The sequence below is a fragment of the Sorex fumeus genome, unplaced genomic scaffold, assembly GCF_029834395.1.
Source record: "Sorex fumeus unplaced genomic scaffold, SorFum_2.1 ptg000108l, whole genome shotgun sequence".
Lineage (NCBI taxonomy): Eukaryota > Metazoa > Chordata > Mammalia > Eulipotyphla > Soricidae > Sorex > Sorex fumeus.
The window spans coordinates 961139-2114571 of NW_026606165.1; positions in this window are offsets into that span (position 1 = coordinate 961139).

A 1153433-nucleotide genomic window follows, 5' to 3' on the forward strand; every position below is an offset into this window, starting at 1 on the left:
ATTTTCGTATGCATACTAAGTTTTGGGGCCTTCCCATATTCCTTGGATGATTAGCGTTTCTCTCCTGTATGAATTCTCCTATGTATAATCAGGTATGAAGATCCATCTAAGGCTTCTCATATTCTTTACATGTCTACAGTTTCTCTCCTATGTGGATATTCAGATGATCACACTTGTGTGGTGGCTGACTCAAATTGTGTCCGTGCTGCTAACAGCTCTGGGACTTTTCCCATCTGAAGACTTCCTGCCTGTCTCAATATCCCCACAGTGATGCAAGCACCACTGCTCACTCGAGACTGTCACAGTGCCCAGGATCAGAGACATTCCACTGAGGCTGGTTGCTTCCCTGGAGAACAGCAGAGGAGAATTCGAATTTTTCTTGATTTCTTGAGAGTCTCCATGTCAAAAAAAAATCTCGAACCCTGCAGTATTGATGTCTATCATTTCCACCATGCAAATACAATTATTGACACATATATGGCTTTTCCTGGAATGACCAAATAGTTTTGTAAGAAGGACATTCAAAATCGACAAAAGTGTTGACATTAAACGTGTGTCCATTTTTTTTCTCAACTCAATGAAGATCACATTAAGTGTACGGCAGAAAATGAACTACATAGGAATTAGTTTAACTAAGGAAGTAAAGGACCTGTACGAAGAAAACTATAAAACGCTGCTTATGGAAATAAAAGAGGATGTGAGGAAATGGAAAAGTATCTCCTGTTCATGGATCAGGAGAATTAATGTTGTCAAAATGACAGTACTTCCCAAAGCACTGTACAAATTCTCATCAATTTTAATCCTAAAATTTTATTAGCAGTTGGGGATTTTTCTCTTTTGTAAATTAAATACATACATACATAACCACCCCTCACTTTGAACTGCCAAGGTTCACCATTGTCTCAGTCTTTGCTCTTATTCTGCCTTGGCCCAGAGGCCCTGTTTTAAAGGAGTTTAAGGCAGAGATCAACCATAATATTGCCGAGAATCATTGTAAATCAAAAATCAGGCAAATCTTGATTCTTCCCGCCTTCCTGTCTTATGCCTGAGTGAGCTGTGGTCAGCCCTGCGGCATAGTATGGGCTGGGATGGCCAAGTGTGTGCAGGGTACAGGTGAACCCCGATTTGATGGAGTATCTCCCCAGTTGTGAGATACTCCCCCAGTTGTGAGATACTCACAACTGTGAGTTTATTATTAGTCCAACCTAATTTTTTTGCTTTGTTTGTTTCATTTTGGGGTCCAGCTGGCTATGCACATGGTGACTCCATGGTATGTACTCAGGAATCACTGATGGTTTGATCCTCGACATCCAATATGGTCCCCAGGCATGACCAGGAGTATTTCCTCAGCCCAGAGCCATGAATAAACACGATACATTGATGTGTCTGACTCAAAACAAACCAAATAAATTAACTTCTCTTTCCACACTTAACCTGTCTTGCTTTTGTTCTTGGTATTGTTTCGAGGACACACTTGGATATTTTTTTCATTTCTAACCTTTAAATTCCATTCATTTATTTTTGGCTGTTGGGCCACACTCAGTGGTGTTCAGGGGTTACTCCTGGCTCTTCCCTCAGTATTTACTCATGGCAGTTCTCAGGGACCATATGGGATACTGAGATTCGAACTCTGGTGGTTTGCCTGCAAGCCCTGTGCACTATGCTGTCATTACAGCCACTAACATCATTTATTTCTTAGAGTCTCACCCCCTCATCCCAGCATCCCATCAGTGCTTGGAGTCACTTCAAGTGATCTTAGGCGATCAGGTGGCGCCCAGCATCAAATCAGAAGTTCCTGCATGCAAAGCATGTTTCCGAATCCTGTGCATTGTCGCCCTGCCTTCATTGGAGTCTTTAAGGTTTTTAAATTATTTGGGGGTGCCAAACAAGCCAAACCAGCAGGTCTCAGGGTTTGCTCCTGGTCTCTGCACTCAGGGATCATGCCTGGCTGGTGGTGGATAGTATGGGGTTGTCGGGGATCAAACCTGGATTGACCATTGGCAAGACCATTGCCCCATCTGCTGTAATACCAGCTACCCTATGCTGTGTTCCCCTTTGTTTTTAGCTTAATATAAATTTGGGGTGGCTTTCCATCCTTGTACTTGCTTGGATGCTTGGGTTTACTCCTGACTCTGCACTCAGTTACAATGAACTCAGGGCCTCCAGTTGCTGGTATCCTGCCACAGGGCCCAGCAGTCATTGTTCTCGTGGATAAAGGACAAAGTAGGGTCACTTATTGGAAAGCTGACTGTGACGACCAATTTTGTGGCAGGAGACAAGGCCTCCTGTGAGCACCCCACATTTCCCTGTCTCTGCACTATAAGCGGGGTAGTTGCACCAGCTTGGGGGGTGCTTTCACACCTTTTTTTTTCCACTTGTTCCCTGATAGTGGAGGAATAAAGAGATGGGAACCACAGATTGATGATCAAAATGGCCCATTTCATGCAGAGCTGAAAGCATACTTACAAATCAACTGAGGGGGGTGTGATACAGGACTGCATTTAGCTGTGAGGGTCATTTGCAGACATAAAATGTTGCAATGGAGGTAATTCTCTTGGGGGAATTAACTCAAGAAGACATTCTGTCTGACATCTCTGTGGGTTTTATTTTTTCCTTGTAGTTGTACATATTCAACAAATAAGTTTATTTATGAACACTTGCAGTTATTTGGATTAGTTACAACCTCAGCCCTGAGGGCAAGCAAGGGTACTACTGTAAGTTTTCAGGCTGGTTCAGCTTTTCCTACCCATTGGAAGTCCTTTTCCTTAACTTACAAGACTTTCATGAAGACTGTGCTTTTATGCTTTCTAGACTGTCCCTTTTTGATGCTGGGTAGTTTTGCCGCTCTCCTCAGGTCCATCTAAGACCCTATATGGGACCCCCCTTTGTTGGGTGTTAGGAACTATGGCAACAGAAGATTTGTCACTAATTTGTGATTCGAGCTCTGTGGGGGTAGGGCATTCCCTTGGTGAAGGCTTCAATGATCTCCTGGCTGGACGAAGGAGCTCTGAGACCAGGGAGGAGAGGCGTGTGTGCAGGTGAGTGTCGGAGGACCCTCCCTGGAGGAGCTCTGGGCAGTGTGGGGGTGCCCTGGGTGCAAGTGAAAAATGCTGCTGACCCCGGAAGCCTCGAACTCCTGGATCCAGGCCTCTGTGCTGTGCTCACACTGCTCTTCACTTGTCTGGACTCTCCCTCAATTATGATCCTGCACTTTAGTTTCTTGGCGTTGTTATTATTTATCCTGATGTGTTAGTGCATACGATTCACAGCCCTTGGCATCCCACCCCTCCCCCCCCCGCCCCCAGTCTGTATATTAGCAGCCTGGCTGCACAGTCTACATTGGTCGGGTGCCCGCAAAATATCTTTCACATTTTTCTGTAAATAGTGAATGAGTGATCCCGTAACAAAGCTAGTTTGGGCCTGAGTAATAGTATAGTCGGGACTGTGCTTACCGTGCACTCGGCCGAACTTGTTCAATAACCTGCATCCCATATGTGTCCCGAACATCACAGGGTCTGGTCAAAAAGTAAAACCTGAACATCTTGTGTGGATTGCCATGCTGCTCACATCCATTGTCTAATCAGATCTTCTGTTTGCTGTGGGCCTGTTTGGATTATGAGAACCAAGGAGATGTCCTCCACCCACACTGCCTCATTCAACTACATTTCTTTCAATGAATTCTTATACTACATATTGCATTTGATTTCAGAACTCAAATAGCAGATTCATGATTTGACACTGCAGCAATTTGATATGAGAAAGGTGTCATTGAGTATGAGTGAGCTGGTAAAATTTGGAACAGATATTATGCCGACAGGATACTCGGTGGACCAAGTGTGTGATTTTTAAAGTGGAGGGCTGGGCACTACAGAAAGGAAATCTAAAGCCTAATCCTTGGGGTTGAGGCCCTTAGCTTCATTGGGTGGTGAAATCATTGCTCAAAACCTAAAGAAAGTTCTATTTTTTTCCTTAATAAAAAACTTGATATTTCATTTGATTGAACCTGGAAAATTGTTTCAAAATAACTATTTTGGGGCGGGAGCAGTAGTACAGTGGATAATGACCCTATGGGGTGCCAGGGGCCCACTGCTGATCTTGGATTTTGTTTTGTTTTGGGTGATTTTGAAGAGGATGAGCCACACCTAGTGATTCTAAAGGGTTACTCCTAGCTCTGCATTCCAGCATTGCACCTGGTATTGCTTGGGGGACCTGTGAAATGGCTGTGGCCACCAGCCCTACCCATTGTCCCTGGCCTGATGTCCTTCTTGTTCCTCCATTATGCTGCTTTGTTTTCTTCCGTATTTATTTTTGTGCCACATTGGAGGCGCTCAGGGCTTCATCTTGGCTCAGTCCTCTGAGTTCACAACTGATGTCATCAGTACCCCCGGGATGTGCAGGCCCCATAAGTGCCCTGGCAGCTACAGTGACTCAGTCCCAGGACGTGTGTTTCCCCTCTTTTGTCTTTTCTGCTCTGGAGAGCCTTGCCTGCTGTTTCACACAATCACATTCACACGATGTTGTGCACAATTCCAGGGATGCTCTGGTCCCAGGGAGATGGAGCAGAGGATCTTTGGGACTGAGTCACTACTTTCCGAGACAGATTTGTGACAACCCTGAACCAGGATTTCCGAGTCCTACAGGCACATATGTTACACAGAGTTTTGAGTACCTCGCTGAACATTGAGTTTCCCTTTTCATTCCTAGGACAAGAGTTGTGTATGGGGGATGCTTAGTATTTGGGGCCACATCTAGGATCACTTTATTGGTCTCTCTAAGTCTATGTTCAGTTGTTACTCTTCAGTGCTCACTGGACTAGTGGTGCTGTGTTTGGCCCTGGGGTGTCTGTGTGTAAGACTGACACCTAACAGGAACTTTGTACTATAGATTTCTCACATTTTATCAGATCCAGCTTCCTTAGAATGATTTCTGGGGCCTGTCAGCCAGGAATTTTGAGTGGAGGCTCATTCTTCCTGAGGGTAGACACCCTGAGCTGAATGCTTCTAGATTCCTGGTAGTTTCCTACTCACTGCCAAGGGAATGGGCTGAGGATGGACCCTGACTCCTGCTCCTGTATGTCTCCTGACTGAGGATGCAGTGACCTTTACTCATGTGGCCATAACCCTCACCCCAGGAGTGGATGTGCTTGGCCATATATGAGAGAAAGCTTTATAGGGACGTGATACTGGAGACCTATGAACATCTGCGGGCCATCAGTGAGAGATGCGTGGGAGTGTGTGCCAGGAGAGACCCATAAGGCATCTTGAGGACTGGACAGGGGCTGTGTGGCCATTACTCTGACAGCCAGGATATTTGACAGCTGTGCATTTCGCTGTTTCTCTACGTCCTTTCCTTTTCTCTGTTTTTGTTATTGGTCCAGACCTCATGATGCTCAGGGGTTACCAAGGCCCTTTACTCAGGGATGACTTTAGGTGGGCTTTGGGGTCAATCTGAGATACAGGGCATTGAACCAGATCAACCACATGCCAACGAAGCATCCTCCACATTGTACTGTCGCTCAAGCTCCTGTAAAAAGTCCCTTCCATTGCTAAATTAACTTCTTGTACTACCCTTCACTTCAATGTGTTTGCTTTGGTTTTGTTTTGGGGCCACAGTCCACAGTCCTTCTGACTCTGTGATGAAGGATCGCTCATAGTAGTGCTCAGGGGTCCTTGGGGGTGCTGTGGATTAATCTGGTCAGCAGCTTACGAGGCTGGTACCTTAACCTTTGTACTACTGCACCAGACCTGCAACTTCATTTATTACTTTTTTTTTTGTTTTGACTTGGTTTGCGTGCTAGACCCGGTAATGCTCAGAGATTATTCCTGGTTATTATTGAGGAATTTCTCCCGAAAGCGCTCTGGAATCCATATGGATGCCAGGGATAAAACCTGTATGTGTGTATCAGGCACTTGCCCACCATGCTGGACTATCACTCCAGCCACTAGTTCATTTCTTTTTAGAGCCTCACCCCATCAGTCTCTGCTCTATTTCACTATTTGGGGTCACTTCCAGTACTTCATGGGAGATTTCAGTCCTCCCGTTGTTCATCGATTTGCTCGAGCGGGCCCAGTAATGTCTCCATCATGGGACCTGTTGTTACTGTGTTTGGCATATCGAATACGCCTCGGGGAGCTTGCCACGCTCTTCCGGGTGGGCGAGATACTCTCGATAGCTTGCCGGGCTCTCCGAGAGGGGCGGAGGAATCGAACTCAGGTTGACCATGTTGGCCGCTTGTAAGGCAAACGTCCTACCGCTGTGGTATCGCTCTAGCCCAGGGAGACTTCAGAAGGACCCAAATTTCACTCTTGAAATGAAACTTGGGTCTTATGTCCCTGATATCCACCAATCTGGGGCATATGGAAAGTGGAGATTCTGTTCATGCCTTTTCTGTAATTTCACTTCTTTTATTAGGATACATGGAGTTGTCCTAGTAAGTTGTCACTTTTTTCCTTGTCACTAATCCGTACATTGTCTCCTGTGGAAGTAGGGCATTCTGAGGTGGAGTCTGGGTGATCTTATGGCTGGAAGGAGGAGCCCTGAGGTCGGGGAGGAGAAGCGTGTGTGTGGGTGTGTGTCTGAGAACGCTCCCTGGCTTGAGCCCTGGGCAGCGTGTGGGTGCTGAGTGTGTGTGTGAAACGTGCTGCTGACCCTGGGAGCCTCAGGCTCCTGGATCCAGGCGTCTGTGCTGCTTCATGCTGACATTCCCTCCCCAGGACTCTCAATCACAGATTTATCCTCACTTTGCTTTCTTGGCTTTGTCACCTCATGTGTCAGGAGTGCAGAATCACCCAATGGTTTCTCGGTGCTCAGTCCCCCTGCCTTATCAGCCTGTCTGTAAAGCCTGCAATGTCAGGTCTCTTTCCAGGCACAGCTGGATGCTCTGCCCTCACTGTCATGCTTATCTTTTTTGGGGGGGGTCACATCCGGCGATGCTTTAGGGTTAGTCCCAGCTCTGCACTTGGGAATTGCTCCTGTCAGTGTTCAGGGGACAATAATGGATGCTGGGAATCAAACCCGGGTCAGTCACGTGCAAGACAATTGTCTTACCCACTGTGGTATCACTCCAGCCCTGTCATGTTATCTTTTCCATTGGATAATTAGCATGGCTTTTTATAATATCAACAAAATGATTTTGTTTTTGTTTTGGGCCTGAAATACTCAGCCGTTTTTCCTGGTTGTTCACAGGGGTTACTTTTGGTGGTGCTCAGGGATCAGCCCCTGTCAGCCTCTTAGAAGGCAAATGTCCTACCTGCTGTTGTTTTCTACCCACTAAGGAATATTTTTGACTTTATGTTTAAATATTGAATGAGGGGGCACATAACAAAGCTAAATGGAGCAGGAGAGATAGTACACACAAGTGTGCTCCCCTTGCACAGAGCCAACCCAGGTTGAATCTGGACATCACATATGTTCCCCCAGTCATCACTGGTCTGGTCAAAAATGAAAACTCAGAAAGCTAATTTGGGGATTGCCACGCTGCTCACGGCGATTCCCTCAATGGACTTCCCTTTGCTGTGGGCCTCTGTGGACTGCGAGAACCATGGAGATGTTCTCCGCCTTCTCAACCTCATCTAATTATGTTCCATTTAATAAATTCTTTTTTTTTCTTTTTGGTTCACACTTAGCAATGCACTGGGGTTACTCCTGGCTCTGGACTCAGGAATTACTCCTGGTAGTGAAGAGGGGATCATATGTGATGCTGGGAATCAAATACGTGTTAGATATGCCAAACACAGTAACAACAAGTCTCAGGATGGAGACATTATTGGGCCTGCTCGAGCAAATCGATGAACAATGGGAGGACAGTGTGGTAGTGGGAAGATAGGGGAAGTTGAAGATAGGGGCAAATCTCGAATGAACTCCAAAATTTGGAGTGTTTGTTCACACCAGCTTGCAGGCTGTTCTGCTAGCCAAAGCAGCAGCCTCCCAAGAGAAGCACAGTCTGTTGGTTAGAAAAAAAGCACATCCTGATGCACCTGTCCTTTTCATAAGCACCCACAAAATTAACTTCACCAGACCCCCATCCTGGTTCCCCATAAATTTATATAAGCATAGGGAGGCAAGCATAGTTACCAAAGCAAAGAAAAGCGAATGCAGAAATAAATCATCTATTGATGTTTACTACCTCACTTTGGGAGGACCCTTAACTATTGTTCCTATTTGCACACTGTGATGATCTGGCACCCTAGTGGAGTGGTTACAAGAAATTGAGTATGTTTATGGAATAATTCTGCTAAGAAGCAATCTTGTAAACTAAATTTCATATTTTTACTGTAAAGGTTAGGTAAAGGTAAAGGACCTCCTCTTGATCGTCGATTTGCTCGAGCGGGCCCAGTAACGTCTCCATTGGAGACTTTGTTGTTACTGTGTCTGGCATATTGAATACTCTTGGTAGCTTGCCGGGCTCTCCGAGAGGAGCGGAGGAATCGATCTCGGGTCGGCCATGTTGGCCGCTTGTAAGGCGAACGCCCTACCCACTGTGCTATTTTTACTGTAACAAACACCAAATCATCATAGTCAAACAATAGATCTACATGTCTGAAAAAGAGGCTTTCTTCTCCTGCACAACTGCTATACAGTTTTTCTTGCCCACTGGTTCAAATTTTGAAGAATTATAGCTTAATAAATCAGCAAGTACTAAAATATTAAAAGACTAGCTGCACAGAAGTTAAGGGACTTTCCGTTCATTTGTCTGATCCATGTAGAATCACGGCCATGTAGACCTTGAGCACTGTTTGAAGAGTTGCTGTGCATAGCTCTCACGGAATAACTGCAGAGCACCTTTTGCTCTGAACACACACAAATACAGACACAGGAATTTTTGCTTACACAAATATCTTCCCAGTCATCACCAATCCCCGATTCCCCTTCTGGGCTACCCCTGACCCCTTTCTGAGCCACGCAATTCACTTAGTTTCTAGCTCTCTCCTATCATTGTGAAAATAAACAGTTGAAGCTACCCCAGACCTGGACTTTCAGTGCGATAGAAATGAACGTGGGGACACAAAGAGATGGTCTGGGTGGCTGTTTGCAAAGTATCTTTGTGAATTTTATTCCCTTCGTCAAAAAAAAAAAGACTTCTGATCGACAGACTATCTGTTCAGTCGGTCAATCTCCATTTATCGCAGACCTGGCAAACAACAGAGGTCCTGATCACCTGATCCTATCCCCAAAAAACGGGAAAAATGAATCTTCTGACCAGGCAAGTACCTGGTCAGGAATATTTGAAGCCTGGCCCTTTAAGGCTCTGGGCGCACTGCCTATGACATCACATAATCGGGACCCTCTTTCCCTGCGCGTCTTGGAAGTTGGGGCGGAAGTGCCGGCGGGCCGGCTTAGGTGTGGAAGGTGCGGAAGGTGAGGAGCGGGTGAGGGGGCACCCAGGGGGGCAGCGGGGTCTGGGAAGGTCGGTTTCCCGCCGGCCGTCCGAGTGGTCGCTCTGAGCGCCTGAACGTCCTGGGTCTCCGCCTTGTGGGCGGCGGGGTCCCTCCGTGGCGGTGGCCCGGGGTGGCGGCCCCTCACCCGGGACGCACCGAGAGCTGCTGCCGAAAGCAGCAGCTTTTAAATCGTATTAAAAATTGATTTTGAGGGAAACAAGGTCGTTGTTACTGAGGAGGACTTACTTAGAAAGATGCGTAGGGGAGGAACGCGGCCGGCCGGGTTCGATCCCGGCCTCCCACAGCGTCCGGGTAGCAGCCTGGAGTGAGCCCAGAGCAGGGGCCAGAGATGGGGTGAGTGGGGGTAGGGGCAGGGCACATTTTTGTGCTTGGGGCTCAAAAGCATTTGGCAGAGCCTTTGATCTTCACTTGTTCCTTGTGCATTCAGTGGGTTCTGGGAGTACAGGGCGGTGGGGAGCTTCTCTTTACTTTTTCTTTTTTTTAATTTTTGCTTTTTGGATCACACCCAGCGATAACGTGGGTTCCTCCTGGCTCTCCGTTCAGCAAGCACTCCTAGTGGTGCCAGGAACCATGAGGGATGCCCAGAATTAAACCCAGGTTTCCTGCCCTTGAAACAAATGCTCTTTTGTTTATGCTGTCACTCAGGCCCCAAGGTGCAGAGATTTAAGACAACTCAGGGCTGGGAGGAGGGGGATCAGCACGGGGTGCATCAGAGCTGTGCTATGCCACAGCGGATCTTGTAAGCAAGTGTGTAATCTCAGCAGGAAGTAGCTCAGAAATTTTTAGAATGTGCTCTAACCCCTCTAGCAATGCAATTTCGCGTCAATATTGGGCACACCACTTTATTCATTTAAATGAACTAATTATTTGGTCTGGGGGAGTAGAACTGCAAGACTCAGTTACTTCTCCTCCCTCTGCACTCAGGGATCATTTCTTTCTGGGCTAGGGGAATCATATGGGATGCCAGGATTCAAACTTGGTTTGACCGAGTGCAAGACAATCACCTCACCTGCTATATGATCTCTCCAATCCCTTTATAATTTATTTTATTGTAGTTTTTTGGCCACAACACCACTCAGTGCTCAGGGATTACTCTTTTTTTTATGTGTCCACCACTTTAGCTAACTTTTTTTTTATTATAATTTATTTTTTTATTGAATCACTGTGGGAAAAGTTACAGAGCTTTCGGGTTTAGGTCTCAGTCATGTAAATATCAAAGACATTTCCCTTTACCAATACTTATTTTTTACCGCGAACCCCAATAGAACCCCACCTCCCAGCCTTCCCAATTCCTGTGAGGCAGATGAGTTCTAGTTAATACTCTATCTACTTTGACTAGATACATTGTTTCGATAGAAGATTCACAATTATTGTTTAGAGTTTACGGACCCCCCCCAATCAGACATGCTGAAACATCTTTGTGAAATGATTTGCTTTCTACAACTTGGTTTAAGAATAAAATGATGTCACGCGGTTTTGGATTTCTGCTATTTTACTTATTGACCCTGGTAGAATAATTTCTATTAAAAGTTAGATAGTTAAGAGATTGGTTTCTGTGCCCTGGAGTCGTGGCCGTGCCGGAGAGCCGCTCGTGGGGGGCAGCTGGCGACCTCGGTCGGGCGTGAAGGACGGCCCATTACGCCCCCCTTCCCATGAGGTTCCTGCCGCAGGGATTACTCTTGATTCTGAGCTCAGGCATCATTTTTAACAATGCTGGGGTGGGTGAGCGTATGCACTGTTGCATATTGACCCCGGTTTAGCTGGTTGAAAGAAAAGCACCCTATCAACTTACTATCTTTGCTAACCCTGTATGATTATATTTCCTCAAAAAAGAATTTCTGCCTCACCTGTCAAGATTCCAAGCTACCCTCACTGTCTATCTCTCCCACACCAGGGGCGTTCCCTGCTGTTGAAGTGAGTACTTGCAGAAAGGAGTTTTCCAGGGACCAGCTGCAATAGGTTTTAAATGTCTCACTCTTAGGGGCTGGTCAGTAGTATAGTCAGAAGGGCGTTTGTCTTTCTTGCAGTGACCAGGGTTATCCCTGATGTGCCATAGATTCCCCTGAGAATCACTAGATATGACCGTAACCCTCCCACTGCAGAATTTGACTTGACACACGAGCATTCTTTGAACTTCTTTTTGGGTGTTGGGGTATTTCTCCTGTCTTTTCCTCCCCTGTTTGCTACAAACTTGGAGATAGTCAGAGTCCGTCCCCCGATCTCTGTGTGTCTGGGATGCAGGGGGAGCCATGCCATGTCCCCCAAAGGTAAAGCAGGCACTTTGCCTGCTGAGCTTCTCTCCTTGGGTCTATCTCACTACATGGGGAGCAGATGAGGTGAGATTTGGAACCATACCTGGCAGTGCTTGAGTTCAGTGCCCTGCCAGGGGACTAGTGGATAAGGGGTACCAGGGAAGGCCCTCTGGGCTCTCAGTTGGACAGTGTCTGCTTCAGTCTGCTGTGTTCCCTCTTACCCCTCTGTTCATACCTTAATTGGAAGTTCTTAGATATGAACATTCTTTAGTCCTTTGAACAAGAGGCTGTTAGGTGGAAAGGAAGCAGTTGGAGGCTCTGACCAAAATTATGGACTTTAAAATTTCATTTTGGATAAATGCAATTTTTCTTCTTCTATTTTTTTCCCGCTTTTTGGGTGACACTGGCGATACTCAGGGGTTGTTATTCCTGGCTCTGCACTAAGCCTCTGCAGTCAGGAATCACTCCTGGTGGTGCTCGGGGAACCATATGGGATGCCAGGGACCAAACCTAGGTCAGCCATGTGCAAATGAAATGCCCTGCCCGCTGTATTTCACTCCAGCCCCAAGTGTAATTTTTCATCTCCTTCTTGTTTTATAAAATCACGTACCAATAGGAGTAAAATCATACAGTCTGAAAACCATGGGGCTGGAACAATAGCACAGTGGGTAGGGCGTTTGTATTGCACGCAGCCAACCTGGGTTCGATTTCCTGCATCCCATATGGTCCCCTGAGCACCACCAGGGGTAATTCCTGAGTGCAGAGCCAGGAGTAACCCCTGCACATAGCCAGGTGTGACCCGAAAATCAAAACACAAAAGCAAAAAAAAAAAAACTGACAAAAAATATAGTCTGAAAACCTGGCCTGTAAGCTCTGAGCACTTCTGGGTGTGGTCCCAAAACAAAACAAAAAACTGAAAGGACTGACCCTTGCGAATATATTACTAGATTTCACACCTCTGCTTTTGGCAGATAAATTCCTCATTGTCTTTATTTGGGCAGGAGGGGGATTGGCTGTGCGGGCTTTTGCCAAACCCAGCAGTGCTCTGGGATCACTCCTTGGTGATTCAGAATGTGAAGTTGAGTCTGTCGCCTGCATGACAAGTGCTCTGCCATTCACTGTGTGCTCTTTCTGGCCCCTGTAAGCCTTTGAAATTGCAGTTAGTACTTCTGGCTCAGCTGTGCACCGGGAGGCCCCAGGTGGCAGCAGCCCTGCCTGGACCTCTACCAGCTGGGCCTCATCCCTGTTTTCTGTCTGTATCCTTCTCATAAGGTTCACAGTAGTTACATAGACTTTGAATTCCTGGGGTCAGTGGTAAGCCAGGATTGCAGGCCCTGGCTTTGCAAGCAGCCTGTGACACGATACAATCTCCTGCACAATGCAGGATTCCTCAGGCACCACGTGGGTGAGCCCAAAGATCTGCCACCTTTGGCTCCAAAACCCAAGTCTGACCTGCATTCTCCAAAACTGACTGATGGAGGTTGACTCATGAACAAAAACTTTTTCTTTTTCTGATCATACCCTGTGCTTGCTGCTTTTGGTACCCTGTGTGGTGCCAGGGACTGAACCCAGGTCAGCTGTGTACAAGGCCCATACCCTACCAGAATGTACTTCTGGCACCTAAATTTATTTTTGGTTGGCCACACCCGGCGGAGTTTACCGCTGGCTCTGTTGTCATTGATCGCTCTCGGCTTGGGGATCCTTTGGGGTGATGGGGATTTAACCCTTGTTACCTGTGTGTCAGACAAGCACCTTGTGATCTGTGCTATCTCTGTAGCCATCATTAAAATGCTTTTATGCTGGGTAGAGTCCAGAAAGTTGTGTTCTTTTTTCCGATTAACTACACAATTCACTTTTTACTTGTGTGTTTTTGTTTTTGGGCCACAGCCAGCAGTGCTCTGGGTACTGGAGTAACCTGACTCTGCACTCAGGAGTCACTCCAGGTGGGCTTGAGGGATCCTATGGGATGTGGGGGATTAAACCAGAGTCAGCTGCGTTCAAGGCAATTGCCCTCCCCAATATGCTGTTGCTCTGGCCTGGGGCCTAATTCTTCTCTGTTGCAGTATATTTTTAGATATCATAACATTTTCAGTTCAAGTGGAACTACGACCCGTGAGATAGGAGAGCAGGTCAGCTGCTTGCCCTGCCCTCCCTGAGAGCAATTTCAGATTCCAAAGCAGAAACTTCTGGTCAGGGCCCTGGGGTTTGTGCACCTCTCATGCTCACTGATCTTTGCATGGAGCTTCCTGCTGATTCTCGGGAATTATAGGCGGGAGAAGATGATGTTGTGCCGTCTGACACACCGTCCACAGGGAGGAGGAAAGTGACAAAGGATATTATGCAGGGAGGAGTGCCTAGGCCTTCAGGGCTGACTGTCTCTAGAGTTGTTTCAGGAAGGAGCACTGGCTCTACTTGTGTAAACTTTTGAAAGTGGCACTGCACACTGCAATGGTGGCTCAATCTCTTCCACCTGGCATTCAGTAGTCTCACCCTTCTTCCCCCACCCCTGGGAGGTCGATGGCAATGGGCAGGCAAAGGAAGAAACGAGGTCTAGACTGGTTGGTCTTAGTCACAATTTATTCCAATCCTCTCTCCATCCACATCAGTCTCTCTTCTCCGCCTCTACCTCCGCTTCTTCCTCCCCCATGCTACTTCATTCTCCTTCTCCATCCCCCTTCATCCTCCTTCTCTGGAGTCTGGATTCTGATCCCTCTTTCTCTTCTTTCTGCTCTCCTTCTCCTTCCTTCTGATCCCCCAGCCCACTCTTCCAGTACAGTTAAATCCCAAAGCATGAGGGGTTGGGGTAATCATTACACATAGGTGTAATCACAATCAGTAGGGGTAGAATTCTTTCCCTCTTTCCCTGGGGACATCCACTCCTAGGACAGATCCTCATTTTCAGATCAATCCACCCTAGAGCAGATTCTCCTGGGTGTGTTTCTCCTCTCCTTGTCTAGCAAACATATAAGCATATATAATATAAATCATTTTGTATGGATACAGTAAAAAAATATCTTAAACTTATAGAATTGCCCTCCTAGTGGCATCTCGATCTCGGACTGCAGTGCTCAGGCCAGATAGTCTTTCCCACCCCTAGCAGGATCCTAGGCTCGTCATTACTTTTGGATCAATCACAATCACAACAATTACAACCATCCTGTTATTCATCGATTGCCTCGAGTAGGCCCCAGTAACGTCTCCTTTATCCTAGCCCTGAGATTTTTGAAAAAAGTGCCATATTCAAGGCTCTTTCAGAGTTAGGAGAATGAGACCCTTCATTGTTACTGGTATTTGGCATATTGGGTATGCCACGGGGAGTTTGCCAGATTCTGCCGTGTGAGGTTACATTCGGTAGCCTGCCAGTTTTGGATCATGATGGCATATGCATATGATCAAACTCTTAAGAATCGTGGCACTTTGGCCTGGCCCATTTCCATGCCAGGGTAGCTCACCACTTGCCCTGGGTCCATTTAGTCCCTCGTCAGGACACTGCTTTTGGGGTGTTAGGAACTAAGGGCAACTGAGGCTTAAGTCGAGAAAGCAGATGCCCGGGAGTGAATAATATTCAAAGCCAATCAAATCCTAAGTTACAAAGCATAATGTCAACGGTCTTCCTGTATCTATACAAAAAGGGCTTTGCTTTAAAGTAAACTGTTCATAAGGTATAAAGAGATGAGAAAGGCAATATTACACTCATAAAATCATAGATTTCTGAGGACTCTGACATTACAAATTAACAGAGTCTGATTAGGGGGGAAGCTGATTAACTGGGTGGGGAGGAGAGCATCTTCAAGACTGTTTACAGATAAATACAATGGAATGGAAGTGCCTCAGAAGCACTGTGATGGGTGTAACCAGATAAAGCTAAGCTTTTTGTGGAAGAAGGACAAAGCAATGTCATCCTACACTACTTTTTTTTTCGCTTTTTTTTTTTTTTGCTTTTTGGGTCACACTCTGCGATGCACAGGAGTTACTTCTGGTTCATGCACGCAGGAATTACTCCTGGCGGTGCTCGGGGGACCATATGCGTCGGCTACATGCAAGGCAAATGCCCCACCCGCTGTGCTATTGCTCCAGCCCCATCCTCTAATTTTTTTAAGACTGCTTTTGTCCTTGTTTATTTGTGTTGTTGTATTTGGGTTTAGATCATACTCCACTGAGGAGTAGTCCCAGCTCAGTGCTCAAGATTCACCCCTGCCAGGTCTCGTACTCTGTGTGGTACCTCAGATCCAAGACTGACTTCTTTAGCTTTGTTCTGTTTGGGAAGGTTGGGGACCACACCTAGTGATCTTGGGGTTTCTTCTTGCTCTTTACTCCAGCATTTTCCTGGCAGTGCTTGGGGGACCATATGGGATGCAAGGTTTACCAGCCCTAATCGCTCTTCTTTCAGATTTATTTTTGTGCAACAGTGGAGGTGCTCAGGGCTTCCTCTTGCTCTCTGCTCTGGATTCATCCCTAACAGGCATTGGAGCCCCTGGGCCACATGGCCCCATATGTGCCCTATCAGGCACAGTGATTCAGGAACCTGGACATGCGTTTCCTCTGTTTTATCCTTTCTGCCTTTGGAGAGCCTCATCTGATCAGTCACACAGTCTCATGTTCAGTCGCTGCTTTGTGTGCGGTTCTGGGCATGTGCCAGTACCAGGGAGATGGAGCAGAGGATCTTTGGGGCTGGCAGAAATGTTAGAGGTCAGGTCACTTTTGCCTGCTTTGAGAGGAATTTGGGGCAGCCCTGAACTTGAATTCATAGTCCCCTAGGCACAAATGTCCACACACAACTTTGAGTTGCTTGCTGGGCATTGAGTGTTTCCTTCTCATCCCTAGTGATTATGGGCCCTGGGGATCAGGTTTTTTGTGTACAGTGTTTAGGTCCAAGCCCATCATTGCTTTTTTTAAGGATTTTTAAAAGTTTTACTTTATTTTTTAAAGTAGTTCACAATATTTGATTACATTTAATATTCGAGCCCCAATCCCACCACCATTACACATTCCCACCACCATATTTTGGATGTTTCCATCCTGTACCCCAACCCCTGCCCCAAAGCAGAAACAAAATTATTTTCTATTGTTTCTTACGAATAAACCACTGAAAATGCACAAAAAAAAAAACCTTTTGTTAGAGGAGAGTGTGTAAAGATTGTTGTATTTCACCCAGAGGCCATTAAGCCTTTTTATAAGCTATTACTAATATGTTGTTAAAGCTTGAGTCTTGTGTGCGTCTCTCTCTCTCTCTAGAGAGAGAGAGAGAGAGAGAGAGAGAGAGATACACACAAACACACATATCTGTAAAAATATATTTCCCTCTAAGATTGGTTGCCTTCTACTTTAAAACCACTTCAAATTTGGTACGCTACTCTTGGAGTATGAGTGGTGTGAGGTATGAGATGTCGTGTTCGTGGCGTGCAAGGCAAGCATCCAAACCACTAGCCTGATACTCTCAGTTTAACATCATGTTTCTGAAACTGCCTCCTGGGGTTTTCCTTGTAGCTGATAGTCCACTTTTCGTGTGTTGTCAAGGGGTAGAGCGTTGGCCGGACTGTGCTCTGATATTCTTACCAGCCTTTGCTCCTGTTCCAGTGTCTCCAGCTCTCTGGGTTTCTACTAGGTCAGTTCGTCTCTGAATCCCCAAGGCTGGCTTCAGAGTCGTTGCTTTCAGCCCCATCTTGATTAATTACTTCCCCAAGATACTCATTGTCTCATACCCCACCAGCTACCTACCTTCAGAATTTGATTTCTTTTGACCTGAGAAATCTCATGGCATAGAGCAATAATTGGAATCCTTCTCTGGTGTTCTACGTGGAAGCAGCCAGCCCTGGTGGAATGTATCTTTCTGCACACTGTGATAAAGGCTTAAGTGAGTAGTTTTGCCCTCGTCCCCATGGGGATGCTCAGACAGGTATACTGTCTTCTGAGGGTGATGAAAATGGCAAGAGTATCCTTCTGACAAAGTCTTCCCCTAGGAAAAAATCCTTGGCTGTTCAGCTCAGTCAGCGGACACAACCCCTCCATAGTGGGGCAGCCTCTGCTCTGTGTGAGAGGAATACTGTTTATAATGTGTCTCTCACACTGACAGGCCCACAGGCAGTCATTTTGAACTGAACCTGTCCATGTGTAAGGAATGTGGGGGAGCCTTCACATGTTCTCAGCACCATCACATTCCTTTAGAAACCCACAGTACTCAGAATTCCCAGGAATGTCATCACTGAGGACAAACTCTTGAGTCTAGTGCCACCCCAGCGGGACTATGTGAATATCCACACAGGAGAGAAACCGCTTAAGTGTAAGGACTGTGGGAAGACCTTCGTTGGATCCTCATACCTTATTCACAGGAGATTTCATACTGGGGAGTCCGTATGCCTGTAAGGAATGTGTCGAGGCCTTTATCTGACTCAACACCTTAGTATGCACAGGGAAAGTCACACTGGAGAGAAACCATATGCTTGTATGGAGTGGGAAGTCTTTGCTTGTTCCACAAGCCTGAGTGCACAGGAAAACTCACACTGGAGAGATAACTTATATGTGTGAGCAATGTGGGAAGGCTTTTGCTTATCCCTGAAGTCTGAGTTTTCACAAAATTCGTATCAGAGAAGACCCTTATGTATGTGAGGTAGGCGGGAAGACCTTTCATTTCTTCTCAGTTTCTTTCCGAGCATAGGGAAGTTCATACAGGAATGAAACATTATTCATGTCACGACTGTGGGAGGGTCTTCACTTTCTTTTTTTTTCCTTATTGGGTCATTCCTAGCTCTGTAATCAGGAGTTACTCCTGGTGGTTTTCAGAGGACCATATGAGATGCTGGGATTCGGACACGGGTCAGCTACATGCAAGGCAAACGCCATACCCGCTGTGCTATCGCTGCAGTCTGGGTCTTCACTTTATACTCAAACTTTTTAGTCCATAAAAAAACCCACTCTACAGTGAATCCATATATATATAAGGAGTGTGGAAAAGCCTTTGCTTATTCTGCAAGCCTTTTGAGGCACAGAACATTTCGTACTGGAGACAATCCTTATGTTTGTAAAGACTTTGGAAATGGCTTCACTTCCCCTTAACTCCTTATTGAACATAGGAAAATTCATACTTGAAAAAGCACATATTAGATCTTAACTCAATCCACAAGCTTTGCTTTGTGTAAAAGGCATTTATCCAGGATTGAGGCCTTTCATATGTAAGGTCTGCAGGATAATTTTCAATCAAGTAGCATAACTTTCTTAACAGGAAAATTCACATTGGAGAGAAACCTCATAAGTGTAAGGAATGCGGGAAAGTTTTCAATTTGTCCTCAGTCTTTCCTACGCACATGAAAAGTCATTTTAGAGTGAAACCTTATGTATGCCAGGAGTGCGGAAAGGAAAGGCCTTTACTGGGTCTGCAGGCCTTACTATGTATAGATGAATTCACACTGGGGAGAAACTATATACATACACACACACATATGTAAGAACATGGGAAGTTCATCATCCATCATTTAAAGGCACCTGCAGCCTTTTAAGGCGTAAGAGAATTACTACTGCAAAAAATCTGTGGGTAAGGAATATAGGAAGGCTTTCGTGTTCCCCTCAAGCCTTAGTAAATATAAAAGTTATGTTGGATCAATCAATTCCCTAATAACAATGGCCAGGGTCAGAACATGGCCCTTAGGTAAAACAGTTTTAGTTTCGACAAGTGGGTGGGGGATTGCTACAAAAGTACAGTCTGGAAGGAAATAATCCTGGTGCGTGTGAAAACTTCCTGTGACATTAGTACCATAAGGGAAAGGTACTTGCTGATTATCACTTGGACCATGGGTATGACAGAGTCCTGGCAGTTGGACTTCACATTCTGTTAACTGGTAAATAATGAGTCTTAGTGATAGAGCAAGGTGGACGGAATTAAATAAAACTTAAGTAGGTGGGGGCTATAGGATGGGAGATGCATGCTGAAAGTAGACTCTAGACCGAACATAATTGCCACTCAGTGCCTCTTTTGCAAACCACAGCACCCAAAAGGAGAGAGAACAAAAGGGAATGCAGGGTGGGTTGGGGGGTTGGAGGTGGGAGGGATACTGGGATTAGTTGTGGTGGAGAATGGGCACTGGTAAAGGGATGGGTTCTTGATCATTGTATACCTGAAACCCAGGCACAAAAATTTGTAAGTCTACAAATGTACCTCATGGTGTTTCACTAATAAAAATTAAAAAAAAATAGGTGGGTGCTGGAGTAATAGCACAATGGATAGGGTATGCCCCCAAAAGCAATAAAAAACAAATAAGTAGGTACAAAAATTATATTTTGCTGGGTATTGTCAAGGCTCACCATGGTTTCATTTGTCGCTGTGACTCTGGCTTGGCTCAGAGGTCCTGGTTTGGGGGGGATCATGGCAGAGATTAACCATGATGCTGCAGAGAACTTTTTGACCTCAGACAGCCAAACCTCCATTCTTCAGGCCTTTGTGTCTTAAGTTCTGGGTAGCCTCATCCCGCTGTGCTGTCCATATTTGGTGTCCAGGTCAGCCGCGTGCAAGGAAGCACTTCACTTGCTGTAGCATATCTGTACTCCTTGTACTCAGGTTTCCATTAGATTTACACAAACGTTGAGGATAAATGTTTTGAGATTTTTACTTTGGAAGCAGTAAAATACTAACAATCTAATATTCACCAGAATGGTAAACACCATGTAGATATGTGCAAAAGGCCAAGCCAGACTGCAGAGTGACCAGTTTGGTTTGCTGCCTGTTAGCCGCTCCTTTCTGGGGGTTTGTCAATATGCTGTGTTTTATATACTTTTGTTTTGGGGGAAACCTGACAGTTCTTAAGAGTTACTCCTGATGGTTCCCATTGCCACCATTGAGGAATGTCTGGGACTGAATTCAGGTTGACCGAGTTCAAGGCAGGTACCCAGTCTACCCTTCTGGCCACGTACTCTTTTTTTTTTTTCTTTTTGGGCCATACCCGGTGATGCAAAAGGGTGACTTCTGGCTCTGCAATCAGAAAATACTCCTGGTGCTGCTCAGGGGACCATATGGGATGCTGGGAATTGAACCCAAGTCAGCTGCGTGCAAGGCAAATGCCCTACCTACTATGTTTTCACTGCAGCCCTGGCCACATACTCTTGGCTTGAAATCTTGTTTCGGAAACTGCCTCCTAGGATTTTCCTTGTAGGCAAGTGTCCACTGCTCTTGTGTTGTTAAGGGGTAGAAGCCTTTGCTTCTGTTCCAGTGTCTCTCCGGCTCTCAGGGTTGTTACTAGATCAGTTCCTCTCTGCATCTCCAGGGCTGGCAACAGAGTCACGACTAATACACGATTGGGGGACTTCTCCTTCTTCCAGATCTCCACTTTGTGACCCATCACTCTAGCCGCCACCTCTCCACTCCTTTATGTGAGCCGATTCCACTTGCAGTACACTTTTTTTTCTTTTCTTTTTGGGTCACACCCAGCGATGTTCAGGGGTTACTCCTGGGTCTGCACTCAGGAATTACTCCTGGCAGTGCTTGGGGGGCCATAAAGGATGCTGGGGATTGAACCTCGGTCAGCTGCATGCAAGACAAATGTCCTGTCCACTGTGCTATCGCTCTGGCCCAGCCAGCAGTACACATTTACCTGCTTTGTTCTAGTGGTTTTCTGTGCACCTGATGTCTGGCCCTTTACGGCTGCTTGCAGAAGTGGAAGTGATATCCCAGCAGGTCTTTTAGGGTGCTTGCTTCAGACACTGGATCAGGTCTCCATTTGTCACACCTGTGAAGGGAGCAGTGGCTGTCCTGCGTTGAAAGGGGTCTGTGAGGGCTGCTTTTGTGGCAGGGCACAAGCGACCTCCCACTAGTGCCTGGCGCCTCCCCATCTCCTCACTGTGAGTAGAGTGGCAACGCCAGCTTGGGAGCACTTTCACGCTTCTCTTCCAGTCATTCCTGTGGCGCAGCGGTGACTTTTTGGGAACGCGGAGCTTTCATGAGTATAGCAGGGGCTGTACCGGGGCGCAGGGGTGGAGGGTGTGAGTGAGTGATCCTGGGGATCCACTGTGGCCACAATCTCCTCCAGCTCCGCAAATGGGCAGTGGCGGGTGGGCGTGGGTATGAGTGAGGTGGTTACAGAGAGGGGAGGGGAAGCGGGGGTGGTGTTGACCCTCCCATCACTGGGCTTCGCTGGGCCCTGTCCTGGATCCTTTGGCCCGACGTCATTGCTGTAGAAACTCCAGATGCACTTAGAAGACCAGAGCGATAGCACCGTGGTTAGGGCGTTTGCTTTGCATGTGGCCCACCCAAGTCCGATCTCCAAGCTCCACCAGGACAGATTCCCGAGCACAGAGACGAAGCTTTCTCTACTATTGTGTTGCTAGAAATGCCCTCCTTAAAATCTGTGAGCAGGTGTTTTAAATATTTAGTTGTTCCCTCATTACGTGTGTATACATTTAAGTGTGTGATTTCTTCCTGTTGTACGTATCCCTTGATGAAGAGAATATAGCCTTCGCTGTCCCTTCTAATATTTTTTAACCTGAAAGTAGTGTTGTTGGATAATCGTATGGCCACCCCAGCTTTTTGAGGGAGCTGTTTGCTTGCAGGATTCTTTTCTATCCTTTCACTTTGAGTCTGTATTTGCTCTGACTTTTGATATGAGTTTCTTGTAAGCAGCAGAATGTTGGGTTCTGTTTCTGAATCCATTTTGCCACTCTATGTCTCTAAATTGGTGAATTTAGACGGTTGACGTTGAGAGAGATTATTGTTATGGAGTTTTGCATCATATTTTTGTAGGGGCCTGTAGTGCTTGTAGGGTTTGTCTTGTCTTATAGTAGCCCCTTTAGGCCTTCTTTGAGGTTTGGTTTTGAATCTATGAAGTTCCTGAGCTCTGTTTATCTAGAAAATAGTGTACCATTCCTTCAAGTTTGAGTGAGAGTTTAGCCGGATAGAGTATTCTTGGTGAAGTATTTATTTCAGTGAGTTTTTTCACTGTATCCCGCCATTGCCTTCGCGCTTGGAGGGTTTCCTCTGATAGGTCTGCTGTGAAGCTAAGGGGTGCTTCTTTGTGTGTGATTTCCTTCTTTGACCTTGCTGCTTGCAGTATTGTGTCTCTATCGGCAGCATCGATCATTCTAACTATGATATGTCTTGGAGTGTTTTTGTTAGGGTCTCTTTTAGCTGGCACCATTTGGGCTCCTTGAATCTGCATAGCTGCATTGTCGAGCTCTGGGAATTTTTCAGGAATGATTTGTTTCACCGTGACTTTTTCATTGGGATTGTTTCCCTCAGCTTCTGGTACTCCAATGATTCTAATGTTGTTGCTCTTGGAATCATCTCCTAAGACTGTGATTCGCTCTCGAGCTATTTTGAGGTCTCTTGCCATTGTTGTTGCCAGTTAGCTTGGTGCAGCTGTTCTTCCAGCTCACTGATTCTGTCTTCTGATTCTGTGGTCATTCTATTGTTGAGGGCACAACTGAGTTTTTTATTTCATCTAACGGAATCTTTAATTCGTGACATTTCTGTGCGTAACTTTCCAATTTCTGCTCTCATTTCTTCCTGGATTTTCTCGATTGTCCCATCCATTGTATCTTTCATGTCCTCCTTCAATTTATTGGATATCTGTCTGACTGTTTCATTGAGTTCTTTGAACATCTTCATGACTTTATATCTGAATTCTTTGTCAGAGAATTTCCTTAGGTGAGTACCACCTACTGAGGTTTCTGGTCTCTTTTCATCGTCCTCCCCACATGGTGAGGATTTGTGTTGTTTCATCATTTTGGTGAATGGGTATGGGAATTGTGATGTTACTCTAGATTTCTTGGTGTGATTAACTACCTGCATCCGTGTGAGCATTGGCCTGCCTAAAATTAGACCAGGACCACTCCTACCAAAGTGACGCCCACTTCTGAAGAGGCCACTCCCCCACGGGAATGTGGTATGTGTGGAGAGGGGTAAAGGTTGGGTGGAGGAGAAGACGGGCACAGAGTTGGGGATGAAGAGGAAGAGGAAGAAGCTCAGGGCTGCTTTTGTTCTAGGGTCCTAGAGGACGCCTGGGGCGCTTGCACAGAGAAAGCCAAATCCCAGGTTCGAGTACTGGCAGATAAACTGACCTGGGTGGGGAAGAAGACTGTCACAGCTTTGGGGACAAAGAGGAAGAGGCTTATTTAAATTTTTTTAAAAATGAAAACTTGCCTTCTTGTGGCAGATGAGGTTCAATCCTAGGCATTTCTGATGGTCCCCAGAACCTCGCAGGCCCACACCAAACCCCCATAAAAATGAAAAATCCTCAGCAGTGGGGCTGGAGCGAATGCACAGCGGTTAGGGCGTTTGCCTTGCACCTGGCCGACCTGGGTTCAATTTTCAGCATCCCGTATGGTTTCCTGAGTACCGCCAGAAATAATTCCTGAGTGCAGAGTCAGGAGTAACCCCTGTACATTGCTGTGTGTGACCCAGAAAGCAAAAAAAAAAAAAAAAAATTCTCAGCAGATTTGGTGTGTTTAGAATTTCCAGGGAAGGAAATTGGCTGCTGAGGCTCATTATTACCATTTTAAATAAACTTCTTCCCACCCCACCCCAATTTCATCTGACGGCAGGTACCTTCACCCCAAACTTCTGGAGATGTTGGAGTTGGATCTGGCCCCTGCCACCCTCCTTATGGAAAACAGAGGACTTGGAACTTTCCATTTGTATATGAACCCCAAAGATCTCTTAGGGAGGGAGGAAGATACACTGTCAGAATTGTGGGGTGCTGAGGGATGGGATGATGGGGCTGGAGACCTCTACGAACTGGTCGGTTTGAAGAGATCGTGCTGTGGGAAGGCACAGTCGTCTTCTGTGCTCACTCTGGGTTCCGACTCAGGCACCATATAGGGTCACCTGAGCTGCCCTGAAAAATGTTGCGGCCGTCCACAGCCCACACCCTAAAATAATTAAGCCAGAGTCACTAGCTTATCAAGTCAGCTCTGGGGGCTATGGATACAGCTCCTCTGTACAGAAATATTTTTTTTCCTGCAGAAATTCTGAGGATCTGGGGAGCTATAGCAGCTCCTGAAGGCAGGTCAGGATCAGGAATATACATTTCTTAGAGAAAAGTCCCAGAGTAAGGACAGAGACGCCCCACAGCATCCTCTTGCGGTGGATTGGTGGAAGAGTTGTGGCCCGACCTCTCCTGCCTAAAGATTTCTAGCCCTTGGGGTCGCTTTCATGTTACCCTGCGGGTCACTAGGATCCAGCAGGCTGCCTCAGGGCATGGAGTGGTAGCCGAGCATCCAGGGCGCTTGCCTCGCATGGGGCAACCCGGGTGTCTGGATTGAACCCAGCAGAGTGGCAAGTGCTTTGCCCGCAGTAGAATCTCTCCCTCTAAGCCCCTTTTCCCAAACGGTTCCTGTCCTGGGCATCCCCATACCTTCGCGGTCTTCCTGTCTTCCGTGGAGGAAGGTGGTGGAAGCAAGACTCAGCTCGGTATCCCCAACTTTGGCATGAAGGAATCCTCCATGAAAGGTTTTTGTTTGTGTTTCTGGAACCACATTCTGTGATATTTTGGGGTCATTCCTTCCCCTGCATTGAAGAATCACTCCTGACGGTGCTCAGGGGGAATGTATGGGGTGCAGCAATAGAACCTGGATCGCACATAGAAGGCAAGTGCCCTACCGGTTCCATTTTCAGTGTTTGATCCATGGTCCTAGGCTACTCAGACCCATACTTTTATCTTATTATTATTTGGTTTCGAGCCACATGCAGTGGTACTCAGAGATTCCCTCTGTTTCTGTGCTCGGGGATCACTACTGGCGAGTCTCAAGGATACTCTGGGGTGCTAGGGATGGTACCCTACCCTCTAACGTATCTCTCTGATCCTCAAGGCAGAACTTTTGGGGATGGAGCCATAGCACAGCAGGTAGGGTGTTTGCCTTGCATGCGGCCAACCCAGATTCAATTCCCAGTATCCTATAATGGTCCCTCGAGCACTGCCAGGAGTAGTTCCTGAGCTTGGAGCCAGGAGTAACTCCTGTGCATTGCTGGATATGACCCAAAAAGAAAAAAAATGATTAAAGTAATTATCTCCTAATAACGTAGGAGAGCGCTAAGGGGCTGGAAAATACCGAACTCTTGGCAAAGCTGTTTTTTCGATGATGTTTCGATGATGAGCACACACGGCTCTCCTCCCTGTCCTCTTGGGAGTTAGTCATGGAATGACCCTGTGATTTGCTTTCTTAACGCTGTCTTTATTCTTCCTTAAAAAAAAAATAAAAATGAAATAGGGGCTGGAGAGATAGAACAGCAGGTAGGGCGTTTGCCTTGCATGCGGCTGACTTGGGTTCAATTCCTAGCATCCCATTTTTATCCTTTGCCTCCCTCACAAGCACCCGAGTGGAGGAGAGGGGGCGACCATAATGCCTTCTGTTGGGAGGGCTACAGCAGTGCTCAAGAAATCGACGGGAGTCCCCACTGGCAATTCCTGGCCAATTGGGTGGCAGTTCTTTGCAAAGTCTTGGGATGAGGTGCTGGAGGTCACCTGGGCTGTTAGATGCCAAACTTTGTTAATTTGTGTTTGGGCCACAGTAGTGCTCAAAGGTTACTCCCAGCTCCATACTCAAGGGTCACTACTGCTAGGCCTGGGCAACCCAGTGGGCTGCCAGCAATCCCAGGCTGATCATGCCTTGTTTTGTTTTGGAGGGTGCTGATGGGGAGGGGCCACACCCAGTGATTCTCGGGTTACTCCTGAGTCTACACTCCTGCATTGCACCTGGCAGTGCCTGGGAGGCCATATGGGACGTTGGGGATTACCAGCCCTACCCACTGTCCCTGCATCCACTGTCCTGTTATTCCAGCCTGCTGTTTTGTTTTCTTTAGTATTTTTTGTGCCGTAGTGGAGTGTTTAGGATGTCCTCTTGGCTCTGTGCTGCGGATTCACCCCTGACAGGCATCAGGACCACCAGGGTGTAGTAGCCCTATACGCACCCTGGCAGCTACCATGATTCAGACACAAGTCATGTGTTTCCGGGTTTTTTTGTCTTTGATCTGGGGTGACTTGACAATTCAGCGACACAGGCTGTGCGTGGGTATTCTGTTGATGCCCTTTCATTAATTTGGCCCATTATGTCAGGGACACACGGGGTTCTCTTGTCACCTTTTCCTTGTCACCAATCCATGTCTCTGTCTCTGGGAGCAGGGCATTCCAGGTTGAAGCCTGTGGTAATCTCCTGGCTGGAAGGAGGAGCCTTGAGGACTGACAGTTGAGGAAGAATAACAACAGAGTCAAGAGAGCAAATCAAAGGGTCATTCCATGATGGACTGTCCAAGGTAGTGAAAGGCAGAGAGAGCACGGCACAGATGACTGTATCCAGGCGCTTGAGGCCCCAGGGGTCAGTGGCACATTTCACATGAGCTCAGGGCACCCACACACTGTCCAGGACCCGAGCCAGTGAGGGTCCCTGACAGTCACCTGCACACACGGCTCTCCTCCCTGGCCTCTTGGGAATTTGTCATGGAATGACCCTGTGATTTGCTTTCTTAACGCTGTCTTTATTCTTCCTTAAAAAAAACAACTAAAAATGAAATAGGGGCTGGAGAGATAGAACAGCGGGTAGGGCGTTTGCCTTGCATGCGGCCGACTTGGGTTCAGTTCCTAGCATCCCATATGGCCCCTTGAGCACCTCCAAGAGTAACTCCTGACTGCATTGACCAGGAGTAACCACTGTGCATTGCCATGTGTAACCCAAAAAGCAAAAAAAAAAAAAAAAAAAAAAAAAAAGTTAAAAAAGAGCACTTCTCACTTCACTAATATTAAAGAGGAAAAAGAGTCTGAAACTTTTTGTTTTGGGAAGTAGTAAAAATCCCAATAATCTAGTAGTCATATAATACTATAAATCATTTAGGTTGTTGAAAAGGCTAAGTAAGGCCTTTTTACCAGGGAAGTTTGCTAACTGTGAATCAGTATATACCTCCATTCTAGGATGGGTCCTTAAGCTCTTTCAGTAACATTTTTGATTTTGGAAGCACACCTGACACTTCTGGTGATGCTACGGCAACCATTTGGGATGCCAGGGATGGAACTCAAGTAGACCAAGTTCAGTACAAGTGCTAACCCACTGTACTTGTAACTCCTGGTCCATACTCTGGGTTTGAAATGTATTTCTGAATCCCCCCATCGAACTTTCCTTGCCGACGACTTTCCATTGCTCCTGTGTTGTCAGAGGTAGAGCATTAACGCGTAAAGTGCTCTCAGATGTCCTTCGCAGCCTTTCTTCCTCTTCCAGTTTCTGTCCACCCTCAGGTGGCTGCTCTCTGTTTTGGTTGTGCTAGTTCCTCTCCAGGGCTGGCTTTCACCCCAATCTTGATTTGTTACTTCCCTGAGAAACTCACTGTCCTGTGCCCCACCCACTCCCTACCTGCCTGTTTTACCCGGAGCAACCCTGTTTTAGTTTTCCTGATGGCCTTGTGGGTGAGAGCATTGACTCTACACTTGACTGACCAGTAAAGCATCAGGGGACTTCTTTTTACCTGAGCTCCCAATCCAGCAGCTGCCTCTCCACTCTCTTATGCGAATCCATCCACCTCAAGCCACTGGTTCACCTGGGTGGGGATAATGGTTCTCTGCACATCTGGAGTCTGGCCCTTTAAGGCTGCTTGCAGGACTGGATGTGACATCACAGCAGGGCCTTCCTGGTGCTTCTCTTCCTGGAAACGGGGTCAGAGAGTCCTTGTTCACGTGGGTGAAGGACAAAGTGGGGCCCCAGTGAGGAAGCGGAACTCTGAAGGGTGATTTTGTCTTGCTGCAGGACGGACGGGGGTGGCCTCCCGTGAGCTCCCTGTTCCTTCCCGTCTCCACACTTTGCTGCGGGACCACGCTAGCTCAAGGGGCCTCTCGCGCTTATTTTTCTTGTGTTCCCCGATATCCAGGCGGTTGCTGAGGTATGTTGGAGTCTTTTGGGGGGCGCGGAGCTTCTGGAGGTTCGTCGGGGGCTGTAGTGGGACGCGGGGTTCACAGTTGGGAGTACGTGATCCTGGGGAACTTCTGTGGCCAAGGTCACCTTCAGCTCCGCATTGGGGCAGCCGCGGGTGGGTGCGGTGCTGAGCGCGGGGCTTGGGGGCCTTGGGATGCAGGACGGGCCGAGATCGGGGTCTTGGCAGTCCAGACCCTCCAGCTTACTCATGGGACCTTGCCCAAGTTTCGCTGCTGTAGAATCTTCAGATTCACTTTGAGGGTTAGAGCCACAGCCCCCCCCCCTCCCACCTGCCCGCAATGGCAAGAGACCCTGTTGCCGTCCAGCTTTTTCATTGGCTACCCTCATGGTTCGGGCCTGGGCAGTGGATCTGCAGGTGGCCGGGTTTTGCCAGTGATACTTTTCTTTTGGAGGTATTTCTGGTCTGGGGAATGGGGTGCTCTGCATTCCCGGAGATACCCTAAGGGGTTTCTCTGGCTCTGGCCTCAGATGTTATTCCTGGCAGTGCTCTGGGGGCTGTGGGGATGCAGAGGATTGATTTGTGTCAGCAACGCCAGCATCCTAACAGGTTTACTGTATGTTGGAATAGGAATATCTGCTTCCTCACATCAAGTTGCAAAGTCCTGTCCAGACCCCTGGCTATAGAGGTGAGTACTGGGAGTAAAGGGTCTGTGTGTGTGTGTGTGTGCGTGTGTGTGTGTGTGTGTGTGTGTGTGTGTACTAGGGTAAAATGTTTTGTAGATTTTTTTTTAAAATTTGTTTATTTATTTGTTTTTTTGGGTCATGCAGGGGGCCCCGGTAACCACTCTCTGGCCCGCGGAGGTGGCCTGAGGATTGATCCGATGATGCAAGGAGGGACCAACAGAATGAACACGAGACACAAGAGACAGAGTACAGTTTAGAACAGAGAGAAAAAGGGACAGGCTTTATTGAGGGATACAGGCTGTTTATATAGGGTCTGGGCAGCTCAGTCAGGAGCAGAAGCAATATAACCATATATGGTAAGGTCAGCAACAAGCGCTTTACCTAACATTCAAGGTAAACATTTGCGAATCAAAGGGTATTGTGGCAGTAGGTGCATCCTGAGCTTTACATTTTGTATACCAAAGGGTCTTAGGGAGTAGATGCATCCTGGAGGATACTATAGACAAGGCCAGATAAGCTGTCAGCCTGGTGTGTGGCTATAGATCAGGAGATCAGGAAGTCCTGGGAGACTGTCACCAATGTCTGTCCCAAGCAGTTCCTAACATGGGAACCATGGCCAGGGTCTATGAGAGGGCTCTTGGCTTCCCACAGGGTCACAGCCGGGATGCAAGGGGTTACTCCTGGTTCTGCTCTCAACAATTACTCCTGAGGTGCTCAGGGGACCATATGGGATGCTGGAAATCGAACCCAAGTTGGCCACTTGCAAAGCAAACGCCCTACCAACTGTTCTAGCACTCCAGCCCCTGTTTATTTTTTAATAGAGAGGGGCTCCCCTAGGAAATTATAGCCCAGAATGTGGCTCTCTCAGGAGGACAGAAGGGGGTGCTGATGCATGGGATATCCTGACCTCCGAGTCCTAACTGGCTGGGCCTGTGAGAACCTTCTGTAGGATCAGGGAGGAGTCCCCAGATCAAGCCAGGGCCGACTTTTCTCTCTTGATGCCAAGCCTAGTACTTGTGTTGTGAAAGACAGCACAGATGCCAACCCATTTTGCTTCTCCTGGGGAGACAGAAGCTTTAGGCAGTGTCTCCCAGGCGGGTCTGTGAGCCAGTGCCCGAGGGCGTGGCTGTTCAGAACTTGGGGTTTTGTTCCTGTCCAGTGCTCACAATTCTGACTTCTCCTCCAGGTTGCTTATCCTCTGGAAAAACAGGCAGGAGAAGATGGTGGTGTGATGCCATCGGATACCAACCCCAGCTAGGGGGAGAGTGACAAAATGATGCAGTGATAGGAGCGTCAGGCTTCCCGGGCTGTCTGTCTCTGAGTTGCTTCAGGAATGACCCTGCTGCCTTGTGGGAGCACCTGGCTCTCTACTCTATGAGGCCACGTGTCAATTCCGTTGTATTTGGCTTTTGGACCCCTCCCACCTCATATATTACTGGTGCTCCTCTTTACAATAGCCAGAATCTGGATAAAAGCTGAGTGCCCAAGAACAGATGACTGGTTAAGGTACATCTACACAGTGGAGTACTATGTAGCTGTTAGAAAAGGTGAAGCCATGAAATTTATATACACATGGTACTACATGGAAAGTATCACGTTCAGCGAAATGAGTCAGAAAGAGAAGGATAGACATAGAAAGATTGCATTCATTTGCGGAATATAAAGTAAGAAAACAAGAGACTAACACCCAAGAGTGGCCGGGATTAGTACCAGGAGGTTTGCTCCATGGCTTGGAGGCCAGCCACAAATGCTAAGGGAAAAGGCAGCTCAGATAGAGAAGGGAGCACCAAATAAAGGGTTTTGGGAGGATCCTCCCCGGATGGGAGAAGCATGCTGAAAGTAGACTATGGACCAAACATGATTTCCACTCAACGCCTCTTGAAAACTACAACACCCAAACGAACAAAGAGTACAAAAGGGAATGCCCTGCCACAGAGGCAGGGTGGGATGCGGGGGATGGGGAGTGGGAGGGATACTGGGACCTGTGATGTTGGAAAATGGGCACTGGTGGTGGGATGGGTATTTGATCATTGTATAATTGAAACCCAAGCACAATAATTTGAAAGTCTACATTGTACCTCATGGTGTTTCTCTAATAAAAATTTTTTAAAAAAGATTACTGGTGCTCAAGGATGACTCAAGGACCTTATGGGGTGCTGGGCATAAAAGGCTGGTGTCTGGGTAATTTTTTTTTGTTGTTTTCGGAACCACATGCAGTGATTCTGGGTATTATACTCTTGGCTTTGCACTCTGGCGTTGCACCTGGCAGTGCTTAGGGGACCCTATGGGATGGCGGTTATCACCAGCCCTACCCACTATCCCCATCCCACTGTCCTGTTACACAGTCATACTGCTTTCTTTCTTTTCGTAGTCATTTTTGTGCCACAGGGGAGATACTCAGGGCTTCCTCTTGGCTCTGCTCCGGATTTCCACCTGATGTGCCTCATAGGTCCCCAGGTGTGCTGGCTCTGTTTGTGCCCTTGCAGTTACAGTGACTCCGGCCCTAGACCATGTTGTTCTCCTATTTTGTCCTTACTCTGGAGAGCTTCGTCTGCTCTGTCATATAGTCTCTCATTCACTCTCTGCTCCTTTTGCAGTTCTCGGCATGCACCGGTCACAGGGAAACAGAACAAAGGATCTCTGGGGCCGGCAGAGCTGTTGGGCTTAAGACACTTTGAGAGGCATTTGGGGTGGACCTGAACCATCATCAGAGTCCTACAGGCACACATGTGCATGCACAGCCTTCAGTCGGTGGCAGGACATTGAGTGTCCCCTTCTTCCCAGAGAATGGGCTGTGGGATGCAGGGGGTGTATGTTTAGAGTTCTGAGCTGAAAGCGGGGTCACTCATTTGGGTCCCAATGATTTTGTCCTCAGTTGTGACTCTCTGCAGTGCTCATAGGAGCAGTGGTGGAATTCCCTGGGGTCAGGAGAAAGTCTGCCACCTTCAGGAACCTTCTAGTAGAGCATCCTCACATTTTCATAGATGCAGCTGTCTTAGAGAAAAGTTGGGACCCGTCTGCCAGGAGTTCAGGTGGAGGCTGGTTTCTCCCTAGAGGACAGACCCTGAGCCCCTCTAGGGCCCTGGGGTCCTGGCCTCACAGCCCACGGATCAGGGTGGGGACAGATCCTGACTCCTGTCCCCTTTGTATGCCGGCTCAGGACACGGTGACCTTCCCCGACGTGGTCGTGATCTTCACCCCAGAGGAGTGGACATGCTTGGATGCCTCTCAAAGAAAGCTCTACAAGGATGTGATGCTGGAGACCTAACAGCACCTGTGGGCCATTGGTGAGAGCAGTGCGGGGCCGACCATGTCTGGACAGACCCATGTGGGCTCCCTGTGCCAGGCCGTGACTGTGTGTTCAGCAGAAGCTGTGACTGTCGTGGTGAGGACAGCCATGCAGTAGCTTAGTTCCTTCCGTGGTTTCTTGTTGGTGCTCACTTGGCGATGCTCGGGGCTTACTCTAAGCTATGCCCGTGGGAATCATTCTCTGTGGCTTTGCATGAATCTGGAGTGTTGGGGATCGACCCAGGTTAGCCCCGTGCATGGCAAGGTCCCTGAGTGTTGTACCATCGCTCAGGTCTCTCTAAAAAGTTCCTGGTTCCTGCCAAGGCTGAGTTCTCTGATCACTTCTTGTACTACACATAATTTCTAGTATTTGTTTTGGTTTTGCTTTTATTTGGGGCACAACCTTAATCCACTTGTCTCTGTACTGAGGGATCAATCCTGGGGGTGCTCAGGGGCTATGGGGTTCTCAGGATTGACCACGCTTGGCAGCTTAAAAGGTTGCTATCTTAATCTTGGTACTGTTGCACCAGGCCCACAACTTTAGTTAATTTATTTTTATTTTTATTATTTTATTTTTTAAAAATTTTTATTAGTGAAACACCAAGAGGTACAGTTGTAGATTTAAAAGTTTTTATGCTTAGGTTTCAGTTATACAGTGATCGAGTACCGATCCCTCCACCAGTGCTCATTCTTTACCACCACTAATCCCAGTATCCCTCCCACCCCCCACCCCCTGTTCAATCTGCCTCTGTGGCAGGGGATTCCCTTTTATTTTGTTTTGATTTGGTTTGGGGTTATACTTAAAAATACTTAGGGATTATTTCTGGCTGAGTATTCAGTTATTAATCCTGGTTGTGGTCCAGGTCATTGTGTGCTGCTGGGGCTCAATACTGTACATGTGTGAGTGTCTGTTTCCTGCCTGCCTGCTGTAGGGCCTCACCCCATCAGATGTTGCTCTGTTTCAGTGCTCGCGGTCACTTCCAGTGGCTCTTGGTTCATCTGGAGTCAGGATTTGTCTTTGGAATATGCAATCAGGGATCATATCTGATGGCTTGAGAGACCTTACTGAATGTCAAGATCGAACTTTAATTGACCGTGAGGAAGGCCAGTGCCTGAGCTGCTGGTGGTGTCTGTCTGGATCCGTTTATGTTTATTTTTATAACCAATATTGTGCTTTGGTCGTCTTTGGCCATCTTTGGATTTGTTAAGCTTTGGGGTTTACTGCACGCGGGTATCAGTTCACGCACGGTCAGTACATTGCAAGTGATGCCGAGCCTAGAGTGACAGTAGAGTGGGCATGGTGCTTATCTTGCAAGTTCTGGACATGCGTTCTATCCTCAACATCCCATGTGGTCCTCAAGCACCACCAAAGGTGATTTCTGAGTACACGGTCACAAGAAGCGTTGAGCATCCTCAGGTAAGGATTCCAAAATAGAGAAAAATACTCTTTATTGTGCTATGATCAAACCCCTGTTGGCCCTCTGCAAAGACAGAGCTATACTATTTTTTGTATTTTCTGGGGCCCCATATTTCACTCTTAAAGTAAGACCTGAATCTTAGCTCTTAAATTACCCCAAATCTCGAGCATTTTAAAAGTGCAGATTCTGTTCATGCTTTTCTAGTAATTTACTCCATTTTTATAGGGACACATGGGGCATACTTGTCACGTTTTTCTAGTCGCTCATCCATCCTCCATCTCTGTGTGGTTCAGGGCATTCTAGGGTGAAGCCTGCGGTGATCTCCTGGCTGGAAGGAGGAACCCTGAGGCCTGGGAGGAGAGGTATGCATGCAGGTGAGTGTCTGAGAACCTTCCGTGACTCAGGCCCTGGGCAGTGTGTGGGTGCCCTGAGCATGTGTGAAATGCCCTGCTGACCCTGATATCCTTGGGTTCCTGGATCCAGGCATCTGTGCTGCATTCACGCTTCCCTTTGCTCCCAGTGCAGTGCTGGGAATGGCCAGAAGGAAATTCAGAGTCTGATGCTTGAGGTTGAGGACCCTTTTCTTCACTGGGGGTTGACATGTCTGCTCAAAACCTAAAGAAAACTGTAATATGTTTCATCTAAATGCTGTGTTTTTCATTTGATTGAAAGTATCTACAAATGGTAATTGTAATTAGACCTGAACATTTAAACTGCTCTGTCCACATTGCTCCATGTGTTTCCCAGAGACCTACCGGGAATAATCCCTGAGCACTGCATGGTGTACCCCCGCCCCCAAATGGAAACAAAATACAGAAGAGAAAAAGTCATTGATCGTGAAAAAAATCTGTCTGTGGTGAGATGTTTTCAGTGGCCCCTGTGGTCAGTCTTAGCAGTGTGGAATGCAGCATTTCTTCACAAGTGCTTTCTGGGCTCTACTCCAAATTGAGCTAGAACTGAACCCAGAGTTTTGAGTGTTTTATATTCTCTTGAATCTAGTGCATCAGTTTTCTGTGGAGGGAGTTATTTCTGCATGTGAATTGAGGTGAAAAAAACACTTAACAAATTAATGGCCCCCATTCATCAATTTTCCATGTGTGTCTTACAGAAACATTAGGTTTGTCCGTGGTAATGTCATCCACTTGTCAGGAATTGCATTCATTTGTTGCAACTGTTAGAAATCAATCTGCAGGTATTCACTTTATTTGACATGGAGACTCTTAGAGCATAGAACGATAATTGGATTCCTCTGCTGTTCTACAGGGAAGCAGCCAGCCCGAGTGGAATGTCTCTGACCCTTCACACTGTGAAAAAGTCTCGAGTGTGCATTTGTGCCCTCAGCCACACGGGGATGCTAAGGCAAGCAAGATGGCCTCTGAGGGTGATCAGAATGCCGAGAGCAGCCTCACTCTGAAGAATCACTCCCCTGGGAAAAGGTTCACACAGTCTGTTGTTCTCGGTTCTGTTGTTCTCGGTCCACAGACACAAACCCCAACATTGGGGCAGTCCCTAGAATGTGGGAGAAGAGCACTTTTTATAGCGAGTCCTTCACACCGAAAGGCCCACAAGCAAAGTCACCATGGATTGACCCTGTCCAAGAGTAAGGAATGTGGGGGAGCTTCCCTGTGTTCCCAGGACCGTGATATTCCCTTAGAACCTCACAGTGGACAGAATCCCCAGGAGTGTCAGCAGCAAGGGCATGGTTTGAATCCATTGTCACCCGTGTGTGATAACATGAACATCCACACTGGAAGGAAATCACATGCATGTAAGGACTGTCGTTTTGGGTCATACCCTGAAATACTCAGGAATTATTCATGGTGGTGCTCCAGGGACCCTCCCGTGGTGCTCCAGTGTTGTGTTAAACCTGGTGCAAGACAAATGTCCTATCGGCTGTACCTACTTGTTGGCCCCTATTGGAAACAGTTTAAATGATCTTTACTGTGTGCAGAAAGACATATGAGTGGATGGAAGGGGCCCCTTGAATCAAATGTCTGAGATGTGCCGGGAATATGGGTCAGCTCCCCACACCCCAGCAGGCCATTCCGTTTACCTGTGATTACTCACAAGGTTGGGCATATTCCTGGATCCCCCCCATCAGTTCAATAATATTACAGAAAATAAGTAAATGTTGTATTTGGAATTAGCAAAGTCCCATCAATGTAGAAGTCACCAGTATGGTAAGAAAGATTCGGCTCTGCTTAAAGGACAAAAATAGGCTTGAAGGTGACCAAAATGGCTTGCTGCCCATTAGCCTCCATTTTAAGGGTCGGAATATTTGATGTTGTTGGTAGTGCAACCTGGCAGTACTCATGGCCTACTCCAGGCTTTGCTCTTTGATGTTGCTCAGGGGACCATTTGGAATTCTGAGGGTTAAACCCAGATTTACCACATGCAAGGTAAGCGCCCAAGCCTCTTTACTACCCTCTTGCCCCATACTCTGGATTTGAAACTGTACTTTTGAAACTGCCTCCTGCGGTTTTCCTTGTAGGCAAGCGTCCACTGATACAGTGTTTTCAAGGGGTAGTGCATTGACCAGACAGTGCTCCCTGATGCTCTTACCAGCCTCTGCTCCTGTTCTGTGTAAACACACAAAAAACGACGGGCAAAAAGAAGGCAGCGGCCTATCTCTCCCCCCGCCCGCGTTCCATAGTCTCAGGCCATTTTACCACTCCAGGGATGTCGATGGCTGTGGTCAGGCGGAGGAAGGAAACGAGTGCCAGGCTGGTTGGTCTTAGTAGCAATTTATTACATGGAAAAGATGTATGTCTTGGAGGCCTCAGGAGTTCTCAAGCACACGCTCTCCCTGAGATAGCCCCCAAAATCCCCTTATATAGATTATGGTACCTCTAATGGGCGCTATATAGTGATGTCATCAAAAGGAGTTACAGAAAGAACACTGAGGCAGAAAACCATACATTGTTTCTTTATATCAGCAGGCCAGTCATCTTGCATCACCTTTTACAAGCTACAAGCACTTTGATTAGCACATCAAAGACCAGTCTGCTAGAGCTTGGAATCTACATCTCAAAGATCCTCCTGCTTAGAGCCAGGCATCTGCATCCCCTAGATCAGGCCTGCCTTAGCACCTGGCATCTGCATATCTAAGACCAGATAGGTTCCTGTGAGATAAGGGAAACTCCCTCTCACAATATACTGAATTTACTGAAGCAGTTTGAAGGGGAGAAATATTCAGTCTCATCCAAGCTAGTCAGGACCCATGGGAAAGCTGCTTCTAGGACAGATTCTCATTTAGCAGATCAACCCACCCTAGAACAGATTTCCCTGGATGTGTTTCTCCTCCTTATCTGACCAACATATAAGCATACATAATATAAATCATTTTTGTGGACACGGTGAATGAGACCAGTTGTAGTTACTGGTTTTGGCATATCGAATACACAGTGGATAGCTTGCCAGGCTCTTCCGTGCGGGTGGAATACTCTCGGTAGCTTGCCAGTCTTTCCGAGAGGGATAGAGGCTTTTGGGGTGACCTCTAATCACCCTTGTAGGTGTTACCATATTTAAACCCTATCAAATATGGTACGACAATTCCAGAAGATGGGTATTTAGTGTCTTATGATGTGTCCGCGTGGGTCCGGAAAGCGTCCTGGAGTGTGGCGATGGCTGGGTAGTGGAAGTAGTGTCGAGAGTGGAAGTCTGCCAGTGGGGTATTTATCTGGGTAGGGTGGGTCTCCTGTGCACAATTCGATCCCTGGGTGGTTGATGGAAGCAGACAGGGCAGGGTAGGGTGGGGCTCCTGATTAGAATCCCTTTGTCACCTGTGGTGGTGGGAGCAAGCAGAGAAGCTCTGTCCCTGGGTCCGCCGAGCCTGGAGTCCAAGGTCTCAGAGAGTTCCGCTTATCTTGTTCTGATACGGATGAGAAAGGAGAGGCCGACAAAATCTCAAGGCCGACCTAGGCTGCCACTATGAAGGAAGACAAAAATGATCGTCTGTACTTTCAATGCACGTATGCTAGCATCAGATACATCCATCGAGGACCTGATGGTACAAGCACGAATGATCAAGTACAACATCATTGGTCTGACCGAGACAAGAAGGCACGAATCTCACCATGCCGTTTTCGACACTGGAGAAGAATTGTTCCTCGGAACATGCGATAAAAGAGGATGAAGAACCTCTGGCTACGGGCACATCTCTTTGATTCCACTGTTCTTCCTGCATTAACATATGCCTCAGAGACCTGGGCCCTTCGCAAACAAGATGAGAACGCTATTCAGGTCTCCCAAAGAAGAATAGAAAGAGCTATGCTTGGAATATCACGTTTCACTCAAATGAGAGAACGAATCCGGTGTTCTGACATCCGTCTACGATCAAGGATCAGGGACGCTGTCTCATTTGCCAAGGTGTCGAAAATCAGATGGGCTGGTCACGTAATGAGATTTAAAGACGACCGTTGGACTAGAGCTGTTACTGATTGGATTCCCCGGGATGTCAAAAGACCGCGTGGCCACCCACCTACCAGATGGTCAGACTTCTTCGTCAAGATCATGAACGATCGGTTTGAGGCCCTTCATGTTCCCGGAGCGAACAGATGCCATTGGGCTACACTAGCACGCGGCAGGGACAAATGGAGACGTTACTGGCGCCCACTTGAGCAAATCGACGACTAATGGGAAGTTAAGTGATTAAGTGATTTGTGGACACAGTAAGAAATACTTTAAGTTCATAGAATTGCTCTTCTAGGGCCATCTCGATCTCGGACTGCAGTGCTCAGGCCAGATACCTTTCCTATTCTTAGCAGCAGGGTCCTAGTCACGTCGTTACTTTTGGATCATGACAGCATTTGCCTATGATCAAACTCTTAACCTATGGTTAAGAACCCTGACACCTTGGCCTGGCCCATCTCGATGCCAGGGTAGCACTTAACTTACTGGCTTGCCCTGGTTCCATTCAGTCCCCTGTGGGGACCCTGACTTGGGGTGCTAGAAAGTGAGGGCAACTGAGTCTTAAGTTGAGAAAGCAGATGCCCAGGAGTGAATAATATTCAAGGCCAATTAAATCCTAAATTATAAAGCATAATATTAATAGTCTTCCTGTATCTATACAAGAAAGGACATTGCATTAAAGTACTCAAAAGACATAAGGAGAGGAGAAAGGCAATATTAACTTACAGTACAAGTTCAGTGTCGTAGAAGGATGAGACCTTACAAATTGGATGGGGAAGAGAGCACAAAGAAGTAGTTACAGACAAAGTAATGGGAGTGACTTGGAGCACTGTGATGGGTGCAACCTGATAAACCTAACATCCTTGTACTCCAACATAGTTCCAGTGTCTGTCCAACTCTCTGGGTTGCTGCTAGACCAGCTGCTCTCTGCATCTCCAGCAGTGGATTTGCAGTCACTGCTTTCACCCCATCTTGATTACTTCCCCAAGAAACTCAGCATCCAGTGAATTGTACCAACCTTCCTGTTTTACCTTGAATCAACCCAGCTGCGTTTTTCCTGCTGGACTGTGTATGCATTGGGTCATTGTTTGACTGACCAGTACAGGATCATGGGTCTCGGCATCCACAGCCCCCCACTGTGTGACCCCCCACTCTCCACAGCCACCTCTGCACACCTTTATCCAGTTCATTCCCCTTGAATCACAGATTCACCTGGGTGGGCAAAAAGGGTCTCTGCATCTGGACTGTGGCCCTTTAAGGCTCAGGTTTCTGACAAATGTGGAAGTGGCATCCCAGGCCGGGGGCCTTCAGGTATTTTTTCTATTCCAGTTGTGTTTGCCTGACTCAGGCTGCCATTGGTCTTGTGCTAGAGGAGGAAATGGTGGGCCTTCGTGCAAGAGGGACTGTGAAGACCTATTTTTTGTCGGTACACGAGTGGCGGTCTACGAACGCCCAGTGCCTCCCATTCTCCACAGTGTGAGTGCCAGGGGCCGCTCCAGCGTGGGGGGCCCTTTTGTGCTTTTTTTTTCTCTCATTTCTGATATCAGCCATTTTCTGAGTCCTGAGGGATGCTTTAGGGGGTGCAGGTGTTGCGGAATATGTGGGTGATAGTGGGGATCCCGTTTGGCCACCATCACCTCCAGCTCCATGAGCTTGGGGCTGGGCTTGGGGCCTGCAGGACCTGCAGAGGACAGGGCTTGGCTGTCCCAACCCTCCCAGCATTAGACTTTGCTCTGCCCTGTTCTGGACCATTTGGCCCTGGCATCCCTGTTCCGGAGCATTTTGCCCTGGCATCCCTGTTCCGGAGCATTTTGCCCTGTCATCACTCGTGTAGAACCTTCAGATTCACTTCAAACCGCAGGGCCCCAGCCCCCATGTAGTAGCAGACCCAGTTATCATCTGCCCTTTGTCGTGTTATGCAGGGTCACATGGTGTTTTGGTCCCTGCTGGAGGCTGGGTTTGCAAGTGACACTTTTTCAGTATCATTGTTTTGCTTTGGCTTGTGTACCACATCCAGAGATTCTTAGGGTCTACTTTTTTTTTTTTTTTTGCTTTTTGGGTCACACTCAGCGATCCAAAGGGGATACTCTTGTCTCTGCCCTCAGGAGTTACTCCTGGCAGTGCTCAGGGAACCATATAGGATGCTGGGAATTTAACCCAGGTAGGCCCTATGGAAAGCAAACGTCCTACCCGCTGTGTTATCTCTCCAGCCCCACTCAGGGTTCGGAAATTGCCTCCTGGGTTTTCCTTGTAAAGGTAAAGGTAAAGGCCCTCCCGTTGATCGTCGATTTGCTGGAGCGGGCCCAGTAACGTCTCCATTGGAGACTTTGTTGTTACTGTGTTTGGCATATCGAATACTCTCGGTAGCTTGCCGGGCTCTCCGAGAGGGGCGGAGGAATTGAACTCGGGTCGGCCATGTTGGCCGCTTTTAAGGCGAATGCCCTACCGCTGTGCTATCGCTCCAGCCCTTGTTTTCTTTGTAGATGAGTGTTTACTGTTTGTGCGTTAGCAATCATAGAGCGTTGACTGGACAGTGTTCTCTGATGTTCTTACAAGCTTTTGCTCCTGTTCCTGCGTCTCTTCAGCATTCTGGGCTGCTGCTAGGCCAGTTTCTCTCTGCTCTTGTGCTGGTTTTGAGTCACTGCTTTCACCCTACCTTGATGGATGATTTCCCGGAGAAACACATTTCCCCATGCCCAACCTGCTGCCTATCTGCCTGTTTTACTTTGAATGAACCCCCTTTGCGATTTTCTTGATGGACTGTGTGTGAGAGCATTGGCTCATTGTTTGCCTGTACAAGACCAGAGGACTTCTTACCCCTCGATAGCCCTCCACTGTGACCGGCCAGTACAGTAGCTTCTTCCATCCCTTTATGTGAGCCCATTCCCCTGGTGTGACAGATTCACCTTGGTGGGCATAATGGTTGTTTCCACATCTGGAGTCTGGCTCTTTAAGGCTGCTTGCGGAAACAGAAGTGACATCACAGGGGGCCCTTCCTGGTGCTTCTACTCCTGGAATTTGTGTCAGTGTTATTGTTCACATGGGTAAAGGACAGTGTAGGGTCACTGTGAGGAAGTGGGACTCTAAGGCCAACTTTGTGGCGGAACGGGGGTGATCTCCCGTGAGGGCCTGGTGGTTCCCCATGTCCACACTGAAATGCGGGTCGTCCTCAGCTTGGGGGCCACTTTTACACTTGTTTTTCACTTGTTCCCTGATATTAGGCGATTCCTGAGGTGCAGTGGATCTTTGACGGGGTGCAGTGGAGGAGGATGTGAGTGAGTGATCCTGGGCCATGCTTGCCTACAGCTCTGCAATGGAGCAGCGGCGGATGGGTACAGGGCTGTGGGTACAGGGCTGTGGGTGGGTACATGGGGGTTGTGGGTATTGGGAATGAGGGACCTGTCGAGGGCAGGGGCTGGGCCATCCTGACCTCCAGCTGACCTGCGTTGGGACCTTGGCCCCAGTCTCTCTGCTGTACAACCTCCAGATTCACTTTGGGCAGAGTTTCAGCTCCCGCAATGCCAATAGACCCTGTTACCATCCGGCTTTTTCACTGGCTTTCCTGGTATGATGGGGCCATCCGGAGCAGTGGATCCGTAGGTTACTGGGGTTTTAGTTTCCTTTTGGGGCTATTTTTGGTGTGGGGAATGGGGGGCTCTGCATGCCCGAAGATACCCTGAGGGCTTACTCTGGCTCTTTTTTCTTACTCAACTATTTTTCCTACAGTGCTCTGAAGGCCATAGGGATGCATAAGGATGCAGAGGATTGACTGTTGTCAACAAGGCAAGCATCTTACTAGTTTTATTGTGTGTCAGATCAGGAATTTCTGCTTCTTCACATCAAGTTGTAAAGCCCTGTCTAGACCACTGTCTATTGAGGTGCGTACTGGGTGTAAAGGATGTGTGTGTGTGTGTGTGTGTGTGTGTGTGTCTGTGTTTAGAAATTGTTTTTTATTTAATTTATTTTTAAATTTTTTATTAGAGGTATAATTACAGACTTGCAAACTTTCCTGCATGCATTTCAGTCATATAATGATTGAGTACCCATTCCTCCACCAGTGCCCATTATCCACCACCAATGGTCCCAGAGGCAGGGTGGGGTGGGGGCATGGGGAGAAAGTGGGTTTTTTTTAAGGGGAGAAGGGCTGTGGCGTGATACAGTCACATTCTGGTCCATGGTTGTAGGGGGCAGCCCTGCTGACAGCCTGTAGGGGGTGCTGTTGCACGTGATCTGGCCTCCGACTCAGCGCCTGGCTGTGCCTGTGAGAGCCTTCTGTGGAACCCAGGGAGGAGTCCTCAGGCCAAGGCAGGACTGAATCTTCTCCCTTGTAACCAAGCCCAGAGCTTGTGTTGCGAAAGGCAGCACAGATGCTAACCCATTTTGCTTCTCCTGGGGAGGAAGAAGCATTAGACATTGTTCCCCAGGCGGATCTGTGAGCCAATGCCAGACAGTGTGTCTGGTCAGGGCTAGGGGTTGTGCTCGTCTCCAGTGTTCACTGCTCTGACTCCTCCTCTAGGTCGCTGATACTTGGGAAAATCAGAGGCAGGTTAAGACGGTGACATGCCATCGGACACCCCATAACTAGGTAGGAGGAGAGTGACAAGATAAGATGATAAAATGATACAGTGACAGGAGCCCTCAGTCTTCTTGGGCCAAATGTCTCTGAGTTGTTCCAGGAAGGATCTTGCATCGTGCCTCCTTGTCGGAGGGACGGACACTTTCTGTACAAGGCCATGTTTGTTTCAGTTTTGTTGTTTTTGGCTTTTGAACCACACCCTGCTTAAAGAGTACTCATACCTTAGTGCTCAAGGTTGACTCCTGAGATGTCTCAGGGACCATATTGGGTCGTGGGGGTCAAAGGCTAGCACCCGGCCCAGACGAGGTCAGACCTGAACACCTGAAGAAACTGCCATCATTACTCATCAATACACTGGCTCAGCTCTTCACACGCTACCTGTCTGAATGCAAGGTTCCTTCCCAATAGAAAACCAGCAGGACCGTACTACTGTTCAAGAAGGGAGACATCCATGACATTGACAACTATCGCCCGATCTGCCTATTGTCTGTCATCTACAAGTTGTTCACTCGAGTCATCCTAAATAGGATTGGCAGAACACTAGATGAAGGACAACCATGCGAGCAAGCCGGTTTCCGCAAAGGATTCAGCACCATTGACCATATCCACACAATAACCAAGCTCATTGAGGTTTCTCGGGAGTTCAAGATTCTGCTCTGTTTAACATTCATTGATTTAAAGAAGGCCTTTGATTCTGTTGAGACGGAAGCGGTCATTGAAGCCCTAGCCAATCAGGGTATTCAGGCCCAATACATCAAGATCCTCCGTAAGCTGTATTGCAGATTCACTACCAGGATCTCACCATTCTACAAAGAAGTAATCATTGGTGTCAAGAGGGGTTCGGCAGGGTGATACCATTTCACCGAAACTCTTCAGTGCCACCCTCGAGAACATCATGCGGCGACTGGAATGGGAAGGAATGGGAGTGAAGATAGATTGTCGGCAATTACACCACCTCCACTTTGCTGATGACATTGTTTTAATAAATAAATAAAATAAAAGTAGACTCACTCCAGAAATTCTAGTTTTCAGACACACATAAAATCATGGTTCGTAGTAAACACCCTGGATATCTGGATTATTTTGATACAAGACACTGTTTACATGATTTTCAGAGCTGTTCCTACAAAATAGGAGCAAGTGCTGGAGGAGGCTCATGTGCTGATTTGGGATTACAGTAAATTATGACCAGGATGGCCTAGGTCCAGCAGATCAGACATGGGACTGCCTGGGGCTCACCCGAACCCAGAAGTGACGTTGTTCCCTGGAAGAGAGCTCCCAGGCCCATGACCCCGCCCATTATACAAGAGGGCAGCTGAAGGTTTGCCCACCCTGAGTCCCTGTGGCTGTCCCCACAGCAGAGCAACTTATGGGCCTGTTGTCACTGTGACCTGCAGCCGCCGTCTCTGCACGGGATCTCCTGGCCTCAGAGTTAGTCCCTGGCCACAGGGACCTTCCTGTAGGGCCTATAGTGTATTCCCGGGACTCTGGCAGGGCTGTAGTTTCCTCCCCTGTAGGCTGAGACTAGCCCTCCTGTCCCAACAAGCAGCCTGGTCACAACCCACTTTTCTGTCCCCTGGAGAGGCAGGAGCATCTGGCAGTGTATCCCTGCAGATGGGTCTGTGAGCCAGTGACCAAGTATCTGGCAAGTCACTACATTTCTTGCTCCAGTGCAGGGACTTCCTGTTGGGGGGCGGGGCTGGCTATGCTCCTCTGGTGCTCACGGCTCAGGTCTTTCCATGGAGCCTCCTGCTGATCCGCAGGAAAAACAAAGGCAGGAGTTGGTGATGCACCCTCTGCCACACCATCCTCAGGCATGAGAGCGACAAGATGACCCAGTGCAGTGACAGGAGCGCACAGGCTTCTTGGGTCTTGGGTTGTTTTAGGAAGGAGATGTGGGATTTGACTACAAACCTGAGTGCCCGGCTCTCTGCTGTTTGAGGCCATGGGGCCTCAAGTTCCTGGATCCAGGCATCTGTGCCAAGTTCGTGCTGCCCTTCATCCCCCTGGACTGCCCATCATGGAATTATCTGTGCTTTAATTTCCTGGCTTTGTAGTTAATCTTATCTGTCAGCTGTGTAGAATAATTCATGGGAATCTCAATCTTTGGTCTTCCTGTATGTGCCTCACCAGGGTGACTGTCCAGCCTGAACTCCCCTTTTCTGGAGCAGCTGGACACCCTCTGCCCTCTCTAACACCATGCTTATCTTTGCCCTCGAATCATATGATTTTGAGTATCTAAGAAGTTTATCATTCTTTAGGTTTCGGAACCAGCCATAGTCACACGTGACTCCTCGTGGGTCTCAGGTGTAACTCCTGGCCGTTCGCTCAGGAATTGTACCCGAGGTGTTCAGAGATCTGAGACTTGAGCCTGTCTGCCTCAAGCTAAGCACATGATCTCTCAGCTGTTCTCTCGTGTTCTTCTTAGTCATCTTTTTGCCTTTGTTTTTAAATAATGAATGAGTCCATAACAAAATTACTTTGGGTCAGGACAGGTACAGCCAGGAGCACACTTGCATTTTAGGCGGCTAATCGATTTTTGATCCCCTGCATTCCATTTGGTCGCATTATCCCGTGTGATCAAAATACAGAACCCAAAAGCTACGTGGGTAATGTTAAGCTCCTCACAGTGATTACCCAAAAGATCTACCATTGGGGCTGGAGCGATAACACAGCACATAGGGCATTTGCCATGCACGCAGCCTACATGGCCGACCCGGGTTCGATTCCCAGCATCCCATATGGTACCTTGACTACTGCCAGGAGTAATTCCTGAGTGCTTGAGCCAGGAGTAACCCCTGTGCAATGCTGAGTGTGACCCAAAGACCAAAAAAAATCTACCCTTTTCTGTAGACCTGTTTGGACTGTGAGAACTATCAAGATGTCCGCTATCTGCTGGGCCTCTTTCTACTATCCACTGAATAACTCTTACATTCTTTTTTGTTTGAATTCAGAACTCAAAGCCAAACTTTGGGATTCAGTATTATCATGTTTTGATGCAGGACAAGTGAGTCGGAAAGATTTGCATGTTCAAAATAAATGTTATTATGTCGGTGGGATTTTCAGTGGACCAAACATGTGGCTTGAAGGGGGGCACCTAGAATCCTTTGCTTTCAGCAGATCTACAGACTCCAGACAATTCAGGGAGGAAATCTACAGCCTTATGCCAAGCGTAGTAGTCTCTTAGTTTCAGTTGGTGCTAAACTCAGCAGTTTTAAGATTTAAAGACATTCTGTTTTTTTTAAATACCAAAATCATACTGAGTTTTTTCTTCTATAGAATGTAAGCACAAGTGGTCATTCTTGAAAAGAACTGGTTTGTTGGCCCCAGTAATAGTGTAGTGGGAAGTGCACTGCTTTGATCAGGAATGGAAAGCAGGTTCTATACCCAGCACCCAGTATGGTCCTGTCAATCCCACTAGGAGTGATCTATGAGCACTGTTTCATGTGACACTGCCCCAACAAATAAATACAAACAAAAAACCCCCCAAAAGCTCATTGATTCCGATATTAATTCAATTAGGTACGATGTTTTCAATGGCCCCTGCATTCTCAGTTTTGTGAGACGCAGTTTTGCCTTCGTACATGCATCCTAAGCTCCATACTGAGCTACAACCAAACCCAGACTCGGTTATATTTTTATTTGCTTGAAGCTGGTGCTTCCTTTTTCTGTATAGAAATTATTTCCAATTAATGTGTTCATCATTGAGTTGAGAAAAAATTGGACACACGTTAATGACAACACGTGTCAATTTTGCTTGAACTTCTTGCAAATATATTTGGTCCTTCCAGGAAAAGCCATATATGTGTCGATAATTGTATTTGCATGGTGGAAATATTAGACATCAAACCTGCAGGGTTCGACATTTTTTTTTGACATGGAAACTCTCAAGAAATCAAGAAATAATCGGAATCCTCCTCTGCTGCTCTCCAGGGAAGCAACCAGCCTTAGTGGAATGTCTCTGATCCTGTACACTGTAACACTTTCAAGTGAGCGGTGGTACCTGCATCACTATGGGGATTCTGAGACAGGCAGGAAGTCTTCAGATGGGAAGAGTCCCAGGGATGTTAGCAACACGGACAGAATTTGAGTCAGCCGCCATGCAACTGTGATCATCTGAATATCCACACAGGAGAGAAACTGTAGAAATGTAAAGAATTTGGGAAGCCTTAGATCAATCTTCATACCGGATTATATATAGGAGAATTCATACAGGAGAGAAAGCTATTCATTCAAGGAATATGGGAAGAGCTCAAGACTTAGTATGCATAGGAAAATTCATTTAGAGAAACTTTATTCATGTAAGGATAAGGAATGTATGAAGACCTTTATTTCCTTCTCAGGAGTTTCTGTGCATAGGAAAATTCATGCAGGAATGAAACGTTACTCATGTAAGGACTGTGGAAAGACCTTTTCTTTGTACTCAGAACTTACTAAGCACAGGAAAACACACACTGAAGAGAATCCTTATGTATGTAAGGACTGTTGGAAGGAATTCACTTACCTCTCACTCGTTATTACATATAAGAACATTCATGCTGGAAAGAAACCTTTTGTATGTAAGGCAAGCAGGAGGCCCTGTTTTGAAGGGGTTAATGGCAGAGATCAACCATAATGTTGCCGAGAATCATTGTGAATCAAAAATCAGGCAATTCTTCATTCTTCCCACCTAGCTGTCTTATGCCTGAGGGAGCTGTGGTCAGGCCCTATACCATAGTATGAGGTGGGATGGCCTCACTCCTGTCCCTTGTGTATGTCGGTTCAGGACATGGTGACCTTCCCCGATATGGCCATGAGCTTCACCCCGGAGGAATGGACGGGGGCCAGAATGCTAAATATGTGCAGGGTACGGGTCAGCCCCAATTTTCTGGAGTATCTCCCCCGTTGTGGGCCTTATTTATTATGAGTCTAACTTATTTTTTTTTGTTTTGTTTCATTTTGGGGTCCAGCTGGTGAAGCACATGGTGACTCTAGGTTATGCACTCAGGAATCACTACTGGTTTGATACTTGACATGCAATATAATCCCCAGACATGGCCAGGAGTATTTCCTCAGCTCAGAGCCATGAATAAACCCTATAAATTTCTGTGTGTGTGACTCAAAACAAACCAAATAAATTTACTTCTCTTTCCACATTTAACTTGTGTTTTGCTTTTGATCTTGGTATTGTTTTGGGGACACACTTGGCATTTTTATTTCCTTTAATTTGTAACTTTTACATTCCATTCATTTATTTTTTGGCTGTTGGGCCACACTCTGGTGTTCAGGGGTTACTCCTGGCTCTTCCCTCAGTATTTCCTCGTGGCAGTGCTCAGGGGCCATATGGGATGCTGAGATTCAAACCCCGGTGGTTTGCATGCAAGTCCTGCCCGCTATGCTGTCATTACAGCCCCTAAGATCATTTATTTCTTAGAGTCTCACCCCCTCATCCGCTGTTATTCTCAGTGCTTGGGGTCACTTCAAGTGACCTTGGGTGATCAGGTGGCGCCCAGCATCAAATCAGAAGTTCCTTCTTGCAAAGCATGTTTCTGAATCCTGTGCATTGTCGCCCTGCCTTCACTGGACTCTTTAGGTTTTTTAAAATTTGATTTGGGCCAAACCAGCAGGACTCAGGGTTTGTTCCTGGTCTCTGCACTCAGGGACCATGCCTGGCAGGTGGTGGACAGTATTGGGTGGTCGGGGATCTAACCTGGACTGACCATTGCCAAGACCATTGCCCCACCTGCTGTAATACTTGCTACCCTCTATCTTCCCCTTTGTTTTTAGCTTAATATAAATTTCGGGGACTTTCCATCCTTGTCCTTGCTTGGATGCTTGGGTTTACTCCTGACTGTGCACTCAGTGAGAGTGAACTCAGGGCCCTCCAGTTGCTGGTGTCCTGGACACATGGCCCAGCAGTCGTTCTCGTGGAATAAGGACAAAGTAGTGTCTCTTCTTGGAAAGCTGACTGTGAAGGCCAGTTTTGTTGCAGAAGATGAGGCTTCCTGTGCGCACCCCACACTTCCCTGTCTCTGCACTATAAGTGGGGTAGCTGCACCAGCTTGTGGGGCGCTTTCACACTTTTTTTTCACTTGTTCCCTGTTATCCAGGTGCTTCCTAAGGAGTGGTGGAGGCTCTCGGGGTGGGGCGATAGTTTTGCGGGGTATGATGGGGGCTCTACCAGCGTGCAGGGTACGTGGTGTGAGTGCATGATCTTGGGGGGTCCCTGCAGCCACGACCGCCTCCATGTCAGCAATAGTCATTGGTGGGAGGGAGCGGGGCTGAGCACGGGGACTGCAGGTCTTGGGGTGAGGGACCTATATCAGAGCACTGAAAGCCTTTGTTTTCCACATTGCAAACCCCTGTTCCATCCTGCTAGCACAACCTGGATTGATTTCTGAGTGCAGAGCCAAGAATTACCACTTAGCATCAGCTATGTGGCCTTCAAAAAATAAAATAGAAGATTAATTTTGATAGGCCTGGAGCGATTTATTTTGATTGATTATTTTGACTGATTATTTTGATTTATTTTGATTGGGCACAGAAGGTAGGGCGTTTGCCTTGCACTCGGCCCGCCCGGATTCGATTTCCAGTATCTCATATGGTCTCCCGAGCACCGCCAGGAGTAATTTCTGAGTGCATGAGCCAGGATTAACCTCTGTGCATCACTGGGTGTGACGCAAAAGGAAAAAAAAAAAAGAACCAGGAGGAAACCCTGAGCATCCCCAGGTGTGACCCCAAGAGAAAAATAAAAGTATGTAGGAATATATTAAGGAGCAAAGCACCTTCCTCATTTCATCTCTCCCTTAGCAGGCTACCCTCACTGTTGTTTTGTGTAGTGCTGGTAAAGTAAGATATTTAAAGGAATATATTTGATTTTTTGGTAAATAGGAGCTTCGACTATGGCTTACTGCTGGTGTACTGGAATTATCTAGAAAGTGCCACTGTACAGCATATACTAGGTATGCTTTCCTTGCAAGCATCCAACCCAGGTTCTGTGTATGTGTGGCATTGCATATGGTCCCTGAAGCGCACCGTGACTTATCCCTCATCCCAGACTAGGAATAATCCCTGAGCATTGTTGGTTATTGCCCTCAAACTAAACACATACAAACACACACACACACACATACACGCAAAGACACACACAGGATGTGAGAGAAGAGAAAAAAGAATAAGTATTCAGGGTAAATCATGGGCTTCTTCAGCATAAATAAGTAAAAAAGTGATCTAATGGGGCTGGAGCGATACCACAGCGGGTAGGGCATTTTCCTAGCATGCAGCCAACCCGGGTTCGATTCCCAGCTTCCCATGTGGTCCCCTGAACACTGCCAGGAGTAATTTCTTAGTGCATGAGCCAGGAGTAACCCCTGGGCAAAGCCAGGCGTGACCCCCCCAAAAAAGTTACCTAAGGACCCACTGTTCAATCCTTTAAGTATTTCTCTGTAGAGTTTGTCTTTGCACATGAATTTATTTTTGGTTTTGTTTTCTTCGTTAGTTACTGTTTGTTGTTGCAGTATTTGGGAGCCACACCATGCAGTGTTCATAGCTAACTCCTGGCTCTGAGCTCAGGGATCATTTCTCCCAAGGGTCAGGAACCCATCTGGGGTGCTCCGGTATTGAATCTGAGTCAGCGAAGTGCAAAGCAAGCACCTTCTCTACCGATTCACCACCTTGGCTCCGAAGTATAATATTCATCTTTTAAAAGTAAAATCACAGGTCTGGAGTGATAGCACAGTGGGTAGGGCGTTTCACTTGCATGCGGCTGTCCCGGGTTCGATTCCCAGCTTCCCATATGGTCCCCTGAGCACTGCCAAGCGTAATTCCTGAGTGCAGAGCCAGGAGTAACCCCTGGGCATCACCGGGTATGACCTCCCCCAAAAATTTAGTGTCACTCCAGATTCTTGGACTGGAAAACACAGTTCACATCCTGGTGTATAGTAAACACCCTGGATAATAGAATAATTTTCCTATACAGCAAAATTGTTGCACAATTTTCAAGTATATTTCTGTACAACAAGAGTGAGTGCTAGATGCAGGTTCATGCATATGTGTCTGTGAGGTTTAGGGCATTTCTGGGTGAAACCTATGGTCATCTGGCTGGAAGGAGTAGCCCTGAGGCCTAGGGAAGAGAGGTGTATGTGCAAGTGAGTTCTGTAAGTTAACAGAATAAGTAAGTCAGCTACACTGGCAGTGGCGTGGTGTTTCTCGTCCACCAGATGCTTTCGGTGGCCATGAGCTGCTACTCCCACCCCGACCGGCAGCCACCTCCAACAGATGCATTAAGGAGAGAACAGGGCCGCCAGGATGGTTGGTGATCACTTGGCATTTTTCCATCCTCCACACACAACTGTTCCAGTTCAGCTTTAGTGGTTGCTGTCTTACCCCCAGTACAATTGCAACATGCGGTCAAGTTTCAAAAATTTTGTTTTGTTTTCTTTTGATTTGGTTTCGGTATTGCATGTGGCAATGCTCAGGTTTTATTCCTGACTATGCACTGTAGCACTATCCTCCCGTTGGTCATCAATTTGCTGAAGTGGGCTCCAGTAACGTCTACATTGTGAGACTTGTTACTGTTTTCGGCATATCGAATATGCCAAGTGTGTTGGGTAACATTGCTTTGTCCTTCCACAAGAAGCTTAGGTTTATCTGGTTACACTCATTAATCTGGTTTCACTCATCACAGTGCTCCTGAAGCACTTCCACTTCCATTGTGTTTATCTGTAAACATTCTTCCCTATGCTCTCCTTCCCACCCAGTTAATCAGCTTTTCCCTTAATCAGACTTTGTTAATTTGTAAGATCAGTTTCCCAGAAATCTATGATTTTATATGTATGAGTGAAATATTGCCTTTCTCCTCTCCTTATGCCTTATGAATAGTTTACCTTAAAGTAATATCCTTTTTGTATAGATACAGGAAGACCGTTAACATTATGATTTGTAACTTAGGATTTGATTGGCCTTGAATATCATTCACTCCCGGGCATCTGCTTTCTCGACTTAAGCCTCAGTTGCCCTTAGTTCCTAACACACCAAAAGCAGGGTCCCGACGAGGGACTGAATGGACCCAGGGCAAGCGGTGAGCTACCCTGGCAGCGAAATGGGCCAGGCCAAAGTGCCACGATTCTTAACTATAAGTTTAGAGTTTGATAATAGACAAATGCTGTCATGATCCAAAGGTAACGACAAGACTAGGATCCTGCTAGGGGTCGGAAAGACGATCTGGCCTGAGCACCGTAGTCTGAGATCGAGATGGCCCTAGGAGAGCAATTCTATAAGTTTAAGATATTTCTTACTGTATCCATACAAAATGATTTATATTATATTCTTATATGCTTGTCGGACAAGGAGAGGAGAGGCACGCCCATGGGATTATGCTCTAGGGTGGGTCCTCCTGCTGAGGAAGGATCTGTCCTAGGAGCTGTCTTCCCTGAGGCTAAGATTTCTTCCCCTATTGATTTCTACCCCTATTGATTGTGACCACACCTATGTGTAATTGTTCCCCCAATTCCTCATGGAGAGAGGATTTAACTGTACTGTAGGAGTGGGCTGGGGGCAGAAGGAAAAGAGTGTTCAGAGAGGATCAGAAGGAAGAGGAGGATGAAGGGGGGTGGAGAAGGGGAATGAAGTAGCTGGGGGAGGAAGAATGGGGAGCAGAGAGAGAGAAGGAGAGAGGGAGCAGAGACAGATGAGGAGAGAATCAGAATAAACTACGACTAATATCAACCAGCCTGGCCCTCGTTCCTTCCTCTGCCTGACCATCGCCATCGACCTCTCCGGGATGGGAGAAGGGTGAGACTACCGAACGCGGGCGGCGGGAGAGATAGAGCCACCACCGCTGTGTGGGTGCCGCGCCCCCATTTGTGTGAGTTTAAAAAAGGGAGAACTTGACAGGCTCTGCTGTGTGGGCAGGATACTCTTGGTAGCTTGTCGGGCTCTCCAAAAGTTGTGGAGGAATCCACCCAGGGTTGGCCGCGGGCAAGGCAATCAACCTATCTGCCCCCCAACCAAAAAAAAAAAATAACAACAACTGTCTATTCTAAAAGTAAAAGGGCCTCATTAGTTTAAAACAGTCACTTGATCTCCCATTATTCATCGATTTACTCGAGCGGGTGCCAGTAACGTCTCCATTCATCCCTGTTGCATGCTAGCATAGCCCAATGACATCTGTTCGTTCTAGGAACATGCAGAGCCTTAAACTGATCATTCAGGGTCTTGACGAAGAAGTCTGACCATCTTGTTGGTGGGTGTCTACGCGATCTTTTGATGTCCCGTGGAATCCAGTCAGTAATGGCTCTAGTCCAGCGGTTGTCTGTAAACCTCATTACATGCCCAGCCAATCTGATTTTTGATGCCTTGGCAAATGAGACAGCGTCCCTGATTCTTGACCGTTAACGGAGATCGGAACTCCAGATTATATCTCTCATTTGAGTGAAGTGTGATATTCCAAGCATAGCTCTTTCAGTTCCTCTTGGAGATATCCAAATAGCATTTTCATCCTGTTTTTGTAGGGCTGAGGTCTCTGAGGCATATGTTAATGCAGGAAGAACAGTGGAATCGAAGACATGTGCTCGTAGCTGGAGTTTCTTTGTCCACTTAGTTAGTTCTTCAACGCTCTTGAAGGCATTTCAAGCCGCTCTCTTCCTCCTGCATAACTCAGGTGGCAGGTCATTCATCATGTTGATTTCTCGACGTAGGCATATATCACTGTTGCAGTCGTAGATGGTGGTTCCATTGAGAGCGACTGCAGCGTCAGGAACGAGGCTGTTTCTCATAAACATTGTCTTCACAAGATTCAGCTGTAGTCCGAACTTTCCACACTCATGGTCGAAGTTGGTCAGCATTTGTGCTGCTTGACTGATGTTTGGTGTTATTAGAACGATGTCATCAGCAAAGCGGAGGTGGTGTAGTTGTCGACCATCTATCTTCACTTCCATTTCTTCCCATTCCAGTCATCGCATGATGTTCTTGAGGGTGGCACTGAAGAGTTTTGGTGAAATGGTATCACCCTGCCGAACCCCTCTCGACATGGATGATTACTTCTTTGTAGAATGGTGAGATCCTGGTAGTGAATCCGTAATAGAGCTCATGGAGGATCCTGATGTATTGAGTTTATACGCCCTTATTGGCTAGGGCTTCAATGACCGCTTCTGTCTCAACAGAATCAAAGGCCTTCTTTAAATCAGTGAGCGTTAGACAGAGCGGCATCTTGAACTCCTGAGAAACCTCAATGAGCTTAGTTATCATGTGGATATTGTCGATGGTACTGAATCCTTTTCGGAACCCAGCTTGTTCACGTGGTTGTCCTTCATCTAGTGTTCTGCTAATCCTATTCAGGATGTCTCGAGTGAAGAGTTTGTAGATGACAGACAATAGGCAGATTGGGCAATAGTTTCTAATGTCGTGGATGTCTCCCTTCTTGTATAGTAGTACAGTCTTGCTGGTTTTCCTTTCGTATGGAACCTTGCATTCAGACAGGTAGCGTGTGAAGAGCCGAGCCAGTGTATTGATGAGTACTGATGGTAAGTTCTTCAGGTGTTCAGGTCTGATATTGTCTGGGCCAGGTGCTCTTTGTTTCTTTACCGACGAGATAGCGTGTTGAATTTCGGAGGGGAGAACATTGGGAACGATATACCCATCGTGTGGAATGTGGTATGTGGGCAAGTGGACATGGCTATTAAAGAGATCTGAGTAGAAGTCACGAATAATCTTCTCCGTTGCCCTTCTGGAAGATGTGATGGATCCATCAGGATGTCGGAGGGCAGCCATCTTGGTCTTGTAGTTGGTGAAGGACAGGCGGGCATTATGGATGCTTTTCCTGGCTTCTGCCGCATCTATAAGCACCGCTGTTCTCCTGTCTTTGAGGTCACTCTTGATGGCTTCTCTGCATTGTTTTGCCAGCTTGGACGTTCGCTTGCAGTTGCCTGAGCCATGTGCCAAGACACGTTGGCGAATAAGTTCAAGAGTGTTCGAAGAAAGGCATTTTTTGTGGTTATCTCTCTCTTGGCATTCCTTGCACAATCATGGAGGTGCGAAATCATTCGATCGTATTCCTCATCAATGTTGTCAATGACGGCATCTTCCCATGTTGCGGCAACAGAGCCAAAGCACTCCTAGTTGGTGGTCGTTCTGGGAGTTCTCTTCTTAAACTTTGCATTCTTTCCTCCCTGTTCTGTGAGGTAAAATTTTGCACGAAGGAGATGGTGGTCCGATCCCGTTTGGAATTTTGGGACAACAGCAACATCGGTTAGGCAAAATTGCCGATTGAATATGATGTGGTCTATTTCATTTAGGGTGATTAGAGGTCGCCCCAAAAGCCTCTATCCCTCTCGGAAAGACTGGCAAGCTACCAAGAGTATTCCTCCCTTACGGAAGAGCCTGGCAAGCTATCCGTTGTGTATTCGATATGCCAAAACCAGTAACTACAACTGGTCTCATTCACCTGACCCTGAATATTTTTTTTCAGCATGCGACAGGGACAAATGGAGACATTACTGGCGCCCGCTCGAGCAAATCGACAACTAACAGGAAGTTAAGTGATTAAGTGATTAAGTGATTTCATTGTGGAACTGTCCACCGGGAGACTCCCATGTCCAAAGTTTAAATTCAGCCTTTTGGAACTGTGAGTTACCATGGAAGGTATTGGTTGACATGATGAACTCAGACAGTATGTAACCCTGTTCTTTCCATTCTAGGCCATGGGTCCCGATGTGGAGTTCATTGGGTGATCTTCTTGGTCCTATCTTGGCATTAAAATCACCAACAATGATCTTGTAGAATGTGTGATCTTCTTTATAGAACTTCTCCAGCTCCATGTAGAACTTCTCAATTTCTCTTTCACCATAATTGGATGTTGGTGCATAGACAACAAAGATAGAAACTGTCAGCAGTGAGCCACATCTATTCAAGTGTAATAGTCCTATTTGGGTAGTTAGGCATTCGAATGAATCAATGCTCATGGCTAAGTTCGTGTTGACAAGGATACCGACACCACCAAGACCTCTTTTGTCACATGTTCCAATGAACAGTTCTTCTCCATTGTCGAAAACGGCGTGATGTGATCAATGTCTTCTCGTTTCGGTCAGACCAATGATGTTGTACCTGATATTTCGCGCTTGTACCATCAGGTCCTCGATGGACGCATCAGATGCCAGCATATGTGAATTGAAAGTACTGGAACAAAGGCAGAACTGCAGACCAATGGAACAGGGTTGAATACACTGACATCTCTCCTCAATCATATTTTCATCTAATCTTTGATAAAGGTGCAAGTAATGTTAAGTGGAGTAAGGAAAGCCTCTTTAATAAATTGTGTTGGCATCACTGGACGGCTACATGCAAAAAAATAGGCTCAGAACTCTGCCTAACACCATGTACAAAAGTAAGATCAAAATGGATTAAAGACCTCAACATCAGACCAGAAACCATAAGGTACATTGAAGATAAAGTTGGCAAGACCCTCCATGACATTGAAGCTAATGGTATCTTCAAAGATGCCACACCACTGGCCGAGGAAGTGAAAACAGAGATAGATAAATGGGACTATCTTAAACTAAGAAGCTTCTGCACCTCCAAAGAAACAGTGACCAAAATACAAAGACAGTCTACAGAATGGGAAAGGATATTCACCGAATACACATCTGACAAGGGGTTGATATCCAGGATATACAAAATACTGGTTAAACTCCACAAGAAGAAAACATCCAACCCCATCCAAAAATGGGGCAATGAAATGAACAGAAACTTTCTCAAAGAAGAAATCCGAATGGCAAAAAAGCACATGAGAAAATGCTCTACATCATTAATCATCAGGGAGATGCAAATCAAAACCACAATGAGATACCATCTCACACCTCAGAGACTGGCCCACATTCAAAAGAACAAAAGCAACCGATGCTGGCGTGGATGTGGCAAGAAAGGGACACTCCTTCACTGTTGGTGGGAATGTCCACTGGTTCAGCCCTTCTGGAAAAAAGTATGGACGATTCTCAAAAAATTAGAAATTGAGCTCCCATTTGACCCAGCAATACCACTCCTGGGAATATATCCCAGAGAGGCAAAAGTGTATAATCGAAGTGACATCTGCACTTGTTTGTTCATTGCAGCACTCTTTACAATAGCCAGAAACTGGAAGAAACCTGAATGCCCAAGAACAGATGACTGGTTAAAGAAACTTTGGTACATCTACACAATGGAGTACTATGTAGCTGTTAGAAAAGATGAAGTCATGAAATTTACATACAAGTGGTACAATATGGAAAGTATCATGCTAAGCGAAATGAGTCAGAAAGAGAGGGATAGACATAGAAAGATTGCATTTATCTGGGGGATATAAAGTAACAAAGTATGAGATTAATACCCAAGAATAGCTGAGATCAGCACCAGGAGGATTACTCCATAACTTAGAGGCCAGCCGGGTATCCTAGAGGAAAGGGCAGTTCAGATAGAGAAGGGAGCACCAAATAAAGGATGTTTGGAGGATCCTCCCAGGAGGGGAGATGCATGTCGAAAGTAGACTATGGACTGAACATGTTTGCCACTCAATGCCTCTTTTGCAGACCACAACACCCAAAAGGAGAGAGAGAACACAGGGGATTGCCCTGCCACAGAGACAGGGGGGATGGGGGGGTGGGGATGGGAGGGATATTATCCATGGTGGTGGAAAATGGGCACTGGTGGAGGGATGAGTATCTGATCATTGTATAATTGAAACCAAAGCAAAAAAAATTGTAAATCTACAACTTTAAAAAAAATAAAATAAAGGGAAAAAAAAAGAAAGTACAGACAGTCATTTTTGTCTTTCTTCGTTTTGGCAGCCTATTTCTGCCTTGGGATTTTATCAGCCACTCTTTCCACATCCTTCTCAACTCTGCCATATTCAGAGTCAGGGGAATGAGATCCATTTTTTTTTTTTATTGGATTTGGCATATAGAATAGACCAGGAATAGCTTGCCAGGCTCTGTCGTGTGGGTGGGATATTTAAGGTACCCTGAAAAATTAAATAAATGTAAATAAAAAAGTTTAAAACAGTAATACATAAAAAACAGTAACACATAGACAATCCAGTGTGAGAAGCCTTCAGGGGAAGCGGGTACACGAGATCCCAACAGGATGCCTTGAGACATGAGCTGAGGACTCACCTGTTGGAAAATTCCCGAGAGTGGTTCTGACCTAAGTCATCAATAATCTTTTGAAAGAAAGTTTTTTCTGGAAAATAATTTTTCCTTACATGATCTCTAATCATTAACTGTAAGGTGGGAGAATAGCAACTTTTTTTCTGTGATTTGTATACTTCAGTACACAGAAATCTCTTACTTCCTAGAATTTGTTATGAATTCCAAAGACTATATATTTAGAAAATGGCCTGGCCATGCGCTTGAACCATAAGGGCTGCCTGGGATCAACCTGTACATGTGGGCAGCACATTTGTCTTCCCTGCTGTAATATCTCTCCCACCACAGTTCATTCTTTTTTTCGTCTCACCCCATCAGATGCTGCCCTATTTCAATGCTCAGGGTCACTTGAATGGTTCTGGGGAGACTTCCTCAGGTCTCAGGTTTTGCTCCTGGGCTTTGCACTCAGGGATCATTCCTGGATGGCTTGAGGGACTCTAGGGAATATTAGGAAATGAACCTGGATTAGCCGTGAGCAAGGCAAGTGCAGCATTTCTGTGCTGTCTGTATGGATAATTTATTTTTTTATTTGGGATGTCTTGCCATCTTTGGCCATTTTTGGATTTATTAAGCTCTTGAGTTTACAGCCCTTAATGATCACTTCGAGAGGGGTTCAGGAAAGTCCATGTGGTGCTGGGCCTAAAGTGATCGTACAGTGGGGGAAGGTGATTGGCTTGCAAGCAGTGGACATGGGCTCTATACCTGGCATCCCATGGGGTCCCTGTGAGTTTATGCGTGGGAGTCCCTAGCAGAGGAAGAAAGAGATGGGGAACCACAGACTGATGATCCAAATGGCCCATTTCATGGAGAGCTGAAAGCATTCTTACAGAACAACTGAGGGAGGGTGGGATATAGGACTGCATTTAGGTGTGTGGGTCATTTGCAGACATAAAATGTTGCAATGGAGGTAATTCTCTTGGGGGGATTAACTCAAGAAGACATTCTGTCTGACATCTCTGTGTCTTTTCTTTTTTCCCTGTAGTTGTACACACTCAACAAATAAGTTTACTTATGAATACTTGCAGTTATTTGGATTAGTTACAACCCCGGCCCTGAGGGCAAGCAAGGCTTTTAGTGTAAGTCTTCAGACTGGTCCAGCTTTCCCTACCTACCCCTTGGAGGTCCTTTTCCTCAAGTTATAAGACTTTCATCAAGACTGTGCTTTTATGCTTTCTACGCTGTCCCTTTTTGATGCTGGGTAGCTTTGCCGCTCTCCCCAGGTCCATGCAAGACCCATCTAGGGACACCCCTTTGTTGGGTGTTAGTAACTATGTCAACAGAAGATTTATCACTAATCTGTGATTCGATCTCTGTTGGGACAGGGCATTCTGGTGGTGTGAAGCCCTCAGTGATCTCCGAACTGGAAGGAGGAGCTCTTAAGACTGGGGAGGGGAGTAGAGGCATGTGTGCAGGGGTGTATCTGAGGACCCTCCCTGGTGGAGCTCTGGGAAGTGTGGGGTGCCCTAAATGAAGGTGAAAAATGCTGCTGACCCTGGGTGTCCTCGAACTCCTTGATCCCTTTTTTGTCCTATCTGCTCTGGAGAGCCTTGCTTGCTCTATTACACGGTCATATTCACATGATGCTGTGCACAATTCCAGGGATGCTCCGTTCCAAGGGAGATGGAGAAAGGATCTTTGGGACTGAGTCACTACTTTCTGAGACAGATTTGTGGCAACCCTGAACCAGGATTTCTGAGTCCTATAGGCACATATGTTACACAGAGTTTTAAGTATTTTGCTGAACATTGAGTGTCACTTTTTCATTCCTAGAACAAGAGCTGTGTGTATGGCGGGGTGCTTAGTGTTTGGGGCCATATCTAGTGTCACTTTGTTGGTTTATTTGGGTCTGTGTTCAGTTGTTACTCTGTTGTGCTCACTGGACCAATGGCTCTGAGTTTGGCCCTGGGGTATCTGTGTGTAAGGCTGACACCTGGCAAGAACTTTGTACTATAGATTTCTCACATTTTATCAGATTCAGCTTCCTTAAAATGATTTGTGGGGTATGTCAGCCAGGAATTTTGAGTGAAGGCTTGTTCTTCCTGAGGGGAGTCCCCCTGAGCTGAATCATTCTAGATTCCTGGTGGTCTCCTCCTCACTGCCAAGTGAAAATGGGCTGGGGATCGACCCTGACTCCTGCCTCTATATGTGTCCTGACTCAGGATGCTGTGACCTTTACTCATGTGGCCATCACCTTCCCCTATGAGTGGATGTGCCTGGCCGTATATGAGAGAAAACTCTATAGGGATGTGATACTGGAGACGTATGAACATCTGTGGGCCATCAGTGAGAGCTGCGTGGTAGCATGTGCCAGGAGAGACCCATTAGGAATCTTAGGGACTGGGCAAGGGCTGTGTTGCCATTACTCTGAGAGGTCAGGATGTTTGACAGCTGTGTATTTTTCTGTTTCGCTACATCCTTTCCTTTTCTCTGTTTTTGTTATTGGGCCACAACTCTTGATGCTCAGGGATTACCACCGCATTTTACTCAGGGATCACTTTAGGTGGGCCTTGGTCCATCTGAGATGCAGGGCATTGAACCAGATCAACCACATGCAAGCGAAGTATCCTCCGCATTGTACTGTCGCTCAAGCTCCTGTAAAAAGTTCCTTCCATTGCTAAATTGACTTCTTGTACTACCCTTCACTTCAATGTGTTTGCTTTGGTTTTGTTTTGGGGCCACAGTCCACATTCCTTCTTGCTCTGTGCTGAAGGATCACTCGTAGCAGTGCTCAGGGGCCAATTGGGGTAGTATTTACTACCCCTATTTAGTATTTATACAATACAGATGAGATTAAGTTACACTACAAGTCACAAATAGTTTTGGAATCAACTCTACTTATAGCCGTGACTCAATAGATATACAGAGTAAACCAATGGCAATTCCATAATAAAATACAAGAATTTTCATCATGCAGGGGCTGGAGTGATAGCACAGCGGATGGGGCATTTGCCTTGCAAGTGGCCAACCCTGGTTCGATTCCCAGCATCCCATATGGTCCCTGAGTACCGCCAGGGGTATTTCCTGAGTTCAGAGCCAGGAGTAATGCATGTGCATTACCAGATATTAACCCCAAAAGCCAAAAAATATTTTCGTCATGCATTGTTTACAGGCACCTTAAGAGGTGTTCTCTTTAGAGGCAGGATAGTCAAGATTCAACAGACAACGAAATTTTGGCAAATATTTTTACACAATACTTTTATTTTTTTTTAATGTAGGAGTACTGCTATTTATTCAGCCACTGATTAGCTGATTGAATTGTTACACAATAACAATTTTAAAGTTACCTTTATAATACATTTTATACTCAATAATTCAAAACTCCCCCAAATAAAATTTTCTCAAGAACCTAACATTATATTTTGTATGCGTCCAATTTTGTTTTGTTTAGTTTCATTTTTCAGCCCCGCCATGATACTTAGGGGTGATTCTGGGTTCTGCACTCACTTGTCAGTCTTGGTGTTTGCTTGGGAGATCATATGGGATCCGGGGATTGAATTGGACCAGTTGCATGCAAGACTCGAGAGGGCCCAGTAACGTCTCCATTGGAGACTTTGTTGTTACTGTGCATGCAAGGCAGAAAAAGTGAAGATTGTGTTGTTTGTGTACTTTCAGTAACTTGGCTGGCTACAGGTACATATGGGCTAGGCCTCTCACCTTTTCATTGTCTCTAATCTCTACATTGATTCTGTAGGGGCAGGGTATTCTAGGATGAAGCCAGCTGTAATCCCGCGGCTGGTAGGAGGAGCCCTGAGCCAGGGGAGGAGAGGTGTGTATGCAGCTGAGTATCTGCGAACCCTACCAGGCTCGGGCCCTGGCATCGTGGGTGTGCCTTGAGTGTGTGTGAATCATGATGCTGACCCCAGGGGGGCTCGGGCTCCTGGATGCAGGCATCTGTGCTCTACTCACAGTCCCCTTTGCTCTCCTGGGGTGATCCTGTGCTTTGCTTTCTTGGCTTGTTCCATTCTTCATCATTAGTCATGTGTTCATGAGATTCAGGGTCCTTTGTACCCCTTTCCCTTACCAGCCTGGTTGCACAGCCTGTATTGTTGGGGTGCCCTTTTCAGGAGCAGCAGAACCAACTTGCAACCCACCCTCTCTGTCACTAAGCATGTCTTTTACCTCAGATCATTTGCATGTTTTTTGATTATACGAAGACATTTTGTTTTGTTTAGGTTTGGGGTCTGATGTTGCCAAGGGGTTTATTCCTGGCAGTCCTCAGGGGTTCATTTCGGCATTCCTCAGAATCCTACCCCTGTCAGCCTTATGCAAGGCAGATGCCCTACCTGCTATTCACTCTCTGACCCACTATGAAATATTCTTTTGCTTTTATGTTAAAAGTCATTGAGTGAGCCCATAATAAAGCTAGTTTGTGCTGAAGTCATAGTATAGTGGGGAGTGTGCTTGCCTTGCAGTGGGTTTGAGTTGCTGTATCCCATAGGATCCTCAAATATCCCGGGTCTAGTCAAATAGAAAACCCAAGAGGCTAGTGCGTGATTGCCAGACTCCTCCCAGCAATACTCCCAAAGGACCTTCCCTTTACTCTGGGCCTGTTTGGACTGTGAGAACCGCAGAGATGTCATCTACCTGCTCGGCCTGTTCACCCATGGGTCATTCGAATAATTCTTACCTCACTTGCTGTGATTTATTTCAGAACTCAAACCACAGCTTCAGGATTTGGCATAGCTGCAATCTGACTTGGGAATAGGGTCACTAAATATGCGTGAGCTGATAAGATTCACGCATTCAAAAATGAATATCATTATACCCAGCGGGATAGCTCAGTGGAGCAAGCATGTGACCTGAAAGGTGGGGGTCCAGGCTCTCTCCCTGCCATTACATCTGTGATCTCTGGACACTGCAAGGAGAAAATCCAGAGTCTTATCCTGGGAGTAAAAGGCACTTATCCTTACTGGGTACTGAAACTGAAAAAAAATCGATTATTTTTCATATCAATAAAGTACTTGAATTTTTTCTTCTATTGAAAGCAAACACAAGTGCTAATTGTTTCAAAGAACTGGTTTGTCATTTCATGTTGTGTATTCAAAAATGAATATGAAACCCCCTCTCTCTGCTCTCTCTCTTCCCCCCCACCCCACCGCCGCCTGAATTTGATGGTCTTAGACTGCTTCCCTGACCCTTGGCCAGCCGACGGCCATGGGTGGATGATGGAGGGAATGAGGGCCAGGCTGGTTGGTATCAATTGCAGTTTCTTCCAACCTCGTCTCAGTTCTTCTCTGATTCTCCTTCCATGAATCTCCTTCATTCCTCTTGGATTTTCCCTCTCAGATTCTCTCTTGATTTTTTTCTCTTGCCGACTCTTACAGCCTTAGTTATCTCCCAAATCATGAGGGAATTGGGGTAGCAATTACACATAGGCGAGGTTATACAATCAATGGATGTATGGTCCCTCTCTCAGAGGAAGCTTCTTCTAGGACAAACTCTTTCAGCAAGAAGACCCACCTAACGGTGACATGCCATCTATGGGTGCATTTTTCCTTCCCTTAGTCCAGGAACCATATAAACATTCATCTTAATTCTGCTCCTTAATAAAATCAGTCATTTTGTATGGACACAGTAATAGATACATTAAGCTGGCGACATCTTACTATAGATCTCAGACTACAGTGTTCAGGCCAGATTAGTCTTTCTTAGCCCTAGCATGGTACCAATATAGTTGTTACTCTTTGGATCATGACAGAATTTGTCCATGACCATGCTCTTAACTTATGTGTCGCTTTGGTTTAGCCCATTTCGATGCCAGGGTACCTCAGAGCTAGCCCTGGGTCCATCCACTCCCTCATAGTGACACTGCCTTTGGGGTGCTAGGAAATAAGGGCAGCTAAGGCTTAGATTGAGAAAGCAGATGCCCAGGTATGAAGTATTATTTGGAGTCAATTAACTCCCAAGTTACAAAGTCAGAGTATTAACTATCTTCCTAGTCTATACAAAAAGGACGTTGCTCTGAAGTAACTATGCAAAGGACATAAGGAGAAGATAAAAGCAGTTTTTCACTCAGATTTCTGAGGATTCAGACCTTACAAATTAACAGAGTCTGAGTAGGGGAAAAAGGTGACAGGCCAGTTGGGAAAGCAAATCACAGAGAAGGAAGTTACAGAGAAAACATAAGAATGGGAGTGCCTCAGGAGCACTCTGATAAACCTAAGCTCCCTGTGGCAAGGGAGGAAGGACATACCAATGTTAAACCTAAAGTTTTTAGAGCTATATTCCAAGAAACAGAGGAATGGGAGTGCCTCAGGAGCATTGTGATGGGTGTAATCCAATAAACCTAAACTCCCTGTGACAAGGGAGACTGGACATACCTATGTTAAACCTAGAATGTTTAGAGCTATATTTCCAACAGAATAGTGTAAGAGTTGGGCTGGAGCGATAGCACAGTGGGTAGAGTGTTTGCCTTGCACGTGGCCCTTGAGGCTGCCCTGAGTTCGATTCCTCTGCCCCTCTCAGAGATCCTGGCAAGCTACCGGGAGTATCTCGCCCGCACGGCAAAGTCTGGCAAGCTCCCCGTGGCGTATTAGATATGCCAAACACAGTACCGACAAGTATCAGGATGGACACATTATTGGGCTTGCTCAAGCAAATCAATGAACAATGTGGTAGTGGACAGTGTGGTAGTGGGAAAGATAGGGGAAGTTGAAGATAGGGGCAAATTTCTAATGAACTCCAAAATTTGGAGTGTTTGTTCACACCAGCTTGCAGGCTGTTCTGCTAGGCAAAGCAGCAGCCTCCCTAGAGAAGCATAGTCTGTTTGTTAGAAAAAAGCACATCCTGCCACACCTGTCATTTTCATAAGCGCCCACAAAATTAAATTCACCAGGCCTACATCCTGATACCTCGTAAATTTAGTTATTGAAGCAAGGAAAAGCGAATACACTAATAAATCAGCTATTGATGTTTACTACCTCACTTGGGGGGGGGGGGCTAACCTATTGTTCCCATTTGCACTCTGTGACGATCTGGCACCCTAGTGGAGTGGTTACAAGAAATTGAGTATGTTTATGGAATAATTGCGCTAAGAAGTAAATTTGCGAACTAAATTTCATATTCTTACTGTAACAAACATCAAACCATCATAGCCGAACAATAGATCAATGTGTTTGAAAAAGAGGCTTTCTCCTACACACCTGCTATACCATTGTTCTTGCCCACTGGTTCAAATTTTGAAGAATTATAGCTTAATGAATCATCTAGTACAAAAATATTAAAAGACTATTTAGCTGCACAGCAGTTAAGGGACTTTCCGTTCATTTGTCTGATCCATGTAGAATTCACGGCTATGTAGACCTTGAGCACTGTTTGAAAAGTTGCTGCACATAGCTCTCAAGGAATGACTGGAGAGCACCCTTTGCTCTGAACACACACAAATACAGACACAGGAATTTTTGCTTACACAAATATCTCCCCAGTCATCACCAATCCCCGAGTCCCTTTCTGGGCTACCCCTGAACCCTTTCTGAGCCACGTGATTCACTTAGTTTCTAGCTCTCTCCTATCATTGTGAAAATAAACAGTTGAAGCTACTCAAGACCTGGACGTTCAGTGCGATATAAATGAACATGGGGACTCAGAGAGATGGGCTGGGTGGCTGTTCGCAAAGTATCTTTGTGAATTTTATTTCCTTCGACAAAACAAAGACGTCTGATCGATATGCTATCTGTTCAGTCCGTTACTCTCAATCTATCCCAGACCTGGCAAACATCAGATGTCCTGATCACCTGGTCCTATCCCAGAACCGGGTAAAAATGAACCTTTCTGACCAGGCAAGTACCTGGTGAGGAATATTTGAAGCCTGGCCCTTTAAGGCTCTGGGCGAACGTGCTGATGACGTCACGGAATCGGGATCCTCTTTCCCTCCGGGTCTGGGCGGTGGCGTGGTTGTGCTGGCTGGCCGCCATTGCTGTGGAAGGTGAGGAGCGTGTGAGGGGGCACCCAGGGGAGCAGGGGGGACCGGCATGGTCGGTTTCCCGCCGGCCGCCCGAGTGGTCGGTTTGAGCGCCTGAACTTCCGCGGTCTTCGCCTTCTGGGCGGCGGGGTCGCCCCATGACGGTGGCCTGGGGTGGCGGCCCCTCACCCGGGACGCACTGATCGCCCCTGCGGAAAGCTTTATCTTGTTTATAAATTGATTTTGAGGGAAACAAGGTCGTTGTTACTGAGTAGAACTTAGAAAGATGCATGACGGGGGAACGCGGCCGGCCGGGTTTGATCCCGGCACCCCACAGAGTCCCGGTACCAGCCTGGAGTGAGCCCAGAGCCGGGGGCCAGTGATGGGGTGGGTGGGGGGAGGGGCAGGGCACATGTATGTGCTTGGGGCTCAACAGCATTTGAAAGAGCCTTTGATCTTGTTCCTTGTGCATTCAGTGGGTTCTGGGAGTACAGGGAGGTTGGAGCGTCTCTTTACTTTTTCTTTCTTTTTTTTTTTTTATTTTGCTTTTTGGCTCACATCCAGCGATGCACGTGGGTTACTCCTGGCTCTCTATTCCATCAAGCACTCCTAGTGGTGCCAGGAACCATGAGGGATGCCCAGAATTAAACCCAGGTTGGCTGCCTTCAAAACAAATGCTCATTTGTCTGTTAACATTCAGGCCCCAAGGTGCAGAGATTTAAGACAACTCAGGGCTGGGAGGAGGGGGATTGGCAGGGGGTGCATCAGGGCTGTGCTATGCCACAGCGGTTCTTGCAACCAAGTGTGCAATCTTAGCAGGAAGTAGCAAAGAGACTTCTAGAGTGTGCCGTAACTCCTCTAGTAATCCAATTTTACATCGGTATTGGCCACACATCTCTTTATTTATTTAAATGAATTAATTATTTAGTCTGGAGGAGTACAGCTGCAAGACTCAGTTACTTCTCTTGCCTCTGCATTCAGGGATCACTCCTGGCTGGGTTCAGGGAACCATATTGGGATGCCAGGATTCAAACTTGGTTTGGCCGAGTGGAAGATAGGCACCTCACCTGCTATATGATCTCTAAAATTCCTTTATAATCTTTTTTATTGTAGTTTTTTTGGGCTACAGCGTCACTCAAAGCTCAGGGCTTACTCTTTGTTTCTGAGCTCAGGCATCATTTTTAACAGTGCTGGGGTGGGTGAACATAGGTACTGTTACCTATTGACCCTGGCTTAGCTGCTTGAAAGAAAAGCACCCTATCAACTTATTATCTTTGCTAACCCTGTATGATTATATTTTCTCAGAAAAAAGAATTTCTGCCTCACCTGTCAAGATTCCAAGCATCCCTCACTGTCCATCTCTCCCAGACCAGGGGTGTGCCCTGCTGTTGAAGTGAGTACTTGCAGAAAGGGACCAGCTGCACTAGGTTTTAAATGTCTCACTCTTAGGGGTGGTCATTAGTATACTCAGGAGGGCGTTTGTCTTTCTTGCAGTGACCATGGTTATCCCTGACATGCCTTAGGGTCCACAGAGCATCAGTAGGTATGGCCTCAACCCTCCCACTCCAGAATTTGTTTTGATACACGAGCATTCTTCGAACTTCTTTTTGGGTGTTGGCGTATTTCTACTGTCTCTCCCCCCCCAATTTGCTACAAACTTGGAGACTCTTCCCCCCTCAGTGTCTGTGCCTGGGATGCAGGGGGAGCCATGCCATGTCCCCCAAAGGTAAAGCAAGTCCCCAACCCTCTGAGCTCCTCTCTCTGGGTCTATCTCACTACTTGAGGAGCAGATGAGGTGAGATTTCAGACCACACCTGGCGTGCTTGAGGTCTGTGTCCTGCTCAGGGGGCTAGGGGTACCAGGGAACGCCCTCTGGCTTCAAGTTGGCCAGTATCTGCTTCAATATGATGTATTCTCTCTTACTCCTCTATTCATACCTTAATTGGAAGTTCTTAAATATGAACATTCTTGAGTCCTTTTGAACAAGAGGCTGTTAGGAGGAAAGGAAGGACTTGGAAGCTCTGAGCAAAATTATGGACTTTAAACTTTCATTTGGGATAAGTGCAATTTTTTTTCTCCGCTTTTTGGGTCACACTGGCGATGCTCAGGGCTTATTCCTGACTCTGCACTCAGCCTCTGTACTCAGGAATCACTCCTGGCAGTGCTCGGGGAACCATATGGGATGCCAGGGACCAAACCCAGGTCAGCTGGTTGCAAGACAAACGCCCTGCCCATTGTACTGTCATTCTGGCCCCAAGTGTAATTTTTCATCCCGTTTTTCTTTTATAAAATCATGTACCCATAGGAGTAAAATCATATAGTCTGCAAACCTGGCCTGTAAGCTCTGAGCACTTCTGAGTGTGGTCCCAAATCAGAAAAAAAAAAACCCAAAGGATTGACCCTTGCGAATATATTACTCGATTTCACACCTCTGCTTTTGTCAGATAAATTCCTCATTGCCTTTATTTGGCCAGGAGAGGGATTGGCTGTGTGGGCTTTTGCCAAACCCAGCAGTGCTCTGGGATCAGTCCTTGGTGATTCAGGCTGTGAAGTTGAGTCTGCCGCATGCATGACAATTGCCCTGCCATTCACTGTGTGCTCTTTCTGGCCCCTGCAAACCTTTGAAATTGCAGTTTGTACTTCTGACTCAGGTTTGCACCGGGAGGCCCCAGGTGCCAGCAGCCCTGCCTGGACCTCTACCAGCTGGGCCTCATCCCTGTTTCCTGCCTGTATCCTTCTCATAAGGTTCACAGTACTTATAGAGACTTTGATTTCCTGGGGTCAGTGATAGGCCAGGGGTGCACGCCCTGGCCTTGCAGGCAGCCTGTCACACGGTACAATCTCCTGCACAACGCAGGATTCCTCAAGCACCACCTGGGTGAGCCCAAAGATCTACCACCTGTGGCTCCAAAACCCAAGTCTGACCTGCATTCTCCAAAACTGTCTGGTAGAGGTTGACTCATGAACAAAAACTTTTTTTTCTGGTCATACCCCGTGGTTGCTGTTTTTGGTACCCAGTGTGGTACCAGGGACTGAACATAGGTCAGTTGTGTACAAGGTCCATACCCTACCATACTATAGTTCTGACACCTAATTTTTTTTTGGTTGGCCACACCCCGCGGAGTTTACCCCTGGCTCTGTTTTCATTGATCGCTCTTGGTTTGGGGATCCTGTGGGGTGATAGGGACTGAACCCTTGTCAGATGTGTGTCAGACATGCACCTTGTGATCTGTTATATCTCTGTAGCCATCATAAAAATGCTTTTATGCTGGGTAAAGTCCAGAAACTTGTGTTCTTTTTTTCGTTTAACTACACAGTTCACTTTTTACTTGTGTGTTTTTGTTTTGGGGCCACAGCCAGCAGTAATCTGGGTACTGGAGTAACCTGACTCTGCACTCAGAAGTCACTCCAGGTAGCTTGGAGAATCCAGTGGAATGTGAGGGATTAAACCAGAGTAAGCTGCATTCAAGGCAATTGCCCTTCCCAACATGCTGTTGCTCTGGCCCGGGTCCTAATTCTTCTCTGTTCCACTATATTTCTGTTTAGATATCATAACATTTTCAGTTCAAGTGGATCTACGACCTGTGAGTTAGGAGAGTAGGTCAGCTGCTTGCCCTGCCCTCCCTGAGAGCAATTTCAGACTCCAAAGCAGAAACTTCTGGTCAGGACCCTGGAGTTTGTGCACCTCTGTCATGCTCACAAAGCTGACGTCTCTAGATCTTTGCATGGAGCTTCCTGCTGATTCTTGGGAATTATAGGTGGGAGAAGATGATATTGCGCTGTCCTACCCACCGTCCACAGGGAGGAGGAAAGTGACAAGATGATATGATGCAGTGACAGGAGCACAGAGGCCTTCAGGGGTGACTGTCTCTAGAGTTGTTTCAGGAGGGACCACTGGCTCTACTCATATATGTGAGGTAGGAGGGAAGACCTTTCATTTATTCTCAGGTTCCTTCTGAGCATAGGAAAGTTTATACAGGAATGAAACATTATTCATGTCAGGACTGTGGGAGGGTCTTCACTTTCTATTTTTTTTTGGGTGATTCCTGGATCTGCACTCAGGAGTTACTCCTGGCAGTGCTCAGGGGACCATATGGGATGCTGGGAATTGAACATGGGTCGGCTGCATGCAAGGCAAACGCCCTACCCGCTTTTCTATCGCTCCAGCCCGGGTCTTCACTTTATACTCAAACTTTTTCATCCACAAGAAAATCCACACTGCAGTGAATCCATTTTTGTGTAAGGAGTGTGGCAAGGCCTTTGCTTATTCTGCAAGCCTTTTGAGGCACAAAAAAATTCATACTGGATATAAACCTTATGTTTGTAAAAACTTTGGCAACATCTTCACTTCCCCTTAACTCCTTATTAAACATAGGAAAACTCATACTCGAAAAAAAACATATATTAGGGTGTGGGAAGATCTTAACTCAATCCACACACTTTGCTTTGCGTAAAAATCATTTTTCTAGGATTGAGGCCTTACATATGTAAGGACTGCAGGAAGATTTTCATGCAATTAGCATAACTTTCTGAACAGGAAAATTCACACTGGAGAGAAACCTCATAAGTTTAAGGAATGTAGGAAAGCCATCCGTTTGTCCTTTAGCACTTATTACACATATGAAAAGTCATTTTAGAGTGAAATCTTATATATGCCAGGAGTGCGGAAAGGAAAGGCCTTTACTGGATCTGCAGGCCTTACTATGCATAGGAGAATTCACACTGGGGAGAAACTATTCATATATATATTATATATAAATATATATACACACATATATACACACATATACATGTAAGAACATGGGAAGTCCATCATTCACACCTGCAGCCTTTAAAGGTATAAGAGAATTAATACTGCAAAAAATCGTGTGAGTAAGGAATATAGGAAGGCTTTCGTGTTCCCCTCAAGCCTTAGTAAATTATCAATTCCCTAATAACAATGGCCTGGGTCACAACATGGCCCTTAGGTAAAACAATTTTAGTTTCGACAAGTGGGTGGGGGATTGCTACAAAAGTACAGTCCAGAAGGAAATAATCTTGGTGCATGTAAAAGCTTCCTATGACATTAGTACCATAAGGGAAAGGTACTTGCTGATTATCACCTGGACCCAGGCTATGACAATGTCCTGGCATTTGGCCTTCACATTATGTGAACTGGTAAATAATGAATCTTAGTGGTAAATCGAGGTGGAAGGAATTAAATGAAACGTAAATATGTGGGGGCTAGAGGATGAGAAATGCATGCTGAGAGTAGACTCTAGACCGAACATGATTGCCACTCAATGCCTCTTTTGCAAACGTCAACACCCAAAAGGAGAGAGAGAAAAAAAAGGAATGCCCTAGCACAGAGGCAGGGTGGAATGGGGGGTGGCGGGGTTGGAGGGATACTGGGATTAGTGGTGGTGGAGAATGGGCAATGTATACTCAATTATTGTATAACTGAAACCCAGGCACAAAAATTTGTTAGTCTACAACTGTACCTCATGGTGTTTTACTAATAAAAATTAGGAAAAAAATAGTTGTGGGCTGGAGTAATAGCGCAGTGGGTAGGGAGTTTACCTTGCACGTGGCCGACCCAGGTTCAATTCCCAGCATCCCATATGGTACCCTGAGCACCACCAAGGGTAATTCCTGAGTGCAGAGCCAAGAGTAACCCCTGTGTGTCGCCTAAAAGCAAAATAAATAAATAAATAGTTACAAAAATTGCATTTTGCTGGGTACTGTCAAGGCTCACATTGGTTTCAATCGTTTCTGTGATTCTGGCTTGGCTCAGAGGCCCTGGATTGCGGGGATCATGGCAGAGATTAACCATGATACTGCACAGAACTTTTTGACTTCGGTTATACAGTCAAACCTCCAATCTGCAGGCCCTTTTGTGTTATATTTTGGGGAGCCACATCCCGCTGTGCTGTCTATATTTGGTGTCCAGGTTAGTCACGGGCAAGGAGTCACTTTACTTGCTGTAGCATATCTCCATTCCTTATATTCAGGTTTCCATTCAATTTATACAAACATTGAGGATAAATGTTTTGAGATTTTTACTTTGGAAGCATTAAAATCCTAACAATGTAATACTCACCAGAATAGTAAACACCATGTACACATGTGCAGAAGGCCAATCCAGCCTGCAGAGTGACCAGTGTGGTTTGCTGCCTGTTAGCCCCTCCTTTCTGGGAGTTGGTCTATTGTAGGATAACACTCTTTTGTCCTTCCTCAGGTAGCTTAGGTTTGTCAGGTCACACCCATCTAAGAATACTGAACTTGTATTGTAAGCAATGTCCTTTCTGTGTGGACACAGGAAGACAGTTAATATTATGCTTTGTAACTTGGGAGTTGATTGACTCCGAATAATATTTACTCCGGGGCATCTGATTTCTTGATTCAGTGGCCCTTAGTTCCTAGCACCCCAAAAGCAGGGTCCCGACGAGGGACTGAATGGACCCAGGGCAAGCAGTGAGCTACCCCGGCATCGAAATGGGCCAGGCCAAAGAGCCACAATACTCAACTATAAGTTGAGGGCATGATCATGGACAAATGCTGTCATGATCCAAAAGTAAGTAACGACGAGACTAGGACCCTGCTGGAGCTAGGAAGATTAACCTGGCCTGAGGACTGTGAAATGTATAGTGAGATGTTCTCAGGAAGAACCAAACTAAGTTTATAACTCTTACTGTGCTCATACAGAATGACATTGCTAGAAATATTAGAAGTATATTTATTACAACTATTTAAGTAGATTACTAACTGAGGGAAGAACACACCCTTGTTGGGATCCCACCCTTGGGTGGATATTCTAGTAATCTGAAGTAATCTCTGTAGATGAGATTTTACCCTTGAGTTAATCTCCTGGAGGAGTGGTCCTACCTCTCTTTGTTGATCCGTCAGTATTCAACCCACCTTTATGTCACCGCCTTATGTGACTACTATATAAACTAAGACGTAAGCTCGGAAAAGGAGTCACAAGTGAGAGAGCTCGGGCTTCAGAGATCCAGAGTCAGAGCCAGAAGAAGAGAGCTTCCAAGACTGGGGCCCAGGAGAGAAAGAGGCAGAGAAAGACAGGCGTGAATAGGATTGGAATAAACTACTATTGATATAGACCGGCCTGGCCCCCCTTTCTTCTTCCGTTTGCCCTTGGCCAACAGCCATTCCGATCCAGGCCACACACAGCGGCTCAAGAGCACAGAACGCAGGCGGTGAGACAGTACCATCCAGTGAGCCCGTGAACACACAACCTTCGGCGTGATAAGATTTTACAGTCTATATGCTGTATTTTATATATTTTTATTTTGGGGGAAACCTGACATTTCTTAAGAGTTACTCCTCATGGTTCCCATGCCACCATTGGGGAATATCAGGGACTGAAATCAGGTTGACCGAGTTCAAGGTAGGTGCCCAACGCACTGCACTACCCTTCAGGCCAGGTACTCCTTTTTTTTCTTTGTGGGTTATACCCGGTGATGCATAGGGGTTACTTCTGGCTTTGCTAGAAGGAATTACTCCTGGTGGTGCTCAGCAGGACCGTACTACTGTTCAAGAAGGGAGACATCCATGGCATTGACAACTATGGCCCGATCTGCCTATTGTCTGTCATCTACAAGTTGTTCACTCGAGTCATCCTGAATAGGATTGGCAGAACACTAGATGAAGGACAACCATGCGAGCAAGCAGGGTTCCGCAAAGGATTCAGCACCATTGACCATATCCACATGATAACCAAGCTCATTGAGATTTCTCGGGAGTTCAAGATGCCGCTCTGCTTAACGTTCATTGATTTAAAGAAGGCCTTTGATTCTGTTGAGAAGGAAGCGGTCATTGAAGCCCTAGCCAATCAGGGCATTCAAGCCCAATACATCAGGATCCTCCGTGAGCTGTATTGCAGATTCACTACCAGGATCTCACCATTCTACAAAGAAGTGATCGTTGATGTCAAGAGAGGGGTGTGACAGGGTGATACCATTTCACCGAAACTCTTCAGTGCCACCCTCGAGAACATCATGCGACGACTGGAATGGGAAGGAATGGGAGTGAAGATAGATGGTCGGCAACTACACCACCTCCGCTTTGCTGATGACATTGTTTTAATAACACCAAACATCAGCCAAGCTGCACAAATGCTGGCCGACTTTGACCGTGAGTGTGGAAAGGTAGGACTACAGCTGAATCTTATGAAGACAATGTTTATGAGAAACAGCCTCGTTCCTGACGCCCCATTCACTCTCAACAGAACGACCATCTCCGAATGCAACAGCTATGTGTACCTAGGTCGATAGGTCAACATGACAAATGACCTGGCACCCGAGCTGCGCAGGAGGAAGAGAGCAGCTTGGAACGCCTTCAAGAACGTCGAAGAAATAGCTAAGAGGACGAAGAACCTCCGGCTACGGGCACATCTCTTTGATTCCACTGTTCTTCCTGCATTAACATATGCCTCAGAGACCTGGGCCCTACGCAAACAAGATGAGAACGCTATTCAGGTCTCCCAAAGAAGAATAGAAAGAGCTATGCTTGGAATATCACGTTTCACTCAAATGAGAGAAAAAATCCGGAGTTCCGACATCCGGCGACGATCAAGGATCAGGGATGCTGTCTCATTTGCCAAGGTGTCGAAAATCAGATGGGCTGGTCACATAATGAGATTTAAAGATGACCGTTGGACTAGAGCTGCTACTGATTGGATTCCACGGGATGTCAAGTGACCGCGTGGCCGCCCACCTACCAGTTGGTCAGACTTCTTCGTCAAGATCATGAACGATCGGTTTGAGGCCCTTCATGTTCCCAGAGCGAACAGATGCCATTGGGCTACACTAGCACGCGACAGAGACAAATGGAGACGTTACTGGCGCCCGCTCGAGCAAATCGACGACTAACGGGAAGTTAAGTGATTAAGTGATTAAGTGGTGCTCAGGGGACCCTATGGGATGCTGGGAATCAAACCCAAGTCAGCTGTGTTCAAGCAAACGCCCTACCTACTATGCTATCTCATTCCAGCCCCTGGCCACATACTCTTGGTTTGAAACCTTGTTTCTAAAACTGCCTCCTAGGGTTTTCCTTGTAGACAAGTGTCCACTGCTCTTGTGTTGTTAAGGGGTAGAAGCCTTTGCTCCTGTTCAGTGTCTCTCCGACTCTCAAGATTGTTACTAGATCAGTTCCTCTCTGCATTTCCAGGGCTGGCTGCAGAGTCACTGCAAATACTGGATTGGGGAACTTCTTCCTCCAGATCCCTACTTTGTGACCGATCACTCTAGCCACCACCTTTTCACTCCATTATGTGAGCCTATAACACTTGCAGTACACTCTTTTTTTTTTCTTTTTGGGTCACACCCAGCGATGCTCAGGGGTTACTCCTGGCTCTGCACTCAGGAACTACTCCTGGAAGTTCTTGGGGGACCATAAAGGATCCTGGGGATTGAACTTGGATCAGCTGCATGCAAGAGAAATGTCCTGTCCACTGTGCTGTCGCTCTGACCCAGCCAACAGTACATATTTACTAGCATTGTTCTAGTGGTTTCCTATAGAGGGAAAGGTAAAAGCAATGTACATGTTCCTGGGAGACAGAGTGTCTCCTTGCATGAATCCCCCAAGAGAATTTCCTCTGCCAAATGTTTATATATGTAAATGATCAATCACACCTATGTCCTTACCTTAACTTCCACCTTCAGATGTTCTATAAGTATGGTAGCTGCTCTACATTAAATGAGCCATTTTCACCATGGGTCTGTGGTTCCCCATCTCTCTGTCTTTCCCTCTGTTGGAAAAGCCTGGGCAAGTGAGGAGTCGGCTCTGGACCGCCAACGCTTCACAGTACCCCCACATTTTACTTCGTGAACTCTCAGCGATCAGTTGCTGTTTATTCCGTTCTCCTGCGTACTTATATCAGTCTCCCACTTCCCCTCATTCAGAATTCGGGACAACACTGAATGTGGAGTTGAGGCCATACTCACTGGCTCACTGGGGTCTCCTGGGGCTCTGAGATCACCAGGTAGCCCCCTAGGGCCCTAAAACATAAACGGGTTCACGATCACTCAAGCTCAGGGTAGCCCTCACTCATGAGCGTTCCCAGAGTGCAAAGGCCCCCCAAGAACAAGGGCTGAATCCTCTCTTTATACTCCCTGTTGGGGGCTCCCAGGGAGAATTGAGCCCCAGGAAAAGGGGCACAAATCAGTGGGGAGATGCTAAGAGAGGTCCCATTCTGGCACTCCTCCTGCCGCCCTGCCCAGCTGAGACCCCATGGTGCTGGCGGGAGGGTCCCCACTTGCAACTCCCTCATCATCTGGGATTCAGTCTCAGTTCAAGGATGCTGTATCAGGGAGGGCATTTGCCTTGCCTCTAGAAACCTGGGTTTGATCCCCAGCATCCCGCATGATTCCCCAGCGCTGCTAAGAGTAATAATCCATGATTGCAGAGCCAGAAATAAGCCCTAAGCACACACACACCCAGTGTGGCCCCAGGACAGAACATTACCGGGAGAGAAAGAGGGAGAGATGTGGCTTCATGGGAAAATGTGGAGAGAGCAGGCTCGGAAGAGAAAGCAAGCCCCCTGACCTGCTCTTTTTTATTTTTGGCCTTGGCATATCTTCTCCTATTATTACTATGATTATTATTCAAATTACTATTTGGTTTTAGAGTTATTCCTGAATACAGGTGATTCCTCCTGACTTGATGCTAAAGGGTTGACCTTTGTAGGGTCTGTTTTTTTTTTTTCCTTTTTGGTCACACCCGGCGATGCTCATGGGTTACGCCTGGCTCTGCACTCAGGAATCACTCCTGGCGGTGGTCAGGGGAGCATATGGGATACTGAAAATTGAAGCGGAGTCAGCCGCATGCAAGGCAAACACCCTACACGCTGTGCTATCACTCCAGCCCCAAGGGTTGCCCTTGGTAGGACTCAGGGAGCCATGTGGTACCACGGACTATACCTGGGGCTCTGGCATGCAAAATGTGCTGCAGCCCTTTAAGGATCTACTCAGACCCAAGCTTTTATCTTATTATTACTTGGTTTGGAGCCACATGCACCGGTGCTCAGAGAATTCCTCTTGTTCTGTGCTTGAAAATCACTACGGGTAAGGCTCAAGGATCCTTTGGCGTGCTAGGGATGGTGCCCTACCCTCTAACCTATCTCTCTGATGCTCAAGGCAGAAATTTGGGGATGGAGTGATAGCACAGCATGTAGGGTGTTTGCCTTGCATGTAGCCAACCCAGATTCAATTCCCAGCATCCCATTATGGCCCCTCGAGCACTGTCGAGGAGCTCGGAGCTCGGAGCCAGGAGTAACTCCTGTGCATTGCTGGATGTGACCCCAAAAGAAAAAAAATTAAAAAATAATAATGTGGGAGAGAGCACCAGGAGTCTGGAAACCACCAAATTCCTTGGCAAAGCTGTTTTTTCGATATTTTCTCCTGTGCTTCCCTCCCAAGCACCCAAGTGGAGGAGAGGGGGCGACCATGATGCTTTCTGTTGGCAGGGCAACAGCAGTGTTCAAGAAATCGACTGGGGACCCCACTGGCAATTCCTGGCCAATGGGGTGGCAGTTCATTGCAAAGTCTCGAGGATGAGGTGCTGGAGGTCACCTGGGCTACCCTGGGCAGACACCTGAAAGGGCCTTTAGAGAACCCATCCATTCCTGGGGGATCGAGTCTGTTTGTGGTGCTGCGGATTGAACCCACACATACCAAGCTTGCAACCTCACTCCCAGTCCCTGCAATGACACATGTAAAGAGGAGAAAATGCAGGCCCAGGGAAGTGCAGCAGCTTCCCTGAGGTGACACAGCACGAAGAAGTATCCTTTCTCAGGGGATCCTCAGGGCAGCAAGAAGCAGGGAGCATGGACATGCATCCCAACCACCACCCCGCCCCTGTCCCCAGGTCCGAGTGGAATTCCCCCACAAGGAGGCTCCATGCAGGGCGTCCAAACTGGGATCCCCCTGGTGTCAGAGGGTGGTTGTGCTACCTACCTTATCCATACGGTGCCCTATATGCTCATCCCCCTGGAGACCGGTCAGGTGGACGTGGAGGTGAAGGTCGTGAGCATCGAAACCTGGGACCATGTGAGGAAGACCAACTTGGTCCAGGTAATGGACCAGAGAAGAGATGGGGGGCGCGGAGGGACCCTCCCCAGGCTACAGTCTAGTCTCCAGGTGGGACAGTTGGGAGTGTTAGGGCGCGGATCATGATCTCCCTTTAACGACAAAGAGACTCCAGAGACTGCAAACAGCAAGCAAGGTTCATTGTAAGACTGGCTAGCCAGTGTCGAGCCACCTAAACAGACAAGCAGATCAGTTAGGTAAGGCAAGACCCCGAACTTCTTCAAAGGGGATCTTATATAGGCCTTCACTGGCCTTACAGCAAAGCCCTTGCATTTCATTGCCAATAGATTTGTAACAACATATACTTTCTTAACCAATCCGTTTAAAAGTACATCACTCCTTAGCCTATAGATTCAAAGATATGTATTTACATACATAGGCATTGTGGCTAATGGGCATCTGGTAACTAGGACATTTGGTTATCACCTGGCTTCCTTTGATTCTCAGCCCTGCATTTCAGTGGAGGTGGATAAAGTTCCTAACAGAGGTAATAGATAAGGAAGCCCCAACAAATGGTTCCCGAATTTACATCCCAACAGGAAACAGTCAACAAATGGTTTCAGAATTTGCATTCCAATAAGGAATGGTTTCACTCTAAAGCTCTGCTAGGGAGTGGCCAGGAAAGGGAGAGTTACTAATTTGTAGAGTTTTAACTCTGGAATCTCCCTCAGGGTCCCTTAGGACCTTACAGTAACTACTCCCAGTGGTACCTGGGGACCCTGTGGTACTAGGGGTGAGCCCAAAAAAACCATCTACAGGCAGAGAAATCCTTGATCCCAGGGATCATTGAAATCGCTCACATATGTCATTCATAAACCTGATCCTCCTGGCATAGCACTTTCTGTTCAATACACAAAACAAGTACTTTTTTGTAAGGGCGGGGGGGGGGGTAATGCACAACCAGAAATGCCCAGGAGTTACTTCTGGCTCCACAGGCAGGATCACTGCAGGTGGGTCTGGGAGGGGAAGGGATCAAATCCAGGTCATCCACTGCAAGAAAAACGCCCAGAAATTCCTAAAATCTGAATTTCAGTTTACCTTGACTACATCTTTTAATCTCCCCTAGGCCTTGGGTGGGATACACAATGCATCCATTATCCCTGGGTTCTTCATGGCTTGCCCTTTGATTTTTTTTTTCATTTTTTGTGTCCTGCCTGGGTGATACACAGGGGTTTCTCCTGAATATGCACTCAGGAATTACTCTGGGAGTGTGGTGCTTGGGGGATCCTATGGCAAACACTCAGCTTCAACCTTTTGATCTCTTAAATAAACACTCCTAGTTCATTCTTTATTTTACAGTTCTCAAGTTCAAATCAAACTGGTGACTTCAGTACTATGAGGGAAAGGGAATTGCTGATGAATGCAATTCAGGGAAACACAAAGATCTTCCCATTCTGTACACTCTTAAGACTTCTTGCCACTGTGTATTTTCATACGCCTATGAAGACCTGAGTTCCTGGTGAACCTGAATTAACCTCCTGAGTTACCTTATATAGCAAACCATAATAATAATAGTAATGATTACTATTTCCTATGCCAGTGTCCCAGCACTTAGACTTGATGTGTATGTTAACCTGTAAATAATGGGTCCTGTTTTTCTTTTCTTTTTTTTCCTTTTTTTTTCTTTTTGGATCACACCCGGAGATGCTCAGGGATTACTCCTGGCTTTGCACTCAGGAATCATTCCTTGTTGTGCTCGGGGGACCATATGGGATGCTAGTAATCGAACCTGGGTCTTCCGCATGCAAGGCCAGTGCCCTACCCTCTGTGTTATTGTTCTAGCCCCTGTAAATAATGGGTCTTGCTGATGGAATCCAGGTGAAAACTGATGAAATAGGAACTAGTAAATGGGTACAAAACCACCCCTCAATCACAGCTATCAGTGTCACTCTTTTTGGTTTTTTTGGTTTGTTGTTTGTTTTTTGGTCAAACCCAGAGATTCGCAGGGGATACTCCGGACTCTGCACTCAGGGATTACTCCTGGTGGTTCTTGGGGGACCCTATGGAATGCTGGAAATCTAACCCGGGCTGGCTGTGAGCAATGCGAACGTCCTACACGCTGTGCTATCACTCCATCCCGGTGTTTCGTTTTTTTCTTGGACTCCGGTTTGAGGCAGAGACACTGGTTGGGGTGGTTTATGATAGAGACCAACCAGAATATTGCAGTGAATCCTTTGGAATGTCAAAAGAGGCAAACCTCCACACTTCAGGCCTTCCTCTGTTATGTTTTGAGGAGCGCTTTGCTCAGGCCATTCTCTTGGCTCTGAGCTCATCCATACCTGCGAGGGAGGACATAGGTATCCTTATGGGCATCTGGACTTTGAATCCTGATCAGTCTTGTGCAGTCGAGCACCTTCCCGCTGTATCAAATCTGTGCTCCTAGTATTCATATTTTTATTAGATTTCCCTAAGCATTGAGGATAAATATTTCTTAAAAGTTTAGGATAATGGCCCTGTCATTGTTCTTTAATAGGGTGGATTAGAGATAGTTGAAATGGACTTGACTGTGCACAGAAAGATTTCTGATGGTTCCATGAAAGGATGGAACTGGCCCCTTGATAAAAATATTTTACAAATGGTGGGAACTTGGCAGAGTGTCCAAACTCCCATCTCAGCAGGCAAAAACATCAGCTGTGATGATTAACTATAAAGGGTGTTCACATTCCTGGATTCCACTCTCCTCATTTCAGTTATATAAGGAGAAAAGATGACAAAACCTTGCGTTTGCAAGTGGTATAATCTCAACCCTACTAGCCACTGAATTGATTAAAACCGTGTTTGGTTTGTCCAAAAGACAAAGTCTACAAAATATTCTGGTATGCTGTGGTGCCCATTAGTTACTATGCGTCTCCGATTTTAGGGTTGGTCCATACATGGGATTTATTTATTGAAGTATGTTTTATGTAATTCATGCCATACTTGGAAGTTCTTAGGAGTTTGTGTTGTTTTGGATGCCAGGAATGGAACTCAGGAAAACCATGTTTAATACAAGCATTAAGCCACAGTACTAACCTCTTTCCCCATAGAACTAACTCTTTCCCACAGTACTAACCCCTTTCCTCTTGGTTGAAAACATGTTTCTAGAGCTGCATCCTGGAGTTTCCTTATAAGTGAGAGTTCTCTCCTTGCATGTTTTCAAAGGGTAGAGTGTTCACTGTACAGTGCTCTCTTATGTTCTTCCCATCCATTGATCCTGTCCAGTGTCTCTCTTGCTCCCTGGGTTGCTGCTAGGCCAGTTCCTCTACATCTTCAAGGCTGGCTTCAGATTCACTGCACCCATCTTGATTAATGACTTCCCAGAGAAACTCATTGTCCCAGGAGCCATTCACAACCTACTTGCCTGCTCCTGTTTTACTTTGATTCAACCTGCTTTTGTTTTTATGACGGACGTGTGTGTGGAAGCATTGGCTCCATGTTTGACCAGTACAGGACCAAGGGACTCTGCCTTAACTCGCTGCTCTGAACTCTGTGACAAGTCCCTCCAGCACTTGCTTCTCCTCTCCTTTATCCGAACTACTGTCCCCTGCACTGATTCACCTGGGCTGCCATAATGGTCTGTCTGCACTTGGAACCTGGCACTTTAAGGCTCCTTGGTGAAATGGATGATGACACAGACAGAGTCTTCCATGTGCACTTTACTTCCTAATGATGTCATATGGATCAGGCCTCATCTGGGCATGCGTTTAAAGGACAAAGTGATGCTTCAGTCGAAGGGGGGCACTGAAGGCCAATTAGTGGAAGGACATGAGGACCTCTCACCTCCAGTGCCTGTTATGTGACCAACGGGATCGTGCCAGCTTTTGGGACACTTTTGTGGTTGTTTTTCACTCCCCCCCCCCATCCATATCCAGTGAGTTCCTCGGGTCTGCCTTGCTCCAGAGGCTTTAGGAGAATGTAGAGCTTTGCTGGTTGCATTGGGAGGATTTATCACGGCACATGTGTCTCAGGTGGTCATCTTCGTCTCCAGCTCTGCGATGGGGCAGCATAGCCTGGGTGCAGGCCTGAACATGGGGGGCTGTGGGTATTGAGGATGCTGGACCTGCTGATGGAAGAAGTCTTGACCACCCAAACCTTCTCAACCAGGGGTTGTACCAGTCCCTGTCCCGCAGCTTTCTGTGTAGACATGCGTATGTAAAACTGCCAGATCACTTTGAATGGCGGCTCCTCAGCCCGCAATGGTGAGGGACCCTGTTGAAGCCAGTCTTTTTCATTGGCACCTGCCAGGAGGAATCCTGGGGACCTGGTCCTAGCATGTGGCTGAAGGTTGTAAATGAATAAATAATTGAACGATGGGACTCAGAGTGATGGTCTTGGCGGCTGTTTGCCAAGTATTTTAGTGAATTTTATTTCCTTCGTAAATACAAAGACTCTCTGCTTGACATGTTATCTGTTCAGTTCATCCCTCTCTATCGATCCCAGACCTGGCAACCCCCAGCTCTCTGGATCACCTGATCCTATCTCAAAAACGGTGGAAAATGAACCTTTCTGACCAGGCAAGTACCTGATCAGGTGAGGAATATTTGAAGCCTGGCCCTTTAAGGCTCTGGGCGAACGTGCCAATGACAACACAGAATCCGGGTCCTTTATCTGCCTGGACTTGGCGTTCTTTTAGGAAGTGCCAGCGGGTTGCGTGGTTGCGGAAGGTGAGGAGCGGGTTCAGGGGCACTCAGGGGAGCAGGGATGTCCAGGAAGATTGGTTCCCAAGCCGCCCTCCCTGGTGGTCACTCTGAGCGCCTAAACCTCCGGGTCTCTGCCTTGTGGGCAACGGGGCCGCTCCGTGGCAGTGGCCCGGGGTGGCGGCCCCTCACCCGGGACACACCAAGCGCTCCTGCCAAAAGCTTTATCTTGTTTATAAATTGATTTTGAGGGAAAACGGTCATTTTTACTGAGGAGAACTTACTTAGAAAGATGTGTAAGGGGGGAACGCGGCCGGCCAGGTTCGATCCCGGCAACCCACATCATCAGATCACGGCCTGGAGTGAGCCCAGTGCCCGGAGTAAACCTTGGGCATGCCCCCCCCCCCCATAAATAAAAGGTGGGTGGGTAGATGAAGCATGTGGTCGAGGAGGAAAACGAATTTGAAGTGCTAAGGTCGTTCTGAAAGCTCCAGAAACAAGAACAATAACCGAACAAACAAAAGTGAAAAAAAAAGTTGTTTTAAATATTTTATGTGTTTTTGACCCTTATCCCATGGCGCTCAGGACTCCCTCCCTGGGGATCCGAAAACCCTTTGGGGTGTCTGGATGTGAGGCCAGCGGCCTCCCTGCTGATCCATCGCTGGGGTCCCTCACAAAGCAGAAAGTGTCAGAGCTAGAGGGAGCCTCAGTCTCCCCCAGATCTGATGGGACGTGTGAGGGCACTTCAGCATTAATTTAGTTTTGGGGCATCTCCCAGCACCTGATCAGTCACAGGGGTGGGTAAATCATCCCAGCAGTGTCCCCAGGACATCCCGTTACTGGCCCCCTGTCATTCCTTAGTCAGATTGTGGAGTAGGTAGAGCATAGGATTCCCTCATCAAAGGGACCTGGGGGTGCATTCTTTTTCCTCGTGGGGGGTGTTGAGCCCCACCTGGCAGTGTTCAGGGGTCAATTCTGGGGTTGCTCAGGGTACCCCATATCTGGGTCAGCAGCATAAAGGAAAAAACAACGTCCCCTCTGTCCTGTCATTCTTGGGGGGTGTTGGGTCTGGATGGGGGGAGGGGCTGGGCATATTCTCTATGTGCTTGGGGCTCAAAAGCATTTGACAGAGTCTTTGATTTTCACAGGTTCTTGTCCATTCAGTGGGTTCTGGGAGTTCAGGGAGGTGGGGAGCTTTTCTTTCCTTTTTATTTATTTATTTTGCATTTGGGTCACACCCAGCGAGGCATTATGGTTACTCCTGGCTCTAAATTCAGCAAGCACTCCTAGTGGTGCTAGGAACCGTAAGGGATGCCCAGAATTAAACCCATGTTGGCCACCTTCAAAAGAAATGCTCACTCGTCTATGCTGTCACTGAGGCACCAAGGTGTGGAACTTTAAGCCAACTCAGGTTGCGGTCTGGAGGGGTGCATCAGGGTGGTGCTACAGAGGGTCTTGCAACCAAATATGCCATCTTAGCAGGAAGTAGCTTGGGCACATCCAGAGTATGCCCTAACCCCCCTAATAATGCAAATTAGGATCACTATTGACCACCACACCTTTATTCGTTTAAATGAGATAATTATTTAGTCTGTAGGAAGTACTACTGCAAGACTCAGTTACTTCTCCTGCCTTTGCACTCAGGGATCACTCCTGGCTGGGCTCAGGGCACCGTATGGGATGCCAGGATTCAAACTTGGTTTGGCCAAGTGCAAGACAAGCACCTCACCTGCTATACTGTGTCTCCAATCTCTTTACACAGAAATTTCTTTTTTTTTTTTGGCTTTTTAGGGTCATATCTTGCTATACTCAGTATTTACTCAGACTTTGCATTAGGAGTCTCTCCTGGCAGTACTGGGGGACCATATGGGATTTCGGGAATCGAACCCGGGTTGGCCGTATGATAGGCAAACTCCCTACTGCTGTACCATCGTTCTGACCCCAGAAATGTCTTCATTGTACTGTTTTGGCCACAGTAGCACTTATTGCTCAGGGGTTACTCTTGGTTCTGAGTTCATGTATCATTTTTAGCAGTGCTGGAGTGGGTGAGCCTATGTACTATTGCATATTGACCCCGGCATAGCTGCTTGAAAGAAAAGCACCCTATCAACTTCTTAGCTTTGCTAACCCTATGTAATTATATTTCCTCAGGAAAAAGAATTTCTGCCTCACCTGTCCAGATTCCCAGCATGTCCACTGTCCATCTCTCCAAGACCAGGAGTGTGCTCTGCTGTTGAAGTGAGTACTTGCAGAAAGGGGTTTTCCAGGGACCAGCTGCAATAGGTTCTAAATGTCTCACTCTTAGGGGCTGGTGCAGTACTATAGCCAGGAGGGCGTTTGTCTTTCTAGCGGTGACCAGAGTTATCCCTGCCACAACATCACTAGGTGATACTGTCCCCTGAGCATCACTAGGTATGACTCCAGCCCTCCCACTTCAGAATTTGTCTTGACACATGAGCATTCTTTGAGCATCTTTTTGCGGTTGGACTGTTTCTCCTGTCTTTCCCTCTCCACCCCCCCCCCACCCCGCTCCATTTGCTACAAACTTTGAGATAGTCAGAGACTCTCCCCCTCTTGTGTCTGTGTTCTGAGATGCAGGGGGAGCCATGCCATGTCCCACAAAGGTAAATCAGGTGCTCAGCCCTCTGACATCCTTTCCTTGGGTGTATTTCACTACTTGGGGAGCAGATGAGGTGAGATTTGGGGCCACACCTGGTAGTATTTGAGGTCTGTGCCCTGCTCTGTTCTCAGGGGACTAGTGGACACAGGATACCAGGGAAGGCCCTCTGGGCTTCCAGGTAGCTGGCATCTGCTTCAATCTGTTGTGCTTTCTCCTGTTTATACCTTCATGGCAAGTTCTTACATGTGAAATTTCTTGAGCCCTTTGAACAGATGGCTGTTAGGGGAAAATAAAGGTGTTGGAGGCTCTGAGCAAAATTATGCACTTTAAAATCTCGTTTGGGCTAAATTTAATTTTCCTTTATTTTTGGGAGATAGTGGTAATGCTCAGGTGTTATTTCTGGCTTTGCACTCAGGAATCACTCCTGGCAGTGCTTGGGGGACTGTATGTGATGCCGGGGACCGAACATATGCCCTTCCAACTGTACTATCACTCTGGCACTAAGTATAATTTTCCATCCTCTTTTTCTTTTATAAAATCACATACCCATAGGAGTAAAATCATAGTCTGAAAACCTGGCCTGTAAGCTCTGAGCATTTCTGGATGTGGTCCCAAAACAAAACAACAAACCCAGAGAACTGACGGTTCAGAATATATTACTAGATTTCACACCTCTTCTGTTGGCAGTTAACTCCTGACTGCCTTTATTTGGGCAGGAGGAGGATTGCCTATGCGGGATTTTGCCAAACCCAGTAGTACTCCGGGATCACTCCTTGGCAATTCAGGTTGTGAAGTTAAGTCATTTGCGTCCATGACAAGTTCCCTCCCACTCACTGTCAGCTCTTTCGGGCCACTGCAAACCTTTGAAATTGCAGCCTGTACTTCTGGCTCAGGTTTACCCCAGGAGGCCCCAGTTGCCAGCAACCCTGCCCTGACCTCTATCTACCAGCTGGGCCTCATCCCTGCCCCCTGCCTATATCGTTCTCACAAGGTTCACATTATTTATATAAATTTGAATTCCTGCAGTCAGAGATAGGCCAGGAATGCAGGAACTGTCTTTGCAAGCAGTTTGCCTTGGTACAGTCTCCTGTACAACGCAGGATTCCCCAAGCACCACTCAGATAAGCTCTAATTTCTGCCACTTGTAGCGCCAATATCTAAACCTGCATTCTACAAAACTGGTTGGTGAAGGTTGAATTGTGAACAAATTACATATATAAATATAGATATACACACACATATACACACACACAGACACACAGTCATACCTTGTGGTTGCTGCCAAAAGGTACCAAACGGTACTCAGTGTGGTGCTGGGGTATACAGGTCAGCGTGTACAAGGCCAGTACCCTACCAAACTATAGTTCTGGCACCTAAATTTATTGAATTGTTTTTGGTTGGCTACACCCAATGGAGTTTAGAGTTTACCCCAGCTCTGTTCTCATTGATAATGCTAGGATTGGGGACCCTGTGAGGTGATAGGGATTGAACCCTGGTCAGCTATGTGTCACACAAGCGACTTGTGGTCTGTGCTATCTCTGTAGCCATCATAAAAATGCTTCTTTGCTAAGTCAAGAACGTTGTGTTCCTTTTTCTGATTAACTACACAATTCACTTTTTTTTGTTTTTTTTTTTTTTTTTTTTTTTTTTTTGCTTTTTGGCTCACCCCCAGTGATGCACAGGGGTGGTTCTTGGCTAATGCATTCAGGAATTACTTCTGGCGGTTCATGGGGGACCATTTGGGATGCTGGAAATCAAACCTGGGTTGGTTGAATCCAAGGTAAACACCCTACCCTCTGTGCTATCGCTCCAGCCCCCCCACAGTTCACTCTTTTGTGTTTTTGTTTTTGGATTACAGCCAGAAGTGCTCTGGGCTTACTCCTGACTCTGCACTCAGGAGTCACTCCAGGGGGCCTTGGGGACCCTATGAGAAGTGGGGGTTTAAACAGGATTTACACGTTAACAGATGTTCCTGGTCTCTCCTGGCGGCTCTCTCTCACTGTCCACATTTGGTGCTCTCGAGCCACTTCTCCACCCTGGACCGCTGTTGCTTTGGACCGATGAAAGTAGAATGAGGACCAGGCTAGTTGCTGATTAGTTGCAGTTTATTCAGTCTCTTGTCTCTCTCAGCTCTATCCAACCCTCTCTCTAACTTGCTCTCCAATGCTCACTGTGACTCCTCTCCAATCTCCCCAGTCACTCTTACTCTCAGCTCTCAGCCTTCTCTCTAAGTCGCAACTGTGTCCTCTAACTCTGTGTCTCTTCTTCTCTCACTGTATCATTGTCATCCTATTGTTCATCGATTGACTCAAGCAGGCCCCAGTAATGTCTCCTTCTTCCTATCCCTGAGATTTTTAGAAGTGCCACATTTGAGGCTCTTTCAGGGTCAGGAGAATGAGAACCATAATTGTTACTGGTTTTTGGCATATTGAATACACCACGGGGAGTTTTCCAGACTCTGCGGTGTGGGCAGGATACTTCTGGTAGCCTGCCAGTTTTTCCAGAGTAAGACTAGATAATAAGATTTCGTGTGGCCGTGCACTTCCCAGAGCAAGTTTGATAGTCTTTGGGTCTTGGCCATTGATGAGATTACACGGCACCAGGGACAGTTGGTGGGTGTAACGCCTACATACTGGAAGATGGGAGATCTGGGTGGAGGATGCCCAGTCCGAATACGAGCAGCTTGGAGATCTAAGCCCCAGGTGCTGCACACCTGGGTTCCTCTGCCGGTTCCTTCATGCGTGAGGCTCGTCCGAATGTGTGGAGATTGGTCTTAAGCATGGCTGTGGCTCGAACCAGAGGTCTTCACCGGGGCTCTGCTTGGGGTGGGGAGGGAAGCTCAACACACCCTCCTCCAAAAGGCCCCAGTAAGACAGCCAGATGCGGATGCAGGAGACTGCGCTGTTCTCTTCCAGGAGCAGGGTTTTATAGTCTCTGGGTCTTGGCTATTGATGGAATTACACAGCGCCAGAGGCAGTTGTTGGGTGTAACGCCTACATACTGGAAGATAGGGAATCTGGGTTGAGGAGGACAATTCCTTTTCTCAGTTTCCTTCATTCCCCCTGTCTCCCTGAAGGTGCCCTTTTTCTTCTCTCACCACGACCCCAATCCACACCTCCCCATGGGAATAGAATGACTTTCCCATTACCTGCAGCCCACAAAGGAAAAGCAGCCCTTATGATGTGTTACTCCTCTCCTTAGACCAGCACCTTAATTGAAATATTTAGTTTTACTTCCTAATGATTACCATTCTGTATGGACACAGTAATAGACACTTTTAACCTTGTTGGTGTCTCTCCTGGGACTTCTCTCCACAGATTCCGACTACAGTGCTCAGGCCAGATCAATCACTTCTAATACCAGGAGGATCCAAGTTTAGTTATTACTTTTTGATTCATGACAGAATTTGTCCATGACCAGGCTCATAGATAAGCATTATGGTACTTTGTCCAGGCCCATTTCGATGCCAGGGTAGCTAGCTCACCAATTGCCCTGGGTCCATCTAGTCCCTCATAGGACCTTCTTTTGGGGATCAAGGAAGTAAGGGCAAGTGAGGCATCAGTCAAGAGAGCAGATGTCCAGAATGTAATATTATCTGGAGACCATCAACTCTCAAGCTCAGGCTTGTCTTTGTAACTGTCTTCCTGTATCCGTACAAAAAACAATTGCTCTGAAATAGCTAACCATGCAAAAGACATTAAGGAGAAGAGAAAGACAATATTTAAAAGTCAAAGTCTGATCAGGAGACAAAGGTAATTGAAAGGTTATGGGCAATCAACAAACATAAGCTCTCATCAACCAGGGAGCAAGGTAAGACCACTATTATCCTACAGTACCTTGTGATCCTCAGTGGTTTCTCCTGGTTCTGCACTCAGGTATTATTTCTGATGGTGCTCCGGGAGGCTCTACAGGATCCTGGGGATTGTACCATGGTTGGCCATGTGCAAGCAACAACCTACCCAGATCTACAGTTGCTCTGGTCTCAGGTGGAGAGTTTAGATGCACATAACTGTGCACAGAATGTCGTTTGAAAGGATGGAAGGGGCGCCTTGATGAAATCTTTTATAAGTGGGAATATGGGTCAGGTCCCAAGCTCCCCACATTCCAGCAGATCATTCCGTTTAACTGTGATTACTCACAAGGTTGGTCACATACCTGGATCCCACCCGTGTCACTTTACTAATATTAGAGGTAAAAAAGGAAACATTTATGATCGGATAGAACAAAATTCCATCCATCTATGAGTCATATGGTGCTCAGGGGACCCTTTGGAATTCTGGACATTGTACCTAGATTGACTGCATGCAACACACTGTACTAGCCGGATATTGTCAGTTTGAAATCATGTTTCTGAAACTGCCTCCTGTGGTTTTCTTTGTAGCTGAGAGTCCACTGTTCGCGCGTTTTCCAGGGGTAGAGCTTTGGCCGGACCTTGCTCTCTGATGTTCTTACCAGCCTTTGCTCCTGTTCCATGTCTCCAGCTCTCTGGGTTTCTACTAGGCCAGTTCCTCTCTGAATCCCCAGGGTTGGCTTCAGAGTCACTGCTTTCATTCCCGTCTGGATTTTTTACTTCCCCAAGAAACTCATTGTCCCGTACCCTATCAGCTACGTACCTGCAGAGCTTGATTTCTTTTGACATGAAAACTCTTATGGCATAGACTAATAATTGGGATCCTTCTCTGCTGTTCTACATGGAAGCAGCCAGCCCTGGTGGAATGTCTCTTCCTGCACACTGTGATAAATGCTCAAGTGAGCAGTTTGGCCCTCATCCCCACAGGGATGCCGAGACAGGTGGGATGTCTTCTGAGGTTGATCAGAAGATCACTCTTCACATGTCCTCAGCACCATCACTTTCCCATAGAAGCCCATATTGGACAGAATTCCCAGAAATGTAAGCACTGAGGACAAACTTTTGAGACCAGTATCACCCCGGTGGGATCATGTGAACATCCACACAGGACAGGAACTCTTTAAGTGTAAGGACAGTGGGAAGGCCTTCAATGGATCCTCATACCTTATACACAGGAGATTTCATACTAGAGAGTCCGTATGCATGTAAGGAATGTGCTGTGGCGTTTCTCTGACTCAAACATCTTAGTATGCACAGAAAAAGTCACACTGGAAAGAAACTATATGCATATACGGAGTGGAGAGTCTTTGCTTATTCCACAAGCCTTAGTACACAGAAAAACTCACACTGGAGAGATAACGTATACTTGTGAACAATGTTGGAAGGCCTTTGCCTATTCCTGAAGTCTTAGTTTTTATAATTTCTGTTTCGTAGAAAACCCTTATGTATGTGAGGTAGGAGGAAAGGCCTTTCATTTCTTCTCAGGTCTTTCTGAGCATAGGAAAGTTCTTACAGGGGAATGAAACACTACTCGTGTCACTACTGTGGGAGGGTCTTCACTTACTATTCAAACTTTTTTGACTATAAGAAAACACACATTGCAGTGAGAATATATATATATATATATATATATATATATGTATGTATAGACATATATATATGTAAGGAGTGTGTCAAGGCCTTTGCTTATTTAGCAATCCTTTGATGCACTTAAAATTTCATACTTGAGACAAATCTTATGCTCGTTAAGACTTTGGCAAAGCCTTCACTTCCCCCTAACTTTAAACATAGGAAAATTAATACTCGAAGAAAGCATATGTAGGGGTGTGGGAAGACTTTTACTCAATCCTCAGGCTTTGCCGTGTGAGAAAAATATATCCTGGATTGAGGCCTTATATATGAAAGGACTGCAGGAAGATATTGATGCAATTGGCATAGCTTTCTGAACAGGAAAATTCACAGTGGAGAGAAAACTCCTAAGTGTAAGAAATGTGGAAAGATGTTCAGTTTGTCTTCAGCCCTTACTGCGCATGTGAAAAGTCATTTTGCAGTGAAACCTTATATCTGTCAGGAGTGTGGGAGGGACTTTCGTTGATCCTTGGGCCTTATTATGCATAGGAGAATTCATACTGGAGAGAAGCTATATATAAATATACATATATATGTATATATATTTATATAAGAACGTGGAAAGCACATTATTCGCACCTGCGGCTTTAAAGAGAATCCTGGAGAAAATCTGTAGGTAAGGAATATAGGAAGGCCTTCATGTTCCCTCAAGCTTTAGTAAATATAAAAGTTATGCTGGATCAATCACTTCCATAATAACAATGGCCGGCATCAGAACAGGGCCCTGAGGTAAAACAATTTTAGTTTCAACAAGTGGGTAGGGAATTGATACAAAAGGACAGTAAGGAAGGAAATAATGTGTTATGTGTGAAAGTTCCTGTTATACTAGTACCATAAGTGAAAGGTACTTGCTGATTATCACCTGCACCATGGTTATGACAATGTCCTGGCATGTGAACTTCCCAGTATGTTAACTGGTAAATAATGTTTCTTAGTGATAAAGCAAGGTGGAAGGAATTAAATAAGAACAAAATAGGTACAAACTTTGCATTTTGCTGGGTACTGTCAGGACTCACCATGGTTTAATTCTTTGCTGTGACTCTGACTTGGCTCCGAGGCCCTGGTTTGGAGAGGATCATGGCAGAGATCAACGAGGGACAAAGCCACGTGGGTTCCAGTGCCGAGATCTACAAGCCTACTCGAATTGGGAGTTGAGCATCCTCCATCGAGATCCTCCAAATTCCAGTAGGGGAGGTTCACACCCACCAACTGGCCCCCTGGCGCCGTATAATCCCATCAGCAGCCAAGACTCAGAGACTATAAAAACCAGATCCCGGAGGGAGAACAGTGCAGTCTTCTGTGCCCGCCCCTGGCTATTCCTCGCCGGCACTCCTTGGAGGGAGCGGGTTGAGCTTTCCTCCCCGCTCCGACCAGGGCTCTGCATCCAAAGACCTCAAAGACCAGACACCACCATGCTGAGACCACTCTCCGCACACCTGAAGGTACCAGCAGAGGGACAAAGCCACGTGCGTTCCGGTGCCGAGATCTTCAAGCCTACTCGAATTGGATTCGAGCATCCTTCACCCAGATCCTCCAAATTCCAGTAGGGGAGGTTCACACCCACCAACTGGCCCCCTGGCGCCCTGTAATCCCATCAGCGGCCAAGACTCAGAGACTATAAAAACCAGATCCCGGAGGGAGAACAGTGCAGTCTTCTGCGCCCGCGCCTGGCTATTCCTCACCGGCGCTCCTTGGAGGGAGCGGGTTGAGCTTTCCTCCCCGCTCCGACCAGGGCTCCGGCAGCCGAAGACCTCAAAGACCAGACACCACCATGCTGAGACCACTCTCCGCACACCTGAAGGTACCGGCAGAGGAACAAAGCCACGTGGGTTCTGGTGCCGAGATCTACAAGCCTACTCGAATTGGGAGTTGAGCATCCTCCATCCAGATCCTCCAAATTCCAGTAGGGGAGGTTCACACCCACCAACTGGCCCCCTGGCGCCGTGTAATCCCATCAGCAGCCAAGACTCAGAGACTATAAAAACCAGATCCCGGAGGGAGAACAGTGCAGTCTTCTGCGCCCGCGCCTGGCTATTCCTCGCTGGCGCTCCTTGAAGGGAGTGGGTTGAGCTTTCCTCCCCGCTCCGACCAGGGCTCCGGCAGCCGAAGACCTCAAAGACCAGACACCACCATGCTGAGACCACTCTCCGCACACCTGAAGGTACCGGCAGAGGGACAAAGCCACGTGGGTTCTGGTGCCGAGATCTACAAGCCTACTTGAATTGGAGTCGAGCATCCTCCACCCAGATCATCCAAATTCCAGTAGGGGAGGGTCACACCCACCAACTGGCCCCCTGGCACCATGTAATCCCATCAGCGGCCAAGACTCAGAGACCATAAAATGCAGATCTTGGCACCGCGCGGCCGCAAATGCGGCCACGCGATATCTTATTATAACATCTCATTCCCACTTTGACAATCTGGCAGGCTACCGAATGTAACCTGCCCACATGGCAGATTCTGTCAAACTCCCTGTGTCGTACCCAATATGACAAATACCAATAACAATGATGGGTCTCATTCTCCTAAAGAGCCTTGAATATAATCTCAGGGCTAGGATGAAGGAGACGTTACTGTGGCTGCTCGAGGCAATCGACGAATAACAGGATGATCTGTCATCTGTGAAATAGCCAAACCTCTATTCTTCATGCCCTTCTGTGTTATGTTCTTGGAGCCACATCCAGCTGTGCTGTCTATAATTTGTGTCTAAGTCAGCCACATGCAAGGAAGCACTTCACTCGCTGTAGCATATCCACACTCATTGTATGCAGTTTTCCATTTGATTTACACAATCACTGAGGGTAAATGTTTTGAGACTTACACTTTGGAAGCAGTAAAGTCCTAACAATGTAGATCTGTGCAAAAGGCCAAGCCAGGATGCAAAGTGACCAGTGTGCTTTGCTGCTTGTTAGCCCCATGCATGGCTCCATGCTGGGGCTTGGTCTGTACGTGGTATTTTATGTACTTAATTATTATGTATTTTTTTAAAAAAATTATTAGTGAAACACCATGAAGTACAGTTGTAGACTTACAAATTTCCCTGCTTGTATTTCAATTATACAATGATCAAATAACTATCCCTCCACCAGTGCTCAGTTTCCACCACCACGGGTCCCAGTATCCCTCCCACCCCCATTCCCATTCCCTTTTGTTCTCTCTCTCCTTTTGGGTGTTGTGGTCTCCAAAAGAGGCATTGAGTGGCAATCATGTTTGGTCTATAGTCTACTTTCAGCTTGCTTCTCCCATCCTGGGAGGATCCTCCAAACTACCTTTATTTGGTGCTCCGTTCTCTATCTGAGCTCCCTTTTTCTCTAGCATGTGTGTTGGGGAAAACCTGACAGTTCTTAAGGGTTACTTATGGTGGTTCCCATGCCACTATTGGGTATGTCAGGGACTGAACTCAGGTTGACCGAGTTCATGGCAAGTGCCCAACACACTATACTACCCCTCAGGCCACTGTTGGTTTGAAATATTGTTTCTGAAACTGCCTCCTAAGGTTTTTCTTGTAGGCATGAGTCCACTGCTCTGGTGTTGTTAAGGGGGTAGAAGCCTTTCCTCCAGTTCCAGTGTCTCTCTGGTTATCTGGGTTGTTTCTAGAGCAGTTCCTCTCTGCATCTCCAGGGCAGGCTTCAGAGGCACTGTGCAATACAGGATCAGGGGACTTCCTCCTCCAGAACCCCACTTTGTGACTGAGCACTCTAGCCACCATTTCTCAGTCCTTCATGTGAGCCCATTCCACTTGTAGTACACTTTTTTTTTTCTTTTTGGGTCAAACCCAGCGGTGCTCAGGGATTTCTCCTGCTCTTCTGCACTCCTGGCCCTGCTTGTGGGACCATATAGAATCCAGATGTTGAACCTGGGTAAGCTGCATAGAAGGCAAACCCCCTATCCACTGTGCTATCGCTCCAGCCAACCAGCCTTACACATTTACCTGCATTTTTCTAGTTCTCTGCAGAGCTGGTGCTTTACCCTTTAAGGATGCTTGCAGAAGTGGAAGTGACATCACAGCAGGGCATTTAGGTGTTTGCGTGCAAGAAGCTTGATCAGCCTCCATTTGTTGTGCAGGTGAGGGTCGAAGTGGCTGTCCTGCGTGGACGGGGTCTGTGAAGGCCGGTTCCGTGGCAGGACACTAGCGACCTCCCGTCAGTGCCCCGCCCTGTGCATCCCAGTCTCCGCACTGTGAGGGGCGGGGCCAAGACAGCTCTAAGGACACTTTTACGCTCCTTTTTCAACCGATATCCAGGTGGTTCCTGAGGCACGCCAGGGTTTTGTGGGGGAGGCGGAGCTTTGGTGAGTGCAGTGGGGGCTGTTCCGGGGCACAGGGCTCATGGGTGTGAGTCCATGGTTCTGGGGATCCCATGCAACCACAATCGGCTTCAGCTGAGTCATGGGGCAGTGGCGGGTGGGCACGGGGCTGAGCGTGGTGGTTACAGAGCATCGAGGCTGGGCCGTCCTGACCCTCCCAGCACGGGACTATGCTGGGCGCTGTCCTGGACGCTTTGGTCCCGACCTCAGTGTTGTAGAACATTCAAATTCTCTTAGAGGACTGGAGAGACAGAACAGAGGTTAGGGTGTTTGCTTTGCATCGGGCCCACCCAAGTTCGATCTCCAAGCTCCACCAGGACGGGTGCCTCAGCGCAGAGTCATGTTTCTCGTCCATATCGACGTTGATTCCTCCAAAACTATAAAAGGCCTGTTCATTTTTGAGTGGCGGGAGGGGCAACGCCCAAATGGCAAATGACACTGTAGCCCTCAGTCACTATTCATTAGTAGCCTTGATGTCCAGACCATCCTGTGGGCATGGTTCTAGGGGTGGTTGTGATTTGTAGATGAACATTTACTTTGGGGCTATTTTGGTTATATTTTGGGCGCTTCTGTGGAAGCTCGGGGCTTACTTCAGGAGCAGCCCTCTGGAATACTTTTTTTTTAAGTTCTTTAAGGGTCATGTGAGATGTCGAATATCGATCTGGGTCAGCATGGGAAGCGCCCCTCCCACCAGACTATCTCTGACTCCACATTGTTGTTTTTTCCTAACGTAGGATTTCTGTATCCTAAAATCAAGTTGAAAATTGCACCCAGACTCTTCCTCTCTCCCTGATCAGGCAAAACTCGGCTATTACACTGAGTACTGAGAGTTGTGTTCCAATAATGTATGGGCATGCGCTGTGTGCTTTTGGTGGCTATGATTGTTCTCCCCACCCTGGCCGGTGAAGAGTGACAGAGGATCGAAGAAGGAAACGGAGCCCAGGCTGTTGGTCATCTGCTGGATATTAACCCAAAGTGTTTTAGGCTTCATCTATGAATTGCCTCTTTTCCTTCTCCCAGAGAAGCTTATCATGTCCTTGCTAACATCTCTAATTTAGTTAAAGTTTATCTTTAGCATTTCCTTTTATTTCCCCTCGCATTGTCTCAGTTCCCCGGGTCAGTCTTGATTACTTATAAACCATAACTTTCTGGTAACTCTCAACTTTGTATTTGTACTACTTTGTAGTTGAGGTGGCTATGTATTTGTACCTGCTTTCCTGTTTCCCCTATAGCTTTTTTTATGTTTTTACTCTACAGCACTGTTCTTTGGTTAAACACAGAAAGACCATCAATGCTCATACTCCTAATATTTGGGAGTTGATGGACTCAAGTATATCCACTCCTGGGCATAATTGCTTTGTCATAGTTACTTGATTCGGGCTTCAGTTGCTGTAGTTCCTAACACGCCAAAAGGGAGGTTCTGCCGTGGCACTTGGATGGACCCGGGGCAAGTGGGAAAACTACCCTCGCTTCAAATGGAACATTCTAGAATGCACATATGCATGGTCTTGATTCAAACTGTTACAACGTTAGAGACAGGACCCCCATGGGGAAGGACAAGCTGAACTGGCCTGAAGACTTAGTCTGAGATTTACAGAAAAAGCCTTGCTTGCTCTCAGAGCGCATAGAAGTAAGTGTTAAAAGCCTTATTTGCTCTGGGGGCTGAAGAGGTAGCGCAGCGGGTAGTGTGTTTGCCTTGCAGGCGGCAGACCTGGGTTCGATTCCCAACATTCCTTATGGTCCCCTGAGGAATGCCAGGAGTGACTCTTGAGTGCAGAGCCAGGAGTATCCCCTTGTATCACCGGGTGTCACCCAAAAAAGCAAAAAAAAAAAAAAGAAAACCTTATTTGCTGTCAAAGCCCAGAGAATTAAGTTTTGGGATCTTTGTCTCTTACAGTGTTTATCCAAACAACTACAAGTGTTGATAACTTATACAACTAGAGGAAAAGATAAGAGAGAGAGTGTCTCCTTGGGTGAATCTCCCCATGAGAATTTCCTCTGCCAGATGCTTATCTGCGTAAATGATCAGTCATTCCTATGTCCTTACTTCATGACCCCTCAGATGTTCGCTAAGTATGGTAGCTGTTCTGCAATAAACAGGTCACTTTTAACATCAGGCTATGATTTTCTGTCTTCCTTTCACTCTGTCTCTTTTGGGAAGGGTTCCGGAGTTGTGGAGGCAGCGCTGGGCCACCAACACCTCACCGCACCCCCACATTTTATGTTGTGGACTCACAGTGATGAGTTGCTCTTTATTCCGTTCTCCTGTGTACCTATACCAGTCTCCCACTGTTCCTCATTTCCTCTCCTCACCTGTCTTCCGCAGCCTTTATTCTACAGCCCATTCCACAGAGTTAGGGGTAGCAAATACACAGACATGTGGTTGTACAATCAAAGGATATAAAGCCCTTCCCTCAGGGGGAACTTCTAGGCCAAAAATTTAACTCGAGGAGAGATCAGCTCAAGGGCAGGATTTTCTCTAAGGACATATTTTTTCTTTGCTTAGTTAATATTCCTTGAAACAGCCATCTTAAATTTACACTTACTCTTTCTGTTCATTTTGAATGGACACAGTAAGAGATCTGTTAAGTTTATAGGGTGTCTCCTATAGCTCCCAGACTACACTCCCCAGGACAGGTTAGTCCTTCCTAAGCACAGTAGGATCCTTATCCAGTTGCTTCTGTTTTGATCATAATGGAATTTGTTATGGTGCTTATCTGTCCCTTTTCAATGCCAGGGTAGCTCACAGCTATCATGGGTCCATCAAGTCTCTTGCTTTTGGGGTGCTAAGAACAAAGGGCAGCTGAGGCTTAAGTCTCATAAACATGACAATGCCCAGGAGTATATAGTATCTGCAGTCAATTAACTCTGAAGTTACAAAAGCATAATATTGCCTTCCTTTGTCTATACAAAGGAAGGCCATCCCATCCTCCCAGCACAATCTTCCCAACCTGAGACTGCACTGGTCCTTGTTCAGGATCAAAAAAAGGAGATTTGTCTAAAGTAAACTATAGCAGATATAAAGGAAAGAGAAAGTCAACATTTCACTTCCAAATACAAAATCCAGAGATCTCTGAAGAATCTGACTTTACAATTCAAAGGTTGTGGTTATGGGAAATGAGTGAATAATGTATAAGGGAAGCAGAGCACAGGGAAGTTAAAGATGAATACTAAGGAAATGGGAATGATTGGGATGGGTGTTACTCAGTTAGCCTCAGCACCTTGTAGCAGAGGAGGAATGATGAACCGATGTTAAACCTAAATTGTTTAGAACTAGAATCCAACCAGGGTAAAGGGTTTTGTTTTTTAAGCAATAAAGTTTTGGTTTTCTAGGAATCAGGACATTTGCTCAGGAATCCCACTGGGTGTGGTAGGAGCACATTTACTTAGGGCCGCAGCCATAATACAGTGAGTAAAGACTTAAGCATCCAAGCAATCAACCCAGGTTCTGTCCCCTGCATCCCATATGGTCTGTACCAGAGTGATTGCTGTGTGTAGAGCTAGGAGTAAGCCCTGAATCTTCCGGTTGTGGCCCCGAAACAAAAATCACACAAAGTCACAATTATGTATACTCAAATATATGCACAAACAATGCTGAAATAACAATAGGGATTCAGGAGAAACTGTGAATTTCTGTAGCAGGGATAGATCAAAAATAGGGGATATTTTTTTCTTTTTTGGGTCACACCTGGCGATGCACAGGGATTACTCTTGGCTTTGCACTGAGGAGTTACTCCTGGCAATGCTCAGGGGACCATATGGGATGCTGGGAATCGAACCCGGGTTGGTCGCGTGCAAGGCAAACACACTACCCGCTGTGCTGTCTCTCCAGCCCCAAGGATAGGGGATGTTTAAGGACCAGAAATTTGACTCTTTTAATGTTTCATTCTCGAATTTGTCTTTGTACATCATTTCCCGCCATCTTCGGTTGAATTTGCCTTTTTTCTTGTTATATTTTTCACCACAGCCTACAGTGCTCAGTGTTTACTCTTGTATCTGAGCTCAGGGATCATTTGACAAGAGTCAGGGTAACATTCTGTGTTTAGATATCATTGGTTCCATGTTGGTTCGATGCAGGATCAGGGGACTTCTCCTTACCCCCAGGCCCCCAGTGTGTGACCGACCAGTCCAGCATTTGCCTCTCCACTCCTTTATTCGAGTCCATCCCCCTTGCAGCACAGATTCACCTGGGTGCCAAACGGTTCTCAGTGCATAGACTCTGGCTCTTTAAGGCACCTTATGGAAACGGAAGTGATGTCATAAGTGATGTCATAAATGTCATGTTTCATTTTCCAACCCTGACACAGACACTGAGTCCGTTTCTCACTTGGCAAAGGACAAGTAAATTTGCGCTCCATCCTGGAAGGGGGAGTCTGAAGAAGGATTTAGTTGCAGGACTCGAGCAACCTCATGTGAGCACCCTGTGCCTTCCAGTTTCTACACTCTGAGCCGAGGGGCCGAGCCAACTTGGGGGGCACTTTTGCGCTGGTTTTTCACTTGTTCGCCAACATCCAGGTGGATCCTGATGTGTGGTGGAGGTTTTAGTGGGAAGCAGAGCTTTGGGTTGCAGGGGGGGCTGTCTCAGGGTTCAGGAGTGACAGTTGTGAGTTCGTGATTCTGGGGTGCCTCTTTGGCCACGATCGTCTCCAGCTCAGGATGGGGCAATAGTGGGTGAATGCAGGACTCAGCCAGGGGCTTGGCCGTCCCAACCCTCCCAGGAGTCCCATGTTTGAACCATCGGCCCTCAGCTCGATTCTGTAGCATCTCCATATTTGAGGGGCAGAACGTCAGCCCCTCCACCGAATGGCAGGAGATCTGTTACTGGTCATCTTCGTTGTCTGCCGTGAGAGCCCGAGTCATGCGGGGGATGGGGGAAGGGGGCTTACAGGTGGATGAGGCTTGCCATTGAAATTGTATTTGGGGGGCTATTTTTGGTTCTTTAGATTTTGGCGAGAGAGAGGGCACATACGTGGAGATGCTCATAACTTACTCGAGTCTCTAAGCTCAGGTATTATCCCTGGTGCTGCTGGGGGCCATATGGGATGCAGAGAATTGATTGTTTCATCTAATCAAGCGCCCAACTCATATTATTGCCTTCTAACCACAATACTGGTATATCTTTTTCAGGTTCATGAATTTCAGCTTCCTCATATCAAGCTGCAAAGCACCCCTGACTCTTGACCTCTCCCTGAGCAGATGACACCTGCCATTGTGGTAAATACTGAGGTCCCCAGAACAGAGTGCCCAGGTGCATGTCCTTGTCCACCCAACAAGAGTGTCAAAGTTTTCCCACTCTAAGTTACATGGTGGAGCCACATTCCAGGCTACAGTTCCCTGGGGGCAGCACTGCTGCCAGCCTGCAAAGGGCGCTAGTGTTCGGAATATCCTGGGCTGAGAGTTGGCCCCTGGCAGGGCCTACAGGGACTTTCTTGTGGGAGCCAGAGAAGAATCCGGGGATCAGAGAAGGCTTTCTTTTCCTCCCCTGTAGCCTGGACCCAGGCTCCTCTCCTGAAGTGCAGCACAGATGCCAACCAAATTTGCATCTCCAGCGGTGACAGGAGCTTCTGCCATTGTTTCCCAGAGGTGGAATTGTGAGGCTGTGCCTGAGGGTGTGGCTGGTCTGAGCTCAGGAGTGGGAGGAGGTGCTCCTCTCTGGTGCTCAGTGTTCTGACTTCTCCAGGTCTTTGCACGGAGCCTCCTGCTGATCCTCAGAACAACAGTGACAGGAGAAGATGGTGACGCGGCTTCTGATAAATCGTCCCCAGGTAGGAGTAGACGGATAGAATGACATGAGGTAGTACCGGGAGTGCCCAGGCTTCCTGGACCATCTGTTTTGAGTTTCTTTTGGACGGATTCCAAGATGAGACTTCTGATCAGACCGTCCCATTCTGCTGTTTGAAGCTGCTTTTGTGTAAGTTTGTTTTGTTTTATTTGGCTTTGGAGCCATGAGGATTACTCAAAGCTCAGTGCTCAGAGCTCATTCCTGACAGGTCTAGGTGACCAATGGGATGCTGGAGGTCCAAAGGTTTCATCTTGGGTTTTCTGTTTTATTAGGGGTGGCAGAGCAAGGATTCTAGCAATCATTCCTTGTGCTGCACTCTGGCATTGCCCCTGGCAGTGCTTGTGGGACCATATGGGATGTTGGGGATCACCACTTCTACATGCTGTCCCCAGAACAGCTGCCCTGTTACGCCAACCTGCTGCTCCGGCTTCTTTTGCATTGTTTTTGTCATCAGCTGTCCTCTTGACTCTGTGCTCTGGATTCACAAGTGATGGGCCTCAGAGCACCTTGGGGTGTGTTGGCCACGTTTGGGCCCTGGCAACTACAGTGACTTGGGCTCCCAGACTTGCTTTTCTCCTGTTTTGTCCTTGCTACTTTGGAGAAACTACCTGCTAGGTCATATAGTCTTACATTCACATAATCTTGTGTGTGGATTTCTGGGCATGCGCCCATCCCAAGGAGAAAGAGCCAAGGACCTCTGAGGCCAGTAGAGATGTTGGGGTCAAGAAACATCTACCTTGTTTGAGCGGGATTTGGGGCGGTCCTTAGCAGTGAGTTCCTACAGGCACACATACCATGCACTGCTCTGAGTAGTTGTCTATATGGACTGTCGAGTTTTCAATTCTAGTTTTCATGTGCTGTGGGGGTGCAGCGGTGAGCATGCAGAGGTTTTTGCTACACCCAGGGATAGTCTTTTGGATCGTACAAGTTTGTGTTCAGGTGATCCTCTCTACAGTACTCACTGGACCAGTGGTGCTCGAATTGGCCCTGGGGTTACCAGGAAAGGCAGGTACATCCAAGAACCTTCTGTATAACGTCCTCCCACTTTAGCAGATCTAGCTGACTTCTGTGATTTCTGGGGCCCGTCAGTCATGCGTGTGCTTGCAGGCTGGTTCATTCGGAGCGGAGTAGCCCATCGACAATATAGGACCCTGGGTCCTGGCCTCAAGTAGTGGGAATGAGGCTAAGATAGACTCTGACTCGCACCTTCTCCGTGTGCTGTCTCAGGACGCATTGACCTTCCATGACGTCGCTGTGAACTTCACCCTGGCGGAATGGTCATGCCTGGAAGCCTCTCAACGGAAGCTGTACAGGGACGTGATGCTGGAGACCTACCAACATCTGCAGGCTGTCGGTGAGAGCAGTATGGAGCCAACCGTGTCTGAACAGACCCGCGTGGGCTCCCTGGGGTTGGTGGCAGCTGTGTGTCCAACAGTAGCTCTGTGACGGGCTGGAATATTGGACAGCCGTCCAGTAGCTCTTCCCTCCCTCGTTTTTTTAGGGTTCACCTGTGGATACTCAGTGCTTACTCTCAGCTTTGTCCTCAGGAATTACTCTTGTGGGGTAGCCGAACCCTATGGGTTGATTCACGTCAACCTGTTTCAACTGTGTCCATGGGAAAATCCCTATCTGACCAGTTATCGCTCAGGTCCCTTTATATAGATCCATCCATTGGTGAATCAATTTACTTTGTATACTACACAAACTTTTGTGTGTTTAATTGGTTTTGCTGTTTCCTTTGTTTGGGGGCACAGTCCACAGTTCTCCTGGCAATGTGCTAAAGGATGACATGGGGTACCATGGACTAAAACCTCTTGGCAACTTAAAATGTTGGTGCCTCACCCCCAGTACTTTTGCACCAGTCACTCACGGTTTTTGCATTTTCTTTTTTCCTTAGGGATTAGGGATTATTCCTGCGTCTGTATTCAGTATCCACACCTGGCCTTGCTCCAAGACCATATGTGTGTGCAGCGCTTCTGTCCTATGTGCTATACTATCTTTCTCCCACCACAGCGGATTTGATATCTTGTCTCTCAACTCATTAGACACTGCCCTATTTCAGTGCTTGGATTTACTTCTAATGGTTCTTGTGAGATTTCAGCAGGATTTAGGATTTGCTCCTGGGATCACTCCTGGCTGGCATGAGGGACCCTAGATGATATGGGGTATCGCAACTGGATTGGCCGTGAGAAACTCCTGTGGTGCTCTCTTTCTGGATACATTTTTTTGTAGGAGTACTGCTATTTATTTAGCCACTGATTAGCTGATTGTATTGTGCATTAACTCCACCTTACTTTTTTTTTTCATTGTTTATAATTTTATTTATTGAATCAGCGTGAGAGCATTTACAAAGCTTTCCGGTCTAAATCTTGGTCATACAATGAAACACCTGTACCTTCACCAGTGCCCATTCTCCACCACCAAAAACCCCAGTATACCCCCATCCCATACCCTCCCCCTAGCTGTGGGACAGATGATTTCCACATTATTTTCTCTCTACTTTGATCACATTCAATATTTCGACACCAGACCCACCATTATTATTTGAGATTTTACCCCAACACTCAGATCTGCTGAAAAGGCAACAATAGACAATTTGTGTTCTATTGCTAGTTATGAATAACATATGATGTCACATGGCTGCAGTAGGGCCATGTGGTTTTGAAATTATGAAAATCTAACACTTAAATCTGGGGCGAGTTCTGCCAAAAGCCACTGAGTTTCGAGATCTGCTTCTGCTTCTCTGGGATCATGGCCGTTGAGCAGCTTGTTGAGAAGCCAGAGAGGCTGATCATGGGCGATGACTTGGGGTCTTGTGGGTGTGGGGAGGACAGGCCCGGCTCCACCCCATCCCGTGAGGCCCAACAAGTTTTTTCACTATGGGCCCAAGCCTGACTGTCCAGTGGCCTCTGCAGTATGACGGCCACCGAGCCACCAGAAGGAAACAGGCGGAGGGACATCACCCTTTCCCCCCAGGGGTGGCCCAGCTACAGTAAATTACTGCGGGGTCTGGACACATTTCTGTCAGAAGCTGCTGGCTTTCGAAATTTGTTTCTGAGACTTTGTGATCAAGGGCGTTAAGCAGTTTGGTCAGGAGCCAGAGAGGCCATTCATGGGCGATGACTTGGGGTCTCGTTAGGGTGGGGAGGACAGGCCCGGCTGCCCCCTCATCCCGTGAGGCCCAACAAGTTTCGTCACCACGGACCCAGCCTGACTGTCCAATGGCCTCTGGAGGATGACAGTCACCAAGTCACCAAGAGGGAGCAGGCGGAGGGGCAATACCCTTTCTTCCCTGGGGTGGCCCAGCGACAGTAACATACTGTGGGGTCCGAACGCATTTCTATCAAAAGCCACTGGGTTTTGAGATTTGTTTCTGAGTCTCTTGGATCATGGCCGTTAAGCAGCTTGATCAGGAGCCAGAGAGGCCGTTCGTGGGTGATGACTTGGGGTCTCGTTGGGGTGGGGAGGACAAGCCTGGCTCTACCCACATTCCGTGAGGCCCTGTGTGTCTCGTCACTCGGGTCCCAAATCTGACTATCCAGTGGCCTCTGAAGGATGGCGGCCACTGGGATGCCAAGGGGAACAGGCCAAGGCACGAAACCTATTCCGACCTGGGTTAGCCCAGCCCCGGTAGCCTACTACACGGACCAGATGCATTTCTACCTAAAGCCGCTGGGTTCTGAGATTTGTTTCTGAGTCTCTGGGATCATGGCCATTAAGCAGTTCAGTCAGAAACCAAAGAGGCCTTCCTCCAATTATATAGCTGAGCCGGAGGTGGTTTGTTGGTGTGTTTCCCACATACCTAACTTTTGGCCATTTACTTTCTTGGTAAACTTTGCCCCAAGTTTTTGGGGTCTGGCCAAAGGCACAGCAGAAATTTTTGGGTATCTGGAAGTCTGAAGGCGCCATCAGCCTGCTGATGCACTCGCCTCACAGGTACAAATTGACCTACTGGCGGCACCATACCCCCGTCTGGGTACATGTTTTAGCTGAAAAAAATAAGGGTCTCTTGCCACCCTTGGCCATTTCCAGACTTATTCTGCACTTAGTTTTACTGAAATCCGTGATGAGGTCATGAGGGTCTCAGGAAACTGCATTAGTTGCTGGGCCTAGAGAGACAGTGCAGGGAGGAAAGTGATTTTCTTGCAAGCAGCGCACGTGGGTTAAATCCCCGGCATCCCATGTCATCCCTGAGCACCAGCAGCAGTGATTTCTAAATACAGAGTCAGGAGTCACCCATGAGCATTGCCATGTGAGACCCAAAACAAGACAAAAAAACAACAACATACTGTGCTGATCAACCCCCTGTCGGCCATACACAAGGCCAGGTCTAGAGTATTTGTGGTATTTTCTTGGTTCTTACCTCTCGAATAACTGGAAATATGTGGCATTTTGGAAATGGACATTCTGTTCATGCCTTTCAGCTATTTGCCCAATTAAATCAGGAAAACATGGGGATTTACCTGTCACCTTTTCCCTGTCACTTATCCATGCCTCTGTCTCTGTCGGGGCAGGGCACTCTGGGATGAAGCCTGCGGTGATCTCCTGGCTGGAAGGAGGAGCCCTGAGTTCGGGAGGAGGGGCATGTGTGCGGGTGAGTGTCTGAGGACCTTTCCTGGCTCAGGCCTGTGCAGTGTATGGGTGCGCTGAGCATGTAGGAAACACGCTTCTGAGACCGGGGCCTTGGTCTCCTGGATCCTTGGGTCTGTGCCGCACTCACGCTGCTCTTCATTCTCCTGGACTGTCATTCACTGAAATATCCTGTAATTTGCTTCCATGGCTTTTGAATAAGTAAGACCATAACAGAGCCAGTTTGAATCTGAACGATAGGACAGCAGGGAGAGCCTTGCAGTGCCCGAAAGTGACCTGATCAATAATTTGTTCAATAACCTGGTTCCCCAAACATTACCACGTCTGAACAAAAACAAAAACAAAACCTATTGTAGAATTGCCAAGATCCTCACAGTTTTCCACTATCCAAATCTTTTCTTTAGTGCGGGACTCTTTGGCCTTTCAGAAACACAGAGATGTACTCTTAACTACATGGCATCATTTTGCTACATTTTTTGACAAGTGCTTGAATTGCATGTTTTGTTCAGTTTCAGAATGGAAACCGCAGCTTCAGGATTTGGCATTACAGCACTTTGATTTGGGAATGGGGTCAGCAAGTACGAGTGAATTGGTAAGATTCACGAATTCAGAATAAATATTATTATGCCAGCAGGAGTGGACCAAGTATGTGATTGTTAAGGTGGAAGGCTGGGAATGGCAGGGAGGAATTCCAAAGCCTGATGCTTAGAGTAGAGGATCCTTAGCTGCACTAGGTGCTGAAATCAACCATGTATAAAAATACTGTGAGTTTTGATTTGCTTGACAGTGGTAGTTGTTTAGAAAGCTAATTCGTGGGCCCTGTAGATACAGCAGTGAGAAATATACTTTCTTTTCACAGGGATGGATAGTCCTTACCCAGCACACCTTATAGACATCATAGACCAAAGATCTGATCCTAGACACTGCATGGTGTGCTCCTCCACCCACCCAACCCCCAATAAATAGAAACTACAAAACAGAAAGAATAAAAAACTTCATTGATCCTGAAAGGCATCACTTGTGGTGAGAGCTTTGCAGTGGCCACGTGGTCTGTCTCAGCTGCATGACGATGCAGCGTTGTCTTCACCCCCGCATCTCAGGTTCCACATGGAACTTTAACCAAACCCACATGTGGATCTATTTCATTGTCTCTTGAAATAGATGCATCCGTTTTCTATAGAAGGTAGTGTTTCCAGTTGTATTACTTCATTAATTTAAAGAGGAGAAAGTCACAGAATTTACTGACTCTGCATCCATCAATTTTGTGTGTCCAACTTACAGTAACATGAAATTATTCTATCGTAAGACAACTCATATGTCGGTAATTGCATTTGTGTGGTGCATATGTGTGAAACCACAGCTGAAGGGCTCAGTTTTTTGTCAGGAAGACTCAGTGAATAAGTCAATAATTAGAATCCTCTGTTGTTCTACAGGAAAGCTGCCAGCCCAAGTGGAATGTCTCTGATCCTACACTGTGTGACAATGTCTCTAGTGAGCAATCCTACCCTCAACCCCATGAGGACGCCGAGACAGGCGGGATGTCTTCTGAGGGTGATCAGTATGGTGAGAGCTACCTCACTCTGAAGAAGTCCTCTCCTGGAAAAAATTCCTTGGAGTGCGTCATTCTCAGTTCACAGGCAAAAAATTCCCCAATGGGGCACCTGCTAGGGAGAGGATCACTGTTTATAGTGAGTCCCTCACAGCAACATACCCTCAACCACAGTCACCGTGAGCAGAACCCATCTAGGTGTAAGGAAGGTGGGGGAGCCTCTCCATGTTCCGAGCACTGTGTTTTTCCCTTAGAAAACCACAGTGAACAGAATCCCCAGAAAAGTCAGCCCCAAGAGCAAAGTGTGAGTCAAGGGTTACCCCATCATGACCATATGCATGACCATATGAATATAAATGCAAGAGTGAAACGTTATACATGTGAAGAATGTGGGAAGGCCTTCAATAAATCATCACATCTTATTTTGCATAGGAGAATTCATACAGGAGAGAAACCATATAAATGTTTGACTTGTGGGAAGGCCTTTATTCAGACCTCACATCTTAATAGACACATGAAAACTCATAGTGGAGAGAAGCCTTATTTATGCCAGGAGTGTGGCAAGGCCTTTACTCAGTCGTCAGGGCTTAGTAGACATGCAATTATTCACACTGGAGAGAAACCGTATAGATGTAAAGAATGCGGAAAGGCCTTTGTTGGGGCCGCAAATCTTAGTGTACATAGGAGAATTCACACTGGAGAGAAACCGCATATATGTAAAGAATGTGGAAAGGCCTTTGCTAGAGCCTCAAAACTTACTGTACATAGGAGAATTCACACTGGAGAGAAACCATTTATATGTAAGGAATGTGGGAAGGCCTTTGCTCAATCCTCAACACTTAATGTACATAGGAGAATTCACACTGGAGAGAAACCGTGTATATGTAAGGAATGTGGGAAGGCCTTTGCTATATCCTCAAGACTTACTGTACATAGGAGAATTCACACTGGGGAGAAACCATATATATGTAAGGAATGTGGGAAGGCCTTTACTGTAGCCTCAACACTTCGTGACCATAGGAAAATTCACACTGGAGAGAAACCATATATATGTAAGGAATGTGGAAAGGCCTTTGCTGGAGCTTCAAGACTCACTGCACATATGAAAATTCATCTCAGAGAGAAACCTTATCAGTGTCTGACATGTGGAAAGGCATTCCCACGGTTCTCTTCAATTACTCTGCACATGAGAATTCATACTGGAGAGAAGTCTTAGATATGTATGGAGTGTGGAAAGACCTTTACTTCTTCCTCACAATTGACTGTACATAGGAGAATTCACAGTGGAGAGAAACCGTTTATATGTAAGGAATGTGGGATGGCATTTGCTACAGCCTCAAATATTAGTATACATCGGAAAATTCACACTGGAGAGAAACTGTATATGTAAGGAATGTGGAAGGCCTCTGTATTTCCTCAGTACTTAACTGTACATAGGAGAATACGCACAGGAGAGAAACCATATACATGTAAGAAATGTGGAAAGGCCTTTTGAGAAGCCTCAGATTTAGTGTACAAAGGAGCATTCACGCCAGAGATAAACTTTATATAGGCGAGAAATGTGGGAAGGCCTTCTGCCATTCTGAATCCTTGCTAAGCACAGGAAAATTAACAGTGGAGGGAAACCCTTTCAGTGTCCGACTTGTGGGAAGAGCTTCATTTGGTGCTATTCTCTTACTCAGTATGTGAGAATTCATACTGGAGACAAACTGCATATATGTCAGTAATGTGGGAATGGCTTCATGTACCCCTCACACCATAATAAACATAAATATTCATACTGAATAACAGTCTCTAAGGACAGAACAGGACAAGTCAGTCAAGCAAGTTTCCTTTGGAAACAATGGTCAAGGGTGTTAAAAAAGTGCAGTTAAGAGGAAAGTAAGCCTGCCTGCTCGGAACAGGCTTCTCATGTCACTGAAAGTTACCTGCTGATTTTCACCCGGGCTGCACCTATGCCAGTATTCTAGTGCTTGGAATTGCTTGTGTGTTAACTTGTAAATAATGTGTCCTGGTGATGAAAATAACGAGGAAGGTGACTGAATGAACAGGTACAGAAACACCCCCCTGCTAAGAGCTGTCACGGCTCACTACTCTGTCATTGTTTGCTATGCTTCTGACTTGGCCCAGAGGGGCTGTTTGGTGGGAATTATGGCAGAAATCAACCAAGATGCAGCACTGAATTCTTTGAAAATGGAAAATCAGGTAAACCTTCATTCTTCAGTCTTTCCTGTGTTAGAATTTGGAATGTTTGCGCATCCTGAAAATCCCGGTTTTGGAACTTGAGCGGCAGTTCACGCCAGCTTGTAGGGCACTTTCATGCTTTTTTTTAACTTGTTCTGGATATCCAGGCTTTAGGGTTGTGGAGCTTTTGAGGGGTGCATTGGGGGCTGTTTTGTGGCTCAAGTGTCATGGGTGAGGGTGCGTTATCCTGAGGGCCCCTGCCGCCACGATCGCAACCATGTCTGAGATGGCAAAGGAGAGTGGGCACATGGACTTAAGGCCTTGGTGTGAGGAGCATGCAGAGAGTGGGGGTCTTGTCCATCTCATTCCTCCCTACTCGAGACTGCGCAGGACCATGTTTGGAGCCTTTGAACTGGACATAACACTCATCGAAACTCCAGATATGTTCCCCGGCAGCTCCCAAAGGAAAGGAAAGGTACACTTTTGCGATCGGTCATTTTCATTGGCTTCCGTGCTGGGTTTGGGACTTTGGGGCGTGTTTGGACAAGTGAGAGATATTTGCCTCTGAAAATTTACTCTTTGGATTCTTTTTTTTTTTACTTTTTGGGTCACACCCAGCGTTTCACATAGGTTTCTCCTGGCTTATGCACTCAGGAATTACTCCTGTTAAAGCTCAGGGGACCATATTGTTGCTGGGATTCGAAACCGGGTTGGTCATGTGCAAGTCAAACGTTCTACCCGCTCTGCTATCACTTCAGCCCCACTTTGGATTAATTTAATAGCTTTTTTTAATTCAGGGGAGTTGGAAGGGATTCTTTGATGCTCAAGGTTTACTTCTGGTTCTGCAGCTCAGGAATTATTCAGCAGTGCTACTGGGTTCCTATGGGATCGCGAGGCTTGACCTGGATCAGCAAGGCAAGCATCCTACTCGCTTTACAGTGAGTCCAACCCCACTATTGGTGTTTTTTTTCCATATATAGAATTTCTACTTCCCAGGTGTATGGTACCACCAGCAGGTCAATATGTGCCTGTAAGGCGAGTGCATCAGCAGAATGATGGCACCATCAGACTTCCAGATACTCCAAAATTGCTGCTATGCCTTTGGCCAGACAACAAAAACTTTGGGCAAAGTCTTCCAAGAAAGTAAACGGCCAAAAGTTAGGTATGTGTGAGACACACCAACAAACCATTCCCGACTCAGCTATAAAATTGGAGGCAAGGTCTCTCTGGTTCCTGATCAAACTGCTTAAAGGCTATAATCCCAGAGACTCAGAGACAAATCTTGGAACCCAGCGGCAGAGATGCGCCCTGTTCCCGCAATGAGATACCAGAGACAGACCACCACAAAGGGAAAGGGTGTGTATATCCGCCTTATCCCACTTGGTGACTCGGTGGCCACCATCCTCCAAAGGCCATTGGACAGACAGGTTTGGGCCTGCAGTGACAAACATGCAGGGCCTCATGGGATTGGGGTGGACTCTGCCCTTTCCTCCCCACATCAATGAGACCCCAAGTCGCTGCCCATGTACGGACTGTCTGGCTCTTGATCACTCGGCCATGATCCCAGAGTCTCAGTAACCAATCTCTGAACCCAGCGGCTTTCAGCAGAAATGTGTCTGGTCCCCACAGTAGGTTACCAAAGCTGGGTATTTCAGGTGGCAATAGGTTTCTTGCCTGGTGGCTCAGTGGCCACCATCTCTAATGGCTTGTGGACGGTTAGATTTGGGACTGCTGTGAGGAGACATGCAGGGCATAATTGGATGGTGGTGGAGCTGGCCCTTTTCTCCCCACCCCAACGAAACCCTGAGTTGTCTGGCACCTATGATTAACCTATGTGGCTCGTGATCAAGGTGCATAATGGCCACGATCCCAGAGATTCAGAGACAAATCTCAAAACCCAGCGCCTTTTAGCAGAAATGCATCTGGACCCTGCAGTAGGTTACTGTCCCCAGTCCACCCCAGGGGAAATTGGAGCTGTTCCCCCAACTGCTCCCACGTGGTGGCTCGGTGGCCTCCATCCTCCAAAGGCCTTTGGAAAGTCAGGTTTGGGCCCTCACTCAGGAAGATACGTGGGGCCTCTCAGGATGGGGTGGAGCCGGCCAATTCTTCCCCTCCCCAACAAGAGCCTATGTCATTCCCACGAACCGCCTCTCTGGCTCGTGGTAAAGTTGTTTAATGGCCATAATCCCAGAGACTCAGGAACAAATCTCGGAACCCAGCGGGTTTTAGCAGAAATCCCTCCAGATTTAGTTGTTAAAATTTCAGAATTCCAAAATCATATGTTATTTTTAACCACCAATCGAAAAAGAATTGTCGATGTTGCGTTTTCGCCAGATCTGAGTGCTGAGGTAAAATCCCAAATAATAATGGTGGTCTCGAGTCAACATATTGAATGTAATCAAAGTAGAGAGAAGAATGTGGAAATTATCTGCCCCATAGTTAGTGGGAGGCTGTGGAATGGCGGTATACTTGGGTTTTTAGTGGTGGGAAATGGGCACGGTGAAAGGACGGGTGTTTCATTGTATGACCGAGAATTAAACCTGAAAGCTTTATAATTGCTCTCATACTTTTTCCCATTTTCTCCGATTTATTTAGAAATGGCCAGAGAAATAGTAGGGCAAGTAGGATGCTTGCCTTGCGTGTGGCCAACCCAGGAGTCCTCCAGTCCACAACATCTTTTAGTTGCTCATTGGACATTGTGTATCCCCTTCTCATCGCTAGACCATGTGATGTGGAGGTGTGGCATGGGGTAGGGCTGTCTTCTCCCCGGAGCTGTTCATCACGGATAGATCCTGTGCTTTGCTTTCTTGACTTTGTTGTCATTCTTCCTTATCTGTCAGGTATGTCGAGTAGTCCATGTGTTTCAAGGCCCTTCTGTTCCCGGCTGTATAACTAGCCTGACTGTACACCTAAAGGGTCAGCTGCCCTTTCTGGACTCCGCTCAATCTGACACCATGCATATCTTTGCCTTTGGATCATTGCCATGTTTTTTTTAATATGGGAAGAAATTTGGTTTTCTTTTGTTTTGGGGGCTGGGGATGCTTAGCAGTTATTCCTGGTGGTTCTCGTAAGTTGCTTTTGACAGTGTTCAAAGATCAACCCCTGAGCCTCATGCAAGGCAAATGCCTACCTGCTATTCGCTTGTACGCACCAAAAATTGTTTTATTGTGTGTATGTTAAATTGTGACTGTGAGCCCATAGTGAAGTTAATTAGGACGAGAACAGCAGTGCATCACGGTGGGTGCTCGCCTTACAGATGCTGCCTACCTTCAGTGTCCAGCATCCCCTATGTTATCCCAAGCATCACTGGGTCTGATTAAAAACAAACCCCAAAAGGCCTTTTTGGGGATTGCCGAGCTCCCCTTCGCAACACTTCCCGCAGATTTTCCCTTTCTGTAGACTTGCTTGGGCTATGAGAAATATGGAGTTGTCCTCCACCTGCTTGGTCATTCAACTGCATTCCATTCAACATTGGACTAATTCTCATTGTGGATTTTGTTTGATTTCAGAACTCAAATCACAGTTTTAGGATGTGGCATTGCAGCAATTTCTTTAGGGAACAGGGGTATTGCATACAAGTGTGCTGTAAGATTCTCTTGTTGAAACTAACTATTATGCTATTGGAGTGCTCAGTGGACCGAGCATGCGACTTGAAAGGTGGGGACCGGCTCCATCCCTACAACCACATCTATGGTCTCAGCATCACAGGAAAAATATAGGAGCCTAATGCTGGGACAAGAGGGTCCTTAACCTCAGTGGGTGCTGAAATATAGAAATTTATTTTATTGTATTGTTTTTTAAAGTTTTCATTAAAGTGCCAGTATTTTCAAAGTTATTGATAGTTGCATTTAGGCGTATAATAATTGAACAATTCCTATATCAGATTCCCTCCACCCGTGTTCCTATATTCACTCCCCACCCCAGTCCCCACTCTACCCCCGCGTGTTATCTGGACAAGCACATGACTAGGTTTCAGTGGTTACAGCTTAGATCACTTGTTTTCAGTTCCGTTGCATCTGTGTTTTGGGTAAATGACTATACCCCTAACTCACGTCACAGGCATAAATGAATCCCTGATCCCTGTAAACTTCTGGTTCTCTTCCAACCCAAGTTTCTTTTCTTCTTTGTCCGGTTTCTCTCTAAACACTGAAATCAGGGATGATTTAAGCAGTCCCTTTACAGTACATTTCCACATCCAGTGTTTGGTATTCCACAGATGAGTGAACATTATCCTGTTTTTGTTTCTTTTTCTGGCTAACTTCACTCAGGATGGTATCTTCCAGTTCCAACCGTGTTGCTTCATAAAACCAGTAATTCTAAAACCTAAAAAATATATCACTTGATCACTTGATCTCCATTTATCCATCGATTTATTTGAGTGGGTGCCAGTTACGTCTCCATGCATGCCTGTTGTGTGCTAGTGTAGCCCAATGGCATCTGTTCATTCTAGAAACATGCAGAGCCTCAAACCAATCATTGAGGGTCTTGACAAAGAAGTCTGACCATCTTGTAGGTGGGCATCCACGCGATCTTTTGACGTCCTGTGGTATCCAGTCAGTAATGAGTCTAGGCCAGTGGTTGTCTGTAAACCTCATTACGTGTCCAGCCCATCTGATTTTTGATGCCTTGGCAGATGAGATAGTGTCCCTGATTCTTGACCGTTGACAGAGATCAGAACTCCGGATTCTATCTCTCATTTGAATGATGCGTGATATTCCAAGCATAGCTCTTTCGATTCCTCTTTGAGAGACCCGAGTAGCAATCTCATCCTGTTTTCGTAGGGCCCAGGTCTCTAAGGCATATGTTAATGAAGGAAGAACAGTGGAATCGAAGAGATGTGCTCATAGCTGGAGGTTCTATATCCTCTTAGTTATTTCTTCAACGCTCTTGAAGGCATTCCAAGCCGCTCTCTTCTTCCTGCATAACTGAGGTGCCAGGTCATTCATCAAGTATCTTTCTTGAACTAGGTATTTATAACTGTTGTATTCAGAGATGGTGGTGCATTGAAGGCGAATGGAGCGTCAGGAATGAGGCTGCTTCTCATAACCATTGTCTTCGTAAGATTCAGCTGTAGTCTGACCTTTCCACACTCACGGTCGAAGTAGGTCAGCATTTGTGCTGCTTGGCTGATGTTTGGTGTTATTAAAACGATGTCATCAACAAAGCGGAGGTGGTGTAGTTGCCGACCATCTATCTTCACTCCCATTTCTTCCCATTCCTGTCACCGCATGATGTTCTCAATGGTGGCACTGAAGAGTTTTGGTGAAATGGTATCACCCTGGCCAACCCCTCTCTTGACATGGATAATTACTTCTTTGTAGAATGGTGAGATCCTGGTAGTGAATCCACAATACAGCTCACGGAGGATCCTGATGTATTGAGTTTGTACACCCTGATTGGCTAGGGCTTCTATGACCGCTTCCATCTCAACAGGAAAAAAAGGCCTTCTTCAAATCAATGAACATTAGACAGAGCGGCATCTTGAACTCCTGAGAAACCTCAATGAGTTTAGTAATTGTGTGGATATTGTAGATGGCACTGAATCCTTTTCGGAACCCGGCTCGTTCACATGGTTGTTCTTCATCTAGTGTTCTGCTAATCCCATTGAAGATGATTCGAGTGAACAGTTTGCAGATGACAGACAATTGGCATTTTGGGCGATAGTTGCCAATGTCATAGATGTCTCCCTTCTTGTATAGTAGTACAGTCTTGCTGGTTTTCCATTGGGATGGAACCTTGCATTCAGACAGGTAGCGTGTGAAGAGCTGAGCCAGTGTATTGATGAGTACTGATGGTAAGTTCTTCAGGTGTTCAGGTCTGATCTTGTCTGGGCCAGGTGGTCTTGTTTCTTTACCGAAGAGATGGTGTGTTGAATTTTGGAAGGGAGAACATTGGGACCAATATGTCAATCGTGCAGAATGTGGTATGTGGGAAAGTGGACATGGCTATTAAAGAGATCTGAGTAGAAGTCATGAATAATCTTCTCCATTGCCCTTCTGGAAGATGTGGTAGATCCATCAGGATATCGGAGGGTAGTCATCTTGGTCTTGTAGTTGATGAAGGACAGGTGGGCATTACGAATGCTTTTCCCGGCTTCTGCCGCATCTACCAGCATCGCTGTTCTCCTGTATTTGAGGTCATCCTTGATGGCTTCTCTGCATTGTTTTTGCGAGCTTGGACGTTCACTTGCTGTTTCCTGAGGCATGTGCCAAGCCACTTTGGCGAATAAGTTCAAGAGTGTTTGAATAAAGGCAGTTTTTTCGTGGTTATCTCTCTCAGCCCTGATAGTTCCAGCAGCAGGAATCCCTGAACAATGCTAGTGTGACCTTCTCTCCACCTAAGTAAATAGAGCAAGATAACAGAAAACTCATTGATCCTCGAGAGGAATCTGCTTCATGTGAGATATTTTCAAACGTCTGTCTTGGCTATGTGGGGATGCATCATTGCGTTCGCACGTGTATCCCACTAAGATATCCCGCTAAGCTCCACACTAAGCTAGTACCCAACCCAGTCTCGGGCCTCTATTATTTTCACTCTAAACTGGTGCTTCAATTTTCTGCAGAGCGAGTTATTTCCACTTACTGTGTCTGTTATTTGAATTGGAAAAAATTACACAGCTATGTGACCTGCCGTCCGACTATTTTGCTCGTCCATCTTGCTGAAACGTTAGGTCATTGCCTAGAAAATCCACCCACGTGTCAGAATTGCAACCAAGTCGGGTAAATGTTAGAAACCAACCTGCAGGTCTAGAATATTTTTGACGAGAAGACTATCAGGCCCAGCACAGTAATTGGAAGTCTTCTCTGCTGTTCTTCGGGTAGCAGCAGCCCGGGTGGAATTCTTCTGGTCATGCACACTGTGACAAAATCTCGAGTAAGCAGTTATGCCTTCAGCCCCATGATGATGCCAAGACAGGTGGGATGTCTTCTGTGGGTTACCAGTAGGAAGTGAGTGCCATGCTGCAAACAAGCCCTCCGCTGGGACAAGGTACTCAGAGAGTGTTCTGCTCAGTCCATGGACACAAACCACCCCAAGGGAGAAGCCCCTGGGCTGTGGGAGAGGAGCACTGTTTATATTGAGTCCGGTTATGTACTCCACAAAGATATGAAGACTGGAATCAAACCCAGGTTACCGAAGTGAAAGAAAGCTCTCACACTCTTTGGCTCTCCATACAGTCCCACGATCATGCCTGAGTGCTTCCTGAGTGCAGAGCCAGGAGAACCTCTGCGCGTTGCTGGATTTGTGTCCCCCAAACCGTGAACAAACCAAATAAAACCAAAACAGCCTCAGTCCCTTATTGAAGGATTAGCTCACCCCAACATGGGTGTTTCTGAGATGTATCTTGCTGTATCCATGCTGCCTCTTCCTCGTAGAAGAGGGTTGGGTACCCTCAGAACGTGGGGTGATGAGGTGTGGGTTGCCCATAGCAGGAAATATTTCTAAATAGTTTCGTCACAGACATAACAAAGTGGCTTCAGATGTTTTTTAGCTCAGAGTGTCACAGTCAGTGTCCTCCCATTGTTCATTGATTTGCTCAAGGGGGGCCCAGTAACATTGTGAGACTTGTTACTGGGTTTGGCATATCAAATACATCACGGGTAGCTTGCCAGGCTCTGCCGTGTGGGCAAGATACTCTTGTTAGCTTGCCAAGAGGGTGGAGGAATTGAACCCAGGTGGCCATGTCGGCCGCATGCAAGGCAAACGCCCTACCCGCTGTGCTATTGCTCCAGCCTTGCAGCTTTGCCTTGCTCTGTCAACGTCAGGTTCAATCCTCTGCTCCCCTCTTGGTCTAGAGGCAAAGATGCAGCAGTCCACTCAACCCCCAAGGTGGTTCAGCCATGTATCCCACAAGATCTGAAGGCGGAAATCGAATGCTGGTCACCCATGTGAGAGACTCGCAACCTCAAGGCTCTCTGACCACTGCCCCTTTGAAGCTCTGTGCTTGATCTTTAATTACCCCATACTTAACACAGAACCAAACCTCAGGGTGAAAAATTCTTAGAAAATTGGGCCTGGAGAGGGACGGGATCGCTCACAGCTCCATCTCGTGGCATTTCAGCATAACTTCCGCGGTCCAAATTTTCCCACATTTAAGATTTTCAGCCCTTCTCTTTGCTTAAATATAAAGTATGGGGTCATTAAGGATCCAGCACGCAGCTTAGGCCGCTGCAACAGGAGTAAAGTGGATAGGGCTTTTGCCTTGCATCCACAGGACTCGGGTATAGTCATAGATTTCCCCTATGGTTCTTCAGTCAAGTCCATAGTGATTCCTGAGTGCAGAGGCAGGAGAAGGCCCTGAGCATATCCGGGTGTGGCCACAACCATAAAGGAACAAACAAGAAAGAAAACTAAAACACAGAGTTTCAGTTCCTTGATGGCAGATTCCATCACCCCGACTAGATGGTGTCAGAACTATATATTCTTCCATTCCCCACAACCGTGTAGAAGACAGAGTACCCTCCTATTGTGGGGTGATGGAATGTAGGTTGCCCATAACAGGAAACATTCAAAGGGCTTGGTCACAGGCATCACAATGTGCATTCAGAATCTTTCTTGTACAGAGAGAAAAGAACAATGTGAGAAAATAAACTTGCCTTGCTCATTAAAGGTTCAGTTCAATCCTCTGCACCCCTCCAGGTACAGAGACAAAGCTAGTGCAACCCACTCGACCCCCAAGGCTATTCAGCTATCCATCCCACAAAGATCTGAAGGCTGGAATCGAACCCAGATTACTCAAGTGAAACACAAGCAACCACAGGCTTCCTTCCTACTGCTGCACCTGTGGAAGAGGCTTGCTTGATACTTTATTACCCCATACTGAAGACTGAATCAAACCCAAGGGTGGAAAATTCTTAGAGAAACGAGCACATTTTGTTACTTTATGTTCCCCAGATGAAAGCAATCTTTCTATGTCTGTCCTTTTCTTTCAGACTAACACCCGAAAATAGCCAAGATAAGTGCCAGGAGGTTTACTCCATCGCATGGAGGCCAGCCGCACACGCTAGGGAAAAAGGCAGCTCAGATAGAGAAGGGAGCACCAAATGAAGGGTGCTGGTAGGATCCTCCCAGGATGGGAGATGCATGCTGAAAGTTTACTATAGACCGAACATGATTGCCACTCAATGCCTCATTTGCAAACCACAGCCCCCAAAAGGAGAGAGAGAACAAAAGGGAATGCCCTGCCACAGAGGCAGGGTGGGATGGGGGATGGGAATGGGAGGGATTAACTGGGATCAGTGGTGGTGGAGGGACGGGTACTCGATAATTTTATAACTGAAACCAAAGCACAAAAATTTGTAAGTCTACAAGTGTACCTCATGGTAATTCACTAATTTAAAAATAAATAAATAAAAACAGAGAAACAAATAAATAAATAAAACAAAGAAACAATTCTGGAGAGGGACAGAAACGCCCACAGCGCCATCCCGTGGTGTATCGCCAGAACTGCTGCGGCCCACCTTTCTCACGCTTTAGATTTCCAGCCCATTTCTTTGCTTCAATGTTAGGTATAGGGTCATTAAGGATCAAGGAAGCCACTTGGGTCGCTGCAGTGGGAGCAGAGTGGTTAGTGTTCTTGGCTTGCAGTCACGGGCCTCAGTTCTTTCTCTGGCTCTCCATACAGCCCCACCATAATGCCGGAGTGATTCCTGAATGCAACATCAGGAGAACCTCTGCTGTTGCTAGATTTGTGTCCCCCAAACCATGAACAAACCTAATACAACCAAAACAGCCCCGGTCCCTTTTTGGGGGATTCCCTCACCCCAACGTGGGGGTTTCTGCGCTGCATTTTGCTGTATCCTTGCTGCCTCTTCCTTGTAGTAGAGGGTTGGACTCTCAGAATGTGGGGTGCTGGGGTGTGGGTTTCCCATAACAGGAAATATTTCTCAATGGCTTGGTCACAGACATAGCAAAGTGGCTTCAGAAGCTTTCTAGCTCAGTGAAGAGAACAAAAAATAAATGACTTTGCCCTGCTCTTTCCACATCAGGTTCAATCCTCTGTACCCCTCCTGGTGAAGAGACAAAGCGTGAGCAACCCACTTGACCTCCAAGAAGATTCAGATATGTACCCCACAAGATCTGAAGGCTAGAATTGAACCCAGGTTACTCTAGTGAAAGAAAGCAGTCACACAGTTATCGTACAGCAGCATCTGTGGAAGCGACTTGCTTGATCTTTAATTATCCCATACTTATCACTGAAGCAAACCCAAAGGTGGAAAATTCTTAAGAGAAACAGACCTGGGGAGGGACGGAAATGCCCACAGTGACACTTTGTGGTGCTTCGCGGAACTGCCGCGGGCCGTCCTTTCCCACACTTAAGATTTCCAGCCCTTTTCTTTGCTTCAGTGTTAGGTCTAGAGTCATTAATCAGGTAAGCCGCTTGAGTCACTGCAGCCGGACCAGAGCGGTTATTGCTCTTGGCTTGCAGTCAGAGGTCCCTGGTTCTCTCTTTGGCTCTCCATACAACCCCACCATCATGCCGGAGTGATTCCTGAGTGGAGAGCCAGGAGAACCTCTGAGCCTGGCTGGTGTTGGGGCCTCAAACCATGGACAAACCATGGACAAACCAAATCAAACCAAAACAGCCTCAGTCCCGTGATGGCAGTTTCCCCACCCAAACTTGGTGGGTTCTGAGCTGTATCTTGCTGTATTCCTGACCCCTTTTCTTTCTAGAAGACGGTCGGGGCATCCTCAGAACGTAGGGTGATGGCACGTGGGGTTGACTATAACTGGAAACCTTTCCAAAGAGCTGGGCCACAGACAGAGCAAAAAGGGCTCATAACTTTTCTTGTTCAAAATGAAGTGAACAACGACAACATAATCTCACCCTGCTTGTAACTGACCAGGTTCAATCCCAGGTACTCAATGGTCCCCAGAACCCTATGGGCACACACAAAAGCAGGCCCCCAAAAAACCCCTCAGAGCCAGAAGTATAGTATAGCTGGTAGGATGTTTGCCTTGCATACAGCCAACCCAGGTCCAGTGCTGGGCATCCCATACCAAGTACCACCAGGAGTAATTTCTGAGTGCAGAGCCTGGAGTAACCCATGAGCATTGCTGGATGTTACTCAAAAAGCAAAAAAAAAAAAATTCCATGGCAGAAGTGAGGTATTTAGATTTTCCAGGGAAGGAGATTGCCTAGTCTTAGGCTCATTATTACTGTGTTAATTAAAATTCTTCTTAACACACCCTAGTTTCTCTGATGGCTGTTACCTTCACCCCAGACAACTGGAGATGTTGGAGTTGAATCTGGCCTCTGCCACCCTCCTCCACTCCACGGAGAACAGAAGACATGGGACTTCTCATGTGTATAAGAACCTCAAAACTCAGGACAGAAGATGGCACCCTCAGCAATGTGGGGTGCTGTGATATGTGGACGTGGGGTCTGGAGACCTTTAGAACTGAGATGGTTGGACACATCGTACTGCAGGAAGGCAAGCCTCTCCTATGCCACCCTGTTCACTCTCGGGTAGCTGGCTCTGAGCACTGCCCACTGGGTGTGCCTCCACACATACAGTGAGTGGGGCGAGCCCCAGGCAGCAGGGACACCCGGACACAGATCCCCAGTTTATTCTCTGACCCAAGTCCCAGTCAAACGCGGGCAGGGCCGGAAGATGCTGGACTCTCTCATCCCCTCCAGCCCTTTGCGGGTGTAAGAGAGTTGAATTTACCAGAGGTGGCTCTTCTTGGCACACGGACCCCTCGAAAATAAAGCAGCACCATTGAGGTCTCGGGTCATCCCCCAATCCCCACCCCACCCCACCTGGTCCACACCTCCTGATCTGACTATATAATTTGGGGCAGGGGGTCGGAAGCACTGGTAGGGGGCCCCACATTCTTCTGCAGTCCGACATTGGTTCCAACGCTCGGGGACCCCCCACTTGCCCTGCTCCCGCAAATGTCTGGGAAAGCCAATGAGCAGTCTCCCTGGAACAGAAGGGAATCCAATCTGGGCTTTTACCTAAGTCAAAGACCCATTGCTAAGGAGGTTGCCTAGGCAGGTTGGGAGTGGTGATGATCTTTGAAATTCCTTTCCTGGACTTTTGTTTCTGCAGGAGCTTCTCTGGGTCTGTTGCTGGCCAAAGGTGAGGGCGTGATCAGGCCTTAGTTCCTGTTTTCTGCAAGGTTGGCCTTCACAACTTCAGAGCTATTCCCAAGAAATTTACTGCCTTTACCTTGGGAGGGGGGACCTTCTCTATCTGCCTGCATGCCTACATCAATTCCCTCCAAACCATTAGGAGGTGCTGGACGTTAGGACTTTAGGAGACCTCAACCCGTGCTCCAGAGGAGTGACTCCTGAGTGCAAAGGCAGGAATAAATAGGCCAGGAGCACTACTGACTGTGTCTCCCTCCCCAAAGATGCAAGTCCTAAGGCTCCCAGTGCTGCCCAGGTTGTAACTACTCCCATTGGTACCGGGGGACCATGTGGTACTGGAAGTGAGCCCAGGAAAACCATATACAGGCAGAGAAATCCTTGATCACAGGGATCACTGAAATCGCTCACATCTGTCATTCATAAACCTGATCCCCCTGGCATAGCACTTTCTGTTCAATACACAAAACAAGTACTTTTTTGTAGGGGTGGGTCTTGATAATGGAATCCAGGTGAAAACTGATTAAATAGGAACTAAGTAAACGGGTACAAAAAACACCCCTCGATCACAGCTGTCAGTGTCACTTTTTTTGTTTTCTTTTGTTTTTTTTTTTTGGTCAAACCCAGAGATGCACAGGGGTTACTCCTGGCTCTGCACTCAGGGAATACTCCTGGCTGTTCTTGGGGGGCCCTATGGAATGCTGGAAATTGAACCCGTGTTGACTGCATGCAATGTGAACACCCTACCCACTGTGCTATCACTCCAGCCCAGTGTCTCATTTTTGCTTGGACTTGAGACAGAGACCTCGGTTGGCGGGGTTTATGATAGAGATCAACCAGGATGTTGCAGTGAATCCTTTGGAATGGAGAAAGAGGCAAACCTCCACACTTCAAACCTTCCTCTGTTATGTTTTGAGGAGTCACACCTGCTTTGCTCAGGCCGTACTCTTGGCTCTGAGCTCATCCATACCTGCGAGAGAGGACATAGGTATCCTTATGGGGATCTGGACTTTGAATCCCGATCAGTCTTGTTCAATCAAGCACCTTCCCGCTGTATCAGCTCTGCACTCCTTGTATTCATATTTTTATTAGATTTCCCTAAGTATTGAGGATAAATATTTCTGAAAAGTTTAGGATAATGGCCCTGTCATTATTCTGTAGGGTGGATTAGAGATAGTTGAAATGGATTTGACTGTGCACAGAAAGATTTCTGGTGGTTCTATGAAAGGATGGAACAGGTCCCTTGATCAAAATATTTTACAAATGGTGGGAACCTGGCAGAATGCCCAAACTCCCATCTCAGCAGGCAATAACATCAGGTGTGATGACTAACTATAAAGGGTGGTCACAGTTCTGGATTTTACTCTTCTCATTTCAGTTATATTAGGAGAAAAGACGACAAAACATTGCGTTTGTAAGTGGTAAAATCTCAACCCTACTAGCCACCAGAATGATTAAAACTCTTTTTGGTCTGTCCAAAAGACGAAATCTACAAAATGATCTAGTACACTTTGGTGCCCATTAGCTCCTGTGTGCCTCCATTTTTAGGGTAGTTCCATACATGGATTTATTTATTGAAATATGTTTTATGTAATTCATGCCATACTTGGCAGTTCTTAGGAGTCTGTGTTGTTTTGGATGCCAGGAATGGAACTCAGGAAAACCATGCTTAACACAAGCATTAAGCCACAGTACTAACCTCTTTCCCCATACTCTTGGTTGAAAACGTGTTTCTAGAGCTGCGTCCTGGGTTTCCTTGTAGGTTCTTATATAGCGTGTTTTCAAGAGGTAGTGTGTTCACTGTTCAGTGCTCTCTGATGTTCTTCCCAGCCTTTGCTTCTGTCCAGTGTCTCTCCAGCTCTCTGGGTTGCTGCTAGGCCAGTTCCTCTGCATCTTCAGGGCTGGCTTCAGAGACACTGCACCCATCTTGATGAATGACTTCCCAGAGAAACTCATTGTCCCAGGATCCATTCACAACCTACTTGTCTGTTTTACTTTGAATCAACCTGCTTTTGTTTTTATGATGGATGTATTGGGGAGCATTGGTTCTATGTTTGACCAGTTAAGAGACTCCACCTTAACTCGCTGCCCTGAACTCTGTGACCAGATCCTCCAGCACTTGCCTCTCCTCTTTTTGATTCGAGCTCATCCCCCTTGCACTGATTCACCTGGGCTGCCATAATGGTCTGTCTGGACTTGAAACCTGGCACGTTAAGTCTCCTTGGTGAAATGGATGATGTCATAGACAGGAGTCTTCCGTGTGCACCTTTATTCCTAGTGATGTCAAGTGGATTAGACCTCCTCCGGGCACACGTTTAAGGACAAGTGATACTTCAGTCGAAGGGGGACACTGAAGGCCAATTAGTGGGAGAACACGAGGACCTTCACCTCCAGTGCCTATAATGTGACCAACGAGATTGTGCCAGCTCTTGGGGCACTTTTGTGGTTGTTTTTTTACTCCCCCCATCCATATCCAGTGGGTTCCTGGGGTCTGCCTTGCTCCAGAGGCTTTAGGAGGATATGGAGCTTTGCTGGTTGCACTGGGGGGATTTAGCATGGCACAGGGGTCTCGACTGAGAGTACATTATCCTTGGGGCATCTTCACCTCCAGCTCTGCAATGGAGCAACATGGCCCAGGGTGGAGATCAACATGGGGGGCTGTGGGTCTTGAGGATGCCCCACCTGCTCATGGCAGAAGTCTTGACCATCCCAAACTTCTCAACCAGGGGTTGTGCCGGGCCCCGTCCTGCAGCTTTCTGTGTAGACATATGTATGTAAAACTGCAAGATCACTTTGAGCGGCCGCTCATCAGTCCGCAATGCTGAGGGACCCTGTTCATGCCAGTCTTTTTCATTGGCACCTGCCAGGAGGAATCCTGGGGGCCTGGTCCTAGCATGTGGCTGAGGGTTGTAAATAAATTAATAAATAAATGAACGTTGGGACTCAGAGAGATGGTCTTGGTGGCTGTTTGCAAAGTATTTTTGTGAATTTTATTGCTTCGTCAATACAAAGACTCTCTGCTCGACATGTTATTTGTTCAGCTCATCTCTCTCCCATCTATCCCAAACCTGGCGAACCCCTGATGTCTGGATCACCTGAGCTATCCAGAAAACGAGGAAAAATGAACCTTCCTTACCAGGCAAGTACCTGGTCAGGAATATTTGAAGCCTGGCCCTTTAAGGCTCTGGGCGAACGTGCAAGTGACGTCACAGAATCCATGCCCTTTATCCGCAGGCCTTGGCCATTCTGTGCGGAAGTGCTGGCGGGTCGTGTGGTTGCGGAAAGTGAGGAGTGGGTGAGGGGGCACCCAGGGGGGCAGGGAGGTTGGTTTCACTGTTGCCCGCCCGGGTGGTCACTCTGAGCGCCTGAACCTCCGCGGTCTCCGCCTTGTGGGCGGCGGGGTCGCTCCATGGCGGTGGCCCGGGGTGATGGCCCCCTCACCCGGCTCACACTGAGAGACCCTGCCGAAAGGTTTATCTTGTTTATAAATTGATTTTGAGGGGAAAACGGTCGTTTTTACTAAGTAGAACTTATTTAGGAAGATGCATAACGGGGGAACGCGGCCGCCCGGGTTCGATCCCGGCACCCAACAGCGTCCGATCACGGCCTGGAGTGAGCCCAGAGTCCGGAGTAACCCCTGAGCAAAGCCCCCCAGCCCCCCAAAAATAAAAGGTGGGTGGGCAGAGGAAGCACGTGGTCGAGGAGAAAAATGGATTTGAAGCACGAAGGTCGTTCTGAAAGTTCCAGAATCAAGGACAATAACTGAACGAACAAGAGAAAAAAATTTTTTTAATTTTTTATGTGTTTTAGACCCTTACCCGGTGGCGCCCAGGACCCCCCTCCCTGGGGATCCGAGGACCCTTCAGGGTGTCGGGATGCAAAGCCAGCACCCTCCCTGCTGACCCATTGCTCGGGCCCCTCACAAAGCAGAAAGTGTCAGAGCTAGAGGGAGCCTCAGTCTCCCCCAGATCTGATGGGGTGGGTGAGGGCACTTCAGCGTTATCTTAGTTTCCAGGCGACGACCAGCACCTGGTCAGTCACAGGGGTGGGTGGGTCATCCCAGCAGTGTCCCCAGGACATCCCATTACTGGCCCCCTGTCATTCCTTAGGCGGACTGTGGAGTAGGGCTAAAGCGTGGGATTCCCTCATCAAAGGGACCTGGGGGGCATTCTTTTTCCTCGTGGGGGGTGTTGAACCCCACCTGGCAGTGTTCAGGGGTCAATACTGGGGTTGCTCAGGGTACCCCATACCTGGGTCAGCAGCATGAAGGAAAAAACACCCTCCCCTCTGTCCTGTCGTTCTTGGGGGGTGTCGGGGCTGGATGGGGGTGGTGGTGCTGGGCACATTCTTCATATGCTTGGTGCTCAAAAACATTTGGCAGAGCCTTTGATTTTCACTGGTTCTTGTGCATTCAGTGGGTTCTGGGAGTTCAGGGAGGTGGGGAGCTTCTCTTTCCTTTTTATTTATTTATTTTGCATTTTGGGTCACACCCAGCGAGGCATTATGGTTACTCCTGGTTCCAAATCCAGCAAGTGCAAATCCTAGTGGTGCTTGGAACCATGAGGGATGCCCAGAATTAAACCCAGGTTGGCCACCTTCAAAAGAAATGCCCATTTGTCTATGCTGCCACTCAGGCCCCAAGGTGTGGAGCTTTAAGCCAACTCAGGTTGCGGTCTGGAGGGGTGCATCAGGGTGGTGCTACAGTGGGTCTTGCAAGCAAATATGCAATCTTAGCAGGAAGTAGCTTGGGCACTTCCAGAGTGTGCCCTAAACCCTCTAATAATGCAATTTAGGATCACTATTGGCCACCACACCTTTATTCGTTTAAATGAAATAATTAATTAGTCTGTAGGAAGTACAACTGCAAGACTCAGTTACTTCTCCTGCCTTTGGACAAAGGGATCACTCCTGGCTGGGCTCAGGGCACAGTATGGGATGCCAGGATTCAAACTTCCCTTGGCCGAGTGCAAGACAAGCACCTCACATGCTATACTGTGTCTCCAATCTCTTTACACAGAAATTCCATTTTTTTTGGATTTTTAAGGTCACACCCAGGATGATCAGGGTTTACTCAGGCTTTGCATTCAAGAATAACTCCTTGAAGTGCTGGGGGACCATATGGGATTTCAGGAATAGAACCCGGGTTGGTCGCATGGAAGGCAAACTCCCTACTGCTGTACCATCGTTCTGGCCCCAGAAATGTCTTCATTACTTAATTTATTTTACTTTTTTTGGCCACAGCAGCACTCAGTGCTCAGGGGTTACTCTTGGTTCTGAGGTCATATATCATTTTTAGCAGTGCTGGAGTGGGTGTGCCTATGTCCTGTTGCATATTGACCCCGGCTTAGCTGCTTGAAAGAAAAGCACTCTACCAATTTATTAGCTTTGCTAACCCTATGTGATCATATTTCCTCAGGAAAAGAATTTCTGCCTCACCTGTCCAGATTCCAAGCATCTCCACTGTCCATCTCTCCAAGACCAGGGGTGTGCCCTGCTGTTGAAGTGAGTACTTGCAGAAAGGGGTTTTCCAGGGACCAGCTGCAATAGGTTCTAAATGTCTCACTCTCAGGGGCTGGTGCAGTAGTACAGCCAGGAGGGTGTTTGTCTTTCTTGCGGTGACCAGAGTTATCCCTGCCACAACATCATTAAGTGATATTGTCCCCTGAGCATCACTAGGTATGACTCCAGCCCTCCCACTTCAGAATTTGTCTTGACACATGAGCATTCTTTGAGCATCTTTTTGCGGTTGGACTGTTTCTCCTGTCTTTCCCTACCCCTCCCCCCCCCCACACTGCATTTGCTACAAACTTGGACGTAGTCAGAGACTCTCCCCCTCTTGTGTCTGTGTGTATGAGATGCAGGGGGAGCCTTGCCATGTCCCCCAAAGGTAAATCAGTTGCTCAGCCCTCTGAGCTCCTCTCCTTGGGTGAATCTCACTACTTGGAGAGAAGAGGAGGTGAGATTTGGGTCCACACCTGGTAGTATTTGAGGTCTGTGCCCTGCTCTGTGCTCAGGGGACTAGTTGACACAGGATACCAGGGAAGGCCCTCTGGGCTTCCAGGTGGCTGGCATCTGCTTCAGTCTGGTGTGCTCTCTCCTGTTTATACCTTCATGGAAATTTCATACACGTGAAATTTCTTGAGCCCTTTCAACAGATGTTGTTAGGGTAAAATGAAGGAGTTGGAGGCTCTGAGCAAATTTATGGACTTTAAAATCTCATTTGGGCTAAATTTAATTTTTCTTTTTTTTTCTCTTTTCTTTTTGGGACACATTGGTAATGCTTAGGTGTTATTTCTGGCTTTGCACTCAGGAATGACTCCTGGGAGTTTTTGGGGGACTCTATGTGATGCCAGGGACCGAACATATGCCCTGCCAACTGTACGATCACTCTGGCTCCAAGTATAATTTTTCATCCTCTTTTTCTTTTATAAAATCACATACCCATAGTAGTAAAATCATAGTCTGAAAACCTGGCCTGTAAGCTTTGAGCATTTTGGATGTGGTCTCAAAACCAAACAACAAGCCCAGAGGACTGACCGTTCAGAACATATTACTAGATTTTGCACCTCTGATGTTGGCAGTTAACTCCTCATTTCCTTTATTTGGGCAGGAGGAGGATTGGCTATGCGGGATTTTGCCAAACACAGCAGTTCTCCGGGATCACTCCTTGGCAATTCAGGTTGTGAAGTTAAGTCTTTTGCGTTCATGACACGTGCCCTGCCACTCACTGTCAGCTCTTTCAGGCCACTGCAAACCTTTGAAATTGCAGGCTGTACTTCTGGCTCAGGTTTGCACCAGGAGGCCCCAGGTGCCAGCAACCCTGCCCTGACCTCTATCTACAGCTGGACCTCAACCCTGCCCCCTGCCTGTATCTTTCTCACAAGGTTCACATTATTTATATAGAATTTGAAATCTTGGGTCAGAGATAGGCCAGGAATGCAGGACGGGTCCTTGCAAGCAATATGCCATGGTACAGTCTCCTGTACAAAGCAGGATTCCCCAAGCACCACTCAGGTAAGCTCAAAGTCCTGCCACCTGTAGCCCCAAAACCCAAACCTGCATTCTACAAAAACTGGTTGGTGGAGGTTGACTTGTGAACAAATTAGATATAGATATAGATATAGATATACACACATGCACAAACAAATATATATATATATATACAAATATATATGGTAATACCCTGTGGTTGCTGCCAAAATGTACCAAATGGTACTCAGTGTGGTGCCTGGGTATACAGGTCAGCCGTGTACAAGGCCAGTGCCCTACCAGACTAAAGTTCTGGCATCTAAATTTATTGATTTATTTTTGGTTGGCTACACCCAATGGAGATTAGAGTTTACCCCGGCTGTGTTCTCATTGATAATGCTAGGTTTGGGGACCCTGTGAAGTGATAGGGATTGAACTCTGGTCAGCTACGTGCCAGACAAGCAACTCATGGTCTGTGCTGTCTCTGTAGCCATCATAAAAATGCTTTTATGCTAAGTCGAGAAAGTTGTGTTCTTTTTTCTGATTAACTACACAATTCACTTTTTTTTTTATTTTTGGGTCACCCCCGGTGTTGCACAGGGGTTATTCTTGGCTCATTCATTCAGGAATTACTCCTGGCTGTTCTTGCGGGACCATTTGGGATGCTGGAAATCAAACCTGGGTTGGTCATGTCCAAGGTAAACACTCTATCCACTGTGCTATTGCTCCAGCTCCCCCCACCCTCACACACATAGTTCACTTTTTTGTGTTTTTGTTTTAGGATTACAGCCAGAAGTGCTCTGGACTTACTCCTGACTCTGCACTCAGGAGTCACTCCAGGGGGCCTTGGGGACCCTATGAGAAGTGAGGGTTTGAACAGGATTTACAAGGTAACAGATGTTCCTGCTCTCTCCTAGCGGCTCTCTCTCACTGTCCACATTTGGTGCTCTCGAGCCACTTCTCCACCCTGGACAGCTGTTGCTTTGGACCGATGAAAGTAAAATGAGGACCAGGCTGATTGCTGATTAGTTGCCATTTATTCAGTCTCTTGTCTCTCCCAGCTCTATCCAACCCTCTCTCTAACTCGCTCTCCAATGCTCTCTGTGACTCCTCTCCAATATCCCCAGCCACTCTTACTCTCAGTTCTCAGCCTTCTCTCTAAGTTGCATCCGTGTCCTCTAACTCTGTGTCTCTTCTTCTCTCACTGTATCATTGTCATCCTGTTGTTCATCGATTGACTCAAGCAGGTCCCAGTAATGTCTCCCTCTTCCTATCCCTGAGATTTTAAAAAGTGCCATATTTGAGGCTCTTTCAGGTCAGGAGAATGAGAACCGTCATTGTTACTGTTTTTTGGCATATTGAATACACCACGGGGTGTTTGCCAGATGCTGCAGTGTGGGCAGGATATTTATGGTAGCCTGCCAGTTTTTCCAGAGTAAGACTAGATAATAAGATTTTGTGTGCCCATGCACTTCCCAGAACACGGTTTTATAGTCTTTGAGTCTTGGCCATTGATGGCATTACACGGCACCGGGGACAGTTAGTGGGTGTAACGCCTACATACTGGAAGATGGGAGATCTGGGTGGAGGAGGCCCAGTCCGAATACGAGCAGATTGGAGATCTAAGCCCCAGGTCCTGCACACCTGGGTTCCTCTGCTGGTTCCTTCATGCGTGAGGCTCGTCCGAACTTGTGGAGAGTGGTCTTAAGCATAGCTGTGGCTCGAACCAGAGGTCTTCAGCTGTCGGGGCTCTGCTCGGGATGGGAAGGGAAACTGAACACACCTAGTAAGACAACCAGACGCAGAGTCAGGAGACTGGGCTGTTCTCTTCCAGGAGCAGGGTTTTATAGTCTCTTGGTCTTGGCCATTGATGGGATTACACAGCACTGGGGGCAGTTGGTGGGTGTAACACCTACATACTGGAAGATAGGGGATCAGGGTGGAGGAGGACCATTTCTTTTCTCAGTCTCCGTCATTCCCCCTGTCTCCCTGAAGCTGCTCATTTTCTTCTCTCACCACGACCCCAATCCCCGCCTCCCCACGGGAAGTTCGATGAAAAATGGTTTTCCAGACTTCTGCATCACCTGCAGCCCATGAAGGAAAAGCAGCCCTTAGGGTGTGTTACTCCTCTCCTTAGACAGACTAGCAACTTAATTGCCATATTTAGTTTTGCTTCCTAATGATTACCATTCTGTATGGACACAGTAATAGACACTTTTAGGGTTGTGGGTGACTCTCCTGGGGACTTCTCACCACAGATTCAGACTACAGTGCTCAGGCTGGATCAATCACTCCTAATCCCAGCAGCGTCCAAGTCTAGTTACTACTTTTTGATTCATGACATAATTTGTCCATGACCAGGCTCTTATAGATAAACATTATGGTACTTTGTCCACGTTCATTTCGATGCCGGGGTAGCTAGCTCACCCCTTGCCCTGGGTCCATCTAGTCCCTCATCGGACCCCTCTTCTGAGGACCGAGGGAGTAAGGGCAATTGAAGCTTCAGTCAAGAGAGTAGATGTTCAGGAGGTAATATTATCTGGAGACCATCAACTCTCAAGCTTAGGCTTGTCTTTGTAACTGTCTTCCTGTATCCATACAAAAAGCAATTGCTCTGAAATAGCTAACCATGCAAAAGACATTAAGGAGAAGAGAAAGACAATATTTAAAAGTCAAAGTCTGATTAGGAGACAAAGGTAATTGAAAGGTTATGGGCAATCAAGAAACATAAGTTCTCCCAGGCCAGGGAGCAATAGCAGACCACTATTATCCTACAATACCTGGTGATCCTCAGTGGTTTCTCCTGGCTCTGCACTCAGGTATTATTTCTGATGGTGCTCTGGGAGACTCTACAGCATCCTGGGGATTGAACCTAGGTTGGCCATGTGCAAGCAACACCCTACCCCAATCTACAGGTGCTCTGGTCTCAACTGGAGAGTTTATATACATGTAACTGTGCACAGAATGTCGTTTGAAAGGATGGAAGGGGTGCCTTGATGAAATCTTTTATAAGTGGGAATATGGCACAGGTCCCAAGCTCCCCACATCCCAGCAGACCATTCCGTTTACCTGTGATTACTCACAAGGTTGGTCACATTCCTGGATCCCACCCATGTCACTTCACTAATATTAGATGTAAAAAAAGGGAAACAATTATGATTGAATAGACCAAAATTCCATCCATCTATTAGTCAGATGGTGCTCAAGGGACCATTTGGAATTCTGGACATTGTACCTAGATTGACTGCATGCAACACACTCTACTACCCTGATACTCTCAGTTTGAAATCATGTTTCTGAAACTGCCTTCTGGGGTTTTCTTTGTAGCTGAGAGTCCACTGCTCGCGTGTTGTCAAGGGGTAGAGCGTTGGCCGGACCTTGTTCTTTGATGTTCTTACCAGCCTTTGCCCCTGTTCCAAGTCTCCAGCTCTCTGGGTGTCTACTAGGCCAGTTGCTCTCTGAATCCCCAGGGTTGGCTTCGGAGTCACTGCTTTAATTCCCATCTGGATTTATCACTTCCCCAAGAAACTCATTGTCCTCTACACTACCAGCTACCTACCTGCAGAGCTTGATGTCTTTTGACATAAAAACTCTCATGACATAGACTAATAATTGGAATCCTCTGTTCTTCCTGTTCTTCAGCCAGCCCTGGTGGAATGTCTCTTCCTGCACACTGTGATAAATGCTCAAGTGAGCAATTTGGCCCTCATCCCCACAGGGATGCCAAGATAGTTGGGATGTCTTCTGAGGGTGATCAGAAGATCACTCTTCCCATGTCCTCAGCACCGTCACTTTCCCATAGAAGCCCATATGGGACAGAATCCCCACAAATGTAAGCACTGAGGACAAAGTTTTCAGTCCAGCATCACCCCGGTGGGACTATGTGAACATCCACACAGGAGAGAAACCATTTAAGTGTAAGGACTGTGGGAAGGCCTTCGATGGATCCTCATACCTTATACACAGGAGATTTCATACTGGAGAGTCCGTATGCATGTAAGGAATGTGCTGTGGCGTTTCTTTGACTCATACATCTTAGTATGCACAGAAAAAGTCACACTGGAAAGAAAGCATATGCATATACGGACTGGAAAGTCTTTGCTTATTCCACAAGCCTTAGTAAACAGAAAAAATCACACTGGAGAGATAATTTATACTTGTGAGCAAAGTCGGAAGGCATTTTCTTATTCCTGAAGTCTTAGTTTTTATAATTTCTGTTTCGTAGAAAACCCTTATATATGAAAGGTAGATGTAAAGGCCTTTCATTTCTTCTCAGGTCTTTCTGAGCATAGGAAAGTTCATACAGGGAAATGAAAAACTATTCGTGTCACTACTGTGGGAGAGTCTTCACTTACTAATCAAACTTTGTTGTCCATAAGAAAACGCACATTGCATTGAATTCATATATATATGTAAGGAGTGTGGCAAGGCCTTTGCTTATTTCACAGTCCTTTTGTGACACTGAAATTTTCATACTGGAGACAAACCTTATGTTTGTAAAGGCGTTGGCAAAGCCTTCACTTTCCCTTAACTCCTTTTTAAACATAGGAATATTCATACTCGAAGAAAACATATGTAGGGGTGTGGAAAGATTTTTACTCAATCCTCAAGCTTTTCTGTGTGAGAAAAATTTATCCTGGATTGAGGCCTTATATATGAAATGACTGCAGGAAATTTTGATGCAATTGGCATAGCTTTCTGAACAGGAAAATTCACAGTGCAGAGAAACCTCATAAGTGTAAGGAATGTGGAAAGGTGTTCAGTTTGTCTTCAGCCCTTACTGTGCATGTGAAAAGTCATTTTGCAGTGAAACCTTATATCTGTCAGGAGTGTGGGAAGGACTATCCTGGATCCTCAGGCCTTATGCATAGGAGAATTCACAATGGAGAGAAGCTATATATAAATATACATATTTATATATATATGTTGTTACTGTAAGTATATATATATTTATGTAAGAACGTGGAAAGTGCATTGTTCGCACCTGCGACTTTAAAGAGAATCCTGGAGAAAATCCTGTAGGTAAGGAATATAGGAAGGCCTTCATGTTCCCTCAAGCTTTAGTAAATATAAAAGTTATGCTGGATCAGTCACTTCCATAATAACAATGGCGGGTGTCAGAACAAGGCCCTGAGGTAAAACAATTTAGTTTCAACAAGTGGGTTGTGGGTTGATACAAAAGGACTACAAGGAAGGAAATAATCCTGTTACGTGTGAAAGCTTCCTGTGATACTAGTACCAAAGTGAAAGGTACTTGCTGATTATCACCTGCACCATGGTTATGACAATGTCCTGGCATGTGGACTTCCCAGTATGTTAACTGGTAAATAATGGATCTTAGTGATAAAGCAAGGTGGAAGGTATTAAATAAAAAGTAAATAGGTACAAAATTGCATTTTGCTGGGTACTTTCAAGGCTCACCGTGGTTTCATTCTTTGCTGTGACTCTGACGTGGCTCAGAGGCCCTGGTTTGCAGAGGATCATGGCAGAGATCAACCAGGATGCTGAGGTGAACCCTTTTGACGTTGGATAGATAGCCAAACCTCCATTCTTCATGCCCTTCTGTGTTATGTTCTGGGAGCCACATCCCGCTGTGCTGTTTATAATTTGTGTCCAGGTCAGCCACATGGAAGGAAGCACTTCACTCGCTGTAGCATATCCACACTCATTGTATGCAGTTTTCCATTTGATTTACACAAACACTGAGGGTAAATGTTTTGAGACTTACACTTTGGAAGGAGTAAAATCCTAACAATCTATTATACACCAAAATGTCAAACACCATGTAGATCTGTGCAAAAGGCCAAGCCAGGATGCAAAGTGACCAGTGTGCTTTGCTGCTTGTTAGCCCCATGCATGGCTACATGCTGGGGCTTGGTCTGTACGTGGTGTTTTATGTACTTAATTATGTATTTTTTAAAAATTTTTATTAGTGAAACACCATGAGGTACAGTTGTAGACTTACAAATTTCCCTGCTTGGATTTCAATTATACAATGATCAAATACCTATCCCTCCACCAGTGCTCAGTTTCCACCACCACGGGTCCCAGTATCCCTCCCACCCCCATTCCCATTCCCTTTTGTTCTCTCTCTCCTTTTGGGTGTTGTGGTCTCCAAAAGAGGCATTGAGTGGCAATCATGTTTGGTCTATACTCTACTTTCAGCATGCTTCTCCCATCCTGGGAGGATCCTCCAAACTACCTTTATTTGGTGCTCCGTTCTCTATCTGAGCTCCCTTTTTCTCTAGCATGTGTGTTGGGGAAAACCTGACAGTTCTTAAGGGTTACTTCTGGTGGTTCCCATGCCACTATTGGGTATGTCAGGGACTGAACTCAGGTTGACCGAGTTCATGGCAAGTGCCCAACACACTATACTACCCCTCAGGCCACTGTTGGTTTGAAATATTGTTTCTGAAACTGCCTCCTAGGGTTTTTCTTGTAGTCATGAGTCCACTGCTCTGGTGTTGTTAAGGGGTAGAAGCCTTTCCTCCAGTTCCAGTGTCTCTCTGGTTCTCTGGGTTGTTTCTAGAGCAGTTCCTCTCTGCATCTCCAGGGAAGGGTTCAGAGTCACTGTGCAATACAGGATCAGGGGACTTCCTTCTCCAGAACCCCACTTTGTGACTGAGCCCTCTAGCCACCACTTCTCAGTCCTTTATGTGAGCCCATTCCACTTCCAGTACCTTATTTTTTCTTTTTGGGTCACACCCAGCAGTGCTCAGGGGTTTCTTCTGGCTCTTCTGCACTCCTGGTCCTGCTTGGCAGATCATATAGAATCCAGATGATTGAACCTGGGTACGCTGCGTAGACGGCAAACCCCCTATCCAATGTGCTATCGCTCCAGCCAACCAGTCTTACACATTTACCTGCATTTTTCTAGTTGTTCTCTGTAGAGCCAGTGCCTGACCCTTTAAGGATGCTTGCAGAAGCAGAAGTGACACCACAGCAGGGCATTTAGGTATTCGTGTGCAAGAAGCTGGATCAGCCTCCATTTGTTGCGCAGGTGAGGGGCGAAGTGGCTCTCCCGCGTGGAAGGGGTCTGTGAAGGCCAGTCTCCTAGCAGGACACTAGTGGCCTCACAGGGAGCGCCCCGCCCCGTGCCTCCCTGTCTCCTCACTGAGGGGCGGGGCCAAGCCAGCTCTAAGGATACTTTTAATCTCCTTTTTCAACCGATATCCGGTGGTTCCTGAGGCGCGCCAGGGTTTTGTGGCGGACACAGAGCTTTGGTGAATGCAGTGGGGGCTGTACCGGGGCACAGGGGTCACGGGTGTGATTTTGTGGTTCTGGGAATCCCCTGCAGCCACAGTCGCCTTCAGCTCCGCCGCGGGGCAGTGGCGGGTGGGCACAGGGCTGAGCGTGGGGGCTACAGAGCATCGGGGCTGGGCCGTCCTGACCCTCCCAGCATCAGACTGTGCTGGGCGCTGTCCTGGACGCTTTGGTCCCAGCCTCAGTGCTGTAGAACCTTCAGATTCTTTTAGAGGACTAAAGAGATAGCACAGCAGTTAGGGCGTTTGCTTTGCACCTGGCCCATCCAAGTTCAATCTCCGTGCTCCACCAGGACAGGTGCCTGAGCACAGAGTCGGAAGTTTCTTGTCCATATCGCCGGTGGTGCCTCCAAAACTATAAAACGACCTCATTTTTGAGGGGCAGAGGGGCAGCTCCCCAATGACAAATGACACTGTAGTCCTCGGTCACTATTCATTAGTAGCCTTGTTTTCCAGACCACCCCTTGGGCGTGGTTCTTGGGGTGGTTGCAGTTTGCAAATGAAAATTTACTTTGGGGCTATTTTTGGTTGTAGTTTGGGCATATGTGTGGAATCTCAGGGCTTATTTCAGCAGCAGCACTCTGGAATTATTTTTTTAAGTTCTTTATGGGTCACGTGAGATGCCGAATATCGATCTGGGTCAGCATGGGAAGCGCCCCTCCCCGCTTACTATCTCTGACTCCACATTGTTGTTTTTTTCTAATGTAGAATTTCTGTATCCTAAAATCAACTTGAAAATTGCACCCCAACTCTTCCTCTCTCCCTGATCAGACAAAACTCGGCTATTACACTGAGTACTGAGAGTTGTGTTCAAATAATGTCTGGGCATGTGCTGCGTGCCTTTGGTGGCTCTGATTAGTCTCCCCACCCTGGCCGGTGACAGGTGACAGAGGATCGAAGAAGGAAACAGGGGCCAGGCTGTTGGTGATCTCCTGGATATTAACCCAAAGTGTCTTAGGCTTCATCTGTGAATTGCCCCTTTTGCTCCTCCCAGAGAAGCTTATCATGCCCTTGCTAACATCCCTAATTTGGTTAAAGTTTATCTTTAACATTTCCTTTGTATTTTCCCTCCTGTTGTCTCAGTTCCCCAGGTCAGTCTTGATTACTTATAAATCATAACTTTCTGGTAATTCTCAACTTTGTATTTGTACTGCTTTGTAGTTGAAGTGCTGTGTATTTGTACCTTCTTTTCAATTTCCTCTATAGCTTTTTTATGTTTTTACTCTACAGCACTGTTCTTTGGTTAAACACAGAAAGACCATCAATGCTTATACTCCTAGTATTTGGGAGTTGATGGACTCAAGTATATCTACTCCTTTGCACAATTGCTTGGTCATAATTACTTGACTCGGGCTTCAGTTGCTGTAGTTACTAACACCCCAACAGGGAGCTTCTGGCGTGTGACTTGGATGGACCTGGGGCAAGTGGCAAAACTACCCCAGCTTCGAAATGGAACATTCTAGAAAGCACGTGTCCATGGTCTTGATGCAAACTGTTACAACATTAGAGACAGGATCCCCATGGGATAGGACAAGGTGAACTGACCTGAAGACTTAGTCTGGAATTTACAGAAAAATCCTTGCTTGCTCTCAGAGCCCAGAGAAGTAAGTGTTAAAAGGCTTATTTGCTCTGGGAGCTGGAGAGATAGCACAGAGGGTAGGGTGTTTGCCTTGCAGGTGGCCGACCTGGGTTCAATTTCCATCATCCCATATGGTCCCCTGAGCAATGCCAGGAGTAACTCCTGAGTGCAGAGCCAGGAGTAACCCCTTATATCACTGGGTGTGACCCAAAAAAGCAAAAAAAAAGCCTTATTTGCTGTCAAAGCCCATAGAACTAAGTGTTGGGATCTTTGTCTCTTACTGTGTTTATCCAAACAACTACAAGAGTTGATAACTTATACAATTAGAGGAAAAGATAAAAGCAACTTAGATGTCCCTGGGACATTGTGTCTCCTTGGGTAAATCTCCCCATGAGAATTTCCTCTGCCATATGTTTATCTGGGTAAGTGCTCAGTCACTCCTATGCTATGGTGCTTACCTGTCCCTTTTTGATGCCAGGGTAGCTCACAGCTCTCCTGGGTCCATCCAGTCTCTTGCTTTTGGGGTGCTAAGAACAAAGGGCAGCTGAGGCTTAAGTCTCACAAACATGACAATGCCCAAGAGTATATAGTATCTGCAGTCAATTAACTCTGAAATTACAAAAGCATAATAATATTGCTTTCCTTTGTCTATACAAAGCTGAGGGCTGGGGGCGTGGCCATCCCAATCCTCCCAGCACAGTCTTCCCAACCTGGGACTGCACTGGTCCTTGTCCAGGAGCAAAAAAAGGATATTTGTCTAAAGTAAACTGTAGAGGATATAAAGGAAAGAGAAAGTCAACATTTTATTTACAAATACAAAATCCAGAGATTCCTGAAGAATCTGACCTTACAATTCACATGTTGTGGTTGTGGGAAGCCAAGAGCCCTCTCATAGACCCTGGCGATGGTTCCCATGTTAGAACTGCTTGGGACAGACATTGGTGACAGTCTCCCAGGACTTCCTGATCTCAGCGGATACCTTATCTATAGCCACACATCAAGCTGACAGCTTATCTGGCCTTATCTATAGTAACCTCCAGGATGCATCTACTCCCTAAGACCCTTTGATATACAAATGTAAAGCTCAGGATGCACCTACTGCCACAAGACCCTTTGATGTGCAGATGTCTACCTTGAATGTTAGCTCTTGTTGCTGACCTTACCATATATGGTTATATTGCTTCTGCTCCTGACTGAGCTGCCCAGACCCTATATAAACAGCCTGTATCCCTCAATAAAGCCTGTCCCTTTTTCTCTCTTTTTCTATTTCTAAACTGTACTCTGTCTCTTGTGTCTCGTGTTCATTCTGTTGGTCCCTCCTTGCACCATCGGATCAATCCTCGGGCCACCTCTGCGGGCCGGAGAGTGGTTACCGGGGCCCCCTGCATGTGGTTATGGGAAATGGGTGATTACGTATAGGGGAATCACAGGACAGGGAATTAACGATGAATACTAAGGAAATGGGAGTGATTGGGATGGGTGTTACTCAGTAAGCCTAAGCTCCTTGTAGCAGAGGAGAAATTATGAACCAATGTTAAACCTAAATTGTTTAGAACTAGAATCCAACCAGCGTAAAGGGTTTTGTTTTTTTAAGCAAGAAAGTTTTGGTTTTCCAGAGTAAGGACATTTGCTCAGGAATCCCACTGAGTGTGCTAGGAGCACATTTACTTAGGGCCGGAGGCATAGTAAAGTGGGTAAGGACTTAACCATCCAAGCAATCGACCCAGGTTCTGTCCCCTGCATCCCATATGGCCTGTACCAGAGTGATTCCTGCGTGTAGAGCTAGGAGTAAGCCCTGAATCTGCCGGTTGTGGCCTCGAAACAAAAATCACACAAAGTCACACTTATATATACACATATATATTCACAAACAATGGTGAAAGAAAAATAGGGATTCAGGAGAAACTGAGTTTCTGTAGCAGGGATAGATAAAAAATAGGGGATTATTTTTTCTTTTTGGATCACACCTGGCGATGCACAGGGATTACTCCTAGCTTTGCATTCAGGAGTTACTCCTGGCAATGCTCAGGGGACGATATGGGATGCTGGGAATCGAACCCGGGTTGGCCGCGTGCAAGGCAAACTCCCTACCCGCTGTGCTATCTCTCCAGCCCCAAGAATAGTGGATTTTTAAGGACCAGAAATTTGACTCTTTTAATGTTTCATTCTCGAATTTGTCTTTGTACATCATTTTCCCCCGCTTCGGTAGAATTTGCCTTTTTTCTTGTTATATTTTTCAGCACAGCCTCCAGTGCTCAGTGTTTACTCTTGTCTCTGAGCTCAGGGATCATTTGACAAGAGTCAGCGTAACATTCTGTGTTTAGATATCATTGGTTCGATGTTAGTTGACAATGCAGGATCAGGGGACTTCTTACCCCCAGGCCCCCAGTGTGTGACCGACCAGTCCAGCATTTGCCTCTCCACTCCTTTATTTGAGTCCAAAGATTCACCTGGGTGGTAAAAAGGTTCTCAGTGCCTAGACTCTGGCTCTTTAAGGTACCTAATGGAAACAGAAGTGATGTCATAAATGTCATGGTTCATTTTCCATCCCTGACTCAGACACTGGACCTGTTGCTCACTTGGCAAAGGACAAGTAAATTTGCGCCCCATCCTGTTAGGTGGACTCTGAAGAAGGATTTAGTTGCAGGACTCGAGCAACCTCCTGTGAACACTGCGCCTTCCTGTTTCCACACTCTGAGCCAAGGGGCCGAGGCAACTTGGGGGGCAATTTTGCGCTCGTTTTTTACTTGTTCGCCAAGATTCAGGTGGATCGTGAGGTGTGATGGAGGTTTTAGGGGGACACAGAGCTTTGGGGGTGCAGTGGGGGCTATCTCAGGGTTCAGGAGTGACAGTTGTGAGTTTGTGATTCTGTCATGCCTCTTTCACCACGATTGTCTCCAGCTCTGGGATGGGGCAACAGTGGTGAATGCGGGAATCATCCAAGGGCTTGGCTATTCCAACCGTCCCAGCAGTCCCATATTTGAACCATCGGTCCTAAGCTTGCTTCTGTAGAATATGCAGATTTGAGAGGCAGAGCTTCAGCCCGTCCACCTAATGGCAGGAGACCTGTTGCTGATCATCTTCATTGTCTCCGTGACAGCCGCAATCATGCGGGGTGTGTGTGTGGGGGGGAAAGGGGCCTGAAGTTGGCTGAGGTTTGCCAATGAAAATGTATTTGGGGGGCTATTTTTGGTTCTTTATATTTTAGGGGGGAGAGAGAGCACATACACGGAGATGCTCATGAGTTACTCTAGTCTCTAAGCTCACGTATTTTCCCTGGCGCTGCTGGGGACATATGGGATGCAGAGGATTGATGGGTTCATCTAGTCAAGCACCCAGTTCACATTATTGCATTCTAACCACAATACCTCTGTATCTTTTTCTGGTTCATGAATTTCAGGTCCCTCACATCAAGCTGCAAAGCACCCCTGACTCTTTATGTCTCCCTGAGCAGACGACACCTGCCATTGTGGTAAATACTGAGGTCCCCAGGACAGAGAGCCCAGGTGTATGTTCTTGTCTACCCTGCAAGAGAGTGTCGAAGGTTTGTTCACTCTAAGTCACATGGTGGAGCCACATTTCAGGCTACAGTTCGCACGGGGCAGCACTGCTGCCAGCCTGCAGGGGGGGCGCTAGTATTCGGGAGATCCTGGGCTGAGAGTCAGCCCCTGGAAGGGCCTATGGGGACTTTCCTGTGGGAGCCAGAGAGGAATCCAGGGATCAGAGAAGGCTGTCTTTTCCTCCCCTGTAGCCTTGGCCCAGGCTCCTCTCCTGAAGTGCAGCACAGATGCCAACAAAATTCGCATCCCCAGCTGAGACAGGAGCTTCTGCCATTGTCTCCCAGAGGTGGAATTGTGAGGCTGTGCCCGAGGGTGTGGCTTGTCTGAGCTCAGGAGTGGGAGGAGAGGCTGCTCTCTGGTGCTCACTGTTCTGACTTCTCCAGGTCTTTGCACGGAGCCTCCTGCTGATCCTCAGAACAACAGTGACAGGAGAAGATGGTGACGTGGCTTCTGATAAAACGTCCCCAGGTAGGATTAGAGGGATAGAATGACATGAGGTAGTACCAGGAGTGCCCAGGCTTCCTGGGCATTCTGTTTTGAGTTTCTTTTGGATGGATTCCAAGATGAGACTTCCGATCAGACCGTCCCATTCTTCTGTTTGAAGCTGCTTTTGTGTATGTTTGTTTTGTTTTATTTGGCTTTGGGGCTGACCGAGTGGTGCATGAGGAGTACTCAAAGCTCAGTGCTCAATGCTCATTTCTGACAGGTCTAGGTGACCAATGGGATTCTGGAGGTCCAAAGGTTTCATCTTGGGTTTTCTGTTTTATTTGTGGTGGCAGAGCAAGGATTCTCACAATCATTCATTGCTCTGCACTCTGGCATTGCCCCTGGAAGTGATTGTGGACCATATGGGATGTTGGGGATCGCCAGTCCTACATTCTGTCCCCGGAACAGCTGTCCTGTTATGTCAACCTGCTGCTTCGGTTTCTTTTGCATTGTTTTTGTCATCAGCTGTCCTCTTGACTCTGTGCTCTGGATTCACAACTGACTGGCCTCAGAGCACCCTGGGGTGTGCTGGCCCCATTTGCGCCCTGGCAACTACAGTGACTTGGACCCCCCTACTTGCTTTTCTCCTGTTTTGTCCTTCCTACTTTGGAGAGACTACCTGCTTGGTCATATGGTCTTACGTTCACATAATCTTGTGTGTGGATTTCTGGGCATGCGCCAATCCCAAGGAGAAAGAGCCAAGGATCTCTGAGGCCAGTAGAGATGTTGGGGTCAAGAAAATTCTACCTTCTTTGAGCAGGATTTGGGGCGGTCCTGAGCAGTGAGTTCCTACAAGCACTCATGCCATGCACTGCTCTGAGTAGTTGTCTATATGGACTGTCGAGTTCTCAATCCTAGTGGTCATGTGCTGTGGAAGTGCAGCGGTGAGCGTGCAGTGGTTTTTGCTACACCTAGGTATAGTCTTTTGGATTGTACAAGTCTGTGTTCAGGTGATCCTCTCTACAGTGCTCACTGGACCAGTGGTGCTCAAATTGGCCCTGGGGTTACCAGGAACGGTATATACATCCAAGAACCTTCTGTATAACGTCCTCCCACTTTAGCAGATCCAGGTGCCTTATGCAATTTCTGGGGCCCGTCAACAATTCGTGTGCATGGAGGCTGTTTCATTCGGAGGCTGTTTCATTCGGAGGGGGAGGCCCAGCGACAATATAGGACCCTTGGTCCTGGCCTCACAGTAGTGGGAATGAGGCTAAGATAGACTCTGACTCCCACCCTCTCTGTGTGCTGACTCAGGATGTAGTGACCTTCAATGACGTGGCTGTGAACATCACCCTGGAGGAATGGACATGCCTGGAGCCCTCTCAGCAGAAGCTGTACAGGGACGTGATGCTGGAGACCTACCAGCATCTGGAGGCTGTCGGTGAGAGGAGTATGGAGCAAACCGTGTCTGAAAAGACCCACGTGGGCTCCCTGGGATTGGGCCGCAGCTGTGTATCCAACTGGATTGGCTGTAAGAAACTACAGCTGTGCTCTCTGGATACATTTTTTTAGCTTAAAAAAATAAGGTTCTCTTGCCACCTTTGGCCATTTCCAGATTTATTTAGCACTTAGTTTTGCTGAAATCCGTGATGAGTTCATGAGGGACTCAGGAAACTCCATGTGGTTCTGGGCCTAGAGAGACAGTACAGGGAGGAAAGTGATTTTCTTGCAAGCGGCGCACATGGGTTAAATCCCCAGCATCCCATGTCATCCCCGAGCACCAGCAGCGGTGATTTCTGAATACAGAGTCAGGAGTCACCCCAGAACATTTCCAGGGGAGACCCCAAACAAGACAAAAACAAACAGCATACTGTGCTGATCAAGACCATGTCTAGAGTATTTGTGGTATTTTCTAGGCCCACCTATTTCATTCTTAAATTGAAACCTGGGTCTTACCTCTCGAATAACTAGAAATATGTGGCATTTTGGAAATGGACATTCTGTCATGCCTTTCAGATATTTGCCCAGTTATATCAGGAAAACATGGGGATTTACCTGTCACCTTTTCCCTATCACTTATCCATGCCTCTGTGTCTGTTGTGGCAGGGCACACTGGGATGAAGCCTGCGGTGATCTCCTGGCTGGAAGAACGAGCCCTGAGGTCGGGGAGGAGATGCATGTGTGCGGGTGAGTGTCTGAGGACCCTTTCTGGCGCAGGCCCGGTGCAGTGTAAGGGTGCCCTGAGCATGTACAAAACAATCTGCTGGGGCCGGGACTTTGGGCTCCTGGATCCATGGGTCTGTGCTGCACTCATGGTGCTCTTCACTCCCCTGGACAGTCTGTCACAGAATGATCCTGGAATTTGCTTCCATGTCTTTGTTGTTCTAATTGCTCTCTGTCAGTCCATGAGATTCACGGCACCTGATACACAGCCCCCCATCTATGCCTTACCAGTTTGGCTTCACAACCATGGTGTCACTATACCTGGAAAAAAATATTTTTATGCCTTTTTGTTTAAATCCGAATAAGTTAGCCCATAACAGAGCTAGTTTGAATCTGAACGATACTATAGATAGTACGGGGGGAGTGCCTTGCAGTGCCTGAAGGTGACCTGTTCAGTAACCATCATCATGTATGGTACCTCGAACATCACCAGGTCTGCTCAAAAACAAAAACAAAACCTAGTGTAGTATTGCCAAGATACTCACAGTTTTCCACTAACCGAATCTTTTCTTTAGTGTGGGACTGTTTGGACTTTGAGAAACACAGAGATGTACTCTATGGCATCACTTTGCTACATTTTTTGACAAGTTCTTGAATTGCACGTTATGTTCAGTTTCAGAACTGAAACCGAGGCTTCAGGATTTGGCATTACAGCACTATGATTTGGGAATGGGGTCAGCAAGTACGAGTGAGTTGGTAAGATTCACTAATTCGGAATAAATATTATTATGCCAGCGGGATAGCTCAGTGGACCAAGTATGTGATTGTTAAGGTGGAGGGCTGGGCGTGGCAGGGAGGAACTCCAAAGCCTGATGCTTGGAGTAGAGGACCCTTAGCTTCACTAGGTGCTGAAATCAACCATGTATAAAAATACTGTGAACTTTTATTTGCTTGATGGTGGTAGTTGTTTAAAAAGCTAATTTGTGGGCCCTGGAGATAGTGCAGTGAGAAATATACTTGCTTTGCACAGGGATGGATGGTCCATGCCCAGCACCCCTTTTGGTCTCCATAGACCAACAGAACTGATACTAGACACTGCATGGTGTACCCCTCCGCCTGCCCAACCCCCAATAAATAGAAACTACAAAACAGAAAGAACAAAAAAGTTTGTTGATCCTGAAAGCCATCACTTGAGGTGAGAGCTTTGCAATGACCCCGTGGTCTGTCTCAATCGTGTGACAAAGCAGCGTTGCCTTCACCCCTGCATCACAGGTTCAACACTGAGCTTTAACCAAACCCACATGTGGATATATTTCATTTTCTCTTGTAACGGATGCGTCAGTTTTCTATAGAAGGAATTCTTTCCAGTTGTGCTCCTTCATTAATTTAAAGGGGGGGAAAGTCACAGAATTTACTGACTCTGCATCTGTCAATTTTGTGCGTCCAACTTACAGTAACATTATTCTGTAAGTTGTTCTACAGAATAATCTATAGTAAGACAATCCACAGCGGTAGGGCATTTGCCTTGCACGCAGCCAACATGGCCGACCCGAGTTCGATTCCTCCGCCCCTCTCGGAGATCCCGGCAAGCTACCGAGAATATCTCGCCCACACGGCAGAGCCTGGCAAGCTCCCCGTGACGTATTCGATATGCCAAACACATTAACAACAAAGACAATCCATATGTTGTTAATTGCATTTGTGTGCTGCATATGTGAAAAACCACATCTGAATGGCTCAAGTTTTGTGACAGGAAGAGTCAGTGAAGAAGTCATTAATTGGAATCCTTCTCTGCTGTTCTACAGGGAAGCAGCCAACCCGAGTGGAATGTTTCTGATCCTGTGCGCTGTGTCAATGTCTTGAGTGAACAATCCTGCCCTCAGTCCCTTAGGGACACCGAGACAGGCAAGATGTCTTCTGAGGGTGATCAGCATGGCGAGGGTGACCTCACTCTGAAGATGCTCTCCCCTGGAAAAAGTTCCTTGGAGTGTGTTGTTCTCAATTCACGGGCACAAAATCCCGCAGTCTGGCAGCCCCAAGGGAGAGAAGCACTGTTTATAGTGAGTCCCTCACAGCGACATACCCTCAACCAAAGTCACCGTGAGCCGAAACCATCTGAGAGTAAGGAATGTGGGGGAGACTCCCCATGTTCATGTTCTCAGCACCGTGGTGTTCCCTTAGAAAACCACAGTGGACAGAATCCCCGAAAAAGTCAGCACCGAGGACAAAGTGTGAGTCAAAGGTTACTGCATCATAACCATATGAATATAAATGCAAGAGTGAAACCTTATTCATGTGAAGAATGTGGGAAGGCCTTCAATAGATCAGCACATCTTATTTTGCATAGGAGAATTCATACAGGAGAGAAACCTTATGAATGTCAGACATGTGGGAAGGCCTTTATTCAACCCTCAAATCTTCATAGACATATGGAAACTCATAGTGGAGAGAAGCCTTATATATGTCGGGAGTGTGGCAAGGCCTTTACTCGACCCGCAAGCCTCAGTATGCATGCAAGTATTCAAACTGGAGAGAAACCTTATAGATGTAAGGAATGTGCAAAGGCCTTTGCTAGGTCCTCAAAACTTAGTGAACATAGGAGAGTTCACACTGGAGAGAAATCGTATATATGTACAGAATGTGGAAAGGCCTTTGCTACAGCCTCAAAACTTACTGTACATAGGAAAATTCACACTGGAGAGAAACCATATATATGTAAGGAATGTGGAAAGGCCTTTGCTAGGCCCTCAAATATTAGTGTACATAAGAAAATTCACACTGGAGAGAAACCATATATATGTAAGGAATGTGGCAAGGCCTTTGCTGAAGCCTCAAGACTTAGTGCATATAGGAGAACTCACACTGGAGAGAAACCGTATATATGTACGGAATGTGGAAAGGCCTTTGCTGAAGCCTCAAGACTTAGTGACCATAGGAGAATTCACACTGGAGAGAAACCATATATCTGCAAAGAATGTGGGATGGCCTTCTGTAATACTCGGTCCCTTAGGATGCACAGGAGAATTCACAGTGGAGAGAAATCTCACCAGTGTCAGACATGTGGGAAGAACTTCACTCTGTCCTCTTATCTTACTGCACATAAGAAAATTCACATTTGGAGCTGAATCAATAGCATAGCGGATAGGGCCTTTGCCTTGCTTGTGGCCAACCCCGGTTCGATTCCCAGGATCCCATATGGTCCCCCGAGCACCACCGAGTGATTCCTGAATGCAAACCCTCCTGTAACCCCTGAGCATCGCTGGGTGTGACCCAAAAAGTGAAAAAAAGAAAAAAAATTCATCTTAGAAACCTCATCAGTGTTAGACATGTGGGACGGCATTCACACAGTGCTCTTCCCTTACTCTACACATGAGAATTCATACTGGAGAGAGGCCTTATATGTGTCTGGAGTGTGGAAAGGCCTGTACTTCATTCTCACAATTGACTGTACATAGGATAATTCACACTGGAGAGAAACCGTATATATGTACGGAATTTGGTTAGGCCCTTGCTGGAGCCTCAAGACTTAATGTACATAGGAAAATTCGCACTGGAGATAAACTGTATATGTAGGGAATGTGGGAAGGCCCTTGCTATGACCTCAGTACTTAATGTACATAGGAGAATTCACACAGGAGAGAAACTGTATATATGTAACGAATGTGGAAAGGGCATTGCTGGAACCTCAAGACAGTGTACATAGGAGCATTCACGCCAGAGAAAAACCTATATGCGAGGAATGTGGGAAGGCCATCTGCCATTCTGAATACCTTGCTAAGCACAGGAAAATTCACAGTGGAGGGAAACCTCATCAGTGTCAGGCATGTGGGAAGGCCTTCACTTGGTGCTATTCTCTTACTCGGTATATGAGAATTCATACTGGAGACAAATTGCATACATCAGCAATGTGGGAAGGGTTTCATACACCACTCACGCCTTAGTAAACATAGAAAAATTCACACCGGATAATTTGATCCTTTAATAACAGTCTCTACGGTCAGAACAGGAGTGCTCAGTAAAGCAAGATGGTCAAGGGTGTTACAAAAGTGCAGTTAAGAGGGAAATAAGCCTGCCTGCTTGGGACAGGCTTCTCCTCATGTCAGTGAAAGGTACCTGCTGATTCTCACCCAGGCTGCAGCTATGCCAGTGTTCTAGTGCTTGGACTTACTTGTTAGCTTGTAAATAATGGGTCTTGGTGATGAAAATCACGAGAAAGGTGACTGAATAAACAGGTACAAAAACTTCCCTGCTCAGAGCTGTCACGACTCACCACTGTTACTGTTTGCTCTGCCTCTGGCTTGGCCAGGAGGTGCAGGTTAGCAGGAATTATGGCAGAAATCAACCAAGATGCTGCGTTGAGGACTTTGAAAGTGGGAAAACAGGCAAACCTTCATTCTTCAGCACTTTGTCTTTTAGGATTTGGAATGCTTGAGCAACCTGCGCCTCCTGGTTTGGGAAATTGAGAGGCGGGTCGCGCCAACTTGTAGGGCGCTTTCACGCTTGTTTTTTTTTCCTTACTTGTGACTAATCCATTCCTCTGTGGAGCAGGGGATTTTGCGGTGAAGCCTGCATTAATCTCCTGGCTGGAAGAGAAGCCCAAAGGCCAGGGAGGAGAGGTGTGTGTGCACGTGAGTGTTGAGGACCCTTAATGGCTGGGTCCCTGGGAAGTGTGTGGGTACCCTGAGCTTGTGTGAAACATGCTGCTGGGTCCTCGTGCTACTGGATCAGACATCTATGCTGCGCTCATGCTGCCCTTCACTCCCCAGAGCTGTTCATTACAGAAATACCCTGTGCTTTGCTTTCTTGACTTTGTTGTCATTCTTCCTCATCTGTCGGGTGTGTTGAATAGTACATGAGTTTCAAGACTCTTGCCCCCCCCCCGGCTGTATAACTAACCTGACTGTACACCTACAGGACCGGGTGCCATTTCTGGACCCCACTCTGTCAATCTGATGCCATGCTTATCTTTGCCTTTGGATCATTGCCATGGTGTTTTGAGTATAGGAAGAAATTGAGTTTTGGGGCCTGGGGATGCTCAGCAGTTATTCCTGGTGGTTCTTGTTGCTTTGGGCAGTGCTCAGGGATCAACTCCTGTCAGCCTCATGCAAGGCAAATGCCTACCTGCATTTGACCAGTTAGACCATTACCTAACCTCTTGTATGCACCAAAACATGTTTTATTGTGTGTATGTTAAATTGTGAGTGTGAGCCCATAGTGAAGCTAATTGGGACCAGAAAAGAAGTGCATCAGAGAGGGTGTTCGCTTTACAGACACCGCATCCCTTTTATGTCCAGCATCGCCTATGGTATACTGAGCATCACTGGGTCTGATCAAAAAACCCAAAAGGCTTGTTCGGGTATTGCCAAGCTCCTTTCAGCAACACTTCCCACAGATTTTCCCGTTCTGTAGGCTTGTTTGTACTGTGAGAACCATGGAGATGTCCTCCACCTGCTCAGCCATGGAATTGCATTCCATTCAACATTGGGCTAATTCTCATTGTGCTGTTTTGTTTGATTTCATAACTCAAATCACAGGTTCAGGATGTGGCATTACAGCGATTTCATTTGGGAACATGGGTATTGCATACAAGTGTGCTGTAAGATTCTCTTGTTGAATCTAAATATTAGGCCATTGGTGTGCTCAGTGGACCAAGCATGAGACTTGAATGGTGGGGTCCGACTCCATCTCCACAACCACATCTATGGTCTCAGCACCACAGGAAAAATATCTGAGCCTAATACAGGGACTAGAGGCCTTTAACCTCAGTGGGTCATGAAATCTGGAAATTTATTTCATTGTGTTGTTTTTTTAAGTTTTCATTAAAGTGCCAGATTTTCAAAGTTATTGATAGTCGTACTTAGGCATACAATAATTCAACACCAATCGCTGCATCAGCTTCCCTCCACCTGTGTTCCCGTATTCCCTCCCCACCCCAGACCCCAGTCTACCCCCGCCTGTCATCTGGACAAGCTCATGACTAAGTTTCAGTGGTTACGGCTTAGGTCTCTTGTTTTCAGTTCTGTTGCATCTGTGTTTTGGGTAAATGGCTACACCCCTCACTCGTCTCACTGGCATAAATGAAGCCCTGATCCCTGTAAACTTCTTGTTCTCTTCTGCCCGCACATTTCTTTTCTTCTTTGTCCGGCTCCTCTCTAACTCTCTACACTGGGATCAGGGACGATTTAAGCAGTCCATTTACAGTACATTTCCACATCCAGGGTTCTGTATTCCACAGATGAGTGACATCATCCTGTTTTTGTTTCTTTTTCTGGCTAACTTCACTCAACACGGTATCTTCTAATTCCGACCGTGTTGCTGCATAAAAGCAGTAATTCTAAAACCTAAAAAAAAATATTTTTTTGCTTTTTGGGTTACATCCAGCGATGCTCAGTGGTTACTCCTAGCTCTCCGCTCAGGAATTATTCCTAGTGATGCTTTGAGGACCATATGAGATGCCTGGGATTGAAGCTTGGCCGGCTGTGTGCAAGGCAAATGCCTATCCCTGTACTATGGTACCAATGCCCCAAAAATCTTTTTATTAGAGGGGAAATACTGTGACTTTACATTTGATAGACAACAAGGACAAGTGGTGATTGTTGAAAAGAGCTCGATGGTTCAGCACTAGTGGTTTTGCATTAGGAATGGCACTTGCTTGGCACCGGGGAGAAAACCTAGGTTCCATCCCAACACCCCATATTGCCCACAGTGCCCCAGCAGCAGAAATACCCAAGCAATGGTTGGTGTGACCCTCTCATCACCTAATGAAATAGAACAAGATAACAAAACACTCATTGATCCTGGACAGGAATCTGCTTCAGATGAGATGTTCTCAAAAGTTTGTCTCGGCTGTGTGGGGATGCATCATTGCATTCGCACATGTATCCCGGGCTCCAAACTGAGCTAGAACCAAAACCAATCTCAGGCCCCTTTTAATTTTACTCTGAACTGGTACTTCAATTATCTGCAGAGGGAGTTATTTCCACTTACTGTGTCTGTCCTTTGAGTTGGAAAAAAAATTACACAACTATGTGACTGCTGTCGGTCAATTTTGCGTGTCCATCTTGCTGAAACATTAGGATGTTGCCTGGAAAAATCCATCCACGTGTCGGAATTGCAATAGAGTCGGGTAAATGTTAGAACCCAACCTGCAGATCTAGAATTTTCGGGACAAGGAGATTCTCAGGCACAGCACAGTCATCAGAATCCTTTTAAGCTGTTCTTCAGGATAGCAGCCAGCCTAGGTGGAATTTTTCTGATCATGCGCACTGTGACAAAATCTTGAGTGAAGAATTATGCCTTCAGCCCCATGAGGATGCCAAGACAGATGGGATGTCTTCTGTGGGTGACCAGAAGGAAGTGAGCGCCCACACTGCAAAGAAGTGGTCCCCTGGGAAAAGCTGTTTGGAGACTGTTCTGCTCAGTTCATGGACACAAACTGCCCCAGGGGAGAAGCCCCTGGATGGTGAGAGAGGAGCACTGTTTATAGTGAGTCCAGTTATGGACCCCCACAAGATCTGAAGGCTGGAATCAAACCCATGTTGCCCAAGTGAAAGAAAGCACTCGCATTCTTTGGCTCTCCATACAGCCCCACCATCATGCTGGAAAGCTTCCTGAATGCAGAGCCAGGAGAACCTCTGAGCATTGCTGGATCTGTGGCCCTCAAATCATGAACAAACCAAATACAACCAAATCAGCCTCCTCAGTCCCTTATTGGAGGATTCCCTCACCATAACGTGGGGGTTTCTGAGCTGTATCTTGCTGTATCCATGCTGCGTCTTCCTTGTAGTAGAGGGTTCGGTACTCTCAGAACGTGGGGTGATGCAGTGTGGGTTGCCCATAGCAGGAAATATTTCTAAATGGTTTGGTCACAGACATAACAAAGTGGCTTCAGATGTTTTTTTTTTTTTTTTTTAGCTCAGAGTGTCACTGTCACTCTCCTCCCATTGTTTATAGATTTGTTCAGGTGGGCCCAGTAACATTATGATGTGTTACTGTGTTTGGCATATCGAATATGTCACGGGTACCTTGCCAGGCTTTGCCGTGCAGGCAAAATACTCTCAGTAGCTTTCTGAGAGGGGTCTAGGAATCGAACTCGGGGTGGCCATGTCGGACCGATGCAAGACAAATGCCCTACCCGCTGTGCTGTCGCTCCAGCCTTACAGTTTTGCCTTGCTCTGTCCATGTCAGGTTCAATCCTCAGCACCCCTTGTGGTTCAGAGGCAAAGATGGAGCAGCTCACTCGACCCCCGAGGTGATTTCGCTATGTGCCCCACGAGATCTGAGGGTGGGAGTCGAATGCTGGTCACCCGTGTGAAAAACTAGCACCCTCGAGGCTCTCTTACCACTGCCCCTTGAAGCTCCGTTCTTGATCTTTAATTACACCATGCTTAACACAGAAGCAAACCTAAGGGTGGAAAATTTTTAGAGAAAGGAGCCTGGAGAGGGACGGAAAAGTCCACAGCTCCATCTGGTGGCGTTTCAGCAGAACTTCCACGGTCCACATTTTCCCGCGTATAAGATTTTCAGCCCTTCTCTTTGCTAAAATGTTAAGTATGAGGTCATTAAGGATCTAAGTATGAGGTCATTAAGGATTCAGCACGCATCTTGGGCCGCTGCAACAGGAGAAGAGCAGATAGGGCTTTTGCCTTGCATCCACTGGACCCAGGTATATTCATAGGCTTCCCATATGGTTCTTCAGTCATGTCCATAGTGATTACTGAGTGCAAGAGGCAGGAGAAGGCCCTGAGCATATTTGACTGTGACCACAACCATAAAGAAACAAACAGGAAAGAAAAGTACAACACAGAGCTTCAGTTCCTTGACGGTGAATTCCCTCCCCCCCAACTTGTGGGTGTCATAACTGTATATTCTTCCATTCCCCACGATGGTGTAGAAGATGGTTAGAGTACCCTGATAATGTGGGGTGATGGGGTGTGGGTTTCCCATAACAGGAAACATTCAAAGGGCTCAGTCACAGGCATCACAAGATGCGTTCAGAACTTTTCTTGTACAGAGAGAAAAGAAAAAAAAAATATAAGAAAATAAGCTTGCCTTGCTCATTAACGCTCAGCTCAATCCTCTGCACCCCTCGAGGTTCAGAAACAAAGCTAGGGCAACCCACTCGATCACCGAGGAGATTCAGCTATCCACCCCACAAAGACCTGAAGGCTGGAATCGAACCCAGATTACTCAAGTGAAAGACAAGCAACCGCAGGCTTTCCTACCGCTGCACCTGTGGAAGCATCTTGCTTAATCCTTAATTACCCCATACAAGGGTGGAAAATTCTTAGAGGAAGGAGTCCGGAGAGAGACAGAAAGGCGCACAGCGCCATCTCGTGGCGTTTTGGCGGAACTCCCGCGGCCCGACTTTTCCCACACTTAAGATTTCCAAGCCATTTCTTTGCTTCAATGTTAGGTATAGGGTCATTAAAGATCAAGCAAGCCGCTTGAGTTACTGCAGTGGTAGCAGAGCGATTAGTGCTCTTGGCTTGCAGTCACAGGGTCCTGGTTCTTTCTCTGGCCCTCCATACAGCCCCACCATCATGCCGGAGAAATTCTTAAATGCAGCGTCAGGAGAATATGTGTGTTGCTGGATTCGTGGCCCTCAAATCATGAACAAACCAAATACAACCAAACCAGCCCCAGTCCTTTATTGGGGGATTCCCTCACCCCATCATGGGGGTTTCTGAGCTGTATCTTGCTGTATCCATGCTGCCTCTTCCTTGTAGTAGAAGGTTGGGCTCCCTCAGAATGTGGGGCGATGGGGTGTGGGTTGCTCATAGCAGGAAATATTTCTCAATGGGTTGATCACAGACGCAGTAAAGCGGCTTCAGAAGGTTTCTAGCTTAGAGTGAAGAGAACAAAAAATAAAACTAAATGACTGCCTTGCGCTTTCCACGTCAGGTTCAATCCTCTGCAGCCCTCATGGTCCAGAGAGAGAACAGGAGCAACCCATTCTACTCCGGAGAAGATTAGCTATGTACCCCACAAGTTCTGAAGGCTGGGATCGAACCCAGGTTACCCTATTGAAAGAAAGCACTCGAACGGTTCTCCTACTGCAGCACCTGTGGAAGCGGCTTGCTTGATCCTTAATTATTCCATACTTATCACTGAAGCAAACCCAAGGGTGGAAAATTCTTAAGAGAAACGGGCCTGAGGAGGGACAGAAATGCCCAAAGCGCCGTCTCGTGGCGTTTCTTGGAACTTCCGCGGCCCGACTTTCCCATGCTTAAGATTTCAGCCCTTTTCTTTGCTTCAGTGTTAGGTATGGGGTCATTAATCAGGTAAGCCGCTTGGGTTGCTGCAGCGGGAGCAGAGCGGTTAGTGCTCTTGGCTTGCAGTTGCAGGTCCCTGGTTCTCTCTTTGGCTCTCCATACAGCCCCACCATCATGCCGGAGTAATTCCTGAGTGCAGAGCCAGGAGAACCCCTGAGCATTGCCGGTGTTGGGCCCACAAACCATGAACAAACCAAACAAAACCAAAACAGCTTCAGTTCCTTGATGGCGGATTCCCTCACCCCAACTTGGTGGGTTCAGAGCTGTATCTTGCTGTAACACTGACCCCTTTTCTGTGTAGAAGAGGATTGGGGCATCCTTAGAACGTGGGGTGATTGCACATGGGGTTGATTATAACTGGAAACCTTTCCAAAGAGTTGGGGTCACAGACAGAGCAAAGAGGGATCATAACTTTTCTTTTTCAAAGTGAACAGAACAATGACAAAAAAATCTCACCCTGCTTGTAACTGACCAGGTTCAATCCCAGGTACTCAATGGTCCCCAGAACCCTGTAGGTACACATCAAAGCACCCCCCCAAAAAAAATCCCTCGGAGCCAAAGCTATAGTATAGCTGGTAGGATGTTTGCCTTGCATACAGCCAACCCAGGTCCAATCCTGGGCATCCCATACGTCCCCCAATTACTACCAGGAGTAATTTCTGAGTGCAGAGCCTGGAGTAACCCACGATCATTGCTGGATGTTACCCAAAAAAGTAAAAAAAAATTCCTTGACAGAAGTGATGTATTTAGAATTTCCAGGGAAGGAGATCGACCAGTCTTAGGCTCATTATTTCTGTGTTAATTAAAATTCTTCTTAACACACCTTAGTTCCTCTGATGACTGTTACCTTCACCCCAGACATCTGGAGATGCCAGAGTTGAAATCTGGCCTCTGCCACCCTCCTCCACGGAGAACTTCTCAGGTGTATAGGAACCCCAAAACTCAGGACGGAAGATGGCACTCTCAGCAGTGTGGGGTGCTGTCATGTGGGGGCGTGGGGTTGGAGACCTTTCAACTGAGTTGGTTGGAGGCATCGTACTGCGGGAAGGCACAGGCTCTCCTGTGTCACCCCGTTTGCTCTCGGGCAGCTGGCTCTGGAGCACTGCCCACTGGGTGTCTCTCCACGCAGAGGGTGAGTGGGGCGAGCCCCAGGCAGCACGGACACCCGGACACAGTTCACCAGTTTATTCTCTGACCCGAGGTCCAGCAGGGCAGTGCAGAGCCAGAAGTTGCTAGACTCTCATCTCCTCCAGACCTCGAGGGTGTAAGTGAATCGAATCACTTGGCACATGGATCCCTCGAGAAGGAAGGCAGCACCATTGGGGTCTGCATTCATCCCCCAACCCCCACTCCATCCCACCTGGTCCACACCTCCTGATCTGGCTATATGATTCTGGGGTCAGGAGGTGTGGGGCAGTGTCTGGAGTTGGGCTGAGGTGGTGGGGGAACACACACGCTCCGCCAGGAGGACCCACATCCTTTTGGAGTCCGACTTTGGTTCCCACACTCAGGGAACCTCCCCCCGCCCTGCTCCCACAAATGTCTGGGGAAGCCGACGAGCAGTCTACCTTGAACAGGAGGGAATCCAGTGGTCAACAAGGAGGTCCAGAAGCACCAGATATTTGGGGGAACAGGGAGGGAGGCAGGTTTAGGAGGGCTGTATGAGCTCCAAGCTGGAATTCCTTTGTATGTGGTGCAGGGGTGCTAAACTTCCAGCTAAACTTCCGCTGTGCCCCCAAGAGAGGAGGGGAGAGGCTTGGGGGTCCCCCCAGAGGCTGAAGAAGGAAGGAGATTCCTCCTGTCTGACCGGGAGGCAGTTGAAGAAGAAGATAAATAATGTTACTCGAGGCTTCGGCACCTTTGGTGCCCCTATGTGGGCGTCCCATCTGTCCCCCATTCTCCTCCACGACCCCCTAGACACTCAGCTACTGAAGCACACAGGCCCCCTGCTGGAAGCTGAATTTCTGGTCGGGCTGTCGGAAGCTGGCAGCCGCCACATCCAGCAGCGGCAGGACCCGTCCCAGGGGTGCTGAATCCCAGCAGGGTCTTGGTCTGGCCCCTCCGCGGGCACGGGGACACCCCTGCACGCTCCCGCCACCTGCTCCGCTGACCAGGCAGCCGTCCTGGTGGGCCAGAGGGCGGCCGCCACTGTATGGTTGAGTCACAGCTCCTGGCCCTCGGCCCACCGTGAGCACAGCGTGAGGCCCTGGCTCCCCGCCGCCACGTCCAGCCTGGTGGTCGAGGTTTGGCACAGGCTGGTGAAGGTCTGCCAGGGGCCAGCGCTCAGCAGTGACAGGAAGGTGAGCGGCACGCCGCCCACCAGGACACCTTCGGCATCCACATAGAACTGCAGGTGCTCGGCAGGAGTCTGGGGGCCAGCTGGCCGCCAGGGGAAGGACGGCCAGCCCTGGCTCTTCCTCCTGTTTGCACTTGGTTTTATTTTTGCACACCCGGAGGTGCTCAGTGATAACTCCAGTCGCGACTCAGGGAGCACAACGGGGTGCCCAGGATCGAACCCCGGTCGACACAGCAAGGCCAGCATGTTCCCGCTGGACACGCTGCATTCCGACTAAGCTTCTTTCCCTCTGGAGACACCTGTGCTCTCTCCCCAGCGTGTGCTTCTCTCTAAACCTTTCTAAGTAAGTTTCTATAAAAACTTTCTTGTTGGGGCCCGAGTGATGGTACAGTGGGAAGGGCACACAGCCTTGCACACAGCAGACCGGGATTAAATTCCTGGCATCACATCCAAGAGTAATTCCGGACACAGAGCCAGCTGTCAGCCCTGAGTATCGCTTAGTGGAGCCCAAAAAGGAAAAGAAAAAAGAAAACTATCTTGCTTCACACACACACACAAACACACGCACACACACACACACCACGATCACAATCACGACCATCCTGTGTTTGTCGATTGCCTCGATCAGGCCCCAGTAACGTCTCCTTCGTCCTAGCCCTGAGATTTTTAGAAAATGCCATATTCAAGGCTCTTTCAGAGTTAGGAGAATGAGACCCATCATTGTTACTAGTATTTGGCATATTGGATACGCCACGGGGAGTTTGCCAGACTCTGCCGTGTGGGCAGGTTACATTCGGTAGCCTGCCAGTTTGTCCAAAGTAGGAATGAGATAATAAGAAGTTGTGCGGCCACAAATGCGCCTGCGCAATTCCGGGAGCTGGGTTTTATAGTCTCTGAGTCTTGGCCATTGATGGGATTACACGGCGCCAGGGGGCCAGTTGGTGGGTGTGACCCCTGCCTACTGGAATTTGGAGGATCTGGTTGGAGGATGCTCAGCCCCGATCAGAGCAGGTTTGGAGATCTCAGCCCCGGGACCCACATGCCTTTGTTCCTCTGCCGGTACCTTCATGCATGTGGAGAGTGGTCTCAGCATGGTGGTGGCTGGTTCTGGAGGTCTTCACACACTACAATTTTTAAAAATCCAGCCGAGCCTCTCGACTCTGTACTTCTGCAGAGTCTCTTCCTGCGGCTGGCACACTTGTCCCTGTTCTGCCAGTCAATGACCCCAGTCATTGCTCAGGCCTCAATCAGGCTGAATCTTGTACCGGGGAGGCCAGTGGGTCCTTCGGGAACACATGGTCCCCAAACACCCACCATGTCTGTGGGTCCTGCGCCCTCTCCCGTGAGCTAACCTCTCTCCTCCAGGCCCATCTGCAGCCCAACACCATGACTGACCTTCCCTCGTTGAATGGAGCTGTACTAGCAAGGCAAGCGCCTCCCTACTGGATAATCTCTCCGGCATCACATATATTTGTTCTTTTAAAATAAAAACAGGTTTTATCTGTTTGGATGCTCTGAGGAAGGGGGGAGAGAGAGAGAGAGAGGTAGAGAGAGAGAGAGAACACGTTCGTCCCAAGTAGAGCAGGCCCAGGACCCAAATGTGGCAATTCGGGAAGAAGGGCTTGTCTCAGGAGACCGGGGCCAGTGTGATGGACACGATCCCCAGCATCCCATAGGCTCCCCCAAGCACTGCCAGGAGTGGCCTTGATGCAGTGCCAATGTGCTTGTAACTATATCTCACAGTGATTCAATTAAACACACACACACACACAAAACAACCTTGTTGAATGTGTGAGTCTCTCTCCTTTCTTCCCGTTAAATACACCCGGAGGACTGTAATGTTCCCTTTGATCCCAAGCCATTTTCCAGTTGATTCTCAGTCACTGGTCATCCACCTACAACCTCTATCATTGTAAAGTTCTTTGAACCCAAATCACTGTCATCCCTCCACAGATTCTAATCTCTGTGGCACTGCCTAACACAACCCCTGCTCCATTTTGGTGGTGTGATGCTCAGGAAAACCATCCCCCTCACCCTCTGACACTTGTTTATCCTCACTTCTCACTCTGGTTGTGGCCTTACTCACACATTCTGACTCTGCTCACAATATAGAAAGTTGGCATCCGGGTTGAAGCCATAATGCAGCGCTAGATATTTGCTTTGCATGAAGCCAGCTCCCCTTGGGCAGAATGAACGGTTTTAGAGGCCAGGACCCAACTGACACAATTTCCCAGGGTTTTTCAGTGACTTGCTTTCTTTTTCTTCTCCAAGGACAGGTAAGCATCCGGCTCTTTCAAAATTGGTTCCCTGATCTGTAGACCGGATGTTGATGACTGAGGCTCTGCTGGGGTCAAGGAAGATGCTGGGACAGAAACGGCCTGTCTGGAGTCAGTATATCAAATTGAGATGGTGGGATCTGATAAGGGCAGTGAACTGGGAGGGCAACAAGTGATGAAATCACTGCAAGTTCTCAAAATATTTCAGAAGAATTCAAAGCATGTTAATGTTGTTTCCTATTATAATAATTATGTAAATACTTGAAACATATTTGGGCCACAACAAGCGATGCTCTGGAATCAAACCCGGGTTGGCCACGGACAGGGTAAGTGCCCTCCTCGTTGGACTATCGTTCTGGCCCACTGATATTTTTTTCACATGGGCTACACTCCATTAGAATTTGGGGGCTGCTAGGGCTATAACTAATGGTGCTTTGGGGCACATGCAAGCGTGAGAGATGGAACTCAGGGCTTCAGATGAGTGAGGCATGTATTCTACCACTTGGGCATTTTTCTCTAACCCAGATAAACTGTGTATTTTGAGGAAAAACTTGAAAATTACCTGAGCCAGTCGTGACTTGCACCATCTTTTCACCGATAGCCCAGTGAAAAATAAGAAAAACATTTCATACACCACAAAGGCAGAGCTCAAAAGCATGATTTTAATGCAAATATTTCTATATATCACTAGTTATAATAATGTTACCACCATGTGCTGCTGAAGTGCCAGATGTTAAGCGTCATGGAGTTCTTTTTGCAGATCAGCAGGTAATTATAGTGGAGTGTCAGTCCACAAAAATATCACTGAGAGAATAGAATGTTTCCCCCATTCTAATTGCAAAAGGAAGAAAATTAAGATAACTAGAAAAAGGATAAGAAATGTACATATTGGGGGTTGGAGCGATAGTACAGTGGGTAGGGCATTTGCTTTGCACGTGGCTGACATGAGTTCAACCCCTGCCATTTCCTACTATACCTCAAGCACTGCCAGGTGTGAATCCTGAGTGCAGAGCAGGGAGTAACACCTGAGCATTGCTGGGTGTGACCTCCCAAAAAGAAAACAAAGAAAGAGAAAGAAATAAATATTGTTATCATGCTAAGTTCTGAAATGAGTCAGAAAGAGCGGGACAGACATAGAATGACTGCACTCATTTGTGGAATATAAACATGAGACTGACACCCAAGTGCAGTACACACAAGGCCCAGGAATATTACTCCATGGTTGGTAGCCTGCCTCATGAGCTGGAGAGAAGGCAGGTGGAATAGTGAAGAGATTGCTAATTCATGATGGTTGGAAGGATCACTCGGAATGGGAGATGTGTGTCAAAAATAGATAAAGGACCAAAGGTGATAGCACCTAATTATCTGTATTGCAAACCATAATGCCCAAAAGTAGAGAGTATTGGGGAGATTGTCTGTCATAAAGGTAGGGGGGAGACATTGGTGGTGGAAAATGGAGGGATGGGTATTTGATCATTGTATGACTGAAACTCAAACTCAAGCTTTCTGGCTATATCTCACAGTGATTCAATAAAAAAGAAAAGAAATGTTAATATTGTATCTGCCTAAGACCATTGTGTGCCTTGCTTTTTCCCTTTTCTCACGTGTACATATTTCTACTTAAGTAATTAATTTGATGGTGCAAGGCTTGCAACTCACTACTGAGCCACATCCCTGACCAATATATTTAAATTTGAAATTTGTGAGCCTGATTTGATAATAATCATCATTACTCTGTGTCTTTTCAGTAGACTTAAGTCACAGTCATAGATTTTTTTAAAAATTTTTATTAGTGAAACACCATGAGGTACAGATGTAGACTTACAAATTTTTGTGCTTGGATTTCAATTATACAATGATCAAATATCCATCCCTCCACCAGTGCCCATTTTCCACCACCATGGGTCCCAGTATCCCTCCCAACCCCAAACTCCGCTTCCCACCCTGCCTCTGTGGCAGGGAATTCTCTTTTGTTCTCTCTCTCCTTTTGGGTGTTGTGGTTTGCAAAAAAGGCATTGAGTGGCAATCATGCTTGGTCTATAGTCTACTTTCAAACTGTAATTTGGTCTATAGTCTAGCTGGGAGGATCCTTCCAACATTTGGTGCTCCGTTCTCTATCTGAGCTCCCTTTCCCCCTAGCATGCGTGGCTGGCCTGCAAGCCATGGAGCAAACCCCCTGGTACTAATCTCGGCCACTCTTGGGTGTTAGTATCCTATTTTGTTACTTTATGTTACCCGGATGAAAGCAATCTTTCTATGTCTATCCCTCTCTTTCTGACTCATTTCACATACCATGATACTTTCCATGTAGGACCACTTGTATGTAAATTTCATGATTTCATCTTTTCTAACAGCTACATACTACTCCATTGTGTAGACGTACCAAAGTTTCTTTAACCAGTCATATATTCTTGGGCACTCAGGTTTTTTCCAGATTCTAGCTATTGTAAAGAGTGCTGCAATGAACAAACAATTGCAGATGTCACTTCGACTATACTTTTTTTGCCTCTCTGGGATATATTCCCAGGAGTGGTATTGCTGGGTCAAATGGGAGCTCAATTTCTAATTTTTTGAGAATCGTCCATACTGTTTTCCAAAAGGGCAGAACCAGTTGGCATTCCCACCAGCTGTGAAGGAGGGTCCCTTTCTCGCCACATCCATGCCAACACAGGTTGCTTAAGTTCTTTTGGATGTGGACCAGTCTCTGTGTTGTGAAATGATATCTCATTGTTGTTTTGATCTGTATCTTCCTGATGATTAATGATGTAGAGAATTTTCTTATGTGCCTTTTAGCCATTCGTATTTCTTTTTTGAGAAAGTTTCTGTTCATTTTGTTGCCCGATTTTTGATGGGGTTGGATGTTTTCTTCTTGTGGAGTTCAACCAGTACTTTGTATATCCTTGATAACAACCGCTTGTTGATGTGTATTCGCCGAATATCCTTTCCCATTCTGTGGACTGTCTTTGTATTTTGGTCACTGTTCTTTTGAGGTACAGAAACTTCTTAGTTTAAGATAGTCCCATTTATCTATCTCTGTTTTCACCTGCTTGGCCATTGGAGTGACATCTTTGAAGATACCATTAGCTTCAATATCATGGAGGGTTTTGTCAACTTTGTCTTCAATGTACCTTATGGATTCCGGTCTGATATTGAGGTCTTTAATCCATTTTGATCTTATTATTGTACATGGCGTTAAGCAGAGATCTGAGCCTACGTTTTTGCATGCAGCCATCCAGTTTTGCCATCACAATTTGTTAAAGAGGCTTTCCTTGCTCCAGTTCACTTTTCTTGCCCCCTTATCGAAGATTAGATATTCATATGCTTGGGGAGAGATGTCAGTATATTCAAACCTGTTGCATTGGTCTACAGCTCTGCCTTTGTTCCAATACCATGCTGTTTTAATTATAACTGCTTTTTAGTAGAGTTTGAAGTTAGGGAGGTTGATTCCTCCCATTTTTCCCCCAAGAATTGCTTTATCTATTCTTGGGGGCTTATTGTTTCATATAAATTTCAGGAGTGTTTGCTCCATTTCTTTGAATAATGTCATAGGTATCGTAATAGGGATTGCATCGAATTTGTACAGTGATTTGGGAAGTATTGCCATTTTGACAAAGTTAATTCTCCCAATCCATGAACAGGGGATATTTTTCCATTTCCTTGCGTCCTGTTTTATTTCCTGAAGTAGCGTTTTGTGATTTTCTTTGTACAGGTCCTTTACTTCCTTAGTTAAGCTGATTCCTACGTACTTGATTTTCTGAGGCACAACTGTGAATGGGATTGTTTTCTTCATGTCACTTTCTTCTCTTTCACTATTTGCATATAGGAAAGCCATGGACTTTTGGGTGTTGATTTTATAGCCTACAACGTTACTATACTAGTCTATTGTTTCTAGGAGTTTCTTGATAGAGGTTTTAGGGTTCTCTAAGTATAGTATCATATCATCTGCAAATAGTGAGAGCTTGATTTCTTCCTTTCCTACTTGGATGTCCTTAATATCTTTTTCTTGCCTAATCGCTATTGCAAGTACTTCCAGTACTATATTGAACAGTAGTGGAGAGAGTGATCATCCTTGTCTCATCACTGATCTTAGGGGGAAGGCTCTCAGTTTTTCCTCATTGAGGATGATGCTTGCTGTAGGCTTCTGGTAGATGGCTTTAACTATATTGAGGAAAGTCCCCTCTATCCCCATTTTGGCGAGGGTTTTCATCATAAACGGGTGAACAGTCATAGATTGTTGAAAAATGAATTTTATCAGACTTAAAAATAGATCTTCACAGATAATCAATGAAGATCAAGGCCTGTACTTGTCTTCCCCAGGCCTACTTATCCGTTGGCTGAAAGGAGGAACGATCATTTAGAAGGCATTTTGTAAACATCAAGAAACTCCCAGTTTGAAGTAACAGTTCTCCACCTCGCTTTCCTGAGTATAATATCACATTTTTCCACCCCCCAGATAGAACTATTTGAGAAAAAGCAGAGATGCAAGAACCTGGATCCAATGATGGTGTGGTCAAATCCTGTTACTGGACTTCCTCTTGCAAAGGAGATAAGTGGGAAGAATAGATTCCATCTGAGGTCATCTTGTCCTCCTGGCATCGATTTTATCCTGCCTGGTGTGTGTTCACCAGAGCGCTTCCTGCTGGAGGACAGTTTCTGCAGCCATAGAGAAGGTGGGAAGAGGGACCAAGGGGCCGGTTTTAGCATCATTCAAAAACACATGTCAGGTATAATAAAGAAGTGGACTTATCAGTGGGAGGTTTCTCTGTCTCTGTCTCTCTCTCTCTTTAGCTTTTTCTTTGGTTACACCCTGTGATGGCTCAGGGGTTACTCCTGGCTCTGTGTTCAACAATCACTCCTAGCAGTGCTTAGGGGCCCCCGTGGGATGTTGGGAATCGAACCTGGGTTGGCTGCATGCATGGCAAGCACCTTACCAGCAGTACTATTGCTCCAGCCCCCATCTATTGAGTGTTCTTGGTGTTAGGCTTCTAAAGTACAACATAATGTTTATTTGAGTTAGTAAAGCATGGTAGAGTGAACACCATTCCTTTGAAACCAGACAGGTAGAAGAGAAGCGGGATTATTTGATGGTTCTAATTCTTAGGCGCATCCTAACCAACCGTGACAGAAAAGCACATTCTTCCTTTGGTTTTCCTTTCCTTTAGCTTCTAGGAGCTGTTGACTCAGCTGCCAACACGAGGTCCAACATCAGGATTCAGTCCCAAACTCTAAACTCTTCTGCTAGGTTGAGCACTGCAATTGGTGAGGACAGGAAAGACTTGCAGATAGACACGGTCACAGGTCACCTTCTCCTTGATATATTGTTGGGGAACAGAATGTAGGTATTGGGTTTTTGAGACATAGCTGACTGTGCTCAGGGACCTCCCATGGTAGTGTGGGGGAGGATATGCCAACCCGAGTTGGTTGGGTGCAAGGCCTAACCCATGATCAAATCCTTGACTTTTATCTTTGGGATAAAATAAATGAAAAAGAAAATATCTCTGGGTGGGTGAAAATTGTGTTTAAAGCAGCTTTTGGCTTAACAGGTGACAGCATTAGGCATTTTGGCTGCTGATGATACTAATATTTTCCTATTAGGCAACACAAATAAGGAAATTAAACTAAATTAAAAATATCAGCAGCATTAGTTATTGCATTTGATTCTTTTATTTCATTTAGAGCATTACAGTGCTATGCTTTTTTTTGAGGTAGGCGTCAGATTTTGACACCAAAGTGTGTTCAGGGCTTACTCTTGGTCCAGTGCTTGGGATTCAAACTCAGTGTACTTTCTGGGGACCTTGTGGTGCCAGAGATGGAATCTGGCTCTCCTCAGTGAGATACAACCCACATTGAGCTCTTTCTCCAACCTTCTGTGTTGGCTTCTCATCTGAGAAAGGATAGCAGAGTCGGGCTGTAGACAAATTGCCCTGCAGCATAAAGACTGAGTTTGGAGGAGCGAATCTGGATGCAGAATCATCCAGGGATGGTTTAGGCTACATGCAAGGCCAATGTCCAACTCACTGTACTATCACTCCAGCCCAATTTCTGTAACTTTAATTCTCACTTCTCCTCTTCATCCTCAACTCAAAGCACTTTATACCTTTACACCTGATACCTGCTGCATCCTGAATTTTCTTTTGAACTCAGTGAATATTCCTAAATTTCTCATTGAACACTTCCATTTGCACTATCCTCAGCGGTACCATCCAACACAATAGCCTTTCATCCCATGCTATATTATTACGATCACGACCATCCTGTTGTTCGTCGATTTTTTCGAGCAGGCACCAGTAATGTCTCCTTCTTCCTAGCCCTGAGATTTTAAAAGAGGCATTTCAGTGCTTTTTCAGTATTAGGAGAATGAGACCCATCATTGTTACTGGTATTGGCATACTGAATATGACACGGGAAGTTTGCCAGACTCTTCCGTGAGGGCAGGATACTTTTGGTAGCCTGCCAGGTTCTCCAAAAGAAAGATAATAAGATGTTGGGTGGTCGCAAATGCGGCCACGTGCTTCTGGGAGCTGGGTTTTATACTCTCTGAATCTTGGTCATTGATGGGACCAACCTGGTGCTGGTGGCAGCTGGTGGGTGTGACGGCTATCTACTGGAAGATGGGGCTAAAGTCTCTAAGCCATGCTATATTATATATATTTTTCTTTATTTGCAGGAGATTTTTCTTTTTCTTTTTTCTTGTTTTGGATCACGGTGAGATACAGTTACAAAGCTTTCATGATTGAGTTTCAGTCATACAATGATCAAACACCCATCTTTCCACCAGTGCGAAATTTCCACCAATGTCCCCAGTATCCCTCCCGCCACCTTCAACGCATTCCGTGCCCTGCCTCTGTGGCAGGCACCTTCCTTCTTACTATCTATACTTTGAGGCATTATGGTTTGTAATACAGATACTGAGGCCATTACGTTTGGTCTTTAGTCTAATTTCAGCACACACCTCCAATCCTGAGTGATCCCTCCAACCATCATTGACTTAGTGATCCCTTCTCTATCCCAGCTGCTTTTTCCCACCATTGTGGGAATCTGGCCCTTTAACTGACCAAGGGCCTACGTGCCTGTGGTAGGTATGGCTATCTTGACCTATATGACCCTCAGCAGGTAAAGCCTGTGCTAGGTAGAGCTATCCTGACCTACGTGACCCTCGGCAGGTAAAGCCTGTGCTTTGTATGGTTATCCTGAGAAAACATCTGTCATGGCTGTAACTGACAATGATTAACTTGGTATAAACTTTGTAATGCATGGTATGTCAAACTTATAGACTCTGTAACTTTCCTAGCCACATATGGGCACGTCCCTTTTTGTGTAACTGCATTGTGCTTTTCCTGTACTGCTAGGTATTTAAGCCCCTGCTGCCCTGAATAAAGTTCTGTTATGTCCTATCCTATCCTGTCTGCTGTCCTGTCTGCTCTGTCCTGTTTTCTCTGCATTATGTCTCTTGTGTCTTGTGTTCATTCGGTCAGTCCTTCCCTGCACCTACGGATCCTAGGGCCATCTCCGCGGGAGAGAGTGGGCTGGCGGGGCCCCCCGCAGTATCTCACTTCACTCAAGTGAGAAAAGGAAACTGGAGTACTGACCTCTGTCGATTATCAAGACTCAGGGATGCTGTCTCATTTGCCAGGGCACCGAAAATCAGATGAGCTGGACACGTAATGCCATTTGGAGACGAACGCTGGACTAGAGCCGTTACTGACTGAATTCCACAGGACATCAAAAGATCACGTGGCTGCCCACCTATGAGATGGTCAGACTTCTTCATCAAGACCCTGAATGAACGGTTTTAGGTTCTTCGTGTTCCTGGAGCGAGCAGATGCCATTGGGCTACACTAGCACGCGACAGGGACAAGTGGAGATGTTACCGCTGCCCGCTTGAGCAAATCAATGAGTAACGGGATGTCAAGTGATTTTAAGTGTAGAGTTCATGCCCAATTCAATCAGTTTAGTCAATGGCCAAATAAATATCAGTACTCCTACATTAAAAAAAAAAAGACATTACTGAGTGGCTCGATTTCCTTTATGACAGTGAAAGTGGTATCAATTATTCTGAAAATTAGATGGTTTTGTGAAGTAACACGAGTAAACATCAAGAAAAGAGTCATCTATTCTAGAAAATCTACTGTCATTGGGAAAGGGTACCAGTGTTGTCAGTAGGTGTGGCAGAGAGCAGGATGAGTGATTGTGGGTGATTGTGGGTGACAGTTGATTCAAGATTAGCCCATCATTGGGCTCAGAGCGTTAGTCCCATGGAAGGACGTGTGTCCTGCCCGCAACTGACCCACTTTTGATCCGAGGCATCCCACAGGGTCCCCTATGATACATTAGGAGTAATTCTTGAGTATTAATTCTTGAGTGGAGAACCTAGCTTGCCAGGCTCTCCAAATAGCATTACGTGTCCAGCTCATCTGATTTTCGGTGATGAGCATCACTGGGTATGTCCCCCAAACAAACAAATGCAAATAAAATATTTTTGACATCCTGAAGTATTTCTTTACTACTCACTTCAAACTCCAAAGATTGGTATTATGTTCAACTCTATGGGGGCCTTATGAGGATAAGATAACTAGGAAAGTTGATGTTCAGTGGGTTCTTGGGAAACCCATAAAAAACTAACACCTCTGGGGTCAAATGATAATACAGCAGGAACAGCTTGTCTTGCATGCTGTCAAACAGAGGTCAATCCCCAGGATCCCATAGGGTACCAAGAGCACTGCCATGAGAAATTATTGAATACAAAGCCACAAATAAACTTTCAGCATCACCAAACTTGGTCCCATAACAGAAGCAAAGCAAGAGAGAACGTTTTGGTGGTGGCGGTGGTGACTGTGGATGTGTATGGCAAGCTATTGAATACAATATGCCAGACACAGTAACAACAAAGTCTCCAATGGAGACGTTACTGGGCCCGCTCGAGCAAATCGACGATCAATGGGAGGACCTTTACCTTTACCTTTTACCAGCAAGTTATTCCACATCGAAAAATGCTAAAGAGCAGACAGACAAATTGTCTAATAAAAATGAACTCCAAGATGGGCCAAGCAATAGTGTAAATGGGTAGGGGCTTGCCTTGGACAAGGCAGACCCAGGTTCAACTGTCCAACATTCCATATGTCCTCTGAGCACCACCAGGGATGATTTCTGGGTGCAGAATTAGGAGTAACTCCTGAACATTGCCAGATGTTGCTCTGTCATTGTCACTGTCACTGTCCTCCCGTTGTTCATCGATTTTGCTGGAGCGGGACCAGTAACATCTCCATTTATTTGAGACTTGTTGTTACTGTGTTTGGCATATTGAATAGGTCACGGGAGCTTGCCAGGCTTTGCTGTGTGGGTCAGAGACTCTCGGTAGCTTGTTAGCTTGTCGAGCTCTTCGATAGGGGCAGAGGAATCGAACCCGGCTTGGCCGGGCTGGCTGCGCGCAAGGCAAACGCCCTACTGCTGTGCTATGTCCCAGCCAAATGTTGTTCTAAAAAAACATTTTTAATTAACTTCAAGGCAATCATATCCCAAAGTAGTTTAAAGTCGTGGTAATTTTCCTGTGTCACCTTTGAAATAGCCAGAGGATGAACCACTTGTCAGGAAAATGAGGAAAGGATGATGAGAGGCAAACAATGGGAAAAAGCATAGCATGGTTTTTTGGGGTTTTTTTTTGCCTTTTGGGATCACACCCACTGTACCATCATCACTCATCTTTTGATAGGTTTCAGGGAAAAGTAATGAATAGTGATGTCATTTTGTGCTGTGAATCCTAAGTATACCGATTCTCCAAGTAAACAAGAAATGATATTATGTAGGAGAGTTATTAGATTTTGTACACTTTATCAATAATACTCAAGTACAACACATTATAATTTGGTATTTACTAGAACTGGATTACACAATAAAAAGAACATTAAAAAAAACATAAGCCTTGGGGCTAAAGCAATCCCCAACCTGCGGTGTCCCTGTGCCCTGGTGCATTTGGGACTGACAGGCGTTCCCAGGTGATGAACAGAAGAACAGGTTGCAGACTGTTCACCAGAAAACAAACTTTCTTGAAAAATAAACACGGCTAATGTGGGGAAAGAGGACCTGCTAAAAAGTGGGGGAGAGAGATAGAATGGGAAACAATGCAGGGTAATCACAAAGGAGGAGTTGAATGCAAGACTGACTTTAACACACATGGAAAATTGTGCAAGTCCCTGGGAATGATGAGCCATGAATGCACTGAAATGGGTGGCAGTAATTCAAATAACATAATCTCCAGCAAGGAAGTAAATTGGACCCATAGACAAGCTGAACTGCTCATAATGATTACACACAGCAATTTCAAATTATGGGGGGAGGGTGCCCCTTCTGGGAATGCCCTATGCCATCTCTGGAGCAGTGTCTCTGAAACCCTCCCACCTGCAGGAGAAGCCGGGGATCTGTATTCAACAGGGTGGCACCGTCCTGATGACTCAAAAACAGTGCCTGCGGGAACCCAACACACAAGGATACACTTGCCTTGCACAGGCTGACCAGAGTTTAATTCCCAGCACCATATATGGGTCCTCAGTCTCATCAAAGATTTATAAATGTACACTATAATTTATGACATATATAAATAAGTGAGCAGGGCTGAAAAGATAATACAGCAGGTTCAATACCCATATCCCATATACTACTCCAGACCAAAGGTATAATTCTTTGAGTGCAGTGTTAGGTGTAAACACTAAGCATCACTGTGACTAAAAAAAAGTATATATATATATATATATATATATATATATATATATATACACAAATATATGTATATAAGCACAGCAGTAGGGCATTTGTCTTGCGTGCAGCTGGCCTGGCCAAGCTGGGTTCAATTCCTCTGCCCCTCTCGGAGAGCCTTGCAAGCTAACGAGAGTATCTTACCCACATGGCAGAGCATGGCAAGCTACCCATGACATATTCGATAAGCCAAACACAGATATATATATATATATATATATATATATATATATATATATGATTTAGAGATTCCATTAGTATTCAGGCTAATTTTTTTAATTCTCAAGAATTATAATTTACACCATGAGTGATCCTTGAGTGAAGAGCCAGGAGTAAGCCCTGAGTACTGCTGAGTGTGGTCAAGAATAAAAATAAATGAAAGAAAATTAGAACTATCTTATCTGGTTAAGCTCAGTTAAATGATTTTTGGGTTGTTTGGGTATGTGTTTTATGAATTTTAGAGTTTTGATTTTGGTGAGAATTTTCTATTATAATACCAGATGTTCTGATTCATGAAGATGTTATGTATTCATGTGTCTTTTTCTATCATCCAAAAACATCTTTCTATGAGTTTAAAAAGTTTTGACCAAGAATTTCTTAGACCAATTGGAATTATTTTATAGGAGTAATAGCATTGAAAATACTTTAACTTTTCAACGACTTTGTGGATTGTGTTATCATGATAGTTTTCTTTTAGAGGTTCCAATTAGTAACTAATGTGAATCATTCATTAATAGTTAATCTCTAACAATTTATAATTTTCAACATTTATCTTCTTTATTGCTTTATTATACTATTGAGGATAACAAACACTGTCCTCCCGTTGTTCATCGATTGGCTCGAGCGGGCCCAGTAACGTCTCCATTGTGAGACTTCTTGTTACTGTGTTTGGTACATTGAATACGTCACAGGCAGATTGCCAGGCTTTGCTGTGCGGGCAAGATGCTCTCGGTAGCTTGCCAGGCTCTCCAAAAGGGGCGGAAGAATCGAACTCGGCTCGGCCGGACTGGCTCTGTGCAAGGAAAATGCCCTACAGCTGTGCTGTCACTCCAGTCCTACTGTTGAGGATACAATTGAACAAATTGAGCTATCAAAGACAGTATAATGCATGACCAAGAACAGATTTGTACACTGTTCACTATAACCAGAAGCTAGAAACAACTCAAGTGGCCAAAACAAACAACTGGTTAAAGAAACTTTGGTACATTTACACAATGGAATACTACATAGCAGGTAGGAAAAATTAAATCATGACATTTCCTTATAAGTGGATGGTCATGGGGAGTATCACACTAAGTGAAAGGATTCAGAAAGTGTGGAACAGACATAGAATGACTGCATTCATTTGTGGAATATAAAAAAAAAATGTGTTGAGACTGATAACCAAGGACAGTAGAGATAAGGTCCAGGAGTACTACCCAATGTTGGAAGTCAGCCTCATGAGCTGGAGGAGAAGGCAGCTGGTATAGAGTGGGGATCCCTGAGTTAATGATGGTTGGAAGGATCGCTCAGGATGGGACATGTGTGCTGAAAGTAAATTAAGGACCAAACGTGATAGCCCCTCTGTATCTATATTGCAAAATCATAATGCCCTAAAGTAGAGAAAGAGTATTGGGAAAATTGCCACAGAATCAGTGGGAGGGCTGGGTGGGATACTGGGGGCATTGGTGGTGGAAAATGTGCACTGGTGGAAGGATGGGAGTTCTATCATTGTAGGACTGCAATTCAAACATGATAGTTTTGTGACTGTATCTCATGGTGACTCAATAAAAAAGAATTATCATTTATAATCCTTCTTTTCTTAACTCAGTGAAGAATTGGTTGTTCCCACAATAAATCCTGAGAGAAAAGTGATTACTCTCCAAAAGTGATCAAAGCTATTTGATCAGAGCAATGAGAGCCTGAGTCTAAGTCAGCACCACCATAGACCATATGTTTCCCGTGGAACCACAGACAGCCCAACCGGATTCTGTAGCCTTTTCGGGACCCTTAAGGGTGCCCAGTCATGGAACCACAGACTTGAATCAGAGGCGAGGATGCCTCTGACCGCTCATTCATTCACACACACATTCCACAAAGGACATGACAAAGGGGCTCGGGTGGTGGGGGGCTTATCCAACCCAGTGACCGACTCTCATACCTATTATGAGACTGAATACATAATTCTCCCCTGATGCCGCCCCATCGACCTCTATAATGAGGCAGGGGCTTGTACCCACTCGGCCTCGAACGAGACGGGGATTTTTGATTAGGCATGCACTTACCTTTCTGTGTGTCCCGGTGGCCACCGCTTCCTGAAGGGGAGTTTGGCAGTCGTCTCCCAGACACCGCCCCGCGTGGGCGCCGGTTACGGGGGAACCGCCAGACCACTCTCTGGCCTGTGGAGATGGCCTTAGGATCCGTAGGTGCAGGGAAGAACTGACCGAATGAACACAAAGCACAAGAGACATAATGCAGAGAAAACAGGACAGAGAAGACAGGACAGCAGACAGGATATGATAGGACAGAACAGAACTTTATTCAGCTTCTCACAAGATACTCCAGGCATAGCTCTTTTGATTCCTCTTTGGAAAACCCAAATAGCATTCTCATCCTGTTTTCATAGGGCCCAGATCTCTGAGGCATATGTTAATGCAGGAATCCGGTGGAGTGGGAGACATGTGCCTGGAGATAGAGGTTCTCCGTCCTTTTAGCTAATTGAGAGAGAATGGAAAATCAGGAACGAGTTCGTTTCTCATGAACATTGTCTTTGTGAGATTTTGCTGTAGTCCAACCTTTCCACATTCACGGTCGAAGTTGGCCAGCATTCGTGCCGCTTAGCTTATGTTTGGTGTTATTAGAAAGAGGTGGTGTAGATTCTGACCGTCTATCTTCACTCCCATTCCTTCCAATTCCAGTACTGCATGATGTTCTCGAGGGTGGCATTGAAGACTTTCAGTCAAATGGCATCGCCCTGCCAAACACCTCTCTTTATGTTGATGATCACTTCCTTGTATTCTACACGGTGAATTCCACATGACTTATTTTTTTTTAATTAGATATCCATGAGATAGACCATTCCAAGGCTGTTCATAACTAGGTTTCAGTCTTACAATGATTCAGCACCCATTCCTCCACCATTGTACATTTCCCACCACCAGGGTCTTCTGTTTCCCTACCAGCATCCCCAATCCCCACCCCAAACCCCAGGGACTTTCCTTCTTGTCTCCCTTTCCTTTTTCTTTTGTGCATTATATACTCAAATGTCTTGAGTGAGACATTTATATACTGCTGACAAATTGGTTCTTATCTTCATTTGAGCTCTTTTATACATTTTCTTAAACTCCCATTTTATGCGTTCAGTAAAATTATTTGGAACTCACTGAATAATTTTTCCATTGCTTTGTTTCCACTAACTCAATTTTGTTTTAAACATTTTATTTATTTATTGGATTTTTGAGGTCACACCTGGCAGTTCTCATTGGTTCCTCCTGGCTCTGCACTCAGAAGTTGTTCCTGGTATTGCTTGGGAGACCCCATGGGATGCCGGAGTTGAACCAGGGTCAGCGTGTGCAAGGAAAATACCTTACCAGCTGTGCTATTACTGAAGCCCAAACCCTACTGCACTATTATTCTTTTGGAGGACTTTTCCAGGGTTGGAGAGATAAACAGTGGGATAGAACACTTGTCTTGCATATGGGTAACCAGGTTTGATCTCCAGCAACCCATTACCTGAGGAATGGGTCACAGTACGTTCATTGTTTCCATAGAGCCACTTCAGTACTCTCAAAGGTGAATATTTGAAATCATATTATAAATGAAATAAAGGAGGCATAGAGCAATAGTTCATTTCATTTTCATTTCATCATCCTGTTATTCGTCGATTGCCTCGAGCAGGCCCCAGTAACGTCTCTTTCATCCTAGCCCTGAAATTATATTCAAGGCTCTTTATGAGAATGAGACCCATCATTGCTACTGGTATTTGGCATATTTGGTACGCCACGGGGAGTTTGCCAGACTCTGAGCAATAGTATCGGGGGTAATGTGCTTGTCTTGAGAGCAGCCAATCCCGGTTGGAGATCCAATCATAGCCAGATGAGCTTCCCATTCTCGTTTCCCAAGAAATAATGGAAATAACATTTCACTTACAGGTGCAACTTTCTCCAATGTGTTTTATTTAACTCACAGTTCATTTATCTCAGTCTGTACAGTAAGCTGTGGACTTGGATATGTTGTCAGAATAAAATATTATTTTCTTTTATTCTACAACAAAATATCTTTACACACCCACCATTTTTCTCCTGGTCACACATGCTGATGCTCAGGACCCATTTCTGGCTCAGAAGTCAGAAATAACTCCTGGCTCTGCATATGTTCAGATCATGTGCAAGGCAAGTGCACTACACACGGCGCTATATCTCCAGCCTCACAAAATGGAAACTTTGCAGTGGGATTTTTCTACCCTGAGCACTTTGTGTCAAAAAAGCTGTGAGAGTTATTCAGCTCAGATGGCAGTGGTTTGTGGAGATTTCCTCATCTTTACAAAGGTGCAGATCAGAAAGGGTCATCTATGATTTTTAACCAGCAAAAAAGGACAGACCATTGGATAGCAGGAAGAGACTAAAACAGCGATGTTTTCTAACCCTTGTACCTCATGATTGAATGATACATAAACAGTAATACAGCAGTAAAAAAAGACAAAACAGCTGACTTGGATCAGGATGGTGTGGGTGGCCTTGATCTCCAGAGAAGATTGTGAGCAGAGACTGTACCTATGGATGTGCTGGACATTCTTGCGATGGTTCAAGAGGAACTTTACCATGGGCACGCTCGTCCAGATCATGAGGAGCACACACAGGAAATCACTAAAAATCATTCCTCCGTGAAATAGAGACGCTTCCAGAGCCTCTGAGACATGGACCTTCAGTGCCATACAGTATTTTAGACTAATAACTCCTTCAATTCCAGTAATGTTGAAAGGGGCCTTCACTCCAGTGATGACCCGGTTATAGATCAGCATGTTGACTACCCAGAAAGAGAGGAAGGCAGAAGAAATGCACGTGTAGATGTTTGATTTGAGCCACGCCCACTGAGCATGGTTGTTGGTTACCACAATGGCTTGGAACACACTGAGGAAAGATGTGGTACAGTGGGAAAGACCCCGGCCCACTCTGTGCAGGAACAAAACTGCCTGACAACCAGTGTCATTTAAAAAATTTCTTATTCTAAAGAAAAATATTAATTCTGGAACCCCTGAGAATAAAACTGTCATTATGTTGGCGAGTGTTAAGTGGGTAAATATCCAATCTATTGGCTTCTTTCTTTGCAGAAGTCTGTTGACATACAGCATGAGCAGCAGTGAATTTCCAATAAAACCAATCATGAATTGGAAAAAAAATAATACTCCCCAAACCTTTTCTTGTAGAACTATTGTGTCCATCAATTCCTTGTTCGTTCGGTAAAGACCTGCAGAAAGTATAAACAACAGATTTGTTGGTGAACTTGAGGGAAATGTCATGACACGCAGCATCAATATGTCTAAGATATTCTTGCTCAGTAAAACGTGAAAAATGCTGTCATTTTTCAAAATATGAAGCATTATTCCAAAAAGAATTTTAAGAGGGTTATTGACATCACTGAGGAATAGTTATTGCTTCCATGTATTTCGGATTTGATTTTTGGGTCTAGCCAGCAACGGCTGTCAGTTACTCCTAGATTGGAATTTAGGAATCATTCCTGGCATGCTTGGAGGAAAGTATGGGATGCCTGGGATCCAATGGAAAGCCCTCTCCACACTGTACTATGTCTCTTGCCCTGTTTTTTCCATTTTTGTAAAATTATTCCAGTTGACTATTTTCAGTGAAGTAAATTTGGTATTTTTTTGAAAAATTTTTAAATCAGTTGTATATTTCATGTCATAGAGATATATTTAAGTCTTATACAACTTAAATGGATTCTATTTAACTTGACACCATTAATACATTTACATAATATGTATATGAAATTGAAAACCATTCAAGTTTTTTTTTCTTCTTTGGGTTTTCGGGTCTCATTGGGCGATCCTTAAGATTACTTCTGGCTCTGCACTGAGGAATGACCTCTGGAGGTGCTCAGGGAACCGTATGGGGTAATGGGGATCAAATTCTTTCCCATCACAAGCACGGCAAATGCCCTAACCAATGTACCTTCTCTCTGGCCCCTTTCAAGTTGTTTTAATCACAGAATTGGATGCCCATTTTACATGAAATCATTCTGGCCTCTCCCCAGATCCTGTCTTAGAGTATCACAGAGTATCTGATTCTGTTGATTTCTTTTCTGAGTCTTTTCTATCATTCCCTCCAGTGCTCCAAAATAGTTTGATTTGAGAGCCCTGACCAGTGAGACTGGTCACATCGAATGCGACAAATACATCAGGAGTGCCCAAGCTTTAGAGTCACCAAAACCGGTAGTGTAAAGGGCGTCCTTTTGTCATCCAAATCGCTCCAGGGTTCCCGTCATGTGAGCCGCATTGAAGCTGACAAACACATTAAGCACTATGAGTAGACACGGCACAATTAAGGGGTGCATGAAGACAGAGACCTGATATTTCACATAGACTATCAGTGACAGCCTTGAAGGATAGATTCTGTGAAAATTTGCTATTCTATTCTGGCCAGGAATGGCTGTCTGCTTCCCTCTGGTCTAAACTTGTTTTTCTTAGGGGACTACCCTGACATTGAGGTTTCTGTTAGGGGGTAAATTTCCCAAAACTTAGTATTCATTACCTGTGTAAATTCAAAAAAGACAGCAGCAGTGGCGACTCTATCTCACCTGCCACCGGGTTGGGTGGTCTCACACCTCTTCCCCCATCCCAGGAGGTCGATGGCGATGGGCAGGTAAAGGAAGGAACGAGGGCCAGGCTGGTTGGTCTTAGTTGCAGTTTATTCCTATCCTCTCTCCATTCATTCCTGTCTCTCTCCTCTGCCTCCCTTTGCCCATTCTTTATATAGTTTCATTATATCTCCCAGCATGAGGAATTGGGGTAACAATTACACATAGGTGTGGTCACAATCAAAAGGGGTAGAATTCTTTCCCTTGGGGAAAGCCGCTTCTCAGATAGATTCTGATTATCAGATCAACCCACCCTAGAGAGGAATCCCCTTGTTTTGTTTCTGCTCTCCTTGTCCAACAAACATATAAATATATATAATATATATATAATATAAATTGTTTTGTATAGATACAGTAAGAAATACCTTAAACTTAAGGAATTGCCTCCAAGTCCATCTCAATCTCAGACTACAGTGCTCAGGCCAGATAGTCTTTCCTATCCGTAGCAGGGTCATATTCTCGTTGTTACTTTTGGATCATGAGAACATTTGTCTATGATCAAGCTGCTAACTTATAGTTAAGAATTGTGGCACTTTGGCCTGGTCCATTTCGATGCCTGTGTAGTTCACTGCTTGCCCTGGTTCCATTGAGTCCGTCGACGGGACCCTGCTTCTGGGGTGTTAGGAACTAAGGGTAACTGAGGCTTAAGTCGAGAAAGCAGATGCCTGGGAGTGAATAATATTCAAAGCCAATTAAATCCTAAATTACAAAGCATACTGTTAACGTTCTTCCAGTATCTATAGAAAAAGGGCATTGCTCTAAAGTAAACTATTCAAAAGACATAGGAGAGGAGAAGGATAATATTAATTTACAATATAATTTCAGTGTCCTAGAAGGATCTGACCTTACAAACAATTAATAGATTCTGATTAGGGGAAAAGCTGATTATCTGGTTGGGGAGGAGAGCATAGGGAAGAATTTACAGATAAACAAAATGGAAAGGAAGTGCCTCAGGAGCACTGTAATAAACCTGAGTTTCTCATGGCAAGGGGGAAAGGGCAAACCAATATTAAACCTAAAATATTTGGAACTATATCCAACAATTACCAAAGTCTTCTGCCATGTCCATGAATTCATAGGGAATTTGGTTAAGTTCTCAGTATCTTTCCTGAACATTATCTTCATGTAGTTCTCTATGATGTATCACAACATCTCGAGCAACTTTCATGGGGTAGAGCATTTCCTTGTATGCAGCCAACGTGGGTTCGATCCCCCACATCCCAATTGGTGCCTCACACACAACCAGGAGTGATTCCTGTGTGCAGAGCCAGGAGTAAGACTAGAGAATTTTCTGGGGTGGCCCCAAAAACAAACGTGAGTGAGACAATTCTGGGAAAAACACTGAGGAAAAACACAAAGCAAACAACTTTGTGTTGCGGCTGGACTTCTGCTGAAGGAGGCAGAGGATCCTTCTTTGGTCCACATACCATACAACTGTTAGAAAAATGAAGTTCTGAAATTGCTTCTAAATACGTGGATATGGAGAGCATCATGCTGAGAGAAATATTCAAAAGGACAGGGAGAGAATAACTGCACTCTTGTGGGATATAACAATGTGGTATAAGTCTAGCAGCCAAGGACAGTAGATCGAAGGGCCAGGAGGATGGTTGCGTATTGGAAGCCTGTCTCAGGGCTGGGGAGACTGTAGTTGGTTAGAGAAGGGACCAGTATGACAATGATGGTTGAAAGGGATCACTGTGGTTGGGAGATGTGTGCTGAGAGTGGGTAAAGGGACACACACAATGGCTTCTCAGTTAGCTCCAGGCACTGGAGCAGATGGCTTGTTGCAGAAGGCCCAATAAAAGACAGAGGGGGGGGGAAATCCAACTAGAGGGGCCGGAGAGAGAGCACTGCGTGTAGGGCACTTGCCTTGTATGTGGTCAGTACCTATCTTCTTGGTACTGGGATAAATTTCTTAGCTCCGTGGGGTTCGGGGTGGTCTCCTCCAGATAGAAAGTCGGAGTCCAGGGAAATAAATCCTTTTTGAATCAGCAACGGGCTGGAGTGATAGCACAGAGGGTAGGGCGTTTGCCTTGCATGCAGGCCGACCTGGGTTCGATTCCTCCATCCCTCTTGGATAGCCCGGCAAGCTACCACGAGTATCCTGCCCTCACGGCAGAGCCTGACAAGCTCCCCAGGTGTTTTTGATATGCCAAAAACAGTAAGAAGTTTCAGAATAGAAATATTACTGGTGCCCGCTCAAACAAATCGATGGACAACGGGAGGACAGTGCTACAGCGGTAAGTATTAATATAAACAATCACAGCTCACACTATTCCATGATATCTTCAATAATATGACAAAGACATAAAAAAGATTAATATTGATAATGGTAAATTGTTAAATTTCTTCATTCAATATTAATGATCTGCATTGGTTAGTATCGAAACCTTCAAACAAAAATATCATTACGACAGCATAATTAATACAATAGGTAAAAGTTAAAGGATCAGCAGCATAAAAACTACTATAAAACAATAGCAATTGGTGCAAGAAATTGTTGGTCAAAACTTTTTAAACTCTTAGAAACATTTTGTTGGATGACAGAAAAAGACATCTGAATGCATAAAATATTTATGAACAGAGCCTCTGGTATTGTAATAGAAACTTCTTACCAAAATGAAAAACTCTAAAATGTATAAAACAAATCCCCAAACAACCCTAAAATCATTTAATTAAGCTGAAGTAGATAGGATATTTCTAACTTTCTTTTGTTTGTTTTTTGGACCACACTCAGCAGTACTCAGGGATTACTCCTGGCTCTGTGCTCAGTGGGCTGGTGGGATCAGGGACCCTATGAGCTGTCAGAGATTGAATCTGTGTCAGCTGCATGCATGGCAAGAACCCTCCCTGCTGCACTGTGGCTGACGACCCCAATATTCCTAATTACTTGTTTATTAGATCATAGAATCTAAGAAAAATACATAACTTTGGTTGTTTTTGGGCCACACACATGAGAGAATAGTTAAATGTTAATGAGAAATACATGAAAAGGTGGGTAGAATAGAAAGAACGGAAGAGTGAACTCAGAAAACAATGTTTAATCAGAGTGGAAAGGTGAACAGAATTGCTGTAAAAGTGATGACTGAGGATGCAAATATTCTTAGTAAATTGGTATATGTTTTACTAATAGGACTAGTTTTGGCCACCATAAAGTTTTCAAAAATACTTTTAAATGAAAACACAGATTAAGAGCAACAAAAGGGGTCAGAGAGATAGCCCCGTGCATAGGGCACTTGCCTTGCTCGTGGTGGGTTTGGAATTAATTCACGGCATCGTAAAGGGTCCCCAGAACCCACCCAGAGTGATCCCTGAGTACAGAGCCAGAAGTAAGTCCTCAGCACCGCTGGTGTGGCCCCCAAACAACCGAAGTTAAATAAAAGGGAAAGTACAGTAGAATATAACATAACAATGTATATGGTTGAAACTGCAGAAAAGAAAATTGTAATTTGATGGGGCTAGAGTGATAGTGCAGTTGGTAGGGTGCTTGTGTTTCACGTAGCCAAACAACCAGGATTCCATCCCCAGTATTCCCTGAGCACGACCACAGTAATTCTTCTTTGTTTTGCATGCAGCTGACCAGTTACCATCTCATAGGATCCCCCAAGCACCGCCAGGAGTAATTCCTGCATGCAGAGGAAGGAGTAACCCCTCAGTATTGCTTGGTGTGACTCAAAAGCAAAAAACAAAATAAAGAAGAAAAAACCCAGAATATCATAGTATAAAGGAATGTGAGTATAGGAACTCAGGTGAGGTTAGCATTACAATGTATTTTCCAGAGAAGGGAGCACAAAATAAAGGGTGTTGGGAGGTTCCTCCCAGGATGGGAGATGCATGATGAGAGTAGACTATAGACCGAACATAATTGCCACTCAATGCATATTTTGCAAACCACATCACTCAAAAGGAGAGAGGTAATGGAGGGGAATGCCCCGCCACAGTGGTAGGGTGGGATGGGGTTATGGGGGGTGGGAGGGATATTGGGACTGGTGGTGGTGGAGGATGGGTGCTGGTGGAAGGATGGGTACTTGATCATTGTATAACTGAAACCCAAGCAGAAAAATTTGTAAGTCTACAACTGTACCTCATGGTTCTTCAGTAATAAAAATTTAAAACAAAAGGAAAAAAAAGAAAGCGTTTCCCACAAAATCAGCATCAGGAATAACAAATTCTCCATTTATTTTTTCTTTAACTTTTTGGGACACACTTGCTGGATATCAACCGTTAGTGTCTTAGGCTTCACTGGGGAACTGACCCTTTCTCTGCAGTCTTTGAGGGTGGCCAGGGAAGGCCCCGGCGGCTCTCCCTCTTGCTGCCGAGTTCCTGGGGGTCTTAGTCCGCTCCCCCAGCTGGATGGCCCATGACATGGGGCAGACGGAGGAGGAAACAAGGGCCATGCCGGTTGATTCCTGATTGCCCATCAGGCTCAAGGGCTGAAACACCACGTAGGGCTATTCCTCTTCTTAATTAACCTCTTAATGAACATCTTAATATTAGGTATTTTTGTATGGACACAGTAAGAGATGCATTGAGGCTTGTAGGGCAGCTCTCCTGGGAACATCTTGCCACAGACTCAGACTACAGTGCTCAGGCCAGATTAATCATTCCTAACCCTAGCAGGGTCTGAATCTAGTTATTGCTTTTTGGATCATGACAGCATTTGTCCATGTCTGAGCTCTTAACTTATAGCTAAGTATTGTGGCACTTTGGCCAGGCCCATTTTGGTGCCAAGGTAGCACATAGATCACCGCTTGCTCTGGGTCCATCCAGTCTCTCGTGGGGACCCTGCTTTTGGGGGTGCTAGGTCGAAAGTGCAACTGAGGCTTAGGTTGAGGGAACACATGCCCAGGTGGTAAATATCATTTATAGTCAATTAATTCCACATTACAAATATAGCATTTACTGTCTTCTTGTGCCCATAGAAAAAGGACATTGCTCTGAATTAAAACTGCAAAGGACTTAAGGAGAAGAGAGAAACAATATTTACAAGCTAACAGAGCACAAAGAAAGAAGTTATAAATAAACACAAAGGAATGGGAGCACTGTGATGGGAGCAACCCAATAACCCTAGCTCCCTGAGGCAAGCAAAAAGGACAAACCTAAACCATTGCTATCCTATACCATTCCTCCTTCTAGAGAAGCTTCCCATGCCCTTGCTAACATCCCTAAATTGGTTAAAGTCTATCTTCAGCCTTTGCTTTGTCTTGGATATTAACCCTAAGTGCTTTAGGCTTTATCAGTGAATTGCCCCCTTTTCTGGGAGGAAGATACTGCCAGAGAAGCTTAACATGCCCTTGCTGGCAACTCTAATTTGGTTAAAGATTATCCTTAACTTTTCCCTTATGATTTACCTCTCCTTGTCACCAGGCCCCAAGTCAGTCTTGATTACATATAAGTCAAAACTTTCTGGTAAATCTAAACTTTGTATTTGTACTGCTTTGTATCTGAAGTGCTGTAGATTTCTACCTGCTTTTCTATCTCCCCTAAGGAGGAAAGTTCTTTGGTTAAACACAGAAAGACCGTTAATGCTATGCTTCTAATATTTGGGAGTTAATTGACTGTGAAATATATCTACTCCAGGCCATAATTACTTGGTCCTCATTACTTGACTCAGGCTTCATTTTGCTATAGTTCCTAACACCCCAAAAGGGAGGTCCCACCTTGGGACTGGGATGGAACCGGGGTGAATGGCAAAGCCACCCGGTATCGAACTGGGCCATCTAAAAGGCATAAATGCATGGTCCTGATGCAAGTTGTCATAGACTAAGAGACAGGACCCTCATGGGGAAGGACATGCTGAACTGGCCTGAGGACTTAGTCTGGGATTTATGGTAAAAAAAAGACTTGCTTGCTCTCAGAGCCCAGAGAACTAAGTGTTGGGATCTTTTTCTCCTGCTGTGTTCATCCAAACAATTGCAAGAATTGATAACTTATACAACTAGAGGGAAAGATAAGAGCAAAGTAGATGTCCCTGAGAGACAGTGTCTTTTTGAGTTGATCTACCAAGAGAATTTCCTCTGCCAAATATTTTTTATGTAAATGAGCAATCACACCTATGTCCTTACCTCAATCCCCCTTCAGATGTTCTATAAGAATGCTAGCAACTCTGCATTAAAAGGGCCATTCTCATCATCATACTGTGGTCCTCCATCTCCCCATCTCTCTGCTCTATGCTGGGGAGCCCTGGGGAGGCAGGGAGGCAGCTCCGATCCACGGAACACAAACACATCACAGTAGCATTTTTGAACTCACACACATGGTGATGCTCAGGTTTCTACCTGCTCTGCATTCAGGAAATATTCCTGGCGGTGCTCAGGGGACCCTATGGAATGCCAGGGATGTTGGAACGAGGGTCAGCTGTGAGCAAGGGAACCTTCCTAACCCCTGCTCCAGCCCCAGGGAAAGAAAATTTTTCTAAGGAAAAATCCCTGTCTCTTCCCTCAAGTAGGAGCAGAGACAGGAGGTACTTACTGAGTCTGACGCTGGCAAAGTTGACGGGACCCTCTACCCGGCTGCAGGTGAATGCCTGTGTATTAATCCAGGGCTACAAAAACACACCAGTGACTTGTCCCCAGACACTCTGTCACTTTGAGCAAAGAAACTTTCTGATGTGCCCATGGACTCACAAATTACTGTCTGAGTTGCAAATGGATCAATTTAGAAAAGTTTTTAATTAAATTCCCCTCAGGTGTTCACTTCAGAAACTTTCCCATGACATCATCCTGAGTACACAGAGGTCTGCAGGAGCGTAGCAGGAAACAAACTTGGGGATAATTGACTACTCGCAGAGGTATCGAAAGTTCTCATTTTCTGATCATATAGATCTGACAGCCTTTTGGAGAGTAATCACTTTTCTCTCAGGATTTATTGTGGGAACAACCAAATATCCACCGAGTTAAGAAAAGAAGGATTATAAATAATAATTCCTTTTTCATTGAATAACCACGAGATACAGTCACAAAACTTTCTTGTTTGAATTTCACTCCTACAATTCCAACAGTGAACATTTTCCACCACCAGTGTCCCAGTATCAGCAGCCACCCCCCTCCTACTGCTTCTTTGGCAATTTTCCGTATAATCTTTCTCTACTTTTGCGAATTATGATTTTTCAATATACATACAGATGGGATATCACGTTTGGCTCTTGATTGACTTTCAGCACACATGTCTCATCCTGAGTGATCCATCCAACCATCATTAACTCAGGGATCCCCAGTCCATCCCAGCTGGGACCCACATAGCAAAAAAAGCCATAAACTTGATCAAAGTGAAGATTAGAGTCATACAAAGACAGTAATTTGTGAGTCCTTGGGCACATCAGAAAGTTTCCTGAGTTCAAAGTGACAGAGTCTGCAGGGACCAAGTGACTGGTGTGTTTTCATGGCCCTGGATTAATACACAGGCTTTCACCCGCAGCTGGCAGATGGTCCCATCAACTTTGCCAGCGTCAGACTCATTCTATAACCCCTGTCTCTGCTACTGATGGAAGGAAGAGACAAGGAGTTTTCTTTGGAAAAATTTTCTTCCCATGGGGCTGAAGAGATAGAGCAGGGGGTAGGGAGTTTGCCTTGGACGTGGCTGACCAGGATTCAAGATCCCTGACATTCCATAGGTTCCCCCGAGCACTGCCAGGAGTATTTTCTGAATGCAGAGCCAGGAATAACCCGAGCATCATTAGGTATGACCCAAAATGACAAAAAAAGAAAAGAAAAAGAATTTAATTTTCCTGATCCCATATTTGTGGGACACACTTTCTAATACTAAGTAATACTAAGCTCACCTGAGTTCCTTATACTCACATTTTTTATAGTCATAATAATCAGTGTTTTTTAATTCGGTTTTTTATTTTATTTTATTTTTTTTGCTTCCACAGGTGAAAGCAAGCACTCTCACAGCTTTCCTACCGCTGCACCTGTGGAAGCGGCCAGCTTGATCCTTAATGACCCGATCCATACTTAACATTGAAGTAAACCCAAGCGTGGAAAATTCTTAGAGGGAAAAGGGCCTGGGGAGGGACGGAAACGCCCAGAGCGCCATCTCGTGGCGTTTTGGCGGAACTATCGCGGCCCGACTTTCCCATGCTTAAGACTTCAAGCCCTTTTCTTGGCTTCAGTGTTAGATATAGGGTCATTAATGATCGAGCAAGCCGCTTGGGTCGCTGCAGCGGGAGCAGAGCGGTTAGTGCTCTGGGCTTGCGGCCACAGGCCCCTGGTTCTTTCTCTGACTCTCCATACATTCCCACCATCATGCCAGAGTCATTCCTGAATGCAGAGCCAGGAGAACCTCTGCGCATTGCTGGTTTGGTGGCCCCCAAACCATGAACAAACCAAATAAAACCAAAACAGCCTCAGTCCCTTATTGGAGGATTCCCTCACTCCAACACGTGGGACATTGGTGTATCCCTATGTCTTTTTGGTAGAAGAGGTTTGGGGCACCTCAGAATGTGAGGTGATGGCACGTGGGGTTGACTATAACTGGAAACCTTTCCAAAGAGCCGGGTCAAAGACAGAGAAAGTGGACTCAGAACTTTTTTTGTTCAAAGTGAACAGAAAACGACAAAATAATCTCACCCTGCTCGTAGCTGACTAGGTTCAATCCCAGGTACTCAATGTTCCCCAGAACCTTGCGGACCTACACCAAGCAGCCCCCCCCCACCAAAATTCTCGGATCCAGAGCAGTTAGGGTGTTTGTCTTGCACTCAGCTGACCTGGGTCCAATCCCGGACATCCCAGACGGTCTCCCAAGGACTGCCAGGAGTAATTCCTGAGTGCAGAGCCTGAAGTATTCCCTGAGCATCGCTGGGTGTGACCTGAAAAGCTTAACATAAATAAATTAAATAAATAAATTCCTTGGCAGAAGTGATGTGTTTAGAATTTCCAGGGAGGGAGATTTCCCAGTCTTAGGCCTATTATTCCTGTGTGAATTAAAATTCTTCTTAACTAACCCCCAGTTCCTCTGATGGCTGTTACCTTCACCACAGACATCGGGAGATGCTGGAATTGAATTCTGGCATCTGCCACCCTCCTCCATGCAGAACAGAAGACTTGGGACTTCTCATGTGTCTAGGAACCCCAAAACTCTCAGGATGGAAGATGGCACCCTCAGCAATTTTGGGTGCTATGCTGTGGGGACTTCGGACATGGAGACCTTTAGAACCGCATTGGTGGGAGACGTCGTAGTGCGGGAAGGCAAGCCTCTCCTGTGTCACCCTGTTCGTTCTTGGGCATCTGGCTCTGGAGCACTGCACACTGGGTGTTCCTCCATGCAGAGAGTGAGTGGGGCGAGCCCGAGGCAGCACGGATATCCGGACACAGTTCATTGCCTGACCCGAGGCCCAGCAGAGCGCTGCAGGGACGGAAGTTGCTGGACTCTCTCATCCCCTCCAGCCCTTGGCAGGTGTAAGCGAGTCGAATGAACCAGAGGCGGCCTCCTCTTGGCACATGGATTTCGGGAGAATGAAGGTAGCACCATCCGGGTTCGGGTCACCCACCAACTCAACTCCACCCCACCCAGTCCACACCTCCTGATCTGGCCTGATGATTCGGGGGAGGGCGTCGGAGGCAGGAGTGGGCAGCGACAGGAGTTGGGCTGAAGGGGACGCACAGAGCTCCGCCACGGGGGCAGTTCCTTCTGGATTCAGACTTCGGTTTCTACACTCGGGGACTCCACATACGCCAGCTCCCCCAAATGTCAGGGGAAGCCAATGAGCAGTCTCTGTCGGATAGGAGGGAATCCATTGGTCAACAAGCAGGTACGGAAGCAGCAGAGTTTTGGGGAGATAGGGCAGGAGGCAGGTTTGGGGGAGCTTTAACAGATCTGAGCTGTAGGTCCTTCATATGGGGTACAGGGGTGCTAAACTTCCAGCTAAACTTCAGCTCTGCCCCCCAAGAGCAGAGGGGAGACGTTTGGGTTCCTCCTGGGAGCCGAAGAAGGAAGGAGCTTCCTCTTGCCAGTCCATGAGGCAGTTGCAGGAGAAGATAAATAGGGAGGCTCGAGGCCTCAGCGCCATTAGTGTCCCCATGGGGTTTTCCCATCTGTCCCGTCTCCCCGACCCCCGAGACTCAACTGCTGAAGCAGATGGGTCCCAGATGGGAGGAGAACTTCTGGCAGGGCTGTCTGAAGCCAGCGGCCGCAGTTTCACCTGGGGGACACAGGGAGACAGTGAAACACAGCCTCTGGGTGCCTCCCACCAGCATCTCTTTTGGGGCGTCAGCACCCTAAGCAATGCTCAGGAGTTTGGAGGGCCGCTAGGGCCATACCTGTGTGTGGGAAACATGTGGTGCCATGGATCAAAACTCGGTCTTTGCACGTGCAAGGCATGCGCCCCGCCTCCTGAGCTGCCTCCCCAGTCCCTGCCCTGGCCCTTGTGGCTTTGTCATCCCAGGCTGAAAACTGGAGGCGTCTGGGTATCTCAGAATGCTTGTGGGCTTCAGGAAAGGTTCGATCCAGCACACACTCTTCAATCAAGTAATGATGAACAGATGGAGCTGGTGGGTAAATGTCCCTGGTTCTCGGCTCCCTCTCAGCCTGTGTGGGGCAATTCCCAAGTGCTGCTGCCTCACATTCTCCCAGATGTCCCCAGTGAAACCAAGCACACACAAGGATGATAATATAAGCAATCTCCCTTGGGGCCACTGCTCCCAGCTTGTCACCACCCACCATCCCCCCTCTTGCCCTCGGGGTGGCTAGATAATACTGGAAACTCCTGCCTCACACAGTCAACATGGGTTCCATCCCTGGTATCTCAGAGGGTTCCCAGAGCCCTGCCAGGGGTGATCCCTGAGCATTGCTACGTGTGACCCCGAAGACAAACAATTATTATTAATTTTGTTTGCAAACTATACCTGGCAGTGCTCAGGGCTGACTCCTGGTGGGTTGGTGGGAGCCTACAGGCTACCGGGGATCAATCCTGGACCAGCTGCTTGCAAGACAAGTGCCTCCCCACTGAACCATCTCTCCGGGCCTCCGGCATCACATAGCTTCGTTCTTTTAAAGTTAGAACAGGTTTTTTTTTGATGCTCTGAGGAAGGAGAGAGAGAGACAGAGAGAGAGAGACAGAGACAGAGAAACAGACAGAGAAACAATTACACAGAGAGAGAACATGTTGGTCCCAAGTAGAGTAGGTCCCAGAGTCAAATGCGGCTATTCGGGTAGAAGGGCTTGTCTTAGCAGCCCTGGGCCAGTTTGATGGCACAGAGGGGAGGCCGCTGGCCATATATGCCATTGACCTGGGTTCTATCCCCAGCATCCCACAGGGTCCCTGCAGGGTCCCCCAAGCACTGCCAGTATTGAGCCTTGATGCAGTGCCAAGGTGCTTGTAATTGTGATTCAATTAAAACACACAGACACACACACACAAACACTTGTTGAATGTGTGAGTCTCTCTCCTTCCTGCCCCTTAAATATACCTCCAAGGATTGGAATGTTCCCTTTGACTCAAGCCTACTTCCAGTTGATTCTCAGTCACTCATTTTGAAACACTAGTCATCCACCTACAACCTCTGTCGCTTTCCCTGCACAAAATTTCTTTGAGCCCAAACCACTGTCCTCTGTCCATAGCTTCTGATCTCTGTGGCACTGCCTAACCCAACCGCTGCTCTATTTTGGTGATGTGATGCTCATGTAAGTCATTTTCAGAGTACCCATCCTCTTCACCCTATGACATTCATTTTTCATCAAATCTCACTCTGGTTTTGGCCTTCCTCACATATTCTGACTCTGCTCAAAATAGAGAAATTTGACGTCCAGGTTGAAGCCATAGTACAGCAGCTAGACATTTGCTTTGCACGAGGCCAGCTTGGGTACAATCTCCAGCATCCCATTTGGTTCCCTGGCACTGCATGGAGTAATTCCTGCGTTCAGCACCAGGAGAGGTCCCTGAATATCACCACATGTGGCAATGAAAGAAAAAAATTGTCATTAGGAACAGGAATAAGCTCAATTTTTGCCTTTGGGTCAATGTAATGTTTCAGCTAGATAGAACCCAAGCTTGTGCAACATTTCCAAAGTAGGGACAGTCGTGAGTGAAATGAGCACAGAATTATTTAAAGAAGAATTTGATTCACTCACTTATCAAATAAAGTAGAAAATATGCATGTAAGTAATTAACAATGTATTCAAAATAGCATAGGAAAAGGCCTGCAGCAATAACACAGTGGGAGGATACTTGCGTTGCATACAGTATCCCCTGAGCCCCAGCAAAAGTAATCCCTGAGTATGAAGATAAGTATGAACATATCAACTATAATACGCTCATTTTATTCCATTGTATCTTCAATAGTATGATAAGCAAGAAAGAAGATAAATGTTGAAAATTATAAACAGAAGTCTTGATTCACTGTTAGTGAATGACCTACATTGGTTAATAACTAAAACCTCCAAAGAAAACTAGGATAACACAAGTGATAAAAGAGTTGCAAAGCTAAAGGATTTTCAACCGTCTTCCTCAGATTAAAAAAAAAAATTCCAGTTGGGCCAAGAAATTCTTGGTAAAAACCTTTAAAATGGTAGAAAGATATTTTTGTAGGTTTTTTTTTTTGCTTTTTGAGATCACACCCAGCAATGAAGAGGGGTTACTCCTTCCTCTGCACTCAGGAATTACTCCTGGTGGTGCTCAGGGCACCATATGGTATGCTGGAAATGGAACCCAGGTTGTCTGCCATACCTGCTGTGCTATTGCTCCAGCCCCATTTTTGGATGACAGAAAAAGACATTTGAAGACATTAATCATTTGTGATTCAGAAAATCTGGTATTGTGGTAGAAAATTCTTACCAACATTAAAAACTCTAAAATTTATAAAACAAATCTCCAAACAACCCTAAAATATTTTAATTAAGCTGAACTAGATAAGATAGTTCTAATTTTCCTTTGTTTATTTTTTGGACCACACTCAGAAGAGCTCAGGGCTTCCTCCTGGCTCTGCACTCAGGGATCACTCCTGCTGGGCTCAGGGACCCTATGGGCTGTCGGGGATCGAATCTGCATCAGCTGCATGCACTCAAGATCCCTCCCCGCTGCACTGTGGCTGCCGGTCCCAACAGTTCTAATATTTGGTCATTAGATCATAGGCTCTATGATCTAATTTTTTATTTATGATCAAAAATACAGGAAAAAGACCTTTTGGTGGTTCCAGAAGGGGCACTGTCCCCCCATAATTTGTCAATGCTTTGAGTAATCATTGCCCCTCTACTTTGAGCAGTTTGGCTTGGCTATGGGTCTATGTATTTGGAGAGATACAAAGTGGGTTAGAACACTTGCCCTGCACACGTGCGACCCAGCTTTGGTCTCTTTATTAAATGAGGAATGTGTCACATTACATAAATCAGTTTCACAGAGCCACTTCAATATTCTCAGGGATGAATATTTAAGATTATTATATAAATGAAATAAAGGGGAGCATAGAACGATAGTAATAGAGGGTGATGTGCTTGACTGGTACGCAGATAACCTGATTGGGAGGCACAACCAGATGTGCACGCCTATAGGTGAGTCTTCCCATGATTTTTTTTTATTCCATCTCACTGTTCATTTATCTAGTATGTACAGTAAGCTGTGTAGGTGAAGACATGTCCATTTAAGAGGCCATTTTCTTTCATTTTACATCACTTAGTCTCAGCTTTCCTCTCTCCTTTTCCATCCTGGTCACACCTGGTGACACTCAGTGCTCACTCCTGGCTCTGTACTCAGAAATCACTGCTAGCAAGTCTCCTAAACAAGTGCGCTAGCCTATCTCTCCAGCCCCACATCACTTAACGTTTCCTGTCCTGAGTACTTTGTGTCAGAGAGGCTGTGAGAGTATTAAAGTCTCTGAAGGCAGTGGTTTGTGGAGATATCCTCCTCTTTAAGAAGGTGCAGTTCGCAAAGGGGACTCTGGTTTCTTATCAGCAAGAAAGGACAGATCACTGAATAGCAGGAAGAGACAAAAACAGTGATTTTTTCTAACCCTTGTACCTCAAGTTTGTTTATTATATAAATGTTAAGGCAGCAGCTGAACCAGGAAAAAAAGCCAAAACAGCTGACTTGGACCAAGATGGTGTGGGTGGCCTTGATCTCTGGAGAGGATGGTGGGCAGAGACTGTGCCTAAGGATGTGCTGGACTTTCTTGTGATGGTTGAACAGGAACTTTACCATGTGTACGCTGGTCCAGATCATGAGGGACACACACAGGAAATCTCTTAAAACCATTACTCCCAGAATTCCAGACACCACCAGAGTCTCTGTGTCATGTGCCATACAGTATTTTTGGTTATAAACTAGTCTAATTCCAGTAGTGTTGAATGGGGCTTTCACTGCAATGATGACCTGGCTATAGATGAGCATGTTGAGTATCCAGAAGAAGAGGAAGGCAGAAGAAATGCATGTGTGGATGTTTGATTTGAACCACGCCCACTGAGCATGGTTGTTGGTGATCACAATGGCTTGGAACACACTGAGGAAAGATGTGGTACAGAGGGAAAGACCCCGACCCAATCTGGACAAGAACAAAACAGCCTTACAACCAGTGTCGTTCAGAAAATTTCTTATTCCAAAGAAAAATATTAATTCTTGAATCCCTGAGAATAAAACTGTCATCAGGTTGGCGAGTATTAAGTGGGCAAATATCCAATCTATTGGCTTTGCTTTTTGCAGAAATATCTTCATGTATATCATGAGCAACAGCGAATTTCCAGTAAAACCAAATATGAATTGGAAGAAAAATAATACTCCCAAAATCATATCTCTTAGAACTATTGTGTCCATCACTTCCTGTTGAATTGAATAAAGACCTGCACATTGAATAAAGACCTGCACAAAGTACAGATAACAGATTTGTTGGTGAACCTGAGAGAAATGTCATGACATGCTGGTGTGAATGTGACTTACACATGACGCCAACAGCCAATAGACTCTGCAAAAGCACTGTCATTTTTTCAGAAAATGAAGAATTAGTCCAAAAAGAATTTTTTGAGGGTTGTCAATATCAACTAGCAGGATTTATTGACACCATATTTTTGGTTTTTGATTTTTGGGTCACACCAAGCGATGGTTTTACTCCTTGGGGATTACTCCTGGCTCTGCACTCAGGAATTATTCTAGGTGGTGTTTGAGGGGGACCTTATTGGGATGCCCTGAATCAGCCATGTGTAAAACAAGTGCCATCCCTGTTCTCCTGTCTCTACACACCTATTTCTTTCATTTTTATTGGATGATTTTAGTTGACTATTTTCAGAGAAGTTAATTTTGTATCTTGTTGAACATTTTGAATCGATTGAGCACAGCGGTAGGGCATTTGCCTTGCAAGCGGCCAACATGGGCGACCTGAGTTAGATTCCTCCGCCCCTCTCAGAAAACCCAGCAAGCTACCGAGAGTATCTTGCCCGCACAACAAAGCCTGGCAAGCTACCCGTGATGTATTTGATATGCCAAAAACAGTAACAACAAGTCTCACAATTTATTGTGAAATGTTACTGGTGCCCGCTCGAGCAAATTGATGAACAACAAAAGGACAGTGCTACAGTGCTACATATATTTTATATTTTAGTTATTCGAGACTTAAATTGATTATTTTTAACTTGACAAATTTAATGCATTTCTATAATTTGGAATATGTTACAGAAACTTTAAAATCATTTAAGTCATTTGTTTTACCTTTGAGTTTTTTAGTCATGGTGATGGTCAGGAGTGACTTCTGGCTCTGCACTCAGGAATTACTCCAGGAGGTTCTCTGGGGACTCTATGTGGTGATGGAGATCGAATCCTGGTGTGCCATGAGCAAGGAAAATGCCCTCCCATATATACTCCAGCCCCCATTCAATCTTTTCAATCCTATTATTGGATCACCATTTTACATCTCATCATTCTGGTCTCTCTCCTGATCCTGACTTAGAGTATCCCAGGACTATCCGATTCTTTAGATTTCTCTTCTGAAAATGACTTCTGCAAATCTGGTCACAGATAATGTGCCAAATATCTCAGGACTATCCAAGTTTTAGGGTCACTCAAACAGGGATCACACAGACAGGCCATTTTCCACCCATATTGCTCCAGCCTCCTGGTTCCCCTCAAGTGAGCCACCATTGAATTTGACAGACATGTTCATCACTGTGAGTAGATACGGCACAATAAGGGGTGCATGAAGACAGAGACCCAGATATTGCAAATGGCCAATCAGCAGCATCCTTACAGGATAGATTCAGTGACAATTTTCTTCTCTATTATGTCCTGGACATGCCTGTCTGCTTCCCTCTGGTCTAAACTATTTTTTCTTAATATCCCAATCATGGGGTTCCTTTAGAAGGTGAATTTCCCACATCCCACCATTCCGACGCGGGTCTCTTGGAGTTTCCATGAATTCATAGGTAGATTCCTTCAGTGAAAGTCTCAGTATGTTTCCTGGATATTATCTTAATCTCCTTCTCTACCATGAGTCACACTTTCCCAAGAACCCTTTCTTGGAGTAGAGCATTTGCCTTGGATGTGGGCAACGTGGGTTCCTTCCCCGCATCCCATATGGTGCCCCATGCACTGCTGGGAATGATTTCTGAGTGCAGAAAAAGAGTAAGCCCTGAGCTTTGCCTGGTGTGGTGCCTCAAAAAAAAAACCCAAGGGAGGAAATCTCAGGCCAATTCTATGAGTCCAATTTTCCCTTTGTGAGATGGCCGGAATTCAGACTGGAGAAGGGTCATGAGCCTGAAGTTGTCTACGTACTATATAGCTTTTAGAAAAAAGGATGCTATGAAATTTGCTTATAAATGGATGGACATGGAGAGTATCAAACAGAGTGAAAAAACTCAGAGGGAAAGGGACACACTCATTTGTGTCAGAGGGAAAGGGACTGCACTCATTTGTGAGATTTAAAAAAACACACAGTGTAAGTTTAACAACCAAGGACAGTAGAAACAAGGGCCAGGACGATTGGTCCATGGTTACAAGCATGTCTCAGGGCTGGAGGAGAAGGCAATTGGGATAGGGAAGGAAGAATTTTGACAATGATGTTTCGAACAGATTGCTCTGGGTAGGAGATGTGTGCTGAAAGTGGGTAAAGGGCCAAAGATGATGAACTCTCAGTATGTGTATTGCAAATCTTAATGCTCAAAAGGAGAGAGACAGAGAGAGTGAGAGGGAGACATAGAGAGAGACAGAGGCAGAGACAGAGACAGAGGAGTAAAACTAGGGATATTAGTGGTGGGAAATGCACACTGTTTGAGGAATGGGTGTATTGAATGACTGTAATTCCATCAAAAAATTGTCACTTTATCTCACAGTGGTTCAATTAAAAACACACAGGCACACACATACACACAAACTTGTTGTATGTGTGCGACTCTCTCCTTCCTGCTTCTCAAATACACCCCTGAGGATTGAAATGTTTTCTTTGATCTCAAGCCTATTTCCAGTTGAATCTCAGTCACTCATTTTGAAATACTACTCAGCCACCCACAAACTCTGTCGCTTTCCCTGCAGAGAAGTTAATTTAACCTGAATCACTGTCTTCCCTCCATAGATCCTGACTCGCTGTGTCACTGCCTAACCCAACCCCTGCTCCATTTTTGTGGTGTGATTCTCAGGAAAGCCATTTTCAGTACCCATCCCCCTCACCCTCTGACATTCATTTATTGTCACTTCTCATTCTGGTTCTGTCTTACCTCACCACATTCTTATTCTTCTCACAACATAGATATTTGTTATCCGGATTGAAGCCATAGTACAGCTGTTAGGCATTTGCTTTGCACGAGGCCAGCTTGGATACAATCTCCGGCATCCCATATGGTTCCCTGGGCACTACAAGGAGTAATTCCTGAGTGCAGCGTCAGGAGGAGCCCCTGAGAATCACCAGGTGTGGCAAAGAAAGAAAAAAATATGTCATTAGGAACAGGAATAAGCTCAATTTTTCCCTTTGGGTCAATGTAATGTTTCAGCTAGATAGAAGCAAATGTTGCACAACATTTCCAAAGTAGGGGCAGTCCTGAGTGAAATGAGCACAGGATTATTTAAAGAAGGATTTGTTTCAGGAAATTATTAAATGAAGTACAAAAATATGCATTCAAGTAATTAACAATGTTTTCAAAATCACATCGGAAAAGACCTGTAGCAATAGCACAGCAGGGAGGACACTTGCCTTGCGCACAGCTATCTTGGGGTCTATCCCTGGTACTGCATATCCCCTGAACCCCAGCAGGAGTGATTTCTGGGCAGAGTCAGCACAGAGTGAGCACAGCAGGGTGGCCTAAAAGCAAAACGGAGCATAAGGCAAACAGTGTAAGCCTTTAGGGGATTCACAAACATGCTAAAATATCACCACTTTATGAATCATATGAACATGTTGACTTAAGATTTGGCAAAGTAAGTCAGATTACCAAAAGCCAAATAAGACAGGCAGCTCTCTCCTTGAAACATCTCATACATGTGCCTGGAGTGAGTGTGGAGTGGGGAGTCCGTTTACCTTGCACGTGGTCGACACTTTTGATCCCGGCATTTCATATAGTCCCCACAGCACACCCAGGAGTAATTTCTGAGTGGAGAGCAAGTCCCTTAACATTGCCAGGTGTGATCCAGAAAGTAAATCCAGCCAACCAATCATACAACCCATACAAGGCTAGAGTGATAACACAGAGGGAGGGCGCTTGCCTGGCAACAGCTGATAGGGTTTGGCTCTTGGCATCCCTTATGGTCCCGGACCCCACCCTGAATAATTCCTGAGCTCAAAGCTGGAGTAAACCCTGAGCACCACCGGGTTTGGCCGCAAGAGGAACAAAAAATATCTTGTAGTACAAAAGTATTGTAAGACTAAGGGAGAAATAATTGATTCAAGATATTATAACAAAATCTACAAGATGCCAAACTCACTACGTTAAGTCATAAGTATGAACATATCAACTATCATAAGCCCACATTATTCCATTATATCTTCAATAGTATGATAAAGCAATAAAGAAGATAAATGTTGAAAATTATAAATTGTTTGATGTCTTGGTTCAATGTTAATGAATGACCTACATTGGTTAAGAATTGAAACCTCCAAAGCAAACTATCATTCTGAGGACACAAGTCAAAAAAAGTTGCAAAGTTAAAGGATTTTCAACAGTCTTACTCATATAAAATAATTCTAATGGGTTCAAGAAATTCTCAGTCCAAACGTTTTAAATGGTAGAAAGATATTTTGTGATGACAGAAAAAGACATTTGAAGACATAAAATATTCATGAATCAGATCATCTGGTATTGTGATAGAAAATTCTTACCAAAATTAAAAGCTCTAAAATGTATAAAACAAATCCCCAAACAATCCTAAAATTATTTAAATAAGCTGAACTAGAAAAGGTAGTTATAATTTTCTTTTTTTATTTTTTGGACCAAACTCAGCAGAACTTCTGTTTCTGCAATTAGGAATCACTCCTAGTTTCCTCAGAGACCCTATGAGCTGTCTGGGATTAAACCTGAATCAGCTGAATTCGTGGCAAGAGCTCTCCCTGCTGCACTGTCACCCCCAATAATTCTAATACTTTAGTTATTGAATGGAACTGTGAGTTACCATGAATGGTTTTGGTCGACATGATGAACTCAGACAGTCTCTCACCCTGTTCGTTCCATTCTAGGCCATGGGTCCCGATGTGAAGTTCTTCAGCTGATCTTCTCGGTCCTATCTTGGCATTAAAATCACCCACAATGATCTTGTAGAAGGTGTGGTCTTCTTTATAGAACTTCTCTAGCTCCATGTAGAACTTCTCGATTTCTCTTTCATCATAATGAGATGTTGGTGCGTAGACAACGAAGATAGAAACTGCAGGCAGTGAGCCACATCTATTCAAATGTAAACGTCCGATTCGGGTTGTTAGGCATTTGAATGAATCAATGCTCTTGGCCAAGTTTGTGTTGACAAGGACACCAACACCTCCAACACCTCTTTTATCGCATGTTCCGAGGAACAATTCTTCTCCAGTGTCGAAAACGGCATGGTGAGATTCGTGCCTTCTTGTCTTGGTCAGACCAATGATGTCGTACTTGATCATTCGCGCTTGTACCATCAGGTCCTTGATGGATACATCTGATGCTAGCGTACGTGCATTGAAAGTACAGACGATCATTTTTGTCTTCCTTCGTTGTGGCAGCCTATGTCGGCCTTGAGATTTTGTCGGCCTCTCCTTTCTCATCCTTCTCAGTGCTGCTATGTCGGTGAAGCCTTCAGGGTCAGGTGAATGAGACCAGTTGTAGTTACTGGTTTTGGCATATCAAAAACACAGCGGATAGCTTGCCAGGCTCTTCCGTGCGGGCGGAATACTCTCGGTAGCTTGCCAGTCTTTCCGAGAGGGATAGAGGCTTTTGGGGTGACCTCTAATCACCCTTTTAGGTGTTACCATATTTGAACCCTATCAAATATGGTACAACAATTCCAGAAGATGGGTATTTAGTGTCTTATGATGTGTCGCGCGGCCGCTTGCGACCACGTGGGTCCGGAAAGCATCCTGGAGTGTGGCGACGGCTGGGTAGTGGAAGTAGTGTAAGTAGTGTAAGACATCAAGTAGTGGAAGACATCTTCATTATCAGAATTTTCACATCCAACAAGGTTGAGAAGAATATCATCATCTTTATCATCAACTTCACATCCCAAGAGCATCCAACTTTCCACATTATCACTTTCTGAAATGGTACTCTCTTCTTCACTTGAACTGACCTCTATGACCATGACCTCTCAGAGGTCGAAGAAATAGCTAAGAGGACAAGAACCTCCGGCTCCGGGCACATCTCTTTGATTCCACTGTTCTTCCTGCATTAACATATGCCTCAGAGACCTGGGCCCTACGCAAACAAGATGAGAATGCTATTCAGGTCTCCCAAAGAAGAATAGAAAGAGCTATGCTTGGAATATCACGTTTCACTCAAATGAGAGAACAAATCCGGAGTTCTGACATCCGTCTACGATCAAGGATCAGGGACACTGTCTCATCTGCCAAGGTGTCGAAAATCAGATGGGCTGGTCACGTAATGAGATTTAAAGACGACCGTTGGACTAGAGCTGTTACTGATTGGATTCCACGGGATGTCAAGAGACCGCGTGGCCGCCCACCTACCAGATGGTCAGACTTCTTCGTCAAGATCATGAACGATCGGTTTGAGGCCCTTCATGTTCCCGGAGCGAACAGATGCCATTGGGCTACACTAGCACGCGACAGGGACAAATGGAGACGTTACTGGTGCCCGCTCGAGCAAATCAACGTCTAACGGGAAGTTAAGTGATAAGTGATTTAAGTGAAGTTATTAGATCATAGGCTCTAAGTAAAATACATGAAAAGGGGCGTTTGGGAGAAAAGTTAAAAATCAATGAGGGGGCTGGAGCTATAGCACAGTGGGTAGCGCATTTCGATGCATGAGGCTAACCCACGTTTGATTCCCAGCATCCCATATGGGACTCAAGCACCGCCAGGAGTGATTCCTGAGTGCATGAGTCAGAGTATCATCTCTGCATCATCATTGTGACCCAAAGAGGAAAAAAATCTATGAGAAATGCATAGATGGGGGGAAGAGAAACAAAAGAAAAGTGAACTCAGAAAACAAAGCTTAATCAGAGTGGAAAGGTGAACACAGTTGCTGTGTCAGGGAATGAGTGAGGATGTAAACATTCTAAGTAAATTGTTGTATGTGTTTCTAAAAGAACGAGTTATGTCACCAAAAGTTTTAAAAAATACCTTTAAATGAAACTGCAGATTAAGAGCCAAAAAAGGGGCCAGAGTGATAGTCTAGTGCAGAGGATACTTTCCTTGCTCATGGTGGATTTGGGATTAATCCCTGGCATTTTGTAAGGTCCCTGGAACCCACCAGAAGTGTTCCCTGAGCACAGAACCAGGAGTAAGTCCTGAGCAACGTTAGTGTGACCCCCAAACAACCAAAGTGAAATAAAAGAGAAAGTACAGTAGAATGAAAATTATAACAAAGTATATGGTTAAAACTGCAAAGAAGAAAATCATAAATTGTTGGGGCTAGAGTACAGTGGGTAGGGTCTTGCCTTTCACACAGCCAACCAGGATTCCATTCCCAGTATCCGCTGAACACGACCACAGTAATTCCTGCTTGTCTTGCACACAGCTGACGAGTTACCATTCAAGAGGGTCCCCTATGCACCACCAGGAGTAATTCCTGTTAGCAGAGGCAGGAGTTAGCCCTCAGTATCACTTGGAGTGACTCAAGGCATAAAACAAAACAAAGAAGAAATCAACTCCTGAATATCATGAGTATAGGAACTCGTGTGAGCTTAGCATTAGAATCGCTTAATCACTTAATCACTTAACTTCCCATTAGTCGTCGATTTGCTCGAGCGGGCGCCAGTAACGTCTCCATTTGTCCCTGTCGCGTGCTAGTGTAGCCCAATGGCATCTGTTCGCTTCGGGAACATGAAGGGCCTCAAACCGATCGTTCATGATCTTGACGAAGAAGTCTGACCATCTGGTAGGTGGGCGGCCACGCGGTCTTTTGACATCCTGTGGAATCCAGTCGGTAACAGCTCTAGTCCAGCGGTCGTCTTTAAATCTCATTACGTGACCAGCCCATCTGATTTTAGACACCTTGGCAAATGAGACAGTTTCCCTGATTCTTGATCGTCGATGGATGTCAGAACTCCGGATTCTTTCTCTCATTTGAGTGAAACGTGATATTCCAAGCATAGCTCTTTCTATTCTTCTTTGGGAGACCTGAATGGCGTTCTCATCTTGTTTGCGTAGGGCCCAGGTCTCTGAGGCATATGTTAATGCAGGAAGAACAGTGGAATCAAAGAGATGTGCCTGGAGCCGGAGGTTAGAAAGTGTGTCCAAAATAAACAGAATCAGAAAAATAAATCCTTCTCCTTTTTTTTGGTCATTGTGGGTCACACCTAGTGATGCTCAGGTTACTCCTGGCTCTGCATTCAGGAAATAGTCCTGGAAGTGCTAGAGAAACCCTATGGAAAGATAGGAATGTTGGAACACGGTTCAGTAACGTGCAAGGCAAAACTCTCTACCCCCTGCTCTAATGCTCCAGCCCCAGGGAAAGGAAATTTTCTAATGAAAAATTCCTGTATCTTCCTTCAAGCAGGAACAGAGACAGGAAGTACTTACTGAGTCTGAATATGGCAAAGTTGACAGAACCCTCTGTCATGCTGCTGGTGAATGCCTGTTTGTTCATCAGGGCTATAAAAGCACACCAGTGACTTCTCCCCAAACACCCTGTCACTTTGAGCTCAGGAAACTTTGTGATGTGCCCACGGACTCACAAATTACTGTCTCAGTTGCAAAAGGATCAATTTAGAAAAGTTTTAATGAAACTCCCCCGCAGGTGTTCACTTCAGAAACTTTCCCATTGCATCATCCTGAGTCCTCAGAGTTCTGCAGAGCAGAAAACAAACTTGGGGATAATTGGCTACTCTCAGAGAAATCAAAAGTTCTCATTTCTCTGACAACCTTTTGGAGAGTAAGCGTTTTTCTCTAAGGATTTATTGTGAGAACAACCAAATCTCCACTGAGTTGAGAAAAGAAGGATTATAAATTATAATTTTTTATTGAATCACCATGAGACATAGTCACAAAACTTTCATGTTTAAGTTTCAATGAACTCCCATCTCTCCACAAGTGCATTTTTTCCACCATCAAAGTCCCCAGTATCCCCGCCGACCTGCCCCTCCCACTGCTTCTATGGCAATTTTCCCCATAATCTTTCTCTACTATGGGGCTTTATGATTTTGCAATACAGATACTGAGGGGCTATCACGTTTGGTCATTTATCGAATTTCAGCACACATATCTCATCTGAGTGATCCCTCCAATTATTATGAAATCAGGAATCCCCACTCTAACCCATCAAATTCTCCTCCAGTTCATAAGAAAGGTTTCCAACTGGAGCAATATTCCTGGCCCTTGCCTCTACTGTCCTTGGGTATCAATATCATAATATGTTATTTTGTATTCCAGAAATGAATGTGGTCATTCTTCATCTGTCCCTGTCTGTCTGACTCATTTCACTTAGCATGCTACTCTCGATGACTATCCACTTATAAGGAAATGTCATGACTTCATCTTTCCTAATAGCTGCGTAGTATTCCATTGTGTAAATGCACCAAACTTTCTTTAACCAAGTTGTTTCTTTTTGGACACTCAGGTTGTTTCCAGTTTTGGGCTATTGTTCCTGGTCATGCATTATGCTTGTATTTTAAAGCTCACCTTTTTCCTAAGGTCTACCTTTTCTCCAGCCCATATAGATGACTTAGTCTATCACACTACCTCCAAAATCTGTTGCAAGTTCTTGGTACACTCTAAGGTTTCATGTTTATTTCTCTGCTGGAGAAGTGTGCAAAGTCACCAGACACACAGTGGAGAAGCTGAGTGCAGGAATGTCAGCACGGTGCTGTTCTACTTCCTCGATCAACCGAGGCCAAGGGTTTTCTCACCATGGCTAAATTAAGAGCGACCGTTGAAATGCTTTGTCTTCACTTGACATAAAATCCTTTGGGTCCATCACATTGCTGAAAATGGCATGAGAGTATCATTACTTGCTGTTGAAGACAAAGTTGAATTTGCTTTCTACATGAACTTCTCTGTGGATCCTTTTGGGTTCTGTGCCCTGAGCTCTTATCTGGCATTTCTTGCGGCCTGATGGCATCATTTTCCTAGTAAATGAAAATTCTTAAGGATCAAAAAAGTCAAACTGAAAATTAGTGGAATCTATAAACCATATCACTGTATCACTGTCCTCTCATTGTTCATCAATTTTCTCGAGCGGGCCCAGTAACCTCCCCATCATTAAACTTTGTTGTTACTGTGTTTGGCATATTGAATCCGTGATGGGTAGCTTGCCAGGCTTTGGCGTCCAGGCAAGGTACTCTGGGTAGCTTGCGAGGCTCTCCAAGAGGGTTGGAGGAATCAAAACTGGCTCGGCCATGTTGGCTGCGTACAAAGCAAACGCCCTACCTGTTGTGCTATCACTCCAGCTCATAAACCATATATATACACATATATATGTATATTTACTTTTTTAGCCACAATTAGTGATGCTTAGTGGTTCCACTTAACCCTGCACTCAGGAATTACTACATTTGAGTTGGGGTACGATATGGTATGTAGGGTATTGAACATACTGTACTATCTTTTCAGGCCTGCTCACTTATTTCTTTATGTCATAAATTATTGTGAACATTTATAATTATTTGATAAGCATGAAACGTGAAACTCACATTCCACATCTATAAGAGCCTATAAATGACTCTATTTTGTACAGGTTTATGGTTTTTGTTGCTACTTGGGTCACATCCAATGATGGTCAGGGCTGTCTTCTGACTCTTTACTCAGGAATTACTCCTGCCCGTGCCTGCTGATCCATGTGTATTGTTGGGGATTAAACTCCAGTCACCGGTGCAAGGCAAGTTTATCCTTGTGTTGGGTTCCCGCAGGCACTTTTTCCGGGTCATGTGGAGGGTGCCACCCTGTTGAATAAGGATCCGGGGGTTATCTTGAAGGTAGGCGGGCCTCAGAGACAGTGCTCCATAGATGGCATAGGGCATTCCCAGAAGGGGCGCTCTTCCCCCATAATTTGTAATTGCTGCACGTAATTATTGCCCCCCTATTACGAGTAGTTTGGCTTGACTATGACTCTGCTTTTGTGCCTTCTGGACGTTATGTTATTTGAGTTACTTGCCACCCATTGCAGTGCATCCTGGCCCATCGTTCTCCAGGGACACTTACAATTTTCCATGTGTGTTAAACTCCGGCTTGTGTTCTACTCCTCCTCTGTACTTCCCTCCTATTGTTTCCATTTCTATCCCCATCCCCCAGTCACTAGTAGTTCCTCTTTCCCCACATTAGCCCTGCTTATTTTTCAATAAAATTTGTTATCTGGCGATCAGTCTGCAACCTGTCCTTCTGTCCAGCACCTGTGAATGCCTGTCAGTGCCAAATGCACCAGCGCACACAGACACCGCAAGTTGGAAATTGTCGAGGATTTCTTTGGCCCTGAGGCTTATGTTCTTTGAAATGTTCTTTTCATGGTGCAATCCAACTGTAGAAAATAATACTAAATTATAATGTTTTTTAATTAAGTATCATTGATAAAGCAAAAAAATAATGTACAGAAGGGATGGGGTGTGAGGATGACCATGATGGGACACCTTTTTTTTTTAAAAAAAAGAAAAGCTCCCTACACACAACCCCAAATGTATGAACATCTAGTCTTTGATAAAAGAGCAAGAAAAGTAAAGTGGAGCAAGGAAAGCCTCGTCAACAAATGGTGCTGGCATAACTGGACCACCACATGCAAAAAAATGGGTTTAGACCTCGATCTAACACCATGCACAAAAGTCAGTTCAAAATGAATTAAAGATCTCAACATCAGACCAAAATCCATAAGATACATCGAAGACAAGGTCAGCAAAACCCTCCAGGATATTGAGGCTAATGGTATATTCAAAGACGACACTCCATTGTCCAACCAAGTGGAAACAGGGATAAACAAATGGGAATATCTTAAATTAAGAAGCTTCTGCACCTCCAAAGATATAGTAACCAGAATACAAAGACAATCTACAGAATGGGAGAGAATATTCACCCAATACCCATTGGATAAGGGGTTGATATCAAGGATATAAAAGGCCCTGGTTGAACTCCATAAAAAGAAAACATCCAACCCCATCAACAAATGGGGTAATGAAATGAATAGAAACTTTCTCAAAGAAGAAATCCGAATGGCTAAAAGGCACATGAGAAAATGCTCTACATCACTAATCATCAGGGAGATGCAGATCAAAACAACAATGAGATATCACCTCACACCACAGAGACTGGCCGACATCCAAAAGAACAGGGGCAACCAATGTTGGCACGGATGTGGCGAGAAAGGGACTCTTCTTCACTGCTGGTGGGAATGTCGACTGGTCCAGCCCTTTTGGAAAACAGTATGGATGATTCTCAAAAAATTAGAAATTGAGCTACCATTTGATCCAGCAATACCACTCCTGGGAATATATCCTGGAGAGGCAAAAGAATATAGCTGAACTGACATCTGCACTTATATGTTCATTGCTGCACAGCTCACAATAGCCAAAATTTGGAAAAAATACGAGTGCTCGAAAACAGATGACTGGTTAAAGAAACTTTGGTACATCTATACAATGGAGTACTATGCAGCTGTTAGAAAAGATTATGGCATGGAATTTACATACAAATTGTACTACATGGAAAGTATCATACTGAGTGAAATGACTCATAAAGAGAGGGGCAGACATAGAAAGATTGCGTTCATCTAGAGAATATAAAATAAAAAAATAGAAGATCAACATCCTAGAACAGTCGAGATAAGTTACAGGAGGTTGAGTCCATGTTTTGAAGGCCAACCGCACATGCTATGGGAAAGGGCAGCTCAAATGGAGAAGGGAAGACCAAACAAAGGGTGTTGGGAGGATTCTCCCAGGATGGGAGATACATGCTGAAAGTAGACTATAGACCAAACATGTTTGCCACTCAATGCCTCTTTTGCAAACCTTAGCATCCAAAATGAGAGAAAGAACAAATGGAAATGCCCTGCCACAGAGGCGGGATTGGATGGGGGTATAGGAGGGGTGGGAGGGTTACTGGGACCAATGGTGGTGAAACAATGGGCACTGCTGGAGGGATGGGTACTCGATCACTGTATGAACAAAACCCAAGTACAAAATTTATAAGGTCAACAACTGTAACACATGGTTTTTCGCTAATAGAAAAAAAAATAAAATTAAAGAAAATTTTAAAAAGTGGTCCGGAAAAGGAGAGGGAACTGTTGGAAGGCTCTTGCCTTGCCTTGGCCAACCTGGGTTCATCCCCCGCACTATAGAAAACCTTGCACCCCCCACCTTTAGTTCGGCTGTGGCCACCCCAAAATCAAGCCAGAGCACTGGTGTGCAGTGTGCGGGCTGCAGAGGTGAGCGAGGATAGGGGTCCCTGTTCAGAGAGTTCGGAGGGTACGGGGAGCTTCAGCAGGTTCTGGAAGTAGGTTAGTACCAGGGGTGGACATTCCTGAGAAATAACCCTGGGAAGGGACGGACACGCTCCACAGCGCCGACTTGTGGTGACCGCGATGAAGTGGCGTGTCCCGGGTTTATAGAGTAGATTTCCAGTGCTGGGTTTTGCTTCAATGATTAAGGATCAAGCCTCAGGCAATAGAGCAGGGAAAAAGTGGGTAGAAAAGCGCTTCCCTTGCAGCAGTTAAACCGGGTGCGAACCCAGGCACCCTATACCTTTCCCGAGCACCTACAGGAATTATTAAGGAACGAATAGCCAGAAATTACCCCGGAACATTGCTGAGTGGGGCCCCCAATTAGAAATTAGCAAACAAAAAGCATTACCTCAGTTTCTTTGTCAGCTGATTCCTTCAGCTCAGGCCCGAGGTACCAAGCTAAATCATGCTTCGACCTCAGCGCCTACATATGTAATAGAGAATGGGCATTTATTGAAATGTGGGGTGATGAGGTATGGGATGACCAAGACAGGAAACTTTTCAGACGGGGTTCTTTGAGATAGAATACGGGGAAGACAAAACTTTGTGCTCAACACAGCATTTCAATTCCAGGCATTATGTAGGGTCCCTGAGGGCCTGCATATGTTCGGCTGTGGCCACAGACCACCCCCCCCCATAAAGAACCTGGTGTCACTTGCCCAGTGAGTCAGTATGGTGAGTGGAGAGTGGACGGGGATCACGTTTCTTTAAGTTCCCGAAGCCCAGCTAGAACAGCAAATCCTGAACACCCAAATAAGAAGCCAGAGATAATTGTGGGAACCAGTGAGGGTGGGGGGCTGTGGAGGGCGGCAAGCCTCTGGCTGGGGGAGCCACACAGAGCAATGCCAATCGTTAAATATTCCTGTCAGTGTGTAGGGGACTATATGGGTGCAAGAGTTCCAAGCTGATGCAAGGCCATGCCCACTGTTATCCTAATATGGTCCCATGCTGCGTGCTTGATTCTTAATCACTCCCAACACTGAAGCAAACCGGGACTGGAAATCTTAAGGGTTGGAAACTCGAGCAACGGCAGTTCCGCGATTCCGCCACAAGATGTCGCTGCGGGGCGTTTCCGTTCCTCCCTAGGACCTTTTCTCAGAAATTCCACCCTTGGGTTTGCTTCAATGTTAGGTGTGGGGTAACTAAGGATCAAGCATGCAGCCCGGGACGTGCAGCAGTAGCAGAGCCCTTAGGGCTCTTGCCTTGCGTTCTGCAGACAATTATGCAAGATTGATTCCTGAGTACAGAGCCAGTAGTCACCCCTGAGCATCGTCAATTGTGACCCCCCAAAAACATAAAAACATGAAAAGAAATCATAGCAGCCTCAATCCGATGCCGGCATATTCCTTCGGATGCAACCTTAGTGGGGTACAGAGATGAATCTTGCTTCCACACCCCTCATTCTCACAGAACGGGAGAACACCCTCAGAAATATGGGATGTCATGTTGTGGGGTGCACAATAACATGAAACTTTTAAGAAGCAGTTAACCCAGAGAATTAGTAGGGCAGGATTAGAACTTGCCTTGCTCAGAGAGAAAGAATGAAGCATTTTTATTGAAATTAGTTTTTAAATGAAAACTTGCCTTCCTTGTGGCAGATGAGGTTCAATCCCAGGCATTTCTAATGGTCCCCAAAACCGCCTGGGCCCACACCAAACCCTCATATAAAATTAAAAATCCTCAGCAGTGGGGTTGGAGTGATAGCACAGTGGGTAGGGCGTTTGCCTCACAGGCAGATGACCCGGGTTCGATTCTCAGCATCCCATATGGTTCCCCGAGCACTGCCAGAAGGAATTTCTGAGTACAGAGCCAGAAGTAAACCCTGTGCTCCCCTCCTGGGAGGATCCTCCAAACACCCTCCACTTGGTGTTCCCCTTTCTATCTGAATTGTCCTTTCCCCTAGAATACCCGGCTGGCCTCCAAGTTATGGAGTAATTCTCCTGGTGTTGCTCTCAGCTATTCTTGGGTATTAATCTCATATTTTATTATTTTATATCCCCCACATGAATGCAATCTTTCTATGTCTATCCCTCTCTTTCTGACTCATTTCGCTTAGCATGATACTTTCCATATTGTACCACTTGTATGTAAAGTTCATGACTTCATCTTTTCTAAGAGCCACATAGTACTCCATTGTGTAGATGTACCAAAGTTTCTTTAACCAGTCATCTGTTCTTGGGCACTCAGGTCTCTTCCAGTTTCTGGCTACTGTAAAGAGTGCTGCAATGAACAAACAAGTGCAGATGTCCCTTCGGCTACACATTTTTGCCTCTCTGGGATATATTCCCAGGAGTGGTATCGCTGGGTCAAATGGGAGCTCAATTTCTAATTTTTTGAGGAACGTCCATACTGTTTTCCAAAAGGGCTGAACCGGTCGGCATTCCCACCAACAGTGAAGGAGTGTCCCTTTCTCGCCACATCCGCGCCAGCAACGGTTGCTTTTGTTCTTTTGAATGTGGGCCAGTCTCTGAGGTGTGAGATGGTATCTCATTGTGGTTTTGATCTGCATCTCCCTGATGATTAATGATGTAGAGCATTTTCTCATGTGCTTTTTTGCCATTCGGATTTCTTCTTTGAGAAAGTTTCTGTTCATTTCATTGCCCCATTTTTTGATGGGGTTGGATGTTTTCTTCTTGTGGAGTTCAACCAGTATTTTGTATATCCTTGATATGAACCCCTTGTCAGATGTCTATTCGGCGAATATTCTTTCCCATTCTGTAGACTGTCTTTGTATTTTGGTCACTGTTTCTTTGGAGGTACAGAAGCTTCTTAGTTTAAGATAGTCCCATTTATCTATCTCTGTTTTCACTTGCTCAGCCAGTGGCGTGTCATCTTTGAACATACCATTAGACTCAATGTCATGGAGGGTTTTGCCAACTTTGTCTTCAATGTATCTTATGGTTTCTGGTCTGATGTTGAGGTCTTTAATCCATTTTGATCTTACCTTTGTACATGGTGTTAGGCAGAGTTCTGAGCCTATTTTTTTGCATGTAGCCGAGGGGTGACATTTCTTAAGAGAAACATTCCAGGGGAGGGACGGAGTCGCCCCTCAGCGCCCTCTGGCGGTGCATAGGCGGAAGAGCCCGACTTTCCTGCCTAAATATTTGCAGCCCTTGGGTTCGCTTCCAAGTTAACCTGCGGGTCCTTAGGATCCAGCAGGCCGCCTACGGCAGTGCAGCTGTACTGAGCATCAAGGGTGCTTGCCTCGTATGGGGCAATCCGGGTGTCGGGATTGAACCCAGCAGAGTGGCACGTGCTTTGCCTGCAGCAGAATCTCTCCTAGACCTAAGCTCGATTTCGCAAACGCTTCCTGTCCCGGACAACCCCACACCTTTGCGGTCTTCTGTGGAGAAAGGTGGTGGAAGCAAGACTCAGCTCGGCATCCCCACGTTTGTTGTGAAGAAATCCTCCCTGAAAGGCTTTTGTTTGTTTGTGTTTTGGGGACCACACCCGGCGATATTCAGAGGTCACCCCTGCCCCTGCAGTCAGGATTCACTCCTGACAGTCCCCGGGGGAACGTATGGGGTTCAGGGATAGAGCCAGGATCGCCCCATATAGGCAAGTTCCCTCCAGACTCAGTTTTCAACCCACGGCACTAGGCTGCGTGATTGATCCTTAATGACCCCTACTCAACATTGAAGCAAATAAAAGAGTTGGAAATCTTAAGTGTAGGAAAGTCGGGTCGCAGCAGTTCCGCCAAAGGTCACGAGATGGCGATGTGGAGAGTTTCTGCCCGTTTTTCTAAGAATTTTCCACTCTTAGAAAATTTGGATTCCCCATAACAACCCAAATTTCGGTTTGGGTTGTTTGGGTTGCCCATAACAGAAAACAATCAAAGCCTTCGAACACAGACAAGCAAGGTGGGTTCAGAACTTTTCTTGCTCAGAGCGAAGAGAACAAAAAATGTAAGAAAATAACCTTGCCTTGCTCATTCCAGAGGCCCGGTTCAATCTTCTGCACCCCTCAAGGTCCAGAGACAAAGCTAGGGCAACCCACTCGACCCCTCGAGGAGATTCAGCTAAGCACCCAAAAAAGATCTAAAGTCATGAATCGAACTCAGGTTACACAAGTGAAAGACAAGCACCCACAGACTCTCGTACAGCTGCACCTGCGGAAGTGGTTTGCTTGATCCTTAGTGACCCCATCATTAACACTGAAGCAAACCCAAGTGTGGAAAAATTCTTAGAGAAACCGTCCTGGCGAGGGACGGAAACGCCCCACAGTGCCATCTCGTGGCGTTTCGACGGAACTAGCGCGGCCCGACTTTCCCATGCTTAAGACTTCCAGCCCTCTTCTTGGCTTCAATGTTAGGTATAGGGTCATTAAGGATCAAGCAAGCTGCTTAAGTACGTAAGTTGCTGCAGTGGGAGCAGAGTGGTTAATACTTTTGGGTAGCAGTCACAGGCCCTGGTTCTTTCTTTGTCTTTTCATACAGTCTCATCATCATGCTGGAGAGATTCCTGAGTGCAGAGTCAGGAGAACCTCTGAGCATTGCTTGGTTTGTGGCCCTCAAACCATGAACAAACTAAATAAAACCAAAACAGCCTCAGTCCCTTGATGGAGGATTCCCTCACCCTATCTTGGTGGGTTCTGAGCTGTATCTTGCTATATCCCTGTGTCTTCTTAGTAGAAGTGGGTTGGGGCACCCTCAAACCATTTGGTGATGGCACAAGGGGTTATTTATAACTGTAAACCTTTCCAAAGAGTTGGGTCACAGACAGAGAAAAGCTGGCTCAGATCTTTTTTTGTTCAAAGTGAACAGAACAACGACAAAATAATCTCACCCTGCTCGTAGCTGACTAGGTTCAATTCCAGGTACTCAACGGTCCCCAGAACCCTGTGGGCCCACACCAAAGGAGCCCCCCCACCAATCCTCAAATCCACAGCTATAGGACAGTGGGTAGGGAATTTGCCTGGCACACAAGAGACCCTGTAACTTTCAGCTCAGGAAACTTTCTGGTGTGCCCGTGGACTCAAAAATTACTGTCTGAGTTGCAAAAGGATCAATTTCGAAAAGTGTTTACTAAAAGTCCCCCTCAGGTGTTCTCTTTAGAAACCTTCCCATTACATCAGCCTGAGTCCATAGAGTTCTGCAATAGCAGAGCAGAAAATAAAATTGGGGATAATCGGCTACTTGCAGAGATATCAAAAGTTCTCATTGCTCTGATCAAATAGCTCTGACAGACTTTTGGAGCATAATAGCTTTTCTCTCAGGATTTATTGTGGGAACAAGCAATTCTCCACTGAGTTAAGAAAAGAAGAATTATAAATGATAATTCTTTTTTATTGAATCACCATGGTAGGGCGTCTGCCATGCACGCAGCCAACATGGCCTACCTGAGTTCGATTCCTCCGCCCCTCTCGGAGAGCCCGGCAAGCTACCGAGAGTATCTCACCCTCATGGCAGAGCCCGGCAAGCTCCCCGTGATGTATTCGATATGCCAAACACAGTAACAACAAAGTCTCCAATGGAGACGTTACTGGGCCCGCTGGAGCAAATCTATGATCAACGGGAGGACCTTTACTTTTACTTACTTTACTTGAATCACCATGAGATACACTCACAAAACTTTCATGTTGAATTTCAGTCCTACAGTGATAGAACTCCCGTCCCTCCACCAGTGCACATTTTCCACCACCAATGTCCCCAGTATCCCACCCAGCCCTCCCACTGATTCTGTGGCAATTTTCCCAATCCTCTTTCTCTAATTTAGGGCATTATGATTTTGCAATAGATACTGAGGGGCTATGACGTTTGGTCCTTGATTGACTTTCAGCACACATGTCCCATCCTGAGCGATCTTTCCAACCATCATTAACTCAGGGAACTCCACTCTATCCCAGCTTCCTTCTCCTCCAGCTCCTGAGGCAGACCTCTAACGTTGGAGCAATATTCCTGGCCCTTATCTCTACTGTCCTTGGGTATCAGTCTCCTAACGTGTTATTTTGTATTCCACAAATGGATGCAGACATTCTACGTCTGTCCCTTGCTTTCTGAATCATTTCACTTACCATGATACTCACCATGACCATCCACTTACAAATAAATGTCATGATTTCATCTTTCCTAACAGCTGCGTAGTGTTCCATTGTGTAAATGTACCAGAGTGTCTTTAACCAGATGTTTGTTTTGGCCACTCGGGTTGTTTTCAGCTTCTGGTTATTGTGAACAGTGTACAGATCTGTTCTTGACCATGGATTCTACTTGTTTTTGAAAGCTCACTGTATTCAATTGTACCCCCAATGGTATGATAAAGGAATAAAGCAGATAAATGTTGAAAAGTATAAATTGTTAGAGATTCACTATGAATGAATGATTTACATTAGTTAGTAATTGGAACCTCCAAAAGAAAATTATCATGATAAAACAATCCACAAAATAGATGCAAAGTTTAAGGATTGTCAATAGTATTACTCCTATAAAATAATTCCAATTTGTCTAAAAAATACTTGGTCAAAACTTTTTCTTTTGCTTTTCTTTTTTGCTTTTTTTGCGTCACACCCGACAATGTACAGGGGTCACTCCTGGCTCTGCACTCAGGACCCACTCCTGGCGGTGCTCAGGGGACCATACGGGACATTGGGAATCGAACCCGGGCTGACTACACGAAAGGCAAGTGCCCTACCCTCAGTGGTATTGCTCCATCCCTGGTCAAAACTTTTTAAACACATAGAAAGATGTTTTTGGATGATAGAAACAGACATATGAATACATAAAATCTTCATGAAACAAAACATGTGGTATTATAATAGAATATTATCACCAAAATTAAAAACTCTAAAATTATAAAGTAAATCCCCCCAAAAAACCTTAAAATCATTTAACTAAGCTTAACCAGATAAGATAGTTCTAATTTCTTTCGTTTATTTTTATTTCTGGACCACACTCAGCAGTACTCATGGTTTATTCCTGGCTCTGCACTCAAGGGTCACTCCTGGCATGAGTGAAAATTCTTGAGGATTAAAAAAATCAGCCTGAATACTAATGGAATCTCTAGGCCATATATATATATATATATATACATATATATGTACATATATGTGTATATATATATGTATATCACTGCACTGTCCTCCCATTGTTCATTGATTTGTTTGAGCGTGCTGAGTAACATCTCCATTGTGAGACTTGTTGTTAGTGTGTTTGGCATAACGAATGTGTCACGGGTAGATTGCCATGCTCTGACATGTGGGCAAGATACTCTTGTTAGCTTGCCAGGCTTCTCGAGAGAAGCGGAGGAATTAAACACGGCTCGGCCGGGCTGGTTGTGTGCAAGGCAAACGCCCTACCACTGTGCTATCATATATATATATATATATATGTATATATATATATATATATATACTTTTTTCAGTCACAGTGATGCTTATTGGTTACACCCAACACTGCACTCAAGGAGTTATACCTTTGGGCTGGAGTACTACTTGGGATGTGGGTATTGAACCTGCTGTGCTATCTTTTCAGTCCTGCTTACTTATTTCTATATGTCATAGATTATTGTGTACATTTATAACTATTTGATAAGTCTGAGGATCATATATGGTGCTGGGGATTAAACTCTGGTCAGCCGGTGCAAGGCATGTTTAGCCTTGTGTGTTGGGTTCCTGCAGGCACTGTTTCCGAGTCATCTGAGGGTGCCACCCTGTTGAAAAAGATCCAGGACTTCTCCTGGAGGTGGAAGGGCTTCAGAGGCACTGCTTCAGAGATGGCATAGGGCATTCCAGAAGGGGCTCTCTCTCCCAGTGATCTATAATTGCTGTGTGTAATCATTACCCTTCTATTACGAGCAGTTCGACTTGTCTATGGATCCACTTTACTTCCTTGCTGGAGATTGTTATTTGAGTTACTTGCCACCCATTGCAGTGCATCTGTGGCTCATCACTCCCCATGGACATACACACTTCTCCATGTGTGGTAAACTCGGCTTGTGTTCATCTCCTCCTTTGTGTTTCCCCTGATTGTTTCCCATTCTATTCTGTCACACTTTTTAGCAGGTCCTCCTTCCCCACATTAGCGTTGTCTATTTTTCAAGAAAGTTTGTTTACTGGTGAACAGTCTGCAACCTGTTCTTCTGTCCATCACCTGGGAACGCCTGTCAATGCACCAGAGCACAGGGAACCAAAGACTGGGGATTGTTAGAGATTGCTCCAGGCTCGAGGCTTATGTTTTTTTTAATGTTCTTTTTATTGTGTAATCCTGCATGCCTTTTTTCCTCTGCTGGTACCTTCATGTGTGTGGAGAGTGGTCTCTGCACGGTGGTGGTCTCCTGCCCCCACGCCTGGCTGTCCTTGCCGCCCCCCCCCCTGTTTTATGCGTTCAGCGAAATTATTTGGAACTCAGTGAATAATGTCTCCATTGCTTTGTTGCCCCGACTTCACTTTTGTTTTAAACATTTTATTTATTTATTGCCTTTTGAGGTCACACCCGGCGGTGCTCAGGGGTTCCTCCTGGCTCTGCTCTCAGGAGTTGTTCCTGGTATTGCTTGGGAGACCCTATGGGATGCTGGGACTGAACCAGGGTCAGCTTGTGCAAGGCAAACACTTTACCCGCTGTACTATCGCTGAAGCCCAAACGCCACTGCAGTATTATTCCATTGGAGGACTTTTTCAGGGTTGGAGAGATAAATAGTGGAATAGAACACTTTCCTTGCATGTGGATGACATGGTTTGATCTCCCATTACCTGAGGAATGGGTCACAGTACACTCATTGTTTCTACAGAGCCACTTCAGTACTCTCAAAGGTGAATATTTGAAATCATATTATAAATGAAATAAAGGGGGCATAGAGCAATAGTGTCAAAGATAATGTGCTTGCCTTGAGAACAGACAAACCCGGTTGGAGTCCCAAGCATAGCCAGATGTGCTTTCCATTCTCCTTTCCCAAGAAAGAATGGAAATTAAATTTCACTTACAGGTGCAGCTTTCCACAATGTGTTTTATTTAACTCAGAGTTCATTTACCTCCCTCTGTACAATAAGTAAGCTGTGGACTTGGATATGTTGTCCGGATAAGAAATTATTTTCTTTTATTTTACAACAGAAAACTTTCACTCACCCTCCTTTCTCTCCTGGTCACACGTGCTGATGCTCAGGACCCACTTCTAGCTCCGAACTCAGAAATCACTCCTGGTCATGTGCAGATCATGTGCAAGGCAACGGCCCTACCCACTGCGCTATCTCTCCAGCCTCACATCACTGAACCTTTGCAGTGGGATTTTTCTGTCCTGAGCACTTTTTGTCGAAGATGCTGTGAGAGTTATTCAAGTTGGATGGTAGTGGTTTGTGAAGATTTTCTCATATTTCCAAAGGTGCAGTTCAGAATGGGGCCTCTGTGATTTTTAACCAGCAAAAAAGGACAGACAATGGGATAGCAGGAAGAGACAAAAATAGTGATGTTTTCTAACCACTGTAGCTCATGACTGAATGATAAATAAATGGTAAGAGAGCAGTTGATCCAGTAAAGGACAAAACAGCTGACTTGGACCAGGATGGCGTGGGTGGCTTTGATCTCCAGAGAGGACTGTGGGCAAAGACTGTGCCTATGGATGTGCTGGACATTCTTGCGATGGTTGAAGAGGAACTTTACCATGTGCACGCTGGTTCAGATTATGAGGACCACACACAGGAAATCCCATAAAATCATTCCTCCATGAAACAGAGATGCTTCTGAGGCATGTGCCTTAATTGCCATACAGTATTTTAGGCTAATAACTCCTTCAATTCCAGTAGTGTTGAATGGGGCCTTCACTCCAGTTATAACCCGGCTATAGATCAGCATTTTGAGTACCCAGAAACAGAGGAAGGCAGAAGAAATGCACGTGTAGATGTTTGATTTGAGCCATGCCACTGAATGTGGTTGTTGGTGATCACGATGGCTTGGAACGCACTGAGGAAAGATGTGGTAGAGAGAGAAAGACCCTGGCCCACTCTGTACAGGAACAAAACTGCCCGACAACCAGTGTCATTCAGAAAATTTCTTATTCTAAAGAAAAATATTAATCCTGGAATCCCTGAGAATAAAACTGTCATCATGTTCGCAAGTGTTAAGTGGGTAAATATCCAATCCATTGGCTTCTTTCTTTGCAGAAAGTTGTTGACATATAGCATGAGCAACAGTGAATTTCCAATAATACCAATCATGAATTGGAAAAAAAATACTTCCCAAACTGTTTCTTGTAGAAATATTGTGTTCATCCCTTCCTTGTTTGTTTGGTAAAGACCTGCAGAAAGTATAAACAACAGATTTGTTGGTGAACTTGAGGGAAATGTCATGACACGCTGGCATCAATATGTCTAAGATATTCTTCTTCAGTAGAACATGAAAAATGCTGTCATTTTTCAAAATATGAAGCATTATTCCAAAAAGAATTCTAAGAGGGTTATCGACATCACTGAGGAATAGACATTGCTTCCATTTATTTTGGTTTTGATTTTCGGGTCTAGCCAGCAACGGCTGTCAGTTACTCCTAGCTTGGAATTTAGGAATGATTCCTGGCATGCTTGGAGGACAGTATGGGATGCCTGGGATCAAATGGCAAGCCCTCTCCACACTGCACTATGTCTCTTGCCCTGTTTTTTCCATATTTGTAAAATTATTCCAGTTGACTATTTCCAGTGAAATAAATTTGGTATTTTTTTTGAAAAAAATTTAAATAAGTTATATATTTCATGTCATAGAGATATATTTAAGTCTTATACAACTTAAATGGATTGTATTTAACTTGACACCTTTAATACATTTACATAATACGTCTATGAAATTGAAAACCATTCAAGTTTTTTTTTTCTTTGTTTTTTTGGGTCTCATCCGGTGATCCTTAAGATTACTTCTGGCTCTGCACTGAGGAATGACCTCTGGAGGTGCTCAGGGAACCGTATGGGGTAATGGGGATCAAACCCTTTCCCATCACAAGCACGGCAAATGCCCTAACCAATGTACTTTCACTCTGGCCCCTTTCAAGTTATTTGAATCACAGTATTGGATGCCCATTTTACATGAAATCATTCTGGCCTCTCCCCAGATCCTGTCTTAGAGTATAACAGAGTGTCTGATCCTGTTGATTTCTTTTCTGATTCTTTTCTATCATTCCCTCCAGTGCTCCAAAATAGTTTGATTTGAGAGCCCTGACCAGTGAGACTGGTCACATCAAATGCGACAAATACATCAGGACTGCCCAAGCTTTAGGGTCACCCTAACTGGTAGTGTAAAGGGTGTCTTTTGTTCATCCAAATCGCTCCAGCATCCTGGTTCCAATCATGTGAGCCGCGTTGAAGCTGACAAACACGTTCAGCACTATGAGTAGACACGGCACAATTAAGGGGTGCATGAAGACAGAGACCTGATATTTCACAAAGACAATCAGTGACAGCCTTAAAGGATAGATTCTGTGACAATTTGCCATTCTGGCCAGGAATGGCTGTCTGCTTCCCACTGGTCTAAACTTGTTTTTCTTAGGGGACTACCCCGACATTGAGGTTTCTGTTAGGGGGTCAATTTCCCACAACTTAGTATTCATTACCTGTGTAAATTCAAAAAAGACAGCAGCAGCGGCAGCTCTATCTCACCTGGCACCCGGGTTGGGTGGTCTCACTCCTCTACCCCACCCCAGGAGGTCGATGGCGATGGGCAGGTAAAGGAAGGAATGAGGGCCAGGCTGGTTGGTCTTAGTTGCAGTTTATTCCAATCCTCTCTCCATTCATTCCTGCCTCTCTCCTCTGCCTCCCCTTGCCCATTCTTTATATAGTTTCATTATATCTCCCAGCATGAGGAATTGGGGTAACAATTACACATAGGTGTGGTCACAATCAAAAGGGGTAGAATTCTTTCCTTGGGGAAAGACGCTTCTCGGACAGATTCTCATTATCAGATCAACCCACCCTAGAGCGGAATCCTCTTGTTTTGTTTCTGCTCTCTTTGTCCAACAAACATATAAGTATATATATAGTATAAATTGTTTTGTACAAATACAGTAAGAAATACCTTAAACTTAAGGAATTGCCTCCTAGGGCCATCTCAATCTCAGACTACAGTGCTCAGGCCAGATAGTCTTTCCTATCCGTAGCAGGGTCATATTCTCGTTGTTACTTTTGGATCATGAGAGCATTTGTCTATGATCAAGCTGCTAACTTACAGTTAAGAATTGTGGCACTTTGGCCTGGTCCATTTCGATGCCTGTGTAGCTCACTGCTTGCCCTGGGTCCATTCAGTCCGTCGACGGGACCCTGCTTCTGGGGTGTTAGGAACTAAGGGTAACTGAGGCTTAAGTCGAGAAAGCAGATGCCTGGGAGTGAATAATATTCAGAGCCATTTAAATTCTAAGTTACAAAGCATAATGTTAACGTTCTTCCAGTATCTATAGAAAAAGGGAATTGCTCTAAAGTAAACTATTCAAAAGACATAGGAGAGGAGAAAGATAATATTAACTTACAATATAATTTCAGTGTCCTAGAAGGATCTGACCTTACAAACAATTAACAGATTCTGATTAGGGGAAAAGCTGATTAACTGGTTGGGGAGGAGAGCATAGGGAAGAATTTACAGATAAACAAAATGGAAAGGAAGTGCCTCAGGAGCACTGTAATAAACCTGAGTTTCTCATGGCAAGGGAGAAAGGGAAAACCAATATTAAGCCTAAAATATTTGGAACTATATTCCAACAATTACCAAAGTCTCCTGCCATGTCCATGAATTCATAGGGATTTTGGTTAAGTTCTCAGTATCTTTCCTGGACATTATCTTCATGTAGTTCTCTATGATGAGTCACAACTTCTCGAGCAACTTTCATGGGGTAGAGCATTTCCTTGTATGCAGCCAACGTGGGTTCGATCCCCCACATCCCAATTGGTGCCTCACGCACTGCCAGGAGTGATTCCTGTGTGCAGAGCCAGGAGTAAGACTAGAGAATTTTCTGGGGTGGCCCCAAAAACAAACGTGAGGGAGACAATTCTGGGAAAAACACTGAGGAAAAACACAAAGCAAACAACTTTGTGTTGTGGCCAGACTTCTGCTGAAGGAGGCAGAGGATCCTTCTTTGGTCCACATACCATACAACTGTTAGAAAAATGAAGTTATGAAATTGCTTCTAAATACGTGGATATGGAGAGCATCATGCTGAGAGAAATATTCAAAAGGACAGGGAGAGAATAACTGCACTCTTGTGGGATATAACAACATGGTATAAGTCTAACAGCCAAGGACAGTAGATCCAAGGGCCAGGAGGATGGTTACTGATTGGAAGCCTGTCTCAGGGCTTGGAGACGGTAGTTTGTTAGAGAAGGGACCAGTATGACAATGATGACTGGAAGGGATCACTGTGAGTGGGAGATGTGTGCTGAGAGTGGGTAAAGGGACACGCACTTTGGCTTCTCAGTTAGTTCCAGGCGCCAGAGCAGATGGCTTGTTGCAGAAGGCCCAATAAAAGAGAAAGGGGGGGGGAATCCAAATAGAGGGGCCAGAGAGAGAGCACTGCGTGTAGGGCACTTGCCTTGCATGTGGCCAGTTCTTCTTGGTACTGGGATAAATTTCTTAGCTCCGCGGGGTGTGGTGGTGGTCTCCTCTAGATAGAAAGTCGGAGTCCAGGGAAATAAATCCTTTTTAAATCAGCAACGGGCTGGAGTGATAGCACAGAGGGTAGGGCCTTTGCCTTGCATGCAGGCCGACCTTCGATTCCTCCATTCCTCTTGGAGAGCCCGGCAAGCTACCAAGAGTATCCTGCCCTCACGACAGAGCCTGACAAGCTCCCCAGGTGCTTTTGATATGCCAAAAACAGTAACAAGTTTCAGAATGGAAATGTTACTGGTGCCCGCTCAAGCAAATCGATGGACAACGGGAGGACAGTGCTACAGCGCTAAGTATTAATATCAACAATCACAGCTCACTTTATTCCATGATATCTTCAATAATATTACAAAGAAATAAGAAAAAGCTTAATATTGATAATGATAAATTGTTAGATTTCTTCATTCAATATTAATGATGTGCATTGGTTAGTATCGAAACCTTCAAACAAAAATATCATTACGACAGCACAATTAATACAATAGGTAAAAGTTAAAGGATCAGCAGCATAAAAACTACTATAAAACAATAGCAATTGGTGCAAGAAATTGTTGGTCAAAACTTTTTAAACTTGTAGAAACATTTTGTTGGATGACAGAAAAAGACATCTAAATGCATAAAATATTTATGAACAGAGCCTGTGGTATTGTGATAGAAACTTCTTACCAAAATAAAAAACTCTAAAATTTATAAAACAAATCCCTAAACAATCCTAAAATCATTTAATTAAGCTGAAGTAAATAGGATATTTCTAATTTTTTTTGTTCGGTTTTTGGACAACGCTCAGCAGTACTCAGGGCTTACTCCTGGCTCTATGCTGTGTGGGTTGGTGGGATCAGGGACCTTATGGGCTGTCGGGGATTGGACCTGCATCAACTGCATGCACGGCAAGAGCCCTCCCTGCTGCATTGTGGCTGACGACCCCAATAATCCTAACTATTTGTTTATTAGATCATAGGGTCTAAGAAAAATACATGAATAAAAAGGCATTTGAGAGAATAATGAAATGTCAATGAGAAATACATGAAGAGGTGGGTAGAAGAGAAATAACAGAAAAAGTGGACTCAGAAAACAAAGTTCAATCATAGTGGAAAGGTGAACAGAGTTTCTGTAAAAGTGATGAATGAGGATGTAAATATTCTTAATAAATTGGCATATTTGTTACTATTAGGACTAATTTTTGCCATCATAAAGTTTTTAAAAATGCTTTTAAATGAAAATGCAGATTAAGAACAATAAAAGGGGTCAGAGTGATAGTCCAGTGCATAAGGCACTTGCCTTGCTCGTGGTTGGTTTGGGATTAATTCCCTGCATCGTAAAGGGTCCCCAGAACCCACCCAGAGTTATCCCTCAGTAAAGAGCCAGGAGTAAGTCCTGAGCACCGCTGGTGTGTCCCCCAAACAACCAAAGTTAAATAAAAGGGAAAGTACAGAAGAATACAAGCATAACAATATGTATGGTTGAAACTGCAGGAAAAAAATCATAATTTGATGGTGCTTGTGTTTCACGCAGCCAACCAGGATTCCATCCCCAGTATCCTCTGAGCACGACCACAGTAATTCTTCCTTCTTTGCGTGCAGCTGACCAGTTACCATCCCATAGGTTACCGCAAGCGCCACCAGGAGTAATTCCTGCATGCAGAGGAAGGAGTAACCCCTCAGCATTGCTTGGTCTGACTCAAAAGCAAAAAACAAAACAAAGAAGGAAAAAAAAACAGAATATCATGAGTATATAGGAATGTGAGTATTGGAACTCCGGTGAGCTTAGCGTTAGAAAGTGTTTCCCACAAAATCAGCATCAGGAAAAATAAATTCTCCATTTTTTTCTTTAACTTTTTGGGTTACACTGGTTGCATATCAACGGGTAGTGTCTTAGGCTTCACCAGGCAATTGACTCTTTCTGTATAAACTTTGTTGGTGGCCAGCGAAGGCCCCAGCGGCTGTCCCCCTCGCCGCCTAGTTCCTGGGGGTCTCAGTCCACTCCCCAAGCCGGGTGGCCATGAGATGAAGGAGGAAACAAGGGTCATGCCGGTTGATTCCTGACTGCCCCTCAGGCTCAAGGGCTGAAACACCACCTAGGGCTATTCCTCTTCCCCTTAATTAACATCTTAATGAACATCTTCATATTAGTTATTTTTGTATGGATACAGTAAGAGATGCACTGAGGCTTGGAGGGCAGCTCTCCTGGGAACATCTTGCCACAGACTCAGACTACAGTGCTCAGGCCAGATTAATCATTCCTAACCCTAGCAGGGTCTGAATCTAGTTATTGCTTTTTGGATCATGACAGCATTTGTCCATGTCCGAGCTCTTATCTTATAGCTAAGTATTGTGGCACTTTGGCCAGGCCCGTATGATGCCAAGGTAGCACATAGCTCACTCCTTGCCCTGGGTCCATCTAGTCTCTCATGGGGACCCTGTTTTGGGGGGTGCTAGGTCGAAAGTGCAACTGAAGCTTAGGTTGAGAGAACATATGCCCAGGTGGTAAATATCATTTATAGTCAATTAATTCCACATTACAAATATAGCATTTACTGTCTTCTTGTGCCCATATAAAAAGGACATTGCTCTGAATTAACACTGCAAAGGACTTAAGGAGAAGAGAAAAACTATATTTACAAGCTAACAGAGCGCAAAGAAAGAAGTTATAAATAAACACAAAGGAATGGGAGCACTGTGATGGGAGCAACCCAATAACCCTAGCTCCCTGAGGCAAGGCAAAAAGGACAAACCAGTGCTATCCTACACATTTCCTCCTTCTAGAGAAGCTTCCCATGCCCTTGCTAACATCCCTAATTTGGTTAAAGTCTATCTTCAGCCTTTGCTTTGTCTTGGATATTAACCCTAAGTGCTTTAGGCTTCATCAGTGAATTGCCCCCTTTTCTGGGAGGAAGAAACTGCCAGAGAAGCTTAACATGCTCTTTTTGACAACTCTAATTTGGTTAAAGATTATCCTTAACTTTTCCCTTATGATTTACCTCTCCACAAGGCCCCAAGTCAGTCTTGATTACATATAAGTCAAAACTTTCTGGTAATTCTGAACTTTGTATTTGTACTGCTTTGTATCTGAAGTGCTGTAGATTTCTACCTGCTTTTCTATCTCCCCTAAGGAGCAAAGTTCTTTGGTTAAACACAGAAAGACCGTTAATGCTATGCTTCCAATATTTGGGAGTTGATTGACTGAGATATATCTGCTCCAGGGTATAATTCCTTGGTCCTAATTACCTGACTAAGGCTTCATTTGCTGTAGTTCCTAACACCCCATAAGGGAGGTACCACTGTGGGACTGGGATGAACCCGTGGTGAATGGCAAAGCCACCCGGTATCGAACTGGGTCATCTAAAAGGCATAAATGCATGGTCCTGAAGCAAGCTGTTACAAACTAAGAGACAGGACCCCCTTGGGGAAGGACAAGCTGAAGTGTCCTGAGGACTTAGTCTGGGATATATGGTAAAAGCCTTGCTTGCTCTCAGAGCCCAGATAACTAAGTGTTGGGATCTTTGTCTCCTGCTGTGTTCATCCAAACAATTGCAAGAATTGATAACTTATACAACTAGAGGGAAAGATAAGAGCAAAGTAGATGTCCCTGGGAGACAGAGTGTCTTTTTGAGTTGATCTACCAAGAGAATTTCCTCTGCCAATATTTATGTAAATGAGCAATCACACCTATGTCCTTACCTCAATCCCCCATCAGATGTTCTATAAGAATGCTAGCAACTCTGCATTAAAAGGGCCATTTTCACCCTCAGACTGTCGTGCTCCATCTCCCCATATCTCTGCTCTATGCTGGGGAGACCTGGGGAGGCAGGGAGGCAGCTCTGGTCCATGGAACGCAAACACATCACAGTAGCAGTTTGTGAACTCACATACATGGTGATGCTCAGGTTTCTACCTGCTCTGCATTCAGGAAATATTCCTGGCGGTGCTCAGGGGACCCTATGGAATGTCGGGGATGTTGCAACGAGGGTCAGCTGTGAGCAAGGGAACCTTCATAACCCCTGCTCCAGCCACATCGAAAGATAATTTTTCTAAAGAAAAATCCCTGTCTCTTCCTTCAAGCAGGAGAAGAGACAGGAGGTACTTACTGAGTCTGAGTTTGGCGAAGTTGACGGGACCCTCTGCCAGGGTGCAGGTGAATGCCTGTGTATTAATCCAGGGCTAGAAATACATACCAGTGACTTGTCCCCAGATACTCTGTCACTTTGAGCTCAGGAAAATTTCTGATGTGCCTATGGACTCACAAATTAAAGTCTGAGTTGCAAATGGATCAATTTAGAAAAGTTTTTAATGAAATTCCCCTCAGGTGTTCACTTCAGAAACTTTCCCATTACATCATCCTGAGTACACGGAGGTCTGCAGGAGCATAACAGGAAACAAACTTGGGGAAAATTGACTACTCACAGAGGTATCAAAAGTTCTCATTTCTCTGATCAAATAACTCTGACAGCCTTTTGGAGAGTAATCGCTTTTCTCTCAGGGTTTATTGTGGGAACAACCAAATATCACCGAGTTAAGAAAAGAAGGATTATAAATAAGAATTCCTTTTTTATTGGATCATCTTGAGATACAGTCACAAAAGTTTCATGTTTGAATTTCAGTCCTACAATGACAGAATTCCCATCCCTCCAACAGTGAACATTTTCCACCATCAGTGTCCCCATATCAGCACCTACCCACCCCTCCCACTGCTTCTTTGGCAATTTTTCCCATAATCTTTCTCTACTTTTGGGCATTATGATTTTGCAATATACATACTGATGGGATATCACATTTGGCTCTTGATTGACTTTCAGCAAACATGTCTCATCCTGAGTGATTCACCCAACCATCATTAACTCAGGAATCCCCACTTCATCCCAGCTGGGACCCACATAGCAAAAATGCCATAAACTTGATCAAAATGAGGATTAGAGTCATACAAAGACAGTAATTTGTGAGTCCTTGCGCGCATCAGAAAGTTTCCTGATCTCAAAGTGACAGAGTCTGCAGGGACCAAGTCACTGGTGTGTTTCCATGGCCCAGTAAATCACACAGGCATTCTCCCGCAGCTGGCAGAGGGTTCCATCAACTTTGCCAGCGTCAGACTCAGTCTATACCCCCTGTCTCTGCTACTGCTTGAAGGAAGAGGCAGGGTGTTTTCTTTGGAAAAATTTTCTTCCCCTGGGGCTGAAGAGATAGATCAGGGGGTAGGAGTTTGCCTTGGACGTGGCTGACCAGGATCCAAGATCCCTGACATTCCATAGGTTCCCCTGGGCACTGCCAGGAGTATTTTCTGAATGCAGAAGCAGGAATAACCCGAGCATCACTAGGTATGACCTAAAATGACAAACAAAAAAAAGAAAAAGAATTTAATTTCCTGATTCCATATTTGTGGGACACACTTTCTAATACTAAGCTCACCTGTGTTCCTTATACTCACATTCCTTTATAGTCATAATAATCAGTTTTTTTCTTCTTTTTTTGTTTTTTTTTTTTTTTTGCTTTTGAATCGAACCCACCTTACACAGGTGAAAGTAAGCACTCTCACAACTCTCCTAACTGCGCGTTGCTGGTCTGGTGGCCCCCAAACCATGAACAAACCAAATAAAACCAAAACAGCCTCAGTCCCTTATTGGAGGATTCCCTCACCCCAACACGGGTGTTTCTGAGTTGTATCTTGGTGTATCCCTAAGTATTTTTGGTAGAATGAGGGTTGGGGCACCTAAAAACGTGAGGTGATGGCACATGGGGTTGACTATAACTGGAAACCTTTCCAAAGAGCCGGGTCTCAGACAGAGGAAAGTGGACTCAGAGCTTTTCTTGTTCAAAGTGAACAGAAAATGACAAAATAAACTCACCCTGCTCATAGCTTACTAGGTTCAATCCCAGGTACTCAATGGTCCCCAGAACCTTGCGGACCCACACCAAGCAGCCCCTCCCCCACAAAATCCTCGGATCCAGAGCAATTCGGGTGTTTATCTTGCACTCAGCTGAACTGGGTCCAATCCTGGACATCCCAGATGGTCTCCCAAGCACCGCCAGGAGTAATTCCTGAGTGCAGAGCCTGAAGTAACCCCTGAGCATCGCTGGGTGTCACCTAAGAAGCTAAACATAAATAAATTAAATAAATAAATTCCTTGGCAGAAGTGATGTGTTTAGAATTTCCAGGGAAGGAGATTCCCTGGTCTTAGGCCTATTATTCCTTTGTGAATTAAAATTCTTCTTAACCCACCCCCAGTTCCTCTGACGGCTGTTACCTTCACCCCAGACATCGGGAGATGCTGGAATTGAATCTGGTGTCTGCGACCCTCCTCCATGCAGAACAGAAGACTTGGGACTTCTCATGTGTCTAGGAACCCCAAAACTTTCAGGATGGAAGAAGGCATCCTCAGAAATTTTGGTTGCTATGCTGTGGGGACGTCGAACATGGAGACCTTCAGAACCGCGTTGGTGGGAGACGTCGTAGTGCGGAAAGGCAAGCCTCTCCTGTGTCACCCTGTTCGCTCTCAGGCAGCTGGCTCTCAAGCACTGTGCACTGGGTGTACCTACATGCATAGAAAGAGTGGAGCGAGCCCCAGTCAGCACGGACACCCGAACACTGTTCATGGACCCGAGGCCCATCAGGGCGCTGCAGGGACGGAAGATGCTGGACTCTCTCATCCCCTTCAGCCCTTGGCGGGTGTGAGAGAGTTGAATGCACCAGAGGCAGCTTCCTCTTGTCACATGAAGTTCTGGAGAATGAAGGACCATTGGGGTCCGGGTCACCCCCCAACCCCGACTCCACCCCACCCAGTTCACACCTACTGATCTGGCCCGATGATTCAGGGGAGGGTGTCGGAGGTATGGGTGGGGCAGCGACAGGAGTTGGGCTGAGGGGGGCACACAGAGCTCGGCCAGAGGGGCAGTTCCATCTGGATTCAGACATTGGTTCCTGCACTCGGGGACCCCACACCTGCCCTGCTCCCCCAAATGTCAGGGGAATCCAATGAGCAGTCTCTGTCGGACAGGAGGGAATCCAGTGGTCAACAAGGAGGTCCGGAAGCAGCAGAGTTTTGGGGGGAAAGGGTGGGAGGCAGGTTTTGGGGGGTTTTATTAGCTCTGAACTGTAAGTCCTTCATATGGGATGCAGGGGTGCTAAATTTCCAGCGAAACTTCTGCTCTGCCCCCCAAAGCAGAGTGGAGTCATTTGGATTCCTCCTGGGAGCCGAAGAAGGAAGGAGATTCCTCTTGCCTCTCCGTGAAGCAGTTGCAGGAAAAGATAAATAGGGAGGGTCGAGGCCTCAGCACCATGAGTGTCCCCATGGGTGTTTCCCATCTGCCCCCCCCTCCCCGACCCCCGAGAGTCAATTGCTGAAGCAGATGTGGTAGCAAATAGTGATCCTTAATTGCATGATTAGAGGGTTTAGGGCCACTCTGGAAGTGCCCAAGCTACTTCCTGCTAAGATGGCATATTTGGTTGCAAGACCCACTGTAGCAACACCCTGATGCACCCCTCCAGACCGCAACCTGAGTTGGCTTAAAGCTCCACACCTTGGGGCCTGAGTGACAGAATAGAAAAATGGGCATTTCTTTTGAAGGTGGCCAACCTGGGTTTAATTCTGGGCATTTCTCATGGTTCCTGGCACCACTAGGAGTGCTTGCTGGATTTAGAGCCAGGAGTAACCATAATGCCGCGCTGGGTTTGACCCCAAATGCAAAATAAATCAATCAAAAGGAAAGAGAAGCTCCCCACCTCCGTGAACTCCCAGAACCCACTGAATGCACAAGAACCAGTGAAAACCAAAGGCTCAGCCAAATGCTTCTGACCCCCAAGCGCATGAAGAATATTCCCAGTCCCTCCCCCCATTCAGCCCCGCCACCCCCCAAGAACGACAGGACAGAGGGGAGGGTGTTTTTTCCTTCATGCTGCTGACCCAGATATGTGGTACCCTGAGCAACTCCAGGAGTGACCCCTGAACACAGCCAGGTGGGGCTCAACACCCCCCACGAGGAAAAAGAATGCGTCCCCCAGGTCCCTTTGATGAGGGAATCCCACGCTTTAGCCCTACCCCACAATCCGCCTAAGGAACGACGGGGGGCCAGTAACGGGATGTCCTGGGGACACTGCTGGGATGACCCACCCACCCCTGTGACTGACCAGTTGCTGGAGTCACCCCGAAACTAAGATAACGCTGAGATGCCCTCACCCGCCCCATCAGATCTGGGGGAGACTGAGGTTCCCTCTAGCTCTGGCGCTTTCTGCTTTGGGAGGGGCCCGAGCGATGGGTCAGCAGGGAGGGCGCTGGCCTCGCATCCCGACACCCCGAAGAGTCCTCCGATCCCCAGGGAGGGAGTCTTAGGCACCACCGGGTAAGGGTCTAAAACACATAAAAAAATTAAAATGTTTTTTCCACTTTTGTTTGTTCGGTTATTGTCCTTGTTTCTGGAACTTTCAGAACAACCTCCACGCTTCCAATTCGTTTTTCTCCTAGACCACGTGCTTCCTCTGCCCACCCATCTTTTATTTTGGGGGGCCTGGGGGTCTTTGCCCAGGGGTTACTCCGGGCCCTGGGCTCACACCAGGCTGGTCCCGGGACGCTGTGGGGTGCCGGGATCAAACCCGGCCGGCTGCGTTCCCCTCTTACGCATCTTTCTAAATAAGTTCTACTCATTAAAAACGACCATTTTTTCTCTCAAAATCAATTTATAAACAAGATAAACCTCTCGGCAGGAGCGCTCAGCGTGTCCCTGGTGACGGACCGCCACCCCGGGCCGCCGCCACGGAGCAACCCCGCCGCCCACAAGGTGGAGACCCAGAGGTTCAGGCGCTCAGAGCGACCACTGGCTGGCGAGGAAACCGACCTTCCGGGACCCCCCTGCCCCCCTGGGTGCCCCCTCACCCGCTCCTCACCTTCCGCAACCACGAGACCCGCCTGCACTTCCGCACAGAATGCCAAGGCTGGTAGATAAAGGTTGCGCATTTTGTGACATCACCTGCACATTCGCCCAGAGCCTTAAAGGGCCAGGCTTCAAATATTCCTGGCCAGGTACTTGTCTGGTAAAGAAGGTTCATTTTTCCTCCTTTCTGGGATAGGATCAGGTGATCCAGACATCAGGGCGTCACCAGGTTTGGGATAGATGGGAGAGAGATGAGCTGAACAGATAACATGTTGAGTCTTTGTATTTACAAGGGAAATAAAATTCACAAAAATACTTTGCAAACAGCCGCGAAGACCATCTCTCTGAGTCCCAACGTTCATTTATTTATTCATTTACAACCCTCAGCTACATGCTAGGATCACGCCCCCAGGATTCCTCCTGGCAGGTGCCAATGAAAAAGACTGGCTTCAACAGGGTCCCTCACTATTGGGGGCTGTGGAGTGGCGGCTCAAAGTGATCTGGCAGTTTTACATATACATGTCTACACAGAAAGCTGCAGGACAGGGCCCGGCACAACCCCTAGTTGAGAAGTTTGGGATGTTCAAAACTTCTGCCATCAGCAGGTGCGGCATCCTCAACACCCACAGCCCCCCATGTTGATCTCCACCCCAGGCCATGTTGCCCCATCGCAGAGCTGGAGGTGAAGATGCCTCAAGGATAATGTACTCACACTCGAGACCCCTGTGCCATGCTAAATCCCCCCAGTGCAACCAGCAAAGCTGCACATCCTCCTAAAACCTCTGGAGCAAAGCAGATCCCAGGAAACCACTTGATATGGATGGGAGGAGTAAAAAAACAACCACAAAAGTGCCCCAAGAGCTGGCACAATCTCGTTGGTCACATTATAGGCACTGGAGGTGAGAGGTACTCATGTTCTGCCACTAATTGGCCTTCAGTGTCCCCCTTCGACTGAAGTATCACTTTGTCCTTTAAACGTGTGCCCGGAGGAGGCCTGATCCACTGGACATCATTATTAGGAATAAAGGTGCACATGGAAGACTCCCATCTGTGACATCATCCATTTCACCAAGGAGACTTAACGTGCCAGATTCCAAGTGCACACAGACCATTATGGCAGCCCCGGTGAATCAGTGCAAAGGGGATGAGCTTTAATCAAAAAGAGGATAGGCAAGTGCTGGAGGGGCTGGTCACAGAGTTCAGGGCAGCGAGTTAAGGTGGAGTCTCTTAACTGGTCAAACATAGAACCAATGCTCCCACATACATCCATCATAAAAAACAAAGCAGGTTGATTCAAAGTGAGACAGGCAAGTAGGTTGTGAATTGGTACTGGGACAATGAGTTTCTCTGGGAAGTCATTAATCAAGATGGGTGCAATGTCTCTGAAGCCATTCCTGAAGATGCAGAGGAACTGGCCTAGCAGCAACCCAGAGAGCTGGAGAGACACTGGACAGAAGCAAAGGCTGGGAAGAACATCAGAGAGCACTGTACAGTGAACACTCTATCCCTTGAAAACACGCTATATAAGAACCTACAAGGAAACCCCAGGACGCAGCTTTAGAAACACGTTTTCATCCAAGAGTATGGGGAAAGAGGTTAGTACTGTGGCTTAATGCTTGTGTTAAGCATGGTTTTCCTGAGTTCCATTCCTGGCATCCAAAACAACACAGACTCCGAAGAACTGCCAAGTATGGCATGAATTACATAAAACATATTTCAATAAATAAATCCATGTATGGACCTACCCTAAGAACAGAGGCACATAGGAGCTAATGGGCACCAACGTGTACTAGATCATTTTGTAGACTTGGTCTTTTGGACAGACTCAAAACAGTTTTAACCATTCTGGTGGCTAGTAGGGTTGAGATTTTACCACTTACAAACACAACGTGTTGTCATCTTTTCTCCTAATATAATTGAAATGAGAAGAGCAAAATCCAGGAATGTGACCACCCTTTATAGTTAGTCATCACAGCTGATGTTATTGCCTGCTGAGATGGGAGTTTGGGCATTCTGCCAGGTTCCCACCATTTGTAAAATATTTTGATCAAGGGGCCTGTCCCATCCTTTCATAGAACCATCAGAAATCTTTCTGTGCACAGTCAAAACCATTTCAACTATCTCTAATCCACCCCATTAAAGAATAATGACATGGCCATTATCCTAAACTTTTCAGAAATATTTATCCTCAATGCTTAGGAAAATCTAATAAAAATCTGAATACAAGGAGTGCAGAGCTGATACAGCGGGAAGGTGCTTGATTGCACAAGACTGATCGGGATTCAAAGTCCAGATCCCCATGAGGATACCTATGTTCTCTCTCGCAGGTATGGATGAGCTCAGAGCCAAGTGTATGGCCTGAGCAAAGCAGGTCCGACTCCTCAAAACATAACAGAAGAAGGTTTGAAGTGTGGAGGTTTGCCTCTTTCTCCATTCCAAAGGATTCACTGCAACATCCTGGTTGATCTCTATCATAAACCCCGCCAACCGAGGTCTCTGCCTCAAGTCCAAGCAAAAATGAGACACTGGGCTGGAGTGATAGCACAGCGGGTAGGGCGTTCGCATTGCATTCAGTCAACACGGGTTCAATTTCCAGCATTCCATCGGGTCCCCCAAGAATAGCCAGGAGTAATCCCTGAGTGCAGAGCCAGGAGTAACCCCTGTGCATCTCTGGTTTTGACCAAAAAAAAAAAAAGAAAACAAAAAGAGTGACACTGACAGCTGTGATCGAGGGGTGGTTTTTGTACCCATTTACTTAGTTCCTATTTAATCAGTTTTCACCTGGATTCCATCATCAAGACCCGTTATTTACAGGGGCTAGAGCAACAGCACAGCGGGTAGGGCGTTTTCCTTGCATGCGGCCGACCCAGGTTCGATACCCAGCATCCCATATGGTCCCCCGAGCACAGCCAGGAGTGATTCCTGAGTTAAAAGCCAGGAATGACCCCTGAGCATCTCCAGGTGTGACCCAAGAAGAAAAAAAAAGAAAAACGTACCCATTATTTAAAGGTTAATATACACATCAAGTCCAAGTGTGTGACACAGGCATAGAAAATAGTAATCATTACTGTTACTATTATGGTTTGCTATATAAGGTAACTCAGGAGTTTAATTCAGCATCACCAGGAACTCAGGCATTAGTAGGCATATGAAAATACACAGAGGCAAGAACTCTTAAGAGTGTACAGAATGAGAAGATCTTTGTGTTTCCCTGAATTGCAAACATCAGCAATTCCCTTTCCCTCATAGTACTGAATTTACCATTTTAATTTGAACGTGAGAACTGTAACATAAAGAATGAACTAGGAGTGTATATTTAAGACATCAAAAGGTTCAAGCCGAGTGTTTACTATAGGATCCCCCAAGCACCACACTTCCAGAGTAATTCCTGAGTGCATATTCAGGAGAAACCCCTGAACATCATCCAGGTGGGACACAAAAATGAAAAAAAAAATGGTCAAATGGCAAGTCGTGAGGAACCCAGAGATAATGGAGGCATTGTGTATCCCACCGAAGTCCTGGGGGAGATTGAATGATGCATTCAAGGTAAATTGAAATTCAGATTTTAGGGACTGCTGGGCGTTTGTCTTGCAGGGGATGATGGGATATTATCCCTTTCTCTCCCAGGCCCACCTGGCGTGATCCTGACTGTGGAGCCAGAATAAGTCCTGGGCATTTCTGTTTGTGCCTTACCCCTGCCTCTACAAAAAGGTATGTGTTTTGTGTATTGAACAGAAAGCGCTATGTCAGGGGGATCAGGTTTATAAATGACAGTTGTGAGCAATTTTAGTGATCCCTGTGATCAAGGCTTTCTCTGCCTGTAGATGGTTTTTCTGGGCTCACCTCCAGTATCACATGGCCCCCTGGTACCACAGGGAGTAATCAGCTACCTGGGCAGCACTGGGAGCCTTAGGATTTGCATCTTTGGGGAGGGAAACACAGTCAGCAGTGCTCAGGGCTTATTTATTCCAGCCTTTGCACTGAGAAGTCACTCCTCTGGGGCCAGGGTTGAGGGCTCCTAACATCCTAACGTCCAGCACATCCTACTGGTTTGGAGGGAATTGATGTAGGTATGCAGGCAGATATGGAAGGTTCCCCCTCCCAAGGCAAAGGCAGTAAATTTCCTGGGAATAGCTCTGAAGTTGTGAAGGCCAACCTTGCAGAAAACAGGAACTAAGGCCTGATCACACCCTCACCTATGGCCAGCAACAGACCCACAGAAGCTCCTGCTGAAACAAAAGACCAGAAAAGGAATTTCAAAGAAGAGCATCACCCCTCCCAACCAGCCTAGGCAACATCCTTAGTAATGGGACTTTGACCTAGGTAAAAGCCTAGATTGGATTCCCTTCTCTTCCAGGGAGACCGCTCATTGGCTTTCCTAGACATTTGCGGGAGCAGGGCAAGTGGGGGGTCCGCAGCGTTGGAACCAAAGTCGGACTCCAGAAGGATGTGGGCCCCCCACAGCTTCAGACCCCCTCCCCCAAATCATATAGTCAGATCAGGAGGTGTGGACCAGGTGGGGTGGGGTGGGGGTTGGGGGATGACCCCAGACCTCAATGGTGCTGCTTCATTCTCGAGGGGTCCGTGTGCCAAGAGGAGCCTCCTCTGGTGGATTCAACTCTCTTACACCAGCAAAGGGCTGGAGGGGATGAGAGAGTCCAGCATCTTCCGGCCCTGCCTGCCTCCGACTGGGCCTTGGGTCAGAGAATAAACTGGGGATCTGTGTCCGGGTATACCTGCTGCCTAGGGCTCTCCCCACTCACTCTATGTGTGGAGGCACACCCAGTGGGCCGTGCTCCAGAGCCAGCTACCTGAGAGCAAACAGGGTGACACAGGATAGGCTTGCCTTCCCGCAGTACGATGTGTCCAAACAACTCAGTTCTAAAGGTCTCCAGACCCCACGTCCACATATCACAGCACCCCGTATTGCTGAGGGTGCCATCTTCAGTCCTGAGTTTTGAGGTTCCTATACACATGAGAATTCCCATGTCTTCAGTTCTCCGTGGAGGAGAGTGGCAGAGGCCAGATTCAACTCCAGCATCTCCAGATGTCTGGGGTGATGGTAACAGCCATCTGAGGAACTAGGGTGTGTTAAGAAGAATTTTAATTAACACAGAAATATTGAGCCTAAGACTGGGCAATCTCCTTCCCTGGAAAATCTAAATACATCACTTCTTCCAAGGATTTTTTTTTTGCTTTTTGGGTAACATCTAGCAATGCTCATGGGTTACTCCAGGCTCTGCACTCAGAAATTACTTCTGGTGGTACTTGGGGGACCGTATGGGATGCCCAGGATTGGACCTGGGTTGGCTGTATGCAAGGCAAACATCCAACCAACAATACTATACTTCTGGCTCTGAGGGTTTTTTGGCGGGCCTGATTTTCTGTGTGCCCACAGGGTTCTGGGGACCATTGAGTACCTGGGATTGAACCGATTGGTAGGTTACAAGCAGGGTGAGATTATTTTGTCGTTGTTCACTTCATTTTGAACAAGAAAAGTTATGAGCCCTCTTTGCTCTGTCTGTGGCCCAGCTCTTTGGAAAGATCTCCAGTTATAGTCAACCCCATGTGCCATCACCCCACATTCTGAGGATGCCCCGACCGTCTTCTACAAAGAAAAGGGGTCAGAGATACAGCAAGATACAGCTCAGAACCCACCAAGTTAGGGTGGGGGAATCTGCCATCATGGGACTGACGCTGTTTTGGTTTGATTTGGTTTGTACATGGTTTGGGGCCCCAACACCAGCCATGCTCAGAGGTTCTCCTGGCTCTCCACTAAGGAATCACTCCGGCATGATGGTGGGGTTGTATGGAGAGCCAAAAAGAGAACCAGGGACCTCTGACTGCAAGCCAAGAGCAATAATGGCTCTGCTCCCGCTGCAGCGACCCAAGCGGCTTACCTGATTAATGACCCTAGACCTAACACTGAAGCAAAGAAAATGGCTGGAATTCTTAAGCTTGGGAAAGGTTGGCCCGCGGGAGTTCCGCGAAGCGCCACGAAGTGTCGCTGTGGGCATTTCCGTCCTTCCCCAGGTCTGCTTCTCAAGAATTTTCCACCCTTTGGTTTGCTTCATTGATAAGTATGGGACAAATAAAGATCAAGCAAGTCGCTTCCACAGGTGCTCCTGTACGATAACCGCGTGAGTGCTTTCTTTCACTAGAGTAACCTGGGTTTGATTCCAGCCTTCAGATCTTGTGGGGTACATATCTGAATCTTCTTGGGGGTCGAGTGGGCTTCTCACGCTTTGTCTCTGGACCAGGAGGGGTGCAGAGGATTGAACCTGATGTGGAAAGAGCAAGGCAAAGTCATTTATTTTTATTTTTTATTCTCTTCACTGAGCTAGAAACCTTCTGAAGTCACTTTGCTATGTCTGTGTCCAAACCATTGAGAAATATTTCCTGTTATGGGCAACCCACACGCCATCACCCCACATTCTGAGAGAGCCGAAACCTCTACTACAAGGAAGAGGCAGCATGGATACACCAAAATGCAGCTCAGAAACCCCCACGTTTTGGTGAGGGAATCCCCCAATAAGCGACCGGTTCTGTTTTGGTTTTATTTGGGTTGTTCATAGTTTGGGGGACACAAATCCAGCAACGGCAGAGGTTCTCCTGAAGTTGCATTCAGGAATCAGGCATGATGGTGGGGCTGTATGGAGAGCCAGAGAAAGAACCGGGGCCTGTGAGTGCAAGCCAAGAGCACTAACCGCTCTGCTCCCACTGCAGCGACCCAAGTGGCTTCCTTGATCCTTAATGACCCTATACCTAACATTGAAGCAAAGAAATGGGCTGGAAATCTAAAGCGTGGAAAAGGTGGACCGCGGCAGTTCTGGCGATACACCACGAGATGGTGCTGTGGGCATTTCTGTCCCTCTCCAGGATCGTTTCTTTGTTTTTGTTTTTGTTTTTTTTTTTTAATAATTTATTTCTTTATTGAATCACTGTGGGAAAAGTTACAGAGCTTTCGGGTTTAGGTCTCAGTCATGTAAGTATCAAACACATTTCCCTTTACCAATACTTATTTTTAAACGCGAACCCCAATAGAACCCCACCTCCCACCCCTCCCAATTCCTGTGAGCCAGATGAGTTCTAGTTAATACTCTATCTACTTTGACTAGATACATTGTTTCGATAGAAGATGCACAATTATTGTTTAGAGTTTACGACCCCCCCCATCAGATATGCTGAAACAGCGTTGTGAAATAATTTGCTTTCTACAGCTGGGTTTAAGAATAAAATGATGTCGCGCGGCCGCAATAGCGGCTGCGCGTGTTTTTATTTATTTATTTGTTTGTTTCTCTGTTTTTATTTATTTATTTATTTTTGAATTAGTGAATTACCATGAGGTACACTTGTAGACTTACAAATTTTTGTGCTTGGGTTTCAGTTATACAATTATCGAGTACCCGTCCTCCACCACCGATCCCAGTTAATCCCTCCCCTTCCCATCCCCCATCCCACCCTGCCTCTGTGGCAGGGCATTCCCTTTTGTTCTCTCTCGCCTTTTGGGGGCTGTGGTTTGCAAATGAGGCATTCAGTGGCAATCATTTTCAGTCTATAGTAAACTTTCAGCATGCATCTCCCATCCTGGGAGGATCCGCCCAGCACCCTTTATTTGGTGCTCCCTTCTATATCTGAGCTGCCTTTTTCCGTAGCATGTGGGGCTAGCCTCCATGCGATGGAGTAAACCTCCTGGCACTTGTTTCGGCTAATATTGGGTGTTAGTCTGAAAGAAAGGGACAGACATAGAAAGATTGCTTTCATCTGGAGAACATAAAGTAACAAAAGGTGCTCATTTCTCTAAGAATTTTCCACCCTTGGGTTTGCTTCAGTGTTCAGTATGGGGTAATAAAGGATCAAGCAAACCTCTTCCACAGGTGCAGCAGTAGGAAGGAAAGCCTGTGGATGCTTGTCTTTCACTTGAGTAATCTGGGTTCGATTCCAGCCTTCAGATCTTTGTGGGGTGGATAGCTGAATCACCTTGGGGGTCGAATGGGTTGCCCTAGCTTTGTCTCTAAACCTGGAGGGGTGCAGAGGATTGAACTGAACCTTTAATGAGCAAGGCAAGTTTATTTTCTCACACTGTTCTTTTCTCTCTGTGCAAGAAAGGTTCTGAATGCACCTTGTGATGCCTGTGACTGAGACCTTTGAAAGTTTCCTGTTATGGGCAACCTACATCCCATCACCCAACATTAGGAGGGTACTCTGTCTTCTACACGGTTGTGAGGAATGGAAGAATATACAGTTCTGACACCCTCAAGTCAGGGTGAGAGAATTCACCATCAAGAAACTGAAGCTCTGTGTTTTACTTTTCTTTCTTGTTTGTTCCTTTATGGTTGTGGCCACACCCGGATATGCTCAGGGCCTTCTCCTGTCTCTGCACTCAGGAATCACTATGGACAAGACTGAAGAATCGTAGGGGAAATCTATGACTATACCCGGGTCCTATGGATGCAAGGCAAAAGCCCTATCCGCTCTGCTCCTGTTGCAGCGGCCCAAGCTGTGTGCTGGATCCGTAATGACCCCATACTTAACATTTAAGCAAAGAGAAGGGCTGAAAATCTTAAACGTGGGAAAATTTGGACCAGAGAAGTTATGCTGAAACGCCATGAGATGGAGCTGTGAGCGATCCCGTCCCTCTCCAGGCCCATTTCTCTAAGAATTTTCCACCCTTAGTTTTGGTTCTGTGTTAAATATGGGGTAATTAAAGATCAAGCATGGAGCTTCAAAGTGGCAGTGGTCAGAGAGCCTTGAGGTTGCGAGTCTCTCACATGGGTGACCAGCATTCGATTTCCGCCTTCAGATCTTGTGGGATACATGGTTGAACCACGTTGGGAGTTGAGTGGGCTGCTCCGTCTTTGCCTCTAGACCAAGAGGGGTGCAGGGGATTGAACCTGACGTGAACAGAGCAAGGCAAAGCTGCAAGGCTGGAGCAATAGCATAGCGGGTAGGGCAATTGTCTTGCATTGGTCCGACATGGCCACCTGGGTTCGATTCCTCCACCCTCTCAGCAAGCTAACAAGAGTATCTTGCCTACATGGCAAAGCCTGGCAAACTACCCGTGATGTATTTGATATGCCAAACACAGTAACAAGTCTCAAAATGTTACCCGGCCCCCCTTGAGCAAATCAATGAACAATGGGAGGACAGTGACTGTGACACTCTGAGCTAAAAAACATCTGAAGCCACTTTGTTATGACTGTGACCAAACCATGTAGAAATATTTCCTGCTATGGGCAACCCACACCTCATCACCCTACGTTCTGAGGGTACCCGACCCGCTTCTACGAGGAAGAGGCAGCATGGATACAGCAAGATGCAGCTCAGAAACACCCATGTTGAGGTGAGCTAATCCTTCAATAAGGGATTGAGGGTGTTTTGGTTTTATTTGGTTTGTTCATAGTTTGGGGGCCACAAATCCAGCAATGCACACAGGTTCTCCTGGCTCTGCACTCAGGAAGCACTCAGGCATGATCGTGGGGCTGTATGGAGAGCCAAAGAGTGTGAGAGCTTTCTTCCACTTGTGTAACCTGGGACCAATTCCAGTCTTCATATATTGTGGGGTACATAACTAGTACATAACTGGACACACTATAAACAGTGCTCCTCTCCCACAGTCCAGGGACTTTTATCCTGGGGTGGTTTGTGTCCATGGACTGAGCAGAACAGTCTCTGAATAGCTTGTCCCGGGGGGAGCGCTTGTTTGCAGCGTGGGTGCTTACTTCCTACTGGTAACCCACAGAAGACCTCCCACCTGTCTTGGCGTCCTCATGGCGCTGAAGGCATAACTGCTTACTCGAGATTTTGTCACAGTGTCATGACCAGAAGAATTCCACCTGGGCTGCTGCTACCCGAACAACAGCAGAGAAGGATTCCAATTACTGTGCTGTGCCTGATAGTCTCCTCGTCAAAAAAATTCTAGACCTGCGGGTTGGTTTCTAACATTTACCCAACTCGGTTGCAATTCTGACACGTGGATGGATTTTCCAGGCAACGACCTAACGTTTCAGCAAGATGGACAAGCAAAATAGACCAACGGCAGGTCACAGAGCTGTGTAATTTTTTTCCAACTCAAAGAACAGACACAGTAAGTGGAAATAACTCCCTCTGAAGAAAATTGAAGCACCAGTTTAGAGTGAAAATAAAAGGGGCCGAGACTGGGTTTGGTACTAGCTTATTGTGGAGTTTAGTGGGATAGCTTAGTGGGATATACGTGCGAAGGCAATGATGCATCCCCACATAGCCAAGACAGACCTTTGAAAATATCTCACCTGGAGCAGATTCCTCTTGAGGATCAATGAGTTTTCTGTTATCTTGTATTATTTACTTAGGTGGGGAGAGGCTCACCCCAGCATTGCTCAGGGACTCCTGCTGCTGGGACTCTCGGGGCCGAGAGAGATAACCACGAAAAAACCACATTTCTTTGAACACTCTTGAACTTATTCGCCAAAGTGGCTTGGCACATGCCTCAGGAAACAGCAAGCGAACGTCCAAGTTCGCAAAACAATGCAGAGAAGCCATCAAGGATGACCTCAAAGACAGGAGAACAGCGATGATGTTAGATGATGCAGAAGCCGTGAAAAGCCTTCGTAATTCTTCCAGAAGGGCAATGGAGAAGATTATTCATGACTTCTACTCAGATATCTTTAATAGCCACATCCACTTGCCCACATACCACATTCTGCACGATTGACATAATGTTCCCAATGTTCTCCCTTCCAGAATTCAACACGCCATCTCTTCGGTAAAGAAACAAAGAGCAGCTGGTCCAGACAAGATCAGACCTGAACACCTGAAGAACTTACCATCAGTACTCATCAATACACTGGCTCGGCTCTTCACACGCTACCTGTCTGAATGCAAGGTTCCATCCCAATGGAAAACCAGCAAGACTGCACTACTATACAAGAAGGGAGACATCTATGACATTGGCAACTATCGCCCAAACTGCCTATTGGCTGTCATCTGCAAACTGTTCACTCGAGTCATATTGAATAGGATTAGCAGAACACTAGATGAAGAACAACCATGTGAACAAGCTGGGTTCCGAAAAGGATTCAGTGCCATCTACAATATCCACACGATTACTAAGCTCATTGAGGTTTCTCAGGAGTTCAAGATGCCGCTCTGTCTAATGTTCATTGATTTAAAGAAGGCCTTTTTTTCTGTTGTGATGGAAGGGGTCATCGAAGCACTACCCAATCAGGGCGTACAAACTCAATACTACAAAGAAGTAATTATCCATGTCAAGAGTGGGGTTGGGCAGGGTGAAACCATTTCACCAAAACTCTTCAGTACCACCATCGAGAACATCATGCAATGACAGGAATGGGAAGGAATGGGAGTGAAGATAGATGGTCGGCAACTATACCACCTCCGCTTTGCTGATGACATTGTTCTAATAACACCAAACATCAGCCAAGCAGCACAAATGCTGACCTACTTCGACCGTGAGTATGGAAAGGTCGAACTACAGCTGAATCTTACGAAGGCAATGGTTATGAGAAACAGCCTCGTTCCTGATGCTCCATTCGCTCTCAATGCACCACCATCTCCGAATGCAACAGTTATATGTACCTAGTTCTATAAAGAAACATGATGAATAACCTGTCACCTGAGTTATGCAGTAAGAAGAGAGCGGCTTGGAATGCCTTCAAGAGCGTTGAAGAAATAAGTAAGAGGACAAATAACCTCCAGCTATGAGCACTTCTCTTCGATTCCACTGTTCTTCCCGCATTAACATATGCCTTAGAGTCCTGGGCCCTACGAAAACAGGATGAGAATTCTACTCAGGTCTCTCAAAGAGAAATTTAAAGAGCTATGCTTGGAATATCACACATAACTCAAATGAGAGATAGAATCCGGAGTTCTGATCTCTGTCAATGGTCAAGAATCAGGGACGCTGTCTCATCTGCCAAGGCATCAAAAATCAGATGGGCTGAACACGTACTGAAGTTTACAGACAACCACTGGCCTAGAGCCATTACTGACTGGATTCCACGGGACGTCAAAAGATCGCGTGGACGCCCACCTACAAGATGGTCAGACATCTTTGTCAAGACCCTGAATGATTGGTTTGAGGCTCTGCATGTTCCTAGAATGAACAGATGCCATTGGGCTACACTAGCACGCAACAGGCATGCATGGAGACGTTACTGGCACCCACTCGAATAAATCGATGAATAAAGGGAGATCAAGTGATCAAGTGATATATTTTTTAGGTTTTAGAATTACTGGTTTTATGCAGCTACACGGTTGGAACTGGAAGATACCGTCTTGAGTGAAGTTAGCCTGAAAAAGAAACAAAAACACGATAATGTTCACTCATCTGTGGAATACCAAACACCAGATGTGGAAATGTACTGTAAAGTGGCTGCTTAAATCATCCCTGATTCCCGTGTTTAGAGAGAAACCAGACAAAGAAGGAAAGAAATTTGGGGCGGAAGAGAACCAGAAGTTTACAGGGATCAGGGATTCATTTATGCCTGTGACATGAGTTAGGGGTGTAGCCATTTACCCAAAACACAGATGCAACAGAACTGAAAACAAGAGATCTAAGCTGTAACCACTGAAACCTAGTCATGTGCTTGTCCAGATGACAGGTGGGGGTAGAGTGGTGACTGGGGTGGGGAGTGAATATAGGAACACGGGTGGAGGGAATCTGATATAGGAATTGGTGTTCAATTATTGTACGCCTAAATGCAATTATCAATAACTTTGAAAATACTGGCACTTTAATGAAAACTTTAAAAAACAATACAATAGAATAAATTTCCAGATTTCAGAACCCACTGAGGTTAAGGACCCTCTAGTCCCAGCATTAGGCTCCGATATTTTTCCTGTGATGCTGAGACCATAGATGTGGTTGTGGGGATGGAGCCGGTACCCACCTTTCAAGTCGCATGCTCGGTCCACTGAGCACTCCAATTGCATAATAGTTTCAACAAGAGAATCTTAAAGCACACTTGTATGCAATAGCCCTGTTCCCTAAAGAAATTGCTGTAATGCCACATCCTAAAACTGTGATTTGATTTCTGAAATCAAACAAAATCAACAATGAGAATTAGTCCAATGTTGAATGGAATGCAGTTGAATGACCAAGCAGGTGGAGCACAACTCCACATTTCTCACAGCCTAAGCAAGTCTACAGAAAGGGAAAATCTGTGGGAAGTGTCGCGAAGGGGAGCTCGGCAATTCACAAAAAGGCCTTTTGTGTTTTGTTTTTAATCAGACCCAGTGATGCTTGGGATAACATAGGGGATGCTGGACATCGAAGGTAGGCAGCATCTGTAAGGTGAGCACCCACCGTGATGCACTGCTGTTCTCGTCCTAATTAACTTCACTATGGGCTCAGAGTCACAATTTAACATACGCACAATAAAACAATTTTTGGTGCCTACAAGCGAATAGCAGGTAGGCATTTGCCTTGCATGAGGCTGACAGGGGTTGATCCTTGAACACTGTCAAAAGCAACTTACGAGAACCACCAGGAATAACTGCTGAGCATCCCCAGGCCCCAAAACAAAAGAAAACTAAACTTCTTCCTATATTCAAAAAACATGGCAATGATCCAAAGGCAAAGAAAAGCATCGTGTCAGATTAACTGAGCGGGGTCCAGAAAGGGTACCCGACCCTTTAGGAGTACAGTCAGGCTAGTTATATAGCCGGGGAAACAAGGACCTTGAAACACATGGACTATTAGACATACCTGACAGATGAGGAAGAATGACAACAAAGTCAAGAATGCAAAGCACAGGATCTATCCGTAATGAAGAGCTCCGGTGAGAAGACACCCCTACCCCATGCCACACCTCCACATAACATGGTCTAGCGATGAGAAGGGGACACTCAATGTCCAATGAGCAACTCAAAGATGTTTTGGACTGGAGGACTCCTGGGCTGGCCACACGCAAGGCAAGCATTCTACTTGCCCGACTATTGCTCTGGCCATTTCTAAATAAATTGGAGAAAACAGGAAAAAAAATGGGAGAGCAATTACAAAGCTTTCAGATTTAAGTCTCGGTCATACAATGAAACACCCGTCCTTTCACCGTGCCCATTCCCACCACTAAAAACCCAAGTATACCGCCATTCCACAGCCTCCCATTATGGGGCAGATAATTTCCACATTCTTCTCTCTACTTTTATTACATTCAATATGTTGACTCGAGACCACCATTATTATTTGGGATTTTACCCCAGCACTCAGATCTGGCTAAAACGCAACATCGACAATTCTTTTTCGATTGCTGGTTAAAAATAACTTATGATTCTGGAATTCTGAAATTTTAACAACTAAATCTGGCAGGATTGCTGTCAAAACCTGCTGGGTTCCGAGATTTGTTTCAGAGTCTCTGGGGTTATGGCCATTAAACAGCTTTACAAAGAGCCACAGAGGCGGTTTATGAGAATGACATAGGCTCTTGTTGGGGAGGGGAGGAATTGGCCGGCTCCACCCCATCCTGAGAGGCCCCACGTATCTTCCTGAGTGAGGGCCCAAACCTGACTTTACAAAGGCCTTTGGAGGATGGAGGCCACCGAGCCGCCAAGTGGGAGCAGTTGGGGGGACAGCACCAATTTCCCCTGGGGTGGACAGGGAACAGTAACCTACTGCAGGGTCCAGATGCATTTCTGCTAAAAAGCACTGGGTTTCAAGATTTGTCTCTGAATCTCTGGGATCATGGCCATTACGCACCTTGATCACGAACCACAGAGGTCAATCATAGGTGCCAGACAACTCGGGGTTTTGTTGGGGTGGGGAGAAAAGGGCCGGCTCCACCACCATCCAGTTAGGCCCTGCACATCTCACAGCAGTCCCAAACTGAACCGTCCAGAAGCCATTAGAGATGGCGGCCACTGAGCCGCCAGGCATGAAACCTATTGCCACCTGAAATACCCAGCTTTGGTAACCTACTGTGGGGACCAGACATATTTCTGCTGAAAGCCGCTGGGTTCCAAAGATTTGTTACTGAGACTCTGGGATCATGGCCTAGTGATCAAGAGCCAGACAGTCTGTACATGGGTAGCAACTCGGGGTCTCATTGAGGTGGGGAGGAAAGGGCAGAGTCCGCCCCAATCTCATGAGGCCCCACATGTGTTGTCACTGCAGGCCCAAACCTGTCTGTCCAATGGCCTCTGGAAGATGGTGGCCACTGAGCCACCAAGTGGGATCAGGAGGAGATACACACCCTTTTCCCCTTGTGGTGGTCTGTCACTGGTAGCTCATTGCGGGAACCAGGCGCATCTCTGCAAAAAGCCGCTGGGTTCCGAGATTTGTCTCTGAGTCTCTGGGATCATAGCCTTTAAGCAGTTTGATCAGGAACCAGAGAGACCTTGCCTCCAATTATATAGCTGAGCCGGAAATGGTTTGTTGGTGTGTCTTGCACATACCTAACTTTTGGCCATTTACTTTCTTGGAAGACTTTGCCCAACGTTTTTGTTGTCTGGCCAATGGCACAGCATCTATTTCGGAGTATCTAGAAGTCTGATAGTGCCATCATTCTGCTGATGCACTCGCCTAACAGGCACAGATTGACCTGCTGGTGGTACCATACACCTGGGAAGTAGAAATTCTATATATAGAAAAAACAACCAATATTGGGGTTGGACTCACTATAAAGCGAGTAGGATGCTTGCCTTGCTGATCCAGGTCAAACCTCCCCATCCCATAGGAACCCAGCAGCACTGCTGAATAATTTCTGAGCTGCAGAACCAGAAGTAAACCTTGAGCATCAAAGAATCCCTTCCAACTCCCCTGAATTAAAAAAAAGCTAGTAAAATTAATCCAAAGTGGGGCTGAAGTGATAGCAGAGCAGGTAGGATGTTTGACTTGCACATGACCAACCCGTTTTCGAATCCCAGCAACAATATGGTCCCCTGAGCTTTACCAAGAGTAATTCCTGAGTACATAAGCCAGGAGAAGCCCATGTGAAAAGCTGGGTATGATACAAAAAGCAAAAAAAAAACCAATAATAATAAATAATAATAATAATCCAAAGAGTAAATTTTCAGAGGCAAATATCTCTCACCTGTCCAAACACGCCCCAAAGTCCCAAACCCAGCACGGAAGCCAGTGAAAATGACCAATCACAAAAGTGTCCTTTTCCTCTGGGGGCTGGCCGTGAACATATGTGGAGGTTCGATAAGTGTTATGTACAGTCCAAAGGCTCCAAACTTGGTCCTGTGCAGTCTCGAGTAGGGAGGAATGAGATGGCCAAGACCCCCACTCTCTGCAGGCTCCTCACACCAAGGCCTGAAGTCCATGTGCCCACCCTCCAGTGCCATCTTGGACATAATTGCGATCGTGGCTGCAGAGGCCCTCAGGATAACGCACCCTCACCCATGACACTTGAGCCACAGAACAGCCCCCAATGCACCCCTCAAAATCTCCACATCCACTAAAGCCTGGATATCCAGAACAAGTAAATAAAAGCATGAAAGTGCCCTACAAGCTGGCGTTACCTGCCGCTCAAGTTCCCAAACCGGGATTTTCAGGGTGCTGAAGCATTCCAAATTCTAACACAGGAAAGACTGAAGAATGAAGGTTTACCTGTTTTTCCATTTTCAAAGAATTCAGTGCTGCATCTTGGTTTATTTCTGCCATAATTCCCACCAAACAGCCCCTCTGGGCCAAGCCAGAAGCATAGCAAACAATAAGAGAGTAGTGAGCTGTGACAGCTCTGAGCAGGGGGGTGTTTCTATACCTGTTCATTCAGTCACCTTCCTCCTTATTTTCATCACCAGGTCCCATTATTTACAAGTTAACACATAAGCAATTCTAAGCACTAGAATACTGGCATAGGTGCAGCCCGGGTGAAAATCAGCAGGTAACTTTCAGTGACATGAGAAGCCTGTTCCGAGCAGGCAGGCTTACTTCCCTCTTAACTGCACTTTTTTAACACCCTCGACAATTGTGTCCAAAGGAAACTTGCTTGACTGACTTGTCCTGTTCTGTCCTTAGAGACTGTTATTAAGGGATCAAATCATCCGGTGTGGATTTTTATATGTTTATTATGGTGTGAGGGGTACATGAAGCCCTTCCCACATTACTGACATATATGCAGTTTGTCTTCAGTATGAATTCTCACATACTGAGTAAGAGAATAGCACCAAATGAAGGCCTTCCCACAAGTCGAACACTAATAAGGTTTTCCTCCACTATGAATTTTCCCGTGCTTAGCAAGGATTTAAAATGGCAGAAGGCCTTGCCACATTTCTCGCATATATAAGGTTTTTCTCTGGTGTGAATGCTACTTTGTACACTAAATCTGAGACTTCTCAAAAGGCCTTTCCACATTTCTTACATGTATATGGTTTCTCTCCTGTGGTATTCTCCTATGTACATTAAGTATTGAGGACATACAGAGGCCTTCCCACATTCCTTACATATGAAGTTTCTCTCCAGTGTGAATTTTCCTATGTACACTAATATTTGAGGCTGTAGCAAATGCCTTCCCACATTCCTTACATATATACGGCTTCTCTCCAGTGTGAATTCTCCTATGTACAGTCAATTGTGAGGAAGAAGTAAAGGCCTTTTCACACTCCATACATATGTAAGCCTTCTCTCCAGTATGAATTCTCATGTGCAGAGTAAGGGAAGAGAACAGTGTGAATGTCTTTCCACATTCCTCACACATATATGGTTTCTCTCCAGTGTGAATTTTCCTATGGTCACGAAGTGTTGAGGCTACAGCAAAGGCCTGCCCACATTCCTTATATATATGCGGTTTCTCTCCAGTGTGAATTCTCCTATGTTCTCTAAATGTTGAGGCCCAAACAAAGCCTTTCCACATTCCTTACATATATATGGTTTCTCCCCAGTGTGAATTTTCCTATGTTCACTAAGACTTGAGGCTACAGCAAAGGCCATCCCACATTCCTTACATATATACGGTTTCTCTCCAGTGTGAATTCTCCTATGTACACTAAGATTTGAGGCTACAGCAAAGGTCTTCCCACATTCCCTACATATATACGGTTTCTCTCCAGTGTGAATTCTCCTATGTAAACCAAGTCTTCCGGCCCAAACAAAGGCCTTTTCACATTCTTTACATCTATACGGTTTCTCTCCAGTGTGAATAAATGCATGTCTACTGAGGCTTGACGACTGAGTAAAGGCCTTGCCACACTCCTGACATATATAAGGCTTCTCTCTACTATGAGTTTTCATGTGTCTATTAAGATGTGAGGTCCGAATAAAGGCCTTCCCACAAGTCTGACATTTATATGGTTTCTCTCCTGTATGAATTCTCCTATGCAAAATAAGATGTGCTGATCTATTGAAGATCTTTCCACATTCTTCACATGTATAAGGTTTCACTCTTGCATTTATATCCATATGGTCATGATGGGTAACACTTGACTCACACTTTGTTCTCGGGGCTGACTTTTCTGGGGATTCTGTCCACTGTGGTTTTCTAAGGGAACAACACAGTGCTGAGAACATGGGGAGGCTCCGCCACATTCCTTACACGTAGATGGGTTCTGCTCACGGTGATTGTGGTTGAGGGTGTGTTGCTGTGAGGGACTCACTATAAACAGTGCTCCTCTCCCTAGCAGGTGCCCCATTGGAGAATTTTTTTCCCTGTGAACTGAGAATAACACACTCCAAGGAACTTTTTCCAGGAGAGGGCTTCTTCAGAGTGAGGTAGCTCTCACCATTCTGATCACCCTCAGAAGACATCCCGCCTGTCTCGGCGTCCTCATGGGGCTGAGGGTAGGATTTCTCACTAGAGACATTGTCACACAGTGTAGGATCAGAGCATTCCACTCGGGGTGGCAGCTTTCCTGTAGAACAACAGAGGATTCTAATTATTGACTTATTCACTGAGTCTTCCTGACAAAAAACTGAGCTCTTCAGCTGTGGATTCACACATATGCACCACACAAATGCAATTTCCGACATATGAATTGTCTTACGATAGAATAATTTCATGTTACTGTAAGTTGGACACACGAAATTGATGGATGCAGAGTCAGTAAATTCTGTGGCTTTCTCCCCTTTAATTTAATGAAGGAATACAACTGGAAATAATTCCTTTTATAGAAAATGGAAGCATCTATTTCAAGAGAAAATGAAATAGATCCACATGTGGATTTGGTTAAAGTTCTGTGTGGAACCTGTGATGCAGGGGTGAAGACAACCCTGCATCGACACGCAGCTGAGACAGAGCACGTGGTCATTGCAAAGCTCTCACCACAAGTGATGGCTTTCAGGATCAATGAAGATTTTTGTTCTTTCTGTTTTGTAGTGTCTATTTATTGGGGGTTAGGTGGGTGGAGGGGCACACCATGTAGTGTCTAGGATCATTTCTGTGGGTCTATGCTGTCTATAAGGTGTTCTGGGTAAGGACCATCCATCCTTGTGCAAAGAAAGTATATTTCTCACTGCACCCTCTCTAGGGCGCACCAATTAGCTATCAAAACGACTATCACTGTTAAGCAAATCAAATTTCACAGTATTTTTATATGTGGTTTATTTCAGGACGTAGTGAAGCTAAGGGTCCTATACTCCAAGCATCAGACTTTGGAATTCCTCCCTGCCATTCCCAGCCTTCCACCTTAACAATCACATACTTGGTGCACTCCTGCTGGCATAATAATATTTATTCTGAATTAGCGAATCTTACCAACTCACTCGTACTTGCTGATCCCATTCCCAAATCGAAGTGCTGCAATGCCAAATCCTGAAGTCGCGGTTTCAGTTCTGAAACTGAACAAAACATGCAATTCAACCACATGTCATAAAATGTAGCAAAATGATGCCATGTAGTTAAGAGTACATTTCTGTGGTTCTCTGAGTCCAAAGAGTCCAACACTAAAGAAAAGATTTGGATAGTGGAAAACTGTGAGGATCTTGGCAATTCTACACTAGGTTTTGTTTTTGTTTTTGAGTAGAGCTGGTAATGTTCGGGGAACCAGGTTACTGAACAAATTATTGAACAGGTCACCTTCAGGCACTGCAAGGAACTCCCTGCTGTACTATCGTTTAGATCCAAACTAGCTCTGTTATGGTCTTACTTATTCGAAAGCCATGGAAACAAATTACAGGATCATTCTGTGACTGACATTCCAGGGAAATGAAGAGCAGCATGAGTGCAGCACAGACCCAAGGATCCAGGAGACCAAGGCCCCGTGGTCCCGTTCTCAGCAGCGTGTTTCCTACATGCTCAGCGCACCCATTCACTGCACAGGGCCTGAGTCAGGAAGGGTCCTCAGACACTCACCCGCACACACGCCTCTCCTCCCTGACCTCAGGGCTCCTGCTTCCAGCCAGGAGATCACTGCAGACTTCATCCTGGAGTGTCCTGCCCCAACAGAGACAGAGGCATGGATAAGTGACAGGGAAAAGGTGACCAGTAAATGCCCATGTTTTCCTGATATAAGTGGGCATATATCTGAAAAACATGAACAGAATGTCCATTTCCAAAATGCCACATATTACTAGTTATTCGAGAGGTAAGACCCAAGAAAATACGACAAATACTCTAGACCTGACCTTGTGTATGGCTGAGAGGGGGTTGATCAGCACAGTATGTTGTTGGTTTTTGTCTTCTTTGGGGTCTCACCTGGCAATGCTCAGGGGTGACTCCTGACTCTGTATTCAGAAATCACTGCTGCTGGTGCTCAGGGATGACATGGGATACTGGGGATTTAACCCACGTTTGCCGCTTGCAAGAAAATCACTTTCCTCCATGTACTGTCTCTCTAGGCCCAGAACCACATGGAGATTCCTGAGCCCCTCATGAACTCATCACGGATTTCAGTAAAAATAAGTGCATAATAAATCTGGAAGTGGCCAAGCGTGGCAAGAGATCCTTATTTTTTTAAGCTAAAAAATGTATCCAGAAAGATAGCAGCACAGGAGTTTCTCACGGACAATCCAGTTGCGAAACCTGGTATCACCGAGGGTTCCTCATACCAGCCAGGAGTGATCCCTAAGTGCAGAGTCCAGGAGCAAACCCTAAGTCCTGCTGAAGTCTCACAAGAACCATTAGAAGTAAATCCAAGCACTGAAATAGGCAGCGTCTAACGAGTTGAGAGACGAGATATCAAATCCCCTGTGATGGGAGAGAGGTAGTACAGCACATAGGAAAAAGCACTGGACACACATGTGGGTTTGATCCCAGGCAGTCCATATGGTCTTGGAGCAAGGCCAGGTGTGGATCCTGAATACACAGGCAGGAATAATCCCTAATCCCTAAGGAAAAAAGAAAATGCAAAAACCGTCTGACTTGAGTGACTGGTGCAAAAGTACTGGGGGTGAGGCACCAACATTTTAAGTTGCCAAGAGGTTTAAATATACGGTTCCATATGGCCCCTGAACACTTGTAGGCGTCATCCTTTAGCACAGAGCCAGAAGAACTGTGGACTGTGCCCCTCCAAACATAGGCAACAGAAAAACCAATTAAACACACAAAAGTTCGTGTAGTACACAAAGTAAATTGATGCCCCAATGGATAGAACTTTTTAAAGGGAACTGAGAGATAACTGGACAGATAGAGATCTTCCCATGGACACAGTCCAAACGGGTTGATATGAATCACACAATAGGATCCGGCTACCCCGAACGAGAAATTACAGAGGATAAAGCTGAGAGTAAGGGCTGAGTATCCACAGGCGAACACTAAAAAAAAAAAAAAAACTACTGGCCACAGAGATCCTTGGCTTTCTCATTTGATTGGCGCATGCCCAGAAATCCACACACAAGATTATGTGAACGTAAGACTATATGACTGAGCAGGTAGTCTCTCCAACGCAGGAAGGACAAAACAGGAGAAAAGCAAGTCTCGGGCCCAAGTCACAGTAGTTGCCAGGGAGAAAACGGGCCCAGCACACCCCAGGGTGCTCTGAGGCCAGTAAGTTTTCAATCTAGAGCCCAGAGTCAAGAGGACAGCTCATGACAAAAACAATGCAAAAGAAACCGAAGCTGCAGGTTGGCCTAACAGGACAGCTGTTCCCGGGACAGCATGTAGGACTGGCGATCCCCAACATCCCATATGGTCCCTCAAGCACTGCCAATGGCAATGCCAGAGTGCAGGCCAAGGAGTGATAGCGAGAATCCTTGCTCTGCCACCCCAAATAAAACAGAAAACCCAAGATGAAACCTTTGGACCTCCAGCATCCCATTGGTCACCTAGACCTGTCAGGAATCAGCATTGAGCACTGAGCTTTGAGTACTCCTCATGCACCACTGGGTCGGCCCCAAAGCCAAATAAAACAAAACAAACATACACAAAAGCAGCTTCAAACAGCAGAATGGGACAGTCCGATCGGAAGTCTCATCTTGGAATCCGTCCAAAAGAAACTCAAAACAGGTGGACCAGGAAGCCTGGGCACTCCGGGTACTACCTCATGTCATACTATCCGTCTACTCCTACCTGGGGACATTTTATCGGAAGCCGCGTCACCATCTTCTCCTGTCACTGTTGTTCTGAGGATCAGCAGGAGGCTCCGTGCAAAGACCTGGAAAGTCAGAACAGTGAGCACCAGAGAGGAGCACCTCCTCCCAATCCTGAGCTCAGACCAGCCACACCCTCCTGCACAGCCTCACAATTCCACCTCTGGGAGACAATGGCAGAAGCTCCTGTCTCCACTGGGGATGCAAATTTTGTTGGCATCTGTGCTGCACTTCACGAGAGGAACCTGGGCCCAGGCTACAGGGAAGGAAAAAACAGCCTTCTCCGATCCCTGGATTTCTCTCTGGCTCCCACAGGAAAGTCCCTATAGGCCCTGCCAGGGGCCGACTCTCAGCCCAGGAGCTCCCATATAGGCTGGCAGCAGCGCTGCCCCCTGGGAACCGGAGCCTGGAATGTGGCTCCACCACGTGCCTTAGAGTGAACAAACCTTCGACACTCTCTTGCAGGGTGGACAAGGATATGCACCTGGGCACTCTGTCCTGGGGAACTCAGTATTATCCACAAATGAAGGTGTCGTCTGCTCAGGGAGAGATGAAGAGTCAGGGGTGCTTTGCAGCTTGATGTGAGGGAGCTGAAATTCATGAATCAGAAAAAGATACACCAGTATTGTAGTTAGAAGGCAATAATGTGAGTTGAGTTCTTGACTAGATGAACCCATCAATCCTCTGCATCCCATATGGACCCCAGCAGAGCCAGGGATAATACCTGAGCTTAGAGACTCGAGTAAGTCATGAGCATCTCTGAGTATGTGCCCTCTCCCCACCCCAAATCTAAAGAACCAAAAATATCCCCCCAAATACATTTTCATTGGCAAATATCAGCCACAATGCAAGTCCCCTTCCCCCGCCCCCGCCTGACCCGGGCTCTCACGGCAGACAATGAAAATGACCAGCAACAGGTATCCTGCCATTAGGTGGAGGGGCTGAAGCTCTGCCCCTCAAATCTGGAGATTCTACAGAAGCGAGCTTAGGGTTGATGGTTCAAACATGGGACTGCTGGGAAGGTTGGTACGGCCAAGCCCCTGGCTGAGTCCCACTTTCACCCACTGTTGCCCCATCCGGAGCTGGAGACGATCGTGGCCAAAGAGGCACGCCAGAATCACGAACTCACAACTGTCACTCCTGAACCCTGAGACAGCCCCCACTGCACCCCCAAAGCTCTGCATCCCCCTAAAACCTCCACCACACCTCACGATCCACCTGGATGTTGGCGAACAAGTGAAAAACCAGTGCAAAAGTATCCCCCAAGTTGGCTCGGTCCCTAGGCTCAGAGTGTGGAAACGGGAAGGCGCGGGGTGCTCACAGGAGGTTGCTTGAGTCCTGAAACTAAATACTTCTTCAGAATCCCCCTTCCAGTATGGGGCGCAAATTTACTTGTCCCTTGCCAAGTGAGCGACAGGCCCAGTGTCTGATTCAGGGATGGAAAATGAACCATGACATTTATGACATCACTTATGACATCACTACTGTTTCCATTAGGTACCTTAAAGAGCAAGAGTCTAGGCCCTGAGAACCTTTTTGCCACCCAGGTGAATCTGTGCTGCAAGGGGGATGGACTCAAATAAAAGAGTGGAGAGGCAAATGCTGAACTGGTCGGTCACAAAATGGGGGCCTGGGGGTAAGGAGAAGTCCCCTGATCCTGCAGTTGTCAACTAACATCGAATCAATGATATCTAAACACAGAATGTTACCCTGACTCTTGTGAAATGATCCCTGAGCTCAGAGACAAGAGTAAACACTGAGCACTGTAGACTGTGGTGAAAAATATAACAAGAAAAAAGGCAAATTCTACTGAAGGGGGGAAAATGATGTACAAAGACAAATTTGAGAGTGAAACATTAAAAGAGTCAAATTTCTGGTCCTTAAAAATCCCCTATTCTTGGGGCTGGAGAGATAGCACAGTGGGTAGGGTGTTTGCCTTGCACGCAGCCAAACCGGGTTCGATTCCCAGCATTCCATATGGTCCCCTGAGCATTGCCAGGAGTAACTCCTGAGTGCAAAGTCAGGAGGAAACCCTGTGCATCGCCAAGTGTGACCCAAAAAAGAAAAAATAATCCCCTATTTTTGATCTATCCGTGCTACAGAAACTTACAGTTTCTCCTGAATCCCTGTTGTTCTTTCACCATTGTGCATATATATGTGTATATATAAGTGTGACTTTGTGTGATTTTTGTTTCGAGTCCACAACTGGCATATTCAGGGCTTACTTCTAGCTCTACACGCAGGAATCACTCTGGTACAGACCATATGGGATGCAGGGCATAGAACCTGGGTCGATTGCTCGGATGGTTCCTTACCCACTGTACTATGGCTCCGGGTCTAAGTAAACGTGCTCCTAGCACACCCAGTGGGATTCCTGAGCAAATGTTCTGACTCCTGGAACACCGAAACTTTCTTGCTTAAAAAAAAACAAAATCCTTTACCCTTGTTGGATTCTAGTTCTAAACAATTAAGGTTTAACATTGGTTCATCATTTCTCCTCTGCTACAAGGAGCTGAGACTTACTGAGTAACACCCATCCCAATCACACCCATTTCCTTAATATTCGTCTTTAATTCCCTGTGCTCTGCTTCCCCTATACATTATTCACCCATTTTCCCTCATTACAACCTGTGAATTGTAAAGTCAGATTCTCCAGAGATCTCTGGATTTTGTATTTGTAAATAAAATGTTGACTTTCTCTTTCTTTTATATCCTCTACAGTTTACTTTAGAAAAAATATCCTTTTTTTCTCCTGAACAAGGACCAGTGCAGTCCCAAGTTGGGAAGATTATGCTGGGAGGATTGAGATGGCCATGCCCCGAGCCCTCAGCTTTGTCTAGACAAAGGAAGTCAATATTATGCTTTTGTAACTTCAGAGTTAATTAACTGCAGATACTATATACTCCTGGGCATTGTCTTGTTTATGAGACTTAAGCATCATCTGCCCTTTGTTCTTAGCACCCCAAAAGCAAGAGACTGAATGGACCCAGGAGAGCTGTGAGCTACCTTGGCATCGAAAAGGGACAGGTAAGAGGGGTGACTAATCATTTACGCAGATAAACATTTGGCAGAGTAAATTCTCATGGGGAGATTTACCCAAGGAGACACTCTGTCTCCCAGGGACATCTACGTTATTTTTATCTTTTCCTCTAGTTGTATAAGTTATCAACACTTGTAGTTGTTTGGATAAACACAGTAAGAGACAAATATCCCAACACTTAGTTCTCTGGGCTTTGACAGCAAATAAGGCTTTTTTTCCTTTTGATTTTTTGGGTCATACCCAGTGATACAAGGGGATACCCCTGGCTCTGCGCTCAGGAGTTACTCCTGGCATTGCAGAAGGGACCATATGGAATGCTGGGAATCGAACCCAGGTTGGCCATGTGCAAGCCAAACACCCTACCCGCTGTGCTATCTCTCCAGCCCCCAGAGCAAATAAGGCTTTTAACACTTACTTCTCTGGGCTCTGAGACCAAGCAAGGCTTTCACTGTAAATCCCAGACTAAGTCTTCAGGCCAGTTCACCTTCTCCTTCCCCATGGGGATCCTGTCTCTAATGCTGTAACTGTTTGCATCAAGATCATGCACACATGTTTTCTAGAATGTTCCATTTCGAAGCTGGGGTAGTTTTCCCACTTGCCCCTGGTCCATACAAGTTCCACGGCAGAACCTCCCTTTTGGGGTGTTAGGAACTACTTTAACTGAAGCCCGAGTCAAGTAATTATGACCAAGCAATTATGCCCAGGAGTAGATATACTTGAGTCCATCTACTCCGAAATACTAGGAGTATAAGCATTGATGGTCTTTCTGTGTTTAACCAAAGTACAGTGCTGTAGAGTGAAAACATAAAAATGCTATAGGGGAAACAGGGAAGCAGGTACAAATACACAGCCACTTCAACTACAAAGCAGTACAAATACAAAGTTGAGAATAATCAGAAAGTTATGGTATATAAGTAATCAAGACTGGCCTGGGGAATTGAGACAACGCGAAGAAAAATACAAAGGAAATGTTAAAGATAAACTTTAACTAAATTAGGGATGTTAGCAAGGACATGATAAGCTTTTCTGGGAGAAGCAAAAGGGGCAATTCACAGATGAAGCCTAAGACACTTTGGGTTAATATCCAGCAGATCACCAACAGCCTGGCCCCTGTTTCCTTCTTTGATCCTCTGTTACCCTTCACTGGCCAGGGTGGGGAGACCAATCACAGCCACCAAAGGCATGCAGCGCATGTCCCGACATTATTTGAACACAAATCTCAGTGTAATAGCCGGGTTTTGCCTAATCAGGGAGAGATGAAGATTCGGGGTGCAATTTTCAAATTGATTTTAGGATACAGAAATTCTACGTTAGAAAAAACAACAATGTGGATTCAGAGATATTAAGCTGGGAGGGGCGCTTCCCATGCTGACCCTGATTGATATTCAGCATCTCACATGACACCTAAAGAACTTAAAAAAAGTAAAGGCCCTCCCGTTGATCGTCGATTTGCTCGAGCGGGCCCAGTAACGTCTCCATTGGAGACTTTGTTGTTACTGTGTCTGGCATATCGAATACTCTCGGTAGCTTGCCGGGCTCTCCGAGAGGGGCGGAGGAATCGAACTCAGGTCGGCCATGTTGGCCGCGTGTAAGGCGAACGCCCTACCCGCTGTGCTATCGCTCCAGCCCCTTAAAAAAAAAAAGAATTCCAGAGTGCTGCTCCTTAAAGAAGGCCCGAGATTACATATTTGTGCCCAAAATACAACCAAAAATAGCCCTAAAGTAAATTATCAGTTGCAAACCGCAACCACCCCTAGAACCCCACCCATGGCTGGTCTGGAAATCAAGGCTACTAATGAGTAGTGACTGAGGGCTACAGTGTCACTGAACAGTCCTTTTATACTTTTGGAGGCACCACCGGGGATATGGACGAGAAACGTCTAACTGCGCTCAGGCACCCGTCCTGGTCGAGCTTGGAGATCGACCTTGGGTGGGCCAGATGCAAAGCAAATGCGCTAACCGCTGTGCTATCTCTCAGGTCCTCTAAGTGAACCTGCAGCTTCTACAGCAGTGAGGTTGGGGTCAAAGCTCCCAAAACAGGGCCCAGCGCAGTCCCGAGCTGGGAGGGTAGGAACGGCACAGTGCCCCCCCCCCACCCACTCGGCCCCGCGCCCACCTGCCGCCGTCACACGGCGGAACTGCAGGGGATCCCCAGAACCACGCACTCACACCCGCAACCCCTGCGCCCCAGCAAAGCTCCCACTGCACTCACCAAAGCTCCGAGTCCCCCACAAAACTCCGCCAGGCCGGGCCACAGGAACCGCCTGGATATCAGTTGAAAAAGCTTAAAAGTGTCCTTAGAGCTGGCTTGGCTCAGCCCCTCAGTGCAGAAACTGGGAGGCGCGGTGCGGGGTGCTCAAGGGAGGCCGCTAGTGTCCTGCCACAAAATCGGCCTTCACAGACCCCTACCACGACAGACAGACAGCCTCTTCTCCCTTCACCTGCTTAACAAATGGAGGCCTGATCCAGCATCTTGCACGCAAACATGGAAATGCCCTGCTGTGACGTCACTTCCGCTTCTGCAAGCAGCCTTAAAGGGCCAGACACCAGCTGCGCAGAGAACAACTAGGAAAATGCAGGTAAATGTGTAAGACTGGTTGGCTGGAGCGAAAGCACAGTGGATAGGGTGTTTGCCTTGTACGCAGCTGACTCAGGTTCAATCATCTGGATTCTATATGGTCCCGTTTTGGTGTATAAGAGATTGTTAGGATTTTCCTGCTTCCAAAGTGTAAGTCTCAAAACGTTTACCCTCAATGTTTGTGTAAATCAAAGGGAAAACTGAATACAATGAGTACAGATATGCTACAGCGATTGAAGTGCTTCCTTGCATGTGGCTCTACCTGGACACAAATTATGGACAGCACTGCGGGATGTGACTCCCAGGACATAACACAGAAGGGCCTGAAGAATAGAGGTTTGCCCTCTATACAATGTCAAAAAAGGCTAACCACAGCATCCTGGTTGATCTATGCCATGATCTATGCAAAGCAGGGCCTCTGAGCCAAGTCAGAGTCACAGCAAAGAATGAAATCATGGTGAGTCGTGACAGTACCCAGCAAAATGCAATGTTTGTACCTATTTACTTCTTATTTAATTCCTTCCACATTGCCTTATCACTAAGAACCATTATTTACCAGTTAAGATACTGGGAAGTCCACATGCCAGGACATTGTCATAACCATGGTGCAGGGGATAATCAGCAAGTACCTTTCACTTACGGTACTAGTATCACAGGAAGCTTTCACATATAACAGGATTATTTCCTTCTTTACTGTACTTTTGTATCTATCCCCCACCTACTTGTTGAAACTAAAATTGTTTTACCTATGGGCCCTGTTCTGACGCCGGCCATTGTTATCATGGAAGTGATTGATCCTACATAACTTTTATATTTACTAAAGCTTGAGGGAACATGAAAGCTTTCCTATATTCCTTACCTACAGGATTTCCTCCAGGATTGTCTTTAAAGTTGCAGGTGAGAATAATTCACTTTCCACGTTCTTACATAAATATATATATTCTTACATATATAAATATGTATATTTATATATAGCTTCTCTCCAGTGTGAATTCTCCTATGCATAAGGCCCAAGGATCCAGGAAAATTCCTTCCCACACTTCTGACAGATGTAATTTTTCACTACAAAATGACTTTTCACATGCGCAGTAAGGGCTGGAGACAAACTGAACACCTTTCCACATTCCTTACACTTATGAGATTTCTCTCCACTGTGAATTTTCCTGTTCAGAAAGCTATGCCAATTGCATCAAAATCTTCCTGCAGTCATTTCCTATATAAGGCCTCAATCCAGGATAAATTTTTCTCACACTGAAAAGCTTGAGGATTGAGTAAAAATCTTCCCACACCCCAACATATGTCTTCTTCGAGAATGAATTTTCCTATGTTTAATAAGGAGTTAGGGGAATGTGAAGGCTTTGCAAAAGTCATAACAAACATAAGATTTGTCTCCTATATGAAAATTTCAGTGTCACAAAAGGATTGTGAAATAAGCAAAGGCCTTGCCACACTCCTTACATATATACATGGATTCTCTGCAATGTGCGTTTCCTTATAGACAAAAATTTTTGAAAAGTAAGTGAAGACCCTCCCACAGCAGTGACACGAATAATGTTTCATTCACCTGTATGAACATTCCTATGCTCAGAAAGACCTGAGATGAAAGGCCTTTCCACCAACCTCACATATATAAGGGTTTTCTACAAAACAGAATTTATGAAAACTAAGACTTCAGGAAGAAGCAAAGGCCTTCCTACATTGCTCCTAAATATAAGTTATCTCTCCAGTGTTCCAGTGTGAGTTTTTCTGTGTACTAAGTCTTGTGGAATAAGCAGACTTTCACTCTGTATATGCATATGGTTTCTTTCCAGTGTGACTTTTTCTGTGCATACTAAGATGTATTAGTCAGAGAAAGGCCACAGCACATTCCTTACATGCATACGGACTCTCCAGTATGAAATCTCCTATGTATAAGGTATGAGGATCCATCAAAGGCCTTCCCACATTCCTTAAACAGTTTCTCTCCTGTGTGGATGTTCACATAGTCCCACCGGGGTCATGCTGGACTCAAAAGTTTGTCCTCAGTGCTTACATTTCTGGGAATTCTGTCCAATATGGGCTTCTATGGGAAAGTGATGGTGCTAAGGACATGGAAAGAGTGATCTTCTGATCACCCTCAGAACACATCCCACCTGTCTTGGCATCCCTGTGGGGATGAGGGCCAAATTGCTCACTTTATCACAGTGTGCAGGAAGAGACATTCCACCAGGGCTGGCTACTGCCATGTAGAAGAACAGAGGATTTCACTCATTAGTCTATGCCATGAGAGTTTTCATGTCAAATTAAATTAAGCTCTCTAGGTAGGTAGCTAGTAGGGTACGGGACAATGAGTTTCTTGGGGAAATAATAAAACCAGATGGGGATGAAAGCAGTGACTCCGAAGCCAACCCTGGGGATTCAGAGAGGAACTGGCTTAGTAGAAACCCAGAGAGCTGGAGACATGGAAGAGGAACAAAGGCTGGTAAGATCATCAGAGAGCAAGGTCTGGCCAACGCTCTACCACTTGACAACACGCGAGCAGTGAACTCTCAGCTTCAAAGAAAACCCCAGGAGGCAGTTTCAGAAACATGATTTCAAACTGAGAGTATCACACTAGTACAGTGTGCTGCATGTAGTCAATCTAGGTACAATGTCCAGAATTCCAAAGGGTCCCCTGAGCACCATCTGACTAATAGATGGAATGAATTTTCCTTTATCCAATCGTAAATGTTTCCTTTTTTTACCTCTATTATTAGTAAAGTAACATGGGTGGGATCCAGTAATGTGACCATCCTTGTGAGAAATCACAGGTAAACGGAATGGTCTCATGGGATGTGGAGAGCTTGGGACCTGACCCATATTCCCACTTATAAAAGATTTCATCAAGGCGCCCCTTCTATGTTTTATGTTTATGTTTCTTGATTGCCCATAACCTTTCAATTACCTTTGTCAACTGATCAGACTTTGACTTGTAAATATTGTCTTTCTCTTCTCCTTAATGTCTTTTGCATGGTTAGCTATTTCAGAGCAATTGCTTTTTGTTTGGATACAGGAAGACAGTTACAAAGAAAAGCCTGAGCTTGAGAGTTCATCTCCAGATAATATTACCTCCTGGACATCTGCTCTCTTGACTGAAGCCTCAGCTGCCCTTACTTCCTCAATCTCATAAAGAAGGGTTCGATGAGGGACTAGATGGACCCAGGGCAAGTGGTGAGCTAGCTACGCTGGCATCGAAATGGGCCTGGCCAAAGTACCATAATGCTTATCTAGAAGAGCCTGGTCATGGACAAATTTTTTCACGAATCAAAAAGTAATAACTAGACTTGGACGCTGCTGGGATTGGGAATGATTGATCCAGCCTGAGTCTGAATCTGTGGTGAGAAGTCCCCAGGAGAGTCACCAACAAGTCTAAAAGTGTCTATTACTATGTCCATACAGAATGGTAATCATTAGGAAGTAAAACTAAATATGTCAATTAAGTTGCTGGTCGAAGGAGAGGAGTAACACACCTTTAGAGCTGCTTTTTCTTCATGGGCTGCAGGTAATTGGGAAGTCTAGAAAATCATTTTTCATTGCGCTTCCCGTGGGGAGGCTGGATTGTGGTCGTGGTGAGAAAAGAAAAAGAGCAGATTCAGGGAGACAGGGGAATGAAGGAGACTGAGAAAAGAGATGGTCTTCCTCCACCCAGATCCCCTATCTTCCAGTATATAGGCGTTACACCCACCAACTGCCCCCGGTGCTGTGTAATCCCATCAATGGCCAAGACCCAGAGACTATAAAACCCTGCTCCTGAAAGAAAACACGTAGTCTCCTGCCTCTGTGTCTGGCTTTCTCACTGGTGCCTTTTGGAGGAGGGTGTGTAGAGTTTCCCTCCCAACCCCGAGCAGAGCCCCGGCAGCTCAAGACCTCTGGTTCGAGCCACAGCCATGTTTAAGACCACTCTCCGCAAGTTCGTATGAGCCTCACGCATGAAGGTACCGGCAGAGGAACCCAAGTGTGCAGGACCGGGGGCTGAGATCTCCAAGCTGCTCGTATTGGGACTGGGCCTCCTCCACCCAGATCTCCCATCTTCCAGTATGTAGGCGTTACACCCACCAACTGTTCCCGGTGCCGTGTAATCCCATCAATGGCCAAGACCCAAAGACTATAAAACCGTGCTCTGGGAAGTGCATGGCCACACAAAATTTTATTATCTAGTCTTAATCTGGAAAAACTGGCAGGCTACCAGAAGTATCCTGCCCACACCGCAGAGTCTGGCAAACTCCCCATGGTGTATTCAATATGCCAAAAACCAGTAACAATCATGGTTCTCTTTCTCCTGACCCTGAAAGAGCCTCAAATGTGGTACTTCTTAAAATCTCAGGGATAGGAAGAAGGAGACATTACTGGGGCCTGCTTGAGTCAATCGATGAACAACAGGATGACAACGAGACAGTGAGAGAAGAAGAGACACAGAGTTAGAGGACACGGCTGCGACTTAAAGAGAAGGCTGAGAGCTGAGAGTAAGAGTGGCTGGGGAGATTGGAGAGGAGTCACAGACAGCATTGGGGAGCGAGTTAGAGAGAGGGTTGGATAGAGCTGGGAGACAAGAGACTGAATAAACTGCAAGTAATCAGCAACCAGCCTGGTCCTCATTCTACTTTCATCGGTCCAAAGCAACAACTGTCCAGGGTGGAGAAGTGGCCCAAGAGCACCAAATGTGGACAGAGAGGGAGAGCTACCAGGACAGACCGGGAACATCTATTAATGGGTAAATCCTGTTCAAAATCCCACTTCTCATAAGTTCCCCCAGGCCCCCCTGGAGTGACTCCTGAGTGCAGAGTCAGTAGTAGTCCAGAGCACTTCTAGCTGTGATCCGAAAACAAAAACACAAAAAAAGTGAACTGTGGGGGGCGGCTGGAGTGATAGCACAGCGGGTAGGGTGTTTACCTTGGACACAACCAACACAGGTTTTATTCCCAGCATCCCCAATGGTCCCCCAAGAACCGCCAGGAGTAATTCCTGAATGCATGAGCCAAGAATGACCCTTGTGCATCACTGGGGGTGAGCCAAAAAGAAAAAAAAAATGAAAGTGAATTGTGTAGTTAATCAGAAAAAAGAACACATCTATCTCGACTTAGTAAAGAAGCATTTTTATGATGGCTACAGGGAAAGCACAGACCAGGAGTTGCTTCTCTGGCACATAGCTGACCGAGGTTCAATCTCTACCACCTCACAGGGTCCCCAAACCTAGCATTATCAATGAGAACAGAGCCGAGATAAACTCTAATCTCCATTGGGTGTAGTCAACCAAAAATAAATCAATAAATTTAGGTGCCACAGGGTACTGGCCTTGTACACGGCTGACCTGTATACCCCGGCACAACACTGAGTACCATTTGTTACTTTTGGCAGCAACCACAGGGTATGACCATATATATATGTGTATATATATACACATATATACATATACACACATATATATACACTTATATGTGTGTGTTTGTGTATGTGTGTATATCTATATCTACATATATATATATGTAATTTGTTCACTAGTCAACCTTCACCAACCAGTTTTGTAGAATGCAGGTTTGGATTTTGCTAAAGGTGGCAGAACTTTGAGCTTACCTGAGAGGTGCTTGGAGGAATCCTGCTTTGTACAGGAGAGTGTATCATTGTAGACTGCTTGCAAGGACAGGTCTTGCATTCCTGGCCTATCTCTGACTGCAGGAATTCAAATTCTATATAAATAATGTGAACCTTGTGAGAAAGTTACAGCAGGGGGCAGGGCTGAGGCCCAGTAGATAGAGGTCAGGACAGGGTTGCTGGCTCCTGGTGCAAACTTGAGCCAGAAGTACAGGCTGCAATTTCAAAGGCTATCAGCGGCACGAAAGAGCTGAGAGTGAATGGCAGGGCATTTGTCATGAACGCAAAAGACTTGGCTTCACAACCTGAATTGCCAAGGAGTGATCCCGGAGAGCTGCTGGGTGTGGCAAAATCCCGCATAGTCAATCCTCCTGCCCAAATAAAGGCAATGAGGAGTTAACTGCCAACAGAAGAGGTGCAAAATCTAGTAATATGTTCTGAACGGTCAGTCCTCTGGGTTTGTTGTTTCAGTTTTGGGACCACATCCAGAAATGCTCAGAGCTTACAGGTCAGGTTTTCAGGCTATGGTTTACCTATGGGTACGTGAATTTATAAAAGAAAAAGTGGATGAAAAATTAGAGGATGAAAAATTGTACTTGGAGCCAGAGTGATAGTACAGTTGGCAGGGCATATGTTCGGTCCCCGGCATCACATACAGTCCCCCAAGCACTCCCAGGAGTGGCACTGATATTTGTGATTGAGGGGTGGTTTTTGTACCCTTTTACTTAGTTCCTATTTAATCAGATTTCCCCTGGATTCCATCATCCAGACCCATTATTTACAGGGACTAGATCAACAGCACAGAGGGTAGTGCGCTTTCCTTGCATGTGGCTGACCCAGGTTCGATTCCCAGCATCCCATATGGTCCCCCAAGCACAGCCAGGAGTGATTCCTGAGTGCAAAGCCAGGAGTATCCCCTGAGCATCTCTGGGTGTGACCAAAAAAAAAGGACCAATTTTTTACAGGTTAACATACAAATCAAGTCCAAATGCTGGGACACTGGCATAGGAAATAGTAATCATTACTATTATTATTATGGTTTGCTATATAAGGAAACTCAGGAGGTTAATTCAGGTTCACCAGGAGCCCAGACGTTAGTAGGCATATGAAAATATACAGTGGCAAGAAATCTTAAGAGTTTACAGAATGGGAAGATCTTTGCGTTTCCCTGAATTGCAATCATAAGCAATTCCCTTTCCCTCATAGTACTGAAGACACCAGTTTAATTTGAACTTGATAACTTTAACGTAAAGAATGAACTAGGAGTGTATATTTAAGACATCAAAAGGTTGAAACAGAGTGTTTGCCACAAGATCCCCCAAGCACCACACTTCAAGAGTAATTCCTGAGTGCATATTCAGGAGAAACCCCTGAGCATCACCCAGGTGGGACACAAAAATGGAAAAAAAAATGGTCAAAGGGCAAGCCATGAGGAACCCAGAGATAATGGAGGCATTGTGTATCCCACCCAAGGGCTGGGGGAGATTGAATGATGCATTCAAGGTAAATTGAAATTCAGATTTTAGGGACTGCTGGGAGTTTGTCTTGCAGGGGATGACAGGATATAATCCCTTTCCGTCCCAGGCCCACCTGGAGTTATCCTGCCTGGGGAGCCAGAAGTAACTCCATTTCTGGTTGTGCCTTATCCCCATCCCTACAAAAAAGTACTTGTTTGTGTATTGAACAGAAAGCGCTATGTCAGGGGGATCAGGTTTATAAATTACAGATGTGAGCGATTTCAGTGATCCCTGCGATCAAGGCTTTCTCTGCCTGTACATGGTTTTTCTGGGCTCACCTCCAGTATCACATGGTCCCCTGGTACCACAGGGAGTAATCAGCTACCTGGGAAGCACCGGGAAACTTAGGATTTGCATCTTTTGGGAGGGAGACATAGTCAACAGTGCTCAGGGCTTATTTATTCCTGCCTTTGCACTCAGGAGTCGCTCCTCTGGGGCCAGGGTTGAGGGCTCCTAACGTCCTAAGGTCCAGCAAATCCTAATGGTTTGGAGGGAATTGATGTAGGCATACAGGAAAGCTCCCAAGGTAAAGGCAGTAAATTTCCCAGGAATAGCTCTGAAGTTGTGAAGGCCAACCTTGAAGAAAACAGAAACTAAGGCCTGATCACACCCTCACCTATGGCCAGTAACAGACCCAGAGAAGCTCCTGCAGAAACAAAAGGCCAGGAAAGGAATTTCAAAGAAGATCATCACCACTCTCAACCTGCCTAGGCAACCTCCTTAGCAACGGGACTTTGACCTAGGTAAAAGCCTAGATTGGATTCCCTTCTGTTCCAGGGAGACCGCTCATTGGCTTTCCCAGACATTTGCGGGAGCAGGGCAATTGGAGGTTCCCCGAGTGTGGGAACCAAAGTCGAACTCCAGAAGGATGTGGGGTCCCCCAACACTGCTTCCGACCCCCTCACTCAAATAATATAGTCAGATCAGAAGGTGTGGACCAGGCGGGGTGGGGTGGGGGTTGGGGGATGACCCCAGACCTCAATGGTGCTGCTTCATTCTCGAGGGGTCCGTGTGCCAAGAGGAGTCACCTCTGATGGATTCAACTCTCTTACACCCGCAAAGTAAGACAGGGGATGAGAGAGTCCAGCATCTTCCGGCGCTGGCCACGTCTGACTGGGCCTTGGTCAGGGAGTAAACTGGGGATCTGTGTCCGGGTGTCCCTGCTGCCTGAGGCTTGCCCCACTCACTCTATGTGTGGAAGGATACCCAGTTACCAGTGCTCCAGAGCCACCTACCCGAGAGCGAACAGGGTGACACAGGATAGGCTTGTCTTCCTGCAGTACGATGTGTCCAACCAACTCAGTTCTAAAGGTCTCCAGAGCCCACTTCCACATATCACAGCACCCCGCATTGCTGAGGGTGCCATCTTCTGTCCTGAGTTTTGAGGTTCTTATACACAGGAGAAGTCCCATTTCTTCTGTTCTCCGTGGAGGAGGGTGGCAGAAGCCAGATTCAACTCCAGCATCTCCAGATGTCTGGGGTGAAGGTAACAGCAATCAGAGAATCTAGGGTGTGTTAAGGAGAATTTTAATTCAACATATGTGGGGAGAGGATCACACCAGCATTGCTCAGGGATTCCTGCTGCTGGGACTCTCGGGGCCGAGAGAGATAACCATGAAAAAAACTGCCTTTCTTCGAACACTCTTGAACTTATTCGCCAATGTGGCTTGGCACATGCCTCAGGCAACTGCAAGCGAACGTCCAAGCTGGCAAAACAATGCAGAGAAGCATCAAGGATGACCTCAAAGACAGGAGAACAGCGGTGCTGGTAGATGTGGCAGAAGCCGGGAAAAGGTTTCGTAATGCCCGCCTGTCCTTCACCAACTACAAGACCAAGATCACTCCCCTCCGACATCCTGATGGATCTATCACATCATCCAGAAGGGAAATGGAGAAGTTTATTCATGACTTCTACTCAGATCTCTTTAATAGCCATATCCACCTGCCCGCATACCACATTCTGCACCATGGATATATCATTCCGAATGCTCTCCCTTCAAAATTCAACATGCCATCTCGTCGGTAAAGAAACAAAGAACACCTGGCACAGACGAGATCAGACCTGAACACTTGAAGAACTTACCATCAGTACTCATCAATACACTGGCTCGGCTCTTCACACGCTGTCTGAATGCAAGGTTCCATCCCAATGGAAAACCAGCAAGACCGTACTACTATACAAGAAGGAAGGCATCCAGGACATTGGCAACTATCGCCCAATCTGCCTATTGTCTCTCATCTACAATCTGTTCACTCGAGTCATCCTGAATAGGATTAGCAGAATACTAGATGAAGAACCACCATGTGAACAAGGTGGGTTCCGAAAAGGATTCAGTACCATCTACAATATCCACACAATTACTAAGCTCATTGAGGTTTCTCAGGAGTTCAAGATGCCGCTCTGTCTAACGTTCATTGATTTAAAGAAGGCCTTTTTCTTCTGTTGAGATGGAAGCGGTCATAGAAGCCCTAACCAATCAGGGTGTACAAACTCAATACATCAGGATCCTCCGTGAACTCTATTACGGATTCACTATGAGGATCTGACCACTCTACAAAGAAGTAATTATCCATGTCAAGAGAGGGGTTCGGCAGGGTGATACCATTTCACCAAAACTCTTCAGTGCCACCCTTGAGAACATCATGCGACGACTGGAATGGGAAGGAATGGGAGTGAAGATAGATGGTCGGCAACTATACCACCTCTGCTTTGCTGATGACATCATTCTAATAACACCCAACATCAGCCAAGGGGCAAAAATGATGACCTACTTCGACCGTGAGTGTGGAAAGATCGGACTACAGCTGAATTATGAAGCATCACAATTATGAAGACAATGTTTATTACAAACAGCCTCGTTTCTGATCCTCCATTCGCTTTCAATGGAACCACCATGTCCGAATGCAAGTTATATATACCTAGTTTGAGAAAGAAACATGATGAATGACCTGGCACCTGAGTTTCGCAGGAGGATGAGAGTGTCTTGGAATGCCTTCAAGAGCGTTTAAGAAATAACTAAGAGGACAAAGAACCTCCAGCTTCGAGCACATGTCTTCAATTCCACTGTTCTTCCTGCATTAACATATGCCTTAAAGACCTAGGCCCTATGAAAACAGGATGAGAACGCTACTTGGATCTTTCAAAGAGGAATCGTAACAGCTATGCTTGGAATATCACGCATCACTCAAATGAGAGATAGAATCCGGAGTTCTGATCTCCATCGACGGTCAAGAATCAGGGATGCTGTCTGATCTTCTAAGGCATCAAAAATCAGAGGGGCTGGACACGAAATTAGGTTTACAGACAACCACTGGCCTAGACCCATTACTGACTGAAATCCACGGCACGTCAAAAGACTGCGTGGACGCCCACCTACAAGATGTTCAGACTTCTTACTCAAGACCCTGAAAAATCAGTTTGAGGCTCTCCATGTTCCTAGAACAAACAGATGCCATTGGGCTACACTAGCATGCAACAGGCATGCATGGAGACGTTACTGACACCCACTGGAATAAATCGATGAATAAAGGGAGATCAATTGATCAATTGATATATATTTTAGGTTTTAGAATTAGTGCTTTTATGCAGCAACATGGTTGGAACTGGAAGATACTGTCTTGAGTGAAGTTAGCCAGAAAAAGAAACAAAAACAGGATGTTGTTCACTCATCTGTGGAGTACCGAACACTGGATGTGGAAATGTAATGTAAAGGGGCTGCTTAAATCATCCCTGATTCCAGAGTTTAGAGAGAAGCCGGACAAAGAAGGAATGAAATTTAGGGCGGAAGACACCCAGAAGTTTACAGGGATCAGGGATTCACTTATGCCAGTGACATGAGTGAGGGGTGTAGCCATTTACCCAAAATACAGATACAAGAGAACTGAAAACAAGAGATCTAAGCTGTAACCACTGAAACCTAGTCAAGTGCTTGTCCAGATGACAGGTGGGGGCAGAGTGGGCACCTGGGTGGGGAGGGAATACGGGAACACGGGTGGAGGGAAGCTGATGCAGGAATTGGTGTTCAATGATGGTACGCCTAAACACAACTATCAATAACATTGAAAATACTGGCATTTTAATGAAGACTTTAAAAAACAATACAATAAAATAAATTTCCAGATTTCAGCACCCACTGAGGTTAAAGACCCTCTAGTCCCAGCATTAGGCTCCGTTATTTTTCCTGTGATTCTGAGACCATAGATGTTGTTGTGGGGATGGAGCCGGACCCCACCTTTCAAGTTGCATGCTCGGTCCACTGAGCACTCCAATGGCATAATAGTTTCAACAAGAGACTCTTACAGCACACTTGTATGCAATACCCCTGTTCCCTAAAGAAACTGCTGTAATGTCACATCCTAAACCTGTGATTTGAGTTCTGAAATCACACAAAATGCACAATGAGAATTAGTCCAATGTTGAATGGAATGCAGCTGAATGACCAAACAGGTGGAGGACATCTCCATAGTTCTCACAGTCCAAGGAAGCCTACAGAAAGGGAAAATCTGCGGGAAGTGTTGCTGGGAGGAGCTCGGCAATCCCCCAAAAAATCCTTTTGGGTTTTGTTTTTAATCAGACCCAGTGATGCTTGGGATACCAAAGGGGATGCTGGACATCGAAGGTAGGCGGCATCTGTAAGGCAAGCACCCTCCGTGATGCACTGCTGTTCTGGTCCTAATTAACTTCACTATGGGCTCACAGTCACAATTTAACATACACACAATAAAACATTTTTTGGTGCGTACAAGCATACAGTAGGTAGGCATTTGCCTAGCATGAGGCTGACAGGGTTTGATCCTTACACACTGCTAAAAGCAACTTATGAGAACAACCAGAAATAACTGTTGAGCATCCCCAGGCCCCATAACAAAAGAAAACTCAATTTCTTCCCATTTTCAAAAAACATGACAATGATCCAAAGGCAAACATATGCATGGTGTCAGATTGACTGAGCAGGGTCCAGAAAGGGTACCCGACCCATTAGTTGTACAGTCTGGCCAGTTATACAACTGGGAAAACAAGAGCCTTGAAACACATGGACTACTTGACATACCTGACAGATAGGGAAGAATCACAACAAAGTCAAGAAAGCAAAGCACTGGATCTCTCCGTAATGAACAGCTCCGGGGAGAAGACACCCCTACCCCATGCCACACCACCACATTACATGTTCTAGGAATGAGAAGGGGACGCTCAATGTCCAATAAGCAATGAAAAGACGTTGTGGACTGGAAGACTACTGGGTTGTCCACATGTAAGGTAAGCATCCTACTTGCTCTACTATTACTCTGGCCATTTCTAAATAAATGAGAGAAAACGGGGGAAAATGGGAGAGCACTTAGAAAGCTTTCAGGTTTAAGTCTCAGTCATACAATGAAACACCCGTCCCTTCACCATGCCCATTTTCCATCACTAAAAACCCAAGTATAACGCCATTTCACAGCCTTCCTCTACCTGTGGGGCAGATAATTTCCAATTCTTCTCTCTACTTTGATTACATTCAATATTTTGACACAAGACCCACCATTATTATTTGGCATTTTACTCCGGCAGTTAGATCTGGTGAAAACGCAACAGTAGACAATTCTTTTTCATTTGCTGGTTATAAATAACATATGATTTTGGAATTCTGAAATTTTAACAACTAAATCTGGAGGAATTTCTGCTAAAACCTGCTGGGCTCCGAGATATGTTCCTGAGTCTCTGGGATTATGGCCATTAAACAGCTTAATCACGAGCCAGAGAGGCGGTTCGTGGGAATGACTTAGGCTCTTGTTGGGGTGGGGAGGAATTGGCCAGCTCCACACCCATCCTGCGAGGCCCCACGTATCTTCCTGAGTGTGGGCACAAACCTGACTTTCCAAAGGCCTTTGGCGGATGGAGGCCACCGAGCCGCCAAGGAGGAGCCGTTGGCGGGACAGCACCAATTCCCCCTGGGGTGGACCTGGGACAGTAACCTACTGCAGGGTCCAGATGCGTTTCTGCTAAAAGGCACTGGGTTTCGAGATTTGTCTCTGAATCTCTGGGATCATGGCCATTACTCACCTTGATCACGAGCCATAGAGGTCAATCGTAGGCGCCAGACAACTCGGGGTCTCGTTGGGGCAGGGGGAAAAGGGCCAGCTCCACCACCATCCCATTAGGCCCTGAATGTCTCCTCACTGCAGTCCCAAACCTAACCGTCCAGAACCCTAAGATACGGCGGCCACTGAGCCGCCTGGCACAAAACCTACTCCCACCTGAAATACCCAGCTTAGGTAACCTACAGTGGGGACAGAACACATTTCTTCTGAAAGCCACTGGGTTCCGAAATTAGTTTCTGAGACTCTGGGATCAGCCAGAGAGTTCGTACATGGGCAGCGACTCGGGGTCTCATTGAGGTGGGGAGGAAAGTGCAGAGTCCAGTCCAATCCCATGAGGCCTTGCATGTCTTGTCACTGCAGGCCCAAACCTGTCTGTCCAATGGCCTCTGGAAGATGGTGGCCACTGAGCCACCAAGTGGGATCAGGCGGAGACACACCCCCTTTCCCCCTTGTGGTGGTCTGTCGCTGGTAGCTCATTGTGGGTATCGGGCACATCTCTGCAAAAAGCCGCTGGGTTCCGAGATTTATCTCTGAGTCTCTGGGATCATAGCCTTTAAGAGGTTTGATCAGGAACCAGAGAGACCTTGCCTCCAATTATATAGCTGAGCAGGAAATGGTTTGTTGGTGTGTCTTGCACATACCTAACATTGGCTGTTTACTTTCTTGGAAGACTTTGCCCAAAGTTTTTGGAGTCTGGCCAAAGGCACAGCATCAATTTTGGAGTATCTGGAAGTCTGATGGTGCCATCAGGCTGCTGATGCAGTCGCCTTACAGGCACATATTGACCTGCTGGCGGTACCATAATCCCAGGTTGTAGAAATTCTATATATGGGAAAAACACCAATAGTGGGGTTGGAATCACTGTGAAGCTACTAGGATGCTAGCCTCCCCATCCGATAGGTACCCAGCAGCACCACAGAATAATTCCTGATATGCACAACCAGAAGTAAACCTTGTGCATCAAAGAATCCCTTCCAACTGCCTTGAATAAAAGCAGCTATTAAAATTATTCCAAAGAGGGGCTGAAGTGATAGCAGAGCGTGTAAGAGGTTTGACTAGCACGTGACCAACCCGGGTTCGAATCTCAGAAACAATATGGTCCCCTGAGCTTTACCAGGAGTAATTCCTGAGTGCATAAGTCAGGAGAAACCCATGTGAAACGCTGAGTGTGACACAAAAAGCAAAAAAAAAAATAATCCAAAGAGTAAATTTTTAAGGCATATACGTCTCATTTGTCTAAACACACCCCAAAGTGCCAAACCCAGCACTGAAGCCAATGAAAATGACTGACGGCAAAAGTGTCCCTTTCCTTTGGGGGCTGCCTGTGAACATATCTGGAGTTTCGATAAGTGTTAGGTCCAGTCCAAAGGCTCAAAACAGGGTCCTTCACAGTCTCCAGTAGGGAGGAACGAGATGACCAAGACCTCCACTCTTTGCAAGCTCCTCACACCAAGGCCTGAAGTCCATGTGCCCAACCTCCAGTGCCGTCTTGGACCTGGATCGATGGTGGCTGCAGGGGCCCTCAGGATAACGCACCCTCACCCATGACACCTGAGTGACAGAACAGCACCCAATGCACTCCTCAAAAGCTCCACATCCACTAAAGCCTGGATATCCAGAACAAGTAACAAACAAGCGTGAATGCACCATACAAGCTGGCTTGACCTGGCGCTCAAGTGGCCAAACCAGGGTGCTCAAGCATCCCAAATCCTAACACAGGAAACACTGAAGAATGAAGGATTACCTATTTTTCCATTTTCAAAGTATTCAATGCTGCATCTTGGTTGATTTCTGCCATAATTCCCGCTAAACAGCCCCACTGGGCCAAGCCAGAAGCATAGCAAACAATAACAGAGTAGTGAGCCATTACAGCTCTGAGCAGGAGGGAGTTTATTCAGTTTATTCAGTCACCTTCCTCCTTATTTTCATCACCATGACCCATTATTTACAAGTTAACACACAAGCAATTCCAAGAACAAGAATACTGGCATAGGTGCAGCCCGGGTGAAAATCAGCAAGCTTCAGCAAAGTACTTCCCACATTCCTTACATATATATGGTTTCTCTCCACTGTGAATTCTCCTATGTATAGTCAATTGCGAGGATGAAGTAAAGGCCTTTCCTCATTCCTTACATATATATGGTTTATCTCCAGTGTGAATTCTCCTATGTATACTAAGGTTTGAGGATTGAGCAAAGGCCTTCCCACATTCCTTACATATATACGGTTTCTCTCCAGTGTGAATTCTCCTATGTATAGTAAGGCTTGAGGATTGAGCAAAGGCCTTCCCACATTCCTTACATATATACGGTTTCTCTCCAGTGTGAATTCTCCTATGTACAATAAGGCTTGAGGGATCAGCAAAGGACTTCCCACATTCCTTACATATATACGGTTTCTCTCCAGTGTGAATTCTCCTATGTATACTAAGCTTTGAGGATTCAGCAAAGGCCTTCCCACATTCCTTACATATATATGGTTTCTCTCCAGTGTGAATTCTCCTATGTACACTAAGTCTTGAGGCCAAAATAAAGGCCTTTCCACATTCCTTACAAACATAGGGTCTCTCTCCAGTGTGAATTTTCCAATGTTCACTAAGTCTTGAGGCCAAAGCAAAGGCCTTTCCACATTCATTACATATATATGGTTTCTCTCCAGTGTGAATTCTCCTATGTACATTAAGGCTTGAGGCTGTAGCAAAGGCCTTTCCACATTCCTTACATATATACGGTTTCTCTCCAGTGTGAATTCTCCTATGTACAGTAAGTTTTGAGGCTCTAGCAAAGGCCTTCCCACATTCCTTACATATATACGGTTTCTCTCCAGTGTGAATTCTCCTATGTACACGAAGGCTTGAGGCATCAGCAAAGGACTTCCCACATTCCTTACATATATACGGTTTCTCTCCAGTGTGAATTCTCCTATGTACACTAAGGTTTGAGGATTCAGCAAAGGACTTCCCACATTCCTTACATATATACGGTTTCTCTCCAGTGTGAATTCTTCTATGTACACTAAGCTTTGAGGATTCAGCAAAGGACTTCCCACATTCCTTACATATATACGGTTTCTCTCCAGTGTGAATTCTCCTATGTACACTAAGCTTTGAGGATTCAGCAAAGGACTTCCCACATTCCTTACATATATACGGTTTCTCTCCAGTGTGAATTCTCCTATGTACACTAAGTTTTGAGGCCAAAATAAAGGCCTTTCCACATTCCTTACAAACATAGGGTCTCTCTCCAGTGTGAATTTTCCAATGTTCACTAAGTCTTGAGGCCAAAGCAAAGGCCTTTCCACATTCCTTACATATATATGGTTTCACTCCAGTGTGAATTCTCCTATGTGCACTAAGTCCTGAGGCTCCAGCAAAGGCCTTCCCACATTCCTTACATATATACGGTTTCTCTCCAGTGTGAATACTTCTATGTACACTGAGGCCTGAGTATCGAGTAAAGGCATTAGCATACTCCTGACATATATAAGGCTTCTCTGCACTATGAGTTTTCATAGGTCCATTAGAACTAGAGGTCTGAATGAATGAAGGCCTTCCCACATGTCTGACATTCATGAGGTTTCTCTCCTGTATGAATTCTCCTTTGCATAAGATGTGATGATTGATCAAAGGCCTTCCCAGATGTTTCACATGCAAAAGGTTTCGCTCCTGAATTTATATTCATATGGTCATGATGGAGTAACCCTTGACTCACACTTTGTTCTTGGGGCTGACATTTCTGGGGATTCTGTCCACTATGGTTTTCTAAGGGAACACCACAGTGCTGAGAACATGGGGAGGCTCCTCCACATTCCTTACACCTATATGGGTTCTGCTCACGGTGACTGTGGTTGAGGGTATGTTGCTGTGAGGGACTAACTATAAACAGTGCTTCTCTCCCTAGCAGGTACCCCATTGGGGAATTTTGTGTCTGTGAACTGAGAATAACACACTCCAAGGAACTTTTTCCAGGAGAGGGCTTCTTCAGAGTGAGGTAGCTCTCACCATTCTGATCACCCTCAGAAGAAATCCCGCCTGTCTCGTCGTCCTCATGGGGCTGAGGGCACGATTGATCAGTTGAGACATTATCATACAGTGCAGGATCAGAGACATTCCACTCGGGGTGGCAGCTTTCCTGCAGAACAACAGAGGATTCTAATTATTGACTTATTCACTGAGTCTTCCTGTCAAAAAACTGAGTCCTTCAGATGTAGTTCCACACATATGCACCACAAAAATGCAATTACTGACATATGAATTGTCTTACTATTGAAAAACTTCATGTTACCGTAAGTTGGACGCACAACATTGATGGATAGAGAGTAAATTCTGGGACTTCCCCCCTTTTAATTTAATGAAGGAATACAACTAGAAATAATTACTTCTATAGAAAACGGACACATCCATTTCAAGAGAAAATGAAATAGATCCACATGTGAATTTGGTTAAAGTTCTGTGTGGAACCTGTGATGCAGGGGTGAAGACTACGCTGCATCGTAACGCAGCTGAGACAGATCACATGGCCATTGCAATGCTCTCACCACAAGTGATGCCTTTCAGGATCAATAAAGTTTTTTTTTTCTTTCTGTTTTGTAGTTTCTATTCATTGGAGGTTGGGTGGGTGAAGGAGCACACCATGCAGTGTCTCGGATCAGTTCTGTGCGTCTATGCTGTGTATAAGGTGTGCTGGGTAAGGACCATCCATCCCTATGCAAAGCAAGTATATTTCTCACTGCACCACCTCTAGGGCGCACAAATTAGCTTTCTAAACAACTACCACTGTCAAGCCAATCAAAAACTCACAGTATTTTTATACACGGTTGATGTCAGCACCTAGCAAAGCTATGAGTCCTCTACTCCAAGCATCAGGTGTTGGAATTTCTCCCTGCCAATCCCAGCCCTCCACCTTTACAATCACATACATGGTCCACTCCTGCTGGCATAATAATATTTCTTCTGTATTCGTGAATCTTACCAACTCACTCGTACTTGCTGACCCCATTCCCAAATCAAAGTGCTGTAATACCAAATTCTGAAGTCGCGGTTTCAGTTCTGAAACTGAAGAGAACATGCAATTCACAGATGTCACACATGTCACAATATGTAGCAAAATGATGCCATGTAGTTAAGAGTACATCTCTGTGGTTCTCAAAGTCCAAAGAGTCCCACACTAAACAAAAGATTCAGATAGTGGAAAACTGTGAGGATCTTGGCAATTCTACACTAGGTTATGTTTTTGTTTTTGAGCAGACCTGGTGATGTTCGGGGAACCAGTTTATTGAACAGATTATTGAACAGGTCACATTCAGGCACTGCAAGGCGCTCCCTGCTGTACTATCGTTTAGATCCAAACTATCAATGTTATGGTCTTATTTATTCGAAAGCCATGGAAGCAAATTACAGGATTATTCTGTGATTGACAGTCCAAGGAAATGAAGAGCAGCTTGAGTGCGGCTCAGACCCAAGGATACAGGACACCAAGGCCCCGGCCTCAGCAGCATGTTTCACACATGCTCAGGGCACCCATACACTGCACAGGGCCTGATCCAGGAAGGGTCCTCAGACACTCACCCGCACACACGCCTCTCCTACCCGACCTCAAAACTCCTCCTTCAAGCCAGGAGATCACTGCAGGCTTCATTCCTGTGTGCCCTGCCCCAACAGAGACAGAGGCATGGATAAGTCACAGGGAAAAGGTGACAGGTAAATGCCCATGTTTTCTTGATAAAAATCATGAACAGAATGTCCATTTCCAAAATTCCACATATTTCTAGTTATTCGAAGGTAAGACCCAAGAAAATATCACAGATACTCTAGACCTGGCCTTGTGTATGGCCAACAGGGGGTTGATTAGCACAGTATGTTTTTGTTTTTTGTCTTGTTTTGGGTCTCACCTGGCAATGATCAGGGGATACTCCTGACTCTGTATTCAGAAATCACTGCTGCTGGTGCTCGGGTATGACATGGGTTGCCGGGAATTTAACCCACGTGCACCGCTTGCAAGAAAATCACTTTCATCCCTGTACTATCTCTCTAGGTTCAGCAGCACATGGAGTTTCCTGAGCCCCTCATGAACTTTTCACGGATTTCAGTAAAACTAAGTGCATAATAAATCTGGAAATGGCCAAGGGTGACAAGATACCCTTATTTTTTAAGCTAAAAATGTATCCAGAAAGAGAGCACAGCAGGAGTTTCTCACGGACAATCCAGTCGTGATACCCGATATCTCCTAGGGTCCCTCATGCCAGCCAGGAGCGATCCCTGAGTGCAGAGTCCAGAAGCAAACCCTAAGTCCTGCTGAAGTCTCACAAGAACCATTAGAAGTAAATCAAAGCACTGAAATAGGGCAGCGTCTAATGAGTTGAGAGACGAAATATCAAATCCCCTGTGGTGGGAAAGAGATAGTACAGCAGATAAGACAGAAGTGCTGCACACACATGTGGGTTTGATCCCAGGCAGCCCATATGGTCTTGGAGCAAGGCCAGGTGTGGACCCTGAATACACAGGCAGGAATAATTCCTAATCCCTAAGGAAAAAAGAAAATGCAAAAACCGTCTGACTTGAGTGACTGATGCAAAAGTACTGGGGGTGTGGCAGCGACAGTTTAACTTGCCAAGAGGTTTAAATATACGGTTCCATATGGCCCCTGAACACTTGTAGGCGTCATCCTTTAGCACAGAGCCAGGAGAACTGTGGACTGTGCCCCCCAAACAAAGGCAACAGCAAAACCAATTAAACACACAAAATTTCGTGTAGTACACAAAGTAAATTGTTGCACCAATAAAAGGTAAAGGTAAAAGGTAAAGGCCCTCCCGTTGATCGTCGATTTGCTCGAGCGGGCCCAGTAACGTCTCCATTGGAGACTTTGTTGTTACTGTGTCTGGCATATTGAATACTCTCGGTAGCTTGCCGGGCTCTCCGAGAGGGGCAGAGGAATCGAACTCGGGTCGGCCATGTTGGCCGCTTGTAAGGCGAACGCCCTACCCACTGTGCTATCGCTCCAGCCCAATGTTGCACCAATGGATGGAATTATTTAAAGGGCCTGAGTGATAACTGGGCAGATAGGGATCTTCCCATGGACACAGTCGAAAACGGTTGATCTGAATCACCCCATAGGGTCCAGCTACCCCACAAGAGTAATTCCTGAAGACAAAGCTGAGAGTAAGCCCTGAGTATCCACAGGTGAACCCTAAAAAACACGAGGGAGGGAAGAGCTACTGCACGCCCGTCACAGAGCTACTGTTGGACACACACCTTCCGCCCAACCCCAGGGAACCAACGCAGGTCTGTTCAGACATGGTTGGCTCCACACTGCTCTCACCGACAGCCTGCAGATTCTGGTAGGTCTCCAGCATCACGTCCCTGTAGAGCTTCCGCTGAGAGGCCTCCAGGCATAACCATTCCTCTGGGGTGAAGTTCACAGCCACGTCGTGGAAGGTCACTGTGTCCTGAGTCAGCACACGAAGAGGGTGGGAGTCAGAGTCTATCTGAGCCTCATTCACACTACTCTGAGGCCAGATCCCAGGGTCCTATATTGTCGCGGGGCCTCTCCACTCCGAATAAACCAGCCTCCATGCTCACGGATGACTGATGGGCCCCAAAAATCACATAAGGCAACTGGATCTGCTAAAGTGGGAGGACGTGATACAGAAGGTTCTTGGATATATCTGCCTTTCCTGGTAACCCCCCGGCCAATTCGAGCACCACTGTTCCAGTGAGCACTGTAGAGAGGATCACCTGAACACAGACTGTACGATCCAAAAGGCTATCCCTGGGTATAGCAAAAATTACTGCACGCTCACCGCTGCACCCCCACAGCACATGACCACTAGGATTGAGAACTCGGGAGTCCATATAGACAACTACTCAGAACAGTGCATGGCATGTCTGCCTGTAGGAACTCACTGCACTGGACCACCCCACATCCCGCTCAAAGAAGTTAGAAGTTTCTTGACCCCAACATCTCTACTGGCCGCAGAGATCCTTGGCTTTCTCCTTGGGATCAGCACATGCCCAGAAATCCACACACAAGATTATGTGAACGGAAGACTATATGGCCGAGCAGGTAGTCTCTCCAAAGTAGGAAGGACAAAACAGGAGAAAAGCAAGTCTGGAGGCCCAAGTCATTGTAGTTGCCAGGGCGCAAACGGGGCCAACACACCCCAGGGTGCTCTGAGGCCAGTCAGTTGTGAATCCAGAGAACAGAGTCAAGAGGACAGCTGATGACAAAACGATGCAAAAGAAGCCGAAGCAGCAGGTTGACGTAACAGGACAGCTATTCCAGGGACAGCATGTAGGACTGGCGATCCCCAACATCCCATATGGTCCACAAGCACTGCCAGGGGCAATGCCAGAGTGCAGCACAAGAAATGATTGCAAGAATCCTTGCTCTGCCACCCCAAAGAAAACAGAAAACCCAAGATGAAACCTTTGGACCTCCAGCATCCCATTCGTCACCTAGACCTTTCAGGAATGAGCATTGAGCACTGAGCTTTGAGTACTCCTCATGCACCACTGGGTCGGTCCCAAGGCCAAATAAAACAAAACAAACATACACAAAAGCAGCTTCAAACAGCAGAATGGGACGGTCCGATCGGAAGTCTCATCTTGGAATCCGTCCAAAAGAAATTCAAAACAGATGGTTCAGGAAGCCTGGGCACTCCTGGTACTACCTCATGTCATTCTATCCCTCTACTCCTACCTGGGGATGGTTTAGGAGAAGCCGCGTCACCATCTTCTCCTGTCACTGATGTTCTGAGGATCAGCACGAGGCTCCCTGCAAAGACCTGGAGAAATAGGAACATTCAGCACCAGACAGGAGCACCTCCTCCCACTCCTGAGCTCAGACCAGCCACACCCTCTGGCACAATTCACAATTCTACCTCTGGGAAACAATGGCAGAAGCTCCTGTCTCCGCTGGGGATGCAAATTTTGTTGGCATCTGTGCTGTACTTCAGGAGAGGAGCCTGGGCCCAGGCTAAAGGGGAAGAAAAGACAGCCTTCTCTGATCCCCAGATTCCTCTCTGGCTCCCACAGGAAAGTCCCTGTAGGCCCTTTCAGGGGCCGACTCTCAGCCCAGGAGCTCCCGAATACTAGCGCCCCCCTGCAGCTGGCAGCAGTGCTGTCCCTTGGGAACCGTAGCCTGGAATGTGTCTACACCATGTGACTTAGAGTGAACAAATCTTCGACGCTCTCTTGCAGGGTAGACAAGGACATGAACCTGGGCACTCTGTTCTGGGGACCTCAGTATTTACCACAATGGCAGGTGTCGTCTGCTCAGGGTGAGATGAAGAGTCAGGGGTGCTTTGCAGCTTGATGTGAGGGACCTGAAATTCATGAACCAGAAAAAGATACACTGGTATTGTGGATAGAAGGCAATAATGTGAACTGGGTGCTTGACTAGATGAACCAACTAATCCTCTGTATCCGATATGGCCCCCAGCAGCGCCAGGGATAATACCTGAGCTTAGAGACTCGATTAACTCATGAGCATCTCCGCGTATGTGCTCTCTCTCCCCCTAAAATATAAAGAACCAAAAATATCCCCCAAAATACATTTTCATTGGCAAACCTCTGCCACCTGCAGGCCCCCTTCCCCCCCATATACCCCGCATGATCGCGTCTATCACGGGAGAAAATGAAGATAACCAGCAACAGGTCTCCTGCCATTAGGTGGAGGGGCTGAAGCTCTGCCCCTCAAATCTCGGGATTCTACAGAAGCGAGCTTAGGGCCGATGGTTCTAACATGGCACTGCTGGGACGATTGGAATAGCCAAGCCCTCGGATGATTCCCGCATTCACCCACTGTTGCCCCATCCTGGAGCTGGAGACGATCATGGCAAAAGAGGCATGCCAGAATCACGAACTCACAACTGTCACACCTGAACCCTGAGACAGCCCCCACTGCACCCCCAAAGCTCTGTGTCGCCCTAAAGCCTCCATCACACCTCACGATCCACCTGTATGTTGGCGAACAAGTGAAAAACCAGCGCAAAAGTGCCCCCCAATTTGGCTCGGCCCCTCGGCTCAGAGTGTGGAAACGGGAAGGTGCAGGGTGCTCACAGGAGGTTGTTCGAATCCTGCAACTAAATCCTTCTTCAGAGTCCCCCTTCCAGGATGGGGAGCAAATTTACTTGTCCTTTGCCAAGTGAGCAACAGCCCCAGTGTCTGAGTGAGGGATGGAAAATGAACCATGACATTTATGACATCACTTATGACATCACTTCCGCTTCCATTAGGTACTGTAAAGAGCCAGAGTCTAGGCATGGAGAACCTTTTTGCCATCCAGGTGAATCTGTGCTGCACGGGGGATGGACTCGAATAGAGGAGTGGAGAGGCAAATGCTGGACTGGTCGGTCACACACTGGGGGACTGGCGGTAAGGAGAAATCGCCTGATCCTGCATTTTCATCTAACATCGGACCAATGATATCTAAACACAGAAAGTTACCCTGACTCTTCTCAAATGATCTTTGTGCTCAGAGACAAGAGTAAACACTGAGCACTGTAGACTGTGGTGAAAAATATAACAAGAAAAAAGGCAAATTCTACTGAAGGGGGGAAAATGATGTACAAAGACAAATTTGAGAGTGAAACATTAAAAGAGTCAAATTTCTGGTCCTTAAAAATCCCCTATTCTTGGGGGCTGGAGAGATAGCACAGTGGGTAGGGTGTTTGCCTTGCACGCAGCCAAACCGGGTTCGATTCCCAGCATTCCATATGGTCCCCTGAGCATTGCCAGGAGTAACTCCTGAGTGCAAAGCCAGGAGGAATCCCTGTGCATCGCCAAGTGTGACCCAAAAAAGAAAAAATAATCCCCTATTTTTGATCTATCCGTGCTACAGAAACTTACAGTTTCTCCTGAATCCCTGTTGTTCTTTCACCATTGTGCATATATATGTGTATATATAAGTGTGACTTTGTGTGATTTTTGTTTCGAGTCCACAACTGGCATATTCAGGGCTTACTCCTAGCTCTACACGCAGGAATCACTCTGGTACAGACCATATGGTATGCAGGGGATAGAACCTGGGTCGATTGCTTGTATGGTTAAGTCCTTACCCACTGTACTATGGCTCCGGGACTACGTAAACGTGCTCCTAGCACAACCAGTGGGATTCCTGAGCAAATGTACTTACTCCTGGAAAACCGAAACTTTCTTGCTTAAAAAAAAATCCTTTACCCTGGTTGGACTCTAGTTCTAAACAATTTAGGTTTAACATTGGTTCATCATTTCTCCTCTGCTACAAGGAGCTGAGGCTTTCTGAGTAACACCCATCCCAATCACACCCATTTCCTTAGTATTCGTCTTTAATTCCCTGTGCTCTGCTTCCCCTATACATTATTCACCCATTTTCCCTCATTACAACCTGTGAATTGTAAAGTCAGATTCTCCAGAGATCTCTGGATTTTGTATTTGTAAATAAAATGTTGACTTTCTCTTTCCTTTATATCCTCTACAGTTTACTTTATAAAAATATCCTTTTTTTCTCCTGTACAAGGGCCAGTGCAGTCCCAAGTTGGGAAGATTGTGCTGGGATGATTGGGATGGCCATGCCCCCAGCCCTCAGCTTTGTCTAGACAAAGGAAGTCAATATTATGCTTTTGTAACTTCAGAGTTAATTAACTGCAGATACTATATACTCCTGGGCATTGTCTTGTTTATGAGACTTAAGCATCATCTGCCCTTTGTTCTTAGCACCCCAAAAGCAAGAGACTGAATGGACCCAGGAGAGCTGTGAGCTACCCAGGCATCGAAAAGGGACAGGAAAGAGGGGTGACTGATCATTTACGCAGATAAACATTTGGCAGAGTAAATTCTCATGGGGAGATTTACCCAAGGAGACACTCTGTCTCCCAGGGATATCTATGTTGCTTTTATCTTTTCCTCTAGTTGTATAAGTTATCAACACTTGTAGTTGTTTGGATAAACACAGTAAGAGACAAATATCCCAACACTTAGTTCTCTGGGCTTTGACAGCAAATAAGGCTTTTTTCCTTTTTGCTTTTTAGGGTCACACCCGGTGATACAAGGGAATACTCCTGGCTCTGCACTCAGGAGTTACTCCTGGCATTGCAGAAGGGACCATATGGGATGCTGGGAATCGAACCCAGGTTGGCCGTGTGCAAGCCAAACACCCTACCCGCTGTGCTATCTCTCCAGCCCCCAGAGCAAATAAGGCTTTTAACACTTACTTCTCTGGGCTCTGAGACCAAGCAAGGCTTTTACTGTAAATCCCAGACTAAGTCTTCAGGCCAGTTCACCTTCTCCTTCCCCATGGGGATCCTGTCTCTAATGCTGTAACTGTTTGCATCAAGACCATGCACACATGCTTTCTAGAATGTTCCATTTCGAAGCTGGGGTAGTTTTCCCACTTGGCCCTGGTCCATACAAGTTCCACGGCAGAACCTCCCTTTTGGGGTGTTAGGAACTACTTTAACTGAAGCCCGAGTCAAGTAATTATGACCAAGCAATTATGCCCAGGAGTAGATATACTTGAGTCCATCTACTCCGAAATACTAGGAGTATAAGCATTGATGGTCTTTCTGTGTTTAACCAAAGAACAGTGCTGTAGAGTGAAAACATAAAAATGCTATAGGGGAAACAGGGAAGCAGGTACAAATACACAGCCACTTCAACTACAAAGCAGTACAAATACAAAGTTGAGAATAATCAGAAAGTTATGGTATATAAGTAATCAAGACTGGCCTGGGGAATTGGGACAACGCGAAAAAAAATACAAAGGAAATGTTAAAGATAAACTTTAACTAAATCAGGGATGTTAGCAAGGACATGATAAGCTTCTCTGGGAGGAGCAAAAGGGGCAATTCACAGATGAAGCCTAAGACACTTTGGGTTAATATCCAGCAGATCACCAAGAGCCTGGCCCCTGTTTCCTTCTTTGATCCTCTGTTACCCTTCACCGGGCAGGGTGGGGAGACCAATCATAGCCACCAAAGGCATGCAGCGCATGTCCAGACATTACTTCAACATAACTCTCAGTGTAATAGCCGGGTTTTGCCTAATCAGGGAGAGATGAAGAGTCGGGGTGCAATTTTCAAATTGATTTTAGGATACAGAAATTCTAGGTTAGAAAAAACAACAACGTGGATTCAGAGATATTAAGCTGGGAGGGGCGCTTCCCATGCTGACCCTGATTGATATTCAGCATCTCACATGACACCTAAAGAACTTAAAAAAAAAAAAAGAATTCCAGAGTGCTGCTCCTTAAAGAAGCCCCGAGATTACATATTTGTGCCCAAAATACAACCAAAAATAGCCCTAAATTAAATTATCAGTTGCAAACCGCAACCACCCCTAGAACCCCACCCATGGCTGGTCTGGAAATCAAGGCTACTAATGAGTAGTGACTGAGGGCTACAGTGTCACTGAACAGTCCTTTTATACTTTTGGAGGCACCACCGGGGATATGGATGAGAAACGTCTAACTGCGCTCAGGCACCCGTCCTGGTCGAGCTTGGAGATCGACCTTGGGTGGGCCAGATGCAAAGCAAATGCGCTAACCGCTGTGCTATCTCTCAGGTCCTCTAAGTGAACCTGCAGCTTCTACAGCAGTGAGGTTGGGGTCAAATCTCCCAAAACAGGGCCCAGCGCAATCCCGAGCTGGGAGGGTAGGAACGGCACAGTGCCCCCCCCCCACCCACTCGGCCCCGCGCCCACCTGCCGCCGTCACACGGCGGAACTGCAGGGGATCCCCAGAACCACGCACTCACACCCGCAACCCCTGCGCCCCAGCAAAGCTCCCACTGCACTCACCAAAGCTCCGAGTCCCCCACAAAACCCCGCCGGGTCGGGCCACAGGAACCGCCTGGATATCAGTTGAAAAAGCTTAAAAGTGTCTTTAGAGCTGGCTTGGCTCAGCCCCTCAGTGCAGAAACTGGGAGGCGCGGTGCGGGGTGCTCACGGGGGGCCGCTAGTGTCCCACCACGAAACCGGCCTTCACAGACCCCTTCCACGACGGACAGACAGCCTCTTCTCCCTTCACCTGCTTAACAAATGGAGGCCTGATCCATCATCTTGCACGCAAACATGGAAATGCACTGCTGTGACGTCACTTCCGCTTCTGCAAGCAGCCTTAAAGGGCCAGACACCAGCTGCGCAGAGAACAACTAGGAAAATGCAGGTAAATGTGTAAGACTGGTTGGCTGGAGCGAAAGCACAGTGGATAGGGTGTTTGCCTTGTACGCAGCTGACTCAGGTTCAATCATCTGGATTCTATATGGTCCCATTTTGGTGTATAAGAGATTGTTAGGATTTTCCTGCTTCCAAAGTGTAAGTCTCAAAACGTTTACCCTCAATGTTTGTGTAAATCAAAGGGAAAACTGAATACAATGAATGCAGATATGCTACAGCGAATGAAGTGCTTCCTTGCATGTGGCTCTACCTGGACACAAATTATGGACAGCACTGTGGGATGTAACTCCCAGAACATAACACAGAAGGGTCTGAAGAATAGAGGTTTGCCCTCTATACAACATCAAAAAAGGCTAACCACAGCATCCTGGTTGGTCTATGCCATGATCTATGCAAAGCAGGGCCTCTGAGCCAAGTCAGAGTCACAGCAAAGAATGAAACCATGGTGAGTCGTGACAGTACCCAGCAAAATGCAATGTTTGTACCTATTTACTTCTTATTTAATTCCTTCCACCTTGCCTTATCACTAAGAACCATTATTTACCAGTTAAGATACTGGGAAGTCCACATGCCAGGACATTGTCATAACCATGGTGCAGGGGATAATCAGCAAGTACCTTTCACTTACGGTACTAGTATCACAGGAAGCTTTCACATATAACAGGATTATTTCCTTCCTTACTGTACTTTTGTATCTATCCCCCACCTACTTGTTGAAACTAAAATTGTTTTACCTATGGGCCCTGTTCTGACGCCGGCCATTGTTATCATGGAAGTGATTGATCCTACATAACTTTTATATTTACTAAAGCTTGAGGGAACATGAAAGCTTTCCTATATTTCTTACCTACAGGATTTCCTCCAGGATTGTCTTTAAAGTTGCAGGTGAGAATAATTCACTTTCCACGTTCTTACATAAATATATATATTCTTGCATATATAAATATGTATATTTATATATAGCTTCTCTCCAGTGTGAATTCTCCTATGCATAAGGCCCAAGGATCCAGGAAATTCCTTCCCACACTCCTGACAGATATAATTTTTAACTGCAAAATGACTTTTCACATGCGCAGTAAGGGCTGGAGACAAACTGAACACCTTTCCACATTCCTTACACTTATGAGATTTCTCTCCACTGTGAATTTTCCTGTTCAGAAAGCTATGCCAATTGCATCAAAATCTTCCTGCAGTCATTTCCTATATAAGGCCTCAATCCAGGATAAATTTTTCTCACACAGAAAAGCTTGAGGATTGAGTAAAAATCTTCCCACACCCCAACATATGTCTTCTTCGAGAATGAATTTTCCTATGTTTAATAAGGAGTTAGGGGAAAGTGAAGGCTTTGCAAAAGTCATAACAAACATAAGGTTTGTCTCCTATATGAAAATTTCAGTGTCACAAAAGGATTGTGAAATAAGCAAAGGCCTTGCCACACTCCTTACATATATACATGGATTCACGGCAATGTGCGTTTTCTTATGGACAAAAAAAGTTTGAATAGTAAGTGAAGACCCTCCCACAGTAGTGACACGAACAGTGTTTCATTCACCTGTATGAACATTCCTATGCTCAGAAAGACCTGAGATGAAAGGCCTTTCCACCAACCTCACATATATAAGGGTTTTCTACAAAACAGAATTTATGAAAACTAAGACTTCAGGAAGAAGCAAAGGCCTTCCTACATTGCTCCCAAATATAAGTTATCTCTCCAGTGTTCCAGTGTGAATTTTTCTGTGTACTAAGGCTTGTGGAATAAGCAAAGACTTTCACTCTGTATATGCATATGGTTTCTTTCCAGTGTGACTTTTTCCGTGCATACTAAGATGTATGAGACAGAGAAAGGCCACAGCACATTCCTTACTTGCATACGGACTCTCCAGTATGAAATCTCCTATGTATAAGGTATGAGGATCCATCAAAGGCCTTCCCACATTCCTTAAACAGTTTCTCTCCTGTGTGAATGTTCACATAGTCCCACCGGGGTCATGCTGGACTCAAAAGTTTGTCCTCAGTGCTTACATTTCTGGGAATTCTGTCCAATATGGGCTTCTATGGGAAAGTGATGGTGCTGAGGACATGGGAAGAGTGATCTTTTGATCACCCTAAGAACACATCCCACCTGCCTCGGCATCCCTGTGGGGATGAGGGCCAAATTGCTCACTTGAGCCTTTATCACAGTGTGCAGGAAGAGACATTCCACCAGGGCTGGCTACTGCCATGTAGAAGAACAGAGGATTTCACTCATTAGTCTATGCCATGAGAGTTTTCATGTGAAAAGAAATTAAGCTCTGTAGGTAGGTAGCTGGTAGGGTACGGGACAATGAGTTTCTTGGGGAAATAATAAATCCAGATGGGGATGAAAGTAGTGACTCCGAAGCCAACCCTGGGGATTCAGAGAGGAACTGGCTTAGCAGAAACCCAGAGAGCTGGAGACATGGAAGAGGAACAAAGGCTGTTAAGAACATCAGAGAGCAAGGTCTGGCCAATGCTCTACCCATTGACAACACGCGAGCAGTGGACTCTCAGCTTCAAAGAAATCCCCAGGAGGCAGTTTCAGAAACATGATTTCAAACTGAGAGTATCACGCTAGTATAGTGCGCTGCATGCAGTCAATCTAGGTACAATGTCCAGAATTCCAAAGGGTCCCCTGAGCACGATCTGACTAATAGATGGATGGAATTTTCCTTTATCCAATAGTAAATGTTTCCTTTTTTACCTCTATTATTAGTAAAATAACATGAGTGGGATCCAGGAATGTGACCATCCTTGTGAGAAATCACAGGTAAACGGAATGGTCTCATGGGATGTGGAGAGCTTGGGACCTGACCCATATTCCCACTTATAAAAGATTTCATCAAGGCGCCCCTTCTATCCTTTCATATAACATTCTGTGCACAGTTACATGTATCTAAACTATCCAATTGAGACCAGAGCACCTGTAGATCTGGGTAGGGTGTTGTTTGCACATGGCCAACCTAGGTTCAATCATCAGAATCCTGTAGTTTCCAGGAACACCATCAGAAATAATACCTGAGTGCAGAGCCAAGAGAAACCATTGAGGATCACCAGGTATTGTAGTATAATAGTGGTCTGCCCTTACTCCCTGGCAGGTGAGATTTTATGTTTCTTGATTGCCCATAACCTTTCAATTACCTTTGTCTCCTGATCAGACTTTGACTTGTAAATATTGTCTTTCTCTTCTCCTTAATGTCTTTTGCATGGGTAGCTATTTCAGAGCAATTGCTTTTTGTATGGATACATGAAGACAGTTACAAAGAAAAGCCTGAGCTTGAGAGTTGATGGTCTCCAGATAATATTACCTCCTGGACATCTGCTCTCTTGACTGAAGTCTCAGCTGCCCTTACTTCCTCAATCTCATAAAGAAGGGTCCGATGAGGGACTAGATGGACCCAGGGCAAGTGGTGAGCTAGCTACGCTGGGATCGAAATGGGCCTGGTCAAAGTACCATAATGCTTATATATAAGAGCCTGGTCATGGACAAATTTTGTCACGAATCAAAAAGTAATAACTAGACTTGGACGCTGCTGGGATTGGGAGTGATTGAACCGGCCTGAGTCTGAATCTATGGTGAGAAGTCCCCAGGAGATTCACCAACAAGTTTAAAAGTGTCTATTACTATGTTCATACAGAATGGTAATCATTAGGACTAAATATGTTAGGACTAAATATTAGGACTACAGCTGAATCTTACGAAGACAATGTTTATGAGAAACAGCCTTGTTCCTGACGCCCCATTCGCTCTCAATGGAACGACCATCTCCGAATGCAACAGCTATGTGTACCTAGGTCCAGAGGTCAACATGACAAATGACCTGGCACCCGAGCTGCGCAGGAGGAAGAGAGCGGCTTGGAACGCCTTCAAGAACGTCGAAGCAATAGCTAAGAGAACGAAGAACCTCCGGCTCCGGGCACATCTCTTTGATTCCACTGTTCTTCCTGCATTAACATATGCCTCAGAGACCTGGGCCCTACGCAAACAAGATGAGAACGCCATTCAGGTCTCCCAAAGAAGAATAGAAAGAGCTATGCTTGGAATATCACGTTTCACTCAAATGAGAGAACGAATCCGGAGTTCTGACATCCGTCGACGAACAAGGATCAGGGACGCTGTCTCATTTGCCAAGGTGTCGAAAATCAGATGGGCTGGTCACGTAATGAGATTTAAAGACGACCGTTGGACTAGAGCTGTTACTGATTGGATTCCACGGGATGTCAAGAGACCGCGTGGCCGCCCACCTACCAGATGGTCAGACTTCTTTGTCAAGGTCATGAACGATCGGTTTGAGGCCCTCCATGTTCCCGGAGCGAAGAGATGCCATTGGGCTACACTAGCACGCGACAGGGACAAATGGAGACGTTACTGGCGCCCGCTCGAGCAAATCGACGACTAACGGGAAGTTAAGTGATTTAAGTGATTTTTAAATATGTCAATTAAGTTGCTGGTCGAAGGAGAGTAGTAACACACCTTTAGGACTGCTTTTTCTTCATGGGCTGCAGGTGATGGGGAAGTCTAGAAAATCATTTTTCATTGCGCTTCCCTTGAGGAGGCGTGGATTGGAGTAGTGGTGAGAGAAGAAAAAGAGCAGCTTCAGGGAGACAGGGGGAATGAAGGAGACTGAGAAAAGAGATGGTCCTCCTCCACCCTGATCCCCTATCTTCCAGTATATAGGCGTTACACCCACCAACTGCCCCCGGTGCTGTGTAATCCCATCAATGGCCAAGACCCAGAGACTATAAAACCCTGCTCCTGAAAGAAAACATGCAGTCTCCTGCCTCCATGTCTGGCTTTCTTACTGGTGCCTTTTGGAGGAGGGTGTGTTGAGTTTCCCTCCCAACCCCGAGCAGAGCCCCGGCATTGACCTCTGGTTTGAGCCACAGCCATGTTTAAGACCACTCTCCAGAATTTCGGACGAGCCTCATGCATGAAGGAACCGGCAGAGGAACCCAGGTGTGCTGGACCTGGCGCTGAGATCTCCAAGCTGCTCCTATTGGGACTGGGCCTCCTCCACCCACATCTCCCATCTTCCAGTATGTAGGCGTTACACCCACCAACTGTCCCCGGTGCCGTGTAATCCCATCAATGGTCAAGACCCAAAGACTATATATGCTTATCTATAAGAGCCTGGTTATCCCCCTTTTTGATTCATGACAGAATTTCATTTCATGTATGTGTGTGTGTTTGTGTATATATATATATATACACACATGTATATATATATATATATATATGTGTGTATGTGTGTCTGTGTTTGTGTATGTGTGTATATCTAAACCTATATGCATACTTAATTTGTTCACAAGTCAACCTCCACCTACCAGTTTTGTAGAATGCAGGTTTGGATTTGGGCGCTACAGGTGGCAGAACTTTGACCTTACCTGAGTGGTTCTTGGGGAATCCTGCGTTTTACAGGAGACTACCATGGCAGACTGCTTGGAAGGACAGGTCCTGCATTCCTGGCCTATCTCTGACTGCAGGAATTCAAATTCTATATAAATAATGTGAACTTTGTGAGAAAGATATTGCAAGTGGCAGGGATGAGGCCCTGCTGGTAGATAGAGGGCAGGGCAGGGTTGCTGGTACCTGGGGCCTCCTGGTGCAAACCTGAGCCAGATGTACAGGGTACAATTTCAAAGGTTTGCAGCGGTCTGGAAGAGCTGAGAGTGAGTGGCAGGGCACTTGCATGAACGCAAAAGACTTAACTTCAGAACTTGAATTGCCAAGGAATGATCCCGGAGCACTGCTGGGTTTGGCAAAATCCCGCATAGCCAATCCTCCTCCTGCCCAAATAAAGGCAATGAGGAGTTAACGGCCAACAAAAGAGGTGTGAAATCTAGTAATATTTCTGAACGCGCAGTCCTCTGGGTTTTTTTTGTTTTGGGACCACATCCAGAAATGCTCAGAGCTTACAGGCCAGGTTTTCAGACTATGATTTTACTCCTATGGGTACGTGATTTAATAAAAGAAAAAGAAGATGAAATATTATACTTGGATCCAGAGTGATAGTACAGTTGGCAGGGCATATGTTTGATCCCTGGCATCACATACAGTCCCCCAAAAACTGCTAGGAGTGATTCCTGAGTGCCAAGCTAGAAATAAAACCTGAGCATTACCGCTGTGTCCCAAAAAGAAAAAAGAAAAATTAAATTTAACGCAAATGAGATTTTAAAGTCCATAATTTCGCTAAGAGCCTCCAACTCCAACTCCTTCATTTTCACCTAACAGCCATCTGTTGAAAGGGCTCTAGAAATTTCACAGGTAAGAACTTTCCATGAAGGTATAAACAGGAGAGAGCACACCAGACTGAAGCAGATGCCAGCCACCTGGAAGCCCAGAGGGCCTTCCCTGGTATCCAGTGTCCACTAGTCCCCTGAGCACAGAGCAGGACACAGACCTCAAGTACTACCAGGTGTGGCCCCAAATCTCACCTCATCTGCTCCCCAAGTAGTGAGATACACCCAAGGAGAGGAGCTCAGAGGGCTGAGCACCTGGTTTACCTTTGGGGGACAAGGCATGGCTCCCCCTGCATCTCAGACACACAGACACAAGAGGGGGAGAGTCTTTGACTATCTCCAAGTTTGTAGCAAATGGAGCGGGTGAGGGGGAGAGGGAAAGACAGGAAAAACACTCCAACTCCAAAAAGATGCATAAAAATTTCTCATGTGTCAAGACAAATTCTGAAGTGGGAGGGTTGGAGTCATACCTAGTGATGCTCAGGAGACAATATCACTTAGTGATGTTGTGGCAGGGATAACTCTGGTAACCACAAGAAAGACAAACGCCCTCCTGGCTGTACTACTGCCCCAGCCCCTAAGAGTGAGACATTTAGAACCTATTGCAGCTGGTCCCTGGAAAACCCCTTTCTGCAAGTACTCACTTCAACAGCAGGGCACACTCCTGGTCTTGGAGAGATGGACAGTGGAGGTGCTTGGAATCTGGACAGGTGAGGCAGAAATTCTTTTTTTCTGAGGAAATATAATCACACAGGGTTAGCAAAGCTAGTAAGTTGGTAGGGTGCTTTTCTTTCAAGCAGCTAAGCCGGGGTCAATATGCAACAGGACATAGGCTCACCCACACCAGCAATGCTAAAAATGATGCATGAACTCAGAACCAAGAGTAACCCTTGAGCATTGAGTGTTGCTGTGGCCAAAAAAAAGTACAATGAAATAAGTAATGAAGACATTTCTGGGGCCGGAACGATGGTACAGCAGGTAGGGAATTTGCCTTCCATGCGGCCAACCTGGGTTCGATTCCCAAAGTCCCATATGGTCTCCCAGTACTGCCAGGAGTGATTCTTTAATGTAAAGCCTGAGTAAACCCTGATCATCGCTGAGTGTGACCCTAAAAATCTAAAAAATAGAAATTTCTGTGGAAAGAGTTTGGAGACACAGTATAGCAGGTGAGGTGCTTGTCTTGCACTCGGCCACATCAAGTTTGAATCCTGGCATCCCATACGGTGCCTCGAACCCCGCTAGGAGTGATCTCTGAGTGCAAAGGTAGGAGAAGTAACTGAGTCTTGCAGTTGTATTTCCTACAGACTAAATAATTATTTAATTTAAACGAATAAAGGTGTGGTGGCCAATAGTGATCCTAAATTGCATTATTAGAGGGGTTAGGGCACACTCTGGAAGTGCCCAAGCTACTTCCTGCTAAGATTGCATATTTGGTTGCAAGACCCACTGTAGCACCACACTGATGCACCCCTCCACACTGCAACCTGAGTTGGCTTAAAGCTCCACACCTTGGGGCCTGAGTGACAGCATAGACCAATCAGCATTTCTTTTGAAGGTGGCCAATGTGGGTTTAATTCTGGCCATCGCTTATGGTTCCTGGCACCACTAGGAGTGCTTGCTGAATTTAGAACCAGGAGTAACCATAATGCCTCGCTTTGTGTGACCCAAAATGCAAAATAAATAAAAAAAAGGAAAGAGAAGCTCCCCACCTCCCTGAACTCCCAGAACCCACTGAATGCACAAGGACCAGTGAAAATCAAAGACTCTGCCAAATGCTTTTAAGCCCCAAGCATATGAAGAATGTACCCAGCCCCACCCCCCATCCAGACACCCCCCAAGAATGACAGGACAGAGGGGAGGGTGTTTTTTCCTTCATGCTGCTGACCCAGATATGGGGTACTCTGAGCAACCCCAGGAGTGACCCCTGAGCACAGCCAGGTGGGGCTCAACACCCCCCCACGAGAAAAAAGAATGGCCCCCAGGTCCTTTTGATGAGGGAATCCCACGCTTTAGCACTACTCCACAATCAGCCTAAGGAATGAAAGGGGGCCAGTAATGGGATGTCCTGGGGACACTGCTGGGATGATCCGACCACCCCTGTGACTGACCAGGTGCCGGGAGTCGCCCCGAAACTAAGAAAACGCTGAGTTGCCCTGACCCGCCCCATCATATCTGGGGGCGACTGAGGCTCCCTGTAGCTCTGACTCTTTCTCCTTTGTGAGGGGCCCGAGCAACGGGTCAGCAGGGAGGGCGCTGGCCCCGCATCTCGACACCCCAAAGGGTCCTCGGATCCCCAGGGAGGGAGTCCTGAGCGCCACCGTGTAAGGGGCTAAAACACATAAAAAAAAATTAAAACAACTTTTGTTTCCACTTTTCTTTGTTCGGTTATTTTCCTTGTTTCTGGAGCTTTCAGAAGGACCTTAGCGCTTCAGGTTCGTTTTTCTCCTCGAACACGTGGTTCCTCTACCCACCCACCTTTTGGGGAGCTCTGGGGGGCTTTGGTCAGGGGTTACTCCGGGCTCTGGTCTCACTCCAGGCCGTGATCGGACGCTGTGAGGTGCCAGGATCGAACCCGGCCGGCCGCGTTCCCCCCCTACGCATCTTTCTAAGTAACTTCTACTCAGTAAAAACGATCGTTTTTCCCCAAAAATCAATTTATAAATAAGATAAACCTTTCGGCAGCAGCTCTCGGTGCGACCCGGGTGAGGGGCCGCCACCCCGGGCCACCTCCACGGAGCGACCCCGCCGCACACAAGGTGGAGAACGCGGAAGTTCAGGCGCTCAGAGCGACCACTCGGGCGGCCGGCGGGAAACCGACCTTCCTGGACCCCTCTGGCGCCCTGGGTGCCCCCTCACCCGCTCCTCACCCTCCGCACCTAAACCAGTCCACCAGCACTTCCACCCCTACTTTCAAGATGCGCAGGGAAAGAGGGTCCCGACTCTGTGACATCATAGGCAGAGCGCCCAGAGCCTTAAAGGGCCAGGCTTCAAATATTCCTGACCAGGTACTTGCCTGGTCAGAAAGGTTCATTTTTCCCCGTTTCTGGGATAGGATCAGGTGATCGGGACATCTGATATTTGCAAGGTCTGGGATAGATGGAGATTGACGGACTGAACAGATAGCACGTCAATCAGAAGTCTTTGTTTTGACGAAGGAAATAAAATCCACATTCTTTGCAAACAGCCACCCAGACCTCTCTGAGTCCCCACGTTTATTTATATCACACTGAAAGTCCAGGTCTTGAGTAGCTTCAACTGTTTATTTTCACAATGATAGGAGAGATTCAGAAACTAAGTGAATCACGTGGCTTAGAAAGCGGTCAGGGGTAGCCCAGAAGAGGACTCAGGAATTGGTGATGACTGGGAAGACATTTGTGTATGCAAAAATTCCTGTTTCTGTATTTGTGTGTGTTCAGAGCAAACGGTGCTCTCCAGCTATTCCTTGAGAGCTATGCGCAGCAACTCTTCAAACAGTGCTCAAAGTCTACATAGCAGTGATTCTACATAGATCAGACAAATGAATAGAAAGTCACTTAACTGCTGTGCAGCTAAATAATCTTTTAATATTTTAGTACTTGATGATTTATTAAGCTATAATTCTTCAAAATTTGAACCAGTGGGAAAGAATAACTGTACAGTAGAAGTACAGGAGAAAACCTCTTTTTCAGATATGTTGATCTATTGATCTTTTGTTTGGCTATGATGATTTGGTGCTTGTTACCGTAAGAATGTGAAATTAATTTAGTTTACAAGTTTACTTTTTAGCGGAGTTATTGCAAAAACATACTCAATTTCTTGTAACCATTCCACTAGGGTGCCAGATCGTCACAGAGTGCAAATAGGAAAAATAGGTTAGGGTCCCCCAAAAGTGAGGTAGTAAACATCAATAGCTGATTTATTTCTGTATTTGCTTTTCTTTGCTCCGGTAACTATGCTTGCCTCACTATGCTTAGATAAATTTACAGGGTACCAGGATGTGGGTCTGGTGAATTTAATTTTGTGGGTGCTAATGAAATGGACAGGTGAGTCAGGATGTGCTTTTTTCTAACCAACAGACTGTGGTTCTCTTGGGAGGCTGCTGCTTTGCCTGGCAGAACAGCCTGTAACCTGGTGTGAACAAACACTCCAAATTTTGGAGTTCATTCGAGATTTGATGGTGTGGGGGCCCAAAATCCCAAGTCCCTGGGATGTCCGCAGAAAGCCTTCAAAGGACCTGTTAGTACTGGCGATCTTCTCTCTGGTCCCGAGAGTCAGCTGTGGGATGATGTAGAAGGCTGGATGCAGCACATCCTCCCCTATCTTCAACTTCCCCTGTCTTCCCACTACCACACTGTCCTCCCATTGTTCATCGATTTGCTCGAGCAGGCCCAATAGTGTCTCCATCGTGATACTTGTTGTTACTGTCTTTGGCATATCTAATATGCCACGGGGAGCTTGCCAGGCTTTGCCGTGTGAGTGAGATACTCTCGGTAGCTTGCCAGGCTCTCCGAGAGGGGCAGAGGAATTGAACTTGGAACAGCCTCAAGGGCCACGTGCAAGGTAAATGCCCTACCCGCTGTGCTATCGCTCCAGACCAACTACTACACTGTTCTGTTGAAAACATAGCTCTAAACATTTTAGCTTTAACACTGGTATGTCCATTCTCCCTTGTGAAAGGGAGTTTAAGTTTTATTGGATTACACCCATACAATGCTCCTGAGGCACTCCCATTCCTTTATTTCTTGGAATATAGCTCTAAACACTTTAGGTTTAATATTGGTATGTCCTTCCTCCATTGCCAGAGGGAGCTTAGGCTTACCACAGTGCTCCTGAGGCACTCCCATTCTTCTATGTTTCTCTGTAACTTCCCTCTCTGTGCTTTGCTTTCCCAACTGGTCTGTCACATATTTCTCCTAATCAGACTCTGTTAACTTGTAAGGTCTGAATCCTCAGAAATCTGAGTGAAAAACTGCTTTTCTCTTCTCCTTATGTCCTTGGCATAATTAATTTAGAGCAACACCCTTTTCGTATAGACATAGGAAGATAGTTAATACTCTGACATTGTAACTTGGGAGTTAATTGACACCAAATAATACTTCATACCTGGGCATCTGCTTTCTCAATCTAAACCTCAGTTGCCCTTAGTCCCTAGCACCCCAAAGGCAGTGTCATGATGAGGGACTGGATGGACTCACGGCTAGCTGTGACATACCCTGGCATCAAAATAGGCTAGACTAAAATGCCATATGAGTTAAGAGCATGGTCATGGACAAATTCTGTCATGATCCAAAGAGTAACAACTAGATTGGTACCATGCTAGGGTTAAGAAAGACTAATCTGGCCTGAGTACTATAATCTGAGATCTATAGTAAGATGTCCCCAGCTTAATGTATCTATTACTGTGTCCATATTAAATGACTACTAATTTTATTAAGGAGTAGAATTAAGATGAGTGTTTATATGGTTCCTGAACTAAGGGAAGGAAAAACGCACCCATAGATGGCATTTCACCTTTACGTGGGTCTTCTTGCTGAAAGAGTTTGTCCTAGAAGAAGTTTCCTCTGAGAGAGGGACCATACATCCATTGATTGTATGACCTCGCCTATGTGTAATTGCTACCCCAACTCCCTCATGATTTGGGGGATAATTAATGCTATAAGAGTTGGCAAGGGAAAAAAATCAAGAAAGAATCTGAGAGGGAAAATCCAAGAGAAATGAAGGAGATTCATGGAAGGAGAATCAGAGGAGAACTGAGAGGAGATTGGAAGAAACTGCAATTGATACCAAGGAGCCTGGCCCTCATTCCTTCCGTCATCCACCAATGGCCGTCAGCTGTCCAAGGGTGGGGGAAGCAGCCTGAGACCATCAAATTCAGGCGGCGGTGGGGGGGGGAGGGGAGAAGAGAGAGAGAGGAGAGATAGGGGGCTTCATATTCATTTTTTGTAAACACAGCATGAACTGACAAACCAATTCTTTGAAACAATTACCACTTGTGTTTGCTTTCAGTATAAGAAAAAATTAAAGTACTTTATTGATATGAAAAATAATAGAATTTTTTTCAGTTTCAGTACCCAGTAAGGCTAAGTGTCTTTTACTCCCAGGATAAGACTCTGGATTTTCTCCTTGCAGTGTCCAGAGACCAAAGATGTAATGGTAGGGAGAGAGCCCGGAACCACACCTTTCCAGTCACATGCTTGCTCCACTGATCTATCCCGCTGGGTATAATGATATTCATTTTTGAATGTGTGAATCTTACCAGCTCACGTATACTCAGTGATCCTATTCCCAAGTCAGATTGCAGCTATGCCAAATCCTGAGGCTGTCATTTGAGTTCTTAAATAAATCACAGCAAGTCAGGTAAGAATTAGTCGAATGACTCTTGGGTGAACAGGCCGAGCAGGTAGATGACATCTCTGTGGTTCTCACAGTCCAAACAGGCCCAGAGCAAAGGGACGATCCTTTGGGATTATTGCTGGGAGGAGCCTGGCAATCACACACTAGCCTTTGGCTTTTCTATTTGACTAGAACCAGAGATATTTGAGGATCCTATGGGAACTGCAACTCAAACCCTGTGCAAGACAAGCACCCTCCCCACTATACTATGACTTCAGCACAAACTAGCTTTATTATGGGCTCACTCAATGACTTTTTAACATAAAACCGAAAGAATATTTCATAGTGGGTCAGACAGAGAATAGCAGGTAGGGCATCTGCCTTGCATAAGGCTGACAGGGGCAGGATTCTGAGCACTGCCCAAAGGAACCCCTGAGGACTGCCAGGAATAAACCCCTAGGCAACATCAGACCCCAAACCGATACAAAACAAAATGTCTTCGTATACTCAAAAAACATGCAAATGACCTGAGGGCAAAGACAAGCTTAGTGACAGAGAGGGCGGGGTGCAAGGTGGTTCTGCTGCTCCTGAAAAGGTCACCCCAACAATACAGGCTGTGCAGCCAGGCTTGTAAGGGAAAGGGGTACAAAGAACCCTGAATCTCATGAACACATGACTAATGAATAAGACTGGAACGAGCCAAGAAAGCAAAGCACACGATCACCCCAGGGGAGCGAAGGGTTGTGTGAGTAGAGCACAGATGCCTGCATCCAGGAGCCCGAGGCCCCCTGGGGTCGGCAGCATGTTTCACACACTCTCAGGGAGCACCCACGATGCCTGGGGCCGAGCCTGGGAGGGTCCTCAGACACTCAGCTGCATACACGCCTCTCCTCCCCGGCCTCAGGGCTCCTCCTACCATCCAGGGAATTACAGCTGGCTTCACCCTAGAATACCCTGCCCCCACTGAATCAATGAAGAGATTAGTGACAATGAAAAGGTGAGAGTCCTAGCCCATGTGTCCCTGATATATCCAGCCAAGTTACTGAAAGTACGCAAACAACACATTCTTCACTTTTGCTGCCTTGCACGCAACTCGTCCAATTCAATCCCCGGATCCCAGATGATCCCCCAAGCAAACACCAAGAGTGATAAGTGAGTGCAGAATCCAGAGTCACAACTGAATATCACGGTGTGGCAGAAAAATGAAACTAAACAAAAAAAATGGACGCATACAAAATATAATGTTAGGTCCTTGAGGAAATTGTATTTGGGAGAGTTTTGAATTATTGAGTAAATAATGTATTATAAAGGTAACTTTAAAAGTATTGTGTATTTGTTTTGTTTTGTTTTGCTTTTTGGGTTACAGCCAGCGATGCATACGGGTTACTCCTGGTTCTGCACTCAGGAATTACTCGTGGCAGTGCTCAGGGGACCATATGGGATGCTGGGAATCGAATCCGGGTCAGCCACGTGCAAGGCAAACGCCCTACCCGTTGTGCTATTGCTCCAGTCCCCTGCCTTTTCTAAATAATTCAAGCACACCAGCAGTGAGCCCTAGGCAAAGCTCCTATTCACCAAAAAATCAAATATCTTCCTTCCAGTATCTTACTTTACCAGCGTTACACAAAACAACAGCGAGGGAAGCCTGCTAAGGGAGAGATGAAATGAGAAAGGTGCATTGCTCCTTAACATATTCCTACATACTCTTTTTTTTCTTTTTGGGTCACACCTGGCGATGCTCAGGGTTTCCTCCTGGTTCTGCACTCAGAAATTACTCTTGCAGTTGCTCGGGGGACCATATGGGAAGCTGGGAATCAAACCCGGGTAGGCCACATGCAAGGCAAATGCCTTACGTGCTGTGCCCAATCAAAATAATCAATCAAAATAATCAAAATAAATCGCTCCAGTTCAATCAAAATAAATCTTCTATTTTATTTTTTTGGAGGCCACACAGCTGATGCTAAGTGGTAATTCCTGGCTCTGCACTCAGAAATCAATCCAGGTTGTTGCTAGCAGGATGGAACCTCGGTCTGCAATGTGGAAAACAAAGGCTTTCAGTGCTTTGATGTAGGTCCCTCACCCCAAGACCTGTAGTCCCCCTGCTCAACCCTGCTCCCACCCGCCTCTGCCTATCGCTGACCTGGAGGCGATCATGGCTGCAGGGGCCCCCCAAGGTCATGGACTCACACCCACGCCCCCTGAACCCTGGTAGAGCCCCCATCATACTCCTCAAAGCTGTGCCCCCAAGAGCCTCCACCGCTCCCGAGGAGCCACCTGGATATCAGGGAACAAGTGAAAAAAATGTGTGAAAGCGCTCCCCAAGCTGGAGCAGGTAACCCTCTTATAGTACAGAGACAGGGAAGTGTGGGGTGCTCACAGGAGGCCTAGTCTCCTGCCACAAAATTGGCCTTCACAGTCAGCTTTCCAAGAAGATACTCTACTTTGTCCTTTATCCACAAGAACAATGACTGCTTGGCCCTGTGTCCAGGACACCAGCAACTGGAGGGTCCTGAGTTCACTCTCACTGAGTGCAGAGTCAGTAGTAAACCCAAGCATCCAAGCAAGGACAATGATGGGAATCCCCCCAAATTTATATTAAGGCTAAAAACAAAGGGAAAGACGGAGGGTAGCAGGTATTACAGCAGGTGGGGCAATGGTCTTGCCAATGGTCAGACCAGGTATGATCCCTGACAACCCCATACTGTCCACCACCAGCCAGGCATGATCCCTGAGTGCAGAGACAATGATCAAACCCTGAATCCTGCTGGTTTGGCCCAAAACAAAATTTAAAAAACCTAAAAGAGTCCGATGAAGGCCGGGCGACAATGCACAGGATTCAGAAACATGCTTTGAATGCAGGAACCTCTGATTTGATGCTGGGTGACACCTGATCACTGAAGATCACTTGAAGTCACCCCAAGCACTGAGAATAATAGCAGATGAGGGGGTGAGAATCTAAGAAATAAATGATCTTAGGGGCTGTAATGACAGCATAGTGGGCACGGCTTGCATGCAAACCACCAGAGTTCGAATCTCAGCATCCCATATGGTCCCTGAGCACTGCCACGAGTAAATACTGAGGGAAGAGCCAGGAGTAACCCCTGAACACCAATGAGTGTGGCCCAACAACCAAAAAATAAATGAATGAAATTTAAAAGTTACAAATGAAAGAAAATAAAAATTCCTAGTGTGTCCCCGAAACAATACCAAGAGCAAAAGCAAAACACCCAAGTTAAATGTGGAAAGAGAAGTAAATTTAATTCGTTTGTTTTGAGTCACATACAACGCAATGTATAGGGTATATTCATGCCTCTGGGCTGAGGAAACACTCCTGGCCATGTCTGGGCTCCATATTGGATGTCAAGTATCAAACTAGTAGTGATTCCTGAGTGCAGAACCTGAAGTCACCATGTGCATTTCCAGCTGGACCCCAAAATGAAACAAAGTAAAAAAGAATTAACTTGGACTCATAATAAATAAGGCCCACAACTGGGGAGATACTCCAGAAAATTGGGGCTCACCTGCTCCTTGCACATACTTAGCATTCTGGTCCCCAACCATTCCTCTGGGGTGAAGCTCATGGCCACATCGGGGAAGGTCACAACGTCCTGACCGACATACACAGGGGACAGGACTGAGGCCATCCCACCCCATACTATGGTGTAGGGCCTGACCACAGCTCCCTCAGGCATAAGACAGCGAGGTGGGAAGAATGAAGAATTGCCTGATTTTTGATTTACAATGATTCTCGGCAACATTATGGTTGATCTCTGCCATAAACCCCTTCAAAACAGGGCCTCTGGGCCAAGCCAGAATCAGAGCAAAGACTGAGACAATGGTGAACCTTGGCAGTCCAGAGTGAGCGGTGGTGACATATGTATGTATTTAATTTACTAAAGAGAAAAATCCCCAACTGCTAATAAAATTTTAGGATTAAAATTGATGGGAAAACGAACTTGCAATATCAATCGATGTAGTAATAAATTTATGTGAACATTGTTATATTTGATTGCAGGATTTTAAGACTCGAAGAATCTTTGAAGCTTTTTGTTGTTTCAATAGGTTTTTACATATTGATTTTTAATTTTTATTTAGTCAGCTTCCTATTGACTTTCATTACCAAAACCCATTTTTTACAAGTTAACATACACGTGAAGTCCAAATGCTGGGACACTGCTAAAGCCGAAGCCTGGGTGATAATCAGTAAGTACCTTTACCTTATAGTACTGATGTCACTGGAAGCTTGTCACCTGCTACCTGGATTACTTCCTTCTTGGCTGCACTCCTGCAGCCCCCTAACACTCCTGGTCCAAACAAAACTTGTCTTCTCTAGGGGCACTCCTCTGAATGTGGGAATAGTTATTAGGGATCACTCATCCAGTGTGCATTTTATGATGTCTACAAGGCTTGAGACGTATGCAAAGACCTTCCCACATTAACAAACATAAGATTTCTCTCCCGTATATGTTTTGATATGGCAAGTAAGGGTCATGGGTTGAGTGAAGGTCTTGCATTTTTCTTATATATTTAAGACTTCTCTCTACCATGACTTTTATTATTTTTTTACTTTTTCTTTCATAATTTTTCTTCTTATATTTATTTATTGAATCACTGTGGGAAAAGTTACTAAGCTTTCAGGTTTGTCTCAGTCATACAATGATCAAACACCTTTCCCTTCACCAGAATTCATTTTTCACCAATAAGAACCCCAATATACCCCCCTCCCAACCCTCCCAATGACAGTGAGGCAAGAATTTCTACTTACCTCTTCTCCACATTGATTACATTCATTATTTCCACAAAAGATGCACCATTATTGTTTAGAATCCCCCCCCACAATCAGAATTGTTGAAAAGGCACTGTGAAATACTTTGTTTTCTATAGCTGGTTATGAGAATCATATAATGCCATGGGGCCACGATTATGTATTTCTCCAAAGAGCCAGATGATTAGGAGATTGGTTTCTGTGCATCTGATGTTATGGCTGTGCAGGAGAGCGACTTGTGGGGGGCAACTAGTGACCTCGGTAGGGCGTGAAGGATGAGCCGGTACCAACCCCCTTCCCATGAGACTACAGTTACCCTGTCACCGCCGGCACATACTTGGCTTTCCAATAAGCTCTGAGACGGCGACCACATTATATGGGATCCAGATGCATTTCTGCGAAAAGCCACTAGGTTTCGAGATTTGTTTCTGAGTCTCTGGGATCATGGCCATTAATAAATTTGATCAGGAACAGGAGAGGCCATTTATATGCGGCGACTCGGGGTCTCGCTTGGATGGGGAGGAAAGGGCCGGTTCCAATTCCATCTGGTGAAGCCCCGTGTGTCTCATTACTGCAAGCCCAAACCTGACTGTCCAGTGGCCTCTGGAGGATGGCTGTCACCAGGTTGCCGGGGGAACAGGCCAAGGCATGAAACCTATTCCCACCTGGAGTGGCCCAGTGCCAGTAACCAATTGCAGGAACAGGATGCATTTCTGCCAAAAGTCTTTGGGTTCCGAGATTGGTTTCTGAGGCTCTGGGATCAGGGCCATTAAGTAGTTCAATTAGGAATCAGAGAGGCCATGCCTCCAATTATATAGCTGAGTTGGAGGTGGTTTGTAGGTGTGTCTCCCACATACCAAACTTTTGGCCGTTTACTTTCTTGGTAAACTTTGCCCCAAGTTTTTGGGGTCTGGCCAAAGGCACTGCAGCAATTTTGGGGTATCTGAAAGTAAGACGGTGCCATCAGGCTGCTGATGCACTCACCTCACAGGTACAGATTGACCTGCTGGCTGCACAATAGCCCTCTACTATGACTTTAAAAATGCATAGTAAGGCTACAGGGTAGAGCGAAGACGTTCCCACATGTCAGACATTTATATGGTTTCTTTCCAGTGTGATTATTTTCTGTGTTTAGTAAAACACCAAGCTTGAATGAAAGCCTTCCCACAGTCCTTATATATGTAGAGTCTGTCTCCAAGACCAATTTTCCTGTAATTCTAAGACTTGAGGGCATAATGTAGGACTTTCCGCATCGTTTACACATGTAAGTTATGTGTAATAAGGAGAAGTAACTGAATGGGTTCCCTCAGTCCTAACAAATAGAAAGGATTCCCCGAAGTCATCTCAAAGATGGTAAAAGTGATTCAATCCTAAGGTTCTCTGCCCTAAATCCCTGGGACAGGCACATGCCCAGAACTGCACACACAGCATCATCTGAACATGAGACTGTGTGACTGAGCAGGTGAGGCTCTCAGAGCAGGAAGGACAAAATAGGAGAAACACATGTCCTGGGATCTGAGACATTTGTAGCCATCAGGGTACATACATAAGTAGCACACCTGGATTCCCCTGATGCCTGTCAGAGGTGAATCTGGAGCACAGAGCCAAGAGGAAGCCCTGAGTATCTACACTGAAGCACAAAAATAAACATGAAAGAAAACAAAGCAGCAGGATGGAGTAACAGAACATTAGGTCTGGGACAGCATTAAGGGCTGGTAATAACGCCGTCCCTTATAGTTTGTCAAGAACTGGGAGATGGAAATCCTTCGCACAGAATCAGAAATAACCTGAGAATCACTGGGTATGGCCCCTCCCCTTAAACATCTTCCAAAAACAAACAAACAAATAAGTCTAATCAGCGTTGGACCCCTGGCACCCTATACAGTTGGTACCCCAGTCTTGAAAGGAATGATCCTTGAGCACCACTAATAGCACAGCGGTAGGGCGTTTGCCTTGCACGCAGCCAACATGGCCGACTCGAGTTAGATTCTTCAGCCTCTCTCGGAGTGCCCGGCAAGCTACCGTGAGTATCTCGCCCGCACGGCAGAGCCTTGCAAGCCACCCATTATGTATTCGATATGCCAAACACAGTAACAACAAAATCTCCAATGGAGATGTTACTGGGCCCACTCGAGCAAATCGATGATCAACGGGAGGGCCTTTACTTTATTCAAATCAACAAAAAAATAAAACAGTGGCCTCAAACAGAGCTGATCAATCAGGCCAGGAGCCAGATCCCCAGGCTCCTTCCTAAAACAATCAGAGACGATCAGCCTGGGAAGCTTGTGCTACATGTCACTGCACTGCGTTGTCTTCTCACTCTCCTGCCTGAAGATGGTGTGGCAGAGGCCATCTCACCATCTCCTGCCTGTTTTTCCTGTGGACCAACAGGAGGCTCCATGCAAGTACCTGAGCCGTGGGCACCAGAGAGGAGCACAACCAGCCCCGGCCCCCACCTGACCAGAAGTCCCTGCATTGGAGCCAGAAAGGTAGTGATCAGCTGGATGTTTGGACACTGGCTCACAGAAACATCCACGGCGAGACACTGACAGATGTCCCTGTCTCTCGGGGGAGAGAGAAATGGGTTGTGACCCAGCTGCTGTCAGGACAGGAGTGGGTGAGGCCTACTGGGGAGGAAACCCCGGTGCTGCCCAAGCCCAGGACTCTACCTAGGGAACCACAGAGGAAGGTCCTAAAGGCCAGAGACTAATTCTGAGGCCAGGAGCTCTCTCGTAGCTGCAGCCCCTGCAGGCCCCAGTGACCACAGTGCCATTATTGGCTCTGCTGTGGGGCCAGTCACAGGGACTCAGGGTGGACAAAACTTCAGCTGCCCTCTTGCAGAGTGGATAGGACACGGGCCTGGGAGCTCTCTTTCAGGAACCAAGGTCACTTCTGGGATCGAGTAGGCCCCAGGCAGTCCCAACTCTGACCCTCTGGACCTGGACCCATCCTGGTCTTGATGTACTGTAATCCCCAATCAGCACATGAGCATCATCCAGCACTTGCTCCTATTTTGCAAGAATCACTCTAAAAACCATGTAAAAAGTGTGTTGTATCACAAAACTATCCAAATAACTAGGGTGTTTACTATGACCCATGATGTTATGTGTGTCTAACAACAGGAATTTCTAGAGTGAATTTACTTTGAAACCATGAATATTATATCATGGGGACTGGAGTGGTAATACAGTGGATAAGACATTCACCTTGCACTTGGCTGACCCAGGTTCAATATACTAGAATATATATGGGCCCCTGATCCTTGTAGGAAATGATCCCTGACTTCAGAGGCAGGAATAAGCCACGGACAATGAATGGTGATTACCAAAAATACTGCAAATTCAAAAGGTAACTAATGAAACAAGAAAACAACAACAAAAAATACACAAGTGTCAATTCTGAGGCATACACAACAGGTCGCCAGATGTGAAGAATAGTGAGTTGGTAGGTCACATGGTAAGACGTTCAGTGTTCTGTCTCTGCAAAGAAATACAGACACAGGGACCACAACAACTGATGGCCAATGGATAGTGCATAGTAAATCTTTAATTCAGAACCGAATAGCATACTTATAGAACATCTGAGGGGTTCTGAGGTACAGAACTTCACTTATTGTGATTTACCATTTACAGAGGCCAAGCGTTTCAACAGAGATAATTCTTTGTGGGGGAATTAACTCAAGGAGATGTTCTGCGGGAGACTTTGCTGAGAAATTCGCTCATGGGCTATATTCATCTGTGTTGCTTTTCTCCTTCCCTGCTCGTACATACTAAACAATTAAGTTTACTTCTTATTAATATTTGAAATTATCAATACGCACAGTAGATAAACATCCCAAAACTTACTTCTCTGGGATCCAGGAGCTAAGGTTAAAAGCTGGCTGGGATCCAGCTTTCTGGGGTTAGCGACTACAGCAACTGAAGCCTGAGTAAAGTAATTATGATTGATGGCCAGCAGTATATATATTTTAGAGTCAATTAACTCATAAATATTAAGAGCTTATCATGAATGTTTTTTTTTCTGTTTTGAAGCAAAGAGCATTGCTCTATAGTGATAGATTATAGATTATACAGGTTACAGCAGAAAGAGAAATGCAAATAAATGACTGCAGATACAAAGTCTAGAGTCACCAGAAGGTTTGACTTTATGATTTGAGGATAGATTAGGAGTGCTCATAAGAGCACTATAACCATCTTTGGGGGGAGCAAAAGTGGAAATTTACTGATCAAACCTAATACACGTACGGTAAAGACAAATTCTAGAGTGAAACATTTAAAGTGGATGCTTAAGCCACTTTTTCTGTATTTTTCTTTTCTGCAGAAATTCATGTTTTCTCGTGAATACTACTCCTCTCTCTCAATGCTCTCATATCCTCTCTGTGTGTATGTATGTGTGCATGCACAGGTTTCAATTTTAGACCACAACTGGCAGTGCTCAGGGATTTGCAGTTCTGGGATAAGGGTTCAGTCCTAGTGGGGCTCAGGGACTATATGGATTACTAGACATAGAGAGACCTGGGTTGGCTTCTTGCAAGGAAAGTACCCTACTTGCTGTACTATTGCTCTGGCCCTTTCTAAGTGAATTATTTCCACCACATCAAGAGTGATCCTGAACAAAGATTCCCCAACAACACCCCCCGCCCCGAAAATCAACTATTTCTCTTAAAAAGGAAAACAAAACTTTACCCCCAGTACTCACAATAGCTGGGGGTCATCTGGTCAGGGAGAAATTACATGTGTGGGGTGCTTTGCAACTGGACCTTAGGATGGAGAAATTCTTTATCTAGGGAAAAATACAAAAGCTGGGACCAGAGACAGTAAGTTGGTACGAACTTGCCTTGCATGAAGCCAACCGAGATCAATTCCCGGCATCCCTTATGGTTCCCTAGTACCACGAGCAGGAATTCCCGACTGCAGAGCCAAAAGTAAACCCTGACCACCACCAGATGTGGTACAAGAGCCAAACCAAAATGATAATAATGAAAAAGTTTCATTTTCAAATGCCACCCACCTGCAAGGACTGAGACACTGGGTGGCTCCACCGTATTAGGACAGTCAAACAAAGGACAGAGGACGACTGGGTACCCTAATGCAGTGGGGCGGGGGCCCCACCCTTCTAAGTGAACCTGAAGGTGCCACACGAAGGATGCCAGAGCCAAAGGCTCCGGACAGGGCCAAGCAAAGTCCGGTGCTGGAGGTTCGGGACGGCTAAGCCCCGCCCTCTGCAAATCCCGCAGCCCCAGGCCCACTGGACTCTGACCCTTCCAGGAGCTGGAGGAGATCTTGGCCAAGAGGAACCCCAGGATCACTTGTTCACACCTGCGACCCCTGCGCCTGTCACAGCCCCCACTGCACCGCCCAAAGCCACTGGGTCCCTGAAAGCTTTCGCCTTACCTCACCTCAGGAACTGCCTGGACATCCTGAACAGAGGAAAACAAGCATGAAAGAACCCACCAAGTTGGTGCAGCCCCACCACTCACAGTGCCAAGACGCGGGGTGCTCACCTGAGGCCACTTGCGTTCTGCCACAAAATTGGCCTCACAGTTTCCCCATCATGCCAGGCGCCAGTTTCTCCTCTACCCAGGAGACCAATGGCGGCCAGAGCCAGGCAAACACAACAAGAACAGAAAGGATTTCTGAAGGGCCCATCTATGACATCATTTCTGCTTCTGCCAGGAGCCTTAAAGGGCCATGGTCCAGATGCAGAGACCCTCTGTGCCTACCCAGGTGAATCCGTGCTGCAAGGGGGATGGACTGGATAAAGAGGTGGAGAGGTAGCTGCTAAAGTGTTTGCTCATACAGTGGGGGACTGGGGATAAGGGGAAGACCCCTGATCCTGCACTGGTCAGTCTTAACATTGAAACAATGCTCTCACACACAGTCCATCAGGAAAAACACATGTGGGTTGATTCAAGGACAAACAGGCAGGTTGGTACAAGGCACCTGACATTGAGTTGCATGAGGAAGTTATCAAGATGGGGTGAAAGCAGTGGAAATGGCAGCCTTCTATGATCCTCAGATTCCTCCATGGAGCACAAAAAAAAATCCCTAGAGGCCCAGCCAGGGGCCTCTAGAGTTCCTGAGTACCAGCACCCCCTGCAGGCAGGTAGCAGTGCTGCCCCTGGGAACTACAGCCTGGAATGTGGCTCTGCCATGGGGAAAGCCACTGGGACGTAGGGTAGACAAACTTTCAGCCACTCTCTTGCAGGGTGGACAAGGATATGCACCTGTGCACTCTGTCCAGGGGAACAAGGTCACTTCTGGGTCCAGATAAGCCTGAGGCACAGCCATGCTCTGTCCTGCTGGACCTGGGAGCATCTGAGTCCTGATTTACTCTAATCCTGCATCAGCACATCTGCATGAATCTCATCCTATGCTCGCTCCTGTTGTGCAGGAATATATTTGAAAACGGTGCAATCACCCAGGTTTATAGAATATGAATCCAAATATCCAAGGCATTTATTTACTAAGGACCATAATATGAACTGTGCCTGTCATTTGGAACTTCTCAAGACTACTTATACTGTAAATATTCTATTTTGGGGGCAGAGTGGTCTTACTCTCAGCTTACCCAAGTACGATACTTGGCCACGCTGGGCCCTGGCTGCAGTGATCCCTGAGCTGAGTCAGAAGTAAGGGTAGAGCACTACAGGGAGTGGCCAAAACTACAGCAACAACAGGACAACTATAAGGAAGCAAAACAAACAAACAAACAAAAATCATGTGCAAAGTAAAACTATAGAGGAACATTTAAATAGTAAAAGAGTGGGTTCTTAAAACTCTGGTTTCTGGCATTTCCATAGTTTCCCAGAATCCTTATTATTCTCTTTTCTTGCAAGTACATGTTTTCCTGTGTGTGCAAGTGTGTATGTGTGTGTGTGTGTGTTTTTCTTTGATCCAGAACAAGCATTGCTTAGGGGGTATTCCTAACTCTGCACTCAGGGTTTCACTCCTGGAAGCTTTGGGGATCACTAGGATGCAGGTGACCGAACCCAAGTTGACTGTGTAAGGCAAGTATTTGCTGTACTTTCGCTCTGTCCTTTCCTACATAAATTTCTTCCAAAAGTACCAGGAGTCATGTACAAAGCCCCTCTCCCCCCACACAAATAAACAAGTATCTTCCTTCAAAATGGCATCTTCCCATGTTTCCGCAATAGTACCAAAGAGTTCGCAGTTGGTGGTCATTCTGGGAGTTCTCTTTTTGAACTTTGCAGCCCTTTCTCCCTGCTCTGTGAAGTAGAATTTTGCACGAAGGAGACGGTGATCCGATCCCGTTCGAAATTTTGGGACAACAGCGACATCAGTCAGGCAAAACTGTCGATTGAATATGATGTGATCTATTTCGTTGTGGAATCGTCCACCGGGAGACTCCCATGTCCATCATTTAGATTCTGCCTTCTGGAACTGTGAGTTACCATGAATCGTCTTGGTCGACATGATGAACTCAGACAGTCTCTCACCCTGTTTGTTCCATTCTAGGCCATGGGTCCCGATGTGAAGTTCTTCAGCTGATCTTCTCGGTCCTATCTTGGCATTAAAATCACCCACAATGATCTTGTAGAAGGTGTAGTCTTCTTTATAGAACTTCTCTAGCTCCATGTAGAACTTCTTGATTTCTCTTTCATCATAATGAGATGTTGGTGCGTAGACAACGAAGATAGAAACTGCAGGCAGTGAGCCACATCTATTCAAATGTAAACGTCCGATTCGGGTTGTTAGGCATTCGAATGAATCAATGCTCTTGGCCTAGTTTGTGTTGACAAGGACACCAACGCCTCCAACACCTCCTCTATCGCATGTTCTGAGGAACAATTCTTCTCCAGTGTCGAAAATGGCATGGTGAGATCCGTGCCTTCTTATCTCGGTCAGACAAATGATGTCGTACTTGATCATTCGCGCTTGTACCATCAGGTCCTTGATGGATGCATCTGATGCTAGCGTACATGCATTGAAAGTACAGGCGATCATTTTTGTCTTCCTTTATTGTGGCAGCCTAAGTCGGCCTTGAGATTTTGTCGGCCTTTGGTACTATTTTGGTACTATTTTGTCGGCTTTGGTACTATTGCAGCAACTTGGGAAGATGCCACTGTTGACAACGTTGACGAGGAATATGGTCGACTGGTTCAGCTCCTCCATGAATGTGCGAGGAACGCCAAGAGAGAGATAGCCACAAAAATCGCCTATCTTCGAAAACTCTTGAGCTAATTCGCCAGCGTGGTTTGGCGCATGCCTCAGGCAACCGCAAGCTAATGTCCGAGCTCGCAAAGCAGTGCAGAGATGCGATCAAGGAAGATCTCAAAGAGAGAAGAGCAGAAGTACTGGTAGATGCGGCAGAAGCCGGGAAAAGTATTTGTAATGCCCGCCTGTCCTTCGCCAACTATAAGACCAAGATGACTGCCCTCCGACGTCCTGATGGATCCATCACATCCTCCAGAACAGCAATGGAGAAGATTATCCATGACTTCTACTCAAATCTCTTCGATAGCCATGTCCACTTGCCGACATACCAAATTCCACAGGATGGATATGTCATTCCCAACGTTCTCCCTTCCGAAATCCAACACGCCATTTCGTCGGTAAAGAAACAAACAGCACCCGGCCCAGACAAGATCAGACCTGAACACCTGAAGAACCTGCCGTCAGTACTCATCAATACACTGGCTCGGCTCTTCACTCGCTACCTGTCTGAATGCAAGGTTCCGTACCAATGGAAAACCAGCAGGACCATACTACTGTTCAAGAAGGGAGACATCCATGACATTGGCAACTATCGCCAATCTGCCTATTGTCTGTCATCTACAAGTTGTTCACTCGAGTCATCCTAAATAGGATTTGCAGAACACTAGATGAAGGACAACCATGCGAGCAAGCAGGGTTCCACAAAGGATTCAGCACCATCGACCATATCCATACATTAACCAAGCTCATTGAGGTTTCTCGGGAGTTCAAGATACCGCTCTGTTTAATGTTCATTGATTTAAAGAAAGCCTTTGATTCTGTTGAGACAGAAGTGGTCATTGAAGCCCTAGCCAATCAGGGCATTCACGCCCAATACATCAGGATCCTCCATGAGCTGTATTGCGGATTCACTACCAGGATCTCACCATTCTACAAAGAAGTGATCGTTGATGTCAAGAGAGGGGTGCGGCAGGGTGATACCATTTCACCGAAACTCTTCAGTGCCACCCTCGAGAACATCATGCGACGACTGGAATGGGAAGCAATGGGAGTGAAGATAGATGGTTGGCAACTACACCACCTCTGCTTTGCTGATGACATTGTTTTAATAACACCAAACATCAGCCAAGCGGCACAAATACTGGCCGACTTTGACCATGAGTGTGGAAATGTAGGACTACAGCTGACTCTTACAAAGACAATGTTTATGAGAAACAGCCTTGTTCCTGACGCCCCATTCGCTCTCAATGGAACGACCATCTCCGAATGCAACAGCTATGTGTACCTAGGTCGAGAGGTCAACATGACAAATGACCTGGCACCCGAACTGCGCAGGAGGAAGAGAGTGGCTTGGAACGCCTTCAAGAACGTCGAAGAAATAGCTAAGAGGATGAAGAACCTCCGGCTCCGGGCACATCTCTTTGATTCCACTGTTCTTCCTGCATTAACATATGCCTCAGAGACCTGGGCCCTACGCAAACAAGATGAGAACGTTATTTAGGTCTCCCAAAGAAGAATAGAAAGAGCTATGCTTGGAATATCACGTTTCACTCAAATGAGAGAAAGAATCCGGAGTTCTGACATCCGTCGACGATCAAGAATCAGGGACGCTGTCTCATTTGCCAAGCTGTCAAAAATCAGATGGGCTGGTCATGTAATGAGATTTAAAGACGACCGCTGGACTATAGCGGTTACCGACTGGATTCCACGGGATGTCAAAAGACCGCGTGGCCGCCCACCTTCCAGATGGTCAGACTTCTTCATCAAGATCATGAACGATCGGTTTGAGGCCCTTCATGTTCCCGGAGGGAACAGATGCCATTGGGCTACGCTAGCACGCGACAGGGACAAATGGAGACGTTACTGGCGCTCGCTCGAGCAAATCGACGACTAACAGGAAGTTAAGTGATTAAGTGATTAAGTGTCTAAGTCTTGAGGTCTTCCCATATTCCTTGGATGAATAGCGTTTCTCTTCTGTATGAATTCTCCTATTTATAATCAGGTATGAGGATCAATCTAAGCCTTCCCACATTTTTTACATGTTTACAATTTCTCTCCTGTGTGGATATTCAGGTGATGACACTTGTGTGGCGGCTGACTCAAATTGTGTCCATGCTGCTAAGAGCCCTGGGATTTTTCCAATCTGAAGAATTCCTGCCTGTCTCAGAATCCCCACAGTGATGCATGCACCACTGCTCACTCGAGACTGTCACAGTGCAAAGGATCAGAGACATTCCGCTGAGGCTGGTTGCTTCCCTAGAGAACAGCAGAGGAGGTTTACAATTATTTCTTGATTTCTTGAGGGTCTCCATGTCAAAAAAAGTCAAACCCTGCAGGTTTGATGTCTAACATTTCCACCATGGAAATACAATTATTGACACATATATGGCTTTTCCTGGAATGGCCAAATAGTTTTGCAAGAAGTTCATGCAAAATTGACAGAAGTGTTGTTATTAACATGTGTCCATTTTTTTCTCAATTCAACGAAGAACACATTAAGTGGAAATTATTTCTATACAGAAAAAGGAAGCACCAGTTTCAAGCAAAAAAATACACCCAAGTCTGGGTTCGGTTGTAGCTCAGTACAGAGCTCGGGATGCAAGGCTGCGTCCCCACAAAGCTGAGAATGCAGGGGCCATTGAAATCATCTAACCTAATTGAATCAATGTCAGGATCAATGAGGAATTGGGTTTTTTTATGTTTATATGTTGGGACTTTGTCACATGAAACAGTGCTCATAGTGCTTTGCAACTGGCACTTAGGAAGCAGAAATTCTTTTTAAAATTTTTTTTTATTTTTTATTTTTTTATAATTTATTTATTTATTGAATCTCTGTGGGAAAAGTTACAGAGCTTTCAGGTTTAGGTTTCAGTCATGTAAATATCAAACACATTTCCCTTTACCAATACTTATTTTTACCTGCAAACCCAAATAGAACCCCACCTCCCACCCCTCCCAATTCCTGTGAGGCAGATGAGTTCTAGTTAACACTCTATCTACTAGATTTATTGTTAAAATAAAAGATGCACCATTATTATTTAGAGTTTACGACTCCCCCCCAAATCAGACATGCTGAAAAAGCATTGTGAAATGATTTGCTTTCTATAGCTGGGTTTAAGAATTAAATGATGTTGTGTGGCCGCAATAGCGCCCGCGCGGTTTTGGATTTCTGCTATTTTACTTATTAACCCTGGAAGTATTTCTATTAAAAGTTAGATAGTTAAGAGATTGGTTTCTGTGCTCTGGATTCATGGCCGTGCCGGAGAGCCGCTCATGGGGGGCAACTGGTGACCTCGGTAGGGCGTGAAGGACGGACCGGAATGCCCCCCTTCCCATGAGGTCCCTGCCGCCCCACCCCCGGCTCAAACCTGCTGTCCACAAGGCTCCCATGCGGCCGCCATCTTTCTTTCCAGAGAGGCCAGGGCGAATGGGGCAACACCCTTTCCCCTCCGGGCAGGCATGCTGGCCCAGTTTAACACATAGTCTATTCGCTTTTCTGCTCCAAGTGTTTGGCTTTCTGCACTAAGTCCTTGTGCTTCTGGGGCCATGGCCGTGCCAGAGAGCCAGGAAGCAGAAATTCTTGACCTAGAAAATAAAACAAAAAAGTTGGGATGAGAGACAGTAAAGCGGGTAAGGGAATTTGCCTTGCTCGTTGCCAACCCAGATCAATCCCTGGCATCCTATATGATCCCCGAGTACCATCAACAGGAATTCCCAACTGCAGAGCCAAAAGTAAACCCTGAGCATCTCCAGATATGGTACACAAGCCAAACCAAAAAAATAATGAAGGGGCTGGAGGAAAAGCAGAGCCGGCACAGCATTTACTTTGCATGTGGCTGACCCAGATTTAATTCCCAGCATGCCATCTGCTCCCCTGAGCATCACCAAGAGTAATTCCTGAGTGCAGAGACTGAAGTAACCCCTGTGCATCGCTGAGTGTGATCCAAAACGAAAAAAATAAATAAAGTGGGCTGGAGCGATAGCAGAGTGGTCGGGCATTTGCCTTGCATGCAGCCAACATGGTGAACCCGAGTTCTATTCCTCTGCCCCTCTTGGAGAGCCTGGGAAGCTACCGAGAGTATCTCGCCCACACGGTAGAGCCTGGTAAGTTACATGTTATGCATTCAATATGCCAAACACAGTAACAACAAAGTCTCCAATGAAGTCATTACTGGTCCCTCTCAAGCAAATCAATGAACAACGGGAGAACAGGAAAGAAAGAAAGAAAGAAAGAAAGAAAGAAAGAAAGAAAGAAAGAGAAAAGAAAAGAAAAAAAAAGAAAAGAAAAGAAAAAGTTTCAACTTCCAAAACCTCACCCATTCACAGGGAATGAGCCACTAGGTGGCCGTTTCCCACCACAACAGCCAATCAAAGTACAGAGGAGAACTGGGTTTCCTGCTGCAAGAGGCGGGGGGAATGGGGGCCTTCCCTTTGAAGTGAATCTGAAGTGAAGCCAGGGCCAAAGTCTCTGGAAAGAGGGAAGCTCATCCCAGTGCTGGCAGGTTTGAGAGAGCTAAGACCTGCCCTGTGCAGGTCCCTCAGCCCAGCACCCACTCACCTCTGAGCCCTTCCGGAGTGGGAGGTGATCTTGGCTAAGGGGACCCTTCAACGATCATTTGCTTACACGTGCGAACCCTGCACCACGGAACAGCCCCCACTCCACTGCCCAAAGCCTCTGGTCCCCCTAAAGCCTTTGACATACCTCAGGAACCGCCTGGATGTCAGGAACAAGTGAAAAACAAGGTAGAAAGCGCCCCCAAGCTGGCCCAGCTCTGCCACTCACAGTGCAGGCGACTGGAAGGCCGCTAATATCCTGCCACAAAATCGGCCTCCACAGTCCCCGTCAAAGGAGCCGCGAATTCCTCCTCTAACCACGAGACCAATGGCAGCCTGAGCCAGGCAACCACAACTAGAAAAGAAAGGATGCTGAAACTACCAGTTCTGTGACATCACTTCCGCACCTGCCAGGATCCTTAAAGGGCCATTGTCTAGATGCCGAGACCCTCTGTCCCCATCCAGGTAAATTGGTGCTTTAAGGGGGCTGGACTGGATATAGTAGTGGAGAGGCAGCTGCTGGAGTGGTGGGTCACACAGTGGGGCACTGGGGTAAGGACAAGAGCCCTGATCCTGTACCAGTTAGTCAAACATTGAAACAATGCGCTCACAAACAGTCCATCAGGAAAAAAAAAATATGTGGGTTGATTCAAGGTCAAACAGGCAGGTTGGTACAAGGCACCTGACACTGAGTTTAGTGAGAAAGTAATCATGATGGGGTGAAAGCAGTGAATCTGAAGCCAACCCTGGAGATGCAGAGAAGAACTGGCCTAGCACTAGCCCAGACAACTGAACAGACACTGGAAAGGGGCGAAGCCTGTTAAGACCATAAGAGAGCACTGTCCAGCCAACATTCTACCTCTTGAAAACGCCTGACCAGTGGAATCTTGCCTACAAGAAAAAACACAGGAGGCAGTTTCATAAACACACCTTCAAATCCAGAGTATGAACAAGAGAGGTAGTACAGTGGGGTGGGTGCTTGCCTTGTATGTGGTCAATCTGGGTTCAATTTCTCATAATTCCAAATGGCCCCCTGAGCACTGTCAAAGTGAAAATCAAGGACTAAGCTCTGCGCACTGCCAGGTGTGTACCACCAACAAACATAGTGATAGCACAGTGGGTAGAGCATTTCCCTTGCAAACGACCAACATAGCGTACCCGAGTTCGATTTCTCCGCCCCTCTCGTAGAGCTAGGCAAGTTACTGAGAGTATCTCGCCTGAACAGCAAAGCCTAGCAAGCTACCTGTGGAGTATTCGATATGCCAAACACAGTAACAAGAAGTCTTAAAATGTGACTTTACTGGTCCTGCTAGAGCAAAATACATGAAAAAAGGGAGGACAGTTTGGTTTTTGACATATATATATATAATATGGAGTATTCATATAATACATAATGAATATCATAGAAATTACACATATATCAAATTTATATCTATGTACATGTATGTACACATAAAAACCTAGAGTATATTCTGAACCTAAGAATGGAGGAAAATAGGCAGTAAACCATTCCGGTCACTTCGGAGCTTTTTATGGTCTTTAAACAGATCTGAATCCTTTTGATCATTTGGGTGACTATGAGATTGATGGAACTTTCCTAATTCCAAATAGAATGCTTATTTTATTTCTCTGATATTATTGAACTGACGGGTGGGATCCAGGAACCTGACCAAACTTGTGAGTAATCACAGGAAAATGGAAGGGCCTGCTGGGATGTGGGAAGCCTGGGGAGTGTTGGGATGTGGGGAACTGACCCATATTCCCAACATTTGTCAGATATTTGAATCAAGGGGCCCCTTCCATCCTTTCAAACGTCTTTCTACACACAGTAAAGTTCCTTTAAACTGTTTCGAGTAGGGGCCAAAGAGACAGGACAGCAGGGATGACGTTTCTCTTGAATTACCTTTAAGAGGGTCTCAGAGCACCACCACGAGTAATCCATGAGTATTTCTAGGTGTGACTCCAAAAGACGGCGCATGCCCAGAACTGCAAACAGAGAAGTGAATGAATGCAGGACTGTGTGACTGAGCAGGCACGGCTCTCCAGAGCAGAAAGGACAAAATAGGGGAAACACATGTCCTGGGATCTGAGTCACCATAGCTGCTAGGGAGTAAACAGGGCCAGCACACCCTAGGGGACCCATGATGTGCCTGAGCTGGGAATATAGAGCACAGAGCCAAGAAGGCCTGGGCACCTCCACTGTGGAACAAAAATAAACAGGAAAGAAAATAAAGCAGCAGGATGGAGTAACAGAACAGAGGGTCGGGCTGTGAACCCAATCTTCCCATATGGTCCCCCAAGCACTGCCAGGTGCAACGCCAGAGTGCAGAGCCAAGAATAATCCCCAGAATCATTGGGTGTACCCCTCCAAACAAAACAAAATACCCAGAAGCAAGCGTTCGACCCCCAGCACCCCATATGGTTCCTGAGACATGTCAGGAGTCATCCTTGAGCACTAAGGTATGAGTACTCTTTACCTGGGTGTGGTTGAAAAGCCAAATACAACAGAACTGAAATAAACATAGCCTAATAAAGAAAGGATTGGGCCCTCCAAAAAGGAGGCACAATACAGGATCCTTCCTGAAACAACTCAGAGACATTTGGCCCAAGAAGACTGAGTGCTCCTGTCACTGCATCACCTTCTCTTGTCACTCTCTTCCTACCTAGGGATGGGATGTCCGATGGCATATCACCATCTTCTCCTGCCTCTGATTTTCCCAAGCATCAGAGACATGAAGGAGGAGTCACAGCAGTGAGCACTGGAGAGGAGCACAACCCCCAGCCCTGACCAGCCACACCCTCGGGCACTGGCTCACAGACTCCCCTGGGGGACATTGCCTAATGCTACTGTCTCCCCAGGAGAATCAAAATCGGTTGGCATCTGTTTTGCCTTTCACAACACAAGCTCTGGGCTTGGTTACAAAGGAGAAAACTCAGCCCTGTCTTGGCCTGAGGACTCCTCCCTGGGTCCCACAGAAGGCTCTCACAGGCACAGCAGAGGCTGACTCAGAGGCCAGATCACATGTATCAGCGCACCTTGCAGGCTAGCAGCAGGGCTGCCTCCCACAACTATAGCCCAGAATGTGGCTCGATCATGGGGACAGCCCTTCTCCTCTTAAAATAACTCAATTTCTACACACACACATACACATTCACACACACCCTTTACTCCCAGTACTCACCTAGATAAACAGGGGTCTAGACAGGGCTTTGCAACTTGATGTGAAGAAGCAGAAATTCCTGTTTTGGTAGACAGTAAAACTAGCAAGATGCTTTCCTTGTTGATACCACTCAATCCTCTGCATCCCTACGCATCCCTATGGCCCACAGAGCACTCCAGAAAGAATACTTCAGCCAGCAGCCAGAGGAAGCCCTCAGGGTATCATCGGCATGCAGGCCCTCCATTCCCCACACCATAAATAGACCCAAAAGGAAACTAAAACCCCTGTAACCTGCGGATACACTGCTCTGAATGGCCCCATCATACCAGGGAAGCCATTGAAAAAGTCAGACGGTAACAGGGTCTATTGGCATTGCAGGAGCTGCAACTCTGCCAAAAGTGAATCTGGAGATTTTACAGCAGCGAGTCTAGGGCCAAGGTCCCAACGTAGAGAAGCAAGAGGTCAGAACGGCCAAGCCCCTGCCCTCGGCAGTTCCCTCACCCCAAGGCCCACAGCCCCCTTGCTCAGCCCCGTAGCCAACCGACGGTGCTCAATCGCAGAGCTGGAGGCGATTGTGGCCGCAGCAGCCCCCTAGGATCACTCACTCACATCCTCCTCCCTTGACCCCGTCAAACATCCACCGCACCTCAGGAACCACCTGGTATCAAGGAACAAGTGAAAAACAAGTGCAAAAGTGCCCCCAGGCTGGCGAGGACCCACAGATCAGTGTGGACACGGGGAACTGCCAGGCCCTCACGGGAAATTGTCCCCATTCTGCCACAAAGTTGGCCCTTCAGAGTCCCACTTTCTCCCAGGGGCCCTACTCTGTCCTTTACCCATCTTAACAATGACACTGACCCAGTTTACAGGAATAGAATCAACAGGACGGGCCCCCTGTGATGTCACTTCTGCTTCCACAAGCAGTCTTAAAGAGCCAGACTACAGATGTGGAGAGAACCATTATGCCCACCCAGGTGGATCTGTGGCGCAAGGGGGATGGGCTCACATAAAGGGATGGAGGCAGCTGCTCTACTGGACGGTCACACAGTGGAGGGCTAGTGACAGGTAAGAAGTCCTATTGGGCAAATATGAGCCAATGCTCTCACACACAGTCCATAAGGAAAAAAGCAAAGGGGGTTCATTCAAAACAAAAGAGGCAGTAGGGGGCAGGTGGGCAAGGAACAATGAGCTTCTCCAGGAAATCATCCATCAAGGTAGGGTGAAAGCAGTCACTCGAAGCCAGCACAAGAGCAGAGAGAAACTGGCCTAATAGCAGCCCAGAGCTGGAGAGACGCTGGAACAGGAACAAAGGCTCATAAGAACATCAGAGAACACTGTCCACTCAATGGTCTACGATTGCAAACACCCAAGCAGTGAACACTCATCTACAAGGAAAACCCAGGAGGCAGTTTCCGAACCCTGAGTGGGGCTGGAGAGGTAACACAGCAGATAGGACGTTTGCTTTGCCTGCAGCCTGCATAGGTTTGATTCCCAGCAACCCATAGGGTCCTGTGAGCACTGCCAGGAGGAACTCCTGACTGCAGAGACAGAAGTAATCTCTTTTCATTGCCAGGTGTGACCGAAAAAGCAAAAAAAAAAAAAAGTAGACCCCGAACAACTGTGAATGTGGTACACAAGCCAAATCAAAACAATTATACTGAAAAAGTTTCATTTGCAAAACCCAGCCTCTGGCAGGAATCAAGCCATCATGTGGTCTTGCCCTTTCACAACAGTCAAAGGACACACAACAACAGGGGGGCTGGTACCCTGCATTCTGAAGTGAATCTGAAGGTTCTACACGAGTGAGTGATGCCAGGGAAAAGTGCTCTGAAACAGTGCAGAGCAAAGTCCCATCCTGGGAGGGTCAGGACATCCAAGCCCTGCCCTCTGCAGGTTCCGCAGGCCCCGAGCTCAGCCCCTGCGCTCAGCACCACGCCCACCTGCTGCTGACCATTCATGGATCTGGAGGTGATGGTGGCCAAAGGGGACTCCCATGATCACCCACAGACACCGCAACCCCTGAACCCCCTAAAACCTCTGGGTTCCCCTAAAGCATCACTCGTGCCTCAGGAAATGGCTGATATCAAAAATGAGGGGAAAAAAAGCACAAAAGGGCCCCAACAAGCTGGAGTCCTGGCACTCACAGTGCGAAGAACAGGAGGCACTGGGCGCTCACGGACCGCCACACACGTCCTGACAAAAAATAGGTCTTCACAGTCCCCCTTCCACAAAGGACCACCATTTCCTCCTCTACCACCAGACCAATGGCTGCCTGATCAGGCAACCACAATGGGAAGAGAAAAAATATCTGAAGGTCCCTGGCCTGGGATGCCACTTCCACTGCTGCCAGAACCTGAGCCTTAAAGGGCCCTGTTCCAGATGCACAGACCCTTTTTGCCCACCCAGATGAATCTGTGATCAAGGGGGATGGACAGGATAAAGGTGTGCAGAGGTGGCTGTGGAGAGTGGTGGGTCACAGAGTGGGAGGGTGGGGATAAGAAGACCCCTGATTCTGTACTGCTCAGTCAAACAATGACTCAATGCTCTCACACACAGTCCATCAGGAAAAAAGCAGCTGAGATGATTCAAGGTAAAAGAGGACGGTTTCTGAGTTTCTTGGGGAAGTAATTAAGATGGGGTGAAAGCAGTTACTGCAAAGCCAGCCCTGGAGATGCAGAGAGGAACTGGCCTAGAAACAGCCCAGAGAGCTGGCCAGACACTGGAAAAGGAGGAGAGGCTGGTAAGAACATCAGAGTGCACTGTCTGGTCAACACACTACCCCTTGAAAATACCAAACCAGTGGACTCTTGCCTACAAGAAAAACCGTTTCAGAAGCACAATTTTAAATCTAGACTATGGGGCAAGATGTTAGTACAGTGGCTTGGGCGCTTGCCTTGCATGTGGTCAATTTGGGTTCAACCCTCATAATTCCAAATGGTCCCCTGAGCACCATTGAATTGCAAAGCCAATAGTAGGCCCTGAGCACTGCCAGGCTGCACCGACATCATCATATATTCCGACCCTAAAAATGGAGGCTATTGGGCAGCAAGCCATTTTGGGGACCTTAAAGCCTTTTTTGTCATTTAAGCAGATCTGAATCCTTTTTATCATTCTTGTGTCTACTACACTGAGGGGACTTTGCTAATTCTAAATACAACACTTAAATTTTTTCTGTAATATTATTAAACTTGGTGGGGGGATCCAGGAATGTGACCAACCTTGTGAGTAATCATAGATAAATGGAACAGCCTGCTGGGATGTGGGGAGCTGAACCATATTCCCGGCATTTATCAGACATTTGATGTAAGGGGCCTCTTTCATTCTTTCATATGTCTTTCTAAAAACATATCTTGAGTATTTCAAGATATGACCCAAAAAATGGGGAAAAAGTTCAAAATTTAAAAACAAACTGTTTTCACGGGACTTCATTAAAGAACCTTGCCAGGGCCATTTAACTAAGATAACACTTTCTAAAACATTTATTCTTTATACTTACACAATGCTAGCCAGTATCTGAACACATGGGAGGCAGAGATGGCATGGAGGAAGGAGCTTGAACACAGCCCACCTGGATTCCAACCACAGTACCCCATAATGATCCTGAGTCCCCCAGGTAGGGATGACTGAGCTGAGAGCGAGGAGTAGGACTCAGCTGGGTGTGGCTCCAAAGAACCTGAATCAGGAGGCCCTGAAGAACGAAGGTGTGGCTGTTTCTCTCCTATAATCCCCCAAACCAAGGGCCTCAAAGCCAAGTCACAGGTGCTGGAGTGATAGTCCAGGGGGAGGGCTGTTTCCTTTCATGGGGCCAGCCCAGTTTTAATCCCTGCCATCCCATATGGTACTGAGAAACCATGAGGAGTAATTACTGATTGTAGAGGCAGGAGTGACCCCTGAGCTTCGCTGGGTGTGAACCAAAAAGCAAAAAGGGAGTCAAGCCAGAGTCACTATAAAGAATGAGACAGTGGTGAGTCTTGACAGCCCTGAGCACAGGGGATTTTTTGGCCTTTTAATTCACATTCCTCCTGGCTTTCACCAGAAAATCCAAAAAGTACATGTTAACATACACATCAAGTTTAAATGCCAGAACCTTTGCATAGACTTTCCCTTATAAACTGACATCACAAAATGTTTGTTAAAGACTAAAGGATTATTTCTTTCCTAGCTCCACTTTTGTAGCACAGCATCCCATGGTACAAAGAAAACAGACTTTACCAAAGGGGGGCTGTTTTGACATTAAAAATTGTTATTAGGGTATTGACTTATATAATATGAATTTTCTGATGTTTCCTAAGACCAGAAATAAACAGAAAGGCCTTCCCACATTCTTGACATAAATAAGATTTCACACCAGTGTGAACTGACCTATGTACATTTAGGCCGGAGGCCTGATGGAAGGCCTTTCCACATTACTTACAAACAAAAGGTTTCTCTCCAGTGTGAATTCTCACATGACCAGTAACGGTTGAGGAAGAAACAGAGGCCTTCCCACACTCCTTACAAACATAAGGTCTCTCTCCAGTGTGCTTTTTCATATGCCGAGTAAGACTTGAGGATTCAACAAAGGCCTTCCCACATACCTTACATCCACAAGGCTTCTCTCCAGTGTGAATTTTCATATGATGAGTAAGGCTTGAGGGATAAAGAAAGGCATTCCCACATTGCTTACAAACCTAAGGTCTCTCTACAGTATGAATTCTCATATGTTGGGTAAGTCTTGAGGATACAACAAAGGCCTTACCACACACCTTACAAATATAAAGTCTCTCTCCAATGTGACTTCTCATATGCCTAGTAAGGCTTGTGGATGCAACAAAGGCCTTTCCACATACCTTACAGCCATAAGGCTTCTCTCCAGTGTGTTTTCTCATATGACAAGTAAGTTGTGAGGGATAACAAAAGGCTTTCCCACATACCTTACATCCATAAGGCTTTTCTCCTTTGTGAATTTTTATATGGCGAGTAAGGTTTGAGGAATAAGTAAAGGCCTTCGCGCATTCCTTACATATATAAGGCCTCTCTTCAGTATGAGTAATCATTGAGGATCAAGTGAAGGCCTTTCCATGTGCCTTATATTTATGACATTTCTCTCAATTATGAATTTTCCTGTGTCTGGAAAAGAGTGAAGAGTAAGAAAAGAGCTTCCCACATTGCTCACATAGATATGCTTTCTCTCCACTATGAATTCTACAATGTTTTAAGAGGTATGAGGATCTATTGCAGGCCTTCGCACAGTCCTTACATGTATGTGGTTTCCCTCCTGTGTGGATGTTCATGTCATCACAAAGGGGTGATGCTGGATTCAAACCATGCCCTTGCCGCCGACACTCCTGGGGATTCTGCCCACTGTGGGTTTCAAAGGGAACATCACGGTCCTGGGAACACGGGGAAGCTCCCCCATATTCCTTCCTCTTGGACAGCATTAATCCATGGTGACTTTGCTTGTGGGCCTTTCGGTGTGAAGGACTAACTATAAATAGTGCTCCTCACCCACATTCTAGAGACTGCCCAAATGTTGGGGTTTGTGTCTGTGGACCGAGAAAAACAGACTGTGTGAACCTTTTCCCAGGGGAAGGATTGTTCAGAGTGAGGTTGATCTCTCCATTCTGATCACCCTCAGAGGCCATCCTGCCTGCCTTGGCATCCCTCTGTGGCTGAGGGCACAAATGCACACTCGAGACGTATTCATACTGTGAAGGGTCAGAGACATTCCACTTGGGCTGGCTACTTCCCTGTAGAACAGCAGAGGATTCCAATTATCGTACTATGCCTTAAGAGTCTCCATGTTAAATAAAATTGATACCTGCAGATTGGTTTCTAACATTTGCACCACACAATGCAATTCCCAACAGGTGGATGGCATTAACATGGACTATCCTAATGTTTCTGTAAGACACACATGGAAAATTGATGAATGAGAGGCCATTAATTTCTTAAATATTTTTTTCAACTGGGCCTGGAGCGATAGCACAGCGGGTAGGGCGTTCGCCTTACAAGCAGCCAACATGGCCGACCCGAGTTCGATTCCTCCGCCCCTCTCGGAGAGCCCGGCAAGCTACCGAGAGTTTTCGATATGCCAGACACAGTAACAACAAAGTCTCCAATGGAGATGTTACTGGGCCCGCTCGAGCAAATCGACGATCAACGGGAGGGCCTTTACCTTTTACCTTTTTTACCTTTTTTCAACTTAATGAACAGGCAGGAATAACTCCCTCCATAGAAAACTGATGCAACAGATTCAAAAGAAAAATAAAACACACTAAACTCTGGGTTCAGTTCTATCTCACTGTGGAGCAGTGCCCGGAAAGCATTTGTGAAGAAATGCTGCATCCCACACTGCTGAGACTGACCACAGGGGACATTGAAAACATCTCACCACAGGCAGATTCTTTTCAGGATCAATGACTTTTTCTGTTCTGTAGTTTGTTTTCATTTGGGTTAGGGGGTGCACCATGCAGTGTCAGGGATTATTCCTGGTAGGTCTCTGTAAAACACATGGAGAAATGTGGATGGACCAGTTTAAAAGACCAACTCCTTTCACGATTACCATTTGTAGATACTTTCAATCAAATGAAAAAGCACGGCATTTACATGAAACATATTACAATTTTCCTTAGGTTTTGAGCAGAGATGTCAGCACCCAGTGAAGATAAGGGTCCTCGACCTCAAGCATCATACTCTGAATTTCCTTCTGGCCATTTCCGGACTTCACATTAAAAATAACATGCTGGCCTACTGACATTTTCCATTAGTACTACAATATTGATTACACACTTGCAAATCTTACCAGCTTACTCATACTCACTGACTGAGTTCCCAAATTCTGAAGCCATTCTTTCAGTTCTGAAATGAAACACAATATACAATGTAAGAATTATTGAATGAAACATCTTTAAACAGTCAGTACAGCTTGAGGACATCTCTATGGTCCTCACAGTCTAAAGGATCCCACAGAATAGGGAAGGTCCCTGGGGAGGATTTCTGTGAAAAGCTTGGCAATCCTACAAGACATTTTTTTCTTTTTTGTTTGTTGAGCATATGCAGTGATGTTCAGGGAACTATTTGGGATGCTGGTTATTGAACCAGGTGGACAGTGTGCAGGACAAGCGCATTTCCTGCATTACTATCACTCAGAGCCAAAATAGCTTTATTATGGCCTCACTTATTAACTAAACAAAAGAGGCAATTTTTTGAAAGTATAGCAACATTAAAGGATGTACAAAAAGGCTGGTAAGGAAAAGACAGGGGGATCAAGAAGTGAGAATTTCATGGAAATTCTGGCAGAAGATGAAAAATAATGTCAAAGCCAAGAAATTAAAGCGCAAGATTATTCCATGACAGACAATCTGTGGGAGCGAAGAGCAGCATGAATAGAACACAGATGCCAAGATCCAAGAACCCAAGGATATCAGGGTCAGCAGCTCGTTTCTCATGTGCGCAGGGCACCCACACACTGCCGAGGGCCTGAGCCAGGGAGGGTTCTCAGACACTCACCTGCACACATGACTCTCCTCCCCGGCCTCAGGGTTCCTCCTTCCAGCCAGGAGATCACCACAGGCTTCACCCAAGAATACTCTGAACCTCTCAGAGATGGAGCATGGATAAGTGACAAGGAAAACGTGACAAGTAAACCCCATGTCTCCCTATAAAAATGGAGTCAATTACGGGAATGGCATGAACAGAATCTGTACTTCTAAAATGCTCCAGATTTGGAGTTATCCAAGAGCTAAGATTCAGGTCTTAATTTAAGAGAATATGGGGCCCCAGAAAACATCACAAATAGTATAGCCCTGGCATTGCAAAGGGTCAACAGGTTTCTCACCCCAATGGGGGTTTGATCACAGCACAGCACCTAGTATTTTTTTCTCTAGTTTGGGATCTTCACCTGGGGATGATCAAGGCTTCTCCCTGACTGTGTACTCAGAAATCACCTTTCTTGGTGCTTGAGCATCACATGGAATGGTAAGGATATAACGCATGTCCAGATCTGGCAAGACAAGCACCGTGCCCACTGTACTGCCACTCAAGGCTCGACATCACATGCAATGTACTGAGCCTGCGTGAACTGATGCCTGAGTGCAGTAAACCCCAAAGCTTAACAAATCCAAAGATGGCGAAAGACGACCAAAGCCCCAAATTGGTTATAAAAATAAAGATAAAAGGATGCAGACAGACATCACAGAAGGTCAGGCACTGACCTTGCTCAAGATCAATAAAAGTTCGATCCTGACATTCAGTAGGGTCTCTCAAGTCATTTGCTTGATCGCTGACTGTATAGTTCAGAGGCAATCCCTGAGTCCTGATGAACAGAGAACCACTGGAAGTGACCACGAGCACTGAAATAGAGCAGCATCTTATGGGGTGAGGCCCTAAGAAATAAATGAACTGTGTTGGGCGCGATATTTCAGCAGGCAGGACACAGACACTGCACACACGTACAGGATTGGTCCCCAGCAGCACACAATGCCCCGGACCACAACCAGGATGAATAACTGAATACTCAGCCAGAAATAATCCCTAAGTGTTTGTAAGTATAACCCCAAACCAAAGCAAAACAAAATAAAAGGGAATGCCTTGCCATAGAGGCAGGGTAGACTGGGGGGATGGGCGTGGAAGGGATACTGGTTTTAGTGGTGGTGGAGAATGGGCACTGGTGGAGGGATGTGTAATTGATCACTGTATTACTGAAACCCAAGCACAAAAATTTGTAAGTATACAAAAGTAACTCATGGTGTTTCACTAATAAAAATGAAAAAAAAAATAAAACTAAACTAAACTAAAATAAATAAAAATAAATTAACTGAAGTTGTGGGCTAGGTGCAATAGTACCAGGATTAAGACAGCAACCTTTTTGGCTGACAATCATGTTCAATTCTCAGCACCCCATGGCCCCTGAGCACACCCAGGAATGATCCCTCAGCACAGAGACAAGAATATTCAAGTTGTGCCCAAAATAAAAGCAAAACCAAAATACATAGAAATTATGTGTAGTACAAGAAATAATCAGAGAACTCAGCAGTGGCAGGAACCAGGAACATTTTAGAGAGACCTGAGCAATGGTACAACATGTGGGGAGCTTTCTATGCATGGGGCTAACCTGGGTCGATCCCCAACACTCCAGATTCATTAAAATTCACAAAGAGTGGTTCCTATGAACAGAGCTTAGAGTAAGCCCCGAGCATCGCCAGGAGAGCACCAACAAAAAAAAACAGGGAAGAAACTAGAGGAACAGCTACTGTATGGCTGTCCTCACCAGGACATTCACAGCTACTGTTGGACACACAGTCACGGCCTGGAACAGGGAGCCCACACCGGTCCGTCCAGACAAGGTCGGCCCAGCACTGCTCTCACCAATGGCCGACAGGTGCTCATAGGTCTCCAGCATCACGTCCTTGTAGAGCTTTCTCTGAGAGGTATACAGGCATGTCCACTCCTCTGGGGTGAAGCTTACAGCTAAGTTGGAGAAGTTCACTGTGTCCTGAGCTGACATACAAAGAGTGCAGGAGTCAGGGTGTGTCCCCACCATGTCCCCTGGGCTGTGAAGCCAGGACCCCCAGGCCCTAGAGAGGCGCAGGGTCTGTCCCTTCGGGAAGAACCAGTCTCCACCTGACCTCCTGGCAGATGGTTCCCAACTTCTCTCTGAGACAGCTGCGTCTATAAAAAGTGAGGATGCTCTACTAGAAGGTTCCGGAAGGTGGTGGTCTAGCTTCTGACCCCAGGGAATTCCACCACTGCTACTATGAGCACTGCAGAGAGTGCAGTGCTGAGCACACAATCAGTGGGACCCAAATGAGTGACCCTGCTTTCAGCTCAAAACACTAAACATACACTCCCTGCATCCCACAGCCCATGTTCTAGGGATAATGGGACACTCAATGTCCATCCACCGACTGAAAGCTGTGCATGTACATATGTGCCTGTTGAACTCTGATCATGGTTCAGGGCCACTCCAAATGCCTCTCAAAGTGTCTTAAGCCCAACAGCTCTGATGGCCCCAGAGATCTTTTTTTCTGTCTCCCTAGGACCAGCACATGCCCAGAACCGTAAACCGAGGAGCCAATGAATGCTGGACTGTGTGATAGAGCAGGAGAAGCTCTCCAGAGCTAGAAGAACAAAATAGTGGAAACACATATCCCGGGGCCCGAGTTACTGTAGCTGCCAGGGCACAAACAGGTCCAGCGCACCCGGGGACCCATGATGCACATCAGGCACAGAGCCAAGAGGAACCCCTAAGCATCTCTCCTGTGGCACAAAAATAAATATGAAAAGAAACAAAGCACCATGACTGTGTAACAGGACAGTGCGATGGGGATAGTGGGTAGTGCTGGTGATCCCCACCATTCCATAGGGTCCCCTAAGCAGTGCCAGGTACAATGCCAGAGTGCAGAGCCAAGAGTATAATCCCCAGAATAACTGTGTGTGGCTCTGAAAACAAAACAAAATACCCAGACACCAGCCTTTGATGTCCAGCACCCCATATGGTCCCTGAGACATGTCAGCAGTCATCCCTGAGCACCAGTAATCTTTGAGCTGTTGTGATCCAAAAGGCAAATACAATGAAACTAACACATGTGCCCTCAGACAGTAGAGAGCCGGGCGCTCCAACAAGGCGGCAGGATCTTTCCTGAAGCAAGTTAGAGACAGACAGCCCTGGAAGCCTGACGCTTCTGTCACAGCATCACCTCATTTTGTCACTCCTACCTGGCGTCGGTGTGTCCGATGGCACCTCACCATCTTCTCCTGCCTCTGTTTTTTCTGAGTATCAGAGACCTGGAGGAGAAGTCAGAATTGTGAGCACTGGACAGGAGCAAAATTACCAATTTCTGACCAGCCACACCCTCAGGCACTGATTCACCGACCCGCTTGGGGGACACTGCCTAATGTTTGTTTCCCCAGGAGAAGCAAAATGGGTTGGCATCTGTGCTGCCTTTTGCGACACAAGTTCTGGGCTTGGCTACAAGTGAGAAAAGTCGGCCCTGCCTTGGTCTGGTGACTCCTCCCGGATCCCACAGAAGGTTCTCACAGGCCCAGGCAGGAAGGACTCTGAGGCCAGGAAATCCCATGCATCAGCGCCCCCTTCTGGCCCCGTGAGAGAGCCACCATTTGGGCTATGATTTATGGGGGAGCCCCTGTCTTCTTAAAAAAAAAAAAACGGAAAAACAGGAGCTGGAGTGGTCGAACAGTGGGTACGGCAGTTTGCTTTGCAAAGTGACCAACCTGGGTTTGATTCCCAGCATCCCATAGCTTCCCCTGAGCACCACAGGAGTAATTCTTGAGACAGAACCAGGAGTAACCCCTTGCATCACCGGGTGTGAACCAAAAAGCAAATAAATAAAAATTTTTAAAAACTTTCTACAGGGGCTGTAGCAATAGCACAGTGGGTAGGGTGTTTGCCTTGCAAGCGGCCAACACAGATTCAATTCCCAGCATCCCACACAGTCCCCCAAGCTCTGCCAGGAGTGATTCCTGAGTATAGAGCCAGTAGTAACCCCTGAGCATCGGCTGGGTGAGACCCAAAAAGCAAAATAAATAAATAAACAAACTTTTTCAGACATACAATTTTACCAGTAGTACACGAACACACACAAGCGCATGCACACACACACACCCTTTACCCCCTGTACTCACCTCGATAACCAGCGTTCTGGGTAGGACTTTGCAACGTGATGTCAGGAGGCAGATATTACTATTCCAACATACAGTAAACCTGTTAGGGTGCTTGTGTTGCTGACACTAATCAATCCTCTGCATCCCCAAGACCCCCAGAGCACTGCCAGGAATAATATCTGAGGCCAGAGCCAGAGTAAGCCCTCAGGGTATCTCCGGGAATGCAGAGCCCCCCATTCCCCATACCAAAAATAGCCCCAAAAGGAAATTATCATTGGAAAACCTAGACACCTGCAGATCCACCGTCCGGGCCTGACCTACGAGGGCAGCCGATGAAAAAGCTGGACGGCAACAGGGTCTCTTGCCTTTAGGGGGGGCTGCGGCTCAGCGCCTGAAAGTGAATCTGGAGATTCTACAGCAGCAAAACTGGGGCAAGGACCCAACATGGGTCAGCTGGAAGGTTCGGGAAGGCTAAGGCCCCGCCCCCGGCAGCTCCTGCACCCCAAGTCCCGCAGCCCCCGCGCTCAGCCCCGCGCCCACCCGCGGCTGCCCCAAAGCAGAGCTGAAGGCGACCATGGCCACACTAGCCCCCCAGGATCACGCACTCACACCCGCGACCCCCGCATCTCACTACAGCCCCCTATGAACCTCCCAAAGCTCCGTGCCCCGCAGGACTCCATCATACCTCAGGAACCGCCTGGATATCGGGGAACACAAGAAAAACAAGCGTGAGAGGCCCCTTGAGCTGGCGTGGTCCCACGGCTCACAGCGCGGAGACGAGGAGGCTCAGAGTGCTCACGGGAGGCCAACCCCGACCTGCAGCAAGACATAATTGGCCTTCAGAGTCCCTTTTCTCAATGGGGACCTACTTGGTCCTTCACCCACGTGAACAAGGACTCTGTGACCCGTTTCCAGGAAGAGAAGCACCAGGAAGGCCCCCGCTATGATGTCACTTCCGGTGCTACAAGCAGCCTCAAAGGGCCAGACACCAGATGTGTAGAGAAGTATTAATCCCACCCAGGTCAATCAGTGGCGGGAGGGGGATGGATTTGAATAAGGGAGTGGAGAGGCAGCTGCTAGAGTAGCTGGTCAGTGTGGGAGCTGGGATAAGAAGTCACCTGATGCTTTACTGGCCAGTCAAATGTGGTCAATGCTCTCACAAGCAAGGCCATCAGGAAAACTGCAGCAGGGTTGTTCCTGGTAAAACAAGCAGTTAGGGAGTGGGTGGGGCACAGGAAAGTGGGTTTCTTAGGATTGTTAATTTTTTATGGGGGTTTGATGTGGGCCCGCAAGATTCTGGGGAACATTAGAAATGCCTAGGATTGAAGCTCATTTGTCACAATGAAGGCAAGTTTCCATTGTTTAAAACATTTAAATAAAGGGCTGGAGAGAGAGCACAGCAGGCAGGGCGTTTGCCTTGCACGCGCCCGACACGCATTCAATTCCCAGCATCCCATATGGTCTCCTGAGCACCGTAAGGAGTACTCCTGAGTGCAGAGCCTGTGCATCACCGTGTGTGACCCAAAAAGTAAAGAAAATTTTAAATAAAAATGTTATGTTCTCTCTCTGAGCAAGTCAAGTTCTAACCCCCCTCTGTTTATTCTCTGGCTGAACTACTTCATAAAAGTTTCCTGTTATTGTGTACCCCACAACCTGACACCCTAAATTTTTGACGGTGTTCTCCTCCCATTCTGTGAGAATGAGGAATGTCGAAGCAAGATTCATCTCGGTACCCCGGTAAGGTTCCATCTGAAGGAATCTGCCAACATCCGATTGAGGATGCTCTGATTTCTTTCCTTTTTTATGTTTTGGAAGTCACAACTGATGTTGCTCAGGGGTGACAACTGGCTCTGTACTCAGGAATCACTCTTGGCATAATTAGCGGTTCTTATGGGATACCGGCAAAGGTACCTAAAGGCTCTGCTACTGCTGCATGCCCCAGGTTTCATGCTTAATCCTTAATTACACCACACCTAACATGGAAGTTAACCCAAGGGTGGAAATTTTTACGCTGTGGAACCCCCCCACAGCGGCATCTCGTGGCGGTTAAGCGGAACTCCCATTGCCCGAGTTCCCCACCCTTAAGATTTCCAGCCATCAGATTTGCTTCAATGCTGGGGCTCATTAAGAATCAAACACGCAGCCTGGGACCATAGTGGGATAACAGTGGGTAAGGCCTTGCATCGGTTTGGAGCTCTTGCACCCCATATAGACCCGTGCATGCCAACCGAAGTATCTAACAATTGGCGGGACCAACCCCTGAGCATTACTGTGTGCCCCTCCCCCCGAAACAGATGCTTGCCGCCCTCCACAGCCCCACCCACACACTCTCTGACCCCACAAGAGTCTCTGGTTTCTTAATTAGGTATCCAGAATTTGCTATTCCTAGTGGGGTTTGAAGCCACATAAAAAAACATGATCTTTGTTCCCTCCCCACCCACCATACTGACTATCTGGGCAAGTGACACTGGGTTCTTTATTGGGGAGAGGGGTCGGTGGCCACAACAGACCTACTGTGGGCACTCGAGAACCCTACATCATGCCGGGAATTGACCTGTGTTGAGCACAAAGCATTGCCTCCCCGCCATCTTCTATTTCGAAGAACCCCATCTGAAAGGTTTCCTGTCTTGGTCACCCCCATACCTCATCATCCTACATTTCAATAAAAGTCATTTCTCTGTTCTGTGTGTAGCTGGTGAGGTCGAACAAGATTCAGCTCGTTGTTACTCCAGGCCTGAGGTGAAGGAATCCGCTGACAAAGAAACTGAGGTTATGGTTTTCGTTTGATAGATTATGGTTGGGGGCCACACCTGGCAATGTTCTGGAGTGACTCCTGGATATTCTTTCCTTAATTACCCCTGTAGGTGTTCACGGAACTATAAGGGGGTGCCTGGGTTTGGACCCAGTTTAACTGCTGCAAGGGAAGCGCTTTTCTACCCACTTTCCTTCTGCTCTATTGCATGAGGCTTGATCGTTAATCATTGAAGCAAAACCCAGCTCTGAAAATCTTCCCTGTAAACCCGGGACGCACCTCATCCCCTCCGTCACCACAAGACAGCGCTATGGAATATATTCGTCCCTGCCCAGGGTCCTTTCTCTCAGGAATGTTCACCCCTGGCCCTCTCCCCCTTCCAGAACCTACTGAAGCTCCCCAGGACTCTCCAAGCTCTCTGCAGAGAGACCCCTGATCCTTGCCCAACTTTGCAGCCCCCAACACTGCCACACCAGTGCCCTGGATTTATTTGAGAGTGGCCAAAGCAGAACTAAAGCTGTGGGGAGGGCAAGGCTTTCTATGGTGTGGGGGATGTAACCCAGGTTGGCCAGGGGAAGCCAAGAGATTTCTCAGAGTTCTGTCTCCTTTATCTGACCCTTTTTTTCCATCATGGTCATCCTCACAAATCTTCCCCCTCTATTCAGTTTTTTGCTTTTTGTCATCACACGGGATGTTGCACAGGGGTTACCGCTGGCTCGATACTCAGGGATTACTTGTGGCGGTGCTCAGGTGACCATAGGGGATGCTGGGTATCAAACCCGTGTCGACCACGTGCAGGGCAAACACCCAACCTGTTGCACATTTGGAAGGACCCCAAACATTCTCTTACTCCCTGCCAGAGTTCTGGGGATTCCATAGACTTGAGATGTTCAAAACATTGTGCTTGTGGCACTTTTGTGGCAGCCACGAAGTACACTTTCTGCACTCCCCACTCCCTTGGCAAAACAAAAGAGCTTCTATTGAGAGGTCCTGTTCTGACACTGTAAATGTTTATTAGTCATTCAATATGAATTTGACCATGTTTCCAAAGATCAGAGGGAAAGAAGAAGCTCTTCCCACTTTCTTTACATTCATAAAGTTTTGTTGTGTAAGTCTTTTGAAACGAGCAGTATCTGAGGATGTAGAAAGTGGGTGGAGATGTAAACAAAGGTCTCCCCGCATTCTGCACATGTATATAGTTTCTCCCCAGTGTGAATTCTCCTATGTACTGTAAGCTTTGCGGATCAAGTAAAGGCCTTCACACACTCCCGACATATATAAGGCTTCTCTCCAGAATGATTTTTCACATGCAGAGTCAGGGCTAAGGATTGAGTGAAGGCGTTACCAAACACCAACATTTATGAGGTTTCTTCCACTCTTAATTTCCCTATGTGTAATGAGGAGTGACGGGTACCGAAGAGATTTCCCACAAACCTCACATATAACGAGCTTTTATCCAGTATGTATTTTCTTGTGCTTAAAAAAGGCTTGAGGGGCTGGAGAGATAGCACAGCGGGTAGGGCGTTTGCCTTGCTTGAGTCCTACCTTCCCATATGGTCCCTTGAGTACCGCCAGGAGTAACTCCTGAGTGCAGAGTCAGGAGTAACCGCTGTGCATTGCCTGGTGTGACCCAGAAAGCAAAATAAAATAAAATAAAATAAATAAAAATAAAAAATAAAAGGCTTGAGTAAGAAGCAAAGAGCTTCCCACTGTCCTTTCATGCATATGGTTTCTCTCCGGTATTAACTCTGCTATGTATAATAAGGTATCGGGATTGTTGGAAGACCTTCCCACATTCTTGACACGTATATGGTTTCTGTCCTGTGTGGATGTTCACATGATCACACCAAGGTAGTGCTGGACGCAAAGTTTGTTCTTGCTGCTGACATTCCCGGGGATTCTGTCCACCTCTGTGTGTTTCGAAGGAGATGTCAAGGTGTCGAGGACCTGGGAAGGCTCCCACACATTCCTTACATTTGGACGTGTTTGTACCATGGTGACTTAGGAGACTGTTGGAGTGAAGGACTCTCTATAAACTGTGACCTCTCCCACCGTCCAGGGGCTTGTCCCCTGGGACGGTTTGTGTCCATGGACTAACCATATGGAAAGGTAGGACTCAAGCAAGGCAAACGCCCTACCCGCTGTGCTATCTCTCCAGCCCCTCAAGCCTTTTTTAAGCACAAGAAAATACATACTGGATAAAAGCTCGTTATATGTCAACAGTCTCTGAGTAGCTTTTCCCAGGGGAAAGCTTCTTTGCAGCAGGGGCGCTCCCTTCCTTCTGGTCACCCAGAAAAGACATCCCACCTGTCTTGGCATCCACACGCGGCTGAGGATACAATTGGTTGCTCGAGATTCTGTCACACTGTGCATGATCAGACAACCCACCCAGGCTGGTTGCTTCCCTGAGTAACAGTAGAGAAAGCTTCCAATTAGTTTGCTGTGCCTGAGAGTCTCCTCGTCCAGAAAATTCACATCTGCGGGTTGGTTTCTAACATTTAACCCCCTTGATTGAAATTATGACATGAGACCGGATTTTCCAAGCAACAACTAATGTTTCAATAAGACGGACAAGCAAAAATTGACCGATGCGGGGTTACAGAGCTATATAAATTTTATGAACTCAATGAACAGACACAGTAAGTGGAAATAACTCCCTCTGCAGAAAAACGAAGTACCAGTTTAGACTGAAAATAAAAGGGACCTGAGACTGGGTTTGGTTCCAGCTTAGTGTGGAGCCCAGGATGCATGTGCGAAGGCAAAAATGCATCCCCACACACCCGAGAGGGACACTGTGAAAACATCTCACCTGTAGCAGATTCCTCTCCAGGATCAATGAGGTTTTTTTGTTTTTTGTTCTGTTTACTTAGGTGGGGAGGATTCCTGCTGCTGGGGCTCTGAGGGACATATGGGGTGCTGGGAAGGAGTCCAGGTTTCCTTCCTGGTGCAAAGCAAGTACCCTTCCTAACACAAAATCAATAGTGCTGTACCATCAGGTTCTTTTCAACAATCGCCACTTGTCTTTGCTGTATATCAGATCTAAAATCACAGTATTTCCCCTGTATTAAAAAGAGATTTCGGGGGGTCAGAGACATACTACAGGTGTAGGGTGTTTGTCTTGTACGCGGCCGACCTGGGTTCAATCTCGGATATCCCATATGGTCCCTTAAGCATCGCTAGGAGTAATTACTAAGTGGAGAGCCCAGAGTAACCACTGAACATCGCTGGGTGTGACCCAAAAAGCAAAAAAATAAATAAATACAAATACGTTTTTTTTAGGTTTTCGAATTACTGATTTTATGCAGCAACAGGGTCGGAATGAAGATACGCATTGCGTGAAGTTAGCCAGAAAAAGAAACACAAACAAAATGATGCAGCCATCTGTGGAATGCAGAACACTGGATGCAGAAATGTACTGTAAAGGGTGTGCTTAAATCATCCCTGATTCAGTGTTTAGATACTGTTATAGTGCATAGGATCAGAGACATTCCATTGAGGCTGGCTGCTTCTGTGAAGAACAACAGAGGAGGATTCCAATTATTTCTTGATTTCTTGAGAGTCTCCATGTCAAAAAAATGTCGAGCCCTGCAGGTTTGTTGTCTAACATTTCCACCAGGCAAATATAATTATTGAAACCTGGATGGCTTTTCCTGGAATGACAAAATGTTTTTGGAAGAAGGACATGCAAAATTGACAGAAGTGTTGGTCATTAACTTGTGTCCATTTCTTTCTCAACTCAGTGAAGAACACATTACGTGAAAATAATTACTATACAGAAAATGGAAGCACCAGTTTCAAACAAATAAAAATAAACCAGAGTCTGGGTTCGGTTGTAACTCTGTATGGAGCTCGGGATGCATGTATGAAAGCAAGGCTGAATCCCCACAAAACTGAGAACACAGGGACCATTGAAGACATCGAACCTAATTGATTTAATGTCAGTTAATGTTAATCAATGAGGGTTTGGGAGTTTTTTGTATTTATTTGTTGGTGCAGTGTCACACAAGATAGTGCTTATAGATCACTCCTAGTGGGGCTGTGGGGACCATATTGGGTGCTGGGTATAGAACCTGGTTCCATCCCTGGACAAAGCAGTGCACTTCCCACTACACTACTACTAGGGCCAAAAAATCAGTTCTTTTCAACAATGTTCACCTGTGCTTACATTCTATTAAAAAAAAAAACCTCAGTATTATTTTGGTATTTAAAAAAACAGAATGTCTTTAAATCTTACAACTACTGAGTTTATCACCCATTGAGGCTAAGAGCCTATTACTCTTGGCATAAGGCTGTGGATTTCCTCCCTGTGATGTCCAGAGTCTGGAGATCTGCTGACAGCAAAGGATGCCAGGTGCCCCCATTCAAGCCACATGCTTGGTCCACTGAAAATCCCACTGGCATAATTATTTATTCTGAACATGCAAACCTTTCCAGCTCACTTGTAATCGATGATCCTGTTGTACTGCATCAAAATGTGGTAATACTGAATCCCACATTTGGGGTTTGATTTCTGAAATCAAACAAAACAGAATGTAAGAGTTACTCACTGGATAGTAGAATGAGGTCCAGCAGATAGCGGGCATCTTGATAGTTCTCACAGTCCAAACAGGCCCACAGAAAAGGGTAGATCTTTGGGGTGATCACTGTGATGACCTAGACATTATCCAAACTAGCTTTTGGGTGTTGTATTTTGACCAGACTAGATACTGGGACCACATGAAATGCCGGGGATCAAAAATCAGTCTGCTGCCTAAAATGCAAGTGTGCTCCCTGCTACCCATGTCCTGATCCAAACTAATTTTGATATGGACTTATTCATTACTTTAAAACAAAGGCCAAAATATCACTAAGAGGAACACGAAAGAACAGGAGAGAGACCATGTGCTTAGCTTGAAGCAGACAGGCTCAGATCTCAGATACCTGAACACCTCGGGTACAATTCCTGAGCACACGGCCAGGAGTTACACCTGAGACCCACAAGGAGTCATGTATTACTATGACTGGGCCCAAAACTTAAACGACGACAAACTTCTTAGATACTCAAAAACATATAATGATCCGAGGGCAAAGATAAGCATGGAGTTAGAGAGGGCAGAGGGTTTCTGACTGCTCCAGAAAAGGGAGTTGCAGGCTCCACAGCCACCCTGCTGAGGCACATAAAGGAAGACCGAAGGCTGAGATTCCCATGGACTATTCTACACAACTGACAGATAAGGAAGCTTAACGACAAAGCCAGGAAATTAAAGCACAGATCATTCCATGATGGACAGTCCAGTGGGGAAGAAGAGGAGCACGAACTTGGCACAGATGCCTGGATCCAGGAGCTTGAAGCCCTACGGCCTCAAACAGCAGAGAGCCAGGCACTCAGGCTCGGAGCCACATCCCACGTCTCCTTCCTGAAACAACCCAAGACCCGAGAAGCCTGTGCGCTCCTGTCACTGCACTGGGTCATCTTGTCACTCTCATACCTGAGGATGGTGTGGCAGAGGGCACGTCACCACCTCCTGCCTTTGTTTTTCCTGTAGATCAGCAGGAGGTTCCATGGAAAGACCTGAGCCGTGAGCACCAGAGAACAGCCAGCCCCGGCCCCCACCAGGAAGTCCCTGCATTGGAGCAAGAAATGTAGTGACTTGCCAGACACTTGGTCACTGGCTCACAGACCCATCCGCAGGGACACACTGCTAGATGCTCCTCCCTCTCCAGGGGACAGAAAAGTGTGTTGTGACCAGGCTGCCTGTTGGGACAGTAGGGCTAGTCTCAGCCTACAGGGGAGGAAACTACAGCCCTGCCCGAGCCCCGGGAATCCACTCAGGGCCCTACAGGAACGTACCTAAGACCAGAGACTAAATCTTAGGCCAGGAGCTCCCATGCAGAGATGGCCCCTGCAGGTCACAGTGACAACAGGCCCATTAGTGACTCTGCGTGGGGGCAGTCACAGGGACTCAGGGTGGACAAACCTTCAGCTGCCCTCTTGTATAATGGGCGGGGTCATGGGCCTGGGAGCTTTCTTCCAGGGAACAAGGTCACTTCTGCACTCGGGTGAGTCCCACGTGCCCCATGTCTGATCTGCTGGACCTTAGGCCATCCTGGTCCTGATATACTGTAATACAGAATCATCACATGAGCCTCCTCCAGCACTTGCTCCTGTTTTGCAGGAACAGCTCTGAAAACCATGTAAACAGTGTCTTGTATCACAATATTATCCAAATACCCAGGGTGTTTACTATGAGCCATGATTTTACGTGTGTCTAACAACTGGAATTTCTGGAGTGGGTCTACTTTTTTTTTTAATGTAGGAGTACTACTATTTATTCAGTCACTGATTAGCTGATTGAATTGTACATGAACTCCACCTTTCTTTTTTCATTTTTTTTTACAATTTTATTTATTGAATCACCGTGAGAAGTTACAAAGCTTTCAGGTTTAAGTCTCGGTCATACAATGAAACACCCGTACCTTCACCAGTGCCCATTCTCCACCACCAAAACCCCAGTATACCCCCATCCCACACCCTCCCCCTACCTGTGGGGCAGATGATTTTCACATTACTCTACTTTGATCACATTCAATATTTCGACACCAGACCCACCATTATTATTTGAGATTTTACCTCAACACTCAGATCTGCTGAAAAGGCAACAGTAGACAATTTGTGTTCTATTGCTAGTTATGAAAAACATATGATGTCATGTGGCTGCAGTAAGGCCATGTGATTTTGAAATTCTAAAATTTTTAACACATAAATCTGGAGGGATTTCTGGCAAAAGCCACTGGGTTTCGAGATTTGCTCCTGAGTCTCTGGGATCATGGCCGTTGAGCAGCTTGATTAGGAGCCAGAAAGGCCATTTGTGGGCGATGACTTGGGGACTTGTTGGGGTGAGGAGGACAAGCCCGGCTCCACCCCCATCCCCTGAGGCCCAACAAGTTTCGTCACTGGGGGCCCAAGCCTGACTGTCCAATGGCCTCTGGAGGATGATGGCCACCAAGCCGCCAGGAGGAAGCAGGTGGAAAGACAGCACCCTTTCCCCCCTGGGGTGGCCCAGCGACAGCAACCTACTGCGGGGTCCGGACACATTTCTGCCAAAAGCTGCTGGGTTTCAAGATTTGTTTCTGAGTAACTGGGATCATGGCCGTTAAGCAGCTTGATCAGGAGCCAGAGAGCCTGTTCGTGGGCGATGACTTGGGGTCTTGTTGGGGTGGGGAGGAGAGGCCCAGTCCCCTCCCACATCCTGTGAGGCCAAACAAGTATTGTCACTGCAGGCCTGAGCCTGACTGTCCAATGGCCTCTGGAAGATGACAGCCACCGATTCGTCAGGGGGGAGTAGGCGGAGTGACAACACCCTTTCCTCCCTGGGGTGGCCGGGTGACAGAACGTACTGTGGGGTCCGGACATACTTCTGCCAAAATCCACTGGGTTTTGAGATTTGTTTCTGAATCTCTGGGATCATGGCCGTTAAGCATCTTGATCAGGAGTCAGAGAGGCCGTTCATGGGCGATGACTTGGGGTCTTGTTGCGGTGGGGAGGACAGGACCGGCTCCACCCCCATCCTGTGAGGTCCTGCGTGTCTCATCACTGTGGGCCCAAACCTGACTGTCCAGTGGCCTCTGAAGGATGGTGGCCACTGGGCCACCAGGGGGAACAGGCCAAGGCATGAAACCTATTCCCACCTGGGTTGGCCCAGCACCGGTAACCTACTGCAGGGACCGGACGCATTTCTGTCAAAAGGCTCTGGGTTTCGAGATTTGTTTCTGAGTCTCTGGGATCATGGCCATTAAGCAGTTCAATCAGGAACCAGAGAGGCCATGCCTCCAATTCTATAGCTGAGCCGGAGGTGGTTTGTGGGTGTGTCTCCCACATACCTAACTTTTGGCCGTTTACATTCTTGGTTAAGCTTTGCCCCAAATTTTTGGGGTCTCGCCAAAGGCACAGCAGCAATTTTGGGGTATCTGGAAGTCTGAAGGCGCCATCAGGCTGCTGATGCACTCGCCTCACAGGTACAGATTGACCTGCTGGCGGCAACCATACCCCTTGGGTCTACTTTTAAACCATGAATATAATATCTTGTGGATTGGTGTGGTAATACAGCAGATAAAACATTCACCTTGCACTTGGATGACCCAGATTCAATACACTAGCACATATATGGGCTGCAGACCTCTGTCAGAAGTGATCCTTTAGCTCAGAGGTAGGAATAAGCCACAGACAAAGAAGGGTGTTTACCAAAAATACGGCAATTTCAAAAGGTAACTCTAATGAAAGGAAACAAAAACAACAAATACTCAAGTGTGAATTCTGAGGCACCCTTCCCAGGTTGCCAGATGTGAAGAATAGTGAGTCGGTAGGTCCCATAGTATGAGGTGTTTGGTGTTCCGCTCTCCAGAGAAACAAAGACACGGGGACCACAACAACTGATGGCAGATGGACCAGAGCACAGTGAACCTTTAATTCAGAACCGAATAGCATACTTATAGAACATCTGAGGAGATCGAGGTACAGGACTGCATGTATTGTGATTTACCATTTACAGAGGTCAAGCTTTTCAACAGAGGCAATTCTTTGGGGGGGGGGTGGGGAATTAACTCAAGGAGATGTTCTGTCTGATAAATTCACTCAGGGGTTACAAGATCTGTGTTACTTTGCTCTTTCCTTATGTGTGCGTATTAAAGAATCAAGTTTACTTCTTTTTCTTTTAATGTTTTTTATTAGTGAAACACCATGAGGTACAGTTGTAGATTTACAATTTTTGTGCTTGGGTTTGATTCTACAATGATCAGATACCCATCCCTACACCAGTGCCCATTTTCCACCACCATGGATAATATCCCCCCACCCCCATCCCCCCATTCCCTCCTGCCTCTGAGGCAGGGCAATACCCTGTGTTCTCTCTCTCCTTTTGGGTGTTGTGGTCTGCAAAAGAGGCATTGAGTGGCAAACATGTTCAGTCCATAGTCCACTTTTGACATGCATCTCCCCTCCTGGGAGGATCCTCCAAACACCCTTTATTTGGTGTTCCCTTCTCTATCTGAGCTGCCCTTTCCTCTAGAATGCCCGACTGGCCACTAAGCTATAGAGTAATCCTCATGGTGCTGATCTCAGCTATTCTTGGGTATTAATCTCATATTTTGTTACTTTATATCCCCCAGATGAATGCAATCTTTCTATGTCTATCCCTCTCTTTCTGACTCATTTCGCTTAGCATGATACTTTCCATATTGTACCACTTGTATGTAAATTTCATGACTTCATCTTTTCTAAGAGCTACATAGTACTCCATTGTGTAGATGAACCAAAGTTTCTTTAACCAGTCATCTGTTCTTGGGCATTCAGGTTTCTTCCAGTTTCTGGCTATTGTAAAGAGTGCTGCAATGAACAAACAAGTGCAGATGTCACTTCGACTATACATTTTTGCCTCTCTGGGATATATTCCCAGGAGTGGTATTGCTGGGTCAAATGGGAGCTCAATTTCTAATTTTTTGAGAATCGTCCATACTGTTTTCCAGAAGGGCTGAACCAGTCGACATTCCCACCAACAGTGTAGGAGTGTCCCTTTCTCGCCACATCCGCGCCAGCATCGGTTGCTTTTGTTCTTTTGAATGTGGGCCAGTCTCTGAGGTGTGAGATGGTATCTCATTGTGGTTTTGATCTGCATCTCCCTGATGATTAATGATGTAGAGCATTTTCTCATGTGCTTTTTTGCCATTCGGATTTCTTCTTTGAGAAAGTTTCTGTTCATTTCATTGCCCCATTTTTGGATGGGGTTGGATGTTTTCTTCTTGTGGAGTTTAACCAGTATTTTGTATATCCTGGATATCAACCCCTTGTCAGATGTGTATTCGGCGAATATCCTTTCCCATTCTGTAGACTGTCTTTGTATTTTGGTCACTGTTTCTTTGGAGGTGCAGAAGCTTCTTAGTTTAAGATAGTCCCATTTATCTATCACTGTTTTCACTTGCTCAGACAGTGGCGTGGCATCTTTGAAGATACCATTAGCTTCAATGTCATGGAGGGTTTTGCCAACTTTGTCTTCAATGTGCCTTATGGTTTCTGGTCTGATGTTGAGGTCTTTAATCCATTTTGATCTTACTTTTATACACGGTGTTAGGCAGAGTTCTGAGCCCATTTTTTTGCATGTAGCCGTCCAGTGATGCCAGCACAATTTGTTAAAGAGGCTTTCCTTACTCCACTTCACATTACTTGCACCTTTATCAAAGATTAGATGATCATATGATTGAGGGGAGATGTCAGTGTATTCAACCCTGTTCCATTGGTCTGCAGTTCTGCCTTTGTTCCAGTACCATGCTGTTTTAATTATTACTGCTTTGTAGTACAGTTTGAAGTTCGGGAGGTTGATTCCTCCCATTTTCTTTTTCCCAAGAATTGCTTTAGCTATTCGTGGGGGCTTATTGTTCCATATAAATTTCAGGAGTGTTTGCTCCATTTCTTTGAAGAATGTCGTGGGTATCCTTATAGGGATTGCATTGAATTTATACAATGCTTTCGATAGTATTGCCATTTTGACAATGTTAAGTCTCCCGACCCATGAACAGGGGATATCTTTCCATTTCCTCATGTCCACGTTTATTTCCTGAAGTAGCGTTTTGTAGTTTTCTTTGTACAGGTCCTTTACTTCCTTAGTTAATCTGATTCCTAAGTACTTGATTTTCTGGGGCACAATTGTGAATGGGATTGTTTTTTTTCATGTTGCTTTCTTCTCTCTCACTGTTTGCATATAGGAAAGCCATGGACTTTTGGGTATTGATTTTATAGCCTGCAACTTTACTATACGAGTCTATTGTTTCTAGGAGTTTTTTGGTGGAGGTTATTGGGTTCTCTAAGTATAGTATCATATCATCTGCGAATAGTGAGAGCTTGATTTCTTCCTTTCCTACCTGAATGCCCTTAATATCTTTTTCTTGCCTAATCGCTATTGCAAGTACTTCCAGTACTATATTGAACAGCAGTGGAGAGAGTGGGCATCCTTGTCTCGTCCCTGATCTTAGAGGGAAGGCTCTCAGTTTTTCCCCATTGAGGATGATGCTTGCTGTAGGCTTGTGGTAGATGGCTTTAATTATGTTGAGGAAGGTCCCCTCTATACCCATTTTGGCTAGGGTTTTCATCATAAAGCGGTGCTGGATCTTGTCAAATGCTTTCTCTGCATCTATTGATATAATCATATGCTTTTTATCTTTTCTTTTGTTGATATGATGGATTATGTTGATTGATTTCCGAATGTTGAACCATCCTTGCATCCCTGGGATGAATCCTACTTGGTCATGGTGTATGATCTTTTTGATGAATAGTTGGATTCTATTTGCTAGTAGTTTGTTGAGGATCTTTGCATCTGTGTTCATCAGGGATATCGGTCTGTAATTCTCTTTCTTTGTGGTATCTCTGTCTGCTTCTGGTATCAGTGTGATATTTGCTTCGTAGAAACTGTTTGGAAGTGTTTTTGATATTTCAATTTCGTGGAAAAGCTTAAAGAGGATTAGGAGTAAGTCCTCTTTAAAGATTTGGAAGAATTCACTAATGAATCCATCCGGACCAGGACTTTTGTGCTTGGGGAGACTTTTTATTACCATTTCAATTTCCTTGATGGTGATAGGTCTGTTCAGGTATTCCAGGTCTTCTTGGTTCAGCCTTGGGAGTCTGTAGGAGTCTAGGAATTTATCCATTTCCTCGAGGTTTTGATGTTCCGTGGCATACAGTTTCTCAAAGTACTCCCTGAGGATCCTTTGAATTTCTGTAGTTTCTGTTGTAATGACCCCCTTTTCATTTCTGATTTGGTTTATTAGGGTTTTCTCTCTCCCTTTCTTTGTGAGTTTTGCTAGAGGCTTATCAATCTTGTTAATTTTCTCGAAGAACCAGCTCTTGGTTTCATTGATCTTTCGGATTGTGTTTTGGGTTTCCATCTCGTTAATCTCTGCTCTGAGTTTTATTATTTCCTTTCTCCTGTACGGGTTGTGCTCCTTTTTTTGGTCCTTCTCCAAGCTCTTAAGCTGTGAGGTTAGGTTATTTATGTGTGCTCGCTCCTCCTTCCTGAGGAATGCTTGTAGAGCTATAAACTTTCCTCTTAACACAGCTTTTGCTGTGTCCCATAAGTTTTGGTAACTCGTGTTCTCATTTTCATTCGTTTCTTGGAATCTTTTGATTTCCTCTTTGACTTCCTGTCTAAGCCACTCGTTGTTCAGTAGAGCACTGTTTAATTTCCAGGTGTTTGATTTAGTTTTCTGTTTTTGTATGTGATTTAGTTCTAATTTCAGCACATTATGGTCTGAGAAGATTGTCGATACAATCTCTAACTTCTTAATTTTTTGGAGGCATGTTTTGTGGCTCAGCATGTGGTCTATCTTGGAGAATGTTCCAAGTACAGTTGAGAAGAATGTGTATTCAGCTTTTTGTGGATGAAGTGTCCTGTATATATCTACTAAGTCCCTTTCTTCCATTGTTTCCCTCAGATGAAGTATGTCATTGCTAAGCTTGAGTCTGGTTGATCTATCAAGAGGTGGCAAAGCAGTGTTGAAGTCTCCCACTAGTATTGTGTTGCTGTTGATGTCTTTTTCCAAATCTATGAGTAGTTGTTTTAAGTACTTTGCTGGTCTCTCATTAGGTGCATATACATTTTTTTATTAGTGAAGCACCATGAGGTACAGTTGTAGATTTACAAATCTTTGTGCCTGAGTTTCGGTCATACAATGATCAAATACCCATCCCTCAACCAGTGCCCATTTCCCCCCACACCCCTCCCACCCTGCCTCTGTGGCAGGGCATTCCCCTTTGTTCTCTCTCTCCTTTTGGGTGTTGTGGTCTGCAAAAGGGCATTGAGCGGCAATCATGTTCAGTCCATAGTCTACTTTCAACATGCATTTCCCCTCCTGGGAGGATCCTCCAAACACCTTTCATTTGGTGTTCCCTTCTCTATCTGAACTGCCCTTTCCCCTAGAATATCCGGCTGGCCTCTAAGTTATGGAGTAATCCTCCTGGTGTTGATCTCAGCTATTCTTAAGTATTGATCTCATATTTTGTTGCTTTATATCGCCCAGATGAATGCAATTTTTCTATGTCTATCCCTCTCTTTCTGGATCATTTCGCTTAGCATGATACTTTCCATATTGTACCACTTGTATGTAAATTTCATGACTTCATCTTTTCTAAGAGCTACGTAGTACTCCATTGTGTAGATGTACCAGAGTTTCTTTAACCAGTCATCTCTTCTTGGGCACTCAGGTTTCTTCCAGTTTCTGGCTATTGTAAACAGTGCTGCAATGAACAAACAAGTGCAGATGTCACTTCCACTACACATTTTTGCCTCTCTAGGGTATATTCCCAGGAGTGGTATCGCTGGGTCAAATGGGAGCTCAATTTCTAATTTTTTGAGAAACGTCCGTACTGTTTTCCAAAAGGGCTGAACTAGTTGACATTCCCACCAACAGTGAAGGAGTGTCCCTTTCTCACCACATCCGCGCCAGCATCGGTTGCTTTTGTTCTTTTAAATGTGGGCCAGTCTCTGAGGTGTGAGATGGTATCTCATTGTGGTTTTGATCTGTATCTCCCTGATGATTAATGATGTAGAGCATTTTCTCATGTGCTTTTTTGCCATTCGGATTTCTTCTTTGAGAAAGTTTCTGTTCATTTCATTGCCCCATTTTTGGATGGGGTTGGATGTTTTCTTCTTGTGGAGTTTAACCAGTATTTTGTATATCCTGGATATCAACCCCTTGTCAGATGTGTATTCAGTGAATATCCTTTCCCATTCTGTAGACTGTCTTTGTATTTTGGTCACTGTTTCTTTGGAGGTGCAGAAGCTTCTTAGTTTAAGATAGTCCCATTTATCTATCTCTGTTTTTACTTGCTCGGCCAGTGGCTTGGCATCTTTGAAAGTACCATTAGCCTCAATGTCATGGAGGGTTTTGCCAACTTTGTCTTCAATGTACCTTATGGTTTCTGGTCTGATGTTGAGGTCTTTAATCCATTTTGATCTTATTTTTGTACATGGTGTTAGGCAGAGTTCTGAGCCCATTTTTTTGCATGTAGCCATCCAGTGATGCCAGCACAATTTGATAAAGAGGTTTTCCTTACTCCACTTCACATTTCTTGCACCTTTATCAAAGATTAGATGATCATATGATTGAGGGGAGATGTCAGTGTATTCAACCCTGTGCCATTGGTCTGCAGTTCTGCTTTTGTTCCAGAAACACGCTGTTTTGATTATTACTGATTTGTTGTAGAGTTTGAAGTTAGGGAGGTTGATTCCTCCCATTTTCTTTTTCCCAAGAATTGCTTTAGCTATTCGTGGGGGCTTATTGTTCCATATAAATTTCAGGAGTGTTTGCTCCATTTCTTTGAAGAATGTCATGGGTATCCTTATAGGGATTGCATTGAATTTATACAGTGCTTTCGGTAGTATTGCCATTTTGACAATGTTAAGTCTCCCGACCCATGAGCAGGGGATATCTTTCCATTTCCTTATGTCCTCTTTTATTTGCATTTATAATATTTATAATAAATGCATATACATTTATTATTGTAAGTTATTTATAAATATTATAAATATATAAGTTCTTTATAAATATTATAAAAATATTTATAATAAATGCATATACATTTATTATTGTAAGTTCTTCCTGTTGTACAGATCCTTTGATCAATAAGAAATGGACTTCACTGTCTCTTATGACCTTCCTCACTCTGAAATCGATGTGGTCTTATATTAGGATGGCTACCCCAGCTTTTCTATGGGAGCTATTTGCCTGTAGGATTGTTTTCCAGCCTTTGACTCTGAGTCTGTGTTTGCTTTGACTATTGAGATGTGTTTCATGCAGGCAGCAGAATGTTGGGTTCAATTTTCTAATCCATCCTGCCTCTCTATGTCTTTTAATTGGTGCGTTTAGCCCATTGACATTGAGAAAGATTATTGTTATGGGATTTTGTCCCATTGTTCTGTTGAAATTTGGTGTATTTGAGGGACCTTTCTTGCCTTAAAGTAGCCCATTTAGTTGTTCTTATAACCACGGTTTTGAGTCTATGAAGTTCCTGAGCTGTTGTTTGTCTGTGAAACTGTGTGTAATACTTTACTCGCTGGGTAAAGTATTTTTGGGGAGGCATTTATTTCATTGAGTTTTTTCACTATGTCCCACCACTGTTTTCGGGCCAGAAGGGTTTCATCAGAAAAATCAGCTGTGAATTTTAAGGATGCTCCTTTGTAAGAGATTTCTTTCTTCGATCTTGCTGCTTTCAGAATTTTGTCTATGTCTAAGGTTTTGGTCATTTTGATCAGAATGTGTCTTGGGGTATTTTTATTCGGATTTCTTCTAGCTGGTACCCTTCGGGCCTCCTGAATATGGTCACAAGTTTTCTTCAGCTCTGGAAACGTTGTAGCAATGATGTCTTTTACAGTTTCTTCTTCATCAAGGTTTTCTTCCTGTACCTCTGGGACTCCAATAATTCTTATGTTACCCCTCTTGGCATCATCATGATCTTCTCTTGCCATCTGTTCCCGAATTGTGAGTCTCTTTTCCATTTTCTGCTCTTTTCTGGAGAGTCTCTGAACTTCATCTTCGTGCTCACTGTTTCTGTTCTCGGCAGCTGTTACTCTGCTGCTGAGGCCTTCCACTGAGTTTTTCAATTCGCCTACGAGATTTTTCAGGTCTGACATTTCTGATTGCATTTTCCTCATTTCTGCCTTCAAATCCTCTTGTCTTCTATTGGCATTGCTTTCCATTGTTTCTTTTAGTTCCCTAAGCACCCTAAGTAGCTCCCTCCTGAATTCCTTGTCAGAGAGGTTGTCTAACACTGCAGTACTGTTGGTGTCATCTGGGCTAGACTCTTCAATAAGAAAGTTTGGTGGGCTTTTGCGTTGCTTTACCATTGTGAAAACTGTGGTTTAGTCCTTAACGTTCACTGTTACTATTCTGCTTGATATGCAGTGTGAGTTAAGATAGGCTTATGAGTTATTGGCTACTGTGTTTCTAGTGACTGAGCTAAACTAGAGACGTTTCCATCGAAGAAGTTAGCTTATGGTTCCTATGGCATATGTAGTGGGAAAATATTTTGCGGCCGCATTAGCGGCCGCGGCTCCGGAAATAGTCCCTGGCACTGAGCGAGGAGTTGGGAACGTCGATGGAGCTAGCTGTGCATGCGCAGAGAGGGTCCCAGGCCCTTGGGGGTGGGCTGTACCTGGTTGGAATAGGAGCCGTTCAGCTTGGTTGCTCAGAGCTGGGCCTCCGTGCCCATCGCGCACAGATCAGGGGTGAAACCGGCTTCCTAGGAGGTGGAGCTAGCTGTGCATGTGCACAGAGGGTCCCAGGCCCTTGGGGGCGGGCTGTACCTGGTTGGAATAGGAGCCTTTCAGCTTGGTTGCCCAGAACTGGGCCTCCGTGCCCGTCCCGCACAGATCAGGGCTGAAACCGGCTTTCTAGGAGGTGGAGCTAGCTGTGCATGCGCACAGAGTTTCCCAGACCCTTGGGGGCGGGCTGAACCTGGTTGGAATAGGAGCCGTTCAGCTTGGTTGCCCAGAGCTGGGCCTTCGTGCCCGTCCCGCGCAGATCAGGAGTGAAACCGGCTTTCTAGGAGGTGGAGCTAGCTGTGCATGCGCACAGAGGGTCCCAGGCCCTTGGGGGCGGGCTGTACCTGGTTGGAATAGGAGCCATTCAGCTTGGTTGCCCAGATCTGGGCCTCCGTGCCCGTCCTGCGTGGATCAGGGCTGAAACTGGCTTTCTAGGAGGTGGAGCTAGCTGTGCATGCGCACAGAGGGTCCCAGGCCCTTGGGGGCGGGCTGTACCTGGTTGGAATAGGAGCCGTTCAGCTTGGTTGCCCAGAGCTGGGCCTCTGTGCCCGTCCCGCGCAGATCAGGGGTGAAACCGACTTTCTAAGAGGTGGAGCTAGCTGTGCATGCGCACAGAGGTTCTCAGGCCCTTAGGGGCGGGGTGTACCTGGTTGGAATAGGAGCCGTTCAGCTTGGTTGCCCAGAGCTGGGCCTCCCTGCCCGTCCCGCACAGATCAGGGCTGAAACCAACTTTCTAGGAGGTAGAGCTAGCTGTGCATGCGCATAGAGGGTCCCAGGCCCTTGGGGGCGGGCTGTACCTGGTTGGAATAGGAGCCGTTCAGCTTGGTTGCCCAGAACTGGGCCTCCGTGCCCATCCCGCGCAGATCAGGGGTGAAACCGGCTTTCTAGGAGGTGGAGCTAGCTGTGCATGCGCACAGAGGGTCCCAGGCCCTTGGGGGCGGGCTGTACCTGGTTGGAATAGGAACCGTTCAACTTGGTTGCCCACAGCTAGGCCTCCGTGCCCGTCCCCCAAGTTTACTTCTTATCAATATTTGCAGTTATCTGGATACACACAATAAGAAACATTCCAAAAATTACTTCTCTGGGTCCAGGAACTAATGTAAAAAGATGACTGTGCGTTTTTCCATAAATTCCACATGGAGCCCTTAGTCTTGTTACCCAATGGGGTCTAGTCTTTTAGGTCATGACGGATTGGAAACAAGACCATACTTGACGATTTCTAAACTGAATCTAGATATTGAAGCCAATGTAGCTTTGATGCTTGCCCCAGGTCAAACCAGAGATTCTCGGTTGGATCCAGTTTTCTGGAGTTAGAAAATACGGTAAGTGAAGCCTGAGTCAAGTAATTATGATGAATGCCCAGAAGTAAATATATTTTAAAGTCAATTAAACCTCAAATATTAAGCACTTCATATTAACTTTATTCTTTTTTGAAGCAAAGAGCATTGCTCTATAGTAATAAATTATACTTTATATATGTTATAGGGGAAAGAGAAGGTAAAGGTAAAGGTAAAGGCCCTCCCGTTGATAGTCGATTTGCTTTAGCGGGCCCAGTAACGTCTCCATTGTAGACTTTGTTGTTACTGTTTTTGGCATATCGAATACTCTCGGTAGCTTGCCGGGCTCTCCGAGAGGGGCAGAGGAATCGAACTCGGGTCGGCCATGTTGGCCACTTGTAAGGCGAATGCCCTACCGCTATGCTATCGCTCCAGCCCCAGGGGAAAGAGAAATGCAAATAAATGACTACAGATACAAAGACCAGATTCACCAAAATATTTGACTTATAAGTTAAAGATAAACTCGGGGGACTGGGAGTGCTCTAAAGAGCACTCTAAAGAGTAACCTTCTCTGAGGGTAAGAAAAGTTGGCAATTCACTGACCAATCCCGAAACACTTAGCGTACATATCCAACACTCATATGTAAAGACAAATTCTAGAGTGAAACATTTAAAGCAAGTATTTAAGCCCCCTTTTCTTTGTTTTCTATGGTGCAGAAATCCGTATTTTCTCTTAAATACTAGTAGTCCCTTTTATTGTTCTCACAATAAAAGGGTGTATGTGTGTGTTTGTCTCTGTGTGTCCATGTGTTTCAATTTTGGACCACAACTGCCACTGCTCAGGGGTTACTGCAGCTCTGGAATCAGGGCTCAGTTCTACTGGGGCTGAGGGACTATGTGAAATACCAGGTGTAGATGGAACTTGAGTTGGCCGCATACAATGCAAGCACCCTACTGGCTGTACTATTGCTCTGGCCCTTTCTAAGTTAATTATTTCCACCGCATCAGGAGTGACCCAAACCAAGGCTTCGACAACACCACCATACAACCCAGAAATCAACTATTTCTCTTTAAAAAAAAAACAAAAAGGGGCTGGAGAGATAGCACAGTGAGTAGGGTGTTTGTCTTGCACGTGGCCGACCCAGGTTTGATTCCCAGCATCCCATATGGTCCCTTGAGCACCATCAGTAGTAACTCCTGAGTGCAGAGCCAGGAGTAACCCCTGTGCATCGCCGTGTGTGACCCAAAAAGAAAAAAAAAGTTTCACTTGCAAACCTCACCCAACCACTTGCTCACACATGTGAAACCTGCACCCTGGAACAGGCCTCACTCCACGATCCAAAGTCTCTAGGTCCCCCTAAAGCCTTTGCCATACCTCAGGAACTGCCTGGATATCAGGAATGAGTGAAAAAGAAGTGCAAAATCGCGCCCCCAGGTGCATCAGCTCTGTCACTCACAGTGCAGGAGACTTGGAGGCCACTAGTGTCCTGCCACAAAATCGGCCTCCTCAGTGCCCCTATCAAAAGAGCCATCAATTCCTACTCCACCCACGACACCAATGGTGGCCTGAGCCAGGCAACCACTAGAATAGAAAGGATGCTGAAAACACCAGTTCTGTGACATCACTTCTGCACCCGCCAGGATCCTTAAAGGGCCATGGTCCAGATGCAGGAGACCATCTGTGACCATCCAGGTGAGTTGGTGCTCTTAGGTGGCTGGACTGGATAAAGTAATGGAGACGTAGCTGCTGGAGTGGTGGGTCACAGTCGGGGGCTGGGAGTAAGGACCAGAGTCCTGATTCTGTACTGGTTAGTCAACCATTGAAACAATGCTCTCACACACAGTCCATCAGGAAAAAAACATATGGGTTGATTCAAGGTCAAACAGGCAAGTTGGTACATGGCACCTGACATTGAGTTTCGTGAGGAAGTAATCAAGAATGGGTGAAGCAGTGACTCTGAAGCCAGCCATGGAAATGCAGAGAGGAACTGGCCTAGCACCAGCCCAGAGAACTGGACAAACACTGGAAAGTGGAAAAGCCCGGTAAGACCATCAGAGAGCACTGTCCAGCCAACACGCTACCTCATGAAAACGCCTGACCAGTGGACTCTTGCCTACAAGAAAAAACACAGGAGGCAGTTTGAGAAACACAATTTCAAATCCAGAGTATGGACAAGAGGGATAGTACAGTGGCGTGGGCGCTTGCCTTGTATGTGGTCAATCTGGGTTCAATCCGCAGAACTCCCAATGGTCCCCTGAGCACCATCAAAGTGAAAATCCAGGAGTAAGCCCTGCGCACTGCCAGGTGTGTACCACCAACAAACATACATATATATATATATATATATATGGAGTGATAGAACAGCATGGGAGAAGGAGCTGGTCACACACAGCCCACCTGGATTCCAATCACAGTACCCCATAAAATGATCCTGAGTCCCCCAGGTATGGATGACTTAGCTGAGAGGGAGGAGTAGGACTCAGCTGGGAGTGGCTTCAAAGAACATGAATCAAGAGGCCCTGAAGAACGAACGAGTGAAAAAGAAGTGCAAAATCGCACTTGTGAAAAAATCTCCATTGTGCAAAATCTCCATTGTGAAGGTGTGGCCTGTTTTCTGCCATAATCCCCCAAACCCAGGGCCTCAAAGCCAAGTCACAGGCGCTGGAGCAGTAGTCCGGAGGGGAGGGCTTTTTCCTTGCACGAGGCAGCTCAGTTTCAATCCCTGCCATCCCATATGGTCATCAATAACTGCCAGGAGTAACTACTGATTGTGGAGGCAGGAGTAACCAAAGAGCATCACTGCATGTGAACCAAAAAGCAAAAAAAATGTCAAGCCAGAGTCACAACAAAGAATAAGACAGTGGTGAGCCTTGACAGCCCTGAGTGAAGTGATTTTATTTTGCCTTTTTATTCAAATTAGTTTTTTTAACGTTTAATTAGTGAGAAACCATGAGATACAGTTGGAGACTTACAAAATTTTGTGCTTGGGTTTCATGTATACAATGACCAAATACTCATCCCTCAACCAATGCCCATTTCCCAGCACCACGGATCCCTGTATCCCTCCCACCCTCCATGCCCTCATCCCACACTGCCTCTGTGGCAGGGCATTCCCCTTTGTTCTCTCTCTCATTTTGGGTGTTGTGGTTTGCAAAAGAGGCATTGAGTGCCAATCATGTTTGGTCTATAGTCTACTTTCAGCATGCTTCTCCCATCCTGGGAGCATCCTCGCAACAATCTTTATTTGGTGCTCACTCCTCTATCTGGGCTGCCTTTTCGCCTAGCATGTGTGGCTGACTGCCAAGCCATGCACCAAAATTCCTGGTACTAAATTTGGCCACTCTTGACCATGACAGCCCTGAGCAAAGGATATTTTTTTTTGCATTTTTATTCATATTCCTCTTAGCTTTCATCAGAAATCTGAAAAGTACATGTTAACATACACATCAAGTTCAAATTTGGGGACACTGGCATAGACTTTTCCTTATAGACTGACATCACAGAAAGTTTATTACCCATGGCCAGGATTATTACCTCCCTGGCTGCACTTTTGTAGCACAGCATCCCATGGTACAAAGAAAAGAGACTTTCTGCAAAGGGCCTGTTTTGACATTAAAACTTGTTATTAGGTCATTGAGTTATCTACTATCAATTTTATGATGTTTCCTAAGACCAGAAGGAAACACAAAGGCCTTCCCACATTCTTGACATATATAAGATTTCACCCCAGTGTGAACTGCCCTATGTACAATTAGGCCGGAGGCCTGATGAAAGGCCCTCCCACATTCCTTACAAACAAATGGTTTCTCTTCAGTGTGAATTCTCACATGACGAGTAAGGGTTGAGGAAGAAACAAAGGCCTTTCCACACTCCTTACAAACATAAGGTCTCTCTCCAGTGTGAATTCTCATATGACAGATAAGGCTTGAGGATACAACAAAGGCCTTTCCACATACCTTACATCCATAAGGCTTCTCTCCATTGTGAATTCTCATATGCGTATTAAGGCTTGAGGAATAAACAAAGGCCTTTCCACATACCTTACATCCATAAGTCTTCTCTCCATTGTGAATTCTCATATGCCGAGTAAGGCCTGAGGATTCAACAAAGGCCTTCCCGCATTCCTTACAGACATAAGGTCTCTCTCCAGTGTGAATTCTCATATGGCAGATAAGGTTTGAGGAATAAGTAAAGGCCTTACCACACTCCTTACATATATAAGGCCTCTCTTCAGTATGAGTTTTCATATGCCCAGTAAGGGTTGAGGATCGAGTGAAGGCCTTTCCACGTGCCTTATATTTATGAGGTTTCTCTCCAGTATGAATTTTCCTGTGTCTAGAAAGGTGTGAGGAGTAACCAAAGACGTTCCCACATTGCTCACACACATATGCTTTCTTTCCAGTATGGATTCTACAATGTTTTAAGAGGTCTGAGGGTTGAGTGAAGGCCTTCGCACAGTCCTTACATGTATGTGGTTTCCCTCCTGTGTGGATGTTCATGTCATCACATTGGGGTGATGCCGGATTCAAACCACGCCCTTGCTGCTGATACTCTTGGGGATTCTGTCCACTGTGGGTTTCTAACGGAACATCAAAGTCCTGGGAACACGGGGAAGCTCCCCCACATTCCTTACTCTTGGACAGGGTCAATCCATGGTGACTTTGCTTGTGAGCCTTTTGGTGTGAAGGACTCGCTGTAAACAGTCCTCCTCTTGCAAATTCAAGGGTCTGCCCCAATGTTGGAGTTTGTGTCTGTAGACTAAGATTAAGACTGTGTGAAACTTTTCCCCGGGGAGGGATTCTTCAGACTGAGGTTGCTCTTTCCATTCTGATCACCCTCGGAGGCCATCCTGCTTGCCTTGGCATCCCCATGTGACTGAGGGCACAAATGCACACTTGAAACTTTTTCACAGTGTGAAGGGTCAGAGACATTCCACTCGGGCTGGCTGCTTCCCTGTAGAACAGCAGAGGATTCCAATTATCGTTCTCTGCCTTAAGTGTCTCCATGTCAAAAGAAATTGATACCTGCAGGTTGATTTCTAACATTTGCAACATACCAATGCAATTCCCGACAAGTGGATAGCAATACCATGGACTAACCTAATGTTTTTGTAAAACATACATGGAAAATTGATGAATGAGGTGCAATTAATTTGTTAAATATTTTTTTAACTCAATGAACAGGCATAAATGACTCCCTCCACAGAATACTGATGCACCAGATTCAAGATAAAATAAAACACACTAAATTCTGCGTTCGGTTCTATCTCAATATGGAGTAAATTCAGGGATGCATTTGTTAAGAAAAGCTGCATCCAACACTGCTGACACTGAGCACAAGGGCCATTGAAAACATCTCACCACAGGCAGATTCTTTTCAGGGTCAATGACTTTTTCTGTTCTGTACTTTGTTTTCATTTAGGGTTGGGGTACACCATGCAGTGCTCAGCATTACCAGTAGGTCTCTGTGAAACACATGGCAATGTGGATGGACGAGTTTAAAAGACAAGGTAATTTCACGTATATCATTTGTAGATACTTTCGATCAAATGAAAAAGCAAGGTATATACACGAAACATATTACAATTTTCTTTAGGTGTTGAGCAGAGATGTCAGCACCCAGTGAAGATAAGGGTCCTCAAATTCCAGCATCATACTCTAAATTTTTTTCCAGCCATTCCCGGCCCTGCACTTTAAAAATAACATGCTGGTCCACTGCCATTTTCAGTTAGTATTATAAAATTGATTCCAAACTTGCAAATCTTACCGGCTCACTCATACTCGGTGATTGAGTTCCTAAATCCTGAAGCCATGCATTGAGTTCTGAAATGAAACACAATATACAAAGTAAGTATTCTTCGCATGGAGGGGCTGGAGCAATAGCACAGTGCAGGCATTTGCCCTGCACACGGTTTACCCGAGTTCGATACCCAGCATCCCATATGGTCCCTTGAGCACTGCTAGGAGTAATTCCTGAGTGCATGATCCAGGAGTAACCCCTGTGCATATCTGGGTGTGACACCCCCCCCCAAAATAAGAAAAAGAATTCTTCTAATGGAATGGGACATCCTTAAACAGGCAGTACAGCTTGAGGACATCTATTTGGTTGTCACAGTCCAAAGTATCCCACAGAAAAGGGAAGGTCCCTGGAAAGGATTGCTGTGAAAAGCTTGGCAACCCTACAAGATTTAGTTTCAACAAGAGAATCTTACAGCACACCTGTATGCAATACTCGTGTTCCCAAATGAAATGGCTGTAATGCCACATCCTGAACCTGTGATTTGAGTTCTGAAATCAAACAAAAAGCACAATGAGAATTAGCCCAATGTTGAATGGAATGCACTTCAATGGCCAAGCAGGTGGAGAATATCTCCATGGTCCTCACAGTACAAACAAGCCTACAGAATGGGAAAATCTGCGGGAAGTGTTGCTGGAAGGAGCTCGGCAATCCCCGAACCAGTCTTTTGGGTTTTGTTTTTGATCAGGCCCAGTGATGCTCAGGATACCATAGGGGATTCTGGACATCGAAGGGAGGCGGCGTCTGAAAGGCGAGCACCCTCCCTGATGCACTTTTGTTCTGGTCCCAATTAGCTTCACTACGGGCTCACACTCACAATTTAACATATACACAATAAAACATTTTTTTGGTGCATACAAGAGGTTAGGTAATGGTCTAACTGGTCAAATGCAGGTAGGCATTTGTCTTGCATGAGGCTGACAGGAGTTGATCCCTGAGCACTGCCAAAAGCAACAAGAACCACCAGGTATAAGTGCTGAGCATCCCCAGGCCCCAAAACAAAAGAAAACTCAATTTCTTACTATAATCAAAACACCATGGCAATGATCCAAAGGCAAAGATAAACATGGTGTCAGATTGACAGAGTGGGGTGCAGAAAGGGCACCCAGCCCTGTAGGTGTACAGTCAGGCTAGTTATACAGCCGGGGAGACAAGGGTCTTGAAACTCATGGACTATTCGACATACCCGACTGATGAGGAAGAATGACAACAAAGTCAAGAAAGCAAAGCACAGGATCTCTCGATAATGAACAGCTCCGGGGAGTGAAGGGCAGCATAAGTGCAGAACAGGCGCCTGATCCAGGAGCATGAGGACCCAGCAGCATGTTTCACACATGCTCAGGGCACCCACACACTGCCCAGGGACCCAGCCATTAAGGGTCCTCAACACTCACGTGCACACATACCTCTCCTCCCCGGCCTTAGGGCTTCTATTCCAGCCAGGAGATCAACGCAGGCTTCACCCCAGAAACCCCAGCTCCACAGAGGAATGGATTAGTCACAAGGAAGGAAAAAAAGAAGCGTGAAAGTTGGCGCGACCCGCCTCTCAATTTCCCAAACCAGGAGGCGCAGGGTGCTCAAGCATTCCAAATCCTAACACAGAAAGTACTGAAGAATGAAGTTTTGCCTGTTTTTCCACTTTCAAAGGATTCAAAGCAGCATCTTGGTTGATTTCTGCCATAATTCCCGCTAACCTGCACCTCCTGGCCAAGCCAGAGGCAGAGCCAACAATAAGAGTGGTGAGTCGTGATAGCTCTGAGCAGGGGAGTGTTTTTTTATCTGTTCATTCAGCCACCTTCCTCCTCATTTTCATCACCAAGACTCATTATTTACAAGTTAACAAGCAAGTCCAAGCACTAGAACCCTGGCATAGCTGCAGCCTGGGTGAGAATTAGCAGGTACCTTTCACTGACATGAGAAGGCATTCCCAAGCAGGCAGGCTTATTTCCCTCTTATGTGCACTTTTGTAACACCCTTGACCATCTTGCTTTACTGAGCAGTCCTGTTCTGACCACGGAGACTGTTATTAAAGGATCAAATCTTCCAGTGTGATTTTCTCTCTGTTTACTAAGGTGTGAGGGGTACATGAAACCCTTCCCACATTGCTGACATATATGCAGTTTCTCTCCAGCATGAATTCTCATATGCTGAGTAAGAGAATAGCACCATGTGAAGGCCTTCCCACATGTCTGACACTGATGAGGTTTCCTTCCACTGTGAATTTGTCTGTGCTTAGCAAGGTATTCAGAATGGCAGATGGCCTTCCCACATTCCTCGCACATAGGTTTTTCTCTGGCGTGAATGCTCCTATGTACACTGTCTTGAGGTTCCAGCAATGCCCTTTCCACATTCCTTACATATATACAGTTTCTCTCCTGTGTGAATTCTCCTATGTGCATTAAGTACTGAGGTCATAGCAAGGGCCTTTCCACATTCCCTACATATACAGTTTATCTCCAGTGTGAATTTTCCTATGTACACTAAGTCTTGAGGCTCCAGCAAAGGCCTAACCAAATTCCGTACATATATACGGTTTCTCTCCAGTGTGAATTTTCCTATGTTCACTAAGTCTTGAGGCTAAAGCAAAGGCCTTTCCACATTCCTTACATATATATGGTTTCTCTCCAGTGTGAATTTTCCTATGCACTCTAAGATTTGAGGCTATAGTAAAGGCCTTCTCACATTCCTTACATATATACGGTTTCTCTCCAGTGTGAACTCTCCTATGTACACTAAGTCTTGAGGATCCAGCAAAGGCCTTTCCACATTCCTTACATCTATAAGGTTTCTCTCTAGTGTGAATACTTGCATGTATACTGAGTCTTGAGGATCGAGTAAAGGCCTTGCCACACTCCTGACATATATAAGGCTTCTCTCCACTATGAGTTTTCATATGTCTATGAATATTTGAGGGCTGAATAAAGGCCTTCCAACACGTCTGACATGTATATGGTTTCTCTCCTGTATGAATTCTCCTATGCAAAATAAGATGTGCTGATCTACTGAAGGCCTTCCCACATTCTTCACACGCATAAGGTTTCACTATTGCATTTATTTTCATATGGTCATGATGGAGTAACCCTTGACTCACACTTTGTCCTCGGTGCTGACTTTTTCGGGGCTTCTGTCCACTGTGGTTTTCTAAGGGAACACCACGGTGCTGAGAACATGAACATGGGGAGGCTCCCCCACATTCCTTACACTTAGATAGTTTCTGCTCACAGTGACGTTGGTTGAGGGTATGTCACTGTGAGAAACTCACTATAAACAGTGCTTCTCTCCCTAGGGGCTGCCAGACTGGGGGATTTTGTGCCCGTGAACTGAAAACAACACACTCTAAGGAACTTTTCCCAGGGGAGGGCATCTTCAGAGTGAGGTCTCTCTCGCCATTCTGATCACCCTCAAAGACATCCCGCCTGTCTCGGTGTCCCTAAGGGACTGAGGGCAGGATTGTTCACTCGAGACATTGACACAGCACACAGGATCAGAGATATTCCACTCGGGTTGGCTGCTTCCCTGTAGAACAGCAGAGAAGGATTCCAATTAATGACTTATTCACTGACTCTTCCTGTCAAAAACTTGAGCCCTTCAGATGTGGTTTGTCACATATGCAGCACACAAATGCAATTGCCAACATATGGATTGTCTTAATATAGAATATTCTATAGAATAACTTACAGAATAATGTTACTGTAAGTTGGATGCACAAAATTGACGGATGCAGTCAGTAAATTCTGTGACTTTTCCCCCCTTTAAATTAATGAAGGAGCACAACTGGAAAGAATTCCTCCTATAGAAAACTGACACATCTGTTTCAAGAGAAAATGAAATACATTCACATGTGGGTTTCGTTAAAGCTCAGTGTGGAACCTGTGATGCAGGGGTGAAGGCAACGCTGCTTTGTCACACAACTGAGACAGACCACGAGGTCATTGCAAAGCTCTCACCTCAACTGATGGCTTTCAGGATCAACGAACTTTTTTGTTCTTTCTGTTTTGTAGTTTCTATTTTTGGGGGGTTGGGAAGGTGAAGGGGAACACCATGCAGTGTCTAGGATCAGTTCTGTGGGTCTATGGAGACCAAAAGGAGTGCTGGGCATGGGCCATCCATCCCTGTGCAAAGTAAGTATATTTCTCACCTCACTATCTCCCAGGGCCCACAAATTAGCTTTTTAAACAACTACAACTGTCAAGCAAATGAAAACTCACAGTATTTTTATACATGGTTGATTTCATCACCTAGTGAAGCTAAGGGTCCTCTACTCCAAGCATCAGGCTTTGGAATTCCTCCCTGCCATGCCCAGCCCTCCACTTTAACAATCACATACTCGGTCCACTGAACTATCCCGCTGGCATAATAATATTTATTCCAAATTGGTGAATCTTACCAGCTCGCTCGTACTTGCTGACCCCATTACCAAATCATAGTGCTATAATGCCAAATCGTGAAGCTGCGGTTTCAGTTCTGAAACTGAACATAATGTGCAATTCAAGAACTTGTCAAAAAATGTAGCAACATGATGCCATAGACTTAGAGTACATCTCTGTGGTTCTCAAAGTCCAAACAGTCCCACACTAAAGAAAAGATTTGGTTAGTGGAAAACTGTGAGGATCTTGGCAATACTACACAAGGTTTTGTTTTTGTTTTTGAGCAGACCTGGTGATGTTTGAGGTACCATATATGATGCTGGTTACTGAACAGGTCACCTTCAGGCACTGCAAGGCACTCCCCCCTTACTATCTGTAATATCGTTCAGATTCAAACTAGCTCTGTTATGGGCTCACTAACTCGGATTTAAACAAAAACGCATAAAATTTTTTTCCAGGTATAGTGACACCGAGTTTGTGAAGCCAAACTGGTAAGGCAGAGATCGGGGGTTATCAGGAGCCATGGATCTCATGAACTGACAGAGAGCAAGAATAACAACAAAGACATGGAAGCAAATTACAGGATCATTCTGTGACAGACAGTCCAGGGGAGTGAAGAGCAGCATGAGTGCGGCAGAGACCCATGGATCCAGGAGTCCAAACCTCCGGCCTCAGCAGATTGTTTTGTACATGTGCAGGGCACCCATACACTGCACAGGGCCTGCACCAGGAAGGGTCCTCAGACACTCACCTGCACACATGCCTCTCCTCCCTGAACTCAGGGCTCCTCCTTCCAGCCAGGAGATCACCGCAGGCTTCATCCCAGAGTGCCCTGCCCGGACAGAGACAGAGGCATGGATAAGTGTCAGGGAAATATCTGAAAGGCATAACAGAATGTCCATTTCCAAAACGCCACATATTTGTAGTTTTTTGAGAGGTAAGACCCAGGTTTCAATTTAAGAATGAAATAGGTGGGCCCAGAAAATACCACAAATACTCTAGACTTGGCCTGGTGTATGGCTGACAGGGGGTTGATCAGCGCAGTATGTTGTTGGTCTTTGTCTTGTTTGGGGTCTCACCTGGCAATGCTCAGGGGTGACTCCTGACTCTGTATTCAGATATCATTGCTGGTGATGCTCAGGGATGACATGGGATGCTGGGGATTTAACCCACGTGTGCCACTTGCAAGGAATTCACTTTCCTCCCTGTACTGTTTCTCTAGGCCCAGCACCACATGGAGTTTCTTGAGCCCCTCAGGAACTCATCATGGATTTCAGTAAAACTAAGTGCTTAAAAAATCTGGAAATGGCCAAAGGTGGTAAGAGACCCTTATTTTTTTAAGCTAAAATATGCATCCAGAGAGCACAGCAGAAGTTTCTCACGGCCAATCCAGTTGGATACAGAGCTGCGGCCCAACCCCAGGGAGCCCACATGGGTCTTTTCAGACACGGTTGGCTCCACACTGCCCTAACCGACAGCCTCCAGATGCTGGTAGGTCTCCAGAATCACGTCCCTGTAGAGCTTCTGCTGAGAGGCCATCAGGCATGACTATTCCTCTGGGGTGAAGTTCACAGCCACGTCATGGAAGGTCACTGCGTCCTGAAGCAGCACACAGAGAAGGTGGGAGTTAGAGACTATCTTAGCCTCATTTGCACTAATGTGAGGCCAGAACCAGGGTCCTATATTGTCACTGGGCCTCTCCCCTCTGAATGAACCAGGCTCCATGCACACGCATGACTGATGGGCCCCAGAAATCACATAAGGCAGCTGGATCTGCTAAAGTGGGAGGACGTTATACAGAAGGTTCTTGGATGTATCTACCTTTCCTGGTAACCCCAGAGCCAATTCGAGCACCACTGGTCCAGTGAGCACTGTAGAGAGGATCAGCTGAACACAGACTAGTACGATCCAAAAGACCGTCCCTGAGTGCAGCGAAAACCACTGCATACACACCCCTGTATCCCCACAGCTCATGACCACTAGGATTGAGATCTCAAAGACCATATAGACAACTAGTCAGAGCTGTGCATGGACATGTGCATGCAGAAACTCACTGCTCATGGCCGCCCCAAATCTTTCTCAAAGAAGGTAGAAGTTTGTTGACCCCAACATCTCTACTGCCCTCCGAGATCCTTGGCTTTCTCCTTAGGATAGGCGCATGCCCAGAAATTCACACACAAGATTATATGAACGTAAGATTATATGACCGAACAGGTAGGCTCTCCAAAGTAGGAAGCATAAAACAGGAGAAAAGCAAGTCTGGGGGCCCAAGTCACTGTAGTTGCCAGGGCCCAAACTGGGCCAACACACCCCAGGGTGCTCTGAGGCCTGTCACTTGTGAATCAAGAGAACAGAGTCAAGAGGACAGCTGATGACAAAAACAATGCAAAAGAAGCTGAAGCAGCAGGTTGGTGTAACAGGACAGCTCTTCTGGGGACAGCATGTAGAACTGGCGCTCCCCGACATCCCATATGGTCCCACAAGCACTCCCAGGGGCAATGCCCAAGTGAAGCGCAAGGAATGATTGTGAGAATCCTTGCTCTGCCACACCAAATAAAACAGAAAACCCAAGATGAAACCTTTGGACCTCCAGCATCCCATTGGTCACCTAGACCTGTCAGGAATGAGCATTCAGCCCTCAGCTTTGAGTACTCCTCATGCACCACTGGGTCGGCCCCAAAGCCAAATAAAACAAAACAAACATACACAAAAGCAGCTTCAAACAGCAGAATGGGACGGTCCTATCGGAAGTCTCATCTTGGAATCCGTGCAAAAGAAACTCAAAACAGATGGTCCAGGAAGCCTGGGCACTCCTGGTACTACCTCATGTCATTCTATCCGTCTACTCCTACCTGGGGACGGTTTATCAGAAGCCGTGTCACCATCTTCTCCTGTCACTGTTGTTCTGAGGATCAGCAGGAGACTCCAGGTGTTGTCTGCTCAGAGAGAGATGAAGAGACACGGTGCTTTGCAGCTTGATTTGAGGGAGCTGAAATTCATGATCCGGAGAAAGAAACACCAGTATTGTGGTTAGAAGGCAATAATGTGAATTGGGCGCTTGACTAGATGAACCGATCAATCCTCTGCATCCCATATGGCCCCCAGCAGCGCCAGGGATAATACCTGAGCTTAGAGACTCGATTAAGTCATGAGCATCTCCGCGTATGTGCCCTCTCTCCACCCCAAAATCTAAAAAACCAAAGATAACCCCACAAATTCAATTTCATTGGCAAACCTCAGCCACCTGCAAGTCCCCATCCCCCGCAAGACCCGGGCTCTCACGGCAGAAAATGAAGATGACAAGCAACAGGTCTCCTGCCATTAGGTGGAGGGGTTGAAGCTCTGCCCCTCAAATCTGGAGACTTTACAGAAGCGATCTTAGGGCCAATGGTTCAAACATGGGACTAGTGGGAGGGTTGGGATGGCCAAGCCCCTGGCTGAGTCCCACATTCACCCACTGTTGCCCCAGCCCGGAGCTGGAGACGATCGTGGCCAAGAGGACCTCCAGGATCACGCACTCACAACTGCGACCTCTGCACCCTGATACAGCCCCCACGGCACCTCCAAAGCTTTGCATTCCCCTACAGTCACCACCGCACCTCAGAATCCACCTGGATGTCAGGTAACACGTGAAAAACCAGCACAAAAATGCCCCCCAATCTGGCTCAGACACTCTGCTCACAGTGTGGACATGGGAAGGTGTGGGGTGCTCATAGGAGGCTGCTCGAATCCTGCCACAAAATACGCCTTCAGAGCCCCCATTCCAGGATGGGGTGCAAATTTACTTGTCCTTTTCCAAGTGAGCAAAGGCCCCACTGTCTGTGCCAGGGATGGAAAATGAACCATGACACATTTATGCCATCACTTCCATTTCCATAAGCTTCCTTAAAGAGCCAGAGTCTAGGCACTGAGAAACTTTTTGCCACCCAGGTGAATCTGTGGACTCGAATAAAGGAGTGGAGAGGCAAATGCTGGACTGGTTGGTCACCCACTGGGGGCCTGGGGGTAAGAAGTCCCCTGATCCTACATTGTCACCTAACATCGAACCAATGATATCTAAACACAGAATGTTACCCTGACTCTTCTCAAATGATCTCTGAGCTCAGAGACAAGAGTAAACACTGAGCACTGTAGGCTGTGGTGAAAAATATAACAAGAAAAAAGGCAAATTCTACTGAAGTGGGGGGAAATGATGTACAAAGACAAATTCGAGAGTGAAACACTAAAAGAGTCAAATTTCTGGTCCTTATAAATCCCCTATTCTTGGGGCTGGAGAGATAGCACAGCAGGTAGTGCGTTTGCCTTGCACACGGCCAACACGGGTTCGATTCCCAGCGTCCCGTATGGTCCCCTGAGCATTTCCAGGAGTAACTCCTGAGTGCAAAGCCAGGAGTAATCCCTGTGCATCACCAGGTGTGATCCAAAAAAGAAAAAATAATCCCTTATTTTTGATCTATCCCTGCTACAGAAACTCACAGTTTCTCCTGAATCCCTATTGTTCTTTCACCATTGTTTGTGCATAAATATGTGTAAATATAAGTGTGACTTTGTGTGATTTTTGTTTCGAGGCCACAACCGGCAGATTCAGGGCTTACTCCTAGCTCTACACGCAGGAATCACTCTGGTACAGACCATATGGGATGCAGGGGATAGAACCTGGGTCGATTGCTTGGATGCTTAAGTCCTTACTCACTGTACTATGGCTCCGGCCCTAAGTAAATGTGCTCCTAGCACACCCAGTGGGATTCCTGAGCAAATGTCCTGACTCCTGGAAAACCAAAACTTTCTTGCTTAAAAAAACAAAATCCTTTACCCTGGTTGGATTCTACTTCTAAACAATTTAGGTTTAACATTGGTTCATTTCTCCTCTGCTACAAGGAGCTTAGGCTTACTGAGTAACACCCATCCCAATCACTCCCATTTCCTTAGTATTCATCTTTAACTTCCCTGTGATCCACTTCCACTATACATTAGACTTTCTCTTTCCTTTATATCCTCCGGAGTTTACTTTAGACAAATATTCTTTTTTGATCCTGGACAAGGACCAGTGCAGTCCCAGGTTAGGAAGATTGTGCTCGGAGGATTGGGATGGCCATGCCCCCAGCCCTCAGCTTTGTATAGACAAAGGAAGGCAATATTATGCTTTTGTAACTTCCTAGTTAATTGACTTCAGATACTATATACTCCTGGGCATTGTCATGTTTATGAGACTTAAGCCTCAGCTGCCCTTTGTTCTTAGCACCCCAAAAGCAAGAGACTGGATGGACCCAGGATATCTGTGAGATACCCTGGCATTGAAAAGGGACAGGTAAGCACCATAACAAATTCCATTATGACCCAAACATATGCAACTGGATAAGGATCCTGTTGTGGTTAGAAAGGATTAACCTGTCCTGGGGAGTGTAGTCTGGGAGCTATAGGAAATATCCCCAATGGAGACACCCTATAAACTTAATAGATCTCTTACTGTGTCCACTCAAAATGAACAGAAAGAGTAACTGTAAATTTAAGATGACTGTTTCAATGAATATTAACTAAGCAAAGAAAAATATGTCCTTAGAGAAAATCCTGCCCTTGAGCTGATCTCACTTTGAGTTAGATTCTTGGCCAAGAAGTTTCCCCTGAGGGAAGGGCATTACATACTCTGATTGTACAACCATATCTCTGGTATTTGCTACCCCTAACTCTGTGGGATGGGCTGGAGAATAAAAGCTGTGGAAGACAGGTTAGGAGCTGAAATGAGGAGCAGTGGGATACTGGTATAGGTACTCAGGAAAACGGAATAAAGAGCAACTCATCACAGTGAGTCCACAACGTAAAAGGTTGAGGTGCGGTGAGGTGTTGGTGGCCCAGCGCTGCCTCCACACCTCCAGAACACTTCCCAACAGAGACAGAGAGGTAGGGAGACAGAAAATCACAGCCTTATGGTGAAAATGGCCTCTTTATTGCAGAACAGCTACCTAGTCATGTGCTTTTCCAGATGACAGGTGGCGGCAGAGTGGGCACCTGGGTGGGGAGGGAATACGGGAACATGGGTGGAGGGAAGCTGATGCAGGAATTGGTGTTCAATTATTCAAAACCTAATTACAACTATCAATAACTTTTAAAATACTGGCACTCTAATGAAAACTTTAAAAAACAATACAATAAAATAAATTTCCAGATTTCAGCACCCACTGAGGTTAAAGACCCGCTAGTCCCAGCATTAGGCTCCGATATTTTTCCTGTGATGCTGAGACCATAGATGTGGTTGTGGGGATGGAGCCAGAAAGGGTACCCTACCCTTTAGTTGTACAGTCTGGCCAGTTACACAGCTGGGAAAACAAGGGCCTTGAAACACATGGACTACTCGACATACCTGACAGATAAGGAAGAATCACAACAAAGTCAAGAAAGCAAAGCACTGGATCTCTCCGTAATGAACAGCTCCGGGGAGATGACACCCCTACCCCATGCCACACCCCCACATCACAAGTTCTAGGGATGAGAAGGGGACGCTCAATGTCCAATGAGCAACTCAAAGATGTTGTGGACTGGAGGACTCCTGGGTTGGCCACATGCAAGGTAAGCATCCTACTTGCTCTACTATTGCTTTGGCCATTTCTAAATAAATGGGAGAAAACGGGAAAATGGGAGAGCACTTAGAAAGCTTTCAGGTTTAAGACTCGGTCATACAATGAAACACCCGTCCCTTCATCGTGCCCATTTTCCACCACTAAAAACCCAAGTATAACGCCATTCCACAGCCTTCCTCTACCTGTGGGCAGATATTTCCCACATTCCTCTCTCTACTTTGATTACATTCAATATTTTGACACAAGACCCACCATTATTATTTGGGATTTTACTCCAGCACTCAGATCTGCCGAAAACACAACAGTAGACAATTCTTTTTCGATTGCTGGTTATAAATAACATATGATTTTGGAATTCTGAAATTTTAACAACTAAATCTGGAGGGATTTCTGCAAAAACCTGCTGGGTTCCGAGATTTGTTCCTGAGTCTCTGGGATTATGGCCATTAAAGTTTTATCATGAGCCAGAGAGGCGGCTCGTGGGAATGACTTAGGCTCTTGTTGGGGTGGGGAGGAATTGGCCGGCTCCACCCCCATCCTGCGAGGCCTCATGTATCTTCGTGAATGTGGGACCAACCTGACTTTCCAAAGGCCTTTGGAGGATGGAAGCCACCGAGCTGCCAAGGGGGAACAGTTGGGGGGACAGCACCAATTTCCCCTGGGTTGGACCAGGGACAGTAACCTACTGCAGGGTCCAGACGCATTTCTGCTAAAAGGCACTGGGTTTCGAGATTTGTCTCTGAATCTCTGGGATCATGGCCATTACTCACCTTGATCACGAGCCATAGAGGTCAATCGTAGGCGCCAGACAACTCGGGGTTTCGTTGGGGCGGGGGGAAAAGGGCCGTCTCCACCACCATCCCATTAGGCCCTGCATGTCTCCTTACTGCAGTCCCAAACATAACCATCCAGAAGCCCTTAGAGATGGCGGCCACTGAGCCGCCAGGCACGAAACCTATTCCCACCTGAAATACCCAGCTTTGGTAACCTACTGTGGGGACAGAACACATTTCTGCTAAAAGCCGCCAGGTTCCGGGATTTGTTTCTGAGACTCTGGCATCATGGCCGTTAAACAGAGTGATCAAGAGCCAAAGAGTCTGTACATGGGCAGCGACTCGGCGTCTCATTGAGGTTGGGAGGAAAGGGCAGAGTCCATCCCAATCCCATGAGGTCCCGAATGTCTTGTCACTGCAGGCCCAAACCTGTCTGTCCAATGTCCTCTGGAAGATGGTGGCCACCGAGCCACCAAGTGGGATCAGGCGGAGAGACACACCCTTTCCCCCTTGTGGTGGTCTGTCGCTGATAGCTCATTGCGGTAAAAGGGCACATCTCTGCAAAAAGCCACTGGGTTCTGAGATTTGTCTCTGAGTGTCTGGGATCATAGCCTTTAAGCAGTTTGATCAGGAACAAGAGAGACCTTGCCTCCAATTATATAGCTAAGCCAGAAATGGTGTGTTGGTGTGTCTCGCACATACCTAACTTTTGGCCGTTTACTTTCTTGGAAGACTTTGCCCAAAGTTTTTGGAGTCTGGCCAAAGGCACAGCAGCAATTTTGGAGTATCTGGAAGTCTGAAGGTGCCATCAGGCTGCTGATGCACTCGCCTTACATGCAGATTGACCTGCTGGCGGTACCATACTCCCAGGAAGTAGAAATTCTATATATGGGGAAAAAAACACCAATAGTGAGGTTGGATTCACTGTGAAGCGACTAGGATGCTTGCCTTGCTGATCCAGGTCAAACCTCCCCATCCCATGGGAACCCAGCCGCACCACAGAATTCCCGAGATGCAGAACCAGAAGTAATCCTTGAGCATGAAAGAATCCCTTCCAACTCCTCTGAATAAAAAAAGCTATTAAAATTAATCCAAAGAGGGGCTGAAGTGATAGCAGAGCGGGTAGGACGTTTGACTTGCACGTGACCAACCCGGGTTTGAATCCCAGCAACAGTATGGTCCCCTGAGCTTTACCAGGAGTAATTCCTGAGTGCATAAGTCAGGAGAAACCCACGTGAAACGCTGGGTGTGACCCAAAAAGCAAAAGAAATATAATCCAAAGAGTAAATTTTCAGAGGCAAATACCTCTCACTTGTCCAAACACGCCCCAAGGTCCCAAATTCAGCACGAAGCCAATGAAAATGACCGACCACAAAAGTGTCCCTTTCCTTTGGGGGCTTCCCGTGAACATATCTGAAGTTTCAATAAGTGTTATGTCCAGTCCAAAGGCTCCAAACAGGGTCCATTGCAGTCTCGAGTAGGGAGGAATGAGAAGGCCAAGACCCTCACTCTCTGCTGGCTCCTCACACCAAGGCCTGAAGTCCATGTGCCCACCTTCCAGTACCATCTTGGACCTGGATGTGATCGTGGCTGCAGGGGCCCTTAGGATAACGCACCCTGACCCATGACACCTGCACCACAGCCCCCAATGCACCCCTCAAAAGCCCCATATCCCCTAAAGCCTGGATATCCAGAACAAGTAAGAAACAAGCGTGAAAGCACCCTACAAGCTGGCGTGACCTGGCGCTCAAATTCCCAAACCGGGATTTTCAGGGTGCTCAAGCATTCCAAATCCTAACACAGGAAAGACTGAAGAATGAAGGTTTACCTATTTTTCCATTTTCAAAGTATTCAATGCTGCACCTTGGTTGATTTCTGCCATAATTCCCGCTAACCAGCCCCTCTGGGCCAAGCCGAAGCATTTTTTTTTTCATTTCATCATCCTGTTATCCGTCGATTACCTCGAGCAGGCCCCAGTAACGTCTCTTTCATCCCAGCCCTGAGATTATATTCAAGGCTATTTAGGAGAATGAGACCCATAATTGTTACTGGTATTTGGCATATTTGGTACGCCATGGGGAGTTTGCCAGACTCTGCCCTGTGGGCAGGCTACATCCGATAGCCTGCAAGTTTGTCCAAAGTAGGAATAAGACAATAAGATGTCATAAAAAAAAAGTTCTGTTAAGATGTCGCGCGGCCACGAATGCGGCCGCGTGGTTCCGGGATCTGGATTTTATAGTCTCTGAGTCTTGGCCGCTGATGGGATTACACGGCGCCAGGGGGCCAGTTGGTGGGTGTGACCCCCGCCTACTGGAATTTGGAGGATCTGGGTGGAAGATGCTCGACTCCAATTCGAGTAGGCTTGGAGGTCTCGGCCCCGGAACCCGCGTGGCTTTGTCCCTCTGCCAGTACCTTCATGTGTGCGGAGAGTGGTCTCAGCATGGTGGTGGCTGGTCCTGGAGGTCTTTGGCTGCCAGAGCCCTGGTCGGGGCGGGGAGGAAAGCTCAACCCGCTCCCCTCCAAGGGGCTCCGGGAAGGAACACCCAGGCGCGGGGGCAGAAGACTGCACTGTTCTCGTCCGGGATCTGGATTTTATAGTCTCTGAGTCTTGGCCGCTGATGGGATTACACGGCGCCAGGGGGCCAGGTGGTGGGTGTGACCCCCGCCTACTGGAATTTGGAGGATCTGGGTGGAAGATGCTCGACTCCAATTCGAGTAGGCTTGGAGGTCTCGGCCCCGGAACCCGCGTGGCTTTGTCCCTCTGCCAGTACCTTCATGTGTGCGGAGAGTGGTCTCAGCATGGTGGTGGCTGGTCCTGGAGGTCTTCGGCTGCCGGAGCCCTGGTCGGGGCGGGGAGGAAAGACGAAGCATAGCAAAGAATAACAGAGATGTGAGCTGTGACAGCTCTGAGCAAGGGGGTGTTTCTGTACCTGTTCATTCAGTCACCTTCCTCCTTATTTTCATCACCAGGACCCATTATTTACAAGTTAACACACAAGCAATTCCAAGCACTAGAATGCTACCATAGGTGCAGCCCGGGTGAAAATCAGCAGGTAACTTTCAAGGACATGAGAAGCCTGTCCCAAGCAGGCAGCCTTACTTCCCTCTTAACTGCACTATTTTAACACAATTGACCATCGTGTCCAAAGGAAACTTGCTTGACTGACTTGTCCTGCTCTGTCCTTAGAGACTGTTATTAAGGGATCAAGTCATCCAGTTTGAACTTTTATATGTTTATTAAGGTGTGAGGGGTACATGAAGCCCTTCCCACATTCCTGAGATATATGCAGTTTGTCTCCGGTATGAACTCTCACATACTGAGTAAGAGAACAGCACCAAATATAGGCCTTCCCAAAAGACTGACACTGATAAGGTTTCCCTCCACTGTGAATATTCCTGTACTTAGCAAGGATTCAGAATGGCAGAAGGCCTTCCCACATTCCTCGCATATAAAAGGTTTTCCTCTGGCATGAATGCTCCTATGTACACTAAATCTGAGGCTTGTCAAAAGGCCTTTCCAGACTTCTTATATGTATAGGATTTCTCTCCAGTGTGTATTCTCCTATGTGCATTAAGTATTGAGGTCACAGCAAAGGCCTTCCCACATTCCTTACATATACAGTTTCTCTCCAGTGAATTCTCCTATGTACACTAAGGCTTGGTAAAGGTAAAGGCCCTCCCGTTGATCGTCGATTTGCTCGAGCGGGCCCAGTAACGTCTCCATTGGAGACTTTCGTTGTTACTGTGTCTGGCATATCGAATACTCTCGGTAGCTTGCCGGGGTCTCCGAGAGGGGTGGAGGAATCGAACTCGGGTCGGCCATGTCGGCCGTGTGTAAGGCGTTTGTAATTCTCAAGTGTCGAGTAAGGGAAGAGAACCGTGTGAATGCCTTCCCGCATGTCTGACACTGATGAGGTTTCTCTCTAAGATGAATTTTCATATGTGCAGTAAGTCTTGAGTATCCAGGAAAGGTCTTTCCACATTCCTTACAAATATATGGTTTCTCTCCAATGTGAATTTTCCTATGTTGATGAAGTTTTGAGGCTGCAGCAAAGGCCTTCCCACATTCCTTACATATATACGGTTTCTCTCCAGTGTGAATTCTCCTATGTATACTGAGGCTTGAGGATTGAGTAAAGGCCTTTCCACATTCCTTACATATATACGGTTTCTCTCCAGTGTGAATTCTCCTATGTACAATAAGTTTTGAGTGTCTAACAAAGGCCTTTCCACATTCCTTACATATATACGGTTTCTCTCCAGTGTGAATTCTCCTATGTTGATGAAGTGTTGAGGCTGCAGCAAAGGTCTTCCCACATTCCTTACATACATATGGTTTCTCTCCAGTGTGAATTCTCCTATGTATACTGAGGCCTGAGGATTGAGTAAAGGCCTTTCCACATTCCTTACATATATGCGGTTTCTCTCCAGTGTGAATTCTCCTATGTACAATAAGTTTTGAGGGTCTAACAAAGGCCTTTCCACATTCCTTACATATATACGGTTTCTCTCCAGTGTGAATTCTCCTATGTTCACTAAGAGTTGAGGCTTTCGCAAAGGCCTTCCCACATTCCTTACATATACATGGTTTCACTCCAGTGTGAATTCTCCTATGTCCACGAAGTGTTGAGGATTGAGTAAAGGCCTTTCCACATTCCTTACATATATATGGTTTCTCTCCAGTGTGAATTCTCCTATGTACACGAAGTGTTGAGGCTTCAGCAAAGGCCTTCCCACATTCTTTACATATATATGGTTTCTCTCCAGTGTGAATTCTCCTATGTATACTGAGGCCTGAGGATTGAGTAAAGGCCTTTCCACATTCCTTACATATATAAGGTTTCTCTCCAGTGTGAATACTACTATGTATAATGAGGCCTGAGGATCGAGTAAAGGCATTATCACACTCCTGACATATATATGGCTTCTCTCCACTATGAGTTTTCATAGGTCTATTAAGATTAGAGGTCTGAATAAAGGCCTTCCCACATGTCTGACATTCACGAGGTTTCTCTCCTGTATGAATTATCCTACGCATAATAAGATGTGATGATTGATTGAAGGCCTTTCCACATGCTTCACATGCAAAAGGTTTTGCTCCTGAACTTATATTCATATGGTCATGATGGAGTAACCCTTGACTCAAACTTTGTTCTCGAGGCTGACTTTTCTGGGGATTCTGTCCACTATGGTTTTCTAAGGGAACACCACAGTGCTGAGAACATGGGGAGGCTCCCCCACATTCCTTACATGTAGATGGGTTCTGCTCACGGTGATTGTGGTTGAGGGTATGTTGCTGTGAGGGACTCACTATAAACTGTGCTCCTCTCACTAGCAGGTGCCCCACTGGGGAACTTTGTGCCTGTGATCTGAGAATAACACACTTCAAGGAACTTTTTCCAGGAGAGGGCTTCTTCAGAGTGAGGTAGCTCTCGCCATTCTTATCACCCTCAGAAGACATCCCGCCGGTCTCGGCGTCCTCATGGGGTTTAGGGCAGGATTGCTCACTCGAGACATTATCACACAGTGCAGGATCAGAGACATTCCACTCGAGGTGGCAGCTTTCCTGTGGAACAACAGAGGTTTCGAATTATTCACTTATTCACTGAGTCTTCCTGTCACAAAACTGAACCCTTCAGATGTGGTTTCACACATATGCACCACACAAATGGAATTACCGACATATGAATTGTCTTACTATAGAACAATTTCATGTTACTGTAAGTTGGACACACAAAATTGATGGATGCAGAGTCAGTAAATTCTGTGAATTTCCCCCCTTTAAATTAATGAAGGTATACAACTAGATATAATTCCTTCTATAGAAAATGGATGCATCCATTTCAGGAGAAAATGAAATAGATCCACATGTGGGTTTGGTTAAAGTTCAGTGTGGAACCTGTGATGCAGGGGTGAAGACAACGCTGCATCGTCACACAGTTGAGACAGACCATGTGGCCATTGCAAAGCTCTCACCACAAGTTTTGGCTTTCAGGATCAATGAAGTTTTTTGTTCTTTCTGTTTTGTAGTTTCTATTTATTGGGGGTTAGGTGGGTGGAGGGGCACAACAGGCAGTATCTAGGATCAGCTCTGTGGGTCTATGGTGTCTATAAGTCGTGCTGGGTAAGGACCATCCATCTCTGTGCAAAGAAAGTATATTTCTCACTGCACCATCTGTATGGCGCACAAATTAGCTTCCTAAACAACTACCACAGTCAAATCAATCAAAACTCACAGTATTTTTTATACATGGTTGATTTCAGCACCTAGTGAAGCTAAGGGTCCTCTACTCCAAGCATCAGGCTTTGGAATTCCTCCCTATGAATCCCAGCCTTCCACCTTTACAATCACATACTTCGTCCACTCCTGCTGGCATAATATTTATACTGTATTCCTGAATCTTACCAACTCACTCGTACTTGCTGACCCCATTCCCAAATCAAAGTGCTGTACTGCCAAATCCTGAAGTTGCGGTTTCAGTTCTGAAACTGAAGAGAACATACAATTCACATGTCACACATGTCACAAAATGTAGCAAAATGATGCCATGTAGTTAAGAGTACATCTCTGTGGTTCTCAAAGTTCAAAGAGTCCCACGCTAAACAAAAGATTCGGATAGTGGAAAACTGAGGATCTTGGCAATTCTACACTAGGTTATGTTTTTGTTTTTGAGCAGACCTGGTGATGTTCGGGGAACCAGGTTATTGAACAGATTATTTAACAGGTCACATTCAGGCACTGAAAGGTGCTCCCTGATGTACTATGGGTCAGATCCAAACTAGCTCTGTTATGGTCTTATTTATTCGAAAGCCATGGAAGCAAATTACAGGATCATTCTGTGATTGCCAGTCCAGGGAAATGAAGAGCAGCTTGAGTGCGGCACAGACCCAAGGATCCAGGAGACAAAGTCCCTGGTCTCAGCAGCGTGTTTCCTACATGCTTAGGGCACCCATACACTGCACAGGGCCTGAGCCGGGAAGGGTCCTCAGACACTCACCCGCACACACGCCTCTCCTACCCGACCTCAGAGCTCCTTCTTCCAGCCAGGAGATCACCGCAGGCTTCATCCCAGAGTGCCCTGCTCCAACAGAGACAGAGGCATGGATAAGTCACAGGGAAAAAGTGACAGTTAAATGTCCATGTTTTCCTGATATAACTGGGCAAATATCTGAAAAGCATGAACAGAATGTCCATTTCCAAAATTCCATATTTTTCTAGTTATTCGAGAGGTAAGACCCAAGAAAATATCACAAATACTCTAGACCTAGCCATGTATATGGCCGACAGGGGGTTGATCAGCACAGTATGTTGTTGGTTTTTGTCTTGTTTGGGGTCTCACCTGGCAATGATCAGGAGTGACTCCTGACTCTGTATTCAGAAATCACTGCTGCTGGTGCTCGGGGATGACATGTGATGCCGGGGATTTAACCCACGTGCGCCGCTTGCAAGAAAATCACTTTCCTCTCTTTACTGTCTTTCTAGGCCCAGCAGCACATGGAGTTTCCTGAGCCCGTCATGAACTCATCGCAGATTTCAGTAAAACTAAGTGCATAATAAATCTGGAAATGGCCAAGGGTGGCAAGGCACGCTTATTTTTTAAGCTAAAAAATGTATCCAGAAAGAGAGCACAGCAGGTGTTTCTCACGGCTAATCCCGTTGCGATACCCGATATCACCGAGGGTCCCACATTACAGCAAGGAGTGATCCCTGAGTGCAGAGTCCAGGAGCAAACCCTAAGTCCTGCTGCAGTCTCACAAGAACCATTAGAAGGAAATCTAAGCACTGAAATAGGGCAGCATCTAATGAGTTGAGAGACGAGATATAAAATCCCCTGTGGTGGAAGAGAGATAGTACAGCACATAGGACAGAAGCGCTGCACACACATGTGCATTTGATCCCAGCCAGCCCATATGGTCTTGGAGCAAGGCCAGGTGTGGATCTTGAATACACAGGCAGGAATAATCCCTAATTCCTGAGGAAAAAAGAAAATGCAAAAACCGTCTGACTTGAGTGACTGGTGCAAAAGTACTGGGCGTGAGGCACCAACAGTTTAACTTGCCAAGAAGTTTCAATATACAGTTCCCCATGGCCCCTGAACACTCTTAGGAGTCATACTTTAGCACAGAGCCAAGAGAACTGTGGACTGTGCCCCCCAAACAAAGGCAACAGCAAAACCAATTAAACACACAAAATTTCGTGTAGTACACAAAGTAAATTGATGCACCAATGGATAGAACTATTTAAAAGGACCTGAGTGATAACTGGGCAGACAGGGATCTTCCCATGGACACAGTCGAAACGGGTTGATATGAATCACCCCATAGGGTCCGGCTACCCCACAAGAGTAATTCCTGAAGACAAAGCTGAGAGTAAGCCCTGAGTATCCACAGGTTAACCCTAAAAAAAAGAGGGAGGGAAGAGCTACTGCATGGCTGTCCAACATCCCAGCCCGTCACAGAGTTACTGTTGGACACACAGCTGCCGCCCAACCCCAGGGAGCCCACGCGGGTCTGTTCAGACACGGTGGCTCCACACTGCTCTCACCGACAGCCTGCAGATGCTGGTATGTCTCCAGCATTACGTCCCTGTAGAGCTTCCGCTGAGAGGCCTCCAGGCATGACCATTCCTCCTGGGTGAAGTTGACAGCCAGGTCGTGGAAGGTCACTGCGTCCTGAGTCAGCACACGGAGAGTGTGGGAGTCAGAGTCTATCTTAGCCTCATTACCACTACTGTGAGGCCAGGACCCAGGGTGCTATATTGTCGTTGGGCCTCTCTCCTCCGAATGAACTAGCCTCCATGCACACGCATTGTTGACGGGTCCCAGAAATCACATAAGGCAGCTGGATCTGCTAAAGTGGGAGGACGTTATACAGAAGGTTCTTGGATGTATCTGCCTTTCCTGGTAACCCCAGGGCCAATTCGAGCACCACTGGTCCAGTGAGCACTGTAGAGAGGATCACCTGAACACAGACTTGTACGATCCAAAAGACTATCCCTGGGTGTAGCAAAAACCACTGCACGCTCACCACTGCAACCCCACAGCACATGGCCACTAGGATTGAGAACTCGACATATAGACAACTTCTCAGAGCAGTGCATGGCATGTGTGCCTGTAGGAACTAACTGCACAGGACCGCCCCAAATCCCGCTCAAAGAAGGTAGAAGTTTCGTGACCCCAACATCTCTACTGGCCTCAGAGATCCTTGGCTCTTTCTCCTTGGGATCGGTGCATGCCCAGAAATCCACACACAAGATTATGTGAACGTAAGACTGTATGATCGAGCAGGTAATCTCTCTAAAGTAGGAAGGACAAAACAGGAGAAAAGCAAGTCTGGGGGCCCAAGTCACTGTAGTTGCCAGGGCGCAAACGGGGCCAGCACACCCCAGGGTGCTCTGAGGCCAGTCAGTTGTGAATCCAGAGCACAGAGTCAAGAGGACAGCTGATGACAAAAACAATGCAAAAGAAACCAAAGCAGCAGGTTGGCGTAACAGAACAGCTGTTCCAGGGACAGCATATAGGACTGGCGATCCCCAACATCCCATCTGGTCCCACAAGCACTGCCAGAGGCAATGCCAGAGTGCAGCACAAGGAATGATTGAGAGAATCCTTGCTCTGCCACCCCTAATAAAACAGAAAACCGAAGATGAAACCTTTGGACCTCCAGCATCCCTTTGGTGACCTAGACCTGTCAGGAATGAGCATTGAGCACTGAGCTTTGAGTACTCCTCATGCACCACTGGGTCGACCCCAAAGCTAAATAAAACAAAACAAACATACACAAAAGCAGCTTCAAACAGCAGAATGGGACGGTCCAATCACAAGTCTCATCTTGGAATCCGTCCAAAAGAAACTCAAAACAGATGGCCCGGGAAGCCTGGGCACTCCTGGTACTACCTCATGTCATTCTATCCGTCTACTCCTACCTGGGAACGGTTTATCAGAAGCCGCGTCACCATCTTCTACTGTCACTATTGTTCTGAGGATCAGCAGGAGGCTCCGTGCAAAGACCTGGAGAAGTCAGAACAGTGAGCACCAGAGAGGATCACCTCCTCCCACTTCTGAGCTCAGACCAGCCACACCCTCGGGCACAGCCTCACAATTCCACCTCTAGGAGACAATGGCAGAAGCTCCTTTCTCCACTGGAGATTCAAATTTTGTTGGTATCTGTGCTGCACTTCAGGAGAGGAGCCTGGGCCCAGGAAAAGGGCAGGAAAAGACAGTCTTCTCTGATCCCCAGATTCTTCTCTGGCTCCCACAGGAAAGTCCCTATAGGCCCTGCCAGGGGCCAACTCTCAGCCCAGAAGCTCCCGAATACTAGCGCCCCCTGCAGGCTGGCAGCAGTGCTGCTTCCTGGGAATCGTAGCCTGGAATGTGGCTCCACCATGTGACTTAGAGTGGACAAACCTTCGACACTTGCTTACAGGGTGGACAAGGACATGCACCTGGACACTCTGTCCCGGGGACCTCAGTATTTACCACAATGGCAGGTGTCGTCTTCAGGGAGAGATAGAGAGTCAGGGTGCTTTGCAGCTTGATGTGAGGGAGCTGAAATTCATGAACCTAAAAAAGATACAAGTATTGTGGTTAGATGGCAATAATGTGAATTGGGCAGTTGACTAGATGAACCGATCAATCCTCTGCATCCCATATGGCCCCTAGCAGCGCCAGGGACAATACCTGAGCTTAGAGATTCGAGTAACTCATGAGCATCTCTGGGTATGTGCCCTCTCTCCCCCCTAAAATATAAAGAACCAAAAATAGACCCCCCAAATACATTTTCATTGGCAAACCTCAGCCACCTGCAGGCCCCCTTCCCCCTTATATACCCCGCATGATTGCAGCTCTCACGGCAGACAATGAAAATGACCAGCAACAGGTCTCCTGCCATTAGCTGGAGGAGCTGAAGCTCTGCCCCTCAAATCTGGAGATTCTACAGAAGCGAGCTTAGGGCCGATGGTTCAAACATAGGACTGCTGGTACGGTTGGAACAGCCAAGCCCTCGGATGATTCCCGCATTCAGCCACTGTTGCCCCATCCCGGAGCTGGAGACGATCGTGGCCAAAGAGGCACCCTAGAATCACGAACTCAAAACTGTCACTCCTGAACCCTGACACAGCCCCCCCTGCATCCCTGTAAAACCTCCACCACACCTCACGATCCACCTGGATGTTGGCGAACAAGTGAAAAACCAGCGCAAAATTGCCCCCAAGTTGGCTCAGTCCCTCGGCTCAGAGTGTGGAAACGGGAAGGCGCAGGGTGCTCACAGGAGGTTGCTTGAGTCCTGCAACTAAATCCTTCTTCAGAGTCCCCCTTCCAGGATGGGGTGCAAATTTACTTGTCCCTTGCCAAGTGAGCAACAGCCCCAGTGTCTGATTCAGGGATGGAAAATGAACCATGACATTTATAACATCACTTATGACATCACTTCCATTTCCATTAGGTACCTTAAAGAGTCAGAGTCTAGGCACTGATGACCTTTTTGCCACCCAGGTGAATCTGTGCTGCAAGGGGGATGGACTCGAATAAAGGAGTGGAGAGGCAAATGCTGGACTGGTCGTAAGGAGAAGTTCCCTGATCCTGAATTGTCACCTAACATCGAACCAATGATATCTAAACACAGAATGTTACCCTGACTCTTGTCAAATGATGCCTGAGCTCAGAGACAAGAGTAAACACTGAGCACTGTAGGCTGTGGTAAAAAATATAACAAGAAAAAAGGCAAATTCTACTGAAGGGGGAAAATGATGTACAAAGACAAATTTGAGAGTGAAACATTAAAAGAGTCAAATTTCTGGTCCTTAAAAATCCCCTATTCTTGCGGCTGGAGAGATAACACAGTGGGTAGGGCGTTTGCCTTACACGCGGCCAACCCGTGTTCGATTCCCAGCATCCCATATGGTCCCCTGAGCATTGCCAGGAATAACTCCTGAGTGCAAAGCCAGGAGTAATCCCTGTGCATCGCCAGGTGTGACCCAAAAAAGGAAAAAAATCATCTATTTTTGATCTATCTCTCCTACAGAAACTCACAGTTTCTCCTGAATCCCTATTGTTCTTTCACCATTGTTTGTGCATATATATGTGTATATATAACTGTGACTTTGTGTGATTTTTGTTTCGGGGCCACAACCGGCAGATTCAGGGCTTACTCGTAGCTCTACACACAGGAATCACTCTGGTACAGACCATATGGGATGCAGGGGATAGAACCTGGGTCGACTGCTTGGATGGTTAAGTCCTTACTCACTGTACTATGGCTCCGGCCCTAAGTAAATGTGCTCCTAGCAGACCCAGTGGGATTCCTGAGCAAATGGCCTTGCTCCTGGAAAAACAAAACTTTCTTGCTTAAAAAAACAAAACCCTCTATCCTGGTTGGATTCTAATTCTAAATAATTTAGGTTTAACATTAGTTCATCATTTCTCCTCTGCTACAAGGAGCTGAGGCTTACTGAGTAACACCCATCCCAATCACTCCCATTTCCTTAGTATTCATCTTTAACTTCCCCGTGCTCTGCTTCCCCTATGCGTTAATCACCCATTTAACATAACCACAACCTGTGAATTGTAAAGTCAGATTCTTCAGAGATCTCTGGATTTTGTATTTGGAAGTGAAATGTTGACTCTCTCTTTCCTTTATATCCTTTGCAGTTTACTTTAGACAAATATCCTTTTTTGATCCTGGACAAGGACCAGTGCAGTCCCAGGTTGGGAAGATTGTGCTGGGAGGATTGGGATGGCCATGCCGCCAGCCCTCAGCTTTGTATAGACAAAGGAAGACAATATTATGCTTTTGTAACTTCAGAGTTAATTGACTACAGATACTATATACTCCTGGTCATTGTCATGTTTATGAGACTTAAGCCTCAGCTGCCCTTTGTTCTTAGCACCCCAAAAGCAAGACACTGGATGGACCCAGGATAGCTGTGAGCTACCCTGGCATTGAAAAGGGACAGGTAAGCACCATAACAAATTCCATTATGACCCAAACATTAGCAACTGGATAAGGATCCTGTTGTGGTTAGGAAGGATTAACCTGTCCTGGGGAGTATAGTCTGGGAGCTATAGGAAATATCCCCAATAGAGACACCCTATAAACTTAAATAGATATCTTACGGTGTCCATTCACAATGAACAGAAAGAGTAAGTGTAAATTTAAGATGACTGTTTCAATGAATATTAACTAAGCAAAGAAAAAATATGTCCTTAGAGAAAATCCTGCCCTTGAGCTGATCTCTACTTTGAGTTAGATTTTTGGCCTAGAAGTTTGCCCCGAGGGAAGGGCTTTACATCCTCTGATTGTACAACCATATCTCTGGTATTTGCTACCCCTAACTCTGTGGGATGAGATGGAGAATAAAGGATGTGGAAGACAGGTGAGGAGAGGGAATAAGGAGCAGTGGGAGACTGGTAGAGCAGGAGAACAGAATAAAGAACAACTCATCACTGTGAGTCCACAACATAAAATGTGGGGGTGCGGTGAGGTGTTGGTGGCCCAGCGCTGCCTCCACACCTCCAGAACCCTTCCCAAGAGAGACAGAGAGGTAGGGAGACAGAAAATCACAACCTAATGGTGAAATTGGCCTGTTCATTGCAGAACAGCTACCATAGTTAGAGAACACCTGAGGGGGCATAAGGTAAGGACATAGAAATGACTGATCATTTACGCAGATAAAAATTTGGAAGAAGAAATTCTCATGGGGAGATTCATCCAAGGAGACACTCTGTCTCTTATCTTTTCCTCTAGTTGTAAAACTTATCAACACTTGTAGTTTTTTGGATAAACACAGTAAGAGACAAAGATCCCAACACTTAGTTCTATGGGCTTTGATAGCAAATAAGACTTTTTAAATTTTTTTTTTGATTTTTTGGGTCACACCCAGTGATACAAGGGGTTACTCCTGGCTCTGCAATCAGGAGTTACTCCTGGCGTTGCTCAGGGGACCATATGGGATGCTGGGAATCGAACCCAGGTCGGCCATGTGCAAGGAAAACACACTATCCGCTGTGCTATCTCTCCAGCACCCAGAGAAAATAAGGCTTTTAACACTTACTTCTATGGGCTCTGAGAGCAAGCAAGGCTTTTACTGTAAATCTCAGACTAAGACTTCAGGCCAGTTCAGCTTGTCCTTCCCCATGGTGGTCCTGTCTCTAACGTTGTAACAGTTTGCATCAAGACCATGCATTTCTGCTTTCTAGAATATTCATTTCGAAGCCAGGGTAGTTTTGCCACTTGCCCCGGGTCCATCCCAGTCCCATGGCTGGTCTTCCCTTTTGGGGCATTAGGAACTACAGCAGCTGAAGCCCATGTCAAGTAATTATGACCAAGCAATTATGCCCAGGAGTAGATATACTTGAGTCCATCAACTCCCAAATATTAGGAGTATAAGCATTGATGGTCTTTCTGTGTTTAACCAAAGAACAGTACTGTAGAGTAAAAACGTAAAAAAGCTATAGGGGAAACAGGAAAGCAGGAAACAGCACTTCAACTACAAAGCAGTACAAATACAAAGTTGAGAATTACCAGAAAGTTATGGTTTATAAGTAATCAAGACTGACCTGGGGAACTGAGACAACACGAGGGAAAATACAAAGGAAATGTTAAAGATTAACTTTAACTAAATTATGGATGTTACCATGGACATGATAAGCTTCTCTGGCAGGAGGAAAAGGGGCAATTCAGAGATGACGCCTGAAAAACACATTGGGTTAATATCCAGCAGATCACCAAGAGCCTGGCCCCTGTTTCCTTCTTCGATCCTCTGTCACCCTTCACCGGCCAGGGTGGGGAGACCAATCATAGTCACCAATTTTTTAAAAAATAAAATACATAATTAAGTACATAAAGCACCGCGTACAGACCAACCCCTAGCATGGAGCCATGAATGGGGCTATCAGGCAGCAAAGCACATTGGTCACTTTGCATCCTGGCTTGGCCTTTTGCACAGATCTAAATGGTGTTTACCATTTTGATGAATAGTAGATTGTTAGGATTTTACTGCTTCCAAAGTGTAAGTCTCAAAACATTTACCTTCAATGTTTGTGTAAATCAAATGGAAAGCTGAATACAATGAGTGCAGATATATTACTGCAATGTGCGTTTTCTTATGGACAAAAAAGTTTGAATAGTAAGTGAAGATCCTCCCACAGTAGTGACACGTATAGTGTTTCATTCCCCTGTATGAACTTTCCTATGCTGAGAAAGACCTGAGAAGAAATGAAAGGCCTTTCCAACTGCCTCACATATATGAGGGTTTTCTACGAAACAGAAATTATGAAAACTAAGACTTCAGAAATAAGCAAAGGCCTCCCGACATTGCTCACAAGCGTACGTTATCTCTCCAGTGTGAGTTTTTCGGTGTACTAAGGCTTGTGAATAAGCAGACTTTCTACTCCATATACGCATATGGTTTATTTCCAGTGTGACATTTTCTGTGCATACCAAGACGTAAGAGTCAGAAAAAGGCCACGACACATTCCTTACTTGCATACGGACTCTCCAGTATGAAATCTCCTGTGTATAAGGTATGAGGGTCCATCAAAGGCCGTCCCACAGTCCTTACACTTAAACAGTTTCTCTCCTGTGTGGATGTTCACACAGTCCCATCAGGGTCATGCTGGACTCAAATGTTTGTCCTTAGTGCTTACATTTCTGGGGATTCTATTCAATATGGGCTTCTATGGGAAAGTGATGGTGCTGAGGACATGGGAAGAGTGATCTTCTGATCACACTCAGAACACATCCCACCTGTCTCGGCATCCCTGTGGGGATGAGGGCCAAATTGCTCACTTGAGCCTTTATCACAGTGTGCAGAGAGAGACATTCCACCAAGGCTCGCTGCTTCCATGTAGAAGAACAGAGAAGGCTTCTAATCATTGGTCTATGCCATGAGAATTTTCATGTCAAAAGAAATCAAGCTCTGCAGGTAGGTAGCTGGTGGGGTACGGGACAATGAGATTCTTGGGGGAGTAATAAATCCAAATGGGGATGAAAGCAGTGACTCTGAAGCCAACCCTGGGGATTCAGAGAGGAACTGGCCTAGTAGAAACCCAGAGAGCTGGAGACTTGGAACAGGAGCAAAGGCTGGTAAGAACATCAGGGAGCAAGGTCTGGCCAACACTCTACCCCTTGACAACACGCGAGCAGTAGACTCTCAGCTACCAAGAAAACCCCAGGAGGCATGTTCAGAGACATGATTTCAAACTGAGAGTATCAGGCTAGTACAGTGCGTTGCATGCAGTCAATCTAGGTACAATGTCCAGAGTTCCAAATGGTCCCCTGAGCACAATCTGACTCATAGATGGATGGAACTTTGCCCTATCCAATCACAAATGTTTCCTTTTTTACCTCTAATATTAGTAAAGTGACATGGGTGGGACCCAGGAATGTGACCAACCTTGTGAGTAATCACAGGTAAACGGAATGGTCTGCTGAACGTGGGGAGCTTGGGCCCTGACCCATATTCCCACTTATAAAAGATTTCATGCATCTAAACTCTCCAATTGAGGCAAGAGCAACTGTAGATTTGGGTAGGGTGTTGTTTGCACATGGCCAACCTAGGTTCAATCCCCAGGATCCTATAGAATCTCCAGGAGCACCATCAGAAATAATACCTGAGTGCAGAGCCAGGAGAAACCACTGAGGATCACCAGGTATTATAGCATAATTGTCGTCTGACCTTGCTCCCTGGCCGGTGCGAACTTATGTTTGTTGATTGCCCATAACCTTTCAATTACCTTTGTCAACTGATCAGACTTTGACTTGTAAATATTGTCTTTTTCTTATCCTTAATGTCTTTTGCATGGTTAGCCATTTCAGAGCAATTGCTTTTTGTATGGATACGGGAAGAAAGTTACAAAGACAAGTCTGAGCTTGAGAGTTGGTCTCCAGATAATATTACCTCCTGGATATTTGCTCTCTTGACTGAAGCCTCAGTTTCCCTTACTTCCTCGATCTCATAAAGAAGGGTCCGATGAGGGACTAGATGGACCCAGGACAAGTGGTGAGCTAGCTACCCTGGCATTGAAATGAGCCTGGTCAAAACACCATAATGCTTATCTATAAGAGTCTGGTCATGGACAAATTTTGTCATGAATCAAAAAGTAATAACTAGACTTGGACGCTGCTGGGAGTAGGAGTAATTGATTTGCCCTGAGCACTGGAGTCTGAATCTGTGGTGGGAAGGTCCCCAAGAGAGTCACCAACAAGCCTAAAAGTGTCTATTACTGTGTCTATACACAATGGTAATCAATAGGAAGTAAAACTAAATATGTCAATTAAGTTGCTGGTCTAAGAAGAGGAGTAACACAGCTTAAGGGCTGCTTTTCCTTCATGGGCTGCAGGTGATGGGGACGTCTGGAAAACCATTTTTCATTGTGCTTCCCGTGGGGAGGTGTGGATTGGGGTCGTGGTGAGAGAAGAAAAAGAGCAGCTTCAGGGAGACAGGGGTAATGAAGGAGACTGAGAAAAGGGATGGTCATCCTCCACCCAGATCCCCTATCTTCTAGTATGTAGGTGTTACACCCACCAACTGCTCCCGGCGCTGTGTAATCCCATCAACGGCCAAGACCCAGAGACTATAAAACCCTGCTCCTGGAAGAGAACAGCGCAGTCTCCTGCCTCCGCGTCTGGCTGTCTTACTGGGGCCTTTTGGAGGAGGGTGTGTTGAGTTTCCCTCCCCACCCCAAGCAGAGCCCCGGTGAAGACCTCTGGTTCGAGCCACAGGCATGCTTAAGACCACACTCCACAAGTTCGGATGAGCCTCACACATGAAGGAACCAGCAGAGGAACCCAGGTGTGCAGGACCTAGGGCATAGATCTCCAAGATGCTCGCATTGGGATTGGGCCTCCTCCACCCAGATCTCCCATCTCCCAGTATGTAGGCGTTACACCCACCAACTGTCTCCGGTGCCGTGTAATCCCATCAATGGCCAAGACCCAAAGACTATAAAACCGTGCTCTGGGAAGTGCACGCCACACGAAATCTTATTATCTAGTTTTACTCTGGAAAAACTGGCAGGCTACCAGAAGTATCCTGCCCACATCGCAGAGTCTGGCAAACTCCCCATAGTGTATTCAATATGCCAAAAACCACTAACAATGATGGTTCTCATTCTCCTGACCCTGAAAAAGCCTCAAAAGTGGCACTTCTTAAAATCTCAGGGATAGGACGAAGGAGACATTACTGTGGCCTGCTTGGATCAATCGATGAACAACAGGATGACAATGATACAGTGAGAGAAGAAGAGACACAGATTTAGAGGACATGGTTGCGACTTAGAGAGAAGTCTGAGAACTGAGAGTAAGAGTGGCTGGGGAGATTGAAGAGGAGTCACAGAGAGCATTGGAGAGCGAGTTAGAGAGAGGGTTGGATAGAGCTGGGAGAGACAAGAGACTGAATAAACTGCAACTAATCAGCAACCAGCCTGGTCCTCATTCTACTTTCATCGGTCCAAAGCAACAGTTGTCCTGGGTGGAGAAGTGGCTCGAGAGCAGCAAATGTGGACAGTGAGAGAGAGCCGCCAGGAGAGACCGGGAACAGCTGTAACGTATAAATCCTGTTCAAACCCCCACTTCTCATAGGGTTCCCCAGGCCCCCTTGGAGTGACTCCTGAGTGCAGAGTCAGGAGTAAGCCCAGAGAACTTCTGGCTGTAATCCGAAAACCAAAACACAAAAAAGTGAACTGTGCGGGTGCTGGAGTGATAGCACAGCGGGTAGGGTGTTTACCTTGGACACGGCCAACCCAGGTTTGATTCCCAGCATCCCAAATGGTCCCCCAAGAACCACCAGGAGTAATTCCTGAATACATGAGCCAAGAATAACCTCTGTGCATCACCGCGGGTGACACAAAAAGCAAAAAAAAAAAAAAAAACCCAGGGAATTGTGTAGTTAATCAGAAAAAAGAACACAAATTTCTCGACTTAGCAAAAGCATTTTTATAATGGGAACAGAGATAGCACAGACCCTGAATTGCTTGTTTGGCACATAGCTGACCAGGGATTAATCCCTATCTCCTCACATGGACCCCAAACCTAGCATTATCAATGAGAACCGAGCCGTGGTAAACTCTAATCTCTACTGGGTGTAGTCAACCAAAAATAAATCAATATATTTAGGTGCCAGAACTGTAGTTTGGTATGGTACTGGCCTTGTACATGGCTGACCTGTATACTCTGGCACCACACTGAGTACCGTTTGGTGCCTTTTGACAGTAACCACAGGTTATGACTATATATATATATATATATATATATATAATAGAGAGAGAGAGAGAGAGAGAGAGAGATAGCACAGCGGTAGGGTGTTTGCCTTGCACGCAGCCAACATGGCCGACCCGAGTTTGATTCCTCCACCCCTCTCGGAGAGCCCGGCAAGCTACCGAGAGTATCTCGCCCGCACGGCAGAGCCTGGCAAGCTCCCCGTGACGTATTCGATATGCCACATACAGTAACAACAAAGTCTCCAATGGAGACGTTACTGCGCCCGCTCGAGCAAATCGATCATCAACGGGAGGGCCTTTACCTTTACCTTTATATATATGTGTGTGTGTGTGTGTGTGTGTGGGCTGGAGCGATAGCACAGCAGTAGGGCGCTTGCCTTACAAGCGGCCAACATGGCTGACCCGAGTTCGATTCCTCCGTCCCTCTTGGAGAGCCTGGCAAACTACCCATGATGTATTTGATATGCCAAACACAGTAACAACAAGTCTCATGATGGAGACGTTACTCGGCCCACTCAAGCAAATCGATGAACAACGGGAGAAACTGTGACATACATATATGTATGTGTTTGTGTATGTGTGTGTGTATATATATATATATATATATATATATATACATATATATATGTAATTTGTTTGCGGGGGGCCCGCAAAACCACTCTCCGGCCCGCGGAGATGGCCCTACGATCCGTAGGTGCAGGGAAGGACCGTCCGAATAAACACAAGACACAAGAGACAGAATGCAGCTCAGAAACAGAGAGAAAAAGGGACAGACTTTATTGGGGGCAATCAGGGTTTATATCCATTAGCGAGGCAGCTACACAGAAGGTCGTGCCCATATATGGTCAGGGAGGTTTGTTACACAAAGGGCCATGTCCATATGATTTATATGCATCACATACTAGACATGAGATAGTTACTTCTTGTTATCACCATACCTCAAGGTAACCATACATAGCACTGGCCTTGCCTGTTGCAGGTCACGTAATACAGGCTGTACCTGTTGCAGGTCACGTAGTACAGGCACTTAGGCCTTGGTCAGTTAAAGGGCCAGCTTCCCACATTTGTTCACAAGTCCACCTCCACCAACCAGTTTTGTAGAATGCAGATTTGGATTTTGGCACTACAGGTGGCAGAACTTTGAGCTTACCTGAGTGGTGCTTGGGGAATCCTGCGTTGTACAGGAGACTGTACCATGGCAGATTGCTTGCAAGGATTCGTCCTGCATTCCTGGCCTACCTCTGACCCAGGAATTCAAATTCTATATAAATACTGTGAACCTTGTGTGAAGGATACAGACAGAGGGCAGGGATGAGGACCAGCTAGTAGCGGTCAGGGCAGTGTTGTTGGCAACAGGGGCCTCCTGGTGCAAACCTGAGCCAGAAGTACATGCTGCAATTTCAAAGGTTTGCAGCGGACCGAAAGAGCTGATAGTGAGTGCCTGGGCAGTTGTCATGAACGCAAAAGACTTAACTTCACAACCTGAATTGCCAAGGAGTGATCCCAGAGCACTGCTGGGTTTGACAAAATCCCGCATAGCCAAACCTCCTCCTGCCCAAATAAAGGCAATGAGGAGTTAACTGCCAACATAAGAGGTGTGAAATCTAGTAATATATTCTGAACGGTCAGTCCTCTGGGTTTGTTGTTTTGTTTTGGGACCACATCCAGAAATGCTCAGAGCTTACAGGCCAGGTTTTCAGTCTATGATTTTACTCCTATGGGTACGTGATTTTATAAAAGAAAAAGAGGATGAAAAATTATTCTTGGAGTCAGAGTGATAGAACAGTTGGCAGGGCATATGTTTGGTCCCCAGCATCACATACAGTCCCCCAAACACGGCCAGGAGTGATTCCTGCGTGCCAAGCCAGAAATAACACATGAGCATTACTGCTGTGTCCCAAAAAGAAAAAAGAGAAAAAAAAGAAAAAGAAAAATTAAATTTAGCCCAAACGAGATTTTAAAGTCCATAATTTTGCCCAGAGCCTCCAACTCCTTCATTTTCCCCTATCTGTTGAAAGGGCTCAAGAAATTTCATATGTAAGAACTTTCCATGAAGGTATAAACAGGAGAGAGCATGCCAGACTGAAGCAGATGCCAGCCACCTGGAAGCCCAGAGGGCCTTCCCTGGTATCGAGTGTCCACTAGTCCCCTGAGAACAGAGCAGGGCACAGACCTCAAGTACTACCAGGTGTGGCCCCAAATCTCACCTCATTTGCTCCCCAAGTACGGAGATACACTCAAGGAGAGGAGCTCAGAGGGCTGAGCACCTGGTTTACTTTTGGGCGACATAGCATGGCTCCCCCTGCATCTCAGACACACAGACACAAGAGGGGGAGAATCTCTGACTATCTCCAAGTTTGTAGCAAATGGGGGGGAGAGAGGGAAAGACAGGAGAAACACTCCAACCCCAAAAAGATGCTCAAAGAATGTTCATGTGTCAAGACAAATTCTGAAGTGGGAGCGTTGGAGTCATACCTAGTGATGCTCAGGGGACAATATCACCTAGTGATGTTGTGGCAGGGATAACTCTGGTCACCACTAGAAAGACAAACGCCCTCCTGGCTATAGTACTGCACCAGCCCCTAAGAGTGAGACATTTAGAACCTATTGCAGCTGGTTCCTGGAAAACCCCTTTCTGCAAGTACTCACTTCAACAGCAGGGCACACTCCTGGTCTTGGAGAGATGAACAGTGGAGATGCTTGGAATCTGGACGGGGAGGCAGAAACTCTTTTTTCTGAGGAAATATAATCACATAGGGCTAGAGCGATAGCATAGCGGTAGGGCGTTTGCCTTACAAGCGGCCAACATGGCCGACCCCAGTTCGATTCCTCCGCCCCTCTTGGAGAGCCCGGCAAGCTACCAAGAGTATTTGATATGCCAGACACAGTAACAACAAAGTCTCCAATGGAGACGTTACTGGGCCTGCTCGAGCAAATCGACGATCAATGGGAGGGCCTTTACCTTTTACCTTTTATAGGGTTAGCAAAGCTAATAAATTGATAGGGTGCTTTTCTTTCAAGGAGCTAAGCCGGGGTCAATATGCAATAGTACATAGGCTCACCCACTCTAGCATTGCTAAAAAGGATACATGAACTCAGAACCAAGAGTAACCCCTGAGCACTGAGTGCTACTGTGGCCAAAAAAGTAAAATAAATTAAGTAATGAAGACATTTATGGGGCCGGAACAATGGTACAGCAGGTAGGGAGTTTCCCTATCATCCGGCCAACCCGGGATTGATTCCCGAAATCCAATATGGTCCCCCAGCACTGCCAGGAGAGACTCCTGAATGCAAAGTCTGAGGAAACCCTGAGCATCGCAGGGTGTGACCATAAAAAGCCAAAAAAAAAAGAAATTTCTGTGTAAAGAGATTGGAGACACAGTATAGCAGGTGAGGTGCTTGTCTTGCACTCGGCCAAACCAAGTTTGAAACCTGGCATCCCATACGGTAATCTTAGCCTCGCCAGGGGTGATCCCTGAGTGCAAAGGCAGGAGAAGTAACTGAGTCTTGCAGTTGTACTTCATACAGGTTATATAATTATTTCATTTAAACGAATAAAAGTGTGGTGGCCAATAGTGATCCTAATTTGCATTATTAGAGGGGTTAGGGCACACTCTGGAAGTGCCCAAGCTACTTCCTGCTAAGATGGCATATTTGGTTGCAAGACCCACTGTAGCAACACCCTGATGCACCCCTCCAGACCGCAACCTGAGTTGGCTTAAAGCTCCACACCTTGGGGCCTGAGTAACAGCATAGACAAATGAGCATTTCTTTTGAAGGTGGCCAACCTGGGTTTAATTCCGGGCATCCCTTATGGTTCCGAGCACCACTAGGAGTGCTTGCTGGATTTAGAGCCAGCAGTAACCATAATGCCACGTTGGTTGTGACCCCAAATGCAAAATAAATAAAAAGGAAAGAGAAGCTCCCCACCTCCCTGAACTCCCAGAACCCACTGAATGCACAAGAACCAGTGAACATCAAAGGCTCTGCCAAATGCTTTTGAGCCCCACGCAGATAAAGAATATACCTAGCCCCTCCCCCCATCCAGCCCGGCCACACCCCAAGAATGACAGGACAGAGGGGAGGGTGTTTTTTTCCTTCATGCTGCTAACCCAGATATGGGGTACCCTGAGAAACCCCAGGTTTGACCCCTGAACACTGCCAGGTGGGGCTCAACACCCCCCCACGAGGAAAAAGAATGCGCCCCCAGGTCCCTTTGATGAGGGAATCCCACGCTTTAGCCCTACTCCACAATCAGCCTAAGGAATGAAAGGGGGCCAGTAACAGGATGTCCCGGGGACACTGCTGGGATGATCCACCCACCCCTGTCACTGACCAGGTGCTGGTCCTCGCCCTGAATCTAAATTAACGCTGAGGTGCCCTCGCCCGCCCCATCAGATCTGGGGAAGACTGAGGCTCCCCCTAGCTCTGACTCTTTCTGCTTTGTGAGGGGCCCGAGCGATGGGTCAGCAGGGAGGGCGCTAGCCTCGCATCCCGACACCCCAAAGGGTCCTCGGATCCCCAGGGGGGAGTCCTGAGTGCCATCGGGTAAGGGTCTAAAACACATAAACTCTTTTCACTTTTGTTTGTTCGGTTATTGTCCTTGTTTCTGGAGCTTTCAGAACGACCTTAGCCTTCAAATTCGTTTTTCTCCTCGACCACGTGCTTCCTCTGCCCACCCACCCTTTTTGGAGGGGCTGGGGGACTTTGCTCAGGGGTTACTCCCGGCTCTGGGCTCACTCCAGGCCGTGATCGGACGCTGTGACGCGCCGGGATCGAACACGGCCGGCCGCGACCCACCCTTACGCATACACCTAAATAAGTTCTACTTAGTAAAAACGATGGTTTTCCCCTCAAAATCAATTTATAAACAAGATAAAACTTTCGGCATGGGCTCTCAGTGCGACCCGGGTGAGGGGCCGCCACCCCGGGCCACCGCCACGGAGCGACCCCGCCGCCCACAAGGCGGAGACCGCAGACGTTCAGGCACTCAGAGCAACCACCCCGACGGGCAACGGTGAAACCGACCTTCCGCGACCCCCTTACCCCCCCTGGGTGCGCCCTCACCCACTCCTCACCTTCCGCAACCACGAGACCCGCTGGCACTTCCGCACAGAACGCCTAGGCCAGTGGATAAAGGTCGCGGATTTTGTGACGTCGCCTGCACGGTTTCCAAGAGACTTAAAGGGCCAGGCTTCAAATATTCCTGACCAGGTAATTCCCTGGTCAGAGAGGTTCATTTTTTTCTCGTTTCCAGCATCCCATACGGTCCCCCAAGAACAGCCAGGAGTAATCCCTGAGTGCAGAGCCAGGAATAACTCCTGTGCGTCTCTGGGTTTGACAAAAAAAAAACAAAAAAAAAAGGCAAGAGAAAACAAAAAGAGTGACAGTGATAATTGTGATCGAGGGGTGGTTTTTGTCCCCAATCACTTAGTTCCTATTTAATCAGTTTTCACCTGAATTCTATCATTAAGATGCATTATTTACAGGGGCAAGAGCAATAACACAGCAGGTAGGGCGTTTTCTTTGCATGCAGCCGACCCAGGTTCAATTCCCAGCATCCCATATTGTTCCCCGAGTACAGCCAGGTGTGATTCCTGAGTGAAAAGCCAGGAGTAACCCCTGAGCATCTCCGGGTGTGACCCAAAAAAGAAAAAAAAGGACACATTATTTACAGGTTAACATACAAATCAAGTTCAAGTGCTGGGACACTGGCATAGGAAATAGTAATCATTTCTATAATTATTATGGTTTGCTATATAAGGCAACTCAGGAGGTTAATTCAGGTTCATAAGGAACTCAGGCCTTAGTAGGCATATGAAAATACACAGTGGCAAGAACTCTTAAGAGTGTACAGAATGGGAAGAAATTTGTGTTTCCCTGAACTGCAATCATCAGCAATTCCCTTTCCCTCATAGTACTGAAGTCACCAGTTTAATTTGAACTTGAGAACTATAACATAAAGAATGAACTAGGAGTGTATATTTCAGACATCAAAAGGTTGAAGCAGAGTGTTTGCCGTAGGATCCCCCAAGCACCACACTCCCAGAGTAATTCCTGATTGCGTATTCAGGAGTAACCCCTGAGCATCACCCAGGTGGGAAACAAAAATGAAAAAAAAAAATGGTCAAAGGGCAAGCCCTGAGGAACCCAGAGATAATGGAGGCATTGTGTATCCCACCCAAGGCCTGAGGGAGATTAAATGATGCATTCAAGGTAAATTGAAATTCAGATTTTAGGGACTGCTGGGCGTTTGTCTTGCAGGGGATGATTGGATATGATCCCTTTCCCTCCCAGGCCCACTAGGAGTGATCCTGCCTGTGGAGCCAGAAGTAACGCCTGGGCATTTCTGGTTGTGCCTTACCCCCACCCCTACAAAAAAGTACTTGTTTTGTGTATTGAACAGAAAGCGCTATGTCAGGGGGATCAGTTTTATAAATGACAGATGTGAGCAATTTCAGTGATCCCTGTGATCAAGGCTTTCTCTGCCTGTAGATGGTTTTTCTGGGCTCACCCCCAGTATCACATGGTCTCCTGGTACCACAGGGAGTAATCAGCTACCTGGGCAGCACTGGGAGCCTTAGGATTTGCATCTTTGGTGAGGGAGACACAGTTAGCAGTGCTCAGGGCTTATTTATTCCTGCCTTTGCACTCAGGCGTCGCTCCTCTGGGGCCAGGGTTGAGGTCTCCTAATGTCCTAACGTCCAGCACCCCCTAATGGTTTGGAGGGAATTGATGTAGGCATGCAGGCAGATAGAGAAGGTCCACCCTCCCAAGGAAAAGGCAATAAATTTCCTGGGAATAGCGTTGAAGTTGTGAAGGCCAACCTTGCAAAAAACAGGAATTACGGCCTGATCAGGCCCTCACCTATGGCCAGCAACAGACCCAGAGAAACTCCTGCTGAAACAAAAGGCCAGAAAAGGAATTTCAAAGAAGATCATCACCACTCCCAACCTGCCTAGGCAACCTCCTTAGCAACGGGACTTTGACCTAGGTAAAAGCCTAGATTGGATTCTCTTCTGTTCCAGGGAGACCACTCATTGGCTTTCCCAGACATTTGCTGGAGCAGGGCAAGTGGGGGGGTCCCCGAATGTGGGAACCAAAGTCGGACTCCAGAAGGATGTGGAGACCCCCACCACTGCTTCCGACCCCCTCCCCGAAATTATATAGTCAGATCAGGAGGTGTAGACCAGGTGGGGTGGGGTGGGGGTTGGGGGATGACCCCAGACCTCAATGGGGGAGCACCCCAACGGTTCTGCTTCATTCTCGAGGGGTCCGTGTGCCAAGAGAAGGCGGCCTCTGGTGGATTCAACTCTCTTACACCCGCAAAGTGCTGGAGGGGATGAGAGAGTCCAGCATCTTCCGGCCCTGCCTGCGTCCGACTGGGCCTTGGTCAGAGAATAAACTGGGGATCTGTGTCCGGGTGTCCCTGCTGCCTGGGGCTCGCCCCACTCACTCTATGTGTGGAGGCACACCCAGTGGGCAGTGCTCCAGAGCCAGCTACCCAGGAGCGAAGAGGGTGACACAGGAGAGAGGCTTGCCTTCCCGCAGTACGATGTTTCCAACCAACTCAGTTCTAAAGGTCTCCAGACCCCACGTCCACATATCACAGCACCCCACATTGCTGAGGGTGCCATCTTTCATCCTGAGTTTTGAGTTTCTTATATACATGAGAAGTCCCATGTCTTCTGTTCTCCGTGGAGGAGGGTGGCAGAGGCCAGATTCAACGCCAACATCTCCAGATGTCTGGGGTGAAGGTAACAGCCATCTGAGGAACTAGGGTTTGTTAAGAATTATTTTAATTAACACAGAAATATTGAGCCTTAAGACTGGGCAATATCCTTCCCTGGAAAATCTAAATATATCACTTCTTCCAAGGATTTTTTTTTTTGCTTTTTGGGTAATACCCAGCAATGCTCATGCATCACTCCAGGCTCTGCACTCAGAAATTACTCCTGGTGGTACTTGGGGGACCATATGGGATGCCGGAGATTGGACACAAGTTGGCTGTACGTAAGGCAAACATCCTACCAGCTATACTGTAGCTCTGGCTCCGAGGGGTTTTTTTGAGGGGGCACTGTTTTGGTGTGTTCCAACAGGGTTCTGGGAAACACTGAGTACCTGGGATTGAACCTGGTTGGTTACAAGCAGGGTGAGATTATTTTGTCGTTGTTCTGTTCACTTTGAACAAGAAAAGTTATGAGCCCTCTTTGCTCTGTCTGTGGCCCAGCTCTTTGGAAAGGTCTCCAGTTATAGTCAACCCCACATGCCATCACCCCACTTTCTGAGGATGCCCCAACCCTCTTCTACAAAGAAAAGTGGTCAGGGATACAGCAAGATACAGCTCAAAATCCAAGAAAGTTTCTGAATGCACCTTGTGATGCCTGTGACCGAGCCCTTTGAATGTTTCCTGTTATGGGCAACCTAAATCCCATCACCCCACATTATGAGGGTACTCTGTCTTCTCCACCGTTGTGGGGAAAGGAAGAATATACAGTTCTGACACCCTCAACTCGGGGTGATAGAATTCGACATCAAAGAGTGAAGTTCTGTGTTTTAGTTTTCTTTCTTGTTTGTTCCTTTATGGCCATACCCGGATATGCTCAGGGCCTTCTCCTGACTCTGCACTCAGTAATCACTATGGACATGACTGAAGAACTGTGGGGGAAGTCTATGACTATACCCGGGTCCTATAGATGCAAGGCAAAAACTCTATCCGCTCTGATCCCGTTGCAGCGGCCCAAGCTGCATGCTGGATCCTTAATGACCCCATACTTAACATTTAAGCAAAGAGAAGGGCTGAAAACCTTAAATGTGGGAAAATTTGGACCGCGGAAGTTATGCTGAAACGCCATGAGATGGAGCTGTGAGCGATTCCGTCCCTCTCCAGGCCCATTTCTCTAAGAATTTTGCACCCTTAGGTTTGCTTCTGTGTTAAGTACGAGGTAATTACATATCCAGCACGGAGCTTCAAAGGGGCAGTGGTAGGAGAGCCTTGAAGTTACGAGTCTCTCACATGGGTGACCAGCATTCGATTCCCGCCTTCAGAGCTTGTGGGATACATGGCTGAATCACCTCGGGGGTTGAGTGGGCTGCTCGATCTTTGCCTCTAGACCAAGAGGGGTGCAGAGGATTGAACCTGACGTGGACAGAGCAAGGCAAAGCTGCAAGGCTGGAGTGATAGCACAGTGGGTAGGGCATTTGCCTTGCATGTGGCCGACAATGCCACCTGGCTTCGATTCCTCCACCCTCTCAGCAAGATAACAAGAGTATATTGCCCACACGGCAAAGCATGACAAACTACCCGTGATGTATTTGATATGCCAAACACAGTAACAAGTCTCAAAATGTTACCCGGCCCCCCTTGAGCAAATCAATGAACAATGGGAGGACAGTGAATGTGACACTCTGAGCTAAAAAACATCTGAAGCCACTTTGTTATGTCTGTGACCAAACCATTTAGAAATATTTCCTGCTATGGGCAACCAACACCTCATCACCCTACGTTCTGAGGGTACCCAACCCTTTTCTACGAGGAAGAGGCTGCATGGATACAGCAAGATACAGCTCAGAAACACCCACGTTGTTGTGAGCTAATCCTTCAATAATGGACTGAGGCTGTTTTGGTTTTATTTGGTTTGTTCATGGTTTGGGGGCCACAAATCCAGCAACGTGCAGAGGTTCTCCTGGCTCTGTACTCAGGAAGCACTCAGGCATGATCGTGGGGCTGTATGGAGAGCCAAAGAGTGTGAGAGCTTTCTTCCACTTGGGTAACCTGGGTTCAGTTCCAGTCTTCATATCTTGTGGGGTACATAACTAGTACATAACTGGACTCACTATAAACAGTGCTCCTCTCCCACAGTCCTGGGACTTCGCTCCTGGGGCGGTTTGTGTCCATGGACTGAGCAGAAATGTCTCTGAGTAGCTTGTTCCGGGGGAGAGCTTGTTTGCAGCGTGGGCGCTCACTTCCTACTGGTAACCCACAGAAGACCTCCCACCTGTCTTGGCATCCTCATGGCGCTGAAGGCATAACTGCTCATTCGAGATTTTGTCACAGTGTGCATGATCAGAAGAATTCCACCTGGGCTGCTGCTACCCGAAGAACAGCAGAGAAGGATTCCAATTACTGTGCTGTGCCTGATAGTCTTCTCGTCAAAAAAAATTCTAGACCTGCAGGTTGGTTTCTAACATTTACCCAACTCGGTTGCAATTCTGACATGTGGATGGCTTTTCCAGGCAATGACCTAACATCTCAGCAATATCAACAAGCAAAATAGACCAACGGCAGGTCACATAGCTGTGTAATTTTTTCCAACTCAAAGAACAGACACAGTAAGTGGAAATAACTCCCTCTGCAGAAAATTGAAGCACCAGTTTAGAGTGAAAATAAAAGTGGCAGAGACTGGGTTTGGTACTAGCTTAGTGTGGAGCTTAGTGGGATAGCTTAGTGGGATATACGTGCGAAGGCAATGATGCTTCCCAACACAGCCGAGACAGACCTTTGAAAATATCTCACCTGCAGCAGATTCCTCTCGAGGATCAATGAGTTTTCTGTTATCTTGTTCTATTTACTTATGTGGGGAGAGGCTCACACCAGCATTGCTCAGGGATTCCTGCTGCTGGGACTCTCGGGGCTGAGAGAGATAACCACGAAAAAACCGCCTTTCTTTGAACACTCTTGAACTTATTCGCCAACGTGGCTTGGCACATGCCTCAGTCAACTGCAAGTGAACGTCCGAGCTGGCAAAACAATGCAGAGAAGCCATCAAGGATAACCTCAAAGACAGGAGAACCGTGATGCTGTTAGATGCAGCAGAAGCCGTGAAAAGCCTTCGTAATGCCCGCCTGTCCTTCACCAACTACAAGACCAAGATGACTACCCTCCAACATCCTGATGGATCTATCACATCTTGCAGAAGGGCAATGGAGAAGATTATTCATGACTTCTACTCAGATCTCTTTAATAGTCACGTCCACTTGCCCACATACCACATTCTGCACGATTGACATATTGTTCCCAATGTTCTCCCTTCCAGAATTCAACACGCCATCTCGTCTGTAAAGAAACAAAGAGCAGCTGGCCCAGACAAGATCAGACCCGAACACCTGAAGAACTTACCATCAATAATCATCAATACACTGACTCGGCTCTTCACATGCTACCTGTCTGAATGCAAGGTTCCATCCCAATGGAAAACCAGCAAGACTGTACTACTATACAAGAAGGGAGACATCTATGACATTGGCAACTATCGCCCAAACTGCCTATTGTCTGTCATCAGCAAACTGTTCACTCGAGTCATCTTGAATTGGATTAGCAGAACACTAGATGAAGAACAACCATGTGAACAAGCCGGGTTCCGAAAAGGATTCAGTGCCATCTACAATATCCACACGATTACTAAGCTCATTGAGGTTTCTCAGGAGTTCAAGATGCCGCTCTGTCTAATGTTCATTGATTTAAAGAAGGCCTTTTTTCCTGTTGAGATGGAAGGGATCACAGAAGCCCTAGCCAATCAGGGTGCACAAACTCAATGCATCAGGATCCTCCGTGAGCTGTATTGCGGATTCACTACCAGAATCTCACCATTCTAAAAAGAAGTAATTATCCATGTCATATGGATAATTATCGCTGGAGCGATATCACAGCGGTAGGGCATTTGCCTTGCATGCAGCCAACATGGCCGACCCGAGTTCGATTCCTCCACCCCTCTCGGAGAGCCCGGCAAGCTACCGAGAGTATCTGGCCCGCACGGCAGAGCCTGGCAAGCTCCCCGTGACGTATTCGATATGCCAGACATAGTAACAACAAAGTCTCCAATGGAGACTTTACTGGGCCCGCTCGAGCGAATCGACGAACAATGGGAGGGACTTTACCTTTTTACCTTATCCATGTCAAGAGAGGGGTTGGGCAGGGTAAAACCATTTCACCAAAACTCTTCAGTGCCACCATCAAGAACATCATGCGATGACGGGAATGGGAAGGAATGGGAGTGAAGATAGATAGTCGGCAACTACACCACCTCCACTTTGCTGATGACATCGTTCTAATAACACCAAACATCAGCCAACCGGCACAAATGCTGACCTACTTCGACCGTGAGTGTGGAAAGGTCGGACTACAGTTGAATCTTACGAAGACAATGGTTATGAGAAACAGCCTCGTTCCTGACGCTCCATTCGCTCTCAATGCACCACCATCTCCAAATGCAACAATTATATATACTTAGTTCGAGAAAGAAACATGATGAATGACCTGGCACCTGTGTTATGCAGGAAGAAGAGAGCGGCTTTGAATGCCTTCAAGAGCATTGAAGAAATAACGAAGAGGATAAAGAACCTCCACCTACAAGCACATTTCTTCGATTCCACTGTTCTTCCTGCATTAACATATGCCTTAGAGACCTGGGCCCTATGAAAACAGGATGAGAACGCTACTCAGGTCTCTCAAAGAGAAATCAAAAGAGCTATGGTTGGAATATCACGCATCACTCAAATGAGAGATAGAATCCGGAGTTCTGATCTTCGTCAACGGTCAAGAATCAGGGATGCTGTCTCATCTGCCAAGGCATCAAAAATCAGATGGGCTGGACACATAATTAGGTTTACAGACAACCACTGGCCTAGACCCATTGCTGGCTGGATTCCACAGGACGTCAAAAGATCGCAAGGACGCCCACCTACAAGATTGTCAGACTTCTTTGTCAAGACCCTGAATGATTGGTTTGAGGCTCTGAATGTTCCTAGAATGAAAAGATGCCATTGGGCTACACTAGCACGCAACAGGCATGCATGGAGACGTTACTGGCAAACACTCGAATAAATCGATGAATAAAGGGAGATCAAGTGATCAAGTGATATATTTTTTAGGTTTTAGAATTACTGGTTTTATGCAGCAACACGGTTGGAACTGGAAGATACTGTCTTGAGTGAAGTTAGCCAGAAAAAGAAACAAAAACAGGATGATGTTCACTCATCTGTGGAATACCAAACACTGGATGTGGAAATGTACTGTAAAGGGGCTGCTTCAATCATCCCTGATTCCAGTGTTTAGAGAGAAGCCAGACAAAGAAGGAAAGAAATTTGGGGTGGAAGAGAACCAGAAGTTTCCAGGGATCAGGGATTCATTTATGCCTGTGACATGAGGGAGAGTTGTAGCCATTTACCCAAAACACAGATGCAACAGAACTGAAAACAGGAGATCTAAGCTGTAACCACTGAAACCTAGTCATGTGCTTGTCCAGATGACAGGCGGGGGTAGAGTGGGGCCTGGGGTGGGGAGGGAATATGGGAACACCGGTGGAGCGTAGCTGATGCAGGAATTGGTGTTCAATTATTGTATGCCTAAATACAACTATCAATAACTTTAAAAATACTGGCACTTTAATGAAAACTTTAAAAAACTTCACTTAATCACTTAACTTCCCGTTAGTCGTCGATTTGCTCGAGCGGGCGCCAGTAACGTCTCCATTTGTCCCTGTCGCGTGCTAGTGTAGCCCAATGGCATCTCTTCGCTCCGGGAACATGGAGGGCCTCAAACCGATCGTTCATGACCTTGACAAAGAAGTCTGACCATCTGGTAGGTGGGCGGCCACGCGGTCTTTTGACATCCCGTGGAATCCAATCAGTAACAGCTCTAGTCCAACGGTCATCTTTAAATCTCATTACGTGACCAGCCCATCTGATTTTCGACACCTTGGCAAATGAGACAGCGTCCCTGATCCTTGATCGTTGACGGATGTCAGAACTCCGGATTCGTTCTCTCATTTGAGTGAAACGTGATATTCCAAGCATAGCTCTTTCTATTCTTCTTTGGGAGACCTGAATGGCGTTCTCATCTTGTTTGCGTAGGGCCCAGGTCTCTGAGGCATATGTTAATGCAGGAAGAACAGTGGAATCAAAGAGATGTGCCCGGAGCCGGAGGTTCTTCGTCCTCTTAGCTATTTCTTCGACGTTCTTGAAGGCATTCCAAGCCGCTCTCTTCCTCCTGTGCAGCTCGGGTGCCAGGTCATTTGTCATGTTGACCTCTGGACCTAGGTACACATAGCTGTTGCATTCGGAGATGGTCGTTCCATTGAGAGCGAATGGGGCGTCAGGAACAAGGCTGTTTCTCATAAACATTGTCTTCGTAAGATTCAGCTGTAGTCCTACCTTTCCACACTCACGGTCAAAGTCGGCCAGCATTTGTGCCGCTTGGCTGATGTTTGGTGTTATTAAAACAATGTCATCAGCAAAGCGGAGGTGGTGTAGTTGCCGACCATCAATCTTCACTCCCATTCCTTCCCATTCCAGTCGTCGCATGATGTTCTCGAGGGTGGCACTGAAGAGTTTTGGTGAAATGGTATCACCCTGCCGCACTCCTCTCTTGACATCAACAATCACTTCATCAACAATCCCTAGCCAATCAGGGCATTCAAGCCCAATACATCAGGATCCTCCGTGAGCTGTATTGCGGATTCACTACCAGGATCTCACCATTCTACAAAGAAGTGATTGTTTTAAAAAACAATACAATAAAATAAATTTCCAGATTTCAGCACCCACTGAGGTTAAAGACCCGCTAGTCCCAGCATTAGGCTCTGATATTTTTCCTGTGATGCTGAGACCATAGATGTGGTTGTGGGGATGGATTCAGACACCACCTTTGAAGTCGCATGCTTGGTCCACTGAGCACTCCAATGGCATAATAGTTAGTTTCAACAAGAGAATCTTACAGCACACTTGTATGCAATACCTCTGTTCCCTAAAGAAATTGCTGTAATGCCACATCCTAAAACTGTGATTTGAGTTCTGAAATCCAACAAAATGCACAATGAGAATTAGTCCAATGTTGAATGGAATGCAGTTGAACGACCAAGCAGGTGGAGGACAAGTCCATATTTCTCACAGTCCAAGCAAGTCTACAGAAAGGGAAAATCTGCGGGATGTGTTGCTAGGAGGAGCTCGCAATCCCCAAAAAAGCCTTTTGGGTTTTGTTTTTAATCAGACCCAGTGATGCTTGGGATACCATAGGGGATGCTGGACATCGAAGGTAGGCGCCATCTGTAAGGCGAGCACCCTCCGTGATGCACTGCTGTTCTGGTCCTAATTAACTTCACTATGGGCTCACAGTCACAATTTAACATACACACAATAAAACAATTTTTGGTATGTACAAGCGTCCAGCAGGTAGGCATTTGCCTTGCATGAGGCTACAGGGGTTGATCCTTGAACACTGTGAAAAGCAACTTACGAGAACCACTAGGAATAACTGCTGAGCATCCCCAGGCCCCAAAACAAAAGAAAACTAAATTTCTTTCCATATTCTAAAAACACTACGCAGTCTCCTGCCCCTGCGTCTGGCTGTTCCTCACCGGGGTCCCTTGGAGGGGAGCGGGTTGAGCTTTCCACCCCGCCCCGACCAGGGCTCCAGCAGCGGAAGACCTCCAGGACCAGCCACCACCATGCCGAGACCACTCTCCGCACACACGAAGGTACTGGCAGAGGGACAAAGCCACGCGGGTTCCGGGGCCGAGATCTCCAAGCCTACTCGGATTGGAGTTGAGCGTCCTCCACCCAGATCCTCCAAATTCCAGTAGGTGGGGGTCACACCAAATGCCACATATCTTTAGTTATTTGAGAGGAAAGAACTAAGAAAATACCACAAATACTCTAGACCTGGCCTTGTGTATGGCCGACAGGGGGTTGATCAGCATAGTATGTTGTTGGTTTTTGTCTTGTTTGGGGTCTCACCTGGCAATGATCAGGGGTGACTCCGGACTCTGTATTCAGAAATCACTGGTGCTGGTGCTAGGGGATAACATGGGATGCCGGGGATTTAACCCACGTTCGCTGCTTGCAAGAAAATCTCTTTCCTCCCTGTACTGTCTCTCTAGGCCCAGCAGCACATGGAGTTTCCTGAGCCCCTCATGTACTTGTCATGGATTTCAGTAAAACTAAGTGCATAATAAATCTGGAAATGGCCAAGGGTGGCAAGAGACCCTTATTTTTTTAGGCTAAAAATGTATCCAGAAAGAGAGCACAGCACGAGTTTCTCATGGACAATCCAGCTGCGAAACCCGATATCACCTAGGGTCTGTCATGCCAGCCAGGAGTGATTCCTGAGTGCAGAGTCCAGGAGCAAACCCTTAGTCCTGCTGAAGTCTCACAAGAACCATTAGAAGTAAATCCAAGCACTAAAATAGGGCAGCATCTTATGAGTTGAGAGACGAGATATCAAAGCTCGGTAGTGGGAGAGATATTACAGTACATACGACAGAAGCGCTACACACATATGGGTTTGATCCCAGGCAGCCCATATGGTCTTTGGAGCAAGGCCAGGTGTTGATCCTGAATACAAAGGCAGCAATAATACCTAATCATTAAGGAAAAAAGAAAAAGCAAAAACATTCTCACTTGAGTGACTGGTGCAAAAGTACTGGGGTTGAGTCACCAACATTTTTTTTTTTTTGGAAAACAATGTGTTTTTATTTTTTTTCTTTTTTATTAGTGAAACACCAAGAGGTACAGTTGTAGATTTACAAATGTTTGTGCTTGGATCTCGGTCATACCACGATCAAATACCCATCCCTCCACCAGTGCCCATTTTCCACCACCAGGATAATATCCCTCCCCCCCCATCCTCCCATCCCCCCATCCCCCCCTGCCACTGTGGCAGGGCAATCCCCCCTGTTCTCTCTCTCCTCCTGGGCGCTGTGATCAGCCAAAGAGGCATTGAGTGGCGAACATGTTCAGTCCAGTCTACTTTCAACCTGCATCTCCCCTCCTGGGAGGATCCTCCAAACACCCTCCACTTGGTGTTCCCCTTTCTATCTGAATTGTCCTTTCCCCTAGAATACCCAGCTGGCCTCTAAGTTATGGAGTAATTCTCCTGGTGTTGCTCTCAGCTATTCTTGGGTATTAATCTCATATTTTATTATTTTATATCCCCCAGATGAATGCTATCTTTCTATGTCTATCCCTCTCTTTCTGACTCATTTCGCTTAGCATGATACTTTCCATATTGTACCACTTGTATGTAAAGTTCATGACTTCATCTTTTCTAAGAGCCACATAGTACTCCATTGTGTAGATGTACCAAAGTTTCTTTAACCAGTCATCTGTTCTTGGGCACTCAGGTCTCTTCCAGTTTCTGGCTACTGTAAAGAGTGCTGCAATGAACAAACAAGTGCAGATGTCACTTCGGCTACACGTTTTTGCCTCTCTGGGATATATTCCCAGGAGTGGTATCGCTGGGTCAAATGGGAGCTCAATTTCTAATTTTTTGAGGAACGTCCATACTGTTTTCCAGAAGGGCTGAACCAGTGGACATTCCCACCAACAGTGAAGGAGTGTCCCTTTCTCGCCACATCCGCGCCAGCAACGGTTGCTTTTGTTCTTTTGAATGTGGGGAGTCACCAACATTTTAAATTGCCAAGAGGTTTCAGTCCACGGTACCCCATCCCTGAGCACTCTTAGGAGTCATCCTTTAGCACAGAGCCAGGAGAACTGTGGACTGTGCCCCCAAACAAAGGCAACAGCAAAACCAATTAAACACACAAAAGTTCGTGTAGTACACAAAGTAAATTGATTCACCAATGGATGGAACTATTTAAAGGGACCTGGGTGATAACTGGCCAGAGAGGGCTCTTCCCGTGGACACAGTTGAAACGCGTTGATCTGAATCACCCCATAGAGTACTGCTACCCCAAAAGAGTGATTTCTGAGGACAAAGCTGAGAGTAAGCCCTGAGTATCCACAGGTGAACCCTAAAGAAAAACCGGGGAGAGAACAGCTACTGCATGGCTATCCAACATCCCAGCCCATCACAGAGCTACTGTTGGACACACAGCTGCTGCCCAACCTCAGGGAACCCACGCGGGTCTGTTCAGACACGGTTGGCTCCACACTACACTCAACGACAGCCTGCAGATTCTGGTAGGTCTCCAGCATCACGTCCCTGGAGAGCTTCCGCTGAGAGGCCTCCAGGCATGACCATTCCTCCCGGGTGAAGTTCACAGCCACATCATGGAAGGTCACTGCGTCCTGAGTCAGCACACAAAGAGGGTGGGAGTCTGAGTCTATCTTAGCCTCATTCCCACTACTCTGAGGCCAGGTCCCAGGGTCCTATATTGTAGCTGGGCCTCTCCGCTCCGAATGAACTAGCCTCCATGCACACACATGACTGACGGGCCTAAAAAATCACATAAGGCAACTGGATCTGCTAAAGTGGGAGGACGTTATACAGAAGGTTCTTGGATGTATCTGCCTTTCCTGGTAACCCACGGCCAATTCGAGCACCACTGTTACAGTGAGCACTGTAGAGAGGATCACCTGAACACAGACTTGTACGATCCAAAAGACTATCCCTGGGTGTAGCAAAACCCACTGCACGCTCACTGCTGCACCCCCACAGCTCATGACCACTAGGATTGAGAACTGGATAGTCCATATAGACAACTACTCAGAGCAGTGAATGGCATGTGTGCCAGTAGGAACTCACTGCTCAGGACCGCCCCAAATCCCGCTCAAAGAAGGTAGAATTTTCTTGACCCCAACATCTCTACTGGCCTCAGAGATCCTTGGCTCTTTCTCCTTGGGATCGGCGCATGCCCAGAAATCCACACACAAGATTATGTGAACGTAAGACTATATGACCGAGCAGGTAGTCTCTCCAAAGTAGGAAGGACAAAACAGGAGAAAAGCAAGTCTGGGGGCCCAAGCCACTGTAGTTGCCAGGGCGCAAACAGGGCCATCACATCCCAGGGTGCTCTGAGGCCATTCAGTTGTGAATCCAGAGCACAGAGTCAAGAGGACAGCTGATGACAAAAACAATGCAAAAGAAACCGAAGCAGCGGGTTGGCGTAACAGGACAGCTGTTCCGGGGACAGCATGTGGGACTGGCAATCCCCAACATCCGATATGGTCCCACAAGTTCTGCCAGGGGCAATGCCAGAGTGCAGCACAAGGAATGATTGCGAGAATCCTTGCTCTGCCACCCCTAATAAAACAGAAGACCCAAGATGAAACCTTTGGACCTTCAGCATCCCATTGGTCAAATAGACCTGTCAGGAATGAGCATTGAGCACTGAGCTTTGAGTACTCCTCATGTACCACTGAGTCGGCCCCAAAGCCAAATAAAACAAAACAAACATACACAAAAGCAGCATCAAATAGCAGAATGGGACGGTCCGATTGGAATTCTCATCTTGGAATTCGTCCAAAAGAAACTCAAAACTGAAGGGCCAGGAAGCCTGGGCACTCCTGGTACTACCTCATGTCATTCTATCTCTCTACTCCTACCTGGGGACGGTTTATCAGAAGCCGTGTAACCATCTTCTCCTGTCACTGTTGTTCTGAGGATCAGCAAGAAGCTCCAGGTGTTGTCTGCTCAGGGAGAGATGAAGAGCCACAGGTGCTTTGCAGCTTGATGTGAGGGAGCTGAAATTCATGATCCGGAGAAAGAACACCAGTATTGTCGTTAGAAGGCAATAATGTGAATTGGGTGCTTGACTAGATGAACCAATCAATCATCTGCATCCCATATGGCCCCCAGCAGCCCCAGGAATAATACCTGAGCTTAGAGATTCGATTAAGTCATGAGCATCTCCGGGTATGTACCCTCTCCCCCCAAAAAAATCTAAAGAACCAAAAATACCTCCCCAAATACAGTTTCATTGGGAAACCTCAGCCACCTGCAAGTCTCCTTTCCCCAATCCCCCGCATGAAAGGGGCTCTCACGGCAGACAATGAAGATGACCAGCAACAGGTCTCCTTTCATTAGGTGGAGGGGCTGAAGCTCTGCCTCTCAAATCTGGAGATTCTACAGAAGCGAGCTTATGGCCAATGGTTCAAACATGACACTGCTAGGAGGGTTGGGATGGCCAAGCCCTCGGATGATTCCCGCATTCAGCCACTGTTGCCCCATCCCGGAGCTGGAGACGATTGTGGCCAAAGAGGCACCCTAGAATCACGAACTCAAAACTGTCACTCCTGACCCTTGAGACAGCCCCCCCGCACCCCCAAAGCTCTGCGTCCCCCTAAAACCTCCACCAAACCTCACGATCCACCTGGATGTTGGCGAACAAGTGAAAACCAGTGCAAGTATCCCCCAGGTTGGCTCGGGCCCTCGGCTCAGAGTGTGGAAACGGGAAGGCGCGGGGTGCTCACAGGAGGTTGCTTGAGTCCTGCAACTAAATTCTTCTTCAGAGACCCCCTTCCGGGATGGGGCGCAAATTTACTTGTCCCTTGCTAAGTGAGCAACAGTCCCAGTGTCTGATACAGGGATGGAAAATGAACCATGACATTTATGACATCACTTATGACATCACTTCTGTTTCCATTAGGTACCTTAAAGAGCAAGAGTCTAAGCACTGAGAACCTTTTTGCCACCCTGGTGAATCTGTGCTGCAAGGGGGATGGACTCGAATAAAGGAGTGGAGAGGCAAATGCTAGAGTGTTCGGCCACACATTAAGGGGCCTGGGGGTAAGGAGAAGTCCCCTGATCCTGCAATTGTCAACTAACATCGAATCAATGTTATCTACACACAGAATGTTACCCTGACTCTTGTCAAATGATCCCTGAGCTCAGAGACTAGAGTAAACACTGAGCACTGTAGGCTGTGGTGAAAAATATAACAAGAAAAAAGGCAAATTCTACTGAAGGGGGAAAAATGATGTACAAAGACAAATTTGAGAGTGAAATATTAAAATAGTCAAATTTCTGGTCCTTAAAAATCCCCTATTCTTACAGCTGGAGAGATAGCACAGTGGGTAGGGCATTTGCCTTGCACGCAGCCAACCCAGGTTCGATTCCCAGCATCCCATATGGTCCCCTGAGCATTGCCAGGAATAACTCCTGAGTGCAAAGCCAGGAGTAATCCCTGTGTATTGCCAGGTGTGACCCAAAAAAAGAAAAAATTCCTCTATTTTTGATCTATCTCTGCTACAGAAACTCACAGTTTCTCCTGAATCCCTATTGTTCTTTCACCATTGTTTGTGCATATATATGTGTATATATAACTGTGACTTTGTGTGATTTTTTTTTCGGGGCCACAACCGGCAGATTCAGGGCTTACTCCTTGCTCTACACACAGGAATCACTGTGGTACAGACCATATGGGATGTAGGGGATAGAACCTGGGTCGACTGCTTGGATGGTTAAGTCCTTACTCACTGTACTATGGCTCCGACCCTAAGTAAATGTGCTCCTAGCACACCCAGTGGGATTCCTGAGCAAATGGCCTTACTCCTGGAAAAACAAAACTTTCTTGCTTAAAAAAACAAAACCCTCTACCCTGGTTGGATTCTAATTCTAAACAATTTAGGTTTAACATTAGTTCATCATTTCTCCTCTGCTACAAGGAGCTGAGGCTTACTGAGTAACACCCATCCCAATCACTCCCATTTCCTTAGTATTCATCTTTAACTTCCCCGTGCTCTGCTTCCCCTATATGTTAATCACCCATTTAACATAACCACAACCTGTGAATTGTAAAGTCAAATTCTTCAGAGATCTCTGGATTTTGTATTTGGAAGTGAAATGTTGACTCTCTCTTTCCTTTATATCCTCTGCAGTTTACTTTAGACAAATATTCTTTTTTGATCCTGGACAAGGACCAGTGCAGTCCCAGGTTGGGAAGATTGTGCTGGGAGCATTGGGATGGCCATGCCCCCAGCCCTCAGCTTTGTATAGACCAACAAAGGCAATATTATGCTTTTGTAACTTCAGAGTTAATTGACTACAGATACTATATACTCCTGAGCATTGTCATGTTTATGAGACTTCAGCCTCAGCTGCCCTTTGTTCTTAGCACCCCAAAAACAAGAGACTGGATGGACCCAGGATAGCTGTGAGCTACCCCGGCATTGAAAAGGGACAGGTAAGCACCATAACAAATTCCATAATGACCCAAACATAAGCAACTGGATAAGGATCCTGCTGTGGTTAGGAAGGACTATCCTGTCCTGGGGAGTGTAATCTGGGAGCTATAGGAAATATCCCCAATAGAGACACCCTATAAACTTAATAGATCTCTTACCGTGTCCATTCAAATTGAACAGAAAGAGTAACTGTAAATTTAAGATGACTGTTTCAATGAATGTTAACTAAGCAAAGAAAAAATATGTCCTAAGAGAAAATCCTGCCCTCAAGCTCATCTCTCCTTCGAGTTAGATTTTTGGCCTAGAAGTTTCCCCTGAGGGAGGGCTATACATCCTCCGATTGTACAGCCACATCTCTGCGTATTTGCTGCCCCTACCTCTGTGGGATGGGCTGGAGAATAAAGGCTGTGGAAGACAGGTGAGGAGAGGGAATGAGGAGCAGTGGGAGACTGGTATAGGTACGCAGGAGAACGGAATAAAGAGCAACTCATCCCTGTGAGTCCACAATGTAAAATGTGCGAGTGCAGTGAGTCCACAAAGTAAAATGGGGGTCCCTTCCCAACAGAGACAGAGAGACAGGGAGACAGAAAACCACACCCTGATGGTGAAAATGGCCTGTTTAATGCGGAACAGCAACCATACTTATAGAACGTCTGAGGAGGCATGAGCTAAGGACATAGGAGTGACTGTTCATTTACGCAGATAAACATTTGGCAGAGGAAATTCTCAGGGAGAGATTCACTCAAAGAGACAATCTGTCTCCCAGGGACATCTACATTGCTTTTATCTTTTCATCTAGTCGTATAACTTATCAACACTTGCAGTTGTTTGGATAAACACAGTAAGAGACAAAGATCCCAACACTTAGTTCTCTGGGATTTGAGAGCAAATAAGGATTTTAACACTCAATTCTCTGGGCTGTGAGAGCAAGCAAGGTTTTACTGTAAATCCCAGACTAAGTCCTCAGGCCAGTTCAGCTTGTCCTTCCCCATGAGGCTCCTATCTCTAATGTTGTAGCACTTTGCATCAAGACGATGCATATCTGCTTTCTATAATGTTCCATTTCGAAACCCAGGTAGTTTTGCCACTTGTCCTGGGCCCATCCAAGTCCCACGGCAGAACCTCCCTTTTGGGGTGTTAGGAACTACAGTAACTGAAGCCTGAGTCAAGTAATGATGACCAAGAAATTATGCCCTGGAGTAGATAACTTAAGAGACAATCAACTCCCAAATCTTATGAGTATAGCATTGATGGTCTTTCTGTGTTTAACCAAACACATTGTTGTATAGTAAAAACATAAAAATCTAAAGGAGAAATAGAAAAGCAGGTACAAATACACAGCACTTCAACTACAAAGCAGTACAAATACGAAGTTGAGAATTACCAGAAAGTTATGGCTTATAAGTAATCAAGACTAACTTGGGGAACTGAGACAATGAGAGATAAAATACAAAGAAAAGGTTAAAGATAAACTTGAACTAAATTAGGGATGTTAGCAAGGGCATGATAAGCTTCTCTGGGAGAAACAAAAGGGGCAATTTACAGACGAAGCCTAAAACACTGTTAAGTTAATATCCAGCAGATCACCAAGAGCCTGGCCCCTGTTTCCTTCTTCGATCCTCTGTCACCCTTCACCGGCCAGGGTGGGGAGACCAATCATGGCCACCAAATGCACACAGTACATGCCCAGACTTTATTTGAACACAACTCTCAGTACTCAGTGTAATAGCCGAGTTTTGCCTGATCAGGGAGAGAGGAAGAGTCAGGGTGCAATTTTCAAGTTGATTTTAGGATACAGAAATTCTACCTTAGAAAAAAACAACAATGTGGAGTCAGAAACAGTAAGCTGGGAGGGGCGCTTCCCATGCTGACCCAGATTGATATTCAGCATCTCACATGACCCCTAAAGAGCTTTAAAAAAAAAGAATTGCAGAGTGCTGCTCCTGAAGCCCCGAGCTTCCACAGAAGCGCCCACAATACAACCAAAATAACCCGAAAGTAAAATTTCATTTGCAAACCGCAACCACCCCTAGAACCACACCCACCGGATAGTCTGGAAATCAAGGCTACTAATGAATAGTTACCGAGGGCTACAGTGTCATTAGCCATTGGGGAGCTGCCCCCTGCCCATCTAAAATGAACAGTCCTTTTATAGTTTTGGAGGCACCACCGGCGATATGGACAAGAAACTTCTGACTCTGTGCTCAGGCACCCGTCCTCCTGGAGCTCGGAGATCGAACTTGGTGGGTCAGATGCAAAGCAAACGCCCTAACCGCTGTGCTATCTCTCCCGTCCTCTAAGAGAATCTGAAGGTTCTACAGCAGTGAGGTCAGGGCCAAAGCGTCCATGACAAGGCCCAGCATAGTCCCATGCTGGGAGGGTCAGGCCAGCCCAGCCCCTACTCTCTGCAGCCCTGGGCTCACCCTGCACCCACCCGTCACTGCCCCACGGTGGAGCTGAAGGGGACTGTAGCTGCACGGGATCCCCAGAACCAAAGCTACGTGCCCCCCACAAAACCCTGGTGCACCTCAGGAACCACCTGGATATCGGTTGAAAAAGGAGCTTAAAATTGTCCCTTGAGCTGGCTTGGCCCCGCCGCTCACAGTGCGGAGACTGGAGGCTTGGGGTGGGGCTCTCACGGGAGGCCGATAGTGTCCTGCCACGAAAACGGCCTTCACAGACCCCTTTCACGCGGGACAGCCTCTTCTCATTCACCTGCGTAACAAATGGAGGCCTGATCCAGCTTCTTGTATGGAAACACCTAAATGCCCTGCTATGACTTCACTTCCACTTCTGCAAGCAGCCTTAAAGGGCCAGACACCAGCTGTGTAGAGAACAACTAGGAAAATGCAGGTAAATGTGTAAGGCTGGTTGGCTGGAGCGAAAGCACAGTGGATAGGGCGTTTGCCTTCTACGCAGCTTACCCAGGTTCAATCATCTGGAATCTATATGGTCCTCCAAGCAGGGCCAGGAGTGCAGAAGAGCAAGGAAAAACCCCTGAGCACTGCTGGGTATGACCCAAAAAGAAAAAAGAAAAAAAGTATACTGCAAGTGGAATGGGCTCACAAAAAGAAGTGGTGGCTAGTGTGTTCAGTCACAATGTGAGGATCTAGAGAAAGAAGTCCCCTGATCCTGTATTGCACAGTGACTCTGAAGCCAGCCCTGGAGATGCAGAGAGTAACTGATCTAGTAACAACTCAGAGAACCTGAGAGACACTGGAACTGGAGGAAAGGCTTCTACCCCTTAACAACACGAGAGAAGTGGACTCATGCCAACAAGAAAAACCCCAGGAGGCAGTTTCAGAAACATTTCAAACAAACAGTGGTCTGAGGGGTAGTGTAGTGGGTTGAGCACTTGCCTTGAACTCAGTCAGTTCAGTCCCTGACATCCCCAACAGGAACCACCAGGAGTAACCCTTAAGAACTGTCAGGTTTCCCCCAACACACATGCTAGGGGAATAGGGAGTGAAGTAGTGAAGGGAGCACCAAAAAAAGGGAGTTGGGAGGATCCTCCCAGTATGGGAGAAGCATGCTGAAAGTAGACTGTAGACCAAACATGATTGCCACTCAATGTCTCTTTTGCAGACCACAACACCCAAAAGGAGAGAGAGTACAAAAGGGAATGCCGTGCCACAGAGCGTGGGATGGGGGCGATGGGGGTGGGAGGGATACTGGGACCCATGGTGGTGGAAAATGAGCACTGGTGGAGGGATGGGTATTTGATCATTGTATAATTGAAATCCAAGCACAAAAATTTATAAGTCTACAACTGTACCTCATGGTGATTCACTAATAAAACTTTTTTAAAAAAGAAAATACATAATTAAGTACATAAAACACCGTGTACAGACCAACCCCCAGCATGGAGCCATGCCTGGGGCTAGCAGGCTGCAAAGCACATTGGTCACTTTGCATCCTGGCTTGGCCTTTTGCACAGATCTACATGGTGTTTACCTTTTGGGTGAATAGTAGACTGTTAGGATTTTACTGCTTCCAAAGTGTAAGTCTCAAAACATTTACCCTCAGTGTGTAAATCAAATGGAAAGCTGAATACAATGAGTGCATATATGCCACAGTGAGTGAAGTGCTTCCTTGCATGTGGCTGACCTGGACACAAATTATGGACAGCACAGCGGGATGTGGCTCCCAGAACATAACACAGAAGGGCCTGAAGAATGGAGGACTGGCTGTCTATCCAACATCAAAAGGGTTCACCGCAGCAACCTGGTTGATCTCTGCCATGAATCCTCTGCAAACCAGGGCCTCTGAGCCAAGTCAGAGGCACAGCAAAGAATGAAACCATGGTGAGTCTTGACAGTACCCAGCAAAATGCAATGTTTGTACCTATTTACTTCTTATTTAATTCCTTCCACCTTGCTTTATCACTAAGAACCATTATTTACCAGTTAACATACTGGGAAGTCCACATGCCAGGACATTGTCATAACCATGGTGCAGGGGATAATCAGCACGAACCTTTCACTTGCGGTACTAGTATCATAGGAAGCTTTCACACAAAACAGGATTATTTCCTTCCTTACTGTCCTTTTGAATCAATCCCCCACCCACTTGTTGAAACTAAAATTGTTTTGCCTCAGGGCCCTGTTCTGATGCCGGCCATTGTTATTATGGAAGCGATTGATCCAGCATAACTTTTGTATTTACTAAAGCCTGAGGGAACATGAAGGCCTTCTTATATTCCTTACCTACAATATTTTCTCCAGGATTTTCTTTAAAGTTGCAGGTGTGAATAATGCACTTTCCACGTTCTTAAATAAATATACATATTCTTACATATATATAAATATGTATATTTATATATAGCTTCTCTCCATTGTGAATTCTCCTATGTATAAGGCCCGAGGATCCAGGAAAGTCCTTCCCACACTCCTGACATATATAACGTTTCACTGCAAAATGACTTTTCACATGCGCAGTAAGGGCTGAAGACAAACTGAAGACCTTTCCACATTCCTTACACTTATGAGGTTTCTCTCCACTGTGAATTTTCCTGTTCAGTAAGCTATGCCAATTGCATCAAAATCTTCTTGCAGTCCTTTCATATATAAGGCCTCAATCCAAGATAAATTTTTCTCAAACAGCAAAGCTTGAGGATTGAGTAAAAATCTTCCCACACCCCTACATATGTTTTCTTCGAGTATGAATTATCCTATGCTTAATAAGGAGTTAGGGGGAAGTGAAGGCTTTGCAAAAGTCTTTACAAACATAAGGTTTGTCTCCAGTATGAAAATTTCAGTGCCTCAAAAGGATTGTGAAAAACGCAAAGGCCTTGCCACACTCCTTACATATATATATATATATATATATATATATATATATATATATATATGGATTCATTGCAATGTGTGTTTTCTTATGGACGGAAAAGTTTCAATAGTAAGTGAAAACCCTCCAACAGTAGTGACATGAATAGTGTTTCATTCCCCTGTATGAACTTTCATATGCTCAGAAAGACCTGAGAAGAAATGAAAGGCCTTTCCACCCACCTCAAATATATAAGGGTTTTCTACGAAACAGAAGTTATGAAAACTAAGACTTCAGAAATAAGCAAAGGCCTTCCTACATTGCTTACAGGTATAATTTATCTTTCCAGTGTGAGTTTTTCTGTGTACTAAGGCTTGTGGAATAAGCAAAGACTTTCCACTCCGTATATGCATATGGTTTCTTTCCAGTGTGACTTTTTCTGTGCATACTAAGATGTATGAGTCAGAGAAAGGCCACAGCACATTCCTTACATGCATACGGACTCTCCAGTATGAAATCTCCTGTGTTTAACGTATGAGGATCCATTGAAGGCCTTCCCACAGTCCTTACACTTAAAGAGTTTCTCTCCTGTGTGGATGTTCACATAGTCCCACCGGGGTCATGCTGGACTCAAAAGTTTGTCCTCTGTGCTTACATTTTTTGTGGATTCTCTCCAATATGGGCTTCTATGGGAAAGTGATGGTGCTGAGGACATGGGAAGAGTGATCTTATGATGACCCTCAGAAGACATCCCACCTGTCTCAGCATCCCTGTGGGGATGAGGGCCAAATTGCTCACTTGAGCCTTTCTCACAGTGTGCAGGAAAAGACATTCCACCAGGGATGGCTGTTGCCATGTAGAAGAACAGAGGATTCAAATTATTAGTCTATGCCATGAGAGTCTTCATGTCAAAAGAAATCAAGCTCTGCAGGTAGGTAGCTGCTAGGGTACGGGACAATGAGTTTCTTGGGGAAGTGATAAATCCAGATGGGGATAAAAGCAGTGACTCCGAAGCCAATGCCGGGGATTCAGAGAGGAGCTGACCTAGTAGAAACTCAGAGAGCTGGAGACATGGAACAGGAGCAAAGGCTGGTAAGAACATCAGAGAGCAAGTTCCGGCCAACACTCTACCTCTTGACAACACGCAAGCAGTGGACTCTCAGCTACAAAGAAAACCCCAGGAGGCAGTTTTAGAAACATGATTTCAAACTGAGAGTGTCAAGCTAGTACAGTGCGTTGCATGCAGTCAATCTAGGTACAATGCCCATAATTCCAAATGGTCCCCTGAGCACCATCTGACTAATAGATCGATGGAAGTTTGCTCTATCCAATCATAAATGTTTTCTTTTTTTACTTCTAATATTATTAAAGTGACATGGGTGGGATCCAGGAATTTGACCAACCTTGTGAGTAATCACTGGTAAACGGAATGGTCTGCTGGGAGGTGGGGAGCTTGGGACCTGACCATATTCCCACTTATAAAGATTTCATCAAGGTGCCCCTTTCATCCTTTCAAACGACATTCTGTGTACAGTTACGCGCATGTAAACTCTCCAATTGAGACCAGAGCAACTGTAGATCTGGGTAGGGTGTTGCTTGCACATGGCCAACCTAGGTTCAATCCCCAGGATCCTGTAGAGTCTCCCGGAGCACCATCAGAAATAATACCTGAGTGCAGAGCCAGGAGAAACCACTGAGGATCACCAGGTACTGTAGGATAATAGTGGTCTGCCCTTGCTCCCCGGCAGGTGAGAGCTTTTGTTTGTTGATTGCCCATAACCATTCGATTATCTTTGTCTCCTGATCAGACTTTGACTTGTAAGTATTGTCTTTCTCTTCTACTTAATTTCTTTTCCATGGTTAGCTATTTCAGAGTAATTGCTTTTTGTATGGATACAGGAAGACAGTTACAGAGACAAGCTTGAGGTTGAGAGTTGATGGTCTCCAGATAATATTGCCTCCTGGACATCTGCTCTCTTGACTGAATATTCAGTTGCCCTTACTTTCTCGATCCCCAAAAGAAGGGTCCTATGAGGGACTAGATGGACCCAGGGCAAATGCTGAGCTAGCTACCCTGGCATCGAAATGGGCCTGTCCAATGTACCATAATGCTTATCTATAAGAGCCTGGTCATGGACAAATTTTGTCATGAATCAAAAAGTAATAACTAGACTTGGACGCTGCTGGGAGTAGGAGTAATTGATTTGCCCTGAGCACTGGAGCCTGAATCTGTGGTGAGAAGTCCCGAAGAGAGTCACCAACAAGCCTAAAAGTGTCTATTACTGTGTCTATACACAATGGTAATCATTAAGAAGTAAAACTAATTATGTCAATTAAGTTGCTGGTCTAAGGAGAGGAGTAACACAGCTTAAGGGCTGCTTTTCCTTCATGGGCTGCAGGTGATGGGGACGTCTGGAAAACCATTTTTCATTGTGCTTCCCGTGGGGAGGTGTGGATTGGGGTCGTGGTGAGAGAAGAAAAAGAGCAGCTTCAGGGAGACAGGGGTAATGAAGGAGACTGAGAAAAGGGATGGTCCTCCTCCACCCAGATCCCCTTTCTTCCAGTATAGAGGTGTTAGACCCGCCAACTGCCCCCGGCGCTGTGTAATCCCATCAATGGCCAAGACCCAGGGACTATCAAACCCTGCTCCTGGAAGAGAACAGCGCTGTCTCCTGCCTCCATGTCTGGCTGTCTTACTGGGGTCCGTTGGAGGAGGGTGTGTTGAGTTTTCCTCCCCACCCCGAGCAGAGCCCCAGCTGCTGAGGACCTCTGGTTCGAGCCAGAGCCATGCTTAACACCACTCTCCACACATTTGGATGAGCCTCACGCATGAAGGAACCGGCAGAGGAACCCAGGTGTGCTGGACCTGGGGCTTAGATCTCCAAGCTGCTCGTATTGGGACTGGGCCTCCTCCACCCAGATCTCCCATCTCCCAGTATGTTGGCGTTACACCCACCAACTGTCCCCAGTGCTGTGTAATCCCATCAATGGCCAAGACCCAAAGACTATAAAACCATGCTCTGGGAAGTGCACGGCCACACGAAATCTTATTATCTAGTCTTACTCTGGAAAAACTGGCAGGCTACCAGAAGTATCCCGCCCACAACGCAGAGTCTGGCAAACTCTTCATGGTGTATTCAATATGCCAAAAACCAGTAACACTCATGGTTCTCTTTCTCCTGACCCTGAAAGAGCCTCAAATGTGGCACTTCTTAAAATCTTAGGGATAGGAAGAAGGAGACATTACTGGGGCCTGCTTGAGTCAATTGATGAACAACAGGATGACAATGATACAGTGAGAGAAGAAGAGACACAGAGTTAGAGGACACGGTTGTGACTTAGAGAGAAGGCTGAGAGCTGAGAGTAAGAGTGGCTGGGGAGATTGGAGAGGAGTCACAGAGAGCATTGGAGAGCAAGTTAGAGGGTTGGATAGAGCTGGGAGACAAGAGACTGAATAAACTACAAGTAATCAGCAACCAGTCTGGTCCTCATTCTACTTTCATCGGTCCAAAGCAAAAACTGTCCAGGGTGGAGAAATGGCTCGAGAGCACCAAATGTGGACAGTGAGAGAGAGCCGCCAGGAGAGACCAGGAACATCCGTGAACGTGTAAATTCTGTTCAAACCCCCACTTCTCATAGGGTACCCCAGGCCCGCCTGGAGTGACTCCTGAGTGCAGAGTCAGGAGTAAGCCCAGAGCACTTCTGGCTGTGATCCGAAAACAAAAACACAAAAAAGTGAACCTTGGGGGTGCTGGAGCGATAGCACAGCGGGAAGGGTGTTTACCATGGACACGACCAACCCACGTTTGATTCCCAGCATCCCAAATGGTTCCCCAAGAACAGCCAGGAGTAATTCCTGAATGCATGAGCCAAGAATAACCCCTGTGCATCACTGGGGGTGATCCAAAAACCAAGAAAAGGAAAAAAAAAGTGTAATTGTGTAGTTAATCAGAAAAAAGAACACAACTTTCTAGACTTAGCAAAGAAGCATTTTTATGATGGCTATAGAGAAAGCACAGACCTCGAGTTGCTTGTCTGGCACATAGCTGACCAAGGTTCAATCTCTACCACCTGGTAGGGTCCCCAAAACTAGCGTTATCAATGAAAACAGAGCCGAGGTAAACTCTAATCTCCATTGGGTGTAGTCAACCAAAAATAAATCAATAAATTTAGGTGCCAGAACTATAGTCTAGTAGAGTACTGGTCTTGTACACGGCTGATCTGTATACCCCGGCACCACACTGAGTACAGTTTAGTACCTTTTGGCAGCAACCACAGGGTATGACTATATATATATATATATATATATATATATATATATACACACACATATATACACATATATATGTGTGTGTTTGTGTATGTGTGTGTATATATATCTATATCTACCTATATATATATGTAATTTGTTCACTAGTCATCCTCCACCAACCAGTTTTGTAGAATGCAGGTTTGGATTTTGCTAAAGGTGGCAGAACTTTGAGCTTACCTGAGAGGTGCTTGGGGAATCCTGCTTTGTACAGGAGACTGTATCATGGTAGACTGGTTGCAAGGATAGGTCTTGCATTCCTGGCCTACCTCTGACTGCAGGAATTCAAATTCTATATAAATAATGTGAACCTTGTGAGAAAGTTACAGCAGGGGGCAGGGCTGAGGCCCAGCTGGTAGATAAAGGTCAGGGCAGGGTTGCTGGCATCTGGGGCCTCCTGGTGTAAACCTGAGCCAGAAGTACAGGCTGCAATTTCAAAGGCTATCAGCGGCACGAAAGAGCTGACAGTGAGTGGCAGGGCACTTGTCATGAACGCAAAAGACTTAGCTTCACAACCTGAATTGGCAAGGAGTGATCCCGGAGCGCTGCTGGGTTTGGTAAAATCCCACATAGTCAATCCTCCTGCCCAAATAAAGGCAATGAGGAGTTAACTGTCAACAGAAGAGGTGCAAAATCTAGTAATATGTTCTGAACGGTCAGTCCTCTGGGTTTGTTGTTTCGGTTTTGGGACCACATCCAGAAATGCTCAGAGCTTACAGGCCAGGTTTTCAGGCTATGATTTACCTATGGGTACGTGATTTTATAAAAGAAAAAGAGGATGAAAAATTAGAGGATGAAAAATTATACTTGGAGCCAGAGTGATTGTACAGTTGGCAGGGCATATGTTTGGTCCCCGGCATCACATACAGTCCCCCAAGCACTCCCAGGAGTGATTACTGAGTGCTAAGCCAGAAATAACACCTGAGCATTACCGCTGTGTCCCAAAAAGAAAAAAGAAAAAAAAGGAAAGAAAAATTAAATCTAGCCCAAACGAGATTTTAAAGTCCATAATTTTGCTCAGAGCCTCCAACTCCTTCATTTTCCCCTACCAGCCATCTATTGAAAGGGCTCAGGAAATTTCACATGTAAGAATTTTCCATTTTCCCCTACCAGCCACCTATTGAAAGGGCTCAGGAAATTTCACATGTAAGAATTTTCCATGAAGGTATAAATAGGAGAGAGCACACCAGACTGAAGCAGATGCCAGCCACCTGGAACCCCAGAGGGCCTTCCCTGGTGGGGTTCAGACAGCACAGATCTCAAGTACTACCAGGTGTGGCCCCAAATCTCACCTCATCTGTTCCCCAAGTAGTGAGATACACCCAAGGAGAGGAGCTCAGAGGGCTGAGCACCTGATTTACCTTTGGGGGACATGGCATGGCTCCCCCTGCATCTCAGACACACAGACACAAGAGGGGGAGAGTCTCTGACTATCTCCAAGTTTGTAGCAAATGGAGCGGCGGGGGGTTGGGGAAAGGAAAGACAGGAGAAATACTCCAACCCCAAAAAGATGCTCAAAGAATGCTCATGTGTCAAGACAAATTCTGGAGTGGGAGGGTTGGGGTCATACCTAGTGATGCTCAGGGGACAATATCACCTAGTGATGTTGTGGCAGGGATAACTCTGGTCACGGCAAGAAAGACAAACACCCCCCTGGCTGTACTACTGCACCAGCCCCTAAGAGTGAGACATTTAGAACCTATTGCAGCTGGTCCCCGGAACACCCCTTTCTGCAAGTACTCACTTCAACAGCAGGGCACACCCCTGGTCTTAGAGAGATGGACAGTGGAGATGCTTGGAATCTGGACAGGTGAGGCAGAAATTCTTTTTTCTGAGGTAATATAATCACATACGGTTAGCAAAGCTAATAAGTTGATAGGGTGCTTTTCTTTCAAGCAGCTAAGCCGGGGTCAATATGCAACAGGACATAGGCTCACCCACTCCAACACTGCTAAAAATGATATACATGAACTCAGAAACAAGAGTAACCCCTGAGCACTTAGTGGCCAAAAAAAGTAAAATAAATTAAGTAATGAAGACATTTTTGTGGCCGGAACGATGGTACAGCAGGTAGGGAGTTTGCCTTCCATGCGGCCAACCCGGGTTTGTTTCCCGAAATGCATATGGTCCCCTGTGGGAAGCCAAGAGCCCTCTCATAGACCCTGGCGATGGTTCCCATGTTAGGAACTGCTTGGGACAGACATTGGTGACAGTCTCCCAGGACTTCCTGATCTCAGCAGATACCTGATCTATAGCCACACATCAGGCTGACAGCTTATCTGGCCTTATCTATAGTAACCTCCAGGATGCATCTACTCCCTAAGACCCTTTGATATACAAATGTAAAGCTCAGGATGCACCTACTGCCACAAGACCCTTGATGTGCAAATGTCTACCTTGAATGTTAGGTAAAGCTCTTGTTGCTGACCTTACCTTATATGGTTATATTGCCTCTGCTCCTGACTGAGCTGCCCAGACCTTATATAAACAGCCTGTATCCCTCAATAAAGCCTGTCCCTTTTTCTCTCTGTTTCTAAACTGTACTCTGTCTCTTGTGTCTCGTGTTCATTCGGTTGGTCCCTCCTTGCACCATCGGATCAATCATCCGGCCACCTCCGCGGGCCGGAGAGTGGTTACCGGGGCCCCCTGCAACTGGCGCCCAACGTGGGGCGGTGTCTAGGAGACGACCTCCGAACTCCCCTCCAGGAAGCAGGAAGCGGCGGCCGCCGGGACGCACAGAAAGGTGAGTGCGTGCCTAATCAAAATCCCCACCTCATGATCGAGGCCGAGGGGGCAGCATCAGGGGAGGATTGAGTGTTCAGTCTCATATATGAGGTATATGAGACGGTCACTGGGTTGGATAAGGCCACCCCGCGCTCCTTTGTTGTGTCCTTTGTGGAATGTGTGTGTGAGTGAATGAGCGGTCAGAGGCTTCCTTGCTTCCTCGCTTCTGATTCGAGTCTGTGGTTCCAAGGCTGGGCACCCTTAAGGTTCCTGAAAAGGCCACGGAATCTGGTTAGGCTGTCTGTGGTTCCAAGGGAAACATCCGCCTTTCTCTTTCCCTATGGCTGTTTCCCACTGGCCAGACAAGCAACTGAGTGGGCCCCTTTGTTGGGCCTCCCCCGTGTCTTGCGTCTGTTTTTCCCAGGTATTCACGCGGGGCTTCAGCCTTCCAGTGACCCATCTCCTGTCTCGTCTCTATTCATGTTTTTCTTTTCTGCCTTCTAGTCCTTCTGTCTGTGTCACAATTGAGTGTTCAGTCTCATATGAGGTATATGAGACGGTCACTGGGTTGGATAAGGCCCCCCCTGTGCCCCTTTGTTGTGTCCTTTGTGGAATGTGTGTGTGAGTGAATGAGCGGTCAGGGGCGTCCTCGCCTCTGATTCGAGTTTGTGGTTCCACGGCTGGGCACCCTTAAGGTCCCCAAAAAAGGCTACGGAACCCGGTTGGGCTGCCTGCGTATCCACGGGAAACATATGGTCTATGGTGGTGCTGACTTAGACGTCGGCTGCAAGTCACCTTTGGCTGATCCACTACGGCTAAGTTTCCCATTGGCCAGGCAAGCAACTGAGTGGGCCCCTTTGTTGGGCCTCCCCCGTGTCTTGCGTCTGTTTTTCCCAGGTATTCACGCAGGGGACAGCCTTCCAGTGACCCATCTCCTGTCTCGTCTCTCTTTATGTCTTGTCTGCCTTCTATTTCTTTCATCTGTCTTACTCCTTCTCTCCTTCCTATATTTCTCCTTCCTATATTCATGTGTAAGCAAGAAGGAATTGTTTGTTCGTGGTTTAAAGACCTCCCTTAAGCACCGAGGAATCTACATAAAGAAAAAGGAACTTGTCAATTTCTTTCTACTTGAAAATGTAGGGGCTGTGACTGTCTTAAATCTCCATCTCGGCCTTTTCTTACTGGCAATGAAACTTAGAGACCTTCTTAAAGGGCTACGGCCCTTCTGCTCCACAGTCCCCGGCCCTTCTCGGCCTCCCTCTATCCCCTCCCCCTCTATCAGCCCAAATGTGTTTCAGGTGGCCCAGTTAGTGGGCCGATCTCTCTCCCTCTCACTCTCATTTCCCGGCGTTTCCTCCCTGCGGGCACGGGTCGAGCGAGTGTAGGAGTGTGATCTGTGTGTGTGTTCCTAGTGTGTGTATTGCCTTAATATCTTTCTCCTAGTTCTGCTTGTTAAGATTGTTTGACATGGGTCAGAATCGATCGACCCCCAAGGCTTTAATTCTTAATCACTTCTCTGAGATCCACAGGAAAGCTCAGGATCTGGGCTTGAGGGTCAAGAAAGGTAAGTTTGGCATTTATTGTTCATCAGAATGACCTTCCTTTGGTGTGGATTGGCCCCCACAAGATTCCTTCTCAACAAACCATGTGGCTCCAGTAAAAGAGGTAATCTGTAGAAAACCTGCTGTGAAGGTATACTCCCCTGGAAATCTCTAGGAGGCATAGGGAAGGAATGTGATAAACTCTGTGTGAATGGTCTCTGCAAAGAGGCACCCCTCTTTTGTCTGTTTTGCATCACCCTCCACTAGGAGGAAGCCCACTAGTGAGAAAGACTCTGGGAAACTAAGGCAGGCCAATTTCCAGGCTTAAGATCCTTTTCCCCACCCAGGTCTAACTAGAAGATAGAGGTCAATTGAAATGCTAATGAAGGCAGTTCAAAAAAAAAAAGAAAAAAAAGGGTAAAAGGCCAAAGTAAAGACCAATTTACAGGGGGTTAGAATCCCCTCGAAAGGCCAAAGTATAGACCTGGAAAAAAGTTTTGCCAAGGAACCATCCATTTTTTTTAGATTATTGCTTGCAATTAGAAAAATATCCTAGGAGCTTCCAACTAGGTTTAACTAGGTAGTTTAGATAAAGAGTGTCTTGTTGACCACCATAACACCATGTGGCCTGAGTAGATTGGGGAAAGATAGCCAGTGAATGGCAGTTTGCATTACCAGATCATTTTGGAGTCAGATCTTTGCAGGTAAACAAAAGAAATAGGAATATCAAAGCAGAGGAGGCAGGAAAATGCAAGATCTTATGATTAACTGTCATTGGAAATAAAGAAGTGTGTAACTAAGGAGCCTATCCCCATGTCTGATAAGAATCTTTCTGCCTCAGAATTAGCCTTGGCCAAAAAGTGGTAACATCTTTGTGATAATTTATTTTGCCAGCTTATACCAACAAGTGCTTTCCTGATCCATTTTTAACAGCAGGAGACTGGCTGTTTAGGCTGGGAAATGGGGAGCAGTGGTCCCAATCTGATAAGGTTTCTTTGCCCAGGGGACTGTCCCTTCCTTTCTCAGACCATCAGTTTCTCCCTGTCATCTTTTGAAGGGTCAGATTGATTGATCAATTGCAGATGTGTGCATATGTATGTTTGGTGTTTTAGTCAGTTCATTGTCTGTCTGTCTGTCTGTCTGTCTGTCTGTCTGTCTATGTGGAACACTCGAGTGTTGGAACCAGGCTGAAATCAGTAATAGAAATTTTAGAGAAGTTAGTGATATGCTACCCAGTGATTTAAGAAATGCAGTTGTTTTTGGAACCTGTCAGACAAGGGTGAATCCTTATCAGAAGGTTGAGCCTATAGAGAAAGCAGAATTCTCAATCTAAATTTCTTGATAGATTAACATTAATAATTATGTGATTAACAGTTGAAATCCTTTTGAACTTAAGAATCTTGTACTATCTAGAAGAGCTATGGAACTAGAGCCTGAAACTAAAGTGAAATAAGAGTTCAGAGAAAGCAAGACTTTATCTTACAAGCCTCAGCTAACTTTAATGAAAAAGTAGGCCTAACTTTAATGAAAAAGTAGGCCGCTTTTATAAACTACAGAGGTACAGAAGCCATTAAAATGAAGTTTCCTTATTTTCCTAAACAGTGGCAATTTATAGGATAACAATTGGATTTGTTCATTCTTCCTTGATACAAGGAGCTAAGGTTTATCAGGCTACACCCATCACAGTGCTCCTGAGTCACCTCTATTCCTTTGTTTTTCAGTAACCACTTATATATGCTCTCCTCCCCAACCAGTTAATCAGCTTTTCCCCTAGTCAGAATCTGTTAATTTGTAAGATCAGATCCTTCTAGGACACTGAACTTGTATTGTAAATTGTGAGTCAATCTGCTAAGTGAGAATCTGTCCTAGAAGAATGTCCTGACTAGTTTGGATGAAGCTAAACATTTTTTCCCTATCAAACTGCCTTCAGTAAAAAATTTCAGTATACTGCAAGAAGCAGCTTCCCTTATCTCACAGAAACCTTGCTGTTAGAGGCAGCTTCTCTCACAGAGCAGATCTCACTCAGGTGCTAGCCAGGCCTGATCTTTGAGATGTACATTGGTCTTTGATGTGCTAATCCAAGTGCTTGTAGCTTGTAAAAGGTGACGCCAAAATTACTGGCCTGCAGATGTAAAGAAGCAATGTATGTTTTGCTGTCTCAATGTTCTTTCTTCTTTTGATGACATCACTATATTGCCCTTTTAGAGGTACCATGATCTATATGAGGAGATTTCAGGGATCTCTACTAGGAGGTCTGAGAGAACAGGGGAAAACATGTTTGAGAGAACCTGAGTTTCTTTTATGGGATATAATGAGACTGTAAGAATGGGCTGGGAGAGGCAGAAGAGATTCGAGAGTGAATGGAGAGAGGATTGGATTAAACTGCAACTAAGATCAAGCAGCCTGGCCATAAGGTTTCCTTCCTTTTCCTGCCCATCGCCACCCACCTCCCTGGAGTTGGGGACACTACTGAACGTGGGCGGTGGGAAAGATAGATTGCTGCCATCCTTTTTGTGTTCACACAGCAATTCAAATATTTTCTTTTCTTATGCTATTATCAAAGTTTGGTTAAATAATCCAAAGGGTTTTTTCTGTGTCTGAAAGCATGTTTGTATTTTTGTGAATTGTTAAAAATATCTGGTATAGAACGCTCATGATTTTAAATAATTAAGGTACAAGAACTATTATAATTAAGCCAAAGAAGTTTTTATCATGTTTTGTAAAAATTGATCATAGGTCTTATGTTATGTTAATGTACATATTTGTATCTGCATTGGATTAGAATATTTGATCTAGAAGGTGTTAAAATAACTATGACACATGAAAACAGGTTCAAAAAAGTAATGGTTTAGTTTAAACATGAGTTTCTAGAGTTATAAAATTTGTTGCAAAATTAGTCTTACCAGTGCTCTATCTGATCTCTGAGACTCTTCGTAACTAAAATTTCTAGAACTTCTAAAAGTTATAAAGTGGAATAATCTCAGATGTCAGCCTTCTATAATGGTCTCTGTCTGAGAATGGAGAATTTCATGGGAAATATGGGAAATTTTACTAACTACATTGTTAATCAACCTGTCCAGTGCTTGAAAGTACATGCTATTATTTATTTCATGCAAAACCCTGTCACCAGGTATCAACCTAGCCCTGTTTTTCAGAAAGCTTTGTACACAAGCGTGAAATACTTAATGTTTCATAATAATCTATGAGTGCTTTAATCTTTTGTATTTGTGTTTTCCTGGAAATCGGAATTTTAAGATGTCTTCTGGTTGATTTCTAATGTAAAGTGATCTTTTGCCCAGTGAACATACCTTGTAAGAGCTTTAATTGTGAGCATTTTTAAAGGCTTTTTGAATATCTATGGAAGCATTGCAGAGTACAGTTTTTGTTAAGTGAGATTAAGATAAGGTCAGCACCATTTCTGCCTCCTCTCCAGTCTGGCTCTGCAGACACCCTCTGGGCCCTAGTGGTTGCCTCCTTTGACCTCCTTTGAGGATGCCTGGTGGCTCTACTTAGTGACAGGCCTGACTCCTCATTTTGCTGCCTCTGTTTTCGACTCCTCTTCACAGTTCTGTATGACTGTTCTGGTGGTCCCCGTATTTTGTACCACCCAACTTCCACCCTTTATGATTACTGGTCCCGGCGCGATGTTGCCACACCCCACCGTCCACCAGGAGCCTGTCACCGCCCTCACCATCTCTGCCCTGTTCACCCTTGGCCTTGTGGGCACCGGTACTTGCATCTCCACCATGACCTCACAGCACTCCGGTTTAGCCACTCTTCGTGTTGCCGTGGATACCGATTTAGAGCGCCTTGAAAAATCCATCTCTCACCTCGAGGATTCGCTAACGTCGGAGATTGCCCTTCAAAACCACCCAGGACTGGACTTGCTCTTTATGAAAGAGGGGGGATTGTGTGCTGCCTTGGGGGAGGAGTGTTGCTTTTATGTTAACCAGAGTGGAGTGATTAAAAACTCCATGATTGAACTAGGGAAGGTTTGGAGCGGAGACACTGGCAACCTGTGTCTTCTAGCTCTGGGCGGGCCCTGCACACTCTACTTCCTTACTTGTTGCCACCCTTGAGTCCCCTGACTGCCCTTTTATTGATTGCTACAGTGGGCCCCTGCATTTTTAACCGAATTATCGCTTTTGTTAGACAACAGATAGCTTCTCTATCTACCAACCCCATATAGGTGCACTATATTCGCCAGACTATGGAAGATGCTAGGCTGTCACAGGCCTCCGCTGGGTCAGTTGAGCTCTCCCACCTGTCTATCAAATGGACCTTCCCGTCGCGGGAGTAGTGGCGTCGGACCTGCTCCCTGCACCCCCTTTTTTTTCTTTTTGGAGCACGTCAGTTGCAAGGCAAAGCACTGCAAGGGATGGCCCTGTGGCCAGTTTCCGACTCCCTGAGAGGCATGCTGGGTCTGCATGGAGGTTCCTCTGTCCCTGCCTTTTTCCACAATTCCCTTCTAGCAAGGAGAATTGAGGGATGGGCATCTCATCCTCCCCTCCACAAAACAGAGGTATTTTGCAATCTCGGGGGGACACAGCCACTACCTCCCTGAACGGGGCTTTTATATAATATCGAAGGGGGAGATGTGGGAGGCCAAGAGCCCTCTCATAGACCCTGGCCATGGTTCCCATGTTAGGAACTGCTTGGGACAGACATTGGTGACAGTCTCCCAGGACTTCCTGATCTCAGCAGATACCTGATCTATAGCCACACATCAGGCTGACAGCTTATCTGGCCTTATCTATAGTAACCTCCAGGATGCATCTACTCCCTAAGACCCTTTGATATACAAATGTAAAGCTCAGGATGCACCTACTGCCACAAGACCCTTTGATGTGCAAATGTCTACCTTGAATGTTAGGTAAAGCTCTTGTTGCTGACCTTACCTTATATGGTTATATTGCCTCTGCTCCTGACTGAGCTGCCCAGACCCTATATAAACAGCCTGTATCCCTCAATAAAGCCTGTCCCTTTTTCTCTCTGTTTCTAAACTGTACTCTGTCTCTTGTGTCTCGTGTTCATTCGGTTGGTCCCTCCTTGCACCATCGGATCAATCCTCGGGCCACCTCCGCGGGCCGGAGAGTGGTTACCGGGGCCCCCTGCAGTCCCCCTGCACTGCCAGGAGTGACTCCTGAAAGAAAAGCCTGAGGAACCCCTGAGCATCGCTGGCTGTGACCCTAAAAATAAAAAAAAGAAATTTCTGTGGAAAGAGATTGGAGACATAGTATAGCAGGTGAGGTGCTTGTCTTGCACTCGGCAAGCCAAGTTTGAATCCTGGCGTCCCATATGGTGCCATGAGCCCAGCCAGGAGTGATCCCTGAGTGCAAAGGCAGGAGAAGTAACTGATTCTTGCCGTTGTACTTACTACAGACTGAATAATTAATTCATTTACATGAATAAAGTTGTGGTGGCCAATAGTGATCCTAAATTGCAATATTAGAGGGTTTAGGACACACCCTGGAAGTAACCAAGCTACTTCCTGCTAAGATTGCATATTTGGTTGCAAGACCCACTGTAGCACAACCCTGTTGCACGCCTCCAGTCCGCAACCTGAATTGGCTTAAAGCTCCACACCTTGGGGCCTGAGTGACAGCATAGACAAATGAGCATTTCTTTTGAAGGTGGCCAACCTGGGGTTAATTCTGGGCATCGCTCATGGTTCCTAGCACCACTAGGAGTGCTTGCTGGATTTAGAGCCAGGAGTCACCATAATGCCTAGCTGGGTGTGACCCAAAATGCAAAATAAATAAATCAAAAGGAAATAGAAGCTCCCCACCTCCCTGGACTCCCAGAACCCACTGAATGCACAAGAACCAGTGAAAATCAAAGGCTCTGCCAAATGCTTTTGAGCCCCAAGCACATAAAGAATATGCCCCGCCCCTCCCCCCATCCAGCCCCGACACCCCCCAAGAACAACAGGACAGAGAGGAGTGTGTTTTTTCCTTCATGCTGCTGACCCAGTAATGGGGTACACTGAGCAACCCCAGGAGAGACCCCTGAACACTGCCAGGTGGGTTCAACACCCCCCTATGAGGAAAAAGAATGCCTCCCAGGTCCCTTTGATGAGGGAATCCCATGCTTTAGCCCTACTCCACAATCAGCCTAAGGAATGAAAGGGGGCCAGTAACGGGATGTCCTGGGGACACTGCTGGGATGATCCACACACCCCTGTCACTGACCAGGTGCTGGTCGTCGCCCCGAAACTAAATTAATGCTGAGGTGCCCTTATACGCCCCATCAGATCTGGGAGAGACTGAGGCTCCCTCTAGCTCTGACACTTTCTGTTTTATGAGTGGCCCGAGCGATGGGTCAGCAGGGAGGGCGCTGGCCTCGCATCCCAACACCCCAAAGGGTCCTCGGATCCCCAGGGAGGGAGTCCTGAGCGCCACTGGGTAATGGTCTAAAACATATTAAAAAATTAAAAAAAATTTCTCTTTTTTTATTTGTTCCATCATTGTCCTTGTTTCTGGAACTTTCAGAACGACCTTAGCGCTTCAAATTCGTTTTTCTCCTTGTCCACGTGCTTCCTCTACCCACCCACATTTTCTTTGGGGGCTGTGGGGCTTTGCTCAGGGGTTACTCCGGGCTCTGGGCTCACTCCAGGCCGTGATCGGATGCTGTGAGGTGCGGGGATCGAACCCGGCCGGCTGTGTTCCCCCTTCCACATCTTACTAAGTAAGTTCTTCTCAGTAAAAACAACCTTATTTCCTCAAAATCAATTTATAAACAAGATAAACCTCTCGGCAGGAGCTCTCGGTGCGACCCGGGTAGGGGCCGCCACCCCGGGCCACCACCATGGAGCCACCCCGCCGCTAACAATGGTGGAGACCACGGATGTTCAGGGCACTCAGAGCAACCACTCGGCTGCTGGCGAGGAAACCGACCTTCCAGGGACCCCCCTGCCCCACTGGGTGCTCCCTCACCACCTCCTCACCTTCTGCAACCACGCGACCCGCTGGCACTTCCGCACAGAACCCAAGGCCTGGTGGATAAAGGACCTGGATTTTGTGATGTCACCTGCACGTTCGCTCAGAGCCTTAAAGGTCCAGGCTTGAAATATTCCTGACCAGGTAATTCCCTGGTCAGGAAGGTTCATTTTTCCTCGTTTTTGGGATAGGATCAGGTGATCCAGACATGTAGGGGTCGCCAGGTCTGGGATAGATGGGAGAGTGATGGACTGAACAGATAGCATGTGGAGCAGTGAGACTTTGTATTTACAAAGGAAAAAACATTCACAAACATATTTTGTAAACAGCCACCAAGACCATCTCTCTGAGTCCCAACGTTCATTTATTTATTCGTTTACAACCCTCAGCCACATGCTAGGACCAGGTCTGCAGGATTTCTCCTGGCAGTTGCCAATGAAAAGGATGGGCTTCAACATGGTCCCTCACCATTGGGGGCTGAGGAGCAGCCGCTCAAAGTGATCTGGCAGTTTTACATACACATGTCTACACAGAAAGCTGCAGGACAGGGCCCGGCACAACCCCTGGTTGAGAAGGTTGGGATGGTCAAGACATCTGCCATCAGCAGGTCCGGCATCCTCAAGAACCGCAGCCCCCATAATCAGCTCTGCATCCTGGCCATGCTGCCCCATCACAGAGCTGGAAGTGAAGATGCCTCCAAGGATAATGCACTCACACCTGAGACCCCTGTGCCGTGCTAAAATCCCTCAGAGCACCTAGCAAAGTTCTATATCCTCCTAAAGCCTCTGGAGCAAGGCAGACCACAAGGACCCACTGCATATGGATGGGGGGGGTGAAAAACAATCACAAAAGTGCCCCAAAAGTTGGCAGGATCCCGTTGGTCAAATAACAGGCACTGGAGGTGAGAGATCTTCATGTCCTGCCACTAATTGGCCTTTGACTGAAGTATCACTTTGTCCTTTAAATGCGTGCCTGGGGGAGGCCTGATCCTCTTGACATCATTAGGAAGTACAGGTGCACATGGAATACTCCCATCTGTGACATCATCCATTTTACCAAGTAGCCTTAAAGTGCCAGGTTCCAAGTGCAGACAGACCATTATGGCAGCCCAGGTGAATCAGTTCAAGGGGGATGAGCTCAAATTAAAAAAAAGGAGAGGCAAGTTCTGGAGGGACTGGTCACAGAATTCAGGGCAGCGAGTTAAGGTGGAGTCCCTTGGTCCTGTACTGGTCAAACATATAACCAATATTCCCCAACACGTCCATCATAAAAACAAAAGCAGGTTGATTCAAAGTAAAACAGACAAGTAGGTTGTGAATGTGTCCTGGGACAGTGAGTTTCTCTGGGAAGACATTAATCAAGACGGGTGCAGTGTCTCTTGAGCCAGTCCTGAAGATGCAGAGGAACTGGCCTAGCAGCAACCCAGAGAGCTGGAGAGACACTGGACAGGAGCAAAGGCTGGGAAGAACATCAGAAAGCACTGTACAGTGAACACTCTACCCCGTGAAAACACGCTATATAAGAACCTACAAGGAAACCCCAGGACACAGCTCTAGAAACAAGTTTTCAACCAAGAGTATGGGGAAAGAGGTTCATACTGTGGCTTAATGCTTGTGTTAAACATGGTTTTCCTGAGTTCCATTCCTAGTATCCAAAACAACACAGACTCCTAAGAACTGCCAAGTATGGCATGAATTACATAAAACAATTTCAATAAATAAATCCATGTATGGAACTACCCTAAGAACGGAGGAACATAGAAGCTAATAGGCACCAAAGTATACTAGATCATTTTGTAGACTTTGTCTTTTGGACAGACCAAAAATAGTTTTAATCATTCTGGTGGCTAGCAGGGTTGAGATTTTACCACTTGCAAACACAACGTTTTGTCATCTTTTCTCCAAATATAACTGAAATGAGAAGAGTAAAATCCAGGAATGTGACCACCATTTATAGTTAGTCATCACAGCTGATGTTATTGCTTGCTGAGATGGGAGTTTGGGCATTCTGCCACATTCCCACCATTTGTAAAATATTTTGATCAAGGGGCCTGTTCCATGCTTTCATAGAACCATCAGAAATCTTTCTGTGCACAGTCAAGTCCATTTCAACTATCTCTAATCCACCCTATTTCAGAATAATGACAGGGCCATTAACCTAAACTTTTCAGAAATATTTATCCTCAATGCTAAGAGAAATCTAATAAAAATCTGAATACTAGGAGTGCAGAGCTGATACAGCGGGAAGGTGCTTGATTGCATAAGACTGATCGGGATTCAAAGTCCAGATCCCCATAAGGATACCTATGTCCTCTCTCGAAGGTATGGATGAGCTCAGACCCAAGATTAAGGCCTGATTAAAGCAGGTGTGACACCTCAAAACATAACAGAGGAAGGCCTGAAGTGTGGAGGTTTGACTCTTATACCATTCCAAAGGATTCACTGTAACATCCTGGTTGATCTCTATCATAAACCCCGTCAACCGGGGTCTCTGCCTCAAGTCCAATAAAAAATGAGACACTGGGCTGGAGTGATAGCACAGCGGGTAGGGCGTTCACATTGCATGCAGCCAACTCGGGTTCAATTTCTAGCATTCCATAGGGTCCCCCAAGAACAGCCAGGATAATCCCTGAGTGAAGAGCCAGGAGTAACAACTGTGCAGCTCTGGGTTTGACAAAAAAAAAAAAAAGAAAACAAAAAGAGTGACACTGATATTTGTCATTGAGGGGTGGTTTTTGTACCCTTTTACTTAGTTCCTATTTAATCAGTTTTCACCTGGATTCCATCATCAAGACTCATTATTTACAGGGGCTAGAGCAATAGCACAGAGGGTAGGGCGTTTTCCTTGCATGCGGCTGACGCAGGTTCGATTCCCAGCATCCCATTTGGTCCCCCGAGCACAGCCAGGAGTGATTCCTGAGTGGAAAGCCAGGAGTATCCCCTGAGGATCTCTGGGTGTGAACAAAAAAGAAAAAAAAAGGACCAATTTTTTACAGGTGAACATACACATCAAGTCCAAGTGCTGGGACACTGGCATAGGAAATATTAATCATTACTATTATTATTATGGTTTGCTATTTAAGGAAACTCAGGAGGTTAATTCAGGTTCACCAGGAGCTCAGACCTTAGTAGGCATAAGAAAATACACAGTGCAAGAACTCTTAAGAGTTTACAGAATGGGAAGATCTTTGTGTTTCCCTGAATTGCAATCATCAGCAATTCCCTTTCCCTCATAGTACTGAAGACACCAGTTTAATTTGAACTTGAGAAGTGTAACGTAAAGAATGAACTAGGAGTGTATATTTAAGACATCAAAAGGTTGAAGCAGAGTGTTCGCCACAAGATCCCCCAAGCACCACACATCCAGAGCAATTCCTGAGTGCATATTCAGGAGAAACCCCTGATCATCACCCAGGTGGGAAACAAAAATGAAAAAAAAATGGTCAAAGGGCAAGCCGTGAGGAACCCAGAGATAATGGATGCATTGTGTATCCCACCCAAGGGCTGGGGGAGATTGAATGATGCATTCAAGGTAAATTGAAATTCAGATTTTAGGGACTGCTGGGAGTTTGTCTTGCAGGGGGTGACAGGTGGGGTTTGAGGGATGACCCCAGACCTCAATGGGGGAGCACCCCAATGGTGCTGCTTCATTCTCAAGGGGTCCGTGTGCCAAGAGGAGCCACCTCTGGTGGATTCAACTCTCTTACACCCGTAAAGGGCTGGAGGGGATGAGAGAGTCCAGCATCATCCGGCCCTGCCCGCGTCTGACTGGGCCTTGGGTCAGAGAATAAACTGGGGATCTGTGTCCGGGTACCCTTGCTGCCTGGTGCTCGCTCAATCACTCTATGTGTGGAAGGATACCCAGTGAGCAGTGATCCAGAGCCAGCTACCCGAGAGAGAACAGGGTGACACAGGAGAGGCTTGCCTTCCTGCAGTACGATGTGTCCAACCAACTCAGTTCTAAAGGTCTCCAGACCCCACGTCCACAAATCACAGTACCCCGCATTGCTGAGGGTGCCATCTTCCGTCCTGAGATTTGAGGTTCTTATATACATGAGAAGACCCATGTCTTCTGTTCTCCGTGGAGGAGGGTGGCAGAAGCCAGATTCAACTCCAGCATCTCCAGATGTCTGGGGTGAAGGTAACAGCAATCAGAGAAACTACGGTGTGTTAAGAAGAATTTTAATTAACGTAGGTGGGGAGAAGGTCACACCAGCATTGCTCAGGGATTCCTGCTGCTGGGACTCTCGGGGCCGAGAGAGATAACCACGAAAAAACTGCCTTTCTTCGAACACTCTTGAACTTATTCATCAATGTGGCTTGGCACATGCCTCAGGCAACCGCAAGCGAACGTCCAAACTGGCAAAACAATGCAGAGAAGCCATCAAGGATGACCTCAAAGACAGGAGAACAGTGATGCTGGTAGATGCGGCAGAAGCGGGGAAAAGCTTTCGTAATGCCCGCCTATCCTTCACCAACTACAAGACCAAGATGACTACCCTTCAACATCCTGATGGATCTATCACATCATCCAGAAGGGAAATGGAGATTATTCATGACTTCTACTCAGATCTCTTTAATAGCCACGTTCACTTGCCCACATACCACATTCTGCACCATGGATATATCGTTCCAAATGTTCTCCCTTCGAAATTCAACATGCCATCTCTTCAGTAAAGAAACAAAGAACACCTGGCCCAGACAAGATCAGAACTGAACACCTGAAGAACTCACCATCAGTACTCATCAATACACTGGCTCAGCTCTTCACACGCTACCTGTCTGAATACAAGGTTCCATCCCAGTGGAAAACCAGCAGGACTGTACTACGATACAAGAAGGGAGACATCCACGACATTGGCAACTATCGCCTAATCTGCCTATTGTCTGTCATCTACAAACTGTTCACTTGAGTCATCCTGAATAGGATTAGCAGAACACTAGATGAAGAACATCCATGTGAAAAAACCGGCTTCTGAAAAGGATTCAGTACCATCTACAATATCCACACGATTACTAAGCTCACTGAGGTTTCTCAGGAGTTCAAGATGCTGCTATGTCTAATGTTCATTGATTTAAAGAAGGCCTTTGATTCTTTTGAGACGGAAGCAGTCATAGAAGCCCTAGCCAATCAGGGTGTACAAACTCAATACTTCAGGATCCTCCGTGAGCTCTATTACAGATTCACTACCAGGATCTCACCATTCTACAAAGAAATTTTCATCCATGTCACGAGAGGGGTTAGGCAGGGTGATACCATTTCACCAAAACTCTTCAGTGCCACCCTTGAGAACATCATGCGACGACTGGAATGGGAAGGAATGGTAGTGAACATAGATGGTCGGCAACTACACCACATTCGCTTTGCTGATGACATCGTTCTAATAACACCAAACATCAGCCAAGAGGCACAAATGCTGACCTACTTCGACTGTGAGTGTGGAAAGGTCGGACTACAGCTGAATCTTATGAAGACAATGTTTATGAGAAAGAGCCTCATTCCTGATCCTCTATTCTCATTCAATGGAACCAACATCTCCGAATGCAACAGTTATATATAGCTAGTTTGAGAAATCAACATGATGAATGACCTGGCACCTGAGTTGCGCAGGAGGAAGAGAGCAGCTTGGAATGCCTTCAAGAGCGTTGAAGAAATAACTAAGAGGACAAAGAACCTCCAGCTTCGAGCACATGTCTTCAATTCCACTGTTCTTCCTGCATTAACATATGACTCAGAGACCTGGGCCCTACGAAAACAGCATGAGAACGCTACTCGGGTCTCTCAAAGAGGAATCGAAAGAGCTATGCTTGGAATATCACGCATCACTCAAATGAGAGATAGAATCCGGAGTTCTGATCTCCATCAACGGCCAGGAATCAGGGACGCTGTCTCATCTGCCAAGGCATCAAAAATCAGATAGGCAGGACACGTAATGAGGTTTACAGACAACCACTGGCCTAGACCCATTACTGAATGAATTCTACGGGACGTCAAAAGATCGTGTGGACGCCCACCTACAAAATGTTCAGACTTCTTCCTCAAGACCCTGAAAAATCGGTTTGAGGCTCTGCATGTTCCTAGAACAAACAGATGCCATTGGGCTACACTAGCACACAACAGGCATGCATGGAGACGTTACTGGCACCCACTCGAATAAATCGATGAATAAAGGGGGATCAATTGATATATTTTTTAGGTTTTAGAATTACTGTGTTTATGCAGCAACATGGTTGGAACTGGAAGATACCGTCTTGAGTGAAGTTAGCCAGAAAAAGAAACAAAAACAGGATGCTGTTCACTAATCTGTGGAATACCGAACACTGGATATGGAAATATAATGTAAAGGGGCTGCTTAAATCATCCCTGATTCCAGTGTTTAGAGAGAAGCCGAACAAAGAAGGAAAGAAATTTGGGGCGGAAGAGACACAGAAGTTTCCAGGGATCAGGGATTCATTTATGCCAGTGACATGAGTGAGGGGTGTAGCCATTTACCCAAAACACAGATGCAACAGAACTGAAAACGAGATCTAAGCTGCAACCACTGAAACCTAGTCATGTGCTTGTCCAGATGACAGGCGGGGGTAGAGTGGGCACCTGGGTAAGGAGGGAAAACGGGAACATGGGTGCAGGGAAGCTGATGCAGGAATTGGTGTTTAATTATTGCACGCCTAAATACAACTATCAATAACTTTGAAAATACTGGCACATTAATGAAAACTTTAAAAAACAATCCAATAAAATAAATTTCCAGATTTCAGTACCCATTGAGGTTAAAGACCCTCTAGACCCAGCATTAGGCTTTGATATTTTTTCTGTGATGCTGAGACCATAGATGTGGTTGTGGGGATGGAGCCGGACCCCACCTTTCAAGCCGCATGCTTGGTCCACTGAGCACACCAATGGCATAATAGTTAGTTTCAACAAGAGAATCTTACAGCACACTTGTATGCAATACCTCTGTTCCCTAAAGAAATTGCTGTAATGCCACATCCTGAACCTGTGATTTGAGTTCTGAAATCAAACAAAATACACAATGAGAATTAGTCCAATATTGAATGGAATGCAGCTGAATGACCAAGCAGGTGGAGGACATCTCCATAGTTCTGACAGTCCAAGCAAGCCTACAGAAAGGGAAAATCTGCGGGAAGTGTTGCTGGGAGGAGCTCGGCAATCCCCAAAAAAGCCTTTTGGGTTTTGTTTTTAATCAGACACAGTGATGCTTGGGATACCATATGGGATGCTGGACATCGAAGGTAGGGGGCATCTGTAAGGCAAGCACCCTCCGTGATGCACTGCTGTTCTGGTTCTAATTAATTTCACTATGGGCTCACAGTCGCAATTTAACATACATACAATAAAACAATTTTTGGTGCGTACAAGCGTACAGCAGGTAGGCATTTGCCTTCCATGAGGCTGACAGGGTTTGATCCTTGAACACTGCTAAAAGCAACTTATGAGAACCACCAGAAATAACTGCTGAGCATCCCCAGGCCCCAAAACAAAAGAAAACTCAATTTCTTCCCATATTCAAAAAACCCATGAAATGATCCAAATGCAAAGATATGCATGGTGTCAAGATTAACTGAGTGGGGTCCAGAAAGGGTACCTGACTCTTTAGTTGTACAGTCTGGCCAGTTATACAGCTGGTAACACAAGGGCCTTGAAAAACATGGACTACTCGACATACATGACAGATAAGGAAGAATCATAACAAAGTCAAGAAAGCAAAGCACTGGATCTCTCCGTAATGAAGAGCTCCGGGGACAAGACACCCCTACCCCATGCCACACCCCCACATCACATGTTCTAGGGATGAGAAGGGGACGTTCAATGTCCAATGAGCAACTCAAAGATGTTGTGGACTGGAGGACTCCTGGGTTGACCACATGTAAGGTAAGCATCCTACTTGCTCTACTATTGCTCTGGCCATTTATAAATAAATGGGAGAAAATGGGAAGAAATGGGAGAGCACTTAGAAAGCTTTCAGGTTTAAGTCTCGGTCATACAATGAAACACCTGTCCCCTCACCGTGCCCATTTTCCACCACTAAAAACCCAAGTATAACGCCATCCCACAGCCTTCCTCTACCCGTGGGGCAGATAATTTCCAAATTCTTCTCTCTACTTTGATTACATTCAATATTTTGACACAAGACCCACCATTATTATTTGGGATTTTACTCCAGCACTCAGATCTGGCAAAAACGCAACAGTAGACAATTCTTTTTCGATTGCTGGTTATAAATAACATATGATTTTGGAATTCTGAAATTTTAAGAACTAAATCTGGAGGGATTTCTGCAAAAACCTGCTGGGTTCCGAGATTTGTTCCAGAGTCTCTGGGATTATGGCCATTAAACATCTTTATCACAAGCCAGAGAGGCGGTTCATGGGAATGACTTAGGCTCTTGTTGGAGTGGGGAGGAATTGGCCGGCTCCACCCCCATCCTGCGAGGCCCCATGTATCTTTGTGAGTGTGGGCCCAAACCTGACTTTCCAATGGCCTTTGGAGGATGGAAGCCACCGAGCTGCCAAGGGGGAACAGTTGGGGGGACAGCACCAATTCCCCCTGGGGTGGACCTGGGACAGTAACCTACTGCAGGGTCCAGACGCATTTCTGCTAAAAGGCACTGGGTTTCGAGATTTGTCTCTGAATCTCTGGGATCATGGCCATTACTCACCTTGATCACGAGCCATAGAGGTCAATCATAGGCACCAGACAACTCGGGGTTTCGTTGGGGCGGGGGGAAAAGGGCCGGCTCCACCACCATCCCATTAGGCCCTGCATATCTCCTCACTGCAGTCCCAAACCTAACCGTCTAGAAGCCCTTAGAGATGCGGCCACTGAGCCGCCAGGCATGAAACCTATTCCCACCTGAAATACCCAGCTTTGGTAACCTACTGTGGGGACCAGACACATTTCTGCTGAAAGCCGCTGTGTTCCGATATTTGTTTCTGAGACTCTGGCATCATGGCCGTTAAACAGAGTGATCAAGAGCCAAAGAGTCTGTACATGGGCAGCGACCTGGGGTCTCATTGAGGTGGGGAGGAAAGGGCAGAGTCCACCCCAATCCCATAAGGCCCCGAATGTCTTGTCACTGCAGGCCCAAACCTGTCTGTCCAATGGCCTCTGGAAGATGGTGGTCACCGAGCCACCAAGTGGGATCAGGCGGAGAGACACACCCTTTCCCCCTTGTGGTAGTCTGTCGCTGATAGCTCATTGCGGGAACAGGGCGCATCTCTGCAAAAAGCCGCTGGATTCTGAGATTTGTCTCTGAGTCTCTGGGATCATAGCCTTTAAGCAGTTTGATCAGGAACCAGAGAGACCTTGCCTCCAATTATATAGCTGAGCCGGAAATGGTTTGTTGGTGTGTCTCGCACATACCTAACTTTTGGCCGTTTACTTTCTTGGGAGACTTTGTCCAAAGTTTTTGGAGTCTGGCTAAAGGCACAGCATCTATTTTGGAGTATCTGGAAGTTTGACGGTGCCATCGGCTGCTGATGCACTCGACTTACAGGCACAGAGTGACCTGCTGGCGGTACCATACTCCCAGGAAGTAGAAATTCTATATATGGGGAAAAAACACCAATAGTGGGGTTGGACTCACTGTGAAGCGACTAGGATGCTTGCCTTGCTGATCCAGGACAAACCTCCCCATCCCATAGCAACCCAGTAGCACCACAGAATAATTCCTGAGATGCACAGCCAGAAGTAAACCTTGAGCATCAAAAATCCCTTCCAACTCCCCTGAATAAAAGCAGCTATTAAAATTAATCCAAAGAGGGGCTGAAGTGATAGCAGAGCGGGTAGGATGTTTGACTTGCATGTGACCAACTCGGGTTCGAATCCCAGCAACAATATGGTTCCCTGAGCTTTACCAGGAGTAATTCCTGAGTGCATAAGTCAGGGGAACCCATGTGAAACACTGAGTGTGACCCAAAAAGCAAAAAAATATATATATAATCCAAAGAGTAAATTTTCAGAGGCAAATACCTCTCACTTGTCCAAATGCGCCCCAAAGTGCTGCCACGAAACCTGCCTTCACAGACCCCTTCAACGAAGGACAGCCTCTTCTTCCTTCACCTGCTAACAAATAGAGGCCTGATTCAGCATCTTGCAGGCAAACACCTAAATGCCCTGCTGTGACGTCACTTCCGCGTCTGCAAGCAGCATTAAAGGGCCAGAGACCAGATGAGCAGAGAACAACTAGAAAAATGCAGGTAAATGTGTAAGGCTGGTTGGCTGAGGCCCAGCTGGTAGATAGAGGTCAGGGCAGGGTTGCTGGCACCTGGGGCCTCCTGGTGCAAACCTGAGCCAGAAGTACAGGCTGCAATTTCAAAGGTTTGCAGCGGCTCAGAAGAGCTGACAGTGAGTGGCAGGGCAATTGTCATGAACGCAAAAGACTTAACTTCACAACCTAAATTTCCAAGCAGTGATACTGGAACACTGCTGGGTTTGGCAAAATCCCGCATAGCCAATCCTCCTCCTGCCCAAATAAAGGCAATGAGGAGTTAACTGCCAACATAAGAGGTGTGAAATCTAGTAATATATTCTGAACGGTCAGTCCTCTGGGTTTGTTGTTTTGTTTTGGGACCACATCCAGAAATGCTCAGAGCTTACAGGTCAGGTTTTCAGACTATGATTTTACTCCTGTGGGTATGTGATTTTATAAAAGAAAAAGAGGATCAAAAATTATACTTTAAGTCAGAGTTATAGTACAGTTGGCAGGGCATATATTTGGTCCCCAGCATCACATAAAGTCCCTAAAGCACTGCCAGGAGTGATTCCTGCGTGCCAAGCCAGAAATGACACCTGAGCATTACTGCTGTTTCCCAAAAAGAAAAAATAGAAAAAAAAGAAAAGAAAAATTAAATTTAGCCCAAACGAGATTTTAAAGTCCATAATTTTGCCCAGAGCCACCAACTCCTTCATTTTCCCCTACCAGCCATCTGTTGAAAGGGCTCAAGAAATTTCTCATGCAAGAGCTTTCAATGAAGGTATAAACAGGAGAGAGCACACCAGACAGAAGCAGATGCCAGCCCCTGAAAGTCCAGAGGGCCTTCCCTGGTAGCCAGTGTCCACTAGTCCCCTGAGCACAGAGCAGGGCACAGACCTCAAGTACTACCAGGTGTGGCCCCAAATCTCACCTCATCTCCTCCTCAAGTAGTGAGATACACCCAAGGAGAGGAGCTCAGAGGGCTGAGCACCTGATTTAACTTTGAGGGACATAGCATGGCTCCCCCTGCATCTCACACACACAGACACAAGAGGGGGAGAGTCTCTGACTATCTCCAAGTTTGTAGCAAATGGAGTGGGGATGGGGGGAGAGAGAAAGACAGGAGAAACACTCCAACCCCAAAAAGATGCTCAAAGAATGCTCATGTGTCAAGACAAATTCTGGAGTGGGAGGGTTGGGGTCATACCTAGTGATGTCAGGGGACAATATCACCTAGTGATGTTGTGGCAGGGATAACTCTGGTCACGGCAAGAAAGACAAAAACCCCCCTGGCCGTACTACTGCACCAGCCCCTAAGAGTGAGACATTTAGAACCTATTGCAGCTGGTCCCCGGAACACCCCTTTCTGCAAGTACTCACTTCAACAGCAGGGCACACCCCTGGTCTTAGAGAGATGGACAGTGGAGATGCTTGGAATCTGGACAGGTGAGGCAGAAATTCTTTTTTCTGAGGTAATATAATCACATACGGTTAGCAAAGCTAATGAGTTGATAGGGTGCTTTTCTTTCAAGCAGCTAAGCCGGGGTCAATATGCAACAGGACATAGGCTCACCCACTCCAACACTGCTAAAAATGATACATGAACTCAGAAACAAGAGTAACCCCTGAGCACTGAGTGCTGCTGTGGCCAAAAAAGTAAAATAAATTAAGTAATGAAGACATTTTTGTGGCCGGAACGATGGTACAGCAGGTAGGGTGTTTGCCTTTCAATTCCCGAAATCCCATGTGGTCCCCCAGCACTGCCAGGAGTGATTCTTGAATGCAAAGCCTGAGTAAACCCTGAGCAATGCTGGGTGTGACCTTAAAAATAAAAAAAAGAAATTTCTCTTTAAAGAGTTTGGAGACACACTATAGCAGGTGAGGTGCTTGTCTTACACTCCGGCCAAACCAAGTTTGAATCCTGGCATCCCATATGATGCCCTGAGTCCAGCCAGGAGTGATCCCTGAGTGCAAATGCAGGAGAAGTATCTGAGTCTTGCCGTTGTACTTCCTACATACTGAATAATTAATTCATTTAAATGAATAAAGGTGTGGTGGCCAATAGTGATCCTAAATTACATTATTAGAGGTTTTAGGGCACACTCTGGAAGTGCCCAAGCTACTTCCTGCTAAGATGGCATATTTGGTTGCAAGACCCACTGTAGCACTACCCTGATGTACCCCTCCAGACCGCAACCTGAGCTGGCTTAAAGCTCCACACCTTGGGGCTTGAGTGACAGCATAGACAAATGAGCATTTCTTTTGAAGGTGGCCAACCTGGGTTTAATTCTCGGCATCTCTTATGGTTCCTAGCACCACTAGGAGTGCTTTCTGAATATAGAGCCAGGAGTAACCATAATGCCTAGCTGGGTGTGACCCAAAATGCAAAATAAATAAATAAAAACAAAAGAGAAGCTCCCCACCTCCCTGAACTCCCAAAACCCACTGAATGCACAAGAACCAGTGAAAATCAAAGGCTCTGCCAAATGCTTTTGAGCCCCAAGCACATAAAGAATATGTCCAGTCCCTCCCCCCATCCAGCCCCAACACCCCCCAAGAAAGATAGGACAGAGGGGAGGGTGTTTTTTCCTTCATGCTGCTGACCCAGATATGGGGTACCCTGAGCAACGCCAGGATTGACCCCTGAACACTGCCAGGTGGGGCTCAACACACCCCCCCACGAGGAAAAAGAATGCGCCCCCAGGTCCATTTGATGAGGGAATCCCGTGCTTTACCTACTCCACAATCTGACTAAGGAATGACAGGGGGCCTGTAACGGGATGTCCTGGGGACACTGCTGGGATGACCCACCCAACCCCGTGACTGACCAGGTGCTGGAGTTGCCCCGAACCTAAGATAACGTTGAGCTGCCCTCACCCGCCCCTTCAGATCTGGGGGGAGACTGAGACTCCCTCTAGCTCTGACACTTTCTGCTTTCTGAGGGACCGGAGCGATGGGTCAGCAGGGAGGGCGCTGGCCTCGCATCCCGACACCCCAAAGGATCCTCGGATCCCCAGGGAGGGAGTCCTGAGAACCACAGGTAAAGGGACGCTGTGGGGTGCCAGGATCGAACCCCGGCCGCGTTCCCTCTTTACGCATCTTTCTAAGTAAGTTCTCCTCAGTAACAAGGACTATTTTTACCTCAAAATCAATTTATAAACAAGATAAACCTCTTGGCAGGAGCCCTCGGTGCGTCCCGGGTGAGGGGCCGCCACCCCGGGCCACCGCCACGGAGAGACCCCGCCGCCCACAAGGCGGAGACTGTGGAAGTTCAGGCGCTCAGAGCTACCACTTGGGCGGCCGGCAGGAAACCGACCTTCCCGGACCCCCTGCCCCCCTGGCTGACCTCTCACCCGCTCCTCACCTTCCGTAGCCACGCGACCCGCCGGCACTTCTGCAAAGAAAGCCAAGGCTGGGCGGATAAAGGACCCGGATTTTGTGACATCACCTGCACCGGCACCCAGAGCCTTAAAGGGCCAGGCTTCAAACATTCCTGACCAGGTAATTCCCTGGTCAGGAAGGTTCATTTTTCCTCATTTCTGGGATAGTATCAGTTGATCCAGACAGCTGGGGGTCGCCAGGTCTGGGATAGGTAGAGAAGGATGAGCTGAACAGATAACATGTCAAGCAGAGAGTCTTTTTATTTACGAAGGAAATAAAATTCACACAAATACTTTGCAAACATCTGCCAAGACCATCTCTCTGAGTCCCAACGTTCATTTATTTATTCATTTATTTACAACTCTCAGCGACATGTTAGGAGCAGGCCCCCAGGATTCCTCCTGGCAGGTTCCAATGAAAAAAGACTGGCTTCAACAGGGTCCCTCACCACTGGGGACTGAGGAGCTGCCGCTCAAAGTGATCTCGCTGCTTTAAATACACATGATTACACAGAAATCTGCAGGACAGGGCCCAGCAAACCCCTTGTTGAGAAGGTTGGGATGGTCAAGACTTCTGCAATCACAGGTCCAGCATCCTCAAGAACCACAGCCCCCATGCTCAGCTCTGCATCCTGGCCATGCTGCCCCATCGCAGAGCTGGAAGTGAAGATGCCTCCAAGGATAATGCACTCACACCCGAGACCCCTGTGCCGTTCTAAATCCCCCCAGAGAACGCAGCAAAGCTCTATATCCTCCTAAAGCCTCTGGAGCAAGGCAAACCCCAGGAACCCACTGGCTATGGATGGGGGGGCGGAGTGAAGAACAATCACAAAAGTGCCCCGAAAGCTGGCACGATCCTGTAGGTCACATTACAGGCACTGGAGGTGAGAGTTCCTCATGTCCTGCCACTAATTGGCCTTCAGTGTCCCCTTTCGACTGAAGTATCACTTTGTCCTTTAAACGTGTGCCCAGAGGAGGCCTGATCCACTTTAAATCATTAGGAAGTAAAAGTGCACATGGAAGACTCCCATCTGTGACATCATCCATTTCACCAAGGAGCCTTAAAGTGCCAGGTTCCAAGAGCAGACAGACCATTATGGTAGCCCAGTTGAATCAGTGCAGGGGGGATGAGCTCGAATCAAAAAGAGGAGAGACAAGTGCTGAAGGGGCTGGTCACAGACTTCAGGGCAGGAGTTAAGGTGGAGTCCTTTGGTCCTGTACTGGTTAAACATAGAACCAATGCTTCCCAACATGTCCATCATGAAAACAAAAGCAGGTTGATTCAAAGTAAAACAGACAAGTAGGTTGTGAATGGCTCCTGGGACAATGAGTTTCTCTGGGAAGTCATTAATCAAGATGGGTGCAGTCTTTCTGAAGCCAGCCCTGAAGATGCAGAGGAACTGGCCTAGCAGCAACCCAGAGAGCTGGAGAGACACTGGACAGGAGCAAAGGCTGGGAAGAACATCAGAGAGCACTGTACAGTGAACACTCTACCCCTTGAAAACACGCTATCAAAGAACCTACAAGGAAACCCCAGGACGCAGCTTTAGAAACACGTTTTCAACCAAGAGTATGGGGAAAGAGGTTAGTACTGTGGTTTAATGCTTGTGTTAAACATGGTTTTCCTGAGTTCTATTCCTGGCATCCAAAATAACACAAACGCCTATGAACTACCAGGTATGGCATGAATTACATAAAACATACTTCAATAAATAAATCCATGTATGAACCAACCCTAAGAACGAAGACACATAGGCACTAATGGGCACCAAAGTGTACTAGTTCATTTTGTAGACTTCGTCTTTTGGACAGAACAAAAACGGTTTTAATCATTCTAGTGTCTAGTAAGATTGAGATTTTACCACTTGCAAACGCAACATTTTGTCATCTTTTCTCCTAATATAACTGAAATGAGAAGAGTAAAATTCAGGTATGTGACCACCCTTTATAGTTCGTCATCACAGCTGATGTTATTGCCTGCTGAGATTGGATTTTGGGCATCTGCAAGGTACCCACCATTTGTAAAATATTTTGATCAAGGGGCCTGTTCCATCCTTTCATGGAACCATCAGAAATCTTTCTGTGCACAGTCAAGTCCATTTCAACTATGTCTAATCCACCCTATTACAGAATAATGACAGGGCCATTATCCTAAACTTTTCTGAAATATTTATCCTCAATGCTTAGGGAAATCTAATAAAAATCTGAAAACATGGAGTGCAGAGCTGATACAGTGGGAAGGTGCTCGACTGCACAAGACTGATCTGGATTCAAAGTCCAGATCCCCATAAGGATACCTATGTCCTCCCTCACAGGTATAGATGGGCTCAGAGCCAAGAGTATGGCCTAAGCAAAGCAGGTGTGACTCCTCAAAACTTAACAGAGGACGGTCTGAAGTGTGGAGGTTTGCCTCTTTTTTTTATTCCAAAAGATTCACTGCAACATCCTGGTCGATCTCTCTCATAAACCTCACCAACTGGGGTCTCTGCCTCAAACCAGAGTCCAAACAAAAATGAGACACTGGGCTGGAGTGATAGCACAGCGGGTAGGGCGTTCGCATTGCATAGTCAACCCGGGTTCAATTCCCAGCATTCCATAGGGTCCCCCAAGAACCAACAGGAGTAATCCCTGAGTGTAGAGCCAGGAGTAACCCCTGTGCATCTCTGGGTTTGACCAAAAAAACAAAAGAAAACAAAAAGAGTGACACTGACAGCTGTGATCGAGAGGTGGTTTTTGTACCCTTTTACTTAGTTGCTATTTAATCAGTTTTTACCTGGATTCAATCATCAAGACCAATTATTTACAGGGGCTGGAGCGATAGTACAGTGGTAGGGCGTTTGCCTTGCACGCAGCCAACATGTCCAACCCGAGTTTGATTCCTCGTCCCCTCTCGGAGAGCCCAGCAAGCTCCCAAGAGTATCTTGCCCGCAAGGCAGAGCCTGGCAAGCTACCCGTGATGTATTCGATATGCCAAACACAGTAACAACAATGTCTCCAATGGAGACGTTACTGGACCCGCTCGAGCAAATCGATGAACAACGGGAGGACAGTGACAGTGACAGTTTTACTTCCTAATATTTACCGTTCTGTATGGACACAGTACTAGACATTTTTAGGCTTGTGGGGTGACACTCCTGGGGAATTCTCACCACAAACTCAGACTACAGTGCTCAGGCCAGATCAATCACTCCTAATCCCATTAGGGTCCAAGTCTATTTATTACTATCTGATTCATGACAGAATTTGTCCATGACCATGCTCTTAACTTATAGATAAGCATTATGGTACTTTGGCCAGGCCCATTTTGATGCCAGGGTAGCTAGCTCACCACTTGCCCTGGGTCCATCCAGTCCGTCTTCGGGACCCTGATTTTGGGGATCAAGGAAGTAAGGGCAACTGAGGCTTAAGTCAAGAGAGCAGATGTCCAGGAGGTAATATTATCTGGAGACAATCAACTCCCAAGCCACAGGCTTGTCTTTGTAACTGTCTTCCTATCACTTGATCACTTGATCCCCCATTATTCATCGAATTACTCGAGCGGGTGCCAGTAATATCTCCATTCATCCCTGTTGCATGCTAGTGTAGCCCAATGGCAACTGTTCATTCTAGGAACATGCAGACCCTCAAACCGATCACTCAGGGTCTTGACGAAGAAGTCTGACCATCTTGTAGGTGGGCATCCACATGATCTTTTGACGTCCCTTGGAATCCAGTCAGTAATGGCTCTAGGCCTGTGGTTGTCTGTAAACCTCATTACGTGTCCAGCCCATCTGATTTTTGATGCCTTGGCAAATGAGACAGCGTCCCTGATTCTTGAGCATTGACGGAGATCAGAACTCCGAATTCTATCTCTCATTTGAGTGAAGTGTGATATTCCAAGCATAGCTTTTTCGATTCCTCTTTGAGAGACCCAAATAGCATTCTCATCCGGTTTTCGTAGGGCCCAGGTCTCTGAGGCATATGTTAAAGCAGGAAGAACAGTGGAATCGAAGAGATGTGCTCAAGCTGGAGGTTCTTTGTCCTCTTAGTTATTTCTTCAACGCTCTTGAAGGCTTTCGAAGCCGCTCTCTTCCTCCTGCGTAAATCAGGTGCCAGGTCATTCATCATGTTGATTTCTCTACGTAGGTATATATAACTGTTGCATTCAGAGATGGTTCCCTTGAGAGCGAATGGAGTCTCCAGAACGAGGCTGTTTCTCATAAACATTGTCTTCGTAAGATTCAGCTGTAGTGCAACCTTTCCACACTCATGGTCGAAGTCTTTCAGCATTTGTGCCGATTGGCTGATATTTGGTGTTATTAGAATGATGTCATCAGCAAAGTGGAGGTGGTGTAGTTGCCGACCATCTATCTTCACTCCCATTCTTTCCCATTCCTGTCATCGCATGATGTTCTCGAGGGTGGCACTGAAGAGTTTTGGTGAAATGGTATCACCCTGTCAAACCCTCTCTTGACGTGGATGACTACTTCTTTGTAGAGTGGTGAGATCCTGGTCGTGAATCCATAATAGAGCTCACTAAGGATCCTGATGTATTGGGTTTGTACGCCCTGATTGGCTAGGGCTTTTATGACTGCTTCTGTCTCAACAGAATCAAAGGCCTTCTTTAAATCAATGAATGTTAGACAAAGCGACATCTTGAACTCCTGAGAAACCTCAATGAGCTTAGAAATGTTTGGATATGGTCGATGGTACTGAATCCTTTTCGGAATCCAGCTTGTTCACACTGTTGTCCTTCATCTAGTGTTCTGCTAATCCTATTCAGGATGACTCGAGTGAACAGTTTGTAGATGACAGACAATAGGCAGATTTGGCGATAGTTGCCAATGTTGTGGATGTCTCCCTTCTTGTATCGTAGTACAGTCCTGCTGGTTTTCCACTGGGATGGAACCTTGTATTCAGAGAGGTAGTGTGTGAAGAGCTGAGCCAGTGTATTGATGAGTACTGATGGTGAGTTCTTCAGGTTTTCAGGTCTGATCTTGTCTGGGGCAGGAGCTCTTTGTTTCTTTACCGACGAGATTGCACGTTGGATTTCGGAAGGGAGGACATTGGGAACGACATATCCATCATGCGGAATGTGGTATGTGGGCAATTGGACATGGCTATTAAAGAGATCTGAGTAGAAGTCATGAATAATCTTCTCCATTGCCCTTCTGGAAGATGTGATAGATCCATCAGGATGTCGGAGGGCAGTCATCTTGGTCTTGTAGTTGGTCAAGGATAGGCAGGCATTACCAATGCTTTTCCCGACTTCTGCCGCATCTACCAGCACCGCTGCTCTCCTTTCTTTGAGGTCATCCTTGATGGCTTCTCTGCATTGTTTTGCCAGCTTGAATGTTCGCTTTCGGTTGCCTGATGCATGTGCCAAGCCACGTTGGTGAATAAGTTCAAGAGTGTTCGAAGAAAGGCGGTTTTTTGTGGTTATCTCTCTCTTGGCATTCCTCGCACAATCATGGAGGTGCTGAATCCTTCGATCGTATTCCTCATCAGTGTCGTCAATGATGGCATCTTCAAATGTTTCCACAACAGAGCCAAAGAACTCCCAGTTGGTCGTCGTTCTGGTACTTCTCTTCTTAAACTGTGCATTCTTTTTTCCTCGTTCTGTGAGGTAGAATTTTTCACGAAGGAGACGGTTGTCTGATCCCGTTTGAAATTTTGGGACAACAGCAACATCAGTTAGGCAAAACCGCCGATTGAATATGATGTGGTCTATTTCATTGTGGAAGCATCCACTGGGAGACTCCCATCTCCAATGTTTAGATTCAGCCTTTTGGAACTGTGAGTTACCATGGAAGGTCTTGGTTGACAAGATGAACTCAGACAGTCTGTCACCCTGTTCATTCCATTCTAGGCAATGGGTCCTCATGTGGAGTTCCCTCCCCAGGCCTGTTTCTCTTAAGAATTTTCCACCCTTGGGTTTGCTTCAGTGATAAGTATGGAATAATTACGGATCAAGCAAGTCGCTTCAACAGGTGCTGTTGTAAGATAACTGCGTGAGTGCTTTCTTTCACTACAATAATCTGGGTTTGATTTCAGCCTTCAGATCTTTTGGGGTACATATCTGAATCTTCTTGGGGGTCGAGTGGGTTGCTCACACTTTGTCTCTGGACCAGGAGGGGTGCAGAGGATTGAACCTGACGTGGAAAGAGCAAGGCAAGGCCATTTATTTTTATTTTTTGTTCTCATCACTGAGCTAGAAACCTTCTGAAGCCACTTTGCTATGTCTGTGACCAAGCCATTGAGAAATATTTTCTGTTATGGGCAACCCACACCCCAGCACCCCACATTCTGAGGGAGCCCAAACCTCTACTACAAGGAAGAGGCAGCATGGATACAGCAAGATACAGCTCAGAAACCCCCACGTTGGGGTGAGGAAATCCCCTAATAAGGGACTGGGGCTGTTTTGCTTGTATTTGGTTTCTTCATAGTTTGGGGGACACAAATCCAGCAACAGCAGAGGTTCTCCTGATGCTGCATTCAGGAATCACTCCAGCATGATTGTGGGGCTGTATGGAGACCCAGAGAAAGAACTGGGGCCTGTGACTGCAAGCCAAGAGCATTAACCTCTTTGCTCCCACTGCAGAGACCCAAGTGGCTTGCTTGATACTTAATGACCCTATACCTAACATTGAAGCAAAGAAATGGGCTGGAAATCTAAAGCGTGGAAAAGGTGGGCCACGGCAGTTCAGGTGATAAACCACAAGATGATGCTGTGGGCGTTACTGTCCCTCTCCAGGATCTTTTCTCTGTTGTTATTTATTTATTTTTTATTAGTGAATCACCTTGAGGTACAGTTGAGGACTTACAAATTTTTGTGCTTGGGTTTCAGTTAGAAAATTATCGAGTACCCATCCCTCCACCACCACTGATCCCTGTCAGTCCCTCCAATTCCCATCCCCCCATCCTACCCTGCCTCTGTGGCAGGGCATTCCATTTTGCTCTCTCTCTCCTTTGGGGTGCTGTGGTTTGCAAATGAGGCATTGAGTGGCAATCATGTTCGGTCTATAGTTAACTTTCAGCATCCATCTCCCATCCTGTGAGGATCCTCCCAGCACCCTTTATTTGGTGCTCCCTTCCCTATCTGAGCTGCCTTTTCCCCTAGCGTGTGCGGCTGGCCTCCATGCGATGGAGTAAACCTCCTGGCACTTGTCTCAGCTATTCTCGGGTGTTAGTCTGAAAGAAAAGGACAGACATAGAAAGATTGCTTTCATCTTGGGAACATAAAGTAACAGAATGTGTTCGATTCTCTAAGAATTTTCCACCCTTAGGTTTGCTTCAGTGTTGAGTATGGGGTAATAAAGGATCAAGCATCCTCTTCCACAGGTGCAGCATTAGGAAGGAAAGCCTGCGGTTGCTTGTCTTTCACTTGAGTAATCTGGGTTCGATTCCAGCCTTCAGATCTTTGTGAGGTGGATAGCTGAATCTCCTCGGGGTTCAAGTGGGTTTCCCTAGCTTTGTCTCTAAACCTTGAGAGGTGAAGAGGATTGATCTGAACCTTTAGTGAGCAAGGAAAGGTTACTTTCTTACATTTATTGTTCTTTGCTCTTTGTACAAAAAAAGTTCTGAACGCACGGTGTGATGCCTGTGACCGAGCCCTTTGAATGTTTCCTGTCATGGGCAACCTACACCACATCACCCCACATTATGAGGGGACACGAACCCTCTTCTACACCAATGTGGGGAATGGAAGAATATACAGTTCTGACACCGTCAAGTCAGGGTGAGAGAATTCACCATCAAGGAACTGAAGCTCTGTTTTACTTTTCTTTCTTGTTTGTTCCTTTATGGTTGTGGCCACACCCAGATATGCTCAGGGCCTTCTCCTGCCTCTTCACTCAGGAATCACTATGGACATGACTGAAGAACCGTATGGGAAGCCTATGAATATACCGGGTCCTGTGGATGCAAGGCAAAAGCCCTATCCGCTCTGCTCCCGTTGCAGCGGCCCAAGCTGTGTGCTGGATCCTTAATGACTCCAAACTTAACATTTAAGCAAAGAGAAGGACTTAGAATCTTAAACTTGGGAAAATTGGGCCACGGAAGTTATGCTGAAATGCCACGAGATGAAGCTGTGGGCGTTTCCATCCCTCTCGAGGCTCCTTTCTCTAAGAATTTTCCACCCTTAGGTTTGCTTCTGTGTTAAGCATGGGGTAAGGTAAAGGCCCTCCCGTTGATCGTCGATTTGCTCGAGCGGGCCCAGTAACGTATCCATTGGTGAATTTGTTGTTACTGTGTCTGGCATATTGAATACTCTCGGTAGCTTGCCAGGCTCTCCGAGAGGGGCGGAGGAATCGAACTCAGGTCGGCCATTTTGGCCGCTTGTAAGGCGAACGCCCTACCGCTGTGCTATCGCTCCAGCATGGGGTAAAAGGTAAAGGTAAAGGCCCTCCCGTTGATTGTCGATTTGCTCGAGCAGGCCCAGTAACGTCTCCATTGGAGACTTTTGTTGTTACTGTGTCTGGCATATCGAATACTCTCGGTAGCTTGCCGGGCTCTCCGAGAGGGGCGGAGGAATAGAACTCGGGTCGGCCATGTTGGCCGCTTGTAAGGCGAACGCCCTACCCGCTGTGCTATTGCTCCAGCATGGGGTAATTAAAGATAAACCACGGAGCTTCAAAGGGGCAGTGGAAGGGGAGTCTTGAGACTGGAGTCTCTCCCATGGGTAACCAACATCCGATTCCCACCTTCAGATCTTGTGGGGTACATAGCTGAATCACCTTGGGGGTCTAGTACGCTGCTCCATCTTTGCCTCTGGACCACCAGGGGTGCAGAGGATTGACCCTGACGTGGACAGAGCAAGGCAAACCTGCAAAACTGGAGCCACAGCACAGAGGGTAAGTCATTTGACTTGCATGTTACCGACATGGCCAACCCGAGTTTGATTCCTCCACCCCTCTCGGCAAGCTACGGAGAGTATCTTGCCCACAAGGCAAAGCCTGCCAAGCTACCTGAGACGTATTCGATATGCCAAACACAGTAACAAGTCTCACAATGTTATTGGTCCCGCTAGAACAAATCGATGAAAAATGGGAGGAAAGTGACAGTGACAGTCTGAGCTGAAAAACATCAGAAGCCACTTTGTTATGTCTGTGACCAGACCATTTAGAAATATTTCCTGCTATGGGCAACCCACACCTCAACACCCTACGTTCTGAGGCTATGCAACCCTCTTCTACGAGGAACAGGAAGCATGGATACAGCAAGATACAGCTCAGAAACAGCCACTTTGGGGTGAGCTAAACCTTCAATAAGGGACTGAGGCTGTTTTGGTTTCATTTGGTTTGTTCATGGTTTGGGGGCCACAAATCCAGCAACACACAGAGGTTCTCAGGGCTCTGCACTCAGGAAGCACTCAGGCATGATCGCGGGGCTGTATAGAGAGCCAAAGAGTGTGAGAGCTTTCTTTCACTTGGGTAACCTGGGTTCGATTCCAGTCTTCATATCCTGTGGGGTACATAACTGGACTCACTATAAACAGTGCTACTCTCCCACAGTCCAGGGGCTTCTCCCCTGGGGCTTTTTTTGTCCATGGACTGAGCAGAACAGTCTGAGTAGCTTGTCCCAGGGGAGCGCTTCTTTGCAGCGTGGTCGCTCACTTCCCACTGGTAACCCACAGAAGTCATCCCACCTGTCTTGGCATCCTCATGGGACTAAAGGCATAACTGCTCACTTGAGATTTTGTCACAGTGTGCATGACCAGAAGAATTCCACTCGGGCTGTTTGCTACTCGAAGAACAGCAGAGAAGGATTCCAATTACTGTGCTGTGCCTGATAGTCTTCTCGTCCAAAAAACTCTAGACATGCAGGTTTGTTTCTAACATTTACCTGACTCGGTTGCAATTCTGACATGTGCATGGATTTTTCAGGAAACGACCTAAGGTTTCAGCAGGATGGACAAGCAAAATAGACCGACGGCAGGTCACATAGCTGTGTAATTTTTTTCCAACTCAAAGGACAGACACAGTAAGTGGAAATAACTCCCTCTGCAGAAAATTGAAGCACCAGTTTAGAGTGAAAATAAAAGGGGCCAGAGACTGGGTTTGGTACTACCTTAGTGTGAAGCTTAGTGGGATAGCTTAGTGGGATACACGTGCGAAGGCAATAATGCATCCCCACACAGCCGAGACAGACCTTTGAAAACATCTCACCTGAAGCAGATTCCTCTCGAGGATCAATGAGATTTCTGTTATCTTGTTCTCTTTACTTAGGTGGGGAGAGTGTCACACCAGCATTGCTCAGGGATTCCTGCTGCTGGGACTCTCGGGTCTGAGAGAGATATCCACAAAAAAATCCCCTTTCTTCGAACACTCTTGAACTTATTCTCCAACGTGGCTTGGCACATGCCTCAGGCAACTGCAAGCAAACGTCCAAGATGACAAAACAATGCAGAGAAGCCATCAAGGATGACCTCAAAGACAGGAGAACAGTGATGCTGGTAGATGTGTCCGAAGCCGGGAAAAGCATTTGTAATGCCCACCTGTCCTTCACCAACTACAAGACCAAGATGACTCCCCTCCGACATCCTGATGGATATATTACATCTTCCAGAAGGGCAATGGAGATTATTCATGACTTCTACTCAGATGTCTTTAATAGCCACGTCCACTTGCCCACATACCACATTCTGCACGATAGATATATCGCTCCCAATGTTCTCCCTTCTGAAATTCAACACACCATCTTGTCGGTAAAGAAACAAAGAGCACCTGGCCCAGACAAGATCAGACCTGAACACCTGAAGAACTTCCCATCACTACTCATCAATAAACTGGCTCGGCTCTTCACATGCTACCTGTCTGAATGCAAGGTTCCATCCCAGTGGAAAACCAGCAAGACTGTACTACTATTACTATACAAGAAGGAAGACATCCACGACACTGGCAACTATCGTCCAATCTGCCTATTGTCTCTCATCTACAATCTGTTCACTAGAGCATCCTGAATAGGATTAGCAGAACACTAGATGAAGAACAACCATGTGAGCAAGGTGAGTTCCGAAAAGGATTCAGTACCATCTACAATATCCACATGAATACTAAGCTCATTGAGTTTTCACAGGAGTTCAAGATGCCGCTCTGTCTAACGTTCATTGATTTAAAGAAGGCCATTTTTTCCTGTTGAGATGGAAGGGGTCATAGAAGCCCTAGCCAATCAGGGTGTACAAACTCAATACATCAGGATCCTCCGTGAGCTCTATTATGGATTCACTACCAGGATCTCACCACTCTACATAGAAGTAATTATCCATGTCAATGGAGGGGTTCGGCAGAGTGATACCATTTCACCAAAACTCTTCAGTGCCATGCTCGAGAACATCATGCGACGACTGGAATGGGAAGGAATGGGAGTGAAGATAGACGGCCGGCAACTATACCACCTCTGCTTTGCTGATGACATTGTTCTAATAACACCAAACAGCCAAGAGGCAGAAATTATGACCAACTTCGACAGTGAGTGTGGAAAGTCTGACTAGAGCTGAATTACGAAGCATCACAATTACGAAGACAATGTTTATGAGAAACATCCTTGTTTCTGATCCTCCATTCGCTTTCAATGGAACCACCATCTTCGAATGCAACAGTTATATATACCTAGTTCGAGAAAGAAACATGATGAATGACCTGGCACATGAGTTTCGCAGGAGGATGAGAGCAGCTTGGAATGCCTTCAGGAGCGTTGAAGAAAAAACTAAGAGGACAAAGAACCTCCAGCTACGAGCACATGTCTTCAACTCCACTGTTCTTCCTGCATTAACATATGACTCAGAGACCTGGTCCCTATGTAAACAGGATGAGAACGCTACTTGTGTCTCTCAAAGAGGAATCGAAAGAGCTATGCTTGGAATATAGAGCTATGCTTGGAATATCACGCATCATTCAAATAAGAGATAGAATCCAGAGTTCTGATCTCTGTCAACGGTCAAGAATCAGGGATGCTGTCTCATCTGCCAAGGTATCAAAAATCAGATGGGCTGGACATGTAATGGGGTTTACAGACAACCACTGGCCTAGACCCTTTACTGACTGAATTCCACGAGATGGCAAAAGATCGCGTGGATGCCCACCTATAAGATGGTCAGACTTCTTCATCAAGACCCTGAACAATTGGTTTGAGGCTCCGCATGTTCCTAGAAAGAACAGATGCCATTGGGCTACACTAGCACGCAACAGGCACACATGGAGATGTTACTGGCACCCACTCGAATAAATTGATGAATAAAGTGGGATCAAGTGATCAAGTGATATAGTTTTTAGGTTTTAGAATTAATGCTTTTATGCAGCAACCTGGTTGGAACTGGAAGATACCATCTTGAGTGAAGTTAGTCAGAAAAAGAAACAAAAACAGGATGATGTTCACTCATCTATGGAATACCGAACACTGGATGTGGAAATGTAATATAAAGGGGCTACTTAAATCATCCCTGACTCCAGTGTTTAGAGAGAAGCTGGACAAAGAAGGAAAGAAATTTGGGGCGGAAGAGACCCAGATGTTTACAGGGATCAGAGATTCATTTATGCCATTGACATGAGTGAGGGGTGTAGCCATTTACCCAAAACACAGATGCAACAGAACTGAAAATAAGAGATATAAGCTGTAACCACTGAAACCTAGTCATGTGCTTGTCCAGATGACAGGCGGGGGTAGACTGGGGACTGGGGTGGGGAGGGAATACGGGAACACGGGTGGAGAGAAGCTGATGCAGGGATTGGTGTTCAATTATTGTACGCCTAAATACAACTATCAATAACTTTGAAAATACTGGCACTTTAATTAAAACTTTAAAAAACAATACAATAAATAAATTTCCATATTGCAGCACCCACTGAGGTTAAAGACCCTCTAGTCCCAGCATTAGGCTCTGATATTTTTCCCGTGAAGCTGAGACCATAGATGTGGTTGTGGGGATGGAGGAGCTCAGCAATCCCCAAAAAATCCTTTTGGCTTCTGTTTTAATCAGACCCAGTGATGCTTGGGATACCATAGGGGATGCTGGACATCGAAGGTAGACGGCATCTTTAAGGCGAGCACCCACCGTGATGCATAGCTGTTCTGGTCCTATTTAACTTCACTATGGGCTCACAGTCACAATTTAACATACACACAATAAAACATTTTTTGGTGCGTACAAGTGTACAGCAGGTAGGCATTTGCCTTGCATGAGGCTGACAGGGGTTGATCTTGAACACTGACAAAAGCAACTTACGAGAACCACCAGGAATAACTGCTGAGCATCCCCAGGACCCCAAACAAAAGAAAACTAAATTTCTTCCCATACTCAAAAAACCATGGCAATGATCCAAACCCAAGATATACAAGGTGTCACATTGACTGATTGGAGTCCAGAAAGAGCACCCGACCCTTTAGATGAACAGTCAGGCTTGTTATACAGCCGGGAAAACAAGGGCCTTAAAACACACTGACTACTCGACATACCTGAGAGATGAGGAAGAATGACAACAAAATAAGAGGGCAAAGCACAGGATCTCTCCATAATGAAGAACTCCAGGGAGAAGACACCTCTACCCCATGCCACATCCCCACATAATATGTTCTAGGGATGAGAAGGGGACACTCATTGTCCAATGATCAACTCAAAGATGTTGTGGACTGGAGGACTCCTGTGTTGGACACATGCAAGGTAAGCATCCTACTTGCTCTACTATTGCTCTGGCAATTTCTAAATAAATGGGAGAAAACGGGAAAAAATGGGAGAGCACTTAGAAAGATTTCAGGTTAAAGTCTCGGTCATACAATGAAACACCCGTCCCTTCATCGAGCCCATTTTCCACCAATAAAAACCCAAGTATAACGCCATTCCACAGTCTTCCTCTACCAGTGGGGCAGACAATTTCGACATTCTTCTCTCTACTTTGATTATATTCAAAATTTGGCTCGAGACCCACCATTATTATTTGGGATTTTCCCCCAGCATTCATATCTGGCGAAACCGCAACAGTAGACAATCCTTTTTCGATTGCTGGTTATAAATAACATATGATTTTGGAATTCTGAAATTTTAACAAGTAAATCTGGAGGGATTTCTGCAAAAACCTGCTGGGTTCCAAGATTTGTTCCAGAGTCTCTGGGATTATGGCCATTAAACATCTTTATCACAAGCCAGAGAGGCGGTTCGTGGGAATGACTTAGGCTCTTGTTGGAGTGGGGAGGAATTGGCCGTCTCCACCCCATCCTGAGAGGCCTCACGTATCTTCGTGAGTGTGGGCCCAAACCAGACTTTCCAATGGCCTTCGGAGGATGGAGGCCACCGAGTTGACAAGGGGAAGCAGTTGGAGGGACAGCACCAATTCCCCCTGGGGTGGATTGGGGACAGTAACCTAATGAGGGGTGCGGACACATTTCTGCTAAAAGGCACTGGGTTTCGAGATTTGTCTCTGAATCTCTGGGATCATGGTCATTACGTACCTTGATCACAAGACACAGATTTCAATCATAGGCGCCAGACAACCCGGGGTTTTATTTGGGGTGGGGAAAAAAGGGCCGGCTCCACCACCATCCTGTTAGGCCCTGCATGTCTCCTCACTGCAGTCCCAAACCTAACCGTGCAGAAGCCCTTAGTGATGGCGGCCACTGAACCGCCAGGCACGAAACCTATTCCCAACTTAAATACCCAGCTTTGCTAACCTACTGAGGTGACCAGACACATTTCTGCTGAAAGCCGCTGGGTTCCGAGATTTGTTTCTGAGACTCTGGGATCATGGCCATTAAACAGAGTGATCAAGAGCCAGAGAGTCTGTACATGGGCAGCGACTCAGGGTCTCACTGAGGTGGGGAGGAATGTGCAGAGTCCACCCCAATCCCATGAGGCCCCGCATGTCTTGTCACTGCAGGCCCAAACCTGTTTATCCAATGCCCTCTGGAAGATGGTGGTCACCGAGCCAATAAGTGGGATCAGGCGGAGAGACACACCCTTTCCCCCTTGTGGTGGTCTGTCGCCGATAGCTCATTGCAGGAACAGGGCGCATCTCTGCAGAAAGCCACTGGGTTCCGAGATTTGTCTCTGAATCTCTGGGATCATAGCCTTTAAGCAGTTTGATCAGGAACCAGAGAGACCTTGCCTCCAATTATATAGCTGAGCCAGAAATGGTTTGTTGGTGTGTCTCACACAAACCTAACGTTTGGCCGTTTAATTACTTGGAAGATTTTGCCCAAAGTTTTTGGATTCTGGCCAAAGGCACAGCAGCAATTTTGAAGTATCTGGAAGTTTGACGGTGCCATCAGGCTGCTGATGCACTCGACTTACAGGCACAGATTGACCTGCTGGCGGTATCATACTCCCGGGAAGTAGAAATTCTATATATGGGGAAAAACACCAATAGTGGGGCTGGACTCACTGTGAAGCGACTAGGATGCTTGCCTTGCTGATCCAGGACAAACCTCCCCATCCCATAGGAACCCAATAGCAACACAGAATAATTCCTGAGATGCACAACCAGAAGTAAACCTTGAGCATCAAAGAATCCCTTCCAATTCCCCTGAATAAAAGCAGCTATTCAAATTAATCCAAAGAGGGGCTGAAGTGACAGCAGAGCGGGTAGGGCATTTGACTTGCACGTGACCAACTCGGGTTCGAATACCAGCAAGAATATGGTCCCCTGAACTTTACTAGGAGTAATTCCTGAGTGCATAAGTCACGAGAAACCCATGTGAAAAACTGTGACCCAAAAAGCAAAAAAAAAAAAATATATAATCCAAAGAGCGAATTTTCAGAGGCAAATACCTCTCATTTGTCCAAACACGCCCCAAAGTACCAAGCCCAGCACTGAAGCCAATGAAAATGACCGATGGCAAAAGTGTCCCTTTCTTTTGGGGGCTTCTCGTGAACATATCCGGAGCTTCGATAAGTGTTATGTCCAGTCCAAAGGCCCCAAACAGGGTCCTTCGCAGTCTCGAGTAGGGAGGAGTGAGATGGCCAAGACCCCCACTCTTTGCAGGCTCCCCACACCAAGGCCGGAAATCCATGTGCCATCTTGGACCTGGATGCGATCGTGGCTGCAGGGGCCCTCAGGATAACGCACCCTCACCCATGACACCTGAGCCACAGAACAGCCCCCAATGCAACCCTAAAAAGCTCCACATCCACTAAAGCCTGGATATCCAGAACAAGTAAGAAACAAGTGTGAATGCACAATACAAGCAGGTGTGACCTGACGCTCAAGTTCCCAAACCAGGATTTTCAGGGTGCTCAAGCATTCCAAATCCTAACCCAGGAAAGACTGAAGAATGAAGGTTTACCGGTTTTTCCATTTTCAAAGTATTCAAAGCTGCATCTTGGTTGATTTCTGCCATAATTTCCGCTAAGCAGCCCATCTGGGCCAAGCTAGAAGCATAGCAATCAATAACAGAGTAGTGAGCCATGACAGCTCTGAGCAGGAGGGTGTTTCTGTACCTGTTTATTCAGTCACCTTCCTCCTTATTTTCATCACCATGACCCATTATTTACAAGTTAACACACAAGCAATTCCAAGCACAAGAATACTGGCATAGGTGCAGCCAGGGTGAAAATCAGCAGGCTTCAGTAAAGGACTTCCCATATTCCTTACATATATACGGTTTCTCTCCACTGTGAATTCTCCTATGTACAGTCAATTGTGAGGATTACGTAAAGGCCTTCCCGCACTCCAGACATATCTAAGGCTTCTCTCCATTATGAATTCTCATATGTAGAGTAAGAGAATAGAACCGTGTGAATGCCTTCCCACATGTCTGACACTGATGAGGTTTCACTCTGAGATGAATTTTCATATGTGAATTAAGTCTTGAGGCTCCAACAAAGGCCTTTCCACATTGCTTACATATATATGGTTTCTCTCCAGGGTGAATTCTCCTATGTACACGAAGTGTTGAGGCTTCAGCAAAGGCCTTTCCACATTCTTTACATATATACGGTTTCTCTCCAGTGTGAATTCTCCTATGTACACTAAGCTTTGAGGATTCAGCAAAGGACTTCCCACATTCCTTACATATATATACGGTTTCTCTCCAGTGTGAATTCTCCTATGTACACTAAGTCTTGAGGCCAAAGCAAATGCCTTTCCACATTCCTTACATATATACGGTTTCACTCCAGTGTGAATTTTCCTATGTTTATTAAATGTGGAGGCCCAAGCAAAGGTCTTTCCACATTCCTTACATATATACGGTTTCACCCCCGTATGAATTTTCCTATGTACACTAAGTCGTGAGGCTACAGCAAAGGTCTTTCCACATTCCTTACATATATACGGTTTCTCTCCTGTGTGAATTCTCCTATGTACACTAAGGCTTGAGGATTCAGTAAAGGCCTTCCCACATTCCTTACATATATACGGTTTCTCTCCAGTGTGAATTCTCCTATGTACAGTAAGTCTTGAGGCTCTAGCAAAGGCCTTTCCACATTCCGTACATATATACGGTTTCTCTCCAGTGTGAATTCTCCTATGTACAGTAAGTCTTGAGGCTCTAGCAAAGGCTTTTCCACATTCCTTACATATATAAGGTTTCTCTCCAGTGTGAATACTTCTATGTATATTGAGGCCTGAGGATCGAGTATAGGCATTAGCACACTCCTGACATATATAAGGCTTTTCTCCACTATGAGTTTTCATAGGTCTATTAAGACTAAAGTTCTGAATAAAGGCCTTCCCACATGTCTGACATTCATGAGTGTGTAAACTCACACAAGGGGGGCTCGGCACCCAAACAGCGGCAGTGGCTCTATCTCTCCCGCCGCCCGCGTTCGGTAGTCTCACCCTTCTCCCACCCCGGAGAGGTCGATGGCGATGGTCAGGCGGAGGAAGGAACGAGGGCCAGGCCGGTAGGTATTAGTCGTAGTTTATTCTGATTCTCTCTTCATCTGTCTCTGCCCCCTTCTCCTTCTGTCTCTCTGCTCCCCATTCTTCCTCCCCCAGCTACTTCATTCTCCTTCTCCATTCCCCTTCATCCTCCTTCTCTGGAGTCTGGGTTCTGTTCCTCTCTGAACTCTCTTCTTCCTTCTGCCTTCTGCCCCAGCCCACTCCTACAGTACAGTTAAAATCTCTCTCCATGAGGAATTGGGGGAACAATTACACATAGGTGTGGTCACAATCAATAGGGGTGGAGATCAACAGGGGTAGAAATCTTAGCCTCAGGGAAGACCGCTCCTAGGACAGATCCTTCCTTAACAGGAGGACCCACCCTAGAGCAGAATTCCATGGGCGTGCCTCTCCTCTCCTTGTCCGACAAGCATATAAAATATTATATAAATCATTTTGTATGGATACAGTAAGAAATATCTTAAACTTATAGAATTGCTCTCCTAGGGCCATCTCGATCTCAGACTACGGTGCTCAGGCCAGATAGTCTTTCCCACCCCTAGCAGGATCCTAGTCTTGTCGTTACCTTTGGATCATGACAGCGTTTGTCTATGATCAAACTCTTAACTTATAGTTAAGAATCGTGGCACTTTGGCCTGGCCCATTTCGCTGCCAGGGTAGCTCACTGCTTGCCCTGGGTCCATTCAGTCCCTCGTCGGGACCCTGCTTTTGGGGTGTTAGGAACTATGGGCAACTGAGGCTTAAGTCGAGAAAGATGATGCCCGGGAGTGAATAATATTCAAGGCCAATCAAATCCTAAATTACAAAGCATAATGTTAACGGTCTTCCTGTATCTATACAAAAAGGATATTACCTTAAAGTAAACTGTTCATAAGGCATAAGGAGAGGAGAAAGGCAATATTTCACTCATACATATAAAATCATAGATTTCTGGGAAACTGATCTTACAAACTAACAAAGTCTGATTAAGGGGAAAGCTGATTAACTGGGTGGGAGAGCATAGGGAAGATTGTTTACAGATAAACACAATGGAAGTGGAAGTGCTTCAGGAGCACTGAGGTGGGTGTAACCAGATCAAAACCTAAGCTTCTTGAAGGACAAAGCAATGTTACCCAACACATGAGGTTTCTCTCCTGTATGAATTCTCCTATGCATAATAAGATGTGATGATTCATCGAAGGCCTTCCCACATTCTTCACATGAAAAAGGTTTCACTCCTGAATTTATATTCATATGGTCATGATGGATTAATCCTTGACTCACACTTTGTTCTCCGGGCTGACTTTTCTGGGGATTCTGTCCACTATGGTTTTCTAAGTGAACACCACAGTGCTGAGAACATGGGGAGGCTCCCCAACATTCCTTACACGTAGATGGGTTCTGCTCATGGTAACTGTGGTTGAGGGTATGTTGCTGTGAGGGACTCACTATAACCAGTGCTCCTTTCCCTAGCAGGTGCCCCACTGGGGAATTTTTTGTCTGTGAACTGAGAATAACACACTCCAAGGAACTTTTTCCAGGAGAGGGCTTCTTCAGAGTGAGGTAGCCCTCGCTATTCTGATCACCCTCAGAAGACATCCCGCCTCTCTCGGCATCCTCATGGGGCTGAGGGCAGGATTGCTCTCTCGAGACATTACCATACAGTGCAGGATCAGAGACATTCCATTCTGGGTGACAACTTTCCTGTAGAACAACAGAGGATTCTAATTATTGCATTATTCACTGAGTCTTCCTGTCAAAAAACTGAGCCCTTCAGATGTGGTTTCACACATATGCACCACACAAATGCAATTACTGACATATGAATTGTCTTACTATTAAAGAACTTCATGTTACTGTAAGTTGGACTCACAAAATTGATGGATAGAGAGTCAGTAAATTCTGTGACTTTCCCACCTTTAAATTAATGAAGGTATACAACTACAAATAATTCCTTCTATAGAAAACAGATGCATCCATTTCAAGAGAAAATGAAATACATCCACAGTGGGTTTGGTTAAAGCTCAGTTTGGAACCTGTGATGCAGGGGTGAAGACAACGCTGCATCATCACACAGCTGAAACAGACCATGTGGCCTTTGCAAAGCTCTCACCGCAAGTGATGCCTTTTAGGATCAATGAAGTTTTCTTATCTTTCTGTTTTGTAGTTTCTATTTATTGGGGGTTGAGTGGGTGGAGGGGCACACCATGCAGTGTCTAGGATCAGTTCTGTGGGTCTATGGTGTCTATAAGGCATGCTGGGTAAGGACCATCCATCCCTGTGCAAAGCAAGTATATTTCTCACTGCCCTATCTACAGGGCCCACAAATTAGCTTTCTAAACAACTACCACTGTCAAGCAAATCAAAACTCACAGTATTTTTTATACATGGTTGATTTCAGCACCTAGTGAAGCTAAGGGTCCTCTACTCCAAGGATCAGGATTTGGAATTCCTCCCTGCCATTCCCAGACTTCCACCTTAACAATCACATACTTGTTCCACTCCTGCTGGCATAATAATTTTTATTCTGAATTAGCGAATCTTACCAACTCAAACATACTTGCAGACCCAATTCCCAAATCAAAGTGCTGTAATGCCAAATCCTGAAGCCGCGGTTTTAGTTCTGAAACTGAACAAAACATGCAATTCAAGCACTTGTCCAAAAATGTAGCAAAATGATGCGATGTAGTTAAGAGTACATCTCTGTGGTTCTCAAAGTCCAAAGAGTCCCACACTAAAGAAAAGATTCGATAGTGGAAAACTGTGAGGATCTTGGCAATTCTACACTAGGTATTGTTTTTGCTTTTGAGCAGACCTGGTGATGTTTGGAGAACCAGGTTATTGAACACATTATTGAACAGATCACCTTCAGGCACTGCAAGGCACTCCCTGCTGTACTATCGTTCAGATCCAAACTAGCTCTGTTATGGTCTTACTTATCCGAAAGCCATGGAAATTACAAATTACAAATTACAGGATCATTCTGTGACTGACATTCCAGGGGAATCAAGAGGAGTGTGTGTGCAGGACAGAACCAAGTACTCAGGAGACCAAGGGCCCGATCTCAGCAGTGTGTTTCATACATGCTCAGGGCACCCATACACTGCACAGGGCCTGAGCCAGAAAGGGTCTTCAGACACTCACCTGCACACATGCCTCTCCTCCCCGACCTCAGGGCTCCTCCTTCCAGCCAGGAGATCACCGCAGGCTTCATCCCAGAGTACCCTGCCCCGACAGAGACAGAGGCATGGATAAGTGACAGGGAAAAGATGGCAGGTAAATGCACAAGTTTTCCTGATATAACTTGGCAAATATATGAAAGACATGAACCGAATGTCCATTTCCAAAATGCCACATATTTCTAGTTATTCGAGAGTTAAGACCCAAGAAAATATCACAAATACTCTGGACCTGGCCTTGTGTATGGCCGACAGGGGGTTGTTCAGCACAATATGTTGTTGGTTTTTGTTTTGTTTGGGGTCTCACCTGGAAATGCTCAGGGGTGACTCCTGACTCTGTATTCAGAAATCACTGCTGCTGGTGCTCGAGAATGACATGGGCTGCCGGGGATTTAACCCACGTGCGCCGCTTGCAAGAAAATCACTTTCCTCCCTGTACTGTCTTTATAGGCACAGCAGCACATGGAGTTTCCTGAGCCCCTCATGAACTCATCACGGATTTCAGTAAAACTAAGTGCATAATAAATCTGGAAATGGCCAAGGGTGGCAAGAGACCCTTATTTTTTTAAAGCTAAAAACTGTATCCAGAAAGAGAGCAGAGCAGGAGTTTCTCATGGACAATCCAGCTGTGATACGCGATATCTCCTAGGGTCCCTCATGCCAGCCAGGAGTGATCCCTGAGTGCAGAGTCCAGGAGCAAACCCTAAGTCCTGCTGAAGTCTCACAAGAAAAATTAGAAGTAAATCCAAGCACTGAAATAGGGCAGCGTCTAATGAGTTGAGAGACGAGATATCAAATCCCCTGTGGTGGGAGAGAGATAGTACAGCACATAGGTCAGAAGCGCTGCACACACATGTGGGTTTGATCCCAGGCAGCCCATATGGTCTTGGAGCAAGGCCTGGTGTGGATCCTGAATACACAGGCAATAATAATCCCTAATCCCTAAGGAAAAAAGAAAATGCAAAAACAGTTGAGTGACTGGTGCAAAAGTACTGGGGGTGTGACACCAACATTTTAAGTTGCCAAGAGGTTTCAGTCCACGGTACCTCATGGCCCCTGAGCAGTCTTAGCAGTCATCCCTTAGCACAGAGCCAGGAGAACTGTGGGCTGTGCCCCCAAACAAAGGCAAAAGCAAAACCAATTAAACATACAAAAGTTCGTGTAGTATACAAAGTAAATTGATTCACCAATGGATGGAACTATTTAAAGGGACCTGAGCGATAAATGGGCAGATAGGGATCTTCCCATGGACACAGTCGAAATGGATTGATCTGAATCACACCATAGGTTCCGGCTACTCCACAAGAGTAATTCCTGAGAACAAAGCTGAGAGTAAGCCCTGAGTATCCACAGGTGAACACCAAAAAAAACGAGGGAGGGAAGAGCTACTGCTGGACACACAGCTGCCGCCCAGGGAGCCCACGCGGGTCTGTTCAGACATGGTTGGCTCCACACTGCTCTCACCGACAGCCTGCAGATGATGGTATGTCTCCAGCATCACGTCCCTGTACAGCTTCCGCTGAGAGGCCTCCAGGCATGAGCATTCCTCCAGGGTGAAGTTCACAGCCACGTCATGGAAGGTCACTGCATCCTGAGTCAGCACACGGAGAAGGTGGGAGTCAGAGTCCATCTTAGCCTCATTACCACTACTCTGAGGCCAGGTCCCAGGGTCCTATATTGTCACTGGGCTTCTCCCCTCCGAATGAACCAGCCTCCATGCACAGGCATGGCTTACGGGCCCCAGAAATTACATAAGGCAGCTGGATCTGCTAAAGTGGGAGGACGTTATACAGAAGGTTCTTGGATGTATCTGACTTTCCTGGTAACCACCCGGCCAATTCGAGCACCACTGGTCCAGTGAGCACTGTAGAGATGATCACCTGAACACAGACTTGTACGATCCAAAACACTATCCCTGGGTGTAGCAAAAAACACTGCACATTCACCGCTGCACCCCCAAAGCACATGACCACTAGGATTGAGAACTCGACAGTACATATAGACAACTACTCAGAGCAGTGCATGGCATGTGTGCCTGTAGGAACTCACTGCTCAGGACCGCCCCAAATCCCGCTCAAAGAAGGTAGAAGTTTCTTGACCCCAACATCTCTACTGATCTCAGAGATCCTTGGCTTTCTCCTTGGGATAGGCACATGCCCAGAAATCCATACACAGGATTATGTGAATGTAAGACTATATGACCGAGCAGGTAGTCTCTCCAAAGTAGGAAGGACAAAACAGGAGAAAACCAAGTCTGGGGGCCCAAGCCACTGTAGTTGCCAGGGCGCAAACGGGGCTGGCACACCCCAGGGTGCTCTGAGGCCAGTCAATGGTGAATCCAGAGCACAGAGCAAGAGGACAGCTGATGACAAAAACAATGCAAAAGAAACCAAAGCAGCAGGTTGGCATAACAGGACAGCTGTTCCGGGGACAGCATGTAGGACTGGCAATCCCCAACATCCCATATGGTCCCACAAGCACTGCCAGGGGCAATGTCAGAGTGTAGCGAAAGGAATGATTGCGAGAATACTTGCTCTGCCACCCCAAGTAAAACAGAAAACCCAAGATGAAACCTTTGGACTTCCAGCATCCCATTGGTCACCTAGACCTGTCAGGTATGAGCATTGAGCACTGAGCTTTGAGTACTCCTCATGCACAACTGCGTTGGCCCCAAAGCCAAATAAAACAAAACAAACATACACAAAAGCAGCTTCAAACAGCAGAATGGGATGGTCCAATCGCAAGTCTCATCTTGGAATCCGTCCAAAAGAAACTCATAACAGATTGCCCAGGAAGCCTGGGCACTCCTGGTACTACCTCATGTCATTATATCCGTCTACTCCTACCTGGGGACGGTTTATCTGAAGCCGTGTCACCATCTTCTCCTGTCACTGTTGTTCTGAGGATCAGCAGGAGGCTCCGTGCAAAGACCTGGAAAGTGAGAACAGTGAGCACCAGAGAGGAGCACCTCTTCCCACTCCTGAGCTCAGACCAGCCACACCCTCGGGCATAGCCTCACAATTCCAGCTCTGGGAGACAATGGCAGAAGCTCCTGTCTCCGCCGGGGATGCAAATTTTGTTGGTATCTGTGCTGCACTTCAGGAGAGGAGCCTGGGCCCAGGCTACAGGGGAGGAAAAGACAGCCTTCTCTGATCCCCGGATTCCTCTCTGGCTCCCACAAGAAAGTCCCTGTAGGCCCTTCCTGGGGGCTACTCTCAGCCCAGGAGCTCCCGAATACTAGTGCCCCCCTTCAGGCTGGCAGCAGTATAGCCCCCGGGGAACCGTAGCCTGGAATGTGGCTCCACCATGTAACTTAGAGTGGGCAAACCTTTGACACTCTCTTGTAGGGTGGACAAGGACATGCACCTAGGCACTCTGTCCCGGGGACCTCAGTATTTACCACAATGGCAGGTGTTGTCTGCTCAGGGAGAGGTCAAGAGTCAGGCGTGCTTTGCAGCTTGATATGAGGGAGCTGAAATTCATGAACCTGAAAAAGATATAACAGTATTGTGGTTAGAAGGCAATAATATGAGTTGTGGTTAGAAGGCAATAATATGAGTTAGATGAAACCATGAATTCTCTGCATCCCATATGGCCCCCAGCAGCGCCAGGGATAACACCTGAGCTTAGAGACTTGAGTAAGTCATGAGCATCTCTGCGTATGTGCCCTCTCTCCCGCTAAAATCTAAAGAACCAAAAATAGCCCCCGAAATACAATTTCATTGGCAAACCTCAGCCACCTGCAAGCCCCCTTCCCCCATCCCCCAGATGACCCGGGCTCTCACAGCAGACAATGAAGATGACCAGCAACAGATCTCCTGCCATTAGGTGGAGGGGCTGACGTTCTGCCCTTCAAATCTGGAGATTCTACAGAAGCGAGCTTAGGGCCGATGGTTCAAACATGGGACTCCTGGGAGGGTTGGGACGGCCAAGCCCCTGGCTAAGTCCCACATTCACCCACTATTGCCCCATCCTGAGCTGGGGACGATCGTGGCTAAAGAGGCACCCCAGAATCACGAACTCACAACTGTCACTCCTGAACCCTGAGACAGCCCGCCCCTGCACCCCCAAAGCTCTGCGTCCCCCTAAAATCTCCACCACACCTCAGGATCCACCTGGATGTTGGCGAACAATATAAAACCAGCGCAAAAGTGCCCCCCAAGTTGGCTCGGCCCCTCGGTTCAGAGTGTGGAAACTGGAAGGCGCAGGGTGCTCACAGGAGGTTGATAGAGTCCTGAAACTAAATCCTTCTTCAGAGTCCCCCTTCCAGGATGGGGCGCAAATTTACTTGTCCTTTGCCAAGTGAGAAACGGACCCAGTGTCTGTGTCAAGGATGGAAAATGAACCATGACATTTATGACAACACTTATGACATCACTTCCGTTTCCATAAGGTGCCTTAAAGAGCCAGAGTCTATGCACTGAGAACCTTTTTGCCACCCAGGTGAATCTGTGCTGCAAGGGGGATGGACTCGAATAAAGGAGTGGAGAGGCAAATGCTGGACTTGTCGGTCACACACTGGGCGCCTGGGGGTAATGAGAAGTCCCCTGATCCTGCATTGTCACCTAACATCGAACCAATGATATCTAAACACAGAATGTTACCCTGACTCCTGTCAAATGATCCCTGATCTCAGCGACAAGAGTAAACACTGATCACTGTAGGCTGTGGTGAAAAATATAACAAGAAAAAAGGAAAATTCTACCGAAGGGGGATAAAATGATATACAAAAGACAAATTTGAGAGTGAAACATTAAAAGAGTCAAATTTCTGGTCCTTAAAACTTCACGTATCCTTGGGGCTGGAGAGACAGCACAGCGGATAGTGTGTTTGCCTTGCACGCAACAAACCCGGGTTCGATTCCCAGCATCCCATATGGGCCCCTCAGCATTGCCAGGAGTAACTCCTCAGTGCAAAGCCAAGAGTTATCCCTGTGCATCGCCAGGTGTGACCCAAAAAAGAAAAAAAATCCCCTATTTTTGATCTATCCCTGCTACAGAAACTCACACTTTCTCCTGAATCCCTATTGTTCTTTCACCATTGTTTGTGCATATATATGAGTATATATAACTGTGACTTTGTGTGATTTTTGTTTCGGGGCCACAACTTGCAGATTCAGGGCTTACTCCTAGCTCTACACGCAGGAATCACTCTGGTACAGACCATATGGGATGCAGGGGATAGAACCTGGGTCGACTGCTTGGATTGTTAAGTCCTTACCCACTGTACTATGGCTCCGGCCCTAAGGAAATGTGCTCCTAGCACACCCAGTGGGATTACTGAGAAAATGTCCTGACTCCTGGAAAACCAAAACTTCCTTTCTTCAAAATACAAAACCCTTTACCGATTGGATTCTAGTTCTAAACAATTTAGGTTTAACATTGGTTCATCATTCCTCCTCTGCTTCAAGCTGCTGAGGTTAACTGAGTAACACCCATCCCAATCACTCCCATTTCCTTTGTATTCATCTTTAACTTCCCTGTGCTCTGCTTCCCCTATACATTATTCACCCATTTTCCCTAATCACAACCTGTGAATTGTAAAGTCAGATTCTCCAGAGATCTCTGGATTTTGTATTTGTAAATAAAATGTTGACTTTCTCTTTCCTTTATATCCTCTACAGTTTACTTTAGAAAAATTATCTTTTTTTTTCTCCTGAACAAGGACCAGTGTAGTCCCAAGTTGGGAAGATTGTGCTGGGAGGATTGGGATGGCCATGCCCGCAGCCCTCAGCTTTGTATAGACAAAGGAAGGCAATATTATGCTTTTGTAACTTCAGAGTTAATTGACTGCAGATACTATATACTCCTGGGCATTGTCCTGTTTATGAGACTTAAGCCTCATCTGCCCTTTGTTCTTAGCACCCCAAAAGCAAGAGACTGGATGGACCCAGGATAGCTGTGAGCTACCCTGGCATTGAAAAGGGACAGGTAAGCACCATAACAAATTCCATTATGACCCAAACATAAGCAACTGGATAAGGATCCTGCTGTGCTTAGGACGGACTAACCTGTCCTGGGGAGTGTAGTCTGGAAGCTATAGGAGACACCCTATAAACTTAACAGATCTCTTACTGTGTCCATTCAAAATGAACAGAATGAGTAAGTGTAAATTTAAGTTGACTGTTTCAATGAATATTAACTAAGCAAAGAAAAAATATGCCCTTAGGGAAAATCCTGCCCTTGAGCTGATCTCTCCTTGGAGTTATATTTTTGGCCTAGAAGTTTCCCCTGAGGGAAGGGATTTACATCCTTTGATTGTACAACCACATCTCTGTGTATTTGCTACCCCTAACTCTGTGGGATGGGCTGGAGAATAAAGGCTGTGGAAGACAGGTGAGGAGAGGAAATGAGGAGCAGTGGGAGACTGGTATATGTACGCAGGAGAACGGAATAAAGAGCAACTCATGACTGTGAGTCCACAACATAAAATGTGGGGGTTTGGTGAGGTGTTGGTGGCCCAGCGCTGCCTCCACAACTCCGGAACCCTTACCAACAGAGACAGAGTGAAAGGAAGACAGAAAATCATAGCCTTATGGTGAAAATGGCCTGTTTATTGCAGAACAGCTACCATACTTAGAGAACACCTGAGGGGGCATGAGGTAAGGACATAGGAATGACTTATCATTTACGTAGATAAACATTTGGCAGAGGAAATTCTCATGGGAGATTCACCCAAGGAGACACTCTGTCTCTTATCTTTTCCTCTAGTTGTATAAGTTATCAACATTTGTAGTTGTTTGGATAAACACTGTAAGAGACAAAGATCCCAAAACTTAATTCTCTGGGCTCTGACAGCAAATAAGGCTTTTTTTTTTGCTTTTTTGGGTCACACCCAGTGATACAAAGGGATACTCCTGGCTCTGCAATCAGGAGTTACTCCTGGCGTTGCTCAGGGGACCATAAGGGATGTTGGGAATTGAACCCAGGTCGGCTGCCTGCAAGGCAAACACACTACCAGCTGTGTTATCTCTTCAGCCCCAGAGCAAATAAGGCTTTTAAGACTTACTTCTATGGGCTCTGAGAGCAAGCAAGGCTTTTACTGTAAACCCCAGACTAAGTCTTCAGGCCAGTTCAGCTTGTCCTTCCCCATGAGGGTCCTATCTCTAACGTTGTAACAGTTTGCATCAAGACCATGCATACGTGCATTCTAGAATGTTCCATTTCGAAGCCAGGGTAGTTTTCCCACTTGCCCCTGGTCCATCCAAGTCCCACGGCAGAACCTCCCTTTTGGTGTGTTAGGAGCTACAGAACTGAAGCTCGAGTCAAGTAATTATGACCAAGCAATTATGCCCAGGAGTGGATATACTTGAGTCCATCAACTCCCAAATATTAGGAGTATAAGCATCAATGGTCTTTCTGTGTTTAACCAAAGAACAGTGCTGTAGAGTAAAAACATTAAAAAACTATAGGGGAAACAGGAAAGCAGGTACAAATACACAGCCACTTCAACTACAAAGCAGTACAAATACAAAGTTGTGAATTACCAGAAAGTTATGGTTTATAAGTAATCAAGACAGACATGGGGAACCGAGGCAATGCGAGGGAACTGTTACATACAAAGGAAATGTTAAAGATAAACTTTAACTAAATTAGAGATGTTAGCAAGGACATGATAAGCTTCTCTGGAAGAAGGAAAAGGGGAAATTCATAGATGAAGCCTAAAACACTGTGGGTTAATATCCAGCAGATCACCAAGAGCCTGGGCCCCGTTTCCTTCTTCGATCCTCTGTCACCCTTCACCGGCCAGGGTGGGGAGACCAATCATGGCCACCAAAGGCACACAGCGCATGCCCATACATTATTGGAACACAACTCTCAGTACTCAGTGTAATAGCCGAGTTTTGCCTGATCAGGGAGAGAGGAAGAGTCGGGGTGCAATTTTCAACTTGATTTTAGGATACAGAAATCCTACGTTAGAAAAAAACAACAATGTGGAGTCAGAGATAGTAAGCTGGGAGGGGCGATTCCCATGCTGATCCAGATCGATATTCGGCATCTCACATGAACCATAAAGAACTTAAAAAAAAAAAAAGTATTCCAGAGTGCTGCTCCTGAAGTAAGCCCCGAGCTTCCACAGAAGCTCCCAAAATACAACCAAAATAGCCCCAAAGTAAATTTTCATCTACAAATCACAACCAACCCTAGAACCATGCCGACAGGATGGTCTGGACATCAAGGATACTAATGAATAGTGACTGAGGGCTACAGTGTCATTTGCCATTTGGGAGCTGCCCCTCCCGCCACTCAAAAATGAACAGGTCTTTTATAGTTTTGGAGGAATCAACGGCGATATGGACGAGAAACTTATGACTCTGCGCTGAGGCACCCATCCTGGTGGAGCTTGGAGATCGAACTTGGGTGGGCCTGATGCAAAGCAAACGCCCTAACCTCTGTTCTGTCTCTCCAGTCCTCTAAGAGAATTTGAAGGTTCTACAGCACTGAGGTTGGGGCCAAAGCATCCAGGACAGTGCCCAGCACACTCCCGTGCTGGGAGGGTCAGGACCGCCCAGCCTCGATGCTCTGTAGCCACCACGCTCAGCCCCGCGCCCACCCGCCACTGCCTCACGGCGCAGCTGAAGGCGATTGTGGCTGCAGGGGATCCCCAGAACCATGGACTCACACCCGTGACCCCTGCGCCCCGGTACAGCCCCCACTGCACTCACCAAAGTTCTGCGCCCCCCACAAAACCCTGGCGTGCCTCAGGAACCACCTGGATATCGGTTGAAAAAGGAGCGGAAAGTGTCCTTAGAGCTGGCTTTGCCTCGCCCCTCACAGTGTGGAGACTGGGATGCGCAGGGCGGGGCACTCAAGGGAGGCCGCTAGTGTTCTGCCAGGAGACCGGCCTTCACAGACCCCTTCCACGCGGGACAGCCACTTCACCCCTCACCTGTACAACAAATGGAGGCTGATCAAGCTTCTTGCAAGCAAACACCTAAATGCCATGCTGTGATGTCACTTTCGCTTCTGCAAGCATCCTTAAAGGGTCAAGCACCAGCTCCGCAGAGAACTAGAAAAATGCAGGTAAATGTGTAAGGCTGGTTGGCTGGAGCGATAGCACAGTGGATAGGGGGTTTGCTTTCTACGCAGCTTACCCAGGTTCAACATCTGGATTCTATATGGTCCCCCAAGCAGGGCCAGGAGTGCAGAAGAGCCAGGGGAAACCCCTGAGCACCGCTGGGTGTGACCCAAAAAGAAAAAAAAAGTGTACTGCACGTGGAATGGGCTCACATAAAGGACTGGGAAGTGGTGGCTAGAGTGCTGAGTCACAAAGTGGGGTTCTGGAGAAGGAAGTCCCCTGATCCTGTATTGCACAGTGACTCTGAAGCCTGCCCTGGAGATGCAGAGAGGAACTGCTCTAGAAACAACCCAGAGAGCCAGAGAGACACTGGAACTGGAGGAAAGGCTTCTACCCCTTAACAACACCAGAGCAGTGGACTCATGCCTACAAGAAAAACCCTAGGAGGCAGTTTCAGAAACAATATTTCAAACCAACAGTGGCCCGAGGGGTAGTATAGTGTGTTGGGCACTTGGCATGAACTCGGTCACCTGAATTCAGTCCCTGACATCCCCAATAGTGGCAAGGGAACCACCAGAAGTAACCCTTAAGAACTGTCAGGTTTTCCCCAACACACATTCTAGAGGAAAAGGGAGCTCAGATAGAGAATGGAGCACCAAATAAAGGTAATTGGGTGGATCCTCCCAGGATGGGAGAAGCATGCTGAAAGTAGACTATAGACCAAACATGATTGCCACTCAATGCCTCTTTTGCAAACCACAACACCAAAAGGAGAGAGAGTACTAAAGGAAATGCCCTGCCACAGAGGCAGGGTGGGATAGGGGGAATGGGGGTGGGAGGGATACTGGGACCCGTGGTGGTGGAAAATGGGCAATTGTGGAGAGATAGATATTTGATCATTGTATAATTGAAATCCAAGCAGAAAAATTTGTAAGTCTATAACTGTACCTCATGGTGTTTCACTAATAAAACTTTTAAAAAAATACATAATTAAGTACATGAAACACCGCGTACAGAACAACCCCCAGCATGGAGCCATGCATGGGGCTAACAGGCAGCAAAGCACACTGGTCACTTTGCATACTGGCTTGGCCTTTTGCACAGATCTACATGGTATTTAACATTTTGGTGTATAATAGATTGTTAGGATTTTACTGCTTCCAAAATGTTAAGTCTCAAAACATTTACCCTCAGTGTTTGTGTAAATCAAATGGAAAACTGAATACAATGAGTGCAGATATGCTACAGCGAGTGAAGTGCTTCCTTGCATGTGGCCGACCTGGAAAAAAATTATGGACAGCACAGCGGGATGTGGCTGCCAGAACATAACACAGAAGGGGATGAAGAATGGAGGTTTGGCTGTCTATCCAACGTCAAGAGTTCACCTCAGCATCCTGGTTTATCTCTGCCATGATCCTCTGCAAACCAGGGCCTCTGAACAACGTCAGAGTCACAGCAAAGAATGAAACCATGGTGAGTCTTGACAGTACCCAGCAAAATGAATTAATTCTTATTTAATTCCTTCCACCTTGCTTTATCACTAAGAACCATTATTTACCAGTTAACATACTGGGAAGTCCACATGCCAGGACATTGTCATAACCATGGTGCAGGGGATAATCAGCAAGCACCGTTCAGTTGTGGTACTATTATCACAGGAAGCTTTCACAGGTAACAGGATTATTTCCTTCCTTATAGTCCTTTTGTATCAACCCGTCACCCACTTGTTGAAACTAAATTGTTTTACCTCAGGGCCCTGTTCAGACGCTGGCCATTATTATTATGGAAGTGACTGATCCAGCATAACTTTTATACTTACTAAAGCTTGAGGGAACATGAAGGCCTTCCTATATTCCTTACTTACAGGATATTTTCCAGGATTCTCTTTAAAGTCGCAGGTGCGAATAATGCACTTTCCATGTTGAAACATAAATATATATATTCTTACATATATATATAAATTTGTATATTTATATATAGCTTCTCTCCATTGTGAATTATCCTATGCATAAGGCCCGAGGATCCAGGACAGTCCTTCCCACACTCCTGACAGATATAATGTTTCACTGCAAAATGACTTTTCACATGCGCAGTAAGGGCTGAAGACAAACTGAACACCTTTCCACATTTCTTACACTTATGAGGTTTCTCTGCATTGTGAATTTTCCTGTTCAGAAAGCTATGCCAATTGCATCAAAATTTCCTGCAGTCATTTCATATATAAGGCCTCAATCCAGGATAAATTTTTCTCACACAGCAAAGCTTGAGGATTGAGTAAAAATCTTTCCAGACACCTACATATGTTTTCTTCAAGTATGAATTTTCCTATGTTTATAAAGGAGTTAGGGGAAAGTGAAGGCTTTGCCAACGCCTTTACAAACATAAGGTTAGGCTCCAGTATGAAAATTTCAGTGTCACAAAGGGACTGTGAAATAAGCAAAGGCCTTGCCACACTCCTTACATGTATATATATGTGTATATATATATATATATATTCATGTATATATATATATTTACATATATATATATGGATTCAATGCAATGTGCGTTTTCTTATGGACGACAAAGTTTGAATAGTAAGTGAAGACCCTCCCACAGTAGTGACACGAATAGTTTTTTATTCCCCTGTATGAACTTTCCTATGCTCAGAAAGACCTGAGAAGTAATGAAAGGCCTTTACATCTACCTCTCATATATAAGGGTTTTCTATGAAAAAGAAATTATAAAAACTAAGACTTCAGGAATGAGCAAAGGCCTTCCGACTTTGCTCACAAGTATGAATTATCTCTCCAGTGTGAGATTTTCTGTTTACTAAGGCTTGTGGAATAAGCAAACACTTTCCACTCCGTATATGCATATGGTTTCTTTCCAGTGTGACTTTTTCTGTGCATACTAAGATGTATGAGTCAAAGAAATGCCACAGCACATTCCTTACATGCATACGGACTCTCCAGTATGAAATCTCCTGTGTATAAGGTATGAGGATCCATCAAAGGCCTTCCCACAGTCCTTACACTTAAATGGTTTCTCTCCTGTGTGGATGTTCACATAGTCCCACACGGGTGATGCTGGACTGAAAACTTTGTCCTCAGTGCTTACATTTCTGGGGATTCTGTCCAATGTGGGCTTCTATGGGAAAGTGATGGTGCTGAGGACATGGGAAGAGTGATCTTCTGATCACCCTCAGAACACATCCCACCTGTCTCGGCATCCCTGTGGGGATGAGGGCCAAATTGCTCACTTGAGCCTTTATCACAGTGAGCAGGAAGAGACATTCCAACCAGGGCTGGCTGTTGCCATGTAGAAGAAAAGAGGATTCAAATTATTAGTCTATGCCATGAGAGTTTTCATGTCAAAAGAACTCAAGCTCTGCAGGTAGGTAGCTGGTAGGGTACAGGACAATGAGGTTCTTGGGGAAGTGATAAATCCAGATGGGAATGAAAGCGGTGACTCCAAAGCCAACCCTGGGGATTCAGAGAGGAACTGGCCTAGTAGAAACCCAGAGAGCTGGAGACATGGATGGAACAGGAGCAAAGGCTGGTAAGAACATCAGAGAGCAAGGTCCGGCCAACGCTCTACCCCTTGACAACACGCGAGCAGTGGACTCTCAGCTACAAAGAAAACCCCAGAAGGCAGTTTCAGAAACATGATTTCAAACTGAGAGTATCAGGCTAGTACAGTGTGTTGCATGCAGTCAATCTAGGTACAATGTCCAGAATTCCAAATGGTCCCCTGAGCACCATCTGACTTATAGATGGATGGAATTTTGGTCTATCCAATCACGAATGTTTCCTTTTTTTAACCTCTAATATTAGTGAAGTAACATGGGTGGGATCGAGGAATGTGACCAACCTTGTGAGTAATCACAGGTAAACGGAATGGTATGCTGGGATGTGGGGAGCTTGGGACCTGACCCATAATCCCAGTTATAAAATATTTCATCAAGGCGCCCATTCCATCCTTTCAAACGACATTCTGTGCACAGTTACGTGCATCTAAACTCTCCAATTGAGACCAGAGCAACTGTAGATTGGGGTAGGGTGTTGCTTGCACATGGCCAACCAAGGTTCTATCCCCAGGATCCTGTAGAGTCTCCCGGAGCACCATCAGAAATAATACCTGAGTGCAGAGCCAGGAGAAACCACTGAGGATCACCAGGTATTGTAGCATAACAGTGGTCTGCCCTTGCTCCCTGGCAGGTGAGAGCTTATGTTTGTTGATTGCCCATAACCTTTCAATTACCTTTGTCTCCTGATCAGACTTTGACTTGTAAATATTGTCTTTCTCTTCTCCTTAATGTCTTTTGCATGGTTAGCTATTTCAGAGCAATTTCATTTTGTATGGATACAGGAGGACAGTTACAAAGACAAGCCTGAGCTTGACAGTTGATGGTCTCCAGATAATACTACCTCCTGGACACCTACTCCCTTGACTGAAGCCTCAATTGCCCTTACTCCCTCGCTCCTCAGAAGAGGGATCCGATGACTGACTAGATGGACCCAGGGCAAGGGGTGAGCTAGCTACCCTGGCATCGAAACGAACGTGGACAAAGTACCATAATGCTTATCTATAAGAGCCTGGTCATGGACAAATTCTGTCATGAATCAAAAAGTAATAACTAGACTTGGACGCTGCTGGGATTAGGATTGATTGATCCAGCCTGAGCACTGTAGTCTGATCTGTGGTGAGAAATCCCCAGGAGAGACACCACAACGCTAAAAGTGTCTACTACTGTGTCCATACAGAATGGTAATCATTAGGAAGCAAAACTAAATATGTCAATTAAGTTCTGGTCTGTCTAAGGAGAGGAGTAATACACCCTAAGGCTGCTTTTCCTTTGTGGGCTGCAGGTGATGGGGAAGTCTGGAAAACCATTTTTCATTGCACTTCCTGTGGGGAGGCGGGGATTGGGGTCATGGTGAGAGAAGAAAATGAGCAGCTTCAGGGAGACAGGGGGAATAACGGAGACTGAGAAAAGAAATGGTCCTCCTCCACCCTGATCCCCTATCTTCCAGTATGTAGGTGTTACACCCACCAACTGCCCCCAGCGCTGTGTAATCCCATCAATGACCAAGACCCAAAGACTATAAAACCCTGCTCCTGGAAGAGAACAGCCCAGTCTCCTGACTCCGCGTCTGGTTGTCTTACTAGGTGTGTTCAGTTTCCCTTCCCATCCCGAGCAGAGCCCTGGCAGCTGAAGACCTCTGGTTCGAGCCACAGCCATGCTTAACACCACTCTCCACAAGTTCGGATGAGCCTCACGCATGAAGGAACCAGCAGAGGAAACCAGGTGTGCAGGACCTGGGCCAGAGATCTCCAAGCTGCTCGTATTGGGACTGGGCCTCTTCCACCCAGATCTCCCATCTTCCAGTATGTAGGCGTTACACCCACTAACTGTCCCCGGTGCTGTGTAATCCCATCAATGGCCAAGACCCAAAGACTATAAAACCGTGCTCTGGGAAGTGCACGGACACACAAAATCTTATTATCTAGTCTTACTCTGGAAAAACTGGCAGGCTACCAGAAATATCCTGCCCACACTGCAGGGATAGGAAGAAGGAGACATTACTGGGGCCTGCTTGAGTCAATCGATGAACAATAAGATGACAATGATACAGTGAGAGTAGAAGAGACACAGAGTTAGAGGACACGGCTGCGACTTAGAGAGAAGGCTGAGAGCTGAGAGTAAGAATGGCTGGGGTTTGGAGAGGAGTCACAGAGAGCATTGGAGAGCGAGTAAGAGAGAGGATTGGATAGATCGGGGATAGACAAGAGACTGAGTAAAGGGCAACTAATCAGCAACCAGTCTGGTCCTCGTTCTACTTTCATCGGCCCAAAGCAACAGCTGTCCAGGGTGGAGAAGAGGCTCGAGAGCACCAAATGTGGACAGTGAGAGAGAGCCGCCAGGAGAGACTGGGAACATCTGTTAACGTGTAAATCCTGTTCAAACCCCCACTTCTCATAGGTCCCCCAGGACCCCCTGGATTGACTCCTGAGTGCAGAGTCAGGAGTAAGCCCAGAGCACTTCTGACTGTGATCCGAACACAAAAACACAACCTGAACTTTGGGGGGCTGGAGTGATAGCACAGCTGGTAGGGTGTTTACCTTGGACACGACCAATGCAGGTTTTATTCCCAGCATCCCAAATGGTTCCCAAGAACCGCCAGGAGTAATTCCTGAATGCATGAGCCAAGAATAACCCCTGTGCATCACTGGGGGTGACGAAAAACCAAAAAAAAAAAGTGAATTGGGTAGTTAATCAGAAAAAAGAACACAACTTTCTCAACTTAGCAAAGAAGCATTTTTATGATGGCTACAGAGATAGCACAGAGCACGAGTTGCTTGTCTGGCACATAGCGACCAGGGTTCAATCCCTATCACTTCACAGGGTCCCCAAACCTAGCATTATCAATGAGAACAGAGCCGGGGTAAACTCTAATCTCCATTGGGTGAAACCAACCAAAAATAAATCAATAAATTTAGGTGCCAGAACTATAGTCTGGTAGGGTACTGGCCTTGTACACAGCTGACCTGTATATCCCGGCACCACACTGAGTACCGTTTGGTACCTTTTGGCAGCAAACACAGGGCATGACCATATATATATATATATATATATATATATATATGTATATATATATATATGTATATATAGGTAAAGGTAAAGGTAAAGGCCCTCCCGTTGATCGTCGATTTGCTCGAGCGGGCTCAGTAACGTCTCCATTGGAGACTTTGTTGTTACTGTGTCTGGCATATCGAATACTCTCGGTAGCTTGCCGGGCTCTCCGAGAGGGGTGGAGGAATCGAACTCGGGTTGGCCATCTTGGCCGCTTGTAAGGCGAATGTCCTACCGCTGTGCTATCGCTCTAGCCCTATATGTATATATATATATATATATATATATATATATATATATATATACAGTAAAGTAAAGGTCCTCCCATTGATCATCGATTTGCTCGAGCGGGCCCAGTAACGTCTCCATTGGAGACTTTGTTGTTACTGTGTCTGGCATATCAAATACTCTCGGTAGCTTGACGTATATTATATATGTGTGTATGTATGTGTGTATCTATATCTACATCTATATCTATATATTTAATTTGTTCACAAGTCAACCTCCACCAACCAGTTTTATAGAATGCAGGTTTGGATTTTGCTACAGGTGGCAGAACTTTGAGCTTACCTGAGTAGTGCTTGGGGAATACTGCGTTGTACAGGAGAGTGTACCATGGCAGATTGCATGCAAGGACAGGTCCTGCATTCCTGGCCTATCTCCGACTGCAGGAATTCAAATTCTATATAAATAATGTGAACCTTGTGAGAAAGATACAGGCAGGGGGCAGGGATGAGGCCCAGCTGGTAGATAGTTGTTAGGGCAGGGTTGCTGGCACCTGGAGCCTCCTGGTGAAAACCTGAGCCAGAAGTACAGGCTGCAATTTCAAAGGTTTGCAGCGGCGCGAAAGAGCTGACAGTGAGTGGGAGGGGACTTGTCATGAACGCAAAAGACTTAACTTCACAACCTGAATTGCCAAGGAGTAATCCTGGAGCACTGCTGGCTTTGGCAAAATCCTGCATAGCCAAACCATCTCCTGCCCAAATAAAGGCAATGAGGAGTTAATTGCCAACAGAAGAGGTGTGAAATCTAGTAATATATTCTCAACGGACAGTCCTCTAGGTTTGTTGTTTTGTGTTGAGATCACATCCAGAAATGCTCAGGGCTTACAGGCCAGGTTTTAAGACTATGAATCGACTCCTATGGGTACGTGATTTTATAAAAGAAAAAGAGGATGAAAAATTAGAGGATGAAAAATTATACTTGGAGCCAGAGTGATAGTACAGTTGGCAGGGCATATGTTTGGTCCCCGGCATCACATACAGTGCCACAAGCACTCCTAGGAGTGATTCCTAAGTGCCAAGCAAGAAATAACACCTGAGCATTACCGCTGTGTCCCAAAAAGAAAAAAGAAAAAAAAGAAAAGAAAAATTAAATTTAGCCCAAACGAGATTTTAAAGTCCATAATTTTGCTCAGAGCCTCCAACTCCTTCATTTTCCCCTAACAGCCATCTGTTGAAAGGGCTCAAGAAATTTCACCTGTGATGAAGCCAAGAGGGGTAACATAAGAATTATTGGAGTCCCAGAGGTACAGGAAGAAAACCTTGATGAAGAAGAAACTGTCAAAGACATCATTGCTACAACGTTTCCAGAGCTGAAGAACACTTGTGACCATATTCAGGAGGCCTGAAGGGTACCAGCTAGAAGAAATCCGAATAAAAATACCCCAAGACACATTCTGATCAAAATGACCAAAACCTTAGACAGAGACAAAATTCTGAAAGCAGCAAGATCGAAGAATGAAATCTCTTACAAAGGAGCATCCTTAAAATTCACAGCTGATTTTTCTGATAAAACCCTTATGGCCCGAAAACAGTGGTGGGACATAGTGAAAAAACTCAATGAAATAAATGCCTCCCAAAAAATACTTTACCCAGCGAGACTCTCATTCATAATAGAAGGAACGACACACAGTTTCACAGACAAACAACAGCTCAGGAACTTCATAGACTCAAAACCGTGGTTACAAGAACAACCAAATGGGCTACTTTAAGGCAAGAAAGGCCCCTCAAATACACCAAATTTCAACAGAACAATGGGACAAAATCCCGTAACAATAATCTCTCTCAATGTCAATGGGCTAAATGCACCAATTAAAAGACACAGAGTGGCAGGATGGATTAAAAAATTGAACCCAATATTCTGCTGCCTACAAGAAACACATTTCAATAGTCAAAGCAAACACAGACTCAGAGTCAAAGGCTGGAAAACAATCCTACAGGCAAACAGCTCCCATAAAAAAGCTGGGGTAGCCATCCTAATATAGGACCACATCGATTTCAGAGTGAGGAAGGTCATAAGAGACAGTGAAGGCCATTTCTTATTGATCAAAGTATCTGTACAACAGGAAGAACTTACAATAATAAATGTATATGCACCTAATGAGAGACCAGCAAAGTACTTAAAACAACTACTCATAGATTTGGAAAAAGACATCAACATCAACACAATAATAGTGGGAGACTTCAACACTGCTTTGTCACCTCTTGATAGATGAACCAGACTCAAGCTTAGAAAGGATATACTTCATCTGAGGGAAACAATGGAAGAAAGGGACTTAGTAGATATATACAGGACACTTCATCCACAAAAAGCTGAATATACATTCTTCTCAACCGTACATGGAACATTCTCCAAGATAGACCACATGCTGAGCCACAAAACATGCCTCCAAAAAATTAAGAAGATAGAGATTGTATCGACAATCTTCTCAGACCATAATGCGCTGAAATTAGAAGTAAATCACATACAAAAACAGAAAACTAAATCAAACACCTGGAAATTAAACAGTGCTCTACTGAACGAGTGGCTTAGACAGGAAATCAAAAGATTCCTAGAAACGAATGAAAATGAGAACACGAGTTACCAAAACTTATGGGACACAGCAAAAGCTGTGTTAAGAGGAAAGTTTATAGCTTTACAAGCATTCCTCAGGAAGGAGGAGCGAGCACACATAAGTAACCTAACCTCACAGCTTAAGAGCTTGGAGAAGGACCAAAAAAAGGAGCACAACACGAACAGGAGAAAGGAAATAATAAAATTCAGAGCAGAGATTAATGAGATGGAAACCCAAAAAACAATCCGAAAGATCAATGAAACCAAGAGCTGGTTCTTTGATAAAATTAACAAGATTGATAAGCCTCTAGCAAAACTCACAAAGAAAGGGAGAGAGAAAACCCTAATAAACCAAATCAGAAATGAAAAGGGGGTCATTACAACAGAAACTACAGAAATTCAAAGGATCCTCAGGGAGTACTTTGAGAAACTGTATGCCACGGAACATCAAAACCTCGAGGAAATGGATAAATTCCTAGACTCCTACAGACTCCCAAGGCTGAACCAAGAAGACCTGGAATACCTGAACAGACCTAACACCATCAAGGAAATTGAAATGGTAATAAAAAGTCTCCCCAAGAACAAAAGTCCTGGTCCGGATGGATTCACTAGTGAATTCTTCCAAATCTTTACAGAGGACTTACTCCCAATCCTCTTTAAGCTTTTCCACGAAATTGAAATATCAAAAACTCTTCTAAACAGTTTCTACGAAGCAAATATCACACTGATACCAAAAGCAGACAGAGATACCACAAAGAAAGAGAATTACAGACCGATATCCCTGATGAACACAGATGCAAAGATCCTCAACAAACTACTGGCAAATAGAATCCAACTACTCATCAAAAAGATCATACACCATGACCAAGTAGGATTCATCCCAGGGATGCAAGGATGGTTCAACATTCGGAAATCAATCAACATAATCCATCATATCAACAAAAGAAAAGATAAAATGCATATGATTATATCAATAGATGCAGAGAAAGCATTTGACAAGATCCAGCACCCCTTTATGATGAAAACCCTAGCCAAAATGGGTATAGAAGGGACCTTCCTCAACATAATTAAAGCGATCTACCACAAGCCTACAGCAAGCATCATCCTCAATGGGGAAAAACTAAGAGCCTTCCCTCTAAGATCAGGGACGAGACAAGGATGCCCACTCTCTGCACTGCTGTTCAATATAGTACTGGAAGTACTTGCAATAGCGATTAGGCAAGAAAAAGATATTAAGGGCATTCAGGTAGGAAAGGAAGAAATCAAGCTCTCACTATTCGCAGATGATATGATACTATACTTAGAGAACCCAATAACCTCCACCAAAAAACTCCTAGAAACAATAGACTCATATAGTAAAGTTGCAGGCTATAAAATCAATACCCAAAAGTCCATGGCTTTCCTATATGCAAACAGTGAGAGAGAAGAAAGCAACATGAAAAAAACAATCTCGTTCACAATTGTGCCCCAGAAAATCAAGTACTTAGGAATCAGCTTAACTAAGGAAATAAAGGACCTGTACAAAGAAAACTACAAAATGCTACTTCAGGAAATAAAAGAGGATATGAGGAAATGGAAAGATATCCCCTGCTCATGGGTCGGGAGACTTACCATTGTCAAAATGGCAATACTACCGAAAGCATTGTATAAATTCAATGCAATCCCTATAAGGATACCCACGACATTCTTCAAAGAAATGGAGCAAACACTCCTGAAACTTATATGGAACAATAAGCCCCCACAAATAGCTAAAGCAATTCTTGGGAAAAAGAAAATGGGAGGAATCAACCTCCCTAACTTCAAACTGTACTACAAAGCAGTAATAATTAAAACAGCATGGCACTGGAACAAAGGCAGAACTGCAGACCAATGGAACAGGGTTGAATACACTGACATCTTCCCTAAATCATATGATCATCTAATCTTTGATAAATGTACAAGTAATGTGAAGTGGAGTAAGGAAAGCCTCTTTAACAAATTGTGCTGGCATCACTGGACGGCTACATGCAAAAAAATGGGCTCAGGACTCTGCCGAACACTGTGTACAAAAGTAAGATCAAAATGGATTAAAGACCTCAACATCAGACCAGAAACCATAAGGCACATTGAAGACAAAGTTGGCAAAACCCTCCATGACATTGAAGCTAATGGTATCTTCAAAGATGCCATGCCACTGTCTGAGCAAGTGAAAACAGAGATAGATAAATGGGACTATCTTAAACTAAGAAGCTTCTGCACCTCCAAAGAAACAGTGACCAAAATACAAAGACAGTCTACAGAATGGGAAAGGATATTCGCCGAATACACATCTGACAAGGGGTTGATATCCAGGATATACAAAATACTGGTTAAACTCCACAAGAAGAAAACATCCAACCCCATCCAAAAATGGGGCAATGAAATGAACAGAAACTTTCTCAAAGAAGAAATCCAAATGGCAAAAAAGCACATGAGAAAATGCTCTACATCATTAATCATCAGGGAGATGCAGATCAAAACCACAATGAGATACCATCTCACACCTCAGAGACTGGCCCACATTCAAAAGAACAAAAGCAACCGATGCTGGCGTGGATGTGGCGAGAAAGGGACACTCCTTCACTGTTGGTGGGGATGTCGACTGGTTCAGCCCTTCTGGAAAACAGTATGGACAATTCTCAAACAATTAGAAATTGAGCTCCCATTTGACCAGCAATACCACTCCTGGGAATATATCCCAGAGAGGCAAAAATGTATAGTCGAAGTGACATCTGCACTTGTTTGTTCATTGCAGCACTCTTTACAATAGCCAGAAACTGGAAGAAACCTGAATGCCCAAGAACAGATGACTGGTTAAAGAAACTTTGGTACATCTACACAATGGAGTACTATGTAGCTCTTAGAAAAGATGAAGTCATGAAATTTACATACAAGTGGTACAACATGGAAAGTATCATGCTAAGCGAAATGAGTCAGAAAGAGAGGGATAGACATAGAAAGATTGCATTCATTTGGGGGATATAAAGTAACAAAATATGAGATTAATACCCAAGAATAGCTGAGATCAGCACCAGGAGTATTACTCCATAGCTTAGTGGCCAGTCGGGCATTCTAGAGGAAAGGGCAGCTCAGATAGAGAAGGGAACACCAAATAAAGGGTGTTTGGAGGATCCTCCCAGGAGGGGAGATGCATGTCGAAAGTGGACTATGGACTGAACATGTTTGCCACTCAATGCCTCTTTTGCAGACCACAACACCCAAAAGGAGAGAGAGAACACAAGGGATTGCCCTGCCACAGAGGCAGGGGGAATGGGGGGATGGGGGTGGGGGGGATATTATCCATGGTGGTGGAAAATGGACACTGGTGGAGGGATGGGTATCTGATCATTGTATAATCAAACCCAAGCACAAAAAATTGTAAATCTACAACTGTACCTCATGGTGTTTTACTAATAAAAAAAAATTAAAAAAAAAGAAATTTCACGAGTATGAACTTTCCATGAAGGTATAAACAGGAGAGAGCACACCAGACTGAAGCAGATGCTAGCCACCTGGAAGCCCAGAGGGCCTTCCCTGGTATCCAGTGTCCACTAGTCCCCTGAGCACAGAGCAGGGCACAGACCTCAAGTACTACCAGGTGTGGCCCCAAATCTCACCTCATCTGCTCCCCAAGCAGTGAGATACACCCAAGGAGAGGAGCTCAGAGGGATGAGCACCTGATTTACCTTTGGGGGACCTGGCATGGCTCCCCTGCATCTCAAACACACAGGCACAAGAGGGGGAGAGTCTTTGATTATCTCCAAGTTTGTAGTAAATGGAGTGGGGGGGGGGGAGAAAAGACAGGACAAACACTCCAACCCCAAAAAGATGCTCAAAGAATGCTCATGTGTCAAGACAAATTCTGGAGTGGGAGGGTTGGAGTCATACCTAGTGATGCTCAGGGGACAATATCACCTAGTGATGTTGTGGCAGGTATAACTCTGGATACCGCAAGAAAGACAAACGCCCTCCTGGCTGTACTACTGCATGAGCCCCTGAGAGTGACACATTTAGAACCTATTGCAACTGGTCCCTGGAAAACCCCTTTCTGCAAGTACTCACTTCAACAGCAGGGCACACCCCTGGTCTTGGAGAGATGGACAGTGGAGATGCTTGGAATCTGGACAGGTAAGGCAGAAATTCTTTTTTCTGAGGAAATATAATCACATAGGGTTAGCAAAGCTAATAAAGTGATAGGGTGCTTTTCTTTCAAGCAGCTAAGCTGGGGTCAATATGCAACAGGACATAGGCTCACCCACTCCAGCACTGCTGAAAATGATACATGAACTCAGAACCACGAGTAACCCCTGAGCACTGAGTGCTGCTGTGGCCAAAAATGTACAATAAATTAAGTAATGAAGACATTTTTGTGGCCGGAACGATGGTACAGCAGGTAAGGAGTTTGCCTTCCATGCGGCCAACCTGGGTTCGATTCCAGAAATCCAATATGGTCCCCCAGCACTTCCAGGAGTGATTCTTGAATGCAAAGCCTGAGTAAACCCTGAGCATCGCTGGGTGTGACCCTAAAAATCCAAATAAAAGAAATTTCTATGCAAAGAGATTGGAGACACAGTATAGCAGGTGAGGTGCTTGTCTTGCACTCGGTCAAACCAAGTTTGAATCCTGGCATCCAATACGGTGCCCTGAGCCCAGCCAGGAGTAATCCCTGAGTGCAAAGGCAGGAGATGTAACTGAGTCTTGCAGTTGTACTTCCTACAGACTAAATAATTAATTCATTTAAACGCATAAAGGTGTGGTAGCCAATAGTGATCCTAAATTGCACGATTAGAGGGTTTCGGGCCACTCTGGAAGTGCCCAAGCTACTTCCTGCTAAGATGGCATATTTGGTTGCAAGACCCACTGTAGCAACACCCTGATGCACCCCTACAGACCGCAACCTGAGTTGGCTTGAAGCTCCACACCTTGGGGCCTGAGTGACAGAATAGAAAAATGGGCATTTCTTTTGAAGGTGGCCAACCTGGGTTTAATTCTGGGCATCTCTCATGGTTCCTGGCACCACTAGGAGTGCTTGCTGGATTTAGAGCCAGGAGTAACCATAATGCCTCGCTGGGTGTGACCCCAAATGCAAAATAAATAAATCAAAAGGAAAGAGAAGCTCCCCACCTCCGTGAACTCCCAGAACCACTGAATGCACAAGAACCAGTGAAAACCAAAGGCTCTGCCAAATGCTTCTGACCCCCAAGCACATGAAGAATATTGCCAGCCCCTCCCCCCATCCAGCCCCGCCACCCCCCAAGAACGACAGGACAGAGGGGAGGGTGCTTCTTCCTTCATGCTACTGACCCAGATATGTGGTACCCTGAGCAATCCCAGGAGTGACCCCTGAACACAGCCATGTGGGGCTCAACACCCCCCACGAGGAAAAAGAATGCGCCCCCCGGTCCCTTTGATGAGGGAATCCCATGCTTTATCCCTACTCCACAATCTGCCTAAGGAACGACAGGAGGCCAGTAACGGGATGTCCTGGGGACACTGCTGGGATGACCCACCCACCCCTGTGACTGACCAGTTGCTGTAGTCGCCCCGAAACTAAGATAACGCTGAGCTGCCCTCACCCACCCCATCAGATCTGGGGGAGACTGAGACTCTCTCTAGCTCTGACGCTTTCTGCTTTGGGAGGGGCCTGAGCGATGGGTCAGCAGGGAGGGCGCTGGCCTCGCATCCCGACACCCCAAAGCGTCCTCGGATCCCCAGGGAGGGAGTCCTGGGCGCCACCGGGTAAGGGTCTAAAACACATAAAAAAAAATTAAAACGTTTTTTCCACTTTTCTTTGTTCGGTTATTGTCCTTGTTTCTGGAACTTTCAGAACAACCTTGGCGCTTCCAATTCGTTTTTCTCCTCGACCACGTGCTTCCTCTGCCCACCCACCTTTTATTTTTGGGGCCCTGGGGGTCTTTGCCCAGGGGTTACTCCGGGCCCTGGGCTCACACCAGGCTGGTCCCGGGACGCTGTGGGGTGCCGGGATCAAACCTGGCCGGCCGCGGTCCCCTCTTACGCATCTTTCTAAATAAGTTCTACTCATTAAAAACGACCATTTTTCCCTCAAAATCAATTTATAAACAAGATAAACCTCTCGGCCGGAGCGCTCAGCGCGTCCCTGGTGAGGGGCCGCCACCCCGGGCCACCACCACGGAGCAACCCCGCCGCCCACAAGGCGGAGACCCGGAGGTTCAGGCGCTCAGAGCGACCACTGGCTGGCGAGGAAACCGACCTTCCCCGACCCCCCTGCCCCCCTGGGTACCCCCTCACCCGCTCCTGACCTTCCGCAACCACGAGACCCGCCTGCACTTCCGCACAGAACGCCAAGGCCGGTAGATAAAGGTCGCGCATTTTGTGACGTCACCTGCACGGTCGCCCAGAGCCTTAAAGGGCCAGGCTTCAAATATTCCTGGCCAGGTACTTGTCTGGTCAGGAAGGTTCATTTTTCCTCGTTTGCGGGATAGGATCAGGTGATCCAGACATCAGGGGGTTGCCAGGTCTGGGATAGATAGAGAGGGAGGAGCTGAACAGATAACATGTCGAGCAGAGAGTCTTTGTATTTCCGAAGGAAATAAAATTCACAAAAATAATTTGCAAACAGCCGCCAAGACCATAACTCTGAGTCCCGACATTCATTTATTTATTCATTTACAACCCTCAGCCACATGCTAGGACTAGGCCCTCAGGATTCCTCCTGGCAGGTGCCAATGAAAAAGACTGGCTTCAACAGGGTCCCTCACTATTGGGGGCTGAGGAGCGGCCGCTCAAAGTGATCTGGCAATTCTACCTACACATGTCTACACAGAATGCTGCAGGACAGGGCCCGGCACAACCCCTGGTTGAGAACTTTGGGATGGTCAAGACTTCTGCTATCAGCAGGTGCGGCATCCTCAAGACCCGCAGCCCCCCATATTCAGCTCCACACCCAGGACAGGTTGCCCCATCCCAGAGCTGGAGGTGAAGATGCCCCAAGGATAATTCACTAACACCCGAGACCCCTGTGCCGTGCTAAATCCCTCCAGTGCAACCAGCAAAGCTACATATCCTCCTAAAGCTTCTGGAGCAAGGCAGACCCCAGGAACCCACTGGATATGGATTGGGGGGGGTAAAAAACAACCACAAAAGTGCCCCAAGAGCTGGCACAATCTCATTGATCACATTGTAGGCACTGGAGGTGAAAGGTCCTCATGTCCTGCCACTAATTGGCCTTCAGTGTCCCCCTTCGACTGAAGTATCACATTGTCCTTTAAACGCATGCCCAGAGGAGGCCTGATCCACTTGACATCATTTGGAAGTTAAGGTGCACATGGAAGACTCCCATCTGTGACATCATCTATTTCACCAAGGAGCCTTAACGTGCCAGGTTCCAAGTGCTGACAAACCATTATGGTAGCCCAGGTGAATCAGTGCAAGGGGGATGAGTTGAATCAAAAAGAGGAGAGGGAAGTGCTGGAGGGTATGGTCACAGAGTTCAGGGCAGCGAGTTAAGGTGGAGTCCCTTAACTGGTCAAACATAGAACTAATGCTCCCTAACATGTCCATCATGAAAACAAAAGCAGGTTGATTTAAAGTAAAACAGACAAGAAGGTTGTGAATGGGTCCTCGGACAGTGAGTTTCTCTGGGAAGTCATTAATCAAGATGGGTGCAGTGTCTCCGAAGCCAGCCCTGAAGATGCAGAGGAACTGGCATAGCAGCAACCCAGAGAGCTGGAGAGACACTGGACAGGAGCAAAGGGTGGGAAGAACATCAGAGAGCATTGTACAGTGAACACTCTACCCCTAGAAAACACGCTGTATAAGAACCTACAAGGAAACCCCAGGATGCAGCTCTGGAAACACGTTTTCAAACAAGAGTATGGCAAAAGAGGTTAGTACTGTGGCTTAATGCTTGCGTTAAACATGGTTTTCCTGAGTTTCATTCCTGGCATCCAAAACAACACAAACTCCTAAGAACTGCCAAGTATGGCATGAATTATATAAAACATATTTAATAAATAAATCCATGTATGGACCTACCCTAAGAACGGAGGCACATAGGAGCTAATGAGCACCAAAGTGTACTAAATCATTTTGCAGACTTTGTCTTTTGGGCAGACCAAAAACGGTTCTAATCATTCTGGTGACTAGTAGGATTGAGATTTTACCACTTGCAAACACAAAGTTTTCTCGTCTTTTCTCCTAATATAACTGAAATGAGAAGAGTAAAATCCAGGAATGTGGCCATCCTTTATAGTTAGTCATCACAGCTGATGTTATTACCTGTTGAGATGGGAGTTTGGGCATTCTGGCAGGTTCCCACCATTTGTAAAATATTTTGATCACGGGGCCTCTTCCATACTTTCATAGATCCATCAGAAATCTTTCTGTGCGTGTCAAGTCCATTTCAACTATCTCTAATCCACCCTACTAAAGAACAATGACAGGGCCATTATCCTAAACTTTTGAGAAATATTTACCCTCAATGCTTAGGGAAATCTAATAAAAATCTGAATACTAGGAATGCAGAGCTGATACAGTGGGAAGGTGCTTGATTGCACAAGATTGATCTGGATTCAAAATCCAGATTCCCATATGGATACCTATGTCCTCCCTCGCAGGTATGGATGAGCTCATAGCCAAGAGTATGGCCTGAGCAAAGTAGGTGTGACACCTCAAAACATAACAGAGGAAGGCCTGAAGTGTGGAGGTTTGCCTCTTTTTCCATTCCAAAGGATTCACTGCAACATCCTGCTTGATGTCTATCATAAATCCCACCAACCGGGGTCTCTGCCTCAAGTCCAAGTCAAAATGAGACCCTGGGATGGAGTGATAGCAAAGCGGATAGGGCGTTCTCATTGCATGCAGCCAACCCAGGTTCAATTTCCAGCATTCCATAGGGTCGCCCAAGAACAGCCAGGAGTAATCCCTGAGTGCAGATCCAGGAGTAAACCCTGTGCATCTCTGGTTTTGACCAAAAAACAAAAGACAACAAAAAAGTGACACTGATAATTGTGTTCGAGGGGTGGTTTTTGTACCCTTTTACTTAGTTCCTATTTTAATCAGTTTTCACCTGGATTCCATCATCAAGACCCATTATTTACAGGGAAGAGTGCAATAGCACAGCGGCTAGGGCGTTTCTTTGCATGTGGCTGACCCAGGTTCGATTCCCAGCATCCCATGTGGTCCCCTGAGCACAGCCAGGAGTGATTCCTGAGTGCAAAGCCAGGAGTATCCCCTGAGCATCTCTGGGTGTGACCAAAAAAAAGGACCAATTTTTTACAGGTTAACATACAAATCAAGTCCAAGTGCTGGGACACTGGCATAGGAAATAGTAATCATTACTATTATTATTATGGTTTGCTATATAAGGAAACTCAGGAGGTTAATTCAGGTTCACCAGGAGCTCAGACCTTAGTAGGCATATGAAAATACACAGTGGCAAGAACTCTTAAGAGTTTACAGAATGGGAAGATCTTTGTGTTTCCCTGAATTGCAATCATCAGCAATTCCCTTTCCCTCATAGTACTGAAGACACCAGTTTAATATGAACTTGAGAACTGTAACGTAAAGAATGAACTAGGAGTGTATATTTAAGACATCAAAAGGTTGAAGCAGAGTGTTTGCCACAAGATCCCCCAAGCACCACACTTCAAGAGTAATTCCTGAGTGCATATTCAGGAGAAACCCCAGAGCATCACCCAGGTGGGACACAAAAATGAAAAAAATGGTCAAAGGGCAAGCCATGAGGAACCCAGAGATAATGGAGGCATTGTGTATCCCACCCAAAGGCTGGGGGAGATTGAATGATGCATTCAAGGTAAATTGAAATTCAGATTTTAGGGACTGCTGGGAGTTTGTCTTGCAGGGGATGACAGGATATAATCCCTTTCCCTCCCAGGCCCACCTGGAGTTATCCTGCCTCGGGAGCCAGAAGTAACTCCATTTCTGGTTGTGCCTTATACCCACCCCTACAAAAAAGTACTTGTTTTGTGTAATGAACAAAAAGCGCTCTGTCAGGGGGATCAGGTTTATAAATTACAGATGTGAGTGATTTCAGTGATCCCTGTGATCACGGCTTTCTCTGCCTGTAGATGGTTTTTCTGGGCTCACCTCCAGTATCACATGGTCCCCTGGTACCAGATGGAGTAATCAGCTACCTGGGAAGCACCAGGAACCTTAGGATTTGCATCTTTGGGGAGGGAGACATAGTCAACAGTGCTCAGGGATTATTTATTCCTGCCTCTGCACTCAGGAGTCACTCCTCTGGGGCCAGGGTTGAAGGCTCCTAACGTCCTAAGGTCCAGCAACTCCTAATGGTTTGGAGGGAATTGATGTAGGCATGCAGGCAGATAGGGATGGCTCCCCCTCCCAAGGTAAAGGCAGTGAATTTCCCGGGAATAGCTCTGAAGTTCTGAAGGCCAACCTTGAAGAAAACAGAAACTAAGGCCTGATCACACCCTCACTTATGGCCAGTAACAGACCCAGAGAAGCTCCTGCAGAAACAAAAGGCCAGGAAAGGAATTTCAAAGATCATCACCACTCTCAACCTGCCTAGGCAACCTCCTTAGCAACGGGACTCTGACCTAGGTAAAAGCCTAGATTGGATTCCCTTCTGTTCCAGGGAGACTTCTCATTGGCTTTCCCAGACATTTGCGGGAGCAGGGCAAGTGGAGGTTCCCTGAGTGTGGGAACCAAAGTCGAACTCCAGAAGGATGTGGGACCCCCCAACACTACTTCCGACCCCCTCACTCAAATAATATATTCAGATCAGGATGTGTGGACCAGGTGGGGTGGGGTGGGGGTTGGGGGATGACTCCAGACCTCAATGGTGCTGCTTCATTCTCATGGGTCCATGAGCCAAGAGCCACCTCTGATGGATTCAACTCTCTTTCACCCGCAAAGTAAGAGAGGGGATGAGAGAGTCCAGCATCTTCCGGCCCTGGCCATGTCTGACTGGGCCTTGGGTCAGGGAATAAACTGGGGATCTGTGTCCGGGTGTCCCTGCTGCCTGGAGCTTGCCCCACTCACTCTATGTGTAGGAAGGATACCCTGTTAGCAGTACTCCAGAGCCAGCTACCCGAGAGCAAACAGGGTGACACAGGAGAGGCTTGCCTTCCTGCAGTACGATGTGTCCAACCAACTCAGTTCTAAAGGTCTCCAGACCCCACTTCCACATATCACAGCACCCCACATTGCTGAGAGTGCCATCTTCTGTCCTGAGTTTTGAGGTTCTTATACACATGAGAAGTCCCATTTGTTTTGTTCTCCATGGAGGAGAAGTCAGATTCAACTCCAGCATCTCCAGATGTCTGGGGTGAAGGTAACAGCAATCAGAGAAAGTAGGGTGTGTTAAGGAGAATTTTAATTAATATACGTGGGGAGAGAGTCACACCAGCATTGCTCAGAGATTCCTGCTGCTGGGACTCTCGGGGCCGAGAGAAATAACCACAAAAAAACTGCCTTTCTTCGAACACTCTTGAACTTATTCGCTAATGTGGCTTGGCACATGCCTCAGGCAACCGCAAGCGAACGTCCAAGCTGGCAAAACAATGCAGAGAAGCCATAAAGGATGACCTCAAAGACAGGAGAACAGCGATGCTGGTAGATGCGGCAGAAGCCGGGAAAAGGTATCGTAATGCCCTCCTGTCCTTCACCAACTACAAGACCAAGATGACTCCCCTCGACATCCTGATGGATCTATCACATCATCCAGAAGGGAAATGGAGAAGATTATTCATGACTTCTACTCAGATCTCTTTAATAGCCACGTCCACTTGCCCACATACCACATTCTGCACCATTGATATATCATTCTGAATGTTCTCCCTTCAAAATTCAACATGCTATCTCGTCGGTAAAGAAACAAAGAGCACCTGGCCCAGACAAGATCAGACCTGAACACTTGAAGAACTTACCATCAGTACTCATCAATACACTGGCTCGGCTCTTCACACGCTGTCTGAATGCAAGGTTCCATCCCAATGGAAAACCAGCAAGACCATACTACTATACAAGAAGGAAGGCATCCACGCATTGGCAACTATCACCCAATCTACCTATTGTCTCTCATCTACAATCTGTACACTCGAGTCATCCTGAATAGGATTAGCAGAATACTAGATGAAGAACAACCATGTGAACAAGGTGGGTTCCGAAAAGGATTCAGTACCATCTACAATATCCACACAATTACTAAGCTCATTGAGGTTTCTCAGGAGTTCAAGATGCCGCTCTGTCTAACGTTCATTGATTTAAAGAAGGCCTTTGCTTCTATGGAGACGGAAGCACTCATAGAAGCCCTAGCAAATCAGGGTGTACAAACTCAATACATCAGGATCCTCCGTGAGGTCTATTATGGATTCACTACAAGGATCTGATCACTCTACAAAGAAGTAATTATCCATGTCAAGAGAGGGGTTCGGCAGGGTGATACCATTACACCAAAACTCTTCAGTGCCACCCTTGAGAACATCAAGCGACGACTGGAATGGGAAGGAATGGGAGTGAAGATAGCAGGTAGGCAACTATACCACCTCTACTTTGCTGATGACATCATTCTAATAACACCCAACATCAGCCAAGAGGCAGAAATGATGACCAACTTCGACCGTGAGTGTGGAAAGGTCGGACTACAGCTGAATTACGAAGCATCACAATTACGAAGACAATGTTTATGAGAAACAACCTCGTTTCTGATCCTCCATTCGCTTTCAATGGAACCACCACCTCCGAATGCAACAGTTATATATACCTAGTTCGAGAAAGAAACATGATGAATGATCTGGCACCTGAGTTTCGCAGGAGGATGAGAGCGTCTTGGAATGCCTTCAAGGGCATTGAAGAAATAACTAAGAGGACAAAGAACCTCCAGCTTCAAGCACATGTCTTCATTTCCACTGTTCTTCCTGCATTAACATATGACTCAGAGACCTGGGCCCTATGTAAACAGGATGAGAACGCTACTTGGGTCTCTCAAAGAGGAATCGAAAGAGCTATGGTTGGAATATCACGCATCACTCAAATGAGAGATAGAATCCGGAGTTCTGATCTCCATCAACGGTCAAGAATCAGGGACACTGTCTGATCTTCTAAGGTATCAAAAATCAGATGGGCTGGACACGAAATGAGGTTTAAAGACAACCACAGGCCTAGACCCATTACTGACTGAATTCCACGGGACGTCAAAAGACTGCGTGGACGCCCACCTACAAGATGTTCAGATTTCTTCCTCAAGACCCTGAAAAATCGGTTTGAGGCTCTGCATGTTCCTAGAACAAACAGATGCCATTGGGCTACACTAGCACACAACAGGCATGCATGGAGACGTTACTGACACACACTCGAATAAATCGATGAATAAAGGGAGATCAATTGATATATTTTTTAGGTTTTAGAATTACTGCTTTTATGCACCTACATGGTTGGGACTGGAAGATACTGTCTTGAGTGAAGTTAGCCTGAAAAAGAAACAAAAACAGGATGCTGTTCACTCATCTGTGGAATACCGAACACTGGATGTGGAAATGTAATTGAAAGGGGCTGCGTAAATCATCCCTGATTCCAGTGTTTACAGAGAAGCTGGACAAAGAAGGAAAGAAATTTGGGGCGGAATAGACCCGGAATTTTACAGGGATCAGTGATTCATTTATGCCAGTGACATGAGTGAGGGGTGTAGCCATTTACCCAAAACACAGATGCAACAGAACTGAAAACAAGAGATCTAAGCTGTCACAACTGAAACCTAGTCATGTGCTTGTCCAGATGACAGGTGGGGGCAGAGTGGGCACCTGGGTGGGGAGGGAATTCGGGAACACGGGTGGAGGGAAGTTGATGCAGGAATTGGTGTTCAATGATTGTATGCCTAAATACAACTATCAATAACATTGAAAATACTGGCATTTTAATGAAGACTTTAAAAAACAATACAATAAAATAAATTTCCAGATTTCAGCACCCACTGAGGTTAAAGACCCTCTAGCCCAGTCATTAGGCTCCGATATTTTTCCTGTGATGCTGAGACCATATATGTGGTTGTGGGGATGGAGCCGGACCCCACCTTTGAAGTCGCATGCTCGGTCCACTGAGCACTCCAATGGCATAATAGTTTCAACAAGAGAATCTTACAGCACACTTGTATGCAATACCCCTGTTCCCTAAAGAAATTGCTGTATTGTCACATCCTAAACCTGTGATTTGAGTTCTGAAATCAAACAAAATGCACAATGAGAATTAGTCCAATGTTGAATGGAATGCAGTTGAATAACCAAGCAGATGGAGGACATCTCCATAGTTCTCACAGTCCAAGCAAGCCTACAGAAAGGGAAAATCTGTGGGAAGTGTTGCTGGGAGTAGCTCAGCAATCCCCCCAAAAAAACCTTTTGGGTTTTGTTTTTAATCAGATGCAGTGATGCTTGGGATACCATAGGGGATGCTGGACATCGAAGGTAGGCGGCATCTGTAAGGCGAGAACCCACCGTGATGCACTGCTGTTCTCGTCCTAATTAACTTCACTATGGGCTCACAGTAACAATTTAACATGCACACAATAAAACAGTTTTTGGTGCGTACAAGCGTACAGTAGGTAGGCATTTGCCTAGCATGAAGCTGACAGGGTTTGATCCTTGAACACTGCTAAAAGCAACTTACGAGAACCACCAGGAATAACTGCTGAGCATCCCCAGGCCCCATAACAAAAGAAAACTCAATTTCTTCCCATATTCAAAAAGCCATGGCAATGATCCAAAGGCAAAGATATGCATGGTGTCATATTGACTGAGAGGAGTCCAGAAAGGGCACCCGACCCTTTAGGTGTACAGTCTGGCCAGTTATACAACTGGGAAAACAAGAGCCTTGAAACACATGGACTACTTGACATACCTGACAGATAGGGAAGAATCACAACAAAGTCAAGAAAGGAAAGCACTGGATCTGTCTGTAATGAACAGCTCCAGGGAGAAGACACCCCTACCCCATGCCACACCCCCACATTACATGTTCTACGAATGAGAAGGGGACGCTCAATGTCCAATGAGCAATGAAAAGATGTTGTGGACTGGAGGACTCCTGGGTTGGCCACATGCAGAGTAAGCATCCTACTTGCTCTACTATTACTCTGGTCATTTCTAAATAAACGGGAGAAAACGGGGGAAAATGGGAGAGCACTTAGAAAGCTTTCAGGTTTCAGTCTCGGTCATACAATGAAATACCCGTCCCTTCACCGTGCCCATTTTCCATCACTAAAAACCCAAGTATAACGCCATTCCACAGCCTTCTTCTAACTATGGGGCAGATAATTTCCAATTATTCTCTCTACTTTGATTACATTCAATATTTTGACACAAGACCCACCATTATTATTTGGGATTTTATTCTGGCACTTAGATCTGGTGAAAACGCAACAGTAGACAATTCTTTTTTGATTGCTGGTTATAAATAACATATGATTTTGGAATTATGAAATTTTAACAACTAAATCTGGAGGAATTTCTGCAAAAACCTGCTGGGTTCCGAGATTTGTTCCTGAGTCTCTGGGATTATGGCCATTAAACAGCTTCATCACGAGCCAGAGAGGTGGTTCGTGGGAATGACTTAGGCTCTTGTTGGGGTGGGAAGGAATTGGCCAGCTCCACACCCATCCTGCGAGGCCCCACGTATCTTGGTGAGTGTGGGCCCAAACCTGACTTTCCAAAGGCCTTTGGTGGATGGAGGCCACTGAGCCGCCAAGGAGGAGTAGTTGGGGGGACAGCACCAATTCCCCTTGGGGTGGACCTGGGACAGTAACCTACTACAGGGTCCAGATGCTTTTCTGCTAAAAGGCACTGGGTTTCGAGATTTGTCTCTGAATCTCTGGGATCATGACCATTACTAACCTTGATCACGAGCCACAGAGGTCAATTGTAGACGCCAAACAACTCGGGGTTTCGTTGGGGCAGGGGGAAAAGGGCCGGCTCCACCACCATCCCATTAGGCCCTGCATGTCTCCTCACTGCAGTCCCAAACCTAACCGTCCAGAAGCCCTAAGAGATGGCGGCCACTGAACCGCCAGGCACAAAACCTATTCCCACCTGAAATACCCAGCTTTGGTAACCTACTGTGGGGACAGAACATATTTCTTCTGAAAGCCACTGGGTTCCAAAATTAGTTTCTGAGACTCTGGGATCATGGCCATTAAACAGAGTGATCAAGAGCCAGTGAGTTTGTACATGGGCAACGACTCGGGGTCTCATTGAGGTGGGGAGGAATGTGCAGAGTCCAGCCCAATCCCATGAGGCCTTGCATGTCTTGTCACTGCAGGCCCAAACCTGTCTGTCCAATGGTCTCTGGAAGATGGTGGCCACCGAGCAACCAAGTGGGATCAGGCAGAGACACACACCCTTTCCCCCTTATGGTGATCTGTCGCCGGTAGCTCATTGCGGGTATCGGGCATATCTCTGCAAAAAGCCGCTGGGTTCCGAGATTTATCCCTGAGTCTCTGGGATCATAGCCTTTAAGAGGTTTGATCAGGAACCAGAGAGACCTTGCCTCCAATTATATAGCTGAGTAGGAAATGGTTTGTTGTTGTGTCTTGCACATACCTAACTTTGGCTGTTTACTTTCTTGGAAAACTTTGCCCAAAGCTTTTGTTGTCTGGCCAAAGGCACAACATCTATTTCGGAGTATCTGGAAGTCTGATGGTGCCATCAGGCTGCTGATGCAGTCGACTTACAGGCACAGATTGACCTGCTGGCGGTACCATAATACCGTGTTGTAGAAAATCTATATATGGGAAAAAACACTAATAGTGGGGTTGGAATCACCTTGAAGCGGCTAGGATGCCTGCCTCCCCATCCGCTAGGTACCCAGCAGCACCACAGAATAATTCCTGAGATGCAAAACCAGAAGTAAACCTTGTGCATCAAAGAATCCCTTCCAACACCCCTGAATAAAAGCAGCTATTAAAATTAATCCAAGGAGGGGCTGAAGTGATAGCAGAGCGGGTAAGAGGTTTGACTTGCATGTGACCAACCCGGGTTCGAATCCCATAAACAATATGGTCCCCTGAGCTTTACCAGGAGTAATTTCTGAGTGCATAAGTCAGGAGAAACCCATGTGAAACGCTGAGTGTGACACAAAAAGCAAAAAAAAATTATAATCCAAAGAGTAAATTTTCAAGGCATATACCTCTCACTTGTCTAAACACACCCCAAAGTGCCAAACCCAGCACTGAAGCCAATGAAAATGACTGGCGGCAAAAGTGTCCCTTTCCTTTGGGGGCTGCCCGTGAACATATCTGGAGTTTCGATAAGTGTTATTTCCAGTCCAAAGGGGCCAAACAGGGTCCTTCACAGTCTCCAGTAGAGAGGAACGAGATGATCAAGACCCCCACTCTTTGCAGGCTCCTCACACCAAGGCCTGAAGTCCATGTGCCCAACCTCCAGTGCCGTCTTGGACCTGGATCGATGGTGGCTGCAGGGGCCCTCAGGATAACGCACCTTCACCCATGATGCCTGAGCGACATAACAGCACCCAATGCACCCCTAAAAAGCTCCACATCCACTAAAGCCTGGATATCCAGAACAAGTAAGAAACAAGCTTGAATGCACCACACAAGCTGGCTAGACCTGGCGCTCAAGTTGCCAAACCAGGGTGCTCAAGCATCCCAAATCCTAACACAGGAAACACTGAAGAATGAAGGATTACCTATTTTTCCATTTTCAAAGTATTCAATGCTGCATCTTGGTTGATTTCTGCCATAATTCCCGCTAACCAGCCCCACTGGGCCAAGCAAACAAACATAGCAAACAATAATAGAGTAGTGAGCCATGACAGCTCTGAGCAGGAGGTTGTTTCTGTACCCGTTTATTCAGTCAACTTCCTCCTTATTTTCATCACCATGACCATTAATTACAAATTAACACACAAGCAATTCCAAGCACAAGAATAATGGCATAGGTGCAGCCCGGGTGAAAATCAGCAGGCTTCAGCATAGTACTTCCCACATTCCTTACATATATACGGTTTCACTCCACTGTGAATTCTCCTATGTATAGTCAAATGCGAGGATGAAGTAAAGGCCTTTCCGCATTCCTTACATATATATGGTTTCTCTCCAGTGTGAATTCTCCTATGTACACTAAGTCTTGAGGCTCCAGCAAAGGCCTTTCCACATTCCTTACATATATACGGGTTCTCTCCAGTGTGAATTCTCCTATGTAAAGTAAGGCTTGAGGATTGAGCAAAGGTCTTTCCACATCCCTTACATATATATGGTTTCTCTCCAGTGTGAATTCTCCTATGTACACTAAGTCTTGAGGCCAAAGCAAAGGCCTTTCCACATTCATTACATATATACGGTTTCTATCCAGTGTGAATTCTCCTATGTACATTCAGGCTTGAGGCTGTAGCAAAGGCCTTTACACATTCCTTACATATATACGGTTTCTCTCCAGTGTGAATTCTCCTATGTACATTAAGGCTTGAGGCTGTAGCAAAGGCATTCCCACATTCCTTACATATATAAGGTTTCTCTCCAGTGTGAATTCTCCTATGTACACGAAGGCTTGAGGCCAAAGCAAAGGACTTCCCACATTCCTTACATATATACGGTTTCTCTCCAGTGTGAATTCTCCTATGTACACTAAGGTTTGAGGCTTCAGTAAAGGACTTCCCACATTCCTTACATATATACGGTTTCTCTCCAGTGTGAATTCTCCTATGTACACGAAGGCTTGAGGCTTCAGCAAAGGACTTCCCACATTCCTTACATATATACGGTTTCTCTCCAGTGTGAATTCTCCTATGTACACTAAGTTTTGAGGCCAAAATAAAGGCCTTTCCACATTCCTGACAAACATAGGGTCTCTCTCCAGTGTGAATTTTCCAATGTTCACTAAGTCTTGAGGCCAAAGCAAAGGTCTTTCCACATTCCTTACATATATACGGTTTCACTCCAGTGTGAATTCTCCTATGTTCACTAAGTTTTGAGGATTGAGCAAAGGCCTTTCCACATTCCTCACATATATACGGTTTCTCTCCAGTGTGAATTCTCCTATGTACACTAAGGCTTGAGGATTGAGCAAAGGCCTTCCCACATTTCTTACATATATACGGTTTCTCTCCTGCGTGAATTCTCCTATGTACACTAAGATTTGAGGCTTTCGCAAAGGCCTTCCCACATTCCTTACATATATACGGTTTCTCTCCAGTGTGAATACTTCTATGTATACTGAGGCCTGAGGAACGAGTAAAGGCATTAGCACACTCCTGACATATATAAGGCTTCTCTCCACTATGCGTTTTCATAGGTCTATTAAGACTAGAGGTCTGAATAAAGACCTTCCCACATGTCTGACATTCATGAGGTTTCTCTCCTGTATGAATTCTCCTATGCATAATAAGATGTGATGATTGATCGAAGGCCTTCCCACATGCTTCACATGCAAAAGGTTTCACTCCTGAATTTATATTCATATGGTCATGATGGAGTAACCCTTGACTCACACTTTGTTCTTGGGGCTGACATTTCTGGGGATTCTGTCCACTGTGGCTTTCTAAGGGAACACCACAGTGCTGAGAAAATGGGGAGGCTTCACCACATTCCTTACACCTATTTGGGTTCTGCTCACGGTGACTGTGGTTGAGGATATGTTGCTGTGAGGGACTCACTATAAACAGTGCTTCTCTCCATAGCAGGTGCCCAATTGGGGAATTTTGTGTCTGTGAACTGAGAATAACACACTCCAAGGAACTTTTTCCAGGAGAGGGCTTCTTCAGAGTGAGGTAGCTCTCACCATTCTGATCACCCTCAGACGACATCCCGCCTGTCTCGGCGCCCTCATGGGGCTGAGGGCAGGATTGATCACTAGAGACATTATCATACAGTGCAGGATCAGAGACATTCCACTCGGGGTGGCAGCTTTCCTGTAGAACAACAGATGATTCTAATTATTGACTTATTCACTGAGTCTTCCTGTCAAAAAAAATAGAGCCTTTCAGATGTAGTTTCACAGATATGCACAGCAAAAATGCAATTACTGAAATATGAATTGTCTTACTATTGAATAACTTCATGTTACCGTAACTTGGACGCACAACATTGATGGATAGAGAGTAAATTCTGTGACTTTCCCCCCTTTTAAATTAATGAAGGAATACAACTAGAAATAATTCCTTCTATAGAAAACGGACACATCCATTTCAGGAGAAAATGAAATACATCCACAGTGGGTTTGGTTAAAGCTCAGAGTGGAACCTGTGATGCAGGAGTGAAGACCATGCTGCATCGTAACGCAGCTGAGACAGACCACGTGGCCATTGCAAAGCTCTCACCACAAGTGATGCCTTTCAGAATCAATGAAGTTTTTTCTTCTTTCTGTTTTGTAGTTTCTATTTATTGGGGGTTGGGTGGGTGGAGGGGCACACCATGCAGTGTCTAGGATCAGTTCTGTGGGTCTATGCTGTCTATAAGGCGTGCTGGGTAAGGACCATCCATCCCTATGCAAAACAAGTATATTTATCACTGCACCATCTCTAGGGCGCACAAATTAGCTTTCTAAACAACTACCACTGTCAAGCCAATCAAAACTCACAGTATTTTTTATACATGGTTGATTTCAGCACCTAGCAAAGCTAAGAGTCCTCTACTCCAAGCATCAGGTTTTGGAATTTCTCCCTGCCAATCCCAGTCTTCCACCTTTACAATCACATACTTGGTCCACTCCTGCTGGCATAATATTTATTCTGTATTCGTGAATCTTACCAACTCACTCGTACTTGCTGACCCCATTCCCAAATCAAAGTGCTGTACTGCCAAATCCTGAAGTCGCGGTTTCAGTTCTGAAACTGAAGAGAACATGCAATTCACAAATGTCACTCATGTCACAATATGTAGCAAAATGATGCCATGTAGTTAAGAGTACATCTCTGTGGTTCTCAAAGTCCAAAGAGTCCCACACTAAACAAAATATTCGGATAGTGGAAAACTGAGAGGATCTTGGCAATTCTACACTAGGTTATGTTTGTGTTTTTGAGCAGACCTGATGATGTTCGGGGAACCAGGTTATTGAACAGGTCACATTCAGGCACTGCAAGGCGCTCCCAGCTTTACTATCGTTTAGATCCAAAAAATCTCTGTTATGGTCTTACTTATTCGAAAGCCATGGAAGCAAATTACAGGATCATTCTGTGATTGACAGTCCAGGGAAATGAAGAGCAGCTTGAGTGCGGCGCAGACCCAAGGATCCAGGACACCAAGGCCCCGGCCTCAGCAGCATGTTTCACACATGCTCAGGGCACCCATACACTGCACAGGACCTGAGCCAGGAAGGGTCCTCAGACACTCACCCGCACACACGCCTCTCCAACCCGACCTCAGAGCTCCTCCTTCCAGCCAGGACATCACTGCAGGCTTCATTCCAGTGTGCCCTGCCCCAACAGAGACAGAGACATGGATAAGTCACAGGGAAAAGGTGACAGGTAAATGCCCATGTTTTCCTGATATAAGTGGGCATATATCTGAAAAGCATGAACAGAATGTCCATTTCCAAAATTCCACATATTTCTAGTTTTTCGAGAGCTAAGACCCAAGAAAATAGCACAAATATTCTAGACCTGGCCTTGTGTATGGCCGACAGGGGGTTGATTAGCACAGTATGTTTTTATTTTTTGTCTTGTTTTGGGTCTCACCTGGCAATGATCAGGGCAGACTCCTGACTCTGTATTCAGAAATCACTGCTGCTGGTGCTCGGGGATGACATGGGTTGCCGGGAATTTAACCCACGTGCGCCGCTTGCAAGAAAATCACTTTCCTCCCTGTACTGTCTCTCTAGGCCCAGCAGCACATGGGGTTTCCTGGGCCCCTCATGAACTTTTCACGGATTTCAGTAACACTAAGTGCATAATAAATCTGGAAATGACCAAGGATGACAAGAGACCCTTATTTTTTAAGCTAAAAATGTATCCAGAAAGAAAGCACAGCAGGAGTTTCTCACGGACAATCCAGTTGCGATACCCGATATCTCCTAGGGTCCCTCATGCCAGCCAGGAGCGATCCCTGAGTGCAGAGTCCAGAAGCAAAACCTAAGTCTTGCTGAAGTCTCACAAGAACCATTAGAAGTAAATAAAAGCACTGAAATAGGGCAGCGTCTAATGAGTTGAGAGACGAGATATCAAATACTCTGTGGTGGGAAAGAGATAGTACAGCAGATAAGACAGAAGTGCTGCACACACATGTGGGTTTGATCCCAGGCAGCCCATATGGTCTTGGAGCAAGGCCAGGTGTGGATCCTGAATACAAAGGAAGGAATAATCCCTAATCCCTAAGGAAAAAAGAAAATGCAAAAACCGTCTGACTTGAGTGACTGGTGCAAAAGTACGGGGGGTGAGGCACCGACAGTTTAACTTGCCAAGAGGTTTCAATATACGGTTCCATATGGCCCCTGAACACTCTTAGGAGTCATACTTTAGCACAGACCCAAGAGAACTGTGGACTGTGCCCCCCAAACAAAGGAAACAGCAAAACCAATTAAACACACAAAATTTCGTATAGTACACAAAGTAAATTGTTGCACTAATGGATGGAATTATTTAAAGGGACCTGAGTGATAACTGGGCAGATAGGGATCTTCCCATGGACACAGTCGAAAACGGTTGATCTGAATCACCCCATACGGTCCGGCTACCCCACAAGTGTAATTCCTGAAGACAAAGCTGAGAGTAAGCCCTGAGTATCCACAGGTGAACCCTAAAAAAAACGAGGGAGGGAAGAGCTACTGCACACCCGTCACAGAGCTACTGTTGGACACACAGCTGCCGCCCAACCCCAGGGAGCCAACGCGGGTCTGTTCAGACATGGTTGGCTCCACACTGCTCTCACCGACAGGCTGCAGATTCTGGTAGGTCTCCAGCATCACGTCCCTGTAGAGCTTCCGCTGAGAGGCCTCCAGGCATGACCATTCCTCTGGGATGAAGTTCACAGCCACATCATGGAAAGTCACTGCGTCCTGAGTCAGCACACGAAGAGGGTGGGAGTCAGAGTCTATCTTAGCCTCATTCCCACTACTCTGAGGCCAGGTCCCAGGGTCCTATATTGTCGCTGGGCCTCTCCACTTCGAATGAACCAGCCTCCATGCTCACGCATGACTGACGGGCTCCAAAAATCACATAAGGCAACTGGATCTGCTAAAGTGGGAGGACGTTATACAGAAGGTTCTTGGATGTATCTGACTTTCCTGGTAACCACCCGGCCAATTCGAGCATCACTGGTCCAGTGAGCACTGTAGAGAGGATCACCTGAACACAGACTTGTACGATCCAAAAGACTATCCCTGGGTGTAGCAAAAAAACACTGCACGGTCACCGCTGCACCCCCACAGCTCATGACCACTAGGATTTAGAACTCGACAGTCCGTATAGACAACTACTCAGAGCAGTGCATGGCATGTGTGACTGTAGGAACTCACTGCACTGTACCGCCCCAAATCCCGCTCAAATAAGGTAGAAGTTTCTTGACCCCAACATCTCTACTGGCTGCAGAGATCCTTGACTCTTTCTCCTTGGGATCAGCGCATGCCCAGAAATCCACACACAAGATTATGTGAACGTAAGACTATATGACCAAGCAGGTAGTCTCTCTAAAGTAGGAAGGACAAAACAGGAGAAAAGCAAGTCTGGGGACCCAAGTCACTGTAGTTCCCAGGGCGCAAACGGGGCCAGCACACCCCAGGGTGCTTTGAGGCCAGTCAGTTGTGAATCCAGAGCACAGAGTCAAGAGGACAGCTGATGACAAAAACAATGCAAAAGAAGCCGAAGCAGCAGGTTGGCGTAACAGGACAGCTGTTCCAGGGACAGCATGTAGGACTGGCGGTCCCCAACATCCCATATGGTCCAAAAGCACTGCCAGGGGCAATGCCAGAGTGCAGCACAAGAAATGATTGCAAGAATCCTTGCTCTGCCACCCCAAAGAAAACAGAAAACCCAAGATGAAACCTTTGGACCTCCAGCATCCCATTCGTCACCTAGACCTTACAGGAAATAGCATTGAGCACTGAGATTTGAGTACTCCTCATGCACCACTGGGTCGGCCCCAAGGCTAAATAAAACAAAATAAACATACACAAAAGCAGCTTCAAGGTCATAAGAGACAGTGAAGGCCATTTCTTATTGATCAAAGGATCTGTACAACAGAAAGAACTTACAATAATAAATGTATATGCACCTAATGAGAGACCAGCAAAGTACTTAAAACAACTACTCATAGATTTGGAAAAAGACATCAATAGCAACACAATACTAGTGGGAGACTTCAACACTGCTTTGTCACCTCTTGATAGATCAACCAGACTCAAGCTTAGCAAGGACATACTTCATTTGAGGGAAACAATGGAAGAAAGGGACTTAGTAGTTATATACAGGACACTTCATCCACAAAAAGCTGAATACACATTCTTCTCAAGCGTACATGGAACATTCTCCAAGATAGACCACATGCTGAGCCACAAAACATGCCTCCATAAAATTAAGAAGGTAGAGATTGTATCAACAATCTTCTCAGACCATAATGCGCTGAAATTAGAAGTAAATCACACACAAAAACAGAAAACTAAATCAAACACCTGGAAATTAAACAGTGCACTATTGAACAATGAGTGGATTAGACAGGAAATCAAAGAGGAAATCAAAAGATTCCTAGAAACGAATGAAAATGAGAACACGAGTTACCAAAACTTATGGGACACAGCAAAGGCTGTGTTAAGAGGAAAGTTTATAGCTCTACAAGTATTCCTCAGGAAGGAGGAGCGAGCACACATAAGTAACCTAACCTCACAGCTTAAGAGCTTGTAGAAGGACCAAAAAAAGGAGCACAACCCGAACAGGAGAAAGGAAATAATAAAACTCAGAGCAGAGATTAACGAGATGGAAACCCAAAAAACAATCCGAAAGATCAATGAAACCAAAAGCTGGTTCTTCGAGAAAATTAACAAGATCGATAAGCCTCTAGCAAAACTCACAAAGAAAGGGAGAGAGAAAACCCTAATAAACCGAATCAGAAATGAAAAGGGGGTCATTACAACAGAAACCACAGAAATTCAGAGGATCCTCAGGGAGTACTTTGAAAAGCTTTATGCCACGGAACATCAAAACCTCGAGGAAATGGATAAATTCTTAGACTCCTACAGACTCCCAAGGCTGAACCAAGAAGACCTGGAATACCTGAACAGACCTATCACCATCAAGGAAATTGAAATGGTAATAAAAAGTCTCCCCAAGCACAAAAGTCCTGGCCCGGATGGATTCACTAGTGAATTCTTCCAAATCTTTAAAGAGGACTTACTCCCGATGCTCTTTAAGCTTTTCCACGAAATTGAAATATCAAAAACACTTCTGAACAGTTTCTACGAAACAAATATCACACTGATACCAAAAGCAGACAGAGATACCACAAAGAAAGAGAATTACAGGCCAATGTCCCTGATGAACACAGATGCAAAGATCCTCAACAAACTACTAGCAAATAGAATCCAATTACTCATCAAAAAGATCATACACCATGACCAAGTAGGATTCATCTCAGGGATGCAAGGATGGTTTAACATTCGGAAATCAATCAACATAATCCATCATATCAACAAAAGAAAAGATAAAAAGCATATGATCATATCAATAGATGCAGAGAAAGCATTTGATAAGATCCAGCACCCCTTTATGATGAAAACCCTAGCCAAAATGGGTATAGAGGGGACCTTCCTCAACATAATTAAAGCCATCTACCACAAGCCTACAGCAAGCATCATCCTCAATGGGGAAAAACTGAGAGCCTTCCCTCTAAGATAAGGGACGAGACAGGGATGCCCACTCTCTCCACTGCTGTTCAATATAGTACTGGAAGTACTTGCAATAGCGATTAGGCAGGAAAAAGATATTAAGGGCATTCAGGTAGGAAAGGAAGAAATCAAGCTCTCACTATTCGCAGATGATATGATACTCTACTTAGAGAACCCAATAACTTCCACCAAAAAACTCCTAGAAACAATAGACTCGTATAGTAAAGTTGCAGGTTATAAAATCAATACCCAAAAGTCCATGGCTTTCCTATACGCAAACAGTGAGAGAGAAGAAAGCAACATGAAAAAAGCAATCCCGTTCACAATTGTGCCCCAGAAAATCAAGTACCTAGGAATCAGCTTAACTAAGGAAGTAAAGGACCTGTACAAAGAAAACTACAAAATGCTACTTCAGGGAATAAAAGAGGAAATGAGGAAATGGAAAGATATCCCCTGCTCATGGGTCGGGAGACTTAACATTGTCAAAATGGCAATACTACCGAAAGCATTGTATAAATTCAATGCAATCCCTATAAGGATACCCATGACATTCTTCAAAGAAATGGAGCAAACACTCCTGAAATTTATATGGAACAATAAGCCCCCACGAATAGCTAAAGCAATTCTTGGGAAAAAGAAAATGGGAGGAATCAACCTCCCGAACTTCAAACTGTACTACAAAGCAGTAATAATTAAAACAGCATGGTACTGGAACAAAGGCAGAATTGCAGACCAATGGAACAGGGTTGAATACACTGACATCTCTCCTCAATCATATGCTCATCTAATCTTTGATAAAGGTGCAAGTAATGTGAAGTGGAGTAAGGAAAGCCTCTTTAATAAATTGTGTTGGCATCACTGGACGGCTACATGCAAAAAAATAGGCTCAGAACTCTGCCTAACACCATGTACAAAAGTAAGATCAAAATGGATTAAAGACCTCAACATCAGACCAGAAACCATAAGGTACATTGAAGATAAAGTTGGCAAAACCCTCCATGACATTGAAGCTAATGGTATCTTCAAAGATGCCACACCACTGGCCGAGCAAGTGAAAACAGAGATAGATAAATGGGACTATCTTAAACTAAGAAGCTTCTGCACCTCCAAAGAAACAGTGACCAAAATACAAAGACAGTCTACAGAATGGGAAAGGATATTCGCCGAATACACATCTGACAAGGGGTTGATATCCAGGATATACAAAATACTGGTTAAACTCCACAAGAAGAAAACATCCAACCCCATCCAAAAATGGGGCAATGAAATGAACAGAAACTTTCTCAAAGAAGAAATCCGAATGGCAAAAAAGCACATGAGAAAATGCTCTACATCATTAATCATCATGGAGATGCAGATCAAAACCACAATGAGATACCATCTCACACCTCAGAGACTGGCCCACATTCAAAAGAACAAAAGCAACCGATGCTGGTGTGGATGTGGCGAGAAAGGGACACTCCTTCACTGTTGGTGGGAATGTCCACTGGTTCAGCCCTTCTGGAAAACAGTATGGACGATTCTCAAAAAATTAGAAATTGAGCTCCCATTTGACCCAGCAATACCACTCCTGGGAATATATCCCAGAGAGGCAAAAATGTATAGTCGAAGTGACATCTGCACTTGTTTGTTCATTGCAGCACTCTTTACAATAGCCAGAAACTGGAAGAAACCTGAGTGCCCAAGAACAGATGACTGGTTAAAGAAACTTTGGTACATCTACACAATGGAGTACTATGTAGCTGTTAGAAAAGATGAAGTCATGAAATTTACATACAAGTGGTACAATATGGAAAGTATCATGCTAAGCGAAATGAGTCAGAAAGAGAGGGATAGACATAGAAAGATTGCATTCATCTGGGGGATATAAAGTAACAAAGTAAGAGATTAATACCCAAGAATAGCTGAGATCAGCACCAGGAGGATTACTCCATAACTTAGAGGCCAGCCGGGTATCCTAGAGGAAAGGGCAGTTCAGATAGAGAAGGGAGCACCAAATAAAGGGTGTTTGGAGGATCCTCCCAGGAGGGGAGATGCATGTCGAAAGTAGACTATGGACTGAACATGTTTGCCACTCAATGCCTCTTTTGCAGACCACAACACCCAAAAGGAGAGAGAGAACACAGGGGATTGCCCTGCCACAGAGACAGGGGGGATGGGGGGATGGGGGTGGGAGGGATATTATCCATGGTGGTGGAAAATGGGCACTGGTGTAGGGATGGGTATCTGATCATTGTATAATTGAAACCAAAGCACAAAAAATTGTAAATCTACAACTTTAAAAAAAAATAAAATACAATAAAGGGAAAAAAATTTAAAAAAAAAAGTAAAAGCAGCTTCAAACAGCAGAATGGGACGGTTTGATCGGAAGTCTCATCTTGGAATCCGTCCAAAAGAAACTCAAAACAGATGGTCCAGGAAGCCTGGGCACTCCTGGTACTACCTCATGTCATTCTATCCCTCTACTCCTACCTGGGGACAGTTTATCAGAAGCCGCGTCACCATCTTCTCCTGTCACTGTTGTTCTGAGGATCAGCAGGAGGCTCCGTGCAAAAACCTGGAGAAGTAGGAACATTGAGCACCAAACAGGAGCAACTTCTCCCACTCCTGATCTCAGACCAGCCACACCCTCGGGCACAGCCTCACAATTCTGCCTCTGGGAGACAATGGCAGAAGCTCCTGTCTCCGCTGGGGATGCAAATTTTGTTGGCATCTGTGCTGCACTTTCAGGAGAGGAGCCTGGGCCCAGGATACAGGGGAAGAAAAAACAGCCTTCTCTGATCCCCAGATTCCTCTCTGGCTCCCACAGGAAAGTCCCTGTAGGCCTTTTAGGTGCCGACTCTCAGCCCAGGAGCTCCCGAATACTAGCGCCCCCCTGCAGCTGGCAGCAGTGCTGCCCCATGGCAACCGTAGCCTAGAATGTGGCTACACCATGTGACTTAGAGTGAACAAATCTTCGACACTCTCTTGCAGGGTAGACAAGGACATGCACCTGGGCACTCTGTTCTGGGGACCTCAGTATTTACCACAATGGCAGGTGTCGTCTGCTCAGGGTGAGATGAAGAGTCAGGGGTGCTTTGCAGCTTGATGTGAGGGACCTGAAATTCATGAACCAGAAAAAGATACACTGGTATTGCGGTTAGAAGGAAATAATGTGAACTGGGTGCTTGACTAGATGAACCAACCAATCCTCTGTATCCGATATGGCCCCCAGCAGCACCAGGGATAATACCTGAGCTTAGAGACTCGAGTAACTCATGAGCATCTCCGCATATGTGCTCTCTCTCCCCTTAAAATATAAAGAACCAAAAATAGCCCCTGAAATACATTTTCATTGGCAAACCTCTGCCACTTGCAGGCCCCCTTCCCCCCCATATACCCTGCATGATCGCGGCTATCACAGCAGAAAATGAAGATGACGAGCAAGATGTCTCCTGCCATTAGGGGGAGGGGCTGAAGCTCTGCACCTTAAATCTGGGGATTCTACAGAAGCGAGCTTAGGGTCGATGGTTCAAACATGGGACTGCTGGGACGATTGGAATAGCCAAGCCCTCGTATGATTCCCGCATTCACCCACTGTTGCCCCATCGCGGAGCTGGAGACGATCGTGAGAAAAGAGTCATGCCAGAATCACGAACTCACAACTGTCACAACTGAACCCAGAGACAGCCCCCACTGCACCCCAAAGCTCTGCGTCGCACTAAAACCTCCATCACACCTCACGATCCACCTGGATGTTGGCGAACAAGTGAAAAACCTGCGCAAAAGTGCCCCCCAAGTTGGCTCGGCCGCTCGGCTCAGAGTGTGGAAACGGGAAGGCGCAGGGTGCTAACAGGAGGTTGCTCGAATCCTGCAACTAAATCCTTCTTCAGAGTCCCCCTTCCAGGATGGGGAGCAAATTTACTTGTCCTTTGCCAAGTGAGCAACAGCCCCAGTGTCTGAGTGAGGGATGGAAAATGAACCATGACATTTATGACATCACTTATGACATCACTTCCGTTTCCATTAGGTACCTTAAAGAGCCAGAGTCTAGGCACGGAGAACCTTTTTGCCACCCAGGTGAATATGTGCTGCAAGGGGGATGGACTCGAATAAAGGAGTGGAGAGGCAAATGCTGGACAGGTCGGTCACACACTGGGGCACTGGGGGTAAGGAGAAGTCCCCTGATCCTGCATTGTCACCTAACATCGGACCAATAATATCTAAACACAGAATGTTACCCTGACTCTTGTCAAATGATCTTTGAGCTCAGAGACAAGAGTAAACCCTGAGCACTGTAGGCTGTGGTGAAAAATTTAAGAAGAAAAAGGCAAATTCTACTGAAGGTGGGGGGGGAAATGATGTACAAAGACAAATTCGAGAATGAAACATTAAAAGAGTCAAATTTCTGGTCCTTAAAAATCCCCTATTCTTGGGGGTGGAGAAACAGCACAGCGGGTAGGGCGTATGCCTTTCACACGGCCAACCTGGGTTCGATTCCCAGCATCCCATATCATCTCCTGAGCATTGCCAGGAGTAACTCCTGAGTGCAAAGCCAGGAGTAATCCCTGTGCATCGCCAAGTGTGACCCAAAAAAGAAAAAATAATCCCATATTTTTGATCTATCCGTGCTACAGAAAGTCACAATTTCTCCTGAATCCCTGTTGTTCTTTCACCATTGTGCATATATATGTGTATATATAAGTGTGACTTTGTTTGATTTTTGTTTCGAGGCCACAACCGGCAGATTCAGGGCTTACTCCTAGCTCTACACGCAGGAATCACTCTGGTACAGACCATATGGGATGCAGGGCATAGAACCTGGGTCGATTGCTTGGATGGTTCCTTACCCACTGTACTATGGATCCAGGTCTAACTAAACGTGCTCCTAGCACACTGAGTGGGATTCCTGAGCAAATGTACTTACTCCTGGAAAACCAAAACTTTCTTGCTTAAAAAAAAAAAAACAAAATCCTTTACCCTGGTTGGATTCTAGTTCTAAACAATTTAGGTTTAACATTGGTTCATCATTTCTCCTCTGCTACAAGGAGCTGAGGCTTACTGAGTAACACCCATCCTAATCACACCCATTTCCTTAGTATTCATCTTTAATTCCCTGTACTCTGCTTCCCCTATACATTATTCACCAATTTTCCCTAATCACAACCTGTGAATTGTAAAGTCAGATTCTCCAGAGATCTCTGGATTTTGTATTTGTAAATAAAATGTTGACTTTCTCTTTCCTTTATATCCTCTACAGTTTACTTTAGAAAAATATCCTTTTTTGCTCCTGAACAAGGACCAGTGCAGTCCCAAGTTGGGAAGATTGTGCTGGGAGGGTTGGGATGGCCATGCCCCCAGCCCTCAGCTTTGTCTAGACAAAGGAAGGCAATATTATGCTTTTGTATCTTCAGAGTTAATTAACTGCAGACACTATATACTCCTGGGCATTGTCATGTATATGAGACTTAAGCCTCATCTGCCCTTTGTTCTTAGCACCCCAAAAGCAAGAGACTGGATGGACCCAGGAGAGCTCTAAGCTACCCTGGCATCAAAAAGGGACAGGTAAGCACCATACCAGAGGGGTGACTGATCATTTACACAGATAAACATTTGGCAGAGTAAATTCTCATGGGGAGATTTACCCAAGGAGACACTCTATCTCCCACGGACATCTACGTTGCTTTTATCTTTTCCTCTAGTTGTATAAGTTATCAACACTTGTAGTTGTTTGGATAAACACAGTAAGAGACAAATATCCCAACACTTAGTTATCTGGGCTTTGACAGCAAATAAGGCTTTTTTTTTTCCTTTTTGCTTTTTTGGGTCACACCCGGTGATACAAGGGGATACTCCTGGCTCTGCGCTCAGGAGTTACTCCTGGCATTGCTCAAGGGACCATATGGGATGCTGGGAATCGAATCCAGGTTGACCGTGTGAAGCCAAACACCCTACCTGCTGTGCTATCTCTCCAGCCCCCAGAGCAAATAAGGCTTTTAACACTTACTTTTCTGGGCTCTGAGAGCAAGCAAGGCTTTTACTGTAAATCCCAGACTAAGTCTTTCAGGCCAGTTCACCTTGTCCTTCCCCATGGGGATCCTGTCTCTAACGCTGTAACTGTTTGCAACAAGACCATGCACATGTGCTTTCTAGAATGTTCCATTTCGAAGCTGGGGTAGTTTTCCCACTTGCCCCTGGTCCATACAAGTTCCACGCAGAACCTCCCTTTTGGGGTGTTAGGAACTACAGTAACTGAAGCCCGAGTCAAGTAATTATGACCAAGCAATTATGCCCAGGAGTAGATATACTTGAGTCCATCTACTCCGAAATACTAGGAGTATAAGCATTGATGGTCTTTCTGTGTTTAACCAAAGAAAAGTGCTGTAGAGTGAAAACATAAAAATGCTATAGGGGAAACAGGGAAGCAGGTACAAATACACAGCCACTTCAACTACAAAGCAGTACAAATACAAAGTTGAGAATAATCAGAAAGTTATGGTATATAAGTAATCAAGACTGGCCTGGGGAACTGAGACAATACGAAGAAAAATACAAAGGAAATGTTAAAGATAAACTTTAACTAAATCAGGGATGTTAGCAAGGACATGATAAGCTTCTCTGGGAGGAGCAAAAGGGGCAATTCACAGATGAAGCCTAAGACATTTTGGGTTAATATCCAGCAGATCACCAACAGCCTGGCCCGTTTCCTTCTTTGATCCTCTGTTACCCTTCACCAGCCAGGGTGGGGAGACCAATCATAGCCACCAAAGGCATGCAGCGCATGTCCAGAGATTATTTGAATACAACTCTCAGTATAATAGCCGGGTTTTGCCTAATCAGGGGGAGATGAAGAGTCGGGGTGCAATTTTCAAATTGGTTTTAGGATACAGAAATTCTACGTTAGAAAAAACAACAATGTGTAGTCAGAGATATTAAGCTGGGAGGGGCGCTTCCCATGCTGACCCTGATTGATATTCAGCATCTCACATGAAACCTAAAGAACTTAAAAAGAATTCCAGAGTGCTGCTCCTTAAGGAAGCCCCGAGATTACATATTTGTGCCCAAATACAACTAAAAATAGCCCCAAAGTAAATTTTCAGTTGCAAACTGCAACCACCCCTAGAACCCCACCCAAGGGATGGTCTGGAAATCAAGGCTACTAATGAATAGTGACTGAGGGCTACAGTGTCATTTGCCATTAGGGAGCTGCCCCTCAAAAATGAACAGTCCTTTTATAGTTTTGGAGGCACCACCGGCGATATGGACGAGAAACTTCTAACTGCGCTCAGGCACCTGTCCTGGTCGAGCTTGGAGATCGATCTTGGGTGGGCCAGATGCAAAGCAAACGCCCTAACCGCTGTGCTATCTCTCAGGTCCTCTAAGTGAACCTGCAGCTTCTACAGCAGTGAGGTTGGGGCCAAAGCGTCCAAGACAGGGCCCAGCGCAGTCCCGAGCTGGGAGGGTAGGGACGGCCCAGTGCCCGCCCCACCCACTCGGCCCCGCGCCCACCTGCCACCATCCCATGGCGGAGCTGCAGGGGATCCCCAGAATCACACACTCACACCCTCGACCCCTGCGCCCCAGCACAGCCCCCACTGCACTCACCAAAGCTCCGAGTCTCCCACAAAACCCCGCTGGGCGGCAGGAACTGCGTGGATATCAGTTGAAAAAGCTTAGAAGTGTCCTTAGAGCTGGGTTGGCTCCGCCCCTCAGTGCAGAAACTGGGAGGCGCGGTGCGGGGTGCTCACGGGAGGCCGCTTGTGTCCTGCCACCAAACCGGCCTTCACAGACCCCTACCACGACAGACAGACAGCCTCTTCTCCCTTCACCTGCTTAACAAATGGAGGCCTGATCCAGCATCTTGCAAGCAAACATGTAAATGCCCTGCTGTGAAGTCACTTCCGCTTCTGCAAGCAGTCTTAAAGGGCCAGACACCAGCTGCGCAGAGAACAACTAGGAAAAATGCAGGTAAATGTGTAAGGCTGGTTGGCTGGAGCGAAAGCACAGTGGATAGGGTGTTTGCCTTGTACGCAGCTGACTCAGGTTCAATTATCTGGATTCTATATGGTCCCATTTTGGTGTATTCCCCAAATACTTGTTGAAACTAAAATTGTTTTACCTAAGGGCCCTATTCTGACACCGGCCATTGTTATCATGGAAGTGAATGATCCAACATAACTTTTATATTTACTAAAGCTTGAGGGAACATGAAAGCCTTCCTATATTATTTACCTATAGGATTTCCTCCAGGATAGTCTTTAAAGTTGCAGGTGAGAATAATTCACTTTCCACGTTCTTACAAAAATATATATATTCTTACATATATAAATATGTATATTTATTTATAGCTTCTCTCCAGTGTGAATTCTCCTATGCATAAGGCCTGAGGATCCAGGAAAGCCTTTACCACACTCCTGACAGATGTAATTTTTCACTGAAAAATGACGTTTCACATGCGCAGTAAGGGCTGGAGACAAACTGAACACCTTTCCACATTCCTTACACTTATGAGATTTCTCTCCACTGTGAATTTTCCTGTTCAGAAAGCTATGCCAATTGCATCAAAATCTTCCTGCAGTCATTTCATATATAAAGCCTCAATCCAGGATAAATTTTTCTCACACAGTAAAGCTTGAGGATTGAGTAAATATCTTCCCACACCCCTACATATGTCTTCTTCGAGAATGAATTTTCCCATGTTTAATAAGGAGTTAGGGGAAAGTGAAGGCTTTGCAAAAGTCATAGCAAACATAAGGTTTGTCTCCTATATGAAAATTTCAGTGTCACAAAAGGATTGTGAAATAAGCAAAGGCCTTAACACACTCCTTACATATATACATGGATTCACTGCAATGTGCGTTTTCTTATGGACAAAAAAGTTTGAATAGTAAGTGAAGACTCTCCCACAGTAGTGACACGAATAGTGTTTCATTCACCTGTATGAACATTCCTATGCTCAGAAAGACCTGAGATGAAAGGCCTTTCCACCAACCTCACATATATAAGGGTTTTCTGCAAAACAGAATTTATGAAAACTAAGACTTCAGGAAGAAGCAAAGGCCTTCCTACATTGCTCCCAAATATAAGTTATCTCTCCAGTGTTCCAGTGTGAGTTTTTCTGTGTACTAAGGCTTGTGGAAAGAGCAAAGACTTTCACTCTGTATATGCATATGGTTTCTTTCCAGTGTGACTTTTTCTGTGCATACTAAGATGTATGAGTCAGAGAAAGGCCACAGCACATTCCTTACATGCATACGAACTCTCCAGTATGAAATCTCCTATGTATAAGGTATGAGGATCCATCAAAGGCCTTCGCACAGTCCTTAAACAGTTTCTCTCCTGTGTGGATGTTCACATAGTCCCACCGGGGTCATGCTGGACTCAAAAGTTTGTCCTCAGTGCTTACATTTCTGGGAATTCTGTCCAATATGGGGTTCTATGGGAAAGTGATGGTGCTGAGGACATGGAAAGAGTGATCTTCTGATCACCCTCAGAACACATCCCACCTGTCTCGGCATCCCTGTGGGGATGAGGGCCAAATTACTCACTTGAGCCTTTATCACAGTGTGCAGGAAGAGACATTCCACCAGGGCTGGCTACTGCCATGTAGAAGAACAGAGGCTTGCACTCATTAGTCTATGCCACGAGAGTTTTCATGTCAAAAGAAATTAAGCTCTGTAGGTAGGTAGCTGGTAGGGTACGGGACAATGAGTTTCTTGGAGAAATAATAAATCCAGATGGGGATGAAAGCAGTGACTCCGAAGCCAACCCTGAGGATTCAGAGAGGAACTGGCTTAGTAGAAACCCAGAGAGCTGGAGACATGGAAGAGGAACAAAGGCTGGTAAGAACATCAGAGAGCAAGGTCTGACCAACGCTCTACCCCTTGAAAACACGCGAGCAGTGGACTCTCAGCTTCAAAGAAAACCCCAGGAGGCAGTTTCAGAAATATGATTTCAAACTGAGAGTATCACGCTAGTACAGTGCGCTGCTTGCAGTCAATCTAGGTACAATGTCCAGAATTCCAAAGGGTCCTCTGAGCACGATCTGACAAATAGATGGATGGAATTTTCCTTTATCCAATCGTAAATGTTTCCTTTTTTACCTGTATTATTAGTAAAATAACATGGGTGGGATCCAGGAATGTGACCATCCTTGTTAGAAATCACAGGTAAACGGAATGGTCTCCTGGGATGTGGAGAGCTTGGGACCTGACCCATATTCCCACTTATAAAATATTTCATCAAGGCGCCCCTTCTATCCTTTCAAACAACATTCTGTGCACAGTTACATGTATCTAAACTCTCCAACTGAGACCAGAGCAACTGTAGATCTGGGTAGGGCGTTGTTTGCACATGGCCAACCTAGATTCAATCCCCAGGATCCTGTAGTTTCCAGGAACATCATCAGAAATAATACCTGGGTGCAGAGCCAAGAGAAACCATTGAGCATCACCAGGTATTGTAGTATAATAGTGGTCTGCCCTTGCTCCCTGGCAGGTGAGATATTATGTTTCTTGATTGCCCATAACATTTCAATTACCTTTGTCTCCTGATCAGATTTTGACTTTTAAATATTGTCTTTCTCTTCTCCTTAATGTCTTTTGCATGGTTACCTATTTCAGAGCAATTGCTTTTTGTATGGATACAGTAAGACAGTTACAAAGAAAAGCCTGAGCTTGAGAGTTGGTCTCCAGGTAATATTATCTCCTGGACATCTGCTCTCTTGACTGAAGCCTCAGCTGCCCTTACTTCCTCTATCTCATAAACATGGGTCCGATGAGGGACTAGATGGACCCAGGGCAAGTGGTGAGCTAGATACGCTGGGATCGAAATGGGCCTGGCCAAAGTACCATAATGCTTATATATAAGAGCCTGGTCATGGACAAATTTTGTCACGAATCAAAAAGTAATAACTAGACTTGGACGCTGCTGGGATTCGGAGTCATTGATCTGGCCTGAGTCTGAATCTGTGGTGAGAAGTCCCCAGTAGAGTCACCAACAAGTCTAAAAGTGTGTATTACTTTGTTCATACAGAATGGTAATCATTAGGACTAAATATGTCAATTAAGTTGCTGGTCAAAGTGGAGGAGTAATACACCTTTAGGGCTGCTTTTTCTTCATGGGCTGCAGGTGATGGGGAAGTCTAGAAAATCATTTTTCATTGCACTTCCCGGGAGGAGGCGTGGATTGGAGTAGTGGTGAGAGAAGAAAAAGAGCAGCTTCAGGGAGACAGGGGGAATGAAGGAGACTGAGAAAAGAGATGGTCCTCCTCCACCCAGATCCCCTATCTTCCAGTATATAGGCGTTACACCCACCAACTGCCCCCGGTGCTGTGTAATCCCATCAACGGCCAAGACCCAGAGACTATAAAACCCTGCTTCTGAAAGAAAACACGCAGTCTCCTGCCTCCATGTCTGGCTTTCTCACTGGTGCCTTTTGGAGAAGGGTGTGTTGAGTTTCCCTCCCAACCCCGAGCAGAGCCCCGGCAGCTCAAGACCTCTGGTTTGAGCCACAGCCATGTTTAAGACCACTCTCCAGAATTTCGGACGAGCCTCACGCATGACGAAACCGGCAGAGAAACCCAGGTGTGCAGGACCTGGGGCTGAGATCTCCAAGCTGCTCGTATTGGGACTGGGCCTCCTCCACCCAGATCTCCCATCTTCCAGTATGTAGGCGTTACACCCACCAACTATCCCCGGTGCCGTGTAATCCCATCAATGGCCAAGACCCAAAAACTATATATGCTTATCTATAAGAGCCTGGTTATCCCCCTTTTTGATTCATGACAGAATTTCATTTCATGTATGTGTGTGTGTATATATATACACACATGTATATATATATATATATATATATATATGTGTGTGTGTGTGTGTGTGTGTGTGTTTGTGTATGTGTGTATATCTAAATCTATATGTATACTTAATTTGTTCACAAGTCAACCTCCACCAACCAGTTATGTAGAATGCAGGTTTGGATTTGGGCGCTACAGGTGGCAGACTTTTGACCTTACCTGAGTGGTGCTTGGGGAATCCTGCGTTTTACAGGAGACTACCATGGCAGACTGCTTGCAAGGACAGGTCCTGCATTCCTGGCCTATCTCTGACTGCAGGAATTCAAATTCTATATAAAAATATGTGAACTTTGTGAGAAAGATATTGCAGGGGGCAGGGATGAGGCCCAGCTGGTAGATAGAGGGCAGGGGAGGGTTGCTGGTACCTGGGGCCTCCTGGTGCAAACCTGAGCCAGAAGTACAGGCTACAATTTCAAAGGTTTGCAGCGGTCTGGAAGAGCTGAGAGTGAGTGGCAGGGCACTTGAATGAACGCAAAAGACTTAACTTCAGAACTTGAATTGCCAAGGAATGATCCCGGAGCACTGCTGAGTTTGGCAAAATCCTGCATAGCCAATCTTCCTCCTGCCCAAATAAAGGCAATGAGGAGTTAACTGCCAACAGAAGATGTGTGAAATCTAGTAATATATTCTGAACACTCAGTCCTCTGGGTTTGTTGTTTTGTTTTGGGACCACATCCAGAAATGCTCAGAGCTTACAGGCCAGGTTTTCAGACTATGATTTTACTCCTATGGTTACGTGATTTTATAAAAGAAAAAGAGGATGAAATATTATACTTGGATCCAGAGTGATAGTACAGTTGGCAGGGCATATGTTCGATCCCTGGCATCACATACAGTCTACTAAGCACTGCCAGGAGTGATTCCTGAGTGCCAAGCTAGAAATAACACCTGAGCATTACCGCTGTGTCCCAAAAAGAAAAAAGAAAAATTAAATTTAACCCAAATGAGATTTTAAAGTCCATAATTTCGCTAAGAGCCTCCAACTCCAACTCCTTCATTTTCCCCTAACAGCCATCTGTTGAAAGGCCTCTAGAAATTTCACATGTAAGAACTTTCCATGAAGGTATAAACAGGAGAGAACACACCAGACTGAAGCAGATGCCAGCCACCTGGAATGCCAGAGGGCCTTCCCTTGTATCCAGTGTCCACTAGTCCCCTGAGCACAGAGCAGGACACAGACCTCAAGTACTAACAGGTGTGGCCCCAAATCTCACCTCATCTTCTCTCCAAGTAGTGAGGTACACCCAAGGAGAGGAGCTCAGAGGGCTGAGCACCTGATTTACCTTTGGGGGACATGGCATGGCTCCCCCTGCATCTCAGACACACAGACACAAGAGGGGGAGAGTCTCTGACTATCTCCAAGTTTGTAGCAAATGGAGCGGGTGAGGGGGAGAGGGAAAGACAGGAGAAACACTCCAACTCCAAAAAGATGCATAAAAAATTCTCATGTGTCAAGACAAATTCTGAAGTGGGAGGGTTGAAGTCGTACCTAGTGATGCTCAGGGGACAATATCAACTAGTGATGTTGTGGCAGGGATAACTCTGGTAACCACAAGAAAGACAAACGCCCTCCTGGCTGTACTACTGCCCCAGCCCCTAAGAGTGAGACATTTAGAACCTATTGCAGCTGGTCCCTGGAAAACCCCTTTCTGCAATTACTCACTTCAACAGCAGGGCACACTCCTGGTCTTGGAGAGATGGACAGAGGAGATGCTTGGAATCTGGACAGGTGAGGCAGAAATTCTTTTTTTCTGAGGAAATATAATCACATAGGGTTAGCAAAGCTAATAAGTTGGTAGGGTGCTTTTCTTTCAAGCAGCTAAGCCGGGGTCAATATGCAACAGGACATACGCTCACCCACTCCAGCACTGCTAAAAATGATGCATGAACTCAGAACCAAGAGTAACCCTTGAGCACTGAGTGTTGCTGTGGCCAAAAAAAGTACAAATAAGTAATGAAGACATTTCTGGGGCCGGAACGATGGTACAGCAGGTAGGGAATTTGCCTTCCATGCGGCCAACCTAGGTTCGATTCCCAAAGTCCCATATGGTCTCCCAGTACTGCCAGAAGTGATTCTTGAATGCAAAGCCTGAGTAAACCCTGAGCATCGCTGGGTGTGACCCTAAAAATCTAAAAAAGAGAAATTTCTGTGGAAAGAGTTTGGAGACACAGTATAGCAGGTGAGGTGCTTGTCTTGCACTCGGCCAAATCAAGTTTGAATCCTGGCATCCCATACGGTGCCCTGAACCCCGCCAGGAGTGATCCCTGAGTGCAAAGGTAGGAGAAGTAAATGAGTCTTGCAGTTGTATTTCCTACAGACTAAATAATTATTTCATTTAAACGAATAAAGGTGTGGTGGCCAATAGTGATCCTAAATTGCATTATTAGAGGGGTTAGGGCACACTCTGGAAGTGCCCAAGCTACTTCCTGCTAAGATTGCATATTTGGTTGCAAGACCCACTGTAGCACCACCCTGATGCACCCCTCCAGACCGCAACCTGAGTTGGCTTAAAGCTCCACTTCTTAGGGCTTGAGTGACAGCATAGACAAATGAGCATTTCTTTTGAAGGTGGCCAACATGGGTTTAATTCTGGCCATCGCTTATGGTTCCTAGCACCACTAGGAGTGCTTGCTGAATTTAGAACCAGGAGTCACCATAATGCCTCGCTTGGTGTGACCCAAAGTGCAAAATAAATAAAAAAAAAAAGGAAAGAGAAGCTCCCCACCTCCCTAAACTCCCAGAACCCACTGAATGCACAAGGACCAGTGCAAATCAAAGACTCTGCCAAATGCTTTTAAGCCCCAAGCATATGAAGAATGTGCCCAGCCCCACCCCCCATACAGACCTGACACCCCCCAACAACGACAGGACAGAGGGTAGGGTGTTTTTTCCTTCATGCTGCTGACCCAGATATAGGGTACTCTGAGCAACCCCAGGAGTGACCCCTGAGCACAGCCAGGAGGGGCTCAACAGCCCCCCACGAGGAAAAAGAATGCGCCCCCAGGTCCCTTTGATGAGGGAATCCCACGCTTTAGCACTACTCCACAATCAGCCTAAGGAATGAAAGGGGGCCAGTAACGGGATGTCCTGGGGACGCTGCTGGGATGATCCACCCACCCCTGTGACTGCCCAGGTGCTGGTCGTCGCCCTGAAACGAAGATAACGCTGAGGTGCCCTGACCCGCCCCATCATATCTGGGGGCGACTGAGGCTCCCTCTAGCTCTGATTCTTTCTCCTTTTTGAGGGGCCTGAGCAACGTGTCAGCAGGGAGGGCGCTGGCACCGCATCCCGACACCCCAAAGCATCCTCGGATCCCCAGGGAGAGAGTCCTGAGCGCCACCGGGTAAGGGGCTAAAACACATAAAAAAATTAAAACAACTTTTGTTTCCACTTTTCGTTGTTCGGTTATTGTCCTTGTTTCTGGAGCTTTCAGAACGACCTTAGCGCTTCAGATTCGTTTTTCTCCTCGAACACGTGGTTCCTCTACCCACCCACCTTTTTGGGGAGCTCTGGGGGGCTTTGGTCAGGGGTTACTCCCGGCTCTGGGCTCTCTCCAGGCCTTGATCGGACACTGTGAGGTGCCAGGATCGAACCCGGCCGGCCGCGTTCCCCCCTTACGCATCTTTCTAAGTAACTTCTACTCAGTAAAAACGATCATTTTTTCCCCAAAAATCAATTTATAAATAAGATAAACCTTTCGGCAGCAGCTCTCTGTGCGACCCGGGTGAGGGGCCGCCACCCCGGGCCACCTCCACGGAGCGACCCCGCCGCCCACAAGGTGGAGAACGCGGAAGTTCAGGTGCTCAGAGCGACCACTCGGGCGGCTGGCGGGAAACCGACCTTCCTGGACCCCTCTGGCGCCCTGGGTGCCCCCTCACCCGCTCCTCACCCTCCGCACCTAAACCAGCCAGCCAGCACTTCCACCCCTACTTTCAAGATGCGCAGGGAAAGAGGGTCCCGACTCTGTGACGTCATAGGCAGAGCGCCCAGAGCCTTAAAGGGCCAGGCTTCAAATATTCCTGACCAGGTACTTGCCTGGTCAGAAAGGTTCATTTTTCCCCGTTTCTGGGATAGGATCAGGTGATCGGGACATCTGATATTTGCAAGGTCTGGGATAGATGGAGATTGACGGACTGAACAGATAGCACGTCAATCAGAAGTCTTTGTTTTGACGAAGGAAATAAAATCCACATTCTTTGCAAACAGCCACCCAGACCTCTCTGAGTCCCCACGTTTATTTATATCACACTGAAAGTCCAGGTCTTGAGTAGCTTCAACTGTTTATTTTCACAATGATAGGAGAGATTCAGAAACTAAGTGAATCACGTGGCTTAGAAAGCGGTCAGGGGTAGCCCAGAAGAGGACTCAGGAATTGGTGATGACTGGGAAGACATTTGTGTATGCAAAAATTCCTGTTTCTGTATTTGTGTGTGTTCAGAGCAAACGGTGCTCTCCAGCTATTCCTTGAGAGCTATGCGCAGCAACTTTTCAAACGGTGCTCAAAGTCTACATAGCAGTGATTCTACATAGATCAGACAAATGAATAGAAAGTCCCTTAACTGCTGTGCAGCTAAATAATCTTTTAATATTTTAGTACTTGATGATTTATTAAGCTATAATTCTTCAAAATTTGAACCAGTGGGAAAGAATAACTGTACAATAGAAGTACAGGATAAAGTCTCTTTTTCAGACATGTTGATCTATTGATCTGTTGTTTGGCTATGATGATTTGGTGCTTGTTACCGTAAGAATATGAAATTAATTTAGTTTACAAGTTTACTTTTTAGCGGAGTTATTGCGAAAACATACTCAATTTCTTGTAACCATTCCACTAGGGTGCCAGATTGTCACAGAGTGCAAATAGGAAAAATAGGTTAGGGTCCCCCCAAAGTGAGGTAGTAAACATCAATAGCTGATTTATTTCTGTATTCGCTTTTCTTTGCTTCGGTAACTATGCTTGCCTCACTATGCTTAGAAAAATTTACAGGGTACCAGGATGTGGGTCTGGTGAATTTAATTTTGTGGGTGCTTATGAAATGGACAGGTGAGTCAGGATGTGCTTTTTTCTAACCAACAGACTGTGGTTCTCTTGGGAGGCTGCTGCTTTGCCTGGCAGAACAGCCTGTAACCTGGTGTGAACAAACACTCCAAATTTTGGAGTTCATTCGAGATTTGATGGGGTGGGGGCCCAACATCCCAAATCCCTGGAATGTCCGCAGAAAGCCTTCAAAGGACCTGTTAGCACTGGCGATCTTCTCTCTGGTCCCGAGAGTCAGCTGTGGGATGATGTAGAAGGCTGGACGCAGCACCACCTCCCCTATCTTCAACTTCCCCTATCTTCCCACTACCACACTGTCCTCCCATTGTTCATCGATTTGCTCGAGCAGGCCCAATAGTGTCTCCATCGTGATACTTGTTGTTACTTTTTTGGCATATCTAATATGCCACGGGGAGCTTGCCAGGCTTTGCCGTGTGAGTGAGATACTCTCGGTAGCTTGCCAGGCTCTCCGAGAGGGGCAGAGGAATCGAACTTAGAGCAGCCTCAAGGGCCACATGCAAGGCAAACGCCCTACCCGCTGTGCTATCGCTCCAGACCAACTACTACACTGTTCTGTTGAAAATATAGCTCTAAACAGTTTAGGTTTAACACTGGTATGTCCATTCTCCCTTGTGACAGGGAGTTTAAGTTTTATTGGATTACACCCATACAATGCTCCTGAGGCACTCCCATTCCTCTATTTCTTGGAATATAGCTCTAAACACTTTAGGTTTAACATTGGTATGTCCTTCCTCCCTTGCCAGAGGGAGCTTAGGCTTCCCACAGTGCTCCTGAGGCACTCCCATTCTTCTATGTTTCTCTGTAACTTCCATCTCTGTGCTTTGATTTCCCAACTGGTCTGTCAAATATTTCTCCTAATCAGACTCTGTTAAGTTGTAAGGTCTGAATCCTCAGAAATCTGAGTGAAAAACTGCTTTTCTCTTCTCCTTATGTCCTTGGCATAATTACTTTAGAGCAACACCCTTTTCGTATAGACATAGGAAGATAGTTAATACTCTGACATTGTAACTTGGGAGTTAATTGACACCAAATAATAATTCATACCTGGGCATCTGCTTTCTCAATCTAAGCCTCAGTTGCCCTTAGTCCCTAGCACCCCAAAGGCAGTGTCATGATGAGGGACTGGATGGACTCACGGCTAGCTGTGACATACCCTGGCATCAAAATGGGATAGATCAAAATGCCATATGAGTTAAGAGCATGGTCATGGACAAATTCTGTCATGATCCAAAGAGTAACAACTAGATTGGTACCATGCTAGGGTTAAGAAAGACTAATCTGGCCTGAGTACTGTAACCTGAGATCTATAGTAAGATGTCCCCAGCTTAATGTATCTATTACTGTGTCCATATTAAATGACTACTAATTTTATTAAGGAGTAGAATTAAGATGAATGTTTATATGGTTCCTGGACTAAGGGAAGGAAAAACGCACCCATAGATGGCATTTCACCTTTAGGTGGGTCTTCTTGCTGAAAGAGTTTGTCCTAGAAGTTTCTTCTGAGAGAGGGACCATACATCCATTGATTGTATGACCTCGCCTATTTGTAATTGCTACCCCAACTCCCTCATGATTTGGGGGATAATTAATGCTATAAGAGTTGGCAAGAGAAAAAAATCAAGAAAGAATCTGAGAGGGAAAATCCAAGAGAAATGAAGGAGATTCATGGAAGGAGAATCAGAGGAGAACTGAGAGGAGATTGGAAGAAACTGCAATTGATACCAAGGAGCCTGGCCCTCATTCCTTCCGTCATCCACCCATGGCCGTCAGCTGGCCAAGGGTGGGGGAAGCAGCCTGAGACCATCAAATTCAGGTGGCGATGGGGGGGGGGGCGGAGGGAAAAGAGAGAGATAGGAGAGAGAGAGGGGGGGCTTCATATTCATTTTTTGTAAACACAGCATGAACTGACAAACCAATTCTTTGAAACAATTACCACTTGTTTTTGCTTTCAGTAGAAGAAAAAATTAAAGTACTTTATTGATATGAAAAATAATAGAATTTTTTTCAGTTTCAGTACCCAGTAAGGCTAAGTGTCTTTTACTCCCAGGATAAGACTCTGGATTTTCTCCTTGCAGTGTCCAGAGACCACAGATGTAATGGCAGGGAGAGAGCCCGGAACCCCACCTTTCCAGTCACATGCTTGCTCCACTGATCTATCCCGCTGGGTATAATGATATTCATTTTTGAATGTGTGAATCTTACCAGCTCATGTATACTCAGTGACCCTATTCCCAAGTCAGATTGCAGCTATGCAAAATCCTGAGGCTGTGATTTGAGTTCTTAAATAAATCACAGCAACTCAGGTAAGAATTAGTCAAATGACTCTTGGGTGAACAGGCCGAGCAGGTAGATGACATCTCTGTGGTTCTCACAGTCCAAACAGGCCCAGAGCACAGGGACGATCCTTTGGGATTATTGCTGGGAGGAGCCTGGCAATCACACACTAGCCTTTTGGCTTTTCTATTTGACTAGAACCAGAGATATTTGAGGATCCTATGGGAACTGCAACTCAAACCCTGTGCAAGGCAAGCACCCTCCCCACTATACTATGACTTCCGCACAAACTAGCTTTATTATGGGCTCACTCAATGACTTTTTAACATAAAACCGAAAGAATATCTCATAGTGGGTCAGACAGAGAATAGCAGGTAGGGCATCTGCCTTGCATAAGGCTGACAGGGGCAGGATTCTGAGCACTGCCCAAAGGAACCCCTGAGGACCGCCAGGAATAAACCCCTTGGCAACATCAGACCCCAAACTGATACAAAACAAAATGTCTTCGTATACTCAAAAAACATGCAAATGACCTGAGGGCAAAGACAAGCTTAGTGACAGAGAGGGCGGGGTGCAAGGTGGTTCTGCTGCTCCTGAAAAGGGCACCCCAACAATACAGGCTGTGCAGCCAGGCTGGTAAGGGAAAGGGGTACAAAGGACCCTGAATCTCATGAACACATGACTAATGAATAAGACTCGAATGAGCCAAGAAAGCAAAGCACAGGACCACCCCAGGGGAGCGAAGGGTTGTGTGAGTAGAGCACAGATGCCTGCATCCAGGAGCCCGAGGGCCCCTGGGGTCAGCAGCATGTTTCACACACTCAGGGCACACCCACGATGCCTGGGGCCGAGCCTGGGAGGGTCCTCAGACACTCAGCTGCATACACGCCTCTCCTCCCCGGCCTCAGGACTCCTCCTACCATCCAGGGGATTACAAATGGCTTCACCCTAGAATACCCTGCCCCCACAGAATCAATGAAGAGATTAGTGACAATGAAAAGGTGAGAGTCCTAGCCCATGTGTCCCTGATATAACCAGCCAAGTTACTGAAAGTACACAAACAACACAATCTTCACTTTTGCTGCCTTGCACGCAACTGGTCCAATTCAATCCCCGGATCCCATATGATCCCCGAAGCAAACACCAAGATGGATAAGTGCAGAACCCAGAGTCACCCCGAAGTCTCATGGCGTGGCTGAAAAATGAAACTAAAGAAAACAAAATTGGACGCATACAAAATATAATGTTAGGTCCTTGAGAAAATTTTAGTTGGGAGAGTTTTGAATTGAGTAAATAATGTATTATAAAGGTAACTTTAAAAGTATTGTGTATTTGTTTTGTTTTGTTTTGCTTTTTGGGTCACATCCGGCGATGCATAGGGGTTACTCCTGGTTCTGCACTCAGGAATTACTCGTGGCAGGGCTCAGGGGACCATATGGGAATCGAACCCGGGTCAGCCGCGTGCAAGGCAAATGCCCTACCCATTGTGCTATTGCTCCAGTTCCCTGCCTTTTCTAAATAATTCAAGCACACCAGCAGTGAGCCCTAGGCAAAGCTTCTATTCACCAAAAAATCAAATATCTTCCTTCCAGTATCTTACTTTACCAGCGTTACACAAAGCAACAGCGAGGGAAGCCTGCTAAGGGAGAGATGAAATGAGAAAGGTCCTTTGCACCTTAACATATTCCTACATACTCTTTTTTTTTCTTTTTGGGTCACACCTGACAATGCTCAGGGTTTCCTCCTGGTTCTGCACTCAGAAATTACTCTTGCAGTTGCTCGGGGGACCATTTGGGAAGCTGGGAATCAAACCCAGGTAGGCCATATGCAAGGCAAATGCCTTACCTGCTGTACCCAATCAAAATAATCAATCAAAATAATCAAAATAAATCGCTCCAGCCCAATCAAAATAAATCTTCTATTTTATTTTTTTGGAGGCCACACAGCTGATGCTAAGTGGTAATTCCTGGCTCTGCACTCAAAAATCAATCCAGGTTGTTGCTAGCAGGATGGAACCTGGTCTGCAATGTGGAAAACAAAGGCTTTCAGTGCTTTGATGTAGGTCCCTCACCCCAAGACCTGCAGTCCCCCTGCTCAACCCTGCTTCCACCCGCCTCTGCCTATCGCTGACCTGGAGGCGATCGTGGCTGCAGGGGCCCCCCAAGGTCATGCACTCACATCCACGCACCCTGCACCCTGGTACAGCCCCCATCATACCCCTGAAAACTGTGCCCCCGACAGCCTCCACCGCTCCCCAGGAACCACCTGGATATCAGGGAACAAGTGAAAAAATGTGTGAAAGCGCTCCCCAAGCTGGAGCAGGTAACCCTCTTATAGTACAGAGACTGGGAAGTGTGGGGTGCTCACAGGAGGCCTTGTCTCCTGCCACAAAATTGGCCTTCACAGTCAGCTTTCCAAGAAGATACTCTACTTTGTCCTTTATCCACAAGAACAATGACTGCTGGGCCCTGTGTCCAGGACACCAGCAACTGGAGGGTCCTGGGTTCACTCTCACTGAGTGCAGAGTCAGTAGTAAACCCAAGCATCCAACAAGGACAATGATGGAAATCCCCCCAAATTTATATTAAGCTAAAAACAAAGGGAAAGACGGAGGGTAGCAGGTATTACAGCAGGTGGGGCAATGGTCTTGTCAATGGTCAGACCAGGTATGATCCCCGACAACCCCATCCTGTCCACCACCAGCCAGGCATGATCCCTGAGTGCAGAGACAAAGATCAAACCCCGAGTCCTGCTGGTTTGGCCCAAAACAAATTTTAAAAAACCTAAAAGAGTCCGATGAAGGCAGGGCGACAATGCAAAGGATTCAGAAACATGCTTTGCATGCAGGAAACTCTGATTTGATGCTGGGCGACACCTGATCACGGAAGATCACTTGAAGTCACCCCAAGCACTGAGAATAACAGCAGATGAAGGGGTGAGACTCTAAGAAATAAATGATCTTAGGGGCTGTAATGACAGCGTAGAGGGTACGGCTTGCATGCAATCCACCAGAGTTCGAATCTCAGCATCCCATATGGTCCCTGAGCACTGCCACGAGTAAATATTGAGGGAAGAGCCAGGAGTAACCCCTGAACACCACTGAGTGTAGCCCAACAACCAAAAAATAAATGTATGGAATTTAATAGTTACAAATGAAAGAAAATAAAAATTCCTCGTGTGTTCCCGAAACTACACCAAGAGCAAAAGCACAACACCCAAGTTAAATGTGGAAAGAGAAGTAAATTTATTTCGTTTGTTTTGAGTCACATACACAGCAATGTATAGGGTATATTCATGGCTCTGGGCTGAGGAAATACTCCTGGCCATGCCTGGGTTCCATATTGGATGTCAAGTATCAAACTAGTAGTGATTCCTGAGTGCAGAACCTGAAGTCAACATGTGCATTTCCAGATGGACTGCAAAATGAAACAAAGTAAAAAAAATTAAGTAGAACTCATAATAAATAAGGCCCACAACTGGGGAGATACTCCAGCAAATTGGGGCTCACCTGTTCCTTGCACATACTTAGCATTCTGGTCCCCGTCCATTCCTCTGGGGTGAAGCTCATGGCCACATCGGAGAAGGTCACCACGTCCTGACCGACATACACAGGGGACAGGAGTGAGGCCATCCCACCCCATACTATGGTGTAGTGCCTGATCACAGCTCCCTCAGGCATAAGACAGCGAGGTGGGAAGAATGAAGAATTGCCTGATTTTTGATTCACAACGATTCTCGGCAACATTATGGTTGATCTCTGCCATAAACCCCTTCAAAACAGGGCCTCTGGGCCAAGCCAGAATCAGAGCAAAGACTGAGACAATGGTGAACGTTGGCAGTTCAAAGTGAGGGGTGGTGACATATGTATGTATTTAATTTACTAAAGAGAAAAATCTCCAACTGCTAATAAAATTTTAGGATTAAAATTGATAAGAAAACAAACTTGCAATATCAATCGATGTAGTAATAAATTTCTGTGAACAATGTTGTATTTGATTGCAGGATTTTAAGACTCTAAGAATCTTTGAAGCTTTTTGTTGCTTCAATAGGTTTTTACGTATTGATTTTTAATTTTTATTTAGTCAGCTTTCCATTGACTTTCATTACCAAAACCCATTATTTACAAGTTAACATACACGTGAAGTCCAAATGCTGGAACACTGCTAAAGCTGAAGCACGGGTGATAATCAGCAAGTACCTTTCCCTTATAGTACTGATGTCACTGGGAGCTTGTCACCTGCTACCTGGATTACTTCCTTCTTGGCTGCACTCCTGCAGCCCCCTAACACTCCTGGTCCAAACAAAACTTGTCTTCTCTAGGGGCACTCCTCTGAATGTGGGAAAAGTTATTAGGGATCACTCATCCAGTGTGCATTTTATGATGTCTACAAGGCTTGAGACGTATGCAAAGGCCTTCCCACATTAACAAACAGAAGATTTCTCTCCAGTATATGTTTTGATATGGCTAGTAAAGGTCATGGGTTGAGTGAAGGTCTTGCATTTTTCTTACATATTTAAGACTTCTCTCTACTATGACTTTTATTATTTTTTTTACTTTTTCTTTCATAATTTTTTCTTCTTATATTTATTTATTGAATCACTGTGGGAAAATTTCCTAAGCTTTCAGGTTTGTCTCGGTCATACAATGATAAAACACCTTTCCCTTCACCAGAACTCATTTTTAACCACTAAGAACCCCAATATACCCCCCTCCCAACCCTCCCAATGACTGTGAGGCAAGAATTTATACTTACCTCTTCTCCACATTGATTACATTCATTATTTCAACAAAAGATGCACCATTATTGTTTAGAATTTCCCCCCCAACAATCAGAATTGTTGAAAAGGCACTGTGAAACACTTTGATTTCTATAGCTGGTTATGAGAATCATATAATGCCATGGGGCCACGATTATGTATTTCTCCAAAGAGCCAGATGATTACGAGATTGGTTTCTGTGCATCTGATATTATGGCTGTGCAGGAGAGCCACTCGTGGGGGGCAATTAGTGACCTCGTTAGGGCGTGAAGGATGAGCCGGCACCAACCCCCTTCCCATTAGACTACAGCTGCCCTGTCACCGCCAGCACATACTTGGCTTTCCAATAAGCTCTGAGACGGCGGCCACATTATATGGGATCCAGATGCATTTCTGCGAAAAGCCACTAGGTTTCGAGATTTGTTTCTGAGTCTCTGGGATCATGGCCGTTAATAAGCTTGATCAGGAGCAGGAGAGGCCATTTGTATGTGGGGTCTCGCTTGGATGGGGAGGAAAGGGCCGGTTCCAATCCCATCTGGTGAAGCCCCGCGTGTCTCATCACTGCAGGTCCAAACCTGATTGTCCAGTGGCCTCTGGAGGATGGCGGTCACCAGGCTGCCAGGGGAACAGGCCAAGGCATGAAACCTATTCCCACCTGGAGTGGCCCAGCGCCAGTAACCAATTGCAGGAACAGGATGCATTTCTGCCAAAAGTCTTTGGGTTCTGAGATTGGTTTCTAAGGCTCTGGGATCAGGGCCATTAAGTAGTTCAATTAGGAAAAAGAGAGGCCATGCCTCCAATTCTATAGCTGAGCTGGAGGTGGTTTGTGCGTGTGTCTCCCACATACCAAACTTTTGGCCATTTACTTTCTTGGTAAACTTTGCCCCAAGTTTTTGGGGTCTGGCCAAAGGCACTGCAGCAATTTTGGGGTATCTGAAAGTAAGACGGTGCCATCAGGCTGCTGATGCACTCACCTCACAGGTACAGATTGACCTGCTGGCTGCACGATAGCCCTCTACTATGACATTTAAAATGCATAGTAAGGCTACAGGGTAGAGCGAAGACGTTCCCACATGTCAGACATTTATATGGTTTCTTTCCAGTGTGATTGTTTTCTGTGTTTAGTAAAACACCAAGCTTGAATGAAAGCCTTCCCACAGTCCTTATATATGTAGAGTCTGTCTCCAAGACCAATTTTCCTGTAATTCTAAGGCTTGAGGGCATAATGTAGGACTTTCCGCATCATTTACACATGTAAGTTATGTGTAATAAGGAGGAGTAACTGAATGGGTTCCCACAGTCCTAACAAATATAAAGGATTCCCCGAATTCATCTCAAAGATGGTAAAAGTGATTCGATCCTAAGGTTCTCTGCCCCACATCCCTGGGAGAGGCACATGCCCAGAACTGCACACACAGCATCATCTGAACATGAGACTGTGTGACTGAGCAGGTGAGACTCTCAGAGCAGGAAGGACAAAATAGGAGAAACACATGTCCTGGAGCGATAGCACAGCGGGTAGGGCGTTTGCCTTACAAGTGGCCAACTTGGCCGACCCGAGTTCGATTCCTCTGCCCCTCTCGGAGAGCCCGGCAAGCTACCAAGAGTATTCGATATGCCAGACACAGTAACAACAAAGTCTCCAATGGAGACGTTACTGGACCCGCTCGAGCAAATCGACGATCAACGGGAGGGCCTTTACCTTTACCTTTACATTTACATGTCCTGAGGTCTGAGACATTTGTAGCCATCAGGGTACAAACATAAGCAGCACACGTGGATTCCCCTGATGCCTGCCAGAGGTGAATCTGGAGCACAGAGCCACGAGGAAGCCCTGAGTATCTACACTGAAGCACAAAAATTAACATGAAAGAAAACAAAGCAGCAGGATGGAGTAACAGAACAGTGGGTCTGGGACAGCATTAAGGGCTGGTAATAACGCCGTCCCTTATAGTTCCTCAAGAACTGGCAGATGGTAATCCTTCGTACAGAATCAGAAATAACCTGAGAATCACTGGGTATGGCCCCTCCCCTTAAACATCTTCCAAAAACAAACAAACAAATAAGTCTAATCAGCGTTGGACCCCTGGCACCCTATACAGTTGGTACCCCAGTCTTGAAAGGAATGATCCTTGAGCACCACTAATAGCACAGCGGTAGGGCGTTTGCCTTGCACGCAGCCAACATGGCCGACTCGAGTTCGATTCCTTCACCCCTCTAGGAGAGCCCGGCAAGCTACCGAGAGTATCTCGCCCGCACGGCAGAGCCTGGCAAGCCACCAATGATGTATTCGATATGCCAAACACAGTAACAACAAAATCTCCAATGGAGACGTTACTGGGCCCACTCGAGCAAATCGATGATCAACGGGAGGGCCTTTACTTTATTCAAATCAACAAAAAAATAAAACAGCGGCCTCAAACAGAGCTGATTAATCAGGCCAGGAGCCGGATCCCCAGGCTCCTTCCTAAAACAATCAGAGACGATCAGCCTGGGAAGCTTGTGCTACATGTCACTGCACTGCGTTGTCTTCTCACTCTCCCACCTGAAGATGGTGTGGCAGAGGCCATCTCACCAACTCCTGCCTGTTTTTCCTGTGGACCAACAGGAGGCTCCATGCAAGTACCTGAGCCGTGGGCACCAGAGAGGAGCACAACCAGCCCCGGCCCCCACCTGACAGAAGTCCCTGCACTGGAGCCAGAAAGGTAGTGACCAGCTGGATGTTTGGACACTGGCTCACAGAAACATCCACAGCGAGACACTGACAGATGTTCCTGTCTCTCGGGGGAGAGAGAAATGGGTTGTGACCCAGCTGCTGTCAGGACAGGAGTGGTTGAGGCCTACAGGGGAGGAAACCGTGGTTCTGCCCAAGCCCGGGACTCTACCTAGGGAACCACACAGGAATGTCCTAAAGGCCAGAGACTAACTCTGAGGCCAGGAGCTCTCACGTAGCTGCAGCCCCTGCAGGCCCCAATGACCACAGCGCCATTATTGGCTCTGCCGTGGGGCCAGTTACAGGGACTCGGGGTGGACAAAACTTCAGCTGCCCTCTTGCAGAGTGGATAGGACACGGGCCTGGGAGCTCTCTTTCAGGAACCAAGGTCACTTCTGGGCTCGAGTAGGCCCCAGACAGTCCCAGCTCTGACCCTCTGGACCTGGACCCATCCTGGTCTTGATTTACTGTAATCTCCAATCAGCACATGAGCCTCATCCAGCACTTGCTCCTATTTTGCAAGAATCACTCTGAAAACCATGTAAAAAGTGTGTTGTATCACAAAACTATCCAAATAACTAGGGTGTTTACTATGAACCATGATGTTATGTGTGTCTAACAACAGGAATTTCTAGAGTGAATCTACTTTGAAACCATGAATATTATATCTTGGGGTCTGGAGTGCTAATACAGTCGATAAGACATTCACTTTGCACTTGGCTGACCCAGGTTCAATATACTAGAATATATATGGGCCCCTGATCCTTGTAGGAAATGATCCCTGACTTCAGAGGCAGGAATAAGCCACAGACAATGAATGGTGATTACCAAAACTACTGCAACTTCAAAAGGTAACTATAATGAAACAAGAGAACAACAACAAAAAATACCCAAGTGTCAATTCTGAGGCATACACACCAGGTCACCAGATGTGAAGAATAGTGAGTTGGTAGGTCACATGGTAACACATTCAGTGTTCTGTCTTTCCAAAGAAATACAGACACAGGGACCACAACAACTGATGGCCAATGGATAGTGCATAGTCAATCTTTAATTCCGAATCGAATAGCATACTTATAGAACATCTGAGGGGTTCTGAGGTACAGAACTTCACGTATTGTGATTTACCATTACAGAGGTCAAGCGTTTCAACAGAGATAATTCTTTGCGGGGGAAATAACTCAAGGAGACGTTCTGCGGGAGACTTTGCTGAGAAATTCGCTCATGGGCTATATGCATCTGTGTTGCTTTTCTCCTTCCCTGATCGTACATACTAAACAGTTAAGTTTACTTCTTATTAATATTTGAAATTATCAATACACACAGTAGAGAAACATCCCAAAACTTACTTCTCTGGGGTCCAGGAGCTAAGGTTAAAAGCTGGCTGGGATCCAGCTTTCTGGGGTTAGCGACTACAGCAACTGAAGCCTGAGTAAAGTAATTATGATGGATGGCCAGCAGTATATATATTTTAGAGTCAATTAACTCATAAATATTAAGAGCTTATCACGGATGGTTTTTCTGTTTTGAAGCAAAGAACATTGCTCTATAGTGATAGATTATAGATTATACAGGTTACAGAGGAAAGAGAAATGCAAATAAATGACTGCAGATACAAAGTCTAGAGTCACCAGAAGGTTTCACTTTATGATTTAAGGATAGATTAGGAGTGCTCATAAGAGCACTATAACCATCTTTGGGGGGAGCAAAAGTGGAAATTTACTGATCAAACCTAAAACACTCAGGGTAAAGAAAAATTCTAGAGTGAAACATTTAAAGTGGATCCTTAAGCCACTTTTTCTGTATTTTTCTATTCTGCAGAAATTCATGTTTTCTCGTGAATAATACTCCTCTTTCTCATTGCTCTCATATCCTCTCTGTGTGTATGTGTATGTGCAAGCACATGTTTCAATTTTAGACCACAACTGGCAGTGCTCAGGAATTTGCAGCTCTGGGATCAGGGTTCAGTCCTAGTGGGGCTCAGGGACCATATGGATTACTAGACATAGAGAGACCTGGGTTGGCTGCTTGCAAGGAAAGTACCCTACTTGCTGTACTATTGCTCTGGCCCTTTCTAAGTGAATTATTTCCACCACATCAAGAGTGACCCTGAACAAAGCTTCCCCAACAACACGCCCTGCCCCGAAAATTAACTATTTCTCTTAAAAAAGGAAAACAAAACTTTACCCCCAGTACTCACAACAGCTGGGGGGTCATCTGGTCAGGGAGAGAATACATGTGTGGGGTGCTTTGCAACTGGAACTTAGGATGGAGAAATTCTTTACCTAGGGAAAATACAAAAGCTGGGACCAGAGACAGTAAGTGGGTACGAACTTGCCTTGCATGCAGCCAACCAAGATCAATTCCCGGCATCCCTTATGGTCCCCTAGTACTACGAGCAGGAATTCCTGACTGTAGAGCCGAAAGTCAATCCTGACCACCACCAGATGTGGTACAAGAGCCAAACCAAAATGATAATAATGAAAAAGTTTCATTTGCAAACACCACCCACCTGCAAGGACTGAGACACTGGGTGGCCCCACCGCATTAGGACAGTCAAACAAAGGACAGAGGACAACTGGGTCCCCTGCTGCAGTGGGGCTGGGGCCCCCCACTTCTAAGTGAACCGGAAGGTGCCACACTAAGGATGACAGGGCCAAAGGCTCCGGACATGGCCAAGCAAAGTCCAGGGCTAGAGGTTCGGGAGGGCTAAGCCCCACCCTCTGCAAGTCCCGCAGCCCCAGGCCCACTGGACTCTGACCCTTACAGGAGCTGGAGGAGATCTTGGCCAAGGGGAATCCCAGGATCACTTGTTCACTCCTGCGACCTCTGCACCTGTCACAGTCCCCACTGCACTGCCCAAAGCCTCTGGGTCCCCTATAAGCTTTCGCCTTACCTCACCTCAGGAACCGCCTGGACATCCTGAACAGAGGAAAACAAGAATGAAAGCACCCCCCAAGTTGGCGCAGCCCCACCACTCACAGTGCCAAGACGCGGGTCACTCACCTGAGGACACTTGCATTCTGCCACAAAATCGGCCCCACAGTTTCCCTGTAATGCTAGGTGCCAGTTCCTCCTCTACCCACGAGACCAATGGCGGCCAGAGCCAGGCAACCACAATTAGAACAGAAAGGATTTCTGAAGGGCCCGTCTATGACATCATTTCTGCTTCTGCCAGGGGCCTTAAAGGGCCATGGTCCAGATGCAGAGACCCTCTGTGCCTGGGACTTAGGGTAGACAAACGTTCAGCCACTGTCTTGCAGGGTGGACAAGGGCAAGCACCTGTACACTCTATCCAGGGGAAAAAGATCACTTCTGGGTCCAGATAATAAGCCTGAGGCAGAACCGTGATCTGTCCTGCTGGACCTGGGCCCATCTGAGTCCTGATTTACTCTAATCCTGCATCAGCACATCTGCATGAGTCTCATCCTATACTCGCTCCTGTTGTGCAGGAATATATTTGAAAACGGTGTAATCACCCAGGTTTATAAAAAATAAATCCAAATATCCAAGGCATTTATTTACGAAGGACCATAATATGAACTGTGCCTGTCATTTGGAACTTCTCAAGACTACTTATACTGTAAATATTCTATTTTGGGGGTGGAGTGTTCTTACTCTCAGCTGACCCAAGTACAATACTTGGGCACGCTAGGCCCTGGCTGCAGTGATCCCTGAGCTGAGTCAGAAGTAAGGGCAGAGCACTACAGGGAGTGGCCAAAACTACAGCAACAACAGGACAACTGTCAGGAAGCAAAACAAACAAACAAATAAAAATCATGTGCAAAGTCAAACTAGAGAGGAACATTTAAATAGTAAAAGAGTGGGTTCTTAAAACTCTGTTTTCTGGCATTTCCATAAGGTAAAGGTAAGGGTAAAGGACCTCCCGTTGATCATCGATTTGCTCGAGCGGGCTCAGTAACGTCTCCATTGGAGACTTTGTTGTTACTGTGTCTGGCATATCGAATACGTTACGGGGAGCTTGCCAGGCCCTGCCGTGCGGGCGAGATACTCTCGGTAGCTTGCCGGGCTCTCCGAGAGGGGCAGAGGAATCGAACTCGGGTCGGCCATGTTGACCGCTTGTAAGGCGAACGCCCTACCACTGTGCTATCGCTCCAGCCCATTTCCATAGTTTGGCATTTCCATAGTATGGCATAGTATGGCATAGTTTGGCATTTCCATAGTATGGCATTTCCATAATTTCCCAGAATCCTTATTATTCTCTTTTCTTGCAATCACATGTTTTCCTGTGTGTGCAAGTGCGTATGTGTGTGTGTGTGTGTGTGTGTGTGTGTGTGTGTGTTTCCTTTGAGCCAGAACAAACATTGCTAAGGGGGTATTCCTAACTCTGCACTCAGGGTTTCACTCCTGGAAGCTTTGGGGATCACTAATCACTAAGATGCAGGGGACCAAACCCGAGTTTACTGTGTGCAAGGCAAGTATTTGCTGTACTTTCGCTCTGCCCCTTCATACATAAATTTCTTCCAAAAGTACGAGGAGTCCTGTACAAAGTCCCCTGCAACACACACACAAATAAACAAGTATCTTCCTTCAAAAAAAGGGAAAAATTTAAAAAACGACAACAAAAATCTTTACCCTCAGTATTTATCCCAATATCCACGGGTCACCCGCTCAGGAAGAGATGAAGAGTGAAGGGTGCTTTGCAACTTGACATGAGGGAGAGGGAACTCCTGAACTGAAAAAAAAAAACACCAATATTTTGGTTGGACAGACAATGAAGTCTGTAGGGAAGTTGCCCTGAGTCAGTAAATTCTTCGCGTACCTATGTCCCGCAGCAACACCAGCAGGAATCATACCTGAGTCCAGAGCCAGAGGAAGCCCTGCGCATCTCCGAGGATGCCCCCTCCCCACAACGCCCCCCAAAACAACCCCCAAACCAAAAACAGCCCCAAGAGAACATGTTCACTGGCAAACCCCAGCCACCTGCAGGTCCACTGCCCCCGAATGTCACGGACCAACACGGCGGCAATGAAAATGATGTACAGCAAGGGGACTATTGCCATGGGGGGGTGAGGGGGGCTGTGGCTCTGCCCTTAAAATCTGGAGGTTCTACAGCTACGAGATTAGGGCCAAAGGCTACAATATGGGACTGCCGGGAGGGTCTGGACAGCCAAGACCCCTGCCCTGTGCAGTTACAGCACCACCGAGCTTAGCCCCAAGCTCAGTCCCTCCCCCCACTCACCACTGCCCCATCACGGAGATAGAGGCCATCATGGCCTCAGCAGTCCCCAAGGACCACGCGCTCACACCCGCAACACTGCACCCCAGTACAGCCCCCACTGCGTCCCCCAAAGCTCCACGTCCCCCTAAAGCCTCTGCCACACCTCAGGAACACTTGGATGTTGGGGAACAAGTGAGTAACCTGCGTGAAAGCGTCCCCCACGCTAACGCGTTGCTCACAGTGCAGAGACGGAGAGTCGCCCCTCTCCTGCCCCAAAATCCGCCTTCAAGAACCATTCCCAGCCAGTTCCAGGCCGTCCTTCACCCAGGTAACAATGGTGGGACTGACTGAACCATCTCTATCAGCAAGAACACAGGTACCAGGAAGTCCCTGTCTGTGACATCACTTCCGTTTCCACCTGCAGCCTTAAAGGACCAGGCTCCAAGTGCAGAGAGATCCTTTCGGGACACCCAGGGGATCCTGTGCGGCCTACGAAGTTTCAAATCCCAGTATCCCATATGGTCCCTCAAGCACTGCTAGGAATAATTCCTCAGTGCATAGCCAGAAGTACCCTCTGTGCATTGCCAGATGTAACCCAAAAGGCCCAAAAAAAGAATAAAATAAAATTTGAGATAAGATAAATATAAAGGCCCTCCCATTGATCGTCGATTTGCTTGAGCGGGTCCAGTAACGTCTCCATTGGAGACTTTGCTATTACTGTGTCTGGCATATCCAATACGTCACGGGGAGCTTGCCAGGCTCTGCCGTGCGGGCAAGATACTCTCGGTAGCTTGCCGGGATCTCCGAGAGGGGCAGAGGAATCAAACTCGGGTTGGCCATGTTGGCCGCTTGTAAGGCAAACGCCCTACCGCTATGCAATAGGTGGAGAAAACAAATTCATGTGAACATTGTTATATCTGGTTGTAGGGTTGGTAAGATTGTCTTATTAATTTTTAAAAACTTTTGTTGCTCCAAGAGGTTTTTCCTTTTATACTTGGTACTTATTTAGTCACTTTCCTCCTGGCTTCCATAACCAAGACTGTTATTTACAAGTTAACACACTGTGAAGTTTAAATGCGGGGACACTGGCATAACTATAGCCCTGGTAATAATCACCGAGTACCTTTCCCTTATAGTATGATGTCAAGGGAAGCTTGTCAGGCCAGATTCTTAGCTTCTGGGCTGCACTTTTGTAGCCCCCTCCTACCCTTCCTGGTCTAAATAAAACTCATCTTCCCTAGGGAGATTGTTCTAAACTTGGGGACAGTTCTTCGGGGTCAACTCATCCCATGTGCATTTTACAAAGACTACAAAGGCTAGAGAGGCACACAAAGGCCTTTCTACATTGACAAACATGAGCTTTCCCTCCAGTTTGTATTTTCCTATGGATCGTAAGAGTTGAGGGTTGGGTGAAGGCCTTCGCACTTTCCTGACATATGTAAGACTTCTCTCCACTATGAATTTTCCTATGCATACTAAGGCTTGAATGTAGAGCAAAGGCCTTTTTAACATGTATGGGGTTTCTCTCTGGTATGAAATTTTCTGTTTAGTAAGACATCAAATTTGAATGAAGGCCTTCCCACAGTCCTTCCATATGTAAGCTGTCTGCCATATGAATTTTTCTGTGATCCCTAAGGCTTGAGGATATAATGTATGCCTTCCTGCTTGCCTTACATACATAATGTTTCTTTCCAGTATGAATGTTCTTATATGTAATAAGGAGTGAGAGGTAAGTGAATGCCTTCCAACAGTATATATATATGGATTCTCTTCAGTGTGCGTTTTCCTGTGCTTAGTAAGTTCTGAGTACAAAGTAAAGGTCTTCCCACAGTCCTTACATGAGTAACGTTTCTCTACTGCATGAATTTTCTATGCACAGAAACCCCTGAGAAGGAAATAAAGGTCTTCAAACATTCCTTATCCTTACATGAATAAGGTTTCTCTAAATGAATTTTCCTATGCATACTAAGTCTTGAGGTCTTCCCATATTCCTTGGATGAATAGCGTTTCTCTCCTGTATGAATTCTCCTATGTACAATCAGGTATGAGGATAGATCTAAGCCTTCCCACATTTTTTACATGTTTACAATTTCTCTCCTGTGTGGATATTCAGATGATCACACTTGTGTGGCAGGTGACTCAAATTGTGTCCGTGCTGCTAACAGCCCTGGAATTTTTCCCATCTGAAGACTTCTTGCCTGTCTCAGAATCCCCACAGTGATGCAGGCTCCACTCTCACTCGAGATTGTCACAGTGCACAGGATCAGGGACATTCCGCTAAGGCTGGTTGCTTCCCTGGAGAACAGCCGAGGAGGTTTACAATTATTTCTTGATTTCTTGAGGGTCTCCATGTCAAAAAAAAAGTCAAACCCTGCAGGTTTGATGTCTAACATTTCCACCATGGAAATACAATTATTGACACATATATGGCTTTTCCTGGAATGACCAAATAGTTTTGCAAGAAGTTCATGCAAAATTGACAGAAGTGTTGCTATTAACATGTGTCCAATTTTTTTCTCAACTCAACGAAGAACACATTAAGTGGAAATTATTTCTATACAGAAAAAGGAAGCACCACTTTCAAGAAAATAAAAATACACCCGAGTCTGGGTTCTGCTGTAGCTCAGTATGGAGATCGGGATGCGAGTACGAAGGCAAGGCCGAGTCCCCACAAAGCTGAGAATGCAGGGGCCATTGAAATCATCTAACCTAATTGAATCAATGTCAGGATCAATGAGGATTTTGGGTTTTTTATGTTTATATGTTGGGACAGTGTCACACGAGACAATGCTCATAGTGCTTTGCAACTGGCACTTAGGAAGCAGAAATTCTTGACCTAGAAAATAAGACATAAAAGTTGGGACGAGAGACAGTAAAGTGGGTAAGGGAATGTGCCTTGCACGTTGCCAACCCAGATCAATCCCTGGCATCCCATATGATCCCCGAGTACCATCAACAGGAATTCCCAAGTGCAGAGCCAAAAGTAAACCCTGAGCATCTCCAGATATGGTACACAAGCCAAACCAAAAAAATAATGAAGGGGCTGGAGGAAAAGCAGAGCTGGCACAGCATTTACCTTGCATGTGGCCGACCCAGATTTAATTCCCAGCATCCCATCTGCTCCCCTGAGCATCGCCAGGAGTAATTCCTGAGTGCAGAGACAGGAGTAACCCCTGTGCATGGCTGAGTGTGATCCAAAACGAAAAAAAATAAATAAAGTGGGCTAGAGTGATAGCACAGCGGTCGGGCATTTGCCTTGCATGCAGCCAATATGGCCAAACCGAGTTCGATTCCTCCGCCCCTGTCAAAGAGCCTGGCAAGCTATGGAGAGCATCTCTCCCGCACGGTAGAGCTTGGCAAGCTGTTTTGTATTCGATATGCCAAACACAGTAACAACAAAGTCTCCAATGAAGTCATTACTGGGCCCGCTCGAGCAAATCGATGAACAACGGGAGGACAGCAAAGAAAGAAAGAAAGAAAGAAAGAAAGAAAGAAAGAAAGAAAGAAAGAAAGAAAGAAAGAAAGAAAAAGAAAAAGTTTCAACTTCCAAAACCTCACCCATTCACAGGGAATGAGCCACCGGGTGATCCTTTCCCACCACAACAGCAAATCAAAGCACAGAGGACTGGGATTCCTGCTGCACGGCGGGGCTGGGGGCCTGCCCTTTGAAGTGAATCTGAAGGTTCTACACTAGTGAAGCCAGGGCCAAAATCTCTGGAAAGAGGCAAGCTCAGCCCAGTGCTGGCAGGTTTGAGAGGGCTAAGACCCGCCCTGTGCAGGTCCCTCAGCCCAGCACCCACCCACCTCTGAGCCTTTGCGGAGAGGGAGGTGATCCTGGCTAAGGGGACCCTCCCACGATCATTTGCTTACACGTGCGAACCCTGCACCCCGGCACAGCCCCCGCTCCACTGCCCAAAGCCTCTGGATCCCCCTAAAGCCTTTGCCATACCTCAGGAACCGCCTGGATGTCAGGAACGAGTGAAAAACAAGGGAGAAAGCACCCCCAAGGTGGCCCAGCTCTGCCACTCACAGTGCAGGCGACTGGGAGGCCGCTAGTATCCTGCCACAAAATCAGCCTCCATAGTCCATGTCAAAGGAGCAGCCAATTCCTCCTTTACCCACGAGACCAATGGCAGTCTGAGCCAGGCAACCACAACTAGAAAAGAAAGGATGCTGAACGTACCAGTTCTGTGACATCACTTCCGCACCTGCCAGGATCCTTAAAGGTCCATGGTCTAGATGCAGAGACCCTCTGTCGCCATCCTGGTAAATTGGTGCTTTAAGGGGACTGGAGTGGATAAAGTAGTGGAGAGGCAGCTGCTGGAGTGGTGGGTCACAAGTGGGGCGCTGGGGTAAGGACAAGAGCCCTGATCCTGTACCAGTTACTCAAACATTGAAACAATGCTCTCACAAACAGTTCATCAGGGAAAAAAAAACATGTGGTTGATTCAAGGTCAGACAGGCAGGTTGGTACAAGGCACCTGACACTGAGATTCGTAAGAAAGTAATTAAGATGGGGTGAAAGCAGTGACTCTGAACCCAACCCTGGAGATGCAGAGAAGAACTGGCCTAGCACCAGCCCAGATAACTGGACAGACACTGTAAAGGGGAAAAGCCTATTAAGACCATAAGAGAGCACTGTCCAGCCAACATGCTACCTCTTGAAAATGCCTGACCGGTGGAATCTTGCCTACAAGAAAAAACACAGGAGGCAGTTTCAGAAACACCTTCAAATCCAGAGTATGAACAAGAGAGGTAGTACAGTGGGGTGGGTGCTTGCCTTGTATGTGGTCTACCTGGGTTCAATTCTCATAATTCCAAATGGTCCCCTGAGCACTGTCAAAGTGAAAATCAAGGACTAAGCTAGGCGCACTGCCAGGTGTGTACCACCAGCAAACATAGCGATAGCACAGTTGGTAGAGCGTTTTCCTTGCAAGCGGCCAACATTGTGTACCCGAGTTCGATTTCTCCACCCCTCTCATAGAGCTAGGCACACTACTAAGAGTATCTCGCCTGCACAGCAAAGCCTAGCAAGCTACCTGTGGAGTATTCGATATGCTAAACACTGTAACAAGAAGTCTCAAAATGTGACTTTACTGGGCCTGCTAGAGCAAAATACATGAAAAACGGGAGGACAGTTTGTTTTTTGACATATATATATAATATATGGAGTATTTGTATAACACATAATGTATGTCATAGAAATTAAATATATATCAAATTTATATCTGTGTACATGTATGTACACATAAAAACCTAGAGCATTCCGGTCACTTTGGAGCCTTTTATGGCCTTTACACAGATCTGAAACCTTTTTATCATTGGGGTGACTACATGATTGATCTAACTTTCCTAATTCCAAATAGAATGCTTATTTTATTTCTCTGATATTATTGAACTGACGGGTGGGATCCAGGAAACTGACCAACCTTGTGAGTAATCACAGGAAAATGGAAGGGCCGGCTGGGATGTGGGGAGCCTGGGGAGTGCTGACATGTGGGGAAATGACCCATATTCCCAACATGTGTCAGACATTTGAATCAAGGGGCTCCTTCCATTCTTTCAAACATCTTTCTACGCACAGTAAAGTTCATTTAAACTGTTTCGAGTAGGGGCCAAAGAGACAGGACAGCAGGGAAGACATTTCTCTTGAATTACCTGTAACAGGGTCCCAGAGCACTACCAGGAGTAATCCATGAGTATTTCTAGGTGTGACTCCAAAAGACGGCACATGCCCAGAACTGCAAACAGAGAAGTGAGTGAATGCAGGACTGTGTGACTGAGCAGGCACAGCTCTCCAGAGCAGAAAGGACAAAATAGGGGAGACACATGTCCTGGGATCCGAGTCACCATAGCTACTAGGGAGAAAACAGGGCCAGCACACCTAGGGGACCCATGATGTGCATGAGGTGCGAATACAGAGCACAGAGCAAAGAAGGCCTGGGCACCTCCACTGTGCAACAAAAATAAACAGGAAAGAAAATAAAGCAGCAGGATGGAGTAACAGAACAGAGGGTCGGGCTGTGAACCCAATATTCCCATATGGTCCCCCTAGCATTGCCAGGTGCAACGCCAGAGTGCAGGGCCAAGAATAATCCCCAGAATCACTGGGTGTACCCCTCCAAATAAAACAAAATACCCAGACGCAAGTGTTCGACCCCCAGCACACCATATGGTTCCTGAGACATGTCAGGAGTCATCCTTGAGCACTAAGGTATGAGTACTCTTTACCTGGGTGTGGTTGAAAAGCCAAATACAATAGAACTGAAATAAACATAGCCTAATAAAGAAAGTATTGGGCCATCCGAAAAGGAGGCACAATACAGGATCATTCCTGAAACAACTCAGAGACATTTGGCCCAAGAAGACTGAGTGCTCCTGTCACTGCATCACCTTCTCTTGTTACTCTCTACCTACCTAGGGATGGGATGTCCGATGGCATGTCACCATCTTCTCCTGCCTCTGATTTTCCCAAGGATCAGAGACCTAAAGGAGGAGTCAGAGCAGTGAGCACTGGAGAGGAGCACAACCCCCAGGCCTGATCAGGGCACTGGCTCACAGACCCGCCTGGGGGATACTGCCTAATGCTGCTGTCTCCCCAGGAGAATCAAAATGGGTTGGCATCTGTGTTGCCTTTCACGACACAAGCTCTGGGCTTGGTTACAAAGGAGAAAACTCAGCCCTGTCTTGGCCTGAGGACTCCTCCCTCGGTCCCAAAGAAGGCTCTCACAGGCACAGCAGAGGCTGACTCAGAGGCCAGATCACATGCATCAGCGCACCTTGCAGGCTGGCAGCAGGGCTGCCTCCCACAACCATAGCCCAGAATGTGGCTCTATTATGGGGACAGCCCTTCTCCTCTTAAAATAACCCAATTTCTACAGACACACACATACACAATCACACACACCCTTTACCCCCAGTACTCATCTCAATAAAATGGGGTCTAGACAGGGCTTTGCAACTTGATGTGAAGAAGCAGAAATTCCTGTTCTGGTAGACAGTAAAACTAGCAAGATGCTTGCCTTGTTGACACCACTCAATCCTCTGCATCCCTACGCATCCCTATGGCCCCCAGAGCACTCCAGGAAGAATACTTCAGCCAGGAGCTAGAGGAAGCCCTCAGGGTATCGTCGGGCATGCATAGCCCCTCATTCCCCACACCTAAAGGAAACTAAAACCCCTGTAACCTGCGGATCCACTGCTCCAGATGGCCCTATCATACCAGGGAAGCCATTGAAAAAGTCAGACGGTAACAGGGTCTCTTGGCATTACAGGAGTTGCAACTCTGCCAAAAGTGAATCTGGAGACTTTGCAGCAGCGATTCTGGGGCCAAGGTCCCAAAGTATGCCAGTTGGAGGTCAGAACGGCCAAGCCCCTGCCCTCGGCAGGTCCCTCACCCCAAGGCCCACAGCCCCCTTGCTCAGCCCCGTAGCCACCCGCCGCTGCTCAATCGTAGAGCTGGAGGCTATTGTGGCTGCAGCAGCCCCCCAGGATTACTCACTTACATCCTCCTCCCTTGACCCCGTCAAACATCCACCGCAACTCAGGAACCACTTGGTATCAGGGAACAAGTGAAAAACAAGTGCAAAAGTGCCCCCAAGCTGGCGTGGACCCGCAGCTCAGTGTGGACACGGGGAACTGCCAGCCATTCACGGGAAATTGTCCCCATTCTGCCACAAAGTTGGCCCTTCAGAGTCTCATTTTCTCCCAGGGGCCCTACTCTGTCCTTTACCCATGTTAACAATGACACTGACCCAGTTTCCAGGAATAGAATCACCAGGAAGGGCCCCCTGTGATGTCACTTCTGCTTCCACAAGCAGTCTTAAAGAGCCAGACTCCAGATGTGGAGAGAACCATTATGCCCACCCAGGTGGATCTGTTGCACAAGTGGGATGGGCTCACATAAAGGGATGGAGGCAGCTGCTGTACTGGACGGTCACACAGTGGAGGGCTAGTGACAGGTAAGAAGTCCTATTGGGCAAATATGAGCCAATGCTCTCACACACAGTCCATAAGGAAAAAAGCAAAGGGGGTTCATTCAAAACAAAAGAGGCAGGTAGGGGGCAGGTGGGCAAGGGACAATGAGCTTCTCCAGGAAATCACCCATCAAGGTAGGGTGAAAGCAGTCACTCGACGCCAGCACAAGAGCAGAGAGAAACTGGCCTAGTAGCAGCCCAGAGAGCTGGAGAGACGCTGGAACAGGAGCAAAGGCTCGTAAGAACATCAGAGAACACTGTCCACTCAATGGTCTACGATTGCCAACACGCGAGCAGTGAACACTCCTCTACAAGGAAAACCCAGGAGGCAGTTTCCGAACCCTGAGTGGGGCTGGAGAGATAACACAGCAGATAGGGCTTTTGCTTTGCATGCGGCCTGCCTAGGTTTGATTCCCAGCAACCCATAGGGTCCTGTGAGCACTGCCAGGAGGAACTCCTGACTGCAGGACAGAAGTAATCTCTTTTCATTGCCAGGTGTGACCTAAAAAGCAAAAAAAAAAAAAAAGTAGACCCTGAACAACTGTAGATGTGGTACACAAGCCAAATCAAAACAATTATACTGAAAAAGTGTCATTTGCAAAACCCAGCCTCTGGCAGGGATCAAGCCATCATGTGGTATTGCCATTTCACAACAGTCAAAGGACAGACAACAACAGGGAGGCTGGGACCCTGCCCTTTGAAGTGAATCTGAAGGTTCTACACGAGTGAGTGATGCCAGGGCCAAGTGCTCTGAAAGAGTGCAGAGCAAAGTCCCATCCTGGGAGGGTTAGGACATCCAAGCCCTGCCCTCTGCAGGTCCCGCAGGCCCTGAGCTCAGCCCCTGCGCTCAGCCCCACGCCCACCTGCTGCTATCCATTCATGGAGCAGAAGGTGATGGTGGCCAAAGGGGACCCACATGATCACCCATAAACACCGCAACCCCTGCACCCCTAAAACCTCTGGGTTTCCCTAAAGCATCACCCATGCCTCAGGAAATGGCTGATATCAGAAATGAGAGAAAAACAAGCACAAAATGGCACCACCAAGCTGGAGAGGTCCTGGCACTCACAGTACAAAGAACAGGAGGCACTGGGCGCTCACGGACCGCCACTCACGTCCTGACAAAAAATAGGTCTTCACAGTACCCCTTCCACAAAGGGCCACCATTTCCTCCTCTACCACCAGAACAATGGCGGCCTGATCAGGCAACCACAATGGGAAGAGAAAAAAATATCTGAAGGTCCCTGGCCTGGGACGCCACTTCCACTGCTGCCAGAACCTGAGCCTTAAAGGGCCCTGTTCCAGATGCACAGACCCTTTTTGCCCACCCAGATGAATCTGTGATTAAGGGGGAAGGACTGGATAAAGCTGTGCAGAGGTGGCTGTGGAGAGTGGTGGGTCACACAGTGGAAGGGTGGGGATAAGAAGACCCCTGATTCTGTACTGCTCAGTCAAACAATGACCCAATGCTCTCACACACAGTCCATCAGGAAAAATGCAGCTGGGATGATTCAAGGTACAGCAGGAAGGTGGGTAGAATTCACCGGATGCTGAATTTCTTGGGGAAGTAATTAAGATGGGGTGAAAGCAGTGACTTCAAAGCCTGCCCTGGAGATGCAGAGAGGAACTGGCCTAGAAACAGCCCAGAGAGCTGGACAGACACTGGAAAAGGAGGAGAGGCTGGTAAGAACATCAGAGAGCACTGTCTGGTCAACACACTACCCCTTGAAAACACCAAACCAGTGGACTCTTGCCTACAAGAAAAACCGTTTCAGAAGCACAATTTTAAATCTAGACTATGGGGCAAGAAGTTAGTACAGTCGCTTGGGCGCTTGCCTTGCATGTGGTCAATCTGGGTTCAACACTCATAATTCCAAATGGTCCCCTGAGCACCATTGAATTGCAAAGCCAAGAGTAGGCCCTGAGCACTGCCAGGCTGCACCGACATCATCATATATTCCGACCCTAAAAATGGAGCCTAATGGGCAGCAAGCCATTTTGGGCACCTTAAAGCCTTTTTTGTCCTTTAAGCAGATCTGAATCCTTTTTATCATTCTGGTGTCTACTACACTGAAGGGACTTTGCTAATTCTAAATACAACACTTAATTTTTTCTGTAATATTATTAAACTTGGTGGGGGGGGGATCCAGGAATGTGACCAACATTGTGAGTAATCATAGATAAATGGAGCAGCCTGCTCGGATGTGGGAAGCTGACCCATATTCCCGGCATTTGTCAGACATTTGATGCAAGGGGCCTCTTTCATCCTTTCATATGTCTTTCTAAAAACAGTAATCTCTGAGTATTTAAAGATATGACCCAAAAAGACGAGAAAAAAGTTCAAAATTTAAAAACAAACTGTTTTCACGGCACTTCATTAAAGAACCTTGCCAGGGCCATTTAACTAAGATAACACTTTCTGAAACATTTACTCTTTATACTTACACAATGCTAGCCAGTATCTGAACACATGGGAGGCAGAGATGGCATGGGGGAAGGAGCTTGAACACATCCCACCTGGATTCCAACCACAGTACCCCATAATGATCCTGAGTCCCCCAGGTAGGGATGACTGAGCTGAGAGAGAGGAGTAGGACTCAGCTGGTTGTGGCTTCAAAGAACATGAATCAGGAGGCCCTGAAGAATGAAGGTGTGGCTGTTTATCTGCTATAATCCCCCAAACCAAGGGCCTCAAAGCCAAGTCACAGGGGCTGGAGCGATAGTCCAGGGGGAGGGCTGTTTCCTTGCATGAGGCCAGCCCAGTTTTAATCCCTGCATCCTATATGGTACTGAGAAACCACGAGGAGTAATTACTGATTGTAGAGGCAGGAGTGACCCCTGAGCATTGCTGGGTGTGAACCAAAAAGCAAAAAGAAAGTCAAGCCAGAGTCACTATAAAGAATGAGACAGTGGTGAGTCTTGACAGCCCTGAGCACAGGGGATTTTTTGCCTTTTAATTCACATTCCTCCTGGCTTTCACCAGAAAATCCAAAAAGTACATGTTAACATACACATCAAGTTTAAATGCTAGAAACTTTGCATAGACTTTCCCTTATATACTGACATCACAAAATGTTTGTTAAGGACTAAAGGATTATTTCTTTCCTAGCTGCACTTTTGTAGCACAGCATCCCATGGTACAAAGAAAACAGACTTTACCAAAGGGGGGCTGTTGTGACATTAAAAATTGTTCTTAGGGTATTGACTTACATAATATGAATTTTCTGATGTTTCCTAAGACCAGAAATAAACAGAAAGGCCTTCCCACATTCTTGACATATATAAGATTTCACACCAGTGTGAACTGCCCTATGTACATTTAGGCCGGAGGCCTGATGGAAGGACTTTCCACATTACTTACAAACAAAAGGTTTCTCTCCAGTGTGAATTCTCACATGACCAGTAAGGGTTGAGGAAGAAACAAAGGCCTTCCCACACTCCTTACAAACATAAGGTCTCTCTCCAGTGTGCTTTTTCATATGCCGAGTAAGACTTGAGGATTCAACAAAGGCCTTCCCACATACCTTACATCCACAAGGCTTCTCTCCAGTGTGAATTTTCATACGATGAGTAAGTCTTGAGAAATAAAGAAAGGCCTTCCCACATTGCTTACAAACCTAAGGTCTCTCTACAGTGTGAATTCTCATATGTCGGGTAAGTCTTGAGGATACAACAAAGGCCTTACCACACACCTTACAAACATAAGGTCTCTCTCCAATGTGACTTCTAATATGCATAATAAGGCTTGTGGATGCAACAAAGGCCTTTCCACATACCTTACAGCCATAAGGCTTCTCTCCAGTGTGTTTTCTCATATGACAAGTAAGATGTGAGGGATAACAAAAGGCTTTCTCACATACCTTACATCCATAAGGCTTTTCTCCTTTGTGAATTTTTATATTGCGAATTTTTATATTGCACCCGGCCCAGACAAGGTCAGACCTGAACACCTGAAGAACCTGCCGTCAGTACTCATCAATACACTGGCTCGGCTCTTCACTCGCTACCTGTCTGAATGCAAGGTTCCGTCCCAATGGAAAACCAGCAGGACCGTACTACTGTTCAAGAAGGGAGACATCCATGACATTGGCAACTATCGCCCGATCTGCCTATTGTCTGTCATCTACAAGCTGTTCACTCGAGTCATCCTGAATAGGATTGGCAGAACACTAGATGAAGGACAACCATGCGAGCAAGCAGGGTTCCGCAAAGGATTCAGCACCATCGACCATATCCACACGGTAACCAAGCTCATTGAGGTTTCTCGGGAGTTCAAGATGCCTCTCTGCTTAACGTTCATTGATTTAAAGAAGGCCTTTGATTCTGTTGAGACGGAAGCGGTCATTGAAGCCCTAGCCAATCAGGGCATTCAAGCCCAATACATCAGGATCCTCCGTGAGCTGTATTGCGGATTCACTACCAGGATCTCACCATTCTACAAAGAAGTGATCGTTGATGTCAAGAGAGGGGTGCGGCAGGGTGATACCATTTCACCGAAACTCTTCAGTGCCACCCTCGAGAACATCATGCGACGACTGGAATGGGAAGGAATGCGAGTGAAGATAGATGGTCGGCAACTACACCACCTCCGCTTTGCTGATGACATTGTTTTAATAACACCAAACATCAGCCAAGCGGCACAAATGCTGGCGGACTTTGACCGTGAGTGTGGAAAGGTAGGACTACAGCTGAATCTTACGAAGACAATGTTTATGAGAAACAGCCTTGTTCCTGACGCCCCATTCGCTCTCAATGGAACGACCATCTCCGAATGCAACAGCTATGTGTACCTAGGTCGAGAGGTCAACATGAGAAATGACCTGGCACCCGAGCTGCGCAGGAGGAAGAGAGCGGCTTGGAACGCCTTCAAGAACGTCGAAGAAATAGCTAAGAGGACGAAGAACCTCCGGCTCCGGGCACATCTCTTTGATTCCACTGTTCTTCCTGCATTAACATATGCCTCAGAGACCTGGGCCCTACGCAAACAAGATGAGAACGCCATTCAGGTCTCCCAAAGAAGAATAGAAAGAGCTATGCTTGGAATAACACGTTTCACTCAAATGAGAGAACGAATCCGGAGTTCTGACATCCGTCGACGATCAAGGATCAGGGACGCTGTCTCATATGCCAAGGTGTCGAAAATCAGATGGGCTGGTCACGTAATGAGATTTAAAGATGACCGTTGGACTAGAGCTGTTACTGATTGGATTCCACGGGATGTCAAGAGACCGCGTGGCCGCCCACCTACCAGATGGTCAGACTTCTTTGTCAAGATCATGAACGATCGGTTTGAGGCCCTCCATGTTCCCGGAGCGAAGAGATGCCATTGGGCTACACTAGCACGCGACAGGGACAAATGGAGACGTTACTGGCGCCTGCTCGAGCAAATCGACGACTAACGGGAAGTTAAGTGATTAAGTGATTAAGTGATATTGCGAGTAAGGTTTGAGGAATAAGTAAAGACCTTCGCGCATTCCTTACATATATAAGGCCTCTCTTCAGTATGAATAAGCATTGAGGATCGAGTGAAGGCCTTTCCATGTGCCTTATATTTATGGCATTTCTCTCCATTATGAATTTTCCTGTGTCTGGAAAAGTGTGAAGAGTAAGAAAAGAGCTTCCCACATTGCTCACACAGATATGCTTTCTCTCCAGTATGAATTCTACAATGTTTTAAGAGGTATGAGGGTCTATTGGAGGCCTTCACACAGTTCTTACATGTATTTGGTTTCCCTCCTGTGTGGATGTTCATGTCATCACAAAGGGGTGACGCTGGATTCAAACCATGCCCTTGCCGCCGACACTCCTGGGGATTCTGTCCACTGTGGGTTTCAAAGGGAACGTCACGGTCCTGGGAACACGGGGAAGCTCCCCCATATTCCTTACTCTTGGACAGCATTAATCCATGGTGACTTTGCTTGTGGGATTTTCGGTGTGAAGGACTCACTATAAACAGTGCTCCTCTCCCACATTCTAGAGACTGCCCCAATGTTGGGGTTTGTGTCTGTGGACCGAGAAAAACAGATGGTGTGAACCTTTTCCCAGGGGAGGGATTGTTCAGAGTGAGGTTGCTCTCTCCATTCTGATCACCCTCAGAGGCCATCCTGCCTGCCTTGGCATCCCTGTGTGGCTGAGGGCACAAATGCACACTCGACACTTTTTCATAGTGTGAAGGGTCAGAGACATTCCACTCGGGCTGGCTGCTTCCCTGTAGAAGAGCAGACGATTCCAATTATCGTTCTATGCCTTAAGACTCTCCATGTTAAATGAAATTGATACCTGCAGATTGGTTTCTAACATTTGCACCACACCAATGCAATTCCTGACAGGTGGATGGCATTAACATGGACTAACCTAATGTTTCTGTAAGACACACATGGAAAATTGATGAAAGAGAGGCCATTAATTTGTTAAATATTTTTTTCAACTCAATGAACAGGCAGGAATAACTCCCTCGACAGGAAACTGATGTAACGGATTCAAAAGAAAAATAAAACACACTAAACTCTGGGTTCAGTTCTATCTCACTGTGGAACAGAGCCCGGAAAGCATTTGTGAAGAAATGCTGCATCCCACACTGCTGAGACTGACCACAAGGGCCATTGAAAACATCTCACCACAGGCAGATTCTTTTCAGGATCAATGACTTTTTCTGTTCTGTAGTTTGTTTTCATTTGGGTGAGGGGGTACACCATGCAGTGTCAGGGATTATTCCTGGTAGGTCTCTGTGAAACACATGGAGCAATGTGGATGGACCAGTTTAAAAGACCAACTCCTTTCACGATTACCATTTGTAGATACTTTCAATCAAATGAAAAAGCATGACATTTACATGAAACATATTACAATTTTCCTTAGGTTTTGAGCAGAGATGTCAGCACCCAGTGAAGATAAGGGTCCTCGATCTCAAGCATCATACTCTGAATTTCCTTCTGGCCATTCCCGGACTGAACATTAAAAATAACATGCTGGCCTACTGACATTTTCCATTAGTACTATAATATTAATTCCAAACTTGCAAATCTTACCGGCTTACTCATACTCACTGAGTTCCCAAATCCTGAAGCCATGCTTTGAGTTCTGAAATGAAACACAATATACAATGTAAGAATTACTGAATGAAACATCCTTAACCAGGCAGTACAGCTTGAGGACATCTCTATGGTCCTCACAGTCCAAAGGATCCCACAGAATAGGGAAGGTCCCTGGGGAGGATTGCTGTGCAAAGCTTGGCAATCCTATAAGACATTTTTTTTCTTTTTTGTTTGTTGAACATATGAAGTGATGTTCAGGGAACTATTTGGGATGCTGGTTATTGAACCAGGTGGACAATGTGCAGGACAAGCGCATTTCCTGCATTACTATCACTCAGAACCAAAATAGCTTTATTATGGCCTCACTTATTAACTAAACAAAAGAGGCAATTTTTTTGAAAGTATTGCAACATTACAGGCTGTACAAAAAGGTTGGTAAGGAAAAGACAGGGGGATCAAGAAGTAAGAATTTCATGGAAATTCTGGCAGAAGATGAAAAATAATGTCAAAGCCAAGAAATTAAAGTGCAAGATTGTTCCATGACAGACAATCGGTGGGAGCAAAGAGCAGTGTGAATAGAACACAGATGCCAAGATCCAAGAACCCAAGGATATCAGGGTCAGCAGCTCGTTTCACATGTGCTCAGGGCACCCACACACTGCCAAGGGCCTGAGCCAGGAAGGGTTCTCAGACACTCACCTGCACGCATGACTCTCCTCTCCGGCCTCAGGGTTCCTCCTTCCAGCCAGGAGATCAGCACAGGCTTCACCCAAGAATGACCTGAACCTCTCAGAGATGGAGCATGGGTACGTGACAAGGAAAACGTGACAAGTAAACCCCATGTCTCCCTATAAAAATGGAGTCAATTACGGGAATGGCATGAACAGAATCTGTACTTCTAAAATGCTCCAGATTTGGAGTTATCCAAGAGCTAAGATTCAGGTCTTAATTTAAGAGAATATGGGGCCCCAGAAAACATCACAAATAGTATAGCCCTGGCATTGCAAAGGGCCAACAGGTTTCTCACCCCAATGGGGGTTTGATCACAGCACAGCACCTAGTATTTTTTTCTCTAGTTTGGGATCTTCACCTGGGGATGCTCAAGGCTTCTCCCTGACTGTGTACTCAGAAATCACCTTTCATGGTGCTTGAGCATCACATGGGATGGTAAGGATATAACTCATGTCCAGATCTGACAAGACAAGCACCGTGCCCACTGTACTGCCACTCAAGGCTCGGCATCACATGCAATGTACTGAGCCTGCATGAACTGATGCCTGAGTGCAGTAAACCCCAAAGCTTAACAAATCCAAAGATGGCCAAAGACGACCAAAGCCCCAAATTGGTTATAAAAATAAAGATAAAAGGATGCAGACAGACAGCACAGAAGGTCAGGCACTGGCCTTTCTCAATGTCAATAAAAGTTCAATCCTGACATTCAGTAGGGTCTCTCAAGTCATCTGCTTGATCCCTGATTGTATAGTTCAGAGGCAAACCCTGGGTCCTGATGAACAGAGAACCACTGCAAGTGACCACGAGCACTGAAATAGAGCAGCATCTTATGGGGTGAGGCCCTAAGAAATAAATGAACTGTGTTGGGCACAATATTTCAGCAGGCAGGACACAGACACTGCACACACGTACAGGATTGGTCCCCAGCAGCACAAAATGCCCCGGACCACAACCAGGATGAATAACTGAATACTCAGCCAGAAATAATCCCTAAGTGTTTGTAAGTATAACCCCAAAACAAAACAAAACAAAATAAAAGGGAATGCCTTGCCATAGAGGCAGGGTGGGCTGGGGGGATGGGTGTGGAAGGGATACTGGGATTAGTGGTGGTGGAGAATGGGCACTGGTGGAGGGAGGTGTAATTGATCACTGTATTACTGAAACCCAAGCACAAAAATTTGTAAGTATACAAAAGTACCTCATGATGTTTCACTAATAAAAATGAAAAAAAAAAAAAACTAAACTAAATAAAACTAAATTAACTGAAGTTGTGGGCCAGGTGCAATAGTACCAGGATTAAGACAGCAACCTTTTTGGCTGCCAGGCATGTTCAATCCTCAGCACTCCATGGCCCCTGAGCACCCCCAGGAGTGATCTCTCAGCACAGAGACAAGAATATTCAAATTGTGCCCCAAATAAAAGCAAAACCAAAATACATAGAAATTATGTGTAGTACAAGAAATAATCAGAGAACTCAGCATTGGAAGGAACGAGGAACATTTTAGAGAGACCTGAGCAATGGTACAACATGTGGGAAGCTTTCTATGCACGGGGCTAACCTGGGTCGATCCCCAACACTCCAGATTTATTAAAACCCACAAAGAGTGATTCCTATGGACAGAGCTTAGAGTAAGCCCCGATCATCGCCAGGTGAGCACCAAAAAAAAAAAAAACAGGGAAGGAACTAGAGGAACAGCTACTGCATGGCTGTCCTCAGCAGGACATTCACAGCTACTGTTGGACACACAGTCACGGCCCAGCACAGGGAGCCCACACCGGTCTGTCCAGACAAGGTCAGCACCGCACTGCTCTCACCAATGGCCGACAGGTGCTCGTAGGTCTCCAGCATCACATCCCTGTAGAGCTTTCTCTGAGAGGTATACAGGCATGTCCACTCCTCTGGGGTGAAGCTCACAGTCACATCGGAGAAGGTCACCGTGTCCTGAGCCGACATACAAAGAAGGGCAGGAGTCAGGGTGTGTCCCCACCATGTCCCCTGGGTTGTGAAGCCAGGACCCCCAGGCCCTAGAGGGGCTCAGGGTCTGTCCTCTCAGGAAGAACCAGTCTCCACCTGAACTCCTGGCAGATGGGTCCCAACTTCTCTCTAAGACAGCTGCATCTATAAAAAGTGAGGATGCTCTACTAGAAGGTTCCTGAAGGTGGTAGTCTAGCTTCTGACCCCAGGGAATTCCACCACTGCTACTATGAGCACTGCAGAGAGTGCAGTGCTGAGCACACAATCAGTGGGACCCAAATGAGTGACCCTGCTTTCAGCTCAAAACACTAAACATATACTCCCTGCATCCCACAGCCCATGTTCTAGGGAGAAGGGGACACTCAATGTTCAGCCACGGACTGAAAGCTGTGCATGTACATATGTGCCTGTTGAACTCTGATCATGGTTCAGGGCCACTCCAAATGCCTCTCAAAGTGTCTTAAGCCCAACAGCTCTGATGGCCCCAGAGATCCTTTGCTCTGTCTCCCTGGGACCATCACCTGCCAGAACCGCAAACCGAGGAGCCAATGAATGCTGAACTGTGTGATAGAGCAGGAGAAGCTCTCCAGAGCTAGAAGGACAAAATAGTGGAAACACATATCCTGGGGCCCGAGTTACTGTAGCTGCCAGGGCACTAACAGGGTCAGCGCACCCGAGGACCCATGATGCACATCAGGCACAGAGCCAAGAGGAAGCCCTGAGCATTCCCCTGTGGCACAAAAATAAATATGAAAAGAAACAAAGCAGCATGACTGTGTAACAGGACAGTGGGATGGGGATAGTGGGTAGTGCTGGTGATCCCCACCATTCCATAGGGTCCCCTAAGCAGTGCCAGGTACAATGCCAGAGTGCAGAGCCAAGAGTATAATCCCCAGAATAACTGTTTGTGGCTCTGAAAACAAAACAAAATACCCAGACACCAGCCTTTGATGCCCAGCACCCCATATGGTCCCTGAGACATGTCAGGACTCATCCCTGAGCACCAGTAATCTTTGAGCTGTTGTGATCCAAAAGGCAAATACAATGAAACTAACACACGTGGCCTCAGACAGTAGAGAGCCGGGCGCTCCAACAAGGCGGCAGGATTTTTCCTGAAGTAAGTCAGAGACAGAAGCCCTGGAAGCCTGACGCTCCTGTCACTGCATCACCTCATTTTGTCACTCCTACCTGGCGTCGGTGTGTCCGATGGCACCTCACCATCTTCTCCTGCCTCTGTTTTTCCTGAGGATCAGAGACCTGGAGAAGTCAGAATTGTGAGCACTGGACAGGAGCAAAATCACCAAGTTCTGACCAGCCACACCCTCGGGCACTGATTCAGACCTGCTTGGGGGACACTGCCTAATGCTTCTGTCTCCCCAGGAGAAGCAAAATGGGTTGGCATCTGTGCTGCCTTTTGCGACACAAGTTCTGGGCTTGGCTACAAGTGAGAGAAGTCGGCCCTGCCTTGGTCTGGGGACTCCTCCCGGATCCCATAGAAGGTTCTCACAGGCCCAGCCAGGAAGGACTCTGAGGCCAGGAAATCCCATGCATCAGCGCCCTCTTCTGGCCCCGTGAGAGAGTCACCATTTGGGCTATGATTGTATGGGGGAGCCCCTGTCTTCTTTAAAAAAACGAAAAAACAGGAGCTGGAGTGATCGAACAGTGGGTAGGGCAGTTTGCTTTGCTTTTCCCAGCATCCCATAGCTTCCCCTGAGCACCACAGGAGTAATTCTTGAGACAGAACCAGGAGTAACCCCTTGCATCACCGGGTATGAACCAAAAAGCAAATAAATAAATTTTTTTAAAAAACTTTCTACAGGGGCTGTAGCAATAGCACAGTGGGTAGGGTGTTTGCCTTGCAAGCGGCCAACCCGGATTCAATTCCCAGCATCCCACACGGTCCCCCAAGCTCTGCCAGGAGTGCTTCCTGAGTATAGAGCCAGTAGTAACCCCTGAGCATCGGCTGGGTGAGACCCAAAAAGCAAAAAAAAAAAAATTAATACTTTGTACAGACATACACTTTTACCAGCAGAACACAAACACACGAACACACACACCCTTTACCCCCAGTACTCACCTCGATAGCCAGGGATCTGGGCAGGACTTTGCAACTTGATGTGAGGAGGCAGCTATTCCTATTCCAACATACAGTAAACCTGTTAGGATGCTTGCGTTGCTGACACGAATCAATCCTCTGCATCCCCACGCGCCCCAGAGCACTGCCAGGAATAATATCTGAGGCCAGAGCCAGAGAAAATCCTAAGGGTATCTCTGGGAATGCAGAAACCCCATTCCCCACGCCAAAAGTAGCCCCAAAAGGAAATTATCATTGGCAAACCCCCGCCACCTGCAGATCCACCGTCCTGGCCTGACCCACGACTGTAGCCGATGAAAAAGCTGGATGGCAACAGGGTCTCAAGCCTTTGGGGGATGGGGGCTGCGGCTGTGCCCCTCAAAGTGAATCTGGAGATACTGCAGCAGCAAAACTGGAGCAAGGACCCAACATGGGTCAGCTCAGAGTGTCCGGAGGCACAAGACACTGTCCTCGGCAGGTCCTGCACCCCAAGGCCCGCAGCCCCCGCGCTCAGCCCCGCGCCAACCCGCGGCTGCTCCAACGAGGAGCTGAAGGTGACTGTGGCCACAGTGGCCCCCCTGGATCACGCACTCACACCCATGACCCCTGCAACCCACTACAGCCCCCGACGAAACTCCCAAAGCTCCACGTCCCCCAAAAGACTCCATCATACCTCAGGAACCACCTGGATATCGGGGAACACAAGAAAAACAAGCGCAAGAGGCTCCTAGAGCTGGCGCGGTTCCGCAGGCTCACACTGTGGACTTGGGGAGGCACAGCCACTCCCCGGAGGCCACCCCCATCCTGGAGTGAGACAAAATCAGCCTTCAGAGTCCCGCTTCCTCGCTGGGGCCCCACTTTGTCCTTTACTCACATGAATAAGGACTCTGACCCAGTTTCCAGGAAGATAAGCACCAGGAAGGCCCCACTGTGATGTCACTCCCGGTGCTGCAAGCAGCCTTAAAGCGCCAGACTGGAGATGAGCAGAAAACCTTTTTCCCCAACCACGTGAATCAGTGGCGGGAGCGGGATGGATTCCCATAAAGGGGTGGAGAGGCAGCTGCTGGAGTAGCTGGTCAGCGTGGGAGCTCGAGTAAGAAGTCCCCTGATGCTTTACCGGTCAGTCAAGTGTGGAGTCAATGCTCTCATACACAAGGCCATCAGGAAAACTGCAACAGGGTTGATCCAGGTAAAACAGGCAAGTAGGGAGTGGGTGGGGCACAGGACAGTGAGTTTCTCAGGGAAGTAACAAATCAAGATGGGGTTGAAGCAGTGACTGTGAAGCCAGCGCTGGAGAGGAACTGGAACAACCCAGACAGAGAGCAGCCACCTGAGAGGTGGAAGATACTAGAACAGGAAGAAAGGCTGCGAAGGACATCTGAGAGCAATTTACGCGTTAATGCTCTACCTCTGACAACACAGGAGCAATGGAAAGTCACTGGCAAGGAACGTTCGATGGGGAAGCTTCAGAAATACATTTTCAAACCCAGAGTATGGACCAGGAGTACAGTGGGTTAGCACTTGCCCTGAACTTGGTCTACTTGAGTTCCATCCCTGGCATCCTAAATGGTTGCCGTATCACCACCAGAAGTGTCAGGTGTGCTTCCAAAATAAAAAATATTACTGAAAGAGTATAAAGACACATCCTAGAATGGAGGTATATACTGAGCTTACAGTTAGCAAACTTTACTGGTAAAAAGGCCTTTTCAACAACCTAAATGATTTATAGTATCACATGACTACTAGATTATTGGGATTTGTACTACTTCTCAAAACAAAAAAGTTTCAGGCTTTTCTCCCCCTCTAATATTAGTGAAGCGAGAAGTGCTCTTCTATACTTTTTTTTTAATTTTTGGGTCACACCTGGCAATGCACATGGGTTATTCCTGGTTCATGCAGTCAGGAGTTACTCCTGGCGGTGCTTAGGGGGCCATATGGGATGCTGGGAATTGAACCCGAGTTGGCCGCATGGATGTACTCCTATGGGTACATGCTTTTATAAAAGAAAAAGGGGATAAAAATTACACTTGGGGCCAGAGTGACAGTACAGTGGGCAGGGCGATTGACTTGCACACAGCTGACCTGGGTTTGGTCCCTGGCATCCCATATGGTTCCCCAATCATTGCCAGGAGTGATTCCTGAGTACAGAGGCTGAGTGCAGAGCCAGGAATAAGCCCTGAGCATTGCCAAAAATGCGGAGAAAAAATGCACTTATCCCAAAAAGTTCAAAGTCCATAATTTCGCTCAGAGCCTCCAAGTCCTTCCTTTTCTCCTAACAGCCTCTTGTTCAAAGGACTCAAGAATGTTCATATCTAAGAACTTCCAATTAAGGTATAAATAGAGGAGTAGGGGAGAATACACCAGACTGAAGCAGATACTGGCCAACTAAAAGGCAGAGGGCCTTCCCTGGTACCCCTTACCAACTAGTCCCCTGAGCAGGGCACGGACCTCAAGCAATGCCAGGTGTGGTCCCAAATCTCATCTCCTCTGCTCCCCAAGCAGTGAGATAGACCCAGAGAGAGGAGCTCAGTGGGCTGAGCACGTGCTTTACTTTTGGGGGACATGGCATGGCTCCCCCTGCATCCCAGACACACGGACACTGAGGGGGGAGAGTCTCTGACTATCTCCAAGTTTGTAGCAAATGGGGTTTGGGGGGGGAAAGACAGGAGAAATACCCCAACACCCAAAAAGAAGTTCAAAGAATGCTTGTGTGTCAAAGCAAATTCTGGAGTGGGAGGGTTGCGGTCATATGTACTGATGGTCAGTGGACCCTGTGGTGTGTCGGGGATAACCTTGGTCACTGCAAGAAAGACAAATGCCCTCCTGACTATACTACTGACCAGGCCCTAAGAGTGAGACATTTAAAACCTATTGCAGCTGGTTCCCGGAAAACCCCTTTCTGCAAGTACTCACTTCAACAGCAAGGTACAATCCTGGTCTGGGAGAGATGGACGGTGAGGGATGCTTGGAATCTTAACAGGTGAGGCAGGAATTCTTTTTTCTGAGGAAATATAATCATATAGGGTTAAAAAAGATAGTAAGTTGATAGGGTGCTTTTCTTTCAAGCAGCTAAGCTGGGGTCAATATGTAACAATGCATACGCTCACCCACCCCAGTACTTTTTTTTTTTATTAGTGAAACACCATGATGTACAGTTATAGGCTTACAAATTTTGTGCTTGGGTTTCAGTTATACAATGATCAAGTGCCCATCCCTCCACCAGTGCCCGTCATCCATCACCACGGGTCCCAGCATCCCCCCCAACCCCCATCCCCCCCGTCCTATCCTGCCTCTGTGGCAGGGTATTCCCCCTTGTTCTCTCTCTCTTCTTTTGGGTACTGTGTTTTGCAAGAGAGGCATTGAGTGGCAATCATGTTTGGTCTATAGATTACTTTTAACATGCTTCTCCCACCCTGGGAGGGTCCTCACAACACCCTTCATTTGGTGCTCTCTTCTCTATCTGAGCTTCCTTTTCACCTAGAACGTGTGGCTGGCCTTCCATTCATGGAGCAAAATTCCTGGTACTAATCTCAGCCATTCCTGCCACCCTAGCACTTTTAAAAATGATGCCTGAGCTCAGAAACAAGAGTAACCCCTGAGCCCTGAGTGGTACTGTGGCCCAAAAACTACAATAAAAAAGATCATAAAGGAATTGGAGAGATCGTATAGCAGGTGAGGTGCCTGTCTTCCAATCAGCCAAACCAAGTTTGAATCCTGGCATCCCATATGGTTCCCTAAGCCCAGCCAGAAATGATCCTTGAGTGCAGAGGGAGGAGAAGTAACTGAGTCTTGCAGTTTTACTCCTCCAGATTAAATGATTAATTCATTTAAATGAATAAAGGGTTATGGCCAACACTGATCCTAAATTGCATTACTAGAGGGTTTAGGGCACACTCTAGAAGTCTCCGAGCTACTTCCTGCTGAGATTGCACATTTGGCTGCAAGACCCACTACGACATGGCACAACCTGATGCACCACTCTGGACCCACCCCTCAACACTGAGATGTATTAAAGCTCTACATCTTGGGGGCTGAGTGATAGCATAGACAATTGAGCATTTGTTTTGAAGGCAGCCAACCTGGGTTTAATTCTGGGCATCCCTCGTGGTTCCTCGCACCACTATGAGTGCTTGCTGAACGGAGAACCAGGAGGAACCCACGTGCATCGCTGGGTGTGACCCAAAAAGCAAAATTTAAAAAAAGAAAGAAAAAGTAAAGAGAACTTCCCACCTCCCTATACTCACAGAACCCACTAAATGCACAAGGAAGAAGTGAAAAGCAAAGGCTCTGCCAAATGCTTTTGAGCCCCAAGGACAAAAATGTGCCCTGCGCCTCCCCCCACCCACCCCTTCACTGGCCCCCGGCTCTGGGCTCACTCCAGGCTGGTACCGGGACGCTGTGGGTGGCCGTGATCGAACCCGGTCGGCCGCGGTCCCCTCCTTACGCATCTTTCTAAATAAATTCTCCTTTAGTAACAACAACCTTGTTTCCCTCAAAATCAATTTATATGCAAGATAAAACTTTTGGCAGGAGCGCTCCGTGGTTCCGGGTGAGGGTCCGCCACCCCGGGCCACCGCCACGGAGCGACCCCGCGCCCACAAGGCGGAGACCGCTGACGTTCAGGCGCTCAGAGCGACCACTCCGGCGGCCAGCGGGAAACCCACCTTCCCAGACCCCCCTGCCCCCTGGGTGCCCCCTCACCCGCTCCTCACCTTCCACAGCGACAGATGGCACACCAGCACTTTGGCCCCAACCGCTGGGACGCACTGGGAAATTGGATCCTGATTCCATGACGTCATCGGCACGTTGGCCAAGAGCCCTAAAGGGCCAGGCTTCAAATATTCCTGACCAGGTACTTGCCTGGTTCATGTTTCCCCTTTTCTGGGATAGGATCAGGTGATCAGGACATCTGCTATTTGCCAGGTCTGGGATAAATGGAGAGTGATCGACTGAACAGATAGCATGTTCATTAGAAATCTTTGTTTTGACGAAGGAACTAAAATTCACAAAGATACGTTGCGAACAGCCACCCAGACCATCTCTCTGATCCCCAAGTTCATTTGTATTGCACTGAAAGTCCAGGTCTTGAGTAGCTTCAACTGTTTATTTTCACAATGATAGAAGAGAGCTAGAAACTAAGTGAATCACGTGGATCAGAAAGGGGTCAGGGGTAACCCAGAAGGGGACTCAGGGATTGGTGATGACTGGGAAGATATGTGTGTAAGCAAAAATTCCTGTGTCTCTTTTTGTGTGTGTTCAGAGCAAATTGTGCTCTCCACTTATTCCTTGAGAGCTATGCACAACAACTCTTAAAACAGTGCTCAAGGTCTACATAGCCGTGATTCTACATGACTCAGACAAATGAACGGAAAGTCACTTAACTGTTGTGCAGCTAAATAATCTTTCAATTTTTTAGTACTTGGTGATTTATTAAGCTATAAGTCTTCAAAATTTGAACCAGTGGGCAAGAATAACTGTAAAGCAGTTGTTCAGGAGAAAGCGTGTTTTTCAGACATGTTGATCGATTGATCTATTGTTTGGCTATGATGATTTGGTGTTTGTTACAGTGAGAATATGAAAATTATTTAGTTTACAAGTTTACTTCTTAGCGGAGTTATTCCATAAACATACTCAATTTCTTATAACCATTCCACTAGGGTGCCAGATCCACAGAGGGCAAATAGGAACAATAGGTTAGGGTTCCCCCAAAGTGAGATGGTAAACATTAATAGCTGATTTCTTTGTGTATTTACTTTTCTTTGCTTCGGTAACTATGCTTGCCTCACTATTTGTCCTAGAAGAAGCTTCCCCCTACAGAGGGACCATACATCCATTGATTGTATGACCTCGCCTATGTGTAATTGCTACTCCAACTCCCTCATGATTTGGGAGATAACTAAGGCTGTAAGAGTCTGCAAGGGAAAAAAATCAAGAGAGAATCCGAGAGGGAATGTCCAAGAAGAATGAAGGAGATTCATGGAAGGAGAATCAGAGGAGAACTGAAACGAGATTGGAAGAAACTGCAAATTAATACCAACCAGCCTGGCCCTCATTCCCTCCATCATCCACCCATGGCCGTCGGCTGGCCAAAGGTTGAGGAAGCAGTCTGAGACCATCAAATTCAGGCGGCGTCGGGGTGGGGGGGGGAGAAGAGAGAGAGGAGAGAGAGAGGGCTTCATATTCATTTTTGAATACACAACATGAACTGACAAACCAGTTCTTTGAAACAATTACCACTTGCTTTCAAGAGAAGAAAAAATTAAGGTACTTTATTGATATGAAAAATAATCGAATTTTTTTCATTTTCAGTACCCAATAAGGCTAAGTGCCTTTTACTCCCAGGATAAGACTCTGGATTTTCTCCTTGCAGTGTCCAGAGATCACAAATGTAATGACAGGGAGAGAGCGCGGACCCCCACCTTTCAAGTTACATGCTCTCTCGACTGAGCTATCCCAATGGGTATAATGATATTCATTTTTGAATGTGTGAATCTTACCAGCTCACGCATACTCAGTGACCCTATTCCCAAGTCAGATTGCAGCTATGCCAAATCCTGAAGCTGTGGTTTGAGTTCTGAAATAAATCACAGCAAGTCAGGTAAGAATTAGTCGAATGACCCTGGGTGAACAGGTTGAGCAGGTGGATGACATCCCTGTGGTTCTCGCAGTCCAAACAGGCCCAGAGCAAAAGGGAAGATCTTTTGTGAGTATCGCTGGGAGGAGCCTGGCAATCACACACTAGCCTTTTGGTTTTTCTATTTGACTAGACCCAGGGATATTTGAGGATCCTATGGGATACTGCAACTCAAACCCAGTGCAAGCAAGCAACCTCCCCACTATACTATGAATTCAGCACAAACTAGCTTTATTATGGGCTTACTCAATGACTTTTTAACATAAAAGTGAAAGAATATTTCAGAGTGAGTCAGACAGAGAATAGCAGGTAGGGCATCTGCCTTGCATAAGGCTGACAGGGGCAGGATTCTGAGCACTGCCCAAAGGAACCCCTGAGGACCGCCTGGAATAAACCCCTTGGCAACATCAGACCCCAAACCGAAACAAAACAAAATGTCTTCGTATACTCAAAAAAACATGCAAATGATCTGAGGTCAAAGACATGCTTATTGACAGACAGGGAGGGTTGCAAGGTGGTTCTGCTGCTCCTGAAAAGGGCACCCCAACAATACAGGCTGTGCAGCCAGGCTGGTAAGGGAAAGGGGTACAAAGGACCCTGAATCTCATGAACACATGACTAATGAAGAATGGAACAAGCCATGATCCCAGAGACTCAGACACAGATCTTGAAAACCAGTGGCCTGTGGGAGAAATGCATCCGGACCTCTGCCTCACAGGCATTGGGTATGGTGGGAGGAAGGTATATTGGGGTTCTTGGTGGGGAAAATGAGTACTAGTAAAGGTAGAGGTGTTTGATCATTGTATGACTGAGACTTAAACCTGAAAGCTTAGTAACTTCTCCCACAGTGACTCAATAAATAAATATCACGGTATCACGGTCCTCCCGTTATTCATCAATTTGCTCGAGCGGGCCCAGTAACATCTCCATCATGAGACTTGTTGTTACTGTCTTTGGCATATTGAATACGTCACGGGTAGCTTGCCAGGCTTTGCCAAGGGGCGAGATACTCTCGGTAGCTTGCCAGGCTCTCTGAGAGGGGTGGAGGAATCAAACTCAGGTCGGCCATGTTGGCTGTGTGCAAGGCAAATGCCCTACCCGCTGTGCTACTGCTCCAGCCCAAATAAATATAAGAAGAAAAATAAGTACATAAAACTATGAAAAAAAAAAGTAAGGTGGAGCTCATGCCCAATTCAATCAGCTAATCAGTGGCTGAATAAATAGCAGTACTCCTACATAAAAAAAGAAAAAAAAAAGATTATTGATGACTTAGGTCAGAACCACTCCCGGGAGTTTTCCACCAGGTGAGTCCTCAGCTTATGTCCTCATGGCATCCTGTTGGGATCTCGTGTACCTGCTTCCCCCGAAGGCTTCTCATACGGGATTGTCTATGTGTTACTGTTTTAAACCAATGAGGCCCTTTCACTTTTAGAAAAGACAGTTTTTTTTTTTTTTGGTTGGGGGGCAGATAGGTTGTTTGCCTTGCACGCGGCCAACCCTGGGTGGATTCCTCCACCCCTCGTGGAGAGCCCGACAAGCTACCAAGAGTATCCTGCCCACACGACAGAGCCTGGCAAGCTCCCCCTGGCATATTCGATATGCCGAAAACAGTAACAACGAGTCTTACAATGTAGACATTACTGGAGCCCACTTCAGCAAATCAATGAACAATGAGAGGATAGTGCTACAGTTCATAGTCAGAAATAAATCCAGGAATAAAGCCTGAGCATTGCCACGTGCAATCCCGAAACCAAATCAAAAGAAAACAGAACAAAATTCTTAAACTTGACAGCATGGTGCTCTTGTAATGGGGGGTAAGACACCAACCGCTAAAGCTGAACTGGAACAGCTCTGTGTGGAGGATTGAAAAATGGCAACTGATCACCAACCATCCTGGCGGCCCTTTCCCTCCTTAACGCATTTGTTGGAGGTGGCTGCCGGTCGGGGTGGGAGTAGCAGCTCATGGCCACTGAAAGCATGTGGTGGACGAGAAGCACCACACAACTGCCAGTCTAGCTGACTTACTTATGCTGTGAACTTACAGAACTCACCTGCACATATATCTCTCTTCCCTAGGCCTCAGGGCTACTCCTTAAAGCCAGGTTACAACAGTTTTCACCAAGGAATGCCCTAAACTACACAGACACATCTGCATGAACCTGCATCTAGTACTCGCTCTTGATCACTTAAAATCACTTAACTTCCCGTTAGTCGTCGATTTGCTCGAGCGGGCGCCAGTAACGTCTCCATTTGTCCCTGTCGCGTGCTAGTGTAGCCCAATGGCATCTCTTCGCTCCGGGAACATGGAGGGCCTCAAACCGATCGTTCATGACCTTGACAAAGAAGTCTGACCATCTGGTAGGTGGGCGGCCACGCGGTCTCTTGACATCCCGTGGAATCCAATCAGTAACAGCTCTAGTCCAACGGTCGTCTTTAAATCTCATTACGTGACCAGCCCATCTGATTTTCGATACCTTGGCATATGAGACAGCGTCCCTGATCCTTGATCGTCGACGGATGTCAGAACTCCGGATTCGTTCTCTCATTTGAGTGAAACGTGATATTCCAAGCATAGCTCTTTCTATTCTTCTTTGGGAGACCTGAATGGCGTTCTCATCTTGTTTGCGTAGGGCCCAGGTCTCTGAGGCATATGTTAATGCAGGAAGAACAGTGGAATCAAAGAGATGTGCCCGGAGCCGGAGGTTCTTCGTCCTCTTAGCTATTTCTTCGACGTTCTTGAAGGCGTTCCAAGCCGCTCTCTTCCTCCTGCGCAGCTTGGGTGCCAGGTCATTTGTCATGTTGACCTCTCGACCTAGGTACACATAGCTGTTGCATTCGGAGATGGTCGTTCCATTGAGAGCGAATGGGGCGTCAGGAACAAGGCTGTTTCTCATAAACATTGTCTTCGTAAGATTCAGCTGTAGTCCTACCTTTCCACACTCACGGTCAAAGTCGGCCAGCATTTGTGCCGCTTGGCTGATGTTTGGTGTTATTAAAACAATGTCATCAGCAAAGCGGAGGTGGTGTAGTTGCCGACCATCTATCTTCACTCCCATTCCTTCCCATTCCAGTCGTCGCATGATGTTCTCGAGGGTGGCACTGAAGAGTTTTGGTGAAATGGTATCACCCTGCCGCACCCCTCTCTTGACATCAACGATCACTTCTTTGTAGAATGGTGAGATCCTGGTAGTGAATCCGCAATACAGCTCACAGAGGATCCTGATGTATTAGGCTTGAATGCCCTGATTGGCTAGGGCTTCAATGACCGCTTCCGTCTCAACAGAATCAAAGGCCTTCTTTTGATCAATGAACGTTAAGCAGAGCGGCATCTTGAACTCCCCAGAAACCTCAATGAGTTTGGTTATCGTGTGGATATGGTCGATGGTGCTTTATCCTTTGCGGAACCCTGCTTGCTCACATGGTTGTCCTTTATCTAGTGTTCTGCCAATCCTATTCAGGATGACTCGAGTGAACAAAGTGACAAAGGGATTCTAATTAGGAGCCCCACCCTACCCTGCCCTGTCTGCTTCCACCAACCACCCAGGGATCGAATTGTGCACAGGAGACCCACCCTACCCAGTTAAATATCCCACTGGCAGACTTCCACTCTCGACACTACTTCCACTACCCAGCCGTCGCCACACTCCAGGACGCTTTCCGGACCCGCGCGGCAGCTCCGGCCGAGACCCACGCACAACTGAAGACCCACAGAACAAGGTAAGCGGAACTCTCTGAGACCTTGGACTCCAGGCTCGGCGGACCCAGGGACAGAGCTTCTCTGCTTGCTCCCACCACCACAGGTGACAAAGGGATTCTAATTAGGAGCCCCACCCTACCCTGCCCTGTCTGCTTCCACCAACCACCCAGGGATCGAATTGTGCACAGGAGACCCACCCTACCCAGTTAAATATCCCACTGGCAGACTTCCACTCTCGACACTACTTCCACTACCCAGCCGTCGCCACACTCCAGGACGCTTTCCGGACCCGCGCGGCAGCTCCGGCCGAGACCCACGCACAACTGAAGACCCACAGAACAAGGTAAGCGGAACTCTCTGAGACCTTGGACTCCAGGCTCGGCGGACCCAGGGACAGAGCTTCTCTGCTTGCTCCCACCACCACAGGTGACAAAGGGATTCTAATTAGGAGCCCCACCCTACCCTGCCCTGTCTGCTTCCACCAACCACCCAGGGATCGAATTGTGCACAGGAGACCCACCCTACCCAGTTAAATATCCCACTGGCAGACTTCCACTCTCGACACTACTTCCACTACCCAGCCGTCGCCACACTCCAGGATGCTTTCCGGACCCGCGCGGCCGCAAGCGGCCGCGCGACACATCATAAGACACCAAATACCCGTCTTCTGGAATTGTCATACCATATTTGATAGGGTTCAAATATGGTAACACCTACAAGGGTGATTAGAGGTCACCCCAAAAGCCTCTATACCTCTCGGAAAGACTGGCAAGCTACCGAGAGTATTCCGCCCGCACGGAAGAGCCTGGCAAGCTATCCGCTGTGTATTCGATATGCCAAAACCAGTAACTACAACTGGTCTCATTCACCTGACCCTGAAGGCTTCACCGACATGGCAGCACTGAGAAGGATGAGAAAGGAGAGGCCGACAAAATCTCAAGGCCGACCTAGGCTGCCACAACGAAGGAAGACAAAAATGATCGTCTGTACTTTCAATGCACGTACGCTAGCATCAGATGCATCCATCGAGGACCTGATGGTACAAGCGCGAATGATCAAGTACGACATCATTGGTCTGACCGAGACAAGAAGACACGAATCTCACCATGCCGTTTTCGACACTGGAGAAGAATTGTTCCTCGGAACATGCGATAAAAGAGGTGTTGGAGGCGTCGGTGTCCTTGTCAACACAAACTTGGCCAAGAGCATTGATTCATTTGAATGCCTAACAACCCGAATCGGACGTTTACATTTGAATAGATGTGGCTCACTGCCTGCAGTTTCTATCTTCGTTGTCTACGCACCAACATCTCATTATGATGAAAGAGAAATCGAGAAGTTCTACATGGAGCTAGAGAAGTTCTATAAAGAAGACCACACCTTCTACAAGATCATTGTGGGTGATTTTAATGCCAAGATAGGACCGAGAAGATCAGCTGAAGAACTTCACATCGGAACCCATGGCCTAGAATGGAACGAACAGGGTGAGAGACTGTCTGAGTTCATCATGTCGACCAAGACCATTCATGGTAACTCACAGTTCCAGAAGGCAGAATCTAAACGATGGACATGGGAGTCTCCCGGTGGACGATTCCACAACGAAATAGACCACATCATATTCAATCGACGGTTTTGCCTGACTGATGTCGCTGTTGTCCCAAAATTTCGAACGGGATCGGACCACCGTCTCCTTCGTGCAAAATTCTACTTCACAGAGCGGGGAGAAAGGGCTGCAAAGTTCAAAAAGAGAACTCCCAGAACGACCACCAACTGGGAACTCTTTGGTACTATTGCGGCAACATGGGAAGATGCCATTGTTGACAACATTGACGAGGAATACGATCGACTGGTTCAGCACCTCCATGAATGTGCGAGGAACGCCAAGAGAGAGATAGCCACAAAAAGTCGCCTATCTTCGAAAACTCTTGAGCTAATTCGCCAGCGTGGTTTGGCGCATGCCTCAGGCAACCGCAAGCTAACGTCCGAGCTTGCAAAGCAGTGCAGAGATGCGATCAAGGAAGACCTCAAAGAGAGAAGAGCAGAAGTACTGGTAGATGCGGCAGAAGCCGGGAAAAGTATTCGTAAAGCCCGCCTGTCCTTCGCCAACTATAAGACCAAGATGACTGCCCTCCGACGTCCTGATGGATCCATCACATCCTCCAGAACGGCAATGGAGAAGATTATCCATGACTTCTACTCAAATCTCTTCGATAGCCATGTCCACTTGCCGACATACCAAATTCCACAGGATGGGTATGTCGTTCCCAACGTTCTCCCTTCCGAAATCCGACACGCCATTTCGTCAGTAAAGAAGCAAACAGCACCCGGCCCAGACAAGGTCAGACCTGAACACCTGAAGAACCTGCCGTCAGTACTCATCAATACACTGGCTCGGCTCTTCACTCGCTACCTGTCTGAATGCAAGGTTCCATCTCAATGGAAAACCAGCAGGACCGTACTACTGTTCAAGAAGGGAGACATCCATGACATTGGCAACTATCGCCCGATCTGCCTATTGTCTGTCATCTACAAGTTGTTCACTCGCTCTTGATATGCAGGAATATACCTGAAAACAGTGCAAAAGGTTTGCTGTACAGGAAAATTTTCTAATATTTAGGGTGTTTACTATACACCGGGATGTTAACTGTGTCTCCCAGTCCGAGCATCTGGAGTAACTCTACTTTTTTGGGGGGGACATACCTGGTGATGCACAGGGGTTAGTCCTGGCTCTGCACTCAGGAATTACTCCTGGCAATGCTCAGGGGACCATATGGGATGCTGGGAATCGAACCTGGGTCGGCCACATGCAAGGCAAACGCCCTACCTACTGTGCTATCACTCCAGCCCTGTGATTTTACTTTCAAAAGATGAATATTATACTTCGGAGCCAAGGTGGCGATATAGTAGAGAAGGTGCTAGCTTTGCACTTCGCTGACCCAGGTTCAATACCGGAGCACTGCAGATGAGCTCCTGACCCTTGGGAGAAATGGTCACTGAACTCAGAGCCAGGAGTTAGCCATGAATATTGCATGGTGCAGCTCCCAAAACTGCAACAACAAACAGTAACTAACGAAGAAAACAAAATCAAAAATAAATTCATGTGCAAAGACAAATTCTACAGTGAAATACTTAAAGGATTGAACAGTGGGTCCTTAAATCACTTTTTTTACTTATTTTATGCTGAAAAAGCCCATTATTTATCCTGAATTTTTTCATTTCATCATCCTGTTATTCGTCGATTGCCTCGAGCAGGCCCCAGTAACGTCTCTTTCATCCTAGCCCTGAGATTATATTCAAGGCTCTTTAGCAGAATGAGACCCATCATTGTTACTGGTATTTGGCATATTTGGTACGCCACGGGGAGTTTGCCAGACTCTGCCCTGTGGGCAGGCTACATTCAATAGCCTGCAAGTTTGTCCAAAGTAGGAATGAGACAATAAGATGTCATAAAAAAGTTCTGATAAGATGTCGCGGCCGCGCGGTTCCTGGATCTGGATTTTATAGTCTCTGAGTCTTGGCCGCTGATGGGATTACACGGCGCTAGGGGGCCAGGTGGTGAGTGTGACCCCCGGCTACTGGAATTTGGAGGATCTGGGTGGAAGATGCTCAACTCCAATCCGAGTAGGCTTGGAGGTCTCAGCCCCGGAACCCGCGTGGCTTTGTCACTCTGACAGTACCTTCATGTGTGTGGAGAGTGGTCTCAGCATGGTGGTGGCTGGTCCTGGAGGTCTTCGGCTGCCGGAGCCCTGGTTGGGGTGGGGAGGAAAGCTCAACCCGCTCCCCTCCAAGGGGCCCCGGGAAGGAACACCCAGGCGCGGGGGCAGAAGACTGCACTGTTCTCGTCCGGGACCTGGATTTTATAGTCTCTGAGTCTTGGCCGCTGATGGGATTACACGGCGCCAGGGGGCCAGGTGGTGGGTGTGACCCCCGCCTACTGGAATTTAGGTGGAAGATCTGGCTGGAAGATGCAGCCATGTTGGCTGCGTGCAAGGCAAACGCCCTACCGCTGTGCTATCGCTATATGTATATATATATATAGAGAGAGAGAGAGAGAGAGAAAATCTGTCTCCAAAACCAATTTCCCTGTGATTCTAAGGCTTGAGGGAATAATGCAGGCCTTTCCACATTGCTGATACATGTATTCTTTCCATTATGAATATTATTATGTGTAATAAGGAGGAGTAAGTGAACGAATTCCCAAAGTCCTGACATATATAAGTGATGCCCCAAATTCATCTCAAAGATGGTAAAAGTGATTCGATCCTAAGGTTCTCTGCTCCAAATCCCTGGAACAGGCATATGCAGAGAACTGCACATACAGCATTCTCTGAACATGAGACTGTGTAACTGAGCAGGTAAGGCTCTCAGAGCAGGAAGGAAAAAATAGGACAAACACATGGCCTGGGGCCTGAGACATCTGTAGCCATCAGGGTACATACAGAAGTAGCACACCTGGGTTCCCCTGATGCCTGTCAGGGGTGAATCTGGAGCACAGAGTCAAGAGGAAGCCCTGAGTACCTCCACTGTAGCACAGAAATAAACATGAAAGGAAACAAAGCAGCAGGATGAAGTAACAGGAATGTGGGTCTTTGGACAGCGATTAGGGCTGACAATACCGCCATCCCTTATACTTCCTCAAAAACTGGCAGCTGGAAATCCTTCGTACAGAACCAGAAATAACCTGAGAATCACTGGGTTTAGCCCCTCCCCTTCAACATCTATCAAAAACAAACAAATAAACAAACAAATAAGTCTAATCAGCGTTGGACCCCTGGCACCCTATACGGTTGATTTCCCCAGTCCTGAGAGGAATGATCCTTGAGTACCATTACTGTGACCCATTCAAATCAACAAAATAAATATAACAGTGGCCTCAAACAGAGAGCTGATCCATCATGCCAGGAGCCGGATCCCACATCTCCTTCCTGAAACAATCAGAATCTATCGGCCTGGGAAGTTTGTGCTACATGTCACTGCACTGCGTCATCTTCTCACTCTCCTGCCTGAAGATGGTGTGGCAGAGGCCATCTCTCCATCTCCTGCCTGTTTTTCCTGTGGAACAACAGGAGGCTCCGTGCAAGGACCTTTGTCGTTGGACCAGAGAGGAGCACAACCAGCCCTGGCACCCACCTGACAAGAAGTCCCTGCATTGGAGCCAAAAAGGTAGTGAGCAGCCGGATGTTTGGACACTGGCTCACAGAACCATCCAAGGGGAGACACTAACAGATGTTCCTGTCTCTCAAGGGACAGAGAAGTGGGTTTTGACCCAGCTACTGTCAGGACAGGAGCGGTTGAGGCCTACAGGGAGGAAAACTCAGTGCTACCCGAGCCCCAGGACTCTGCCCTTGGAACCACAAAGGAAGGCCCCAAAGGCCAGAGAATAACTATGAGGCCAGGAGCTCCCACACAGAAGCAGCCCCTGCATGCCCCAGTGACCACGGCACCGTTATTGGTTCTGCTGTGGGAGCAGCCACAGGGACTCAGGGTGGACAAAACTTCAGCTGCCCTCTTCCAGAGTGGATGGAACATGGGCCTAGGCACTCGTTTCCAGGGACCAAGGTTACTTCTGAGCGCCTATAGGCCCCAGAATGTCCCAGCTCTGACCCTCTGGACCTGGACCCATCCTGGTCGTGATTTACTCTAATCCCCCAATCAGCACATGAGCCTCATCCAGCACATGCTCCAATTTTTGCAAGAATCACTCTGAAAACCATGTAAACAGTGTGTTGTATCACAAAAGTATCCAAATAACCAGGATGTTTACTACGAACTATTACATGTATCTAACAACTGGAGTTTCTAGAGTGAGTCCACTTTGAAACCATGAATATAATATCTTGGGGCCTGGAGTGGTAATACAATCGGTAAGACATTCACCTTGCACTTGGCTTACCCAGGTTCAATAATCTAGAACATATATGGGCCTCTGACCCTTGTAGGAAACGATCCCTGAGTTTAGAGGCAGGAATAAGCCACGGACAATGAAGGGTGATTACCAAAAACACTGCAACTTCAAAAGATAACTCTAATGAAACAAGAGAACAACAAAAAATACCCCAAGTGTGAATTCTGAGGCATACACAACAGGTCGCCAGATGTGAAGCATAGTGAGTTGGTAGGTCACATGGTAACACGTTTAGTGTTCTGTCTCTCCAAAGAAATACAGACACAGGGAACACAGCAACTGATGGCCAATGGATAGTGCATAGTCAACCTTTAATTCAGAACCAAATAGCATACTTATAGAATATCTGAGGAGTTTTGAGGCACAGAACTGCATGTATTGTGATTTACCATTTACAGAGGTAAAGCGTTTCAACAGAGACAATTTTTTGTGGGGGAATTAAGTCAAGAAGACGTTCTGCCTGAGACTATACTAAGAAATTCACTCAGGGGCTATATGCATCTGTGTTGCTTTTCTCTTTCCCTGCTCGTACATATTAAACAATTAAGTTTACTTCTTATTAATATTGGAAATTATCGATACACACAGTAGAGAAACATTCCAACACTTACTTCTCTGGGGTCCAGGAGGGAAGGTTAAAAGCTGGCTGGGATCCAGCTTTCTGGGGTTAGAGACTATAGCAACTGAATGCTGAGTCAAGTAATTATGACGGATGGCCAGGACTAAATATATTTTAGAGTCAACTAACTCATAAATATTAAGAGCTTAGCATGAACGTATTTTCCTTTTTGAAGCAAAGAACATTGCTCTATAGCGATGGATTATTGATTATATAGGTTACAGAGGAAAGAGAAGTGCAAATAAGTGACTACAGATGCAAAGTCCAGAGTCACCAGAAGGTTTGATTTTATGATTTAAGGATAGATTAGGAGTGCTCATAAGAGCACTATAACCTTCTCTGGGGGGAGCAAAAGTGGAAATTTACTGATCAAGCCTAAAACACTTAGGGTAAAGACAAATTCTAGAGTGAAACATTTAAAGTAGATCCTTAAGTAGATCTGTTTTTTTTTTCTATGCTGCAGATATTCATGTTTTCTCGTGAATACTACTCCTCTCTCTAATTGCTTTCATAGCCTTTCTGTGTGTATGTGGGTGTGTTCATGCACATGTTTCAATTTTAGACCCCAACTAGCAATGCTCAGGGATTATTGTAGCTCTGGGATCTGGGTTCAGTCCTAGTGGGGCTCAGGGACTATATGGATTACTAGACATAGAAAGAACTGGGTTGGCTGCTTGGAAGGCAAGTACCCTACTTGTTGTACTATTGCTCTGGCCCTTTCTAAGTTAAATATATTCACCGCATCAGGAATGACCCTGAACTAAGCTTCCCCAAAAACGCCCACACCGGGAATCAACTATTTCTCTTAAAAAAGGAAAACAAAACTTGACCCCCAGTACTAACAACAGCTGGGGGTCATCTGGTCAGGGAGAGATTACATGTGTGGGGTGCTTTGCAACTGGACCCTAGGATGGAGAAATTCTTGACCTAGGGAAAAAATATAAAAGCTGGGACTAGAGACAGTAAAGTGGGTAGGGAACTTGCCTTTCACGCAGTCAACCGAGATCAATTCCCGGCATACCTTATGGTCCCATAGTACCACGGTCAGAAATTCCCGACTGCAGAGCTGAAAGTAAACCCTGACCACCTCCAGATGTGGTACAAGAGCCAAACCAAAATGATGATAATGAAAAAAGTTTCATTTGCAAACCCCACTCACCTGCAAGGACAGAGACAATGGGTGGTTCCACCCCATCAGGGCAGTCCAACAAAGGAAAACTGGGTCTCCTGCTGCAATGGGGCTGGGACCCTGCCCTTCTAAGTGAATCTGAAGGTGCCACACTAAGGATGCCAGGGCCAAAGGCTCCGGACAGGGCCAAGCACAGTCCAATGTTGGCAGGTTCGGGAGTGCTAAGCCCCGCTCTCTGCAGGTCCCGCAGTCCCAGGCCCACTGGCCTCTGACCCTTCCAGGAGCTGGAGGAGATCCTGGCCAAGGGGACCCCCCAGGATCACTTGTTCACACCTGCAACCCCTGCACCTGGCACAGCCCCCACTGCACCATCCAAAGCCTCTGGGTCCCCTGAACGCTTTCGCCTTACCTCACCTCAGGAACCACCTGGACATCCTGAACAGTGCAAAACAAGCACAAAAGCACCCCCCCCAAGTTGGTGCAGCCCCACCACTCAAAGTGCCAAGATGCGGGGCGCTCACCTGAGGCCACTTGCGTTCTGCCAGAAAATCGGCCTCACAGTTTCCCTGTCATGCCAGGCGCCAGTTCCTCCTCTAGCCAGGAGACCAATGGCGGCCAGAGCCAGGCAACCACAACTAGCACAGAAAGGATTTCAGAAGGGCCCATCTATGACATCATTTCTGCTTCCACCAGGAGCCTTAAAGGGCCATGGTCCAGATGCAGAGACCCTCTTTGCCCACCCAGGTGAATCCGTGCTGCAAGGGGGATGGAATGGATAAAGGAGTGGAGAGGCAGCTGCTAGAGTGTTTGCTCACACAGTGGGGGCCTGGGGATAAGGGGAGGCCTCCTGATAATGCACTGGTCAGTCAATCATTGAAACAATGCTCTCACACACAGTCCATCAGGAAAAACACAAGTGGGTTGATTCAAGATCAAACAGGCAGGCTGGAACAAGGCACCTGACATTGAGTTACGTGAGGAAGTAATCAAAATGGGGTGAAAGAACTGGAAATGTCAGCCTTTTATGATCCTCAGATTCCTTCATGGAGCACAAAAAATTCCCTAGAGACACATCCAGGGGCCTTAGGAGTTCCTGAGTACCAGCACCCCCTGCAGGCAGGCAGCAGTGCTGTCCCTGGGAACTACAGCCTGGAATGTGGCTCTGCCATGGGGAAAGACTGGGACTTAGGGTAGACAAACCTTCACCCACTGTCTTGCAGGGTGGACAAGGACATGCGCCTGTGCACTCTGTCCATGGGAACAAGGTCACTTCTGGGTCCAGATGAGCCTGAGGCACAGCCGTGCTCTGTCTCACTGGACCTGGGCCCATCTGAGTCCTGATTTACTCTAATCCTGCATCAGCACATCTGCGTGAGTCTCATCCTATGCTCACTCCTGTTGTGCAGGAATATATTTGAAAATGGTACAATCACCCAGGTTTATAGAAAATAAATCCAAATAACCAAGGCATTTGTTTACTAAGAACCATAATATGAACTGTGCCTGACATTTGGAACTTCTCAAGACTACTTATACTGTAAATATTCTCTTTTGGGGATGGAGTGGTCTTACACTCAGCTGACCCAAGTATGATACTTGGCCACCCTGGGGCTTGGTGTAGTGATCCCTGAGCTGAGTCAGAAGTAATGGCAGATCCTACAAGGAGTGGTCAAAACTACAGCAACAACAGGACGACTCTAAGGAAGCAAAGCAAACAAACAAACAAAAAATTATGTACAAAGACAAACTAGTGATGAACATTTAAATAGTAAAATAGTGGGTTCTGAAAACTCTGTTTTCTGGCATTGCCACAGTTTTCCAGAATCCTTATTATTCTCTTTTCTTGCAATCACACGTTTCCTGTGTGTACAAGTGTGTACGTGTGTGTGTGTGTGTGTGTTTCTTTGAGCCAGAACAAGCATTGCTCAGGGGGTATTCCTAACTCTGCACTCAGGGTTTCACTTCTGGAAGCTTTGGTGATCACTCGTATGCAGGGGACCGAACCCAACTTGACTTTGAGCAAGGCAAGTATTTGCTGTACTTTTGCTCCACCCCTTCCTACATAAATTTCTTCCAAAAATACCAGGAGTGCTGTACAAAATCCCTCACACACACACACACAAATAAACAAGTATCTTCCTTCAAAAAAAGGGAAAAAATTAAAAAAAAAACAACAAAATCTTGACCCTCAGTATTTATCCCAATAGCGACGTGTCACCCGCTCAGGAAGAGATGAAGGGTGGAGGATGATTTGCAACTTGACATGAGGGAGATGAAACTCGTGATCTGGAAAAAAAAAAAAAAACAATGTTGTGGTTGGTCAGACAATGAAGGCTGTAGGGCACTTGCCCTGACCTGGTAAATTCTCCGCATACCTATGTCCCGCAGCAACACCAGCAGGAATCATATCTGAGCCCAGAGCCAGAGGAAGCCCTGAGCATTTCCGGGGATGCCCCCGCCCCCAACCACCCCCCAAAGAACCCCAAACAAAAAATAGCCCCAAGAGAACATGTTCACTGGCAAACTCCAGCCACCTGCAGGGTCACTGCCCCCGAATGTCACGGACCAACACGGGCGCAAGGAAAATGATGAACAGCAAGGGGACCCTTGCCATCGGGGGATGAGGGGGGGCTGCGGCTCTGCCCTTCAAATCTGGAGGTTCTACAGCTATGACATTAGGGCCAAAACTTCAACATGGGACTGCTGGGAGGGTTGGGACATCCAAGCCCCCTGCCGTGTGCAGGTCCAGCACCCCCCCCCCCCCCCGTGCTCAGCCCCAAGCTCAGCCCCTCCCGCAACCCGCCCACCCGCCGATGCCCCATCACGGAGCTGGAGGCCATCCTGGCCTCAGCGGCCCCCCGGGACCACATGCTCACACCCGCAACATTGCTCCCCAGTATAGCCCCTACCGTGCTCCCCATAGCTCCGCATCCCCCTAAAGCCCCGCCAAGCCTCAGGAACACCTAGATGTCGGGGAACAAGTGAGAAGCATCGCAAAAGGGTACCCCACGCTAGCGCGACACTCACAGTGCAGAGACTGAGAGTCGCCCCCGTCCTGCTCCAAAATCGGCCTTCAAGAACCACTTCCAGTCAGTTCCAGGCCATCCTTCACCCACGTGTAACAATAGTGGGACCTACTGAACTATCTCTGTCAGCAACAAAATAGGTACCCGTAAAATCCTCTCTTTGACATCACTTCCGTTTCCACCCGCAGCCTTAAAGGGCCAGGCTCCAGGTGCAGAGAGATCCTTTCGGGACACCCAGGGGATCCTGTGCTGCAAGGGGCAGGGCTCACAAAAAGGAGGGGGAGCCAACTTCTGGGGAGGCCAGTCACACTATGGGACCCCGGGGAGTAAGCAGTGGCCTGAGCCTGCATGGGTCAGTCAAACATCGAGCCAATGCACTCATACACGTGTCCATCAAGAAAAATGAAGCATGTTGTTTCACTAACTGCCACATAGGTAGCAGGTGGGGACAGTGAGTTTCTCAGGGAAGTAATAATCCAGATGGCAGTAAAAACAGTGACTCCGAAGCCAGCCCAGGAGAGGAACAGAACAACCCTGTGAGCAGCCACTAGAGAGTTGGAGAGAAACTCGAACAGGAGAAAAAGGCTGCTAAGAGTATCTAGAACACGATAGGTTCAACGCTCTACCCTCTGACAACACACAAGCACTGGACACCTACCTACAAGGAATGTTCCACGGGGAGGCTTCAGGAACACACATTTTCAAACGCAAAGTATGGATCAGGTGGGAACAGTACATTGCACTGGAATTGGTCAACTCAATCTCCATCCCTGGCATCCCAAATGTTGACTAAGAGTAACCCCTAAGAAGTTCCAGGTGGTCCCTGAATAAAAATATTATCTAAAAAAATAAAACCTAGCATAAGGACCAATCCCAGAATGGAGGTATACACAGAGTTCAGAGTAGGCAATTCTTACCGATCATTTTATAGCCTTGCTATCTAAGTGGCTTTTAGCATTCGAGTGGCAACTAGATTGTTGGTATTTTAGTGCTTCCAAAAGTAAATGCTTCTGTGGCTGGAGTGATAGCACAGTGGGTAGTGTGTTTGCCCTGCATGCAGCCAACCCAGGTTCGATTCCCAGCATCCTATATGGTCGACTGAGCACAACAAGGGGTAATTCCTGAGTGCAGAGCCAGGAGTAAACACTGTGCATCGCCAGGTGTGACCCCCACCCAAAAAAAAAGCAAAAGTAAATGTTTCTGGTTTACTTATCTCTAATAGTACTGAAATGAGAAAGGAGTGTGATCCAGGAATAAGACCACCCTGTCCTGTCAGTAAGCACAGCTGAATGGAATTGCCTGCTGAGATGGGGGAAAGCTTGAGGTCTCTCCCATGGCCCTCCTACCTAGGGATGGGGTGTCCAATGGCATGTCACTGTCTTATCCTGCCTCTGATTTTCCCAAGTATCAGAGACCTGGAGGAGGAGTCAGAGCAGTGAGCACTGGAGAAGAGCACAACCACTAGCCCTGCCAAGCCACACCGTTGGGCACTGGCTCACAGACCCGCCTGGGGAACAATGCCTAATGCTTCTGTCGCCCCAGGAGAAGCAAAATGGATTAGCATCTGTGCTGCCTTTTACAACACAAGCTCTGGGCTTGGTTACAAGGGAGAAGACTCAGCCCTGCCTTGGCCTGAGGACTCCTCCCCGGGTCCCACAGAAGGCTCTCACAGGCACAGCCAGGCGCTGACTCGGAGGCCAGATCACATGCATCAGCGCCCCCTGCAGGCTGGCAGCAGGGCTGCCCCCCACAACCATGGCCCAGAATGTGACTGTGTCACGCCACAGCCCTTCTCCTCTTAAAAAAAAAAAAAAAAACACTTTCTTCCCATGCCCCCACCCCACACTGCCTCTGGGACCATTGGAGGTGGATAATGGGCACTGGTGGAGGGATGGGTACTCAATCATTGTATGACTGAAATGCATGCAGGAAAGTTTGTAAGTCTGTAATTGTAGCTCTAATAAAAATATAAAATAAATTAAATAAATTAAAAAAACAATTTCTGCACATACACACACACACACACACATACACACACACACACCCTTTACCCCCAGTACTCACCTCAATAGACAGTGGTCTAAACAGGGCTTTGCAACTTGATGTGAGGAAGCAGAAATTCCTGATCTGACACACAATAAAACTAGTAAGATGCTTGCCTTGTTGACACCAGTCAATCCTCTGCATCCCTATGCATCCCTTTGGCACCCAGAGCACTCCAGGAAAAATGCTTGAGCCAGTAGCCAGAGTAAGCCCTCAGGGTATCTTCGGACATGCAGAGCCCCCCCATTCCCCACACCAAAAATAACCCCTGTCCAACCAACCTTATATGTTGGTTGGACAAGGAGAGGAGAAACAGATCCAGGGAAATCTGTTCTAGGGTAGGTTGATCTGCTAAATGAGAATCTATCCTAGAAGCAGCTTTCCCATGGGTCCTGACTAGCTTGGATGAGACTGAATATTTCTCCCCTTCAAACTGCTTCAGTAAATTCAGTATATTTTAACAGGCAGTTTCCCTTATCTCACAGGAACCTAGCTAGTCTTAGATATGCAGATCCCAGGTGCTAAGCCAGGCCTGATCTAGGGGATGCAGATGCCTGGCTCCAGGCAGGCAGATCTTGGAGATGTAGATTCCAAGCTCTAGCAGACTGTTCTTTGATGTGTTAATCCAAGTGCTTGTAGCTTATAAAAGGTGAGGCAAGATTACTGGCCTGCTGATGTAAAGAAACAATGTATGGTTTGCCTCCTCAATGTTCTTTCTGTAACTCCTTTTGATGACATCACTATATTGTGCCCTTTAGAGGTACCATGATCTATATAAGGGGATTTTGGGGGATCTCTCAGGGAGAGCGTGTGCTTGAGAACTCTTAAGGACTCCAAGACATACATCTCTTCCATGTAATAAATTGCTACTAAGACCAACCAGCTTGGCCCTCGTTTCCTTCCCCGCCTGACCACTGCCATCGACCTCCCTGGAGTGATAAAAACGAGCTGAGACTGGCAAAAGCGGGCGGCGGGAGAGATAGGCCGCTTCCGTCCTTTTGCCCGTCATTTTTATGCAGAACAGGAGCAGAGGCTGATAAGAACATCAGAGAGCACTGTCTGGTCAATGCACTACCCCTTGAAAACACTGAACCAGTAGACTCTTGCCTACAAGGAAAACCGCAGGAGGCAGTTTCAAAAGCAAAATTTCAACTACAGAGTATGGGGCAAGAGGGTAGTACAGTGTCTTGGGCGCTTGCCTTGCACGTGGTCAATCTGGGTTCAACCCTCAGAATTCCAAATGGTCCCCTCAGCAACATCGAAGTGCAAAGTCGGGAGTAGAACCTGAGCACTGTCAGGTTGCACCAACAACAACATCATATATTCTGACCCTAAAAATGGAGGCTATGGGCAGCAAGCCAATTTGGTCACCTTGGAGCCTTTTTTTGTCCTTTAAGCAGAGCTGAATCCTTTTTATCATTCTGGTGACTACTACATTGATGGGACTTTGCTAATTCCAAATACAACATTTACTTTTTTTCTGTAATATTATTGAACTGATGGGGGGATCCAGGAATGTGTCCAACCTTGTGAGTAATCACAGGTAAATGGAATGGCCTGCTGGGATGTGGGGAGCTGACCCGTATTCCCAGCACATCTCAGGCATTTGATTCAAGGGCCCCTTCCATCCGCTCATATGTCTTTCTGCACACAGTAAAGTTCATTTAAACTGTTTCCAATAGGGGCCAAAGAGTAGGTATAGCTGATAGGACATTTGTCTTGCACCAGGTTTAACAAGACACTGGAGCACCGCCATAAATAATTCCTGAGTATTTCAGGGCACAACCCAAAAAGACGGGAAAAACAAAGTTTAAAATTAATAAAAAAAAAAACAGGATTGGAGCAATAGCACAGCGGATAGGGCATTTTCTTTGCATGCGGCCAACCCAGGTTCGATTCCTAGTATCCCATATGGTCCTCTGAGCACTGCCAGGAGTAATTCCTGAGTTCAGAACCAGAAATAAACCCAGGTGTATTGACGGGTGTGACCCAAAAAGCAAAACAAATAAATAAATAACTCTCTTCATTGCACTCCATTAAAGAGCCTTGACAGGGCAATTTTCCTAAGATGGCATTTAAAAAATATTTATCCTTTACACTTACACAATGCTAACCAGTACCTGAACACAAGGGAGGCAGAGATGACATGGGGGAAGGAGCTGGTCACAAACGGCCCACCTTGATTCCAGCCAAGTACCCCATAATGTTGGAGCCCCCCAGGTATGGCTGCCTGAGCTGAGAGCAGGGAGTAGGGCTCAGCTGGGTGTGGCTCCGAAGAACATGAATCAGGAGGCCCCAAAGAACGAAGGCGCAGCTGTTTCTCTGCCATGATCCACCGAACCCAGGGCCTCAAAGCCAAGCTACAGGGCCTGGAGCAATAGTCCATGGGGAGGGCTTTTCCCTTGCAAGGGCCGGCCCAGTTTTAATCCCTGCCATCCCATATGGTACCGAGAAACCGCCAGGAGTAATTACTGATTGTAGAGGCAGGAGTAACCCCTGAGCATAGCTGGGTGTGATCCAAAAAGCAAAAAAAAAAGTCAGGCCAGACTCACAGCAAAGAATGAGAAAGTGGTGAGCCTTGACAGCCCTGAGCAAAGGGGATTTTTTTTTGCCTTTCAATTCACATTCCTCCAAAGTTACATGTTAACATACACATGAAGTTCAAATGCTGCATATACTTTCCCTTATAGACTGACATCACAGAAACTTTATTACACACTTCCAGGATTATTTCCTTCCTGACTGCACTTTTGTAGCACAGCATCCCATGGTCCAAACACAATAGGCTTTAACAAAGGGGCCTGTTTTGACATTGAACATTGATATCAGGGGATTGAGTTATCTAATATGAATTTTATGATGTCTCCTAAGACGAAAAAGAAGCACAAAGGCCTTCCCACATTCTTGACATATATAAGATTTCACTCCAGTGTGAACTGCCCTATGCACAGTAAGGCCTGAAGGCAGACGGAAGGCCTTCGCACATTCCTTACAAACAAAAGGTTTCTCTCCAGTATGAATTTTCACATGACCAGTAAAGTTATAGAAAGAAACAAAGGCCTTCCCACACTCATTACAAACAAAAGGTCTCTCTCCAGTGTGAATTCTCACATGTCGAGTAAGGCCTGAGGATTCAACAAAGGCCTTCCCACATTCCTTACAAACATAAGGTCTCTTTCCAGTGTGAATTCTCATATGACAGGTAAGTCTTGAGGAATTAACAAATGCTTTACCACATACCTTATATCCATAAGGCTTCTCTCCATTGTGAATCCTCATATGCCGAGTAAGTTCTGAGGAATAAATATAGGCCTTCCCGCAATCCTTACATATATGAGGTCTCTCTTCAGTATGAGATTTCATATGCCCTCTAAGGGTTGATGATCGAGTGAAGGCCTTTCCACGTGCCTTATATTTATGAGGATTCTCTCCAGTATGATTTTTCCCATAGAAAGGTGTGAGGAGCAAGCAAAGACCTTCGCACATTGCTGACACGCATATGCTTTCTCTCCAGTATGGATTCTCCTATGTTTTAGGAGGTCTGAGGATTGAATGAAGGACATCACACAGTCCTTACATGTATGTGGTTTCCCTCCAGTGTGGATGTTCATGTCATCACAAAGGGGTGACGCTGGATTCAAACCATGCCCCTGCTGCTGACACTCCTGGGGATTATGTCCATTGTGGGGTTTTAAGGGAACATCACGGTCCTGGGAACACGGGGAAGCTCCCCCACATTCCTTACTCTTGAACAGAGTCAATCCATGGTGACTTTGCTTGTGGACCTTTTGTTGTGAAGGACTCACTATAAACAGTGCTCCTCTCCCACATTCTAGGGATTGCCCCAATGTTGGGGTTTGTGTCTGTGGACCGAGAAGAACAGACTGTGTGAACCTTTTCCCAGGGGAGGAATTCTTCAGAGTGAGGTTGCTCTCTCCATTCTGATCACCCTCAGAGGCCATCTTGCATGTCTTGGAATCCCCGTATGGGTGAAGGCAAAAATGCACACTCGAGACTTTTTCACAGTGTGAAGTGTCAGAGACATTCCACTCGGGCTGGCTGCTTCCCTGTAGAACAGCAGAGGACTCCAATTATCGTTCTATGCCTTATAGTCTCCATGCCAAATGAAATTGATACCTGCAGATTGATTTCTAACATTTGCAAGACATCAATGCAATTCCCGACAAGTGGATGGCATTACCATGGACTAACCTAATGTTTCTGTAAGACACGTATGAAAAATTGATGAATGAGGAGCCGTTAATTTGTAAAATGTTTTTTTCAACTCAATAAACAAGTACAAATAACTCCCTCCACAGAAAATTGATGCACCAGATTCAAGAGAAAAATAAAACACACTAAACTCTGGGTTCAGTTCTAGCTCAATGTGGAGTAGAGCCCTGGATGCATTTGTGAAGAAATGCTGCTTCACACTGCTGAGACTGACCACAAGCGCTATTGAAAATATCTCACCAAAGTCAAAATTCTTTTCAGGATCAATGACTTTTTCTGTTATGTATTTAGTTTTCATTAGGGGGCGGGGGTAGACCATGCAATGCTCAGGGATTATTCCCGGTAGGTCTCTGGGAAACACATGGAGCAATATGGATGGACCAGTTTAAAGACAAGTTTTTTTCACAAGTACCGTTTGTAGATACTTTCAATCAAATGAAAAAACACGGCATTTACATGAAACATATTACAATTTACTTTAGGTTTTGAGCAGAGATGTCAGCACCCAGTGAAGCTAAGGGTCCTCGACCTCAAGCATCATACTCTGAATTTCCTTCCGGCCATTTCCGGCCCTGCACTTTAAAAATAACATGCTGGTCCACTGACATTTTCACTTAGTGTAATAATATTGATTCCAAACTTGCAAATCTTACCGGCTCTCTCATACTCAGTGACTGAGTTCCAAAATCCTGAAGACATGCTTTGAGTTCTGAAACCAAACACAATACACAATGTAAGAATTCTTTGGATGTAACATCCTTAAGCAGGCAGTACAGTTTGAGGACATCTCTATGGTCCTCACAGTCCAAAGCATCCCACAGAAAAGGGAAGGTCCCTGGGGAGGATTGCTGTGAAAAGCTTGGCAAACCTAAAAGACATATTTTGGGTTTTTGTTTGTTGAACATACGCAGTGATGCTCAGGGAACTATGTGGGATGCTGGTTATTGAACCAGGTGGACAGTGTGCAGGACGAGCACATTTCCTGCATTACTATCACTTAGAACAAAATAGCTTTATTATGACCTCAATTATTAATTAAATAAAAAAGGCAAAAAATTTTTGAAGGTACAGCGACATTTATATGCTGTACTGAGAGGCTGGTAAGGAAAAGACAGGGAGATCAAGGAGAGATAATTTCATGGACTGGCAGAGGAGGAAAAATAATGTCAAAGCGCAGAAAGTAAAGTGCAAGATTATTCCATGATAGACTATCCATGGGAGCGAAGGGCAGCGTGAATGCAGCACAGATGCCTGGATCCAGGAACCCAAGTGTATCAGGGTTAGCAGGGAGTTTCACACGTGCGCAGGGCAACCACACACTGCCCAGGGCCTGAGCCAGAGAGGGTTCTCAGACATTCACCTGCACACATGCCTCTCCTTACCGGCCTCAGGGTTCCTCCTTCCAGCAAGGAGATCAGCGCAGGCTTCACCCCAGAATGCCCTGAACCTCACAGAGATGGAGCATGGATTAGTGACAAGGGAAACGTGACAAGAAAACCCCATGTGTCCATATAAAAATGGAGTCAACTACTGGAAAGGCATGAACAGAATCTGCATTTCTAAAATGCTCCAGAATTTGAGTTATTCAAGAGCTAAGATTCAGGTCTTAATTTAAGAGTGAAATATGGGGCCCCAGAAAACAACACAAACAGTATAGCCCGGGTCTTAAAGGGCCAACAAGGATTTGATCACAGCAGAGTACGTAGTATTTGTTTCTCTAGTTCGGGAACCTCACCTGGGGATGCTCAAGGCTTCAAACTGACTATGTACTCATAAATCACCTTTGGTGGTTCCTGAGGATCACATGGGATGTTGAGGATAGAAAGCATGTCCTCAACTTGCAAGACAAGCACCGTGTCCGCTGTACTGTCACTCTAGGCAATGTACTAAGCCTGTGTGAACTGATGCCATAGTGCAGTAAACCCCAAAGCTTAACAAATCCAAAGATGGCCAAAGATGATCAAAGCCCCCAGCTGGTTTTAAAAATAAACGTAAAAGGATCCAGACAGACAGCACAGAATGTCAGGCACTGGCCTTGCTCAAGGTCAATTAAAGTTCGATTCTGACATTCAGTAGGGTCTGTCAAGCCATCAGCTGTGATCCCTGACTGTATAGTCCAGAGGCAACCTGAGTCCTTATGAACCGAGTACCACCTGAAGTCACGGAAAGCACTGAAATAGAGCAGCATCTTATGGGGTGAGACCCTAAGAAATAAATGAACTGTGTTGGAAGTGATATTACAGAAGGCAGGACTAAAACTGCAAACACATACAGAATTGATCGCCAACAGCACACAATGTCCCGGACCACAACCATGATGAATAACAATTTTCATCGATTTGCTTGAGCGGGCCCAGTCACGTCTCCATTGGAGACTTTGTTGTTACTGTGTTTGGCATATCGAATACATCATGGGTAGCTTGACAGGCTCTGCCATGTGGGCGAGATACTCTCAGTAGCTTGCCGGGCTCTCCGAGAGGGGCGGAGGAATCGAACTCGGGTCGGCCATGTTGGCTGTGTGCAAGGCAAACGCCCTACCGCTGTGCTATCTCAGCCAAAAATAATCCCTAAGTATTTGTAAGTATAACCCCAAAACCAAATCAAAACAAAATAAAAGGGAATGCCCTGCCACAGAGGCAGGGTGGGCTGGGGGGATGAGGGGTGGGAGGGATACTGGGATTAGTGGTGGTGGAGAATGGGCACTGGTGGAGGGACGGGCACTCAATCACTGTATAACTGAAACCCAAGCACAAAAATTTGTAAGTCTACAACTGTACCTCATGGTGTTTCACTAATAAAATTTAAAAAAAATAAAAAGAAAAAATAAAAATGAATATACTGAAGTTGTGGGCCTGGTGCAATAGTACCAGGATTAAGACAGCAACCTTTTAAGCTGCCAAGCATGTTCAATCCTCAGCACCCCATGGCCCCTGAGCACTCCCAGGAATGATCCCTCATCACAGCGACAAGAATATTCAAGTTGTGCCCCAAATAAAAGCAAAATCAAAACAAATACATAGAAATTATGTGTAGTACAAGAAGTCATCAGAGAACTCAGCAATGGGAGAAACCAGGAACTATTTAGAGGGACCTAAGTGATGTTTTAGCACATGGGGAGATTGCCATGCACTGGGCTAATCTGGATCGATCCCCAACACTCCAGATTCATGCAAACCCACAGAGAATGATTCCTAGGCACAGAGCTTAGAGTAAGCCCCGAGCATCGCCAGGTGAGCACCAACAAGAAAACCAGGGAAGAAACTAGAGAAACAGCTACTGAATCGCTGTCCTCACCAGGACACTCAGAGCTACTGTTGCACACACAATCACGGCCCAGCACAGGGAGCCCACATGCGTCTGTCCATGCAAGGTTGGCCCAGCACTGCTCTCAACAATGGCCAACAGGTGCTGGTAGGTCTCCAGCATCACATCCTTGTAGAGATTTCTTTGAGAGGCATCCAAGCATGTCCACTCCTCTGGGGTGAAGCTCACGGCCACGTCGGGGAAGGTCACCGTGTCCTGAGCCAGCATACAAAGGAAGGGGGCAGGAGTCAGGGTCTGTCCCCACCCTGTTTCCTGGGCTGTGAAGGCAGGACTCCAGGGCCCTAGAGGGTCTAAGGTCTGTCCCCTCGGGAGAAACCAGCATCCACCTGAACTCCTGGCAGAAAGGTCCCAACTTCTCTCTACGACAGCTGCATCTATGAAAATGTGAGGATGGTCTACTAGAAGGTTCCTGAAGGTGGCAGACTTGCTTCTGACCTCAGGGAATTTCACCACTGCTCCTATGAGCACTGCAGAGAGTAACAACTGAGCACACAATCATTAGGACCCAAATGAGTGACCCTGTTTTCAGCTAAAAACACTAAACATACACTCCCTGCATCACATAGCCCATGCTCTCGGGAGAAGGGGACATTCAATGTACAGTCACTGACTGAAAGCTGTGCATGCCCATATGAGCCTGTAGGACTCTGATCATGGTTCAGGGCCACCCGAAATGCCTGTCAAAGTGTCTTAAGCCCAACACCTCTGACAGCACTGGAGATCCTTTGCTCTGTCTCCCTGGGACCAGCATATGCACAGAACTGCAAACAGAGCAGCCAATGAATGCTGGACTGTGTGATAGACCAGAAGAAGCTCTCCAGAGCGACAAGGACAAAATAGTGGAAACATATCCTGAGGCCTGAGTTACTGTACCTGCCAGGGCACAAACAGGGCCAGCGCACCCAGGAACCCATGATGCACATCAGGTAGAAATCCGGAGCATAGAGCTAAGAGGAAGCCCTGAGCATCTCCCCTGTGGCACAAAAATAAATACGAAAAGAAACAAAGCAGCATGACTGTGTAACAGGACAGTGGGTAGGGCTGGTGATCTCCACCATCCCATTGGATCCTCTAAGCACTGCCAGGTGCAATGCCAGAGTGCAGAGCCAATAGTATAATCCCCAGAATCACTGTGTGTGGCTCCCAAAATAAAACAAAATATGCAGACATCAGCCTTTGATGCCCAGAACCCCATATGGTCCCTGGGACATGTCAGGAGTCATCCTTGAGCACCAGTAATCTTTGAGCTGTTGTGGTCCTAAAGCCAAATACAACGAAACTGACACAAACAGGGCCTCATACTAGAGAGCCAGGTGCTCTCACAAGGCGGCAGGATCCTTCCTTAGCAATCAGAGACAGACAGCTCAGGAAGCCTGACGCTCCTCTCAATGCATCACCTCATTTTGTCACTCCTAACTGGCATCGGTGTGTCCGATGGCACCTCACCATCTTCTCCTGCCTGTTTTTCCAGAGGATCAGAGACCTGGAGGAGTAGTCAGAATAGTGAGCACTGGACAGGAGCAAAATCCCCAAGTTATGACCAGCCACACCCTCAGGCATTGACTCACAGACCCGTCTGGGGGACACTGCTAGATGTTTCTTTCTCCCCAGGAGAAGAAAAATGGATTGGAATCTGTGCTGCCTTTTGTGACAAAAGTTCTGGCTTGGCTACAAGAGACAAAAGTCGGCCCTGCCTTGGTCTGGGGACCCCTCCTGCATCCCACAGAAGGTTTTCAGAGGCCCAGCCAGGAAGGACTCTGAGGCCAGGAAATCCCATGCATCAGCGTACCCGTCTGGCCACGTGAGAGAGCTACATTCTGGGCTATGATTGCCTGGGGAAGCCCCTCTCTTCTTTAAAAAAAAAAAAACGGGCTGGAGTGGTGGAACAGTGGGTAGGACAGTTTGCTTTGCAAGTGGTCGACTTGGGTTCGATTCCCAAGATGCCATATGGTCCCCTCAGCACCTCAGGAGTAATTCCTGAGAGCAGAACCAGGAGTAACCCCTTGCATCGTTGGGTGTCAACCAAAAATCAAATAAATAAATTTTTTTAAAAACTTTCTGCAGGGGCTGGAGCAATAGCACAGTGGGTAGGGTGTTTGCCTTGCACACGGCCAACCCGGATTCAATCCCCAGCATCCCACACGGTCCCCCAAGCACCGCCAGGAGTGCTTCCTGAGTACAGAACCAGAAGTAACCACTGAGCATCGGCTGGGTGAGACCCAAAGAGCAAAAAAATAAAAAACTTTCTACAGACATACACTTTTACCAGCAGTACACAAACACATGAACACACAAGCGCGCACACGCACAACCTTTACCCCGCCCCCCCACTCACCTCAAAAGCCAGCGGTCTGGGCAGGGCTTTGCAACTTGATGTGAGGAAGCAGATATTCCTATTCCAACGTACAGTAAACCTGTTAGGATGCTTGCGTTGCTGACACTCATCAATCCTCTTCATCCCAAGGACCCCAGAGCAATTCCAGGAATAATATGAGGCCAGAGCCAGAACAAGCCGTCAGGGTACCTCCGGGAATGCAGAGTTCCCCCTCCCCCCATTCCCCACATCAGAAATTGCTCCAAAAGTAAAGTATCATTGGCAAACCCCGGCGACCTGCAGATCCACCGCCCCGGCCTGACACACGAGGGCAGCCAGCGAAAAAGCTGGACAGCAACAGGGTCTCAAGCCTTTTGGGGGAAGGGGAGGGCAAGGCTCTGCCCCTCAAAGTGAATCTGGAGATTCTACAGCAGCGAAACTTGGGCAAGGTCCCAACATGGATCAGCTGGGAGGTTCGGGAAGGCTAAGGCCCCACCCTAGGCAGCTCCTGCACCCCAAGGCCCGCAGCTCCCGCGCTCAACCCCGCACTCACCCGCGGCTGCCACGATGCGGAGCTGAAGGCGACCGTGGCCACAACGACCCCCGTATCCCACTAGAGCCCCCTATGTAACTCCCAAAGCTCCGTGCCCCCCAAAAGACCCCATCATACCTTAGGAACCACTGGATATCGGGAAACAAGAAAAACAAATGCGAGAGCAACCCCTGAGCTGGCGCAGTACTGCGGCTCAGTGTGGAGACGGGGAGGCGCGGGGCGCTCACGGGAGGCCACCCCCGACCTGCAGCAAGACAAAATCGGCCTTCAGAGTCCTGCTTCCTCGCTGGGGCTCTACTCCGTCCTTTACCCACGTGAACAATAACTCTCTGACCCGTTTCCAGGAAGAGAAGCACTAGGAAGAACCCCCACTATGATGTCACTTCCGGTCCTGCAAGAAGCCTTAAAGGGCCAGACACCAGATGTGCAGAGAAACATTACCCTGTAATGTCACTTTAGGTCCTGCAAGCAGCCTTAAAGAGCCAGACTAAGTCTTCAGGGCAGTTCAGCTTGTCCTTCCCCATGGGGGTCTATCTTTTAAGCTGTAACAGTTTGCAGTAAGACCATGCATTTCTGCTTTGTAGAATGTCTCATTTGGATGTCAGGGGAGTTTTGCCACTTGCTCCCGGTCCATCCAAGTCCCACGACAGGACCCCGTCTTGGGGCATTAGGAACTACAGCAACTGAAGCCTAAGTCAAGTAATTACGACCAAGCAATTATGCCCAGGAGTAGATATGTTTCAGAGTAAATCAATTCCCAAAACCTTGGATTTATGGTCTTTCTGTGTTGAACCTAAGAACACTGATCTAAAGTAAAATATAAAACAGCTACAGGGGAAATAGAAAAGCAGATGCAAATACACAGCACTTCAAATACAAATCAGTACAAAGTTGAGAATTACCAGAAAGTTATGGCTTATCAGTAATCAAGAGTGACATGGGGAACTGAGACAATGAGAGGTAAAATACAAAGAAAAGGTTAAAGATAAACTTGAACTAAATTAGGGATGTTAGCAAGGATAGATAAGCTTCTCTGGGAGGAGGAAAACTGGCAATTCACAGATGAAGCCTAAAACACTTTGGGTTAAAATCTAACATCACAACAGCCTGGCCCTGTTTCCTTCTTCGATCCTCTGTCACCCTTCTTCGGCCAGGGTGGGGAGATGAATCATGGACATCAAATGCACTCCGCGCAGGCTACATTAATTGAAAACAACTCTCAGTACCTCAGCATAACAGTCGGGGGTAGCCTGATCAGGGAGAAATGAAGAGTCGGGGTGCAGCCCAGCTTGATTTTAGGGTACAGAAATTCTAAATGTTAGAAAAAACAATGTGGATTCAGAGAGGAAGTAACCTGGGAGGGGCACTTTCCTTGCTGAACCAACTCAATCCTCGGTATCTCATATGACCCATACAGCACTGTATCACTGTAGCACTGTCATCCCGTTGTTCATCCATTTGCTCCAGTGGGTGCCAGTAACGTCTACATTGGTCCCAACCTTGAGATCTTAGCAGCCTCTCCTTACTCATCCTTCCCAACGTTGCCATATTGGAGGCTCTTTCAGGGACAGTGGAATGAGACCCATTATTGTTACTGTTTTTGGCATATCAAATATGCCACGGAGAGCTTGCCAGGCTCTGTCGTGCAGGTAGGATACTCCCAGTAGCTTGCCAGGCTCTCCAAGAGAGATGGAGAATGTATATTTTACCTATATTAAACATTTTAAATATATCATTTCATTTATATTAAATATATAAAATGTATTAAATAAACATATGAAATATATTAACCCTAAAGTACCAACGGCAATAATTTCACAGTGCTGTTCCTGGAGTAAGACTCGATCTTCCACAGATCTGCCCAAAATACAACCAAAAATAGCCCAAAAGCAAATTTTTATTTGCAAGCCACAACCATCCCTAGGCCTGCGTCCCCAGGATGGCCCTGGACATCAAGGCTACTACTGAACAGTAACGCAGGCCTACAGGGTCCTTTGCCTTTGTGGAGCTGATACTCTGTCCCTCAAAAATGAACAGACCTTTTATTTTTTTTGAGGCTCCACCTGGGATATGAAGGAGAAACTTCTGTCTCTGTGCTCAGGAATCCGTCCTGGTGGAGCTTGGAGATCGGACTTGGGTGGGCCACATGCAAAGCAAACGCCATAATCGTGGTGCTATCGCTCCAGTCCTCTAAGTAAATCTGGAGGTTCTAGAGCAATGATGTCGGGCCAAAGGATCCAGGACAGGGCCCAGCGAAGCCCAGTGTTAGGAGGTTCGGGACCGCCGACCCTTCCCCTCCCCTCTCTGTAACCACCACGCTCATAACCACACCCACTTGCCACTGCCCATTTCCAGAGCTGGAGGTGACTGTGGCCACAGTGGACCCCCAGGATCACGCATTCACACCCTCCATCCGTGTGCAATGGTACAGCCCCCACTATACTCATCAAAGCTCCGTGTCCCCAAAAAAGTCACCACCGCGCCATAGAAATGACTGGAAGAGAAGCGCGAAAGTGCCACCCTAGCTGGTGTTGCCCCTCCATTCACAGTGACGAGATGGGGAGGCATGAGGCTCTAACAGGAGGCACTTGTGTCCTGCCACAAAAGAAGCCCTCACAGATCCCCTTCAACGCAGGACAGTCACTGCTCCTTTCATCCCCATGACAAATGGAGACCTGATTAAGTGTCTGAAGCAAGCACCCTAAAAGCCCTACTGTGATGTCACTTCCACTTCTGCAAGCAGCCTTAAAGGGCCAGACACCAGGTGCACAGGAAAGCACTAGAACAATGCAGGTAAATGTGTACTGCTGGCTGGGCCAGAGCGATTGCACAGTGGAAAGGACATTTGTCTTGCATGCAGCTGACCCAGGTTCAATCCCCGGCATCCTTTATAGTCCCCCAAGCACTGCCAGGAGTAATTCCTGAGTGCAGAACCAGGAGTAACCCCTGAGCATTGCTGGGTGTGACCCAAAAAGAAAACAAAAAGTGTACTGCAAGTGGAATGGGATCACATAAAGTAGTGGAGAGGTGCTGGTTAGAGTAATCGGTCACAAAGTGGGAGTCTGGAAGGAGAAGTCCCCCAGTCCTATATTAGCAGTGACTCTGTAGCCAGCCCTGGAGATGCAGAGACAAACTGATCTAGTAACAACCCTGAGAGCCAGAGAGACACTGGAACAGGAGCAAAGGCTTCTATCCCTTAACAACACAAGAGTAGTGGACACTTGCCTACAAGGAAAACTCTAGGAGGCAGTTTCAGAAACAAGATTTCAAACCAAGCCAGGGGCTGAAGTGAGATAGCATAATAGGCTGGGCATTTCCTTTGCATGCAGCTGACTTGGGTTCAATTCCCAGCATCCCATATGGTCCCCTGAGCACCAACAGGAGTAATTCCTGATTGCAAAACCAGGAGTAACCCCTATGCATCACCGGGTATGACCGAAAAAAAAAAAAGTACGTGGCCAGAAGGGTAGTGCAGTAGGTTGGGCCCCTGCCTTGAAATTGGTCAACCTGAATTCAGTCCCAGACATTCCCCAATGGTGGCATGAGAACCATCAGCAGAAACTCTTAAGAACTGTAAGGTTTCCCCCAAAACAAAAGTATATAAAACACAGAATATAGAACAACCCCCAGAAAGGAGGGGCTAACAGGCAGCAAACCACACTGGTCACTCTGCAGCCTCGCTTGGCCTTTTGCACATATCTACATTGTGTTTACAATTCTGGTGAATATTAGATTGTTAGGATTTTACTGCTTCCAAAGTAAAAATCTCAAAACATTTATCCTCAATGTTTGTGTAAATCCAATTGAAACCTGAATACAAGGAGTACAGATATGCTACAGCAAGTAAAGTGCTTCCTTGCACGCAGCTGACCTGGATACCAAATATGGACAGCACAGTGGGATATGGCTCCCCGAATATAACACAGAATGGCCTGAAGAATGAAGGTTTGGCTGTCTATCTGAGGTCAAAAAGTTCTCCGCAGGATCGTGGTTAATATCTGCCATGATCCCCCACAAACCAGGCCCTCTGAGCCAAGCCAGAGTCACAGCAACAAATGAAACCATGGTGAGCCTTGACAATACTCAGCAAAATGCAATTTTTGTACCTATTTATTTTTTCCTTGCTTTTTGGGTCACACCTGGCGATGCACAGGGGTTACTCCTGGCTCTGCACTCAGGAATTACCCTTGCTGGTGCTCAGGGTACCATATTGGATGCTGGGAATTGAACCCGGGTCAGCCACGTGAAAGGCAAACGCCCTACCACTGTGCTATTACTACAGCCCCCACCTATTTTTTAAAATTTTTATTAGTGAAACACCATGAAGTACAGTTGTAGACTTACAAATTTTTGTGCCTGGGTTTCAGTTATATGATGTTCGAGTACCCATCCTCCCACCAGTGCCCATTCTCGACCACCACTAATCCCAGTATCCCTCCCACCCCCCAAAGCCCCATCCCACCCTACCTCTGTGGCAGAGCATTCCCTTTTTTTCTCTCTCTCATTCTGGGTGCTGTGGTTTGCAAAAGAGGCATTGAGTGGCAATCATGTTTGGTCTAGAGTCTACTCTCAGCATGCATCTCCCATCCTATAGCCCCCACCTATTTACATTTTATTTAATTCCTTCCATCTTGATTTATCACTAAGACTCATTACTTACCAGTTAACAGAATGTGAAATCCAAATGCCAGGACATTGTCATAGCCATGGTCCAGGTGATAATCAGCAAGTACCTTTCCCTTATGGTACTAATGTCACAGGAAGCTTTCACATGCACCAGGATTATTTCCTTCCGGACTGTACTTTTGTAGCGATCCACCACCCACTTGTCGAAACTAAAACTGTTTTACCTAAGGGCCATGTTCTGAACCTGGCCATTGTTAATAGGGAACTGATTGATTGAACATAACTTTTATATTTACTAAGGCTTGAGGGGAACATGAAAGCCTTCCTATATTCCTTACCCACAGGATTTTTTCCAGTATTAATTCTCTTATGCCTTTGAAGTCTGCAGGTGCCTTTAAATGATGGACTTTCCATGTTTTTACGTATGTCTGTGTGTATAGTTTCTTCCCAGTGTGAATTCTCCTACACATAGTAAGGCCTGCAGATCCAGTAAAGGCCTTTCCTTTCTGCACTCCTGGCATATATAAGGTTTCACTCTAAAATGAATTTTCATATGCGTAGTAAGGGCTGAGGACAAACTGAAGACCTTCCCGCATTCCTTACACTTATGAGGTTTCTCGCCAATGTGAATTTTCCCATTCAGAAAGTTATGGTAATTGATTGAAAACCATCCTACAGACATTACATATGTAAGGTCTCAATCTAGGATAAATGTTTTTTATGCAAAGCAAAGCTCCCCACACCCTAATATATATTTTTTTCGAGTATGAATTTTCCTTTGTTTAATAAGGAGTTAAGGGGAAGTGAAGGCATTGCTAAAATCTTTACAAATATAAGGTTTATCTCCAGTACAATATTTTCTGTGCCTCAAGAGGCTTGCAGAATAAGCAAAGGCCTTGCCACACTCCTTACATATATATGGATTCACTGCAGTGTGGGTTTTCTTGTGCACAAAAAAGTTTGAGTAGAAAGTGAAGACACGGGCTGGAGCGATAGCACAGTGGGGAGGGCATTTGCCTTGCATGCAGCGGACCCGTGTTCTATTCCCAACATCTCATATGGTCCCCTGAGCACCGACAGGAGTAACTCCTGAGTGAAGAGCCAGGAATGACCCAAAAAGGAAAAAAAAAGTGAAGACCATCCCAAAGTCGGGACATGAATTTCATTCCTGTATAAACTTTCCTATGCTCAGAAAGAACCTGAGAAGAAATGAAAGGTATTCCCACCTACCTCACATATATAAGGGTTTACTCCGATACAAATTTTGTGAAAACTAGACTATAAGCAAAGGCCTTCCCACATTGCTCATGCATGTAAGTTATTTCTCCAGTGTGAGTTTTCCTGTGCACTCAGGCTTGTGGGAAAAGCATAGACTTCCCACTCAATACAAGCATATGGTTTCTCTCCAGTGTGACTTTTCCTGTGCATACTAAGGTATATGAGTCAGATAAAGGCTTCGACACATGCCTTACATGCATACGGACTCTCCAGTATAAAATCTCCTGTGTACAAGGTATGAGGATCCATCGAAGGCCTTCCCACAGTCCTTACACTTAAGCGGTTTCTCTTCTATGCGGATATTCACATAGTCCCTCCGGGGTGATGCTGGACTCAAGAGTTTGTCCTCGGTGCTGACATTCCTGGGAATTCTGAGCACTGTGGGTTTCTAAGGGAATGTGATGGTGCTGAGTACATGTGAAGGCTCCCCCACATTCCTTAAACGTGGACAGGTTCAGTTCACAATGACTGCCTGTAGGCCTGTCAGTGTGAGAGACACACTATAAACAGTGTTTCTCTCCCACAGACCAGGGGCTGCCCCACTATGGAGGGGTTGTGTCCGCTGACTGAGCTGAACATCCAAGATCTTTTCCCAGGGGGAAGTTTTGTCAGAGTGAGCATACTCTCGCCATTTTCATCACCCTCAGAAGACAATGGACCTGTCTGAGCACCCCCGTGGGGATGAGGGCAAAATTGCTCACTTGAGCCTTTATCACATTGTGCAGAAAGAGACATTTCACCAGGGCTGGCTGCTTCCACGTAGAACACCAGAGAAGGATTCCAATTAATACTCTATGCCATGAGAAAAGAAATGTCAAGAAATGTCATGTCAAAAGAAATCAAACTCTTCAGGTAGGTAGCTGGGGAGGTATGAGACAATGAGTATCTTGGGGAAGTAATTAATCAAGATGGGGCTGAAAGCAACGACTCTGAAGCCAGCCTTCGGGATTCAGAGACGAACTGACCTCGTAGAAACCCAGAGAGCTGGAGACACTGGAACAGGAGCAAAGGCTGGTAAGAATATCAGAGGGCACACTCTGGCCAACGCTCTACCCCTTGACAACACACAAACAGTGGACTCTCAGCTACAAGGAAAACCCCAGGAGGCAGTTTCAGAAGCATGATGTCAAATTGAGAGGATCAGGCGAGTGGGTTGGGTGCTTGCCTTGCACGCAGTCAATCTGGGTTCAGTGTCCAGAATTCCAAATGGTCCCCTGAGCACCATCTAATAGATGGATGGAATTTTGCTGAATCCAAACATAAATGTTTCCTCTTTTTCTTCTAAGATTAGTGAAGTGACATGGGTGGGATACAGGAATGTGACCAACCTTTTGAGTAATCACAGGTAAATGGAATGGCCTGCTGGTATGTGGGGAGCTTGGTAGCTGACCCATATTCCCGCTTGTAAAAGATTTCATCATAGATCCCCTTCCATCCTTTCAAATGACATTCTATCCACAGTAAAGTTCATCTAAACTGTCCCCAATTGACACTAGAGCAATTGTACATTGGGGAAGGGTATTGCTTGCACACAGCCGACCTGGGTTCAATCCCCGTGATCCTACAGAGTCTCCTGGAGCACCAACAGAAATAATACCTGGGTGCGGAGCCAGGAGGAACCCCTGTACATTATCAGGTAGGATTCAAATAGACAAAAAAAATTAAATAAAAATATATTATTCCCCATTCTACCCAATTAAGAAACCTTGCCAGGGCCATTTTCCAAAGATGACACTTTGGAAAATATTTATCCTTTATGAATACACAAACATAACAATAACAGAGATGATACAGGGGATAAGGAGCTATTCACACACGGCCGACCTGGATACTAAACAAAGTACCTCATAATGATCAAAAGTCCCCCAGGTATGGATGCCTGAACTCAGAGCCAGGAGTAGGGCCAGAGAACAAAAGTTTCTCCCAGTATGCTTTCTCTTATGCCTAGTAAGGTCTGGGAAATGAAGGCCTCCCACGAGTAAACCTAACCCTGGATTGTGCAGCCGTGAACACAACATCTCATTCCTCACACCACTCACTCTCCAAGAGTAGCATACCACATATGAAGTGGTTTTAAAGTAGAAGGCAACCAATCTTAGAGGGAAATATATTTTTACAGATATATACATGTGTGTATATATATATATATATATATATATATAGAGAGAGAGAGAGAGAGAGAGAGAGATAAGCACACAAGACTCAAGCCTTAAAAACATATTAGTAATCGCTTTAAAAAAAGCTTAATGGCCTCTGGGTGAAGTACAACAATCTTTACACACTCTTCCCTAACCAAAGTTTTTTCGTGCATTTTCAGTGGTTTATTCATAAGAAACAATACAAAATAAATTATTTCAGTTCTGCTTTGGGGCAGGGGTTGGGGTACAGGATGGAAACAACCAAAATATGGTGGTGGGAAGGTGTAATGGTGGTGGGATTGGGGCTCGAATATTAAATGGAATCAAATATTGTGAACTACTTTATAAAAATAATGTAAAACTTAATTTTTTTTTAAAAAAGCAATGATGGGCTTGAACCAAAACATTAAACACAAAAATCCATAATCACTAGGGATGAGAAGGGGACACTCAATGCCCAGCAAGCAACTCAAAGTTCTGTGTGGACATTTGTATCTAGAGGACTCTGAACTCAAGTTCAGGGCTGCCCCAAATTCCTCTCAAAGCAGGCAAAAGTGACCTGACTCCCAACACTTCTGCCAGACCCAAAGATCCTTTGCTCCATCTCCCTAGTACAGGCGCATGCCCAGACTGCACACAAAGCAGTGAGTGAACGTGAGAATGTGTGACTGAGCAGGTGAGGCTCTGCAGAGCACGAAGCACAAAACAGAGGAAACGCAGGTCCTGGGTCCCGAGTCATTGTAGCTGACAGGGCACATATGGGGCCATGTAGCCCGGGGGCTCTGATGCCCGTTAGGGATGAATCCAGAGCAGAGAGCAAGAGGAAGCCCTGAGCACCTCCAATATGGCACAAAAATAAATCTGAAAGAAGAGCGGATAGGGCTGGTGACCCTGGCATCCCATATGGTCCCCCAAGCACTTCCAGGGGCAATGCTGGAGCGCAGAGCAAGGAGAAACCCAAAGAATCACTAGGTGTGGTCTCCAGCCTACCCAAGAAGAACAAAGACAAATAATTCAGTCTTGGATCTGTGGCACCACACAGAGTAGGAGACCTGACAGGGGTGAATTTTGAGCACTGAGCTGGGAGTACTCCTCAGTGGAGTATGATCCAAACCAAATACAACAAAACAAATAAACAAGGACAAAAGCAGCCTCAAAAACAGTAGAGCCAGTGCTCCCTCCTGAAACAACTCCTGACAGTCAGCCCTGAAGGCCTAGGCACTCCTGTAACTGCCTCATATCATTTGTCTCTTTCCTCCTCCGTGTGGACGGTGTCTCCGACAGTGCAACATCATCTTTTCCTACCGATAATTCCCGAGAATCAGCACGAAGCTCCAATCAGCAGGAAGCAGGAATCAGAAGAAAGCAGGAAGCAAATATCTGTGAGCATGAGAGAGGTGCACAAACCCCAGAGTCCTGACCAGATGTTTCTGCTTTGGAGTCTGAAATTGCTCTCAGGGAGGGCAGGGCAAGCAGCTGACATGCTCTCCAATCTCAGGAGTCGTAGATCTACTTGAACTGAAAATGTTGATACCTAAACATTTTATAGTGCAACACAGAAGAATTAGGCCCAGAGTAACAGCATATTGGGGAGGGCACTTGCCTTGAACACAGCTGACTCTGGTTTAATCCCCCAGATCCCATAGGATCCCCCAAGACCACCTGGAGTGACTCCTGAGTGCAGAGTCAGGTTACTCCAGTACCCAGAGTACTGCTGGCTGTGGCCCCAAAACAAAAACACAGAAATTAAAAGTGTATTGTGTAATTAATCGGAATAAATAACACAACTTTCTGGACTTTACCCAGCATAAAAGTATTTTTATGATGGCTACAGAGATAGCACAGATCACAAGGCGCTTGTCTGGCACACAGCTGACAAGGGTTCAGTCCCCATCACCCCACAGGATCCCCAAACCTAGAGCGATCAATGACAACAGCCAGGGGTAAAATCCGCCGGGTGTGGCCAACCAGAAATAAATTTAGGTGCCAGAGCTACAGTCTGGTAGGGTATAGGCCTTGTAAACAGCTGACCTGGGTTCAGTCCCTGCCACCACACTGGGCACCAAAAGCAGCAACCACAGGTTATGACCAGAAAAAACAGTTTTTGTTCATGAGTCAACATCCACCAGCCAGTTTTGGAGAATGCAGGTCAGACTTGGGTTTTGGAGCCACAGGTGGCAGATCTTTGGGCTCACCCAGGTGGTGCCTGAGGAATCCTGCGTTGTGCAGGAGATTGTACCGTGTGACAGGCTGCTTGCAAGGCCAGGGCCTGCACTCCTGGCCTATCACTGACCCCAAGAATTCAAAGTCTCCATAAGTACTGTGAACCTTATGAGAAGGATACAGGCAGGAAACAGGGATGAGGCCCAGCTGGTAGAGGTACTGGCAGGGCTGCTGGCACCTGAGGCCTCCCGGTGCACAGCTGAGCCAGAAGTACAAACTGCAATTTCAAAGGTTTGCAGGAGACAGACACTGCTGCAAGACCCACTGTGGCATGGCACAACCCTGATGCACCCTCTGGACCCACCCCCCAACACTGAGTTGTATTAAAGCTCTACATTTTGGGGCTGAGTGAAAGCATAGAAAAAAGAGCATTTGTTTTGAAGGCAGCCAACCTGGGTTCAATTCTGGGCATCCCTCATGGTTCCTGGCACCACTAGGAGTGCTTGCTGAATAGAGAGCCAGGAGGAATCCAGTGCATCGCTGGGTGTGACCCAAAAAGCAAAATTTAAAAAAAAGAAAAAGTAAAGAGAAGCTCCCAACTCCCTGTATTCCCAGAACCCACTGAATGCACAAGGAACAAGTGAAGATCAAAGGCTCTGCCAAATGCTTTGAGCCCCAAGCACAAAAATGTGTCCTGCCCCTCCCCCCACCCACCCCATCACTGGCCCCCGGCTCTGGGCTCACTCCAGGCTGGTGCCGGGATCGAACCCGGGCGGCCGAGTTCCCCACTTATGCATCTTTCTAAGTTCTCCTCAGTAAAAACGACCTTGTTTCCCTCAAAATCAATTTTAAATACGATTTAAAAGCGGCTGCTTTCGGCAGCAGCTCTCGGTGCGACCTGGGTGAGGGGCCAGCACCCCGGGCCACTGCCACGGAGCGACCCCGCGGCCCACAAGACGGAGAACGCGGAAGTTCAGGCGCTCAGAGCGACCACTCGGGGGCTCCCTGGGAAACCGACCTTCCCGGCCCCCCCTACCCCCCTGGGTGCCCCCTCACCAGCTCCTCACCTTCTGCACCGAAGCCCGCCCGCCAGCACTTCCGCCCCAACTTCCAAAACTCGCAGGGAAACAGGAGCCGATGCTGTGACGTCATTGGCAGTGCGCCCAGAGCCTTAAAGGGCCAGGCTTCAAATATTCCTGACCAGGTACTTGCCTGGTCAGAAAGGTTCGTTTTTCGCTGTTTCTGGGTTAGGATCAAGTGATCGGGACATCTGATGTTTGCCAGGTCTGGGATAGATGGAGAGTGACGGACTAGACAGTTAGCATGTCGATCAGAAGTCTTTGTTTTGACGAAGGAACTAAAATTCACATACTTTGCAAACAGCCACCCAGACCCCTCTGAGTCTCCACATTCATTTATATCGCACTGAAAGTCCAGGTCTTGAGTAGCTTCAACTGTTTATTTTCACAATGATAGGAGAGATCTGGAAACTAAGTGAATCACGTGCCTCAGAGTCAGAGGTAGCCCAGAAGGGGAGTCAGGGACTGGTGATGACTGGGAAGACATTTGTGTACACAAAAATTCCTGTGTCTGTATCTGTGCGTGTTCAGAGCAAAGGGTGCTCTCCAGTTATTCCTTGAGAGCTATACGCAGCAACTCTTCAAACAGTGCTCAAACTCTACATAGCAGTGATTCTAAATGGATCAGGCAAATGAACAGAAAGTCCCTTAACTGCTGTGCAGCTAAATAGTCGTTTAATATTTTAGTACTTGATGATTTATTAAGCTATAATTCTTCAAAATTTGAAACAGTGAGCAAGAATAACTGTACAGTAGTTGTGCAGGAGAAAGCCTTTTTTTCAGACATGTTGATCTATTGATCTATTGTTTGGCTATGATGATTTGGTGCTTGTTACAGTAAGAAATTAATTTAGTTTACAAGTTTACGTTTTAGCAGAGTTATTCCATAAACATACTCAATTTCTTGTAACCATTACACTAGAGTGCCAGATAGTCACAGAGTGCAAATAGGCACAATAGGTTAGGGTCCCCCCAAAGTGAGATGGTAAATATCAGTAGCTGATTTCTTTGTGTATTTGCTTTTCTTTGTTTCGGTAACTATGCTTGCCTCACTATGCTTATATAAATTTATGGGGTACCAGGATGTGGGTCTGGTGAATTTAATTTTGTGGGTAATTATGAAAAGGACAGGTGCATCAGGATGGGCGTTTTTCTAACCAACAGGCTGTGCTTCTCTTGGGAGGCTTCTGCTTTGCCTAGCAAAACAGCCCGCAAGCTGGTGTGAACAAACACTCCAAATTTTGGAGTTCATTTGAGATTTGATGGTATGGGGACCCAACATTTTAAGTCCCTGGGATGTCTGTGAAGGGCCTTCAAAGGACCTGTTAGTGCGGGCGATCTTCTCTCTGGTTCTGAGAGTCAGCTCTGGGATGGTGTAGAAGGCTGGACACAGCACAATCTCCCCTATCCTCAACTTCCCCTATCTTCCCACTACCACACTGTCCTCCCATTGTTCATCGATTTGCTCAAGCAGGCCCAATAATGTCTCCATCGTGCGACTTGTTGTTACTGTCTTTGGCATATCTAATACGCCACGTGGAGCTTGCCAGGCTTTGCCGTGGGGGCGAGATACTCTCGGTAGCTTGCCAGGCTCTCCGAGAGGGGCAGATGAATCGAACTCAGGGCAGCCTCAAGGGCCACGTGCAAGGCAAATGTCCAACCCACTGTGCTATCGCTCCAGCCCAACTACTACACTATTCTGTTGGAAATATAGTTCTAAACATTTTAGGTTTAACACTGGTATGTCTATTCTCCCTTGTCACAGGGAGTTTAAGGTTTATTGGATTACACCCATCACAATGCTACCGAGGCACTCCCATTCCTCTGCTTATTGGAATAAAGCTCTAAACACTTTAGGTTTAACATTGATATATCCTTCCCCCCTTGCCACAGGGATCTTAGGTTTACGACAGTGCTCCTGAGGCACTCCCATTCTTCTGTGTTTCTCTGTAACTTCCTTCTCTGCGATTTCCTTTCCCAAATTGCCTGTCACCTTTTTCTCCTAATCAGACTCTGTTAATTTGTAAGGCCTGAATCCTCAGAAATCTGAGTGAAAAACTGCTTTTCTCTTCTCCTTTTGTACTTGACATAGTTAATTTAGAGCAATGTCCTTTTCGTATACACATAGGAAGATAGTTAATACTCTGTAACTTGGGAGTTAATTGACTCCAAATAATGCTTCATATCTGGGCATCTGATTTCTTAATCTAAGCCGCCTAGCACCCCAAAGGCAGTGTCACAATGAGGGACTGTATGGACCAGGGCTAGCTGTGAGGTACCCTGGCATCAAAATGGGCTAGACCAAAGCGCCATAAAAGCTAAGAGCATGGTCATGGACAAATTCTGTCATGATCCAAAAGTAACAACTAGATTGGTACCATGCTAGGGTTAAGAAAGACTAATCTGGCCTGAACACTGTATCTGAGATCTATAGTAAGATGTCCCCAGCTTAATGTATCTATTACTGTGTCCATACAAAATGCCTAATTTTATTAAGGAGTAGAATTAAGATTAATGTTTATATGGTTCCTGGACTAAGGGAAGGAAAAACGCACCCATAGATGGCATTTCACCTTTAGGTGAATCTTTTTGCTGAAAGAGTTTGTCCTAGAAGAAGCTTCCTCTGAGAGAGGGACCATACATCCATTGATTGTATGACCTTGCCTATGTGTAATTGCTACCCCAACTCTCTCATGATTTGGGAGATAACTAAGGCTGTAAGAGTCAGCAAGGGAAAAAATCAAGAGATAATCCGAGAGGGAAAATCCAGGAGGAATGAAGGAGAATCAGAGGAGAACTGCGACGAGATTGGAAGAAACTGAAATTGATACCAACCAGCCTGGCCCTCATTGCCTCCGTCATCCACCCATGGCCACCAGCTGGCCAATGGTGGGGGAAGCAGCCCAAGACCATCAAATTCAGGGGGCGACGGGGGGCGGGGAGGATAGAAGAGAGAGAGAGGAGAGCGGGGGGTTCATATTCATTCATTTTTTGAATACACAACATGAACTGACAAACCAGTTCTTTGAAACAATTACCACTTGTTTTTGCTTTCAATAGAAGAAAAAAATTAAAGTACTTTATTGATATGAAAAAAATAATATAATTTCTTTCAGTTTCAATACCCAGTAAGGATAAGTGTCTTTTACTCCCAGGGTAAGTCTCTGGATTTCCTCCTTGTGATATGTATGTATCTATATATTTAATTTACTAAAGAGAAAAATCCCCAACTGCTAATAAAATTTTAGGATTAAAATTGATGAGCAAACAAACTTGCAATATCAATAGAGGTAGAAAACGCTGCCATCCCTTATGGTTCCTCAAGCACTGGCAGATGGAAATCCTTCGTACAGAACCAAAAATAACCTGAGAATCACTGGGTATGGCCCCTCCCCTTCAACATCTTTCAAAAGAAAAAAGAATCAAATAAGTCTAATGGCGTTGGATCCCTGGTACTCCATATGGTCAGTCCCCCAGTCCTGTCAGGAGTGATCCTTGAGCACCATTAATGTGGCCCATTCAAATCAACAACAAAAAAACAGAACAGTGGCTTCAAACAGAGACCTGATCAATCAGGCAGGAGCCGGATCCCCCGTCTCCTTCCTGAAACAATCAAAGTCTATCGGAGTGAGAAGCTTGTGCTACATGTCACTGCACTGCGTCATCTTCTCACTCTCCTGCCTGAAGATGGTGTGGCAGAGGCCATCTCTTCATCTCCTACCTGTTTTTCCTGTGGACCAACAGGAGGCTCCGTGCAAGGACCTGAGCCGTGGGCACCAGAGAGGAGCACAACCAGCCATGGCCCCCTCCTGACCAGAAGTCTCTGCATTGGAGCCAGAAAGGTAGTGAACAGCCGGATGTTTGGACACTGGCTCACAGAACCATCCATGGGGAGACAATGGCATATGTTCCTGTCTCTCAGGGGACAGAGAAGTGGGTTGTGACCAGGCTGCCTGTCTGGACAAGAGCAGTTGAGGTCTACAGGGGAGGAAACCGCATCGCTGCCCGAGCCCCGGGACTCTACCCTGGGAACCACACAGGAAGGTCCCTAAGGCCAGAGACTAACTCTGAGGCCAGGAGCTCCCGCACAGAAGCAGCCACTGCATGCCCCAGTAACCAAGGCACCATTATTGGCTCTTCTGTGGGAGCAGCCACAGGGAATCAGGGTGAACAAAACTTCAGCTGCCCTCTTGCAGAGTGGATGGAACATGGGCCTAGGCACTCGCTTCCAGACACCAAGGTTACTCCTGGGCACCTGTAGGCCCCCGAATGTCCCAGCTCTGACCCTCTGGACCTGGACCCATCCTGGTCATGATTTACTCTAATCCCCCAATCAGCACATGAGCCTCATCCAGCTCTTGCTCCTATTTTTGCAAGAATCACTCTGAAAACCATGTAAATAGTGTGTTGTATCGCAAAACTCTCCAAATAACCAGGGTGTTTACTATAACCATGATGTTTCGTGGGTCTAACAAATGGAATTTCTAGAGTGAGTCTACTTTTAAACCATGAATATTATATCTTGAGGCCTGGAGTGGTAATACAGCGGGTAAGACACTCACCTTGCACTTGGCTGACCCAGGTTCAATATAATAGAATATATATGGGCCCCTGACTTTTATAGGAAATGACCGCTGAGTTCAGAGGCAGGAATAAGCCAAGGACAATGAAGGGTATTTAACAAAAATACTTCAACTTCAAAAGGTTACTCTAATGAAACAAAACAACAACAATGAAAATTACTCAAGTGTGAATTCTGAGGCGCCCACACCAGGTCACCAGACGTAAAAAATAGTGAGTTGGTAGGTCACATGGTAACACGTTGGGTGTTCTTCTCTCCAAAGAAAGAAAGACACAGGGACCAAAACAACTGATGGTCAATGGGTAGTGCATAAAGGTAAAGGCCCTCCCGTTGATCATCGATTTGCTCGAGCGGGCCCAGTAACGTCTCCATTGGAGACTTTGTTGTTACTGTGTCTGGCATATCCAATACTCTCGGTAGCTTGCCGGGCTCTCCGAGAGGGGTGGAGGAATCGAACTCGGGTCGGCCATGTTGGCCGCGTGCAAGGCAGACGCCCTACCCGCTGTGCTATCGCTCCAACTCACAAATATTAAGAGCTTAGCATGAATGTTTTTTCTGTTTTGAAGCAAAGAACATTGCTCTATAGTGATAGATTATTGATTATACAGATTAGAGCAGAAAGAGAAATGCAAATAAGTGACTACAGATACAAAGTCCAGAGTCACCAGAAGGTTTGACTTTATGATTTAAGGATAGATTAGGAGTGCTCATAAGAGCACTATAACCTTCTCTGGGGGTAGCAAAAGTGGAAATTTACTGATCAAGCCTAAAACCCTTAGGGTACAGACAAATTCTAGAGTGAAACATTTAAAAGAGATCATTAAGCCACCTTATCTGTATTTTTCTATTCTGCAGAAATTCATGTTTTCTCATGAATACTACTCCTCTCTGTCATTGCTCTCACATCCTCTTTGTGTATATATGTGTGTGTGCATACACATGTTTCACTTTTAGACCACAACTGGCAGTGCTCAGGGATTATTGCAGCTCTGGGATCAGGGTTCAGTCCTAGTGGGGCTCAGGGACTATATGGATTACTGGACATAGAAAGACCTGGGTTGGCTGCTTGCAAGAAAAGTACCCTACTTGCTGTACTATTGCTCTGGCCCTTTCTAAGTGAATTATACACATCAGGAGTCACCCTGAACAAAGCTTCCCCAACAACACCCCCTCCCTGGAAATCAACTATTTTTCTTAAAATAGGAAAACAAAACTTTATCCCCAGTACTCACGACAGCTGGGGGTCGTCTGGTCAGGGAAGGATTACATGTGTGGGGTGCTTTGCAACTGGACCTTAAGATGGATAAATTCTTGACCTAGGGGAAAAAAACACAAAAGCTGGAACCAGAGACAGTAAATGGGTAGGGGACTTGCCTTGCATGCAGCCAACCGAGATCAATGCCCGCCATCCCTTTTGGTCCCCAAGTACCAGAAGCAGGAATTCGCGACTACAGAGCCAAAAGTAAACCCTGACCACCGCCAGATGTGGTACATGAGCCGAACAGAAATAATAATAATGAAAAAGTTTCATTTGCAAACCTCATCCACCTGTAAGGACAGAGACACTGGGTGGCCCCACCCCATCAGGGCAGTCAAACAAAGGACAGAGGGCAACTGGGTCTCCTGCTGCAGTGGGGCTGGGGCCCTGCCCTTCGAAGTGAATCTGAAGGTGCCACACTAAGATTGCCAGGGCCAAAGGCTCCGGACAGGGCCAAGCACATTCCGGTGCTGGCAGGTTCAGGAGAGCTAAGCCCCACCCTCTGTAGGTCCCACAGCCCCAGGTCCACTTGCTAATGACCCTTCCAGGAGCTGGAGGAGATCCTGGCCAAGGGGACCCCCCAGGATCACTTGTTCACACCTGCGACCCCTGTGCCTGGCACAGCTACCAGTGTACCACGCAAAGCCTCTGGGTCCCCTGAAAGCTTTTGCCTTACCTCACCTCAAGAACTGCCTAGACATACTGAACAGTGGAAAACAAGCCCGAAAGCGCCCCCCAAGCAGGCACAGACCCACCACTCAAAGTGCCAAGACGTGGGGCGCTCACCTGAGGCCACTTGCGTTCTGCCACAAAATCGGCCTCACAGTTACCCTGTCATGCCAGGCGCCAGTTCCTCCTCTACCCACGAGATCAATGGCAGCCAGAGCCAGGCAACCACAACTAGCACAGAAAGGATTTCTTAAGGGTCCGTCTATGACATCATTTCTGCTTTCGCCAGGATCCTTAAAGGGCCATGGTCCAGATGCAGAGACCCTCTTTGCCCACCCAGGTGAATCCGTGCTACAAGGGGGATGGAAAGGATAAAGGAGCGGAGAGGTAGCCGCTAGAGTGTTTGCTCATACAGTTGGGGCTGGGGATAAGGAGAGGACTCCTGATACTGCACTGGTCAGTCAAACATTGAAACAATGCTCTCACACACAGTCCATCAGGAAAAACACATGTGGGTTGATTCAAGATCAAACAGGCAGGTTGGTACAAGGCACCTGACATTGAGTTGCGTGAGGAAGTCATCAAGATGGGGTGAAAGTAGTGGAAATCCCAGCCTTCTATGATCCTCAGATTCCTCGATGCAGCACAAAAAATTCCCTAGAGGCCCATCCAGAGGCCCCAGGAGTTCCTGAGTACCAGCACCCCTGCAGGCAGGCAGCAGTGCTGCCCCTGGGAACTACAGCCTGGAATGTGGTTCTGCAATGGGAAAATCCACTGGGACATAGGGTAGACAAACCTTCACACACTGTCTTGCAGGGTGGACAAGGACATGAGCCTATGCACTCTGTCCATGGGAACAAGGTCACTTCTGGGTCCAGATGAGCCTGAGGCACAGCCGTGCTCTGTCTCACTGGACCTGGGCCCATCTGAGTCCTGATTTACTCTAATCCTGCATCAGCACATCTGCGTGAGTCTCATCCTATGTTCACTCCTGTTGTGCAGGAATATATTTGAAAATGGTGCAATCACCAGGTTTATAGAAAATAAATCCAAATAACCAAGGCATTTATTAACTAAGAACCATAATATGAACTGTGCCTTACATTTGGAAGTTCTCAAGACTACTCATACTCTAAATATTCTATTTTGGGGGTGGAGTGGTCTTACACCCAGCTGACCCAAGTATGATACTTGGCCAACCTGGGCCCTAGCTTCAGTGATCCCTGAGCTGAGTCAGACGTAAGGGCAAAGCACTACAGGGAATGGCCAAAACTACAGCAACAAAAGGACAACTCTAAGGAAGTAAAGCAAACAAACAAACAAAAAATCATGTGCAAAGACAAACTAGTGAGGAACATTTAAATAGTAAAAGAGTGGGTTCTGAAATCTCTGTTTTCTGGCATTTCCTCAGTTTCCCAGAATCCTTATTATTCTCTTTTCTTACAATCACACGTTTCCTGTGTGTACAAGTGTGTATGTGTGTGTGTTTTTTCTTTGAGCCAGAACAAGCATTGCTCAGGGGGTATTCCTAACTCTGCACTCAGAGTTTCACACCTGTAAGCTATGGGGATCACTAGGATGAAGGGGACGGAACCCAAGTTGACTGTGTGCAAGGCAAGTATTTGCTGTACTTTCGCTGTGCCCCTTCCTACATAAATTTCTTCCAAAAATACCAGGCGTCCTGTAGAAAGTGCCCCCCACACACAAGTAAACAAGTATCTTCCTTCAAACAAAGTAAAAAAATTCAAAAAACAACAACAAAAATATTCACCCTCAGTATTTATCCCAATAGCCACGGGTCACCCGCTCACGAAGAGATGAAGAGTGGAGAGTGTTTTGCAACTTGACATGAGGGAGATGAAACTCGTGATCTGAAAAAAAAAAAACACCAATATTGTGGTTGGACAGACAATGAAGTCTGTAGGGCACTTGCCTTGACCCGGTAAATTCTCCGCGTACCTATGTGCCGCAGCAACACCAGCAGGAATCATACCAAATTCCAGAGCCAGAGGAAGCCCTGAGCATCTCTGGGGATGTCCCCTCCCCCCAATTCCCCCAAAGAACCCTCAAACCAAAAACAGCCCCAAGAGAACATGTTCACTGGCAAACCCCAGCCACCTACAGGTCCACTGCCCCCAAATGTCACGGACCAATAGGGCAGCAATGAAAATGACGAACAGCAAGGGGACCCTTGCCATCGGGGGATAAGGGGAGGCTGTGGCTCTGCCCTTCAAATCTGGAGGTTCTAAAGCTATGAGATTAGGGCCAAAACTTCAACATGGGACTGTCGGGAGGGTCAGGACAGAAAAGTCCCCCGGCCTGTGCAGTTCCCACACCCCTGTACTCAACCTCAAGCTCAGTCCCTCCCCCCACCCGCCCACCCACCGCTGCCCCATCACGGAGCTAGAGGCCATCGTGGCCTCAGCGGCCCCCCAGGACCACATACTCACACCCACAACATTGCGCCCCAGTACAGCGCACAGCAGGACCCCCAAACCGCCGCGTCCCCCTAAAGCCTCCAACACGTCTCAGGAACACCTGGATGTCGGGGAACAAGTGAGAAACCAGTGTGAAACCGTCCCCCACACTAGCGCGTCACTCACAGTGCAGAGACGGAGAGTCACCCCCATCCTGCTCCAAACTCGGCATTCGAGATCAGCTTCCAACCAGTTCCAGGCCGTCCTTCACCCACATAACAATAGTGGGACTGACTGAACCATCTCTGTCAGCAAGAACACAGGTACCCGGAAGGTCCTGTCTGTGACGTCACTTGTTTCCACCCACACCCTTAAAGGGCCAGGCTCCAGGTGCGGAGAGATCCTTGTGGGACACCCAGGGTATCCTGTGCTGCACGAGGCAGGGCTCATATAAAGGAGGGGGAGGCAACTGCTGGGGAGGCAAGAATGGTGTCTCATTAATTTTTAAAAGCTTTTGTTGATTCAAGAGGTCGTTCCTTTTATATTTGGTACTTATTTAGTCATTTTCCTCCTGGCTTCCATCACCAAGACTGTTATTTACAAATTAACATACATGTGAAGTTCAAATGCCAGGACACTGGCTTAACTATAGCCCTGGTGATAATCACCGAGTACCTTTCCCTTATAGGATGATGTCACGGGAAGCTTGTCATGCTGGATTCTTAGCTTCTTGGCTGCACTTTTATAGCCCCCCTAACCCTCCTGCTCCAAATAAAACTTGTCTTCCATAGGGGGATTGTTCTGAACTTGGGGATAGTTCTTCGGGGTCAACTCATCCCATGTGCATTTTACAATGACTGCAAAGGCTAGAGAGGCACACAAAGGCCTTCCAAAATTTACAAACATGAGTTTTTCCTCCAGTATGTATTTTCCTATGGATCATAAGAGTTGAGGGTTGAGTGAAGGCCTTCACACATTCCTGACATAAGAAAGAATTCTCTCCACTATGAATTTTCCTATACAAACTAAGGCTTGAATGTAGAGCAAAAGCCTTTTTAACATGCATGGGGTTTCTCTCTGGTATTAAATTTTCTGTTTAGTAAGACATCAACTTTGAATGAAGGCGTTCCCACAGTCCTTCCATATATAAGCTGTCTGCCATATGAATTTTTTCTGTGATCACTAAGGCTTGAGGACATAACGTAGGCCTTCCTGCTTGCCTTACATACATAAGGTTTCTTTCCAGTATGAATATTCTTATATACATAATAAGGAGTGAGATGTAAGTGAATGCCTTCCAACAGTCCTTACATATATACGGATTCTCTTCAGTGTGTGTTTTCCTGTGCTTAGTAAGTTCTGAGTACAAAGTATTGGTCTTCCCACAGTCCGTACATGAGTAAGGTTTCTCTCCTGCATAAATTTTCTATGCACAGAAACCCCTGAGAAGGAAATAAAGGTCTTCAAACATTCCTTATCCTTACATGAATAAGGTTTCTCTAAATGAATTTTCCTATGCATAGTAAGTCTTCCCATATTCCTTGGATGAATAGCGTTTCTCTCTTGTACGAATTCTCCTATGTATAATCAGGCATGAGGATTGATCTAAGTCTTCCCACATTCTTTACATGTCTACAGTTTCTCTCCTGTGTGGATATTCAGATGATCACACTTGTGTGGTGGCTCACTCAAATTTCATCAGTGCTGCTAACAGCCCTGGGACTTTTCCCATCTGAAGACTTCCTGCCTGTCTCAGAATCCCCACAGTGATGTAGGCACCACTGCTCACTCGAGACTGTCAGAGTGCACAGGATCAGAGACATTCCACTGAGGCTGGTTGCTTCCCTGGAGAACAGCAGAGAAGGATTCCAATTATTTCTTGATTTCTTGAGTCTCCATGTCAAAAAAAGAAGTCGAACACTGCAGGCTTGATGTCTAACATTTCCACCATGCAAATACAGTGATCGACACATATATGGCTTTTCCTGGAATGACAAAATATTTTTGCAAGAAGTTCATGCAAAATTGACAGAAGTGTTGTCATTAACGTGTGTCCATTTTTTTTCTCAATTCAATGAAGAACAATTAAGCGGAAATAATTTCTTTACATAAAAAGGAAGCACCAGTATCAAGCAAATAAAAGTACACCCAAGTCTGGGTTGGGTTGTAGTTCAGTATGGAGCTGGGGATGCATGTATGAAGACAAGGCTGAGTCCCAACAAAGTTGAGAATGCAGGGGCCATTGAAATCATCTAACCTAGTTGAATCAATGTCAGGGTCAATGAGGATTTTTTTTGTTTATGTTTATATGTGGGGACAGTGTTACATGAAACAGTGCTCATAGTGCTTTGCAACTGGCCCTTAGGAAGCAGAAATTCTTGGCCTAGAAAAAAAGACATAAAAGTTGGGACGAGAGACAGTAAAGCGGGTAAGGGAATTTGACTTGCACATTGCCACCCCAGATCAATCCCTGGCATTCCATATGATCCCCCAGTACCATCAACAGGAATTCCCAACTGCAGAGCCAAAAGTAAACCCTGAGCATCTCCAGATATGGTACACAAGCCAAACCAAAAAAATAATGAAGGGGCTAGAGCAATAGCAGAGCCAGCACAGCATTTGCCTTGCATGCGGCCGACCCAAATTTAATTTCCAGCATCCCATCTGGTCCTCTGCCCCTGGCAGCCCGCTGTCCCCCAACTCCTGCCCGGGCACCTGCCATTCTCCTACGTGGACGTAGACGGCGCCCGGTGAGCAGCGTGCAGCTGACCTTCCTGCCCCTCTGAGCCCAGCGCCCCGCAGACCTTCCCCTGCCTGTGCCAGAACTTGGCTGCCTGGCTGGACGCGGCCGCGGGGGGCCAGGACCGCGTGCTGCACTTGGTGGGCTGTGGGCCAGGATCTGGGCCCCAACCAGATGGCTACGGCCGCGCTCCAGGCCCCCAGGACGGCTGCTGGGTCCCTGGAACCGATTGTGGGAACGCACAGGAGGGCCCCAGCGCCCAGGCGCCTTGCCCCTGGCCCGCCCTGTCCACACCCCTGCAGTTCCGGAAGGGCCAGGCTTGGACCCTGCTGGAATTCAGCGTCCCCAGGGACGGGTCCTGCAGCTTCTGGATGTGGCGGCCTCCAGCTCTGGACAGCCGGACCAGAAGTTCGGCTTCCAGCTGGGACCCGTCTGCTTCAGTAGCTGACAGTCTCCGGGGTCGCAGGAGGAGGGCATAGACAGGACAACCCCTCCCCCCTGGGGGGCGTTAATGGTGCTGAGGCCTCGAACAGCCCTATTTATCTTCTCCTGCAACTGCCTCAAGGTCAGACAAGAGGAATCTCCTTCCTTCTTCAGCCCCTGGGGGGACCCCAAACCTCTCCCCTCCTCACTTGGGGACTCAGCGGAAGTTTAGCTGGAAGTTTAGCACCCCTGCACCCCATACAAAGGACTTCCAGCTGGGAACTGATACAGACAACTCAAATCTGCCTCCCGTCCTATCCCCCCCCCAAATCTTGTGCTTCCGGACATCCTTGTTGACCACTTTCAAGGTAGACTGCTCGTTGGCTTCCTGGGACATTTGCAGGAGCCGGGCAGATGGGGGGGTCCCAGATTGTGGGAACCAAAATTGGACTCCAGAAGGAAGTGCAGCCCCCGGAGGAGCTGTGTGCCCCTCCATCTCAGCCCAACTCCAGACGCTGCCCCACCCCTGCCTCCAACCCCCTCCCCTGAATCATGTAGCCAGATCAGGAGGTGGAGTGGAGTGGGGTGGAGTGGGGGTGGGGGATGACCCAGGACCTCAGTGGTACTGCCTTCATTCTCGGGGATCCGTGTGTCAACAGGAGGCCGCCTCTGGTGAATTCAATTCGCTTACACCCGCCAAGTTCTGGAGGGAATGAGAGAACCCAGCATCTTCCGGCCCTGCCCAAGCCCTACTGGGCCTTGTGTCAGAGAATAAACTGGTGAACTGTGTCCGGGTGTCCATGCTGCCTGGGGCCCACCCCACTCACTCTCTTTGTGGAGGCCCACCCAGACACTGCTCCAGAGCCAGCTGCCCGAGAAGAAACAGGATGACACAGGAGAGGCTGTGCCTTCCCGCAGTACGATGTCTCCAACCAACTCGGTTCTAAAGATCTCCAGACCCCAGGTACCCACATCACAGCACCCCACATTGCTGAGGGTGCCATCTTCCGTCCTGAGTTTTGGGGTTCCTATACAAATGAGAAGTCACATGTCTTCTGTTCTCCGTGGAGGAGGGTGGCAGGGCCCAGATTCAACTCCAGCATCTCCAGATGTCTGGGGTGAAGGAAACAGTCAACAGACAGACTGTATTTAGGTTAAGGAGAATTTTAATTAACACAGGAATAATAAGCCTAAGACCAGGCAATCTCCTTCCCTGGAAATTCTAAATGAATCACTTCTTCCAAGCAATTTTTTCTTTGCTTTTTGGGTCACACCCAGCAATGCTCAGGGGTTTACTCCAGGCTCTTCACTCAGAAATTACTCCTGGCAGTACTTGGGGGACCATATGGGATGTTGGGGATTGGACCCGGGTCGGGTCCATGCAAGGCAAACACCTCACCCGCTGTACTATAACTCTGGCTCCAAGAATTCTTTTGGGGGGCCTGCTTTGGTGTGAGCGCACCAAGTTCTGGGGACCATTAAGTACCTGGTCGGCTACAGGAAAGGTGAGATTATTTTGTTGTTGTTCTGTTCACTTTGACAAGAAAAGTTCTGAGCCCACTTTGCTCTGCCTGTGGCCCAGCTCTTCAGAAAGGTTTCCAGTTATACTCAATCCCACGTGCCAGGCTCCTGACCTGACGGCGGCGCCCATCTCATCTTAATTCCAGGACCCCAGGTGTCCCCCAAGATGACTGAAGAGAAGCAGTTTTGAGCGTCTGCCCTGCCCTCTTCACTCCTGACCTGACAGCGGCGCCGATCTCATCTTAATTCCAGGTCAGAACAGCTGCCGGCTCGCGACCCTGGGACCTCCATCTTTCCCTGCAGGACCCCAGGTGTCCCCCGAGATGCCTGAAGAGAAGCAGTTTTGAGCGTCTGCCCTGCCCTCTTCACTCCTGACCTGACTGTGGTGCCCATCTCATCCCAAACCCAGGGTTCTGTAGAGGCGTGGCCTCCTCAAAATGGGCGTGGCCTCAAAAGTGGGCGTGGCTTAATTTCTGGCCGCAGGTTGTTTTCCCACGCTAAGGAACCTAGTCCCCAGGGAATCTAGTAACCCAACCTACTCAGCAATATGAAGAAACAAAGAAAATCTCCAACACAAGGGGAGAACAACGAAAACAATCTAGACCATTCCAACAATACAGCTCACCTAAGGGAACTCTCTGACATAGAATTCAGGTACGAAGTCATCAAGATGTTCAATCAACTCAATGAAACAGTCAGACAGACAGCCAGTAACACCACAGAAAAAATCGACAAATTACGCGAAGAAATGAGGGCAGAAATGTCACGATTAAAAGATTCCATAGATGAAATGAGAAATTCAGTTTCTTCTCTTAAAAATAGAATGACCACAGCTGAAGAGAGTATCAGTGACCTGGAAGATCAGCTGCAACAAGCCAACACGCAACAACAAACAGTGGCAAGGGACCTCAAAATGGCTCTACAGAGAATCAGAGTCCTAGCAGATGACTCCAAGAGGAACAATATTAGAATCATGGGACTACCTGAACCTCAGGGAAACAATCCCAACAAAAAAAAACACCGTCAAACAAATCATTGCTGAAAACTTCCCAGAGCTGCACAATGCAGCCATTCAGGTTCAAGGAGCCCGAAGGGTGCCAGCTAAAAGAGACCCCAACAAAAACACTCCAAGACATATCATACTTAGAATGATCGATACTGCCGATAGAGACACAATACTGCAAGCAGCAAGAGCAAAGAAGGAAATCACATACAAAGGAGCATCCCTTAGATTCACAGCAGACCTATCAGAGGAAACCCTACAAGCCCAAAGGCAGTGGCGAGATATAGTCAAAAAACTCACGGAAATGAATGCTTCCCCAAGAATACTCTACCCGGCTAAACTCTCCCTCAAAATCGAAGGAACAGTACACTATTTTATAGATAAACAGCAGCTCAGGAACTTCATAGACTCAAAACCAAACCTAAAGCAAGGCCTAAAGGGGCTACTATAAGAAAAGACAAACCCTACAACCACAACACACCCGCACAGAAACATGACACAAAACCCCATAACCATTCTCTCTCTCAATGTCAACGGTCTAAATTCACCAGTTAAGAGACACAGAGTGGCAAAATGGATACAGAGACAGAACTCAACATTCTGCTGCCTACAAGAAACTCACCTCAACAGCCAGAGCAAACACAGACTGAAAGTCAAAGGATGGAAAACAATCCTGCAAGCAAACAACTCCCTCAAAAAAGCTGGGGTGGCCATACTAGTATCCGACAACATTAATTTCACCTTGAAAAAGATTAGAAGGGACAGTGAAGGCTATTATCTCTTCATCAAGGGATACGTACAACAGGAAGAAATCACACTCTTAAATGTATACGCACCTAATGAGGGAACAGCTAAATATTTAAAACAACTGCTAACAGATTTTAAGGAGGACATCACTATCAACACAATAGTACTTGGAGACTTTAACATTGCCTTTTCATCTCTGGATAGATCAACAGGAACAAAACCCAGCAAGGAATTATTGGCTTTGAAAGAAGTAATAGAAGAGAAAGGGCTTATGGACTTATACAGGGCTTTACACCCCAAAAAGAAAGAATACACATTCTTCTCCAGCGCCCACGGAACATTTTCCAAAATAGACCATGTGCTAGGACACAAAACATACCTCAACAGAATCAAGAAGATAGAAATAGTATCAGCCATCTTTTCAGACCATGATGCACTGAGGATAGAAGTGAATCACACACAGACACGGAGAACCAAATCAAACACCTGGAAATTAAACAACTCGATGCTGAACAATGAGTGGGTCAGGAACGAAGTCAAGGATGAAATCAAATGATACCTGGAAACAAATGAGAATGAAGAAACAAACTACCAGAACTTATGGGATGCAGCGAAAGCTGTATTAAGGGGAAAATTTATAGCTCTGCAAGCCTATATTAAGTTGATAGAAACGATGCACATAAACAATTTGACCTCACAGCTCAAGACCTTAGAAAAGGATCAACAGAAAGAACCTAAATCAGGCAGAAGGAAAGAGATCATAAAACTTAGAGCAGAAATCAACGACATGGAAAACAAAGAAACAATCCGAAAGATCAATGAAACCAAGAGCTGGTTCTTCGAGAAAATAAATAAGATAGATAAACCACTAGCAACACTCACAAAGAAGCAGAGAGAGAGAACCCTAATAAATCGAATCAGAAATAAGAATTGGGATATCACAACAGAAACTAAAGAAATTCAAGAGATCATCAGAGACTACTTTGAAAGTCTGTATGCCACGAAACACGAGAACCTGGAAGAAATGGATAAATTCCTGGATTTCTACCATCTCCCAAAGCTGAATCAAGAAGATATAGAGTACCTGAATAGACCTATTCACATCAAGGAAATTGAAACTGTAATCAAAAGTCTTCCCAAAAACAAAAGCCCAGGCCCAGACGGATTTACTAGCGAATTTTTCCAAACATTTAAAGAGGACCTATTGCCAATTCTTCTCAAGCTTTTCCAGGAAATTGAAAAAACAGAAACTCTCCCAAAAAGCTACTATGAAGCCCATATCTCTCTAATACCAAAAGGAAACAAAGACACCACAAGAAAAGAAAACTACAGGCCAATATCCCTGATGAACACGAATGCGAAGATTCTCAACAAAATACTAGCCAATAGAATACAACAACTCATCAAAAAGATCATACATCATGACCAAGTGGGATTCATCCCAGGGATGCAAGGATGGTTCAACATTCGGAAATCAATCAACATAATCCATCATATCAACAAAAGAAAAGATAAAAATCATATGATCATATCAATAGACGCAGAGAAAGCTTTTGACAAGATCCAGCACCCATTCATGATGAAAACCCTTGCCAAAATGGGGATAGAGGGGACTTTCCTCAATATAGTTAAAGCCATCTACCACAAACCTACAGCAAACATCATCCTCAATGAGGAAAAACTGAGACCCTTCCCCCTAAGGTCAGGGACGAGACAAGGATGCCCACTCTCTCCACTACTGTTCAATATAGCACTGGAAGTACTTGCAATAGCGATTAGGCAAGAAAAAGATATTAAGGGCATCCAGATAGGGAAAGAAGAAATTAAGCTCTCACTATTCGCAGATGACATGATACTATACTTAGAGAACCCTAAAACCTCTACCAAGAAACTCCTAGAAACAATAGGCTTGTATAGTAAAGTGGCAGGCTATAAAATCAATACCCAAAATCCATGGAATTCCTATACGCAAATAGTGAAAGAGAAGCAAGTGACATCAAGAAAACAATCCCATTCACAATTGTGCCCCAGAAAATCAAGTATCTAGGAATCAGCTTAACTAAGGAAGTAAAGGACCTGTACAAAGAAAACTACAAAACGCTACTTCAGGAAATAAAAGAGGACACGAGGAAATGGAAAAATATCCTCTATTTATGGATCAGGAGAATATTGTCAAAATGGCAATACTTCCCAAAGCACTGTACAAATTCAATATGACCTCTATTACAATACCCATGACATTCTTCAAAGAAATGGAGCAAACACTCCTAAAATTTATATGGAACAATAAGCCCCCACGGATAGCTAAAATGATTCTTGGGAAAAAGAAAATGGGAGGAATCAACCTCCCTAACTTCAAACTCTACTACAAGGCAGTAATAATTAAAACAGCATGGTACTGGAACAAAAGCAGAGCTGCAGACCAATGGAACAGAGTTGAATATACTGACATTTCCTCCCAAACATATAATCATCTAATTTTTGATAAGGGGGCAAGAAAAGTGAAATGGAGCAGGGAAAGCCTCTTCAACAAACTATGCTGGCAAAATTGGACGGCTACATGCAAAAAAGTGGGCTCAGATCTCTGCCTAACACCACGCACAAAAGTAAGATCAAAATGGATTTATGACCTCAACATCAGACCAGAATCCATAATGTTTATTGAAGACAAAGTCGGCAAAACTCTCCATGATATTGAAGCTAATGGTATCTTCAAAGATGTCACGCCACTGGCCGAGCAAGTGAAAACAGAGATAGACAAATGGGACTATCTTAAACTAAGAAGCTTCTGCACCTCAAAAGAAACATTGACCAAAATACAAAGACAGCCTACAGAATGGGAAAGGATATTCACCAAGTACACATCCGACAAGGGGTTGATATCAAGGATATACAAGGTACTGGTTAAACTCCACAAGAAGAAATCACCCAACCCCATCAAAAAATGGGGTGAGGAAATGAACAGAAACTTTCGCAAAGAAGAAATTCGAATGGCAAAAAGGCACATGAGAAAATGCTCTACATCACTAATCATCAGAGAGATGCAGATCAAAACCACAATGAGATATCATTTCACACCACAGAGACTGGCCCACATCCACAAGAACAAAAGCAACCGGTGCTGGCGCAGATGTGGCGAGAAAGGGACCCTCCTTCACTGCTGGTGGGAATGCCGGCTGATCCAACCCTTTTGGAAAACAGTATGGACGACTCTCAAAAAATTAGAATTTGATCTGCCATTTGACCCAGCTATAGCACTCCTGGGAATATATCCCAGAGAGGCAAAAAGGTATAGTCGAAGTGACATCTGAAATTGTTTGTTCATTGCAGCACTCTTTACAATAGCCAGAATCTGGAAAAAACCTGAGTGCCCAAGAACAGATGACTGGTTAAAGAAACTTTGGTACATTTACACAATGGAGTACTATGTAGCTGTTAGAAAAGATGAAGTTATGAAATTTACATACAAGTGGTACTACATGGAAAGTATCATGTTAAGCGAAATGAGTCAGAAAGAGTGGGATAGACACAGAAAGATAGCATTCATCTGGGGAACATAAAGCAACAAAAAGGGAGAGTAACACCCAGGAATGGCTGAGATTAGTACCAGGAATTTTGCTCCATGAATGGAAGGCCAGCCACAGGCTCTAGGTGAAAAGGAAGCTCAGATAGAGAAGAGAGTACCAAATGAAAGGTGTTGTGAGGGTCCTCCCAGGGTGGGAGAAGCATGCTAAAAGTAGTCGATAGATCAAACATGATTGCCACTCAAAGCCTCTCTTGCAAAACACAGTACCCAAAAGAAGAGAGAGAGAACAAGGGGGAATACCCTGCCACAGAGGCAGGATGGGACGGGGTGGGGGGGATGAGGGTGGGGGGGGATGCTGGGACCCATGGGGATGGATGACGGGCACTGGTGGAGGGATGAGCACTTGATCATTGTATAACTGAAACCCAAGCACAAAATGTGTAAGCCTATAACTGTACCTCATGGTTTTTCACTAATAAAAAAAGAAAAAAATATATACAGAAATTCCAAAAAAATAAATAAATAAAATAAGGTAACTTTAAAAAAAAAATCCCACGTGCCATCACCTCACATTCTGAGGGTGGCCCAACCCTCTTCTACAAAGAAGAGGGGTCAGGGATACAGCAAGATACAGCTCAGAACCCACCAAGTTGGGGTGGGGGAATCCGCCATCAAAAGACTGAGGCTGTTTTATTTGGTTTGTTCATGGTTTGGGGTCCGTCTCTATCGGGGAAGACCATCCTCTTCGACCGAGCGCGCAGCTACGGGAGGGACGCACATGGAGCGGTGAGGGAGGAAGGGGACACCCGCCTAGCCAGCCAGATCAGCCGAATCAACCCTGGCGATCAATGGGGTGACAGATGTCGCAGCCAGCTGGAGCAATAGCACAGCGGGTAGTGCGCCTGCCTTGCATGCAGCCAACATGGCCGACCCGAGTTCGATTCCTCCACCCCTCTCGGAGAGCCCGGCAAGCTACCGAGAGTATTCCATATGCCAGACACAGTAACAACAAAGTCTCCAATGGAGACGTTACTGGGCCCGCTTGAGCAAATCGATGATCAACGGGAGGGCCTTTACTCTACTTTACTTTACTTTACATGGTTTGGGGGCCACAAACCCAGCAATGTTCAGGGGTCCTCCTGGCTCTGCACCCAGGACCCACTCCTGCATGATGGTGGGACTGTACGAAGAGCAAAGAAAGAACCAGGGGCCTGTGACTGCAAGCCAAGAGCACTAACCGCTCTGCTCCCGCTGCAGCGAATAAGCGGCTTGAGTGATCCTTAATGACCCTATGCCTAACCTCTGAACTAATAAAAGGGCTGGAAATCTTAAGTGTGGGAACATCGGGCCGCGGCAGTTCCGAGAAACGCCACGAGATGGCGCTGTGGGCGTTTCCTTCCCTCCCCAGGCCCGTTCTCTAAGAATTTTCCACCCTTGGGTTGGTTTTAGTTTTAAAAATGGGGTAATTAAGGACCAAGCAAGCCGCTTTCTTGCTTTCTTTCATTGGTAACTTGGGTTCAATTCCAGCCTTCAGATCTTGGGAGGTACATAGCTGAATCTCCTCAGGGGTCGAGTGCGTTGCTCCAGCTTTGTTTCTGTACCACGAGGGGAGCAGAGGATTGAACCTGATGTGGAACGAGCAAGGCAAAGTTATTCTCCTTTTTTTTTTTTTGTTCTTTTCACTCTGAGCTAGAACCCGTCTGAAGCCCCTTTAGTATGTCTGTGACCAAGCTATTTAGAAATATTTCCTGCTATGGGCAATCCACACCCCATTGTCCCACATTGTGAGGGAGCCCAAACCTCTTCTACAATGAAGAGGCAGTGTGAATACAGCAAGATACAGCTCAGAAAGCCCCATGTTGGGGCAAGAGAATCCTCCAATAAGGGACTGAGGCTGTTTTGTTTTTATTTGGTTCATTCACGGTTTGGGGGCCACAAGTTCAGTAATGCTCAGAGATTCTTCTGGTGCTGCACTCAGGACCCACTCCTGCATGATGGTGGGACTGTATGGAGACCCAAAGAAAGAACCAGGGGCCTGTGACTACAAGCCAAGAGTGTGCGTCAGTGCTTAGGAACGTCCTGTTTTTTAGGGCAGTCCTGGGTCTTGCAACATGGGTCTTGTGAGAGACATCCTGTTATCTGGTCTTGATGTCGGTGGGCCCCACGGGTGACTTATGTGAAGTGGGGAGGAGAAAGACAGCCACTTTCTCCTCACCCGCCTCTGCCACCCGGGACCCTGGGTAGGCTAGGACCGGTAAAGTCTGCAGTGAGCACCTGCTCGGCATGGGCCTGAGCCCCGCCAGCCCCACAAGGTGGCCGTCAAGCCACACCTGAAGTCCGCTTGATCTTCTCGGCACGGGAGTTAATCCCCGCCACCCGATTGCTCGGGGAGCCACGGACTCAAGCTGGGGCGAGAATTCGCTCTTTGCAGGAAAGGAGGGACCAGTCCCAAGCCTTACCCGAGGTTTCTGGGGTTCTTGTCTCGCTCGCAGAAAAGAATTTCAGGAGTAGACGAGCAGTGAAGTAACAGGTTTTATTTGGAGGCTTTTGGAGAGGGAGAGGAAGGGATGAGCAGATAAGCGGGGGAATGGAGAGGAAGAGAGAGAGAGTAACGCGTCCAGAGGGAACGCGGGCTTCTCCGAGGGTGGAGAGAGCGCCAAGTGGGCTCTCGAGCTGGTTCTTATAGATCCTTCTGACTCAGAATGTCCTGGAATCTCCTTGGGGCTGAGTCGCTGGAGTCAACCGGATTGAAAGGGGGTTCGAGAATCATCTGACTTGGAATGTCCTGGAATCTCCTTGGGGCTGGGTCGCTGGAGTTAACCGGATTGAAAGGGTGTTCGAGAATCATCTGACTTGGAATGTCCTGGAATCTCCTTGGGGCTGGGTCGCTGGAGTCAACCGGATTGAAAGGGGGGTTCTCGGAAAGGAGGAATTTCATGGGGAGGAGGCCCATATCTTCAGGGTCTGGGGATGGTCTTATCAAGTCCTTATTCTCTGTCTCCACAGGGTGGGTTGGTCCTAGAATTCTTCTATGAGACTTTGTTTCATTGCAGAGAGCTTTTCCCTATCTACCTGCCTACATCAGTCTGACCCCCACCCTTCGAGTACCTGTATCTGAATTCCTTGCTCAGGGGCAGAAAAACCAGTTATTCTGCAATGCTGGTTCCTGTAAAATGAAGCTAAATTAAATCTGGTGGTGGTCCATTTTGGGCCTCTCCCTCACAATACTCAGGCCACGTGGTGTTACAGAGGCCAACAAGACACCCCTTATTTAAACTATCTAGCTGGAGCTTCTTCCTATATTTCAATAAGCAACCCAAAGTAGAATATTTGGGAATCGATGTAGAATTTCCCGTGTCTCCTAAGTGTCAGCAATAACCTATGAGAACGAAGGAAAAAACCTAAAATAGGATGATTTCTTGGCAAACTTTTCTCCTGGTGATTTCTCCCAAGGGGCTTTGTCCTCATCTGCCTGAATTGCTGTGGTTCTAACGAGTTCCAGCGTGGACATGACCACAACTGCACGCTGGCCTATCCTGGTTCAGAAAATCACAAGTAAGGACATCTCCATCAGTGATCTGCACAATAGTCCACACTACCACGGCTGGCGTGTGGAGCTGTATTTAGAGTGCCGTGGGCTTCTGAGAAACCTTGCTACTTTGAGGAGAGAAGAGAAAAAGCTGTTTGTTCTTAGCTTGCTACAGGTTCCATTGTTTCCAGCTGGCTGGCTTTCTTCCTCAAACTTCTTACCTGCCTTTTACAGGTTTTTTTTTTTTTGCCTTGAATTGCCTAGAGCTAAGCCTGCTGGCTGTCTCCATTAGCATTTGAATTGATCTTTAGTTGATCTTCAGTTTAGACTAAACTGGGTGGGGAAAGGATTTTCTGCCTAGGATTTGGTCTCTTGCCCTCCATTTTCCAGAACCTTCTTACTAGTCTGTTTTCCTCCCGTTCCTCTCATAGTGAAGGGTGCCTATGTGAAGTGTTTAGTATGGGGCAATTAAGGATCAAGCAAGCCGCTTCCACAGCTGCAGCGGTAGGAGAGCCTGTGGGTGCTTGTCTTTCACTTCAGTAAGCTGGGTTCGATTCCAGCCTTCAGATCTTTGTGGGATACATTGCTAAACCTACTCGGGGGGTCAGTGGGTTGACCTAGTTTTGTTTATGAACCTTAAGGGGAGCAGACAATTAAACCTGGCCTGGAATGAGCAAGGCAACGTTATTTTCTTACATTTGTTTTTCTCTTAGCTCTGAGCAAGAAAAGTTTTGAACCCCCATTACAATGTCTGTGATGATCGAGCCCTTTGAATGTTTCCTGTTATAGGCTACCAAAACAACCCAACCCCCAATTTGGGTTGTTATGGGCAACCCAAATTTTCTAAGAGTAAAAAATGCTTAGAGATACGGGCCTGGAAGGGCCGGAAACTCCCCACAGCGCCATCTTGTGGCGTTTCGGCAGAAATGCCGTAGCCCGACTTTCCTACGCTTAAGAATTCCAGCCCTTTTCTTTGTGTGAATGTTAAGTAAGGGGTCATTAAGGATCAAGCACACAACCTAGGGCCATGGATCGAAAACTGAACACTGAACCAGGAGGGCACTTGCCTTGTATTTGCGATCCGGGCTCTATCCCTGCACCCCAAACGTTCCCCTGAGCACCATCAGGAGTGATTCCTCAATGCAGGGTTAGGGATGATCCTGAATATCGCCGGTGCGGTCCCGAAACATAAACAAAAGCCTTTTACAGAGGATTCCTTCACGTCAAATTTGAGGTTGCTGAGCTGAGTCTTGCTTCCACCACCTTCCTCCATGGAAAGCCGTGAAGTTGTGCGGATGACCAGGACAGGAAGGAACCCTTAGCAAAAGGGGGCTTAGAGGGAGAGATTCTACTGCAGGCAAAGCACTTGCCATGCTGCTGGCTTCAGTCCTGACACCCGGGTCGCCCCATGCGAAGCAAGCGCCCTGGATACTCGGCTACCGCTGCACGGCGTGAGGCGGCCTGCTGGATCCTAGTGACCCGCAGGGTAACATGAAAGCGAACCCAAGGGCTGGAAATCTTTTGGCAGGGAAAGGTGCACAACTCTTCCGTCAATGCACCGCGAGAGGGCGCTGTGGGGCGTCTCCGTCCCTCCCCTGGGACGTTTCTCTAAGAAATGTCATCCCTGATCCTGATCTGCCTCTAGAACCCGCTATAGCTCCCCAGGACCCTCAGAATTTCTGCAGGAAAAAACTATTTCTGCACAGAGGAGCTGTATCCATAGCCTCCAGAGCTTACTGGCCAAGTTAGTGGCTCTGGCTTACTTTAGGGTGTGGGCGGTACACGGCTGCAAACTTTTTCTGGGCAGCTCAGGTGAGCCTATATGGTGCCTGAGACGGAACCCAGGGTGAACACAGAAGACGACTGTGCCTTCCCGCAGTACCATCTCTTCAAACCGACCTGTTCTTACAGGTCTCCAGCCTCATCATCCCACACGTCAGCACCCCACATGTCCGACAGCGTGTCTTCCTCCCTCCTAGGAGAACTTTGGGATTCATATACAAATGGAAAACCCCAAGTACTCTTTTCCATAACGAGAACGGCAGAAGCCAGATTCAACTCCAACATCTCCAGACGTTTGGGGTGAAGGTACCCGCCATCAGAGGAACTTGGGGTGGGTTAGGAAAAACTTTTATTTAAAATGGTAATAATGAGCCTCGGCAGCCAATCTCCTTCCCTGGAAATTCTAAATATGCCAAATCTGCTGAGGATTTTTTTTTCTTTTTGGATCATATGCAGCGATGTACAGGGGTTACTGCTGGCTCTGCACTCAGGAATTACTTCTGGCGATGCTCAGTGGACCGTATGTGCTGCTGGGAATTGAACCCGGGTCAGCCAGGTGCAAGGCAAACGTCCTAACCGCTATGCCATCGCTCCAGCCCCACTGCTGAGGATTTTTAATTTTTTATGGGGGTTTGGTGTGGGCCCGAGAGGTTCTGGGGACCATTAGAAATGCCTAGGGTTGGACCTCATCTGCCACAAGTAAGGCAAGTTTTCATTTTTTTAAATTTAAATAAAGGGCTAGAGAGATAGCAAAGCAGGTAGGTCGTTTGCCTTGCACGCGGCCGACCCAGGTTCAATTCCCAGCATCCAATATGGTCCCCTGAGCACCGTCAGGAGTACTCCTGAGTGCAGAGCCAGGAGTAAACCCTGTGCATCGCCGGGTGTGACCCAAAAAGCAAAAAATAAATAAATAAATAAATAAAAATGTTATGTTCTCTCTCTGAGTAAGACAAGTTCTAAACCCCCTCTGTTTATTCTCTGGCTGAACTACTTCATAAACGTTTCTTTTGATTGTACACCCCACAACCTGACACCCCAAATTTCTGACGGTGTTCTCCCCCATTCTGTGATAATGCGAGTTGTGGAATCAAGATTCATCTCGGTACTCCACTAAGGTTGCTGAATCATCAGATCGATGCTACTCTGATTTCTTTCCTTTTTTATGTTTTGGGGGTCACAGTTAACGATGCTCAGGGGTGACTATTAGCTCTGTACTCAGGAATGACTCTTGGCACAATTAAGGGATCTTATAGGATACCGGCGAAGGTACCCAAGTCTGCAGAATGCAAGGCAAGTGCCCTAAGGGCTCTGTAACTGCTCCACGCCCCAGGCTGCATGCTTAATTCTTAATTACCCCACACCTAACATTGAAGCAAACCCAGGGTGGAAAATTCTTACAGAAACAGGCCTAGGGAGGGACGGAAACGCCCCCACAGCGCCATCTTGTGGCTTTAAGGCGGAACTGCCATTGCCCGAGTTCCCCAACCTAAAGATTTCCAGCTGGGGGTCATTAAGAACCAAGCACGCAGCCTGGGATCATAGTGGGATAACAGTGGGGAAGGCCTTGCATCAGTTTGGAACTCTGGACCCCATATAGACACCAGCGACCGACAGGAATATTTAACAATTGGCGGGACCAACCCTTGAGCATTTCTCTGTGTGTCCCACCCCAACCAGATGTTTGCCGCTGTCCAGAGACCACCCCACATAATGACTGACCCCACAGAGTCTCTGACTTCTTAGTGTTCAGAATTTGCTATTCCTAGTGGAGTTTGAAGGAACATAAGGAAACATGATCTTCGTCCCCTCCCCACCCACCATACTGACTCTGGGCAACTGACACTGGGTTCTTTATTGGAGAGGGGGGTTGGGGGTCACATAACTGAAATAAACATAGCCTCATAAAGAAAGTATCGGGCGCTCCGACAAGGAGGCACAATACAGGATCCTTCCTGAAACAACTCAGAGACATTTGGCCCAAGAAGACTGAGCACTCCTGTCACTGCATCAACTTCTCTTCTCATTCTCCTCCTACCTAGGGATGGGGTGTCCGATGGCATGTCACCATCTTCTCCTGACTCTGATTTTCCCGAGGATCAGAGACCTGGAGGAGGAGTCAGAGCAGTGAGCACTGGAGAGGAGCACAACCCCCAGCCCTGAACAGCCACGCCCTCGGGCACTGGCTCTCAGACTCTCCTGGGCAACAATGCCTAATGCTTCTGTCTCCCCAGTATAAGCAAAATGGGTTGGCATCTGTCTTGCCTTTCACGACACAAGCTCTGGGCTTGGTTACAAAGGAGAAAATTCAGCCCTGGCTTGGCCTGAGGATTCCTCGCTGGGGCACACAGAAGGCTCTCACAGGTACAGCGAGGGGCTGACTCGGAGGCCAGATCATGTGTATCAGGGCCGCCTACAGGCTGGCAGCAGGGCTGCCCCACACAACCATAGCCCAGAATAGTGGCTCTATCACGGAGACAGCCCTTCTCCTCTTAAAAAAAACCCACTTTCTACACACACACATACACACTCACACACACCCTGTACCCCCAGTACTCACCTCAAAAAACAAGGGTCTAGACAGGGCTTTGCAACTTGATGTAAAGAAGGAGAAATTCCTGTTCCGACAGAAATTATTCTAAAACTAATAAGATTCTTGCGCTGTTGACACCAGTCAATCCCCTGCATCCCTATGAATCCCTATGGCCCACAGAGCACTACAGGAAAAACACTTGATCCAGGAGCCAGAGTAAGCCCTCAGGGTATCTTTGGGCATGCAGAGTCCCCCATTCCCCACACCAAAAATAGCCCCAAAAGGAAACTAAAATCCCTGTCACCTGCGGACCCACATTTCCTGATGGCCCCATCATACCAGGGAAGTCAGTGAAAAAGCCGGACGGTAACAGGGTCCCTTGGCATTGCGAGAGCTGCGACTCTGCATAAAGTAAATCTGGAGATTTTACAGCAGTGAGACAGGGGCCAAGGTCCCAATGTAGGCCAGCTGGAGGTCAGGATGGCCAAGCCCCTGCCCTTGGCAGGTCCCTCACTTCCAAGGCCCACAGCCCCTTTACTCAGTCCCGTACCCAGCCGCCGCTCCTCCATCGCAGAGCTGGAGGCGATTGTGGCCGCAGGAGCCCCCCAGGATCACTCACTCACATCCTCCTCCCTTGACCCCGTCTAAGATCCAGCGCACCTCAGAAACCACCTAGTTTCAGGGAACAAGTGAAAAAACAAGTGCAAAAGTGTCCCCCAAGCTGGCGAGGACCCGCAGCTCAGTGTGGAGATGGGGAACTGCCAGGCGCTCATGGGAGATTGTCCCCATTCTGCCACGAAAGTTGGCCTTCAGAGTCCCACTTCCTCACAGGGGCCCTACTCTGACCTATATCCACGTGAACAGTGACACTGACCAGTTCCCAGGAATAGAAGCACCAGGAAGCGCCCATTGTGATATCACTTCTGTTTCCACAAGCAGTCTTAAAGAGCCAGTCTCCAGATGTGAAGAGAACCATTATGCCCAACCACGTGAATCTGTGGCTCAAGGAGGGTGGGCTCACATAAAGGGGTGGAGAGGCAGCTGCTGTACTGGCCGATCACACAGTGGAGGGCTAGTGACAGGTAAGAAGTCCTCCTGGGCAAACATGAGCCAATGCTCTCACACACAGTCCATCAGGAAAAAAGCAGAGGGGGTTTATTCAAAACAAAAGAGGCAGACAGGGAGCAGGTGGGGCATGGGACAATAAGTTTCTCCGGGAAATCATCCATCAAGGTGGGGAGAAAGCAGTGACTTGAAGCCATCACAAGAGCAGAGAGAAGCTGGCCTAGCAGCAGCCCAGAGTGCTTGAGAAATGGCGGAACAGGAGCAAAGGCTCGTAAGAACATCAGAGAACACTGTCCAGCCAATGGTCTATGATTGCCAACACGCAAGCAGTGAATACTCATCTACAAGGAAAACCCAGGAGGCAGTTTCCGAACCCTGAGTGGGGCGGGAGAGATAACACAGCAGGTAGGATGTTTGCCTTGCATGTGGCCTGCCTAGGTTTGATTCCCAGCAACCCATAGGGTCCCGTGAGCACTGCCAGGAGGAACTCCTGACTTCAGAGACAGAAGTAATCCCTTTTTATTGCCAGGTGTGACCCAAAAAGCAAAAAAAAACAAAAAAGTAGACACTGAGCAACTCTGGATGTGGTACACAAGCCAAATCAAAACAATGATACTGAAAAAGTGTCATTTGCAAAACCCAGCCTCTGGCAGGGATCAAGCCATCATGTGGTCCTGCCATTTCACAACAGTCAAAGGATGGACAACAACAGCGGGGCTGGGACCCTGCCCTTTGAAGTGAATCTGAAGGTTCTACACGAGTGAGTGATGCCAGGGCCAGTGCTCTGAAACAGGGCAGAGCAAAGTCCCATGCTCGGAGGGTCAGGACAGCCAAGCCCTGCCCTCTGCAGGTCCCGCAGGCCCCAAGCTAAGCCCCTGCGCTCAGCCTCACACCCACCTGCTGCTGCCTATTCATGGAGCTGGAGGTGATGGTGGCGAAAGGGGACCTCCACGATCACCCATACACACCGCAACACCTGCACCCTCTAAAACCTCTGGGATCCCCTAAAGCATCCCTCACACCTCAGGAAATGGCTGATATCAGAAATGAGAGAAAAATAAACACAAAAGGAACTCCCCAGCTGGAGGGGCCCTGGCACTCACAGTGCAGAGAACGGGAGGCACTGGGCACTCACAAACCGCCACACGCGTCCTGACAAAAAATAGGTCTTCACAGTCCCCTTCCACGAAGGGCCGCCATTTCCTCCTCTACCACCAGACCAATGGTGGCCTGATCAGGCAACCAAAATGGGAAGAGAGAAAACATCTGAAGGTCCCTGGCCTGGGCCATCACTTCCACTACTGCCGGAACCTGAGCCTTAAAGGGCCCTGTTCCAGATGCAAAGACCCTTTTTGCCCACCCAGATGAATCTGTGCTTCAAGGGCATGGACTGGATAAAGGTGTGCAGAGGTGGATGTGGAGAGTGGTGGGTCACACAGTGGGAGGGTGGGGATAAGAAGACCCCTGATCCTGTACTGATGAGTCAAACAATGACCCAATGCTCTCACACACAGTCCATCAGGAACAATGCAGCTGGGATGATTCAAGGTAAAACAGGAAGGTTAATACAATTCACCGGATGCTGAGTTTCTTGGGGAAGTAATTAAGATGGGGTGAAAGTAGTGACTGCAAGGCCAGCCCTGGAGATGCAGAGAGGAACTGGCCTAGCAACAGCCCAGAGAGCTGGACAGACACTGGAAAAGGACGAGCGGCTGGTAAGAATATCAGAGAACACTGTCTGGTAAACACACTTCCGCTTGAAAACACCAAACCAGTGGACCTTGTCTACAAGTAAAACAATTTCAGAAGCATATTTTAAATCCACAGTATGGGGCAGGAGGGTAGTACAGTGGCTTGGGCGCTTGCGGCACTTGCCTCGCATGTGGTCAATCTGGGTTCAACCCTTAGAATTTCAAATGGTCTCCTAGGCCCATGGACGTGTAAAGCCAGGAGTAGGCCCTAAACACTGCCCATTTGCACGAACAACATCATATATTCTGACCCTAAAAATGGAGGCTAATGGAGAGCAAGTGATTTCGGTCACCTTGGAGCCTTTTTTGCTCTTTAAGCAGATCTGAATCCTTTTTATCATTCTGGTGACTACTACATTGAGGGGACTTTGCTAATTCTAAATACAACACTTACTTTCTTCTGTAGTATTACTGAACTTGGGGGAGGATCCAGGAACTTGACCAACATTGTGAGTAATCATAGGTAAATGGAACTGCCTGCTGGCATGTGGGGAGCTGACCCATATTCCCAGCATTTGTCTCACATTTGGTTCAAGGGGCCACTTCCATCTTTCCATGTATTTATAAACACAGGAATGTTCATTTAAACTGTTTCAATAGGGGCCAAAGAGTAGGTACAACAGACAGGACATTTTCCTTGCACCAGGTATAACAGTGTTCCCGGAGTATCACCATGAGTGATCTCTGAGTATTTCAGGAAGTGACCCAAAAAGACGGGAAAAACAAAGTTTAAAATTTAAAAACAAACTGTCTTCACGGCACTCCATTAAACAACCTTGCCAGGGCCACTTAACTAAGACAACACTTTCTGAAACATTTATCCTTTATACTTACACAATGCTAACCAGTACCTCAATACATGGGAGGCAGAGATGGCATGGGGGAAGGAGCTGGTCATACGCAGCCCACTTGGAATCCAATGACAGTACCCCATAATGATCCTGAGTCCCCCAGGTAGTAATGACTGAGATGAGAGCGAGGAATAGGACTCAGCTGGTTCTGGCTCCAAAGAACATGAATCAGGAGGCCCTGAAGAATGAACGAAGGTGTGGCTGTTTCTCTGCTATAATCCCCAAAGCAAGGGCCTCAAAGCCAAGTCACAGTGGCTGGAGCGATAGTCAGGGGGAGGGCTTTTTCCTTGCATGGGGACAGTCAAGTTTCAATCCCTGCCATAAAATATGGTACCAAGAAACCACCAGGAGTAATTACTGATTGTAGAGGCAGGAGTAACCCCTGAGCATCGCTGGGCATGAATCAAAAAGCAAAAAGAAAGTCAAGCCAGAGTAACTGCAGAGAATGAGAGTGCTGAGCCTTGACATCCCTGAGCACAGGGGATTTTATTTGCCTTTTAATTCACATTCCTCCTGACTTTCACCAGAAAATCTAAAAAGTACATGTTAATATACACATAAAGTTTAAATGCCGAAACCCTGGCATAGACTTTCCCTTATAAACTGACATCACAAAGGGTTTGTTACACACTAAAGGAATATTTCCTTCCTAGCTGCACTTTTGTAGCACAGCATCCCATGGTACAAAGAAAACAGACTTTATCAAAGGGGGCTGTTTTGACATTAAAAATTGTTATTAGGGCATTGAGATATGTAGTATGAATTTTCTCATGTCTGTTAAGACCAGAAAGAAACAGAAAGCCCTGCCCACATTCTTGACATATATAAGATTTCACACCTGTGTGAACTGCCCTATGTACATATAGACTGGAGGCCTGATGGAAGGCCTTTCCACATTCCTTACAAACAAAAGGTTTCTCTCCAGTGTGAATTCTCACATGCCCAGTAAGGGTTGAGGAACAAACAAAGCCCTTCCCACACTGCTTACAAACATAAGGTCTCTCTCCAGTGTGCTTTTTCATATGCCAAGTAAGGCTTGAGGATTCAACAAAGGCCTTCCCACATTCCTTACAAACATATGGTCTCTCTGCAGTGTGATTTCTCATATGGCGGGTAAGTCTTGATGATACAACAAAGGTCTTTCCACATACCTTACATCCATACGGCTTCTCTCCAGTGTGAATTCTCACATGATAAGTAAGGCCTGAGGGATAAAGAATGGCCTTCCCACATTCCTTACAAACATAAGGTCTCTCTGCAGTGTGAATTCTCATATGGCAGGTAAATCTTGATGATACAACAAAGGTCTTTCCACATATCTTACAGCCATAAGTCTTCTCTCCAGTGTGAATTCTCAAATGCCGAGTAAAGGACTGAGGATTTAACAAAGTTCTTCCCACACTCCTTACAATCAAAAGGTCTCTCTCCAGGGTGTTTTCTCATATGACAAGTAAGTTTTGAGGGATAACAAAAAGCCTTCCCACATTCCTTACATCCATAAGGCTTCTTTCCTTTGTGAATTCTTATATGGCGAGTAAGGTTTGAGGAATAAGAAAAGGCTTTCCCGCATTCCTTACATATATAAGGCCTCTCTTCAGTAGGAGTTTTCATAAGCCCAGTAAGGTTTGAGGATCGAGTGAAGGCCTTGGCACGTGCCTTATATTTATGACGTTTCTCTCCAGTATGAATTTTCCTGTGTCTAGAAAAGTGTGAATAGTAAGCAAAGAGCTTCCCACATTGCTCACACAAATATGCTTTCTCTCCAGTATGAATTCTACAATGTTTTAAGAGGTATAGGGTCTACTGAAGGACTTAGCACAGTCCTTATATGTATGTGGTTTTCCTCCAGTGTGGATGTTCATGTCATCACAAAGGGGTGACCCTGGATTCAAACCATGCCCTTGCTGCCGACACTCCTGGGGATTCTCTCCACTGTGGGTTTCTAAGGGAACATCATGGTCCTGGGAACACTGGGAAGCTCCCCCACATTCCTTACTCTTGGACAGCATTAATCGATGGTGACTGTGCTTGTGGGTCTTTTGGTGTGAAGGACTCACTATAAAGAGTGCTCTTCTATCACACTCTAGGGACTGCCCCAATGCTGGGGTTTGTGTCCGTGGACCGAGAACAACAGACTCTGTGAACCTTTTCCCAGGGGAGGGATTCTTCAGAGTGAGGTTGCTCTCTCCATTCTGATCACCCTCAGAGGCCATTCTGCCTGCATTGGCATCCCCATGTGGCTGAGTGCACAAATGCACACTCGAGACTTTTTCACAGTGTGAAGGGTCAGAGACATTCCACTCGGGCTGACTGCTTCCCTGTAGAACAGAAGAGGATTCCAATTATCATTCTATGCCTTAAGAGTCTCCATGTTAAAGCAAATTTATACCTGCAGATTGGTTTCTAACATTTGCACCACACCAATGCAATTCCCGACAGGGGGATGGCATTACCATGAACTAACCTAATATTTCTGTAATATACACATGGAAAATTGATGAATGAGAGGCCATTAATTTGTTAAATATTTTTTTTCATCTCAATGAACAGGCAGGAATAACTCCCTCCACAGAAAACTGATGCACCAGATTCAAGAGAAAAATAAAACACACTAAACTCTGGTTTCAGTTCTAACTCACTATGGAGTAGAGTCTGGAAAGCATTTGTGAAGAAATGCTGCATCCCACACTGTTGAGACTGACCAGAGGGGGCATTGAAATCATCTCACCACAGGCCGATTCTTTTCAGTTTCAATGACTTTTTCTGTTCTGTATTTTTTTTTCATTTGGGGTATGGTACACCATGTAGTGTTCAGGGATTATTCCCGGTAGGTCTCTGGGAAACACATGGAGCAATGTGGATGTACCAGTTAAAAGACCAGATGTTTTCACAATTACCATTTTTAGATACTTTCGATCAAATGAAAAACCATGGCATTTACATGTAACATATTACAATTTTCTTTAGGTTTTGAGCAGAGTTGTCAGCACCCAGTGAAGATGAGGGTCCTCGACCTCAAGCATCATACTCTGAATTTCCTTCCGGACATTCTCGGCCCTGCACTTTAAAAATAACATGCTGGTTCACTGACATTTTCCGTTAGTACTATAGGAATATTGATTCCAAACTTGCAAATCTTACCAGCTCACTCATACTCGGTGACTGAGTTCCCAAATCCTGAAGCCATGCTTTCAGTTCTGAAACCAAACACAATACACAATGTAAGAATTCTTCGAAGGAAACATCCTTAACCAGGCAGAAGACCTTGAGGAAATCTCTATGGTCCTCACAGTTGAAAGTATCCCACAGAAATGGGAAGTTCTCTGGGGAGCATTGCTGTGAAAAGCTTGGCAATCCTACAAGACATTTTTTTCTTCTTTGTTGAACATACACAGTTATGCTCAGGAAACTATATGGGATGCTGGTTATTGAAATAGGTGGTCAGTGTGCAGGACAAGCACATTTCATGCATTACTATCACTCAGAGCCAAAATAGCTATTATGGCCTCACTTATTAACTAAACAAAAGAGGCAAAATTTTTTTGAAGGTACAGCGACATTATTGGCTGTACAGACAGGCTGGGAAGGAAAAGACAGGGGGACCAAGGAGTGAGAATTTCATGGACTGGCAGAAGAGGAAAAATAATGTCAAAGCCAAGAAATTAAAGCGCAAGATTATTCCATGACAGACAATCCGTGGGAGCGAAGGGCAGCGTGAATAGAGCACAGATGCCAAGATCCAAGAACCTAAGGATATCGGGGTCAGCAGTGCGTTATACATGTGCTCAGGGCAGCCATACACTGCCCAGGGCCTGAGCCAGGGAGGGTTCTCAGACACTCACCTGCACGCATCACTCTCCTCCCCGGCCTCAGGGTTCCTCCTTCCAGCCAGGAGATCAATGCAGGCTTGACCCCAGAATGCCCTGAACCTCACAGAGATGGAGCATGGATTAGTGATACAGAAAATGTGACAAGCAAACCCCATGTCTCCCTATAAAAATGGAGTCAATTACTGGAAAGGCATGAACAGAATCTGTACTTCTAAAATGCTCCAGATTTGGAGTTATCCAACAGCTAAGATTCAGGTGTTAATTTAAGAGAATATGGGGCACCAGAAAACACCACAAATAGTTTATCCCTGGCATTGCAAATGGCAAACAGGTGGTTTGTTTTTCCAACGGGGCTTTGATCACAGCACAGTACGTAGTATTTTTTTTTATAGTTTGGGATCCTCACCTGGGGATGCTCAAGGCTTCTCTCTGACTGTGTACCCAGAATTCACCTTTGGTGGTGCTTGAGCATCACATGGGATGGTAAGGATAGAACACATGTCCAGATCTTGCAAGACTAGCACCATGACCGCTATACTATCACTCTAGGATCGGCATCACCTGCAATGTAATGAGCCTGTGTGAACCAATGCCTGAGTGCTGTAAACCCCAAAGCTTAACAAATCCAAAGACCCCAAATTAGTTATAAAAATCAACATAAAAGGATGCAGACTGACAGCACAGAAGGTCAGGCACTGGCCTTGCTCAAGGTCAATAAAAGTTCGATCCTGACTTTCAGTAGGGTCTCTCAAGCCATCAGCTTGATCCCTGACTATAGTTCAAAGGCAAACCCAGAGTCCTGATGAACCGAGAACCACTGTAAGTGACCACGAGCACTGAAACAGAGCAACATCTAATGGGGTGAGACCCTAAGAAATAAATGAACTATGTTGGGAGCAATATTACAGCAGGCAGGACACTAACATTTCAGACACATACAGAATTGATCCCCAGCAACACACAATGTCCCGGACCACAACCAGGATGAAAAACTGAATACTCAGCCAGAAATCACCTCTACCTATGTGTAAGTGTAACCCCAAAACCAAATCAAAACGTAATGAAAGGGAATGCCCTGCCACAGAGGCAGGGTGGACAGGAGGGATGTGGGGTGGGAGGGATACTGGAATTAGTGGTGGTGAAGAATGGGTACTGGTGGAGGGATGGGTACTCGATCACTGTATACCTGAAACCCAAGCACAAAAATGTGTAAGTATACAAATTTACGATAGGGTTTTCCCTAATAAAAATTTTTAAAAAATAAAATAAAATCTCTCGCTGTCCTGTTGTTCATCGATTTGCTCGAGTGGGCCCAGTAACGTCTCCATTGGAGACTTTGTTGTTACTGTGTTTGGCATATTGAATATGTCACGGGTAGCTTGCCAGGCTCTGCCTTGCGGGCGAGATACACTCGGTAGCTTGCCGAGCTCTCCAAGAGGGGCAGAGGAATCGAACTTGGACCGGCCATGTTGGCTGCATGCAAGGCAAATGCCCTACTGCTGTGCTATTACTCCAGCAGTGGGCCTGGAGCAATAGTACCAGGATTAAGACAGCAACTTTTTTAGCTGCCAAGCGTGTTCAATCCTCAGCACCCGATGGTCCCTGAGCACCCGCAGGAGTGATCCCTCAGCACAGAGACTAAAATATTCAAGAATAGTCAATATTGTTACCGAAATAAAAGCAAAACCAAAATTCATAAAAATTATGTGTAGTATAAGAAGTAATCAGATAACTCAGCAATTACAGGAACTAGGAACTATTTAGAGGGACCTAAGTGATGGTTTAGCGCATGGGGAGCTTGCCAAGCACGGGGCGAACCTGGGTCGATCCCTAACACTGCAAACTCACGCAAACCCACAGAGAGTGATTCCTATGGAGAGAGCTTAAAGTAAGCCCTGAACATCGACAGGGGAGCACCAACAAAATAACCAGAAAAAGAACTAGAGGAACAGCTACTGCATGGCTGTCCTCACCAGGACATTCACAGCTACTGTTGGACACACAGTCACAGCCTGGCACATGGAGCCCACACGGGTCTGTCCAGACAAGGTTGGCCCCGCACTGCTCTCACCAATGGCCGACAGGTGCTGGTAGGTCTCCAGCATCACGTCCCTGTAGAGCTTTCTCTGAGAGGTATCCAGGCATGTCCACTCCTCTGGGGTGAAGCTCACGGCCATGTCGGGGAAGGTCACCGTGTCCTGAGCCGACATACAAAGAGGGGCAGGAGTCAGGATCTGTCCCCACGCTGTTCCCTGGGCTGTGAAGCCAGGACCCCAGAGCCCTAGAGGGGCTCAGGGTCTGTCACCTCGGGAGGAATCAGCTTCCACCTGAACTCCTGGCAGACGGGTCCCAACTTCTCTCTAAGACAGCTGCATCGATGAAAATATGAGGATGCTCTACTAGAAGGTTCCTGAAGGTGGCAGACTTGCTCCTGACCCCAGGGAATTCAACCACTGCTCCTATGAGCACTGCCGAGAGTAAAAACTGAGCACACAATCATTGTAACCAAATGAGTGACTCTGCTTTCAGCTCAAAACACTAAACATACGCCCCCTGCATCCCACAGTCCATGCTCTAGGGAGAAGGGGACACTCAATGTCCAGCTACCGACTGAAAGCTGTGCATGCACATATGAGCCTGTAGGAATCCTATCGTGGTTCAGGGACACCCCAAATGCCTCTCAAAGTGTCTTAAGCCCAACAGCTCTGTTGGCCCCAGTGATCCTTTTCTCTGTCTCCCTTGGACCAGCACATGCCCAGAACTGCAAACAGAGCAGCCAATGAATGCTGGACTGTGTGAGAGAGCAGGAGAAGCTCTCCAGAGCGAGAAGGACAAAATAGTGGAAACACATATCCTGGGGCCTGAGTTATTCTAGCTGCCAGAGCATAAACAGGGCCAGCACACCCGGGGACCCATGATACACATCAGGTGGATAACCGGAGCACAGAGCCAAGAGGAAACCCTGAGCATCTCCCCTGTGGCACACAAATAAAATACGAAAAGAAACAATGCAGCATGACTGTGTAACAGGACAGTGGGGTGGGGATAGTGGGTAGGGCTGGTGTTACCCGCCGTCCCATAGGGTCCCCTAAGCAGTGCCAGGTACAATGCCAGAGTGCAGAGCCAAGAGTATAATCCCCCAGAATCACTGCATGTGGCTCTGAAAACAAAACAAAATACCCAGACACCAGCCTTTGATGCCCAGAACCTCATATGGTCCTTAAGACATGTCAGGAGTCATCCTTGAGCACTAGTAATCTTTGAGCTGTTGTGGTCCAAAAGCCAAATACAACGAAAATGACACAAATGTGGCCTCATACTGCAGAGCCAGGTGCTCTCACAAGTCAGCAGGATCCTTCCTTAGCAATCAGAGACAGACAGCTCGGGAAGCCTGACGCTCCTCTCACTGCATCACCTCATTTTGTCACTCCTACCTGGCGTCGGTGTGTCCGATGGCACCTCACCATCTTCTCCTGCCTGTTTTTCCAGAGGATCAGAGACCTGGAGGATAAGTCAGAATTGTGAGCACTGGACAGGAGCAAAATCCCCAAGTTATGACCAGCCACAACCTGGGGGGGGGGGGAGGCTCTGCACTTCAAAGTGAATCTGGAGACTCTACAGCAGCGAAATTTGGGCGAGGTCCCAACATGGCTTAGCCGGGCGGGTCGGGATGGCCAAGACCCCATCCTCTGCAGGTCCTGCACCCCAAAGCCCGCAGCCCCTGCACTCAACCTCGCGTCCACCTGCGGCTGCCCCAATGCGGAGCTTAAGGTGATCGTGGTTGCAGCGGCCCCCCTGGGTCACGCACTCACACCCGGCACCCCCACATCCCACTAGAGCCCCCACAAACCTCTCAAATCTCCGCGCACCCCAAAAGACTCCATCATACCACTGAACCACTGGATATCGGGGAACACAAGAAAAACAAGCACGAGAGGCCCCTTGAGCAGGCGTGGTCCCGTGACTCACAGCGTGAAGATGGGGAGGCACGGGGCGGTCAGGGAGGCAACCCCCGTCCTTCAACAAGACAAAATCAGCCTTCAAAGTCCCCTTCCTCACTGGGACCACACTTTGTAGTTCACCCACATGAACAAGGACTCTCTGACCCCGTTTCCAGGAAGAGAAGCACCAGGAAGGCCTCACTGTGATGTCACTTCCGGTGCTGCAAGCAGCCTTAAAGGGCCAAACTCCAGATGTGCAGAGAACCATTATCCCCACCCAGGTGAATCAGTGGCTTGAGGGGGATGGATTTGCATAAGGGAGTGTGGAGAGGCAGCTGCTGGAGTAGTTGGTCAGCGTGGGAGCTCGGGTAAGAAGTCCCCTGATGCTTTATTGGTCAGTCAAGTGTAGAGTCAATGTTCTCACACACAAGGCCATCAGGAAAACTAAAACAGGGTTGATCCGGGTAAAACAGGCAGGTAGGGAGTGGGTGGGGCACAGGACAGTGAGTTTACCAGGAAAGTAACAAATCAAGATGGGGGTAAAAGCGAGCCCTGAAGAGGAACTGGCACAACGCAGACAGAGAGCAGCCACCTGAGAACTGGACAGAACCTCGAAGAGGAAGAAAGTCTGCGAAGGACATCTGACAGCACTTTCTGTGTTAATGCTCTCTGACAGCACACGAGCAATGGAAAGTCACTGGCAAGGAAAGTTCAATGGGGGGCTTCAGAAATACATTTCAAACCCAGAGTATGGACCAGTCGTGACCAGTACAGAGAGTTAACACTTGCACTGAACTTGGTCAACTTGAGTTCCATCCCTGGCACCCCAAATGGTTGCCTGAGCACCACCAGAAGTGTCATGCGTGCTTCCAAAATCAAAAATATTACTGAAAAAGCATAAGGACCCATCCTAGAATGCAGGTATATACTAAGCTTACAGTTAGCAAACTGTCCTGGTAAAAAGGCCTTACTTAGCCTTTTCAACAACGTAAATGATTTATAGTATCATATGACTACTAGATTATTGGGATTTTTACTACTTCCCAAAACAAAAAGTTTCAGGATTTTCCCCCCCTCTAATATTAGTGAAGTGAGAAGTGCTCTTTTTTAACTTTTTTTTTTTTTTTGCTTTTTGGGTCACACCTGGAATGCCCAGGTGTTACTCCTGGTTCATGCAGTCAGGAGTTACTCCTGGCGGTGCTTAGGGGACCATATGGGATGCTGGGAATCAAACCTGAGTCGGCCACATGCAAGACAAACGCCCTATACGCTGTGCTATCTCTACAGCCCCTATTTCATTTTTAAGTTTTTTTTTTAAGGTAGAATAATGACAGTGTTAAGAAAGCAAATCACAGGGTCATTCCATGACGGACTCCCCAGAGGCCAGGAAGGAGAGCCGTGTGTGCAGGTGAATGTCAGGGACCCTCACTGTCTCGGGCGCTGGGCAGTGTGTGGGTGCCCTGAGCTCATGTGAAATGTGCTGCTGACCCCTGGGGCCTCGGGCACCTGGATCCAGTCATCTGTGCCGTGCTCTCTTGCCTTTCACTACCTTGGACAGTCCATCATGAAATGACCTTTTGATTTTCTCTCGACTCTGGTGTTATTCTTCCTCAACTGTCAGTCCTCAGGGCTCCTCCTTCCCGCCAGGAGATGGCCGCAGGCTTCAACCTGGAATGCTCTTCTCCCAGAGACAGAGACATGGATTGGTGACAAGAAAAAGGTAACAAGAGAACCCCGTGTGTCCCTGACATAATGGGTCAAATTACTGAAAGGGCATGAACAGAATATCCACGCACAGCCTGTGTCACTGAATAGGCAAGGCACCCCAGATCAAGGAAAAAATCTCGGAAACATGTCACTTGTGTCTGAATCATGGCACCTGCCAGGGTGCGTACAAGGCTACCACACCCTGGTGGTCCTGATGCCTGTCAGGGGTGAATCTGCAGCACAGAGCCAAGAGGACATCCTAAGCACTCCACTACAGCACAAAAAATACGAAAGAAAACAAAACAGCAGGCTGGAGTAACAGGACAGTGGGTAGGGTTGGTAATCCCCAACGTCGCATATGTCCTCCCAGGTCCGGCCAGGTGCAATGCAAGGGTGTACAATCAGGAGTAACCCGAGAATCACTGGGTATGGCCCGTCCCCATCAGCACCCTCCAAAACAAAACAAGGCAAGATCAGCCTGGGATTGCTGGCTCGGTTCCCTAGTAATCGCTTATAAAAAGGCTTAATGGCCTCTGGGTGAAGTGCAACAATCTTTACACACTCTCCTCTAACAAAAGTTTTTGGAGCATTTTCAGTGGTTTATTCAAAAGAAAAAATACAAAATAAATTATTTCAGTTCTGCTTTGGAGCAGGGATTGGGGTACAGGATAGAAACATCCAAAATATCGTGGTGGGAAGGTGTAATGGTGGTGGGATTGGGGCTCGAATATTAAATGTAATCAAATATTGTGAATTACTTTATAAAAATAATGTAAAATTTAAAAAAAAATTAAAGAAGCAATGATGGGCTTGGACCAAAATACTGAACACAAAAAACTCGACCCCGAGGGCCCATAATGACTAGGGATGAGAGGGGGACACTCAATGTCCAGTGAGCAACTCGGAGTTGTGTGTGGACATTTGTGCCTAGAGGACTCTGAACCCAAGTTCAGGGCTGCCCCAAATTCCTCTCAAAGCAGGCAAAAGTGACCTGACCCCCAACATTTCTGCCATCCCCAAAGATCCTCTGCTCCATCTCCCTGGTACTGGCACATGCCCAAAACGGCACACAAAGCAGCGAGTGAACATGAGACTGCGGTGCTGAGCAGGTGAGGCTCTCCAGAGCGGGAAGGACAAAACAGAAGAAACGCATGTCCGGGTTCCTGAGTCACTGTAGCTGATAGGGCACATATGGGGCCATGTGGCCTGGGTGCTCTTATGCCCTTTAGGGGTGAATCCAGAGCAGAGAGAAAGAGGAAGTCCTAAGCACCTCCACCGTGGCACAAAAATAAATCTGAATGAAGAGTGGATAGGGTTGGGTGATCCTGGCGTTCCATATGGTCCCCCAAGCACTGTCAGGGGCAATGCTGGAGCACAGAGCAAGGAGAAATCCCAAGAATCACTAGGTGTGGTCCCCAACCTTCCCAAATAGAACAAAGTCAAAGAAGTCAGTCTTGGATCTGCGGCACCAGAGTACGAGTCCTGGCAGAAGTATAACTTGAGCAGTGAGCTTGGAGTACTCCTCAGTGGAGTATGATTCAAACCAAATACAACAAAACAAATAAACAAGGACAAAAGCAGCCTCAAAAACAGTAGATCCAGTGCTCCCTCCTGAAAAAACTCTAGAGACAGTCAGCTCTGAAGGCCTATGCACTCCTGTCACTGCATCATATAATCTTATCACTTTCCTTCTCCCTGTGGACGGTGTGTCAGACAGGAAAACATCATCTTCTCCCACCTATAATTCCCGATAATCAGCAGGAAGCTCCACGCAAAGGTCTGTGAGCATGAGAGTGTTGCACAAACCCCAGATTCCTGACCAGAAGTTTCTGCTTTGGAGTCTGAAATTGCTCTCAGGGAGGGCAAGGCAAGCACCTGACCTGCTCTCCTAATCTCACGGGCCGTAGTTCCACTTGAACTGAAAATGTTTTGATATCTAAACATATAGTGCAACAGAGAAGAATTAGGCCCCGGGCCAGAGCAACAGCATATTGGGGAGGGCACTTGCCTTGAAGGCAGCTGACTCTGGTTTAATCCCAAACATCCCATAGGATCCCCCAAGCCCACCTGGAGTGACTCCTGAATGCAGAGTCAGGTTAGTCCAGTACCCAGAGCACTGCTGGCTGTGGCCCCAAAACAAAAACACACAAGTAAAAAGTGAATTGTGTAGTTAATCGGAAAAAAGAACACAACTTTCTGGACTTTTCCCAGCATAAAAGCATTTTTATGATGGCTACAGAGATAGCACAGATCAGGAGGTGCTTGTCTGGCACAAAGCTGACAAGGGTTGAATCCCCATCACCCCACAGATCCCCAAACCTAGAGCGATCAATGACAACAGAGCCAGGGGTAAACTCCACTAGGCGTGGCCAACCAAAACTAAATTTAGGTGTCAGAACTATAGTCTGGTAGGGAATAGGCCTTGTATACAGCTGACCTGTGTTCAGTCCCTGGCACCACACTGGGTATCAAAAGCAGCAACCACAGGGTATGGCCAGAAAAAAAAGTTTTTGTTTATGAGTCAACCTCCATCAGCCAGTTTTGGAGAATGCAGGTCAGAGTTGGGTTTTGGAGCCACAGGTGGCAGATCTTTGGGCTCACCCAGGTGGTACCTGAGAAATCCTGTGTTGTGTAGGAGATTGTACCGTGTGACAGGCTGCTTGCAAGGCCAGGGCCTGCACTCCTGGCCTATCACTGACCCTAGGAATTCAAAGTCTATGTAAGTACTGTGAACCTTATGAGAAGGATACAGACATGAAACAGGGATGAGGCCCAGCTAGTAGACGTCCAGGCAGGGCTGCTGGCACCTGAGGCCTCCCGGTGCACAGCTGAGCCAGAAGAACAAACTGCAATTTCAAAGGTGTGCAGGGGTCAGAAAGAGAACACAGTTTATGGCAGGGCACTTGTCATGTATGCGGCAGACTCAACTTCATACCCTGCATCACCAAGGAGTGATCCCAGAGCAAAAGCCTGCACAGCCAATCCCCCTCCTGCCCAAATAAAGACAATGAGCAATTTATCTGTCAACAGCAAAGGTGTGAAATCAAGTAATATATTTGCAAGGGTCAGTCCTATGGGTTTTTTGTTTTGTTTTGGGACCGCACTCAGAAGTGCTCAGAGCATACCGGTCAGGTTTTCAGACTATATGATTTTACTCCTATGGGTACGTGATTTTATAAAAGAAAAAGGGGATGAAAAATTACACTTGGGGCTAGAGTGACAGTACAGCGGGCAGGGCATTTGAGTTGCACACGGCTGACCTGGGTTTGGTCCCTGGCATCCCATATGGTTCCCTGAGCCCCGCCAGAGTGATTCCTGACTGCAAAGGCTGAGTGCAGAGCCAGAAGTAATCCCTGAGCATTGCCAGTGTGACCCAAAAAGTGGGAAAAAAAAGAAAAATTGCACTTATCACAAATGAAATTTTAAAGTCTATAATTTCGCTCAGAGCCTCCAACTGCTTCCTTTCCTCCTAACAGCCTCTTGTTCAAAGGACTCAAGAATGTTCATATCTAAGAATTTCCAATTAAGGTATGAAAAGAGGGGCATGAGGAAACACAGCAGAATGAAGTAGACCTGGCCAACTGAAAGCCCAGAGGGCCTTCCCTGGTACCCCTTATCCACTAGTCCCTTGGCAGGGCACAGACCTCAAGCACTGCCAGGTATGGTCCCAAATTTCACCTCATCTGCTCCCCAAGTAGTGAGATAGACCCAGGGAGAGGAGCTCAGCGGGCAAAGCACCTGCTTTACCTTTGGGGGACATGGCATGGCTCCCCCTGTATCCCAGACACACAAAGATCGGGGGACAGACTCTGACTATCTCCAAGTTTGTAGCAAACAGCGGGGGGGAAGACAGGACAAAAACCCCAACACCAGAAAAAGAATTTCAAAGAATGCTCGCGTGTCAAGACAAATTCTGGAGTGGGAGGGTTGCGGCCATAACTAGTGATGCTCAGGGGACCCTCTGGCGAGTCGAGGATAAGCTTGGTCACTGCAAGAAAGACAAACGCCCTCCTGACTATGCTACTGACCGGCCCCTAAGAGTGAGACATTTAAAACCTATTGCAGCTGGTCCCTGGAAAATCCCTTTCTGCAAGTACTCAGTTCAACAGCAGGGTACACCCCTGGTCTGGGAGAGGTGAACAGTGAGGGATGCTTGGAATCATGACAAGTGAGGCAGAAATTCTTTTTTCTGAGGAAATATAATCAAACAGGGTTAGCAAAGATAGTAAGATGACAGGGTGCTTTTCTTTCAAGCAGCTAAACCGGGGTCAATATGCAACAGTGCATATGCTCACCCACCCCAGCACTTTTAAAAATGATGCCTGAGTTGAGAACCAAGAGTAAGCTCTGAGCAACGAGTCGTGCTGTGGCCCAAAAAAGTACAATAAAATAAATTATAAAAACATTTCTTTGTAAAGGGATTGGAGAGGGTAGTACAGTAGGTGAGGTGCTTGTCTTGCACTCGGCCAAACGAAGTTTGAATCCTGGCATCGCAATAAGGTTCCCTGAACCCAGCAGGAGTGATCCCTGAAGGCAGAGGCAGGAGAAGTAACTGAGTCTCGCAGTTCTACTCCTCCATTCTAAATAATTAGTTCATTTAAATGAATAAAGGCGTGTGGCCAATACTGATTCTAAATTACATTACTAGAGGGTTTAGAGCATATTCTAGAAGTCTCCGAGCTACTTCCTGCTAAGATTGCACACTTGCCTGCAAGGCCCGCTGTGGCATAGCACAGCCCTGAGGCACCCCCTGCCGATCCCGCTCCTCCCAGCCCTGAGTTGTCTTAAATCTCTGCACGCTGGGGCCTGAGTGACAGCATAGACAAAAGAGCATTTGTTTCAAGGGCAGCAAATTCTGGGCATCCCGTACGGTTCCTGGTACCACCAGGAGTGCTTGCTGAATGGAGAGCCAGGAGTAACCCACGTGCATCGCTGGTTGTGACCCAAAGAGCAAAATAAGAAGATTCCCACCTCCCTGTACTCCCAGAACCCACTGAATGCACAAGGAACAAGTGAATTATCAAAGGCTCTGGCAAGGGGGGGGCTAAAGCAATAGCACAGAAGGTAGGGTGTTTGCCTTGCACGCGGCCAACCCGGATTCCCAGCAACCAGTATGGTCGCCCGAGCACCACCAGGGGTAATTCCTGAGCGCACAGCCAGGAGAAACCCCTGTGCATTGCCGGGTGTGACTCAAAAAGCAAACAAACAAACAAAAAAGGCTCTGCCAAATGCTTTTGAGCCATCAGCACATAAATGTGCCCTGCCCGTCCCCCCTCCCACCCCATCACTGGCCCCCGGCTCTGGGCTCACTCCAGGCTGGTCCTGGGACGCTGTGGGGTGCCGGGATCGAACCCAGCCGGCCGCGTTCCCCCCTTATGCATCGTTCTAAGTAAGTTCTCCTCAGAAACAAGGACCATTTCTCCCTCAAAATCAATTTATAAACAAAGTTTTCGGCAGCAGAGCTCGGTGTGTCCCGGGTGAGGGGCCGCCACCCCGGGCCACCGCCCCGGAGCGACCCCGCCGCCCACAAGGCGGAGACCGCGGAGGTTCAGGCGCTCAGAGCAACCCCTCGGGCAGCTGGCGGGAAACCGACCTTCCCCGACCCCCCAGCCCCCCTGGGTGCCCCCTCACCCGCTCCTCACCTTCCACACCTTCCACACCTAAGCCGGCCCGCCGGCACTTCCGCCCCAACTTCCAAGATGCGCAGGTAAAGAGGGTCCCGATTATGTGATGTCATCAGCCTGCGCCCAAAGCCTTAAAGGGCCAGGCTTCAAATATTCCTGACAAGGTACTTTCCTGGTCAGAAAGGTTTATTTTTGCCCGTCTCTGGAATAGGATCAAGTGATCGGGACATCTGATGTTTGCTAGGTCTGGAATAGATGGAGAGTGACGGACTGGACAAATTGCATGTCGATCAGAAGTCTTTGTTTTGACGAAGGTACTAAAATTCACAAAGATACTTTGCGAACAGCCACGCAGACCATCTCTCTGAGTCCCCAGGTTCATTTGTATCGCACTGAAAGTCCAGGTCTTGAGTAGCTTCAACTGTTTATTTTCACAATGATTGAAGAGAGCTGGAAACTAAGTGAAACACATGGCTCAGAAAGGGGTCAGGGGTAGCCCAGAAGGGGACTCAGGGACTGGTGATGACTGGGAAGACGTTTGTGTACGCAAAAATTCCTGTGTCTGTATTTGTGTTCAGAGCAAAGGGACCTCTTAAGTTATTCCTCGAGAGCTATATGCAGCAACTCTTCAGACAGTGCTCAAAGTCTACATAGAAGTGATTCTAAATGGATCAGGCATATGAACAGAAAGTCCCTTAACTGCTGAGCAGCTAAATAGTCTTTTGATATTTTAGTACTTGATGATTTATTAAGCTATAATTCTTCAAAATTTGAACCAGTGAGCAAGAATAACTGTACAGTAGTTGTGCAGGAGAAAGCCTCCTTTTCAGACATGTTGATCTATTGATCTATTGCTTGGCTATGATGATTTGTTGCTTGTTACAGTAAGAATATGAAATTTATTTAGTTTACAAGTTTACTTTTCAGCGGAGTTATTCCATAAACATACTCAACTTCTTGTAACCATTCCACTAGAGTGCCAGAACGTCACAGAGTGCAAATAGGCACAATAGGTTAGGGTCCCCCCAAAGTGAGATGGTAAACATCAATAGCTGATTTTTTTGTGTATTCGCTTTTCTTTGTTTCAGTAACTATGCTTGCCTCACTATGCTTATATAAATTTACGGGGTACCAGGATGTGGGTCTGGTGAATTTAATTTTGTGGCTGCTTATGAAAAGGATAGGGGCATCAGGATGTGCTTTTTTCTAACCAACCGACTGTGCTTCTCTTGGGAGGCTACTTCTTTGCCTAGCAGAACAGCCTGCAAGCTGGTGTGAACAAACACTCCAAATTTTGGAGTTCATTTGAGATTTGATGGTGTGGGGACCCAACATTTGAAGTCCCTGGGATGTCTGTGAAGGGCCTTCAAAGGACCTGCTAGTGCTGGCGATCTTCTCTCTGGTTCCGAGAGTCAGGTCTGGGATGGTGTAGAAGGCTGGACGCAGCACAACCTCCCCTATCTTCAACTTCCACTATCTTCCCACTACAACACTGTCCTCCCATTGTTCATAGATTTTTCTCAAGCAGGCACAATAATGTCCCCATCGTGCGACTTGTTGTTACTGTGCTTGGCATATCTAATACACCATGGGGAGCTTGCCACGCTTTGCCGTGAAGGCGAGATACTCTCAGTAGCTTCCCAGGCTCTCCGAGAGGGGCGGAGGAATCGAACTTGGAGGAGCCTCAAGGGCCACGTGCAAGGCAAACGCCCAACCAACTGTGATATCTCTCCAGCCCAACTACTACACTATTCTGATGGAAATATAGTTCTAAACATTTTAGGTTTAACATTGGTACGTCCTTCCTCCCTTGCCACAGGGAGCTTAGGTTTACCACAGTGCTCCTGAGGTACTCCCATTCTTCTGTGTTTCTCTGTAACTTCCTTCTCTGTGATTTTCTTTCCAACTGGCCTGTCACCTTTTTCTCCTAATCAGACTCTGTTAATTTGTAAGGTCTGAATCCTCAGAAATATGAGTGAAAAAACCTCTTTTCTTTTCTCCTTATGTCCTTTGCATAGTTAATTTAGAGCAATGTCCTTTTTGTATACACATAGGAAGATAGTTAATACTCTGTAACTTGGGAGTTAATTGACTCCAAATAATGCTTCATACCTGGGCATCTGCTTTCTTATTCTAAGCCTCCTAGCACCCCAAAAGCAGTGTCACAATGAGGGACTGGATGGACCCAGGGCTAGCTGTGAGGTACCCTGGCATCAAAATGGGCTAGACCAAAGAACCATATAAGTTAAGAGCATGGTCATGGACAAATTTTGTCATGATCCAAAAGTAACAACTAGATTGGTACCATGCTAGGTACCACTTGTGATTGCTTTCAATAGAAGAAAAAAATTAAAGTACTTTATTGATATGAAAAATAATAGATTTTTTTTCAGTTTCAGTACCCAGTAAGGATAAGTGTCTTTTATTCCCAGGGTAAGACTCTGGGTTTCCTCCTTGCAGTGTCCAGAGATCAGAGATGTAATGGCAGGGAGAGAGCCCGGACCCCACACCTCTCAAGTCACATGTTTGCTCCACTGAGCTATCCCACTCTGTATAATGATATTCATTTTTGAATGTGTGAATCTTCCCAGCTCACACATATTCAGTGACCCTATTCCCAAGTCAGATTGCAGCTATGCCAAATCCTGAAGCTGTGGTTTGGGTTCTGAAATAAATCACAGCAAGTCAGGGAAGAATTATTCGAATGACACCTGGGTGAACAGACCGAGCAGGTGGATGACATCTCTGTGGTTCTCACAGTCCAAACAGGCCCAGAGTAAAGGGGAGATCCATTGGGAATATCGCTGGGAGGAGCGTGGCAATCACACACTAGCCTTTTGGCTTTTCTATTTGACTAGATCCAGGGATATCTGGTTTCATATAGCATACTGCTAATCATACCCAGTGCAAGGCAAGCACCCTCCCCACTATACTATAATTTCAGCACAAACTAGCTTTATTATGGGCTCACTCAATGACTTTCTAACATAAAAGCGAAAGAATATTTCATAGTGGGTCAGGTGCTAGTGTAGACCAATGGTGTCTGTTCGCTCTAAGAACACGAAGAGCCTCAAATCTATCATTCATGATCTTGATGAAGAAGTCTGACCATCTGGTAGATGGGCGGCCACGCGGTCTTTTGACATCCTGTGGAATCCAGTAGGTAACAGCTCTAGTCCAGCAGTCGTCTCTAAATCTCATTACGTGACCAGCACATCTGATTTTGACACCTTGGCAAACGAGACAGCATCCCTGATTCTTGATCATCTACAGAGGTCGGAACTCCGGATTCTTTCTCTCATTTGAGTGAAACGTGATATTCCAAGCATAGATCTTTCAATTCCTCTTTGGGATACCCCAATAGCGTTCTCATCCTGTTTGCGTAGGACCCAGGTCTCTGAGGTGTATGTTAATGCATGAAGAACAGTGGTATCAAAGAGATGTGCCCGGAGCCAGAGGATCTTCGTACTCTTAGCTATTTCTTCGACGCACTTGAAGGCGTTCCAAGCCGCTCTCTTCCTCCTGCGCAGCTCGGGTACCAGGTCATTTGTCATGTTGACTTCTTGACCTAGGTACACATAGCTGTTGCATTCGAAGATGGACATTCTGTTTAGAGCGAATGGGGCATCCGGAATGAGACTGTTTCTCATAAACACTGTCTTCATAAGATTCAGCTGTAGTCTGACCTTTCCACACTCACAGTCAAAGTTGACCAGCATTTTTGCCACTTGGCTAATGTTTGGTGTTACTTAAACAATATCATCAGCAAAGTGGAGGTAGTCTAGTTACCGACCATCTATCTTCATTCCTACTCCTTCCCATTCGAGTCGCATGATGTTCTTGAGGGTGGCACTGAAGAGTTTCAGTGAAATGGTATCACCCTGCCAAACCCCTCTCTTGACATCAATGATTACTTCTTTGTAGAATGGTGAGATCCTGGTAGTGAATCTGTAATTCAGCTCACGGAGGATCTTGATGTATTGAGTTTCAATGCCCTGATTGGCTAGGGCTTCAATGACTGCTTCCATCTCAACAGAATCAAGGGCCTTCTTTAAATCAATGAACGTTAGACAGAGCGGCATCTTGAACTCCCGGAAAATCTCAATGAGCTTGGTTATCATTTGGATATGGTCGATGGTGCTGAATCCTGTACGGAACCCGGCTTGCTTGCATGGTTGTTCGTCATCTAGTGTTCTGCCAATCCTATTCAGGATGACTCAAGTGAACAACTTGTAGATGACAAACAATAGGCCGATCAGGCTATAGTTGCCAATGTCATGAATGTCTCCCTTCTTGTACAGTAGTACAGTCCTGCTGATTTTCCATTGGGACGGAACCTTGCATTCACACAGGTAACGTGTGAAGAGCCAAGCCAGTGTACTGATGAGTAATGACGGCAGGTTCTTCAGGTGTTCAGGTCTGACCTTGTCTGGGAGAGGTGCTGTTCGTTTCTTTACTGACGAAATGGCGTGTCGGATTTCGGAAGGGAGAACATTGGGAACGACATATTCATCCTGTGAAATTTGGTATGTTGGCAGGTGGACATGGCTATCGAAGAGATTTGAGTAGAAGTTATGGATAACCTTCTCCATTGCCCTTCTGGAATATGTGATATATCCATCAGGACGTCAGAGGGCATTCATCTTGGTCTTGTAGTTGCTGAAGGACAGGCAGGCATTATGAATGCTTTTCCCGGCTTCTGCCGCATCTACCAGCACTTCTGCTCATCTCTCTTTGAGGTCATCCTTGATCGCATCTCTGCACTGCTTTGCGAGCTTGGAGATTCGCTTGCAGTTGCCTGAGGCATGCGCCAAACCATGTTGGCGAATTAGCTCAAGAGTTTTCAGAGACAGGCCTTTTTTTTGTGGCTATCTCTCTCTTGGTGTTCCTCGCACAATCATGGAGGTGCTGAACCAGTGATCGTATTCCTTGTCAATGTTGTCAACAATGGCATCTTCTCATGTTGCCGCAATAGTGCCAAAGAGCTCCCAGTTGGTTATCGTTCTGGGAGTTCTCTTCTTAAACTCTGCAGCCCTTTCTCCCTCTGTGAATTAGAATTTTGCACGAAGGAGACGGTGGTCCGATCCTGTTTGGAATTTTGGGACAACAGCCACATTGGTCAGGCAAAACCGTTACAGCCCCCACAGAACAAGATAAGCGGAACTCTGAGACCTTGGACTCCAGGCTCAATGGACCCGGGGACAGAGATTCTCTGCTTGCTCCCACCAAACACAGGTGATGAAGGGATTAAAATCAGGACCCCCACCCTACCCTGCCCTGTCTGCTTCCACCAACCACCAGAGACCCAGGGATTGGATTGCGCACAGAAGACCCACTCTACCCCTAGTGGTGCCAGATAAATATCTCACCGGCAGACCTCCACTATCTGCACTACCTCCACTACCCAGTCACCGCCACACTCCAGGACGCTTTCCGGATCGCGCCGCCGCGCAACACATCATAAGACACTAAATGCCCATCTTCCAGAATTGCTGTACCATATTTGATAAGGTTCAAATATAGTTTGAACCATGGGAACACCTACAAGGGCGATTAGAGGCTGCCCCAAAAGCCTCGATCCCTCTCAGAGAGGCTGGCAAGCTACCGAGAGTATTCTGCCCGCACAGCACAGCCTCGCAAGCTATCCGTTGTGTATTTGATATGCCAAACCCAGTAGTTACAAAGGGTCTCATTCCCGTGACTCTGAAGGCATCACCAATATGGCAGCATTGAGACGGATGAGAAAGGAGAGGACGATAAAATCTCAAGGCCGAACTAGGCTGCCACACCGAAGGAAGACAAAAATGATTGTCTGTACTTTCAATGCACTTGTGCTAGCAACAGATACATACATCAAGGACCTGATGGTACAAGCGTGAAAGATCAAGTACAACATCATTGGTCTGACTGAGACAAGAAAGCACCAATCTCATCACACCATTTTCAACACTGGAGAAGAATTGTTCCTCGGAACATGCGATAAAAGTGTGGAAAGAGAAGTAAAATTATTTGGTTTGTTTTGAGTCACACACAGCAATGTATAGGGTTTATTCATGGCGCTGGGCTGAGGAAATACTCCTGGCCATGCCTGGGGACCATATTGGATGTCAAATATGTAACCAGCAGTGATTCATGAGTGTAGAACCTGGAGTCACCATGTGCATCACCAGCTGGACCCCAAAATGAAACAAAGCAAAAAAATTAAGTTGGACTCATAATAAATAAGGCCCACAACTGGGGAGATACTCCAGCAAATTGGGGCTCACTTGTAACCTACACATTTAGCATACTGACTCCCGTCCATTCCTCCAGGGTGAAGCTCACAGCCACATCGGGGAAGGTCACCAAGTCCTGAACCAACATACACAGGGGACAGGAGTGAGGCAATCCTATCCCATACTATGGTGTAGGGCCTGACCACAGCTACCTCAGGCATAAGACAGAAAAATGGGAAGAATGAAGAATTGCCTGATTGTTGATTTACAATGATTCTCGGCAACATTATGGTTGATGTCTGCCATAAACCCCTCCAAAATAGGGCCTCTGGGCCAAGCCAGAATCAGAGCAACGACTGAGACAATGGTGAACCTTGGCAGTCCATAGTGAGGGGTGGTTATGTATGTATGCATGCATGTATTTAATTTACTAAAGAGAAAAATCCCCAACTGCTAATAAAATTTTAGGATTAAAATTGATGAGCAAACAAACTTGCAATATCTATAGATGTAGAAAATGCTGCTGTCCCTTATGGTTCCTCGAGCACTGGCAGATGGAAATCCTTCGTACAGAACCAGAAATAACCTGAGAATCACTGTGTATGGCCCCTCCCCTTCAACATATTTAAAAAAACAAACAAATAAGTCTAATGGTGTTGGACCCCTGGTACTCCATATGTTCAGTCCCCCAGTCCTGTCAGGAGTGACCCTTGAGCACCATTAATGTGGCCCTTTCAAATCAACAGAAAAAAAAACAGAACAGTGGCTTCAAACAGAGAGATAATCAATCAGGCCAGGAGCCGGATCACCCGTCGCCTTCCTGAAACAATCAGAGTCTATCGGCCTGGGAAGCTTGTGCTATATGTCACTGCACTGCGTCATCTTCTCACTCTACTGCCTGAAGATGGTGTGGCAGAGGCCAGATCACCATCTCCTGCCTGTTTTTCCTGTGGACCAATAGGAGGCTCCGTACAAGGACCTGAGTCGTGGGCAGCAGAGAGGAGCACAACCAGCCCTGGCCCCCACATGACCAGAAGTCCCTACATTGGAGCCAGAAAGGTAGTGACCAGCCGGATGTTTGGACACTGGCTCACAGAAAAATCCACGGGGAGACACTGCCTGATGTTCCTATCTTTCAGGGGACAGAGAAGTGGGTTGTGACCCAGCTGCCTGTCTGGACAAGAGCAGTTGAGGTCTGCAGGGGAGGAAACCGCAGCGCTGCCCGAGCCCCGGGACTCTACCATGGGAACAACACAGGAAGGTCCCTAAGGCCAGAGACTAACTCTGAGGCCAGGAGCTCCCTCGCAGAAGCAGCCCCTGCTTGCCCCAGTGACCACAGCATGGTTATTGGCTCTGCTGTGGGAGCAGCCACAGGGACTCAGGGTGGACAAACCTTCAGCTGCCCTCTTGCAGAGTGGATAGGACATCGGCCTAGGCACTCGCTTCCAGGGACCATGGTTACTTCTGGGCTCCTGTAGGCCCCAGAATGTCCCAGCTCTGACCTTCTGGACCTGGACCCATCCTGGTCATGATTTACGCTAACCAACCAATCAGCACATGAGCCTCATCCAGCACTGGCTCCTATTTTGCAAGAATCAATCTGAAAACCATGTAAACAGTGTGTTGTATGACAAAACTATCCAAATAACCAGGGTGTTTACTATGAACCATGATGTGACGTGTGTCTAACAAATGGAATTTCTAGAGTGAGTCTACTTTTAAACCATGAATATTATATCTTGGGGCCTGGAATGGTAATACTGCAGGTAAGACATTCACCTTGCACTTGGCTGACCCAGGTTCAATATGATAGAACATATGTGGGACCCTGACCTTTATAGGAAATGATCCCTGTGTTCATAGGAAGAATAAACCAAGGACAATGAAGGGTGTTTACCGAAAACAACTTCAAAATCAACTTCAAAAGGTAACGCTAATGAAACAAAACAACAACAATGAAAATTACTCAAGTGTGAATTCTGAGGCGCCCACACCAGGTAAAGAATAGTGAGTTGGTAGGTCACATATTAACATGTTGTGTGTTCTTCTCTCCAAAGAAACAAAGACACAGGGACCAAAACAACTGATAGCCAATGGATAGTGCATAGTCACCCTTTAATTCAGAAACAAATAGCATACTTAGAGAACATCTGAGGGCATCTGAGGTACAGAACTGCACGTATTGTGATTTACCATTGACAGAGGTTCGGTGTTTCAACAGAGACAATTCTTTGGAGGAATTAACTCAAGGACACATAGAAAGACCTGGGTTGGCTGCTTGCAAGAAAAGTACCCTACTTTTTGTACTATTGCTCTGGCCCTTTCTAAGTGAATTATACACATCAGGAGTCACCCTGAACAAAGCTTCCCCAACAACACCCCCTTCCCGGAAATCAACTATTTTTCTTAAAAAAGGAAAACGAAACTTTACCCCCAGTAATCACAACAGCTGGGGGTCGTCTGGTCAGGGAAAGATTACATGTGTGGGGTACTTTGCAAGTGGACCTTAAGATGGAGAAATTCTTGACCTAGGGGAAAAAAAACACAAAAGCTGGTACCAGAGACAGTAAGTGGGTAGGGAACTTGCCTTGCATGCAGCCAACCGAGATCAATGCCCGCCATCCCTTATGGTCCCCGAGTACGAGGAGCAGGAACTCCCGACTACAGAGGCGAAAGTAAACGCTGACCACCTCCAGATGTGGTACATGAGCCGAACAGAAATAATAATAATGAAAAAGTTTCATTTGCAAACCTCATGCACCTGTAAGGACAAAGACACTGGGTGGCCTCACCCCATCAGGGCAGTCAAACAAAGGACAGAGGACAACTGGGTCTTCTGCTGCAGTGGGGCTGGGGCTCTGCCCTTCTAAGTGAATCTGAAGGTGCCACATTAAGGATTTCAGGGCCAAAGGCTCAAGACAGGGCCAAAAACAGTCCGGTGCTGGAAGGTTCAGGAGGGCTAAGCCCCACCGTCTGCAGGTCCTGCAGCCCCAGACCCACTGGCCTTTGACCGTTCCAAGCTGCTGGAGGAGATCCTGGCCAAGGGGAACCCCCAGGATCACTTGTTCACACCTGCGACCCCTGCACCTGGCACAGCCACCAATGCACCATCTAAGGCCTCTGGGTCCCCTGAAAGCTTTCGCCATACCTCACAACAGGAACTGCCTGGACATCCTGAACAGTGGAAAACAAGCACAAAAGCACCCCCCAACTTGGCGCAGCCCCACCACTCACAGTGCCAAGACGTGGTGCGCTCACCTGAGGCCACTTGCGTTCTGCCACAAAATCGGCCTCACAGTTTCCCTGTCATGCCAGGCGCCAGTTCCTCCTCTACCCAGGAGACCAAATGGCGGCCAGAGCCAGGCAACCACAACTAGCACAGGAAGGATTTCTGAAGGGTCCGTCTATGACATCATTTCTGCTTCCGCCAGGAGCCTTAAAGGGGCATGGTCCAGATGCAGAGACCCTCTTTGCCCACCCAGGTGAATTCGTGCTGCAAGGGGGATGGAATGGATAAAGGAGTGGAGAGGCAGCTGCTAGAGTGTTTGCTCATACGGAGGGGGCCTGGGGATAAGGAGAGGAGTCCTTATAATGCACTGGTCAGTCAAACATTGAAACAATGCTCTCACACACAGTCCATCAGGAAAAACACATGTGGGTTGATTCAAGGCCAAACAGGCAGGTTGGTGCAAGGCAGCAGACATTGAGTTGTGTGAGGAAGTAATCAGGATGGGGTGAAAGCAGTGGAAATGGCAGCCTTCTATGACCCTCAGATTCCTCCATGGAGCACAGAAAATTCCCTAGAGGCCCAGCCAGGTGCCTCAGGAGTTCCTGAGTACCAGTACCCCCTGCAGGCAGGCAGCAGTGCTGACCCTGGGAACTACAGCCTGGAATGTGGCTCTGCCATGGGGAAAGACTGGGATGTAGGGTAGACAAACCTTCAGCCACTCTCTAGCAGGGTGGACAAGGACATGTACCTGTGCACTCTGTCCATGGGAACAAGGTCACTTCTGGGTCCAGATGAGCCTGAGGCACAGCCGTGCTCTGTTTCACTGGACCTGGGCACATCTGAGTCCTGATTTACTCTAATCCTGCATCAGCACATCTGCGTGAGTCTCATCCTATGCTCACTCCTGTTGTGCAGGAATATATTTGAAAATGGTACAATTACCCAGGTTTATAGAAAATGAATCCAAATAACCAAGGCATTTATTTACTAAGAACCATAATATGAACTGTGCCTGACATTTAGAAGTTCTCAAGACTACTTATACTGTAAATATTCTATTTTGGGGGTGGAGTGGCCTTACACTCAGCTGACCCAAGTACGATACTTGGCCACCCTGGACCCTGGCTGCAGTGATCCCTGAGCTGAGTCAGAAGTAAGGGTAGATCCCTACAAGGAGTGGTCAAAACTACAGCAACAACAGGACAACTCTAAGGAAGCAAAGCAAACAAACAAACAAAAAGTCATGTGTAAAGACAAACTAGAGAGGAACATTTAAATAGTAAAAGAGTGGGTTCTTAAAACTCTGTTTTCTGGTATTTCCAGAGTTTCCTAGAATCTTTATTATTCTCCTTTCTTGCAATCACAAGTTTCCTGTATGTACAAGTGTGTATGTGTGTGTGTGTGTGTTTTGCCTTTGAGCCAGAACAAGCATTGTTCAGGGGATATTCCTAACTCTGCACTCAGGGTTTCACTTCTGGAAGCTTTGGGGATCACTAGGATGAAGGGGACGGAACCCAAGTTGACTGTGTGCAAGGCAAGTATTTGCTGTACTTTCGCTGTGCCCCTTCCTACATAAATTTCTTCCAAAAATACCAGGAGTCCTGTACAAAGTCCCCCCCACACATAAATAAGTATCTTCCTTCAAAAAAAAAAGTAAAAATTAAAGAAAAAAAATCTTTACCCTCAGTATTTTTCCCAATAGCCACAGGTCACCCACTCAGGAAGAGATGACGAGTGGAGGGTGCTTTGAAACTTGACATGAGGGAGATGACACTCGTGATCTGAAAAAAAAAACAGTATTTTGGTGGGACAGACAATGAAGTCTGTAGGGCACTTGCCTTGACCTGGTAAATTCTCCGCGTACCTATGCGCCGCAACAACACCAGCAGGAATCATACCTAAGCCTAGAGCCAGAGGAAGCCCTGAGCATCTCCGGGGATGCCCCCTCCCCCCAACCACACCAAAGAACCCCCAAACTAAAAATAGCTCCAAGAGAACATGTTCACTGGCAAACCCCAGTCACCTGCAGGTCCACTGCCCCCGAATGTCATGGACCAACATGGCGGCAATGAAAATGATGAACAGCAAGGGGACCCTTGCCATTGGGGGACAAAGGGGGCTGCAGCTCTGCCCTTCAAATCTGGAGGTTCTACAGCTACGAGATAAGGGGCAAAGTCTTCAACATGGGACTGTCGGGAGGGTTGGGACAACCAAGCCCCCTGCCCTGTGCAGGTCCCGCACCCCCGTGCTCAGCCCCAAACTCATACAGCCTTCCGCCGCCCCCGAACACCGGCCGCTGCCCCAATACGGAGCTAGAGGCCATCGTGGCCTCAACAACCCCCCCTGCCCCCGTGACCACGCGCTCACACCCGCAACACCTGTGCCCCAGTAAAGCCCCCACCGTGCCCCCCAAAACACCGAGTCCCCCTAATGCCTCCGGCACACCTTAGGAACAACTGGATGTCAGGGAACAAGTGAGAAACCAGCGCAAAGGTGTCCCCCATGCTAGTGCGTCGCTCACAGTGCAGAGACGGAGAGTAGCCCCTGTCCTGCCCCAAAATCGGCCTGCAAGAACCGCTTCCAGCCAGTCCCAGGCCATCCTTCACCCATGTAACAATAGTGGGGACTGACTGAACCATCTCCCTCAGCAAGAAAACAGGTACCCAGAAGGCCCTCTCTGACGACACTTTCGTTTCCACCCCGGCTTTAAAAGGCCAGGCTCCAATTGCAGAGAGATCCTTTCTGGACACCCAGGGGATCCTGTGCTGCAAGGGGTAGGGCTTACAAAAAGGAGGGGATGGCAACTGCTTGGGAGGCCAGAAACACCATGGGACTCTGGGGAGTAAAAACTGCACTGAGCATGCACTGGTCACTCAAACATCGGAACAATGCACTCACGCACCTGTCCATCAAGAAAAATGAAGCAGGTTTGTTTCACTAACTGGCAGGTAGGTAGCAGGTGGGGACAGTGACTTTTTCAGGGAAGTAATAATCCAGATGGGAGTGAAAACAGTGACTCCAAAACCAGCCCTGGAGAGGAACAGAATAAGCCTGAGAGCAGCCAGCAGAGAGTTGGAGAGAAACTGGAATAAGAGTATATAGAACACTATAGGTTCAACACTCTACCCTCCGACAACACACAAGCAGTGGACACCTGCCTACAAGGAATGTTCTACGAGGAGGCTTCAGAAACACACATTTTCAAACGCAAACTATGGATCAGGTGGGAACAGTACATTGCATAGGACTTGGTCAACTTGGTCTCCATCCCTGGCATCCCAAATGTTGACTAAGAGTGAAAGGGTGACCCCTAAGACGTGCCAGGTGTGACCCCCAAATAAAAATATTATCTAAAAAAATAAAACCTAGCATAAGGACCAATCCCAGAATGGAGGTATACACAGAGTTCAGAGTTAGCAAATCTTACTGATCATTTTATAGCCTAGTGCTATCTAAGTGGCTTTTAGCATTTGAGTGGCCAATAGATTGTTGAGATTTTAGTGTTCCAAAAGTAAATGTTTCTGGTTTCCTTATCTCTAATAGTACTGAAATGAGAAAAAAAGTGTGATCCAGGAATGTGACCACCCTGTACTGTCAGTAAGCACAGCTGAATGGAATTGTCTGCTGAGATGGGGGAAAGCTTGAGGTCTCTCCCATGGCCCCACCATTTGTAAAATATCTCACTCCTGGGTCCCCTTTCACCCTTTCAAAAAACTGGCACAAGTTCTTCTATGCAAAATAAAATGTATTTAAACGGTCTCCCATCCACCCTATGAATGAAGATTTCCAGAAACATTTTCTTAAGATGATAATTTTTGGAAATACACGTTCTCAATACTGAGTTGAGATTTCAAAATACAAAAATCAGGGCTGGAGTGATAGCACAGCGGGTAGGGTGTTTGCCTTGCAAGTGGCCAGCCCAGCTTCGATTCCCAGCATCCCATATGGTTCCCCAAGCACTGCGAGGAGTGACTCCTGTGTGCAGAGCAAGGAGTAACTCCTGTGATAACCCAAAAAAGCAAAAAAAAAAAATCAAAAATACAAAAATCCCAGAATACGAGATATGCAAAGTTGCAACAGTGGAAAAGGTGCTTGTCAGATACGCCTACCTGTATTCCAACCCCAGTGCTCCACAACATATGAGAATTCTTCCAGATATGTAGCTCTGAGATGAGAGCCAGGTGTAGGGCTTGAGCACAGCGCCCTACAATATAACACAGGAAGGTCTGAAGATTGAAGGTTTGGCTGATTTTTTTTAAATTTTTGGGTCACACCAGGCGATGCACAGGGATTACTCCTGGCTCTGCACTCAGGAGTTACTTCTGGCGGTGCTCAGGGGATCATATGGGATGCTGGGAATCGAACCCGGGTTGGCCGTGTGCAAGGTAAACACCCCACCTACTGTGCTATCGCTCCGGCACCTTTTTTTTTATTGAAAACGATTCCCTGCAGTATTGTGGTTGGTCTCTGCCAAAACACCCCAGAAAACAGGGTGTTTGGGCCATGCCAGGATCAGAGCAAAGAATGGTCCAGCGGAGAACCTTGATGGTCCAGAATGAGGGGTGGTTATTTACTTCATTTACCAAAGAAAAAGAAAACACCAATTGTTGATACAATTCTATATTAAAATTGATGGGACAGGGCTGGAACGAAAGTTCAGTGGGTAAGGCAATTGCCTTGCATGCGGCCGACCCGACTTTGATTCCCAGCATCCCATATGGTCCCCCAAGCACCACTAGGCTCTTTGCATCGCCAGACGTGACGCAAAAGACCAAAACAATAAATAAAATTTATGAGATAACAAATTTGCAATATTAATATCAATAGGTGGAGACAACAAATTCATGTGAACGTAGTTATATCTGGTTGTAGGGTTGGTAAGACTGTCTCTTTAATTTTTAAAAGCTTTGTTACTTCAAGAGGTTTTTCCCATTTATATTTGGTACTTATTTAGTGACTTTCCTCCTGGCTTCCATCACTAAGACTGTTATTTACAAGTTAACATACATGTGAAGTTCAAATGCGGGGACACTGGCATAACTATAGCCCTGGTGATAATCACCGAGTACCTTTCCCTTATAGGATGATGTCACGGGAATCTTGTCATGCTGGATTCTTAGCTTCTTGGCTGCACTTTTTTAGCCCCCTCCTAACCTTCCTGGTCTAATTAAAACTTGTCTTCCCTAGGGGGATTGTTCTGAACTTGTGGAAAGTTCTTCGGGGTCAACTCATCCCATGTGCATTTTACAATGACTACAAAGGGCTGGAGTGATAGCACAGTGGTAGGGCATTTGCCTTGCACACAGCCAACATGGCCGACCCGAGTTCGATTCCTCCGCCCCTCTCGGAGAGCCCGGCAAGCTGCCGAGAGTATCTCGCCAGCACGGCAGAGCCTGGCAAGCTCCCCGTGACATATTCGATATGCCAAACACAGTAACAACAAGTCTCACGATGGAGACGTTACTGGGCCCGCTCGAGCAAATCGATGATCCACGGGAGGGCCTTTACTAGGGCTGGAGCGATAGCACAGCAGGTAGGGCGTTCGCCTTACAAGCAGCCAACATGGCCGACCCGAGTTCGATTCCTCCGCCCCTCTCGGAGAGCCCGGCAAGCTACCGAGAGTATTCGATATGCCAAACACAGTAACAACAAAGTCTCCAATGGAGACGTTACTGGACCTGCTCGAGCAAATCGACGATCAACGGGAGGGCCTTTACCTTTACCTTACAAAGGCTAGAGAGGCACACAAAGGCCTTCCTACATTGACAAACATTAGCTTTCACTCCAGTATGTATTTTCCTATGGATCGTAAGAGTTGAGTGTTTAGTGAAGGCCTTCACACATTCCTGACATATGTAAGACTTCTCTCCACTATGAATATTCCTATGCATACTAAGGCTTGAATTCAGAGCAAAAGCCTTTTTAACATGTATGGGGTTTCTCTCTGGTATGAAATTTTCTGTTTAATAAGACATCAACTTTGAATGAAGGCCTTCCCACAGTCCTTCCATATGTAAGCTGTCTGCCATATGAATTTTTCTGTGATTACTAAGGCTTGAGGACGTAATGTAGGCCTTCCTGCTTGCCTTACATACACAAGGTTTCTTTCCAGTATGAATGTTCTTATATGTAATAAGGAGTGAGAGGTAAGTGAATATCTTCCAACAGTCCTTACATATATAAGGATTCTCTTCAGTGTGCTTAGTAACTTCTGAGTACAAAGTAAAGGTCTTCCCACAGTCCTTACATTGAGTAAGGTTTCTCTCCTGCATGAATTTTCCTATGCACAGAACCCCCTGTGAAGGAAATAACGGTCTTCATACATTCCTTATCCTCACATGAATAAGGTTTCTCTAAATGAATTTTCCTATGCATACTAATTATTGAGGTTTCCCCATATTCCTTGGATGAATAGTGTTTCTCTCCTGTCTGAATTGTCCTATGTATAATCCGGTATGAAGATTTATCTAAGGCTTCCCGCATTCTTTACATGTCTACAGTTTCTCTCCTGTGTGGATATTCAGATGATCACACTTGTGTGGCGGCTGACTCAAATTGTGTCGTGCTGCTAACATCCCTGGGACTTTTCCCATCTGAAGACTTCCTGCCTATCTTAGAATCCCCACAGTGATGCAGGCACCACTGCCCACTTGATCGTGTCACAGTGCCCAGGATCAGAGGCATTCCACTGAGGCTGGTTGCTTCCATGGAGAACAGCAGAAGAGGATTCCAAATACGTCTTGATTTCTTGAGAGTCTCGATGTCAAAAAAATGTCAAATCCTGCAGGTTTGATAGCTAACATTTCCAACATGCAAATACAATTATCGACACATATATGGCTTTTCCTGGAATGACCAAATATTTTTGCAAGAAGTTGATGCAAAACTGAGAGAAGTGTTGTCATTAATGTGTGTCCATTTTTTCTCAACTCAATGAAGAACACATTAAGTGGAAATAATTTCTATACAGAAAAAGCAATTACCAGTTTCAAGCAAATAAAAATACACCCGAGTCTGGGTTTGGTTGTAGCTCAGTATGGAGCTTGGGATGAATGTATGAAGGCAAGGCTGCATTCCACAAAGCTGAGAACACAGGGGCCATTGAAAATATCGAATCTAATTGAATTAATGTCAGGATCAATGAGGTTTTGGGGTTTTTTTTTGTTTTTACTTATTTGTTGGGGCAGTGTCACATGAAACAGTGCTCATAGATCACTCCAAGTGGGGCTGTGAGGACCATACTGGGTGTTAGGTATAGAACCTGGTTTACATCCCTGGTCAAAGCAGTGCACTTCCCACTACACTATTACTAGGGCCAACAAACCAGTTCTTGAGTTTGTACGCCCTGATTGGCTAGGACTTCTATGACCGCTTCCGTCTCAACAGAATCAAAGACCTTCTTTAAATCAATGAACGTTAGACAGAGTGGCATCTTGAACTCCTGAGAAACTTCAATGAGCTTAGTAATCCTGTGGATATGGTCGATGGTACTGAATACTTTTCCGAACCTGGCTTGTTCACATGGTTGTCCTTCATCTAGTGTTCTGCTAATCCTATTCAGGATGACTCGAGTGAACAGTTTGTAGATGACAGACAATAGGCAGATTGGGCGATAATTGCCAATGTCGTGGATGTCTCCCGTCTTGTATAGTAGTACAGTCTCACTGGTTTTCCATTGGGATGTAACCTTGCATTCAGACAGGTAGCGTGTGAAGAGCCGAGCCAGTGTATTGATGAGTACTGATGGTAAGTTCTTCAGGTGTTCAGGTCTGATCTTGTCTGGGCCAGGTGCTCTTTATTTCTTTACCGACGAGATGGCGTGTTGAATTTCGGAAGGGAGAACATTGGGAACGATATATCCCTCATGCAGGATGTGATATGTGGACAAGTGGACGTGGCTATTAAAAAGATCTGAGTAGAAATCATGAATAATCTTCTCTACTGCCCTTCTGGAAGATGTGATAGATCCATCAGAATGTCAGAGGGCAGTCATCTTGGTCTTGTATTTGGTGAAGGACAGGCGGCATTACGAATACTTTTCCTGGCTTCTGCTGCATCTACCAGCACCGCTGATGTCCTGTCTTTGAGGTCATCCTTGATGGCTTCTCTGCAATTTTTTGCCAGCTCGGACGTTTGCTTGTGGTTGCCTGAGGCATGTGCCAAGCCACGTTGGAGAATAAGTTCAAGAGTGTTCGAAGAAAGGCGGTTTTTTGTGGTTATCTCTCTCTTGGCATTCCTCGTACAATCATGGAGGTGCTGAATCATTCGATTGTATTCCTCATCAATGTTTTCAATGATCGTATCTAACCATGTTGCCGCAACAGGACCAAAGAGCTCCCAGTTGGTGGTCGTTTTGGGAGTTCTCTTCTTAAACTTTGCATTCTTTTCTCCGCGTTCTGTGAGGTAGAATTTTGCATGAAGGAGACGGTGGTCCAATACCATTTGGAATTTTGGGACAACAGCAACATCGGTTAGGCAAAACCGCCGATTGAATATGAAGTGGTCTATTTCATTGTGGAACTGTCTACCGGGAGACTCCCATGTCCAACGTTTAGATTCAGCCTTTTGGAACTGTGAGTTACCATGGAAGGTCTTGGTTGACATGATGAACTCAGCAGTCTATCATATATATATATATATATATATATATATATATGTGTATGCATATATATAGAGAGAGAGAGAGTGAAAGCACAGTGGGTAGGGCGTTTGCGTTGCAAGCGGCCAACATAGTGTACCCAAGTTCGATTCCTCCACCCCTATCGGAGAGCTAGTCAAGCTACCGAGAGTATCTCACCTGCACAGCAAAGCCTGACAAGCTACCCGTGGCCTATTCCATATGCCAATCACAGTAACAATAAGTCTCAAAATGGAGACATTACTGGGCCCGCTCGAGCAAAATAGATGAACAATGGGAGGACAGTTTTTTTGACATACATATAATATATGGAGTATTTGTATTATACATAATGTATATCATATAAATTACATATATATGAAATTTATATCTATGTACATGTATGTACACATAAAAACCTAGAGTATATTCCGACCCTAAGAATGGAGGATAATAGGCAGCAAACCATTCCAGTCACTTTGGAGCCTTTTATGGCCTTTAAACAGATCTGAATCCTTTTTATCATTGGGGTGACTACGAGATTGATGGAACTTTGCTAATTCCAAATAGAATGCTTATTTTATTTCTCTGATATTATTGAACTGACAGGTGGGATCCAGGAACTTGACCAACCTTGTGAGTAATCACAGGAAAATGGAAGGGCCTGCTGGGATGTGGGGAGCCTGGGGAGTGCTGGCATGTGGGGAAATGACCCATATTCCCAACATTTGTCAGACATTTGAATCAAGGAACCACTTCCATCCTTTCAAACATCTTTCTACGGACAGTAATGTTCATTTAAACTGTTTCGAATAGGGGCCAAAGAGACAGGACAGCAGGGAGGACATTTCTCTTGCATTACCTTTATTTATTTATTTATTTATTTTTGAATGGGAAAATACTTTATTTTCACAACCAAAGCAGAAAAGATGTCTTATGAGTAAAAGACAGGAAAGATATTCCATATTTTACAACATGAAAACATTTTTTATAGTAATAATATACCCCCCAAAAGGTTGAATGCTGAGAATGAGAAAGTTTAGGTGTGGCCATACAGATTAGTTCTTAATAAATTATATCTACATAATCATTACAATAACAAGTTATTAAAGTTTATTTAATTACAAAAATTATTTAAAATTTTTGTTTGTATCATTTTAATGCCTCATGCCCCAGACAACTTTTTTAAAAACTTATGTACTGACATGACATATATCTACAATGTTCTTTACAAATTCCATGCTTGTCATCAAAAAACACTTTCATCAAACAACACTTGCATGTCCTACCTTAAGAGGGTTTACAGGAATAACGGAAATTATATTTATTTATGCCCAGGTCAGCTAGAAATAGTAACTGCCATAAGGGAATATTCAGTCGTAAGAATTTGAAGAGATTAGGTTGGTGATAGAATATTCTCAAGTGGGGCAATCAGGGGAGTTTTCCCTCTGAAGGAGAATTTGATAAGGACTTTGAGAGCAGGGCAGGACTTAGACACAGAGGAAAAAGTGAATCCTGGAGCAACGGTAAATGTGTACAGGAGCATAAAGACAAACCATCACAGGCACATATCATAAGTAGGAGTTTAAGATGAAGGAAAATATCAGTAAAAGGTTTTACTCAAGATTGTTCTATGCAGATAAACATATGAAAGTTTACTTCATCAGCAAACATAATTCCAAATCCCAATACACAAATGCTTTGTTTAATCCACCATACTTATTTGGCTAATCCAATGAAAATTCAAAGATAGGAAATAGCTCTTTAGTTAAAACAGTTAAATATTTTGTGCAGGAATTATATAAAACCAGCTCAAACCAGGTTTTGCCATTTAGCATTCTCTGGATTTTTTTTTGCAGAGAATAAAAACTTACTTTATTCCTTATTAATAGCATTGAGCTTGCTAATGTTTATTTTGATGGTCTAATGAAAAAGTTAGTGTACTTCTTTTTTATTTTTTATTAGTGAAGCACCATGAGGTAGTATATAGACTTACAATTTTTTGTGATTGGGTTTCAGTTATACAATTATCAAGTACCCATCACTCCACCAGTGCCCATCCTCCACCACCACGAGTCCCAGCATCCCTACCACCCCTCACCCCCCATCCTTGCATTACCTTTACCAGGGTCCCAGAGCACCACCAGGAGTAATCCCTGAGTATTTCTAGGTGTGACCCAAAAAGAGTGTGCATGCCCAGAACTGCAAACAGAGAAGCACGTGAATGCAGGACTGTGTGACCGACCAAGCAAGTCTCTCCAGAGCATAAAGAAAAACATAGCAGAAACATATGTCCTGGGATCCAAGCAACCATATCTACTAGTGCGGAGGGCCCACAAACCCTCTCCGTCCCACGGAGGTGGCCCAGGATACGTAGGTGCAAGGAAGGACCTACCGAATGAACACAAGACACAAGAGACAGAGTACAGTTTAGAAACAGAAAAAGGGACAGCACTTCACTGGGGGCTACAGGCTGTTTATATAGGGTCCGGGGCAGCCCAGTCAGGAGCAGAGGCAATGTAACCATATATGGTAAGGTCAGCAACAAGAGCTTTACCTAACATTCAAGGTAGACATTTGCACATCAAAGGGTCTTGTGGCAGAAAGTGCATCCTGAGCTTTACATTTGTATATCAAAGGACCTTATGGCAGTAGGTGTATCCTGAGCTTTACATTTGTATATCAAAGGGTCTTAGGGAGTAGATGCATGGAGCGATAGCACAGCGGTAGTGCGTTTGCCTTGCGCGCAGCCAACATGGTCGACCCAAGTTCGATTCCTCCATCCCTCTTGGAGAGCCCGGCAAGCTACAGAGAGTATCTCGCCCGCACGGCAGAGCCTGGCAAGCTCCCTGTGACGTATTCGATATGCCAAACACAGTACTATGGATAAGGCCAGATAATCTAACTGTCAGCCTTCAGCCTGATGTTGCTTGCTATAGATCAGGCATCCACTGAGATCAGGAAGTCCTGGGAGACAGTCACCAATGTCTGTCCCAAGCAGTTCCTAGCATGGGAACCACGGCCAGGGTCTACGAGAGGTATCTTGGCTTCCCACATACCAGGGCGAAAACGGGGCCAGCACACCCTAGGGGACCCATGATGTGCATCAGGTGGGAATCCAGAGCACAGAGCCAAGAAGGCCTGGGCACCTCCACTGTGCAACAAAAATAAACAGGAAAGAAAATAAAGCATCAGGATGGAGTAACAATTAAAGGTCTGGCTGTGAACCCAATCTTCCCATATGGTCCCCCAAGAACTGCCAGGTGCAACACCAGAGTGCAAGGGCCAAGAATAATCCCCAGAATCACTGGCTGTAGCCCTCCAAATAAAACAAAGTACCCAGACGCAAGCGTTCAACCCCCAGCACCCCATATGGTTCCTGAGACATGTCAGGAGTCATCCTTGAGCACTAAGGTATGAGTATTCTTTAACTGGGTGTGGTTGAAAAGCCAAATACAACACAACTGAAATAAACATAGCCTCATAAAGAAAGTATTGGGGCCTCAGACTAGGAGGCACAAAGCAGGATCCGTCCTGAAACAACTCAGAGACACTTGATCCAAGAAGACTGAGCGCTCCTGTCACTGCATCACCTTCTCTTGTCACTCTCCTCCTACCTAGGGATGGGGTGTCCGATGGTATGTCACATCTTCTCCTGTCTCTGATTTTCCCAAGGATCAGAGACCTGGAGGAGGAGTGAGAGCAGTGAGCACTAGAGAGAAGCACAACCCCCAGCCCTTACCAGTCACACCCTCGGGCACTGGCTCACAGACCCGCCTGGGGGACAGTACCTAATGCTTCTGTCTCCTCAGGAGAAGCAAAATGGGTTGGCATTTGTGCTGCCTTCCGCAGTATAATCTCTGGGCTTGGTTACAAAGGAGAAAACTCAGCCCTGTCTTGACCTGAGGACTGCTCCGTGGATCCTACAGAAGGCTCTCACAGGCACAGCCAGAGGTTGACTCGGAGGCCATATCAGGTGCATCAGCGCCCCCTGCAGGCTGGCACCAGGGCTGCCCGTCACAACCATAGCCCAGAATATGGCTCTATCACGGGGACAGCCCTTCTCCTCTTAAAAAAAAAACACCACTTTCTACACACACACACACACACACACACACACACACCCTTTACCCCCAGTACTCACATCGATAAATAGGGGTCTAGACAGGGCTTTGCAACTTGATGCTTGCCTTGTTGACACCACTCAATCCTCTGCATCCCTACGCATCCCAGTCAATGCTCTATGACTGCCAACAAGTGAACAGTGAACACTCATCTACAAAGAAAACCCGGGAGGCAGTTTCCAAACCCTGAGTTGGGCTGGAGAGATAACACAGCAGGTAGGATGTTTGCCTTGCATGCAGCCTACCTGGTTCGATTCCCAGCATCCCATAGGGTCCCGTGAGGACTGCCTGGAGTAACTCCTGAGTGCAGAGACAGGAGTAATCCCTTTTCATTGCAAGGTGTGACCCAAAAATGAAAAAAAATTAGACCCTGATCATCTCTGGTTGTGGTACACAAGGCAAATCAAAACAATGATACTGAAAATGTGTCATTTGCAAATTCTAGCCTCTAGCAGGGATCAAACCACCATGTGGCCCTGCCATATCACGATAGTCAAAGGACAGAAAACAACAGGGGGGCTAGTGCCCTGTTGTTTGAAGTGAAACTGAAGGTTCTACAAGAGTGTGTGATGCCAGGGCCAAATGCTCTGGAACAGGGCAGAGCAAAGTCCCATGCTGGGAGGGTCAGGACATCCAAGCCCTGCCCTCTGCAAGTTCACAATTTTAAATCCAATTTTAAATCCTCTCAGCTCAGCCTCTGCGGTCAGCTCCACGCCCACCTGCTGCTGACCATTCATGGAGCTGGAGGTGATGGTCGCCTAAGGGGATCCCCACGATCACCCACACACTGCAACCACTGCACTTCCTAAAGCCTCAGGTTTCCCCGAAAACGTCCTCATGCCTCAAGAAATGGCTGATATCAGAAATGAGAAAAAACAAGCATAAAAGCGCCCACCCCCAAGTTGGAGCGACCCCGGCGCTTACAGGGCGGAGAACGGGAGGCACTTGGGTGCTCACGAACTGCCACTCGCGTCCTGACAAAAAAAATAGATCTTCACAGTCCCCCTTCCACGAAGGGCCGCCATTTCCTCCTCTACCACCAGACCAATGGTGGACTGATCAGGCAACCACAATCGGAAGAGAAAAAATATCTGAAAGTCCTTTACCTGGGATGCCCCTTCCACTTCTTCCGGAACCTGAGCCTTAAAGGGCCATGGTCCAGATGCAGAGACCCTTTTTGCCCACCCAGATGAATCTGTGCTTCAAAGGAGATAGACTGGATAAAGGTGTGCAGAGGTGGCTGTGGAGAGTGGTGTGTCACACAGTGGGAGGGTGGGGATAAGAAGACCCCTGATCCTGTACTGGTCAGTCAAACAATGACCCAATGCTCTCACGCACAGTCCATCAGGAAAAATGCAGCTGGGATGATTCAAGGTAAAACAGGAAGGTTGGTACAATTCACCGGATGCTGAGTTTCTTGGGGAAGTAATCAAGAAGGGGTGAAAGCAGTGAGTGAAAAGCCAGCCCTGGAGATGCAGAGAGGAACTGGCCTAGCAGCAGCCCAGAGAGCTGGACAGACAGTGGAAGAGGAGCAGAGGCTGGTAAGAACATCTGAGAAAACTGTCTGGTCAACGCACTACCCCTTGAAAACACTGAACCAGGGCACTCTTGCCTACTAGGAAAACCGTTTCAGAAGCACAATTTTAAATCCAGACAATGGGGCAAGATGTTAGTACAGTGGCTTTGGCGCATGCCTTGCATGTGGTCAATTTGGGTTCAACCCTAGAATTCCAAATGGTCCCCTGATCACCTCGAAGTGCAAAGCCAGGAGTAGGTCCTGAGCACTGCCAGGCTGCACCGAAATCATATATTCTGACCATAACATGGGGCTAATGGGCAGCAAGCCATTTTGGTCACCTTGGAGCCTTTGTTGTCGTTTAAGCAGATCTGAATATTTTTTATCATTCTGGTGACTACTACATTGAGGGGACTTTTCTAGTTCTAAATACAACACTTACTTTTTTCTGTAATATTATTGAACTTGGGGGGGATCCAGGAACGTGAACAACCTTGTAAGTAATCATAGGTAAATGGAAAAGCTTGCTGGGATGTGGGGAGCTGAACCATATTCCCGGCATTTGTCAGACATTTGACTCAAGGGGCCCCTTCCATCCTTTCCTGTCTTTCTAGACACAGGAATGTTCATTTAACGTGTTTCCAAATAGGGGCCAAGGAGTAGGTACAATAGACAGGACATTTACCTTCCACCAGGTATAACAGGGTTCCTGGAGTACCACCAGGAGTAATCTCTGAATATTTCAAGATATGACCCAAAAAGATGGGAAAAACAAATTTTAAAATTTAAAAACAAATTGTCTTCATGGCACTCCATTAAAGAACCTTGCCAGGGCCATTTAACTAAGATAACACTTTCTGAAATATTTATCCTTTATACTTACACAACGCTACCCAGTACCTGAACACATGGAAGGCAGAGATGACATGGGGGAAGGAGCTGGTCACAAACGGCCCACCTGGATTCCAGCCAAGTACCCCATAATGACTGAGTCCCCCAGGTATGGCTACCTGAGCTGAGAGAGAGGAGAAGGGGTAAGCTGTGTGTGGCTCCAAAAACATGAATCAGGAGGCCCTGAAGAACGAAGGTATGGCTGTTTCTGGTCCATAATCCCCAAAACCCTGGCCTCAAATCCAAGCACAGGGGCTGGAGTGTTGGTCCAGGGGGAGGGTTTTTTCCTTGCATAGGGCCGACCCAGTTTCAATCCCTGCCATGCCATATGGTACCGAGAAACCACCAGGAGTAATTACTGATTGTAGAGGCGGCAGTAACCCCTGAGCATTGCTGGGTGTGAACAAAGAGCAAAAAAAAAGTCAAGCCAGAGTCACAGCAAAGAATGAGACAGTGGTGAGCCTTGACAGCCCTGAGTAAAGGGATTTTTTTGCCTTTTAATTCACATTCCTCCAGCTTTCACAAGAAGATACAAAAAATACATATTGACATACACAGCAAGTTCAAATGTTGGCATAGACCTTCCCTTATAGACTGACATCACAGAAATTTTATTACACACTTCCAGGATTATTTCCTTCTTGGCTGCACTTTTGTAGCACAGCATCCCATCGTCCAAACACAATAGGCTTTAAAAAAGGGGCCTGTTTTGACTTTGAACATTGCTATTAGGGGATTGATTTATCTAACATGAACTTTATTATTTATTATTATTTATTATTTATTATTTATCATCCATATCAAGAGAGGGGTTCGGCAGGGTGATACCATTTCACCAAAACTCTTCAGTGCCACCCTCGAGAACATCATGCGACGACTAGAATGGGAAAACATGGGAGTGAAGATAGATGGTCGGCAACTACACCACCTCCGCTTTGCTGATGACATTGTTCTAATAACACCAAACATCAGCCAAGCGGCACAAATGCTTGCGGACTTTGACCGTGAGTGTGGAAAGGTCGGACTACAGCTGAATCTTACGAAGACAATGTTTATGAGAAACAGCCTTGTTCCTGACGCTCCATTCGCTCTCAACGGAACCACCATCTCCGAATGCAACAGTTATATATACTTAGGTCGAGAAATCAACATGATGAATGACCTGGCACCTGAGTTACGCAGGAGGAAGAGAGCGGCTTGGAATGCCTTCAAGAGCATTGAAGAAATAACTAAAAGGACAAAGAACCTCCAACTACGAGCACATCTCTTTGATTCCACTATTCTTCCTGCATTAACATATGCCTCAGAGACCTGGACCCTACGAAAACAGGATGAGAACACTATTCGGGTCTCTCAAAGAGGAATCGAAAGAACTATGCTTGGAATATCACGATTCACTCAAATGAGAGATAGAATCCGGAGTTCTGATCTTCGTCAACGCTCAAGAATCAGAGACGCTGTCTCATTTGCCAAGACATCAAAAATCAGATGGGCTGGACATGTAATGAGGTTTACAGACAACCGCTGGACTAGAGCCATTACTGATTGGATTCCACGAGACATCAAAAGATCACGTGGACGCCCACCTATAAGATGGTCAGACTTCTTCGTCAAGACCCTAAATGATCGGTTTGAGGCTCTACATGTTCCTAAAACGAACAGATACCATTGGGCTACGCTAGCACGCAACCGGGATGAATGGAGACGTTACTGGCACCCGCTCGAATAAATCGATGAATAACGGGGATTAAGTGATTAAGTGATTAAGTGAACATGAATTTTATGATGTCTCCTAAGACGGAAAAGAAGCAAAAAGGCCTTCCCACATTCCTTACAAACAAAAGGTTTCTCTCCAGTATGAATTCTCACATGAACAGAAAGGATATAGGAAGAAACAAAGGCCTTCCCACACTCTTTACAAACAAAAGGTTTCTCTCCAGTGTGATTTCTCATATGACGAGTCAAGTGTGAGGAATAAACAAAGGTCTTCCCACATTCCTTACATACATAAGGCCTCTATCCAGTGTGATTTCTCATATGAACAGTAAGCTGTGAGGAATAAACAAAGGCCTTTCCGCATTCCTTACATACATAAGGCTTCTCTCCACTGTGACTTTTCATATGATCAGTAAGGTCTGAGGACATAGTGAAGGCCTTCCCACATTCCTTACAAACATAAGGTCTCTCTCCAGTGTGATTTCTCATATGACGAGTAAAGCTTGAGGATTCAACAAAGGCCTTTCCACATACCTTACATCCAGAAGGCTTCTCTCCATTGTGAATCCTCATATGCCGAGTAAGTTCTGAGGAATAAATATAGGCCTTCCCGCAAACCTTACATATATGAGGCTTCTCCTTGGTATGAGATTTCATATGCCCTGTAAGGGTGGAAGATCGAGTGAAGGCCTTTGCACGTGCCTTATATTTATGAGGTTTCTCTCCAGTATGATTTTTTCTGTGTCTAGAAAGGTGTGAGGAACAAGCAAAGAACTTCCCACATTGCTCACACACATACGCTTTCTCTCCAGTATGAATTCTTCTATGTTTTAAGAGGTCTGAGGGTCGAATGAAGGCCTTCGCACAGTCCTTACATGTATGTGGCTTCCCTCCAGTGTGGATATTCATGTCATCACAAAGGGGTGACGCTGAATTCAAATTCTGCCCTTGCTGCTGACACTCCTTGGGATTCTGTCCACTGTGGGGTTCTAAAGGAACATCATGGTTCTGGGAATATGGGGAAGCGCCCCCACATTCCTTACTCTTGGACAGGGTCAATCCACGGTGACTTTGCTTGTGGACCATTCGGTGTGAAGGACTCACTATAAACAGTGCTCCTCTCCCACATTCTAGGGACTGCCCCAATGTGGGGTTTGTGTCCGTAGACCTAGAACAACAGACTGTGTGAACCTTTTCCCAGGGGAGGGATTCTTCAGAGTGATGTTGCTCTCTCCATTCTGATCACCCTCAGAGGCCATCCTGCCTGCCTTGGCATTCCCGTGTGGCTGAGGGCACAAATGCACACTCGAGACTTTTTCACAGTGTGAAGTGTCAGAGACATTCCACTCGGGCTGGCTGCTTTCCTGTAGAACAGCAGAGGATTTCAACTATCGTTCTATGCCTTAAGAGTCTCCATGTTAAATTAAATTGATACCTATAGATTGGTTTCTAACATTTGCACCACACCAATGCAATTCCCGATTGGTGGATGGCATTGCCATGGACTAACCTAATGTTTCTGTAAGACACACATGGAAAATTGATGAATGTGGGGCCATTAATTTTTTAAATCAAATGAAAAAGCACGGCATTTACATGAAACATATTACAATTTTCTTTAGGTTTTGAGCAGAGATGTCAGCACCCAGTGAAGATAAGGGTCCTGGACCTCAAGCATCATACCATGAATTTCCTCCCCGGCATTCCTGAGCACTGCACTGTAAAAGTAACATGCTGGTCCACTGACATTTTCCCTTAGTACTATAATATTGATTCCAAACTTGCAAATCTTACCGGCTCACTCATACTCGCTGACTGAGATCCCAAATCCTGAAGCCGTGCTTTGAGTTCTGAAACCAAACACAATATACAATGTAAGAATTCTTCGAATGAAACATCCTTAACCAGGCAGTACAGCTTGAGGACATCTCTATGGTCCTCACAGTCCAAAGTATCCCACAGAACAGGGAAGGTTCCGGGGAGGATTGCTGTGAAAAGTTTGGCAATTCCACAAGATGTACATTTTTCTATTTTGTTTGTTGAACATACACAGTGATGCTCAGGGAACTATATGGGATGCTGGTTATTGAACCAGGTGGACAGTGTGCAGGACAGTGTGCATTTCCTGCATTACTATCACTCAGAGCCAAAATAGCTTTATTATGGTCCCACTTCTTAACTAAACAAAAAAGGCAAAAATTGTTTTGAAGATACAGCAACATTATAGGCTGTACAGACAGGCTGGTAAGGAAAAGACAGGGGCACCAAGTAGTGAGAATTTCATGGACTGCCAGAAGAGGAAAAATAATGTCAAAGCCAAGAAAGTAAAGCACGAGATTATTCCGTGACAATTCGTGGGAGCAAAGGGCAGCGTGAATGCAGCACAGATGCCTGGATCCAGCAACCCAAGGATATCAGGGGCCGCAGCGCATTTCACATGTGCTCAGGGCACCCACACACTGCCCTGGGCCTGAGCAACGGAGGGTTCTCAGACACTCACCTGCATGCATGCCTCTCTTCCCCAGTCTCAGTGTTCCTGCTTCCAGCCCGGAGATCACCGCAGGCTTGACCCCAGAATGCCCTGAACCTGTCAGAGATGGAGCATGGATTAGTGACAAGGAAAACATGACAAGTAAACCCCATGTGTCCTTATAAAAATGGAGTCAATTACTGGAAAGGCATGAACAGAATCTGCACTTCTAAAATGCTCCAGATTTGGAGTTATCCAAGAACTAAGATTCAGGACAATTTAAGAGTGAAATATGGGGCCCCAGAAAATACCACAAATAGTATAGCCCGGGTCTTAAAGGGCCAACAGGGGTTTGATCACAGCACAGTACATAGTATATTTTTCTCTACTTTGGGATCCTCAGCTAGGAATGTTCAAGGCTTCTCCCTGACTGTGTACTCAGAAATCACCTTTGGTGTTGCTTGAGGACTACATGGGATGGTAAGAATTGAATGCGTGTCCAGAACTTGCAAAACAAGCACCATGCCCGCTGTACTGCCACTCTAGGCTTGGCATCACATGCAATGTACTGAGCCTGCATGAACTGATGCCTCAGTGCAGTAAGCCCCAAAGCTTAAAAAATCCAAAGATGGCCAAAGACGACGAAAGGCCCAAAAAGGTTTTAAAAATAAACATAAAAGGATGCAGACAGACAGCACAGCAGGTCAGGCACGGGCCTTCCTCAAGGTCAATTAAAGTTCGATCCTGACATTCAGTAGGGTCTCTCAAGCCATCAGATGTGAACCCTGACTCCATAATCCAGAGGCAAATCCTGACTCCGGATGAACCAAAAACCACTGGAAGTGACCACAAGCACTGAAATAGAGCAACATTTGATGGGGTGAGGCACTAAGAAATAAATGAGCTATGTTGGGAGCGATATTACAGCAGGCAGGACACAGACATTGCACACACGTACAGAATTGATCCCCAGCAGCACACAATGTCCCGGACCACAACCAGGATGAATAACTGAATACTCAGCCAGAAATAATCCCTAAGTATTTGTAAGTACAACCCCAAACCAAATCAAAACAAAATAAAAGGGAATGCCCTGCCACAGAGGCAGGTTGGGCAGGGGGATGGGGGGTGGGAGGGACAATGGGATTAGTGGTGGTAGAATGAGCACTGGTGGAGGGATGGGTATTCGATCACTGTATAACTGAAAGGTAAACACAATTTTTTTTTAAGTCTACAACTGTTCCTCATGGTGTTTCACTAATAGTAAGGCCCTCCTGTTGATCATCTTTTGCTCGAGTGGGCCCAGTAATGTCTCCATTGGAGACTTTGTTGTTACTGTGTCTGGCATATCGAATACTCTCGGTAGCTTGCCGGGCTAATAAAAATTGTAAAAAATAAAAAAAATAAAAATAAAATAATACAAGTGATAGCACAGCGGTAGGGCGTTTGCCTTGCACGCAGTCAACATGGCCGAGGCGAGTTCGATTCCTCTGCCCCTCTCGGAGAGCCCGGCAAGCTACCGAGAGTATCTAGCCTGGCAAGTCACCCGTGTTGTATTCGATATGCCAAACACAGTAACAACAAAATCTCCAATGGAGATGTTACTGGGCCCGCTCGAGCAGATAGAGCAAATAAAAATAAATTAACTGAAATTGTGGGCCTGGTGCAATAGTACCAGGATTAAGACAGCAACCTTTTAAGCTGCCAAGCGTGTTCAATCCTCAGAACCCCATGGCCCCTGAGGACCTCCGGGAGTGATTCCTCAGCACAGAGACAAGACGATTCAGGTTGTGCCCCAAATACAAGCAAAACCAAAACAAATACTAGAAATTATGTGTAGTACACGAAAAAATCAGAGAACAGAACTCAGCATTGGCAGGAATCAGGAACTTTTTAGAGAGACCTGAGCGATTGTACAACACGTGGGGAGCTTGAAATACACGGAGCTAACCTGGGTCGGTCCCGAACACTCCAGATTCATGCAAACCCACAGAGAGTGATTCCTATGGACACAGCTTAGAGTAAGCCCCGAGCATCGCCAGGTGAGCAGCAACAAGAAAACCAGGGAAGGAAGTTGGGAAACAGGTACTGCATGGCTGTCCTCTCCAGGACAGTCACAGCTACTGTTGGACACACAGTCAGGGCCAGGCACAGGGAGCCCACAAGGTTCTGTTCAGATAAGGTCGGCCCCACACTGCTGTCACCAATGGCCCACAGGTGCTGGTAGGTCTCCAGTATCACGTCCCTGTAGAGCTTTCTTTGAGATGCATCCAAGCACGTCCACTCCTCAGGGGTGAAGATCAAAGCCACGTCGGGGAAGGATACTGTGTCCTGAGCCGGCATAAAAAGGGGGCAGGAGTCAGGGTCTGTCCTAACCATGTTCTCTGGGCTGTGAGGCCAGGACCCCAGGGCCCTAGAGGGGCTCAGGGTCTGTCCCCTTGGGAGGACCAATATCCACCTGAACTCCTGGCAGACGGGTCCCAACTTCTCTGTAAGACAGCTGCATCTATGAAAATGTGAGGATGCTCTACTAGAAGGTTCTTGAAGGTGGTGGTCTAACTCCTGACCGCAGGGAATTCCACCACTGCTCCTATGAGCACTGCAGAGAGTAAAAACTGAGCACACAATCAGTGGGACCCAAATGAGTGACCCTGCTTTCAGCTCAAAACAATAAACATACACCCCTTGTATCCCACAGTCACTTTAGCTGCAAGGGCACAAACAGGTCCAGCACAACTGGGGACCATGATGCACATCAGGCACAGAGCCAAGAGGAAGCCCTGAGCATCTCCCCTGTGGCACAAAAATAAAAAAATACGAAAAGAAACAAAGCAGTATGACAGGACAGTGGGTAGGGCTGGTGATCCCTGCCATCCCATTCCATCCTCTAAGCACTGCCTAGTGCAATGCCAGAGTGCAGAGCCAAGAGTATAATCCCCGGAATCACTGCATGTGGCTCCGAAAACAAAACAAAATACCCAGACACCAGCCTTTGATGCACAGCACGCCATATGGTCCCTGAGACATGTCAGGAGTCATCCTTGAGCACCAGTAATCTTTGAGCTGTTGTGGTCCAAAAGTCAAATACAACAAACTGACACAAACATGGCCTCATACTGCAGAGAGCCACGTGCTCCCACAAGGCGGCAGGATCCTTCCTGAAGCAAGTCAGAGACAGACAGCCTGGAAAGCCTGACGCTCCTTTCACTGCTTCACCTCATTTTGTCACTCGTACCTGGGGTCGGTGTGTTCGATGGCACCTCACCATCTTCTCCTGCTCTGGTTTTCCCGAGGATCAGAGGCCTGGAAGGAAAGTCAGAATTGTGAGCACTGTACAGGAGCAAAACCCCCAAGTTCTAATGAGCCACATACTCGGGCACTGGCTCACTGACTGGGGGACACTGCCAGATGTTTCTTTCTCCCAGGGAGAAGTAAAATGGGTTGGCATCTTTGCTGTCTTTCGCGACGAAGTTCTGGGCTTGGCTACAAGAGAGAAAAGTCGGCCCTGCCTTGGTCTGGGGACTCCTCCTGGATCCCACAGAAGGTTCTCACAGGCCCAGCTAGGAAGGACTCTGAAGCCAGGATATCCAGTGCATCAGCGCCCCCTTCTGGCCCCATGAGAGAGTCACATTTTGGGCTATGAATGCCTGGGGAAGCCCCTCTCTTCTTAGGAAAAAAAAAGGGGGGGGGGCTGGAGTGGTCAAACAGTGGGAAGGGTGGTTTGCTTTGCAAGTAGTCGACTTGGGTTCGATTCCAAGTATCACATATGGTCCCCTGAGCACTGCAGGAGTAATTCTTCAGACAGAACCAGGAGTAAACAATTGCATCGCCGGGTGTGACCCAAAAAGCAAATAAATAAAATTTTTAAAAATTTTATACAGGGGCTGGAACAATAGCACAGCTGGTAGAGTGTTTGCCTTGCATGTGGCCAACCCGGGTTCTATTCGCAGCATCCCATATGGTCCCCCAAGCACTGACAGGAGTGCTTCCTGTGTACAGAGCCAGTAGTGATGCAGGATAAATAATAACATTGCCAAGAAACTAAAGTGCAGGATCATAATTGAGGGAGAGTCCATACAAGTGAAGAGCAGTGTGAGCACAGCACAGAGGCCTGGATCCAGGAGTTCGAGGCTCCCGGGGTCAGCAGTGTTTTTCACTTGCACTCAGGGCACCCCCACACTGCCCAGAGCTCTGCCAGGGAAGGTCCTCAGATACTCATCTGCACACATGCCTCTCCTCCCTGGTCTCAGAGCTCCTCCTTCCAGCCAGGAGATCATTGAAGCCTTCACCAAGGGAATGTCCTACCCCCATAGAGTTCGAATCATAAATTAGTGACAAAGCTTCCATTGCCATAATTCCTAACACCCAACAAAGGGGGGTCCCATCTAGGGTCTTAGATGGACCTGGGGAGAGCGGCAAAGCTACCCAACATCAAAAAGGGACAGACTAGAAAGCATGAAAGCACAGTCTTCATCAAAGTCTTGTAACTTAAAGAAAAGGACTTCCAAGGGGTAGGAAAAGCTGAACCAGCCTGAAAACTTACAGTAGTACCCTTGCTTGCCCTCAGGGCTGAGGTTGTAACTAATCCAAATAACTGCAAGTGTTCATAAATAAACTTAAAGTAAAGTAGAGTAAAGGCCCTCCCGTTGATCATCTATTTGCTCGAGTGGGCCCAGTAACGTCTGCATTGGAGACTTTGTTGTTACTGTGTTTGGCATATCGAATATGTCACGGGGAGCTTGCCAGGCTCTGCCGTGTGGGCGAGATATTCTCGGCAGCTTGCTGGGCTATCCAAGAAGGGCGGAGGAATCGAACTTGGGTCGGCCATGTTGGCTGTGTGCAAGGCAAATGCCCTACCGCTGTGATATCGCTCCATTGATTTTGAGGGAAAAACGGTCGTTTTTACTGGGGAGAACTTACATAGAAAGATGCGACTGGGTTCGATCCCGGCCCCCCAGAGCGTCCCGGTACCAGCCTGGAGTGAGCCCAGAGAGGGGACTGTGATGGAGTGGGTAGGGGGATGGGGAGGGCACATGTATGTGCTTGGGGCTCAAAAGCATTTGGCAGAGCCTTTGCTTTTCACACTTGTTCCTTGTGCATTCAGTGGGTTCTGGGAGTACAAGGAGGTGGGGAGCTTCTCTTTGCTTTTTCTTTCTTTTTTTTTATTTTGCTTTTTGGGTCACACCCAGCGATGCATGTAAAAAAAATAAACTTATTTGTTGAATATGTACAACTACAAGGAAAAAATAAAACCCACAGAGATGTCAGACATAATGTCTTCTTGAATTAATCCCCCCAAGAGAATTACCTCCATTGCAACATTTTATGTCTGCAAATGACACTCACAGCTAAATGCAGTCCTGTATCTCACCCCCCTCAGTTGTTTTGTAAGTATGCTTTCAGCTCTGCGTGAAATGGGCCATTTTGATCATCAATCTGTGGTTCCCATCTCTTTGTTCCTCCACTATCAGGGAACAAGTGAAAAAAAGGTGTGAAAGCGCCCCCCAAGCTGGTGCAACTACCCCCCTTCTAGTGCAGAGACAGGGAAATGTGGGGTGCTCACAGGAGGCCTTGTCTCCTGCCACAAAATTGGCCGTCACAGTCAGCTTTCCAAGAAGTGACCCTACTTTGTCCTTTATCCACGAGAACAATGACTGCTGAGCCCTGTGGCCAGGATACCAGCAACTGGAAGCCCTGAGTTCACTCTCACTGAGTGCAGAGTCAGGAGTAAACCCAAGCATCCAAGCAAGGACAAGGATGGAAAGCCCCCCTAAATTTATATTAAGCTAAAAACAAAGGGGAACACAGAAGAGGGTAGCTGGTACTACAGCAGGTGGGCAATGTTCTTGCCAATGGTCAATCCAGGTTTAATCCCCGACAACCCCATACTGTCCACCACCAGCCAGGCATGATCCCTGAGTGCAGAGACCAGGAACAAACCCTGAGTCCTGCTGGTTTGGCTGGTTTGGCACCCCCCAAAAAATTAAAAATCTAAAAGTCTCCAAAGAAGGCAGGGCGACAATGCACAGGATTCGGAAACATGCTTTGCATGCAGGAACTTCTGATTTGATGTTGGGCGCCACCTGATCGACTAAGAGCACTTGAAATGACCCCAAGCACTGATGGGATGCTGGGATGAGGGGGTGAGACTCTAAGAAATAAATGATGTTAGGGGATGTAATGACAGCATAGCGGACAGGGCTTGCAGGCAAACCACCAGAGTTCGAATCTCAGCATCCCATATGGGCCCTGAGAACTGCCACGAGTAAATACTGAGGGAAGAGCCAGGAGTAACCCCTGAACACCACTGAGTGTGACCCAACAGCCAAAAATAAATGAAAGGAATTTAAAGGTTAGAAATGAAAAAAAAAATAAAAATTCCAAGTGTGTCCTCGAAACAATACCAAGAGCAAAAGCAAGACAAGTAAAGTGTGGAAAGAGAAGTAAATTTATTTGGTTTGTTTTGAGTCAGACACAGCAATGTATAGTGTTTATTCATGGCTCTGGGCTGAGCAAATACTCCTGGTCATGCCTGGGGACCATATTGGATGTCGAGGATCAAACCAGCAGAGATTCCTGAGTACAGAACATGGAGACACAATGTGCATAGCCAGCTGGACCCCAAAATGAAACAAACAAAGCAAAAAAATTAGGTTGGACTAATAATAAACTCACAGTTGTGAGAATCTCACAACTGGGGAGATACTCCAGCAAGTCGGGATTCACCTGTACCCTGCACACACTTGGCCATCCCACCCCATACTATGCTGCAGGGATGACCACAACTCCCTCAGGCATAAGACAGGAAGGTGGGAACAATCAAGATTTGCCTGATTTTTGATTTACAATGATTCTCGGCAATATTATGATTGATCTCTGCCTTAAACTCCTTCAAAACAGGGCCTCTTGGCCAAGGCAGAATAAGAGCAAAGACTGAGACAATGGTGAAACTTGGCAGTCCAGAGTGAGGGGTGGTTATGTATGTATGCACTTAATTTACTAAAGAGAAAAATCCCCAACTGCTAATAAAATTTTAGGATTAAAATTGATGAGAATTTGTACAGTGCTTTGGGAAGTATTGTCATTTTGACAATATTAATTCTCCCGATCCATGAACAGGAGATACTTTTCCATTTCCTAGCATCCTCTTTTATTTCCAGAATCAGCGTTTTATATTTTTCTTCATACAGGTCCTTTACTTCCTTAGTTAAACTAATTCCTAGGTAGTTGATTGTCTGGCGTACAATTGTGAACAGGATTGTTCTCTTCATGTCATTTTCTTCTCTCTCACTATTTGAGTATAGGAAAGCCATGAACTTTTGGGTATTGATTTTATAGCCTGCAACTTTACTATACAAGTATATCATTTATAGGAATTTCTTGGTAGAGGTTTTAGGGTTCTCTAAGTATAGTATCATATCATCTCCGAATAATGAGAGCTTGATTTCTTCCGTTCCTTTTTGGATGCTCTTAATATCTTTTTCTTTCCTAATCGCGACTGCAAGTACTTACAGTACTATTTTGAACAGTAGTGGAGACAGTGGGCATCCTTATCTAGTCCCTGATCTTAGAGGGAAGGCTCTAAGTTTTTCCCCATTGAGGATGATGCTTGCTGTAGGCTTGTGGTAGATGGCTTTAACTATATTGAGGAAAGTCCCCTGTATTCAGAATTTGCGAGGGTTTTCATCATAAACAGGTGCTGGATCTTGTCAAATGTTTTCTCTGTATCTATTGATAACATCATATAATTTTTATCTTTTCTTTTGTTGATGGGCTGGAGTGATAGCACAGCGGGTAGGGCGTCTGCCTTGTATGCAGCCAACATGGCCGACCCGAGTTCGATTCCTCCGCCCCTCTCGGAGAGCCCGGCAAGCTACCAAGAGTATTTGATATGCCAGACACAGTAACAACAAAGTCTCCAATGGAGACGTTACTGGGCCCGCTCGAGAAAATTGATGATCAACGGGAGGGCCTTCTTTTGTTGATATGATGGATTATGTTGATTGATTTCCGAATGTTAAACCATCCTTGCATCCCCTCGAATCCCACTTGGTCATGGTGGTCATGATGAAAAAATGGTGGTCATGATGAAAAAATGGTGGTCATGGTGAAAAAATGAAGTCATGAAATTTACATACAAGTGGTAGTACATGGAAAATATCATGCTAAGTGAAATGAGTCAGAGAGGGACAGACATAGAAAGATTGCATTCATCTGGGTAACATAAAGTGACAAAATAAGAGACTAACACGCAAGGTGTGATAAATACCAGATAGTTCAAATCATGGCTTCGAGGCCAGCCGCACACTCTAGGGGTAAAGGCAGCTCAGATAGAGAAGGGAGCACCAAATAAAGGCTGCTGGGAAGATCTGCCTAGAATGGGAGATGCATGCTGAAAGTAGAATACAGACCGAACATGATTGCCACCCAATACCTCTTCTGCAAACCACAGCACCCAAAAGAAGAAAGAGAACAAAAGGGAATGTCCTGCCACAGAGACGGGTGGGGGATTGGGGGGTGGGAGGGATTAGTGGTGGTGGATAATGGGCACTGGTGGAGGGATGGGTACTCAATCATTGTATAACTGAAACCCAAGCACAAAAATTTGTAAGTCTACAACTGTACCTCATCGTGTTTCACTAATATTTTTTTTAAAAAATCACAAGCAGAAGCTTATGAAGATTACTAAGAGAAGAAAGATGTTTGAAAGGATGGAAGGGGCCCCTTGATTCAAATGACTGACAAATGTTGGGAATATGGGTCAGTTCCCCGCATTCCAGCAGCTCCCAGGCTCCCCACATCCAAGCAGGACCTTCCAATTACCTGTGATTACTCACAAGGTTGGTCAAGTTCCTGGATCCCATCTGTCAGTTCAGTAATATCAGAGAAAAAAAATAAGCATTGTATTTGGAATGAGCAAAGTTCCATCAATTTCATAGTCACCAAAATGATAAAAAGGATTCAGATCTGTTTAAAGGCCAAAAAAGACTCCAAAGTGACTGGAATGGTTTGCTCCCTATTATCCTCCATTCTTAGGGTCGGAATATACTCTAGGTTTTTATGTATACATACATGTACATAGATATCACGATCACGATCACGGCCATCCTGTTCTTCGTCGATTGCCTTGAGCAGGCCCCAGTAATGTCTCCTTCATCCTAGCCCTGAGATTTTTTTTAAAAAGTACCATAGTAAAGGCTCTTTCAGGGTTAGGAGAATGAGATCCATCACTGTTACTGGTATTTCTCATATTGGGTACACCATGAGGAGTTTGCCAGACTCTGCCGTGTGAGCAGGTTACATTCGGTAGCCTGCCATTTCGTCCAGGGGGCCAGTTGGTGGGTGTGACCCCTGCCTACTGGAATATGGAGGATCTGGACGGAGGATGCTCAGACTCGATTTGAGCAGGCTTGGAGATCTCAGCCCTGGGACCCACATGCCTTTGTTCCTCTGCCAGTATCATGCGTGTGGAGAGTGGTCTCAGCGTGGTGGTGGCTGCATACGGAGGTCTTTGGCTGCCAGAGTCCTGGTCGGGGCGGGGAGGGAAACTCAACCCGCTCCCCTCCAAGGGGCCCCAGCAGGGACAGCCAGGCACGTGGGCAGGACACTCTGCCATACATAGATATAAATCTGATATATGTAATTTATATGTTATATATTATGTATAATACAAATACTCCATATTATACATACATATATATTTATACATATATGTAAAAAAACTGTCCTCCCATTGTTCATCTATTTTGCTTGAGCGGGCCCAATAACGTCTCCATTTTGAGACTCTTATTACTGTGTTTAGCATATCGAATACGTCATGGGTGGCTAGCCAGGCTTTGCTGTGCAGGTGAGATACACTCAGTAGCTTGCCGGGCTCTCCGAGAGGGTTGGAGGAATCGAACTCGGGTACGCTATGTTGGCTGCTTGCAAGGCAAACACACTACCCACTGTGGTATTGTGCCATATATATATTATATATATATGTATGTATGTTTGTTGGTGGTACATACCTGGCAATGCGCAGAGCTTACTCCTTGATTTTCACTTTGATGGTGCTCAAAGAAGTGATCGTTGATATCAAGAGAGGGGTGCGGCAGGGTGATACCATTTCACCGAAACTCTTCAGTGCCACCCTCGAGAACATCATGCGACGACTGGAATGGGAAGGAATGGGAGTGAAGATAGATGATCGGCAACTACACCACCTCCGCTTTGCTGATGACATTGTTTTAATAACACCAAACATCAGCCAAGCGGCACAAATGCTGGCTGACTTTGACCGTGAGTGTGGAAAGGTAGGACTACAGCTGAATCTTACGAAGACAATGTTTATGAGAAACAGCCTTGTTCCTGACGCCCCATTCGCTCTCAATGGAACAACCATCTCTGAATGCAACAGCTATGTGTACCTAGGTCGAGAGGTCAACATGACAAATGACCTGGCACCCGAGCTGCGCAGGAGGAAGAGAGTGGCTTGGAACGCCTTCAAGTGTGTCTAAGAAATAGCTAAGAGGACGAAGAACCTCCGGCTCTGGGCACATGTCTTTGATTCCACTGTTCTTCCTGCATTAACATATGCCTCAGAGACCTGGGCCCTACCCAAACAAGATGAGAATGCCATTCAGGTCTCCCAAAGAAGAATAGAAAGAGCCATGCTTGGAATATCACGTTTCACTCAAATGAGAGAACGAATCCGGAGTTCTGACATCCGTTGACGATCAAGGATCAGGGACGCTGTCTCATTTGCCAAGGTGTCGAAAATCAGATGGGCTGGTCACGTAATGAGATTTAAAGACGACCGTTGGACTAGAGCTGTTACTGATTGGATTCCACGGGATGTCAAGAGACCGCGTGGCCGCCCACCTACCAGATGGTCAGACTTCTTCGTCAAGATCAGGAACGATCGGTTTGAGGCTCTTCATATTCCCGGAGCGAACAGATGCCATTGGGCTACACTAGCACGCGACAGGGACAAATGGAGACATTACTGGCGCCCGCTCGAGCAAATCGACGACTAACGGGAAGTTAAGTGATTAAGTGATTAAGGTGCTCAGGGGACCATTTGGAATTATGAGGATTGAACCCAGATTGACCACATTCAAGGCAAGTGCCCACCCCACTGTACCATTCCTCTTGTCCATACTCTGGATTTGAAAATGTGTTTCTGAAACTGCCTCCTGTCTTTTTTCTTGTAGGCAAGAGTCCACTGGTCAGGCATTTTCAAGAGGTAGCATGTTGGCTGGACAGTGCTCTCTTATTGTCTTACCAGGCTTTTCCCCTTTCCAGTCTCTGTCCAGCTCTCTGGGCTGGTGCTAGGCCAGTTCTTATCTGCATCTCCAGGGCTGGCTTCAGAGTAACTGCTTTCACCCCATCTTGATTACTTCCTCATGAAATTCAATGTCAGGTGCCTTGTACCAGCTTGCCTGTTTGACCTTGAATCAATCCACATGTTTTTTTATTTTCCTGATGAACTGTTTATGAGAGCATTGTTTCAATGTTTGACTAACCGGTACAGGATCAGAGCTCATGTCCTTACCCCAGTCCCCCACTGTGTGAACCACCACTCCAGCAGCTGCCTCTCCACTACTTTATCCAGTCCAGCCCCCTTAATGCACCAATTTACATGGATGGGGACGGAGGGTCTCTCTGCATCTGGACCATGGCCCTTAAGGATCCTGTCTGGTGCAGAAGTGATGTCATAGAAGTGGTACTTTCAACATCCTTTCTATTCTAGTTATGGTTGCCTGGCTCAGGCTGCCATTGGTCTCGTGGGTAGAGGAGGAATTGGCAGCTCATTTGACAGGGGGACTGTGGAGGCTGATTTTGTAGCAGGACACTAGTGGCCTCCCAGTCTCCTGCACTGAGTGCAGAACTGGGCCAGTGTGGGGGGTGCTTTTGCCCTTGTTTCTCACTCGTTTTTGATATCCCTGAGGTTTCTGATGTATGGCAAAGGTTTTAGTGGGACCCAGAGGCTTTGGGCAGTGGAGTGGGGACTGTGCTGGGGTTCAAGGTTTGCAAGTGTGAGCAATTGATCATGGGAGGGTCCCCTTAGCCAGGATAGTCTCCAGCTCTGGGAAGGCTCAGAGGGGGTGGGTGCGGGGTTGAGGGATCTGCACAGGGCGGGGCTTAAGCCTCTCAAACCTGCCAGCACTGGGCCGAGCTTGGCTGTTTCCAGAGCCTTTGGCCCTGGCATCACTAGTATAGAACCTTCAGATTCACTTCAAAGGGCAGGGCCCCAGCCCCCTTGCAGCAGGAAACCCAGTTCTCCTCTGCCCTTTGATTGGCTGTTGTGGTGGGAAAAGGCCACCCAGTGGCTTATTCCCTGTAGGTGGGTGAGGTTTGCAAGTGAAACTTTTTTTCTTTGTTCTTTCTTTTCTTTTCTTTTATTCTTTTTTTTTTCTTTTTGGGTCACACCCGGCGGATGCACAGGGGTTACTCCTGGCTCTACACTTAGGAATTACTCCTGGCGATGCTCAGGGTACCAGATGGGATGCTGGGAATTAAATCTGGGTTGGCGGCATGCAAGGCAAATGTTGTGCCGGCTCTGCTATTGCTCCAGCCCCTTCATTATTTTTTTGGTTTGGCTTGTGTACCTTATCTGGAGATGCTCAGGGTTTACTTTTGGCTCTGCAGTTGGGAATTCCTGTTGATGGTACTCGGGGATCATATGGGATGCCAGCAATTGATCTGGGTTGGCAATGTGCAAGGCAAATTCCCTTACCCACTTTACTGTCTCTCGTACCAACTTTTATGTCTTTTTTCTAGGTCAAGAATTTCTGCTTCCTAAGGGCCAGTTGCAAAGCACTATGAGCACTGTTCTGTGTGACACTGTGTCCCAGCATATAAACATAAACAAAAAAACCCAAAATCCTCATTGATACTGAAATTGATTCAACTAAGTTAGATGATATCAATGGCCCCTGCATTCTCAGCTTTGTGGGGACGCAGCCTTGCCTTCATAATTGCATCCTGAGCTCCATACTGAGCTACGACCGAACCCAGACTCGGGTGTATTTTTATTTTCTTGAAAGTGGTGTTTCCTTTTTCTGTATAGAAATTATTTCCACTTATGTGATCTTCATTGAGTTGAGAAAAAAATGGACACACATTTAATGACAACACTTTTGTCAATTTTGAATGTCCTTCTTACAAAACTATTTGGCCATTCCAGGAAAAGCCATATATGTATCAATAATTGTATTTGCATGGTGGAAATGTTAGACATCAATCCTGCAGGGTTCGAAATTTTTTTTTGATATGGAGACTCTCAAGAAATCAAGAAAAATTCGGAATCCTCCTCTGGTCTTCTTCAGGGAAGCAACCAGCCTCAGTGGAATGTCTCTGATCCTGGGCACTGTGACAGTCGAGTGAACAGTGGTGCCTGCATCACTGTGGGGATTCTGAGACAGGCAGGAAGTCTTCAGATGGGAAAAGTCCCAGGGCTGTTAGCAGCACGGACACAATTTGAGTCAGCCACCACACAAGTGTGATCATCTGAATATCCACATAGGAGAGAAACTGTAGACATGTAAATAATGTGAGAAGCCTTAGATGGATCCTCATACCTGATTATACATAGGAGAATTCATACAGGAGAGAAACGCTATTCCTCCAAGGAATATGGGAAGACCTCAAGACTTAGTATGCATAGGAAAATTTATTTAGAGAAGACTTATTCATGTGAGGATAAGGAATGTATGAAGACCTTTTTTCGTTCACAGGGGTTTCTGTGCATAGGAAAATTCATGCAGGAGAGAAACCTTACTCATGTAAGGACTCTGGGAAGAACTTTACTTTGTACTCAGAACTTACTAAGCACAGGAAAACGCATACTGAAGAGAATCCTTATATATGTAAGAACTATTGGAAGGCATTCACTTACCTCACTCCTTATTACATATAAGAACATTCATACTGGAAAGTATCCTTATGTATGTAAGGCAAGCAGGAAGGCCTACATTATGTCCTCAAGCCTTAGTGATCACAGAAAAATTCATATGGCAGACATCTTAAGTATGGAAGGACTGTGGGAAGTCCTTCATTCAAAGTTCATGTCTTCCTAAACAGAAAATTTCATACCAGAGAGAAACCCCATACATTTTAAAAAGGCCTTTGCTCTACATTCAAGCCTTAGTATGCATAGGAAAATTCATAGTGGAGAGAAGTCAGGAATGTGCGAAGGCCTTCACTCAACCCTCAACTCTTATAATCCATAGGAAAATACATACTGGAGGGAAAACTCATGTTTGTCAATGTAGGAAGGCCTTTGTGTGCCTCTCTAGCCTTTGTAGTCATTGTAAAATGCACGTGGGATGAGTTGACCCCAAAGAACTATACCCAAGTTCAGAATAATGCCCCTAGGGAAGACATGTTTTATTTAGACCAGGAGGGTTGGGGGGGGCTCCAAAAGTGCAGACAAGAAGCTGAGAATCCAGCATGCAAGCTTTCCATGACATCAACTTATAAGGAAAAAAGTACTCGATGGTTATCACCAGGGCAGGGTTATAGTTATGCCAGTGTCCTGGCATTTGAAATTCACATGTATGTTAACTTGTAAATAACAGTCTTGGTGATGGAAGACAGGAGGAAAGTGACTAAATAAGTACCAAAAATAAATAGGAAAAACCTCTTGAAGCTACAAAAGCTTTTAAAAATTAATGAGACAATCTTACCAACCCTACAACCAGATATAAAAATGTTCACATGAATTTGTTGTCTTCACCTATTGATATTAATTTTGCAAATTTGCTACCGAGAGTATTCGATATGCCAGACACAGTAACAACAAAGTCTCCAATGGAGACGTTACTGGGCCCGCTCGAGCAAATCGACGATCAACGGGAGGGCCTTTACCTTGTTATCTCATAAATTTTATTTATTGTTTTGTACTTTTGGGTCACATCTGGCAATGCACAGAGGTTACTCCTGGCTATGCACTGAGGAATTATTCCTTGTGGTGTTTGGGCGACCATGTGGGATGCTGGGATTCCAACATTCGTAGGCCGCATGAAAATCAATTGCCCTACCCACTGAACTATCGTTCCAGCCCTGTTTCATCATTTTAAATATAGAATTGTATCAACGATTGGTGTTTTAATTTTCTTTAGTAAATTAAATAAATAACCATCCCTCACTCTGGACCGTCAAGGTTCACCGCTGGACCATTCTTTGCTCTGATCCTGGCATGACCCAAAACCCTGTTTTCTGGGGGGTTTTGGCAGAGACCAACCACAGTGCTGCAGGGAATCATCTTCAATCAAAAATCAGCCAAACCTTCATTCTTCAGGCCTTTCTGTGATCTATTGTAGGGCGCTGTGCTCAGGCCCTACATCTGGCATTAAGCTCAGAGCTACATACCTGGGGGAATTCTCATATGCTGTGGAGCACTGAGGTTGGAATACAGGTCTGCATATCTTACAAGCACATTTTCCACTGTTGCATCTTTGCATATCTCATATTCTGGGATTTTTCTTTTTTGAAGACTCAAATCAGTATTGACAATGTTATTTCCAATAACTGTCATCTTAAGAAAATGTTCCTGGAAATCTTTCATAGGGATGATGGAAGACAGTTTAAATTCATTTTATTGTGCATAGAAGAACTTGTGCAAATTTTTTAAAGGGTGAAAGGGGTCCCTGGAGTGAAATATTTTATAAATGGTGGGGCCATGGGAGGGACCTCAAGCTTTCTCCATCTCAGCAGGTAATTGCATTCAGCTGTGCTTACTGACAGTACTTGGTGGTCACATTCCTGGATAACACTATTTTCTCATTTCAGTACTATTAGAGATAAGGAAACCAGAAACATTTACTTTTGCTTTTTTGGGGGGGGGGTTACACCTGCGATGCACAGGGGTTACTCCTGGCTCTGCACTCAGGAATTACTACTGGTGTTGCTCAGGCGACCATATGGGATGCTGTGAATCAAACCCGGGTAGGATGCGTGCAAGGCATATGCACCACCCGCTGTGCTATAACTCCAGCCCCAGAAACATTTACTTTTGGAAGCAACAAAATCCCAATAATCTAGTGGCCACTCAAATGCTAAAAGCCACTTAGATAGCAAAGCTATAAAATGATCAGTAACATTTGCTAACTCTGAACTCTTTGTATAACTCCATTCTCGAATTGGTCGTTATGCTAGGTTTTATTTTTTTAGATAATATTTTTTTGGGGGGACAACACCTGGCACTCATTAGGGGTAACTCTTTCACTCATTTGGGATGCCAGGGATGGAGATCAAGTTAACCAAGCCCAGTGCAATGTACTGTGCCGCAGACTTGCTCGGTCGAAGACCACCAGGCTGAGGGGAGACCAGGCGAAGGTGCACAGGAAAGCAGGAGATTCGGCGCGTTGGACAGACAGACACCAACACAAGAGAGGTTGAGTGCTGCTGCGGTTTATTGCATCCAGAGTTCTTCTTTTTATACAGTTACAGAAACAACGTGGCAAAGCACACATTACATCAGACCATGGGTCATGTTCCCAAGACAACAGGGGGCACGTACACGTTCTGTTTTAAGATTAGGGCAAAAGATCCACTTGTTCTAATAAAATATGTGAGTGAAATATTATGTTCCTTATAATTCCTTTATTGTCTACTTTTACTGACATTAAGTTTTTATTTCCCTAAAAACACCTACCCATAAACTAAAGAAAATATCAGGACTTTATAAGAGCTAATATTAACTCTACTTTACTAGCAGGCATGTAAAAATTAGAATTTTGCAAAAACTAATATTAACTCTACTAGTAAGCATCTTTCTAAGGCCAAAAGTTAAATCAAGATATTTAACAAGCAGGCTCCTATTCCCACAGAATGGCAAGTGAAGACTGCATGTCAGAGGCGCCTAGAAACAGTGAAGGGGGGCTGCCGGAGGCATAACAAGCAGGCTCCTATTCCCACAGAATGGCAAGTGAAGACTGCATGTCAGAGGCGCCTAGAAAACAGTGAAAGGGGGCTGCCGAAGGCATAAACCCGTAGGTCACGAACCTCCCATTCCCAGGCACCCAGGCCCTTGCCTGAGCCCCCTTGCAGCATGTTGCTACGTGGGCGACGCCGTTACCAGCGTGGCAATTCCTCCCTTTTTATTTTTTAGATGCATGGCATACATGTCAACCCGAACCTTCTGCATGCTTCGGAATGCTACGTGGGCGACGCTGTTACCGGCATGGCAATTCCTCCCTTTTTATTTTTTAGACGCATGGCATACATGTCAACCCGAACCTTCTGAATAGAACGAAGCATGCTTCGGAAAAAACAGGGAAGAATAATAATAACTGCTCCTATTACTAAAGCCAATATGGCAAAAACAATAATATAATGAATCCAATCAAATGGATTGAGGGCCTTGATGCCTTTAGTCAGACCAGAGGCTAGATCACTTAATTCAGATGTCTTATCATAAGCCTGGCTCATAGCTGCAATATCCCTCTGTATGCTCTCTAGGTCATGAGTAATAGATTGATCCTGCCAGACTCCCAGCAGGTGATGTTTAACCTTGTTCCAATCAGAAGAAGTGTTATAAGGCAAAGGAATGACACAGATGGCCCTGAATTGTTCATGACAACGAGTGTGCATCACTCTTTTAAGATTTTCAAGATCCTGACCAAGAGCCAGGACCACTTCTTCCAAAACATTAACCTTTGCTTCTAATTTCTTGTCAATAATTACTTGTTCAGATAAGGCAAATGTAACATTCTTATTCAATTCATTAACAAAATGAGCAGTATGAATTTCCTCAACTAAGGTAGCTGTGGCAATAGCAAAGGTGGTGATGATAGATATTAAGGCCGTAATGCCAAGAATCAAAACAGCCACAAACCGTTTGGGTCGAATTAAAGCATGTAATTCCTGGATAGCAGAATTATCATACCAGGTCATGTTGGGCAAATGTATGGGCAGCATGACAAAAGATGGCCTCTGGACAATCAACATAATATCCTTATTAGGATCATGGTTGGGAGAAACACAATTAGTTAATTCACAATTTCGACAGGCCACATGATAAGAATTGGAACCAAAAGGAATAATATACATATCATCATGATTTGCCAACAATAAAGCATATGGATAGGATACACAACTTCTCACTGCCAGTACAGTATAAGAGGCCTGTCCAGGGCGTTTCTGAAGAATCATGTTATAGGCGGCTGTAAGGCGGAACAGATCACGATGGACTTTTTGCCAGGCAGGAGTCTTAGCCACCCAAATGGGCTCCACATAGCCGGGCGAGAACTAACGAGATAAAGGCTCGTTGGTTGAAGAGGAGAGTACAAAATCATGATACTTGTTAGGATTATTTTGTAAATGCTGCCTAATACATGATCCATTATTAGTGGAGGAGGAATAATCCCAAATAGTAACATTAGAAAGAGCAGTGGGAGTATACTGTACCGGCGGTTGAGTCAAAACCGCAATCCAACCATTTGGGAAAAGGAGAAAGGTTACTCTCCCAGAATTGATCAATATCCCGATATTTCTCTACACATTTTTCCAGAGGCATATTTGGATCTGAGACAAAGGCATCCTTACGAAATGGTGCACCCAATGTTGACATTTTTGTTTCCCACACCCAACGCTTTCCCTTATCGGGGGTTTCACCTTTCACTCTGCGAGGCAAATCAGTCAAGAAGGTACGATAGCTGACACTCATACAACCCTGGGCACCATAATTTCCCAAGGCAAAGCAAATGGGAAGAGAATCTGAGTGACCAGAAAAATCAGTCAATGTAGACACATGTTTTCTATCACAAGAGTCCTGAAGGCCTCCCTTGAGCTCAGAATAATTAGTAAGTACTTTAAGGGAGATATTGTCAAGCCATCCCACAGGGTGTAACAATGGGGGACTGGGCACATAGGCCCAATAAGCAGTTGATGATGAATCCGCAGGGAGAGAAGGCATAGCCTGTCCAACTAACAGTAAGGACATAGTTGCTAGGAAAACACATTCAGCTGTTGGTTTAGGCATCTTCTTCCTCGCTAGGGCTTTGGCATGTTGCATCAGTCTCCGGAATTGCGTCCAAGTCGGCAGGTTCTGTGGCTGGAGCGACAGTCTTTCCATCTGCTTGACCAGGGACACTGTTGTCAGCTTTTTCAACCTTTTTTCCTTGCGCCTGTGGTGCCGGCCTGACAAGGCGGTCCGGGATCCAGATGGGAGACTCGGCATCCTGAGGAAAAATACAAGCATAGCCTCGGCCTGAGGCCAGTAAAGGATCGGGCCCTTTCCATTGGCCCATAAGGAGGTCTTTCCAGAGCACATTTGCTTGTGCCATGGGGGGCATCTGCCAGTGCCTTTGAGCAGGAGTCTGCCCATCAGAGTCGGCATTTAGGTGATTGATCACAAAGAGGGCATGGCTCAAAAGATGATGTGGCGAGTGATACTGCTGTGCGTCTTGTAGATGCTGCAGTTGTATTTTTAACACTTGATGAGCTCGCTCAATAATAGCCTGCCCTTGAGGATTGTAAGGAATGCCAGTGGTATGTAAGATACCCCATCGCTGGAGAAAAGAGGCAAAGGACCTAGAGGTATAAGCAGGTCCATTATCTGTTTTGATATGTAATGGCCTTCCCATGATCATAAAGCATTGTAAGAGGTGTTGAATCACATCCTTCAAGGCCTCTTCTGTTCTTGCAGCGGCAAACATAAAATGAGAATAAGTATCAATAGTTACATGAACATACTTCATCCTTCCAAAAGAGGTGACATGGGTTACATCTATTTGCCAGAGGCTCAAAGGTCGTAGGCCTCGGGGGTTTACCCCCATTTTTGGCCCCCCTGAAGGAGGGGGACAATGAGCACATTCTTTGATAATATGCCGCGCCTGCTCTCTTGTGATTTTAAACATGTGTCTTAAAGCATTGGCGTTTTGATGATGTAGCGCGTGGCTCTCCTGAGCCTCTGTCACTGACAGTATGTGGCTCCTAGTTAATAAATCAGCCATGTGATTGCCCTGAGAAAGAGCCCCGGGCAGCTTAGTATGGCCTCTAATATGTCCCACATAGATCCGGTTAGTCCGGTTTTGCAAGATGGCCTGTAAATGTTTAAGTAAGGGGAGAATTGTTGAAGGTCCTGAGAGCAAAGCAGTCTCAATGTGTGGGAATGAATTAGCAACATATTTGGAATCAGTATAAAGATTCAAAGTTTGAGGAAAATGGGCTAAGGCAAGGTTCACTGCTTTAATCTCTGCTTGCTGAGCAGAGGTCTGCTCTCCGTGTTCTACAATGGGGTCTTGACCTTCAATATACACAGCAGAGGTGCCATTGGAGGAGCCATCTGTAAACACAACTATACCTCCTGCTAGCGGGACAGGAGAACATATTTTTGGAAAAATCAAATCAACTGACTTTATAAATTCTAGTAAAGGATCCTGGGGATAATGATATAGAATTTGTCCTGTATAACCCATTACAGCCAATACCCAATCATCTGATTCCTTATATAACATTTCGACTTGATCTTTATTAAAAGGAGTAACAATTATGTGGGGCTCCTGCCCAAACAATTCCCTAGATCTGACTCTACCTTTATAGATTATTTGAGACACCATAAAGGGCAAAGAGGCTACTGTCTTTTTCTGATGGTGAGACAAGTGCAGCCATTCCAGGATACCTTGCTGCCACAGGCAGGCAGTTGGAGAGTAAGGTGTGGCGAACACGAGCAAATACCATGGTTGATTATAATCTAACTGTTTAACCTTAGCCTTTTCCAATGCCTGTTCCACCAGCTGAATGCCTTTCAAAGCAGCAGGTGTTAATTCCCTATTTGATGTTGGGTGACTGTCCCCCTTTAAGATGTCATATAGGGGATCCAAGTCTCCTGTGGTAATATGTAAATAATTTCTAATCCAGTGAATATTACCCAACAATTTCTGAAAATCATTTAGGGTTTTTAATTTATCAGTTTTTATGGAGGCCTTTTGAGGGACAATAAAGTCATTTTGGAATCACTGTCCCAGATATCCTATGGGCTTGTCACATTGGACTTTATCTGGAGCAATGACTAGCCCTTGAGCCGTTAATTGTTCAATGGTATCATGCAGAAGTTGCCGAGCCATATGCTCCTACGGATGAGCTAGCAAAATATCATCCATATAATGAATGATATAGGCCTCTGGGTATTGCTGTCGAATTGGAGAAAGAGCCATATCAACATATTTTTGACATAGGGAAGGGCTATTTTTCATTCCTTGCGGCAGAACCTTCCATTGATAACGTCTGTAAGGCCGCTTATAATTGGTTGACGGGATACTAAAAGCAAATCTTTGACAATCCTGGGGTTGTAACTTAATAGTAAAAAAGCAATCCTGCAAATCAATAACAATAATTTTCCAATTTTGAGGAACGGCAACCGATGATGGCAACCCAGGTTGCAAAGCCCCCATATCTTCCATAGTCACATTAATGGCTCTTAAATCCTGCAACAGTCTCCATTTTCCTGATTTCTTCTTTATTACAAATACAGGGGTATTCCAAGGGCTATTAGATTCCTCTATATGTCCTTTATCTAATTGTTCCTGCACTAATATTTCTAAAGCCTGTACTTTTTCATCAGGTAGGGGACACTGACTCACCCACACAGGCTGATCATTCTTCCAAATAATAGGATCTGCAAAGATGTTAACTGCAGTGGCCCCTATAAAAAACTTTGTTCTTGTTCTGACTCATGTTCTTTAGCAGTCAGGACACAGCCTAGTGCCTTTAGCAGATCTCGTCCCCACAACGTAAAGGGTAAGGAGGCAATAACATAAGGCTGGATAGTCCCTTCTTTCCCATCTGCCCTCCAGGTTAAAATGGAGGAACTTACTGTGGCTCCCATGACAGCTCCAACTCCCATAAGGGTGGCTCCGGTAGTGTGCACGGGCCATGAAGGAGGCCAGTCCCTACCGGCTATGCAGATCTTATCAGCGCCAGTATCGAACACTCCTCTAATCGGCTTTCCATTAATGTAAATAACTTTGAATGGTGCGAAATCCATCTCTTTAACCCAGGCAGCGACGTCGGCTGGAACCTCAGTCGCAACAGCTACGTCTGTGGACCCGAACTGTCCCGAGCCTCTGCTTCCTGTAAGAACAGGTGTCGGCAAGGGAATATAGGGCAGTACTAACAGCTGCGCAATTCTCTGGCCTTTATGCAGCTGTACAGTTTCTTTCAAAGGTTTTACCATTACTTTTATGTCTGATTCAGTATCTGAATCAACCACCCCGGGCACAATTTCCAGATGTTTATTAATGTTGGAGCTCCTGCCAATGACAAGCCCCATGGTGCCGGGGGGCAGTTTGCCCTTGGTACCTGTTGGAATTACTGTAATGCCACCCCATTTAGATAATATAATATCAACAGGACAGGCCAAGTCCAGACCAGCACTCCCGGGTGTTCCTCTGGGTAGGGAGTGGATTGTAGGAGCATCTGTTTTTAACGGAGCCGCCTTTTCGGCCGCTTCGTTCCCCTCTTTTTGTGTTGGGCTAAGGGGACGCCCCTCATCTAGTTTTTTGACTGTTCCTTATTTTTATTCCCTGTCAGTAGCACTCCATCCTTGGTAAATTTAGACCTACATTCATTCTTCCAATGTCTGCCTTTCCTACATTTAGGACACAGAGCGGGCGGGCGAGAGCCCCGGTCCTTCTCTGTACATTCTCTCTGCACATACCCCTGTTTTCCACAGTTGTAGCACCACGGCCCCGCATCCACACGGCCATCAAGTCCTTTCTTTACATAGGTCCCAAAGGACTGTCCCTTCATGGCGGCGGCATAAGCAATGCCTTGAACAACAGCCGGGGAGGCATCAACACCGGCCTTAATACAATCCTGAATAGTCCCTGTCTTCCTAATGGGCCTTAATAAGTCTTTGCACAGAGTGTTGGCATTTTCCCAGGCGAGTTGCTTAATAAGCATCTCTGTCCCTTCCGAAGGAGGGAGCATTCTGTGCACGGCCTCTTCTAAACGGGAGATAAAGTATTGATAGATCTCCTCATTGCCCTGGATAATGCCTGATAGTGTGGTGCCTTTTACCCCGGGAGGGGGAAATTTTGCCCATGCCGCTACGGCATTCCTGGTGACGATCTCTAAAAATTCCCCGGGTATCTGTATCTGAGCCCTAGTGGTTGCGTGGTCCCCTGTTCCCATTAACATATCCATAGTTGGCTTAGCACCCCGTTTATTTGCCATATAATTTATTGTATCTTTACATTTGTCTTCATATTCAGTTCGCCAGAGCACATAGTCTCCGGGGGATAAAGTTGCTTTCGCGACCTGATGCCAATCATATGGTGTCATCCGAGAGGCTGCCAGCATGTCTACAACTTGTAAAGTATAAGGAGCAGAAGCTCCTGAGGACTGGACCTCCGCCCGTAACTCCTGCAAAGTTTTTAAAGGAATAGGTTCCCAACGCAGGTCACCTTCGAGTACCTCCGTGACAGGAAAGGCAAACGAAGTGTCCCCGAGGTGCCGAGCCTCAGCCATGGCGCCACAGAAGCCCACAAGTGGTGGATACAATCTGCGGGCTGGAGCTGGCCTTTTTACTCTTCTAGCCCTGACAACGGGGAATGCCTTAAGGGCAGGGGGGTGATGGTTGCGAAATTCATCTTCCCAATCTCGTTTTGCCATTTCGCTAGCTATTTCCCAATCATCCCACTCGTCCTCCTCATCCTCCTCCTCTAATAGGGGAGCAGAGGGCCCCACTGGACCCTCATCTGGTGCTACTTCTGCATAAATAAGGGAAGAGGCGGTTTCCTCCTCTAGACCTTCTAAATCAGACGTTTGTGTTAGTAACTCCTTAGTTTGTAACCATAATGGATAAGAACAAGGAGGCAGTTTCTCTTCTCCCTCCTCCTTGCCATACATATGCAGAGCTTTACCCACTTTCCGCCATTCAGACAGCGTTAGACTACCATCTCCTGGGAACCAAGGACAAAGATGCTTGACCACACGCAAAAATTCTGACAGAGCTGAATCAGTAACTTTTAAAACTTTTTCTAATAACATGCGCCACACGGCAGCTGCAAAGAGCTTGTCGTCTTTTGACATCTGTACACCCATGATGACCTGATTACCTGATTACCTGCACTTAACCGGTGAGCCTTTACCGGCGGATCCGCGGAATCCTGGCAGGAGCGATCCCTGCTTTGTGGAGAGAAAAGAAAGAAAGAGGGGGGATTACCTGTCCTTCCGGTCCCTGATGGGCCTGCCGCAGACTTGCTTGGTCGAAGACCACCAGACTGAGGGGGACCAGGCGAAGGTGCACAGGAGAGCAGGAGATTCGGCGCGTTGGACAGACAGACACCAACACAAGAGAGGTTGAGTGCTGCTGCGGTTTATTGCATCCAGAGTTCTTCTTTTTATACAGTTACAGAAACAACGTGGCAAAGCACACATTACATCAGGCCATGGGTCATGTTTCCAAGACAACAGGGGGCACGTACACGTTCTGTTTTAAGATTAGGGCAAAAGATCCACTTGTTCTAATAAAATATGTGAGTGAAATATTATGTTCCTTATAATTCCTTAATTGTCTACTTTTACTGACATTAAGCTTCTATTTCCCTAAAAACACCTACCCATAAACTAAAGAAAATATCAGGACTTTATAAGCTAATATTAACTCTACTTTACTAGCAGGCATGTAAAAATCAGAATTTTGCAAAAACTAATATTAACTCTACTAGCAAGCATCTTTCCAAGGCCAAAAGTTAAATCAAGATATTTAACAAGCAGGCTCCTATTCCCACAGAATGGCAAGTGAAGACTGCGTGTCAGAGGCGCCCAGAAAACAGTGAAAGGGGGGCTGCCGGAGGCCTATTCCCACAGAATGGCAAGTGAAGACTGCATGTCAGAGGCGCCTATAAAAACAGTGAAAGGGGGCTGCCGGAGGCATAAACCCGTAGGTCACGAACCTTCCCTTCCCAGGGACCCAGGCCCTTGCCTGAGCCCCTTGCAGCATGTTGCTACGTGGGCGACGCCGTTACCGGCGTGACAATCCCCCAAATCATGAGGGAGTTGGGGTAGCAATTACACATAGGCAAGGTCATACAATCAATGGATGTATGGTCCCTCTCTCAGAGGAAGCTTCTTCTAGGACAAACTCTTTCAGCAAGAAGATCCACCTAAAGGTGAAATGCCATCTATGGGTGCGTTTTTCCTTCCCTTATTCCAGGAACCATATAAACATTCATCTTAATTATACTCCTTAATAAAATTAGTCATTTTGTATGGACACAGTAATCGATACATTAAGCTGGCGACATCTTACTATAGATCTCAGACTACAGTGTTCAGGCCAGATTAGTCTTTCTTAACCCTAGCATGGTACCAATCTAGTTGTTACTTTTGGATCATGACAGAATTTGTCCATGACCATGCTTTTAACTTATATGGCTCTTTTCTTTCTAGTCCATTTTGATGCCAGGGTACCTCACAGCTAGCCCTGGGTCCATACAGTCCCTCATTGTGACACTGCCTTTGGGGTGCTAGGAGGCTTAGATTAAGAAAGCAGATGCCCCGGTATGAAGCATTATTTGGAGTCAATTAACTCCCAAGTTACAGAGTATTAACTATCTTCCTATGTGTATACGGAAAGGACATTGCTCTAAAGTAACTATGCAAAGGACATAAGGAGAAGAGAAAAGCAGTTTTTCACTCAGATTTCTGAGGATTCAGACCTTACAAATTAACAGAGTCTGATTAGGAGAAAAAGGTGACAGGACATTTGGGAAACCAAATTTCAGAGAAGGAAGTTACAGAGAAACACAGAAGAATGGGAGTGCCTCAGGAGCACTGTGGTAAACCTAGCTCCCTGTGGCAAGGGAGGAAGGACATACCAATGTTAAACCTAAAGTGTTTAGAGCTTTATTCCAAGAAACAGAGGAATGGGAGTGCCTCAGGAGCATTGTGATAGGTGTAATCCAATAAACCTAAACTCCGTGTGACAAGGAAGACTGGACATACCAATGTTAAACCTAGAATGTTTACACTTATATTTCCAACAGAATAGTGTAGTAGTTGGGCTGGAGCGATAGCACAGTGGGTAGGGCGTTTGCCTTGCACGTGGCCCTTGAGGCTGCTCCGAGTTCGATTCCTCCACCCCTCTCAGAGAGCCTGGCAAGAGTATCTTGCCCGCACGGCAAAGCCTGGCAAGCTCCCCGTGGCGTATTATATATGCCAAACACAGAAACAACAAGTCGCACGATGGAGACCTGCTTGAGCAAATTGATGAACAATGGGAGGACAGTGTGGTAGTGGGAAGATAGGGGAAGTTGAAGATAGGGGAGGTTGTGCTGCGTCCAGCCTTCTATACCATCCCAGAGCTGACTCTCGGAATCAGAGAGAAGATCGCCAGCACTAACAGGTCCTTTGAAGGCCCTTCACAGACATCCCAGGGATTTGGGATGTTGGGTCCCCACACCATCAAATCTCGAATGAACTGCAAAATTTGGAGTGTTTGTTCACACCAGCTTGCAGGCTGTTCTGCTAGGCAAAGCAGCAGCCTCCCAAGAGAAGCACAGTCTCTTGGTTAGAAAAAAGCCCATCTTGGTGCACCTGTCCTTTTCATAAGCACCCACAAAATTATATTCACCAGACCCACATCCTGGTACCCCGTAAATTTATATAAGCATAGTGAGGCAAGCATCGTTTCCAAAACAAAGTAAAGCGAATTCACAAATAAATCAGCTATTGATGTTTACCATCTCACTTTGGGGGGACCCTAACCTATTGTGCCTATTTGCATTCTGTGACTATCTGGCACTCTAGTGGGATGGTTACAAGAAATTAAGTATGTTTATGAAATAACTCCGCTAAACAGTAAACTTGTAAACTAAATTAATTCCATATTCTTAATGTAACAAGCACCAAATCATCATAGCCAAACAATAGATCAATAGATCAACATGTCTGAAAAAGAGGCTTTCTCCTGCACAACTACTATACAGTTATTCTTGCTCACTGGTTCAAATTTTGAAGAATTATAGCTTAATAAAGCATCAAGTACTAAAATATTAAAAGACTATTTAGCTGCACAGCAGTTAAGGGACTTTCTGTTCATTTGCCTGATCCATTTAGAATCACTACTATGTAGACTTTGAGCAGTGTTTGAAGAGTTGCTGCGTATAGCTCTCAAGGAATAACTGGAGAGCACCCTTTGCTCTGAACACACACAAATACAGACACAGGAATTTTTGTGTACACAAATGTCTTCCCAGTCATCACCAGTCCCTGAGTCCTCTTCTGGGCTACACCTGACCCTTTTCTGAGCCACGTGATTCACTTAGTTTCTAGCTTTCTCCTATCTTTGTGAAAATAAACAGTTGAAGCTACTCAAGACCTGGACTTTCAGTGCGATATAAATGAACGTGGGGACTCAGAGGTCTGGGTGGCTGTTTGCAAAGTATGTGAATTTTAGTTCCTTCATCAAAACAAAGACTTCTGATCGACATGCTAACTGTCCAGTCCGTCACTCTCCATCTATTCCAGACCTGGCAAACATCAGATGTCCCGATCACTTGATCCTAACCCAGAAACGGGGAAAAAATGAACCTTTCTGACCAGGCAGGTACCTGGTCAGGAATATTTGAAGCCTGGCCCTTCAAGGCTCTGGGCGCACTGCCGGTGACATCACAGAACCGGGATCTCCTTTCCCTGCATGTCTTGGAGGTCCAGCTTCGGTGCTGAAGGTGAGGACAGGTGAGGGGGCACCCAGGGTGGCAGGGGGGTCCGGGAAGGTTGGTTTCCCGCCGCCCGCCCGAGGGGTCGCTCTGAACGCCTGAACTTCCGCGTTCTCCGCCTTGTGGGCGGCGGGGTCGCTCCGTGGTGGTGGCCCGGGTTGGCGGCCCCTCACCCGGGACGCACCGAGTGCTCCTGCCTAAAGCAGCAGCTTTTAAATCTTGTTTATAAATTGATTTTTCAAGGAAAGACGGTCGTTTTTACTGAGGAGAAAGATGCATATGGGGGGAACGCGGCCGGCCTGGTTAGATCCCTGCACCCCACAGTGTCCCAGGACCAGCCTGGAGTGAGACCAGGGCCTGGGGCCAGTGATGGGGTGGGTGGGGGGAGGGGCGGGACACATTTCTGTGCTTGGGGCTCAGAGGCATTTGGCAGAGCCTTTGCTTTTCACTTGTTCCTTGTGCATTCAGTGAGTTCTGGGAGTACAGGCAGGTAGGGAGCTTCTCTTTACTTTTTCTTTTTTTTTTTATTTTGATTTTTGGGTCACACCCAGCGTGGTTTCCACCTGGATCTTCGTTCAGCAAGCACTCCTAGTGGTGCCAGGAACCATGAGGGATGCCCAGAATTAAACCCAGGTTGGCTGCCTTCAAATCAAATGCTCATTTGTCTATGTTACCATTCAGGCCCCAAGGTGCAGAGCTTTAAGACAACTCAGGGCTGGGAGGAGGGGGATGGGCAGGGGGTGCCTCAGGGCCGTGCTATGCCACAGTGGGTCTTGCAAGCAAGTGTGCAATCTTAGTAGGAAGTAGCACGGAGACTTCTAGAGTGTGCCCTAAACCCTCTAGTAATGTAATTTAGGATCAGTATTGGCCACACCCCTTTATTTATTTAAATGAATTAAGTATTTAGTCTGGAGGAGTACAACTGCAAGAGTCAGTTACTTCTCTTGCCTCTGCATTCAGGGATCACTCCTGGCTGGGTTCAGGGAACCATATTGCGATCCCAGGATTCAAACTTGGTTTGGCCGAATGGAAGACAGGCACCTCACCTGCTATACGATCTCTCCATTTCCTTTATAATCTTTTTTATTGTAGTTTTTTGGGCCACAGCACCACTCAGTGCTCAGGGCGTACTCTTGGTTCTGAGCTCAGGAATCATTTTTAACAGTTCTGGGGTGGGTGAGGGTATGCACTGTTGCATAATGACTCCGGTTTAGCTGCTTGAAATAAAAGCACCCTATCAACTTACTATCTTTGCCTACCCAGTATGATTATATTTCCTCAGAAAAAAGAATTTCTGCCTTACCTGTCAAAATTCCAAGCATCCCTCACTCTCCGTCTCTCCCAGACCAGGGGTGTACCCTGCTGTTGAAGTGAATACTTGCAGAAAGGGGTTTTCCAGGGACCAGCTGCAGTAGGTTTTAAATGTCTCACTCTTAGGGGCTGGTCAGTAGTATAGTCAGGAGGGTGTTTGTTTTTCCTGTAGTGATCAAGGTTATTCCCGACTCGCCACAGGGTCCCCTGAGCATCACTATGTATGGCCGCAACCCTCCTTGACACACGAGCATTCTTTGAATTTCTTTTTGAGTGTTGGGGTATTTCACCTGTCTTTCCCCCCCTGTTTGCTACAAACTTGGAGATAGTCAGAGTCTGTCCCCCGATCTCTGTGTGTCTGGGATGCAGGGGGAGCCATGCCATGTCCCCCAAAGGTAAAGCAGGTGCTTTGCCCGCTGAGCTCCTCTCCCTGGGTCTATCTCACTAGTTGGGGAGCAGATGAGGTGAGATTTTGGACCATACCTGGCAGTGCTTGAGGTTTGTGCCCTGCCAGGAGACTAGTGGATAAGGGGTACCAGGGAAGGCCCTCTGGGCTTTCAGTTGGCCAGCGTCTACTTCACTCTGCTGTGTTTCCTCATGCCCCTCTTTTCATACCTTAATTGGAAATTCTTAGATATGAACATTCTTGAGTCCTTTGAACAAGAGGCTGTTAGGAGGAAAGGAAGGAGTTGGAGGCTCTGAGCGAAATTATAGACTTTAAAATTTCATTTGGGATAAATGAAATTTTTCTTTTTTTTTTCTTTCTGTTTTTTCGGTCACATTGGCGATACTCAGGTTGTTATTCCTGGCTCTGCTCTCAGCCTCTGCAGTCAGGAATCACTCCTGGCGGTGCTCGGGGAACCAAATGGGATGCCAGGGACCAAACCCAGGTCAGCCATGTGCAAATCAAATGCCCTGCCCGCTGTACTGTCACTCCAGCCCCACGTGTAATTTTTCATCCCCTTTTTCTTTTATAAAATCATGTACCCATAGGAGTAAAATTATACAGTCTGAAAACCCTGGGGCTGGAGCAATAGCACAGTGTATAGGGTGTTTGCATTGCATGCAGCCAAACCTGGTTCGATTTCCAGCATCCCATATGGTCCCCTAAGCACACCAGGGGTAATTCCTGAGTGCAGAACCAGTTGTAATTTGTGCGCATAGCCAGGAGTGACCCAAAAAGCAAAAAACAAAATCAAAAAAACAAACAAAAATATAGTCTGAAAACCTGGCCTGTAAGCTCTGAGCACTTCTGGGTGTGGTCACAAAAGAAAACAAAAAACCCAAAGGACTGACCCTTGCAAATATATTACTAGATTTCACATCTCTGCTGTTGGCAGATAAATTCCTCATTGGCTTTAATTGGGCTGGAGGGGGATTGGCTGTGCGGGCTTTTGCTAAAGCCAGCAGTGCTCTGAGATCACTCTTTGGTGATTCAGGATGTGAAGTTGAGTCTGCTGCCTGCATGACAAGTGCCCTGCCATTCACTGTGTGCTCTTTCTGGCCCCTGCACACCTTTGAAATTTCAGTTTGTACTTCTGGTTCAGGTTTGCACCGGGAGGCCCCAGGTGCCAGCAGCACTGCCTGGACCTCTACCAGCTGGGCCTCATCCCTGTTTCCTGCCTGTATCCTTCTCATAATGTTCACAGTACTTATAGAGACCTTGATTTCCTGGGGTCAGTGATAGGCCAGGGGTGCAGGCCCTGGCCTTGCAGGCAGCCTACCACACGGTACAATCTCCTGCACAACGCAGGATTCCTCAAGCACCACCTGGGTGAGCCCAAAGATCTGCCACCTGTGGCTCCAAAATCCAAGTCTGACCTGCATTCTCCAAAACTGACTGGTGGAGGTTGACTCATGAAGAAAAACGTTTTTTTCTGGTCATAACCTGTAGTTGCTGCTTTTGGTACCCTGTGTGGTGCCAGGGACTAAACCCAGGTCAGCTGTGTACAAGGCCCATACCCTACCAGACTATAGTTCTGGCACCTAAATTTATTTTTGGTTGGCCACACCCGGCGGAGTTTACCCCTGGCTCTGTTGTCATTGATCGCTCTAGGTTTGGGGATCCTGTTGGGTGATGGGTATTGAACCCTCCTCAGCTGTGTACCAGACTGCGGGGGTCCCGCCAGACCACTCTCCGGCCCGCGGAGGTGGCCCTAGGATCCGTAGGTGCAGGGAAGGTTCGGCCGAATGAACACAAGACACAAGAGACAGAATGCAGCTCAGAATCAGAGAGAAAAAGGGACAGACTTTATGAGGGTGTTGGGGTTATATATTCTGAGGCAGCTACACAAAGGGTCGTGCCCAAATGTGGTTAGGAAAGTTACAGAGTCCATAAGTTTGACCTACCATACATTACAAAGCTTAATACTAAGTTAATCATTGTCAGTTACAGCCATGACAATTGTTTTCTCAGGATAACCATAAAAAGCACAGGCTTTACCTGCCGAGGGTCACGTAGGTCAGGATAGCCCTACCTAGCACAGGCTTTACCTGCTGAGGGTCACGTAGGTCAAGATAGCCATACCTAGCACAAGCACGTAGGCCCTTGGTCAGTTAAAGGGCCAGCTCCCCACACCAGACAAGCGCCTTGTGATCTGTGCTATCTCTGTAGCCATCATAAAAATGCTTTTGTGCTGGGTAAAGTCCAGAAAATTGTGTTCTTTATTCCGATTAATTACACAATATTCTTTTTACTTGAGTGTTTTTGTTTTGGGGCCACAGCCAGGAGTACTCTGGGTACTGAGTAACCTGACTCTGTACTCAGGAGTCCCTCCAGTTGGGCTTCGGGGATTCTATGGGATGTGGGGGATTAAACCAGAGTCAGGTGTGTTCCAGGCAAGTGCCCTCCCCAATATGCTGTTACTCTGGCCTGGGGCCTAGTTCTTCTGTGTTGCACTATATGTTTAGATATCATAACATTTTCAGTTCAAGTGGAATTACGACACGTGAGATAGGAGAGCAGGTCAGCTGCTTGCCCTGCCCTCCCTGATAGCAATTTCAGACTCCAAAGCAGAAACTTCTGGTCTGGACTCTGGTGTTTGTGTACCTCTCTCATGCTCACAGATCTTTGCATGGAGCTTCCTGCTGATTCTCGGGAATTATAGGTAGGAAATGATGATGTTGCACCGTCTGAGACACCGTCGACATGGAGGAGGAAAGTGACAAATGATAGGCAGTTACAGGAGTGCCTAGGCCTTCAGGGCTGACTGTCAGGAGTTGTTTCAGGAGGGAGCACTGGCTCTACAGTTTTTGAGGCTGCTTTTGTCCTTGTTTATTTGTTTTGTTGTATTTGGGTTTGGATCATACTCCACTGAGGAGTACTCCCATCTCAGTGCTCAAAATTCACCCCTGCCAGGTCTCGTACTCTGTGTGGTGCCGCAGATCCAAGTCTGAATTATTTGGCTTTGTTCTTTTTGGGAAGGTTGGAGACCACACCTAGTGATTCTTTGGGTTTCTCCTTGCTCTGCGCTCCAGCATTGCCCCTGGAAGTGCTTGGGGGACCATATGGGGTGCCAGGGTCACCAGCCCTATCCGCTCTTCTTTCAAATTTATTTTTGTGCCATATTGGAGGTGCTCAGGGCTTCTTCTTGCTCTCTGGTCTGGATTCATCCCTAACGGGCATCGGAGCCCTCGGGCTACATGGCCCCATATGTGCCCTGTCAGCTACAGTGACTCAGGACCCAGGACCTGCGTTTCCTCTGTTTTGTGCTTCCTGCTCTGGAGAGCTTCACCTGCTCAGTCACACGTTCTCACGTTCACTCACTGCTTTGTGTGCAGTCTGGGTATGCGCCAGTACTAGGGAGATGGAGCAGAGGATCTTTGGTCTGGCAGAAGTGTTTGGAGTCAGGTCACTTTTGCCTGCTTTGAGAGGAATTTGGGGCAGCCCTGAACATGAGTTCAGAGTCCTCTAGGCAGAAATGTCCACACACAACTTTGAGTTGTTTGCTGGGCATTGAGTGTCCCCTTCTCATCCCTAGTGATTATGGGCCCTAGGGGTTGGGTTTTTTGTGTTCATTGTTTTGGTCCAAGCCCACCATTGCGTTTTTTTAAAAAAAATGTTTTACATTATTTTTATAAAGTAGTTCACAATATTTGATTTCATTTAATATTCGAGCCCTAATCCCACCACCATTACACCTTCCCACCACGATATTTTGGATGTTTCCATCCTGTACCCCAACGCCTGCTCCAAAGCAGAACCGAAATAATTTATTTTGCATTTTTTCTTTTGAATAAACCACTGAAAATGCACGAAAAAACTTTGGTTAGAGGAGTGTGTAAAGATTGTTGTACTTCACCCAGAGGCCATTAAGCCTTTTTATAAGCGATTACTATAATGCTTGAGTCTTGTTTGTTTATGTCTCTTTATATATATATATATATATCTGTAAAAATATATTTCCCTCTAAGATTGGTTGCTTTCTACTTTAAAACCACTTCAAATGTGATACACTACTCTTGGAGTATGAGTGGTGTGAGCTATGAGGTGTCGTGTTCGATGCTGCATGATCCAGGGATAGGTTTACTCTTGGGAGGTCTTCATTTCTCAGACATTACTAGGGATAAGAGAAAGAATATTGGAGAGAAACTGGTGTTCTCTGGCCGTACTACTGGCTCTGAGTTCAGGCATCCATATCTGGGGGACTCTGGATCATTATGGGGTACTGTGTTTAGTATCCAGGTTGGCCGTGTGTGACTAGCTCCTTATCCCCTGTATCATCTCTGTTAATGTTATGCTTGTGTATGCATAAAGGATAAATATATTCCAAAGTGTCATCTTAGGAAAATGACCCTGGCAAGGTTTCTTAATGTGGAGGAATGGGGGATAATTTATTTTTTATTTAATTTTTTCGTCTATTTGGAGCCTAACTAATAATGCTCAGGGGTTGCTCCTGGCTCTGCACCCAGGTATTACTTCTTTTGGTGCTCCAGGAGACTCTGTAGGATCCTGGGGATTGAACCCAGGTCGGTTGTGTGCAAGCAACACCCTTCCCCGATGTACAATTGCTCTGGTGCCAATTGGAGACATTTTTGATGAACTTTACTGTGCATAGAATACCATTTGAAAGGATCTATGTTGAAATATTTTACAAGTGGGAATATGGGTCAGCTCTCAAGCTCCCCACATACCGGCAAGGCCATTCCATTTACCTGTGATTACTCAAAAGATTGATCACATTCCTGGATCCCACCCATGTCACTTCACTAATCTTAGAAGAAAAAAAGGAAACATTTATGTTTGGATGGAACAAAATTTCATCCATCTATTAGATGGTGCTCAGGGGACCATTTGGGATTCTGGACATTGAACCCTGATTGACTATGTGCAAAGGAAGCACCCAACCCACTAGCCCACTCTCAGTTTTAAATTGTGTTTCTGAAAGTGTCTCCTGGGGTTTTCCTTGTAGGTGAGAGTCCACGGTTTGTGTGTTGTCCAGGGGTAGAGCGCTGGCCTGACTGTGCCCTCTGATATTCTTACCAGCCTTTGCTCCTGTTCCAGTGTCTCCAGCTCTCTGGGTTTCTACTAGGTCAGTTCGTCCCTGAATCCCCAAGGCTGGCTTCAGAGTCATTGCTTTCAGCCCCATCTTGATTAATTACTTCCCCAAGATACTCATTGTCTCATACCCCACCAGCTACCTACCTGCAGAGTTTGATTTCTTTTGACATGACATTTCTTTTCTCATGGCATAGAGCAATAATTGGAATCCTTCTCTGGTGTTCTACGTGGAAGCAGCCAGCCCTGGTGGAATGCCGTTCTCCACACTGTGATAAGGCTTAAGTGAGCAGTTTTACCTTCATCCCCATGGGGATGCTCAGACAGGTCCATTGTCTTCTGAGGGTTATGAAAATAGCGAGAGTATGCTCACTCCGACAAAACTTCACCCTCGGAAAAGATCCTTGGATGTTCAGCTCAGTCAACGGACACAACCCCTTCATAGTGGGGCAGCCCCTTGTCTCTGGGAGAGGAACACTGTTTACTGTGTGTCTCTCACACTGACAGGCCCAAAGGCAGTCATTGTGAACTGAACCTGTCCACGTGTAAGGAATGTCGGGGAGCCTTCACATGTTCTCAGAACCATCACATTCCCTTAGAAACCCACAGTTCTCAGAATTCCCAGGATTGTCAGCACTGAGGACAAACTCTTGAGTCCAGCATCACCCCGGCGGGACTGTGTGAATATTCACACAGGAGAGAAACTGCTTAAGTTTAAGGACTGTGGGAAGGCCTTTGATGGATCCTCATACCTTATTCACAGGAGATTTCATACTGGGGAGTTGGCATGTATGTAAGGAATGTGTTGAGGCCTTTATCTGAATCATACACCTTAGTATGCACAGGAAAAGTCACACTGGAGAGAAACCATATGCTTTTATGGAGTGGGAAGTCTTTGCTTGTTCCACAAGCCTGAGTGCACAGGAAAACTCATACTGGAGAGATAACTTATATGTGTGGGCAATGTGGGAAGGCCTTTGCTTATACATTAAGTCTTAATTTTCACAAAATCCATATCGTAGAAAACCCTTATATATGTGAGGTAGGTGGGAAGACCCTTCATTTCTTCTCAGGTTCTTTCTGAGCATAGAAAAATTTATACAGGAATGAAATTCATGTCACGACTGTTGGAAGGTCATAATAGCTTGGTCATAATTACTTGACTTCAGTTGCTGTAGTTCCTAACGTCCCAAGAGGGGGTTCCTGTCCTGGGACTGGGATGGACCTGGAGCAAGTGGCAAAACTACCCTGGCATCCAAATGGGACGTTCTACAAAGCAGAAATGCATGGTCTTGATGCAAACTGTTACAGCTTAAGAGACAGGACCACCATGGGGAAGGGCAAGCTTAACTGACCTGAGGATTTAGTCTGGGATTTATGGTAAAAGTCTTACTTGCTCTCAGAGCCCAGAGAATTAAGTGTTGGGATCTTTGTCTCTTACTGTGTTTATCCAAACAACTGCAAGTGTTGATAATGTATACAACTAGAGGGAAAGGTAAAAGCAATGTAGATGTCCCTGGGAGACAGAGTGTCTCCTTGGGTGACTCTCCCCAAGAGAATTTCCTCTGCCAAATGTTTATCTGTGTAAATGATCAATCACATCTTTGTCCTTATCTCAACCCCCCTCTTCAGATGTTCTATAAGTATGGTAGCTGCTCTGCATTAAATGGGCCGTTTTCACCATCAGTCTGTGGTTCCCCATCTCTCTGTCTTTCTCTCTGTTAGGAAAGCCTGGGGAAGCGAGGAGGCGGCTCTGGACCACCAATGCTTCACAGCACCCCCGCATTTTACTTCGTGAACTCACAGTGATCAGTTGCTCTTTTTTCCGTTCTCCTGCCTATCTATACCAGTCTCCCACTGCCCCTCATTTCCTCTCTTTGCCCTTCTTCTACAGCCTTTATTTCTCCAGCCCATTCCCCAGGAGTGGGGGTAGCAAATACACAGAGGTGTGCTTGTACAATCAATGGATGTAAACCCTTCCTTCAGGGGAAACTTCTTTTTAGACAAAAATCTCACCCTGCAAGGAGATCAGCTTAAGGGTGGAATTGCATCTAAGGATGTATTTTCCTTTGCTTAGTTCATATTCATCTAAACAATCTTAGGACTTAATCTTTCTGTTCATTTTGAATGGACACAGTAAGAGATCTATTAACCTTATAGGGTGGCTCTATTGGGGATATTTCCTATAGATCCCAGACTACACTCCTCAGGACAGGTTAGTCCTTCCTAATCCCAGCAGGATCCTTATCCAGTTGCTTATGTTTGGGTCATTTCGTAATTGTTATGGTGCTTACCTGTCCCTTTTCAATGCCAGGTAGCTCACAGCTCTCCTGGGTCCATCCAGTCTCTTGCTTTTGGGGTGCTCAGAACAATGGGCAGCTGAGGCTTAAGTCTCATAAATATGGCAATGCCCAGGAGTGTATAGTAACTCTAAAGTTACAAAAGCATAACATTGTCTTCCTTTGCTATACAAAGCTGAGGACTGGGGGCATGGCCCTCCCAATCCTCCCAGCACAATCTTCCCAACATAGGACTTCACTGGTCCTTGTCCAGGAGCAAAATGTTTACTTGTCTAAAGTAAACTGCAGAGGACATGAAGGAAAAAGAAAGTCAAAATTTCACTTACAAAATCCAGAGATCTCTGAAGAATCTGACTTTACAATTCACAGGTTCTGGTGAGGGGAAATGGGTGATTAGCGGATAGGGGAAGCAGAGCACCGAAGTTAAAAATGAATACTAAGGAAATGGAAGTGATTCAGGAGCATTGGGAAGGGTGTTACTCAGTAAGCCTAAGCAACTTGTAGCAGAGGAGAAATGATGAAGCAGTGTTAATCCTAAATTGTTCAGAATTATAATCCAACAAGGGAAAGGGTTGTGGTGTTTGTTTGTTTTAAGCCAGATAGTTTTGGTTTTTCAGGGGTAAGGACATTTGCTCAGGGATCATCCTGGATGTGCTAGGAGCACATTTTTTTAGGGTCAGAGCCATAGTACAGCGAGTAAGCACTTAAGCATCCATGCGATCAACCCAAGTTCCATCCCTGCATCCCATATGGTCCCTAACAGAGTGATCCCTGAGTGCCAAGCTAGGAGTAAGCCCCGAATCTGCCGTTTGTGACCCCAAAATAAAAATCACACAAAGACACATGTATACACACACACACACACGTGCACACACAAGAAAGATGCAAAAGCAGGAAAGAACAATAGGGATTCAGGAGAAACTGAGTTTCTGTAGAAGGAAAGATCAAGAATGGGGGATTTTAAGGACCAGCTACTTGACACTTTGAATGTTTCACTCTAATATTTGTCTTTGCATGCCATTTTCCCCCCTTTGGTAGAATTTGCCTTTTTTGTTATATTTTTCACCACACCTGAGAGTACTCAGGGTTTACTCTTGGCCCTGAGTTTAGGGATCACTTGGCAAGAGTCAGGGTAACATTGGGTGTCTAGATATCGTTGGTTCAATGTTTGGTGATGACTACAGGAACAGGGGGCTTCTCCTTACCCCCAGACCCCCATTGTGTGACTGCCCACTTGAGCAGCTCCCTCTCCACTAGTTTATCCGAGTCCATCGTCCTCGCAGCACAGATTCAGCTGGGTGGCTAAAAGGTTCTCATGGCCTTTTTGGGGAGCGATAGCAGTGCTCGAGCGGTAGCACAGCGGTAGGGCATTTGCCTTGCACCCAGCCAACATGGCCAACCCGAGTTCGATTCCTCCGCCCCTCTCGGAGAGCCCAGAATCTACCGAGAGTATCTTGCCCGCACGGCAGAGCCTGGCAAGCCACCCGTGATGTATTTGATATGCCAAACACAGTAGCAACAAAAATCTCCAGTGGAGATGTTACTGGGCCCGCTCGAGCAAATTGATGAACGACGGGAGGGCCTTTACCTTTACCTTACTTTATGGAAACAAGTGATGTCATAAAACGTGTATTCCTGATTCATTTTCCATCCCTGACACAAACCCTGAGTGGGATCAGGGCGCTGTTCCTCACTTGACAAAGGGCAAGTAAATTTGCGCCACGTCATGGAAGGGGGACCCTGAAGGTGGATTTTGTACTAGGACACGAGCAGCCTGCCCATGTCCACGGCTCACAGATTTTAAGGAGGGCATTTTAAGGAGGGCACGACTGTCACGGCTCACCACTGTCATTATTTGCTCTTATTCTGGCTTGGCCCAGAGGCCCTAGTTTGCGGGAATTATGGCAGAAATCAACCACAGTGCTGCATTGAATCCTTATGAAAGTGGATACGTTCATTCTTCAGAACTTCCTGTGTTAGGTTTGGGGGAGCTGTGCCCCACCGGGCTTAGGCGTTACTGCTAGCTCTGAGCTCAGGGATCCATACCTGGGCAGGCACAGGTATCCTTACGAGGGTTTGGAATCCTGGTCAGCCATGTGCAAGCAAGCCGTTTATCTGCTGTATCATTTCTACATACTTTGTATCCATGTTTTTGTTAAATATACATATGCACTAAACATTAATATTCATAAAAAGTGAGTGGCCCTGGCCAGGCTCTTTATAGGGAGAATTGGAGAATGTTGAAATGGGCTTTATTTGGTGCTCCCTTCTCTATCTGAGCTACCTTTACCCCTAGCATGTGTGGCTGGCCTCCAAGCCGTGGAGTAAACCTCCTGTCCTTATCTCGATTGTTCTTGGGTATTAGTCTCCTATTTTGTTACTTTCTGTTTCCCAGATGAATGCAATCTTCTATGTCTGTCCCTCTCTTTCTGACTCATTTTGCTTAGCATGATACTTTCCATGTAGTACCATGTGTATGTAAATCATGACTTCATCCTTTCTAATAGCTACATAGTACTCCATTGTGTAGATGTACCAAAGTTTCTTTAACTAGTCATCTGTTCTCGGGCACTCAGGTTTTTTCCAGATTCTAGCTATTGTAATCAGTGCTTCAATGAACAAACAAGTGCAGATGTCACTTCGGCTATACTTTTTTGCCTCTCTGGGATATTCCCAGGAGTGGTATTGCTGGATTCTGGACTGAAAAAGATTGTTGATACTATTTCTATCTTCCTGATTCTATTGAGGTACTTTTTGTGTCCTAGCACATGGTCTATTTTGGAAAATGTTCCGTGCGCACTGGAGAAGAATGTGTATTCCTTATTTTTGGGTTGTATAGCCCTGTGTAGGTCTATAAACCTTTTTTCTTCTATTTATTCATTCAGAGCCAATGTTTCCTTTCTGAGTTTTGTTTTTTGTTGATCTAACCAGAGATGATAAGGCGATGTTGAAGACTCTAGCTAATATTGTGTTGCTAGCAATGCCCTCCTTAAAATCTGTGAGCAGTTGTTTTAAATATTTAGTTATTCCCTCATTACGTGTGTATACATTTAAGAGTGTGATTTCTTTCTGTTGTATGTATCCATTGATGAAGAGAAAATAGCCTTCGCTGTCCCTTCTAATCTTTTTCTTGATATGAGTTTCTTGTAGGCAGCAGAATGTTGGGTTCTGTATACAAATCCATTTTGCCACTCTTTGTCTCTTAGTTGGTGAATTTAGAAGGTTGGCGTTGAGAGAGATTATTGTTATGGGGTTTTGTGTCATCTTTTTGTAGGGGTCTGTAGTGCTTGTAGGGTTTGTCTTGTCTTATGGTAGCACTTTTAGCCCTTCTTTTAGGTCTGGTTTTGAGTCTATCAAGTTCCTGAGCTGCTGTTTATCTAGAAAGTAGTGTACCGTTCCTTTGAGTTTGAGTGACAGTTTAGTCGGATAGAGTATTTTTGGTGAAGCATTCATTTCAGTGAGTTTTTTTTAACTATATCCCACATTTGCCTTCGGGCTTGGAGGGTTTCCCCTGATAGTAATGCTGTGAAGTTAAGGGGTGCTCCTTTGTGTGTGATTTCCTTCTTTGACCATGCTGCTTGCGGGATTGTGTCTCTATTGGCAGCATCGATCATTCTAACTATGATATGTCTTGGAGTGTTTTTGTTAGGGTCTCTTTTAGATGGAACCCTTCAGGCTCCTTGAATCTGAATGGCTGCATTGTCGAGCTCTGGGAATTTTTCAGCAATGATTTGTTTATCCGTGACTTTTTTTCACGGGGATTGTTTCCCTGAACTTCTGGTACTCCAATGATTCTAATGTTGTTCCTCTTGGAATCATCTCCTAAGACTCTGATATGCTCTAGAGCTATTTTCAGGTCTCTTGCCATTGTTGTTGCCAGTTAGCTTGGTGCAGCTGATCTTCCAGCTCACTGATTCTGTCTTCAGCTGTGGTGATTCTACTGTTGAGGGCACAGACTGAGTTTTTTTAATTTCATCTATGGAATCTTTCATTCATGACATTTCTGTGTGTAGCTTTCCAATTTCTGCTCTCATTTCTTCCTGGATTTTCTCGATTGTCCGATCCATTGTATCTTTCAAGTCCTCCTTCAATTTACTGGATATCTGTCTGTTTCATTGAGTTCATTGAACATCTTCATGACTTCATATTTGAATGCTATATCAGAGAGTTCCTTTAGGTGAGTAGCACCTACTGAGTCTTCTGGACTCTTTTCGTCGTCCTCCTCACGTGGTGAGGATTTGCATTGTTTCTTCATGCTGGTGAGTGGGTATGGGAACTGTGATGTTATACTAGATTTCTTGGTATGAGTAAACTACCCGCGACCGCGTTAGCGCTGGCCAGCCTACCATTAGGCCAGTTCCACTCCTACCAAAGCCATGCCCACTTCTGAAGAGGCCACGCCCCCATGGGAATGTGGTGTGTGTGGGGTGGGTAAAGGCTGGGTGGAGAAGAAGACGGGCACAGCATTGGCGATGAAGAGGAAGAGGCAGAGGCTCAGAGCTGCTTTTGTTCTAGGGTCCTAGAGGAAGCCTGGGGTGCTTGCAGAGAGAAAGCCAAATCCCAGGTTCGAGTACTGGTGCAAAAACTGACCTGGGTGGGGAAGAAGACCGCCACAGCATTGGGGACGAAAAGAAAGAGGCTTATTTAAATTTTTTAAAAAATGAAAACTTGCCTTCCTTGTGGCAGATGAGGTTCAATCCTAGGCATTTCTGATGGTTCCCAGAACCTTGCAGGCCCACACCAAACCCCCTTAAAAATGAAAAATCCTCAGCAGTGGGGCTGGAGCGATAGCACAGCGGTTAGGACATTTGCCTTTCACCTGGCCGACCTGGGTTCAATTTTCAGCATCCCATATGGTTCCCTGAGCACCGCCAGAAGTAATTCCTGAGTGCAGAGCGAGGAGTAACCCCTGTACATCGCTGTGTGTGACACAAAAAGCAAAAAAAAAAATTCTCAGCAGATTTGGTGTGTTTAGAATTTCCAGGGAAGGAGATTGGCTGCTGGGGCTCATTATTACCATTTTAAATAAAGTTCTTCCCAACCCACCCCAAGTTCCTCTGACGGCAGGTACCTTCACCCCAAACTTCTGGAGATGTTGGAGTTGGATCTGACCTCTGCCACCCTCCTTATGGAAAACAGAGGATTTGGGACTTTCCATTTTTATATGAACCACAAAGATCTCTTACGGAAGGAGGAAGATACACTGTTTGAATTTTTGGGTGCTGAGGGATGGGGTGATGGGGCTGGAGACCTGTAAGAACGGGTTTGTTTGAAGAGATCGTGCTGTGGAAGGCACATTTGTTTTCTGTGCTCACTCTTGGTTCTGTCTCAGGCACCATATAGGGTCACCTGAGCTGCCCTGAAAAATGTTGCGGCCATCCACAGCCCACACCCTAAAGTAATTAAGCTAGAGTCAGTAGATTGGTCAGTCAGCTCTAGGGGCTATGGATATGCCTCCTCCATACAGAAATAATTTTTTTCCTGCAGAAATTTTGAGGATCCTGGGGAGCTATAGCGGGTCCTGAAGGCAGGTCAGGACCAGGGATGAAAATTTCTTAGAGAAAAGTCCCAGAGTAAGGATGGAGACACCCCACAGCATCCTCTTGCGGTGCATTGGTGGAAGAGCCGTGGCCCGACTTTCCTACCTAAAGATTTCCAGCCCTTCGGTTTACTTCTGTGTTAACCTGCGGGTCACTCGGATCCAGCAGGCCGCCTCAGGATGTGCAACGGTAGCCGAGCATCCAGGGCACTTGCCTCGCATGGGGCGATCTAGGTGTCGGGATTGAACCCAGCAGCATGGCAAATGCTTTGCCCGCAGTAGAGTTTCTTCCTCTAAGCCCCCTTTGACAAACGGTTCCTGTCCCGGTCATCCCCACAACTTCACAGCTTTCCACGGAGGAAGGTGGTGGAAGCAAGACTCAGCTAAACATCCTCTAGTTTGGCGTGAAGGAATCCTCCGTGAAAGGCTTTTGTTTGTGTTTCGGGAACCACACTCTGTGATATTCGGGGTTCATCCCTGCCCCTGCATTGATGAATCACTCCTGACGGTGCTCGGGGGTAACATATTGGGTTTAGGGATAGAATCCGGATCACATATACAAGGCAAGTGCCCGCCCGGTTCATCTCCTTGCTGGAAGGAGGATCCCTGAGGCCTGACAGAGGAGGAAGAATAAAGATGGAGTCAAGAAAGCAAATCACAGGGTAATTCCATGATGGACTGTCCAAGGTAGTGAAAGGCAGAGAGAATGTGGCACAGACAAATGGATCCAGGTGCCTGAGGCCCCAGGGTCAGCAACAAATTTCACATGACCTCAGGGCACCCACACACTGCCCCGGGTACGAGCCAGTGAGGGTCCCTGACGCCCACCTGCACACATGGCTCTCCTCCCTGGCCTCTGGGGAGTCTGTCATGGAATGACTCTGTGATTTGCTTCTTGACTCTGTCGTTATTCTTCCTTAAAAAAAAAAAGGCAACTAAAAATGAAATAGGGGCTAGAGAGATAGCACAGCGAGTAGGGCGTTTGCCTTGCTCGCGACCGACCCGGATTCAATTCCCAGCATCCCATATGGTCTCCTGAGCACCACCAGGAGTAACTCCTGCATTCAGAGCCAGGAGTAACCCCTGTGCATTGCCCGGTGTGATCCAAAAAGCAAACAAAGAAGCAAACAAAAAATAAAAATGAAATAACTCTAATGAATTGCTAAAGGCGAGTGTGTAAACTCACACAAATAGGGGGCAGGGCACCCACAGTGGCGGCTCTATCCCTCCCGCCGCGTTCGGTAGTCTCATCCTTCTCCCACCCCGGAGAGGTCGATGGCGATGGGCAGGCAGAGGAAGGAACGAGGGCCAGGCTGGTAGGTATTAGTCGTTGTTTATTCTGATTCTCTCCTCATCTCTCCTTCTGTCTCTGCCCCCATGCTACTTCATTCTCCTTCTCCATCCCCCTTCATCCTCCTCTTCCTTCTGATCCTCTCTGAACTCTCTTCTTCCTTCTGCCCCAGCCCGCTCCTACAGTACAGTTAAATCCTCTCTGTGAGGAATTGGGGAAACAATTAGGTGCGGTTGCAATCAATAGGGGTAGAAATCTTAGCCTCAGGGAAGACCGCTCCTAGGACAGATCCTGCCTCAGCAGGAGGACCCACCCTAGAGCAGAATCCCATGGGCGTGCCTCTCCTCTCCTTGTCCGACAAGCATACAAGAATATAATATAAATGATTTTGTATGGATACAGTAAGAAATATCTTAAACTTATAGAATTGCTCTCCTAGGGCCATCTTGATCTCAGACTACGGTGCTTAGGCCAGATAGTCTTTTCCACCCCTAGCAGCATCCTAGTCTTGTCGTTACCTTGGATCATGACAGCATTTGTCCATGATCAAACTCTTAACTTATAGTTAAGAATCGTGGCACTTTGGCCTGGCCCGTTTAGCTGCCAGGGTAGCTCACTGCTTGCCCTGGGTCCATTCAGTCCCTCGTCGGGACCCTGCTTTTGGGGTGTTAGGAACTAAGGGCAACTGAGGCTTAAGTCGAGAAAGATGCCCGGGAGTGAATAATATTCAAGGCCAATCAAATCCTAAATTACAAAGCATAATGTTAACGGTCTTCCTGTATCTATACAAAAAGGATATTACTTTAAAGTAAACTGTTCATAAGGCATAAGGAGAGGAAAAAGGCAATATTTCACCCATACATATAAAATCATAGATTTCTGGGAAACTGATCTTACAAATTAACGAAGTCTGATTAAGGGGAAAGCTGATTAACTGGGTGGGAAGGAGAGCATAGGGAAGACTGTTTACATGTAAACACAATGGAAGTAGAAGTGCTTCAGGAGCACTGTGATGGGTGTAACCAGATTGATGGGTGTAACCAGATAAACCTAAGCTTCTTGTGGAAGGACAAAGCAATGTTACCCAACAGGCGAGAGAGCGAAAAGTGACCAAATATTGCGCTATGGGATGGTTCAGGGCATGCACTGAAGTGCGTAGGTTACATTCTGCTAAGATTGCATACTATTGAGCCCCAAACAAGTAAAGAATCATTCCCAGAAGCCCCCACTGGGCAGGAGGCTAGTACACCATGAGGATATTTGCCTTGTATGCTGCTGATCAGGATTGAAGCCAGCATCCTATAGGATCCCCTGAATGCAAAGCCAGGAATTAGCCATTAACATTTTTTTAAAAAAAGGAAACGATGATGGCTGGAGCAATAACACAGATGGAAGGGCTCTTGCCTTACACGTGGCCGGCGCAGGTTCGATTCCCAGCATGCCATGTGGTCCCCTGAGCACCACCAGTGGTAATTCCTGAGTGCAGAGCCAGGAGTAACACCTGTGCATCGCCATGTGTGACCCAAAAAGCGAAAAAAAAAAAAGAAGAGCACTTCTTTCTTCACTAATATTAGAGGGGAAAAGAGCCCTGAAACTCTTTGCTTTTGGAAGCAGTAAAAATCTCAATAAGCTAATGGTCACTAGGATGCTATAAGTCATTTAGTTTTTTGAAAAGGCTAAGTAAGGCCTTTTCACCAGGAAAGTGTACTAACTGTGAGCTCAGTATACACCTCCATTCTATGAGGGGTCCTTATGCTGGGTAGTTTTCTTGCAATAATATTTTTGATTTTGGAACCACACCTGACACTTCCTAGTGTCTGGTCGTGCTCAGGCAACCATTTGGGATGACAGGGATGCAACTCAAGTTGACCGAGTTCAGTGCAAGTGCTAACCCACTGTACTCGTCACTCCTGGTCCAAACTCATGGTTTGAAATGTATTTCTGAAGCCTCCCCATCGAACTTTCCTTGCTGGTGACTTTCCATTGCTCGTGTGTTGTCAGGGGTAGAGCATTAACACATAAAGTGCTCTCAGATGTCCTTATCAGCCTTTCTTCCCTTTCCAGTTTCTGTCCAGCTCGCAGGTGGCTGCTCTCTGTCTCGGTTGTTCCAGTTCTTCTCCAGGGCTGGCTTCCCAGTCACTGCTTTCACCCCATCTTGATTTGTTACTTCCCAGACAAACTGATTGTCCTGTGTCCCACCTACTCCCTACCTGCCTGTTTTACCCAGATCAACCGTCCTGCAGTTTTCCTGATGGCCTTGTGTGTGAGATCATTGATCCAACATTTGACTGACCAGTAAAGCATCAGGGGGCTTTGTCTTACCCAAGATCCCAATCTAGCAGCTGATTCTCCACTCACTTATTCAAATCCATCCCCCTCCTGCCCCGGATTCACCTGGGTGGGGACAATGGTTCTCTGCACATCTGGAGTCTGTTCCTTTAAGGCTGCTTGCAGGACCGGAAGTGACATCACAGCGGGGCCTTTCTGGTGCTTCTCATCCTGGAAACGGGGTCAGAGAATCCTTGGTCACGTGGGTGAAGGACAAACTGGGACCCCAGCAAGGAAGCGGGACTCTGAAGCCCGGTTTTGTCCTGCTGCAGGACAGGGGCGGACTCCCTGAGTGCCCTGCGCCTCCCCTTCTCCACGCTGTGAGCTGCAGGACGGCGCCAACTCAAGGGGCCTCTCGCGCTTGTTTTTCGTATGTTCCCCGATATCCAGGCGGTTCCTGAAGTATGATGGGGTCTTTTGGGGGCGCGGAGCTTTGGGAGGTTCGTTGGGACTTGTAGTGGGATGCGGGGGTCGTGGATGTGAGTGTGTGGTCCTGGGGGGGCCGCTGTGGCCATGGTCGACTTCGGCTCCACGTTGTGGCAGCCGCGGGTGGGTTTGGGGCTGAGCACGGGAGCTGCGGGCCTTGGGGTGTAGAAGCTCTCAAGGGCGGGGCCTTAGCCTTCCTGACCCTCCCGGCTGACCCATGTCGGGACCTTGCCCCAGTTTTGCTGCTGTAGAATCTCCAGATTCACTTTGAGGTGCAGAGCCAAAGCCCCCTCCCCCAAATCTTGAGACCCTGCTGCCCTCCAGCTCTTTCATTCGCTGCTGTCGTGGGGCAGGCCGGGGCGGTGGATCTGCAGGTGGCCGGGGTTTGCCAATGATAATTTCCTTTTGGGGCTGCTTTTGGCGTGGGGAATGTGGGGTTCTGCATTCCCGGAGATACACTGAGGGCTTACTCTGGCTCTGGCCTCAGATGTTATTCCTGGCAGTGCTCTGGGGGCTGTGGGGATGCAGAGGATTGATTAGTGTCAGCAAAGCAAGCATCCTAAAAGGTTTACTGTATGTTCAAATAGGAATATCTGCTTCCTCACATCAAGTTGCAAAGTCCAGCCCAGACCGCTGGCTATCCAGGTGAGTACTGGGGTGGGGGTGTGTGTGCGAGCACTTGTGTGTTTGTGTGTTTGTGTACTGCTGGTAAAAGTGTATGTCTGTAGAAAGTTTTTATTTATATATTTTTTTGCTTTTTGGGTCTTACCCAGCCTATGCTCAGGGGTTACTCCTGGCTCTGCACTCAGGAATCACTCCTGGCGGTGCTTGGGGGACCATATGGGATGCTGGGAATTAAATCCGGTTGGCCAGGCAAACACCCTACCGGCTGTGCTATTGCTCCAGCCCCTGTAGAAAATTTTTTTAAAAAATTATTTATTTGCTTTTTGGTTCACACCCTGCGATGCAAGGGGTTACTCCTGGTTCTGCTCTCAATAATTGTACCTGAGGTGATAAGGGTACCTTATGGCATCTTGGGAATAGAACCCAAGTCGTCCACTTGCAAAGCAAACCGCCTTACCCACTGTTCCACCACTCCAGCCCCTGTTTTTTTTTTTCTAAGAAGAGAGGGGCTTCCCCAGGCAATCATAGCCCAGAGTGTAGCTCTCTCATGGGGCCAGAAGGAGGCGCTGATGCACGGGATTTCCTGGCTTCAGAGTCCTTCCTGGCTGGGCCTCTGAGAACCTTCTGTGGGATGTGGGAGGAGTCCCCAGACCAAGGCAGGGCCGAGTTTTGTCTCCTGTAGCCAAGCCAGAACTTGTGTCATGAAAGGCAGCAGAGATGCCAACCCATTTTGCTTCTCCTGGGGAGAACGAAACATCTGGCAGTGTCCCCCAGATGGGTCTGTGAGCCAATGCCCAAGGGTGTGGCTGGTCACAACTTGGGGATTTTGCTCCTGTCCAGTGCTCCCAATTTTGGCTTCTCCTCCAGGTCTCTGATCCTCAGGAAAAACAGAGCCAGGAGAAGATGGTGAGGTGCCATCGGACACACCGACCCCAGGTAGGAGTGACAAAATGAGGTGATGCAGTGACAGGAGCATCAGGCTCCCCGGGCTGTCTGTCTCTGACTTGCTCAGGAAGGATCCTGCCGCCTTGTCGGAGTGCCCGGTTCTCTACTGTCTGAGTCCACGTGTGTCAGTTTCATTGTATTTGGCTTTAGGACCACAGCAGCTCAAAGATTACTGGTGCTCAAGGACGACTCCTGACATGTCTCAGGGACCATATGGGGTGTTGGGCGTCAAAGGCTGGTGTCTGGGTATTTTGTTTTGTTTTCGGAGCCACACGCAGTGATTCTGGGGATTATACTCTTGGCTCTGCACTCTGACATTGTACCTGGCACTGCTTAGGGGACCCTATGGAATGGTGGGGATCACCAGCCCTACTCACTGTCCTGTTACACAGTCATGCTGCTTTGTTTCTTTTCGTATTTATTTTTGTGCCACAGTGGAGATGCTCAGGGCTTCCTCCTGAATCTGTGCCTGATGTGCATCATGGGTCCCCGGGTGTGCTGGACCTGTTTGTGCTCTTGCAGCTCAAGTGACTGTGGGATACAAGGGGAGTATGTTTAGTGTTTTGAGCTGAAAGCAGGGTCACTCATTTGGATCCCACTGATTGTGTGCTCAGTTTTTACTCTCTGCAGTGCTCATAGGAGCAGTGGTGGAATTCCCTGGGTTCAGAAGCAAGTCTGCCACCTTCGGGAACCTTCTAGAATAGGATACTCACATTTTCATAGATGCAGCTGTCTTAGAGAGAAGTTGGGACCCGTTGCCAGAAGTTCAGGTGGAGGCTGGTTCCTCCGGATGGGACAGACCCTGAGACCCTCTAGGGCCCTGGGTTCCTGGCCTCACAGCCTAGGGTACAGGGTGGGGACAGACCCTGCCCCCTGCCCCCTTTGTATGCTGGTTCAGGGCACGGTGACCTTCCCTGACGTGGCCGTGAGCTTCACCCCAGAAGAGTGGATGTGCTTGGATGCCTCTCAAAGAAAGCTCTACAAGGACGTGATGCTGGAGACCTATCAGAATCTGTGGGCCATTGGTGAGAGCAGTGCGGGGCTGACCTTGTCTGGACTGTCCAATATGGGCTCCCTGTGCTGGGTCGTGACTGTGTTTCCAACAGTAGTTGTGACTGTACTGGCGAGGACAGCCATGCAGTAGCTCTTTCTCTAGCTCCTTCCCTGGTTTTCTAGTTGGTGCTCACCTGGCAATGCTCAGGGCTTACTCTAAGCTTTGTCCTTAGGAATCACTCTCTGTGGGTTTGCATGAATCTTGAGTGTTGGGGATTGACCCAGGTTAACCCCGTGCATGGCAAACTCCCCATGCGCTAAGCCATCACTTAGGTCCCTCAAAAAAGTTCCTGGTTCCTGCCAATGCTGAGTTCTCTGATCACTTCTTGTACTGCACTTAATATCTAGTATTTTGGGGGGTTTTGCTTTTATTTGGGGCACAACCTGAATCCTCTTGTCTCTGTGCTGAGGGAACACTCCCAGGGGTGTTCAGGAGCCATGGGATTCTGAGGATTGAACACGCTTGGCAGCATAAAACGTTGCTGTCTTAATCCTGGTACAATTGCACCAGGCCCACAACTTCAGTTAATTTATTTTTATTTTTATTATTTTATTTTTACTTTTTATTTTTTAAAATTTATATTAATGAAACACCACGAGGTACAGTTGTAGACTTACAAATTTTCATGCTTAGGTTTCAGTTATACAGTGATCAAGTACCCATCCCTACACCAGTGCCCATTCTCCACCACCACTAATCCCAGTATCCCTCCCACCCCCATCCCACTGCCCACCCTGCCTCCGTGGCGGGGCATTCTCTTATTTTGTTTTGATTTGGTTTGAGGTTATACTTAAAAATACGTAGGGACTATTTCTGGCTGTGTATTCAGTTATTTATCCTGGTTGTGGCCTGGGGCATTGTGTGCTGCTGGGGATCAATCCTGTACGTGTGTGCAGTGTCTGTGTCGTGCCTGCTGTAATATCGCTCCCAACCCAGTTTATGTATTTCTTAGGGCCTCACCCCATCAGATGTTGGTCTACTTCAGTGCTCGTGGGCACTTTCAGTGGTTCTTGATTCATCCGGAGTCAGGATTTGCCTCTGGATTATGCAGTCAGGGATCACAGCTGATGGCTTGAGAGACCCTACTGAATGTCAGGATCGAACTTTAATTGACTTTGAGGAAGACCAGTGCCTGACCTGCTGTGCTGTCTGTCTGCATCCTTTTATGTTTATTTTAAAAACCATCTGGGGGCTTTGGTCATCTTTGTTCATCTTTGGATTTGTTAAGCTTTGGGGTTTACTGCACTCAGGCATCAGTTCGCACAGGCTCAGTACATTGCATGTGATGCCGAACCTATAGTGACAGTACAGCGAACACAGTGTTTGTCTTGCAAGTTCTGGACATGCGTTCTATTCTCACCAACCCATAATGGTCCTCAAGCAACACCAAAGGTGATTTCTGAGTACATTGTCAGGGAGAAGTCTTGAGCATCCCCAGGTGAGGATCTCAGACTAGAGAAAAAAATACTACGTACTGTGCTGTGATCAAACCCCTGTTGGACCTTTAAGACCTGAGTTATACTATTTGTGGTGTTTTATGGGCCCCATATTTTATTCTTAAATTAGGACCTGGATCTTAGCTCTTGGATAACCACAAATCTAGAACATTTCAGATGTGCAGATTCTGTTCATGCCTTTCCAGTAATTTACTCCATTTTTATATGGATACATGCGGTTTACTTGTCACATTTTCCTTGTCACTAATCCATGCTCCATAACTGTGAGGTTCAGGGCATTCTGGGTTGAAGCCTGCGGTGATCTCCTGGCTGAAAGGAGGAATCCTGAGGCCGGGGAGGAGAGGCATGCGTGCATGTCTTGTAGGATTGCCAAGCTTTTCACAGCAATCCTTTCCAGGGACCTTCCCTTTTCTGTGGAATACTTTGGACTGTGACAACCAAATAGATGTCCTCAAGCTGTACTGCCTGGTTAAGGATGTCCCATCCCATTCGAAGAATACTTTTTCTTTTTTTGGGGGGGGAGGGTGTCACACCCAGAAATGCACAGGGGTTACTCCTGGATCATGCGCTCAGGAATTACTCCTAGCAGTGCTCAAGGGACCATATGGGATGCTGGGAATCGAACCCGGGTAAACCGTGTGCAAGGCAAATGCCTTACCCACTGTGCTATTGCTCCAGCCCCTCCATTCGAAGACTACTTACGTTGTATATTGCGTTTCGTTTCAGAACTCAATGCATGGCTTCAAGATTTAGGAATCAATCACCGAGTATGAGTGAGCCGGTAAGATTTGCAAGTTTGGAATCAATTTTCTAATACTAACAGAAAATGTCAGTGGACCAGCATGTTATTTTTAAAGTGCAGGGCCGGGAACGGCTGGAAAAAAATTTAAAGTATGATGCTTGAATTTGAGGACCCTTATTTTCACTGGGTGCTGACATCTCTGCTCAAAACCTAAAGAAAATTGTAATATGTTTCATGTATATGCCTTGCTTTTTCATTTGATTGAAAGTATCTACAAATGATATTCGTGAAAATACCTTGTATTTTAAACTGGTCCATCCACATTGCCATGTGTTTCACAGAGACCTACTGGTAATGCTGAGCACTGAATGGTGTACCCCAACCCTAAATGAAAACAAAATACAGAACAGAAAAAGTCATTGACCCTGAAAAGAACCTGTCTATGGTGAGATGTTTTCAATGGCCCTTGTGTTCAGTGTCAGCAGTGTTGGATGCAGCTTTTCTTAACAAATGCATCCCCGGCTTTACTCCACATTGAGATAGAACTGAACGCAGAATTTAGTGTGTTTTATTTTATCTTGAATCTGGTGCATCGGTATTCTGTGGAGGGAGTTATTTCTGCCTGTTCATTGAGTTAAAAATATTTTACAAATTAATGGCCCCTCATTCATCAATTTTCCATGTGTGTCTTACAGAAACATTAGGTTAGTCCATGGTATTGCCATCCACTTGTCGGGAATTGCATTGGTATGTTACATATGTTAGAAATCAACCGGCAGGTATCAATTTCTTTTGACATGGAGACACTTAAGGCAGAGAACGATAATTGGAATCCTCTGCTGTTCTACAGGGAAGCAGTCAGCCCGAGTGGAATGTCTCTGACTCTTCACACTGTGAAAAAGTTTTGAGTGTGCATTTGTGCCCTGAGCCACACGTGGATGCCAAGGCAGGCAGGATGGCCTCCGAGGGTGATCAGAATGGAGAGAGCAACCTCACTCTGAAGAATCCCTCCCCGGGGAAAAGTTTCACACAGTCTGTTATTCTCAGTCTACAGACACAAACCCCAACATTGGGGCAGACCCTTGATGTGGGAGAGGAGCACTGTTTACAGTGAGTCCTTCACACCGAAAGGCCCACAAGCAAAGTCACCATAGATTGACCCTGTCCAAGTGAATGTGGAGGAGCTTTCCCATGTTCCCAGGACTGTGGTGTTCCCTTAGAAACCCACAGTGGACAGAATCCCCAAGAGTATCGCAGCAAGGGCGTGGTTTGAATCCGGCATCACCCCAATGTGATGACATGAACATCCACACAGGAGGGAAACCACATACATGTAAGGACTGTGCGAAGGCCTTCACTCAACCGTCAGACCTCTTAAAACATTGTAGAATCCATACTGGAAAGAAAACATATGTGTGTGAGCAATGTGGGAAGGTCTTTGGTTACTCCTCACACCTTTCTAGACACAGGAAAATTCATACTGGAGAGAAACCTCATAAATATAAGGCACGTGGAAAGGCCTTCACTCGATCCTCAACCCTTACTGGGCATATGAAAACTCATACTGAAGAGAGGCCTTATATATGTAAGGAGTGTGGGAAGGCCTTTAGTTATTCCTCAGTCCTTCGTCGGCATATGAGAATTCACAATGGAGAGAATCCTTATGGATTTAAGGTATGTGGAAAGGCCTTTGTTAATTCCTCAACACTTACCAGCCATATGAGAATTCACACTGGAGAGAGACCAAATGTTTGTAAGGAATGTGGGAAGGCCTTTGTTGAATCCTCAGGCCTTACTCAACATATGAAAATCCACAATGGAGTGAAGCCTTATGGATGTAAGATATGTGGAAAGGCCTTTGTTTATTCCTCAAGCCTTAATATGCATATGAGAATTCACACTGGAGAGAGACTATATGTTTGTAAGGAATGTGGGAAGGCCTTTGTTGTATCCTCAGGCCTTACTCGACATATGAAAATTCACAATGGAGAGAAGCCTTATGGATGTAAGGTATGTGGAAAGGCCTTTCTTTCTTCCTCAGGCCTCAATATGCATATGAGAATTCACAATGGAGAAAGGCCTTATGGATGTAAGATATGTGGAAAGGCCTTTGTGGGATCCTCAACCCTCATTCGCCATATGCGACAGCACACTGGAGAGAGACCTTATGTTTGTAAGGAGTGTGGGAAGGCCTTTGTTTCTTCCTCAACCCTTACTCATCATGTGAGAGTTCACACTGGAGAGAAACCATTTGTTTGTAAGGAATGTGGGAGGGCTTTCCGTCAGGCCTCCAGCCTAATTGTACATAGGGCAGTTCACACTGGGGTGAAACCTTATATATGTCAAGAATGTGGGAAGGCCTTTGTGTTTCCTTCTGGTCTTAGGAAACATCATAAAATTCATAGTAGATAACTCAATGACCTAATAACAATTTTTAATGTCAAAACAGGCCCTTTTCAGAAAGTCTGTTTTCTTTGTACCATGGGATGCTGTGCTACAAAAGTGCAGCCAGGGAGGTAATAATCGTGGATATGTGTAATAAACTTTCTGTGATGTCAGTCTATAAGGAAAAGTCTATGCCAGGGTCCCCGAATTTGAACTTGAAGTGTATGTTAACAGGTACTTTTCAGATTTTTGGTGAAAGCTAAGAGGAATATGAATAAAAATGCAAAAAAAAACTCCTTTGCTCAGGGCTCTCAAGGTCAAGAGTGGCCAAGATTAATACCAGGAATTTTGCTGCATGGCTTGGAGGCCAGCCACACATGATAGGGAAAAAGGCAGCCCAGATAGAGAAGGGAGCACAAAATAAAGAGTGTTGCGAGGATCCTCCCAGGATGGGAGAAGCATGCTGAAAGTAGACTATAGACCAAACATGATTAGTACTCATTGCCTCTTTTGCAAACCACAAAACCCAAAATGAGAAAGAGAACAAAGGGGAATGCCCTGCCAAAGAGGCAGGGTGGGATGAGGGTGTGGGGGGTGGGAGGGATACAGGGATCCGTGATGGTGGGAAATGGGCACTGGTTGAGGGATGGGTATTTGGTCATTGTATACTTGAAACCCAAGCACAAAACTTTGTAAGTCTACAACTGTACCTCATGGTGTCTCACTAATTAAAAATTTAAAAAAAGGAATTTGAATGAAAAGGCAAAATAAAATCACTTCGCTCAGGGCTGTCAAGGCTCACCACTGTCTTATTCTTTGTTGTGACTCTGGCTTGACATTTTTTTTTGCATTTTGGTTCACATGCAGTGATGCTCTGTGGTTACTCCTGCCTCCACAATCAGTAGTTACTCCTGGCAGTTCATGATGACCATATGGGATGGCAGGGATTGAAACTGAGCTGCCCCGTGCAAGGAAAAAGCCCTCCACTCTGGACTACTACTCCAGCGCCTGTGACTTGGCTTTGAGGCCCTGGGTTTGGGGGATTATGGCAGAAAACAGGCCACACCTTCGTTCTTCAGGGCCTCTTGATTCATGTTCTTTGAAGCCACTCCCAACTGAGTCCTACTCCTCCCTTTCAGCTAAGTCATCCATACCTGGGGGACTCAGGATCATTTTATGGGGTACTGTGATTGGAATCCAGGTGGGCTGTGTGTGACCAGCTCCTTCTCCCATGCTGTTCTATCACTCCATATATATATGTATGTATGTTTGTTGGTGGTACACACCTGGCAATATGCAGGGATTACTCCTGGATTTTCACTTTGATGGTGCTCAGGGGACCATTGGGAGTTCTGCGGATTGAACCCAGATTGACCACATACAAGGCAAGCGCCCACGCCACTGTACTACCCCTCTTGTCCATACTCTGGATTTGAAATTGTGTTTCTCAAACTGCCTCCTGTGTTTTTTCTTGTAGGCAAGAGTCCACTGGGCAGGCGTTTTCATGAGGTAGCGTGTTGGCTGGACAGTGCTCTCTGATGGTCTTACCGGGCTTTTCCACTTTCCAGTGTTTGTCCAGTTCTCTGGGCTGGTGCTAGGCCAGTTCCTCTCTGCATTTCCAGGGCTGGCTTCAGTCACTGCTTCACCCATTCTTGATTACTTCCTCACGAAACTCAATGTCAGGTGCCATGTACCAACTTGCCTTTTTGACCTTGAATCAACCCATATGTGTTTTTTCTGATGGACTGTGTGCGAGAGCATTGTTTCAATGGTTGACTAACCAGTACAGAATCAGGACTCTGGTCCTTACTCTCAGCCCCCCGCTGTGACCCACCACTCCAGCAGCTACGTCTCCACTACTTTATCCAGTCCAGCCACCTAAGAGCACCGACTCACCTGGATGGTCACAGATGGTCTCTCTGCATCTGGACCATGGCCCTTTAAGGATCCTGGTGGGTGCGGAAGTGATGTCACAGAACTGGTGCTTTCAGCATCCTTTCTATTCTAGTGGTTTCCTGGCTCAGGCCACCATTGGTGTCATGGGTGAAGGAGGAATTGATGGCTCTTTTGATAGGGGCACTGTGGAGGTCGATTTTATGGCCGGACACTAGCGGCCTCCAAGTCTCCTGCACTGTGAGTGGCAGAGCTGGTGCACCTGGGGGCGCGATTTTGCACTTCTTTTTCACTCGTTCCTAATATACAGGAGGTTCCTGAGGTATGGCAAAGGCTTTAGGGGGACCTAGAGGCTTTGGGCAGTGGAGTGGGGCCTATGCCAGGGTGCAGGTTTCACATGTATGAACAAGTGGTTGGATGAGGTTTGCAAGTGAAACTTTTTTTTTTTTTTGCTTTTTGGGTCACACACGGCGATGCACAGGGGTTACTCCTGGCTCTGCACTCAGGAGTTACTCCTGATGGTTCTCAAGGGACCATATGGGATGCTGGGGATCAAACCTGGGTCGGCCACGTACAAGGCAAACACCCTACCCACTGTGCTATCTCTCCAGCCCCTTTGTGTTCTTTTTAAAGAGAAATAGTTGATTTCTGGGTTGTATGGTGGTGTTGTCGAAGCCTTGGTTAGGGTCACTCCTGATGCGGTGGAAATAATTAAGTTAGAAAGGGCCAGAGCAATAGTACAGCCAGTAGGGTGCTTGCATTGTACGCGGCCAACTCAAGTTCCATCTACACCTGGTATTTCACATAGTCCCTCATCCCCAGTAGGACTGAGCCCTGATCCCAGAGCTGCAGTAACCCGTGAGCACTGCCAGTTGTGGTCCAAAATTGAAACACATGGACACACAGAGACAAACACACATACGATGTGAGAACAATAAAAAGGACTACTAGTATTTAAGAGAAAATACGGATTTCTGCAGCATAAAAAACAAAGAAAAGGGGGCCTAAGGACTTGCTTTAAATGTTTCACTCTAGAATTTGTCTTTACATATGAGTGTTGGATATGTACCCTAAGTGTTTCAGAATTGGTCAGTGAATTGCCAACTTTTCTTCCCCTCAGAGACGGTTACTCTTTAGAGCACTTAGGTTACTCTTTAGAGTGCCCTTTAGAGCACTCCCAGTCCCCCGAGTTTATCTTTAACTTATAAGTCAAATATTCTGGTGACTTTGCTCTTTGTATCTGTAGTCATTTATTTGCATTTCTCTTTCCCCTCTAACATATATAAAGTATAATCTATTACTATAGAGCAATGCTCTTTGCTTCAAAAAGGAATAAAGTTAATATGAAGTGCTTAATATTTGAGGTTTAATTGACTTTAAAATATATTTACTTCTGGGCATTCATCATAATTACTTGACTCAGGCTTCACTTACTGTATTTTCTAACTCCAGAAAACTGGATCCAACCGAGAATCTCTGGTTTGACCTGGGGCAAGCATCAAAGCTACATTGGCTTCAGTATCTAGAATCAGTCTAGAAATCATAAAGTACGGTCTTGTTTCCAATTCGTCATGACCTAAAAGACCAGACCCCATTGGGTAACAAGACTAAGGGCTCCATGTGGAATTTATGGAAAAAACGGACAATCATCTTTTAACATTAGTTCCTGGACCCAGAGAAGTAATTTTTTGAAATGTTTCTTATTGTGTGTATCCAGATAACTGCAAATATTGATAAGAAGTAAACTTGATTCTTTAATACGTACACATACGGAAAGAGCAAAGCAGCACAGATCTTGTAACCCCCGAGTGAATTTATCAGACAGAACATCTCCTTGAGTTAATTCCCCCACCCCAACTCCCCCAAAGAATTGCCTCTGTTGAAAAGCTTGACCTCTGTAAATGGAAAATCACAATACATGCAGTCCTGTACCTCGATCTCCCTCAGATGTTCTATAAGTATGCTATTCGGTTCTGAGTTAAGGGATCACTGTGCTCTGGTCCATCTGCCATCAGTTGTTGTGGTCCCGTGTCTTTGTTTCTCTGGAGAGCGGAACACCAGACACCTCATACTATGGGACCTACCGATTCACTATTCTTCACATCTGGCAACCTGGGAAGGGTGCCTCAGAATTCACACTTGAGTATTTGTTGTTCTTGTTTCCTTTCATTAGCGTTACCTTTTGACGTTGCAGTATTTTTGGTAAACACCCTTCTTTGTCTGTGGCTTATTCCTACGTCCAAGCTAAAGGATCACTTCTGGCAGAGGTCTGGGGCCCATATATGTGCTAGTGTATTGAACCTGGGTCAGTCAAGTGCAAGGTGAATGTTTTATCTGCTGTATTACCACACCAATCCACAAGATATTATAGTCATGGTTTAAAAGTAGACCCAAGGGGTATGGTTGCCGCCAGCAGGTCAGTCTGTACCTGTTAGGCGAGTGCATCAGCAGCCTGATGGCGACTTCAGACTTCCAGATACCCGAAAATTGCTGCTGTGCCTTTAGCCAGACCCCAAAAATTTGGGGCAAAGCTTAACCAAGAATGTAAACGGCCAAAAGTTAGGTATGTGGGAGACACACCCACAAACCACCTCCGGCTCAGCTATAGAATTGGAGGCATGGCCTCTCTGGTTCCTGATTGAACTGCTTAATGGCCATGATCCCAGAGACTCAGAAACAAATCTCGAAACCCAGAGACTTTTGGCAGAAATGCACCTGGTACCTGCAGTAGGTTACCGGTGCTGGGCCAACCCAGGTGGGAAAAGGTTTCATGCCTTGGCCTGTTCCCCCTGGTGGCCCAGTGGACGCCATCCTTCAGAGGCCACTGGACAGTCAGGTTTGGGCCCACAGTAACGAGACACGCAGGACCTCACAGGATGGGGGTGGAGCTGGTCCTGTCCTCCCCACCACAACAAGACCCCAAGTCATCGCCCACAAACGGCCTGACTCCTGATCAAGATGCTTAACGGCCATGATCCCAGAGATTCAGAAACAAATCTCAAAACCCAGTGGCTTTAGGCAGAAATGTGTCCGGACCCCACAGTACGTTACTGTCACCTGGCCACCCCAGGGAGGAATGGGTGTTGTCACTCCGCCTACTCCCCCCTGGCGAATCGGTGGCTGTCATCCTCCAGAGGCCATTGGACAGTCAGGCTCAGGCCTGCAGTGACAAAACTTGTTGGGACACACGGGATGGGGCGGGGGGAACCGGGCCTGTCCTCCCCACCCCAACGCGACCCCATCTCATCGCCCACGAACGGGCTCTCTGGCTCCTGATCAAGCTGCTTAACGGCCTTGCTCCCAGAGACTCAGAAACAAATCTCGAAACTCAGTGGCTTTTGGCAGAAATGCATCCAGACCCCGCAGTAGGTTACTGTTCCAGGGCCACCCCAGTGGGGAAAGGGTGTTGTCCCTCTGCCTGCTCCCCCCTGGCGGCTCAGTGGCTGTCATTCTCCAGAGGCCATTGGACGGACAGGTCTGGGCCCGCTGTGATGAGACATTTTGGGGTTCACGGGATGGGGGTGGAGATGGGCCTGTCCTCCCCACCCCAATGAAACCCCAAGTCATTGTCCACGAACAGCCTTTCTGGCTCCTGATCAAGCTGCTTAACGGCCATGATCCCAGATACTCAGAAACAAATCTTGAAACCCAGCAGCTTTTGGCAGAAATGTGTCCGGACCCTGCAGTAGGTTGCTGTCGCTGGGCCACCCCAGGGGGGAAAGGGTGCTGTTTTTCCACCTGCTTCCTCCTGGCGGCTCAGTGGCCGTCATCCTCCAGAGGCCATTGGACAGTCAGGCTTGGGCCCCCAGTGACGAAACTTGTTGGGCCTCAGGGGATGGGGGTGGAGCCGGGCTTGTCCTCCCCACCCCAAGAAGACCCCAAGTCATCGCCCACAAATGGCCTTTCTGGCTCCTGATCAAGCTGCTCAACGGCCATGATCCCAGAGACTCAGGAGCAAAACTCGAAACCCAGTGGCTTTTGTCAGAAATCCCTCCAGATTTAAGTGTTAAAATTTTAGAATTTCAAAATCACATGGCCTTACTGCAGCCACACGACATCATATGTTTTTCATAACCAGCAATAGAACACAAATTGTCTACTGTTGCCTTTTCAGCAGATCTAAGTGTTGGGGTAAAATCTCAAATAATAATGGTGGGTCTGGTGTCGAAATATTGAATGTGATCAAAGTAGAGTAATGTGAAAATCATCTGCCCCAAACGTAGGGGGAGGGTGTGGGATGGGGGTATACTGGGGTTTTTGGTGGTGGAGAATGGGCACTGGTGAAGTTACGGGTGTTTCATTGTATGACCGAGACTTAAACCCGAAAGCTTTGTAACTTCTCACGGTGATTCAATAAATAAAATTGTAAAAAAAATGAAAAAAAGTAAGGTGGAGTTCATGCACAATTCAATCAGGTAATCAGTGACTGAATAAATAGCAGTACTCCTACATTAAAAAAAGTAAACCCACTCCAGAAATTCCAGTTGTTAGACACACGTAAAATCATGGCTCATAGTAAACACCCTGGATATTTCGATAGTTTTGTGATACAAGACACTGTTTACATGGTTTTCAGAGCTGTTCCTGCAAAACAGGAGCAAGTGCTGGAGGAGGCTCATGTGATGATTCGGTATTACAGTAAATCACGACCAGGATGGCCTAGGTCCAGCAGATCAGACATGGGGCACCTGGGACTCACCCGAGTGCAGAAGTGACCTTGTTCCCTGGAAGACAGCTCTCAGGCCCATGACCCCGCCCATTATACAAGAGGGCAGTTGAAGGTTTGTCCACCCTGAGTCCTTGTGACTGCCCCGATGCAGAGCCACTAATGGGCCTGTTGTCACTGTGACCTGCAGGGGCCATCTCTGCATGGGAGCTCCTGGCCTAAGAGTTAGTCCCTGGCCTTAGGTACCTTCCTGTAGGGCCCTGAGTGGATTCCCGGGGCTCGGGCAGGGCTGTAGTTTCCTCCCCTGTAGGCTGAGACTAGCCCTCCTGTCCCAACAGGCAGCCTGGTCACAACCCACTTCTCTGTCCCCTGGAGAGGGAGGAGCATCTGGCAGTGTATCCCTGCGGATGGGTCTGTGAGCCAGTGACCAAGTGTCTGGCAAGTCACTACATTTCTTGCTCCAATGCAGGGACTTCCTGGTGGGGGGCGTGGCTGGCTCTGCTCCTCTGGTGCTCACGGCTCAGGTCTTTCCATGGATACTCATGCTGATCTACAGGAAAAACAAAGGGAAGAGTTGGTGACGTGCCCTCTGCCACACCATCCTCAGGCATGAGAGCGACAAGATGACCCAGTGCAGTGACAGGAGCGCACAGGCTTCTCGGGTCTTGGGTTGTTTCAGGAAGGAGACGTGGGATGTGACTCCGAGCCTGAGTGCCCGGCTCTCTGCTGTTTGAGGCCGTAGGGCTTCAAGCTCCTGGATCCTGGCATCTGTGCCAAGTTCCTGCTCCCCTTCTTCCCCCTTGGACTGTCCATCATGGACTGATCTGTGCTTTAATTTCCTGACTTTGTCGTTAATCTTCCTTATCTGTCAGGTGTGTAGAATAGTCCATGGGAATCTCAGCCTTCAGTCTTCCTTTATGTGCCTCAGCAGGGTGGCTGTGGAGCCTGCAACTCCGGGTCCCCTTTTCTGGAGCAGTCAGAACCCCTCTGCCCTCTCTAACACCATGCTTATCTTTGCCCTAGGATCATTATATGTTTTTGAGTATCTAAGAAGTTTATCGTCGTTTAGGTTTTGGGCCCAGCCATAGTAATACATGACTCCTTGTGTGTCTCAGGTGTAACTCCTGGCTGTGCGCTCAGGAATTATACCCGAGGTGTTCAGGGATCTGAGATCTGAGCCTGTCTGCCTCAAGCTAAGCACATGGTCTCTCTCCTGTTCTTTCGTGTTCCTCTTAGTGATATTTTTGCCTTTGTGTTAAAGTAATGAATAAGTCCATATCAAAATTAGTTTGGATCAGGACATGGATAGCAGGGAGCGCACTTGCATTTTAGGCAGCTGACTGATTTTTGATCCCCTGCATTTAATGTGGTCCCAGTATCTGGTCTGGTCAAAATACAACACCCAAAAGCTAGTTTGGATAATGTCTAGGTCATCACAGTGATCACCCAAAATATCTACCCTTTTCTGTGGGCCTGTTTGGACTGTGAGAACTATCAAGATGTCTGCTATATGCTGTACCTCATTCTACTATCCAGTGAGTAACTCTTACATTCTGTTTTGTTTGATTTCAGAAATCAAACCCCAAATGTGGGATTCAGTATTACCACATTTTGATGCAGTACAACAGGATCATCGAGTACAAGTGAGATGGAAAGGTTTGCATGTTCAGAATAAATTATTATGCCACTGGGATTTTCAGTGGACCAAGCATGTGGCTTGAATGGGGGCACCTGGTATCCTTTGTTGTCAGCAGATCTCCAGACTCTGGACATCACAGGGAGGAAATCCACAGCCTTATGCCAAGAGTAATAGGCTCTTAGCCTCAGTGGGTGATAAATTCAGTAATTTTAAGATTTAAAGACATTCTGTTTTTTTAATACCAAAATAATACTGAGTTGTTTTTTTTTTATAGAATGTAAGCACAGGTGAACATTGTTGAAAAGTACTGGGTTTTTGGCCCTAGTAGTAGTGTAGTGGGAAGTGCACTGCTTTGTCTATGGATGGAACCAGGTTCTATACCCAGCACCCAATATGGTCCCCACAGCCCCACTAGGAGTGATCTATAAGCACTATTTTGTGTGACACTGCCCCAACAAATAAATACAAAAAACTCCCCAAAACCTCATTGATTAACATTAACTGACATTAACTCAATTAGGTTCGATGTCTTCAATGGCCCCTGTGTTCTCAGTTTTGTGGGGATTCAGCCTTGCTTTCATACATGCATCCCGAGTTCCATACTGAGTTACAACCGAACCCAGACTCTGGTTTATTTTTATTTGTTTGAAACTGGTGCTTCCATTTTCTGTATAGGAATTATTTTCACGTAATGTGTTCTTCATTGAGTTGAGAAAGAAATGGACAAGTTAATGACAAACACTTCTGTCAATTTTGCATGTCCTTCTTCCAAAAACATTTTGTCATTCCACGAAAAGCCATACAGGTTTCGATAATTAGATTTGCCTGGTGGAAATGTTAGACACCAAACCTGCAGGGCTTGACATTTTTTTTGACATGGAGACTCTCAAGAAATCAAGAAATAATTAGAATCCTCCTCTGTTGTTCTCCACGGAAGCAGCCAGCCTCGATGGAATGTCTCTGATTCTATGCACTATAACAGTCTCTAAACACTGAATCAGGGATGATTTAAGCACACCCTTTACAGTACTTTTCTGCATCCAGTGTTCTGCATTCCACAGATGGGTGCATCATTTTGTTTGTGTTTCTTTTTCTGGCTAACTTCACGCAACGCGTATCTTCATTCCGACCCTGTTGCTGCATAAAATCAGTAATTCTAAAACCTAAAAATACCTTATTTGTATTTATTTTTTTGCTTTTTGGGTCACACCCAGCGATGTTCAGTGGTTACTCTGGGCTCTCCACTCAGTAATTACTCCTAGCGATGCTTAAGGGACCATATGGGATATCCGAGATTGAACCCAGGTCGGCCGCGTACAAGACAAACACCCTACACCTGTAGTATGGCTCTGACCCCCCGAAATCTCTTTTTAATACAGGGGAAATACTGTGATTTTAGATCTGATATACAGAAAAGACAAGTGGCGATTGTTGAAAAGAACCTGATGGTGCAGCACTATTGATTTTGCGTTAGGAAGGGTACTTGCTTAGCACCAGGAAGGAAACCTGGACTCCTTCCCAGCACCCCACATGTCCCTCAGAGCCCCAGCAGCAGGAATCCCTGAGCAGTGCTCGGTGTGACCTTCTCCCCACCTAAGTAAACAGAACAAGAAACAAAAACCTCATTGATCCTGGAGAGGAATCTGCTTCAGGTGAGATGTTTTCACAGTGTCCCTCTCGGGTGTGTGGGGATGCATCTTTGCCTTCGCACATGTATCCTGGGCTCCACACTGAGCTGGAACCAAACCCAGTCTCAGGTCCCTTTTATTTTCAGTCTAAACGGGTACTTCATTTTTCTGCAGAGGGAGTTATTTCGACTTAATGTGTCTGTTCACTGAGTTCAAAAAATTTATATAGCTCTGTAACCCCGCATCGGTCAATTTTTGCTTGTCCGTCTTATTGAAACATTAGTCGTTGCTTGGAAAATCCGGTCTCATGTCATAATTTCAATTAAGGGGGTTAAATGTTAGAAACCAACCCGGAGATGTGAATTTTCTGGACGAGGAGACTCTCAGGCACAGCAAACTAATTGGAAGTTTTCTCTGCTGTTCCTCAGGGAAGCAACCAGCCTGGGTGGGTTGTCTGATCATGCACACTGTGACAGAATCTCGAGCAACCAGTTGTATCCTCAGCCCCATGTGGATGCCAAGACAGGTGGGATGTCTTCTCTGGGTGACCAGAAGGAAGGGAGCGCCCTTGCTGCAAAGAAGCTTTCCCCTGGGGAAAGCTACTCAGAGACTGTTGTGCTCAGTCCATGGACACAAACCATCCCAGGGGAGAAGCCCCTGGACGGTGGGAGAGGTCACAGTTTATAGAGAGTCCTTCACTCCAACAGTCTCCTAAGTCACCATGGTACAAACCCGTCCAAATGTAAGGAATGTGGGGGAGCCTTCCCAGGTCCTCGACACCTTGACATCTCCTTCGAAACCCACAGAGGTGGACAGAATCCCTAGGAATGTCAGCAGCAAGAACAAACTTTGCGTCCAGCACTACCCCGGTGTGACCATGTGAACATCCACACAGGACAGAAACCATATACGTGTCAAGAATGTGGGAAGGTCTTCCATCAATCCCGATACCTTATTTTACATAGCAGAGTTAATACTGGAGAGAAACCATATGCATGGAAGGACAGTGGGAAGCCCTTTGCTTCTTACTCAAGCCTTTTATTTTTTATTTTTATTTATTTTATTTTATTTTATTTTGCTTTCTGGGTCACACCTGGCAATGCACAGCGGTTACTCATGACTCTGCACTCAGGAGTTACTCCTGGCGGTACTCAAGGGACCATATGGGAAGGTAGGACTCAAGCAAGGCAAATGCCCTACCCGCTGTGCTATCTCTCCAGCCCCTCAAGCCTTTTTTAAGCACAAGAAAATACATACTGGAGAAAAGCTTGTTATAAGTGAGGTTTGTGGGAAACCTCTTCGGTACCCGTCACTCCTCATTACACATAGGGAAATTAAGAGTGAAAGAAACCTCATAAATGTTGGTGTTTGGTAACGCCTTCACTCAATCCTCAGCCCTGACTCTGCATGTGAAAAATCATTCTGGAGAGAAGCCTTATATATGTCGGGAGTGTGTGAAGGCCTTTACTTGATCCGCAAAGCTTACAGTACATAGGAGAATTCACACTGGGGAGAAACTATATACATGTGCAGAATGCGGGGAGACCTTTGTTTACATCTCCACCCACTTACTACATCCTCAGATACTGCTCGTAACAAAAGGCTTACACAACAAAACTTTATGTATGTAAAGAATGTGGGAAGACCTTCTTGTTTCCCTCTGATCTTTGGAAACATGGTCAAATTCATATTGAATGACTAATAAACATTTACAGTGTCAGAACAGGACCTCTCAGTAGAACCTCTTTTGTTTGGCCAAGCGAGTGGGGAGTGCAGAAAGTGTACTTCGTGGCTGCCACAAAAGTGCCACAAGCACAATGTTTTGAACATCTCAAATCTATGGAATCCCAAAAACTCTGGCAGGGAGTAAGAGAATGCTTGGGGTCCTTCCAAATGTGCAACAGGTTGGGTGTTTGCCTTGCATGTGGTCGACACGGGTTTGATACCCAGCATCCCCCATGGTCACCTGAGCACCGCCACAAGTAATCCCTGAGTATCAAGCCAGCGGTAACCCCTGTGCAACATCCCGTGTGATGACAAAAAGCAAAAAACTGTATAGAGGGGAAAGATGTGTGAGGATGACCATGATGGGAAAAAGGGTCAGATAAAGGAGACGGAACTCTGAGAAATCTCTTGGCTTCCCCTGGCCAACCTGGGTTCCATCCCCCACACCATAGAAAGCCTTGCCCTCCCCACAGCTTTAGTTGTGCTGTGGCCACTCCCAAATAAAGTCAGGACACTGGTATGTGTTGGGGGCTGCAGAGTTGGGCAAGGATCAGGGGTCTCTCTGCAGAGAGCTTGGAGAGTCCTGGGGAGCTTCAGTAGGTTCTGGAAGGGGGAGAGGGTCAGGGATGAACATTCCTGAGAGAAAGGACCCTGGGCAGGGACGAATATATTAAATAGCGCCGTCTTGTGGTGTCGGAGGGGATGAGGTGCCTCCTGGGTTTACAGGGAAGATTTCCAGAGCTGGATTTTGCTTCAATGATTAACGATCAAGCCTCATGCAATAGAGCAGGTGGAAAGTGGGTAGAAAAGTGCTCCCCTTGCAGCAGTTAAACTGGGTCCAAATCCAGGCACCCCCTTATAGTTCCGTGAACACCTACAGGGGTAATTAAGGAAAGAATATCCAGGAGTCACCCCAGAACATTGCCGGGTGTGGCCCCCAACCATAATCTATCAAACGAAAACCATAACCTCAGTTTCTTCGTCAGCGGATTCCTTCACCTCAAGCCTGGAGTTACAACGAGCTGAATCTTGCTTCGACCTCACCAGCTACACACAGAACAGAGAAATGACGTTTATCGAAATGTAGGGTGATGAGGTATGGGGGTGACCAAGAGAGGAAATCTTTCAGATGGGGTTCTTCGAGATAGAAGACGGGGGGGGGGAGGCAATGCTTTGTGCTCAACACAGGTCAATTCCCAGCATTGTGTAGGGTTCTCGAGTGCCCGCAGTAGGTCTGTTGTGGCCACCGACCCCTCTCCCCAATAAAGAACCCAGTGTCACTTGCCCAGATAGTCAGTATGGTGGGTGGGGAGGGAACGAAGATCATGTTTTTTAATGTGGCTTCAAACCCCACTAGGAATAGCAAATTCTGGACACCTAATTAAGAAACCAGAGACTCTTGTGGGGTCAGAGAGTGTGTGGGTGGGGCTCTGGAGGGCAGCAAGCATCTGTTTCGGGGGGAGGGGCACACAGTAATGCTCAGGGGTTGGTCCCGCCAATTGTTAGATATTTCTGTTGGCGTGCATGGGTCTATATGGGGTGCAAGAACTCCAAACCGATGCAAGGCCTTACCCACTGTTATCCCACTATGGTCCCAGGCTGCGTGTTTGATTCTTAATGAGCCCCAGCATTGAAGCAAATCTGATGGCTGGAAATCTTAAGGGTGGGGAACTCGGGCAATGGGAGTTCCGCTTAACCGCCACTAGATGTCGCTGTGGGGCGGTTCCACAGCGTAAAAATTTTCACCCTAGGGTTAACTTCCATGTTAGGTGTGGTGTAATTAAGGATTAAGCATGCAGCCTGGGGCATGCAGCAGTAGCAGAGCCCTTAGGGCACTTGTCTTGTGTTCTGCAGACTTGGGTACCTTTTCCGGTATCCCATATACCAAGAGTCATTCCTGAGTACAGAGCCAGTTGTCACCCCTGAGCAACATCAGCTGTGACTCCCAAAACATTAAAAAGGAAAGAAATAAGAGCATCCTCAATCTGATGTTGGCAGATTCCTTCAGATGGAACCTTAGTGGGGTACCGAGATGAATCTTGCTTCCACATTCCTCATTCTCACAGAATGGGAGGAGAACACCGTCAAAAATTTAGGGTGTCAGGTTGTGGGGTACACAATAACAGGAAACTTTTATGAAGTAGTTCAGCCAGAGAATAAACAGAGGGGGGTTAGAACTTGACTTGCTCAGAGAGAGAACATAATATTTTTATTTAAAATTTTCTTTTCTTTTTGGGTCACACACGGTGATGCACAGGGGTTACTCCTGGCTCTGCACTCAGGAGTACTCCTTACGGTGCTCAGGGAACCATATAGGATGCTGGGAATTGAATGCCGGTCGGGCGCGTGCAAGGCAAACGCCCTGCCTGCTGTGCTATCTCTCCAGCCCTTTATTTAATTTTTTTAAACAATGGAAACTTGCCTTCATTGTGGCAAATGAGCTTCAATTCTAGGCATTTCTAATGTTCTCCAGAACCTCGTGGGCCCACATCAAACCCCCATAAAAATTTAACAATCCTAAGAAACTCACTTTCCTGTGCCCCACCCACTCCCTAACTGCTTGTTTTACCAGGATCAACCCTGCTGCAGTTTTCCTGATGGCCTTGTGTGTGAGAGCATTGACCACATTTGACTGGCCAGTAAAGCATCAGGGGACTTCTAATCCGAGCTCCCACACTGACCAACTACTCTAGCAGCTGCCTCTCCGCTCCCTTATTCAAATCCATCCCCCTCCCGCCACTGATTCACCTGGGTGGGGTTAATACTTCTCTACACATCTGGTGTCTGGCCCTTTAAGGCTGCTTGCAGCACCGGAAGTGACATCACAGCGGGGCCTTCCTGGTGCTTCTCTTCCTGGAAACGGGTGGGAGAGTCCTTGTTCACGTGGGTGAAGGACCAAGTAGGGCCCCAGTGAGAAAGGGGACTCTGAAGGCCGATTTTGTCTTGCTGCAGGTCGGGGGTGGCCTCCTGTGAGCGCTCCGAGCCTCCTTGTCTCCTCTTTGTGAGCCGCGGGACCACGCCAGCTCAAGGGGCCTCTGGCACCTGTTTTTCTTGTGTTCCCCAATATCCAGGCGGTTCCTGAGGTATGATGGAGTCCTGCAGGGTGCGGAGCTTTGGGAGGTTCATAGGGGGCTGTAGTGAGATGCGGGGGTCGCGGGTGTGATTGTGTGATCCTGGGGGGCTAGTGTGGCCACAGTCGCCTTCAGCTCTGCTTTGGGGCAGCCGCGGGTGGGCGCAGGGCTGAGCGCGGGGGCTGCGGGACTTGGGGTGCAGGAGCTGCCGAGGGCGGGGCCTTAGCCTTCCCGAACCTTCCAGCTGACCCATGTTGGGTCCTTGACCCAGTTTCGCTGCTGTAGTATCTCCAGATTCACTTTGAGGCGCTGAGCCGCAGCCCCCCTAAAGGCAAGAGACCCTGTTGCCGTCCAGCTTATTCATCGGCTGCCCTCATAGGTCAGGCCCGGCTGGTGGATCTGCAGGTGTCTGGGTTTGCCAATGATATTTTCCTTTTGGGGCTATTTTCGGTGTGTGGAATAGGGGGCTCTGCATTCCCGGAGATACCCTGAGGGCTTACTCTGGCTCTGGCCTCAGATATTATTCCTGGCAGTGCTCTGGGGGCCTTGGGGATGCAGAGGATTGATTAGTGTCAGCAACACAAGCATCCTAACAGGTTTACTGTATGTTGGAATAGGAATATCTGCCTCCTGACATCACGTTGCAAAGTCCTACCCAGATCGCTGGTTATCGAGGTGAGTACAGGAGATAAAGGGTGTGTGTTTGTGCATGCCCTTGTGTGTGTTCATGTACTACTGGTAAAAGTGTATGTCTGTAGAAAGTTTGTTTATTTATTTATTTATTTATTTTGCTTTTTGGGTCTCACCCAGCCGATGCTCAGGGGTTACTACTGGCTCTATACACAGGAATCACTCCTGGCAAAGCTTGGGGGACCGTGTGGGATGCTGGGAATTGAATCCGGGTTGGCCGCTTGCAAGGCAAACACCCTACCCACTGTGCTATTGCTACAGCCCCAGTAGAAAGTTTTTAAAAAATTTTATTTGCTTTTTTGGTTCACACCCGGTGATGCAAGGGGTTACTCCTGGTTCTGTCTCAAGAATTGCTCCTGTGGTGCTCAGGGGAAGCTATGAGATGCTGGGAATCGAACCCAGTTTGGCCACTTTGCAAAGCAAACTGCCCTACCCACTGTTCGACCACTCCAGCTCCTGTTTTTTCTTTTTTTTTAAGAAGACAGGGGCTCCCCCATACAATCATAGCCCAAATGGTGGCTCTCTCACGGGGCCAGAAGGGGACGCTGATGCATGGGATTTCCTGGCCTCAGAGTCCTTCCTGGCTGGGCCTGGGAGAACCTTCTGTGGGATCCGGGAGGAGTCCCCAGATCAAGGCAGAACCGACTTTTCTCACTTGTAGCCAAGCCCAGAACTTGTGTTGCAAAAGGCAGCACAGATGCCAATGCATTTTGCTTCTCCTGGGGAGACAGAAGCATTAGGCAGTGTCCCCCAAGCGGGTCTGTGAATCAGTGCCCGAGGGTGTGGCTGGTCAGAACTTGGTAATTTTGCTCCTGTCCAGTGGTCACAATTCTGACTTCTCCTCCAGGTCTCTGATCCTCAGAAAAAACAGAGGCAGGAGAAGATGGTGAGGTGCCATCGGACACACCGACGCCAGGTAGGAGTGACAAAATGAGGTGATTCTCTGACAGGAGCGTCAGGCTTCCAGGGCTGTCTGTCTCTAACTTGCTTCAGGAAAGATCCTGCCGCCTTGTTGGAGCGCCCAGCTCTCTTCTGTCTGAGGCCACGTGTGTTAGTTTCATTGTATTTGCCTTTTGGATCACAAGAGCTCAAGGATTACTGGTGCTCAGGGATGACTCCTGACATGTCTCAGGGACCATATGGGGTGCTGGGCATCAAAGGCTGGTGTCTGGGTATTTTGTTTTGTTTTCAGAGCCACACGCAGTTATTCTGGGGATTATACTCTTGGCTCTGCACTCTGGCATTGTACCTGGCACTGCTTAGGGGACCCTATGGAATGGTGGGGATCACCAGCACTACCCACTATCCCCATCCCACTGTCCTGTTACACAGTCATGCTGCTTTGTTTCTTTTCATATTTATATTTGCGCCACAGGGGAGATGCTCAGGGCTTCCTCTTGGCTCTGTGCCTGATGTGCATCATGGGTCCCCGGGTGCGCTGGACTTGTTTGTACCCTGGCAGCTACAGTAACTCGGGCCCCGGGATATGTGTTTCCACTATTTTGTCCTTCTAGCTCTGGAGAGCTTCTCCTGGTCTATCACACAGTCCAGCATTCATTGGCTCCTCGGTTTGCGGTTCTGGGCATGTGCTGGTCCTAGGGAGACAGAGCAAAAGATCACTGGGGCCATCAGAGCTGTTGGGCTTAAGACACTTTGAGAGGCATTTGGAGTGGCCCTGAACCATGATCAGAGTTCAACAGGCACATATGTACATGCACAGCTTTCAGTCGGTGGCTGAACATTGAGTGTCCCCTTCTCCCTAGAACATGGGCTGTGGGATGCAAGGAGTGTATGTTTAGTGTTTTGAGCTGAAAGCAGGGTCACTCATTTGTGTCCCACTGATTGTGTGCTCAGCACTGCACTCTCTGCAGTGCTCATAGTAGCAGTGGTGGAATTCCCTGGGGTCAGAAGCTAGACCACCACCTTCAGGAATCTTCTAGTAGAACATCCTCACTTTTTATAGACGCAGCTGTCTTAGAGAGAAGTTTGGACCCATCTGCCAGGAGTTCAGGTGGAGACTGGTTCTTCCCGAGGGGACAGACCATGAGCCCCTCTAGGGCCTGGAGGTCCTGGCTTCACAGCCCAGGGGACATGGTGGGGACAGACCCTGACTCCTGCCCCTCTTTGTATGTTGACTCAGGACACGGTGACCTTCTCCGACTTGGCTGTGAGCTTCACCCCAGAGGAGTGGACATGCCTGTATACCTCTCAGAGAAAGCTCTACAGGGACGTGATGCTGGAGACCTACGAGCACCTGTCGACCATTGGTGAGAGCAGTGCGGGGCCGACCTTGTCTAGACAGACCGGTGTGGGCTCCCTGTGCTGGGCCGTGACTGTGTGTCCAACAGTAGCTGTGAATGTCCTGCTGAAGACAGCCATGCAGTAGCTGTTCCTCTAGTTCCTTCCCTGTTTTTTTTGTTGTTGTTGGTGCTCACCTGGCGATGCTCGGGGCTTACTCTAAGCTCTGTCCATAGGAATCACTCTTTGTGGGTTTTAATGAATCTGGAGTGTTGGGGATCGACCCAGGTTAGCCCCGTGGATAGCAAGCTCCCCACATGTTGTACCATTGCTCAGGTCTCTCTAAAATGTTCCTGGTTCCTGCCAATGCTGAGTTCTCTGATTATTTCTTGTACTACACATAATTTCTATGTATTTTGGTTTTGCTTTTATTTGGGGCACAACTTGAATATTCTTGTCTCTGTGCTGCGGGATCACTCCTGGGGGTGCTCAGGGGCCATGGGGTGCTGAGGATTGAACATGCTTGTCAGCCACAAAGGTTGCTGTCTTAATCCTGGTACTATTGCACCTGCCCCACAACTTCAGTTAATTTATTTTTGTTTATTTTGGTTTAGTTTAGTTTTTTTTTCATTTTTATTAGTGAAACACCATGAGGTACTTTTGTATACTTACAAATTTTTGTGCTTGTGTTTCAGTAATACAGTGATCAATTACACATCCCTCCACCAGTGCCCATTCTCCACCACCACTAATCCCAGTATCCCTTCCACGCCCATCCCCCAGTCCACCCTGCCTCTATGGCAAGGCATTCCCTTTAATTTTGTTTTGCTTTGGTTTGGGGTTATACTTAAAAACACTTAGGGATTATTTCTGGCCGAGTATTCAGTTATTCATCCTGATTGTGGTCCGGGGCATTGTGTGCTGCTGGGGACCAATACTGTACGTGTGTGCAGTGTCTGTGTCCTGCCTGCTGAAATATCGCACCCAGCACAGTTCATTTATTTCTTAGGGCCTCACTCCAACAAACAAGAAAAAAATGTCTTGTAGGATTGCCAAGCTTTTCACAGCAATCCTCCCCAGGGACCTTACCTATTCTGTGGGATCTTTTGCACTGTGAGGACCATAGAGATGTCCTCAAGCTGTACTGCCTGGTTAAGCATGTTTCATTCAATAATTCTTACATTGTATATTGTGTTTTGTTTCAGAACTCAAAGCATGGCTTCAGGATTTGGGAACTCAGTCAGTGAGTATGAGTGAGCCGGTAAGATTTGCAAGTTTTTAATCAATATTATAGTACTAATGGAAAATGTCAGTGGACCAGCATGTTATTTTTAAAGTGCAGTTCGGGAATGGCCAGAAGGAAATTCAGGGTATGATGCTTGAATTCGAGGACCCTTATCTTCACTGGGTGCTGACATCTCTGCTCAAAACCCAAGGAAAATTGTAATATGTTTCATGTAAATGCCGTGCTTTTTCATTTGATTGAAAATATCTACAAATGGTAATCGTGAAAGGAGTTGGTCTTTTAAACTGGTCCATCCATATTTCTCCATGTGTTTTACAGAGACCTACCAGGAATAATCCCTGACACTGCATGGTGCACCCCCTCACCCAAATGAAAACAAACTACAGAACAGAAAAAGTCATTGATCCTGAAAAGAATCTGCCTGTGGTGAGATGTTTTCAATGTCCCCTGTGGTCAGTCTCAGCAGTGTGGGATGCAGCATTTCTTCACAAATGCTTTCCGGGCTCTGCTCCACAGTGAGATAGAACTGAACCCAGAGTTTAGTGTGTTTTATTTTTCTTTTGAATCCGGTGCATCAGTTTTCTGTGGAGGGAGTTATTCCTGCCTGTTTATTGAGTTGAAAAAATATTTAACAAATTAATGGCCTCTCATTCATCGATTTTCTATGTTTGTCTTACAGAAACATTAGGTTAGTCCATGGTAATGCCATCCACCTTACGGGAATTGCATTGGTGTGGTGCAAATGTTAGAAACCAATCTGCATGTATCAATTTCATTTAACATGGAGACTCTTAAGGCATAGAACAATAATTGGAATCCTCTGCTGTTCTATAGTGAAGCAGCCAGCCCAACTGGAATTTCTCTGACCCTTCACACTGTGAAAAAGTCTCGAGTGTGCATTTGTTCCCTCAGCCACATGGGAATGCTAAGGCAGGCAAGATAGCCTCTGAGGATGTTGAGAATGGAGAGAGCAACCTCACTCTGAAGAATCCCTCCCCGGGGAAAAGGTTCACACAGTCTGTTGTTCTCGGTCCACGGACAGAAACCTCAACATTGGGGCAGTCCCTAGAATGTGGGAGAGGAGCACTGTTTATAGTGAGTCCTTCACACCGAAAGGCCCACAAGCAAAGTCACCATGGATTAATGCTGTCCAAGAGTAAGGAATGTGGGGGAGCTTCCCCGTGTTCCCAGGACCATGATGTTCCCTTTGAAACCCACAGTGGACAGAATCCCCAGGAGTGTCGATGGCAAGGGCATGGTTTGAATCCAGCGTCACCCCTTTGTGATGACATGAACATCCACACAGGAGGGAAACCACATACATATAAGGACTGTGCAAAGGCCTCCAATAGACCCTCATACCTCTTAAAACATTGTGGAATTCATACTGGAGAGAAAGCATATCTGTGTGAGCAATGTGGGAAGCTCTTTTCTTACTCTTCACACTTTCCAGACACAAGAAAATTCATAATGGAGAGAAATGCCATAAATATAAGGCACATGGAAAGGCCTTCACTCGATCCTCAATGATTACTCATACTGAGCAGAGGCCTTATATATGTAAGGAATGCGCAAAGGCCTTTACTTATTCCTCAAACCTTACTCGCAATATAAAAATTCACAAAGGAGAAAAGCCATATGGATGTAAGGTATGTGGGAAAGCCTTTTGGTATCCCTCACAACTTACTTGTCATATGAGAAAACACACTGGAGAGAAGCCTTATGACTGTAAGGTATGTATAAAGGCCTTTGTTGCATCCACAAGCCTTACTAGGCATATGAGAAGTCACAATGGAGAGAGACCTTAGGTTTGTAAGCAATGTGGGAAGGCCTTTGTTTATTTCTCAAGCCTTACTCATCATATGGAAATTCACACTGCAGAGAAGCCTTATGGATGTAAGGTATGTGGGAAGGCCTTTGTTGAATCCTCAAGTCTTACTCGGCATATGAAAAATCACACTGGAGAGAGACCTTATGTTTGTAAGGAGTGTGGGAAGGCCTTTGTTTCTTCCTCAACCCTTACTGGTCATGTGAGAATTCACACTGGAGAGAAACCTTTTGTTTGTAAGGAATGTGGAAAGGCCTTCCATCAGGCCTCTGGCCTAAATGTACATAGGGCAGTTCACACTGGTGTGAAATCTTATATTTATCAAGAATGTGGGAAGGCCTTTCTGTTTATTTCTGGTCTTAGGAAACATCAGAAAATTCATATTACGTAAGTCAATGTCCTAATAACAATTTTTAATGTCAAAACAGCCCCCTTTTGGTAAAGTCTGTTTTCTTTGTACCATGGGATGCTGTGCTACAAAAGTGCAGCTAGGAAAGAAATAATCCTTTAGTGTGTACCAAACATTTTGTGATGTCACTTTATAAGGGAAAGTCTATGCAAAGGTTCTGGCATTTAAACTTGATGTGTATGTTAACATGTACTTTTTGGATTTTCTGGTGAAAGCCAGGAGGAATGTGAATTAAAAGGCAAAAAATCCCCTGTGCTCAGGGCTGTCGAGACTCACCACTATCTCATTCTTTATAGTGACTCTGGCTTGACTTTCTTTTTGCTTTTTGGTTTAAACCCAGCGATGCTCAGGGATCACTCCTGCCTCTACAATCGGTAATTACTCCTCGTGGTTTCTCGGTACCATATGGGATGGCAGGGATTGAAACTGGGCTGGCCCCACGCAAGGAAAAGGACCTCCCCCTGGACTATCGCTCCAGCCCCTGTGACTTGGCTTTGAGACCCTTGGTTTTGGGGATTATAGCAGAAAAACAGCCACATCTTCATTCTTCAGGGCCTCCTGATTCATGTTCTTTGGAGCCACACCCAGCTGAGTCCTACTCCTCGCTCTCAGCTCAGTCTTCCCTACCTGGGGGACTCAGGATCATTATGGGTCACTGTGGTTGGAATCCAGGTGGGCTGTGTGTGACCAGCTCCTTCCCCCATGCCATCTCTGCCTCCCATGTGTTCAGATACTGGCTAGCATTGTGGAAGTATAAAGAATAAATGTTTCAGAAAATGTTATCTTAGTTAAATGGCCCTGGCAAGGTTCTTTAATGAAGTGCCGTGAAAACAGTTTGTTTTTAAATGTTGAACTTTATTCCCATCTTTTTGGGTCATATCTTGAAATACTCAGAGATTACTGTTTTTAGAAAGACATATGAAAGGATGAAAGAGGCCCCTTGCATCAAATGTCTGACAAATGCCGGGAATATGGGTCAGCTCCCTACATCCCAGCAGGCCGTTCCATTTATCTATGATTACTCACAAGGTTGGTCACATTCCTGGATCCCCCCACCAAGTTTAATAATATTACAGAAAAAATTTAAGTGTTGTATTTAGAATTAGCAAAGACCCTCAGTGTAGTAGATACCAGAATGATAAAAAGGATACAGATCTGCTTAAAGGACATAAAAGGCTTTAAGGTGCCCAAAATGGCTTGCTGTCCATTAGCCTCCATTTTTAGGGTCGGAATATATGATGATGTTGGTGCAGCCTGGCAGTGCTCAGGGCCTACTCCTGGCTTTGCAATTCAATGGTGCTCAGGGGACCATTTGGAATTATGAGGGTTGAACCCAAATTGACCACATGCAAGGCAAGCGCCCAAGAGACTGTACTAACTTCTTGCCCCATAGTCTAGATTTAAAATTGTGCTTCTGAAACGGTTTTTCTTGTAGGCAAGAGTCCACTGGTTTGGTGTTTTCAAGGGGTAGTGTGTTGAACACACAGTGCACTCTGATGTTCTTACCATCCTATCCTCCTTTTCCAGTGTCTGTCCAGCTCTCTGGGCTGTTTCTAGGCCCGTTCCTCTCTGCATCTCCAGGGCTGGCTTTGCAGTAACTGCTTCCACCCCATCTTAATTACTTCCCCAAGAAACTCAGCAACCTTCCTGTTTTACCTTGAATCATCTCAGCTGCTTTTTTCCTGATGGACTGTGTGTGAGAGCATTGAGTCATTGTTTGACTGAGGAGTACAGAATCTGGGGTCTTCTTATCCCCACCCTCCCACTGTGTGACCCACAACTCTGCACAGCCACCTCTGCACACCTTTATCCAGTCCATCCCCCTAGATCACAGATTCATCTGGGAGGGCAAATGGGTCTGTGCATCTGGAACAGGGCCCTTTAAGGCTCAGGTTCTGGCAGCAGTGGAAGTGGCGTCCCAGGTCAGGAACCTTCAGATATTTTTTCTCTTCCCATTGTGTTTGCCTAATCAGGCAGCCATTGGTCTGGTGGTAGACGAGGAAATGGTGGTCCTTTGTGGAAGGGGGACTGTGAAGACCTATTTTTTGTAAAGACGTGTGTGGCGGTCCGTGAGCGCCCAGTGCCTCCTGTTCTTCGCACTGTGAGTGCCAGGAACACTCCAGCTTGGTGGGGCCCTTTTGTGCTTGTTTTTCCCTCATTTTTGATATCAGCCATTTCCTGAGGCATGAGTGATGCTTTAGGGGAATCCAGAGGTTTTAGGGGGTTCAGGGGTTGCGGTGTCTGTGGGTGATCATGGGAGTCCCTTTTGGCCACCATCACCTCCAGCTCCATGAATGGTCAGCAGCAGGTGGGCGTGGGGCTAAGCGCAGGGGCTGAGCTCGGGGCCTGCGGGACCTGCAGAGGGCAGGGCTTGGATGTCCTGACCCTCCCAGGATGGGACTTTGCTCTGCACTGTTTCAGAGCACTTGTCCTGGCATCACTCACTCGTGTAGAACCTTCAGATTCACTTCAAAGGGCAGGATTCCAGCCCCCCTGTTGTTGTCTGTCCTTTGACTGTTGTGAAATGGCAAGACCACATGATGGCTTGATTCCTGCCAGAGGCTGGGTTTTGCAAATGACACTTTTTCAGTATAATTGTTTTGATTTGACTTGTGTACCACATTCACTGTTGTTCAGGGTCTACTTTTTTTTTGCTTTTTCGGTCATACCTGGCAATGAAAAGAGATTACTTCTGTCTCTGCAGTCAGGAGTTCCTCCTGGCAGTGCTCACAGGACCCTATGGGTTGCTGGGAATCAAACCTAGGCAGGCCGCATGCAAGGCAAACGCCCTGTCTGCTGTGTTATCTCTCCAGCCCCACTCAGGGTTCGGAAACTGCCTCCTGGGTTTTCCTTGTAGATGAGTGTTCACTGCTCGCGTGTTGACAATCGTAGACCATTGAGTGGACAGTGTTCTCTGATGTTCTTACGAGCCTTTGCTCCTGTTCCAGCGTCTCTCCAGCTCTCTGGGCTGCTACTAGGCCAGTTTCTCTCTGCTCTTGTGCTGGCTTCGAGTGACTGCTTTCACCCTACCTTGATGGTTGATTTCCTGGAGAAGCCCATTGTTCCTTGACCACCTCCCCCCTATCTGACTCTTTTGTTTTGAATGAACCCTCTTCGCTTTTTTCCTTATGGACTGTGTGTGAGAGCATTGGCTCATATTTGCCCAATAGGACTTCTTACCTGTCACTAGCCCTCCACTGTGTGACCGTCCAGTAGAGCAGCTGCCTCCATCCCTTTATGTGAGCCCATCCCCCTTGCGCCACAGATCCACCTGGGTGGGCATAATGGTCTCTCCACATCTGGAGTCTGGCTCTTTAAGACTGCTTGTGGAAGCAGAAGTGACATCACAGGAAGCCCTTCCTGGTGATTCTCTTCCTGGAAACTGGGTCAGTGTCATTGTTAACATGGGTACAGGACAGAGTACGGCCCCTGGGAGAAAGTGGGACTCTGAAGGGCCAACTTTGTGGCAGAATGGGGACAATTTCCTGTGAGTGCCTGACAGTTCCCCATGTCCACACTGAGCTGCGGGTCCTCGCCAGCTTGGGGACACTTTTGCACTTGTTTTTCACTTTTTCCCTGATACCAGGTGGTTCCTGAGGTGCGGTGGATGTTTGACGGGGTCAAGGGAGGAGGATGTGAGTGAGTGATCCTGGGGGGCTGCTGCGGCCACAATCGCCTCCAGCTATGCGATTGAGCAGCGGCGGTTGGCTACAGGGCTGAGCAAGGGGGCTGTGGGCCTTGGGGTGAAGGACCTGGCGAGGGCAGGGGCTTGACCGTTCTGACCTCCTGTTGGCCTACGTTGGGACCTAGGCCCCAGACTCGCTGCTGTAAAATCTCCAGATTCACTTTTGGCAGAGTGGCAGCTCCTGCAATGCCAAGAGACCCTGTTATCGTTTGACTTTTTCAATGGCTTCCCTGGTATGATGGGGCCATTCGGAGCAGTGTATCCGCAGGTTACAGGGGTTTTAGTTTCCTTTTGAGTCTATTTTTGGTGTGGGGAATGGAGGGCTCTGCTTGCCCGACGATACCCTGAGGGCTTCCTCTGGCTGCTGGCTGAAGTATTCATTCTGGAGTGCTCTGGGGGCCATAGGGATGCGTAGGGATGCAGAGGATTGAGTGGTGTCAACAAGGCAAGCATCTTGCTAGTTTTACTGTCTACCAGAACAGGAATTTCTGCTTCTTCACATCAAGTTGCAAAGCCCTGTCTAGACCCCTGTTTATCTAGGTGAGTACTGGGGGTAAAGGGTGTGTGTGAGTGTGTATGTGTGTGTGTAGAAATTAAGTTATTTTAAGAGGAGAAGGGCTGTCCCCATGATCGAGCCACATTCTGAGCTATGGTTGTGGGAGGTAGCCCTGCTGCTAGCCTGCAAGGAGCGCTGATGCATGTGATCTGGCCTCTGAGTCAGCCTCTGCTGTGCCTGTGAGAGCCTTCTTTGGGACCCAGGGAGGAGTCCTCAGGTCAAGGCATGGCTGAGTTTTCTCCTTTGTAACCAAGCCCAGAGCTTGTGTCGTGAAAGGCAAAACAGATGCCAACTGATTTTGATTCTCCTGGGGTGACAGTAGCATTAGGCAGTGCCCCCCAGGAGAGTCTGTGAGCCAGTGCCCGAGGGTGTGACTGGTCGGGGCTGGGGGTTGTGCTCCTCTCCAGTGCTCACTGCTGTGACTCCTCCTTCAGGTCTCTGATCATTGGGAAAATCAGATGCAGGAGAAGATGGTGATATGCCATCGGATATCCCATCCCTAGGTAGGAAGAGAGTGACAAGATAAGATGATGCAGTGAGAGGAGCACTCAGTCTTCTTGGGCCAAATGTCTCTGAGTTGTTTCAGATAGGATCCTGTATTGTGCCTCCTTTTTGGAGGGCCCAATACTTTCTTTATTAGGCTATGTTTATTTCAGTTCTGTTGTATTTGGCTTTTCAACCACACCCAGGTAAAGAGTACTCATACCTTAGTGCTCAAGGATGACTCCTGACATGTCTCAGGAACCATATGGGGTGCTGGGGGTCGAACGCTTGCTTCTGGGTATTTTGTTTTGTTTGGAGTGGTACACCCAATGATTCTGGGGATTATTCTTGGCCCTGCACTCTGGCGTTGCACCTGGCAGTGCTTGGGGGACCATATGGGAAGATTGGGTTCACAATCTTCTGACCCTCTGTTCTGTTACTCCATCCTGCTGCTTTATTTTCTTTCCTGTTTATTTTTGTTGCACAGTGGAGGTGCCCAGGCCTTCTTGGCTCTGTGCTCTATATTCCCACCTCAGGCACATCATGGGTCCCCTAGATTATGCTGGCCCTGTTTTCACCCTAGTAGCTATGGTGGCTCAGATCCCTGGCCATGTGTTTCCCCTATTTTGTCCTTTCTGCTCTGGAGAGCCTTGCCTGCTCGGTCACACAGTCTCGCATTCACTCGCTTCTCTGTTTGCAGTTCTGGGCATGCGCCGTCTTTTTGAGTCACACCTAGAAATACTCATGGATTACTCCTGGTGGTGCTCTGAGACCCTCTTAAAGGTAATTCAAGAGAAACTTCGTCCCTGCTGTCCTGTCTCTTTGGCCCCTACTCGAAACAGTTTAAATGAACTTTACTGTGTGTAGAAAGACGTTTGAAAGGTTGGAAGGGGCCCCCTGATTCAAATATCTGACAAATGTTGGGAATATGGGTCAGTTCCCCACATCCCATCACTCCCCAGGCTTCCCACATCCCAGCAGGCCCTTCCATTTTCCTGTGATTACTCACAAGGTTGGTCAGGTTCCTGGATCCCACCCGTCAGTTCAATAATATCAGAGAAATAAAATAAGCATTCTATTTGGAATTAGGAAAGTTCCATCAATCTCACAGTCACCCCAATAATAAAAAGGATTCAGATCTGTTTAAAGGCCATAAAAGGCTCCAAAGTGACCGGAATGGTTTGCTGCCTATTATCCTCCATTCTTAGGTTCAGAATATACTCTAGGTTTTTATGTGTACATACATGTACATAGATATAAATTTGATATATATGTAATTTCTATGATATTCATTATGTATTATACGAATACTCCATAATATATATATATATATGTAAAAAACCAATCTGTCCTCCTGTTTTGCATGTATTTTGCTCTAGCAGGCCCAGTAAAGTCACATTTTCAGACTTCTTGTTACTGTGTTTGGCATATCGAATACTCCACAGGTAGCTTGTTAGGCTTTGCTGTTCAGGCGAGATACTCTCAGTAGCTTGCCTGGCTCTACGAGAGGGGCGGAGAAATCGAACTCGGGTACGCTATGTTGGCCGTTTGCAAGGGAAATGCTCTACCCACTGTGCTATCACTATGTTTGTTGGTGGTACACACCTGGCAGTGTGCAGAGCTTAGTCCTTGATTTTCACTTTGACAGTGCTCAGGGGACCATTTGGAATTATGAGAAATTGTAACCAGATTGACCACATACAAGGCAAGAACCCACCCCACTGTACTACCTCTCTTTTTCATACTCTGGATTTGAAGGTGTGTTTATGAAACTGCCTCCTGTGTTTTTTCTTGTAGGCAAGATTCCACTGGTCAGGCGTTTTCAAGAGGTAGCATGTTGGCTGGACAGTGCTCTCTTATGGTCTTAATAGGTTTAGCCACTTTCCAGGGTCTGTCCAGTTGTCTGGGCTAGTGCTAGGCCAGTTCTTCTCTGCATCTCCAGGGTTGGCTTCAGAGTCACTGCTTTCACCCCATCATGATTACTTTCTCACTAAACTCAGTGTCAGGTGCCTTGTACCAACCTGCCTGTTTGACCTTGAATCAACCCACATATTTTTTTTCCTGATGGACTGTTTGTGAGAGCATTGTTTCAATGTTTGACTAACTGGTACAGGATCAGGGCTCTTGTCCTTACCCCAGCGCCCCACTGTGTGACCCACCACTCCAGCAGGTGCCTCTCCACTACTATATCCAGTCCAGCCCCCTTAAAGCACCAATTTACCTGGATGGGGACAGAGGGTCTCTGCATGTAGACAATGGCCCTTTAAGGATCCTGGCAGGTGCGAAAGTGATGTCACAGAACTGGTAGTTTCAGCATCCTTTCTTTTCTAGTTGTGGTTGCCTGGCTCAGGCTGCCATTGGTCTCGTGGTTAGAGGAGGAATTGGCGGCTCCTTTGATGGGGACTGTGGAGGCCGATTTTGTGGCAGGATACTAGCGGCCTCCCAGTCACCTGCACTGTGAGTAGCAGAGCTGGGCCAGCTTGGGGGCGCTTTCTCCCTTTTTTTCACTCGTTCCTGACATCCAGGCAGTTCCTGAGGTATGTCAAAGGCTTTAGGGGGACCAGAGGCTTTGGGCAGTGGAGTGGGGGCTGTTCCGTGGTGCAGGGTTCGCACGTGTAAGCAAATGATCGTTGGAGGATCCCCTTAGCCAAGATCACCTCCCGCTCTGGAAGGGCTCAGAGGTGGGTGGGTGCTGGGCTGAGGGACCTGCACAGGGCGGGTCTTAGCCCTCTCAAACCTGCCAGCACTGGGATGAGCTTGCCTCTTTCCAGAGACTTTTGCCCTGGCTTCACTTCAGATTCACTTCAAAGGGCAGGCCCCTATTCCCCCCCCACCCCTTGCAGCAGGAAACCAATTTCTCCTCTGTGCTTTAATTGGCTGTTGTGGTGTGAAACGGCCACCTAGTGGCTCATTCCCTGTGAATGGGTGAGGTTTTGGAAGTTGAAACTTTTTCTTTTCTTTTCTTTTCTCTTTCTTTCTTTCTTTCTTTCTTTCTTTCTTTCTTTCTTTCTTTGCTGTTCTCCCGTTGTTCATTGATTTGCTCGAGCGGGCCCAGTAACGTCTCCATTGGAGACTTTGTTGTTACTGTGTTTGGCATATCGAATACATAACATGTAACTTGCCAGGATCTACCATGCAGGCGAGATACTCTCGGTAGCTTGCCAGCTCTCCGAGAGGGGCAGAGGAATAGAACTCGGGTTCACCATGTTGGCTGCATGCAAGACAAATGCCCGACCGCTGTGCTATCGCTCCAGCCCACTTTATTTATTTATTTTTTTTCATTTTGGATCACACTCAGCGATGTACAGGGGTTACTTCTGTCTCTGCACTCAGGAATTACTCCTGGCGATGCTCAGGGGAGCAGATGGGATGCTGGGAATTAAATCTGGGTCAGCCACATGCAAAGTAAATGCTGTGCCGGCTCTGCTTTTCCTCCAGCCCCTTCATTATTTTTTTGGTTTGGCTTGTGTACCATATCTGGAGATGCTCATGGTTTACTTTTGGCTCTGCAGTTGGGAATTCCTGTTGATGGTACTCGGGGATCATATAGGATGCCAGGGATTGATCTGGGTTGGCAACGTGCAAGGCAAATTCCCTTACCCGCTTTACTGTCTCTCGTCCCAAGTTTTTTGTCTTATTTTCTAGGTCAAGAATTTCTGCTTCCCAGCTCTCCTGCATGGCCACGTCCCCAGAAGCACAAGGACTTAGCGCAGAAAGCCAAATGCATGGAGCAGAAAAGCGAATGGACTATGTGTTAAACCAGGCCAGCATGCCTGCCCGGAGGGGAAAGGGTGTTGCCCCATTCGCCCTGGCCTCTCTGGAAAGAAAGATGGCGGCCACACGGGAGCCTTGTGGACAGCAGGTTTGAGCCAGGGGTGGGGGCGGCAGGGACCTCATGGGAAGGGGGGCGTTCCGGTCCGTCCTTCACGCCCAACCGAGGTCACCAGTTGCCCCCCACGAGCGGCTCTCTGGCACGGCCATGAATCCAGAGCACAGAAACCAATCTCTTAACTATCTAACTTTTAATAGAAATACTTCCAGGGTTAATAAGTAAAATAGCAGAAATCCAAAACCGCGCGGCCACTATTGCGTCTGCACATCATTTAATTCTTAAACCCAGCTGTAGAAAGCAAATCATTTCACAATGCTTTTTCAGCATGTCTGATTTGGGGGGGGGGGGTTGTAAACTCTAAATAATAATGGTGCATCTTTTATTTTAACAATAAATCTAGTAGATAGAGTGTTAACTAGAACTCATCTGCCTCACAGGAATTGGGAGGGGTGGGAGGTGGGGTTCTATTTGGGTTCGCGGGTAAAAATAAGTATTGGTAAAGGGAAATATGTTTGATATTTACATGACTGAAACCTAAACCTGAAAGCTCTGTAACTTTTCCCACAGTGATTCAATAAATAAATAAATTATAAAAAAAATGAAAAATTTAAAAAAATTTAAAAAAAGAATTTCTGCTTCCTAAGTGCCAGTTGCAATGCACTATGAGCACTGTTTCATGTGACATAGTCCCAACATATAAACATAAAAAAACCCAATTCCTCATTGATCCTGACATTGATTCAATTAGGTTAGATGATTTCAATGGCCCCTGCATTCTCAGCTTTGTGGGGACGCAGCCTTGCATCCCGAGCTCTGTACTGAGCTACAACCGAACCCAGACTTGGGTGTATTTTTTTGCTTGAAACTGGTGCTTCCTTTTTCTGTATAGAAATAATTTCCACTTAATGTGTTCTTCGTTGAGTTGAGAAAAAAATGGATACATGTTAATAACAACACTTCTGTCAATTTTGCATAAACTTCTTGCAAAACTTTTTGGTCATTCCAGGAAAAGCCATATATGTGTCAATAATTGTATTTCCATGGTGGAAATGTTAGACATCAAACCTGCAGGGTTTGACTTTTTTTTGACATGGAGACCCTCAAGAAATCAAGAAATAATTGTAAACCTCCTCTGCTATTCTCTAGGAAAGCAACCAGCCTCAGCGGAATGTCTCTGATACTGTGCACCGTGACAGTCTCGAGTGAGCAGTGGTGCATGCATCACTGTGGGGATTCTGAGACAGGCAGGAATTCTTCAGATTGGAAAAAAATCCCAGGGCTGTTAGCAGCATGAACACAATTTGAGTCAGCCGCCACACAAGTCTCATCACCTGAATATCCACACAGGAGAGAAATTGTAAACATGTAAAAAATGTGAGAAGGCTTAGATCGATCCTCATACCTGATTATACATAGGAGAATTCATACAGAAGAGAAACGCTATTCATCCAAGGAATATGAGAAGACCTCAAGACTTAGTAACCATAGGAAAATTCATTTAGAGAAATCTTATTCATGTAAGGATAAGGAATGTTTGAAGACCTTTATTTCCTTCTCAGGGGTTTCTGTGCATAGAAAATTCATGCAGGAGAGAAACCTTACTCATGTAAGGACTGTGGGAAGACCTTTACTTTGTACTCAGAACTTACTAAGCACAGGAAAATGCACACTGAAAAGAATCATTATATATATATATATATATATATATATATATATATATATATAGACTGTTGGAAGGCATTCACTTACCTCTCACTCCTTATTACATATAAGAACATTCATACTGGAAAGAAACATTATATATGTAAGCAAGCAGGAAGGCCTACATTATGACCTCAAGCCTTATTGATCACAGAAAAATTCATATGGCAGACAGCTTACATATGGAAGGTCTGTGGGAAGACCTTCATTCAAAATTGATGTCTTACTAAACAGAAAATTTCATACCAGAGAGAAACCCCATACATGTTAAAAAGGCTTTTGCTCTACATTCAAGCCTTAGTATGCATAGGAAAATTCATAGTGGAGAGAACTCTGACATATGTCAGGAATGTGCGAAGGCCTTCACTCAACCCTCAACTCTTAAGATCCATAGGAAAAAACAAACTGGAGGGAAAACTCATGTTTGTAAATGTAGGAAGGCCTTTGTGTGCCTCTCTAGCCTTTGTAGTCTTTGTAAAATGCACATGGGATGAGTTGACCCCAAAGAACTGTCCCCATATTTAGAACAATCCCCCTAGGGAAGGCGAGTTTTATTTAGACCAGGAAGGTTAGGAGGGGGCTACAAAAGTGCAGCCCAGAAGCTAAGAATCCAGCATGACAAGCTTCCCGTGACATTATCCTATAAGGGAAAGGTACCCGGTGATTATCACCAGGGCTATAGTTATGCCAGTGTCCCGGCATTTAAACTTCACAGTGTGTTAACTTGTAAATAACAGTCTTGGTTATGGAATCCAGGAGGAATGTGACTAAATAAGTACCAAATATAAAAGGAAAAAGCTCTTGAAGCAACAAAAGCTTTTAAAAATTAATGAGACAATCTTACCAACCCTAAAACCAGATATAACAATGTTCACATGAATTTGTTTTCTCCACCTATTGATATTAATATTGCAAATTTGTTATCTCAAATTTTATTCTATTTTTTTTGGCCTTTTGTGTCACATCCGGCGATGCACAGAGGGTACTTCTGGCTATGCACTGAGGAATTATTCCTAGCGGTTCTTGGGGGACGATATGGGATGATGGGATTCGAACCTTCTTAGGCCACACAGGATCCCCTGGGTGTCCCGAAAGGATCTCTCTGCACCTGGAGCTGGCCCTTTAAGGCTGCGGGTGGAAACGGAAGTGACATCACAGACAGGGCCTTCCAGATGCCTGTGTTCTTGCTGACAGAGATGGTTCAGTCAGTCTCACTATTGTTACCTGGGTGAAGGATGGCCTGGAACTGGCTGGAAGCGGTTCTTGAAGGTGGATTTTGAGGCAGGAGAGGGGCAACTCTCCGTCTCTGCACTGTGAGCAATGCTTTAGCGTGGGGGACGCTTCTGCGCTGGTTTCTCACATGTTCCTCGAATTCTAGGTGTTCCTGAGGTGTGGCGGAGGCTTTAGGGGGGATGCGGAGCTTTGGGGGGCGCGGTGGGGGCTGTACTGGGGCGCAGTGTTGCGGGTGTGAGTGTGTGGTCCCTGTAGGCCGATGAGGCCATAATGGCCTCCATCTCCATGATGGGGCAGTGGCGGGTGGGGGACGGGGCTGAACTTGGGGGTGAGCACAGGGGTGCGGAACCTGCACAGGGCGGGGGTCTTGGCTGTCCCGACCCTCCCGGCAGTCCCATATTGTACCTTTGGCCCTAATCGTAGCTGTAGAACCTCCAGATTTGAAGGGCAGAGATGAAGCCCCCTTTGCCCCCCGATGGCAAGGGTCCCCTTGCTGTACATCACTTTCATTGCCGCCGTGTTGGTCTGTGACAATCGGGGGCAGTGGACTTGCAGGTGGCTGGGTTTGCCAGTGAACATGTTCTCTTGGGGCTCTTTTTGGTTTGGGGGTTGTTTTGTGGGGCGTTGGGGGGAGGGGGCATCCCCGGAGATGCTCAGGGCTTCCTCTGGCTCTGGGCTCAGGTATGATTCCTGCTGGTGTTGCTGTGGGACATAGGTACGGGGAGAATTTACGAACTCAAGGCAAGTGCCCTACAGACTTCATTGTCTGTCCAACCACAATATTGGTGTTTTTTTTTTTTTTTCAGATCACGAGTGTCATCTCCCTCATGTCAAGTTGCAAAGCACCCTCCACTCTTCATCTCTTCCTTAGCGGGTGACCCGTGGCTATTGGGATAAATACTGAGAGTAAAGATTTTTGTTGTCATTTTTAAATTTACCTCCCCCCTTTTTTGAAGGAAGATACTTGTTTATTTGTGTGGGGGGAGAGGGGACTTTGTACAGGACTCCTGGTACTTTTGGAAGAAATTTATGTAGGAAAGGTCAGAGCGAAAGTACAGCAAATACTTGCCTTGCACACAGTCAACTTGGGTTCGGTCACCTGCATCCTAGTGATCCCCATAGCTTCCAAGAATGAAACCCTGAGTGCACTTAGGAATAACCCCTGAGCAATGCTTGTTCTGGATCAAAGGAAAACACACACACACACACACACACATACACACTTGCACACACTGGAAAACATGTGATTGCAAGAAAAAGAGAATAATAAGGATTCTGGGAAACTATGGAACTGCCAGAAAAAAGTTTTAAGAACCCACTCTTTTACTATTTAAATGTTCCTCTCTAGTTTGACTTTGCACATGATTTTTGTTTGTTTGTTTGTTTTGCTTCCTTACAGTTGTCCTGTTGTTGCTGTAGTTTTGTCCACTCCCTGTAGTGCTTTACCCTTACTTCTGACTCAGCTCAGGGATCACTGCAGCCAGGGCCTAGCGTGCCCAAGTATTGTACTTGGGTCAGCTGAGAGTAAGAACACTCCACCCCCAAAATAGAATATTTACAGTATAAGTAGTCTTGAGAAGTTCCAAATGACAGGCACAGTTCATATTATGGTCCTTAGTAAATAAATGCCTTGGATATTTGGATTTATTTTCTATAAACCTGGGTGATTGCACCGTTTTCAAATATATTCCTGCACAACAGGAGCGAGTATAGGATGAGATTCATGCAGATGTGCTGATGCAGGATTAGAGTAAATCAGGACTCAGATGGGCCCAGGTCCAGCAGGACAGAGCATGGCTGTGCCTCAGGCTTATCTGGACCCAGAAGTGACCTTGTTCCCCTGGACAGAGTGCACAGGCGCATATCCTTGTCCACCCTGCAAGAGAGTGGCTGAAAGTTTGTCTACCTAATGCCCCAGTGACTTTCCCCATGGCAGAGCCACATTCCAGGCTGTAGTTCCCAGGGGCAGCACTGCTACCTGCCTGCAGGGGGTGCTGGTACTCAGGAACTCTTGAGGCCCCTGGCTGGGTCTCTAGGGAATTTTTTTGTGCTCCATGGAAGAATCTGAGGATCATAGAAGGCTGCCATTTCCACTGCTTTCACCCCTTCTTGATGACTTCCTCACGCAACTCAATGTCAGGTGCTTTGTACCAACCTGCCTGTTTGACCTTGAATCAACCCACATGTGTTTTTCCTGATGAACTGTGTGTGAGAGCATTGTTTCAATGTCAAGACTTTCCAGTGCAGGATCAGGGGTCTTCCCTTATCCCCAGGCCCCCACTGTATGAGCAAACACTTTAGCAGCTACCTCTCCACTCCTTTATCCAGTCCATCCCCCTTGCAGCACAGATTCACCTGTGTGGGCACAGAGGGTCTCTGCATCTGAACCATGGCCCTTTAAGGCTCCTGGCAGAAGCAGAAATGATGTCATAGACGGGCCCTTCAGAAATCCTTTCTGTTCTTGTTGTGGTTGCCTGGCTCTGGCCGCCATTGGTCTCCTGGGTAGAGGAGAAACTGGCGCCTGGCATATTGGGGAAACTGTGAGGCCAATTTTGTGGCAGAACGCAAGTGGCCTCAGGTGAGCACCCCGCGTCTTGACACTGTGAGTGGTAGGGCTGCGCCAACTTGGGGGGTGCTTTCATGCTTGTTTTCCTCTGTTCAGGATGTCCAGGCAATTCCTGAGGTGAGGTAAAGTGAAAGCTTTCAGGGGACTCAGAGGCTTTGGGCGGTGCAGTGGGCGCTGTGACAGGCGCAGGGGTCGCAGGTGTGAACAAGTGATCCTGGGATTCCCCTTGGCCAAGATCTCCTCCAGCTTCTGGAAGGGTCAGAGTCCAGTGGGCCTGGGGCTGCGGGATTTGCAGAGGGCGGGGCTTAGCCCTCCCGAACGTCCAGCACCAGACTTTGCTTGGCCCTGTCCGGAGCCTTTGGCTCTGGCATCCTTAGTGTGGCACCTTCAAGTTCACTTAGAAGGGTGGGGCCCCCGCCCCACTGCAGCAGGGAACCTAGTCGTCCTCTGTCCTTTGTTTGACTGTCCTAATATGGTGGGGCCACCCAGTGTCTCAGTCCTTGCAGGTGGGTGGCGTTTGCAAATGAAACTTTTTCATTATTATCATTTTGGTTTGGCTCTTGTACCACATCTGGTGGTGGTCAGGGTTTACTTTCGGCTCTGAAGTCGGGAATTCCTGCACCTGGTACTAGAGGACCATAAGGGATGCCGGGAATTGATCTCAGTTGGCTTCATGCAAGGCAAGTTCGTACCCACTTACGGTCTCTGGTCCCAGCTTTTGTATTTTTCCCTAGGTAAAGAATTTCTCCATCCTAAGGTCCAGTTGCAAAGCACGCCACACATGTAATTTCTCCCTGACAAGATGACCCCCAGCTATTGTGAGTACTGGGGGTAAAGTTTTGTTTTCCTTTTTTAAGAGAAATAGTTGATTTTCGGGGCGGGGGGTGTTGATACCCTGAGGGCTTACTCTGACTCTGGCCTCAGATATTATTCCTGGCAGTGCTCTGGGGGCCTTGGGGATGCAGAGGATTGATTAGCGTCAGCGACACAAGCATCCTAACAGGTTTACTGTATGTTGGAATAGGAATATCTGCCTCCTGATATCATGTTGCAAATTCCTACCCAGACCGCTGGTTATCGAAGTGAGTACAGGGAGTAAAGGGTGTGTGTGTGCATGCGCTTGTGTGTGTCCATGTACTACTGGTAAAAGTGTATGTCTGTAGAAAGTTTGTTTATTTATTTATTTATTTTGCTTTTTGGGTCTCACCCAGCCGATGCTCAGGGGTTACTACTGGCTCTATACTCAGGAATCACTCCTGGCAGAGCTTGGGGGACCGTGTGGGATGCTGGGAATTGAATCCGGGTTGGCCGCTTGCAAGGCAAACACCCTACCCACTGTGCTATTTCTACAGCCCCTGTAGAAAGTTTTTAAAAAGTTTTATTTATTTGCTTTTTGGTTCACACCCGGTGATGCAATGGGTTACTCCTGGTTCTGTCTCAAGAATTACTCCTGTGGTGCTCAGGGGAAGCTATGGGATGCTGGGAATCGAACCCAGGTTGGCCACTTTGCAAAGCAAACTGCCCTACCCACTGTTCGACCACTCCAGCTCCTGTTTTTTCTTTTTTTTTAAGAAGACAGGGGCTCCCCCATGCAATCATAGCCCAAATGGTGGCTCTCTCACGGGGCCAGAAGGGGGCGCTGATGCATGGGATTTCCTGGCCTCAGAGTCCTTCCTGGCTGGGCCTGGGAGAACCTTCTGTGGGATCCGGGAGGAGTCCCCAGATCAAGGCAGAACCGACTTTTCTCACTTGTAGCCAAGCCCAGAACTTGTGTCGCAAAAGGCAGCACAGATGCCAACCCATTTTGCTTCTCCTGGGGAGACAGAAGCATTAGGCAGTGTTCCTCAAGCGGGTCTGTGAATCAGTGCCCGAGGGTATGGCTGGTCAGAACTTGGTAATTTTGCTACTGTCCAGTGGTCACAATTCTGACTTCTCCTCCAGGTCTCTGATCCTCAGGAAAAACAGAGGCAGGAGAAGATGGTGAGGTGCCATCGGACACACCGACGCCAGGTAGGAGTGACAAAATGAGGTGATTCTCTGACAGGAGCGTCAGGCTTCCAGGGCTGTCTGTCTCTAACTTGCTTCAGGAAAGATCCTGCCGCCTTGTTGGAGCGCCCAGCTCTCTTCTGTCTGAGGCCACGTGTGTTAGTTTCATTGTACTTGCCTTTTGGATCACAAGAGCTCAAGGATTACTGGTGCTCAGGGATGACTCCTGACATGTCTCAGGGACCATATGGGGTGCTGGGCATCAAAGGCTGGTGTCTGGGTATTTTGTTTTGTTTTCAGAGCCACACGCAGTTATTCTGGGGATTATACTCTTGGCTCTGCACTCTGGCATTGTACCTGGCACTGCTTAGGGGACCCTATGGAATGGTGGGGATCACCAGCACTACCCACTATCCCCATCCCACTGTCCTGTTACACAGTCATGCTGCTTTGTTTCTTTTCATATTTATATTTGCGCCACAGGGGAGATGCTCAGGGCTTCCTCTTGGCTCTGTGCCTGATGTGCATCAATGGTCCTCGGGTGCGCTGGACCTGTTTGTGCCCTGGCAGCTACAGTAACTCGGGCCCCGGGATATGTGTTTCCACTATTTTGTCCTTCTAGCTCTGGAGAGCTTCTCCTGCTCTATCACACAGTCCAGCATTCATTGGCTCCTCGGTTTGCGGTTCTGGGCATGTGCTGATCCTAGGGAGACAAAGCAAAAGATCTCTGGGGCCATCAGAGCTGTTGGGCTTAAGACACTTTGAGAGGCATTTGGAGTGGCCCTGAACCATGATCGGAGTTCAACAGGCAGATATGTACATGCACAGCTTTCAGTCGGTGGCTGGACATTGAGTGTCCCCTTCTCCCTAGAACATGGGCTGTGGGATGCAGGGAGTGTATGTTTAGCTGAAAGCAGGGTCACTCATTTGTGTCCCACTGATTGTGTGCTCAGCACTGCACTCTCTGCAGTGCTCATAGTAGCAGTGGTGGAATTCCCTGGGGTCAGAAGCTAGACCAACACCTTCAGGAACCTTCTAGTAGAGCAGTCTCACTTTTTATAGACACAGCTGTCTTAGAAGTTGGAACCCATCTGCCAGGAGTTCAGTTGGAGACTGGTTTTTCCTGAGGGGACAGACCCTGAGCCCCTCTAGGGCCTGGGGTTCCTGGCTTCACAGCCCAGGGGACATGGTGGGAACAGACCCTGACTCCTGCCCCTCTTTGTATGTCGGCTCAGGACACGGTGACCTTCTCCGACTTGGCTGTGAGCTTCACCCCAGAGGAGTGGACATGCCTGTATACCTCTCAGAGAAAGCTCTACAAGGACGTGATGCTGGAGACCTACGAGCACCTGTCGACCATTGGTGAGAGCAGTGTGGGGCCGACCTTGTCTGAACAGACCGGTGTGGGCTCCCTGTGCCGGGCCGTGACTGTGTGTCCAACAGTAGCTGTGAATGTCCTGGTGAGGACAGCCATGCAGTAGCTGTTCCTCTTGTTTCTTCCCTGTTTTTTTTTTTTTGTTGGTCACCTGGCGATGCTCGGGGCTTACTCTACGCTCTGTCCATAGCAATCACTCTTTGTGGGTTTTAATGAATCGGGAGTGTTGGGTATCAACCCAGGTTAGCCCCGTGCATAGAAAGCTCCCCACATGTTGTACCATTGCTCAGTTCTCTCTAACATGTTCCTGGTTCCTGCCAATGCTGAGTTCTCTGATTATTTCTTGTACTACACATAATTTCTATGTATTTTGGTTTTGCTTTTATTTGCGGCACAACTTGAATATTCTTGTCTCTGTGCTGAGGGATCACTCCTGGGGGTGCTCAGGGGCCATGGGGTGCTGAGGATTGAACATGCTTGGCAGCCAGAAAGGTTGCTGTCTTAATCCTGGTACTATTGCACCTGGCCCACAACTTCAGTTTATTTTTATTTAGTTTAGTTTAGTTTTATTTTTTTTTTCATTTTTATTAGTGAAACACCATGAGGTACTTTTGTATACATACAAATTTTTGTGCTTGGGTTTCAGTAATACAGTGATCAATTACACATCCCTCCACCAGTGCCCATTCTCCAAACACCACTAATCCCAGTATCCCTTCCACGCCCATCCCCCCAATCCACCCTGCCTCTATGGCAAGGCATTCCCTTTTGTTTTGCTTTGGTTTGGGGTTATACTTACACTTAGGGATTATTTCTGGCTGAGTATTCAGTTATTCATCCTGGTTGTGGTTCGGGGCATTGTGTGCTGCTGGGGACCAATCCTGTACGTGTGTGCAGTGTCTGTGTGCTGCCTGCTGAAATATTGCGCCCAACACAGTTCATTTATTTCTTAGGGCCTCACCCCATAAGATGCTGCTCTATTTCAGTGCTCGTGGTCACTTCCAGTGGTTCTCTGTTCATCAGGACTCAGGGTGTGCCTCTGAACTATACAGTCAGGGATCAAGCAGATGACTTGAGAGACCCTACTGAATGTCAGGATCGAACTTTTATTGATCTTGAGCAAGGCCAGTGCCTGACCTTCTGTGCTGTCTGTCTGCATCCTTTTATCTTTATTTTTATAACCAATTTGGGGCTTTGGTCATCTTTGGCCATCTTTGGATTTGTTAAGCTTTGGGGTTTACTGCACTCAGGCATCAGTTCACGCAGGCTCAGTACATTGCATGTTATGCCGAGCCTTGAGTGACAGTACAGTGGGCACGGTGCTTGTCTTGCCAGATCTGGACATGCATTATATCCTTACCATCCCATGTGATGCTCAAGCACCACGAAAGGTGATTTCTGAGTACACAGTCAGGGAGAAGCCTTGAGTATCCCCAGGTGAAGATCCCAAACTAGAGAAAAAAAATACTAGGTGCTGTGCGGTGATCAAACCCCCGTTGGGGTGAGAAACCTGTTGGCCCTTTGCAATGCCAGGGCTATACTATTTGTGATGTTTTCTGGGGCGCCATATTCTCTTAAATTAAGACCTGAATCTTAGCTCTTGGATAACTCCAAATCTGGAACATTTTAGAAGTACAGATTCTGTTCATGCCATTCCCGTAATTGACTCCATTTTTATAGGGAGACATGGGGTTTACTTGTCACGTTTTCCTTGTCATTTATTCATTCTCCATCTCTGAGAGGTTCAGGGCATTCTTGGGTGAAGCCTGTGGTGATCTCCTGGCTGGAAGGAGGAACCCTGAGGCCGGGGAGGAGAGTCATGTGTGCAGGTGAGTGTCTGAGAACCCTCCCTGGCTCAGGCCCTCGGCAGTGTGTGGGTGGCCTGAGCACATGTGAAACGAGCTGCTGACCCTGATATCCTTGGGTTCTTGGATCTTGGCATCTGTGTTCTATTCACGCTGCTCTTCGCTCCCACAGATTGTCTGTCATGGAATAATCTTGCGCTTTAATTTATTGGCTTTGACATTATTTTTCATCTTCTGCCAGAATTTCCATGAAATTCTCACTTCTTGATCCCCCTGTCTTTTCCTTACCAGCCTTTTTGTACAGCCTTTAATGTTGCTATACTTTCAAAAAATTGCCTCTTTTGTTTAGTTAATAAGTGGGGCCATAATAAAGCTATTTTGGCTCTGAGTGATACTAATGCAGGAAATGCGCTTGTCCTGCACACTGTCCACCTGGTTCAATAACCAGCATCCCATATAGTTCCCTGAACATCACTGCGTATGTTCAACAAACAAAAAAGAAAAAAATGTCTTGTAGGATTGCCAAGCTTTTCACAGCAATCCTCCCCAGGGACCTTCCCTATTCTGTGGGATCCTTTGGACTGTGAGGACCATCGAGATGTCCTCAAGCTGTACTGCCTGGTTAAGGATGTTTCATTCAATAATTCTTACATTGTATATTGTGTTTCATTTCAGAACTCAAAACATGGCTTCAGGATTTGGGAACTCAGTCAGTGAGTATGAATAAGCCGGTAAGATTTGCAAGTTTGGAATCAATATTATAGTACTAATGGAAAATGTCAGTAGGCCAGCATGCTATTTTTAATGTGCAGTCTGGGAATGGCCAGAAGGAAATGCATAGTATGATGCTTGAGGTCAAGGACCCTTATCTTCACTGGGTGCTGACATCTCTGCTCAAAACCTAAGGAAAATTGTAATATGTTTCATGTAAATGCCGTGCTTTTTCATTTGATTGAAAGTATCTACAAATGGTAATCGTGAAAAGAGTTGGTCTTTTAAACTGGTCCATCCACATTGCTCTATGTGTTTTCCAGAGACCCACCGGGAATAATCCCTGACACTGCATGGTGTACCCCCGCCCCCAAATGAATACAAAGTACAGAACAGAAAAAGTCATTGATCCTGAAAAGGATCTGCCTGTGGTGAGATGTTCTCAATGGCCCCTGTGGTCAGTCTCAGCAGTGTGGGATGCAGCATTTCTTCACAAATGCTTTCCGAGCTCTGCTCCACAGTGAGATAGAACTGAACCCAGAGTTCAGTGTGTTTTATTTTTCTTTTGAATCCGTTGCATCAGTTTTCTGTGGAGGGAGTTATTCCTGCCTGTTCATTAAATTGAAAAAAAATATTTAAGAAATTAATGGCCTCTCATTCATCAATTTTCCATCTGTGTCTTACAGAAACATTAGGTTAGTCCATGTTAATGCCATCCACCTGTCGGGAATTGCATTGTGTGGTGCAAATGTTAGAAACCAATCTGCAGGTATCAATTTTATTTAACATGGAGACTCTTAAGGCATAGTATGATAATTGGAATCCTCTGCTGTTCTACAGGGAAGCAGCCAGCCCAAGTGGAATGTCTCTGACCCTTCACACTATGAAAAAGTCTCGAGTGTGCATTTGTGCCCTCAGCCACACAGGGATGCCAAGGCAGGCAGGATGGCCTCTGAGGGTGATCAGAATGGAGAGAGCAACCTCACTCTGAACAATCCTTCCCCTGGGAAAAGGTTCACACAGTCTGTTTTTCTCGGTCCACAGACACAAACCCCAACATTGGGGCAGTCTCTAGAATGTGGGAGAGGAGCACTGTTTATAGTGAGTCCTTCACACCGAAAGGCCCACAAGCACAATCACCATGGATTAATGCTGTCCAAGAGTAAGGAATATGGGGGAGCTTCCCCGTGTTCCCAGGACCATGATGTTCCCTTTGAAACCCACAGTGGACAGAATCCCCAGGAGTGTTGGCGGCAAGGGCATGGTTTGAATTCAGCGTCACCCCTTTGTGATGACATGAACATCCACACAGGAGGGAAACCAAATACATGTAAGAACTGTGTGAAGGCCTCCAATAGACCCTCATACCTCTTAAAACATTGTAGAATTCATACTGGAGAGAAAGCATATCTGTGTGAGCAATGTGGGAAGCTCTTTTCTTACTTTTCACACTTTTCCAGACACAGGAAAATTCATAATGGAGAGAAATGCCATAAATATAAGGCACATGGAAAGGCCTTCACTCAATCCTCAATGATTACTCATACTGAGCAGAGGCCTTATATATGTAAGGAATGCACGAAGGCCTTTACTTATTCCTCAAACCTTACTTGCAATATAAAATTTCACAAAGGAGAAAAGCCATATGGATGTAAGGTATGAGGGAAAGCCTTTTGTTATCCCTCACAACTTACTTGTCATATGAGAAAACACACTGGAGAGAAGCCTTATGGCTGTAAGGTATGTGTAAAGGCCTTTGTTGCATCCGCAAGCCTTACTAGGCATATGAGAAGTCACATTGGAGAGAGACCTTATGTTTGTAAGGTGTGTGGTAAGGCCTTTGTTGTATCCTCAAGACTTACCCGACATATGAGAATTTACACTGTAGAGAGACCTTAGGTTTGTAAGCAATGTGGGAATGCCTTTCTTTATCCCTCAAGCCTTACTCATCATATGAAAATTCACACTGGAGAGAAGCCTTGTGGATGTAAGGTATGTGGGAAGGCCTTTGTTGAATCCTCAAGTCTTACTCGGCATATGAAAAAGCACACTGGAGAGAGACCTTATGTTTGTAAGGAGTGTGGGAAGGCCTTTGTTTCTTCCTCAACATTTACTGATCATGTGAGAATTCACACTGGAGAGAAACCTTTTGTTTGTAAGTAATGTGGAAAGGCCTTCCATCAGGCCTCCGGCCTAAATGTACATAGGGCAGTTCACACTGGTATGAAATCTTATATATGTCAAGAATGTGGGAAGGCCTTTCTGTTTATTTCTGGTCTCAGGAAACATCAGAAAATTCATATTATGTAAGTCAATACCCTAATAACAATTTTTAATGTCAAAACAGCCCCCCTTTGGTAAAGTCTGTTTTCTTTGTACCATGGGATGCTGTGCTACAAAAGTGCAGCTAGGAAAGAAATAATCCTTTAGTCTTTAACAAACATTTTGTGATGTCAGTTTATAAGGGAAAGTCTATGCAAAGGTTCTGGCATTTAAACTTGATGTGTATGTTAACGTACTTTTTGGATATTCTGGTGAAAGCCAGGAGGAGTGTGAATTAAAAGGCAAAAAATCCCCTGTGCTCAGGGCTGTCAAGACTCACCACTATCTCATTCTTTATAGTGACTCTGGCTTGACTTTCTTTTTGCTTTTTGGTTCACACCCAGCAATGCTCAGGGGTCACTCCTGCCTCTACAATCAGTAATTACTCCTCGTGGTTCCTCAGTACCATATAGGATGGCAGGGATTGAAACTGGGCTGACCTCATGCAAGGAAACAGCCCTCCCCCTGGACTATCGCTCCAGCCCCTGTGACTTGGCTTTGAGGCCCTTGGTTTGGGGGGTTATAGCAGAGAAACAGCCACACCTTCATTCTTCAGGGCCTCCTGATTCATGTTCTTTGAAGCCACAACCAGCTGAGTCCTACTCCTCTCTCTCAGCTCAGTCATCCCTACCTGGGGGACTCAGGATCATTATGGGTCACTGTGGTTGGAATCCAGGTGGGCTGTGTTCAAGCTCCTTCCCCCATGTCATCTCTGCCTCCCATGTGTTCAGATACTGGCTAGCATTGTGTAAGTATAAAGAGTAAATGTTTCAGAAAGTGTTATCTTAGTTAAATGGCCCTGGCAAGGTTCTTTAATGAAGTGCCGTGAAAACAGTTTGTTTTTAAATTTTGAACTTTTTTCCCGTCTTTTTGGGTCATATCTTTAAATACTCAGAGATTACTGTTTTTAGAAAGACATATGAAAGGATGAAAGAGGCCCCTTGCATCAAATGTCTGACAAATGCCGGGAATATGGGTCAGCTTCCCACATCCGAGCAGGCTGTTCCGTTTATCTATGATTACTCACAAGGTTGGTCACATTCCTGGATCCCCCCCACCAAGTTTAATAATATTACAGAAAAAATTAAGTGTTGTATTTAGAATTAGCAAAGTCCCTTCAGTGTAGTAGACACCAGAATGATAAAAAGGATTCAGATCTGCTTAAAGGACATAAAAGGCTTTAAGGTGCCCAAAATGGCTTGCTGCCCATTAGCCTCCATTTTTAGGGTCGGAATATATGATGATGTTGGTGCAGCCTGGCAGTGCTCAGGGCCTACTCCTGGCTTTGCAATTCAGTGCTGCTTAGGGGACCATTTGGAATTATGAGTGTTGAACCCAGATTGACCACATGCAAGGCAAGCGCCCAAGCGACTGTACTAACTTCTTGCCCCATAGTCTAGATTTAAAATTGTGCTTCTGAAACGGTTTTTCTTGTAGGCAAGAGTCCACTGGTTTGGTGTTTTCAAGGGGTAGTGTGTTGACCAGACTGTGCTCTCTGATGTTCTTACCAGCCTCTCCTCCTTTTCCAGTGTCTGTCCAGCTCTCTGGGCTGTTTCTAGGCCAGTTCCTCTCTGCATCTCCAGGGCTGGCTTTGAAGTCACTGCTTTCACCCCATCTTAATTACTTCCCCAAGAAACTCAGCATCCGGTGAATTCTACCAACCTTCCTGTTGTACCTTGAATCATCCCAGCTGCATTTTTCCTGATGGACTGTGTGTGAGAGCATTGGGTCATTGTTTGACTGAGCAGTAGAGAATCGGGGTCTTCTTATCCCCACCCTTCCACTGTGTGACCCACCACTCTCCACAGCCACCTCTGCACACCTTTATCCAGTCCTTCCCCCTTAATCACAGATTCATCTGGGTGGGCAAAAAGAGTCTGTGCATCTGGAACAGGGCCCTTTAAGGCTCAGGTTCTGGCAGCCGTGGAAGTGGCGTCCCAGACCAGGGACCTTCAGATATTTTTTCTCTTCCCATTGTGGTTGCTTGATCAGGCCGCCACTGGTCTGGTGGTAGAGGAGGAAATGGTGGCCCTTTGTGGAAGGGGGACTGTGAAGACCTATTTTTTGTCAGGACGTGAGTGGCGGTCCGTGAGCGCCCAGTGCCTCCTGTTCTTTGTACTGTGAGTGCCAGGACCTCTCCAGCTTGGTGGCACCCTTTTGTGCTTGTTTTTCTCTCATTTCTGATATCAGCCATTTCCTGAGGCATGGGTGATGCTTTAGGGAAACCCAGAGGTTTTAGGGGTGCAGGGGTTGCGGTGTTTATGGGTGATCATGGGGGTCCCCTTTGGCCACCATCACCTTCTGCTCCATGAATGGATAGCAGCAGGTGGGCGTGGGGCTGAGCGCAGGGGCTGAGCTCAGGGCCTGCGGGACCTGCAGAGGGCAGGGCTTGGATGTCCTAACCCTCCCAGGGTGGGACTTTGCTCTGCACTCTTTCAGAGCACTTGGCCCTGGCATCACTCACTCGTGTAGAACCTTCAGATTCACTTCAAAGGGCAGGGTCCCAGCCTCCCTGTTGTTGTCTGTCCTTTGACTGTTGTGAAATGGCAATACCACATGATGGCTTGATCCCTGCCAGAGGCTGGGTTTTGCAAATGACACTTTTTCAGTATAATTGTTTTGATTTGGCTTGTGTACCACATCTACAGTTGTTCAGGGTCTACTTTTTTTTTTTTTGCTTTTTAGGTCACACCTGGCAATGAAAAGGGATTACTTCTGTCCTGCAGTCAGGAGTTCCTCCTGGCAGTGCTCACGGGACCCTATGGGTTGCTGGGAATCAAACCTAGTCAGGCCGCATGCAAAGCAAACGTCCTATCTGCTGTGTTATCTCTCCATGCCCACTCAGGGGTCAGAAACTGCCTCCTGGGTTTTCCTTGTAGAGGAGTGTTCACTGCTCGCGTGTTGGCAATCGTAGACCATTGAGTGGACAGTGTTCTCTGATGTTCTTACGAGCCTTTGCTCCTGTTCCAGCGGCTCTCCAGCTCTCTGGGCTGCTACTAGGCCGGTTTCTCTCTGCTCTTGTGCTGGCGTCGAGTGACTGCTTTCACCCTACCTTGATGGGTGATTTCCTGGAGAAGCTCATTGTCCCTTGCCCACCTGCCCCCTACCTGCCTCTTTTGTTTTGAATGAACCCCCTTTGCTTTTTTCCTTATGGACTGTGTGTGAGAGCATTGGCTCATATTTGCCCAATAGGACTTCTTACCTGTCACTAGCCCTCCACTGTGTGACCGTCCAGTACAGCAGCTGCCTCCATCCCTCTATGTGAGCCCATCCCACTTGTGCCACAGATCCACCTGGGTGGGCATAATGGTTCTCTCCACATCTGGAGTCTGGCTCTTTAAGACTGCTTGTGGAAGCAGAAGTGACATCACAGGGGGCCCTTCTTGGTGATTCTATTCCTGGAAACTGGGTCAGTGTCATTGTTAACATGGGTAAAGGACAGAGTAGGGCCCCTGGGAGAAAGTGGGACTCTGAAGGGCCAACTTTGTGGCAGAATAGGGACAATTTCCCGTGAGTGCCTGGCAGTTCCCCGTGTCCACACTGAGCTGCGGGTCCACGCCAGCTTGGGGGCACTTTTGCACTTGTTTTTCACTTGTTCCCTGATACCAAGTGGTTCCTGAGTTGCGGTGGATGTTTGACGGGGTCAAGGGAGGAGGATGTAAGTGAGTAATCCTGGGGGGCTGCTGCGGCCACAATAGCTTCCAGCTCTACGATTGAGCAGCGGCGGGTGGCTACGGGGCTGAGCAAGGGGGCTGTGGGCCTTGGGGTGAGGGACCTGCCGAGGGCAGGGGCTTGACCGTTCTGACCTCCAACTGGCATACTTTGGGACCTTGGCCCCAGAATCGCTGCTGCAAAGTCTCCAGATTCACTTTTGGCAGAGTTGCAACTCCTGTAATGCCAAGAGACCCTGTTACCGTCTGACTTTTTCAATGGCTTCCCTGGTATGATAGGGCCATCTGGAGCAGTGGATCCGCAGGTTACAGGGGTTTTAGTTTCCTTTAGGTGTGGGGAATGAGGGGCTATGCATGCCCGACGATACCCTGAGGGCTTCCTCTAGCTCCTGGCTGAAGTATTCTTCCTGGAGTGCTCTGGGGGCCATAGGGATGCGTAGGGATGCAGAGGATTGAGTGGTGTCAACAAGGCAAGCATCTTGCTAGTTTTACTGTCTACCAGAACAGGAATTTCTGCTTCTTCACATCAAGTTGCAAAGCCCTGTCTAGACCCCATTTTATTGAGATGAGTACTGGGGGTAAAGGGTGTGTGTGTGATTGTGTATGTGTGTGTCTGTAGAAATTGGGTTATTTTAAGAGGAGAAGGGCTGTCCCCATAATAGAGCCACATTCTGGGCTATGGTTGTGGGAGGCAGCCCTGCTGCCAGCCTGCAAGGTGCGCTGATGCATGTGATCTGGCCTCTGAGTCAGCCTCTGCTGTGCCTGTGAGAGCCTTCTTTGGGACCCAGGGAGGAGTCCTCAGGCCAAGACAGGGCTGAGTTTTCTCCTTTGTAACCAAGCCCAGAGCTTGTGTCGTGAAAGGCAACACAGATGCCAACCCATTTTGATTCTCCTGGGGAGACAGCAGCATTAGGCAGTATCCCCCAGGCGGGTCTGTGAGCCAGAGCCCTGATCAGGCCTGGGGGTTGTGCTCCTCTCCAGTGCTCACTGCTCTGACTCCTCCTCCAGGTCTCTGATCCTTGGGAAAATCAGAGGCAGGAGAAGATGGTGACATGCCATCGTACATCCCATCCCTAGGTAGGTAGAGAGTAACAAGAGAAGGTGATGCAGTGACAGGAGCACTCAGTCTTCTTGGGCCAAATGTCTCTGAGTTGTTTCAGGAATGATCCTGTATTGTGCCTCCTTTTCGGATGGCCCAATACTTTCTTTATTAGGCTATGTTTATTTCAGTTCTGTTGTATTTGGCTTTTCAACCACACCCAGGTAAAGAGTACTCATACCTTAGTGCTCAAGGATGACTCCTGACATGTCTCAGGAACCATATGGTGTGCTGGGGGTTGAACGCTTGCGTCTGGGTATTTTGTTTTATTTGGAGGGGTACACCCAGTGATTCTGGGGATTATTCTTGGCCCTGCACTCTGGCGTTGCACCTGGCAATGCTAGGGGGACCATATGGGAATATTGGGTTCACAGCCCGACCCTCTGTTCTGTTACTCCATCCTGCTGCTTTATTTTCTTTCCTGTTTATTTTTGTTGCACAGTGGAGGTGCCCAGGCCTTCTTTGCTCTGTGCTCTGTATTCGCACCTCATGCGCATCATGGGTCCCCTAGGTGTGCTGGCCCTGTTTTCTCCGTAGTAGCTATGGTGACTCGGATCCCAGGACATGTGTTTCCCCTATTTGGTCCTTTCTGCTCTGGAGAGCCTTGCCTGCTCAGTCACACAGTCCTGCATTCACTCACTTCTCTGTTTGCAGTTCTGGGCATGCGCTGTCTTTTGGAGTCACACCTAGAAATACTCATGGATTACTCCAGGTAGTGCTCTGGGACCCTGTTACAGGTAATTCAAGAGAAATGTCTTCCCTGCTGTCCTGTCTCTTTGGCCCCTACTCGAAACAGTTTATTTTTATTTTTTTAATCATTTTTTTATTAGTGAAACACCATGAAGTACACTTATAGACTTATAAATTTTTGTGCTTGGGTTTCAGTTATACAATGATCAAGTACCCATCCCTCCACCAGTGCCCATCCTCCCACACCACGGGTCCTAGCATCCCTCCCACCCCCCACCCCCCCCCCGCCCCACCCTGCCGCTGTGGCAGGGCATTCCTCCCTGTTCTCTCTCTCTTCTTTTGGGTACTGTGTTTTGCCAGAGAGGCATTGAGTGGCAGTCATATTTGGTCTATAGACCACTTTTAGCATGTCTCTCCCACCCTGGGAGGGTCTTCACAACACCCTTTATTTGGTGTTCTCTTCTCTATCTGAGCTTCCTTCTCACCTAGCACATGTGGCTGGCCTTCAAGTCATGGAGCAAAATTCCTGGTACTAATCTGAGCCCTTCCTGGGTGTTAGTCTCTCGTTTTGTTGCTTTATGTTCCCCAGATGAATGCAATCTTTCTGTGTCTATCCCGCTCTTTCTGACTCATTTCACTTAACATGATACTTTCCATGTAGTACCACTTGTATGTAAATTTCATAACTTCATCTTTTCTAACAGCTACATAGTACTCCATTGTGTAAATGTACCAAAGCTTCTTTAGCCAGTCATCTGTTCTTGGGCACTCAGGTTTTTTCCAGATTCTGGCTATTGTAAAGAGTGCTGCAATGAACAAACAATTGCAGATGTCACTTCGACTGTACCTTTTTGCCTCTCTGGGATATATTCCCAGGAGTGCTATAGCTGGGTCAAATGGGAGATCGAATTCTAATTTTTTGAGAATCGTCCATACTGTTTTCCAAAAGGGTTGGACCAGCCTGCATTCCCACCAGCAGTGAAGGAGGGTCCTTTCTCGCCACATCCGCGCCAGCACCTGTTGCTTTTGTTCTTGTGGATGTGGGCCAGTCTCTGTGGTGTGAAATGATATCTCATTGTTGTTTTGATCTGCATCTCTCTGATGATTAGTGATGTAGAGCATTTTCTCATGTGCCTTTTTGCCATTCGGATTTCTTCTTTGCGAAAGTTTCTGTTCATTTCCTCGCCCCATTTTTTGATGGGGTTGGGTGATTTCTTCTTGTGTAGTTTAACCAGTACCTTGTATATCCTTGAAATCAACCCCTTGTCGGATGTGTATTTGGTGAATATTCTTTCCCATTCTGTAGGCTGTCTTTGTATTTTGGTCACTGTTTCTTTTGAGGTGCAGAAGCTTCTTAGTTTAAGATAGTCCCATTTGTCTATCTCTGTTTTCACTTGCTCGGCCAGTGGCGTGACGTCTTTGAAGATACCACTAACTTCAATATCGTGGAGAGTTTTGCCAACTTTGTCTTCAATAAACATTATGGATTCCGGTCTGATGTTGAGGTCATAAATCCATTTCGATCTTACTTTTGTGCATGGCGTTAGGCAGAGATCTGAGCCCACTTTTTTGCATGTAGCCGTCCAGTTTTGCCAGCACAATTTATTAAAGAGGCTTTCCCTGTTCTATTTCACTTTTCTTGCCCCCTTATCGAAGATTAGATGATTATATGTTTGGGAGGAGATGTCAGTATATTCAACTCTATTCCATTGGTCTGCAGCTCTGCTTTTGTTCCAGTACCATGCTGTTTTGATTATTACTGCTTTGTAGTAGAGCTTGAAGTTAGGTAGGTTGATTCCTCCCATTTTCTTTTTCCCAAGAATTGCTTTAGCTATTCGTGGGGGCTTATTGTTCCATATAAATTTCAGGAGTGTTTGCTCCATTTCTTTGAAGAATGTCGTGGGTATCCTTATAGGGATTGCATTGAATTTGTACAGTGCCTTGGGAAGTATTGCCATTTTGACAATGTTGATTCTCCCCATCCATGAACAGGGGATATTTTTCCATTTCCTCGTGTCCTCTTTTATTTCCCGAAGTAGCGCTTTGTAGTTTTCTTTGTACAGATCCTTTACTTCCTTATTTAAGGCGATTCCTAGGTACTTGATTTTCTGGGGCACAATTGTGAATGGAATTGTTTTCTTCATGTCACTTTCTTCTCTTTCATTATTTGCATATAGGAAAGCCATGGATTTTTGGGTATTGATTTTATAGCCTGCCACTTTACTATACAAGCCTATTGTTTCTAGGAGTTTCTTGGTAGAGGTTTTAGGGTTCTCTAAGTATAGTATCATGTCATCTGCGAATAGTGAGAGCTTAATTTCTTCTTTCCCTATCTGGATGCCCTTAATATCTTTTTCTTGCCTAATCGCTATTGCAAGTACTTCCAGTACTATATTGAACAGCAGTGGAGAGAGTGGGCATCCTTGTCTCGTCCCTGACCTTAGGGGGAAGGCTCTCAGTTTTTCCCCATTGAGGATGATGTTTGCTGTAGGTTTGTGGTAGATGGCTTTAACTATATTGAGGAAAGTCCCCTCTATCCCCATTTTGGCAAGGGTTTTCATCATGAATGGGTGCTGGATCTTGTCAAATGCTTTTTCTGCATCTATTGATATGATCATATGATTTTTATCTTTTCTTTTGTTGATATGATGGATTATGTTGATTGATTTCCGAATGTTGAACCATCCTTGCATCCCTGGGATGAATCCTACTTGGTCATGATGTATGATCTTTTTGATGAGTTGTTGAATTCTATTGGCTAGTATTTTGTTGAGAATCTTCGCATCCGTGTTCATCAGGGATATTGGCCTGTAGTTTTGTTTTCTTGTGGTGTCTTTGTTTCCTTTTGGCATTAGAGAGATATGGGCCTCATAGAAGCTGTTTGGGAGAGTTTCTGTTTTTTCAATTTCCTGGAAAAGCTTGAGAAGAACTGGCAATAGGTCCTCTTTAAATGTTTGGAAAAATTCGCTAGTAAATCCATCTGGACCTGGGCTTTTGTTTTTGGGAAGAATTTTGATTACAGTTTCAATTTCCTTGATGTGAATAGGTCTATTCAGGTAATCTATATCTTCTTGCTTCAGCTTTGGGAGATGATAGGAATCCAGGAATTTATCCATTTCTTCTAGGTTCTCTTGTTTCGTGGCATACAGACTTTCAAAGTAGTCTCTGATGATCTCTTGAATTTCTTTAGTTTCTGTTGTGATATCCCCATTCTTATTTCTGATTCGATTTATTAAGGCTCTCTCTCTCTGTTTCTTTGCGAGTGTTGCTAGTGGTTTATCTATCTTATTTATTTTCTCGAAGAACCAGCTCTTGTTTTTATTGATCTTTTGGATTGTTTCTTTGTTTTCCATGTCGTTGATTTCTGCTCTAAGTTTTGCGATCTCTTTCCTTCTGCCTGATTTAGGCTCTTTCTGTTGATCCTTTTCTAAGGTCTTGAGCTGTGAGGTCAAGTTGTTTATGTGCATCGTTTCTACAGTCCTAAGATATGCTTGCAGAGCTATAAATTTTCCCCTTAATACAGCTTTCGCTGCATCCCATAAGTTCTGGTAATTTGTGTCTTCATTCTCATTTGTTTCCAGGTATCTTTTGATTTCTTCCTTGACTTCGTTCTTGACCCACTCATTGTTCAGCATCGAGTTGTTTAATTTCCAGGTGTTTGATTTTGTTCTCCATGTCAGTGTGTGATTCACTTCTATCCTCAGTGCGTCATTGTCTGAAAAGATGGCTGATACTATTTCTATCTTCCTACTCGAAACAGTTTAAATGAACTTTACTGTGCATAGAAAGATGGTTGAAATAATGGAAGGAGCCCCTTGATTCAAATGTCTGACACAGGTTGGGAATATGGGTCATTTCCCCACATGTCAGCACTCCCCAGGCTCCCCACATCCCAGCCGGCCCTTCCATTTTCCTGTGATTACTCACAAGGTTGGTCAGTTTCCTGGATCCCACCCGTCAGTTCAGTAATATCAGAGAAATAAAATAAGCATTCTATTTGGAATTAGGAAAGTTACATCAATCATGTAGTCACCCCAATGATAAAAAGGTTTCAGATCTGTGTAAAGGCCATAAAAGGCTCCAAAGTGACCAGAATGCTCTAGGTTTTTATGTGTACATACATGTACACAGATATAAATTTGATATATATTTAATTTCTATGATATACATTATGTGTTATACAAATACTCCATATATTATATATATTTGTCAAAAAACAAACTGTCCTCCCGTTTTTCATGTATTTTGCTCTAGCAGGCCCAGTAAAGTCACATTTTGAGACTTCTTGTTACTGTGTTTAGCATATCGAATACTCCACAGGTAGCTTGCTAGGCTTTGCTGTGCAGGCGAGATACTCTTAGTAGCGTGCCTAGCTCTATGAGAGGGGTGGAGAAATTGAACTCGGGTACACTATGTTGGCCGCTTGCAAGGAAAACGCTCTACCAACTGTGCTATCGCTATGTTTGCTGGTGGTACACACCTGGCAGTGCGCCTAGCTTAGTCCTTGATTTTCACTTTGACAGTGCTCAGGGGACCATTTGGAATTAGGAGAATTGAACCCAGGTAGACCACATACAAGGCAAGCACCCACCCCACTGTACTACCTCTCTTGTTCATACTCTGGATTTGAAGGTGTTTCTGAAACTGCCTCCTGTGTTTTTTCTTGTAGGCAAGATTCCACCGGTCAGGCATTTTCAAGAGGTAGCATGTTGGCTGGACAGTGCTCTCTTATGGTCTTAATAGGCTTTTCCCCTTTACAGTGTCTGTCCAGTTATCTGGGCTGGTGCTAGGCCAGTTCTTCTCTGCATCTCCAGGGTTGGGTTCAGAGTCACTGCTTTCACCCCATCTTAATTACTTTCTCATGAATCTCAGTGTCAGGTGCCTTGTACCAACCTGCCTGTCTGACCTTGAATCAACCACATGTTTTTTTTTCCCTGATGAACTGTTTGTGAGAGCATTGTTTCAATGTTTGAGTAACTGGTACAGGATCAGGGCTCTTGTCCTTACCCCAGCGCCCCACTTGTGACCCACCACTCCAGCACTCCAGCAGCTGCCTCTCCACTACTTTATCCACTCCAGTTCCCTTAAAGCACCAATTTACCAGGATGGGGACAGAGGGTCTCTGCATCTAGACCATGGACCTTTAAGGATCCTGGCAGGTGCGGAAGTGATGTCACAGAACTGGTACGTTCAGCATCCTTTCTTTTCTAGTTGTGGTTGCCTGGCTCAGACTGCCATTGGTCTCGTGGGTAAAGGAGGAATTGACTGCTCTTTGACGTGGACTGTGGAGGCTGATTTTGTGGCAGGATACTAGCGGCCTCCCAGTCGCCTGCACTGTGAGTGGCAGAGCTGGGCCACCTTGGGGGTGCTTTCTCCCTTGTTTTTCACTCGTTCCTTACATCCAGGCGGTTCCTGAGGTATGGCAAAGGCTTTAGGGGGACCCAGAGGCTTTGGGCAGTGGAGCGGGGGCTATGCCGGGGTGCAGGGTTCGCACGTGTAAGCAAATGATCGTGGGAGGGTCCCCTTAGCCAGGATCACCTCCCTCTCCGGAAAGGCTCAGAGGTGGGTGGGTGCTGGGCTGAGGAACCTGCACAGGGCGGGTCTTAGCCCTCTCAAACCTGCCAGCACTGGGCTGAGCTTGCCTCTTTCCAGAGACTTTGGCCCTGGCTTCACTAGTGTAGAACCTTCAGATTCACTTCAAAGGGCAGGCCCCCAGCCCCGCCGTGCAGCAGGAATCCCAGTTCTCCTCTGTGCTTTGATTTGCTGTTGTGGTGGGAAAGGGTCACCCGGTGGCTCATTCCCTGTGAATGGGTGAGGTTTTGGAAGTTGAAACTTTTTCTTTTCTTTCTTTCTTTCTTTCTTTCTTTCTTTCTTTCTTTCTTTCTTTCTTTCTTTGCTGTTCTCCCGTTGTTCATCGATTTGCTCGAGCGGGCCCAGTAATGACTTCATTGGAGACTTTGTTGTTACTGTGTTTGGCATATCGAACACAAAACACCTTGCCAAGCTCTACCGTGCGGGAGAAATGCTCTCCATAGCTTGCCAGGCTCTTTGACAGGGGCGGAGGAATCGAACTCGGTTTGGCCATATTGGCTGCATGCAAGGCAAATGCCCGACCGCTGTGCTATCACTCTAGCCCACTTTATTTATTTTTTTTTTCGTTTTGGATCACACTCAGCCATGCACAGGGGTTACTCCTGTCTCTGCACTCAGGAATTACTCCTGGCGATGCTCAGGGGAGCAGATGGGATGCTGGGAATTAAATCTGGGTTGGCCACATGCAAGGTAAATGCTTTGCCAGCTCTGCTTTTCCTCCAGCCCCTTCATTATTTTTTAGTTTGGCTTGTGTACCATATCTGGAGATGCTCAGGGTTTACTTTTGGCTCTGCAGTTGGGAATTCCTGTTGATGGTACGCAGGGATCATATGGGATGCCAGGGATTGATCTGGGTTGGCAACGTGCAAGGCAAATTCCCTTACCCACTTTACTGTCTCTCGTCCCAACTTTTATGTCAAGAATTTCTGCTTCCTAAGTGCCAGTTGCAAAGCACTATGAGCATTGTCTCGTGTGACACTGTCCCAATATATAAACATAAAAAACCCAAAATCCTCATTGATCCTGACATTGATTCAATTAGGTTAGATGATTTCAATGGCCCCTGCATTCTCAGCTTTGTGGGGACTCAGCCTTGCCTTCGTACATGCATCCCGATCTCCATACTGAGCTACAACAGAACCCAGACTCGGGTGTATTTTTATTTTCTTGAAAGTGGTGCTTCCTTTTTCTGTATAGAAATAATTTCCACTTAATGTGTTCTTCGTTGAGTTGAGAAAAAAATTGGACACATGTTAATAGCAACACTTCTGTCAATTTTGCATGAACTTCTTGCAAAACTATTTGGTCATTCCAGGAAAAGCCATATATGTGTCAATAATTGTATTTCCATGGTGGAAATGTTAGACATCAAACCTGCAGGGTTTGACTTTTTTTTTGACATGGAGACCCTCAAGAAATCAAGAAATAATTGTAACCCCCCTCTGCTGTTCTCCAGGGAAGCAGCCAGCCTTAGCGGAATGTCCCTGATCCTGTGCACTGTGACAATCTCGAGTGAGAGTGGAGCCTGCATCACTGTGGGGATTCTGAGACAGGCAAGAAGTCTTCAGATGGGAAAAATTTCAGGGCTGTTAGCAGCACGGACACAATTTGAGTCACCTGCCACACAAGTGTGATCATCTGAATATCCACACAGGAGAGAAATTGTAAACATGTAAAAAATGTGGGAAGGCTTAGATCTATCCTCATACCTGATTATACATAGGAGAATTCATACAGGAGAGAAACACTATTCATCCAAGGAATATGGGAAGACCTCAAGACTTAGTATGCATAGGAAAATTCATTTAGAGAAACCTTATTCATGTAAGGATAAGGAATGTTTGAAGACCTTTATTTCCTTCTCAGGGGTTTCTGTGCATAGAAAATTCATGCAGTAGAGAAACGTTACTCATGTAAGGACTGTGGGAAGACCTTTACTTTGTACTCAGAACTTACTAAGCACAGGAAAACGCACACTGAAGAGAATCCATATATATATACTGTTGGAAGGCATTCACTTACCTCTCACACCTTATTACATATAAGAACATTCATACTGGAAAGAAACATTATGTATGTAAGGCAAGCAGGAAGGCATACATTATATCCTCAAGCCTTAGGGATCACAGAAAAATTCATATGGCAGACAGCTTACATATGGAAGGACTGTGGGAAGGCCTTCGTTCAAATTTGATGTCTTACTAAACAGAAAATTTCATACCAGAGAGAAACCCCATACATGTTAAAAAGGCCTTTGCTCTACATTCAAGCCTTAGTATGCATAGGAAAATTCATAGTGGAGAGAAGTCTTACATATGTCAGGAAAGTGCGAAGGCCTTCACCCAAACCTCAACTCTTACAATCCATAGGAAAATACAAACTGGAGGGAAAGCTCATGTTTGTCAATGTAGAAAGGCCTTTGTGTGCCTCTCTAGCCTTTGTAGTCTTTGTAAAATGCACATGGGATGAGTTGACCCCGAAGAACTGTCCCCAAGTTTAGCACAATCTCCCTAGGGAAGACAAGTTTTATTTAGAACAGGAAGGGTAGGAGGGGGCTACAAAAGTGCAGCCCAGAAGCTAAGAATCTGGCATGACAAGCTTCCCGTGACATCATCCTGTAAGGGAAAGGTACCCGGTGATTATTACCAGGGCTATAGTTATGCCAGTGTCCCGGCATTTAAACTTCACAGTGTGTTAACTTGTAAATAACAGTCTTGGTTATGGAAGCCAGGAGGAAAGTGACTAAATAAGTACCAAGTATAAAAGGAAAAACCTCTTGGAGCAACAAAAGCTTTTAAAAATTAATAATACAATCTTACCAACCCTAAAAACATATATAACAATGTTCACATGAATTTGTTTTCTCCACCTATTGCATAGCGGTAGGGCGTTTGCCTTACAAGCGGCCAACATGGCCGACCCGAGTTCGATTCCTCCGCCCCTCTCGGAGAGCCCGGCAAGCTACCGAGAGTATCTTGCCCGCACGGCAGAGCCTGGCAAGCTCCCCGTGATGTATTGGATATGCCAGACACAGTAACAGCAAAGTCTGCAATGGAGATGTTACTGGACCCGCTCAAGCAAATCGACGATCAATGGGAGGGCCTTTATATTTATCTTATCTCAAATTTTATTTTATTCTTTTTTTGGCCTTTTGGGTTACATCTGGAAATACACAGAGGGTACTTCTGGCTATGCACTGAGGAATTATTCCTAGCAGTGCTTGAGGGACCATATGGGATACTGGGATTTGAAACTTTGTAGGCCGCACAGGATCCCCTGGGTGTCCCGAAAGGATCTCTCTGCACTTGGAGCCTGGTCCTTTAAGGCTGCAGGTGGAAACGGAAGTGATGTCACAGACAGGGACTTCCTGGTACCTGTGTTCTTGCTGATAGAGATGGTTCAGTCAGTCCCACCATTGTTACCTGGGTGAAGGACGGCCTGGAACTGGCTGGAAATGGTTCTTGAAGGCAGATTTTGGGGCAGGAGAGGGGCGACTCTCCGTCTCTGCACTGTGAGCAACGCGTTAGCGTGGGGGACGCTTTCACGCAGGTTACTCACTTGTTCCCCAACATCCAGGTGTTCCTGAGGTGTGGCAGAGGCTTTAGGGGGACGCGGAGCTTTGGGGGACGCAGTGGGGGCTGTACTGGGGTGCAGTGTTGCGGGTGTGAGCGCGTGGTCCTTGGTGGCTGCTGAGGCCATGATGGCCTCTATCTCCGTGATGGGGCAGCGGCGAGTGGGGGGAGGGGCTGAGCTTGGGGCTAAGCTCGGTGGTGCTGGAACTGCACAGGGCAGGGGTCTTGGCTGTCCAGACCCTCCCGGCAGTCCCATATTGTAGCCTTTGGCCCTAATCTTGTAGCTGTAGAACCTCCAGATTTTAAGGGCAGAGCCACAGCCCCCCTCACCCCCCATGGCAATAGTCCCCTTGCTGTACATCATTTTCATTGCCGCCGTGTTGGTCTGTGACATTTGGGCGCAGTGGACCTGCAGGTGGCTGGGGTTTGCCAGTGAACGTGTTCTCTTGGGGCTGTTTTTGGTTTGGGGGTTGTTTTGGGGGGCGTTGGTGGGAGGGGGCATCCTCGGAGATGCTCAGGGCTTCCTCTGGCTCTGGACTCAGGTATGATTCCTGCTGGTGTTGCTGCGGGACATAGGTCCGCGAAGAATTTACTGACTCAGGGCAAGTTCCCTACAGACTTCATTGTCTGTCCAACCAAAATATTGTTTTTTTTTTCAGTTCAGGAGTTCCATCTCCCTCATGTCAAGTTGCAAAGCACCCTTCACTCTTCATCTCTTCCTGAGCGGGTGACCCGTGGATATTGGGATAAATACTGAGGGTAAAGATTTTTGTTGTCGTTTTTTAAATTTTTCCCGTTTTTTGAAGGAAGATACTTGTTTATTTTTGTGTGTGTGTTGGGGGGGACTTTGTACAGGACTCCTCGTACTTTTGGAAGAAATTTATGTATGAAGGGGCAGAGCGAAAGTACAGCAAATACTTGCTTTGCACACAGTAAACTCGGGTTTGGTCCCCTGCATCTTAGTGATCCCCAAAGCTTCCAGGAGTGAAACCTTGAGTGCAGAGTTAGGAATACCCCCTGAGCAATGCTTGTTCTGGCTCAAAGGAAACACACACACACACACACACACACACACACACACACACACACACGGACTTGCACACACAGGAAAACATGTGTTTGCAAGAAAAGAGAATAATAAGGATTCTGGGAAACTATGGAAATGCCATACTATGGAAATGCCAAACTATGCCATACTATGCCATACTATGGAAATGCCAAACTATGGAAATGCTATGCTAAACTATGCCATACTATGCCAAACTATGCCATACTATGGAAATGCCAAACTATGGAAATGGGCTGGAGCGATAGCACAGTGGTAGGGCGTTCACCTTACAAGCGGTCAACATGGCCGACCCGAGTTCGATTCCTCTGCCCCTCTCGGAGAGCCTGGCAAGCTACCGAGAGTATCCCGCCCGCACGGCAGGGCCTGGCAAGCTCCCCGTAACGTATTCGGTATGCCAGACACAGTGACAACAAAGTCTCCAATGGAGATGTTACTGGGCCAGCTTGAGCAAATCGATGATCAACGGGAGGGCCTTTACCCTTACCTTTACCTTATGGAAATGCCAGAAAACAGAGTTTTAAGAACCCACTCTTTTATTATTTAAATGTTCCTCTCTAGTTTGACTTTGCACATGATTTTTATTTGTTTGTTTGTTTTGATTCCTGACAGTTGTCCTATTGTTGCTGTAGTTTTGGCCACTCCCTGTAGTGCTCTGCCCTTACTTCTGACTCAGCTCAGGGATCACTGCAGCCAGGGCCTAGCGTGCCCAAGTATTGTACTTGGGTCAGCTGAGAGTAAGAACACTCCACCCCCAAAATAGAATATTTACAGTATAAGTAGTCTTGAGAAGTTCCAAATGACAGGCACAGTTCATATTATGGTACTTAGTAAATAAATGCCTTGGATATTTGGATTTATTTTTTATAAACCTGGGTGATTGCTCTGTTTTCAAATATATTCCTGCACAACAGGAGCGAGTATAGGATGAGACTCATGCAGATGTGCTGATACAGGATTAGAGTAAATCAGGACTCAGATGGGCCCAGGTCCAGCAGGACAGAGCACGGCTCTGCCTCAGGCTTATTATCTGGACCCAGAAGTGATCTTGTTCCCCTGGATAGAGTGTACAGGTGCTTGCCCTTGTCCACCCTGCAAGACTGGCTGAAGGTTTTTCTACCCTAAGTCCCAGGCACAGAGGGTCTCTGCATCTGGACCATGGCCCTTTAAGGCTCCTGGCAGAAGCAGAAATGATGTCATAGACGGGCCCTTCAGAAATCCTTTCTGTTCTAATTGTGGTTGCCTGGCTCTGGTCGCCATTGGTCTCGTGGGTAGAGGAGGAACTGGCGCCTAGCATTACAGGGAAACTGTGGGGCCGATTTTGTGGCAGAATACAAGTGTCCTCAGGTGAGTGACCCACGTCTTGGCACTGTGAGTGGTGGGGCTGCGCCAACTTGGGGGGTGCTTTCATTCTTGTTTTCCTCTGTTCAGGATGTCCAGGCGGTTCCTGAGGTGAGGTAAGGCGAAAGCTTATAGGGGACCCAGAGGCTTTGGGCGGTGCAGTGGGGGCTGTGACAGGCGCAGAGGTCGCAGGAGTGAACAAGTGATCCTGGGATTCCCCTTGGCCAAGATCTCCTCCAGCTCCTGGAAGGGTCAGAGTCCAGTGGGCCTGGGGCTGCGGGACTTGCAGAGGGCGGGGCTTAGCCCTCCCGAACCTCTAGCACTGGACTTTGCTTGGCCCTGTCCGGAGCCTTTGGCCCTGTCATCCTTAGTGTGGCACCTTCCGGTTCACTTAGAAGTGGGGGGCCCCAGCCCCACTGCAGCAGGGGATCCAGTTGTCCTCTGTCCTTTGTTTGACTGTCCTAATGCGGTGGGGCCACCCAGTGTCTCAGTCCTTGCAGGTGGGTGGCGTTTGCAAATGAAACTTTTTCATTATTATCATTTTGGTTTGGCTCTTGTACCACATCTGGTGGTGGTCAGGATTGACTTTCGGCTCTGCAGTCAGGAATTCCTGCTCGTGGTACTAGGGGACCATAAGGGATGCCGGGAATTGATCTCGGTTGGCTGCATGCAAGGCAAGTTCGTACCCACGTACTGTCTCTGGTCCCAGCTTTTGTATTTTCCCTAGGTAAAGAATTTCTCCATCCTAAGTTCCAGTTGCAAAGCACCCCACACATGTAATCTCTCCCTGACCAGATGACCCCCCAGCTGTTGTGAGTACTGGGGGTAAAGTTTTGTTTTCCTTTTTTAAGAGAAATAGTTAATTTTCGGGGCAGGGGGTGTTGTTGGGGAAGCTTTGTTCAGGGTCACTCTTGATGTGGTGGAAATAATTCACTTAGAAAGGGCCAGAGCAATAGTACAGCAAGTAGGGTACTTTCCTTGCAAGCAGCCAACCCAGGTCTCTCTATGTCTAGTAATCCATATGGTCCCTGAGCCCCGCTAGGACTGAACCCTGATCCCAGAGCTGCAAATTCCTGAGCACTGCCAGTTGTGGTCTAAAATTGAAACATGTGCTTGCACATACACATACACACAGAGAGGATATGAGAGCAATGAGAAAGAGGAGTATTATTCACGAGAAAACATGAATTTCTGCAGAATAGAAAAATACAGAAAAAGTGGCTTAAGGATCCACTTTAAATGTTTCACTCTAGAATTTTTCTTTACCCTGAGTGTTTTAGGTTTGATCAGTAAATTTCCACTTTTGATCCCCCCAAAGATGGTTATAGTGCTCTTATGAGCACTCCTAATCTATCCTTAAATCATAAAGTGAAACCTTCTGGTGACTCTAGACTTTGTATCTGCAGTCATTTATTTGCATTTCTCTTTCCTCTGTAACCTGTATAACCTATAATCTATCACTATAGAGCAATGTTCTTTGCTTCAAAACAGAAAAACCATCCGTGATAAGATCTTAATATTTATGAGTTAATTGACTCTAAAATATATATACTGCTGGCCATCCATCATAATTACTTTACTCAGGCTTCATTTGCTGTAGTCGCTAACCCCAGAAAGCTGGATCCCAGCCAGCTTTTAACCTTAGCTCCTGGACCCCAGAGAAGTAAGTTTTGGGATGTTTCTCTACTGTGTGTATTGATAATTTCAAATATTAATAAGAAGTAAACTTAATTGTTTAGTATGTACGAACAGGGAAGGAGAAAAGCAACACAGATGCCTATAGCCCATGAGCAAATTTCTCAGCAAAGTCTCCCGCAGAACGTCTCCTTGAGTTAATTCCCCCGCAAAGAATTATCTCTGTTGAAATGCTTGAACACTGTAATGGTAAATCACAATACGTGAAGTTCTGTACCTTAGAACCCCTCAGATGTTCTATAAGTATGCTATTCGATTCTGAATTAAAGATTGACTATGCACTATCCATTGGCCATCAGTTGTTGTGGTCCCTGTGTCTGTATTTCTTTGGAGAGACAGAACACTGAATGTGTTACCATGTGACCTACCAACTCACTGTTCTTCACATCTGGTGACCTGGTGTGTATGCCTCAGAATTGACACTTGGGTATTTTTTGTTGTTGTTCTCTTGTTTCATTATAGTTAGCTTTTGAAGTTGCAGTAGTTTTGGTAATCACCATTCATTGTCTGTGGCTTATTCCTGCCTCTGAAGTCAGGGATCATTTCCTACAAGGATCAGGGGCCCATATATATTCTAGTATATTGAACCTGGATCAGCCAAGTGCAAAGTGAATGTCTTATCCACTGTATTACCACTCCAGGCCCCAAGATATAATATTCATTGTTTCAAAGTAGATTCACTCTAGAAATTCCTGTTGTTAGACACACATAACATCATGGGTCATAGTAAACACCCTAGTTATTTGGATAGTTTTGTGATACAACACACTTTTTACATGGTTTTCAGAGAGATTCTTGCAAAATAGGAGCAAGTGCTGGATGAGGCTCATGTGCTGATTGGGGATTACAGTAAATCAAGACCAGGATGGGTCCAGGTCCAGAGGGTCAGAGCTGTGACTGCCTGGGGCCTACTTGAGCCCAGAAGTGACCTTGGTTCCTGAAAGAGAGCTCCCAGGCCCGTGTCCTATCCACTCTGCAAGAGGGGAGCTGAAGTTTTGTCCACCCCGAGGCCCTGTGACTGCCCTCACGGCAGAGCCAATAATGGCGCTGTGGTCACTGGGGTCTGGAGGGGCTGCAGCTACGTGAGAGCTCCTGGCCTCAGAGTTAGTCTCTGGCCTTTAGGACCTTCCTGTGCGGTTCCCTAGGTAGAGTCTCGGGCTTGGGCAGAACCACGGTTTCCTCCCCTGTAGGCCTCAACCACTCCTGTCCTGACAGCAGCTGGGTCACAACCCATTTCTCTCTCCCCCGAGAGACAGGAACATCTGTCAGTGTCTCGCCATGGATGTTTCTGTGAGCCAGTGTCCAAACATCCAGCTGGTCACTACCTTTCTGGCTCCAATTCAGGGACTTCTGTCAGGTGGGGGCCGGGGCTGGTTGTGCTCCTCTCTGGTGCCCACGGCTCAGGTACTTCAATGGAGCCTCCTGTTGGTCCAGAGGAAAAACAGGCAGTAGTTGGTGAGATGGCCTCTGCCACACCATCTTCAGGTGGGAGAGTGAGAAGACAACGCAGTGCAGTGACATGTAGCACAAGCTTCCCAGGCTGATCGTCTCTGATTGTTTTAGGAAGGAGCCTGTGGATCCGGCTCCTGGCCTGATTAATCAGCTCTGTTTGAGGCCGCTGTTTTATTTTTTTGTTAATTTGAATAAAGTAAAGGCCCTCCCGTTGATCATCGATTTGCTCGAGTGGGCCCAGTAACGTCTCCATTGGATATTTTGTTGTTACTGTGTTTGGCATATCGAATACATCATTGGTGGCTTGCCAGGCTCTGCCGTGCGGGTGAGATACTCTCGGTAGCTTGCCGGGCTCTCCGAGAGGGGTGGAGGAATCGAACTCGAGTCGGCCATGTTGGCTGCGTGCAAGGCAAACGCCCTACCGCTGTACTATTAGTGGTGCTCAAGGATCATTCCTTTCAAGACTGGGGTACCAACTGTATAGGGTGCCAGGGGTCCAACGCTGATTAGACTTATTTGTTTGTTTGTTTTTGGAAGATGTTTAAGGGGAGGGGCCATACCCAGTGATTCTCAGGTTATTTCTGATTCTGTACGAAGGATTACCATCTGCCAGTTCTTGAGGAACTATAAGGGACGGCGTTATTACCAGCCCTTAATGCTGTCCCAGACCCACTGTTCTGTTACTCCATCCTGCTGCTTTGTTTTCTTTCATGTTAATTTTTGTGCTTCAGTGTAGATACTCAGGGCTTCCTCGTGGCTCTGTGCTCCAGATTCACCTCTGGCAGGCATCAGGGGAATCCACGTGTGCTGCTTATGTTTGTACCCTGATGGCTACAAATGTCTCAGACCCCAGGACATGTAAAGGTAAAGGTAAAGGCCCTCCCGTTGATCGTCGATTTGCTCGAGCGGGTCCAGTAACGTCTCCATTGGAGACTTTGTTGTTACTGTGTCTGGCATATCGAATACTCTTGGTAGCTTGCCGGGCTCTCCGAGAGGGGCAGAGGAATCGAACTCGGGTCGGCCATGTTGGCCACTTGTAAGGCGAACGCCCTACCCGCTGTGCTATCGCTCCAGGACATGTGTTTCTCCTATTTTGTCCTTCCTGCTCTGAGAGTCTCACCTGCTCAGTCACACAGTCTCATGTTCAGATGATGCTGTGTGTGCAGTTCTGGGCATGTGCCTCTCCCAGGGATGTGGGGCAGAGAACCTTAGGATCGAATCACTTTTACCATCTTTGAGATGAATTCGGGGAATCCTTTATATTTGTTAGGACTGTGGGAACCCATTCAGTTACTCCTCCTTATTACACATAACTTACATGTGTAAATGATGCGGAAAGTCCTACATTATGCCCTCAAGCCTTAGAATTACAGGAAAATTGGTCTTGGAGACAGACTCTACATATATAAGGACTGTGGGAAGGCTTTCATTCAAGCTTTGTGTTTTACTAAACACAGAAAACAATCACACTGGAAAGAAACCATATAAATGTCTGACATGTGGGAACGTCTTCGCTCTACCCTGTAGCCTTACTATGCATTTTAAAAGTCATAGTAGAGGGCTATCGTGCAGCCAGCAGGTCAATCTGTACCTGTGAGGTGAGTGCATCAGCAGCCTGAAGGCACCGTCTTACTTTCAGATACCCCAAAATTGCTGCAGTGCCTTTGGCCAGACCCCAAAAACTTGGGGCAAAGTTTACCAAGAAAGTAAATGGCCAGAAGTTTGGTATGTGGGAGACACACGCACAAACCACCTCCAGCTCAGCTATAGAATTGGAGGCATGGCCTCTCTTTTTCCTAATTGAACTACTTAATGGCCCTGATCCCAGAGCCTTAGAAACCAATCTCAGAACCCAAAGACTTTTGGCAGAAATGCATCCTGTTCCTGCAATTGGTTACTGGCGCTGGGCCACTCCAGGTGGGAATAGGTTTCATGCCTTGGCCTGTTCCCCTGGCAGCCTGGTGACCGCCATCCTCCAGAGGCCACTGGACAATCAGGTTTGGACCTGCAGTGATGAGACACACGGGGCTTCACCAGATGGGATTGGAACCGGCCCTTTCCTCCCCATCCAAGCGAGACCCCGAGTCGCCGCATACAAATGGCCTCTCCTGCTCCTGATCAAGCTTATTAACGGCCATGATCCCAGAGACTCAGAAACAAATCTCGAAACCTAGTGGCTTTTCACAGAAATGCATCTGGATCCCATATAATGTGGCCGCCATCTCAGAGCTTATTGGAAAGCCAAGTATGTGCTGGCGGTGACAGGGCAGCTGTAGTCTAATGGGAAGGGGGTTGGTGCCGGCTCATCCTTCACGCCCTAACGAGGTCACTAATTGCCCCCCACGAATGGCTCTCCTGCACAGCCATAATATCAGATGCACAGAAACCAATCTCGTAATCATCTGGCTCTTTGGAGAAATACATAATCGTGGCCCCATGGCATTATATGATTCTCATAACCAGCTATAGAAATCAAAGTGTTTCACAGTGCCTTTTCAACAATTCTGATTGTTGGGGGGGAAATTCTTAACAATAATGGTGCATCTTTTGTTGAAATAATGAATGTAATCAATGTGGAGAAGAGGTAAGTATAAATTCTTGCCTCACAGTCATTGGGAGGGTTGGGAGGGGGGTATATTGGGGTTCTTAGTGGTTAAAAATGAGTTCTGGTGAAGGGAAAGGTGTTTTATCATTGTATGACCGAGACAAACCTGAAAGCTTAGGAAATTTTCCCACAGTGATTCAATAAATAAATATAAGAAGAAAAAATTATGAAAGAAAAAGTAAAAAAATAATAAAAGTCATAGTAGAGAGAAGTCTTAAATATGTAAGAAAAATGCAAGACCTTCACTCAACCCATGACCTTTACTAGCCATATCAAAACATATACTGGAGAGAAATCTTCTGTTTGTTAATGTGGGAAGGCCTTTGCATACGTCTCAAGCCTTGTAGACATCATAAAATGCACACTGGATGAGTGATCCCTAATAACTATTCCCACATTCAGAGGAGTGCCCCTAGAGAAGACAAGTTTTGTTTGGACCAGGAGTGTTAGGGGGCTGCAGGAGTGCAGCCAAGAAGGAAGTAATCCAGGTAGCAGGTGACAAGCTCCCAGTGACATCAGTACTATAAGGGAAAGGTACTTGCTGATTATCACCCGTGCTTCAGCTTTAGCAGTGTTCCAGCATTTGGACTTCACGTGTATGTTAACTTGTAAATAATGGGTTTTGGTAATGAAAGTCAATGGAAAGCTGACTAAATAAAAATTAAAAATCAATATGTAAAAACCTATTGAAGCAACAAAAAGCTTCAAAGATTCTTAGAGTCTTAAAATCCTGCAATCAAATACAACATTGTTCACAGAAATTTATTACTACATCGATTGATATTACAAGTTTGTTTTCTTATCAATTTTAATCCTAAAATTTTATTAGCAGTTGGGGATTTTTCTCTTTAGTAAAGTAAATACATACATATGTCACCACACCTCACTTTGAACTGCCAACGTTCACCATTGTCTCAGTCTTTGCTCTGATTCTGGCTTGGCCCAGAGGCCCTGTTTTGAAGGGGTTTATGGCAGAGATCAACCATAATGTTGCCGAGAATCGTTGTGAATCAAAAATCAGGCAATTCTTCATTCTTCCCACCTCGCTGTCTTATGCCTGAGGGAGCTGTGATCAGGCACTACACCATAGTATGGGGTGGGATGGCCTCACTCCTGTCCCCTGTGTATGTCGGTCAGGACGTGGTGACCTTCCCCGATGTGGCCATGAGCTTCACCCCAGAGGAATGGACGGGGACCAGAATGCTAAGTATGTGCAAGGAACAGGTGAGCCCCAATTTGCTGGAGTATCTCCCCAGTTGTGGGCCTTATTTATTATGAGTTCTACTTAATTTTTTTTACTTTGTTTCATTTTGCAGTCCATCTGGAAATGCACATGTTGACTTCAGGTTCTGCACTCAGGAATCACTACTAATTTGATACTTGACATCCAATATGGAACCCAGGCATGGCCAGGAGTATTTCCTCAGCCCAGAGCCATGAATATACCCTATACATTGCTGTGTATGTGACTCAAAACAAACGAAATAAATTTACTTCTCTTTCCACATTTAACTTGGGTGTTGTGCTTTTGCTCTTGGTGTAGTTTCGGGAACACACGAGGAATTTTTATTTTCTTTCATTTGTAACTATTAAATTCCATACATTTATTTTTTGGTTGTTGGGCTACACTCAGTGGTGTTCAGGGGTTACTCCTGGCTCTTCCCTCAATATTTACTCGTGGCAGTGCTCAGGGACCATATGGGATGCTGAGATTCGAACTCTGGTGGATTGCATGCAAGCCGTACCCTCTACGCTGTCATTACAGCCCCTAAGATCATTTATTTCTTAGAGTCTCACCCCTTCATCTGCTGTTATTCTCAGTGCTTGGGGTGACTTCAAGTAATCTTCGGTGATCAGGTGTCGCCCAGCATCAAATCAGAGTTTCCTGCATGCAAAGCATGTTTCTGAATCCTTTGCATTGTCGCCCTGCCTTCATCGGACTCTTTTAGGTTTTTTAAAATTTGTTTTGGGCCAAACCAGCAGGACTCGGGGTTTGATCTTTGTCTCTGCACTCAGGGATCATGCCTGGCTGGTGGTGGACAGGATGGGGTTGTCGGGGATCATACCTGGTCTGACCATTGACAAGACCATTGCCCCACCTGCTGTAATACCTGCTACCCTCCGTCTTTCCCTTTGTTTTTAGCTTAATATAAATTTGGGGGGATTTCCATCATTGTCCTTGTTGGATGCTTGGGTTTACTACTGACTCTGCACTCAGTGAGAGTGAACCCAGGACCCTCCAGTTGCTGGTGTCCTGGACACAGGGCCCAGCAGTCATTGTTCTTGTGGATAAAGGACAAAGTAGAGTATCTTCTTGGAAAGCTGACTGTGAAGGCCAATTTTGTGGCAGGAGACAAGGCCTCCTGTGAGCACCCCACACTTCCCAGTCTCTGTACTATAAGAGGGTTACCTGCTCCAGTTTGGGGAGCGCTTTCACACATTTTTTCACTTGTTCCCTGATATCCAGGTGGTTCCTGGGGAGCGGTGGAGGCTGTCGGGGGCACAGTTTTCAGGGGTATGATGGGGGCTGTACCAGGGTGCAGGGTGCGTGGATGTGAGTGCATGACCTTGGGGGGCCCCTGCAGCCACGATCGCCTCCAGGTCAGCGATAGGCAGAGGCGGGTGGAAGCAGGGTTGAGCAGGGGGACTGCAGGTCTTGGGGTGAGGGACCTACATCAAAGCACTGAAAGCCTTTGTTTTCCACATTGCAGACCAGGTTCCATCCTGCTAGCAACAACCTGGATTGATTTTTGAGTGCAGAGCCAGGAATTACCACTTAGCATCAGCTGTGTGGCCTCCAAAAAAATAAAATAGAAGATTTATTTTGATTGGGCTGGAGCGATTTATTTTGATTATTTTGATTGATTATTTTGATTGGGTACAGCAGGTAAGGCATTTGCCTTGCATGTGGCCTACCTGGGTTTGATTCCCAGCTTCCCAAATGGTCCCCCGAGCAACTGCAAGAGTAATTTCTGAGTGCAGAACCAGGAGGAAACCCTGAGCATCGCCAGGTGTGACCCAAAAAGAAAAAAAAAAGAGTATGTTGGAATATGTTAAGGTGCAAAGGACCTTTCTCATTTCATCTCTCCCTTAGCAGGCTTCCCTCGCTGTTGCTTTGTGTAACGCTGGTAAAGTAAGATACTGGAAGGAAGATATTTGATTTTTTGGTGAATAGGAGCTTTGCCTAGGGCTCACTGCTGGTGTGCTTGAATTATTTAGAAAAGGCAGGGAACTGGAGCAATAGCACAATGGGTAGGGCGTTTGCCTTGCACGCGGCTGACCCGGGTTCGATTCCCAGCATCCCATATGGTCTCCTGAGCCCTGCCACGAGTAATTCCTGAGTGCAGAACCAGGAGTAACCCCTATGCATCGCCGGATGTGACCCAAAAAGCAAAACAAAACAAAACAAATACACAATACTTTTAAAGTTACCTTTATAATACATTATTTACTCAATTCAAAACTCTCCCAACTAAAATTTTCTCAAGGACCTAACATTATATTTTGTATGCGTCCAATTTTGTTTTCTTTAGTTTCATTTTTCAGCCACGCCATGAGACTTCGGGGTGACTCTGGGTTCTGCACTTATCCATCTTGGTGTTTGCTTTGGGGATCATATGGGATCCGGGGATTGAATTGGACCAGTTGCGTGCAAGGCAGCAAAAGTGAAGATTGTGTTGTTTGCGTACTTTCAGTAACTTGGCTGGTTATATCAGGGACACATGGGCTAGGACTCTCACCTTTTCATTGTCACTAATCTCTTCATTGATTCTGTGGGGGCAGGGTATTCTAGGGTGAAGCCAGTTGTAATCCCCTGGATGGTAGGAGGAGTCCTGAGGCCGGGGAGGAGAGGCGTGTATGCAGCTGAGTGTCTGAGGACCCTCCCAGGCTCGGCCCCAGGCATCGTGGGTGTGCCCTGAGTGTGTGAAACATGCTGCTGACCCCAGGGGCCCTCGGGCTCCTGGATGCAGGCATCTGTGCTCTACTCACACAACCCTTCGCTCCCCTGGGGTGGTCCTGTGCTTTGCTTTCTTGGCTCATTCGAGTCTTATTCATTAGTCATGTGTTCATGAGATTCAGGGTCCTTTGTACCCCTTTCCCTTACCAGCCTGGCTGCACAGCCTGTATTGTTGGGGTGCCCTTTTCAGGAGCAGCAGAATCACCTTGCACCCCGCCCTCTCTGTCACTAAGCTTGTCTTTGCCCTCAGGTCATTTGCATGTTTTTTGAGTATACGAAGACATTTTGTTTTGTATCAGTTTGGGGTCTGATGTTGCCAAGGGGTTTATTCCTGGCGGTCCTCAGGGGTTCCTTTGGGCAGTGCTCAGAATCCTGCCCCTGTCAGCCTTATGCAAGGCAGATGCCCTACCTGCTATTCTCTGTCTGACCCACTATGAGATATTCTTTCGGTTTTATGTTAAAAAGTCATTGAGTGAGCCCATAATAAAGCTAGTTTGTGCGGAAGTCATAGTATAGTGGGGAGGGTGCTTGCCTTGCACAGGGTTTGAGTTGCAGTTCCCATAGGATCCTCAAATATCTCTGGTTCTAGTCAAATAGAAAAGCCAAAAGGCTAGTGTGTGATTGCCAGGCTCCTCCCAGCAATAATCCCAAAGGATCGTCCCTGTGCTCTGGGCCTGATTGGACTGTGAGAACCACAGAGATGTCATCTACCTGCTCGGCCTGTTCACCGAAGAGTCATTTGACTAATTCTTACCTGAGTTGCTGTGATTTATTTAAGAACTCAAATCACAGCCTCAGGATTTTGCATAGCTGCAATCTGACTTGGGAATAGGGTCACTGAGTATACGTGAGCTGGTAAGATTCACACATTCAAAAATGAATATCATTATACCCAGCGGGATAGATCAGTGGAGCAAGCATGTGACTGGAAAGGTGGGGTTCCGGGCTCTCTCCCTGCCATTACATCTGTGGTCTCTGGACACTGCAAGGAGAAAATCCAGAGTCTTATCCTGGGAGTAAAAGACACTTAGCCTTACTGGGTACTGAAACTGAAAAAAATTCTATTATTTTTCATATCAATAAAGTACTTTAATTTTTCTTCTACTGAAAGCAAACACAAGTGGTAATTGTTTCAAAGAATTGGTTTGTCAGTTCATGCTGTGTTTACAAAAAATGAATATGAAGCCCCCCCCTCTCTCTCCTATCTCTCTCTTTTCCCTCCGCCCCCCCCCACCGCCGCCTGAATTTGATGGTCTCAGGCTGCTTCCCCCACCCTTGGCCAGCTGACGGCCATGGGTGGATGACGGAAGGAATGAGGGCCAGGCTCCTTGGTATCAATTGCAGTTTCTTCCAATCTCCTCTCAGTTCTCCTCTGATTCTCCTTCCATGAATCTCCTTCATTTCTCTTGGATTTTCCCTCTCAGATTCTTTCTTGATTTTTTTCCCTTGCCAACTCTTATAGCATTAATTATCCCCCAAATCATGAGGGAGTTGGGGTAGCAATTACAAATAGGCGAGGTCATACAATCAATGGATGTATGGTCCCTCTCTCAGAGGAAACTTCTTCTAGGACAAACTCTTTCAGCAAGAAGACCCACCTAAAGGTGAAATGCCATCTATGGGTGCGTTTTTCCTTCCCTTAGTCCAGGAACCATATAAACATTCATCTTAATTCTACTCCTTAATAAAATTAGTAGTCATTTAATATGGACACAGTAATAGATACATTAAGCTGGGGACATCTTACTATAGATCTCAGGTTACAGTACTCAGGCCAGATTAGTCTTTCTTAACCCTAGCATGGTACCAATCTGGTTGTTACTCTTTGGATCATGACAGAATTTGTCCATGACCATGCTCTTAACTCATATGGCATTTTGATCTAGCCCATTTTGATGCCAGGGTATGTCACAGCTAGCCGTGAGTCCATCCAGTCCCTCATCATGACACTGCCTTTGGGGTGCTAGGGACTAAGGGCAACTGAGGCTTAGATTGAGAAAGCAGATGCCCAGGTATGAATTATTATTTGGTGTCAATTAACTCCCAAGTTACAATGTCAGAGTATTAACTATCTTCCTATGTCTATACGAAAAGGGTGTTGCTCTAAAGTAATTATGCCAAGGACATAAGGAGAAGAGAAAAGCAGTTTTTCACTCAGATTTCTGAGGATTCAGACCTTACAACTTAACAGAGTCTGATTAGGAGAAATATTTGACAGACCAGTTGGGAAATCAAAGCACAGAGATGGAAGTTACAGAGAAACATAGAAGAATGGGAGTGCCTCAGGAGCACTGTGGGAAGCCTAAGCTCCATCTGGCAAGGGAGGAAGGACATACCAATGTTAAACCTAAAGTGTTTAGAGCTATATTCCAAGAAATAGAGGAATGGGAGTGCCTCAGGAGCATTGTATGGGTGTAATCCAATAAAACTTAAACTCCCTGTCACAAGGGAGAATGGACATACCAGTGTTAAACCTAAAATGTTTACAGCTATATTTTCAACAGAACAGTGTAGTAGTTGGTCTGGAGCGATAGCACAGCGGGTAGGGCGTTTGCCTTGCACGTGGCCCTTGAGGCTGCTCCAAGTTCGATTCCTCTGCCCCTCTCGGAGAGCCTGGCAAGCTACCGAGAGTATCTCACTCACACGGCAAAGCCTGGCAAGCTCCCCTTGGCATATTAGATATGCCAAAGAAAGTAACAACAAGTATCACGATGGAGACACTATTGGGCCTGCTCGAGCAAATCGATGAACAATGGGAGGACAGTGTGGTAGTGGGAAGATAGGGGAAGTTGAAGATAGGGGAGGTTGTGCTGTGCCCAGCCTTCTACATCATCCCACAGCTGACTCTCGGGACCAGAGAGAAGATCGCCAGTGCTAACAGGTCCTTTGAAGGCTTTCTGCGGACATCCCAGGGATTTGGGATGTTGGGCCCCCACCCCATCAAATCTCGAATGAACTCCAAAATTTGGAGTGTTTGTTCACACCAGGTTACAGGCTGTTCTGCCAGGCAAAGCAGCAGCCTCCCAAGAGAACCACAGTCTGTTGGTTAGAAAAAAGCACATCCTGACTCACCTGTCCATTTCATAAGCACCCACAAAATTAAATTCACCAGACCCACATCCTGGTACCCTGTAAATTTTTCTAAGCATAGTGAGGCAAGCATAGTTACCGAAGCAAAGAAAAGCGAATACAGAAATAAATCAGCTATTGATGTTTACTACCTCACTTTGGGGGGACCCTAACCTATTTTTCCTATTTGCACTCTGTGACAATCTGGCACCCTAGTGGAATGGTTACAAGAAATTGAGTATGTTTTCGCAATAACTCCGCTAAAAAGTAAACTTGTAAACTAAATTAATTTCATATTCTTACGGTAACAAGAACCAAATCATCATAGCCAAACAACAGATCAATAGATCAACATGTCTGAAAAAGAGACTTTATCCTGTACTTCTATTGTACAGTTATTCTTTCCCACTGGTTCAAATTTTGAAGAATTATAGCTTAATAAATCATCAAGTACTAAAATATTAAAAGATTATTTAGCTGCACAGCAGTTAAGGGACTTTCTATTCATTTGTCTGATCTATGTAGAATCACTGCTATGTAGACTTTGAGCACTGTTTGAAGAGTTGCTGCGCATAGCTCTCAAGGAATAGCTGGAGAGCACCGTTTGCTCTGAACACACACAAATACAGAAACAGGAATTTTTGCATACACAAATGTCTTCCCAGTCATCACCAATTCCTGAGTCCTCTTCTGGGCTACCCCTGACCGCTTTCTAAGCCACGTGATTCACTTAGTTTCTGAATCTCTCCTATCATTGTGAAAATAAACAGTTGAAGCTACTCAAGACCTGGACTTTCAGTGTGATATAAATAAACGTGGGGACTCAGAGAGGTCTGGGTGGCTGTTTGCAAAGAATGTGAATTTTATTTCCTTCGTCAAAACAAAGACTTCTGATTGACGTGCTATCTGTTCAGTCCGTCTATCCCAGACCTTGCAAATATCAGATGTCCCTATCACCTGATCCTATTCCAGAAACGGGGAAAAATGAACCTTTCTGACCAGACAAGTACCTGGTCAGGAATATTTGAAGCGTGGCCCTTTAAGGCTCTGGGCGCTCTGCCTATGCGTCACAGAGTCGGGACCCTCTTTCCCTGCGTGTCTTGGAAGTCAGCGGAAGTGCTGGCGGGCTGGCTTAGGTGTGGAGGGTGAGGAGTAGGTGAGGGGGTACCCAGGGGGCTGGGGGGTCCGGGAAGGTCGGTTTCCCACTGGCCGCCCGAGTGGTCACACTGAGCGCCTGAACTTCCGCATTCTCCGCCTTGTGGGCGGCGGGGTCGCTCCGTGGCAGTGGCCCAGGGTGGCGGCCCCTCACCCGGGTCGCACAGAGAGCTACTGCCGAAAGGTTTATCTTATTTATAAATTGATTTTGGGGAAAAAACGATCGTTTTTACTGAGTAGAAGTTACTTAGAAAGATGCGTAAGGGGGGAACGCGGCCGGCTGGGTTCGATCCTGGCACCTCACAGCCTCCGATCATGGCCTGGAGTGAGCCCAGAGCCGGGAGTAACCCCTGACCAAAGCCCCCCAGAGCTCCCCAAAAAGGTGGGTGGGTAGAGGAAGCACGTGGTCGAGGAGAAAAACGAATTTGAAGCACTAAGGTCATTCTGAAAGCTCCAGAAAGCTCCAGGACCCTTTGGGGAGTCGGGATGCGGGGCCAGCGCCCTCCCTGCTGACCCGTTGCTTGGGCCCCTCACAAAGGAGAAAGAGTCAGAGCTAGAGGGAGCCTCAGTCGCCCCCAGATATGATGAGGCGGGTCAGGGCACATCAGCGTTATCTTAGTTTCAGGGCGACGATCAGCACCTGGTCAGTCACAGGGGTGGGTGGATCATCCCAGCAGTGTCCCCAGGACATCCCGTTATTGGCCCCCTTTCATTCCTTAGGCTGATTGTGGAGTAGTGCTAAAGCGTGGGATTCCCTCATCAAAGGGACCTGGGGGCGCATTCTTTTTCCTCGTGGGGGGTGTTGAGCCCCACCTGGCTGTGCTCAGGGGTCACTCCTGGGGTTGCTCAGAGTACCCCATATCTGGGTCAGCAGCATGAAGGAAAAAATACCCTACCCTCTGTCCTGTCGTTCTTGGGGGTGTCAGGTCTGGATGGGGGGTGGGGCTGGGCACATTCTTCATATGCTTGGGGCCTTGTGCATTCAGTGGGTTCTGGGAGTTCAGGGAGGTGGGGAGCTTCTCTTTCTTTTTTTATTTATTTTGCATTTTGGGTCACACCAAGCGAGGCATTATGGTTACTCCTGGTTCTAAATTCAGCAAGCACATCTAGAGGTGCTAGGAACCATAAGCGATGGCCAGAATTAAACCCAGGTTGGCCACCTTCAAAAGAAATGCTCATTTGTCTATGCTGTCACTCAGGTCCCAAGGTGTGGAACTTTAAGCCAACTCAGGTTGCGGTCTGGAGGGGTGCATCAGGGTGGTGCTACAGTGGGTCTTGCAACCAAATATGCAATCTTAGCAGGAAGTAGCTTGGGCACTTCCAGAGTGTGCCCTAACCCCTCTAATAATGCAATTTAGGATCACTATTGGCCACCACAACTTTATTCGTTTAAATGAAATAATTATTTAGTCTGTAGGAAATACAACTGCAAGACTCAGTTACTTCTCCTACCTTTGCACTCAGGGATCAATCCTGGCGGGGTTCAGGGCACCGTACGGGATGCCAGGATTCAAACTTGATTTGGCCGAGTGCAAGACAAGCACCTCACCTGCTATACTGTGTCTCCAAACTCTTTCCACAGAAATTTTTCTTTTTTAGATTTTTAGGGTCACACCCAGCGATGCTCAGGGTTTATTCAGGCTTTGCATTCAAGAATCACTCCTGGCAGTACTGGGAGACCATATGGGACTTTGGGAATCGAACCCAGGTTGGCCGCATGGAAGGCAAATTCCCTACCTGCTGTACCATCGTTCCGGCCCCAGAAATGTCTTCATTACTTGATTTATTGTATTTTTTTGGCCACAGCAACAGTCAGTGCTCAAGGGTTACTCTTGGTTCTGAGTTCATGCATCATTTTTAGCAGTGCTGGAGTGAGTGAGCCTATGTCCTGTTGCATATTGACCCCAGCTTAGCTGCTTGAAAGAAAAGCACCCTACCAACTTATTAGCTTTGCTAAACCTATGTGATTATATTTCCTCAGAAAAAAAGAATTTCTGCCTCACCTGTCCAGATTCCAAGCATCTCCACTGTCCATCTCTCCAAGACCAGGAATGTGCCCTGCTGTTGAAGTGAGTACTTGCACAAAGGGGTTTTCCAGGGACCAGCTGCAATAGGTTCTAAATGTCTCACTCTTAGGGGCTGGGGCAGTAGTACAGCCAGGAGGGCATTTGTCTTTCTTGTGGTTACCAGAGTTATCCCTGCCACAACATCACTAGGTGATATTGTCCCCTGAGCATCACTAGATATGACTCCAACCCTCCCACATCAGAATTTGTCTTGACACATGAGAATTTTTTATGCATCTTTTTGGAGTTGGAGTGTTTCTCCTGTCTTTCCCTCTCCCCCTCACCCGCTTCATTTGCTACAAACTTGGAGATAGTCAGAGACTCTCCCCCTCTTGTGTCTGTGTGTCTGAGATGCAGGGGGAGCCATGCCATGTCCCCCAAAGGTAAATCAGGTGCTCAGCCCTCTGAGCTCCTCTCCTTGGGTGTATCTCACTACCTTGGGAGAAGATGAGGTGAGATTTGGGGCCACGCCTGGTAGTACTTGAGGTCTGTGTCCTGCTCTGTGCTCAGGGGACTAGTGGACACAGGATACAAGGGAAGGCTCGCTGGCCTTCCAGGTGGCTGGCATCTGCTTCAGTCTGGTGTGCTCTCTCCTGTTTATACCTTCATGGAAAGTTCTTATATGTGAAATTTCTAGTGCCCTTTCAACAGATGGCTGTTAGGGGAAAATGAAGGAGTTGGAGTTGGAGGCTCTTAGCGAAATTATGGACTTTAAAATCTCATTTGGGTTAAATTTAATTTTTCTTTTTTCTTTTTTCTTTTTGGGACACAGCGGTAATGCTCAGGTGTTATTTCTAGCTTGGCACTCAGGAATCACTCCTGGCAGTGCTTGGGGTACTGTATGTGATGCCAGGGATCGAACATATGCCCTGCCAACTGTACTATCACTCTGGATCCAAGTATAATATTTCATCCTCTTTTTCTTTTATAAAATCACATAACCATAGGAGTAAAATCATAGTCTGAAAACCTGGCCTGTAAGCTCTGAGCATTTCTGGATGTGATCCCAAAACAAAACAACAAACCCAGAGGACTGAGCTTTCAGAATATATTACTAGATTTCACACATCTTCTGTTGGCAGTTAACTCCTCATTGCCTTTATTTGGGCAGGAGGAGGATTGGCTATGCGGGATTTTGACAAACCCAGCAGTGCTCCGGGATCATTCCTTGGCAATTCAAGTCCTGAAGTTAAGTCTTTTGCGTTCATGCAAGTGCCCTGCCACTCACTCTCAGCTCTTCCAGACCGCTGCAGACCTTTGAAATTGTAGCCTGTACTTCTGGCTCAGGTTTGCACCAGGAGGCCCCAGGTACCAGCAACCCTGCCCGGCCCTCTATCTACCAGCTGGGCCTCATCCCTGCCCCCTGCCTGTATCTTTCTCACAAAGTTCACATTATTTATATAGAATTTGAATTCCTGCAGTCAGAGATAGGCCAGGAATGCAGGACCTGTCCTTGCAAGCAGTCTGCCATGGTAGTCTCCTGTAAAACGCAGGATTCCCCAAGCACCACTCAGGAAAGGTCAAAGTTCTGCCACCTGTAGTGCCCAAATCCAAACCTGCATTCTACAAAACTGGTTGGTGGAGGTTGACTTGTGAACAAATTAAGTATACATATAGATTTAGATATACACACATACACACACACACACACACATATATATATATATATATATATATACATGTGTGTATATACACACACACATACATGAAATGAAATTCTGTCATAAATCAAAAAGGGGGATAACCAGGCTCTTATAGATAAGCATATATAGTCTTTGGGTCTTGGCCATTGATGGGATTACACGGCACCGGGGACAGTTGGTGGGTGTAACGCCTATATACTGGAAGATAGTGGATCTGGGTGGAGGAGGACCATCTCTTTTCTCAGTCTCCTTCATTCCCCCTGTCTCCCTGAAGCTGCTCTTTTTCTTCTCTCACCACTACTCCAATCCACGCCTCCTCACGGGAAGCGCAATGAAAAAATGATTTTCTAGACTTCCCCATCACCTGCAGCCCATGAAGAAAAAGCAGCCCTAAAGGTGTGTTACTCCTCCACGTCGACCAGCAACTTAATTGACATATTTAGTCCTAATGATTACCATTCTGTATGAACAAAGTAATACACACTTTTAGACTTGTTGGTGACTCTACTGGGGACTTCTCACCACAGATTCAGACTCAGGACGGATCAATCACTCCCAATCCCAGCAGCGTCCAAGTCTAGTTATTACTTTTTGATTCGTGACAAAATTTGTCCATGAACAGGCTCTTATAGATAAGCATTATGGTACTTTGACCAGGCCCATTTCGATCCCAGCATAGCTAGCTCACCACTTGCCCTGGGTCAATCTAGTTCCTCATCGGACCCTTCTTTATGAGATTGAGGAAGTAAGGGAAGCTGAGGCTTCAGTCTAGATAGCAGATGTCCAGGAGGTAATATTATCTGGAGACCAACTCTCAAGCTCAGGCTTTTCTTTGTAACTGTCTTCCTGTATCCATACAGAAAGCAATTGCTCTGAAATAGCTAACCATGCAAAAGAAATTAAGGAGAAGAGAAAGACAATATGTACAAGTCAAAGTCTGATCAGTTGACAAAAGTAATTGAAAGGTTATGGGCAATCAAGAAACATAAGATCTCACCTGCCAGGGAGCAAGGGCAGACCACTATTATACTACAATACCTGGTGATCCTCAATGGTTTCTCTTGGCTCTGCACTCAGGTATTATTTCTGATGGTGTTTCTGGAAACTACAGGATCCTGGGGATTGAACCTAGGTTAGCCATGTGCAAGCAACACCCTACCCAGATCTACAGTTGCTCTGGTCTCAGTTGGAGAGTTTAGATACATGTAACTGTGCACAGAATGTTGTTTGAAAGGATAGAAGGGGCACCTTGATGAAATCTTTTATAAGTGGGAATATGGGTCAGGTCCCAAGCTCTCCACATCCCAGGAGACCATTCCGTTTACCTGTGATTTCTCACAAGGATGGTCACATTCCTGGATAACACCCATGTTATTTTACTAATAATAGAGGTAAAAAAGGAAACATTTACGATTGGATAAAGGAAAATTCCATCCATCTATTAGTCAGATCGTGCTCAGGGAACCCTTTGGAATTCTGGACATTGTACCTAGATTGACTGCATGCAGCACACTGTACTAGCGTGATACTCTCAGTTTGAAATCATGTTTCTGAAACTGCCTCCTGGGGTTTTCTTTGAAGCTGAGAGTCCACTGCTTGCGTGTTGTCAAGGGGTAGAGCATTGGCCAGACCTTGCTCTCTGATATTCTTACCAGCCTTTGTTCCTCTTCCATGTCTCCAGCTCTCTGCGTTTCTACTAAGCCAGTTCTTCTCTGAATCCCCAGGGTTGGCTTCGGAGTCACTGCTTTCATCCCCATCTGGATTTATTATTTCCCCAAGAAACTCATTGTCCCGTACCCTACCAGCTACCTACCTACAGAGCTTAATTTAATTTGACATGAAAACTCTCATGGCATAGACTAATGAGTGCAATCCTCTGTTCTTCTACATGGCAGTAGCCAGCCCTGGTGGAATGTCTCTTCCTGCACACTGTGATAAAGTGAGCAATTTGGCCGTCATCCCCACAGGGATGCCGAGACAGGTGGGATGTGTTCTGAGGGTGATCAGAAGATCACTCTTCCCATGTCCTCAGCACCATCACTTTCCCATAGAAGCCCATATTGGACAGAATTCCCAGAAATGTAAGCACTGAGGACAAACTTTTGAGTCCAGCATGACCCCGGTGGGACTATGTGAACATCCACACAGGAGAGAAACTATTTAAGGAATGTGGGAAGGCCTTTGATGGATCTTCATACCTTATACATAGGAGATTTCCTACTGGAGAGTCCGTATGCATGTAAGGAATGTGCTGTGGCCTTTCTCTGACTCATACATCTTAGGATGCACAGAAAAAGTCACACTGGAAAGAAACCATATGCATATACATAGTGAAAGTCTTTGCTTATTCCACAAGCCTTAGTACACAGAAAAACTCACACTGGAACACTGGAGAGATAACTTGTATTTGGGAGCAATGTAGGAAGGCCTTTGCTTCTTCCTTAAGTCTTAGTTTTCATAAATTCTGTTTTGAAGAAAACCCTTATATATGTGAGGTTGGTGGAAAGGCCTTTCATCTCAGGTCTTTCTCAGCATAGGAATGTTCATACAGGTGAATGAAACACTATTCGTGTCACTACTGTGGGAGGGTCTTCACTTACTATTCAAACTTTTTTGTCCATAAGAAAACGCACATTGCAGTGAATCCACGTATATATGTAAGGAGTGTGGCAAGGCCTTTGCTTATTTCACAATCCTTTTGTGACACTGAAATTTTCATATAGGAGACAAACCGTATGTTTGTTATGACTTTTGCAAAGCCTTCACTTTCCCCTAACTCCTTATTAAACATAGGAAAATTCATTCTCGAAGAAGACATATGTAGGGGTGTGGGAAGACTTTTACTCAATCCTCAAGCTTTTCTGTGTGAGAAAAATTTATCCTGGATTGAGGCCTTATATATGAAATGACTGCAGGAAGATTTTGATGCAATTGGCATAGCTTTCTGAACAGGAAAATTCACAGTGGAGAGAACTCTCATAAGTGTAAGGAATGTGGAAAGGTGTTCAGTTTGTCTCCAGCCCTTACTGCGCATGTGAAAAGTCATTTTGCAGTGAAAAATTACATCTGTCAGGAGTGTGGGAAGGACTTTCCTGGATCCTCGGGCCTTATGCATAGGAGAATTCACACTGGAGAGAAGCTATATATAAATATACATATTTATATATGTAAGAATATATATATTTATGTAAGAACGTGGAAAGTGAATTATTCTCACATGCAACTTTAAAGACAATCCTGGAGGAAATCCTGTAGGTAAGGAATATAGGAAAGCTTTCATGTTCCCTCAAGCTTTAGTAAATATAAAAGTTATGTTGGATCAATCACTTCCATGATAACAATGGTCGGCGTCAGAACAGGGCCCTTAGGTAAAACAATTTTAGTTTCAACAAGTAGGTGGGGGATAATTACAAAAGTACAGTAAGGAAGGAAATAATCCTGTTACATGTGAAACTTTCCTGTGATACTAGTACTGTAAGTGAAAGGTACTTGCTGATTATCCCCTGCACCATGGTTATGACAATGTCTTGGCATGTGGACTTCCCAGTATGTTAACTGGTAAATAATGGTTCTTACTGATAAGGCAAGGTGGAAGGAATTAAATAAGAAGTAAATAGGTACAAACATTGCATTTTGCTGGTTACTGTCACGACTCACCATGGTTTCATTATTGGCTGTGACTCTGACGTGGCTCAGAGGCCCTGGTTTGCAGAGGATAATGGCAGAGATAAACCAGGATGCTGAGGTAAACTCTTGACGTTGGATAGACAGCCAAACCTCCATTCTTCATCCCCTTCTGTGTTATGTTCTGGGAGTCACATCCCGCAGTGCTGTCCATAATTTGCGTCCAGGTAGAGCCACATGCAAGGAAGCACTTCACTCGCTGTAGCATATCTGCACTCATTGTATTCAGTTTTCCATTTGATTTACACAAACATTGAGGGTAAATGTTTTGAGACTTACACTTTGGAAGCAGTAAAATCCTAACAATCTCTTATACACCAAAATGGGACCATATAAAATCCAGATGATTGAACCTGAGTCAGCTGCGTACAAGGCAAACACCCTATCCACTGTGCTCTCGCTCCAGCCAACTAGCCTTCCACATTTACCTGCATTTTCCTAGTTGTTCTCTGTGCAGCTGGTGTCTGGCCCTTTAAGGCTGCTTGCAGAAGCAGAAGTGACCTCACAGCAGGGCATTTACATGTTTGCGTGCAAGATGCTGGATCAGGCCTCCATTTGTTAAGCAGGTGAAGGGAGAAGAGGCTGTCTGTCCGTCGTGGAAGGTGTCTGTGAAGGCCGGTTTCGTGGCAGGACACTAGCGGCCCCCCTCAGCACCCCGCACCGCGCCTCCCAGTTTCTGCACTGAGGGGTGGAGCCAAGCCAGCTCTAAGGACACTTTTAAGCTTTTTCAACTGATATCCACATGGTTCCTGGTTCCTGCCGCCCAGCGGGGTTTTGTGGGGGACTCGGAGCTTTGGTGAGTGCAGTGGGGGCTGTGCTGGGGCTCAGGGGTCGCGGGTGTGAGTGCGTGGTTCTGGGGATCCCCTGCAGCTCCGGCGTGGGATGGTGGCAGGTGGCCGCGGGGCCGAGTGGATGGGGCGGGCGCTGGGCCGTCCCTACGCTCCCAGCTCGGGACTGTGCTGGGCCCTGTCTTGGATGCTTTGGCCCCAACCTCACTGCTGTAGAAGCTGCAGGTTCACTTAGAGGACCTGAGAGATAGCACAGCGGTTAGGGCGTTTGCTTTGCATCTGGCCCACCCAAGATCGATCTCCAAGCTCAACCAGGATGGGTGCCTGAGTGCAGTTAGAAGTTTCTCGTCCATATCGCCTGTGGTGCATCCAAAACTATAAAAGGACTGTTCATTTTTGAGGGGCAGCTCCCTGATGGCAAATGACACTGTAGCCCTCAGTCACTATTCATTAGTAGCCTTGATTTCCAGACCATCCCTTGGGTGGGGTTCTAGGGGTGGTTGCGGTTTGCAACTGAAAATTTACTTTGCGTATTTTTGGTTGTATATTGGGCACAAATATGTAATCTCGGGGCTTCCTTAAGGAGCAGCACTCTAGAATTCTTTTTATTTTAAGTTCTTTAGGTTCCATGTGAGATGCTGAATATCAATCAGGGTCAGCATGGGAAGCGCCCCTCCCAGCTTAATATCTCTGACTACACATTGTTGTTTTTTCTAACGTAGAATTTCTGTTTCCTAAAATCAATTTGAAAATTGCACCCCAACTCTTCATCTCTCCCTGATTAGGCAAAACCCGGCTATTACACTGAGAGTTGTGTTCACATAATGTCTGGATATGCGCTGCATGCCTTTGGTGGCTATGATTGGTCTCCCCACCCTGGCCGGTGAAGGGTAACAGAGGATCAAAGAAGGAAACAGGGGCCAGGCTGTTGGTGATCTGCTGGATATTAACCCAAAGTGTCTTAGGCTTCATCTGTGAATTGCCCCTTTTGCTCCTCCCAGAGAAGCTTATCATGTCCTTGATAACATCCCTGATTTAGTTAAAGTTTATCTTTAACATTTCCTTTGTATTTTTCTTCGCGTTGTCTCAGTTCCCCAGGCCAGTCTTGATTACTTATATACCATAACTTTCTGGTTATTCTCAACTTTGTATTTGTACTGCTTTGTAGTTGAAGTGGCTGTGGATTTGCACCTGCTTTCCTCTTTCCCCTATAGCATTTTTATTTTTTCACTCTACAGCACTGTTCTTTGGTTAAACACAGAAAGAACATCAATGCTTATACTCCTAGTATTTCAGAGTAGATGGACTCAAGTATATCTACTCCTGGGCATAATTGCTTGGTCATAATTACTTGATTTGGGCTTCAGTTACTGTAGTTCCTAACACCCCAAAAGGGAGGTTCTGCCGTGGAACTAGTATGGACCTGGGGTTAGTGGGGAAACTACCCCAGCTTCGAAATGGAACATTCTAGAAAGCACGTGTGCATGGTCTTGATGCAAAGAGTTACAACATTAGAGACAGGATCCCCATGGGGAAGGTGAACTGGCCTGAAGACTTAGTCTGGGATTTACAGTAAAAGCCTTGCTTGCTCTCAGAGCCCAGAGAAGTAAGTGTTAAAAGCCTTATTTGCTCTGGGGTCTGGAGAGATAGCACAGCAGGTAGGGTGTTTGGCTTGCACATGGCCAACCTGGGTTCGATTCCCAGCATCCCATATGGTCCCTTGAGCAATGCCAGGAGTAACTCCTGAGCGCAGATCCAGGAGTATCCCCTTGTATCACCGGGTGTGACCCAAAAAAGCAAAAAGGAAAAAAAAAGCCTTATTTGCTGTCAAAGCCCAGAGAAATAAGTGTTGGGATATTTGTCTCTTACTGTGTTTATCCAAACAACTACAAGTGTTGATAACTTATACAACTAGAGGAAAAGATAAAAGCAACATAGATGTCCCTGGGAGACAGAGTGTCCCCTTGGGTAAATCTCCCCATGAGAATTTACTCTGTCAAATGTTTATCTGCGTAAATGATCAGTCACCCCTCTGGTATGGTGCTTACCTGTCCCTTTTTGATGCCAGGGTAGCTCACAGCTCTCCTGGGTCCATCCAGTCTCTTGCTTTTGGGGTGCTAAGAACAAAGGGCAGATGAGGCTTAAGTCTCATATACATGACAATGCCCAGGAGTATAAAGTATCAGCAGTTAATTAACTCTGAAGTTACAAAAGCATAATATTGCCTTCCTTTGTCTAGACAAAGCTGAGGGCTGGGGGCATGGCCATCCCAGTCCTCCCAGCACAATCTTCCCAACTTGGGACTGCACTGGTCCTTGTTCAGGAGCAAAAAAGTATATTTTTCTAAAGTAAACTGTAGAGGATATAAAGGAAAGAGAAAGTCAACTTTTTATTTACAAATACAAAATCCAGAGATCTCTGGAAAATCTGACTTTACAATTCACAGGTTGTGATTAGGGAAAATGGGTGAATAATGTATAGGGGAAGCAGAGCACAGGAAATTAAAGATGAATACTAAGGAAATGGGTGTGATTGGGATGGGTGTTACTCAGTAAGCCTCAGCTCCTTGTAGCAGAGGAGAAATGATGAACCAATGTTAAACCTAAATTGTTTAGAACTAGAGTCCAACCAGGGTAAAGGATTTTTTTTAAGCAAGAAAGTTTTGGTTTTCCAGGAGTAAGGACATTTGCTCAGGAATCCCACTGGGTGTGCTAGGAGCACGTTTACTTAGACCCGGGGCTATAGTACAGTGAGTAAGGACTTTACCATCCATCCGTCGACCCAGGTTCTATGCCCTGCATCCCATATAGTCTGTACCAGAGTGATTCCTGCATGTAGAGCTAGGAGTAAGCCCTGAATCTGCCGGTTGTGGCCTCGAAACAAAAATCACACAAAGTCACACTTATATATACACATATATGTGCACAATGGTGAAAGAACAACAGGGATTCATGAGAAAATGTGACTTTCTGTAGCACGGATAGATAAAAAATATGGGATTATTTTTTTTCTTTTTTGGGTCACACTTGGGGATACACAGGGTTTACTCCTGGCTTTGCACTCAGGAGTTACTCCTGGCAATGCTCTGGAGATGATATGGGATGCTGGGAATCGAACCCGGGTTGGCCGTGTGCAAGGCATACGCCCTACCCGCTGTGCTGTCTCTCCAGCCCCAAGAATAGGGGATTTTTAAGGACCAGAAATTTGACTCTTTTAATGTTTCACTTTCAAATTTGTCTTTGTACATCATTTCCCTCCCCCCACCCCTTCGGTAGAACTTGCCTTTTTTCTCGTTATATTTTTCACCACAGCCTACAGTGCTCAGTGTTTACTCTTGTCTCTGAGCTCAAAGATCATTTGAGAAGAGTCAGGGTAACATTCTGTGTTTAGATATCATTGGTCCGATGTTAGGTGACAATGCAGGATCAGGGGACTTCTCCTTACCCCCAGTCCCCGAGTGTGTGACCGACCAGTCCAGCATTTGCCTCTCCACACCTTTATTCGAGTCCATCCCCCTTGCAGCACAGATTCACCTGGGTGGCAAAAAGGTTCTCCGTGCCTAGACTCTGACTCTTTAAGGTAGCTAATGGAAACGGAAGTGATGTCATAAGTGATGTCATAAATGTCATGGTTCATTTTCCATCCCTCACTCAGACACTGGGGCTGTTGCTCACTTGGCAAAGGACAAGTAAATTTGCTCCCCATCCTGTAAAGGGGACTCTGAAGAAGGATTTAGTTGCAGGATTCGAGCAACCTCCTGTGAGCACCCTGCGCCTTCCCGTTTCCACACTCTGAGCGAGCGGCCGAGCCAACTTGGGGTGCACTTTTGCGCTGGTTTTTCACTTGTTCGCCAATATCTAGGTGGATCGTGAGGTGTGATGGAGGTTTTAGGGCCACACAGAGCTTTGGGGTGCAGTGGGGGCTGTCTCAGGGTTCAGGTGTGACAGTTGTGAGTTCGTGATTCTGGCGTGACTCTTTTCCCACGATCGTCTCCAGCTCTGGGATGGGGCAACAGTGGGTGAATGCGGGAATCATCCGAGGGCTTGGCTATTCCAATCGTCCCAGCAGTCCCATGTTTGAACCATCGACCCTAAGCTCGCTTCTGTAGAAACCCCAGATTTAAGGTGCAGAGCTTCAGCCCCTCCACCTAATGGCAGGAGACCTGTTGCTGGTCATTTTCATTTTCTGCTGTGATAGCCGTGATCATGCAGGGTATATGGTGGGGGGGGGCTGAAGGTGGCAGAGGTTTGACAATGAAAATGTATTTCGGGGGCTATTTTTGGTTCTTTATATTTTAAGGGGAGAGAGAGCACATATGCGGAGATGCTCATGAGTTACTCGAGTCTCTAAGCTCAGGTGTTATCCCTGGTGCTGCTGGGGGCCATATCAGATACAGAGGATTGGTTGGTTCATCTAGTCAAGCACCCAGTTCACATTATTGCCTTCTAACCGCAATACCAGTGTATCTTTTTCTGGTTCATGAATTTCAGGTCCCTCACATCAAGCTGCAAAGCACCCCTGACTCTTCATCTCACCCTGAGCAGACGACACCTGCTATTGTGGTAAATACTGAGGTCCCCAGAACGGAGTGCCCAGGTGCATGTCCTTGTCTACCCTGCAAGAGAGTGTTGAAGATTTGTTCACTCTAAGTCACATGGTGTAGCCACATTCCAGGCTACAGTTGCCACGGGGCAGCACTGCTGCCAGCTGCAGGGGGACGCTAGTATTCAGTAGCTCCTGGGCTGAGAGTCGGCCCCTGAAAAGGCCTACAGGGACTTTCCTGTGGGAGCCAGAGAGGAATCTGGGGATCAGAGAAGGCTCTTTTTTCTTCCCCTGTATCCTGGGACCAGGCTCCTCTCCTGAAAGTGCAACACACATGCCAACAAAATTTGCATCCCCAGCGGAGACAGGAGCTTCTGCCATTGTCTGCCAGAGGCAGAATTGTGAGGCTGTGCCCGAGGGTGTGGCTGGTCTGAGCTCAGGAGTGGGAGGAGGTACTCCTGTCTGGTGCTCAATGTTCCTACTAGTCCAGGTTTTTGCACGGAGCCTCCTGCTGATCCTCAGAACAACAGTGACAGGAGAAGATGGTGACGCGGCTTCTGATAAACTGTCCCCAGGTAGGAGTAGAAGGATAGAATGACATGAGGTATTACCAGGAGTGCCCAGGCTTCCTGGACCATCTGTTTTGAGTTTCTTTTGGACGGATTCCAAGATGAGACTTCCGATCAGACCGTCCCATTCTGCTGTTTGAAGCTGCTTTTCTGTATGTTTATTTTGTTTTATTTGGCCTTGGGGCCGACCCAGTGGTGCATGAGGAGTACTCAAATCTCAGTGCTCAATGCTCATTCCTGAAAGGTCTAGGTGACGAATGGGATACTGGAGGTCCAAAGGTTTCATCTTGGGTTTTCTGTTTTCTTTGGGGTGGCAGAGCAAGGATTCTTGCAATCATTTCTTGTGCTGCACTCTGGCATTGCCCCTGGCAGTGCTTGTGGACCATATGGGATGTTGGGGACTGCCAGTCCTACATGCTGTCCCTGGAACAGCTGTCCTGTTACGCCAACCTGCTGCTTCGGCTTCTTTTGCAATGTTTTTGTCATCAGCTGTCCTCTTGACTCTGTGTTCTGGATTCACAACTGACTGCCCTCAGAGCACCCTGGGTTGTGATGGCCTCGTTTGCATACTGGCAACTACAGTGACTTGGGCCCCCAGACTTGCTTTTCTCCTGTTTTGTCCTTCCTACTTTAGAGAGACTACCTGCTCGGTCATATAGTCTTACGTTCACATAATCTTGTGTGTGGATTTCTGGGTATGCTCTGATCCCAAGGAGAAAGAGCCAAGGATCTCTGCGGCCAGTAGAGATGTTGGGGTCAAGAAACTTCTACCTTATTTGAGCGGGACTTGGGGCGGTACAGTGCAGTGAGTTCCTACAGGCACACATGCCATGCACTGCTCTGAGTAGTTGTCTATACGGACTGTCGAGTTCTAAATCCTAGTGGTCATGAGCTGTGGGGGTGCAGCGGTGAGCGTGCAGTGTTTTTTGCTACAGACAGGGATAGTCTTTTGGATCGTACAAGTCTGTGTTCAGGTGATCCTCTCTACAGTGCTCACTGGACCAGTGGTGCTCGAATTGGCCGGGTGGTTACCAGGAAAGGCAGATACATCCAAGAACCTTCTGTATAACGTCCTCCCACTTTAGCAGATCCAGTTGCCTTATGTGATTTTTGGGGCCCATCAGTCATGCGTGAGCATGGAGGCTGGTTCATTTGGAGTGGAGAGGCCCAGCGACAATATAGGACCCTGGGACCTGGCCTCAGAGTAGTGGGAATGAGGCTAAGATAGACTCTGACTCCCACCCTCTTCGTGTGCTGACTCAGGACGCAGTGACCTTCCATGATGTGGCTGTGAACTTCACCCCAGAGGAATGGTCATGCCTGGAGGCCTCTCAGCGGAAGCTCTACAGGGACGTGATGCTGGAGACCTACCAGAATCTACAGGCTGTCGGTGAGAGCAGTGTGGAGCCAACCATGTCTGAACATACCCGCGTTGGCTCCCTGGTATTGGGCGGCAGCTGTGTGTCCAACAGTAGCTCTGTGACGGGCGTGCAGTAGCTCTTCCCTCCCTCGTTTTTTTTAGGGTTCACCTGTGGATACTCAGGGCTTACTCTCAGCTTTGTCTTCAGGAATTACTCTTGTAGGGTAGCCGGACCGTATGGGGTGATTCAGATCAACCGTTTTCGACTGTGTCCATGGGAAGATCCCTATCTGCCCAGTTATCACTCAGGTCCCTTTAAATACTTCCATCCATTGTGCAACAATTTACTTTGTGTACTACACGAAATTTTGTGTGTTTAATTGGTTTTTCTGTTGCCTTTGTTTGGGGGGCACAGTCCACAGTTCTCTTGGCTCTGTGCTAAAGAATGACTCCTAAGAGTGTTCAGAGGCCATATGGAACCGTATATTAAAATCTCTTGGCAAGTTAAACTGTCGGTGCCTCACCCCCCCGTACTTTTGCACCAGACACTCAATTCAGACGGTTTTTGCATTTTCTTTTTTCCTTAGAGATTAGGGATTATTCCTGCCTTTATATTCAGAATCCACACCTGGCCTTGCTCCAAGACCATATGGGCTGCCTGGGATCAAACCCAATTGTGTGTGCAGCGCTTCTGTCATATTTGCTGTACTATCTCTTTCACACGACAGGGTATTTGATATCTTGTCTCTCAACTTGTTAGACACTGTCCTATTTCAGTGCTTTGATTTACTTCTAATGGTTCTTTTGAGACTTCAGCAAGACTTAGGTTTTGCTTCTGGACTCTGCACTCAGGGATCGCTCCTGGCTGGCATGAGGGACCCTAGGAGATATCGGGTATCGCAACTGGATTGTCCTTGAGAAACTCCTGCTGTGCTCTCTTTCTGGAGAGCACATTTTTAGCTTAAAAAATAAGGGTCTCTTGTCACCCTTGGCCATTTCCAGATTTATTATGCACTTAGTTTTACTGAAATCGTAAAAAGTTCATGAGGGGCTCAGGAAATCCCATGTGCTGCTGGGCCTAGAGAGACAGTACAGGGAGGAAAGTGATTTTCTTGCAAGCGGCGCATGTGGGTTGAAATCCCGGCAACCCATGTCATCCCCAAGCACCAGCAGCAGTGATTTCTGAATACAGAGTCAGGAGTCTCCCCTGATCATTGCCAGATGAGACCCAAAACAAGACAAAAAACAAAAACATACTGTGCTAATCAACCCCCTGTCGGCCATACACAAGGCCAGGTCTAGAGTATTTGTGATATTTTCTTGGGTCTTAACTCTCGAATAACTAGAAATATGTGGAATTTTGGAAATGGACATTCTGTTCATGCTTTTCAGATATATGCCCACTTGTATCAGGAAAACATGGGCATTTACCTGTCACCTTTTCCCTGTGACTTATCCATGCCTCTGTCTCTGTTGGGGTAGGGCACACTGGAATGAAGCTTGCAGTGATCTCCTGGCTGGAAGGAGGAGCTCTGAGGTCGGGTAGGAGAGGCGTGTGTGTGGGTGAGTGTCTGAGGACCCTTCCTGGCTCAGGCCCTGTGCAGTGTATGGGTGCCCTGAGCATGTGTGAAACATGCTGCTGAGGCCGGGACCTTGGTGTCCTGGATCCTTGTGCCTGTGTCGCACTCAAGCTGCTCTTCATTTCCATGGACTGTCAATCACAGAATGATCCTGTAATTTGCTTCCATGGCTTTCGAATAAATAACACCATAACAGAGATAGTTTGGATCTAAACGATAGTACAGCAGGGAGCGCCTTGCAGTGCCTGAATGTGACCTGTTCAATAATCTGTTTAATAACCTGGTTCCCCGAACATCACCAGGTCTGCTCAAAAACAAAAACATAACCTAGTGTAGAATTGCCAAGATCCTCACAGTTTTCCACTATCCGAATCTTTTGTTTAGTGTGTGTCTCTTTGGACTTTGAGAACCACAAAGATGTACTCTTAATTACATTGCATCATTTTGCTACAGATTGTGACATGTGTGACATGTGTGCATTTCATGTTCTCTTCAGTTTCAGAACTGAAACCGCGACTTCAGGATTTGTCATTACAGCACTTTGATTTGGGAATGGGGTCAGCAAGTACGAGTGAGTTGGTAAGATTCACGAATACAGAATAAATATTATTATGCCAGCAGGAGTGGACCAAGTATGTGATTGTAAAGGTGGAAGGCTGGGATTGGCAGGGAGAAATTCCAAAACCTGATGCTTGGAGTAGAGGACTCTTAGCTTTGCTAGGTGCTGAAATCAACCATGTATAAAAATACTGTGAATTTTGATTGTCTTGACAGTGGTAGTTGTTTAGAAAGCTAATTTGTGCGCCCTAGAGATAGTGCAGTGAGAAATATACTTGTTTTGCATAGGGATGGATGGTCCTTACCCAGCACGCCTTATAGACAGCATAGACCCACAAAACTGATCCTACACACTGCATGGTGTGCCCTTCCACCCACCCAACCACCAATAAATAGAAACAACAAAACAGAAATAAAAAAAACTTCATTGATCCTGAAAGGCATCACTTGTGGTGAGAGCATTGCAATGGCCACGTGGTCTGCTTCAGCTGTGTTACGATGCAGCGTAGTCTTCACCACTGCATCACAGGTTCCACACGGAACTTTAACCAAACCGACATGTGGATCTATTCATTTTCTCCTGAAATGGATGTGTCCGTTTTCTATAGAAGGAATTATTTCTAGTTGTATTCCTTCATTAATTTAAAAGGGGGAAAGTCACAGAATTTACTCTCTATCCATCAATGTTGTGCGTCCAACTTATGGTAACATGAAGTCATTCAATAGTAAGACTATTCATATGTCAGTACTTGCATTTTTGCGGTGCATATGTGTGAAACTACATCTGAAGGGCTCAGTTTTTTGACAGGAAGACTCAGTGAATAAGTCAATAATTAGAATCCTCTGTTGTTCTACAGGAAAGCTGCCACCCCGAGTGGAATGTCTCTGATTCTGTACTGTATGATAATGTCTCGAGTGTTCAATCCTGCCCTCAGCGCCATGAGGACGACGAGACAGGCGGGATGTCTTCTGAGGGTGATCGGAATGGTGAGAGCTACCTCACTCTGAAGAAGCCCTCTGCTGGAAAAAGTTCCTTGGAGTGTGTTATTTTCAGTTCACAGACACAAAATTCCCCAATGGGGTACCTGCTAGGGAGAGAAGCACTGTTTATAGTGAGTCCCTCACAGCAATATACCCTCAACCACAGTCACCGTGAGCAGAACCCATATAGGTGTAAGGAATGTGGGGGAGCCTCCCCATGTTCTCAGCACTGTGGTGTTCCCTTAGAAAACCGCAGTCGAAAGAATCCCCAGAAATGTCAGCCCCAAGAACAAAGTGTGAGTCAAGGGTTACTCCATCATGACCATATGAATATAAATTCAGGAGCGAAACCTTTTGCATGTGAAGCATGTGGGAAGGCCTTCGATCAATCATCACATCTTATTATGCATAGGAGAATTCATACAGGAGAGAAACCTCATGAATGTCAGACATGTGGGAAGGCCTTTATTCAGACCTCTAGTCTTAATGGACCTATGAAAACTCATAGTGCAGAGAAGCCTTATATGTCAGGAGTGTGCTAATGCCTTTACTCGATCCTCAGGCCTCAGTATACATAGAAGTATTCACACTGGAGAGAAACCGTATATATGTAAGGAATGTGGGAAGGCCTTTGCGAAAGCCTCAAATCTTATTGTACATAGGAGAATTCACACAGGAGAGAAACCGTATATATGTAAGGAATGTCGGAAGGCCTTTGCTCAATCCTCAAGCCTTGGTGTACATAGGAGAATTCACACTGGAGAGAAACCGTATATATGTAAGGATTGTGGAAAGGCCTTTGCTGGAGTCTCAAGACTTAGTGCACATAGGAGAATTCACACTGGAGTGAAACCGTATATATGTAAGGAATGTGGAAAGGCCTTTGCTTTGCCTCAAGACTTAGTGAACATTGGAAAATTCACACTGGAAAGAGACCCTATGTTTGTAAGGATTGTGGAAAGGCCTTTATTTTGGCCTCAAAACTTAGTGTACATAGGAGAATTCACACTGGAGAGAAACCGTATATATGTAAGGAATGTGGGAAGTCCTTTGCTGAATCCTCAAAGCTTAGTGTACATAGGAGAATTCATACTGGAGAGAAACCGTATATATGCAAGGAATGTGGGAAATCCTTTGCTGAATCCTCAAACCTTAGTGTACATAGGAGAATTCACACTGGAGAGAAACCGTATATATGTAAGGAATGTGTGAAGGCCTTTGCTGGAGCCTCAAAACTTACTGTACATAGGAGAATTCACACTGGAAAGAAACCGTATATATGTAAGGAAAGTGGAAAGGCCTTTGCTACAGCCTCAAGCCTTAATGTACATAGGATAATTCACACTGGAGAGAAACCGTATATATGTAATGAATGTGGAAAGGCCTTTGCTTTGGCCTCAAAACATAGTGAACATTGGAAAATTCACACTGGAGAGAGACCCTATGTTTGTAAGGAATGTGGAAAGGCCTTTATTTTGGCCTCAAGCCTTCGTCTACATAGGAGAATTCACACTGGAGAGAAAGCGTATATATGTAAGGAATGTGGGAAGGCCTTTGCTCAATCCTCAAGCCTTACTATACATAGGAGAATTCACACTGGAGAGAAACCGTATATATGTAAGGAATGTGGAAAGGCCTTTGCTGGAGCCTCAAGACTTAGTGTTCATAGGAGAATTCACACTGGAGATAAACCATAATATATGTAAGGAATGTGGAAAGTCCTTTGCTGAAGCCTCAAACCTTTGTTTACCTAGGAGAATCCACACTGGAGAGAAACCATATATATGTAAGGAATGCGGAAAGGCCTTTACTTCATCCTCGCATTTGACTATACATAGGAGAATTCACAGTGGAGAGGAACCGTATATATGTAAGGAATGTGGGAAATACTTTGCTGAAGCCTGCTGATTTTCACCCGGGCTGCACCTATGCCAGTATTCTTGTGCTTGGAATTGCTTGTGTGTTAACTTGTAAATAATGGGTCATGGTGATGAAAACAAGGAGGAAGGTGACTGAATGTTTATTCAGATACAGAAACACCCTCCTGCTCAGAACTGTCATGGCTCACTACTCTGTTATTGTTTGCTATGCTTCTGGCTTGGCCCAGTGGAGCTGGTTAGTGGGAATTATGGCAGAAGTCAACCAAGATGCAGCATTGAATACTTTGAAAATGGAAAAATAGGTAATCCTTCATTCTTCAGTGTTTCCTGTGTTAGGATTTGGGATGCTTGAGCACCCTGATTTGGCAACTTGAGTGCCAGGTCAAGCCAGCTTGTATGGTGCATTCACGCTTTTTTATTACTTGTTCTGGATATCCAGGCTTTAGTGGATGTGGAGCTTTTGAGGAGTGCATTGGGTGCTGTTCTGTCGCTCAGGTGTCATGGGTGAGGGTGCGTTATCCTGAGGGCCCCTGCAGCCAGCATCGATCCAGGTCCAAGACGGCACTGGAGGTTGGGCACATGGACTTCAGGCCTTGGTGTGAGGAGCCTGCAAAGAGTGGAGGTCTTGGTCATCTCGTTCTTCCCTACTGGAGACTGTGAAGGACCCTGTTTGGAGCCTTTGGACTGGACCTAACACTTATCCAAACTCCAGATATGTTCACAGGCAGCCCCCAAAGGAAAGGGACACTTTTGCCGCCAGTCATTTTCATTGGCTTCAGTGCTGGGTTTGGCAGTTTGGGGTGTGTTTAGACAAGTGAGAGGTATATGCCTTGAAAATTTACTCTTTGGATTATAATTTTTTTTTTTGCTTTTTGTGTCACATTCAGCGTTTCACATGGGTTTCTCCTGACTTATGCACTCAGGAATTACTCCTGGTAAAGCTCAGGGGACCATATTGTTTCTGGGATTCGAACCCGGGTTGGTCACGTGCAAGTCAAACCTCTTACCCGCTCTGCTATCACTTCAGCCCCTCTTTGGATTAATTTTAATAGCTGCTTTTATTCAGCGGAGTTGGAAGGGATTCTTTGATGCACAAGGTTTACTTCTGGTTGTGCATCTCAAGAATTATTCTGTGGTGCTGCTGGGTACCTATCGGATGGGGAGGCTAGCATCCTAGTCGCTTCACAGTGATTCCAACCCCACTATTGGTGTTTTTTTCCCATATATAGAATTTCTACAACCCAGGATTATGGTACAGCCAGCAGGTAAATCTATGCCTGTAAGGCGACTGCATCAGCAGCCTGATGGCACCATCAGACTTACAGATACTCCAAAATTGATTTTGTGCCTTTGGCCAGACTCCAAAAACTTTGGGCAAAGTCTTCCAAGAAAGTAAACAGCCAAAGTTAGGTATGTGCAAGACACACCAACAAACCATTTCCTGCTCAGCTATATAATTGGAGGCAAGGTCTCTCTGGTTCCTGATCAAATCTCTTAAAGGCTATGATCCCAGGACTCAGAGATAAATCTCGGAACCCAGCGGCTTTTTGCAGAGATGTGTCCTATACCCGCAATGAGCTACCGGCGACAGACCACCACAAGGGGGAAAGGGTGTGTGTCTCCGCCTGATCCCACTTGGTGGCTCGGTGGCCACCATCTTACAGAGGCCATTGGACAGGCAGGTTTGGGCCTGCAGTGACAAGACATGCAAGGCCTCATGGGATTGGGCTGGACTCTGCACTTTCCACCCCAGCTCAATGAGACCCCGAGTCGCTGCCCATGTATGAACTCTCTGGCTCTTGATCACTCTGTTTAATGGCCATGATCCCAGAGTCTCAGAAACTAATTTTGGAACCCAGTGGCTTTCAGAAGAAATGTGTTCTGTCCCCACTGTAGGTTACCTAAGCTGGGTATTTCAGGTGGGAATAGGTTTTGTGCCTGGCGGTTCAGTGGCCGCCATCTCTTAGGGCTTCTGGACGGTTAGGTTTGGGACTGCAGTGAGGAGACATGCAGGGCCTAATGGGATGGTGGTGAAGCCGGCCCTTTCCCCCCTGCCCCAACGAAACCCCGAGTTGTCTGGAGCCTACGATTGACCTCTCTGGCTCGTGATCAAGGTGAGTAATGACCATGATCCCAGAGATTCAGAGACAAATCTCAAAACCCAGTGCCTTTTAGCAGAAAAGCATCTGGACCCTGTAGTAGGTTACTGTCCCAGGTCCACCCCAGGGGGAATTGGTGCTGTCCCCCCAACTGCTCCTCCTTGGCGGCTTCGTGGCCTCCATCCGCCAAAGGCCTTTGGAGCATCAGGTTTGGGCCCACACTCACGAAGATACGTGGGGCCTTGCAGGATGAGTATGGAGCTGGCCAATTCCTCCCCACCCCAACAAGAGCCTAAGTCATTCCCACGAACCACCTCTCTGGCTCGTGATTAAGCTGTTTAATGGCCTTAATCCCAGAGACTCAGGAACAAATCTCGGAACACAGCAGGGTTTTGCAGAAATTCCTCCAGATTTAGTTGTTAAAATTTCAGAATTCCAAAATTATATGTTATTTATAACCAGCAATTGAAAAAGAATTGTCTACTGTTGCGTTTTCACCAGATATAAGTGCCGGAGTAAAATCCCAAATAATAATGGTGGGTCTTGTGTCAAAATATTGAATGTAATCAAAGTAGAGAGAATTGGAAATTATCTGCCCCACAGGTAGAGGAAGGCTGTGGAATGGCGTTACACTTGGGTTTTTAGTGATGGAAAATGGGCATGGTGAAGGGACGGGTGTTACATTGTATGACTGAGACTTAAACCTGAAAGTTTTCTAAGTGCTCTCCCATTTTACCCCCGTTTTCTCCCATTTATTTAGAAATGGCCAGAGTAATTGTAGAGCAAGTAGGATGCTTACCTTGCATGTGGCCAACCCAGGAGTCCTTCAGTCCACAACATCTTTTCATTGCTCATTGGACATTGAGTGTCCCCTTCTCATTCCTAGAACATGTAATGTGGGGGTGTGGCATGGGGTAGGGGTGTCTTCTCCCCGGAGCTGTTCATTACGGATAGATCCAGTGCTTTGCTTTCTTGACTTTGTTGTGATTCTTCCCTATCTGTCAGGTATGTCAAGTAGTCCATGTGTTTCAAGGCTCTTGTTTTCCCAGTTGTATAACTGGCCAGACTGTACAACTAAAGGGTTGGGTACCCTTTCTGGACCCTGCTCGGTCAATCTGACACCATGCATATATTTGCCTTTGAGTCATTGTCATGGGTTTTTGAAAATGGGAAGAAATTGAGTTTTCTTTTGTTATGGGGCCTGGGGATGCTCAGCAGTTATTTCTGGTGGTTCTCGTAAGTTGCTTTTAGCAGTGTGTAAGGATCAAACCCTGTCAGCCTCATGCTAGGCAAATGCCTACCTACTGTACGCTTGTACGCACCAAAAAATGTTTTATTGTGTGTATGTTAAATTGTGACTGTGAGCCCATAGTGAAGTTAATTAGGACCAGAACAGCAGTGCATCACGGAGGGTGCTTGCCTTACAGATGCCGCCTACCTTCGATGTCCAGCACCCCCGATGGTATCCCAAGCATCACTGGGTAAGATTAAAAACAAAACCCAAAAGTATTTTTTGGGGGATTACCGAGCTCCTCCCAGCAACACTTCCCGCAGATTTTCCCTTTCTGTAGGCTTGCTTGGGCTATGAGAACTATGGAGATGCCCTCCACCTGTTTGGTCATTCAGCTGCATTCCATTCAACATTGGACTAATTCTCATTGTGCATTTTGTTTGATTTCAGAACTCAAATCACAGGTTTAGGATGTGACATTACAGCAATTTCTTTAGGGAACAAGGGTATTGCATACAAGTGTGCTGTAAGATTCTCTTGTTCAAACTATTATGCCATTGGAGTGCTCAGTGGACCGAGCATGCGACTTGAAAGGTGGGGTCCGGCTCCATCCCCACAACCACATCTATGGTCTCAGCATCACAGGAAAAATATCGGAGCCTAATGACTGGGCTAGAGGGTCTTTAACCTCAGTGGGTGCTGAAATCTGGAAATTTATTTTATTGTATTGTTTTTTAATGTCTTCATTAAAATGCCAGTATTTTCAATGTTATTGATAGTTGTGTTTAGGTGTACAATCATTGAACATCAATTCCTGCATCAGCTTCCCTCCACCCGTGTTCCCGTATTCCCTCCCCACCCAGGTGCCCACTCTGCCCCCACCTGTCATCTGGAGAAGCACTTGACTAGGTTTCAGTGGTTACAGCTTAGATCTCTTGTTTTCAGTTCTGTTGCATCTGTGTTTTGGGTAAATGGCTACACCCCTCACTCAAGTCACTGGCATAAATGGATCCCTGATCCCTGTAAACTTCTGGGTCTCTTCCGCCCCAAATTTCTTTCCTTCTTTGTCCGGCTTCTCTCTAAACATTGGAATCAGGAATGATTTAAGCAGCCCCTTTACATTACATTTCCACATCCAGTGTTCGGTACTCCACAGATGAGTGAACAGCATCCTGTTTTTGTTTCTTTTTCTGGCTAACTTCACTGAAGACAGTATCTTCCAGTTCCAACCATGGTGCTGCATAAAAGCAGTAATTCTAAAACCTAAAAAATATATCAATTGATCAATTGATCTCCCTTTATTCATCGATTTATTCGAGTGGGTGTCAGTAACGTCTCCATGCATGCCTGTTGCGTGCTAGTGTAGCCCAATGGCATCTCTTTGTTCTAGGAACATGGAGAGCCTCAAACTGATTTTTCAGGGTCTTGAGGAAGAAGTCTGAACATCTTGTAGGTGGGCGTCCATGCAGTCTTTTGACGTCCCGTGGAATTCAGTCAGTGATGGGTCTAGGCCAGTGGTTGTCTGTAAACCTCATTTCGTGTCCATCCCATCTGATTTTTGATGCCTTAGAAGATCAGACAGCATCCCTGATTCTTGACCATTGATGGAGATCAGAACTCCGGATTCTATCTCTCATTTGAGTGATGTGTGATATTCCAAGCATAGCTCTTTTGATTCCTCTTTGAGAGACCCAAGTAGCGTTCTCATCCTGTTTTCATAGGGCCCAGGTCTTTAAGGCATATGTTAATGCAGGAAGAACAGTGGAATTGAAGATATGTGCTTGAAGCTGGAGGTTCTTTGACCTCTTAGTTATTTCTTAAATGCTCTTGAAGGCATTAAAAGATACTCTCATCCTCCTGCGAAACTCAGGTGCCAGGTCATTCATCATGTTTCTTTCTCAAACTAGGTATATATAACTTGCATTCGGAGATGGTGGTTCCATTGAAAGCGAATGGAGGATCAGAAACGAGGCTGTTTCTAATAAACATTGTCTTTGTAATTGTGATGCTTCATAATTCAGCTGTAGTCCGACCTTTCCACACTCACGGTCGAAGTCGGTCATCATTTCTGCCTCTTGGCTGATGTTGGGTATTATTAGAACAATGTCATCAGCAAAGCAGAGGTGGTATAGTTGCCGACCATCTATCTTCTCTCCCATTCCTTCCCATTCCAGTCGTCGCATGATGTTCTCAAGGGTGGCACTGAAGAGTTTTGGTGAAATGGTATCACCCTGCCGAACCCCTCTCTTGACATGGATAATTACTTCTTTGTAGAGTGGTCAGATCCTCATAGTGAATCTGTAATAGAGCTCACGGAGGATCCTGATGTATTGAGTTTGTACACCCTGATTGCCTAGGGCTTCTATGACCGCTTTCGTCTCCATAGAAGCAAAGGCCTTCTTTAAATCAATGAACGTTAGACAGAGCGGCATCTTGAACTCCTGAGAAACCTCAATGAGCTTAGTAATCATGTGGATATTGTAGATGGTACTGAATCCTTTTCGGAACCCACCTTATTCACATGGTTGTTCTTCACCTAGTATTCTGCTAATCCTATTCAGGATGACTCGAGTGAACAGATTGTAGATGAGAGACAATAGGCAGATTGGGCGATAGTTGCCAATGCCGTGGATGCCTTCCTTCTTGTATAGTAGTACGGTCTTGCTGGTTTTCCATTGGGATGGAACCTTGCATTCAGACAGCGTGTGAAGAGCTGAGCCAGTGTATTGATGAGTAGTGATGGTAAGTTCTTCAAGTGTTCAGGTCTGATCTCGTCTGGGCCAGGTGTTCTTTGTTTCTTTACCGACGAGATGGTGTGTTGAATTTTGAAGGGAGAACATTCGGAATGATATATCCATGGTGCAGAATGTGGTATGTGGGCAAGTGGACATGGCTATTAAAGAGATCTGAGTAGAAGTCATGAATAATCTTCTCCATTTCCCTTCTGGATGATGTAATTGATCCATCAGGATGTCGGAGGAGAGTAATCTTGGTCTTGTAGTTGGTGAAGGACAGGCGGGCATTACAAAACCTTTTCCCGGCTACTGCCGCATCTTCCAGCATCGCTGTTCTCCTGTCTTTGAGGTCATCCTTGATGGCTTCTCTGCATTGTTTTGCCAGCTTGGACGTTTGCTTGCGGTTGCCTGAGGCATGTGCCAAGCCACATTGGCGAATAAGTTCAAGAGTGTTCAAAGAAAGGCAGTTTTTTCGTGGTTATCTCTCTCGGCCCCAAGAGTCCCAGCAGCAGGAATCCCTGAGCAATGCTGGTGTGACCCTCTCCCTACGTATGTTAATTAAAATTCTCCTTAACACACCCTAGTTTCTCTGATTGCTGTTACCTTCACCCCAGACATCTGGAGATGCTGGAGTTGAATCTGGCTTCTGCCACCCTCCTCCACGGAGAACAGAATAAATGGGACTTCTCATGTGTATAAGAACCTCAAAACTCAGGACGGAAGATGGCACCCTCAGCAACGCGGAGTGCTGTGATTATGTGGAAGTGGGGTCTGGAGACCTTTAGAACTGAGTTGGTTGGATACATCGTACTGCAGGAAGGCAAGCCTCTCCTGTGTCACCCTGTTCGCTCTCGGGTAGCTTGCTCTGGAGCACTGCTAACTGGGTATCCTTCCACACATAGAGTGAGTGGGGCAAGCCCCAGTCAGCAGGGACACCCGGACACAGATCCCCAGTTTACTCCCTGACCAAGGCCCAGTCAGACGCGGCCAGGGCCGGAAGATGCTGGACTCTCTCATTCCCTCTCTTACTTTGCGGGTGTAAGAGAGTTGAATCCATCAGAGGTGACTCCTCTTGGCACACGGACCCCTCGAGAAAGAAGCAGCACCATTGAGGTCTGGGGTCATCTCCCAACCCCCTCCCCACCCCACCTGGTCCACACCTCCTGATCTGACTATATTATTTGAGTGAGGGGGTCGGAAGCAGTGTTGGGGGACCCCACATCATTCTGGAGTTCGACTTTGGTTCCCACACTCGGGGAACCTCCACTTGCACTGCCCCCACAAATGTCTGGGAAAGCCAATGAGCGGTCTCCCTCGAACAGAAGGGAATCCAATCTAGGCTTTTACCTAGGTCAAAGTCCCGTTGCTAAGGAGGTTGCCTAGGCAGGTTGAGAGTGGTGATGATCTTCTTTGAAATTCTTTTCCTGGCCTTTTGTTTCTGCAGGAGCTTCTCTGGGTCTGTTACTGGCCATAGGTGAGGGTGTGATCAGGTCTTAGTTTCTGTTTTCTTCAAGGTTGGCCTTCACAACTTCAGAGCTATTCCTGGGAAATTTACTGCCTTTACCTTGGGAGTGGGAGCCATCCCTATCTGCCTGCATGCCTACATCAATTCCCTCCAAACCATTAGGAGTTGCTGGACCTTAGGACGTTAGGAGCCCTCAACCCTGGCCTCATAGAAGTGACTCCTGAGTGCAAAGGCAGGAATAAATAAGCCCTGAGCACTATTGACTATGTCTCCCTCCCCAAAGATGCAAATCCTAAGTTTCCTGGTGCTTCCCAGGTAGCTGATTACTCCCTGTGGTACCAGGGGACCATGTGATACTGGAGGTGAGCCCAGAAAAACCATCTACAGGCAGAGAAAGCCTTGATCACAGGGATCACTGAAATCACTCACATCTGTAATTTATAAACCTGATCCCCCTGACATAGTGCTTTCTGTTCAATACACAAAACAAGTACTTTTTTGTAGGGGTGGGGATAAGGCACAACCAAAAATGGAGTTACTTCTGGCTCCCCAGGCAGGATAACTCCAGGTGGGCCTAGGAGTGAAAGGGATTATATCCTGTCATCCCCTGCAAGACAAACTCCCAGCAGTCCCTAAAATGTGAATTTCAATTTACCTTGAATGCATCATTCAATCTCCCCCAGCCCTTGGGTGGGATACACAATGCCTCCATTATCTCTGGGTTCCTCATGGCTTGCCCTTTGACCATTTTCTTTTCATTTTTGTGTCCCATCTGGGTGATGCTCAGGAGTTTCTCCTGAATATGCACTCAGGAATTATTCTTGAAGTGTGGTGCTTGGGGGATCCTGTGGCAAACACTCTGCTTCAACCTTTTGATGTCTTAAATATACACTCCTAGTTCATTCTTTACGTTACAGTTCTCAAGTTCAAATTAAACTGGTGTCTTCAGTACTATGAGGGAAAGGGAATTGCTGATGATTGAAATTCAGGGAAACACAAAGATCTTCCCATTCTGTAAACTCTTAAGATTTCTTGCCACTGTATATTTTCATACGGTGCTGGAGCAATAGCACAGCGGGTAGGGCGTTCGCCTTACATGCGGCCAACATGGCCGACCCGAGTTCAATTCCTCCGCCCCTCTCTCGGAGAGCCCGGCAAGCTACCGAGAGTATTCGATATGCCAGACACAGTAACAACAAAGTCTCCAATGGAGACATTACTGGGCCCGCTCGAGCAAATCGACGATCAATGGGAGGGCCTTTACCTTTACCTTTTACTAACGTCTGGGCTCCTGGTGAACCTGAATTAACCTCCTGAGTTTCCTTATGTAGCAAACCATAGTAATAATAGTAATGATTACTATTTCCTATGCCAGTGTCCCAGCACTTGGACTTGATTTGTATGTTGGCCCTCCCATTGATCGTCGATTTGCTCGAGCGGGCCCAGTAACATCTCCATTGTAGACTTTGTTGTTAGTGTGTCTGGCATATCGAATACTCTCGGTAGCTTGCCGGGCTCTCCGAGAGGGGCGGAGGAATCGAACTCGGGTCGGCCATGTTGGCCGCTTGTAAGGCGAACCTGTATGTTAACCTGTAAAAAATTGGTCCTTTTTTTTTATCACACCCAGAGATGCTCAGGGGATACTCCTGGCTTTGCACTCAGGAATCACTCCTGGCTGTGCTTGGGGGACCATATGGGATGCTGGGAATCGAACCTGGGTCAGCCACATGCAAGGAAAACGCCCTGCCCTCTGTGATATTGCTCTAGTCCCTGTAAATAATGGGTCTTTATGATGGAATCCAGGGGAAGTCTGATTAAATAGGAACTAAGTAAAAGGGTACAAAAACCACCCCTCAATCACAAATATCAGCGTCACTCCTGGGAGTGCTTGGGGGACTGTATTTGATGCCGGGGACCGAACATATGCCCTGCCAACTGTACTATCACTCTGGCTCCAAGTATAATTTTTCATCCTCTAATTTTTTATCCTCTTTTTCTTTTATAAATTCACGTACCCATAGGTAAATCATAGCCTGAAAACCTGACCTGTAAACTCTGAGCATTTCTGGATGTGGTCCCAAAACTGAAACAACAAACCCAGAGGACTGACCGTTCAGAACATATTACTAGATTTTGCACCTCTTCTGTTGGCAGTTAACTCCTCATTGCCTTTATTTGGGCAGGAGGATTGGCTATGTGGGATTTTGCCAAACCCAGCAACTCTCCGGGATCACTCCTTGGCAATTCAGGTTGTGAAGTTAAGTCTTTTGCGTTCATGACAAATGCCCTGCCACTCACTGTCAGCTCTTTCGTGCCGCTGATAGCCTTTGAAATTGCAGCTTGTACTTCTGCCTCAAGTTTGCAGCAGGAGGCCACAGATGTCAGCAACCCTGCCCTGACCTCTATCTACCAGCTGGGCCTCAGCCCTGCCCCCTGCTGTAACTTTCTCACAAGGTTCACATTATTTATATAGAATTTGAATTCCTGCAGTCAGAGATAGGCGAGGAATGCAAGACCTGTCCTTGCAAGCAGTCTATCATGATACAGTCTCCTGTACAAAGCAGGATTCCTCCAAGCACCTCTCAGGTAAGCTCAAAATTCTGCCACCTTTAGCAAAATCCAAACCTGCATTCTACAAAACTGGTTGGTGGAGGTTGACTAGTGAACAAATTACATATATATATATATATATATGTAGATATAGATATAGGTATACACACATACACAAACACACACATATATGTGTATATATACATATATGTGTATATATATATGTGTGTATATATATATATATATACACATATATATATATGGTCATACCCTGTGGTTGCTGCCAAAAGGTAACAAATGGTACTCAGTGTTGTGCCGGGGTATACAGGTCAGCCGTGTACAAGGCCAGTACCCTACCAGACTATAGCTGTGGCACCTAAATTTATTGATTTATTTTTGGTTGACTACACCCAATGGAGATTAGAGTTTACCTCGGCTCTGTTCTCATTGATAATGCTAGGTTTGGGGACCCTGTGAGGTGGTAGAGATTGAACCTCGGTCAGCTATGTGCCAGACAAGCAACTCGTGGTCTGTGCTTTCTTTGTAGCCATCATAAAAATGCTTCTTTGCTAAGTCGAGATAGTTGTATTCTTTTTTCTGATTAACTACACAATTCACTTTCTTTTTTTTTTTCTTTTTGGATCACCCCCAGTGATGCACAAGGGTCATTCTTGGCTCATGCATTCAGGAATTACTCCTGGTGGTTCTTGGGGGACCATTGGAGATGCTGGGAATCAAAACTGGGTTAGTCGTGTCCAAGGTAAACACCCTCCCCACTGTGTTATCGCTCCAGCCCCCCCCCCCCACAGTTCACTATTTTGTGTTTTTGTTTTTGGATCACAGCCAGAAGAGCTCTCGACTTACTCCTGACTCTGCTCTCAGGAGTCACTCCAGGGGGGCCTGGGGGAACTTATGAGAAGTGGGAGTTTGAACAGGATTTACACGTTAACAGATTTTCCCGGTCTCTCCTGGTAGCTCTCTCTCACTGTCCACATTTGGTGCTCTTGGGCCACTTCTCCACCCTGGACAGTTGTTGCTTTGGACCAATGAAAGTAGAATGAGGACCAGGCTGCTTGTTGATTACTTGCAGTTTATTCAGTCTCTTGTCTCCCAGCTCTATCCAACCCTCTCTCTAACTCGCTCTCCAATGCTCTCTGTGACTCCTCTCCAATCTCCCCAGCCACTCTTACTCTCAGCTCTCAGCCTTCTCTTTAGGTCGCAGCCGTGTCCTCTAACTCTGTGTCTCTTCTCTCACTGTCTCGTCATCCTGTTGTTCATTGATTGACTCAAGCAGGCCCCAGTAATGTCTCCTTCTTCCTATCCCTGAGATTTTAAGAAGTGCCACATTTGAGGCTCTTTCAGGGTCAGGAGAAAGAGAACCATGATTGTTACTGGTTTTTGGCATATTGAATACACCATGGGGAGTTTGCCAGACTCTGCGGTGTGGGCAGGATACTTCTGGTAGCCTGCCAGTTTTTCCAGATTAAGACTAGATAATAAAATTTTGTGTGGCCATGCACTTCCCAGAGCACAGTTTTATAGTCTTTGGATCTTGGCCATTGATGGGATTACACAGCACCAGGGACAGTTGGTGGGTGTCACGCCTACATATTGGAAGATGGGAGATCTGGGTGGAGGAGGCCCAGTCCCAATACGAGCAGGTTGGAGATCTCAGCCCCAGGTCCTGCACACTTGGGTTCCTCTGCCGGTTCCTTCATGCGTGAGGCTTGTCCGAACTTGTGAGAGTGGTCTTAAACATGGCTGTGGCTTGAACCAGAGGTCTTGAGCTGCCAGGGCTCTACTCGCGGTTGGGAGGGAAACTCAACACACCCTTCTCAAAAAGGCACCAGTGAGAAAGCCAGACACGGAGGCAAGAGACTACTTGTTTTCTTTCAGGAGCAGGGTTTTATAGTCCCTGGGTCTTTGCCATTGATGGGATTACACAGCACCGGGGGCAGTTGGTGGATGTAACACCTATATACAGGAAGATAGGGGATCTGGGTGGCGGAGGACCATCTCTTTTCTCAGTCTCCTTCATTCCCCCTGTCTCCCTGAAGCTGCTCTTTTTCTTCTCTCCCCACGACCACAATCCAGCCTCCCCACGGGAAGCGCAATGAAAAATGATTTTCTAGACTTCCCGATTACCTGTAGCCCATGAAGATAAAGCAACCCTAAAGGTGTGTTACTCCTCTCCTTCGACCAGCAACTTAATGGACGTATTTAGTTTTACTTCCTAATGATTACCATTCTGTATGGACATAGTAATAGACACTTTTAGACTTGTTGGTGACTCTCCTGGGGACTTCTCAACACAGATTCAGACTCAGGCCGGATCAATCACTCCCAATCCCAGCAGCGTCCAAGTCTAGTTATTACTTTTTGATTCGTGACAAAATTTGTCCATGACCAGGCTCTTATAGATAAGCATTATGGTACTTTGGCCGGAGCCCAATTCGATCCCAGCGTAGCTAGCTCACCACTTGCCCTGGGTCCATCTAGTCCCTCATCGGACCCTTCTTTATGAGATTGAGGAAGTAAGGGCAGCTGAGGCTTCAGTCAAGAGAGCAGATGTCCAGGAGGTAATATTATCTGGAGACCAACTCTCAAGCTCAGGCTTTTCTTTGTAACTGTCTTCCTGTATCCATACAGAAAGCAATTGCTCTGAAATAGCTAACCATGCAAAAGAAATTAAGGAGAAGAGAAAGACAATATGTACAAGTCAAAATCTGATCAGGAGACAAAGGTAATTGAAAGGTTATGGGCAATCAAGAAACATAAGATCTCACCTGCCAGGGAGCAAGGGCAGACCACTATTATACTACAATACCTGGTGATCCTCAATGGTTTCTCTTGGCTCTGCATTCAGGTATTATTTCTGATGTTGTTCCTGAAAACTACAGGATCCTGGGGATTCAACCTAGGTTGGCCATGTGCAAACAACGTCCTACCCAGATCTACAGTTGCTCTGGTCTCAGTTGGAGAGTTTAGATACATGTAACTGTGCACAGAATGTTATTTGAAAGGATAGAAGGGGCGCCTTGATGAAATCTTTTATAAGTGGGAATATGGGTCAGGTCCCAAGCTCTCCACATCCCAGGAGACCATTCCGTTTACCTGTGATTTCTCACAAGGATGGTCACCTTCCTGGATCCCACCCATGTTACTTTACTAATAATAGAGGTAAAAAAAAGGAAACATTTACGATTGGATAAAGGAAAATTCAATCCATCTATTAGTCAAAGGATGCTCATGGGACCCTATGGAATTCTGGACATTGTACCTAGATTGACTGCATGCAGCGCACTGTGCTAGCATGATACTCTCAGTTTGAAATCATGTTTCTGAAACTGCCTCCTGGGGTTTTCTTTGAAGCTGAGAGTCCACTGCTCACGTGTTGTCAAGGGGTAGAGCGTTGGCCAGACCTTGCTCTCTGATGTTCTTACCAGCCTTTGTTCCTCTTCCATGTCTCCAACTCTCTGGGTTTCTACTAAGCCAGTTCTTCTCTGAATCCCCAGGGTTGGCTTCGGAGTCACTGCTTTCATCCCCATCTGGATTTATTATTTCCCCAAGAAACTCATTGTCCTGTGCCCAACCAGCTACCTACCTACAGAGCTTAATTTCTTTTGACATGAAAACTCTCATGGCATAGACTAATGAGTGCAATCCTCTGTTCTTCTACATGGCAGTAGCCAGCCCTGGTGGAATGTCTCTTCCTGCACACTGCGATAAAGGCTCAAGTGAGCAATTTGGTCCTCATCCCACAGGGATGCCGAGACAGGTGGGATGTGTTCTGAGGGTGATCAGAAGATCACTCTTCCCATGTCCTCAGCACCATCACTTTCCCATAGAAGCCCATATTTGACAGAATTCCCAGAAATGTAAGCACTGAGGACAAACTTTTGAGTCCAGCATGACCCCGGTGGGACTATGTGAACATCCACACAGGAGAGAAACTGTTTAAGGACTGTGGGAAGGCCTTTGATGGATCCTCATATTTTATACATAGGAGATTTCCTACTGGAGAGTCCGTATGCATGTAAGGAATGTGCTGTGGCCTTTCTCTGACTCATACATCTTAGGATGCACAGAAAAAGTCACACTGGAAAGAAACCATATGCATATACAGAGTGAAAGTCTTTGCTTATTCCACAAGCCTTAATACACAGAAAAACGCACACTGGAACACTGGAGAGATAACTTATATTTGGGAGCAATGTAGGAAGGCCTTTGCTTCTTCCTGAAGTCTTAGTTTTCATAAATTCTGTTTTGTAGAAAACCCTTATATATATGAGGTTGGTGGAAAGGCCTTTCAACTCAGGTCTTTCTGAGCTTAAGAATGTTCATACAGGTGAATGAAAAACTATTCGTGTCACTACTATGGGAGGGTCTTCACTTACTATTCAAACTTTTTTGTCCAAAAGAAAACGCACATTGCAGTGAATCCAAGTACATATGTAAGGAGTGTGGCAAGACCTTTGCTTATTTCACAATCCTTTTGTGACACTGAAATTTTCATATAGGAGACAAACCTTACGTTTGTTATGACCTTTGCAAAGCCTTCACTTTCCCATAACTCCTTATTAAACATAGGAAAATTCATTCTCGAAGAAGACATATGTAGGGGTGTGGGAAGATTTTTACTCAATTCTCAAGCTTTGGTGTGTGAGAAAAATTTATCCTGGATTGAGGCCTTATATATGAAATGACTGCAGGAAGATTTTGATGCAATTGGCATAGCTTTCTGAACAGGAAAATTCACAGTGGAGAGAAATCTCATAAGTGTAAGGAATGTGGAAAGGTGTTCAGTTTGTCTCCAGTCCTTACTGCTCATGTGAAAAGTCATTTTGCAGTGAAAAATTATATCTGTCAGGAGTTTGGGAAGGACTTTCCTGGATCCTCAGGCCTTATGCATAGGAGAATTCACACTGGACAGAAGCTATATATAAATATACATATTTATGTATGTAAGAATATATGTATATTTATGTAAGAACGTGGAAAGTGAATTATTCTCACCTGCAACTTTAAAGACAATCCTGGAGAAAATCCTGTAGGTAAGGAATATAGGAAGGCTTTCCTGTTCCCTCAAGCTTTAGTAAATATAAAAGTTATGTTGGATCAATCACTTCCATGATAACAATGACCGGCGTCAGAACAGGGCCTTTAGGTAAAGCAATTTTAGTTTCAACAAGTAGGTGGGGGATAGATACAAAAGTACAGGAAGGAAGGAAATAATCCTGTTATATGTGAAAGCTTCCTGTGACACTAGTACAGTAAATGAAAGGTACTTGCTGATTATCCCCTGCTCCCTGGTTATGACAATGTCCTGGCATGTGACGTCACAGCAGGGCATTTACATGTTTGGGTGCAAGATGCTGGATCAGGCCTCCATTTGTTAAGCAGGTGAAGGGAGAAGAGGCTGTCTGTCCGTCGTGGAAGGTGTCTGTGAAGGCCGGTTTCGTGGCGGGACACTAGCGGCCCCCCGTGAGCACCCCGCACCGCGCCTCCCAGTTTCTGCACTGAGGGGTGGAGCCAAGCCAGCTCTAAGGACACTTTAAGCTTTTTCAACTGATATCCACATGGTTCCTGGTTCCTGCCGCCCGGCGGGGTTTTGTGGGGGACTCGAGCTTTGGTGAGTGCAGTGGGGGCTGTGCTGGGGCTCAGGGGTTGCGGGTGTGAGTGCGTGGTTCTGGGGATCCCCTGCAGCTCCGGCGTGGGATGGTGGCAGGTGGGCGCGGGGCCGAGTGGGTGGGGCGGGCGCTGGGCCGTCCCTACCCTCCCAGCTCGGGACTGCGCTGGGCCCTGTCTTGGATGCTTTGGCCCCAACCTCACTGCTGTAGAAGCTGCAGGTTCACTTAGAGGACCTGAGAGATAGCACAGCGGTTAGGGCGTTTGCTTTGCATCTGGCCCACCCAAGATCGATCTCCAAGCTCAACCAGGATGGGTGCCTGAGTGCAGTTAGAAGTTTCTCGTCCATATCGCCTGTGGTGCATCCAAAACTATAAAAGGACTGTTCATTTTTGAGGGGCAGCTCCCTGATGGCAAATGACACTGTAGCCCTCAGTCACTATTCATTAGTAGCCTTGATTTCCAGACCATCCCTTGGGTGGGGTTCTAGGGGTGGTTGCGGTTTGCAACTGAAAATTTACTTTGCGTATTTTTGGTTGTATATTGGGCACAAATATGTAATCTCGGGGCTTCCTTAAGGAGCAGCACTCTAGAATTCTTTTTATTTTAAGTTCTTTAGGTTCCATGTGAGATGCTGAATATCAATCAGGGTCAGCATGGGAAGCGCCCCTCCCAGCTTAATATCTCTGACTACACATTGTTGTTTTTTCTAACGTGGAATTTCTGGCTGGAGCGATAGCACAGCGGGTAGGGCGTTTGCCTTACAAGCGGCCAACATGGCCAACCCGAGTTCGATTCCTCCGCCCCTCTTGGAGAGCCCGGCAAGCTACCCAGAGTATTCGATATGCCAGACACAGTAACAACAAGGTCTCCAATGGAGACGTTACTGGGCCCGCTCGAGCAAATCGACGACCAATGGGAGGGCATTTACCTTTACCTTTACCTTAGAATTTCTGTATCCTAAAATCAATTTGAAAATTGCACCCCGACTCTTCATCTCTCCCTGATTAGGCAAAACACGGCTATTACACTGAGAGTTGTGTTCACATAATGTCTGGACATGCGCTGCATGCCTTTGGTGGCTATGATCGGTCTCCCCACCCTGGCCGGTGAAGGGTAACAGAGGATCAAAGAAGGAAACGGGCCAGGCTGTTGGTGATCTGCTGGATATTAACCCAAAGTGTCTTAAGCTTCATCTGTGAATTGCCCCTTTTGCTCCTCCCAGAGAAGCTTATCATGTCCTTGCTAACATCCCTGATTTAGTTAAAGTTTATCTTTAACATTTCCTTTGTATTTTTCTTCGCGTTGTCTCAGTTCCCCAGGCCAGTCTTGATTACTTATATACCATAACTTTCTGGTTATTCTCAACTTTGTATTTGTACTGCTTTGTAGTTGAAGTGGCTGTGTATTTGTACCTACTTTCCTGTTTCCCCTATAGCATTTTTATTTTTTCACTCTACAGCACTGTTCTTTGGTTAAACACAGAATGACCATCAATGCTTATATTCCTACTATTTCGGAGTAGATGGACTCAAGTATATCTACTCCTGGGCATAATTGCTTGGTCATAATTACTTGACTCGGGTTTCAGTTACTGTAGTTCCTAACACCCCAAAAGGGAGGTTCTGCCGTGGAACTTGTATAGACCAGGGGCAAGTGGGAAAACTACCCCAGCTTCGAAATGGAACATTCTAGAAAGCATGTGTGCATGATCTTGATGCAAACAGTTACAACATTAGAGACAGGATCCCCATGGGGAAAGACAAGTTGAACTGGCCTGAAGACTTAGTCTGGGATTTACAGTAAAAGCCTTGCTTGCTCTCAGAGCCCAGAGAAGTATGTGTTAAAAGCCTTATTTGCTCTGGGGGCTGGAGAGATAGCACAGCGGGTAGGGTGTTTGGCTTGCACACGGCCAACCTGGGTTTGATTCCCAGCATCCCATATGGTCCCTTGAGCAATGCCAGGAGTAACTCCTGAGCGCAGAGCCGGGAGTATCCCCTTGTATCACCGGGTGTGACCCAAAAAAGGAAAAAGGAAAAAAAAGCCTTATTTGCTGTCAAAGCCCAGAGAAATAAGTGTTGGGATATTTGTCTCTTACTGTGTTTATCCAAACAACTACAAGTGTTGATAACTTATACAACTAGAGGAAAAGATAAAAGCAACGTAGATGTCCCTGGGAGACAGAGTGTCTCCTTGGGTAAATCTCCCCATGAGAATTTACTCTGCCAAATGGTTATCTGTGTAAATGATCAGTCACACCTCTGGTATGGTGCTTACCTGTCCTTTTTTGATGCCAGAGTAGCTCACAGCTCTCCTGGATCCATCCAGTCTCTTGCTTTTGGGGTGCTAAGAACAAAGGGCAGATGATGCTTAAGTCTCATAAACATGACAATGCCCAGGAGTATATAGTATTTGCAGTTAATTAACTCTGAAGTTACAAAAGCATAATATTGCCTTCCTTTGTCTAGACAAAGCTGAGGGCTGGGGGCATGGCCATCCCAATCCTCCCAGCACAATCTTCCCAACTTGGGACTGCACTGGTCCTTGTTCAGGAGCAAAAAAGGATATTTTCTAAAGTAAACTGTAGAGGATATAAAGGAAAGAGAAAGTCAACCTTTTATTTACAAATACAAAATCCAGAGATCTCTGGAAAATATGACTTTACAATTCATAAGTTGTGATTAGGGAAAATGGGTGAATAATGTATAGGGGAAGCAGAGCACAGGGAATTAAAGATGAATACTAAGGAAATGGGTGTGATTGGGATGGGTGTTACTCAGTAATCCTCAGCTCCTTGTAGCAGAGGAGAAATGAGGAACCAATGTTAAACCTAAATTGTTTAGAACTAGAATCCAACCAGGGTAAAGGATTTTGTTTTTTTTTTTAAGCAAGAAAGTTTTGGTTTTCCAGGAGTAAGGACATTTACTCAGGAATCCCACTGGGTGTGCTAGGAGCACATTTACTTAGACCCGGAGCCATAGTACAGTGGGTAAGGAACCATCCAAGCAATCGACCCAGGTTCTATGCCCTGCATCCCATATGGACTATACCAGAGTGATTCCTGCGGGTAGAGCTAGGAGTAAGCCCTGAATCTGCCGGTTGTGGCCTCGAAACAAAAATCACACAAAGTCACACTCATATATACTCATATATATGCACAATGGTGAAAGAACAACAGGGATTCAGGAGAAACTGTGACTTTCTGTAGCACGGATAGATCAAAATTATGGAATTATTTTTTCTTTTTTGGTCAAACCTGGTTATGCACAGGGATTACTCCTGGCTTTGCACTCAGGAGTTACTCCTGGCAATGCTCAGGGGACCATATGGGATGCTGGGAATCGAACCCGGGTTGGCTGCGTGCAAGGCAAACACCCTACCCACTGTGCTATCTCTCCAGCCCCAAGAATAGGGGATTTTTAAGGACCAGAAATTTGACTCTTTTAATGTTTCACTCTCAAATTTGTCTTTGTACATCATCCCCCCCCCCATTCGGTAGAATTTGTCTTTTTTCTTGTTAAATTTTTCACCAAAGCCTACAGTGCTCAGTGTTTACTCTTGTCTATGAGCTCAGGGATCATTTGACAAGAGTCAGGGTAACATTCTGTGTTTAGATATCATTGGTTCAATGTTAGGTGACAATGCAGGATCAGGGGACTTCTCCTATACCCCCAGGCCCCAATTGTGTGACTTGCCAGTCCAGCATTTCCCTCTACGCTTCTTTATTCGAGTCCATCCCCCTTGCAGCACAGATTCACCTGGGTGGCAAAAAGGTTCTCAGGGCCTAGACTCTGGCTCTTTAAGGTACCTAATGGAAACAGAAGTGATGTCATAAGTGATGTCATAAATGTCATGGTTCATTTTCCATCCCTGAATCAGACACTGGGACTGTTGCTCACTTGGCAAGGGACGAGTAAATTTGTGCCCCATCCAGGAAGGGGGAGTCTGAAGAAGGATTTAGTTGCAGGACTCAAGCAACCTCCTGTGTACACCCTGCGCCTTCCCGTTTCCAAACTCTGAGACAAGGGACCGAGCCAACTTGGGGGGTACTTTTTCACTGGTTTTTCACTTGTTCGCCAACATCCAGGTGGATCGTGAGGTGTGGTGGAGGATTTAGGGGGACGCAGAGCTTTGGGGGTGCAGGGGGGCTCTCTCAGGGTTCAGGAGTGACAGTTTTGAGTTCGTGATTCTATGGTGCCTCTTTGGCCATGATCGTCTCCAGCTCCGGGATTGGGCAACAGTGGCTGAATGCGGGAATCATCCGAGGGCATGGCTGTTCCAACCGTCCCAGCAGTCCCATGGTTGAACCATCGGCCCTAAGCTCGCTTCTGTGGAATCTCCAGATTTGAGGGGCAGAGCTTCAGCCTCTACACCTAATGGCAGGAGACCTGTTGCTTGTCATTTTCATTGTCTGCCATGAGAGCCGCGATCATGCGGGGTATGTGAGGGGGAAGGTGCCCTGCAGGTGGCTGAGGTTTGCCAATGAAAATGTATTTGGGCGGGGCTATTTTGGTTCTTTATATTTAAGGGGGGAGAGAGGGCACATACCCGGAGATGCTCATGACTTACTCGAGTCTCTAAGCTCAGGTATTGTCCCTGGCGCTGCTAGGGGCCATATGGGATGCAGAGGATTGATCGGTTCATCTAGTCAAGCGCCCAATTCACATTATTGCCATCTAACCACAATACTTGTATATCTTTTTTAGGCTCATGAATTTCAGCTCCCTCACATCAAGCTGCAAAGCACCCCTGACTCTTTATCTCTCACTGAGCAGACGACACAGGCCATTGTGGTAAATACTGAGATCCCCGGGACAGAGTGCCCAGGTTCATGTCCTTGTCCACCCTGTAAGCGAGTGTCAAAGATTTGTCCACTGTAAGTCACATGGTGGAGCCACATTCCAGGCTACAGTTCCCTGTGGGCAGCACTACTGCCAGCCTGAAGGAGGGCGCTAGTATTTGGGAGCTCCTGGACTGAGAGTCGGCCCCTGGCAGGGCCTATTGGGACTTTCCTGTGGGAACCAGAGAAGAATCCGGGAATCAGAGAAGGCTGTCTTTTCCTCCCCTGTAGCCTGGGCCCAGGCTCCTCTCCTGAAGTACAGCACAGATGCCAACAACATTTGCATCCCCAGCGGAGACAGGAGCTTCTTCCATTGTCTCCCAGAGGTGGATTTGTGAGTCTGTGCCCGAGGGTATGGCTGGTCTGGCTCAGAATTGGGAGGAGGTGCTCCTCTCTGGTGCTCACTGTTCTGTTTTCTCCAGGTCTTTGCACGGAGCCTCCTGGTGATCCTCAGAACAATATTGACAGTAGAAGATGGTGACACGGCTTCTGATAAACCGTCCGCAGGTAGAAGTAGACGGATAGAATGACATAAGGTAGTATCAGGAGTGCCCAGGTTTCCTGGGCCTTCTGTTTTGAGTTTCTTTTGGACGGATTCCAAGATGAGATTTCTGATCGGACTGTCCCATTCTGGTGTTTGAAGCTGCTTTTGTGTATGTTTGTTTTGTTTTATTTGGCTTTGGGGCCGACCCAGTGGTGCATGAGGAGTACTCAAAGCTCTGTGCCCAATGCTCTTTCCTGAAAGGTCTAGGTGATCAATGGGATGCTGGAGGTCCAAAGGTTTCATCTTGGGTTTTCTGTTTTATTAGGTGTGGCAGAGCAAGGATTCTCGCAATTATTCCCTGTGCTGCACTCTGGCATTGCCCCTGGCAGTGCTTGTGGGACCATATGGGATGTCCAGGATCGCCAGTCCTACATGCTGTCCCCGGAATAGCTGTCGTGTTAGGGCAACCTGCTTCTTTGGTTTCTTTTGCATTGTTTTTGTCATCAGCTTTCCTCTTGACTCTTTGCTCTGGATTCACAACTGACTGGCCTCAGAGCACCCTGGGGTGTGATGGCCTCGTTTGCGTCCTGGCAACTACAGTGACTTGGGCCCCAAGATTTGCTTTTCTCCTATTTTGTCCTTCCTACTTTGGAGAGACTACCTGCGTTCACATAATCTTGTGTGTGGATTTCTGGGCATTCGCCGATCCCAAGGAGAAAGTGCCAAGGATCTCTGAGGCCAGTAGAGATGTTGGGGTCACAAAACTTCTACCTTGTTTGAGCAGGATTTGGGGCAGTCCTGAGCAGTGAGTTCCTACAGGCACACATGCCATGCACTGCTCTGAGTAATTGTCTATATGGACTGTCGAGATCTCAATCCTAGTGGTCATGTGCTGTGGGGTTGCAGCGGTGAGCGTGCAGTGGTTTTTGCTACACCCAGGGATAGCCTTTTGGATCGTACAAGTCTGTGTTCAGGTGATCCTCTCTACAGTGCTCACTGGACCAGTGGTGCTCGGATTGGCCGGGGGGTTACCAGGAAAGGCAGATACATCCAAGAACCTTCTGTAAAAGTTCCTCCCACTTTAGCAGATCCAGTTGCCTTATGTGATTTTTTGGGGCCCATCAGTCATGCGTGTGCATGGAGGCTGGTTCATTTGGAATGGAGAGGCCCTGCGACAATATAGGACCCTGGTACCTAGCCTCAGAGTAGTGGGAATGAGGTTAAGATTGACTCTGACTCCCACCCTTTTTGTGTTGACTCAGAATGCAGTGACCTTCCATGACGTGGGTGTGAACTTCACCCCGATGGAATGGTCATGCCTGGAGGCCTCTCAGCGGAAGCTCTACAGTGACGTGATGCTGGAGACCTACCAGCATCTGCAGGCTGTCGGTGAGATCAGTGTGGAGCCAACCTTGTCTAAACAGACCCGCGTGGGCTCCCTGGGGTTGGGCGGCAGATGTTTGCAAGCGGCGCAGGTGGATTAAATCCCAGGCATCCCATGTCATCCCCAAGCACCAGCAGCAGTGATTTCTGAATACAGAGTCAGGAGTCACCCCTCAGCATGGCCAGGTGAGACCCCAAAGTAGACAAAAACCAACAAAATACTGTGCTGATCAACCCCCTGTCGGCCATACACAAGGTCAGGTCTAGAGTATTTGTGGTATTTTCTTGGGTCTTACCTCTCGAATAACTAGAAATATGTGGCATTTTTGAAATGGACATTCTGTTCATGCTTTTCAGATATATGCCCACTTGTATCAGGAAAATATAGGGATTTACCTGTCACCATCTCCCTGTCACTTATCCATGCCTCTGTCTCTGTTGGGGCAGGGCACTCTGGGATAAAGCCTGCGGTGATCTCCTGGCTGGAAGGAGGAGCCCTGATGTTGGGGAGGAGAGGCGTATGTGCGGGTGAGTGTCTGAGGACCCTTCCTGGCTCAGGCCCTGCGCAGTGTATGGGTGCGATGAACATGCAGGAAACACGCTGCTGAGACCGGGGCCTTGTTCTCCTGGATCCTTGGGTCTGTGCCGCACTTATGCTGCTCTTCATTTCCCTGGACTATCAGTGACAGAATGATCCTGTAATTTGCTTCCATGGCTTTTGAATAAGTAAGACCATAACAGAGCTAGTTTGGATCTGAACGATAGTACAGCAGGAAGTGCCTTGCAGTGCCTGAAGGTGACTTGTTCTATAATTTTTTCAATAACCTGGTTCCCTGAACATTACCAGGTCTACTCAAAAACAAAAAAAAAACCTAGTGTAGAATTGCCAAGGTGCTCACAGTTTTCCACTATCCGAATCTTTTCTTTAGTGTGGGTCTCTTTGGACTTTGAGAACCACAGAGATGTACTGTTAACTACATGGCATCATTATGCTACATTTTTTGACATGTGCTTGATTTGCATGTTTTGTTCAGTTTCAGAACGGAAACCGCGACTTAAGGATTTGGCATTACAGAACTTTGATTTGGGAATGGGGTCAGCAAGTACGAGTGAGTTGGTAAGATTCGCTAATTCAGAATAAATATTATTATGCCAGCAGGAGTGGACCAAGTATGTTATTGTTAAGGTGGAAGGCTAGGAAAGACAGGGAGGAATTCCAAAGTCTGATGCTTAGGTGTAGGACCCTTTGCTTCACTACGTGCTGAAATAAACTATGTATAAAAATACTGTGTGTTTTGATTTACTTGACAGTGGTAGTCGTTTTGAAAGCTAATTGGTGCGCCCTATAGAGGGTGCAGTGAGAAATATACTTTCTTTGCACAGGGATGGATGGTCCTTAACCAGCACACCTTATAGACAGCATAGACCCACAGAAATGATCCTAGAAACTGCATGGTGTGCCCCTCCACCAACCCCACCCCCAATAAATAGAAACTACAAAACAGAAAGAACAAAAAACTTCATTGATCCTGAAAGCCATCACTTGTGGTGAGAGCTTTGCAATGGCCACGTGGTCTGTCTCAGCTGCGTGACGATGCAGCGTTGTCTTCACCCCTGCATCACAGGTTCCACACGGAACTTTAACCAAACCCGCATATGGATCTATTTCATTTTCTCTTGAAATAGATGCTTCCATTTTCTATAGATGGAATTATTTCCAGTTGTATTCCTTCATTAATTTAAAGGGGAGAAAGCCACAGAATTTACTGACACTGCATCCATCAATTTTGTGTGTCCAACTTACAGTTACATGAAATTATTCTATTGTAAGACAATTTGTATGTCGGAAATTGCATTTGTGTGGTGCATATGTGTGAAACCACAGCTGAAGGGCTCAGTTTTTTGTCAGGAAGACTCAGTGAATAAGTCAATAATTAGAATCCTCTGTTGTTCTACAGGAAAACTGCCACCCCAAGTGGAATTTCTCTGATCCTACACTGTGTGACAATGTCTCTAGTGAGCAATCCTACCCTCAGCCCCATGAGGACGCCGAGACAGGCGGGATGTCTTCTGAGGGTGATCAGTATGGTGAGAGCTACCTCACTCTGAAGAAGTCCTCTCCTGGAAAAAGTTCCTTGGAGTGCGTTATTCTCAGTTCACAGGCAAAAAATTCCCCAATGGGGCACCTGCTAGGGAGAGGATCACTGTTTATAGTGAGTCCCTCACAGCAACATACCCTCAACCACAGTCACCGTGAGCAGAACCCATCTAGGTGTAAGGAAGGTGGGGGAGCCTCTCCATGTTCCCAGCACTGTGTTTTTCCCTTAGAAAACCACAGTGAACAGAATCCCCAGAAAAGTCAGCCCCAAGAGCAAAGTGTGAGTCAAGGGTTACCCCATCATGACCATATGAATATTAATGCAAGAGTGAAACCTTATACATGTGAAGAATGTGGAAAGACCTTCAGTAGATCAGCAAATCTTATTTTGCATAGGAGAATTCATACAGGAGAGAAACCATATAAATGTCAGACTTGTGGGAAGGCCTTTATTCAGACCTCACATCTTAATAGACACATGAAAACTCATAGTGGAGAGAAGCCTTATATATGTGAGGAGTGTGGCAAGGCCTTTACTCAGTTGTCAAGCCTCAGTAGACATGCAATTATTCACACTGGAGAGAAACTGTATAGATGTGAAGAATGTGGAAAGGCCTCTGTTTGGGCCGCAAGACTTAGTTTACATAGGAGAATTCACACTGGAGAGAAACCGTATATATGTAAGGAATGTGGGAAGACCTTTGCCGTAGCCTCATATCTTAGTGTACATAGGAGAATTCACACTGGAGAGAAACCGCATATATAGAAGGAATGTGGAAAGGCCTTTGCTAGAGCCTCAAAACTTACTGAACATAGGAGAATTCACACTGGGGAGAAACCGTATATATGTAAGGAATGTGGGAAGGCCTTTGCTGTAGCCTCAACTCTTAGTGAACATAGGAATGTTCACACTGGGGAGAAACCATATATATGTAAGGAATGTGGAAAGGCCTTTGCTTGGGCCTCAACATTTAGAGAACATAGGAAAATTCACACTGGAGAGAAACCACATATATGTAAGGAATGTGGGAAGGCCTTTGCTGCAGCCTCAACACTTCGTGAACATAGGAAAATTCACACTGGAGAGAAAACTTATCAGTGTCTGACATGTGGAAAGGCATTCACACGGTTCTCTTCCCTTACTCTGCACATGAGAATTCATACTGGAGAGAAGTCTTAGATATGTATGGAGTGTGAAAAGGCCTTTACTTCTTCCTCACAATTGACCGTACATAGATGTATTTATAGTGGAGAGAAACCATATATATGTAAGGAATGTGAGAAGGCCTCTGTTTGTCCTCAATACTTAATGTACATAGGAGAATACTCACTGGAGAGAAATCATATACATGTAAGAAATGTGGAAAGGTATTTGGAGAAGCCTCAGATTTAGTGTAAAAAGTAGCATTCACGCCAGAGAATAACTTAACTTCCTGTTAGTCATCGATTTGCTCTAGCGGGCGCAAGTAACGTCTCCATTTGTGCCTGTCGTGTGCTAGTGTAGCCCAATGGCATCTGTTCGCTCTGGGTACATGAAGAGCCTCAGACCGATCGTTCATGATCTTCACGAAGAAGTCTGACCATCTGGTAGGTGGGCGGCCACGCAGTCTTTTGACATCCGTGGAATCCAGTCAGTAACAGCTCTAGTCCAGCGGTCATCTTTAAATATCATTACATGACCAGCCCATCTGATTTTTGACACCTTGGCAAATGAGACAGCGTCCCTGATTCTTGATCGTCGATGCATGTCAGAACTCCGGATTCTTTCTCTCATTTGAGTTAAACATGATATTCCAAGCATAGCTCTTTCTATTCTTCTTTGGGAGACCTGAATAGCGTTCTCATATTTTTTTCGTAGGGCCAGGTCTCTGAGGCATATGTTAATGCAGTAAGAACAGTGTAATCAAACAGATGGGCCTGGAGCTGGAGGTTCTTCGTCCTCGTAGCTATTTCTCCGACGTTCTTGAAGGCGTTCCAAGCCGCTCTCTTCCTCCTGCGCAGCTTGGGTGCCAGGTCATTTGTCATGTTGACCTCTCGACCTAGGTACACATAGCTGTTGCATTCGGAGATGGTCGTTCCATTGAGAGCGAATGGGGCGTCAGGAACGAGGCTGTTTCTCATGAACATCATCTTCGTAAGATTCAGCTGTAGTCCTACCTTTCCACACTCACGGTCAAAGTCGGCCAGCATTTGTGCCGCTTGGCTGATGTTTGGTGTTATTAAAACAATGTCATCAGCAAAGCGGAGGTGGTGTAGTTGCCAACCATCTATCTTCACTCCCATTGCTTCCCATTCCAGTCGTCGCATGATGTTCTCGAGGGTGGCACTGAAGAGTTTCGGTGAAATGGTATCACCCTGCCGCACCCCTCTCTTTACATCAACGATCACTTCTTTGTAGAATGGTGAGATCCTCGTAGTGAATCCGCTATACAGCTCACGGAGGATCCTGATGTATTGGGCTTGAATGCCCTGATTGGCTAGGGCTTCAATGACCGCTTCCGTCTCAACAGAATCAAAAGCCTTCTTTAAATCAATGAACGTTAAACAGAGCGGCATCTTGAACTCCTGAGAAACCTCAATGAGCTTGGTTATCGTGTGGATATGGTCGATGGTGCTGAATCCTTTGCGGAACCCAGCTTGCTCGCATGGTTTTCCTTCATCTAGTGTTCTGCCAATCCTATTTAGGATGACTCGAGTGTACAACTTGTACATGACAGACTATAGGCAGATCGGGCGATAGTTGCCAATGTCATGGATGTCTCCCTTCTTGAACAGTAGTACGGTACTGCTGGTTTTCCACCGGGACGGAATCTTGCATTCAGACAGGTAGCGAGTGACGAGGCGAGCCAGTGTATTGATGAGTACTGACGGCAGGTTCTTCAGGTGTTCAGGTCTGACCTTGTCTGGGCCGGGTTCTGTTTGTTTCTTTACTGACGAAATAGCGTGTCAGATTTCGGAAGGGAGAACATTGGGAATGACATATCCATCCTGTGGAATTTGGTATGTCGGAAAGTGGACATGGCTATCGAAGAGATTTGAGTAGAAGTCATGGATAATCTTCTCCATAGCCATTCTGGAGAATGTGATGGATCCATCAGGACGTCGGAGGGCAGTCATCTTAGTCTTGTAGTTGGTGAAGGACAGGCGGGCATTACGAATACTTTTCCCAGCTTCTGCCGCATCTACCAGTACTTCTGCTCTTCTCTCTTTGAGGTCTTCCTTGATCACATCTCTGCATTGCTTTGCGAGCTCGGACAAAGTGCGAGCTGCACTGCTTTGTGTGCGTGTTCGAGCATGCCAGAGAAAAACCTTATATATGCGAGAAATGTGGCAAGGCCTTCTGCCATTCTAAATCCTTGCTAAGCACGGGAAAATTCACAGTGGAGGGAAACCTTATTAGTGTCCGACTTGTGGGAAGACCTTCATTTGGTGCTATTCTCTTACACAGTATGTGAGAATTCATACTGGAGACAAACTGCATATATGTCAGTAATGTGGGAAGGGCTTCATGTACCCCTCACGCCGTAATTAACATATAAAAATTCATACCGGATGATTTGATCCCTTAATAACGGTCTCTAAGGACAGAACAGGACAAGTCAGACAAGCAAGTTTCCTTTGGACACAATGGTCAAGGGTGTTAAAAAAAGTGCAGTTAAGAGGGAAGTAAGCCTGCCTGCTCAGAACAGGCTTCTCTTGTCATTGAAATGTACCTGCTGATTTTCACCCGGGCTGCACCTATGCCAGTACTCTAGTGCTTAGAATTGCTTGTGTGTTAACTTGTAAATAATGGGTTCTGGTGACTAAAATAAGGAGGAAGGTGACTGAATGAACAGGTATAGAAACACCCCCCAGCTCAGACCTGTCACGGCTCACTACTCTCTTATTTTTGCTATGCTTCTGGCTTGGCCCAGAGGGGCTGTTTGGTGGGAATTATGGCAGAAATCAACCAAGATGCAGCACTGAATTCTTTGAAAATGGAAAAACAGGTAAACCTTCATTCTTCAGTCTTTCCTGTGTTAGAATTTGGAATGCTTGAGCACCCTGAAAATCCCTGTTTGGGAACTTGAGCGGCAGGTCACACCAGCTTGTAGGGCACTTTCATGCTTTTTTTACTTGTTCTAGATGTCCAGGCTTTAGAGGATGTGGAGCTTTTGAGGGGTGCATTGGGGGCTGTTCTTTGGTTCAAGTGCCATGGGTAAGGGTGCGTTATCCTGAGGGCTCCTGCAGCCACGATCACAACCATGTCCAAGATGGCACTGGAGGGTGGGCACATGGACTTCAGGCCTTGGTGTGAGGAGCCTGCAGAAAGTGGGGGTCTTGGCCATCTCATACCTCCCTACTCAAGACTGCGCAGGACCATGTTTGGAGCCTTTAGACTGGACATAACATTTATCGAAACTCCAGATATGTTCACGGGCAGCCCCCAAAGGAAAGGGACTCTTTTGGCGTCAGTCATTTTCATTGGTTTCCGTGCTGGGTTTGGGACTTTGGGTCGTGTTTAGAAAAGTGAGAGATATTTGCCTCTGAAAATTTACTCTTTGGATTATTATTTATTTATTTATTTATTTATTGCTTTTTGGGTCACACACCCAGCGTTTTACATGGGTTTCTCCTGGCTTATGCACTCAGGAATTACTCTTGGTAAAGCTCAGGGGACCATATTGTTGCTGGGATTCGAAACCGGGTTGGTCATGTGCAAGTCAAACGTCCTACCTGTTCTGCTATCACTTCAGCCCCACTTTGGATTAATTTTAATAGCTTTTTTTTTAATTCAGGGGAGTTGGAAGGGATTCTTTGATGCTCAAGATTTACTTCTGGTTCTGCAGCTCAGGAATTATTCTGCAGTGCTGCTGGGTTCCTATGGGATGGGGAAGTTTGACCTGGATCAGCAAGGCAAGCATCCTACTCGCTTTATAGTGAGTCCAACCCCAATATTGGTGTTTTTTTCCATATATAGAATTTCTACTTCCCGGGTGTCTGGTACCACCAGCAGGTCAATCTGTGCCTGTAAGGAAAGTGCATTAGCAGAATGATGGCACCATCAGACTTCCAGATACTCCGAAATAGATGCTGTGCCTTTGGCCAGACAACAAAAACTTTGGGCAAAGTCTTCCAAGAAAGGAAACGGCCAAAAGTTAGGTATGTGCAAGACACACCAACAAACCATTTCTGGCTCAGCTATATAATTGGAGGCAAGGTCTCTCTGGTTCCTGATCAAACTGCTTAAAGGCTATGATCCCAGAGACTCAGAGAAAAATCTCAGAACCCAGCGGCTTTTTGCAAAGATGCGCCCGGTTCCCGCAATGAGCTGCCAGTTACAGACCACCACAAGGGGGAAAGCGTGTGTATCTCCGCCTGATCCCACTTGGTGGCTCAGTGGCCACCATCTTCCAGAGGCCATTGGACAGACAGGTTTGGGCCTGCAGTGACAAGACATGTGGGGCCTCATGGGATTGGGGCAGACTCTGCCCTTTCCTCCCCCCCTCAATGAGACCCCAAGTTGCTACCCATGTACGGACTGTCTGGCTCTTGATCACTCGGCCATGATCCCAGAGTCTCAATAACAAATCTTCGGAACCCAGCGGCTCTCAGCAGAAATGTGTCTGGTCCCCACAGTAGGTTACCAAAGCTGGGTATTTCAGGTGGCAATAGGTTTCGTGCCTGGCGGCTCAGTGGCCGCCATCTCTAATGGCTTCTGGACGGTTAGGTTTGGGACTGCTGTGAGGAGACATGCAGGGCCTAACTGGATGGTGGTGGAGCCGGCCCTTTTCTCCCCAACCCAACGAAACCCCAAGTTGTCTGGCACCTATGATTGACCTCTGTGGCTCATGATCAAGGTACCTAATGGCCATGATCGCAGAGATTCAGAGCCAAATCTTGAAACCCAGTGCCTTTTAGCAGAAATGCATCTGGACCCTGCAGTAGGTTACTGTTCCTGGTCCACCCCAGGGGAAATTGGTGCTGTTCCCCCAACTGCTCCCACTTGGCGGCTCGGTGGCCTCCATCCTCCAAAGGCCTTTGGAAAGTCAGGTTTGCACCCTCACTCAGGAAGATACGTGGGGCGTCTCAGGATGGGGTGGAGCCGGCCAATTCGTCCCCTCCCCAACAAGAGCCTATGTCATTCCCACGAACCGCCTCTCTGGCTCGTGGTAAAGCTGTTTAATGACCATAACTCCAGAGACTCTGGAACAAATCTCGGAACCCAGCAGGTTTTGACAGAAATCCCTCCAGATTTAGTTGTTACAATTTCAGAATTCCAAAATCATAGGTTATTTATAACCAGCAATCGAAAAAGAATTGTCAATTGTTGTGTTTTCGCCAGATCTGAGTGCTGAGGTAAAATCCCAAATAATACTGGTGGTCTCGTGACAAAATATTGAATGTAATCAAAGTAGAGAGAAGAATGTGGAAATTATCTACCCCACAGTTAGTGGGAGGCTGCGGAATGGCGGTATACTTGGGTTTTTAGTGCTGGGAAAAGGGGACGGTGAAGGGACGGATGTTTCATTGTATGACCGAGAATTAAACCTGAAAACTTTTTAATTGCTCTCCCATTTTTTCCCATTTATTTAGAAATGGCCAGAGAAATAGTAGGGCAAGTAGGATGTTTGCCTTGCATGTGGCCAACCCAGAAGTCCTCCAATCCACAACATCTTTGAGTTTCTCATTGGACATTGAGTATCCCCTTCTCATCGCTAGACCATGTTATGTGGAGGTGTGGCGTGGGGTAGGGGTGTCTTCTCCCCGGAGCTGTTCATTACGGATAGATCCTGTGCTTTGCTTTCTTGACTTTGTTGTCATACTTCCTTATCTGTAAGGTATGTCGAGTAGTCCATGTGTTTCAAGGCCCTTGTGTCCCCGGCTATATAACTAGCCTGGCTGTACACCTAAAGGGTCGGGTGCCCTTTCTGGACTCCTCTCAGTAAATCTGACACCATGCATATCTTTCGCTTTGGATCATTGCCATGGTTTTTTGAATATGGGAAGAAATTTAGTTTTCTTTTGTTTTGGGGCCTGGGTATGCTCAGCAGTTATTCCTGGTGGTTCTCGTAAGTTGCTTTTGACAGTGTTCAAGGATCAATCACTGTCAGCCTCGTGCAAGGCAAATGCCTACCTGCTGTACGTTTGTACGCACCAAAAATTGTTCTACTGTGTGTGTGTTAAATTGTTACTGTGAGACCATAGTGAAGTTAATTAGGATGAGAACAGCAGTGCAACACAGTGGGTTCTCGCCTTACAGATGCCGCCTACCTTCGATGTCCAGCATCCCCTATGGTATCCCAAGCATCACTGGGTCTGATTAAAAACAAAACCCAAAAGGCTTTTTTAGGGATTCCCGAGATCCTCCTAGCAACACTTCCCACAGATTTTCCCTTTCTGTAGACTTGCTTGGACTGTGAGAAATATAGAGTTGTCCTCCACCTGCTTGATCATTCAACTGCATTCCATTCAACATTGGACTAATTCTTATTGTGCATTTTGTTTGATTTCAGAACTCAAATCACAGTTTTAGAATGTGGCATTACAGAAATTTCTTTAGGAACAGGGGTATTGCATACAAGTGTGCTGTAAGATTGTCTTGTTGAAACTATTATCCCATTGGAGTGCTCAGTGGACCGAGCATGCGACATGAAAGGTGGGGTCCGGCTCCATCCCCACAACCACATCTATGGTCTCAGCATCACAGGAAAAATATTGGAGCCTAATGCTGGGACTAGACGGTCCTTAACCTCAGTGGGTGCTGAATGTTGCATTCAGAGATGGTGATTCTGTTGAGAGTGAATGGAACATCAGAAACAAGACTGTTTCTCATGAACATTGTCTTTGTGAGATTTAGTTGTAATCCGACCTTTCGACACTCACGGTCGAAGTCAGTCAGCATATGTTCCGCTTGACTGATGTTTAGTGTTATTAGAACGATGTCATCAGCAAAGCGGAGGTGGTGTAGTTGCCGACCATCTATCTTCACTCCCATTCCTTCCCATTCCCGTCATCGCATGATGTTCTCAAGGGTGGCACTGAAGAGTTTTGGTGAAATTGTATAACCCTGCCCAACCCCTCTCTTGACATGGATAATTACTTCTTTGTAGAATGGTGAGATCCTGGTAGTGAATCCGCAATACAGCTCATGGAGGATCCTGATGTATTGAATTTGTACACCCTGATTGGCTAGGGCTTCTATGACCACTTCCATCTCAACTGAAAAAAAGGCCTTCTTTAAATCAATGAACATTAGACAGAGTGGCATGTTGAACTCCTGAGAAACCTCAATGAGCTTAGTAATTGTGTGGATATTGTACATGGCACTGAATCCTTTTTGGGACCTGGCTTGTTCACGTGCTTGTTCTTCATCTAGTGTTCTGCTAATCCTATTCAAGATGACTCGAGTGAACAGTTTGCAGATGACAGACAATAGGCAGTTTGGGCGATAGTTGCCAATGTCATAGATGTCTCCCTTCTTGTATAGTAGTACAGTCTTGCTGGTTTTCCATTGGGATGGAACTTTGCATTCAGACAGGTAGCGTGTGAAGAGCCGAGCCAGTGTATTGATGAGTACTGATGGTAAGTTCTTCAGGTGTTCAGGTCTGATCTTGTCTGGGCTAGCTGCTCTTTGTTTCTTTACCGAAGAGATGGCGTGTTGAAATTTGGAAGGAAGAACATTGGGAACAATATGTCAATCGTGCAGAATGTGGTATGTGGTTAAGTGGACGTGGCTATTAAAGAGATCTGAGTATAAGTCATGAATAATCTTCTCCATTGCCCTTCTGGAAGATGTGATAGATCCATCAGGATGTTGGAGGGTAGTCATCTTGGTTTTGTAGTTGGTGATGGACAGGCAGGCGATACGAAGGCTTTTCACGGCTTCTGCCGCATCTAACAGCATCGCTGTTCTCCTGTATTTGAGGTCATCCTTGATGGCTTCTCTGCATTGTTTTGCGAGCTTGGACGTTCGCTTGCTGTTTCCTGAGGCATGTGCCAAGCCACGTTGGTGAATAAGTTCAAGAGTGTTCGAAGAAAGGCGGGTTTTTCGTGGTTATCTCTCTCGGCCCCAAGTGTCCCAGCAGCAGGAATCCCTGAGCACTGCTGGTGTGAACCTCTCCCCACCTAAGTAAAGAGAACAAGATAACAGAACACTTATTGATCCTCGAGAGGAATCTGCTTCAGGTGAGATGTTTTCAAAGGTCTGTCTCAGCTGTGTGGGGATGCATCATTGCCTTCGCACGTGTATCCCTCTAAGCTATCCCACTAAGCTTCATACTAAGCTAGTAACAAACCTAGTCTCGGGCCCCTTTTATTTTCACTCTAAACTGGTGCTTCAATTTTCTGCAGAGGGACTTATTTACACTTACTGCGTCTGTTCTTTGAGTTGGAAAAAATCACACAGCTATGTGACCTGCCGTCCGTCTATTTTGCTTGTCCATCTTGCTGAAGTGTTAGGTCGTTGCCTGGAAAATCCATCCATGTGTCAGAATTGCAACCGAGTTGGGTAAATGTTAGAAACCAACATGCAGGTCTAGAATTTTGTTGACGAGAAGACTATCAGGCACAGCCCCTCCAGAACTTGCCTCTCCTCTTTTTTATTCGAGCTCATCCCCCTTGCACTGGTTCACCTGGGCTGCCATAATGGTCTGTCTGCACTTGGAACCTGCCACTTTAAGGATCTTCGTGAAATGGATGATGTCACAGACGGGAGTCTTCCATGTGCACCTTTACTTCCTAATGCTGTCAAGTGGATCAGGCCTCATACAGGCAAGTGTTTAAAGGACAAACTGATACTTCAGGTGAAGGGGTGAACTGAAGGCCAATCAGTGGCAGGACATGAGGACCTCTCACCTTCAGTGCCTGTAATGTGACCAATGGGATTGTTCCAGCTTTCAGGACAATTTTGTGGTTGTTTTTCAGTCCCCCTTATCCATATCCAGTGGGTTCCTGGGGTCTTCCTTGCTCCAGAGGCTTTAGGAGAATGTAGAGCTTTGCTGTTTGCATTGGGAGGATTTAACACGGCACGTGGGTCTCGGGTGTGAGCTTGGGGGCATATTCGTCTCTAGCTCTGTGATGGGGCAGCATGGCCTGTGTGCGGAGTTGAACATGGGGGCCTGTGGGTCTCGAGGATGCCCGACCTGCTGATGGAAGAAGTCTTGACCATCCCAGCCTTCTCAAGCAGGGGTTGTACCAGGCCCTGTCCCGCAGCTTTCGGTGTAGACATGTGTGTGTAAAACTGCCAGATCACTTTGAGGGGCAGCTCCTCAGCCCCCAATGGTGAGGGACCATATTGAAGCCCGTCTTTTTTATTGGCACCTGCCAGAAAGATTCCCGGGGGGCACATATGCTGCCGGAGCCCATGTGCTGCTTGCACCCACATGGCCGAGCACATGTGGTTCCTAAGCACATGTGTTGCCCGCATCTCCCCTCTTGGGATGTGTACATTCATGTTATCATGTCTAACTTTACTCTCTCTCTCTTTTTCTTTCTTTCTTTCCACCCACTCCACAGCTTAAAAATCCTCCAAATGAAATCTATTTACTTAAAAAAGAAAGATTCCTGGGGACCTATTTCTAGCATGTGGCTGAGGGTTGTAAATGAATATATACATGAACATCGGGACTCACAGAGATGGTCTTGGTGACTGTTTGCAAAGTACTTTTGTGAATTTTATTTCCTTCGTAAATACAAAGACTCTGTGCTCGACATGTTATCTGCTCAGCTCATCCCTCTCTATCTATCCCAGACCTGGCGACCCCCAGTTATCTGGATCACCTGAAGCTATCCCGGAAATGAGGAAAAATAAACCTTCCTGAGCAGGCAAGTACCTGGTCAGAGATATTTGAAGCCTGGCCCTTTAAGGCTCTGGGCGAACGTGCAGGTGACATCACAAAATCCACGACCTTTATCTGTCAGGGCTTGGCATTCTGTGGGGAGGTAACAGCGGGTCGCCTGGTTGCGGAAGGTGAGGAGCGGGTGAGGGGGCACCCTGGGGGGCAGGGGGTCCCCGAAGGTCGGTGCCCCAGCCACCCGCGCGGGTGGTCTCTCTGAGCGCCTGAACCTCCACGTTCTCTGCCTTGTGGGCAGCGGGGTCGCTCGGTGGCGGTGGCCCGGGGTAGCGGCCCCTCAACCGGGGCACACAGAGCGCTCCTGGTGAAAGTTTTATCTTATTTATAAATTGATTTTGAGGGACACAGGGTCATTTTTCCTAAGTAGAACTTATTTAGGAAGATGCATAATGGGGGAACGGGGCCGGCGGGTTCAATCCCGGCACCATACATCGTCCCGGTACCAGCCTGGAGTGAGCCCAGAGTCCGGAGTAACCCCTGGGCAAAGCCCCCCAGACCCCCCAAAATATGGGTGGGTAGAGGAAGCACGTGGTCAAGGAGAAAAATGATTTTGAAGCACTAAGTTCGTTCTGAAAGTTCCAGAAACAAGGACAATAACGAAACAAATAAAAGAGGAAAAAAAAGTTTTACTTTCTTTATGTGTTTTAGACCCCTACCTGGTGTCGCTCAGGACTCCCTCCCTGGGGATCTGAGGACCCTTTGGGGTGTCGGGGTGTGAGGCCAGCGCCCTCCCTGATGACCCATCGCTCGGGCCCCTCACAAAGCAGAAAGTGTCAGAGCCAGAGGGAGCCTCAGTCTCCCCCCAGATCTGATGGGGCATGTGAGGGATCCTCAGCTTTAATTTAGTTTCGGGGCGACTTCCGCCACCTGGTCAGTCACAGGTGTGGGTGGATCATCCCAGCAGTGTCCCCAGGACATCCCGTTACTGGCCCCCTTTCATTCCTTAGGCTGTTTGTGGAGTAGGTAAAGCGTGGGTTTCCCTCATCAAAGGGACCTGGGGGTGCATTCTTTTTCCTTGTGGGGGTGTTGAGCCCCACCTGGCAGTGTTTAGGGGTCAAACCTGTGGTTGCTCACGGTACCGCGTATCTGGGTCAGCAGCCTGAAGGAAAAAACACCCTCTCCTCTGTCCTGTCATTCTTGGGGGGTGGCCGGGCTGGATGGGGGGAGGGGCGCAGCATATTCTTTATGTGCTTGGGGCTTAAACGCATTTGGCAGAGCCTTTGATTTTCACTGGTTCTTGTGCATTCAGTGGGTTCTGGGAGTTCAGGGACGTGGGGAGCTTCTCTTTCCTTTTTATTTATTTATTTTGCATTTGGGGTCACACCCAGCGAGGCATTATGCTTACTCCTGGCTCGAAATTCAGCAAACACTCCTAGTGGTGCTCAGAACCATAGGGATGCCCAGAATTAAACCCAGGTTGGCCACCTTCAAAAGAAATGCTCATTTGCCTATTCTGTCACTCAAGTCCCCAAGGTGTGGAGCTTTAAGCCAGCTCAGGTTGCGGTCTGGTGGGGTGCATCAGGGTGGTGCTACAGTGGGTCTTGCAACCAAATATGCAATCTTAGCAGGAAGTAGCTTGGGCACTTCCAGAGTGTGCCCTAAACCCTCTAATAATGCAATTTAGGATCACTATTGGCCACCATACCTTTATTCATTTGAATGAATTAAATATTCAGTCTGTAGGAAGTACAACTGCAAGACTCAGTTACTTCTCCTACCTTTGCACTCAGGGATCACTCCTGGCGGGGTTCAGGGCACCGTATGGGATTCCAGGATTCAAACTTGGTTTGGCCGAGTGCAAGACAAGCACCTCACCTGCTATACTGTGTCTCCAATCTCTTTCCACAGAAATTTCTCTTTTTTGCATTTTTAGGGTCACACCCAGCGATGCTCAGGGTTTACTCAGGCTTTGCATTCAAGAATCACTCCTGGCAGTGCTGGGGGATGAAATTAGGTTTTGAGAATTGGACCCGGGTTGGCCGCATGGAAGGCAAACTCCCTACCTGGTGTACCATCGTTCCGGCCCCAGAAATGTCTTTATTATTTAATTTAGTCTACTTTTTTTGACCAAAGCAGCATTCAATGCTCAGGGGTTACTTTTGGTTCTGAGTTCATGTATCATTTTTGGCAGTGCTGGAGTGGGTGAGTCGATGTCCTGTTGCATATTGGGGTGGGAAACTCAACACACCCTCCTCCAAGAGGCCCCACTAAGACAGCAAGATGCAGAGGCAGGAGACTGTGCTGTTCTCTTTCAGGAGCAGGGTTTTATAGTCTTTGGGTCTTTGCCATTGATGGGAATACACAGAGCCGGGGGCAGTTGGTGGTTGTAACGCCTACATACTGGAAGTAGGGGATCTGGGTGGAGGAGGACCATCCCTTTTCTCAGTCTCCTTCATTCGCCCTGTCTCCCTGAAGCTTCTCTTTTTCTTCTCTCACCACGACCGCAATCCATGCCTCCCCACGGGAAGCGCAATGAAAAATGGTTTTCCAGACTTCCCCATCACCTACATCCCACGAAGAAAAAGCAGCCCTTAAGGAGTGTTACTCATCTCCTTAGACCAGGAACTTAATTGACATATTTAGTTTTACTTCCTAATGATTAACATTCTGTATGGACACAGTAATAGACACTTTTAGGGTTGTGGGTGACTCTCCTGGGGACTTCTCACCACAGATTAGATTACAGTGCTCAGGCTGGATCAATCACTCCTAATCCCAGCAGCGTCCAATTCTAGTTATTACTTTTTGATACATGACAGAATTTGTCCATGACCAGGCTCATATGAATAAGCATTATGGTACTTTGTCCAGGCCCATTTCGATGCCAGGGTAGCTAGCTCACCACTTGCCCTGGGTCCATCTAGTCCCTCATGGACCCTTCTTTTGGGGATCGAGGAAGTAAGGGCAACTGAGGCTTCAATCAAAAGAGCAGATGTCCAGGAGGTAATATTATCTGGAGACCATCTACTCTCAAGCTCAGGCTTGTCTGGTGGGGGACGTGGAGCTTTGGTGAGTGCAGTGGGTGCTATGCCTGGGCGCAGGGGTCGGGGGTGTGAGTGCGTGGTTCCGGGATCCCCTACAGCCACAATCGCCTTTGGCTCAGCCGTGGGGCAGTGGCGGGTGGGCACGGGGCTGAGTGCGAGGGCTGCAGAGCGTCGAGCTGGGCCGTCCTGACCCTCCCAGCACGGGACTGCGCTGGGCCCTGTCCTGGACGCTTTGGCCCCGACCTCACTGCTGCAAAACCTGCAGATTCACATAGCGGACCAGAGAAATAGCACAGCGGTTAGGGCGTTTGCTTTGCATCTGGCCCATCCAAGTTCGATCTCCGAGCTCCACCAGGACGGGTTCCTGAGCACAGAGTCAGAAGTTTCTCGTCCATATTGCTGGTCGTGCCTCCAAAACTATAAAAGGACTGTTCATTTTTGAGCGGCGGGGGGGGATGTGGGGGGGCAGCTCCCTAATGGCAAATGACACTGTAGCCCTCGGTCACTAGTCATTATTAGCCTTGATGTCAAGGGCCATCCTGGGGCCGTGGTCCTAGTAGAGGTTGTGGTTTGCAAATGAAAATATACTTTTGGGCTATTTTTGATTGTATTTTGGGGACATCTGTGGCAGCTCCGGGCTTAACTTCAGTAGCAGCACTCTGCAATTGGTTTTTTCATCTTTAGGAATCACGTGAGATGCAGAGTATCAATCTGTGTCTGCGAGGGAAGCGCCCCTCCCAGCTTACCATCTCTAACTCCACTTTGTTGTTTTTTCTAGCATGTAGAATTTCTGTAGCTTAAAATCAAGTTGAAAATTACACCCCGACTCTTTATCTCTCCCTGATCAGGGCAAAACGTGGCTGTTACACTGAGTACTGAGAGTTGTGTTCAAATAATGTCGGGGCATGTGCTGCATGCATTTGGTGGCCATGATTGGTCTCCCCACCCTGGTGGGTGAAGGGAGACAGAGGATCGAAGAAGGATACAGGGGCCAGGCTGTTGGTGATCTGCTGGATATTAACTTAACAGTGTTTTAGGCTTCATCTGTGAATTTCCCATTTTGCTCTTCCCAGAGAAGCTTATGCTGTTCTTGCTAACCTCCCTAATTTAGTTAAAGTTTATCTTTAACCTTTTCTTTGTATTTTACCTCACGTTGTCGCAGTTGCCCAAGTCAGTCATGATTACTTATAAGCAATAACTTTCTGTTAATTCTCAGCTTCGTATTTGTACTGCTTTGTAGTTGAAGTGCTGTGTATTTGTACCTGCTTTTCAATTTCCTCTATAGCTTATTTATGTTTTGACTATACAGAATGTTCTTTGGTTAAACAGAGAAAGGCCATCAATGCTATACTCCTAATATTTGGGAGTTGATGGACTCTGAAGTATATCTACTCCTGGCCATAATTGCTTGGTCATAATTACTTGACTCAGGCTACATTCGCTGTAGTTCCTAATGCCCCAAAAGGGAAGACCAGCCGTGGGACTGGGATGGACCTGGGGCAAGTGGCAAAACTACCTTGGCTTCGAAATGAATATTCTAGAAAGCATAAATGCATGGTCTTGATGCAAACTGTTACAACTTTAGAGACAGGATCCCCTTGGGGAAGGACAAGTTGAACTGGCCTGAGAACTTAATCTGGGATTTACAGTAAAAGCCTTGCTTGCTCTCAGAGCCCAGAGAAGTAAGTGTTGGGATCCTTGTCTCTTACTATGTTTATCAATACAACTGCAAGTATTGATAACTTATACAACTAGAGAAAAAGATAAAAGCAATGCAGATGTCCCTGGGAGACAGAGTGTCTCTTTGAGTGAACCTCTCCTTGAGAATTCCTTCTGCCAAATATTTTTCTGCGTAAATGATCAGTCACTCCTATGTCCATACCTCATGCCCCCTCAGAAGTTCTATAAATATGGTAGCTGTTCTGCATTAAAAGGGCAATTTTCACCATCAGGCTGTGTTTTTCTGTCTCCCTGTCTCTCTGTCTCTGTTGAGAGGGGCTAAGGAGGTGAGGAGGCAGTGCTGGACCACCAGCACCTCACCACACCCCCACATTTTACTTTGTGGACTCACAGTGATCAATTGCTCTTTATTCCATTCTCCTGTGCACCTATACCACTCTCCCACTGCTCCTTATTCCCTCTCCTCACCCGTCTCCCACAGCCTTTTTACTCCAACGCATCCCACAGAGTCAGGGTTATCAAATAGACAGAGATGTGGTTGTACAATCAAAGGAAGGGAAAAACTTCTAGCATAAAAATCTGACTTGGAAGGAGAGTTCAGCTCAAGGGCAGAATTTTCTCTTAAGGACATATTTTTTCTTCGCTTAGTCCATATTCATTGAAACAGTCATCTTAAATTTACACTTACTCTTTCTATTCATTTTGAATGGACACAGTAAAAGATCTATTAAGTTTATAGGGTGTCTCTATTGGGGATATTTCCTATAGCTCCCAGACTACACTCCCCAGAACAGTTTAGTCCTTCCTAACCCCAGAATGATCCTTATCCAGTTGCTTATGTTTGGGCCATGATGATGTTGGTGGGCCCCACGGGTGACTTATGTGAATTGGGGAGAAGAAAGACGGTCACTTTCTCCCCAACCGCCTCTGGTACCCGGGACCCAGGGTTACTGGGTTCTTATCTCACCTCTCAGAAAGTAATTTCAGGAATAGACAAGCAGTGAAATAAATAGATTTTATTTAGAGGATTTTTAGGTGTGGAGGGAGAGAGAGGGAGAGAGTGACGTACTCAAGAGACAACACGGGCTTCTCCAAGAGCAGAGAGAGCCCCTAAACACATCCTAGCATTAGACACGAAAGTATGAAAGTACACATCTAAAGAGGGGATATGCGGGTGACAAATGTGCTAGGCCACGTGGGCGGAAGAAGCACATGGACTCGCCAACATATGCGTGCCCTTCCTTTGTTCAAGGTGGCCTTTATAGGGTTTCTCCAACCTTCCCCCATGTGGGGCTTCTTCTTAGTCCCGTTACCGAGGAGGTTACCAGGGAGGTTGGGAGTGGTGATGGTCTTCTTTGGGCTGAATCACTAAAGTTAATCAGATTAAGGAAGAGGGCCCAGGTTTTTGAAAAGAGAAAGTTCATGGGGAGGGGGCCAATATCCTCAGGGTCTGCTGATGGTCTTATAAGGTCTTTGTTTTCTGTATCCACAAGGTGGATCAGTCCTAGAATTCTTCCATGAAATTTTGTTAATCCAAGTTTCATTGTCAAGGGCCTTTCCCTATCTACCTGTCTACCTCAATGACAGAATTTGTTATGGTGCTTACCTGTCCCTTTTCAATGCCAGGGTAGCTCAGAGGTATCCTGGTTCCATCCAGTCTCTTGCTTTTGATGTGCTAGGAATATAGGCCAGCTGAGGCTTAAGTCTCATAAATATGACAATGCCCAGGAGTATATAGTATCTGGAGTCAATTAACTCTGAAGTCACAAAAGCATAATATTGTCTTCCTTTGTGTATGCAAGATCCTCCCAGCACAATCTTCCCTGCACCGGTCCTTGTCCAGGAGCAAAAAGGATATTTGTCTAAAGTAAACTGCAGAGGAAATAAAGGAAAGGGAAAGTCAAAATTTCACTTACGAATACAAAATCCAAAGCTCTCTGAAAAATCTGACTTTACAATTCACAGGTTCTGGTTAGGGGAAATGGGTGATTAATGCATAGAGGAAGCAGAAGCACCTGGAAATTAAAAATGAATGCTAAGGAAATGGGAGTCATTCAGAAGCATTGGGATGGGTGTCACTCAATAAGCCTAAGCTCCTTTTAGCAGAGGAGAAATGATGGATCAATGTTAAACCTAAATTGTTTAGAACTCTATTCCAACAAGGGAAAGGGTTGTGTTCTTTTAAGCAAGATAGTTTTGTATTTTCATGGGTAAGGACATTTGCTCAGGGATCACCCTGGGTGTGCTAGGAGCACATTTACATAGGGCCAGAGCCAGCGAGTAAGCACTTAACCATCCAAGCAATCGACCTAGATACCCTGCATTCCTGCATCCCATATGGTCCGTACAAGAGTGATTCCTGACTATACAGCTAGGAATAAGCCCTGAGTCTGCCAGATGTGGCCTCCAAACAAAAATCACACAAAGACACATATATATGTATGTACAGTTAAGAAAGATGCAAAATGGAGAAAGAAAAATAGGGATTCAGGAGAAACTGAGTTTCTGTAGCAGGGAAATATCAAGAATAGGGGATTTTAAGGAACAGAAATTTGACTCTTCACTCTAGAATTTGTCTTTGCACATCATTTTCCCCCTTTGGTAGAATTTTCCTTTTTTGTGTTATGTTTTTCACCACAGCCTACGGTGTTCAGAGTTCACTATTGTCTCTGAGCTCAGGGATCATTTGGCAAGAGTCAGGGCAGCATTGTGTGTCTAGATATCATTGGTTTAATGTTTGGTGACAACTGCAGGATCAGGGGACTTCTTCTTACCTTCAAGCCCCTTAGTGTGTGACAGACCAGTCCAGCATTTGCCTCTCTACTCCTTTATTCGAGTCCATCCCCCTTACAGCACAGATTCACCTGGGTGGCAAAAAGGTTCTCAGTGCCTAGACTCTGACTCTTTAAGGCAACTTATGAAAACGGAAGTGATGTCATAAGTGATGCCATGGTTCATTATCCATCCCTGACACAGGCACTGGGGCTGTTGCTCACTTGGATAAGGACAAGTAAATTTGTGCCCCATCCTGGAAGGGGGACTCTGAAGGCGGATTTTGTGGCAGGACTCAAGCAACCTCCTGTGAGCACCCCGCGGCTTCCCGTTTCCACAGTGACCGGAGGGGCCGAGCCAGCTTGGGTGGCTCTTTTGCATTGTTTTTTTTTCACTCTTCCACGGTATTCTGTCAGTTTCTGAGGTGTGGTGGAGTCTTTGGGGGGACATGGAGCTTTTGGGGTGCAGTGGGGGCTGTATCAGGGTTCGCAGCTGTGAGTGCTTGATGCTGGAGAGCCTCTATGGTCACCATCGTCTCCAGCTCTGGGATGGAGCAACAGCGGGCGAATGCGGGACTCAGCTGGAGGCTTGGCCATCCCAACCCTCTCAACGCTAATCTTCTGTAGAATCTTCAGATTTGAGGGGCAGATCTGAAGCCCCTCCACCTAATGGCAGGAGACCTGTTGCTGGTCATCTTCATTGTCAGCTGTGATAGCCAGTGTCATGAAGGGGATGGGGGGAGGGGACCTTCAGGTGCCGGGGGTTTTCCAATGAAAATGTACTTGGGGAGCTGTTTTTGCTTCTTTGTTTTTTTTTTTGAGGGGGAGGGGGCACATCCGGAGATGCTCAGGACTTACTCTAGCCTCTAATATCAGGTATTATCCCTGGCGCTGTTGGGGACCATATGGGATGCAGAGGATTGATCGGTTCATCTAGTCAAACGCCCAACTCACATTACTGCCTGTCCAAACTCAACACTGTTGTTTCTTTTTCCAGATCAGGAATCTCAGCTCCCTCACGTCAGGCTGCAAAGCACCCTTCATCTCTCCCTGAGGTAAAGGAGTTTTAAATGTTTATTTTTTGAAAGATTTTTTTTGGGTGGGGAGGGAGAGTTGTGTTCATGGCTCTTGGTATTTTTGGAAGAAACTTACATAGAAAAGGACGGAGCAAAAGTACGTCAGGTAGGGTGCTTGCCTTGCACACAGCCAACCCAATTTCTGTATCTTGAATCCCACTGGTCCCCAAACCTGCCGGGAGTGAAACCTGAGTGCAGAGCTAGGAATATTACCTGAGCAGTGCTGGTTCTGACTCAAAGAAGAAAAACATTCACACACACCCACACAGACACACCCACATGCACACAGAAAACATGTGATCGCAGAAAAAGAGAATAATACTTCATAGAAAACCGTGGCAGAAATACCAAGTTATTTTTTTATAATTTTTACTAGTGAAACACCATGAGGTACAATTGTAGACTTACAAATTTTGGGGTTTCATTTATACATTGATCGAGTACCCATCCCTCCACCAGTGCCCATTCTCCGCCACAACTAATCCCAGTATCCCTCTCACGCCCCCATCCCCCCATCCCACACTGCCTCTGTAGCAGCTCATTCCCTTTTCTCTCTCTCTCTCCTTTTGGGTGCTGTGGTTTGCAAAATAGGCATTGAGTGGCAATCATGTTCAGTCTATAGTCTATTTTCAGCATGCATCTCCCATCCTTGGCGGATCTTCCCAACACCCTTTGTTTGGTGCTCCCATCTCTATCTGAGTTGCCTTTATACCTAGAGTGTGCGGCTGGCCTCCACGCCATGGAATAAACCTTCTGGTATTTATCTTGGCTATTCTTGGGTGTTCGTCTGCTATTTTGTTAATTTATGTTCCCCAAATGAATGCAATCTTTCTATGTCTGTCCCTCTCTTTCTGACTCATTTTGCTTAGCATGATACTTTCCATGTAGTACCACTTGTATGTAAATTTCATGACTTCATCCTTTCTAACGGGCTGGAGCGATAGCACAGCGGTAGGGCATTTGCCTTGCATGCAGCCACCCCAGCCAACCCAGGTTAGATTCCTCCGCCCCTCTTGGAGAGCCTGGAAAACTACCGAGAGTATCTTGCCCGCACAGCAAAGCCTGGCAAGCTACCCGTGACGTATTTGATATGCCAAACACAGTAACAACAAGTCACAATGGAGATATTCCTCGACCCACTCGAGCAAATTAACAAATAACGGGAGGACCGTGACACTTCCTTTCTAACAGCTACATAGTACTCCATTGTGTAGATGTACCAAGGTTTCTTTAACCAGTCATCTGTTCTCAGACACTCAGGTGTTTTCCAGATTCTAGGTCTTGTAAACAATGCTGCAATGAACAAACAAGTGCAGATGTCACTTCGACTATATATATATATATATATATATATATATATATATATATATATTGGTTTTTGGGTCACACCTGCCAATGCACAAGAGCTACTTCTGGCTCATTCACTCAGGAATTACTCCTGGCGGTGCTCAGGGGACCATATTGGATGCTGGGAATTGAACCCGGGTTGATCGCGTGCAAGGCAAACGCCCTACCTGCTGTGCTATTGCTCCAGCCCCTCAACTATAATTTTTTGCCTCTCTGGGCTATATTCTCAGGAGTGGTATTGCTGGGTCAAATGGGAGCTCAATTTCTAAATTTTTGAGAATCATCCATACTGTTTTCTAAAAGGGCTGAACCAGTCAGCATTCCCACCAGCAGTGAAGGAGAGTCCCTTTCTCCCCACGTCCGCGCCAACACCGGTTGCTTTGTTGTTTTGGATGTGGGCCAGTCTCTGTGGTGTGAAATGATTGAAATGAAATCTCATTGTTGTTTTGTTGCATCTCCTGGATGATTCATGATGTGGAGCATTTTCTCATATGCCTTTTATCCATTCGGATTTCTTCTTTGAGAAAGTTTCTGTTCATTTTGTTGCCCCATTTTTTTGATGGTGTTGGATGTTTTCTTCTTGTGGAGTTTAACCAGTACTTTGTATATCCTTGATATCAACCCCTTGTGGGATGTGTATTCGGCAAATATCCTTTCCCATTCTGTAGACTGTCTTGTACTTTGGTCACTGTTTCTTTTGAGGTGCAGAAGCTTCTTAGTTTAAGGTAGTTCCATTTGTCTATCTCTGTTTTCACTTGCTTGGCCAGTGCTGTGAAACCATTTGAAGATACCATTGCTTCAATGTCATGGAGGGTTTTGTCAACTTTGTCTTCAATGTACCTTATGGATTCCGGTCTGATGTTGAGGTCTTTAATCCATCTTGATCTTACTTTTGTACATGGTGTTAGGCAGAGATCTGAGCCCACTTTTTGCATGTAGCCATCCAGTTTTGCCAGCAAAATTTGTTAAAGATGCTTTCCTTGCTCAACTTCACTTTTCCTGGCCCTTATTAAAGATTAGATTATCATATGCTTGGGGGGGTGTCAGTATATTCAACCCTCTTCCATTGGTCTGCAGCTCTGCCTTTGCTCCAGTACCATGCTGTTTTAATTATAACTCCTTTGTAGTAGAGTTTGAAGTTAGGGAGATTGATTCCTCCCATTTTTTCCCCAAGAATTGTTTTAGCTATCCATGGGGGCTTATTGTTCCATACAAATTTTAGGAGTGTTTGCTCCATTTCTTTGAAGAATGTCATGGGTATTGTAATAGAGATCGGATTGAATTTGTACAGTGCTTTGGGAAGTATTGCCATTTTGGCAATATTAATTCTCCTGATCCATGAATAGAGGATATTTTTCCATTTCCTCGTATCTTCTTTTATTTCCTGAAGTAGCATTTTGTAGTTTTCTTTGTACAGGTCCTTTACTTCCTTAGTTAAGTACTATATTGAACAATAGTGGAGAGAGTGGGCATCCTTGTCTCATCCCTGATCTTAGAGGAAAGGCTCTCAGTTTTTCCCCATTGAGGATGATGCTTGCTTTAGGCTTGTGGTAGATGGCTTTAACTATATTGAGGAAAATCCACTCTATCCCCATTTTGGTGAGGGTTTTCATCATAAACGGCTGCTGAATCTTGTCAAATGCTTTCTCTACATCTATTGATATGATCATATGATTTTTATCTTTTCTTTTGTTGTTATGATAGATTATGTTGATTGATTCCCAACGTTAAACTATCCTTGCATCCCCGGGATGAATCCCACTTGGTCATGGTGTATGATCTTTTTGATGAGTTGTTGAATTCTATTTGGTAGTATTTTGTTGAGAATCTTCGCATCCTTGTTCATCAGTGATATCGGCCTGTAGTTTTCTTTTCTTATGCTGTCTTTGTTTCCTTTTGGTATGAGAGATATGGGTTTAATAGAAACTGTTTGGGAGAGTTTCTGTTTCTTCAATTTCCTGAAAACCTTGAGAAGAACTGGCAATAAATAGATCCTCTTTAAATGTTTGGAAAAAGTCGCTAGTGAATCCATCTGGACCTGGGCTTTTGTTTTGGGGAAGACTTTTGATTACAGTTTCAATTTCCTTGATGTTCATAGGTCTATTCAGGTACTCTAGATCTTCTTGATTTTGCTTTGGGAGATTATAGGAATCCAGACATTATCCATTTCTTCTAGGTTCTCTTGTTTCGTGGCATACAGACTTTCAAAGTTGTCTCTGATGATCTTTTGAATTTCTTTGGTTCCTGTTCTGATATACCCATTCTTATTTCTGATTAGATTTATTAGGGTTCTCTCTCTTTCTTTGTGAATGTTGCTAGTGGTTTATCTATCTTGTTTATTTTCTCGAAGAACCAGCACTTGGTTTCATTGATCTTTTGGATTGTTTCTTTGGTTTCCATGTCGTTGATTTCTGCTCTACGTTTTATGATCTCTTTCCTTATGCCTGATTTGGGCTCATTCTGTTGATCTTGTATAAGATCTTGAACTGTGAAATCAAGTTGTTTATGTGCATCATTTCTTCTGTTCTAAAAAAAATGCTTTCAGAGCTATGGATTTTCCCCTTAATATAGCGTTAGCTGTATCCCATGAGTTCTGGTAGCTCATGTCTTCATTCTCATTTGTTTCCAAGTATCTTTTTTTTGCTTTTTGGGTCACACCTGGCCATCCACAGGGGTTACTCCTGCCTCTGCACTCAGGAGTTTCTCCTGGCAGTGCTCAGGGGACCATATGGGATGCTGGGAGTCAAAACCAGGTCGGCCACATGCAAGTTTAACACCCTACCCGCTGTGCTATCTCTCCAGCCACTCCCACGTATCTTTTGATTTCGTCCGTGACTTCCTTCCTTACCCACTCATTGTTCAGCATTGAGTTGTTTAATTTCCAGGTGTTTGATTTGGTTCTCCGTGTCTGTGTGTGATTCATTTCTATCCTCAGCTCATCGTGGACTTAAAAGATTGTTAATACTATTTCTATCTTCCTGATTCTATTGAGGTATGTTTTGTGGCCTAGCACATGGTCTGTTTTGGAAAATGCTCCGTGTGCACTGGAGAAGAATGTGTATTCTTTCTTTTTGGGGTATAACACCCTGTAGAGTTCTATAAGCCCTTTCTCTTCTATTTCTTCTTTCAAATCCAATGTTTCCTTGCTGAGTTTTGTTCTTGTTGATGTATCCAGAGGTGATAAGGCAATGTTGAAGTCTTCAACTACTATTGTGTTGCTAGCAATGTCCTCCTTAAAATCGATTAGCAGTTGTTTTAAATATTTAGCTGTTCCCTCATTAGATGCATATACATTTAAGAGTGTGATTTCTTCCTGTTGTACGTATCCCTTGATGAAGAGAAAATAGCTTTCGCTGTCCTTTCTAATCTTTTTCAGCCTGAAATTAATGTTGTCGGATACTTGTATGATCACCCCAGCTTTTTGAGGGAGCTGTTTGCTTGCAGGATTTTATTCCATCCTTTTACTTTGAGTCTGTGTTTGCTCTGACTGTTGAGATGAGTTTCTTATAGGCAGCGGAATGTTGGGTTTTGTCTCTGAATCCATTTTGCCACTCTGTTTCTTTTAATTGGTGAATTTAGACTGTTGATATTGAGAGATATTATTGTTATGGGGCTTTGTGTCATCTTTCTGTAAGGGTCTGTTGTGCTTATAAGGTTTGTCTTGTCTTATAGTAGCCCCTTTACCCCTTCTTTTAGGTTTGGTTTTGAGTCTATGAATTTCCGGAGCTGCTATTTATCTAGAAAATAGTGTACCGTTCCTTCAATTTTGAGTGAGAGTTTAGCCAGATAGAGTATTCCTGGTGACGCATTTAAGTGAGTTTTTTCACTCTATCCCCCTATTGCTTTTGGACTTGGAGGGTTTCGTCTGATAGGTCTGCTGTGAATGTAAGGGGTGCTTCTTTGTATGTGATTTCCTTCTTTGACCTTGCTGCTTGCAGTATTGTGTCCCTATTGGCAGCATTCATCATTCTAACTATGATATGTCTTGTAGTGTTTTTGTTAAGGTCTCTTTTAGCTGGCACCCTTCGGGCTCCTTGAACCTGAATGGCTGCATTGTTGAGCTCTGGGAATTTTTCAGCAATGATTTGTTTAACTGTGGCTTTTTTATTGGGATTGTTGCCCTGAGCTTCTGGTATTCCAATAATTCTAATGTTGTTCCTCTTGGAATTGTCTTCTAGGACTCTGATTCACTCTAGAGCTATTTTGAGGTCCCTTGCCATTGTTTGTTGTTGCCTGTTGGCTTGGTGCAGCTGATCTTCCAGCTCACTGATTCTGTCCTCAGAATCAGTAGGTTATTCTACTATTGAGGGAACAGACTGAGTTTTTTTATTTAATCTACAGAATCTTTAATTCGTGACATTTCTGTGCCTAGCTTTCCAATTTCTACTCTCATTTATTCCTGTATTTTCTCAAGTCTTTCTTTCATGTCCTCCTTTAATTTACTGGATATCTGTCTGACTGTTTCATTGAGTTCATTGAACATCTTCATGACTTCATATCTGAATTCTTTGTCAGAGAGGTCCCTTCGGTGTGTCGCACCTACAGAGGCTTCTGGACTCTTTTCATCGTCCTCCGCATGTGGTGGGAATTTGCGTTGTTTCTTCATGTTGGTGTGTAGGTATGGGTACTAGGTTTCTTGGTATGTCTAAAATACCTGCAGCTGCTTAAGGGGCCGCCTGCCTAAAATCAGGCCACGTCCATTTCTAACAAAGGCACGCCCACTTCAGAAGAGGCGACGCCCCCACCGGAACCGGTTGGGGGGAGGGGAGTAAAGACTGGGTGGAGAAGAAGACCAGGACAGCTTGGAGGGTGAAGAGGAAGAGCAGAAAAACAAAGTTTTAAGGTCCTGCTATTTGACTATTGAAATCTTCTTCCCTCTTATTTTGCACATGATTTCTGTTTGTTTCTTGTGCTTCGAATTTGCCTTTTTGTTTCAGTATTTTTATTCATAATCTACAGTGCTCAGGTCTTAATTCCTGACAGTTCATATTAAGGTCCTTAGTAAATGCCCTGGCTATTTTAATTATTTTGCTGTACAACCAACTGTTTGCGTGGTTTTCTAATATATTCTTGCACGACAGGAGCAAGTGTTGGCTGAGGCTCACGCAGATGTGCCGTTTTAGGGTTAGAGTGAATCAGGACCCATAAGGGCTCAGGTCCAGTAGTAAAGAGCAGGGCTGTGTCTCTGACCCAACTGTACCCAGAAGTGATCTTGGTTCCTGGGACAGAGTGCCCAGGCTCAGGTTCTGTCCACCCTGCAAGAGAGTGGCTGAACATTTGTCCACTCTAAATCCCTGTGTCTTTCCCAGTGGAAAAGACACATTCCAGGCTATAGTTCTCAAGGGGTAGCACTTCTGCGAGCCTGCAGGGTGCGGGCGCTGGTTTTTGGGAGCCCTTGGGCTCAGAGTCAGTCCCTAGCTGGGCCTGTAGGGACTTTCCTGTGGTATCTAGGGAGGAATTTTGGAGTCAGAGAAGGCTGCCATTTCCACCCCTGCAGCCTGGGCCCTAGCTCCTATCCTGAAGTTCAGCACAGATGCGAGCAAAATTTGCATCCCCAGCGGAGACAGGAGCTTCTGCCACTGTCTCCCTGAGGTGGGAATTTGAGCCTCTACCCAAGGGTTTGGCTGGTACGAGCTCAGGGGTAGGAGGAGGAGCTCCTCTCTGGTGCTCACTATTCTGACTTCTCCAGGTCTTTGCACGGAGTCTCCTGCTGCTCCTCAGAACAACAGTGGTGGGAGAAGATGGTGACACGGTCTCTGATAGACCGTCCCCAGGTAGGAGTCGAGGGACAGAATGACATGAGATAGTGCCAGGAGAGCCCGGGCTTACTGGGCCATCTGTTTGGGGTTGTTTCTTTTCTTTTTTTCTTTTTGTGTCACACCCGGCGATGCACAGGGCTTACTCCTGGCTCTGCACTCAGGAATCACTCCTGGTGGTGCTCAGGGGACCATATGGGATGCTGGGAATCGAACCCGGGTCGGTCGCGTGCAAGGCAGAAGCCCTACCCGCTGTACTATTGCTCCAGCCCCCAGGGCCATCTGTTCTGAGTTTCTTTTGGACAGATTCCAAGATGAGACTTCCGATCTGACCATCACATTCTGCTCTTCGAAGCTGCTATTGTGTATGTTTGTTTTGTTTTATTTGGCTTTGGGGCCGACCCAGTGGTGCATGAGGAGTACTGGAAGCTCATTGCTCAATGATCATGCCTTACAGGTCTAGGTGACCAATGGGATGCTGGAGGTCGAAGGGTTTCATTTTAGGTTTTAGGTTTTATTTGGGTTAGCACAGCAAAGGATTCTCACAATCATTCCATATGCTGCACTCTGGCATTGCCAGACATGTCGATTTCTGGGCATGCACTTATCTGAAGGAGAAAGAGCCAAGGATCTCTGAGGCTAGTAGAGCTGTTGGGGTCAAGAAACTTCTAACTTCTTTGAGAGGAATTTGGGGCGGCCCTGAGCAGTGAGTTCCTACAGGCACACATGTCCGTACACAGCTATGACTAGTTGTCTATATGGACTGTCGAGTTCTCAGTCCTAGTGGTCATGAGCTGTGGGGTTACAGCAGTGGGCAGGCAGTGGTTTCTGTTGTACCCAGGGATGGTCTTTGGGATCGTACAAGTCTGTGTTCAGGTGATCCTCTCTACAGTGATCACTGGACCAGTGGTGCTCGAATTGGACCTGGGGTTACCAGGAAAGGCAGATACATCCAAGAGCCTTCTGTATAATGTCCTCCCACTTTAGCAGATCCAGTTGCCTTATGTGATTTCTGGGGCCCGTCAGCCATGCGTGGAAGTTGGTTCATTCAGAGGGGAGAGGCCCAGCGACAATTTAGGACCCTGGGTCCTGGCCTCACAGTAGTGGGAATGAGGCTAAGATAGACTCTGACTCCTACCCTCTCCGTGTGCTGACTCAGGACGCAGTGACCTTCCATGACTTGGCTGTGAACTTCACCCCGGAGGAATGGTCATGCCTGGCGGCCTCTCAGCAGAAGCTCTACAGGGACGTGATTTTGGAGATCTACCAGCATCTGCAGGCTGTCGGTGAGAGCAGTATGGGGCCAACCGTGTCTGGACAGACCCACTTGGCCTTCCTGGGGTTGGGCCGTGGCTGTGTGTACAACAGTAGCTATCATTGTGATGGGCTGGGATGTTGGACAGTCGTGTGGTAGCTGTTCCCTCCCTGGTTTTTTTTTAGGGTTCACCTGTGGATAATCAGGGCTTACTCTCAGCTCTGTCCTCAGGAATCACTCTGGTGGAGTAGCAGGACCCTGTGGGGTGATTCAGATCAACCTGTTTCTACTGTGTCCATGGGAAAATCCCTATCTGCCCAATTATCGCTCAGGTCCCTTTAAATAGTTGCAGCCATTGGTGAATCAATTTACCTTGTGTACTACATGAACTTTTTGGTGTTTAATTGATTTTGCTGTTGCCTTTGTTCGCAGGCACAGTCCACAGTTCTCCTGGCTCTGTGCTAAAGGATGACTCCTAAGAGTGCTCAGGAACAGGGGTACCGTGGACTGAAACCTCTTGGCAACTTAAAACATTGGTACCTCACCCCCAGTACTATTCAACCAGGCTCTCAAGTCAGAGGGTTTTTTCTTTTTCTTTTTTTTTTTCCTTATGGATAGGGATTATTCCTGCCTGTGTATTCAGGATCCAAACCTGGCATTGTTCCAAGACCATATGGGCTGCCTGGGATCAAACCCACATGTGTCTGCAATGCTTCTGTTCTATGTGCTGTACTATCTCTCCTGCCACCGGGGCTTTAATATTTCGTCTCTCAACTCATAATTGCTGCCCTATTTCAGTGCTTGGATTTACTTCTAATGGTTTTTGTGAGACTTCAGCAGGACTCAGGGTTTCCTCCTGGACTCTGCACTCAGAGATCACTCCTGGATGGCATGAGGGATCTTAGGGGATGTCAGGTATCGCAACTGGGTTGGCTTTGAGAAACTCCTGCTGTGCTCTCTTTCTGAAAACATTTTTCAGCTTAAAAATAAGGTTCTCTTGCCACTTTTGGCCATTTCCAGATTTATTAAGCACTTAGTATTACTGAAATCCGTGATGAGTTCATGAGGGGCTCAGGAAACTCCATGTGGTGCTGGTCCAAGAGAAACAGTACAGGGAGGAAAGTGATTGTCTTGCAAGGAGCGCACGTGAGTTCAATCCCTGATCCCCAAGCACCACCAGCGGTGATTTCTGAATACAGAGTTAGGAGACACCCCTGAGCATTGGCAGGTGAGGCCCGAAACAAGACAAAAACCAACAACATATTGTGCTGATCAACCTCTTGTTGGCCATACACAAGGCCAGGTCTAGAGTATTGTGGTATATTCAGGGTCCACCTATTTCACTCTTAAATTGAAACCTGGGTCTTACCTCTCGATTAACTACAAATATGTGGCATTTTGGAAATGGACATTCTGCTGATGCCTTTCAGATATTTGCCCAGTTATATCAGGAAAACACGGGGATTTACCTGTCACCTTTTCCTTGTCTCTTATCCATGCCTCTGTCTTTGTCGAGACAGGGCACTCTGGTACGAAGCCTGCGGTCATTTCCTGGCTGGAAGGAGGAGCCCTGAGGTCGGGGAGGAGAGGCGTGTGTGCAGGGGAATGTTTGAGGACCTTTGCTAGCTCAGGCCCTGTGCAGTGTATGGGTGACCTGAGCATGTATGAAACACACTGCTGAGTCCGGTGGACTCCTGGATCCATGGGTCTGTGACACACTCATGCGGCTCTTCACTCCCCTGGACTCTCTGTCACAGAATGATCCTGTAATTTGCGTCCATGTCTTTGTTGTTATTTTTGCTCTCTGTCAGTCAATGAGATTCACCGTTCCTGATTCACCCCCTCCCCTATCTATGACTTACCTGATTGGATTCACAACCACGGTGTCACTATACCTGTAAAAATATTTTTAGACCTTTCTGTTTAAATCCGAATAAGTGAGCACATAACAGAGCTAGTTTGGATCTGAACTATAGTACATGGAGGAGTGCCTTGCATTGCCTGAAGGTGACCTGTTCAATAACCAGCATCACATATGGTTCCTGAACGTTACCAGGTCTGCTCAAAAACAAAAACAAAACCTAGTGTAGTTTTGCCAAGATCCTGACAATTTTCCACTAACCGGATCTTTTCCTTAGTGTGGGACTCGTTGGACTTTGAGAACTACAGAGATGTACTCTAAATTCGTGGCATCATTTTCCAACGTTTTTTTTTTCTGACAAGTTCTTGAATTGCATATTGTGTTAAGTTCCAGAACTGAAACCGTGGCTTCAGGATTTGGCATTACAGCACTTTGATTTGGGAATGAGGTCAGCAAGTACGAGTGCATTGGTAAGATTCGCTAATTCAGAATAAATATTATTATGCCAGCGGGATAGCTCAGTGGACCAAGTATGTAATTGTTAAGGTGGAGGGCTCGGCGTGGCAGGGAGGAATTCCAAAGCCTGATGCTTGGAGTAGAGGACCCTTACCTTCACTAGGTACTGAAATCAACCATGTATAAAAATACTGTGAGTTTTCATTTGCTTGACATTGGTAGTTGTTTACAATGCTAATTTGTGGGTCCTAGAGATAGTGCAGTGAAAGATATACTTGCTTTGCACAGGGATGGATATTCCATGCCCAGCAGTCCTTATGGTCTCCATCAACCCACAGAACTGATCCTAGACACTGCATGGTGTGCCCCTCCATCCACACAACCCCCAATAAATAGAAATTACAAAATAGAAAAAAAACAAAAAAATTCTTTGATCCTGAAAGCCATCACTTATAGCCGCTTTGTCTGTCTTAGCTGTGTGACGATGCAATGTTGCCGTCACTCCTGCATCACAGGTTCTGCAATGAGCATTAATCAAACCCACATGTGATGTATTTCATTTTGTCTTTAAAAGGGTGAGTCAGTTTTCTATAGGAGGAATTATTTCCAGTTTTCTCCTTTATTAAGTTGGGGGGGGGGCGGGAATTCACAGAATTTACTGACTCTGTGTCCATCAATTTTGTGTGCCCAACATACAATAACGTGAAGTTATTCTATAATAAGAATTCATATGTCGGTAATCCATATGTCAAAATCTCAAGGCCGAACTAGGCTGCCACAATGAAGGAAGACAAAAATGATCGTCTGTACTTTCAATGCACGTACGCTAGCATCAGATACATCCATCGAGGACCTGATGGTACAAGCGCGAATGATCAAGTACAACATCATTGGTCTGACTGAGACAAGAAGGCACGAATCTCACCATGCCGTTTTCGACACTGGAGAAGAATTGTTCCTCGGAACATGCGATAAAAGAGGTGTCGGAGGCGTCGGTGTCCTTGTCAACACAAACTTGGCCAAGAGCATCGATTCATTCGAATGCCTGACAACCCGAATCGGACGTTTACATGTGAATAGATGTGGCTCACTGCCTGCAGTTTCTATCTTCGTTGTCTATGCACCAACATCTCATAATGATGAAAGAGAAATCGAAAAATTCTACATGGAGCTAGAGAAGTTCTATGAAGAAGACCACACCTTCTACAAGATCATCGTGGGTGATTTTAATGCCAATATAGGACCGAGAAGATCAGCTGAAGAACTTCACATCGGGACCAATGGCCTAGAATGGAACGAACAGGGTGAGAGACTGTCTGAGTTCATCATGTCGACCAAGACCATCCATGGTAACTCGCAGTTCCAGAAGGCAGAATCTAAACGTTGGACATGGGAGTCTCCTGGTGGACGATTCCACAACGAAATAGACCACATCATATTCAATCGAAGGTTTTGCCTGAACGATGTCGCTGTTGTCCCAAAATTTCGAACAGGATCGGACCACTGTGTCCTTCATGCAAAATTCTACTTAACAGAGTGGGGAGAAAGGGCTGCAAAGTTCAAAAAGAGAACTTCCAGAATGACCACCAACTGGGAACTCTTTGGCACTATTGCGGCAACATGGGAAGATGCCATTGTTGACAACATTGACGAGGAATACGATCGACTGGTTCAGCACCTATATGAATGTGCGAGGAACGCCAAGAGAGAGATAGCCACAAAAAAAACGCCTGTCTTCGAAAACTCTTGAGCTAACTTGCCAGCGTGGTTTTGTGCATGCCTCAGGCAACCGCAAGCTAATGTCCGAGCTCGCAAAGCAGTGCAGAGATGCGATCAAGGAAGACCTCAAAGAGAGAAGAGCAGAAGTACTGGTAGATGCGGCAGAAGCTGGGAAAAGTATTTGTTACGCCTGCCTGTCCTTCACAAACTACAAGACCAAGATGACTGCCCTACGACGTCCTGATGAATCGATCACATCCTCCAGAATGGCAATGGAGAAGATTATCCATGAATTCTACTCAAATCTCTTCGATAGCCATGTTCACTTCCCTACATACCAAATTCCACAGGATGGATATGTCATTCCCAACGTTCTCCCTTCCGAAATCCGACACACCATTTCGTCGGTAAAGAAACAAACAGCACCCGGCGCAGACAAGGTCAGACCTGAACACCTGAAGAACCTGCCATCAGTACTCATCAATACACTGGTTCGGCTCTTCACTCGCTACCTGTCTGAATGCAAGGTTCCGCCCCAATGGAAAACTAGCAGGACCGTACTACTGTTCAAGAAGGGAGACATCCATTACATTGGCAACTATCGCCCTATCTGCCTATTGTCTGTCATCTACAAGTTGTTCACTCGAGTCATCCTAACTAGGGTTGAGAGAACACTAGATGAAGGTCAACCATGCGAGCAAGCTGGGTTCCGCAAAGGATTCAGCACCATCGACCATATCCACACAATAACCAAACTCATTGAGGTTTCTCGGGAGTTCAAGATGCCGCTCTGTTTAACGTTCAATGATTTAAAGAAGGCCTTTGATTCTGTTGAGACGGAAGCGGTCATTGAAGCCCTAGCCAATCAGGGAATTCAAGCCCAATACATCAGGATCCTCCGTGAGCTGTATTGCGGATTCACTAGCAGGATCTCACCATTCTACAAAGAAATGATCTTTGATGTCAAGAGAGGGGTGCGGCAGGGTGATACCATTTCACCGAAACTCTTCAGTGCCAACCTCGAGAACATCATGCGACGACTGGAATAGGACGGAATGGGAGTGAAGATAGATGGTCGGCAATTAAACCACCTCCGCTTTGCTGATGTCATTGTTTTAATAACACCAAACATCAGCCAAGCGGCACAAATGCTGGCCGACTTTGACCGTGAGTGTGGAAAGGTAGGACTACAGCTTAATCTTACGAAGACAGTGTTCATGAGAAACAGCCTCGTTCCTGATGCCCCATTCGCTCTCAACAGAACGACCATCTCCGAATGTAACAGCTATGTGTATCTAGGTCGAGAAGTCAACATGACAAATGACCTGGCACCCGAGCTGCGCAGGAAAGAGAGCAGCTTGGAACGCCTTCAAGAACGTCGAAGAAATAGCTAGGAGGATAAAGAACCTCCGACTCCGGGCACATCTCTTTGGTTCCACTGTTCTTCCTGCATTAACATATGCCTCAGAGACTTGGGCCCTACGCAAACAATATGAGAACGCTATTCAGGTCTCCCAAAGAAGAATAGAAAGAGCTATGCTTGGACTATCATGTTTCACTAAAATGAGAGAAAGAATCCAGAGTTCTGACATCCGTCGACAATCAAGAATCAGGGATGCTGTCTCGTTTGCCAAGGTGTCAAAAATCAGATGGGCTGGTCACGTAATGAGATTTAAAGACGACCGCTGGACTAGAGCTGTTACTGACTGGATTCCACGGGATGTCAAAAGACCGCGCGGCCGCCCACCTACCAGATTGTCAGACTTCTCATGAAGGTCATGAATGATCGGTTTGAGGCTCTTCATGTTCCCTGAGCGAACAGATGCCATTGGGCTACAGTAGCACGCGACAGGGACAAATGGAGACGTTACTGGCGCCCACTCGAGCAAATCGATGACTAACGGGAAGTTAAGTGATTAAGTGATGTCAGTAATTGCATTTGTATTGTGCATATGTGAGATAATACATGTGAAAGACTCAAGTTTTTGACAGGAGACTCGGAGAATAAGTGTTAATTGGCATCCTTCTCTGCTGTTCTACAGAGAATCAGCCAGCCTGAGAGGAATGTCTCTGATCCTGCGCTCTGTGACAATGTTTTGAGTGAGCAGACCTGCCCTTCGTGCCTTGGGGACACTGAAACAGGCGGGATGTCTTCTGAGAGTGATCAGAATGGCGAGAGCGACCTCTCTCTGAAGAAGCCCTCACCAGGAAAAAGTTTCTTGGTGTGTGTTGTTTTCAGTTCACAGGCAGAAAATCCCCCAGTGGGGCAGCGTCTAGGGAGAGAAGCACTGTTTATAGTGGGACCCTCACAGCGACGTACCCTCAACCAAAGTCACCATCAGCAGAACACATCTAAGTGTAAGGAATGTGGGGGATCCTCCCCATGTTCTCAGCACTGTGGTAAAGGCCCTCCCGTTGATCGTCGATTTGCTCGAGCGGGCCCAGTAACATCTCCATTGGAGACTTTGTTGTTACTGTGTCTGGCATATCGAATACTCTTGGTAGCTTGCCGGGCTCTCTGAGAGGGGCGGAGGAATCGAACTCGGGTCGGCCATGTTGGTCGCTTGTAAGGCGAATGCCCTACCTGCTGTGCTATCACTCCAGCCCGTGGTATTCCCTTAGAAAACCACAGTGGACAGAATCCCTGGAAAAGTTGGCACCAACGACAAAGTGTGAGTCAAGGTTTACTCCATCGTGTCCATATGAATATAAATGCAGGAGCAAAACCTTATGCATGTGAACAATGTGGGAAGACCTTCACTAAACCATCGTATCTTTTTATGCATAGGAGAATTCATCCAGGAGAGAAACCACATAAATGCCAGACTTGTGGGAAGGCCTTTATTCAGACCTCACATCTTAATAGACATATGAAAACTCATAGTGGAGAGAAGCCTTATATGTGTCAGGAGTGTGGCAAGGCCTTTACTCAATCCTCAAGCCTCAGTAGACATGCATGTATACACACTGGAGAGAAACAGTATAGATGTAAAGAATGTGGAAAGACCTTTTCTGGGGCTGCAAGACTTAGTGTACATAGGAGAGTTCACACTGGAGAGAAACCATATATATGTAAAGAATGTGGAAAGGCCTTTGCTGGAGCCTCATGTCTTATTGTACATAGGAGAATTCACACTGGAGAGAAACCTTATGTATGTAAGGAATGTGTAAAGGTTTTTGCTGGAGCCTCGAGACTTACTGCACGTAGGAAAAGTCACACTGGGGAGAAACCATATATTGTAAGGAATGTGGGAAGGCCTTTGCTATGGCCTCAATTCTTAGTGTACATAGGTAGAATTCACACGGGAGAGAAACCGTATATATGTAATGAATGTGGAAAGGCCTTTGCGGGAGCCTCAAGACTTAGTGCACATAGGAGAATTCACACTGGAGAGAAACCATATATCTGCAAAGAATATGTGAAGGTCTTCTGTCAATCTCAGTACCTTAGGAATCATAGGAGAATTTATAGTGGAGAGAAATCTCATCAGTGCCCAACATGTGGGAAAGCCTTTCCTCTGTGCTCTTATCTTAATGCACATAAAAAATTCATCTTAGAGGGAAACCTCATCAGTGTCAGACATGTGGGAAGGCATTCACACATTTCACTTCCCTTACTATACACATGAGAATTCATACCGGAGAGAAGCCATATTTATGTAAGGAATGTGGGAAGGCCTTTTCTAGATCCTCAAAACTTAGTGTTCATAGGAGAATTCACACAGGATAGAACCCGTATATATGTACGGAATGTTGAAAGGCCGTTTCTGGATGCTCAAGACGTACTGTACATAGGAAAATTCACACTGGCGAGAAACTGTATATGTAAGAAATGTGTGAAGGCCTTTCCTGTGGCCTCAATACTTAATGTACATAGGAGAATTCACACTGGAGAGCAACTATATATATATATATATATATATATATATGGAATATGGAAAGCCCTTTGCTGGAGCCTCAAGACTTAGTGTATATAGGAGCATTCACACTGGAAAAAAGCCTTATATACGTGATGAATGTGGGAAGCCCTACCATTCTGAATACCTTGCTCAGCACAGTAAAATTCAGTAGAGGGAAATCTTATCAGTGTCAGACATGTGGGAAGGCCATCACTTGGTGCTATTCTCTTAGTCAGTATATCAGAATTCATATTGGAGAGAAACCGCATATATGTCAGGAATGTGGGAATGGCTTCATATTATCCTCACACATTAGTCAACATAGAAAAATTCATACTGGATGATTTGATCCCTTAATAATAGTCTCTAAGGTCAGAACAGAACAGCTCAGTAAAGCAAGTTTCCTTTGGACAAGATGGTCAAGGGTGCTACAAAAGTGAGGTTACGAGGGAAGTAAACCTGCCTGCTTGTGACGGCCTTCTCATGTCAGTGAAAGGTACCTGCTGATTTTCACCCAGGCTGCAGCTATGTCAGTAAAGTAGTGCTGAGCTTGCTTTTTTTATTTAACTTGTAAATAATTGGTCTTGGTGATGAAAATTAGGAGAAAGTTGACTGAATAAACAGGTACAAAATCACCCCCTGCTCAGAGCTGTCATGGCTAACCACTGTGTTATTATTTGCTCTCCTTCTGGCTTGGCCAAGAGGTGCTGGTTAGTAGTAATTATGGCAGAAATCACCCAAGATGCTGATTTGAATCCTTTGAAAGTGGAAATAAGGCAAATTTTCATTCTTCAGTCCTTTCTGTGTTAGGATTTGGGATGCTTGAGCACCCTGTGCCTCTGGTTTGGGAAATTCAGCGTGGATCAAGCCAGCTTGTAGGGTACTTTCACCCTTGGTTTTTTTTTTTTTCACTTTTTCTGGATAACCAGGCTTTAGGGGATGTGGTGCTTCTGATGGGTGCTTGGGGGCTGTTCAGTGGCGCAGGTATCTTGGGTGAGGGTGCGTTATCCTGAAAGCCCTTGCAGCCACAATCGCAACCAGGTCCAAGATGGTACTGGAGGGTGGGCACATGGACTTTGGGCCTTGGTTTGAGGAACCTGCAGAAAGTGGAGGTCCTAGCCATCTCATAACTCCCTACTCAGGACAGCGTGTGGCCCTGTTTGGAGTCTTTGGACTGGATATAACACTACAGATATGTCTCTGTCATTTTTATTGGCTCCCATGCTGGGATGGGGCCTTCCAGGTGTGTCTTTACAAGTGAGAGGTATTTGCCTCTGAAATTTGCTCTTTGGATTATATATATATATATATATATATATATATATATAGTTTTGGGGTCACACCCAGCGATGCGCAGGTGTTACCCCTGGCTTATACACTCAGGAATTACTCCTGGAAGTGTTCAGGGGACATATTGTTGCTGGAAATCAAACCCGAGTTGGTCGCGTGGAAGGAAAATGTCCTGTCCTCTCTGCTGTCACTCCAGCCCCTCTTTGGATTAATTTTAGTAGCTCTTTATATTCCGTGGAGTTGGAAAGGAAGAAAAGACATTCTTCGATGTTCAAGGCTTACTTCTGGCTCTGCAGCTCGGGAATTATTCTGGGGTGCTGTCGGGCTTCTATGGGATGGGAAGGTTTGACCTGGATCAGCAAGGCAAAAATCCTACTCGATTTACGGTGAGTCTAACCCCAGTATTGTTTTTTTTTCCATATCAAGAATTTCTACTTCCTGGCGGTGTGGTGCCCCAGCAGCTCAATCTGTGGCTGTGAAGCGAGTGTAGCAGCAGACTGATGGTACCCTCAGACTTCCAGATACCCCAAAATTGCTGCTGTGCCTTTGGCCAGACTCCAAAAACTTGGGGCAAAGTTTACCAGGAAAGTAAACAGCCAAAAGTTAGGTATGTGTGAGACACACCAAGAAACAATTTCTTGCTCAGCTATATATATGGAGGTAAGGCTTCTCTGGTTCCTGATCAAACTGCTTAAAGGACATTATCCCATAGACTCAGAGATAAATCTTGGATCCTAGCAGCCTTTGCAGAGATGCACCCAGTCCCCGCAATGGGCTACCAGTGTCAGACAACGGCAAGGGGGAAAGGGTGTGTCCATCTGCCTGCTCCCCCTTTGACTTGACGGCTGCCATCTGCCATTGGACATCTACCATTGGACAGTCAGGTTCGGGCCTGCTGCAATGAAACACGCAGGTCCTCATGAGATGGGGTGACATGGCTCTTTCCTCCCTGCCCCAATGAGACCCTGTGTCACTGCCCACCAATGGACTCTCTTGCTTGGGATCAAGCTGCTTAACGGCCATGATCCCAGAGACTCAGAAGCAAATTTCAGAGCCCAGCGACTTTTAGCAGAAATGCATCTGTTCCCCATAGTAGGTTACCGGTGCTGGGCCACCCCAGGTGGAAATAGGTTCCGTGTCTTGTCCTGTTACCCCTGGTGGCTCGGTGAACGCTATCTCCAATGGCCTCTGGATGGTTAGGTTTGATCCCGCAGTGATGAGACATGCAGTACCTAAGGGGATGGTGGTGGAGCCGGTCCTTTTCTCCCCACCCCAAAGAGCCCCCAAGTTGCCTGGTGCCCATGAATGGCCTCTGTGGCTCATGATCAAGCTTCTTAATGGCCATGATCCTAGAGATTCAGAAACAAACCTAGAAACCCAGCAGCTTTTGGCCGAAATGCGTTGGGACCACGCAGTAGGTTACTGTCGCCAGGTCACACAGGGAGAAAGGATGCTGTGCCTCCGCCTGCTCCCCTTGGCGGATCCATGACCACCATCCTCCAGAGGCCATTGGAAAGTCAGGTTTGGGCCCACAGTGACAAGATACAATGGGCCTCACAGTATGGGTATGGAGGTGGCCCTTTCCTCCAGCCCTGAGACCCTAAGTTGCACCCACGAACCGCCTCTCTTCTGATAAAGCTGCTTAATGGCCATGATTCCATAGACTCAGGAACAACTATCAGAACCCAGCAGATTTTGGCAGAAATCCCTCCATATTGTTAAATTTTCAAAATTAAAAAATCATATGTTATTTATAACCTGCAATAGAAAATAAATTGTCTATTGTTGCCTTTTTGGCAGATCTCAGTGCTTGGGTAAAATCCCAAATAGTAATGGTGGGTCTAGTGTCAAAATATTGAATGTGATCAAAGTAGAGAGAGAGAGTAATGTGGAAATCATCTGCCCCACAGCTAGGTGGAGGATGTGGACTGGGGGGTATACTGGGGTTTTTAGTGGTAAAAAAAATGGGCTCAGTGAAGGGATGGGTGTTTCATTGTATGACCGAGATTTAATCCCGAAAGTTTTGTAACTGCTCTCATGGTGATTCAATAAATAAAATTATGAAAAAAGGGGGGAAAAATTAAGGTGTAGTTCATGCCCATTTCAATCAGCCTAATTAATGGCTGAATAAACAGCAATATTCCTAGGGGAAAAAGAATTTCTACTTCCACATGCCCAGTTGCAAAGAGTCCCTTTCTCTTCATCACTCCCTGACCAGGATATCAGGGATACTGGTTCTTGGGATGGCTACATCGGTAAACTTGTTGTTTTATGTTTTTCTGAAAGGAAGATATGTGAGTATGGGGAAGCATCCTCCACCCAGATCCTCCATATTCCAGTAGACAGGGGTCACACCCACCAACTGGCCCCCTGGTGCCGTGTAATGTGTAATCCCATCAACGGCCAAGACCCAGAGATTATAAAACCCAGATCCCGGAAGAGAACAGTGTAGAGTCTCCTGCCCCCATGCCTGACTGTCCTCGCCGGGGCCCCTTGGAGTGGAGTGTGTTGAGTTCCCCCCCCCCCAACCAGGGCTCTGGCGGCCGAAGACCTCCAGAACCAGCCACCACCATGGTGAGACCACTCTCCGCACACCTGAAGGTACCGGCAGAGGAACAAAGGCATGTGGGTTCCGGGGCTGAGATCTCCAAGCCTGCTCAGATCGGGGCTGAGCATCCACCACCCAGATCCTCCATATTCCAGTAGGTAGGGTTCACACCCACCAACTGGCCCCCTGGCGCCGTGTAATCCCATCAACGGCCAAGACCCAGAGACTATAAAACCCAGATCCCAGAAGTGAATGCAGCTGAGTGACATTATTATTTCATGCTTACTTTGGACAAACTGGCAGGCTACCAAATGTAACTTGCCCACATGGCAGAGTCTGGCAAGCTCCCCGTGGCGTACCCAATATGCCAAATACCAGTAACAATGATGGGTCTCATCCCCCTAACCCTGAAATAGCCTTGAATCTCAGGGCTAGGATGAAAAAGATGTCACTGGGGCCTGCTCGAGGTAATCGACGAACAAAAGGATGGTCGTGATCATGATCGGGGAAGGGGAACTTTGCTCAGGGGTCACTCCTAGTGTGATGAGAAGAAATTCGTTTTAGAATTGGCCAGAGCCATAGTACAGCGAGTACAGTGCTTGACTTGCATGTTGTCAACCCAAGGGTACTCCAGTCCACAGCATCTTTGAGTTGCTCACTGGAAATTGAGTGTCTCCTTCTCATCCCTAGAACGGGTGATGTGGGGGTGTGGCATGAGGGAGGAATGTCTCGTTGTTTGGTCTAACCCAGTGTTGCTTTCTTTTGGTCCTACTGGGTCTGTGCTTAGGTATTACTCTGTCTGTTGCTCACAGGAGCAGTGTTCATTGGCTTTGTCCCTGGGGTGGCTGTGTGCAAGTCCATCAACTTTCAGTATAGTGCCATTGTAAGAGATCTGGCTTCCATACTGTGATTACTGGGGCCCGTCACCCTAAAGTGTTGGTGGAGTCCGGTTTCTCCCTTCTGATGTGGGGAGACGGGAGAGGCCCTGAGCTCCTCTACGGTGTTGCAGTATATCATCCTTTGGCCCTATTGTGTGGAGTGGGATGGCCTCCTCCTCCCCTTGTGTGTGCTGGTTCAAGATGCAGTTACCTATGTCAACATGGCAGAGAGTTTTACCTGAGAGGAATGAACATGCCTGGTTGCATCTCAGAGGAATCTCTACAGGGACGTGTTGCTGGAGTCAAAAGAGAAAAAAAGAGATGGGGGACCACTGACTGATGATCAGAATGACCCATTTAATGCAAAGCTGTTAGCATATTTACAGAGCATTGAAGGGGTTTGAGGTATAGGACTACACGTAGGGGTGACTGCACACGCCCTGCTCGGGTTCCTGCATAAATAGTTCCTTCCATTGATAAATTCATTGTGCTATACTTCAATTCAGTATGTTATTTTGGGATTTGTTTCTGGGCCACAGTGGCCATTCCTCCTGGCTCTGTGATGAAGGATCATTCCTGGCAGTGCTCCAGGACCCACGGAGGTAATATGGATTAACCCAGTCAAACAGCTTATGAGGCTGGTGTCTTATCCACTCTGCACCAGGTCTGCAACTTCATTCATTATTTTTTGGTTTTGATTTTGTTTGGGGGCTACACACAGCAATGCTCTGGATTTCTCCTGGGAATACATTCAGTAATTTCTCCTGGCAGTGCTCTTGTGCCACCTGGAGGTCAGAAATCAAAACTGTGAGTGTCAGGCATGTGTCCACCCCCTGGACCTTCCCTCCACCTACAGGTTCATTTTTTCTAGGGTCGCACCCCATCAGACACAGGATTGTTTATTGGGATTACTTCCAGTGGTTCTTGGGACATTTCAGCATGGCTCATTTCCATCTTAAATTGAAATATGGTTATTCTGCCTACCTGCCAGTTACTGAAACAATCTGCTTCATTTCCCCCCATGGACTTGAGTGTGAGAGCATTGGTTCACCCTATTACAGCATCGGGGCACTTCTCCTTACTCCCAGCCCCACACTGTGTGACCAACCACTCCAGGAGCTTCCTCTCTACTCTTACGTATAAGCCCATCCACGTTGCAGCACAGATTCACCTGGGTTTTCCGAAACAACCTCTCCACACCTGGAGCCTGGCCCTGTATATGCTGCCTGCGGAGCCTGAAGTGACATCACAGCGCAGGAGCTACTGGGTACACATTTTGTTTCTGACACAGATGCTTCAGTCACGCTGCCCTTGGGAACCCGGGGGGAAGGAGGAAGTGGCGTTCTGGCATGGCACGGGGACTCTGAAGGCCGATTTTGTGGCAGGAAGGGAGCGGCCTCCCATGAGCACCCCACGCCAACCATCTCTCCACTGTGAGCGGTAGAACCACGTCAGCTTGGGGATTCTTTCGTGCTTGTTTCTCGCTTATTCCCCTATATACAGGTAGTTCCTGAGGCGCAATTGCCTCCAGCTATGTGATGGTGTAGCAGCGGGTGGGTGCAGGCTGGGTGTAGGGAATTGGGCATTGAGGTGCGGGATCTGCGTAGGATGGGGGCTTGACTGTCCCGATCCTCCCAGCACAAACTGCACTGGGCCCTGTCCTTGAACCTTTGGGCCAGACATAGGAGTCAACCTAGAACCTCCAGACTCACATGAGTGGCATCGCTTCAGCCTCTTGCTGGCAAAGGAACCGGTTTTCATCCTTGTTTGTCACTGGCTGCTGTGATGGGGCGAAGCCACCGGGGGCCTGGTGCTTGCAGGTGGCTGGGTTTGCCAATTAAAATTCTTTTGTGGCTATTTTTATTTGGTCTTTTTTTTGTGGGGTGGGTGGTCCACCCGTAGATGCTCAGGTTTTATTTCTGTCACTGTGCTCAGGAATTATTCCTGACGGTGCTCTGGGGGCCGTACGGGATGCAGAAGATTGATCGGAGTCAGCAAGGTAAGCATCCAACCTGTTTTATTGTCTGTTTTATCCCTACATAGGGCTGGAGCGATAGCACAGCGGGTAAGGCGTCTGCCTTGCATGCAGCCAACATGGCCGACCCGGGTTCGATTCCTCCGCCCCTCTTGGAGAGCCCGGCAAGCTACCGAGAGTATTCGATATGCCAGACACAGTAACAACAAAGTCTCCAACGGAGACGTTACTGGGCCCGCTCGAGCAAATCTACAATCAATGGGAGGGCCTTTACCTTTACCTTTATCTATCCCTACATAGTTTTATTCCCAGATCAGGATTTTCTAGTCTCTTAAGTCAAGTAGCAAGCCACCCCTCACCCTCATCTCTCCCTGGCCAAGTGACCGCTGGTAACTGGTTGTTGGGTGAGTACAGTGGATAAATATATCTTTGTATTTTGTTTTTTCGTGTATTTTTTTCTTTTTTGAAGGAACGGGTTTTTTTGGAGACAAGAAGCTCTGCTCAGGGATCACTCCTCATGTGCTGGGAAGCAATTAACTGATAAATGGCCAGAGCCAAAGTACAGTGCTAAGGGCACTTGCCTTGCACAAAGCCAACCAAGGTTTGAGCCCCTGCATACGATTAAAAGGCATATAATGAGGCTTTAAACACCCACTGTTTGGGGCTAGAGAGAGAGCACAGCGGGGAGGGCGTTTACCTTGCACGCAACCAACCCTGGTTCAATTCCCAGCATCTCATATGGTCCCCTAAGCACCACCAGAAGTAATTCCTGAGTTCAGAGCCAGGAGTAACCCCTGAGCATTGCCAGGTGTGACCCAAAAAGCAATAAATGAATAAATAAATAAATAAATAAACACCCACTGTTTGACTCTTTAACTATAGCAGGCTAGAATTTGTCATTGCACATGACATTGTTTTCTCTTTTCTTTTCTCTCCTGCTTGGTTAGAGTTACCAAGTTGCTGACCTTCTAGGCCATATCCTACAGTTTGTCCGTCTAACTCCTGACTGAACTCAGGGCTCACTGCTGCCAGGGTCAGGGCACCATAAGGTATGCTTGGGTATTTCCTTGGGACAGCCAACTGCAAGCTGATAATGTATACTGTTATATTGCTGTGGCACATGAAATAGAAAATGTTTAATTAGAAAGTAGACTTACACAAGAAGTTCTGACTGTCAGACACAGTTCCTATCATGATCTCTAGTAAACACTCTGTATAATAGGATAATTATGCTCTACAACACACATTTGCGTTGTATTCCAATCTGTTCCTGCAAGAGAGGAACAAGTACTGGAAGAGGCTCACGTGGATATGCTGATTCGGGAGTAGAGTAGATCAGGACCCAGAGGATCCCGGTTCAGCAGGACGGAACTAGGACTGTGCTTTGGGCTTATATGGGCCCAGAAGTGATCCTGGTCCCTGCAGAGAATTCCCACATGCATGTCCCTGCCCAGGTGCCAGAGGGCACCTGATAGTTTGCCCATGCTGAGGCCCTTTAGCTGAGCCCATGGCAGTGCCACTTTCAGGCTAAGGGTCACTGGGGCCAGCATTAATGCCGGCCTGCAGGGGGCGCTGATGTGCTTGGGCACCTGGGCTCAGATTCAGCCCCTTGCTGGACCTGTGGGACCTTCCTGTAGTTTTTAGGATGGAGTCCTGACTTCTCCAGGTCTTTGCACATAGCCTCCTGCCGATCTTCAGGAATAACAGATGCTGGAGATGATGGTGACACACCATCTGACACACTGTTGACAGGAAAGAGGTAAGTGTCAAGATGACATGGTGCAGTGCCAGGAACTTGCTGTCTTCCTGGCCCATCTGTCTCCAGTTGGTTTAGGAAGGAGCCCTGGACTGAGATTCCTGGAAAGGGTTTCCAACTATGCTGTATGAGGTAAATTTTGTCCCTGTTTGTTTTGTTGTATATGGATTGAGTCCTCACCCAGAGGTGCTCCAGAAGTACTCCCAACTCAGTGCTCAAGGATCACTTCTTTGAGAACTTGGGGATCTTACAGGGTACTCGGGGTCCAAGGCTAACTTTGGGGTTTTTGGTTATTTTATACTGGGATGTGATGTGGGATCAGACCTTGTGATGTTCACAATTACTCCTGGCTCAGCACTGCAGCATAGCACCTCAGAGTGCATGAAGGACCGTGTGGGACTGAAGAATCGCCAGCCCTACCCCTACCATGCTGCTTGATGCTTTGTTTTCTTTTGTATTTATTTTTGTGCCACAGTGGAGTTGCTCAGGGCTTCCTCTTGGCTCTGTGCTCTAGGTTCACACCTCAGGGGCATTAGGGGCCCCTGGTTTGTTGGCCTCATATGTATCCTGGCAGCTACAGTGACTCGGGCCCCAGAATATGTGTTTCCCCTGCCTTGTCCTTCCCGCTCTGGAGGGCTTCGCCTGCTCAGTCACAGTGTCACGTTCACATGCTGCTGTGCATGCAGTTCTGAGCTTGCGCCCGTACCTGGGAGACAAGCAAAGTATGTTGTATCTGGTAGAGGTGTTAAAGATCAAGACATTTTTGCCTCTTGAACAGGGATTAGAGGCAGCCCTGAACCGTGACTTCAGGGTTCTACAGGCACAGATGTCCACACAGAGCTTTCAGTTTGCCACTGTACATTGAGTCTCCCCTTCTCATCCCTAGAACAGGGCGTGTGGAAGTGTGACATGGAGGGTCGTCTAGTGTTTGGTCCAACCCAGTGTAGCTTCTATTTTTGGTGCTGCTGCTTATGTACTTGGGTGTTTCATTCTGCAGTGCTCACCAGAGCAGTGTTCATTGGCTTTGTCCCTGGGGTGGCCCAATGTAAGTGTAGTACCTGCAGGAACCTTGTAGTATAGTGTCATTGTAGCAGAAATGGCTTCTCTCAAGTGATTACCGGGATCTGTCACCCATCATCCTGAAATGCAGAGGAGGCTGGTTCCTTGTGATGGGAGTGAAGAGAGGGGGAGGCCCTGTACTCCTCTAGGGCACTGTGTGTCTCATCCTCAGGCCCCATAGTATAGGGTGTGATGTGTGATGGCCTCACTCACACCCCCTGTGTGTACTACCTTAGGACCTGGTGATCTTTCCCGATGTGGCCATGAGATTCACCATGGAAGAGTGGCCATGCCTGGATGCCCCACAGAGGAATCTCTACAGGGATGTGATGCTGGAGACCCCACCAGCACCTGTGGGCTGTCAGTGGGAGCTGCTGGGCCTGCTTCCCATGCCCAGAGAAACCCGTGTGGGCTTCTAGGGGCTGGTCCAGGCTGTGATTCTGAGTTGCTGGAAGGTGTGACAGCCATGCGGATTGCTGTTTCTCTACTTCCTTTCATTTTTTCCTTCCTTCTTTCTTTCTGTCATATTTTCTTTCTTTCTTTCTGGGGCACACTATTGGTTCTGAGGGGTTCTTACTGATTCTATATTCAGGAATCATTGTTGGTGAGCATGGAGAATCATAATGGATGCCCAGTATCAAACCCGGGTCAGATAAATGCATTCAAGCACCCTATGAGCTGTTTCTTCTTTTACTAAATGAAATTACTTTCAGCCAGAACAATAGTATAATGAGTCTGGCATTTTTTTTTCTGTGTGGCTAGTCCAGGTTCAATCCACGGCATCTAATACGATCCCAAGACGCAACCAAGAGTATTTCCTCTGCCCAGAGCCAGGATTAAACCTTGTGCATTGCTGGGTGCAACCCCCAAAACATACAAAGTAAATTTACTTCTATTACCACATTTAACTTGCATGTTTTATTTTGCTTTGGGTATTATTCCGGGACCACACTCAGCATTTTCTCGGGTTCTGTGCCAACAGATCACTCCTGGCAGTGATCAGGGGACAATGTGGGTACTGTGGATTGCAACCCGATCAGGAGTTTGCAGAGTGCACGCCTGGACAGGCCTTCAACTTCATTTATTTTTTGTTTTTGTTTGGGGCCACACCTGGCAATGCTCAGAGGTTCCTCCTGATGGTACACTCAGAAGCTCCTTCTAGTGATGCTCAGGGAATCATATGGGATGCAGGTTCAGAGCATTAAGTTTGTGTAGGACACAGGCAAGCCCCGCCCTTATGGAGTATCTCCTCAGCACTTGCTTTATTTTCTCTGAGTACAGTTAAATTTTTGCTTTGTTTGTTTTGTTTGGGGACCCACCTGGTGATGCACATGGGTGACTCCTGCTTCTTCTCTCAGAGATCACTTCTAGAAGAGCTCTGGAGACTGTACAGGATGTGGGAACTCGAATCTAGATCAGCCACAGCAAGGCAGCACTGTCCCCATTGTACTGTCTCCCCAGCCCCTATTTTATTATCTGAAATGTCATTTTATTTATTTGAGAGGGGAAGTGTGGGCCACACCCATCTCTGCTCAGGGCTCCCTCCTGTGTCGGCTCAGGGCAAGATTAGCGCCCTCTGCTCAATATCTTCTCACTAATCCCAAAGATTCTAACTTGAGTAATAATTTGTAAAAGTGTGACTCAAGTTTGTTTAGTTCTTTTACTTGTAATTTTAAAATTTTCATTCATTTACTTTTTGGCTTTTGGGCCACACTCAGTGGGGTTTAGGGGCTACTCTGGCTATGCCTTCAGGAATTACTTTTGGCAGTGCTCAGGGACTTTAAGGGATACATGGGATCAAACCCGGTTGGACTGTGTGCAAGGCACACGCCCTCCCTGCTGTGCCATCTCTCTGTCCGCTAAGATCATTTATATCTTAGCGCCTAACCCCCTCAGCTGATGTTCTGTTCAGTGCTTGGGGTCACTTCCAGTGTTCCCAGGAGACCAGATGGTGCCTGGAATCAAGTCAGAGGGTCCCACATGCAAAGCATATTCCCCAATCCTGTGCATTGTCACCCTGCCTCCATTGGACTCTTCTACGGATATTAAAATTTGTTCGGGACCAAACCAGTTGGACTCAGGGTTTGCTCCCGGCCTCTGCACTCAGGGATCATGGCTGGCTGGTAGGGCACAAACTTGGTTTGAATATGGGCAAGTACTTTGCCCCACCTACTGTACTTTCTGCCTACACCGCCTTCTATTTCCCTTTGTTTTTAGCTTAAAATAAAGTTGTAGGTCTTGCCATCCTTGTCCTCACTTGGATGCTTGGATTTCCTCCTGACTGTGCACTCAGTGATCACTCTGGGAGGGGCTCAGAAACTCCATTTGGTTCCGGGGTGAGAGAGCGTAAGTGCAGAGGGCGCTTCCTTACTCGAAGAAAACCGAGTTCAATCACTGACCTTCCATGGAGCCAATACTGTCAGAAGTGATTCCTGAGTGTGGATACAGGATTAACCCTTGAGCATCGCCAAGTGTGTCCCCAAAACAAAACTACATACAGTGCTGGTATGAAACTTAAGTCAGCCATATACCTGGCCAAGCCTAGACTGTTAGTGGTATTATCTGGGGCCCATTATTTAACTCTTAAATTGAAACCTTATCTTATGTCTCACTCCCCACCAATCTCTGGCATATTGAAAGTGGATATTATGGTCATGCCTTTTCAGTAATATGGCCGGTTAGACCAGGGTCACATGAGGATTACTTGTCGTCTTTTCCTTGTGACTAATCCATGCTTCCACCTCTGTGGGGACAGGGCTTTTTGGGGTGAAGCCAGTGTTAATCTCCTGGGTGGAAGAGGAGCCCTAAAGCCGGGGAGGAGAGGTGTGTGTCCCACTGAGTGTCTGAGGACCCTGGCTGAACACCCGGGCACTGTGTGGGTGCCTTGAGAGCATGTGAAACATGCTGCTGACCCCGAGATCTTTGGGCTCCTGGATCAGGTGTCTGTGCTGTGCTCATGCTGCCCTTCACTCCCCTGAGCTGTCTGTTACCGAGCAATCCTACGCTTTGATTTCTTGACTTTGTTGTTATTCTTCCTCATCTGTCAGGCATGTGGAATAGTTTATGAGTTTCAAGGTCCTTGTTCCCCTGGCTGTATAACCAGCCTGACTGTACACCTACAGGGTCGGGTGCCCTTTCTGGAGCACTGGACCCCGCTCTTTCAATCAGACACCATGCTTATCTTTGCCTTTGGATCATGCCATGGTGCTTTGAGTATAGAAAGAAGTGTAGTTTTCTTTGGTTTCGTGGCCTGCGGATTCCCAGCAGTTATTCCTGGTAGTTCTCAGAAGTTGCTTTCGGCGGTGTTCAGGGATCAACCCCTGTCAGCCTCATGCAAGGCTACCTGCTGTACTCTTGACCAACCAGAAATGTTTTATTGCGTGCATGTGAAACTGTGAGTGTGAGCCTATAGTCAAGCTAATTGGAACGAGAATGGCAGTGCATCAGAGAGGGTGTTTGCCTTACAGACACCGCCTCCCTTCGATGTTTGGCATCCCCGATGGTATCCTGAGGATCACTGGGTCTGATCAAAAACAAAACCCAAAACGTTTTTTCGGGGATTGCCGTGCTCCTCCCAGAGACACTTCCAGCAGAGTTTTCCTTTCTTTACGCTTGTTTGAACTGTGAGAATCATGGAGATGTCTTTCACCTGCTCAGCCATTCAGGGGTGTTGCATTCAACATGGGACTAATTCTTGTGTATTGTTTTTGATTTGAGAATTCAAATCACAGGTTCTGGATGTGGCATTGCAGCAATTTGATTTGGGAACATGGATATTGCATACACATGTGCTGGTAAGATTCTCTTGTTGAAACTAAATATTATGCCATTGGGGGTACTTTGTGAACCAAGCATGTGACTTGAAAGGTGGTCCAGCTACATTCCCCAACCACATCTATGGTCTCAGCACCACAGGAAAAATATCATAACCTGGGGCTGGAGTGATAGCACAGCAGGTAGGGCATTTTCCTTGCATGTGGCCGACTTGGGTTCGATTCCCAGCATCACATATGGTCCCCCGGGCACCTCCGGGGTAATTCCTGCTTGCATGAGCCAGGAGTAATCCCTGTGTATTGCCGGGTGTGACCCAAAAAGCAAAAAAAAAAAAATCAGAGCCTAATGCTGGGACTAGAGGGTCTTTAACTTCAGCGGGTGCTGAAATCTGGAAATTTATTTTATTGTATTGCTTTTTTTAAAGTGCCAGGATTTTCAAAGTTATTCGTAGTTGTACTTAGGCATACAATAATTCAACACCAATCCCTGCACCCATGTCAGCTTCCCTCCACACGTGTTCCCTTATTCCATACCCAACCCAGTCCCAACTCCACTCCCGCCTGTTCTGGACAACTACATGACTAAGTTTCAGTGATTGCGGCTTAGATCTCTTGTTTTCAGTTCTGTTGCATCTGTATTTTTGGGTAAATGGCTACACCCGTCACTCATGTCACTGGCATAAATGAAGCCCTGATCCCTGTAAACTTCTGGTTCTCTTCTGCCCCCATATTTCTTTCCTTCTTTGACCGGCTTCTCTCTAAACACTGGAGTCAGGGATGATTTAAGTAGCCCCTTTAGAGTACATTTCTACATCCAGTGTTCTGTATTCCACAGATGAGTGACATCATCCTGTTTTTGTTTCTTTTTATGGCTAACTTCACTCAACATGGTATCTTCCAACCATTTGGCAGCACATATACTAAAATTATAAAACCTAAAAAAATTATTAAATTTTTGCTTTTTGAGTTACATCCATTGATGCTCAGGGGTTACTCCTAGATTTCCACTCAGGAATTATTCCTAGGGGTACTTGGGGGACCATATGGGATGCCTGGGATTGTAGCTGGTCTGGCTGTGTGTAAGGCAAATGCCTACCCCTGTACTATGACACCGACTCCCCCAAAATTATTTTTATTACAGGGGAAATACTGTGACTTTACATTTGATAGACAGCAAGGACAAGTGTGTTGAAAAGAACTCAATGGTTCAGCACTAGTGGTTTTGCATTAGGAAGGACACTTGCTTGGCACCACGAAGAAAACTATGGTTCCATTCCAGCACACCACATGGCCCCCAGTGCCCCAGCAGCAGGAATCCTTGAGCAATACTTGGTGTGACTCTCTCCCCACCTAAGTAAATATAACAAGATAACAAAAAACTCAATGATCCTGCAGAGGAATCTGCTTCAGGTGAGATGTTTGCAAAGGCCCATCTCGGCTGTGTAGGGATACATCATTGCCTTCACATGTGAAGCCCGGGCTCCAAACTGAGCTAAAACCAAACCCAGTCTCAGACCCCTTTTAATTTTCACTTTAAACTGAGGCTTCACTTTTCTGCAGAGGGTGTTATTTCCACTTACTGTGTCTGTTCTTTTGAGTTGGAAATTTTTTACACAGCTATGTTTTGGGGCGGGGGCTGGAGCGATAGCACAGCGGGTAGGGCATTCGCCTTACAAGCGGCCAACATGGCCGACCCGAGTTTGATTCCTCCGCCCCTCTCGGTGAGCCCGGCAAGCTACCGAGAGTATTCAATATGCCAGACACAGTAACAACAAAGTCTCCAATGGAGACGTTACTGGGCCCGCTCGAGCAAATCGACGATCAACGGGAGGGCCTTTACCTTTACCTTTACCTTATGTTGTGGGAAGCTGGCCCTTTAACTGACCAAGAGCCTACGTGCCTGTGCTAGGTACGGCTATCCTGACCAACGTGACCCTCAGCAGGTAAAGCCTATGGTATGGTAATCCTGACCTATGTGACCCTCGGCAGGTGAAGCCTATGGTTTGGTAATCCTCACCTACGTGACCTTTGGCAGGTAAAGCCTGTCCTATGTATGATTATCCCAAGAAAACAATTGTCATGGTTATAACTGACAATGATTAACTTAGTATAAGCTTTGTAATGCATGGTAGGTTAAACTTATAGACTCTGTAACTTTCCTAATCACATTTTGAGCACGACCCTTTGTGTAGCTGCCTCACTAATATATACCCCCATCACCCTCAATAAAGCCTGTCCCTTTTTCTCTTTGTTTCTAAGCTCCATTTTTTCTCTCGTGTCTTGTGTTCATTCGGTCGGTCTTTCCCTGCACCTACGGATCCTAGGGCCACCTCTGTGGGCCGGAGAGTGGTCTGGCGGGGCCCCCCGCAACTGGCGCCCACACGGGGTGGTGTCTGGGAGATGACTGCCGAACTCCCCTTCAGGAAGCGGTGGCCACCGGGACGCACGGAAAGGTAAGTGCACGCCTAATCAAAAATCCCCCTCTCGTTCGAGGCCGAGTGGGCAGATCCCCATCTCGTTCGAGGCTGAGTGGGTACTAGCCCCTGCCTCATTATAGAGGTCGACGGGGCCGCATCAGGGGAGAATTAAGTGTTCAGTCTCATATGAGGTATATGAGACGGTCACTGGGTTGGATAAGGCCCCCCCCATGCCCCTTTGTCGTGTCCTTTGTGGAATGTGTGTGTGAGTGAATGAGCGGTCAGGGGCGTCCTCGCCTCTGATTCGAGTCTGCTGTTCCACGGCTGGGCACCCCTAAGGTCCCCGAAAAGGCTACGGAATCCGGTTGGGCTGCCTGCGGTTCCACGGGAAACATAGTCTATGGTGGTGCTGACTTAGACGTCGGCCGCAAGTCACCTTTGGCTGATCCACTACGGCTAAGTTTCCCACCAGCCAGACAAGCACCTGAGTGGGCCCCTTTGTTGGGCCTCCCCCGTGTCTCGCGTCTGTTTTTCCCAGGTATTCATGCGGGGGTACAGCCTTCCAGTGACCCATCTCCTATCTAGTCAGTCTTTATATCTTGTCTGCCTTCTATTCCTTTCATCTGTCTTACTCCCTCTCTTCTTCCTATATTTCTCATTTTCTGTTTCGTAATCTGTATATTCGTGTGTATCTGTATCTTTGAACGCTGTTTCTCCTGACCTCTGACAATGGGTCAGAGTTTAAGCAAGAAGGAATTGTTTATTCATGGTTTAAAGACATCCCTTAAGCACCGGGGTATCCGGGTCAAGAAAAAGGATCTCGTAGATTTCTTTCTTCTTATTGAGAAGATCTGTCCCTGGTTCCCTCAAGGAGAGACCATCGATGAGAAATGTTGGGGCCATGTAGGAGACTGTCTTAAAGACTATTACAGGACGTTTGGCCCCAAGAGAATCCCCATTCCGACTTTCTCTTTTTGGAATCTCATTAATGAGGTCCTTCGAGTCCAACATGTTCAGTCAGATGCCCACCAGATAATTCAAGACTCTGAGACCTTAAAGATTATGACCCTTCTAACCCTCACTCCCACACGCCTTCCTGTCCGCCTTCTGTTCTCCCCACTCCCACCGCAGAGACAGAGGAACCTTGTCGGTCCCCGTGTCCCTCTGTGTCAATCCCTATGCCCACTGAGGAGCCACCTGAGAAACCTCCTGCAGGCTCTCAGTACGATCCCCCTGAATGTTCGATGCCACGCTTATATCCAGTCATCAGGGATCCCCCTCCCCAAGAACTCCCCTCCGCATTCTGTGGACTCTGATGCCCATCCCCCTTAGAACGTTGCTGACCTCGGGGATGCAGCCACATGCTTTCGTGCACCTGAGAGGTCCCCAATGGCACCCTCGCCCACCCTCGCTGCCCCCCTACGTACATTCCCGAGGTCTCTTTCGGGGCGAGCAATTGTCTTTCTCCACCCCTTGTGGGTCCTGACCTTCGCCTTGTTACCCACCGCTTGGCGCAGGATACTCAAATGCTCCGCTCCTTTATACAACAAAAGCAGGAATTCCTGGACCTCCTGGGGCAGATCAGGCAGCTTGATCTATCTCCAAATACCCCGCCTGACTCACTAAGCCCGCCGCTTAAAGCTCGGCTGCAAGCCCCTCAGATCTTTCCTGCTCTCCAGCCTGGTAGATGCCTCTCACCTCAAGCCCCCTCAGGGGAGGAGAGGGAGGGAGCAGCCCAAGAGGCAGACTTCCCAGATGACCGTGAGGGCATCGAGGAGGCTCCTAATCCGGGCAGGGATGCAAGGGACTCAGAACCAGGGGAGACCCACGTGGGAGCCCATGGACGACAGCGCTATGAAAGACTGAAGTTTAGTGATATTAAAGACATTAAGGATGCTGTTGCCTCCTTTGGTCCAAAGGAGGTCCAACTGCCCCCTTTACCCTGAGCCTTTTAGAATTCCTTAGCGAGAGCTGGCTCACCCCTAATGATGGGTTTTCCCTGACCCTTGCCGTTTTAAGCCTAGGAGACTATCTGCTCTGGAAGGTGGATTATCAGGATCGCTGTCAGGATATGGCCCGGCGGAATCTCGCTGCGGGAGGGTCCTCCTCCCCCTGGGTACTGAGCAAATTCCTGGGTAATGATTCCTTCTCCTCTAACGAGGTTCAGGCTCAGTTCCCTCCTGGACTTCTCACACAGATTCAAGTGGCAGCCTTGAAGGCTTGGAAGGGTCTCCCAACGAAGAGTTCCGTTGTCACCTCTCTTTCCAAAGTCCACCAGGGCCCTAACGAGCCCTACAATGACTTTGTTGGCCGCCTAGGGGAGGCTGCTGAGAGCCTCCTGGGGGGAGGCGACACTGAGAACGACTTTATTTGCCACTTAGCCTATGAAAATGCTAATTCTGTCTGCCAGGACGTTCTTCGTACTCATAAAGGAGGCAAGACCCTCTCTGACTACCTCCGCCTGTGCGCCGATGTAGACCCCGCCTCTCACAAAATTGGACTGGCCATTGGGGCGTCCTTAAAGGTTTAACCCATACTCCCATGACCGCTCCAATTGACCCTAGATTCTGCTTTGGCTGCAACAAGCCTGGTCATTTCCGGCGCCATTGCCCAGAGCGGGAGAGGGCGCGCGTGCCCCATACATTATGCCCCAAGTGTAAGGACAGGTACCATTGGGCATCAGACTGCCAGGTTGGAGTTACCTCTTGCCCGGGAAACTTCTCGCGGGGCCAGCCCCAGGGCCCCGTAATGCAGCAGGCAGGTGGGGCTCCCCCTTTCTTCCTCCCCAAACTCTTCCACCTCTGGCCCTTGTTCCCCCTCCGGCTTCGATTCCCTCCTGCGTGCCATCCCAGGAAGCTCCAAATTGGACCTCCGTACCACCTCCCCCACAATCTTAACCCAGGCACAGGGACCTCAGCCCATCCCAGTTAATTTCCAGGGGCCTCTGTCTGCCGGAATGGTTGGCCTCATTATCGGGAGGGGGAATCTTATACTGGAAGAATTCCAGGTCCGTCCCGGCACTATAGATAATACTCTCACTGGCCAGCTTAGCATTATGGCCATGACTACGTCTTCCTTCCTACGTATAGATCTGGGTGCCCACATTGATGAATTGCTCCTCATCCCGCCTGGCCTTGCTCCTGGTGCCACCGGCCCCGTGCCACTGGGGGTGCATTTGGCTCAGGCTATAAAGGAGTGTAAGCCACTCCTGACCCTCACCATCTTAGGCAGGCCCTTTACCGGCCTTATAGATACTGGAGCTGATACTACCATCATTACTACTAGGGACTGGCCGCCCAAATGGCCACTCTCCCCCTCTTTAACACACCTGCAGGGGATTGGCCATTCAAAAAACCCAATATTAATTTCAGCTGAACTCAAGTGGCGGACCCCCAAAGGAGAGGAAGGCCACGTCCGCCCCTACGTCCTCCCCGACCTGCCTGTTAATCTGTGGGGGAGGGATGTCTTGTCCCAAATGGACCCGATCCTAGTAGATACCAAAGGCCTAGATCTTTTACTTCAGCAGGGCTATCTTCCTAGTCAAGGTCTGGGAAGGCACTCCCAGGGCCTCACTGAACCCATGATGCCTTCTCCCTCTGTAGGACGACAAGTACTGGGAAATTTACCATAATGGCCGTTGACTTGCCTGTACCCCACACTGATAAGATTATCTGGCAATCAGATGACGCTGTGTGGGTAGATCAATGGACCCTGTCCTCAGAAAAACTGGCCGCAGAGGAGGCGCTAGTGCAGGAGCAGCTCGCTGTTGGACACATAGAACTGACCAATTCTCCCTGGAATACGCCCATTTTTGTGATCAAGAAGAAATCGGGGAAGTGGCATCTGCTCCAGGATCTGAGGGCAATAAACAAGACCATGGTGGTCTTTGGAGCATTACAACCTGGCTTACCATTGCCCGTAGTCATCCCCGCCCTATGGCACAAGATTGTTATTGACCTAAAGGACTGTTTTTTCTCCATCCCCCTCCACCCTGCTGATCACCCCCGATTTGCCTTCAGTGTTCCCGTCACAAATTTCAGAGGCCCGATGAAGCGGTTTCAGTGGAAGGTGCTACCTCAGGGAATGGCCAACAGCCCCACTTTGTGTCAGAAGTTTGTTGCGAGTGTTCTGGCCCCGGTCAGGGAACAATGGCCGGATCTTTACATCGTCCATTATATGGATGATATCCTGCTTGCTGGCCCGCACCCAGATGAAGTTATGCGTTGCTGCAATCATATGATTGACACCCTAACTCACGCAGGGTTTTCCATAGCTCAAGACAAAATTCAGATGAGTGACCCCTACTCCTTCTTAGGCTTTCAGATCGACCGATCTAGAATCAGAGTCCAGAAGGCTCAGCTCATGACTTCCACATTGAGGACTTTAAATGACTTTCAGCAGCTATTAGGCAATATTAACTGGCTTTGACCCTGCCTTAAGGTGACACAAGATGACCTTAAGCCTCTATTTGACACCCTTCGGGGCGATCCCGATTCTAGTCCCCCCCGTAAACTTACAGATGACGCCCGACGCACCCTTGCCCTTGTAGAACGTGCCATTGATGAACAGTTTATCGTTGCCCTGAACTATGAGCTCCCGTTTTCTCTGATAATTTTTGAGACCCCACACTCCCCTACAGGTCTTGTTTGGCAGATCCATCCCGTTTCCTGGTTGTCTCTACCCTCGACCCCCAGACGTGTCCTCACTCCCTATTACCTCCTTGTTTCCTCATTAATAAGCCTAGGGAGGGAATATTGCAGAAAATACTTCGGCTTAGAGCCAACCATCATCATTCAGCCCTACGACCGAGACCAGGTAAACTGGCTACTCCAGAATTCCGATGACTGGCCCATAGCCTGTGTTTCTTATGAGGGACTCATAGATAATCATTACCCTCCAGACAGACTGGTTCAATTTTGCAAGATACACAGATGAATCTTCCCCACTGTCACTAGAAATAACCCCATCCCCGGGGCTCCCACTATCTTCACTGATGGATCTTCTAGTGGGATGGCAGCATATGTGCACCAAGAGAAGGTTGTCTTCTCTCGCACAGACTATACGTTCGCCCAGTTGGTGGAGCTGTCGGCCGTCTATAAAGTTTTTCAGGACTTCCCTCAGACAGCTTTTAATCTATACACAGATAGTGCCTATGTAGCCTTTTCCGTTCTGCTCCTTGAAACTGTCAGCTATATTAAGGAATCCTCTCAGGTGACCAGTTTGTTCTTACAGATTCAACAGTGCATCCGCTCCTGCCGTCTCCCCTTTTTCATAGGCCATCTGAGAGCCCACTCTGGGCTCCCTGGCCCACTATCCGAAGGCAATGACAGGGCTGATCGGGCTACTCGGCTGATTGCAGCCTCTGTTTCCAGTCCAGACCTCGTATCCGAGGCCACTAAGACTCATGCACTTCATCATCTTAACGCTAATACTTTAAGAATGATGTTTAATATCCCTCAAGAGCAGGCCTGACAAATCATTAAGCAGTGCCAGTCTTGTGTCACCTTTCTGCCTGCACCCCACCTGGGAGTCAATCCCAGAGGCTTGGTTCCTAACGCACTCTGGCAAATGGATGTCACCCACGTCTCCTCTTTTGGACGGCTCAGATATATCCATGTGGTAATAGATACCTTCAGCGGGTATATCTGTGCATCTGCTCAGACAGGCGAGGCCTCTAAGAATGTTATCGCTCATATCCTTTACTGCCTATCTATTCTGGGGAAGCCTCAGCGCATTAAAACGGACAATGGCCCAGGCTATACTGGAAAAAAAATTTCAGAACTTTTTCAAACAATTCCAAATACAGCATACTACCGGAATTCCCTACAATCCACAAGGCCAGGGTATCGTGGAAAGAGCCCACTCTACCCTTAAAATGTATATCTCCAAATTGGTGAAGGATAGAAACCTATATGGTGCCTCTAACTCTCCTAAGACACTGCTGTCCCATGTGCAGTTTGTGCTCAATTTTTTGAGCCTGGATAAGGATGGCCGCAGTGCTGCAGATCGTTTCTGGCACTCTGACTCGAAAAACTCCTATGCTATGCCTAAATGGAAGGATCCACTCACGGCTCAGTGGCATGGCCCGGACCCAGTTCTGATCTGGGGCAGAGGACATGCTTGCATTTTTGATACCCGTGAAGGAGCAGCTCGCTGGCTTCCTGCCCACCTTGTCTGACCTATAAATCATGTAACAAATTCCAGAACCTCGCCTGGCCCTGAGAACACCTCTATTTTCCCCACAGATGTCCCTGGAAATCCTGCTGATGCTGTTAATGACACTCCACCCAGTCCGGTGCTGACCGTCAAACAGTGAGGCACACCAGCCTATATCCATCTGCTGGAAAGTATTCATCAACCCGATGACAAATGAGATATAACTCGCTGTGAAGGATGCCACTCATGGTTTCTGCAAGTGCACTCCCCAAACCCTTTCCTGGTTCCCTGACTTAGAGGTTGATTACTGCCATGCCATACTCAATGGTTCTTTGCATGCCTTCCCCAATTTACAGTGGCGTCACTTGCCCAAGTCCCTCTGTGACCACTCGTGGAAGGAAATCACCATTTACATTTGTCCAGAACAGCCTCATCGTCCTGAGTGCGGGGGTGTGCCTGACTTTTTTGGTAAGAATTGGGGCTGTGAATCTTCCGTAGCGGGCCTTCCTCCCTCGTCTCTCTCCACCCCCCACCTCGATTACTTGATTTACAGCCACCGAGCCAGGGCCCCCGGCTCGTCGGGAAGTATTCCCCCCTCTGGGGCTGACAGTTGCCGCATGTTCCTCCTATTGTTCACATCCTTGGGGAAACTGCTCCCCAGCTCCCGTTGGGAGGGAGATGGCCTCCGTTGGGGGGGTCCAGGCTTCGGGCGGCACTCTGACAGGTCAGGCCATCGGATTTTTCTTTCGCGTCTGGCACTACCTTGTCCAGCCGGCTCCCTCAGCTCCACCTGCGACCACCCCCAGTACTCCCATCCCAGTAGTCCCCACAGACCGGGTCCCTTCCCCAGGTCTCATCGAGTGACTCTCTTCGTGGTTTAGTCATGGCCTCTTTTGACTCCCTCAACCGCACCTCCCCAAACCTTACACGCAGCTGCTGGCTGCGCTTGCAACCCCCCCCCCCCCATTTTTTGACCTCTTAGGCAGCCCCTTGCCTTATTCCATACCTCCCGTGAGTGGGCCTCTGTTCTCTCGAACCTTTCCCTCCTGGATGTATCAGGCCGTGGATTTTGTGTTGGTGCCGCACCTCCTTCCCTTGACCCTTCCAAACTATGCACCACCCACATCCCTGATCCTTCTCTCCAGTTAGACCAGTGGGTTCTCCCTTCATCTGGATCCTGGTGGCTGTGCGTTTGGGCGGGACTTACCCCACATCTGGCCGGATCAGTCTTTCGTCCCGCCCAGGACTTCTGTGTCTCCGTTGTTGTCCTGCACCGAATTTTCTAACATCCGGCCAATTCCTTTTTGGACGCTTGGGACAATAGGACTGATCTCCATCGTAATCGTCGCGACCCGTTCACAGCCATCACTGTCGCTACCCTCCTGACCCTGACCCTTGCAGGCGCAGGGATGGGCATCGCGTCCCTGGTGACTCAACATTCTGCACTAGCCTCCCTTCATGCTGCTGTCGAGGCAGACAACAGCTGCTTGGAAGGCTCGATCGCCCATTTGGAAGAATCCCTCAATTTGTTGTCTGAAGTTGCCCTGCAAAATCGGAGAGGACTTGACCTTCTCTTTTTGAAAGAGGGTGGACTCTGTGCCGCACTGGGGGAGGAATGCTGTTTCTATGTCAATCATAGTGGAGTCATTCGGGATACCATGCGGGAACTCAGCGAGGGTTTAGAGCTCAGACGATGCCAACGAGAGTCCTCTACCTCTACCTGGGGCTTTCACACTCTTCTCCCATACCTACTCCCCTTCTTGGGTCCCCTTACTGCACTCTTGTTAGTTGCTACTATTGGCCCTTGCGTGTTTAACCATCTACTCAGCTTTATCAAACAGCAGGTTGCCTTACTGGCGGCAGCACCTATACAGGTGCATTATCACCGCCTGGCAATGGAAGATGCTCCCCTAGACCATGCGGCCACAAATTCTGCTGCTACAGAAGACGGCTCGCAGGTCGTATTTAGTTGGACCCAACCTTGAGTTGTTCATGGCCAGCTCCCCTGCCCCTCTCTGATCTGACAATCTGGGTATGAAGGAGTCGGACTTTACCCTATTCCATTTTGTTCAGCCGCTAGGCAAAGCACTGCAAGGGAGGCCTCATGGCTGATTCCGACTCCCTGTGGAGTACACTGGGCCTGCATGGAGGTTTCATCTGCCTAACACTGGCCTTTTTCCACGGCTCCCCTCCGCTAGTAGGGTGGGCAGGGGAAAACGGGCTCTGTCTACTTTCCTCCCCTCCACAAAACAAAGATTTTCTTGATATCCTGGAGGGGCCCAGTCAATGCTCCCCCTAGCTGGCATTTTTTTATAAAAAAGGAAGGGGGAGATGTGGTAACTGGCCCTTTAACTGACCAAGAGCCTACGTGCCTGTGCTAGGTACGGCTATCCTGACCTACGTGTCCCTCAGCAGGTAAAGCCTGTGGTATGGTAATCCTAACCTACGTGACCTTTGGCAGGTAAAGCCTGTCCTATGTATGATTATCCCAAGAAAACAATTGTCATGGCTGTAACTGACAATGAATAACTTAGTATAAGCTTTCTAATGCATGGTAGGTTAAACTTATAGACTCTGTAACTTTCCTAATCACATTTTGAGCATGACCCTTTGTGTAGCTGCCTCACTAATATATACCCCCATCACCCTCAATAAAGTCTGTCCCTTTTTCTCTTTGTTTCTAAGCTCCATTTTTTCTCTCGTGTCTTATGTTCATTCGGTCAGTCTTTCCCTGCACCTACGGATCCTAGAGCCACCTCCATGGGACGGAGAGTGGTTTGGCGGGGCCCCCCTGCACTATGTGACCTGACGTTGGTCTATTTGCCTGTGCATTTTGCTGAAATGTTAGTTTGTTGCCTGGAAAATTCATCCAAATGTCAGAACTGCAATTGAGTCGGGTAAATGATAGAAACCAACCTGCAGGTCTAGAATTATCTGGGCAAGGACAATCTTAGGCACAGCACAGTAATTGGAATCCTTCCTTACTGTTTTTCAGGGTAGCAGCCAGTCCAGGTGGAATTTTTCTGATCATGCACACTGTGACAAAATCTCGAGTGAGCAATTATGCCCTCATCCCCATGAGGATGCCAAGACAGGTGGGATGTTTTCTCTGGGCGACCAGAAGCAAGTGAGTGCCCACGCTGCAAAGAAGCGCTCCCCTGGGAAAAGCTACTCGAAGACTGTTCTGCTCAGTCCATGGTCCCAGAATGCCCCAAGTGAGAAGCCCATGGACTGTGGGAGAGGAGCACTGTTTATAGTGAGTCCAATTATGTACTCCTCAAGATATTAATGCTGGAATCGAACCCAGGTTACCCAAGTGAAATAAAGCACTCGCATACTTTGGACCTCCATACAGCCCCACCATCATGCCGGAAAGCTTCCTGAGTGCAGAGTCAGGAGAAACTCTGCATGTTGCTGGATTTGTGGCCTCCAAACCATGAACAAAACAAATAAAACCAAAACAGCCTCAGTCCCTTCCTGGAGGATTCCCTCACCCCAACAAGGGGTTTCTGAGCTGTATCTTGCTGTATACATGCTGCCTCTTCCTTGTAGTAGAGGGTTGGGTGCCCACAGAACATGGGGTGATGCGGTGTGGGTTGCCCATAGCAGGAAATATTTCTAAATGGTTTGGTCACAGACATAACAACGTGACTTCAGATGTTTTTTAGCTCAGAGTGTCACAGTCACTGTCCTCCCATTGTTCATCGATTTGCTCAAGGGGGGCCCAGTAACATTGTGAGACTTGTTACTGTGTTTGGCATATCGAAAAGATCACTGGTAGCTTGCCAGGCTTTGCCATATGGGCAAGATACTCTTGTTAGCTTGCCGAGAGGGTGGAGGAATCGAACCCAGGTGGCCATGTCGGCCACATGCAAGGCAAACGCCCTACCTGCTGTGCTATCACTCCAGCCTTGCAGATTTCCCTTGCTCTGTCCACGTCAGGTTCAATCCTCTGAACCCCTCGTGGTCCAGAGGCAAAGATGGAGCAGCCCACTCAAGCCCCGAGGTGATTCAGCCATGTATCTCAAAAGATCTGAAGGCGGGAATCAAATGCTGGTCACCCATGTCAGAGACTCGCATCCTCAAGGCTCCCCTACCACTGCCCCTTTGAAGCCCTGTGCTTGATTTTTAATTACCCCATACTTAACACAGAAACAAACCTAAGTGTGGAAAATTCTTAGAGAAATAGGACTGTAGAAGGACTGAAAAGCTCACAGCTCCATCTCATTTTCAGCCATTCTCTTTGCTTAAATGGGGTCATTAAGGATACAGCGCGCAGCTTGGGCTGTTACAATAGGAGCAGAGCGGATAGGGCTTTTTGCCTTGCATCCATAGGACCCGGGTATATTCATAGGCTTCCCATGTGGTTTTTCAATTATGTCCATAGTGTTTCCTGAGTGCAGAGCCAGGAGAAGGCCCTGAGCATATCCGGGTGTGACCACAACCATAAAGGAACAAACAAGAAAGAAAAGTAAAACACAGAGCTTCAGTTCCTTGATGGCGAATTCCCTCACCCCAACTTGAGGGTGTCAGAACTGTATATTCTTCCATTCCCCACATCGGTGTAGAAGAGGGTTCGTGTCCCCTCATAATGTGCGGTGATGTGGTGTGGGTTGCCCATGACAGAAAACATCCAAAGGGCTCGGTCACACACAGGCATCACAAAGTGCGTTCAGAACTTTTTTTGTACACAGAGAAAAGAACAATAAATGTAAGAAAATAACCTTTACCTTGTTCGTTAAAGATTCAGTTCAATCCACTGCACCCCTTGAGGTTCAGAGACAAAGCTAGGGCAACCCACTCGACCCCCAAGGCGATTCAGCTATCCACTCCACAAATATCTGAAGGCTGGAATCGAACCCAGATTACTCAAGTGAAAGACAAGCAACCGCAGGCTTTCCTTCCTACTGCTGCACCTGTGGAAGAGGCTTGCTTGATCCTTTATTACCCCATACTGAAGACTGAAGCAAACCCAAGGGTGGAAAAATTCTTAGAGAAACGAGCACGTTTTGTTACTTTATGTTCCCCAGATGAAAGTGATCTTTCTATGTCTGTCCCTTTCTTTCAGACTAACACCCAAGAATAGCCGAGACAAGTGCCCGGAGGTTTATTCCATCGCATGGAGGCCAGCTGCACACGCTAGGGAAAAAGGCAGGTCAGATAGAGAAGGAGCACCAAATAAAGGATGCTGGGAGGATCCTCCCAGGATGGGAGATGCATGCTGAAAGTTAAAACTATAGACTGAACATTATTACTCAATGCCTCTTTTGCAAACCACAGCACCCAAAAGGAGAGAGAGAACAAAAGGGATTGCCCTGCCACAGAGGCAGGGTGGGATGGGGGGGATGGGAATGGGAGAGACTAACTGGGATCAGTGGTGGTGGAAAATGGGCACTGGTGGAGGGATGGGTACTTAATAATTGTATAACTGAAAACCAAGCACAAAAATGTGTAAGTCTACAACTGTACCTAATCGTGATTCACTAATAAAAATGAAAAAAAAAAAAAAAAGAGAGAAATGATCCCAGAGAGGGACTGAAACGTCCACAGCGCCATCTCGTGGTGTATCGCCAGAACTGCCGTGGCCCACCTTTCCCACACTTTAGATTTCCAGCCCATTTCTTTGCTTCAGTGTTAGGCATAGGGTCATTAAGGATCAAGCAAGCCACTTGGGTCCCTGCAGCGGGAGCAGAGTGGTTAGTGCTCTTGGCTTGCAGTCACAGGCTCCGGTTATTTTTCTGGCTCCCCATACAGCTTCACCATCATGCCAGAGTGATTCCTAAATGCAACATCAGGAGAACCTCTGCTGTTGCTGGATTTGTGTACCCCAAACCATGAACAAACCAAATAAAACCCAAACATGCCCAGTTCCTTACTGGAGGATTCCCTCACCCCAATGCGGGGGTTTCTGAGCTCTATCTTGCTGTATCCATGCTGCCTCTTCCTTGTAGAAGAGGTTTGGGCTCCCTCAGAATGTGGGGTGCCAGGGTGTGGGTTGCCCATAGCAGGAAATATTTCTCAATGGCTTGGTCACAGACATAAGCAAAGTGGCTTCAGAAGGTTTCTAGCTCAGAGTGAAGAGAACAAAAAATAAAAATAAATGACTTTGCCTTGCTATTTCCACGTCAGGTTCAATCTTCTGCACCACTCGTGGTCCAGAGACAGAGTGGGAACAACCCACTCGACCCCCGAGAAGATTCAGTTATGTACGCCACAAGATCTGAAGGCTGGAATAGAACCCAGGTTACTCTAATGAAAGAAAGCACTCGTGGGTTCTTGTACCGCAGCACATGTGGAAGCGGATTGCTTGATCCTTAATTATACCATACTTATTCCTGAAGCAAACCCAAGGGTGGGAAATTCTTAAGAGAAACAGGCCTGGGGAGGCAGGGAAACGCCCACAGCGCCACTTTGTGGCATTTCCCGGAACTGCTGCGGGCCGACATTTCCTACGCTTAAGATTTCCAGCCCTTTTTTTGCTTCAGTGTTAGGTATAGGGTCCATTAATCAGGTAAGCTGCTTGGGTCGCTTCCGTGGGAGCAGAGCAGTTAGTGCTCTTGGCTTCCAGTCGCAGGTCCCTGGTTCTCTCTTTGGCTCTCCATGCAGCCCCACCATCATACCGGAGTGATTCCTGAATGTGGCGTCAGGAGAACCTCTGCACGTTGCTGGTGTTGGGCACCCAAACCATGAACAAACCAAATTAAACCAAAACAACCTCAGTCCCGTGATGACAGATTCCAGCACCCTAACTTCGTGGGTTCTGAGCTGTATCTTGCTGTATCCCTGACCACTTTTCTTTGTAGAAGACGGTTGGGGCATCCTCAGAAAGTGGGGTGATGGCATGTGGGGTTGACTATAACTGGAGAACTTTCCAAAGAGCTGGGTCACAGACAGGGCAAAGAGGGCTCATAACTTTTCTTGTTCAAAGTGAACAGAAGAACGACAAAATAATCTCACCCTGCTTGTAATCGACCATGTTCAATCCCAGGTACTCAATGTTTCCCAGAACCCTGTGGACACACAAGAAAACAGCCCCTCCCCCCAAAAAAAACCCCTCGGAACCAGAGCTATAGTATAGCTCGTAGGATGTTTGCCTTGCAAACAGCCAACCCGTGTCCAATCTCTGGCATCCCATATGGTCCCCCAAGTACCACCAGGAGTAATTTCTGAGTGCAGAGCCTGGAGTAACACATGAGCATTGCTGGGTATTAGCCAAAAAGCAAAAGAAAAAAATCCTTGGAAGAAGTGATGTATTTAGATTTTCCAGGGAAGGAGATTGCACAGTCTTACGCTCATTATTCCTGTGTTAACTAAAATTCTTCTTAACACACCCTAGTTCCTCTGATGGCTGTTACCTTCACCCCAGACATCTGGAGATGCTGGAGCTGAATCTGGCCTCTGCCACCCTCCTCCACGGAGAACAGAAGACATGGGAATTCTCAGGTGTACAGGAACCTCAAAACTCGGACAGAAGATGGCACCCTCAGCAATATGGGGTGCTGTGATATGTGGACGTGGGGTCTGGAGACCTTTAGAACTGAGTTGGTTGGACACATCGTACTGCGGGAAGGCAAGCCTCTCCTGTGTCACCCTCTTCGCTCCCGGGTAGCTGGCTCTGGAGCACTGCCCACTGGGTGTGCCTCCACACATAGAGTGAGTGGGACGAGACCCAGGCAGCAGGGACACCCGGACACAGATCCCCGGTTCATTCTCTGACCCAAGGCCCAGTCAGACGCAGGCAGGGCCAGAAGATGCTGGCCTCTCTCATCCCCTCCAGCCCTTTGTGGGTGTAAGAGAGTTGAATCCACCAGAGGTGGCTCCTCTTGGCACACGGACCCCTCGAAAATAAAACAGCACCATTGATGTCTGGGGTCATCCCCCAACCCCCACCCCACCCCAACTGCTCCACACCTCCTGATCTGACTATATAATTTGGGGGAGGGGGCCGGAAGCAGTGGTGGGGGTCCCACATCCTTCTGGAGTCCGACTTTGGTTCCCACACTCGTGGAACCCCCAATTGCCCTGCTCCCGCAAATGTCTGGGAAAGCCAATGAGCAGTCTCCCTCATACAGAAGGGAATCCAATCTAGACTTTTACCTAGGTCAAAGTCCCGTTGCTAAGGAGGTTGCCTAGGCAGGTTGGGAGTGGTGATGATTTTCTTTGAAATTCCTTTCCTGGCCTTTTGTTTCAGCAGGAGCTTTTCTGGGTCTGTTGCTGGCCATAGGTGAGGGCCTGATCAGGCCTTAGTTCCTGTTTTCTGCAAGGTTGGCCTTCACAACTTCAGAGCTATTCCCAGGAAATTTACTGCCTTTTCCTTGGGAGGGGAACCTTCTCTATCTGCCTGCATGTCTACATCAATTCCCTCCAAACCATTAGGGGGTGCTGGACGTTAGGACGTTAGGAGACCTCAACCCTGGCCCCAGAGGAGTGACTCCTGAGTGCAAAGGCAGGAATAAATTAGCCCTGAGCACTGCTGACTGTGTCTCACTCCCAAAAGATGCAAATCCTAAGGCTCCCAGTGCTGCCCAGGTAGCTGATTACTCCCCGTGGTACCAGGGGACCATGTGATACAGGAGGCGAGCCCAGAAAAACCACCTACAGTCACAGAAAGCCTTGATCACAGGGATCACTGAAATCGTTCACATCTGTCATTCATAAACCTGATCCCCCTGACATAGCGCTTTCTGTTCAATACACGAAACAAGTACTTTTTTGTAGGTGTGGGGGTAAGGCACAACCAGAAATACCCAACAGTTACTTCTGGCTCCGCAGGCAGGATCACTGCAGGTGGGCCTGCGAGGGGAAGGGATCATATCCAGTCATCCCCTGCAAGGCAAACGCCCAGCAGTCCCTAAAATCTGAATTTCAATTTACCTTGAATGCATCATTCATTCTACTTCAGGCCTTGGGAAGGATACACAATGCATTCATTATCTCTGGGTTCCTCACGGCTTGCCTTTGACCATTTTGTTTTTCATTTTTGTGTCCCACCTGGGGGATGCTAAGGGGTTTCTCCTGAATATGCACTCAGGAATTACTCTGGGAGTGTGGTACTTTGGGGATCCCATGGCAAACACTGTGCTTCAACCTTTTGATGTCTTAAATATACACTCCTAGTTCATTCTTTATGTTACAGTTCTGAAGTTCAAATTAAATTGGTGACTTCAGTACTATGAGGGAAAGGGAATTGCTGATGATTGCAATTCAGGGAAACACAAAGATCTTCCCATTCTGTACACTCTTAAGAGTTCTTGCCACTGTGTATTTTCATATGCCTACTAAGGCCTGAGTTCCTGGTGAACCTGAATTAACCACCTGAGTTACCTTATATAGCAAACCATAATAATAGTAGTAATGATTACTATTTCCTATGCCAGTGCCCCAGCACTTGGAATTAATGTGTATGTTAACCTTTAAATAATGGGTCCATTTTTTTCTTTTTTTCCTTTTTGGGTCACAGCAGGAGATTCTCAAGGTTTACTCCTGACTTTGCACTCAGGAATCACTCCTGGCTGTGCTCAGGGGACCGTATGGGATGCTGGGAATCGAATCTGGGTCAGCCACATGCAAAGAAACGCCCTAACCGCTGTGCTATTGCACTCTTCCCTGTAAATAATGGGTCTTGATGATGGAATCCAGGTGAAAACTGATTAAAATAGGAACTAAGTAAATGGGTACAAAAACCACCCCTTGAACACAATTATCAGTGTCACTTTTTTGTTGTCTTTTGTTTTTTGGTCAAAACCAGAGATGCACAGGGTTTACTCCTGGATCTGCACTCAGGGATTACTCCTGGCTGTTCTTGGGGGACCCTATGGAATGCTGGAAATTGAACCTGGGTTGGCTGCATGCAATGAGAACGCCCTATCCGCTTTGCTATCACTCCAGCCCAGTGTCTCATTTTGACTTGGACTTGAGGCAGAGACCCCGGTTGGTGGGATTTATGATAGACATCAAGCAGGATGTTGCAGTGAATCCTTTGGAATGGAAAAAGAGGCAAACCTCCACACTTCAGGCCTTCCTCTGTTATGTTTTGAGGTGTCACACCTACTTTGCTCAGGCCATACTCTTGGCTATGAGCTCATCCATACCTGCGAGGGAGGACATAGGTATCCATATGGGAATCTGGATTTTGAATCCAGATCAATCTTGTGCAATCAAGCACCTTCCCACTGTATCAGCTCTGCATTCCTAGTATTCAGATTTTTATTAGATTTCCCTAAGCATTGAGGGTAAATATTTCTCAAAAGTTTAGGATAATGGCCCTGTCATTGTTCTTTAGTAGGGTGGATTAGAGATAGTTGAAATGGACTTGACACGCACAGAAAGATTTCTGATGGTTCTATGAAAGGATGGAACAGGCCCCTTGATCAAAATATTTTACAAATGGTGGGAACCTGCCAGAATGCCCAAACTCCCATCTCAACAGGTAATAACATCAGCTGTGATGACTAACTATAAAGGATTGTCACATTCCTGGATTTTACTCTTCTCATTTCAGTTATATTAGGAGAAAAGACGAGAAAACTTTGTGTTTGCAAGTGGTAAAATCTCAATCCTACTAGTCACCAGAATGATTAGAACCGTTTTTGGTCTGCCCAAAAGACAAAGTCTACAAAATGATTTAGTACACTTTGGTGCCCTTTAGCTCCTATGTGCCTCCGTTCTTAGGGTAGGTCCATACATGGATTTATTTATTGAATATGTTTTATGTAATTCATGTCATACTTGGCAGTTCTTAGGAGTTTGTGTTGTTTTGGATGCCAGGAATGTAACTCAGGAAAACCATGTTTAACGCAAGCATTAAGCCACAGTACTAACCTCTTTCGCCATACTCTTGGTTGAAAACGTGTTTCCAGAGCTGCATCCTGGGGTTTCCTTGTAGGTTCTTATACAGCGTGTTTTCAAGGGGTAGAGTGTTCACTGTACAATGCTCTCTGATGTTCTTCCCAGCCTTTGCTCCTGTCCAGTGTCTCTCCAGCTCTCTGGGTTGCTGCTATGCCAGTTCCTCTGCATCTTCAGGGCTAGCTTCGGAGACACTGCACCCATCTTGATTAATGACTTCCCAGAGAAACTCACTGTCCCAGGACCCATTCACAACCTTCTTGCCTGTTTTACTTTGAATCAACCTGCTTTTGTGTTCATGATGGACATGTTGGGGAGCATTAGTTCTATGTTTGACCAGTTAAGGGACTCCACCTTAACTCGCTGCCCTGAACTCTGTGACCATACCCTCCAGCAATTCCCTTTCCTCTTTTTGATTCAACTCATCCCCCTTGCACTGATTCACCTGGGCTACCATAATGGTTTGTCAGCACTTGGAACCTGGCACGTTAAGGCTCCTTGGTGAAATAGATGATGTCACAGATGGGAGTCTTCCATGTGCACCTTAACTTCCAAATGATGTCAAGTGGATCAGGCCCCCTCTGGGCACGCGTTTAAAGGACAATGTGATACTTCAGTCGAAGGGGGACACTGAAGGCCAATTAGTGGCAGGACATGAGGACCTTTCACCTCCAGTGCCTACAATGTGATCAATGAGATTGTGCCAGCTCTTGGGGCACTTTTGTGGTTGTTTTTCAACCCCCCCAATCCATATCCAGTGGGTTCCTGGGGTCTGCCTTGCTCCAGAAGCTTTAGGAGGATATGGAGCTTTGCTGGTTGCACTGGAGGGATTTAGCACGGCACAGGGGTCTCGGGTGTTAGTGCATTATCCTTGGGGCATCTTCACCTCCAGCTCTGGGATGGGGCAACCTGTCCTGGGTGTGGAGCTGAATATGGGGGGCTGTGGGTCTTGAGGATGCCACACCTGCTGATAGCAGAAGTCTTGACCATCCCAAAGTTCTCAACCAGGGGTTGTGCCGGACCCTGTCCTGCAGCTTTCTGTGTAGACATGTGTAGGTAGAATTGCCAGATCACTTTGAGCGGCCGCTCCTCAGCCCCCAATAGTGAGGGACCCTGTTGAAGACAGTCTTTTTCATTGGCACCTGCCAGGAGGAATCCTGAGGGCCTAGTCCTAGCATGTGGCTGAGGGTTGTAAATGAATAAATAAATGAATGTCGGGACTCAGAGTTATGGTCTTGGCGGCTGTTTGCAAATTATTTTTGTGAATTTTATTTCCTTCGGAAATACAAAGACTCTCTGCTCGACATGTTATCTGTTCAGCTCCTCCCTCTCTATCTATCCCAGACCTGGCAACCCCCTGATGTCTGGATCACCTGATCCTATCCCGGAAACGAGGAAAAATGAACCTTCCTGACCAGGTAAGTACCTGGTCAAGAATATTTGAAGCCTGGCCCTTTAAGGCTCTGGGCGAACGTGCAGGTGATGTCACAAAATGCGCGACCTTTATCTACTGGCCTTGGCGTTCTGTGCGGAAGTGCCGGAGGGCCGCGTGGTTGCGGAAGGTGAGGAGCGGGTGAGGGGGCACCCAGGGGGGCAGGGGGGTCCCGGAAGGTCGGTTTCCTCGCCAGCCAGTGGTCGCTCTGAGCGCCTGAACCTCCGGGTCTCCGCCTTGTGGGCGGCGGGGTCGCTCCGTGGCGGTGGCCCGGGGTGGCGCCCCCTCACCAGGGACGCGCTGAGCGCTCCGGCCGAGAGGTTTATCTTGTTTTTAAATTGATTTTGAGGGAAAAATGGTCGTTTTTAATGAGTAGAACTTATTTAGAAAGATGCGTAAGAGGGGAACGCGGCCGGCCGGGTTTGATCCCGGCACCCCACAGCGTCCCGGGACCAGCCTGGTGTGAGCCCAGGGCCCGGAGTAACCCCTGGGCAAAGACCCCCAGGGCCCCAAAAATAAAAGGTGGGTGGGCAGAGGAAGCACGTGGTCGAGGAGAAAAACGAATTGGAAGCCTGGAGGTTGTTCTGAAAGTTCCAGAAACAAGGACAATAAACGAACAAAGAAAAGTGGAAAAACCGCTTTAATTTTTTTTATGTGTTTTAGACCCTTACCCGGTGGCGCCCAGGACTCCCTCCCTGGGGATCCGAGGACTCTTCGGGGTGTCGGGATGCGAGGCCAGCGCCCTCCCTGCTGACCCATCGCTCAGGCCCCTCCCAAAGCAAAAAGCGTCAGAGCTAGAGAGAGTCTCAGTCTCCCCCAGATCTGATGGGGTGGGTGAGGGCAGCTCAGCGTTATCTTAGTTTCAGGGCGACTCCAGCACCTGGTCAGTCACAGGGGTGTGTGGGTCATCCCAGCAGTGTCCCCAGGACATCCCGTTACTGGCCCCCTGTCGTTCCTTAGGCAGATTGTGGAGTAGGGCTAAAGCGTGGGATTCCCTCATCAAAGGGACCTGGGGAGCGCATTTTTTTCCTCCTGGGGGGTGTTGAGCCCCACCTGGCTGTGTTCAGGGGTCACTCCTGGGATTGCTCAGGGTACCACATATCTGGGTCAGTAGCATGAAGGAAGAAGCACCCTCCCCTCTGTCCTCTCGTTCTTGGGGGGTGGCGGGGCTGGATGGGGGGAGGGGCTGGGAATATTCTTCATGTGCTTGGGGGTCAGAAGCATTTGGCAGAGCCTTTGGTTTTCACTGGTTCTTGTGCATTCAGTGGGTTCTGGGAGTTCACGGAGGTGGGGAGCTTCTCTTTCCTTTTGATTTATTTATTTTGCACTTGGAGTCACACCCAGCGCGGCATTATGGTTACTCCTGGCTCTAAATCCAGCAAGCACTCCTAGTGGTGCCAGGAACCATGAGAGATGCCCAGAATTAAACCCAGGTTGGCCACCTTCAAAAGAAATGCCCATTTTTCTATTCTGTCACTCAGGCCCCAAGGTGTGGAGCTTTAAGCCAACTCAGGTTGCGGTCTGGAGGGGTGCATCAGGGTGTTGCTACAGTGGGTCTTGCAACCAAATATGCCATCTTAGCAGGAAGTAGCTTGGGCACTTCCAGAGTGGCCCTAAACTCTCTAATCATGCAATTTAGGATCACTATTGGCTACCACACCTTTATGCGTTTAAATGAATTAATTATTTAGTCTGTAGGAAGTACAACTGCAAGACTCAGTTACTTCTCCTGCCTTTACACTCAGGGATCACTCCTGGCTGGGCTCAGGGCACCGTATGGGATGCAGGATTCAAACTTGTTTTGACCGAGTGCAAGACAAGCACCTCACCTGCTATACTGTGTCTCCAATCTCTTTGCATAGAAATTTCTTTTATTTGGATTTTTAGGGTCACACCCAGTGATGCTCAGGGTTTACTCAGGCTTTGCATTCAAGAATCACTCCTGGAAGTGCTGGGGGACCATATGGGATTTCTGGAATCGAACCCAGGTTGGCCGCATGGAAGGCAAACTCCTTACCTGCTGTACCATCGTTCCGGCCCCAGAAATGTCTTCATTACTTAATTTATTGTACATTTTTGGCCACAGCAGCACTCAGTGCTCAGGGGTTACTCGTGGTTCTGAGTTCATGTATCATTTTCAGCAGTGCTGGAGTGGGTGAGCCTATGTTCTGTTGCATATTGACCCCAGCTTAGCTGCTTGAAAGAAAAGCACCCTATCAATTTATTAGCTTTGCTAACCCTATGTGATTATATTTCCTCAGAAAAAAGAATTTCTGCCTCACCTGTCCAGATTCCAAGCATCTCCACTGTCCATCGCTCCAAGACCAGGGGTGTGCCCTGCTGTTGAAGTGAGTACTTGCAGAAAGGGGTTTTCCAGGGACCAGTTGCAATAGGATCTAAACGTGTCACTCTCAGGGGCTCGTGCAGTAGTACAGCCAGGAGGGTGTTTGTCTTTCTTGCGGTCTCCAGAGTTATCCCTGCCACAACATCACTAGGTGATATTTCCCCCTGAGCATCACTAGGTATGACTCCAACCCTCCCACTCCAGAATTTGTCTTGACACATGAGCATTTTTGAGCATCTTTTTGGGGTTGGAATGTTTGTCCTGTCTTTCCTCCCCCCCCCACTCCATTTACTACAAACTTGGAGATAATAAGAGACTCTCCCCCTCTTGTGCCTGTGTGTTTGAGATGCAGGGGGAGCCATGCCAGGTCCCCCAAAGGTAAATCAGGTGCTCATCCCTCTGAGCTCCTCTCCTTGGGTGTATCTCACTACTTGGGGAGCAGATGAGGTGAGATTTGGGGCCACACCTGGTAGTACTTGAGGTCTGTGCCTTGCTCTGTGCTCAGGGGACTAGTGGACACTGGATACCAGGGAAGGCTCTCTGGGCCTCCAGGTGGCTGGCATCTGCTTCAGTCTGGTGTGCTCTCTCCTGTTTATACCTTCATGGAAAGTTCATACACGTGAAATTTCTTTTTTTTTTAATTTTTTTTATTAGTGAAACACCACTTTCGACATGCATCTCCCCTCCTGGGAGGATCCTCCAAACACCCTTTATTTGGTGTTCCCTTCTCTATCTGAGCTGCCCTTTCCTCTAGAATGCCTGACTGGCCACTAAGCTATGGAGTAATCCTCCTGGTGCTGATCTCAGCTATTCTTGGCTATTGATCTCATATTTTGTTTCTTTATATCCCCCAGATGAATGCAATCTTTCTATGTCTATCCCTCTCTTTCTGACTCATTTCGCTTAGCATGATACTTTTCATGTCGTACCACTTGTATGTAAATTTCATGACTTCATCTTTTTTAAGAGCTACATAGTACTCCATTGTGTAGATGTACCAAAGTTTCTTTAACCAGTCATCTGTTCTTGGGCATTCAGGTTTCTTTCAGTTTCTGGCTATTGTAAAGTGTGCTGCAATGAACAAACAAGTGCAGATGTCACTTTGACTATACATTTTTGCCTCTCTGGGATATATTCCCAGGAGTGGTATTGCTGGGTCAACTGGGAGCTCAATTTCTATTTTTTTGAGAATTGTCCATACTGTTTTCCAGAAGGGCTGAACCAGTCGACATTCCCACCAACAGTGAAGGGGTGTCCCTTTCTCGCCACATCCGCGCCAGCATCGGTTGCTTTTGTTCTTTTGAATGTGGGCCAGTCTCTCAGGTGTGAGATGGTATCTCATTGTGGTTTTGATCTGCATCTCCCTGATGATTAATGATGTAGAGCATTTTCTCATGTGCTTTTTTGCCATTCAGATTTCTTCTTTGAGAAAGTTTCTGTTCATTTCATTGCCCCATTTTTGGATGGGGTTGGATGTTTTCTTCTTGTGGAGTTTAACCAGTATTTTGTATATCCTGGATATCAACCCCTTGTCAGATGTGTATTCGGTGAATATCCTTTCCCATTCTGTAGACTGTCTTTGTATTTTGGTCACTGTTTCTTTGGAGGTGCAGAAGCTTCTTAGTTTAAGATAGTCCCATTTATCTATCTCTGTTTTCACTTGCTCAGACAGTGGCGTGGCGTCTTTGAAGATACCATTAGCTTCAATGTCGTGGAGGGTTTTGCCAACTTTGTCTTCAATGTGCCTTATGGTTTCTGGTCTGATGTTGAGGTCTTTAATCCGTTTTGATCTTACTTTTGTACACGGTGTTAGGCAGAGTTCTGAGCCCATTTTTTTTGCATGTAGCTGTCCAGTGATGCCAGCACAATTTGTTAAAGAGGCTTTCCTTACTCCACTTCACATTACTTGTACCTTTATCAAAGATTAGATGATCATATGATTTAGGGGAGATGTCAGTGTATTCAACCCTGTTCCATTGGTCTGCAGTTCTGCCTTTATTCCAGTACCATGCTGTTTTAATTATTACTGCTTTGTAGTACAGTTTGAAGTTCGGGAGGTTGATTCCTCCCATTTTCTTTTTCCCAAGAATTGCTTTAGCTATTTGTGGGGGCTTATTGTTCCATATAAGTTTCAGGAGTGTTTGCTCCATTTCTTTGAAGAATGTCGTGGGTATCCTTATAGGGATTGCATTGAATTTATACAATGCTTTCGGTAGTATTGCCATTTTGACAATGTTAAGTCTCCCGACCCATGAGCAGGGGATATCTTTCCATTTCCTCATGTCCTCTTTTATTTCCTGAAGTAGCGTTTTGTAGTTTTCTTTGTACAGCTCCTTTACTTCCTTAGTTAAGCTGATTCCTAAGTACTTGATTTTCTGGGGCACAATTGTGAACAGGATTGTTTTTTTCATGTTGCTTTCTTCTCTCTCACTGTTTGCATATAGGAAAGCCATGGACATTTGGGTATTGATTTTATAGCCTGCAACTTTACTATATGAGTCTATTGTTTCTAGGAGTTTTTTCGTGGAGGTTATTGGGTTCTCTAAGTATAGTATCATATCATCTGCGAATAGTGAGAGCTTGATTTCTTCCTTTCCTACCTAAATGTCCTTAATATCTTTTTCTTGCCTAATCGCTATTGCAAGTACTTCCAGTACTATATTGAACAGCAGTGGAGAGAGTGGGCATCCTTGTCTCGTCCCTGATCTTAGAGGGAAGGCTCTCAGTTTTTCCCCATTGAGGGTGATGCTTGCTGTAGGCTTGTGGTAGATGGCTTTAATTATGTTGAGGAAGGTCCCCTCTATACCCATTTTGGCTAGGGTTTTCATCATAAAGGGGTGCTGGATCTTGTCAAATGCTTTCTCTGCATCTATTGATATAATCATATGCTTTTTATCTTTTCTTTTGTAGATATGATGGATTATGTTGATTGATTTCCGAATGTTGAACCATCCTTGCATCCCTGGGATGAATCCTACTTGGTCATGGTGTATGATATTTTTGATGAGTATTTGGATTCTATTTGCTAGTAGTTTGTTGAGGATCTTTGCTGTGTTCATCAGGGATATTGGTCTGTAATTCTCTTTCTTTGTGGTATCTCTGTCTGCTTTTGATATCAGTGTGATATTTGCTTCGTAGAAACTGTTTGGAAGTGTTTTGATAATTTCAGTTTCGTGGAAAAGCTTAAAGAGGATTGGGAGTAAGTCCTCTTTAAAGATTTAGAAGAATTCACTAGTGAATCCATCCGGACCAGGACTTTTGTTCTTGGGGAGACTTTTTATTACCATTTCAATTTCCTTGATGGTGATAGGTCTGTTCAGGTATTCCAGGTCTTCTTGGTTCAGCCTTGGGAGTCTGTAGGAGTCTAGGAATTTATCCATTTCCTCGAGGTTTTGATGTTCCGTGGCATAAAGTTTCTCAAAGTACTCCCTGAGGATCCTTTGAATTTCTGTAGTTTCTGTTGTAATGACCCCCTTTTCATTTCTGATTCAGTTTATTAGGGTTTTCTCTCTCCCTTTGTGAGTTTTGCTAGAGGCTTATCAATCTTGTTAATTTTCTCAAAGAACCAGCTCTTGGTTTCATTGATCTTTCGGATTGTTTTTTGGGTTTTCATCTCGTTAATCTCTGCTCTGAGTTTTATTATTTCCTTTCTCCTGTTCGTGTTGTGCTCTTTTTTTTGGTCCTTCTCCAAGCTCTTAAGCTGTGAGGTTAGGTTACTTATGTGTGCTCGCTCCTCCTTCCTGAGGAATGCTTGTAAAGCTATAAACTTTCCTCTTAACACAGCTTTTGCTGTGTCCCATAAGTTTTGGTAACTCGTGTTCTCATTTTCATTCGTTTCTAGGAATCTTTTGATTTCCTCTTTGATTTCCTGTCTAAGCCACTCGTTCAGTAGAGCACTGTTTAATTTCCAGGTGTTTGATTTAGTTTTCTGTTTTTGTATGTGATTTACTTCTAATTTCAGCGCATTATGGTCTGAGAAGATTGTCGATACAATCTCTATCTTCTTAATTTTTTGGAGGCATGTTTTGTGGCTCAGCATGCGGTCTATCTTGGAGAATGTTCCATGTACGGTTGAGAAGAATGTATATTCAGCTTTTTGTGGATGAAGTGTCCTGTATATATCTACTAAGTCCCTTTCTTCCATTGTTTCCCTCAGATGAAGTATGTCCTTTCTAAGCTTGAGTCTGGTTGATCTATCAAGAGGTGACAAAGCAGTGTTGAAGTCTCCCACTAGTATTGTGTTGATGTTGATGTCTTTTTCCAAATCTATAAGTAGTTGTTTTAAGTACTTTGCTAGTCTCTCATTAGGTGCATATACATTTATTATTGTAAGTTCTTCCTGTTGTACAGATACTTTAATCAATAAGAAATGGCCTTCACTGTCTCTTATGACCTTCCTCACTCTGAAATCGATGTGGTCTGATATTAGGATGGCTACCCCAGCTTTTTTATGGGAGTTCTTTGCCTGTAGGATTGTTTTCCAGCCTTTGACTCAGTCTGTGTTTGCTTTGACTATTGAAATGTGTTTCTTACAGGCAGCAGAATACTGGGTTCAATTTTCTAATCCATCCTGCCACTCTATGTCTTTTAATTGGTGCGTTTAGCCCATTGACATTGAGAGAGATTATTGTTACGGGATTTTGTCCCATTGTTCTGTTGAAATTTGGTGTATTTGAGGGGCCTTTCTTGCCTTAAAGTAGCCCATTTAGTTGTTCTTGTAACCACGGTTTTGAGTCTATGAAGTTCCTGAGCTGTTGTTTGTCTGTGAAACTGTGTGTTGTTCCTTCTATTATGAATGAGAGTCTCGCTGGGTAAAGTATTTTTGGGGAGACATTTATTTCATTGAGTTTTTTCACTATGTCCCACCACTGTTTTCGGGCCATAAGGGTTTCATCAGAAAAATCAGCTGTGAATTTTAAGGATGCTCCTTTGTAAGAGATTTCTTTCTTAGATCTTGCTGCTTTCAGAATTTTGTCTCTGTCTAAGGTTTTGGTCATTTTGATCAGAATGTGTCTTGGGGTATTTTTATTCGGATTTCTTCTAGCTGGTACCCTTCAGGCCTCCTGAATATGGTCACAAGTTTTCTTCAGCTCTGGAAACGTTGTAGCAATGATATCTTTGACAGTTTCTTCTTCATCAAGGTTTTCTTCCTGTACCTCTGGGACTCCAATAATTCTTATGCTACCCCTCTTGGCTTCATCACACGTGAAATTTCTTGAGCCCTTTCAACAGATGGCTGTTAGGGGAAAATGAAGGAGTTGGAGGCTCTGAGCAAAATTATGGACTTTAAAATCTCGTTTGGGCTAAATTTAATTTTCCTTTTCTTTTTTTTCTTTTTTCTTTTTGGGACACAGCGGTAATGCTCAGGTGTTATTTCTTGCTTGGCACTTAGGAATCACTCCTAGGAGTGCTTGTGGCACTGTATGTGATGCCGGGGACCAAACATATGCCCTGTCAACTGTACTAACATTCTGGCTCCAAGTATAAATTTTCATCCTCTAATTTTTCATCCTCTTTTTCTTTTATAAAATCACATACCCATAGGACTCAATTCATAGTCTTAAAACCTGGCCTGTAAGCCCTGAGCATTTCTGGATGTGATCCCAACACAAAACAACAAACCCAGAGGACTGACCGTTGAGAATATATTACTAGATTTCACACCTCTTCTGTTGGCAATTAACTCCTCATTGCCTTTATTTGGGCAGGAGGCGGTTTGGCTATGCGGGATTTTGCCAAAGCCAGCAGTGCTCCGGGATCACTCCTTGGCAATTCAGGTTGTGAAGTTAAGTCTTTTGCGTTCATGACAAGTCCCCTCCCACTCAGTCTCAGCTCTTCCGGGCCGCTGCAAACCTTTGAAATTGCAGCCTGTACTTCTGGCTCAGGTTTGCACCAGGAGGCCCCAGGTGCCAGCAACCCTGCCCTAACAACTATCTACCAGCTGGGCCTCATCTCTGCCCCCTGCCTGTATCTTTCTCACAAGGTTCACATTATTTATATAGAATTTGAATTCCTGCAGTCAGAGATAGGCCAGGAATGCAGGACCTGTCCTTGCAATGCAATCTGCCATGGTACACTCTCCTGTACAACGCAGTATTCCCCAAGCACTACTCAGGTAAGCTCAAAGTTCTGCCACCTGTAGCAGAATCCAAACCTGCATTCTATAAAACTGGTTGGTGGAGGTTGACTTGTGAACAATTTAAATATATAGATATAGATGTATATATAGATATACACACATACACACATATATAATATATGTCAAGCTACCGAGAGTATTCGATATGCCAGACACAGTAACAACAAAGTCTCCAATGGAGATGTTACTGGGCCCGCTCGAGCAAATTGATGATCAATGGGAGGGCCTTTACTTTACTGTATATATATATACATATAGGGCTGGAGCGATAGCACAGCGGTAGGACGTTCGCCTTACAAGCGGCCAAGATGGCCAACCCGAGTTCGATTCCTCCGCCCCTCTCGGAGAGCCCAGCAAGCTACCGAGAGTATTCAATATGCCAGACACAGTAACAACAAAGTCTCCAATGGAGACGTTACTGGGCCCGCTCGAGCAAATCGACGATCAACGGGAGGGCCTTTACCTTTACCTTTACCTATATATATATATATATATATATATATACATATATATATACATATATATGTATAAAAGGTAAAAGGTAAAGGCCCTCCCGTTGATCGTCGATTTGCTCGAGCGGGCCCAGTAACGTCTCCATTGGAGACTTTGTTGTTACTGTGTCTGGCATATCGAATACTCTCGGTAGCTTGCCGGGCTCTCCGAGAGGGGCGGAGGAATCGAACTCGGGTCGGCCATGTTGGCCGCTTGTAAGGCGAACGCCCTACCCGCTGTGCTATCGCTCCAGCCCATATATATGTATATATATATATATATGGTCATGCCCTGCGTTTGCTGCCAAAAGGTACCAAACGGTACTCAGTGTGGTGCTGGGATATACAGGTCAGCTGTGTACAAGGCCAGTACCCTACCAGACTATAGTTCTGGCACCTAAATTTATTGATTTATTTTTGGTTGGCTTCACCCAATGGAGATTAGAGTTTACCCCGGCTCTGTTCTCATTGATAATGCTAGGTTTGGGGACCCTGTGAAGTGATAGGGATTGAACCCTGGTCGCTATGTGCCAGACAAGCAACTCGTGCTCTGTGCTATCTCTGTAGCCATCATAAAAATGCTTCTTTGCTAAGTCGAGAAAGTTGTGTTCTTTTTTCTGATTAACTACACAATTCACTTTTTTTTTTGGTTTTTCGGTCACCCCCAGTGATGCACAGGGGTTATTCTTGGCTCATGCATTCAGGAATTACTCCTGGCGGTTCTTGGGAACCATTTGGGATGCTGGGAATAAAACCTGCATTGGTCGTGTCCAAGGTAAACACCCTACCAGCTGTGCTATCACTCCAGCCCCCCAAAGTTCACTTTGTGTTTTTGTGTTCGGATCACAGTCAGAAGTGCTCTGGGCTTACTCCTGACTCTGCACTCAGGAGTCAATCCAGGGGTTCCTGGGGGACCTATGAGAAGTGGGGGTTTGAACAGGATTTACACGTTAACAGATGTTCCCAGTCTCTCCTGGCGGCTCTCTCTCACTGTCCACATTTGGTGCTCTCGAGCCACTTCTCCACCCTGGACAGCTGTTGCATTGGGACGATGAAAGTAGAACGAGGACCAGACTGGTTGCTGATTAGTTGCCCTTTACTCAGTCTCTTGTCTATCCCCGATCTATCCAACCCTCTCTCTTACTCGCTCTCCAATGCTCTCTGTGACTCCTCTCCAAACCCCAGCCATTCTTACTCTCAGCTCTCAGCCTTCTCTCTAAGTCGCAGCCGTGTCCTCTAACTCTGTGTCTCTTCTACTCTCACTGTATCATTGTCATCTTATTGTTCATCGATTGACTCAAGCAGGCCCCAGTAATGTCTCCTTCTTCCTATCCCTGAGATTTTAAGAAGTGCCATATTTGAGGCTCTTTCGGGTCAGGAGAATGAGAACTGTCATTGTTACTGTTTTTTGACATATTGAATACACCACGGGGAGTTTGCCAGACGCTGCAGTGTGGGCAGGATATTTCTGGTAGCCTGCCAGTTTTTCCAGAGTAAGAGTAGATAGTAAGAATTCGTGTGTCCGCGCACTTCCCAGAGCACGGTTTTATAGTCTTTGGGTCTTGGCCATTGATGGGATTACACGGCACCGGGGACAGTTAGTGGGTGTAACGCCTACATACTGGAAGATGGGAGATCTGGGTGGAGGAGGCTCAGTCCCAATACGAGCAGCTTGGAGATCTCTGACCCAGGTCCTGCACACCTGGGTTCCTCTGCTGGTTCCTTCATGCGTGAGGCTCATCCGAACTTGTGGAGAGTGGTGTTAAGCATGGCTGTGGCTCGAACCAGAGGTCTTCAGCTGCCAGGGCTCTGCTCGGGATGGGAAGGGAAACTGAACACACCTAGTAAGACAACCAGACGCGGAGTCAGGAGACTGGGCTGTTCTCTTCCAGGAGCAGGGTTTTATAGTCTCTGGGTCTTGGTCATTGATGGGATTACACAGCGCTGGGGGCAGTTGGTGGGTGTAACACCTACATACTGGAAGATAGGGGATCAGGGTGGAGGAGGACCATTTCTTTTCTCAGTCTCCGTTATTCCCCCTGTCTCCCTGAAGCTGCTCATTTTCTTCTCTCACCATGACCCCAATCCCCGCCTCCCCACGGGAAGTGCAATGAAAAATGGTTTTCCAGACTTCCCCATCACCTGCAGCCCACGAAGGAAAAGCAGCCTTAGGGTGTATTACTCTTCTCCTTAGACAGACCAGCAACTTAATTGACACATTTAGTTTTGCTTCCTAATGATTACCATTCTGTATGGACACAGTAGTAGACACTTTTAGCGTTGTGGTGACTCTCCTGGGGACTTCTCACCACAGATCAGACTACAGTGCTCAGGCTGGATCAATCACTCCTAATCCCAGCAGCGTCCAAGTCTAGTTATTACTTTTTGATTCATGACAGAATTTGTCCATGACCAGGCTCTTATAGATTAGCATTATGGTACTTTTTCCACGTTCGTTTCGATGCCAGGGTAGCTAGCTCACCCCTTGCCCTGGGTCCATTTAGTCAGTCATCGGATCCCTCTTCTGAGGACCGAGGGAGTAAGGGCAATTGAGGCTTCAGTCAAGGGAGTAGGGTTCCAGGAGGTAATATTATCTGGAGACCATCAACTCTCAAGCTCAGGCTTGTCTTTCTAACTGTGTTCCTGTATCCATACAAAAAGCAATTGCTCTGAAATAGCTAACCATGCAAAAGACATTAAGGAGAAGAGAAAGACAATATTTACAAGTCAAAGTCTGATCAGGAGACAAAGGTAATTGAAAGGTTATGGGCAATCAACAAACATAAATTCTCCTAGGCCAGGGAGCAAGGGCAGACCACTGTTATGCTACAATACCTGGTGATCCTCAGTGGTTTCTCCTGGCTCTGCACTCAGGTATTATTTCTGATGGTGCTCCGGGAGACTCTACAGGATCCTGGGGATAGAACCTTGGTTGGCCATGTGCAAGCAACACCCTACCCCAATCTACAGTTGCTCTGGTCTCAATTGGAGAGTTTAGATGCACGTAACTGTGCACAGAATGTCGTTTGAAAGGATGGAATGGGCGCCTTGATGAAATCTTTTATAACTGGGATTATGGGTCAGGTCCCAAGCTCCCCACATCCCAGCATACCATTCCGTTTACCTGTGATTACTCACAAGGTTGGTCACATTCCTCGATCCCACCCATGTCACTTCACTAATATTAGAGGTAAAAAAATGAAACATTCGTGATTGGATAGACCAAAATTCATCCATCTATGAGTCAGATGGTGCTCAGGGGACCGTTTGGAATTCTGGACATTGTACCTAGATTGACTGCATGAAACACACTGTACTAGCCTGATACTCTCAGTTTGAAATCATGTTTCTGAAACTGCCTTCTGGGGTTTTCTTTGTAGCTGAGAGTCCACTGCTCGCATGTTGTCAAGGGGTAGAGCGTTGGCCGGACCTTGCTCTCTGATGTTCTTACCAGCCTTTGCTCCTGTTCCATCCATGTCTCCAGCTCTCTGGGTTTCTACTAGGCCAGTTCCTCTCTGAATCCCCAGGGTTGGCTTTGGAGTCACCGCTTTCATTCCCATCTGGATTTATCACTTCCCCAAGAACCTCATTTTCCTGTACCCTACCAGCTACCTACCTGCAGAGCTTGAGTTCTTTTGACATGAAAACTCTCATGGCATAGACTAATAATTTGAATCCTCTGTTCTTCTATATGGCAACAGCCAGCCCTGGTGGAATTTCTCTTCCTGCACACTGTGATAAAGGCTCAAGTGAGCAATTTGGCCCTCATCCCCACAGGGATGCCGAGACAGGTGGGATGTCTTCTGAGGGTGATCAGAAGATCACTCTTCCCATGTCCTCAGCACCATCACTTTCCCATTGAAGCCCATATTGGACAGAATCCCCAGAAATGTAAGCACTGAGGACAAAGTTTTCAGTCCAGCATCACCCGTGTGGGACTATGTGAACATCCACACAGGAAAGAAACCGTTTAAGTGTAAGGACTGTGGGAAGGCCTTCAATGGATCCTCATACCTTATACAGAGGAGATTTCATACTGGAGAGTCCGTATGTATGTAAGGAATGTGCTGTGGCCTTTCTCTGACTCATATATCTTAGTATGCACAGAAAAAGTCACACTGGAAAGAAACCATATGCATATACAGAGTGAAAAGGTTTTTGCTTATTCCACAATCCTTAGGACACAGAAAAACTCACACTGGAGAGATAATTTATACTTGTGAGCAATGTAGGAAGGCCCTTGCTTCTTCGTGAAGTCTTAGTTTTCATAATTTCTGTTTCATAGAAAACCCTTATATGTGAAGTAGGTGGAAAGGCCTTTCATTTCTTCTCAGGTCTTTCTGAGCATAGGAAAGTTCATGAAGGTGAATGAACCACTGTTCGTGTCACTACTGTGGGTGTGTCTTTACTTACTATTCAAATTTTGTTCGTAAGAAAACGCACATTGTAGTGAATTCATATATATATGATATATTATATATATATATATATGTAATGAGTGTGGCAAGGCCTTTGCTTATTTCACAATCCTTTTGTGACACTGAAATTTTCATACTGGAAAGAAACCTTATGTTTCTAAAGACTTTGGCAAAGCCTTCACTTCCCCCTAACTCCTTATCAAACATAGGAAAATTCATACTCGAAGAAAACATATGTAGGGGTGTGGGAAGATTTTTACTCAATCCTCAAGCTTAGCTGTGTGAGAAAAATTTATCCTGGATTGAGGCCTTATATATGAAATGACCGCAGGAAGATTTCGATGCAATTGGCATAGCTTTCTGAAAAGGAAAATTCACAGTGGAGAGAAGCCTCATAAGTGTAAGTAATGTGGAAAGGTCTTCAGTTTGTCTTCAGCCCTTACTGTGCATGGGAAAAGTCATTTTGCAGTGAAACCTTATATCTGTCAGGAGTGTGGGAAGGACTTTCCTGGATCCTCGGGCCTTATGCATAGGAGAATTCACAATGGAGAGAAGCTATATATAACTATACACATTTATATATATGTAAGAATATATATATATTTATGTAAGAACGTGGAAAGAGCATTATTCGCACCTGTGGCTTTAAAGAGAATCCTGGAGAAAATCCTGTAGGTAAGGAATATAGGAAGGCCTTCATGTTCCCTCAGGCTTTAGTAAATACAAAAGTTATGCTGGATCAATCACTTCCATAATAACAATGGCCGGGGTCAGAACAGGGCCCTGAGGTAAAACAATTTTAGTTTCAACAAGTGGGTGGGGGATTGATACAAAAGGACAGTAAGGAAGGAAATGATCCCCTTACATGTGAAAGCTTCCTGTGATACTAGTACCGTAAGTGAAAGGTACTTGCTGATTATCCCCTGCACCATGGTTATGACAACGTCCTGGCATGTGGACTTCCCAGTATGTTAACTGGTAAATCATGGTTCTTAGTGATAAGGCAAGGTGGAAGGAATTAAATACGAAGTAAATAGGTACAAACATTGCATTTTCTGGGTACAGTCAAGACCCACCATAGTTTCATTCTTTGCTGTGACTCTGACTTGGCTCAGAGGCACTGGTTTGCAGAGGATCATGGCAGAGATCAACCAGGATGCTGTGGTGAGCCCTTTTGAGGTTGGATAGACAGCCAAACCTCCATTCTTCAGGCGCTTCTGTGTTATGTTCTGGGAGTCACATACTGTTTTGCTGTCCATAATTTGTGTCCAGGTCAGCCACATGCAAGGAAGCACATCACTCACTGTAGCATATCTGCACGCATTGTATTCAGTTTTCCATTTGATTTACACAAAAATTGAGGGTAAATGTTTTGAGACTTACACTTTGGAAGCAATAAATTCCTAACAATCTATTATACACCAAAATGGGACCACATAGAATCCAGATGATTGAACCTGGGTCAGCTGCGTACAAGGCAAACACCCTCTCCACTGCTTTCGCTCCAGCCAACCAGCCTTACACATTTACCTGCATTTTCCTAATTGTTCTCTGTGCAGCTGTTGTCTGGCCCTTTAAGGCTGCTTGCAGAAGCAGAAGTAACATCACAGCAGGGCATTTACGTGTTTGCATGCAAGACACTGGATCGGGAGTCCATTTGTTACGTGGGTGAAGGAAGAAGAGGCTGTCCTGTGTGGAAGGGGTCTGTAAAGGCCATTTTCATGGCAGGACAATAGCGGCCTTCCGTGAGCGCCCCCGCCCCACGCCTCCCTGTCTCTGCACTGAGGGGCGGGGCCAAGCCAGCTCTAAAGACACTTTTAAGCTCCTTTTTCAACCAATATCCCGGTGGTTCCTGTGCCTGCCAGGGTTTGGTGGGAGACACAGAGCTTTGCTGAGTGCAGTGGGGGCTGTACCGGGGCTCAGGGGTCGCGGGTGTGAGTGCGTGGTTCTGGGGATCCCCTGCAGCTCCGCCCTTGGGCGGTTGCGGGTGGCGGGGTGGGGGGGCGCTGCAGGACGTCGGGGCTGGCCCATCCTGACCCTCCCAGCACGGGACTGCGCTGGGCCCTGTCCTGGACGCTTTGGCCGGGACCTCCCTGCTGCAAAACCTGCAGATTCTCTTAGAGGACCGGAGAGATAGCACAGTGGTTATGGGCGTTTGCTTTCCACCTGGCCCACCCAAGATCGACGACCTCCAAGCTCGACCAGGACGGGTGCCTCATCGCAGAGTCAAGTTCCTCGCCCATATCGCAGGTGGTGCCTCCAAAATTATAAAAGGACTGTTCATTTTTGAGGGGCAGGGGGGAAGCTCCCCAATGGCAAATGACACTGTAGCCTTCGGTCACTATTCATTAGTAGCCTTGATTTCCAGACCGACCCTTGGGCGTGGTTCTAGGGGTGGTTGCGGTTTGCAAATGAAAATTTACTTTGGGGCTATTTTTTGTTGTATTTTGGGCACATATGTGGAATTACTTTGGGAGCATCACTCTGGAATTCTTTTTTTCTTTTTAAGATCTTTCTGGGTCATATGAGATGCCGAATATCGATCTGGGTCAGCATGGGAAGCGCCACTCCCAGCTTACTATCTCTGACTCCACATTGTTGTTTTTTGTAATGCAGAATTTCTGTATCCTAAAATTAACTTGAAAATTGCATCCCGACTCTTCATCTCTCCCTGATCAGGCAAAACCCGGCTATTACAATGAGTACTGAGAGTTGTGTTCAAATAATGTCTGAACATGTGCTACGTTCCTTTGGTGGCTATGATTGGTCTCTCCACCCTGGCTGGTGAAGGGTGACAGAGGATCAAAGACGGAAACAGGGGCCGGGCTGTTGGTGATCTGCTGGATATTAACCCAAAGTGTTGTAGGCTCTATCTATGAATTGCCCCTTTTTCTCCTCCCAGAGAAGCTTATCATGTCCTTGCTAACATCCCTAATTTAAAGTTTATCTTTAAACTTTTCTTTATATTTCACCTCGTGTTGTCTCAGTTCCCCAGGTCAGTCTTAATTACTTATAAACCATGACTTTCTGGTAATTCTCAACTTTGTACTGGTTTGCAGTTGAAGGGCTGTGTATTTGTACCTGCTTTTCTATTTCCCCTATAGATTATTTATATTTTTACTATACAGAGATTATTTATATTTTTACTATACAGAATGTTTTTTGGTTAAACAGAGTAAGACCATCAATGCTATGCTCCTAATATTTGGGAGTTGATTGAATCTGAAGTCATCTACTCCAGGGCATAATTGCTTGGTGATCATTACTTGACTCAGGCTTCAGTTGCTGTAGTTCCTAACACCCCAACAGGGAGGTCCTGCCGTGGGACTTGGATGGACCTGGGGCAAGTGGCAAAACTATCCCAGCTTCGAAATGGAACATTCTAGAAAGCACGTGTGCATGGTCTTGATGCAAACTGTTACAACGTTAGAGACAGTATCCCCATGGGGAAGGACAAGGTGAACTGGCCTGAAGACTTAGTCTGGGATTTACAGTAAAAGCCTTTCTTGGTCTCAGAGCCCAGAGAATTAAGTGTTAAAAGCCTTATTTGCTCTGAGGGCTGGAGAGATAGCACAGCGGGTAGGGTGTTTGCCTTGCACGCGGCCGACCTGGGTTCGATTCCCAGCATCCCATATGGTCCCCTGAGGAACACCGGGAGTAACTCCTGAGTACAGAGCCAGGAGTAACCCCTTGAATCACCGGGCATGGCCCAAAAAAGCAAAAAAGGCCTTATTTGCTGTCAAAGCCCAGAGAACTAAGTGTTGGAATCTTTGTCTCTTACTGTGTTTATCCAAACAACAAGTGTTGATAACTTATACAACTAGAGCAAAAGATAAAAGCAACGTAGATGTCCCTTGGAGACAGAGTGTCTCCTTGGGTGAATGAGAATTTCCTCTGCCAAATATCTGCGTAAATGATCAGTCACTCCTATGTTATTGTGCTTACCTGTCCCTTTTTAAATGCCAGGGTAGCTCACCGCTCTCCTGGGTCCATCCAGTCTCTTGCTTTTGGGGTACTAAGAACAAAGGGCAGCTGAGGCTTAAGTCTCATAAACATGACAGTGCCCAAGAGTATATACTATCTGCAGTCAATTAACTCTGAAGTTACAAAAGCCTAGTATTGCCTTACTTTGTCTATACAAAGCTGAGGGCTGGGGGCATGGCCATCCCAATTCTCCCAGCACAATCTTCCCAATCTGGGACTGCACTGATCCTTGTCCAGGATCAAAAAAGGATATTTGTCTAAAGTAAACTGCAGAGGATATAAAGGAAAGAGAAAGTCAACATTTCACTTCCAAATACAAAATCCAGAGATCTCTGAAGAATCTGACTTTACAATTCACAGTTTCTGGTTAGGGGAAATGGGTGATTAATGCATAGGAGAAGCAGAGCACCTGGAAGTTAAAGATGAATACTAAGGAAATGGGAGTGATTCAGAAGCATTGTGATGGGTGTTATTCAATAAGCCTAAGCTCCTTGTAGCAGAGGAGAAATGATGGACCGATGTTAAACCTAAATTTTTAGAACTCTAATCCAACAAAGGTAAAGGGTTTTGTTTTTTTAAGCATCTTGCTATCTTAGTTTTGGTTTTTCATGAGTCAGGACATTTGCTCAGGGATCACCATGGGTGTGTTAGGAGCACATTTACTTAGGGTCAGAGACATAGTACCGTGAGTAAGGACTTAGCCATCCAAGCAATCGACCCAGGTACCATCCCCTGCATTGATATTTTCCGTACTAGTGTAAAGCTAAGCTTAAGCCCTGAATCTTCCGTTTGTGGCCCCCAAACAAAAATCACACAAAGACACACTTGTATATACACATATATGCACATACAATTAAGAAAGATGCAAAATGGAGAAAGAACAATAGGGATTCAGGAGAAACTGTGAGTTTCTGTAGGAGGGAAAGATCAAGAATAGGGAACTTTTAAGGACCAGAAATTTGACTCTTTAAATGTTTCACTCTAGAATTTCTCTTTGCACATCATTTTTCCCCCTGTTGGCAGAATTTGCCTTTTTCGTTCTTATTTTTTTCGCCTTAGCATGCAGTACTCAGTGTTTACTCTTGTCTCTGAGCTCAGGAATCATTTGGCAAGATCAGGGTAACATTGTGTGTCTAGATATCTTTGGTTCAATGTTTGGTGACAACTGCGGGATCAGAGGACTTCTCCTTACCCCCAGGCCCCTTAATGTGTGACCGACCACTCTAGCATTTGCCTCTCCACTCCTTTATTCGGGTCCACGCCCCTTGCAACACAGATTCACCTGGGTGGCAGAAAAAGGTTCTCAGTGCCTAGACTCTGGCTCTTTAAGGCACCTCATGGAAACGGAAGTGATGTCATATGCGATGTCATAAATGTCATGGTTCATTTTCCATTCCTGACACAGACACTGGGGTTGTTGCTCACTTGGCAAAGGACAAGTAAATTTTCGCCCCATCCTGGAAGGGGGTCTCTGAAGAAGGATTTAGTTGCAGGACTCAAGCAACCTCCTGTGATCACCCCGTGCCCTCCCGTTTCCACTCTGAGCCGAGGGGCCGAGCCAGCTTGGGGAGCACTTTTGTGCTGGTTTTTCACTTGTTCGCCATCATCCAGGTGGATCCTGAGGTGTGGTAGAGGTTTTAGGGGACGCAGAGCTTTGGGGGTGCAGTGGATGCTGTCTCAGGGTTCAGGGGTGGTAGTTGTGAGTGCGTGATTCTGGGGTGCCTCTTTGGCCACGATCGTCTCCAGCTTCAGGAGGGACAGTAGTTGGTGAATGCGGGAATCAGCCAGGAGCTTGGCAGTCCCAACCCTCCCAACAGTCCCACGTTTGAACCATCAGCCCTAATCTCGCTTCTGTAGAATCTCCAGATTTGAGGGGCAGAGCTTCAGCCCCTCCACCTAATGGCAGGAGACCTGGTGCTTTCATCTTCATTGTCTGCCGTGAGAGCCGGGATCATGCGGGATATGTGGGTGTGGGGGGGAAGAAGGCCTGCAGGTGGCCAAGGTTTGCCAATGAAAATGCATTTGGGGGGCTATTTTTGATTTTTTGGGGGAGACCGGGCACATGCCTGGAGATGCTCATGACTTACTCTAGCCTCTAAGCTTAGGAATTATCCCTGGCGCTGCTGGGTGCCATATGGGATGCAGAGGATTGATGGGTTCATCTAGTCCAACGCCCAACTCACATTACTGCCTGTCCAACTACAATACTGGTGTATCTTTTTCCGGATCATGAATTTCACCTCCCTCACATCAACTTGTAAAGCAGCCCTGACCCTTCATCTCTCTCTGAGCAGACAACCCCTGGAATTGGGGTAAATACTGAGGGAAAAAAGGGGATTTTAATGTTTATTTTTTGAAAGAAGATTTTTGTGGGGGGGGAGGGAGAGCTGTGTTCATTACTCACTCCTGGTATTTTTGGAAGAATTTACATAGGAAGGGGCGGAGCAAAAGTACAGCAAGTAGGGTGATTGCCTTGCACACAGCCAACCCAAGTTCTGTGTCTTGAATCCAACTGGTCCCCACACCTGCTGGGAGTGAAACCTGAGTGCAGAGCTAGGAATACTCCCTGAGCAATGCTGGTTCTGACTCAAAGACGAAAAACACGCACCCCCCACACACATTTGCACAGGACACTTGTGATCACAGAAAAAGAGATTAATAAGAATTCATGGAAAATCAGTCAGAAAAACAAAGTTCTAAGGACCTGCTATTTGACTATTTAAATATTCTTCCCTCTTATTTTGCACATGAATTCTGTTTGTTACTTGTGTGTCGAATTTGCCCTTTTTTGCCGTGTTTTTGGTCATAATCTGCCATATGGGATGCAGAGGATTGATGGGTTCATCTAGTCCAATGCCCAACTCACATTACTGCCTGTCCAACTACAATACTGGTGTATCTTTTTTCCGGATCATGAATTTCACCTCCCTCACATCAACTTGTAAAGCAGCCCTGACCCTTCATCTCTCATCTTCATCATCAGCGCTCAGGTCTTAACTCCTGACAGTTCATATTATGGGCCTTAGTAAATGCCCTGGTGATTTGAATTATTTATCTATACAACCAAGTGTTTGTGCGGTTTTCAAATATATTCTAATATATTCACGGCATGAGCAAGTGTTGGCTGAGGCTCACGCAGATGTGCCGTTTCAGGGTTAGAGTAAATCAGGACCCATAAGGGCTCAGGTCCAGTGCGAGAGAGCAGGGCTGCGCCTCTGACCCAACTGTACCCAGAAGTGATCTCGGTCCCCGGGACAGAGTGCCCAGGCGCATGTACTTGTCCCGTCTGCAAGAGAGTGGCTGAAGCTTTGTCCATTCTATGACCCTTTGACTTCCCCCATGGCAGAGCCTCATCCAGGCTATAGTTCCCAGGGGGCGCTATTATTCGGGAGCACCGGGACTCAGAGTCAGCCCTTGGCTGGACCTATAGGGATTTTCCTGTGCAATCCAGGGAGGAATCCGGGGATCAGAGAAGGCTGCCGTTTCCTCCCCTGTAGCCTGTGCCTCAGCTCCTATCCTTAAGTGCAGCACAGATGCCAACAAAATTTGCATCCCCAGCGGAGACAGGAGCTTCTGCCATTGTCTCCCTGAGGTGGGATTGTGAGGGTGTGTCTGGTCTGAGCTCACGGGTTGGAGGAGGTTCTGTTGTCTGGTGCTCACTGTTATGACTTCTCCAGGTCTTTGCACGGAGCCTCCTGCTGATTCTCAGAACAGCAGTGGCGGGAGAAGATGGTGACGCGTCTTCTGATAAACCGTCCAAAGGTAGGAGTAGAGGGACAGAATGGCATGAGGTAGTGTAGGATTGCCCGGGCTTCCTGGGCGATCTGTTTTGAGTTTCTTTTCGAAGGATTCCAAGATGAGACTTCCAATCGGACCGCTCCATATTTGGCTTTGGGACCGAACCAGCGGTACATGAGGAGTACTCAAAGCTCAGTGCTCAATGATCATTCCTGACAGGTCTAGGCGACCAATGGGATGCTGGAGGTCCAAAGATCTTGTCTTGAGTTTTCTGTTTTATTTGGGGTGGCAGAGTAAAGGATTATCACAATCCTTCCTTGTGCTGCACTCTGGCATTGGCCCTGGCAGTGATTGTTGGATCATATGGGTCGGCGGGGATCACCAGTCCTCGACGCTGTCCCCGCTGCTCTCCTGTTATGCCAAACTGCTGCTTCATTTTCTTTTGCATTGTTTTTGTACTCAGCCATCCTCTCGACTCTGTGCTCTGCATTCACAACTGATGGGCATCAGAACACCCTGGGGTGTGCTGACCCCGTTTGCACACTGGGAACTACAGTGACTTGGCCCCAGGACTTGCTTTTTCCCTCTTTTGTCCTTCCTGCTCTGGAGAGCCTCTCCTCAGTGATACAGTCTTATGTTCACATAATCTTATGTGTGGATTTCTGGGCATGCACCGATCCCAAGGAGAAAGAGCCAAGGATCTCTGAGGCCAGTAGAGATGTTGGGGTCAAGAAACTTCTACCTTCTTTGAGTGGGATTTGGGGCGGTTCTGAGCAGTGAGTTCCTACAGGCACACATGCCATGCACCACTCTGAGTAGTTGTCTATATGGACTGTCGAGTTCTCAGTCTTAGTGCTCATGAGCTGTGGGGTGCAGCAGTGAGCATGCAGTGGTTTTTCTGCACCCAGGGATGGTCTTTTGGATCGTAAAAGTCTGCGTTCAGGTGATCCTCTCTACAGTGCTCACTAGACCAGTGGTGCTCTAATTGGACCTGGGGTTACCAGGAAAGGCAGATACATCCAAGAACCTTCTGTATAACATCCTCCCACTTTAGCAGATCCAGCTGCCTTATGTGAGTTCTGGGGCCCATCAACCATGCATGTGCATGATGGCTAGTTCATTCGAAGGGCAGAGTCCTAGCGACAATATAAGACCCTGGATCCTGGCCTCACAGCAGTGGGAATGAGACTGAGATAGATTCTAACTGCCACCGTCCCTGTGTGCTGATTCAGGATGCAGTGACCTTCCATGACGTGGCTGTGAACTTCACCCGGGAGGAATGGTCATGCCTGGCGGCCTCTCAGAAGAAGCTCTACAGGGACGTGATGCTGGAGACCTACCAGCATCTGCAGGCTGTCGGTGAGAGCAGTGTGGAGCCAACGGTGTCTGAACAGACCCGCATGGGCTCCTGGGGTTGGGAGGCCGCTGTGTGTCCAACAGTAGCTCTGTGATGGGCTGGGATGTTGGACAGCCATGAGGTAATTGTTCCCTCCCAGGTTTTTTTGATAGGGTTCACCTGTGGATACTCAGGGCTTACTTTCAGCTCTGTCCTTAGGAATCACTCTTGTGGAGTAGCAGGACCCTGTGGAGTGATTCAGATCAACTCGTTTCGACTGGGTCCGTGGGAAGATCCCTATTTGCCCAGTTGTCACTCAGCTCCCTTTAAATTGTTCCATCCATTGGTGAATCAATTTACTTTGTGTACTACACGAACTTTTTTATTTTTAAATTTATTTATTTATTGAATCGCTGTGGGAAAAGTTACAAAGTTTTCAGCTTTAGGTCTTGGCCATGCAAATATCAATCACATTTCCCTTTACCAATACTTATTTTTCACCACGAAGAACCCCAATACACCCTCACCCACCCAATGCCTGTGAGACAGATCAATTCTAGTTAACACTCTATCTACTTTGACTAGCTTCATTGTTTCAATAAAAGTTGCACCATTATTATTTAGAGTTTACCCCCCCCAAATGAGCCATGCTGAAAAAGCATTGTGAAATGATTTGCTTTCTACAGCTGGGTTCAAGAGTTAAATGATGTTTTGGATTTCTGCTATTTTACTTATTAACTCTGGAAGTAGTTCTACTGAGAGTCAGATAATTAAGAGATTGGTTTCTGTGCTCTGGAGTCATGGCCGTGCCGGAGAGCAGCTTGTGGGGGGCAGCTGGCGACCTTGGTAGGGCGTAAAGGACGGGCCGGAATGCCCCCCTTCCCATGAGGTTTTAGTCCCTCCCTCACCCCCGGCTCATACCTGATGTCCACAAGGCTCCCATATGGCTGCCATATTTCTTTCCAGAGAGGTGAGGCCCAAAAGGAGCAACACCCTTTCCCCTCTGGGCAGACATGATGGCATGGATTAACGCATAGTCCGTTCACTTTTCTGCTCCAAGCTGCTGGTTTCTGCATTAAGTCCTTGGGCTTCTGGGGTCATGGTCATGCCAGAGAACATTGTGAAATGATTTGCTTTCTACAGCTGAGTTCAAGAGTTAAATGATGTTTTGAATTTTTGCTATTTTAGTTATTAACTCTGGAAGTACTTCTACTGAGAGTCAGATAATTAAGAGATTGGTTTCTGTGCTCTGGAGTCATGGCCGTGCCAGAGAGCCGCTCGTGGGGGACAACTGGTGACCTTGGTAGGGCGTGAAGGACGGACTGGAACGCCCCCCCCCCCCCGCCCCGTCCCATGAGGTTTCAGTCGCGCCCCCACCTCCGGCTCATACCTGCTCTCCACAAGGCTCCCATCTACACGAACTTCTATGTGTTTAATTGGCATTGTTGTTGCCTTTGTTTAGGGAGCACAGTCCACAGTTCTCCTGGCTTTGTCCTAAATGATAACTCCTAAGAGTGCAAGAAAAACGGGATACCGTGTACTGAAACCTCTTGGCAATTTAAAACGTTGGTGCCTGAACCCCAGTACTTTTGCACCAGGCACTCAAATCATATGGTTTTTCCTTTTCCTTTTTTCCTTAGACATTAGGGATTAGGGATTATTCCTGCCTGTGTATTCAGGATCCACACCTGGCCTTGCTCCAAGACCATATGGGCTGCCTGGGGTCCAACCCACATATGTGTGCAGCACTTCTGTCCTATGTGCTGTACTATCTCTCTGCCACCACAGGAGATTTGATATCTTGTCTCTCAACTCCTTAGACGCTGCCCTATTTCAGTGCTTGGAGATACTTCTAATGGTTCTTGTGAGACTTCAGGAGGACTTAGGGTTTGCTCCTGGACTCTGCACTCAGGGATCACTCCTGTCTGGCGTGAGGGACCCTTGGGGATGTCGGGTATTGTAACTGGATTGGCTTTGGGAAACTCCTGCTGTGCTCTCTTTCTGTATACATTATTAGCTTTAAAAATAAGGGTCTCTTGCCACCTTTGGTCATTTCTAGATTTATTAAGGACTTAGTGTTACTGAAATCCGTGATGAGTTCATGAGGGTCTCAGGTAACTCCATGTGGTGTTAGGCCTAGAGAGACAGTATGGTGACGAAAATGATTTTCTTGCAAGTAGTGCACCTGGGTTAAATCCCCAGCATCCCATGTCATCGCCAAGCACCAGCAGTGCTGATTTCAAAATACAGAGTCAGGAGTCGTCCCTGGGCATTGCCAGGTTAGACCCCAAAAAAGACCAAAACCAAGAACGTACTGTGCTGATCAACCCCTGTAGGTCATGCACAATGCCAGGTCTAGAGTATTTGTGGTATTTTCTGGGCCCACCTATTTCACTCTTTGATTGAAACCTGGGTCTTACCTCTTGAGTAACTACAAATATGTGGTGTTTTGGAAATGGATATTCTGTTCAAGCCTTTCAGTAATTTGCCCCATTATATCAGGAAAGACGGGGATTTACCTGTCACCTTTTCCTTGTCACTTATCCCTGCCTCTGTCTCTGTTGTGGCAGGGCACACTGGGATGAAGCCTGCGGTGATCTCCTGGCTGGAAGGAGGAGCCCTGAGGTCGGGGAGTAGAGACTTGTGTTTGGGTGAGTGTCTGAGGACCCTTCCTGCCTCAGGCCCTGTGCAGTGTATGGGTGCCCTGAGTATGTATGAAACACGCTCCTGAGACCGGCGCCTTGGTCTCCTGGATCCTTGTGTCTCTGCCACACTCACGCTGTTCTTCATTCCCCTGGACTGTCAGTCACAGAATGATCCTGTAATTTGCTTCCATGTCTTTCAAATAAGAAAGACCATAACAGAGCTCATTTGGATCTAAATGATAGTACAGCAGGGAGTGCATTGCAGTGCCTGAAAGTGACCTGCTCAATAATCTGTTCAATAACCTGGTTCCCCAAACATCACCAGGTAATACTCAAAAACAAAAACAAAACCTAGTGGAGAATTGCCAAGATCCTCACCGTTTCCACTAATTGAATCTTTTCTTTAGTGTAGGACTTTATGGACTTTGAGTACCACAGAGATGTACTCTAATTACATGGCATCATTTTGCTACATTTTTGACAATTGCTTGAACTGCATGTTGTGTTCAGTTTCAGAACTGAAACCGCGGCTTCGAGATTTGGCATTACAGCACTTTGATTTTGGATTGGGGTCAGCAAGTATAAGTGAGTTGGTAAGATTTGCTAATTCGGAATAAATATTATTATGCCAGCGGTATTGGACCAAGTATGTGATTGTTAAGGTGGAGGGCTGGGATAGGCAGGGAGGAATTCCAAAGCCTGATGCCTGGACCCTTAGCTTCTTTAGGTGCTGAAATCAACCATGTGTAAAAATGCTGTGAGTTTTCATTTGCTTGACAGTTGTAGTCCTTTAAAAAGCTAATTTGTGGACCCTGGAGATGGTGCAGTGAGAAATATACTTGCTTTGCATAGGGATGGATGGTCCTTACCCAGCACAACTTATAGACACCATAGACCCACAGAACTGATTCGTGATACTGCATGGTGTGCCCCTCCGCCCACCCAACCCCCAATAAATAGAAACTACAAAACAAAAAGTACAAAAAACTTTGTTGATCCTGAAAGCAATCACTTGTGGTGAGACCTTAGCAATGGCCACGTGATCTGTCTCAGCTGTGTGACGATGCAACGTTGTCTTCACCCCTTCATCACAGGTTCCACTCTGAGCTTTAACCAAACCCACTGTGGTTGTATTTCATTTTCTCTTGAAATGAATGCATAAGTTTTCTATAGAAGGAATTATTTCCAGTTGTATTCCTTCATTAAGTTAAAGGCGGGAAAAGTCACAGAATTTAATGAATCTGCATCCATCAACTTTGGTGTGTCCAACTTACAGTAACATGAAGTTATTCTATAGTAAAGCAATGCATATGTCGGTAATTGCATTCGTGTGGTTCATATGTGAGAAACCACACTTGAAGGGCTCCGTTTTTTGAGAGTAAGACTCGCTGAATAAGTCAATAATTGGAATCCTTCTCTGCTGTTCTACAGGGAAGCTGCCAGCCCGAGTGGAATGTCTCTGATCCTGTGCTCTATGACATTAGTGAGCAATCCCACCTTCAGCCCCATGAAGACCCCAAGACATGTGGGATGTCTTCTGAGGGTGACCAGAATGGCGAGAGCTACCTCACTTTGAAGAAGCCCTCCCTTGGAAAAAGTTCCTTGGGGTGTGTTGTTCTCAGTTCACAGTCACAAAATCCCCCAGTCTGGCAGTCACTAGGGAAAGAAGCACTGTTTATAGTGAGTCCCTCGCAGCGACAAACTTTCAACCACAGTCACTGTGAGCAGAACCCATCTAAGTATAAGGATTGTGGCGGAGCCTCCCCATGTTCTCAGCACTGTGGTGTTCCCTTAGAAAATTACAGTGGACAGAATCCCCGGAAAAGTGACCACCGAGAACAAAGTGTGAGTCAAGGGTTATTCCATCATGACCAATTGAATATAAATTCCGGAGTGAAACCTTATGCGTGTGAAGCATGTGAGAAGGTCTTCAATCAATCATCACATCTTATTAGACATAGGAGAATTCTTACAGGAGAGAAATCTCATAAGTGTCATACATGTGGGAAGGCCTTTAATCCGCCCTCCAATCTTAATAGAGATATGAATACTCATAGTGGAGAGAAACCTCATAAATTTCAGACATGTGGGAAGGCCTTTATTCACACCTCATCTCTTAATAAACGTATGAATACCCATAGTGGAAAGAAGACTTTTATATGTCAGGAGTGTGGAAAGGCCTTTGCTGGAGCCTCAAAACTTACTGTACATAGGAGAATTCACACTGGAGAGAAGCCTTTTATATGTGTGGAGTGTGAAAAGGACTTTACTACATCCTCACAATTGACTGAACATAGGAGAATTCACACTGGAGAGAAAACGTATATATGTATGGAATGTGGAAAGGCCTTTGCTTCAGCCTCAAAACTTACTGTACATAGGAGAATTCACACTGGAGAGAAACCGTATATATGTACGGATTGTGGGAAGACCTTTGCTGTAGCCTCAAACCTTACTGTACATAGGAGAATTCACACTGGAGAGAAACCATATATATGTAAGGAATGTGGGAAGGCCTTTTCTGAAGTCTCAAGACTTAATAATCATAAGAGAATTCACACTGGAGAGAAACCATATATATGTAAGGAATGTGGAAAGGCCTTTGCTGCAGCCTCAATACTTAGAGTACATAGGAAATTTCACACTGGAGAGAAACCATATATATGTAAGGAATGTGGAAAGGCCTTTGCTTTAGCCTCAAGACTTAATGAACATAGGAGAATTCACACTGGAGAGAAACCATATATCTGCGAAGAATGTGGGAAGGCCTTCTGTCTTTCTCGGTACCTTTGGAAACATAGGAGAATTCACAGTGGAGGGAAATCTCATCAGTGTCAGACATGTGGAATGGCATTCACGTGGTCCTCTTCCCTTAATATACACATGAGAATTCATACTTGAGGAGCCTTATATATGTGTGGAGTGTGGAAACGCCTTTACTACATCCTCGCAATTGACTGTACATAGGAGAATTCACACTGGAGAGAAACTTTATATGTAAGGAATGTAGGAAGTCCTTTGCTGTGACCTCAATACTTAATGTACATAGGAGTATTCACATTGGAGATAAACAGTATATATGTAAGGAATGTGGAAGGCCTTTGCTGGAGCCTCAGACTTAGTGAACATAGGCGCATTCACGCCGGAGAAAAACGCTTGAGCACCCTGCAGCTTCTAGTTTGGGAACTTGAGTGGCAGGATACGCCAGCTTAAGGGGTGTTTTCCCGCTTGTTATTTTATAACTTGTTCTGTATATCCAGGCATTAGGGAATGTGGAGCTTTTGAGGGATGTATTGGGGGCTGTTCTGTGGCGCAGGTGTCATGGGTGGGTGTGCGTTATCCTGAGGGTCCCTGCAGCCAAGATCGCATCCAGGTCCAAGATGACATTGGAGGGTGGGCACATGAACTTTGGGCCTTGGTGTAGGGACCTGAGAGAGTGGTGTTCTTGGCCATCTCAGACCTCCCTACTCAGGACTGTGTGGGGCCCTGTTTGTAGCCTTTGGACTGGACATAACACTTATTGAACCTCCAGATATGTTCACGGGCAGCCCCCAAAGGAAAGGGTAAATGTAAATTCTATGTACGTTTTTCTTGTACACAGAGAAGAGAAGAATAAATGTGAGAAAGTAACCTTGCCTTGCTCATTGAAGGCTCAGTTCAATCTTCTGCACCCCTCGAGGTTTAGAAACAAAGCGAGGGCAGCCCACTCGACCCCCAAGGCGATTCAGGTATCCACTCCATAAAGATCTGAAGGTTAGAATCAAACCCAAATTACTCAATTGAAAAACAATTAACCACAGGGTCTCCTACCGCTGCACCTGTGGAAGCGGCTTGCTTAATCCTTAATTACCCCGTACTGAACACTGAAGCAAACCCAAGGATGGAAAATTCTTAGAGAAATGAGCCTTAAGAGGGAAAAAAACGTGCACAGTGCCATCTCGTGGCGTTTTGGCGGAACTACCACTGCCCGACTTTTTCCATGCTTGAGTTTTCCAGCCCATTTCTTTGCTTCTCTGATAGATATCACGACCATCCTGTTATTCGTCGATTGCCTAGAGCAGGCCCCAGTAATGTCTCCTTCATCCTAGCCCTGAGATTATATTCAAGGCTCTTTAGGAGAATGAGACCCATCATTGTTACTGGTATTTGGCATATTGGGCACGCCACGGGGAGTTTGCCAGACTCTGCCATGTTTGTAGGCTACATTCGGTAGCCTGCCAGTTTGTCCAAAATAGAAATGAGATAATCAGATGTCATAATTAGATCTCCGGGAGCTAGTTTTTATAGTTTCTGAGTCTTGGCTGTTGATGGAATTACACGGCGCCAGTCTCCTGCCCCCGCGCCTGGCTTTCTCGCCGGGGACTCTTGGAGGGGAGCGGGTTGAGCTTTCCTCCCCGCCCCGACCAGGGCTCCGGCAGCCGAACACCTCCAGGACCAGCCACCACCATGCTGAGACCACTCTCCGCACACATGAAGGTACTGGCAGAGGGACAAAGCCACGCGGGTTCCGGGGCCGAGATCTCCAAGCCTACTCGGATTGGGGCCGAGCATCCTCCACCCAGATCCTCCAAATTTCAGTAGGCGGGGGTCACACCCACCAACTGGCCCCCTGGTGCTGTGTAATCCCATCAATGGCCAAGACTTAGAGACTATAAAAACCAGCCCCCGGAGGTGCGCAGCTGCATTTGCCACATCATATCATCTCATTCCTACTTTGGACAAAATGGCCGGCTACTGAATGTAACATGCCCACGCGGCAGAGTCTGGCAAACTCCCCGTGGCGTACCCAATATGCCAATTACTAGTAACAATGAAGGGTCTCCTCTTGGCACATGGATCCCTTGAGAATGAAGGCAGCACCATTGGGGTCAGGGGTCATCCCCTAACTCCCACTCCACCCCACCTGGTCTACACCTGATCTGGCTATATCATTCAGGGGAAGGGATTTGGAGGCAGGGATGGGGCAGCGTCTGGAGTTCGGCTGAGGTGGGGGGCACACAGCTCCGCCAGGGGCCCCCACATCTTTCTGGAGTTCGACTTTGGTTCTCATACTCGGGGACCCCCCACCTGCCCTGCTCCCAGAAATTTCTGGGGAATCCAAACAGCAGTCTACCTCGAACAGTAGGGAATCCGATGGTCAACAAGGAGGTCTGGAAGCACTAGATATTTTCGGGAACACGACGGGAGGCATGTTTAGAAGCAGGTTTAGGAGGGCTGTATCAGCTCTGAGCTGAAAGTTCTTTGTATACAGTGCAGGGGTGCTAAACTTCCAGCTAAACTTCTGCTGCTTCCCCCAAGAGAGGAGGGGGGAGGCTAGGAGTTCCCCCTACGGGCTGAAGAAGGAAGGAGATTCCTCTTGTCTGACCTTGAGGCAGTTGCAAGAGAAGATAAATAGAGCTGCTGGAGGCCTCATCACCATTAGTGCCCCCGTGGGGGCGTCCCGTCTGTCCCTCCCTCTCCTCCGTGACCCCCAGACTCTCAGCTACTGAAGCAGACTGGCCCCTGCTGGAAGCTGAACTTCTGGTCAGGCTGTCCAAAACCGGCAGCCACCACATCCAGCAGCAGGAGAACCCTTCTCTGGGGGCGCTGAATTCCAGAAGGGTCTTGGCCTGGCCCCTCCCCGGGCGTAGGGACCCCCCTTCGCACTCCCACCACCCACTCCGCTGACCCAACAGCCGTCATAGGGGGGCCGTTGCATGGCCGCCGCCAACTGGCTATCTGGTTGAGGTCCAGCTTCTGGCCCGTGGCCTCCTGGGAGTGCAGCGCGAGGCCCTGGCTCTCTGCCGCCAAGTTCAGCCTGGCGGCATTGTTCTGGCACAGACCTGTGAAGGACTGTCACGTGCTGGTGCTCAGCAGGCACAGGAAGGTCAGTTGCACGCCGCTCACCCGGGCGCTGTCGGCATCCGCGTAGGAGAACTGCGGGTGACTGGGCAGGAGTCGGGAGCCAGAGGGCTGCCAGGGACAAGCTGGCCAGCCCCGGCTCTTCCTCCTGGTTGCACTTGGTTTTGTTTTAGTTTTGCTTTTGCACACCCAGCGGTGCTCAGGGATCACTCCAGGCGGGTCACAGGGGGTACTATGGGGTGCCCGTGGTCAAACCCCGGTTGTCGTGTGCAAGCCCAGTGTGTCCCCACTGGACATCGCTGCGGCCCGACTGAGCCTTTTTCTCTCTGGAGACGCCTGTGCTCTCTCCCCAGCATGTGCTTCTCTCTAAACCTTTCTATGTAAGTTTCTATAAAACTTTCTTGTAGAGGGCCGAGTGATAATATAGTGGGTAGGACACACAGATTTGCACACAGCAGGCCCGGGTTTGATTCCTGGCATCCCATAGTGTTCCCCTGAACACATCCAAGAGTAATTCCAGGACGCAGAAGCAGCAGTCAGCCCTGAGTATCATTTGGTGTAACCCAAAAAGGAAAAGAAAAAAGAAAACTATCTTGCTTCACATATACACACACACACACACACACACACACACACACCCCACACACACAAATTTTAAAAATCCAGCAGAGCTTCTGACTCCGAGCTTCAGGAGAGTCTGTTCCTGTGGCTGGCACGCTTGTCCTTGTTCTCCCAGTCACTGACCCCAATCATTGCTCAGTCCACAATGAGGCTGAAACGTGTACCCGGGAGGCCAGTGTGTCCTTCCAGAACACATGGCCCCCAAATCACCACCATGTCTGTGTGTCCCCCGCCCTCTCTTGCAAGCCAGCCTCTCTCCTCCCGGCCCACCTGCAGCCCAACACCATGACTGACCTTTCCTCGTTGAATGGAGCCATCCTAGCAAGGCAAGCGTCTCCCCACTGGATTATATCTCTGGCCTCACATATCTTGTTAGGACAGGACAGCCTCGGACTGGGCCAAACACAATGAAGATAGTATAGCTTCCACCCAGGCCTCTATTTTCTGCTTGTTCTAGGAGGAATGTAAGGGGCCCTGACCTATGACCATATAAAGATATAATCTAATTTCATAAAAGATCTTGTGGTTGACTAATGAAACAGTTGCCACAGGTCCGGGCTTGTCCCTTGAACCCGGATATCACGTGAAGCCCGGAGCAGGCACTTACGTAAATTGAGACCTTCAAATCCGCTGTAACAGCCAGTATAGGCCTATAAATGTTCCTTTCTGAAGAAGCTCGGGGTCTTGCCTAACCTACTGGACCTGCGTGTCGGTGGGACGGCTTGACCCTGGCTAGCCAGCTCAATAAACTGCCTGCTTGCTGATTGCATTCCTGCATGGTCCTTATCTGCATCGGAGATCCCAAGTTGTGCCCTAACAATCTTTGTAGAGCAGGCCCGGGACCCAAATGCAGCTATTCAGGTAGAAGTGCTTGTCGCAGGAGACCGGGGCCAGTGTGACAGCATGATCCCCACCATGGTCCAGGGTCCCCCAAGCACTGCCAGGAATGGCCTTGATGTAGTGCAAAAGTGCTTGTGTCTTTATCTCACAGTGATTCAATTAAACACACACAGACATACACACACAAAACCTTGTTGAATGTATGAGTCTCCTTTCTGCCCCTTAAATATACCCCCGAGGACTGGAATGTTCTCTTTGATCATAAGCCTATATTCAGTTGATTCTCAGTAACTCATTTTGAAACATTATTCATCCACCTACGACCTCTGTCGCTGAAAAGTTATTTGAGCCCAAATCACTGTCTTCCCTCTACAGATTCATAGATTCTGATCTCTGTGGCAATGCCTATCCCAACCCCTGCTTCATTTTGGTGGAATTGGAGGAAAGCTATTTTCAGTACCCGTCCCCTTCACCCTCTGACTTTCGTTTATCCTCACATCTCACTCTGGTTGTGGCCTTCCTCACACATTCTGACTCTGCTCACAATATAGAAAGTTGCCATCCAGATTGAAACCATAGTGCAGCACTAGACATTTGCGTTGCATGAAGCCAGCTCGGGTACAATCTCTGGCATCCCAGATGGTTCCCTGGGCACTGGAAGGAGTAATTCCTGAGTGCAGGGCCAGGAGAAACTTTGAGCATCACCAGGTGTGGCAAAGAAAGAAAAATATTGTCAATAGGAATTAAACTTATTTTTTTCACTTGGGTTGATGTTATTTTTCAGCTAGATAGAAGCAAATGTAGCACAACATTTCCAATGTAGGCACAGTCATGAGTGAAAGGAGCACAGGGTTATTTAAAGAAGAATCTGTTTCAGTCAATTATTAAATGAAGTACAAAATATGCATGTAAGTAATAAACAATGTTTTCAAAATAGCATAGGAAAAAGGCCTAGAGCAATAGCACCACGAGGAGGATATTTGCCTTTTACGCAGCTGTCCTGGGTTCGATCCCTGCTACCACATATTCCCAGACCCCCAGCAGGAGTGATCCCTGAGTATGGACATAAGTATGAACATATGAAATATACTAAATATATACTACAGCTCACTTTATTTCATTGTAGCTTCAATAGTATGGTAAGGCAAGAAAGAAGTTAAACGTTGAAAAATATAAATAATTAGATATCTTGATTCACTGTTAATGAAGGATCTACATTGGTTAATAATTGAAATCTGCAAAGAAAACTATCATTCTGATAACACAAGTAATAAAAGAGTTGCAAATTTAAAGAATTTTCAGCAATCCTACTCATATAAAATAATTCTAATTGGTTCAATAAATTCTTGGTCATAACGTTTAAAATGGTAGAAAAATATTTTTAATATGATTTTGCTTTTTGGGTCACATCCGTCAATGCACAGGTGTTACTCCTGGCTCTTCACTCAGGAATTACTCCTGGCCATGCTCAGGGGACTATATGGGATGCTGGGAATTGAACCAGGTCAACCGCGTGCAAGGCAAATGCCTTACACGCTGTGCTACTGCTCCAGCCCCATTTTCGGAAGACAGAAAAAGACATTTGAGTACATAAAATATTTATGAATCAGAACATCTGGTATTGTGATAGAAAATTCTTACTAAAATTAAAAACTCTAAAATTTATCAAACAAATCCCTAAGCAACCCTAGAATCATTTAACTAATTTGAACTTGATAAGATAGTTCTAATTTTATTTTGTTTATTTTTGGGCCACGCTCAGCATTACTCAGGGCTTACTCCTGACTCTGCACTCATGGATCACTCCTGGTGGGCTTGGGGACCCTATGGGCTGTCAGGGTTCGAACCTGCATCAGATGCATGCACGGCAAAAGCCCTCCCCACTGCACTGTGGCTGCCTCCTCCAATAGTTCTAATACTTTTGTTATTAAATCATAGGTGCTAAGAAAAATACAGGAAAAAGGGCATTTGGGAGAAAAGTTAAAAATCAACGAGAAATGCATAAAGAGATGGGGGAAGTTTAATAAAAGAAAAGTGAACTCAGAAAACAAAGTTTAATCAGAGTGGAAAGGTGAACAGAGCTTCTGTGTCAGTGAATGAGTGAGGATATAAACATTCTAAGTGACTTGTTGTATGTGTTACTATAAGAACTGGTTGTGCCACCAAAAAGTTCTAAAAAATACTTTAAATGAAAATGCAGATTAAACGCAATAAAAGGGGCCAGAGAGATAGCCCAGTGCATGGGAATTTGCCTTGCTCGTGACGGGTTCGGTATTTATCTCCAGCATCGTATAGGGTTCCCACTTGCCTTTCACTTAGCCAACCTGGATTTCATCCCCAGTATCCTCTGAGTACGACCACAGTAATTCCTGTTTGCCTTGCACGCAGCCGACCAGTTACCATCCCATAGGCTGCCCCAAACACCATCTTAGTAATTCCTGTGTGCAGAGGCAGGAAGACCCCTCAGCATCACTTGGTGTGACTCAAAAGCATAAAACAAAACAAAGAAGAAAAAAACTCCAGAGTATCATGAGTATAAAGGAATGTCAGTATAGGTGCTCAGGTGAGCTTAGCATTCCAAAGTGTGTCCCACAAAAACAGCATCAGGAAAAAGAAATTCTCTGTTTTTTTATTTTTTTTGTCTCAGGCTTCACAGGATAATTGACTATTTCCTCCTCCCAGAGATACTTCCCTTTCCCCTAACCAACATCCCTAATTTGGTTAAAGTTTATCTTCAACCTTTCCTTTGTGTTGGATATTAACCCTAAGGGCTTTAGGCTTCATCAGTGAATTTCCCCCTTTATTCCTCCTACAGAAGCTTAACATGCTCTTGCTGGAAAACCTAATTTGGTTAAAGTTCATCCTTTACCTTTCCCTTATATTTTACCTCTCATTGTCACAATTATCCAACTCAGCCTTGATTATTCATAAGCCAAAACTTTCTGGTAATTCTGAACTTTGTATTTGTACTGCTTTGTATTTGAAGTGCTCTATATATCTACCTGCTTTTCTATCTCCCCTATAGCCTTTTTTATATTTTACTATAGAGCAATGTTCTTTGGTTAAACACAGAAAGACCATTAATGCTATGCTCCTAATATTTGGGAATTGATTGACTCTAAGATATATCTGCTCCTGGGTATAATTACTTGGTTATAATTACTTGAGTCAGGCTTCAGTTGTTGTGGTTCCTAACACCCCAAAAGGGAGGTTCCACCGTGGGACTGGGATGGACCCGGGGCGAGTGGCAAAGCTACGTGGCATTGAAATGGGACATTGTATAATGCATAAATGCATGGTTTGTATGCACACTGTTACAACCTAAGAGACAGGACCCCCATTGGGAAGGACAAGCTGAACTGACCTGAGAACTTAGTCTGGAATTTATGGTAAAAGCCTTGCTTGCACTCAGAGCCCAGAGAACTAAGTGCTGGGATCTTTGACTCTTACTGTGTTTTTTCAAACAACTGCAAGTATTGATAACTTATATACTAGAGGGAAAGATGAAAAGCAATGTAGATGTACCTGGGAGGCAGTGTCTTCTTGAATTGATCTCTCCAAGAGAATTTTTCTGCGAAATGTTTATCTATGTTAATGACCAATCCCACCTATGTCCTGACCTCAATCCCCCTTCAGATATTCTATAAACATGCTAGCAACTCTTCAATAAAGGGGCCATTTTCACCATCAACTATGTTGTCCCCCATCTGCCCATTCCTCTTTCTCTCTGTTGGGGAGCCCTTGGGAGGTGAGGAGGTGGGGAAGCAGCTCTGGGCCACAGAATACAAACGTTCGCATCATAGCAGCAGCCCCAGTGGTTTACCTTGTGAACTCACACAGTTGGTGGTGCTCGGGTTACTTCTGGCTCTGCATTCAGGAAATATTCCTGACAGTGTTTCGGGAACCCTACGGAATGTCAGGGATGTTGGAATCTGGGTCAGCTGCATGCAAGACAAACACCCTACTCCTGCTCTCTCTCCAGCTCCTCGACATCCCAAGAAATGCCAGGAGGAATTTCTGAGTGCAAAGCCAGGAGTGAGCCTGAGCATCACTTGGTGTGACTTCCTAACTAAAAGAAAAACTAAAATAAAATGGTCTGAACCTTGCGCAAAAAAAAATGAGATTCAAGAAAAAAAATCCCAGCACCACGACCTTGTACTTACATACCTACAGCTCTTGATTAGTGGCGAAAGGCTACACCGAGTAGGGCAGAACCTCTGATGAGCTGCTCCTCACTGACGTAAGCATGGAGGAAGGGACCAACTCCCATCAGTCTTTAAGCAGGGAAAGCGGAGAGGTGAAAGGGGAAGGTATGTTGGTTTTTATTTATTCGTTTATTTATTTTATTATTATTATTCTTCATTGAAATCACCATGAGCTCCAGTTACAAAGCTTTCATGTTTGAGTTTCATGATCGAACAACTATCCCTCCAACAGTGCAGTTTCCACCACCAATGTCACCACTACCCACCTCCTCACTACATCCCACCCCTACCCCTGCTCGATGGCAGACAATTTCCCTCATACTCTCTCTCTACTTTTGGGCATTATGGTTTGCAATATAGATACTGAGAGGTTATCACACTTGGTCCTTTATCTTCTTTCAGCACACATCTCCCATCCCAAATGATCCCTCCAACCCTCATTCACTTACTGATCCCTTCCCTATTCCAGCTTCCTTCTCCCCCAGCTCATGAGGCAGATTTACAAAGATGGAACAATCTTCCTGGCCCTTGTCTCTACTATCCTTGGGTGTCAATCTCATATTGTGTTATTTTTATACCACGAATGAGTGCAGTCATTCTATGTCTGTCCCTCTCTTTCTGACTCATTTCACTTAGCATGATGCTCTCCACGACTATCCACTAGAAGCTAATTTCATGACTTCATCTTTCCTAAGAGATACATAGTATTCCATCATGTATATGTTATGTTGTTTTCTAAATTATTTTTATATTTTGTTTTGTTTTGTTTCATTTTGTTTTCTGGGACACACTTGGCAATGCTCAGAGATCTCTCCTGGCAGGCTGAGGGGTCAAAGTTGAATGAGGTTTGCCTGCCCTAGGCTAAGCTGATTGGATACATCTGAAAATAGGTAGCCTGAGAGATCTGTGAGACAACATCAAAAGAAACAGGATATCCAAGAAAAATTAACGGTAAAAGGGAGAAGATACGTTTTTGTTGTTTTGTGTTTTTTTTCTTTTTTGGTGGGGGGGCACACTTGGCTCTGCTCAGGGATCACTCCAGAGAGACTCAAAGGTCTTGGAATCATCAATTAAAATTATGTGGACAGGGGCTGGACTACTTGGACAGTGGGAAGGGAGCTTGCTTTGCACAGTGCCGAGGCCTGCCTGGGATTGATCCCCTTGCACCACTTACGGTCCCTGAAGCCCACCAGGAGTGATCTCTGAGGAAAGAGCTAGGAATAAGTTCTGAGTATATTATTTCATTGCTATGTTTTGCAAATGTTCGCACATCTTGGACATTTGTGTTTCTGTCACACGAATGCTGTGCAGATATTTTCTCCTGTTCATTGAGGGAGTGTTTTAATTTTGGCCGCCGTTCATTGGCAGTGCAGAAGTGTTTAAGTTTGATGTACTCCTTCTGCTTTGACTTTCTTTTCCTTGAAATTTAATTATCAAAGACATTTCTTTTTCTTTTCTTTTAAAAATTTATTTTCCAATCAAGATATTTAAAATAAAAAAGCACCATAATTTCCAAAGTTATTCAGTGTTGAGCTTTAGACATACAACATTCCAGCACCAATCCCAGCATTAGCGCCAAGTTCTCCCCACCAATGGTCTCAGGCTCCTGCCCACATTCCCTACCCACTTCCAGTCCTGCCCTCTGGAGAAGCAGCTTTCTCGGTTTGGCTGTTACAGTTTAGGTCTCTTGATTTCAGTGTTGTTGACACTGTGGTTAGGGAATTTGGTTCTATCTTTCCTTAATAAAACCTGAATCTCCAGACCTGACCCCCATTCCTTCTCCTCTGTCTTTTCTCTCCCTTCTTTCCACACTTTTCCCCTTCTCCTCCCTCTACCCTGGGGCTAAGGTTGAATAGAGCATCCTCCTCTTTAAATCATTGCATTTTCTCATCCAGTTTTTCTAAATGCCTCATACAAGTGATGTCATCCTGTGTTTATCTTTCTTCTGAATAGCTTCATTTAACAATCGTCAAAGACATTTCTAAAGTATATATGATGGATATTATTATTATTATTATTATTATTATTAGCTTTTGAGGTCATATCTGGCGATTCTCAGGGGGTACTCCTGGATCTGCAGTTTGGAATTACTCCTGGTAGTCCACGTGTGGACCATATGGGATACTGGAAATTTAACCCAGGTCAGCGACAAAATAGGCAAATACCCTACCCTTATCAATCTGGCCCCATGATTCACACTCAATGCTATACTTTCTAGATGTTTGGAGAAATTCATATTATTTATCAATCATTAGAATCATAGAGGAACATCACTGACCTGAAACTTCTGTGTACAATCTCTTCATTATTTCTTATTCCTTTGTCAATAGCATCTTGATCACTTGATCACTTGATATCCCATTACTCATCAATTCACTCGAGCGGGCGCCAGAAACTTCTCCATTCATTCCTGTCGTGTGCTAATGTAGCCCAATGGTATTTGCTCATTCTAGGTCACAAAGAGCTTTAAATCGATCGTTCAGGCTCTTGATGAAGAAGTCTGACCATCTCATAGGTGGTCAGCCACGTGATCTTTTGACATCCCATGGAGTCCAGTCAGTAATGACTCTAGTCAGCTGTCATCTCCAAATCTCATTACGTGTCCAGCCCATCTGATTTTCGACGCCTTGGCAAATGAGACATGGTCCCTGATTCTTGACTGCTGACGAAGGTCAGAACTTCAAATTCTTTCTCTCATTTGAGTGAAGCATGATACTCCAAGCATGGCTTTGATTCCTCTTTGGGAGACCCGAATAACGTTCTCATCATGTTTGCGTAGGGCCCAGGTCTCTGAGGTGTATGTTAATGCAGGAAGAACAGTGGAATCGAAGCGATGTGCCCGGAACCGGAGATTCTTTTCCTCTTAGCTATTTTTTTGATGGTCTTGAAGGTGTCACTCTCTTTCTCCTGTGCAACTCAGGTGCCAGGTCATTTGTCATGTTGATTTCTCGACCTAGGTACACATAACTCTTGCATTCAGAGATGTTTGTCCCATTGAGAGTGAAGGGAACGTCTGGAGTGAGACCATTTATCATAAACAGTGTCTTTGTTAGATTCAGCTGTAGTCCGACCCTTCCACGGTCGAAGTCGGCGAGCATTTGTGCAGCTTGGCTGATGTTTGGTGTTATAAGAACTATGTCATCAGAGAAGTGGAGGTGGTGTAGTTATCGACCGTCTATCTTCACTCCCATTCCTTCTCATTCCAGTCGTTGCATGATGTTCTCAAGGGTGGCACTGAAGAGTTTCGGTGAAATAGTATCATCCTGCAGAACCGCTCTCTTGACATCAATGATCACCTCCCTGTGGAATGGTGAGATCCTGGTAGTGAATCTGCAATACAGCTCATTGAGGATCCTGATGTATTGACTTTGAACGCCCAGTTTGGCTAGGGCCTCGATGACCACTTCAGTCTCAGCAGAATCAAAGGCCTTCTTGAAATCAATGAATGTTAGTCAGGACGGCATCTTGAACTCCCGAGACACCTCAATGAGCTTGGTTATCATGTGGATATGGTCGATTGTGCTAAATCCTTTTTGGAAACCGGCTTGGTCGCATGGCTGTTCTTCATCTAGTGTTCTACTTATACTATTCAGGATGACTCGAGTGAACAGCTTATAGACGACAGACAACAGGCAGATCGGGCGATAATTGCCAATGTCGTGGATGTCTCCCTTCTTGTACAGTAGTACAGTCCTGCTGGTTTTCCATTGGGACGGAACCTTGCATTCAGACAGGTAGTGTGTAAAGAGCTGAGCCAGTGTATTGATGAGTACTGATGGCAGGTTCTTCAGGTATTCGGGTCTGACCTTGTCTGGGCCAGGTACTGTTCGATTCTTTAGCATCTACTGATATTTTTTCCCTGGGGCCACACACATATTGATAGTAGGTCACTGTCTTAAAGACACAGCCTCTAACAAGAGGAAAACAGTTCTTCTGTCTCTGAGATCTAGAAGGATCCTTTGGGGTTAGGCAAAAAAAAAAAATCAAAAAATCTAAACTGCCCTGGGGCCTGCAGTTGGGAAAAAAAGGACCAGGTGCCTCCTGGGTAAAGCGGCCTTTGTCTAATTTTATTTAATATAAATTAACAACTCTCAAGCTAGTTGAATGGTCAATGATTGATCAGTGGTGCGGGAAATGGATAGTAGTTATGATAGACGGGGGTCCATTATGACAACACTAGTTGGAAATGATCACTCTGGACAAGAGCTGACTGTTGAAAGCAGTTAAAGGGATATACATGATAACCTCCCACATCTGTATTGCAAAACATAATGCCTAAAATGAGAAATGGAAAGAGATAGAGGAAAAGAGAGAGAGAAAGAGAGAGTAGAGAGGTACCTGCTATAGAGACAGGCTGGGGTTGGGCATTACTTGAAGTCGTGAGAGGGAAAATTGAGGGCCCTGGTGTTGGGAAATTACACTGGTGGGAGGGATGAGTGTTGGAATATTGTATGGTTGAAACACAATCATGAACAATTTTGTAATGCTCTAATGCATGCTGATTCAATAAAAATATAAATAATTTATAAATTTTGACCCCAGTTCTAATTACAGCAATGTGAACACATTGCCACTTTTATTTATTTATATTTATTTTTATTTATTTATTTATTTTTTTTATTAGTGAAGCACCATGAGGTACAGTTGTAGATTTACAAATCTTTGTGCCTGAGTTTCGGTCATACAATGATCAAATACCCATCCCTCCACCAGTGCCCATTTCCCCCCACCCCCCCACCCTGCCTCTGTGGCAGGGCATTCCCCTTTGTTCTCTTTCTCATTTTGGGTGTTGTGGTCTGCAAAAGAGGCATTGAGTGGCAATCATGTTCAGTCCATAGTCTACTTTCAACATGCATTTCCCCTCCTGGGAGGATCCTCCAAACACCTTTCATTTGGTGTTCCCTTCTCTATCTGAGCTGCCCTTTCCCCTAGAATATCCGGCTGGCCTCTAAGTTATGGAGTAATCCTCCTGGTGTTGATCTCAGCTATTCTTAGGTATTGATCTCATATTTTGTTGCATTATATCCCCCAGATGAATGCAATTTTTCTATGTCTATCCCTCTCTTTCTGACTCATTACGCTTAGCATGATACTTTCCATATTGTACCACTTGTATGTAAATTTCATGACTTCATCTTTTCTAAGAGCTACGTAGTACTCCATTGTGTAGATGTACCAGAGTTTCTTTAACTAGTCATCTGTTCTTGGGCACTCAGGTTTCTTCCAGTTTCTGGCTATTGTAAAGAGTGCTGCAATGAACAAACAAGTGCAGATGTCACTTCGACTACACATTTTTGCCTCCCTGGGGTATATTCCCAGGAGTGGTATCGCTGGGTCAAATGGAAGCTCAATTTCTAATTTTTTGAGAAACGTCCATACTGTTTTCCAAAAGGGCTGAACTAGTCGACATTCCCACCAACAGTGAAGGAGTGTCCCTTTCTCGCCACATCTGCGCCAGCATCGGTTGCTTTTGTTCTTTTGAATGTGGGCCAGTCTCTGAGGTGTGAGATGGTATCTCATTGTGGTTTTGATCTGCATCTCCCTGATGATTAATGATGTAGAGCATTTTCTCATGTGCTTTTTTGACATTCGGATTTCTTCTTTGAGAAAGTTTCTGTTCATTTCATTGCCCCATTTCTGGATGGGGTTGGATGTTTTCTTCTTGTGGAGTTCCACCAGTATTTTGTATATCCTTGTTATCAACCCCTTGTCAGATGTGTATTCGGTGAATATCCTTTCCCATTCTGTAGACTGTCTTTGTATTTTGGTCACTGTTTCTTTGGAGGTGCAGAAGCTTCTTAGTTTAAGATAGTCCCATTTATCTATCTCCGTTTTTACTTGCTCGGCCAGTGGCGTGGCATCTTTGAAAGTACCATTAGCCTCAATGTCATGGAGGGTTTTGCCAACTTTGTCTTCAATGTACCTTATGGTGTCTGGTCTGATGTTGAGGTCTTTAATCCATTTTGATCTTATTTTTGTACATGGTGTTAGGCAGAGTTCTGAGCCCATTTTTTTGCATGTAGCCATCCAGTGATGCCAGCACAATTTGTTAAAGAGGCTTTCCTTACTCCACTTCACATTTCTTGCACCTTTATCAAAGATTAGATGATCATATGATTGAGGGGAGATGTCAGTGTATTCAACCCTGTTCCATTGGTCTGCAGTTCTGCTTTTGTTACAGTACCATGCTGTTTTAATTATTACTGCTTTGTAGTAGAGTTTGAAGTTAGGGAGGTTGATTCCTCCCATTTTCTTTTTCCCAAGAATTGCTTTAGCTATTCGTGGGGGCTTATTGTTCCATATAAATTTCAGGAGTGTTTGCTCCATTTCTTTGAAGAATGACATGGGTATCCTTATAGGGATTGCATTGAATTTATACAATACTTTCGGTAGTATTGCCATTTTGACAATGATAAGTCTCCCGACCCATGAGCAGGGGATATATTTCCATTTCCTCATGTCCTCTTTTATTTCCTGAAGTAGCGTTTTGTAGTTTTCTTTGTACAGGTCCTTTACTTCCTTAGTTAAGCTGATACCTAGGTACTTGATTTTCTGGGGCACGATTGTGAACGGGATTGTTTTTTTCATGTTGCTTTCTTCTCTCTCACTGTTTGCGTATAGGAAAGCCATCGACTTTTGGGTATTGATTTTATAGCCTGCAACTTTACTATACGAGTCTATTGTTTCTAGGAGTTTTTTGGTGGAGGTTATTGGGTTCTCTAAGTATAGTAACATATCATCTGCGAATAGTGAGAGCTTGATTTCTTCCTTTCCTACCTGAATGCCCTTAATATCTTTTTCTTGCCTAATCGCTATTGCAAGTACTTCCAGTACTATATTGAACAGCAGTGGAGAGAGTGGGCATCCTTGTCTCGTCCCTGATCTTAGAGGGAAGGCTCTCAGTTTTTCCCCATTGAGGATGATGCTTGCTGTAGTCTTGTGGTAGATGGCTTTAACTATGTTGAGGAAAGTCCCCTCTATACCCATTTTGGCTAGGGTTTTCATCATAAAGGGGTGCTGGACCTTGTCAAATGCTTTCTCTGCATCTATTGATATGATCATATGCTTTTTATCTTTTCTTTTGTTGATATGGTGGATTATGTTGATTGATTTCCGAATGTTGAACCATCCTTGCATCCCTGGGATGAATCCTACTTGGTCATGGTGTATGATCTTTTTGATGAGTAGTTGGATTCTATTTGCTAGTAGTTTGTTGAGGATATTTGCATCTGTGTTCATCAGGGATATCGGCCTGTAATTCTCTTTCTTTATGGTATCTCTGTCTGCTTTTGGTATCATTGTGATATTTGCTTCGTAGAAACTATTTGGAAGTGTTTTTGATATTTCAATTTCGTGGAAAAGCTTAAAGAGGATTGGGAGTAAATCTTCTTTGAAGATTTGGAAGAATTCACTAGTGAATCCATCCGGGCCAGGGCTTTTGTGCTTGGGGAGACTTTTTATTACCATTTCAATTTCCTTGATGGTGATAGGTTTGTTCAGGTATTCCAGGTCTTCTTGGTTCAGCCTTGGGAGTCTGTAGGAGTCTAGGAATTTATCCATTTCCTCGAGGTTTTGATGTTCCGTGGCATAAAGCTTCTCAAAGTACTCCCTGAGGATCCTTTGAATTTCTGTAGTTTCTGTTGTGATGACCCCCTTTTCATTTCTGATTCGGTTTATTAGGGTTTTCTCTCTCCCCTTCTTTGTGAGTTTTTCTAGAGGCTTATTGATCTTGTTAATTTTCTCAAAGAACCAGCTCTTGGTTTCATTGATCTTTTGGATTGTTTTTTGGGTTTCCATCTCGTTAATCTTTGCTCTGAGTTTTATTATTTCCTTCCTCCTGTTCGGGTTGTGCTCCTTTTGTTGGTCCTTCTCCAAGCTCTTAAGCTGTGAGGTTAGTTTATTTATGTGGACTTGCTCCTCCTTTCTGAGGAATGCTTGTAGAGCTATAAACTTTCCTCTTAAGGCAGCTTTTGCTGTGTCCCATAAGTTTTGGTAACTCGTGTCCTCATTTTCATTCGTTTCTAGGAATCTTTTGATTTCCTCTTTGATTTCCATTCTAAGCCACTCGTTGTTCAATAGCGCACTGTTTAATTTCCAGGTGTTTGATTTAGTTTTCTGTTTTTGTGTGTGATTTACTTCTAATTTAAGCGCATTGTGGTCTGAGAAGATTGTTGATACAATCTCTATCTTCTTAATTTTATGGAGATATGTTTTGTTGCTCAGCATGTGGTCTATCTTGGAGAATGTTCCATGCATGCTTGAGAAGAATGTGTATTCAGCCTTTTGAAGATGAAGTGTCCTGTATATATCTACTAAGTCCCTTTCTTCCATTGTTTCCCTCAGATTAAGTATGTCCTTGCTATGTTTGAGTCTGGTTGATCTATCCAGAGGTTACAAAGCGGTGTTGAAGTCTCCCACTAGTATTGTGTTGCTATTGATGTCTTTTTCCAAATCTATGAGTAGTTGTTTTAAGTACTTTGCTGGTCTCTCATTAGGTGCATATACATTTATTATTGTAAGTTCTTCCTGTTGTACAGATCCTTTGATCACTAAGAAATGGCCTTCACTGTCTCTTATGACCTTCTTCACTCTGAAATTGATGTGGTCTGATATTAAGGTGGCTACCCCAGCTTTTTTATGGGAGCTGTTTGCCTGTAGGATTGTTTTCCAGCCTTTGACTCAGTCTGTGTTTGCTTTGACTATTAAGGTGTGTTTCTTGCAGGCAGCAGAATGTTGGGTTCAATTTTCTAATCCATCCAGCCACTCTGTGTCTTTTAAATGGTGCGTTTAGCCCATTGACATTGAGAGAGATTACTGTTATGGGATTTTGTCCCATTGTTCTGTTGAAATTAGGTGTATTTGAGGGGCCTGTCCTGTCTTAAAGTAGCCCATTTAGTTGTACTTGTAACCATGGTCTTGAGTCTATGAAGTTCCTGAGCTGTTGTTTGTCTGTGAAACTGTGTGTTGTTCCTTCTATTATGAATGAGAGTCTTGCTGGGTAAAGTTATTTTGGAGAGGCATTTATTTCATTGAGTTTTCTCACTATGTCCCACCACTGTTTTCGGGCCCTGAGGGTTTCATCAGAAAAATCAGCTGTGAATTTTAAGGATGCTCCTTTGTAAGAGATTTCTTTTTTCGATCTTGCTGCTTTCAGAATTTTGTCTCTGTCTAAAGTTTTGGTCATTTTGATCAAGATGTGTCTTGGGGTATTTTTGTTCAGATTTCTTCTAGCTGGTACCCTCCAGGCCTCCTGAATGTGGTCACAAGTTTTCTTCAGCTCTGGAAATGTTGTAGCAATGATGTCTTTGACAGCTTCTTCTTCATAAGGGTTTTCTTCCTGTCCCTCTGGGACTCCAATAATTCTTATGTTACCCCTCTTGGCTTCATCACGATCTTCTCTTGCCATCTGTTCCCGAACTGTGAGTCTCTTTTCCATTTTCTGCTCTTTTCTGGCGAGTCTCTGAACTTCATCTTCAAGCTCACTGATTCTGTTCTCAGCAGCTGTTACTCTGCTTCTGAGGCCTTCCACTGAGGTTTTCAATTCGCCTACCAGGGTTTTCAGGTCCGACATTTCCGATTGCATTTTTCTCATTTCTGCCTTCAAATCCTCTTGTCTTTTATTGGCATTGGTTTCCATTGTTTCTTTTAGTTCCCTAAGCATCCTAACTAGCTCCCTTCTGAATTCCTTGTCAGAGAGGTTGTCTGATACTACAGTACTGTTGGTGTCTTCTGGGCTTGCCTCTTCAATAAGAAAGTTTGGTGGGCTTTTGTGTTGCTTTACCATTGTGACCAGTGTGCTTTAGTCCTTCACGTTCACTGTTACTATTCTGGTTGAGTGAGGAGAGAGTTCCCGGATCCCTTCAGCTTTGTTGCCGCGGGATCTGATGTTGCCTCAGTTCCCATTCTGCGCAGGCCAAGGGAGAAAACCGGCAATTCTAGGGGATCAAGCTAGCTGCGCATTCCCTGGGGGAGTCTCACGCCGTGGAGCAGGCTGTACCTGGTTGAATGAGGAGAGACTGCCAGGAGCCGTTCAGTTTTGTTTCCAAACAATGGGCCTTGGTTCGTCCAGCACAGTTTATACTATTCTCTCTTATTGTGGGAAGGGATTATGGATAAGTTTTTGTCCATGGTAGGCACCCTTCTACGTTTCTGAGTTTGACGTTCTTCTCAGTCAGGCGTTATTCTTTGTTTTATAACAGACATTGAGTGAAACTTTTGGAGGAGGTGCTATTTGGAAATGAACTTATACAGCTGTTTTCAAACAGGTGCTTGTTGGAACTTGAGTAGGTAAGTGGGTTATTGTTGGATTGTAGTAGAAGAGGTGGGAAATGTTTGGTTGGTATTAGGCAGCAAGTTGTGGGATGGGAGTCCTGAGTACTTGATGTGAGTGATATAACTGCGGCCGCCAAGGAGAAGGCCACGCCCACTTTAAAAGGCCACGCCCCTTTCCTGGTGGCCACGCCCCGAGCCTGTCCCAGGCGACACCCACCCAGGATCCTGGAATGGAGGAAGGGTGGTCTACAGTCTCCCCACTGGGCTTCAGGCGGGAATCTGAGGCACGGCTGGGGGGGCAGGAGCACTTCCCGGCTGGACGCCACTGACCCACCTGGAGGGGAGGAGCCGAGGGACTGGTGGTCAGGTCCCTCGGAGATGGACGGGCGCTTTCCCCACTGGGCTTCAGGCAGGAATCTGAGGCGCGGCTGGGGGGGCAGGAGCACTTCCCGGCTGGACACCGCCGACCCATCTGGAGGGGAGGAGCCGAGGGACTGGTGGTCGGGTCCCTCGCAGATGGATGGGCGCTTTCCCCACTGGGCTTCAGGCGGGAATCTGAGGCGCGGCTGGGGGGGCAGGAGCACTTCCCGGCTGGACGCCGCCGACCCACCTGGAGGGGAGGAGCCGAGAGACTGGTGGTCCGGTCCCTCGGAGATGGACGGGCGCTTTCCCCACTGGGCTCCAGGCGGGAATCTGAGACGCGGCTGGGGGGGCAGGAGCACTTTCCGGCTGGACGCTGCCGACCCACCTGGAGGGGAGGAGCCGAGGGACTGGTGGTCAGGTCCCTTGGAGATGGACGGGCGCTTCCCCCACTGGGCTTCAGGCGGGAATCTCCACATTGCCACTTTTACTGAATACAAAATGTAACTGTAATTGTAAATGTGGAATGGAAACCATATTGCCCCTCAGAGACAGGTTTTACTGTAGAAAAAAAAAACAAATTATCGTCTTATAGATGGTAAATGAAATTGCCATTTAAAATCCTACTTAGTAGGGTTTGAAGTGATAGTACAGCAGGTAGGGTGGTTGCCTTACATGCAACTAATCTGAGCATAATTCTGAGCATCCCATATGATCCGCTGAGCCCTGCCAGGAGTATTTCCTGAGTACTGCCAGGAGAAGCCTCAAAACAAAAGAAAAATCCAAAGTATTATTACCACACCATTTAAAGCATGCAGCGAGTTTATTCTAGGTACGTAGATAGTGCATTGAAGAGGGGGATGCAGCCAACAGGCTTCTGGGACCTACTTTGGGACCGAAGACTGGACTTCTCTACTGCCTTGCCTCATTGCCAGGGGAGAGGGAACAGGTTTATAAGACCTTGTAGATATTCGTGTAATCAAGAGACAAACAATTTAAACTGAACAAAATACCACAATATATATTGAGAAATATTAACTTCTCTGTCACTCCAGTAAAACACCTTAATCTTCCTGAGTATTACATTGAGGGTATTACCATACAACATGCCCAGAGCTATGAGCTTCATACAAACAATTTCTATTTGTCTCAAAAGATTTCAAGATCGAAATGCAATCATGAAAGTTTGTAAGTCTGTAACTATATCTCATGGTGATTTGTTAAAATAAATTTATTAAGATTTTGAGATAAAAGAAAAAAAGATGAGGCGCTCTGTGTATTAGTTTGAATGTAAAATTCCGGTAACTGTAAGTCATGTTTTGTTTCATTTGCCTTCATCCGTGAACCATAAATACTAAGGAAAGGCAGGGTTGTCTGAAATTCTTTATGTTTGAACCACAATCACTGGGTTTGGGGGAGCCACGTTTGTAATGGGTACATCAAAATTCACCATGCATGGTGCCAAGTTCAAAGTCATGGGCTGGCCACATGCAAGGCAAGTTTTATAGAAAGTTCCTCAATTAGGAAGTGCTAACCCTCCCCCCAAAGATACAAATGTGGCAGGTGGATCTTATGAAAACTTGGGCAGATCTCTTGTTGGCTAAACTTGAACTTCAAATATCCTAAGATTGATCTTAATACCTAAAACTCTGATATATAGGTTCCACTGTGGCCTTCTAATGAATTAGAGCTAAAGTCTGGGTATTTGTCCTGGGTTTTGCAAAACATGTTGAAAAGCTTATAAACAGGCATTGGAGGACTAGCTCCGGTGATGAAGCACAGGATCTCTAGCCTAACGGTCAGCATCTAATGATAGGGAAGAGAAGCTGGTGGCTGGAGCCAGCCCCAGTGTCATTTGGTGGCAAGAGCACAAAGGTCTTCTGGCTAAGGAGCATGCACCTTTGAGCCCGCCCCCAGAAACTGGTGGCTCTGGACTTTAGCAACAGCCAATGAGAGAGGAACCGGGCCAAACATGGACCAATAGGAGGCGTGTCCATAGGTATGTCCCGGCCTGGGGCAGGGTTTGGCTCATTGCCAGCCAATAAGAGAGAAGCGGGGAAAACATGGACCAATGGGAGGCTTGTCCATAGGTATTTCCCGGCCCTGGGGCAGGGTTTGGCTCATTGCCTGTCTGAGCATCCAAGTGGTCAGTCCTGGACTCTGATCTGTGAGGATGAGGTCTAGGAAGTTGCACTGTGGATCCCGAGCTTCCCAAGAATCCCAAACATCTTCAGGTCAGCAGGATGGGGGCTCCTCTTGCCTAGAGAGGGCCAGGGAGGAAGGGACAGGGGGGAGGGAGGGACCTCACCCGGGACTCAGAGGGTCCCGCTGGCAGGTGGTGGGTTAAGTCCTGGGGGACCAGTTGGATTTGATGGCTGGTGACCAGCGTGGTGCGGACCCGGTTGGTAGAGGCATCTATACTGCACTCATCAGGTATTGGGTGCAGATATTCCTTGAGAAACTTTTGGGGAGTTTCCTTCTGACGGCTCCTCACCCTGCTCTCCATGTCCTGCTAGAGCTACCCTTGGGTCAGGGTCAGGGGTGTGTGTGTATGAAATGCTTTTGCTGTGGGGGCAGGTGCCAGATTTGGAACTGATAACCCAAGGTGAAACACCCATTTCTTGCCTATCCAGCAATTATATTTTTTTAAAAAAATATTTTAATTAAAATTTGGGGGGGTAATTTTTGTCATGCTCAATAGCACAGCGGTAGGGCATATGTCTAGCATGCAGCTAGTCTGGCTGAGCTGGGTTCGATCCTCCGTCCCTCTCAGAGAGCCCAGCCAGCTACCGAGAGTATCACCCCATCACAGCAAAGCCTGGCAAACTACCCGTGATGTATTCAATATTCCAAACACAGTAACAACAAGTCTCACAATGGAGATGCTACTGGGACCGCTCGAGCAAATCGATGAACAATGGGAAGAAATTGCTGTGCAACCCAATAGTGTCCCCCCTCCCCCACCTCATTTAGACAAAGCGAGAACTGGAGAAATAAACAGATCAGAGATGCGTTTGTCAGTTTCTTTTTATGATGACTTCAATGAGGGCGTGGGGAGGGGAATTGAGTGACATCATATTAAAACGTTGTCAGTTTCTGAGAATTTAAGTTGGATTATTTTAAACTTTATGATGTAACTTGGTCATGATTCTGGAGCCCAGAGCCCAGCCTGCTTCCCCACTCTAGTGCGTTGATCTCAACTTTCTCTATTTGAATCGGGACTTCTTTATTTAAGGGAAACAGTCTTTCTTTTATCTTCACTTGACTCAAGTGAGAAGCTTAAATCTATGTTATTTCAACTGTACAGAATACATTCTTCACACCTAAGTTGAACACCGATAACTTGGTTTATGTTTGAATTCGAAATGGGTTCAAAGCGTTGCCACAAGCCAGGGCATCGTCTCAAAGGACTGGGGAACGTACCAGGCTAGCAAAAGACCCCAAGTTTGAACACACGCTCCCTTTGTTCCCCCCTCCCCGCGTCTGCCTCACTGGTTGTGAAGTCAGCAGCACTAACCCTGGTTGCCCCCAACACTGAAGCTGAACACTGAACTGCACCCCTTTGGGCCTGCATCTGGGCAGTTTTCCAGAGAGGGGGCCCTGTCAGGCACCTCCGTGGAGCTCCTCCCCAGTCCCCAGGAACGGATCAAATTAAAATAAGCTTACAGAAAGGCCCAGGGTAGAAAATACTTACTTGTTTCAAGCATTTAGTGTCCCAGAACCACCAGTGTGACTGTCGCTCCACCAATATCTCCATTTTCCCTCCTAATCCCAATCTACCCCCATTGGCACATAACAAATTTACTTTGTATTGTTTATTCCAACAAAACTTTGAGAACGACAAATAGAAGCATCAGAAAATAAATCAGTAAGGACTAATTAGTGCACATCTGAGTCTTTTAAAAATTTAATTGCTCATTTAAATTTTTATTTTAATTGTATAAAGTAGTTGACAATATTTGACAACTGCTTTATATTTGACAATTACACTTAATATTTGAACACCAATTCCACCACCATTGTAACTTCCCACCAACATAGTTCAGATGTGTCCATCCTAAACCCCAACCCCTGTCCCAAAGCAGAAACGAAATAATATATTTTGTATTGTTTGTTATAAAAAAAACTGCTGAAAATCCTACCAAAAAGTATCCTTAGAGAAAAGAGTGTGAAGATTGTTGTATTTCAACCAGGGACCATTAAGCCCTTCTGTAAGATATAACATGTTGTTAAAGGCTTAGCCTTCTGTGCATATACATATATATGCATATATATATATATATATATATATTTGTAAAAGAAATATTTCCCTCTAGGATTGGGTGCCTCCTACTTTGAACCCCATCAAATGCGGTGCGGTATTCTTGGAGTATGGGTAGGGTGTGTCCTGTGAAGCATCACACAGCTGTGAATGTGGCCACGCAGTCCAGGAATAGGTTCACTCATGTGTGAGGCATGACTTGAGTATATGGAGTGAAACAGCTCTGTGCGGGGTCTGGAAGCATTATTATGGTGAGTGTCATGTTATTATCTCTTCCAGTAGAGAAAAGCATGTGGAGAAGGTAATGCGATCTGGATGGTGACCAATGATGAGATTATCTGGCGTCAGAGGTGGCTTATGGGCATGACTGTTGAGTTGCTGGAGACAGAGGGATATGGCCAGAGGACCTCTGTTCCAGTTCCCATTGAACCCAGATTTCTCAGTGACAAAATCCTGCATACTTGGGTTTTCTGTGGATTCAATCATGGGTGAGGCTCAGTCCAAATGTATGGAGAGCGGCCATGAGCATGACAGTGGTTGAGTTCTGGAGGTTTTCAGCTGCCGGGACTGGGTGGGTCTCTTGGGGCTGGGAGGGGTTTCACTCAACCCCTCTGGGGCGCCCAGGGTGAAAAAGCCTGGCTCAGGGTCTGGTGGCATAGTTATGTCAAGTGTCATGTTATGCTCCCCTCCAGGAGAGAAGGGCATGCGACTCTGGATGGTGGCCGATGATGAGATTATCTGTCGCCAACCAGAGGTGGTTTATGGGTGTGACTGCTGATTTGCTGGAGATAGGGAGATATGGGCAGAGGATCTATTGAGGAATTTTTGATATTTTGGTTGGGTGAGGCCATGGCCCGATTCATTTTTCATGGCAGAGTGTATCCAATTCTCATTGAATGATGAGGACAGAATGAGTGGAGGAAAAGCAGATTCATTGTAGTATCTCTGGAACATTTCAATCCATGACCACGCATGTTTTTATTTATTATTATTATTATTATTATTATTATTAAATTTTTTAAATTGAACCACCATGAGAAAGAGCATTACAAAGCTGTTCATGATTGGGTTTCAGTCATACAATGTTCTAAAACCCATCCCTCCACCAGTGTAATTTCCCAGCATCAGTGTTCCCAGTTTCCCTCCCACCCCATTCAAGTCACACACCCCCACACCAGCCTCCCTCTATTGCAGGCACCTCTCTTCTCTCTAATTCTTTTTCTCTTATTTTAGGCATTATGGTTTGCTACACAGATGCTGAAAAGTTATGTTATCCCTTTACCTAATTTCAACAATCAATTCTTGTCCAAAGTGATCATTTCCAACTATGCTGTCATGATGAATCCTCCTCTATCTTAACTACTCTCTACCCCCACACCCTTGTTGTAGTTTCCAACCATTCAACAGTCCATGTGACCCCTGTTTCCACTGGCTTCGGATATTAGATTATTTTAAAATTGTGTAAATTTTATAAAGTAGTTCACAATATTTGATTACATTTAATATTCAAACACCAATTCCACCACAATTACACATTCCCACCAATGTATTTTGTAAGGTACCATCCCAAACCCCAACCCCTGCCCCAAAGCAGAACTGAAATAATATATTTTGTATTGTTTGTTACGAAAAAACCACTGAACATGTTACAGAAAATTTCCTTAGAGGAAAGAATGTGAGGATTGCTGTACTTCACCCACGGGCCATTAAGGCCTTCTATAAGAGATCATTCACGTTGTTAAATGTTGAGACTTGTGTGATGTGATATATATATATAAAGATAAAAAATAAATATATATATGTATATATCTGTGAAAAGAATATTTCCCTCTAAGATTGGTAAGATTGGTTGCCTCTTACTTGAACCCCATCAAATGTGGTGTGGTACTCTTGGAGTTTGAGTGGTGTGTGGTATGAAGTGTCGTGCGGATGCAAATCTGGCCGCGTGGTCCAGGAATAAGTTCACTTATGGGTGAGGCTCATCCAGAGTGTGTGGACAGTGGCCATGAGCATGGTGGCGGTTGTGTTCTGGAGGTTTTTGGTAGCCAGGGCTGGGTCCCTTGGGGTGGGAAGGGGTCTCAACAGGCCGCCCTCTGGGGTGCCCCAACTGAAACAGCCTGGCACGGGGTCCAGCAGCATGGTTATGGCAAGTGTCATGTTATGCTCCTTTCTGGGAGAGAAGGGCATGTGACTCTGGATGGTGGCTGATGATGAGATTATCTGGCGCCAGCCTGAGGTGGCTTATGGGTGTGACTGCTGTTTCTGGAAACGGGGATACGGGTGAAGGATCCCCATTCCTGGTTCCATCAAACCCTGAGTTCTCTGTCACAAAGTCCCGCATACCTGGGTTTTCTGGGGATTCGGTCATACGTGAGGCTTGACCGAAGTGTATGGAGATTGACTGTGAGCAGGGCAGAGAGAATTTCTTGGACCAATTAGAATTATTTTATATGAGTTTTTGAATATCCTTTAACTTTCCAACTCTTTTATGACTTGTGTTATCAGAATGATAGTTTTCTTTGGAGGTTTCAATTATTAACCAATGTAGATCCTTCATCAACTGTGAATCAAGACATCTAGTTATATTTTTCAATATTTATCTTCTTTCTTGCTTTATCATACTATTGAAGATCACGATCACGATCATCCTGTTGATCTTCGATTGCCTCGAGCAGGCACCAGTAACATCTCCTTTATCCTAGCCCTGAGATTTTAAAGAGTACCATATTCAAGGCTCTTTCAGGGTTAGGAGAATGAGACCCATCGTTGTTACTGGTATTTGGCATATTGGGTACACCACGGAGAGTTTGTCAGACTCTGCCGTGTGGGCAGTTTACATTCGGTAGCCTGCCAGGTTGTCCAAAGTAAGAATGTGAGGAATGTCCTAAAAAGTTAAGCAGCCTGGATACTGAGGGTCAGAAATACCTGGGTTAGAATTCTTTGATTTTCTATGAGGAGGTGTAAGCGAGCATTCATTCTGCAGCCGCTGGAGTTGCAATTTTGAATGAATTGGGTGGCCAGTGGTAATTTCCTAAATATGTCTTTGTATCCATATGAGTTTAATAGTAATTCCTGTATCATACCTACTTTAGCAATTTATTTTCATCAGCCAGTTTATGGTTGCTTTTTCCTATTAAGCTTCTCCCCAGATATCCAGAAAACAGGACGTTGAAGAAGTGACAGTCATTCTTGTCTTTTTCCCCATCTGATGACATGTGATTAGGAAGACAGAGTTTGGCCTTAGGCCTCCCCTAAATATAGTGAATATAGAATGCAGAGAGCAGCTTAGGTATCTTCTGTCTCTTTTTTTTTGTTTGGAGATCCAAGAGATACTTTGGCCTTTGTACTCCCCCTGGAAGAGACTGAATGGAGTGTGTGATTTTACAAGGTCCAGATTAAAAGAAAAGGTGAAGGGTGAGTTTTCTTCCCTCCCTGTGCCTGGCTTGCATTAGAAGGAGCCTGAATTATGGTAAACCAGCAGCTCCAGCGAGCTCCCCGCCCCCCCCCCCAAAACCTCCTCTCCCATCTGCTGTGAAGTTCCCCGTCTGAAATACTCTGGTCTCACATTAACAGTTTAAGACAGAATTCCACTTGCAGTCCCAAGGGTCAGTACTGGCCTCTGAAGATATAATGGAATAAAATGAGCTTATGATAGTTGATATGTTCATAGTTATGTCCATATTCAGGGATCACTCCTGCTGGGGCTCAGGGGATATGTTGTACCAGGGATCGAACCCAGGACAGCTGTGTGCAAGGCAAGTATCCTCCCGGTGGTGTTATTGCTCCAGGCCTTTTCCTATGCTATTTTGAAAACATTGCTTATTACTTACATGCATATCTTGTACCTCATTTAATAATTTACTGAAACAGATTTTTCTTTAAATAACCCTGTGCTCCTTTCACTCATGACTGTCCCTACATTAGAAATGTTGTGCAACATTTACTTCTATATAGCTGAAAAATTACATCAACTGAAATGAAAAAAAATGAGCTTATTCCTATTCATATTGACATTTTTTTCCTTTCTTTGACACAGCTGGTGATGCTCAAGGTTTCTTCTGGTGCTGCACTCAGGAATTATTCCTTCCAGTGCCCAGGGAACCATAGGGGATGCCAGAAATTGTACCTGAGCTGACTTCATGCAAAGCAAATGTCTTGGGCTGCACTATGGCTTCAACACGGATGGCGAATTTCTATATTGTGAGCAGAGTCAGAATGTGTGAGGAAGGCCACAACCAGAGTGAGAAGTGAGGATTAACGAATGTCAGAGGGTGAGGGGGATGAGTACTGAAAATAGCTTTCCTGAGCATCACACCACCAAAATAGAGCAGGGGTTGGGTTAGGCAGTGCCACAGAGATCAGAATATGTGGAGGGAAGGCAGTGATTTGGGCTCAAATACTTTTCAGTGACAGAGGTCGTACGTGGATGAATAATGTTTCAAAATGAGTGACTGAGAATCAACTGGAAATAGGCTTGTTATCAAAGGGAACATTCCAGTCCTCGGGGATGTATTTAAGGGCCAGAAGGGAGAGACTCACACATTCAACAAGGTTTTTTTTTTTGTATGTGTGTGATTTTAGTTGAATCACTGTGAGATATAGTTACAAGCACCTTGGCACTATGTCAAGACTCACTCCTGGCAGTGGTTGGGGGACCTGTGGGATCCTGGGATCGAACCCAGGTCAGTGGCATGCACGGCCAGCGCCCTTCCCTCTGTGCTGTCACATTGAGCTTTCCCCCGGCTCCTGAGAAAAGTCCTTCTACCCGAATAGGCACATTTGTGTCTCAGGCTTGCTCTACTTTGGTCCAACGTGTTCTCTCTAGCATCTCTCTCTCTCTCTCTGTATCTCTCTCTCCTTCCTGAGAGCGTCCAGATAAAACCTTTTTTTTTTAAAGAACAAACAAATGGGAGGCCAGAGAGCTAGTTCAGTGCGGAGGTGCTTGCCTTGCATGCAGCTGGTCCTGGTTGGATTCCCAGTACTCTGAAGGGTCCCTCAGACCCGCCAGGAGTGATCCCTGAGCACTGCCAGGTATGATCTGCATACAAAATTAATACTAATAATTCTTTGTCTTCAGATCACATGTAGCAATGCTCAGGGAAAGTCTGTTTGCACCTTGTACCCAAGCCTTTTGCAGGACTCCTGGCAGGGCTCTAGGAAACCTCTGAAATTCCAGGAATGGAACCCAGGTCAGCTGTGTACAAGGCAGGAGTCTCCAGTATAATCTAGCGCCCCGAGGGCAAGAGGGGGATGGTGGGTGGTGACAAGCTGAGAGAAGTGGCCCCAAGGGAGCTTGGTTACATTGTCATCGTTGGGTGTACTCAGATTCACTGGGAACATCTGAGAGACAGTGTGAGGCAGACACCACTTGGGAATTGCTCCACATCGGCATAGAGGGGGCTGAGAACTAGGGGCATTTGCCCACAAGCTCCATCTGTCCATCATTGCTTGAGAGTGTGTGCTGGATCGAACCTTTCCTGAAGCCCACTAGCACGGTGGGAGATCCAGATGCCTCCAGTTTCCACCCTGGGATGACAAGGCCACAAGGGCCAGGGCAGGGTCTGGAGAGGTAGTTCAGTAGGTGGGGCGCATGCCTGGCACGTGCAAAGACTGAGTTTTGTCCATGGAACCACATGTCCCCCGCACACAGGTATTACACTGGAGGCCTTCAGTACCTCAAGGTCTGAACAACCACCTCTCACCAGGAGGGGCCCACAAACCCCTTAGTGCTGCATAGGAATTGACCCCCCCTCATAAAAATCACGCTGGTAGGAGGTACCCAAAACCTGTGTTCCGCTGACTCCCTGTGTCCCCCAGGTGAAACTGGCCTCATGGTCCAGGGAGAAGCTAGGAAGCTGGTACAGCTCCTTCCGTCGAGGGAAGAAGGTCAGTCATGTTGTTGGGACTTGGGCAGGCTGGGAAGAGAGACTGGCTCGTGGGAGAGGGCGGGGGACCTACAGACATGGTGGCAGTTTGGGGGCCATACGTGCTGGAAGGATCCAAAGGCTTGGCGACAAGGTGCAAACTGACTGAGGCTTGAGTAATGACTGGGGTCAGGGACTGGGAGAACAGGGACAAGTGTGCCAGCTGCTGGAACAGACTCTGCTGAAGCTCAGAGTCTGAGAGGCTCAGCTTGATTTTTTAAAATTGTGTGTGTGTGTGTGTGTGTGTAGTGTGTGAGAAACAAGATAGTTTTCTTTTTTCTTTTCCTTTTTGGGTTACACCAAGCAATACTCAGGGCTGAGGGCTGGCTCTCTGTCCTGGAATTATTCCTGGCTGTGCTCAGGGGAACACAATGTGATGCCAGGAATCGAACTCTGGTCTGCTGTGTGCCCTACCTACCATATCAATACTCGGGCTCCAACAAGATAGTTTTTATAGAAAATTACTTAGAAAGTTTTAGAGAGAAGCACGCGCTGGGGAGAGAGCACAGGCATCTCCAGAGGGAAAAAATTTCAGCCGGGCCCCAGCGATGTCCAGCGGGGATGCACTGGTCTTGCACACATCAACCGGAGTTTGATCTCGGGTACCCCACTGTGCCCCCCGAGGAGTGACTGGAATGATGCCTCAGCACCGCCAGGTGTGCAAAAACAAAACCAACTGCAACCAGGAGGAAGAACCGGAGCTGGCCGGCCTGCCCCTGGTGAACCACTGCCCCCGGACTTCTGCCTGGGCAGTTCTCCTAAGTGGACGCGGTCGGCGCCCCAGTGAGCACATGCAGCTCACCTTCCTGTCCCTGCTGACGGCAGACTTTTGCCTGCCTGTGCCAGAACTCGGCCACCAGGCTGAGGCCACTGGGGGCCAGGGCCACGAGCTGCATTTGCGGGGGTCTGCGGGCCAGGACCTGGGCTCAACCAGATGGCAGTGGCCTCACTCCGGTCCCCCAGGACCACTGGTGGATCTAAGAAGCAGGCGGTGGGAGCACGCGAGGGGGTCCCCACGCCCGCAAGTCGTGCCCCTGAGATGCCCTGCCCAAACATCCGCAGTTCTGGAGGGGCCGGGCAGAGACCCTGCTGGAATTCAGTGCTCCCAGGGACGGATCCTGTCGCTGCTCGATGTCACAGCCACTGAATTCAGACAGCCCCACCAGACGTTTGGCTTCTACCGGGGCCCTCTGCTTCAGTAGCTGAGAATCTCGGGGGGTCGCGGAGGTGAAGGGGGTACAGATGGGACACCCCTACGGGGGCACTAATGGTGATTAGTCCTCCCAGCCGCCCCATTTATCTTCTCCTGCAACTGCTTCATGGTCAGACAAAAGGAATCTCCTTCCTTCAGCCTCCCAGGGGACCCCCAAGCCTCTCCCCTCCTCTCTTGGGGGAGCACAGTGGAAGTTTAGCTGGAAGTTTAGCACCTCTGCACTGCATACAAAGGACTGTCAAGCTCAGAGCTAATACAGCCCACCTAAATCTGCCTCCCGTCCTGTTCCCCCAAATATCTGGTGCTTCCGGACCTCCTTGTTAACCACTGGATTCCGACTGTTCCAGGTAGACTGCTCATTGGCTTCCCCAGAAATTTCTGGGAGAAGGGCAGGGGAGGGGTCCCCAATTGTGGGAACCAAAGTCAGACTCCAGAAGATGTAGGGCCCCCTGGACGAGTTGTGTGCCCTCCCACCTCAGCCCAACTCCAGATGCTGTCTCACCTCTGCCTCTGAACCCTCCACTGAATCATATAGCCAGAAATGGAGGTGTGGACCAGGTGGGGTGGAGTGGGGGTTGAGGGATCCATGTGCCAAGAGGAGGCTGCCTCTGGTGGACTCGACTCGCTTACACCCGCCAAGGGCTGGAGGGGATGAGAGTCCAGCAACTTCCGGCCCTGCAGTGCCCTGCTGGACCTCAGGTCAGAGAATAAACTGGTGAACTGTCTCCGGGTGTCTGTGCTGCCTGGGGCTCGCCCCTCTCACCCTCTGTGTGGAGAGACATTCAGTGGGCTGTGATCCAGAGCCAGCTGCCCGAGAGCGTACAGGGTGATGCAGGAGAGGCTTGCCTTCCTGCACTACGATATCTCCAACCAACTCGGATTTAAAGGTCTCCAGACCCCATGTCTCCACATCACCGCACCCCACATTGCTGAGGGTGCCATCTTCCATCCTGAGTTTTGGGGTTCCTATACACATGAGAAGTCCCATGTCTTCTGTTCTCGATGGAGGAGTCTGGCAGAGGCCAGATTCAACTCTGGCATCTCCAAATGTGTGGGGTGAAGGTAAAAGTCATCAGAGGAACTAGGGTGTGTTAAGAAGAATTTTAATGAACACAGGAATAATGAGCCTAAGATTGGGCAGTCCGATTCCCTGGAAATTCTAAATACATCACTTCTGTTAGGGAATTTTGTTTTGCTTTTTTGGTAACACCCAGCAATGCTCAAGAGTTATTTCAGGCTCTGCACTCAGAAATTACTCCTGATGGTACTTAGGGGACCATATGGGATGCCAGTGAGTAGGCACGGGTTGACTCTATGCAAGGCAAATATCCTACCAGCTATACTATAGCTCTGGCTCCGAGGGTTTTTTTGGGGGTGCCTGCTTTGGTGTGTGCCTGCAGGGTTCTGGGGACCATTGAGTACCTGGGACTGAACCTGGTCAGTTACAAGGGGGGTGTGATTATTGTCGTTGTTCTGTTCACTTTGAACAAGAAAAGTTATGAGCTGTATTTGCTCTGTCTGTGACCCAATTCTTTGAAAGGTTTCCAGTTATAGTCAACCCCCTCGTGCAATCACCTCGCGTTCTGAGGATGCCCCAACCGTCTTCTACACAGAAAAGGGGTCAGGGATACAGCAAGAAACAGCTCAGAACCCACCACGTTGGGGTGCGGGAATCTTCCATCAAGGGACTGAGGCTGTTTTGGTTTTATTTGATTTATTCATGGTTTGGGGGACACAAATCCGGCAGCACGCAGAGGTTCTCCTGAAGCTGCATTCAAGAATCACTCCGGCATGATGGTGGGGCTGTATGGAGATTCAGAGAAAGAACAAGAGGCCTGTGAAAAAAATCCAAGAGCACTAACAGCTCTGCTGCCGCTGCAGAAACTCAAGCAGCTGCTTGATCCTTAATGACCCTATACCTAACATTGAAGCAAAGAAATGGGCTGAAATCTTAAGCGTGGAAAAAATCAGGCCGCTGTAATTCCACCGAAACGCCACGAGATGGGGCTGTGGACGTTTCTGTTTCTCTCCGGGATGGGTTCTAAGAATTTTCCACCCTTGGGTTTGCTTCACTGTTCAGTATGGGGTAATTAAGGACCAAGGAAGCCACTTCCACAGGTGCAGCGGTAGGGGAGGCTGCGGTTGATTGTCTCTCACTTGGGTAATCTGGGTTCGATTCCAGCCTTCAGATCTTTGTGGGGTGGATAGCTGAATCTCCTTGGGGGTTGAGTGGGTTGCCCTAGCTTTGTCTCTGAACCTCGAGGGGTGCAGATTATTGAACTGAGCCTTTAATGAGCAAGGCAATGTTATTTTCTTACATCTTTTGTTCTTTTCTCTCTGTACAAGAAAAGTTCTGAACACACCTTTTGATGCCTTTGACCGAGCCCTTTGAATGTCTCTTGTTATGGGCAACCCACACCCCATCACCCCACATTATGAGGGTACTCAAACCGTCTTCTACACCAACATGGGGAATGGAAGATTATACAGTTCTGACAACTTCAACTCGCGGTGAGAGAATTTGCCATCAAGGAACTGAAGCTCTGTGTTTTACTTTTCTTTCTTGTTAATTCCTTTATAGTTCTGGCCACACCGGGGTATGCTCAGGGCCTTCTCCTGGCTCTGCACGCAGTAATCACTATGGACATGACTGAAGAGTCGTAGCGGAAGTCTATGTCTATACCTGGGTCCTATGGATGCAAGGCAAAAGCCCTATCTACTTTGCTCCTGTTGCAGCAGCCCAAGCTGCGTGCTGGATCCTTAATGACCTCATACTTAACATTTCAGCAGAGAAGGGCTGAAAATCTTAAAAACGGGAAAATTTGGACCAAGGAAGTTATGCTGAAACGCAACGAGATGGAGTTGTGGGCGTTTCCGTCCCTCTTCAGGCCTGTTTCTCTAAGAATTTTCTACCCTTAGATTTGATTCTGTGTTAAGTATGGGGTGATTAAAAGATCAGGCATGGAGCTTCAAAGCGGCAGTGGTAGGAGAGCCGTGAAGGTGCTAGTCTTTCACACAGGTGACCAGCATTCAATTTCCGCCTTCAGATCTTGTGGGGTACATAGCTGAATCACCTCGGGGGTCCAGTGGGCTGCTACATCTTTGCATCTGGACCACGAGGGGTGCAGAGGTTTGAACCTGACATGGGCAGAGCAAGGCAAAGCTGCAAGGCTGGAGCAATAGCAAATCAGGTAGGGCGTTTGCCTGGGACGCGGCAAACATGGCTGACCTGAGTTTGATTCCTCCACTCCTCTCGGCAAGCTACCGAGAGTATCTCGCCCACAGGGCAAAGCCTGTTTAGCTACCCGTGACATATTCGATATGCCAAACACAGTATCAAGTTTTACAATGTTACTGGGCCTGCTCGAGCAAATCGATGAAAAATGGGAGAATAGTGACAGTGACACTCTGAGCTAAAAACATCTGAAGCTACTGTGTTATGTATGTGACCAAACCATTTAGAACTATTTCCTGCTATGGGCAACCCACACCACATCACCCCATGTTCTGAGGGTACACAACCCTCTTATATGAGGAAGAGGCAGCATGGAGACAGTAAGATACAGCTCAGAAACACCCACGTTGGGGTGAGGGAATCCTCTACTGAGGCTGTTTTGATTGTATTTGGTTTGTTCATGATTTGGGGGCCACGAATCCAGAAACGTGCAGAGGGGCTCCTGACTCAGGAAGTACTCAGGCATGATGGTGAGGCTGTATGGAGAGCCAAAGATTGTGAGTCCTTTCTTTCATTTGGGTAACCTGGGTCCGATTCCAGCCTCCATATATTGTGGGGTACATAATTGGACTCACTATAAACAGTGCTCCTCTCCCACAGTCCAGGGGCTTCTCATCTGGGGCAGTCTGGGACCATGGAGTGAGCAGAACAGTCTCCGAGTAACTTTTCCCCGGGGAGCGCTTCTTTGCAGCGTGGGCGCTTACTTCCTTCTGGTCACCCACAGAAGACATCCCACCTGTCTTGGCATCCTCATGGGGCTGAGGGCATAATTGCTCACGCGATAACTTGTCACAGTGCGCATGATCAGAAAAATTCCACCTGGGCTAGCTGCTACCCTAAAGAACAGCAGAGAAGAATTCCAATGACTATGCTGTGCCTGAGAGTGTCTTTGTCCATAAAATTCTAGACCTGTAGGTTGGGTTCTAACATTTTCCTGACCCGATTGCAATTCTGACATGTTAATGGATTTTCCAGGCAACGACCTAACATTTCAGCAAGATGGACCTAACGTTTCAGCAAGCTAAATAGACCGACGGCAGTTCACATAGCTGTGTAAATTATTTTGCAACTCAAAGAACAGACACAGTAAGTGGAAATAACTCCCTCTGCAGAAACTTGAAGCAGCATTTTAGAATGAAAATAAAAGGGGCCTGAGACTGGGTTTGGTTCTAACTCAGTTTGGAGCCCGGGATACACATGCGAAGGCAATGAAGCATCCCCACACAGCCGAGACGGACCTTTGAAAACATCTCACCCGAAGCAGATTACTCTCCAGTTTCAATGAGTTTTTTGTTATCTTGTTCTATTTACTAGGTGGGGAGAGGGTCACGCCATCATTGCTGAGGGATTGCTGCTGCTGGGGCTATGGGGACCATGAGGGGTGCTGGGATGGAACCAAAGTTTTCTTCCTGGTGCCAAGATAGTGCCTTTCCTAAAGCAAAACCACTAGTGCTGAACCATCGAGTTCATTTCAGCAATCACACTTGTCCTTGCTGTCTATCAAATGTAAAGTCACAGTATTTACCCTGGAATCAAAAGAATTTTGGAGGGGTTGGTGCCATAGTACAGGGCTAGGCATTTGCATTGCACACATGCCTACCGGCCCAGCTGGCCCAGCTTCAACCCCAGGCATCCCATATGGTCTCCCAAGCACCACTAGGAATACTTCCTGAGCACAGAGCTAGGTGTAATCCCTGAGCATCTATGGATGTAACCCAAAAAGCAAACAAAAATAATAAATAAAAATATATTTTTAGGTTTTAGAATTACTGCATTTATGCAGCAACAAAGTTGGAACTGGAAGATACCGTCTTGAGTGAAGATAGTCAGAAAAATAAACAAAAACAGGATGATGTCACTCATCTGTGGAATACAGAACGCTGGATGTGAAAATGTATTGAAAAGGGGCTGACGAAATCATCCCTTATTTCAGTGTTTAGAGAGAAGCCAGACAAAGAAGGAAAGAAATCTGTGGGCAGAAGAGAACAAGAAGTTTAAAGGGATCAGGGATTAATTTATGTCAGTGACATAAGTGAGAGGTGTAACCATTTACCCAAAATACAGATGCAAGAGAACTGAAAACAAGAGATCTCAGCCACAAACACTGAAACTTAGTCATGCGGTTGTTCAGATGACAGGCGGGGGTGGAGTGGGGACTGAGGTTGGGAGGGAATACGGGAACATGGGTGGAAGGAAGTTGACACTGTTGCAGGGCTTGATGCTGAATTATTGTATGTGTAAGTACAGCTATCAATAATTTTGAAAATTCTGGCACTTTAATGAAAACTTAAAAAAGAATACAATGAAATAAATTTCCAGATTTCAGAACCCACTGAGGTTAAAGACCCTCTAGTCCCAGCATTAGGCTATGATATTTTTCCTGTGGTGCTGAGACCATAGATATGGTTGTGGGCATGGAGTCAGACCCCACCTTTCAAGTCACATGCTTGGTCCACTGAGCACTCCAATAGCATAATATTTAGTTTCAACAAGAGAATCTTACAGGACACTTGTATGCAATACCCCGTTCCCAAATGAAATTGCTGTAATGGCACATCCTGAACCTGTGATTTGAGTTCTGAAATCAAACAAAATGCACAATGAGGATTAGTCCAGTATTGAATGGAATGCAGTTGAATGGCTGAGCAGGTGGGGGACATGGTTCTCACAGTCCAAACAAGCCGAGAGAAAGGGAAAATCTGCGGGAAGTGTTGCTGCAGGAGCTCGGCATTTCCCGAACAAGCCTTTTGGGTTTTATTTTTGATCAGATGATGCTTGAGATACCATAGGGGAAGATGGGCATCAAAGGTAGGCAGTGTCTGTAAGGTGAGCACCCTCCCAGATGCACTGCTGATCCGGTCCCAATTAGCTTCACGATGGGCTTATACTCACCATTTAACATACACACAATAAAATATTTTTGCTGCGTACAAGAGTACAGCAGGTAGGCATTTGTCTTGCATGAGGCTGACAGGGGTTGATCCTTGAGCATTGCCAACAGCAACGTACTAGAACCACCAGCAATAAGTTCTGAACATCCTCAGGCCCCAAAACAAAAGAAAACTCAATTTCTTCCTATATTCAAAAAACCATGGCAATGATTCAAAGGCAAAGATAAGCAGATAAGCATGCCGTCAGATTGACAGAGCGGGGTCCAGCAAGGGTACCCGGCCCTGTAGGTGTACAGTCAGGCTGGTTATTCAGCTGGGGGCACAAAGTTCTTCAAACTCATGGACTATTCGACATACCCGACAGACGAGGAGGAATGACAACAAAGTCAAGAGAGCAAAGCACAGGATCTCTCCGTAACGAGCAGCTCCGGGGAGTGAAGGGCAGCTTGAGCGCAGCACAGATGCCTGATCCAGTGGCCGGAGGACACAGTAGCATGTTTCACACACAGTCAGGGCACCCACACACTGCACAGGGACCCAGCCAGGAAGGGTCCTCAGACACTCACCTGCACACACCTCACCTCCCCGGCTTTAGGGCTCGTCTTCCAGCCAGGAGATTAACACAGGATTCACCCCAGAAAGCCCTGCTCCACAGAGACGGAGCAATGAATTAGTCACAAGGAACAAAAAGGCGACAAGTAATCCTTGTATGTCCCCGGTCTAACTGGTCATACTATTGAAAAGGCATGATAATAACATCCACTTTCAATATGCCAAAGACTGGTGGGGAGTGAGAAATAAGACAAGGTTTAAATGTAAGAGTGAAATAAGGGAGTCCCAGATGATACCACTAAGATCCCAGCACTGATGTAGTTTTGTTTTGGGGTTACACTTGGATATGCTCAAGGGTTAATCCTGTATACGCGCTCAGGAATCACCTCTGGTAGTATTGGCTCCATGGAAGGTCAGTGATTGAACCCAGTTTGCTTTGCGTAAGAAAGCGCCCTCCTCACAGTGCTTTTGGAGCATCTGTAATCCTGAGTTTCTCTGTTACCTTTACTTTGAGCTTACAATTCCCCAAGTGAGGCTTGATGACTTAGGTGAATCTGAACTTTGTATTTGAAGTGAATACTTCCTATTCTATGTTCCCGTTAGTCCTTTTATACTTTACTATAGAGCAATGTTCTTTGCTTAACACAGAAAGACTATTAATATGCTCCTAATATTTGTCCTATATCCTGAAATACATCTACTCCTGGTACCTGTCATATTTACTTGGCTCAAGCTTCAGTTGCCATACTTCCTAACACTCCAAAAAGGGAGGTCGCACACAGGGCTGAGATAGATCTGGGGAAAATAGCAAAACTACCCTGGAATCGAAATGGAATAGTCTAGAAAGCATGAAAGAACAGTCTTGATATTAGCTGTTATGACTTAAGAGACAGGACCTCATGAAGGAGAAGCTGTACTGGTCTGAAGACCTAGTATGGGATTTATGGAAGAAGCCCATCAACCTTGCCCTCAGAGTCCAGAGAACTAAATTTTTAAATCTATATTTCTTACTATTTTTATCCACATATTTGCAATTCTTAATAAGAAGTAAATTTAATTTTTTTAATATTTTCTAGTAGATAGGGAAAGAGGAAAGCAATATAATGCTGTTGACCCTGGGAAATCCCTCTGTATAGCCACTGGGAGACAGTGTCTCCTTGAATTCTCCAGAATTGTCTCCATCAAAACCCTTTACCTCTGTAGGGGCTGGAGTCATAGCACAGCAGAAAGGGTATTTGCCTTGCACGCGGATGATGTGGGTTCTTTTCCCAGCATCCCATATGGTCCCCCGATCACATCCAGGAGTAAATTCCTTAGTGCAGAGCAAGGAGTTACCCCTGTTCATGGCCAGGTGTAACCCAAAAAGCAAAAACAAACAAAAATGCTTTATCTCTGTAAATGATCAGTCACTCTATGTGTAGTCCTATAGCTCAACACCCTTCAATGTTCTGTAGTTATGCTAACAGCTTTACATTAAACAGGCCATTCTGACCATCAGTCAGTGGTCCTCCATATCTCTGTTCCTCTTCTGACACCAGCATAACGTCCCTTTAGAGATTCCTCTGAGAGGCAATCAGGTATGTTCATCCCTCTGGGGTGAAACTAACTGCCATGTTGACAGAGGTAACTGCATCTTGAACCAGCACACACTAGGGTAGGAGGAGGCCATCCCACTCCATACAATGGGCCTGAGGTTGAGACACTGCAGCACCCTAGGGGTTCTCAGGGATCTCCCTTTTCCCCACTCCAGAAGGGAGGAACCTGCCTCCACCAACACTTTAGGGTGAAGAGCCCCAGTAGTCACTGGATGGAATCCTGATCTCCTACAATGAAACTATATTAGAAGGTGATGGACTTGCACGCAGCCACCCCAGAGACAAAGCCAATGGACACTGCTCCCGTGAGTAACACCTAAGCACTGACCCAGCAGGACCAAAAGAAAGCAACACTTGGTTGGACCAAAACTCTAGACACTCCTCCCCCCATGCCATACCATCACATCACCTGTTCTAGGGATGAGAATGGGGCACTCAATGTCCAGTGAGAAACTCAAAGATGTTGTGGACTGGAGGACTCCTGGGTTGGCCACATGCCAGGCAAGTAGCCTACTTGGTGTACTATTGCTCTGGCATTTCTAAATAAATTTTTCCCAGCACACCAGGAGTGACCCCTGAGCAAAACTCACCTTCCCCATACTCAAATATCTCCCTTTCAGGAAAAGAAAAAACAACAAGTATACCGATGTAGCCACCCCCAAGAGCCAGTTTTCCTGATGTTCTGGTCAGGGAGAGATGAAGAGAAAGGGATTGTTTGCAATTGGACATGTGGAAGTAGAAAAAAATTACTTGCAGGATTATTGTTGTTTATTCGGCTATTGATTAGGCTGACTGAAATCGGCATGAACTCCACCTTACTTTTTCCCCCTTTTTTGATAATTTCATTTTTTTGAATCGCCCTGAGTGAAGTTACAAAGCTTTTGGGTTTAAGTCTCGTTCATACAATGAAGCACCCGTCCCTTTACCGTGCCCATTTTCCACCACCAAAACCCCGAGTATACCCCCATTCTACACCCTCCCCCTAACTGTGGGGGCAGATAATTTACATATTTCTCTCTACTTTGATCACATTCAATATTTTGACACCAGACCAACCATTATTACATTTCGGATTTAACCCCAGCACTCAGTTCAAAAAGGCAACAGTAGACAATTTGTTTTCTATTGCTGGTTGTAAATAACATATGATTTTATAATTTTGAAATTTTAATAATATGGAGGCATTTCTCCCAATGCCTGCTGAGATCCGAGCTTTGCTCCTCAGTCTCTGGGATCATGGCAAGTAAGCAGCTATATCAGGAGCCAGAGCGGCGGTTCGTGGGCATGATTTAGGCTATTGTTGGGGCGGGGAAGAAATGGCCGGCTCCACCCCCATCCCCCCATCCTGTGAAGCACCAAAAAACTTGTCACTGCTGGCCCAAACGTGACTTTCCAATGGCCTCTGGAGGATGGTGGCCAGGGAGCCGCCAAGGTGTAGGTGGAGGGACAGCACCAATTCCCTCTGGGGTTGTCCGGGGATTACTCTCCTAATCCTGGATCCAGACTCATTTCTGCCAAGAGCTGCTGGGTTTCGAGATTTGTCTCTGAATCTTTGGGATCATAGCCATTAAGCAGCAGTGAGAGCAGAGCGGGTAGGATGTTTCCCTTGCACGTGAAAAACCCAGGTTTGAATCCCGGCAACAGTTTGGTCCCCTGAGCACTGCCAAGAGTAATTCCTGAGTGCATAAACCAGGAGTAAACCCATGCACATCGCTGGTTGTGACTCAAAAAGAAAAAAAAATAATCCAAAGAGTAAATTTTCAGAGACAAAAACTTCTAATTTGTGCAGACACGCGCCGAAGTCCCAACCCCAGCACGGGAGCCAATGAAAATGACGGACCACAAAAGTGTCCCTTTCCTTTGAGGGCTGCCAGTGAACATATCTGGAGATTCAATAAGTGTTATGTCCAGTCCAAAGGCTCCAAACAGGGCCCCGCCAGTCCCGAGTAGGGAGGTCTGAGATGGCCAAGACCACCATTCTCTGCAGGTCCCTCACACCAAGGACCAAAGTTCATGTGCCCACCCTCCAGTGTCATCTTGGACCTGGATGCGATCTTGGCTGCAGGGACCCTCAGAATAACGCACCCTCACCCATGACACCTGCACCGCAGAACGGCTCCCAAAGAATCCCTCAAAAGTTCCACTATCCCTAATGCCTGGATATACAGAAAAAGTTATAAAATAACAAGCAGGAAAACGCCCTACAAGCTGGCGTGTCCTGCCACTCAAGTTCCCAAACTAGGAGCTGCAGGGTGCTCAAGTGTTTTTCTCCGGTGTGAATGAGCCTATGTTCACTAAGTCCGAGGCTCTAGCAAAGGCCTTCCACGTTCCTTACAAATATACGGTTTATCTCCAATGTGAATTCTCCTATGTACATTAAGTATTGAGGTCACAGCAAAGGACTCCCCACATCCCTTACATATAAAGTTTCTCTCCAGTGTGAATTACCCTATGTACAGTCAATTGCGAGGATGTAGTAAATGCGTTTCCACACTCCACACATATATAAGGCTCCTCTCAAGTATGAATTCTCATGTGTCTAGTAAGGGAAGAGGACCACGTGAATGCCATTCCACATGTCTGACACTGATGAGATTTCTCTCCACTGTGAATTCTCCTATGTTTCCTAAGATACCGAGATTGACAGAAAGCCTTCCCACATTCTTCGCAGATATATGGTTTCTCTCCAGTGTGAATTCTCCTATGTTCATTAAGTCTTGAGGCTCTAGAAAAGGCCTTCCCACATTCCTTACATATATACGGTTTCTCTCCAGTGTGAATTCTCCTATGTACTCTGAGTATTGAAGCTGCAGCAAAGGCCTTTCCACATTCCTTACATATATATGGTTTCTCTCCAGTGTGAATTCTCCTATGTTCATCAAGTTTTGAGGCTTCAAAAAAGGCCTCCCCATATTCCTTACATATATATGGTTTCTCTCCAGTGTGAATTCTCCTATGTACATTAAGTCTTGAGGCTACAGCAAAGGTCTTCCCACATTCCGTACACATATACGGTTTCTCTCCAGTGTGAATTCTCCTATGTACAGTAAGTTTGGAGGCTGCAGCAAAGGCCTTTCCACATTCCTTACATTTATATGGTTTCTCTCCAGTGTGAATTCTCCTATGTACAGTAAGTTTTGAGGCTCTAGCAAAGGCCTTCCCACATTCCTTACATATATACGGCTTCACTCCAGTGTGAATTCTCCTATGCACAGTCAATTGTGAGGATGTAATAAAGGCCTTTTCACACTCCACACATATAAAAGTCTTCTGTCCAGTGTGAATTCTCCTATGTACTCTAAGTATTGAGGCTTCAGAAAAGGCCTTCCCACATTCCTTACATATATACGATTTCCTCCAGTGTGAACTTTCCTATGTACAGTAAGTTTTGAGGGTCCAGCAAAGGCCTTTCCACACTCCTGACATATATAAGTCTTCTTTCCACTATGCGTATTCATATGTCTATTAAGGGATGAGGTGTGAATAAAGGCCTTCCCACATGTCTGACATTTATGAGGTTTCTCTCCACTATGAGTATTCATATGTCTATTAAGATCTGAGGGCTGATTAAAGGCCTTCCCACATGTCTGACATTTATGAGATTTCTCTCCTGTATGAATTCTCCTATGTCTAATAAGATGTGATGATTGATTGAAGACCTTCCCACATGCTTCACAAGCATAAGGTTTCACTCCGGAATTTATATTCAAATGGTCATGATGGAGTAACCCTTGACTCACACTTTGTTCTCGGTGCTCACTTTTCCGGGGATTCTGTCCACTGTAGTTTTCTAAGGGAACACCACAGCGCTGAGAACATGGGGAGGCTCCCCCACATTCCTTACACTTACATGGGTTCTGCTCACAGTGACTGTGGTTGAGAGCTTGTCGCTGGAAGGGACTCACTAAAAACAGTGCTTCTTTCCCTAGTGGCTGCCAGACTGGGGGATTTTGTGACTGTGAACTGAGAACAACACACCCCAAGGAACTTTTTCCAAGCGAGGGCTTCTTCAAAGTGAGGTAGCACACGCCATTCTGATCACCCTCAGAAGACATCCCAAATGTCTTTGGGTCCTCATGGGGCTGAAGGCGGGATTGTTCACTAGAGATATTGTCATAGAGCGTAGGATCAGAGACATTACACTCAGCCTGGCAGCTTCCCTGTAGAACAGCAGAGGATTCCAATTATTGACTTATTCACCAAGTCTTCCTCTCAAAAACTGAGCCCTTCAAGTGTGATTTCTCACATATGTAGCAAACGAATGCAATTACCGACATATGCATTGTCTTACTATAGAATAACTTCATGGTACTGTAAGTTGGACGCACCAAAGTGGATGGATGCAGATTCATTAAATTCTGTGACTTTTCCCACCTTTAACTTAATGAAGGAATACAACTGGAAATAATTCCTTCTATAGAAATGTTATGCATCCATTTCAAGAGAAAATGAAATACAATCACAGTGGGTTTGGTTAAAGCTCAGAGTGGAACCTTTGATGAAGGTGTGAAGACAACGCTGCATCGTCACACAGCTGAGACAGATCACGTGGCCATTGCTAAGATCTCACCACAAGTGATTGCTTTCACGATCAACAATTTTTTTTGTTCTTTCTGTTTTGTAGTTTCTATTTATTGGGGGTTCGGTGGGCGGAGGAGCACACCACGCAGTATCTAGGATCAGTTCTGTGGGTCTATGGTATCTATAAGGCGTGCTGAGTAAGGGCCATCCATTCCTAAGCAAAGCAAGTATATTTCTCAGGGCACCATCTCCAGGGCCCACAAATTAGCTTTTTAAAGGACTACAACTGTCAAGCAAATGAAAACTCACAGCATTTTTACACAGGGTTGATTTCAGCACTTAAAGAAGCTAAGGGTCCAAGCATCAGTCTTTGGAATTCCTCCCTGCCAACCCCGGCCCTCCACCTTAACAATCACATACTTGGTCCACTCCCGCTGGCATAATAATATATATTCCGAATTAGCGAATCTTACCAACTCACTCATACTTGCTGTCCGCATTCCCAAATCAAAGTGCTGTAATGCCAAATCTCAAAGCCGCGGTTTCAGTTCTGAAACTGAACATAACATGCAGTTCAAGCAATTGTCAAAAATGTAGCAAAATGATGCCATGTATTTAGAGTACATCTCTGTGGTACTCAAAGTCCATAAAGTCCTACACTAAAGAAAAGATTCAGTTAGTGGGAACAGTGAGGATCTTGGCAATTCTCCACTATGTTTTGTTTTTGTTTTTGAGAATTACCTGGTGATGTTTGGGGAACCAGGTTATTGAACAGATTATTGAGCAGGTCACTTTCAGGCACTGCAAGGCACTCCCTGCTGTACTATCGTTCAGATCCACACTGGCTCTGTTATGGTCTTACTTATTCGAAAGCCATGGAAGCAAGTTACAGGATCATTCTGTGACTGAAAGTTCAGGGGAATGAAGAGCAGCGCGAGTGCGGCACAGACACAAGGATCCAGGAGACCAAGGCCCCTGTCTCAGGAGCGTGTTTCATACATGCTCAGGGCACCCATACACTGCACAGGCCCTGAGCCAGGAAGGGTCCTCAGACACTCACCCAAACACAAGTCTCTACTCCCGAACCTCAGGTCTCCTCCTTCCAGCCAGGAGATCACCGCAGGCTTCATCCCATTGTGCCCTGACACAACAGAGACAGAGGCAGGGATAAGTGACAAGGAAAAGGTGACAGGTAAATCCCCATGTTTCCTGATATAGCGGGGCAAATTACTGAAAGGCATGAACAGAATTTCCATTTCCAAAACAACACATATTTATAGTTACTCAAGAGGTAAGACCCAGGTTTCAATTAGAGTCAAATAGGTGGACCCAGAAAATACCACAAATACTCTACACCTGTCCTTGTGTATGACCTACAGGGGTTGATCAGCACAGTATGTTGTTGGTTTTTGTCTTTTTTGGGGTCTAACCTGGCAATGCTCAGGGACGACTACTGACTCTGTATTCTGAAATCAGCACTGCTGGTGCTCGGCGATGACATGGGATGCCGGGGATTTATCCCAGGTGCACTGCTTGCAAGAAAATCACTTTCCTCACCATACTGTCTCTCTAGGCCTAACACCACATGGAGTTACCTGAGCCCCTCATGATATCAGAAAACTAAGTTATTAATAAATCTAGAAATGACCAAAGGTGACAATAGACCCTTATTTTTAAAGCTAATAATGTATCCAGAAAGAGATCACAGCAGGAGTTTCCTAAAGTCAATCCAGTTGCAATACCCGATATCCCCTTTGGTCCCTCATGCCAGACAGGAGTGATCTCTGAGTGCAGAATCCAGGAGCAAACCTTGAGTCCCTCTGAAGTCTCAAAAGAACCATTAGAATTATCTCCAAGCACTGAAATAGGGCAGCGTCTAATGAGTTGAGAGACAAGATATCAAATCCCCTGTGGTGGCAGAGAGATAGTACAGCACATAGGACAGAAGCGCTGCGCACACATGTCGGTTTGATCCCAGGCAGCCCTTATGGTCTTGTAGCAAGGCCAGGTGTGAATCCTGAATACTCAGGCAGGAATAAACCCTAATCCCTAATGCATAAGGAAAAAAGAAAAAGCAAAAACCATATGATTTGAGTGCCTGGTGCAAAAGTACTGGGGTTCCGGCACCAACATTTTAAATTGCCAAGAGGTTTCAGTACACGGTATCCCGTTTTCCTTGCACTCTTAGGAGTCATTGTTTAGGACAGAGCCAGGAGAACTGTATACTGTGCTCCCTAAACAAAGGCAACAGCAAAGCCAATTAAACACACAGAAGTTTGTGTAGATGGGAGCCTTGTGGAGAGCAGGTATGAGCCGGGGGTGAAGGAGCAACTAAAACCTCATGGGACGGGGGGCGTTCCGGCATGTCCTTTACGCCCAACCGAGGTCACCAGTTGCCCTGCTCGAGCGGCTCTCGGGCACGGCCACGGCCCCAGAAGCAGAAGGACTTAATGCAGAAAACAGCGGCTTGGAGCAGAAAAGTGAACGGACTATGCGTTATTCCATGCCATCATGTCTGCCCGAAGGGGAAAGGGTGTTGCTCCATTCGCCCTCTCCTCTCTGGAAATAAAGATGGCAGCCACATTGGAGCCTTGTGGACAGCAGGTATGAGCCGGGGGTGAGGGGGCAACTAAAACCTCTTGGGAAGGGGGGCATTCCGGCCTCTCCTTTACGCCCTACCAATGTCACCAGTTGTCTCCCACGAGCAGCTCTCCGGCATGGCCATGACTCCAGAGCACAGAAACCAATCTCTTAATTATCTGATTCTCAGTAGAAGTATTTCCAGGGTTAATAAGTAATATAGCAGAAATTCAAAATATCATTTAACTCTTTAACCAAGCTGTAGAAAGCAAATCATTTCACAATGCTTTTTCAGCATGGCACATTTGGGGGGGTAAACTCTAAATAATAATGGTGCAACTTTTATTGAAACAATGAAGCTAGTCAAAGTAGATAGAGTGTTAACTAGAATTCATCTGCCTCACAGGCATTGGGGGTGGGGGTTTATTGGGATTCTTCGTGGTGAAAAATAAGTATTGGAAAAGGGAAATGTGATTGATATTTGCATGACCGAGACCTAAACCTGAAAGGTTTGTAACTTTTCCCACAGAGATTCAATAAATAAATAAATTAAAAAATAAAAAAAAAACAGAAGTTCGTGTAGTACACAAAGTAAATTGCTTCACCAATGGATGGAACTATTTAAAGGGAGCTGAGCGATAACTGGGCAGATAAGGATCTCCCCATGGACACAGTCGAAACGGGTTGATCTGAATCATCCCACAGGGTACTCCACAAGAGTGATTCCTAAGGACAGAGCTGAGAGTAAGCCCTGAGTATCCACAGGTGAACCCTACAAAAAAAAAACAGAATAGGCCCTGAGTATCCACAGGTGAACCCTATAAAAAACCAGGGAGGGAACAATTACCTCATGAATTTCCAACATCCCAGCCCATCACAGTCACAGCTACTGTTGGACACACAGCTATGGCCTAATCCCAGGGAGCTCAAGCGGGTCTGTCCAGAAACGGTTGGCTCCACGCTGCTCTCACCTACAGCCTGCAGATGCTGGTAGATCTCCAGCATCACGTCCCTGTAGAGCTTCTTCTGAGAGGCCGCCAGGCATGACCATTCCTCCAGGGTGAAGTTCACAGCCACATCATGGAAGGTCACTGCGTCCTGAGTCAGCACACAGGGAGGGTGGCAGTTAGAGTCTATCTTAGTCTCATTCCCACTCCTGTGAGGCCAGGATCCAGGGTCTTATATTGTCGCTAGGCTTCTGCCCTTTGAATGAACCAGCCTCCAAGCACACGCATAGCTAACAGGCCCCAGAAATCAAATAAGGCAGCTGGATCTCCTTAAGTGGGAGGATGTTATACAGAAGGTTCTTGGATGTATCTGCCTCTCCTGGTAACTCCACGGCCAATTCAAACACCACTAGTCCAGTGAGCACTGTAGAGAGGATCACCTGAATGCAGACTTGTATGATCCAAAAGACCATCCCTGCGTGCAGCAGAAACCACTGCACGCTTACTGCTGCACCCCCAGTGCTCATGACCACTAAGACTGAGAACTGGACAGTCCATATAGACAACTACTCAGAGCAGTGCATGGCATGTGTGCTTGTAGAAACTCACTGCTCAGGACCGCCCCAAATCCCACTCAAAGAAGGTTGAAGTGTCTTGTCCCCAACATCTCTACTGGCCTCAGAAATCCTTGGCTCCTTCTCCTTGGGATCGGTGCATGCCCAGAAATCCACACATAAGATTATGTGAACGTAAGACTGTATGGCTGAGAAGGCGAGGCTCTCCAGAGCAGGAAGGACAAAACAGGGGAAAAGCAAGTCCTGGGGCCCAAGTCACTGTAGTTCCCAGTGCGCAAATGTGGCTAGCACACCCCAGGGTGTTCTGATGCCCATCAGTTGTGAATCCAGAGCACAGAGTCAAAAGGATGTCTGAGTACAAAAACAAAGCAAAAGAACACGAAGCAGCAGGTTAGCATAACAGGACAGCAGTTCGGGGACAGTGTCTAGGACTTGTGATCCTGCCAACCCATATGATCCAACAATCACTGCCAGGGCCAATGCCAGAGTGCAGCACAAGAAATGATTGCGAGAATCATTTGCTCTGCCACCCCAAATAAAACAGAAAACTCAAGACAAGATCTTTGGACCTCCAGCATCTCATTGGTCGCTTAGACCTGTCAGGAATGATCGTTGAGCACTGAGCTTTGAGTACTCCTCATGTACCGCTGGTTCTGTCCCCAAGCCAAATATGGGGCGGTCCAATCGGAAGTCTCATCTTGCAATCCGTCCAAAAGAAACTCAAAACAGTTCACCCAGGAAACCCGGGCTCTCCTGTACTACCTCATGCCATTCTGTCCCTCTACTCCTACCTTTGGACGGTTTATCAGAAGCCGCATCACCATCTTCTCCCGCCACTGCTATTCTGAGTATCAGCAGGAGACTCCGTGCCAAGACCTGGAGAAGTCATAACAGTGAGCACCAGACAGCAGAACCTCCTCCCACCCCAGAGCTCAGACTAGACACACCTCACAATTCCACCTCAGGGAGACAATGGCAGAAGCTCCCTTCTCCGCTGGGGATGCAAATTTTGTTGATATCTGTTCTGCACTTCAGGATAGGAGCTGAGGCACAGGCTACAGGGGAGGAAACGACAGCCTTCTCTGATCCCTGGATTCCTCCCTGGATTGCACAGGAAAATCCCTACAGGCCCAGCCAAGGGCTGACTCTGAGTCCCGGTGTTCCCGAGTACTAGCGCCCCTGCAGCTGGCAGCAGTGCTGCCCCCTGGGAGCTATAGCCTGGATGAGGCTCTGCCATGGGGAAAGTCACAGGGACATAGAGTGGACAAAGCTTCAGCCACTCTCTTGCAGGCGGGACAAGTACATGAGCCTGAGCACTCTGTCCCGGGGACAGAGATCACTTGTGGGTACAGTTGGGTCAGAGGCACAGCCCTGCTCTTTCCCACTGGACCTGAGCCCTTATGGGTCCTGATTTACTCTAACCCTGAAACGGCACATCTGCATGAGCCTTAGCCAAAACTTGCTCCTGTCATGCAAGAATATATTAGAAAACCGCACAAACACTTGGTTGTATAGAAAAATAATTCAAATAACCAGGGCATTTACTAAGGACCATAATATGAACTGTCAGGAGTTAAGACCTGAGCACTGTAGATTATGACCAAAAACACTGCAAAAAAGGGCAAATTCGACACAAAAGTAACAAACAGAATTCATGTGCAAAATAAGAGGGAAAAACATTTAAATAGTCAAATAGCAGGTCCTTAGAACTTTGTTTTTCTGAACAATTTTCCATGAATTCTTATTATTCTCTTTTTCTGTGATCACAAGTTTTCTATGTACATGTGTGTGTGGGGGGTGCGTGTTTTTCTTCTTTGAGTCAGAACCAGCATTGCTCAGGGAGTATTCCTAGCTCTGCATTCAGGTTTCACTCCCAGCAGGTATGGGGAGCAGTTGGATTCAAGACACAGAACTTGGGTTGGCTGTGTGCAAGGTAATCACCCTATTTGCTGTACTTTTGCTCCTTCCTATGTAAATTTCTTCCAAAAATACCAGGAGTGAGTCATGAACACAGCTCTCCCTCCCCCCCGCACAAAAATCTTATTTCAAAAAATAAACATTAAAATCCCCTTTACCCTCAGTATTTACCCCAATTGCAGGGGTTGTCAGCTCAGGGAGAGATGAAGAGTCAGGGCTGCTTTACAAGTTGATGTGAGGGAGGTGAAATTCATGATCCGGAAAAAGATACACCAGTATTGTAGTTGGACAGGTGAGCAATGTGAGTTGGGCGTTTGACTAGATGAACCGATCAGTCCTCTGCATCCCATATAGCCCCCAACAGTGTCAGGGATAATACCTAAGCTTAGAGGATATAGAGTAAGTCATGAGCATCTCGGGGCATTTGCCTGCCCCAATCCAAAGAATCAAAAATAGCCCCCCAAATACATTTTCATTGGCAAACCTCAGCCAAATGCAGGCCCCCTTCCCTCCCACATACCCCACATATCACGGCAGACAATGAAGATGACGAGCAAAAGATACCCTGCCATTAACTGGAGGGGCTGAAGCTCTGCCCCTCAAATCTGGAGATTCTACAGAAGCGAGGTTAGGGCCGATGGTTCAAACATGGAACTGCTGGGAGGGTTGCGACTGCCAAGGCCCCGGCTGATTCCCGCATTCACCCACTATTGCCCCATCCTGGAGCTGGAGATGATCGTGGCCAAAGAGGCCCCCCAGGATCACACACTCACAGCGGCCACCCCTGAACCCTGAGGCAGCCCCCACTGTACCCCCAAAGCTCTGCATCACCCTAAAGCCTGCTCCGCACCTCAGAATCCACCTGGATTTCAGGGAACACGTGAAAAACCAGTGCAAAAGTGCCCCCCAAGCTGGCTCAGCCCCTCGGCTCAGAGTTTGGAAATGGGAAGGCAGGGGTGCTCACAGGAGGCTGCTCGAATACTGTCACAAAACCCGCCTTCTGAGTCCCCTTTCCAGGATGGGGCGCAAATTTACTTGCCCTTTGCCAAGTGAGCAACAGCTCCAGTGTCTGTGTCAGGGATGGAAAATGAACCATCACATTTATGGCATCACTTATGACATCACTTCCGTTTCCATTAGGTACCTTAAAGAGCAAGAGTCTAGGCACTGAGAAACTTTTTGCCACCCAGGTAAATCTGTAATGCAAGGGGGATGGACTCGAATAAAGGAGTGGAGAGGCAAATGCTGGACTGGTTTGTCACGCACTGGGGGCCTGGGGGTAAGGAGAAGTCCCCTGATCCTGCAGTTGTCACCAAACATTGAACCAAAGATATCTAGACACACAATGTTACCCTGACTCTTGCCAAATGATCCCTGAGCTCAGAGACAAGAGTAAACACTGAGCACTCTAGGCTGTTGCAAAAAATATAACAACAAAAAAGGCAAATTGTACCGAAGGTGGGGAAAATGATATGCAAAGAGAAATTCTAGAGTGAAACATTTAAACAGTCAAATTTCTGGTCCTTAAAAGTTCCCTATTCTTGATCTCTCCCTGCTACAGAAACTCACAGTTTCTCCTGAATCCATATTGTACATTCTCCATTTTGCATCTTTCTTAATTGTATGTGAATATATGTGTATATACAAGTGTGTATTTGTGTGATTTTTGTTTGGGGGCCACGAACGGCAGATTCAGGGCTTACCCTTAGCTTTACACTCAGAAATCACTCTGGTACGGAAAATATGGATGCAGAGGATGCAACCTGGGTCGATTGCTTGGATAGTTAAGTCCTTACTCACTGTACTATGTCTCTGGCCCTAAGTAAATGTGCTCTAGCATACCCAAGGTGATCCCTGAAAAACCAAAACTAAGATAGCAAGATGCTTAAAAAACACAACACTTTACCCTGGTTGGATTAGATTTCTAAACAATTTAAGTTTAATATTGGTCCATCATTTTTCCTCTGCTACAAGGAGCTTAAGCTTACTGAATAACACCCATCAAAATGCTCCTGAATCACTCCCATTTCCTTAGTATTCATCTTTAACTTCCCGGTGCTCTGCTTCTCCTATGCATTAATCACCCATTTCCCCTCACCAGAACCTGTGAATTGTAAAGTCAGATTCTTCAGAGATCTCTGGATTTTGTATTTGTAAGTGAAATTTTGACATTCTCTTTCCTTCATGTCCTCTGCAGTTTACTTTAGACAAACATCCTTTTAGCTCCTGGACAAGGACCATTGCAGTCCCAGGTTGGGAAGATTGTCCTGGGAGGATTGGGATGGCCATGACACCAGCCCTCACCTTTGTATAGACAAAGGAAGGCAATATTATGCTTTTGTAACTTCAGAGTTATTTGACTCCAGATACTATACACTCCTGGGCATTGTCATATTTATGAGACTTAAGCCTCAGCTACCCTCTGTTCTTAGCACCCCAAAAGCAAGAGACTGGATGGACCCAGGAGAGCTGTGAGCTACCCTGGTATTGAAAAGGGACAGGTAAGCACCATAACAAATTTTGTCATGACCCAAACATAAGCATAACATAACTGGAAAAGGTTCCTGCTGGGGTTAGGAAGGAGTATCCTGTCCTGAGGAGTGTAGTCTGGGAGCTATAGGGAATATTCCCAATAGAGCCACCCTATAGCTTAATAGATCTCTTACTGTGTCCATTCAAAATGAACAGAAAGATTAAGTGTCACTTTAAGATGATTGTTTCAATGAATATGAACTAAGCAAAGAAAAAATATGTCCGTAGAGAAAATCCTGCCCGTGAGCTGATCTCTCCTTCTGAGTCAAAGTTTTGTCCTAGAAATTTCTCTTCAGGGAAGGGCTTTACATCCTTTGATTGTACAACCACATCTCTGTGTATTTGCTACCCCTAGCTCTGTGGGATGGGGAATAAAGCCTGTGGGAGATGGGTGAAGGGAGGGATAAAGACCAGTGGGAGACTGGTATGGGTGCGCAGCAGAATGGAATAAAGATCAAATGATCACTGTGATTCCACAAAGTAAAATGGGGGTCCCTTCCCAACAGAGCCAGAGAGACAGGGAGACAGAAAACCACACCTTGATGGTGAAAATGGCCCATTTAATGCAGAACAGTTACCATACTTATAGAACATCTGAGGGGGCAAGACATAAGGACATAGAGTGACTGATCATTTACACAGATAAACATTTAGCAGAGGGAATTCTCTTAGGGAGATTCGCCCAAGGAGAGACACTGTCTCCCAGGGACATCGCCATTGCTTTTATCTTTTCATCTAGTTGTATAAGTTATCAATACTTGCAGTTGTTTGGATAAACACAGTAAGAGACAAAGATACTGACACTTAGTTCTCTGGGCTTTGAGAGCAAATAAGGATTTTAACACTCAATTCTCTGGGCTCTGAGAGCAAGCAAGGTTTTACTGTAAATCACAGACTAAGACCTCAGGCCAGTTCAGCTTGTCCTTCCCCATGGGGCTCCTGTCTCTTAAGCTGTAACAGTTTGCATCAAGACCATGCATTTCTGCTTTCTACAATGTCCCATTTGGATGCCGGGTAGTTTTGCCACTTGCTCAAAGTCCATCCAAGTCCCACCGCAGAACCTCCCTTTTGGGGTGTTAGGAATTACAGCAACTGAAGCATGGGTCAAGTAATGAGGACCAAGCAATTATGCCCAGGAGTAGATAACTTCAGAGTCAATCAGCTTCCAAATATTAGGAGCACAGCATTGATGTCTTTCTTGTTTAACCATAGACACTGTTGTATAGTAAAAACATAAAGAACTATAGGGGAAACAGAAAAGCAGGGACAAATACACAGCACTTCAACTACAAAGCAGTACAAATACAAAGCTGAGAATTAACAGAAAGTTATGGATCATAAGTAATCAAGAGTGACTTGGGGAACTGCAACAATTAGAGGTAAAATACAGAGAAAAGGTTAAAGATATACTTTAACTAAATTAGGGATGTTAGAAAGAACAGGATAAGATTCTCTGGGAGGAGAAAAAGGGGAAATTCACAGATGAAGCCTAAAACATTGTTAAGTTAATATCCAGCAGATCACCAAGAGCCTGGGCCTGTTTCCTTCTTCGATCCTCTGTCACCCTTCACTGGCCAGGGTGGGGAGATCAATCATTGCCACCAAAGGCACGCAGCGCATGCCCAGACATTATTTGAACACAACTCTCAGTACTCAGTGTAACAGCTGGGTTTTTCCCAGTTCAGGAAGAGATAAAGAGTCAGGGTGCAATTTCAACTTGATTTTAGGGTACAGAAATTCTACATGCTAGAAAAAACAACAACGTGGATTTAGAGATGGTAAGCTGGGAGGGGCGCGTCCCTTGCAGACCCAGATCAATACTCTGCAACTCACGTGACCCCTAAAGATGAAAAAACCTAATTGCAGACTGCTGCTCCTGAAGTTAAGCCCGGAGCTTCCACAGATGGGCCCAAAATACAACCAAAAATAGCCCAAAATTAAACTTTCACTTGCAAACCGCAACCACTACTAGGACCAAGTCCCCAGGATGACCCTGGACATCAAGGCTACTATTGAATAGTGACTGAGGGCTGCAGTGTCATTTGTCATTAGGGAGCTTCCCCCCTGCCCCTCAAAAGTGAACAGTCCTTTTATAGTTTTGGAGGCACCACCGGCGATATGGACGAGAAACTCCTGACTCTGCTCTGCGCTCAGGCACCCCTCCTGGTGGAGCTCGGAGGTCGATCTTGGGTGGGCCAGGTGCAAAGCAAACGCCCTAACCGCTGTGCTATCTCTCCGGTCCTCTAAGAGAATCTGCAGGTTTTGTAGCAGGGAGGTCCGGGCCAAAGTGTCCAGGACAGGGCCCAGTGCAGTCCGTGCTGGGAGGGTCAGGACAGCCCAGCCCCGACGCTCTGCAGCCCCCGCGCTCAGCCCTGCGCCCACCCGCCACCGCCCCACTGCGGAGCTGCAGGGGATCCCCAGAACCACGCACTCACACCCGCGACCCTTGCGCCCTGGCACAGCCCCCACTGCACTCACCAAAGCTCTGTGTCCCCCACCAAACCCCGCCGCGCCGCAGGAACCGCCTGGATCTCGGAAACGATTGAAAAAGGAGCGGGAAAGCGGCCTCCAAGGTAGCCTTGCCCCGCCCCTCGGTGTGGACACAGGGAGGCGCGGGGCGCTCACTGGAGGCCGCTAGTGTCCTGTCCCGGAACCGGCCTTCACAGACCCTTCCACGCGGGACAGCCACTTCAGCCCTCACCTGCGTAACAAGTGGAGGCCGGATCCAGCGTCTTCCACGCAAATACCTGAATGCCCTGCTGTGAAGTCATTTCAGCTTCTGCAAGCAGCCTTAAAAGGCCAGACACCAGCTTCGCAGAGAACAACTAGGAAAATGCAGGTAAATGTGTAAGGCTGTTTGGCTGGAGCGATAGCACAGTGGATAAGGCGTTTGCCTTGCACGCAGCTGACCCAGGTTCAATCATCTGAATTCTATATGGTCCCCCAAGCAGGACCAGGAGAGCAGAAGAGCCAGGAGAAATCCGTGAGCACCGCTGGGTATGACCTCCACAAAAAATAAAGTGCACTGCAAGTGGATTGGGCTCACATAAAGGAGTGGAGAAGTGGTAGCAAGAGTGTCCAGTCACAAAGTGGGCATCTGGAGAAAGAAGTCCCCTGATCCTGTGTTGCACAGTGACTCTGAAGCCAGCCCTGGAGATGCAGAGAGGAACGGATCTAGTAACAACCCAGACCGTGGAAGAGACACTGGAACAGGAGGAAAGGCTTCTACCCCTTAACATCACGAGAACAATGGACTCATGTCTACAAGAAAAACCCCAGGAGGCAATTTCAGAAACAATATTTCAAACCAACAGTAGCCTCAGGGGTAGTACAGTGGGTTGTGCACTTGCCTTGAATTCGATCAACCTGACATCAGTCCCTGACATGCCCAATAGTGGCCTGGAACCAACAGGAGTAATCCTTAAGAACTGTTAGATTTCCCCCAAAGCGAAAATAGATAATCAAGTACATAAAACACAGCATACAGAACAACCCCCAGCATGGAGGCATACATGGGGCTAACAGGCAGCAAAACACACTAGTCCTTTTGTAGATTGGCTTGGCCTTTTGCGCAAATCTACATGGTGTTTACCATTTTGGTGAATATCAGATTCTTAGGATTTTCCTGCTTCCAAAGTAAAATCTCAAAATATTTACCCTTAATATTTGTATAAATCCAATGGAAAGCTGAATACAATGAGTGCTGATATGCTACAGGGAGTGAACTGCTTCCTTGCACGTGGCTGACCTGGACACAAATTATAGACAGCACAGCGGGATGTGGCTCCCAGAACATAAAACAGAAGGGCCTGAAGAATGGAGGTTTGGCTGTCTATCTAACGTCAAAAGGGTTCACTGCAGCATCCTGGTTGATGATTCCCTGCAAACCTGGGACTCTGATCCAAGCCAGAGTCACAGCAAAGAATGAAAACAAGGTGAGTCTTGACAGTACCCAAACAAAATGCAATTTTTGTACCTATTTACTTCTCATTCAATTCCTTCATCTTGCTTTATTACCAAGAACCATTATTTACTAGTTACCATATTCGGAATTCCACATACCAGGACATTATTATAACCATGGTCCAGGTGATAATCAGCAAGTACCTGTCACTTATGGTACTAGTATCACAGGAAGCTGTCACACGTACCAGGATTATTTCCTTCCTTACTGTACTTTTGTATCAATCCCCACCCACTTGTTGAAACTAAAATTGTTTTACCCAAGGTCCCTGTTCTGACCCCAGTCACTGTTATTATGGAATTGATTGATCCAGCATAACTTTTATATTTACTAAAGCTTGAGGGAACATGGTGGCCTTCCTCTATTCCTTCCCTACAGGATTTTCTCCAGGATTCTCTTTAAAGGCCACAGGTGCGAATAATGGGCTTCCCATGTTCTTACATATATATAGTTTCTCTCCAGTGTGAATTCTCCTATGCATAATAAGGCCCGAGGATCCAGGAAAGTCCTTCCCATACTCCTGAAATATATAAGGTTTCACTGCAAAATGACTTTTCACATGCACAGGAAGTGCTGAAGACAAACTGATGACCTTTCTACATTCCTTACATTTGTGAGGTTTCTCTCCACTGTGTATTTTCTTGTTCAGAAATCTATGTTAATTGCATGAAAATATTCCTGCAGTCCTTACATATATAAGGCCTCAATCCAGGATAAATTTTTCTACACACAGCAAAGCTTGAGGATTGAGTAAAGTTCTTCTCACACCCTTACATATGTTTTTTTCAAGTATGAATTTTCCTATATTTAATAAGGAGTTAGGCGGAAGTGAAGGCTTTGCCAAAGTCTTTACAAACATAAAGTTTCTCCTCAGTATGAAATTTTCTGTGCCTCAAAAGACTTGTGAAATAAGCAAAGACCTTGCAACACTCCTTACATATATATGGATTCACTGCAGTGTGTTTTCTTGTGGACAAAAAAGTTTGAATAGAAAGTGAAGACCCTCCCACAGTAGTGACACGAATAATATTTCATTCCTATATTAACTTTCCTATGCTAATAAAGACCTGAGAAGGAATGAAAGGCCTTTCCACCTACCTCACAAATATAAGGGTTTTCTCCAATATGCTAATTGTGAAAACTAAGACTTCAGGAATAAGCAAAGGCTTTCCTTCATTGCCCACATGTATAAGTTATCTCTGCAGTGTGAGTTTTTCTGTGTACTAAGGCTTGTGGAATAAGCAAAGACTTAACAATCCATACATGCATATCGTTTCATTCTAGTGTGACTTTTTCTGTGCATAGTAAGATGTAAGAGTCAGAAAAAGGCCACGACACATTCCTTGTGTGCATATGGACTCTCCAGTATGAAATCTACTGTGTATAAGGTATGACGATCCATTGAAGGCCTTCCCACAGTACTTACACTTAATCGGTTTCTCTCCTGTGTGGATGTTCACATAGTCCCACCGGGGTGACACTGGACTCAAGTTTGTCCTTAGTGCTTACATTTCTGGGGATTCTGTCCATTACGGGCTTTTAAGGGAAGGGGAAGGTGCTGAGAACATGGGAAGGGTAATCTTCTGATCACCCTCAGAAGACATCCCACCTGTCTCGACATCCCCATGGTGATGGGGGAAAATTGCTCACTTGAGCCTTTATCACAGTGTGCAGGAAGAGAAATTTCACCAGGACTGGCTGCTTCCTTGTAGAAGAGCAGAGAAGGATTCCAATTAGTAGTCTATGCCATGAGAGTTTTCATGTCAAAAGAAATCAAGCTCTGCAGGTACGTAGCTGGTAGGGTATGGGACAGTGAGTTTCTTGGGGAAGTACTAAATCCAGATGGGGGTGAAAGCAGTGACTCCGAAGCCAGCCCTGTGGATTACGAGAGGAACTGGCCTAGTAGAAACCCAGAAAGTTGGAGACATGGAACAGGAGCAAAGGTTGGTAAGAACATCAGAGAGCACGTTCTGGACAACGTTCTACCCCTTGACAGCACACAAGCAGTGGACTCTCAGCTACAATGAAAACTCCAGGAGGCCGTTTCAGAAACATAATTTCAAACTGAGTATCAGGCTAGTACAGTGGGTTGTATGCAGTCAATCTAGGTACAATGTCCAGAATTCCAAATGGTCCCCTGAGCACCATCCACCCTGAGATGGATGGAATTTTGCTCTATCCAGTCATCACCGCTGTGTCCCAAACAAGATAAAAGAATAAAAAGTAAAGAAAAATTACACTTATTCCAAATGAGATTTTAAAGTCCATAATGTTGCTCAGAGCCTCCAACTCATTCCTTTCCTCCTAACAGTCACTTGTTGAAAGGACTCAAGAATGTTCGCATCTAAGAACTTTCAATGAAGTTATGAACACAGGGGCAGGGAGGAGCACACCAGGCTGAAGCAGATGCCGGCCAACTGGAAGCCCAGAGGGCCTTCCCTGGTACCCAGTGTCCACTAGTCCCCTGAGCACAGAGCAGAGCACAGATCTCAATCACTGCCAGGTGTGGCCCCAAATCTCACCTCATCTGCTCCCCAAGTAGTGAGATAGACCCAAGGAGAGGAACTGCATCTCAGATACACATACACAGAGGGGGAGAGTCTCTGACTATCTCCAAGTTTATGGCAAATGGGGCGGGGAAGACAGGAGATATACTCCAACCTCAAAAAGTTGTTCAAAGGATGCTCATGTGTCAAGACAAATTCTGGAGTGGAAGAGTTGGAGTCATACCTAGTGATGCTCAAGGTGTGGTGGGGATAACTCTGGTCATGGCAAGAAATACAAATGCATTCCTGGCTATGCTACTGCACCAGCCCCCTAAGAGTAAGATGTTTAGAATCTATTGCAGCTGGACCCTGTAAACCCCTTTTCTGCAAGTACTCACTCAACAGCAGGGCTGGAAGTGATGGACAGTGGGGGATGATTGGAATCTTGACAGGTGAGGCAGAAATTCTTTTTTCTGAGGAAATATAATCATATAGGGTTAGCAAAGATAATAAGTTGCTAGGGTGCTTTTCTATCAAACAGCTAAGCCAGGGTCAATATGCAATAGTACTTAGACTCACCCACACCAGCACTGCTAAAAATGATGCCTGATTTTAGAACCAAGAGTAAGCCCTGAGCACTGAGTTGTGCTGTGGCCTCAAAAAGTACAATAAATTAAATAATAAGGAAATTTCTGTGAAAAGAGATTGGAGAGATGGTAGAGCAAGTGAGGTGCTTGTCTTGCACTAAGCCAAACCAGGTTTGAATCCTGGCATCCCATATGGTGCCCTGAGCTCAGCCAGGAGTGATCCCTGAGTGCAGAGGCAGGAGGAGTAACTGAGTCTTGTAGTTGTACTCCTCCAGACCTAATAATTTATTCATTTAAATGAATAAAGGTGTGGTGGCCAATAGTGATCCTAAATTGCATTATTAGAGGGTTTAGGGCACACTCTGGAAGTGCCCATGCTACTTCCTGCTCAGATTGCATATTTGTTTGCAAGACCCACGGTGGCATAGCACAACCGTGTTGCACTCCTATGGACCCACCCCCCAAAACTGAGTTGTCTTAAAGCTCTACAGCTTGGGGCCTGAGGATAGCATAGACAAATGAGGATTTGTTTTGAAGGTGGCCGACCTGGGTATAATCTGGGCATCCCTGGCCTGGCACCACTAGGACTACTTGCTGAATGTAGAGACAGGAGTAACCAACATGCATCGCTGGGTGTGACCCAAAAAGAAAAATAAATAAATACATAAAAAGAAGTAAAGAGATGCTCCCTACTTCCCTGTACTCCCAGAACCCACTGAATGCACAAGGAACAAGTGAAAACCAAAGGCTCTGCCAAATGCTTTTGAGCCCCAAGCATATAAAGAATATGCCCCGCCCCTCCCCCGCCCAACGCCCAGGAAGAATGACAGGACAGAGGGGAGGGTGTTTTTTCCTTCATGCTGCTGACCCAGATATAGGGTACTTGAGCAACCCCAGGAGTGACCACTGAACACTGCCAGGTAGGACTCAAGACTCCCCCAAGAGGAAAAAGAATGCCCCCCAGGTCCCTTTGATGAGGGAAACCTGCACTTTAGCCCTACTCCACAATCAGCCTAAGGAATGAAAGGGGGCCAATAACAGGATGACCAGGGTACACTGCTGGGATGATCCACCCACCCCTGTGACTGACCAGGTGCTGGGAGATGCCCTGAAACTAGGTTAACGCTGAGGTGCCCTCACACGCCCCATGAGATCTGGGGGAGACTGAGGTTCCCTTTAGCTCTGACACTTTCTGCTTTGTGAGGGGCCCGAGTGATGGGTCAGCAGGGAGGGCGCTGGCCTCGCATCCTGACACCCCAAAGGGTTCTCGGATCCCCAGGGAGGGATTCCTGAGCACCAGCAAGTAAAGGCCTAAAACACATCACAATCACCAGCATACTGTTGTTCATTGATGTCATCGATTGCCCCAGCTTCCCCTGGATGTCCCCTCATCTGCTTCTCACCTTCTGCAGCCCGCTGGCACTTCCACCCAGAACGCCAAGGCTCCATGGATAAAGGACCCAGATTCTGTGACGTAACCTGCACGGTTGCCCAGAGCCTTAAAGGGCCAGGCTTATAATATTACTGGTCAGAAAATTTCATTTTTCCTCATTTCTGGCATAGGATCAGGTGACCTAGACATCTGGGGGTCGCCAGGTCTGGGGTAGATGGAGAGTGACGGACTGAACAGACAACATGTCCAGTAGAGAGTCTTTGTATTTACGAAGGAAATAACATTCACAAAAATACTTTCCAAACAGCCACCAAGACCATCTCTCAGAGTCCCGACGTTCATTTATATATTCATGTACAACCCTCAGCCACATGCTATTACCAGGCCCCCAGGATTCCTCCTGGAAGTTGCCAATGAAAAAGACAGGGTCTCTTACCACTGGGGGCTGAGGAGCTGCCCCTCAAAGTGACCTGGCAATTTTACATACACATGTTTACACCGAAAGATGCAGGACAGGGCCCGGCACAACCCCTGGTTGAGAAGGATGGGATGGTCAAGAGTTCTGCCATCAGCAGTTCCAGCGTCCTCAAGACCCACAGCCCCCCATGCTCAGCTCCGCACCCAGGCCATGCTGTCCCATCGAAGAGCTGGAGGGGAAGGTGCCCCCAAGATAATGCACACACACCCAAGACCCCTGTGCCTTGCTAAAACCTTCTAAAGCCTCTGGAGCAAGTCAGACCCAGGAAGCCACTGGAAATGGATAAGGGGAGTGAAAAACAACCAAAAAGTCCCCCAAAATCTGGTGCGATCCCGTCGGTCACATTACAGGCACTGGAGGTAAGAGGTCCTCATGTTCCGCCATTAATTGGCCTTCAGTGTCCTCCTTCGACTGAAGTACCACTTTGTCCTTAAAACGCATGCCCGTAGGAGGCCTGGTCCACTTGACATCATTAGGAAGTAAAGGTGCACATGGAAGACTCCCATCTGTGACATCATCCATTTCACCAAGGAGCCTTAAAGTGCCAGGTTCCGAGTGCAGAAAGACCATTATGCCAGCCCAGGTGATTCGGTGCAAGGGGGCTGAGCTCGGATAAAGGATAGGAGAGGCAAGTGCTGGAGGGGGTGGTCACAGAGTTCAGGGCAGCGAGTTAAGGTGGAGCCCCTTGATCCTGTACTTGTCAAACATGGAACCAATGCTCCCACACACACGTCCATCATAAAAAAAGCAGGTTCATTCCAAGTAAAACAGGCAAGTAGGTTGTGAATGGCTCATGGGACAATGAGTTTCTCTGGGAAGTCATTAATCAAGATGGGTGCAGTGACTCTGAAGCCAGCCTTGAAGATCCAGAGGAACTGGCCTAGCAGTAACCTAGAGAGCTGGAGAGACACCGACAGGAGCAAAGACTGGGGAGAACATCAGAGAGCACTGCACAATGAACACTCTACGCCTTGAAAACACGAGAGCAGAGAACTCTCACCTACAAGTCAACCCCAGGATACAGCTTTAGAAACACATTTTCAACCAAGAGTAAGGGGAAAGAGGATAGTACTGTGGCTTAATGCTTGGGTTACAAATGGTTTTCCTGAGTTCCATTCCTTGTATCCAAAATAATACAAACTCCTAAGAACTTCCAAGTATAGCATGAATTACATAAAACATACTTCAATAAATAAATCCCATGTATGGACCAACCCTATGAACGGAGGCACAAAGGAGCTAATGTGCACCAAAGTGTACCAGATCATTTTGTAGACTTGGTTTTTTATGTAGGAGTACTGCTATTTATTTAGCCACTGATTAGCTGATTGAATTGGGCATGAACTCAACCTTACTTTTTTTCATAGTTTTATTTATTAACCCCAATATACCCCCATCCCACCCCACCCAATGCCTGTGAGGCAGATGATTTCTACTTAACTCTTTTCTACATTGGTTACATTCATCATTTTGACAAAAGATACACCATTATTGTTTAGAATTCCCCCCAACATTCAGAATTGCTGAAAAGATATTGCAAAATACTTTGTTTTCTATAGCTGGTTATGAGAATCATATAAATATTGTGCGGCCGCTATTGTGGCCACACAATTTTAGATTTCTGCAAAGAGCCAGATAATTTAGAGATTGGATTCTGCGCATCTTGTGTTATGGCTGTGCCGGAGAGCTTCTCTTGGGGGCAACTTAGGACCTCGGTAGGGCATGAAGGACGAGTTGATACCACCCCTCTTCCCATAAGACTGCAGTTGCCCTGTCACTGCCGGCTCATACCTGGCTTTCCTATAAGCTGTGAGGTGGTGGCTACCTTGCTGCTGGGGGTGGAGGGGAAGGCGGAAGGGAGAAACACCCTTTCCCTCCCGAGGAGGCATGGCGCCATAGTTTAATGCATGGTCCATTCACTTTTCTGCTACAAGCTGCCGGGCTCTGGACTAAGTCCATTTGCCTCTGGAGCCATGGCCGTGCTGGAGGGGGGCAACTCGTGACCTCAGTAGGGCGTGAAGGACGAGCTGGTACCACCCACCTTCCCATGAGTGTGCAGTTGCCCGGTCACTGCCGGCTCATACCTGGCTTCCCAATAAGCTCTGAGGCGGTGACCACCTTGCTGTAGGTGTGGAGAAAGGCAGAAGGGAGCAACACCCTTTCCCTCCTGGGGAGGCATGGCGCCATAGTTTAATGCCTGGTCCATTTACTTTTGGGCCGCAAGCTGCCGGGCTCTGGACTAAGTCCACTTGCCTCTGGAGCCATGTCTGTGCAGGAGAACCGCTAGTGGGGCGCAACTTGTGACCTCAGTAGGGCAGGAAGGACGAGCCGGTACCGACCCCCTTCCCATGAGACTACAGTTGCCCCGTCACTGCCGGCTCATGGCTGGCTTTCCAATGAGCTCTGAGGCAGCAGCCACGTTGCTGCCAGTGGGGAGAAAGACAGAAGGGAGCAACACTCTTTCCCTCCCGGGGAGGCATGATGCCATAATTTAACACATGGTCCATTCACTTTTCTGCCACAAGCTGTCGGGCTCTGGATTAAGTCCTTTTGCCTCTATAGCCATGGCCGTGTATGCTGTCCAGATGCATTTCTGCAAAAGCCACTGGGTCTTGAGATTTGTTTCTGAGTCTCTGGGATCATGGTCATTAATCAGCTTGATCTGGAGCCAGAGAGGCCGTTTATAGGTGGCGACTCGAGGTCTTGCTGGGATAGGGAGGAAAGGGCTGGTTCCACCCCCATCTGGTGAGGCACCGCGTGTCTCATCACTGCAGGCCCAAACCTGACTGTCTTGTGGCCTCTGGAGGATGATGGTCACCAGGCCACCAAGGGGAACAGGCCAAGGCACGAAATCTATTCCCACCTGGAGTGGCCCAGCCCCAGTAACCTACTGCAGGAACAGGACGTATTTCTGCCACAAGCTTTTGGGTCCCGAGATTCGTTTCTGAGCCTCTGGGATCATGGCTGTTAAGTAGTTCGATAAGGAACCAGAGAGGCCATGCCTCCAATTATACAGCTGAGCCGGAGGCGGTTTGTGGGTATGTCTCCCAAATACCTAACTTTGGCAGTTTACTTTCTTGGTAAATTTTGCCCCAATTTTTTGGGGTCTGGCCAAAGGCACAGCAGTAATTTTGGGATATCTGAAGGCCTCACAGTGCCATCAGGCTGCTGATGCACTCACCTGACAGACACAGATTGACCTGCTGGTGGCACCATACCCATAGATTTGTCTTTTGGACAGACCAAAAACGGTTTTAATCATTTTGCTGGCTTGTATGCTGGAGATTATACCACTTGCAAATGCAATATTTTGTCGTCTTTTTTCCTAATATAACTGAAATGAGAAGAGTGGAATCCAGGAATGTGACCACCCTTTATAGTTAGTAATCCCAGCTGATGTTATTGTCTGCTGAGATGGGAGTTTGGACACTCTTCCAGGTTCCCACCATTTGTAAAATATTTTGACCAAGGGGCCCATTCCATCCTTTCATAGAACCATCAGAAATCTTTCTATGCACAGTCAAGTCCATTTCAACTATCTCTAATCTACCCTATTAAACAACAATGACAGTGACATTATTCTAAACTTTTCAGAAATATTTATCCTCAATGCTTAAGGAAATCTAATAAAAATCCGAATGCTGGGAGTGCAGAGCTGATACAGCGGGAAGGTGCTTAATTGCACAAGACTGATCTGGATTCAAAGTCCAGATTCCCATAAGGACACCTATTTCCTCCCTCGCAGGTATGGATGAGCTCAGAGCCAAGAGCACAGCCTGAGCAAAGCAGGTGTGGCTCCTCAAAACATAACAGAGGAAGGGCTGAAGTGTGGAGGTTTACATCTTTTTCCATTCCAAAGGATTCACTGCAACATCCTGCTTGATCTCTACCATAAACCCTGAAAACCAGGGCCTCTGTTCAAACCAGAGTCCAAGCAAAAATGAGACACTGGGCTGGAGTGATAGCACAGCAGGTAGGGTGACCGCATTGCAGCTTGAGTTTGAGTTTCAGTCATACAATGATTGAACACCCATTCCTTCATTTTCCCCCATCAATGTCTCCCCCCTACCTCTATGGAAAACAATCTCTCCCATACTCTCTACTTCTGAGCATTACGGTTTGCATTACAGATACTGAGGGGCTATCACCTATGGTCCTTTATCTATTTTCGGCACACACCTCCCATACCGAGCGATCCTTCTAACCCGCATTGACTTAGCGATCTCTCCTCTATTCCAGCTGCCCTCTCCCCTGCTCATGAGGCAGGCTACCAACCATGGAGTAATATTCCTGGGCCTTGTGTGTACTGCCCTTGGGTGTCAGTCTCATGTTTGTATTCCACAATGAGTGCAGTCAGTCTATGTCTGTTCCGCTCTTTCTGACTCATTTCACTTAGCATGATAACAAACAATATTTCTTTCTTTCTCTTTTTCGTCATTTTTTTTCCTTTTTGGGTCACATCCAGCAATGCACAAAGAAAGAAGTCATAAATAAATACAGATGAATGGGAGCACTGTGATAGGAGTAGCCTGACGAACCTAAAAACTCTGTTGCATCCCCAACCCAAGGGACTCAGCTCCAGCAGCTGAAAACCTCCAGAACTCAACCACCGCCCTACTCACTGCCACTCTCCGTACGCTTGGGCCAAGCCTCACGTATGACTGAATCCCCAGAAAATCCAGGTATGCGGGACTTTGTGACAGAGAACTGAGGGTTTGATGGAACCAGGAATGGGGATCCTTCACCCGTATCCCTGTTTCCAGAACAGCAGTCACACCCATAAGCCACCTCTGGCTGGTGCCAGATAATCTTATCATCGGCCACCATCCAGAGTCACATGCCCTTCTCTCCCAGAAAGGAGCATAACATGACACTTGCCATAACCATGCTGCTGGACCCCGTGCCAGGCTGTTTCAGTTGGGGCACCCCAGAGGGCAGCCGGTTGAGACCCCTCACCACCCGAAGGGACCAATCCCTGGCAACCAAAAACCTCCAGAACTCAACTGCCACCATGCTCATGACCACTCTCCACACACTCTGGCTGAGCCTCACCCACAATTGAGCCTATTCCAGGACCGCATGGCCACATTTGAATCCGCACGACACTTCATACCACACACCACTCAAACTCCAAGAGTAACGCACCACATTTGGTGGGGTTCAAGTAAGAGGCAATCAATCTTAGCAATCTTAGAGGAAAATATTTTCACACACACACACATATAGTACACAAGGCTCAACCTTTAACAACATGTGAATAATCTCTTATAGAAGGGCTTAATGGCCCGTGGGTGAAATAAAACAATCCTCATGTTCTTTCCTCTAAGGAAACTTTTTGTATCATGTTCAGTGATTTTTCAGAAAAAACAATACAAAATATATTATTTCAATTCTGCTATTGGGACCCGGGTTGGGGTTTGGGATGGAACCTTCCAAAATATGTTGGTGGGAAGGTGTCATGGTGGTGGAATTGGTGTTTGAGTATTAATTGTAATCAAATATTGTGAACTACTTTATAAAATTTAAAAAAATTAAAATAAACTAATATCCGAGGCCAGTGAAAACAGGGGCCACGTGGACTAGTGAACGGTTGGGAATTACCACAAAGGTTTGGAGATAGAGGGTAATTAATATAGAGGAGGATTCATCATGACAGCATAGTTAGAAATGGTCACTCTGGACAAGAACTGAGTGTTGAAAGTAGGAAAAGGAATATACATAAGTTTTCAGCATCTGTGTAGCAAACCATAATGACTAAAAAGTGAATGAGAGAGAAGAGAGGTGCTGGCTCTAGAGGCAGGCTGGGGGAGTGACTTGAAGGGGTCGGAGGGAAACTGGGAACACTGGTGCTGGGAAATTATACTGGTGGAGGGATGGGTGTTAGAACATTGTATGACTGAAACCCAGTCATGAAGAGCTTTGTAATGCTCTATCTCATGGTGATTCAATTAAAAATTTAAATAATAATAAAAAATAAAAACTTACATGGTCATGGATTGATATTTTCTGTAGATACTATAATGAATCTGCTTTTTCTCCACTCATTCTGTCCTCATCATTTAATGAGAATTGGATACACTCTGACATGGAAAATGAATCCTGACATAGCCTAACCCAACCAAAATATCAAAAATTCCTCAATAGATCCTCTGCCCATATCTCCATATCTCCAGCAACTCATCAGTCAAACCCATAAGCTACCTCTGGTTGGCGACAGATAATCTCGTCATTGGCCACCATCCAGAGTCATATGACCTTCTCTCCTGGAGGGGAATATAACATGACACTTGACATAAGTATGCCACCAGACCCTGAGCCAAGCTATTTCACCCGGGGCGCCCCAGATAGGTTGGGTGAAACCTCTCCTTTGCCCAAGGGACCCAGTTCCGATCGCCAAAAACCTCCAGAACTCAACACCATCATGCTCATGGCCACTCTGAATACATTTGGACTGAGCCTCACCCATATTGAATCCCCAGTTGCAGGACTTTGTCACTGGGAATTCCGGGTTCAGTGGGACTGGGAATAGAGATCCTCTGGCCATATGGCCCTCTCTCCAGCAAGTCAATAGTCATGCCAATAAACGACCTCTGGCCGAGTCCAGATAATCTCGTCTTTGGTCACCATCCAGATCGCATGTCTTTCTCTCCCGGAAGAGATCATAACATGACACTCACCAGAAGCAAGCTACCAGACTCCACTCAGAGTTGTTTGACTCCACATGCTCATGTCAAGCCTCACCCATGAGTGAACCTATTCCTGGACTGCGTGGCCACATTCACAGTCATGCAACGACTCATAGGACACACCCTACCCATACTCCAAGAATAGCACACCACATTTGATGGGGTTCAAAGAAGGAGGCGACCAATCTTAGAGGGAAATATTTCTTTTACATATATATATATATGTGTGTGTATATATATGCATATATATGTATATATATATATATATGCACAGAAGTCTAAACCTTTAACAATACATTATCTCTTATAGAAGGATTAATGGTCCCTGGGTGAAATACAACAATCTTGACACTCTTTCCTCTAAGGATACATTTCTGTAGAATTTTCAGCAGCTTTTTTATAACAAAAATACAAAATATATTATTTTGTTTCTGCTTTGGGGCAGGGGTTGGTGTTCAAGATGGATAGAAACATCTGAAATATGTTGTTGGGAAGGTACAATGATGGTGGGATTAGTGTTGGAATAGTAAATGTAATCAAATATTGTGAAATACTTTATAAAATAAAAATTAACAAGAAATAACCCTCAATAATGTGAAGTTATGAACGTGCCACTAACATCCTCAAGCATTTCTCTCTTTGGGAAAAGTTGGCAGTCAGGGGGATGTTGGAGCACATCAGGCAGTGCTCAGGCTATTCCTGATTTGGTGCTCAGAAGTGCTCAAGAATAAAATATGGTCAGATAATCTCATAAATGGACATGATCCAGAGACTCACTGTCCTTCTCTCTTGGAAGACAGCATAAAACAACACACGCGATAGCCATGCTGCTGGACTCCAAGCCAGGCTGTTTCATACAGGGTACACGGGAAGAGAGCAGGAGAAGCCCTTCCCCACCCCAAGGGGCCCAGACCTGGGCACTGAAATCCTGGACTGTGCAGCCACACATTATCACATACCTCACACCACTCATATTCCAAAAGTAGCACACCACATTAAATGCGGTTTAATTTAACAACATATTAGTCATCTCTCATAGAAGGCTTTAATGGCCCTTGGGTGAAATACAATAATTTTCACACACACTCCCCTAAGGAAAGTTTTTGGAGCGTTTTTAGTGATTTATTCCTAAAAGCAATAGAAAATAAATTTCTTTAGTTCTGCTTTGGGGCAGAGGTTGGGGTTCGAAATGGAAACATCTAAAATATGGTAGTGGGAAGGTCCATTGGTGGTGAAATTGGTGTTCAACTATAAAGTGTAATTGTCAAATATAAAGCAGTTGTCAAATATTGTCAACTGCTTTATAAAAGTAGTTTTCTTCGTTGTCTACGCACCAACATCCAATTATGATGAAGGAGAAATTGAGAAGTTCTACAGAAAGCTGAAAAGTACTATAAAGAAGACCACGCTTCTACAAGATCATTTTTGGTGATTTTAATGTCAAGATAAGAGCAATAAGATCAGACAAAGAACTCAACATCGGGACCCATGGCCTAGAATGGAAGGAACAGGGTGAGAGACTGTCTGAGTTCATCATGTTGACCAAGACTATCCATGGTAACTCATAGTTCCAGAAGGCCGAATCTAAATGTTGGACATGGGAGTCTCCCAGTGGATGGTTCCACAACAAAACTGACCACATCATAGTCAATTGATGGTTTTGCCTAAACGATGTCGCTATTGTCCCAAAATTCCATACAGGATCAAACCACCATCTCCTTCATGCAAAATTCTACTTCACAGAGTGGGGAGAAAGGGCTGCAAAGTTTAAGAAGAGAACTCCCCGAAAGACCACCAACTGGGAGCTCTTTGGCACTATTGCAGCAACATGGGAAGATGCCATCATAGAAAACGTTGACAGGGAATACGATTGACTGGTTCAGCAGCTCCATAATTGTGTGAGAAATGCCAAGAGAGAGATAGTCACAAAAAATGCCTGTTTTCGAAAACTCTTGAGCTTATTTGCAAACATTGCTTGGTGCTAGCCTCAGGCAACCGCAATCGAATGTCCGAGCTCGCAAAGCAGTGCCGAGAAGCGATAAAGGAAGAACTTGAAGAGAGATGAGCATCAGTCCTGGCAGATGCAGCAGAAGACGGGAAAAGCATTCACAACACCCTCCTTATCATGGCCAACTATAAGACCAAGATGACTGCCCTCCGACGTCCTGATGTTTCTATCAAATCTTCCAGAAGGGCAATGGAGAAGATTATCCATGACTTCTACTTGGATCTCTTCAATAGCCACATCCACCTGCCCACATACCAAATTTCGCAGATGGATATGTCGTTCCCAACATTCTCCCTTCTGATATCCAACATGCCATTTCAACAGTAAATAGGCAAACAGCACCTGGTCCAGACAAGGTCAGACCCAAACACCTGAAGAATTTGTCGTTTGGACTCATCAATACACTGGCTCTGCTCTCCACATGTTACATGTCTGAATGCAAGTTTCCCTCCCAGTGGAAAACCAGCAGGAATGTACTACTGTACAAGAAGTGAGACATCCAAGACATTGACAACTATCGCCCAATCTGCCTATTGTCTGTCATCTACAAGCAGTTAACTCGAGTCTTCCTGAATAGGATTGGCAGAACACCAGATGAAGGACAACCATACAAGCAAAATCTGGTTTCCAAAAACGATTCAGCACGATTGACCATAAGCACACGATAACCAAGCTCACTGAGGTATCTCGGGAGTTCAAGATGCCCCTTTGTCTAACGTTCATTGATTTAAAGAAGCCCTTTGATCCTGTTGAGATTGAAGCTGTCGTTGAAGTCCTAGCCAAACAGGGCGTACAAACTCAATACATCAGGATCCTCTGTGAGCTGCATTATGGATTCACTACAAGGATCTCACCATTCTACAAAGAAGTAATCATCGATGTCAAGAGAGGGGTTTGGCAGTGTGATACCATTTCACCGAAACTCTTCAGTGCCACCCTCGGTAACGTCATGCAATGAGTGCAATGGGAGTGAAGATAGACGGTCGGAAACTACACCACCTCCGCTTTCCTGATGACATTGTTCTAATAACACCAAATATTAGCAAGTGGCAAAAAGGCTGGCTGACTTTGACCGTGAGAGTGGAAAGGTTGGACTACAGCTGAATCTCACCAAGGCAATGTTTATGATAAACAGTCTTGTTCCTGACGTTCCATTCGCTCTCAATGGAACGAACATCTCTGAATGCCACAGTTATGTGCACCTAGGTCGAGAAGTTAACATTACGAATGACCTGGCACCTGGGTTGCACAGAAGGAAGAGAGTGGCTTGGAACACCTTTAAGAGCATCGAAGAAAGAGCTAAGAGGAAAAATAACCTCTGGCTCCGGGCACATCTCTTCGAATTCACTGTTCTACCTGCATTAATGTATGCCTCATAGACCTGGGCCCTGTGAAAACTGGATGAGAACGCTATTCATGTCTCCCAAAGCGGAGTTGGAAGAACTATGCTTGGAGTATCACGTTTCACTCAAATGAGAGAAAGAATAGGGGAAGTTCCGACCTCCATTGACAGTCAAGAATCAGGGATGCTGTCTCATTTGCAAAGGCGTCAAAAATCTGATGGACTGGACATGTAATGAGATTTGGAGATGACTGCTGGACTAAAGCCGTTACTGACTGGATTCCCAGGGCGTCAAAAGATCGCGTGGCTGGTCACCTACGAGATAGCCAGATTTCTTCAGCAAGACTCTGAACAATCAGTTTGAGGCTCTTCGTTCATGTTCCTAGGATAAACAGACTCTACTGGCCTACGTGACCAGTATGGATGGAGACATTATTGGCGCCTGCTCGAGCAAATCGATGAGTAACGGATGTCAAGTGATCAAGTGAGTTATAAAAATGAAATTTTAATTTAAATAAGCATTTTTTTTCTTTTTGGGTTACACCCAGCGATGCACAGAGGTTACTGCTGGCTCTTTACTCAGGAATTACTCCTGGCGGTGCTCAGGGGACCATATGGGATGCTGGGAATCGAACCTGGGTTGGCCGCTGCAAGGCAAACACCCTATCTGCTGTGCTATGCTCCAGCCCCACAAATACATTTTTAAAAGACTCAGATATGCACTAATTAGCCCTTACTGATCTAGTTTCTGATTCTTCTATTTGTCGTTCTCAATGTTTTGTTGGAATAAACAATAAATTGGGAAGGAAACTGGGGATATTGGTGGAGGGACAATCACACTGTTGGTCTTGGAACACTAAATACTTCAAACAAGTAAGTATTCTCTACGCAGGGCCTTTCTATAAGCTTATTTTATTTTGATTCGTTCCTGGGGAGGAGGAAGGAGCTCCACGGAGGTGCCTGGCAGGTTCCCCCTCTCTGGAAAACTGCCCAGGTGCGGGTCCAGAGGTTTGGGGCGCAGTTCAGTGTTCACCTTCAGTGTTGAGGGCCACCAGGGTTGGTGCTGCTGACGTTTCAGCCAGTGGGGCAGATGCGGGGAGGGGGGAACAAAGGGAGCCCACGTTCAAATTTGGGGTCTTTTACCAGCCTGGTAAGCGCCCGAGCCCTTTCAGTTGTTGCCCTGACCCGTGGCAGCGTTTTGAACCCATTTCAAATTCAAACAAAAATGAAGTTATCAGTGTTCATCTTAGGTGAGAAGAATGTATTTGCTACAGTTGAAATAGCATAAATTGAAGCTTCTCCACTTGAGTCAAGTGAAGATACAAGACACACTGTTTCCTTGAAATCGAGACATCACGATTAAAATATAGAAAGTTAAGATCAATGCACTAGAGTGGGGAAGCTGGCTGGGCTCTGAGCTCCAGAATCACAGCTAAGTTAAATCATAAAGTTAAAAATAACCTAACATAAATTCTCAGAAACTGATAACGTTTTAATATGATGCCACTCAATTCCCCTCCCCTGCTCCTCATTGAAGTCGTCAGAAACAAGAAATTGAAAAACACATCTCTGATCCGTTTATTGCTTTGTCCAAATGAGGCGGGGTGGGGTGGGGGAGGAATACACTGCTGCATAGAGTATGACAAAAAACTATTCCCCACCAAATTAATTAAAATAAATTTTTTAATAAATATTTTTTAAAAATATAATTGCTGGACAGGTGAGAAACGGGCGTTTCACCCTTGGTTATCAGTTCCAAATCTGGCACCTGATCCCCACAGCAAAAGTATTTCAGACACACACACCCCCAACCCTGACTCAAGGGTGGCTTTCCTAGAACATGGAGAGCAGGGCGAGTAGCTGTCAGAAGTATACTCCCCTGAAATTTCTCAAGGAAGATCCAAACCCAATCCCTGATGTCGCCAGTATAGATGCCTCTACAAACCGGGTTCAAACTGTGCTGGTCACCAGCCATCAAATCCGAGTTGCCCCCCAGGACTTAACCCACCACCTTCCAGCAGGACCCTCTGAGTCCTGGGTGAGGCTCCACCCTCCCCACGGTCGCTTCCGCCCTGGCCCGCTCTAGGCAAAAGCAGACCCCATCCTGCTGACCTGTCATCTGGGGATTCCTGGGATTCTTGGGATGCTCAAGATGCTCGGGATCCACAATGCAATTTTCTAGAACTCATCCTCACAGATCAGAGTCGAGGACTAACCCTTGGATGGTGAGAAAGGCAATGAGCAATCCCTGCCCCGGGGCCAGGAAATACCTATGGACATGCCTCCTATTGGTCCACATTTTGCCCCGCTCCTCTCTCACTGGCTGTGGCTAAGGCCTAGCGCCCTGTGGTCTGGTTTCTGGGGGCAGCCTCAAAGGCGCGTGCTCCAGCCACCAGCTTCTCTTCCGTATTGTTAGATGCTGACCGTTAGACTACAGACCCTGTGCTTCATCACCAAACCTAGTCCTCCAATGCCTGTTTATAAGCTTTTCTGCGTGTTTTACAAAACCCAGAACAAATACCCAGACCTTGGCTCTAATTCATTAGAAGGTCTCAGTGGACCTATGTATCAGAATTTTAGAAATTAAGATCAATCTAAGGATATTTGAAGTTTAAGTTTAGCTAATAAGATCTGTCAAAGTTTCCATAAGATTCACCTACCACATTTGTATTGGGGGGAGGGAGGGAGTTAGCACTTCCTAATTCTACAAACTTGCCTTGAATGTGGCCAACCCAGGACTTTGAACTTGGTATCTGGCACAGTGAGTTTTTATGTACCAATTACAAACGTGGCTCCCCCAAACCCAATATTGCGGCTCAAATAACAAAGAATCTCAGAGAACCCTGCCTTTCCTTACCATTTCTGGTTCACGGATGCAGGCTAACAAAATAAAAGGTGACTGACAGTTACCAGAATTTCACATTCAAACAAATACACACAGCACCTCCATCTTTGTTTTCTTTTATCTCGAAATCTTAATTTTTTATGTTCATAAATCACCATGGGATACAGTTACAGACTTACAAACTTTCATGATTGCGTTTTGATCTTAAAATCTTTTGAGACAAATAGAAAGTGGTTTGTAGGAAGCTCATAACCCTGGGCATGTTATATGGTAATACCCTCAATGTAATACTCAGGAATATTAAGGTATTTTACTGGAGTGACAGGGAAGTTATGTATTTATCAATATATAGTGTTATTTTGTTCAGTTTAAATTGTTTGTCTCTTGGTTACGTGAATATCTACAAGGTCTTATAAACCCGTTCCCTCTCCCCTGGCAATGAGGCAAGGCAGTAGAGAAGTCCAGTCTTGGGTCCAAAAGCAGCCCTCAGAAGCCTGTTGGTTGGATCTCCCTCTATAAATGCACTATCTGAGTACCTAGAGTAAACTCACTGCATGCATTAAAGGATGTGGTAATAATACTTTGGATTTTTCTTTTGTTTTGAGGTCTCACCTGGTAGTACTCAGGAAATACTCCTGGCGGGGCTCAGTGGATCATATGGGATGCTCAGGATTATGCTCAGATTAGGTGCATGTAAGGCAACCACTCTACCTGCTTCACTATCACTCCAACCACTATTATGGTAGGATTTTAAATGGAAACTTTAGTAACCCTCCATAAGACGATGATTTGTTTTTTTTTTTCTACAGAGAAGCCTGTCTCTGAGGGGCAATATGGTTTCCCTTCCACATTTACCATTAAAGTTACAGATTGTATTCAGTAAAATTGGCAATGTATTCACATTGGTGTGGTAAGAACTGGGGTCAAAATTTATAAATAATTTATTTTTATTGAATCAGGGTGAATTAGAACATTACAAAATTGTTCATGATTGTGTTTCAGCCATACAATAGTTCAACACCCATCCCTTCTACCAGTGTATTTTCCAAAACCAGGGTCCTCAGTTTCCCTCCCACTTCTTCAAGTCACCCCTGACCCCAGCCTGTCTCTATGGCAGGTACTTCTCTTCTATTTCTCTTTCTCTATCTCTTTCTCTTTCTCATTTTAGGCATTATGGCTTTCAATACAGATGCTGAGAGGTTATCTTGTGTATCCCTTTACGTGCTTTCAGCACTCAGCTCTTGTCCAGAGTGATCATTTACAACTAGTGTTGTCAAATGGATCCTCCTCTATCATAACTACTCCAATTACAACACCACTGACCAACCATTGACCAACCTTCTAGCTTGATATTTGTCAATTTAGATTAAATAAAATTAGAGAAAGACCGCTTTACCCAGGAGGCATCTGGTCCTATTTTCCCACCTGCAGGCCCCAAGGGAGTGTAGCTTTTCTTATTCTTTTTTCTGCCTGACCCCAAAGGGTCCTTCTAGATCTCAGAAAAAAACACTGTATTACACTTGTTAGAGGCTGTCTCTTGAAGACAGTGCCCTACTATCAATATGAGTGTGGCCCCATGGGGGAAAAATACATGTAGATGCTAGTGACAAAGGAATAAGAAAGAATGAAGAGAATGTACACAGAAGTTTCAGGTCAGTGATGTTTCTCTATGATTGTAATGATGGATAAATAATATGATTTTCTCAAAACATCTAGAAAGTATAGCATCGAGAGTGAATCCTGGTGCCAGATTGATAAGGGTAGGGTGTTTGTAAATTATGTGGTTGACCTGGGTTAGATTCTGAGTATCCAATGTGGTCCACCCGTGCAACACCAGGAGTAATTCCTAAATGCAGAGCCAGGAGTAACCCCTGAGCATTGCCAGGTATCACCTCAAAAGTTAATAATAATAATAATATTCATCATACCAACTTTAGAAATGTCTTTGATGATTGTTAAATGAAGCAAGTCAGAAGAAGGATAGACACAAGACGATACCACTTCTATGTGGCATTTAGAATAACTAGATGAGGAAATGCAATGTTTTAAATAGGAGGATGCTCTATTCAATCTTAGCCCCAGGGTATAGGGAAGAGAAGGAAAAAAGAGTGGAGGGAAGGGAAAGAAAAGTCAGAGGAGAAGGAATGGGGGTCAGGTTCGGGGATTCAGGTTTTATTAAGGAAAGATAGAGTCAAATATCCAAACCACAGTATCAAGAACAATGAAGTCAAGAGAGCAAAATTATAACAGCCAAACGGAGAAAGCTGCTTGTCAAGAGGGCAGGGCTGGAGATGTGAAGGTGATATGGGTAGGAACCTGAGACCATTGGTGGCGGAAATTTGGCACTGGTGGTGGGATTGGTGTTGTAATGTTGTATGTCTAAAATTCAACTATGAATAACTTTGGAAATCATGGTACTTTAGTTTTTTTACATGTCCTGATTGGAAAACAAATTGTAAAAAGAAAAGGAAAAGAATGTCTTTGATAATTATATTTCACAGAAAAGAAAGTCAAAGCAGACGGAGCACATCAAACTTAAACACTTCTGCACTGCCAAAGAATGGCGGCCAAAATTAGAACACTCCCTCAATGAACAGGAGAAAATATCTGCACAGTATTCTTGTGACAAAAACACAAATTTCCAAGATGTGTAAACGTTGGCAAAACTTAGAAACAAAATAATATACTCAGAACTTACACCTTGCTCTGTGCTCAGAGATCACTCCTGGTGACCTTCGGGGGCCATAAGTGGTGCAGGGGATCAAACCCAGGCCAGCCTCGGTAGTGTTCAAAGCAAGCTCCCTTCCCACTGTGTAAGTAATCCAGCCCCTGTCCACCTAATTTTAATTGATGCTTTCAGGACCTCTGAGCCTCTCTGGTGTGATCCCTGAGCAGAGCCAAGTATGCTCCCCAAAAACAAACAAACAAAAAATACACAAAACAACATCAAAAACATATCTTCTCCCTTTTACCGTTAATTTTTCCTGAGTCTCCTGTTTCCTTTGATGTTATCTCAGATATCTCTCAGTCTACCTATTGTCATGTGTATTCAAACAGCTTTGCTTAGCTTAGGGAAGTCAAAACTCACTCAACTCTTACCCCTTAGCCTGCCAGGAGAGATCTCTGAGCATTGCCAATGGCACAGAAAATAAAATGAAACAGAACAAAAAAAAACAAAATATAAAAAAAATTTAAAAAACATATAATCTACACAATGGAATACTAGGCACCTCTTAGGAAAGATGAAGTCATGAAATTAGCTTTTAAGTGGATAGTCATGGAGAGCATCATGCTAAGTGAAATGAGTCAGAGAGAGAGGGACAGACATAGAATGACTGCACTCATTCGTGGAATATAAAATAACACAGTGTGAGACTGAAAACCAAGGACAGTAAAGACAAGGGCCAGAAAGATCGTTCCATTGTTGGAAATCTGCCTCCTGAACTGGGGGAGAAGGCAGCTGGAATGGAGAAGGGATCACTAAGTGAATGAGCATTGGAGGGATCATTCGGGATGGAAGATATGTGCTGAAAGTAGATAAAGGACCAAGTGTGATAGCCTCTCAGTGTCTATATTGCAAAAGTAGAGAGAGAGTATGATGGAAATTATCTGCCATAGAGCAGGGGTAGGGGTGGGATGCGGTGAGGGGGTGGATAGTGTTGACAGTGGTATTGGAAAATGTGCACTGTTGGAGGGATGGGTGTTCGATCATTGTATGACTGAAACTCAAACATGAAAGCTTTGTAACTGGAGTTCATGGTGGTTCCAAATAAGAATAATAATCATAAAATAAATAAATAAAAACCAATACACCTTCACCTTTTCACCTCTGCTCTTTCCCTGTTTCAAGCCTGATTGGAGTCAGTCCCTTCCTCCAAGCTTACATGACGTCACTGAGGAGCAGCTCATTAGAGGTTCTGCCCTACTCAGTGTAGCGTTTTGCCACTAATCAAGAACGATATGGATTAATGTACCAAGTCGGGGTGCTGGGATTTTTCCCTCTCGAATCTCATTTTCCTTGAGCAAAGTTCAGCCCATTTTCAGTTAGTTTTGTTTTTAGTTGGGGAGTCACACCCAGTGATGCTGAGGACTCACTCCTGGCTCTGCACTCAGAAATTCCTCCTGGCACTTCTTGGGATGTCGAAGACCAAACCCAGGTCAGTCATATGCCAGGCAAGCGCCTTACTCACTGCACTATCTCTCTAGCCCCTGAAAGGCTGTTTTTTTGTGTGGAATGAACTGGAATAAAGAAGCCATTCAGACGGACACAGCAACTAACATCCCTCCTCTGCTGGAAGGTCGCTCTCCGAAAATGCTTACTTCATGCACTCATTCCCTCTGAGTCTTTGTTCAAATTTCAGCTTTTGTTTATTTATTTACTTATTTATATTTAGTTTTGTGGGGATCAAAAACCAGCGGTTCTCAGAGCTTATTATCGGTTCTGTGCTTACTCCTGGCAGTGCTCAGGGGACCTCATGGGGTGCAAGGATTCAAACCCAGGTCAGCTGCCAAATGCCCTACCCACAGTACTATTGCTCCCATAGCATCCCCCAAATCTCACCTTTGAAACATGACACTAACAATTTCCTATTTAAAATAAACATTCTGTTACTAGATCACAAACCTTTTGACAGTGCATTTAATTTCTAAATGCTACATAACATAGCTTTTTCACTGAAAATGTGAACATAAAGGTCTTATTAATCTCTTTTGCACACAAATGTGTGGCAAAAATTTTTTGGAAAGACCACACTCAATAATGACCAGGGTTCAGTACTGGCTTTGCACTCAGAAATTACTACTGGCGATGCGTGTGGGACCATTTGGGATGCCAGGAATGGAATCTGAGTCGACCTCATGCAGAGCAAGTGCCCTACCCACTGTATTATATCTCTCCAGTCCCTACATGGTAAATTAATAACAATGACAGATCATCAATAATATTTAACCCATGGATTATCAATAACTTCTGAAAGTTGCACATTAAAAATGTTCACCAATATTTTGTCAAATGGTTAAGTATCTCCAGATCCAAATGTTTAAAAGGGCAGGAGTGATATTACAGCTGGGAGGGCACTTGCCTTGCATGTGACCAACCTTGGTTCAAACACCAGCATCCTATATGGTCCTCCAAGCCTGCCAGGAGTGATCCATGAGTTCAGAGTCAGGAGTAAACCCTGAGCACAACCAGGTGTTGCCCAACATTAACATAAGACAAAAAAACAAGTCAACAAATAAAAAACTATTTAAAGAATGGATAAACAGGAAAGAGTCTGCTACAACCCTAAGAAGTTACAGTATTAGACATGAAATTTGCCACAAAATAAAATACAGATAGGGCTGATAGAAAATGTTGTAAGAAGTATGAAGCCAGCTATTATATCAAGCTTTATTCTACAAGCATTTCACTGCTTCATTCACTATAAATTTGAATCATTTGTTCATTGCACAAAGTTCCCAATGATAGAAGGCAGACATTCAATTGTTTTCATTTTCAAAGCATGTTTCTTTTGATCCCTAGTATGATCTGGCCATGGGAGAATGAGCGACAGTACACGAGTAGGGTGTTCACACCTTGCAGGCGGCCAATGCAGGATTGAAGCACAGTATCCCGTTTGGTCACCTAAGCACTGCCATTCCTGAGTGCAGAGCCAGAAGAAACCCCTGAGAATCGTCAGCTGTGACCCCAAAATAGCCAAAAATATAAATTAAAAATTAAATTCATATATATAGTCCAGTGATCCCATTAAAATTCAGGATGATAGTTTTTTATCGTTATGGGCTGGAGCGATAGCACAGCGGGTAGGGCGTTCGCCTTACACGCGGCCAACATGGCCGACCCGAGTTTGATTCCTCCGTCCCTCTCGGAGAGCCCGGCAAGCTACCGAGAGTATTCGATATGCCAGACACAGTAACAACAAAGTCTCCAATGGAGACGTTACTGGGCCCGCTCGAGCAAATCGACGATCAACGGGAGGGCCTTTACTTTACTTTACTTTACTTTATGAATGATCATTTCTGCATACTGAAAGTAGACGATAGGCCAAACATGATGGTCACTTACTACATATATTGCAAATGATAACAGCCAAAAAGAGAGAGCAAGTAAAAGGGCCTGTGCTTGTCACAGAGGCAGGGGCCAGGGGGATAGGGTGCGGGTGACAGGAGAGGTAATGAGAACATTGGTGGTGGAAAATGGGCACTGGTGGAGGGATGGGTACTCGATCATTATATGAGTGAAACTCAAACATGAAACCTTTGTACATCTGTAATTGTATCTCAAGGTGATTCATTAATTTTTTTTTGAATTTTTAAAAAAGAATTATCAGGGGCTGGAGCGATAGCACAGCGGGTAGGGCATTTGCCTTGCACGCGGCTGACCAGGGTTCAATTCCCAGCATCCCATCTGGTCCCCCAAGCACCACCAGGAGTAATTCCTGAGTCCATGATCCAGGAGTAACCCCTATGCATCACCGGGTATAACTAAAAAAATAAAAAGCAAAAAAAAATCATTTATAATTCTTCTTTTCCTAAGTCAATTCAGACTTGGTTGTTCCACAATAAACCCCAAATTGAGAGTAGTCTTAGAGAAAAGCAATTACTCTCCAAAAGTTGTCAGGGCTATTTGATCAGCTATGGGAACTTTTGATTTCTCTGCGAGAGGCCAATTATCCCCAAGTTTGATATCTGCTGTGCTCCTGCAGAACTCGGCAGACTCAGGCTGATGAAATGGGAAAGTTTCTGAAGTTAACACCTGAGGGAACTTTGATTAAAAACTTTTCTAAATTGATCCATTTGCAACCCAGGCAGTAATTTGTAGTCCATGGGCACATCAGAGAGTTCCCTGAGCTCAAAGTATCGGGGTCTCTAGCGACCAAGTCACCGGTGTGTTTTGATAGCCCTGAATTAATACACAGGCATTCACCCGCAGCCTGGCTGAAGGTCCCATCAATTTCACCAAGCTCAGACTCAGTAAATATCTCCTGTTTCTGCTCCTGCTTGAAGAAAGAGACAGGGATTTTTCTTCAGAAAAATTTCCTTTCCCTGGAGCTGGAGAGATAGAGCGGGGGGTGGGGGGAGTTTGTCTTGCACACAGCTGACCCTGGTTCCAACATCCGTGACTTTCCATAGGGTCCCCAAAGCACTGCCAGGAGTATTTCCTGAATGCAGAGTCAGAAGTAACCTGAGCATCACCAAATGTGCGAGTTCACAAGGCAAAACGCTGGGGCTACTACTGTGATGCATGTGTGTGTTCTGTGGCCCAGAGCTAGCTCCCCACCTCAACACCTCCCCAGGGCTCCCCAACAGAGAGACAGAGAGATGGGGAGATGAAGGACCACATTCTGATGGTGAAAAAGGCCCCTTTGGTGCATCGTGGCTAGCATGTTTATAGAATATCTGAAGGGAGATTGAAGTAAGGACATAGGTGTGATTGGTCGTTTATATAGATAAACATTTGGCAGAGGAAATTCTCTTGGGGAGATCAAATTAAGAAGACACTGTCTCCCAGGGACATCTACATTGCTTTTATCTTTCCCTCTGGTTGAATAAGTTAACAGTACCTGGGTTGTTTGGATAAACACAGTAAGAGACACAGATCTCAACACTTAGCTCTCTGGGCTCTGAGAGCAAGCAAGGCTTTTAACGTAAATCCCAGACTAAATCCTCGGGAAATTTCAGCTTGTCCTTCCCCATGGGAATCCTGTCTCTTAGGGTGTAACAGTTTTCATCAAGACCATGACGCCTTGCACATGTCGACTGGGGTTCAATCCCAGGTACCCCATAGTGCCGACCCTCCAGGCGCGCCTGGAGTGATCCACACTGCCAGGTGTGCAAAAACAAAACCAAGTGCAAACAGGAGGAAGAAATGGGGCTAGGCAGCCTGTCCCTGGCAACCTGCTGTTCCGGAACTCCTGCATGGTCACCCGCAGTTCTCCTAAGTGGACATGGTCAGGGCCCAGTGAGCGGCGTTCAGCTGATCTTAGGGGGCACAGTGGAAGTGTAGCACCTCTGCACCCCATACAAAGGGGTCTATGACTGCAAGCCAAGAGTACTAACCACTCTGCTCCTGTTGCAGCAGTCCGAACTGCTTGCTTGGTTCTTAATGACCCTATATCTAACACTGAAGCAAAGAAATGGGCAGGAAGTCTTAAGAATGGGAAGTCGGGCCGCGGTAGTTCCAGAGAAATGCCACAAGATGGCACTGTGGGAGTTTCCGTTCCTCAACAGGCCCATTTCTCTTAAGAGTTTTCCACCCTTGGGTTTGCTTCAGAGATAAGCATGGGATAATTTAGGATCAAGCAAGCCGCTTCCACAGGTGCTGCTGTACAAGAATTGCGTGAGTGCTTTCTTTCACTAGAGTAACCTGGGTTCGATTCCAGCCTTCAGATCTTGTGGGGTACATAACTGAATCTTCTCAGGGGTCGAGTGGGTTTCTCCCACTTTGTCTCTGGACCAGGAGGGGTGCAGAGGACTGAACCTGACGTGACAAAGAACCTGACAAGACAAAATTATTTATTTTTTTCTCTTCTCTATGAGCTAGAAACCTTCTGAAGCCACTTTGCTATGTCTGTGACCAAGCTATTGAGAAATAGTTCCTGCTATGGGCAACCCACACCCCATCAGCCCACATTCTGAGGGTGCCTAAACCTCTACGACAAGGAAGAGGCAGCATGGATACAGCGTGATATAGCTCAGAGACGCCCACGTTGGGATGAGGGAATCCTCCAATAAGGGATTGAGGCTGTTTTGGTTTTATTTGGTTTGTTCATGGTTTGGGGGCCACAAATCCAGCCACACGCAGAGGTTCTCCTGACGCTGCATTCAGGAATCATCACTCTTGCATGATGGTGGGGCTGTATGGAGAGTCAGAGAAAGAGCCAGAGGCCTGTGCCTGCAAGCCAAGAGCATTAACTGTCCTGCTCCCGCTGCAGCGACCCAAGCAGCTTGCTTGATCCTTAATGAGCTTATACCAAACATTGAAGCAAAGAAATGGGCTGTAAATCTTAAGCGTGGGAAAAGTCGGGCAGCGGTAGTTCCGCCGAAATGACACGAGATGGCGCTGTGGACGTTTCTGTTCCTCACCATGCTCCTTTCTCTAAGAATTTTCCACCCTTGGGTTTGCTTCAGGGTTCAGTATGGGGTAATTAAGGATCAAGCAATCAGCTTCCACGGTTGCTTGTCTTTCACTTGAGTAATCTGGGTTTGATCCCAGTCTTCAGATATTTGTGGGGTGGATAGCTGAAACTCCTCAGGGATCGAGTGGGTTTCCCTAGCTTTGTCTCTAAACCTCGAGGGGTGCAGCAAATTGAACTGAGCCTTTAATGAGCAAGGCAAGGTTATTGTCTTACATTTATTGTTCTTTTCTCTCTGTACCAAAAAAGTTCTGAACGCACCTTCTGATGCCTGTGACCATGACCTTTGAGGGTTTCCTGTTATGGGCAAGCCACACCCCATCATTCCACATTATGAGGGTACTCTAATCGTTTTGTACACCGACGTGGGGAATGGAAGAATATACAGTTCTGACACCCTCAAGTCGGGGTGAGGGAATTCACCATCAAGGAACTGAAGCTCTGTGTTGTACTTTTTTTCTTGTTTATTCCTTTATGGTTGTGGCCACACCCAGATATGCTCAGGGCCTTCTCCTGGCTCTGCACTCAGTAATCACTATGGACATGATTGAAGAACCGTCTGAGAAGCCTATGAATATACCTGGGTCCTATGAATGCAAGGCAAAAGCCCTATCTGCTTTGCTCCCGTTGCAGTGGCCCAAGCTGCGTGCTGGATCCTTAATGACCCCATTTAAGCAAATAGAAGGACTCAAAATCTTAAACGTGGGAAAATTTGGACCATGCAATTTATGCTGAAATGCCACAATATGGGGTTCTGGGCGTTTCCGTCCCTCTCCATGACCGTTTCTCTAAGAATTTTCCACCCTTAAGTTTGTTTCTGTGTTAAGTATAGGGTAATTAAAGATCAAGCACAGAACTTCAAAAGGGCGTGGTAGGAGAGCCTTGAGGTTGCTAGTCTTTCACACAGGTAACCAGCATTCGATTCCCACCTTCAGATCTTGTGGGGTAAATAGCTGAATCACCTTGGGGGTCAAGTACGCTGCTCCCTCTTTGCCTCTGGACCACGACGGGTGCAGAGGATTGACGGATTGACCCTGACGTGGACACAGCAAGGCAAAGCTGCAAGGCTGGAGACATAGCACAGCGGGTAGGGCATTTGCCTTGCATGCGGCCGATATGGCCAACCCGAGTTTGATTCCTCCACCCCTCTCGGCAAGCTACCAAGAGTATCTTGCCTAAAAGGCAAAGTCTGCCAAGCTACCCATGACATATTCGATATGCCAAACACAGTAACAAGTCTCACAATGTTACTGGGCCTGCTCGAGCAAATCGATGACAAATGGGAGGAAAGTGACAGTGACAGTCTGAGCTGAAAAACATCAGAAGCCACTTTGTTATGTCTGTGACCAGACCATTTAGAAGTATTTTCTGCTATGGGTAACCCACACCTCATCACCCCCGTTCTGAGGGTACCCAACCCTCTTCTAGGAGGAAGAGGCAACATGGATGCAGCAAGATACAGCTCAGAAACACCCACATTGTGGTGAGCTGATCCTTCAATAAGGGACTGAGGCTGTTTTGGTTTTATTTGGTTTGTTCATGGTTTGGGAGCCACAAATCCAGTAACGTGCAGAGGTTCTCCTGGCTCTGCACTCAGGAAGCACTCGGGCATGATCGTGGGGCTGTATAGAGAGCCAAAGGATGCAAGTGCTTTCTTTCACTCCGGTAACCTGGGTTCGATTCCAGCATTCAGATATTGTGGGGTACATAACTGGCCGAGACCTCCAAGCCTACTCGGATTGGAGTCAAGCATCTTCCACCCAGATCCTCCAAATTCCAGTAGGCGGGGGTCACACCCACAACCTGGCCCCCTGGTGCCGTGTAATCCCATCAGCGGCCAAGACTCAGAGACTATAAAATCCAGATCCCGGACGAGAACAGTGCAGTCTTCTGCCCCCGCGCCTGGGTGTTCCTTCCCGGGACCCCTTGGAGGGGAGCGGGTTGAGCTTTCCTCCCCGCCCCAACCAGGGCTCCGGCAGCCGAAGACCTCCAGGACCAGCCACCACCATGCTGAGACCACTCTCCGCACACATGAAGGTACTGGCAGAGGGACAAAGCCACACGGGTTTCGGGGCCGAGACCTCCAAGCCTACTCGGATTGGAGTCAAGCATCTTCCACCCAGATCCTCCAAATTCCAGTAGGTGGGGGTCACACCCACCACCTGGCCCCCTGGCGCCGTGTAATCCCATCAGCGGCCAAGATTCAGAGACTATAAAATCCAGATCCCGGAACCGCGCGGCCGCATTCGCGACCACGCGACATCTTATCAGAACTTTTTTTTATGACATCTCATTGTCTCATTCCTACTTTGGACAAACATGCAGCCTATCGAATGTAGCCTGCCCACAGGGCAGAGTCTGACAAGCTCCCCGTGGCATACCAAATATGCCAAATACCAGTAACAATGATGGATCTCATTCTCCTAAAGAGCCTTGAATATAATCTCAGGGCTAGGATGAAAGAGACGTTACTGGGGCCTGCTCGAGGCAATCGACGAATAACAGGATGATGAAATAACTGGATTCACTATAAACAGTGCTCCTCTCCCACAGGCCAGGAGCTTCTCTCCTGGGGTGGTTTGTGTTCATGAACTGAGCAGAACAGTCTGCGAGTAGCTTTTCCCAGGGGAGCGCTTGTTTGCAGTGTGGGCGCTCACTTCCTACTGGTAACCCACAGAAGACATCCCACCTGTCTTGGCATCCTCATGGGGCTGAGGGCATAACTGCTCACTCAAAATTTTGTCACAGTCTGCATGACCAGAAGAATTCCACCTGGGCTGTTGCTACCCGAGGAACAGCACAGAAGGATTCCAATTACTGTGCTGTGCCTGATAGTCTTCTTGTCAAAAAAATTCTACACCTGCAGGATGGTTTCTAACATTTGCCCGATTCGGTTGCAATTCTGACACGTGGATCGAATTTCCAGGCAATGAACTGACATTTTAGCAAGATGGACAAGCAAAATAGACTGACAGCAGGTCACATAGCTGTGTAATTTTTTTTCCAACTCAAAGAACAGACACAGTAAGTGAAAATATCTCCCTCTGCAGAAAATTGAAGCACCAGTTTAGAGTGAAAATAAAAGGGGCCCAAGACTGGGTTTGGTACTAGCTTAGTGTGGAGCTTAGTGGGATAGCTTAGTGGGATATACGTGCGAAGACAATGATGCATCTCCACACAGCCGAGACAGACCTTTGAAAACATCTCACCTGAAGCAGATTCCTCTCAAGGATCAATGCGTTTTCTGTTATCTTGTTATATTTACTTAGGTGGGGAGAGGGTCACACCAGCATTGCTCAGGGATTCCTGCTGCTGGGACTCTCGAGGCTGAGAGAGGTAACCACAAAAAACCGCCTTTCTTTGAACACTCTTGAACTTATTCGCCACCATGGCTTGCACATGCCTCAGGCAACCGCAACAAACGTCCGAGCTCACAAAACAATGCAGAGAAGCCATCAAGGATGACCTCAAAGACAGGAGAACAGCGATGCTGGTAGATGCGGCAGAAGCCAGGAAAAGCATTCATAATGCCCGCCTATCCTTCACCAACTAAAAGACAAAGATGACTGCCCTTCGACATCCTGATGGATCTATCACATCTTCCAGAAGAACAATGGAGAAGATTATTCATGACTTCTACGCATATCACTTTAATACCCACGTCCACTTGCCCACATACCACATTCCGCAAGATGGATATATCACTCCCAATGTTCTCCCTTCTGAAATTCAACACACCATCTCGTCGGTAAAGAAACAAAGAGCACCTGGCCCAACAAGATCAGACCTGAACAACTGAAGAATTTACCATAAGTACTCATCAATACACTGGCTCGGCTCTTCACATGCTACCTACTGAAAACAAGGTTCCATTCCAATGGAAAACCAGCAAGACTACTACTATACAAGAAGGGAGACATTCACGACATTGGCAACTATCGCCCAATCTGCTTATTGTCTGTCATCTACAAACTGTTCACTCGAGTCATCCTGAATAGGATTAGCAGAACACTAGATGAAGAACAACCATATGAACAAGCCGGGTTCCGAAAAGGATTCAGTACCATCTACCATATCCACACGATTACTAAGCTCATTGATGTTTCTCAGGAGTTCAAGATGCTGCTCTATCTAACGTTCATTGATTTAAAGAAGGCCTTTGATTCTGTTGAGACAGAAGGGGTCATAGAAGCCCAAGCCAATCAGGGTGTACAAACTCAATACATCAGAATCCTCCATGAGCTCTATTACGGATTCACTACCAGGATCTCACCATTCTAGAAAGAAGTAATCATCCATGTCAAGAGAGGGGTTCGGCAGGGTGATACTATTGCACCAAAACTCTTCAGTGCCACCCTCGAGAACATCATGCGACAACTGGAATGGGAAGGAATGGGAGTGAAGATAGATGGTCGGCAACTACACCATCTCCACTTTGCTGATGACATCATTCTAATAACACCAAACATCAGCCAAGCAACACAAATGCTGACCTACTTCGACTGTAAGTGTGGAAAGGTGGGACTACAGCTGAATCTTACGAAGACAATGTTTATGAGAAACAGCCTCATTCCTGATGCTCCATTCGCTTTCAATGGAACCACCATCTCCGAATGCAACAGTTATATATACCTAGTTCGAGAAATCAACATGATGAATGACCTGGCACCTGAGTTGCGCAGGAGGAAGAGAGCGGCTTGGAATGCCTTCAAGAGTGTTGAAGAAATAACTAAGAGGACAAAGAACCTCCAGCTACGAGCACATCTCTTCAATTCCACTGTTCTTCCTGCATTAACATATCACTCAGAGACCTGGGCCCTACAAAAACAGGATGAGAACGCTACTCGGGTCTCTCAGAGAGAAATCAAAAGAGCTATGCTCGGAATATGACACATCACTCAAATGAGAGATAGAATCCGGAGTTCTGATCTCCGTCAACGGTCAAGAATCAGGGACGCTGTCTCATCTGCCAAGGAATCAAAAATCAGATGGGCTGGACACGTAATGAGGTTTACAGACAACCACTGGCCTAGAGCCATTACTGACTGGATTCTACGGGATGTCAAAAGATCGGGTGGACGCCCACCGACAAGATGGTCAGACTTCTTCGTCAAGACCCTGAATGATCGGTTTGAGGCTCTGCATGTTCCTAGAATGAACAGATGCCATTGGCCTACAGTAGCACGCAACAGGCATGCCTGGAGACGTTACTGGCACCCACCCGAATAAATTGATGAATAAAGGGGAAACAAGTGATCAAGTGATGTATTTTTTAGGTTTTAGAATTACTGCTTTTATGCAACAACATGGTTGGAACTGGAAGATACCGTCTTGAGTGAAGTTACCCAGAAAAAGAAACAAAAACAGGATGATGTTCACTCATCTGTGGAATACCGAACACTGGATGTGGAAATGTACTGTAAAGGGGCTGCTTTAATCATCCCTGCTTTCAGTGTTTAGAGAGAAGACGGACAAAGAAGGAAAGAAATTTGGAGCGGAAGAGAACCAGAAGTTTACGAGGATCAGAGATTCATTTATACCAGTAACATGAGTGAGGGGCGTAGCCATTTACCCAAAACACAGATGCAACAAAACTGCAAACAAGAGATCTAATCTGTAACCACTAAAACCTTGTCATGTACTTGTCCAGATGACAGGCGGGGGTAGAGTGGGGACTGGGGTGGGGAGGCAATACGGAAACACGGGTGGAGGGAAGCTGATGCAGGCACTGGTTTTCAATTATTGTACGCCTAAAGACATCAATAACTTTGAAAATCCTGGCACTTTAATGAAAACTTTAAAAAACAATACAATAAAATACATTTCCAGATTTCAGCACCCACTGAGGTTAAAGACCATCTAGTCCCAGCATTAGGCTGCAATATTTTTCCTGTGATGCTGAGACCATAGATGTGGTTGTGAGGATGGAGCCGGACCCCACTTTTAAAGTTGCATGCTCGGTCCACTGAGCACTGGAATGGCATAATAGCTTCAACAGGAGAATCTTACATCACACTTGTATGCAATACCCCTGTTCTCTAAAGAAATTGCTGTAATGCCACATCCTGAACCTGTGATTTGAATTCTGAAATCAAACAAAATGCACAATGAGAATTAGTCCAATGTTGAATGGAATGCAGTTGAATGACCAAGCAGGTGGAGAACATCTCCATAGTTTTCACAGTCCAAGCAAGGCTACAGAAAGGGAGAATCCATGGGAAGTGTTGCTGGGAGGAGCTCGGCAATCCCCAAAAAAGCCTTATGGATTTTGTTTTTAATCAGACCCAGTGATACTTAGGATACCATAGGGAATGCTGGACATCGAAGGTAGGCGGTATCTGTAAGGCGAGCACCCTCCATGATGCACTGCTGTTCTGGTTCGAATTAGCTTCACGATGAGCTCAGAGTCACAATTATACACAAAATAAAACAATTTTTGGTGTGTACAAGCGTACAGCAAGTAGGCATTTGCCTTGCATGAGGCTGACAGGGGTTGATCCTTGAACACTGTCAAAAGCAACTTACGAGAACCACCAGGAATAACTGCTGAGCATCCCCAGGCCCCAAAACAAAAGAAAACTAAATTTCTTCCCATATTCAAAAAAACATGGCAATGATCCAAAGGCAAAGATATGCATGGTGTCAGATTGACTGAGCGAAGTCCAGAAAGGGCACCCGACCCTTTAGACGTACAGTCAAGCTAGTTATACAGCCAGGAACACAAGGACTACTTGACATACCTGACAGATAAGGAAGAATGACAACAAAGTCAAGAAAGCAAAGCACAGGATCTATCCGAAATGAACAGCTCCGGGGAGAAGACAGCCCTACCCCATTCCACAACTCCACATCACATGTTCTAGGAATGAAAAGGGGATACTCAATGTACAATGAGCAAATCAAAGATGTTGTGGATTGGAGGACTCCTGGGTTGGCCACGTGCAAGGCAAGCATCCTACTTGCCCTACTATTGCTCTGGCCATTTCTAAATAAATGGGAGAAAACGGGGAAAATGGGAGAGCAATTACAAAGCTTTCAGGTTTAATTCTCGGTCATACAATGAAACACCCATCCCTTCACCGTGCCCATTTCCCACCACTAAAACCCCAAGTATACCACCATTCCACAGTCTCCCCCTACCTGTGGGGCAGATAATTTCCACATTCTTCTCTCTACTTTGATTACATTCAATATTTTGACACGAGACCCACCATTATTATTTGAGATTTTACCCCAGCATTCAGATCTGGCGAAAACGCAACAGTAGACAATTCTTTTTCGATTGCTGGTTAAAAATAACATATGATTTTGGAATTCTGAAATTTTAACAACTAAATCTGGAGGGATTTCTGCCAAAACCTGCTGGGTTCTGAGATTTGTTCCTGAGTCTCTGGGACTATGGTCATTAAACAGCTTTACCACGAGCCAGAGAGGCGGTTCGTGGCAATTACATAGGCTTATGTTGGGGAGGGGAGGAATTGGCCGGATCCACCCCATCCTGAGAGGCCCATGTATCTTACTGAGTGTGGGCCTAAACCTGACTTTCCAAAGGCCTTTGGAGGATGGAGGCCACCGAGCCACAAAGTGGGAGCAGTTGGGGGGACAGCACCAATTCCCTCTGGGGTGGACCGGGGACAGTAACCTACTGCAGGGTCCTGATGCATTTCTGCTAAAAGGCGCTGGGTTTCGAGATTTTTCTCTGAATCTCTGGGATCATAGACATTAGGCACCTTGATCACGAGCCACAGAGGTCAATCATAGGTGCCAGACCACTCAGGGTTTCGTTGGGGTTGGGAGAAAAGGGCCGGCTCCACCACCATCCAGTTAGGCCCTGCATGTCTCCTCACAGCAGTCCCAAACCTAACCATCCAGAAGCCATAAGAGATGGCAGCCACTGAGCCGCCAGGCATGAATCCTATTGCCACCTGTAATACCCAGCTATGGTAACCTACTGTGGGGACCAGACACATTTCTGCTGTAAGCCGCTGGGTTCCGAGATTTGTTACTGAGACTGTGGGATCATGGCTGAGTGATCAAGAGCCAGAGAGTCCGTACATGGGCAGTGACTCGGGGTCTCATTGAGGTGGGGAGGAAAGGGCAGAGTCCACCCCAATCCCATGAGGCCCTGCATGTCTTGTCACTGCAGGCCCAAACCTGTCTGTCCAATGGCCTCTGCAAGATGGTGGTCACCGATCCACCAAGTGGGATCAGGCGGAGATACACACCCTTTCCCCCTTGTGGTGGTCTGTCACTGATAGCTCATTGCGGGAACCGGGAGCATCTCTGCAATAAGCTTCTGGGTTCCGAGATTTGTCTCTGACTCTCTGGGATCATAGCCTTTAAGCAGTTTGATCAGGAACCAGAGAGACCTTGTCCCAATTATATAGCTGAGCCGGAAATGGTTTGTTGGTGTGTCACGCACATACCTAACTTTTGGCGGTTTACTTTCTTGGAAGATTTTGCCCAAAGTTTTTGGAGTCTGGTCAAAGGCATCGCATCAATTTCGGAGTATCTGGAAGTCTGATGGTGCCATCAGGCAGCTGATGCACTCGCCTTACAGGCACAGATTGACCTGCTGGTGGTACCATACTCGCAGAAAGTAGAAATTCTATATATGGAAAAAAGCACCAATAGTGGGTTTGGACTCACTATAAAGCGAGTAGGATGCTTGCCTCGCTGATAAAGGTAAAGGTAAAGGCCCTCCCATTGTTCGTCGATTTGCTTGAGCGTGCCTTGCTGATCCAGGTCAAACGTCCCCATCCCATAGGAACCCAGAAACACCATAGAATAATTCCTGAGCTGCAGAACCCGAAGTAACCTTGAGCATCAAAGAATCCCTTCCAACTACCCTGAATAAAAAAGCTATTAAAATTAATCCAAAGAGGGGCTGAAGTGATAGCAGAGCGGGTGGGGTGTTTGACTTGCACATGACCTTCCCGGGTTTGAATCCTAGCAACAATATGGTCCCCTGAGCTTTACCAGTAGTCATTCCTGAGTGCATATGCCAGGAGTAACTCCATGTGCAATGCTGGGTGTGACTCAAAAAGCAAAAAACAAAAAATAATCCAAAGAGTAAATTTTCAGAGGCAAATACCTCTCACTTGTCCAAACCCCAGCACAGAAGTCAATGAAAATGACCAACAGCAAAAGTGTCCCTTTCACTTGTGGGGTGCCCGTGAACATATATGGAGTTTCAATAAGTGTTATGTCTAGTCCAAAGGCTGCAAACAGGGTCCTACAGAGTCTCGAGTAGGGAGGAATGAGATGGTCAAGACCCCCACTCTCTTCAGGCTCCTCACACCAAGGCCTGAAATCCATGTGCCCACCCTCCAGAACCATCTTGGACCTGGATGCAATCGTGGCTGCACGGGACCTCAGGATAACAAACCCTCACCCATGACATCTGCGCCACAGAACAGTCTCCAATGCACCCCTTAAAAGTTCTACATCCCCTAAAGCCTGGATGTCCGGAACAAGTAAAAAAAGCGTGAAAGTGCCCTACAAGCTGGTGTGACCTGCCGCTCAAGTTCCCAAACCAGGGTTTTCAGGGGGCTCAAGCGTGCCAAAACCTAACACAGGAAAGACTGAAGAATGAAGGTTTACCTATTTTCCATTTTCAAAGTATTCAATGCTGCATCTTGGTTGATTTCTCCCATAACTCCCGCTAACCAGCCCCTCTGGGCCAAGCCAGAAGCATAGCAAACAATAACAGAGTAGTGAGCCATAACAGCTCTGAGCAGGGAGATTTTTCTGTACCTGTTTATTCAGTCACCTTCCTCCTTCATCACCAGGACCCATTATTTACAAGTTAACACACAAGAAATTCCAAGCACTAGAATACTGGCATAGGTGCAGCCCGGGTGAAAATCAGCAGGTACCTTTCAATGACATGAGGAGAAGCCTGTTCCGAGCAGGCAGGCTTACTTCCCTCTTAAGTGCACGTTTTTAACACCCTTGACCATAGTGTCCAAAGGAAACTTGCTTGACTGACTTGTCCTGTTCTGTCCTTAGAGACAGTTACTAAGGGATAAAATCATTCAGTATGAACTTTTATGTTTATTAAGGTGTGAGGGGTACATGAAGCCCTTCCCACATTCCCGACATATATGCAGTTTCTCTCCAGAATGAATTCTCACATAATGAGTAAGAGAATAGCACCAAATGAAGGCCTTCCCACAAGTCTGACACTGATAGGTTTCCCTCAACTGTGAATATTCCTGTACTTAGCAAGGATTCAGAATGGCAGAAGGCCTTCCCACATTCCTCGCATATATAAGGTTTTCCTCTGGCACGAATGCCCCTAAGTACACTAAATCTGAGGCTTCTCATAAGGCCTTTCCACATTTCTTACATGTATATGGTTTCTCTCCAGTGTGTATTCTCCTACGTACATTAAGTATTGAGGCCATACAGAGGCCTTCCCACATTCCTTACATATACAGTTTCACTCCAGTGTGAATTTTCCTATGTACAGTAAGTATAGAGGCTTCAGCAAAGAACTTCTCACATTCCTTACATATATATGGTTTCTCTCCACTATACAAATTCTCCTATGTACAGTCAATTGTTAAGATGAAGTAAAGGCCATTCCACACTCCAGGCATGTCTAAGGCTTTTCTACAGTGTGAATTATCATGTGTAGAGTAAGGGAAGAGAACCGTGTGAATTCCTTCCCACATGTCTGACACTGAGGAGGTTTCTCTCGGAGATGAATTTTCCTATGTGCAGTAAGTCTTCAGGCTCCAGCAAAGGCCTTCCCACATTACTTACATATATATGGTTTCTCTCCAGTGTGAATTCTCCTATGTACAGTAAGTTTTGAGGCCCTAGCAAAGGCCTTCCCACATTCCTTACATATATATGGTTTCTCCGCAGTGTGAATTTTCCTATGTTCACTAAGAGTTGAGGCTACAGCAAAGACCTTCCCACATTCCTGACATATATACAGTTTCTCACCAGTGTGAATTCGCCTATGTACACTAAGTCTTGAGGCTACAGCAAAGGCCTTCCACATACCTTACATATATACGGTTTCTCTCCTGTGTGAATTTTCCTATGTTCACGAAATGATGAGGCCCAAGCAAAGGCCTCCCCACATCCCTTACATATATATGGTTTCTCTCCAGTGTGAATTTTCCTATGTACACTAAGCCTTGAGGCTACAACAAAGGCCTTTCCACATTCCTTACATATATACGGTGTGGAGTGTGGAAACGGGAGGGCGCGGGGTGCTCACAGGAGGTTGCTCGAGTCCTGCAACTAAATCCTTCTTCAGAGACACCCTTCCAGGATGGGATGCAAATTTACTTGTCCTTTGCCAACTGAGCTATAGCCCCAGTGTCTGAGTCAGGGATGGAAAATGAACCATGACATTTATGACATCACTTATGACATCACTTCCGTTTCCATTAGGTACCTAAAAGAGCCAGAGTCTAGGCACTGAGAACCTTTTTGCCACCCAGGTGAATCTGTGCTGCAAGGGGGATGGACTCGAATAAAGGAGTGGAGAGGCAAAAGCTGGACTGGTCGGTCACACACTGGGGCCTGGGCGTAAGGAGAAGTCCCCTGATCCTGCATTGTCACCTAACATCGAACCAATGATATCTAAACACAGAATGTTACCCTGACTCTTGTCAAATGATCCCTGACCTCAGAGACAAGTGTAAACACTGAGCACTGTAGGCTGTGGTGAAAAATATAACAAGAAAAAAGGCAAATTCTACCATAGGGGTGGGGGAAATGATGTACAAAGGCAAATTTGAGAGTGAAACACTAAAAGAGTCAAATTTCTCGTCCTTAAAAATCCCCTATTCTTGGTGCTGGAGAGATAGCACAGCGGGTAAGGCGTTTGCCTTGCACGCGGCAAACCCGGGTTCGATTCCCAACATCCATTATCGTCCCCTGAGCATTGCCAGGAGAAATTCCTGAGTGCAAACCCAGGAGTAATCCCTGTGCATCGCCAGGTGTGATCCAAAAAAAGAAAAAAAATCCCCTATTTTTGACCTATCCCTGCTACAGAAACTCACACTTTCTCCTGAATCCTTATTGTTCTTTCACCATTGTTCATGCATGTATATGTGTATATATGTGTGACTTTGTGTGATTTTTGTTTCGGGGCCCCAACCGGCAGATTCAGGGATTACTCCTAGCTCTACACGCAGGAATCAATCTGGGACAGACCATATGGGATGCATCGGATATAACCAGGGTCGACTGCTTGGATGGTTAAGTCCTTACCAACTGTACTATGGCTCCAGCCCTAAGTAAATGTGCTCCTAGCACACTCAGTGGGATTCCTGAGCAAATGACCTGACTCCTGGAAAACCAAAACTTTCTTGCTTAAAAAAACAAAACCCTTTACCCTGGTTGGATTCTAGTTCTAAACAATTTAGGTTTAACATTGGTTCATCATTTCTCCTCTGCTACAAGGAGCTGAGGCTTACTGAGTAACACCCATCCCAATCACTCCCATTTCCTTAGTATTCATCTTTAACTTCCCTGTACTCTGCTTCCACTATATGTTATTAACCCATTTCCCAGAACCACAACCTGTGAATTGTAAAGTCAGATTCTTCAGAGATCTCTGGATTTTGTATTTGGAAGTGAAATTGTGATTTTCTCTTTTCTTCATGTCCTCCGCAGTTTACTTTAGACAAATATCACTTTTTGCTCCTGGACAAGGACCAGTGCAGTCCCAGGTTGGGAGGATTGTGCTGGAAGGATTAGGATGGCCATGCCCCCAGCCCTCAGTTTTGTATAGACAAAGGAAAGCAATATTATGCTTTTGTAACTTTAGAGTTAATTGACTGCAGATACTATATACACTTGGGCATTGTCATGTTTATGAGACTCAAGCCTCAGCTGCCCTTTGTTCTTATCACCCTAAAAGCAAGAGACTGGATGGACCCAGGATAGCTGTGGGCTACCCTGGCATCAAAAAGGGACAGGCAAGCACCATAACATAGGAGTGACTAATCATTTACGCAGATAATCATTTGGAAGAGGAAATTCTCATGGGGAGATTCACCCAAGGATACACTCTGTCTCCCAAGGAAATCTACATTGCTTTTATCTTTTCCTCTAGTTGTATAAGTTATCAACACTTTTAGTTGTTTGGATAAACACAGTAAAAGGCAAAGATCCCAACACTTAGTTCTCTGGGCTTTGACAGCATATTAAGCTTTTTTTTTTCTTTTTTTGGTCACACCTGGTGATACAAGGGTTTACTCCTTGCTCTGCACTCAGGAGTTACTCCTGGCGTTGCTCAGGGTACCATATGGGATGCTGGGAATCGAACTCGCCTGCATGGCAAACACCCTACCCGTTGTGCTATCTCTCCAGCCCCCAGAGCAAATGAGGTTTTTAACACTTACTTCTCTGGGCTCTGAGACCAAGCAAGGCTTTTACTATAAATCCCAGACTAAGTCTTCAGGCCAGTTCACCTTGTCCTTCCCCATGGGGATCCTGTCTCTAACGTTGTAACAGTTTGCATCAAGACCATGCACACGTGCTTTCTAGAATGTGCCATTTCGAAGCTGGGGTAGTTTTGCCACTTGCCCCAGGTCCATTCAAGTCCCACGGCAGAACCTCCCTGTTGTGTTGTTAGGAACTACAGGAACCTCCCTGTTGTGTTGTTAGGAACTACAGGAACTAAAGCCCGAGTCAAGTAATAATCACCAAGCAATTATGCCCAGGAGTAAATAACTTCAGAGTCAATCAACTGCCAAATATTAGGAGCATAACATTGATGGTCTTACTCTGTTTAACCAAAAAACATTCTGTATAGTAAAAACAGAAATAATCTATAGGGGAAATAGAAAAGCAGGTACAAATACACAGCCCTTCAACTGCAAACCAGTACAAATACAAAGTTGAGAATTACCAGAAAGTTATGGTTTATAAGTTATCAAGACTGACCTGGGGAACTGAGACAACGTGAGGGACAATACAAAGGAAATGTTTAAGATAATCTTTAACTAAATTAGGTATGTTAGCAAGGACATGATAAGCTTCTCTGGGAGGAGAAAAAGGGGCAATTCATAGATGAAGTCTAAAACACTTTGGGTTAATATTCAGCAGATCACCAACACCCTGGCCCCTGTTATCTTCTTCGATCCTCTGTCACCGTTCACCGGCCAGGGTGGGGAGACCAATCACAGCCACCAAGGGCACGCAGCACATGCCCAGACATTATTTGAACACAATTCTCATTACTCAGTGTAATACCGAGTTTTGCCTGGTCAGGGAGAAAGGAAAAGTCGGTGTGCAATTTTCAAGTAGATTTTAGGATACAGAAATTCTACGTTAGAAAAAACAACAATGTGGAGTCAGAGATAGTAAGCTGGAGGGGTGCTTCCCATGCTGACCCAGATCGATATTCGCATCTCACATAACCCATAAAAAACTTTAAAAAAATTCCAGAGTACTGCTCCTGAAGTAAGCCCTGAGATTCGACATATATGCCCAAAATACAAGCAGAAATAGCCACAAAGTAAATTTTCATTTGCAAACCCCAACCACACCTAGAACCACGCCCACATGATGATCAGTAAATCAAGGCTACTAGTGAATAGGGACCGAGGGCTACAGTGTCATTTGCCATTGGAGAGCATCCCCCCTGCCCCTCAAAAATGAACAGTCCTTTCATAGTTTTCGAGGCACCGCCTGCGATATGGACGAGAAACTTCTGACTCTGCGCTGAGGCACCCGTCCTGGTCGAGCTTGGAGGTTGATCTTGGGTGGGCCAGATGCAAAGCAAAAGCCCTAACCGCTGTGGTATCTCTCCGGTCCTCTAAGAGAATCTGCAGGTTTTGCAACAGGGAGGTTCCGGCCAAAGCGTCCAGGACAGGGCCCAGCGCAGTCCCGTTCTGGGAGGGTCAGGACAGCCCAGCCCCGACACTCTGCATCCCCCATGCTCAGCCCCGCGCCCACCTGCCACTGCCCCACGGCGAAGCTGCAGGGGATCCCCAGAACCACGCACTCACACCCGCGACCCCTGCACCCCGGCACAACACCCACTGCACTCACCAAAGCTCAAGTCCCCCACCAAACCCTGCCGTGCCACAGGAACCACTGGGATATAGGTTGAAAAAGGAGCTTAAAAGTGTCCTTAGAGCTGGCTTGGCCCCACCTCTCACTGCAGACACCGGGAGGTGTAGGGCGGGGCGCTCACGGGAGGCTGCTAGTGTCCTGCCACGAAACTGGCCTTCACAGACCCCTTCCACGTGGGACAGCCTCCTCTCCCTTCACCTACATAACAAATGGACGCCAGATCCAGCATCTTCCACGCAAACACGTAAATGCCCTGCTCTTACAGTCACTTCCGCTTCTGCAAGCAGCCTTAAAGGGCCAGAAACCAGCTGCACAGAGAACAACTAGGAAAATGCAGGTAAATCTGTAAGGCTGGTTGGCTGGAGTGAAAGCACAGTGGATGGGGTGTTTGCCTTCTATGCAACTGACCCAGGTTCAATCATCTGGATTCTATGTGGTCCCATTTTGGTGTATAATAGATTGTTAGGATTTTACTGCTTCCAAAGTATGAATCTCAAAACATTTACCCTCAATGTTTGTGTAAATCAAATGGAAAACTGAATACAATGAGTGCAGATATGCTACAGGGAGTGAAGTGCTTCCTTGAATGTGCCTGACCTGGACACAAATTATGGGCAGCACAGCGGGATGTGACTCCCAGAAAATAACACAGAAGAGCCTGAAGAATGGAGGATTGGCTGTCTATCCAACGTCAAAAGGGCTCACCACAGCATCTTGGTTGATCTCTGCCATGATCCTCTGCAAACCAGGGCTTCTGAGCCAAGTCAGAGTCACAGCAAAGAATGAAACCATGGTGAGTCTTGACAATACCCAGCAAAATGCAATGTTTGTACCTATTTACTTCTTATTTAATTCCTTCTACCTTGCTTTATCACTAAGAACCATTATTTACCAGTTAACATCCTGGGAAGTCCACATGCCAGGACATTGTCATAACCAAGGTGCAGGGGATAATCAGCAAGTACATTTCAGTTGTGGTACTATTATCACAGGAAACTTTCACACATAACAGGATTATTTCCTGACTTACTGTACTTTTGTAACAATCCCCACCCACTTGTTCAAACTAAAACGCTTTCTCCTCAGGGCCCTGTTCTCACGCCGGCTATTGTTATTATGGAAGTAATTGATCCAGCATAACTTTTATATTTAATAAAGTTTGAGGGAACATGAAGGCATTCCTATATTCCTTACCTACAGATTGTCTCCAGGATTCTCTTTAAAGTCGTATGTGTAAACACACAAACGGTCAGGCCCTTTCCCCACTCCATGGTGGTCGATGGCGATGGTCAGGCAAAGGAAGGAAATGGGTACCAGGCTGGTTGGTCTTAGCAGCAGTTTATTACATAGAAGAGATGTATGTCATGGAGGCCTCAGGAATCCTCAAGCATGTGCGCCTTTGTTCTCTCAGCTTCTGTCATCAGCCCAATCTTCCCAGGTTCTCTGATGCACGTGTCCCCCCAGAGAGCCCTGAAATCTCCCTTATATAGATCATAGTACCTCTAAAGGGCGCAATATAGTAATGTCATCAAATGGAGTTACAGAAAGAACACTGAGGCAAAGCATACTTTGTTTCTTTACATCCGCAGGCCAGTAATCCTGGCCTCATATTTTTACAAGCTACAAGCATTTAGATTTGCACAACAAAGACTAGTCTACTAGATCTTGGGATCTACATCCCCAAAATCAGCCAGCCTGGAGCCAGGCATCTACGTCCCAAAGATCAGGCCTGGCTTAGCACGTGGGATCTGTATACCTAAGGCCAGCTAGGTTCCTGTGAGATAAGAGAAACTACCTCAATATACAGAAATCATTTACTGAAGGCACTTTGGAGGGAGAAAGGTTCAGTCTCATCCAAGCTAGCCAGGACACATAGGAAAACTGCTTCTAGGACGTGTTTCTCCTCTCCTTGTCCAACCAACATATAAGCATAAGGTAAGGTAAGGTAAAGGCCCTCCCGTTGATCGTCGATTTGCTCGAGCGGGCCCAGTAACATCTCCATTGGAGACTTTGTTGTTACTGTGTCTGGCATATCGAATACTCTCGGTAGCTTGCCGGGCTCTCCATACATAATATTAATCATTTTGTATGGACACAGTGAGAAATACTTTGAGCTTATAGAATTGCTCTCCTAGGGCCATCTCAATCTCAGATTGCAGTGCTCAGGCAAGATATCTTTCCTATTCCTAGCAGCAGGGCCCTAGTCTCGTCATTACTTTTGGATCATGACATCATTTGCCTATAATCAACCTCTTAACTTATAGTTAAGAATTGTGGCACCTTGGCCTGGCCCATAGCGATTCCAGGGTAGCACATAACTTACCTGCTTGCCCTGGTTCCATCCAGTCCCACGTCGGGACCCTGCCCTTGGGGTGCTAGGAAGTGAGGGCAGCTGAGACTTAAGTTGAGAAGGCAGATGCCCAGGAGTGAATAATATCCAAAGCCAATTAATTCCTAAGTTATAAAGCATAATATTAATTAATTGTCTTCCTCTATCTCTACAAAAGGACATTGCATTAAAGTAAACTGCTCAAAAGACATAAGGAGAGGAGAAAGACAATATTAACTTACAGTACAGCTTCAGTGTCTAAGCAGGATGAGACCTTACAAATTGGTTGGGGAAGAGAGCATAGAAGAGGTTACAGACAGACAAAGTAATGGGAGTTACTCGGGAGCACTGTGATGGGTACAATCTGTTAAACCTAAGCTCCATGTACTCCAACAGCCGCATGTGCGAATAATGCACTTTCCATGTTCTTACATAAATATATATATATATATATTCTTACATATATATAAAAATATGTATATTCTTACATATATATAAAAATATGTATAGCTTCTCTCCAGTGTGAATTGTCCTATGACTAATAAGGCCTGAGGATCCAGGAAAGTCCTTCCCACACTCTTGACAGATAGAAGGTTTCACTGCAAAATGACTTTTCACATGCGCAGTAAGGGCTGAAGACAAACTGAAGACCTTTCCACATTCCTTACACTTATGAGGGTTCTCTCCACTGTGAATTTTCAAGGATCAGAAAGCTATGCCAATTGCATCAAAATCTTCCTGAAGTCATTCATATATAAGGCCTGAATCCAGGATAAATTTTTCTCACACAGCAAAGCTTGAGTATTGAGCAAAAGTCTTCCCACACTCCTAAATATGTTTTCTTCCAGTATGAATTTTCCTATGTTTAATAAGGAGTTAGGGGAAAGTGAAGGCTTTGCCAAAGTCTTTAGAAATATAAGGTTTGTTTCCAGTATGAAAATTTCAGTGTCACAAAAGGATTGTGAAATAAGCAAAGGCCTTGCCACACTCCTTACATATATATATAATATTATATATGATATATTATATATATATATATGAATTCACTACAATGTGTGTTTTCTTACGGACAAAAAAATTTGAATAGTAAGTAAAGAACCTCCCACAGTAGTGACGTGAAGAGTGTTTCATTCCCCTGTATCGACTTTCCTATGCTCAGAAAGATCTGAGAAGTAAAGAAAGGCCTTTCCACCTACCTCACATATAAGGGTTTTCTACAAAACAGAAATTATGAAAACTAAGACTTCAGGAAGAAGCAAACGCCTTCCTACATTGCTCACAAGTACAAATTATCTCTCCAGTGTGAGTTTTTCCGTGTACTAAGGCTTGTGGAATAAGCAAAAACTTTCCACTTCGTATATGCATATGGATTCTTTCCAGTGTGACTTTTTCTGTGCATACTAAGATGTATGAGTCAGAGAAAGGACACAGCACATTCCTTACATGCAGACTCTCCAGTATGAAATCTCCTGTGTATAAGGTATGAGGATCCATTGAAGGCCTTCCCACAGTCCTTACACTTAAACGGTTTCTCTCCTTTGTGGATGTTGACATAGTCCCACCGGGGTGATGCTGGACTCAAAAGTTTGTCTTCATTGCTTACATTTCTGGGGAATCTGTCCAATATGGGCTTTTATGGGAAAATGATGGTGCTGCGGAAATGGGAAGAGTGATCTTCTGATCACCCTCAGAAGACATCCCACCTGTTTCAGAATCCCTGTGGGGATGAGGGCCAAATTGCTCACTTGAGTCTTTATCACAGTGTTCAGGAAGAGAAATTCCACCAGGGCTGGCTCCTTCCATTTAGAAGAACACAGAAGGATTCCAATCATTAGTCTATGCCATGAGAATTTTCATGTCAAAAGAAATCAAGCTCTGCAGGTAGGTAGCTGGTAGGGTAGGGGACAATGAGTTTCTTGGGGAAGTAATAAATCCAGATGGGGATGAAAGCAGTGACTCTGAAGCCAAACCTGGTAATTCAGAGAGGAACTGGCCTAGTAGAAACCTAGAGAGTTGGAGACATGAAATAGGAGCAAAGGCTGGTAAGAACATCATAGAACAAGATCCGGCCAAGCTCTAGCCCTTGACAACACGCGAGCAGTGGACTTTCGGCTACAAAGAAAACCCCAGGAGGCAGTTTCAGAAACATGATTTCAAACTGAGAGTATCATTCTAGTATAATGCGTTGCATGCAGTCAATCTAGGTACAATGTCAAGAATTCCAAATGGTCCCCTGAGCACCATATGACTCATAGATGGATGGAATTTTGCCCTATCCAATCATAAATGTTTCTGTTTTTTACCTCTAATATTTAGTAAAGTGACATGGGTGGGACTTAGGAATGTGAGCAACCTTGTGAGTAATCACAGGTAAACGGAATGGTCTGCTGGTATGTGGGGAGCTTGGGACCTGACCCATACTCCCACTTATAAAAGATTTCATCAAGGCGCCCCTTCCATCCTTTCAAACGACATTCTGTGCACAGTTACGTGCATCTAAACTCTCCAACTGAGACCAGAGCAACTGTAGATCTGGGTAGGGTGTTGCTTGCACATGGCCAACCTAGGTTCAATCCCCAGGATCCTGCAGAGTCTCCCGGATCACCATCAGAAATAATACCTGAGTGCAGACCCAGGAAAAACCACTGAGGATCACCAGGTATTGTAGGATTAATAGTGGTCTGCCCTTTCTCCCTGGCAGGTAAGAGCTTATGTCTGTTGATTGCCCATAACCTTTCAATTACCTTTGTCTCCTGATCAGACTTTGACTTTTGAGAATATTGACTTTCTCTTTTTCTTAATGTCCTTTGCATGATTAGCTATTTCAGAGCAATTGCTTTTTGTATGGACACAGGAAGACAGTTACAAAGACAAGCCTGAGCTTGAGAGTTGATGGTCTCCAGATAATATTACATCCTGGACATCTACTCACTTGACTGAAGCCTCAGTTGCCCTTAATCCTTCGGTCCCCAGAAGAGGGGTCCGAGGAGGGACTAGATGGACCCAGGGCAAGTGGTGAGCTAGCTACTCTGGCGCCAAAATGGGCCTGGACAAAGACCATAATGATTATCTATAAGAGCCTGGTCATGGACAAATTGTGTCATGAAACAAAATGTAATAACTAGACTTGGACACTGCTGGGATTAGGAGTGATTGATCCGGCCTGAGCACTGTGGTCTGAATCTGTGGTGAGAAGTCCCCAGGGGTGTCACCCAAAACCTAAAAGTGTATATTACTGTGTCGATACAGAATGGTAATCATTAGGAAGTAAAACTAAATATGTCAATTAAGTTGCTGGTCTAAGGAGAGGAGCAACACACCCTAAGGTCTGCTTTTCCTTTGTGGGCTGCAGGTAATGGGGAAGTCTGGAAAACCATTTTTCATGTCGCTTCCCATGGGGAGGCATGGATTGGGGTCATGGTGAGAGAAGAAAAAGAGCAGCTTCAAGGAGACAAGGAGAATGAAGGAGACTAAGAAAAGGGATGGACCTCCTCCACCCAGATCTCCCATCTTCCAGTATGTAGGCGTTACACCCACCAACTGTCCCTGGTTCCGTGTAATCCCATCAATGGCCAAGACCAAGAGACTATAATACCCTGCTCCTGGAAGAGAACAGCGCCGTCTCCTGACTCCGCGTCTGGCGGTCTTACTGGGGCCCCTTGGATGAGGGTGTGTTGAGTTTCGCTCCCCGCCCCAAGCAGAGACCCGGGGAATACATCTGGTTCGAGCCACAGCCATGCTTAAGACCACTCTCCACACATTCAGATGAGCTTCACGCATGAAGGAACTGACAGAGGAACCCAGGTGTGCAGGACTTGGGGCTTAGATCTCCAAGCTGCTCGTATTGGGACTGGGCCTCTTCCACCCAGATCACCCATCTTCCAGTATGTATGTGTTACACCACCAACTGTCCCCAGTGCCGTGTAATCCCATCAATGGCCAAGACCCAAAGACTATACAACCGTGCTCTGGGGAGAGCGCGGCCACACGAAATCTTATTATCTAGTCTTACTCTGGAAAAACTGGAAGGCTACCAGAAGTATCCTGCCCACATCGCAGAGTCTGGCCAACACCCCGTAATGTATTCATTATGCCAAAAACCAGTAACAATGATGGTTCTCATTCTCCTGACCCTGAAATTGCCTCAAATGTGGCACTTCTTAAAATCTCAGGGATAGGACGAAGGAGACATTAATGGGGCCTGCTTGAATCAATCGATGAACAACAGGATGACAATGATACAGTGCAAGAAGAAGAGACACAGAGTTAGAGGACACGGCTGTGACTTAGAGAAAAGGCTGAGAGCTGAGAGTAAGAGTGGCTTGGGAGATTGGAGAGGAGTCTCAGAGAGCACTGGAGAGCGAGTTAGAGCGACGGTTGGATAGAGCTGGGAGAGACAAGGGACTGAAAATACGGCAACTAATCAGCAACCAGTCTGGTCCTGATTCTACTTTCATCGGTCCAAAGCAACAGCTGTCCAGGGTGGAGAAGTGGCTCGAGAGCACCAAATGTGGACAGTGAGAGAGAGCCGCCAGGAGAGACCGGAAACATCTGTTAACATGTAAATCCTGGTCAAACCCCCACTTCTTATAGGGTCCCCCAGGCCCTCCTGGAGTGACTCCTGAGTGCAGAGTCAGGAGTAAGCCCAGAGCTCTTCTGTCTGTGATCCGAACACAAAAACACAAAAAGTGAACTTTGGGGGGCTGGAGTGATAGCACAGTGGGTAGGGTTTTTACCTTGGACACGATCAATGCAGGTTTTATTCCCAGCATCCAAAATGGTCCCCCAAGAACCGCCAGGAGTAATTCCTGAATGCATGAGCCAAGAATAACCCCTGTGCATCACTGAGGGTGGCCCAAAAAGCAAAAAAAAAAGTGAATTGTGAAGTTCATCAGAAAAAAGAACAAAACTTTCTCAACTTAGCAAAGAAGCATTTTTATGATGGCTACAGAGATAGCACAGAGCACGAGTTGCTTGTCTGACACATAGCTGACCAGGGTTCAATACCTATCATGTCACACGGTGCCCAAACCTAGCATCATCAATGAGAACAGAGCCGGGGTAAACTCTTATCTCCATTGGGTGTAGCCAACCAAAAATAAATCAATAAATTTAGGTGCCAGAACTATAGTCTGGTAGGGTACTGGCCTTGTACATGGCTGACCTGTATAACCCGGCACCACACTGAGTACCGTTTGGTAACTTTTGGCAGCAACCACAGGGTATGACCATATAAGCTGACAGTGAGTGGGAGGGCACTTGTCATGAATGTAAAGGACTTAACTTCACAACCTGATTTGCCAAGGAGTGATCACGGAGCACTGCTGGGTTTGGCAAAATTCCGCATAGCCAATCCCCCTCCTGCCCAAATAAAGGCAATGAGGAGTTATCTGCCAACAGAAGAGGTGTGAAATCTAGTAATATATACTGAACGATCAGTCTTCTGGGTCTGTTATTTTGATTTGGGATCACATCCAGAAGTGCTCAGAGCTTGCAGGCCAGCTTTTCAGACTATGATTTTACTCCTATGGGTACGTGATTTTATAAAAGAAAAAGAGGATGAAAAATTACACTTAGAGCCAGAGTAATACTACAGTTGGCAGGGCATATGTTTGGTCCCTGGCATCACATATAGTCCCCCAAGCACTGCCAGGAGTGATTCCTGAGTGCCAAGCCAGAAATAACACCTGAGCATTACCGCTGTGCCCAAAAAAGAAAAAAGAAAAAAAAAGAAAAGAAAAATTAAATTTAGCCCAAACAAGATGTTTGGTCCCTGCATCACATATAGTCCCCCACGCACTGCCAGGAGTGATTCCTGAGTGCCAAGCCAGAAATAACACCTGAGCAATACCGCTGTGTCCAAAAAAGAATAAAGAAAAAAAGAAAAGAAAAATTAAATTTAGCACAAACAAGATTTTAAAGTCCATAATTTTGCTCAGAGCCTCCAACTCCTTCATTTTCCCCTAACAGCCATCTGTTGAAAGGGCTCAAGAAATTTCACATGTAAGAGCTTTCCATGAAGGTATAAACAGGAGAGAGCACACCAGACTGAAGCAGATGCCAGTAACCTGGAAGCCCATAGGGCCTTCCCTGGTATTCAGTGTCCACTAGTCCCCTGAGCACAGAGCAGGGCACAGACCTCAAGTACTACCAGGTGTGGCCCCAAATCTCACCTCATCTGCTCCCCAAGTAGTGAGATACACCCAAGGAGAGGAGCTCAGAGGGCTGAGCACCTGATTTACCTTTGGGGGACCTGACATGGCTCCCCCTGCATCTCAGACACACAGACACAAGAGGCGGAGAGTCTCTGACTATCTCCAATTTTGTAGCAAATGGAGTGGGGGGGAGGGAAAGACAGGAAAATCACTCCAAACCCAAAAAAGATGCTCAAAGAATGCTCATGTGTCAAGACAAATTCTGGACTGGGAGGGTTGGAGTCATACCTAGTGATGCTCAGGGGAAAATATAACCTAGTTATGTTGTGGCAGGGATAACTCTGGTCACCGCAAAAAAGACAAACAACCCCCTGGCTGTACTACTGCACCAGCCCCTAAGATTGAGACATTTAGAACCTATTTCAGCTGGTCCCCGGAAAACCCCTTTCTGCAAGTACTCACTTCAACAGCAGGGCACACCTCTGGTCTTGGAGAGATGGGCAGTGGAGATGCTTGGAATCTGGGCAAGTGAGGCAGAAATTCTTTTTTCTGAGGAAATATAATCACATAGGTTTAGCAAAGCTAATAAGTTGATAGGGTGCTTTTCTTTCAAGCAGCTAAGCCGGAGTAAATATGCAACAGGGCATAGGCTCACCCACTCCAGAACTGCTAAAAATGATACATGAACTCAGAACCAAGAGTAAACCCTGAGCACTGAGTGCTGCTGTGGCCAAAACATGTACAATAAATTAAGTAATTAAGACATTTCTGTGGCCAGAACGATGGTACAGCAACTAGGGAGTTTGCCTTCCATAAGGTCATCCTAAGTTCGATTCCTGAAATCCCACATGGTCCCCCAGCAATGCCAGAATTGGTTCTTGAATGCAAGGCCTGGGTAAACCCTGATAATCCTGGGTGTTACCTTAAAAATCCAAAAAAAAAAGAAATTTCTGTGTAAAGAGATTGGAGACACAGTATAGCAGTTGAGGTGCTTGTCTTGCACTCGGCCAAAACAAGTTTGAATCCTGGCATTCCCTACGGTGCCCTGAGTCCAGCCAGGAGTGAACCCTGAATGCAAAGGCAGGAAAAGTAACTGAGTCTTGCAGTTGTACTTACTACAGACTGAATCATTATTTCATTTAAACGAATAAAGTTGTGGTGGACAATAGTGATCCTAAATTGCATTATTAGAGGGTTTACGGCACACTCTGGAAGTGCCCAAGCTACTTCCTGCTAAGATGGCATATTTGGTTGCAAGATCCACTGTAGCACCACCCTGATGCACCCCTCCAACCCGAGTTGGCTTTAAGCTCCACACCTTGGGGTCTGAGTGACAGCATAGACAAATGGGCATTTATTTTGATGGTGGCAAACCTGGGTTTAATTCTGGGCATCCTTTATGATTCCTAGCACGACTAGGAGTGCTTGCTGGATTTAGAGCCAGGAGTAACCATAATGCCCCGCTGGGTGTGACCCCAAATGCAAAACAAATAAATAAAAAGGAAAGAGAAGCTCCAGATCTCCCGGAACTCCCAGAACCCACTGAATGCACAATAACCAGTGAAAATCAAAGGCTCTGCCAAATGCTTTTGAGACCCAAGCATATGAAGAATGTGCTCAGCCCCACCCCCCCATCCAGCCCCAATACCCCCCAAGAATGACAGGACAGAGGGGAGGGTTTTTTTTCTTTCATGCTGCTGACCCAGATATGGGGTACCCTTTGCAACCCCAGGAGTGACCCCTGAACACTGCCAGGTGGGGCTCAACACCCGCCACGAGGAAAAAGAATGCGCCCCCAGGTCCCTTTGATGAGGGAATCCCATGCTTTACCTACTCCACAATCACCCTGAGGAATGACAGGGGGCCAGTAACGGGATGTCCTGGGGACACTGCTGGGATGATCCACCCACCCCTGTGACTGACCAGGTGCTGGTCGTCACCCTGAAACTAATATAACGCTGAGCTGCCCTCACCCGCCCCATCAGATCTGGGGGAGACTGAGGCTCCCTCTAGCTCTGGCACTTTCTGCTTTGTGAGGGGCCAGAGCGATGGGTCAGCAGGGAGGGCGCTGGCCCCGCATCCCGACACCCCGAAGGGTACTCGGATTCCCAGGGAGGGAGTCCTGAGCGCCACCGGGTGTAAAACACATAAAAAAATTAAAACTTTTTTTTTCCACTTTTGCTTGTTCGGTTATTGTCCTCCTTTCTGAAGCTTTCAAAAGGACCTTTGCGCTTCAAATTCGTTTTTCTCCTCGACCACGTGCTTCCTCTGCCCACCCACCTTTTATTTTTGGGCGCATGGCTATTTTCAGGGGTTACTCCGGGCTCTGGGCTCACTCCAGGCTGGTCCCGAGACACTGTGGGGGGGCCGGGATCGAACCCGGGCAGCCCCGTTCCCCCCTCATGCATCTTCCTAAATAAGTTCTACTCAGTAAAAACAACCTCCTTTCCACCAAAATCAGTTTATAAACAAGATAAACCTTCCCGCAGGAGCTCTCGGTGCGTCCCGGGTGAGGGGCTGCCACCCCGGGCCACCGCCACGGAGCAACCCCACCGCCCACAAGGCGGAGACCGTGGGGGTTCAGGCGCTCAGAGCGAACACCCGGGCGGGTGGCGGGGAAACCGAACTTCCCGGACCCCCCTGTCCCCCTGGGTGGCCCCTCACCCGCTCCTCACCTTCCGCACCACACGACCCTTCGGCACTTCCACACAGAACGCCAAGCCTGGAGGATAAAGGTCTCAGATTTTGAGACATCACCCGCACGTTCGCCCAGAGCCTTAAAGGGCCAGGCTTCAAATATTCCTGACCAGGCAATTCCCTGCTCAAAAAGGTTCATTTTTCCTCGTTTCCGTGATAGGATCAGGTGATCTAGACATCAGGAGGTCGCCAGGTTTGGAATAGATGGGAGAGAGATGAGCTGAACAGATAACATGTCGAGCAGAGAGTCTTTGTATTAATGAAGGAAATAAAATTTATAAAAATACTTTGCAAACAGCCGCCAAGACCATCTCTCTGAGTCCCGACGTTCATTTATTTATTCATTTACAACCCTCAGCCACATGCTAGAAATAGGTCCCCAGGATTCTTTCTGGCAGGTGCCAACGAGAAAGATGGGCTTCAACAAGGTCTCTCACCATTGGGGGCTGAGGAGCTGACCCTCAAAGTGATCTGGCAGTTTTACACACACATGTCTACACCGAAAGTTGCGGGACAGGGCCTGGTACAAGCCCTGGTTGAGAAGGTTGGGATGGTCAAGACTTCTGCCATCAGCAGGTCCGACATCCTCAAGACCCACAGCCCCCATAATCAGCTCTGCATCCTGGCAATGCTGCCCCATCGCAGAGCTAGAAGTGAAGATGCCCCCCAAGGATAAAGCACTCACACCCAAGACCCCTGTGCCGTGCTAAAATCCCACAGAATACCTACAAATCTACATATCCTCCTAAAGCCTCTGGAGCAAGGCAGACCCCAGGAACCCACTGGATATGGATAAGGGGGAGTGAAAAACAACCACAAAAGTGGCCCAAAAGCTGGCACGATCCCGTCGGTCACATCACAGGCACTGGAGGTGAGAGATCCTCATATCTTGCCACTAACTGGCCTTCAGTGCCCCCCTTCGACTGAAGTATCACTTTGTCCTTTAAACGTGTGCCCGGTGGAGGCCTGATCCACTGGACATCATTAGGAAATAAAGGTGCATATGGAAGACTCCCATCTGTGACATCATCCATTTCACCAAGGAGCCTTAAAGTGCCAGGTTCCAAGCGCAGACAGACAAGTGCCAGACCAGGTGATTCAGTGCAAGAGAAATGAGCTCAGATAAAGGAGAGGAGAGGTAAGTGCTGGAGGGGCTGGTCACAGAGTTCAGGGCAGTGAGTTAAGGCAGAGTCCCTTGGTCCTATACTTGTCAAACATGGAACCAATGTTCCCACACACATGTCCATCATAAAAACAAAAGCAGATTGATTCAAAGTAAAACACTCAAGTAGATTGTGAATGGGTCATGGGACAGTGACTTTCTCTGGGAAGTCATTCATCAAAATGGGTGCAGTGACTCTGAAGCCAGCCCTGAAGATGTATAGGAACTAGCCTAGCAGCAACCCAGAGAGCTGGAGAGACACTGGACAGGAGCAGAGGCACAGCGGGTAGGGCGTTCACATTGCATGCAGTCAACCCGGGTTCAATTTCCAGCATTCCATAGGGTCCCCCAAGACCAGCCAGGAGTAATCCCTGAGTGCAGAGCCAGGAGTAAAACCTGTGCATCTCTGGTTTTGACCAAAAATCAAAAGAAAACAAAAAGAGTGACACTGACAGCTGTGATTGAGGGGTGGTTTTTGTACCCATTTATTTAGTTCCTATTTAATCAGTTTTCACCTGGATTCCATCATCAAGACCCATTATTTACAGGGGCTCGAGCAATAGCACAGCGGGTAGGGCGTTTTCCTTGCATGCGGCCCACCCAGGTTCGATACCCAGCATCTCGAATGGTCGCCCGAGCACAGCCACGAGTGATTCCTGAGTGCAAAGCCAGGAATGAACCTTGAGCATCTCCGGGTGTGACCCAAAAAGAAAAATAAAAAAAAAGTACCCATTATTTACAGGTTAACATACCCATCAAGCCCAACTGTGGGACACTGGCATAGGAACAGTAATCATTACTATTACTATTATGGTTTGCTATATACGGTACCTCAGGAGGTTAATTCAGCTTCACCAGGAACTCAGGCATTAGTAGGCGTATGAAAATACACAGTGGCAAGAACTCTTAAGAGTGTACAGAATGGGAAGACCTTTGTGTTTCCCTGAATTGCAAACATCAGCAATTCCCTTTCCCTCATAGTACTGAAGTCACCAGTTTAATTTGAACTTGAGAACTGTAATAAAAAGAATGAACTAGGAGTGTATATTTAAGACATCAAAAGGTTAAAGCACAGTGTTTGCCATGGGATCCCCCAAGCACCACACTCCCCGAGTAATTCCTGAGTACATATTCAGGAGAAACCCCTGAGCATGACCCAGGTGGGAAACAAAAATGGAAAAATAATGGTCAAAAGGCAAGCTGTGAGGAACCCAGAGATAATGGGGGCCTTGTGTATCACACCCAAGGCTTGGGGGAGATTGAATCATGCATTCAAGTTAAACCGGAATTCAGATTTTAGGAACTGCTGGGTGTTTGTCTTGCAGGGGATGATGGGATATGATCCCTTTCACTCCCAGGCCCACCTGGAGTGATCCTGCCTGTGGAGCCAGAAGTAACTCTTGGGTATTTGTGGTTGTGCCTTACCCCCACTCCTACAAAATAGTACTTGTTTTTTGTATTGAACAGAAAGTGCTATGTCAGGGGGATCAGGTTTATGAAAGATGTGAGCGATTTCAGTGATTTCTGGGATCAAGGCTTTCTGTGACTGTACGTGGTTTTTCTGGGCTCACCTCCAGTATCACATGGCTCCCTGGTACCACAGAGAGTAATCAGCTACCTGGGCAGCACTAGGATTCTTAGGATTTTCATCTTTGGGGAGGGAGACACAGTCAGCAGTGCTCAGGGCTTATTTATTCCTGCCTTTGCACTCAGGAGTCACTCCTCTGGGGCCAGGGTTGAGGGCTCCTAACATCCTAAATTCCAGCACATCCTAATGGTTTGGAGGGAATTGATGTAGGCATGCAGGCAGATAGGGAAGGTCCCCCCATTCCAAGGCAAAGGCAGTAAATTTCCTGGGAATAGCTTTGAAGTTGTGAAGGCCAAACTTGCAAAAAACAGGAACTAAGGCCTGATCACGACCTCACCTATGGCCAGCAACAGACCCAGAGAAGCTCCTGCTGAAACAAAAGGCCAAAAAAGGAATTTCAAAGAAGATCTTCACCAATCCCAACATGTGTAGACAAACTTCTTAGCAACGGGACTTTCACCTACGTAAAAGCCTAGATTCGATTCCCTTCTGTTCGTGGAAGACTGCTCATTGGATTCCCCAGATATTTGTGGGAGCAGGGCAAGTGGGTGGTCCCTGAGTGTTGGAACCAAAGTCGGACTTCAGACAGATGTGGGGCCGCCCACCACTGCTTCTTACCCCCTCCCCCAAATCATATAGTGAGATCAGGAGGTGAGGACCAGGTGGAGTGGGCTGGGGGTTGGGGGATGACCCCAGGCCTCAATGGTGCTGCTTCATTCTCAAGGGGTCCCTGTGACAAGAGGAGGTCGCCTCTGGTGGATTCAACTCTCTTGCACCCACAAAGGGCTGGAGGGGATGAGAGAGTCCAGCATCTTCCGGCCCTGCCTGCATCAAACTGGACCTTGGGTCAGAGAATAAACTGGGGATCTGTGTCCCGGTGTCCCTGCTACCTGGGGCTCGTCCCACTCACTCTATGTGTTGAGGCACACCCAGTGGGCAGTGCTCCAGAGCCAGCTACCCGAGAGCGTACAGGGTGACACAGGAGAGGCTTGCCTTCCCGCAGTAAAAAGTGTCCAACCAACTCAGTTCTAAATGTCTCCAGACCCCACATCCACATATCCCAGCACCCCACATTGCTGAGGGTGCCTTCTTCTGTCCTAAGTTTTGAGGTTCCTACACACATGAGAATTCCCATGCCTTCTGTTCTCTGTGGAGGAGGGTAGCAGAGGCCAGATTCAATTTCAGCATCTCCAGATGTCTGGGGTGAAGATAACAGCCATCTGAGGAACTAGGGTGTGTTAAGAAGAATTTTAATTAACACAGAAATATTGAGCGTAAGACTGGGCAATCTCCTTCCCTGGAAAGTCTAAATACATCACTTCTTCCAAGGTTGTTCAGTTCCAAGTTGTTCAGTTCATTTCGAACAAGAAAAGTTATGAGTCCTCTTTGCTCTGTCTGTGGCCCAGCTCTTTGGAAAGGTATCCAGTTATAGTCAACCCCACGTGCCATCACCCCACGTTATGAGAATGCCCCAACCCTCTTCTACACTGAAAAGGGGTCAGGGATACAGCAAGATACAGCTCAGAACCCACCAGTTAGGGTGGGGGAATCTGCCATCATGGGACTGAGGCTGTTTTGGTTTGATTTGTATTGTTCGTGGTTTGGGGACCCAACACCAGCAATGCTCAGGGTTATTCCTGGCTCTGCACTCAAGAATCACTCGAAAATGATGGTGGGCTGTACGGAGAGCCAAAGAAAGAACCAGGGACCTGTGTCTGCAAACCAAGAGCAATAACCGCCATGCTACGGCTGCAGCGACCCAAGCGGCTTACCTGATTAATGACCCTATATCTAACACTGAAGCAAAGAAAAGGGCTGAAAATCTTAAGCGTGGGAAAGGTCGACCCGCAGCAGTTCTGCGAAGCGCCACGAAGTGGAACTGTGGGCATTTCCGTCCCTCCCCAGGCCGGTTCCTCTTAAGAATTTTCCACTCTTGGGTTTGCTTCAGGGATAAGTATGGCATAATTAAGGATCAAACAAGCCGCTACCACAGGTGTTGCTGTACAAGAACCACGTGTGTGCTTTCTTTTACTAGAGTAACCTGGGTTCGATGCCAGCCTTCAGATCTTGTGGGGTACATATCTGAATCTTATTGGGAGTTGAGTGGGTTGCTCACGCTTTGTCTCTGGACCAGAAGGGGTGCAGAGGATTGAACCTGACGTGGAAAGAGCAAGGCAAAGTCATTCATTTTTATTTTTTGTTTTCTTCACTGAGCTAGAAACCTTCTGTAGCTACTTTGCTATGTCTGTGACCAAGCCATTGAGAAATATTTCCTGTTATGGGCAACCCACACTCCAGCACCCCACATTCTGAGGGAGCCCAAACCTCTACTACAAGGAAGAGGCAGCATGGATACAGCAAGATACATCTCAGAAACCCCTCGTTGGGGTAAGGGGATCCTCCAAGAAGGGATTGAGGCTGTTGTGGTTTTATTTGGTTTGTTCATGGTTTGGAGGCCACAAATCCAGCAATATGAAGAGGTTCTCCTGGTTCTGCACTCAGGAAGCACTTCGGCATGATGTTGGGGCTGTATGGAGAGCCAAAAACTGCGAGTGCTTTCAATCACTTGGGTAACCTGGGTTCGATTCCAGCATTCAGATCTTGTGGGGTACATATCTGTACTCACTATAAACAGTGCTCCTCTCCCACAGTCCAGGGGATTCTCACCTGGGGCAGTCTTGAACCATGGACTGAGCAGAACAGTCTCTGAGTAGCTTGGCCCAGGGGAGAGCTTCGTTGCAGGGTGGGCGCTTACTTCCTACTGGTAACCCACAGAAGACTTCCCACCTGTCTTGGCATCCTCATGGGGCTGAGGGCATAACAGCTCACTCGAGATTTTTTCACAGTGTGCATGACCAGAAGAATTATACCTGGGCTGGTTGCTACCCGAAGAACAGCAGAGAAGGATTCCAATGACTTTGCTGTGCCTGATAGTCTTCTCATCAAAAAAATTCTAGACCTGCAGCTTGGTTTCTATCATTTACCCAACTTGCTTGCAATTCTGACACATGGATGGATTATCCAGGCAACAACATAACGTTTCAGCAAGATGGACAAGCAAAATAGACCGACGACAGGTCACATAGCTGTGTAATTTTTTTCCAACTCCAAGAACAGACACAGTAAGTGGAAATAACTCCCTCTACAGAAAATTGAAGCAGCAGTTTAGAATGAAAATAAAAGGGGGCTGAGACTGGGCTTAGTTCTAGCTCAGTTTGGCACCCGGGATACACGTGCGAAGGCAATGATGCATTCCCACACAGCCGAGACAGAAGACCTTTGAAAACATCTCACCTGAATCAGATTCCTCTCCATGATCAATGAGTTTTTTTGTTATCTTGTTCTATTTACTTGGTGGGGAGAGGGTCACACCAGCATTGCTCAGGAATTCCTGCTACTGCGACTCGTGGGGGCATGTGGGGTGCTGGGATGGAAACAAAGTTTTCTTCCTGGTGCCAAACAAGTGCCTTTCCTAATGCAAAACTACTAGTGCTGAACCATCAAGATCGTTTCAACAGTCACCACTTGTCATTGTTGTCTATCAAATGTAAAGTCACAGTATTTACCCTAGAATAAAAAGAATTTTGGTTCGGTTGGTTTCATAGCAGAAAGATAAGCATTTGCATTGCACACAGCCGGCCCAGGTTCAATCCCAGGCATCCCATACGGTCCCCCAAGTACCAGTAGGAATAGTTCCTGAGCGGAGAGCTAGGATTAACCCCTGAGCATCGCTGAATGTAACCCCAATAGAAAAAAAATTAATAAATAAAAATATATATACTTTAGGTTTTAGAATTACTGCTTTTATGCAGCAACACGGTAGGAACTGGAAGATACCGTCTTGAGTGAAGTTAGCCAGAAAAAGAAACAGAAACAGGATGCTGTCACTCATCTGTGGAATACCGAACACTGGATGTGGAAATGTACTGTAAAGGGGCTGATTAAATCATCCCCCATTCCAGTTTTTAGAGAGAAGCCAAAGAAGGAAAAAGAAAGAAGGGCAAAGAAGGAAAGAAATTTGAGGCGGAAGAGAACCAGAAGTTTACAGGGATCAGGGATTCATTTATGCCAGTGACATGAGTGAGGGGTGTAGCCATTTACCCAAAACACAGATGCAACAGAACTGAAAACAAAAAATCTAAGACATAAGCACTGAAACCTAGTCATGTGCTTGTCCAGATGACAGGTGGGGGTAGAGTGGGGACTGGGGTGGGGAGGGAATACGGGAACATGGGTGGAGGGAAGCTGATGCAGGGATTGGTGCTCAATTATTGTACGCCTAAGTACAACTATCAATGACTTTGAAAATCCTGGCACATTAATGAGAACTTTAAAAAATAATAAAATAAAATAAATTTTCAGATTTCGGCACCCACTGAGGTTAAAGACCCTCTAGTCCCAGCATTAGGCTCCGATATATTTCCTGTGATATTGAGACCATAGATGTGGTTGTGGGGATGGAGCCAGACACCACCTTTCAAGTCGCATGCTTGGTGACTGAGCACTCCAATGGCATACTATTTAGTTTTAACAAGAGAATCCTACAGCACACTTGTATGCAATTTCCCTGTACCAAAAGCAAATTGCTGTATTGCCACATCCGGAACCTTGATTTGAGTTCTGAAATCAAACAAAATGCACAATGAGAATTAGTCCAATGTTGAATGGAATGCAGTTGAATTACCAAGCAGGTGGAGGACATATCCATAGTTCTCACAGTCCTAGCAAGCCTACAGAAAGGGAAAAATCTGTGGGAAGTGTTGTTGGGAGGAGCTCGGCAATTCCCTAAAAAGCCTTTTGGGTTTTGTTTTTAATCAGACCCAGTGATGCATGGGATACCATAGGGGATACTGGACATCGAAGGTAGGCGGCATCTGTAAGGCGAGCACCCTCCGTGATGCACTGATGTTCTGGTCCTAATTAGCTTCACTATGGGCTCACAGTCACAATTTAACATACACACAATAAAACAGTTTTTGGTGCACACAAGCTTACAGCAGGTAGGCATTTGCCTTGCATGAGACTGACAGGGGTTAATCCTTGAACACTGCCAAAAGTAACTTAAGAGAACCACCAGGAATAACTGCTGAGCATCCCCAGGCCCCCCAAAAAAAGAAAACTAAATTTCTTCCCATATTCAAAAAAACATGGCAATGATCCAAAGGCAAAGATATGCATGGTGTCAGATTGACTAACCGGGGCCCAGATAGGGCAGCTGACCCTTTAGGTGTACAGTCAGGCTAGTTATAAAGCCGCTAAAACAAGGGCCTTGAAACACATGGACTACTCGACATACCTGACAGATGAGGAAGAATGAGGAAGAATGACAACAAAGTCAAGAAAGCAAAGCACAGGATCCCTCCGTAATGAACAGTTCCGGGGAGAAGACACCCCTACCCCATGACACACCCCCACATCACATGTTCTAGGGATGAGAAGGGGACACTCAATATCCAATGAGCAACTCAAAGATGTTTTGGAATGGAGGACTCCTGGGTTGGCCACATGCAAGGCAAGCATCCTACTTTCTCTACTATTTCTCAGGTCATTTCTAAATAAATGCACGGAAACGGGAAAAAATGGGAGAGCACTCACAAAGCTTTCAGGTTTAAGTCTCGGTCATACAATAAAACAGCGGTCCCGTCACCGTGCCCATTTTCCACCACTAAAAACCCAAGTATACCGCCATTCTACACCCTCCCCCTAACTGTGGGGCAGATAATTTCCACATTTTTAACTCTACTTTGATTACATCAATATTTTTACATGAGACTCACCATTATTATGTGGGATTTTACCCTAGCACTCAAATCTGGCAAAAACACAACAGAAGATAATTCTTTATCGATTGCTGGTTATAAATAACATGATTTTGAAATTCTGAAATTTTAACAACTAAATCTGGAGGGATTTCTGCCAAAATCTGCTGGGTTCCAAGATTTGTTCCTGAGTCTCTGGGATTATGGCCATTAAACAGCATTATCACGAGCCAGAGAGGCGGTTCGTGGTAATAACATAGGCTCTTGTTAGGGAGGGGAGGAATTGGCCGGCTCCACCCCATCCTGAGAGGCCCCATGCATATTCGTGAGTGTGGGCCCAAACCTGACTTTACAAAGGTCTTTGGAGGATGGAGGCCACCGACCCGCCAAGTGGGAGCAGTTGGGGGGACAGCACCAATTACCCCTGGGGTGAACCGGGGACAGTTACCTACTGCAGGGTCCAGACGCATTTCTGCTAAAAGGCGCTGGGTTTCGAGACTTGTCTCTGAATCTCTGGGATCATGGCCATTACGCACCTTGATCCCGAGACACCGAGGTCAATCGTGGGCACCAGACAACTCGGGGTTTTGTTGGGGTGGGGAAAAAAGGACCGGCTCCACCACCATCCAGTTAGGCCCTGCATTTCTCCTCACAGCAGTCCCAAACCTAACCGTCCAGAAGCCATAAGAGATTGCGGCCACTGAGCCGCCAGGCACAAAACCTATTCCGACCTGAAATACCCAGCTTTGGTAACCTACTCCTGGGACCAGACGCATTTCTGCTGAAAGCCGCTGGGTTCCAAGATTTGTTTCTGAGACTCTGGGAGCATGGCCGAGTGATCAAGAGCCAGAGAATCTGTACGTGGGCAGCGACTCGGGGTCTCATTGAGGTGGGGAGGAAAGGGCAGAGTCCACCCCTAACCCATTAGGCCCTGCATGTCTTGTCATTGCAGGCCCAAACCTGTCTGTTGAATGGAAGATGGTGGCCACCGAGCCACCAAGTGGGATCAGGCGGAGATACACACTCTTTCCCCCTTGTGGTGGTTCGTCGCTGGTAGCTCATTGTGGGAACCGGGCACATCTCTGCCAAAAGCTGCTGGGTTCCGAGATTTGTCTCTGAGTCTCTGGGATCATAACCTTTAAGGAGTTTCATCAGGAACCAGAGAGACTTTGCCTCCAATTATATAGCTGAGCCGGAAATGGTTTGTTGGTGTGTCTTACACATACCTAACTTTTGGCCGTTTACTTTCTTTGAAGACTTTGCCCAAAGTTTTTGGAGTCTGGACAAAGGCAGAGCAGCAATTTTGATGTATCTGAAAGTCTGATGTTGCCATCAGGCTGCTGATGCACTCGCCTTACCAGCACACATTGACCTGCTGACGGCACCATACTCCCAGGAAGTAGAAATTCATTATATGTAAATAAAAACAATAGTGTGGTTGGACTCACTGTAAAGATAGCAGGATTCTTGCCTTGCTGATCCAGGTCAAACCTCCCTATCCCATAGGAACCCAGAAGCACCACAGAATAATTCCTGACCTGCAGAATCAGAAGTACACCTTTAGCTTCAAAGAGTCCCTTCCAACTCCCCTGAATAAAAAAAAAAAACTTATTAAAATTAATATAAGAGGGGCTAAGGTGAGAGCAGAGCGGGTAGTCCGTTTGACTTGCATGTGACCAACCTGGGTTTGAATCCCAGCAACAATATGGCCCCCTGAGCTTTACCAGGAGTAATTTCTTAGCGAATAAACCAGGAATAACCCCATGTGCAACGCTGAGTGTGACCCAAAAAGAAAAAAAAATCCAAAGAGTAAATTTTCAGAGGCAAAGTATCTCTCACTTGTCCAAACACGACCCAAAGTCCCAACCCCAGAACGGAAGCCAATGAAAATGACCAACCGCAAAAGTCTCCCTTTCCTTTGAGGGCTGCCTGGGAACATATGTGGAGTTTCAATAAGTGTTATGTCCAGTCCAATGGCTCCAAACAGGGTCCTTCGCACTCTCGAGTAGGGAGGAATGATATGGCCAAGACCCCCACTCTCTGCAGGCTCCTCAAACCAAAGCCTGAAGTCCACGTGCCCACCACCCAGTGCAATCTTGGACCTGGATGCGATCGTGGCTGCAGGGGCCCTCAGGATAACGCACCCTCACCCATTACACCTGTGCCACAGAACAGTGTCCAATGCAAACCTCACAAGCTCCACAACCTCTAAAGCCTGGATATCCAGATCAAGTAAGAAACAAGCGTGAAAGCGCACTACAAGCTGGCGTGACCTGGCACTCAAGTTCGCACCGGGATTTTCAGGGCGCTCAAGCATTCCAAATCCTAACACAGGAAAGAATGAAGAATGAAGGTTTTCCTGTTTTTTCATTTTCAAACTATTCAATGCTGCATCTTAGTTGATTCCTGCCATAATTCCCACTAACCAGGCCCTCTGGGCCAAGCCAGAAGCATAGCAAAAAACAAAAGAGTAGAGAGCCGTGACAGCTCTGAGCAGGGGCTGTTTATGTACCTGTTTATACAGTCACCTTCCTCCTTATTTTCATCACCAGGACCCATTATTTCCAAGTTAACACACAACCAATTCCAAGCACTAGAATATTGGCATAGGTGCAGCCACGGTGAAAATCAGCAGGTACCTTTCAATGACATAAGGAGAAGCCTGTCCCAAGCAGGCAGGCTTACTTCCCTCTTAACTGTACTTTTTTTTAACACCCTTGACCATCGTGTCCAAAGGAAATTTGCTTGACTGACTTGTCCCGTTCTGTCCTTAGAGACTGTTATTAAGGGATCAAACCATCCAGCATGAACATTTATATGTTTATTAAGGTGTGAGGGGTACATGAAGCCCTTCCCACATTCCTGACATATATGCAGTTTGTCTCCAGTATGAACTCTCACATACTGAGTAAGAGAACAGCACCAAATGAAGGACTTCCCAAAAGACTGACACTGATAAGGTTTCCCTCCACTGTGAATATTCCTGTACTTAGCAAGGATTCAGAACGGCAGAAGGACTTCCCACATTCCTCGCATATAAAAGGATTTTCTCCGGCGTGAATGCTCCTATGTACACTAAATCTGAGGCTTCTCAAAAGGCCTTTCCACATTTCTTACACGTATATGGTTTCTCTCAAGTGTGTGTTCTCCTATGTACATTAAGTATTGAGGACATACAGAGGCCTTCCCACATTTTTACATACACAATTTCTCTCCAGTGAATTCTCCTAAGTACTCTAAGGCTTGAGGCTTCAGCAAAGGACGCCCCACATTCCTTACCTATATACAGTTTCTCTCCACTGTGAATTCTATGTACAGTCAATTGTGAGGATGAAGTAAAGGACTTTCCACACTCCAGACATATCTAAGACTTCTCTCCATTATGAATTCTCATGTGTAGAGTAAGGGTAGAGAACCGTGTGAATGCCTTCCCGCATGTCTGACACTGATGAGGTTTCCGTCTGAGATGAATTTTCATATGTGCAGTAAGTCTTGAGGCTCCAGCAAAGGCCTTCCCACATTCCTTACATATATACGGTTTCTCTCCAGTGTGAATTCTGCTATGTACACTAAGGCTTGAGGCTTCAGCAAAGGCCTTCCCACATTCCTTACATATAAATGGTTTCACTCCAGTGTGGATTTTCCTATGTACACTAAGTTTTGAGGCTACAGCAAAGGCCTTGCCACATTCCTTACATATATACGGTTTCTCTCCAGTGTGAATTTTCCTATGCGCATTAAGTGTGGAGGCCCAAGCAAAGGTCTTTCCACATTCCTTACATAGATGTGGTTTCTCTCCAGTGTGAATTCTTCTATGTACAGTAAGTTTTGAGGCTCTAGTAAAGGCCTTCCCACATTCCTTACATATATATGGTTTCTCTCCAGTGTGAATTCTCCTATGTACAGCAAGTCTTGCGGATTCAGCAAAGGCCTTCCCACATTCCTTACATATATATGGTTTCTCTCCATTGTGAATACTTCTATGTACAGTAAGTTTTGAGGCTCTAATAAAGGCCTTCCCACATTCCTTACATATATAAGGTTTCTCTCTAGTGTGAATTCTCTTATGTACAATAAGACTTGAGGCTACAGCAAAGGTCTTCCCACATTCCTTACATACATATGGTTTCTCTCCAGTGTGAATTCTCCTATGTATACTGAGGCCTGAGGATTGAGTAAAGGCCTTTCCACATTCCTTACATATATATGGTTTATCGCTAGTGTGAATACTTCTATGTATACTGAGGCTTAAGGATCGAGTAAAGGCATTGCCACACTCCTGACATATATAAGGCTTCTCTCCACTATGAGTTTTCCTATGTCTATTAAGACTAGAGGTGTGAATAAAGGCGTTCCCACATGGCTGACATTCATGAGGTTTCTCTCCTGTGTGAATTCTCCTATGCATAATAAGATGTGATGATTGATCGAAGGCCTTCCCACATGCTTCACATGCAAAAGATTTCAATCCTGAATTTATATTCATATGGTCATGATGGAGCAACCCCTGACTCACACTTTGTTCTTGGGGCTGACGTTTCTGGAGATTCTGTCGACTGTGGTTTTCTAAGGGAATATCACAGTGCTGAGAACATGGGGAGGCTCCCGCACATTCCTTACATGTAGATGGGTTCTGCTCACGGTGACTGTCATTGAGGGTATGTTGCTGTGAGGGACTCACTTTAAACAGTGCTCCTCTCCAGAGCAGCTGCCGCACTGGGGATTTTGTGCCTCTGAACTGAGAATAACACACTCCAAGGAACTTTTTCCAGGAGAGGGCTTCTTCAGAGTGAGGTAGCCCTCGCCATTCTGATCACCCTCAGAAGACATCCCGCCTGTCTCGGCATCCTCATGGGGCTGAGGGCAGGAGTGCTCACACGAGACATTATTGTACAGTGCAGGATCAGAGACATTCCACTTGGGGTGGCAGCTTTCCTGTAGAACAACAGAGGATTCTAATTATTGACTTATTCACTGAGACTTCCTGTCCAAAAACTGAGCCCTTCAGATGTGGTTTCACACATATGCACCGCACAAATTCAATTACTGACATATGAATAGTTTTACTATAGAATAACTACAAGTTACTGTAAGTTGGATAAACAAAATTGATGGATGCAGAGTCAGTAAATTCTGTGACATCATCCCCTTTAAATTAATGAAGGAATACAACTGGAAACAATTCTTTCTATAGAAAACGGACACATCCATTTCAAGAGAAAGTGAAGTACAACCTCATTTGCGTTTTGTTAAAGTTTAGTGTGGAATCTGTGATGCAGGGGTGAAGACAACTCTGCATCATCACACAGCTGAGACAGACCATGTGACCATTGCAAAGTTCTCACCACAAGGGATGACTTTCAGGATCAATGAAGTTTTCTTTTCTTTCTGTTTTGTAGTTTCTATTTATTGGGGGTTGTGTGGATGGAGGGGCACACCATGCAGTATCTAGGATCAGTTCTGTGGGTCTATGGTATCTATAAGGCGTGCTGGGTAAGGACCATCCATTCCTGTGCAAAGCAAGTATATTTCTCTCTACACCATCTCTAGGGCGCACAAATTAGCTTTCTAAACAACTACCACTGTCAAGCAAATCAAAACTAACCGTATTTTTATACATGCTTGATTTCAGCACCTAACAAAGCTAAGGGTCCTCTACTCCCAGCATCAGGCTTTGGAATTCCTCCCTGCCATTCTCAGGCTTCCACCTTAACAATCACATACTTGGTCCGCTCCTGCTGGCATAATAATATTTATTCTCAATTAGCGAATCTTACCAACTCACTCGTACTTGCTGACCCCATTCCCAAATCAAAGTGCTGTAATGCCAAATCCTGAAGTCGCGATTTCCGTTCTGAAACTGAACAAAACATGCAATTCAAGCACTTGTCAAAAAATGTAGCAAAATGATGCCATGTAGTTAAGAGTACATCTCTGTGGTTCTCACAGTCCAAAGAGTCCCACACTAAACAAAATATTTGAATAGTGGAAAACTGTGAGGATCTTGGCAATTCTACACAAGGTTTTGTTTTTGAGCAGACCTGGTATTGTTCGGGGAACCAGGTTATTTAACAAATTATTGAACAGGTCACCATCGGGCACTGCAAGGCACTCCCTGCTGTACTATCGTTCAGATCCAGACTAGCTCTGTTATGATCTTACTTATTCGAAAGCCATGGAAGCAAATTACAGGATCATTCTGTGACTGACAGTCCAGGGGAATGAACAGCAGCGTGAGTATGGCACAGACCCAAGGATCCAGGAGACCAAGGTCCCATTCTCAGCAGCGTGTTTCATACATGCTCAGGGCACCCATGCACTGCACAGGGCTTGAGCCAGGAAGAGTCCTCAGACACTCACCCGCACACACGCCTCTACTCCCCGACCTCAGGGCTCCTCCTTCCAGCCAGGAGATCACCGTGGGCTTCCTCCCAGAGTGCTCTGCCCCGACAGAGACAGAGGCATGGATAAATGACATGGAAAAGGTGACAGGTAAATCCCCATGTTTTCCTAATATAACTCCGCAAATATCTGAAAGGCATGAACAGAATGCCCATTTCCATAATGCCACATATTTCTAGTTATTCGAGAGGTAAGACACAAGAAAATTCCACAAATACTCTAGACTGGGCCTTGTGGATGGCTGACAGGGGGTTGATCAGCTCAGTATGTTGTTGGTTTTTGTCTTGTTTGGGGTCTCCCCTGGCAATGCTCCGGGGAGACTCCTGACTCTCTGTCAAGAAATCACCGCTGGTGGAGCTCGGGGATGACATAGGATGCCGGGGATTTAACCCACGTGCGCCCCTTGCAAGAAAATCACTTTACTCCCTGTACTGTCCCTCTATGCCCAGCAGCATATGGAGTTTCCTGAGCCGCTCATGAACTCGTCACGGATTTCAGTAACACTAAGTGCATAATAAATCCGGAAATGGCCAAGGGTGGCAAGAGACCCTTATTTTTTAAGCTGAAAAATTTATCAGAAAGAGAGCACAGCAGGAGTTTCTCACAGACAATCCAGTTGCAATACCCGATATCACCTAGGGTCCCTCATGCCAGCCATGAGTGATCCCTGAGTGCAGAGTCCAGGAGCAAACCCTAAGTCCTGCTGAAGTCTCACAAGAACCATTAGAAGTAAATCCAAGCACTGAAATAGGGCAGCGTCTAATGATTTCAGACGAGATATCAAATCCCCTGTGGTGGGAAAGATAGTACAGCACATAGGACAGAAGTGCTGCACACACATGTGGGTTTGATCCCAGGCAGCACATAAGATCTTGGAGTAAGGCCAGGTGTGGATCCTGAATACACAGGCAGGAACAATCCCTAATCCCTAAGGAAAAAGAAAATGCAAAAACCGTTTGACTTGAGTGACTGGTGCAAAAGTACTGGGGGTGAGGTTTCAGTCCACGGTACCCCATGGCCCCTGAGACTCTTAGGAGTCATCCTTTAGCACAGAGCCAGGGGAACTGTGGACTGTGCCCCCCAAACAAAGGCAACAGCAAACCAATTAAACACACAAAATTTCGTGTAGTACACAAAGTAAATTGATGCACCAATGGATGGAACTATTTAAAGGGACCTGAGCGATAACTGGGCAGATAGGGTTCTTCCCATGGACACAGTCGAAACGGGTTGATAGGAATCACCCCATAGGATCTGGCGACCCTACAAGACTAATTCCTGAGGACAAGGCTGAGAGTAAGCCCTGAGTATCCACAGGTGAACCCTAAAAAAAAACGAGAGAGGGAAGAGCTACTGCATGGCTGTACAACATCCCAGCCTGTCACAGAGGTACTGTTGAACACACAGCTGCCTCCCAACCCCAGGGAGCCCACCCGGGTCTGTTCAGACACGGTTGTCTTCACACTGCTCTCAACGACAGCCTGTAGATGCTGGTAGGTCTCCAGCATCACGTCCCTGTAGAGCTTCTTCTGAGAGGCCGCCAGGCATGACCATTCCTCCGGGGTGAAGTTCACAGCCACGTCGTGGAAGGTCACTGCGTCCTGAGTCAGCACACAGGGAGGGTGGCAGTTAGAGTCTACCTTAGTCTCATTCCCACTACTGTGAGGCCAGGACCCAGGGTCCTATATTGCCGCTGGGCCTCTCCACTCCGAATAAACCAGCCTCCATGCACATGCATTGTTGACGGGCCCCAGAAATCACATAAGGCAGCTGGGTCTGCTAAAGTGGGAGGACGTTATACAGAAGGTACTTGGATGTATCTAAATTTCCTGGTAACCCAAGGGCCAATTCGAGCACCACTGGTGCAGTGAGCACTGTAGAGAGGATCACTTGAACACAGACTTGTACTTTAGAAAAGACTATCACTGAGTGTAGCAAAAACCACTGCACACTCACCGCTGCACCCCCAGAGCTCATGACCACTAGGATTGAGAACTTGGCAGTCCATATAGACAACTACTCACAGCGGTGCATGGCATGTGCACATGTAGGAACTAACTGCTCAGAACCACCCCAAATCCTGCTCAAAGAAGGTAGAAGTTTCTGGACCCCAACATCTCCACTGGCCTCAGAGATCCTTGGCTCTTTTTCATTGGGATTGGTGCATGCCCAGAAATCCACACACAAGATTATGTGAACGTAGGACTATATGACCGAGCAGGTAGTCTCTCCAACGCAGGAAGGACAAAACAGGAGAAAAGCAAGTCTCGGGGCCCAAGTCACAGTAGTTGCCAGGGTGAAAACGGGGCCAGCACACCCCAGGGTGCTCTGAGGCCAGTAAGCTTTGAATCCAGAGCCCAGAGTCAAGAGGACAGCTCATGACAAAAACAATGCAAAAGAAACCGAAGCAGCAGATTGGCGTAACAGGACAGCTGTTCCCGGGACAGCACGTAGGACTGGCGATCCCCAACATCCCATATGGTCCCACAAGCACTGCCAGGGGCAATGCCAGAGTGCAGCGCAAGGAGTGATAGCGAGAATCCTTGCTCTGTCACCCCAAATAAAACAGAAAACCCAAGATGAAGCCTTTGGACCTCCAGCATCCCATTGGTCACCTAGACCTGTCAGGAATCAGCATTGAGCACTGAGCTTTGAGTACTCCTCATGCACCACTGGGTCAGCCCCAAAGCTAAATAAAACTAAACAAGCATACACAAAAGCAGCTTCAAACAGCAGAATGGGATGGTCCAATCGAAGTCTCATCTTGGAATCCATCCAAAAGAAACTCAAAACAGAAGGCCCAGGAAGCCTGGGCACTCCTTTTACTAACTCATTTCATTCTCTCTGTCTACTCCTACCTGGGGACGGTTTACCAGAATCCGCATCACCATCTTCTCCTGTCACTGTTGTTCTGAGGATCAGCAGGAGGCTCCGTGCAAAGACCTGGAAAGTCAGAATAGTGAGCACCAGAGAGGAGCACCCCCTCCCACTCCTGAGCTCAGACCAGCCACACCCTCCCGCACAGCCTCACAATTCCACCTCAGGGAGACAATGGCATAAGTTCCTGTCTCCACTGGGGATGCAAATTTTGTTGGCATCTGTGCTGCACTTAAGGAGAGGAAGCTGGGCCCAAGCTACAGGGGAGGAAAAAACAGCCTTCTCTGATCCCGGATTCCTCTATGGCTCCCAAAGGAAAGTCCCTATAGGCCCTACCAGGGGCCGACTCTCAGCCCAGGAGCTCCCAAATAGGCTGGAAGCAGTGCTGCCCTGTGGGAACCGTAGCCTGGCATGTGGCTCCACCATGTGACTTAGAGTGGACAAACCTTCGACACTCTCTTGCAGGGTGGAAAGGATATGCCCCTGGGCACTCTGTCCTGGGGACCTCAGTATTATCCACAAATGCAGGTGTCGTCTGCTCAGGGAGAGATGAAGAGTCAGGGGTGCTTTGCAGCTTGATGTTAGGGAGCTGAAATTCATGAACCAGAAAAAAGATACAGCGGTATTGTGGTTAGAAGGCAATAATGTGAGTTGGGTGCTTGACTAGATGAACCCATCAATCCTCTGCATCCCATATGGCCCCCAGTAGCTCCAGGGATAATACCTGAGCTTAGAGACTCGAGTAAGTTATGAGCATCTCCACGTATGTGCCCTCTCTCCCGCCAAAATCTAAAGAACCAAAAATAGCCCCCCAAATACAATTTTAATGGCAAGCCTCAGCCACCTGTAAGCCCCCTTCCCCCATCCCCCGCATGACTCGGGCTCTCACGGCAGACAATGAAGATGACCAGTAACAGATCTCCTGCCATTCGGTGGAGGGGCTGACGTTCTGCCCCTCAAATATGGAGATGCTACAGAATCGAGCTGAGGGCCGATGGGTCAAACATGGGACTCCTGGGAGGGTTGGTACGGCCAAGCCCCTAGCGGAGTCCCACATTCACCCACTGTTGCCCCATCCTGAGCTGCAGAGGATCGTGGCCAAAGAGGCACACTAGAATCACGAACTCACAACTGTCACTCCTGAACCCTGAGACAGCCCCCACTGCACCCACAAAGCTCTGCCTCCCCCCAAAACCTCCATCACACCTCACGATCCACCTGGATGTTGGCGAATAAGTGAAAAACCAGTGCAAAATTCCCCCAAGTTGGCTCGGCCCCTCGGCTCAGAGTGTGGAAACGGGAAGGCGCGGGGTGTTCACAGGAGGTTGCTCGAGTTCTGCAGCTAAATCATTCTTCAGAGACCCACTTCCAGGATGGGGCGCAAATTTACTTGTCCTTTGCCAAGTGAGCAACAGCCCCAGTGTCTGAGTCAGGGACGGAAAATGAACCGTGACATTTATGACATCACTTCTGACATCACTTCCGTTTCTATTAGGTACCTTAAAGAGCCAGAGTCTAGGCACTGAGAATCTTTTTGCCACCCAAGTGAATCTGTGCTGCAAGGGGGATGGACTAGAATAAAGGGGTGGAGAGGCATATGCTGGACTGGTCGGTCACAAACTGGGGGCCTGGGGGTAAGGAGAAGTTCCCTGATCCTGCATTGTCAACGAACATCGAACCAAAGATATCTAAACACAAAATGTTACCCTGACTCTTGTCAAATGATCCCTGAGCTCAGAGACAAGAGTAAACCCTGAGCACTGTAGGCTGTGGTGAAAAATATAACAAGAAAAAAGTCAAATTCTACCGAAGAGGGGGGGAAATGATGTAAAAAGACAAATTCGAGAGTTAAACACTAAAAGAGTCAAATTTCTGGTACTTAAAAATCCCCTATTATTGCAGCTGGAGAGACAGCACAGCGGGTAGTGTGTTTGCCTTGCACGCGACCAACCCAGATTCGATTCCCAGCATCCCATACGGTCCCCTGAGCATTGCCAGTAGTAACTCCTGAGTGCAAAGCCAGGAGTAATCCCTGTGCATTGCCAGCTATGATCCAAAAAAGAAAAAAATCTCCTATTTTTGATCTATCCCTGCTACAAAAACTCACCGTTTCTCCTGAATCCCTATTGTTCTTTCACCATTGTTCATGCATGTATATGTGTATATATAAGTGTGACTTTGTGTGATTTTTGTTTCGGGGCAACAACCGGCAGATTCAGGGCTTACTCCTAGCTCTACACGCAGGAATAAATCTGGGACAGGCCAGATGGGATGCAGGGGATAGAACCTGGGTTGATTGCTTGGATGGTTAAGTCCTTACCCAATGTACTGTGGCTCTGGCGCTAAGTAAATGTGCTCCTAGCACACCCAGTGGGATTCCTGAGCCAATGTCCTGACTCCTGGAAAACCAAAACTTTCTTGCTTAAAAAAAAAAAAAAACATTTACCTTGGTTGGATTCTAGTTCTAAACAATTTAGGTTTAACATTGGTTCATCATTTCTCCTCTGCTACAAGGAGCTGAGGCTTACTGAGCAACACCCATCCCAATACCCCTGAATCACTCCCATTTCCTTAGTATTCATCTTTAACTTCCCTGTGCTCTGCTTCCCCTATGCGTTAATCACCCATTTCCCAGAACCACAACCTGTGAATTGTAAGGTCAGATTCTTCACAGATCTCTGGATTTTGTATTTGGAAGTGAAATGTTGACTTTCTCTTTCCTTTATATCCTCTGCAGTTTACTTTAGAAAAATATCCCTTTTTGCTCCTGGACAAGGACCAGTGCAGTCCCAGGTTGGGAGGATTGTGCTGGGAGGATTGGCATGGCCATGCCCCCAGCCCTCAGCTTTGTATAGACAAAGGAAGGCAATATTATGCTTTTGTAACTTCAGAGTTAATTGACTGCAGATAGTATATAGTCTTTGGGATTGTCATGTTCATGAGACTTAAGCCTCAACTGCCCTTTGTTCTTAGCACCCCAAAAGCAAGAGACTGGATGGACCCAGGAGAGCTGTGAGCTACCCTGGCATTGAAAAGGGACATGGAAGCACCATAACATAGGAGTGACTGATCATTTACGCAGATATTTGGCAGAGGATATTCTCATTCACCCAAGGAGACACTCTGTCTCCCAGGGACATCTACGTTGCTTTTATCTTTTCCTCTAGTTGTATAAGTTATCAACACTTGTAGTTTGGATAAACACAGTGAGAGAGAAAGATTCCAACACTTAGTTCTCTGGGCCTTGACAGTAAATAAGGCTTTTTTTTGGCTTTTTTGGGTCACTCCCGGTGATTCAAGAGGGTTACTCCTGGCTCTGTACTCAGGAGGTACTCCTGGTGTTGCTCAGGGGACCATATGGGATGCTGGGAATCGAACCCAGGTTGGCCGCGTGCAAGGCAAACACCCTAACCACTGTGCTATCTCTCCAGCCCCCAGAGCAAATAAGGCTTTTAACACTTCTCTGGGCTCTGAGAGCAAACAAGGCTTTTACTGTAAATCCCAGACTAAGTCTTCAGGCCAGTTCAGCTTGTCCTTCCCCATGGGGGTCCTGTCTCTAATGTTGTAACAGTTTGCATCAAGACCATGCATACGTGCTTTCTAGAATGTTCCATTTTGAAGCCAGGGTAGTTTTCCCACTTGCCCCGGGTCCATCCAAGTCCCACGGCAGAACCTCCCTTTTGGACTGTTAGGAAGTACAGCAACTGAAGCCCGAGTCAAGTAATGATTACCAAGCAATTATGCCCTGGAGAAGATGACTTGAGAGACAATCAAATCCCAAATATTAGGAGTATAAGCATTGATGGTCTTTCTATGTTTAACCAAAGAACAGTGCTGTAGAGTAAAAACGTAAAAAAGCTATAGGGGAAACAGGAAAGCAGGTACAAATACACAGCACTTCAACTACTAAGCAGTACAAATATAAAGTTGAGAATTACCAGAAAGTTATGGTTTATAAGTAATCAAGACTGACCTGTGGAACTGAGACAACAGGAAGGAAAATACAAAGGAAATGTTAAAGATAAACTTTAACTAAATTAGGGATGTTAGCAAGAACATGATAAGCTTCTCTGGGAGGAGGAAAAGGGTCAATTCAGAGATGAAGCCTAAAACACTTTGGGTTAATATCCAGCATATCACCAAGAGCCTGGCCCCTGTTTCCTTCTTCGATTCTCTGTCACCCTTCACTGGCCAGGGTGGGGAGACCAATCATAGTCACCAAAGGCACGCAGTGCATGTCCAGACATTATTTGAACACAACTCTCAGTACTCAGTGCAATACCGAGGTTTGCCTGATCAGGGAGAGAGGAAGAGTCAGGTGCAATTTTCAAGTTGATTTTAGGATACAGAAATTCTACGTTAGAAAAAAACAACAATGTGGAGTCAGAGATAGAAAGCTGGGAGGGGCGCTTCCCATGCTGACCCGGATCGATATTTGGCATCTCACATGACCCAAAAAAAAACTTAAAAAAAATTCCAGAGTGCTGCTCCTGAAGTAATCCCTGAGATTCCACACATGTGCCCAAAATACAAGCAAAAATAGCCCCAAAGTAAATTTTCATTTGCAAACCGCAACCACCCCTAGAACCACGCCCAAGGGACGGTCTGGAAAACAAGGCTACTAGTGAATAGGGACCGAGGGCTACAGTGTCATTAGCCATTAGGGAGCTGCCCCCCTGCCCCTCAAAAATGAACAGTTCTTTTATAGTTTTGGAGGCACCACCGACAATATGGACGAGAAACTTGACTCTGCGATCAGGCACCCATCCTGGTGGACCTCCGAGATTAAACTTGGGTGGGCCAGATGCAAAGCAAATGCCCTAACCGCTTTGCTATCTCTAAGAGAAACTGCAGGTTTTGCAGCAGAGAGGTCCCTGCCAAAGCATCCAAGACAGGGCCCAGCGCAGACCCGTGCTCGGAGGGTCAGGCCAGCCCAGCCCCATTCACTCTGCAGCCCCCGCGCCCAACGGCCACCGCCCCAAGGCAGAGCTGCAGGGGATCCCCAGAACCACGCACTCACACCCGCGACCCCTGAGCCCCGGCACATCCGCCACTGCACTCACCAAAGCTCCAAATCCCCCACCAAACCCTGCCACGCCGCAGGAACCACCGGGATATCGGTTGAAAATGGAGCTTAAAAGTGTCCTTAGAGCTGGCTTGGCCCCTCCCCTCAGTGCAGAGACCTGGAGGCACGGGGCAGGGCGCTCACAGGAGGCCACTAGTGTCCTGCAAACGAAACCGGCCTTCACAGACCCCTTCCACGTGGAACAGCCTCTTCTCCTTTCACCTGTGTAACAAATGGACACAAATGTGCATGCAAACACATAAATGCCCTGCTGTTAGGTTACTTCTGCTTGTGCAAGCAGTCTTAAAGGGCCAGACACGAGCTTCGCAGAGAACAACTAGAAAAACGAAAGTAAATCTGTAAGGCTCGTTGGCTGGAGCAAAAGCACAGTGGACAGGGTGTTTGCCTTCTACGCAGCTGACCCAGGTTCAATCATCTGTATTCTATGTGGTCCCATTTTGGTGTATAATAGATTGTTAGGATTTTACTGCTTCCAAAGTATGAGTCTCAACACATTTACCCTCAATATTTGTGTAAATCCAATGGAAAACTGAATACAATGAGTGCAGATATGCTACAGGGAGTGAAGTGCTTCCTTGAATGTGCCTGACCTGGACACAAATTATGGGCAGCACAGCGGGATGTGACTCCCAGAACATAATACAGAAGATCCTGAAGAATGGAGGTTTGGCTGTCTATCCAACGTCAAAAGGGCTCACCACAGCATCCTGGTTGATCTCTGCCATGATCCTCTGCAAACCAGGGCCTCTAAGCCAAGTCTGAGTCACAGCAAAGAATGAAAGCATGGTGAGTCTTGACAGTACCCAACAAAATGCAATGTTAGTACCTATTTACTTCTTATTTAATTCCTTCCACCTTGCTTTATCACTAAGAACCATTATTTACCAATTAACATACTGGGAAGTCCACATGCCAGGACATTGTTATAACCATGGTGCAGGGGATAATCAGCAAGTACCTTTCAGTTGTGGCACTAGTATCACAGGAAGCTTTCACACATAACAGGATTATTTCCTTCCTTACCACAGTAATTGTATCAATCCCCCACCCACTTGTTGAAACTAAAATTGTTTTACCTCAGGGCCCTGTTCTGATGCCACCCATTGTTAATATGGAAGTGACTGATCCAGCATTTGCTCGAGGCCCTCCCGTTTATCATCAATTTGCTCGAGCAGGCCCAGTAACGTCTCCATTAGAGACTTTGGTGTTACTGTGTCTGGCATATCGAATACTCTCAGTAGCTTGCCGGGCTCTCCGAGAGGGGCAGAGGAATCGAACTCGGGTCGGCCATGTTGGCTGCGTGCAAGGCAAACTGCCCTACCTGCTGTGCTATCGCTCCAGCATAACTTTTATATTTACTAAAGCTTGAGGGAACATGAAGGCCTTCCTATATTCCCTACCTACAGGATTTTCTCCAGGATTCTCTTTAAAGCCACAGGTGCAAATAATGCTCTTTCCACGTTCTTACACACACACACACATACACAAACACATATATATATACACACATATAGATATTCTTACATATATATATATATACATATGTATATTTATCTATAGCTTCTCTCCTGTGTGAATTCTCCTATGCATAAGGCCCGAGGATCCAGGACAGTCCTTCCCACACTCCTGACAGATGAAAGGTTTCACTACAAAATGACTTTTCACATGCGCAGTAAGGGCTGAAGACAAACTGAACACCTTTCCACATTCCTTACACTTATGAGGTTTTTCTCCACTGTGAATTTTCAAGGTTCATAAAGCTATGCCTATTGCATCAAAATCTTCCTGCAGTCCTTTCATATATAAATCCTCAATCCAGGATAAATTTTTCTCACACGGCAAAGCTTGAGGATTGAGTAAAAATCTTCCTACACCCTACATATGTTTTCTTCGAGTATGAATTTTCCTATGTTTAAAGTTAGGGGGAAGTGAAGGCTTTGCCAAAGTCTTTACAAAGATAAGGTTTGTCCCAGTATGAAAATTTCAGTGTCACAAAAGGATTGTGAAATAAGCAAAGGCCTTGCCACACTCCTTACATATATGTGTGTGTGTGTGTGTGTATTCACTGCAATGTGCGTTTTCTTATGGACACAAAAGTTTGAATAGTAGGTAAAGATCCTCCCACAGTAGTGACACGAATAGTGTTTCATTCCTATATGAAATTTCCTATGCTCAGAAAGACCTGAGAAGAAATGAAAGGCCTTTCCACCTACCTCACATATAAGGGTTTTTTACGAAACAGAAATCATGAAATCTAAGACTTCAGGAAGAAGCAAAGGCCTTCCTACACTGCTCACAAGTATTAGTTATCTCTCAAGTGTGAGTTTTTCTGTGTACTAAGGCTTGTGGAATAAGCAAAGACTTTCCACTCCTTATATGCATATGGTTTCTTTCCAGTGTGACTTTTTCTGTGCATACTAAGATGTATGAGTCAGAGAAAGGCCACAGTACATTCCTTACATGCATACGGACTCTGCAGTATGAAATCTCCTGTTTATAAGGTATGAGGATCCATTGAAGGCCTTCCCTCAGTCCTTATACTTAAACGGTTTCTCTCCTGTGTGGATGTTCACATAGTCCCACCGGGGTGATGCTGGACTCAAAAGTTTGTCCTCAGTGCTTAAATTTATGGAGGTTCTGTCCATTATGGGCTTCTATGGGAAAGTGACGGTGCTGAGGACATGGGAAGAGTGATCTTCCGATCACCCTTAGAAGACATCCCAACTATCTTGGTATCCCTGTGGGGACGAGGGCCAAATTGCTCACTTGAGCCTTTATCAAAGTGTGCAGGAAGAGACATTCCACCAGGGCTGGCTGATCCCATGCAGAAGAACAGACAAGGATTCCAATCATAGAACTATGCCATGAGAATTTTCATGATAAAAGAAATCAAGCTCTGCAGGTACGTAGCTGGTACGGTATAGGACAATGAGTTTCTTGGGGAAGTAATAAATCGAGAAGGGGATGAAAGCAGTGACTCCGAAGGAAACCCTGGGGATTCAGAGAGGAACTGGCCTAGTAGAAACCCAGAGAGTAGGAGACATGGAACAGGAGCAAAGGCTGGTAAGAACATCAGAGAGCAAGGTCCGGCCAACACTCTATCACTTGACAACACGCGAGCAGTAGACTCTCAGCTACAAAGAAAACTCCAGGAGGAAGTTTCAGAAACATGACTTCAAACTGAGAGTATCAGGCTAGTGCAGTGCGTTGCATGCAGTCAATCTGGTACAATGTCCGGAATTCCAAAGAGTCCCCTGAGGACCATCTGACTAATAGATGGATGGAATTTTGCTCTATTCAATCATAAATGTTTCCTTTTTTTACCTGTAATGTTAGTAAAGTGAAATGGGTGGGACCCAGGAATGTGAGCAACCGTGTGAGTAATCACAGGTAAACGAAATGGTCTGCTGGGATGTGGAGAGCTTGGGACCTGACCTATAATCCCACTTATAAAAGATTTCATCAAGGCTCCCCTTCCATCCTTTCAAACGACATTCTGTGCACAGTTACCTGCATGCAAACTCTCCAATTGAGATCAGAGCAACTGTAGATCTGGGTAGGGTGTTGCTTTCACATGGCCAACCTAGGTTCAATCCCCAGGATCCTGTAGAGTCTCCCGGAGTACCATCAGAAATAATACCTGAGTGCAGAGCCAGGAGAAACCACTGAGGATCACCAGGTATTGTAGGATAATAGTGCTCTGCCCTTGCTCCCTGGCAGGTGAGAACTTATGTTTGTTGATTGCCCATAACCTTTCAATTACCTTTGTCTCCTGATAAGACTTTGACTTGGAAAGATTGTCTTTCTCTTCTCCTTAATGTCTTTTGCATGGTTAGCTATTTCAGAGCAACTGCTTTTTATATGGATACAGGAAGACAGTTACAAAGATAAGCCTGAGCTTGAGATTTGATGGTCTCCAGATAATATTACTTCCTGGACATCTGCTCTTTTGACTGAAGCCTCAGTTGCCCTTACTTCCTCGATCCCCAAAAGAAGGGTCCGATGAGGGACTAGATGGACCCAGGGCAAGTGGTGAGCTAGCTACTCTGGCATCAAAATGGGCCTGGACAAAGTACCATAATGCTTATCTATAAGAGCCTGTTCATGGACAAATTCTGTCATGAAACAAAAAGTAATAACTAGACTAGGACACTGCTGGGATTAGGAGTGATTGATCCGGCGTGAGCACTAGTCTCAATCTGTGGTGAGAAGTTCCCAGAAGAGTCACCCTCAAGCCTAAAAGTGTCTATTGCTCTGTCCATACACAATGGTAATCATTAGGAAGTAAAACTAAATATGTCAATTAAGTTGCTGGTCTAAGGAGAGGAGTAACACACCATAAGGGCTGCTTTTCCTTCGTTGGCTGCAGGTGATGGGGAAGTCTGGAAAACCATTTTTATTGCGCTTCCCGTGTGGAGGCGTGGATTGGGGTCATGGTGAGAGAAGAAAAAGAGCAGCTTCAGAGAGACAGGGGGAATGAAGGAGACTGAGAAAAGAATTGATCCTCTACCACCCTGATCCCCTATCTTCCAGTATGTACGTGTTACACCCACCAACTGTCCCCGTTGCCATGTAATACCATCAATGGCCAAGACCCAGAGACTATAAAACCCTGCTCCTGGAAGAGAACAGCCCAGTCTCCTGACTCTGCGTCTGGTTGTCTTACTAGGTGTGTTCAGTTTCCCTTCCCATCCCGAGCAGAGACCCGGCAGCTGAAGACCGCTGGTTCAAGCCACAGCTATGCTTAATACCACTCTCCAAAAGTTCAGACGAGACTCACTCATGAAGGAACCGGCAGAGGAACCCAGGTATGCAGGACCTGGGGCTTAGATCTCCAAGCTGCTCGTATTGGGACTGGGCCTCCTCCACGCATATCTCCCATCTTCCAGTATGTTGGCGTTACACCCACCAACTGTCCCCGGTGCCGTGTAATCCCATCAATGGCCAAGACCCAAAGACTATAAAACCGTGCTCTGGGAAGTGCGCGGACACACGAATTCTTACTATCTACTCTTACTCTGGAAAAACTGGCAGGCTACCAGAAATATCCTGCCTACACCGCAGAGTCTGGCAAACTCCCCATGGTGTATTCAATATGCCAAAAACCAGTAACAATCATGGTTCTCTTTCTCCTGACCCTGAAAGAGCCTCAAATGTGGCACTTCTTAAAATCTCAGGAATAGGAAGAAGGAGACATTACTGGGGCCTGCTTGAGTCAATTGATGAACAAAAGGATGATAATGATACAGTGAGAAAAGAAGAGACATAGAGTTAGAGGACACGATTCCGACTTAGAGAGAAGGCTGAGAGCTGAGAGTAAGAGTGGCTGGGGAGATTGGAGAGGAGTCACAGAGAGCACTGGAAAGCGAGTTAGAGAGACGGTTGGATAGAGCTGGGAGAGACAAAAGACTGAATAAACTGCAACCAATTAGCAACCAGCCTGGTCCTCATTCTACTTTCATCAGCCCAAAGCCAGAGCTGTCCAGGGTGGAGAAGTGGCTCGAGAACACCAAATGTGGACAGTGAGAGAGAGCTGCCAGGAGAGACCGGGAACATCTGTTAACATGTAAATCCTGTTAAAAGCCCCACTTCTCATAGGGTGCCCCAAGCCCCCTCGAGTGACTCCTGAATGTAGAGTCAGGAGTAAGCCCAGAGCACTTCTGGCTGTGATCCGAAAACAAAAACACAAAAAAGTGAACTATGGGGGGCTGGAGCGATAGCACAGCAGGTAGGGTGTTTACCTTGGACATGACCAACACAGGTTTTATACCCAGCATCCCAAATGTTCCCCCAAGCACTGCCAGGAGTAATTCCTGAATGCATGAGCCAAGAATAAATGCTGTGCATCACCGGGGTGACCCAAAAAGCAAAAAAAAAAAGTGAATTGTGTAGTTAAATAGAAAAAAGAACACAACTTTCTCGACTTAGCATAAAAGCATTTTTATGATGACTACAGAGATAGCACAGACCACGAGTTCCTTGTCTGGCACATAGCTGACCAGGGTTCAATCCCTATCACCTCACAGGGTCCCCAAACCTAGCATTATCAATGAGAACAGAGCCGGGGTAAACTCTAATCTCCATTGGGTGTAGCCAACCAAAAATAAATCAATAAATTTAGGTACCAGAACTATAGTTTGGTAGGGTACTGGCCTTGTACACGGCTGACCTGTTTACCCCGGCAACACACTGAGTACCGTTTGGTACCTTTTAGCAGCAACCAGAGGGTAGGACTATATATATATATATATATATATATATATATATATACACACACACACACACAAATATATGTGTGTATGTGTGTATATCTATATCTATATCGACATATGTAATTTGTTCACAAGTCAACCTCCACCAACCAGTTTTATAGAATGCAGGTTTGGATTTTGCTACAGGTGGCAGAACTTTGAGCTTACCTTAGTGGTGCTTGGGGAATACTGCGTTGTACAGGAGACTGTACCATGGCGGATTGCTTGCAAGGACCCGTCCTGCATTCCTGGCCTATCTCTGACTGCAGGAATTCAAATTCTATATAAATAATGTGAACCTTGTGAGAAAGATACAGGCAGGGGGCAGGGATGAGGCCCAGCTGGTAGATAGAGGTCAGGGCAGGGTTGCTGGCACCTGGGGCCTCCTGGTGCAAACCTGAGCCAGAAGTACAGGCTGCAATTTCAAAGGTTTGCAGCGGCCTGGAAGAGCTGACAGTGAGTGGGAGGGCACTTGTCATGAACGCAAAAGACTTAACTTCACAACCTGAATTGCCAAGGAGTGATCACGGAGCACTGCTGGGTTTGGCAAAATCCTGCATAGTCAATCCGCCTTCTGCCCAAAAAAGGCAATGAGGAGTTAATTGCCAACAGAAGAGGTGTGAAATCTAGTAATATATTCTGAATAGTCAGTCCTCTGGGTTTGTTGTTTTGTTTTGGGACAACATGCAGAAATGCTCAGAGCTTACAGGCCAGGTTTTCAGACTATGATTTTACTACTATGGGTACAAACCCTTGTCCCACTTGTGTGACCCTGTCCTGTGTGTGTTACTGTGACCGAACCCAGGCCTCTGCCTGCTTCCCTAGCTCAGAATCTGCCGTCCTGTCTTGGGGGACAGCCAACAGAAGCATGCCCCTGTTCTTTTAACCCCTCATCAGAGCTTCTTGTCATGGCCCTGCTCACCCTATATAAGACCATCACTAATTTGACCCAGAGCCCCCGGTCTCCACATTGTGACCTCAACTCAGTGTCCATGTCCCTGCATTCCAGCATGATCTCAGAAAAGAAATTGGTCTCACCATAGGCCTCTCCCCACAGGCAACTCAGAGTCCTCGTACCTGACTTTGTGACCGCGACCTCAGAGACTTTTCCTGTGTGACACAGGTTTGTACTCTATCTTTGATGTGACCCACCTTAGTCCTTGCTGTCCCTTACCTGACCTTACTTCAAAAACCCGTGCCCTTACCTTTGTCACAACCCCTCAGACCCCATGTGTTTGCCTCTGTGACCTCCACAAGGACCTTTGAACATGACCTTTGGTGACACACTTCAGATCCCCATGACCCTGCTCGTGTGACCCCACTTCAGTTAGTATTTTGAGGCCGGATTTGAGTCACACCCGGTGGACCCAGAGGACCACGTGATGCCAGGACTCGAACCCTGGGCTTCGCTTCTGAGACCAGATGAAATTGGTACCTTCAGGGTGGTGTGGTCATAGACCCTGGACTTGGCAATGCAAAACATTTGCCCACGCCCACGGAGCCCTCTATTCTGGCTTAAATTTAAGACTTCTTAAAGTGTGTTTCCTCTTTATTACTGTCAAATGCATACATCAGAGAACAGCATTCCAGCTGAGATACTTAGGCACACCTAGCAATGCTCAGGTCATTAGTCTGATAATGTCTAACACTTTCTAAATTATTTATTAGCTGTCCTCCCGTTCATCGATTTGCTTGGCGGGCCCAGTAACGTCTCCATTTTGAGACTTGTTGTTACTGTGTTTGGCATATCGAATACGTCCCGGGTAGCTTTCCTGGCTTTGCCGTAGAGGCGAGATACTGTGGTGCCTTTGCCCCTGCCACTTCTGTCTGTTACTCTTTTTATTTTTTTCTCTTCCTATTTGTTTCATTTTGTTTTGTTTTGGGGCTACAGCTAGGAATGCTCAAACGTCCCTCCTGACTCTGCACTCAGGGATGTTTGGGGGACCTCTGGGGCGCCTGGAATTGAAACCCGTTGGCTGTGTGCAAAGTCAGTCAGAGCCCTCCTGCTGCCCGATCTATGCTAGCCCCCTGTTCTCTTTGTGACGGGAGTGGGAAGTGTTGGGCACAGGCAAGGTGCTTGCATATGTATTCCAGCGACCCTGTTTCCTTGTGGCACTCCCATGCATTCTGTTTGTGATGTTGACAGGGCTTGCTGCAATGTCTGTCACTTGGGCCATGCCCCCTCCCCCGGGATTATAGCCTTTGGTTGCTGGTGTTCCACTGCGCTGGCTGGAAAGAGTGTAGAGGGCTGGGTTTTGAGCACTGTCAGCATGCGCTTGGTGTAGGCCACGGCACTGGGGTCCCAGTCGAGGTCTCGTGGATGCCAGGCAGACTCACTACCCAGAGAACCCTCTCCCAGCTTGGCCCTCGGGGTCCAGCGGCTCCAACAAAACAAAGTGGGGATTCAATAGCCAGCAATGTGCTCAGCGACTCCATGAATGCTCGGCCCCAAATTCTTCAGTTTCCGTGAAATCATCGAGTTAATGTGCTAGGAGGGTGATGCGATCACGGGCCTGGCGTCCCCATGAATGGAATCGTGTTCTTTGGAAGGAAACCCAGTGAGGGGCTGGAGAGAGAGCACAGGGGTGAGGCACTTGCCTTATCAGGGTTCAATCCCCTAGACTGCCCAGAGTAACCCTTGTGTACTGCTGGGTACGGCCTCAGAACAACAACAGAGAGAACAGAAGAGAGCCAGGGAGCTCTTTAGCCCCTGCCACGAGTGAGGGCCAGCAGCTGGCCAAGGCAGGGCTCTCAGGGGACACCCCTTACTAGTACCTTGAGCTTGGGCTCCTAAGCTTCTGGAACTCCAGTCAAAACCCTCGTGTGCTGTTTCTGAGCCTTCAGTTTGTGGACAAAGGGACAAAGAACCAGGACTTGCACCGTGACAAGGCTGTGCCTGGGCGTTCTGAGCCAACCACAGTGCCGGTCTGGGTAACTGTGTCGCACCCTTTCCAGAGGCCTCGCAGAGACTCGCCAGCCCCAGATCTGCCCCAGACCTTTCCAGACCGGGGTGTGTCCCGAGCATCTGACAGCTGCCTCACCCTGCTGTCTTCCTTTCAGTGCTGCTGAGGGTCCCTGTGAATTCAGCACAGCTGGGTAGGTTTGTTAAATTTTGTTCCACTTTGGTGGCCGTGCTCAGCACTTACTCCTGCCTCAGTGCTCAGGAATCACTACTGGTGGACTCGGGGGACCACATGGGATGCCAGGAATCAAACCCCAGTTGGTCACATGCAAGGCACTTACCCGCTATACTATCACTCTGGACCCTCCTTCGTTCTTTTCTTGCATCACTTCACTAAAGCTGGCGCAAATTTACATTTCAATATGTATATGTCTCCTTTGACATTATTGGATTCTGCATCTTGATATTCCCCCATCCCTAGTGCCTCCCCAAAGCATATTCCCCTTCCCGCCCCCACACACCCACAGGCTGAGGTTGAGCCAAGTGAGATGACTTCAAGGTGCCCCTGTGAGGCAGAAGTCTCATGTGGGCTCCTGCAGAGGAAGTGCATTGAAAGAGATCTGGGGAAAATGACTCAGCACCCTGGGGTGCTTCTCATGACATTCCCTTTGGCTTCTGAGATGGTGGGGCAGGTAGGGGCCACAGGTTGGGCCCATGCCACAGAATGTGGCCTTATTTGTGCGTCTGCTGGTGATGGCAATATCATTCAGACCATTGCGCCAACTGCAAAGGTGGTGTTCCAGCTCCTCAGCTAGCCAAAATACTCCACCCACTGGCTTGTGAATCAGGCTCAAAAAGAACAGGAGCCTTTTGCCCTGTTAGTAAAATACCAAGAAGAGTAATTGCAGTAATTGCAATGTGTCAAATTGGCAAGAGCAGAGGACGGTACCTCACATAGTGAAGGCGGTTTTGCAGTGCGGTGTGGCCAGTTCTTATTGTGTGGGAGGTTGGTGTGGGGTGGGGGAACCTCCTGAACTATACTCAGAAGCCCCAGGGGCCCCTTCCCAGAGATTTTCTGCCAAGTGGACCAGTAGTTCAATACAAGGGGCTGTGGTAACGGCTCATGCCCTGCAGTACCAAGGATGACCCAGACCACCGAGCGAGGCTTAGGGGGTTCTCCAAGGTTACAACATATGGTACTCCCAGCCTCCAGGACTGAACCCCAGGCTGCTTGGGGGAGCCTGTGGCGCTGGGGATTGAAGTAGCGTCAGCTTCCTGCAAGGCACGTACAGTAAGCCTGTGCTCGCTCTCTCTCTCTCTATCTCTCTCTCTCTCTTTTGGGCCCCACACTCCTCTGTTCTCTTTCCTGGGGTCCTACGTTGCATGGTTTTGGGTGTCCATTGTATTACTGGGAAGAATTGGAGGAAAAAACAATATTGTAATATAGAATAAGTAGTTTCTCATCAGCAAGAATTTAGGAAATACCTGTATTTATAACAAAGAGAGTATAATAGACTTGCCATTCTTTTACCTTGAGGTTGAGAATGTCAGAACACACACACATACACCTACACCACACAGATGCCAACACCCATGACTGGTCAGAGGAACTCCCAGGCTGTTGAAGAGAACTGGGTACCCTATTTCCAAAGAAGGTCACCTTCTGAGTTAATGTCTGTCAATTTTTTTGTTTGTTTTTCATTTGGGGTGGCACCCAGTGGTGCTCAGGGCTGACTCCTGGATCTGCCCTCAGGAATCATTCCTAGAGGTGCTCAGGGTACCAGATGGAATGCCAGGGACTGAACCCAGGTTGCCTCATGCAAGGCAAACACTCTCCCAGCTGTATTATCTCTGCGGTCCAAAAGACTTTTTTTAAAGAACACGGTCCTGTCCCTGTCAAGAAAAAGCTCGGAGTCTTTCCCACTGCAAGGCAACTTGGCGCATTGATTACTTGTATCAGAAACTTCCCTGAGGGAGCCTTAGGCCAGCTTCCCCCGTGATCCATCCACACCTTCCTCCTGTCAGTTTGTGGGGTACTCCTCTTTTGGTCTCTTGCAATACAGTTCTGTGCAGCCTGCAAGTATCAGAGTTTGCAGTTTGAATGGCTGTTGACAATGGCCCTTCGCAAGTCCCTCCTGAGCCAGCCCAGGGGGTTGGGCGCTTGCCTTGTGTGGAGCAGCCCCAGGACTGTGTTCCCTTGTCTTGGGAACCACATCGTGCCCAGTGTGCTTCCCCACCTCAGACACCCGTGTCCCTGCTGTGTGGCCCCACATCACTGCCCCTTTTCCCTGCCTGTGTGACCTCAACTAAAAGCTCCCTGTCCTGCCTCTTTGACCCCACACCAACGCCCCAACCCCTGCCTGTGAGGCCACAACAGAGTCACTACTCTTGCCTGCATGAGCTGACCTCAGCGCCCCACACCTGAGTACAAGGGACCCCGCCTCAGATGTCCCGGTGCATGCCTTTGTGACCTCACTTAAGACCTACTTGTTCCTGACTCTGTGACCCCACAAAGACCCCCCACATGAGAGCCGTTGTCTCTTGCACTGACCTGCTTCAGAGACCTGGTCCTTGTCAGTGTGACCTCACCTCGTATCCCCCTCTCCTTGCCTGTGTGACTTCACCTCAGAGCCCAGGTTTCTGCCTGTGTGACCTCACCTCAGAGTCCTCTGTATAACATCACCTCACAGTCCCCTCCATCCCTGCTTGTGTGACCTCACGTCACAGCCCACTGTCCCTTATGTTTGTGATTCAATCCGTGTTGCTTGTCCCGGCTTCTTTGTCCACTTTAGAGTTGCCTGTGATGCCCAGAGAAGAACTGTTACCCACCTACGATCTTCCAGACCAGCAAGTGTGACCCCATGTCAGAGTCCCTCTCCGTGTCTGTGTGACCCTCTTCAGTCCCTGTCACCGTCATCACAAAAGCCCTTATTCCTGTGTGGGTGAGCCCTGCCAGAGTCCCTATCGCTGCTGGTCGGACACTCCCAGGGACGCACGTCTGTCAGTGTGCCCCACCTCACAAACCTTTGTCCCACTTGTGTGACCCTGTCCTGTGTGTGTTACTGTGACCGAACCCAGGCCTCTGCCTGCTTCCCTAGCTCAGAATCTGCCGTCCTGTCTTGGGTGACAGCCAACAGAAGCATGCCCCTGTTCTTTTAACCCCACATCAGAGCTTCTTGTCATGACCCTGCTCACCCTATGTAAGACCAACACTAATTTGAAACAGAGCCCTCGGTCTCCACTTTGTGACCTCAACTCAGTGTCCATGTCCCTGCATTCCAGCATGATCTCAGAAAAGAAACTGGTCTCACCATAGGCCTCTCCCCACAGGCAACTCAGAGTCCTCGTACCTGACTTTGTGACCGCGACCACAGAGACTTTTCCTGTGTGACACAGATTTGTACTCTATCTTTGATGTGACCCACCTTAGTCCTTGCTGTCCCTTACCTGACCTTACCTCAAAAACTGGTGCCCTTACCTTTGTCACAACCCCTCAGACCCCATGGTTTTGCCTCTGTGACCTCCACAAGGACCTTTGAGCATGACCTTTTTGTGACACACCTCAGATCCCCATGACCCTGCTTGTGTGACCCCACTTCAGACCTTCTTATCTCTTTTTGTGTGACCTCACCTCAGAGTCCAGTGATCCTGCCCATGTGATCCTACCTCAGAGACCCTTTTCCCTGCTCGTGTGACCTCCCACCTCAGAGCCTCGTATCTTGCAGTTGTGTCCCCATATCAGAGCCTGGTATCCATACCTGTGTGATCGGAACTCAACACTCATGTTGTTACCTGTGTGATCATCCACCTCAGATCCAGTCAATGCCACCTCCGATCCCCACAGCCTTGCCTGTGAAATCACAACTGAGCATCCCATGTCCCTACTTTTATGACCTCACCTCAGAGTTGTATGTCCCTGCTTGTGTCACCTCACCTCAGAGCTGTGTACACTGCTTGTTTATCCCTGCTTTAGAGTACCACGCCCCTGCTTGTCTTTGAGGTCCCTGTTCTGCGAATACACCTCAGTGCACATATTCCTGCCATGTGACCCACCTGAGTCATTTCCCCTGCCCGTGTGATCCACTGCAGTGTCCCGTGTCCCTGCTTGTGTGACATCTCCTCAGAGCCCTGTCCCAGCTTGTGTCGCCACCCCTCAGAACCTTGCTTTTGTGAACCCCCCCCCCAGCGAGAGTTCCATGTCTCCACTACTTTGACTGACCTCAGAGCCCTGTGTCCCTGCCCATGTGACCTCAGATTCCCATGACTCTACATAAGAGACCCTACCTCAGAACTATGTACCCTAATCTTTGCCCGTAATCAGAGCGCATGTCCCTGCTTGTGTGACCCCCCATTTAGAGTCCCACATCCTAGACATGTAACCTCCCCTGTGTTCTGTGTTCCTGCCTGTGTGATCTCAACTTAGATCTCTGTGTCAGAGCTGATGTCAGTGGCCTATGTCCCACACATGTGACCACCTCTCAGAGACCCTTGTTCTTACCTGTGTGCCCCCTCCACAGATCATGAGTCACCAACCATGTGATCCAACCTCAGAACCCTATGTTCCAGTGTGTGTGAACCTTCCTCAGAGCCCTGTGTCCCTCCAAACTTGAGCCCATCTCAAAAGCCCGTGTCCCTGCCTGTGTGACCACACCTCAGATTCCCATGACCCTTCATGTGCGACTACACTACAGAGCCATGGACCCTGCTTGAGGGTCCCTACTTCAGAGAGCCACATTCCTGCTTGTCTGACCCACAAATGTCCGATGGATCTGTTCTGTGAGGCTAACTCGATGCCCTGTTTTCCTGACAACTGACCCCCACTGAGTCGGTTAACCCTGCTAGTGTGATCCTTCCTCAGAAACCCTGGCCCTGGCCCTGTGACCTGTCCCCAGAGCCCTCTCTTCCTGCTTGTGTGACCCTTGCTCAGAGCCCCGAGTCCCTGATTGTGTGACTTCAACTGAGAGCCTCTTACTCTACTCATAAACCCTCCATCCTCAGAGCCCCATGTACTCATCATGTGACCCCCCCACCCATTTCTTTTCCTTGCTGGGTGATTCCATCTTAGAACCCTGTGTCCCTGCTTGTGTGACCCCCACTTCAGAACCCATGTCCCTCCCTATGTGGCCCTCTTCAGAGACCCGTGCCCATACTTGTGTGACCTCACCTCCGAACCCCTGTCCCTGCCCGTTTGACCCCTGTTGAAAGCCCCGTGTCCCTCTTTCTCAGAGTCCCATGTCCCTGCCTGTGTGACAACTTCTCAGAGCCTGTGTCCTTCCCCAGGTGACCTCTTCTCAGACTCCATGACCGTCCTTGTGTGACCCCTCCCCAGAAGCCCAGGTTTGTCCTCTGTGACCATATTTCAGAGCTCTGTGTCCCTCCCCTGTCACCACACCTCAGAGCCACGTATTTCTACTTATGTGACCTGTTCTCAGAACCCCTTGTCTCTCCCTCTGTGACCTCTCCTCCGAGTGCTGGACCCTACTAGTGTGACCCAACTAAGAGCCCTGTGGCCCTACCCTGTGACATCCCGTGAGCAACTCCTTGTGACCCTCTGCTTTGTGTCCCTCATTTGTGTCCCTTTGTGTCCCCCCGTGACCATCCCTTTGTGATCCTCAGCTTTGTATCCCTTTATGACCACTCTTATGAGGAGTGGTCATAAATAGGTACAGAGTCCCATGTACCTACTTATGTGACCCCTCTTAAGAGGCATGTGTACCTCCTTGTGTTATGCTTCATCGGAGCCTCCTGTCCATACCGTTACCCCTTGAGAGCCCTGTGGTGCTCCCTGTGTGACCCAATCTCAGAGGTTCATACACCTAATTTTGTGACCCCTCTCAAGAACCCTGTGACAGCCCCCCCCAGAGGTCCGAGAAACTACTTGTGTAAGCTCTCCTCAGAGCCCCAATCCCTTCCCTGTGACTGTATGTCAGAGCACCATGTCCCTACTTGTTTGACTCCTCAGAGTTCCCTGTATTTCCCTGTGTGACCCTTCCTCAGAGCTCCGTGTCGTCCCTGTGTGACCCTTCCTCAGAGCCCTATAGCCCTCCCCGTGTGAGCCCACCTCAGAGCCCCCGTGTCCCTACTTGTGTGAGCCCACGTCTGATCCCATTCCCCTTCCCGTGTGACCCCACCTCAGAGCCGTGTCCCTGCCTGGGTCCCGGAGGGCAGGACCATGGCCCACCGGCCACTTGTCCCAGAGGAGCCGGCCGCTTCAGGAGGAGGCAAGTGTCCCGTCCGCAGGAGTCGCTCAGATCCCGTCAGGTTCAGGATGAGCCGTGGCTGTGCCGTGCTCAGTAACCCCCTTGAGTCCCTCCCAGCCCCTGGGTTTCATTTCTCCACAATGAATCCGGCTCCCAGGTCCCAGTCAGCCCGGCCCCTGCAGTGGGGGCTGCTGACGGTGAGCAAAAATCTGTGCAGTCCTCGGGGAGAGGCGGGCGGTCCTGGGGTCTGCTGCCTGCGACCTAGAGGCTTTAACACAGCTACTGATCCCTCCCACCTCCTCCCCTAGGAGTTGATCGAAGTACTTTCAAGTTTGGCACCAGCCTCGGTGTTGCTCAAGGTCACCTCTGACTGTTCTCTCGGGAGTTACTCCTGGGGGCTGGGGGCAGGTACGGGGTGGAACATGGGTGGGCCTTGTGCCAGACCAATGCCCGCCCACTATCCTCAGTCTCTGGTCTCGCCCCCGATGTCTCAATCCCAGTGTTGGAGGTGTTTGGATTTGGGGCTCACGGGGAGTGAGCCCAGGGCTGTCTCTGCCATGCGGGTGCCTCCACCAAGCCCCCGCCCCGTCTCTCCCCCTGGTCCTCAGCCATTCTGCTGCTTGGCTGGAGAGCACAGTGGTGCTTAAGATGGGGGAGGAGCCTGGCCTGGGACGGGGCTGAGTAGAGCTGAGGCTACCACCAAGGGGCAAGTACCCTCAGCATGTAGGAGCGGGGAGATGCGCTGAGCTTCTCAGCGCTCAGAATGGGGAGCACTGCAGAGCAACCAGCTCCTCCTTGCCCTTCCTCACCCCGACGGGGCGATGCCCGCTCACCTGCTCGGAGAGAAAAGCACAGTGCAGGCTCCACACACGTTGCAACAACTTTATTTTAGAGAAAAAAATATGCTATCATATTCTAAGGTAAAGAACAGATTATATCATGTGACCCATACAGAGCAGTTGATCCAAGTCATTTCTGGAACAATATGGATGGTAATGGGAGGTGCTGAGAAACCTTTCAGACTGGGGGGCCCCAGGGTATCTGAGTGGGGGTGTCTGACCGTGAGGCCTCGGGCCATAAGGGCCCCATAGGACCGCAGCCCCTGAGCTCTGGGACCCCTATCGCCTAAGCTTCCGGGCTGGGGCACCCCGACGCTGCTGCCCATAGGGGGCAACAAGTGACCGCTGGTGCCACACCAGCTGGGTGACACTGGCGCTCGAGCCCTGCTGGGTCACGCGAGGGGGCACACGGTGCCACACAGGTGGGACCTGGTTGGTATGATTGATACGTGCCTGCTGGTGCTGTGCGTGTTGGGTGGCACTCCTTTTTGAGCCCTGTGGGGGTGCGGGCACATGGGGGGGGCACAGGATGCCATGCAGGTGGGACCTGGTTGGGGGCCGCCACAAGTGGCTGCTGGTACCACATCAGCCAGGTGGCACCACTGGCTGAGCCCTGCTGGGCTGCGGGCCTAGGCTTCAGAGTAGCAGGAGCCACAAGTGGCCGCTGGTACCCGCCCTGCTGGGTGGCAGCACTTTTCAAGCCCTGCTGGGGTGCGGGCACATAGCGGGGCACAGGGTGCGACACCTGTGGGATCTGGGTGGCGGGTGCAGGCACAGGTGCCCCCTGGGTACCGCGTGGCCCTGGTGCCTTGGGAGGCACAAGCTGCCTCGGGGGTGCAAAGTGGAACACTGGTCCGCCCTGGGGACCACTTAGCCCCGGCACGTTGGGAGGCCCGAGCTGCCGCGGAGGTGCGAATCCGAAGGCTGGCATGCGTGCAGGGGCACCTTGGGTGCCACTTGGTCCCGGAACATTGGGGGGCAGGGGCTTCGGCGCTGAAGGGAGCTGCATGGCAGGCACAGGCACAGGGGCGCCCTGGGTGACATTGGGGCCCGGTCCAGCGCCCAGCTGGTGTCTCTTACTTTGTGGGCCTTGTAGCTTCGCACGGTTGTTTCTCTTCCTCTTCGAGCGCTGCTGCGATATCCCTGCAGCCTGGACGCGGGTCGCCTGGCCCTGGGGTGCAGCCATCGCAGCGCGTGGCTGGGTCATGGGGACACTGGGTGGATCCACCTCCATGTCGCTGAGTGGTTCCCCTTGGGATTCAGCGTCCATGTCGCTGAGTGGTTCCCCTTGGGATTCCGCATCCATGGACTGAATGCTGCTCCCGCAGGACACAACTTCCGTCGATTCCACGTCACTGAGACAGGCCTGCGTGTCCTTGGTGGACACAACCTGGCCATCGTCAGGGGCTTGTGGCCACCCTATGACTGCGGGTGCAGCTGGGGCGGGCACTGCCACCGGGAGCGGAGGCGGAGGGGCCTCCTTCTGGGGCACTGGGGCCCCCTTCTGGGCTGGGGCGGGGATAACCGCCCGGCCATGAGGGGTCTTGTGGCCTAGCAGGGCCTGACAGTGATGCGTGCCCCTCTGGAAGCAGGGGGCTTTCCGTGGACAGTAGACCACAGCCTCGCACCAGTCTTCCTCATTTCGAACGGGCCATCCATGCTGGTCAGAGGGTACTAACTGGGGACCCTGGCGGCGTGCCCGCTGGCCATAGTAGCCATGTCCATAGGCCCCTGTGGGCTGGCCACTGGGCCCCGGCCATGGGTAGTAAGTCGGCGGGCCGTGGACATAAGGCCCTGGATTGTAGGGATAAGGGGTGTGGGGCTGAGGATGCCCCACAGAGCTGGGCCCACCGTAGCCCCGTGTGCATGGCGCCTGGGCTGGTCGCGGCGTTCCCAGGTCCTGGTAGAACCACATGTCGCACGGTCTCCGCGTCATCCCGGGTCAGGGCTCTGCAGATCACAGGCCACACTCAGACCCTGGCAGCCCAGAGACGCACACCCCCTCCCTGCCATTGGGGCCCTTTATGCACCTTTGGGGTCCCCAGGGGTCACACAAAAACCTTTTTATTGTTTGGTCAACTTTGGGGCCACGCCCCATGGTGCCCAGGGCTGACTCCAGGTCTTCCTCAGGGGTCCCTCCTGGTGGGTCTGGGGGCCCATCTCTGGAGCCCGGGAGCGAGTTCGGGTCATACAAGTCTAGTGCTGTCAGCCCGGAAGACACCTCCTATCTGGAGACTCCCATCCTCCTCCCTACGGGCTCCCTGGACTCCTCCCTCTGGACTCCCACCTTCCTCCCTTGGGATTTCCCACCCTCCTCCCTGGAGACTCCCACCCTCCTCCATAGGGGCTTCTCTACCCCCCTCTTCGACTCCCAACCTCCTCCCTAGAGACTCCTTGGCGTCTTCCCTCTGGACTCCCGCCCTCCTTCCTAGGGGCTCTACACCCTCCTCCCTCGAACTCTCACCCTCCTTCCTAGGGGCTCCTTGGACTCTCCCCTCTGGAATCCCACCTACCTACCCTAGGGTTTCCCTCCTTTCTCATTCGAGACTCCCACTCTCCTCCCTAGGGACTCCTTGGAGTCTTCCCTCTGGTCTCTCACCCTCCTCCCTGGGGACTCTCAACTTCCTCCCTCACTGTTCCCCATTCTCTCTGGCAATTCCCATCATTTTTCTAGGGGCTCCCCACCCTCCTCCCTTGTGGCTCCCCACCCTCCTCCCTTGGCTTCCCTCCTTCTGTCCAGGGGCTACCACACCCCCTCCCCTGGGGCCTCCCTCCCTCGGGCTGGCCCCGTTTCCCTGACCCCTGGTCCCCCATCCCCGCAGCCCCAGGTCTCTGTCCCCCCCTCCTGGCACTCACCGTGGGCGGAAGGGTCTCAAAGGGGGTGATCGAGCTGCGGACAGGTGCGGGTCTGTCGTGGAACAGTCAGCGGGCAGCCCCAGGCCCTGGGAACCAAGCTGCGTCTGGTCTGACGGAGGAATTCACGTCCCGTCCCGTGTTGCCGACTAGCGTCCAAGACTAGCGTCCCAGTGGGAGTGTGCCAATGCGGCGCGTCCCTAGGAACCAGCGTTCCTTCCTGGATACCCTTAGTGATGTAGGGCGTGGCCTCAGAACTCCGGGTACGGGGGTCCCGCGCAGTGGAACCTCCCCATGCCCCCCCTGCCATGTGCGCACATGGTACGGTCGGGCGCACAGAGCAGAGGGCGTGTGGGCTTGGGCTCGTGCACAGAGCGCCCAGGCGAGGGGTCCCACTGAATTGGAATCTTCTCCAGGAGCCTCACACACCTGGTACCGGGTCAGGCTTCGACCCGTTGGTCCTGCACGTGCTGGGCCTTCCCCTTCCCATGAGGAACTTTGTGCCCTCACGCTCTGCGGCCGCCTCTGCGCACTCTTTGCATCCTTCGAGCAGTGCAGGGTGCGCCCAACGGATAGGCATGTTTAAGACGGGAGTCCTTGAAGTCGGGTCCCTTGGATTCCCTCTTAGGATTTTGGGCAGGGTTTGGGCAGTACCGGCCACTGCCCCCGGAGATATTCAGGGGACCGCAGCATAGAGGGAATTGCACGGGACCCTCTGTGATCTCTCTGGGTCCTGATATGGTTTAGGGTCCACCTCATTCTGTCCTGGGGCTGCCACACCCCCTCTTCTGGTCTGCCACGCCCCCCTTGGGTCTGCCTCCCTCTGGTTCATCCCATTTCCCTGAGCCCTGGTCCCCTTTTTGTATCCTGGGGTCCCCATTCCCGCTGCAGCAGGTCTCTGCCACCCCCTCAGAGGTGGGGGCAATCACCGTGGGCGGAGGGGTCAGAAAGGGGGTGATCAAGCTGTGGGTAGGTGCGGGCCTGCGGTGCAAGAGCCAGCGGGCAGCCGCAGGCGCAGGGCACCAAGCTGGGCCTGGTCTGTAGGAGGAATTCAAGTCCTGTTTTGGCAACTTGCGTCCAGGCTGGAGGGTGCAGGTGCGGCACGTCCCTAGGAACCAGTGTTCCTTCCGGCATACTCTTAGTGACGTGGCGCGTGACCTAGGACTCGGGGCTCGGGGATTCTGCACGGTGGAACCTCCCCGCACCCCCCACCATGTGCGCACATGGGACCATCGGGAGCACAGAGCGGAGGGCGGGTGGGCTTGGGCACGGCCATGAGGTTCCTGGACGTGGGGGCCCGCAGAGTTGAGCCTCCCCGGGCTCCCCACCCTCTGGCGGGTCGGGGCGTGGGTGAGGCCTTATGGGAACGGGCTTCAGTGGACACTCGGGGCTTATCGGGGGAGCTGGCGGCCAGCCAGGGAATCCAGGCCTGAGATGTTGCTGAGGGGCGCACCGCACGCGGCTGGGAGTTTTTGTTTGCATCCGTGTTGGGGTCCCTCCCGTTGAAGAATACGAGTTGACCCTATTTCTCTTTGCGGATAACAAACTTCAGTGTGTCTTGCCGTTGTACCTTTTTCTAGTAGGGAAGGATGACGGTGTGGGTGTTTTGCAACAAGCAAAGTGTCTCTGTCAAGTCCAGCCGTGGTCCAAAGCTACAATGACCCAATCCCTTGAGTGAGTGACACCCTGCCCTCTCCAGCTCAAACACTGTTTGTGACAATGTGATGTGTTTAGCATGGGAGAAGACAGCAACAAAGTCTAAGCAATATGGCACTTATTTTTTATGCTATTTTTATTTTGGGCCCTTCTGAGGACTGACTCTTGGCTCTGTGCTCAGGTATCACTCCTGGCAGTGCCAGGGGCTGTGTATGATGTGAGACTGGAACAGGCGAGCACCCTCCATCCGTGCTATACTCTCTCTCTAGTGCCTCTTATATTTCATGTGAGTCTGTGGACCGTTGTTTCTCTCTACAGAGAGAAGATTAAAGCCTTCAAGTAACACATCTCTGCGTATCCCTATGAGTATGTGCTAAATATATATGTCAACCTACCTGCTGTATGCATACACACAGGAAATATATAGTGGGCTAATTATTCATAGTTATAGGATAACAATAAAATGTTATTTTGTAAACACTCATATAAACTTATATAAACGCTCATTTCCTGCTGTTTAAACTCTATGTTACATAAAGCGGAGCAAGGAAAACCTTCTAAAACTCGTGGTACTGGAAAAGCTGGCAGTCACTGTCAAAATATGAACTCACCCATTTCTAATGCTGTGCACAAAATAAAACCAATAGGAATTAAAGACCTGGATATCAGACCTGAATCCATAAGGTATATAGAGGAAAAGATTAGCAGAAATCTCCGTTATATTGAAGTTAGCGGCATCCTCAATGAGGCAAGACCACTGGCCACGCCAAACAAATCAAGAGGAACAATTGGGACTACATGAAATTCAGAACCTTAGGGCCAGAGCGGAGGGATAGGCTGCTTTCCTTGCATATGGCTGACCGGGGTTTGATCCGCAGCATCCTATATATTTCCCCAAGAACTGCTAGGAGTAATCCCTGCACGCAGAGCCAGGAGTAGCCCCTGAGCATCGCCACGTGTGACCCAAAAAGCTAAATACATACATACGGACATACATTTAGAAGCTTCTGAACTGCAAAAGAAACAATGACCAGAATACAAAATTGGCCCACTGAAAATGCATGATGAGAGTAGACTATAGACCGAAAAAGATTGCCATTCAATGGCTCTTTTGCAAACCACGGCACTCAAAATGAGAAAGATATCAAAAGGGAATGCCCTGCCACAGAGGTGGAGTGGGTTGGGGGGATGGGGGAGGGAGGGATACTGGGACTGGTGGTGTTAGAGTATGGGCACTGGTGGAGGGATGGGTATTCGATCATTGTATAACTGAAACCCAAGCACAAAACTTTGTAAGTCTACAACTGCACCTCATGGTGTTTCACTAATAAAAATTTAAGAAAAATAAAATGGCCCAATGACAAGTGGAAACCATTCATCTGACTTAGGATCAATCTCCAAGTTATATAAGGCACTGGTAGAACTTTACAAGAAAAAAGAAATCCAACCTCATCAAAAACTGGAGAGAAGAGATGAGCAGAAACTTCCTCAAAGAAGAAGTATAACCAGCCAAAAGGCGTGTGAGAAAATGCTCAACATTGCTCATGATCAGGGAGATGCCACTTAAAACAAGATGTCATCTGATGCCAAGAGACTGGCACACATCCAGAAGAACGAGAGCAACCGGGCCTGGAACGACAGCACAGTGGAGGGCGTTGGCCGACCAGGGTTTAATCCCCTGCACAACCATGTGGTCCTCCGAGCACCGCCAGGAGTAATTCCTGAGTGTAGAGCCAGGAATAACCCGAGCACCACCAGGAGCAGTAATTCCTGAGTGCCGATGTAGGTTATTCCTTGCATCTCCAGGTGTAACCCTGAAAGCCAAAAACAAGCAAACCAACCAGAACAAGCAGTGCTGGTGTGGATGCGGGGACAGGAAGCCTCGTGCTCACTGCTGGGGCAGTTTCTACTGGCCCGGGCTTTTAGGGAGACAACAGGGACCTTTCTCAATCAACTAGGAATTGCACTTCCATATGACCCAGCAGTAGGTTATATACTGGGGTCCAAAACCACAATGCAGAAAAGACTTCTACGCTCCTGTGTTCATTGCAGCACTAGTCACTCACAGGAGCCAAAATGTGGAACCAACCCAAGTGCCCAAGAGCCGATGAGTGGATCGAGGAACCCTGATACACAGTGGAATACTACTCAGTCATAGGAAAGATGAAGTCATGTCATGTGCTACCACATCAGTGGTTCTGGAGAGTTTCAGGCAAAGTGAAATGCGTCAGAGGAAGAAGCACAGACATGAATGGTCTTCCTACCGTGCAGGATATGAAGAAACAGAGTCGGGGAATAACACAAGGCAACCGAAACAGAGAATGAGAACCAGTTTCCAGCAGAAAACTTGCTAGTTGTAGGGGCTGGGGCAGGGGAGAACAGGCTACAATAGGCCATTGGCGGGGGCAGCGGTCACTTGGAGCAGAATGCAGTGCTGAAAAGAGGCAGACAGTGCGTCCACGAGAGACAGGCTCAGGACGGAAACTGGGGACACTGGTGGAGGCATGTGAGCACTGGTGGGACTGGAATGGAATATCCTATGCCTGAAATTCAATGATGAGTAACTTTGCAATTCACCATGACTAAAAAAGTACGAAAGAAAGGAAGGAAAGAAGGAAGGAAGGAAGGAAGGAAGGAAGGAAGGAAGGAAGACAGAAAGACAGAAAGAAAAAAGAAAGAAAGAAAGGAAGGCAGGCAGGCAGGCAGGAAGGAAGGAAGGAAGGAAGGAAGGAAGGAAGGAAGGAAGGAAGGAAAGGACACCATCATTTTGGCTAGAAAAGGATAAACCTGCTGTGAATACTAGACAATCAAATTCTCTACTATTGTGTGTGATTATAGAGAAGAGCGTGTAGGGTAGGTAACCATCTCTGAAGCAATCGCATTAAGGACACATGCCAGGAGCACCCAGTGCAGAGTCTGACGTGGGTTCCCAGGGTTCCACACCCATCATGGACGTTGTGAGAAGGTTCATGCGGATGCTGGGTGCGGTGGGGAAGGGCAGTCATCGACGGGGGTGCAGGTTAGAGGGCGCACCCATCCCCTTCCCCGTCAGTCCGCGCTGGGGAGGTACAACCCCTGGCACCGGAAGAACAGCCTAACTCTTCCCAGCTGCAGGCTCTTCCCGCTTTGCAGCCTGGATGCGGGGCGTTTTCAAGGTCATTTAATGCTGAGTTTCCTGCAGACCAGTCACGCAGCCCAACCTGCCCCCCAAGCCTGAGCAGCTGCTCAGTGGAACAGGAATATCTTGGCATTGATGGGAAGGGGGAGCCGCTTGGCTGAAGGGCAGGCACTGTTCCCGGCTCAGCGCCCCCGCTGGGCCCTAGCAGGAGGAAAAAGGCCCGCAGGGTGGACAGCGGTCACTGAAGGCTCCTGCTGGTGGACGCACAGACGGTGTGTGGACACAATGTTCAGGGGGCAGTGAACGCGCCTGCGAGGGCATCTCCTCCAGGTGTGCGGGGGCACGCTGAGGTGGAGACAGCCGCCATCTGCCCCCTACCCGGGGGCACAGAGGTCCCGCGCCATGGACTCTGAGGCCACTGCCGGGTCGGACACCCCGAGAAAGCACCCGCAGCATCCTCATCCATGGGTGCAGGACTGAAGGCACAGACACGCCCACCCACAGCTGACCAGGCTCCGGAGTCTCAGCAGGGCTGGAGCCCCCAAACACTCGGTACTCCGTGCTCAGGGCTGGGCTCAGCTGGTCCGGCCACACTCGGTACTCAGTGCTCAGGGCTCAGGGTGGGCTCAGCTGGCCTGGCTGGCCCAGAATTTCTGGAATTGGGGTTGGGGCTCCCCTGCCTCAGACAGACATACAAGCCAAGGAGAGAGACCCCCTAGGATGGATGTGGGGCCATATCTAGTGCCTTTACAGCCCCATGCACGGATTTTTCCCACTGAAGACAAGTAATGGCCCAATCGCTTTCTTGGCAAGACACGGTAAAATTGCTTCTGGTTTCTTGGCGTGTGGGGGTGGGTTTTCCTTCCTTTTTGGTGCTCGCATTCATTAGGCTGATTCTTGGTTTCACAGGTATGCCAGTGGCTGGGCATTCTTCATGGCTTTCCTGTTGAGTTTGCTGTGCTTGTGGGTGTGACAGTGTCGTCAGTGCTGGTGGTTGTATCTGTGTTGCTCGTGGTTGTGCTGTTGTGTTAGTGTTGTGGGTGTAATTTTCATTGTTGGTGGTGTCAAACCGGGCCGAGATCTCCCCAGAGCACTCACACGAAGACAAGTTGCGATACAATAAGCAAAGGGTTTTTATTAGCTAGCTCGGCTAGCTCAAGCTAGGGCCCTCATCAAGCTCACCGACACAGTGGCAGCCTTCTCAGAACGAGTGGCCCCGAGTCTCAAAACTGAAGGACTTTTCTCCCATAGCATCATGGAACAGGGACTTTCCGCAGACTACCATTTCAGCTGCAGTATGAGGGGTTTCTCACTACTTGTACTTAGCTGATTGGGTATAAGTTGGAGTTACATAGGGAAGCTTCCCTACCTGCACCTGATTGGTAACCCATCATTGACCTCACCCAGGCTATCTCGCTTCAGGGAAATCATGACTCAGTTCCAGGTATCTGTGCCCAATTCGCAGGAATTCCAGAACTGAAACCTACGCCCAGCTTTTTCTGGCTTCTGTAAGAGCCTGTCATGGCGCTGCCTTTGCTTCTCTGTCTCTCATTCCTCCCTTTTCTTTGATGCCCGTGGTTGAGCAGGGTCAATCTTGACCCCTACAATTGTTTCAGAGGGAAATACTTTTCTGAGTACCTTAAGCTGAATGGTACTGACACGTTCTTTCACAAACTCCATGCCACCAACTCATCCAGGAAACAGGGGCCCACAGTCAGGAACAGAAGCAGGAGCACTAGGGGTCCCATGAGGGGTGGGATCAGGGTGAGAAGTTGACCTTCCCAGCTCCCCTTCCATAACAATATGCCTGTACCGGAGTCAATGAGATAGGAAGGGGACAAGCCAGACGTTAGGAGGTCATATGTGCAAACAAACCAAGTCTTCTAGCTGACCCTTGGTACAATTGCTGGGAGTCTATCCTATATTTCTGGGTTAAAATCGGCTCAGCAGGGGGAATCTTACAAGTTATAGGTCCCTAAACAAACACAAGTCCCAGGTTGGGCCATAACTGGTACAGACCAAGGTGAAACTGTGCAGTCTCCGTCTTTCCTGGGTGTCATTGGCTATAATTCTACCCGTCATAGTGGCAGAAAGTACCCAGTGCCAAAATTTGGGCTCATAGTGAGTTTGCTTCACAGCTGAGCAAACAGAAGCAGAGAATAACCCGTGCCACTCCCTAGGATCCCTTCAATCACTTTCTTCAGTTTTATCTTGGAGGGAGAGGCTCCAGTTGGCAGGACACACCACTGGCCGTTGTCGTCCTGTCTTCAAGGGGGGAGGCAGTTTTCACATGTGAAGCATGGACCCAGGCTTTGATTCTTTCCACCTTCAGAGTGAACGGCATGATCAGGGTCATGGGATAGGGACCTCTCCACTGAGGTTCAAGGATGGCAGTCTAATGTCACCGAACCTAGACCAGGTCTCCCAGTGAGTATAGGTGAGGAGTTACCGATGCTTTGGTCATACTCTCAAAGCCCCATATGGAGCTGGACCTGAATGACCTCTAGGGCCTGTCATAACCTAAGGTTTTTGGGGCGACCTCTAATCGCCCTTGTAGGTGTTACCATATTTGAACCCTATCAGATATTGTACGGCAATTCCGGAAGATGGGTATTTAGTGTCTTATGATGGGTCCCGTGGCCGCGAAGCGGCCGCGCGGGTCCGGAAAGTGTCCTGGAGTGTGGCGACGGCTGGGTAGTGGAGGTAGTGTCGGTAGTGGAGGTCTGCCAGTGGGGTATTTATATGGTCCCGGTAGGGGTAGGGTGGGTCTTCTGTGCGCATTCCGATCCCTGGGTCTTGGGTGGTTGGTGGAAGCAGACAGGCAGGGTATGGTGGGGCTCCTGATTATAATCCCTTTGTCACCTGCGGTTGGTGGGAGCAAGCAGAGAACCTCTGTCCCTGGGTCCGTTGAGCCTGGAGTCCAAGGTCTCAGAGAGTTCCGCTTATCTTGTTCTGTGGGTCTTCAGTCATGCGTGAGTTTCGGCCGGAGCTGCCGAGAACCATTTATTAAATGGATTATATAATGTATTCTGACAATTTATCTAATGTATTTCACTTGATTTATTTATTTCACCTGTAAAAGTGATTAGAGGCTGCCCCAAAAGCCTCCATCCCTCTCGGAGAGCCCGGCAAGGTACCGAGAGTATCCCGCCTGCACAGCAGAGCCTGGCAAGCTACCCCGTGGCGTACTAGATATGACAAAAATAGTAACAATGATGGTCCTCATTCCCCTGACCCTGAAAGAGCCCCCAATATGCCATCGGGCTACAATAGCACATGACACGGATGAAGAGAGACATTACTGGTGCCCACTCAAGCAAATTCATGAACAACGGGATGACAGCGATACAGTGACAAGGATAACATTTCTGACTTTAAAGAGTTTAGCCTTCTTTATTTGGAAACATGTAATTTTGGAGAACTACAAATCATCCCTTAACTTAAAGTTGTTTTTCTGTTTTACCTACGTCTTTTACCTTCCATTGAACACAATGCCTGCCAAGACAAACAGCCTTCCTGTTTATTCTTAGTGATATTGGCAGTATGAGTATTATTCCTAAAAAATAAAAAATAATTAAAAAATACTATTCTTCATTCTGGGATAATGCTATGAGCTCCAATCATGTTAATTAAGTATGAAACTAAAACTGTTAATGTAAGCTAGTACTTAATTAGTGCTATGACTAATCCTCAAATCCCTATATATTGAAATATCCATCACCCTCCTCCTTCTTCATGGAGAAACCTAAAGAAAAGTCCTTCAGAGTTTCCAGCATCTCAGACATTGTTTAGCTAGTTTCTGCTGTGTCTTCTTCTAGTCTTGCCAAGCCTCAGCTATTCATGATGCTGCTTCCTCTCGGCAGAAACAAGAAAAGACATTTCTTATATTCCACTGGACCTCTCAGCACAAGCCATTACCTGGGTCTTGTGTTAGAAATTTGAAATTTTATCTGATGCTTCCTTTACTTTAAGAATACTGGGGCGGGGCTGGAGCGATAGCAGAGCTGGTAGGGCGTTTGACTTGCATGCAGCTGACATCGCCAGGTGTGACCCAAAAAGCAAAAGAAAAAAGAATAAACTGTAATTTTGACTGTATCAATGTAGTTTTTTACCCCCCATTTGATTGTTTGAGCCTCTGTGATTGAAAGGCAGTTAATGGTGCTTTGCGTGCACATCATCCCGACACACATCTGGCACTGGGTACCCACCTCCCTCCCCCAAGGGCCGGGCTCAGTTTGCCGGTGTGTTGCCTTTGGCCCTCCTTGCTCCCTGGCTATGTCTCTGTAAGTCCTGCAGTGAGAGAGCACCGTGTCAGCCCCTGTCCCTCGGACTGGCTGGACTGCGCATGATGCTCATGGCTCCATTCATGGGGCTGCAGGCTGCATGATTTTGTTCGTAGAGCAGAGCGGGTCCCACTGTGTGTCTATGTCTCACAACTTCTTCATCCCTTGGTCCGTGGTTGGGCCTTTGGGTGGTTTCCACGTCTGGACTCAGCACTGCAGTGGACACAGGCGTGCACGGGTCCTTTCGAATGGAAATCTTTGTGTTTGGGACAAATCGAAACCTTTCAATGTAGCTTGGAGACTCTTGCGACCTGGAAAAAGTTCCTTCGGGCCCTGGGAGACGACTCACTAGGTTTGGGCACTTCTTTGCATGTTGAAAGCTCAGACTTTGAGGCTCTCGGGCCTCGCAGGAGGAATACTGAGCTGAGAGTACTTCTTAGAGCAGAAACAAATAACTTCCTGTAGCTTAGTTGTTAGTAACATGCACAGTTGTTCTGTCTAATCCAGACCACAGAAATGTCCTATTGAGGCGAAACATCGATGACGCTTACATGAAAGATATTTAAGTCAGACTTTGAATGAGATTAGTGGAAGAATTTTCTCCTCCAACTCCCATTTTAAATGAATCTATTTGTCCGGAGGTCAAGGTTTCTCAGCTTTGACACTCGATCATTTTTTTGGCGTTTTCAGAGGGTGAACAGTCGGCGGTGCTCAGGGGGAACATGCTCAGGGGGTACTCGTGGCTCTGCACTCAGTAGTTTCTGCTGGCCGTGCTTGGGGGAACAAGTGGGATGCTGGGCATCAAACCTCAGTCTGCCGCTGCAAGGCATCCCACCAAATTTTCTGTTGCTCTGACCCACCCTCTGGATAATTTGTTGTTGTTTTTGAATTATCGAATCTCCCTGAGATACAGTTACAAAGTTGTTGCTGATTGGGTTTCAGTCATACAGTATTGCAATGCCAGCCCCTCTGCCAGGTTACATTTCCCACGACCAATGTCCCCAGTTTCTGTCCCGCCACCCTCCCCCCAGCCTGTCTCTATGGCAGGCACTTTCCTTCTCTGTCTCTGTCTCTGTCTCTGTCTCTGTCTCTGTCTCTTCTCTGTCTCTGTTTCTTCCCCCTTTGGGCATTATGGTTTGCGATACAGGTACTGAGAGTTATCCTGTGTGTCCCTTTGCCTCCTTTCTGCACAAAGCTCTTGTCCAGAGTCACCATTTCCAGCTGTCTTTGTCCTGGTGGTCCCTTCTCTGTCCCCCTGCCTCTCCCCCAGCCCCTGAGGCCCGGTGGGTTGTTTGTTGGGGGCTGGCTGGCAGCAATTCTCCACTCTTCCACAAGGTGGCAGTGGTGCACTCTCCCATCCAGGTAGTGGGACTGGTGGTTCCGTGCCTCCCTTCCCCTTCCCCTTCCCCTTCCCCTTTCCTTTCCCCTTCCCCTTCCCCTCCCCCTTCCCCTTCCCCTTCCCCTTTCCTTTCCCTTTCCCCTTCCCCTTTCCCTTCCCCTTCCCCTTCCCCTTCCCCTTCCCTGCAAGCAGACCGGGTGCGAGCAGCAATTCCCAGTCGCCGTCATGGGTCCTTCCTATTTAATTCACGGCCTCAGAATCACAGCCAAAATCAGATCGAACAGGACTGAGCACGGCTCCTCATTATATTTTGCCCCCACACGGTCCCCTGAGCCCCTCGCAGGTAAGACCTGAGTGCAGAGCCAGGAGTCAGCTGGGCATAGCCCCAGCGACTCCCAAAAACCAATAGAAAATCATTATTATTTACATATACTTTTCCCCTAAAGGCACTCTTCTGAACCCAGTAACTATTATTAGGTTCTAAGAAACCTTCCCAGGCAGCACATTAAAAACAAATAAATGTGCCTTTCTGACATTATCGTCAGAATCTTAGATGTATGTTTCAGATTTTCTGGGTACATGGCACGTTTCTACTGTGTAACAAAATCAGCTCTTTTTTCCCCCAAATTCTAACCCCTCATATCCTATGTCCTGTCTTGCAAAGTAAGCAGCTGAAATAGTTCATCGTACTGAAGGAGTTAGGATGTGTCTCAGAGAAGACGGTTTGAACCACAGACGAATAAATTGCTGTAGATATTTGTACGCTTGCTGACTCCCCAGCAGAAAGTGGTCACTGAATGAATGTGTCCATATTTATCATAGGTTGCATAAAGAAGAATAAACTGACATCCTGTTGCTCATTGTTCAATTTTTAATAAAGTGATGGGCTGTGCTGTATCGAATTGCAAGTTCTTACCCCACAAGAGATGTGATGAATGATATCCCCTTTCAACAAATGTATCTGCTAGTTCTGGCCTCTGGGAAGGAATTAGGAGACATCTATAAAAATTCAGACACTGTCCCCGTTAATCCGGTGAGACTTTATGATCTTACTTTTCCTCTGTAGTGAATAAAGAACACAAACGTGAAAGATAATCACCCCTGAAGCCTTCCCGTTTTATGTGTTCTTTATGTGTTTTTAACAGAAAGGAGAATACGGGGCATTTTATAAGATGAAATACAGCGAGGCTGGCTGCAATTTAATCAGCACGGTATTCCCTGTGTTAGGACAGAAGGTACCTTTGTGACTCCATTGCTAATCTGCCTCCAGTAAGCAGACATCTTAATCTTTTCACAATCTAGATCTTGTTCAGCCGGCTAGTTGATTTCACAAGTCAGAAAACCGACTCGTCTGAGCTGCATTGATGATGGAGTTTGGTGGTATTAATCCCTATCTTAAACCTTTCAACATCCTGCCAATTCTACCCAGGTAGAGGAGATGGCGGTAAATAATTCTTGCACTTGCTGTTTCTTCCTTTGAGTGAAAAGCTCATCCATAGTGTTAAGAGCCACCAACAATCTTTTCTTTTGCCTTTGGTCCCCAGACTAGAGCTTGGGGCATATCCAACCTGCCTACTGTTCTTGTTGATAAAATTTTGTAGGGACACAGTTGCATCGATGACTTTCTCTATTGTCCATCAAATCCAAACTGTCTGCTATTCTTGTCAGTAGTTTTATTCAGACACAGCCACATCTATTCCTCTCTGTACTGTTAAAGTCAAAGTGCCTGCTGTTCTTTTCAATAAAGATTTATTGAGGCACAGCCATATCCATTCCTTTCTCTGCTGTCTGTGATATCTGAACTGCCTGCTGTTCTTGTCAATAAAGTTTTATTGAGACACAGCCACATCCACTTGTCTCTGTTCCATCCAATTTGAACTGCTGGCTGTTCTTGTCAATAAGTTTAAGTGGGACACAGCCACTTGTCAGTAAGTTTTTTTGGGACACAGCCACATCCATTCCTTTCTCTGCTGTCTGTGAAACCCAACCTGCCTGCTGCTCTTGTGAGTAAAGTTTTATTGAGACGCGGCCACATCTATCCTTTCCTCTGCTGTCAGTGGGTAATTCGGTGATGGAGCTGGGAGTTGCCATAGGGACAGTTTGAGCACAGGCTAGCAAGCATGTCCTGCCTCTTTCCAAAACACCTTGGCTGGCTCCTGCTTTAAGCTTCTCCCGTGGATTCTCCTGGCAGGTGGTGTTGCTTGAGTCTGGGCAAAGCTGGGTTCACTATAGGTGGTTTTGGATGCCACGCCGTGGACTTTGGAAGGGCTTCCTGATGCTAGTACATTTACTACGCTTGCTTCTAGCCATCACCCTTAGCATCTGTTTGCCAGATGTGAGCACATCTTTCATTTGCAGCTTGATCAAATCTCACTTGATCAAGGGGATTTTTCCCACCCAAATCTTCCTTGAGTTTTCAACCAATAGCACTCTCTCCTTGTGTCCTAGTTTTAAATTTTATTTACAGTTTTCATGACTCGAAACAGATATTAATTTGTTCTCTTCAACATTGTGGTAATGGCTCACTTCACCAGTTAGAGCCAATACAGGATGCTTTGTTAAAATCGATTTTCAGGTCAATGGCAGACAGATCTTTAGTAGCAATGTGTCCCTTGAAGATAGAATTCAAAGTCACAGGGTGTCTTGTGTTTGAACCTGGCTACCCTCATCCCCAAGGAAAGTTTTAGTACATCCCATTTTCTAGTGGAGGTCTAGGGAAGCCAACCTAGGTCTAGGGAGCACAGACCCAGGAGTTTTCCTTTAGGACAGAGATAGGAGGAATCTAGAGCACTGACCAGGAGTCATCCATGAGCACAGAGCCAGAAGGAGCCCTGAAAACAGAGCCAGGATTCACCCCTGAGCACTGAGCCAGGTGTCAGCCCTGAGTACTGTCAGTTGTATCCCCCTGAGAGATAAGTCAACACAATGGGGAAACAGATCGTTGTTCGCAGAAGGGAGAGAAATGGATCCTGTGTTGATCCTCCTCGTGGGGTCCCGCAGGCAGAGCACTTCCCCGGGACTGTGAGCACCTCCTGTGCCCACACCAGACCCAGCGGGGACAGAGGAAGAGATCCCCGCTCCTGCCGCCCTGTGATGGGCCCTGTGGCCCTCAAGCACTGTGACCCTGAGCCCTGTGCCACGTCCTGTCTGGGGGACACCGAAGCCCATGGTTGGGACCAGGGCTTGGCCACTCTGGACTGTGCCGTGGAGACTGTGCAGAGGCACGTGGGCGTGCGGGGAGCCGGGGGACTGTCGGGCCGAGGCAAGGCCTGGTCGGGAAGGACCGGCCTCTGTGTTGGCCCGTTTCCTCCCCAGCACCTTCTGCTGCCACAAGGCGCAGTCCAGCCGGAAACACCTCTTTCCCTTCCGTTCTGGCCCAGGGAGCTTTCTCAGGCCGGGGCTGGTGAGAAGGCACTGGGCTGGACATTTATCGCCCGATAATCCCATTGCAGCTGCTTTAAGTCGTGTTGGAGCAATAATGTGGAATCCATGAGGGGTCGTTAGAGGTGGGCTGGGAGGGGGGAGGGCGAGGGCCTTGGTGCAGGGAGGGAGCACACGGGGTTGGCGCTTGGATATTGTGTGCCAGAAGCAACTGTTAGCAATAACTTTATGGATAACGGCAGTGTAATAAAAGTAACTTTAAAAAATTTCTAAAGCAATAAAAAGAGGAAGGAAGAGAAGGAAGGAAGGAAGGAAGGAAGGAAGGAAGGAAGGAAGGAAGGAAGGAAGGGCGGGAGGGAGAGAGGAATGGGGAGGGAGGGAGGGAGGGAGGGAGGGAGTTCAGGCTGCCTTCATGACACTGGATCTCTGTTGGGGGTCACAGGGCACACAGCATCCCCTCAAACTTTCCCACTTGTTCAGTTTGACCTCGCGGCTATTGCTGCCCTCTGCTCAGGGGAACTTTCATGCTTGTGCCACAGCCTGAACCTGCGTTCCCCGACCCTGCAGGCTCCTCAGAAGCCAGCAGCCCAGAGCTGCAAAGAGGCGTTCCGGAAGGGAGCTGCACCTTCCAGAACAGTCCCCAGGCAGCCCTCCTGGGCCCTGGAGCTGTGAAGGGAGAAGAGCCTGAGACATGTCCACCATGTGCCCCCAGAAACCCACGTGCAGAGCCCCGAGCCCATTTCCCGTTCAGGCCGCTGTGACGCAGTGAGGCAGGGAACTAAGCCACCCCCGCTCTGGAACCCGTCCAGCGGCTGGTCACTGCGAACAGGGCTCAGTGTCCAGGCGCTCAGCGTGACTGAGGTACCTCCTGCCCGTGTATGAGCTGTTTGTCCGTGTGGACACTGGGGGGCGCTGTTTCTGCCAAAAGCTGCCTGTGACCTTTTCCTGATGCTTCTTTCATTCTATTATTTCCAAGGTTCAAGGAACATGGAAAAAGAGTGAGAGAAAGAGAGAGAATGGAAAAGAAGAAAGAAAGAAAGAAAGAAAGAAAGAAAGAAAGAAAGAAAGAAAGAAAGGAGGGAGGGAGGGAGGAAGGAGGAAGGAAAGAGAAAGAAAAGAAAGAGAGGGCGCTAGAGAGAGAGCACAGTGGGTAGGACCAACCCGGGTTCGATTCCCATCATCCTATATGAGCACCACCGGGAGTAATTCCTGAGGGTCCATGCGCTTTCTAAACAGAACAAAGCATCCGTATTTATGAAGAGCACCTGTCAGTCCTTTCAATGTTTAGGAACGAAAACCAGAACACAAGTATGCAGGTTTGAAGAGCATTTGTTTAAAAATGCCTTTCAAAGTGTCACTGTGTCACATTTTCATCGTGGCACTTTGGGGAATGGGGAACACACCTGGCAGTGCTCAGGGCTTCCTCCTGGCTCAGTGCTCAGGGATCACACAGGACAGCGTTTGGGGGATAAGCGACACGTTGGGGGTCGGAACGGGGTTGTCTGTGTGGAAGGCTAGCACTTTGCCTGCTCCAGTGTCTCTAGCCCATAGATATATTATTTTCTGTAAACAACGCATTACCTGTTCCACATCAAAGTAGGCTGCTGAGAGGTGCCAAGTTTAAAGGTCTGTCCTTTCAGATTTAGCCCAGACCCTCTCGTGTAGGTCTCCTCTGATTTGCCTGGCCTGGGGCTTCTATAAATGGAAGGTTGGGACCGAGCCAGCAACGTTTCAATCCTGTCGAGACCCGGACACTAGGCCAGAGAATGGGACAGTGCCAGCAGCCAAGCCCACTGGGGTCCTGGCACCTTGCGGGGTTCCCCAGCACCCTCGGGAGAGATCCCTGAGCTCTGAGAGGAGGCTGGGGCTGAGCTGCAGGGACCCCAGGAGGGGGCCACGAGGCACCATGTGCCCCTCGGGGACCAGGGACAGAGAAAGGGCATCCTCTGGGGTTCTTTCCATCCAGCACCAGGGCCACGAGAGTCCCCCTCAGTGCAGACGCCTGGACAGTGGCCTGCTCTGTCTGCCCATCCCCCACAGCCTCATCCCACTTTCCTTCCAGACCCTGCCCTGTCCTGATGCTTGGGTCCTAGTCATTTTTAGATGTGAATTTAACTCTTTAAAATTTAGTGCTTTTTAATTTTTTATTTTAAAATCTTAATTTTAAAATTTTAAAATCTTCAGGCTGGAGTGATAGCACAGCGGGTAGGGTGTTTGCCTTGCATGCAGCCGAACCGGGTTCGATCCCCAGCATCCCATATGGTCCCCTGAGCACTGCCAGGAGAGATTCCAGAGTGCAAAGCCAGGAGTAACCCCTGAGCATCGCCAGGTGTGACCCCAAAAACAAAAATTTAAAATCTTTTTTAAAATTAAAACTTTTTATTGTGAGCTTTTAATTTTTAGTTTTTTAATTAAAATTAATTTTATTTTAATTAATTGTTTAATTCAAATTTTAGTTTTACATTTAATTTTGTTTAAATCCTTTATTTTTCCCCCATTTAATGACGGTGAGATACACAGTGACAAAGTCGTTCACGATTGGGGGAGGGCTGTCATCTTCTGTCCCCCTTTCATGATCTTCCCCTCTGGCCCCTTGAGAATCCCCTGGGGATACTCTAGAGATGCTGATACAGACTAGATTTGCTGCCGAATCTAGGCACCAAACATGTCAGTCTCATTGCTGGCGATTTGGGGTAAAAGGCAATGCGAAGGGAACTCCTGGGAAGCAGTAGAAGCTGGCCAGCCTGCTGCTGGACAACCTACCTACTTCGAGGCGTTTGGAAACTGGTTTTCTCCTGTCTCAGGACCTTGGTGCAGTCACTGGCAGAGGCACCTCTGCTACATCTCAACCTGGATACTGTTGCACTTAGTGAAGATCCCTCTTGAAAGATCCCAGCTGGCTGGTGACTGGTGACTGGTGCCCTACAGGTGCACACACAAACCTGCATTGCACCGTTTCCGAAGAGGCTATTCATTGCGTTGCTGGCTGATGTGGTCCTTTCGGGGAATATCTGCTTTGCAAGATCTCTTTCCTTGTCAGAAATAAGAGCATGCACAAAAACCTTGTACCAATTCCATCCCGGCCACTCCACAGGATCCCCTGTGCACCGTCAGCCACCACCCTGAGCACAGAGCCAGAAGTATGCCCCGAGCTCTAACAGGTGTGTCACAAAAACAAATAAAGAAGAAACAAGAAATCTCCCTGTGTCCAAAGGCTGCCTTGCAGCGGGCCATGATGGCCGTGGCCACCAGCGATGGGTTTGGTTCAGTTGCATCACCTTTGTACTCACCTGCAGACGTGGCGGGAGAGAGGGCAGGAGGGAGAAGCCCAGGGCCCGTGGCTCTTCCTTCTCGTGCTCCTGGCTTCTCAGTTCCTTTTCTTCTCTGGGGTGTCCAGGAAGACGGGGCTGGAGCACACTTTTGGGGGAGCAGACTGAGGGGCGCTCTGCCCCGACATTGGGGCACCCTCACGGGGGACTGTGCAGGGGGTAGGCTGGGTCCCTGCTGCCGCTGCTGCTTCCCACCAGGGCTTTCTCGAACATGAATTCCTGCTTCTGAGAAAATATGCCAGTCTAGGGAGCAAGAGTTCATATGTGACACCCTCCGTCTCCTTCCTGGGCCCCATAATCCTCGGTAACGCCCTGACAATAGGGGTCAGCAGTGGCACCAAATTACGTGTGTGTGTGTATGTGTGTGTGTGTGTGTGTGCATTTCCCCCAGTTCTGGAGAGCCAGATGCCCATCTGTCCTCTGGAAAAGACAGTTCGGAGGCCAGTTATGGCCCTTCTTCTTTTCCAGGATTGCCCAGAAGACCTTAGAAAGACAGACTGAGTGTCTGGAAAGGTCCCAAGTGAGTCTGGCCAGAGACGGATGGAGGAAAAAGCAAGGAGGTCTGGGTATTTATGATGAGATGGACAGAGCCAAGCCCTAGGATCGGCTAACGCACATCTCAAAGAAAGGGGCTTGGATCGGAGGCCGCCACAGCCCGCGCTATTGAGACCTGAGCTTGCACTTCGATCCCATGCTGTGGCTCTTCCAAACAATGGTTGTTCCCTGGCTTCCCGCCTTGGACCCTAAGGAGGCTTTTAGCCTCGAGGCACCGGAGCCCCGAAGGTGAAAGCTCACAGGCTGGGAGGGCACTTGGTGCATGGGAGGCAGCATTTGCTTCCTGGCACCAGTCACCTCCTGCTCCTCGGAGCACTGTCAGGAGGCATCCCCGAGCACTGAGCCCTGCAGTCATGAGCACAACCAAGCCACGGACACGAACACTGAGGGCCCAGTCTTCTACCATAGACAGATTGAATCTGGCTCTGTGAGAGAGGGCGCCTGGCTCGGATCTTTATAAGGACCTCAGAGGTTCCTAGTGACCTAGGGTTGGGAGGATGGTGGATGAGGGGGAGAGGCAGGAGCAGCGGGAGCTGGAGGGGTGTTCCGCCTGTGAAGAGACTTGCCCTGCGTGTCCCTGCGGTGGCCTGAGCAGGCTGGACCCCGGGCGCGGCTGTGCTGTGCTGGACAGGCATCCATGCGGGGCCTTGTCCTTGCCCACCCGAGTGACCGCCTTCCCTGTGCTATGCTGAATTTCCTCTCCAGATGGTATCAGGCTGTCCATACAAGGCTTGGTGATTGGCTCCCCAGGATGCACAGCAGGGCTTGTGCTTGGAGAGCACCATTGCGGGTAGGCAGGGGAGGCCGCTGGGTGTGACAAATCTTGAAAGGGAAATGGTTGAAGATCCAACTTCTGGAGTTTCTTCCTGCTGACAAAGGGAGGCTGACCCTGACTGCACAAGGGGTGAAACCTCATGATAACTTAGTTTTTAATGGGCGCCAGACAATGAATGGGTTGGGTTCCTGGAATCATCAACCTCTGAAAGAAAAGATCAGACAGATTAGGCTGAGGAATATTATTAGAAAGTCTTAGACCCTGGAGGAGTAGAAGGTCTTCTCTGGCTTACTGAGGGCAAAATGGTTTCTCGTTTCAGAGAACATGAAAGTTAACAAACACAACAGTCACCAAAGCAGCATAATGGCATACCCAGTCTTACCATAAAAATGAAAAGTAATAACTCCTTCACCCATGCCTTTGGTTGGTAGAAAATGACTTCCTGTGTCCAAATCTGTAGAAACACCAAGCCACGTCTCTGACTTTCTCAGTACAGATCGGAAAAGCTTCTACCCATCCATGGAAGCTATCAATAAGAACCAATGGATATTTATACCTTAAACATTTGAGCATTTGATCCTTTGCATGAAGTCAAGCTGCCAGTTGTACCCTGGATAAGTCCCTGATGTGGAACAGGTGGTGTTAGGAGGCTGTTAGACCCGAGATTTCCAAGATTTGTTGGTGTTGTTGGTCTTTGGATGCCCAGCCATCAGGGATAAGACCAGGCCATATCAAGGGTCAGCCCTAGGGCCCGATGCATATTCAACTGTTCGATCCACTCCCTGACTCTGCTTCCTGTTTTTAATCAAAGTAACACTGTAGCACTGTCCTCCCGCTCATCGATTTGCTTGAGCGGGCACCAGTAACGTCTCCATTGTGCGCCTTGTCTGTCACTGGTTTTGGCATATCAAATAAGCCAGTGGGAGCTTGCCAGGCTCTGCCACGTGGGCAAGATACTCTTGGTAGCTTGCTGGACTCTCTGAGAGAGGCCGGAGGAATAGAACCTGGGTTGGCCTCGTGCAAGGCAAATGCCCTACCCGCTGTGCTATCACTCCAGCACGTTAATCAATGTAGTCTCTTCAAAATTAGGGAGACATTTATTTATGTCTTTATATCATTTCTGATACGAGGGTCCTGATTATGTGGTGCTGCTCAAACCCTACAGTGCTAGTGTTTACGGGGCTCTCCTGGCAGTGCTTGAGACTCCTGGGCTATACCCAGCCATGATGCCGGGAGAGAGTGGAGTAGACCATGAAGTGCTAGTGATCAGACAGGAGTCAGCCACATCAAAGGCATCCACACCTCAAGCATTAGATTATCTGACCCAATGATAATGGATTTTTATCTGTTCATGCCTTATTCAAAAAAGCAGAGAATGTATATTAGATAATATATGTGGAAAATTTTTGTGTTCTTGTGTCCATTTTTTTATCACATCACAAATTATATTCAGGGCAAAATATGTCATTGATAACAGAAATTCATAAAAACAAGACAACTTTGACATGCTCCTAACCAGACAAAATTTTGTAAAAAGTATGCAAAGTAGAACCATTTATTAAAGGGATTATATAATGTATTCTGAGATTTTATCTAAAGTATTTCACTTGATTTATTTATTTTGCCTGTAAAGGTGAGTAGAGGCTGCCCCAAAAGCCTCCATCCCTCTCGTAGAGCCCGGCAAGCTACCGAGAGTATCCCGCCCACACAGCGAAAGTATCCCACCCGCACAGCAGAGCCTGGCAGGCTACCCAGTGGCGTACTCGATATGCCAAAAATAATAACAATGATGGTCCTCATTCCCCTGACCCTGAAAGAGCCCCCAATATGCCATCAGGCTACAATAGCACGTGACAGGGACGAATAGAGACATTACTGGTTGGTGCCCACACAAGCAAATTGATGAACAACGGGATGACAGCGATACAGTGACAGTGATATCGTTTCTGACTTAGCCTTCTTTATTTGGAAACATGTAATTTTGGAGAACTATAAATCATCCCTTAACTTGAAGTTGTTTTTTTGTTTTACCTACATCCTTTACCTTCCATTGAACACAATGCCTGCCAAGACCAACAGCCTTCCTGTTTATTCTTAGTGATATTGGCAGTGTGAATATTAATCCTATAAAATAAAAAATAATTAAAAAATATTATTTTTCATTCTGGGATAATGCCATGAGCTCCAATCATGTTAATTAAGTATGAAACTAAAACTGTTGATGTAAGCTAGTACTTAATTAGTGCTATGACTAATCCTCAAGTCCCTATATATTGAAATATGCATTACCCTCCTCCTTCTTCATGGAGAAACCTAGAGAAAAGTCCTTCAGTGTTTCCAGCATCTCAGACGTTGTTTAGCCAGTTCCTGCTGTGTCTTCTTCTAGTCGTGCCAAGGCTCAGCTATTCATGATGCTGCTTCCTCTCTGCAGAAACAAGAAAAGACATTTCTTATATTCCACTGGACCTCTCAGCACAAGCCATTACCTGGGTCTTGTGTTGGAAATTTGAAATTTTATCTGATGCCTCCTTTGCATTAAGAATACTGGGGCGGGGCTGGAGCGATAGCACAGCTGGTAGGGCGTTTGCCTTGCATGCAGCTGACATCGCCAGGTGTGACCCAAAAAGCAAAAGAAAAAAGAAAAAAACTAACTTTTACTGTTCCAATGTTTTTTCCCCTATTTACTTGCTTGAGCTTCTGTGATTGACAGGCAGATAATGGTGCTTTGCGTGCACAACATCCCAACACACATCTGGCACTGGTTACCCACCTCCCTCCCACAAGGACCAGGCTCAGTTCACCCGCTTGTTGCCTTTGGCCCTTCTTGCTCCCTGGCTGTGTCACTGTAAGTCCTGCAGTGAGAGATCACCGTGTCAGCCCCTGTCCCTCGGATTGGCTGGACTGCGCATGATGCTCATGGCTCCATTCATGGGGCTGCAGGCTGCATGATTTTGTTCGTAGAGCAGAGCGGGTCCCACTGTGTGTCTATGTCTCACAACATCTTCATCCCTTGGTCCGTGGTTGGGCCTTTGGGTGGTTTCCACGTCTGGACTCAGCACTGCAGTGGACACAGGCGTGCACGGGTCCTTTCGAATGGAAACCTTTGTGTTTGGGACGAATCAAGACCTTTCAACGTAGCTTGGAGACTCTGACGAGCTGGAAGAAGTTCCTTTGGGCCCCGGGAGAAGACTCACAAGGTTTGGGCACTCTTTGCATGTTGAAAGCTCAGACTTTGAGGCTATGGGGCCTCGCAGGAGGAATACTGAGCTGGGAGTACTTCTGAGAGCAGAAACAAATAACTTCCTGTAGCTTAGTTGTTAGTAACATTCACAGTTGTTCTGTCTAATCCAGACCACAGAAATGTCCTATTGAGGCGTAACATCGATGACACTTACATGAAAGATATTTCAGTCAATCTTTGAATGAGATAAGTGGAAGTATTTTCTCCTCCAACTCCCATTTTAAGGGAATCTATTTGTCCGGAGGTCAAGGTTTCTCAGCTTTGACACTCGATCATTTTTTTGGCGTTATCAGAGGGTGAACAGTCGGCGGTGCTCAGGGGGTACATGCTCAGGGGTTACTCGTGGCTCTGCACTCAGTATTACTGCTGGCAGTGCAAGGGGGACCAAGTGGGATGCTGGGCATCAAACCACAGTCTGCCGCTGCAAGGCATCCCACCAATTTTTCTATTGCTCTGACCCACCCCCTGAATAATTTGTTGTTGTTTTTGAGTTATCGAGTCTCCCTGAGATGCAGTTACAAAGTTGTTCCTGATTGGGTTTCAGTCATACAGTGTTTGTTGCAATGCCAGCCCCTCTGCCAGTTTACATTTCCCACCACCAATGTCCCCAGTTTTTTAAATTTATTGACAGACAATAAATTTATACAGATACCCCGGTGCACAGACAGATACACAGACAGGCATATAGGAAAGCACACACATAATTGCACACAGACTCACCCAGACATATACACAGACACACCCACATGCAACACACAACACGTTCTTACACATAGACAACATGTGTACACAAGGATACAGACATAGACACAGACTGTCACATATATAAATATGTCACACAGATGTGCATACACAAACATCCGCAGACATTTGAAGACACAGAAATGTGCACATACCGACACAGGGACACATAGACACAAAGAGACACACATATATACATAGTCACAGACACTAGACACAAACATTCACAGAATTATATTCTGACACACATATGTGCACACACAGACCCACACAGACTTATAGATAGACACACAGACACTCAATAAATTTATACAGACACACCCAGTGCACACACAGATACACAGGGGCATATGGGAAAATACATATGCATAGAGATGCACACGCAAAGACTCAGCACATACACAGACCTATACCCACATGCACCAACTCACATTGGGATTTAAACAGACTCACAACGTGTGCACACACAGACAGAAACAGACATATACACAGACATACAGACATAATTGTAGCCACACACACAGACATACAGACATGTGCAGATGCAGACATATACGTACAGACACATGTGTATACAAACACACAAACATAGATACAGATACACACATATCCACATACTGACACAGACACAAAGACATACAAAGCTATGGATACAGACATTTACACGGACACACATGCACACACAGACAACAGATCCGCACACACACTAACTCATATACACAGACATAGATACACACACAGATACAAACATGCACACACTCAGACAACACATATACACAAACATAGACACATGCACACACACAGATACCGTAACACATAGAGACATATATACACAGACACTGAGAAACACAGAAGCAAACACATGTATACGCAAACAGGTGTATTCAGACAGACATGCACACAAACAGAGACACAGACATATACACAAACACAAAGACATGTACATAGACACATGTATACAGAGAGCAACACACATATACATAAACGCACAGCCACATGCACACACAGATATATACATGGACACACAGACTCACAGACACACAATCAAATGTACACATAGAAACACATGCACATAAGCAAGTGACATATATATGTATATATGTATACATACACACATATGCGAAGATACACAATTGCATGACACATGTGTACAGAAACATACAGACCCATGCACAAAGAGACACATGCAGACATATATAGAGACACACCCGTGCACACACAGAATGACACAGACATACACACAGACACCAGGCATACACACACTCAAAAGACATATATATAGATACAGCAACATGCACACACAGACATATACACAAGCACAACACATATATAGCCATAAACACATACATACAGAGACATACACTCAAGCATATATACACATAATCACACACAGACAACACAGATATATGCACACATATTTTCACAAGCACATGAACACAGAGATACAGACTCACATAAACATATACACAGACACATTGCATGCAACACAGTCACAACACGAACTTTCGCCACATGCACACACAGACAACAGATCCGCACACACACTAACTCATATACACACAATCACAACATGCACACACAGATGCACAAGACATGTACACAGCCACACACACACATGTACACACACAGACTTATACACTGACTAAATACACACAGACACACACGTATACAGACACATACATGCACATACACTGATCGAGTCACATAGACACCCGAACGCAGACATACTTATAGACGCCACATATATACAGAGTCACATCCACAGTGACACTAACATACACACATGGGCATATATGTAGACACACGCAAACAGACATGCAAATATATACACACAGAAACACCCAATATACACACAGATACACATAGTCATCTGTAAAGACACACACACAGACTCAGATAGATGGCACAGACACACACCCACTACAACAGTCACAACACGGATTTATATGTACTCACAACATGCAGACATATACACAGACATTCAAAGAAATAGACACAGTCACACATGTGCACACACATAGACATGTAAACTGACACACATGCACACACAGTGCCACACATAGACACACAAGACACACAGACATATTCACGAACACAAATTCACACATATATACATAGAGACACAATGACACAGACATACAGACACACAGTCATATATGCAGACCACACACACAAGCACATAGACGTATACACAGATACGCACAGACAGAGATATATAGACAGACACACAAATATATATACACAGACACACCCAATGCACACAAAGATACACAGACAGGCATAGGTGAAACCATACACATCATCACACACAAACTCACACAGACATATACACAGACACCCACATGCAACACACAACTCGGTCTTATACACAGATAACATACCAACACACAGATATAGGCATATGCAGTCACACACATAGATACTGTCACACACATACGCACACAGACATACAAGACATTCATAGACAAATGTGCACATACTGACTGAGACACATAGACACAAAGATACACACATATATACATAGACACAGACACAAGACACAAGCATACACAGACACACACATGTGCGAATGCAAGCCCACACAGTCATATACAGACACACAGACATATAGCAGACACACAGACACACAGTAAATTAATACTGACACACCCAATCCGCATGCACATGCATATGCATAGACACACATCTGCACAGAGATACACACAGACTCAGACATATACCCAGAATCATACCCATATGCAACATGTCACAACAGGGTCTTATACACAGACTCACAACATGTGCACATTCAGACAGACAGAAACAGATATCTACACAGGCACACAGAAATATACATAGCGACACACACATGTGCAAACACACAGAGACATACATAGACACATGCTTACACAGACACATACCTATACACAGACATACACATGTTCACACATTGACAGACACAAAGACACAAAGCCATGTACAAAGACAGCAGCGTGTATACAGACACACATATACACAGATATATAGCTAAACACACAGAGACACAGATATATACACTCTGAAACACCCAGTGCACACAGAGATGCACAGGCATACACACAGACAACACCCACAAGCAACACAGTCATAACACGAATTCATACACAGACTCACGATGCGTGTACCCTCAGACACAAACATATATACAGACACACAGACATGCGCACACACACAAGCATACACAAACATAGATGTATACACAGACACACCCAGTGCTTGCAAAGATACAACAATGAGACATATAAAAAGACACACACATATGTAGACATAGGTACAGATTCACAGGCACCCTCATGTAGCACTGTCACAACTTGTACTTATACACGCAACATTCACACACATAAAAATTGACATATTCAGAGATACACATAGCCATAGAGACAGCCATACACATAGTGTGCGGGCACATATACACAGACATATACAGATGCACACTTATACAGAGACACAGATGCACACACAGACACACACAACATATACAGAAACACATATACACAGAATTATGCACAAATGCCTACACTTACACAGAAAAAGACAGACATACAGCTATATAAACAGACACACACAAACACGCACACAAACACCACATACATACACAAACACACGTATGCAGGCACACGACAGACATACACACAGAATCAGACACAGACATATCTAGACACTCATGCATGTGCACACACTGACACACAGACAGACAGACAGACACAGACACACAGACACATACTACACTGGTGTGTGTGTGTCTGTGTGTCTGTATATGTACGTACATACAGAAACACATGAGTACATGCACAGACAATAAATATATGCACACAGGCAAACAGGCACTGATAGACATACAGACACACACCTAGAGACACGCGAGCATATACACAGACACACATGTATACACAGACACAGAAATAAGCATGCTTATATTCAACAGACATATATACAGAATTAGACATACACAAACATATACACGACACATAACATATGTACACCCACTGACACAGTGAGGCACACACAGACACAAAAGCACAGACAGACACAAAAGCACACAGACATATAGACAGACACACAGATACACAAGATATATACATAGACACACAACACACATGAGCAGTACACAAAAGACTCACGTGCAGATATATACGCAAATACACAAACACTACACAGATTTAGAGACATACAGCCAGAGACACCTATATAAAGACATGCCCTTGCATACACACAGACATATACACAGACACCTACATGCTCACAGACACGTTCAGATAGAGGCACATGGATATGTACACACAAGACATGCACAAACATATACACACAGAGACATATACACAGACACACAGAAACACACATGCGCACACGAACACACAGAGAAGATGGATAGATTTACATACAGACACACAAATGCTCGCACAGACTCAAACAGACATATTTACAGACAATGTACTACAAGAGCAAACACAGACATACACTGACACCGATGCATACATGACATAGATATGCACAGACACAGACATATAGAGACATGCGCACACAAGATACACACAAGACATATACACAGATACACATACACACATATACACATAGACATCTACACAGACACACATGCACGCACACACGGACATATAAACAGATACAGAGACACAAACATATATATAGACTCAGAGACAATGGACTCACATAGACACAGACTTGTACATAGCCACACACGGACCTTCACATATGCACACAAAAACATACTGATACATACAGACATTTACACAAAAGCACACATACACAGACATACAAACACAGGCACATAAACAGGTGAAAACATGCATGCACACACAGATACAGAAGACACACACCCACATGCATATAGAGAGACATACAAAGGCATATGCACACACACAGAAGCACAAAGTCATATACAGACAGACACAGATATTTGCACAAACACACAGATGCATGAACAGACACACAGATATATTCACAGACATGCAGACATAGACAGACACAAACACATATAAAAAAGGAGACAGACACACAGACATTTGCAAAGGCACACAAACAGACATATATGCACAGAGACCCACACAGACATACAGAGACACAGTTCACACACAAGCACACAGAAACAAACAAATATACAAAGACAATCAGAGACACACAGATCTATCCATAGACACAGAGACATGCACACATAAGCAAACACCTAGACAGACACAGACAGACACAGACAGACACACAGACGCACACAGACATATACACAGACACACCCAATGCATGCACAGATACACACACAGAGACTTATAGAAAGACACACACATGCACACATAGACATAGATACAGACAGACTCACACAGACAGACACAGACATCCTCCCACATGCAGCACAGTCACAGCATGAAATTTTGTGCAGGCTCAAAACATGCACACACAGATACAAAATTGATATACACAGAAACATATGGACATCCACACACAGATGTGCAAGACACATACTCACAGACATATATGCAGACACATTTCTACACAGACACAAATACACATATAGACATATACACAGACACATAGATACACAGAATTATACACAGATGCATACACTTGTGCACAAAAAGACACACAGACACAACAGACATATACAGAGACACACACACACATAACCACACACAGATATATATATATATACACTCAGACAGATACAGAGACACATGCAGATAACAGAGCAGACATGCACACACAGAATGAGACACAGACCTAATTCGCACACACACGCATGTGCACACACTGACAGAGACATCCAGACACACAGAAACACACCCAGACACACATAGAGACACGCAGACATATACACAGACACTATACACTTAGATACCTGCACACATAGAGCTACACACATGCACACACACAGACAACAAAGACATGCACACAAGCACACAGACATGTTTGTATGTCTTTTTGTGCATAAATCTGTATGTCTTCAGTGTAGGCATCTGTGTATAATTCTGTGTATCACACACAAACATACACAACATATACAGAGTCAAACACGTGCACTCCCACAGAGACATCAAGAGCACAGTTTACATACAGATATATACGTAGAAACACAGACACAGCGAGATATACAGACACACACAGATATATAAACACACAGATGCATAGACATGCACACATAACAGACACACATACAGAATAGACACACAGACATATACACAACACACACATGTGCAACCACAGACAGATACACAGATATATACTTAGACACACAACACACACATGTGCACAGACATGAACACAGACATATAGACACACATACTCATATATAGATATATATGTACTAATACACACATATATATACAAATACACATGCACTAAACAGATGTGCAGACACATACCCAGAGACACACACATATTTAGACATACCCTTGTGCACCTACAGACACACAGACATATACACAGACACAAACACATGCACACAATCAGACACATACATACAGACACAATATACACACGCACACAGAGACATAACATAGGCACACATATGCACACAGACATACACAGACTTACACACACATGCACACAGACGTATTTAGGCACAGTACACGTGTGAACACAGACTTATACACTGACACAGATGTACACACAACACCGAGACCCACATGCACACAGAAACCCACACAAGGACACATAAACTCAGATACAAGCATACACACATACACTTAGACATTTATACAAACACAGAGTGCATACACAGATTTACACATAGACTTAGACTCACACACCATATACATAGACATATGCACACACAAACATACTGACACACAGACATACAAAAAACACAGACACACACAGATATACAAACTCAGATACATAAGCACAGATGAACAGATGTGCAGACACAGACACAGAGAGACTCGCAATCACATACACACCCACAGACACACACACACACACATATATATAGACATCCAGACATATGAACACACATAAAGATACATACATGGACATATAGACACAGACATACACAGGTACACAAAAAAAGACATACACAGGCACAGCGTATACACAAGCACTAATAAACACAAATATACACAGACACACAGATATATGCATAGACACAAACACATGCACACAATCAGAGACATACACAAACATACACAGACCCAAACAGATCCACACACATTCACATGCACAGGCACTCAGAGACATATACAAAGACACACAGAGACATGCACAGGCATCTACACAGATACAGAGTACAGTCACGCTGATACACACAATGCGCACAAACAGACATACACACAGATATATACACAGAGAACACACACATGGAGACATACACAGAGAGACATATGGCGTGTGTGCACAAACAGGCATAAAGACACAAATACATTTTCACAGACAAACCCACTTGCACACACACAGACATACAAAGACATATCACATACACACAGACATATACACGGACACACTGCAAACAGACACAAATAGATATGTATACAGACATACAGATATAAACAGAGACAGATAGGGTCATATACATAGACACAGAGTCACACACACAGGCAACATAAAAGTCACAAGCGTATACACAGACAGACACAGATATATACACGTACATGCAGACATATTCACAGAAAAATACTGTAAACACACAGACCCAAATACATCCTCAGACACACATGCAGACACAGAGAAACACAGACATATAGAAACACACATGTACACATATACATACAGACACAAATATACACCAGCAACAGATATATACACATGGACTCTTGACACACACAGACATATTCACAGAAATATACCGACATGCACACACTTCACTTAAATCACTTAACTTCCCATTGCTCGTCGATTTGCTCGAGCGGGCGCCAGTAACATCTCCATTTATCCCTGGCGCATGCTAGTGTAGCCCAATGGCATCTGTTCGCTCTGGGAACATGAAGAGCCTCAGACTGATCCTTCATAATCTTGACGAAGAAGTCTGACCATCTGATAGGTGGGCAGCCACGCGGTCTTTTGACATCCCGTGGAATCCAGTCGGTAACAGCTCTAGTCCAGCGGTCGGCTTTAAATCTCATTACGTGACCAGCCCATCTGATTTTCGACACCTTGGCAAATGAGACAGCGTCCCTGATTCTTAATCGTCGACGGATGTCAGAACTCCGGATTCTTTCTCTCATTTGAGTGAAACGTGATATTCCAAGCATAGCTCTTTCTATTCTTCTTTGGGAGACCTGAATAGTGTTCTCATCTTGTTTGCGTAGGGCCCAGTTCTCTGAGGCATATGTTAATGCAGGAAGAACAGTGGAATCAAAGAGATGTGCCCAGAGCCGGAGGTTCTTCGTCCTCTTAGCTGTTTCTTCGACGTTCTTGAAGGCTTTCCAAGCCACTCTCTTTCTCCTGCGCAGCTCAGGTGCCAGGTCATTTGTCATGTTGACTTCTCGACCTACGTACACATAGCTGTTGCATTCGGAGTTGGTCGTTCCATTGAGAGTGAATGGGGCATCAGGAACGAGGCTGTTTCTCATAAACATTGTCTTCGTAAGATTCAGCTGTAGTCCAACTTTTCCACACTCACGGTCAAAGTCGGCCAGCATTTGTGCCGCTTGGCTGATGTTTGGTGTTATTAAAACAATGTCACCAGCAAAGCGGAGGTGGTGTAGTTGCCGACCATCTAACTTCACTCCCATTCCTTCCCATTCAAGTCATCGCATGATGTTCTCGAGGGTGGCACTGAAGAGTTTCGGTGAAATGGTATCACCCTGCCGAACCCCTCTCTTGACATCAATGATCACTTCTTTGTAGAATGGTGAGATCCTGGTAGTGAATACTTTTGGTAGCTTGCCGGGCTCTTCAAGAGGGAAGGAGGATTCAAACCTGGGTCACCAGTGTGCAAGGCAAACACCCTACCCACGGTGCCTTCGCTCATTCCTACATTTTAATATTATTATTAATATTTCAGGTTTTTGGCTCATACATGGTGGTGGTCAGGGCTCAGGAGTCACTCTTGGTGAGGATGGGGTCCTGGGGGTTGTCGGGGATTGAACCTGGGTCTGCTGCATGTAGGACAGACAGACGCCTTCCCCACTCTCCTGCAGCTCCGGCCCTAGTCCCGATCCGTATACTTGACTGCGTCTTCTAAGCTGTTCTATAAGCTGTGTGCTGAGTGTCCCTTCCTTGCAGTGAGGTCTGTGTGCCAGAGTCTCCCTGCTTTCTCCCCCAACTGCAGACTCACCTCATGCCAGAGTGTTTAGAAAAGAGGCAGCCATTTCCTTGTCACGGCAGCCCCGATCCTTTGGGTCCCCTGAACGAATCTTTCTTCTCCTAACTTGATTCAGAAGATAGGTAGAAACGTCTCTTTTTCCTCAAGAGGTGGTTGTGTTTTCTTTTAGTGGGGGACACGGGAGTAATTCTAGGTTACACATATATACAGAAAAACACAGACACACAGACATGCACACACAGAGAGACACACAGAGACTCACAGATATATAAATAGACATGCACACACAGGCATAATCAAATAGACACAGACATGCATGCAAACAATAACACAAAACACACACAAACATGCACATATACAACACAGACATATACAAAAGAGAGAGACAGATATATAGATACACACATATGCACATAAATATACTCCCATTCACACAAACACTTGAAGACACAGATACACACAGGCATACACAGACACCCATATGCACACACACCCTTTTGCATATAGACATATATACAGACATACAAAGAGACAGAACAGATCCATAGGCAGACACATGTGGACATGTACACAAATACATAGACAGGGACACAAAGATGTATACACACTGACACACAAAGATACTTACAGACATGCACAGACAAAACCCACATACATATACATGAAGACATACAAAGACATATGTACAGACACACGTACACACAGACAAACACACAGACACACATGCATCGCACAGACACAAACAGCCATATAAACAGATACTCAGATATATACACAAGTATACACATACACACAGAGAGACTAACAGACATTTACACAGACAAACACAATTGTCTTAGAAATAGCTAAGAGGACAAAGAACCTCTGGTTTCGGGCACATCTCTTAGATTCCACTCTTCTTCCTGCATTAACATACACCTCAGAGACCTGGGCCCTACGCAAACAGGATGAGAACGCTATTCATGTCTCCCAAAGACGAATCAAAACAGCTATGCTCAGACACCATTGGGCCACACTAGCACACGACAGGGACAAATGGAGACGTTACTGGTGCCCGCTCGAGCAAATCGACAATTAACAGGAAGTCAAGTGATCATGTGATACACAATTGTCAAAACACAGACATATAGACAGAAACAGAGACACACAGAAGTATTCAGAGACGCATAGGCATATATACAGAAACACATGCACACAGACAACACAGACAATTACAGAGACACACACATAGATGTACACACAGAAATGCGTGCACAGTCACATACAGAAACATGGGTATATACAACAGAGACACGCACACATGGGCACACACAGACAGTCATACACAGACACACACAGATGCACACATACATAGACAGAGACATGCACACATAGACATCTACATAAAAGACACAGATACATAGACATACACACAAAGGCAACAGATATATACATCGGCACATACAAGGTCACACACATGCAGACACAGACTCACAGATTTATACACAGACTCACAGGCATACACAGATACAAAAGCATACACACAGAAATATACACGGCCAAACACAGATACACACACACCAAATGCACACAGAGACAACAGACAATACAGAGACACATGTGCATAACATACAGATACACAGGGACATGATATATACATAGACATAGACACACAGACATATGCACACAGAAACACACATGCTCACACAGACATACAACAGATGCACTCGCCGGCACATACGGGCATACACACTAACAGATACATAGACATGTACAGACACACAGACATTTACTGAGAAACACGTAGATATACACACAGATACACCTAGACATACACAGGCACACACACATGCACAAACGGACATAACTCACATAGACAGAGACACACACGCTCACATACAGACATAAAGGCAGACACATAGTGACACAGATATATACATAGATGCAAGGTCTCAATCACACAGACACACATGAACATATGTTCAGACACACAGATGCACGCAGATGTATAAATACACAGATACACAAAGATCATTTTCACACACATAACACAGACATATACACACAGGAATATGCACACATGCGGACACACATGCACACGCTAGACAAAACACATATACAGAGATACTTCGTGTACACAGAGACACAAAGACGTAGACTCACAAACACCCCGACATATACACACACATCCGGTCACAAAGACACACAAAGATATATACATATACAGAAACACTAAAATACACCTGTACATACCAGACATATACACAGATACACACATATGGACAAACACACCTACTTGTACCCACAGCAGGCAGTGGAGGCAGAGTGGTGAAAAAGAAAGGAGGCAACAGAAGAACAGGAGGCGGAATTGGAGGTACGGAGCCAAAAGAAGGAGTTGGAGGAGGAGGAAGGAGAAAACAGGTGGAGGAGGAGGTGATGGTGGGAAGAAGAAAAGTAGAGCAGGACAACGTCGAGGAGAAATATGTCAGAAGAAGATAAAGGGGACATCAGAAGGAGTGTCTGTGGGAAGAGACATGTGAACTTGTGCATTGAATTTGTGACGGGGAGGGATGGAATGTGTGGGGAGAGTGAGACCGTGGAAGAAGAAAAGATGAACCGGAAGTAGAAGAGGAGACGGAAATGGAGGAAACACAAAGAAGTTAGATCCAGAGAAGGTGCAGGAGCATAGGAGATGAAGAAAATGGGCAGAGGATGGGGTGGTGGAGGGAAGAAGAAAAGAAGAGGACGAGTTTGAGGAGAGGTAAGTCGAAGAAAAGAAGACGGCATAGAGGAGTCAAGGCAGTGAAAAATAACCCCTCAAAGGGGCTGAGAGATAGCACAGCGGGTAGGGCATCTGCCTTGCATGCGGCCGACCCGGGTTCGATTCCCAGCATTTCATAGGGTCCCCTGAGCACCACCAGGAGTAATTCCTGAATGCATGAGCCAGGAGTAACCCCTTAGCATCGCCAGGTGTGGCCCAAAAAAGAAAAAAAAGAACCTGTCAAGGACAAGGAGGTTTGGAACCAAGAGGAGGAGTTGGAGGAGGAGGAGGAGGAGGAGGGAGAAAACGGGTGGAGGAGGTGGTGGCGGGAAAAAGAAGAGAAGAAAAAGATGAGTTCTAGGACAAGAGGAATTGAGAACTGAATGGCTGCGGACTATGGGGGCTGCAGTTGAAAATGGAACATGGGTAACATCAGAACAAGAGGACTGGAGGTACGGAGGAAAAAGGAGGATGTGAGGAGGAGGAGGAGGAAGAGGAGGAGGGAAGAAGAAGAAAGAAGGCGGAGGAGGAGGTGGTGTTGGGAAGAAGAAAAGAAGAGCAGGACGGCAATGAGGAGAACTTTGCCAGAAGGTGAAAGGGACCTGAGAAGAAGGGGCGCATGTGGGAATTGGGATTTGGATTTGTGAATGGAATCTGTGAGGGGGAGGGACAGGAACTGGGGAGAAGTTGACCCTGAAGGAAGAAAAGACGGTGCGGAAGTAGGAGAGGAGACGGAAATGGAGGAAACACAAAGGTGTTAGAACGATGGAGGCGGAAGAGCATAGTAGATGAAGAAAACAGGCGGAGGACGGGGTGGTGGAAGAAGAGTAGAGGTAAGGGGAAGAAAAGATGTCAACCTAGAGGAGGCGAGGCGGTGAAAAAGAATCCCTGAGTAAGAGGAGGACTAGGAGGTAAAGACCCAAAAGATGATGATGGAGGAGGAGGATGAAGAGGGAGAAAACTGGCGGTGGAGGTGGTGGAGGAAAGAAGAGAGAAGAGGAGGAGGCGTTTGAGAATGAGGGTAAGTACAAGAACCGGAAAGCAGGAGACAATGGAAACTGAGTGGTGTAAAAGAGAAAAGGAGGATGTCAGAACAAGAGGAGGATCTGGACGTACAGAGCCAAAAGGAGGAGTTGGAGGAGGAGGAGGAGGAGGAGGAGGGAGAAAACAAGTGGAGGAGGAGGTGGTGGCGGGAAGGAGAAAAGAAGGGGAGGATGAGTTTGTGGACGAGGCAAGTCGAAGAATGAAGAGCAGCAGACGGGGAGGCAGAGTGGGAAAAAGAAAAGAGGCAACATCAGGACAGGAGGCGGAGTTGGAGGTAGGGAGCCAAAAGGAGGAGTTGGAGAGGAGGAGGAGGGAGAAAACAGGCGAGGAGGAGGTGGTGGCAGGAAGAAGAAAAGAAGGGGAGGATGAGTTCAGGGCTGAGAGGACGTGAGAAGAACTGAAGGGCAGAGGACTATGGAGTACTTCGAAGGCACCCTTGAGCTCTGTCCAGTGGGGGTGGGTGTTGGAGAGAGACAAGGAGACAGACACGCAGTGTCCCAGCTTTGACGTCAGCTGGGCAGCTGCAGGGAGTTGCTGCTAGATGGCCACTTATTCCACACAGTATGGCTGCTGCCTGGCTCCCCACATGTGAGACCCTGGGAGCTGACAAAGGCGTTCGTGACAGGGAGCACGGGAGAACTCAGTGAATCCCGAGGAGCAGAGGGGGACATGTGGCCCACAGCCAGCCGGCAGTCTCCCCGCAAGTGCCAAGCCGTGGCAGTTTCCTATTCCATTCTATTTTATTTTTATAAAGCTACTCACAATGGTTTCTTAGAGTCAGTATTCCAACAGCAATCCCACCACCAGTACACCTTCCCACCCCATTATGTCCCAAGTTTCCAACCCCCATCCAAGCCTGCCCCCATAGCAGGCCCTAAATAATTTATTTCGTATCGTTTATTATGAAAAATTCACTAACAGTGATCAAAAATGATTTCCTTAGGGAAAAAGTGTGTGAAGACTGTTGTGTCTTACACTGGAGCCTTTAAGAGATGCCTTGTATAAGAGATGACTACAGGTTGTTACAGGTGAAGCCTTCTGTGTTAATAGTTTCTTGTCTTTCCTTTAAGGATTTAAAATAATTACATCACTGTCAGAGAGACCCTTACAAAGCTATTCCTGATTGGGTTTCAGTCATACAGTGTTCCAACATGCATCCTTCCGCCAATGCACATTTCCCGGCACCAGTGTCCCCAGGTTCCCTCCCGCCACCACCTTCTGCAGCGCCCCCCCCTCTCTCCTTCCTCCCTCTCTCTCTATATATATCTGTCTCCCTCTCTCTCTCTCTCTCTCTATATATATATATATATATATATCTATCTCTCTCTCCCTCCCTCCCTCCTCTCCTCCTTACAATATTAACACTTTGCTTCCTCTCTATTTTGCTGTATGGGGCAAGGATTCTCGACTCTATGCTTGAGGACGGGTGTGACGGGACCACTCCTTGCATTGAATAGGGCCAGGGACCAAACCTGACCCGACCTATTTGAGCCTTCTGAAGCCGTGTGTCCTGAATTTATTATTATTAGCCGTCACATCTAGCCGTGCTCAGGGCTTACTTACTCCTGGCTCTGTGCTCAGGGATCCCCCCTGGCGAGATCAGGGAACCAAGTAGGGTACCAGGGACTGAACCCTTGTTGGCCATGTGCAAGAACAAGCGCCCTACCCGCTCTGCTATGGCCCCAGCTTGTCTCCTGACTTTAAATAGCGCCTCCCTTGCACTCCTTCAGGATGCAATCAAAGTGGATATACAGACAGCAAAGAGCTTAGAATCAGTGAAGCGTCAGGAGCAACTGGCTCCCACAGACAGGTTCCAGAGACGCAAGACACCAGGACTCCTGTACGCTCCTCTCCCTCCTTTTGTGTGGAATTCTCCCCAAACTCATCAACTCTTTGCCTTTGCTCCTGGAACCCTCCCCTCCATGCTCCTTATTTTCTCGGTCCCTACCCACGTCCTTCCCTATCTACTCTTCCTCCCACTGCCCACGAGGTCATGGGTCTCCCCCTGTCCACCCCCCTCTGGTGCTCCCCAAAGGCGAGGATGCGAACAATCACAGCCTCTTCACTTGGAAGATCCTTGGAGGCCCGAGTTCAACCTGTTTCCAGCTCTGTTTTCCACGATTCCTCTCATCTCCCTTAGAATGGAGCCCAATGGCAACAACCACCCACCAGAAATAGAAGAGCAGGGGCTAACTAATGTCGCTATGAGCGTTAGTTTGGGTTTGGGGGACACACCTGGTTGCTTGTGTCTCCTCCCATCTCGGTCCTTCAGGACTCCCTGCATTGGGGATCCGATCCAGTCTTCCTGCATGCAAAGCGTGAGGTGCAAGGAGTGCTCTGCTATCGACCCACGAGCCCAGCCCTCAGAGACAGATATTTGTTTTCTTGGGGGCCACCTCAAGCAGTGCTCAGGGTTTACTTCTGGCTCTGCACTCAGGGATCACTCCTGGTTGTGCTTGGGGGACCCTGCGAGGTGCCAGAGATTCAGCTGCACGCCAGACAGCAAGTGTCTTGACCCTTGTACTATCTCTCTAGCCCCAGCTTACAGTACATGCGTAACAAGCAGGAAGCTCTGGGTGCAATCTCGATGAAGATGTAATAGGTATTAATGCTCAGCACCACCTGATGAGACAGATGCTGCTATTAGTGGAAACTGGAAGTGGAGTATCCAAGCCCAGAAGCTGCAAAGCTGCAATTCCCAGTCAGGAGTGTGACCCTGGACCTGCCCTTCTTGTCAGCTAGGTCCCCTGCTGCCCTCGGGTGCCAGGTTTGGCTCAGGCTGTCCACTGGCATAGCACTTTCAGCCATTCTCTCCCACCTCTCAGCTCCGCTCTGCAAGACACAACTCAAGGGCTTCCTACTAGAGCCGTGGAGCAACAGCCTTTGTGGAACGGTTTTTCCTTCCACACTTGCATTCACAGCACTCACGTCCTGTGGTGCCCTTGGCCAAGGCACGGACGAATATTGAACCACGGCTTTTACTGGACGGAAATATGGGCGTCAGTCCCTGCAGCCACTGTCAAAGTTCCATCGACTCTGAGATATGAACTGGCCTTATCTGAGTTCCTTTTCTGAGACACCGTGTGTGTGTGTGTGTGTGTGTGTGTGTGTGTGTGTGTTGGGGTGGGAGGGGGGCAATACCTGACTGTGCTCAGAGCTTACTACTCCTGATCTGCATTTGTGGATCACTCCTGCCGGCTCAGGGGGTCTATATGGGTGCTGGGGATGGATCTCTGGTGGCTGCATATAAGGCAAATGCCCTACTCACTGTACTATGGCTCCAGCCCCAAGACGCCTCTGTTTAATAGAGATTGTTTAATATGCCTCTGAGCATATGGAATTTGTGGCCAACACTGTGTGGCACTTGGTGGCACTGCAATGTGATTCATGGCTGGAGAAAGGATAGCATCAGATGTCCCTTCTCCCCAAGGACTAGTAACAGCCTCCTCATGTCTCGGAACACTTGGCTCTTCAGTGTTATTGGTTGGTGGTGGGTGAGGGCGGAGGGTGGGGGTAGAAAGTGTGTGTTTGAAGCAAGGAGAGCAACAACATAACAAGCCCACATATAGCCTGTGAAATGGACACGGCTTACAGTCAGACCTGGGAATGCATATGTCAAGAGACACAGCGTTTCCTCCTGTGCTCACGTGCTCCGGAAACACCCGGATTCCAGGGGTATAAGTACATGTTTATTGAGCAGTGAATCTGGAGGATTCCTGCCCTCTGCCCCCAGTATTTCTTATTTCAGTTACATGGACTGTTGCTGATGTATTATTGTCTCCACAGGGAAAGGGCTTTATGTCCTCCCCTAACTTTGCTCTTCTCCGCCACCGAACTAATCCAATGGAAAGCACTCAATACGTGATTTATTAATTAAAAGAGCAGGAAGTGCCTGCAGGCTCAGAGGGCCACTGAGAAATTTCTCTGGGCTTGCCTCTGTCCGCTCAGCATTGGATGTGCCCTGGAGCAGACTCTGACAATTGCCACAAGATAAGGAATCTGATTATTTTTTGGGGGGGGTTGGGAATGCAACTCAGCAGTCGTGTGCCTGCGCACGCACACACACACACACACACACACACACTCCACTCCCTAGGGCGCTTCACCATGCAATCCTGCAAACTGCCATCTTGCAACAATCCTGAACTCTTTCCATCCTGCATACGTGCACACGCACGCACACACATACACACACACACACATGCCTCTCCCCAGGGTGCATCACTATGCAATCCAGCAAACTGCCATCCTGCAAGAATCCTGAACCCTTTACATCATGCATACGTGCACACACACCACTAGGTGCCAGTGTGTGACTGTAGCCACGCGCCCAGAGCAGGTGTTGGGGCTCCACGGGGTGCAGGGGCCACAGGCCCGTCTGCGGAGCCCCGGGGTCGGGGCGGAACCTTTGGGGAATGGACAGACTGGGTCATGTCCGCTGCCGACCCCGGGGCTTAGCCCCGCGGCACCCGCCGGCCGAGGGCCGGGCCGCGCGCACGGGCCGCCCCGCGCCCGGCCCGGCCCTGGGCCCCGCTCCGGGCCGCTGCCGACCTCGGGGCTTAGCTCCGCGGCACCCGCCGGCCGAGCGCCGGGCCGCGTGCACGGGCCGCCCCGCGCCCGGCCCGGCGCGGCCCTCGGCCCCGCTCCGGGCCGCTTGCCGACCCTGGAGCTACAGCGCCACCCGCCGCTGGTGTGATGGTCGACCCGCCCGGGCAGCCAGACCCGGCGCCGGCACCCGGCTGCGAAGGCAACACGGCCTCCCTCAAGAACCTGCAGTTCCAATCTCCACCGTCGCTCCTCGCGAGGTGGCGCCATCGGCTCCGAGATGCTGCGGACCGACCCTGAAGCTACGAGGCGCGGGCTCAAGCCGGCGGAGGGCAGGGCCCTGCGCCGGGGCCGCCCCGTGCTCGGGCCGGCCATCGGCCCCTCTCCGAGCCGCTGAGGACCCCGGAGCTGGCTACGCGGCACCCGCCGGCCAAAGGTCGGGCCACACGCACGGGGCCGCCCCGCTCTCACGCCGGCCACCGGCCCCGCTCCGAGCCGCTGCGAACCCTGGAGCTAGCTACGCGGCACCCGCCGGCCGAGGGACGGGCCACGCGTCCGGGCCGCCTCGCGCTTGGGCCGGCCATCGGCCCCTCTCTGAGCCGCTGAGGACCCCGGAGCTGGCTACGCGGCACCCGCAGGCCAAGGGTCGGGCCACACGCCCGGGCCGCCCCCCTCTCGCGCCGGCCACCGGCCCCGCTCCCGAGCCGCTGAGGACCCTGGAGCTAGCTACGCGGCACCCGCCGGCAGAGTGCTGGTCGACCCGCCCCGGCAGCCAGGCCCGGCGCCGGCACCCGCCGGCGAAGGCAACACAGCCTCCCTCAAGAGCCTGCAGTTCCAAGCTCCACCGCCGGTCCTCGCGGGCTGGCGCCTCGACAGCGGGACCAATGTCGACTCGGACGCCGACATCCTGGAACGCCGCCTCGGGCAGTGAAACCGAAACGCTGCCATCACCCCAGAGGAGCTCCGGCGCCATATAAAAGCGGACGGCAGGTGGCGCCCGAGCAACCTCAGCGGGATCGCCATCCCCCACCCCGCTCCGAACTGCTGCGGACCCTAGAGCTACACGACACGGGCTCAAGCGGGCACAAGGACGGCCACGGGCAAGGGCGTCCACGGGCTCGGGCAGCCATAGACCCAACTCGCTCCAGGCCGCTGCCGGCCCCGGGGCTTAGCTCCGCGGCACCCGCCGGCCGAGAGCCGGGCCGCGCGCCCGGGCCGCCTCGCGGCCCCGCTCCGGGCCGCTGCCAACCCCGGGGCTTAGCTCCGCGGCACCCACCGGCCGAGGGCCGGGCCGCGCGCCCGGGCCGCCCCGCGCCTGGCCCGGCCCTCGGCCCCGCTCCGGGCCGCTGCCGGCCCCGGGGCTTAGCTCCGCGGAACCCGCCGGCCGAGGACCGGGCCGCGCGCCCGGGCCGCCTCGCGGCCCCGCTCCGGGCCGCTGCCAACCCCGGGGCTTAGCTCCGCGGCACCCGCCGGCCGAGGGCCGGGCCGCGCGCCCGGGCCGCCCCGCGCCTGGCCCGGCCCTCGGCCCCGCTCCGGGCCGCTGCCGGCCCCGGGGCTTAGCTCCGCGTCACCCGCCGGCCGAGCGCCGGGCCGCGCGCACGGGCCGCCCCGCGCCTGGCCCGGCCCTCGGCCCCGCTCCGGGCCGCTTGCCTACCCTGGAGCTACGGCGTCACCCGCCGCCGGGGTGCTGGTCGACCCGCCCGGGCAGCCAGCCCCGGCGCCGGCACCCGGCTGCGAAGGCAACACGGCCTCCCTCAAGAACCTGCAGTTCCAATCTCCACCGTCGCTCCTCGCGAGGTGGCGCCTTGACAGCGGGCCCGAAGTCGACTCGGACGCCGACATCCTGGAACGCCGCCTCGGGCAGTGCGAGCGAATCGCTCCCGTCAGCCCAGAGGAGCTCCGGCGCCGTAGAAAAGCGGACGGCAGGTGGCGCCCGAGTAACCTCAGCGCGATCGATCGCCACCCCGCCCCGCGCGACTCCTGTGGAGGGAAACTAAATCCCACTGCCCCTCCCTCCCCTCGAGAAACAGGCAGGGCCGTTGGGGATGGAGAGGAGGACAATTCCCCCCCACCCCCACAAACTAAAACCACCCCCCACCACTCAGTGCGTGTGTTTGAGCGCGCGGGCCCGCCTGCCTGTTCTGTGTCTGTGTGCGTGCGTCCGTGTCCATCTCCGTCTCCCTCTCGGCCTCTGCGTGCCTGTTTGGGGTTCACAGCGGACTGGATGGACAAGGCACCCAGAGCGCAGAAGATCCACCCAATCCCGATGAACTTGACGAAAAGACCGGGGAGGACCCGTCCGTCTGTCAGGGGCCAACCTCCTTGGAGGAATAGGCGATGCAACGAGAGAGAGAGAGAGAGAGAGAGAGAGAGAGAGAGAGAGAGAGAGAGCGAGAGAGCGAGCGTTCAGGTTCGTTGTTCCCCGGCTCCCTCCTTGGGGACAACAAGAAGATGCGGCGGCGGCTGTGGCGGTGGCGGTGGCTTGAGACATGAAGCGGCTCTAGGAAATCATCCGAGCTGGGTCCGCAGAAAGGAGCAGTTCGGGTTCGCCCCGGCGGAGTTTCGTGGAGATTTCCACCAAGGAACCGGCACCGTGGCCCTCTCGGGCGAACGGGCACCCTCGGGAACGAGCACACCCTAGTCGTGGCCACTCGCGAAGCTAAATGCAGGACGTTGTGCAGTGTGGCGCGGCGGCGGCGGCGGCGCCCACATCGAGAGAGGGCACGACCACCCGCTCGTTTCTCTTCACCATTTCCCGAATCGGTCACTGTGAAGCGGTGGTGTTGCGGGGGCGGGCGGGCGTGAGTGGGTGGGTGGGTGTGTGCGCGAGTGCGTGTTTCACGTGGCTTAGTGCGTTTTAAAACGACCTCGAGATGGAGCCGTGACACCACGAACCTAAGGGACACGTGAGGCTGGGGACATAGCCGAGGGGTCCGGGTCCGGATGGCAGAAAAAAAAATAGAACGGGAGTCAAGTCAGGCACCTGTGCCACACGTGAACTATGGGCAGCTTGCACCCCGTGACCCCGGTTGGAATCTCTGGAGATGGACACCGAGGGAAGACGGAGGGATGGGGAGGGACGGGGGGAGGGAAGAAAGTTTTGTCCGTTTGTCCCTGTACCTCACAGCGATTCATTCAAGACGTTTATAAAAAAAAATACATATATATGTACACATATATATAATATACACGCATACATATGTACGTACGTACGTACGTACGTGTGTACGTATGTATAAAAAGAAAAACAAGCAACCGTAAGCGAGCGAGCGAGCGAGCAAGCAAGCAAGCAAGCAAGCAAAAGCCAAGAAGGAAGCAAGCAAGCATGCAAGCGAGGCAGCCAGCAAAAAGAGTACGTACGAGTCCGTAGATAGACGCGCAGCGCGTCTCATGCTAAGTGAAATGAGTCAGAAAGAGAGGGACAGCCGGAGAAGGACTGCACTCGTGGGTGGAGTGTCCAACCACATCCCATGAGGCTCGCACCTAAGGAGAGCAGATACACGGCCGGCCGGCACGAGAAGATTGCTCCCTAGCTGGAAGCCTGCCTCATGAGCCAAGGGGAGAAGGCAGCTGGAAGAGAGAAGGGAAGTTTCTCTTGACAGGGGTGCCTGTCAAGAGGTGGCACGTTCGCCCTGGGGGGAGGGGCGGAGGAGTTGAAGCCGGCAAGGCAGGCGCCCCCCGCCCCCCCCCCCCCCCCGCGGCGGCGGCTTGAGTGGCAGGGAAACGCCCTGCCGCTTTGCTAGCGCTCCAGCCTCCAAATCCCCGCAAACCCTCCAAATCCTTTTCGTGTCCCTATTCCCTCCCTCATGGCCGTGAATAGGGAATAGGGACACGAAAAGGATTTGGAGAATTCGCTGCTGGTCCGAATGATGTCCGTTTCAGCCTGGTGGAGCCAGTATGGAGACTTCTCAGTCCATGGAAAGGCAAGCTGCTTGGCCTGGGTGGCTGTGGACCCAGGTTCCGTCCCTGGCACTCCAAGGGGTCATGGAAATCACTCATTCAGCAAGAAAGAGTACGTATTTATTTAAATAAATAACCAATACGACCACGACCACGACCATCCTGTTGTTCGTCGCTTGCCTGGAGCAGGCCCCACCCTGAGATTTTGAAACAGTGCCCTATTCAAGGCTGTTTCAGGCTTAGGAGAATGAGACTACAAAAAATAATGACTACATTTAAAAAAAAAAAAAACAAGTGAGTTCATGTCAATAAGCAAGCCAGTCAAGCCAGCAGAGCAAGCCAGCAAGCAAGCAAGCAAGCGAGCTAGCCGACAAGCAAGCAGGCAACAAGCAAGCGAGCGACAGAGTCCACCCTGACCACCGACAGAACCAAATAGAGGAGCAAGCAGGGCCTGGATAGGGGCGGTGGAGAATGAGACCCATCCTTATGACTGGTATTTGGCCTATTGGGTACGAAGGATCTTGGATCCCGAAGAAAATGATGGCTCGAGGAACCGGTCGGGATGGGAGATGTGTGCTGAAAGTAGAAAAAGGGCCAAACATGATGACCTCTCAGTGTCTGTATTGCAAAGCATAAACCCCGAAAAGAGGGGAGAGGGAGAGGGAGAGGGTGAGGGAGAGAGAATGGGGAATATGTGTCTGCCACAGAGGCAGGGAGGCAGGGGGAGGGTGTGTGCCTCTGTGTGTGTGTGTGTGTGTGTGTGTGTGTGTGTGTAGGCGGGGTTATAATACCCGGGATACTGGTGGTGGGAAATGTGCACTGGTGGAGGGATGGGTGTTTGATCATTGTGTGACTGTCCCCCAAACATGAAAGCTTGTAAAGATCTCACAGGTGAGTCAATAAAATTAAAAAAAAAAAGTGCCATGGTTTCCTTCCCCCCCCACCCCCCGGGGAATTTTATCAATGATACGTGTTTTCTGTTCACTGCATCTTCAACAAAGTTCCTTCACCACCACCACCACCACCACCACCACCACCGCCCTCGCACCCCCCCCCCCGCCCCACCTCTCCCCAGGCTTTGTGTCACTTGATCAGCCCACGGGGGAGGGGGAGGCGTGGGGGGGGGGAGGGGGCGGAGGGGGCGGGTCTTTACATGGAGAAAACCAGGGCCGCAGAGTCAAGGAGGATTGATTTGGCCTCCACGAAGGCTGTTTCTTGAAGTGCCCAGGAAGGAGGGAGGAGTTTTCTCCCGAGCCGCGGTTTTCCCTTTCTCTTGCTCCCCTTTCTCCTGCTCCCCTCCCCCGCCCGCCAGCGACAAGCTGAAAGAGGTCACCCACCCTACCACCTCCCATTCCAACCCCACCTCTGAGGTGCTTGTCCAAAGCCTACACCCACCCAAGAGCTTATCTCCAAGTAAGATACTGACAGAGAGCGGCATCTCTTCCTCTTCCCCCGCCCTCACCCTCTGGGCGGGCTGGACGGTCGTGGGGGGGGCGGGGCGGGGCGGGGCGGGGCGGGGCGGAACGGCGGGAGCCCGGGAGCCCCCGAGCCCCGGGCGGGCGGCAATTGTCCTGCAAAAAGAGGCGACCGGGCCCGCCGGCTTGGAGTCAGGTTCCCTCTGGCCTCTGAGGACACGGATCTTTGTGATTGATTGATTGATTGATTTTTTTGAAGGAAAATGAAACCAAAACCCTGGTTCAAGGACCACAACTCCCGGGAAGCTCTGGGGCCGCCACGACCATGGGCACCGCCCACCGAGATGGTTCCCGCCGCCTTCCCCTCCCCTCCCCTCCCCTCCCCTCCCCGCCGTGTCCGTTCCTTCCTGTCCGTTCTCGTTCTCCTTCTCTCCCCCACCGCCACCCCCACCCGAAAAGCCCCCCCCCCCGCCACCCTCCGGCTAGAGAATTCGGGCGGGGGTTTCCTAGGAAAGTCCTGCAAGCATCTCAGATAGATTTAAAAGAGAGGCTTCAGCTTGATCGCAGGCACTGGCTTTCATTCCCCCCCCCCCCCGCCACCCCCCCGCCCCCAACACACACTTGCAGCAAAAGCAAGCCAAAGAAAGCAAAAGCATGCGCCCTTTGATTCCAAGACTTAGAGTACGAGTGTGACTGATCTTTCTCCCCAACCTTTGCCTGAAGTTTGTTTCTATGAGTCCATTGGCATGTCCTTCAAAAAAAATAAAATGAGATAAAATAATTCGACAATGAAGAAAGAAAGAAAGAAAGAAAGAAAGAAAGAAAGAAAGAAAGAAAAGCAAGCAAGCAAGCTCACTTGCCTTGAGCAGGCCCCAGCCTGAGATTTTTAAAAAGTTCCATATTCAAGGCTGTGTCGGGCTTAGGAGAATGAGACCCATCCTTGTGACTGGTATTTGGCATATATTTGGGTACGCCACAGGGAGTTTGCCAGACTCTGCGGTGTGAGCAGATGACATTCGGTAGCCTGCCGGTTTGTCCAAAAAATAATAACTACATTTAAAAAAAAAAAGTGAGTTCATGTCAATAAGCAAGCCAGCAAAGCCAGCAGAGCGAGCAAGCAAGCAAGCAAAAGCAAGCAAGCAAGCTAGCCGACAAGCTGCCCCCCCCGCCCCCAACACACACTTGCAGCAAAAGCAAGCCAAAGAAAGCAAAAGCATGCGCCCTTTGATTCCAAGACTTAGAGTATGAGTGTGACTGATCTTTCTTCCCAACCTTTGCCTGAAGTTTGTTTCTATGAGTCCATTGGCATGTCCTTCGAAAAAAATAAAATGAGAGAAAATAATTTGACAATGAAGAAAGAAAGAAAGAAAGAAAGAAAAGCAAGCAAGCAAGCAAGCAAGCAAGCTCGCTCGCTTGCCTTGAGCAGGCCCCAGCCTGAGATTTTTTAAAAAGTGCCATATTCAAGGCTGTGTCAGGCTTAGGGGAATGAGACCCATCCTTGTGACTGGTATTTGGCATATATTTGGGTACGCCACGGGGAGTTTGCCAGACTCTGCGGTGTGGGCAGATGACATTCGGTAGCCTGCCGGTTTGTGTAAAAAAATAATGACTACATTTAAAAAAAAATGTGAGTTCATGTTAATAAGCAAGCCAGCAAAGCCAGCAAAGCCAGCAGAGCGAGCAAGCGAGCGAGCAAGCAAGCAAGCAAGCAAGCAAGCAAGCAAACCAGCAAGCAAGCAAACCAGCAAGCAAGCAAGCAAGCAAGCAAGCAAAAGCAAGCAAGCAAGCAAGCAAGCAAACCAGCAAGCAAGCAAACCAGCAAGCAAGCAAGCAAGCAAGCAAGCAAAAGCAAGCAAGCAAGCAAGCAAGCAAACCAGCAAGCAAGCAAACAAGCAAGCAAGCAAGCAAGCAAGCAAGCAAGCAAAAGCAAGCAAGCAAGCAAGCAAGCAAGCAAGCAAAAGCAAGCAAGCAAAAGCAAGCAAGCAAGCAAGCAAGCAAGCAAGCTAGCAAGCTAGCCGACAAGCAGGCGAGCGACAGAGTCCACCCTGAACACTGACAGAACAAAATAGAGAAGCAGGGCCTGGATAGGGGCGGTGGAGCATGGGCACGGGTGGAGGGATGGGTACTGGATGATGGTATGTCGCCGATCATGGTAAGACAGACACGTGAGCACGAAAATTTGTCAGTCTGTCCCTGTCCCTCCAGCTTGTCCCTTCGCGAAAAAATTTAAAAAAAAAAAAAAAAAGAGGAAAGCCAGCCGGCCAGCCAGCCGGCCGGCCGGCCAGCCAGCAAGCCGGCAAGGAAAAGAGTACATCCTGAGGAGGTAGCGACAGGACCAAAAAGAAAATTTTGTATTAAAAAAAAGATTTATTAAAGAAATAGGAGAGACATGGGAAGGGGGGGCGTTTCGGTCCGCCCTTCACGCCCTACCGAGGCCACCAGTTGCCCCCCACTATACTTGGAGCCAGAGTGATAGTAGAGTTGGCAGGGCATATGTTCGATCCCCGGCATCACATACAGTCCCCCAATCACTCCCAGGCGTGATTCCTGAGTGCCAAGCCAGAAATAACACCTGTGCATTACCGCTGTGTCCCAAAAAGAAAAAAGAAAAAAAAAAGAAAAGAAAAATTAAATTTAGCCCAAACGAGATTTTAAAGTACATAATTTTGCCCAGAGCCTCCAACTCCTTCATTTTCCCTTCACAGCCATCTGTTGAAAGGGCTCAAGAAATTTCACATGCAAGAACCCTCAATGAAGGTATAAACAGGAGAGAGCACACCAGACTGAAGGAGATGACAGCCACCTGGAAGCCCAGAGGGCCTTCCCTGGTATCCAGTGTCCACTAGTCCCCTGAGCACAGAGCAGGGCACAGACCACAAGTACTACCAGGTGTGGCCCCAAATCTCACCTCCTCTGCTCCCCAAGTAGTGAGATATACCCAAGGAGAGAAGCTTAGAGGGCTGAGCACCTGATTTACCTTTGGGGGACATGGCTTGGAAACCCCTGCATTTCAGACACACAGACACAAGAGGGGGAGAGTCTCTGTTTATCTCCAAGTTTGTAGCAAATGGAGCGGGGGCGGGGGAGAGAGGGAAAGACAAAAGAAACACTCCAACCCCAAAAAGATGCTCAAAGAATGCTCATGTGTCAAGACAAATTCTGGAGTGGGAGGGTTGGGGTCATACCTAGTGATTCTCAGGGGACAGTATCACCTAGTGATGTTGTGGCATCATCACCTAGTGATGATGTTATAAAACTCTGGTCACCGCAAGAAAAACAAATGCCCTCCTGTCTGTACTACTGCACCACCACTAAGAGTGAGACATTTAGAACCTATTGCAGCTGATCCCTGGAAAACCCCTTTCTGCAAGTACTCACTTCAACAGCAGGGCACACCCCTGGTCTTGCAGAGATGTACAGTGGAGATGTTTGGAATCTGGACAGGTGAGGCAGAAATTCTTTTTTCTGATGAAATATAATCACATAGGGTTAGCAAAGATAGTAAGTTTATAGGGTGCATTTCTTTCAAGCAGCTAAGCCGGGGTCAATATGCAACAGGACATAGGCTCACCCACTCCAGCACTGCTAAAAATGATACATGAACTCAGAACCAAGAGTAACCCCTGAGCACTGAGTGCTGCTGTGGCCAAAAACAGTAGAATAAATTAAGTAATAAAGACATTTCTGGGTCCGGAACGATGGTACAGCAGTAGGGAGTTTGCCTTCCATGTGGTCAACCTGGGTTCGATTCCTGAAATCCATATTGTCCCCCAGCACTGCCAGGAGTGATTCCTGAATCCAAACCCTGAGTAAACCCTTAGCATCGCTGGCTGTGACCCTAAAAATCAAAAAAAAGAAATTTCTGTGTAAAGAGATTGGAGACACAGCATAGCAGGTGAGGTACTTGTCTTGCACTCGGCCAAGCCAAGTTTGAATCCTGGCATCCCCTACGGTGCCCTGAGCCCAGCCAAGAGTGATCCCTGAATGCAAAGGCAGGAGAAGTAACTGAGTCTTGCAGTTGTACTTCCTACAGACTGAATCATTATTTCATTTAAACACATAAAGGTGTGGTGGCCAACAGTGATCCTAAATTGCATTATTAGAGGGTTTAGGGCACACTCTGGAAGTGTCCAAGCTACTTCCTGCTAATATGGCACATTTGGTTGCAAGACCCACTGCAGCTCCACCCTGTTGCACCCCTCCAGACCGCAACCTGAGTTGGCTTAAAGCTCCACACCTTGGGGCCTGAGTGACAGCATAGACAAATGAGCATTTCTTTTGATTGTGGACAACCTTGGTTTAATTCTGGGCATCCCTTATGGTTCCTAGCACCACTAGGAGTGCTTGCTGGATTTAGAGCCAGTAGTAAACATAATGCCTTGCTGGGTGTGACCCCAAATGCAAAATACATAAATAAAAAGGAAAGAGAAGCTCCCCACCTCCCTGAACTCCCAGAACACATTGAATGCACAAGAACCAGTGAAAATCAAAGGCTCTGCCAAATGCTTTTGAGCCTCAAGCATATGAAGAATATGCCATGCCCCTCCCCCCATTCAGCCCCGCCACCCCCAAGAATGACAGGACAGAGGGGAGGGTGTTTTTTCCTTCATGCTGCTGACCCAGATATGGGGTACTCCGAGTAACCCCATGAGTGACCCCTGAACACTGCCAGGTGGGGCTCAACAACCCCCAGGGGGAAAAAAATGCGCACCCAGGTCCCTTTGATGAGGGAATCCCATGCTTTAGCCCTAATCCACAATCCGCCAAAGGAATGACAGGGGACAAGGAACGGGATTTCCTGGGGACACTGCTGGGATGATCCACACACCCTGTGACTGAACAGGTGCTGGTCGTCGCCCTGAAACTAAGATAATGCTGAGCTGCCCTCACTCTCCCCATCAGATCTGGGGGAGACTGAGGCTCCCTCTAGCTCTGGCACTTTCTGCTTTGTGAGGGGCCCGAGCGATGGGTCAGCAGGGAGGGCGCTGGCCCCGCATCCCGACACCCTGAAGGGTCCTCGGATCCTCAGGGAGGGAGTCCTGGGCGCCACCGGGAAAAGGTGTAAAACACATGAAAAAAATTAAAATTTTTATTTTCACTTTTGCTTATTCAGTTATTGTCCTTGTTTCTGGAACTTTCAGAACGACCTTCGCGCTTCCAATTCGTTTTTCTCCTCGACCACGTGCTTCCTCTACCCACCCACCTTTTTGGGGGTTCTGGGGGGCTTTGCTAAAGGGTTACTCCAGGCTCTGGGCTCACTCCAGGCCGTGATCGGACGCTGTGGGGTGCCGGGATCGAACCCAGGTGGCCGCGTTCCCCCCTTACGCATCTTTCTAAGTAAGTTCTCCTCGGTATAAACGACCTTCTTTCCCCCAAAATCAGTTTATAAACAAGATAAACCTCGTGGCAGGAGCGCTCGGTGCGTCCGGGGTGAGGGGCGGCCACCCTGGGCCACCGCCACGGAGCTACTCCGCCGCCCACAAGGCGGAGACCGCGGAGGTTCTGGCGCTCAGAACGACCACCAGGACGAGCAATGGTGAAACCGACCTCCCGGGACCCCCCTGCCTCCCCTGGGTGCCCCCTCACCCGCTCCTCACCTTCCTCAATCACGAGACCCACCAGCACTTCTGCACAGACCGCCAAGGGGGTGGATAAAGGTCGCGGATTTTGTGACGTCACCCGCAGGTTCGCCCAGAGCCTTAAAGGGCCAGGCTTCGAATATTCCTGACCAGGTACTTGCCTGCTCAGGAAGGTTCATTTTTCCTCGTTTCCGGGATAGGATCAGGTGATCCAGACATCTGGGAGTCGCCAGGTTTGGGATAGATGGGAGAGAGATAAGCTGAACAAATAACATGTCGAGCAGAGAGTCTTTGTATTTAAGAAGCAAATAAAATTCACAAAAATACTTTGCAAACAGCCGCAAGACAATCTCTCTGAGTCCCAACGTTCATTTATTTATTCATTTACGACCCTCAGGCACATACTAGGACCAGGCCCCCAGGATTCCTCCTGGCAGGTGCCAATGAAAAATACTGGCTTCAACAGGGTCCCTCACCATTGGAGGCTGATGAGCGGCCACTCAAAGTGATCTGGCAGTTTGACATACACATGTCTACACAGAAAGCTGCAGGACAGGGCCCGGCACAACCCCTGGTTGAGAAGTTTGGGATGGTCAAGACTTCTGCCATCAGCAGGTGCGGCATCCTCAAGACCCACAGCCCCCCATGTTCATCTCCACCCCGGGCCATGTTGCCCCATCGCAGAGCTGGAGGTAAAGATGCCCCAAGGATAATGCACTCACACCCGAGAACACTGTGCCGTGCTAAATCCCCCCAGTGCAACCAGCAAAGCTCCATATCCTCCTAAAGCCTCTGGAGCAAGGCAGACCGCAGGAACCCACTGGATATGGATGGGGGGAGTAAAAAAACAACCACAAAAATGCCCCAAGAGCTGGCACAATCTTGTTGGTTACATTATAGGCACTGGAGGTGAGAGGTCCTCGTGTTCTACCACTAATTGGCCTTCAGTGTCCCCCTTCGACTGAAGTATCACTTGTCCTTTAAACGTGTGCCCGGAGGAGGCCTGATCCAATTGACATCACTAGGAATAAAGGTGCACATGGAAGACTCCCGTCTGTGACATCATCCATTTCACCAAGGAGACTTAACGTGCCAGGTTCCAAGTCCAGACAGACCATTATGGCAGTCCAGGTGAATCAGTGCAAGGGGGATGAGCTCGAATCAAAACGAGCAGAGGCAAGTGCTGGAGGGGCTGGTCACAGAGTTCAGGGCAGCGAGTTAAGGTGGAGTCACTTAACTGGTCAAACATAGAACCAATGCTCCCCAATGCATCCATCATAAAAGCAAAAGCAGGTTGATTCAAAGTAAGACAGGCAAGTAGGTTGTGAATGGCTCCTGGGACAATGAGTTTCTCTGGGAAGTCATTAATCAAGATGGGTCCAGTGTCTCGGAAGCCAGCCCTGAAGGTACAGTGGAACTGGCCTAGCAGCAACCTAGAGAGCTGGAGAGACACTGCACAGAAGCAAAGGCTGGGAAGAACATCAGAGAGCACTGTACAGTGAACACTCTACCCCTTGAAAACATGGTATATAAGAACCTACAAGGAAACCCCAGGACGCTGCTCTAGAAACACGTTTTCAACGAAGAGTATGGGGAAAGAGGTTAGTACTGTGGCTTAATGCTTGTGTTAAGCATTGTTTTCCTGAGTTCCATTCCTGGCATCCAAAACAACACATATTTGAATCTTCTTGGGGGTCAATTGGGTAGCTCACGCTTTGTCTCTGGACCAGAAGTGGTGCAGAGGATTGAACCTGACGTGGAAAGAGCAAGGCAAAGTCATTCATTGTTAATTTTTGTTCTCTTCACTGAGCTAGAAATCTTCTGTAGCCACTTTGCTATGTCTGTGACCAAGGCATTGAGAAATATTTCCTGTTATGGGCAACCCACACCCCAGCCCCCAACATTCTGAGGGAGCCCAAACCTCTACTACAAGGAAGAGGCAGCATGGATACAGCTAGATACAGCTCAGAAACCCCTCATTAGGGTAAGGAAATACTCCAAGAAGGGATGGAGGCTGTTGTGGTTTTATTTGGTTTGTTCATGGTTTGGAGGCCACAAATCGAGCAATATGAAGAAGTTCTCCTGCCTCTGCACTCAGGAAGCACTTCGGCATGATGTTGGGGCTGTACGGAGAGCCAAAAAATGTGAGTGCTTTCATTCACTTGGGTAACCTGGGTTCGATTCCAGCATTCAGATCTTGTGGGGTACATATCTGAACTCACTATAAACAGTGCTCCTCTCCCACAGTCCATGGGCTTCTCAGCTGGGGCACTCTGGAATCATGAACTGAGCAGAACAGTCTCTGAGTATCTTGTGCAAGGGGAGAGCTTCGTTGCAGCGTGGGTGCTTACTTCCTACTGGTAACCCACAGAAGACTTCCCACCTGTCTTGGCATCCTCATGTGCCTGAGGGCATAACTGCTCACTCGAGATTTTTTCACAGTGTGCATCACCAGAAGAATTCCACCTGGACTGGTTGCTCCCCGAAGAACAGTAGAGAAGGATTCCAATGACTGTGCTGTGCCTGATAGTCTTCTCGTCAAAAAAATTCTAGACCTGCAGCTTGGTTTCTAACATTTACCCGACTCAATTGCAATTCTGACACGTGGATGGATTTTCCAGGCAACAACATAACGTTTCAGCAAGGACAAGCAAAATAGACCGACAACATGTCACATAGCTGTGAAATTTTTTCCAACTCAAAGAACAGACACAGTAAGTGGAAATAACTCCCTCTACAGAAAATTGAAGCAGCAGTTTAGAGTGAAAATAAAAGGGGGCTGAGACTGGGTTTGGTTCTAGCTCAGTTTGGCGCCCGGGATACTCGTGCGAAGGCAATGATGCATCCCCACACAGCCGAGACAGAAGAACTTTGAAAACATCTCACCTGAATCAGATACCTCTCCATGATCAATGAGTTTTTTGTTACCTTGTTCTATTTACTAGGTGGGGAGAGAGTCACACCAGCGTTGCTCAGAGATTCCTACTGCTGGGGCTCTGGGAGTCATGTGGGGCGCTGGGATGAAACTAAAGCTTTTTTCCTGGTGCCAAGCAAGTGCCTTTCCTAATGCAAAACCACTAGTGCTGAACCATCGAGTTCATTACACCAATCACACTTGTCCTTCCTGTCTATTAAATGTAAAGTCACAGTATTTACCCTAGAATAAAAAGGATTTTGGGTGGGTTGGTGTCATAGTAGAAAGGTAAGCATTTGCATTGCACTCAGCCGGCCCAGGTTCAATCCCAGGTATCCCATATGGTCCCCCAAGTAACATTAGGAATAGTTCCTGAGTGGAGAGCTAGGAATAACCCCTGAGCATCGCTGGATGTAACCCCAAAAACAAAAAAATTAATAAATAAAAAAATATATATATTTTAGGTTTTAGAATTACTGCTTTTATGCAGCAACACGGTTGGAACTGGAAGATACCGTCTTGAGTGAAGTTAGCCAGAAAAAGAAACAGAAACAGGATTCTGTCACTCATCTGTGGAATATCGAACACTGGATATGGAAATGTACTGTAAAGGGGCTGATTAAATCATCCCTGATTCCAGTTTTTAGAGAGAAGCCAAAGAAGGAAAAAGAAGGAAGGACAAAGAAGGAAAGAAATTTGAGGCGGAAGAGAACCTGAAGTTTACAGGGATCAGGGATTCATTTATGCCAGTGACATGAGTGAGAGGTGTAGCCATTTACCCAAAACACAGATGCAACAAAACTGAAAACAACAGATCTAAGCCTTAAGCACTGAAACCTAGTCATGTGCTTGTCCAGATGACAGGCGGGGGTAGAGTGGGGACTGGGGTGGGGAGAGAGTATGGAAACACGGGTGGAGGGAAGCTGATGCAGGCACTGGTGTTCAATTATTGTACGCCTAAACACAACTATCAATAACTTTGAAAATACTGGCACTTTAATGAAAACTTTAAAAAACAATACAATAAAATACATTTTCAGATTTCGGCACCCACTGAGGTTAAAGACCCTCTAGTCCCAGCATTAGGCTCCAATATTTTTCCTGTGATGCTGAGACCATAGATGTGGTTGTGGGGATGGAGCCAGACCCCACCTTTCAAGCTGCATGCTCGGTGACTGAGCACTCCAATGACATACTATTTAGTTTTAACAAGAGAATCCTACAGCATACTTGTATGCAATTCCCCTGTACCCAAAGCAAATTGCTGCAATGCCACATCCGGAACCTGTGATTTGAGTTCTGAAATCAAACAAAATGCACAATGAGGATTAGTCCAATGTTGAATGGAATGCAGTTGAATGACCAAGCAGGTGGAGGACATCTCCATAGTTCTCACAGTCCAAGCAAGCCTACAGAAAGGGAAAATCTGTGGGAAGTGTTGGGAGGATCTTGGCAATCTCCAAAAAAGCATTTTGGGTTTTGTTTTTAATCAGACCCAGTAATGTATGGGATACCATAGGGGATGCTGGACATCGAAGGTAGGTGGCTTCTGTAAGGAGAGTACCCTCCGTGATACACTGCTGTTCTGGTCCTAATTAGCTTCACTATGGGCTCACAGTCACAATTTAACATACACACAATAAAAAAAAAATTGGTTCATACAAGCATACAGCAGGTAGGCATTTGCCTTGCATGAGGCTGACAGTGGTTGATCCTTGAACACTGCCAAAAGCAACTTACGAGAACCATCAGAAATAACTGCTGAGCATCCCCAGTCCCCCCAAAAAAAGAAAACTTAATTTCTTCCCATAATCAAAAAACCATGGCAATGACCCAAAGGCAAAGATATGCATGGTGTCAGATTGACCAACTGGGGCCCAGAAAGGGCACCTGACCCTTTAGGTGTACAGTCAGGCTAGTTATACAGCCGGGAAACAAGGGCCTTGAAACACATGGAATACTCGACATACCTGACAGATGAGAAACAATGACAACATAGTCAAGAAAGCAAAGCACAGGATCCCTCCGTAATGAACATCTCTGGGTAAAAGACACCCCTACCCCATGACACACCCCCACATCACATGTTCTAGGGATGAGAAGGGGACACTCAATGTCCAATGAGCAACTCAATGATGTTGTGGACTGGAGGACTCCTGGGTTGGCCACATGCAAGGCAAGGATTCTACTTGTGCTTCTATTACTCTGGTCATTTCTAAATAAATACACGAAAACGGGAAAAAACGGGAGAGCAATTAAAAAGCTTTCAGGATTAAGTCTCGGTCATACAATGAAACATCCGTCCCTTCACCGTGCCCATTTTCCACCACTAAAAACCCAAGTATACCGCCATTCTACACTCTCCCCCTACCTGTGGGGCGGATAATTTCCACATTCTTAACTCTACTTTGATTACATTCAATATTTTGACACGAGACCCACCATTATTATGTGGGATTTTGCCCCAGCACTCAGATCTGGCGAAACCGCAACAGTAGACAATTCTTTTTCGATTGCTGGTTATAAATAACATATGATTTTGGAATTCTAAAATTTTAACAACTAAATCTGGAGGGATTTCTGCCAACACCTGCTGGATTCCGAGATTTGTTCCTGAGTCTCTGGGATTATGGCCATTAAACAGCTTTATCATAGTCAGAGAGGTGGTTCGTGGCAATGACTTAGGCTGTTGTTGGGGTGGGGAGGAATTGGCCGGCTCCACACCATCCTGAGAGGCCCCACGTATCTCTTAAGTGTGGGGCCAAACCTGACTTTCCAAAGTCCTTTGGAGGATGGAGGCCATCGAGCCGCCAAGGGGAAGCCTTGGGGGGACAGCACCAATTCCCCCTCGGGTAAACCGGAGACAGTAACCTACTGCAGGGTCCAGATGCTTTTCTGCTAAAAGGCGCTGGGTTTCGAGATTTGTCTCTGAATCTCTGGGATCATGGACTTTACGCACCTTGATCTCGAGCCACAGAGGTCAATCGTGGACGCCAGACAACTCAAGGTTTCATTGGGGTGGGGAGAAAAGAGCCGTCTCCACCAACATCCTGTAGGGCCCTGCATGTCTCCGCACTGCAGTCCCAAACCTAACCGTCCAGAAGCCATTAGAGATGGCGGCCAATGAGCCGCCAGGCACGAAACCTATTCCCACCTGAAATACCCAGCTTTGGTAACCTACTGTGGGGACCAGACACATTTCTGCTGAAAGTCGCTGCGTTCCGAGATTTGTTTCTGATACTCTGGGATCATGGCCGTTAAACAGAGTGATCAACAGCCAGAGAGTCCGTACATGGGCAGCGACTCGGAGTCTCATTTAGGCGGGGAGGAAAGGGCAGATTCCACCCCAATCCATGAGGCCCCGCATTTCATGTCACTGCAGGCCCAAACCTGTCTGTCCAATAGCCTCTGGAGGATGGTGGCCACCGAGCCACCAAGTGGGATCAGGCGGAGATACACACCCTTTCCCCCTTGTGGTGGTCTGTCACTGGTAGCTCATTGTGGGAACCGGGAGCATCT